The sequence below is a fragment of the Moschus berezovskii genome, chromosome 4, assembly GCF_049115385.1.
Source record: "Moschus berezovskii isolate FMDL1 chromosome 4, NW_MosBer_1.0, whole genome shotgun sequence".
Classification (NCBI taxonomy): domain Eukaryota; kingdom Metazoa; phylum Chordata; class Mammalia; order Artiodactyla; family Moschidae; genus Moschus; species Moschus berezovskii.
Window position 1 is genome coordinate 52,912,448 of NC_142463.1, and position 1,076,532 is coordinate 53,988,979.

At 39.9% G+C, this 1,076,532-nt stretch overlaps 2 protein-coding genes across 2 annotated transcripts; one reads left to right on the plus strand and one right to left on the minus strand.

The window, feature by feature from the left end:
- Nucleotides 1-12,790: 12,790 nt before the first annotated feature.
- ASB17 (ankyrin repeat and SOCS box containing 17) lies at nt 12,791-28,727 on the minus strand. Its single transcript, XM_055401475.2, has 3 exons — nt 28,327-28,727; nt 15,405-15,684; nt 12,791-12,997 (listed from the first exon to the last, which is right to left on the minus strand). Exons 1-3 carry the CDS (start codon nt 28,725-28,727, stop codon nt 12,791-12,793), a joined length of 888 nt encoding a protein of 295 aa, XP_055257450.2.
- Nucleotides 28,728-273,495: 244,768 nt separating this feature from the next.
- ST6GALNAC3 (ST6 N-acetylgalactosaminide alpha-2,6-sialyltransferase 3) lies at nt 273,496-919,462 on the plus strand. Its single transcript, XM_088834865.1, has 5 exons — nt 273,496-273,614; nt 546,155-546,349; nt 660,819-661,228; nt 915,562-915,669; nt 916,729-919,462. Exons 1-5 carry the CDS (start codon nt 273,597-273,599, stop codon nt 916,913-916,915), a joined length of 918 nt encoding a protein of 305 aa, XP_088690991.1. The 5' UTR covers nt 273,496-273,596; the 3' UTR covers nt 916,916-919,462.
- The last annotated feature ends 157,070 nt before the right edge of the window (nt 919,463-1,076,532 follow it).

Consider the following 1,076,532-nt stretch of genomic DNA (forward strand, 5'->3'; position numbering starts at 1 on the left):
AATTGCTGTTGTTTTAAGCTATCAGTTTGTGTACTTTGTTATGGCAGCCCTAGCAAATTAATACAGAAAGGAAGAGTTAAATATGATTCTAGGTGGTGATTCCATCAACCATGTTGAGAAATATAGAAATTTCAGGGAATTCTCTTGTGGTCCAATGGTTGGTACTCAACCCTCTGAATGCCAGGCTCTCAGATTAGATCCCTGGTTAAGGAACTAAAATTCTGCAAGCTCCATGACCTGGCCAAAAAAGAAAAAGATTAAAGGTGATTATTTTTAACTTCATATTAACATGTATTTTCAACCAAAAAGCTTAACTGTCTTATATGCTACTGGTAAAATTTTCAGATGTGAATACATTGTGTGTTGTTTGAACTTCCTGTATATTTATATGAGCTTAAAATATGTACAATCATAATTAAATGTAGTTTCAGTTCCGCTCAGTCGTGTTCGACTCTTTGCAACCCCATGAACTGCAGCACTCCAGGCCTCCCTGTCCATCACCAACTCCCAGAGTTTACCCAAACTCATGTCCATTGAGTTGGTGATGCTATCTAACCATCTCATCCTCTGTCATCCCCTTCTCCTCCTGCCCTCAATCTTTCCAGCATCAGGGGCTTTTCAAATGAGTCAGCTGTTTGCATCAGGTGGCCAAAATATTGGAGTTTCATCTTCAACATCAGTCCTTCCAATGAACACCCAGGACTGATCTCCTTTAGGACGGACTGGTTAGATCTGTTTGCAGTCCAAGGGACTCTCAAGAGTCTTCTCCAACACCACAGTTCAAAATCATTCTTTGGCACTCAGCTTTCTTTATAGTCCAACTCTTACATCCATACATGACTACTGGAAAAACCGTAGCCTTTGTTGGCAAAGTAATGTCTTTGCTTTTTAATATGCTGTCTAGGTTGGCCATAACTTTCCTTCCAAGGAAAATCACTGCAATCACCATCTGCAGTGATTTTAGAGCCCCCCAAAATAAAGTCTGCTGCTGTTTCCACTGTTTCCCCATTTATTTGCCATTAAATGATGGGACTGGATGCCATGATCTTAGTTTTCTGAATGTTGAGCTTTAAACCAACTTTTTCACTCTCCTCTTTCAGTTTTATCAACACACTATTTAGTTCTTCTTCACTTTCTGCCATAAGGGTGGTATCATCTGCATATCTGAGGTTATTGATATTTATCCCAGCAATCTTGATTCCAGCTTGTGCTTCATCCAGCCCAGCGTTTTTCATGATGTATTCTGCGTATAAGTTAAATAAGCAGGGTGACAATACACAGCCTTGGCGTACTCCTTTTCCTATTTGGAACCAGTCTGTTGTTCCATGTCCAGTTCTAACTGTTGCTTCCTGACCCACATATAGGTTTCTCAAGAGTCAGGTCAGGGGGTCTGGTATTCTCTTTCAGAATTTTCTATAGTTTATTGTGATCCACACAGTCAAATGCTTTGGCATAGTCAATAAAGCAGCAATAGATGTTTTTCTGGAACTCTCTTGCTTTTTCAATGATCCAGAGGATGTTAGCAATTTGATTTCTGGTTCCTCTGCCTTTTTTGAAACCAGCTTGAGCATCTGGAAGTTCACGGGTTTAAGTATAATAAATAAGCATTTCTATAATTCAACTCTGTGATGCAGTTAAAGGAAAAAAAGTAAAAGGAGAGGAAAAGCAAGTGATCTCATTATATTGTTACTTTACTATTTCTATTCTGTCCTTAAGAAACTTAAACAATTGTTTTATCTTACTATAAAACCAAAATAATACCGTTTTCTTATGAATTGTCAAAATTTTGATAGTTCCCAGATTGCAGATAGACAGTGAAAATGGATACTGTCTGCCAGTATCTACTGAAATGGTCTAAATGCAGTGATTAGGTCTTGAACCAATTCTCATTGCCAAGGACTGTGAAGCATCTAAGATTTTCAACTTGCATGCAAACTAGCAGTTTAGTTTCCCATAGTATCATGTTTGCTGTCAGAAGACAAAAGACTGGGTCAGACAAATGACTTTATTACTAGTGGTGAAGCATGAAGCATGAGCTTCTTGTTTGTGTTGGTTCCACATACTCCCATCGTCAGATGTGTAATCATCCAGGTATATGTGCAATCGATCAGGTAGATGTGCACACAGTAGATTAGTGTTGTAGCTGAAGAACCCTAAGCTTTCAAAACTCCAGTCCTTTAAAGTGAGTTGTGGAGAGACAGGAAGATGGCAGAGGAATAGGATGTGGAGACCACTTTCTCCTCCACAAATTCAGCAAGAGAACTTTTGAACGTTGAGTAAATCCCACAAAACAACTTTTGAATGCCGGCAGAAGACATCAGGCACCCAGAAAAGCAGCCCATTGTCTTTGAAAGGAGGTAGGAAATAGTATAAAAGATAAAAAGAGAGACAAAAGGAGGAGGGACGGAGATCTGTCCTGGGAAGGGAGGCTTAAAAAAAAAAAATGAAGTTTCCAAACACCTGGAAACACTCACTGGCGAGTCTGTGGCAAGCCTTGGAACATCAGAGGGCAACCTAACTGGAAGAAAAAAGAAATAAATAATTGAAACCCACAGAGTAAGTGCCCAGAGGTAACTCTCAGTGGAGAAGCAGTGCAGGTGCCTGCACCCCCCACTAGCAACGGGGGCTGGGTGGGGAGGCATGGGTAGCAGCGCTTAGAGTGAGGATCGGGCGTAAGTGCCCCGAGGGCAATCTGAGGGCGCTAACTGGAGATGCTAAGGAGACTATGGGATAGCTACCTCGCAAAATAGGCAAAAAGCCCCAACCTAAGACACTGCCAGACCCTCTCACAGAACAAAGGACTGAACAGAGCTAGCCGGCTGCGGTCGGCTCATCCACCATCCCCAGCGGAGACAGGCACGGGAGGGCAGCCAGAGCCAGAAGGGGACAACCGCGGCCCCAGAGAGGCTTCTGATACCAAGGTGCAGGCAGGCTTCGTTGCTAACCAACACTTCTTGGGTTCGGGCCAGTTGATATCTGCCTGAGAAGGTGTGCTGGTTGTACACCCAGAAAACTGAGTGGCAGGGACCAGGGAGGCGATAAGTCGCAGTGAACGTGCTCGCCAAACACCTGGTCACCTAAGCTGCTCGGACCGGAGAAGGCACAAAACGCAGGCCCAACTAAGCCTGTGCCTCTGTGGAGTACCCGAGTACTTAAATCTGAGCCACTCAGACCTGGGAAGTGCATACAACACAGCGCCGGCCTCGGACAGTTCCCTGAGCAGCATAAACTTGGAAAGCACACACACCGTGAGCGGGGGCAATCCCAGTGTAGCTGAGACACTGCGAGCACTCTCCACAGATGCCAGGGATATTTGTTAGCAGCGTTCCTCCCTCCCCACAACATGACTGAACAGGTGAGCCTATAAAAGTGTCCACCACCGCTCCCTTGTGTCAGGACAGGAATTAGACACTGAAGAGACCAGCAAACAGAAGAGCTTAAACAGAAGGAACTGCCTTGGAAGTGACAGATGGAGAACTCTTGAGCCTACTGCAAGAATAAGACTGAAAATCAGAGGCAGAGGCTTAAGTCCAAATCCTGAGAACACCAGAGATCTCCTGTTCCAGGGAACATTAATTTATATGAGCTCATCAAATGCCTCCATACATACACTGAAACCAGGCACCACCCAAGGGTCAACAAGTTTCAGAGAAAGACATACCACGCAAATTCTCCAGCAACACAGGAGAATAGCCCTGAGCTTCAATATACAGGCTGCCCAAAGCCACTCCAAACCCATTGACATCTCAAACTCATTACTGGACACTTCATTGCATGCCAGAGAGAAGAAATCCAGCTCCACCCACCAGAACACCAACACAAGCTTCCCTGACCAGGGAACCTTGACAAGCCACCCGTCCAACCCCACACACAGCCAGGAAACTACATAATAAAGAGAACTCCACAAACTGCCAGAAGACAGAAAGGCCACCACAAGCACAGCAATATAAGCAAGATGAACAGGCAAAGAAATACCCAGCAAGTAAACGAATAGGATAAATGCCCACCAACACAAAGGAAAGAGGAGATAGGGAATCTACCTGATTAAGAATTTTGAATTTTGATAGTGAAAATGATTCAAAATCTTGAAAGTAAACTGGAGTAGCAGATAAATAACCTGGAGACAAGGATTGAGAAGATGCAAGAAAGGTTTAATAAGGAATTAGAGGAAATTAAAAAGAGTCAATATAGAATGAATAATGTAATAGATGAGATCAGAAACACTCTGGAGGGAACAAACAGTAGAATAACAGAGGCAGAAGACAGGATAAGTGAGTTAGAAGATAGAATTGTAGAAATAAATGAAACAGGAAAAAATAAAAATGAATTAAAAGAAATGAGGACAATATTAGAGACCTCTTGGACAATGTTAAACACTCCAACATTCAAATCATAGGAGTCCCAGAAGAAGAAGACAAAAAGAAAGACCATGAGAGAATACTTGAGGAAATAATAGTTGAAAACTTCCCTAAAATGGGGAAGGAAATAATCACCCAAGTCCAAGAAATCCAGAGAGTCCCTAACAGGATAAACCCAAGGCGAAATACTCCAAGATACATATTAATCAAATTAACAAAGATCAAACACAAAGAACAAATATTAAAAGCAGCAAGGGAAAAGCAACAAATAACACACAAGGGGATTCCCATAAGGATAACAGCTGATCTTTCAACAGAAACTCTTCAGGCCAGGATGGCAAGACATACTTAAAGTGATGAAAGAAAATAACCTACAGCCCAGATTACTATATCCAGCAAGGATCTCATTCAAATATGAAGGAGAAATCAAAAGCTTTACAGACAAGCAAAAGCTGAGAGAATTCAGCATCACCAAACCAGCTCTCCCACAGAACTGTACAAAAAAGATCTTCAAGACCAAGATAGTCACGATAACGTGATCACTGACCTAGAGCCAGATATCTTGGAATGTGAAGTCAAGTGGGCCTTAGAAAGCATCACTACTAACAAAGCTAGTGGAGGTGATGGAATTCCAGTTGAGCTATTTCAAGTCTTGAAAGATGATGCTGTGAAAGTGCTGCACTCAATATGCCAGCAAATTTGGAAAACTCAGCAGTGGCCACAGGACTGGAAGAGGTCAGTCTTCGTTCCAATCCCAAAGAAAGACAATGTCAAAGAATGCTCAAACTACCGCACAATTGCACTCATCTCACACACTAGTAAAGACATGCTCAAAATTCTCCAAGCCAGGCTTCAGCAGTATGTAAACCGTGAACTCCCAGATGTTCAAGCAAGTTTTAGAAAAGGCAGAGGCACCAGAGATCAAATCGCCAACATCCGCTGGATCATGGAGAAAGCAAGAGAGTTTCAGAAAAACATCTATTTCTGCTTCATTAACTATGCCAAAGCCTTTGACTGTGTGGATCACAATAAACTGTGGAACATTCTGAAAGAGATGGGAATCCCAGACCACCTGACCTGCCTCTTGAGAAACCTGTATGCAGGTCAGGAAGCAACAGTTAGAACTGGACATGGAACAACAGACTGGTTCCAAATAGGAAAAGGTGTACGTCAAGGTTGTATATTGTCACCTTGCTTATTTAACTTATATGCAGAGTACATCATGAGGAACGCTGGGCTGGAAGAAGCACAAGCTGGAATCAAGATTGCTGGTAATAACGTCAGATATGCAGATGACACTACCCTTATCGCAGAAAGTGAAGAGGAACTCAAAAGCCTCTTGATGAAAGTGAAAGAGGAGAGTGAAAAGGTTGGCTTGAAGCTCAACATTCAGAAAACAAAGATCATGGCATCTGGTCCCATCACTTCATGGGAAATAGATGGAAAAACAGTGGAAACAGTGTCAGACTTTATTTTTTTGGGCTCCAAAATCACTGCAGATGCTGATTGCAGCCATGAAATTAAAAGACGCTTGCTCCTTGGAAGAAAAGTTATGACCAACCTTGATAGCACATTAAAAAGCAGAGACATTACTTTGCCAACCAAGGTCCGTCTAGTCAAGGCTATGGTTTTTCCCGTGGTCATGTATGGATGTGAGAGTTGGACTGTGAAGAAAGCTGATCGCCGAAGAATCGATGCTTTTGAACTGTGGTGTTGGAGAAGACTCTTGAGAGTCCCTTATACTGCAAGGAGATCCAACCAGTCCATTCTAAAGGAGATCAATCCTGGGTGTTCATTGGAGGGACTGATGCTAAAGCTGAAACTCCAATACTTTGGCCACCTCATGCGACGAGTTGACTCACTGGAAAAGACTCTGATGCTGGGAAGGGTTGGGGGCGGGAGGAGAAGGGGACGACGGAGAATGAGATGGCTGGATGGCATCACCGACTCTGTGGACATGAGTTTGAGTGTACTCCGGGAGTTGGTGATGGACAGGGAGGCCTGGCGTGCTGTGATTCATGGGGTCGCGGAGAGTCGGACACGACTGAGCGACTGAACTGACTGACTGACTGACTAAACCAGCTCTCCAACAAATGCTAAAGGATGTTCTCTAGACAGGAAACAAAGAAAGGGTGTATAAACTCAAATCCAAAACAATAAAGAAAATGGCAACAGGATCATACTTATCAATAATTACTTGAAACATAAATGGGTTGAATGCCCCAACCAAAATACATATGCTGGCTGAATGGATACAAAAATAAGACCCACATATATGTAGTCTACAAGAGACCCACCTCAAAAAGAGGGAAACATACAGACTGAAAGTGAAGGGCTGGAAAAAGATATTCCATGCAAATAGAGACCAAAAGAAAGCAGGAGTAGCAATACTCATATCAGATAAAATAGACCTCAAAAAACTGGAAATAGAACTGCCATATGATCCAACAATCACACTCCTGGGCATACGCACCGAGGAAACCAGAATTGAAAGAAACACATGTACTCCAATGTTCATTGCAGCACTGTTTATAATAGCCAGAACATGGAAGCAACCTAGATGTCCATCTGCAGACGAATGGATAAGAAAGCTTTGGTACATATACACAATGGAGTATTATTCAGCCATTAAAAAGAATACATTTGAATCAGTTCTAATGAGGTGGATGAAACTGGAGCCTATTATACAGAGTGAAGTAACCCAGAAAGAAAAACACCAATACAGCATACTAACGCATATATATGGAATTTAGAAAGATGCAAATGATAACCCTGTATACGAGACAGCAAAAGAGACACAGATGTATAGATCAGTCTTTGGGACCTTGTGGGAGAGGGTGAGGGTGGGATGATTTGGGAGAATGTCATTGAAACATGTATGTTGTCACATGTGAAATGAATCACTAGTTCAGGGTCAATGCATGTAACAGGATGCTCGGGGCTGGCATGCGGGGATGAACCAGAGGGAGGATAAAGGGAGGAGGGAGGAGGGAGGTGGGAGGGGGGTTCAGGAGGGGGAACTTATGTAAACCCGGGGCGAATTCATGTCAATGTATGGCAAAACCAACCAATATAATATTGTAAAATACTTTGCCTCCAATAAAAAATAAATTAATTTCAAAAAAAAAAAACAAAGGCTGTGAAAAGAGACAAAGAAGGAAACTACATAATGATCAAAGGATCAATCCAAGAAGAAGATATAACAATTATAAATATTTATGCACCCAACATAGGAGCACCGCAATATGTAAGACAATTACTAACAAGTATGAAAGGGGAAATTAACAACAACGTGATAATAGTGGGAGATTTTAATACCCCACTCACAACTATGGATAGATCAACTGAACAGAAAATTAACAAGGAAACACAAACTTTAAATGATACAATAGACCAGTTAGACCTAATAGATCTCTATAGGACATTTCACCCCAAAACAATGAATTTCACCTTTTTCTCAAGCGCACACGGAACCTTTTCCAGGATAGATCACATCCTGGGCAATAAATTTAGCCTTGGTAAATTCAAGAAAAAAAATCATTCCAAGCATCTTTTCTGACCACAATGCAGTAAGATTAGATCTCAATTACAGGAGAAAAACTTAAAAATGCCAACATATGGAGGCTGAACAACACGCTGCTGAATAATGAACAAATCATAGAAGAAATCAAAAGAGAAATCAAAATATGCATAGAAATGAATGAAAATGAAAACACAACAACCCAAAACCTCTGGGACACTGTAAAAGCAGTGCTAAGGTGAAGGTTCATAGCAATACAGTCATACCTCAAGAAACAAGAAAAACGTCAACTAAATAACCTAACTCTACACCTAAAGAAACTAGAAAAGGAAGAAATGAAGAACCCCAGGGTTAATAGAAGGAAAGAAATCTTAAAAATTAGGGCAGAAATAAATGCAAAAGAAACAAAAGAGACCATAGCAAAAATCACAAAGCCAAAAGCTGGTTCTTTGAGAGGGTAAATAAAATTGACAAACCACTAGCCAGACTCATCAAGAAACAAAGGCAGAAGAACCAAATCAATAAAATTAGAAATGAAAATGGAGAGATCACAACTGACAACACAGAAATACAAAGGATCATTAGAGAATACTATCAGCAATTATATGGCAATAAAATGGACAACTTGGAAGTAATGGACAAATTCTTAGAAAAGTACAACTTTCCAAAACTGAACCAGGAAGAAATAGAAAATCTTAATAGACCCATCACAAGCATGGAAATAGCAGCTGTAATCAGAAATCTTCCAGCAAACAAAAGCCCAGGTCCAGATGGCTTCACAGCTGAATTCTACCAAAAATTTAGAGAAGAGCTCACACCTATTCTACTCAAACTCTTCCAGAAAATTGCTGAGGAAGGGAAACTTCCAAACTCATCCTATGAGGCCAACATCACCCTAATCCCAAAACCTGGTAAAGTCCCCACAAAAAAAGAAAACTACAGGCCAATATCACTGATGAACATAGATGCAAAAACCCTTAACAAAATTCTAGCAATCAGAATCCAACAACACATTAAGAAGATCATACATCATGACCAAGTGGGCTTTATCCCAGGAATGCAAGGATCCTTCAATATCCGCAAATCAATCAATGTAATACAACACATTAAAAAACTGAAAAATAAAAATCATATGATTATCTCAATAGATGCAGAGAAAGCCTTCGACAAAATTCAACATCCATTTATGATAAAAACCCTCCAGAAGGTGGGAATAGAAGGAACATACCTCAACATAATAAAAGCTATATATGACAAACCCACAGCAAACATTATCCTCAATGTTGAAAAACTGAAAGCATTTCCCGTAAAGTCAGGTACAAGACAAGGGTGCCCACTCTCACCACTACTATTCAACATAGTTCTGCAAGTTTTGGCCACAGCAATCAGAGCAGAAAAAGACAAAAAAGGAATCTAAATTGGAAAAGAAGAAATAAAACTTTCACTGTTCGCTGATGACATGATCCTCTACACAAAAAACCCTAAAGACGCTACCAGAAAAAACTACTAGAGCTAATCAATGAATACAGTAAAGTTGCAGGATATAAAATCAACACACAGAAATCCCTTGCATTCCTATACACTAATAATGAGAAAATAGAAAGAGAAAATAAGGAAGCTATTCCATTCACTGTTGCAGTGAATAGAATAAAATACTTAGGAATATATCTACCTAAAGACAAAAGACCTGCATAGAAAACTATAAAACACTGGTGAAAGTAATCAAAGAGGACACTAATAGATGGAGAAATATACCGTGTTCGTGGATTGGAAGAATAAATTTTGTGAAAATGAGCATACGACGCAAAGTTATTTATACATTCAATGCAATCCCTATCAAGCTACCAACAATAGTTTTCACAGAGCTAGAAAAAATAATCTCACAATTTGTATGGAAATACAAAAAACCTCGAATAGCCAAAGCAATCTTGAGGAGGAAGAATGGAACTGGGGGAATCAACCTGCTGGAACTTCAGGCTCTACTACGAAGCCACAGTCATCAAGACAGTATGGTACTGGCATAAGGACAGAAATATAGATCAATGGAATAAAATAGAAAGCCCAGAGGTAAATCCACGCACCTATGGACACCTTATCTTTGAAAAAGGAGGCAAGAATTTAAAATGGAGAAAAGACAGTCTTTTTAACAAGTGATGCTGGGAAAACTGGTCAGCCACTTGTAAAAGAATGAAACTAGAACACTTCCTAACACCATACACCAAAATAAACTCAAAATGGATTAAGGATCTAAATGTAAGACCAGAAACTATAAAACTCCTAGAGGAAAACATAGGCAAAACACTCTCCGACATAAATCACAGCAGTATCCTCCATGACCCACCTCCCAGAATATTGGAAATAAAAGCAAAAAAAAATATGGGACCTAATTAAAATCAAAAGCTTCTGCACAGCAAAGAAAACTATAAGCAAGGTGAAAAGACAGCCTTCAGAATAGGAGAAAATAATAGCAAATGAAACAACTGACAAAGGATTAATCTCCAAAATATACAAGCAGCTCCTGCAACTCAATTCCAGAAAAATAAATGACCCAATCAAAAAATAGGCCAAAGAACTAAACAGACATTTCTCCAAAGAAGACATACAGATGGCTAACAAACACATGAAAAAATGTTCAGCATCCCTCATAATCAGAGAAATGCAAATCAAAACCACAATGAGATACCATTTCACACCAGTCAGAATGGCTGCTATCCAAAAGTCTACATGCAATAAATGCTGGAGAGGGTGTGGAGAAAAGGGAACCCTCTTACACTGTTGGTGGAAATGCAAACTAGTTCAGCCACTATAGAGAACAGTGTGGAGATTCCTTAAAAAACTGGAAATAGAACTGCCATATGACCCAGCAATTGCAGTCCTGGGCATACACACCAAGGAAACCAGAATTGAAAGAGACACATGTACTCTAGTGTTCATTGCAGCACTGTTTATAATAGCCAGGACATGGAAGCAACCTAGATATCCATATGCATGCGAATGGATAAGAAATCTTTGGTACATATAAACAATGGAGTATTATTCAGCCATTAAAAAGAATACATTTGAACCAGTTCTAATGAGGTGGATGAAACTGGAGCCTATTATACAGAGTGAAGTAAGCCAGAAAGAAAAACACCAATACAGTATACTAACGCACATATATGGAATTTAGAAAGATGGTAATGATAACCCTGTATGCGAGACTGCAAAAGAGACACAGGTGTATAGAACAGTCTTTGGGACTCTGTGGGAGAGGGTGAGGATGGGATGGTTTGGGAAAATGGCATTGAAAAATGTATATTATCATATGTGAAACGAATCCTCAGTCCAGGTTCGACGCATGATACAGGATGCTCGGGGCTGGTGCACGGGGGTGACCCGGAGAGAGGATAAGGGGCAGAGGGAGGTGGGAGGGTGGTTCAAGAAGTTGAGCACATGTACACCCGGGGCAGATTCATGTCGATGTATGGCAAAACCAACCAATATAATATTGTAAAGTAATTAACCTCCAATAAAAGAAACGATAAATAAACAAAAAAAAATTAAGTGAGTTGTAAGCACACCTGCTTGACCATTTATTTCCCCAGAGGAAAACATTGCCTTTATTACATTAGACACCGAGCAAACCTGCCCTCTGTTCAGAGGGAGCCACTATCTCTATTTTCTAAGACTGCTCACTATACAAGCATCCTTAAAAAAATAGTCAAGAGTAAGGCAATCAGTTCCTCTGCTTATAACCTGAGAGACCCATGGAGAATTTTCTCCTAGTTCTCATCTTCCAACAGTTGACTTCTCTCTAGTTATATTGGAGAAGGCAGTGGCAAGCACAGAGAGCTAAAAAACTGTCATAGAATACATTGTTGCTTTTTTAAGATAACAAGTTCCTTTCTTACCAAAGAGTGTGCAGATTTAACAAAGGTGATATTGGGTCAAAATGGTTTCTTTATTTGTATTAAAATGCATATAATTTGGGGGTGGACGAAATGGGTGAATATGGTCAAAAGGTGCAAACTTTCAGTTATAAGTATGTCCTGAGGATGTAATGTGCAGTGTGGTGTGGCTATAGTTAATATTGTATTGTATATTTCAAAGATGCTAAGAGAGTGGGTTTTGAGTTCTCATCACAAGAAAAATTGTAATGTGTGATGATGGACGTTAACTGGACTTATTATGGTGATTATTTCACAGTAAATAAATTTATTGGATCATTATGTTTATATCTGAAACTCTTTAATGTTTTATGAAACTCTATCTCACTAAAAAAAACTACTGCTAGTCTAGTATTCAGAGGTACCATATACCAAAACACTCAAGCTCCCTGTTGTAATTTAAAGCTAATTATTTCCAGACATAATACATTTCTGTCATCCTACTCCCAGCACTTTAGTTGACTAATTCTTTGCCTTGTATTGTTTGTGACCATGGCTGCTACAGAATTATAAATTCTCTCAAGGAAGGGATCACCTATTAATTTAATTAATTATTCCCTACTACCAGGCACTGTTTTATTTGCAAAGTAACTCAATAAACATTTGTTATTATGAATACAAAATATAAAATAATATTAACCTAACCTAGGACAAACTGATAGTAAAAGCTTCAGAGCTCAGAATAGTAATATAACCAGATTTTTCACAATTAATAAGAATGCTCCAAGGCCAAAATAACTTTTAAAAATGGAATAAAAGGGTAAACCTAAAATGTTATAAAAATGCATATAATTTGTTCCACTATATAGATAAGTAATGGGTACAGCCATATACTGATTTAAAAGTGATTCATTTAGTATGTTATGTGAAAATATATTTTCTAATGGAATGTTCAGTGCAGTAAAAATCTGTGTGAAGTTAATAGTTTATTAACTTCTAAACCATACAGCAGTGAGCATCCTTAAAGAATGCCAAAAAGATGTGCATTAGCTTTCTAAATTCAGATAGTTCTGTAGACGAACAGGAATTAGAAGTGAAAAGATCCCATTTGGGAGCATATTGTTTGTTAGTAGTTGAGCCCTGATGGTTATTCTGCAAAGATGTAACAGTTCACATGGATCTTTGTATCTTGTTGAAGGAATGTAGTCCAGCCAATTTGAAATAATTGGACGTCTTCCTAAACTTAGCTGCATCTAAAGAAAAGAGAAATATTTTAACTTTGTAATATTAATCAATTGATTTGTCCAAATTATAAACACTTTAATTTTTTATTTGAATTCACAGAATTGTATCTTGTTTATTAACCCTTATAATGCTTTTTTTTCCCCCAAAACATGTTTCCCTGAGCCAAGAATTTTTATACTCATTTTATTCACAAAATCACAGATAAAGTTAAATGTCTTTTGTGTCTAAGGACACAAAACATTATTTCTTACCACAGTGAATCTGTGTTTTTAATTTTAGACAGATCATATACTTATGGTTTATTAGCTTCTCCTCTAGAGTGTTATCAATTTGACAATAAACTGAAATTATCTAGGAGACTTTAGAAACTATCAGTGCTGAGGTTCCATTCCTGAATTTCTGATTTAGTTGGTTTGGGGTCCCAGGAGGCTCTAGACAATGCAGTAGATATAAGAAGATGCAGGTTTGTTCCCTGTGTTGGGAAGATCCCCTGGAGGAGGGGACTCCAGTATTCTTGTCTGGAGAATCCCCATGGACAGAGGACCCTTTAGAGGCTATGGTCCATAGGGTCACAAAGAGTTAGACATGACTGAAGCAACTAAGGACACACACACAGACAACATAAATCTGCCAGGTAATTCCAATCATTGTAGTGTAAAACTTCATACTGTTGAATCATGAGAAGATCTGACAAGAGGTCCATCCCCAGGAAGATGACTTTTTAAGGTTTAGTTAAGGTAGCCTTTTAAATGTTTAGTTCTAAAAGACAAATGTTATTAGCCTGATACAGATGTAAAAGTCATCTGCTGTATTACTTCTCTACAGATTGTATGACACTAACTTAAATGATATATAATTTTTCATTAGTAAATAATTTTTAAAAGAATATCTTGTGTATACTCAGCAGTGAGCTTGGTGCTTAGGATAAGTGCTAGGCTACACAAAACAGACATAGTCTCTGGGCTCACAGAACTGTGGTCTAGAAGTAAAGATATCTATATGTATATTTACAATAAAACTGGGAAGTGTGGTAATGCAAAGCAGGTTATTTGAAGTGTTCTGTAAGCTGGTTTATGCCATCTTTCACCTTCTTGCTCAATGCCACTTCACTTATTAAACTGCAGTTGATTGGAATCCAGCTTTAACTGCCATTCAGGCAAAGGTTTTGATCAACTCACTCTATCCTACTACTGATACTGTTCTATTTTGAGTGTACTTCAGGAATAGCATTCACAGAGATGGCTGAGAATCAATATGTCCTATAATAATGGTACAAAACTAACACTGGAAAAGGACAAGCAAATTTCTAAAACTGGTTGCCAAAATGGTTAAAAATTGGTTGCCAAAATGGTGGTGGTGGTTCAGTCACTAAGTGGTGTCCAACTCTTTTTACCCCATGAACTGCAGCCTGCCAGCCTCCTCTGTCCATGGGAATTCTCCAGGCAAGAATACTGGGGTAGGTTGCATTTTCCTTCTTCAGGGGATCTTCCCAACCCAGGGATCTACCCCCATTTCCTGCATTGCAGACAGATTCTTTACCAACTGAGCTACAATTTGACCAATTTTCCCTCCTTACAATTGGCCCAGGGGTGTTTGATTGATATACATAGTTGATGCTTAAGAAAATTAAAGATGCAACAGAATTATATTTCTTAGGAGTTTATTTCTGAATTCACACCTTTAAAGACAAGGAGAATTGCTAGATTCTTTAGCAATGTGACTGGTTTAAATTTATAGGGCTACCTTCTTAAGCAGACTTTTATTTTTTGAAACTAATAAGCTTGATACAGTTTGATGCTAAAACTTGCAGTTCATTTTGACAGGGTGAACATGCCCGTCACATGGTTTGTTTGTTGTTTTTTTCCCCTAAACCTTATCAAGGAGAAACTCTTCATAGTTCTGAGGGATAGATATTTTCAACTGAACAAATATTTAAAGTCTTTATATTTTCATGCTTAAAATTGTTCAGGAATTTTGAAAAGCAAAATATGTTTCTTGGTATGTGATTTTATGTGGGGAGAAGTGCAACTTTTATTTTAAAATATTCTATAGGAAAAGAAGTCTGTTAAAAATTTAATTTGTTGTGATTTTAATAGATATAGAAATCCTAATAAACAGGTTATCATATAATTAGGATATAATAATAACATACATCAACTTAATAAATGCTAAAATAAACTATAAATTTAACTTTTAAAAATTATTTCATATTTAGAAGGTATAAAATTATGAACTAAAAGAGTTAATGTTCAAGATAATTGGAATTCCACTTGTTTTTAAATTATAAGCATATGCTCAGTGATTAATTTTTCACTGGATCCACAGATTTAAAATTAACTTTATTCTTGCCTTGCAGTTCTGTCTTAAACTTGATCAACAATTGAGTCAAAGTGCAAAGTACAATACTTTTCTTACCTCTATTTCCCTGATTGAAATGATGGAAAGCACTCTGGAACAGAGCACTAAACATGTTTTGGCATCTTCCTCGATGTCAACCAATTCATGATCAACCATTATTCTCACTCTTGAAGGGTAGAGCAATATTAACAACACAATGTTGTTAGGTTTTTTTTCTCTTTCTAAGATTCCATATTGCAGGAGTATTTTTAAGATATTGGATTGTCTCGTCTGAGCTACGTAAAGTAGAGGTGTGATGCCACTTAATGGGCTTGGACAGTATACTGGAGTGAAAGTTCTGCAAACCAGACAAACAAACAAGACCTCATTGAATGTAGAAGTAAGAAATGTGGTAAACTCTTTGTCTTAAAATCATAGTATTATCTTAAATAATAAATATCTTAAATAACTCTAATGTAACTTTACCTTTATATATAACATGTCTTAAAAAGAGTTTTACACTCTGAATCTAGGCCAACTTGAAGGTTAAAAAATAAGAAAGCTCCTACTACATACTTAAACCCCCTTTATATCAATCCTGGGTGTTCATTGGAAGGACTGATGCTAAAGCTGAAACTCCAATACTTTGGCCACCTCATGCGACGAGTTGACTCACTGGAAAAGACTGATACTGGGAGGGATTGGGGTGGGAGGAGAAGGGGACAACAGAGAATGAAGTGGTTGGATGGCATCACTGACGCGATGGACATGAGTTTGAGTGAACTCTGGGAGTTGGTGATGGACAGGGAGGCCTGGCGTGCTGTGATTCATGGGGTCGCAAGGAGTAGGACACAACTGAGCGACTGAACTGAACTGATACTTGTAAAAACAAGCAAAAAGATTTACATTGTATGTAAAGTATTTAACTTTAGTGATAGCAATTCTGTTTCTCATTTGAGAAAGCCACAGTGATTAGAAGTAGCATTATGAAACTGATATAGCTCTAGAAAATCTAAAATGGAATAGAAGGACAGACTTTTGTATTTCACTTTTTAATAGAGCAGTATTATGTGACCCTTTTGACATCTTTTTGTTTTTGTTGTTCTTAATCATGTATCAGGCTTGAAATTGAATTGAGTTTGAAAATTAGACTGAAAAAGAAAAAGTGTAACTACCTTAATTCTATTTTTTTCACTTTAATAAAATTAGAATTGGGTTTTCAGGTTGAAGAAATGTAAATTATGATGAGGGCCACATCAGGTTACTCAAGGACAGAATTTAATTTTCCTTCTTCAGTAGAGTTTTGAGAGTTCTCTGAAATCTTGCTTTTCCTGGAGTACTATATGGTGGCTGGACTTGAAAATTTATGCTCCATTATGACAGAAATGAACATTTTATTTTTTCTAAATATATGTAGTTCTTGCAATTGTTTCATTTCATGGACATTTATGTTTGCTATTAAATTGGTCAAGATATGTAGATAGGACATGGTAGAATCAAGCATAGGGGATTGTTTTAATTAATTATCAAGACTTCATTTGGCCAAGTAAACATGGATTTTAGGACTAAAGAAAGGGAAATTTTACTCATAGTCCTGTCTCTGGAATTCTCTTGATTGGTCTAATAAAATACTGATAGAGTCCAAAACCACATACAAACTATAAATATTAGTTTTAGACAATTATGCCTATCAAGGAGAGCATTGTTCAAAAAGAACTTTAGGATTTCAAATAATTAAAATGAGAGGTGACACGATATAATGCCAAAAACAGTAGAAATTTAAAAGTTCTAGTTTCCAGGTTTCAGTTCTAATAAGATGTGTGACATTGGGTAAGTCAGCTTCTTTGGGTCTCCCTTTCCTCATACATTTATTTATGTGTTCATTTGCTCAGGCATTCATTAGCTAATTTATTTAACGCTTGTCCAGAGTGTCCTAAGTACTAGATATTCAGAGATGAAAGATGCTTATTATGGTCTAGTAAGGGAAATAGGCAACTAATTTTAAAAACTTCAATGCAAGATGATAATTGCTAAGATAGAAACATGCTTAAGATACTGTAAAAGCATTGAGGAGAGGCACCAACTCTACCAAGAATACTCATTGCCTGTAGATTATCCTGGCGCTAAGACTTGAATGATTAGTGGATGTTTGGCAATAAAAAGATTGGAAAGAATGTTTCATTTACAGATATAAACCAACATTGGAGTATTGTTATGCAAGAACTTGCTATCTAAAATGTATGTTCTGTATTAGATAAATTCTCTTGTTGATGTGTATTTGGAGTCCTAGAGACCTCCCCTGTGGTTCTTGCCAGGAACTCCAAAAAGTATAGCATGAAAATTACTAGACCAAAGTCTATCTTCAAAGCTTCACTGAGCTCTGAAATGCCAAGTTTTATGATAAAAAAAAAAAAAAGTGCAGTGCAGAATAGCATTTTAGAAATTAAGTAAGATTTTGTTAACACTCTGCCAGTGATACTATCTATATCCTTTTAATTCTATATAAAGTATATATAAACTTTCTCCTAGAGTCATCTCCAGATCAATATTGTCCTGAACATCTCATCTTTTTCACAAATACTTCTAACACATATGCAAAATTCAATTTCTAAACTACCTCTGTATTCTTTCTCCTGATTATTAGTATTCACTTTCCCAAATCACAACTGCCTTCAACTTTTCTATGTTTCTTGGATTTGTGTGAGTTCTTCCCTTCCACTTTCAATTCTGGGACAAGTCTTGCTGATTATATAAGACTCTGTCAAATAAACTCTTTTGCAAAGTCTTCTTTGATTGCCTGATTTTGTCTTACTCCTCATGGCTCTTTGTACATAGCTCCATTAAGCCCTTATCATTTTGGACAACTTGCTTAATGTCTCTAATCTTTCGTTTTCTTATCTTCAAAATAAATGGGTGGGCAAGATAAACTATAAAATTTTAAGTTCTATGGTGCAATGCTTTTTGTCTGTTTAGTATGCTATTATATGCCTAAATGCTTAGAACAATGCTTGGCCCGTAGTAGATCCTCAAGTATATGTTAAGTGATTTTTTTACTATTATCCTGAAAAATATTATTAATTTTTAATTAATTAAAATTAAAATATTTAATTTTAATATTATTAAAATATTATTAATTTATTCTATAGCTTTGGACCTAATAAGATTTTTGGTGAAGTGCAATCACTTAGAATTTTCAAGAACAATCTCTTTTATTCATCTTGCTAACTCTTAAGATATTTAAGAGTCTTATAAGTATGGGGATTCAGGGGACTTAGGGGCAAAAAATTCCATAAGTGGCCTTTTTTAAGATTTAGAGTTATTAGCTGACTTTAAGATATTAAGATTAAGATTACCTGTAGAAGATACTTTGGACCAAAAAATGTTGAAACATAACTAAAACTCAAATAGGTTTAAAATGAGATTTGAATGTCTAGTCTGTACCCAAATGGCATATGATTAATCCTCACGTTTAAAGAGCATGTTATTGTAAACCAAAATTTGCTTAATCTGTACTGACAGTTAATTATAACAGTACTTATATGGATGGAGGGAGGCAAGCAAGTCAAGAATCAGTTTTTAAATGTGAGCTTAATGAACTGAACCCTCTGTATCTTAAAACCTGTCATATACACAGTTATGAAATGGGATATAATATTTCCATAGAGATATGCAGAGAATGATTCTGTTTTGCAGCTATAATAGTTATTTCTAAAAATGTTTCCTAGTATTTCTCTTCTGGTCTGACTCTAATTCAATATATGTTTCTTCACAATAATTTTATCTCTGATATTTGACACAGTTGACTTTCTTGAGATATTTTCCCAAGGCTCAGTGGGACCATTCTCTTTAAGATGCAGCTACCTCTTTGACTATTCATTCTCAACCCTCTTTCACTGATCCCTCTTTCTCTGCCCTTACATCTAAGTAAAGTAAATGTGGTCTTTTGACTAATTTCCAATGACTAACTGTTCTCAGGCAATTTCATCTATGACAGTAACATGAATTACTATCTATTAATTTATTCAACAAATACTTATTAATTGCATACTATATACCAGGCACTCTTTTGGGTACTTGGGATATCAGTTCAGTTCAGTTCAGTCGCTCAGTCGTGTCCGATTCTTTGTGACCCCGTGAATCACAGTACACCAGGCCTCCCTGTCCATCACCAACTCCTGGAGTTCACTCAAACTCATGTCCATCGCGTCGGTGATGCCATCCAGCCATCTCATTCTCTGTCGTCCCCTTCTCCTCCTGCCCGCAATCCCTCCCAGCATCAGAGTCTTTTCCAGTGAGTCAACTCTTTGCATGAGGTGGCCAAAGTATTGGAGTTTCAGCTTTAGCATCAGTCCTTCCAGTGAACACCCAGGATTGATCTCCCCTAGAATGGACTGGTTGGATCTCCTTGCAGTCCAAGGGACTCTCAAGAGTCTTCTCCAGCACCACAGTTCAAAAGCATCAATTCTTCGGCGATCAGCTTTCTTCACAGTCCAACTCTCACATCTATACATGACCACGGGAAAAACCATAGCCTTGACTAGATGGACCTTGGTTGGCAAAGTAATGTCTCTGCTTTTTATGAGTGAACAAAACAAAGATACCTCCTTTCTTGCTAATACAGCAGTGAGGGGAAACAAGCAATACAGAATAAACATAGCAAACAAGATAATTTTATAGTATGTAGAAGTTCTGATAATATTGGTTTCAGGTATACAACATAGTGGTTTGATATTTAAATACATTATGAACTGATCACTACAATTCATCATCTGTTACTGTGCAAAGTTATTACAATATTATTGACTATATCCCTGATGCTGTAAATTACATCCAAATGACTTGTTTTAGAACTTGAAGTTTGTACCTCTTAATCTCCTTTACCTACTTCTCCTAACTCCTAACCCTGTTGCCCTGAAACCAATAGTTTGTATCTATGAGTCTGTTTCCTTTTTTGTTATTGTTCATTTGTTTAGTTTTTTAGGTTCCACGTGTAAGTTAAATCATATAGTATTTGTTTTTCTCTATTTAAATTATTTCACTTAGTGTAATGTCCTCTAAATCTGTTGATGTTGTCACAAATAGCAAGATTTTGTTCTTTTTTATGGATGAGTAATAATCCATTGTATTTATGTGTATATACACAGACATGACTTCTTTATCTACTATGGTTACTTAGGTTACTTCCATATCTTGGCTCCTGTAAATAATGGTGCAATGAACATAGACATGCGTATATCTTTCTGAATTAGTGTTTTCATTTTCTTCACGTAAATACCCAGAAGTGAACTTGCTGAATCCTATGGTAACTCTGTTTTTAATTTTTTGAGGAACCTACATACTGTTTTCCACAGTGACTGCACAGTGTACATTTTCAGCAACAGTGTACAAAGTTTCCCTTCTGTTTTCATGAACACTTATTTGTTGTCTTTTTGATAACAAACATTCTGACAAGTGGGAAGCGATCTCATTACAGTTTTAATTTGCATTTCTCTAATATGTGTGCTATGACCAGAGCTTTCTCTTGGCAAAACTCTATTATTTGCCCTGCTTCATTCTGTACTCCACGGCCAAATTTGCCTGTTACTCCAGGTGTTTCTTGACTTCCTACTTTTGCATTCCAGTCTCCTATAATGAAAAGGAATCTTTTTTGGGTGTTAGTTCTAAAAGGTCTTGTAGGTCTTCATAGAACCATTCAGCTTCTTCATAGTTACTGGTTGGGGCATAGACTTGGATTACCGAGATATTGAATAGTTTGCCTTGGAAATGAACAGAGATCATTCTGTAGTTTTTAAGATTGCATCCAAGTACTGCATTTCGGACTCTTTTGTTGACTATAATGGCTACTCCATTTCTTCTAAGAGATTCCTGCCCACTGTAGTAGATATAATGGTCATCTGAGTTAAATTCACCCATTCCAGTCCATCTTAGTTCTCTGATTCCTAAAATGTCGACGTTCACTCTTGCCATCTCCTGTTTGACCACTTCCAATTTGCTTTGATTCATGGACCTAACATTCCATGTTCCTATGCAATATTGCTCTTTACAGCATTGGACCTTGCTTCTATCACCAGTCACATCCACAACCGGGCGTTGTTTTTGCTTTGGCTCCATCCCTTCATTCTTTCTGGAGTATTTTCCACTGATCTCCAGTAGCATATTGGGCACCTAAATATGGGGGATTTGTCTTTACTTTTTCATAGGCAATGCCAAAGAATGCTCAAACTACCGTACAATTGCACTCATCTCACACGCTAGTAAAGTCATGCTTAAAATTCTCCAAGCCAGGCTTTAGCAATATGTGAACCGTGAACTTCCAGATGTTCAAGATGGATTTAGAAAAGGCAGAGGTACCAGAGATCAAATTGCCAACATCCGGTGGATCATTGAAAAAGCAAGAGAGTTCCAGAAAAACATCTATTTCTGCTTTATTGACTATGCCAAAGCCTTTGACTGTGTGGATCACAATAAACAGTGAGAAATTCTGAAAGAGATGGGCATACCAGGCCACCTGACCTGCCTCTTGAGAAACCTGTATGCAGGTCAGGAAGCAACAGTTAGAACTGCAAATGGAACAACAGACTGGTTCCAAATAAGAAAAGGAGTACGTCAAGGCTGTGTATTGTCACCCTGCTTATTTAACTTATATGCAGAGTACATCATGAGACCCGCTGGGCTGGATAAAGCACAAGCTGGAATCAAGATTGCCGGGAGAAATATTAATAACCTCAGATATGCAGATGACACTACCCTTATGGCAGAAAGTGAAGAAGAACTAAAGAACCTCTTGATAAAAGTGAAAGAGGAGAGTGAAAAAGTTGACTTAAAGTTCAACATTCCGAAAACTAAGATCATGGCATCTGGTCCCATAAATTCGTGGGAAATAGATGGGGAAACAGTGGAAACAGTGGCTGACTTTATTTTTTGGGCTCCAAAATCACTGCAGATGGTGATTGCAGCCATGAAATGAAAAGACACTTACTCCTTGGAAGGAAAGTGATGACCAACATAGATAGCATATTAAAAAGCAGAGACATTACTTGGTCAACAAAGTTTCATCTAGTCAAGGCTACGGTTTTTCCAGTAGTCATGTATGGATGTGAGAGTTGGACAATAAAGAAAATGAGCACTGAAGAATTGATGCTTTTGAACTGTGGTGTTGGAGAAGACTCTTGAGAGTCCCTTGGACTGCAAGGAGATCTAACTAGTCCATCCTAAAGGAAATCAGTCCTTGGTGTTCATTGGAAGGACTGATGTTGAAGCTGAAACTCCAATACTTTGGCCACCTGATGCGAAGAGCTGACTTATTTGAAAAGACCCTTATGCTGGGAAAGATTGGGGTGGGAGGAGAGGGGATGACAGAGGATGAGATAACTGGATGGCATCACCGACTCAATGGACATGGGTTTGGGTAAACTCAGGGAGTTGGTGATGGACAGGGAGGCCTGGCGTGCTGCTGTAACATGATGATGTTACAGAGTCGGACATGACTCAGTGACTGAACGACTGAATATGTGTGTGCACGTGCACGCTGCTGTTAGTGATGTTGAGCCTCTCTTCATGTGTGTAAGCCATGTGTATGTCTTCCTTGGAAAAACACCTTTTGGATCTCTAGCCATTTTTCAAAATTTTATTTTTATAATATTGAGTTCTTTACGTGTTTTTTATATTAACCTCTGATTGGATATATTGTGCATATCTCCCCTTACTCAATAGGTTGCCTTTTCATTCTGTTGATGCTTTCCTTTGCTTTCCAAAAGCTTTTTTAGTATGATGTAGTTCCAGCTGTTTGTTTTTGCTTTTGTTGCCTTTGCCTGAGGATAAGTATATAAGAAAATATTGCTAAGACTGATGTAAAATTATGTACTGCCTCTGTTTTCTTCTATAAGTTTTATGATTTCTGGTCTCATGTTTCAGTTTTAAATAAATTTTGAGTTTATTTTTGTATATAGTGTAACAATGTGGTCAGTTTGTGTGTAGCTATCCTATTTTCCCAACACCATTTGTTGAAGAGGCTGTCTTTTCCCCATTGTATATTCTTGCTTCCTTTGTTATAGGTTGATTGACCATAAAAGCATAGGCTTATTTTTGGACACTCTGTTCTCTTCCATTGATGTATGTATCTTTTTTTTAATGCCATTACTATACAGTTTTGATTACTATAGCTTTGTAGTATAGTTTGAAATCAGGGTGCATGATACCTCTTGCTTTTTTCTTCTTTATCAAGGTTGCTTTGGCTGTTGATGATCTTTCATGGTTCCATACAAATGAAGCAAGGAATGTAAGCAGACGTTAGAAGCTGGCAAAAGCAGCTAATGCCTCTAGCTAGAGCTTCCAGAAGGAATCTGCCTTGTGACATCTTGATATGAGCCATTGTAGCCTCATTTTGGACTTTTGATCATCAGAAATATAAAATAATAAATTAATTTTAAGCCGCTAAGTTTGTGGCAGTTTGTTACAGCAGCAAAAGGAAACTAATACAATCATCAACCAGTCTCAAATTTTATAAATCTAAAGATTAACTCTTCTTCCTCTTTCATTCTCTACTTCTGATCACCTACTGTAATTCTGGTTATTCTGTTTAGTAATATCTCTTCTTTTCTCATTGCTATTGTTTTAGTTTAAGTTCTCATTGTAATATACCTGGAATGTTGTGATAGCAAAAGGTGGCTAGGGGATGTGTGTGTGGAGTGGTGGTAGTAGAGCAGAATTAGTTCTTCCTCCCAAATTATTATAAATACACATATAATCTTAGTTAGCATACTGTGCATGCTCTGCAAATTCAGCTTCAAGCAACTCCTCTAACCACCTCCCTCTTTGCAATCAGATGTGTCCCTCAACCTTTTCTACATAGAAATTCTGGAACTGCTGTTGTACGGAGTGATTGAGCAGTCTACTAACTGGTCTGTCTGCTCCAGCTGCAGCCTTTCTTCCCACAATCAAGTCTTCAGATGGGAGCTGATTAATCTTTTCATACTACAATCCTGATCTTCACTGACTGGGCATCACCATGGTGTAAATTTTAGATTTCTTAGTATGGCCTACAAAATCTTTCATAGTTTCACTTTTAGGCCTTATTGCTCACTATTACTTGATTTCCATCTCATTCTCTAGCAGTTGCTGAGCTGCCTGTAGTCAATGGATAAAATGTGTTTGTGTCTCTCTTGGCTTTAGTCAGTCTCTTTCTGCCTAGATTACATTTCTTCAAGGGAAAGACAGGGAAAACTCTTTTATCTTTTAAAAATCAATTTAAGACACCACTTCTAAAGAGCCTTCTAGATATCTGCTCCTCCCCAATAGTGTTAACAATGTCGTGTTCTTTCTACATGTATATAGTTCTGTTTCTGAACTTATAGTGTAATTATTCTTTTCATGGCCTGCTTACCAGTCTGTGAGCTCTCCAAAATCAGGAAATATATCTACTTTGTTTTTGTATCCCCCAAAAATAACACAATGCCTAGTACATAGAAAATGCTAAATACTTGCTATTATCTTAACTGAATGATATTATCTCTCTTTAACCACTTACATTCTGTCATACAGTAGCATTTATTTTTGCTATAATAAATGAGCAAAAATAAAATGAACAAACTTTAAGTTCTTTTCCCTTGCTAATTCTGTCTTTTTTTCCCCCAGGGTCCTATTTATACACTTTACGATTGTATTGGGGAAATCATCAAACTGTAGTGTATACAAGGGGAGGTGACCAAAGAGTGATGTTGTTATATAAATAAAGAACAACAGATAATAGGAAACTTAAGATATTCTTTATGGGGACAAAATAACTATGTTCAAATATTTGAGAGGTTTTCATATAGGAGACAGAATGAGTAGACTTTGTCCTTTATATTTCTGGGGGCAGAGTTGGAGAAATGGAGACAGAATTCAGTGCATTATGAGAAAGAAGAATCTAATGACACTGTATAAAAATTCACTTTTCATCTAATGCAATCTTGATTAACCACTTGCTATGTATCTGGATAGTTCTAGGCACTGAGGATTCACTATTGAAGAAGTAGTCAAACTTCCTCCTTTCATGGAGCATTTTTTTTTTTTTTTTTTGCCACACCACATGGCATGTGGGATCTTAGTCTTTCAACCAGGGATCACACTTGCACCCCCTGCATTTGAAGTACAGAGTCTTCTCTGTGCTCCAGGAGGAAGCTTGGCGCTTACATTTAGCAAGAGTATATAGTGGACAACCAATACATGGTTGGAATATAGTATTCAAGGAAGAGTGACATAAGAATAGATTTGGGAGGTTGGATTTGGGGATAGATTGTATGGGAATTTTTAAAAATGGATATTGATTTTGAAAATTTTTCTACTGGTAGTTAGAAAACTTTGGATGATTTTAAACATGGGTGGTATGGTCTATTTTACATTTTTTTTTTTTATTTGCATTTTTAAAAGGTCACTCAGGCTGCTGCTTCAAGAATGGATTGTAAGAAGGAAGAATGGAAGCTGGAAGATTTCTAGTAGGAGTCTTTTGGAGTTGTCTAGGTAAGAAGTAATGGTGGCTTCTCCTAGTTTAGGAATGGAGGAGATGAAAAGTATAACAAATTGGGATATATTTTAGAGATAAAGTCAAAAAGATTTGCTGATGTTTTGTGAAAGAAAGAGAAGAAACAAGAATAAGTCCTAGATTTCTGACCTGAGCAACAGAGGCTGTTAATCTAGTGGAGAATTCAAGAGAAGCAGAAAGTTGGCAGGCAGAGGGTAACTTAGATCAATACTCTGTTTTGTTTCTGTTAAATTTCAGATGTTGAGCCGATAGCCTAATATAAGAGGAGTCGGGCTCAGAGGAGAGGTCAGGACTGGAGATAAAGATTTAGGAGTCATTGACATATGCTCATATTTAAAGTCGTGGGACTGGGTAAAATCTTTGAGAGGAAAGTGGATAGCTAGAACAGAGACGGGTCCCTGGTAAAGGAATGGTTTATCTCAGGAATACTACTAGCTTTATTCAATACTACTAGCATTGTTCAAGCAGAGACCAGATGAGCAGCAACCAGAGATACATTATGGGAGTTGTTGTCCAGGAAGAGGGGATGGGGGAGGTTTGTTAATGAATTCTTAGGTTCCATTTGAATTTAAAGTCCTGTGACTCTGAAAGATCCAAAAAGCTGTGGTACATAGAATTGGTCTGTAATGTGTTTTACCTTGAGGATGCATCTAAGTCAAAATATATCAATCTTAAAACAATTTATCAAAACAGTTGTTAATGGCACACTCTTATGTCCCACTGTGTGTTTCTTTTTCATTTCCTGTTCTTTCTTTTCAGTTTTCCCTTCTTGCCCCTCCACTCCCCCATTAACCTTTCTTACAAACTTAATCCTCTCTTCCTCTGTTTAATTTCATTTTTCTTTCCTATGGGCCTGTCAGGGATACACAAAGGCATTACTTAGTCCAGTTAGTGATATTCATTGTTAGAAGCTGCTGATCTCTGCTATAGTTACATATATAATGGCCCTTAAAACAACCAAAAAGTGCTATTTTGGAGTTTTATTTATTGATATTGCAGAATTCAGCTCTCAGTTTTTGTACTTGGGTTATTATTGGTTATTATTAAGGAAAATAATCTAGTGGTTCTCTAACACCACATAGGATCCCATAATACACAATCAAGAAAACAACACTTCTTCAGGCAGAATTGAAATTGGCTTAGTCTTAAACTGATCTTATCTGTCTTATTTTTCATTACATACATAGTTCTATCATTGTGCTAAGTACAGTGTCTCATATATAGTAAGGTGATAAATATTTTGTTGAATGAGTGAACATATGCATATCTATTCTGTTCATTAGATATTCAAATGAATATCTAAAACCAAAAAGTAAATTGGAGTTAGTGCAAAGTATATTAAAAAGCAGAGACATTACTTTGCCAACAAAGGTCCGTCTAGTCAAGGCTATGGTTTTTCCAGTGGTCATTTATGGATGTGAGAGTTGGACTGTGAAGAAAGCTGATCGCCAAAGAATTGATGCTTTGAACTGTGGTGTTGGAGAAGACTCTTGAGAGTCCCTTGGACTGCAAGGAGATCCAACCAGTCCATTCTAGAGGAGATCAATCCTGGGTGTTCATTGGAAGGACTGATGCTAAAGCTGAAACTCCAATACTTTGGCCACCTCATGCGATAAGTTGACTCACTGGAAAATACTCTGATGCTAGGAAAGGTTGGGGGCGGGAGGAGAAGGGGACGACCGAGAATGAGATGGCTGGATGGCATCACCGACTCTGTGGACATGAGTTTGAGTGAACTCTGGGAGTTGGTGATGGACAGGGAGGCCTGGCGTGCTGTGATTCAAGGGGTCGCAGAGAGTCGGACACGACTGAGTGACTGAATTGAACTGAACTGAACTGAAGTAACTTTAAAATCTGTATTACAGGCTACAAACAGGTCATGTTAGATATTTTATTCTGATAAGATTCTCAGTAGTATTCATTAGCTAGATTGCCATGTTTAGATTATGTGAAAATGTGATTCCATAGCAGATTGAATCAGGTACTTGACTTTCACTGTAGTCAACTTTGGGGAATTTGATGTCAAATTTGCCAATGATATTAACATAAAAAGAGAATTATTATGTTTAATAAGTATTACTAAGTGAATATGTGTTTATACTGAATTATACTTTGGAAGTCAGTTTATACACATGATATTATAGGCAAACATTCTCAGTATTCTTAAAAAGAAGAGATCACAGCATTCCAAACCAATGTCTTTGACTAATTACAGAAATCTAGGTTGTCTAACGTTGCATTATCTTGAGCGCTAATATGTAAGCTCTATAGAGCAAACCACTAGTAATTTATTGACACATAATAATGTACATATAGGCAAAATTCTATTGAATAAATAATGAAGGAATGAACAAATGAATGGACAATCAAGTCAGGATTCCTTATATAGTCACTATGCATATACATTTTAGAAAAAAAAGAGTAGTATAATCCCTTGAAATGTTCTCCTCTTATGTTGAAAATATAGGTGATTATTACCTCCATATCAGTGCCAGGTTACAACTTCTGTCTTGAACATAGTCTTTTGTCTTCTTGAGAAGCAGCTCCACAAAGTCAGGATTACCTTTTCTGGCAAAAACCCAGTACAGAATTGTATTCACACATATTTCAGTAAATTCAAAGTTAAAATTTAGTTCGAAACGGCATCTTGATTTTTCCACAAATGCAATGTAATCTGAGAGTAGTGTATCAAATCCTTCCAAGTCGACGTACCTCAGAATTTTCGCCAGTGTTCTATAAACTCTGGGCTCATAGCACTGATATCCCCACTGATGCAAAACCTGCAAGGATGGTCTTTTAAAAACTTTGTCAACGAGATTACAGAATATATTGCTTCGTGGGCAAGAAGTCTTACAACATAATTTAGAAGATTTACTCATTGCTATTTGAGGCAATGATATAAAATCACAGGAAGTCATACTGTAACCCTTCAGTTACATATTTTGATAATATGGTAGACTTTACTTCACAAACAGGAAGTGCCCTTTAAACTGTAGCCAGAAAAAAAAAAATCATGTGAACCATTACCATCAAGTACTGATGACATCACAATAGATGGAGATCTGTCATCAGTACAGGTCAGAAATTTGGGATTTTAAATGTAACTGACAACTTTTGGGAAAGACATATTGGAAATGGCATGTGGGAGAGATAAGATATGATATTTTTAACTTTCTAAGAATTCACTTCAAGCTAATAGTATGTTTATCAAGTGCTAAAACCCACAGTCTACACATGAGACAAAATAGTATTAATGATCGGATTTATTATTCTTTTTAGGATATAATATAACAGACAGTGATAGAATGAAAAAGTTCAGTACTATTGTTCTCATGTTCTGCATGAGGACTGCATATTCTCACTTAATCTTCATGGAATATTTCCCCTATTTTATAATTGAGGAAACTAAGGCTAAAATAGGTTAAGAGATCTGCCAATAGGTACTGTATTCTCAGAGAGAAAAGATGTCATACAATATTAAACAAAATTTAGAAACTTTTATATTTATGAGATCATTCCTCTATATATTATGTAGAATATATACAGTGGGGTGCATTAAAAGTACTTCAGGCTTATTTTGGCATTCTTGTCTCAGTAAAGCAGAAGTAAGATTGTTTTATCATTATTTAGTAGTTAGTGCTTCAGCCACCTTTCTGTTAAATTTAACAACCTTGGGTGTATTTATTAACAATTTTAAGGGTACTTAAGTGTTTCCTTTTTCTTTTGCATATTTTTCTTTACATAACATGAATGATGTCTCTTTAGTGAAGGAAATTATAACTTTAGGCTTACTATTATAATATACTTCCACTAATATTGTATTTTGTAAAATCCAAACTCTCTTTAGCATAAAAACCTAATAACTATTATCATCTTTCTAAAAACCAAGAGTTTTGTTGTTTTCCTCTACTTTCTTTTTCTTCTTTTTCCTACTTCAAAAAACACATTTTTAACTGAACTATTTTGATTTCTTAGTAATACTACACATAAAGATTGTATTAACTAAAAATTAAAACATTATAGAGCCAGTGAAAGTCCCTCAAGATAAACATATTAGCAGTTTTCTATGGAGCTGTTTAAATATTTTTATTCTTATGTATATAAATAGATGTATTATTATATACTTTGTTCTTTTTATATGGGAAATATGTATAACTGGTTCTATGAACTGATTTTTATTTATATAACAATATATCTCAGGTACTTTATAGGACCATATATAATAGTAAACTTTTATGTTCTTCTTAGTATGTATTAGGTACTATTTTAAATACTGTCTATATTAACTCCTTTAATCCTTCCAGTAACTGCATTTCACAGATAAGGAAGCTGAGATGTAGCGCTTAAGTGACTTACCCATGATGTTATGTTTAGTACATAGTAAATCTGGAATTTGAACCCAGGCAGGATGGGAATGGGCTTCCCTGGTGACTCAGATGGTAAAGAATCTGCCTGCAACACAGGAGACATGGATTAGATCTCTGAGTCAGGAAGATTCCCTGAAGAAGGGAATGGCTTTCCTCTTCCAGTATTCTTACCTGGAAAATCCCTAGGACAGAGGAGCCTGGCAGGTTACAGTCCATGGAGTGGCAAAGAGTCGGACATGACTGAGCCACTAATAATTTTTCACTTTCAGGATGGGAATAGAGGCTTCACTTCTTTCTCCTGCTTCTCCAAAAGAGAAATTCCTTTCCATTTTCATGGCTGATTCATGGACAGAAGTCAAGAAACAAGAACTCTGCAGTTATATCTCAAAAAATATCAATAAACAGTTGGTAGATTAACCCTGTTTTGTAAAAAAAGTGTTATTATTAAAGAAGTAATGGGTCAGGAAGATTCCCTGGAGAAGAGAACGGCTACCCACTCCAGTATTCTTGCCTGGAGAATTCCATGAACAGAGAAGCCTGGCGAGCTACAGTCTATGGGGTCACGAACGAGTTGGGCACAACTAAGTGTCTAAGGAAGGAATAATGTGTATCTCTGCATGTATAAATTTTGAGTGATTTTTCCCTTTATAATGTTGTTTATGGTTTGAATGTCTGATTATGTTTTTATAATAAAAAGTAGTAGAATCATTTTCATTTTGAATATAATAACCAGACATATTAAGTCAAAACTGATGATACTGCATTAGTTTAAAAAGATGTTTAATTACAACCACTATTAATGGTAAACATCAAAAACAGGTTCAGTGCACAATCTGCTGATTAATAGTAATATTAATAAATAGTATTTATTGAGTTCTTATGTACTTAGACTATACAAGTGCTTTACATGCATTTTCCCATTTAATCTTCCTAGTTCTCTATTATTTAATCTCTATTTTATGGTAGAGGAACCTTTGATTTAGATTGGTTAAGCTACTTGCCAGAGTCATGTAGTTACTGAGTAGCAAAGATTTGAACCAAAAATGAGTCCACAGTCCATATCCTTTGTCTCTGTGCTCGGCTGCTTTCAGACTTGAGTATAACTTCTGTGCCAGAGTATAGCTTATATGTTCTCATTTTCATGGAAAATCCCTCAATAGAATCATTAGAAGTCAATGACACTGAAAATATGTTCAGCAGCTTTTATAAATGTCCCGATTTAAAGAAAAATGTTCCGTATGTTTGTTGGATCTCCTTGCAGTCCAGGGGACTCTCAAGCATCTTATCCAACACCACAGTTCAAAAGCATCAATTCTTCAGCGATCAGCTTTCTTCACAGTCCAACTTTCACATCCATACACGACCACTGGAAAAACCATAGCCTTGACTAGACGGACCTTTGTTGGCAAAGTAATGTCTCTACTTTTTAATATGCTGTCTAGGTTGGTCATAACTTTCCTTCCAAGGAGTAAGCGTCTTTTAATTTCATGGCTGCAATCAGCAAGTTATGGCCAACCTAGATAGCATATTAAAAAGTAGACACATTACTTTGCCAACAAAGGTCCTTCTAGTCAAGGCTATGGTTTTCCAGAGGTCATGTATGGATGTGAGAGTTGGATTATAAAGAAAGCTGAATGCAGAAGAATTGATACTTTTGAACCGTGGTGTTGGAGAAGACTCTTGAGAGTCCCTTGGACCGTAAGGAGATCCAGCCAATCCATCCTAAAGTAGATCAGCCCTGGGTGTTCATTGGAAGGACTGACGTTGAAGCTGAAACTCCAACATTTTGGCCACCTGATGCAAAGAGATGACTCATTTGAAAAGACCCTGATGCTGGGAAAGATTGAGGGCAGGAGGAGAAGGGGATGACAGGATGAAATGGTTGGATGGCATCACTGACACAATGGACATGGGTTTGGGTAGACTCCAGGAGTTGGTGATGGACAGGGAGGCCTGGCGTGTTGCAGTTCATGGGGTCATAAAGAGTTGGACACGACTGAGTGACTGAACTGAACTGATTTATCTTATAACTGAAAGTTTGTTCTTACTTATTTATCTTGTAACTGAAAGTTTGTACCTTTTGACTGCCTTCATCCAATTCATTCTCCTGCCTGCTGCCTCTAGCAACTACAAATCTGCTCTTTTTTTCTAGTTTGTTTTTGAAGTATAATTGACCCACAAAACTATGCTAGCTCATTTTACACAAAATAGTGATTCAGTATTTCAATATGTTTCAAAATGATCACCACAATACATCTAGTTTTGATCTGTTACCATAGACACATACAACATAGTTATTGATTAAATTCCCCATACTATATATTTTATACCCATGACTCATTTATTTTGCAGCTAGAAGTTTGTACCTCTTAATCTCCCTTTCCTATTTCTTTCCTTCTCCCCTGCTGGCAACAGCCTGTTTGTTCTGTATCTGTAACTCTTTCTGTTTTGTTATGTTTGTTCATTTGTTTTGTTTTTTTAGAATCCACATGTAAGTGAAATCATACAGTATGTCTTTTTCTTCCTGACTTATTTCACTTAGACTAATACCCTCTAGGTTCATCCACACTGTGGCAAGTGGAAACATTTTATTCTTTTTATGACTGAATAATATTCCATCATGTGTATAATGTATAGTGTGTGCATGTATGAGTGCTCAGTCATGTCCAACTCTTTGTGATTCCAAGGACTGTAGCCCACCTGGGTCCTCTGTCCATGGAATTCTCCAGGCAAGAATACTGGAGTGGGTAGTCTTTCCCTTCTCCAGGGGCTCTTCCTGACCCAGGGATCAAAACAGGCAGATTCTTTACTGTCTGAGTCACCAGGAAAGCCCAATATAGTAACTCTTTTATTTATTTATTTTTGACTGTGCTATGTCTTCATTTTATGTTGTTTTATATATGCTATATATTTTTATTTTGATATATTAAGATAGTAACTTTTGTTTTATTTAGTTTTTTGACTGTGCTATGTCTTCACTGATGCATGCTGCACTGTGGGCTACTTTCTAGTTGCAGTGTATGGGCTTCTCATCGTGGTGGCTTTTCTTGTTGTGGAGTACAGACTCTAGGGCAAGTGGGTTCCCGTAGTTGTGGTACTCAGGATTGCCCTGTGGCATGTTGGATCTTCCTAAACCAGGGATTGAACCCATGTCCCCTTCATTAGCATGTAGATTCTTAACCACTGGACCACCAGGGAAGTCCAGAATCGGCATTTGATAAGGGATTGTATTGAAGCAGTAGATTGCTTCTGTTGGTATGGACATTTTAGCAATATTAGGTCTTCCAATCCATGAAAATAAGATGTATTTCCATTTATTTGTGTAATTTTAAATTTCTTTCAGCAGTGTTTTATAGTTTTCAGTGTACAAGTCTTTCATCTTCTTGATTAAATTAATTCCAAAGTATTTTATTCTTTTTAATGATATATTTAAATGAGATTATTTTCTTAATTTCTTTTTCAGATTTTTTACTGTTAACATATGAAAACACTGTTGATTTTTGTATATTGATTTTGTATCCATCAGCTTTACTGACTTTATTATTTATAACTTTTTTAAAATGGAATCGTTTAGGGTTTTCTATATATAAGATTATGTTTTCTGTAAACAGGGATAATTTTACTTCTTTTATAATTGTGATGCCTTTTCTTTTCCTTTCCTAATTGCTCTAGATAGGACTATATAGCACTATGTTGAATAGTAGTTGTAAACAAGCATTTTTGCCTTGTTCCTGATTTTAGAGGAAAAGTTTTCAGTTTTGTACCATTGACTATGATCCTAACTATGGGTTTGTCATATAGAATTTTTATGATGTTGAATTAATTTTTTAATTTCCAGTTTGTTGAATGTTTTTATCATGAAAGGTGTTAAATTTTGTCAAAATGACTAGGTGGCTTTTTGTACTTTGTTCTATTTATGTGGTAAATCATATATATATATTTTTTAATGTTGAAAGGCGGTGGCTGCTTGGGCACAGGAGGGCAGAGAGGAGCTACTCCACACTCAAGGTCAGGAGGGGCGGCCTTGAGGAGATACCCCTCGTCCAAGGTAAGGTACAGCAGCTGCACTTTGCTGGAGCAGCTGTGAAGAGATATTCGACGACCAAGGTAAGTGAAACCCAAATAAGAGGGTAGGTATTGGGAGGGGGCATTAGAGGGCAGACACATTGAAATCATAATCACAAAAAACTAGTTGATCTGATCATATGGACCACAGTCCTGTATAACTCAATGAAGCTAAGCCATGCCGTGTGGGGCCACCCAAGATGGACGGGTCATGGTGGAGAGGTCTGACAGAATGTGGTCCACTGGAGAAGGGAATGGCAAACCACTTCAGTATACTTGCCTTGAGAACCCCAGGAACAGTATCAAAAGGCAAAATGATAGGACAGTGAATGAGGAATTCCCTAGGTCGATAGGTGCCCAGTATGCTACTGGAGATCAATGGAGAAATAACTCCAGAAAGATTGAAGGGATGGAGCCAAAGCAAAACAAATACCCAGTTGTGGATGTGACTGATGCTAGAAACAAGGTCCGATGCTGTAAAGAGCAATATTGCATAGGAACCTGGAATGTTAGGTCCATGAATTAAGGCAAATTGGAAGTGGTCAAACAGGAGATGGCAAGAGTGAACATAGACATTCTAGGAATCAGTGAACTAAAATGGACTGGAATGGGTGAATTTAACTCAGATGACCATTATATCTACTACTGTGGGCAGGAATCCCTTAGAAGAAATGGAGTAGCCATCATGGTTAACAAAAGAGTCCGAAATGCAGTACTCGGATGCAATCTTAAAAATGACAGAATGATTTCTGTTCGTTTCCAAGGCAAACCATTCAATATTACAGTAATCCAAGTCTATGCCCTAACCAGTAATGCTGAAGAAGCCGAGGTTGAACAGTTTTATGAAGACCTACAAGACCTTTTAGAACTAACACCCAAAAAAGATGTCCTTTTCATTCTAGGGGACTGGAATGCAAAAATAGGAAGTCAAGAAACACCTGGAGTAACAGGCAAATTTGGCCTTGGAGCACAGAATGAAGCAGGGCAAAAGCTAATAGAGTTTTGCCAAGAGAACACACTGGATATAGCAAACACCCTCTTCCAACAACACAAGAGAAGACTCTACACATGGACATCACCAAATGGTCAACACCGAAATCAGATTGATTATATTCTTTGCAGCCAAAAATGGAGAAGCTCTATACAGTTAGCAAAAACAAGACCAGGAGCTGACTGTGGCTCAGATCATGAACTCATTGCCAATTCAGACTTAAATTGAAGAAAGTAGGGAAAACCACTAGACCATTCAGAAATGACCTAAATCAAATCCCTTATGATTATACAGTGGAAGTGAGAAATAGATTTAAGGGTCTAGATCTGATAGATAGAGTGCCTGATGAACTCTGGACGGAGGTTCGTTACATTGTACAGGAGACAGGGAGCAAGACCATCCCCATGGAAAAGAAATGCAAAAAAGCAAAATGGCTGTCTGAGGAGGCCTTACAAATAGCTGTGAAAAGAAGAGAAGCGAAAAGCAAAGGAGGAAAGGAAAGATATAAGCATCTGAATGCAGAGTTCCAAAGAAGAGCAAGGAGAGATAAGAAAGCCTTCCTCAGCGATCAATGCAAAGAAATAGAGGAAAACAACAGAATAGGAAAAACAAGAGATCTTTTCAAGAAAATTAGAGCTATCAAGGGAATATTTCATGCAAAGATGGGCTTGATAAAGGACAGAAATTGTACGGACCTAACAGAAGCAGAAGATATTAAGAAGAGGTGGCAAGAACACACAGAAGAACTGTACAAAAAAGATCTTCATGACGAAGATAATCACGATGGCGTGATCACTCACCTGGAACCAGACATCTTGGAATGTGAAGTCAAGTGGGCCTTAGAGAGCGTCACGATGAACAAAGCTAGTGGAGGTGATGGAATTCCAATTGAGCTATTTCAAATCCTGAAAGATGATGCTGTGAAAGTGCTGCACTCAATATGCCAGCAAATTTGGAAAACTCAGCAGTGGCCACAGGACTGGAAAAGGTCAGTCTTCATTCCAATCCCAAAGAAAGGCAATGCCAAAGAATGCTCAGACTACCGCACAATTGCACTCATCTCACATGCTAGTAAAGTCATGCTCAAAATTCTCTAAGCTAGGCTTAAGCAATATGTGAATCGTGAACTTCCAGATGTTCAAGCAGGTTTTAGAAAAGGCAGAGGCACCAGAGATCAAATTGCCAACATCCGCTGGATCATGGAGAAAACAAGAGAGTTCCAGAAAAACATCTATTTCTGCTTCATTGACTATGCCAAAGCCTTTGACTGTGTGGATCACAATAAACTGTGGAACATTCTGAAAGAGATGGGAATCCCAGACCACCTGACCTGCCTCTTGAGAAACCTGTATGCAGGTCAGGAAGCAAGAGTTAGAACTGGACATGGAACAACAGACTGGTTCCAAATAGGAAAAGGAGTATGTCAAGGTTGTATATTGTCACCCTGCTTATTTAACTTCTATGCAGAGTACATCATGAGGAACGCTGGGCTGGAAGAAGCACAAGCTGGAATCAAGATTGCTGGGAGAAATATCACTAACCTCAGATATGCAGATGACACCACCCTTATGGCAGAAAGTGAAGAGGAACTCAAAGGCCTCTTGATGAAAGTGAAAGAGGAGAGTGAAAAGGTTGGCTTGAAGCTCAACATTCAGAAAACAAAGATCATAGCATCTGGTCCCATCACTTCTTGGGAAGTAGATGGGGAAACAGTGTAAACAGTGTCAGACTATTTTTTTGGACTCCAAAATCACTGCAGATGCTGATTGCAGCCATGAAATTAAAAGACGCTTACTCCTTGAAAGGAAAGTGATGACCAGCCTAGATAGCATATTAAAAAGCAGAGACATCACTTTGCCAACCAAGGTCCATCTAGTCAAGGCTATGGTTTTTCCCGTGGTCAGGTATGGATGTGAGAGTTGGACTGTGAAGAAAGCTGATCGCCGAAGAATTGATGCTTTTGAACTGTGGTGCTGGAGAAGACTCTTGAGAGTCCCTTGTGCTGCAAGGAGATCCAACCAGTCCATTCTAGAGGAATCAATCCTGGGTGTTCATTGGAAGGACTTATGCTAAAGCTGAAACTCCAATACTTTGGCCACCTCATGCGACGAGTTGACTCACTGGAAAAGACTCTGATGCTGGGAGCGATTGGGGGTAGGAGGAGAAGGGGACGACAGAGAATGAGGTGGCTGGATGGCATCACCGACTCGATGGACATGAGTTTGAGTGAACTCCGGGAGTTGGTGATGGACAGGGAGGCCTGGCGTGCTGTGGTTCATGGGGTTGCTAAGAGTCAGACACGACTGAGCGACTGAACTGAACTGAACTAATGTTGAAACATCCTTCTATCCCAGGGATAAGTCCCACTTGGTGTATAATCCTTTCAATGTGCTGTGGACTCAGTTTGATAGTGTTTTGTTGAGGATTTTTACATCTACATTCATCAGATATACTGACCTGTCGTCTTATTTCTTGTCTTTGTTTGGCTTTGGTGTCAGGGTAATGTAGACCTCATAGAATGAGATTGGAAGTGTGCCCACTGAGGCAGACCAGACAGAAACCATCTTTTGGGCAGCCCCTGAAAAGTCATTTGCTGGACACAGCCTCCAGCTTTTCCCCTCTCCTAGAAAACCTGGGAGTTGGGAATTTCCTCCTGATCTTGCTGTGCCTGGGGCAGAGGGCCTCTGGAGAGTGGGTGCCACGAATTTTCTTATTGGATTTGATACAACTGTTTTCAAGATTTCCTGTGGTGAAGGAGCCTCTTAACTGTTTTTTGTTTTCTCGTAAAAGGAATTGATCCATGTATTGTGGTTAATTCTTTGTCAGTGTGGGAAGGAAACTCTTGAAGCTTCCTAGTCTACCATCTTGCTCAAGTCACCCCCTATTTCTGTGATTTATATCAAGCATTTATTAATAATTTAGCATTTTAGAGAATTCAAAGATGAGATTATTGGGATCTAGCATTTAACCAGTTGTCAGTTGAGAGCTGATGTTTAAAAGAGAAAAATCTAAGGGACAAATCAATGATCCATTCTCTAGGTTATGCTAATATTATTTCTAGGAATTATTAGGAATTAGATTAACTTAGATTAATTAACTAATTAACTTAGATTATTAGGAATTAAAGTTTACAGGTCTTTTGTTAAGCCACTGTCATGTGACTCCTTTTGTTAATGGACGCTAAATAGCATAATGAGCATAATGCTTAAAAAAAATTATGGGTTTTTTTAATTGAGATATAATTCATATGTCATAATACTCTTTTAAAATATAATGAACAATGTTTTTGGCTAGAGTTTTGTAAAAATCCCCAAACTTTTCAGTGGATATTTCTTATATTATCCTTTTCCCTTCAATTCTCTAAAAAGAAAAGGCTGTGATACTTATTAATAATTTAATAAAGATCTGTCTGTAATAAGCTTAGACAATATCCAAGTACAGTTTTTTGCAATAAAGCTGAATAACTTGGAAATATAGGCAGTTGCTAAGAATTACTTTGGGGATCAGAACATTTTTTTATAGCCTCTGTGTTCCTGCATTAGTAACAATTGATTTTAAGTGTTAAAATGTCTTTAAGACTGTTATCCCTCTATTTGAATTATTATTTTGCCTCTCTGTTTTATCTTAATATATGAATGTTCAGTTTGAACATGCATCATATAGAAGAATTTAAACTTCAGTAAGTTGAAGGAAATGTGTAGTTTAAATTTTCATTCTTTAAGGTATCATCATTCTTTTGATATTAAGTTCATAAATATCTTTCTTTTTCTTCCTTCTTTTATTCCTCTGTCTCTCTTTCTTTTCTTTCTTTCTTGTTTGACTGTTGATAGTCTGATCAATGCAAAATACAAATATGAAGTGAAAAAAGGTCTTTGAGTATCAAAGAAGGAAACAAGAGCCATTTGCAAAGCTGAAGTACTTTAAAATAGTGGGAGACCCTTAACTTATTACACATAGTTCTAAGGCTATTGACTTAAACTTGGTTATTTGCTTTTTTCTCAGGTAACTCTCATGATTGATGTGTTTCTCCAAAATTGAAAATTAAATTAAGGGATAGGAGGTGAAACCGGGCAAGTGCCACTGGAAGGTTCTGCTTATATAGGCAGAGATGAAGTAAGTACTTTTATGCAGAGTACATCATGAGGAACGCTGGGCTGGAAGAAGCACAAGCTGGAATCAAGATTGCTGGGAGAAATATCGATAACCTCAGATATGCAGATGACACTACCCTTATGGCAGAAAGTGAAGTGGAACTGAAAAGCCTCTTGATGAAAGTGAAAGAGGAGAGTGAAAAGGTTGGCTTGAAGCTCAACATTCAGAAAACAAAGATCATGGCATCTGGTCCCATCACTTCATGGGAAATAGATGGAAAAACAGTGGAAACAGTGTCACACTTTATTTTTTGGGGCTCCAAAATCACTGCAGATGCTGATTGCAGCCATGAAATTAAAAGACGCTTACTCCTTGGAAGGAAAGTTATGACCAACCTTCATAGTATATTAAAACGCAGAGACATTACTTTGCCAACCAAGGTCCGTCTAGTCAAGGCAATGGTTTTTCTCGTGGTCATGTATGGATGTGAGAGTTGGACTGTGAAGAAAGCTGATCGCCGAAGAATCGATGCTTTTGAACTGTGGTGTTGGAGAAGACTCTTGAGAGTCCCTTATACTGCAAGGAGATCCAACCAGTCCATTCTAAAGGAGATCAATCCTGGATGTTCATTGGAGGGACTGATGCTAAAGCTGAAGCTGCAATACTTTGGCCACCTCATGCGAAGAGTTGACTCACTGGAAAAGACTCTGATGCTGGGAAAGGTTGGGGGCGGGAGGAGAAGGGGACGACAGAGAATGAGATGGCTGGATTGCATCACCGACTCTGTGGACATGAGTTTGAGTGTACTCCGGGAGTTGGTGATGGACAGGGAGGCCTGGCGTGCTGTAATTCATGGGGTGGCGGAGAGTTGGACACGACTGAGCGACTGAACTGAACTGAACTGAACTGAAGTAAGTACGTTTACAATTATTTGAGAGGGATTGTTCATTTTGGAGGAAAACACAATTATATTGAAACTTGAGGCTATTTTATGCTGTATAATAACTAACATTTATCAATATAATTATATAGGCTCTTTTTGGCAAGTAGGTACATTTATAATTATTTTATACATTTATAACTTGATTATAATATTAGTTTCTATCAAAGGAAAAGTATAAAGGAAAAGAAAATCATCAATAATTCTACCATTCAGAGATACTCATGAGCATTTACATATCTTCTTTTCTTTTTAATTATTCGTTATTTTTGGTTGCACTGAGTCTTGTGGACTGAGCCTCACTGCTTGTGGACTTTCTCTAGTTGCGGTGAGTAGGGGCTACTCTTCATTGTAATGTGGTGATGTTCTCATTGTGATGGCTTCTCTTGTTGCAGAGCACAGGCTCTAATTGCACTGGCTTCAGTAGTTGCAGCTTGCAGGCTCTAGGGTTCAGTCATTAGGGTGCATGGGCTTAGCTGCTCTGCAGCATGTGGAATCCTCCCACATCAGGGATCAAACCCACATCCCCTGCCTTGGAAGGTGAACCCTTATCCACTCTACCACCAGGGCAGTCCCCAGATATATATTTCTTAAATATTAGTATCTTATAAGTGCCTGACAATAAGGCTTTTTTTTTTTTTTGTAATGCAACCTCCTGACATTGAACTTTTGATTGTTGTCACATCCATTTCAAATCAACACAGCTGCTAGCAAAACAATGTCACTTTTCCCTTTCTGCACCCTAATTCCTGCTCTTATGTTATAAATCTTATGAAGAGTCAACCCATAAACCACTAGAGAAGCCATCCTCAACCCCAATGAAGGCAGAATCCCAGATGTACATTTTCTCCCTCTCCTTCTACCCACAGCTTCCTTGTGTGGATTCTCAGGTGTGTGCCGTGTACTCTCCAAGAACTGTGAGTAATAAACCTTGTCTTTGCAAAGTTCCCGGATTGCTATTGCTGAGGTGTATCTTACAGTTATAATAAGAACCACAAGGCAGGTCTAGGCACAGCATTGGCTCTGGTGGGGGAAAAGTGTTGTGGGGGGGCAGGGCTGCTGCAAGTACTACCATGCTCCAAGCAATCCGGGCTAATAGCATAACTGTCAGTAAGATGAGACTAACATGAAGCCATGTGCATATTTTTGAAACCAGATGTCTTACAAACTCTCTTATTGGTTTTAATCTTTTCTTTTTACATTTCTTCTCTTCTATTTTTTAATTGGATAAGAGTATCATTTGAAAATAAAAATAATTTTGACCCTTTGTGTACAATAGCTATATATCATATTTTGGTTTCTTATTTATTGTACTGGGTGGACATTTTTAGTCAGTGTTTAATAACTGTTGCTAATGGGCTTTCTTGCTTTGCTATTGAGTTTAAAGGAAATGTCTGTAGTGCACCAAAGAGGACTTTTTTATCCACAGTAATCTGTTTTTTGATGTTGTTGTTCCTTTTTCTGCCTCAGGGCACTATCATAAACAGTTTCCTCAAACTGCCTCTTCTTTCGCCTAAATAACACTTACCAAATCTTTTAGAGGTCTCAGTTAAAACATCTCTTCAGAGAGGTTTCCTTGATGCCCGTATGACTCTTTAAAATCTCCTTAATATCTGTTCTTTCCTTTTCCCATTCTTAATTTTGTGTATTTGTGGTTCTTTTTTATTCATTAATTAAAATTTTTGGAAAATTGTATATTTGTATTTTCTCCCAAGACTTCTTTTATTCATTTATTCACTTATGCAGTCATTTAACACAAATATTCAAGCTCTCATTATATGCAGATCACTATATTGGGCACTAGAGATTCAGTGTTGAGATGGTTGCATATTGCCCATGCCTTTGTGATGCTTATAATCTAGCAATGAACAAATAGGGTGTAATAAGAAATTAGGGAGTGTGGATGCATATGAAAGTGAGTGTCATGGCCTATAGCCAGCCAGGCTCCTCTGTCCACAGAATTCTCCAGGCAAGAATACTGGAGCGAGTTGCCATTTCCTTCTCCAGGGGATCTTCCCAAGCCTGGGAATCTAACCCAGGTCTCCTGCATTGTAGGCAGATTCTTTACTGTCTGAGCCATGGATGCATATACAAGAAGGATTTAACCCATATAAGTGTCAAAGAGACCTCTCCGAAGAAATAAACTGAGATCTCTAAAGATTTAATAAGTGTTATTTCGATGAAAAGAAGAGACAGAATTATTGCAGTTTGAGGAAACAACTTATAAAAATGCCCAGAGGCAGAAAAAGGAAACTAAAAAACCACCAGTATGGATGATGCATAGACAAAGCCCTAATGTTTTCCTTCACTACTCTTTTAATTTCTGCATTTATTAATATCATTCCTTTTTTTCATTTTTAAAGAGCTTCCTGTTAACTTTTATCTTCTTTGTTATCTCTTTAGTTCATTTTACAAAAAATATTCAAAGTTATAATTTTTTATGAAGTATCACTTTAGTTAGTTAGTTCAGTCGCTCAATCGTGTCTGACTCTTTGCGACCCCACGAACCACAGCACACCAGACCTCCCTGTCTATCATCAACTCCCGGTGTTTACCCAAACTTGTGTCCATTGAGTTGGTGATGCCATTCAACCATCTCATCCTCTTTCATCCCCTTCTCCTTCCTTCCCTCAATCTTTCCCAGCATCAGGGTCTTCTCAAATGAGTCAGCTGTTCGCATCAGGTGGCCAAAATATTGGAGTGTCAGCTTCAACATCAGTCCTTCAAATGAACACCCAGGACTGATTTCCTTTAGGATGGACTGGTTGGATCTCCTTGCAGTCCAAAGGACTCTCAAGTGTCTTCTCCAACACCACAGTTCAAAAGCATCAATTCTTCTGCGCTCAGCTTTCTTTATAGTCCAACTCTCACATCCATACGTGACTATTATAAAAACCATAGCCTTGACTAGACAGATCTTTGTTGACAAAGTAATGTCTCTGCTTTTTAATATGCTGTCTAGGTTGGTCATAACTTTCCTTCCAAGGAGTAAACGTCTTTTAATTTCATGGCTGAAATCACCATCTGCAGTGATTTTGGAGCCCTCCCAAATAAAGTCAGCCACTGTTTCCACTGTTTCCCCATCTATTTGCCATGAAGTGATGGGACCAGATGCCATGGTCTTAGTTTTCTGAATGTTGAGCTTTAAGCCAACTTTTTAAGTCTCCTCTCTTACTTTCATCAAGATGTTCTTTAGTTCTTCTTCACATTCTGCCATAAGGGTGGTGTCATCTGCATATCTGAGGTTATTGATATTTCTCCCAGCAATCTTGATTCCAGCTTGTGCTTCATCCTTAGGCTATAGTAATTTTTAATTTGATGCATTTTTGTTATTTCTGAAACAGTTTCTATTTGTAGTCTTGACTTCCTTTTTGGAATAGGAAATATTTAGTAAGTAATATAAGGTAATATATGTATTATAATGGCTTCCCAGGTGGCTCAGCAGTAAAGAATCTGGCTGCCAATGCAGGAGACATTCACGTTTAATTGCTGGATTGGGAAGATCCCCTGGAGAAGGAAACAGCAACCCACTCCAGTATTCTTGCCTAGAAAATCCTAGGGACAGAGGAGTCTGGTGGGCTACAGCACACACACACACACACACATGCGCTCCCTTAGGTAATCATTAACTGGGAATCTTCATTACGGCCAGTGAAAATTATTTTTATCATACTAATTCATATATATGCTGATATTATACCAAATTGTATCAATTATTGGATAACTTTGCAAGTTTTTAGATTTTTTTCAGAGAAAAATTATCATTAAGCAAGGTAAATATAATGGACTGTTAAAAATATATAAACCATTTTTCCTTTGTTAAATAATACTAAAATTCTTTTCCTTTTTCTATTATAGATGAAAAGAGATGACTTCAGTAACTTTTCTATTATAATTCAGTGTGAAGCTGGCTTTAAGCTATGTTTAAATACAACTCAATGTGATGTGCCTGCCTGAGGCAACTGACATTTCAAATTGTGATTCTTTTCACCCCAAAAGCAAGAAGTTCTGCTCTTTTCTGTAGTTGGAGCTTTTTAAATGAAATTAGCTTGAGAGGTCAGAATCCAACTGTGACTTCTTAGATTCTTTCATTTGCATTACAAATCATTTGAAGGGAATGAAGCGATTGACTAAAAAAATACTGAAGAAAGACTAGAGTAAAACATTAATTTGAGTTCTCTCGGTTTTGAATATCTGATCATCTAGGCAGGAAGAATAAAAGACACCTGGAAAAATAGTTTACAATGGAAATCAATGAGATTTTGTTGTTGTTCAGTTGCTGTCGTGTCCGACTCTTTGCGATCCCGTGAACTACAGCGCACCAGTCTCCTTTGTCCCTCTCTGTCTCCCAGGATTTGCTCAAATTCATGTCCACTGAGTCAGTGATGCCATCCAACCATCTCATTCTCTGCCCTTAATCTTTTTCAGCATCAGGGTCTTTTCCAAAGAGTTGACCCTTCACATCAAATGGCCAAAGTATTGGAGCTTCAGCTTCAGCATTAGTCCTTCCAGTAAACATTCAGAGTTCACTTCCTTTAAGATTGACTGGTTTGAGATTTTTACAGGAAAGATTAGACTAGTCATTAGAACAAACTTTCTAATCAGTCTCAGTACCTGAGAAGTAAGTACCAGTTACATGATGCTCAAATAATTTTGTGACTTACGACCCTGCCTTGTTTTCCATGCCAGGGAATAAAAGAAGTGAGTATTGGTTATTTGGTCTCAAGCAATTGTTCTGATGGTCAGCATCACTGGTCTAGTAGAAACTTGAAATCAGATATTGCATATTACTCCCACTTCAACGAAGTGTTGAATTTCATTAGCTAAACTTAGTTCCAAACAGAAATGTTATATTTTGTTAAAATAATCTTTGTATCCACACAACCTTCTCCCCTCTGTATCTGTATGTTATTGTCCAAATATTCATTTTAGGAGGTTATCAGTCATTCAGTTCAGTTCAGTCGCTCAGTCGTGTCTGACTCTCTGCGACCCCATGAATCACAGCACGCCAGGCATCCCTGTCCATCACCAACTCCCGGAGTTCACTCAAACTCATGTCCACAGAGTCGGTGATGCCATCCTGCCATCTCATTCTCTGTCGTCCCCTTCTCCTCCCGCCCCCAATCCTTCCCAGCATCAGAGTCTTCTCCAGTGAGTCAACTCTTTGCATGAGGTGGCCAAAGTATTGGAGTTTCAGCTTTTGGATTACCCTTAATCCAATATGATTTTATTTAACTTGATTACATCTATAAAGACTCTATTTCCAAATAAGGTCATTTTCACAGGTACCAGAGTTTAGGACTTGGACACACATGTATATATTTTTAGGGATACAGCTCAGCCACCCTTACCTTTTATTTCTTTGACATTTCAGTATCCTTCCTGTTTAAGTATATTCCACTCAAATGTGTCCTTTTTTTTTCTTCTTAGTGACCTTGTCCCAAGTAGCATTTTCCTCTCATGTATCTTGTAACTTCATCTCTTTTCTGGCAGTTTCTCATCATATAAACATATTTAAGTCACGTTAATCCTAAAAGAAACTACAAATACTACTACCTCAACCCTGTATTTCTTTACCCTACCTCTTCTTCCTATAGCCCTGAACATGTGTCTTATATTTATATTTACTATGTGTCCTCTTTAGCTTTCTCTTCAATCAACTGAAGTCTGGCTTCTGCCCCACCACTGATTTTTAATGCTCTTTTTGATGTTAAATCAATGGACAAATCTTAATTCTTCTATTATAAAACTCAGTGCCTCATTGGATTTTTTTTCAGCACTCCCAACTTCTTCAAACCAGGCCCTGCAAATCAAATCCCTTGAGTTCCATGGTATTTCACTTTCCATATGTTTCCTCTCTCTATGACTGCTTAGTTTTTTTTGGAAGGCTTTTCTTCCTCTACTTACTTTATAAATTGTGATGTCCTCCTAGGATTAATTTATCTTTCTTCTCTCACTTTATAGTCTTTTCTTGGTTAGTCTTACTCCTTGCATGTCTTCTGCATCAACTATATGATACTGACCTAAAATGTATGTCTTCAGCCCATATTTCTTTTCTGAACTCTAATCATATATACGCAACTGCCAGTTACACATCATCTCTTGAATAACTCATAGGCACTTCAGATACCAGTTAAAATTACTACTTCTACATTTTCTTTCTTAGTGAGTGGCACTACTACTTAGCCAGTTACCATAGAGAAAGCCTTAAAGTCATAGTATTCCATTTTCTCACCTTCACACCAGTCTATATATATATATATATATATTTTTTTTTTTTTCCATTTGAAAAGACCCTGATGCTGAGAAATACTGAAGACAAAAGGAGAAGGGAGCAGCAGAGGATGAGAGGGTTAGACAGCATCACTGACACAATGGATAGAAATCTGAGCAAACTCCAGGACATAGTGAAGGACAGGGGAGCCTGGTGTGTGGTAGTCCATGGTGTCTCACAGAATCAGACATGACTTAGTGACTGAACAACAATCACTACCACCACACCAGTTTTCGTATATATCATATCTCTTTGTAATGTCTTCCAAAGCAGTCCTCTTTTCTCCAACATCACTTGAACTGATTTAGGTTAGGCCCCATGATTTCTTCCTAGATTCTTTAATTGTTACATTTTGTCCAGTCCAAACCATTTTCCATATTGTTGCCAGTTTGATTTTCCAAAATGCAATCTGATGATACTAATATTCAATTAAAGAATATTTTTGAACCTCAACATAGCCTTCAAAATAAAGTAATAAACTCCTATATGTCTATTCTTTAGTAATATTTCTCAGTCTTTCATCCCTGTGAGTGTCAGTCAATATCAGTTCAGTCACTCAGTTGTTTCCGACTCTGTGAACCCATGGACTGCAGCACGCCAGGCTTCCCTGTCCATCACCAACTCCCACAGCTTACTCAAATGCATGTCCATCGAGTCAGTGATGCCATTCAACCATCTCATCCTCTGTCATCCCCTTCTCTTCCTGTCTCCAATCTTTCCCAGCATCAGGGACTTTTCCAATGAGTCAGTTCTTCGCATCAGGTGGCCAAAGCATTGGAGTTTCGGCTTCAGCATCAGTCCTTCCAATGAATATTCAGGACTGATTTCCTTTAGGATAGGCTGGTTGGATCTCCTTGCAGTCCAAGGAACTCTCAAGAGTCTTCTCCAACACCACAATTAAAAGCATTGATTCTTTGGTGTTCGGCTTTCTTTATAGTCCAACTCTCACATCCGTACATGACTACTGGAAAAACTATAGCCTTGACTAGATGGACCTTTGTTGGCAAAGTAATGTCTCTGCTTTTGAATATGCTGTCTAGGTTGGTCTTAGCTTTTCATCCAAGGAACAGGCGTCTTTTAATTTCATGGCTAAAATCACCATCTGCAGTGATTTTGGAGCCCCCAAAAAGAGTCTCTTACTATTTCCACTGTTTCTCAATCTATTTCCCATGAAGTGATGGAACTGGATGCCATGATCTTAGTTTTCTGAATGTTGAGCTTTAAGCCAACTTTTTCACTCTCCTCTTTCACTTTCAACAAGAGGCTCTTTAGTTCTTCTTCACTTTCTGCCATAAAGGTGGTGTCATCTGCATATCTGAAGTTATTGATATTTCTCCTGGCAATCTTGATTCCAGCTTGTGCTTCATCTAGCTCAGCATTTCACATGGTGTACTCTGAATATAAGTTAAATAAGCGGGGTGACAATATGCAGACTTGATGTACTCCTTTCCCTATTTGGAAACAGTCTGTTGTTCCATGTCCATTTCTAACTGTTTCTTCCTGACCTGCATACGGATTTCAGAGGAGACAAGTCAGGTGGTCTGGTTTCCCATATCTTGAAGAATTTTCCGTAGTCAGTAAAGCAGAAGTAGATGTTTTTCTGGAAATCTTGCTTTTTTGATGATCCAGCAGATGTTGGCAATTTGATCTCTGGTTCCTCTGCTTTTTCTAAATACAGCTGGAACATTTCAAAGTTTATGGTTCACGTACCGTTGAAGCCTGGCTTGTAGAATTTTGAACATTACTTTGCTAGTGTGTGAGATGAGTGCAATGGTGCAGTAGTTTGCACATCCTTTGACATTGCCTTTCTTTGGGATTGGAATGAAAACTGTCCTTTGCCAGTCCTGTGGCCACTACTGAGTTTTCCAAATTTGCTGGCATATTGTGTGCAGCACTTTCAAAGCATCATCTTTTAGGATTTGAAATAACTCAACTGGAATTCTATCGCCTCCACTAGCTTTGTTCATAGTGATATTTCCTAAGGCCCACTTGACTTCGCCTTCCAGGATGTCTGGCTCTAGGTGAGTGATCACACCATCATCATTATCTGGGTCACAAAGACCTTTTTTTTCTATAGTTCTGTGTATTCTTTCCACCTCTTCATAATATCTTCTGCTTCTGTCAGGTCCATAACATTTCTGTCCTTTATTGTGCCTATCTTTGTATGAAATTTCCCTTGGTATCTCTCATTTTCTTAAAGATATCTCTAGTCTTTGGCATTCTGTTGTTTTCCTCTATTTCTTTGCATTGATCACTGAAGAAGGCTTTCTTATCTCTCCTTGATATTCTTCAGAACTCTGCATTCAGATGGGTCTATCTTTCTTCTTCTCCTTTACCTTTAGCTTCTCTTCTTTTCTCAGATATTGTAAGTCTTCCTCAGACAACCATTTTGCCTTTTTACATTTCTTTTTCTTGGGGATGGTCTTGATCACTGCCTCCTGTACAGTGTCACAAACCTATGTCCATATTTTTTCAGGCACTCTGTCTGTCAGATCTAATCTCTTTAGTCTATTTGTCACTTCCACTGTATAATTGTAAGGGATTTGATTTAGGTCATATCTGAATGGTCTAGTGGTTTTCCCTACTTTCTTCAATTTAAGTCTGAATTTGGCAATAAGGAGTTCATGATCTGAGTCACAGTCAGCTCCTGGTTTTGTTTTTGCTGACAGTATAGAGCGTCTCCATCTTTGACTGCAAAGAATATAATCAATCTGATTTTGGTATTTACCATCTGGTGATATCCATGTGTAGAGTCTTCTCTTGTGTTGTTGGAAGAGGGTGTTTGCTATGACCATTGTGTTCTCTGTTAGCTTTTGCCCTGCTTCAGTTTGTACTCCAAGGTCAAATTTGCCTTTTACTCCATGTATCTCTTGACTTTTTACCTTTGCATTCCAGTCCCCTATTATGAAAAGGATATCTTTTTTGGGTGTTAGTTCTAGAAGGTCTTGTATATCTTCATAGAACCATTCCACTTCAGCTTCTTCAGCATTACTACTCAGGCCATAGCCTTGGATTACTGTGATACTGAATGGTTTGCCTTGGAAATGAACAGAGATCATTCTGTCGTTTTTGAGATTGCATCCAAGTACTGCATTTTGGACTCTTTTGTTGACTATAATGGCTACTCCATTTCTTCTAAGGGATTCTTCACCACAGTAGTAGATATAATGGTTATCTGAATTAAATTCACCCATTCCAGTCCATTTTAGTTCACTGATTCCTAAAATCTCAATGTTCACTCTTGCCATCTCCTTTTTGACCACTTCCAATTTACCTTGATTCATGGATCTAACATTCCAGTTTCCTATGCAATATTGCTCTTTGCAGCATCAGACTTTACTTCCACCACCAGTCACATCCACAGCTGGGTATTGTTTTTGCTTTGGTTCCCTCTCTTCATTCTTTCTAGAGTTATTTCTCTACCAATCTCCAGTAGCATATTGGGCACCTACCGATTTGGGGAGTTCATCTTTCAGTGTCGTATCTTTTTGCCTTCTCATACTGTTCATGGGGTTCTCAAGGCAAGAATGCTGAAGTGGTTTGCCATATCCTTCTCCAATGGACCACATTTTATCAGAACTCTCCACCGTTACCCATCCATCTTGGGTTGCCCTACATGGCACGGCTCATAGTTTCATTGAGATAGACAAGGCTGTGGTCCATATGATCAGTTTGGTTAGTTTTCTGTAATTGTGGTTTTCGTTCTGTCTTTCCTGTGATGGATAAGGATAAGAGGCTTATGGAAGCTTCCTGATGGGAGAGACTGACTGAGGGGAAAACTGGGTCTTGTTTTGATGGGTGAGGCCATGCTCAGTAAATCTTTAATCCAATTTTCTGTTTATGGGCAGTGCTGTGTTCCCTCCCTGTAGTTTGACCTGAGGCCAAACTATTGTGGAGGTAATGAAGCTAATGGTGACCTCCTTCAAAAGATCCCATGCATACACTGCTGTACTCAGTGTCCCTGATCCTGCAGCAGGCCACCACCAACCCACACCTCCACCAGGGACTCCTGGAAACTCATGGGCAAGTTGGGTCAGTCTCTTATGGGGTCATTGCTCCTTTCTCCTGGGTCCTGGTGCACATAAGCTTTTGTTAGTGCCTTCTAAGAGTCTGTTTTCCCAGTCCTGTGTAAGTTCTGGTGGCTCTCTGGGGGGGTAAATGGCAACCTCCTCCAAGAGGGCTTATGCCATACCCAGGTCTGGTGCACCCAGAGCCCCTGCCCCTGCGACAGGCCACTGCTGACCCGAACCTCCTCAGGAGACACTCAGACGCAGTTCTGGTTCAGTCTCTGTGGGGTCTCTGGGTCCTGGTGCACATAAGGTTTGTTTGAGCCCTCTAAGTGTCTCTGGCAGGTATGGGGTTTGATTCTAAACATGATTTCACCCCTCCTACTGTCTTACGGGAGTTTCTCATTTGCTCTTGGACATGGGGTATCTTTTTTTGGTGTGATCCAACATTCTCCTGTCGATAGTTGTTCAGCAGTGATTTGTAGTTTTGGAGTTCTTTCAGGAGGAGATGAGCACATGTCCTTCTATTCCACCATCTTGTAGTCAACAAGGATTCCCTGGTGGCTCAGATAGTAAAGAATCTGCCTGCAATGCGGGACATCCAAGTTTGATCCCTGGGTTGGGAAGGTCCCCTGGAGATGGAAATGGCAACCCACTCCAGTATTCTTGCCTGTAGAATTCCATGCACAGAGGATCCTGGCAGGTTACAGTCCATGGGGTTGCAAAGAGTTGGACATGACTGAGTGACTTCACCCTGTGACTCTCATCCATGCTGAAATATTTGTATCTGCTTGAATGTGCCATGCTGTTTTTTCTACATGAAAAATCTCCAAATCCTCCCACATTGATAGGAATTCTTTTATATCTCTTAAGGCAAGAAATTTTCCCTGACACTAAATCCTTCATCTGATTTGGATTTGGTGCCCCTTGATGAATCTTTTATGTGCTCCCCTAGATTATGTGTTTACCTCTACACAGCAAGCTGGATGAGATCTCTTTTTAACCCCTAGACACTAGCACAATGTTTGGCACATAAAATCCACTCAAAAAATTTTTAAACAAGTCATCAGCGTGTACAAGATTAATACAGAATAATAATTTAAGGTGGCAAAGATTGGATCTTCAGGGAGTATTTAAGAAGTAGGCAGGGGAAGAAACTGGGCAATAGAAACCAAAACGTGGTCAAAGATTCTCCAAAGAGAAGAGAGTGGTAGTACTTGGTCATATATACTGGTTTGTCTAGGATAGCACTGAACTATACCTGCTATACTGACTCCTATCCAGTTTAATTTTGTTCCAGATTTTTCATGTTTAATGAGATGTTATGAGTATTTTCATTGAGATAAACTTGGGTGTATTTTTAGAAGTAGTAGGTGCCAAGTTATGCACCCTGATTCTTCCAGACCAAAGCACTCATATCTCCAGCTGCTGGTAGTGACTGCCAGCAGACAGGTCTCAATTGGATTCCTCTCTAAATGCTTAAAATTTGTGATCCAGTCATTTAATTCCAAGACTTGTCCTCAGATAGAGCCATATTATCTCATTTAATGCCTGATAAATGCAAGGAGTAAAAGTCCTATCCACTTCCAATTTTAGACACTCATAAGATTCGTCCCAGCTCCAGAGCTCCCCATGAGAGGTTAAATTTATTTCCCAGGTAGCTCAGTGGTAAAGAACCTACCTGCCAATGCAAAAGCCACTTGGGTTCAAACTCTGGGTAGGGAAGGTCTGCTGTAGAAGGAAATGGCAACCCACTCCAGTGTTCTTGCCTGGAAAATCCCATGCATGGAGAAGCCTCGTGGTCTACAGTCCATGGGGTCACAAAAGAGTCTGACACAACTGAGTGATGAAACAGCAACAACAGCGGCTGAGAAACAGCTAACTCTGGCTGCAGGTGGTGGTAGAATATTCAGTGTTGATGTCCCTGACAACGCCTGTCATTCCAGTTATTTGTGATATGGTTTGTGCTACAACATTCAAGACACTCAAGTCTACCAGGACAATAGTAGGCAGAGTCAGTGGGAAGCAAGGAAAATTATTGGTTGGGTGTGCATGAAATATGGTAGAAGCTGTACATGAAATATGTAGAATATGAAAATAGAAGCTGGACACTCCTGTCCTAGGGTACATAGGATATATTAAAAGCTCTTATTTTAATTATTTTGTCATTTATTGTACAATGAAACTACTGTATAATTTGATTAACAGTATTGTGTTTTCCAATACCCCTTTTCAGCGTTAATGATCTAAATAAACTTTATGCTTTACTTAGTAAAAAATTTCGTTCAGAATTTACATTTCTGAAAGAAATTGGTGAGCAGAATGTATTTTGCTTAAAACACTTGGATCAGTATTGTGCCCCACATGGGGACCATATCTGGTCACTTGAAAGCCAAGAGACAAATCTACTGAAGAAGCAGTACTGTTTGTTTCAAATTAGTAGTTTTTTGAAGTAGGCTGTGTCCAAAGTTCATAATTTTACAAATGTACTTTCAGAATATATTATACATCACTGTGGAGGGCATGATTTTTTCATCTAGATAAAAAAATAATTGCTTGCTCATTTTTTTTATTCAAGCTTTTCATGTGTAGCTATGAAAAGTGAAGTGTTAGTTCACTTTATCATGAATAGAGACAGATAAGTAAGAAGCTGGGCGTCCCAGGTGGCACTAGTAGTAAAGAACCTGCCTGCCAATGCAGGAGCTGTAAGAGAAGTCTGTTCAATCCCTGGGTCAGGAAGAGTCCCTGGAGGAGGGCATGGCAACCCACTGCAGTATTCTTGCCCGGAGAATCCTATGGACAGAGGATCCTGGCAGGCTATGGTCCACTGGGTTGTAAAGAGTCAGACATGACTGAAGTACCTTAGCATGCACTCATGCAAGCAAGAAACAACTGAAGAATGTGAACACATTGGCTTCATCAGCAGAACTTCACAGATACTCAAGTGTTGCCAATTTTATATTTGTGTCATCAAATGATTCAAATATAAAATCAGTTCATTCTATTGATGGCTCAATTTTTCATGCAATATATGGAATCAAAGGAAAACTTTGGGGAATTTATTATGTCAAAGGTGAATCAGCTAATATTTTGAATGTAATTATGTCAGTAATAAATTTTCTCACTAAAAAGAAAACTATTGTGTTTAAAACAGATTTTATGAAGAAACAGCTCTGTGATAAAACAATGTTCTTAGTAAATTGAGACCTATGATATAGAAATGTACTAAAGAATTCTTTCTAGAATACATATGATGTGCAATTGAATCCAAACAGAGCTCTGAGATTTTAAAAAGAAGTCAGTCTAAATAGAAGCTTTGGTTGTCAATTTGTAAACATATATGGACAATTGACTTACAAAGTTAATTGTAAAGTTAATTCAACAAAGAAGGCTATGTTGAATTATAAAATATACTTCAGAAAGTATATACTTTCTCCCTTTATCCATAACCAATCAGACTTTAGAAATATTTGAGCCTTTGAAGAACTATTTTGTAAGTCAACTTAACCTACCATAATGGTATTTTTGGAAACGGGTACTCCAAATTTTTGTTGAATTTATTCAAAATCAGCTTGAGATTTTTAATGAAAATATTCAATGAATGGATTAATCAACACCTCCAGTTTTTAAAACTTTTAGAAAATTGTAATTATTAAATAAAAAATTACACAATGGAAGATGTTGAACTTTATCCTCACAAGCAAGGGAAGTACTGAATAAATTAAATAAGGACAGGCCATCATATGAGCTTTGGTTTCCAAATTCTCTAAGTTTACCTTGTAAATTCAACTTGAAAGTACTTTTAAATGGGTAAACTTAAGTAATGTCTGGGATGAATAAAATTTATCAGACAGTTTTACAGCATCTAAATTTGGTGAAACATTGAAAGGAATCATAGGTGACTTATTTGACAGTTGTAGAAAGGTCTCTGAATGTTAGCCAAAAAGAGTATTTGTGGAAAAGTTTGGGCTGAAACACTTACATGTTGGTGGTGGCCGTGAGATGTCTGGCAGCACACCAACCTCAGCTTATGTCTCTTCCACCCAACCTTCCTTCCTCCGTCCCTCAACATTACACTACCAGTGCAATCTGACTAACTCTTCCACTCACAGTATTTCCTTAAAAAATTCCTCCCACATTTAATCCTATGTTGGCGTCTGCATTTCATAAAACTGGGACTATCACATGACATTTTAAAAAAATTTATATTTTTTAAGTTAATTTTTATTGGAGTATAATTGCTTTACAATACTGTGTTATTTTCTACTGTACAGTAAAATGAATCAGCTATATGTATATATATATCCCCTATTTTTTGAATTTACTTCCCATTAGGTTACCACAGAGCACTGAATAGTGTTCATTATGCTATACAGTAGGTTCTCATTAGTTATGTTTTATACATACTAGTGTATATACATGATATTTTATTTTAAAAAATAGAATTGAAAATATCCTTTGCTTAGTATAATTTTCTTTTGCTCTGAGCTTATCAGGTACTTCACCACCCTTAGAGTAATTTTCCAATTGATGTTATTTTCACTTTTTCTATAAAAAGTTAACCGAAGGTGTCAACATTTGAAATGTCTTAACATAAAATGCTAATTTTTACCCAGATTAGGAGACATTTGACAATGAATGGAAATGCTAAGATTTATATAAAGTTTGAGCTTTTTATTTGTAAATGAACAGATTTCTATCCAAAATATTTATTTAAAAGTTAAATTATTTCCAAAAAATATAGAAATAGCACATATTGTTTACATGAAAGAAGAATTCTGTCGTGAAAGGCCTTTATGTTGAATTTGTAACCTTTATTGTGGTATGAGTGATATAAAAAATATTTCACACATTTTATGTATATATTCCGATGTGTTCACACATGTGCATATACCCATGATACCATCAAAAAACCAAGGTACTGTACATATCCATCACCTCCAAAAATTTCCTTTTCTTTTGGTAAGAACACTTACATGAGATCTCTTGTCTTGTTATATTTTACAATGCATAATATCATACTATTAACTACAGGTACTATGTTGTACAGCAGATTTCTAGAACTTGCTCATTTTGCGTACCAGAAAATTTATATCCACTGAAAAACAATTTCCCATTTCCTCTACTCCCAAGTCCCTGGCAAACCACCATTCTATTTTCTTTGACTATTTTGGATGGATGTAAGTGAACCATGTGGCATTTGTCTTTCAGTGACTGGCTTATTTCACATAATATAATATCTTGTCGATTCATCCATCTTGTCAAAAGTGGTAGGATTTCCTCTTTTTTAAGGCTGAATAATACTTTATTGCACATATAGACTACATACACAAGAAAGAGAAATGCAAAAAAGCAAAATGGCTCTCTAGGGGGTCTTACGAATAGCTGTGAAAAGAAGAGAAACCAGAAACAAAGGAGAAAAGGAGAGATATACCTAATTGAATGCAGAGTTCCAAAGAATAGCAAGGAGAGATAAGAAAGCCTTCCTTAATGATCAATGCAAAGAAATAGAGGAAAATAATAGAATGGGAAAGACTAGACATTTCTTCGAGAAAATTAGAGATACCAAGGGAACACTTCATGCAAAGATAGGCTCAATAAAGGACAGAAATGGTATGGACCTGACAGAAGCAGAAGATATTAAGAAGAGGTGTCAAGAATTTGCAGAAGAATTGTACAAAAAAGATCTTCACCACCCAGATGATGATGATGGTGTGATCACTCACCTAGAGCCAGACATTCTGGAATGTGAAGTCAAGTGGGCCTTAGGAAATATCACTACGAACAAAGCTACTGGAGGTGATGGAATTGCAGCTGAGCTATTTCAAATCCTGAAAGATGATGCTGTGAAAGTGCTGCACTCAATATGTCAGCAAATTTGGGAAACTCAGCAGTGGCCACAGGACTGGAAAAGGTCAGTTTTCATTCCAATCCCAAAGAAAGGCAATGCCAAAGAATGTTCAAACTACTGCACAATTGCATTCATCTCATGCTAGTAGAGTAATGCTCAAAATTCTCCAAGCCAGGCTTCAGCAATATGTGAACCATGAACTTCCAGATGTTCAAGCTGGATTTAGAAAAGGCAGAGATCAAACTGCCAACATCCGCTGGATCATAGAAAAGCAAGAGAGTTCCAGAAAAACATCTATTTCTGCTTTATTGACTACGCCAAAGCCTTTGTGTAGATCACAATAAGCTGTGAGAAATTCTGAAAGAGATGGGAATAGCAGACCACCTGACCTGACTCTTGAGAAATCTGTATGCAGGTCAGAACTGGACATGGAACAACAGACTAGTTCCAAAATGGAAAAGGAGTACATCAAGGTGTATGTTGTCATCCTACTTATTTGACTTATATGCAGAGTACATCATGAGAAATGCTGGGCTGGAGGAAGCACAAGCTGGAATCAAGATTGCCAGGGGAAATATCAATAACCTCAGATATGCAGATTACACCACCCTTATGGCAGAAGAACTAAAGAGCCTCTTGATGAAAGTGAAAGAGGAGAGTGAAAAAGTTGGCTTGAAGCTCAACATTCAGAAAACTAAGATCATGGCATCCAGTTCCATCATTTCATGGCAAATAGATGGAGAAACAGTGGAAATAGTAAGAGACTCTTTTTGGGGGGGCTCCAAAATCACTGCAGATGGTGATTGCAGCCATGAAATTAAAAGACGCTTACTCTTTGGAAGGAAACTTATGACCAAACTAGACAGCATATTAAAAAGCAGAGACATTACTTTTGCCATCAAAGGTCCATCTAGTCAAGGCTATAGTTTTTCCAGTAGTCATGTATGGATGTGAGTTGGACTATAAAGAAAGCTTAGCGCTGATGAATTGATGCTTTTGAACTGTGGCATTGGAGAAGACTCTTGAGAGTCCTTTGGACTACACAGAGATCCAACCAGTCCATTCTAAAGGAGAACAGTCCTGAGTGTTCATTGGAAGAACTGATGTTGAAGCTGAAATTCCAATACTTTGGCCTCCTGATGTGAAGAGCTGACTCATTTGTAAAGACCCTGATGCTGGGAAAGATTGAGGGCAGGAGGAGCAGGGGATGACCGAGGATGAGATGGTTGGATGGCATCACCAACTCAATGGACATGAGTTTGGGGAAATCCGGGAATTGGTGATGGACAGGGAGGCCTGGTGTGCTGCGGTCCATGGGGTTGCAAAGAGTTGGACACGATTGAGTGACTGAACTGAACTGACTACATCTTATTGATTCATTGCTGATGGACATTTAGGTTGTTTCCCTGGATTCATTGTCCTACTTGGATATGAATGTGGGATTACAGTTAACCTCTTTTAGATCCTGACTTCAAGTCTGTTGGGTATATACCCAAAATGAGATTTCTCAATTAAAACTATAGTGATTTATAACCTCATGCCTATTAGGATGCTTCCCAGGTAGCGCTAGTAGTAAAGAATCCGCCTGCCAATGCAGGAGATACAAAAGATGAGGAGGGTTCAATCCCTGAATCAGGAAGATCCCCCTGGAGTAGGAAATGGTAACCCACTCCAGTATTCTTGCCTGGAAAATTCCACAGACAGAGGAACCTGGTTGGCTACAGTCTTTGGGGTCACAAAGAGGCAGATACTCCTTAGCACACCTATTAGGATGGCTATTATAAAAAAATTTTAAACTGTTGATTGGCTAGGATATGGAGAAATTGGAACCCTTGTACACTGTTGGTGGTAATATAGAATGGTTCTGACATGATTGAAAATAGTATGGAGGTTCATCAAGTGATTAAAAATAGAACTCCATATAGTGATTTTTGAACATAAAAAAGCAGAACAATTATACTTGATATATAGTCACATTCTTCAGTAGTTTCTGAGACTTGTCTGTTGATAATACCATGTTGCTGATAGGTGTTTAATGATAACTATTTGTTCACAGCTGCTACCCAGAACCCTGAGAGTTGAGTTGTGGTTCAAGGGTTAGCATAGGGTGAGACAGATTTAGTTGGGTGTGTCTGGGACCTGCTCCCTTGTGCTTGAACTGAAGTAGCCCACGTCATGTGTTTTATGTACTGCTCTCTTACAATATTTTCTTTTGTAAAATAAACACTGCTAAAAATATTTGAAAACTACTGGCTGAGTGTTCTCTTTCTTTGAAGTGAGAACAATGTTTAAAAATATTCTAACACTTATATTTTCAACTCTTATAAATAGGCTGTTTTTTTGGATTTTTTTTCCTCTTCTTTTTCTGAATTAGTTTTGTTTTTTGTACCTAAAGTTCAGGAAGAGGGCTTTTAAATGGCTTTATTAGGGTGGAGACTTTTCTTTTTAAAATAATAATGTGTATTTTAAAATATAATGAAAAGAAAATATGCACCCTTGAAAATTAGCATACAGAGACTTATGGTAATATCATTGATACATTCTACTTGAAGAAAATGGCAATACTAAAAAGAAAACAGGCCATCACATTTCAAAATTTTGTCAAATTCTTATTTCCAAAGTGTTTAGAATAAGAAATAACCTCTATATGCAGAACATTTTAACCAAGAGAGAAATATAATCACAATTAGAATTTTAAAGGGTGACAGGAAATAATGTGAGATTGTAATAATTTTGGTCGTAACATTCATAGATCTCTGCTACATAAATTATATCATTCAGTTCAGTCGCTCAGTCATGTCCGACTCTTTGCGACCCCATGAATCACAGCACGCCAGGCCTCCCTGTCCATCACCAACTCACGGAGTTCACTCAAACTCATGTCCAGAGAGTCGGTGATGCCATCCAGCCATCTCATTCTCTGTCGTCCCCTTCTCCTCCTGCCCCTAATCCCTCCCAGCATCAGGGTCGTTATAACTTCAATCTCTATATTAAATTAAAAGCATTTGTAATATATTTTCAAAAATGCTGTTATCTTGTAAAAAATTTTAATCTTGATTATTTATAGAGTAACATTTGAATTAAAAAGTCACACAACTTAAAAAATCCAGCATATACAATTCAGTCTATATTTTAAAAAAATACATGTAGCATATATACATGAAAAAAAATAACTAGTAAGATATATATAGTGAAATGTTAATACTGGATATTTCTTTTTAATGTAGTTTATGGTGATTTTAATTTTCTTTATTGGTTTCTTTGCTTCCTAAATATTTGCCCAATGCCTGTGTGTTTCTTTTGTAATCAGGCAAGAAAAGCCAAATTAACTTTACTTTTGAAATCAGAATTGTAACTTTTTGGTGATATTGTGGTATATAAACAAATAGAACTGAGGTTAAAATAATCAGCAGTGGTGGCTAGGTGAAAGTAGGAAGAAAAAGAAGTCAGGAAAGGATTGGGCTGGTAGATAATGGGGATTGTATTGCTGCATGGCCAAAGATTAGGTGAAGCAACAGTGAAGAAGAGATCTGGCAGGTCAGAGAGTACAGTATTAACATTTAATGTATCTGAGGTGGGGAAGTTCTCTTGAAGACAAGATCCACATTAGAGCCTGGGAGGAGAGTTAGACTTATAGCAGTTTAAGAGTCCAGCAATTTTATGACAAAGTCATTATATGAATTGCTTCTGTAGATGTAGGAAGACTGTAAAAGTTAGGGCAGATAAAAAATGTGAATAAAATCCCATAAACTTCATTGATTAAGGAGGTGGTGGCAAGTCTACAGATGATAGCAATGAAAAGTGCTAAAAAGCTTTGTAGTGGAGTGGCTGAAGATTTAGATGAGTTGATTTGTCATGAAATATATATATGTATATAATATGTATTTATTATTATGTATAATTATAAAAATTATAAGTTTATATTATAATGTATAACATATATAAATAAATCTGATTTTACTTGTTTTATTTACAAACCAATTTGTAAAATATAAAGTGTCTATATAAATTGTGCTTGGTACAAAACCTTAAGGAAAATAAAGCTTACTATTTTGAAATTTAATCAAACCAACATGAGTACTACAAAATATCTCTTGGGTCCATAGAAAAAATTACTTGATTGTTGCTTAATCAGTGATATTAATATGTATTTTAAAACTCTTACCAAAAGCATATAGCCAGCATCTGAAAAAGCACACTTTACAGAAACACATAGCAATGAGCATCGAGCATTTTCTAGAGTGTTTTAAAATCTGAATTACATGAGCATCAAGGTCTCTAGGGTCTTTTCTAAGGGACAGGAACTTTTCATCAGATTTCATCAGACTATATTCCTTGCATAAATCCTTTCTTTGCTCTAATTCTGTGTTAAGCAACTAATTTTCAAACTACAAGTTCTCTTTTCAAGTAATCAATTCTGATACAACACCTGGTTTGAAAATGTCGGCTGATTCCTGCACAGTTGAATACTAAGTAGCAAACTGAATTTACTGTGGATTATGAATTTCAGATTTACTTGTGTGTGATTTTATCTATGAGAACCACTAGATCCACACTCTGGCCATCTTCTGGTCATAATTCACATCCCTCTCATGTGCAACACTGACTCACCTCCCCTGTTAGGATCCCTCCAGTGTTATTTCAGCACAGCATCAGCTTAAATTCATGAATCTTGCTACCTAATGAGGTCCAGGTTTAGATAATGCTCCTGGGGTATGGTTCCCTCTGAAGACTTGTAAATGAAATTATTTATATCCCACACATGCTCAACATGAAATTGTAGGATATACATAGGGGAACCCCTTATAGATAAAGGAGGAAAATAGTCACTGGTCTACAGCAGTTCCAAAACCCAGGAGGCACATGTGGCCAATTCCTTGAATAGGCCTCAGTCCTACTTCCTAGAAGTTGTTTTCCATGATTCTTGGTTGTGCTCCTGGAGTCATGGCTCCACTCCCTCTGCCTTTTAAATCATCCTTCCTTTCCATAAAAAGTTATCTGTGTTTGCAACTGAGTAAACTTCGCCTACATCCACTAATCTTTTTTTTAATGTGTGGGTTTTTTTTTTTTTTTGGCAACTCTGGGTCTTCACTAATTTGCACAGGGTTCTTCTAGCTGCAGCAAGTCAGCACTACTCTTTGTTGCAGTTCTTGGGCCTCTTATTGCAGTGGCTTCTCTTACTGTGGAGCATAGAGTCTACACATGTGGGCTTCAGTTCCATGTAGGCTCAGTCATTATGGCACATGGGCCCAGCTGCTCCATTGCACATGGCATCTTCCCAGACCAGGAATCGACCCTTGTTTCCTGCGCTGGCAGGTGGACTCTACCGTGCCACCAGGGAAGTCCCACTAATCTTATACAGGGTGTTTTGAAGCTGGAATCCAGGGATTGGTGAACTTTCACGGGTGTAAATGACATCTGTGACATCATCTATACAAGTAGGTGCTGGTACTCCAAACACCTCGTTTTTATTTCTCTTTCCCTTTCAATCAAAGCTGGTAAGTCCTTTAAAAAACTTTACAGACTTTTTAATGCATCAATTTATAATACACTTATTTGGAAAAGTGGGCTTCCCTGATAGCTCAGTTGGTAAAGAATCTGCCTGAAATGCAGGAGACCCTGGTTCGACTCCTGGTTGGGAAGATCCGTTGGAGAAGGGATAGGCTACCCACTCCAGTATTCTTGGGCTTCCCTCATGGCTTAGCTGGTAAGGCATCCACCTGCAATGCTGGTAGACCTGGGTTTGATCCCTGGGTTGGGAAGATCCCCTGGTGAAGGAAAGGCTACCCACTCCAGTATTCTGGCCTGGAGAATTCCATGGACTGTATAGTCCATGGGGTTGCAAAGAGTTGGACATGACTGAGTGACTTTCATTATTTAGATAAAAGCCACAAATTATTTTAAGATAATCCTTTCTTTATTTTGGGCTCTTGTGAGATTGTCATGGGGAAAGCACTTTTGACTTTAACCTGGAAGCTACTAGGATTAGAAACAGCTTTATTTTTGAACCTAATGAATCCTAGATCCTTTATATTTAACATCTTATTGTTTAATTAATTTCTTTCCTTTCATATTTTATCATAGTGAGAAGTCAGGTTGTACTTTTAATATTCTGCCTAGAAATCTTCTTAGTTTTCTTTATTAAATTCCTTATATACATTTTCTATTGTCTTTGTGTGATCAAGCTCTCTTGCCCCACGTTTTGTAAATAATGATTATGTAACAGCTGAGATCATTTATAACACTGCGCATGCACGCCACGAGGTACTCACTTCGGTCACGGGCTACTTTGTGTGGTGCGCCTACATAAGCGCCATCTGAGACAGCCTTGAGGGTGTGTTATGGCTATGTTATGGCTGTGTCTGCTGGGTCAATCACGAGAAGAGAGAATACAGCATGTCTGCTGTTATGCCTGCTGTGCCTGCCAGGAGAGAATAAACCCGTCTACAGTTCCTATGGCTCCTTGAGTTTTCTTCCAGCATCCCTGCTCACACCTTGCCTACTCTGGGTTCAGCGAACACTGTGAACAACAAGATGCTATGCTGACAAACTTTCCAATAATACATAAAAGATTTCCCTCTCCTCCAGATTACAGTAACATTTTCCTTACTATCCTTTGAGCACTCATTAAAAGCCTCTTTGAAGCACTGTAGACTAACTGTCCTCAAATCCATCCAGCTTTTGCTTGGTCCCAAAGTCAGCACCACATAGTTTATGTTTTTGGTATGAACATCTCCACTTACAGGCTTTAAATTTTGTTCTAGTTATCTATTACTGTATAACCCCCTCCACCCCCAAAAAAGAAAACAAGCCTTAATGATATAAGACAACCACTTTGTTATATTCATGGATCCTATGGATCAGGAATTTAGATAGATCACAATTTTTTCTAGATAGATAGATCACTGCTATTTAGATAGTAGAGGTGGCCTTTCTCTGCTCCACATTGTCTGAGGCCTCATCTGAGAAGACTGAGAGTGTCTTGATGGTTGAGGACTGAAATCGTCTGAAAGTGTCTTAATTTACATGTCTGGCACTTGATGCTGGCTGTTGGCTAGCAAACCTACACAGGGTCTCTCCCTGTAACCTGGGCTTTCTCACAGCATGATAGCCTCAGCTGTCTTAGATGGCAGCCTAGAGCTCCAAAGGTGAGTGTCTTAAAAAGACAAGTTGGAAGTGAGCACCATTTTTATGATTTATTTTGTGAAGTCAAATTGTATCACTTTTGTTGTATTTAGCTGATCAAAGCCATAATAAAAATCTTCTTAAGTTCTAGGGGAGGGGACAATGACCCATTACTTGATGGTAAAAGTGTCAAGGTCACATTGTAAGAAGAGCATGTGGGGTATGATATGTAACTATAGTGTTATGACCATCTTTAGGAAAATAAAATCTGCCACACCAAGTCAGCCTCAATGAGGGGAAATATGTATATTTTTATCTCCTTCTCTTTCACCACAGTCACTTGCTCCTGGGTCCCTTGAGCAGGCATAGAAGTGGTTGGGGGAAAAGAGTGGCATACACAGGATGTCATTTTGTCAAGCTGATTATTGGGAACCTTCTCTATAGTGTAGGATATACCTTCACAGTTTTCCTATTGCTAAAGGTCTGTTCATTTATTTCTTTCCCAAGCTTCCTTATGGATTAATCTTCTAATCCTATTTCTTTCAATTCCCTGACAATAAAATCAAACAATTAGACATTATCTGTGAATAGTAGATACATCTGTATATATGACAATTTTTTAATCTGGATCAAGTGGATAGAAGAGTATTCAAAGTTTTAGCTCACTGGGAAAATAATTCCTTCCTCACTGTCCCTGAACACTCCCAAATGGGCTTGTACCGCTGTGAAGGCCCACCTTTTGTCGGTGCTGGCATATTATGTAGAATCATCTATAAATCAGACATGAGGTTCTTTTCCCTCCTAGCCAAGTAGTCATAAGGAACATACCATGAGGACATAGATGTTGTTAAAGGATGATGAGAGCATTATTCAATGTGTGGAATAAAAAGACAAAGCTGAATTGATGGCTTACTTTAGAGAGTTTGCTGGTCAGTCTCTCTGAGTAGAGGTTAGTTACTTAATAAGATTGTTGTTGACTAATTGGCGCTTATGGGTGAGTTTATTGGAGTCAGTCTATCCCTGATTGGCTGAATTCCAGAAGCAAGGAACTTTCTGTGATTGACTATTTGCCACTATGTCTATAGAACAGTCAGTGTTTTTCTAAGAGGATGAGAACCTTTTTATTTCCTGTTGCCCTTTCTGGTCCTCATTCAATAAAGCTGCAGGAGAGACCAATGAGGATTGCCTGGAGTTTTATACACTTTTGTTGATTCTCCAGATAAATTTTTGTTATGTGGAACTGTCCTGCATTGTAGAATGTTCCGCAGTATCTCTGGCCTCAACTTACAATGTGCGCAGTTGTGACAATAAAAGTGTCTCTAATATTGAATGGATAAACCACAAGGTCCTGCTGTATAGCAGAGAGAACTATATTCAATATCCTATGGTAAATCACAATATATATGAAAAAATGCATATATATATATAACTGAATTACTTTGCTATTATAAGTCAATTATACTTCAATAAAATTTTTTAAAAAGTCTCCAGACATTGCTAGATGTCCCATGGGGGACAAACTCACCCCAGTTGAGAGTTGAGAGTTACTGACGCAGACAAACTTATTAGAAACAAGAAAGCTACTTTAACTGGCCAAATAGTACACTTTTGGACACTGTCTTAGATTCCTCAACCAAGAAGAGGTTAGAAAGGGGCAAACTATCAACAACCTGACTATTGTTGACCCCAGAATATGGACTAAACAAAGTGATCTTTCACAAATGAATAAGACAAGTTTTGAAGAGAATCCAATGAAAATATTGATGAGTTTGTAGAAATGTATCTTACAGAACAGCAGATAAGGGAACAACTTCTTATAAACCCCTCTGCTTGTAAATTGCCTTTACTAATTAAGCCTAATTTAGGTGTTTTTTTTCTTAATTGTATAAAAAGCAGAGACATTACTTTGCCAACAAAGGTCCGTCTAGTCAAGGCTATGGTTTTTCCCGTGGTCATGTATGGATGTGAGAGTTGGACTGTGAAGAAAGCTGATAGCCGAAGAATTGATGCTTTCGAACTGTGGTGTTGGAGAAGACTCTTGAGAGTCCCTTGTACTGCAAGGAGATCCAGCCAGTCCATTCTAAGGGAGATCGATCCTGGGTGTTCATTGGAAGGACTGATGCTAAAGCTGAAACTGCAATACTTTGGCCACCTCATGCGACGAGTTGACTCACTGGAAAAGACTCTGATGCTGGGAAAGGTTGGGGGCGGGAGGAGAAGGGGACGACGGAGAATGAGATGGCTGGATGGCATCACCGACTCTGTGGACATGAGTTTGAGTGAACTCCAGGAGTTGGTGATGGACAGGGAGGCCTGGCGTGCTGTGATTCATGGGGTCGCGGACAGTCGGACACGACTGAGCGACTGAACTGAACTGAACTGATACCCTCTGAGGCTCACATAGCCTTGGTAATATATATCACCAGACTTCTTAACTACCTCTATAGATAATGTCTCTATCTTATGAGTTATTATAATAATGGAGGGGGGATTAAGTTGTTTTCAAGGAGTCTGGAGTTGACTCCTGCTCAGTTCAAGCTGGTCATGACTGATTGGGACCATCCCAAGACTGGGCCTGTGCTGGTATCCTATGAGAGACCTTTTGATGTTAGAGAGCCAAAAACTCCACCCTCAGATCATGATAAGTGCTGGTTTTGAACATTTATCCCACGAAGAAGTGTGTAACCCAGATACACCTGAATAAAACACTGATTATGTTACCTTTTCCCTTCCTCCAAACCCCTTTCCCCAAGCCTGAGACCACCCTGCTTCTTTATCCCATAAATATCTCAAATCCTTTGCCTTTGGGGAGGCAGATCTGAGGCTGTTCTCCCATCTCCTTACTTGGCTGCCTTCTGAATGAACTCTTTCTCAGCTACAAACCTCCATGTCTCAGCATTTAGTTTATTGTGTGTTGGGCAAACAAGCCTGTTTTGATAATAATTGTTTGGCATTCAAAGAAGGCTTCTTGGAATCTCTTCTGGACTAGGTGACTTTCAGAAGGGTTTGCAATACATATTACCAGTGATCCACTGAAAAGGTTTAAACTGGTTCTGGTGGCTACTTGTCACTTCCTGCCTGCCACTCTGTGACAATTTACTTGCCATTTCCCTTAGGACTAAGTCTTTTTTACAAATTCTGAATTCCTCCAATTTTATTGATAAGATTTGTTATCTGTTATTTGCTTCAACACTTTCACCACTTAACACAGATGGGCAGCCATCCTTGCATGAAATCCTAATCTATAAGCTGATATACCACAAAGGATCAGATCATCAAATCATACTCAGATGAATCAGAGATCTTGCCCAATGTAAGGCTTTACTAATAACTTCAAGGACAGAGAGTCAAGAAGCAGGTCTGGCATGTGGAAGTTGACTCCTGCTTTGTGAAGTAACTTCATAAGATATCGTGGCTGACCTTTTCTGGATCAGAAAGTTGAAGGTGTGCTACAGGAGGCAAGTATCTGAGAACCATCCTCAAATATATGATTTTTCTTTTTTGACTTATTATTATGGAAAATATTTGAGTAAATTTCTAATGATTGGATTATCTTTGCTTTGGGATGGTATTTTAATATTTCTAAGTGTTCTGAATTTTGGAGTTAAAAATTATTTCTGGATTTATTGTATATTTGTCTGAGAACATGGCTCATTCAGTTTTTGCCTTCTGAAATGTCTTTATATCTTTTATTGGCTATAAATATTCTATTGAGTCACTTCCTTGCTTTGGTGATATAATGTACTGTTTCAGATTTACATTGTTATTTCTTTGCAGTATTATCAATGTTATGTAACAGTTTTATTTTTAGGTGGTTCTGTAAAGTATTACTTCATTTCTGTCAAGTTTTTAATGCTTTACTATCATATTTTCAACAACTATTTAGACAATACATGTTTAGTTGGTTTTGGTGCTTTCCACAAGTCTCTTTATATTTTCTCAATTTCTAATTTTTCCCCCCAACCCGTTAAATAAACTTTCAAGTAAATATTTTTTTAGGAAGGTAACTATAGGGTTACATATTCTTTATCTTTGTATAACTAAAAATATCTTTCTCTTATTACACAAACAACAATTTGGTTGTGTATTACATAATCTTTCAAAGTTTGGTGAATGCTAAACAAGTCTTCCTACGGCATGGAAAGTGAAGTCGCTCAGTCGTGTCTGACTCTTTACGACCCCAGGAACTGAATGTAGCCTACCAGGTACCTCCGTCCATGGGATTTACCAGGCAAGAGTACTGGAGTGGGTTGCCATTTTCTTTGCCAGGGATCTTGCTGACCCAGGGATTGAACCCGGGTCTCCCACATTGTAGGCAGACGCTTTACCGTCTGAGCCACCAGGAAAGTCCCTGTCCTATGGCATTACTCCTGCAGAAATATTTTAGATCAAATTTTTATTTTTGTATTTTAGTTTTCTAAACATTTGTAGGATTTCTCCTTTATCCTTGAAATTTTAAAGTATCACTGAATTATGTCTAGATGGTTCTTTTTTTCTTTCCCTGATATCTGGTAAGCTCTTTAGATCTGAAGGAACACATCAATTAAAAACATTCTTCTATTATTACTTCTCTGTGGATGTGTTTGTGGTCTCTTAACGAAGTCTTTTTATATATCTACTTTTTCCCCTACAGTTTTCCTTTTGTTCTAGATTTTAAGAATCTTCTCAAGTGTGTTCTTCACTTCATTTTTTTGTTAAAATCAATACTTATTGAGTGCGAATTCCTCAATGTACTAGGCTTTAAAAATAGAATGAGTGAAATAGATATGATGTCTCTTTCCTGGATCTTAACTCTGGGGAGGGGAAGTGTAGAGATGCACAGAGATAGTTCTTTTGCATCTTAAAGATGCCATGTCCTTTGGAGATATGAAAGTAGAATTGGGTCTGATTATTTTATAGTTCTTCTGCTCATTCATTTGTTCTGCCAGGAACCCATCCACATTTTGATTTATGGAAATTCTTCCTGGGTTTCAGCAGACCATAAGGCATCACTGTCTTCATTGTTACTTCATGAAAAATTGGTTTGGGGCAAATCAGTTACTTCTAGCTAACTTTAAACTTTATAGCTAAATGCTCTCTTACTCCAGAATAATGAGACTTTCCCATATTAGTTCTATTACCCATCCCTGTGTTCTTTCTTAGTGGATTTGATAATTGATATTTTCATCTCACTAACAAAAATGAGAACAACTATGATTTGATATAGCATATCAATGGCATATGGCATATAATTGATATGGCATATCAATCATATCAAATACCTGGGATTCAGTCACGATATGAGAGGCTAAATCAAAAGACAGATTTATGAGATAAATGAGAAATTTAAATATTTGCAGATCTATGGCTAATACTTTGAGAATTGGTTATAAAGCCTGTATATTATTTAGACTTCTTGTTTTCTCTTTTTCTATTTCTCCAGGGCACCTTTAGAAATTCATTGACTATCTAGCAGAGAACATAAACTAAAATCAATATTTTTGTATTCTTTCTTAAAGCTAATTTTGTTTTAAAAATAAAACATTTGGTCAAAAAGTGTAATGAAATGAAAAGTTTTTGTTGTGGAATATCCTGCATTTTGTCAATTCTTGTCATTTCAGCACATAAATGAGAATTGATCATATATATTTCGAAGAATTATAAACAAGTAGAGCTTTCTTTCTCTTTCAGAACAAGCAACTGAGAAAATAAAAATACAAGTCAGTATTTAATAAACAAGCATATCTACAGTTCTAGTCAGTCCCCTAATAAAACGAGGGAAGAATTAGAATTTTGTTAATTGTAGTGGCCTTTTTTTCCCCTTTGTGTTTGAGTAAGTCTGGTGTGCTGTGGGTATGTGTTCATGTACAAGTGACCATTCTCTCACTATTGAAGAGAATATCAACTGTGAAGGGAGATAAAGAGACAATAATGGACCTAAACCACAGGAGTTTTAGACTGCGGATTATTGTCCATCTTTGTTCTTGTTCCAGCATTTCGTCATATTTGTATTTCTCTGGGAGGCAGCATACACTTTTATATTTAGGAGGGACAAAATAGAATCCTTTGTGCTTTCTACTGAGGCTTTTCAGTTGTGGTTTTAATTGTTACATTGGTAGGGAAAAAGAAGGCTTTTAATTTAATTCTAAAGGATTGAAAAGACAATGAGAAATACGTGGATGCAAAAAGATTGGGGATGGAGATGTTTCCCACAGAGGAAAGAACTAGTCAGTCATCACACATCCAGCAAATTAATAATCTTCGTTCGTAAAAGAGATCCAAGAAATAGCCTTTCCTTGCTTCCTATCAGTTCAGTTCAGCTCAGTTCAGTCACTCAGTCCTGTCTGACTCTTTGCGATGCCATGAATCACAGCACGCCAGGCCTCCCTGTCCATCACCAACTCCCAGAGTTCACTCAAACTCATGTCCATTGAGTCGGTGATGCCATCCGGCCAACTCATTCTCTGTCATCCCCTTCACCTCCTGCCCCCAATCCTTCCCAGCATCAGAGTCTTTTCCAGTGAGTCAACTCTTCGCATGAGGTGGCCAAAGTATTGGAATTTCAGCTTTAGCATCAGTCGTGCCAATGAACACCCAGGATTGATCTCCTTTAGAATGGACTGGTTGGATCTCCTTGCAGTCCAAGGGACTCTCAAGAGTCTTCTCCAGCACCACAGTTCAAAAGCATCAATTCTTCGGCGATCAGCTTTCTTCACAGTCCACCTCTCACATCCATACATGACCATGGGAAAAACCATAGCTTTGATTAGATGGACCTTTGTTGGCAAAGTAATGTCTCTGCTTTTTGATATGCTATCTAGATTGGTAATACTTTCCTTCCAAGAAGTAAGCGTCTTTTAATTTCATGGCTGCAATCAACATCCGCAGTGATTTTGGAGCCCCAAAAAATAAAGTCTGACACTGTTTCCACTGTTTCCCCATTTATTTCCCATGAAGTGATGGGACCAGATGCCATGATCTTAGTTTTCTGAATGTTGAGCTTTAAGCCAACTTTTTCCCCACTTTCTTCAATATAAGTCTGAATTTGGCAATAAGGAGTTCATGATCTGAGTCACAGTCAGCTCCTGGTCTTGTTTTTGCTAACTGTATAGAGCTTCTCCATCTTTGGCTGCAAAGAATAGAATCAATCTGATTTCGGTGTTGACCATCTGGTGATGTCCATGTGTAGAGTCTTCTCTTGTGTTGTTGAAAGAGAGTGTTTACTATGACCAGTGTGTACTCTTGGCAAAACTCTATTAGCCTTTGCCTTGCTTCTTTCTGTCCTCCAAGGCCAAATTTCCTGTTACCCCCCGTGTTTCTTGACTTCCCCTTTGGCATTCCAGTCCCCTAGAATGAAAAGGACATCTTTTTTGGGTGTTAGTTCTAAAAGGTCTTGTAGGTCTTCATAGAATCGTTCAACTTCAGCTTCTTCAGTATTACTGGTTGGAGCATTGGCTTGGATTACTGTAATATTGAATGGTTTGCCTTGGAAACGAAAAGAAATCATTCTGTCGTTTTTGAGATTGCATCCAAGTACTGCATTTCGGACTCTTTTGTTGACCATGATGGCTACTCCATTTCTTCTAAGGGATTCCTGCCCACAGTAGTAGATATAACGGTCATCTGAGTTAAATTCACCCATTCCAGTCCATTTTTGTTCACTGATTCCTAGAATGTCGATGTTCACCCTTGCCATCTCCTGTTTGACCACTTCCAGTTTGCCTTGATTCATGGACCTAATATTCCAGGTTCCTATGCAATATTGCTGTTTACAGCATTGGACCTTGCTTCTATCAGCAGTCACATCCACAACTGGGTACTGGTTTTCCTTTGGCTCCATCCCTTCCTTCTTTCTGGAGTTATTTCTCCAGAAATAGCATACTGGGCACCTACTGACCTGGGGAGTTCCTCATTCAGTATCCTATTATTTTGCCTTTTCATACTGTTTATGTGGTTCTCAAGGCAAGTATCCTAAGTAGTTTGCCATTCCCTTCTCCAGTGGACCACATTCTGTCAGACATCTCCACCATGATCCACCCATCTTGGGCGGCCCCACATGGCATGGCTTAGTTTCATTGAGTTAGACAAGGCTGTGGTCCATGTGATCAGATCGACTAGTTTTCTGTGATTATGATTTCAGTGTGTCTGCCCTCTGATGCCCTCTTGCAATACCTACCGTCTTACTTGGGTTTCTCTTACCTTGGTCGTGGGGTATCTCTTCATGGCTGCTCCAGCCAAGTGCAGCCACTGCTCCTTACCTTGGACGAGGGGTATCTCCTCACAGCCGCCCCTCCTGACCTTGAAGGTGGAGTAGCTCCTCTCGGCCCTCCTGCACCCGTGCATAGGGTTAATTATTTTTTGTTTTCTCATATAATAAGCATGATATCTGTAAAATGAATGTTATCCACATAATTTCTAGGTTTTTCTCAAGCTTGTCTCCAAATCATCTGATGCCTAGTCCACACACAGATTTCCCCAAGTCCAAGTTGTAAGCTATGTTCTCATATTTTTCTAAAATATGAGTCCATCAGAAATTTATAACTTGCATTTAATTTTTGTGTTTGTTTTATTTTACTTTGGAGCAGTTCCCAAACTCCCTTCTTTCATGTTATTTCCATGATAATTATAGACTATCCTGCATTCTGGGTTTGTGTAATTGCTTACTCCTACTGAGATTTAACTTCATTATTTTTTAACATTTTCTATAATCTAGCTTTATTATATTCAGTATAACCATTTTTGACAAGATTTTTTCTTAAGTGATACTAAAGTATGTTTTGCGTCATAACAAAAGGAACTTTATTATCAGATTGTCCCACCATTATTGATGCAAAGTTTGATCCTCAATTATGATGGTATTATAAGATCACTCCATTTTTTTCTGCTCTAGCTCTTAAATTTTATATTTCTTTGACTTTCAATATCTTTACTAGGACTTTTTATTACTATATTGTTGGATTTCCTAAATGTACATGCACCCTATCCATAGTTGTCAAATAGATGTTCTAATCACTTTCAATATCTCCTTGGATCAAGTACTCCCAGTTTCATTATAGTATCTAAAGTCTTTAACCTGATGGTCCCCAAACACTTTTTATTTTGCTGTCTCCCAGCAAGCCCCCTTCTGCTCCAACCAAATTACTTTGGTTTTTCTTCTGTATATGGTCCTGTCATTCTCATCCTTTCCTTCAGTATACTATTCCCTTACTCTGGAATCCGCCTTATGATTTGCCCACAACTTATGTTTATCACCCATTATGGTTTACCACATGTCACTCTCATCATTCTCTTATTCAGCTTTTCTTAGTGATCACAGATTAAATTGATGCATATACTTTTGAAATCTTTGGTACAGTTTTTTTCAACTGAAAGTAATAGTTTTCCAGTACAGGTATTATGTTGATTTAAAGTTATAGTCATTGAAAAAGTTGAAAAAAGTTTATATCATGTGATTAACTTGTTTAAAGAATAACATTTTTCTTTTTATGCCTACAGCCATCATCTATTGGATGAGAAAATGAGTCAGCATAATAATGGTGATTGAAAATACCGCTCATTATAAAGTCAAAGAAGCTACCCTGTGAAACTGGGCTATCATTCAACAGTGTTGTTGAGTTTTCCCGTCTAATTTCAGGTAAGGTATGATTTTTATGTGACCTATATTTCTGAAATTGGGCTGTTTGTTCCAGATGGAGTTTTTACGGCTTGCTAGGAAATACTACTTTGCTTGCTGATCATTCATTCACTGATAAACTGAGTTGACTTTCCCATGTACTTAACTCAGTGTTTCATTGCAATGTAGTGAGATGTAGCTGGATTTGGAGTCAAAAGACCTGAGTTTAAGTGTCAGTTCTCCTACTTCCTGTGTGATTTTGAACAAACCTTTAACTCCTTTGAACTTTAATTATCTTATTTGCAAATGAACAAAAATCCTATTATGCCTGCTTCATAGGGTTGTCGCAAAAGGTAAATTAGGTAATGTGAAAAATTCCTGGTGACTTCTGAAGTAGCATCCAATTGTAATGGATTATTATTTATATTTTTCAACTTATTAAGATATGAATACCCTCTTGTAGGGAAAAAGGTCTTCTGTCTCAAAATTGTGTAATATTTTTCTTTTTGTTTTACTAGAAAAGAAAGATGTATTTTTAAAAGCATTAAGATTGGAAAGGAAGAGGAAAAGTATTTTCTTTGGATTCCTTTCTAGCCATATATTTTAATTGTTTTCTCTGTTATGTCCATTCCTTCTACAATATGGTATCGTGTCATTTTGGAAATGTTCAGTAATATCTTGCTAATTCGTTTTTACATTGATCCTGGCTTCAAGGATAGCTTTACCTGGTTGAACAAACCTTTCTATCCTTACATTCTTTTTTCTTTTTGACATTTTTGCTGTTAAGCTCAATTGATCACTCATTCATGCACCAGTATTTATGGCATACCTGCTACGGAAAAGACATTTCGGTTAGTAACTTAAAGATTTAAATGTATAATACCTCTCCTGGTTTTCATTCTTTTGGATAATAAACACTTTTATCTACTATATAATTAGCTACTATATTCAAGGTATTTTACGGTCATATATTAATCACTTCTATTCTCAAGATGTCTTCATATTATTCTGGAAGACACACAGAAAAACAATCTCAACAATAAAATTGTGGGTATGGAGAGGAGAGATGAAGAATTTACAGAGAAGGGGTTATTTATGATGTTGTCTCAAATGAAGGGAGACTATTTATTGTACTGTGTGGTACTTTCAGTTACAGCAGAACCTGACTTTTATTCAGAGAGCATTAGAAACAGTTCTGTGGTGCTACTTGGGATACAGATTTGTCATCTATTTCTGTGTAACAAATTACCACAATATGTAGTAGATGTCACACTTTATCTCTTATGCTATGTTCTATTGATTAGAAGGGAGTAGCTAAGTACAACCCACAGACAAAGGGAGGGGAATTGGGCTCTATGTTTCTTTTTTTAAATTTATTTTTTTGGTAATTAATTTATTTTTTATTGGAGGCAAATTATTTTACAATATTATATTGGTTGGTTTTGCCATACACTGACATGAATTCGCCCCGGGTTTACATAAGTTCCCCCTCCCACCTCCCTCCTCCCTTTATCCTCCCTCTGGGTCATCCCCGCATGCCAGCCCCGAGCATCCTATAACATGCATTGACCCTGAACTAGTGATTCGTTTCACATATGACAACATATGTGTTTCAATGCCATTCTCCCAAATCATCCCACCCTCACCCTCTCCCATAGAGTCCCAAAGACTGTTCTATACATCTGTGTCTCTTTTGCTGTCTCGTATACAAGGTTATCATTTGCATCTTTCTAAATTCCATATATATGCGTTAGTATACTGTATTGGTATTTTTCTTTCTGGCTGACTTCACTCTGTATAATAGGCTCCAGTTTCATCCACCTCATTAGAACGGATTCAAATGTTTTCTTTTTAATGGCTGAATAATACTCCATTGTGTATATGTACCAAAGCTTTCTTATCCATTCGTCTGCAGATGGACATCTAGGTTGCTTCCATGTCCTGGCTATTATAAACAGTGCTGCAATGAACATTGGAGTACATGTGTCTCTTTCAATTCTGGTTTCCTCGGTGTGTATGCCCAGGAGTGCGATTGCTGTATCATATGGCAGTTCTATTTCCAGTTTTTTGAGGAATCTCCACACTGTTCTCCATAGTGGCTGTACTAGTTTGCATTCCCACCAACAGTGTAAGAGGGTTCCTTTCTCTCCACATCCTCTCCAGCATTTATTGCATGTAGACTTTTGGATAGCAGCCATTCTGACTGGTGTGAAATGGTATCTCATTGTGGTTTTGATTTGCATTTCTCTGATTATGAGGGATGTTGAGCATTTTTTCATGTGTTTGTTAGCGTTCTTTATGTCTTCTTTGGAGAAATGTCTGTTTAGTTCTTTGGCCCATTTTTTGATTGGGTCATTTATTTTTCTGGAATTGAGCTGCAGGAGCTGCTTGTATATTTTGGAGATTAATCCTTTATCCGTTGCTTCATTTGCTATTATTTTCTCCCATTCTGAAGGCTGTCTTTTCACCTTACTTATAGTTTCCTTTGCTGTGAAGAAGCTTTTGATTTTAATTAGGTCCCATTTGTTTATTTTTGCTTTTATTTCCAATATTCTGGGAGGTGGGTCATGGAGGATCCTGCTGTGATTTATGTCGGAGAGTGTTTTTATATTGGAGTATAGCCAATTATATAACTGTCAATCCTAAAGGAAATCAGTCGTGAATATTCATTGGAAGGACTGATGTTGAAGCTGAAACTCCAGTACATTGGCCACCTGATGTGAAGAACTGACTCATTGGAAAAGACCCTGATGCTGGGAAAGATTGATGGCAGGAGGAGAAGAAGATGACAGAGGATGAGATGGTTTGACTTGATGGACATGAGTTTGAGTAAGGTCTGGGAGTTAGTGATGGACAGGGAAGCCTGGTGTGCTTCAGTCCACGGGATCGCAAAGAGTTGGACATGACTGAGCAACTGAACTGAACTGTTAGCTAATTAACAATATTGTGATTGTTTCAGGTACACAGCAAAGTGACCCAGCTCTAAGTTTTGAAGATAGGAGTATGAAAGAATTTATAGACCTGTTTTAAAACCACCATAATCTGCTCTCCAGTCAAAAATTATTTAGTTTCTTCTCACATGCAAAATATACTTAGTTGCTCCCAAGAATCTCCCCACAGTCTCATCCTTTTCATCACTGACTTAAATTCTAGCATCACATCATCCACATTAGATTCAGGTGTAGGTGAGGCTCCTCTGGTGTACTTCCTCACATACATTTCTTCAAATGTAGTTGTTCTTCACCTGAAGATGTATGAACCAAAGAGGCAAGTCATGTGGCCCACAAATACTCCCCACAATATGCAATGGTGGGATAGGCATTTCCCGTGGTCAAGTATGGATGTGAGAGTTGGACTGTGAAGAAAGCTGATTGCCGAAGAATTGATGCTTTTGAACTGTGGTGCTGGAGAAGACTCTTGAGAGTCCCTTGGACTGTAAGGAGATCCAACCAGTCCATTGTAAAGGAGTTCAATCCTGAGTGTTCATTGGAAGGACTGATGCTAAAACTGAAACTCCAATACTTTGGCCACCTCATGCAAAGAGCTGACTCACTGGAAAAGACTCTGATGCTGGGAGGGATTGGGGGCGGGAGAAGACGGGGACAACAGAGAATGAGATGGCTGGATGGCATCACTGACTTGATGGACATGAGTTTGAGTGAACTCTGGGAGTTGGTAATGGACAGGGAGGCCTGGCGTGCTGTGATTCATGGGGTTGCAAAGAGTCGGACATGACTGAGCGACTGAACTGAACTGAAGTGCCAAAGACACACCCATTCAAAAAGGGTAAAAACAGGAGGCATACAAGAGCCATAGGTCTATAGAAATTAGTATAGCAGAGCATTAGTTGGCAATGCCTTGATTGGGACTCAATGCTTGGGAATAAGTCTCTTTACCTCTTAACTCTGCACCCTGGCCTCTTGGTTGCACCTTCTGAGTTTTCCTTCATTTTTCATGAAAGATAGCCAAGGCTTATAGTTGAGTAGTCTTGTAAGCCTGCTTACTGCCTGTACAAGTTTGGAAGCCCAAAAATCTCTCTTCATTTTGTACTATATTATTCCTTTCAGTCCAACTTGGTGTTCCTACCATGCAGTTCTTTTTAAAACGTGTGGGTCTCCTGACTCTTATTGAGAGTTCATGTTATTAAGCCACACCCATGAATATTTTTGAGGTCTACCGAGAAGGGGACGACTGAGAATGAGATGGCTGGATGGCATCACCGACTCTGCGGACATGAGTTTGAGTGAACTCCGGGAGTTGGTGATGGACAGGGAGGCCTGGCGTGCTGTGATTCATGGGGTCGCGGAGAGTCGGACACGACTGAGCGGCTGAACTGAACTGAACTGAACCCTTCCCTACTCAGGCTTCTGCTGAGACTGCTGAGAGAAGAAACCATGAACTTTTTGGAAGTCTTATTTTCTAACTAAAAGCTTTTTTGAGACACCTTCCTTCGTCTTTCTGAGATCTAATCAAAGGACTTTATAGCTACTCTTTCAGTGGTAAAGAATCCTCCTGCCAATGCAGGAGACAAAAGAGACTTGAGTTCAATCCCTGGGTTGGGAAGATCCCCTGGAGAAGGGAGTGGCAACCCACTCCAGTATTCTTGCCTGGAGAACCTCATGGACAGAGGAACCTGGTGGGCTACAGTCCACCGGGCTGCAAGAGTTAGAAAAGACTGAGCAACTGAGCACACATCAGCTTCATCTTTACACATTTTTTTTCTGGTAGTGTTCTGGATTTACTGGGGTCTCTACCTGGGGACATCTCTTAATTTTAGCATAGTTTGACATCTGGAGGGGATGGGAATTTTCCAAACCAACAAGTTCTGACTCTTTTATGTAAAATAATCCTTTCTTTAGCTTATTTATCTTCTCTCATTTGATTATAATCAGTCTGAAGAAAACAGGTAACACCATCAGCAGAATTCCTGGAAATTACCTTATCTAGATAAACCAATTCATTAGCACATTTTCAACTTTCCATGTAGCTGCAGGTAACAGTGGCACTAAGCTTTCTGCCACTACATGAGAGGGATTTTCTGTCTTCCAGTTTCCAGTAACATCTCTCTTACTTTCCTTTGAGATCACACCAGTAGCCTCCTCAAAGGCTATCAAGATTCTGCTAACACTTTCCTTGAAGTCCTTTCAACTTCCTCTCACTTCTTGGTTCTAAAGCCTCTCCCATATTTTAGGTTGATATTATAGCATCATACCATTTCCAATACTAAAATCACCATTAGTTATCTACTGCTGCTAAGCTGCTAAGTCACTTCAGTCGTGTCCGACTCTGTGCGACTCCATAGATGGCAGCCCACCAGGCTCCCCTGTCCCTGGGATTCTCCAGGCAAGAACACTGGAGTGGGTTGCCACTTCCTTCTTCTTATCTACTTCAGTATAACAATATCCCAATGTGAAGTAACTTAAAACAAGAGTAAGCATTTATTTTGGCTTCCCTGGTGGCTCAGAGGGTAAAGTGTCTGCCTACAATGCGGGAGACTTGAGTTCGATCCCTGGGTTGGGAAGATCCCTGGAGAAGGAAATGGCAATCCACTCCAGTACCTGTGCCTGGAAAATCCCATGGACAGAGAAGCCTGGTAGGCTACAGTCCATGGGGTTGCAAAGAGTTGGACACGACTGAGCAACTTCACTTTTCACTTTCAAGCATTTATTTATCATTTTTATACTCTCTGTGGGTCAGGAATTCAGGAGTAGGTAATTCTGTCTCAGGGTCTCTTATGAAGTTGCAGTCAAGAAGCTGACCAAAGTTACATCCATGTGAAGGCTTGACTGGGGCTGAGGAATCCATTTGCGAGTTGATACTGGTTGTTGCTATGAGATTTCATGTGCTTCCAACGTCAACCTGTCCATAGGTTGCTTGAGTGTCCTCTTGACATGATGGCTGACCTCCTCCAGAACAAGCAATTCAAGAAAACAAGGTGGAAGTGAAAATGCCTTTTAAGACTCAGGATTGGAAATCACAAACCATCAGTTCTGCCACATTCTATTCATTGGAATCAAGTCACTCTGTCTGATACAAATTCAAAGGGAAGAGAATTAGGTTCTGCGTTTTGAAGGGAGAGTATCAAAATAATTTGTAGATATACTTTGAAACCACCACAATCAGAATCCTTCTCTTGACCAATAACTCCTCCCAAAGGATCTCCAGGGAAAAGTATACACACACACACACACACACACACACTCATCCCCACCCCCCACGCTCCACACACACACACATGAAGATACAAGGCAAAGCTGGAGTTTGACCCCAAACCTCAGTATATAACCCCAGGTCTGTGGAGAAGTTTTTAGCTGAAGTTGGATGGATCTGAGTGACATAATACAAAAGTAGGCCAGAAGACTCTTAGGTATGCTGCCACTCCAAGACTAATTAACCCACTCCAGTGAGAGAAAAGTGGAAGGAGCACCTGTGAAAGAAGAAAGAGAAAAGCAGGAAGCGCAGAGAGACAAGGCAGATTTCCTTTAGTGCTTAGAGTTGCTTGCATCAAGTTGTTCTAAACATGGTAGTAGCTCTAGAGTCTTTTATGTTTTGGAGAAAAAATCTGGAAAAATTGAAGGGGAAATTATGGAAGCTTCTTAGGGCAGCTGTAATATTCTTTTTTAAACTTCAATTGGTGGATAATTGCTTTACAATGTTGTGTTAGTTTCTCCTGAACCCGCCTGCCAATGCAGAAGCTACAGGTTCAATCCCTGGGTTGGAAAGATCCCCTGGAAGAAGAAAGGGCAACCAACTGCAGTATTCTTGCTGGGATAATTCCATGGACAGAGGAGCCTGGCAAGCTATAGTCCATGGGGTTGCAGAGAGTTGGACATGACTGACTGCATATGCATGCACGTACAACAACGTGAATCAGCTATGTGTGCCTGTGTGTTAAATCACTTCAGTTGCGTCTGACTCTTTGTGACCCCATGGACTGTAGCCTGCCAGGCTCCTCTGTCCATGGGATTCTCCAATCAAGAAGATAGGAGTGAGTTATTTATTTATATTCTCATGTCCTCCTTCATGGGAATCAGCTGTAAGTACACATATATCCCTTCCCTTTTGAGCCTCTCTCCCACCTATAGCATCCTTATTACTCCAGACTTGTGAAAGAAATAGAAGGAATGGCCACACATCTTTACCTTGTGATGTTTAATTAGCAAAGTGACTCTACCCCAAAATGCAATGGTCAGTTGATTGCCTTCAAAATGACCAGATCATTTCACCTTTCAAAGTGTAGCAACCTACGGGCATAAGATTCAGTTCAATTCAGTTCAGTCGCTCAGTCGTGTCCGACTCTTTGCGACCCCATGACTCACAGCACGCCAGTCCTCCCTGTCCATCACCAACTCCCAGAGTTCACTCAAACTCATGTCCATCGACTCAGTGATGCCATCCAGCCATCTCATTCTCTGTCGTCCCCTTCTCCTCCCGCCCCCCAATCCCTCCCAGCATCAGAGTCTTTTCCAGTGAGTCAGCTCTTTGCATGAGGTGGCCAAAGTATTGGATTTCAGCTTTATCATCAGTCCTTCCAATGAACACCCAAGACTGGTCTCCTTTAGAATGGACTGGTTGGATCTCCTTGCAGTCCAAGGGACTCTCAAGAATCTTCTCCAGCACCACAGTTCAAAAGCATCAATTCTTCTGCGCTCAGCTTTCTTCACAGTCCAACTCTCACATCCATACATGACCACTGGAAAAACCATAGCCTTGACTAGACGGACCTTGGTTGGCAAAGTAATGTCTCTGCTTTTTAATATGCTCTCTAGGTTGGTCATAACTTTGCTTCCAAGGAGTAAGCGCCTTTTAATTTCATGGCTGCAATCACCATGTGCAGTGATTTTGGAGCCCCCAAAAATAAAGTCTGACACTGTTTCCACTGTTTCCCCATGAAGTGATGGGGCCAGATGCCATGATCTTTGTTTTCTGAATGTTGAGCTTCAAGCCAACCTTTTCACTCTCCTCTTTCACTTTCATCAAGAGGCTTTTCAGTTCCTCTTCAAGTTCTGCCATAAGGGTGGTGTCATCTGCATATCTGCTGCTGCTACTGCTGCTAAGTCACTTCAGTCGTGTCCGACTCTGTGTGACCCCATAGACGGAAGCCCACCAGGCTCCCCCATCCCTGGGATTCTCCAGGCAAGAACACCGGAGTGGGTTGCCATTTCCTTCTCCAATGTGTGAAAGTGAAAAGTGAAAGTGAAGTCGCTCAGTCGTGTCCGACCCTCAGCGACCCCATGGACTGCAGCCCACCAGGCTCCTCCATCCATGGGATTTTCTAGGCAAGAGTACTGGAGTGGCTTGCCATTGCATATCTGAGGTTATTGATATTTCTCCCAGCAATCTTGATTCCAGCTTGTGCTTCTTCCAGCCCAGTGTTCCTCATGATGTACTCTGCATGTAAGTTAAATAAGCAGGGTGAAAATATGCAGACTTGACGTACTCCTTTCCCTATTTGGAACCAGTCTGTTGTTCCATGTCCAGTTCTAACTCTTGCTTCCTGACCTGCATACAGGTTTCTCAAGAGGCAGGTCAGGTGGTCTGGAATTCCCATCTCTTTCAGAATTTTCCACAGTTTATTGTGATCCACAAAGTCAAAGGCTTTGGCATGGTCAATGAAGCAGAAATAGGTGTTTTTCTGAATCTCTCTTTCTTTTTCCATGATCCGGCAGATGTTGGCAATTTGATCTCTGGTGCCTCTGCCTTTTCAAAACCTGCTTGAACATCTGGGAGTTCACGGTTCACATATTGCTGAAGCCTGGCTTGGAGAATTTTGAGCATGACTTTACTAGTGTGTGAGATGAGGGCAATCGTGCAGTAGTTTGAGCATTCTTTGGGATTGGAATGAAGACTGAGCTTTTCCAGTCCTGTGGCCACTGCTGAGTTTTCCAAATTTGCTGGCATATTGAGTGCAGCACTTTCACAGCATCATCTTTCAGGATTTGAAATAGTTCAACTGGAATTCCATCACCTCCACTAGCTTTGTTCATAGTGATGCTTTCTAAGGCCCACTTGACTTCACATTCCAAGATGTCTGGCTCTAGGTGAGTGATCACGCCATCGTGATTATCTTGGTCGTGAAGATCTTTTTCGTACCATTCTTCTGTGTATTCTTGCCACCTCTTCTTAATATCTTCTGCTTCTGTTAGGTCCATACCATTTTTGTCCTTTATCAAGCCCATCTTTGCATGAAATGTTCCCTTGGTATCTCTAATTTTCTTGAAAAGATCTCTTGTATTTCCTATTCTGTTGTTTTCCTCTATTTCTTTGCACTGATCGCTGAAGAAGGCTTTCTTATCTCTCCTTGTTATACTTTGGAACTCTGCATTCAGATGTTTATATCTTACCTTTTCTCCTTTGCTTTTCACTTGTCTTCTTTTCACAGCTATTTGTAAGGCCTCCTCAGACAGCCAGTTTGCTTTTTTGCATTTCTTTTCCATGGGGATGGTCTTGGTCCCTATCTCCTGTACAATGTCACGAGCCTCCGTCCAGAGTTCATCAGGCACTCTATCTATCAGATCTAGTCCCTTAAATCTATTTCTCACTTCCACTGTATAATCATAAGGGATTTGATTTAGGTCATATCTGAATGGCCTAGTGGTTTTCCTTACTTTCTTCAATTTCAGTCTGAATTTGGCAATAAGGAGTTCATGATCTGAGCCACAGTCAGCTCCTGGTCTTGTTTTTGCTAACTGTATAGAGCTTCTCCATCTTTGTTTGCAAAGAATATAATCAATCTGATTTCGGTGTTGACCATCTGGTGATGTCCATGTGTAGAGTCTTCTCTTGTGTTGTTGAAAGAGGGTGTTTGCTATATCCAGTGTGTTCTCTTGGCAAAACTCTATTAGCCTTTTCCCTGTTTCATTCTGTGCTCCAAGGCCAAATTTGCCTGTTACTCCAGGTATTTCTTGACTTCCTACTTTTGCATTCCAGTCTCCTATAATGAAAAGGACATCTTTTTTGGGTTTTAGTTCTAAAAGGTCTTATAGGTCTTCTTAGAACCGTTCAACTTTGGCTTCTTCAGCATTACTGGTTGGGGCATAGGCTTGGATTAGTGTAATATTGAATGGTTTGCCTTGGAAACGAACAGAGATCATTTGTCATTTTTGAGATTGCATCCAAGTACTGCATTTCGGACTCTTGTTGACCATGATGGCTACTCCATTTCTTCTAAGGGATTCCTGCCCACATTAGTAGATATAATGGTCATCTGAGTTAAATTCACCCATTCCAGTCCATTTTAGTTCACTGATTCCTAGCATTTCTACTTTCACTCTTGCCAACTCCTGTTTGACCATTTCCAATTTGCCTTGATTCATGGACCTAACATTCCAGGTTCCTATGCAGTACTGCTCTTTACAGCATTGGACCTTGCTTCTATCACCAGTCACATCCACAACTGGGTATTGGTTTTCCTTTGGCTCCATCCCTTCATTCTTTCTGGAGTTATTTCTCCACTGATCTCCATTAGCATACTGGGCCCCTACCGACTTGGGGAATTCCTCATTCGGTATGAGGAATGGAGAAGGGAATTGCAAACCACTTCAGTATACTTGCCTTGAGAGCCCCATGATCAGTATCGAAAGAGCATAAGATTATCATTTCTCATTTTTTTAAAATTTTATCCTGTTAATCTAATTGATTTAACAAGCATACTAACAGCCAATCTAGAGTGTGATGGTGGCTCTCTTGGGGGAACGATTAACGACACATTACATCAGCTGTTTATTCCTTTTGTGGGACTTTGAAAGCAATCTTTACCGCTGAAACAATTGAGATCTAATATAAGGGTGGTTAGCCCCAAGTTTCTTTATGAATATTGTAATGTCTCTCAAAGTTGCTCCTAGAAGTTTCCAAGATGGATAAAGCCTAGAGATGTAGTTTATCCCATTGTCACCATGTGCACTAGGCTGAAATTTCATTCCTCAGTGAAATTTTTCATTCACTCCTGCCACCTCAAAAATGCTCAACTGCATTACCTAATGAAACTGGGTTGTTAAAATGAGCACCATGTAAAAACATAACCCCAAACACAGTTACACCGTACAAAAATTCTCCATATCTATTGACTTCATATTAAATTTAAAAAGTCTCTTCTCACAATAAATTATTAATTATTTTGTTGCATAGGGCCAGTTTTGAGGGGGCATTTGCACTGACCCACAGGAGAAGCCTAACCCCAGATGTTCACTAGCCAGTGGCAGTGGTCAAGACGAGCCTCAAGTTTGAGATCATAAAATAAAATAAGTGACAATTTAACCAGCCGACTAACCAGTCACTTAATCAGTGACTTTCCTACTGCATTACACAGAATGCCAGCTTCCTAGCTGAGGTCAAGGGGAAACTCATTGCCCACACCTCTCCTTGACTGAGCCAGTCCCACACATCACGCATATATGAGCATGCTTAGTCACTTCAGTTGAGTCCAACTCTTTGTGACCCCGTGGACCATAGCCCACCAGGTTCCTCTGTCCATGAGATTCTCCAGGCAAGAATACTGGAGTGGGTTGCCATGCTTTCCTCCAGGGGATCTTTCCAACCCATGGATCAAATCTGTGTCTCTTACATCTGCATTGGCAGGCAGGTTCTTTACCACTGTGCCACCTGGGAAGCCCCAGTCCCACAGGTTAGGATATGTCATTTTTAACACCCCACTGCCAGTTACCTGGAGAAGGAAATGGCAACCCACTCCAGTGTTCTTGCTTGGAGAATCCCAGGATGGGGGAGTCTGGTGGGCTACCGTCTATGGGGTCGCACAGAGTTGGACACAACTGAAGCGACTTAGCAGCAACAGCAGCCAGTTACCTATTTCCATACTAATCATGACTCTTGATTGCAATTCAGAACCCAAGTCACTGGTGAAATAAGAAAAGAGAAAGAAAACAGAGTTGCTAGTTAATTATACCTGAATCCAGTCCTAATCCAGTGATTGGGAGTCTAATATTGTTTTAAGATCTTTCATCTCAGGTAAATTTTCTATCCTTACCCTCTGAGTAGGATCAATAAAGGGCACAGCAGGATGTGGCCACCTGCCCCTCCATCTTTCTCCTCCCTGGTTCTTGGGCTTATGTCCCTCCAAGGGATGGGATAGGGAGAGGGAGCAGTCCACTTCGATTGCTGCCCATACCTTAAGGATAAGGAGGTGAATTACTTTTTTTGTTGGGTAATTTTCTTCTCTGTCAGATGCTGGTGACATATAGAGTTGCTCATATCCTCAGATCATATCTCCACCTGGATGCAGTGGGAAGTAGGCTCCCCATCGTCTGATTGACCTTTGTATAGGTGATGGGTACTCTCAGCTGGGCTCCTCTGATTCAGCTTCAGGCCAGGGAAGTTCCCAGAGGAGGATGCTACCCCCTCACTTCAACCTCCCTTCAGGTTGTGGTTTCTTGTTAGGTGGGCAGGTGTCTCAAGGTATCTCTCTTAACTCATCTGCAAATCTTCAGCATCCAGTAGCAAGGAAACCCCTCTATTTTTCCTTCTTGTGGCCACAGCATACTCTGTATGCTTTCCATCAGCTCTATAATGAGTCAGTGTTCAGCAGCAACTCCAGACAAGGAACAGTGATCCTCAAACCCTAACAGATGGTTTTCCTGGGGCTTCCAGTTTTTCCCACAGTGAGCAGGGAGGCAGGTGGGTCATCTTCACTTTTCCACAATCCCCTCTACCACTGGGACAGTGGCAAAATGGAGAAAGACCAAGTATCAAATTGATTTCTTTCCCAACTCTCTTTTTCCCTCTCCCCATTTCTAGCTCCCTGTTCAGATGATAAAGGAAGGACTGTTTATCAAATAGATTCTGTTGCTTCTGCTGCTGCTGCTAAGTCACTTCAGTCATGTCTGACTCTGTGTGACCCCATAGACAGAAGCCCACCAGTCTCCCCGGTTCCTGGGATTCTCCTGGAGCGGGTTGCCATTTCCTTCTCCAATGTGTGAAAGTGAAAAGTGAAAGTGAAGTCGCTCAGTCATGTCTGACTCGTAGCGACCCCATGGACTGCAGCCCACCAGGCTCCTCCGTCCATGGGATTTTCCAGGCAAGAGTACTGGAGTGGCTTGCCATTGCCTTCTCCGAGATTCTGTTAGAAGACCACAATACAGCAAATCACATGGTGAAGAGTCCACAGTAATAGACTAATGCACTTAAAAGGTGAAGGCGTATCTTTTGTTCTAAGCAATGAGGTGGTATCAAAGCACTTTGCATCATCGTGTTGGATTAATATAAATGCTTTATGTTACCTGTCTAAATTCCTGTGCATTACACTGAAGACCCTCCATCACCAGAGCACCACCTACCACTTCTGTGCTCCTCCCTCCACTCATCCCCTTTTGAGTCATAAGAAGTTTCTATCTGCTCCCTACACATTGTGCTGTTTCTGGGCTTTGGTGTCTTCAACATGTTCTCACTGTCCCCAAGACTCCTCTTTCCCTTTCTCCTTTCTGTCCATCACCATGACCATGTTGTTGTTCATGCTATCCTTATCTTCTACCTTGAGCTGAATACTTTTTCCTTTTATCTTCTGCATTGAATGGAACCTGACTGTGATCTCTTTGATGGCAGAGCGCAGGTCTTCAGTGCCTGGCTCAACGTAAGTGTGGAATACATAGTAAACTGAATTGAGCTTCTGAAGGCAATTTACCACATTGTTCATTGTTCTTGTGAAGACCCCTATATCTACTCTTCTATTTTTACTTGGAAGATTCATTTTGGGAACAGGTCATTTAAAACACCTTCTATCATGTTCTCTCTGTATGCTCTGATTGCCTATCTTTCACAAGAATATTTTATAGACAGTAATTATCCTGTCACTCTTATAATATAGGTTCATATTATTGTATTGATTGAGTCGTTTATTTATTGAACTGCTCTTTTTCTCAAAGATTCTCTTTCTTTCAGAAAAAATACACTTGAAAAGATGAAGGTGGACCTAAAATATCCATATAGGAGGAAAGTCAAGGAAAAAGAAGTAGGTGGCCAATAAATTCCTGATGCTGTAATAAGCCAACTTTGATAGCATTGATTTAATAACTAACCCAAAATAGATCTTAAAATCAGCCAGTCTGTGGTTCCTTTAAAACAAATAATTCAACCAACAAAGGTATATAAAATGAATGATAAGCAAGGATGATCAATATTGTTGTTTTTATTCTGGGTTTTGAGTCCAAGAGAACATCCTTGGGATGTGTTCACTTCATAAATGGGCTAAAAAAAATTGTTATGACAGTTATTAGAGAGGTAGTTGCACAGTGGTTTGTGCTACCTTAACTGAGCACTGTACTCAGTAAATACTTTATTTCATTGTACTAATTAGATCTTACTACTCAATTGTATTAATCAGAGCTCTCCAGAGAAACAGAACCAATAAGATGTATACACGCAGAGAGATTTATTGTAAGGATTTAGCTTATAGGATTATGAAGGCTGGCAGGTGCCAAGATCTGCAAAGATATTTGGCAGAGGCTTGAGACACAGGAGAGCTGATATATTAGTTTGAGTCTGAAGGCAAGAAAGAAGCCTATGTCCAAAGGCAGTCAGGCAGGAGGAATTCCCTCTCACTTTGGGGAGAGTCAGCTTTTGTTCTATTCACGCTTTCAACTGGTTGGATGAAGTCCACCTGTCTTAGGGAGGGCAATCTGCTTTACTCAGTCTACTGATTTAAATATTAATATCATCCAAAAACACCCTCACAGAAACACCTAGGCAGGCTCGTGTTTGACCAAATATCTTAGGACCTTGTGGTCCAGTCAGGTTGACACCTAAAGCTAACCATCTAAGTATAGTAGGTTCTATGACTATCCTGTTTTTCAGGTGAGGCAAAAGAGAGAAGTGATGTAACTGTCTTGTCACATGCAACTGGTAAATAATTGCTTCAACCCAGGTCTGGCCCAGTGTTTAACAAGTGTTGAAATGCAGATAGATAGACCTGGGGTTTTTGTGAGAATTATATTTTTAAAAAATGAATGTAAAAGCACGTATCACTGGCATATAGACTTATTACATGTACTAACATTATTAGTATTAGTAGTGGTACTAGCATTAAGAGGAATATTATTAACTTGTTAACATGAGTGTTTGTCCTCCTGGAATACTTGGCAGTGAGAATGCCAGAATGGACTCTTTTTTAAAAAAGAGACAAAGGTATCTTTTGTTATGTTAGTAAGGTGACTTTTGTTTACTTATTTTTTGGCTGCACTGGGCTTTCTCTAGTTTGGGTGAGCAGGGGCTACTCTCTAGCTGCAGGACATGGGCTTCTCACTGTGGTGGCTTCTCTTGTTGCAGAACACAGGCTCTTGGGTATGCTGGCTCAGTAGTTATGACACATGGGCTTAGTTGCTCTGCAGCATGTAGACTCTTCCTGGAGCAGGGATCAAACCCGTGTCCCTTGCCTTGGCAGGCTGATTCTTAATCACTGGACCACCGGGGAAATCCACCAGAATGGACTTTAAATTAAGGAAATTTGACTAATATTATTTTTCATTCTTCTCTTTGGTTTTGTGATATAAAGATAAAAATGTGTTAAGTTACTAGATAGTCAATTTCTCAACAAATCCTCTTACAAAAATTGTATTTCCTTTGGGAGAGATGTAACTTATTCCTGCTGATGTCATTAGAAAATGACAAGGTCAACCAAAGTGAGAAATTGATAGCATCTCTGTCTTTCCTATGAAAGACTAAGATGATGAAAGTCAGCATCTCTGACTTTATTTTTTGGGGCTCCAAAATCACTGCAGATGGTGACTGCAGCCATGAAAAGACGCTTACTCCTTGGAAGAAAAGTTATGACCAACCTAGGCAGCATATTCGGAGAAGGCAATGGCAAGCCACTCCAGTACTCTTGCCTAGAAAATCCCATGGATGGAGGAGCCTGGTAGGCTGCAGTCCGTGGGGTCGCTAAGGGTTGGACATGACTGAGCAACTTCACTTTCACTTTTCACTTTCACACATTGGAGAAGGAAATGGCAACCCACTCCAGTGTTCGTGCCTGGAGAATCCCAGGGACGGGGGAGCCTGGTGGGCTTCCGTCTATGGGGTCACACAGAGTCGGACATGACTGAAGTGACTTAGCAGCAGCAGCAGACAGCATATTAAAAAGCAGAGACATTGCTTTTGCCAACAAAGGTCCATCTAGTCAAGGCTATGGTTTTTCCAGTTGTCATGTATAGATGTGAGAGTTGGACTATAAAACTGAGCACTGAAGAATTGATGCTCTTGAAGTGTGGTGTTGGAGAAGACTCTTGAGAGTCCCTTGGACTACAAGGAGATCCAACCAGTCCATCCTGAAGGAAACCAGTCCTGAATATTCATTGGAAGGGCTGATACTGAAGCTGAAACTGCAGTCCTTAGGCCACCTGATGTGAAGAACTGACTCATTTGAAAAGACCCTGATGCTGGCAAAGATTGAAGGCAGGAGGAGAAGGGGAAGACAGAGGATGAGATGGTTGGATGGCATCGCCAACTCAATGAACATGAATTTGAGTAAACTCCAGGAGTTGGTGATTGACAGGGAGGCCTGGCGTGCTGCCGTCCATGGGGTTGCAAAGAATCAGACACAACTGAGTGACTTAACTGTCTTTCCAGTTCTTAATAAGTATTGTCAAAAGAAACAATAATTCGATTTGAACTTGTCTTTGAAGTGACTTTTTTAGAAGGCCTCCTTGCAAATCTAATGCAGGATCAAAAACAATTGGGAAAAAAATCACTTAAGTATGCTTTCTTACTCTATTCTATGTGATAGGAATAAAATACTTACTTTCAATGGCTCAGGAGCTGGTATATTTGTCTCCTTTTCCTAGGGTGGGAGGGTGTTGGTAAAGGGAGCTCTAATGAATTAATATGCTACATTTTCCAATGTGCAAATAAACTACATCCTTCTAGGGAATAAATAGTCTTTAAAGACTGTCCCACAGAATACCCAGCATCATTTATAGAGCAAGACTCCAGGCAGAATTATGAAATTAGTTGTATGTATTTTTTTATTCTTCCTCTTCTGTCATTGTTCCCTATCTTCCATCCAAAAGATGTTCTTTTATTTCCACATTTTGTGTGCTCAGTAAAGGATGTGGTAAATGCATAACCATTAAGATACAATGATTTATATAAATTTTTATGTTCTTTTGACTAATCTTCTTTATAATTTAACAAGCTTTAATTTTAAAGTATCAGTGGGTTTGAGGAGTCATTTACTATAATCAGAGGGCCCTTGCTGGAGTTGGTAAAATCACAACACGTGGAAAACAGGCTCTCCCTGCTGTCTTAGACATTAAGGGCAGTTTTGCCTTTTTCTCATTTTCTAGGTAATATGGGCCTTGTTCCAGCCATGCTAATCACAGTGCTAATCACCTTCACCTGATTCATACTAGTGCTTTCTCCCTCCTGTTTCTTATTTATTTATTTATTTAGGCTGTCGTGGGCCTTCTTTGCTGCATGGGCTTTTCTCTAGTTGCAGGACGTGGGTATTCTTTGCAGTGGCTTCTCTTGCTGTGGAGCACAGGCCCTAGGTTTATGTGTGTTTCTGTAGTTGTGGCACTTGGGCTCAGAGGTTGTAATTCCTGGGCTCTAGAGCACAGGTTCAGTAGTTGTGGAGCACAGGCTTAATTGCTCCATGGCATGTGGGATCTTCCCGGATCAAGGATTGAATTTGTGTTTTTACCGCTGAGCCACCAGTGAAGCCCTTTATCCTGTTTCTGTGCAGTGTATCAATGCTATTGTCTCCGCTTAGAATGTCTTCCACTCCCCTCTCAGGCAATCCATGTTCCTTACTTTAAATGAGCCCAGCTTAATCAAAATTCTCCTCCATTCAAGGTGTAAATAATTGAAAGGAAGAAATCATCCTCCAAAGAAATAAAGAAGCTTTCTCATTCTGAAAGCATACGAGAATACAACCAATAGCCATTTGTGTTTGGGCTGCTGAAAGATTCATGAGTAAAACACGATCCTGACCCGTGAGGAACTTACCTTCCTGTAACAGACACAGGCAGAAAAGTATAATATCAAGAAGAGGCTGCAACAGCAGCAACAGTCACAGGATGTGAGGGGACAGGAAAAGGAAGGGACCCCGTGTGAGGGCGCACTGCTGTCACCCGGGTAGCTCTTAGAAACTGCATTCCTTCAGGAGTCATGCCACACTATTTACTTTCTCTAACTTTGCCTAGTAACCCCTGCATCGCCGTTATAGAAGAAAACATTTTAGTCTAATAGAACCAATGAAAGCACCCATCAGAAGCAATGGTTCTTACAAAGGGCAGTAGGCCGACCATGAGTGCTGTTAGATGCCGTCCACTATCCCCTTCAGTGTCTCAGGCTCAGTGATGAAGGGGCTGCTGGATCACTTTCCTAGTTACATGCATCCTGGCTTCCCTCCTCCCGGTTTGGGAAGGTGCTTACAGAAGATTCTTTCATGCTAGCAAGTCAACTCCTTGTCTATTTGGTATGTGTTTGTCTGTAATAGCAACCATATGAAGGGTGTTGAAATTCCTAAGTCATTGAGAGATTATTGGAAAGCAGTGGTTAAGAACCAGCCTGCTGAGGTTTTAGTCCAGGCTCCATCACTTACTAATGGTGTGGTCTGACAACGGGAAAGAGGCTTCAATTGTTCATGTCTCAGTTTCCTGGTCCATACAATGGGAATAGCTTTACCTCATAGAATTGATGTGAGAATTGATAAAAAAATAAAATTAAAGTTCTTCACACTGCACCTGAAACCTTGTATATTAGTTTCCTAGGCTTATTGTAACAAGTTACTACAAACTGGGTGGCTTAGAATGATATAAATTAATTTTTTTACAGTTCTGGAGATTATAAATCAGAAATTAAGATGTCATCAAGGTTCTGCTCCCTCTAAAGGCTCTAGAGAAGAACACTATTTTGCCTCAGCATCTGGTTGTGGCTGGCAATCTCTGGTGATCCTTGGCTTATAGACACATCACTCCAATTTCTGTCTCTCATTACACATTATTCTCCTTATCTGTCTCTCTTTGTCTTTACATGGCCTTCTATAAAGATACTATTAATTGGATTTAAGGCCAACCTTCATCCAATATGACCTCATCTTATTTTAACTAATTACATATGCAAAGCCCCTATAAGGTCATGTTCATAGGTTCCATGAACCTATGAAGAACACTCTTCAACCCAGAATACTTAGTAATCATGCAGTAAGTGTTAGTTAAAACACCCTGGGGGCTTCCTTGATGGCTCAGATGGTAAAGAATCTGCCTGCAGTGCAGGAGACTCAGGTTTGATCCCTGGGTTGGGAAGATCTCCTGGTGAATGGAATAGATACCCACTCCAGTATTCTTGCGTAGAGAATCCCACAGACAGGGAAGCCTGGAAGGCTGCAGTCCATGGTGTTGCAAAGGGTCAGACATGACTGTCTAACACACACACATACACATATACACACACACACACACACACACACATATACACACACACACACAAAACACACTCACTCATTTACCACCCATACACACAAACACGAAACATAAAACACTTCCTTACTCCCACACACAGAAGGCATTCTGGGAATATGGTGGCTTCAATATGATTTTATTCCTCTCTATTCCCAACTCTCATCTGTCCATTTCAGAACAGAGTAGTTGGGACTTTGCAGAAGGCTCTGAGGGTGGGCTGGAGGCTGTTGGATATTACTGGTGAAGTAATTATAATTAGTTTGGCCACCTCATGTGAAGAGTTGACTCACTGGAAAAGATTCTGATGCTAGGAAAGGTTGGGGGCGGGAGGAGAAGGGGACGACAGAGAATGAGATGGCTGGATGGCATCACCGACTCTGTGGACATGAGTTTGAGTGAACTCCGGGAGTTGGTGATGGACAGGGAGGCCTGGCGTGCTGTGATTCATGGGGTCACGGAGAGTTGGACACGACTGAGCGACTGAACTGAACTGAACTGAATACTGGTGCATTCTAGGCAGTTCCAGCAGAGACCTGCTCTCAGAATACAGCTTTCCTGGACCCTGAGTGACTGAGGAGTAGCTGAATCCTCTCTACTCCAGAGAATGAACAAATGGGAGGAAATTGGGTGCAGAACTGATAGGATAAAAGCCTGCCTGTTGCTGTAGCATCTGCCCCAAAGAACAGAGAAGAGTATGTCTTAATTTTCAATCTTTGTCCATTTAAAGTATCCAGCAGCTGTATCTGAGCTTCCATATTTCGGCAAAGGAAAATGATAAGGTCCACCAATGGACCAGGTAGAGACAGGAGGCTGAGTATGACTCTTGAAATGAACTCCTATTGAAATATAGTTGCTGGAGAAGATAAAAAGTAATATGAATAAAACAGTGAAAAGAGCAATTAAGGATATAAAGAGCATGAAACAGACTATCTAAAATTAAAATGTGATTTATAAATGGAAACATTCCATAGATGGAGGGAGAAGAGAATTGTCCTTCCTAGTGAAGAGCTGTGTGCTGGTCTGAAAGATAAAATTTATTAAGACACAGAGCAAACTTTCAAAGAAATGGAACTCATGATGGAAAAGAGAACAGACTTGGGGGAAAGATCAATGAAAAACCTGAGAATTACAGGAACTTTTCCAGCTAAAGGGAAAAAAAACAGAGGGATGAGAATGCTGAAGAAAGATCTGACTACAGTTTGAAAGTGTCCCAGGAAAGACTGAAAAGATTTATCTGGGCATATCCTGGTAAAATTGCTGAATTGCAGGATAGAGAGAAATCTCATAATTTCAGGTGGAAAGAGAAAGGTGGTTACAAGGGCAAAGCGATCAGACTGTCTTTGAATTTCAGCAGTATCTGAAATGGTAAATTACTTAGAGAAAAGGACTAAAACCTAAGGGTCCAAGCAGAGCCAATATACATAAATTCATGGGTCAGGGTTAAAGAGAGATATTTGAGGCTGTGCCCCGCCTAAAGAAAATACATAAGAATGGGCACAAAACAAGCAAAGGAACTGGGACAGGACTTCAATGTAAGGAAAGGTGAAGAAGAGAGAAAAGTGTTTAGAAATAGGGAAGGAAGTTTAACTGACGATACAAAAAGAGTCTAGGTAAAACAGAATGTAACAGTTTGGTGATAAATTTGAAAATCTAGAGGAGAGAGATGTTTTCCTAGTGAAGTACAAATGATCTAAGTTGGCATAGGAAGAAGTATAAAACCTGAATCAACCAATGTCTATAGCATACATTGGGAATATAACCAAAGATCAACTGTTTAAAAAGGACACCAGAATCAGTAAGTTTCTCAGCTGAATCTTGTCTAGCTTTTAAAGAACAGATAATTTCAGTGTTCTTAAATGATCCTGGACAAAGAAAAAAAGTAGTGTCCAGATTTATTTTATAAACCCAGTTCATTTTACGTGTTCAGGAAAGGTTTCAAACCTGAAAAAAATAGCAAAAGGAGAAAATTATAGCAAATTCCAATAATGAATATAGAAGTTGTTGATTGGAGGGTCAGAAAGAGAAGGATAAGGAACTTTGAAAGTATCCGATCCTATAACGAACAGTACCTTCTTTTTGTTCTTTCTCAGGATAGATTTGATGACAATATATGACAGAATAGTCAAAATAATAGTGGCTTAAACATGATAATTGGAGAAGGAAATGGCAACCCACTCCAGTGTTCTTGCCTGGAGAATCCCAGGGATGGGGGAGCCTGGTGGGCTGCCGTCTATGGGGTTGCACAGAGTCGGACACGACTGAAGTGACTTAGCAAACATGATAAAAATGTTAACTTTTCTTTTTATAAAGGAAGTCAACAAGAAGGTTGGCTGGGGTTGGTATGATGATTCCTTTGAATCTTCAGGGACTTGAGCTTCTTTCAGTTTTCTTCTCCATTATTCTTTGGTATGGACCTCATCTTCATAGTCTAGCTGCTGAAGCTCCAGCACTCATATCTATCTCTAATAGCAGGATAGAGAAAGAGATATAGAAAGAACGTACATAAGGAACAAGTCAAGTATATTTCATAACTTTTTTTTTGGCTGAAATAGGTCTTTGTTGCTGTGTGCCAGGTTCTTTGTTTTGGTGCTCAGGCTTCTCCAGCTGCAATGTCCTGGCCTCCCTTGTTGCAGAGCACAGGCTCTAGGGTATGTGGGCTCTCTTGTTGTGGAGTGCAGACTTAGTTGCCCCATGGCATGTGGGGTCTTTTCTCCCCAACCAGAGATTGAAACCATGTCACCTGAATGGAAAGACAGATTCTTAACTACTGGATCACCAGAGAAGTCCCATCAACTATATTTTAATGTGGTTTTCCTGAAATTGGCACACAGTGGTTTTTGTAGCTCACTGGTATGAGTTCAGCTGCAATTGGCCCTGTGCCCAATTAAAAATCAAAGGTTCAATTACATAAGAAGAAAGAGAGAACAGATCTTGGAATAGAGAACTAGCCATCTCTGTGCTATGTTTCTTTGGGCAAGAGCAACTCTTGGTCTGTAGGAAAGCAGTATCTTAAAGTAGCAGGAAGAATGCCTTCCCTCCCACGATGTTCCTTTGTAATGCTAATGTTCATATAGTGCTCCCGATTCACATCCTAAATAACACAGTCCAGAGGTAAATCCACTTTCATATGGATGTCAAAAGGCACTTCAAACCTAACATTTATAAAACAGAACACTTTAATCTATTGGCACCCCCCTCTCCAAACCTGTCCCTTCCCCACTCTTCAGTTCAGTTCAGTTCAGTCATTCAGTTGTGTCCCACTCTCCGCGACCCCATGAATCACAGCATGTCAGGCCTCCCTGTCCATCACCAGCTCCTGGAGTTCACTCAAACTCATGTCCATCGAGTCAGTGATGCCATCCAGCCATCTCATTCTCTGTCGTCCCCTTCTCCTCCCACCCCCAATCCTTCCCAGCATCAGAGTCTTTTCCAGTGAGTCAACTCGTTGCATGAGGTGGCCACTCTTTCCTTTCACAAATGATACCATCACCTGCCCAGGTGTTCAAACCAAAAACCTAGGAGTCATTTTTGATTCCACTCTTGCTTTCATGATTCCCTCACCCCCTGCCATTCAGCACATTAGTTCTACTTACGTGTCTAGGCCATATCAACTGTTGCTTTGTTACCAAAATTCCCTACCTGGCCTTCCAGTTCCCACCCTCAGCACCTGGCATTCTCTTCTCCAAATGCAGACTAAGTGATCTTTTTAAAATTAATTTTTTCCATTTGCTATTTTTCAGGTTAAAACAGTAATTTTATCACATGAAACAATACTGTGCAGATGTGCATAAAGACAAATCTCTTCATTTCCTCTTACCCACACCCGCTGAATAATCTGTTATCAGCCTGATTTGTATTTTTCCCTGCCCAACTTCTAGTAACATAAAGCATAAATGATACATGCAGAAATGATAGATAGATGGATAATTAGATTTTATTTATGTTTTCACTACTCAACTTGTAAACTTTTATTTTTAATATAAATTTTATCATGTTAGATTCCTGCTTAAAAACTCTTCAATGGCTCCTCATGATAAGCCCCATGGCTTCTCCTTTAGTATATTTTACGAAAGGATCACAGAACATTTACTTGGCAAGTCATTCAGAAATTGTGGAGATAAATTTTCTACCATATTATATATATTCAATTTATTTTTTTTAAAAAACACTTATCTTTCACTGATTTTGGGCCACATTGTGTTGAGTACTTCACATTTATAAATTAATGCATTCAGCCCCACAGTAGTTCCCAATGGTTTGCCCCATTATCACTTCTGTTTTACAGACGAACTTCTGTTTTACTGAGGTTTAGAGGGGATGAGCAACTCACCAGGCCTGCAGAAGAGCCAGGCTCTTCAAACCAGCATCTCACTGTGTGTCTCATTTCTTGGGCCAGATGGGACGGTCCTCTGGGGAAGAGATGATCTTATTTCTCTTGTCCCTGGCGGTGCCATCATAGTTCTTTGTACATATTTAAATACTAGGTAAGTGTTTGTTGGGATGAATTGCCTGAGTGACACTTTTTGTTTGTTTGAAGGGAGGGAGGGAAAGCTTGGGGCATGTTTCAAGGTGTCAAATAGGGTCAGTGTAGTTGTTGAAGATGTAATGTGGAGGGAGGTATTAGTGTGGTTTCAAGGTCAGTTAATCAGTAAGTTTATTGACTCCCTTTTCCTGTCTAGTGTATATAAAGAGAAGACAAGAGGTACAGAGCTCATAGATAGGAAAGAGTAAACTCCCGAAAAAGATGGATATTTTCTCCCCTAAGAGAACAGTGGGAAATAGAGATGAAGAAGTGTGGATATGCGGAGATAAACTAAAAGAAGGGGAGCTGAGGGCCTGCCTACCTTATTATCTGAACTCAGGGGAAATAATTGGGGAAATATTTTCTAGACTATTAAACTCCAATACTTTGGCCACCTCATGTGACCAGTTGACTCACTGGAAAAGACTCTGATGCTGGGAAAGATTGGGGGCGGGAGGAGAAGGGGACGACAGAGAATGAGATGGCTGGATGGCATCACCGACTCGATGGACATGAACTCCGGGAGTTGGTGACGGACAGGGAGGCCTGGCGTGCTGTGATTCATGGGGTCGCAAAGAGTTGGACACGACTGAGCGACTGAACTGAACTGAAACTATATCTTTGTAATTTAGAAAAAACAGCAACTGAAAAATCTACCTGCTGACGTGACTTTCACTTACACATGAGGTCTGGGGCCAGGAATTGATCTGACTAGGCCCTTGTTTTATTTGAACAAATTAGCTATTCCATTTTGGAGTTCATTGGTAGGACATATGCAGATAAACTAGCCAGTTTCCTAAACTTTAAAAATGATTGCTGATCTAGAAATAGAAGCAATGACAGCTGATCTTGAAAAAGAGGTAGATTTGGAAGTGGTCTGAAAGCCAACAATGAAAAATACTCTTTTTGCTGCATGAAGAGATCAGCATGACTGTCCATTAGCTCCCCTGGTCATTTAATGAAGCTAAGCTATTGCCCATGAAGCTTTCCCTGCAGGGTCTATAGAGAAGCAAGCTGAAAGTTCTATATGGCTGAATGAACTGAAGAGTAGAATTGCCATCGTTTCCATGTCCCAATGTAATCTGCAATGTCCAGTTTTCCACTTGACCACACAGAAAATGGGTTGGCTATAAATTATTGTTTTAGTGTCAGCAAATAAAGTTATCATGGGCCATATTCTTTTTATATTAGAGAATTTTAAAAATTCTTTGCATGGTATATTTCTTCATTTTCTTTTTTCAATAAATGCTGGAAGCTTAGAATTATAGCAGCCTCCTTCTACTTAGCCTCTTCTTTTAGAACATTTCCAATTTCCTGGTGCATTTCATGAGAGTCCTAATATCCTAATCTATTCACAGTACAATGAATTTCATTTATAGGATAAAATTGCACCCACAGCACCAAATTAAACTCTTTTCAGATGAAATTAGTGATTGAAAACATTAACCCCCTGAACAATAAAAATGTGTATTTTCTATGTATGTACCAGCTAACGTATATTTAATAAATTGCAGTTTATAGGACCTATTTGTGTACATTTTAAACAACCATCACTACAATTCTGTGAAATAGGTGTTACTGTCTTCTTTATTTTGAAGGTAAGATTTGGGTCTCAGAAACGATAAGTGACTCACCCACAATACATGCCAGTAACTGGCAGAACTGGAATCATACCTGTCCTTTTTTTAGATTCTAAATGCTGTCTTGTCTCCTTGGACGAAGGGTCCAGTATTGAGTCACTCATTTATTCACACGTTCTACAGACATTTATGAACACAGTGTTGGCAGTGTGTTCACTCTTGGAATGCAGGGCAAAATAGAACACAGTCTCTGTTGTGATAAAGCCTACAGTCTAATGGGGTAAGATAGTTAAGTAAATAGGAAGGAATGATACAAGATGACCTGTGCTTTGTTAGGGAAAATGTAGAGAATGATGGGAATCCCATTAGGACAGGGAGAATGATGGGGTGGTTAGGGAAAGCTTTCTGGAAATGAAAGTTGCTCAGTTGTGTCTGACTCTTTGCATCCCCATGGACTATACAGTCTATGGAATTCTCTAGGCCAGAATACTGGAATGGGTAGCTGTTCCCTTCTCCAGGGGATCTTCCCAACCCAGGGATCAAACCCAGGTCTCCCACTTGCAGGTGGATTCTTTACCAACTGAGCTCTCAGGGAAGCTGTCTAAGATGAGACTGAATAAATAAATAGAAATTTGTGGGTGGGGACTAGGGAACAATGTTTTTGACTGGAGGAGCAGCATGTGCAAAGGTCATGAGGCAGGACAAATCATGGTTTGGAAGAAGAGTGTTAAAAAGTGGTCTACTAGCTCAAACACTGAATGTAAACATGAGAATCATGAAAGAGTTAAGGGAAACCTAAGCAAGCTGGGTCTTGAACCCATGTTAAGGAGGCTGAAGATTTCCAAGCTGGAAAGCAATGTGTTGGCTTTACCACTTTAAAAAGGTTACCCTTGAAGAAGTGTGGAGAACTGATGAGAGGAAAAAGTGAAACTAATGAAGAATAATTAAGGGTTTATAAAGAAGGGCAGATAAGGGATGATAGTAATATAAAAGGTAATGGATGATAGTAATCTGAACTATTGCCTGGGGACCACATCTGGTCACATGGGTGACTGTGGCAATCCCATTTGTTAAATGAAAGGCAGGACTGCCTGAGCACTGTCCAAGGCTAGTAAAGCAACGAAAGGACTCCAACACTTATAAACAATGACAATAACTATCATAGGGCCCCATGTAACCAGTTGACAGTCTGGTTAATTCCTATCTTTGAATTACTTTACCTCCTCCAAATACAGGCTCACTTCTTCATGGTGTTTTCCTCTGCTTGGTCAAAAGCAGTTTACTGATATGTGTAGACATATCAGTACTATTGACTGGTTTTACTTGATTGAGCTACTCTGACTGGTTTTATTTGACTGACTTGTAGTTATCTGGAAACTAGACAGATGTTGATTTATATCATGTTCCATGTCTTGGATTCTTATCTAATAAAAACATTGCCAAAACATTGTCTCCTAAAGTGAAATTACTCAGTGAATAAATCATAATGTGAAACTTTCAGGTAAGCCATACTTAGGAAATGAAATTTAAGTAGGAGAAATTACAAAAGAAATAGGGCAAGCGATTGTTATTCTAAGATAATCATTTATACCCTCCTGGTATTTGATGTGAGATAGCAATGTAGCAAATAGAAGGGAAATTAAAATTGAGAGTCTGTTCATTTAACCAGGATATCATTCATTGATATTTATACTGGATGAAGTCTAACCTCCTCAGCATGGCATGCACGGCCTTTCAGGACCATCTCCTGCCAGTCTGTTCAGTCTCCTTTTCTTCCCACACACATTTCCCTCTTCCTGGAATGTTCCCTTTTATACCTATGGGTCAAATTCCTGTTCCCTTTATGTCTCTGCTTAGGCATCGCTTCCTCTTTGACTGCTTTTCTGCCTGCCTCCATCCTTTTTCACCAAACTCTTGCCTAGAAACTTTTGTATGTGATCATTTATTTTTTTAATTGTTATTGAAATATAACTGATTTACAATGTTGTGTTAGTATCAGGTGTAACATATGTATGCATATGTATGCATATGCTGCTGTTAAGTCACTTCAGTCGTGTCCGACTCTGTGCGACCCCATAGACGGCAGCCCACCAGGCTCCCCCGTCCCTGGGATTCTCCAGGCAAGAACACTGGAGTGGGTTGCCATTTTCTTCTCCAATGCATGAAAGTGAAAAGTGAAAGTGAAGTCGCTCAGTCATGTCTGACTCTTAGTGACCCCATGGACTGCAGCCCACCAGGCTCCTCCATCCATGGGATTCTCCAGGCAAGAGTACTGGAGTGGGGTGCCATTGCCTTCTCCGATGTATGTTTATAGATGTATATAGATTTTTTACATTCACTTCCATTATACTTGTTACAAGATACTGAGTATATTCCTCTGTGCTATACAGTAGGTCCTTGTTGGTTATCTATTATATATATAATAGTTTGTATATTTTAATCCCAAACTCCTAATTTATCCCTCCCCCTACTTTGGTAACCTTGTTTGTTTTCTATCACCATGAGACTATTTGTTTTGTAAATAAGTTCATTTGTATTCTTTTTTAGATTCCATAAATAAATGATATGATATATTGGAGTATAGCCAATTAACAAAGTTGTGATAGTTTCAGGTGGACAGCAAAGGGACTTAGCCGTACATATACATGTATCCATTCTCCCCCAAACTCCTCTCCCATACAGGCTGCCACATAACATTGAGCAGAGTTCCCTGTGCTATACAGTAGGACCTTGCTTATTTAAATGAAGCACTGGGTACATGTCAATCCTGAACCCCCATCTCTCCCCCCCAGCCACCATAAGTAAGTGAGTCTATTCCTATTTATTTGTATCATTTCTTTTTAGATTCCCCATATACAAGAGGTCATATGATATTTCTCTCTCTGTCTGACGTACGTCATTTAGTGTGATATTCTCTAGGTCCATCCATGTTGCTGCAAACGGCATTATTTCTTTATTTTCTATGGCTGAGTAATATTCCACTGTGTTTATGTGCCACATCTTCTTTATCCATTCATCTTTGGATAGACAGTTAGGTTGCCTCCATGTCCGAGCTATTGTAAATAGTGCTGCAATGAACACTGAGGTGCATGTATATCTTGAATTATGGTTTTCTCCAGATATATGTCCCGGAATGGGATTGCTAGATCATATGGTAATTCTATTTTTAGTTTTTTTAAGGAACCTCTATACTCTTCTCCATGGTGGCTGCACCAGTTTACATTCCCACCAACATTGCCCATAAAATTCTTATTTCCTTCCTCTATGCTTTCCTCGGACCTTGCCTGTAATTCCAAGCATTTGCACATTATCCATGTATACACAGTTGATCTTTGTAATTCACAATTCCATATTTGTACATTTCTCTACTTGCTAAGCTGTATCTGTGATCCCCCAGTCAACACTTGTGGCATTTTCATGGTCACTTGCGGATACAACACAGAAAAAGATTTGGGCCACCTGTCATGCATGTTCTCAGCTGAGGTCAAACAGGCAGCCTTCTTATTTTAGCTCTCACACTGTGAACAGGTGTCCTTTTTGTGGCCTGTTTCAGGCTACGGTTTTCACATTTTTGTTCTTTTTGTTGGTGATTTTGCTGTGTGCGATGACCACCCCTAAGCATAGTGCTGAAATGTCATGTAGTGTTCCTAAGTGCAAGAAGGCTGTGATGGGCCTTACAAGAAAAATACATGTGTTACATAAGCTTTATTCAGACATGAGTCACAGCACTGTGGACTGTGAGTTAGATCTTAATTAATCAGCAATATATAGTAAATAGTTTTGCACAGAAACACACATAAAATAGGGTTATGTATTTATTGGATGACAAAAATGTTATGACTGGAGGCTTACAGAAACCTAACCTTATGTTTTCTAGAGCAGTGGTTCAGTGTTTGCTAATTCAGCACTTGTCATGATTTAATAGAACATAACAATGGTGAATTGTGAAAAATGACTATATTGTTCCTTCCTCAAGGAGTTCCTTGGGACATGGAACCATCATCTTTGTATACCTACCACCTGGAATAATGGTTAAAATTGGAACATTGTGAGTGTTTCATATTCTTGACATTAACAGCAAAGGATATTTCAAATACTGATTTCTTTGATCATTATGTATTCTTCCTTATTCCAACTCCACCAAGGATGCCTGCTTAAAGGCCAGATGATTATAATTCACTTTTTATTTTTTTAAATCTAATACTGTTTGTTTAACTTCAAAAACATTTCAACATTCTAAACATACAAAAAAAAAATAAATAACAGAACATTGCAGATCGTGTTTAGTGCATAAGGTTCTTGAACTTTCACTGGTGCAGTGGCTCTTGGCTTTGCTGACAATGAACAGTTTTATAGTTTGTTTAAAAAAAAAAAACAGTTTAAAACTACCACACTTCAACTAAAAAGGATCCAAAACACTTCTCATGCCTGCTGACACCACCCCCCCACCCCCCGCCACACCTTTCCACAGCTAAGAATGGCAGCGGGATGCTGTGTCTCTATATACAAAAACAAGACAACCTGAAGCTAACTGGATGCCCACCGTAGTGTCCACAGGTCCAGCCCCACAGTGCATGCCCTGAGCAATGGCCCCTCCAGAAGGCATTGCCCCCACAACCTCCACACCAAGCAAAGAGCATCAAGAGTGTGTCTCGGTTGCTTTGTTCTTTTTACAAACTATAGGTATGTACAGTTGAGAACTCAGGATTTCTAGCCAATGACCATAGAATTAACACACCATCTTACAAATTAAAAAAAAAAAATGCCAGAAACATCTTTAAATGCCTTGTCACACCAATAGCAAAGTGCACAGAGTGAGGAGAACATGAGAGCCTTTTCATTTTAAAAACGTTTGGAAATATGTACGACTTTGATACAGTTTCCAGGTGCTCAGGACCTTGGCCACTTAATGTAATCCACTGACAATTGCTAGAGCACTTTGAGAGACTAAGATATGATCATAATCTAACTGGATAATTAAACCTAATGAGGGCAACAGACACGTCTTGGTGGAGAGGTGTGTCAATCAAGGCACTCCCTACTCTAAGGTATTCACAAGGAGACAGATCAACAGTTTTTTCTTTTTTTATTCATCCTCTTCCTCCTCCTCCTCTTTGTCTTCCTCTTCCACCATTTTCCGGGCAACTTTAGCAGCACCCTTGGTGCCATCAAACATCCCTTTAGATTTATAGTCTGCGACATCCTTCTCATACTTCTTCTATAGCTTTGCTGCCTTGTTGATGTATGGCTGCTTCTCGCTGTCACTTAAATTATACAACTTCTTACCAGTTTCTTTGCCACATCTCCAATAGAGATGCCAGGGTTTGTAGACTTGATCTTGGGGTGGAATTCAGAGCAGAATAGGAAAAATCCAGATGGTGGTCTCTTGGGGGCATTAGGGTCCTTCTTCTTGCCTCCCTTCACTTCAGTTCAGTTCAGTCGCTCAGTCGTGTCTGACTCTTTGCGACCCCATGAATCACAGCACGCCAGGCCTCCCTGTCCATCACCAACTCCTGGAGTTCACTCAAACTCATGTCCATCCAGTCGGTGATGCCATCCAGCCATCTCATTCTCTGTCGTCCCCTTCTCCTCCCGCCCCCCAATCCCTCCCAGCATCAATTTTCCAGTGAGTCAACTCTTTGCGTGAGGTGGCCAAAGTATTGGAATTTCAGCTTTAGTATAAGTCCTTCCAATGAACACCAAAGACTGATATCGTTTAGGATGGATTGGTTGGATCTCCTTGCAGTCCAAGGGACTCTCAAGAATCTTCAACAACATCATAGTTCAAAAGCATCAATTCTTCGGCGCTCAGCTATCTTCACAGTCCAACTCTCACATCCATACATGACCACTGGAAAAAGCATAGCCTTGACTAGACAGACCTTTGTTGACAAAGTAATGTCTCTGCTTCTTAATATACTATCTGGATTGGTCATCACTTTCCTTCCAAGGAGTAAGCGTCTTTTAATTTCATGGCTGCAATCAGCATCCGCAGTGATTTTGGAGCCCAAAAAATAAAGTCTGACACTGTTTCCACTGTTTCCCCATCTATTTCCCATGAAGTGATGGGACCAGATGCCATGATCTTTGTTTTCTGAATGTTGAGCTTCAAGCCAGCTTTTTCACTCTCCTCTTTCACTTTCATCAACAGGCTTTTTAGTTCCTCTTCACTTTCTGCCATAAGGGTGGTGTCATCTGCATATCTGAGGATATTGATATTTCTCCCAGCAATCTTGATTCCAGCTTGTGCTTCTTCCAGCCCAGCGTTCCTCATGATGTACTCTGTATATAAGTTAAATAAGCAGGGTGACAATATACAACCTTGACATACTCCTTTTCCTATTTAGAACCAGTCTGTTTTTCCATGTCCAATTCTGACTATTGCTTCCTGATCTGCATATAGGTTTCTCAAGAGGCAGGTCAGGTGGTCTGGTATTCCCATCTCTTTCAGAATTTTCCACAGCTTATTGTGATCCACACAGTCAAAGGCTTTGGCATAATCAATAAAGCAGAAATAGATGTTTTTTTGGAACTCTCTTGCTTTTTCCAGTATCCAGCAGATGTTGGCAATTTGATCTCTGGTTCATCTGCCTTTTCTAAAACCAGCTTTAACATCTGGAAGTTCACGGGTCACATATCACTGAAGCTTGGCTTGGAGAATTTTGAGCATGACTTTATTAACGTGTGAGATGAGTGCAATTGTATGGTAGTTTGAGCTATTTCAAATCCTGAAAGATGATGCTGTGAAAGTGCTGCACTCTATATGCCAGCAAATTTGGAAAACTCAGCAGTGGCCACAGGACTGGAAGAGGTCAGTCTTCATTCCAATCCCAAACAAAGGCAATGCCAAAAAATGCTCAAACTACCACACAATTGAACTCATCTCACATGCTAGTAAAGTCATGCTCAAAATTCTCCAAGCCAGGCTTCAGCAATATGTGAACCATCAACTTCCAGATGTTCAAGCAGGTTTTAGAAAAGGCAGAGGCACCAGAGATCAAATTGCCAAATTCCGCTGGATCATGGAGAAAGCAAGAGAGTTCCAGAAAGACATCTATTTCTGCTTCATTGACTATGCCAAAGACTGTGTGGATCACAATAAACTGTGGAACATTCTGAAAGAGATGTGAATCCCAGACCACCTAAGTTGCCTCTTGAGAAACCTGTATTCAGGTCAGGAAGCAACAGTTAGAACTGGACATGGAACAACAGACTGGTTCCAAATAGGAAAAGGAGTACGTCAAGGCTGTATATCGTCACCCTGCTTATTTAACTTATATGCAGAGTACATCATGAGGAACGCTGGGCTGGAAGAAGCACAGGCTGGAATCAAGATTGCTGGGAGAAATATCAGTAACCTCAGATATGCAGATGACACTACCCTTATGGCAGAAAGTGAAGAGGAACTAAAACATCTCTTGATGAAAGTGAAAGAGGAGAGTGAGAAAGTTGGCTTGAAGCTCAACATTCAGAAAACAAAGATCATGGCATCTGGTCCCATCACTTCATGAGAAATAGATGGGGAAACAGTGGGAACAGTGTCAGACTTTATTTTTTGGGCTCCAAAATCACTGCGGATGTTGATTGCAGCCATGAAATTAAAAGACGCTTACTCCTTGGAAGGAAAGTGATGACCAACCTAGATAGTATATTAAAAAGCAGAGACATTACTTTGCCAACAGAGGTCCGTCTAGTCAAGGCTATGGTTTTACCCATGGTCATGTATGGATATGGGAGTTGGACTGTGAAGAAAGCTGATCGCTGAAGAATTGATGCTTTTGAACTGTGGTGCTGGAGAAGACTCTTGAGAGTCCCTTGGACTGCAAGGAGATCCAACCAGTCCATTCTAGAGGAGATCAATCCTGGGTGTTCATTGGAAGTACTGATGCTAAAGCTGAAACTGCAATACTTTGGCCACCTCATGCAAAGAGTTGACTCACTGGAAAAGAGTCTGATGCCGGGAGGGATTGAGGGCAGGAGGAGACGGGGACGACAGAGAATGAGATGGCTGGATGGCATCACCGACGCGATGGACATGAGTTTGAGTGAACTCCAGGAGTTGGGGATGGACAGGGAGGCCTGGCGTGCTGTGATTCATGGGGTCGCAAAGAGTCTGACACGACTGAGCGACTGAACTGAACTGAACTTACTAGCGTGTGAGATGAGTGCAATTGTGTGGTAGTTTCAGCATTATTTGGCATTGCCATTCTTTGGGATTGGAATGAAAACTGACCTTTTCCAGTCCTGTGGCCACTGCTGAGTTTTCCACATTTGCTGGCATATTGAGTGCAGCACTTTCACAGCATCATCTTTCAGGATTTGAAATAGCTCAACTGAAATTCAATCATCTCCACTAGCTTTGTTCATAGTGATGCTTTCTAAGGCCCACTTGACTTCACATTCCAAGATGTCTCTAGGTCAGTGATCACACCATTGTGATTATCTTGGTCATGAAGATCTTTTCTGTACAGTTCTTCTGTGTATTCTTGCCACCTCTTCTTAATATCTTCTGCTTCTGTTAGGTCCATACCATTTCTGTCCTTTATCGAGCCCATTATTGCATGAAATGTTCCCTTGGTATCTCTAATTTTCTTGAAGAGATCTCTTGTCTTTCATATTCTGTTGTTTTCCTCTATTTCTTTGCATTGATCGCTTTGGAAGGCTTTCTTGTCTCTCCTTGCTGTTCTTTGGAACTCTGCATTCAGATGCTTATATCTTTCCTTTTCTCCTTTGCTTTTCACTTCTCTTCTTTTCTCAGCTATTTGTAAGGCCTCCTCAGACAGCCATTTTGCTTTTTTGCATTTCTTTTCCATGGGGATGGTCTTGATCCCTGTCTCCTGTACAATGTCATGAACATCCATCCATAGTTCATCAGGCACTCCATCTATCATATCTAGTCCCTTAAATATATTTCTCACTTCCACTGTATAATCATAAAGTATTTGATTTAGGTCATATCTGAATGGTCTAGTGGTTTTCCCTACTTTCTTCAATTTAAGTCTGAATTTGGAAATAAGGAGTTTTTAGTATTAGCCCAGGCAGTAACTCCTAAGAAATTGTTAATGGTCTTAAACATTTATTGACTTGAGGGGATTGTGGGATTACTGTGTTGATAGTTGTGTAACTCTGGGAGAAGTTGAACCATATGATGTAGCGCACCCAGACAGAAATAAAGCTCCTTTAGACAGAATTTTGCTAAAGCCATGAGTTCAGCGGTATGGCCTCAGGATTTGTGTTTTTAATAAGGACACTAGTGATTCTGATGTAATGTGTTCACAAACCACATTATGAGAAATAGTGCTATTCCAGGTGTTTCTTATCTGGTTATCCTTTCTGAGGATCTCTAAGGGCATCGTTAACTTAGTTTTTTGAAGATGAATAACGTATTTGTTTTGACAAATGAGTGACTCCATAAGCTATATATCTTTTACTATATATGTGCATTTATAATAAATTCTATTGTGTCTATTTTATCTCTTCTTCATTGAGGAGTAGGTGCTGAATCAGTTTGGCTAATGACTAGTTCAGGTTCAAGTTCTTCTTAAGGTGTTTCCCATTGTCCTTCTAACCCTTAAAGTCCAGGTGAACTTCGAAGGTCAGGGCTCTCATAATGCAGAGTTTTAGGGTATGATCAGGATAGGCTAGGTTATGCTACTGCAACCAACTGCCAAACTCTCTCTGTTTAAAATGACAAATTTTATTTTTTCTAATACTACATATCTAACTTGTATTAGTAGGGGATGGTGTTCAACAATGGTCATTCAGGGCCTCAGACTGACAGAAGCTTTATTATCTTCAGTTCAGTTCAGTCACTCAGTTGTGTCCAACTCTTTGCGACCCCATGAACCGCAGCATGCCAGGCCTCCCTGTCCATCACCAATGTTCGGAGTTCACCCAAACTCATGTCCATTGAGTCAGTGATGCCATCCAACCATCTCATCCTCTGTCATCCCCTTCTCCTGCCTTCAATCTTTCCCAGCATCAGGGTCTTTTCCAGTGCCAGCTTTTCAGATCAGGTGGCCAAAGTATTGGAGTTTCAGCTTCAACATCAGTTCTTCCAGTGAACACTCAGGACTGATCTCCTTTAGGATGGACTGGTTGGATCTCCTTGCAGTCCAAGGGACTCTCAAGAGTCTTCTCCAGTACCACAGTTCAAAAGCATCAATTTATCATCTAACAGGATTGCTATTTCCACATAAGTTTTCAGGGTTTGCTGTTACTGAGGAAATAAGCATGGATGATCACACACTGGCTCTTAAATTCATCTGCCCAGAAGTGACACATCAGTTTTGTTCCTATTCCATTGGCCAGTGCAACCCATTGGCTATGCCTGACTTCAAGAGACAGGGAAGTACAAAATTCTAGTATCCCAAGAAAAAGAGGGGTAGAGAAATATTTGGGAGTAACTTGTAATGCCTACCATAATTTGGTAACAAAATGTTAGGTCAATTTTTTCCCCTAAACACAGAATATGGTCCCTACCCCTTGTGTCTTAGTCCATTTGGGCTGCTATAATAAAATACCAGAGACCGAGTAGTATATAAAACAAGAAATACTTATTACTCATTGTTCTGAAGTTTGGAAACTCCAAGATCAAGATGCTGGCAGATTTGGTGTCTGCTGAGAGCCCATTTTCTGGTTCATGTATAACATATTTTTGCTGTGTCCTCACATGATAAAAAAGGGAGCTTTCTTGAGTCTCTTTTATAAGGGCACTAATCCCATTCTTGAGGGTTCTGCCCTCTTCAACTGATCATTTCCAAAGACCCCACCCTCTAACATCATCACCTCAGGGGTTAGGATTTCAGCATATGAACTTTATTGTTGTTTTGTTAGTCTTTCAGTCATGTCCGGTTCTCTGTGACCTCATGGACTGTAGCCCACCAGGCTTCTCAACCCATGGGGTTCTCCAGGCAAGAATATGGGAGTGAGTTGCCATTCCCTTGAAGGTATACAAACATTCATACCATAGCATCCTGCAAAACAGTGAGCCCCAAAGCCTCATGAAACACTATGAACTAAAAAAACAAATAATCTGTCCCTCCCTCTTGCTCTCCCTATAATGGGGGCAGGATAGCTTCAATAAACATTGATGTTCTGTAAGAGGAAGAATGGGAAACGCAGCAGTTCTACAAACTTACTGGTATGTGATAGTTCCCTCCTTGGGAGAGGAGAATATTCCTAGATGGGGCTCCTTTCTGAACCCTAGGAAAGGCTTCGCGTCTGGCAATCTCCTTTGCCTGGCCTTCCATGAGGTCCTTCCTTCTCTATTATCATCTTTGCTCTCATATCTGAAGTGGGCATTTGGGTGATACTTCCATCTCAGCATTGGGTGTCAAGCTTTGCTATGGCAGAAGCAGAGAGTTGCACTTTGAATCTTAAATGCTTCTGCTCTGAAGCATATTATGTCATTTCATTGACTTAAGTAGATCAAGACTAACTTAAATGGGTAGGGTCATGTAATCCAACCATGTGTTTGGAAGGAAAGAAGAACCCAAATACACTGGTAAGCTTTTATAGTGTTTGTGCTGTGCTGTGCTCAGTTGCCCAGTCATGTCTGACTCTTTGTGACCCCATGGACTGCAGCCTGCCAGGCTCCTCTGTCCATGGGGATTCTCCAGGCAAGAATACTGGAGTGGGTTGCCATGCCCCCTTCCAGGGAATTTTCCCAACCCAGGGATTGGACCCAGGTTTCCCACATTGCAGGTGGATTCTTTACCATCTGAGCCACCAGGGAAGCCTTTGGTTGTGAGTAACCCACTTCATTTCTGTTTATGTACTTGTTCAAAGTACCAAGTTCCAAAATGGTTTCAAGACTGGCTTTACTTTTCATTAGACCTTAGGTAATACTAACCTGTTTAATAATCTTCAGTTTTCTTATCTATAAATTAGAGATTATAAGAGCTCCTTCTTCCCTGGGTGACTCCAAGGATGAATGCTTGTCAAGTCCCTAACCAAATGCTTGGCATAAGTAACTGCTCTCCAGTGTTAGCTGTGATGTTTGATATCTTTGGAGTCACAATGTTCTGTACTGGAAATGTTCTGGAAACTGCATTCTTTTTTTGAAGAAAATGGATTCTCTGCAGTGGGGACTATAATGCCTCTGCTGGAATATCCTTGAATATGGCAGAATGATAGAGAAAGATTATAGAAGTCCTTTGGTGAGCAGATCCCCTGTCCCTGGGATTCTCCAGGCAAGAACACTGGAGTGGGTTGCCATTTCCTTCTCCAATGTGTGAAAGTGAAAAGTGAAAGTGAAGTCTCTCAGTCGTGTCTGACCCTTAGCGACCCCATGGACTGCAGCCTACCAGGCTCCTCCATCCATGGGATTTTCTAGGCAAGAGTACTGGAGTGGCTTGCCATTGCCTTCTCCGACAGATTCCTTCTAGGCACCTTCATTTCATTGCTTGAGTCATTGTGCACAGTAGGACAACACACAAATATTTCTGAAAAAATGGGTGAATTTCAGTAAATCAGGAGAAATGAAAGCAGTGTATTGATAACATTGTGAGGGAAAAAGCTCTGTCTTGTGGACATGGTCCTTTGAGCCTTCTGAATGCTGCTAATGACACCTCTTCCTTTACTATCCAGAAGGAAGATTTCATAATAAAGAATGGTGTTTAATTCCTTTGCACTGATGGAAAAACATCTGTTTAAACTCAGACTGCTATAGAAAAATACCACAGACATGTGATGTAAGCAACAGATATTTATTTCTCACAGTTATGGAGGCTGGAAGTCCAATGTGAGGGTGCCAGAATGATTGGGTGAAGGTTCTCTTCCTGGTTTGCAGATGGCCTCCTTCCTGCCATATCCTCACAAGTTAGAGAAAGAGAGTTCTAAACTCTGTATTCTCTTAGGGCCAGTCTCATCATAGGGGTTTTGTTTTCATGACTTCATATAAAGCTAATTACCTCCTAAAGACTTCACCTGTAAACACACTGGGGACTGAGGCTTCACAATGTGGATTTGGGGGGCATGCATTCAGTCCATAGCTACATCCAAATGATTCCCACAAAGCATTGTGGACACCATGTGTTGCCAGGCATTATACTCATTACTGAGTGCATAAGATGTAGTTATTGCCTCAAGTAATCCCCACTGGGTTGGGTGAGCTGAAAATTCCATACAGCATATTACATACTCCCATAGAAGAACAAACAAAAGGCAATGGGTTCTCAAATGTGGGAACAACTTAGATCTGCCTGGGGCGTTAAGATCTAGTTTAGTTGCCGTGGTGAGTGGGCTGAATTGATCATCAAAGTAAAGTTGTTATTTGTTTACTGTGACCTACTTATATACCCAAATCATGTTCGTTTCAGCATCTTGGGAATTAAGCCAGCCAGATTTTTGGTTCCTGTCAGATTTGCCTTTGTTTTATTACCTTTTATAACAGTAGGGTGGCCTGTTATTCCTTTTGTTTTGTTTTCTCTCCTGGCTCTGTGTAAAGAACTGTATATAATATAAAATACTCAGTTGGTTTTTATATTGGCATCTGGGCATCTCTGATCAAAGACTGTTCATGGTTTCACATTTTGAGTGCCTCTCTCAAGAACCCCAGAGATGGATTGGTTAATGTTATCTTTTAGTCTGCCTTTCTTTCATTAGAAATATAGGAATATATATCATTTTGACATGCTGAATTTGACCTTTTCCAGACCAGTTGTTTTATCTGTCTGGGACAAAGGAAGTAAAAAAGGGTGTAAAAGGAGGTCAGAGAGGAAGATTACTGATGGGAAAGAAAGCCTGGTTCAGAAGGGAGGTGATGACATTCACAGTGTTTTTAAAGTACTTAAGATATTGTACTCTCTCAAGAGAATCTGTCTTCAACAAGCAAAAAAGAATGTCAGGAAATTGTATAGCCCTTGAAAATAGCTCTCCATCAAAGGGTGATAAGAGAGTGCTCTGAAAGCACGAGCCTTATGGAGTGGAGAGCCTCGGTAATACCAAGACTGTCATCCAGCAAACTTTCTGAGACTTTGGTCATTATCTCAAAGTTGACAAAAGGTAGCTTGAGTGTAGAATTAAAAACAAATTTGGGTTAGAGTCCACCTGTCAGAAAATAAGACAAATATAAGCCTGGTATCTAGTTAGACAAAAGTATAAACTACACCTGACCAGTCCAGGCAGTGGGGCCACACATGGCTGCGCAGGTTGTCTAGTGCACAAAATATCACATCACAGAGGACATTGTCCACATCAAAGATACGGTAGATTGGTGCAGTTGTTATTCGGGGGCAGATGGCAGTAAAGTATCTTATTCTACACATAGGAGGACAATTTTCTGATAGGTGTGTATAGCTGTTTTAAAAAGGGGATCCTTTTCAAATTTGGACACACTGTATTGGCAGCAGCTGCTGCTTGCTCAGAAACAAATGAATTCAGACATATTCCTCAGTACTCTTTAATGCTTGAGTCCACTCTGACTCAAGGATTGTGCCACTGGATCTCATCCATTTATTCATTCAAACAAGCAAACAGTTAACTGGACATCTGTCACATGGTAGCCACTGTTGTAGGCAGTGAGTCGCAATGGAGGAAAAATCCCCTGCCCTCACAGAGCATTCCCTCTAAAGTGAATTATGAACTAGGGAGTTGGAAAGAATATAGGTAAGGGAAATTTGGTGCAGAGAAACGATATAGATATAGAAATGATATAGCTTTGAAGGGGAAAATATCCAGCATTTAGTCCCAGCTCCAGAATGGTGTGAGGCTGTGACAAACCTAGACAACGTATTAAAAAGCAGAGACGTCACTTTGCCAACAAAGATGCGTATAGTCAAATCTATATTTTTTTAGTAATCATGTACAGATGTGAGAGATGGACCGTAAAGAAAGCTGAGCACTGAATAAATGATGCTTCTGAATTGCGGTGCTGGAGAAGACTCTTAAGAGTCCTTGGACGCAAGGAGATCAAACCAGTCAACCCTGAATATTCATGAAAATAACTGATGCTAAAGCTGGTCACCTGGTGCAAAGAGCTGATTCACTGTAAAAGACCCTGATGCTGGGAAAGATTGAAGGCAAAAGGAGAAGGGGGCAGCAGAAAATGAGATGGTTAGATAATATCGCCAACTCAATGGACATGAATCTGAGCAAACTCTGGGAGATAGTGGAGGACAGAGGAGCCTGGCATGCTGCAGTCCATGGGGTCACAAAGAATTGAATATGACTTAATGACCGAACAACAACAATGGTGTGACCTCCGGCAGCTTGACTAGCCTCACATTAGTGGTCTACAGAAAGGTTAATAATATTTTCCTCATTGGATTTGTTGGAAAAGTTAAAGATAATATATCAAGAAAAAATTTTAGTGTGGAACTTATGACATAGCAAGTGTATGACTGATGGTAGTGATGGTTACTATTACTATTGTAATTATTATCTAAGTATGGATAATAGCCGGAGAAGGCAATGGCAAGCCACTCCAGTACTCTTGCCTAGAAAATCCCATGGACAGAGGAGCCTGGTGGGCTACAGTCCATGGGGTCGCTACTAGTCGGACAAGACTGAGCAACTTCACTTTCACTTTTCACTTTCACACGTTGGAGAAGGAAATGGCAACCCACTCCAGTGTTCTTGCCTGGAGAATCCCAGGGATGGCAGAGCCTAGTGGGCTGCCGTCCATGGGGTCGCACAGAGTCGGACACGACTGAAGTGACTTAGCAGCAGCAGCAGATGGATAATAGCAGGGACAATCCAACCCTTCATCTACCCCTGGACAGCAACAACTGATGCTTGTGGTTTGCCTGAGTTGGAGTGAGGGTGTCAGAATGAGAAGTTTCACTTCTTGTGAATTTACTTCTCTTCCCCATTGTGTAAAACTTGTTTTCCTAACCCCACTGAGTAAGTCCAGTATAGTGAAAACAGACAGACCTCAAGAGCTAAATAAGAAAAAGAACTCAGAAAGAATTAAGATTATAATAGCCTGTGTGGGAAATGGCAATTGAAATGAGATTCATCTGAGATGGCAAGGTTTATGCTTAATTATGTTTCTATATGTTTCCAGACTGGATGAGTTTTGCGTAAGAAAGAAATGAAATCAGAGGTGGTCACAGGTCATTTCTGGTTCTGGGAGGCTGACTCTGAGATGGAAATTTGTATTCATGAGGCTTGCTGTGTGTACTCCTAGGATGGGTACCTGAAGGAAGAAAAGATAGCGGGACTGGGCAGAGAGGAAAACTAAACTGTGGTGCCTTGAAACAGAGGTTTCAGTTGAACTTAGAGAAGCTCTGAATCTGGGGTGGCCCTTCAGACTTGACTAGAATTGGGAAGAGGGAGCCAGGACTTCATTCCCATTCCCCATCATTGAACAGTCTCTGCTTGCAGGCTGTCCTTGGGGAGAGCAGTGACCTTGAGTCAGGTGGTTCTGTTTAGCAGAGGGCCAGAGCCCCGTTGAGGGACTCAGCTAAGAGCTGTCAGCTGTCAACACCCCCAGGAGCTCTAGAGACAAGTTTTTCTGTCCTGGAGGGGAGATCTGAGCAGGATGTCCATGACAAACTCAGGCCACCTCCAAGACAGACCCATCCGTAAAGAAACCTGCAAACAGATGAGTTAGCTGTGCATTCTAATCTTTTCTTCATTGCAGAATCAAAAATACTATTTTTATATTGCATTGGGATAAATAGATTTGGCTGCTTTCGGCCAGAGGTGACAGGCTCAGGGACTCCAGCTGCCGTATGCTCACCTGACAGCCTGAGGCTCAGGGAATTAGGGTTTTAGCAAGCTTATTAATAAACCTGAGCCTAAGCACACTGCTCGGAGAAGGCAATGGCAAGCCACTCCAGTTCTATTGCCTAGAAAATCCCATGGATGGAGGAGCCTGGTAGGCTGCAGTCCGTGGGGTCGCTAAGGGTCGGACATGACTGAGTGACTTCACTTTCATTTTTCACTTTCACACATTGGAGAAGGAAATGGCAACCCACTCCAGTGTTCTTGCCTGGAGAATCCCAGGGATGGGGGAGCCTGGTGGGCTTCCGTCTATGGGGTCACACACAGTCGGACACGACTGAAGTGACTTAGCAGCAGCAGCAGCAAGCACACTGCTTGGGAGGTGCTGAATTAAAATCATAAGGGAAGGTTTTGGTGGGTGCAAAGCTAGTAGAAAAGTCACATGATCACTGGTTTGCATAAGAAGTAAGCATAATTCTTCCTGTCACATTTGAATGTCTCACTCTTTGAGTACCTTAATTGTTAGAAAACCAAAAGCAAGGCTCGAGCTCATAGTGCCTTCACTTTGAACCCTCCCTCTCCCAAAGGGTTTCGAAACCCATGGAATCTGCCTGGGTCCAGAGATATGAATTTAGTTTCTCTGGGGCTGTCTGTTACTTTGGGACCAGAACACTTCATGGTTATATAGCTCCTCTGTTCATGGAATTCTGCAGGCAAGAATACTGGAGTGGGTAGCCCTTCCCTTTTCAAGGGAATCTTTCTGACCCAGTGGTGGAACACAGGTCTCTGCATTGCAGGCAGATTATTTACTGTCTGAGCTGCCAGGGAAGCCCACAGCCTGATTCTGCTGCTGCTGCTGCTGCTAAGTCACTTCAGTCGTGTCCGACTCTGTGTGACCCCATAGATGGAAGTCCACCAGGATCCCCTGTCCCTGGGATTCTCCAGGCAAGAACACTGGAGTGGGTTGCCATTTCCTTCTCCAATGTGTGAAAGTGAAAAGGGAAAGTGAAGTCGCTCAGTCGTGTCTGACCCATAGCGACCCCACGGACTGCAGCCTACCAGGCTCCTCCATCCATGGGATTTTCCAGGCAAGAGTACTGGAGTGGCTTGCCATTGTCTTCTCCGATAGCCTGATTCAGGTGCCCCTAATATACGTTATTGATTCTTCTTCTCTTTCCTTTTCTACTTAGCCAGCAAAAGAGAAGCAAGTAATCTTGTGTAGTTTCCATTTAGGGTTCATTTCTCTGTGCTGCTCATTATAATATGACGGAAACCAGAGGGTCGTAATGTGAACCATAGTCATTATCTGACAGCTGCTGCACATCACAGATTCACATATCAGTGCCCTATTCACACTTATGTTCTTAACCAACATGTCACACATCACAAACTGGGGTTCAGATGTGTTTCTTTTGTCCCTTGTAGTGTTAGTTCATATAGTGTATATATATTTATCACATATATATAAAACATGTGATTATATACATATATATATATATATATATATATGTATACATGCATCTGAATGCAAAGTTCCAAAGAATAACAAGAAGAGATAAGAAAGCCTTCCTCAGTGAACAATGCAAAGAAATAGAGGAAAACAACAGAATGTGAAAGTAGAGATACCAAGGGAACATTTCATGCAAAGATGGGGATGATAAAGGACATAAACTGTATGGCCCTAACAGAAGCAGAAGATATTGAGAAGAGATGGCAAGAATACACAGAAGAATTATACAAAAAAGATCCTAATGACCCAGATAACCACGATAGTGTGTTCACTCACCTACTCACCAGACATCCTGGAGAGCAAAGTCACGTGGGCCTTAGGAAACATCACTGTGAACAAGCTAGTGGAGATGATGGAATTCCAGCTGAACTATTTCAAGTCCTAAAAGATGATGCTGTTAAAATGCTGCACTCAATATGCCAGCAAATTTGGAAAACTCAACAGTGGCCCCAGGATGGGAAAAGGTCAGTTTTCATTCCAATCCCAAAGAAAGGCAATGCTAAAGAATGTTCAAACTATTACACAATTGCACCAATCTCACATGCTAGCAAAGTAATGCCCAAAATTCTCCAAGGGAGGCTTTAGCAGTATATAAACTGAGTAATTCCAGATGTTCAAGTTGGACTTAGAAAAGGCAGAGGAACCAGAGATCAAATTGCCAACATCCACTGGATCATCGAAATAGCAAGAACATTCCAGAAAAGCCTGTACCTTATATGCAGAGTACATCATGTGAAATGCCAGGCTGGAAGAAGCACAAGCTGGAATTAAGATTGTCGGGAGAAATATCAATAACCTCAGATATGCAGATGACATCACCCTTATGGCAGAAAGAGAAGAAGAACTAAAGAGCTTCTTGATGAAAGTGAAGGAGGAGAGTGAAAAAGTTGGCTTAAAACTCAACATTCAGAAGATGAAGATCATGGCATCTGGTCCCAACACTTCATGGCAAATAGATGGAGAAACAAAGGAAACAGTGAGAGACTTTATTTTTTGGGGCTCCAAAATCACTGCAGATGGTGACTGTAGCCATGAAATTAAAAGACGCTTACCCCTTGGAAGAAAAGCTATGACCAAACTAGACAGCATATTAAAAAGCAGAGACATTACTTTTGCCATCAAAGGTCCATCTAGTCAAGGCTATGGTTTTTCCAGTGGTCATGTATAGATGTTAGAGCTGGACTATAAAAAAAGCTGAGTGCTGAAGAATTGATGCTTTTGAACTGTGGTGTTGGAGAAGACTCCTGAAAGTCCCTTGGACTGCAAGGAGATCCAACCAGTCCATCCTAAAGGAAATCAGTCTTGAATATTCATTGGAAGGACTGATGCTGAAGCTGAAACTCCAATAGTCTGGCCACCTGATGCAAAGAACTGACTCCTTAGGAAAGACCCTGATGCTGGGAAAGATTGAAGGCAGGAGGAGAAGGGGATGACAGAGGATGAGATGATTGGATGGCATCACCAACTCGATGGACATGAATTTGAGCAAGCTCTGGGAGTTGGTGATGGACAGGGAGGCCTGGTGTGCTGCAGTCCAAGGGATCTCAAAGCGTCAGACACGACTGAGCGACTGAACTGAACTGAACTGAATATGATGTTAAATTACTTGCCAGCATAAAAAAAAAAAAAATGGGAGATTTTTTAAAAAGTCAAAGAATTTGGAATGAATGTGTCCTTGTTTGTTCCCACATGGCAACAATTGGTTGCCAAGTCCAGCTGCGTTTTGACTATTCCTCCTTGAATAGGGACATGTGCTGTCTAGTTTACCTCAGTCCTCACCATGTCCTGCTGCTGCTGCTGCTAAGTCACTTCAGTCGTGTCCAACTGTGTGTGACCCCATAGACGGAAGCCCACCAGGCTCCCCCGTCCCTGGGATTCTCCAGGCAAGAACACTGGAGTGGGTTGCCATTTCCTTCTCCAATGTGTGAAAGTGAAAAGTGAAAGTGAAGTCGCTCAGTCGTGTCCGACCCTTAGCGATCCCACGGACTGCAGCCTACCAGGCTCCTCCATCCATGGGATTTTCTAGGCAATAGTACTGGAGCGGCTTGCCATCACCATGTCCTAATGTCTCTCTATTCATTTTCTTCAATTATTTATGGTTCCTACTGGATCTTCTAGGCATAAGAGTTTGATCCTTGATTTGTATAATTTCAAGGCACCTCTTGGAATTCGTAAAGGGCATGAAGGAGAATGGTCAGTATTAGTTTGGGGGCCAAGATAGGTATTATAATTTTGGGTATAACTTTTATTGATCAGCTAGTGTAGAGCACAGCTCTGGTCATGGGGACCTATAGGTGTTATGCACATGAAGGAAGAAGACAACCAAGTGGCAGCTGCTAAAGGAAGATGGCTTTGGAAAGGGTGAGGTAGAGTCACCCTCTAGTGACAGTCAGCAGTGGAGACCCACGGTCAGAAGCAGGAGAGGGACAGGCATCTTCTGAAAACTCATCAGGAGATGAGTTGAAGCTGGGTTCTAGGAACCAAGAACAAGAGAGAGTAGAACTCGAAAGATACAGCTTGCCCCTGATGGCCAGGGAGTCCCAAACATCAGTCCTGTTTCCCTTCTGTGGCAGACTCTGCCCATGTTTTTTTTTTTTAATTTATTATTTATTTTGGCCATGCTGGATCTTTGCTGCGGCCTGGGTGTCTCTAGATGTTGTATGCAGGCTTGGTTGCAGTATGTGGGATCTCGGTTCCCCAGGGATCAAACCCAGGCCCCCTGGATTGGGAGCTTGAAGTCTTGTCCACTGGACCACCAGGGAAGTCCCTACTCATGGTTTTTAAGAGAACATGGATTTAGCTTCCAACACCACAAGGGAGTTATACAGCTGGCAAACAAAAACAATTTGAAAACAAACATATTTGTTCCAGATAGTATTTTATTCCTTCCCAGCTCAGAAAACTAATTTGCTGATTTTTAATGACCAACGCAAGCTGTTATGCATGTAACTAGTATAAACAGAGGGATACTTTAATTTTTTAAAAAATAGGTCGTATATGTGATTGGATAACCATTTTAGAACAGCTATGAGTAGGAGAATGCATCAAATCAACCCATTTTCAACACAAATCCCATCAGATTCTATAGGATGTTTGCTGCCCTATTTTTCTTTCTGTCCAACTCTGTGTCTTCCATGAACATAGGAATTTTAAGTCACACATTAGGTGGGAACCTGTGAAATTCATAGAGTTTGATAGTTCTGCTTTTTACACGTCTGCCATTGATACACGATGACTCTGTACAGAAGTGGGTTCCCTATGTTGGTTCCTAGACAAAGCTCTTACAGATAGTTTTGTCCTTTATGTCAGTTTTCTGAATGCCCTTTTGTATAAATATGGTCACACTGCTGAGCTCTCTCCCCTCCTTGTTTTCAGTCTTCTTTTCCATCTCGCTCTTCCCTCCCTAACTCCCCTCCCTACTTTCTTCTGCTAGCATTCACCTTCTCTTTCTTTCTCAGCACTGCCAAAGGGAATCCTCCCCTTTCATTTTTCCTTTCTTTGCTGCCCATACATTTGTCTGACTGGTTGGCTAATTTTTGTTTATTTTCTGGACTTGAAGATTCGCTGCTATCCTGTGACTCCCTCTCTCTGTTGTATTCCTTTGATGGAAAAGGCAGCTCTTTAACTCCCTGAGGAGTTGGAGGGGCAGACACTGGAGTCCTCTCCTCACCACTCTTTGGGGATAAGGAACTCCATCTTTTCTGTGGTCTCCTCACCCCACCTGAGTACTGGGGACCTGTTGCTGAAATTCTGTAAGATTAGGCTAAATCTGCCAAATTAGTTATGTTTTGAACCATTTAGATTCACCATTCTCAGGGAAAGTATGGCCCAGAAGCCTGGGTCACCAGTCACAGTACCCTGCCAAGGGTAGAAGCCATGAGGCCAGAGAGAGGTTTTGGGCATTTGAAGGATGACTCCATTCCACTGAGCCAACATTCTTGTTTGTATAAGAATCAACAAAAACAAGGTAAAAACAACTTGAGAAAAACTGGGCATAACTGTGAAATTAAGCGAGAAAGCAAGACTCTATACAGAATGAGAACTTCTATTTTAAAGAAATTTTGTGGCCTTCTGGGCAAAAGTAGTTCATGATGTTCCTTCTATTTGTCAGCTAAAAATGACCTTAATGAGAGTAAATAAGAACAACTCCTGATTCACAGGAATAAAGGAAAAAGAAGCTATGATTGCACCAAGTGTAGATGTATATCTCAAATTATTCCAAGCTTAGCTGCCTATGTGGGTCAATGAACTTGTATTTGTACAAATTCCCAGATCTCTTTGGTTTCATGCCTGGTGTCCAGTGTGCAAAGTCCTGCCCCACCCACTGGCCCATTCCCCCCAGTATATATAGGAACCCCCAAGTCTTCCATGGGACCAGCACTGCTATCAGGCCTGGCAGCTGCTGGCTGTTCAATGGCCTCACTGACTGAGCCACTTCCAGGTTCCTGGATATCTTTGTGGACCACTGTGTCTCTGGGAGCAACACCAGTACTGACACAGAGGGCAGATCCACCTGATAATGCTCAGTCTTAATTTAGGAAAGCAGGCTGCAGCTCCTGACCTCTGTGATACCACTGTGTGCATCTGTGTGTGTTGGGGCCTCACAAAAGAGAGTCACTTGGACCTAGGAAAATTACCAGGTTTCATGAAAGAGCTTATCCACAAACCATCTCCGTACCTGGATGGTGGGGCTGCCAGGGACCACGCTGCATTCATATGTTCAATTGCTTCCTGGCAGGCCAAGCTAGACTGCTGCTCCCAGGAAGGCCCTAGAGGGTCTCAGTTCTTTTGCTCTCCTCCTCGCCCCTAACCCCAGCCGTGTGCATGTCTAGTGGTTGCTACCCTCTGTAGGTAGACAGGGTTCAAGTATTTTCCCTGAAGATGCTCAGCCTCTATGAAATATGATGGGTACAAACATAAACTTGGAGGATTTCCTGACATATCTAGTTCTTATCTAAGTCCTGGCCTTAAAGAAAAGGGCCAGTGGCCATCCTCTTTAATGGACTTGAAGAGCAACTTGAGGCCCCTTCAAAAGATTTTTGACAAAAAGTATCCATCTAGTTCCCACCACTGTATCCCTGTTTTCACTCAAGCACCATAGCTCCAGAGAAAGATTTTAAAATCTGATTTTTCCTAATTTATGTCTTATTTTGTCAGCTGAGCAGAATAAAGTAATATCTCCATGGAATAAGGTAGATTCATAGATTTTAGCCTATTGCTTACTCTGTTTGGGTTTAAAAGATTTGCATGGAAACCAGTTATCCTTTGTAATATGTGTCAGAAGAATGCTCTCAAATTTCCAAACTTACAAACAACTTAGTTGTTGGTAATTTAAGACCTTGGTAATGTAACACTGAGCTGTAACACTGATTTGTCTAAGAGCTAGAACACGGTCCGTTCGAGACCTGAGAGCTTTTTATAAAAATAATTATTGGAGGCTAATTACTTTACAATATTATATTGGTTGGTTTTGCCATACATTGACATGAATCTGCCCCAGGTGTACATGCGTTCCCCATCTTGAACCCCCCTCCCACCTCCCTCCCCATCCCATCCATCTGGTTCATCACAGTACACCAGCCCCAAGCATCCTGTATCATGTGTCGAGCCTGGACTGAGGATTCATTTCACATATGATAATATACATGTTTCAGTGCCATTCTCCCAAATCATCCCACCCTCACCCTCTCCCACAGAGTCCCAAAGATTGTTCTATACACCTGTGTCTCTTTTGCTGTCTCGTATACAGGGTTAAGATTACCATCTTTCTAAATTCCATATATATGTGTTAGTATACTGTATTGGTGTTTTTCTTTCTGGCTTACTTCACTCTGTATAATAGGCTCCAGTTTCATCCACCTCATTAGAATGGATTCAAATGCATTCTTTTTAATGGCTGAATAATACTCCATTGTGTATATGTACCAAAGCTTTCTTATCCATTCGTCTGCAGATGGACATCTAGGTTGCTTCCATGTCCTGGCTATTATAAACAGTGCTGCAATGAACACTGGAGTACATGTGTCTCTTTCAATTCTGGTTTCCTCGGTGTGTATGCCCAGGAGTGTGATTGCTGGATCATATGGCAGTTCTATTTCCAGTTTTTTGAGGAATCTCCACACTGTTCTTCATAGTGGCTGTACTAGTTTGCATTCCCAACAACAGTGTAAGAGGGTTCCCTTTTCTCCACACCCTCTCCAGCATTTATTGCATGTAGACTTTTGAATAGCAGCCATTCTGACTGGTGTGAAATGGTATCTCATTGTGGTTTTGATTTGCATTTCTCTGATTATGAGGGATGTTGAGCATCTTTTCATGTGTTTGTTAGCCATCTGTATGTCTTCTTTGGAGAAATGTCTGTTTAGTTCTTTGGCCCATTTTTTGATTGGGTCGTTTATTTTTCTGGAATGGAGCTGCAGGAGCTGCTTGTATATTTTGGAGATTAATCCTTTATCAGTTGCTTCATTTGCTATTATTTTCTCCCATTCTGAAGGCTGTCTTTTCACCTTACTTATAGTTTCCTTTGCTGTGCAGAAGCTTTTGATTTTAATTAGGTCCCATTTGTTTATTTTTGCTTTTATTTCCAATATTCTGGGAGGTGGGTCATGGAGGATCCTGCTGTGATTTATGTCGGAGAGTGTTTTGCCTATGTTCTCCTCTAGGAGTTTTATAGTTTCTGGTCTTACATTTAGCTCTCTAATCCATTTTGAGTTTATTTTGGTGTTTGGTGTTAGGAAGTGTTCTAGTTTCATTCTTTTACAAGTGGCTGACCAGTTTTCCCAGCACCACTTATTAAAGAGACTGTCTTTTCTCCATTTTAAATTCTTGCCTCCTAGAATATAAAATGGAGAAAAGACAATCTCTTTAACAAGTGGTGCTGGGAAAACTGGTCAGCCACTTGTGAAAGAATGAAACTAGAACACTTCCTAACACCATACACCAAAATAAACTCAAAATGGATTAGAGAGCTAAATGTAAGACCAGAAACTATAAAACTCCTAGAGGAGAACATAGGCAAAACACTCTCCGATATAAATCACAGCAGGATCCTCCATGACCCACCTCCCAGAATATTGGAAATAAAAGCAAAAATAAACAAATGGGACCTAATTAAAATCAAAAGCTTCTGCACAGCAAAGGAAACTATAAGTAAGGTGAAAAGACAGCCTTCAGAATGGGAGAAAATAATAGCAAATGAAGCAACTGATAAAGGATTAATCTCCAAAATATACAAGCAGCTCCTGCAGCTCCATTCCAGAAAAATAAACGACCCAATCAAAAAATGGGCCAAAGAACTAAACAGACATTTCTCCAAAGAAGACATAAAGAACGCTAACAAACACATGAAAAAATGCTCAACATCCCTCATAATCAGAGAAATGCAAATCAAAACCACAATGAGATACCATTTCACACCAGTCAGAATGGCTGCTATCCAAAAGTCTACATGCAATAAATGCTGGAGAGGATGTGGAGAGAAAGGAACCCTCTTACACTGTTGTTGGGAATGCAAACTAGTACAGCCACTATGGAGAACAGTGTGGAGATTCCTCAAAAAACTGGAAATAGAACTGCCATATGATCCAGCAATCACACTCCTGGGCATACACACCGAGGAAACCAGAATTGAAAGAGACACATGTACTCCAATGTTCATTGCAGCACTGTTTATAATAGCCAGGACATGGAAGCAACCTAGATGTCCATCTGCAGATGAATGGATAAGAAAGCTTTGGTACATATACACAATGGAGTATTATTCAGCCATTAAAAAGAATGCATTTGAATCCGTTCTAATGAGGTGGATGAAACTGGAGCCTATTATACAGAGTGAAGTAAGCCAGAAAGAAAAACACCAATACAGTATACTAACACATATATATGGAATTTAGAAAGATGCAAATGATAACCCTGTATATGAGACAGCAAAAGAGACACAGATGTATAGGACAGTCTTTGGGACTCTGTGGGAGAGGGTGAGGGTGGGATGATTTGGGAGAATGGCATTGAAACACGTATGTTGTCATATGTGAAACGAATCACTAGTTCAGGGTCGATGCATGTTATAGCATGCTCGGGGCTGGCATGCGGGGATGACCCAGAGGGAGGATAAAGGGAGAAGGGAGGTGGGAGAGGGGTTCAGGAGGGGGAACTTATGTAAACCTGGGGCGAATTCATGTCAATGTATGGCAAAACCAACCAATATAATATTGTAAAATAATTTGCCTCCATAAAAAATAAATTAATTACCAAAAAAATAAATTCTTGTCTCCTTTGTCAAAGATAAGGTGTCCATAGGTGCGTGGATTTATCTCTGGGCTTTCTATTTTGTTCCATTGATCTATATTTCTGTCTTTATGCCAGTACCATACGGTCTTGATGACTGTGGCTTTGTAGTAGAGCCTGAAGTCCGGCAGGTTGATTCCCCCAGTTCCATTCTTCTTCCTCAAGATTGCTTTGGCTATTTGAGGTTTTTTGTATTTCCATACAAATTGTGAGATTATTTGTTCTAGTTCTGTGAAAAATATCGTTGGTAGCTTGATAGGGATTGCATTGAATGTATAAATTACTTTGGGTAGTATACTCATTTTCACAATAACTAATCTTCCAATCCACGAACACGGTATATTTTTCCATCTATCAATGTCCTCTTTGATTACTTTCAGCAGTGTTTTATAGTTTTCTATGTACAGGTCTTTTGTTTCCTTAGGTAGATATATTCCTAAGTTTTTAATTCTTTTCGTTGCAACAGTGAATGGTATAGTTTCCTTAATTTCTCTTTCAATTTTCTCATTATTGGTGTATAGGAATGCAAGGGATTTCTGTGTGTTGATTTTATATCCTGCAACTTTAGTGTACTCATTGATTAGCTCTAGTAATTTTCTGGTAGAGTCTTTAGGGTTTTCCGTGTGGAGGATCATGTCATCAGCGAAAAGTGAAAGTTTTACTTCTTCTTTTCCAATATGCATTCCTTTTATGTCTTTTTCTGCTCTGATTGCTGTGGCCAAATCTTCCAGAACTATGTTGAAGAGTAGTGGTGAGAGTGGGCACCCTTGTCTTGTTCCTGACTTTAGGGGAAATGCTTTCAGTGTTTCACCGTTGAGGATAATGTTTACTGTGGGTTTGTCATATATACCTTTTATTATGTTGAGGTGTGTCCCTTCTATTCCCATCTTCTGGAGGGTTTTTATCATAAATGGATGTTGAATTTTGTCGAAGGCTTTCTCTGCATCTATTGAGATAATATGATTTTTATTTTTCAGTTTGTTAATGTAGTGTATTACATTGATTGATTTGCAGATATTGAAGAATCCTTGCATTCCTGGGGTAAAGCCCACTTGGTCATGATGTATGATCTTCTTAATGTGTTGTTGGATTCTGATTGCTAGAATTTTGTTAAGGATTTTTGTATTTATGTTCATCAGTGATATTGGCCTGTAGTTTTCTTTTTTTGTGGGATCTTTACCAGGTTTTGGGATTAGGGTGATGGTGGCCTCATAGAATGAGTTTGGAAGTTTCCCTTCCTCACCAATTTTCTGGAAGAGTTTGAGTAGAATAGGTGTTAGCTCTTCTCTAAATTTTTGGTAGAATTCAGCTGTGAAGCCGTCTGGACCTGGGCTTTTTATTGCTGGATTTCTGATTACAGTTTCAATTTCCGTGCTTGTGATGCATCTATTAAGATTTTCTATTTCTTCCTGGTTCAGTTTTGGAAAGTTATACTTTTCTAAGAATTTGTCCATTTCTTCCAAGTTATCCATTTTATTGCCATATAATTGCTGATAGTATTCTCTAATAATCCTTTGTATATCTGTGTTGTCAGTTGTGATCTCTCCATTTTCATTTCTAATTTTATTGACTTGGTTCTTCTCCCTTTGTTTCTTGATGAGTCTGGCTAGTGGTTTCTCAATTTCATTTACCTTCTCAAAGAACCAGCTTTTGGCTTTGTTGATTTTTGCTATGGTCTCTTTTGTTTCTTTTGCATTTATTTCTGCCCTAATTTTAAAGATTTCTTTCCTTCTACTAACCCTGGGGTTCTTCATTTCTTCCTTTTCTAGTTTCTTTAGATATAGGGTTAGGTTATTTAATTGACTTTTTTCTTGTTTCTTGAGGTGTGCCTGTATTGCTATGAACCTTCCCCTTAGCACTGCTTTTACAGTGTCCCAGAGGTTTTGGGTTGTTGTGTTTTCATTTTCATTCATTTCTATGCATACTTTGATTTCTCTTTTTATTTCTTCTATGATGTGTTCATTATTCAGCAGCCGGTTTTTCAGCCTCCATATGTTGGCATTTTTCATAGTTTTTCTCCTGTAATTGAGATCTAATCTTACTACATTGTGGTCAGAAAAGATGCTTGGAATAATTTCAGTTTTTTTGAATTTACCAAGGCTAGATTTATGGCCCTGGATGTGATCTATCCTGGAAAAGGTTCCGTGTGCACGTGAGAAAATGGTGAAATTCATTGTTTTGGGGTGAAATGTCCTATAGAGATCTATTAGGTCTAGCTGGTCTATTATATCATGTAAAGTTTGTGTTTCCTTGTTAATTTTCTGTTTAGTTGATCTATCTATAGGTGTGAGTGGGGTATTAAAGTCTCCCACTATTATTGTGTTGTTGCTAATTTCCCAATTCATACTTGTTAGTAATTGTCTTACATATTGTGGTGGTCCTACTTTGGCTACATAAATATTTAGAATTGTTATATCTTCTTCTTGGATTGATCCTTTGATCATTATGTAGTTTCCTTCTTTGTCTCTTTTCACAGCCTTTGTTTTAAAATCTATTTTATCTGAATTGAGTATTGCTCAGACACGAGAGACACTGGCTCTGGCCCAACCGATGACACACAGAAGCGTGGCCGAGAAGAGCTACCCCACACCGGAGGTCAGGGGCTGCGGCCAAGAGGAACTGACCCACATCCAAGAGGTGGTGGCTGCACGGGCACAGGAAGGCCGAGAGGAGTTACTCCATGTTTCAAGGTCAGGAAGGGCGACCTTGAGATACCCCTCGTCCAAGGTAAGGTGTAGCGGCTGCACTCTGCTGGAGAAGCCGTGAAGAGACACCCCACGACCAAGGAAAGAGAAACCCCAATAAGACGGTAGGCATTGAGGGGGGGCATCAGAGGGCAGACACACTGAAATAATAACCACAGAAAACTAGTCAATCTGATCACACGGACCACAGCACTGTCTAACTCAATGAAACTAAGCCGTGCCATGTGGGGCCACCCAAGACAGGCAGGTCATGGTGGAAAGGTCTGACAGAATGTGGTCCACTGGAAAAGGGAGTGGCAAACCACTTCAGTATGCTTGCCTTGAGAACCCCATGAACAGTATCAAAAGGCAAAATGATAGGATACTGAATGAGGAATTCCCCAGGTCAGTAGGTGCCCAGTATGCTACTGGAGATCAGTGGAGAAATAACTCCAGAAAGAATGAAGGGATGGAGCCAAAGAAAAACCAATACACAGTTGTGGATGTGACCGGTGATAGAAGCAAGGTATGTTGCTGTGAAGAGCAATATTGCATAGGAACCTGGAATGTTAGGTCCATGAATCAAGGCAAATTGGAAGTGGTCAAACAGGAGATGACAAGAGTGAACGTCAACATTATAGGAATCAGTGAACTAAAATGGACAGGAATGGGTGAATTTAACTCAGATGACCATTATATCTACTACTGTGGGCAGGAATCCCTTAGAAGAAATGGAGTAGCCATCATGGTCAACAAAAGAGTCCGAAATGCAGTACTTGGATGCAATCTCAAAAACAACAGAATGATCTTGATTCATTTCCAAGGCAAACCATTCAATATTACAGTAATCCAAGCCTATGCCCCAACCAGTAATGCTGAAGAAGCCAAAGCTGAATGGTTCTATGAACACCTACAAGACCTTTTAGAACTAACACCCAAAAAAGATGTCCTTTTCATTATAGGGGACTGGAATGCAAAAGTGGGAAGTCAAGAAACACCTGGGGTAACAGGCAAATTTGGCCTTGGAGCACAGAATGAAGCAGGGCAAATGCTAATAGAGTTTTGCCAAGAGAACGCACTGGTCATAGCAAACACCCTCTTCCAACAACACAAGAGGAGACTACACATGGACATCACCAGATGGTCAACACCAAAATCAGATTGATTCTATTCTTTTCAGCCAAAGATGGAGAAGTTCTATACAGTTAGCAAAAACAAGACCAGGAGCTGACTGTGGCTCAGATCATGAACCCCTTATTGCCAAATTCAGACTTAAATTGAAGAAAGTACGGAAAACCACTAGACCATTCAGATATGACCTAAATCAAATCCCTTATGATTATACAGTGGAAGGAAAAAATAGATTTAAGGGACTAGATCTGATAGATAGAGTGCCTAATGAACTATGGATGGGGGTTCGTGACATTGTATAGGAGACAGGGACTAAGACCATCCCCCCAAAAAGAAATGCAAAAAAGCAAAATGGCTGTCTGAGGAGGCCTTTCAAATAGCTCTGAAAAGAAGAGAAGCAAAAAGCAAAGGTGAAAAGGAAAGATATAAACATCTGAATGCAGAGTTCCAAAGAATAGCAAGGAGAGATAAGAAAGCCTTCCTCAGCGATCAGTGCAAAGAAATAGAGGAAAACAACAGAATGGGAAAAAACAAGAGATCTCTTCAAGAAGATTACAGATACCAAGGGAACATTTCATGCAAAGATGGGCTCAATAAAGGACAGAAATGGTGTGGACCTAACAGAAGCAGAAGATATTAAGAAGAGGTGGCAAGAATACACAGAAGAACTGTACAAAAAGATCTTCACGACCAAGATAATCATGATGGCGTGATCACTCACCTAGAGCCAGACATCTTGGAATGTGAAGTCAAGTGACCCTTAGAAAGCATCACTACGAACAAAGCTAGTGGAGGTGATGGAATTCCAGTTGAGCTATTTCAAATCCTGAAAGATGATGCTGTGAAAGTGCTGCACTCTATATGCCAGCAAATTTGGAAAACTCAGCAGTGGCCACAGGACTGGAAAAGTTCAGTCGTCATTCCAATCCCAAAGAAAGGCAATGCCAAAGAATGCTCAAACTACCGCACAATTGCACTCATTTCACATGCTAGTAAAGTCATGCTAAAAATTCTCCAAGCCAGGCTTCAGCAATATGTGAACCATCAACTTCCAGATGTTCAAGCAGGTTTTAGAAAAGACAGAAGCACCAGAGATCAAATTGCCAAAATCCGCTGGATCATGGAGAAAGCACGAGAGTTCCAGAAAAATATCTATTTCTGCTTCATTGACTATGCCAAAGCCTTTGACTGTGTCGATCACAATAAACTGTGGAACATTCTGAAAGAGATGGGAATCCCAGACCACCTGACCTGCCTCTTGAGAAACCTGTATGCAGGTCAGGAAGCAACAGTTAGAACTGGACATGGAACAACAGACTGGTTCCAAATAGGAAAAGGAGTACGTCAAGGTTGTATATTGTCACCCTGCTTATTTAATTTATATGCAGAGTACATCATGAGGAACGCTGGGCTGGAAGAAGCACAAGCTGGAATTAAGAATGCTGGAGAAATATCAATAACCTCAGATATGCAGATGACACCACCCTTATGGCAGAATGTGAAGAGGAACTAAAAAGCTTCTTGATGAAAGTGAAAGAGGAGAGTGAAAAGGTTGGCTTGAAGCTCAACATTCAGAAAACAAAGATCATGGCATCTGGTCCCATCACTTCATGGGAAATAGATGGGGAAACAGTGGAAACAGTGTCTGACTTTATTTTTTTGGGCTCCAAAATCACTGCAGATGCTGATTGCAGCCATGAAATTAAAAGACGCTTACTCCTTGGAAGGAAAGTGATGACCAACCTAGATAGTATATTGAAGAGCAGCGACATTACTTTGACAACCAAGGTCCGTCTAGTCAAGGCAATGGTTTTTCCCATGGTCATGTATGGATGTGAGAGTTGGACTGTGAAGAAAGCTGATCGCTGAAGAATTGATGCTTTTGAACTGTGGTGCTGGAGAAGACTCTTGAGAGTCCCTTGGACTGCAAGGAGATCCAACCAGTCCATTCTGAAGGAGATCGATCCTCGGTATTCATTGGAAAGACTGATGCTGAAACTGAAACTCCAATACTTTGGCCACCTCAAGCGAAGAGTTGACTCACTGAAAAAGACTCTGATGCTGGGAAGGATTGGGGGTGGGAGAAGACGGTGACAACAGAGAATGAGATGGCTGGATGGCATCACCGACGTGATGGACATGAGTTTGAGTGACCTCCGGGAGTTGGTGATGGACAGGGAGGCCTGGCGTGTTGTGATTCATGGGGTCGCAAAGAGTCGGTCACGACTGAGCGACTGAACTGATCTGAACTGAACTGAACTCCTGCTTTCTTTTGGTCTCTGTTTGCGTTAATATCTTTTTCCAGCCCTTCACTTTCAGCCTGTATGTGTCCTTCGTTTTGAGCTGGATCTCTTGTAGACAACATATATGAGCGTCTGGTTTTTGTATCCATTCAGCCAGCCTTTGTCTTTTGGTTGGGGCATTCAACCCATTTACGTTTAAGGTGATTATTGATATGATCTTGTTGCCATTTTCTTTATTGCTTTGTGTTTGAGTTTATACACCCTTTCTGTGTTTCCTGTCTAGAGAAGATCCTTTAGTATTTGTTGGAGAGCTGGTTTGGTGATGCTGAATTCTCTCAGCTTTTGCTTGTCTGTAAAGCTTTTGATATCTCCTTCATATTTGAATGAGATCCTTGCTGTTTATAGTAATCTGGGCTGTAGGTTACTTTCTTTCATCACTTTAAGTATGTCCTGCCATTCCCTCCTGGCCTGAAGAGTTTCTGTTGAAAGATCAGCTGTTATTCTTATGGGAATCCCCTTGTATGTTAGTTGTTGCTTTTCCCTTGCTGATTTTAATATTTGTTCTTTGTGTTTGATCTTTGTTAATTTGATTAATATGTGTCTTGGAGTATTTCGCCTTGGGTTTATCCTGTTAGGGATTCTTGAACTTGGGTGATTATTTCCTTCCCCATTTTAGGGAAGTTTTCAATTATTATCTCCTCAAGTGTTCTCTCATGGTCTTTCTTTTTGTCTTCTTCTTCTGGGACTCCTATGATTCGAATGTTGGGGCGTTTAACATTGTCCCAGGTGTCTCTAATATTGTCCTCATTTCTTTTAATTTGTTTTTCTTTTTCCCTCTCTGTTTCATTTATTTCTACAATTCTATCTTCTAGCTCACTTATCCTGTCTTCTGCCTCCGTTATTCTACTGTTTGTTCCCTCCAAAGTGTTTCTGATCTCATCTACTGCATTATTCATTGTATATTGACTCTTTTTTATTTCCTCTAAATCCTTATTGAAACTTTCTTGCATCTTCTCAATTCTTTTCTCCAAGTTATTTATCTGTAACTCCATTTTGCTTTCCAGATTTTGAATCATTTTCACTATTAAAATTCAAAATTCTTTATCAGATAGATTCCCTATATCTTCCTCTTTTGTTTGTGTTGGTGGTTATTTATCCTGTTCCTTTACTTGCTGGGTATTTCTCTGCCTCTTCATCTTACTTATACTGTTGTGTTTGGGGTGGCCTTTCAGTCTTCTGACAGTTTGTGGGGTTTTCTTAATTATGTAGTTTCCTCTCTGTGTGTGGGGTTGGACAGGTGGCTTGTCAAGGTTCCCCAGTTAGGGAAGCTTGTGTCGGTGTTGTGGTGGGTGGAGACGGATTTCTTATCTCTGTTCAGTGGTGCTGTTGGGAGGGAGGGACACTGCTAGTAAATATCCCTGGCGTCTGTGGGGAGTGTGCGCAGTGTCTCGGCCACACTGGGATTGCCCCCGCTCGTGGTGTGTGTGTATGCTTTCCCTGTTTATGCTGCTCAGGCTCTAGGTTGCTCTGTCGGGAACTGTCCGCGGCCGGCGCTGGGTTGCATGCACTTCCCAGGTTTGAGTGGCTCAGGTTCAGGTCCTCGGGTTCTCCACAAAGGCGCAGATTTGGCTGGGCCTGTGTTTTGTGCCTTCCCCGGTCTGAGCAGCTCAGGTGACCAGGCGTTTGGCGAGCATGGTTGCTGCAACTTATCGCCTCCCCGGTCCCTGCTGCTCTGTTTTCTGGGTGTAAAACTGGTGCACCTTCTCAGGCAGATATCGACCGGCCTGAAGCCAAGAAGTCTCGGTTAGCAACGAAGCCTGCCTGCCACTTGGTATCGGAGGCCTCTGTGGGGCTGCGGTTGGCCCCTTCTGGCTCTGGCTGCCCTCCCTGCCTGTGTCAGCCGGGGATGGGGGATGGGCTGACCACAGCCGGCTGGCTCTGCTCAGTCCTTTGTTCTGTGAGCAGGGCTGGCAGAGTCTTGTGTGTCATCGCTCAGTCTTGTCCTACTCTTTGTGACCCCGTGGACTGTAGCCTACGAGGCTTCTCCGTGTATGGGATTTTCCAGGCAAGAGTACTGGAGTGGGTTGCCATTTCCTTCTCCAGGGGATCTTCCCGACCCAGGGATCGAACCCAGGTCTCCTGCATTGCAGGCAGATGCTTTACCCTCTAAGCCACCAGGGAAGCCCCTTAGGTTGGGGCTTTCCTCAGGCTTTTTGCCATTTCACTGGCTTTTCGCCTTTCTGCGGGGTCGGGGTCGCTATCCCACCTTCCGCTTAGCTATCTCCCGTTAACGCCCTCAGATTGCCCTCGGGGCATTCAGGCCCGGTCCTCTCTCTAAGTGCTGCCGACCGCGCCTCCCTGCCCAGCCCCCGCTTGCTAGTGGGGGGTGTGGGCAGTTGCACCACTTCTCCCTGAGAGTTTCCTCTGGGCACTTAGTCTGTGGGTTTTAATTATTTATTTCTTTTTTCTCCCGGTTATGTGGCCCTCTGAGTTTCCAAGGCTCGCCACAGACTTGCCCGTGAGTGTTTCCAGGTGTTTGGAAACTTCTCTCTCTCTCTTTTTTTTTAAACGTCCCTTCTGGGATGGAGCTCCATCCCTCCCTCTTTTGTCTCTCTTTTTATCTTTTATAGTCTTTCCTACCTCCTTTCGAAGACAATGGGCTGCTTTTCTGGGTGCCTGATGTCCTCTGCCGGCATTCAGAAGTTGTTTTGTGGGATTTACTCAGGGTTCAAATGTTCTTTTGCTGAATTTGTGGGGGAGAAAGTGGTCGCCCCATCCTATTCCTCTGCCATCTTCTATCCTCCCCCCGAGACCTGAGAACTTTAACACGACACTCGCCTGACAGTAAGAAAACTATTTAAATTAAATGCAACAATAACACCTAGTCTTCTAGAATGTATGTGAGGAGAGAAAGTATTCCCAAAGAATGACAATGGAAGTTTTTTTTTTTGTTTCTTTCCAATCTTTAATTTCTCCCTCTCTTCCATCAGTTTACCAGTCTCCTCTTTCCTTAAGAACAAAACAAATCAAAAAAGGCTCCATCTTAGCCCATTCTGGTTGTTATAAGAGAATACCATAGACAAGGTAGCTTATAAATGACATAAATTTATTTCTTACAGTTCTGGAGGTTGTGATATGCAAGATCAAAAAGCTGGCAGGTTTGGTGTCTGATGAGACTGCTTTCTGGTTCATAGATGGAGTCTTCTAGTTGTGTATCCCCATATGGTAGAAAGGGGAGAGGAGGCTCTCTGGGGTTCCTTTAATAGGGGCACTAATGTCATTCATGAAGTCTCACCCTCATGACCTGATCTCCTCCAAAAGGTCTTCCTTCCAAAACTGTCACATTGGTGGTTAGGTTTCAATACATGGATTTTAGGGGATACAGACATTGGAGTCTATAGCAGACTCTTTGTGATTCTTTGCAGTGTAAGTTCTTATTTCATCTCCTATCTTTTGCTGCTGAACTTCCAGACAGTGGCATCAACATGCACTATTTCCACTTCATCTCTTCTTACTCTCTCCTCAACTTCTTGCAATCTGATTACACTCTCACTGGTCTGTTGAAACTGCTCTCTGAAAGATCAAAATGACCTAATTGCCAAATCCACAAATCACTTCTTATCATCCTCAGCTCCTTGAAGCATTGAAGACATAGTGTTCCTAATTTGTCCTATTTAAATTCCCTCTTTTGATTTCCTTGCTGTTGTGCTCTGCTGGTTTTCCCCTTTTATCTTTATCTCTGACCTTTTTTCCTTCTCTGGGTTATTTTGTCCCTTAAATACAGATTTTAAAAAAATGAAATATGTCATACATATGGATTCAGTTCAGTTGAGTTCAGTCGCTCAGTCGTGTCTGACTCTTTGCGACCCCATGAATCACAGCACGCCAGGCCTCCCTGTCCATCACCAACTCCCGGAGTTCACTCAAACTCATGTCCATCGAGTCGGTGATGCCATCTAGCCATCTCATTCTCGGTCATCCCCATCTCCTCCCACCCCCAATTCCTCCCAGCATCAGACTCTTTTCCAGTGAGTCAACTCGATGCATGAGGTGGCCAAAGTATTGCAGTTTCAGCTTTAACATCAGTCCTTCCAATGAACAACCAGGATTAATCTCCTTTAGAATGGACTGGTTGGATCTCCTTGCAGTCCAAGGGACTCTCAAGAGTCTTCTCCAGCACCACAGTTCAAAAGCATAATAAATATCAAGAACACCCGGCACCCACCAAAGAAATAAAACGTTACAGCTGTAGCTGAAGCCCCTTTTTATGCCTTCTTGATTATTTCCCTCTATTTCCCCATCAAAAGATAACCAGTGTCCTAGACTGGGATTATCTTTCTCATGCATGCTTTTTACTGTTACTAAAAATGTTTGCTATGATACTTCCTTGTCCACTTGAGCAGTGTGTGCTTGCATGAGTCTAGGGAGGCACGTTAAAGTAGGGACAGTATTTTCTAAAACTGTGCAGTAGACAGGCTGCACAAAGGGAGATGCGGGGTATTCATTGTTTTGCCTATTTGAGAGATTTTAAAATAAATAGCATTGTATTTAATGTGTTATATGTAACCTGCTACTTTCCCTGAACATCATTGCAAAATTGGAGGAAAGTATACCTTCATTGGAGAAGGAAATGGCAACCCACTCCAGTGTTCTTGCCTGGAGAGTCCAGGGACGGGGGAGCTTGGTGGGCAGCCATCTATGGGGTCACACAGAGTCGAACACGACTGAAGTGACTTAGCAGCAGCAGCAGCATACCTTCATTTCTGATACCAACTGCAAATTCAAGGAATCCTCAAACCACCTTCATACTTCATAATTCACAGAAAGGTTGACTGAGCACATTGAAAGTTGTTATAATCCCATTTATGGCTTAGTATAGGGAAAGCATACAGGTTACAATCAGTCAAGGGAAGATTGCAGGGCCCAGATCTTCTAGTCTTCTTCTCCCTATGGAATCATGGATGGAGTTACTTTACCAGCAAAAATGTGTGACAACGTGTATGTGGTATTGGCAGCCTGAAAACATCACTCAAGGCTTCATGTTCAGAGTTTTTATTGGGGCTTCACGGTTGACTGCCCACGTGTCTAGCTTCTATTCTGCAGCCCCTCTACAGGTAAAGTGGATATTGAGTGGTCCAAACCCCACCACAAATACCACTTTTTTTAAAATCAACTTTTTGACTTTTTATTTTTAATTAATTAATTAATTTTTGCCTGTCCTGGATCTTCATTTTTGTGATGGACTTTAGTTGTGGTGAGCAGGGGCTACTCTCTAGTTGCAGTGCAACGGTCTTCTCATTGCAGTGGCTTCTCTTGTTGCACAGCACAATCTCTAGGGCAGGTGGGCTTCAGTAGCTGCAGTTCTCAGGCACCAGAGTGTGGGCTCAGTAGTTGTGGTGCACTGGCTGAGCATTGCCCCAAGGCATGTGGGATCTTCCTAGACCAGGATTGAACCCACATCCCCTGAACTGACAAGCAGATTCTTAACCATTGGACCACCAAGGAAATCCATAAATAATACTGTCAGATTGTTTGGTGGCCAAGGCTTCTAGGCAAAGAAAGACACTTGAATCAGGTATGACGTTCCAAAGCCTGGAGATCAACTCCACTAGCCAAGGGCAAAGGACAGGGGTGTCTTTGAGTTAAGTTAATTCTTCATTACTCATTTATGCTTGGGAGATTTATTGATATTGTTCCAAGAAGCAGAAATTTGCCCCTTTTCCTCTTGAAACACATTTGGGTTGTTCATAGGTTTGAGCTGTTAAAAACAGTGTTGCTGTAAATATTTGTGGCTCAGTTGGTAAAGAATCTGTCTGCAATGCAGAAGAGGTGGGTTTGATCCCTGGGTTGGGAAGATTCTTTGGAGAAGGGAAAGGCTACCCACTCCAGTGTTCTGACCTGGAGAATCCCAAGACTGTATAGTCCATGGGGTCACAAAGAGTTGGACACAACTGAGTGACTTTCACTTTCACTTTTCATGAATATTTGTGTATGTGTATCCTGGTACACATATGCAAGAGTTTCTTTTGGGTATGTATACATAACTAAGGAGGGGATTTCTGAAGCATAGGATATGGGCTTCTTCAAATTTATTAGACAATGCCAAACTGTTTTCCAAAGTGGATACCAATGTATACCTCCATCACTTGTGTGTGAAAGTTACAGGTGCTCTATGAGGTCACTATATTTGCTATTGCTGGATTTTTTTGATCAGTATGTAATGGTATCTTTTGGTTTCAATTTGCATTTCTCTGATTACCAGTGAGTTTTTAAAAGAAAGAAGACAATTTTGGTATTGAAGAAGTATTAAACCAGAATGTGATGTACATCATAGGCACTCGACTAAGAGATTGCAAAGACAAGAGGAAATTTCACCATTTTATATAGCTAAGTGGATACAATCCATTACATTCATATTTTCAATATTTAATTGCTCGTTTTTCCACATCTTTATGACTGGAGGTAGGATTTATATTGGAATCAGGTGACAGCTGACAAATTTCCAAATGCCCCCCAGGGAACAATACTGGACCCGTTGAAGTCCACACTTAGGAATGAAATTGCCAAGTGAAACATGAACTCACCTTCAAGTCCACTAGGAAAAGTAATGGCTCTTCAAGTGGTCCTGAAGGTGTATTTACCCTCAGTTGCTCAATATCTATACATTCGTGATCTGCACTTCATATGTTATTGGATTGTCCACTGGGTTTCCTTTTCTAAGAATTCTGTTCAGTTCAGTTCAGTCGCTCAGTCGTGTCCGACTCTCCGCGACCTCATGAATCACAGCACACCAGGCCTCCCTGTCCATCACCAACTCCTGGAGTACACTCAAACTCATGTCCACAGAGTCGGTGATGCCATCCAGCCATCTCATTCTCCGTTGTCCCCTTCTCCTCCCGCCCCCAAGCTTTCCCAGCATCAGAGTCTTTTCCAGTGAGTCAACTCGTCGCATGAGGTAGCCAAAGTATTGCAGTTTCAGCTTTAGCATCAGTCCCTCCAATGAACATCCAGGATTGATCTCCTTTAGAATGGACTGGTTGGATCTCCTTGCAGTATAAGGGACTCTCAAGAGTCTTCTCCAACACCACAGTTCAAAAGCATCGATTCTTTGACGATCAGCTTTCTTCACAGTCCAACTCTCACATCCATACATGACCACGGGAAAAACCATTGCCTTGACTAGACGGACCTTGGTTGGCAAAGTAATGTCTCTGCTTTTTAATATGCTATCTAGGCTGGTCATAACTTTCCTTCCAAGGAGCAAGCGTCTTTTAATTTCATGGCTGCAATCAGCATCTGCAGTGATTTTGGAGCCCAAAAAATAAAGTCTGACACTGTTTCCACTGTTTCCCCATCTATTTCCCATGAAGTGATGGGACCAGATGCCATGATCTTTGTTTTCTGAATGTTGAGCTTCAAGCCAATCCTTTCACTCTCCTCTTTCACTTTCATCAAGAGGCTTTTGAGTTCCTCTTCACTTTCTGCCATAAGGGTAGTGTCATCTGCATATCTGAGGTTATTGATATTTCTCCCAGCAATCTTGAGTCCAGCTTGTGCTTCTTCCAGCCCAGCGTTCCTCATGATGTACTCTGCATAGAAGTTAAATAAGCAAGGTGACAATATACAACCTTGACATACTCCTTTTCCTATTTGGAACCAGTCTGTTGTTCCATGTCCAGTTCTAACTGTTGCTTCCTGACCTGCATACAGGTTTCTCAAGAGGCAGGTCAGGTGGTCGGTATTCCCATCTCTTTCAGAATGTTCCACAGTTTATTGTGATCGACACAGTCAAAGGCTTTGGCATAGTCAATGAAGCAGAAATAGATGTTTTTCTGAAACTCTCTTGCTTTCTCCATGATCCAGCGGATGTTGGCAATTTTATCTCTGGTGCCTCTGCCTTTTCTAAAACCTGCTTGAACATCTGGGAGTTCACGGTTTACATACTGCTGAAGCCTGGCTTGGAGAATTTTGAGCATGACTTTACTAGCGTGTGAGATGAGTGCAATTGTCCGGTAGTTTGAGCATTCTTTGGCATTGCCTTTCTTTGGGATTGGAATGAAGACTGACCTCTTCCAGTCCTGTGGCCACTGCTGAGTTTTCCAAATCTGCTGGCATATTGAGTGCAGCACTTTCACAGCATCATCTTTCAAGACTTGAAATAGCTCAACTGGAATTCCATCACCTCCACTAGCTTTGTTCGTAGTGATGCTTTCTAAGGCCCACTTGACTTCACATTCCAAGGTGTCTGGCTCTAGGTCAGTGATCACGTTATCGTGACTATCTTGGTCATGAAGATCTTTTTTGTACAGTTCTTCTGTGTATTCCTGCCACCTCTTCTTAATATCTTCTGCTTCTGTTAGGTCCATACCATTTCTGTCCTTTATCGAGCCCATCTTTGCATGAAATGTTCCCTTTGTACCTCTAATTTTCTTGAAGAGGTCTCTTGTTTTTCCTATTCTGTTGTTTTCCTCTATTTCTTTGCATTGATCACTGAGGAAGTCTTTCTTATCTCTCCTTGCTATTCTTTGGAACTCTGCATTCAGATGCTTATATCTTTCCTTTTCTCCTTTGCTTTTCACCTCTCTTCTTTTCACAGCTATTTGTAAGGCCTCCTCAGACAACCATTTCTCTCTTTTGCATTTCTTTTCCATGGGGATGGTCTTGGTCCCTGTCTCCTGTACAATGTCACGAACCTCTGTCCAGAGTTCATCGGGCACTCTATCAATCAGATCTAGTCCCTTAAATCTATTTCTCACTTCCACTGTATAATCATAAGGGATTTGATTGAGGTCATATCTGAATGGTCTAGTGGTTTTCCCTACTTTCTTCAATTTAAGTCTGAATTTGGCAATAAGGGGTTCATGATCTGAGCCACAGTCAGCTCCTGGTCTTGTTTTCGCTAACTGTATACAGCTTCTCCATCTTTGGCTGCAAAGAATATAATCAATCTGATTTCGGTGTTGACAATCTGGTGATGTCCATGTGTAGAGTCTTCTCTTGTGTTGTTGGAAGAGGGTGTTTGCTATGACCAGTGCATTCTCTTGACAAAACTCTATTAGCCTTTGCCCTGCTTCATTCCGTGCTCCAAGGCCAAATTTGCCTGTTACTCCAGGTGTTTCTTGACTTCCTACTTTTGCATTCCAGTCCCCTATAATGAAAAGGACATCTTTTTTGGGTGTTAGTTCTAAAAGGTCTTGTAGGTCTTCATAGAACCGATTAACTTCAGCTTCTTCAGCATTACTGGTTAGGGCATAGGCCTGGATTACTGTAATATTGAATGGTTTGCCTTGGAAATGTAGAGAAATCATTCTGTCATTTTTAAGATTGCATCCAAGTACTGCATTTTGGACTCTTTTTACCATGATGGCTACTCCATTTCTTCTAAGGGATTCCTGCCCACATTAGTAGATATAATGGTCATCCGAATTAAATTCACCCATTCCAATCCAAAGAATTACCTGTTCATATTCTTGTCTTATCTTTCATCTCAGTTGTTTCTCTCTCTTCTTTATCAATTTGTGTGAGTCTTTTACTATTAGAGTATTATGGACACCACATTTGTGTGATTCTAGGCATTGCAAATACATTTGTATAATCTGTGTTTTCGTTTTGGGTTTGTAATTTTTATGTTTTGTGTGAGAATCACAAGTGCCTGTGGTCAATATATTGTAATTTTCTTGAAAGTTTGTTTTTTTTCATTGTTTTATAATCATTTAGAATTTAGTTTTGTTTATAATGTGATGTAGAGATATACTTCCATTTTTCTGCACATGGAAAAGTCAGTTCTTTTAGCATGATTTGCTTGAAAATTTATCCTTTATCTAATGATTTATGATGCTACATATGTTCTAGATTAGGCTTCTGTATATTCATGAATCAGTTTCAGGGTATTATTTTGTTCCATTGGATTTTTTAAAAAAATGTCTGGCTAATATTACATTGTTTTAATTACCACAGATGGATAATAAATATTGATGTTAGGGAGGACAAATCTGTTAAACTTATTTTTCTTCTTCAAACTTTTTATGTTCACTTTTGGTTGTTTCACTATACATTTTAAAATGAAGACTTAGTTGTCATAACATTAGATCAATTAATTTCAGGAAAATGGACATCTTAATAGTTAGTCTTTTTATTCACAAACATTGTGTATCTCTCCATTTATTTGAGATGTCTGTAATATCTTTAATGTTAAAATTTTTTTCTTTCTAAAGGTCTCTGTACATTTAGTTTGGATTTATTCCTCATCACATACATATACATAGTATGCGGTATATATGTATGATGTCTACGTGATATATGTATATTTGTGCTATTTTAAATTATACCTTTTAAAATACATTTTTATGTTGAAGGTGTTTGGAAATGTAATTCACTTTTATGTATTTATCTTTTATTTCACAAATTTGTGGAAAATTTTATTGTAAGTCATTAGTGACCTGTGAATTTTAAACAATTTTGCTATATTTCACATTGTTTGGGAATAATATGTTTTATTTTTACTTTATAATCTTTTCATTTCTCTTTCTTGTCTTACTACACAGGATTAGACCTCTAGGGAAATATTGAAGAGAAATGTCAATAAAGGCTATTTTTGTCTAGTTTCTAATTTTATAGGGTATGTTTCTTTTTTTCACTGCGACTGATTTTTATTATTTTTATTTATTTATTTTTTTTGAGTCAACTCGGAAAAAGTGTCAGACTTTTTTTTTGTTTTTTTATTGGAGGCTAATTATTTACCTGGGGCGGATTCATGTCAATGTATGGCAAAACCAACCAATATAATATTGTAAAATTATTTTTATTATTTTTAAATTGGAGGATTGATTGCTTTACCATGTTGTGTTAATTTCTGCTGTGCAACAGTGTGAATCAGCTATGTGTATACATATATCTCCTCCCTCTTGAGCCTCCCTCCCAACCCTTCCTCATCCCAACCCTCAAGGTGACAGAGCACTGACCTGAGCTCCCTGTGCTATACAGCTGCCTCCTACTAGCTATTTATTTTACACATGGTAGTGTATATACATCATGCTACTCTTAATCTTCTCTCCTCCTTCTTCCCGCACTGTGTCTTCAAGTCCATTTATTATACCCTGTGTCTCTGTTCCTGCCTTGCAAATAAGTTCATCAGTACGGCGCAGGGCGCGGGGGTCAGGGGGTGGTCCTAAGATGGAGGAGGAATAGGTAGTATGGGGAGACCACTTTCTCCCCCACAAATTCATTGAAAGAACATTTGAACACTGAGCAAATTCCACAAAACAACTTCTGAATGCTGGCAGAGGACATCAGGCACCCAGAAAGGCAGCCCATTGTCTTCAAAAGGAGGTAGGACAAAATATAAAAGATAAAAAGAGAGACAAAAGAGTTAGGGATGGAGACCCGCCCTGGGAAGGGAGTCTTAAAAGAGGAGAAGTTTCCGAATACCAGGAAACCCTCTCACCAGTGGGTCTGTGGGGAGTTTTGGAATCCCAGAGGGCAACATAACCAGGAGGAAAAATAAAGAAATAAATAAAACCCACAGATTATGTACCTAATGGCAACTCCCAGCAGAGAAGTAGCCCAGATGCTCGCATCCACCACCAGCAAGCGGGGGCTGAACAGGGAGGCACGGGCTGCATTGCTTAGGGTAAGGACCAGGTCTGAATGCCCTGAGGGCAATCTGAGGGAACTAACATGAGATAGCAACCCAAACTGTGTGATAGCTAGAGACAGAGAACAAAAAAGAGAGAGAGAGAGAGAACTATCCTTCGAAAAGCCCTAACCTAAGGCACTGCCGGGCCTGCTCACAGAACAAAGGACTGAGGGAATACCAGAGGAGAGCCAGCTGGCTGCGGACTGGCCCATCCCCCGATGGAGGCAGGGAGGCAGGCAGGGGGACAGCCAGATCCGGAAAGGGGCAGTCTGGGCCCAAAGACCACATCCTCTACCAAACTGCAAGCAGTTTGCAGATTCTGGATGGTTGAAATCCACCCGGATGATCAGCTCCCCAGAGGAGAGAGATACATGGCACACCTGAGACAGCGCTCCCACTGCACACCCAGGAAATCAAGCAGCTGGGACCGGGGAGGTGATAAGATAAACCCCCTACCTGGAGAGACTGCACTCACCAAGCACCTGGTCGCCTGAGCTGTTCGGACCTGGGAAGGGCACAAAACGCAGGCCCAACTGAGTCTGTGCCTTTGTGGAGTACCCGAGAACCTGAACCTGAGTGGCTTAGACCTGGGAAGTGCACGCAACCCTGGGCCCACCTCAGACAGTTCCCCGGCAGGTCAACCTAGAGCCTGAGAAGTGTAGACTGGGAAAGCACACATGCTGTGAGCAGGGACAAACCCAGTGTGGCTGAGACACTGCGAGCACTCCCCACACATACCAATGATATTTGTTTGCAGTGTTCCTCCCCACAGCACGACTGAACAAATGAGCCTAAATAAGGGACCACCTTCGCCCCCTTGTGTCAGGGTGGAAATTAGACACTGAAGAGACCAGCAAACAGAAGAAGCCAAAATAAACAGAGGGGACTGCTTTGGAAGTGACAGGTGCAACAGATTAAAACCCCTGTAGTTAGCACTGAATATATTGGAAGATCTTGAGAAGTATAAGCTGGAACAAGGAATTATCTGAAACTGAACTGACTCCACACTGCCCACAACAGCTCCAGAGAAATTCCTAGGTATATTTTTACTATTATCATTTTTTAAATTAAAAAAAATTTTTTTTATTTTTAAGTCCTCTATTATTCCTTTAATTTTCATTTTTGTAAACTATTATTACCTTGCCAAAAGAAAGATCCTATTTTTAAAGCAAGCTTCATATATATATTTTATAATTTTTTGTGACTTTGGTTTTTTTAAGATTGTATTTTTGAGAGTCTAACCTATACACTATATTTTTAATCTTTGCTTTTTGGTATTTTTTTAAAATCAATTTTGTACCTTTAAGAATCCAATCTTCAGTACCCATTTTTACTTAGGAGTGTGGTCAATGGCTTGATTATTCTCTCCTCCTTTTGACTCTCCTTTTTCTCCCCCAGGTTACCTCTGTCTCCTCCCTCCCCCTTCTATTCTCTACCTAACTCTGTGAATCTCTTTGTATGTCCTGGGCTGTGGAGAACACTTAGGGAACTGATTACTGGCTAGATCTGTCTCTCCCCTTTTGATTACCCCTCTTTTCCTCCTGGTCACCTCTACCTCCCTCCTCCCTCTTCTCTTCTCCATGTAACTCTGTGAACCTCTCTGGGTATCCCTTACTGTGGAGAATCTTTTCATCATTAACCTAGATGTTTTATCATTGGTGCTGTTTGGATGGAGAAGTCTCGAGGCTACTGTAAGAATAAGACTGAAAACCAGAGGCAGTAGGCTTAAGTCCAAAACCTGAGAACACCAGAGAACTCCTGACTCCAGGGAACATTAATCAATAAGAGCTCATCCAAAAGCCTCCACATCTACACTGAAACCAAGCACCACCCAAGAGCCAACAAGCTCCAGAGCAAGATATACCACACAAATTCTCCAGCAAAGCAAGAACATACCCTGAGCTTCAATATACAGTCTGCCCAAAGCCACACCAAACCCACAGACATCTCAAAACTCACTACTGGACACATCATTGCACTCCAGAGAGAAGGTATCTAGCTCCACCCACCAGAACACTGATGCAAGCTTCCTAACCAGGAAACCTTGACAAGCCATCCATCCAACACCACCCACAGCTAGGAACCTCCACAATAAAGAGGAACCACAAACTGCCAGAATACAGAAAGGCCACCCCAAACACAACAATCTAAACAAGATGAAAAGGAAGAGAAATATTCAGCAGGTAAAGGAACATGATAAATGCCCACGAAACCAAACCAAAGAGGAGGAGATAGGGAGCCTACCTGAAAAATAATTCAGAATAATGATAGTAAAAATGATCCAAAATCTTGAAAACAAAATGGAGTTACAGATAAATAGCCTGGAGACAAGGCTCCTTTTTGGCAATAAGGAGTTTATGATCTGAGCCACAGTCAGCTCCCAGTCTTGTTCTTGCTGACTGTACAGAGCTTCTCCATCTTTGGCTGCAGAGAATATAATCAATCTGATTTCAGTGTCATCTGGTGATGTCCATGTGTAGAGACTTCTTTTGTGTTGTTGGAAGAGGGTGTTTGCTATGACCAGTGCATTCTCTTGGTAGAACTCTATTAGCCTTTGCCCTGCTTCATTCTGTACTCCAAGGCCAAATTTACCTGTTACTCCAGGTGTTTCTTGACTTCCTACTTTTGCATTCCAGTCCCCGATAATGAAAAGGGCATCTTTTTTCGGTGTTAGTTCTAGAAGGTTTTGTAGGTCTTCATAGAACCATTCAATTCCAGCTTCTTCAGTATTACTGGTCAGGGCATAGACTTCGATTTCTGTGATATTGAATGGTTTGCCTTGGAAATGAACAGAGATCATTCTGTTGTTTTTTAATTGCATCCAAGTACTGCATTTCAGAATCTTTTGTTGACAGTCATGGCTACTGCATTTCTTCTAAGGGATTCCTGTCCAAAGTAGTAGATATAATGGTCATCTGAGTTAAATTCACCCATTCCAGTCCATCTTAGTTCACTGATTCCTACAATGTCGATGTTCACTCTTGTCATCTCCTGTTTGACCACTTCCAATTTGCCTTGATTCATGGACCTAACTTTCCAGGTTCCTATGCAATATTGCTCTTTACAGCATTGAACCTTGCTTCTATCACCAGTCCCATCCACAACTGGGTATGTTTTTTTCTTTGATTCCATCCCTTCATTCTTTCTGGAATTATTTCTCCATTGATCTCCAGTAATGTATTGGGCATCTGCCAACCTGGGGAGTTCATATGTCAGTGTCCTATCTTTTTGCCTTTTCATACTGTTCATGGGGTTCTCAAGGCAAGAATACCGAAGTGGTTTGCCATTCCCTTCTCCAGTGGACCACATTCTTTTAGACCTCTCCACCATGACCCGTCCATCTTGGGTGGCCCCACACAGTATGGCTTAGTTTCATTGAGTTATACAAGGCTGTGGTCCATGTGATCAGATTGGCAACTTGTCTGTGATTGTAGTTTCAGTTTGTCTTCCCTCTGATGCCCTCTCTCAGTGCCTACCATCTTACTTGGTTTTCTCTTACCTTGGATGTGGGTATCTTTTCACAGCTGCTCCAGCAAAATGCAGCCACTGCTCCTTACCTTGGACGTGGGGTAGCTCCTCCTGGCCACCGCCCCTGACCATACTTATCAATAATAATGGGATCATACTTATCAATAATTACCTTAAATGTAAATGGGTTGAATGCCCCAACCAAAAGACAAAGGCTGGCTGAATGGATACAAAAACAAGACACCTATATATGTTGTCTACAAGAGACCCACCTCAAAATAAGGGACACATACAGACTGAAAGTGAAGGGCTGGAAAAAGATATTCCACGCAAACAGAGACGAAGAAAAAGCAAGAGCAACAAGACTTATATCAGATAAAATAGACTTTAAAATAAAGGCTGTGAAAAGAGACAAAGAAGGACACTACATAATGGTCAAAGGTTTAATCCAAAAAGAAGATATAAATTATTAGTTATTATTAGAAGGTATTAATTTTATATATCTTCTAATTATTCTTATTAGAGATATTAATTATAAGATATAATTATACATATATATGCACCCAACATAGGAGCACTGCAATATGTAAGGCAAATGTTAGCAAGTATGAAAGGGGAAATTAACAATAACACAATAATAGTGGGAGACTTTAATACCCCACTCACACCCATGGATAGATCAACTAAACAGAAAATTAACAAGGAAACACAAACTTTAAATGATACAATGGACCAGTTAGGCCTAATTGATATCTATAGGACACTTCACCCCAAAACAATGAATTTCACCTTTTTCTCAAGTGCACATGGAACCTTCTCCAGGATAGATCACATCCTGGGCCATAAATCTAGCCTTGGTAAATTCAAAAAAATTGAAATCATTCCAAGCATCTTTTCTGACCACAATGCAGTAAGATTAGATCTCAATTACAGGAGAAAAACTATGAAAAATTCCAGTATATGGAGGCTGAACAATGCGCTTCTGAATAACCAACAAATCACAGAAGAAATCAAAAAAGAAATCAAAATATGCATAGAAACGAATAAAAATGAAAATACAACAACCCAAAACCTCTGGGACACTGTAAAAGCAGTGCTAAGGGGAAGGTTCATAGCAATACAGGCTTACCTCAAGAAACAAGAAAAAAGTCAAATAAATAACCTAACTCTACACCTAAATTAACTAGAAAGAAAAGAAATGAAGAACCACAAGGTTAGTAGAAGAAAAGAAATCTTAAAAATTAGGACAGAAATAAATGCAAAAGAAACAAAAATCAACAAAGCCAAAAGCTGGTTCCTTGAGAAGATAAATAAAATTGACAAACCATTAGCCAAACTCATCAAGAAACAAAGGGAGAAGAATCAAATCCACAAAATTAGAAATGAAAATGGAGAAATCACAACAGGCAACACAGAATCACAAAGGATCATAAGAGACTACTATCAGCAACTACATGCCAATAAAATGGACAACTTGGAAGAAATGGACAAATTCTTAGAAAAGTATAACTTTCCAAAGCTGAACCAGGAAGAAATAGAAAATCTTAACAGACCCATCACAAGTACGGAAATTGAAACTGTAATCAGAACTTTTCCAGCAAACAAAAGCCCAGGACCAGACGGCTTCACAGCTGAATTCTACCAAAAATTTAGAGAAGAGCTAAACCTATCCTACTCAAATTCTTTCAGAAAATTGAAGAGGAAGGTGAACATCCAGACTCATTCTATGAGGCCACCATCACCCTAATACCAAAACCTGACAAAGATGCCACAAAAAAAGAAAATTACAGGCCAATATCACTGATGAACATAGATGCAAAAATCCTTAACAAAATTCTTCTGCTGCTGCTGTCGCTTCAGTCGTGTCCAACTCTGTGCAACCCCATAGATGGCAGCCCATCAGGTTCCTGCGTCCCTGGGATTCTCCAGGCAAGAATACTGGAGTGGGTTGCCATTTCCTCCTCCAATGCATGAAAGTTAAAAACGAAAGTGAAGTCGCTCGGTCGTGTCTGACTCGTAGCGACCCCATGGACTGCAGCCTACCAGGCTCCTCCGTCCATGGGATTTTCAAGGCAAGAGTACTGGAGGAGGGTGCCATTGCCTTCTCCATAACAAAGTTCTAGCAAACAGAATTCAACAACATATTAAAAAGATTATACATCGTGACCAAGTGAGCTTTATCCCAGGGATGCAAGGATTCTTCAATATCCACAAATCAATCAGTGTAATACACCACACTAACAAATTGAAAGGTAAAATCCATACGATTATCTCAGTAGATGCAGAGAAAGCCTTTGACAAAATTCAGCATCCATTTATGATAAAAACCCTCTGGAAAACAGGAATAGAAGGAACATACTTCAACATAATAAAAGCTATATATGACAAACCCACAGCAAACATTATCCTCAATGGTGAAAAATTGAAAGCATTTCCTCTAAAGTCAGGAACAAGACAAGGGTGCCCACTCTCACCACTACTATTCAACATAATTTTGGAAGTTTTGGCCACAGCATTCAGAGTAGAAAAAGACATAAAAGGAATCCATATTGGAAAAGAAGAAGTAAAACTCTCATTGTTTGCAGATGACATGATCCTCTACATCAGTTCAGTTCAGTTCAGTTCAGTTCAGTCGCTCAGTCGTGTCCGACTCTTTGCGACCCCATGAATCATAGCATGCCAGGCCTCCCTGTCCATCACCAACTCCCGGAGTTCACTTAAACTCATGTCCATCTAGTCGGTGATGCCATCCAGCCATCTCATTCTCGGTCGTCCCCTTCCTCTCCCTCCCCCAACCTTTCCCAGCATCAGAGTCTTTTCCAGTGAGTCAACTTGTCGCATGAGGTGGCCAAAGTTTGGAGTTTCAGCTTCAGCATCAGTCCTTCCAATGAACACCCAGGATCGATCTCCCTTAGAATGGACTGGTTGGATCTCCTTGCGGTACAAGGGACTCTCAAAAGTCTTCTCCAACACCACAGTTCAAAAGCATCAATTCTTCATGGATTGGAAGAATCAATATAGTGAAAATGAGTATACTACACAAAGCAATCTATAGATTCAATGCAATCCCTATCAAGCTACCAGCAGTATTTTTCAGAGAACTAGAACAAATAATTTAACAATTTGTATGGAAATTAAAAAAAAAAACAACCTCGAATAGCCAAAGCAATCTTGAGAAAGAATAATGGAACTGGAGGAATCAACCTGCCTGACTTCAGTCTCTACTACAAAGCCACAGTCATCAAGACAGTATGGTACTGGCACAAAGACAGAAATATAGATCAATGGAACAAAATAACCCAGAGATAAATCCATACACCTACGGATACCTTATCTTTGACAAAGGAGGCAAGAATATACAATAGAGAAAAGACAATCTCATTAACATTGGTGGTGCTGGGAAAACTGGTCAACCACTTGTAAAAGAAGGAAACTAGAACACTTTCTAAAACCATACAAAAAATAAACTCAAAATGGATTAAAGATCTAAATGTAAGACCAGAAACTATAAAACTCCTAGAGGAAAACATAGGCAAAACAGTCTCCATCATAAATCACAGCAAGATCTTCTATGACCCACCTCCCAGAGTAATAGAAATAAAAGCAAAAATAAACAAATGGGACCTAATTAAACTTAAAAACTTTTGCACAACGAAGGAAACTGTAAGCAAGGTGAAAAGACAGCCTTCAGAACGGGAGAAAATAATAGCAAATGAAGCAACTGACAAATAATTAATCTCAAAAGTACACAAGCAACTCCAGCAGCTCAATTCCAGAAAAATAAATGACCCAATCAAAAAATGGACCAAAGAACTAAACAGACATTTCTCCAAAGAAGACATACAGATGGCCAACAAACGCATGAAAAGATGCTAAACATCCCTCATAATCAGAGAAATGCAAATCGAAACCACAATGAGGTACCATCTCATGCTGGTCAGAATGGCTGCTGTCCTAAAGTCTACAAACGATAAATGCTGCAGAGGGTGCAGAGAAAAGGGAACCCTCTCACACTGTTGGTGGGAATGCAAACTAGTACAGCCACTGTAGAGAATAGTGTGGAGATTCCTTAAAAAACTGGAAATAGAACTGCCATATGACCCAGCAATCCCACTGCTGTGCGTACACACGGAGGAAACCAGAGACACGTGTACCCCAATGTTCATTGCAGCACTGTTTATAATAGCCAGGACATGGAAGCAACCTAGATGTCCATCAGCAAACGAATGGATAAGAAAGCTGTCCATTACATATACACAATGGAATATTACTCAGCCATTAAAAAGAATACATTTGAGTCAGTTCTAATGAGGTGGATGAAACTGGGGCTTACTATGCAGAGTGAAGGAATTCAGAAAGAAAAGCACCAATATAGTATACTAACACATATATATGGAATTTAGAAAGATGGTAATGATAACCCTATATGAAAGAGAGCAAAAGAGACACAGATGTATAGAACAATCTTTTTGAACTCTGTGGGAGAAGGCAAAGGTGGGATGATTTGAGAGAATAGCATTGAAACATGTATATTATCATATGTGAAATAGATCGCCAGTCCAGGTTTGATGCATGAGACAGGGGGCTCAGGGCTGGTGCACTGGGATGACCCAGAGGGATGGAATGAGGAGGGAGGTGGGAAGGGGGTTCAGGATGGGGAACATATGTACACCCATGGCTGATTCATGTCAATGTATGGCAAAAACCAATACAATATTGTAAAGTAATTAGCCTCCAATTAAAATAAATAAATTTTAAAAAAGAAAGAAAAGAAAAGGGGAAAGGAAAAGGCAAATGTGAAAAATTGCCACAATTGGGTTCCTGGCTCCACCTGCAAAAAAAGAAAAAAACTGAGTTTGCCTAAGGCAGAGCCTAGCTGCCCCTCAATTCCCAATGCTTCCCCCTAACTGCATCACCATCCTTCTACCAGGATAAAGACTTTCTCAGACTTTTGGGGAGGAAAAAGCCACAACACTGGATTTTGTTTAAAATAGGAAAATCGCAGTCAACTCATCTCATCCTTTGGGAGAACTGCTTCCACACAGTTCACACAGAGCGCACTGTAACACAGTGAAGAGACACATGGTAAAGATCTTGATTGTCCAAGTGGCTCTCCTCACTGTCTTCTCTTCTGTCAGCGGTTGACTCCTCTTCCTTCTTTCTTATGACAGTCACCCTCTTGACCAGTCTTCCATGCTTATGGGTATGCCTTTTATTTAATTGATGCCCCATCGACTTCCAAACTATGTTGATTTTTGTCATTTATGATCATAAAACTATCAAATAAAATCCAAAATCTAAATTATAAAAAAAGTTCATCAATACCATTATAAGTATCAAAGTTCCTAATGATATACTAGTATGCTTGCACTAGATATTCTTTATCATGTTAAGACATGTCTTTTCCTAGTTTGCTAAGTTTTTTAAAAAGCATGTTGAATGGGTGTTGTGTTCTATCAATTTTTTTCTGCATTTGTTTTTTTCTCAGTTAAAGTGATAATGTAGTAAATTGTAGAGTTTTCATTGTTAAGCCATCTTTCAACTTCTTGAATAAATCTTAATTGATCACTTTGTTCTATCTGTTCATATCTGTTTACCTTTTTACATGAACATATACATTATAATTAAGATTTGCTAATACTAAATTTGGAAAACTCAGCACTGGCCACACGATTGGAAAAGGTCAGTCTTCATTTCAATCCCAAAGAAAGGCAATGCCAAAGAATGCTCAAACTATCGCACAATTGCACTCATCTCACACGCTAGTAAAGTCATGCTCAAAATTCTCCAAGCCAGGCTTCAGCAATATGTGAACCGTGAACTCCCAGATGTTCAAGCAGGTTTTAGAAAAGGCAGAGGAACCAGAGATCAAATTGCCAACATTTGCTGGATCATGGAGAAAGCAAGAGAGTTCCAGAAAAACATCTATTTCTGCCTCATTGACTATGCCAAAGCCTTTGACTGTGTGGAAGCTGTGGAAAATTCTGAAAGAGATGTGAATCCCAGACCACCTGACCTGCCTCTTGAGAAACCTGTATGCAGGTCAGGAAGCAACAGTTAGAACTGGACATGGAACAACAGACTGGTTCCAAATAGGAAAAGGAGTACGTCAAGGTTGTATATTGTCACCCTGCTTATTTAACTTCTCTGCAGAGTACATCATGAGGAATGCTGGGCTGGAAGAAGCACAAGCTGGAATCAAGATTGCTGGGAGAAATATCAATAACCTCAGATATGCAGATGACACTACCTTTATGGCAGAAAGTGAAGAGGAACTCAAAAGCCTCTTGATGAAAGTGAAAGAGGAGAGTGGAAAGGTTGGCTTGAAGCTCAACATTCAGAAAATGAAGATCTCGGCATCTGGTCCCATCACTTCATGGGAAATAGATGGGGAAACAGTGGAAACAGTGTCAGACTTTATTTTTTGGGGCTCCAAAATCACTGCGGATGTTGATTGCAGCCATGAAATTAAAAGACGCTTACTCCTTGGAAGGAAAGTTATGACCAACCTAGATAGCATATTAAAAAGCAGAGACATTACTTTGCCAACCAAGGTCTGTCTAATCAAGACTATGGCTTTTCCCATGGTCATGTATGGATATGAGTGTTGGATTGTGAAGAAAACTGATTGCCGAAGAATTGATGCTTTTGAACTGTGGTGCTGGAGAAGACTCTTGAGAGCCCCTTGGCCTACAAGGAGATCCAACCAGTCCATCCTAAAGGAGATCAGTCCTGGGTGTTCATTGGAAGGACTGATGCTAAAGCTGAAACTGCAATACTTTGGCCACCTCATGCGACGAGTTGACTCACTGGAAAAGACTCTGATGCTGGGAGGGATTGGGGGCGGAAGGAGATGGGGACGACAGAGAATGAGATGGCTGGATGGTATCACCAACTCGATGGACATGATTTTGAGTGAACTCCGGGAATTGGTGATGGACAGGGAGGCCTGGTGTGCTGTGATTCATGGGGTCGCAAAGAATCGGACACGACTGAGCGACCGAACTCAACTGAACTGAATTCTATGTTTAGGGTTTTATGCCTTCCTTTTTGATTTCTTAAGTTTTTTCATATTCCAAAGTGAGATTGGCAGGAGGGCATTTTGTCCTCCACTCTCATGTCACTCTCCAGATGCATCTCAGATCATTTCTTCTGAGTTCCAGGCCACACATAGTAACCTGAATAGTTCATTTCTATTTGCTCAAAAATCATCTCCCACCAATGTTTACTTTTGTTTTTCTAATTCCCTTAACCTAAAAATTACTTTGATCCCTCCTCTTCATTGTATCCAATATTCAGTAGTTTCAGTGGTCTGTTAAATTCTGCCATGTGATGTACCTTTTCTCCATCTCTTCATTTCTAGCCTGTCACTATCCAGGTCCTCCTTACTTCTTTCCTTATTTTATTGTAAGAACTCTCTAATTAGTCTTTCTCCCTGTAGATTTGATTCCTTACCCCTATTTTCTCATTCTGGTCTACAAGCTGTGCCAGATGATGTTTAAAAATCACATCTCTCATTGTGTCAGTCTCCAGGGCATAAGGTGGCTCTTGTTTATAAGACAGTTAAGTGCTTCCTGCTTCAGCCTTAACATATGTCTCTCGTCATGCTCCCCATCAGCCCCCCTCAAAACCTATCCTTTAACCATACTTCTTGTCCCTAACATGTCCTGCATTTCCAATATCCAAACTTTTCCTATATTGTTCTTACAATGTTTCTCACACAAAATCCTAAATCTTCATAGCACATAGCTAGTTTTTCCTTAGCTCTTATTATGTTTCATGTAATGATCTAGTTGCTCAATGTACATCTCATTTAATCATCACTTCCCTGGTGGTTCAGATGGTAAAGAATCTGCCTGCAATGTGGGAGACCCAGGTTGAATCCCTGGGTTGGGAAGATCCCCTGGAGAAGGGAATGGCTACCCAGTCCTGTATTCTTGCCTAGGGAAACCCATGGACAGAGAGGAGCCTGAAGAGGTCATGACTGAGCGATATCATAATCACAGTACTTCTTTGATCGTAAAGATGACTACATTTACTGAACGCTTACATATTCCAGGCACTGTATTAATTGTCATTTTGTTTAATCCTCACAACAACCCTATCAGATAGGTGCTGTTATTATCTCTATTTTACAAATAAGGATATGAGATATAGAGAGATAAATTAACTTGCCCAGGGCTGCACAGCTAAGAAGTGGCAGTTATAGGATTTGAACACAGGTGGTCAGCTTCTAGAGACTCCTTTCCTTACCATTACAGCTGAGGAGACCTAGGTGAGGAAAGGTAGAATAACTTGTCCATCTGTGCCAGAGTTTTAGGTGCACTGGTTAATGACACTTAAATTTTTTTGTATTAATTTATTTAGTTTTGGCTATGCTGGGTCTTTGTTGCTGTGCGTGGGCTTTCTTTAGTTATGGCAAGCAGGGGCTACTCTCTAGTTATGGTGTGCTGCCTTCTCGTTGTAATGGCTTCTCTGATTTTTGAACACAGGCTCTAGAGCACTTAGGCTTCAGTAGTTGTGGTTCCTGGACTATAGAGCACAAGCTCAATAGTTGTGGTGCACAAGCTTAGTTTCCCCCTCCCCCGGGATGTGGGATCTTCCTGACCCAGGGATCGAATCTGTATCCCTTGCATTGGCAGGCGAATTCTTAACCACTGGATTACCAGGGAAGTCCAGTTACTGATTCTTTCTCTGATTGTCTTATGTCCTCTTACAGATCTATACTTCTGCAGCTCCTCCGCTATTCTGTGCAAAGTTTAAGTGCTCAACTAAATCCATTTCCCCATAATATTCACAATACTTTGCTTTTTGAACCGAACCCTGACACATTCACAAACTTTTCAGGTTACATATAATTTTCATAGGCACGATCTCATTTACCTGAAAGCTTCCCTGAGATTCAAATTATTATTATTTTTATGAGCCTACCTAAACTAATCCTAAACCTCTCAAGAGTGAAGATAGTAAGAAATGAGAGAAAGTGCCCTTCCTGTAGTGCTCTCAAAAGTCTTAAGCAAGAAAACAGATACAAAATATTGGAGTCACAGTTCACAAGTTTGCCAGATGAAAGTAATTCTGAACTTCCAGATGCTTTTTTAAGAAGGTGGAGGTTTGCAAGTCTGGAGGACAGCTCCTGGAGAGTGAAAATAAATTCTTCCACTTTCCAGGAGAGTTTTATTTCCTCCATATGTTTATACATTTTCTTTCCTTATGTTTGTGATTCATCTCTGGCCCTAGCCCTGTCTATGAGTGGTGCTGGGGAGATTGATGACTGGGAGGGCTGCAGGAATGGTGAGACTGTTGCTACAGTTATGTGATGCAATTCTTGGCATTTGCACAATGATGGAGAGTTCAGACAGCCACAGAGTAGTGGAAATAGCTCTGGGAACCCTGACTTTTACTGAGAAGTCATCTGATTTTTGGTGTGACTGAGAGATCACAAAAAGAAAATTGGTAGCAAACTTTTATAATGACTTGGGGATAGCCTTGTGTGTGAGGAAACACTTTCACTAGTAACAGCGAGGATTTTAGCCCTTGGTCAGGCCAATGATGAAGCTCTCTCCTGCTCCTTTGTCCTCTGCTTTCACACCTCTTGATTAAGAGGATTATGTCTTTCATGGTATTAAACCTCCTGAGTTCTTTCTCAAAAGCTACTTCCCACAGGTAACAGAAAGGAGAGGCAGACACTGTAAGTTTGTATAAGGTTTGAATGAAATAATGTATGTAGAGCATTCAGCACAATGCTAGGCTCAAGTACCTAATAAAATGCCTGCCATGTAACAGGCCCTGGTGAGCACAAGGTTTTGTTTGTGCCCTCGAAGAGTCTGTTTCCCCAGTCCTGTGTAAGTTCTGTAATCAATCCCACTGGCCTCCAAAGTCAAATTCTCTAGGAGTTCTGAGTCCCTTTGCCAGATCCCCAGGTTGGGAAATCTGTTGTGGGTCCTAAAACTTTATTAACAGTATGAGAAGTTCTTTGGTATGACTGTTCTGCAGTTTGTGGGTCGTCTGCTCGGCAGCTCTCTGGTGGGGTTAATGGCAACCTCCAAGAGGGCTTATGCCACAGGTTGTGTGACCAGGTAGCTGAACCCAGACTCCCTGCCCCTGTGGCAGGCCACTCCTGACTTGTACCTCCATCAGTTAGTTCAGTCGCTCAGTCGTGTCCAACTCTCTGCGACCCCATGAATCACAGCACGCCAGGCCTCCCTGTCCATCACCAACTCCCGGAGTTCACTCAAACTCATGTCCACAGAGTCGGTGATGCCATCCAGCCATCTCATTCTCCGTCGTCACCTTCTCCTCCCGCCCCCAACCTTTCCCAGCATCAGAGTCTTTTCCAGTGAGTCAACTCGCCGCATGAGGTGGCCAAAGTATTGCAGTTTCAGCTTTAGCATCAGTCCCTCCAATGAACACCCAAGATTGATCTCCTTTAGAATGGACTGGTTGGATCTCTTTGCAGTATAAGGGACTCTCAAGAGTCTTCGCCAACACCACAGTTCAAAAGCATCGATTCTTGGGCGATCAGCTTTCTTCACAGTCCAACTCTCACATCCATACATGACCACGGGAAAAACCATTGCCTTGACTAGACGGACCTTGGTTGGCAAAGTAATGTCTCTGCTTTTTAATATACTATCAAGGTTGGTCATAACTTTCCTTCCAAGGAGCAAGCGTCTTTTAATTTCATGGCTGCAATGTACCTCCATAGGAGACTCAAACACAGGTCTGACTCAGTCTCTGTGGAGTCTCTAGGTCCTGTTGTGCACAAGGTTTTGTTTGAACCCTCCGAGTGTCTCTGGTGGGTATGGATCTTGATTCTAAATGTGATTTTGCCCCTCTTACCATCTTACTTGGGCTTCTCCTTTGCCCTTGGACATGGGGCATCTTTTTTTTGCTGGGATCCAACTTTCTCCTGTTGATGGTTGTTTAGCAGCGAGTTGTAGTTTTGGAGTTCTCACAGGGAAAGATGAGTGCACATCCTTCTACTCTACCATCTTAATCATTGTTTTACTTGGGTGGCCCTACATGGCATGGCTCAAGTTTCACTGAGTTAGACAAGGCTGTGGTCCATGTGATCAGTTTGATTAGTTTCTGTGATTGTGGTTTTCATTCTGTCAGCCCTCTGATGGATAAGGATAACAGGCTTATGGAAGCTTCCAGGTGGGAGAGACAGACTGAGGGGGACACTGGGTCTTGTTCTGATGGGCAGGGCCAGGCTCAGTGAATCTTTAATCCAATTTTCTGTTGATGGGCAGGGCTGTGTTCCCTGTCTGTTGTTTGACTTGAGACCAAACTATCGTGGAGGTAATGAAGGTAATGGCGACTTTCTTCAAAAGGTCCCATGTGTTCACTGCTGCACTCAGTGTCCCTGACCCTGGAGCAGGCCACCACCAATCCATGTCTCTGTCGGAGACTCCTGGACACTCACAGGCAAGTCTGGATCAGTCCTTTTTGGGGTCACTGCTCCTTTCTCCTAGGTCCTGGTGCACACAAGGTTTTCATACACAAGTGTGTGAACACTACTTGAACTGTTGTTCAGTGATTAACTGGTGATTGCTTCCATCAATATGCCAGCAAATTTGGAAAACTCAGCAGTGGGCACAAGACTGGAAAAGGTCAGTTTTCATTCCAATCCCAAAGAAAGGCAATGCCAAAGGATATTCAAACTACTGCACAATTTCACTCATTTCACACACTAGCAAAGTAATGCTCAAAATTCTCCAAGCTAGACCTCAACAGTACGTGAACTGTGAACTTCCAGATGTTCAAGCTGGATTGAGAAAAGGCAGAGGAACCAGAGATCAAATTGCCAACGGCCATTGGATCATCAAAAAAGCAAGAACATTCCAGAAAAACATCTACTTCTGCTTTATTGACTATGCCAAAGCTTTTGACTGTGTGGATCACAATAAACTGTGGAAAATCCTGAAAGAGATGGGAATACCAGACCACCTGACCTGCCTCCTGAGAAATCGGTGTACAGGTCAGGAAGCAACAGTTAGAACTGGACATGGAACAATAGACTGGTTCCAAATAGGGAAATGAGTACATCAAGGTTATATATTCTAATCCTGCTTATTTAACTCATATGCAGAGTACATCATGTGAAATGCCGGGCTGGATGAAGCACAAGCTGGAATCAAGATTCCGTTCCGTTCCATCGCTCAGTCGTGTCCGACTCTTTGCAACCCCGTGGACTGCAGCCTACCAGGCTTCTCCATCCATGGGATTCTCCAGGCAAGAATACTGGAGTGGGTTACCATTTCCTTCTCCAGGGGATCTTCCCGACCCAGGGATCAAACCCAGGTCTTCCGCATTGGAGGCAGACGCTTTAGCCTCTGAGCCACCAGGGAAATACTAGGAGAAATATCAATAACCTCAGATATACAGATGACACCACCCTTATGGCAGAAAGAGAAAAGGAATTAAAGAGCCTCTTGATGAAACTGAAAGAGGAGGTGAAAAAACTGGCTTTAAACTCAACATTCAGAAAACTAAGATCTTGTTATCTGGTCCCATCACTTCATGGCAAATAGATGGGGAAACAATGGAAACAGTGAGAGACTATTTTGGGGGGCTCCAAAATCACTGCAGATGGTGATTGCATGAAATAAAAAGATACTTGTTCCTTGAAAGAAAACCTATGACCAACCTAGACAGCATATTAAAAAACAGAGACATTACTTTGCCAACAAAGGTCAGTCTAGTCAAAGCTATTGTTTTTCCAGTAGTCATGTTTGCATGTAAGAGTTGGACTATAAAGAAAGCTGAGTACTGAAGAATCAATGCTTTTGAAGTATGGTGTTGGAGAAGACTCTTGTGAGTCCCTTGGAATGCAAGGAGATCCAACTGGTCCATCCTAAAGGAAATCAGTCTTGAATATTCATTGGAAGGACTGATGCTGAAGCTGAAGTTCCAATATTTTGGCCACCTGATGCGAAGAGCTGACTCATTTGAAAAGACCCTGATGCTGGGAATGGTGGAAGGCAGGAGGAAAAGAGGACGACAGAGGATGAGATGGTTGGATGGCATCACCAACTCAATGAGCATGAGTTTGAACAAGCTCCAAGAGTTGGTGATGGACAGGGAAGCTTGGCATGCTGCAGTCCTTGGGGAGCTCAAAAAGCTGGACACGACTGAGTGACTGAACTGAACTGATGTAACAGGCCATCTGCAGATTAATGGCAAACCCAGAATTAATGCCAAGGACATCTGAATCTATCTCATGCCCTTTCCACAGTAATCTTTTGGTTTTTTAACCAAGTAGTTATGTTACACTATGTTTACTCATATAGGGCTTTCATATTCCATGTGGTAAAGCAGATACATGGGTTGTAATGCCTTGTGTTGTCTGAGCCTGACTTCTGGTTCTATTCATTGCATTCCAACTTTTTGCCTATCCTTCAGACTTCCTTCAATAAGACAATTGGTTGTGTCTGCTTGATGCAAACACCAGGTGGTGCCTGACATCAGATTTGGAGAGGCGGTTGTCAAGGGAACCCACCCTGTACCAACTTAAGAGGTGGGCTGGCTTTTCCCCTCCTGGAAAGCTAGTCCAGAAGGGAGAGGTGGTTGTATGCTGGATACACTAACTATCAAGAATTCTCCCTGTCATTTGGAAAGGAAGGAAATTTTAATTTTTTCAGAAGGTAAAGTCTAACTTTATGAGAAAGTTTACTCCTAAATAGAGTCCTGTGACACACAGCTGCCAAGTAATCCAAAATTGATAGCCTCTTGATGTGCATCCAAAGCCTTCCCTAGGAATGACATTTCCAAAAGGGCCCATTTTTGTGGAAATAGGAGGAAGCAGAACATAAGCTCTAATAAGAAAAGCAGTTATTCGAAGGTGAAAAGACTCCAAAGGGAGCTGAACTGCAGCTTTGAATGAGAAATAGTACCATATTTCATAGAAGCTAAGATAGCATCAGTTATAAGTCTCCTTGCCATTTTATTTGCAATAAGAAAGAAATAAATCTTGTCAACTCAATTAAATCATTGATAGTAAGGCCCAACCTAATTTTAGAGATATTAAAATGTGAAAAATTTCATGTCTTTAAATCAATGGATACAGTAAATCTGAGAACAGTATTCAGAACCAGTTGCCTGATAGATGTCTTAGCCTTCTCTACCCTACAGCACCAAGGAAATGGGCTTGAAAACAATGAATGGTACCAGGCTGCCAGAAAAACGGTTCTTGATTTTAATGAAATTAAATGTAGGCTGGTTTGTCATAGTTCATTTGGTCTGCTATAACAGACTACCAAAGACTGGGTGGCTTATAAACAACAAACTGATTTCTCGCAGTGCTGGAGGCTGGAAGTCTGAGATCACATGCCAGCATGGTTGGGTGAGGCTTCTTTTTCAGGTCATTCTCCTTGAATCCTCACATGGCTGAAGGGACTAGGGAGCTTTATAGGGTTACTTTTATAAAGACACTAATCTCATTTGTTTTTAAAACTTTTTATTTTATATTGGAATACAACCAGTTAACAATATTGTGATGATTTCAGGTGGACATCAAAGGGACTCAGTCATATATATCCATGTATCCATTCTTACCCGAACTCCCCTCCCATTCAGGCTGCCACATAACACTGAGCCCAGGCTGCCACATAACACTGAGCAGAGTCTCCTGTTGTATACAGTAGGATCTAACTGGTTATCCACTTTAAATATGGCAGTGTGTACATGTAAATTCCAAGTTCTTTATCTGTTCCCACCATTCTTCCCCTGGCAACCATAAGTATGTTCACGAGTCTGAGAGTCTATTTCTTTTCCATAAATAAATTCATTTGTATCATTTCTTTTAAGATTTCCCATATAAGGGATGTCATATGATATCTCTTCTTCTCTGTCTGACTTACTTCACTCAGCATAACAATCTCTAGGTCCATCCATGTTGCTGCAAATGGCAGTGTCCTTTTTATGGCTAAGAAATATTCCATTGTCAATTTAAGTCTGAATTTGGCAATAAGGAGTTCATGATCTGAGCCACAGTCAGCTCCTGGTCTTGTTTTTGCTGAATGGATAGAGCTTCTCCATCTTTGGCTGCAAAGAACAGAATCAATTTGAATTCGGTGTTGACCATCTGGTGATGTCCATGTGTAGAGTCTTCTCTTGTGTTGTTAAAAGAGGGTGTTTGCTATGACCAGTGCATTCTCTTGGCAAAACTCTATTAGCCTTTGCCCTGCTTCATTCCGTGCTCCAAGGCCAAATTTGCCTGTTACCCCAGGTGTTTCTTGACTTCCTACTTTTGCATTCCAGTCCCCTATAATGAAAAGGACATCTTTTTTGGGTGTTAGTTCTAAAAGGTCTTGTAGGTCTTCATAGAATCCTTCAACTTCAGCTTCTTCAGCATTACTGGTTGGGACATAGGCTTGGATTACTGTAATATTGACTGGTTTGCCTTGGAAATGAATCAAGATCATTCTGTCGTTTTTGAGATTGCATCCAAGTACTGCATTTCGGACTCTTTTGTTGACCATGATGGCTACTCCATTTCTTCTAAGGGATTCCTGCCCACAGTAGTAGATATAATGGTCATCTGAGTTAAATTCACCCATTCCAGTCCATTTTAGTTCACTGATTCCTAGAATCTCGACGTTCACTCTTGCCATCTCCTGTTTGACCACTTCCAATTTACCTTGATTCACGGGCCTAACATTCCAGGTTCCTATGCAATATTGCTCTTTACAGCATTGGACCTTGCTTCTATCAGCAGTCACATCCACAGCTGGGTATTGTTTTAGCTTTGGCTCCATCCCTTCATTCTTTCTGGAGTTATTTCTCCACTGATCTCCAGTAGCATACTGGGCAACCACTGACCTGGGGAGTTCCTTATTCAGTATTCTATCATTTTGCCTTTTCATATTGTTCATGGGGTTCTCAAGGCAAGTATATTGAAATGGTTTGCCATTCCCTTCTCCAGTGAACCACATTCTGTAGAACCTCTCCACTATGACCCGCCCGTCTTGGGTGGCCCCACATGGCATGGATTAGTTTCATTGAGTTAGATAAGGCTGTGGTCCATGTGACAGGTCGACTAGTTTTCAGAATTAAATTGAAGAAAGTAGGGAAAACCACTAGACCATTCAGATATGACCTCAATCAAATCCCTTATGATTATACAGTGGAAGTGAGAAATAGATTTAAGGGACTAGATCTGATTGATAGAGTGCCTGAAGAACTATGGACGGAGGTTCGTGACACTGTACAGGAGACAGGGACCAAGACCATCCCCATGGAAAAGAATGCAAAAAAGCAAAATGGCTGTCTGAGGAAGCCTTACAAATAGCTGTGAAAAGAAGAGAAGCAAAAAGCAAAGGAGAAAAGGAAAGATATAAGCATCTGAATGCAGAGTTCCAAAGAATAGCAAGGAGAGATAAGAAAGACTTCCTCAGCAATCACTGCAAAGAAATAGAGGAAAACAACAGAATAGGACAAACAAGAGATCTCTTCAAGAAAATTAGAGATTCCAAGGGAATATTTCATGCAAAGATGGGCTCAATAAAGGACAGAAATGGTATGGACCTAACAGAAATAGAAGATATTAAGAAGAGGTGGCAAGAATACACAGAAGAACTGTACAAAAAAGATCTTCACGACCAAGATAATCACAGTGGCATGATCACTCACCTGGAGCCAGACATCTTGGAATGTGAAGTCAAGTGAGCCTTAGAGAGTATCACTACGAACAAAGCTAGTGGAGGTGATGAAATTCCAATTGAGCTATTTCAAATCCTGAAAGATGATGCTGTGAAAGTGCTGCACTCAATATGTCAGCAAATTTGGAAAACTCAGCAGTGGACACTGGACTGGAAAAGGTCAGGCTTCATTCCAATCCCAAAGAAAGGCAATGCCAAAGGATGCTCAAACTACTTTACATTGCACTCATCTCACACGTTAGCAAAGTCATGTTCAAAATTCTCCAAGACAGGCTTCAGCAATATGTGAACCGTGAACTCCCAGATGTTCAAGCTGATTTTAGAAAAGGCAGAGGAACCAGAGATCAATTTGCCAACATCCGCTGGATCATGGAAAAAGCAAGAGAGTTCCAGAAAAACATCTATTTCTGCTTCATTGACTATGCCAAAGCCTTTGACTGTGTGGATCACAATAAACTGTGGAACATTCTGAAAGAGATGGGAATCCCAGACCACCTGACCTGCCTCTTGAGAAACCTGTATGCAGGTCAGGAAGCAACAGTTAGAACTGTACACAGAACAACAGACTGGTTCCAAACAGGAAAAGGAGTACGTCAAGGTTGTATATTGTTAGCCAGCTTATTTAATTTTTATTAAGAGTACATCATGAGGAACGCTGGGCTGGAAGAAGCACAAGCTGGAATCAAGATTGCCGGGAGAAATATCAATACCTCAGATATGTAGATGACACCACCCTTATGGCAGAAAATGAAGAGGAACTAAAAAACCTCTTAATGAAAGTGAAAGAGGAGAGTGAAAAAGTTGTCTTGAAGCTCAACATTAAGAAAACAAAGATCATGGCATCTGGTCCCATCACTTCATGGGAAATAGATAGAGAAACAGTGGAAACACTGTCAGACTTTATTTTTTGGGGGCTCCAAAATCACTGCAGATGCTGATTGCAGCCATGAAATTAAAAGACACTTGCTCCTTGGAAGGAAAGTTATGACCAACCTAGATAGCATATTAAAAAGCAGAGACATTACTTTGCCAACCAAGGTCCGTCTAGTCAAGGCTATGGTTTTTCCAGTGATCATATATGGATGTGAGAGTTGGACTGTGAATAAAGCTGAGTGCCGAAGAATTGATGCTTTTGAACTGTGGTGTTGGAGAAGACTCTTGAGAGTCCCTTGGCCTGCAAGGAGATCCAACCAGTCCATTCTAAAGGAGACCAGACCTGGGTGTTCATTGGAAGGACTGATGCTGAAGCTGAAACTCCAATACTTTGGCCACCTCCTGCGACAAGTTAACTCACTGGAAAAAACTCTGATGCTGGGAGGGATTGGGGGCAGGAGGAGAAGGGGACGACAGAGAATGAGATGGCTGGATGGCATCATCAACTCGATGGACATGAATTTGAGTGAACTCTGGGAGTTGGTGATGGACAGGGAGGCCTGATGTGCTGTGATTCATGGGATCACAAAGAGTCGGACACTACTGAGCGACTGAACTGAACTGAACATTCCATCGTATATATGTACCACATCTTTTTTACATTTCTCTGTTGATGGACATTTAGGTTGTTTCCATTAGTCTCATTCTTAAGGGCTCTATCTGCATGACCCAACTACCCCCAAGGATCCCACTTACCAATACCATTTTTGGGGGGTTAGGATTTCAACATAAAGAATTTGGAAGGACGACAATATTCAGATCATAGCAGGTTCTTTCCAATTCTCCTTGGAGAGATAAACCAACCTGTAAAGTTAGTGGTGATTCACTGCAGTCACTAGATCAAGAGGTGGCAAACTGGCTGTTGGACAAATCTGGCCCACTGCCTGTTTTGTAATAATTGCTTTTATCTATGAACATTTGCTATCAGTTTGATGATAGGAAGCATTGATTATGACCCCAATTAAGTGAAATATTAATTAAGAGATTCCCTGGTGGCTCAGACGGTAAAGCGTCTACCTGCAATGCAGGAGAACTGCGTTCAATCCCTGGGTCGGGAAGATACCCTGGAGAAGGAAATGGCAACCCACTCCAGTATTCTTTCCTGGAAAATTCCATGGATGGAGGAGCCTGGTGAGCTACAGTCCATGGAGCTGCAAAGAGTCGGACACAACTGAGCGACTTCACTTCACTTCAAGTGAAATATTACCCTCCAAAAAAGAATTCATCTTTGTTACTAGTGGATTGATATAAAAAAAATTATATTCAATTATTATCATTATATTTTGAATTTCATCAGTGCTAAGTAAGATCCTTTATTTTGCTGCTTGGTCCTCAAGGTCTAAAATATTTGCTATCTAGTCCTTTACAGAAAGTTTGTGGATCCCTTCTCTAGATCAAAATGGAAATCATAGCTTATCATTAACAGAAGTGCCAGGATATCTGAAGAGAAGTTAGACTGTATAAGTCAATCAATTCAGTCACTCAGTCATGTCCAACTCTTTGCGACCCTCATGGACTGCAGTATGCCTGGCTTCCCTGTCCATCACGAACTCCAAGAGCTTACTCAAACTCATGTCCATCGAGTCAGTGACGCCATCCAATCATCTCATCCTCTGTCGTCCCCTTCTCCTCCTGCCTTCAATCTTTCCCAGCATCAGGATCTTTTCCAATGAGTCAGTTCTTCTCATCAGGTGGCCAAAATATTGGAGTTTCAGCTTCAGCATCAATCCTTCCAATGAATATTCAGGACTGATTTCCTTTGGGATGGACTTGTTGGATCTCCTTGCAGTCAAAGGGACTCTCAAGAGTCGTCTCCAACACCACAGTTCAAAAGCATCAATTCTTTGGTGCTCAGCTTTCTTCATTGTCCAACTCTTACATCCATACATGACTGTACAAGTTAACTTGCTGCAAATGACCAGACCCAGTCAATTGATACATATTAGGAATGTGGCAATAAAGTAAGGCGATTTTAAAACCACTGGAATTTACACATATAATATCAGAACTGTTTCACTCAAAGTAGACACCTAAAAGAGACTGTGATTATTCTAAAATTCTCAGAATGCTCTTCAGAACTATTTTATGACCCATGCAATGAAATGGATTATCTGTTATGACTAGCATTTCTTGAGAGTGTGCTAGTATTAGACTCTGAAAGGAGTAAAAGATGTTCTGGCTAGAAATTTATAGTCATAGTTCAGTTTGACCTCATATAATATTTACCCAATTTTAATCACTAAATTTAGCTCTAAATGACTTAGAATGCATTTCAAAAATAACATATACCCTCAAAGTTTGTAGATTCATTACAGAATAAAGATACTGATATGCTGTGATCACAAAAGAGAATTGTGAAGGAATTTCAGAAATATCTGGAACAGTGGCTCAACTGCAGTCTCCCAATATGATTGAAAGGAGACACTCTCTAAAAACTCTGGAGCATGCACAAGACCTTACATTTTTGATAAAAAGTTTATTCTGATATTTTTACGATCACACTTCATGTACTCATATCCTACACTGAATATTGAAAGATAGTGAAAAATTATACTGTTTCAGAATTAATCGTCTTGATAATTAAAAAAAAAAAAGTTTTATCTTTTAATTTTTATTTATTTTTGGCTGCATTGGGCCGTGGCTGCTGTTTGTGGGCTTTCTCTATTTGCAGCAAGTGGGGGCTCCTCTTCATTGTGGTGTGCAGGCTTCTCACTGTGGTGGCTTTGTTGCAGAGCATGGACCCTAGGCTCAAGGGTTTCATTAGTTGCAGTGTGTGGGCCCTAGAGCAAGGGATCTGTAGCTGTTGTGCATGAGCTTAGTTGCACCTCGGCATGTGGAATCTTGGTTGGCAAAGTAATGTCTCTGCTTTTTAATATACTATCAAGGTTGGTCATAACTTTCCTTCCAAGGAGCAAGTGTCTTTTAATTTCATGGCTGCAATCAGCATCTGCAGTGATTTTGGAGTCCAAAAAATAAAGTCTGACAGTGTTTCTACTGTTTTTCCCTCTATTTCCCATGAAGTGATGGGACCAGTTGCCATGATCTCTGTTTTCTGAATGTTGAGCTTCAAGCCAACCTTTTCACTCTCCTCTTTCACTTTCATCAAGAGGCTTTTGAGTTCCTCTTCACTTTCTGCCATAAGGGTAGTGTCATCTGCATATCTGAGGTTATTGATATTTCTCCCAGCAATCTTGATTCCAGCTTGTGCTTCTTCCAGCCCAGCATTCCTCATGATGTACTCTGCCGAAGAATCGATGCTTTTGAACTGTGGTGTTGGAGAAGACTCTTGAGAGTCCCTTATACTGCAAGGAGATCCAACCAGTCCATTCTAAAGGAGATCAATCCTGGATGTTCATTGGAGGGACTGATGCTAGGGCTGAAACTGCAATACTTTGGCCACCTCATGTGACGAGTTGACTCACTGGAAAAGACTCTGATGCGGGGAAAGGTTGGGGGCGGGAGGAGAAGGGAACGGCGGAGAATGAGATGGCTGGATGGCATCACCGACTCTGTGGACATGAGTTTGAGTGTACTCCGGGAGTTGGTGATGGACAGGGAGGCCTGGCGTGCTATGATTCATGGGGTCGCGGAGAGTCGGACACGACTGAGCGACTGATCTGATCTGATGTGGAATCTTCCTAAACCAGTGATCAAATCCGTGTACCCTTCATTGACAGGTGGATTCTTAACCACTGGACCACCAGGGAAATCTAATCATGATCATTTTAAATCCCCCATTCTCCAAACCTGATTTACAGCTTATTTTCTTATGTTAAGTTCAGTCGCTCAGTCGTGTCCAACTCTTTGTGAACCCATGGACTGCATCACGCCAGGCCTCCCTGTCCATCACCAACTCCCAGAGTTTACCCAAACTCTTGTCCATTGAGTCAGTGATGCCATCCAACCATCTCATCCTCTGTCATCCCCTTCTCCTCCCACCTTTAATATTTCCCACCATCAGGGTCTTTTCAAATGAGTCAGCTCTTCGCATCAGGTAGCCAAAGTATTGGAGTTTCAGCTTCAAAATCTGTCCTTCCAATGAATATTCAGGACTGATTTCCTTTAGGATGGACCGGTTGGATCTCCTTGCAGTCCAAGGGACTCTCAAGAATCTTCTCTAACACCGTAATTCAAAAGCATCAATTTTTTGGCATTCAGCTTTCTTCACAGTCCAACTCTCACATCCACACATGACTACTGGAAAAACCATAGCCTTGACTAGATGGACCTTTGTTGGCGAAGTAACATCTTTACTTTTTAATATGCTGTCTAGGTTGGTCATAACTTTTCTCCCAAAGAGTAAGTGTCTTTTAATTTCATGGCTGTAGACACCATCTGCAGTGATTTTGGAGCCCAGAAAAATAAAGTCAGCCACTGTTTCCACTATTTCCCCATCTATTTGCCATGAAGTGATGGGACCGGATGCCATGATCTTAGTTTCCTGAATGTTGAGATTTAAGCCAACTTTTTCACTCTCTTCTTTTACTTTCAACAAAATGCTCTTTAATTCCTCTTTTCTTTCTGAAATAAGGGTGGTGTCATCTGCATATCTGAGGTTACTGATATATCTCCCAGCAACCTTGGTTCCAGCTTGTGATTCCTCCAGCCCAGCGTTTTTCATGATGTATTCTGCATATAAGTTAAGTAAGCAGGGTGACAATATACAGCCTTGACATATTCCTTTTCCTATTTGGAACCAGTCTGTTGTTCCATGTCCAGTTCTAACTGTTGCTTCCTGACCTGCATACTGATTTCTCAGGAGGCAGGTCAGGTGGTCTGGTATTCCCATCTCTTTCAGAATTTTCCACAGTTTATTGTGATCCACATAGTCAAAGGTTTTGGCATAGTCCATAAAGCAGAAGTAGATGTTTTTATGGAACGTTCTTTCTTTTACCATGATCCAGTGAATGTTGGCATTTTGATCTCTGGTTCCTCTGCCTTTTCTAAATCCAGCTTGAACATCTGGAAGTTCACGGTTCCTGTACTGTTGAAGCCTGGCTTGGAGAATTTTGAGCATTACTTTGCGAGTGTGTGAGATGAGTGCAATTGTGTGGTAGTTTGAGCATTCTTTAGCATTGCCTTTCTTTGGGATTGGAATGAAAACAGACCTTTTCCAGTCCTGTGGCCACTGCTGAGTTTACAAATTTGCCGGCATATTGAGTGCAGCACTTTCACAGCATCATCTTTTAGGATTTGAAATAGCTCAACTGGATTTCCACCACCTCCACTAGCTTTGTTCGTAATGATGCTTTCTAAGGCCCACTTGACTTCACATTCCAAGATGTCTGGCTCTAGGTCAGTGATCACACCATCGTGATTATCTTGGTCGTGAAGATCTTTTTTGTACAGTTCTTCTGTGTATTCTTGCCACCTCTTCTTAATATCTTCTGCTTCTGTTAGGTCCATACTGTTTCTTTCGTTTATCGAGCCCATCTTTGCATGAAATGTTCCCTTGGAACCTCTAATTTTCTTGAAGAGATCTCTTGTTTGTCCTATTCTGTTGTTTTCCTCTATTTCTTTGCAGTGATCACTGAAGAAGGCTTTCTTATCTCTCCTTGCTATTCTTTGGAACTCTGCATTCAGATGCTTATGTCTTTCCTTTTCTTCTTTGCTTTTTGCTTCTCTTCTTTTCACAGCTATTTGTAAGGCCTCCTCAGACAGCCATTTTGCTTTTTTGCATTTCTTCTCTATGGGGATGGTCTTGGTCCCTGTCTCCTGTACAGTGTCACGAACCTCCGTCCATAGTTCATCAGACACTCTATCTATCAGATCTAGTCCCTTAAATCTATTTCTCACTTCCACTGTATAATCATAAGGGATTTGATTTAGGTCTTTTCTGAATGGTCTAGTGATTTTCCCTACTTTCTTCAATTTAAGTCTGAATTTGGCAATAAGGAGTTCATGATCTGAGCCACAGTCAACTCCTTGTCTTGTTTTTGCTGACTGTATAGAGCTTCTCCAACTTTGGCTGCAAAGTACATAATCAATCTGATTTAGGTAATAGTTTACATTACTGTTTATGTAATTTGACTTGACATACTGACAAGACTCATTTAAGTTAATTCTCTGTTCTAGTTTCTCTTAAAACTATGTCTCTGTTTGGAGCAAGGTAAGTTGTACATTCAGGGACCTATGTAAATTCACTTTTGTTAATTATCAGTTAGGATCTTACTGTCCATAAGCTTGGTTTCTTGTGGCTTTAGCTCAGATAGTAATGTTCTTAGTGGTCTCTGAAATTTCTGTTTTGAGGGTGGGGCATATCTATAAAAGATATCAGTATAGTTACCTTAAAACATACAATTTTGTCAGGCAACTTTCAAAATGATGTTTTGAGTTTTATATCAATAAGGATACTTTTCTTAAACTTGTTTTTGTCCTTCTTTAAATGAACTGGTGTTAAGCAAGGTCATTTATTGCAAAATCTTATGTTAGTAGATGAAAAGGGCCTAGGGAAATCATGAAGAGTCAGGCTATGGCAATCTTCAAGCCAAAGAGGATTCCTTGGTAAGAGGCAGAGTATCACCTAGCCTTCTAATGCTTTGGGGAATGTGATGAGATGAATTATTTCAAGGGCTGTCAAATCTTTGGCCTTTCTTGGATTTTCAATATGGCAGTGTAATCAAGATGCAACCTGGATGAAAAGAATGCAATCTTGCTATTTGTAGCAGCATGGATGAACCTGAGGGCATTATGCTAAAGAAATCAGACAGAAAATCACAGATACCATATGATCATACTTATATGTAGAATCTAAAAAAGAAAAACCTCAAAAAGCAGTCTCATAGATAAAGAGAATAGTTTGGTAGTTACCAGAGATGGAAGATGGGAGGGGGGGTGGGGGTAAAAGGGTAAAAAGATTGAAACTTCCACTTATAAAACATATAAATCATGAGGATGCAATATGCAGCATGGCAACTATGGCTACCGTATGTACTGCATACTTAAAAGTTGTTAAGAGAGTAGATCTCAGAAGTTCTCATCACAAGAAAAAAAAGTTTAACTATGTATGCTGATGGATATTAACTAGACCTACAGTTGGTGATTATTTCCCAGTGTATAAAAATAGTGAATCATGTTGTACATCTGAAACTAACGGAATGTTATATATCACTTATATATAAATTTAAAAAAAGATACAGCCTGGTTCCAATCCTTGTTATCTGCTGCACCAAGATGGCAAAATATCATTTTCAGCCAGCTTCCATGGGAAGACCCACAATGAATTGGCACTAGTCATAAATGAAGTCATGAAATCTTGTATGCATTGTTCTTTTTTTTTGTCTTCAGCTAATTCATATTTGGATACAAAACTTTACCAGAGGCAGATTTCATGTCTTATAGCTACCCAAAAGAGTTTCCTGATAGAAATTAATGCTGAATATTTTGTCTTGTGTTTGACTTGTATTAAAAATGTTCTTTGTACAGAGCTGTCTGGAACTGATTATTCAGTGAAGCATTTTCTTTTACATGTTTTTAATGTTCATCCAGAAGATTTAGCCCTGGCTCACTAGATAAAAGATTCCACACACTTATGCATTCAGAATATTTTAAATTTTGGAAAATAAAGTTGAAATGCCTTTTTTTTTTGTCCAGATGCTGATCTGTCATTTTTAACCTGGGAAAACCCTGGATGGCTTTGATTTTCTAATTGCACATGGATTCTGTACATTGTGCCCTCTGTCTGCATGGTACTTGTGACCACAGCTCCTGGGAGTGGATATTGGAGAGTACAGATGTAGTTGGGGTTGCCCCTTGGAGTATCTTTCATGAATGATGAAAAGAAATGCTATTCTAATGGATTTGACACTTTTTAGATAAGACATTTTTACTGAAATTGGCATGCAAATGCTTCTGGTGACACCTGCAAATGTTAACAGCTGTAGAAGACAGAGGGATAGAAGTATAATTGTGGCCATGATTGTCAACTTAGAATATGAGGTTATGGCTTATTCTTTTACAAACTATCCGTGACCTACCAGCACATTTAAACTTTTTCCTTAATATCACTGTGGAGGAAAGAGAGCTTCATTGTACCATGAGTTTCTTATTTATTCATATTCCATAAATCATAAATGAACTTCCTATTCAAAACACATAACTATTACTACATGATATTTATGTATATAATTTATTGATTTTGTAGAATCTGCCATCACTGTTCTAAATATTTTTTTGTGTGTTGACTCTTTTAACCTTCACAATAGCTGTATGAGGTATACATGTTCTTTTCCTTCCAGAAAGACAAACACTAACACCAAGTCACATATTGTGTGTGCTCAGTCATTCAGTTGTGTCTGACTCTTTGCAACCCTATGGACTCTAGCCTGCCAGGCTTCTCTGTCCATAGGATTTTCTAGGCAAGAATACTGAAGTGGGTTGCCATGTCCTCCAGGGGATATTCCTGACCCAGGGATTGAAACCGTGTCTCTTGTGTATCCTATATCAGCAGGCGGATTCTTTACCACTAGTGCCACCTTTGCCACTAGTCACATACTAACTAGCGGTAGCTAATAACCTCTGGATTTTATTCCGGTCAAGATTCATATTTTACTTTCAAACAGTGCTACTGTAGGAAGGACTCTTGGGTATTTTGAGAGGTTAGTGAGAAGACACAGCAGAGGGACACTCTGGCTTTTCTGAAACCTCATCCTCCTCCCTGTCATCTTAGCCATGCACACTGACATGGGTGCATATTTCCTGGATACTTCACAGGGGCCCGAACCCTAGCAAAAGCGCTATCAAGTCAAATACACCATTTTCTTTGGTTCTTATGCACTTTCATCACATTGCCTATTATAGAAATACTGCTAGATATGGGAGATAAACATTGTCTCCTTTTTTAATTTTTTGTAACTTTTTATTGTTTGAATAAAGGGGGCCTTGCAGAGTTCCAAAGAATAGCAAGGAGAGATAAGAAAGACTTCCTGTGTGATCAATGCAAAGAAATAGAGGAAAACAACAGAATAGGAAAAACAAGAGACCTCTTCAAGAAAATTAGAGATTCCAAGGGAACATTTCATGCAAAGATGGGCTTGATAAAGGACAGAAATGGTATGGACCTAACAGAAGCGGAAGATATTAAGAAGAGGTGGCAGGAATACACAGAAGAACTGTACAAAAAAGATCTTCACGACCAAGATAGTCACGATAACGTGATCACTGACCTAGAGCCAGACATCTTGAAATGTGAAGTCCAGTGGGCCTTAGAAAGCATCACTACGAACAAAGCTAGTGGAGGTGATGGAATTCCAGTTGAGCTATTTCAAGTCTTGAAAGATGATGCTGTGAAAGTGCTGCACTCAATATGCCAGCAGATTTGGAAAACTCAGCAGTGGCCACAGGACTGGAAGAGGTCAGTCTTCATTCCAATCCCAAAGAAAGGCAATGCCAAAGAATGCTCAAACTACCGGACAATTGCACTCATCTCACACGCTAGTAAAGTCATGCTCAAAATTCTCCAAGCCAGGCTTCAGCAGTATGTAAACCGTGAACTCCCAGATGTTCAAGCAGGTTTTAGAAAAGGCAGAGGCACCAGAGATAAAATTGCCAACATCTGCTGGATCATGGAGAAAGCAAGAGAGTTCCAGAAAAAATCTGTTTCTGCTTCATTGACTATGCCAAAGCCTTTGACTGTGTGGATCACAATAAACTGTGGAACATTCTGAAAGAGATGGGAATCCCAGACCACCTGACCTGCCTCTTGAGAAACCTGTATGCAGGTCAGGAAGCAACAGTCAGAACTGGACATGGAACAACAGACTGGTTCCAAATAGGAAAAGGTGTACGTCAAGGTTGTATATTGTCACCTTGCTTATTTAACTTATATGCAGAGTACATCATGAGAAACGCTGGGCTGGAAGAAGCACAAGCTGGAATCAAGATTGCCGGGAGAAATATCAATAACCTCAGATATGCAGATGACACTACCCTTATGGCAGAAAGTGAAGAGGAACTCAAAGGCCTCTTGATGAAAGTGAAAGAGGAGAGTGAAAAGGTTGGCTTGAAGCTCAACATTCAGAAAACAAAGATCATGGCATCTGGTCCCATCACTTCATGGGAAATAGATGGAAAAACAGTGGAAACAGTGTCAGACTTTGTTTTTTTGGGCTCCAAAATCACTGCAGATGCTGATTGCAGCCATGAAATTAAAAGACGCTTGCTCCTTGGAAGGAAAGTTATGACCAACCTTGATAGTATATTAAAAAGCAGAGACATTACTTTGCCAACCAAGGTCTGCCTAGTCAAGGCAATGGTTTTTCCCGTGGTCATGTATGGATGTGAGAGTTGGACTGTGAAGAAGGCTGATCGCCGAAGAATCGATGCTTTTGAACTGTGGTGTTGGAGAAGACTCTTGAGAGTCCCTTATACTGCAAGGAGATCCAACCAGTCCATTCTAAAGGAGATCAATCCTGGATGTTCATTGGAGGGACTGATGCTAGGGCTGAAACTGCAATACTTTGGCCACCTCATGTGACAAGTTGACTCACTGGAAAAGACTCTGATGCTGGGAAAGGTTGGGGGCGGGAGGAGAAGGGGACGACGGAGAACGAGATGGCTGGATGGCATCACCGACTCTGTGGACATGAGTTTGAGTGTACTCCGGGAGTTGGTGATGGACAGGGAGTCCTGGCGTGCTGTGATTCATGGGGTTGTGGAGAGTCGGACACGACTGAGCGACTGAACTGAACTGAACTGGAGGCACATAGTGTTAGCATTTCCTGTGATTCAATAACTGTACATTTTATTTGACTAGCGCAGCACTAATGTTTTATGTTTGGAAGCTAACTATTATTAGGGTGTCATTTAAAATTTTCTAAAGGGTAAAAGTGGTCTTAATGGAGACCTCATCTGCAATCATGTCTATCAGTCAAAAATAATCTCATTCCTCGAGGTCTATTCGCGTATTTGAAAATTATACAGGTGAGCCTTATAAATGAATTGGGTGTGTCATGTATTGGATTTTTCAAAGGAAATATGCAATCTTTCCTCTTAAGCTCATATTAAGTCAAGACCCCCATCTGACAGATGACAGAAACTGGGTGAAAACAAACAAGCAACTTAACAAACTGTAATGGTAAGAATGGAGGTGAGAAATGTAGATGCAGAAGAATTTTTTTCTAAAGAGACATTTATTTTTTTGAAAGGAAAATCAGAATGGAATGAGTATTGCTAAGAGAACTCACTACAATGGAGCTGGGAGACAATTAAGGACGTATGATTTATGCAAGTCTCAGACTGCATGGAATGTGACCTTGGGAGGTCAGATGAAGTCATCCAGGACACCTTCCAGAAATTAATAATACTTATAGGACCTTATCCTAGAGTAGCTCAATTGGAATTCCATCACCTCCACTAGCTTTGTTCGTAGTAATGCTCTCTAAGGCCCACTTGACTTCACATTCCAAGATGTCTGGTTCCAGGTGAGTGATCACGCTATCGTGATTATCTTCATTGTGAAGATCTTTTTTGTACAGTTCTTCTGTGTATTCTTGCCACCTCTTCTTAATATCTTCCGCTTCTGTTAGGTCCATACCATTTCTGTCCTTTATTGAGCCCATCTTTGCATGAAATGTTCCCTTGGTATCTCTAATTTTCTTGAAGAGATCTCTTGTTTTTCCTATTCTGTTGTTTTCCTCTATTTCTTTGCAGTGATCGCCGAGGAAGTCTTTCTTATCTCTCCGTGCTATTCTTTGGAACTCTGCATTCAGATGCTTATATCTTTCCTTTTCTCCTTTGCTTTTCGCCTCTCTTCTTTTCACAGCTATTTGTAAGGCCTCCTCAGACAGCCATTTTGCATTTTTGCATTTCTTTTCCATGGGGATGTTCTTGGTCCCTGTCTCCTATACAATGTCACGAACCTCAGTCCAGAGTTCATCAGGCACTCTATCTATCAGATCTAGTCCCTTAAATCTATTTCTCACTTCCACTGTATAATCATAAGGGATTTGATTGAGGTCATATCTGAATGGTCTAGTGGTTTTCCCTACTTTCTTCAATGTAAGTCTGAATTTGGCAATAAGGAGTTCATGATCTGAGCCACAGTCAACTCCTAGTCTTGTTTTCGCTAACTGTATAGAACTTCTCCATCTTTGGCTGCAAAGAATATAATCAATCTGATTTCGGTGTTGACCATCTGCTGATGTCCATATGTAGTCTTCTCTTGTGTTGTTGGAAGAGGGTGTTTGCTATGACCAGTGTGTTCTCGTGGCAAAACTCTATTAGCCTTTGCCCTGCTTCGTTTCGTGCTCCAAGGCCAAATTTGCCTGTTACTCCAGGTGTTTCTTGACTCCCTACTTTTACATTCCAGTCCCCTATAATGAAAAAGACATCTTTTTTGGGTGTTAGTTCTAAAAGGTCTTGTAGGTCTTCATAGAACCGTTCAACTTCGACTTCTTAAGTGTTACTGGTTGGGGCATAGACTTGGATTACTGTAATATTGAATGGTTTGCCTTGGAAAAGAAAAGAAATCATTCTGTCGTTTTTGAGATTGCATCCAAGTACTGCATTTTGGACTCTTTTGTTGACCATGATGGCTACTCCATTTCTTCTAAGGGATTCCTGCCCACAGTAGTAGATAGAATGGTCATCTGAGTTAAATTCACCCATTCCGGTCCATTGTAGTTCACTGATTCCTAGAATGTCGACGTTCACCCTTGTCATCTCCTGTTTGACCACTTCCAATTTGCCTTGATTCATGGACCTAACATTCCAGGTTCCTATGCAATATTGCTCTTTACAGCATCGGACTTTGCTTCTATCACCAGTCACATCCACAACTGGGTATTTGTTTTGATTTGGCTCCATCCCTTCATTCTTTCTGGAGTTATTTCTCCACTGATCTCCAGTAGCGTACTGGGCACCTACCGACCTGGGGAGTTCCTCACTCAGTATCCTATCATTTGGCCTTTTGATACTGTTCATGGGGTTCTCAAGGCAAGTATACTGAAGTGGTTTGCCGTTCCCTTCTCCAGTGGACCATGCCAGCAAATTTGGAAAACTCAGCAGTGGCCACAGGACTGGAAAAGCTCAGTCTTCATTCCAATCCCAAAGAAAGGGAATGCCAAAGAATGCTCAAACTACCGGACAATTGCACTCATCTCACACGCTAGGAAATTCATGCTCAAAATTCTCTAAGCCAGGCTTCGGCAATATGTGAACCGTGAACTTCCAGATGTTCAAACAGGTTTTAGAAAAGGCAGAGGAACCAGAGATCAAATTGCCAACATCCGCTGGATCATAGAGAAAGCAAGAGAGTTCCAGAAAAACATCTATTTCTGCTTCATTGACTATGCCAAAGCCTTTGACTGTGTCGATCACAATAAGCTGTGGAAAATTCTGAAAGAGATGGGAATCCCAGACCACCTGACCTGCCTCTTGAGAAACCTGTATGCAGGTCAGGAAGCAACAGTTAGAACTGGACATGGAACAACAGACTGGTTCCAAATAGGAAAAGGAGTACGTCAAGGTTGTATATTGTCACCCTGCTTATTTAACTTATATGCAGAACATCATGAGGAACACTGGGCTGGAAGAAGCACAAGCTGGAATCAAGATTGCTGGGAGAAATACCAATAACCTCAGATATGCAAATGACATCACCCTTATGGCCGAAAGTGAAGAGGAACTCAAAGGCCTCTTTATGAAAGTGAAAGAGGAGAGTGAAAAGTTTGGCTTGAAGCTCAACTTTCAGAAAACAAAGATCATGGCATCTGGTCCCATCATTTCATGGGAAATAGATGGGGAAACAGTGGAAATAGTGTCAGACTTTATTTTTTGGGGCTCCAAAATCACTGCAGATGCTGACTGCAGCCATGAAATTAAAAGACGCTTACTCCTTGGAAGGAAAGTTATGACCAACCTAGATAACATATTAAAAAGCAGAGACATTACTTTGCCAACCAAGGTCCGCCTAGTCAAGGCTATGGTTTTTCCTGTGGTCATGTATGGATGTGAGAGTTGGACTGTGAAGAAAGCTGATTGCCGAAGAATTGATGTTTTTGAACTGTGGTGCTGGAGAAGACTCTTCAGAGTCCCTTGGCCTACAAGGAGATCCCACCAGTCCATTCTAAAGGAGATCAATCCTGGGTGTTCATTGGAAGGACTGATGCTGAAGCTGAAACTGTAATACTTTGGCCACCTCATGCGACGAGTTGACTCACTGGAAAAGACTCTGATGCTGGGAAGGATTGGGGGTGGGAGGAGACGGGGACGACAGAGAATGAGATGGCTGGATGGCATCACCGACTCGATGGACATGATTTTGAGTGAACTCCGGGAGTTGGTGATGGACAGGGAGGCCTGGTGTGCTGTGATTCATGGGTCGCAAAGAGTCAGATACGACTCAGCGACTGAACTGAACTGATCCTAGAGTAACTTATTACAACCCATCTACTTGTTGGATCCCTACCATAAAGCAACTTGTGACTGCTTAAAGACAGATATTTGCTGTCTTGTGTCAGAGTCAGTAACAGTGTTCACCAGGCAAATTTTACCAACCTTATGGCTTTTTTTCTTTTTATAAGCCCCTGACTCTTTTTCTTCCTAGGAACTCTTTTTCAGGGATACTCAAATCCATGTCTTCCATGTTGCAGTTCTTAAGACTCCAAATATATTTTTCTTATTTGTAACTCCCCGCATCATTTATTTTTTAGTTAACAATTTGGAATGAAGCAGGGCAAAGGCTAATAGAGTTTTGTCAAGAGAATGCACTGGTCATAGCAAGCACCCTCTTCCAACAACACAAGAGAAGACTACACATGGACATCACCAGATGGTCAACACCAAAATCAGATTGATTATATTCTTTGCAACCAAAGATGGAGAAGCTGTATACAGTTAGCGAAAACAAGACCAGGAGCTGACTGTGGCTCAGATCATGAACTCCTTATTGCGAAGTTCAGACTTAAATTGAAGAAAGTAGGGAAAACCACTAGACCATTCAGATATGACCTCAATCAAATCCCTTATGATTATACAGTGGAAGTGAGAAATAGATTTAAGGGACTAGATCTGATTGATAGAGTGCCTGATGAACTCTGGACGGAGGTTTGTGACATTGTACAGGAGACAGGGACCAAGACCATCCCCATGGAAAAGAAATGCAAAAGAGCGAAATGGCTGTCTGAGGAGGCCTTACAAATAGCTGTGAAAAGAAGAGAGGCGAAAAGCAAAGGAGAAAAGGAAAGATATAAGCATCCGAATGCAGAGTTCCAAAGAATAGCACGGAGAGATAAGAAAGACTTCCTCAGTGATCACTGCAAAGAAATAGAGGAAAACAACAGAATAGGAAAAACAAGAGATCTCTTCAAGAAAATTAGAGATTCCAAGGGAACATTTCATGCAAAGATGGGCTCGATAAAGGACAGAAATGGTATGGACCTAACAGAAGCAGAAGATATTAAGAAGAGGTGGCAGGAATACACAGAAGAACTGTACAAAAAAGATCTTCACGACCAAGATAGTCACGATAACATGATCACTGACCTAGAGCCAGACATCTTGGAATGTGAAGTCCAGTGGGCCTTAGAAAGCATCACTACGAACAAAGCTAGTGGAGGTGATGGAATTCCAGTTGAGCTATTTCAAGTCTTGAAAGATGATGCTGTGAAAGTGCTGCACTCAATATGCCAGCAGATTTGGAAAACTCAGCAGTGGCCACAGGACTGGAAGAGGTCAGTCTTCATTCCAATCCCAAAGAAAGGCAATGCCAAAGAATGCTCAGACTACCGGACAATTGCACTCATCTCACACGCTAGTAAAGTCATGCTCAAAATTCTCCAAGACAGGCTTCAGCAGTATGTAAACCGTGAACTCCCAGATGTTCAAGCAGGTTTTAGAAAAGGCAGAGGCACCAGAGATAAAATTGCCAACATCTGCTGGATCATGGAGAAAGCAAGAGAGTTTCAGAAAAACATCTATTTCTGCTTCATTGACTATGCCAAAGCCTTTGACTGTGTCGATCACAATAAGCTGTGGAACATTCTGAAAGAGATGGGAGTCCCAGACCACCTGACCTGCCTCTTGAGAAACCTGTATGCAGGTCAGGAAGCAACTGTTAGAACTGGACATGGAACAACAGACTGGTTCCAAATAGGAAAAGGAGTACGTCAAGGTTGTACATTGTCACCTTGCTTATTTAACTTATATGCAGAGTACATCATGAGAAACGCTGGGCTGGAAGAAGCACAAGCTGGAATCAAGATTGCCGGGAGAAATATCAATAACCTCAGATATGCAGATGACACTACCCTTATGGCAGAAAGTGAAGAGGAACTCAAAAGCCTCTTGATGAAAGTGAAAGAGGAGAGTGAAAAGGTTGGCTTGAAGCTCAACATTCAGAAAACAAAGATCATGGCATCTGGTCCCATCACTTCATGGGAAATAGATGGAAAAACAGTGGAAACAGTGTCAGACTTTGTTTTTTTGTGCTCCAAAATCACTGCAGATGCTGATTGCAGCTATGAAATTAAAAGACGCTTGCTCCTTGGAAGGAAAGTTATGACCAACCTTGATTGTATATTAAAAAGCAGAGACATTACTTTGCCAACCAAGGTCCGCCTAGTCAAGGCAATGGTTTTTCCCGTGGTCATGTATGGATGTGAGAGTTGGACTGTGAAGAAGGCTGATCGCCGAAGAATCGATGCTTTTGAACTGTGGTGTTGGAGAAGACTCTTGAGAGTTCCTTATACTGCAAGGAGATCCAACCAGTCCATTCTAAAGGAGATCAATCCTGGATGTTCATTGGAGGGACTGATGCTAAAGCTGAAACTGCAATACTTTGGCTACCTCATGCGACGAGTTGACTCACTGGAGAAGACTCTGATGCTGGGAAAGGTTGGGGGCGGGAGGAGAAGGGGACAACGGAGAATGAGATGGCTGGATGGCATCACCGACTCTGTGGACATGAGTTTGAGTGTACTCCGGGAGTTGGTGATGGACAGGGAGGCCTGGCGTGCTGTGATTCATGGGGTCGCGGAGAGTCGGACACGACTGAGCGACTGAACTGAACTGAACTGAACTGAACTCCCCGCATCATTTATTTTTTAGTTAACAATTTAAATAAGACAATTAAGTAGTTTGCCTTAAAGACCCAGTCATAAACATAACTAACCCTTCTATGGTTGTTGGAACTGAGACTGTGTAGTGTTCTGAAGAAATAACCATTTTGTTCTTTTGTAAGAAAATGAGTGCAATTATCTATAAAGGAAAACTCTCTATGTAAGCCCTTCAGTTTTTATAAAAATGCTGTGGTTATTAATTCTGCTAAATACTTTTTGAAGTCGTTTTCCCCATACATTTTGGACTTTTCATTTTTAATTCTCCCCTCCCTCAATTTTACTTAATTCCCTGCTGCCCTGCTTGTGGAGAGGCAAACGTTTGTTTCTAATTTTAATGGGATCTTGCTTTCTTAATAAAAAGTAGTTGCTTATGAGTAAGACAGTGGAAAGATACAATTTCCCCCCCTCAGGGTAATTTCAGTCACTTCCTTTCTGAACCTTAATGTTGAAAGTTTGATGAAATCTTACTGTAAATCAGCAAACTACTTGGTTTGTTATCAGGGAGGGCCAAGCTATAGAAAGTGCTGGTCTGAAGAATTTCTGATAACCCCTAAGATAATTCTAAGGTAGTATCTTTGGCAGTATCTTAGAGGGGTGAATGCTCCTGGAAATAGTGGTAAGGATGTTGATCTTTGGAACTCTAATACCTTAATTTTGTTGTTACTTTATTGCTAACTTTCTTCTGGCATTATTTTGCCCAGACATGGTGATTCGCCCTTCAGTCAAGAAACATTTACGATAATAGTTTTTGTCAGAGAATCAAGTTGTTTCCAGGAGGTTTATTATTTTTTTTTAGTCATTTTGATTTCTTTAACTATTTTCAACTGATGGGAAGTGAACAGTATGCAAATTCGCCTTCCATCAGTTGAAAATAGTTAAAGAAATCGAAATGATTTAAAAAAATACTTTGGCCACCTGATGCAAAGAACTGACTCATTTGAAAAGACCCTGATGCTGGGAAAGGTTGAAGGCAGGAGGAGAAGTGGATGACAGAGGATGAGATGGTTGGATGGTATCACTGACTCAATGGACTTGAGTTTGAGTAAACTCCAGGAGTTGGTGATGGACAGGAAGGCCTGGTGTGCTGCAGTCCATGGGGTCACAAAGAGTCGGACACGACTGAGTAACTGAACTGAACTGAAAGTTGTCAATAAAAATAAAATAAGATTTGCCATCTGTGGTCTTTTAACTGAATCAGACCATTGTTTAGATAAGAGAGATTACTGAGAAAAGTCTTAGGAAAGCCCATTGCATTGTATACAGTTGTTCACTTGAATGTCTTTCTACCAGATTATAGCCACTTGAAGGCAAGAATTGTGTTTTATTCATATTTGTATTCCCAGAGCTAGTGTAGTTTTTAGTATCTACTGGACACTCAGCACAGGAAAAAGAATGAGTGAATATTGAAAGAAGTCTTGGATCAATCTTCTAATTCTGAATAGGACTGCATCCAAAGCATTTAAGGGACATGATTATAGCATATCTTAGAGTTTAAGTGTCTTTGGAAAAGAGCAGTCTGAAGAAACATACGTAGCATGTGGCATATTTACACAGTGAACTTTCCAAAGCACTTACATTATCACTTCTAATGATTAGGCAGTGTGGAATTGATCCCACTTAGGCGTTGCATATAGCAGGCAAAGAATACTTGCTGAATGAGTGGAGAGCTAAAAAATTTAGCAGATGAGGGAACTGAAACATAACTAGACTATGGCTGACTTAACGTTGCAGAGCAAGTTAACATTAGAATTTGGACTAAACCACAAATCTTCTACCTATAAACATATCATGTTGTCTCTTAGTGCATCTCTGATCTTACATAAATAAAGTGGCCACTTCTTCCAGATGCAAATTTTTTAAAGCTCACTAACAGCTTCATTAGTGTCAGGTTCGTGACATTGTACAGGAGACAGGGACCAAGACCATCCCCATGGAAAAGAAATGCAAAAAAGCAAAATGGCTGTATGAGGAGGCCTTACAAATAGCTGTGAAAAGAAGAGAAGCAAAAAGCAAAGGAGAAAAGGAAAGATATAAGCATCTGAATGCAGAGTTCCAAAGAATAACAAGGAGAGATAAGAAAGCCTTCCTCAGCGATCACTGCAAAGAAATAGAGGAAAACAACAGAATAGGAAAAACAAGAGATCTCTTCAAGAAAATTAGAGATACCAAGGGAACATTTCATGCAAAGATGGGCTCAATAAAGGACAGAAATGGTATGGACCTAACAGAAGCAGAAGATATTAAGAAGAGGTGGCAAGAAAACACAGAGAAACTGTACAAAAAATATCTTCAAGACCAAGATAATCACGATGGCGAGATCACTCACCTGGAGCCAGACATCTTGGAATGTGAAGTCAAGTGGGCCTTAGAGAGAATCACTACGAACAAAGCTAGTAGATGTGATGGAATTCCAATTGAGCTATTTCAAATCCTGAAAATGATGCTGTGAAAGTGCTGCACTCAATATGCCAGCAAATTTGGAAAACTCAGCAGTGGCCACAGGACTGGAAAATCTCAGTCTTCATTCCAATCCCAAAGAAAGGCAATGCCAAAGAATGCTCAAACTACTGCACAATTGCACTCATCTCACACGCTAGTAAAGTCATGCTCAAAATTCTCCAAGCCAGGCTTCAGCAATATGTGAACCGTGAACTTCCTGATGTTCAAGCAGGTTTTAGAAAAGGCAGAGGAAACAGAGATAAAATTGCCAACATCTGCTGGATCATGGAGAAAGCAAGAGAGTTTCAGAAAAACATCTATTTCTGCTTCATTGACTATGCCAAAGCCTTTGACTGTGTCGATCACAATAAGCTGTGGAAAATTCTGAAAGAGATGGGAATCCCAGACCACCTGACCTGCCTCTTGAGAAACCTCTATGCAGGTCAGGAAGCAACAGTTTGAACTGGACATGGAACAACAGACTGGTTCCAAATAGGAAAAGGAGTACGTCGAGGTTGTATATTGTCAACCTGCTTATTTAACTTCTATGCAGAGTACATCATGAGGAACGCTGAGCTGGAAGAAGCACAAGCTGGAATCAAGATTGCCGGGAGAAATATCAATAATCTCAGATATGCAGATGACACCACTCTCATGGCAGAAAGTGAAGAGGAACTCAAAAGTCTCTTGATGAAAGTGAAAGAGGAGAGTGAAAAGGTTGGCTTGAAGCTCAACATTCAGAAAACTAAGATCATGGCACCTAGTCCCATCACTTCATGGGAAATAGTTGGGGAAACAGTGTCAGACTTTTTTTTTTTTGGCTCCAAAATCACTGCAGATGCTGATTGCAGCCAGGAAATTAAAAGACACTTACTCCTTGGAAGGAAAGTTATGACCAACCTAGACAGCATATTAAAAAGCAGAGACATTACTTTGCCAACCAAGGTCCATCTAGTCAAGGCTACGGTTTTTCCCGTGGTCATGTATGGATGTGAGAGTTGGACTGTGAAGAAAGCTGATCGCCAACGAATTGATGCTTTTGAACTGTGGTGTTGGAGAAGACTCTTGAAAGTCCCTTGGACTGCAAGGAGATCCAACCAGTCCATTCTAAAGGAGATAAATCCTGGGTGTTCATTGGAAGGACTGATGCTGAAGCTGAAACTCCAATACTTTGGCCACCTCATGTGAAGAGTTGACTCACTGGAAAAGACTCTGATGCTGGGAGGGATTGGGGGTGGGAGGAGACGGGGACGACAGAGAATGAGATGGCTGGATGGCATCACCGACTCGATGGACATGAGTTTGGGTGAACTCCAGGAGTTGGTGATGGACAGGGAGGCCTTGTGTGCTGTGATTCATGGGGTCACAAAGAGTCGGACACGACTGAGCGACTGAACTGAACAGTTTCATTTGGAGGAAGGTCAATATGCGTGTGTGTGTGTGTGCGCGCGCGTGTGTGTGCGCGTGCTCAGTTGCTCAGCTATGTCCAGCCCTTTGCAATCCCATAGACTGTAGCCCACTAGGCTCCTATGTCCATTATCTTATGTCCTGGATTATCCAAGCAAGAATAGTGGAGTGGGTTGCCATTTCCTATTCCAGGGTGTCTTACTGACCTAAGAATTAAACCCATGTCTTTTATGGCTCCTGCATTGGCAGGCAGATTCTTTACCACTGAGCTACCTGGGACACCCCAAGGTTAATATGACCTACTATAAAATCAGAAGTATGACATTTTAAAAAATGGACTTTGACTTTCTTCACTTGGTTTTCAGGGCATGACTTTCTCAGTTTTTTCCCCCTACCTTAGTAGTTGAGCCTTTTCAGTCTTCTTTGCTGAGTTCCTGTAGTCCAAGCCTCAGCCTATGATCCTATTTTCTTCTTTATGTGCATTCACTCCCATGGTGATCTCATTCATTCTAATTGCTTTAAGTACTATCTATATGCTGATGACTCCTAAATTTATATCTCCAACCCAGTTCTTCCTCCCAAACTACAGACTTGGACAGCAAATTGCCTACTTATCTCCACTTGGATATATCATGGACATCTTAAATTTAATGCTTCCTAAACTGAGATTCTGACCATACTTCCCAACCCTGTACCACTTGAAGATTCCCCACACCAAGGGAACTTCATGCTTTCAGTTGCTCTTTCAAAACACTTGGTCACTTCCTTGACTTCTCTCTGTATTTTAAACTTAGAGAGTCTATATGATTTTTTGTGCAAACCAGGGTACTTTCAGAATAGAAGGAAAGTCTATTACTGATTTGTCCCAGACAACAGGGTTGTGTGTTAGTGTTGTGTGTTGTGTGTTAGTGGCTCAGTTGTGTCCGACTCTTTGTGACCCTGTGGATTGTAGCCCACCAAGCTATTCTGTGTATGGTATTCTCCAGGCAAAAATACTGGAGTGGGTTGCCATTTCCTTCTCCAGACAACAGGGTTAGAAGTGGGATTTTCCAAGGCAAAGCAGATTTGGGACACCCTGCTTCTACCCTACATCTAAGTCATCAAGAAGTACAAGTTATACCTACAGAATTGGTCCAAAACCTACCAATTTGTTACATCTGCCTCTACTACAATCTTGCTTCAAGCCACCTTCATTGCCTCCTCCCTGGATTACTTCAATCACTTCTTAACTGGTTTCCCTGTTTCCAGTACAGCAAGTCCCCTACATACGAATGAGTTCCATTCTGAGAATACATTTGTAAGTCCAATTTGTTTGTAAATCCAACAAAATCAGCCTAGATACACAACTAACACAGTCGACTACATAGTACTGTATTGTAATAGGTTTATAATACTTTTCACACAAATAATACATAAAAAGCAAACACAAAAAATAAAGAAAACATTTTTAATTTTATAGTTCAATATCTTGAAAAGTACAATAATACAATACAACGACTGGCATACAGGGGCTGGCATCAAGTGAACAGGCAACAGAAGTTACTGCCTGGAGGAGGGAGTGGAGGTGTGCAATGGTAGAGCTGAAGGATTGTCAGTAATAGGAGAGAGAGGGCAAGCTGCAATTTCACTCACGCCTGACAGTAATGAAAGAAGTTCAGTAGTTGTGGCTTCTGGGTTCTGGAGCACAGGCTTAATAGTTGTGACACGTGGGTTTAGTTACTCTGCGGCATGTGGGATCTTCCTGGATCAAGGATCGAACCCAAATCTCCTGCATTGGCAGGTGGATTATTCACCATTGAGCCATCAAGGAAGCATTGGAATTTTTTTTTAGAATTCCCTTCTGTGTCGAATATCCCTGCTTTGTAGCAAATTTCTACTCCTTGAAAGTGAATTTATTTTTTAAAAATAGTTCAGCTCTTACCTTGGCAGGGGTACTTTTTATGCTTGGTTTTTCCTAAAGCTGAGATGGCATCCCAGGCAAAGGGCCTTCTTTCTGAAGAATGTAGGGATGCTATTAATCAAGTAGCATCTTATGAACTGCATGTCAGTGATGCTTATTTATCTATGGCCTGTTATTACATTGAAGATTCAGAAGCGCCTACTTTTCATACATTCTTCCAAGACCAAGCTGATGTGAAGAGGGAGCATGCAAAGCAGTTCATAAAATATCTAAGAAAATATAAGTGTAAAATCTGCCTTCCAGTGATTAAGAGGCCTGATATAGATAACTGGTAAACAAGCTGTTCTGTCTGCTCTGCAATTGGAGAATGAGTTAAACAAGCTCCTGCAAGACCTGAAGGCCTCAGCTTCTAGGAATAGAGAAACCAATCCCTTATGCTTCATGAAAAAGTTCCTGGATGAACAGACCAGGAACATAAGCTATCTGGAATACCAACTTAACTGTCAGAAGGAGTTTGAAACGTCAACCCAGAGTGAAGGACAGCCTGAAAATGCTACCGGGGCATCTGGAGCAGCAGGTCAGGAGACAGAATCTGCAGGCAACTCTCCAAGTCCTCGTGCCCAAAAGGTCCCAAAGTCAGCTCCTTAAGAATCCTGATCTCCATTTGACAGAAGTGTGCTTTTCTTTTCATCTCGGATCCTAATCCTCGTTGTACATGCAAATAAATGTGTTTTGCATTATGAAAAAAAATAGTTCAAAGTAATTTTGAATTAAGTTTGGTAAATAAAATTGTAACTATGCTGGTTGCTGTTGCTTTAAATAACCACAGACTCAGGCAAGACAAGGTAATAGTTACCAGAAAGAACTGTAAAAAAGAATGGCTTAGCCCACTTAGGTTTACTTCCTATGAGCATTGCTTTGATCTGCTATTGAGACAGCTGCACTGATTACTTTGAAGAAACATAGAGGCAAGAATAAAAAGAAAAGAAAACATGTATTGGTGAGTGTCTTTAAAGGGGAAGCCCCAGCTCCATCCTCATCAACATCACCAATAGTTATTGAACAATTCTAAAAATCTGACTTTTGTTGGCTGGGAACATTCTATAGAGCATAGAAAAAATTCTCCCTCTCAAGACTGTAGGAAAAAGTGAATTTAAATTTAAGTGTCATCTCTACTACTTACAAACTATGTAACCTCCAGCTAGTCATTCAATCAATCTGAGTTAGGTTTTCCATCTAAGAAAAAGAAAACCTACTGATCTCATAGGGAAACTATGGGGCTCTATCAAACTAATCCATAGGAAGTGCTTTATAAAGATCAGATCAAATGTTAGTGGTTAGTCATGAAATTTTATTATTTTGATCACTAGAAAGCTAACACTATCATAATTATTAACAATGATAAATGTTTGTTGTTTATTGTTCAGTCACTAAGTTGTGTCCGATTCTTTTGTGACCCCATGGACTGCAGCATGCCAGGCTTCCCTGTCTGTCACTATCTCCTAGAGTTTGCTCAAATTCATGTCCGTTGAATACCTATTATATTAAGCTATAAGATTAATAAAATCATTTGAATAACTCTGCTCAATACTAAATGAATTAAAGAAAGAGTATCATCTCACCCTACATTGGATAGATTTGGACCATTAAAAAAAACCTCTTATTCACATAATCTATTTTTTCTCACACATCCTTTGTAAATTTACTGTTACTAACATATCAGCTCTAGATAAGACTTTTTATGAAGTCTTATGCATTTTCTACATTTGGATTCCTTTTAAAATTCATGTGTATGTTAGTTTTTATTCATTTTCTAGGGTTTGAATCATACCTTCATTTATTCCAGCGATTTTTAAGAGTAGGATAATTTTATTTAGCTTCTTATATGTATTTTTATCATATATAGTATATGTATGGTTTACTATAAATTTATTTATTTTTATTTGACTTTTATGGTCTTGAAACATATTTCATGTATATGAATTGCTGTAAATATATTATTATTGTTGATATTATTGTATATGTTGATTTTAAATGGCAAGTATTATCCTAGGCACTTTATGTGCTCAGTCACTCAGTTGTGTCTGACTCTTTGAGACCCTTTGGACTGTAACCAGCCAGGGTCCTCTGTCCATGGGATTTTTCAGGCAAAAATATTGGAGTGGGTTGCCATTTCTGAATCCATATCTCCTGTGGCTCCTACATTTCAGGTGGATTCTTTATCTCTGAGCCATGGGGAAGACTTTACATATGTAAATTAATTTAATCCTCACAATGGCACTCTTAGGTTGGTTGTAGTAGTATTCCTATTTCACAAATGAGGAATTTGAGATACAGAGAGGTTAATTCATTTGTCCAGCTCCCGCAGCTACTGAATGGAGAACCTGCCTGGGCTTTACAGCTGGCTCTAGTCTGTGTCTCTAACCAGTGTGTAAACTGCCTGTGGATTTCACTCCTAAAGTTACAGAATTCCCTGGGTTACAGAGGAAGATGCGACTGAATACCCAGAAATTCTTTTAGATTTCTATTTGGAAGCAAGTGTCCTTTTTTTCCTCTCAGATCTTCAGAATGGAAGTTAACAATAACCCTTATTCCAGGTGGGTTTCTTTTACTTTTGTATCCATCACAAAACTGCTGGTAGCTGTTCCAAAGAAGCTCAATAAAGGAATAAAAAGAAAATCTTAGAAAGAGAAAAGCAAATATTGTACACTAACACATGTATCGGAGAAGGCAATGGCAAGCCACTCCAGTACTATTGCCTAGAAAATCCCATGGATGGAGGAGCCTGGTTGGCTGTAGTCCATGGGGTCGCTAAGGGTCGGACACGACTGAGCGACTTCACTTTCACTTTTCACTTTCACACATTGGAGAAGGAAATGGCAACCCACTCCAGTGTTCTTGCCTGGAGAATCCCAGGGGCGGGGGAGCCTGGTGGGCTTCCGTCTATGGGGTCGCACAGAGTCGGACACGACTGAAGTGACTTAGCAGCAGCAACACATATATACGGAATCTAGAAAAATGGTACTGATGAACCTATTGCAGGGCAGGAACGAGGCACAGATGTAGGGAATGGACCTGTACACAGGGGAGTGGGGGAGGGGAGGAGAGGCTGGGACGGACTGAGAGTGACACTGACATACAAGCATTCACTGCAGTGTGTGAAGAAGCTAGTGGGAAGTTGCTATATAACACAGGGAGCCCAGCTTGGTGTTCTGTGATGACCTAGGGGGCGAGATGGTGGGGAGGCAGGCTCAAGAATGAGCTGATTCATCTTGTAGTACAACAGAAACTACAGTACAACATTGTAAAGCAATTGTACTCCAATTTAAGTAAATAAATAAAATAAAAGTCAGTTTGGGGAGCATTGATATCAGAACAGCTTTCAGTGTTATAACCCAGGAATACAGAAAAAGTTGACATTTATTTAGGTATTCTTTAATTTCTCTCAACAATGTTTTATAATTTTCAGAACAGAAGTTCTTCACATAATTTATCAGATTTATTCCTAAAAAGTATCTCACACTTTTTATTCTTTTATAAATGATGATATTAAAATATTTTTGCTTTCCAATTACTGGTTTTTAATATATTGAAATACAGTTGATTTTATTATATTGATCTAAAGCATTTTGAAGCCCTGCTAAACTCACTCATCAATTCCAGTTGATTTTTGTAAATTCCATTAGCTTTTCTATGTAATAGAAGTTGTTGAATGTCAATAAAGACCATTTTAACATACATATACATATATATATATAAATTATTGTTATATTGGTTTGACTCCAAGAAAATATTGAATACAAATGATGAAATTTAAAAAGAAAAATAATAAACTCTTCCAGGTAGGGCCTTTCTAATCAAATCAGGCAGATGTTGGCAGTAAATCATTGTCATTTTCCTTTTCATCCTCTACTCTTCTAGGCTGGTCTGAGAATTAAATTGATAGGAAATAGTTACAGGAGAAAATCAACCAAAAGTTTAATAACATGTAAACATGGGAGGTGGTGCAGTGATAAAGAATCCACCTGCCAATGCATGAGACATGAGTTGATCCCTGGGTCAGGAAGATCCCCTGGAGAAGGAAATGGCAACCTACTTTCAGTACTCTTGCCAGGGAAATCTCATGGGTAGAGGAGCCTGGCAGGCACCAGTCCATGGAGTTGCAAAAAAGTTGGACATGAGTGAGCAGTTGAGCATGCACACACACCCAAACATGGGAAAGACCCAGGAGAGCTGAGTTACTCCCCCAAATGGCTGAAACCCTCACTTTAAATACCATCTTCAGCCAAAGACCAAAGAGGATGTTGGTGTAGTGGTTTGGAGCCTCAAAGGCAGGAAGGCAATTCACACAGAGACAGAAAAGCAGATGTTTGGTAAATAAATATTTTGTTGCACTGTGAAGAGATGATGGGACAGAGAGAAATTTTAACAAGTAGACTTCTTGTTATTCAAGCTTCTCCCTATTAACAAACCTAGTTCATACCATAGTCATCCATGCTGATGGCTCCCTCCTGGAATAGGTCCTCTACTTTATTTACGCAGGTGTGGGGAAGGTCAGTTTCCTCCTGAGTCTTTTGGGCCTTGATTGTTTTCAGCTCAAAATTTTATGCATGCCAAAGAGACATTCTGAGGGCAGCAAGTTTTGCTTCCCTACACTCCAAATCATCAGGGCCCGGATCCTTCCATGGCTTCAGAGTCAGTTGAGGCCAGAGATGCAGACACAATAAGGTCATAATGAGATTCTCTCTTTTGATGTTAAATGAATGAGAAAATGGTGAGTGGGCTCTAGTGGCAAACTTAGAGGCAAACTTCAAATCTTCAAATTTTTACCATCGAGGGATATTTCAGATTGACAGAGAATGATAGAAGGTAGGTTGTGTTTAGTAACTAGATATATCCATTTGTGGGTCTATTTTCTAAGCTTGGAAAACTATTGACTTGTCCAGTTTCAAGCCAGCTCAGACATCTGTCACCAATAGATAAAACTGATGCTGTGCAATGATGCTGAGTGATGCTTCTGACTTTGGAATTTACTGTCTCTTCTTGGAAAATGTCCCTTGCTCTTATGCATATGTCTTTTAATCCTCCATTTGGCTCAGTTTCACAAGTGGTAACTTCAGCTGATGATGCAGAAATTCCAGTTATCTCATCCTTAACTGATTTGCCAGTAAACAGAATGATCCTGAGTGACTGCCATGATTTTGGATAGTGGCAGTGGCTTTAAAAAATTGTCAGTAGCCCCAGAGTAGGTCCTGAGAAGGCCTTTTAATTTCTGTTTTTATTAATGAGCTTTGAACTTGACATAGGCAAGCAGCTGCACTGGATGGAATTTGGCCTGTTAAATTTTAAAGGAGATCTGGATGACATGGTTTTTTGACTTCTTTCGGTTTGTGTCTGTGTGTAGTGCAAAGCTGTCATTTAGGATCTTCCCTGGGGTTGCATCATGGTTCACCCAGGATCTATACTTTCCAGTCACTATCCATGAGTTCTCACAGAGATGTTCACATCACCAATTCAGTTGATATTTAATAACACAGTCTGGTGCTTAGTCACATGAGACCTTCACAGTGTCTCAAATAAATATTTGGATCAAAAAATGTCCAAAAAGCAGTCCTCTAAAATCTATATTGTGAAGTCCTGTGAGAGTAAAATGCCTATAAAGAAGAGCTTTTTTTTTGTTTTGTTTCATGATGAAGCCATGGCCAAGAATATAAGTAAAAATTTCCCCCCTAATACTGGGTAAAATAGAATGCTGATAATGTGCAAGCTAACAGAGAATTTTTACTGAACTTTTAACTAGCTGTCCCTAGCATTAGAAAAAGGGCAGCAGGAGAATAACTAGCTTATATAAAATTCCCTGTCCATATGGCAATGAGGATTGTTGATTTGGATCAGAAAGAACTGATCATCCTTTTACAAAAGGAGAAAATGATGAAAGCCTAAGTGGAACATGCAAGTAGCCATGGAGGAAGTCTTATCTGTGGCTTGAAGCCCATAGAGAATCGGGTTGGATTTGTTTATTTCTTTGGAATCATCTCTGTACATCCAGCCAATGTTCAAGTGTGCTTGGAGTAGAAGACTCCTAAACAAAATCTCAGCTCATTAGAAGATTTCTCCTGGGATGCTTCAGGCCATCTCAGGCCTCACAGGAGATGCTTTTGGATCCCATACTCCCTTAGCATCTTCAGGGGCTTTAAAGTGTTTGGATGAACCAAATAAATCCACGTGGCAAATTATCCATTGAGGTGTAGGTCTATACAAACTGAATAATACGAATTGTGAATTGCCATGTTTTTAACCATGCCTCTGATAGAAGAAACTGACTGCAGTTTTCAGCATCAAAGCAATAAAGTACATTAAACCCTTGGAGCCATGCCATGACCCCTCCAGATGCTTTGTGGTTAAGGGAGATTCCTCAAACACCAGGGTGAGAAATCAGCACTCCCACCTGTCAGGGTCACTTCAGGCGCTGGCCAACTTCAGTGTATTAATTAATGCCTTCTTTCACATAGCCTTAGGGCTGAAAGAAGACATGGCCTCTCTTTTCAGAGACAGGCTCAAAGAATGTCTTCTTAAATATGGTTTTATGGAAACAAATGGTGGATCTAGACAAATATCTACAAATAAAACAGTTAAATGAGCTTAGGGTTACAGGTCAACAGTATGGATGCTCATCAATTGAAACTTGAGAGAATTACAGTCTAGGGCCTTACCATCCTGAATACACCCAATCTCACCTGATCTCGTAAGCTAAGTTGGTTTGGGCCAGGTTAGTACTTGGATGGGAGAAAGAATTGCAGTTAGATAACCAGGACTAAAAAAGAATTCCTATATGGTCCTGAACTGTTGTGAATACCCTGGTTGTCACCCCCATTTCACTTTCCCCCTTGTGCTCCAACTATGAGGGCTGGGGAGCTGATCCTCAGCTAAGGTGATCCCATTCCTCCTTTCCACAGTTATGGGTTCAGGGTTAGGTAAGTCTGAAGCCAATTCAGGACAATGAGACTTGATGAAAAATCTTCCAGAGGCTTCTGGGAAAGAATATTGAGACAACACTTCTGGAAATGGCTATCTCTCCTGCTGGATGTGAAAAAACAGAATGGTAGCATTGCACCAGTCCCATGAAGAAGCCTTAGGAAGAAGCCAACTTTTTGGACAGGAGAGTGGAGACAGGGGGCCGCAACCTGGGTTCTTGATGACATAATTGTGGCCCCTGGATGAATCAATGCTTTGGACAGGGATTGAGAGAAATTATGGATCTTCCTGACTAGGCCATCAACCAAGGGTGGGCAAAATTTTTAAATTTCTATATGTGAGATTTCACAGAGGACATGAATGAGTCACCTAGTGTTTACACATGATCTAGTCTTTGCTCAGAAGAGGTGTTTGGTTACAATTAATTGCTGATGTGGTAGGACTTGTAGTCTAGGAACCAGACCCCACTGTATGCAACTGATGATGGAGAGACTAGTGTAGGAGGTCTGGTGAGATGTCACTAGTTTTAAAATATCCTATTCAACAGGACTTGGGAATAAAGGTCAAGGTTGTGACTGACTTGGGGGAGATTTGGATGCAGTCTGGAAAATCTGTACAAACTGGGGAAGGAGGGAGTCACTGAAAGTTCTCCATAGAATACCATTTAGTCACCAGGCTTGCTTCACGTCTGTTCTGGAGTGAATGACACCAAACGAAGATCTAATATTTAGGGGTGACATGGATATATGTGATATTTCAGGCTATTTATTGCAAAAACTTCTTTTCAAAAGTAGGAAGTCTCAAAAAGGGTTATACCGTGTGCTGGCTCACTGTCTCTTCTCTTTTCCCCAGTGTCACTCTCTCCCTTTCTGTCTCCCTCCATCCCTCTCTCCCTCTGATTGCAGGTGCCTCTCTTTGTTCATCTTTCCTTGGTTCTCATTCTAGTAATAATGTGGAAGTGAGCAATGTGTATTACATTTAATTTCCATTTCTTTTTATGTCATGGGAATTTTCATAGCATGCTGATTTGAGGCTTTATGTAAGACTCTTACAAAATGTTGATTAAATCTTGTGGATTTTCCTGACTCCAGATCAAACCTTGTTAAATTTAGTCATGTTTTTTTTGTTTGTTTGTTTCCAAGGTGAAAACCACCTGGACAAAGTACATAGAGCCAAACTCCTAGAAATCGTCTCAATAGCAAGGGGCCAGAGTAGTCAGTTCTCTTGGGTTCTTTCCTTCTTCTTCTTTTTTTTTAATTAGCTCTTTTCCTTTGCTTCTGTTGCCTACTGAAACAACTAACTCTTGGTAACAGGAATAAACCAACAGATCTTCTGGATGTTTTAAGACAAAAGCCTTGAATGTTTGCTACTAGGATTACAACAAAACAAAGAGATTATTTTGCAAAGCTCAAATAAAGTTGAAATTAACATTGCTGGACATTTTCAATTATTCTGTCCATCGTGAAGCTTTCCTTGAATCTCCCAGTGGTAATTAATCATTTTCTCCTTTGTACTTCTTTCTCATACACCTTACCAGAATCTCTCGTCAAAGATCTATGGAATTACGATTTATAATATAGGCTTTGGGCCATATTTTATTCATCTCCATATGCTAGTACCTGTTGTAGAGCCAAATACATAGCACATGTTGAGTTAATACATAGCTATAAGGAAATGGGACATTTAGACCTCACTTATCCAACAAATATTTATTGAGAATTTACTCAATACTAAGTATTGAACTCCGGGAGTTGGTGATGGACAAGGAGGCCTGGCGTGCTGTGATTCATGGGGTTGCAAAGAGTCGGACATGACTAAGCGACTGAACTGAACTGAACTGAACTGAAGGCATTGAATATATCGTAATAAATAAGATAAGATAGTCAAAGTTTTTGCCTTTCCTGGAGGTTTCACTCTAGTGGGAGAGATGACAGTATGCAGAGAATATATAATATAATGTCAAGCAGTGAAGTGTTAACAAAGATATACAGAATGACATGACATGGTGATAAAGGGGATGGAGTGAGAGGGAGTTGGGGCACAATTTTTAAGAGAACTTGGAGGAGATGACAGATATTTGAAGTAACAACTCTCCAAGCAGAGTGAGCAACATGGGCAAAGGCCCTGTGACAAGAACAAATTAGGCTTAGCCCAGGAACTGCAAGGCCAATGTGACAAGCAAGAAATGATTGGAGCAAAGGTTGGAATTGGCAAGACCAGATCATGTGGGGTCTGGCAGGCCTGCAAAAGTTTATATTCTGTGTGGTGAGAAGCCAGTGAAAAGTTGGGCAAGAGGGAGATATGATCAGATGTGCATTTTTAAAAGATTGTGCTGGGTGCGATGTCCAGGATGGATTGCATGTGGTATAAGTGAATGCAATGAAATAGACTTGGAGAAAATATCTCCAGTAGATGTAGACTAGAGTATAGGTGACGAGGATACTGAGCTGTGGTTAGATTCTTCATACAGTTTGCAGTTCAGGCTATCAGGATTTATTTTGACATATTAAAACTCTCCCATGATTATGGCTCAGGAAACTCAAACAGGGGCTCTGTATCAAACTAGAGGAGTGGCATGGGGAGGGAGCTTCCAAAGGGAAGGGATATGTATACACCTATGGCTGATTCATGTTGAGGTTTGACAGAAAACAATAAAAGTCTGTAAAGCAACCTTCAATTAAAAAATAAATAAATTTAAAAAAGAAACAACCCTCCCATGAAGTCTGTACTTTATGAAAGTGACTCTAAAATGAAAACTGATATTTGACTGCCCAGGCTATACTCTAACACAATGTTTCTCTAACTTTTTGATCTGAAAGTTCTTTATACTCTTAAATTATTGAGGACCTCAAACAGTTTGTTAATATGGATTAGATCTATTGATAACTGTTTTAGAATATGCATCTGTTGATTAATTTTAAAACAGTAATAATTAACCTACAACTAATAAACCCATTGGAGAAGGCAATGGCAAGCCACTCCAGTACTCTTGCCTTGAAAATCCCATGGATGGAGGAGCCCTGGTAGGCTGCAGTCCGTGGGGTCGCTAAGGGTCGGATACGACTGAGCGACTTCACTTTCACTTTTCACTTTCACACATTGGAGAAGGAAATGGCAACCCACTCCAGTGTTCTTGCCTGGAGAATCCCAGGGAAGGAGGAGCCTGGTGGGCTTCTGTCTATGGGGTCACACAGAGTCGGACACGACTGAAGTGACGCAGCAGCAGCAGCAGCAGCAATAAACCCATTACACGTTAGCAGAAATAATCCATTTTTTTTGGTGAAAGCTAACTATATTCTCTACAATGAAAAATATTTAGTGAGAATATTGCCACTGCTCTACATTTAAAAAATTTGGGGGGACTTCCCTGGTGGTCCATTGGTTAAGACCCTGTGTTTGCACTGCAGGGGTCACAAGTTGGATCCCTGGTCAAGGAACTAAGATCCTACATATTGTGTGGGGCAGCCAAAAAATAATAATTTCTTTAAAGTCATTTAACAGAAGATAGGGCTTCCCTTGAGGCTCAGCTGGTAAAGAATTTGCCTGCAATGTGGGAAGCCTAGGTTTGATCCCTGGGTTGGGAAGATCTAGAGAAAGGAAACACTACCTACTCTAGTATTCTGGCCTGAAAAATTCCATGGACTGTATAGTGCATGGGGTTGCAAAGAGTTGGACACAACTGAGCGACTTTCAGTTTCACTTTCTTTTCACTTTCAACAAAAGATAGATAACTGGATTCTCATATCTACTTCTGCATCAATCTATTGTGCTATCACACATCATGTAGCCTCTGGAGAACTCCACTGTACTCTTGTAAAAGGAGAGAATTATATGACCAGTAACATCTTTTTTTTTTGTTTGTTTTCTATAGCCATTTTATTAATAACACTGAAGATGGAAGAAAAAAGCAACATTTTCAGCATATTATGCTTTAGGATTTCCAGAAAGGCAAAAATGCAAATAAAACGCAAAACAAAAATTTGTGTAGTGTGTGGAGAAGGTACTGTGGCATATTGAACGTGTCAAAAATGGTGTGCGATGTTTCGTGCTGGACATTTTTCACTGGATGATACTTCATGGCTGAGTAGACCAGTTGAAGTTGATAGTGATCATATCAAGACATTAACTGAAAAGGATCAACATTATACCTTGCAAGGCCAGTAACATCTTAGTATTATTACTTTTTAAATGCTGATCTCACTGACTCCCTGAAAGTATTTCAATGATCCCCAGAGTTCCTTAGACTACATTTTGAGAACTGCTAATCTAAAGGTGAACAATCTTGGACTCTGTTCTCTGTTTAAAGGAGATATTAGCATTAATCTCATTGAGTTAGATGATGAAGCCATTATAGAATCCCTTTATCACTTGTAATTACTGGCATTGAAGGTATGTAGAAAACCAGACCACAGTTTAAAAACTGCTTTGAATTGGGGATCCACAGCCTTTTAAATCCTGATAACATTAATAGAGTTAAGTGTGAAACAACAAAGATTTAGAGAGAGCACAAAAAAGCAAGGGAAAAAAAGAAGAAATAGTGGTAGACCAATGAGAAGAAAGAACTGATTACATAGAAATGGTATACATTGCAGGAGCAGGAGACTTATAATAAAAATTGCCTGCTCAGTGACTCCAGATACCCATTAACCATTCTGATCTAACAAGCCGGCTTTGTTTCAGCCGTCAGTTCCAAATGGTGTGCCTGAGACCTTCCCCACAGATGGCCCAAAGGTGGAGACACCACATGTCTCAAGCCATATGTTGGTCTAACATTACTCCACAGTGTACAAAAACAACCTCTGCTTAGGCTTTTCCAACTCAGATGCCAACACTCCATTTCTCCAAGTGAGACTCTGGCTTGAAACACCATAACTGCCATATAATCCACCATAGGTTAAGTGTGATTGAGTGTAAAACAACCCAGGGGCTCTTTTGCCTAAATCAGAAAAGGGTACAATCAGACAACACTGTGAGTGAGAGGAAAAGGAAAAACTTACCTCCAAACTGGGCATTAGGCAAAAAACTCAGCTTCTCCTTCCAGAAAATACAATGAATCAGTAACAGCATTCAAAACCACCATAGGAGTCATAGGAATCCACATCATTACAAGGCCTTGAACTTCAAGGTGATGTGAGAGAGAACAAGTTTGAAGGCCAGGCACAAGTTTCCAAAGAAAAGCTCCTGAGTCCCACTCAGCCTCACAGAATGTAAACCCAACTAATGTTAAAGCAATGTAGCTCCGAACTTCTGTGCTAGGTGAAAGGTAACCCAAGGTTTTAGAGACCTGTTTACTCCTGTGGAGGGCATGGGACTTGGTATTCTGCTATATGTGTGACACCATTGAGAAAGGTTATTTAAGTCCATCAGGAATTCCAGAAAAAAGTCTAAATTCTTACCTGCTTGTGGTTAGAATGGGTTCACCCCACTGGATTATCATAGGGTTATATGGAATTAATTAGATTTTTTTTTATCTGAAAAGCTTCCTCTTCTTTTTAAAAATGCAAATGAGAATAGCAATGATGTATCTGGGCTTTGAGGAACAGAGGCTGTCTGTTGTGCTGTAAGGCATGACTTAGGGCAACCAGGGGTTGGATGGGGGGGTGTGGTGTCAAGAGTGATGTATTGTCAAGAACAAGATGTAAATCTGTGAATTCATGACTCCAAAGGCATAAGATAACCACCACTCATTTCTAACAACTTGTTTTTTGACAGTGAGGTCATTTAAGTTTTTATAAGTTTGAATAGAGAATGATGTACACAGGTTGGTTTCTTTTGGAAAAAAGCATGTCTGAAGCATTCCTGAGATTCTTGCAGCAGTTATCACTTCATCTTATTTGTAGTTCCAGTTTAGCACAAAATAAAACTTGGACTGTCTCTCTGTGTGAAGATTTTATGTCAACTTCGTCGTCAGGTAAAATTTTGTTCTAGGTTGTGAGAAGAGGCAGTCTCAGAGTCACTGCTGATGTTTTATCAGTTTTTTTATTTTTATTCTGATTCACTCTAGTAGCATTAGAGACAATAAAATAAGCTGCTAAAACTCCTTGTAGGCAAATTTATAAAGTGGAAAAGAGATTCTCTTTGAATTATTCTTCCTTAAAGACAGTGGATGATGTTGCAGTGGTAGTAAGAAGAGTTAATGTCATGGGCTTTGCAATTAGAGAGATCTGTTTACATTTCTTCATTCAACAAATATTTATTGAGTACCTACTAAGTGCTAGACTCTGTTTCAGGCATTAGGATGCAAGAGTGGGGAAAAAGCAAAACACAGTGCCCACCTTCTGGTGGGAGAGGCAGCCTCTTTCATCTAGGTGACAAACTCAAGGCTGACTCAGCCGTGTGCTGAGATGGTTGGGCAGGTGTCACCCCTCAGCTGCAAATGCCTTCTTTCATACATTACTCTGTGGGGCAGGCTGGGATTCTGTACATTTCTCCTTTGCCAGCTGGCTTCCTGTTATGTGCAGGCTAAGTCGCTTCAGTTGTGTCCGACTCTTTGTGACCCCATGGACTGTAGTACGCCAGGCTCCTTTGTCCATGAGATTCTTCAGGCAAGGATACTAGAGTAGGTTGCCACGTCCTCCTCCAGTGGATCTTCCTGACCCAGGGATCCAACTCCGTCTCATGTCTCCTGCATTGGCAGGCAGATTCTTTACTACTAGCACCACCTGGGTTAGGGTCTGCAAATAGGGACAGCAGAGAGACTGCAAGGATGGAGGAAGGGCCTTTCTCCTGTTTTCCTGTTGTTGCTCTCAGTATCACTCCAGCAATGGCCTTTGTCTGACAGCAGCAGTTGGTTCTGGTCTGCAGTCTCACTTGGCGCTCTCAAAACCAGCCCTTGGGCATGTTCTCAGAATGTTAGCAGCAGCAGGGTCATCCCCTCCTCAGAGATCTGAGCCCTATCTCTGTGGGGCTCTCTCTGAGCTTCTGAGCTCTGATAATTCCAACCTCTTCCCTGGATAGCAGCTGCTCCTGCTGTTGTATATCAGGGTTACCGCGGTGACCCTGTTGGCCCATTCAGTCTTCTACCATCTGGAAAATCAATTCCCTGAAGTAATTTCATGTTAAAATTTCCTCCTGTGGTTTTTGTTTTCTTTTCTGGATCCTGACATATATACCACACCAATTCATCCTAACATTTATTACAAGGATACTGAGGAACACTAATTTATTGATTATGAAACACATCATCCTGGCATAGTCACCATAATCAATAATGAAAATAGAGCGAGTGCTTTTATTTGGTTGAATATTTTGCCTGGTTCCAAAGAGGAAGAAGTATAAATGTCAACATTTACTTTCAACAGATCAACATTGAATCTTTTTTAGGGCTGGAGGAGAAATAATTTTGTTACTTTTTACCAAAACTGTTATTGTAAATGTATATATGTGTGCAGGGCTTCCTAGGTGTCGCAGTGGTAAAGAATTTGCCTGTCAATGCAAGAGACAGAGACACAAGAGACGCAAGTTGAATCTCTGGGTTGGGAAGATTCCCTGGAGTAGGGCATGGCAACCTACCCCAGTATTCTTGCCTGGGGAATCCCAAGGACAGAGGAGCCTGGTGGGCTGCACGACTGAGTCAGTGTCTCCTTTTCAGATGTTGATATGCTTGTTCCAGTTCTGTCATATTTATGTCAACCAACCAGTCCATTCTAAAGGAGATCAATCCTGGGTGTTCATTGGAAGGACTGATGCTAAAGCTGAAACTCCAATACTTTGGCCACCTCATGCGACGAGTTGACTCACTGGAAAAGACTCTGATGCTGGGAAAGATTGGGGGCAGGAGGAGACGGGGATGACAGAGAATGAGATGGCTGGATGGCATCACCAACTCGATGGACATGAGTTTGAGTGAACTCCGGGAGTTGGTGATGGACAGGGAGGCCTGGTGTGCTGTGATTCATGGGGTCGCAAAGAGTCGGACACGACTGAGCGACTGAAATGAATTGAACTGAAGAATCTTCAACTATGAAATGAAGATAATATAATCTATTTTTATAAATCAGCATCAAGTATTTGTTGTCTATTGGGCTGGCCAAAATTTATTTAGGTTTTTCTGTAAGATGCTACAGAAAAATCCGAACGAACTTTTTGGCCAACCCAGTATCTGCCATACCCTTTTAAAGTTGCTTTGATATATTCTGTAAACGAACATTTGGCAAGAAACTATAGATTTGTTTACAACCCATGATAAAGCAAAAAGCCTAAAGTGCACAGGTTCCAGTTTCACCTAATTTTAAATTTACAAATAAGGTGCCTCTTGTGAAAGTGAAAGACTATAATGAGTTGAGTTAATAATAAAAATGATCACTTGGTAAGTCTCTGTAAAGCAACTCTGTTTAGCTAGAGTTCCCAGGAACTGAAAAGTGAATGGCTTTAATCCCTCAATAACATATCTTTTTACAAGGCAGATTGTTTTTAATTTCTTATTATCAACAAAATTAAAGGGGACCCGTTTGAATTGTCAGATGAAAGATCATGAAAAAATAATTTTTGATGATAGGTCACTGTGTGATTTTTGGCATTTAACTTCAGTTTAGTTCAGTCACTCAGTCGTGTCCAACTCTTTGCGACCCCATAAGTCACAGCACGCCAGGCCTCCCTCTCCATCACTAACTTCCAGAGTCCACTCAAACTCATCTCCATCGAGTCAGTGATGCCATCCAGCCATCTCATTCTCTGTCGTCCCCGTCTCCTCCCACCCCCAATCCCTCCCAGCATCAGAGTCTTTTCCAGTGAGTCAACTCGTTGCATGAGGTGGCCAAAGTATTGGAGTTTCAGCTTTAGCATCAGTCCTTTCAATGAACACCCAGGATTGATCTCCTTTAGAATGAACTGGTTGGATCTCCTTGCAGTCCAAGGGACTCTCAAGAGTCTTCTCCAACACCACAGTTCAAAAGCATCAATTCTTCGGCACTCAGCTTTCTTCACAGTCCAACTCTCACATCCATACATGACCACTGGAAAAACCATAGCCTTGACTAGACGGACCTTGGTTGGCAAAGTAATGTCTCTGCTTTTTAATATGCTATCTAGGTTGGTCATAACTTTCCTTCCAAGGAGCAAGCGTCTTTTAATTTCATGGCTGCAAGGAGATCAAAAATTGAGTAACACTACTCTAAAGGAACTCTGTCCATTTCCACTGAATGATTCCTTAGCACATAAATGCTAAAGTTTAAGGATTAATAGGATTGAACTGATGTTGAATCATGTTTCATTTCAACACTAAATAATTTTCATCCAAGCTTACATAAATTAATTGAGAAAAAAATCGATTGTATTGAGGTATATTCCCAGTAACATTTTACTTGTTTTGTCCAATAATTACTTTTCAAAATTGAAAGCATAGCTATATTGCTTTAATCAACCATCTACAACTAATAATTTTAAGAATAACACTATGAAAAAGTAATTTAACACTTAGAACTTCATATTTGCAAAAGAAATAGGTTCTTTGTTAATCAACAAAATATTTTCCAGTATAGCATAATATTATATGAGGGTAAAATTATGTGAGAAAAGTAGACTGAAAAAACTTCACAAGGAAAGAAAATGTTGTGAAAATATCCAACTGTCAGAGTGTGTTCATGTATCTTTTAAATAGATGATAGTGGGTATCAAACACTTTGGTATTTAGATTCCATTTTATTTATTTAAAAATGTAATGAAATGATATTAATACATGCAAATATTTACAGTATGCTAGAGATTATGTCTTTGCAACTATTTAAACTAATGTTTAAACATTTAGGATAACGGTCAAGAATATGTAAAGTGAAAGTGAGGTCGCTCAGTCGTGTCTGACTCTTTGCGACCCTATGGACTGTAGTCCAACAGGCTCCTCCACCCATGGGATTCTCCAGGCAAGAATACTAAAGGGGTAGTTATTTTTTTCATACTTTAGGTTAGGGGACACATGAGCAAGAAAATGTGAAGAAAAACTACTGGCTTATAAAGACCAGAAATTCGCCAGTTCAGAGCAGAGCGTTCAGTGGTTTTGATACCACATCTAGCTGCAGGGGACATCTCTTAGATCCCCTGCTGGTTTAGGGTACAGGATACCATTTTTCAAAGGTGGACCACTGCATAATCATACAAACAACTATAAAATTACATTTAGTATTTTTCTTTTACATACATTTTTTTGAGAACTAAAATATTATTTGGCATTCTATTTTTAATATTCTACATTTTTTCCTCTTTGCACTACTAGTGTTCCAGGGATCATCATCTTGATGTACTATTTTAGTCTAACTCATGGTATGTACTTTGTTCTTTTCTTGGCATGCAGAAGATAGCCAATAAATGTTGAGTTTAATTAAAATTAAATAAAATAAAGGCCAATCAATCCTTTATTATTTAAAAAGGTGAACCTTAACATCAATAAATAAATTTAATTCTAAAGACATAGAGAAAACTGGTGTGTCATTCCACAACTACCACAGTGCAATAATGAAGGAAGAGGTAGTGTGCCCACAGCACAGAAAGTCAAATTCTGCCAGTGGATATCTGCAGCAAAGAAAGCCTCCCAGGTAGCTCAGTGGTAAAGAATCTGCCTGTAAAGCAGGAGATGCAAATTCAATCCCTGGGTCAAGAAGATCCCCCAGAGAAGGGAATGGCTACCCACCTCAGTGTTCTTGCCTGGGAAATCCCAAGGACAGAGGAACCTGGCAGGCTACAGTCCATGGGGTCACAAAAAGTTGGCCATGACTTAGCCACTAAACAACAACAAGGGGTTTATTACAGGGTGGTGAGCAAGGGAGAAGGAGACAAGTCTCAGATCCACTGTGTCTTGGTCTTTGAGTTTGTAGTTTGTAAAGGGGAACAACAAAGGAGATAAGATTAACCATCATCTTGTGACATTTCTATGATATTTCTTAACCTTAGTTTTGGAAGTCAGGACGTCTCAGGTTTGTAATTCTCTGACCAGGTGGTGCATGGCTGGGAGGTCTGTTAGGTCATCTTGCTCTGTAGAAATAATCTGACTTTGTACATTAGCAATGATGTCTTTAATAGAAATCTTGGTACATTAACAATAATGTCAAAAGCAGTGATTTTAGTATGTTAATGATGTTATCTACAGCAACAATTTTAGTTGCTGACTCTGGTTGACTGGTGTTCAGTCACATAGGGTTGAGGATTGAGGAGACAAGAAAGGGACTGAGGACAGAGAGAACAAGAAATGAAATAAATTGTGGATAGAGAGATTAATCATAAACTTGGTAAGCAGGTTTTAGGTGAACTTTATTTCAGCAGTTGACAGCACATATCCAATCTGACTATATTTGGCTGACCACGGTGGGAAAACTGGTTACCTGTCACTTTTCTGTGCCCTGATTGAAAAGACTTGGATGCTTGGTTCTAAATAAGACTTTTTAAGTCTACAGGGTTTGTAGGTTGCTCAAGTTCATACCAAATGTGTAGCCTCTAGACATAACTACAGATTGTAAGACCTGTGGTTATTTTGAGATGATGTGAAGCTCTTTGAAATGCACATGGAAGTGGAACAACCAAAATCAATCTTGCAATGTATTGAAATGTAAATGTCAACATATCCTCAATTGGGCATGAACATTCACAAACTTGTGTTAAAGCACTGGGGGTGTCTGGAACATTTGAAAAGCAAAATCCTTACTCTAAAAAGCAACAACATTTGAGTCAGTTCTAATGAGGTGGATGAAACTAGAGCCTATTATACAGAGTGAAGTAAGCCAGAAAGAAAAACGCCAATACTGTATCAGTTCAGTTCAGTCGCTCAGTCATGTCCGACACTTTGCGACCCCATTAATCACAGCACACCAGGCCTCCCTGTCCATCACCAACTCTCGGAGTTCACTCAAACGCATGTCCATTGAGTCGGTGATGCCATCCAGCCACCTCATTCTCTGTTGTCCCCTTCTCCTCCTGCCCCCAATACTTCCCAGCATCAGAGCCTTTTCCAGTGAGTCAACTCGTCGCATGAGGTAGCCAAAGTATTGGAGTTTCAGCTTTAGCATCAGTCCTTCCAATGAATACCCAGGATTGATCTCCTCTAGAATAGACTGGTTGGATCTCCTTGCAGTCCAAGGGACTCTCAAGAGTCTTCCCCAGCACCAAGTTCAAAAGCATCAATTCTTCGGCAATCAGCTTTCTTCACAGTTCAAATCTCACAACCATACATGACCACTGGAAAAACCATAGCCTTGACTAGACAGACCTTTGTTGACAAAGTAATGTCTCTGCTTTTTAATATGTTATCTAGGTTGGTCATAACTTTCCTTCCAAGGAGTAAGCATCTTTTAATTTCATGGCTGCAATCAGCATCCGCAGTGATTTTGGAGCCTCCCCCAAAAATAAAGTCTGACACTGTTTCCACTGTTTCCACATCTATTTCCCATGAAGTGATGGGGCCAGATACCATGATCTTTGTTTTCTGAATGTTGAGCTTCAAGCCAACCTTTTCACTCTCCTCTTTCACTTTCATCAAGAGGCTTTTGAGTTCCTCTTCACTTCCTGCCATAAGGGTGGTGTCATCTGCATATCTGAGGTTATTGATATTTCTCCCGGCAATCTTGATTCCAGCTTGTGCTTCTTCCAGCCCAGCGCTCCTCATGATGTACTCTGCATATAAGTTAAAGAAGCAGGGTGACAATATACAACCTTGACGTACTCCTTTCCCTATTTGGAACCAGTCTGTTGTTCCATGTACAGTTCTGACTGTTGCTTCCTGACCTGCATACAGGTTCCTCAAGTGGCAGGTCAGGTGGTCTGGTATTCCCATCTCTTTCAGAATTTTCCACAGTTTATTGTGATTCACGCTGTCAAAGGCTTTGGCATAGTCAATGAAGCAGAAATAGATGTTTTTCTGGAACTCTCTTGCTTTCTCCATGATCCAGCGGATGTTGGCAACTTGATCTCTGGCTCCTCTGCCTTTTCTAAAACCTGCTTGAACACCATTCAGATATGACCTAAATCAAATCCCTTATGATTATATGGCGGAAGCGTGAAATAGATTTAAGGGACTAGATCTGATAGATAGAGTGCCTGATGAACTCTGGACGGAGGTTCATGACATTGTACAGGAGACAGGGACCAAGACCATCCCCATGGAAAAGAAATGCAAAAAAGCAAAATGGCTGTCTCAGGAGGCCTTACAAATAGCTGTGAAAAGAAGAGAAGCAAAAAGCAAAGGAGAAAAGGAAAGATATAAGCATCTGAATGCAGAGTTCCAAAGAATAGCAAGGAGAGATAAGAAAGCCTTCCTCAGCGATCACTGCAAAGAAATAGAGGAAAACAACAGAATAGGAAAAACAAGAGATCTCTTCAAGAAAATTAGAGATACCAAGGGAACATTTCATGCAATAATGGGCTCGATAAAGGAAAGAAACGGTATGGACCTAACAGAAGCAGAAGATATTAAGAAGAGGTGGCAAGAATACACAGAAGAACTGTACAAAAAAGATCTTCAAGACCAAGATAATCACGATAACGTCATCACTGACCTAGAGCCAGACATCTTGGAATGTGAGGTCAAGTGGGCCTTAGAAAGCATCACTACGAACAAAGCTAGTGGAGGTGATGGAATTCCAGTTGAGCTATTTCAAATCTTGAAAGATGATGCTGTAAAAGTGCTGCACTCAATTTGCCAGCAGATTTGGAAAACCCAGCAGTGGCCACAGGATTGGAAAAGGTCAGTCTTCATTCCAATCCCAAAGAAAGGCAATGCCAAAGAATGCTCAAACTACCGCACAATTGCACTCATCTCACACACTAGTAAAGTCATGCTCAAAATTCTCCAATACAGTGTACCAACGCATATATATGGAATTTAGCAAGATGGAAATGATAACCCTGTATATGAGACAGCAAGAGACACAGATGTATAGAACAGTCTTTAGGACTCTGTGGGAGAGGGTGAGGGTGGGATGATTTGGGAGACTGGCAATGAAACATGTATATTATCATATGTGAGACGAATCACCAGCTTAGGGTTGATGCATGTTACAGGATGCTCAAGGCTGGTGTGCAGGGATGAACCAGAGGGAGGATAAGGGGAGGAGGGAGGTGGTAGGGGAGTTTAGGAGGGGGAACTCATGTACACCCGGGGCAGATTAATGTCAATGTATGGCAAAACCAACCAATATAATATTGTAAAATAATTAGCCTCCAATAAAAAAAAAAGGAAAAAAAATAAAAAGCAACAACAAAAATGCAAGCCATTTCTTCCTCTGTTTACAAGTGTATTTAGCACAAGTTCCATCAAATCCTTGCTCAGAGAACCCAACTTGAGTCATTCTGTTTAAATAAACTGTCAGTGTCCTAATTTTCTACCAAGAAGTGGCTGTATCCTTGAAACTGCTGTTATACAAGATTTTTTCCATTTCCTACCTCCAGCCTCATACACTTTTGCCCTAAAATTGATTCCAAACAGTAGCAGAAAACATACCCAGGAAAAGTGTATTCTATGTCAATCCAGCCTTCCTAAAAGCAAGCAATCTCTATGCTTCTGCAATTTTGTATAGCCATACCATAAATAACCTGCTGCTGATGCTAGTGTGCTTTTCATTTACACTTTTACAAGGTTGGTGAAGCTGCTGTTTGTCAAAATAATTTCACAAACTAGAGGGATGGGGCTGGGCAGGTCACAGCTTCCTGAATACATGTCAAGGTGTCGCTTGGTTTTGTATCTAGAGTTAGTTCTTATTTTTATTTGTGGTTGCACTGGATTAATAATGCTATGCGTGGGCTTTCTCTAGTTGCGGTGAACAGAGGCTACTCCTTGTTGTGGCGCTCGGGCATCTCGTTGTGGTGGCTTCTGCTATTGTGGAGCACAGGCTGTAGGTCCATGAGCTTCAGTAGCCGCAGCACATGTGTCAGTAGTTGCAGCTTCTGGGCTCTGGAGCACAGGATCAATAGTTGTGGCACACGGCTTAGTTGCTCCGTGGCACGTGAAATCTTCACAGACCAGAGATAGAACCTGTGTCCCCTGCATTAGCAAGCGGATTCTTATCTCTATACCACCAGGGAAGTCCTAGAGCTAATTCTTTATTTAACTAACACAGCCAAGAAGGGAGTCACAAGGTATAGTAAGAGAAGTGAATACCGAGTTATTTTGTGAGAAAGCCGCTGCTGCCGCTGCTGCTAAGCCACTTCAGTCGTGTCCGACTCTGTGTGACCCCATAGACGGCAGCCCACCAGGCTCCCCCGTCCCTGGGATTCTCCAGGCAAGAACACTGGAGTGGGTTGCCATTTCCTTCTCCAATGTGTGAAAGTGAAAAGTGAAAGTGAAGTCGCTCAGTCGTGTCCGACCCTTAGCGACCCCACGGACTGCAGCCTACCAGGCTCCTCCATCCATGGGATTTTCTAAGCAAGAGTACTGGAGTGGCTTGCCATTGCCTTCTTTGTGAGAATGAGTCACAGTCAAAACTTTGGATTTGTCTCTGTCTGTTTTTGTGCTGTCTGGAGAGAGTTCTCTCAAAAGCATCTTTGTGAACACATCCGCTTTCCCAGTACAGTTGAAGGTAGGGTTTAATAAATAGCCTGAATCCTGTACCACTGGTGCATTCAGTAACCTCTATATTCAAGTCCCATGTTTCAGTAGACATGTTAGCATTGTTAGAAGACCAAAAAGGGGCAGAATTTCTAGCCCTAAGAAGATGAAGAGAACTCAGTGTTTTTACATATATAAATGAATGATTTTGAATTAAAAGGTAGACGAACTCTTCCTTTAATTTACATAAGCTCTTGAAGGCATCTACAGGTATACATAATAACTTCTGTGTGCTCAATTGTGTCTCTTTTGTGACCCCATGGACTGTAGTCTGCCAAGCTCCTCTGTCCATGGAATTTCCCAGGCGAGAATACTGGAGAGGGTTGCCATTTCCTCCTCCAGAGGATCTTCCCAACTGGGATCAAACCTCCCGCATTTGGCAGGTGAATTCCTTACTACTGAACCCCTAGGGAAGTCACATCTGCAAGTGTATTTCCCTCTAAATATTTTATTAGCCGAATTAGAACATTCACATACATGCTCAGTAAAAATAGATTTTAAAGTCAGTCAGGAGTTCACAACTGTTAATGAGTCTGTTGGAAGGTAATGGAAATCCTTAGAAACACTCAGCCAGTTTGGTCTTGTTTGGTGAGGAGGTCAGATGCACGGAGTGACCCCCTCTTCAGACGACTGTTAAATAGTGGTAAGATGTATCTCTGAGGGTCCCTTCATTGCGTGTGAGGCCACCAGGAGAATCAATCAAGACCGCAGGCCCTTAACATTTGCCATTTCATCACATCGAGGCTCTAGGAGCTAATAGTTAAAGCTGCTCATCCACTGTGATGAGTTCTGAGTGCTTGAAACTTCTCTGGAAAAAGACATATTATGGGCATTGATCACTGTACTAGTGAAGAGGAGCATGTGGTTGTGGAGGTCAGAAGAGTTAACCGTCTGCTCTGTTAAGAGGGGAAGGGATAATAAATTAGAGAGCACTTAACATTGATACTGCTGGAGGTAGTATGGGAATTGACAGGTCCCAGGGGAAGGGAAAATCTTGTGCCACTACTAACAAACCCCTTAATCTTTGTCACAGAATGCTGTGTTCCTTTAGGTGTTGGCTGGACTCTGGTTTACTCCTCAGTACAAGACTGTCCCTTGAGCCCTGTTCAGTATGAGCACCGCAAGTGGAGGGTTGGGGTGTACATTAATGTTCCCATGCCAACAAAGGTCCGTCTAGTCAAGGCTATGGTTTTTCCAGCGATCACATATGGATGTGAGAGTTGGACTACAAAGAAAGCTGAGTGCCAAAGAATTGATGCTTTTGAACTGTGGTGTTGGAGAAGACTCTTGAGAGTCCCTTGGACTGCAAGGAGCTCCAACCAGTCCATCCTAAAAGAGCTCGGTCCTGGGTGTTCATTGGAAGGACTGATGTTGAAGCTAAAACTCCAATACTTTGGCCACCTGATGCGAAGAGCTGACTCATTTGAAAAGACCCTGATGGGAAAGATTGAGGGCAGGAGGAAAAGGGGATGACAGAGGATGAGATGGTTGGATGGCATCATTGACTCGATGGACGTGGGTTTGGGTGGATTCCAGGAGCTGGTGATGGACAGGGAGGCCTGGCGTGCTTCAGTTCATGGGGTCGCAAAGAGTCGGACACGACTGAGCGACTGAACTGACTGAATTGAACTGACTGATGCACCCCACTACCACTTCACACAAGCATGCATCTACTCTGGCATAAAACATACTCTGGGCAGGTTTACACCAGTGTATTAGTGATCACTACTGATGGAGCCAGAATGTCATCCTGCCTAATTCACAAATGTCTTTAGCTTTCGTTACCATTCTCCATGCCAACCTCTGCTGTAATTGTAGGGTGTTTCAGGGCCCTGGAGGATGGGTGAATCAGCCCCCATTGGACCCTCACGATTTCCCAGAACTTTCTAAACTCATTCCACTTCAGCCACCTAGGTGGAAACCTGTGCACTCTCCTTGATTCTTTCCTCCCTACATCAAGCTTTGCCTAACTACCTCTTGATTCTTAAATCCATCCTTCCAACCATGCCCTAGTTTAGAGTCTGAAGTGTTTCTCCACTTTCTAATATTTTTATCCAACCTCTTTTCTACAAAGTTACCAGTGTGACATATTTTATTCACATGTAACTATGAAAGTATAAGTAAACGTGTTAGTCATGTCTAAGTAAACTCTCAGTCATGTCTGACTCTTTGCGACCCCATGGACTGTAGCCCGCCAAGCTCCTCTGTCCATGGAATTTGCTGGGAAGAATACTAAAGTGGGTTGCCATTCCCTTCTCCAGGGGATCCTCCCAACCCAGAGGTCAAACCCAGGGCTCTCACACTGCAGGCAAATTCTGTACCATTTGAGCCACCAGGGAAGCTGAAATATAACTGTATCAATTGTCTATTTAAATGCTCCAGTTGCATTTTCTATCAGTTTTCTACAGGATGAAATTTAAAATCCTTATTGTGACATACCTTCATGAGCCGCTTCCTGCTTATCTCTAGTCACCTCTCTTCATGCTGACCATTCTCTGCCTTAGGCCTGTGGGCTACGATACTGAAATAGTTTGTAGCTCCCTGCATGCACTTGCTTCTGTGCTTTTATTGATGCTCTTCCTCATACCTGAACTTCTCTTCATTCTCCATCTTGCTGAACTTCCACTTATCCTTTAAGACCTCCCATGTGATACTCATTAGGTAGCCTTCTCCCACCTTATGAGTTAGATACTCTTCCTTCAGGCTCTCACACTATCCTGGGCATTTCTCTATCATTGCACTAATTACTTCTGTTCATTCACTAGCTGGAATTGTCTGCTTATGTTTCTCTATCCCCACTATACTGAGTTTCTTGAAGTCCTAGAAGCTGCTTATTCATATTTCTGTTTCAATGCTTTGCACAAACTGAGAAATAATGATGAACATAGCGGTAATACACTGACAGCCCCTTATGTTCATGGCATTTAATATGCATCTTTTCTCACTGAGGAGCCTGGCAGGCTATAGTCCATGGGGTCGCAAAGAATTGGACACAACTAAGCGGCTCACACATCTTATTTACTCCTCACCGCAACTCTAAGCCATGGTTATTGTGAAGACTGCTTTACAGTGAGGAAACTGCGATTCAGAAAGGTGGTGACTTGGCAAGCGAGTAGCAGAATTACAGTGTGAATCTGTTTGTCTGACTCCAGAATACACACTCTGTTTACAACGGCCACAAGATGAAGGTCATCCTGGAAGGGTGCTCTACTCTCTGAATCATAATGAGATGAAAAAGAATGAAAGCCACTGATAAGAAAGTTAGTATATTAAGTATCTGGCTGGTCCCCTCACCCCGGGCAAGAACAGAATTTCCTCATGCCTGTGTTTCCATTTTCTTTACCCAGGTCAATCTTGTGGCTGAGGACACTCAAAAATGTTTTACAGAGAAATTTACTAAAATAAAATAACTTATCATAGAGCAAAGAATGACATAAAGAATATGCCTTTCAGGTTTTGGTTATGTAAAGAAACTGAAGGCTTTACAGAAATCCAGTACCCACAGAGGCTGTTTCACTTAGTGTTATCTTTTTTATGATTTGTATGAAAAAAATCTCAAAGGTATAGAAAATAAATTTACCAATGTAATTAATTACAAACTTGATTTTGAAAAAAATAAAAATATATGGATTGAAGACTGTACAGAAAAGAGAAAATATGAGCATTATATTTTACGAGCCATCCCAGGGTAATTACAATAAGTATAACATAGATGGCATCTATGCATATTTGAAAACCAAATATCTGTGACTTAGATTAGCATCTGTTGTTGTGACAGCTGCAAATGATTCCCAAAGCTTCTTTTCTTTATGTGGGGACTAAGCCAGCCTATTAGTCAGCATCAAATCAAAATCTTTCTCCATGATGTCAGCAAATGGATTTCAATAAATCGAGAAAATTCAACAAATATCTATTGAACATCTGTTGCATAATCTGAGTCAAGCATTGTGTAGGACACAAAGATAGTACATCTCTCCCTTAAGACTCTTACAAAATCGTTTCAGATTAAAAGTTAAATCAGAATACAAGGTATTGTATTAAAAATGAGTGTCACAGAGAGTGGATATTAGAGACTCCCTCATCCTGCTTTATATTTCCTCATTGCACTATTTCCTGGAATTAAAAGGTATTAAGTATAAATATGTGTGTAAATATGTAAATGTATACATTTACATATTCACACACACATATATATGTGTATATATATATATATATATGTAGTTGTTGTTTAGTAGCTAAGTCATGTTCAACTCTTTGCTACCCCATGAACTGCAGCACTCCAGGCTTCCCTGTCCTTCACTATCTCCTGGAGTTTGCTCAAACTCACTTTCATTGAGTCCATGATGCCATCCAACCATTTCATCCTCTGTTGCCCCATTCTCCTGTTTCCCTCAGTCTTCCTCAACATCAGGGTCTTTTCCAATGAGTCAGCTCTTTGCATCAGGTGTCCAAAGTATTGGAGTGTATATATATATACACACACACACATACAGGCAAAATTTATATATATAATTTATTGTTGTTAACCCTAGTCTTCTCTACTAGGATTTTAAGCTCAATAAGAGTAGGAACTTGTGTGTCTCCCTAACCATTGTACAGTACCTGGAACAGTACCTGACCTATAGTAGATACTCCATAAATATTTGCTGAATGAATTAATTTGGAGAATAGAGAAATTACTATAAGCAGAGTTGACTGAAGAATGAAGTTTGATATAATTCTTAAAGAATGTGCATAGAAGCAGAGAGGCATCTCAGGAGCAAGATTTAAGAAGGGCAAAATTTGGAAGTGATAATAAACTTGCAGTAGATTTGCCTGGCTGTAGAGTATGTTTCCTATTGTGAATTATTCTGCCATAAAATGAATTGGGGTCGTGTTGACCAATACATAAAGAATTTCTTCTGGAGCATAGGCACTAGAACTATTTGAGACGCTGAGTCACTCGTGTCAAAGCAATTTCTGTTTTTCTTAGTATGTGGCAGTCTGTCTGTGCTTGTAATTACCGGTTCGCTTCAACTATACGGGACCCCATGAGCATTGTCTTCTTGCCTATAGCAAACACTAACAAGGCCCGTGTTGAGCTGACTGTCAGCACTGACAGCCTCAAATGTTACACTCCACTGAAAATGACAGTTCTCTACCAATACATTTTGCAGAAAAATCCTTCAGAGCAAGGACACTGGCTTTTCCAGTATTTTTTAATTCCTATAGTTCCCCCTACCCCCACCCATGTGCTGGAAGATTCATCTATCTTGATTTTGCTTTCAAAGCACCCACAAAGATTGATAATCAGCGATTCAGAGTTCAAAACCCCAGCACATCCCTTATCAATCCTCCAGATATGTCGGAATGAAGACTCTCAGAAGTGTGCCAAGCTGAGTGACTTTGTCATTGAGGTCATCCTCAGTGGGGATAAGTTCGGAAGTTCTAATTTTGGGTAATCCAAGTAAACTGTATTTCAATATGGAGTGTTATCTAGAAACCGAAATTTATTAATTTCCTGTTTTTTACATTTTTTGGCCCTTGGAGTTTTATCAAATTTGATTTTTGCCTCACATTCTTCCTCAAGTTTTAAAAATGAACGGCAGGAAAAGTCTATATTTTACTTATGGAGATAAAAAAGTAAATTTCCAGCATTAGGTCTTTGGTTAATTTTTCTTTAACAGAGCGTTTTGTTAAATCCTCAAAATATCTCTGAGGTCTAAAAGAGAAGAGAGTAGTATCTCTGATTAGGGAAAGAGGTCCAGAGCGCCTCCTCCTGGTTACATGCTTTTCTGCCTCTCCACCTCACCTCCGGTGGTGGTTTAGTCTCAAGTCTTGTCCGATTCTTGCGACCCCATGGACTGTGGCCCACCAGGCTCCTCTGTCCATGGGATTCTCCAGGCAAGAATACTGAAGTGGGTTGCTATTTCCTTCTCCAGGAGGCATGGCAGGCACCATTCGTGAACTCCACTGAACACGGTTTTATAGCCACTGAATCAAAGTGATTCCTAAGAATATTTAGCAGGACTGCTATAAGAATAGTCATTAATAAAGAGCCCCCTCTGTATTACAGTCACCGTGATTTACCCATTTTCCCTGACGAATTATGCCTCCAAGTGTTCTTATTCTTCTGGAAAACTCTTCCTCACTGGCGTTTATTCCCTCAGTCAAATCAGGCTCTTTGTGATCCTTTGGATTGTAACCTGTCAGGCTCCTCTGTCCATGGGATTTTTCAGGCATGTGCTGGGAATTTAAGCTGGTAAAGTACAGTCTGCGTTATGTTCTAACTAAACACTGAGCACTGTTACAACAGTATAAATGATTATTGTGAGAAAAGAAACTTACAAAATTCTTTAGATTTTGAATGAACTCTCCACATTTCAGTCACTTGGTAAAACTTCACAATCAGTCCACAAAATAGATGGTGGATCTGAGTTGTGAAATATTAACATGGCATTTTGATGGTCACTGGGTGCTCGATGATATATAACCTTTCGTTAACATTCAGAACCCCTGTTCATTAGCGATGCTGCTCCCACTCCTGCGCAGATGGTACTGTGTAGCTATGTAGGCTGCTGTGAGGGGACAGGTCACGTCCCAGGCATGGGATAGGCTTGGAGTTAGGCTTGGCTCTTACCCTTTGATCCTTTCTAAGAGTTGTGCTCCTTTCATGTCCCCTACAATTGAAAGTAGGCTGATTATATGTTGCCTGATGTTAATTATATTTGGAATAATAAACCCACTTGTAAAAATACTAGTGCACTCATAAGAATTTACCAAGACAGTGTAAAATTAATTAAATTTGCCAAAGGGCAGCCTCAGTCAGAGGCTGTACATAAGTTGCAGGAGTATACAAGAAAACACATTGAATGTGAGAAGAAAATATTAGAAAATATTTAAATTTTTAGCATTTTACAATTTTCCGACTTTTATATTTTTTATAATGTACACATTAAGGTATTATGACCTCACAAGTACATAATTTATGAATCTATACATGTTTAGGTGTTGATGTGTGTTCTGGAGAGATTTTACTAATAGGATGTGAGAACTACTTCATATGTCTTTCACAGCAAAAAAGTTAGTTCATCATTTTATTTTTTCAATAGTTCAAATGAATATAGATCCAAAGAGAGAGGTATAGGAGACAGAGTGAAGATTTTTGGTACCAAGAGATCCTGAGTTCAAATCTCAACTGATCACTTACCACCTTGGCCATCTAGGACAAGATTACATCTCTGAACATCAACTTCCTCATTTGTAAAAAAAGGATAATAGCCCCCATTATTTTAAATGAGGTAATTTGTTTAAAGTGTGTAGTAGATTGCTTGGCACAATAGATAGTACCTATTATCATTTGTAAAATCCTTTATTCAAGTTGTCATCCTATTTGTCACATTTTTACATGTGTTAATGGAACATGGTTACATTAAAAACATAAATAATGTCTAGTCCCTTGGGCTAGAGAGAGAGATAAAGGTTTTCTTGTCCTTTTCAACTCAAACAGTAAAGGGTACACCCTGCACTTATTAATTTGTTCAAGAGCCCTTGATTCTTGTCTTCATGGGCTCAGTTTTGCTCAGCCATAACTGGATTAATGCATGTCCACGTCCACATTACAAGATTCATTAAGAAAAGAAAAGTCAGCTCACACTATGTGGTTAAGGATAATGGAAATTTGCTTATTAGAAGTCTTCCAGAGAGAAAATTTCTTAATTACTTGCTTTCGATTAAATTGAAGGTAAACAGAAGCAATTCTGAAGTTAACATTGTGATCATGTTTTCCTGAACATAGTGTGGAAGTCTGACAATTAGGAAGCAATTTCCTGAAGTTCTGTTACATTTGTCTGAGTCTCAGACAGTCTTCAGTCAAACAAATAAACAGGAGAGTCACCTCACATACTTTTTGGAAGAGGCTGATATGAAAGTATGGAGTTTACCAAGAAAAAATTTGCATCAGATCAGCCTAATTCTTTTAAAGGAGAAACTAGACCAAGATAGCATATTAAAAAGCAGAGACATTACTTTGCCAACCAAGGTCCATCTAGTCAAGGCTATGGTTTTTCCCGTGGTCATGTATGGATGTGAGAGTTGGACTGTGAAGAAAGCTGATCACCGAAGAATTGATGCTTTTGAACTGTGGTGCTGGAGAAGACTCTTGAGAGTCCCTTGGACTACAAGGAGATCCAACCAGTCCATTCTAAAGGAGATCAATCCTGGGTGTTCACTGGAAGGACTGATGCTAAAGCTGAAACTGCAATACTTTGGCCACCTCATGTGATGAGCTGACTCACTGGAAAAGACTCTGATGCTGGGAGGGATTGGGGGCGGGAGGAGAAGGGGATCACAGAGAATGAGATGGCTGGATGGCATCACCGACTCGATGGACATGAGTTTGGGTAAACTCCGGGAGTTGGTGATGGACAGGGAGGCCTGGCGTGCTGCGAATCATGGGGTCACAGAGTCGGACACGACTGAGCAACTGAACTGAACTGAACTGAGACCAGTTAGTCAAGGGACTGCCTTAGACACAATGTGTCTGATTTCCAAAAAGCATTTGCAGGGTATATTGTGACAACTCAGTAGCCAACATGGGATGGATGGTCCTGGCCACATGGTGGTTAGGTATGTAGGATTGTAACCCAGTGTATACAGGATGGGGAGTAATGCCTTGGGTGATTGTTTAGAGGGAGGTGGTTAATGATATAACATTTTTGCACAATAAGGGAATTCATTTTTAGTTTGGACTATAAGAATAAAGTGATTCTTCTGATATTAATATTTAAAATGCTCCTCAAATTACAACAGAAAACCCTGGTTGTTTCAGAAACAATGCACACATACAGTGTAGACAAAAAGAGTTCCAAAGCTATGTTGTCATACAACAATTTTATTTCCAAAGAAAGCAGAGGATCAGATTCTCTCGTAAGAATCAACTGGTAAAAAAAAAAAAAATTACCATGGTCAAAGGTGTGAGCAGACTATTAACATTTTTCTAATTAGTGACGAAGATCTTTAAGAGTGGTGTTCTGGTGAGTATTTAACAATGTATGCGTATAGATACCACAGAAGTAAATAACCACAAGGTCACTGTTGTGGTCACTAATAAATAATCACTTTTATAGTTAATAGTAAAATGTAGTAAAACTGGTAAGTGACATTTTAAGCATTTATTGCCTTTTTCAAAAACTTTTTTTTTGAAACTTTAAAAACGTTTAATTTTGAAGTAATTTTAGATTTATAGAAGAGTTGCAAGATAGTATAGAAAGTCCTCACATACCCTTCACTCATCTCCCAATGTTAACATGTTTTAGAACCATTGTACATTTATCAAAACTAAGAAATGAATGTTGATAAAACTCAGGCTTTATTTGGTTTTCACCAGTTTTTCCACTAAAGTTCTTTTTCTGTCCAGGATCCCAATCAAGGTACTGGGCTGAATTATTTGTCATGTTTCCTTAGTTTCCTCTGGTCTATCATGGTTTCTTAGACTTTCCTTGTCCTTCTATGACAATTTCAATATAATTTACTTAATTGTCAGTTAATTTTTGAGTCAGTTACTCATAGGCTTGTAACACATGGAAGCACAATACTAAAGAGTGTGGTTTAATGGATCAATGTCAAGTGGACAGAGGTTTCTAGGGACATAACCACAAGGATTTGTCATTAGTCTTTGCTCTTCAACAGTCTTAATGATGCCTTGGAAAAGGCTGTTGCTGCCATGAAAGTAATGGCTTCCCTGGTGGCTCAGTCAGTAAAGAATCCACCGTGCAAATCATATTGGCATGTGATACAGATGTGGGAATGTAACAAGTATGTTGGGTTATAGTATAGAACCACAGAGATTACAACATAATAGACAAATTTAACAGCATAAAATTTTATGGAGATAAATGTATTTTATAACATAAATGTAACCAACATTTATGTACCAAAAACCACTTCCGTAAATGTGCCTAGGGAGACATGATTTAACAGAAGTTCACGCTAAACACGTGCTTAGGGCTTGGGCTTTGTGGACAGAGTGGGAGCCCCAGGGCCCAGCAGGAAGTGACTTGGAGCCTTGGCTTCATTTCTGGGGCATGATGTCTCCTGAATGTGAGGAAAATGTGAATATTTCCAGGGACATGTCCATCCAAAATCACATAATTTGTCTCAAATGTGTCATGATAAGTGTGATGTAATTTTCAAGGGAGAGTGTCCAGAATCACAAATAGCCTCTGCTCAGTGAAGGCAGTGTGAAAATGGACCTGGAAAGGTGAGATCAGGCAGAACTACCTCAGCTCATGATTATGTAGCCAGAGGCCTTGTATAAGCTTCCCATGGCCAAGGGCAAGGGTGTGCCCTCAGGCTTAAAATGTAGTCTCTCAGTAAGGGCATGACTGACTGCAAGTGGTGAGCCAGTGCTATGATTTGATTGCCAGAGCTTATTCTCTTGCTCTGCGTCTGTAGAAATACAGTGCCTAGCTCAAATGAGCTAATCAACTCACTCCTGTTTACGTTGTTCAGCCAAATCAGGAGTATTATGGTCAGTTCTGGACATCAGAACTCTGAGTATTTTAAAGGAAGGTAGCCTGAGTGGTCAGAGAATGCTAACCAATGCCATAGAAGGAACATGAGAGAAACTGGGGGATGCTTAGCCTACTGAAGAGAAGATGTAGGAGCATGAAGAATACTGTTTCCCAATATTTGAAAAGCTCTCTCATGCAGAAGCACAATTAGACTTGGACAAATGGCTGCACACAAGAGAAGGACAAATTTTAGCTCAACGAACAGAAGAGCTTTTAATTATTCAGTTCAGTTCAGTCGCTCAGTTGTGTCTGACTCTTTGCGACCTCATGAATCGCAGCACACCAGACCTCCCTGTCCATCACCAACTCCCGGAGTTTACCCAAACTCATGTCCATCGAGTTGGTGATGCCATCCAGCCATCTCATTCTCTGTCGTCCCCTTCTCCTACTGCCCCCTGTCTCTCCCAGCATCAGGGTCTTTTCCAGTGAGTCAACTCGTCGCATGAGGTGGCCAAAGTATTGGAATTTCAGCTTCAACGTCAGTCCTTCCAATGAACACCCAGGATTGATCTCCCTTAGAATGGACTTGTTGGATCTCCTTGCGGTACAAGGGACTCTCAAGAGTCTTCTCCAGCACCACAGTTCAAAAGCATCAATTCTTTGGTGCTCAGCTTTCTTTGTAGTCCAACTCTCACATCCATTCATGACCACGGGAAAAACCACAGCCTTGACTAGACGGACCTTTGTTGGCAAAGCAATGTCTCTGCTTTTTAATATGCTATCTAGGTTGGTCAAAACTTTCCTTCCAAGGAGCAAGCGTCTTTTAATTTCATGACTGCAATCACCATCTGCAGTGATTTTGGAGCCCCCCCAAAATAAAGTCTGACACTGTTTCCACTGTTTCCCCATCTATTTCTCATGAAGTGATGGAGTGCTCTCTAAAAAGGGAGTAAGCTACCTCAGGCAGAAGTGTTTAAGTAGAAGCAAAATAAACACTTGGTAGAAATGTTGTCTAGAAGATTGTCTATTCTGCTATGACAGTTGTGTGTTTCTAAGTGTGACTTAGTTCATATTCTGTTGGCCACTAGCATAATGCTATCAGTATGAAGTGGGATGTTGTGTTGGATTGTTAATGGTTCTCATCAGCCCTTTGATGTTTTGCACCATCAAGCAATGGTGCCAAAGTGCCCTCCCACTGCTGACCATGGCGTTTCAGCCATGGAGGGTGCAGTGCAGTGTCCAATGTGACCACACTCCACACTGTGTATTACAGTTTAGGAGTACGTGTGTACTTTCCCCAGTCTTTGTGATCTTCTCTGTCAAACATCATCTTTTTTAAGGTTAAGTATTGCTTACTCCTTGGAAGGAAAGTTATGACCACTCTAGACAGCATATTAAAAACTAGAGACATTACTTTGCCAACAAAGGTCCGTCTAGTCAAGGCTATGGTTTTTCCAGTGGTCATGTATGGATGTGAGAGTAGGACTATAAAGAAAGCTGATCACTGAAGAATTGATGCTTTTGAACTGTGGTGCTTTTGAACTCCAATACTTTGGCCACCTGATGCGAAGAGCTGACTCATTTGAAAAGACCCTGATGCTGGGAAAGATTGAGGGCAGGAGGAGAAGGGGACGACAGAGGATGAGATGGTTGGATAGCATCATCAACTCAATGGACATGGGTTTGGGTGGACTCTGGGAGTTGGTGATGGACAGGGAGGCCTGGCGTGCTGCGGTTAATGGGGTTGCAAAGAGTTGGACATTACTGAGTGACTGAACTTAACTAATTGTATACTACACATATCTTTTCTGAAGATGTAACATTTAAAAAACCATGCTAGTGTTTTTCTGTTACTTTTCTGTTGTTACTACTTTTGTTAATGCCCTGGTTATCAAGTTACAGGTGTTTTCTGTAATCTGCCTCTGTATCTATTTTGCCCATAAACTCTGGAATTTTTAGGGTGTTTTTTGTAAGAATAAATGGTGATAGGACAGAATTGTTTCTGTTGAGTTTGGATTTATAGCAATTGTTCTCAATCCTGACTGTACATGTCAATTCATGCTATTGTTCAATTGCTCAGTCATGTCTGACTCTTTGCAGCCCCATGGACTCCCCACCAGGCTCCTCTGTCCATGGAATTTCCTAGGCAAGAATACTGCAGTGGGTTGCCATATCCTTCTTCAGGGATCTTTGCTACCCAGGTATTGAACCCTTGTCTCCTGCATTGGCAGGCGGATTCTCTACTGCTGAGCCACTTGGAAAGTCTTCCTAATCAACTGCTGCTGCTGCTAAGTCACTTCAGTCATGTCCGACTCTGTGCGACCCCATAGATGGCAGCCCACCAGGCTCCCCCGTCCCTGGGATTCTCCAGGCAAGAACACTGGAGTGGGTTGCCATTTCCTTCTCCAATGCATGAAAGTGAAAAGTGAAAGTGAAGTTGCTCAGTTGTGTTCGACTCTTAGCGGCCCCATGGACTGTAGCCCACCAGCCTCAATTCGAAATTCATAGGGCCTACCTCAAGATCTCCCAGGGGCAGAACCTGTAACACTGTGTTTTTAACAAGTTCATTGCAGTCAGCCTGGAACCAGATAAGAAGCTTTGGTTTGTAATCACTAGATGGATAACTCTTAGCTCTGTAATTCTGCCCTCACCCCCACCTTCCCTGCCATCTATTAAGACAAGACAAATGCTGTCCTTGAAATAGAGAAGTAGCAAAATAAACATTTCAGTGTGGACACGGACATCTGCCAGCATGGCAGTGAACTTTAGGTGTCCTGCACAGTGTGTATGTTAGAACCAGGGGAATTTTGCAAGATATGCATCTCTGGTTGAAATAGCCTTCAAATCACAACATTTTTCATACCACTAAAGTTCAGCTCTCAAGAAGATTGTGTTTATTAGGTTATTTTGAAGGTGAGCTTATCTTTCAGACAGGCAGTCAGGAATTTGAACAGATTAGCATCATTATGAGATCAGAAAGCAAGCTGGGAGTCAGACGTCAATTTATGACCCTTGTCATCCCAGTGAATTCCCCATTGACTTGGGACATTTTGACATAAATGAACATCTTCACTTGTGAGAGGTGTTATTAGAACAGGAAGGGTGGAGCAGGTAAGCATGGAGGTTTGTTAGCTGTGCAGCTGGTCATTCACTTGGGAGTTGCTCAAATCAATTTTATGGCCACTAATCTCAATATTGCAATTATAAAATTTACTTCAAAGGCCATATGTATGGCATCTGCTCCCCATTTCGAGCTTGTCTCTCCCCCTCTGTCAATATAGTTCCATGGTGACTGCTTTTAAGAAGGCAAATCTTGAACTTTACATATCAAATAGGGATCTAACTTTCTAGAAAGTTATCTCTCATGGTTAGATGTTTTCTCAGTCTTGGATTAAGCATAAATAGGCAGCTGAGCTATGAATCCATTGCTGTCGAATCTTGATAAGAGAGATGCCAGGAGGCTTGAAGAAGAGGAATAAGAAAAACCTGATACAAGGCTGTGCTTCAGTACCCTAGCAAATTATGAGATATTTATAACCCATTTGAGTTGTCTGAAGTGCAAGCAGGCGTATTGTAGCAGAACAGAGATTGCGCCCTCCCTTGCATACTTCAGCTGTTTGGCAAAACAGATTTAAAGCAAGAACCTTCACTCACAAATCAAAGGTGGAAAAGAATTCATTTAAAAAAAACCTTGTTTTCTTGAAATGACTAAGCCTGTTCAGCAACTGAGCTCCACGGCCATTGAAGTAGAATCATTTTAGAATGGCAAGGGACACATTTTGCAGTCAGGAGCCTACACTTTGCAGCTGTGGGCCTCGGAGTCATCACTACTTGCCCTGGTTTCTTGAGTTTGTCTTTACAACAGTCAAACCAGAACAGCCTTTCTTCAGTCTTGTTCTAGAAAAATGTGTGTACAAAATCGTACCTTACAGGTTGGAGGGCTAAAGATGTAGCCCGCTAATTCAAAATAATGGTAATAAGAAAGGAGTGAAAACAAGCCCCCAGTAGAAACTGGAATCCCTGCTACCCTCCACCCTAAGCAAGAACATGAGGTAAATGCAAAATTTTTTATTGAGTCCCAAATTCTCTTAAATGAGCAAGACTGAATCAAAACTTTTAATAGTCTCTAGTGTTCTTGCCTGGAGAATCCCAGGGATGGGGGAGCCTGGTGGGCTGCCATCTATGGGGTCGCACAGAGTCACACGACTGAAGCGACTTAGCAGCAGGAGCAGCAGCAGCAGCAGGTTACTTTAAGATTTTTTAAATATATTTTATTTTTAAAAGTTTTTATTTGGTTATTTATTTTTGGCTACCTTGGGTCTTCCTTGCTGCACTCAGGCTTTCTCTTGCTGCAGTCCAGGGCTTCTCACTGTGGTCCCTTCTCTTGTTGCAGAGCTTGGGCTCCAGGGTACATGAGCTTCAGTAATTGTAGTGCACGGGCTCAGCTGCTCTGCAGCCTGTGGATCTCCCTGGACCAGGGACTGAAACTGTGTTGTCTGCATTGGCAGGTGGATTCTTAACCACTACATCACCACCAAAGAAGTCCTTATTTTATTTTTTTAATTGAAGTATAGTTAATTTACAATTTTGCCTTAGTTTCAAGTGTACAGCAAAGTGATTCAAGATTCTTTTCCATTATAAATTATTACAAGATATTGAGTATAGTTCCCTTTGCTATACAGAAGGTCCTTGCTGTTTACCTGTTTTGTATCTAGTAGTGTGTACATGTTAATCCCAAACTCCTAATTTATCTCCCACCTCTGCCCCTACTATTCCTTTTGTTAAGTATAAATGTGTTTTCTGTATGTGAGTCTGCTTATTTTTTTAAATAAGTTCTTTTGTATCATTTTTCTTATCTTTAATTTTTTTAAATATTTGACTTCATTATTAAATAAAAATAATTTGAAAATATAAGAGCATCTCATTTCAAAACTACAAAGTGTGAGGAATAGATAGAAAAAATGAATTAATCAGAAAAATATAAAAGATTCTATAGCCTCTTTTATGTATCATACTTTTAGATTTCACAAATAAGTTGCATCATGTATTTGTCTTTCTCTAACTTATTTCACTTTAATATGATAATCTCTAGGTCCAGCCTGTTGCTGCAAATTGCATTATTTCACTATTTTTTATGGCTGAGTAATATTCCATTGGGTATATATACCACATCTTCTTTATCCATTCATCTGTTTATGGACATTTAGGTTGTCTAGGCTACTTCTTTGTTTCTCTGGCCATGATGAGGGTCTTGCAGGATCTTACTTCCCTGACCAGGGATTGAACTGGGACCACTGCAGTGAAAGTGGCAAGTCCTAACTATTGGACTACCGGGAAATTCCCTAGACTACTTCTTGAAGGAGAGACTCTAAAGAGGAGCAGTCATGGAGAAGGAAATGGCAACCCACTCCAGTGTTGTTGCCTGGAGAATCCCAGGGACAGGGGAGCCTGGTGGGCTGCTGTCTATGGGGTCGCACAGAGTCAGACACGACTGAAGTGACTTAGCAGCAGCAGCAGGAATTTTTTAAACCTCAAAGCAAATTTTCAAAATGTAAACACTTTTTTCTGTACACCAATCCTTGGCCAGCTGTGATCTGGCTCACTGATAGGTTGGCCAGCATATAATTTGGATCATTCTGTCCTGTGTAGATCAAGATGTTTTTATATCATACCTTTATGGACTAGACTTTTGGCTGTTTCCTAAGGAAAAAATGTAGATGAATGGCTATTATTTATAGAGTTTATAACCCTATTGTTAGCACCTTGTATTAATGTCATTCTACTGAAGATTTTAAGAATTGGCCTGGATCTCTAGAGGACTGGACTGCCTTAGCTTGATCTGCCTCCTAGCTTGCAAAAAGTGACTTGTATTCAAAAGAAATTAAAATGTCAAAATCTAAAAATAAATAAATAAATAAAGAGGAGCAGTCAAAAGAATGACTTTACAAAAAAGTAACTGAAAATATAAGCAAGAAATAAGAGGAAGAATTGAGAGGAGAAAAAAGAGGAGAAAGAGAGAAAGAGAAAGGACAGAGAGGAGAGTATTTGATGTTCTGGGTGTGGCAACATCTTAGAAACACCACTAGGAAATGACTGTTTCTTTTCCAGGAAGTTAAATTAAATACCGAAACATTTGGTTTTTCCATTTCTACTTTATTGTAAACTCCTCTATGGTGATTCATTTTCTTTCAGAGTATTATCACACACCTAGCACATAGTGGCTGCTCAATTAATTGTGAAAGGGGGAGGGGTGGCAGGTTAATATTTACTATTTTAAATTTGTTTTATTCTACTTTTGAATAAATATTTTATTACAGACTGAATTGTATCCCCCACCTCCCGCCAAATCCATATGTTGAAGAAAGGTCTTCCACCTTCTTCAACATTGAATTATACCCTCAAATGTGACTATAGATAGGGCCTTTAAGGAAATAGTTAGTTAAGGTTATTAAGATGGGGCCTTAATCCATTAGGACTGATGTCCTTGTAAGAAGCAAAGGAGGTGGAGAAGTGCATTCACACCAAGAAAAGGCCAAAGGACAACACAGCTAGAAGGCAGCTGTCTACAGGGCAAGAAAAGGGATGTCATCAGAAACCAATCCTGCAAGCACTTTGGTATTGGACTTCTAGTGTCTAGAACTGCGAGGAAATAAATTTCTGTTGTTTAAGCTACCCAGTCTGTAGCATTCTGTACGGCAGCCCAAAGAGACTACTACAATATGGTTCAAAGATTAAAAGGTGAAATGAAAAGTCTTCCTCCTACTCTTGCCTCTTCCCCAAATACCCTTCCCTGCCTTTAAAACAGTGGAAGAACAATATTGAGCAATTTTCTTACTGACTCATGACTAATGGGTCAATTAGTAATGCAGTGGGCACTAATAGATTGTGGGTAGCGATGTCCTTATGACATCACGTTATGCAGGGGTTTGAACGCTTATTTTGAACACTTCTTTTATCTCACCTTGTTTTTTGGGCTCCAAAATCACTGCAGATGCTGATTGCAGCCAGGAAATTAAAAGACGCTTACTCCTTGGAAGGAAAGTTATGACCAACCTGGATAGCATATTAAAAAGCAGAGACATTACTTTGCCAACCAAGGTCTGTCTAGTCAAGGCTATGGCTTTTCCCGTGGTCATGTATGGATGTGAGAGTTGGACTGTGAAGAAAGCTGATCGCCGAAGAATTGATGCTTTTGAACTGTGGTGCTGGAGAAGACTCTTGAGAGTCCCTTGGACTGCAAGGAGATCCAACCAGTCCATTCTAAAGGAGATCAATCCTGGGTGTTCATTGGAAGGACTGATGCTAAAGCTGAAACTCCAATACTTTGGCCACCTCATGCGACGAGTTGACTCACTGGAAAAGACTCTGATGCTAGGAGGGATTGGGGGTGGGAGGAGACGGGGATGACAGAGGATGAGATGGCTGGATGGCATCACCAACTCGATGGACATGAGTTTGAGTGAACTCCGGGAGTTGGTGATGGACAGGGAGGCCTGGCGTGCTGTGATTCTTGGGTTCGCAAAGAGTCGGACACGACTGAGCGACTAAACTGAACTGAACTGTGGTAACTTTCAATATTTTTTTATTTTTTAAGAAAGATTGAGAAATAATTTCTTTGACTGGTTACCAGCAGTGATTGGAACAGTTTATGTGCTTATCACTAGTATCTGCTCCAATGATGACTGATTACCAGTTCTGTTAACATTGTTTATAAAATAGGAGTTAATAAGAGCTAAACAAGAGCTGACTGAACTGAACTGAACTGAACTGAACTGAAACAAGAGCTGAGCCTTTTTGTTTGAGGAAAGCACACAGACTTTGATCTTTCTTTTACCTTTTTCAGAAATGCTTTGAATTTGTTGTCTAGTTTCTGGCTATGCTCTGGTAGTTGGGGTTGCTAGAGAAGTAATTTCCAGTTAGCATTTTGTATTCATAAATGACCATCTGCCTCTATGATTTCAGTCTAAAATTAATGGCTTTGCCAGGAGCTAACATTGCTGTGCTTGAGAGCTTAGTTATGGGCCTCCCAGTGCTTGCCTGTGAGAGTTTCAAAAAGTCCACCTCTTCTCAACCTATAAATTCTTTATTATTCCCAGTTTATGTGAGAGTTGTTACAGAAAAGTAGTTAGAGAAGTATATTAAAAATTTAACAAGGAGCCCCTTTACTTAGGTAAAAGCTTTTCCACTAGACCTGCAAGTGATGTTCTCTGGAAAGACTCACTGTGGGTGGTGCTCAGGTTGATGGCTAGACTTTGAGAGCTCCTCTGACCTGCTGCCCACCAAGCATCATCACCATCACAGATTAAAACAAGAAAAAGAAAAACTGCTCTTTATACTCTCTCCTAGTATAGGAAGGGAGCAGATCCTTTCTTGCTTCTTAGGTTAGACTTAACTATACAGTAAAATATGACTAGTTCCTCATTCTTAGTTCATTTAGGAGAAACAGCCAGGCCTGCATGTATCTTTAGTTCTGGAGACACATGAGTCTGGACTCTGATGAACCTGAGCTCAAACCTTGATTCCAGCACTCACTGGCCGAATGACAATATTCAAGTTTCTTCATGTCTCCAAGTCTCATTTTCCTTTAATGTAAAATAGAAATATTACTAATGGCTACCTCATAGGATTGATATGAGAGTTAAGTGAGATGGTAGATGGGCAGAGGTTTTTACTGGGCCATGCAGTGTAGAAGCAATCAATAGTTGTGTTTCATCAACCCCTCAGTATGACCAACATAGACAGCATATTAAAAAGCAGAGACATTACTTTGCCAACAAAGATCTGTCTAGTCAAGGCTATGGTTTTTCCAGTGGTCATGTATGGATGTGAGACTTGTACCATAAGAAAGCTGAACACCAAAGAATTGATACTTTTGAACTGTGGTGTTTGGAGAAGACTCTTGAGAGTCCCTTGGACTGCAAGGAGATCAAACTAGTCCATCCTAAAGGAAATCAATCCTGAATATACATCAGAAGGGCTGATGTTGATGCTGAAGCTCCAGTACTTTGGCTACCTGATGAGAAAAACTGACTCATTGGAAAAGACCCTGATGCTGGGAAAGACTGAAGGCAGGAGGAGAAGGGGACAACAGAGGATTAGATGGTTGGATGGTACCACCAACTTGAAGAACATGAGTTTGAGCAAGCTCCAGGAGTTGGTGTTGAAAAAGGATAGCTGGCGTTCTGCAGTCCACGGGGTTGCAAACAGCCGGACATGACTGAGCAACTGAACTGAACCCCTCAGTGTCTGTGTCCATCGTGGATTCACCAGAGGTGAGCGATCTTTTGGCGCACAGACCAATTTAGGACGTATTGAATATTTATGAGCCACTTTAAAAATGGAAACTTTCATGGGGTCGCAAAGAGTCGGACACGACTGAGCGACTAAACTGAACTGAACTGAACTGAAAATATATTTAAGTCCTCTGGAAAGAATATATATCCATACAAATTAAATTGCCTACTTTGTTTAATAAGAGTGATGATAAAAAATGGCACTACTTACCCACTAAATTCTGTTATCATGGTACCACTCTCTAATCTTTCATCCTCAAATTAACTCATGAACCAAAAGAGTCCCTTAGATCTTGGAACTCTGGAACAATGCTAATAGCTGACATATAATTTGACTAACTTGAATGACCCATTTTTTTTTGTCATCATCAATAAATCAATAAGTAGGACATGAAACCATATTGTGTATATTGAATATTGTTGTTTCAAGTCTCATCCTCTTCTCAAAACACAAAACATTTTATTTAACAAAATCTGTATCCTTTTTATTAAATGAGTCTACGAGAAATGTCTTTAAAATGGTGGTCTAAGACCAGAATCACACAAGGTTGTTAAAATGCAGATTTTTGAGGCAGGGCTAGACCTGGGAATATGCAATATGAAGGTTCCACATAATGCCAAAGTTAGAGAATTGTTGCCCTAAAACATAGAGAGGTTGGCATTTCAAGCCTCCCTCTTGAATTTTCTTTCTTTCTTTTTTTTTGGCTATCAGTACAGAGGAGCCTGCTGGGCTATATTCCATAGAGTCACAAAGAGTTGGACATGACTGAAGTGACTTAGCATAGCATGCACAATGTTAAGCTAGAACAGTGAATTCAAACTCCAGGCCCCACCTGCTTCTGCTTTCAAAGTTGGATTGAATATATGGAATAAGGTTTAGATCATTCTGATGTTTCTCTAGGAACCACTGTTTTGGAAATTCTGATTGGATCAAAGGTTTTGTGATTGTTAACTTGTCCTTCTGACTATAAGGCAAATATCTTTCTTTTGTTAATTCCTTTTTTTCAAAAATAGATTACAGTAAGTTTTACCCTACTGTGACCATAAGACACATCTCAAGCTTTTATCTGATGGAGTACTTAGCACTCTGAGTAATAATGAAACATTTGGAACTTTCAAGAACAATCTAGAAATTTCAGTTTTGCAAAAGTTTCTTAATACTCTAGGATCTGGATAAACATATCCTTTTCTCTAGGCTGAGTTAAACCAGATAACTGTCCTAATGCACTAATCCAGATAAGTAATTTATGCCCTGTCTCATTTTCAAAACCAGAGCTTTGGACAGGCACATTCTACTTTTCCTCAGTAAAGTCATCTTTTCCCAGCTGATAGAGGAAGCTATCCTCCTTGGCTATCACCTCAGTTGGTTTACTTATTTTTTAAGTTAAATGATTTGGCTTCTCTGTAATTGGAAGGGGCTCAATTATCTTAAAAACTTCACTGGCTTCCTATTGAGTATTTTCAACAATGACATACATTAGGACAAAGAATACTTCTCTGAAGGGCCTCAAGAAGGTAGATCTCTTTTGAATCACCTAGGGCTCAAGACTCAACTTTTCAGCAAGGATAGGTGTCCTTCCTATAAGTGGAAAAATCAATATTAAGCAAATGTTCACTGAGTTAGAGTACTAGGTCTCAGGGAACGAGAATGAATAAGGCCTAGAACTTTGCTTGAAGTCATGAGTGGGAGATAACTCTTGTTTTAGTGGCTGTAACACAACATAATAAAGGTCCTCCTAGTAGGTGTTGAACCAGGAGTCATGGGAGCCACACACAGGAAATGGTTAGTCTGCTTGGGAAGTGAGAATGTGGTAGAGGCTCAGAGCAAATGTGACGCAGAAGATGACAGCTGCATTTTGGTTGCAGATGCGTTCCCATGATTGAAAGCATAGTTTTTGTTTCATATTGTGGGGTGAGGGAATGGGTGTGGTAGGGAGAGAGGTCTACCTGTTCATTTTCCATCTTTGGTGGAGTATTTGACTTCTGGGAGTTAAAAGTTGGCATTTCTGAAGTGACATTTAAGATTAGTCATATGGTTTTCATTTGACAATGATTTGAGACATCAAATGATCTCTTTTACCCTTTGGTTACATGATAATTCAATAGCTACTGTAAAATGGCTAAACTGCTTGCCAAATTTTGAAAAGCAGACCATCAATCCAAAGGGAGTGTCATTGAATTTATATACAACCAAGAATTGCAAATGCAATTTCAGTACCAGCTTCTTCATCTAAGCAATCTGCCAGACCTTTTGCATAAATCAATAGTTAAGATCATTTTTAAAGTTCCCTAGTGATTTAATGATGCCACTTTTCCTGTTATTGATTATACATAGACATTGGTAATCTACACAGAGTCTAATCAATTTGTCCAGTTTATATGCTGAGACCCCTAGAGAAACCCAGTAATTTTCAGAGAAGTGTTATTTCTTTCATTTTCTTTCTCATGTCACCAAATAATTCCTTATGAACTCTATGAGGAGGTAATCTATGTGCTCTATCAGGTCTTATATCTATTGTATCTTGTGACAAAATAATTCTACTGGTTTTGCTCTGAATCATTTTCTGTGAGCTCACTTAATACAGGCATACTTCTTTCCCCCTTGGACTGAGAAATGCCCTAAAACTTTCTTAATCACTCCAGGCTGCTATTACTTTCAGGACAGCACCAGTGTATATGTAACTGTTGCCTTCATGAATTCTGGTTTATCACAGTGGGTATGCAGCAATAACCACCTTTCATGGAGTGGACTGCAATTACCGTGTTCATGTATACCATTTAATTTGATCTTGCTCTTCACGGATGGTATTGAAACCACAGTGCAAGGGCAGTAGCCCAAGGTTACTAACCGAGTGGGTAGGAAGATTGGTATTTTAACTAGCCTTTGGTTTCCAAAACCTATTTTGATAAAACTCATAAAATAATTCTTTGGTTTCATGAAGTCCCTTATTTATATTGACCACTTTAAATTAATGAAGTTTATTAGTTAAACTTTTGTGATGGCTAGTGATAAAAACCGAACTCAAACTAGTGTAGTAAAAAATGGGAACTTCTTGGGGTTCAGTTGCCTGTGGAAGGAAGCAGTAGCGCATCTGAGCCCAGACATACTGGAGCCAGCAATTCCTGCTCTGCATTGCCTCCCTCTCTCTCCATCTCTTTTTTCCTGCACATCAGATAAAAAATGCTTGTAAGAATATGTAGAGAGCTTCCCTGATGGCTCAGCTGGTAAAGAATCTGCTTGCAATGCAGGAGACCTGGATTCAGTCCCTGGGTTGGGAAGATCCTCTGGAGAAGGAAATGGCAGCCCACTCCAGTATTCTTGCCAATAGAATCCTGTGGACAGAGGAGCCTGGTGGGCTGCTGTCCATAGGGTTGTACAGAGTTGGGCATGATTGAAGCGACTTAGCATGCATGCATGCGTTGGAGGAGGAAATGGCAACCCACTTCAGTATTCTTGCCTAGATAATCCCAGGGAAAGAAGAGCCTGGTGGGCTGCTGTCTATGGGGTCGCACAGAGTTGGACACGACTGAAGCGAGTTAGCAGCAGCAGTAGCAGCAACACTGTATTCTGGCCTGGAGGATTCCATGGACTGTAGAGTCCATGGGGTTGAAAAGAGTCACTCTGCTTCCTCCCACAGGCAACTGAACCCCAAGAGGTTCCCATTTTTGACTACACTAATTTGAGTTGGGTTTTTTATCACTGGCCATCACAAAAGTTTAACTAATAAACTTCATTAAATTGGTCAATATAAATAGGTAAGGGACTTAGTGAAACCAAAGAATTATTTTATGAGTTTTATCAAAATAGGTTTTGAAAACCAAAGGCTAGTTAAAATACCAATCTTCCTACCCAATTGTATATTGTCACCCTGCTTATTTAATGTATATGCAGAGTACATCATGAGAAATGCTGGGCTAGATGAAGCACAAGCTGGAATCAAGATTGCAGGGAGAAATATCAATAACCTCAGATACACAGATGATACCACCCTTATGGCAGAAAGTGAAGAATTAAAAAGCCTCTTGATGAAAGTGAAAGAAGAGAGTGAAAAAGTTGGCTTAAAGCTCAACATTCAGAAAACTAAGATCATGACATCCAGTCCCATCACTTCATGGCAAGTAGATGGGGAAACAGTGGAAACAGTGGCAAACTTCATTTTGGGGGGCTCCAAAATCACGGCAGATGCTGACTGCAGCCAGGAAATTAAAAGATGCTTACTCATTGGAAGGAAAGTTATGACCAACCTAGACAGCAGATTGAAAAGCAGAGACATTACTTTGCCAACAAAGGTCCATCTAGTCAAAGCTATGATTTTTCCAGTAGTCATGTGTGGATGTGAGAGTTGGACCATAAAGAAAGCTGAGTGCCAAAGAATTGATGCTTTTGAACTGTGGTGTTGGAGAAGACTCTTGAGAGTCCCTTGAACTGCAATGAGATCCAACCAGTCAATCCTAAAGGAGATCAGTCCTTTGGAAGTCCAGATCAGTTCATTGGAAGGAATGATGTTGAAGCTGAAACTCCAACACTTTGGCCACCTGATGCGAAAAGCTGACTCATTTGAAAAGACCCTGATACTGGGAAAGATTGAAGGCAGGAGGAGAAGGAGATGACAGAGGATGAGATGGTTGTATGGCATCACTGACTCAACGGACGTGAGTTTGAGCAAACTCCTGGAGTTGGTGATGGACAGGGAGGCCTGGCGTGCTGCAGTCCATGTGGTCACAAAGAGTTGGATACGACTGAGCAACTGAACTGAACTGAAAAATATGGAGACAAGGAACCCTCTGTACACTGTTAGTGTGAATGTAAACTGGTACAGTCATAATGGAAAGTAGTAAGAATTTTCCTCAAGAAATTAAAAATAGTACTCTATGATACAGGCTTCCTAGGTGACTCAGATGATACAGTGTCTGCCCACAATGCAGGAGACTCGGGTTCGATCCCTGGGTTGGGAAGATCACCTGGATAAGGAAATGACAACCCACTCCAATACTCTTGCCTGGAAAATTCCATGGACGGAGGAACCTGGTAGGCTACAGTCCGTGGGATCGCAAAGAGTCGGACACAACTGAGCAACTTCACTCTCACTTTTCACTGTATGATCCAGCAACCCAACTATCAGGTTTATATCCATAAGGAATGAGAACATTATCTTAAAGGGATATCTTCACTCCAGTGTTTATTGCAGCATTATTTACAGTAACCAAGGTATGGAAACAAACTAAGTGTCCATCAAAGAATAAATAAATCAATAAAATATAGTGTATATATGTAAATTTACATGTATACATATGGGCCTTCCATATGGCTCAGTGGAAAAGAATTTACCAAAAATGCAGGAGACACGGGATACTTAGGTTTGATCCCTGAGTCAGGAAGATCCCCTGGAGCTGGAAATGGCAGCCCATTCCAGTATCCTTGCCTGGAAAACCCCATGAACAGAGAAGCCTGGTAGGCTACAGTCCATGGGGTCGCAAAGAGTCGGACACAACTGAGCGACTGAGCATGCATGCACATGTATATGTAATATTCAGTATTAAAAAAAAGATATCCTGTAATCTGTAATAGCATGCATGAACCCAGAGGGCATTATGCTTAAGTAAAATAAGCCAACAAAGAAAGACAAATACTGCATGGTATCACTTACATGTGGAACATAAAACAAAAAAGAAAAAATTGAAGTCAAGCTCAGAGAGTATAAGAGCATTGTCAGAAGCTGCAGGATGAGGGAAACAGGTAGAGGTTGGTGAAAAGATAAAAGCGTTCTAAGTTGAATAAGATCTGGGGGTCTAATATATAACATACCAACTATAAATGGACAACACTGTATTGTATAACTGAAATTTGACGAGAGAGTAGAACTTAAATGTTCTCACCAAAAAGAATAAATATGTGAGGTAATGGATGTGTTAAGCAAATGCAAAATTACTTCCTCCTCTTGGTCGGAAACAAAGCCTCCAGCAGTATCCTTGCCTGGTTTGGGTCACATGCTCATCTTTGGACTTGGTCAGCTGTGGCCAAAAGAATGGGGTCCTACCACATACAGCCCTCATTAGAACCTCTACATGTGTGAAGTCATGGAGAGAGAAGTTCCCCAAAAGAAGGAAGTTAGCATTTAGAAGGAGGGTGGCATGGCTCCCATGCTGGGAGTCTTGAAGCTTCAGCCCCCTTGTCCCTTTTTATAAGGGGATCTCCTCATATAATTTTGACTTGCATCTTCATAAGGATAGAATGCACTTACCATGCCCCTAATCTAAATTATAGTTTCTGATTTTCTTATGTCCTAACCACCGGAGAAGGCAATGGCAAGCCACTCCAGTACTCTTGCCTTGAAAATCCCATGGATGGAGGAGCCTGGTGGGCTGCAGTCCATGGGGTCGCTAGGGGTCGGACACGACTGAGCAACTTCACTTTCACTTTTTACTTTCACACATTGGAGAAGGAAATGGCAACCCACTCCAGTGTTCTTGCCTGGAGAATCCCAGGGACGGGGGAGCCTGGTGGGCTGCCGTCTATGGGGTCACACAGAGTCAGACACGACTGAAGTGACTTAGCAGCAGCAGCAGCAGCAGCAACCACAGTTCGTTATGTTATATCTCACCTACCACGATGCCTAGCACCCAGAGGATATTCAACCACTATTCTTGAAAGTATAAATGCATTTCATCCACTTTACCTTCATTCCACTGCTTCACTTGCAAAATAATGTATTTGACACTATTACCCCTCTAAAAGGGAACTTCCCAGGTGGCGCAGTGGTAAAGAATCCACCTGCAATGCAGGAGATGCGGGTTCAATCCCTGGGTTGGGAAGATCCCCTGGAGTAGGAAATGGCAACCACTCCAGTATTCTTGCCTGGGAAATGGCACGGACAGAGGAGCCTGCCGGGCTACCGTCCACAGGATCATAAAGAATCAGACATGACTGAGTGACTGAGCACACACCTCTCTAAAATAATATGTTAAAGTGGTAAGAATTCTGTGGGTTTTCCCCAAGAAAATAGCAGTTGTAAATCTAGTTCTAACCCCAGCTCTGCAGCTTACTAAATGACTTCAACCTCCTGACACTGTGGATGACAAGATGTGTATGTAACAGGAATAAAAACCAGAGCAAGGAGTCTCATAGAAAGAACTTTAATCCATCAAACAAAAGTAATTAAAAGCAATTCAAATGTTTACTGGAGATTCTTAGAAAATATGTAAGCAGATCTAATTTGTAATTCTAACCATATATACTTTCTTCATTCCTGCTGTTCTTAATTATTGAACTGTACTGCTGAATGTCCACTGTGTGCCACACATGCTTCCAGAGTGGACAAAGCTCCAATGCCCATAAGAGCTTGTATATCCTCCTTGCCTCTCATTGCACTCAACTCTCAACCTTAAACTGCCTCTCCAGTGCAGCCAGATGGGACTCTTGACTTCCATGACCTCCTCTTCCCTTTCAAGGTCTTCTTTAATTCAGTGCTTTTTTAAAAAGGTGTTTTGTTTTGTTTTTTTTTCTAACAAGTATCTTGATCTTTACATGTGAAATCTAGTGACTCACAGGCAGCTTTTATCCTCTCTAGAACTTGGTGGGGATGAGGATGGGCAGGAAGAAAGAACTGATCTGCAAAGGGTGGCTTTTCCTTAGTATATGGAGTAGGCTGCAAACAGTGTCATAGATTTCATTATCTTTCCTGTTCACTGCATGGCATTTCAAAAAGTATTTTTCTGTGGAGAGTGAAGAAAGGGAAACATGAGTTGCGGGAAGGAAGAGGAAAGGATCATAGACAATGAAAGAATGGTTGGCAGCTGAGGAAATGAGAGAGGGAAGAGATACCAGGTAAGCTCTCTGCCTCCTGCCCTCTCCTTCAGCTCCCCAAGTGCCGTGTTTGCCAGCCTTCCTCTTTCACAGGCAACTGCTGTCAGCTGCTCCCCCCACTCCCCTTTTTCTCTTACTCCTGTCTGCTGTTGACAGCACAGAATTTAGTTTTGGAAAGGTGTAGAGTGGGAGAACAAATGCAGAAAAATGGTTGAATGCAAAAGGAATCTTAGGAGTTAATCAGGAGAATGTCTTAAAATAATATTCCATGCTTTGAGGTCATTGATCTTCTTCTCTACTCTATAGGAACCTAATCTGGTAACTTTGTTTGGCTTTCCCAACCAGGCATCTCTTCTCCAAATATACCAGAAGAAAGCAAATTGACAACTTTCAAATGATCAGCTTTCATGTATGCTGATGAAATCTATAGCCTTCGCTTCTTGAAGTCCAAGAGTATTTCTTTCTATATATCAAAAACACTTTTGAATTCTTAAATGGAGTAAGCTTGTATTGAAAGAAATACATGTTTAACTTGTTTCAGGGTTAAAGCAGAACTGTTTGTGAGCTGTTGGTAAAGCACTGTGAGGAGACCATGCATATTTTCAAATAAACTTTGAAGAATTCATGAAACCTGGAAGGGGTGTATTAGTACACTGCCTACAGCTGAGCCTCACAAAAGCTTATCACAAGGTTAGAAGAAATTGATGTAAACTCACATGAACATTAGAAGTTTCCTTTTATTGGGAAACTTTTTGCAGTTTGGGAAGTCTCATCATTTAAAGACCTGAGTTGTAGTTTAGTTAATAGGCATTTAAATCTGGCACTAGGAGTAGTTGAGATTTTACAGTATCCCTGCCAGACCCTCATCACTAGAATTTCTGGATACCTTCTTATTATATTTTTGACAGTTGCCTCGCTCAAATGGGTGCAGTCTTTTAAATCTCTGCCTAAATTGGACTTGCGTCTTCAGAATTTTGGCAGCATTTTAAAAACAACTTATTTTAAAGAATATGTGAATTTGAAAAAAAAAAAGCATAGTATATGCAAACGCTTGGACCAGAGTGCTTGGATATGTTCTATGTATAGCATTTGGCAGATACCTAGCCATCACTCAAGAAAAATAGCTAATGTTCAGGTTAATCTAAAATACCTACCTAAAGTCCGATTCATTTTTTCCCAAGCTGGTCTGGTAACTAAATAGTTTGTATTGATGTGATGGGAGGGAGTGGAATGAAGGAAGTGTTTCCAGTCATTTAATTTAATTACATATGTCTAAGCATTTACAGTGAACATTAGAGAGTTCTTTAAGCAAATGTTGAATATCATTCTGCCATTTAACATTATATTTAATGTCCCCTAATCAGATTGATGCTAAAAAGGACAACAGTCATTCTTAGTGGTAATCAACTCTGGCCCAAATTCATCTTTATTTTGGCTATGAATAATCAAATGCTGATGACCACCTGTGCTGATTGAAGTGGTTATCTTATTCTGTTTGGGTTGCTATATCAAAATACCAGAGACTGGATGGCTTATAAACAACAGAAATTTATTTCTTACAGTTCTTGAGATGAGGGAGTCCAAGATGGAAGTGCCAGCAGGTTAGATGTCTGTTGGCCTGCTCTGGTTTTACATGGTGGATTCTGTCTGTGCCCTTACATGGTGGAAGGGACTAGGAGCTCGCTAGCATTTCTTTTATTAGGATACCAATCATCTCCCGAAAACCCCCACCTCCTAATACCACCACATTGGGCATTCAGTTTTCAACATATGAATTTTGGGGAGACATAAACATTTGACCGTAACAGCTGTGGATCAGAAGTCAACAGGATTTAGGGGTTCTGATGGAGGGTAGTTTTGGGGGAGTTTGCTGTTTGGGATTACAGCAGAGCAGGAATTCACATTCTTGGTGCTTGAAATTTATCCTTAGTGTATACATGGGGGTTTAGGACAACTGACTCTAATGGACAATGTTGATCGCCTAACCTGGATATTTTCTTTTTCTCCCTTTTTATCAGAACTTTGATTTTGTTTGGGTATTTCTTCCTTCCCCATATAGTCATATGTTTCAAGAGTAGCTGATCCCAATCCTGGCTCTAGGGATGGGCCTGACTGGCTGATATATCAGCCTTACTCCCTGTTAGTAATCTGGTTCAGTGATAGACATGTGGCTCAGCTATGGACAATGAAACCAGAAGCAAAGTCTGCTGGAGAGGGTAGGAGAGGAGTTCTGAGGAGCATTCCTAAGAAAAAGTTATAAAATAATCTTCCTCTATTTCTCTGAATGTTATTGTATCTGTATTTGATGCCTGAAACAGCTGCAGACATTTTACAACCATCCTCAGGATAATGCAATACTGAGAAAAACACAGAGGAATCGGAAAGAACTTGGGTCTTTGATGACAATGATACGCCAGTGAATCAACTAACTACCTCTAGACTTCTTCCTTTGTGAGATGATAAATTTTCCTATTGTTATGCCATAGGGTTTCTTTTACCACCAGCCATACAGACCATGACTGATAAAACCATCTAACAGGAGCTTTGGTTGGAGTCTTGGCTGATTTAGTTGCTGAAATAGCTTTTCTAGTGCCAGAACTTAAAATAATGTAGGCTCTAACTATTCTATCAAAGATGAAAGTTGTATAAGACAGCTTAGTTGGAGTATATGCCGTTTTGAGTAAGAATCAAAGCTAGTCTCTGTGATCTGAGGTGATCCAACAAACTTCATTGTCAATTAAATTGGGCTAAAAGCACCTCTATTTCTCAGGAGTGCTTTCAAGATAAATTAAATTATACAGTTTAAAAGTGCCTTTAGAAGAAAGATACATCATGAATTCAAATAATGATAGCCCCTTTTCATGTGTCTTTATATCTACATAGGAATGAAGGCTTATAACATTTCCTCTCCTGAGCCTACAGGGTAATCATATTTGCATGCTATTGTAATTTCAGTGATAAGAGTGAAAAGAAGACTAAGGATGTTCTACAAAAAATGTTTTTAGAGACAAACTCCCCAAATCCAAATATCCACACATATGTGACACATTAGTAGTGAAAAGTGGGTTGCCATGTTTTTCTCCAGGGGGTCTTCCTGACCCAAGGATTGAACCTGGGTCTCCCGCATTGCAGGCAGATTTTTTATTGTCTGAGCCACCAGGGAAGCCCCACATAACACATTAAGCATACAGAATTTCCTTGCTAGAATTCTGACACACTAATTGAATACTCATTCTTTGATAGCATATAAAAATCCATAGAATATTTCTGAAGTAAGTTTGAAGAGGTTAAAATTCAATTATTTTTAAGAGGAGAAACATGACATGCTTAGGAATTGTTGTTTAGTCGCTAAATTGTGTCCTACTCTTTTTGACCCCATGGACTATAGCCCACCTGGCTCCTCTGTCCATGCCATTTCCCAGGCAAGAATACTAGAGTGGGTTGCCATTTCCTTCTCTAGGGGATCTTCCAAATCCAGGGATCAAACCCCCATCTCCTGTTTTGGTAGGTGGATTCTTTACCACTGAGCCGCCAGGGAAGCCCATGAAGGATTCAAATTGAAACATGCTAAATTTTTATGGGCAGAAGAATGAATGAATATGTTGGAATATTATATAACAGGGAAAATTAACAGAATATACATACAGTCACATAAAGAGACCACATATATATATATGTATATACATGTATAACCATAAACAGAAAAAGGTTGCAGAATATATACAATATGATTGTATTAATACAAAGTATAGAGCCATATAAAATGAAATTATTCTTCAGAGATACATACATTTATATATTGGGCTTCCCTGGTGGCTCAGTGGTAAAGAATCCACCTGCAATGCAGGAGACATGGGTTCAATCCATGAATTGAAAAGATACCTTGGAGGAGGAAATGGCAACACACTCCAGTATTCTCGCCTGGTGGGCTACAATCCATTGGGTCACAAAAGAATTGAATACGGCTTAGTGACTAAATAACAATATTTATACAGTAAGTATTAAAAAACTCTCATATTGATGATAATCACATCTTTTAGGATAATTGCTTCATCCCTGTATTAGGAAAGGGAATGCGATTGGAGGGAGAGGCATTTGGTACTTCAAGCTTTAAATTATATTGGAAATATTTTATTTCTTAAGTTGAATAATGAATTCAAGAGTCTTCACTCTATAATTTAAAAAACAATTTTTGTCTGAAATGTATAGTATATTAAAAAACCCAAAAATCTCAGTTTTCTGCACAATGGGAGTGCTAACAAATTTCCCAGCTTGTGAGGATAGGATTCTCTCTTTCTATCTAGAAGATTCTAGCTTTCCCATTCACTGTAATGTTTTCTAATTATATAGGGATGGAAGCTTCTTAGTATCTATATAAGAGAAGTAGACGAACATGCAAGTTTAATCAGATTATCTGACTGATACATCATAATGTATTATTTTTCTTTTAATACATGTCTGATCACTAGACACTGTTGTAGCAAGAAGGTGATACTATTTGAATGCTCGTCGCCTGGCAAGATAATTAAAATCGTCTTTATCTTTTGTCACTATCCGTGCGTCATCCCACTGCATCTTGCAGTAACTTCTCCTTCAGTCTGTACACTGCACACCTCTCTTCCACAGCAGTTATATTTATTTGTGTGATTATTTTGTCAAGGTCTGTTTTCCAGACAGGATTGCAATCTCAAAACAGTCAGTGATTATCAGTTTTGCTCACTATTATATTCCCAGAGCTTAGTAAAGTGTCTGGCACAGAATAAGTGTCCAATAAAACTGGTGGAATGGATTGAACAAAATAGAATTGCATCACTTTTTCTTTCTCACTATAGCCTGCTAACATTAAGACCTTCTCAAATTTTTCCCAAGTGGTATGAGAAAATGGTTTACTATCTTTTTTTCACCAAATCCCTCCACTTTATTTTTTTTTTAATAACTCATATCATTGCTTGACTATTTTATTTTAGGTTTCCCCAAGCTAAAGCCTGACTTGGGTACAGATGATACCAGGAAACATAGGAAAGATTTGGGAAGAGTGAGGCAGCAGAGAAGAAAAGCCAGGGAGGGAGATTGTAGCAATATCTGGACCTGAGGAGAAGGAGCCTGGAAATTTATACCTGCAACTGACTGGCTAGTCCTCATTTCTTGCTATAAACTGCATGGGAGAATTGGGAGAGATACTGGAAATTAAGCCAGTCAAGTCAGTCAGCCACTATTTCATTGCTCATATAGATTCTGGGGTCACAATGTGGCATAGAGGTTGAGATCTAAATTATAGAGTCAGCAGCCAGATGTCTCACTCTTGCCTCTTCCACTGCCTTGGGTTGTGAGATCTAGGTCCCTGACCAGGGAGTTTTACCCAGGCCCCCTCCATTGGGAACATGGAGTCTTAGCCACTGGACTACCAGGGAAGTCCCATGGTGATTCATCTGCTTTTTTTTCCCAACTGGTTTAAAAGAATAAAAAGAAATCTTGGTCCTTTGATTTTTCATTATCCCTGGTGGTTCAAATGGTAAAGAATCTGCTGGCAATGCAGGAGACCCAGGTTCAACCCCTGGATTGGGAAGATCCCCTGGAGAAGGAAATGGCAACCCACTCCAGCATTCTTGCCTGGAGAATCCCACGGACAAAGGAGCCTGGTGAACTACAGTCCATGAGGTCAGAGTCTTGGATAATAGGAAATTTAGGTCTTCTGACAGGATAGTTCAGTTCAGTCACTCAGTTGTGTCCGACTCTTTGCAACCCCATGAATCACAGCACACCAGGCCTCCCTGTCCATCACCAACTCCCGGAGTTCACACAAACACATGTCTATCAAATCGGTGATGCCATCCAGCCATCTCATTCTCTGTCGTCCCCTTCTCCTCCTGCCCTAATCCCTCCCAGCATCAGTCTTTTCCAGTGAGTCAACTCTTCGTATGAGGTGGCCAAAGTATTGGAGTTTCAGCTTTCACATCAGTCCTTTCAGTGGCAGGATAGTAGAGATGATAATTTAAGCCGGAAAAAATTTCAGTGCCATTCATATCTAAAATCTTATATGTCCATGCAGAGAGTGACCCAGCTTTCTGAAAGGGTGGGGAGCTAATGGCATTGGAGGGAGGGTTGAGAGGGATGGGTTAGAACTAGGTATTTTATTTAATGAACCCTGGATTTACATGGATTTGCAATCAATGTTATTTGAATTTGCAGTTGTATTGATGTTACACTGAATGATGATATTAATTTAGAACCACACAATTCTGTGGAGTAGTCCACGTTAAATCTCATTCATGTTATTTTTATTGAAGTAAGTTGCTCTACTAGATCTGTTCCTGTAGTCCTTGGAAAGGTGTATCCACCATATAGGTACTTGTAAGTCATTTATTCAGTGTTTACAGCTATGTAATGGAGGGTGTGATAGTGGGAGGTATGATTAAGTGAGGAAACTAATTTTATTTATGTAGCTTATTGAGAACTATATTTCTTTATTTTATAGTTTTGGCATATAAGAGAGTTAGCTTAAAATTATTAAGGTTAAAAATATTAAAACATTTTTCTTATAAAAATAATACATTCATCTTAATCTGGAAAATACAGAGAATGATAAGTAAAAAAGTTGAAATTATTACTAATTCCACTAATATTTTTATCTGAGAAAATCTCCCTGTGTGTACGAATATAAGAGCTAAGATATTTAAAATTGTTTTAAGCTATTTGGATTATTAATTTTAATATTTATGATATATAAGGTATAGATATCTGTAACATATATATCTTTATACATATACATTCATCTTTAAGATGTACCTGTATGTATGCCAAAGAATTGATGCTTTTGAACTGTGATGTTGGAAAAGACTCTTGAGAGTCCCTTGGACCACAAGGAGATCCAACCAGTCCATCCTAAAGGAGATCAGTCCTGGGTGCTCATTGGAAGGACTGATGTTGAAGCTGAAACTCCAATACTTTGTCCACCTGATGGGAAGAGCTTACTTATTGGAAAAGACCCTGATGTTGGGAAAGATTGAGGGCAGGAGGAAAAGGGGACAACAGAGGATGAGATGATTGGACAGCATCACCAACTCAATGGACATGGGTTTGGGTGGACTCCGAGAGTTGGTGATGGACAGGGAGGTCTGACGTGCTGAGGTTCATGGGGTCGCAAAGAGTCAGACATGACTGAGCGACTGAACTGAACTGAACTGAAAGTGTACTAAAACAGTTTGACTTTTTTTTACATTAGGTCAGTCAATCTTTCCTTATTGGACATTTTATCAGATTTCTATAAACATGACATTGTTTTCCAAAAAGAAATTAACTTGAACTATATATACATATTATACATTATATACAACATCTTTGTTTAAATGACCAAGTTATGTCTTTTACCTACGGGTATTAAACCTACAAAAACCAAATTACCTTGCAGTAGGGTTTCTGTTAAGTTGATAGTACTCATTTTTAAAGAAGACTTATCTGATTTGAAATTGAATGTTTTTTCTCTGGTTTTGCCTTGGGTCATTTGCTGTTGACTTGGAGAATAGCTTGCCTGGAGCTTTCCTAAACCTTCATTGAAACCATTTCCTCATCTGGTGATTTTATGTCAGAAAAGTTCTGTGAACTTGTATAACATTTGATCCCTGGCACAATGTTACTGTGTTACCTGGGGAGAATGGTAAATTGAATCTTTTTTAACAATATATAACTCCTAAGTCTAACACTGACAAGAATATGAAACTCTAAATCCCTAGCCTGTGTAAATGTGTAATTATCTGTGAAACTAGATTTTATTTATTTATTTATTTTTTGAGTCAAAACAATTTTGTCCCCTGTAGGTAATTAGTTGGGATTACAGGGGGTATCTGGCCATCCTTTTAGAAATCGGTCTCTGTTATGTAGAACAAATAAGGTTTCTGAGCCTGGAAACAGCCCCCTACTAACCTTGGTGAAATAGTAACACTCACAGCAACTCTGCCTTGATTAAAAATTAATGGTGATGTGAGCAATGGGAATTAATTATGAACTGTGAAATCTATGTCTGATACATTTAAGAAAAAATGAAAGCTATGGCTGCTCAAAATTGACTTCTTTCAGTACATTTTGAATGTTTCCTTCATACAAAAGAAAAATCTTTCATTGATTTAATAGCTTTTTTCTCTTAAAAAACAATGTTAACTACATGTTTTGTTTTTCTATGATATAAAGAAAATCTCAAATAATGCTTTCTTCCAAATAATTCTTTTTAATAAAATTAGCAGTGCATTCTTAATTTTGTTGGCAATTTGAGTACAAGAATGTTTATATCTTATTGAAAGTTTAGGACAATGAGAATAAAATCAGAAGTTTGCTATTTGCTATTCTCTGTTATTTGTTTAATATTAAAATTACATGAAGTATATTTTGCATGAATATTTCAGTATGAAGGAACAGATGCTGGGGAAGATGTAAAGCAATTCCTTTGCCTTGGGAATTTTTTCTCCCATTTTTCATGATTTGGTATTTGGTGCTCTTCCAAGGTATTCTAGATACTTCATGAGGTCTGGGAAGAATGAGATGACAGGCTTATTGGAAGCAGTAATTTTTACAAATGACTTCCTTCAGGATCTGCCCTCCAGATTTCACTACCCTATGTTTTCAAAGCAAAATCTTGATGTAAGTTACCCAAGTCTGAAATATTTGTGGGGTACATTTTTTTCCTCCATCCTCCTTGCCTGTCTGCCTTCCTCTTTTCTCTTTCCTCCCTTCTGTTCTTTCTTCCTTCCATGGAAAGGGAATGCTGCCTGCCATTTCAGTAAACAGGGAATGTTGTTTGCCATCAACCCATGAGCCACTGCAGTGACCAAATGTATGCCCCGAGGGGAATTCAGGATGAAGAAAACCAGGGAACATTTGGTCCTCTGGATACCGGCCCTAGATAGTTAAGATGCATATCTAAGGAATAATTTCAATGAACCCAGACTCTTGCACTTTCCCATACATAGAAAAGCATGAAAATCACTAAATGGAGATGTCTATTCTTTATGGTTAGCAGTAATCTTTTAATGTCCAACTACATGTTTTTTGTTTTTTTCAACAAAAACTCCTATATATCATCCCGGCTCCTCCCTCATCTCTTTGGAGCAGTTCTATCTCCCAGACTATACTTTTCATAAATCCTCAAATAAAACTTAAACTTTAGGTTGTGCCTTTTTCTTCAGTCGACCCTCCCTTCTTTCCTTCTGTTATTCCTTCTCCTTCATCTGTGTATTCAATCATTTATTCATCCTTCATTATTGATTACCTTCTAGTTATTCATTACGTTTAGTTCTTTGTGGAAAGTGATCAAATAAAACAAAGCCTCAACCCAGCCCTTGTTTAATCCCTCTTAAAACCCTATGTTTAAGATTATTATTATTCTTGACTACTTTGAAGAAATTGAAGCTTGGAGATATTAAGTCCTTTTTGCCTAAGGTCATTCAGCTAATAAACAAAAGGTCAGGGTTTTTTCTTCTGTCTTTTCCCACTTTGCAGCAAACCTTCTCCCGATACATCAGAGATGACTTTACCCAGATCTGTCATTTTCCAGAATGAAAGCTCATTATGCTACACTATTCTGCATTCAGACAAAGACAGAAAAATGTGTGAAAGAGAAAGTGTTGGAGGCTTTAAACAGAATCAAATAAAATTCAGATGAATCCATGATGACAAAACCTTTGGGAAATAAGAATAACTACCATTTATTGAGGGCTGTTACTGTTTCCATTATTTCCCCATCTGCTTGCCGTGAAGTGATGGGACCGGATGCCATGATCTTAGTTTTTTGAATGTTGAGTCTTAAGCCAGGTTTTTCACTCTTCTCTTTCACAATCATCAAAAGGCTTTTCAGTTCCTCTTCACTTTCTGCCATAAGGGTGCTGTCATCTGCATATCTGAGGTTATTGATATTTCTCCCAGCAATCTTGATTCTAGCTTGTGCTTCATCCAGCCCGGCATTACACAGAATGTACTCTACATGTAAGTTAAATAAGCAAGGTGATAATATACAGCCTTGACATACTCCTTTCCTAATTTTGGACCAGTTTGTTTCACATTCAATTCTAACTGTTGATTCTTAACCTGCATACAGGTTTCACAGGAGGCAGGTAATATGGTTAGAATTTCCATGTCTTTAAGAATTTTCCACAGTTTGTTGTGATCCACACAGTCAAAGGCTTTAGTGTAGTCAATGAAGCAGAAGTAGATGTTTTTCTGGAACTCTCTTGCTTTTTCTATGATCCAGTGGATGTGACAATTTGATCTTTGGTTCCTCTGCCTTTTCTAAATCCAGCTTGAATATCTGGGAGTTCTTGGTTCACATACTGTTGAAGCCTAACTTGGAGAATTTTGGGCATTACTTTGTGAGTGTGTGAGATGAATGCAATTGTGTGGTAGTTTGAACACTCTTTGTCATTGCCTTTCTTTTAGATTGGAGTGAAAACTGACCTTTTCCAATCCTGTGGCCACTGCTGAGTTTTCCAAATTTGCTGGCATATTGAGTGCAGCACTTGAACAACATATCTTTTAAGATTTGAAACAGCTCAGTTGGAATTCCATCACCTCTACTAGCTTTGTTTGTAGTGATGCTTCCTAAGGCCCATGTGACTTCGCACTCCAAGATGTCTGGCTCTAGGTGAGTAATCATACCATCATGGTTATCTGGGTCATTAAGATCTCTTTTGTATAGTTCTGTGTATTCTTGCCACCTCTTCTTAATATCTTCTTCTGTTTGGTCCATACCATTTATGTCCTTTATTTATTCTGTCCTTTATTTTCTTGGGCTCCAAAATCACTGCAGATGGTGACTGAAGCCATAAAATTAAAAGATGTCTGCTCCTTGGAAGAAAAGCTACGACAAACCTAGACAGTGTATTAAAAAGTAGAGACATTACTTTGCCAATAAAGGTTTGTCTAGTCAAAGCTATGGTTTTTCCAGTAGTCATGTATGGATGTCAGATTTGGACCATAAAGAAGGTTGAGTGCCGAAGAACTGATGCTTTTGAACTGTGGTGTTGGAGAAGACTCTTAAGAGTCCCTTGGACTGCAAGGAGATCCAACCAGTCCATCCTAAAGGAAATCAGTCTTGAATATTCATTGGAAGGACTGATGCTGAAGCTGAAGCTCCATACTTTGGCCACCTGATGCGAAGAGCCAACTCCTTAGAAAGGACCCGGATGCCGGGAAAGATTGAAAACAGGAGGAGCAGGGGACAACGAGGATGTGATGGTTACATGGTATCACCGACGTAATGGACATGAGTTTGAGCAAGCTCCAGGAGTTGGGAAGGACAGGGAAGCCTAGCGTGCTGCAGTCCATGGGGTTACAAACAGTCAGACGTGACTGAGCATCTGAACAACAACAACACTGAGTGCTGTTAGGTTCAGGAAACTTTCACATTTACCTCCAATTTTTATAGCAGTTCTATGTGGTCTAGTTTAGAAAGATTATCTTGATGAAAATCACAATTTAGTAACAGGTTGGAGATTTGAATCTAGGTTTATATGATTTATGTTCTTTCCACTACATTATATGATGTTTGGAGAATGAAGCCAGAAGGATCAACTAGGTACTCTCAGACATTTTCTCTCTCTTTTATTTTTTACTCCGTTTTTTTTTTTTTAATTTTATTGGAGTATAGTTGATTAACAGTGTTGTGTTATTTTCAGGTGTACAGCTAAGTTAATCAGTTATACATATACATATATCCACTCATTTTTAACATTCTCTTCCTATATATGCCATTACAGAGTATTGCATCAAGTTCCCTGTGCTATATACAGCAGGCCCTTTTTAGTGATCAATTATATATGTAGTAATGTGTATATGTCAACCCCAATCTCCTAATTTATCCCTTGCCCCTTACTTCCTGGTAATCATGTTTATTTTCCACATCTGTAACTCTATTTCTGTTTTGTAAGTAAGTTCAATTGTACCTTTTTTTCAGTTCCACATGTAAGTGATACGACATGATATTTGTTTTTCTGGTTTGACTTACTTCACTCAGTTTGAGAATCTTCAGATCCACTCGTGTAGCTGCAAACGGCATTGTTTCCTCCTCTTTTACAGCCGAGTTGTGCTCTCTCATTGTGCTGCAGTGACTGTGGACAAATTCTTCCCTCATAAACACCTTCTCTCTAGTCCTTCTCATCCTGAAGCCAAAGCTGTTTTTAGCCCACTGTCTGTGAGAGCATTTCTTATATGCTTATCTATTTTGACTAAAATGGTGCATAAAATAGGGCCACGTTTCTGAAACTGTTAATTCGGAGATTAGTTTTCTGTTTATATGAAGGACAAATGTCCTTTGTGAAGAGAGGAAAGAATGGAAGTTCAGTGTTTATGGAACACTGGGCCACACTGACCATCACAAAATGCAGGATGGAAGTCAGCGTTGGTGTGGCGTTCTCAGTTTTCAGTGTTTCGTTAAAAACTTTCTCCTAGTTGTTATGATTACATTTTATTCACAAAGGGAAAAGAGTAAAGGAAGTGACCTAAAGAAATAGTAATAAAATGCCAACATTTGCTGAGTATTCACAGCATGCAGGCTAGGTACAGTGTCAAGTGCTTACACAGAGAATTTAATGTAATCCTCACAGCAACTCTAGGAGATGACCTTACAGCCCCCATTTCATGGAAGAGAAGACTGAAGCACAGAGAAGTCTCAATATGGCCAAGGTCACACAGAAGAATGGGAATTTCAATCTAGGCAGTTGATGATCCAGGTTAGTTAAATTCACTAAACAATTTATCATCTATCCTTTTATTTTGGTTATAGAAACACAGTATCTCATTCATTTCATTTAATTCAACTGATAGTTTTGCTCTAAGCCCTCTACAGTATCATAATTATTCATAGCCATCACCATTTATTTAGCAACAACCTCATGCTTGGTGGCAAACATATATGGTGTTTGGTAAAAGCTAAGGTGATATATTTTTCTTCCAAGTTTTTTGTGTCCTTTCACTGTTGTATCTCTTCATATTCTTTCTGCAGAAAATGACAAGCTTTCTGCAGAATACTAATGAGTTATTTCTTTTTATTCTGTGTAAGACATAATTCAAAATGGAAAGGGCTGTTTTCATTAGACAAAGTTTAGGTCAGTCAGCACAAGCATGTGGGATTCATTCAGGTTCTCATTTTTATAGCTATCTAAAATCAGTAAGAACTGAAGTGTGTCTTGCTTTAAATCTTCTTTAGTATTTTGTCTTGCGAGATGTGTTGTCTAGAGTTGATTAAGAATCAAGAAACAGGAAGCAAAGATCCATGCAAAGGCAATGCGAGACATTGGCTATTTGGTTGTGGGCAATCAAACAGTGGTTAAGAAAGACATGGCTCATATGGTAAAGAATCCACCTGCAATTCAGGAGAACTGGTTTCGATCCCTGGGTCAGGAAGATCTCCTAGAGAAGGGAATGGCTACCCATTCCAGTATTCTTGTCTGGAGAAGTCCATGGACATTAGGTCCATGGGGTTGCAAAGAGCTGGACATGACTGAGCAGCAAACACAAACACAGGCGCGCGTGCACACACACACACACACACACACACACACACACACACACACACACACACACACACGAGGCTCCTTGTAGCCACCTCTGACAGCAGGGAGCCAGGTCTACCTAGGGCTGCCTCTTTTTTGGCCATTCCTCATTCTTTGATGTGCTGTATTGGCATACCATTCCCAGCTCTGATCTCCAGCATTTCATTGTCAGCTGTGGATATGCACCCTGCTGCTTCTCACTTCCATCCCAAGGCCAGCCCCTGGCAGACTGTTTAAAAAAATAGCCTGTCTTGCTTCTCTGCAAATGGGATATTTTACATGAGAAATAATCCAGCTGATTCTTTTCTCCACAGTTTGAATAAGAATGAGCTGACTTGTGGTTTAGTAGGGATTTGTGTCAGGAATGAGTTATGCAGTCAGAAGAAAAGGCAGTTAATGATGGGAGTTTGTGAACTCTTGGTTTTGAGTTCCAAATATTGATTTAGACATAAGTCCAAGAATTCAAGCCCCTATACTGCTGTTTATTTGCCACCTCTGAGTCTCAGTTTCTTCTTCCATGAACTCAAAAGTTAGTCCAAGAAGTAAAAGAGATGATGCATACACTGTGTTTAGCATATGGCCTGATACGTTTTGAGTGCTCAATTAATGTCATTTATTAGTGTTGTTGTTTTGGTTCTTATTTCACGGAGAAGGGAGAAATATCCAATCTCTGTTTTCAAATCTCCCCTAGAAGCATGGTCACCTGTGTCCTACAAAACAGCTAATAATGTTAATGCCTTCACACCAATCTTGTTCCCATTGAGCTAGCTGACTGTGCTTTGCCATATAAGTATCTAAGACTATAAAAGGCCCTTCAACTAATGAATGACTTTTTCAGGGAATCCTCCTTTGGCATCTTATTGTAAATTTCGACCCTTCCTCTTTCCCCATCTTCCATATCCTTCCCTACTTTTGACTGATGATCTATCCATTTTCTGAGAGACGTGTCTTTTAAAAATTATACCGTGATGGTGCATTTTAAAGTTGCTCCTGATAATTACATCCATTTTTTACATTAGATGCTTTGTGTTTATATTGCTAGAAGTATGGAAATTAATACTTATATTATTTTCTTGGTATAATGTGCTTCTTGTCATCATGTAAAGTCTCTCTTTACCCTAATAGTACTTTCTGACTTAAATGTTCTTTTGTATGAAATTAATATTAAACCATCAATTTTCCTTTCTATAAATGGAACATTATTCAGCACTAGAAAAGAAAAAAAATTAGTGACACACTTGATAGGGATGAATCTCAAAAACATTAAGCTGAATGAAATAAGCCAGATAGAAAGATTAAATGTAGCAGAGTTTACAGAAAATTTATAGAAAGTTGTAATTTATAGAAAATTAGAAAAATTCTAATTTATAGTGACAGAAATCAGGTCAGTGATTACTAGGGGACAAGTTGGTTGGAGGAATTGACTGGGAAGAGACATAGGAAACCTTTCACAGTGAGGGAAATGTTCTGTACCTTGATTTGTAGTAGTAGTTACAAGTTTATTTGTTTGTCAAGGCTCATCAAACTATCCTCTTAAGATGTTGTTGTTCAGTCGCTCAGTCATGTCCACCTCTTTGTGATCCCATGGACTTCTGCATGCCAGGCTTCCCTATCCTTTACTATCTCCTGGAATTTGCTAAAACTCATGTCCATTGAATCAATGATGCCATCCAACCATCTCATCCTCTGTCACCCTCTTCTTCTGCCCTCAATCTTTCCCAGCATCAGGGTCTTTTCCAATGAGTCCCTCTTCACATCAGGTGGCCAAAGTGTTGGAGCTTCATCTTCAGCATCAGTTCTTTCAATGAATATTCAGGGTTGTTTTCCTTTAGGATTGACTGGATGACTTTTATGGTATATAAAATATATTTTAATAAAGTTGAATACTATAAAAAGATCTAATTCGATGGTTTCTGTTCTTTGCAATATGAGCTTTTTTGCCCTCATTATGAATGATGGTTTAGCGCCACTCAGGTTTCTGGGTGGATAGTCATTTCCCCTCATACTTCAGATGTGTTATTCTATTATCTGCATATCATTGTTCAGGAGAACTTAGTCGTTTCTTATGTCTTCTTTTCCTTCTTCCAATAGCTTTGATGATTTATGTTTTGCTCCAGAAGTTGTACATTTTCACTAAGATATATGTAGTTGAGGATTTGTTTTTTAATTACTGTATTTGAAATTTAGTGTGATCCATAATGACTTCTTTCTTCAATTCTGGAAAGTCCCTAGACATTCCTTCTTTGCATATTGGTTCTTTTTCATCTTCTCCATTATTTTCTTCTATAATTCTTATCAGATATACGTTAGACTTCTTATTTTAACTTTCTAATTTCTTAATACCCTTTTCACATTTCATATTTTGAGTACTTATATCTCTTTGTGCTACATTATCCCAGAATTGTTCCCTTAGGCCTGTCTTCCACTTCACTAATTCTCTTTTCACCTGTTAAGGACTTTTATTTCAATGAAGGATTTTTATTTTACTCTTAAAATGTCAATTTTTAATACTTTTCAAACATGTCTGTTTGTTTTTCTACTGTCCAGTTCTCGCTCTGTGCTTTTTGTTTCTACCTTTGTCTCCTTGCACGTTTTAAATGTGTTTATTTCTAAGTCTCTCCATTTCCCTTTATTATCCCAGGTCACAGTGTGCCATTTCCACTCTCTGCCTTGTCTACATCCTGTTTCCCGATATGGTCTGTGATTTTTTATCATAAGTTGATTTTCAGAAGCATTTGTTTAATGTGTGAATTCCATAGGATCTGGAGTGGTTTCGAGTTTGCCTCTGTGAGGTCCCTAGAGATTTCACTGGTCCTGGCCTAATTTTTATGTTTAACTTCTTTGCTAGATTGTGTTTCCATAGAGCATCATGACAGTATCTTCCCTCCCATAGGCTCTTTTATAAAATGCTCTTGCCACTTTATTTAGTTCCCCTTGCCCTGATTCCAGGCTGCCCTGTGGCTGGCTTTAACTAATAGAATGTGGTGGAAATGACATTTTATAACTTCCAAGACTGGATTTTAAGAGATCCCCAACTTGTATTATCACCACTTAACGTGCTCCCTCTTGGAGGCCAGTCATCATGTTAGATGACTAACTACCTTGAGACTACCATGCTGTGAAGAAGTCTATGCTGTCCACGTACAGAGGGAGAGGCTGAGAGAAAGAGCACCAAAGCAATCAACCATATGAATGGAGATTTCTTGAAACTTTGCCTCACTCTAGCTGAGTCAACAGGTGGATGCAGGCAGGTAAATAACCCAGCCTCAAGCAGAACAAAAGAACCATTTAGCCAAGTTCAACCTGAAACCCTGACTACAAGATCATAAGCAAGTAATTTATTTTATATTGAATTTTGATAATTGAAATAATCTGAAACTATCAAAAAGCTTCATTTACATAGTCACATAGAAATGACCAAAACTCTAATTTTCTGTGGCTTTTATATTTCACAATTCTATTTTAAAGCATATTTACTTTTTATTTTATTTTTAAGTTGCATTAAACATTGGTGATGGACAGGGAGGCCTGGCGTGCTGTGATTCATGGGGTCGCAAAGAGTCGGACACGACTGAGCGACTGAACTGAACTGAAACATTGATCAAGATTTGTAGGATCAACTAAGCTAAAGACAATAAAATTTTCTTCTTGTTTCAAGTTTCAAAATAGGAGGTCCCTGGTTGTATTTTTTCCCCTCTAAACTTGAATTCTGCATAAGCAAATAATTTTAATACACCATATATCTGCAGGTTTCTGATTCTTAATTGATGCTTTCCCACTCATTAAGTGTTAGTCGCTCAGTCTTGTCTGACTCTTTGTGACCCCATGGATTGTAGCCACTGTGCTCCTCTGTCCATGGAATTCTCCAGGCAAGAATACAAGAGTGTGTAGCCATTCCCTTCTCCAAAGGATCTTCCTGACCCAGGGATCAAACCCAGGTCTCTTGCATTGCAGGCAGATTTTTTATCATATGAGTCACCAGGCAAGCATGGTATAGGTAAATGGCAAGCTGTCTTACTACTGCCTTAGTCTAGTGGATGTAGCCTTTCAAGTCCATCTTTCACTGAGATCTTTCTATGTTCCCCACAATGACTGGAAATGCATCCTAGCTCACTAGGACAATGCTCAATCCCTTTGGGATGACTTACTCTGATCATCATAAGGAAAAATGAATATTTCCTCTCTCATGCTACTCTTCTACCAGTAACATATAGTAGTTTCCAATTTTTTTATAGAAGGAGATTTTATTTTTTAGTTCAAGATATTTTTATTGAGGAAAATCCCGTCTTTTCTGTCTCACTGGCCTTTTTCACTTAGGTATGTCTCAGTCAGACTGAACCACCTACTCTTCCTATACATACCCCATTCTGCATCCTGTTTGTGGAGCTGCTCATGTTGTTCCCTTTGCATGAAATACCCAACCCTCTGGTGCCCATAAATAGATCTAACCAATGTTTCAGGCCCTACTAAAGTGCTTTCCCTTCCATAAAGACTTTTTTTGATAGTTAAAGTTGTAATCTCTTCTTATCTTGAAGACCAATGTTTCAATTTGTCTGTAATTGTCTTCTAATTTCTGCCTTCTCAGGACTTTAAAGCATAGTGGTTTAAAACAGAAGTTGGTGAAGTATAGCTCACCACACATCCAGTAAACTGCTGGGTTTTGCAAACAAAATTTTATTGGAACACAGTCACACTCATTTATTAATATACGATGTATCATTACTTTGGCACTGCAACGGTAGAGTTGACTATTTGGAACAGAGACCGTTAAACCCAAAAAGTCTAAAATATTTACTATCTGGTCCTTTACAGAAAGATTTTGCCATCTCTGGTTTAAAGCATGAGAACTAGACTTCGTATCATTTTTTAACATTTATCAACTATTTGACCCACAGGCTTGCACTGGAGGTCAAATGATAAAATGGGAATGAACTATTTTGGAACCTTTACAACATGAATATAAAGTATTTCTATTGCTGTTACTTTTGCCTTAACTTAGACCATATTATAATTTACCTCTAACTAAATAAATCCTTCTCATAAAGAAATGAAAAGAAAGTAGAAAGATCACCATGTTATGACATTATTAATTTCTTTTCATACTATATATATATATATATACGCGTATGCACACACACATGTGAGGTGCTCTAGATAGGAGCTTCACTAAGCAAATAACTAGATTAAGCTTAGAAAAATAGAGGACAACTTTTCCTTTGTAAGCTCTAATGAGGTATGCTATGACAGCAAAATAGACCAGCACATCTTTGGTTGTTTGTGTAAAATGTCCATCTCAAGATGATATTTAGAGAGTGAGGAAGTTGATGTTGCCATTTCTAGGCATGAAAGGATCCCTCAGCTTTTGTGTTTTTGCAGAGCCAGATTTTGGAAAATAGAATGTCAAAGATGGTTTATCAGACTAGATAAAATAAGTGAAAGGTCACTGTCAAAAAAATAACCAAAAAATGGATAGCACCATGATGATGGTAAAGGGAGCTCTTTGGTAAAGAAAATCTCCTAGCCAGTGGTATTTTAAAAGAAGGAATTATGTTCCATCAGGAAATTTTGCTTCCTATCCCTTCTGAAAAAAATTTTTTTAAATTTTTTTCTAGGAAGGAAACCCCAGTAAACTATAAATTGTTTTCTCCACTGTTAGTGCAGTGAAAACAGCAAGTGGGAGGGAGTGTTTAAGGAGCCTGGCATTCTGCAGAGCATCAGGGCCTCTTTAATTAAGAGAGAGGCTGTCAGGGAAGATGGACAATGTTCCCTTTGTTAGAGCAACACAGTGTCTTTCAAAATCATATTTGTTTTTAAACTCAGTGGATTTGCATACAACCATGATGAGAAACTGTTTAGATGCTGCAGAAGAATATGAATAAGAGATGTTTGCCTTAAAAAGTATAACAAATAATGATGCAGGCCTTGAAAACCAGGAGATGCGATGAAAGAGTGCTATAAAAAGTTCACTCAAAGTTTGTAATTTTCTGGTAAATGACTTATATCAGCTTGAGGGGGACTATAATACACATGGATACTTTGGATATGAAAATGGAATCAAAACTATTCTCTTTTGGCAGTAAAAGTAAATTTTTTTTTCATGGTTTAACATCTATTGAGTTTTATTTTTTATTATTATTATTTTTCTTTCTTTATGACAGTGGATTCTTAGTTACTTTTTTTTTTTCTTTCTTGGGCTTCAATTTTACATACATTCATACAGCAGTACAATGATATAAATAGTGAAAACTTTAAAACATCTAGAAATTTCTTTGACTCAGACAAGGAAATCAAGAGGGCTTATTGTTTCCAAGTATGTTAGTGATACCAGATTGTCCAAGGAATTTTATCTCTGTGACAAATGGTCTGATATGGCTGGCTACTTAATAGTGTATTTATACCTTAACGAGGCATTTCCTTTAAGATAAGTGCCCTGGGGATCAGAACCAGTTATTGAGATTCTGCCCAGGTCTCTGTGCGTATAAAATGCATTTGTAGTGTTTATTTTTCCCAGTGTGCTTTTATTATATGTAATACTAGATTACCCAGAGTATAAAAAGCAGCAACAAAGTAGGGACATTAAAAAAGAAGCAATTTAAGGTGGACAAAAAATTGATAATATATGTGGATGTGTGTGTGTGCATATATATTTATTCTTCATCAGTTCAGTTCAGTCACTCAGTTGTGTCCGACTCTTTGCAACCCCATGGACTACAGCATGCCAGGCTTCCCTGTCCATCACCAACTCCTGGAACTTGCTAAAACTCATGTCCATTGAGTCAGTGATGCCATCCAACCATCTCATCCTCTGTCGTCCCCTTCTCCTCCTGCCTTCAATCTTTCCCAGCATCAAGGTCTTTTCCAGTGACTCAGTTTTTCCAAAGTACTGGAATATATATTATTCTTCATATATATATGTATATATAAAACAGCAGTAAAAATGAAGTAACAGTTATATAGAGAACTATTTTGCCTCAATTTGTATGGTTAAAAATGTTTATGAATATGCTTGTACACTTTATAAGAGCAATACTGCAAATGGAATTGACATTTCTTTGAAAGCTGATATTTTTCAGGGTCACACTTAGCAATTTTAAGTGACTTAGCACACACACACATATATATACAGCATCAAAGTAATTTCCATAAAAGTAAACAAGAGCTTTGTTGGACTTTCGGCTAATTTGTGTTTTTGTAGGGTTTCTATGCTGAATTATATGTTGAGGGAAGGGACACCATAATATTTTCAATCAGGACATGATTACACGTGTTGCATCATACTGGGCCTTTTAGAGGAAATTAAAGATGCAGTCCTTTACTACAAGGAGCTTGTTACTTATACAAGCATAAAATATTCCCAGGAAACAATTAGAGTCCTAGTAATAATTATATTTGTTTGACATTTATTTAGTTTGATTATGTTGTTAACCATCATATTCATAGAGTCCCTTATTAAACTGTTAAATACTGTATGTCTGAAATCTGGGTAATTTGCAGTTACTGATTAAATACCAAGAGAGAGAATCCATCACACCACAGGTAGATGATCAGAGAGCATCTCTCCATAGTTGAAGTTTGCCCAGCTATAGCCTAGCAGACTAAAAAGTATGGGAATAAGCTTCATGGGGACCCAGCTAACTGGAACCTTCAAATAATTGGATTTTTCCCCTTGCACTTAGGTTTGATGAAAAAGAAGCAATGCTAGGACAGTAACCAATGAGAGAAATTTTTTCACTGAGTTCCTGAGCATGGTTTTGAATCACTATATGTAAAGCCCAATTTCCTAACGCATCTCCATGTGTAGTTCTGCTTAGTGAAAACAATTATTGTTAAGAGCGGCCTTGAAAAACATCAGCTTTCAAAGGAATAATAATTCTGTTTGCAGTATTGCTCTTATAAAGTGGACAAGCCAATTCAGAAGCATTTTTTAAAACCATAAGAACTGAGGCAAAAGAGTTCTCTATATAACCCTTAGTTCATTTTTACTGAAATCATAGTTTTACTTACTTGGCTATATTCTACCATTGAGGTAACTAAGTTTTACGTGTCTGGAAACGTGTTCTGTGGCTTGACACCCTTCTGAGGGTCTCTAAGGATGGCAACATCGCTAATCAGATCTATTAAAAAGATCCATCCACTAAGCTCACAATGTAATGAAGAGTATCCCAATTACCACATGAGTCAGAGTTACGGGAAACTCCATAGTTTAGGAGAGGAGTTGAACGCTGCAGGTACGATAGGGCCAGGAACTGTGCTGGCTTTGTTCAGGGCTCCATGTCTAATGCAAGTGAATTTGTTGAATTAAGTATTTCCTATTAGAATGGTCATCATCTAGATTGTAGCTTTTGAATTGGTCATCCAGAGGTGTTGCTGAAGAAGAGAAGGAAAGACCTTCTGGGGGAAGAATGAGTGGTGAAAGAAATGCAGAGGTGGAAAGAAAAGCGGGGAGTGAGGAGTGGGATTAAAAACTTCGTTGAGTTAGAAAAAGTCATTTAGGAGATTATTCAGGGTACAATTCCAGCTTTAAAGAAATATTTATTCTGTCTCATCTAATGCTTAGACTTGGAGGTGGCTTTAGAGAGGTATCATTTTATGTGTGTGCAGTTTTATTCTTCTATACATCATTCTTATCTGTTCCTCTCCTCCACCCCACACACATTTTAAATTAGAAGAAGGCTCATTGCTTATTGCTAGGGTCAGCTTGGGTTTTAGCTTTGAAACATCCTAAACAAAATTGTTAACTGGGCATGTCTGCACCCCAAGGTGCAGAGCTAAAAGAAAGTTTTGCGAGATTCCAGAAGTATTTCATTTGACAGCATGTCTTCATTTTCCTTCAAGATGAACTCTTGACTAAATCTCATTATTTTGCTATTCCTGAATCCATAAAGAAGCCACTTGAAGTGTCCCTGAAGGACACTAGTGTGTTGATTGTTAGCACGGCTGAGTTGGTGTATGAGGCCTTTGGCACTGTGTACCCTGTGGAAATGCCATCTCAAATGCATCATTTTGCTGAGTGCCTGTGCTCAATGCCAGCTCTGGTTTGTCCTCTGAGTAGGCGTGCTTCCTAGAAATTACCCTTCAGCTGACCCCACAGTGCATCACACATTACATGTTTAGTGATGTCACTCCCATTCCCCGGCTGCAGACAAGAGACGTCTGAGAAGAGGGGGAAGTTTACCATTGAAGGGAAGTGGAAAATGTTTATTTTATGTATCATCAGAGGCTCACTGCCAGACACACATTTCAGGGCCCAGTATTCTGGACCTGCAGATGCACATGGACACGGGAGTGTGGAGAATACAAGTGGAATGCAAGACCAAAAAGACACGGCGGGGGGGGGGGGGGGGAGGGCTCAGAGTGGTGTGTAATGACTTTAATTTGTTGCAATGAAAATGTCAATTTTCACATGAAGGAACATTTTGGAAAGATTAGAAGTACTGGAGCTAATTATCCCTAAAGAATGTTGTAAAATGTCGTTTTCAAATATGACAGATTCTCTCATTTCCGAGATGGATTAAATTAGCTCAGTCTTGCCTGAAAACAAAGGGTTAATTCAGATGCTCGCTTAAGACATTTGTGCATCAGCCAGGTCTGTGTGACTACTTCATGTCATTCAAAAATACAGTGACTCTGCAAATATAAGCATCCTTCTATACTTTCTCTAATTCCTTCCTGGGGTTAGCAATATTTGGCTTTGCTGAAGATAAGAAAGAAAGAAAAAAAGAAATGTGGTTTGGTGGTGGGGGGGAGAACTCTATTTAGTAATATGAACACCTTAAATGTTTAACAAAGCATCCATTACTCATCAGTAATTCAATCACCATTCTCTGCATAGCTAAAACTTTAATGACATTTTATGTAATCTCTGTTTACAAGAAAAATAGAAAATGTGTGTATGTGTGTGTGTGTGTGTAGCAGAAAAAAACAGAAAGACAATAAAATAAAAGATATTTTTGAAGTCAGTGGGTAAATATTTCATTTTAAAGCATACAGTGGTGGAACGCTGATAGAAATGATATTTGGGGTTGAAGGAGGAATAAATATTTTGAATCTGTGTAGAATTAGTGAATATCATTATATTTTTACAAACTTTGCTTCCTAAAAAGTAATTTGAGGTAGCTCACATTCATTCAGCAAACATCACTGAATGTCTCATAGTTGTCTACATTTGTTGAAAATAGGTAAGGAGTGTCAAATCAGACAAAATTCATAATGCCATGTACAGTGAATGTGATTACTAACAAAAGCCAATTCTCAATTTGGTCTTGTAAGTTTATGTATATCTTGCCTTAGGGTTTCCCTGGTGGTTGTGATGAAGAACCAATTCAGGAGATGCAAGAGATGCGAGTTTAATCCCTGGGTTGAGAATATCTTCTGGAGAAGAAAACGGCAACCCACTCCAGTATTTTTACCTGGAAAATTTCAGACAGAAGAACCTGGTGGGTTACAGTTCATGGAGTCACAAAAGAGTCAGACATGACTTAGTGACTAAGCAACAACAACAGCATACCTTGTCTTTGTTCTGAATTATCTTTTCAAGAATGTTTGTACAGCTACCAGTCTCAGAAGAGAAAGAATTTTCTTCAGGAGCAAAAGGCCAGCATGCTTATTGCATATTATAAAGATCTGAGTTCCCTAAACTCAGGGTTCTTCTACTGTTAATAAAGGTAACCCACAGTGGGTGCAGGTATGTGATTTTTAAGTTATGTTGTAAGAATTGGGGCTTGGGGATTGGGTGCAAATGCCGATACTCTGCCTGGAGTAATTGTTGAAAGTGCTAAATAGTCCTCTTCCTGTAAATTACAGTCCTGTATCTCTGGTACCAGGATCTTGGGCTTTAGTCAAGAGCCATAACTGTGTACAGATACTTCCTTAGTTTGCATGTAGGGTAAAACCTCAGACCGTTCACAAATCTTGTCAACTACATTAAGTATTTGCACTTTATTCAAACACTTGAGCCAAACTAGTACTTTCTTAAGGTGAAATATCTTCCCTGGTTTTTAACTTTCTTGTTAAATTTAAACTGAAAAACATTCTCAGGGGGAAAAGTAGGTAAAGGATGTTGTAAATGAAGAAAGAGGTAAAATAGGGTGATGGGAATATCAGAAACCAGTGGAAAAAAACAGGTCAAAGAAAAGAGCAGGGCATAGGTATGAAACATTTTTGTATGTTTAGACAAATGTAGTTTTTTAAAAAAAATTTTAGATTCATCCAATGCTGTACTAACAGACATACTTTTGTTGAAAATACAGAGAGGCTAGTTTATCAGGAGAGAGGTGGTTTAATAATTTTCACCTATTTTTAAATGGCAAATTTTCATTACAGTTAAAAAATGGAGAAAATGGTAACTCATTTAAAATGTAAGCTGATAAGAGATAAAGGAAATGATAGTTTTCTAGTGTTCTAATCATGCCATGCTTGTCCTGAATACTGCTGAATTCACCACTTGGAAGGGAAGACTAGTTTTATTAGGATTATGTCATAATTCAGAATATGACTTCTTACTATTACTTAATTACAAAAATGTCACTAAAAACTGCAAACTCAGTTATTTAAATATTTGATACCTTTGAAAATCCAGATCTCTTCATCTATTAGACAAAATGAATTTATTTATAAGATATGATTCATTTAAATAAAAATAAAGATAAAATAAAGTGAAATGAACTGGAAAAAATAATAGTGTAAGTCAGAAAGTAATTTTTAATGAGAATAAATATTGGATAAACAGAATGCATTGTGACTGATTAAAAAATACTGTACATAGTGATTTTTAAAAAAGTATCATGATGGAAATAAGGCAGCTTTCATTTAGAAGAAAAGCATCACTGATTTCTTAATCAACTGAGAACACCCACAGGGGTAATTACAGGCCACTCTTGTCGTTAAACATGGGCTGCAAAATCCATCTAAATCAAGTAATCAGTCTGTTGATTAAAAAATTAAAAAGACTAAGATGATATATGCCTTAAAGAGAAATATAAGACGATCTGAGAATATCATATGTGGTGGAAGGATTACTAATACATGCAAAATTCTTTTCTCAAAATCTTTGAGTAGTGTCCAAAATGGCAGGACAGCCTGATTTTTCAGGCTTATAAATTTGGGGCTGCTAACAATTTCTCACGTGGCATTCTTCGTTATCCCTTCATAGTTGCTGTGTTTCCTTGTTTGCGGCACAGAGAAGTGAACGATGCAAAGAAGAAAGAAATAAGTCAGGAAGCTTGTGATCTATTTGGGAAGTAAGGCCAAAAATAAAAGTAAAAATAAAGATTCAGATAATAGGACAAATTAATGTTAGAAGAAATGCCACGAGATAGGATGTGATTAGCCAACAAAGATTTTTGCAAACTAATTGCTAGAATTCAAATAGGGGAATTTTTGGTAGACTAGGGTGTCCAAAAAAGTCACCAATTTGATTCAGCCATGAAGGATGGTGAAAACTGGCTGCATGAAGAGTACAAAGATTAAGATGGGGTTGACAAACCAGTTTTGGGCTCTTCTGGCCTGGAGACTACTTTATACAACCTGCAGAACCAAGAACGAATCATACATTTTTCAGTTCAGTTCAGTTGCTCAGTTGTGTTCGAGTCTTGGCGACCCCATGGACTGCAGCATGCCAGGCTTCAACTGTCCATCACCAACTCTCAGAGCTTACTCAAACTCATGTCCATCGAGTCAATGATGCCCTCCAACCATCTCATCCTCTGTCATCCACTTCTCCTTCTGCCTTCGATCTTTCCCAGCATCAGGGTCTTTTCTAGTGAGTCAGTTCTTTGCATCAGGTGGCCAAAGTATTGGAGTTTCAGCTTCAACATCAGTCCTTCCAATGAACATCCAGGACTGATTTCCTTTAGTATAGACTAGTTGGGTCTCTTGGCAGTCCAGGGGACTCTCAAGAGTCTTCACCAACACCACAGTTCAAAATAATCAGTTTTTCAGCGCTCAGCTTTCTTTAGAGTCCTACTCTCACATCCATACATGACTACTGGAAAAAACATAGCTTTGACTAGACAGACCTTTGTTGGCAAAGTAATGCCTCTGCTTTGTAATATGCTGTCTAGGTTGAACATAACTTTTCTTCCAAGGAGCAAGGGTCTTTTAATTTCATGGCTGTAGTCACCATGTGCAGTAATTTTGGAGCCCCCCAAAATAAAGTCTACCACTGTTTCCACTGTTTCCCCATCTATTTGCCATGAAGTGATGGGACTGGATGGAATGATCTTAGTTTTCTGAATGCTGAGCTTTAAGCCAACTTTTTCACTCTTCTCTTTCACTTTCATCAAGAACTGTTTAGTTCTTCTTCACTTTGTCATAAAGGTGGTGTCATCTGCATATCTGAGGTTATTGATATTTCTCCCGGCAATCTTGTTTCCAGCTTCTGCTTCATTCAGGTTGGCATTTCACATGATGTACTCTGCATTTAAGTTAAATAAACAGGGTGACAATATGCAGCCTTGATGAACTCCTTACCCGATTTGGAACCAATCTGTTGTTTCCTGTCCAGTTAAAACTTGTTTCTTGACCTGCATACATATTTCTCAGGAGGCAGGTCAGGTGGTCTGGTATTCCCATCTCTTTCAGAATTTTCCACAGTTTGTTGTGATCCACACAGTTAAAGACTTTGGCGTAGTCAGTAAAGCAGAAGCAGATGTTTTTCTGGAACTCTCTTGCTTTTTGATGATCCAGTGGATGTTGGCAATTTGATCTCTGGTTCCTCTGCCTTTTCTAAATCCAGCTTGAACATCTCGAAGTTCATGGTTCATGTATTGTTGAAGCCTGGCTTGGAGAGTTTTGAGCATTACTTTGCTAGCGTGTGAGATGAGTGCAATTATGCGGTAGTTTGCACATTCCCTTTCTTTGGGATTGAAATAAAAACTGACCTTTTCCAGTTTTGTGGCCACTGCTGAGTTTTCCAAATTTGCTGGCATATTGAGTGCAGCACTTTCACAGCATCATCTTTTAGGATTTGAAACAGCTTAACTGAAATTCCATCACCTCCACTAGCTTTGTTAGTAGTGATGTCTCCTAAGGCCCACTTGACTTTGCATTCCAGGATGTCTGGCTCTAGATGAGTGATCACACCATCATGGTTACCTGGGTCACAAAGATCTTTTTTAGTATAGTTCTTTGTATTCTTTCTGCCTTTTCTTATGTTTGAAAAAAATAAAAGAAGAAGAATATTCATAACACTGAAAATTTATATGAAATTTAAACTTCAGTGTCCACCAATAAGGTTTTATTGGCACACAGCAACTATTCATTTGTTTATGTCTATGGCTGCTTTTGTGGTACAATGCAGACTGTACAATGTGGTACAATGGCTGAACTGAGTAGTTGTAACAGAGAATAAACGGCTTAAGAAGTCTAAAATATTTACTATATAAATCATTACTTACCAGTACAAAAAAATACACACATACAACTCGAACAAGCATCCCGATAATAAACCAAATCTCTTACCTTTGGTTGGCTTCTGAATTCCCAAAAGAGGTGTCATCATTGACATGAAACAAAAGAGTTTAAAAATATTTTTCAGTTAGAAGATGCTTTTTGAGGGGTAATGATAATAAATATTTCAGTTCAGTTCAGTCGCTCAGTCGTGTCCGACTCTCCGCGACCCCATGAATCACAGCACGCCAGGCCTCCCTGTCCATCACCAACTCCCGGAGTACACTCAAACTCATGTCCACAGAGTCGGTGATGCCATCCAGCCATCTCATTCTCCGTCGTCCCCTTCTCCTCCCGCCCCCAACCTTTCCCAGAATCAAAGTCTTTTCCAGTGAGTCAACTCGTCGCATGAGGTGGCCAAAGTATTGCAGTTTCAGCTTTAGCATCAGTCCCTCCAATGAACATCCAGGATTGATCTCCCTTAGAATGGACTGGTTGGATCTCCTTGCAGTATAAGGGACTCTCAAGAGTCTTCTCCAACACCACAGTTCAAAAGCATCGATTCTTCGGCGATCAGCCTTCTTCACAGTCCAACTCTCACATCCATACATGACCACGGGAAAAACCATTGCCTTGACTAGACGGACCTTGGTTGGCAAAGTAATGTCTCTGCTTTTTATTATACTATCCAGGTTGGTCATAACTTTCCTTCCAAGGAGCAAGCGTCTTTTAATTTCATGGTCGCAATCAGCATCTGCAGTGATTTTGGAGCCCCAAAAAATAAAGTCTGACACTGTTTCCACTGTTTTTCCATCTATTTCCCATGAAGTGATGGGACCAGATGCCATGATCTTTGTTTTCTGAATGTTGAGCTTCAAGCCAACCTTTTCACTCTCCTCTTTCACTTTCATCCAGAGGCTTTTGAGTTCCTCTTCACTTTCTGCCATAAGGGTAGTGTCATCTTCATATCTGAGGTTATTGATATTTCTTCCGGCAATCTTGATTCCAGCTTGTGCTTCTTCCAGCCCAGCGTTCCTCATGATGTACTCTGCATATAAGTTAAATAAGCAAGGTGACAATATACAACCTTGACGGACACCTTTTCCTATTTGGAACCAGTCTGTTGTTCCATGTCCAGTTCTAACTGTTGCTTCCTGACCTGCATACAGGTTTCTCAAGAGGCAGGTCAGGTGGTCTGGGATTCCCATCTCTTTCAGAATGTTCCATAGTTTATTATGATCCACACAGTCAAAGGCTTTGGCATAGTCAATGAAGCAGAAATAGATGTTTTTCTGGAACTCTCTTGCTTTCTCCATGATCCAGCGGATGTTGGCGATTTGATCTCTGGTGCCTCTGCCTTTTCTAAAACCTGCTTGAACATCTGGGAGTTCACGGTTTACATACTGCTGAAGCCTGGCTTGGAGAATTTTGAGCATGACTTTACTAGCGTGTGAGATGAGTGCAATTGTGCGGTAGTTTGAGCATTCTTTGGCATTGCCTTTCTTTGGAATTGGAATGAAGACTGACCTCTTCCAGTCCTGTGGCCACTGCTGAGTTTTCCAAATCTGCTGGCATATTGAGTGCAGCACTTTCACAGCATCATCTTTCAAGACTTGAAATAGCTCAACTGGAATTCCATCACCTCCACTAGCTTTGTTCGTAGTGATGCTTTCTAAGGCCCACTTGACTTCACATTCCAAGATGTCTGGCTCTAGGTCAGTGATCACGTTATCGTGACTATCTTGGTGGTGAAGATCTTTTTTGTACAGTTCTTCTCATGATATTTATTAAGAACACAAAATATTAACTTTGAAATCAAACAGCAACTTGAGATAAAGGATAATTAATGTCTACTAACTAGTAAGTTCAGTTCAGTTCAGTTCAGTTCAGTCGCTCAGTCGTGTCCAACTCTCAGCGACCCCATGAATCACAGCACGCCAGGCCTCCCTGTCCATCACCAACTCCCGGAGTACACTCAAACCCATGTCCACAGAGTCGATGATGCCATCCAGCCATCTCATTCTCGGTAGTAAGAAAGAATGCTAATTATAGAGAACTAATTGGAAGGACTGATGCTAAAGCTGAAACTCCAATACTTTGGCCACCTCATGCGACGAGTTGACTCACTGGAGAAGACTCTGATGCTGGGAGGGATTGCAGGCAGGATGAGAAGGGGACGGCAGAGAATGAGATGGCTGGATGGCATCAACGACTCGATGGACATGAGTTTGAGTGAACTCCGGGAGTTGGTGATGGAGAGGGAGGCCTGGCGTGCTGTGATTCATGGGGTCGCAAAGAGTTGGACACGACTGAGAGACTGAACTGAACTGAACTGAACTTGTATCTTTCAGGTAGAATAAAGATAGTCTGAGCACTAAAAAAACCAAAAAACAAAGTTTGCTGACTCCTGATGTAAAAGAATAATGGGCAATGATAATGGAAAGGAATTTTGGCATGCTTATAATACACCCAGCTTGAGATGCAAAGGAACCCTTGCAGGTTTTGAATATAGGAGGAAGCCAAACTGCCTTTGCTTCCTAAACACATCACCCATGCCTACAAATGTTTGTTAAATCATAAAAAATGAACGACAATGTTTCAGATTTCTAACCTCACTGTTGCTTTAGAATTGCTGCTCTTCAAAAGAATGAATGCCATTTCAGCAAAGGCCACGTACCTCGACTCTCTGAGGTTGTCTATCCTAACCTCCCACAAGTGAGCAGCTCTCACAGATTTTGGCATTGTTGGACGTGAAACAGTACCTTGTGTTTTGGGGCTTTTCTAAGAGCGTATTTAGATGACTCCTCCCTGGACCTTTCTTGTCTGGATTGTATGACATTGTCTTCTACTTTTCCTACATAGCTCAGATAGAGCTACAAAAAGTGACAGCTTGCACTGACACAAAGAAGTGACCAAAAAAGCTAACTCTCTCTAGAGGGTTTGTGAGAGCCAGATCATTAGAGAAAAAGTGGTTCAGGCAAAGACACACTGCAGAGGAGGCCAAATGTTAGACCACTCCTCTGGGTGTTCGTATCAGATTCACTATGGATTCATTTCAAACACCAAATTTCCTCTAATATTTTAAGGCAGCGTGTCACCAAGCCTCACTAAGGGGTGAAATATAAGAAGAGTGTAGAGAAACACATGGGAAGAACCGCACCATAAAAAGAAAACAAACTCTGGGAAATGTGGTTAAGAAATATCAGACTCAATTAATAGTGGAGCCTTCAATAACTTTAGAGAGATCCAATACAAATCAAATTCAAATGACATGCTAGTGTTTCTAGCCATGTTTGCTTTCAGCTGACTATGTTTTTAAAAAATCTTAGGGGGAATTCTTTAAGGAAACAAAACCTGGTTAAAACCTACATTCTTCTAAGTAATAAAAATTAGGTAAAATACTAATTTCACATTTTTCTCTTTTACTTAAAAACAGATATCTTTTTAAATTTTTTGTCTCATTTACAAAAAATTTTTTTGAGAAATGATGGGAAGATCATTTCTCAGTAGATCATTCAGTAGAGTAGGGCTGAGATGAAGTTAAGGGAGAACATTGAGAATGAGAAAATATATAATATTTTTAAAATGCAATTTAAAATAAAAATGCATAACTTGTTTTGGAGCTAATCCCAGATAAGTATGACTATAGTCAAGGATAATGATGAAATCTGGATTAGAACTGTGTAAAGCTTTGAAAAAGCAGTAAGCTCAAGTGTTGGGAATATAAAATGGATGAAATTTTGGAATGATCTTCTACCCTAAATGGAGGGAAAAAAAGTTTAACTCATATGTCAATATAGTCTCATAAATACTCACCTAGAAGAGCACAACCACAGGATACTTGGATATAGATACAGATGCAGACACACACATGGACATGGACAAATAGACGTGCTTTAGGGTATGAAAAAGTTCCTAGGTCAAAACTGTAACAGTGCAATGCATTCTAGAAAAAAAAATCATTTCCTATCCTGGCTGAGAATGTAAAAAATGACTTCCCCACAACATTGTATAATGGATCTTCTAGCTGCAATCTCCTATAGAAGCATAATTTATGTAGTGGATGACAAGAAGAGTTTTATGATATCTGGAATTCATTTTAAAATTTTAGATGGGAAAAACTGAGATCCAATTAAAACCTTAATAAATGACTCTGTGTTGAATACAAATAAATTAATATGTGTGCAAGATGAAATTGGAAAAGTTATGGGAGTCTGAGTTTTAATTCTATTTCTATCAGGAAACATTATAACTCAGAGAATTACATGGTAATGGGACTGTTTACAGTGAAAGCAAAACTGAATTTAAATAGGACATTTTAGCCCATGACTTGTCATAACTTATAAATCTGGTGAAAGGCTGGTGAGGAAAAGGAAGATGGACCATTAGAGCCCAGAAGAAACCACTGCTAAGTCACTTCAGTCGTGTCCGACTCTGTGCGACCCCACAGACGGCAGCCCACCGGGCTCCCCTGTCCCTGGGATTCTCCAGGCAAGAACACTGGAGTGGGTTGCCATTTCCTTCTCCAGTGCATGCAAGTGAAAAGTGAAAGAGAAGTCGCTCAGTCATGTCCGACTCTTCGCGACCCCATGGACTGTAGCCTACCAGGCTCCTCCTTCCATGGGATTCTCCAGGCAAGAGTACTGGAGTGGGGTGCCATTGCCTTCTCCCACAGGAGACTGATATAACAATAGGGCCAGTTCCCAAAGACCTTACCATGGAGGAAAGCAAGGGCTGGCAGGCTACTATACAGCAGGCCCCACCCACATCATACAACAATGAGAGATAAAGCAGTGAGAGTCTTTGGTCAGATGAAATTCTCATGAACAGAAGGTGGTTATAGCTGGTTTTATGGGAAACCTGGATGGGATATGCAACGTCTTTGTTAAAGTAGGAGCCAGGAGCTAGGGGTTGATGGATACAAGTGAGTATACCTATCCTGTACACTCAGAAAGATAGAATGTATTTACTTCCCACATACTTACATATTTGCTCCAGGTTTTGTATCCTAGTCTGTATCTTGCACGTGGTATGCATGCGTGCTAAGTTGCTTCAGTCGTGTCCAACTCTTTACAACTCTATGGACCATAGCCCACCAGGATCCTCTGCCCATGGGATTCTCCAGGCAAGAATACTAGAGTGGGTTGCCATGCCTTCCTCCAGGGAATCTTCCTAACCCAGGGATAGAACTCCTATCTCTTACATCTACCTGCATTGGTAGGCAGGTTCTTTACTATTAGCGCCACTTGGGTAGGTCCCAGTATGTATTTTAGAGAGGATATATTCTTACCCTTGGTTTTCTGACTATCAAATCTAAGACGATTAGACTAAATTTGAATGGTGTCAAATGATAAGAGATTGGGCTTCTAATCTACCTGGGAGCTGAGTGTAGCAGTTATAAGGGCAGACACAGAAGTCCAACTATCTTGGTTCAAATCTCTGTTGCCCTGCTTACCAGCTGAGAATGACAACATTCATATGGATGTCATCAGGATCAAATGGGATATTGTATATAATTGCAGGTTGCCTCTGGTTGGTTATTATTATTTTTGGAAACAGGCTTTTGGCTTTAAGTCATGTAACCTGAGACTTGGAAAATTATGCTATATTTATGGGCTAAACTAAGCTATTCCTATAGTTTGGCCAGTTTTAAAACAGACAACCAGTACCCACCTGCACATCTGGCTGTGCCTTCATTCCCTAATAAGATCAGAATATGTTTTTATTACCATCCAACTGCTTTTTTTCTCACCCAACTTCTGTCCAGCTCAAAGAGTGACTGTCAATACTGTTTTGTAAAACTTTTGGTCCAGACTTACTTTAGAATTGTTTGAGTTTGTTTTTAGGTTGTTATAAAATATGACAATTCCTGCCCCTATTTAGTTATAATTTACGGATGCTAACAAAAGAATAACATTTTGGGAAGTGTGGACACGGGTGGGTGGGAGTTTGAGAGATCCATACACAAGACTGAGTGAACTAGTGAAACCCTCTCGGCGATGTACCCAAGCCACAGGATGCTAGTTGTTTGCCTGCTCAGTGTTTATTTTTCTGAGACACCCAAGAAGAATGGAAATCATCCTATTCATACTCTTTTTAGTCAACTTTTTTTTTTTTTGCTTTAGAAAAACAGCTACCATTTTGAGAATGTTCATAGTGCCAGAGATTTAGGTGAGTGGATTTACAAGCATTATCTTATTTTTCACAAGGAATTACATATTATTAAATAAGCTAAGGATTAAAGAGAGGTTAAGAAACTTGATCAAGGTCATCCAGCAAGGAAGGGCTCAATGGGGTTGCTCGCTGGAGTCCACTGTGTTGTCTCCCAGAATGGCAAAATTTCTGGCTGGACAAAGAGAGCTCTGTCTGCTTTTGCCCTTCCCACCTGCCACCCTGTCAGACTCAGTCCCTCTTTCCTTATAGCTTTGCTTTCACTTTGGATAAGGATCTTGTTGTGTTAGTCACTCAGCCATGTCCAGCTCTTTGTGACCCTTGGACTGTAGCCACCGGGCTTTTCTGTCTATAGGATTCTACAGGCAAGAATACTGGAGTGAGTTGCCATTCCCTTCTCCAGGGGATCTTCCCGACCCAGGGATCGAACCTGGGTCTCCTGCATTGCAGGCAGATTCTTTACCGTCTGAGCCATTAGGGAACCCTGGTTAAGGATCTTATCACATTGTATTATCATATATGTCTTATCTTTCCCACTTGACAGAACCTGAGATAATGTTAGAGACCACAGAAATCATTCTCTCATCTCTGATAGGTCCTGTAGTACTTCAATAAAAGTTTTCTCCTCCAGTTAAAGTTAGCTCAAAAAACTTTTGTTCTTCTAGTAGCAGCTCAATAAAAGTTTGTTGAATTCATAAACAGAGGAAATACTGAGTGATCCTGACCCACTGAAGACCATGAGAGAAAGTGGTGGTTTAAAACATGCAGTCAGGATCAAGGAGTTCTTCCTTGAAAATACAGCAGATCTCTGAAACAGATGGAGAGGTTGGAGGAAGGAGTGGGAAAGCAGAGTCTCCCTCAGGGAGACTAAAAAGAGGAGTTTCCCTTAGGAGCAGGCCAGTTCCTCCACAGTCTCAGCTTCTGCAACCCTTTTCTGAGGTTCCTCCTGCTCTTCCAGGATTTTGCATGTTCTCATGAAGAAAACATCAAATGCCTTGAAAGCCGGGGTTTCTGCTCTATGGTTTGTGAGCCAATCTCAGATGTCACAGTCACCACTGGCAGCCCATAGTGCTTTTCCTGACATACTAGACTGGGCTTCCAGCAAGTGAAACTTCTTTTGGGTAAATATTTTGGGCCTAGTTTTAATATTTCTCTGACAGACCAAGTGGTGGAGATTTGTGTATATACACAGGTTGGTCCCTCCCTTTTTCTGCTATGTGTGTGATGTTACTTTCCTCGTAGAAATAACTGTTTCTCTTAGTCAGTTCTGGATGGGGAATTGGGCTTTCCTTGTTGCTTTTCAGTCAACAAGGAAAGGGGGCTTGCTGAAGAGAGGTGGAGAGGGCCCAGGACATGTCTTCTCCCAGATCACCTGCTTCTTAGGTGGAGCTGCTATAACTCACTGTGTTTTAGCATCAGAGTATTCAGGTTGGATGGTGAAAAATGGCCTCTCTGGATTTCCAATGCTAATAGGAAAGTTTAGACCTAACCTTGTTACTAAAATTGCAACAAAACTGTCAAATTCTAAACTTGTTGCAGGAAAGGGCAAAGTCCTGTGCATGTGCACACACACACACACAATATATATATATATATATATATATACAGTTAACGTATATATATGAGAATATACTATGTTTTCATATATACATATATTCTATTTCCAGTGTATTTATATATACATACATTTTTCATGGGCTTCCCAGGTGGTGCTAGTGGTAAAGAACCTGCCTGCCATTGCAGGAGATGTAAGAGACACGGTTCTAATCCCTGGGTTGGGAAGATTCCCTGGAGAACCTCAGGCAATCCATTCCAGTATTCTTGCCTAAACACGTAAGCTTAAAGCAGGAAAGAGCAATGCATTATCAGTTCAGTTCAGTCTCAGTCGTGTCCGACTCTTTGCGACCCCGTGGACCGCAGCACGCCAGGCTCCTCTGTCCATGAGATTCTCCAGGCAATGAAAGACCATCGAACCCAGGTCTCCCGCATTGCGGGCGGATTCTTTACCGCCTGAGCCACGAAGGAAGACCTTGTGTACTTAGAAACGAAATATATCCTACATAGGCTCCAGTTGGTTGCATCTTTCCCTGATTGACATTTGTGCTCCCTTTTAATGGCAAATTAATGTTAGATAAGGCCATCACAGGGTTTTAAAGTAGAATGAAGGCTCTTTCCTTAACCAGCTTAGGGAGAATTTTGCTACTTTTGAAGAATCCTTTGATGTACCCAAAGCCTGGAGAGAGATGATTCCAAACCCACTAAACTTCTTTAAAGTGTGAAGTGTCTGCTATGAGTTCTCTGATCTGTTAGCGAAGACCAAATCGAGGAGAAGAAAAGGCCACTTTCTCTCCCCAGCGGGACCCATCTGAGCTCCCAGTCCGCTGCTGAGCGACATTATATACGATGAACAGACAGAAGTTTACAGAAAAAAAACAGAAAAGAAAAAGTAGCGAGCACCGAGAGGCAGCCGCAGGCGCCAGGGACGGCACGTGACCTGGGGGCGGGCCCTCGCAGGCCGCTAGCCAGTGGACGGGGCCGGGGGCGGGCCCACGACCCGAGGGGCGGGGCCTGTGCCCGCGCAGCTCTCACCGCGGTCCCCTTATTTGGATCTGCGGGAATGTGGGCTGGAGCGGTCCTGCAGCGGTACCAGCCTCCAGCCTGTCGCCGGGACTGCCCCTGACCCAGGCACGCCCGCTGCTCGGTGGCAGGAGGGCCGGCGGAGCGCCATGGCCTGCATCCTGAAGGTAACGAATCGCATCTATGGCTCGGACGCGTGGTTGGCCAGCCTCTTGCTGCTCAGAGGCGCGGAGTCAACCGCGGTCCCACCGCATCCTCATCTCAGTTGTCTTTTCCTGGCGTTGATTTTCTTTTTGTTCCTTTGGCAAATGCATATGGAGGGAGATTCAGAAACATGTAGCTGGCACGGCTTCTGTTCCCACCATTCCTGCCTGCTCGCGCCTGCATTGAAGGAACTGCAGACTGTTGGCTCCAGGGGAGAGCAGGGCTGTGTGCCGAATAATGGGGATGGCAGGGAGGGGAGGGGTGCTCCAGCGAATCCCGCGGCCCCAGTGCCTGAGGCCTTTCTGAAGCCACGCACAGTAGAGCAAAAGGCTGGCCACGGGTTATTGGTGCTGAGGAGTAGAGCGCTTTTGAATGGGATGAGAGTGAGCAGAGGGAGTTCTACCTTACGTTTGATCATATGAAGACAGAAACTTCTGAGTTTACAGGTAGTCCCTTAGGAATGAGTTTTCTGTGAGATCAGCTAACTCTGTGTGCCCAAAGTTCCACTTCGGAAAAGTTCACAAGAGGATGTATTTATTAATAGAGAATTTCAAGCCTAACTTTGGCTAAAAACTTAAACACACACACACACACACACATATACACTTTCTTTTGCTCACAAACAGACAAAATGATTTCACTCCCTCTCAGAGTCTGCTCAGGCGCCCCTTCTTTGTTGAGTTTTCTTTCTCCACGTGTGTTCTTAGTCTGGAGTGAACATCTTTCTAGGTTCACAGCCTTGTAGCATCAGGTGGGAGGATTTGGTGTGAGTGCCTCACCCAAGAACTTTTTATTCCACAGGAAATTTTACTTTTTTCAAATTTTTTCAATTTGTTTTTTCATTTTTCTGCACTATTGTTTCTACTGGTGCCTAACCTGACTCCTGACTGTATGAGTCAAAAACATTCACAGCATGAATGTTTCCTGGGCCTTGACTAGAGAGTGTAAAGGCCTACTTGTTCCAAGTTTGGGGAGGCTGTGTGTGGCAGAGGAATAGCACCAGAAATCAATTTGTGTGTGCACACGTGTGTGTGTGTGTGTGTAGGAGCATTTGTTTTTCTGTGGGGTGATTCGAAGCCATCTACTGCTCTATTAGTTACCTGAATCCTCTTCCAACATGCCTTGGTGTTAATGATGCAAATAAGAGACTAACCTAGTAGAGTTTGTTTCCATTTCTTATAGTAAAGGAGATGAGGTATTTCCTGTGATTTCTCTGAACTTCCTTTGTTTGATTTTGGAACATTATCTGGGACATAATGGTAGCAAGATCAAATAATACATTTTTCTTATTTACTTTCGTACTAAAATGTGGGATTTTTACCTTAGAGACTTCTAGCACAAGGACTGAAATGTGAATATGAGTCATCTCTACTATTTATTGGGTTATTAGCCTAAAGGGAAGTTGAGTGTGACATTTATTGTTGGCTGTCTTCTTCCCTTTTGATTTCTCCCCTATCTCATCTTGCACATGTTCCAAACATTTTTAAGACATCTCAAGCTACAGATGAATCTGATCCAACTTTGCCTTTCCAGCCCCTCACACTGACCTCAGACATTTGGGACATATCTGATTGCTCCTTATTTTTTCTCCACTGAAACCAAGCTGGGGTGCAGACAGGTAAACTGCAAAGAGCAAAGGCTTTGGACTCAGGAAGACCTTGGTCTGAACTTAGGCTCTGCCAGATGCTACCTGTGTGACCTTGGACAAGTCACTTAAAACATCTCTGAGTCTCAATTTTCACAATATAAGATTGAAGTAACAGCACCACAAGGTTGTAATATTCCACAGGGTTGCTGTGGGGATGAAATAATATATGAAAACTACTTCGTGGAGCGGGCATTCAATATGTGCTAGTTTCCCTCATAAATAATAATAACTGCAATTTAATTAACCTTTACTATATCCTCAGCTCATTTCATATTGCTGTTATTCTTAGGTCAAGCTGTACAAGGTGAGTATCGTTGTTTAAAACCCTATTTTGCATATAAGGAAGCTGAGGTTCCTGAGTTTAAGAGATTTATCCGAGGGAACAGGGTTAAAGGCAGGGTGAGCCTGGACTTAGATTCAGATCTGCCAGCCTTCTTTATATTTTAACTGTGTTCCCTATACTTTCCCATGTGATGATTTTCTAAGTTGCCCTAAAACCATTCACAATCCTTACCACCTTTGAGAAACAAAGTACCATTGTGCAACGATGGTCTTGATGGCCTGTGGTGGACCTTTTCTCCTTGTCTTTGAAGGGCCATATGTGGTGCAGTGGACAGTCCATACACCTAGATTCCATGCAAGCTTGATCTCCTGCGTATATTAGACAGTCACTGCAACTTGGAACCTCAATTTGCCCAAGTTGTAGAATGCCTGACAGGGTTTTGTGAGGGTAAGATGATATACTGTTTTTGTTGCTTTTGATGAAATATTTTCTGCCATATACTGGCCCTGGGCTTGCTGTTGGTATCACAAAATGTATAAGCCATTGACTCCATTCTCAATTGGCTTCCAGTATAGTAAGGGGGATAGAAAAGTACATGAATGTTTATGTTACAATGTGAAGAGTAATAGGTCTGTGGAAGGCATAATAGAAGCATGGAGAGAGAAAGCAATGAACTATCTAACTGAACAATCAGGATGGACTTCTCACTCATATATGATTTGAACTGTAATTTGAAGATTGAATATGATGTGGTATGATGAAGCTTGTGTTTTAGAAGGATAACTTTTGAGGCAGGGTCAACTTTATTCCGTGGGCAAAATATAGTCTTCTCAACAGACTTTAGAGGTAGATCTTATTTTCCATTTTTACATAGGAGAAAACTGAGATACAAAGAGGTTGATTAACTTATCATTATTGCCTAAATAGTGACTCTAAATAGGAATCCCTGACTAGCTAAGAGGAGGAGCCTATACTGTGGCAGCAAATGGTGGTCTTTGGAGGCCATACAGATTATCCCCTAAAGGTGTTATGCATAGTAAGGGCCCATTCTGCCCATGTGTAAAGCTGGTTCTCATAATTTAATAATGATTACCTCAATAATCATTTAATTGTGGAATATATACTTACTCCACACTGCATAGACTTTGAAGAAATATGTGGGTTTTGTTTCTGGCTTCACCACTTACTATTTGTTCAACCACTAATAAGTTTCTTGATTTCATTGCCTCAGTTTCTGAAATGGAGATGATCATGCATTCCTCAGTGGGTTATTCTACAGGTTAAATGGGAATATCTTCACATTAGTTAGAATAGGCTAGTTTACTGCAGTAAAAAACAGCCTCAAGTCTTAGTAGGTTCATTTCTTGCATGCTCCTGGTTAGGCAGCTCTCCTGGGGAGCTAGGCCATTGTGAACAAGCAAATCAAGGGCCACTCTCTTTCCATAGGGTGTTTTAAAAGTCTTTGAAATTTAGTAGACAAGAAAGATATTTACTTAGTATTTATTTGGTTATTAGTGAAAGAAAACTTTTAAATTTATAAAAGTCATTTGATTTTCTTCTCATAAATTATGAATTAGTATTTGCTATAATGAAAACCTATTCATATTTTCTTTAATGATTTCTATCTTTGCCAGCAGTTACTTTTTGAGAACAGTATCATGTATACCTTTGATGTTTAACATATATTTAGTGAGTTGTATTAAGGTTCTTTTTTTGGATTCTGTGCTGAAATGTACACTGAGTGGCCATGTGGACACGGGACACTTCTTTCTGCGTTGGAAAAGATTATGGTTTTGCCAGGTTGCTGAGACTTAGGAACTTGAAGCAGTTAGACAGTAGCACAGTAGGTGCATGACTAAGCTACTGTTATCTTCTCTACCTGTCACCTGTCCTTGTATGACATTGATCTTTTTTTGGAGGGCCCTGCTGTTAGGTGTGCAGGATCTTAATTCCCTAACCAGGGGTTGAACCTATACCTCCTGCAGTAGAATGGAAGCTCAGAGTCTTATCCACTGTACCACCAGGGAAGTCCCTACCTTGATCTTGATTGATGGGAAATTTGATGAGTGTTGATATCTAGTTATGTATGGGCTTGGTGTCTTCTCATTTACTCTTCCCCCACTGCTCCGGACCTAATCCTTCACCATGCTGCGTCAATTCTATCTCAGGAAAATCTCTCAGCTCTGTACATTATTCTCTATCCGTGTCACCTCTGTCTTGTCCAGAACCTCATATTTGGTCTGTGTTTTGAAATAGCCTCCTTTCCTTTGGGCTTCTCATAAACTCGCCCATCTTCCACATTACTCTCAGATTACTGTGCTGAAGCACAGTGCTCATCAAGCCATTTACAAATGGCTTAAATGCTTGTCTTGGCTCCCCAGCCCCTGCAGGATAAGCCCAGCTATTTAGCTTGGCATTCAGGTTCCTTCTGAATCTGGCCCCTGCCCGCATATCTGGCCTCACTGCCTACTAACTTCCTTACCCATGATCTAGATACTTATCTAGATGAATTCCAAATCTTCAGATATGCCTCCTTTCATGGCTCTGTGCCTTTGTAGTATAGTATAGGGATTGAAAGCCCTGATGTCAGACCAACCTATTCCAGCAGTGAAATCTCTAAGCCTCAGTTTCCTCATCTGTGAAATGGGAGCAGAAATAGTGCGTACTTCTTAAGGTTATGAAGAATAAATGAGCTAACTTCTATAGACTAGAATCTGACACAAAATAAGTCCTTGGTAAGTATTTGCTATTAGTTGTTACCGTACAGGATGTTTTCTCTGCAGGAAATTCTCTCTGCTCACTTTTCCTCCTCTGACAGAGTTCAGATTATCTTTCAACTCCTATTTCAGTGTCACATCTGCAGTCAAGCCCTCCTCTGCCTCAGCAGACTTCCTTTGTGGCCCCATGGCTTGGTTTTTGTCTCTGTAGTGGACAAGTATTACCCTGTAGTGTAAATTAGCTGTTTATATGCGCAACTCTTTTGTTTTACTATGAATTCATAAAGCCCAGGGACTTTAGTAGGTTGATCAGTTAGTGTTTCCTAAGCATACTGAGGGCTCCCCTGATTGCTCAGTTGGTAAAAATCTGTCTGCGATGCAGGAGGCCCTGGTTCAGTTCTTGGGTTGGGAAGATCCGCTGGAGAAGGGATAGGTACCCACCCCAGTATTCTTAGGCTACCCTTGTGGCTCAGCTGGTAAAGAATCCGCCTGCAATGTGGGAGACCTGGGTTCAATCCCTGGGTTGGGAAGATCCCCTGGAGAAGGGAAAGGTTACCCCCTCCAGTTTCTGGCCTGAAGAATTCTGTGGACTGTATAGTAAATGAATACTGTTCTTGCTGTAAGTAAGACTATAGACTCAGTGAAAAAAAAAGAAATACCTAGGGTATAGGAATATATGAGTGATGGTGTTGGTAGTTATGTAATTGAATCTTGGGGGCAAGAAAGGTCTTGTCTTATTCAACTTGATATCCATAACAACTAGTCTGACTCTTAGTAAAGAGATTCCTAAATGTTGAATGGCCTTCCAGGGAGCTCAGTGGTAAATAATCCACCTGCCAATGCAGGAGACACAGATTCTGTCCCTGGGTTGGGAAGATCTCCTGCAGAAGGAAATGACAACCCACTCTGATATTTTTTCCTGGGAAATTCCATGGACAGAAGAGCCTGGTGGGCTACAGTCCATGGGGTCGTAAAAGAGTTGGACCCGACTTAGTGATGAAACAACAACAATAGCAAGATATTGACTGTGTAAATGATATAATTTTTTTGATATGCTAGTTATAGACAGCAGTCTAACTTGGCCTCTTCTAGGAATAGCTGAATTCTTTTTAGATATAGCGTGGATTTTTCACTCTAACATAAGTAAGTAGATTGTAGTTTATCAATTAGTTTTCTTCTTAAGTTACTTCTCAGTTTTGTTTCTTTTAGATCTGTGACTGCTTCTCATATAAAATCTGGAGCCAGTTTGAAATATGGAGGGAGGGAGAGCAGAGACCTGGACTTGCAAGGAGAAAGAAGGAAAGTATAGGAGTGACTTATCTCACGTTACGATCATTTTGGTTCTCTGGGTTAAAATAAACAATAAAAGCAAGCGCAAAAAACAAAAAACAAACTCCAACATTTGCAACCATAATTTGTGTTTCTCAAACTATTAGATATCAAAGGAAAATAATATGGCTTCACTGAGACTGGACAGCCACAGAAATATCACAGGGACACAGGTTGTAGTCCTGAAACTCTAAGATGACCCCAGCACATAGAATAGACAAGGCACTTTGTTTAAGAAATCTGCTTTATGACATTTCTTTCTGCTGCCCAAGGGATGCCGAAGTCTCAGTAGTTGCCCGGCCTCATTTTTAGGCTTATGGTGTCTGAGCAGGTGCTTTTGCAATTTCCATCAGCTTACTTTGGGGGAATGAATTGCTTATGTAAAACTTTGCTCTTTGATGAATTGAGAACCACAGCAGCAATAACAGTTGTTCTTTATTGAACACTTAGAGTGTGTTCAGGCTGGGTCCTGGGCTGCCTGCTTTTCATATATCATCTCATGTAAACTTTTACTGGGCTTTCCAGGTGGCTCAGTAGTAGAGAATCTGCCTGCCAATGCAGGAGACAGGGGAGATGCGGTTTGATACCTGGGATGCTGAGGTTCAGAGAAGCTAACTAACTTGCCCTAGGTCCTATGGTTAGTAAGTGGTGAAGGTGGGGTTGAACCTGGCTCTGATTGGTGATGTAATGTGTATTTTACCTTCAGGGCCAATTTGGTCAGTATTCACAGGGGCTTTGAGTTTATTTCACCATCTTCTGAATCTACACAGCTTCCAAACATACTCCTGATGGGGCTCATTTTTAGCTGTGTTATTTTTAGTTATTCCTTCCTCAGAGTTTCCTTTATGACAGAGGAACTAGAGGATATAGAGGAGCCACAGAGAGGGAAATAAGGCTCTAACTCTGCCTCTAACATTAACAGCCTTTTGACCCTGAGCAAGTTGCATGACCCCCCCCCCCACCCCTGCCCCCACCTTCCTGAGAAACTCCTATGTCCCTTTGAAGGTGGGAGTGAAGCAGAGGAGTAATAGAGTTGGATTTACTGTTAGGCCAAGCTTCAGGACCCGCCACCCACCCCCCTCACCACACTCCAAGACTCTGAAGAGGTTCTGGCATTTTTGAATTTATATTATATTCATTTTCTTAAAGAGAACCACAGATTATATAAGCTTCAGGCTTCCCAACAAGATCCCCCCTGGGGTGGTGTTGGAATCCAAAAGAGGTAAAGCTTGTGAATGTACTTTGAAAAGTAGAATGTGCTGTTCAGTTCAGTTCAGTTCAGTCGCTCAGTCCTGTCCGACTCTCTGCGACCCCATGAATCACAGCACGCCAGGCCTCCCTGTCCATCACCAACTCCAGGAGTTCACTCAAACTCATGTCCATCGAGTTGGTGATGCCATCCAGCCATTTCATTCTCTGTCGTCCCCGTCTCCTCCCGCTCCCAAACTTTCCCAGCATCAGAGTCTTTTCCAGTGAGTCAACTCGTCGCATGAGGTGGCCAAAGTATTGGAGTTTCAGCTTTAGCATCAGTCCTTCCAATGAACACCCAGGATTGATCTCCTTTAGAATGGACTGGTTGGATCTCCTTGCAGTCCAAGGGACTCTCAAGAGTCTTCTCCAGCACCACAGTTCAAAAGCATCAATACTTCGGTGATCAGCTTTCTTCACAGCCCAACTCTCACATCCATACATGACCACGGGAAAAACTATAGCCTTGACTAGACGGATCTTGGTTGGCAAAGTAATGTCTCTGCTTTTTAATATACTGTCTAGGTTGGTCATAACTTTCCTTCCAAGGAGTAAGCATCTTTTAATTTCCTGGCTGCAATCAGCATCTGCAGTGATTTTGGAGCCCCCCAAAATAAAGTCTGACACTGTTTCCACTGTTTTTCCATCTATTTCCCATGAAGTGATGGGACCAGATGCCATGATCTTTGTTTTCTGAATGTTGAGCTTCAAGCCAACCTTTTCACTCTCCTCTTTCACTTTCATCCAGAGGCTTTTGAGTTCCTCTTCACTTTCTGCCATAAGGGTCGTGTCATCTGCATATCTGAGGTTATTGATATTTCTCCCAGCAATCCTGATTCCAGTTTGTGCTTCTTCCAGCCCAAAGTTCCTCATGATGTACTCTGCATAGAAGTTAAATAAGCAAGGTGATAATATACAGTCTTGACGTACTCCTTTTCCTATTTGGAACCAGTCTGTTGTTCCATGTACAGTTCTGACTGTTGCTTCCTAACCTGCATACAGGTTTCTCAAGAGGCAGGTCAGGTGGTCTGGGATTCCCATCTCTTTCAGAATGTTCCACAGTTTATTGTGATCGACACAGTCAAAGGCTTTGGCATAGTCAATGAAACAGAAATAGATGTTTTTCTGAAACTCTCTTGCTTTCTCCATGATCCAGCGGATGTTGGCAATTTGATCTCTGGTTCCTCTGCCTTTTCTAAATACAGCTTGAACATCTGGAAGTTCACGGTTCACATATTGCTGAAGCCTGGCTTGGAGAATTTTGAGCATGACTTTACTAGCGTGTGAGATGAGTGCAATTGTGCGGTAGCTTGAGCATTCTTTGGCATTGCCTTTCTTTGGAATTGGAATGAAGATGACCTTTTCCAGTCCTGTGGCCACTGCTGAGTTTTCCAAATCTGCTGGCATATTGAGTGCAGCACTTTCACAGCATCATCTTTCAAGATTTGGAATAGCTCAACTGGAATTCCATCACCTCCACTAGCTTTGTTCGTAGTGATGCTTTCTAAGGCCCACTTGACTTCACATTCCAAGATGTCTGGCTCTAGGTCAGTGATCACGTTATCGTGACTATCTTGGTCGTGAAGATCTTTATTGTACAGTTCTTCTGTGTATTCTTGCCACCTCTTCTTACTATCTTCTGCTTCTGTTAGGTCCATACCATTTCTGTCCTTTATCGAGCCCATCTTTAAATGAAATGTTCCCTTGGAATCTCTAATTTTCTTGAAGAGATCTCTTGTTTTTTCTATTCTGTTGTTTTCCTCTATTTCTTTGCATTGATTGCTGAGGAAGGCTTTCTTATCCCTCCTTGCTATTCTTTGAAACTCTGCATTCAGATGCTTATATCTTTCCTTTTCTTCTTTGCTTTTCGCTTCTCTTCTTTTCACAGCTATTTGTAAGGCCTCCTGAGACAGCCATTTTGCTTTTTTGCATTTCTTTTCCATGGGGATGTTCTTGGTCCCTGTCTCCTGTACAATGTCACGATCCTCCGTCCATAGTTCTTCAGGCACTCTATCTATCAGATCTAGTCCCTTAAGTCTATTTCTCACTTCCACTGTATAATCATAAGGGATTTGATTTAGGTCATATCTGAATGGTCTAGTGGTTTTCCCTACTTTCTTCAATTTAAGTCTGAATTTGGCAATGAGAGACGCCGCCCCGGCGGTGCAGACGCGAGAGACACCGCCCCGGCGCAACCGACCTCGCAAAGAGGTGCGGCCAAGAGGAGCTACCCCACTCCTGAGGCCAGGGCCGGCGGCCAAGAGGAGCTACCCCACGTCCAATAGACGGTAGCTGTGAGGGCACAGGAGGGCCGAGAGGAGCTACTTCACGTTCAAGGTCAGGAGTGGCGGCCTTGAGGAGATAGCCCTCGTCCAAGGTAAGGTGCAGCGATTGTGCTTTCTTGGAGCAGCTGTGAAGAGATATCCCACGCCCAAGGTAAGAGAAACCCAAATAAGACGGTAGGTATTGAGAGGGGGCATCAGAGGGCAGACACACTGAAATCATAATCACAGGAAACTAGTTGATCTGATCACATGGACCACAGCCGAATGTGGTCCACTGGAGAAGGGAATGGCAAACCACTTCAGTATACTTGCCTTGAGAACCCCATGAACAGTAACAAAGGGCAAAATGATAGAATACTGAATGAGGAATTCCCCAGGTCGGTAGGTGCCCAGTATGCTACTGGAGATCAGTGGAGAAATAACTCTAGAAGGAATGAAGGGACGGAGCAAAAGCAAAACCAATACCCAGTTGTGGATGTGACCGGTGATAGAAGCAAGGCCCAGTGCTGTAAGAGCAATATTGCATAGGAACCTGGAATGTTAGGTCCATGAACAAGGCAACTTGGAAGTGGTCAAACAGGAGATGGCAAGAGTGAACGTCGACATTCTAGGAATCAGTGAACTAAAATGGACTGGAATGGGTGAATTTAACTGAGATGACCATTATATTTACTACTGTGGGCAGGAATCCCTTAGAAGAAATGAAGTAGCCATCATGGTCAACAAAAGAGTCTGAAATGCAGGACTTGGATGCAATCTTAAAAACGACAGAATGATTTCTGTTCGTTTCCAAGGCAAACCATTCAATATTACAGTAATCCAGGCCTATGCCCCAACCAGTAACGCTGAAGAAGCCGAAGTTGAATGGTTCTATGAAGACCTACAAGACCTTTTAGAACTAACACCCAAAAAAGATGTCCTTTTCATTATAGGGGACTGGAATGCAAAAGTAGGAAGTCAAGAAACACCTGGAGTAACAGGCAAATTTGGCTTTGGAGCATGGAATGAAGCAGAGCAAAGGCTGATAGAGTTTTGTCAAGAGAATGCACTGGTCATAGCAAACACCCTCTTCCAACAACACAAGGGAAGACTCTACACATGGACATGACCAGATGGTCAACACCGAAATCAGATTGATTATATTCTTTGCAGCCAAAGATGGAGAAGCTGTATACAGTTAGCAACAACAAGACCAGGAGCTGACTGTGGCTCAGATCATGAACTCCTTATTGCCAAATTCAGACTTAAATTGAAGAAAGTAGGGAAAACCACTAGACCATTCAGAATGTGCTGTACACATAGGCAAATGATTATTAGTATTATTAATAATTATATAACAGCTTGAATCATGGAAACCTATCTTGGGTACTAGTAGGGGAAAGAAGAGTTTAGATTTGAGGAAAGCATAGGGAACCCACTAAGCTTACCATCAGAGGTCTGGGAAAAGTTATGGTATCTCCTCCCCAGGAGAAAAATTTTTATCTGTTTGTGAGAATTTAACACATGCTTATCCCCGAGGGCTGGAGATGGGATGAATCCTCTGTTTTCTGGATTCAGCAAAAAGTGGAGGAAGGCATTTTTCTAATTGAACACAGTAGATTTGAACAAGTATTATCAGGATCCCATTACAGAAAGCTGCAGTTAGCTCCTGGTTATTAAAAGGCTCATTATTCAGTTTATGGATTAGCCAGATCCTGTTGGTCCCTGGCCACTCTGATCTACACCTTTTATGCATTTCAATGCCAATTAGCACACCTGCCAGAGCCTGGAAAGTCAGAGGAGCTAAGCCCCAAATTGGATCATTCCTTTCCCTGTTAGCAGCTTTGTCAAGGTTTGTCAGCAGGAGGGTAAAGAGAAGGACTCAAACACAGTGAAGAGATTATCTGTGATTTCACTATTGTTTTCTTTCTTCCTCAGCTGGAGAATTAAAAGTATTTCTGGTTCTGATTTTAACTTGTTTTAAAGTCACTAAATCAGAGATCTTGGCCTAGGGCATCCAGAGACTTCAATAAACAGCCTCCTCAGGGTAGGTAACATTTTCAGAGAGCCTTTTGTCCACACCCCACATCTCCAGGCCTCTGTCTCATTTCCTGTGAGATGTGGAGGGGTGGGGACTCACAACTTCTGGTATTTGGGAGACTGGGAACAGTTAACTCCTAAAGAGATTGCTCAAGGGCCAGGAAAAGAGAGTCCTTGTCTTAAGTCATTCTAGTGTTTGTGTAAAAAAGTATGTGTCTCTACATACACATAGTAAATATAAATAGAAGTGGGCACCCACATTTATTCAAGCATATCTTAATATATATTGAGGTTTGAAAACCCTTGTATGTAAGATCCTTTTCTGGAAGGAACTTCTGTCTAATGTTCAAATCTGTTTTCTGGGGAATTTATTAGCTGTGTATTTACCAGACACTAAAGTTTCGGTCAGTTTTGAAAACTCTATTTGCACCTTGCTCTGAAAGATCATGATCACAAGGAAACTGGAAGTAAAATGTATTTGTCCTGTATTGGGAGTGGGTTGTAACATGGACTTAAACTGTCCATGTGGAGCTCATCTTAGATTTTAAGGATGGGAACGAGCAAATGGCTGTCCTTGGACAATTCCCCTCCATTGGACAATAGGAGTACACACCTGCGGAGAGCAGGACTGCGATTCCTGGTATAGTTGTTTGGTGTTCTTGGCCCCGATGGTGTGCCTGACTTTGAAGAAAGAGATAAGAAAGTCTCTCTCTGTGAAGGGTTTGCCTTATCAATCAGGGAAAAGGGTAACCAAGAAAGAAGAGCTGTTCTCTAGGGTGTGGACAGAAAAAGACCGTGCTACATAGACTCCAAGTCTGATTCCAGTTTTGTGATGAGTTTGAGTAATGACAATACCTTTATTTAATATTCTGCAGCAGTACGGTCCAGTAGAAATATAAGGCAGGCCACTTAGGTAATTTTTTATTTGTAAGAGCCACATTAAAAAGAAAGGAAAAAAAAGTAGGCAGAATTTATTTAATAATATATTTTATTTAACCCCAAATATTCAAAACATGTTAATGTTAATTTGGAGTCAACATCAACTTATAAATAAGCTATTTATACTTGTTTCATAAGTCTTCATGTCTGTGTATATCTTGCCATTGCAGCATATTTCAATTTGGATGATAAAGTTTCATCACAAATACTTGATCTCTATTTAGATTTTATAAAATGTTCAGTAGAAAAAGTAAATTCACATATCTAAGTTGCTCCAAAGATGCATTTAAGCCTTTGATGAGCCCTTAAAATTTCATATGAAATGGAGTCCTAAGCTTTTTCATATCCTGAGCCCGATTGGCCCCCCAGATGTTGAGCAGCTGTGAATTCTCCCAGGAGAGTGCTGCTTTGGTCTCAGTGAGGTAGGGTGAACTCCTGGAGGCTTTGAGGTCAGAGACAGACTTTATGCACTTTTATTTGAATAGTTCCTGTGCTCCAGGAGGGCGGTACACATATGGCAGCAATTTAGACATACAGAATAAACCACATGTCTTCTTTTAAGTCAAGAGAGTAAGGTGATTGGAGTTCCTTTGTACAGTTTGCTTATTTTTTGACTGTTTATTTGTGTCTATAAATTCAGCAATATCCTATTAGGTGTACGTCTGGTGGTACTTGGAGTAAATCACTTTGTGAACCTGCAGTGCTGTTTTGCTTGCCTGCACTGAGTTGTATTCCTGCCCGGCTCTGCCTGGACTTCCTGAATCATAGAGTGTTAGCATTTTTTCATGCAGAGCATGTTTCATTGTCATAATGATAGCAGGTGCCATTTGTTGAGTACCTTCTCTCTGGCAGACAGCCCGCCAGATACTTTACAGATATTTATTATCCCTCAGCAAGATTACAGGATGGGTATTATTACTTTCATCCGACAGATGAGGAAACTCTAGTTCATATCGCGTAACAACTTTGTTAATGCAAGAACACTAAACCAAGGTCTGCAAACTAATAGCCCTTAGGTCAGATTCAGCCTGGTGCCTGTTTATATGTAGTGTGCAATTTTCAGAGTGGGTTTTGTGTTCTAAAATGGTTGAAAACAATCAAAAGAAGATTTAATGATGTGAAAATGTTAAGAAATTCCAGTATCGTTGTTCCTGAATAAAGTTTTACTGGAATATAGCCATGTTTATTCATGTCTTAGTGTCTTAGTGTGCTTTTGTGCTGTAATGGCAGACTTGAGAAGCTGACATGTAGACTCTGTGGCTTGCAAAGCCTTTAATATTGACTGTCTTTCTCTTTACAGATAAAGTGTGCAAGCCTATGCTGAACTGTTGAATTCTTATTGTAAAAGCCAGGGTCAGGGGCTGTCAGGGAACTCACACCTGGGCCTCACATCATGAATATCAGGGATATTTAGTGAATATGAAGCCAAGAACTCCATGTGAAAGAAGAAACTGAAGCCAAGAGAGGATAAGTAACTCCCCAAAGTCACATAGTGGGGCTGGGATTCAGACTTCAAAGCTTGATCCCTAAGTCCATTGCTTCTCACTGATAAGCTGACTACACTGCTGCTCAGCTTGAACTACAGGACGTCCTGAAGGGCTTTTTACACCAGAGATTTCTAAGCCCCACCCCCAGAGTATATGATTCCATAGTTCTGGACTAGCATCTAAGAATCTGCATTTCTAACAAGCCTCCAGGTGATGCTGCTTGATGCCAACCATCCTTCAGTTTGTCCTATCATACTGCATCCTGCTCAATAAATTGCTGCTGAGTTATGAATGGCTTCAAAGCTGTGTGTGTGTTAGTCACTTAGTCGTGTCTGACTCTGTGACTCTATGGACTGTACTCACCAGGATCCTCTGTCCATGGAATTCTCCAGGCAAGAATACTGGAGTGGGTTGCCATTCCCGTTTTTCAGGGATCTTCCTGTCCCAAGGATTGAACCTGGGTCTCTTGCGTTGGCAGGCGGATTCTTTACCATCTGAGCCACCAGGGAATCCCTCAACTACAAATTTAAGTCAAGTGCATTCTAATGGCCTTTTCAGGCTTTGTGATCGTTTGATTTCTGCCTACATTGTTCTCATTAAACCCCGAGCTTTCTGATGCTATGGGACTCAGGCCACCATGAATGTTGAAATGCTTGTGCCTCTGTGTCTGGTAGCAAGGGACTGGGTCTGAAATGAATCTGTCACTGGTGCCGTGCCTCTTGCATTTCTAGAAACTCTGTTTCTTTCAAATCAATTTCAGAATCAGTTTATGATGATTTATAAACCAGGAATTTGGTTCTTGCTGATTGTATGTCAAACCCTTTCTCACATTGTGACCCTCGTTTCTCTGCGGCTAACAAGAAGACCTGGGGGGTGTAGGAAACAGCTTCTGTAGTCAGATTGTCCTGGCTTTGGTAGTGGAAGTTAATGGGTTAGTGCTAGAGTTCACTTTCTTAATTATTGACTTAGTCTCATGTTTAAAAAGTCATTATTTTAGAATTAGGAATGGGAAAAATGAAGCCTGGTGAAAGATGACAGCTTTTGTTTTTTTCATGTTGATGATTCATAGCCTTGTTTGGGACTTTAATAAGTAACAAAAAGCATTGGAAACTGCTGATTTAATCTCTTATAGGCTTAGATTGGCATAAAAAAGAAAATAAATCTCTAAATGTTTGCTTTCTCCTGGATCTCCATTTTTGTGCCTTTATTTATTGTGGAGCCCATTTTTCTGATTTTTCCACTTTTATCTTTGGCCTCCTAGCCTGTCCCCAGTACAGGTGTTAAAGAGATCATTATCAAGTACAGCTGGTATCCAGGTATCCATCTGTCTCCTGGGGATTGGTTTCAACACCCATGGTGATACCAAAATCTGAGGATGCTCAAGTCCCTTGTATAAAATAGCATCATATTTGTATATGACCTATGCACGTCCATCCACATGCTTTAAGTCATCTTTCATTGTGTGTTAGTTGCTCAGTCTTGTCTGACTCTTTGGGACTGTAGCCTGCCAGGCTCCTCTGTCAGTGGAATTCTCCAGGCAAGCATACTGGAATGGGTAGCTGTTTCCTTCTCCAGGGGATCTTCCCAATCCAGGGATTGAACCCAGGTCTCCTGCATTGCAGGCAGATTCTTTACCTTCTGAGGCACCAGGGAAGCCCCATCTTTGAATACTTACACTAATACAATGTACATTTTATATAAAAAGTTGTAAATACAATGTAAATAGTTGCCAGCACAAGGCAGATCCAAGTTTTTGCTTTTGGAAACTTTCTGTAATTTGGTGGACAGCAGAACTGGGATGAGCAGAAGCCACAGATGGCAGAAACTGGAAATGGCAAAACTTGGGGATGCAGGAACTTGTGGATGGCAGAACCTGAGTTCAGCTGGCTTTGTCTAAAGAACTATTGTCTCAGCCTTGTAAATCTTTGCTGTACAAGGGGAGCCTTATGGAACTCTGTTGCCAAGCAAATGAAATATCTTGCAGAGTGAGTTCCCAAGGTAAAAAACATTCCAATAGGAATTCTTCTCCGGGAAACCTGAGTCTTTTCTGTGTGTGCTCAATCGCTGTCATGTCCAACTCTTTGTGAGCTCATGGACCGTAGTCCACCAGAATCCTCTGTCCATGGGATTTTCTAGGCAAGAATATGGAAGTGGGTTGCCATTTCCTCCTCCAGGGGATCTTCCCCTCCAAGGGATCAAACCCTCATCTCCTGCATCTCCTGTATCGCTGTCAGATTCTTTACCGATGAGCCACCAGGGGTCCTGGTATAGAATCAGTGGTGTGGCATTGATGACAGCTGATGGCTGTCATCCCACACACCTTTGCCATGGCCTCAAGGCTGGCTTTACTACTGCTTTGCTCTTTTCTTACTGACTTTCTCCGCCTTGCTCTTTCTTTCTCCCTAGTTCCTGAAGAAAATTCATTCTCCAGCAGTAACAGGTACCTGAACCAACGACACCTTATGATGTTTTCTTATTTATTCTTTACATTCTTTCAGTTGGGAGTTAGAAAATCTCTTTTTCTCATACCCTGGTTTATGTCACTTAATTATTTGCTCCTTGACAGGTTTAACATTTATTTAATTTTGCTTGCTGTTTAACCATAGCGACCTGGTTGATGACTTGAGCTGAGCCAAGATTTCTACATGTGACTTCTAACTTATTGGTAAATTGGGGTTTGTTTTCTTTCACCTATTTTGTATCCTTGATATTAAAATTTTTTTATTCTAAAATTTTTATTTAATAAATGGTACAAAGCACAATGCCAAAAACATTAACAGTTAAAATTTCACCAAAAGAAAAAATACTATAGAATACACAGTTGTGAAAAGCTACATTAAGTTATTTTACAACTGCCTCAGGCTGCAAAAAGAAAAAAAAAACCCAATGCCATACCTAAGTTATCCCTCTCTCAAAATAATGCCATTTATGTTATAAACCATGAGCACCCCATCAAAAGACGGGAACTGCTTTTGTTAATTCATATATATATATGTGATTGTATCACTTTGCTCTACACCTGAAACAAACACAACACTGTAAATGAAATATAGTACAATATAAAATAAAAATAAGTAACAGAGCTTTGGGGCTTTACACCGAGTTAGAGTTCCTATCAGAGGGACAACGGCACCACAGCCGTACTGAATCCTTATGAAGGAGGCCACACGAATGACTGGATTACGAGAGTTATGGGAATGAGAGCTGCTCACTTCCCAGAAACTACAGCTCACAGAAAGCCAACAAAGGCACGAGATACAGACCATTTACTTATGAATGTGTAAAACTCCAGAAAGTCCACATTATTCCTACAACATGTTGAAAGTGCTTCAGAATTCACACAATTAAAATTTTACTTAAATGACATCTGAACCAAATACCACTCTAGAGTTCTCTATTGGAACAATTGTAATTCACTATATATCTTTCCAGATTTGTATATGTTAAAGGGGTCTGTGTTTGACCTTTCCCCATCCCTCTTTTCTTCCATGAAGAGGAAGTTTATTACCAAGCAGTTAGAGAGAAGTCAAGTACAATGGGTAAGAGGAGGGGCAAAGGGAATGAAGGTAAACAGACGCTGAGGATTTTAATTTTTTTCAAAATTATGGCCTGTATGAATAATAGTGATTGTAACAATAATCTACCTTTGTTGTTATTCAGTTGCTAAGTCGTGTTTGACTCTTTGTGACCTCATGGACTGCAGCATGCCAGGCTTCCCTGTCCTTCACCATCTCTTGGAGTTCGCTCAAATTCCATTGAGTTGGTGATGCCATCCAACCATCTTATCTTCTGTCATCCCCTTTTCCTCCTGCCTTATCTTTCCCTGAATCAGGGTCTTTTCCAATGAGTCAGCTTTACTGAGTGCTTGCAGTTACTGTGTTGGGGCTTTATAGCTTTGTATTGTCTCATTTAATCCTTTCAAGCTCATAAGATAGGTACTATTGTACATTTCCCATATAGATGAGGAAATTGAAGGTTGGAGAGGTTTACTTAATTTGGTAAGTGACCTCTCCAAGATTGTACCCTTATTAAAGGAGAAGGTAGAATTTGAATTCAGGAGTTCGGTGAAAGAAAATATTCCTATAGTCATACATGGGAAAGCCTATTTGAAACTTGCCCACAATAATTTAATAACCTAACAAATAAAATAATATCAGTACTCATTTTCTGGGCACTTTAGGGTAGACACTGTGTTTAAGGCATATATATGGTTTCCTTTAATACTCAAAAGTCCTATTAGAAAAATACTATTATTATCATACCTGTTTTACCTGGGAGGAAACACTGATGCTTGTAGAAAACTTTAGTTCTTTGTCCAGGTTCTTTGGCTAGTGAGTGTAAAATTTGTGTGAGCATATTATTTTATAATTATTTGTGTTGAGGTTAAAGCATCTGCCTCCAATGCGGGAGACCCGGGTTCGATCCTTGGGTCGGGAAGATCCCCTGGAGAAGGAAACGGTAACCCACTCCAGTATTCTTGCCTGGAGAATCCCATGGACAGAGAAGCCTGGTAGGCTGCATGCAGTCCACGGGGTTGCAAAGAGTCGGACACGACTGAGCGACGGAACGGAACGGATATGCAGTAAGGGCCAGGCACTGTTCTCAGCACTTTGCACTTATTGAGTCATTTAATTCCTATTTTTCAGATAAGGAAACCAAGGCACAGAGTGGTTAGGTAAGGTCACCAAACTACTTTTTGCAGAAGTGAGAACTGAACCCAGACAGTTTGGCTCTGGTGTCTGTATACATACCAAGCGTGCACAGGACTGCGGATCTCTCCTCGCCCCGCCCTGCACTTTGGTGTTCTACCTCTTTTTTTTAATCCAAGGCAAACCATTCAATATATATATATATATATATTTTATTTTACAATATTATATTGGTTGGTTTTGCCATACATTGACATGAATTCGCCCCGGGTTTACATAAATTCCCCCTCCTGAACCCCCCTCCCACCTCCCTTCTCCCTTTATCCTCCCTCTGGGTCATCCCCGCATGCCAGCCCCGAGCATCCTATAACATGCATTGACCCTGAACTAGTGATTCGTTTCACATATGACAACATATGTATTTCAATGCCATTCTCCCAAATCATCCCACCCTCACCCTCTCCCATAGAGTCCCAAAGACTGTTCTATACATCTGTGTCTCTTTTGCTGTCTCGTATACAGGGTTATCATTTGCATCTTTCTAAATTCCATATATATGCGTTAGTATGTTTTATTGGTGTTTTTCTTTCTGGCTTACTTCACTCTGTATAATAGGCTCCAGTTTCATCCACCTCATTAGAACTGATTCAAATGTATTCTTTTTAATGGCTGAATAATACTCCATTGTGTATATGTACCAAAGCTTTCTTATCCATTCATCTGCAGATGGACATCTAGGTTGCTTCCATGTCCTGGCTATTATAAACAGTGCTGCACTGAACATTGGAGTATATGTGTCTCTTTCAATTCTGGTTTCCTCGGTGTGTATGCCCAGGAGTGTGATTGCTGGATCATATGGCAGTTCTATTTCCAGTTTTTTGAGGAATCTCCACACTGTTCTCCATAGTGGCTGTACTAGTTTGCATTCCCACCAACAGTGTAAGAGGGTTCCTTTCTCTCCACATCCTCTCCAGCATTTATTGCATGTAGACTTTTGGATAGCAGCCATTCTGACTGGTGTGAAATGGTATCTCATTGTGGTTTTGATTTGCATCTCTCTGATTATGAGGGATGTTGAGCATTTTTTCATGTGTTTGTTAGCCATCTTTATGTCTTCTTTGGAGAAATGTCTGTTTAGTTCTTTGGCCCATTTTTTGATTGGGTCATTTATTTTTCTGGAATTGAGGTGCAGGAGCTGCTTGTATATTTTGGAGATTAATCCTTTATCCGTTGCTTCATTTGCTATTATTTTCTCCCATTCTGAAGGCTGTCTTTTCACCTTACTTATAGTTTCCTTTGCTGTGCAGAAGCTTTTGATTTTAATTAGGTCCCATTTGTTGTTCTACCTCTTAATGCAGAGAATCACTTAGGACTATTGAAATCCATTCCGATATAAAATCAACCCACTTCAAAGGAACTTGTGAAGATTTTTTAAAACTTTCTTGATTATTGATTGGATAAACTAAAAAATAAATGCTTGGAGGTGTTTTATTTTATGCCTTTGAAGAATTTTGATTCCTATACATTTAGAAGAGCCACTCGATCAAGTCAGACCTGGTGGCATTAGTTTCCTTGTGGAGGTGGAATTTCTAATTGAGCATGAGACTGTCATTCTGACTAGACGAGGGATTCATGAGACTGCCATTCTGACTAGATGAGGGATGCCAGGCAATTTTTCCTCTTGACTGGCCTCCCTGTCCTCCCTTCTTCACCTGTTTCCTGGAATAACTCCACAGGGAAACCAAAGTGGTTTTTAAAAAGTAAATCAGGTCATGTCAGTTTCCTTATCTAACCTTTTGGTGGCTTTCCATTTCACTTTGGATAACAACTCCGTTCCAAGGCTCACAAGTGCGCATAACCTTGCTCCTGTGTATTTTTGAGAAATCATCTACATCTTGGTCTTCTGATAATTTTCATTCCATCCAGTTCTTGGACCATGACAAGTTCCTCTGTGCTTCAGAACCTTTGAGCTTTTATCCCCCTACCTGCCATACTTTGGGTGTAGGTTCTCCTTGAGGCTATTTCTTCCTACCTGTCATGCCCTTAGTTAAAGTTTACTGCTTTGGACAGACCTTTGCTGATTTATATCAATAAAATATAACTTCATGATGTTCCCTATTATGCTTCCCTATTTATTGTGTATTTGATTGCAGCCATGAAATTAAAAGACGCTTACTCCTTGGAAGGAAAGTTATGACCAACCTTGATAGTATATTAAAAAGCAGAGACATTACTTTCCCAACCAAGGTCCGTCTAGTCAAGGCTATGGTTTTTCCCGTGGTCATGTATGGATGTGAGGGTTGGACTGTGAAGAAAGCTGATCGCTGAAGAATTGATGCTTTTGAACTGTGGTGCTGGAGAAGACTCTTGAGAGTCCCTTGTACTGCAAGGAGATCCAACCAGTCCATTCTAAAGGAGATCAATCCTGGGTGTTCATTGGAAGGACTGATGCTAAAGCTGAAACTGCAATATTTTGGCCACCTCACGCGACGAGTTGACTCACTGGAAAAGACTTTGATGCTGGGAAAGGTTGGGGGCGGAAGGAGAAGGGAACGACAGAGAATGAGATGGCTGGATGGCATCACCGACTCTGTGGACATTAGTTTGAGTGAACTCCGGGAGTTGGTGATGGACAGGGAGGCCTGGTGTGCTGTGATTCATGGGGTCTCAGAGAGTCAGACACGACTGAGCGACTGAACTGAACTGAACTGAACATTTTCTTAATATATGATTACATGCATATTTGTTTGTATACCTGTCAGTCAAAAGACTGAAAGGGCAGAAATCATGGTCATTTTGTTTATCACTGTATGCCTAGCATCTAGCATAGTATAGTCCAGAAAAGAATGAATGATTTAATGAATTAATTCCAGGCAAAGAAGAATTGTAGGTGCCAACATATGGTGGCATGAAGGAACAGGTCATTTTGGGGAACAGTGAAAAGTTGTGGATGACTGTCTTTAAGTTGGTTTTGGGAGCCGGAGGAGATGATATAGTTGGGAGTCAGATCGTGAGTGGTCATGTCAGTCCTACCAAGTAGTGTGGACTTTTATCCTTTAGAAATGGGGAAACTAATGGGATTTAAATAGATCATTAAATATGGCAGAGATATTGGGTCAGAGAGAATATTTTATTGTCTTATTTTAGAATACTTCGAGTCCTTGAAATGACTCTGGTCATTGTCCTTCATATTTGGAAATTGCTTGTCCCAATTATGATTTTGCTACAATGATTGTACAGGCAGAATTTCAAATAGAATGCTGGAAATGAAAATGTGCCAAAGATGTAAGTGTGCTTGTTTATATCAGAGCTTGGAGTTTTATCTATGAAATAAGAAAAGGCCAATAATAGAATTAAACTAAACATTTTATACAAATAAATTATTGGTTGCTCAGGTTGTTGAACTTTCTGTTTAATGAAGGAATCTTAGATTTGCACATTATCTTGGATTAAACTCTGTGTGGTAGAACTGACTCATGTTCAGTTGACACTATTGCTCTTTAGGAGGATGTTAGGTCATTCTGCCGTGTGGGTCATTCTGTAGCAACAGTCTTCCAGCCCTGCCTTGGAAGGACAGTAATACTGTCCTGGCAGCAGTTGTTATTTACTGAGCACCTGCTGTGTGACAGGCACTGAGCTAATCACCTTACATTATGTGGGTGAAACTTTCCAGCATCTGTTTGAGGTGCTTGTATTCCCATTTTACAGATGGAGAAACAGGCCCAGGAAAGTTGAGTGAATCTCCCAAGTAGTGAAGTGAAGGGATTAAATTCAGATTTGTGTGACTCAGAATGCCCTGCTTTTAACTCTTGGCTTTCCTACCTCTAGAGGAGAGAATCATATAGGACTATTGAGGAAACATAACTACACTTTGAAGGAGCTTTTGGAAATAATTTTGATCTGAGTTAAACTGAATATAAAAAAGTAAAGGAATTCCAAAATAATTTTTTTTGATTGGAAGAACTTTTAAACTAGTGTACACTGGCAGACATTTTAGCTCAATTGAACCCTAAGTGGAGCAGATACTTGAACAGAATCTTGATGAATAAGCGTGAGTATTATCAGGCAAACTAGCTGGGATGGCTACATTTTATTCATCTGGGCATCCCACCAGATGTCTCCTCTTCTTCCCTTATCACTCTGGAATCAGTTCTTTGCTTAGCAGATAGAAGGAACTTTAAAAAATGCATATAAGATGATTTCATTTCCTTGCCTGACTGGTCATATTCTGGGAGAAAATATTTACAAATCATATGTCTGATCGGTTAGTACCCAAAATGTGTAAAAAACTCATTGAACTCAATAGCACAGCAAACAAAAACAAACAATCCAATTAAAAAATGGGCAGAGGATCTGAATATTTTTCGAAAAAAGATGTATAAATGGCCAACAGGTATATGGAAAGGTGCTCAACATCACTAATCATGAGGGAAATATAAATCAAAACAGTCACAAGGTATGACCTCATACCTGTTAGAATGGCTCTTATCAAAAAGGTAAGAAATCACAAATGTTGGCAAGGACAGGGAAAAAAAGAACCCTTACGCACTGCAGCCACTGTGAAACATAGTATGGCTGTTCCTCAAGAAATAAAGAAGTACCATATGATTCAGTGATCCATGTCTGGGTATTTATCCATAGGAAATGAAAATACTGATTTGAAAAGATATCTGCACCTCCATGTTCATTGAAGCGTTATTGACATTTGACATTGCTTGTTCCAAATATGGTAGTCTTAATGATTACACAGCCAGAATTTCTACTAGAAGAGTGTAAGATAAAATTTGGCAGTGTCATTTCTGTCCCTGGGTGTGGTCCAATCAGTTACATTTAAGATACATGTTCCCTGAAGTCAAGGAGCTAGACTGGGATCTTGTAGTGGATCCATTTTGTGTGTTCATGCTTTAATGAGAGTGTGACATCTGAAAAATCTTTAAACTTTGGATAAATAAATACATCAGTCCATTTGAAAGTGCTAATAAAACTAAAATATTATTGGCAAATGAGCTGCTGAAATCTTCATTTAGCTTGGGCAGTCATAAGTTTTCAGTTCAGTTCAGTTGCTCAGTTGTCTCCAACTCTTTGCAACCCCATGGACTGCAGCCATCCAGGTTTCCCTGTCCATCACCAACTTCTAGAGCTTGCTCAGATTCATGTTCATTGAGTCAGTGATGCCATCCAACCATCTCATCTTCTGTCATCTGCTTATCCTCCTGACTTCAATATTTCCCAGCATCAGGGTCTTCTCCAGTGAGTCAGTTTTTCGCATCAGATGGCCAAAGTACTGGAGCTTCAGCTTTAGCAGCAGTCCTTCCAATGAATATTCAGGACTGATCTCCTTTAGGATGGACTGGTTGGATCTCCTTGCAGTCCAAGGGACTCTCAAGAGTCTTCTCCAACACCACAGGTCAATAGCATCAATTCTTCGGTGCTCAGCTTTCTTTATATAGTCCAACTCTCACATCTATACATGACTACTGGAAAAACCATAGCCTTGACTAGATGGACCTTTGTTAGTAAAGTAATGTCTCTGCTTTTTAATATGCTGTCTAGGTTGGTCATAACTTTTATTCCAAGGAGAAAGCATCTTTCAATATCATGGCTGCACTCACCATCTACAGTGATTTTGGAGCCCCCAAAATAAAGTCTGTCACTGTTTCCACTGTTTCCCCATCTATTTGCCATGAAGTGATGGGACCAGATGCCATGATAATAGTTTTTTCAATGTTGAGTTTTAAGCCAGCTTTTTCACTTTCTTCTTTCACTTTCATCAAGATGCTCTTTAGTTTTTCTTCGCTTTCTGCCATAAGGGTGGTGTCATCTGCATATCCGAGGTTATTGATGTTTCACCTGGCAATTTTGATTCCAGCTATGCTTCATCCAGTCTGGCATTTCTCATGATATACTCTGCATATAAGTTAAATAAGCAGAGCCTTTAGAGCCTTTAGAAACAGATAATATTAAGAAGAGGTAGCAAGAATAAACAAAGGAACTATGCAAAAAAGATCTTCATGACCCAGATAATCACAGTGGTGTGATCACTCACCTAGAGCCAGACATCCTGGAATGTGAAGTCAAGTGGGCCTTAGGAAGCATCACTATGAACAAAGCTAGTGGAGGTGATGGAAATCCAGTTGAGCTGTTTCAAGTCCTAAAAGATGATGCTGTGAAAATGCTGCACTCAATATACCACTTCACACTAGTCAGAATGGCTGCTATCCAAAAGTCTACATGCAATAGATGCTGGAGAGGGTGTGGAGAAAAGGGAACCCTCTTACACTGTTGGTGGGAATGCAAGCTAGTATAGCCACTATGGAGAACAGTGTGGAGATTCCTTAAAAAACTGGAAATAGAACTGCCATATGATCTAGCAATCACACTCCTGGGCATACACACCGAGGAAACCAGAATTGAAAGAGACACATGTACTCCAATGTTCATCTCAGCACTGTTTATAATAGTGAGGACATGGAAGCAACCTAGATGTCCATCTGCAGATGAATGGATAAGTAAGCTTTGGTACATATACATAATGGAGTATTACTCAGCCATTAAAAAGAATGCATTTGAACCAGTTCTAATGAGGTGGATGAAACTGGAGCCTATTATACAGAGTAAAGTAAGCCAGAAAGAAAAACACCAATTCACTATACTAACACATATATATGGAATTTAGAAAGATGGTAATGATAACCCTGTATACGAGACAGCAAAAGAGACACAGATGTATAGAACAGTCTTGTGGACTCTGTGGGAGAGGACGAGGGTGGGATGATTTGGGAGAATGGCATTGAAACATGTATATTATTATATGTGAAACAAATCACCAGTCCAGGTTCAATGCATGATATGGGATGCTTGGGGCTGGTGCATGGGGATGACCCAGAGGGAGGATAAGGGGAGAAGGGAGGTGGGAGGGGGGTTCGGGAAGGGGAACTCATGTACACCCGGGGTGGATTCATGTCAATGTATGGCAAAACCAACCAATATAATACAAAATAATAATAATAATAAAAAAAATAGTTGCATAATCAAAATAAAATGAAGTAAAATACTACCAAATGATAAAAAAAAAAATGCCAGCAAATTTGGAAACTCATTAGTGGCTACAGGACTGGAAAAGGTCAGTTTTCATTCAAATCCCAAAGAAAGGCAATGCCAAAGAATGCTCAAATTACCACACAATTGCACTCATCTCAACCCACTCCAGTATTCTTGCCTGGAGAATCCCAGGGACATAAGAGCCTGTTTGGCTGCCATCCATGGGGTCGCACAGAGTCAGAAACGACTGATGTGACTTAGCAGCAGCAGCAGCATGCTAGTAAAGTAATGCTCAAAATTCTCCAAGCCAGGCTTAACCAATACGTGAACTATGAACTTCCAGATGTTCAAGCTGGTTTTAGAAAAGGCAGAGGAACCAGAGATCAAATTGCTCACATCCGTTGGATCATCAAAAAAGCAAGAGAGTTCTAGAAAAACATCTATTTCTGCTTTTTTGACTATGCAAAGCCATTGACTGTGTGGATCACCACAAACTTTGGAAAATTCTGAAAGAGATGGGAATACCAGACCACCTGACCTGCCTCTTGAGAAATCTGTATGCAGGTCAGGAAGCAACAATTAGAACTGGACCTGGAACAACAGACTGGTTCCAAATAGGAAAAGGAGTATATCAAGGCTGTATATTGTCACCCTGTTTATTTAACTTATGTGCAGAGTACATCATGAGAAATGCTGCGCTGGATGAAGCACAAGCTGGAATCCAGACTGCTGGGAGAAATATCAGTAACCTCAGATATACAGATGATACCACCCTTATGGCAGAAAGTGAAGAAGAACTAAAGGGCCTCTTGCTGAAAGTGAAAGAGAAGAGTGGAAAAGTTGGCTTAAAGCTCAACATTCAGAAAACTAAGGTCATGGCATCCAGTCCCATCACTTCATGGCAAATAGATGGGGAAACAGTGGAAACAGTGGTGGACTTTAATTTTTTGGGCTCCAAAATCACTGCAGATGGTGACTGCAGTCATGAAATTCAAAGATGCTTACTCCTTGGAAGAAAACTTATGACCAACCTAGACAGCATATTAAAAAGCAAAGACATTACTTTGCCAACAAACGTCTGTCTAGTCAAAGCTATGGTTTTTCCAGTAGTCATGTATAGATGTGAGAGTTGGGCTATAAAGAAAGCTGAGCACCCAAGAATTGATGCTTTTGAACTGTGGTGTTGGAGAAGACTTCTTGAGAGTCCCTTGGACTGCAAGGAGATCCAACCAGTCCATCCTAAAGGAATTCAGTCCTAAATATTCATGGAAGGACTGATGTTGAAGCTGAAACTCCAATACTTTGGCCACCTGATGGGAAGAACTGACTCTTGACAAGACCCTGATGTTGGGAAAGATTGAAGGCAAGAGGATAAGGGGACGACAGAGGATGAGATGGTTGGATGGCATTACTGACTCAGTGGAAATGATTTTGGGTAAAATCAGGAGTTGGTGATGGACAGGGAAGCCTGGTGTGCTGCAGTTCATGGGGTTGCAAAGAGTCGGGGACGACTGAGAGACTGAACTGAACTGAATTTAGAGCCCTTAGAGCATTGACTCTTTTGAGCCCTTAGGGTTGATGTATAGTTCAGCATCTTTCTGATAGTGAACAATGAGTGCTTGTAATCTTAAACTTTAATTTTGTATGAGTGAGGTACTTCTGGCCCATTGCCCATTAAATGTCTGCTGTTTCCTGGACCTGACTTAGAGTGTGGTTCCATATTACTGCCTTTGAGGCACCTGTTTATATAGTATTACTGAGCTCCAGGGTCTTCCCTAGTGGCTCAGATGGTAAAGAATTTGCCTGCAATGCAGGAGACCCAGGTTCCATCCCTGGGATGGTAGGACCACTGGAGAAGGAAATGGCAACCCACTCCAGTCTTCTTGCATGGAGAATTTCATGGACATAGGAACCTGACGGTCCATGGGTTCTCAAAAATTTGGATACAGCTGAGTGACTGAACGGAGTGAATGACACATGCACACTGAGCTCCAGACTTCAAAGTAAGCTCCACATATGTATATGTGGAGTGAAAGCTTCTGTATATCTGTGATTCTGCTTTGTCCTCTCCATATGAATTTGTATTGTTGATGAGGAAACGTGGATTTAGAGAAATTGCTTGAGGTCAAAGAGTTAGTGGATCTAGGACCAGGTACTCCAACATAGTTCTAACTCCCATGTTCTTAACCCCAGCCCTGTCCAAGAAGTAAGGTTGTTCTTTAGAGGGATCAGGATGTAGGGAGGAACAGAGGGAGATCCCCTTTCCTATAGATTGTAAATAAAAATGTCTTTCAAGCCATTTTGTCTGAAGCTGATCTTTCTGTCTTGGGTTCATTTCTCTGATTTGAGATGCTTTATTTTGCCTAATAAATATTGGAGGCATCAGTCTTGTAAACTCAATCAGAGTTAAACAAAGAAATCTGCTATTTCAAGGATTAGTTAACCCCTTGGTAAAAAATATTAATATTGAATTTGCTTTTCATTATTAAATTCAAATAATATTCATTAATACTGAGTATTAATGCCTTAGTTATTCTGTTTTATAACTGAAAAAGGTAACAATGGCAAAGCTGATATTTTTTGATATGTACCCGGTTGTCTTATAAGAACTTCTTTCTTAAATGGGATTTTCTAATTTGATCCTCACAACAACTCTGTGAGGTGGGTGCTATTATTGTGTCAATTTTCCAGAAGAGGAAACTGAGACACATAGAGGCTAGATGAAAGGATAGCGTCATGGCATGTGACATGTATGATCACAAAGCCTCTAGCTAGAAGGGCCCACACTTGATTTAATGCTCTGCAATTGCTGTCTAAAAATTCTTCATAATTTTGAACAAAGGGCCTCACATTTTAATTTTGCACAGGGTCCTGCAAATTATACAATTGCTTCTGCCTAGGTGAGCTGTCCAAGGTCACTCAGTGGTCAGTGGCAGAGTTGGCATTCAAACACAGACTGCCTGGCCTTAAGCTAACTCTATTCCACTTACATTCTCTAATTTCCCATATATCATATTTATAAAGCAAGGTCCCTCCTCCACCACCTTTATCTTTGGGGCTGTCTTCTGTCTTCAGAGGCAGGTGGTTTGATTCATCTTTGTTGAATTCTTTGGATTTAAACTTTGTTGGGTTGTGTGTCATCACTTCATGGGAAATAGATGGGGAAACAGTCAGACTTTGTTTTTTTGGGCTCCAAAATCACTGCGGATGCTGATTGCAGCCATGAAATTAAAAGATGCTTACTCCTTGGAAGGAAAGTTATGACCAACCTAGATAGCATATTAAAAAGCAGAGACATTACTTTGCAAACCAAGGTCCGTCTAGTCAAGGCTATGGTTTTTCCAGTGGTCATGTATGGATGTGAGAGTTGGACTGTGAAGAAGGCTGATCGCCGAAGAATTGATGCTTTTGAACTGTGGTGCTGGAGAAGACTCTTGAGAGTCCCTTGAACTGCAAGAGATCCAACCAGTCCATTCTAAAGGAAATCAATCCTGGGTGTTCATTGGAAGGACTGATGTTGAAGCTGAAACTCCAATACTTTGGCCACCTCATGCGACGAGTTGACTCACTGGAAAAGACTCTGATGCTAGGAGGGATTGGGGGTGGGAGGAGACGGGGACGACAGAGAATGAGATGGCTGGATGGCATCACCAACTCAATGGACATGAGTGAGTGAACTCCGGGAGTTGGTGATGGACAGGGAGGCCTGGTGTGCTGTGATTCATGGGGTCGCAAAGAGTCGGACACGACTGAGCGACTGAACTGAACTGGGCTGAGTGTCTGATACATACACTTTCCCAGTTAGGTTTGTAGAAGAGCAGTAGGGAAGATCTGAAAATATGGCAAGAATTGTACATCCTTGCCGTAGTGAAAAAAATCATAGCCTAAAAATAAATAGTAGTAACGTGGAATTACTGTAAATTATTTGTTTTGTATTAATAGTTTTCCTTGGGCAGGAGAAAAGAAAAAGAAAGCCCTGGTGTATATGAAAGGCAAGCCGTCCCTCAGCAATGCTTATCTGCATGCGATGCTCTATGGACTGGCAACACTTAATTACCCCATACAGTTTTATGGACTGTTTTATGAGAAGCTACTTTTTAGCCTTTCATGGACTGCTTTAAAGGGAAATAGAGAAAGACAGAAGAGGATTTCTATCAATTTGGTAAAAATTGTGCCTCCATAATCTGTGCCTAGACCTTGAGATTACCTGAATTCCCCTCTCAACATTTCTTGAAAACTTTCTGTGAAGAGATAGAAGCCAGTGAGACACCAGGCTTGAAGATGGAAAAAAGAGTGACTTTGTGTAGTCACCTTAGGTTACCTGGGGCTGCAACAGAGGCAGACATCAGCCACAGGAGTCCCAGGAAAGCAGTTGACAAAGTTAAAAGTATAGGAAGCTCAGGGGATCTATCCAGGTGGAGAAGTGAGGGAGTGTTCTAGACAGAGGGAACAGTAAGAACAAAATCATGGAGGTGAAGGAGAAAATAGGGTGAACTGCAAGTATTTGGCCTTGGCTGCAGTGTTAGAGGTGATTTTGGACAGTAGGCAAAGACCAAATCTTGATGAAGTTTGTATGGTAAGTTAAGGGAGTGTGGATTTATAGCCCAAGGTATTAGGGATGATAATGATAATAGCCACCATTGACTGAGGGCTTCTTCATAAATTATAACTCTCCATGTGGTTGCTGGTAACACATGTGCCTGTTTGAGTGATGTGTGTGCACACTCCTTGGTCATCGTTAGTACATGAGATGATTGGGCACTCAGGTCAGTTAGGTCCTCACTTTACTATTTACAGCCCTTGGATCTGGGAGCAGGCAGCAAATGTTCTTGACCCTTTGTTTCGACCTCTAAATCACATCTGGTTTACTAATCATTGTTGGCAGGAACAACATGAAGTAAGACCGCATGCTTTCAGTTCATTCAGTTCAGTTGCTCAGTCGTGTCTGACTGTTTGTGACCCCATGAATCACAGCACGCCAGGCCTCCCTGTCCATCACCAAATCCCGGAGTGCACTCAAACTCATGTCCATCAAGTTGGTGATACCATCCAGCCATCTCATTCTCTGTCATCCCCATCTCCTCCCATCCCCAATCCCTCCCAGCATCAGAGTCTTTTCCAGTGAGTCAACTCGTCGCATGAGGTGGCCAAAGTATTGGAGTTTCAGCTTTAGCATCAGTCCTTCCAGTGAATACCCAGGATTGATCTCCCTTAGAATGGACTGGTTGGATCTCTTTGCAGTCCCAGGGACTCTCAAGAGTCTTCTCCAGCACCACAGTTCAAAAGCATCAATACTTCGGCGATCAGCTTTCTTCACAGTCCAACTCTCACATCCATACATAACCACTGGAAAAACCATAGCCTTGACTTTGGATAGACACAATTTATTGTGTAAGTTGTCTCTAGTGCAAGAAATTTTATTTACTGCTTGTGCTTTACTTTTGGGAGGAGTATCATTCATGGCAACTTTATCATTTCAAAGCTGGTGAGTTCTGAGTTCTAGAGGTGGACTGTAGTTAATTAGTTGCTTTTCACAAAGACTGGTGCTGGAGAAGACTCTTGAGAGTCCCTTAGACTGCAAGGAAAGCCAACCAGTCCATTCTAAAGGAGATCAATCCTGGGTGTTCATTGGAAGGACTGATGCTGAGGCTGAAACTCCAATCTTTGGCCACCTCATGTGAAGAGTTGACTCACTGGAAAAGACTCTGATGCTGGGAAGGATTAGGGGCGGGAGGAGAAGGGGACGACAGAGAGTGAGATGGCTGGATGGCATCACTGACTCCATGGACATGAGTTTGAGTGAACTCTGGGAGTTGGTGATGGACAGGGAGGCCTGGCGTGCTGTGATTCATGGGGTCGCAAAGAGTCAGACACGACTGAGCGACTGAACTGAAATGAACTGAACAAAGACGGGGTGAGTCGTTGATAACAGTTTCCTTCAGGCAGTGGGTTAGACTTCTAACTAGGTGTGACCTTGGGCATGTCACTTAACCTCTCTGGGCTGCAGTTTCCCTTGGAAAATGAAGGCAAAGCTGCCTACTTATAAGGACTATTGTGAAGAAGAATAAGTGAGACATTGGACATAAAGTGCTTGACACATAGCAGGTGTTAAATCATAAATATTACTATTTTTTATTCCTGAAAAAAAAGGAGTTAGTGATTCAGTGTTGAGTGTTAGAAGAGTAGGGCACAGAGTGTAAGAGGTGTTGATATACTTTCCTTCCTCTTCTCTTGGTTGTCCCTTCCTCCCCTCCTCTCCAATCTTTTTCTCCCCTCAAGGTAGAATGAAATTGGATGTCTCATAAATATGGTGCAGCCTTTGTTATGGTGCCCTCAGACATGCCCTTCTAACATTTGGACAAATGAATCAAAACATGAACAGCCCAGGGAGGTTGATTGAGTTTTGTAACTGTTCATCCCCTCACGAGCAAGCTGGGTTAGTGCCAACACTGCCTGGTGAACTCAGCCCAGACAGATTGAAGGAGCTGGTGCTGCTGGGAGAGGGCTTGGTTACCTAGGAAACATTTACCTGTGCTGATAACAGAGGGACCCTCCCCGCCACCCAACTCGTGCAGACGTGTATCAGGTTATGCAGAGATGGAAAGAAACGATTTTCTCTTGAAATGAGGTGGATGCAGGCATTAATTTCTTTTGAATGGCAGCTAATTTTTTTGTTTTCAGAGAAGCAGGATAAAGCTTAAACTTTAACTTCTGGCTAAAAATACTCAACTTGTGAAGCTGGCAAGGCCTCTTAAGGGAAAAGAAAAAACGGTCCTGGCACTGGATTGCTAGGCTTCCTGTCTTTCAGCAGCTTATTGCATTTATTTTACTGCTTTGGGGGATTGGAAAATAGTCTCCAAAGGCCATTTCTTTAATGACTTGGAATATTAATGTGGAAAATCCGCTTGTTGGATAATACAGTGAATGCTATAGTTTTTGCCTCTAATTGGCTATTGGGTCTTTCACTCCCCAAAGTCTTTTTTTCTTGTTTAATGTTTTCTTTACTGTGAAAGATAGTGCACATTATGAAAAGTATATAAAACATTAAAATAACCTAATGACTTATCGTAAAGTGAATATCTTTGTGGGTCTTCCCAGGTGGCACTAGTGGTAAAGAACCCAGCTGCCAATGCAGGAGAAATAAGAGATGTGGGTTCGATCCCTGGGCTGGGAAGATCCCCTGGAAGAGGGCATGGCAACCTACTCCAGTATTCATGCCTGGAGCATCCCATGGACAGAGGAACCTGGTGGGCTACAGTCCAAGGGGTCACAAAGAGTTGGACATGACTGAGCAACTTAGCATGCACACGCGAATGCCTTTGTTAATTAAAAATGTTACCTGCCATATCAGTCAACAAAGGATGTCACAGTCATCAAGCCGTCACATTACAGCCACGCGTGAAGGTGAGCCCAGAAGGAGCTTGAGGATGGAAACGGGATGCCCACCATCAAGCCATCAACAACTGCAGCCATTCCCCAACAGGGCACCCTGAGGAAACTCAGGGCAGGAAAACACAGCAGACTGGCCCCAGATGACTGAGGTTGCACATGAAAGGATTTCCATGAGCCCAGCCTTTTGCATCCTTCTATACATAGAAAGTACTTCCCTGGTGTCTCAGTGATAAAGAATCTGCCTGCCAAAGTAGGAGATGTGGTTTGATTCTTGGGTGGACAAGATCCCCTGGAGAAGGAAATAGCAACCCAGTCCAGTATTCTTGCCTAGAGAATCCCCATGGACAGAAGGGCCTGGTGGGCTACAATCCATGGGGTCATAAAAGAGTTGGACATGACTTAGTGACTAAATGACAACAACAAATACATGGAAAAGTGCTAAATTCACTAACTTGAAATGTTTGGTTTTCTTTAGTTAACAGTAATCTTTTGGTATTCTGACTACCTGTTTTGTTGTTTATGTTATTTGTTTGTTTGTTTTTTGGCTACAAAACTCCTATTATCCTGGCTCCTTGCTTCCCTCTTCAGAGCAGTCCATTAGAACTCTCTGAGAGCTGTCTCCTGAGCTTGAATTCCTCAGAAAGTCCACTGAATAAAACAAAACTCTCAACTTTGAGGCTGTGCATTTTTTTTTTTTCAGTCGACATGTTTATGATTGTCACTGATACTAAGGTGTTCTAGAAGCACTCCTTCTATTACCTTTTCTCACTTCCAGGGAGATGACTGTCTTAACTTTGTAAAGCAAAGCAAAGCAATGATTACTAAAAGTTTTGTCACCTAAGCATATATTTCTAAACACTGTGGTTTAGTTTTGTGTTTGCTTTGAAATTCATACACATGGAGTCTTACACTAAAATATTGTTTTATGTTTGGCTTCTCTTTTCCCCCAGTGTTATGTATCTGACGTTCTTCCCTCTTGTGCTATATAGCTGTTATTCACTTGCTGGATTTTATTATCTGAATATACAATTTCTTTATCCATTTGGCCATTGATGGATGTTTGTGATGCTTCTAGTTTTTAGCTATTGTAAGTAATGATGTTATGAGCATTTTTGCACATGTCTCTTGGAGCTCAGATGCACATGTTTCTGTTGGTTAGGATTGTTGGAGCATAGAATATGTATATGGCCTTAGTGGTGTTAAAGCATACTTTTTTTTTTAAAGTAAAATCATTACTCTGATACAAATATAAAACGAACATGTGTCAAAGATTTCTTTTGACACATCAATTAATGATAGGACCAATAAGATGTTACAACTGGTTCAAAGGAGAATTGAAAGACCCACGTGTATATAGGCAACAAAGGATGCTGAAATGAATTTGAATAGATGAAAAATGAGTCTGTACACAATCTTATCATCCATTGAAGTCTACCAGACACAATTCACTTGCATTTATATAGATAAGAAGCATTTGTGTTATTAGTAGTTTTCTATAACTTAAGTAGTTGTAGAATAGCTCAAAGTCCATCAAAGGCAGGATAATATGAAAGGAGCACTAGTTTGGACCCTCAGTATATTTTTTTCCCCTATTCCAAGTCTTTCACGATTTTTCCTGGCGATAGATAATACCAAATTGTTTTCCAAAGTGATTGTTTCAAATTACTCTCTCACTGGAAGTGTACTATTGTACACTAGAGTTCCTATTGCTCTATATTCTTGACAGCAGTTGGTATTGTCAGATTTTTAATTTTTGCTGTTTGGTAGGTGTTAATGGTATCTCTTTGTAATCTTAATTTGTATTTCCCTGATAAGAATAAGATTAAGTATTTTTCACCTCTTTATTAGCTATTTGACTATCCCATATGTGAACTGCCTATTCCAGTCTTTTTTTCCCCCCATTTAAAAAAATGAGTTACCTGTCTTTTTCCTATTTTGTTTTTTTTGGAATTTGGAATTCTTTGTATATAGTCTGTATGTTAATATATGATATATTTTTCAATTATATGTGTTGCAGAGATTTTCTCCCACTTTTTTGCTTGCCTTTTCCTTCTTTTACTGGTATGTTTTGATGAACAAAGCAATTCTAATACATCCCAGTTTATTACGCCTATTTATAGTTAATGATTTTTTAAAAATCTTTTCTTAGGAAGTTTTTGATTACCTAGATTTCTTGAAAATATTTTAATGTGTTAACTTTTAGAAACTATATTATTTTGCTCTTCAAATTTAGATTAAAAAACCATTTCAAATTTATCAATTTGAAACCAATATCAAATCAATTTGAAATAAATATTGATTATTTATCAATATTTATCAATATCAAATCAATTTGAAATAAATATTGATTATTTATCAATATTTATCAATATAAAATCAATTTGAAATAAAGTATCAATTGCCCCTCCCCCAATTTGGTACCCAATTTTCCTGGCACCACTCCTTAAAAAGAGTGTTCTTCCAGCAGAGGCATCTTGGTCATGTACAAGATCCCCTGGAGAAGGAAATGGCAATCCACTCCAGCACTCTTGCCTGGAGAATCCCATGGAGGGAGGAGCCTGGTAGGCTACAGTCCATGGGGTTGCAAAGAGTTGGGCACGACTGAATATTCATATAAGTTTGGGCCTATTTCTGGGTCTTTTTAAAAATCCCATAGATTTGCTTGACTGTTTTTACACTGACACCACACTGTAGTGTTTTCATAGTAAGTTTTATAATGTCTTTTTTTTTTCTAATAGAGCCAGCCTTTCTACATGTTCTTCTTTAAGGCTAATTCTAACCCTTATATATCCTTTTGAAATTTAGAAGTAGTTCATCAGATTCCACAAAAACTGTGGAATTTTATTTGTGGTTTTTCAGACTGCATTGAATCCCCAGAAATTTTACTCCTAGGTGTTTATACTTGAGAAATGAAAGTATATGTCTATGAAAGAGTTGTGCATGAATATTTATAGCATTTTATTCAGAATTGCTCAAGACTAGAAAGGACCAACATGTTTGTATCTTATAAAACTACCAACAGTGAAAAGGAGGGAGCTTCTGACACACTCAACAACGTGGGTAAGTCTCAAAAATAGTGTCTTGAGCGTAGAAACCAGACCCAAGAGCACATATTGTGCAACTACCTTTATAAGAAGAGCTTCCCTCGTGGCTCAGATGGTAAAGAATCTGCCTGAAATGCAGAAGACCTGGGTTTGATCCCTGGGTTGGGAAGATCCCCTGGAGGGAATGGCAACCTACTCCAGTATTCTTGCCTGGAGAATTCCAAGGTCTATAGTCCATGGGGTCCCAGAGAATCAGACGCAACTGAGGGACTTTCACTTATAACAACCACAACTACTCTGTAGTGATAGATATGAGATCAGTATTTGGAGTGGAGAATGGAGGAGACTGGTGAGGGGAGTGAGCTGCACAAGACATATGGGTGCTGACTCTAGAGATGTCCCTTTGAAAGTTTCTGACACTGGTTTTTCCCAGTTAGTCATTTCAAGGGTTTATCAATTTTATTAATCTTTTTAACACTTCCCTCGGTTGATCCTCTGTATCGTATTGTTGTTTTTATTTAGTTTAAGTTTGCTGATTTTTAAAAATGATTTCTTGAAATGAGGTGCTTTATTCATTGATTCTCAGCTTTAATCCTATTATATATATTTAAATAATAAATTTCTCTTTGAACATTATTTTTATTGCAAAATTTTATATGAAATCATTTTATTATCATCATATAATTTCCAATTTCTAACATAATTTCTAATTTCTACTGTCTTCTAGCTATTATTTTGTTATTAATTTTTAGCTTCATTGCATTGTGAACAAAGGACATACTCTGATTTTAGTACTTTAAAATATTGAGACTTGTTTGGTTTCATAGCATATGGCCCATTTTTGTACCTGTTTGCTGTGGTCTTTCAATTGTGTATTCTTTAGTTGATAGATACAATGTTCTGTATGTTTATTTGACCAACTTTACCATTTATGTTCTTCAAATTTTCTCTATCATCACCCGTTTTTTTTTTTTTCTTATTTGTCCCTTAGCTTTCTGAGAGAAATGTGTTCAAATCTCATACTTAGATTGTAGATCTATCCTTTTTCTTCTTGTACTTTTATTAATTTTGCCTTTGTATATTTTGGGACTGTGTTAAATAAATTTGAAATTGCTATATCTTCCTAATGAACTGAACTTTTTGACACTACAAATTGACTCCTCATACACCAAAAATCAGTTTTTGCCATACATTCTACTTTGTTTGATATTAATAAAGCCACAGAAGCTTTCTTTTGGCTAATATTTGCCTAGCATATCTTTTAAAAAAATCCTTTTAGTTCCCACATCTCTGTATCCATATATTTCAATGTGTTTCTTATGTTAATACATACAGTATATTATTGGACTTGACTATTTTCATCTTTAAATTGGAGCATTTAGTTCACTCGCTTTTAATATAATTACACACAAAGTTGGGTTGAAATTACTATTATATTAAGTGGATTTCTTTTAGTCCTGCTTGTTTCATGTTCCTATTTTTCTTTTCTTCTTTTGGATTGAGTTTGTTTACCATTCCACTTTTTCTCCCTGTTAGCTTGGAAGTTCTTCATTCTTTTATTATTACTTTAATGATTACATCAGACATTCTAGTATATATTCTTGATTTAGGCCTTAGAACTCTTTAATTCATATCTTTCTTGTCTCTTATTATTGTGCTGTATTTTCCTTCTATATGTTTCACATTCCCAAGATACCACTATTGTTCTACACAGTCACTTATTCCGATTTTCTCATGTATTTAGTTTTCTCTTTGCTCTCCATTTATTCTTGTATCATTGATCTTCCATCTGGGATCACTTACTTTTTGCCTGAAGAAGAAATGTTCTTTAGTATTTCCTTTATTGTAGGTCTACTGGTGACAAATTCTTTCAGTTTTTTCTTTCTCTGAAATATCTTTATTTCACCACCATTCTTAAGGGTATTTCCTCTGGGCATAGAATTCTAGGCTAGCGATTAGGTTCTTTCATCACTTGGGTGTACCTGGAAAATCTAGGATAAACTCCTCCTTGCAGCACCTGTAATTTAATCACATCTTTTACCATATAAGGTAATGTTCACTCCTTTGCCATATGAAATAATATCCACAAGTCTCAAGAATTAGAACATGAATGTATCTTATAGAAGGAGCCACCACTTACCCTACTGTACTATTCCATGAAATTTTCAATTAAACTTTTAACAAAAAGTTTCAAGTCATTCCAAATATGAAGCCCTGTAGATCTATTTCTATTTCTGTTGTTTCTGCTAGTTTGTATTTATTTCTTCTTATCTTCTCAATTGCTGGTTATTTTTAATTGTGTGTGAGATACTATATATGCACAATTGTTTACAGATATAATTTGAGGTCAAAGTTATCCAGCTCTAGATAGGATTACATTTGCTTCTGTAAGTTCTTGGAGTTTAGTACTCTCACTTCAGTTCAGTTCAGTTCAGTCGCTCAGTCGTGTCCGACTCTCCGCGACCCCTTGAATCACAGCACGCCAGGCCTCCCTGTTCATCACCAACTCCCAGAGTACACTCAAACTCATGTCCACAGAGTCGGTGATGCCATCCAGCCATCTCATTCTCCGTCGTCCCCTTCTCCTCCCGCCCCCAACTTTTCAGCTTATTTCAGTTTCAGAGACTGAGGTGGTTTGAAGATAAGCTGCAGTCCTGTAGGGACCTGTTAGGTTTCTGTTCTTCCTTCCTGCTAGAGAGTATCTCTTTCGAGATCCTGCTGCTGTTAAGTCGCTTCAGTCGTGTCCAACTCTGTGCGACCCCATAGACGGCAGCCCACCAGGCTCCGCTATCCCTGGGATTCTCCAGGCAAGAACCCTGGAGTGGGTTGCCATTTCCTTCTCCAGCGCATGAAAGTGAAAAGTGAAAGTGAAGTTGCTCAGTCGTGTCCGACCATTAGTGATCCCATGAACTGCAGCCTACCAGGCTCCTCCGTCCATGGGATTTTCCAGGCAAGAGTACTGGAGTGGGGTGCCATTACCTTCTCTGTTGGAGATCCTCAGTTCAGTTCAGTTCAGTTCAATCGCTCAGTCATGTCTGACTCTCCACGACCCCATGAATCACAGCACGCCAGGCCTCCGTGTCCATCACCAACTCCCAGAGTTCACTCAAACTCATGTCCATCGAGTTGGTGATGCCATCCATCCATCTCATTCTTTGTTATCCCCGTCTCCTCCCGCCCCCAATCCCTCCCAGCATCAGAGTCTTTTCCAGTGAGTCAACTTGTCGCATGAGGGGGCCAAAGGATTGCAGTTTCAGCTTTAGCATCAGTCCCTCCAATGAACACCCAGGATTGATCTCCTGTAAAATGGACTGGTTGGATCTCCTTGCAGTCCAAGGGACTCTCAAGAGTCTTCTCCAGCACCACAGTTCAAAAGCATCAATTCTTCGGCGATCAGCCTTCTTCACAGTCCAACTCTCACATCCATACGTGACCCCTGGAAAAACCATAGCCTTGACTAGACGGACCTTGGTTGGCAAAGTAATGTCTCTGCTTTTTAATATACTGTCAAGGTTGGTCATAACTTTCCTTCCAAGGAGTAAGCGTGTTTTAATTTCATGGCTGCAATCAGTGTCCGCAGTGATTTTGGAGCCCAAAAATATAAAGTCTGACACTGCTTCCACTGTTTCCCCATCTATTTCCCATGAAGTGATGGGACCAGATGCCATGATCTTTGTTTTCTGAATGTTGAGCTTCAAGGCAACCTTTTCACTCTCCTCTTTCACTTTCATCCAGAGGCTTTTGAGTTCCTCTTTGCTTTCTGCCATAAGGGTGGTAGGTATCTGCATATCGAAAGTTATTGATATTTCTCCCAGCAATCTTGATTCCAGCTTGTGCTTATTCCAGCCCAGCATTCCTCATGATGTACTCTGCATATAAGTTAAAGAAGCAGGGTGACAATATACAACCTTGGCGCACTCCTTTTCCTATTTGGAACCGGTCTGTTGTTCCATGTCCAGTTCTAACTGTTGCTTCCTGACATGCATACAGGTTTCTCAAAAGGCAGGTCAGGTGGTCTGGTATTCCCAACTCTCAGAATGTTCCACAGTTTATTGTGATTGACACAGTCAAAGGCTGTGGCATAGTCAATGAAGCAGAAATATATGTTTTTCTGGAACTCTCTTGCTTTCTCCATGATCCAGTGGATGTTGGCAATTTGATCTCTGGTGCCTCTGCCTTTTCTAAAACCTGCTTGAACATCTGGGCGTTCACGGTTCACATATTGCTGAAGCCTGGCTTGGAGAATTTTGAGCATGACTTTACTAGCGTATGAGATGAGTGCAATTGTGCGGTAATTTGAGCATTCTTTGGCATTGCCTTTCTTTGGGATTGGAATGAAGACTGACCTCTTCCAGTCTTGTGGCCACTGCTGAGTTTTCCAAATTTGCTGGCATATTGAGTGCAGCACTTTCACTGCATCATCTTTCAGGATTTGAAATAGCTCAATTGGAATTCCATCACCTCCACTAGCTTTGTTCGTAGTGATGCTCTCTAAGGCCCACTTGACTTCACATTCCAAGATGTCTGGCTCCAGGTGAGTGATCACGCTATCGTGATTATCTTGGTCGTGAAGATCTTTTTTGTACAGTTCTTCTTCCCACCTCTTCTTAATATCTTCTGTTTCTGTCAGGTCCATAGCATTTCTGTCCTTTATCGAGCCCATCTTTGCATGAAATGTTACCTTGGTATCTCTAATTTTCATGAAGAGACCTTTTGTTTTTCCTATTCTGTTGTTTTCCTCTATTTCTTTGCATCGATTGCTGAGGAAGGCTTTCTTATCTCTCCATGCTGTTCTTTGGAACTCTGCATTCAGATGCTTATATCTGTCCTTTTCTCCTTTGCTTTTTGCTTCTCTTCTTTTCACAGCTATTTGTAAGACCTCCTCAGACAGCCATTTTGCTTTTTTGCATTTCTTTTCCATGGGGATGGTCTTGGTCCCTGTCTGCTGCACAATGTCACGAACCTCCGTCCATATTTCATCAGGCACTCTATCAATCAGATCTAGTCCCTTAAATCTATTTCTCACTTCCACTGTATAATCATAAGGGATTTGATTGAGGTCATATCTGAATGGTGTAGTGGTTTTCCCTACTTTCTTCAATTTAAGTCTGAATTGGGCAATAAGGAGTTCATGATCTGAGCCACAGTCAGCTCCTGGTCTTGTTTTTGCTATCTGTGTAGAGCTTCTCCATCTTTGGCTGCAAAGAATATAATCAATCCGATTTCGGTGTTGACCATCTTGTGATGTCCATGTGTAGAGTCTTCTCTTGTGTTGTTGGAAGAGGGTGTTTGCCATGACCAGTGCGTTCTCTTGGCAAAACTCTATTAGCCTTTGCCCTGTTTCATTTCGTGCTCCAAGGCCAAATTTGCCTGTTACTCCAGGTGTTTCTTGACTCCCTACTTTTGCATTCCAGTCCCCTATAATGAAAATTCACATCTTTTTTGGGTGTTAGTTCTAAAAGGTCTTGTAGGCTTTCATAGAACCGTTCAACTTCAGCTTCTTCAGCATTACTGATTGGGGCATAGACTTGGATTACTATAATATTGAATTGTTTGCCTTGGAAACGAACAGAAATCATTCTGTCGTTTTTAAGATTACATCCAAGTACTACATTTGGGACTCTTTTGTTGACCATGATGGCTACTCCATTTCTTCAAAGGGATTCCTGCCCACAGTAGTAGATATAATGGTCATCTGAGTTAGATTCACCCATTCCAGTCCATTTTAGTTCACTGATTCCTAGAATGTCTATGTTCACTCTTGCCATCTCCTGTTTGGCCACTTCCAATTTGCCTTGATTCATGGACCTAACATTCCAGGTTCCTATGCAATGCCTAACCCAAAGCAAATGATATGCTCAGGTCTTTTTACCCTATTTCCAGTAGACTGTGAACATAAATCTCTATTCTCCTGGCTCTTCAAGCATCTGTAGAAGGAAAACAGGTGCAAAATCCATCCCTTTTCTCTGGACTTCCTTTCTTCCCTTGATTCTTATTTTATCTCCCCCCTCCCAATCTTGTTGACTTTGGGATATTTTTAAGTGTTTCATAAATATTTTGTGTATCTTTCCTTCTTAACTTTGGTGGAAAGGTTTATCTGGCAGATCTGGTATATCTACTGGATTATTCTCAGAAGCAAAAGTCTCCCTGAAACTTTTCTCATCTATCTTAAATTTTTGTGATGAAAAATTTCTGATATCACAAAGGTAGAATAGTACAAAGAACTAGGGTCTATACCACCACCCCAATTCAACTATTATCAAGGTTTTGTATGTTTGCTTGGACATGTTCATGATGTATAAGGAGAGAAAATTAGAAAGCAAGGCAGTATTTAAAGCCTGAGTCATCCCTTTACCTCTTTGTTGCATTGTTCGCTCATTGTGTCTGACTCTTTGTGATCCTGAGTCTCCTGGATTGCCTACGATTGTTTACCGTCTGAGCTACCAGGGAAGCCATTTAAGTCCAGCATCAGAGACCGGACTTCTGCCCTGGTTACTGCTGTTCTCTCAGCTTCTAGCACAGGGTATGCCTGGTGTATATGTTGTAATTTGTGAGTTCCTGTTGAATGAATGAAATATTCTGTAATACCACAGGCTGTTGAAGCTGGAAGAAGCGTTCATTTACCATAATGAACCTTGATTTATAGAAGGAGATGCCGAGATCCTGAGATCTGAAATGTGTTGAAGGTCATGCAGATGCATAGCAGAGTTAGGCCAAGGTCCTGTAGCTCAGGGCTCTTTACAAATTCTGTACTTCTTCCTTTCCTTGCTAGCTTGTTTAACCACCACTTTTTCTTCTCTTCTGATAACACTGAAGTTTAAGGGCATTTCATTATAAGTATGATGATATAATATGGCATTAAGACACGACAAGGCAAGTTTTATTGGCCATTACTACATGCCTCAAGTGAGTGGTGAAGCCTTTGACCACTCAAGGCATATATTAATAGCTCCATAAAATACATCCTGGATAGCTAGTGCTATTATCATCTGGCTATTATATTTCCTAAAGTTATTGTACAAATACCACTTTAAAGAATTTCCTTTTTTTTCTTTTTAACTGGGAAGGTTAGCCTTCTTTTATGAGGGACAATTCTTTATTGGTTAAAGAGACTAGAATTGTCAGTTAACTTGGAAATTTCTGAGTATGAGCTTTGGAGTCAGACTGTTCTGTTTTCATATACTGCCTTCTTATTTACTGGCTCTGCAACATTTAGGCAACTTTGCTAACCTCTTTGAGCCTTAATTTTCTCTCCTGTCAAATAATAACAAAATACCTATCTTTTAGAATTCATATGTGCAAAACACCTAACACAGTTCTTTGAACATAGTAAGCAGTCAGTAAGTCATATATTGTCATTATGAAGTTTAAGCATATGATGTGATGATGAATGCAAAAGAGTTTTTTCCTTTGATTAGTCAATTTATTTGTAAGATTAAAAAATGTCTCAGAGCACTAACATTTACTTTATTTTAATTTCTTATCAATAAAAGAGCTAATATGAGTTGAACATTTACTCTGTTCCAGAATGTGTACCAAGTGCCTATGTACACTGTTTAATTTAATCCTGGCTTTATGAGATAGATGCCATTATTATCTTCACTTACAGGTGAAGAAATTTAGAAGTTAAATGATTTGTCTGGGATTTTCAAGCTTATAAGAGACAGAACTCACGCTAAGCCTGCTATTCTTGCTTGTGATCTTAACTATTCGGCTGCACTGCCTCCCTCCAGGACATCCTAAGCTCACAGTGATTCTGGGGAGTTCACTGAAAAGAAAGCATGTATAAAAAAAAGTGAAATTTGAGTGGGAAGAACTGGATCAGGAAAATGTTGCTAATGCGAACAGCTCTTGTTAATTCAATGGACATGAATTTAGGCAAACTGCAAGAGAGAGTGAAGGACAGGGAAACCCTGTTGACGTGTTGCAACCCATGGGATCTCAAAGAGTTGAACGCAGCTTAGTGACTGAACAACAACAGTTTGCTAATTTGGAGCCTGATGTAGGGTTTGGATCAAAGTCTACACTGGTGCTAATTTTAAAGGTAGTCATGGTTAAATAAATGAACTATGTGAACAAAAGAAGCGTTCCTATTTAAGTAAATAGATTTTTCCCAAGCATTTTACCACCTCTATACATACAAAATTAAATGCAATTTGTCCTAATGTGCTTACGATTGTAAATCCTTCATTTGTTCTCTGCTTGGTACACTTTTGGACCTTTGTTGTTTACTTTTTTTAGTATCCACCTTCTTTTTCTCACAGCACCTAGATAATTCTTTTGGGAACCGTTTTATACCTCATTCAGTAGTAGTCACTTAATTTGGGAAGAATGGATCCTGATTGGCAAGACCCACCTTTCAGATGCCATCCTCTTGAGGAGTACTGGTCAGGTGTTACTCAGTCAATGCATAATATTTCCCCTGTCTGTGTTGATTAGTTCAGCACTAGGCATGTGATCTGAATTGGATAAGTTAGTGTGATGCACTCAACTTTTGTCTGAGAAAAAGAAAATTGTTGTTTCTCAGGATGGTTGGGGTTGCCCATGTGAGGTTTGGAGCTGCTGTAGCTATTTTGCTTCCATGAGGGAAAGCAGCCTAAGGATGACACAGACACAAGGAGTAGGGAAAAGGTGAAAGAATTGCAGAGGAGCTTAGCTGGAGCAATGATCAAACCATCTCTAAGGTTTTTCCTGCTGCAGGACTTTTTTGTTACATGAATTAATAAGTTTCCTTTGTTGTCTAAGCTAGTTTGAGTTTCCTGTTTTATGCACTTGACATTTTATTGTATTGTATATGTTGTTGTTGTTCAGTTGCTAAGTCATGTCCAACTCCTTCAACCCCATTAACTGCAGCACGCCAAGCTCCTCTGTCCTTCACTATCTCCTGGAGTTTGCTCCAATTCATGCCCACTGAGTTGGTGATGCCATCCAACCATCTCATCATCTGTCATCACCTTCTCCTGCCTTCAATCTTTCCCAGCATCAGGGTCTTTTCCAATGAGTTAGCTCCTCGCATCAGGTGGCCAAAGCGTTGGAGCTTCAGCCTCAGTCGTTCCACTGCATTGTATATATATATTTCCTATGATTTGGGTTTTTATGGTAATAGAGATTGAATCTCCCTATCACTGATTGGGATAAACAAAGTTTAACTATTCAGGCAAAACTACCTGGCAGAAAGCAATGTTGTCCATGTTCTTGAGGGCCATGTAACCTCTTGAGATGCCTTGGCAGGATTTTAGATGTGTTATAGTATAGATCTTCTCTTAAGCCTGTCTACTATAGGTCAATTTCTCCTTTACCCAGTTATGTGATATCTCTAACCCTCACTTTCCACATTTGTAAATTCAGGATAGTAACAGTACCTAGTTTATTTGGGGGCTGTAAAGCCTAAATGAGCTGATTTGTCTAGCATAGGGTCTGTCACATAGTGAATACTTAATCAATGTTAGTTGTTTCTATTACTGGCATTATCGTTGCTCTGAGTTTTCTTAGCACTCTCTTCCAGAGCAATCTTTGTTTCCTCTGTAGGCCTAATCCCTAAAAAATTGAACTGAACAGTGTTGATTAGAGCAGAGGGGCCGACAGAACCATTTTGCAAAGTCTATAAAATGACCTTGAAAATAGTGATTTGTCTTCCTATGCTATGCTTCTGAGACTTGGAGCTCTGTGAATGAGTCCTGACCTGTGCTTTGACCTCAGTGGTATGCCTTGTGCTTGGGATGCTGTGTCCTCCATGTGATTCTGTTGATGGCCTGCAGGGCTCTGTGCAGGGATCATGGGACAGTGCCGCCAAGTTCTTCTTAAGCTGACTAGCCCTGTTACTTGGTGAGATGAGGCAGAGCAGTAGCAACAAAATACTTTTTTTTTTTTGCCTTTTTGAATTAAGCAAACAGAAAAATCCATTATTCAGATATGAGGAATGTTAAGTTTTAGATGGTCGAGAGTGGAGTTATAATAACAACAGCAGCCTGGGACAGAGAATGATGACTGAAATCAGAAGGCCGGAGTACATAAATAAATCAAATAGTGGCACTTCCTGAGCATCTTTCTTCCCACAGGCTCACTGCTGCTATCATGGGAAAGACGTGTGTGGCAACATTCACTCTGAATTGGGAACACAGATATATGTATATTTCCCTTTGTCCGAGATTTGTACATTCTAAAGAGCCTAAAGACGATTTTTTGCTATCTTCCTGAGAAATTAACTTCTGTCTTTCCCTTCCTGTGAGCCAAAAGAATAGTCATCACATGGTACCCACTCATGACTTTATGGAAAGAAACACAGGCCTCATTCAGAGTCTTCACCAACTGGCAAACATTTCATTGGTCATGAAGGAAATTTTCGCTGCTGTCGTGCACACACGTTTCATGTCTGAGTGGAGTTGGGTCCTCTGCTGACTAACTTCTTCCCTGACTAATCTCATGAATACAATGGCTAATGAGAATAAAAATAACTATTGCTAAGTGTTCATCTAATACATTATCTTTAAAAGCATTCTCATTTTGTCCCATAATAATCAATAACCCAGTGTTGTTATTGGGTTAATAACATTACTAACCCAATTATATTAATAACAGGACAGGATAAATACCTGTCCTGTTTTTATCCTCCTTTCACTGAGGAGGGTTTAAACAGAGGCTTGGAGGGTTCAATAACTTGCCCAGGATACGATCTTAGGAAGTGCAGCCCTCTGCTCAACTCCAGATGGGTCTGACACTAGAGAATTTGTTCTTAACAACTGTTCTACTCTCCTGTGATACCATGATGATCTCCTTGCGTTGTAAGTATTCTTGCGTGTAGTGTTATGCTTCTTATTATTCTTGATATGTAGAGGCGCCCTGATGCTTGCTCCTGCTCCCAGTCCCTTCCTGTTTCAGCAGTTTGCACATCTTTGTGACTACGCCTCTTTTTCCTCTTACCCTACTCTCTAGGCCACCTTGTGTTTACAGATAGTCCTGTGGGTGGACCAGAGTGGGCAGCCCATGTACACAGGCTCTTAGGATGATGCCCTGTGGAGAAGAATGGAGGCTCCAATGGCAGGTCTAGGTTCTGTTTTCTACCTACTCCCTCCTTCTGGTCCCCGTGTATTTACTGTCTTTGTCCTTTTGCTCCCATATTCCTTTCCATTTTCCTTGGAACAAGGACACACTCTGACATTCTCTCAGGAGACATTTAGATCTCCTGGCATCTAGGTTACAAATCCCTAATCCTTGAAGCAATTTTCGAAAGTGGGGAAAAGACCTATTATTTTTAGCCATATATTTGGACTGTCTGTAGTAGACACTTATAAAGAGTAAAGTAGTGTTTGATAAAAGAATTGAGGGACGGAGCAGCAACTTGCTCAGAGCCTGGCTCTTACATACGTGATAATAGCTCAATATCACCAATTTTCTTTTTACCATCTTCAAGTGCTTCCAAAGATTTGATCATGGAAGGGTTATAACCAGTAGTAAGCTGGTTCTCCCTGAGTTCATTTATTCAACAATGAGTTATTGTCTGTTTTCTTTAAGGTTCCTAAATTTCATTGGCTCACTAACCCTTTTATCGAAAGCTATGGATTCTTTTCCCCTAAAAATCCACAGCTTTGCATGTAGGACTTGAAGTGATTCATGGACCTTTGAAGTTCATCTGAAGACTCCCAGCTAGGAACCCCAGCTTTGTGATGGCACCACCTTTCTGGTTTAATCACATTCTAAACTCCACATCAAGTCCTTCTTCATGTGTGAATACATAGAGATATTCAACCCAGATTCTTAGATGGCACTGTACTCAACCAAGTCCTGTTTGTTAATCACTGAAACTTTACAAGGCTGTTAAAAGAGAAAGGAAGTAACTGTGCAGAATTACTCATAATCAAAGAGATGTCCTTAGCAAAGGCATCATCTTCCTCTAGTCAGCCTTCTAAAACTTGGTATGTAGGGTCTCTAAGCTGTTTTATGGAGAATTTAAACACTTTGATTGAAATAAAGATCCTAGGAGAGAGGAAAAAGAAAACCTCAGTTATGGTTAGGCATAGTGGCTTAGGTAAGTCTCAGTCCTTTTGGAAAAAGTAATACTTTGGCCACCTCATGCGAAGAGCTGACTCACTGGAAAAGACTCTGATGCTGGGAAGGATTGGGGGCAGGAGGAGAAGGGGACGACAGAGAATGAGATGGCTGGATGGCATCACCGACTCGATGGACATGAGTTTGAGTGAACTCCGGGAGTTGGTGATGGACAGGGAGGCCTGGCGTGCTGTGATTCATGGGGTCGCAAAGAGTCGGACACGACTGAGCGACTGAACTGAACTGAACTGAATACCAAATACAATGAGTTCTCAAATCTGTAGGGGTGTGTGTGTGTGTGTAATGTCTGAAGAAAATGATAATTTTAATACCAAAAAGAAAAGAGCATCTTCCTTTGGGGTTCCTTAGTCTACAGTAGTATGACAGCTAATCAGGAAGCTGCCACTCTGTGAGGGGTTTCATTGACTCTGTTTTCATATTATTTTGTTGGATGATTAATAGTTTCTCTGACAGGTCTGCTGCAGCCTTTGCATTCCTAGGAGAAATCATATATCACTCAGAGTCCTAGAATACAGGAAGAGAACAACAGTGCTTGGGCTTCATTGTTGCTGTGGTTTACATTGACTTCCATCATAAACAGAAGTTGACGGATTACAAAAAAGCGAATAGAATTTTTTGCTGACTTTCTGGTTACACACTTACTGCTCCCTCTCCAGTAAGTGTAACAGGAGAATTCTCAAGCTGGAACGGTATTATGTTTCCATACAGAAAACCAAAACCTCCTATAAATTGAGATGAGGTGGAAAGGGCATGAGATTCAAGGGCTGGACATTTGTCTTCCATTATTAGGTTTTCCACATTTCCACATTATACCATATATCGTATACTATGGTATAATTGATCAAAGGGGCTCATTATCTAGAACTTCCCATACATCATTCTGGAATGTTCCACTCAAAGGAAAAGAAGCACAAGTCCCATCTTCACTGTCTGGTCAATGGGTAGTGTGTTCTGCTCAGTGCCAGAGTAACTTGCTGTAGCATTTTTGGAGAACCGAGATTCCTCTCTGGCCTGGCAGACCCCATCTTAGGCTGAGCGCAGAGAGGCTGCAGCCATATCTGCATCGCTTGCTCCTGGCTTTCTGCCAGGGCACCACGGAGAGCCTGGGTGAAGTCATTCTTCCCTGAAAACCGAGCCGGGAAATTTCTTCTGACGTATTGGAATTGACTGAGAAGGTTAAGAAGAGTCTAGCTGAGAATCAGGCTGAGGAGGGTGTTCTTTCAAGTTTAGAAAGGGATCACATTGCTCTTATGTCTATGGTTTCCTCTACTAAGAAATTATTAAGATGAATTTCCACTGTAAAAAAATAATGGCCATTTGAAAGTATTCAAGAATGTACTAAATTAAGCATTCATTTTAAAAACTGTAAGGCACACTATGTATGAGAAGATCAGGCAGTGCACTCAGAATTATCATTGAAGTTTAATTTGCTTGTTTGCTTATGGGTATCTTGATGGAAATCAGTGGGGCCGGCCATGCTCATTTCTTCTTTCTCTACTTTCTTCCCAAAGGGCCTTATTATAATTCCTTTTTATCCTTTTAGTTCCTTCATGTTCTATCCTCCACATCCTTTTCTCCCCTGGAATCTCACTCTCAGGAAAGAATCTGATCTCAGTTATCTATGCCTATAAACCTTGATGTGAATGCAAACATGGATACTGATACTCCTGGGGGAATTAGAATGATGCCACTGATTGTGAGATAGAAGACGTGCTTCTTTCATGAAGGAGATAGAGACCAGTACCTAAATACATTTCAAAAATAAACTTGAATATTTACCAGGCAGGGGAGTTACCATGGTCACAAAGGTAGTTTTCCCATGATGAGGCTCATCCATTACATTTGGATGTGCTGAGCTGTACAGTTTCTCCAAGTTGTGGAAAACTCAGTTGCATAAATTGTCTAAATTAATGCTGAGTGTAAACAGAGATACCAGATGTGGAAATAAAATCCTGTAGGCGGAGTTTGACCAACAGAACATAGTCACATGTAGAAATTTGCAGAAATCTAAGTAAGAGACTTGTATTTCTAGTGGGCATGGAGTTGAGGGGGTTTCTAGCTAGTCTTGAAGATCTGTCTAGATCATAAAGGACAGATCAGGTGAAGCAGTTCCCAAATGACATTGTTATAAGATCTTATCTGCAAACCTAAAACTCTGATAAAGTCATGGTGGGTAAGCAACTTTATAAGACTGTAGAAGAAGAAGAAGAATATGAAATGTTTCCTTTTTGCTTTTGATTATACCTTTTGTATTATGTGATGACCTCATCCAGCAGTCAACAATGGCTTCCTTTTGGCCGGAGGTTATTTGACTGTTTCAGAGAGACCTAGAAAACAATTCCTTGGTTTCTTCTGTGACCATGTGTGACTCAGTGATGGCTGTCTTGCCTGCTGTTGTTTCCTGGGAATTCTTAGGGAAATTCTGAGACAGACAACTCCTTTGTCTGTAGAAGTAGCTCTGGAAATGACAAATGAAATTTTTATCTTCAAATAGTACACACTATCTAATCCCAACTGGATAAAAATGTATGTGTATTTACCAGTTTCCCTGAAAAAGTATAGGAAGGCTTGGCATCAAGATGTTAACTAGAGTAAGGAGTTCTACTACAGTTTTCATAGTGTCCTATCCTGTATTTTTGCCTTGTAGCATTTATCAGAATTGCAGTTCATTACTTGTATAATGGTTGGTTATCAATTCCTTTCCTCAAACAAGGACTCTGTCTTATACCAGGCTCAGAGTAGTGTTAACTTAACTTCTGGGTGATGGAATAAGAGGTGCTTATTTTCTTGTTTCTGTTTTTCTCTAGTTTTACAGCTTCTACTGTGAGCATACTATATTCCCCATTACAAAATGCAAGTCTTACTAAAATGAAGGGTACATAATTAAGTATTCTCTATTACTTTTAAGAGAAGATATTTCTGCAGCTGAAGAAGACGCCTACGTGGAAAGGACTAGCAAAGAAAGGGACACATTGAGGAGTGTGTGGAAATGGTAGGTTTCCTCTCTTGGATCTGAGAGCTTGTTAAGTAGAGGAGGTATCCTAAAGAAAGCACAGAGTGCCAAGATCAAGAGAAGTCCATCCCACAATAGCAGATAATTGACCTGGTGGCTCTGTCTTCACTGAAAATAATGACACAGTTCATATTTATTCTTTACCCTTTAGTTTTGGGCTTGCTTTTTCAAGGAAAAAAAAATATGTGAGACTGTTACTACAGAATCACTTATTAGATGTATTATGTTTCAGGATATATTTCTAGGAACTTCATGGTGGAAATTTGGCCCTCGGAGCTTAGGCCTGGTTTTCATCTATTTCCTGGGTCAGTATATTTTAGTATGTCTTTAAGTAAACTGGGTAGCAAACTCTCACCCCCCCCCCAATAATTTATGACTGATCGGAATAGCTACAGCTTTTTTTTACTGTCAGAAGAATTTAAATTCACTACATGACAGTCACATTTAGTATATTAAAACCACAGGAGAAGTTATTTACACAGAACAAGGGCAGTAGGTCTTCAGTAATGGTCGTTTGGTAATGTATCTTTTGATTTTAGGTTGAAAAGAAACTTGATGTTTTGGGGTTTTTGATTTTCAGATGAGTGGCTAAAATAGCCTATTTTCAGAAAAGCACTGGGGACAGGAACGTGTACTTGGCTTCATTGAGTGCAGAAACTCTGCTTCTTGATGGACCACAGTTTGACTTTGTTTTCAGAGTTGCTGTGGTATAACAAAGCACCCTTTATGCCTTTGCAGTTGTCCTTGCCAGCCATCACCTGCCAATTGGTTCTTGTCTATGGAAGTGTTCTGAGTTGGAAAATGAGGTGAGAAATACTTTATTTAATTCTAGGCTTCTCCTACCTTTTGGATACCATTACATTTGAAAGTTTAGGATTTGGCCTGGTTCACTTGTTCATTTTTTTTCGCTTGAAAATGTGCATTAGCTCATTTTTGCTAATTTGCTAACTAATTTTTAAATTTGCTATCAGGGTACTGTGCTAGGCACAGTGGAATTAGGTTCAGAGAGGAGAGATAGGTTGTGTTCTCATTAAATTTACAGAATTAGAGACAAGAAAAACATCAAATGAAAAGCTACTCAGTCTTTTAAATTTTTTTTAAATTTTATATTGGAGTATTGTTAACAATGTTGTGGTTGTGTCAGATGTACAGCAGAGTGATTCAGTTATACATACACATGTTATCTATTCTTTTTCCAATTCTTTTCCCATTTAGGCTATTACAGAGTGGTGAGCAGAGTTCCCTGTATCCTACAATAGGTCCTTGTTGGGTATCTGTTTTGAATAGAGCAGTGGCTACACAGCCTTTTGATTGCAACTGTGATTTGGTCTGCTGTAGGTATTATGAGGAAGTCTAAATGGAAGATATACTAGGGGGAAGTAGCTAGATGGGACGTATGCAGAAGGCCATGACTTTACGTGAAGGCGTTGAAGTAAGAAGGAGCTTCTGTCGTCACAGAGATGCGGTGACTGCCGCTCAGTGCGGGAGGGCGAGTATGCCCACAGAGAAGATAGAGCAGAGGTCAGGGGTCAGATTGTAAGGCTCCTACCCACGTTGAGAACTCTTGACTCTGAGGTCCGTGCTTTCAGCTGATGTAAATATCTCCTTTAGGAAGAATGTGTGGGGAACACATTTCATTTGCATGTAGTTTGGCCACCCCTCCATTAGCCCCCTCGCTGTTTTGGAAATCGTTTGCCTATTGTTCTGTCTCCATGATTATCATGGAGACAGGGTTGTTGGATTAGGCCACTCTGTGTCTCAACCACAGTGGATTTATCCAGGGTTTTTTCTTATTGGATCCCCTGGGGTATTGGAATTGACTCTGAGAACAAGAAGTTAGTTTTTTGCGTGATGGCTAAAGTGGTGGACCAAAGTGAAGAGCTATTAGGAGGCTGTGTTCTGTTGGGTGGCCTGAGACCAGAATGGAGGAATGGAGAACTGACGGTGGAATCAGAGAGGCAGAATCCATTCCTGACTCCTCCACATGCTCCAGGTCCTGATTCTAGACCTTTCTAGAGAAAAGCAGAAACAAGAAAATAACCATCTCTCATTCCATCACTCAGAAGTTTAATTAACACTACTCTGAGCCTAGTGTAGGACAGACTCCTTGTTTGAGGAAAGGAATTGATAATCAACCATTACACAAGTAATGAATTACAATTCTGATAAATGCTACAAGGAAAAAATATAGGACAGGATGCTATGAAAACTAGAGTGGAACTCCTTACTCCAGTTAATATCTTGGTGCCAAGTCTTCCTATACTTTTTCAGGGAAACTGGTAAATGTGCATACATTGTATCCATTTGGGATTAGATATTGCATACTATTTGAAGATAAAAATTTCATTTGTCAGGTCCTTTAGCCTTGGATTCCATAACATAATAGTATTCCTCTAAAAAGTCTTCTCACCCCACTTTGTGTTAAAACTAGCCAGAGTTAGTTTCAGTGACTAATGTAAAATTATTTTTTTTCTGTGTATGAAGATATTTATAGACATGTATTACAATTTTGCTTTAGGCCCATCTTCTGATTGTGAGTGGGCCTCAAAGCTTGTTAAGTCATGGAAAGTCAATTATCCTCTAGTTTAGTTTGAGGATACAAGGGAACAGGAGAAGTTCAGTTCATCTAACACTTCCCAAGAAGGAAAATGTGTTCCAAGGAAAGTCTGCTGCTTAAGCAGAAATACTTTAACAGGATAATTTTTGCATCTGAGTGTAAAACCTTAAAAAGAAATGATATTTTACCTATAGTATTGTCTCTCATCTGTGTCTTTACAGCTCACTCAGGTCTTATTTCTTTTTGAAGGTGATATAAACAGCAGTACTATTAACACAAATTAAAAATGTGGTTTATTTATAAGCATGCTGCTGCTGCTGCTAAGTCGCTTCAGTCGTGTCTGACTCTGTGAGACCCCATAGACGACAGCCCACCAGGCTCCCCCATCCCTCAGATTCTCCAGGCAAGAATACTGGAGTGGGTTGCCATTTCCTTCTCCAATGCCTGAAGGTGAAATTGAAGTCGCTCAGTTGTGTTTGACTCCTGGCGACCCCATGGACTGCATGACCAACTGCATTTTCTGATTTCTGTCTTTGCTGCACGCTCAGCTCTTGGAGTGAGCAGCTTTGCTAACTTGCACTGGAGGGTCACTTGCACTGGTCTGGCTTCTGGGTCTGCTAGTTTGAATGAACAGCCTCTGCCAACCACTGCTGAGATTTGAGAAAACGCTACTCTGAAAATAGGCAAATTAAAGACAATTCTGCCATGGTGTGATTACCTCTTACCTAGTTACTAAGCTCACTGTGAAACTGTACAGAAAAGTAGAGAAGAATAGATCTGTGGATTCAGGTCTGTGTGGAAACCCTAAATCTCAACTTGCTTATCAATAAAATGGGTTACTAATAGTACTTACTGCATCAGAATTGTATGCTTCAGTAAAATAATACTTATGAAGCCATAATAAACTTTTAAGTACTGCTGCTGCTGCTACTAAGTCGCTTCAGTCGTATCCGACCCTGTGCAACCCCATAGATGGCAGCCCACCAGGCTCCCCCATCGCTGGGATTCACCAGGCAAGAACACTGGAGTCGGTTGCCATTTCCTTCTCCAATGCATGAAAGTGAAAAGTGAAAGTGAAGTTGCTCAGTCGTGTCTGACTCTTAGCAACCCCATGAACTGCAGCCTACCAGGCTCCTCCGTCCATGGGATTTTCCAGGCAAGAGTACTGGAGTGGGGTGCCATTGCCTTCTCCAATGCATGCATGCATGCTAAGTCACTTCAGTCATGTCTGACTCTGTGCAACCCTATGGACAGCAGTCCACCAGGCTCCTCTGTCCACGGAATTCTCTAGGCAAGAATACTGGAGTGGGTTGCCATTTCCTTCTCCATTTTATTACTAGTATTGCTCATTATATTATGACTGTTATTATGTAAAGCAGTTACCACAATGCCTAGAATTTGATAAATGTTGTGGCTCTTTTATTCTTAAAATGTACATATCCATATCTTTAAAAGTTCAGTGGGTAAACATCTCACCTGACCTTTCTGTCCCTGCACAGCAGGTGAAGAATCCCTGACTCATTCCAACGTCCCATTTTATAGGCGGAGAGACTGAAACCCAGAAGAGCAGCAGTTTCTTAAGGTCAGATAGTGCCTGGCAGAGCTGGTCGTGGAACTCAGGGACCTCTTTCTTAATTCAGTTTTGTACACACAATGCCGCCTATTTCATGTATAGAAGATAGCACATTCTTTGGCTTCATTGATATGTATATGGAGGGCACATGATGTTTGTGAAAGATACTGTTTGAGGCCATCCCAAACCTTCAGACTTGTGAATATGGAAATGTTAATATAGATCCTTGTTTGTCCCAAATCATATTTCCGTTAGAGGTCACGTGTTTCCTGTGCAGAGCCTTATTTACTAAAGCATCTTCCTTTGCCTGGTGGCAAATTTTCATAAGAAATCTGAGTTTGCAATCATTTCGCAGGTATTATTGCACCCAAGAACAGGGAGGAAATCTCCAGGTTTTATTGCTTGAAAGGTGCTGGGCACCTGGATTCTAAATGATTGTCCCAAACACTGCCTGCATTATCTGATGAGCTGTTTGTACTTCAGTGAAATCTTACACTAGAACATGTCATGGATCTTTGGGATTGCTCATGAATAATTGAAGCAATGATTGTTAAGTCCTTTAATTCCAGACATTTACTCTATGATGGTTCTGTTATACTTGACATTGGTCAGACTACTGCATTGCATGGAAGGCCATATTTTAAGAGAACTACAGCCAAACATAGTACATATAGGAGCAAGCAAAGAGGATGGGAAGAGTTCTAGGAGTTGAGTTCTGTGAGGGAGGCTAAATGAGTTGGGTTTATTTGACCTGGAAGAGAGGTGAGGAGGGGTAAAAAAATCTGCCTTCAAGTACGTTCACCTGCATCACTTCTTTCTAGATTCCATATATAATGGATGCCATGTGATATTTCTCCTTCTCTGTCTGATTTCCTTACAGTATAACAATCTCTAGGTCCATCTGTGTTGCTAGAATGGCCTTATTTCATTCTTTTTAATGGTGAAGTAATAATCCATTGTATATATGTACCACATCTTCTTTATCCATTCCTCTGTTGATGGGCATTTACGTTGCTTCTATGTCCTGGCTTTTGTAAATGAACACTGCAGTGAACATTGGGGGTGCTTGTATCCTTTTGAATTTTTGTTTTCTCTGCATATATGCCCAGGAGTGGGATTGCTGGGCCATATGGTAGTTTTTAGTTTTTTTTAAGGAACCCAATACTGTTCTCCATAGTGGCTGTATCAGTTTATAGTCCCACCAACAGTGCAAAAGCGTTCCCTTTTCTCTGCACCCTCTCCAGCATTTATTTTTTGTAGATTGTTTAGTGATGGCCATTTCTGACAGTGTGAAGGGATACCTCATTATAGTTTTGATTTATATTTCTCTAATAATTAGTGATGTTGAATGTTGTCATGTGTTTGTTGGCCATCTGTATGTCTTCTTTGGAGAAGTGTCTGTTCAGGTTTTTTGACCTAACAGAGCTCCTGATTCCTGTTCCTTCCCCAGTGTTCTCTGTCTCAATAAATGGCATCATAGTCAACTCAGGTATATGAGTTTCCTATTGCTGGTGTAACAATTACTACTGACTTAAAACAACACTACATTTGTGTCACAGTTCTGGGGTCAGAGTTCTAAAATGGGGTGGCAGGGCCACGTTCCTCCTGGAGTCTTAGTCTCATTGCCTTTTTCAGCTTCTGGAGGCTGCTTGTACTCCTTGGCTGCTGGTCCTGCATCAGTCTGACTTCTGCCTTCATTGTCACATCTCCTTGTCTGACTCTGACCCTCCTGTCCCCATATTTCCTTTCTGAGGACGCTTCAGATACATTCAGTTCAGTTCATCCTAGGGACAGAGGAGCCTGGTGGGCTGCGGTCCATGGGTCACAAAGAGTTAGACATGACTGAGCGACTAACACTTTCACACCAAGTTCTGGGGCCATAACTAAGGTGTTGCCCTCTTTCTCTTTCATCCAGTCTATCAACAAGTCCTGTTGGGATCTCTACCATTACTGCTTCACCCACCACATTTTCTCACCTGCACCATTGACACCCAAGCCTTTTCATTTGGTTGCCCTGTGTCTGCTCTTGCCTCCCTACTGTTTGTTCTCCTCACAGAAGCCAGAATGCTTTTTAAAAATGTGGGTCAGGTCACACCACTCCTCTGCACAAGCCCTCCAGGAAGTTTATGTCTTACTCAGAAAAAAACATCCACATCCCTTTCCATGGGTTATGGGTCTTACCCTTTGGCCCACTCAGCCTTGCGTTTCTTACCTCCTCTCCTCTCTCTGCCTCGGTCTCTCTGCTCCAGCCACACCAGTTCTCTTGCTGTTTTTAAAACTTGCCCGGGACATTCTTCCCTCAGATATCTTCATGGCTCCTTTTCTCCCTTTTTTCATGTCTCTGCTTACATTTTACCTCCTCAAAGCACTAAGAACATTGCTGTAGGGAAGTAACAAAGACCGTAAGCAGATGGTTACTGTATATAGTACTGTTGAGTTAAGAATGGGCAGAGTGGGAAATACCAGCTGCCCAGGGAGGGGCATCAAATCTGAGTGAGTGGGTGAGTGTGCTTCAGTTCGGTTCAGTCGCTCAGTCGTCTCCGACTCTTTGCGACCTCATGAACCGCAGCACGCCAGGCCTCCCTGTCCATCAACAACTCCCAGAGTCTACCCAAACTCATGTCCATTGAGTCGGTGATGCCATCCAACCATCTCATCCTCTGTCGTCCCCTTCTCCTCCTGCCTTTGATCTTTCCCAGCATCAGGCTCTTTTCCAATGAGTCAGCTCTTCGCATCAGGTGGCCAAAGTATTGGAGTTTAAGCTTCAACATCAGTTCTTCCAATGAACACCCAGGACTGATCTCCTTTAGAATGGACTGGTTGGATCTCCTTGCAGTCCAAGGGACTCTCTAGAGTCTTCTGCAATACCACAGTTCAAAAGCGTCAGTTCTTCAGTGCTCAGCTTTCTTTACAGCCCAACTCTCACATCCATACGTGACTACTGGAAAAAGCATAGCTTTGGCTAGACAGACCTTTGTTGACAAAGTAATGTCTCTGCTTTTTAATATGCTGTCTAGGTTGCATATGTATTTATTTGTTTATGGCCATGCTGGGTCTTCGCTGCTTTGTGTGGGTTTTCTCTAGTTGCAGCGAGTGGGGCCTAGCTCTTTATTGCTTGGGCTTCTCACTGTGGTGGCTTCTCTTGTGGGGCACAGGCCCTAGGTGAATGGGCTTCAGTAGTTTCGGCACACTGGCTCAGTAGCTGTGGCTCTTGGGCTTAGCTGCTCCATGGCATGTGCAGTCTTCCTGGACTAAGGATAGAACCCATGTCCCTTGCATTGGCAGTCAGATTCTTATCCAGGGAAGTCCACCAGGGATGTCCTGTGAGTGTGTGTTTACGTGTGGCACTAAAGGCTTTAGTAGAGTGGCATTGGCAGAAAAAGCCAGCAGAAAGAGGTCATAGCTGAGGTAAGCTTTGAGGAAAGGAGCGGGGATTTTCAGAAAAATAATCATAGCTACCACTTATGATAGTATTACACACCTGTAGTGGTTAATCACAAAGAGTTGGGCATGACTGAGCAACTAACACTTACTTACTTACTTAGTGGTTAATAAGTAATAGTGATCACTTATTCTTCTTAGCATGTTTCAGAGCCAGTGCTACTCATTTAAATTTCTATTACACTTATTCAGTACATTACCTCATGTTAATCTTCACACACCTCTGTGAGGTTGGTATGGTTATTCTCCCCATTTTTCAGATAAGAAAACTCCATTGTAGAGGTCATTTGCCAAAGGTGACACAGCTAGCAAATGTCAGCAGTGAAATTTGGATTTTTCTTCAAAGCCTAATCTATTAACTACACAAACACTATTCTGCCTCTCCTCTTAAGGGGGTGGGTGTGTGCGGCGGGGGGGAGGTGCATGTATGTGCGTGAGAGGGAGGGGGCCCACCAACTGTGTGTTATTATTAAAGTATACAATAGGAGGTGGGGAAAATAAGGACATTTGAGACACAAGGCTGACACGGTAGGCATGGTTCTGCTTCCGTTTCCTAGGTTTAAGTATCAGGCTTTTCCTCTTTCCTCACCCGCCAGGGGTGAGATTTCTAAGCAACAACTTTTGGAGTTATCCAAAGAGAAAAAGAATGCTTAGTATCAGGTGCAGCTGTGAGGCCTCAAAAGCTGGAAAAGTGAGGCCAGCAAATTGAGCTGGGCTCCTGACTGTGATTGCTGGAGTGCCAGGAGATCCTGAGTTGGGCAGTTCGATTCACCTCCATCTGCCCTTCCTTTTGGGGGGCCCGTCTCACTGATGATGAGCTCGGGGTGGGAGGAGAGCCCGGGCCGAGTCCTGTTGGTGTCCCTGTGATGAAGAAATCACGTGCACCCTTTCAAGGTGATGTGAAGAGGCGACTAAACAATTTTGAGAAGCTCCAGCTGGAAATCTAGTTAGATGACATTGACTGACCCAGGGAGGGGTTGGTTGCAATCTCCCACACCTGACCTTGCATAATGTAGCGTGTCCCTGGATGGTGACGTGCAGTACTCCATGTACTGTGTATTAAAAAGCTGTATTGGCTTATTCCTAACAGGGAACCGCTCTGACCTGCATTTTACAGCAGCTGTCTGCTGCACTGTTCAGCATCAAGCACGAGGTCAGCCCGTCCCCTGCGTCTTTTCCTTTTGTGACAGTGTTATAAAAGAAAACGCTCCTTAATTGTTCCCGTTCTCCCTCATCTGGGTTTGATATCCTGCTTGCCACCTAGGCCTTTCAGAGAGCTCCTGTGGATCATACCCTTCTTCAGTTTTTATTTGTTTAAATAAAATGTGGAGAAAGGTATAGTGTTTGTGTGTAAAGTGCAAATCTGCATTGTCTAGTGTGGCAGCTGTTAGCTACATGTGGCTCCTGAGCAGCACTTGGAATGTGACTAGTCCAAGTAAGATTTCCTCTAAGGGTAAGATACACAGTAGATTACAAAGGCTACATGCCACAAAAAAAAAAAAAAAAAAAGAATGTAAAATACTTCATTAAGAATTTTTATATTGATTACTTAGTGAATGATAATATTTTGCTCTATTATATTAAAGTCTGATACTAAAGGGTTTCCCAGGTAGTGCTAGTGGTAAAGAACTTGCTTGCCAATACAGGAGATGTAAGACACAGGTTTGATCCCTGGGTTGGAAAGATCCCCTGAAGGAGGGCATGGCAACCCATTCTAGTATTCTTACCCAGAGAATCCCATGGACAGAGGAGCCTGGCAGGCTACAATCCATAGGGTCGAAAAGAGTCGGACATGACTGAAGTGACTTAGCCTGAAGATGAAACTAAAGTTTATTTCCCTATTTATTTTTTTACATTTTGAATGTAACTGAGAAATTTTAAAATTATAATTGTGGCCTACATTTGTGGTTTGCAGTATACCTTTGTGAGACAGCCCCTTTCAGCCTAACGAGATTTCTGTCTGCTGTAATCCATTCTTGGAGCAGAAGATCAAGTGAATTAAAAATTTCCCATTCTCTCCTCAACCTTTGCCTTTGTGGTCCTGGACCCACTAATTAAATCCTGTTCCGGTATTAGGCACTGGGACTATTGATCACCAGGTGGCCACTGGTTGACACTTGGCCTCATTTTTACCATCCTCAGGCCTTTCTCTGGGCTCCTCAGCAGACTGTTTTCAATCTGCCAGCCCTAGCTGTGAGCCATTTCACAGTTCTGACCTCAGCCTTCTTTCACTTCCCTCCCCTTCTCACTTTATACTTCTTGGATGATTCTGTCCATGCTCATGGCTTCATTTACCATCTTCAGACTGATGATATACAAATTTGTGTCTTCTGCCCCGACTCCTCTCCTGACGTCATTAATTCAGCTGCTGGATGGATGACTGCAGTGAGTTGCCCTGCAGGTCCCTCAAAGCTCAGCATGTCCTCAGTGGACTCTGACTCTTTGTCCCATGTTTGTTTCTGTCCCATTTTGTCTTCAAGTCTTAGAAGTTGTGGTCATATCCATCCATTTCTCCAAGGCAGGTACCCAGGCAATAACATCCTTGGTGCCTCCCCCTTACATCTCTGTCTAGTCAATACCCAGGCTCCATCAGTTCTGCTAAATCTTTCTGAGTCCCTGCTCCTCTCACCACACTCTCTGCTACTGCCATAGCTCAGGACACTGTTTTCTTTCTATCTCTGTGTGCCTTAGTTTCCCCACTTCCTTCCTTTTTGCCTCTAGTCTTGCTTCCCTCCAGGTCCTTCTCTTCAGTACAACCAATATGATCTTTGTAGGGCGTAAAAGTCCTTGATTTTAGGATCAAGTCCATATTCCTTTATGTGGCCTACCAGGACCTGTGTTTTCTGGATTCTGCTAGCCTTTCCAGTCTCATCTCTTGCTTTTCTCCCCACCAGCCCCAGTTCCCTATCCACTAGCCAAACCAGACTTTATGCCTCACAGGACTCCCTCCCTTCCCTTGCCGGCTTTCTCAGTTTAGGTTAAGCATTCCCATTGTGCTGCCGGCTTCCTCTGCCACTGTTCTCATGCTGCTGCTGGGCCGCAACTGTTGGTTTAATTGTCTTTCCATGACCTTTAGTCTATGAATCCAGGAGATCAGGGAGTCTGTCTTTCCTGTTTATCTGTATCACAAGGGCCTGTGCAGTGTCTAACTCATGCCAATTTACTCCACAAGTAAATCTTTGTGGAGTAAATGAATAGCTAATTCAACTATTGGAGGTGGTTATAACGTTGGATGAACTTCCCAGGTGGTTCAGTGGGTAAAGAATCTGCCTGCAGTGCAGGAGATGCAGGTTTGATCCCTGGGTTGGGAACCCCTGGAGGAAGGCATGGTAACCCACTCTAGTATTCTTGCCTGGAGAATCACATAGACAGAGGAGCCTGGTGAGCTACAGTCCATGGGGTCGCAAAGCGTCAGACACGGCTGAAGTGACTGAGCATGCACGCATGCATGACATTGGACAGGAAATGGAGTCGGACTCACATCCCTTGGCTCCTTGCCTGTGGTTGGGGGGCGGGTATGAGACCAGCCACTCAGAACAGTGCTGGCTGGCCACCATGGTGGACTGGCTTCTGCTCCACCAGCTAGCTGTTCACTGTTTAGTGACTGGATCGTGGGGAGGCACAGAATCCAACAATCATTTGTGAAGTAAAGTGAAAGTTCAGTCGCTCAGTCAGAGTGGGTTGCCATTCCCTTCTCCAGGGCATCTTCCTGACCCAAGGATTGAACCTGGTCTCCTGCATTGCAGGCAGATTCTTTACCTTCTGAGTCACCAGGGAACTGGCACATACTGGTGAAAGATCTGGTGGGGGAAAGAGTTCACATTTAATGACTCAGAATAGTTTTTATTTGTGTCTGTGTGTATCTGGGACCTTCATTTACCTGTTTTGTTCTTACCTGAGCTTCCTAAGACCCATTGGCAAACTTGGAACACTTTATGATTGAAATGTACATGAGACAAGATCCCCGTGGGAGTGCTTCTCTTCTGTCTGTGCAGCATTTACTGGCACTCCTGCGAAGGTGTGTTTAACTTCCAGACACTTGCGAGCGACGATGGCCAAGTGTGAGATGGACACAGTTACACAACATGAAACTTATAAGATGGGCTTTGTTTCTCACCTAATAGTGTATTTCACGTCTCCTTGAAGATGTGATTTAGAGGTGTTCTCTAAGTTAAATAAACATTTAGTGTTCAGTTCTCACTTCTTTCCTCTGCAGGAAGACACAGGTGGCCTCTCACTGTGCTTTACTGCGTCTGTACTGAATCCCACCAAGTTGCTCACAACTTTGACAAGGTCTGAGGATTCGACAATGTTTAGGTCTGGGTACAGCAGAATGATAAAACAGTGAGTGCTGGTGATCAGAATACGCGTGGTGGTTTGGGACTCAGCTTCACACTGAACCCCTTTCAACTTGCAGTGCGAGACTCTGTGGTCCATCTGGAAGGAACCATAAAGCATCTTTTGTCATCTTGTTTCAGTACCTAGAATACATTCAGAAGATCAGAAGTGGGTTTCTCTGTACAAAAAAGCATGTGTTTCCCATCAGCAGACAACAGACTCCTTTGTAGCTGGCTTCAGAATCTTTTTTGTGGACTGCTCCTGGCATTATCTCAGCTTTTGCAGGTCTGGGGGTGACTCCTTTTCATTTCTATGCTTTCTCTTTAACAGCAAGATCTGCTTCATCCTGGTATATTTTTAAGTACCAGTCAGGGTGTGACTTGTTCCCTTGCAAAGGTGTTCACTGCTGCCCACCACCTCAGTCTCCTACTTTAATTCCCAGTTTCTGTGTTAGAATCTTATTTAGATAGATGGAGCCAATTGAGTGGGCCCTGCTGAAGAGCCATATTCAGTTAGTGTAAATCTTCCTCCTGGTGTTGGAGACAGCGAGGTCTCCTGGGATTTTGTTGGGAAATCTTATTGGATTTGCAAGACTTAAGTTAATATAGAAACCCTTCCCAAATAGTAAAGGGCCTCATTTCTTTGCCTTGAAAGATGTTTTCAGAGTCTGTCTCAAGAGTCTTGCTGATAAGGAAGTTGCTTCTAATATTTCAAGAAAAACAGAACACACAAAGCCTTCTATTTTCTTAATACTTTGCCTCTCCGTGCCCTTACATCTCTTTAGTGGCCTTTTTATGCTTTTCCTCTACATTTCTTTCCCTCTTTCTCTCACTCACTCATTAACTTTAGGCCCGGGTTTCAAATGGACTTAATTACTAACCGTGAAACTTGGTAGTGGCGCCCTTAAGGGATAAGTCTTTCTCCTTTTATTTGCCCCCGCCTTTGGCGAGCAGTGAATGTCTCTTACAGACATAAGTGAATCCATTTCATGATGAAGCATGTTTTTTCCTAATCAAGGGAGGATCTCCTTGGTCATATAAAGGGTACAGTTCTGTTGCTCTGAGAAGCAGCATCTAACAGAAGAAAGAGTGCTGTCCTTGGAGTCAGAACCATGTTAGAAACCCTGCTCCATCTTTATTTTGAGCACATTATATCACTGCTCTGTATTTCCTTCCATTAATTTGTCTGTAATATGGGGATAATAATATCTACTATGCCATGTTAACAGTTAAGAACAGTATGTGTACTATAATAAGCGTATAGTGGACATTCAAATGGTAGTTCTAAACAACTCCAGCCAGGATCTTTGATAAATGTCTTCTTTCAGCCTTCTTGAGTCCGGGAGCCTTTGTAACCTTCATGCCTTCAGTAAACTATATCTTGTGTTTCAAAAACTCAAAGACACGTAAGACAGTGGTTAAAACAAAATCCAGAGTTTCCCAGGTCTTCAGTGATGTTTTTAAAAAGAAAGTTTTGAGGCAGGAAATAGATTTCTGGAATCATCTTTAAGATTTTTGTGTGCTCATGGTAATTAGCTTCAGAAATGCATGTCGTTAAAGATGTGGGTGGATGTGTAAACACGGAAGCTGGTGTTACAGGAACCCACGCATCATGGAAGACCCAAACAACTCCCTCTGAGGAAGAATGTCCCTGGGACTTGGGCTTTAATCAACGTGAGAAGCCGTCATGGGGGCCCCAGGCCATTAGTAATATTTCAACTGGCAGCAGAGTGACACTGTATCTGCTTGGCTAAAAAATATGAATTTTCTACTCTCTTAATAACAGATTGTGGTGAAGGGGTACATAGTATCTGTTATGGGCTGCATGTTTGTATGCCCTCCAAAATTCATATGTTGAAACCCTAGTCTTCAGTCTGATGGTATTTGGGGATGGAGCCTTTGGGAAGTAATGAGATCATGAGGGTAGAACTTCGTGATTAGATTAGTACCCTTATAAGAAGAGATGGGGACAGCGTGCTTCCCCTCTGCCTGTCTCTTTTTCTGTCTTTATCTCTCTGTCTCTCTCTGTCCTTTGTCCTCATCTCTGTTTCCGTCTGTCTTTCTCCTTTATCTCTTGGTCATGTGAGGATCCTTCAAGAAAGTGGCTCTCTAAACACCAGACAACGGATCTGCAGCACCTTGATCTTGGATTTTCTAACCTCCTAAACTGTGAGAAATAAATGTTTATTTCAACCACCGGTCTATGTTATTTTTTTTTTAGCTGCCCAAACTGACTAAGACAGCAACGAAAGGGGCTGTGGCAAGTAGTATGTTATTCAAATAAAGTATGTAGGCTTTATTGCAAATCTGAAATGGAAATATAGTCTGTATTTATTTATAATAAACTTTGTGTGTTAAGTGGGCTTTTCTGTCCTCATATTTTACTGTGTGTTGAAATAATAAACATTTATGATATTCTTATGGCTTGTAGTGTTTTCACCATTTTATGTGGATTATCTTATTTATTCTTCACCATGGTGCTGAGGAAGGTATTATTATTTTCAGTAGCATCAAGAGGTTAGAATAAAGATTCCACAAGGGTATTTGGTAATGTGTCAGTGATCTCTGTCCTCTGAGATTTCAGTGATGAAAGGGCTGTCTGCTCGTTTGGGGAGGCAGCCTCCTGTTAGTGTTATGAGCCATGAATTGTGTGCCTGGGGTTCTCCACACAAGGTAGGTGACCACGTACACACCTGCCAACTGTTCCCGTTACCTTAGAACATCCACAGTCTTTATCACATCTTTAAGGCCCTGTATGATTCAACTTCATCTTTTGTAATTCACCCCATATCTATCTTTTCCCTTAACCTGCTTTGTTTCCATACAGCAGGTGTTGCTACTTGACATTGCTATGTGTAGAACAGGAAGATCCAGCTACAAGCACTAGGTGGGGAGTCTTATCACATGGATGATGGCAAAGAGCGTGACAATGCCAACCCACAGACCTTAGCTCACTGCAGCACCTTTGCGCTCCAAGTTTCCAGGAAGGACTTAACGCACCAAGTGCTGGTTGGAACAGTGCTTTACTTCGAAAGGAGAAGTGATGCAGCAGCATCTGTGGTGTGTCCTTGTCTCTCATGGCCAGCGAGTCACTCCTGATAACTGACACACAGGATGGACTGCATATACCCCGCTGGAGTTGAAGACCCCATTCTCTTCCTGTAGAGAGGGCAGAGGGCAAATATTCTGGTGGGGCTCGCCAGGTGCCAAATAAAACACATGCTTAGGCAATACAAGGAAGTTCACTGCCTCCCGGAACAGGGGATGATTTCTCCTAATGAAGAATGTCAGGCCAAGTAGCAGCTTGGCACCTGGCCTCCATATAAGGGAATGTTCCAGGCCCAAAGCACCCACTGGCAATCCTGGGGAGAGGATGAGGGTCATGCAGTGGCTGCTACCCCAACAGTCCACTCCCTGCCCTCAGCATGATGCTAGGAAAAGCAAAGCTTGTCACACTCAGCGGGACCATTGGCCACCCTGTGCATGAGGCAGAGAGATGTTCTGTGTGGTTCCTGCCCCACAGCTCCTGCCCAATGGAAACAGCAGGTGGTCAGGGCCACTAATAGGACCTTCTGAAGACGTCAGACTTTCTTGGGAGTATGACACTCAGCCAAGAGCCCCACATGTCAGAGTTTAGTCAGCTGGAAAGGTCAAAGTGAGTGTAAAGGAAACTGGATTTGCTGATAACCATCCTGCTTTGGCGTGATTTTTCTCCACCTCATTCTTTATTTCCCCAAATTGTTGATGTACATGCAGCAAGAGGTGTTGGCTAGAACACCCTGTTCTGCCAGCAGGTGACACCACAGTGATCTGGTTACTCATCAGCAGCTTGGCTGGTGAGTTCAGTGAGGCCTGTTGGTCCTGAATGGCCTGGATGGTGGAGTTAGCGATTTCTGTCATGGTCAAGGAGAGGGTGGGTATCATCATTTCTAGGCCCCGTGTGCTATCCTGGTATTTAATTTCAGACAGTTGAGTGGAACCAACTGTCAGTCTTCCCCTTGGGAAGGATGTCACCTGCTACCCTTCGATGGGCCAGCATAGGGGGGACCCTCTAACCTATACGCAATTCCGCACTCAGATGGTAGGTCTAAGACCCTCAGGCAACAAGACTTCTCCAGGGGAAAGGCCACAGCCCATCAAGGACCACAAAGAAGCATATCTCAAGTGAGAGCCAGTGACTCACACTAGGGAGTGGTTGTTATATATCATCAACTAATGCAGTTATACCTTGTCTCTGCCTGCTGTTGCCAGCTTGTAGCTTGAAGAGACAACTTATCCCTCTGCCCAGACCTCCTGTATGAGTCAGCAACACCTGACTCCCTGCAGAGTCCTTTCCAATTGTGTTACAGGTGCCATTAACAGAGGACAGTGGAGTGATCCTGCATCTGAACTCGTATCAGTAGAGTCACTCAGTGGACAGATCCATTGATGGCCCATGTCTTAAGTATTGGCCAGGCCACCAAGGTGGGAGTCTGAGGCAATACAGCCCTCAGTCTTGGGTGGCAGATACAGCTTTGTTTCAAGGCATCTTCCTTGGCCATAGCAGTGCTGACTTTGATGAGGGTGTTGTCAATCTAGGCATCACCATGGGTCTTGGGAAGGAAGAGAGAGGTCAATGTCCCAACCCCCCAATCCCCATTACTCCCAAGGCAGCAGACACTCCTTTTGTTGCTTGAAGCATGGAGTATCTGGGGATGGCCTCCTAGGCTGTCTGTTCTAACCCAGGGGCCAGTACTTCCTCAGGAAGCTATTGCCATTGCTGTTCCCTTCAGTCCTTTCAACCCATCGTTCAGTCCAGGCAATGAAGTTATTTCCTGTACAAACTTGGCATGTCCTATAGCATCACCTGTACAGAGGGGTTGGGAGTTCCTGGTGCTGCCAGGGAATCCCAGTACTGTGGTATTCTGTGACCTGCCCCCTGCCCCGGTCCTTAACAGCCCAGGGGACTCCATCAACTTTCAGTTTGGCAGAACCACTGTTCAATCAGTCCATGCCTTCGGAGGTGGTCCCTGGGTGGCTAGGGGAGGGGCCAGGGCATCCCTGCAGGCCACTCTGTTCATGCCCTCATGGTGGCTATCTGCTCATGGAGTCCACGAATCCCTCGAGGTCCTGGCTTGTCTTGGTTTGGGATGATAAATTGGTAGAAATCCAAGTAAGGAGAGTCACATCTGGCCTCAGGGTCACATAAGGCCCTTTGATAGTGAGATATTTCATTTTCACTAGAGTCCAACAGCAGTGAGAGTCTTCAGTCCAAAGCGTTTATATTGGGCAGTGGCTTCAGGCAGCTTGCAGGTCAAGAATCCGAGAGACTGGCACCCCAGTGTGGTCTCCTGCTGCCACAGGCTGCAGTCAGCAGCTTGTGTGGGTATGTGGGCACTGAGGCCACCTCAGTTCCACAAGCCTAGCAAGCGCTGTGGTCACAAGGCCAGCCCCTGGCCTCAGCTTGTTGAGCAGCTTCCAGTGCTTGTTGTTGAGAGGAGTCCTACTCTAAGGCGGCTTCCAGAAGGACACCGAGAGGGGGTTTGTGTTGTCCCCAGTATCTGGAGAGGCCCTGGGCTTCCTCTTTGTTAGTGGGTGCAGCCAGCAACCATGACCTCTTCAGCCTTCTCAGGAATACTCCCCTGACTCTTGTTTGTATGCTCCTGACGATGAGGTGTGGCCACTGAACTCTGGCTGTGATTAGTATTCTACTGGCTGCCTTGAGAAAATGCTGGTCTGTGTTTATGTCTTAAAAACCACCATGCTTCAGAAATACTATCTCTTTAAAGAAACTCTGAGTCTTAATAAGTAACTTTTACCTGGTGGCTTAAATAGTAAAGAATCTGCCTGTAATGCAGGAGACCCGAGTTCAGTTCCTGGGTCAGGAAGATCCCTTGGAGAAGGGAATGGCAACCTACTCCAGTGTTCTTGCCTGAAGAATTCCATGGATGGAGGACCCTGGTGGGCTACAATCCACGGGGTTGCTGAGTCAGACACAACTGAACAACTAGCACTTTTACTAAAACAGTAAAAGTTTACCATTATAAAAGTAACATTTTCTTCTTCAAAGAAAATTTGGGAAAAGAAAGAAAACTCATAATCCTTCCAGTGCAAATATAGAATGGTTAAGGTTCTAGTACATTTCCTCCTACTCTGTTTTGTATATTGGTTTGCTGCATGGCACAAAGCTGTATTTATATCAATGCTTTGCTTTTTTGAACTTAATATATTTTTCATGTTGTCACATGACTTGCTTTAAAAATGGACCGAATATTGAGTATCTACTGATAAGACAGAGACAAAATGGGAGTTTCTACATAAGTTAGTTCCTTTACTGCAGCCTCTAGTGAGGTGGATATCACTATCCTTATTTTGCAGCTGAGGAAATGAAGGCTCAGAATGTTTCCATCACTTGCCCCAGTTGTAGAGCTAATAAGGGCCAGCGTCAAAATTCATTTGATGTGGGACTGACTTCAGGAACTGGTGTTCTTTTGAGAGTTCCCTGGTGGTCCAGTGGCTAAGACTCAGTGCTTCCAATACATGGGGCCCAGGTTCAGTCCCTGGTGGGGGAACTAGATCCCGCATGCTGCGACTAAGAGTTCACCTGCTGCAACTAAAGATCCTTTGGGCCTCAACTAAGCCCTGGTGCAGACAAATAAATAAAAATATGATAAAAAAGAGCCTGTGTGCTTTAATGGCTATTAAGTGTGCTATCTAATTATACTGTGTTGTGAAACTGAACCAGTGAGAACCATGGTAAGGCTACCTGCCACCTGAGACATCCCTCCTCTTTTCAGGGAAAGTCTTGTCTTCCAGGTCCAACCCAGCACGTGGGCGTGTGGTAGAAAGGTGACTGCTTTCCTTCCTGGTGTAGATTTCTGTCCATGGGGCTCTACTGCGTTCTTGGGCACATCTGATTGGTTCCAGGTGTCACACATGTCCCTAATTGTGTTGTGGCAAAGGGGCCCCCACAGCAGTGCTCTTGAAAGGCTCTACACCATCCTAGAGTTGCACCCCTGAATCTGTGACTTGGTTGCACACCCTGGACTCTTCTGCTCTGGTTCCATTGGAGCCCATACACGGAGTGGGCTCTTGTGGGATCCACCCTTTGGCGGTGACTTGTCTACAGTCTTCTAGAATCCACTGTACAGGTCTGGGAAACAGCACTGCCTTACCACAAACAGGCTCACAGTGGAATTTCATTCAGTTCAGTTCAGTTCAGTCGCTCAGTCATGTCCGACTCTCTGCGGCCCCATGAATCACAGCACGCCAGGCCTCCCTGTCCATCACCAACTCCCGGAGTACACTCAAACTCATGTCTATCGAGTCAGTGATGCCATCCAGCCATCTCATTCTCTGTCGTCCCCGTCTCCTTCCACCCCCAATCCCGCCCAGCATCAGAGTCTTTTCCAATGAGTCAACTCGTCTCATGAGGTGGCCAAAGTATTGCAGTTTCAGCTTTAGCATCAGTCCCTCCAATGAACACCCAGGATTGATCTCCTTTAGAATGGACTGGTTGGATCTCCTTGCAGTCCAAGGGACTCTCAAGAGTCTTCTCCAACACCACAGTTCAAAAGCATCAATTCTTCGGCGATCAGCCTTCTTCACAGTCCAACTCTCACATCCATACATGACCACGGGAAAAACCATAGCCTTGACTAGACGGACCTTGGTTGGCAAAGTAATGTCTCTGCTTTTTAATATGCTATCTAGGTTGGTCATAACTTTCCTTCCAAGGAGTAAGCGTCTTTTAATTTCCTGGCTGCAATCAGCATCTGCAGTGATTTTGGAGCCCAAAAAAACAAAGTCTGACACTGTTTCCACTGTTTCCCCCTCTATTTCCCATGAAGTGATGGGACCAGATGCCATGATCTTTGTTTTCTGAATGTTGAGCTTCAAGCTAACCTTTTTACTCTCCTCTTTCACTTTCATCAAGAGGCTTTTGAGTTCCTCTTCACTTTCTGCCATAAGGGTGGTGTCATCTGCATATCTGAGGTTATTGATATTTCTCCCAGCAATCTTGATTCCAGCTTGTGCTTCTTCCAGCCCAGCGTTCCTCATGGTGTACTCTGCATATAAGTTAAATAAGCAAGGTGACATTTCTTTACAGGTCCTTTATTTGAGAATTTTATATTTTGCATTGTAAAGAGTTAATAAAATGAGACAGCTATAGGCCATTTATAGATGCACTTCTAGAAACAAAATTCAGAGGGTTTACTAAAAGGCAGGAGCCTGGTCAACAGCTGTTTTAAATGCATTTACTTCTGTCGGGAGGCAGACTTTCTGCAAAATAGCTTTGTTGACAGTAGACTCTTTGTTCCTTGATGTTTGTCTAACAAATACACTCATTCATTTATAGGACTTGCTAATCTGAGGGTTTTGAAATTAGTGGTAAAGTTGCGGTCTATAATGCCTCTTCTAGTCATCTTTGATAGGCTCAGTTTTATTTTATTTTTTGCTCATTGGTACTATATTTTTGTTTGTTTCTATGTGCTATACAATAGGATGTAGAATCAATTTTGAGTGGTGTCTTCTCTGATTCTCTGTAGAGATCTTTAAGCTAATTCTATTCTACTTGATTTTCACAGGAGAAATAATCCCCAAAAGGACTGTCTACTAAAGTGTGTATTTGTGTAAAATACTCCTTTTAGATGAGCAAGCCCCAGAAGATGCTTGGTACTAAATAGCTTTCACAGTTGGGTAAGCATCAAAGGTGGGAAGACCTGTGACCCCTGAATTATATGCCATGTTTTGTGCATGCCTATTTCAGGAACATTGTTGTTGTTTAGGAAGGTTTGAAATATTTGGGAAGTTATGTCTTTTCAATCCCATGGTTAAGATGACTTCGAATCATAATCTTTGTCACTATCCTTTGATGAGATATTTCCCCCAAAGTCTGCTAAATTCTATAGGTCTTAGAAATGGTTATTCTCATACACATCCTGGTACTGATGCTAACCATTGTTTATCCAGTGTCAGCTCTAAGTGCTTGAAAAGTAACATCCTACCTAGTTTTATAATAGCTTATGAAGTTGATATTTTTAACTTACCTTTTTGATTGGAAAGCCAAAACTCAGATTTGTTCAGTAACTTGGTCAGAATTATACAGCAGGAAAATGACGGAGGAGGGATTGAAAGTGAGGTTTGCCTGCCTAGGAATCTGTTTTCAGTCCACTCTATTGCCATCTCCTCTGCCAACCTGTCTGTTTAGGCAGGGAAGAGGTTCAGTTCAGTTCAGTTCAGTCGCTCAGTCATATCCGACTCTTTGCGACCCCATGAAACACAGCACGCCAGGCCTCCCTGTCTATCACCAACTCCCGGAGTTCACTCAAACTCATGTCCATCGAGTCGGTGATGCCATCCAGCCATCTCATTCTCTGTCATCCCCTTCTCCTCCTGCCCCCAATCCCTCCCAGCATCAGAGTCTTTTCCAGTGAGTCAGCTCTTTGCATGAGGTTGCTGCTGCTGCTGCTAAGTCACTTCAGTCATGTCCGACTCTGTGTGACCCCATAGACGGAAGCCCACCAGGCTCCCCCTTTCCTGGGATTCTCCAGGCAAGAACACTGGAGTGGGTTGCCATTTCCTTCTCCAATGTGTGAAAGTGAAAAGTGAAAGTGAAGTCACTCTGTCGTGTCCGACCCTTAGCGACCCCACGGACTGCAGCCCACCAGTCTTCACTTTTAAAAGCTTGCTCCAAATAAACATGCTCCACAGTTGAAGTGTTTTGGTAGAAGCATGTTTCTGGGAGGCAGGTAATCCAAGTGATAGTGGTCAAGAAGTACAAAATAGACAGAGATAGGACCCAAACAAATGCAATGAAAGTTCATGTTATTTTGTTCAAAGTAGAAACTTCCAGTGGAGAGTGACCCTGCCCTCCACCTCCATCAGCACAGAAAATTTTGACTTAATAATTCTTTATGTGTAATCTTCAGCAAGTGAGCTCAGTCATGTATGACTCTTTGAGGCCCATGAACTTTAGCCTGCCAGGCTCCTCTGTCCATGGGATTTTCCCAGGCAAGAACACTGGAGTGGGTTGTCATTTCCTTCTCCAGGGAATCTTCCCAGCTCAGGGATCAAATCCACATCTCTTGCATCTCCTGTGTTGGCAGATGGGTTCTTTACCACTGGTGTATTTGAGCAAAAGACATCACTGGCTTCCCTTCTCATCCAGTTAAGGTCAATTTCCCACAAGGGAAATTGTGGGTTACTGTGGGCTTCAGGATGTTGACTGTCTAGGTTAGAGATCCTTCTAAAGGATTCAGTCCCTTCAGTTCAGTTCAGTTCAGTTCAGTCGCTCAGTCGTGTCCGACTTTCCGCGACCCCATGAATCACAGCACGCCAGGCCTCCCTGTCCATCACCAACTCCCGGAGTACACTCAAACTCATGTCCACAGAGTCGGTGATGCCATCCAGCCATCTCATTCTCCGTCGTCCCCTTCTCCTCCCGCCCCCAACCTTTCCCAGCATCAGACTCTTTTCCAGTGAGTCAACTCGTCTCATGAGGTGGCCAAAGTATTGGAGTTTCAGCTTTAGCATCAGTCCCTCCAATGAACATCCAGGATTGATCTCCTTTAGAATGGACTGGTTGGATCTCCTTGCAGTATAAGGGACTCTCAAGAGTCTTCTCCAACACCACAGTTCAAAAGCATCGATTCTTCGGCGATCAGCTTACCCAGGGCCAAACTGCTTGTCTGGTTCAGCAGAAAATGACTACTTGAATATGCTTTTCTTGCTTTCAACTGCTTGTGACTCTGAATTCACTGGTGCCCTGGGGAAGTCTTCCACAAATCTTTGACCCAGTACTCCTTGGTAAGCCACTGGCACGGCTTAAATGATTTCAGAGTCATGCTCTAAATACTGTTGCATCACCTCAAGAACAAATCTTCATGCTTTTGTGGTAAAACTTGTTTCTGTGGAATTCAGACATACATTAGGTAGTATCTCGACTCAGTTAAACATATGTTGTGCACCATGATAGGTTTTAGTGATATGGAGGAAGAAATACATGGTCTATGCTCTAAAAGACTGTGCCGTCTAGCGAAGAAGACTGCAGTGTCAGAATGTAAAAAAGTGTCAACTGAAAAGATGTCACTTTTTATTAAACATAAGAAAAGGTAAAATCATTTTCAGAAGGGCTCGTGGAAGGGAATTTTCTAGTGCTTTAGGAAGACAACCCATTAATGCTTTAGAGCAATGGTCCCCAACCTTTGGGATCTAATGCCTGATGATTTAAGGTAGAGCTAACATAATGATAATGGAAATAAAGGGCACAATAAATGTAATACACTTGAATCTTCCCAAAATCATCCTCCCCACCCCAGTCCATGGAAAATGTATCTTCCACAGAAGCGATCCCTAATGCCAAGAAGGCTAGGGACTGCTGCTTTAGAGGGGGCCCAAAGCAGAAGGTCCTGGGGTGATGTGTCCTCTTTCAAGCTTCCTCGTGAGGATAGTGTAGGGTGCCTCCTGAGGGCAATATTGGTATTGCCAGCCTGATCATGTGGAGACCAGTTAGGAAGTTTCAACAAGTGCATTAGCCATGGGGCCAGAGTTTATTGCTTGAATCTTTGTAGCCCACATCACATGAGCTCTCATGCTCTTTGTGGGCACATCCCTAAAATGGTCATCATGCGTAGACACAAACAGCCTTACAAATAAAATACCATTGTTCAACTCAATGAGTTTTTGTGTGATTTCTTTCTAAAGTGGAGAGAAGTGAAACCTAGTATTTGTTCACTTGGTGTCCCATTGCTTCTTCTTCTTCTTCTTCTTTTTAGAATTCAGCATTTTAACACATTGAGTTATAATTGGCATATAACATTGTATAAGTTTGAGGAATACAGTGTATTGGTTTGGTACATTATATATTGCAATACAATGACTACAATAGCATTAGCTGATGCTTTTATGAAGTCACATAATTATTGTTTCTTTTTTTTGTGTTGAGACCTACTAAAATCTAGTCTCTTAGCAACTTTGAAGTTTCATAGATTACGGTATTGTTGACTGTAGTCACTATGCTGTGCATTAGATCTCCAGAGCTTTTTGACCTGTTGGTTTCAAATTTGTGCCCTAAAACAAATCTTTCCAACTTCCCCGTCCCCCAGCCTCTGGTAACCAACATTCTACTCTCCATTTTCACAAGTTCAGTTTTTTTTAGATTCCACATGTAAATAATACCATACACTAGTATTTGACTTCCTTTGTCTGACTCATCTTACTTAGCATAGCATCCTCAAAGTCAATTCATGTTTTCATGAATGACAGCAATTCCTTCTTTCTCTTGGCTGAAGGATACTCCCTTCTATCTATCTGTTTCACATCTTCTTTATCCATTCAGCCATCAGTGAATGCTTAGGCTGTTTGCATATCTTAGCTATTATGAATAATGCTTCAGTGAACATGGGGTGCAGCTGTCTCTTCAAGATATTGATTTCATTTCCTTCTCATATATAACCTAGGAGTGGGATTGCTGGATCATATAGTACCTCAAGTTTTTTGAGGGACTGTCATGCTGTTTCTCATAATGACTGTAACAATCAACATTCCCACCAACAGTGTACATGGGTTCTCTCTCCACACCCTCATCAACATTTGTTATTTCTTTAAATAAAAGCCATCCTAATCATAGCTTCTCATATATCTATATAATATATGTGTGTGTGTGCACGCGCACGCGTTTCTTCAGGCTTTTATTTGCTCTTTAGAACTTTAGTACAGTAACTTTTTCCATCCTCCAAATACTAAAAAGGGCTACTAGTCAGGTGATCCCCCAGTAAGTATCCAGTGAGACAGATTCGTAGTTTTGTAAACGCAGCCCAAACCAGCAGAATAAAGATTCCTATTTCCATTTTCTTCTCCTCCCCTCCATGATTATATGAGAGAGTTAAGAATATATACATAAATATATGCATATTTACATATGCATGCATCCTTAGTTGCTCAGCTGTGTCCAACTCTTTGCGACCCCATGGACTGTAGCCCGCCAGGCTTCTCTGTCCATGGAATTTTTCAGGCAAGAATCCTGGAATGGATTGCCATCTCCTCCTCCAGGGGATCTTCCTGACCCAGGGATTGAACCCTGGTTTCCCACAGTTACATATACACACAGTCAAACATGTAATCACATACATGTGCACACTGCTGCTGCTGCTGCTAAGTCACTTCAGTCGTGTCCGACTCTGTGCGACCCCATAGACGGCAGCCCACCAGGCTCCCCTGTCCCTGGGATTCTCCAGACAAGAACACTGGAGTGGGTTGCCATTTCCTTCTCCTGCTATAGACTAAATGCTTTTGGTCCCCCTCAAATTCTTATGTTAAGTCCTGTTACTCACAGTGATACTATTTGGAAATGGAGACTTTGAGAGGTGATTAGGCCATGGGGGAGTGGTGGAGCTGTTGTGAATGGGATCAGTACCCTTGTAAAAAAGACCCAAAGGTCCCTGTCCCTGCTACCATGTGAGGACACAGGCAGAAGACAGTCATTTATGAACCAGAAAACAGGCTGACAGCAGACAGTGAATCTTCCGGCACCTTGATCTTGTACTTCTAGCCTCCAGAATTGTGAAAAATAAATTTTTGTTGTTTATAAGCCACCCAGTCTATAGTAGTCTGTTAGAGTAATCTAAATGGACAAATACATGCAAATTCACCAATGGGACCACATACACACACACACACACACACACGTTCACAACTCTTAGACACACATATGCACATATACAGCCCTGTTGCATTTACACACAGATACAAATACATGTAAAAACATATGCATGTATATACACATCCACACACACACACGCACACTCTCATGAACGTTTCCTGTTTCCCAGGAGGAAGCATGTATTTGGTGGCAGTGTGTTCTTTTTTTTTAGTGTTGGCAGATCCACTTCTTAGCTTTCATCCCTGTAGGAAGCCAGGCTGAAAGCTTTTAAACAGGGACAGCTTTTGTCCTCATAGCTATATCCTCGTGACATAGATTCTCAGAGAGAGGGGTATTAAAGGAAAAAGGTCTCTAAGCAAAACATAATCTTTCCCAAATAAGTACTTGTTTAGTGCCAGGCTTCTGGGCTCAGAGTGGATTAGTGGGACAAGCTCTTGAGTGAGTGTTCAGGGCCTGAGTTCTAATTCTGGTTTTGTCACTAACCAACAGGGCAAGGCACTTACCCAGATTCTTCACCTGTAGATGAGGGACTGGCCAGATGATCTCTAAGATTTTATCTTTGAAATCCCGTGCTTGTCTCTTTCCCAATGATAGACGAAGTAAAAAGCAGAATAGGAGGGAAATCGTATGTGACTAAGATCTGAAGATCTGAATCCCCACAAGTCTTGAGGAGGAATAAGATCAGTCCTCATTCCAAAATGAGAACTCCTCTGTACTTCCTCCCTGCTGTGCTCAATGTGCATGTTAGATGTATCTGTCAGTCACTGATTTATACAGGTGGTGCCTCTCACCGTGAAAACTAGGCTCTTGAACGATGTAATTGATCTAATTTTGGTTTTCTGATGCATAAGTAAATGCTTCCCCTGCCTGTCCCTTGTCTCAGCTCTTATTGATTTTGAGGGTGAAAGGGATTCATCTGATGCTCTGTGAAGTAGATATCAAGATTCTTTGAGCAGATATATTCAAATGGATAACCAACAAGGACCTCTGGATAACACATGGAACTCTACTCAATGTTATGTGCCAGCCAGGATGGGAGGGGTGTTTAGGGGGAGAATGGATACCTGTATATGTATAGCTGAGCCCCTTTGCTGTTCACTTGAAACTACCGTGACATTGTTAATTAGCTATACCCCATTACAAAATAAACAGTTTAAAGTTAGAAAAAAAAAATCCTTTGAGCAGAGAGTTTTGCCTTCTGCGTGTTTAGCATTTATAAGATTCATGCTGCGGTCAATTTATGTCCCTTTTACTTTTGGCCGCCCTTACGGTACTGGTGAGGTTGGGAAGGCCGCCTTCTTGCCAGGTAAGGAATAAAAAAGGGGTGGCTCTAACACCTACCTGGAGCCTGATGGGCATTAGGTCCATCTCAGGGCCGCTGGTAGTCAGATGGCTCCCAGCTTACCTGCCTGTCCTCATCTCTAGCCACTCCCACAGGTTCTTGCGCTTCCTTTAGCACAGTGCTTCTCAGATTATATTGAGATCTGTTTATTTCTGCCTCTTTCAGGACTGTGACAACCTTGAGACTCTGTCTTATTTCTTATTGTATACTCATTGCCTGTAGTAGGTACTCAGCTCAATAAATATTTCTTGAAATTGTTAATGATGAGTGAATCTGGATGAAAGTGGAAGTGAGTGGAGGAGGGGGTAGCCTGGAGACTTGGTTTTAGTACCCCATGTTGGGATGTCCCTGGCAGCTCCATCTACTGAGCTGGCACCAGCCAGTCTCCTTTGTGGCAGGCCTAAAGCATGTTTTTATTGGCCAGCCTGGCCTATTTTATAATGCTGAATTGAAACACCCTGCATAGCCAGTGGAGACGAGTTTTGAGAGCTGTCCCATTCCTGACTGAGAGAGAGAGTCCTCTTGTCTGTAGCACAGGGAAGAAATGAGCTTGCATGTCTGTCTACCTTTGGATAGCCTGAGAGGTGACCACAACTACTTGAAAGCCAGACTGAAAGAGTCTAATATTCCAGCCAGACTCTGAAGCAAATAGTTCCTCCTGTGTCCCCCATGGCCCCTGTTCAAGCCTCTTGAAGAGCTAGAGAATCCAGGTCAAATCTGGGGAGTCAAGATTCAACAAAATATAGCATTCTTTTTTATTTATTTTTTTAAGCGTGAAAGACTGAAGCTTATCTTTTATGCACATGGTCAGCATCTTGTTTGCTTATGGCAGAAAAAGCTTAGAAAATATTTGGGGATATTTTAAGCTTAAAACATTTATTAAAATTGCTATTGTATGCCAGTTCTATAACCATGTTTTGGGAAAAATAACATGTACAGCTCCTCTTGTCTGGAAATTAAATGAAGTAAAATTCTCTGGGCATCTTCATTATAATAGATATTTTAGGGTACTTCATTTTTGTCAGAAGGATCTATTCCTTCATGTCTTCATGGGAGGGGAAATGTGGTATTTTAGGCTTTTCTAATAAGTGCCGAAGAATTTATGCTTTCGAATTGTGGTGTAGGAGAAGACTCTTGAGAGTTCCTTGGACTACAGGGAGATCGAACCAGACAATCCTAAAGGCAATTAGCCTTGCCTATTAATTGGAAGGACTGACGCTGAAGCTGAATACTTCAGCACTTGAAGCAAAGAGCCGACTCACTGGAAAAGACCCTGATGCTGGGAAAGATCGAAGGCAAAAGGAGAAGAGGGCAGCAGAGGATGAGGTGGTTAAATAGTATCACTGACTCAATGGACATGAATTTGAGCAAACTCCGGGAGACAGTGAAGGACAGAGAAGCCTGGCATGTTGCCGTCCATAGTGTTGCAAAGAACTGGACACAACTTAGTGACTGAACTGACTCAAATGGAAAAGAGTCTCCTTGCAATGCAGGAGACCCAGGTTCAATCCCTGGGTTGGGAAGATCCCCTGGAGAAGGAAATGACAACCCATGCCAGTATTCTTGCCTGGACAATCCCATGGATAGAGGAGCCTGGAGGGTTACAGTCCATGTGGTTGCAAATAGTCTGACATGACTTGGTGACTAATGCTTTCACTTTCACTTTAGTGACTGAACAGCAATAACAATACACTGCATTGGCCCTCCCAGGGAGAGATGAAGGGATATATCCATGAAACAATTAGGTCCCATTCCAGTTAGTACCTAATCAAGTGCTGAAGCTTCAGATTCAAAGGGCAACAGAATCTCTAAGAAAGAGGGATCTGTTAATGGAGGAATCTGTAGAGGAGAGTACATAGACCTTGCAAGATGAATAGATGTGGTCAGAAAGAGGATGTCCCAATCAGGGGCAGGCATCCCCAAGAGCAAAGACATGGAGATGGGAGGGAATGTCGGGAAGGCTGGAAAAATTCTATCTTGGTTGGGAAATAAGTTCCAGATGAGTGAATTCATTAAGGAAGGGGCTAAGCTATTGGAACAGAGATTTAAAAAGTCAGGGACTTAAATTGAAGTTTGTTTCTCTTTCATGAGACAGTGTAAGTGTAGCTGGGTGTCTAGAAAGTTAGTTGGCTTTGTGCAATATGTCTTCCAGACACAGGTTTCATTTATTTGGGTGCTCCACCATCTCTTAGAGTGTTGTCTATGTGCATGTGGTCACATCTGGTTTGCCAGGGCTTCCCAGGTGGCACTAGTGGTAAAGAACCTGTCTGCCAAAGCAGGAGACACAAGAGACACAGGTTTGATCCCTGGGTTGAGAAGATCTCCTGGAGGAGGGCATGGCAACCCACTCCAGTATTCTTGCCTGGAGAATCCCATGGACAGAGGAGGCTTGTGGGCTGTAGTCCGTGGGGTTGCAGACTTTGACACGACTGAGTGTATTCGCGTAGCCATTGGGAAGAGGAAGAAAGTATTTTCATCCTTTTCATGAAGAGACATGAAGTTACATGACATTCTGAAGCACAGAATTAAGCTGTCTGGCTGTGCCTACCTGCAAGAGGGATGGTAGTGCAGCCTCTAATCGGATAGGGGTACAGGATCTGTTGCTAAGAGAGGAAGGGAGACAGTCATCTAGGCCACCACACAATAAGTAAGATGGGAGTAAAAACTGTGAAAGACTTTAAATGCCTTATCAGAGAACTTGCAGTCTTTCTAAAGATATTGAAGAATCATGTTTTGAACCCTTTTAGCCAGTGAATGAGCAGCCAGCTTTGGCTTTAAGCCATCTGGTGAGGGCAAAAGGGCAGAACTTGCTGGTAGTGGCCATGCTTCACTGTCTTGAAAACCTGATTTTTTTTTCTTTTGAATGTTGCATGTACTTCTGGACTACATTACTGCAAGTCACATTGAGTCAGCTCACATGGAGGATTAGACCTGAATACACCATGTCTTTTATTTCTTCAGCTTTGTTCTGTTTGAATATGTTGGCCTGTAGCCAGAGCAGGGAGAGGGTATGGGAGAGATTACTTTCCTATCACAAGGAAATCAGGTGCCTAAACTTGTGATAGAGTGATTTTTTTTTTAAAGACCAGTTCTCAGGAAAATTGAACTATCTTACGGTAGGCTTTCTGGGTGATGGGGAGGAACCTATTTTTATTTCATGAAATGGATCTTGGCAGTAAAAGGTTTAAAACTAACTTTGGATTTATTTAAAAAGTAATCTTCTTACCACTAACTTGTCTTCTGTTCTTAAAGAGAGGAGAATGTTTTCAGTGATTATAGAAGGTGCAGTTCCTCTCCAGTTATATGACAGTGTCATTAGCAAACTCATCTGTCAAAGCCTTCTTAAGTGAAAACTAAAATACTAGCCCAGGACCCAATCGATGTGGACTTTTAACCAAGCCGTGTGTGTATGTATTTATGTGCATGTGTGTGTGTGTGTCTGTGTTTGTGTGTGTGCATGTGTGTGTGTGTCTGTGCGTGTGTGTGTGTCTGTGCATGTGTGTGTGTCTGTGCATGTGTGTGTGTCTGTGTGTCTGTGCGTGTGTGTGTGTGTGTGTGTCTGTTTATATGTAGGCATATGTATGTCTGTGTCTAAGTATATGTGTGTGTGTCTGTCCATCTGTCCCTGTGCATATCTGAAATGGTGTTTAGGACATGGTGATGAGATAGATGTACAGTATCCATTTTTTTTTACCAAGTAGTCCCTCTGGCTGCCGTCTATGGGGTCGCATAGAGTCGGACACGACTGAAGCGACTTAGCAGCAGCAGCAGTCCCTCTGATAAAAGGCTGTATCTAGAAGAGGACTTGAAACATGTGAAAGAAAAAGTAGATTGAATGGTTTTGTTAGAATATAATACCAAACACTGTGGCTTTTTTCCCTTAGCCTCTTCATGTTGGAGAATTCATAACAGTTTTCAAACAATTCAATAAATTACTCTTCAGCTAGCTCCCAAGTTGAGATAAGAACTTTGGGGAGAAAAGTTGGTATCTAATAACAATAGTGAGGCTTCATTTGAAAAGAAACAGGCTGTCTTTCCTCCTGAGACAGATGGGATCATTGCCTGTCATCTCAGGTACCAGACATGTACTTGAGATGAAGACTCTGAACCTGAAAGTGTAATGTCCAGGACCTGCACATTGACAGGTGCAGTATGGTTTTCGTTTTGGACCCATCCCTCTGCCCCAGTGGAACCTTCATTCCAACTGGACAGTGGGCCTGTGTTGGCTCGTATGCTCATCACTTCTTTAAGTAAGTACAATAATCCACTTTCCCTCCCCCACCCAATTTTGTTAAGCAAACTAGTCTGCAGTTCCTGATATTTTTATTTCTTAAAAGTTTGACATCAGTGGTTTTCTCAAATGTTGGTTGCCAATGATGGTTTGGGGCTCCTCTTGGCATATTGTGTAATTTAGAGGAAAGAGCTTCTTTCTTGGTGTCAGGAGACCTCCTGGAGTTGAATTTTAGCTCTGTTATAAGTTGGGTGGACTTGCATATCTTCTGTGTTTCCAGTTTCTTTATTGCAAAATGAAAAGAGTGCTGTGTGTGTTAGTTGCTCAGCTGTGTCTGACTCTTTGCTACCCCATGGACTGTAGCCTGCCAGACTCCTCTGTCCATGGAGTTCTTCAGGCAAGAATACTTGAGTGGGTAGCCATTCCCTCCTCTAGGGGAATCTTCCTGACCCAGGGGTTGAACCTGGGTCTCCTGCATTGCAGGTGGATTCTTTACCAGGTGAGCCACAAGGGAAGCTCAAGATTACTGGAGTGGTTACCCTATCCCTTCTCCAGGGGATCTTCCTGTCCCAGGGATTGAGCCCAGGTCTGCTGCATTGAAGGCAGATTCTTTACCATCTGAGCCACCAGAAGAATGCTTGTCTCACAGTAACTTATCTAGAACTTGCTTGGTCCTAAGAATCAGCTAAGAATTTATAAAAATCTGAATCCTATACATTAACCCAGACTATGACACCACCCTTACGGCAGAAAGTGAAGAGGAACTCAAAAGCCTCTTGATGAAAGTGAAAGAGGAGAGTGAAAAGTTTGGCTTGAAGCTCAACATTCAGAAAACGAAGATCATGGCATCTGGTCCCATCACTTCATGGGAAATAGAGGGGGAAACAGTGGAAACAGTGTCAGACTTTATTTTTTGGGGCTCCAAAATCAATGCAGATGCTGATTGCAGCCATGAAATTAAAAGACGCTTGCTCCTTGGAAGGAAAGTTATGACCAACCTAGATAGCATATTAAAAAGCAGAGACATTACTTTGCCAACCAAGGTCCATCTAGTCAAGGCTATGGTTTTTCCCATGGTCATGTATGGATGTGAGAGTTGGACTGTGAAGAAAGCTGATCGCTGAACAATTGATGCTTTTGAACTGTGGTGTTGGAGAAGACTCTGGAGAGTCCCTTGGACTGCAAGGAGATCCAACCAGTCCATTCTAAAGGAGATCAATCCTGGGTGTTCATTGGAAGGACTGATGCTAAAGCTGAAACTGCAATACTTTGGCCACCTCATGCGATGAGTTGACTCACTGGAAAAGAGTCTGATGCTGGGAGGGATTGGTGGTGGGAGGAGAAGGGGATGACAGAGAATGAGATGGCTGGATGGCATCACTGACTCGATGGACATGAGTTTGAGTGAACTCCGGGAGTTGGTGATGGACAGGGAAGCCTGGAGTAATGTGATTCATGGGGTCGCAAAGAGTCAGACACGACTGAGTGACTGAACTGAACTGAACTGAAGAATACCCCTCTTTATTATTCTCAGCAGCTCAGAGAACAGAGCCTTGCACCAACACTACATTATAATTATTACACTACACTATTATTTCATGTTTCTCCTTTGCGTTTGTTCTTCCAAATTTTGCACATATGATTTTCTAACCAGAGTTTTCCAAGTCTATCCAAACAGAAGGGGTGGCAATACTTTTACAGAAGGTTCAACAGAAATCCCCAGGCAAACTAAGAAAACAGTTCAGTTGCTTTTACCCAGCTTAATCCACCTAACCACTCTGCCTTCCCTTCAGTCTCAGCCCTGGAAGATGGTCCATTCTCTTGTCTCTCAAAGAGTCCGGGATGTACAGCATTACAGACATCTCTGGGGAGTTAGTTAGTAATGTGGAATCCCAGACTCCACCTCAGACCTACTGCATCAGAATCTGCCCTGTAATAAGTTTTTCACATTACTGTTTGAGATGCACCAGTCTGTTGAATACCTCTGGGTCAAAATACTTTTCAGGTATACTGTTCTTTTTAAATTATGGTAATAGTGACTTGAAATTCACTACTGATGTAGGATTGCATGGTTCTTTATTTTTATTTGGAACATTTGTTTAAAAACATTTATTTATTTATTTATATGTGACTGTACCGGGTCTTTGTTACTGTCCATGGGATTTCTCCAGTTGTGGTACGAGGGCTTCTCATGATGACGGCTTCTCTTGTTGCAGAGCTCAGACTCTAGAGCATGCAGACTTCAGTAGTTGCAACTGGTGGGCTCCACAGCACAGGCTCAGTAGTTGTGGCACACAGGCTTAGTTGCTCTGTGGCATGTGGGATCTTCCTGGACCAGGGATTGAACCCGTGTCCCCTCTGTTGGCAGGCAGATTCTTAACCACTGGATCACTAGGGAAGTCCTGCATGGCTCTTAAAATAGATATATCTTTATAAGTGCTGTTGCAATGACATCACAGAATTGTTGGCATTTTATGAGCTAGAGAGTAAATTCTATATATGTTGAAAAATTAGATAAATTTGAATTTCACATGACAGTATAATAGGGGTTTTAAAATTTTAGCATGTATAAATCAGCTTCTGCTTTTTCAATGGCTTTCCTGAATAGTGGTATCAGAAAAGAAATTTACGATATTCTGAGGTTTTTTTTTTTTTTCAATGTAGACTTGTAAGTGATTAAATGATTAATTTACAAAGGTGTTCTCTTATTAGGTGGTGACACTGATAATCTGGATCTGTACTGGTTTCCTAAGATAACCTGGTACATAAACAGAGATGTCTTCGCTGTTTAAGACTTATTGCCATCCTAAAGGTGTAAAGGCAATTTAATAAATACAGACAACCTGCTAAGCTGCCGAGGAAAAAGAGATGCTTAAATTATACGTGTCTGCGTGAGTGGACAAGATGTGCTTTTCAAGACTGATGATTTAAGATGTTCTTTACATCCGTAGCCTGATTAAACAAGGTTTAATTCTAAACAACACTTTCTTCTTTTCTTGCTTTTTCAAAATGCACTGTCCTTCTCCATCCCTTCAGGATTGATTGCTGGGGTGATCTAGGATGTTGCCTGTCTGAAGCCGTAACTTTCACTTTTTATAAAAGGAAGATTATCCCTTTCTTAATTCCTTGTTTTCATTGCTGTCAGATGAAGAGCTTTCAGAAGAAGTCAGTTAGCATTCATGGCACCTTCCCAGGAGATGGTTCAACTTTTGATTGAGATGTTCTTGAGGATTCTGTATTCGTGGCATCTTGGCATCCTCCCGGCCTCTTTGACTTTGACAGCTCCTCCCTTCCCCCTCCTCCCTGCTCTCCAGGCTGCTTCCAATCAGATGCTTGCCTCGGCCTGTCATTCAACGCCTTCTCTCCCTTCGCAAATCCATCCTTTTAAACATGGGGTTCTGTTTGTTGATTGAACCACAGGACAACTCAGAACCTTTAATATGCTTCCAGGTGGGGGTTAAGTTGTTGGGTGTCTTAGTCTGAAATTTCTTTCCTGGTAGCACCCTCTTAGGAAATATTTAGCAAGACCAGTATTCAGTGAAATGTACTTTGGGACCTCCTCTTTGGTATTTCTCCCACGTTCCTCTCTCTAGCCTATGCTGTGTCTAATGACTTCATGTGCTGCTGCAAATTTAGTATTCTCGAATTTATCTCAGTAGCTAACCTCTCCTGATCATTGATTTCACTGCCAAGACATTTACAAGCATTTTCTCAGAAAAGCTCCTTTGCCTCTTCAGTGTCTGTGAAATTAAATTTGAATACCTTAACCTGAAATTCAAGACCCTCTCTGCTCTTGACCCACCAACTGGCAACCACACTTGTCCTTTCCCTCGAGTTCAGTATCCTCCAGGCTTAGTTTTTCTTTTTAGTGCTTTGTTATCATTGTTGTTTAGTCGCTAGGTCGTGTCTGACTCCTTTGCGATCCCATGGACTGAGCCCTCCAGACTCTTCAGTCCATAGGATTTCTCAGGTAAGAATACTAGACTGGGTTGCCATTTCCTTCTGCAGGGGATCTTCCCCACCCAGGGATCGACCCCAGATCTTCTGCATGTCTCCTCTTTAACTGCTGAGTCATTGGGGAAGCCCCCTAATAGACTGCACCTTTCACTGATTTAGTTTATTGCCTGTCTTCCTCAACTAGAATGTGTGCTCCATGAGACTAGGATATTTGTTTGGTTCATATCTACCCCAAGCACCCACACAGTGTCTGGTAAGTGGTCGGTGCTTGGTAAATGTTTCAGATGGAATGGATGATGAAGCGTTCATCTCCTGCCTGTGCTCAGTGTTGGTTCTCTGCTCTTTCCTGATTATTGTTCACTTCTTTTAGCCCGTCGTCTTCATCTGACATCATCTATCCCCCTTCAAAATCTACCTCTCTAAGTCCTGTTTCTTCCAAAAAGTCTTCTCTAATCATGACCCTTCTCTCATTGTAAGGATCCTTCTCTATGGAATGCTGTTGTTTATACTTGTCAGTAACTATAGTCAACTTTTCAGTAAAGTTACTTTTCAGCTGAAACACGATCGTGGGGTATTCATGTTTTCCTTTTACAGCACTGTGGAATATGCTCAGTAAATGTATAAATGGAGGGAACAGACCCAAGCTTGTGTTTCTTGTAAGGTGAGCCCTGGTCGTGTCTGGGCTGCACCGGGTGGGTGCGGCAGTGCTCGCACGCCTGCGTCCTCATTGGAGCCTTCCACGTGAAGGCTTGACATCCTCAACAGTTGGTTAATGGGAATTTTTGCTTCTCCAAAGTTTTTTTCTTTTCCTAAAAGATGTTTCTTTGGTACGTTACAGAGCTTGTGTTGCAAAAATTTCAATTGCTCATCACATTAGGAGAGAATCGTCTAGGAACTGAGACATGGGAGGGTGGCGAGTGGCTGGAGTTTATTTTCCTTTCAGGTTTCTTTTGCCCACTTCATTCATTTTTCCCTCTTTAAGGCAAACAGGTTTCCCACCTCAGGGCAAAACTGTTTAAATGTTTTTATTTTTGTCTTTATTTCTCTGTATCTTTGTTTCTTTCTCTCTGTTATTTCCTTCCCCTCTCTTCCCTCAGAGAATTCAGACGCTCCCACAATGTATAAACAAATGCTGGGAAATTGCAATGCTCTTCTTCGCAAAGTACATTTTCATAGCCAGTGCTCGGCCCTGAGTGTGTTCTAAGGCTGCTGACACAGGATTTCCACTGAGCCACAAGGAAGTGTGTCATTCTTTCTCTTCCACAGAGTGTGTCCTATCCCCAAGGCACTCAGTGGCAGCCAACCCATAACTTGTCCTCTGGCTCATCAACCCTCTCTAATCCCGCAGGCCTTTTCTCATACGACTTTTCCATTTATTATCACTGGCTTTAATTTGTTCTGTTCCAAGGTGGGGGTTAACCAAATGAATGAATATATGTATTTATTTGGGACATAGGATAGCAAAGGCTTGAAACTAGGCAGACTTTCATCCCCAGATTCTTATGGACTAGTTGTATAACCATAGTTATTTTCCCTTTCTAAGCCTCAGTTTCTTCATCTGTGAAATGGGGGTAGCATGCCTGCTTCATAGGTGTTGTGGCAAGAATCAGATCAGATAATTCACATGAAATTTGGAGCACAGTGTGTGGCACTTGGTAGTCACTCTCTAAATGGCCAGCATAGGGGACTTCCCTTGCAGTCCAGTGGTGGACACTTTGTGCTTACATTGCAGGGGGGCATGAGTTTTATCCCTGGTTGGGGAACTAAGATCCCACATGCTGTACAGTGCAGTCAAAATAAATAAATAAGCAAAAACAAATTAAATGGCCAAGATAGTGCATATAATGCTCTCAACCTTTCTGACATCTGGGGTCTTAGGGCCCCAACCCTTTTCAACCTCTATGCCTGACACATAATAGTCAAAGCGTTTTTGTTTCAGATAAAAGCACCCAAGATTTTACCTTCACAAGCCATTCAACTAAGTAAATTGAGGAACAGGTTATTGGTGGCTCAGCCTGTTGTGTCCAGGCATTTAAGGAGGAGGCTCGTACATGAAGTGCAGAGGAAAGGTGTATATGTCCTGGGAGTCTGGCTTTCCTATTAGTCTATAAGCAGACCTGTAAGCAAAGCAGGGCCTTTATGAGCTGTTTAGTATTTTGGGTGACATTTCGTGGATGATATGGTGAGATTCTTAAGTAGGAATCTCATTTTGTTCACAGATAAATGAATGGAAAAAACACTGGGTCCAGTAAAGCGAGCCCCATTTGTGTCACTGGCTGCACAATGCCGATGGCATCAGTGCTCTCCAAGTATCTCACTTGTGCCTTTGAGATGAAAGCTTGATGTCCTTCCCTGGAGCATGGAGGTGACCTGGCAGAGGTGCTTGGAAGGGCTTTGCTTGGGAGACTGGGGTTTTCTTCCCATTCCTGCACACAGTCCTGTAGGCTTCTGGATTGCACTTCTTCCTCCGAAGGATGAGGAGACTTGGCTAGATTATCTCTAGGATCTTCTAGCACTGAAGATGACATTTTTCAGACCCCGTGAAGAGCTTCTTTATATTTTCTGAGGGCATCTTCGCCAGTCACCTCCTGGGGGGCTGGCTTTCACGTTGAGCACCCTGCTGTGAAAGGCATACAACTCTCAAGTTGACCTCAAGCTTTCCTCTTTCACCTTTTCTGTTCCTGCTTCCACTCTTCTTTCAAGGTGTCAAGTAAAGCCAACAGCGATGAATCAGACTTCCTCTTCTTTTGGTGATGTAGAATCGGTGAGTGGAGAGGTTTCGTCCGGTTTCAGCAGGTGGACTCCGTTCCATCCTCATGGCCGTGTTTCCTTTAGATGGTCCATGTCTCCTTTGCTGAAATTTCCTTGGAGTTCTAGCATATTCTCCCTTCATCATGTCTTTCTCTTCGTGGTCTAAGATCTTCTGTAGATAGTGCCATTTTCCTGCGACCTGCCATGAAAAGTAACTCTGTTTGAATTCACAGGTTTGAGCAGATCCCTTGGGAATGTGGCTTGTACGGTAGTGATGGTGATGGTGGGAGGTGATGGTGGGATGCTCTGAAGCATTGGCAGAGGCGTGAGGATGGAGATGGGTAAACAGTGATCACTCACCGCTTGGTTTCCATCTGTTTTATCTGGATGATGACAGCACCTCAGACTGGGTACAAAGATTTCTCCAATGATAGTCAAATGATGGCCTGAATATCCAGCAGGTTGGGACCCAGAGGGCCTATTTCAGCGGATCATGGCTGCAGCTGAGCCTGTTTCTGCCAAGCCAGGGGCTGTCTTGGTTCCAGTGGACCTGGGACTTTTGTAGCATTGTTATAGCCGGGGCTGTGATCCTGAGAGTTCAACCTCTTGGACACTGAAGAGTGGTTGTGCCTTGAGTCTTCAGCCACCACTCTCATTCAGCTTGCTCTGCGACCTGACATTTCTGGCATTTGGGCCCCTTTCTGAATGAATAATAACACATCGGCGGTCCCTATCAGAGAGGGAGCGGTGAGGTGGGAAGTGGGGCAGAGGCCCTGTGTTTGATGCCTTTAGATCATTGCTCTCTGTCTTTGTTGGGGATTCCTGGATTAGGACCCCTCAGTATTGGGAGGTGCCATCAGAACTGCCCTGAGTTGTTAAAGGGAAGATACACAGCTAAGCTGTGTCACTTTCAAATTTTGTATTCCTCTTTGCTCTGGAGAAAATTTTATATCACAAGGAAAGAGTAACCATTTAAGAACAGGCCATTTGCAAAGACGGAGACACTGATAGAAAGATACATAATGCCCTGCTCTAGTTTGAGTTTCCACAGAAGCAGGACTTGAGACAAGAATTCCAGGTACCTTAGTTATCGGGGGATAATGCCAGAAAACGGTGCAGGGGACATGAGGAATGAGACGGGAGAAAGGATGTGTTAGCAGGCAAGCCCTCCTTGTGGACAGCTGGCACTGAATCCCACAGGGAAAGTGGGAATACAGTGTAGCACAGACAGCTTCAGGTTATTGTACCGAGCTGTGAAGGATCTGCTGGCCAGAGAGCTTTGGGGAAAGAGATGAAAGGGGTGAAGTAATAGAGGCCGCAGCAGCTCTGTTCCAGCTGTTATCCCACATTCACCTTCCAAAGGGTCATAAACAGAAGTTTAGTCATTTTCTTTTTTTTTGGCCTGTGGCATGTGGGATCTTTGATCCCCAACCAGGGATCAAACACATGGCTCCTGCATTGGGAGCACAGAGTCTTAACCACTGGACTCCCTGTGAAGTCCCTTAGTCATTATCTTCACAGAGAATGAATCCAAATCTCAGAAAGCAACTGAGCCCTAAGGTCACAGAGCCATTTCTTGAGATGCAGTGTCACAAGGATTCAGATTTCCTGACTCTGGCTCTAGTGCTCTTTCCACTTGGTTTCTCAAGGTAGAAATCTAAATTTGTAATGATTTATGGGGTGTATGGTATCTGATTAATGGAAAAATATTCCCTTTTCGTTGTGGATTTGTTAGTCTTTTTCTAAGTGAAAAATTGTCATAGGGATTCATTCCTGAGAACCAGAAAAAGAGCAAAAAAGAAAAACAGGCTGAATGTGTAAATAAAGTCTCCCAGGAAGATTATATTTTTGAAAGCATTTATTATTCATATCTTTTTGTCACTGTCATGTCTTAAGTGTTTACTTGGGCTTTGAGCTTTTTGCTTTTCTAAGGACACAGATGATCCATTCTAGAAGAGCCTGAAAGCCATCACCTTAACAATGGCTTATTAATATCCAGGTTATTTTTTAAGACGCAGAAGAAATATTTATCACAGAAGAGCAGCTTCTAAATATGTCCCGCCAGGTGCGATGACAAAGGTGACTTGTGCGTATCATGCACTGTGGATCTCCTCTGGATGAAAGGGTCAGGATTGTTTATAAAGCATTGTGCTAGGTGAGAATCAGCTCATTTTTTGAGTCTGAAATGCCCACAGCCTTTGGCAATGCTGACAGAGTGAAGCATCTATTGATTCCCAAGGCTAAACCAGAGGCTTTAACTAGTCTGCACTGTAACCCGCCTCCACCAAGGGGAACACGTGCTGAGGATGCTGGCCATGACCTCTGACAGAAACAACATCCCCAGCAGACTGGAAGTGTTTAAATTGTAAATAAAATGCCTGGGTATAACTCTGAACCCAAAGGACTAGCTGGAAAAGTGACAGATGAGCTTTGGGCTACTCATGGGGTTAGCGAATGATGGTGGTAAAGTGGAGAAAAGGCTTGGAGATTCCATCTATACTTATGTCTAATTCTTGGATGCATTTTGGTTGTTGAGTTGTGTCTCCATTTTCTTATTTATCTGAAGCCAAAAGTTTAATGCCCATTATGTGGTCGTTTATAAACTTTTAGAAAAGGGATCTTACATATTCGAAAAGCTTGTCCAAGACTTTCTTTAGAATTCCCAGAAGCAAATTGCTAGGTCTTAAGGTCAGCACATTTTTTAAGGCATTTGGGTGCATCTGGTCTCCAGAAATGGGGAGACCATTTTTATACTCTCCTTTCTAGTGTGTGTTTTTTTTTTTTTTTGGTATCTCGTCCCTTAGATCTTCTTCAGTAACGGATTCCTTTAATTTTGTCAACCTGATAAGAAAATGATAGAACATCATTGCTTTAATTTGCATTCCTTTGAATATTATTGTGACATTTTTTTCTTGTGACTATTGCCTATTTGCATTTCACAGGAAGTTGCCTGTTCTTGAAGGACACTGATAATGCTCTCCTCCCCTGCTCTACACTTTTGTGATGCAAGGAGAACTTCAGCTAAGTCAGGCATGCCATTGCTGCTTCCCCTGGGTCCCTATAAGGTATAGGCTAGAGGGCAACTGGGAGCCCCTGGGGAGATGGACCACCCACTGGAGCTGCTCCCAGCACAGGGCATCACCCCCTTGTGTGTGAAAATTAGACCAAATGGTAGCATCTGGCTGACAGACCTGTTTGGCAGAAGGGCTTTCAATCGCAGGATAATCCTCATTCACGTCAATAGTGCATGGAATGAGTCCAGGTAAGGGATTTCACTTTTTAGTCTCTAAAGTCAGACCTTTCTGTATTTTGTTGTTGGTGTAGCTTGTCCCATGTTGCCAGCGTTTGAACACAAGCTGTGTTTTGTTTAAAACAATACACATGGCTTTCTTCGAGCAACTAGTTTTTGCCTTTTAATGAAGTGATTGGACAGAACAACCATATTCTCTGTAAGGACTTTCACTTGTCATTTTCCTCTATATGGGATAGTGCTCTGGGATGCTGTTTTTGAGAGAAAGCCTGTTAAAACCAAGAACACCCTTGATTTTCACCCTTTTGGTGTTTGCCCAGAGTTGGGCCCCTTGGAAATAGCCAACTTTTCTCATTTGGGTGTTTCTTTAAGACCTTTCCTACTGGTATAACGAGTTGGCTCGGTCGTTATTAGTGGTGATGAGATGTCAGCCGTCGGTAGTCAGTGTTGAAGATGCGCTGTAAGCCAGGTAGATGCTGGCTATCGTCAGGAGAGAAATAGAAGCTGAACCTGGCCCCATCCACCTGAAAACAGGTCATATTTATTTCCCCAAGGAATCTTCTTGTGTATGGGGATGACCTATACACCACGATAATGAAAAGGAGAAAGCAAAGAGCAGGAACCAACAGCATGAACGGCAACCTGCAGTGACCAGTTTATCGAGATGTCTGGCACAGGCTTATACCCTGCATGCAGGACTCTTTCTATCCCACTAGAGGGCACTCTTGTCGCTCTTAAAGCGATAGTACCTGGGAAAAACTCTAGTTGTTTTTCAGTTAAGAAGTCCCCAGAAACACATTGCATTTAAGATGCTACTCTGTGTCGCAGCTTCCATTCTCAAGGTGTGTTATGAATATAACACTCTCCAGCTCAGACAGGAGTGGCAAGATTGGTGTCTGGAAACTTATGTGATAAATTAAGCACAGTCCCTGCTTATTTGTGTTTCATTAATGAAATGTGATCACAGCCCTGGGGCTTTTTGACACTTGCAGACGCTGCATCCACATTTGAAGTGCTGTACATCCAGTCTGCTCTTCTCCTTGCCCACCTACTTGGTATAAATGTGGCTGCAGCAGGTTTGTGTGGAGGTCGGCGGAAGATGACGACTTGGTCCTCTATGTGGAACCTGTTTATTTTGGGAGAGCTGGAGAGTGCCCATGGTTGGTGTGCGTCAGCCTGACAGGAGATTTTCCATTTAGAGAGGATTTAGAATTTCAAGCAAGGGAAATACAAGTCATATTTCACTCACTCAATGCATCAGGGAGCACTACCATTTAACAAAACCACCGTTCTGACTTCTGGGGTTTCTAGGTCATCTGGCAGCTGCTGTGTGGAATTGGTTCCTTGATCTTTGGTCTGAAGTTCTTCTGGATTACAGGGCGTTTCTTTATTGACATCTTTGCATTTCCACCAGTTTTTTTTTTTTTTTTTTTAATTTGTTAGCCTTGGAGGATGTGTGAGGTGATCTGCCCTTTATTTGCAGGAGTTGGGGTGGTGGTGGTGACTCCTCCCTAGAAAGCCACCAGTGTTAATCCATAGAGCTGCAGGCAGTTATTCCTGATGGGGGTGTAGGTTTTGGGAGGGGTTGTTACTTGGTGACTAGCTTAGTGACAGCTTATTTTCTGGATCCTTTAACCTAAATTTCCACAGGAAGATCATAAAGGACTCATATAGCAAGTATTCCTCCACTCTACCCACCAATCCATAACTACTACTATCAACATCATTCTGGTGGTTTAGGCGCTAAATCATGTCTGCCTCTTTTGTGACCCCATGAACTGTAGCCCACCAGGCTTCTCTGTCTATGGGATTCTCCAGGCAAGAATACTGGAGTGGATTGTCATTTACTTCTGCAGAGGATCTTCCCAACCCAGGGATCAAACTCGGGTCTCCTGTGCTGTAGGCGGATTCTTTATTGAGTGAGCCATAGGGTAGCCTCATCAGCATTGTTACCAGCTAATAATTACATAACATTACTATGCTCCAGACATGATTTATTTTTGTTTATTTTAATAAACTTTATGTTTTAGAACAGGTTTAGATTTACAGAAAAACTGTGAAGACAGAACAGAGAGTTCCCTAGCACCCTATACTCAGCCCCCCCTTTTTTAAAATTAACAACTAAAATTAGCATGGTACATTTGTCATAATTAATAAACCAACGTTCAGTTCAGTTCAGTCGATCAGTTGTGTCCGACTCTGTGACCCCATGGACTGCAGCATGCCAGGCTTCCCTGTCCATCACCAGCTCCCTGAGCTTGCTCAAACTCATGTGCATTGAGTCGGTGATGCCATCCAACCATCTCATCTTCAGTCATCCCCTTCTCCTCCTGCCCTCAATCTTTCCCAGCATCAGGGTCTTTTCTAATAAGTCAATTCTTCGCATCAGGTGGCCAAAGTATTGGAGTTTCAACTTCAGCATCAATCCTTCCAATGAATATTCAGGACTGATTTACTTTGGTTGGATCTCTTTGCAGTCCAAGGGCCTCTCAAGAGTCTTCTCCAACACCACAGTTCAAAAACATCAGTTCTTCAGCGCTCAGCTTTCTTTATAGTCCAACTCTTCCTGGTGGTTCAGATGGTAAAGTGTCTGCCTGCAATACGGGAGACCTGGGTTCGACCCCTGGGTTGGGAAGATCTCCTGGAGAAGGAAACGGCAACGCACTCCAGTACTCTTGCCTGGAGAATCCCACAGATGGAGGAGCCTGGTAGGCTACAGTCCATGGGGTTGCAAAGAGTCAGACACAACTGAGCGACGTCACTTTTCACATCCATACCTGACTACTGGAAAAACCATAGTTTTGACTAGATGGACCTTTGTTGGCAAAGTAATGTCTCTATGCTTTTTAATATGCTCTAGTCCTAGAATCAGTCATTTCTCCAAAGATGGTATTAGAACCAAGATCTGGACACTAAGTGTCCTTATTGCTATAGGGTTGCTGTTGCATATAGGCCCTCTCAGAGAACAGAGCAGGGAACTATATGTGTATGTATTAATTTGTAAATTTATGTGTATTTAGCCATCTGTATCTATATTAAGCTACACATAAGCATACAGATGTCTCCCAATCAAGGTGATATCCACACGGGTCATTTTCACCTCCTCCCCTTGGGGATCTGTGGTTGCCTGCTCCAACAGTGGGGTAAACTTGGCTTCCACCACGTGCCATGTATTTACCTGATCACTCAGTTCCAGTACACGTGTACAGCAGTGTCAGAATTTTGGACCAGACCCCCATGGAAAATAACTTTGTCCACTAGAGTACAGTTTCTTTTGTGCAATTTCTTTTGCCTTTAGTTTTACAGACTCCTTATTTTCAAAGTTACATAGTGAGTACCTTTTTTTTTCCCCACTGCTTTCAGTGAGGTTGTTTCATATATTTATAACACAGATTGTTTTGTCACATTCTGCATTTCATCTTGAGATTCCCCTAATCTTTTACATGATTTTAAAAATTGCATATCTAAAAGTTGACTCTTTCTGCTGTATATTTCAGTGCGTTTTGACAAATACAGGTATCCACCATTACAGTGTTACAGAGAACAGCTTCATCACCCTATGAATTTTCTCTTCTTCACCAATTCACCCTATTTGACCCTCCCCTGATTTTTAATTGTCTAATTGTTTAATTGTTTTAATCTACTGATTTTTAATTGTCTCTAGTTTTGCTTTTTCCAGAATGTTTCATCATATAGTTGTAATAATACAGAACATGGCCTTTTCAGATTGGCTTCTTTCATTTAGCAAAATGCATTTAAGATTTCATGTCATTTCATGACTTGATAGCTCATTTCTTTTTACAATGTTTCATTCTATGGATATACTCCAATTTGTTTATCCATTCACTTATTTAAGGACATCTTCTGTGCTTCCAATTTTTGGTGGCTATGAATAAAGCTGCTATTCATTTGCCTGCAGGCTTTTATGTGGACATAATTCTGAAGTTAGTTGGGTAAATACCTAGAAGGGTGATTGCTGGATTACATGCTAGGACTATATTTAGCTTTGTGAGAAATTATCAAACTGACTTCTAAATTGATTGTGCCATATTTTATTCCTACCAGCAAAGGATTCAAGTTCCTGTTGCTCTTTTTCCTTGCTAGCAATTGGTATTGTCAATTTTTTTTAAAAAATTAACCATTCTAATAGGTTTGGCTATTAGGTATGCTGTGATATTTCATTGTTTTATTTTGTAATTTCCTAATAATGATTTAAGGCATCCCAGATGGCTCAGTGGTAAAGAATCCACCTGCTAATGCAGAAAACATGCAGGAGATGTGGGTCCAGGAAGATTGCCTGGAAAAGGAAATGGCAATCCGTTTCAGTATTCCTGCCTGGAGATATCCCATGGACAGAGAAGCCTGGCGGGCTACAGTCCATGGGTCGCAGAGTTGGACATGACTGAGTGACTGAGCACGCATGCAGTAATGATTTAAAACTTTTTTCATATGCTTATTTGCCATCTATATGCCTTCTTTGGTGAAATCTCTGCTCAGTTCTTTTGTCCATTTTTATTCAGTTCAGTTCAGTCGCTCAGTCGTGTCTGACTCTTTGTGACCCCATGAACTGCAGCGTGCCAGGACTCCCTGTCCATCACCAACTCCCGGAGTCTACCCAAACCCATGTCCATTGAGTCGGTGATGCCATCCAACCATCTCATCCTCTGTCATCCCCTTCTCCTCCTGCCCTCAATCGTTCCCAGCATCAGGGTCTTTTCAAATGAGTCAGTTCTTCCCATCAGGTGGCCAAAGTATTGGAGTTTCAGCTGCTACATCAGTCCCACCAATGAACACCCAGGACTGATCTCCTTTAGGATGGACTGGTTGGATCTCCTTGCAGTCCAAGGGACTCTCAAGAGTCTTCTCCAACACCACAGTTCAAAAGCATCCATTCTTCTGCACTCAGCTTTCTATATAGTCCAACTCTCACATCCATACATGACCACTGGAAAAACCATAGCCTTGACTAGATGGACCTTTGTTGACAAAGTAATGTCTGCTTTTTAATATGCTGTAAAGTGAAGAGGAGAGTGAAAAAGTTGGCTTAAAACTCAACATTCAGAAAACTAAGGTCATGATGTCTGGTCCCATCACTTCATGGGAAATAGATGGGGAAACAGTGAAAACAGTGTCAGACTTTATTTTTTTGGGCTCCAAAATCACTGCAGATGCTGATTTCAGCCATGAAATTAAAAGATGCTTAAAAAGCAGAGACATTACTTTGCCAACCAAGGTCCGTCTAGTCAAGGCTATGGTTTTTCCAGTGGTCATGTATGGATGTGAGAGTTGGACTGTGAAGAAAGCTGATCACCGAAGAATTGATGCTTTTGAACTGTGGTGTTGGAGAAGACTCTTGAGAGTCCCTTGGACTGCAAGGAGATCCAACCAGTCCATTCTAAAGGAGATCAGTCCTGGGTGTTCATTGGAAGGACTGATCCTGAAGCTGAAGCTCCAATACTTTGGCCACCTCATGTGAAGAGTTGACTCACTGGAAAAGACTCTGATGCTGGGAGGGATTGGGGCGGTAGGAGACGGGGACGACAGAGAATGAGATGGCTGGATGGCATCACCGACTCGATGGAAATGAGTTTGAGTGAAGTCCGGGAGTTGGTGATGGACAGGGAGGCCTGGCGTGCTGTGATTCATGGGGTTGCAAAGAGTCGGACACAACTGAGCGACTGAACTGAACTGAACTAAGGTTGGTCATAACTTTCCTTTCAAGGAGCAAGCATCTTTTAATTTCATGGCTGCAATCACCATCTGCAGTGATTTTGGAGCCCAGAAAAATATAGTCAGCCACTGTTTCCCCATCTATTTCCCATGAAGTGATGGGACCAGATGCCGTGATCTTAGTTTTCTGAATGTTGAGCTGTAAGCCAACTTTTCCACTCTCCCCTTCCACTTTCATCAAGAGGCTCTTTAGTTCTTCTTCACTTTCTGCCATAAAGGTGGTGTCATCTGCATATCTGAGGTTATCTTGATTCCAGCTTGTGCTTCCTCCAGCCCAGCGTTTCTCATGATGTACTCTGCGTATAAGTTAAACAATTTTTATTAGGCTTTCTTATTGAGTTTTATGAATTCTTTGGATACAAAGTCCTTTGTTAGATATGTGTTTACAAATGTCTACAAATTTCTGTGGCTTATCATTTTATTCTTTTGACGTTGTCTTTTGCAGAGCGGATATTTTTAATTTTAATAATGTTCAATTTAGATCATGCTTCTAAAAACTCATCTCTAAACTTGTGGTAAACTGGATTTTCTCCTTTGTTCTAAAAGTTTTACAGTTTTGCTTCTGCATGTAGGTCTGTGATCATTTTGAGTCAGTTTCTCTGAGAGGTATAAGGTCTGTGTTTAGCTTGCTGGGTTTTTTTTTTGCATATGGATATTTGATTGTTCAGCACTATTAGTTGGAAAGACTATCCTTTCTCCATTGAGTTGCTTTTGCTGATTTGTCAATGGTCACTTGACTATTTGTGTGGATCTGCTTCTAGGCTCTCTGTTTTCTGTTCCATCGATATATGTGTATATTCTTTCATTAATACAATGCTGTTTTGATTACTGTAGCTTTACTGTAAGTTTTGAAGTCATTCAGTATGATTCTTTTAATTATTTTTATTCTTCGGTGTTGTGTTTGCTACTCTAGGTCTTTTGTTCTAGGCATGGCTTGAAGTCCTTTACATTAACTCACAATCCTCATAGTAACTCACTAAGTGGCCTGGAGAAGTTGAGAGCCCTGTTAAGAATCACAGAGCTAATAAGTGGAGGATGCAAGTCTGGGTGGTGTGGCTGCAGAGACTGACTCATAACCACCCAGCAGATGGCCTCTGAAGGTAATGAAGAAGGAATCCTTGTTTATTTTGGACAACTTAGTGATAATGCATATGAGGCAGTTTCCTAGACCCATTTTGTAGGAAAATAGCCACTGTAGTGGGGGGTTTCAGAGTTCTTGCTTTAATATCAGAAACTTAGGTTGACACCTGACTCCACTAGTTATAAGCCCCAGCTGGACCTTGAGCAAACAAGGCTCCAAGGTTGGAGGCTTTTCCTATAAAATGAGAACACAGTGGACCCTTTTAATGGTATCCCGCTAGCTTACTAAACAGTTCTCTTTCTCAGCAGCAGCGGGGTGTCTGTGCAGTGCGGTTCTGATCCCTGGTCACAGCAGCTGGTTGAGTCAGGCCAATTAACTTCACTAGCTTAGGAGTCTGAAACCCAGTAATGGGGATTTTTGGTGTTCAGGCACCTTTATGCAGTCTAGAGAGCAGGTCTGTCAACATTCACTGCTGCAGTTTCTAGGGTTGCCTCTGGTCTCTGCCCAGCCTGGGCTGATTGCTTTGTGTTTGATTCATTATTTGAGCAATAATACCTTAAAAATTTTTTTTCTAAAAAATGCTCTCCTCTTTTCCTTCTTCCTCTTCTTCTTCTTTCTTTTAGTTTTTTAAAACTTAAGTCAGGCAGAATCAGCTCCTTTTGCTTACAAGCACCGTAGTTAGTACAGGAACAGTGGTAGCTATCAAAGGATTAAATAAGATAACGTACAAAGTACTTAGAAAAGTGCCTGTCAGTAAGTACCTGGTAACTAGCAACTTGTCTGTTATTTAATAATAGCTCTTAATATTTACCTAGTGCTTTATAATGTAGACTGCATATCCTTTTGTTGTTTGCTCATTCTCTTTAACAACTGGGTGGAAATGACATCCACATTTGATGGATGAGAAAATGGTGATGTTGAGGAGCATTCTCAGGATCTTGAGGCTGGCAAGTGGCTGAGCTGGGAACCCTACCAAGGCCCTTTGCTGGCAAGTGCAGGGGTCTCACCACTGTTTCAGGCTCCTTTGTGATTTAAGCAGGGATGAGTGATGATGGAATGGAGAGGCAGTTTCCTTTCCCACTTTCAGGGAGTAAGTGTGAAGTTGGGAAAACCCAGACACTTTCTAGCAGACAGGGTTCAGTTCAGTTCAGTCGCTCATTCATGTCCAACTCTTTGCGACCCCATGAATCACAGCACGCCAGGCCTCCCTGTCCATCACCAACTCCCGGACTTCACTCAAACTCATCTCCATCGAGTCGGTGATGCCATCGAGCCATCTCATTTTCTGTCGTCCCCTTCTCCTCCTCCCCCCAATGCCTCCCAGCATCAGAGTCTTTTTCAGTGAGTCAACTCTTCACATGAGGTGGCCAAAGTATTGGAGTTTCAGTTTTAGCATCAGTCCTTCCAATGAACACCCAGGACTGATCTCCTCTAGAATGGACTGGTTGGATCTCCTTGCAGTCCAAGGGACTCTCAAGAGTCTTCTCCAACACCACAGTTCAAAAGCATCAATTCTTCAGTGATCAGCTTTCTTCACAGTCCAACTCTCACATCCATACATGACCACTGGAAAAACCATAGCCTTGACTAGACGGACCTTCATTGGCAAAGTAATATCTCTGTTTTTTAATATACTATCTAGGTTGGTCATAACTTTCCTTCCAAGGAGTAAGCATCTTTTAATTTCATGGCTGCAATCAGCATCTGCAGTGATTTTGGAGCCCCCAAAAATAAAGTCTGACACTGTTTCCACTGTTTCCCTATCTATTTCCCATGAAGTGATGGGACCAGATGCCATGATCTTAGTTTTCTGAATGTTATTCTTGAATTCACCTATATTCTCCAGACTAGTAAATCTGGACCTAGTCAATTTAATAAATTTAATACTCAGAATCAGATGTGATAGGCCAGGACTTACAATGTTGCAAACATACAAGATTAAGAAATAAGATAATGTGGAGGTAGAACAGTCTAATTAAGATGGTGTCTCCTTCTTTGGTTATGATGAGTTGGGCTGGGGAATTTAGGCCTGGAGTCCTTTTCTGAACTGCCTTCTGAGCCATGGTTAGTGCCTGGAGTCAGCCTGTTTCTAGCTTCATCCATCTATATCCTGCTGTATTTATTGAACAATCATTTTATTTAGTGCCTTTCATGTGCCAGACACATGTAGTAGGGACAGAGGTGAAAAGATAAATGATACTCATTAAAACTTCTATCTTTTAAAAGCTTGCAATATAGTAAAGAAATCAGATGTGAAAACAGTTAAGCATAATACATTATAGAATCAGATGAAAACAAGTGTCTGGCAACACAGTGATTTATGGACTGTGCATGCATGCTAAGTTGCTTCAGTTGTGTCTGACTCTTTGTGACCCTATGGACTGTAGCCCACAGAGTCCTCTGTCCATGGGAGTCTCTGGGCAAGAATACTGGAGTGGGTTGCCACTCCCTCCTCCAGGGCTTATTCCCATCCCAGGCATCGAACCCATGTCTCTTACATCTCCTGCATTGACAGGTTGGTTCTTCACCACTATCGCCACCTGGGAAGACCAATTTATGGAATACTTACTATTAATATATGGCAAGGATGGTGCTGAATGCTTTACAGAGTTCGTTAACCTAGTCGTCACATTAATCCTGTGAAGGAAGTAGTCATTGTTCCTGTTTTATGGATGGGGAAACTGAGGCAGGAGATGTTAAATAACTTGCCCAGGGTTATACAGATGGGAATTGTGAAGTCAAGTTCTAGAGCCTGCTCTGTTATTTATGGCACTGAACTGCTTCCACAGAAGGTCTGAATATATAGTTCTTTCTTGGATAGTTGTTGTGACCTTCAGAGGAGGCATTATTTGAATGGGCTATTAAAGGGTGAATTGGAGTTTATAGATGAATTAGGGAAAGAGTGTTTCAAGCAGAATAGACATGGGAGTTAAAGCACAGAGGGACAAAAGTATGTAATGTGTTCAGGGAATGCTGAGTAATCTCAGGGGTCGAGGGGTGGCAGGGAATGGTTGGCGATTAAACTCAAAGGGTTAACGCTAACGCAGCAAGCCCTGGGGCGCTCTCAGAGGAATTTAAGCAGGGGAGTAGATATGTTACCTAGATCTGTTTCAAAAAGATTCCTTTAGCAGCAGTGTGGAGGCTGGCTTGGATGTGTCAAAAGAGTTTGAAGACAGGGGCACCTGCTGGAAGGCTCTGCAGTAGTCTAGATAAGACAGTGTATCAGCTCCTGAATAAGACAGTGGATGTGCCTGCATCTGGTGGGTTTGGGAAGTTGTACTTCACTGAGTGAAGGGAGAGATGTCACAGGCTCGTTTGAGTCCCTCTGGGAAATGCCACGTTATGAGCTCCTTGAAGTAGCCCATCAGGGACTGTTTATTACTGTTCAGGCCAAGACAGGGGACTTGCACCAGGATGTTAATCAATGCATTGCTTCCTTCGTTGAGAAATTCTTGGTGCACACACGTGTGTGCACACACTCACACACACACACACACACACACACAGTAAACTTCCTGACAAAGTTGACTTAAATTCTAGAGCAAGCTTCTGTCTCCTAGTTGCCTGTTAACAATTTGTAGACCTTCACTAGACCACAACTGTAATTAGAGTAATTTGTTATATAATCAATTTATTGTATTTCTTATATGTAGGTATTATACTTTAAGTCTCTTTTTCTTTATGGTCAAAACTTGCATGTAGAAAACATGGTTTCAACATTCTAAGAGTTTTCATTTTATTCTACAGGCAAACTACTTATGTCAAGGACTCCTCTTTTTTTGGAACCTTACATGATCACTTAACCTCAATTGATAATTAATAACTCTCTCTGTAGAGATGGGCTGATGACCTCTTCCTGCTCTCCAGTACTGTGAAGAGCTAGTTGCTGTTTAGACCTCAGGTTCTCTCCAACCTTCAAAACTGGGGTTACAATTCCTCTCCAGGGTTTTCAGAAGTGATAGAGCCCTAGAGGCGGGATGGGAGTAAGATCTCTCTATCACTTGAGTGTAAAGCGTAAACTGAATCAACACTTAGCAGTGATGTTATTAAAGGGACTCAAACATTGGTAAAGTGTCTGAACTAACAGACCTTAAAGATTCTTTGTGACCCTGGGACTTTTTGATTTGACTGAGGTCACAGAACTTACAGCAGAATGGTGCTGGCATCTGGATCTCCTGACCCTCTGTCATACTGCTTTCCTGCTTGATTCCGAGTCTCCTCCCCTCAGTCATTTACCAAGAGAAGAAATGACAGGCTCCTCAGAGGATGAAACAGATGCCGAGGGTCTTCATTTAACCATGGGAGCTTTGGAAGCTTTCTTTCTGCTAATTAGCACAGCAAAATGATTTACATACTTTGAGTGCGTGCTAAATCGCTTCAGTTATGTCCAACTCTTTGCGACCCTATGGACTGTAGTCCACTAGGCTCCTCTGTCCATGGGATTCTCCAGGCAAGAATGCTGAAGTGGCTTGCCATGCCTTCCTCCAGGGTTTACATACTGTGTGTACATGCGTGCTTAGTCACTCCAGTCGTGTCTGACTCTCTGCGACCCAATGGACCATGACCTGCCAGGCTCCTCTGTCCATGGGATTCTCCAGACAAGAATACTGGAGTGGGTTGCCATTTCCTTCTCCAGTGGGAGAGTATGAAGTGAGTTAAGTGAAGTCGCTCAGTTGTGTCTGACTCTTTGCGATCCCATGGACTGTAGCCTACTAGACTCCTGTGTCCATGGGATTTTCCAGGCAAGAGTACTGGAGTGGGTTGCCATGCCCTCCTCCATGGTTTATATACTGTATTGAGATCTAAATTTAGGTAGCAGATGGGCTGACATTGATATTCTGAAGTACACATTGGGAAGATAATTCCCAGTCTCCTGAGGAAAGAGGTGTCAAAATCAATTTTACTGAGGAACTTATCTATAATTTGGCTCTTCCAACTCTGGTTTGCCCCAGCAATGAGCCACATAATTTGCCTTGAAAGGCCACCCCTTGATTTGAACACAGTCTGTACAGATGGCGGTTTAACATAGTGCCTAATGTTGATTCTCTGCATTTTTATTGGTTTGCCTTTTCTAGATTCTATTTAATTATAGTGGTGCCCATTGTTGTTTCAGTTAAATATTATTGGGCTTTCATCATAAACCCTTAACTGAAGATCAGAGTTGGTCGGAAAGTTTTTGGAAACAGGTATTTGTTAGTGTCAGTTCGTCAAAGGCTTAGCACTTCGTTTGGGGTATAGGACCAAGGGAAAAAAAGAACTTCAAAAAGTGTGTGCCAAAATTCTCTGAAATCCACTGTGGGTTCATCATTGTCCAGACTTACAGCTCATCACCTTAGCTTTGCTGCTCAACAGCTGTGTGGGTGGGCATGTTACTTAGGTTCTCTGATCTGTTTCTTTATTATAAAGTAGTTCAGTTCAGTCGCTCAGTCGTGTCTGACTCTTTGCTACCCCATGAATTACAGCACGTCAGGCCTCCCTGTCCATCACCAACTCCCGGAATTCACTCAAACTCATGTCCATCGAGTTGGTGATGCCATCCAGCCATCTCATCCTCTGTTGTCCCCTTCTCCTCCTGCCTCCAATCCCTCCCAGCATCAGGGTCTTTACCAATGAGTCAACTCATTGGATGAGGTGGCCAAAGTATTGGAGTTTCAGCTTCAACATTAGTCCTTCCAGTGAACACCCAGGACTGGTCTCCTTTAGGATGGACTGGTTGAATCTCCTTGCAATCCAAGGGACTCTCAAGAGTCTTCTCCAACACCACAGTTCAAAAGCATCAATTCTTTGGCGATCAGCTTTCTTCACAGTCCAACTCTCACATCCATATATGACCACTGGAAAAACCATATCCTTGACTGGATGGACCTTTGTTGGCAAAGTAATGTCTCTGCTTTTTAGTATGCTGTCTAGGTTGGTCATAACTTTCCTTGCAAGGAGTAAGCGTCTTTTAATTTCACGGCTGCAACCACCTTCTGCAGGTGTGGATCACAATAAACTGTGGAAAATTCTGAAAGAGATGGGAATACCAGACCACCTGACCTGCCTCTTGAGAAACCTATATGCAGGTCAGGAAGCAACAGTTAGAACTGGACATGGAACAACAGACTGGTTCCAAATAGGAAAAGGAGTACATCAAGGCTGTATATTGTCTCCCTGCTTATTTATTATAAAGTAGAGATAAGTCCAAATCTATGGTGTGATTGTGAGAATAAACACCTCTTGTCAGAGGTACTCAGTCCACATTCAGGCGGTTGGCAAGTTGCCAGTAAGAGTTTAACTTGAGTCTGTGGTGCATGCATTATCCATTGTACCTAGATATCTCTGTGGGCCATGAGATGCCAATTTATTTCTGCCTCCATGGTTTTGCTTGTGAGCTGGAGTTGGGTATGGCCTAATGTTTAATGACCTGGTTTTGATGTCAGGCAATCCGTCTGGCGTTTCAATACTCTGTTGTGAGACATGGTGAGCTAACTGACCTCTTCAAGCCTTAGTTTCCCCTGTTGATAAAGTGGGAGAAGTAATGGCCCCCACCTTCCTGTAACGTAGTCAGGATTAACTGAGGTGAGGCTTATGAATGCTTTGTCAAGATAACCATGAGTCCACTTATTGAGCTCCTGTTTTGTGTTAGTCCTGGAGATAGAGTGATAGGCAAACTGGACAGTACTTGCCATCATAGAATGGCCAGGTCTAATGAATGTGTAACTATACACAGTTATAAATGTGGAAGTAAACAATTGCAAGTAATTATAGGGGTTCAAAGTATTTAAAAGAGAGAGTGCTGTAGGAGTACTTGGGGGGGACCCAGCTGAGTCTGGGGATCACATAAGATTTCACTGATAATGTGGTATTGAAGGTTGGTGTGAAGGATAAAGGGCAGGTGACTGGATCCAGAGGCAGAGAAAGACAATTCCAGGAGAGGGAATAGCCTGTGTTTAAACTCAGAGGCAGAAGAACATGTGGTATGTTTTGAAGGCATGAGAAAAGTATGATGTGTAAGTGTAAGATGTTGTACAGTGTGAGATGCTCAGTAAATTGCCATTGCTATTATCCTAAATTCTCTCTAAGGCTACTGAATCCTAGCTCATAAATTGAGGGTTTATCTTAAGTCTCATTTTACCCTTTTCTTTTATGAAGTTATCTTTGACCACTGCAGAACTGATTCTTTTCTATTCTAAAAACTCATAGCATATTCTGTACTATATATTTCAATACTTACGTTCTTTATAGGACTGATGCTAAAGCTGAAACTCCAATACTTTGGCCACCTCATGCGAAGAGTTGACTCACTGGAAAAGACTCTGATGCTGGGAAAGATTGGGGGCAGGAGGAGAAGGGGATGACAGAGAGTGAGATGGCTGGATGGCATCACCGACTCTATGGACATGAGTTTGAGTGAACTCCAGGAGTTGGTGATGGACAGGGAGGCCTGGCGTGCTGTGATTCTTGGGGTTGCAAAGAGTCGGACATGACTGAGCGACTGAACTGAACTGATGTTCTTTAAAACATGTTAAAGTTTATGTATCTTTCTTGAATCAGATTGATGGAAAGTCCCTTGAGGAGAGAGCCTTGATTTTGTATTATCTGGGTCTCCTGAGGGCTGAGCATAATGCTGAGTCTGGAGTGATCAACAAATATATAATGCTTGATTTTGGAAATAGTCCACCAAAATATTTATAGTATACCCTGTTATGTCGGATACAGTGCTACATGCTAAACTTGGGAGTGCATGCATTTTGGATCTGAATAAGTGAATTTGAACCCTGACTTTGCCATTTTGCATATGTATGATCTTAGATGAATTACTCTTTTTGAGCCTCAGTTTCCTTGAAAAAAATAATGAGGATATATTATACAGTTCATTGATTTTTAAGACTCATTTTTTTCCTTCACATTTTAATGTATCTGGAACTTACATGTGTCTTACTTGAATGACATATTATAATTGGCAGTGTTCTTTTCTTCCTTGTTGGTTCATAAAATAATGGTGTGTCTTAACATTCAGTGGCATTTTGAAATTTGATGAAGTACAGTAACTTTTACTTTTTCTAAGACTGTTGTGAAAATTCGAGATGAAGTACACAATTCATCTGATATTTACCTGATGCTTCCATGACAGATTGAAGACTATAAAATCAGACCCAAGACTCAGTACAAGCTTTACAAACTGTCAAAGTTAAAAACTGTGACGGCCCATGCTTAGTGAAGCATTCCAAAGTTCAGAGCCACCTACCCTTAGCCTTCATGCCTCCAGATATATTTTGCCAGTTTCATTAAGGTTCCTGGCAAAATGCTCCAGATGCTGGGGCCTTTGAGAGGCTCTGTCTCCTGACCAGGTTTGAACTAACTGAGAAATAAGATGCAAGAACCAGCAGAGGGAGAACCAGAATGTCACTAGTTCTAGGTTAGAGTATGTAGCTTATATCTGTGGGTAACTCGGCTCCCTGGTACTGCACCTGGAATTAACCTATGCAGTCACGGGTGCACCAGTAGGGAAGGTGTGGAGAAACTAAGTAGATCTGGGCGCTCTGTGCTCTCTCCCAGAAGAGAAGGGAGGAGGAAGGAGCAGATAGCACAGGAGGCTCACAGATAAGATCAGTCACTCTCCAGGCCAAAGAGGAACTCCAGCAGGGCCCCAACCAAGGAAAGGAGACTTTTGTAGTCGGGTAAAATCACCGCAGATGCTGACTGCAGCCATGAAATTAAAAGACGCTTACTCCTTGGAAGGAAAGTTATGACCAACCTTGATATTAAAAAGCAGAGACATTACTTTGCCAACAAAGGTCCATCTAATCAAGGCTATGGTTTTTCCCGTGGTCATGTATGGATGTGAGAGTTGGACTGTGAAGAAAGCTCATCGCCAAAGCATTGATGCTTTTGAACTGTGGTGTTGGAGAAGACTCTTGAGAGTCCCTTGAACTGCAAGGAGATCCAACCAGTCCATTCTAAAGGAGATCAATCCTGGGTGTTCATTGGAAGGACTGATGCTAAAGCTGAAACTGCAATACTTTGGCCACCTCATGCGACGAGTTGACTCACTGGAAAAGACTCTGATGCTGGGAAAGGTTGGGGGTGGGAAGAGAAGGGGACGACAGAGAATGAGATGGTTGGATGACATCACCAACTCTGTGGACATGAGTTTGAGTGAACTCCGGGAGTTGGTGATGGACAGGGAGGCCTGGTGTGCTGTGATTCATGGGGTCTCGGAGAGTCGGACACGACTGAGCGACTGAACTGAACACATTGTGTTGAGTAGGCAGAAATCAAAAAATTATGAAATAGAAATGAAAGGATGATGTTAGTCAATGAAAAGGCTAATGTGGAGTCAGAATGAAAAAGTATATTTGATTGAAAAAAGTGGGCATTTAAAAAATGTCCAAGACTTTAAAAAATGCAGAAAGTAGTTTTAAATTGCATTGCTGTAGAGAGGGGACAAAAATATTTAAAAAGGAAATTATTTCAAAGGTTTATATTGGATTCTGTCAAGCCTGGTTCATCAGTGAACTGTTCATCTCTTCACCCACCAGGGAGTTGGCGTGGAAGAGATCCATGGTGCTGAGAAAAAGCCATGAGTGTGTTTTGTACCACATATGGTTTAGCTTTGTTTTTGTGTCAGACAAATGGAGTTTTGATACACTCAGGACTCTGAATAAGTGTTGGGTGGGTAGGGGTTAGTCTGGTGAAAGGCAGACAAACCACAGTAGCTCATTTCCTTTCATTGATCCTAGCCCAAAGCATTGCTGTTGCATCTTAGACACTAAAATCCTTGATTCGTATAAGAATAGTCTGGTGCAATCTGGAAGGATGTTGTCATGGTCTCTCAGAAGTAAATAATATGAATTTGAAAACACTCCCCAGGAATAATTAACATGATCTCAAGTATTCTAAAGCATTAGGATGTACAGTATTCTTACAGTGGAAGAAATAGCCAAATATTTTGAGAAAAGTATGAAGGTAAAACTGTGTATTTTTAAGGACTAAATCTTTCTTCTGTTTGTTCTTTATTCACTGAGTCTATTGTGTGTGTGTTTTGGGGAGAGTGTTATCCTAAATAATAATATGCAGAGATACTCTATAATCTCCTACTTAAGAAACTTTCCTATAGATTCTACCTCTTATCCTATCTTGGCATTTCTCCAGTAGAGCTATGGATATTACTGTTGTCTAACCACTGTTTTCATTTTTATGAATGTCTTTCTAATATACACACAACTACATTAAAATTTTTGTAATTATGGAATTTTAGGTATCATATATATAAATTTTGGGATCCCCAGGTAGCTCAGTGGTAAAGAATCTGCTTGCCAATGCAGGAGATGTGGGTTCAATCCCTATGCCGTGAATGTCTCATGGAGGAGGAAATGGCAACCCACTCCAGTATTCTTGCCTGGGAAATCCCATGTACAGAGGAGCCTGGAGAGCTACAGTTCATGGGGTGGCAAAGAGTTAGACATGACTCAGCAACTGAGCATATATACATTTTATATGTATAAAGTCTATAAAAAAGTTTATGTAAGTAAAATCATATATAGTTATATATTTTATTATATATGTATATATCTATATAAGATTGTTTAATTGATAATGTTAATATACAAACTTAGATCATATTTACATATATTTTAATATATATAGTTATATATCTTATAAAACACATTTATATGTTTGTAGTCTGCCCATTTCTCTTTTGGAGAAGGGAATGGCAATCCACTCCAGTATTCTTGCCTGGAGAATCCCATGGACGTAGAAGCCTGGTGGGCTGCAGTCTGTGGGACCGCAAAGAGTCGGACACAACTGAGCAACTAACACACATACATTTCTCTTTTATTTAGTAATAAATCATGAAGACTTTTTTCTGATCAGTACACATTTCTATAATGTGTTCCTTAATGTTATCCATGTATTCCATTGTATGAAAACTGATTATTTACTTACCAATCTGCCTTGACAGACATTTAGGTTTCTGATTTTTCTCTGTTGTGTAAGTGACATCGTAAACATCTTTCCACATTCTTTTTTGTGCACATCGTTGATTGCTTCCTTTGTATATTTTTTAGTGGTGTTTTTGCTGGGTCAACATTATTCTTAAAATGAAAGACTTTAGACATGTAATAACCAAAGCATCCTCCAGAAAGGCTGAAATTTAAATTTATACTACCTTGGAGTTTCTTGAGTGTGCTTATTTTTCCATACCTTCTCACAGCAGAGAATCTCATTATTTTAAATGTCAGGCGAGAATATACAGTTGACCCTTGAACATCATGTGGGTTAGGGGCACTGACCCTCAATGTATAATCTATAGCCAACCCTTTGTATCTTCAGTTCCATGTCAAGAGATTTAGCCAACTGTAGATCACGTAGTACTGCAGTATTTACTGTTGAGAAATGATTCCCATGTAATTGAACCCATGCAGTTAAACCCATGTTATTCAAGTGTCAGCTGTGTTTTCGTTTTTTATTTGCTTTTTTAAAATTTTTTGATATTAAATACTATTGAGAGTCCCTTGGACTGCAAGGAGATCCAACCAGTCCATTCTAAGGGAGATCGATCCTGGGTGTTCATTGGAAGGACTGATGCTGAGGCTGAAACTGCAATACTTTGGCCACCTCATGCGACGAGTTGACTCACTGGAAAAGACTCTGATGCTGGGAAGGGTTGGGGGCGGGAGAAGAAGGGGATGGCCGAGAATGAGATGGCTGGATGGTATCACCGACTCTGTGGACATGAGTTTGAGTGAACTCAGGGAGTTGGTGATGGATAGGGAGGCCTGGTGTGCTGTGATTCATGGGGTCGCGGAGAGTCGGACACGACTGAGCGACTGAACTGAACTGAACTGAAAGCTATTACTTTATGGCAAAACTAAAATCATGAAGTCTTGGTTTAATTCCTTTGCTTTGAATCTCTTGGAGTCAGCTGCTCCCAGGCATAGGCTTTTGGGGTAGGCCTGGCCAGGTTGGGGAACTTGTTGGGAAAGGAGTGAAATAAAGGTAGTTTGAGAATATCACTTCCCTCTAAGAGAAGTACCAAAAGCTGAAAAAGAATTACAGAGAAATGAAACAGGGAAATCAAAGACGTTTTGTTTTTTTTTTAAACAAGATTCTCCTTGGGTCTATTCCATGAAAAGAAAATTTCTTTCTCCCTGTTAGTTACCTTACCCCTTGGCCACTGTTCCAGAGCTTGAGACAGACTGTTTGTCCTATACTTTGACTAATGTGGGTGAAATGATTTTTGTGTGATCTTTTAAGACTGGAGATCCCCATCACATCTTTAGTATTACATCTCCAGAAAAAATACTTTCTACATTACTGACTTTGGGAACATAAGTTATTGGTCATTTGGGGAACTACTCGTCCTTTTATTTTTCAAATTTAAACATTAACCAAGGCAATCTGAGCTTTGCCTTTTTTTTTTTTCTCTTGGGTAACTTGATTCTCCAATTATGAATAATGATTATTTAATGTCTGTTAATTCTATGGCAGTTTAGGGTGAATTCTAATTAGCCTTTTCCCTACGATATGATATGTGGTTTGTGGCTTGAAAGGCTTTCAAATGCCTCCCCACCCTAAAACTAATGACTCAGAACCAAGAAAGACTGACACAGATCTTGATATTAGGCCGGGGCTGCTAATGCTCCAGGGAGTGCCCACGCCCTTTTGCAGCCTCACTGCTCCATGGTGGGTAATGCCTCCCACCAAGCTGGTCTCCATATGGTTCCTGCTGTGCAGCACCCAGAAGGCTTGGCTTGGCTCACATGTCTTAAGCACTGTTTCTTTACTGGAGTCCTAGGTAGTCATTTTCCCTAGCTTTAGAAAGATTCAAATGTGGTTTTATGGATAATCATCTCCCAGATTTTTGTGAAAACGTCTCTGATCCTAATTAATGGTATCAGCAGATTCGGAGAGAGTAAAGAAAGATGTCTGTGGCTTCTGATTTAAATTAGGCTATCTGTGTTGATTGGTCATTGTCTTAATCTGTTCAGGCTGCAGAATGCCATAGCCTGTATGACTTACAAACAACAGAAATCTATTTCTCGCAGCTCTGGAGGCTGGAAGTCTGAGGTCAGGGTTTTCTGATGTCAGGTTCTGATAAGAGCCCTCTTCCAGTTTACACACTGCTGACTTCTCGTTACATCCTCACATGGCAGAATGAGAACAAGCTTTTTTTTTAAGCCTCTTTTTACAAGGATATTAATCCAATTGATGAGCCATTATATTAGGGATTAGGTTAGATTTCAACACATGTATTTTTGAAGAACATAGCATTCACAATGCTCATCAGCGTTGGTATGTAGATAAGAAGAATCATGAGCACGTGCTCAATTGTGTCTGACCCTTTTTTTGACCCTATGGGCTATAGTCCACTGGGCTCCTCTGTTCATGAGATTTTCCAGGCAAGCATACTGGAGCGGGTTGCCATTTCCTCCTCCAGGGGATTTTCTTGACCCAGGGACTGAACCCTAGTCTCCTGCATTGCATGCAGACTCATTACTGCTTGAGCCATCAGTAAAACCCTGGTATGTAGATAATTGAAGATTAACTGTGACTTTCTAGAACAAAATAACTGTTCTTTCCTGAGCATAATGTATAAATTGGGTTTAAAAGATGAGTTAAATAATTTAAAAAGTTGCTCCTAATTTTATCCTATATGACATGTCATTCAAAATATTTAAAGAAGGGAGAATTCTGTTCAATAAAATTTTTGATTGAGTTAAATAGAGGGAAGTGGAGAGTTATTGTTTAATGAATACAGAGGTTCAGTTTTGCAAGGTGAAAAGGGATGGATAGTGGTGGTGTTTGCACAACAATGTGAACATATTTAATATCACTGAACAATGGTTAATGGGGTAAATTTTATGTTATTTGTTTTTCACCATAATTGAAAAATAATAATATGAGATTCCTTTTGGAGAGCTTTTTGATCCACATTTTGACTTAGTAAATATGGGAGGTTAAATATACCTGTGTGTGTCTCTGGGCTGTTTGAGAGTCATCGTTCTGCATGCAGTCCTCATTTTATAGGACTGGAGAGGCAGAATGTGTTTGGATCCAGGACATCTTTGAGAAGGAGTTTAAAATTTTTCTTATATTGCTGTGCATTCCTGTAATTTGCATTCTTCTCCTAAATGTGCAGAGAGAAAAATAATTTGGATACCAATTAATTGGGCTCTAATTGATCTTTGTTTTAGGCTGTACATTAAAAGATCAGCCACCTAAGATATGTAATCATAATGATTTTGTATGTAACTGCACAGGAAGAAAAAGTTTAGGTGCAACTTTCTTCACATTTGTGCTTTCCCTCAGCCATTGTTTTGTGTTCTTGAGACCCAGTGAATTTTTTGAAGGTCAACTGTGGTGCAGAGAATTAATATTAAAATGCATTTAATAAATAAGCTGTCAGATGATTCCCTAAGATACCATAGCAGCTGAAAACCTTCTTTCCGTTTTCTTTCTGATCACTATGTACAGGGGGAATGATGGTTAATATAGAGTCTCTGTTGGTTTCTCATAATGGGCCTTCAGTAATCATTTCTATCCCACTCTTGCTCCATTGATGTCATCAGTCTTGAGTGACGGAGCAATTTTCTCACAGAAGACAGCCCTTCCCTGGAGAGGAGAGATAGTCATCTACCAGTGTAACAGGAGGAGAATAGAAACAAAATCACAGATTTGGCAGAGAAGGCCTACATACTGACCCTGTGTTCCTGGCAGTTTGAGTGAGGTCTTGGTCTTTGGTTTAAATTGTCATGATTATTTAATAGCATGTTATGGGGCCATCTCCAGTGCTCTTGCCTGGAAAATCCCATGGACGGAGAAGCCTGGTAGGCTACAGTCCACAGGGTCGCAAAGAGTCAGACATGACTGAGCGACTTCACTTTTTGGGGCCATGATTTTGAATTCTGGGCTCTTCATGGGCTCTGCCTCAAGGCAGAAGCTTGGGAAGATTCAACATTAATTAAAGTATCCAAAGCACTTGCAGCGATCTCTCCTGCTTCCTGTCTGTTTTCTGCTTTGGCTCCATGGGCTCACAAGTGAGGCTAGAATTCAGCATGACACAGGTCTGCTTCCCCATAGTACTAGAACCTCCACTCTCCATGTGGTGGGGGAGCCCAGCCTGGTGGACATGACTGGACACTCAAGAGGGGTCTGAATTAAATTTCAGACTAATTCTGATAGAAAGTGCACTGTGTGAAACAGCATGTTGAGTTCAAGACAGCATGGACTTTAAAGGCCGGTTGCCTGGAGAATCCCAGGGACGGCGGAGCCTGGTGGGCTTCCGTCTATGGGGTCACACAGAGTTGGACACGACTGAAGTGACTTAGCACCAGCAGCAGCAGCAGCAGACTTTCTGTAGGCTTCTTCTCAGTAAATGGCCCAGTGTCTTTCTGTTTCCTAAGGACAAAATCCTTTGAGTCATCCTAATGACCTTCTGTCTTCTATATCCCACACTCAAATAGTGATGTATCCAGAATCCATTTATTCTCACCGTCTTTATTGTTTTTTAAAATTTTATTTTATGTTGGCAAATAGTTGATTTAAAGTGTTGTGTTAGTTTCAGGTATATAGCAAAGTGATTCGGTTATACATATACATATTCTTTTTCAGATTCTTCCACCATTTAGGTTATTACAGAGTATTGAGTAGAGTTCCCTGTTCTCTATGGTACCTCCTTGTTGATTATCTATTTTGTATATATAGAAGTTTGTATATGTCAATCTCAACCTCCTAATTTATCCCTCCCCCACATGTTTCCCCTTCGGAAGTCGTAAGTTTGTTTTCATAGACTAAGTCTGTGAGTCTATTCTGTTTTATAGGTAAGTTTATTTGTATAATTTTTAAAGATTGCACATATAAGCAACATCTGTGATATTTGTCTTTCTCTGTCTGACTTACCCTCCCTTAGTATGATAATCTCTATGTCCATTCATGTTGCTGCAAATGGTATTATTTCATTCTTTTTATAGCTGAGTAATATTCCATTGTATATCAGTACTACGTCTTCTTTATCCATCCCTCTGTCAATGGACATTTAGGTTGCTTCCATGTCCTGGCTATTGTAAACTCACTATATCTATTCTTAACATCTGGTCCAAACCATCATTGCTTGTCTGGATTATTGCCACAGTCTTCTAACTGGTCTCACTGCTTTTGCCCTTGTTCCTACAGTCTTTTCTCAACACAACAATCATAGTGATCCTTTCAAATATCACTTAGGCACTCCCTTCTTTGCTCAGAAGTCTTCCCTCTCAGCGTCAGAACAGAGACTTTACAGCGTCCTACAAGACACTCCATGATGTGGTTTCCCCATCTCAGTTTCTCTCACATCATCTCTGCCTTTTTTTTTTTTTAATTTATTTTATTGGAGGCAAATTACCTTACATTAATATATTGGTTGGTTTTGCCATACATTGACATGAATCTGCCCCGGGTGTACATGTGTTCTTTTTCTTGAACCCCCCTCCCACCTCCCTCTTCCCCATATCCTCCCTCCATGTCATCCCAGTGCACCAGCCCCAAGCATCCTGTATCATGGGTCGAACCTGGACTGGTCACTTATGATAATATACATGCTACAATGCCGTTCTCCCCAGTCATCCCACCTTCACCCTCTCCCACAGAGTCCCAAAGACTGTTCTATATGCCTATGTCTCTTTTGCAGTCTCGTATACATCTCTGCCTTATTTGTCCCTTGATCGCACTGCTCTGGCCATAGTTTCCTACTTGCCATTTCTCATTTGGCCAAGCAAATTCCTCTCTCTTGGTCACTGCCCTTGTTTCCTCTGCCTGAAGCATTCTTAAATGAAATATCTATATGATTCTCTCATTTTCCTTCAAGTCTACCTATTGTTTGCTTTATGTCAATTTTGGACAGCTTATATAAAAATGGAGCCCTTCAATGCAGGAGACACAAGAGACATGGGTTCGATCACTAGGTTTGTAAGATCCCCTGGAGAAGGAACCGTCTCCAGTGTTCTTGGCCGGGAAATCGCATGGACGGAGAAGCCTGGCGTGCTGCAGTCCTTGGAGTCACAAAGAGTTGGACATAACTGAGCGACTGAGCACTCATGCAATTCATTTCACATTTCTGCTTTGTTTTTCTTCATAGCACATTTCATCACCTGACATTGTTTATTTTGTTGTATTTGTCATACAAGCTCTGTGAGGGTAGGGCCTTTGTATTTTTTTACTGCAGATCCCCAGGTCTAGAAAAGTACCCAACACATAGTAGGTGTTGAGAAAGAATTTGTTGAACAAATGTATTATTAGTAGATCTGGATTTTCAGTTTTATCACTTATTATTAGCTTTATCACTTGTTATGTGTGTGACATTCAGTGTGTTACTCTTCAGAGTCCAGGTTTTCTCATTAAAAGAATGACCGTTGAACAGCATGGAGGTTAGGGGCACCCATCTTTCAGGTGGTTAAAATCTGCATATAATTTATAGTTGGCCTCCATATCTATTGGGCTTCCTTTGTGGCTCAGCTGGTAAAGAATCCACCTGCAATGTAAGAGACCTGGGTTCAATCCCTGGGTTGGGAAGATAACCTGGAGAAGAGAAAGGCTACCCACTCCAATATGCTGGCCTGGAGAATTCAATGGACTATATAGTCCAGGGGGTTGCAAAGAGTCGGACACGACTGAGCGACTTTCTTTCTTTCCATATCAATTGTATCTCAGTGTTCTGAGCCCCACAGCTGTGGACTCAACCAGCCGTGGCTGGAGTAGTCCTGTAACATTTACTATTGAAAAAAAATCCAGTTATAAGTGGACCCTTGCAGTTCAAACCTATGTTGTTCAGAGATCAACTGTAACTTTTATTTCATGGGGTACTTTTGCAGAATAGAACTAATGTGTATGTTTCCAACAGAAGTGTTAGATCAAGTTTGCACTAAAAATATAATAGCTCTCATTATTGTTGCTGTTGTTGTTGTTAGTATTTATTGAGGTTTGATTTAAAAAACTGAATTTATTCAGGCATGGATTAGATTTCAATGAAAGTGGGATCCAGGAAGTGGCTGCAATCCCATAGGACATTTTTGGTTGCTTCTATTCCACTTCTCCTAAAAGAGTGTGGGGTACCTGCTAATAGTTCTAGGGTTTTCGCTTGAAGGATTTTTGCATAAGTGAGTGAGAACTTCCATGGTATAAATTTTCCTATTTTTTTAAGCAAATCTTTAAAATTAAATACAACTATAGAATGGAGACTATTCAATTTTTTTCAATTACATTGGGTTTATGAAGGTTTTTCAATTGTATAGAGTTCATTCTATATGTTTTTATACTTAATCAATATTCCATATTTTAAGTGCCTGTATCATTCATATGTTAAGGAGATAATATCCATGGTAACCAACTCTTTTTCACGTTAGCCAAAAAAAATATGGTTAGTGCTCAATTCTGTGAAAAGCATACATGCAGATAGTTTGCTCGTTAAGCAGGTTTGGTGTCATTCACACACTTACTGTTAATAATTGTTAGCTATTAATATTGTAAATTTAGTTTAAATACTGTAAATGTCTGTTCTTTTAAGACCGAATGTTAAGATTGGAATTTTGTACAAGTATGTATAAATCATTTCAAATGAAAAAAAAATGAATGCAAATCAGAGACCAGCTGGAGGGAAATCTGCATGATTATTTTAATGTTATGACAGGACACGAACACTCAGAAATTCGAATCAGAATGCTATTTCTTATACCTGCAAGGGGGTTGTTGAATGTCTCTTATGATGTGGCCAAGTACCACCCTGTGTTATTAGCAGATCCTACTGATAAAAATTTGAAAGTTCAGTGTCAAGCTCACTCTGCTTATATGTTTTCTCAGTAGGCTAGGTTTGAAGATTGAAATGGAATAAGCATTTTCACCATAGTAAGCAGTGCTTAGCACTCACACTGGTGTTCCTTAGAATCACTCCAGGGCTTTTCAAGAGATAAATCATGCCATTTGATTATTGGCAATCATTTGTCCACTCAGCACCCTAATGCAGAATGCCCTGTGTGTACTGTACAACCACACTTAAGACAGAAGAAAAGAATAACAATGATGCCATTGTTTGCCAATGAGTCTGGACATTGTCTTTCCTGTAGCATGGCTGATTGGATCTTGTTGCAGATCATTTCTCATAAATGTGTTAAATCCTTTACTGATATTCAGAAAACCTCAAAATGATGACTTCATAGGAGATTCTTTTCTTTTCTGAGGCATGATTATCTATCTGCTTTTAGTTTACTCTGTTGCACTGGGAATGTGTGTGTGTGTGTATGTATGTGTAATGTCCTCTAGCCTTTTTAGCAATGATTCTCATTTTAATTATTCTAATGAATTGATGATTAAAATAAACTTTGATGGTCATGTTTATTTTTAAACATTGAAGATGATTCTGCTTTAAAAAGATAGCTGGACAAGTATTTCTTAAAATCAATAAGTAAGGTTATTTCTCCACATAAGCAAAGTAATTTTTTAGAAACAGAACACTTTATATATTGCTTGATGCTTCTGTCTGGTATGGTAGTTGAAGAGCATAAAGTTATAACAGAGATTTTCATTTTAATGGGAGAGTTGTAATACCCTCATAATTTTTTTTACTTCTCATTAGTTTTTACAACCTATGAATTACCTAAAACAACTTCAGTCATTTGAATTTTGACTTGCCACTTATTTTCCTGTGAGCGAAATTGTCATTTGAGAAATAGAGCCTATATTTATGGCATTGGTGTCTAAGGCTATATGTGAGGAATATTACAGAGTTTGCAGATGCTGGCATGTGTTCTAATGCTGTCTATTTGGGGCTCTGTTCAATATAGGATTATGGAGAAGAATAGAAAAGAATGACAATGAAGTAGTAGTTACTGTCAGTCTTGTGGTAATATAATGAGAATTTAGGAGGATTTTCTAAACACCGGTTTAGCTCTACTATTTTATATTTGTCTGGAGGACATTTTATATGATTTACTATAAGGTTATTTCTTCAGTTCATTTATTCATTGATATATTATTACATTATTATTTACCTATAAAAATGGTCAGCACAAGACTTCGAGTCTTAGTGTCCTTTTGTTGTTGCTGTTGTCTATAATAAATTTCAATAATGGCCTTTTTAGGGGAGTGGGTAGAGACAAGTAATAACTATATGTACATGTATACCCCATATATGTTATTGAATATGTATATATATGTTTTGGAAGGGTGGAGACAAGTAATGTTTATATGTGCATATACATTTATTGATTGTGCTATATGTGTTACTGAAGCCTCAGTTCATTGTCATATACTGCATGTACATTGAGACACAGTCCAATGTAGGCATCCGTATAAGACTATAACCGTGGATGTCATTTAGTGTTTGGTTTCTCTTGTTTCTCTGTGCCACTTCTCTTCTCCCTCTTTACTGTGAGTCTATCCAAGTAACCCATTTTAATAACTATTTTTATAATCCTTCATCATTTTCTTCCTTTAGCTCGTTTCCAGTTGTTAACTGTGTTATATGATCTTCCTTATGTGAGCAAAATGCATCTCCATGGGAGCATTTCTCTGAGAAAACGGTTTCTGCTTCATTATAGATAATCTGGCTTATCCGGGTCACAAAGTTCAGAGAGTTCTAGCTTTCCCAGGTTTGCCCAGGACGAAAACTCGAAATAGAAAACTGACCATGGACACTTTGAGCAAGGTCACGTGGAGCAAACCAACTAATGAGACCCATCAGTGGGAGGTGATGCTGTTTGGGCTGGGGCTGGAAATCATGCTCACTCTAGGGAGGTCACTGTGGCTGATCAGAGGATGCTCTGTCACACACAATGCATTGTATTGGCTGGGGTGGGGTCTCCTTTAGACCTGCTTATCCATGAAGGAGAGTTCTCATGTATCCAACTGTCTTATTTTGAGTTAAAAGCTTTCTTTGCCGGTGAGGATTTGCTCCAGTTTTATTCCCACACTTTCCAGCTGAGCACAGCCATGCTCTTGTCCCTGATGAGGAATGATAATATAGTGATCCTGAATGTGATCTGAGAGTGACAGAGACCACTTCCTGACCCCTTGGTGCTCTCCTCTGCACTAACCACTGTAAACAGCCTGTCTCTTAACCCTTGTCACAACCCCATGAGCTATGGATAACCATATCTCCACTTTACAAGTGGGGAAATAGGATCAGAGAGGTAAAGTCACTGCAGGTGGTCACCAGGCTAGTGAGGGGTGGAGCCGAGACTTGAATCTAGGGCTTCAGATCTTCCTAACCCAAGCCAATGTCATTCTGTGCTTCTGCTTCTCTTGATGCCTGACTTAGTTCAGTTCAGAAGCTACTTACTGTGCCCTTCCTGTGGGTCCACAGAGACTGTAGCCAGCACTGCAGAAAATCAGAGATGACCAAGATATGGGCTTTGCATGAGAAACTTACAGACAAATAGAGGAGGTAGACATGTAAATCATTTTACTGTAACATAACTGTGTAGCCCTAGGATGTAAGCTCCAGGAGAAGAGGGCTTTTCTTTGTCTGTTTCATTCCAAAGCACTTAAAATAGCACTTGGAACATAGTAGGTACTCAAATGCATGTATGGACATATCATGGAGGGAGACGCTTTTTGCCTTGTCTGTGGTTTTCATTTGTGCTCTCACTCTGAACCCTACTCCTGACCCCTGATCCCTGGATAGCCTTGCCCACCAGCTTCTGGCACACTCTACTGCCCTTCCATTGCAAAATGCTTTATGGAACACATGCACTATTCCAGGTATGGCTTTGGCATTAGGGACATAAAGATGGACAGACCAGGCACAGGTTCTGTCCTCATGGAGGAATACTCATGCTCAGACAATCTGAATTCAACTCAGCTCCTCCCTCACACATGATCCTCTGCCACCCCTCCCCCCCCCCCCTCCGCAACCGCCCCATCGCTGTGTCATTAGCAGGATTGATTCTCATGGCAGAGAAGACCTACATACCACAAGTCTGACTTGATCAGATGCTGTACCCAATAACTTTCTCTGTAAAGACTCCTGCTGCAGATTCTCACATGAAGTCTACTTCTTTATTCATATCTCATTATCCACGGAGGAAAGAAGTAGATCAAAATAAACCCATTGACCATTGAGAAGATTGTTAACAGGTGTGAGTCCCCTACTATGTGCCAGGCAATATTCTGGGCATTTCCTCCTTCATTTAATTTACAAAGTCACCCCGAAAATAAAGTGATATTTTCTCTGTTTTTCCAGATAAGGCCCAGTGAGGTTAGCAGGGTGTCCAGACTCAGAGGAACAAAGGAGTGATCAAGTGGGGATGAGGAATGAAGCTCAATCTCCCTGCCAACCTGCTTGTCGGGGACCGTGGTATATTCCCAAGGCCGTGAGAAAGGATCCAGGAGGGCTGGAGAGTGAGTGGCCCTGTGGTGCCTATTTATATCAGTGCCCTGAAAATTGTACCTGTAACTCATTGCTGCCATCGTCTGTTTTCTGTAGCCTCATGGGGGGCATTTCTCATGTTCCTCTATAGATTTATGAGCTTGTATATGGTACTTCCACTCTACGTCAGTCTTTAAGAGTTCCCCAAAGATTCACGTAGAGATCACAATTATTTAGGTTCTAAATTACCCTTGTCCAGTTTTAAGCAGGTGAGCAGTATTTTCACCCTCTAAACAATGATTCTTAAGGCTTATTGCTGCAATAATATCACATTTAGTTTCCAAGGAAACCACGTATCCATTCCTTCTCTCTATCCCTTCCCTCCCACTTTCTCAAGCCTGAATTTTTTTTTTTTTAATTTTAAACTCAAAATGTACCATTGTATCCTCCTGCTATTGTTAAAGTTTTGGTTCTGGCACCAGTTCCTAAGAAATTACAGCTTTATTTCTGATCTTCTTAATGTTTTGGATGCATCTCTGCAGAATAGCCATGCATTCTAAATGACACTGAAACAAATTACTGCCTTCATTATGACTTACAATAGATGAATGCATCACACTTCAGAGTCACAGCTTCTTTAGCCAAAATACCCTGGTTGTTTAACATACTGTAGTTCTATAATTGCTTACTTGATATTCTGTGGTGAGGCTTGGAAATAAAAGAAAGGTTAGGCTGTGATATATATTTTACTCTCAGTGTGTATCTATAATATATTCTGGTTAAGTGACTGTATAGATTCAATAAATTTGCAACCTCCAGATGAATTAATTACTGCATCTAAGCATCACTTTTCCATCGATTATGCTAGTAGTGAATAAAAAATATCCTTGGACATTCCATAAACCACGGATATGTTACTATGAAAGGCACACAAGTATGTACTTATTTGTAATCCTATGGGAAGGCAGAGGGTAGCCACACAGTGCCATAGGATGCAGGGATTCAGATCCACTGCTTAGGCATTTGAGCTATGTTGATTGAAATGTTTCTCTCCTGTCTCTTCAGTTTCCCTACCCTGTCCTATGCTGCACACACACACACAAACTCGTCTTGTAGAAAACAGCAGAGAACAGCCCTGTGTTTACAGAGACCCACTTGTGGCTGTGTGTACATGTGTACAGCAGCTAATGTCTATTCACTGGGTCCATCCTGGGGATTGCATTGAGCCTTCATGCTTTCTTGAATTCTCTTGAGTTTTTCATATAGAGATCTACACCTTTGGAGTTTTCGTTTATTTTTTTCTTAAAATTGCTCTGAGACTTAGCTCTTGGAGAATGTGGAACTTGGGATCTGATCTGTTTTCAAATAAATGAGTGGTAATTAACAGTCTGTGAGTGGATAATAGTGGACTTGGTAATTGTATGTATTTTGTAGGTAAGGGCAAATATGATTATTACAGTGCTTTGGGGATTTGGAAGGAATTAGTATATAGGGTTAGATTGTGAAGTCAGCTAAGGGATTGTTGTACATGGAAAATGGATCTTCCATTTACCTAGTCTTTTAAGCACTTGGAACTGCCTGGGGTTCTTCCCAGGTACTAGCTTCTAGTAGGCAGTAGGTCCAGAGCAGAAGAGTTGGGTGGGGCCAAGAGGATGTAAGCCTCAAAGGATAAGGGGAAAGGGAATTTCTTTAAAGGATTCTGGCTTTGCCAGGCTGTATGATCTGATACAAGAATTTGTTCTTCTACTGGAAAAATGCACTTTGTGTGCCCACCTTCATACAGGTAAGTTCTTAAATTATTTTCTTGCAGTAAAGCAGCTTGTTTTTTTGCCTCTGTCTGTCAGAAGAACCCCTGTGTTGAGTCTATAATGTCCAGAAACCCAGAGATCAACCATGGGTGCCGAGGACCTCTCTGGCTCTTTTGTGTCCATTTCTGTATGCAGTCACCCTGGACTTCCTGGTGTCCCCTTTTTGTTCTGAGCTGAAGCCTACAGGTCAGTACACATGGCGTGAAACATGGACAGACTCAATTCACTTTGATCATTGTGATTAGTGAGTTTAGAATTTTCAAATCTGAGATGAATACACTTTATGATGAACAGTGACTAGAACGACTAATCAGAAATCAAAAGTCTGCAAAGAGTAAAACCACTACCAACAAAATATAGCCTAGCATTGGAAATTCTCTAATTTTAAGTGGAAATGCTGGCCTAATTTGCAATTAGATTTGTCCTCTCACCCCATGTGGAAGTGGAGAGAGAAAGGCTCTTGGGGGAAGTAGGCAGCACAAATGGAGAGTTAAAGGACAGAAACAGGTAGAGGACAGGGCCAGCTACAGCTGGTAAAGGCTAAGGAGTTGTTGGCACATCACCTTGGAGACTTGCAGGGATCCTTGAGGGCTGTCAGGTGGGGGCAGACATTGCAAGAACCTGCCATGCTTGGCTGGAGGCATGGGTTTCTAAGTCATTGGATTATAGAATGTGAATTCTGAGAGTTCTGTTGTAGCATATCAAGGAAAACTTATCTGATAGATACTCTTTTCCTTATGAGAACCTTCTGACTTTGGGATAAAGCTTAATAGTCCTTAATTTAAAACAACTTGTATCTAATTGGTAATTAATGCAGCAAAAGTAGTTGCTCATGATATTCTCTAGTAGAGTCGTTTCTGCTTGTTTGTCCAGCAGTGTTCTGTGGTAGTGATAAGACCCAAGGAGTATATTGTCTGTGTCTGTACTAATAGATTATAGCATGAGAATCAGGATGAAAGACAGTAAGGAAAAATTTTGGGGAAGCTGTGTAAAATTGTTAGAAAAGTACACAGTAGAACCTTTCTACAGGGAAGTTCAGTTCAGTTCAGTCGCTTAGTCTGTCCGACTCTTTGCGACCCCATGAATCACAGCATGCCCGGCTTCCCTGTCCATCACCAATTCCCGGAGCTTACTCAAACTCATGTCCATCAAGTCGGTGATGCCATCCAACCATCTCATCCTATGTCGTCCCCTTCTCCTCCTGCCCTCAATCTTTCCCAGAATCAGGGTCTTTTCCAAGGAGTCAGTTCTTCACATCAAATGGCAAAGTATTGGAGCTTCAGCTTCGCATCCTGAAAATTCAATTCAGGACTGATTTCCTTTAGGACAGACTGGTTGGATCTCCTTGCAGTCCAAGGGACTCTCAAGAGTCTTCTCCAACACCACAGTTCAAAAGCATTAATTCTTCGGCACTCAGCTTTCTTTATGGTCCAACTCTCACATCCATACACGACTACTGGAAAAACCATAGCTTTGACTAGACAGACCTTTGTTGGCAAAGTAATGTCTCTGCTTTTTAATATACTGCCTAGGTTGGTCATAGTGTTTCTTCCAAGCAGCAAGCGTCTTAATTTCATGGTTGCAGTCACCATCCGCAGTGATTTTGGAGCCCAAGAAAGTAAAACCTGTCACTGTTTCCATTGTTTCCCCATCTATTTGCCATGAAGTGATGGGACCAGATACCACGATCTTCTTTTTCTGAATGTTGAGTTTTAAGCCAGCTTTTTCACTCTCCCTTTTCACTTTCACCAAGAAGTTCTTTAGTTCCTCTTCACTCTCTGCCATAAGGGTGGTGTCATCTGCAGATCTGAGGTTATTGACAATTCTCCTGGCAATCTTGATTCCAGCTTATGCTTCATCCAGCCTGGCATTTCTCATGATGTACTCTGCATATAAGTTAAATAAGCAGGGTGACAATATACAGCCTTGACATACTCCTTCCCCAATTTTGAACTAGTCCATTGTTACATGTCTGGTTCTAACTGCTGTTTCTCGACTTGCATACATATTTCTCAGGAGGCAGGTTAGGTGGTCTGGTAGTCCCATCTCTTTAAGAATTTTCCATAGTTTGTTGTAATCCATACAGTCAAAGCATTAGCATAGTCAATGAAGTAGAAGTAGATGTTTTTCTGGAATTATCTTGCCTTTTCTATGATCCAATGGATGTTGGCAATTTGATCTCTGGTTTCTCTGCCTTTTCTAAATCCATATTGAACATCTAGAAGTTCTTGGTTTACATACTGTTGAGGCCTCACTTGGAAAATATTAACATTACTTTGCTAGTATGTGAGATGAGTGCAATTGTGCGGTAGTGTGAGCATTCTTTGGCATTGCCCTTCTTTGGGATTGGGAGGAAAACTAACCTTTTCCAGTCCTGTGGCCCCTGCTGAGTTTTCCAAATTTGCTGGTGTATTGAGTGCAGCACTTTCACAGTATCATCTTTTAGGATTTGAAATAGCTTGGTTGGAATTCCATCACCTCCACTAGCTTTGTTCATAATCTTGCTTCCTAAGGCCCACTTGACTTTGCACCCTAGGATGTCTGACTTTAGGTGAGTGATCATACCTTGTGGTTCAGTTCAGTTCAGTCGCTCAGTCGTGTCCGACTCTCCGCGACCCCATGAATCACAGCACGCCAGGCCTCCCTGTCCATCACCAACTCCCGGAGTTAACTCAAACTCATGTCCACAGAGTCGGTGATGCCATCCAGCCATCTCATTCTCCGTCGTCCCCTTCTCCTCCCACCCCCAACCTTTCCCAGCATCAGAGTCTTTTCCAGTGAGTCAACTCCTCGCATGAGGTGGCCAAAGTATTGGAGTTTCAGCTTCAGCATCAGTCCCTCCAATGAACATCCAGGATTGATCTCCTCTAGAATGGACTGGTTATCTGGGCCATTAAGATCTTTTTTGTACAGTTCTTCTGTTTATTCTTGCCATCTCTTCTTAATATCTTCTGCTTCTGTTAGGTCCATACCATTTCTGTCCTTTATTGAGCCCATCTTTGCATGTAATGTTCCCTTGGTATCTCAAACTTTCTTGACGAGATCTCTAGTCTTACCCATTGTATTGTTTTCCTTTATTTCTCTGCACTGGTCCCTTAGAAAGGCTATCTTATCTTTCTATCACTGGGACTCTGCATTCAGATGGGTACATCTTTCCTTTCCTCCTTTGCCTTTCACTTCTCTTCTTTCCTCAGCTATTTGTAAGGCCTCCTCAGACAACCATTTTGCCTTTTTTCATTTCTATTTCTTGGGGATGATTTTGATCACGGCCTCCTGTGCAGTGTTATGAACTTCCATCCACAGTTCTTCAGGCTCTCTGTCTATCAGATCTAATCCCTTGAATTTAATCTCCAGAGAAAGCCAATCCCTATTGAGGCCTGGCCAGTTGAGGAAGAATGTTGTTGCCTTAAAGAAAAGAACACAGTAAAAGAAACTTTCAGCCTGGTCACTTCTTGCTGCTCAGAAATGGTTATTATTTCCAAGCTTTGGGACATATGACCAACTGTTGAAAGGGTTTAGCTTACCTTATATTGAAAAATAAAGCAAGCCAAGCAAACAGAACAGCATCCCCTCTACTCCCACTGGTAAATACAAATTAGGTTATTTGATGAGGTAATTAAAAAAACAATCAGCTTGATGCACAGAAATGGTTCTTGCTTTTGGTTCACAAGGGCTTCTGGAAGTTAACCCAGTCTGGCTCATCAGATATGTAAAATAATGGTTCCATCACTTGCTGAAAAACTTTATTTGCTATTCAGAATATTTGTAATACACAGAGTCCACCTCTTCTTGAGATTAAGGTTGCTGGTAATCCAGTCTAAACCCTGTCATTGACATGCTATTTGCCATTGTCCTTATACATATATATGTGTTGTTTATGTGTGTGTTTGTGCATTAGTGTTAGTTAGTGTTAGTCAGTCATGTCTGACTCTTTTATGACCCCATGTACTGCAGCCTGCCAGGCTCCTCTCTCCATGGGGATTCTGGGCAAAGATTCAGGTAAAGAGTCAGTCTGCAATGCAGGAGACCTGGGTTTGATCCCTGGGTTGGGAAGATCTCCTGTAGGAGGACATGGCAACCCACTCCAGTGTTCTTCCCTGGGGAATACCCATGGACAGAGGAGCCTGGCGGGCTTCAGTCCATGGGGTTGCAAAGAGTTGGACATGACTGAGTGGCTAAGCACACACACACATATATATGATAAATAAGGTTGTGCTATATTTATTTGAGGCCCTAAGGAGAAAGATGCTCTATTCAAAGGACATGTGAGTAGAATCAGGCAGTTTTCCATCCCTAGAATCCCATGAAAACAATGGATGTTGGTTCCAGTAGCATACCTAGCAGCAGTGAAACTGGAGTGTAGAAACTTCTTGAGTGTGTCCTACTGACCAGAAGCATCAGCATCACCTGCGAACTGGTGAGGAATTTAGAATCTCTGGTGCTCCTGCAGTCTTACTCCTCAGTTTTTGGTTTTTTTAATAAAATTTTTTATTAGAAAGCTGAAATTTACAATGTGTTTATATCACTCACTGAGTACATGGCATTTAAAAACAACATCATTACAGAAAGATAACAAAAATACAAAGTCTTAAAACCTACAGGATATGGAAAACATTATCCACTGAGGCCTTAAATGTAGTAGACTTCACATAAAAAGGAAAAGCAATGAGTATACAAGTATACAGCCAGTTTAAGGAGTTAGCAAAATAAACAGAATAATCATAAAGAAAAGAAAGCAACTAATACATACCATGTATTAATGCAATAAAAATAAAGATAAAATTGAGAGGCTCAACAGAGTCAAAGCTGCCTTAAAAAGCTTCTCTAAAAAGGGAAACATCAGGTAACAATAATCAACAAGAAAAATCTTGCAAATAAACAATACTCAAAATGGGAATTACTCATAGAAGCACTAAGAATATAAATAATAGAAACAACTTTATGCTTATACATTTGAAGATTAGTTGTCTCATATACAGGGTTATCGTTACCATCTTTCTAAATTCCATATATATGTGTTAGTATACTGTATTGGTGTTTTCCTTTCTGGCTTATTTCACTCTGTATAATAAGCTCCAGTTTCATCCACCTCATTAGAACAAATGTATTCTTTTTAATTGCTGAGTAATACTCCATTGTGTATATGTACCACAGCTTTCTTATCCATTCGTCTGCAGATGGACATCTAGGTTGCTTCCATGTCCTGGCTATTGCATATTAAAGTTTGAGAATACCTGGTGTGGACTACTCTTTCAGGAAGGCTGATTGTGCAGAAAGTAGAATAGATGTGGAGAAAGTTCTAGTGAGAGGTGGAGCATAGTCTCATGGCATTTTTGAAAATTTGGACAAACCTTGAGTATGTATGTCCTTGTACAAAAGGAGATGTCTGGGAATGAGAGTTTTAAGAGAAAGGAGAGAAGTGACTGAGGTTCTTGAGGAGTTGGAGGGACAGAGCCTCTGGTGTCCAGGTTGGGTGTTAGGTTGACCCGGGTGACTGACACTTGTTCTTTTGAGGTGGAAAGAAGAGAGGAAGGGGTGGAGGTGTGTATGAATTAGCTTCTATGTTGAGGAAGAATTAAGGAAGGAAGTTGGAAAGTTGAAAATAACAAAAAGTGACAACTTGCTTTCATTGACAGTGGAGATGAGGTCATTTTCTCAGAGGGCAGGCATGGTCATGGGACTTAAGGAAGTCCCAGGGACACTTGGAAAACCCACTGTAGGGGGGAAAACCGTAACTGAGATTAAGGAGGAAATAGCTTACTTTGGCCATTGCTCTGACAATTTAAAACACCTTCCGGATGCCTGTAATAGAACAGTTATTCTAGATCTAAATATATCAAATTCCAGCACTAAACATCATATGGGCTTCCCTGGTGGCTCAGTGGTAAAGAATCTGCCTGCCAAGCAAGAATCTACCTGCCAAGATCAAACACGGGTTTGATCCCTGGGTCGGAAGATCCTCTGGAGAAGGAAATAGCAACCCACCCCTGTATTCTTGCCTGGGAAATCCCATGAGAGGAGCCTAGCAGGCTACAATCCATGCAGTCACAAAAGACTTGGAGACTACTTAGTCACTAAACAACAACAAACATCATACAGATCTTCCTCAACTTAGGTTGGTTAAGTGCGAAGTCACTTCAGTCATGTCTGACTCTTCGTGACCCCACGGAATGTAGCCTGCCAGGCTCCTGTATCCATGGGACTTTCCATGCAAGAACACTGGAGTGGGTTGCCATGTCCTCCTACAGGAGATCTTTCAACCCAGGGATTCAACCTGCATCTGTCTCATTCTTTACCACTAGTGCCACCTGGGAAGCCCTAGGATGGTTACAGTCCCCATAAATCCACCATAAGAGAAAATACATGTTGAAAATGCATTTAATATACATAATCTACTGAATATTAGCCTAGCCTACCTTACACATGCTCAGAACACTCACATTAGCCTAGAGTTGGGCAAAATGATATCTCACAAAGTCTATTTTACAGCAAAGTGTTGAATATCTGTTGCTTACCCTCATGATTGCATGGCTGAGTGAAAGCTGCTGCGTCTGCCTAGCATCATAAAAGAACATTGTACTGCCTGTCACTAGCTGGGAAAAAAGTCAAAATACACCACTTGAAGTAGAGTTTATATTGAATGTGTTTCCCTTTCAAACTATTGTTAAGTAGAGAAACCATTAAATCCAACCATACTAAGTCAGGAACTGTGTGTATACTTAATATAGTGCTGGTCTAAAATGTAGTCCTGTGTTAGTTGTATTAATACTTACTTCTAAAAAGTCAGAGTATCTTTACACATGATCTGATTTTCCCCAAAGATCATTATCCTCATATGAAAGATGGAGGTTCTTGGGCACAGATAGGGGACAAATTTTTTCCATAGTCACAAAGTGGGGTTGGTACCAGGATCTGCTGGCTCCTAGCTTGAAGCTCCTTCCACGAGGCTATTTACAGTTCATGATTTATCAAAAGCCTGCACTCAATTTGAGCTGGAAAAAAGTTTTTGAAGAGTTCTGCTCTCACAGAACATCTGTGGGAATACTGAAGTAAAAGTTAAATTGAGACACACTTTAATATTAATATATTATTATCTTGACACAGCCTCAGATATCCTGCCAACAGGAAGTCATAGCTGTTTTCCATTCTTCTGTTGTCTGCTTATTGCTGGGGCCTGTATTTTGGTCAGAAGATGTTTTGTTTCTGAGGCCAGGTAGTTAAAATAGACTGGCTTAACAGCAATATTCATGGCTCTGTACTTCTTAGCACGATGGATCATTTTTTAAATCTTTTCACTGCTTTTGCTTTTTGATCAGGAAAAATCACTTAACAGTGAGACTGGAATATCCTTTCATAGACTCCCATGTGTCCTTGTTTTCATCTGCTGGTCTTTGCTTCTCTGAAGGGTTTGACCTTATGAATTAAATTCTTTCTGATTGTAACATTAGTCAGGTGAATTGAGTAACTGGGGACTTTTGTTTATTGATCCTTTCATCTCCTCTTTTTTTGCCTGTAAAGGTCATTTTTCAATTTCCCCAGAAGATAATTCTACTTCTACTAGTAATTCTCAATGAACAGTAAGCTTAGGATATTAAAATAAAAGCCAAAATAAACATTAAATTTAGAAGTGTTATAAAAAAAAATCCTAGAAACAAGCATTTATGCTTCTGAATGTAGCTTAAATTAGATAGAAAAAAACTCTAATAATCAAGGTAAATTCTTCCATGCTGTGCAAGGGCCACAGAGGCCCCTTCTCTTTAGGAACCTAGACTTGAAGACTTTTCTCCAGCCTTCAGTGAAATCATAAATGTAATTTTCTAAAAGATTACAGAAAACTAACCAAACTGATCACATGGATCACAGCCTTTTCTAACTCAATGAAACTATGAGCCATGCTATGTAGAGCCACTCAAGATGGATGGGTCATGGTGGGGAGTTCTGACAAAATGTGGTCCACTGGAAAAGGAAATGGCAAACCACTTCAGTATTCTTGCCTTGAGAACCCCATAAACAGTATGAGAAGGCAAAAAAAGATATGAGACTGAAAGATGAACTCCCCAGATGGGTAGGTGCCCAATATGCTACTGGAGAAGAGTGGAGAAATAGCTCCAGAAAGAATGAAGAGGCTGAACCAAAGCAAAAGTAACACCCAGTTGTGGATGTGACTGATGATGGAAGTAAAGTTTGATGCTGTAAAAAACAATATTGCATAGGAGGGGGAATGTTAGGTCCATGAATCAAGGCAAATTGGAAGTGATTAAACAGGAGATGGCAAGAGTGAACATCGACATTTTAGGAATCAGTGAACTAAAATGGACTGGAACGGGTAAATTTAATTCAGATGACCGTTATATCTCCTACTATGGGCAAGAATCCCTTGGAAGAAATGGAGTAGTCAACAAAAGAGTCTGAAGTGCAGTAATTGAGTGCAGTCTCAAAAATGACACTATGATCTCTGTTCATTTCCAAAGCAAACCATTCAATAGCACAGTAATCCAAGTCTATGCTCCAACCACTAATGCTGAAGAAGCTGAGTGGTTTTCTATGAAGACCTACAAGACCTTCTACAACTAGCACCCAAACAAGATGTCCTTTTCATCATAAGGGACTGGAATGCAAAAGTAGGAAGTCAAAAAGATACCTGGAGTAACAGGCAAGTTTGGTTTTTGAGTACAAAATGAAACATGGCAAAGGCTAACAGAGTTTTGTCAAGAGAATGCACTGGTCATAGCAAACACCCTTTTCCAACAGCATGAGATAACTCTACACATGGAAATCACCAGATGATTAATTCAGAAGTCAGACTGATTATATTCTTTGCAGCCAGAGGTGGAGAAGCTCTATACAGTCAGCAAAAACAAGACCAGGAGCTGACTGTGACTCAGATCATGAACTCTATTGCCAAATTCAGACTTAAATTGAAGAAAGTAGGGAAAACCACTATACCCTTAAGGGAGGACCTAAATCAAATCCCTTATGATTATACAGTGGAAGTGACAAATAGATTCAAGGGATAAGATCTGATAGAGTGCCTGAAGAACTATGGATGGAGGTTCATGACATTGTACAGGAGACCATGATCAAAACCATCCTCAAGAAAAAGAAATGCAAAAAGGCAAAATGGTTGTCTGAGGAGGTCTTACAAAGAGCTGAGAAAAGAAGAGAAGCAAAAGGCAGAGGAGAAAAGAAAACATATACCCATTTGAATGCAGATGTGAAAGTCACTCAGTCATGTCTGACTTTTGTGACCCCATGGACTATACAGTCCATGGAATTCACCAGGCCAGAATACTGGAGTGGGTAACCTTTCCTTTCTCCAGGGTATCTTCCCAACCCAAGGATAGAATCCAGGTCTCTTGTATTGCAGGAGGATTTTAAATCACAAGGGAAGCCCATCTGAATGCAGAGTTCCAAAGAATAGTAAGGAGAGATATGAAAGCCTTCTTAAGTGGTCAGTGCAAATAGAGGAACGCAATAGAATGACTAAAAAAACAACAATGAGAAAACAACAAAAGACTAGAGATCTTTTCAAGAAATTTAGAGATACCAAGGGAATATTCAATGCAAAGATGGGCTCAATAAAGAACAGAAATGGCATGTACCTAACAGAAGCAGAAGATACTAAGAAGAGGTGGCAAGAATACACAGAAGAACTATACAAAAAAGATCTTCATGACCCAGATAACCACAAGGTATGATCACTCACCTAGAGCCAGACATCCTGGACTGCAGCATCAAATGGGTCTTAGAAAGGATTGCTACAAACAAAGCTAGTGGAGGTAATGGAATTCCAGCTGAGCTATTTCAAATCCTAAAAGATGATGCAGTGAAAGTGCTGCACTCAATATGCCAGCAAGTTTGGAAAACTCAGCAGTGGAACAGTACGTGAACCAAGAACGTCTAGATGTTCAATCTGGGTTTAGAAAAGGCAGAGGAACCAAAGATCAAATTGTCAACATCTGTTGGCTCCTAGAAAAAGGAAAGGAATTCCAGAAAAACTTCTGCTTCATTGACTATGTTAAAGCCTTTGACTGTGTGGATTACAACTGTAGGAAATTTTTGAAGAGATGGGAAGACCAGGCTAACTTACCTGCCCCCAGAAATCTGTATGCAGGTCAAGAAGCAACAGTTAGAACTGAACATGGAACAGCAGACTGAGAACAAACTTGGGAAAGCAGTATGTCAAGGCTGTAATCGTCACCCTGATTATTTAACTTATATGCAGAGTACATCATGTGAAATGCTGGTTTGGATGAAGCACAAGGTGGAATCAAGATTTCCAGGAGAAATATCAATAACCTCAGATATGCAGATGATATCACCCTTATGGCAGACAGTGAAGAGAAACTGAAGGACGTCTTGATGAAAGAGGAGAGTGAAAAAGCTGGCTTAAATCTCAGCATTAAAAAGATGAAGATCATGGCATCCGGTCCCATCACTTCATGGAAAATAGATGGGGAACAATGGAAACTGTGACAGACTATTTTCTGTCAGAGTCAGACACGACTGAGTGACTGACCTGAACTGAACTGAAAAGATGCTTTCCTAAATGTCTACTTTCCTTCCAGTCTACATCAGTTGTCCCTTTTATATCTTCTCGTAACATCCGTGACTTACTCGATAGCTTTTAACACAACTATCAGTTCAGTTCAGTTCAGTTGCTAGTCGTGTCCGACTCTTTGAGACTCCATTGACTGCAGCATGGCAGGCCTCCCTGTCCATCACCAACTCCTGGAGTTTACACAAACTCATGTCCATTGAGTCAGTGATGCCATCCAACCATCTCATCCTCTGTTGTTCCCTTCTCCTCCTGCCTTCAATCTTTCCCAGCATCAGGGTCTTTTCAAATGAGTCAACTCTTCACATCAGGTGGCCAAAGTATTGGAGTTTCAGCTTCAACATCAGTTCTTCCAATGAACACTCAGGACCGATGTCCTTTAGGATGGACTGGATGGATCTCCTTGCAGTCCAAGGGCCTCTCAAGATTCTTCTCCAACACCGCAGTTCAAAAGCATCAATTCTTCAGTGATCAGCCTTCTATATAGTTCAACTCTCACCTCCATACGTGACTACTGGAAAAACCATAGCCTTGACTAGATGGACCTTTGTTGACAAAGTAATGTCTCTGCTTTTTAATATGCTGTCTAGGTTGGTCATAACTTTCCCTCCAAGGAGTAAGTGTCTTATAATTTCATGGCTGCAGTCACCATCTGCAGTGATTTTGGAGTCCCAAAAAATAAAGTCAGCCACTGTTTCCACTGTTTCCCCATCCATCTGCCATGAAGTGATGGGCCCCGATGCCATGATCTTAGTTTTCTAAATGTTGAGCTGGAAGCCAACTTTTTCACTCTCCTCTTTCACTTTCATCAAGAGGCCCTTTAGTTCTTCACTTTCTGCCATAAGGGTGGTGTCATCTGCATATCTGAGGTTGTTGATATTTTTCTCAGCAATCTTAATTCCAGCTTGTGCTTCCTCCAGCCCATCTTTTCTCATGATGAACTCTGCATATAAGTTAACTAAGCAAGGTGACAATATACACCCTTGACGTACTCCTTTTCCAATAATTATTTGTTTAAATGTGGTCTCCCCTCACATTTCACCTGCTCCCCCAGACTATAAGTTCCATGATGACAGGAAACTGGGAAACTGTAGTAGGTACTAAATAAATATTCATTGAATGAATAATAATAGAAATAACAAAGAATATTTTTTGAGCTTACTGTTCACCAGTAACTGTGCTAAATGCTTTACTTATCTTATTAATTCTTCGTCTGCTCAGCTGCCAGGGCAGTGGTTTCATTGCATAGTCGTGTCTGACTCTTGCAACCCCAAGGACTGTACCCTGCTGGATTCCTCTGTCCATGGGGTTCTCCAGGCAAGAATACTGGAATGGGTTGCCATTTCCTTCTCCAGGGGATCTTCCTGACCCAGGGATCAAACCCAGGTCTCCTGCATTGCAGGCAATGTCTTTACCAACTGAGCTACAATTTGACTCGCTTGGCTGCCCATAGGTTAGGTGGCTTAAACAACAGACATTTATTTTCTCATCATTTTGGGGGTTAAATGTTCAAGATAAGGTCTGGTTGATTTGGTTTCTTGTTGGAACCCTCTTCCTGGCTTGCAGACAGCCACCTTCTTGCTGTATTTTCATACAATAGAGAAAGAACTAGCTCTCTGCTGTCTCTTCCTCTATGAACCCTAATTTCATCAGATCAGGGACTCACATTTATGATTTCATTTAACTTTAATGACTTCCTTACTCAAAATACAATATTTAATGAAGGAGGCACTATGATTACTTCTGTTTTATAAATGATACTGAGGCTTAGAGCAAGGAGCTTTTTCAAGGTTACACTAGTAAGTGAACTAGCTAGGTTTAAGCCAAAGGTATGGTGTACTCAGACTGGGCTCATATAGGTATAAAGATCTGAACTATGTTACATATACAATTTAGGTTTAAGTAGAGGTGTGATTATAGTTGGTTAGGTATAAACCAGGGAAGATTTTTGGAAGAGAAATAATCTGAGATACTAAGTAGGATTTTAAGGAACTATATACAAGGAAAAGGGTTTATAAACTAAAGTCGATTTCTCAAATTTTGTGTCTTAGGACGTCCTATACTCTTAAAAGGCATTGAGAATCTTAAAAACCTCTGTTTGTATGTTTCATCAATTTATAGTTGCTGTTATCATTGTTATTTAGTCATTAGGTTATGTTTGCCTCTTTTGTGACCCAATGGTGACCTCCTGTAGTCCGCCAGGCTCCTCTGTCCATGGGGTTTCCCAGGCAAGAATACTGGAGTGGGTTGCCATTGCCTTCTCCAGAGGATCTTCCTGACCCAGGGATCGAACCCAAGTCTCTTGCATTGGCAGGAGGATTCTTTACCACAGAGCCACCAGGGAAGCCCTAATACTTACAGCATTAGAAATAAAAACTGGGAAGATTAAAACTATTTATTAATCTATTTAAAGTAAGGATGATAAACTCATGACATGTTAACACAAATAATATATATTTATGAGAAGTAGATGGCAAACTACTCCAGTATTCTTGGTGGGAAAATCCCATGGGTAGAGGAGCCTGGCAGGCTACAGTCCATAGGGTCACAGAGTTGGGCATGACTGAGTGACTGAGCATGAACACAGATAAGAAGTGATTATATTTTCCAAAAAAATTAGTGAGAATATTAGCATTAAAACTTTTCTTTTTGCAAATCTCTCTAATGTCTGCCTTAGTGGAAGACAGCTGGATTCTCATATCTTCTGCATTCAGTTTGTTGCAACCTGTTGTGCTGGTTGAAGTATATGAATAAAATGCAATTTTACATGGATATTGGAAAAGGGAAGAATATTTGAATACCCTTTTCTGATAATTAGGGACATTTTGCTTTGGTACTATAGCAAAACTCCAAGTGGTAATTTCTTAAAGATTAGCTGCAGTGTGAAATCTGAATCAATGAACTTTTCATATTCTTTTACATTAAAATTCACTGTCTAGCTTGTACTCTGAGTAAAACTTTTACCCATCCATGATTTTGCAACATCTTGCATTGGTCATTTGAAAATATTGGTTCACTGAGTTAATGAAGATCTTTCAAATAATGACACATTTTATTACACAATAGCCAAATATTACATTCCTTAATATCACTTCAAATATCTCATCAGAAAAATCTTTTAAGTACTGGAAAGCTGTCAAGCTCATGTTGGCAGATATAAGTTTTATAAAATCTTAATTTTCATTTGAAAACTAAATTTTTATCAAGTACTGTTAGTTGCTTTTCTTGAAGTGGGAAGATCACTTCCTTCATTTTTCAGAAAAGGATCTGCCAAATGACCAAGTCTAAATAATCATACTTTGTTAGTTTTCCTTTCAAATAAAACTTGTGTTTAAGGAAAAAAGGAACTAGCTGAGCTCTTGACCCAAATAGTTGGACATGTACTTTTCCTTGTAACAATTATATTTACCTATATGGAAGTACTTTTGGTATTTCCCCCATTTCATCACGTAGAATATTAAAAGGAAGTATACTCCATGTTTAGTAAGATTGATAACTCTTACTGGTCCATTAAGAACCCTTGATTGAAACCACTGTTTATTTTATTACAAGTGCATGGCCTTGAGGAACACAATGACTGCCAGTGCAGTTTGGTGCCACTTCCTTAATCCACACCAAGGCACTAACACTTTAACCTACTACCGTTGCTTTTATATCTGTGGTACCGATGCTGACAAAGCAACGAAGACAAGTACACCTTTAATTGTATTGTTATAAAAACATGTAGTCCCCTAATGGGGTCTCAGGGACCTTCCCACCCTCAGGATCTGTGGACGGCACTTTGAGAACAGCTGGGCAAGAGGAATGGTCTTGTGAGAATGGGTTCCCCAAGGGAAGCCAGGAACAGGCATGCACTTGATTTGAGTACAAAGTCCAAGGATTAGCGGGTGTATCCTTGTAGCTGCTAGATGGAATTCTGTCCTATCCATTAAGTTACCTCATAGGGATCAAGGATTAGCAACTCTGAAAGGAGTGTGGTATGGGTGACAGGGCAACCCTTAAATGAGGTTGATGAGAGGGAGAAAGATTTTAGCAGAGTCCTAAAACTCAGAAGCTCAGATTCTGTGGTATTTTCTCTTCAAAGAATATCAGAAGTTTCTATAATTCACAGGATCAGGATGCTACTGTGCATTTCTTTCCTTTTCTGCAAAATGGGAATGTAGTAGTAGTTCAGTTCAGTTCAGTTCAGTCGCTCAGTCGTGTCCGACTCTCCGCGACCCCATGAACCACAGCACGCCAGGCCTCTCTGTCCATCACCAACTCCCGGAGTTCACTCAAACTCATGTCCACAGAGTCGGTGATGCCATCCAGCCATCTCATTCTCCGTCGTCCCCTTCTCCTCCCTCCCCCAATCCCTCCCAGCATCAGAGTCTTTTCCAGTGAGTCACCTCTTCACATGAGGTGGCCAAAGTATTGCAGTTTCAGCTTTAGCATCAGTCCTTCCAATGAACACCCAGGATTGATCTCCTTTAGAATGGACTAGTTGGATCTCCTTGCAGTACAAGGGACTCTCAAGAGTCTTCTCCAACACCACAGTTCAAAAGCATCAATTCTTCGGCGATTAGCTTTCTTCACAGTCCAACTCTCACATCCATACATGACCACGGGAAAAACCATTGCCTTGACTAGACGGACCTTTGTTGGCAAAGTAATGTCTCTGCTTTTTAATATGCTATCTAGGTTGGTCATAACTTTCCTTCCAAGGAGTAAGCGTCTTTTAATTTCATGGCTGCAATCAGCATCTGCAGTGATTTTGGAGCCCCAAAAAATAAAGTCTGACACTGTTTCCACTGTTTTTCCATCTATTTCCCATGAAGTGATGGGACCAGATGCCATGATCTTTGTTTTCTGAATGTTGAGCTTCAAGCCAACCTTTTCACTCTCCTCTGTGAATTAATGTAAAAACAGCTAAGAACAGAGTCTGGTACATAGTAAGGCCTATATAATGTAGTTATGGTGAAAATGGAGTTTGGAACTAGTTATAGGATGAATCAGGGAGCTGTTCTTGAGCTTCAGTTGGCAGCAGAATGCTCTGGAGAACTTGTTAAAACACCCATTGCTAGTCCCCACCTCTGGAGTTACTGATTAGGGATTTCTGAGGTGGAGGTCTGCTCTTCTGTGCAACACATTCCCTGAAACCCTGAGTCAGAGGGGTCCACTCAGTGTCCTCTCCTGGTTACTCAGTAAGCCATTGCCTTTTAGCTGATATCCTTGGATGAAAGGTAGTATCTTATTCTTCCTATTTCATTTGTTGGTTTCTTTTTTTAATTTTGCCCAGGTACTGAAATTTCCATGTATGTGTGTGTGTGGTTTTTCCTTGGGGACAGTACTGATTTAGTATTTACTTTTTAAAAATATGTGCTGTTTTGCCATGTGGGCTTCCCTGGTGGCTCAGAGGTTAAAGCATCTGCCTCCAATGCAGGAGACCCGGGTTCGATCCCTGGGTTGGGAAGATCCCTGGGTTGGGAAGCTCCCTGGAGAAGGAAATGGAGAATCCCACAGATGGAGGAGCCTGGTAGGCTACAGTCCATGGGGTCTCAAAGAGTCGTACATGACTGAGCGAGTACTCTCTACTCAAAGTCACTTTAGTCATGTCCAACTCTGCGACGCTATGGACTGTAGCCTGGCTGGCTTCTCTCTCCATCAGATTCTCCAGGGAAGAGAGCTGGAAAGCCTGCTGTGCCCTCCTCCAGGGGATCTTCCCAACCCAGGGATTGAACCCACATCTCATGTCTCCTGCATTGGCATGTGGGTTCTTTACCATTAATGCCACCTGTAAAGCCATGCCTCATTTTTATTGAAGCCAGATCAGATGGTTAGGCTCCAAAAATTCGCCTAACTGATGATAATAGTTTTACTCACCTCCATAGTTTTCAACAGCTCTAAATATTTTGTTTAATGTCACGGGTATCTTTGTCACTTTTCTGAGCTTACCAAAGCTTACTTTTTTTCAGGACTTAGAAGTAAAGACAAGGCTTCTGGTTTAAGACTGCTGCTGATGTCCTACATGAAGAGCATTGGTAATTTGATGATTACCAGTGATGTTAATTGCAAACTGTATATTCATTTATTTCAAATTGTATATTCATTTAACAATAGGCAAGTGCCAGTTGTGTGAAAGGCTTTGTGCTAGATGCCAAGAACTAAACAAAAGGCAAGATAGGCATGGACAAGTCTGGGTCACGGATAAGCCAACCAACAGTTACGAAACAGGGGAAGACTGGAACTGATTGGACTGAGGAGGCACCTAATTCATGGGGCTAGATGTGTTCCCAGTATAAGTGACATCAGAGCTGAAACCTTTAGGGAGACTGTGAATTAGGTAAAGAAATCAGGCAAACCACGTGGACAGTATTCCAGGCTGCATAAATAGTGTGCAGGAAGACCTCGAGGAGCATGAGATTACAGTATCTTTGGGAATAAGTTTAATTTGGCTGGTTCATTGAGATTAGGTCAGGGGGATGGTGTAGAAAGTAGAAAATCACAAGAAGATAGGAAGGCTAGACTGAGCCCTCTATGCCTTTTGGGTTTCCTAGTCTCAGCTGTCTTGAATTTTGTGCCAGATATTTCTTTGTTGGGGTGGGGCTGGGGACTGTCCTCTGCATTATAGGATATTTATCCATATTTCAGGTCTCTGCCAACACCCTCCCCTCCAGACATTCCCAATGTCCCCTGAGAGTGGGCAGTAAAATTGCCACTGATTGAGAACCGCTATTACCAAGTTTTGCCTTTAAGTGTATTGGAGGGCAGTTGTCATGTTTTATTCCAGTGAGTGATGTGAATCAATTTACACCTTTGGCCAGACACTGTAATAGCATTGTGGAGAATGGTTGGGAGTTGGCAAGACTGGAGACATGGAAATACATTGCTGTAGGAGTTTGTGTGGAAAATACCAACCATTCGAGCTAAGGTAGAGGCTGTAGGGATGGAGAGAAGTATGTACATGTGAGATATACTTAGGTGATAACATTGACAAGTGACTAATTATACATGAATAGTGAGGGAAAGGGAGGAATCAAGGGTGTTCTTAAGGATTCTTCTTGGGTCCTAAAAAAGATGGTGATGCTCTTCCCTGATGAAGGGAGCACAGGAGGAGGATTAGATTTCATTTTTAAACAAAACATTTTTAATGTTACAGTACAGTACCTTGCAAAGGACAGTAGTACAGTACAGCAGCTGGCATACACGGGCTGGTGTTGAGTGAAAAGGCAACAAGAGTTACTGACTAAAGGAGGGTGAGGAGGTGGGAGATGGTAGAGCTGAAGGATCATCAGCAATGGAGTCAGAGGGCAAGCTGCAATGTCACTCATGCCTGACGTTGATGGCACAGGTTCTGGTTCTGATGCTGGATTAAATTCTATTTACCCTCTTGAGAAAACAAACCAGTGATGTCTGGGTTGTTATTGAGTCACTAAGTCGTGTCTGACTCTTGCAACTCGATTGACAGTAACCCACCAGGCTTCTCTGTCCATGGGATTTCCCAAGCAAGAATACTGGAATGGGTCACCTTTTTTTTTTTTTTTCTCCAATGGCTCTTCCTGACCCAGGGATCAAACCTGTGTCTCCTGCTTGGCAGGTGGATTCTTTACCACTGAGTCACTCAGGAAGATGTCTAGGTGTATGCTGTGTCATAGATGACACAGTAGCCCTGAATTGCATTCTGAATGACTGCTGCAACCTTCCTGTATCATTCTTCGTTTGGGTCCTATGCCTCAAAAACTAACAGTGCTAGGAAGAAGAACAGATTTATTGGGGAGGATCAGGAGAAGATGTTGGGGATTTTGGATATGTCAAAATGGAGATAACTTATGAGAGCCAAGAGGAAATTTTCATCTGTAAGTGAAATTTTGGTTTTAGAACTTAGGAGAAAGATCAGAGCCAATAATTTTGTGGAAGTTGAAACTCTAGGTGAGACTGAGGGAGAATGCACTGAGTGTGAAGAGCGGGATACTCGGGGCAGATCCTGGCAAGAGTAGGAGGGGCAGATACGGAGAAGGAAAAGCGGGATGTGGCAGTGCCAGTGAGGTTTAGAGGAGCTTGGTTCTGTGAAAGGGAGCTGATTGTGTGTCCACGTGTGTCTTTCCTTCAGTGGATTTAAGTTTCGTGTGGTTCCAGATGCTCATTAGGGTCATTCTACAGTGACTGGAAACTCCTAGATACAGAAGGGTATGACTGGTTGTGGAGACTGCCACATTTACTCCTTGTGTGCCCCAAATAGATACTGTGACTCAGTAAATCCAGAATTGAAGACAGAGGCTGCGCCTCTCCAGGACTGATGCTGGCCTCGACTGCTGAATTATATAGTGGGCTTTTGTGATGTAGACAAATCTCCCCATCCTGAGGTTGCTTGCCACATCCAAAAAGAGAAATCTCTTTGGGGTTGATGAGTATCAGAACTGTGTTTCTGTTTCATAAAAGCCACTTTTGATGAAAAAGTAATAACTTTAGAGATTGTGTAGCTATCACTGAAGGGTTATGATGCCATATAACCAAGTTTCCAGGATCATTGGTGTATGATATTATATGATTTTTATTCCTGAGTGGTAGGTCCTCCAGATACCTGACCTTTGAAGGTACAATGTATTATTTACGTGAAACTAAGAGTCGGTGCATTCTAAATGGTTATGGTTTATCATGACTGTTTCAGAGTTGGATCTTGGGGCCATATGCTAATTTGACTTGAAGGAAATTCTGTGCTGTGTACTTGGATTTCATGCTTAAAATTTTCATCAATAGTTTCAAGACTCTATTAATTAAAATAAGATGCTTCAAAACTTTTTCCCACATAATACGGAATGCATTGGGGAGCTCATATTTGAATTAAAACCCTTAGATGGTTTACATTTTCTGGTCTGGCAGTCTTCGTTTTTCTAATTTATGTGTCCCATTTGTCCAGAAGGAGCTGGGAAGTTGAAATTTACAGCCATCCCAACTGGGAGAGTTAAGACTCTTGATTAAATGAGATCTTGTTTGTGTATTCAAATGGAAAACTGTGGTTGGGCAAAATAAAATTTGCAGTAAATTTCTAGTGAATTATCTTCCAAACTTAGTGGAGTGTCCCATCTCCTGGTGGTTCCACCTACCCAACTCTGTGTAGTGACTATGCTGCTGCTTAGTCGCTTCAGTCATGTCCGACTCTGTGCGATCCCATAGACAGTAGCCCACCAGGCTCCCACGTCCCTGGGATTCTCCAGGCAAGAATACTGGAGTGGGGTGCCATTTCCTTCTCCAATGCATGAAAGTGAAAAGTGAAAGTGAAGTTGCTCAGTCGTATCTGACTCTTAGCGACCCCATGGACTACAGTCCACCAGGCTCCTCTGTCCATGGGATTTTCCAGGCAAGAGTACTGGAGTGGGGTGCCATTATAGGAGAAACCATTTTTGTATATACAACTTTTTAGTATTGACTGATTGGATCAAAATTGAGTTTCAGTACTAAGCGATGCTAACTAGCCCCTCCCTCTGGGACTTTGCAGTTGGTTCTACCAGATTCCTAGCCTATCTTTGGGTGTGGCCATTTTCTGCTGTGTAAATAGTGAAATTGAGAAATCAGATCTACAGACACAGAAGGATGAAGGATGAGGAGCAGAGACAAGCAACAGAGAGAAAGAATTCCTAGACTTCTCTGGAGGATCTCAGTCCCCAGTTCCAGTAAATTCTCAAGATCCAGCTCATTCATGCCTTTGGGGGTCTCTCATAGATCCCTGAATCCTATGAATAAATAATCTTAAACCAGCTCACAGTTTCCTGTGCACAGGAGCAGTTAAATGGGCTACATTGCACAGATTTATATGTTCCAACTGGATGCTTGTTATTATGCTTTTTTTGTATCCTGAAACTGGCTTTCTCATGAACTGAACATCGTTTTATGGCTTTAAGTTGAGCTAGTCTTTGGTTTAAATGTTATTGATATTTTCTGAAAAGTGTAAGAGTGAGTATAGGAAATGTACTAACACACACATATTTGAAACCAGATTCTTAAAACAAAGGAAGATGTGTGTATAAGCAATGGTTGGTTCCAGGTCTAGAAGTCAAAACCTTTTGAAGTTTAATTTTCAGACAAGGAACAGAGTGCAGTGTCTCAGTTGAGGTTAGCAGTGGTACTGTGGTGGCCAGAGCTGACCTTGAGGTGAAGAGTTGTTCCAGGAAACTGTTACTCATTTTTTTGATCTTATTCCTCTTTGTTGCCTGAAATACATACTTTGAGATCCCAGCCTCACTGGGGTCCTCTGATTGCCCAGTGTTTTTAATGATTGGGAAGAAAACTGCTGTTGCATCTTTGACTTTTGAAGGTTAATAATAATAAATAGCCTCACAGAATTCCTATGTCCATAGGATAGTAATGAAAAAATGAATTGCATCCCAGCATATCTAGTGTGTTCCTTTTTTAAAAAAATTAATTTTTATTGGAGTATAGTTGCTTTACAGTGTTGTGTTTCTACTGCACAGAAAAATCAATCAGCCATACGTATAAATATATTTCCTCCTTTTTGGATTTGCTTCCCATTTAGGTGACCTCCCAGCACTAAGTGGAGTTCCCTGTGCTGTACAGTATGTGCTCATTAGTTGTCTGTTTTATACACAGTATCAATAGTGTATAGTGTCAATTCCAACCTCCCAGTTCCTCCCACCCTCCCTTCCCCCTCCATATCCATACATTTGTTCTCTATGTCTGTGTTCCTTTTTTATTATCCGAAAACTGTGACTAAATGTGGGTTTATATACTGTGTATATGAATATAAACATATATTTGTATGCAGACATATGTACTTGAATGCAAAGCTTGTGAATATGTCTCAGTATGTTTAGAAAGATATTGTGATAGATAGCCCCCAAAGAGTTACAAATGATTACTTCTGAGAAAGTGGGATTGACAGAGTAGAAAAATTTTCACTTATTTTACCTTAAATTTTTTAAAGCAGTGACATTAAGACTGTTTAACTTTATATGCATTTTTATTACTATAAAACCACACTTTTAAAGTTACTTTGTGACTTGCAATCATTATAATGAGAGATGAAAAGCCAATAGTTGTGCTTACCTGAATATGATTACCTATCAATTAGGTTTTTAGATCTGTGTGTGGGGTGTGTGTGTGCATGTGTATGTGTGTGTAAAATTATAAGGAAAATTGATAATTGACTTCTAACTATAATAGATTGGAAAATTCTGATTTCACATATAAATTTTTTAGATAAAGTTGTGAATATCCACTTTCATTATTATTTAATTTCCGAATTATTTATTGACATCAATTTATGTAGCATGGTGCTATTTTAGAAATGCCAGTTATGTGCATTTAAAGAAACCTTTCACAGTCACTTTTATAATTTCACTTCATCTCATCCTGGTTGTGGACTTCAGAATCCCAAAGTAAGTTTCTTAGAAACTTCTAGGTACTTTTATTGAGTATTTATAAGTTAACATCCTGTCATCAGTGTTTATGTAAGTGAGGGTGTATGGAAAAATGTTTAAGGGAAAGGGGAATTTGAGAAACTTGTCCAAGTATTATTCAGTTATAAATGTGAATGAGCAATATTTCTTGGTTTTTCTTGGAATGAAAAAAAAATTGTCACAAACATGATGATAAAGAATCATACTTCTTGATTCTATTACTTGTTGGATCTTTGATTTTGGACAAGTTATTTAACCTTTCAGAGTCTTAGGGTTTTCGTCTTCATTTATTCATTCATTAAATATGGTGCAATACCATGATAATTCAAAAATTCCTCTTGGAACTTACCATCTACATTGCTCCTAAAATTTTAGCAAGCCTCAGAATCACCTGTGGAGTTCAACACAGATAACTGCATTATGATTCCAGATTTCTGATTTAGTCCCTCTCAGGTGTGAGCCCAGAATTTCAATTCCTAACCAGTTCCCAGGTGAAACTGATGCTACTGGTTCCAGACCCACACTCTGAGGGCCACCACTCTAGAGCTTGCCGGCATTAATCAAACTTGTCAAATTCCAACTTTCTGTATAACTTCTAAGTAGTATGAAGAAGAAGGGCCTGGTGCTACAAATGGGCATATGAACTTTGGGAGTTCAGGTAAGGTTTCCCTGACTATGCGGCTCTTGAACCGAAGGAAGAGAATGAATGGGTGGTGAATGAGCAGTGAGGCTGAGTAGAGCTTCTGAGAAGGGATCCTGGAACATGCTGGGAATAGTTTAGCTGTTATGCCGAGAACCAGGGAGTTGGGGGTTATGAAATGAAACTGAATGGACAGGTAGGGCTAGTACAGAGCCATGCTAAGGATTTTGTACTTTACTCAAAGGGTAGTGAGAGAGCATTAATTTTCCTAAGGAGAGAAACAGAGAGAAGGTGGTAGAGTGGAATGGGAGGTAATGATGTGATCTATTAAATGTTTCAAGACAAGTCTCTTTACCATTGACTGCAGAGTTGAGAACATGAATGTGGGGAAACAAGAAAGGAGATAATGTCAACCTCCTGGTGAAAACTGATGGCACCTTTTAAAACAGGGTTAATAATACATAAGGTTGTTAAGATGAAGAAGTAATGATACACATAAAATGCTCAGTGCTGGCATAGAGTAAGTACTTAGACAATACTATTTGCTATTATAATTAATAAAAACAAATATCTTGAGGTCCAGATACTCTCAGTTCAGTTCAGTTGCTCAGTCGTGTCTGACTCTTTGCAACCCTATGAATCACAGCACACCAGGCCTCCCTGTCCATCACCAACACCCAGAGTTCACTCAAACTCACGTCCATCGAGTCGGTGATGCCATCCAGCCATCTCATTCTCTGTCGTCCCCTTCTCCTCCTGCCCCCAATCCCTCCCAGCATCAGAGTCTTTTCCAGTGAGTCAACTCTTCGCATGAGGTGGCCAAAGTATTGGAGCTTCAGCTTTAGCATCAGTCCTTCCAATGAACACCCAGGACTGATCTCCTTTAGAATGGACTGGTTGGATCTCCTTGCAGTCTAAGGGACTCTCAAGAGTCTTCTCCAACACCACAGTTCAAAAGCATCAATTCTTCAGTGCTCAGCTTTCTTCACAGTCCAACTTTCACATCCATACATGACCACGGGAAAAACCATAGCCTTGACTATATGGACCTTTGTTGGCAAAGTAATGTCTCTGCTTTTTAATATGCTATCTAGGTTGATCATAACTTTCCTTCCAAGGAGTAAGCGTCTTTTAATTTCATGGCTGCAATCAGCATCAGCAGTGATTTTGGAGCCCAAAAAAAATAAAGTCTGACACTGTTTCCACTGTTTCCCCTGTTTCCCCATCTATTTCCAGGGCCATGGAAATTGCCATTAAAATGTCACCCATATTTGAACTTTCAGGCTTCTCCTACTCTACCCCAGGAAGAGTTACCTTTGAAAATATGATAGTGAGCAAAAAAGAAAAAAAAGGAAAAATGACCCAGATTATTGAATCCTTATGTTGAGACTGAGAATCTGAAAGGGAAAGAGTTTATCATTGGGAGGAAACAGAACTGATAAGTGGCTGTATGGCTAGTTGGCACTGATGTTAATTGTTTGTAGTTCTCTTGTGTATAGGAAAAAATAATGGCTTCTCTGGAAGTAGGTGGTAGGGAGAAAATATCTGTTCAAAAAAGGAAGACTACAATGAATAAAGTGTATTTCAGTGGCGCTGCCAAATTTAAAAAAATGAGGAGAAAAAAAGATAAAAAGCTGGGGAGATTAAAAGCAAAAATGACAAAATAACATGCAAGGGTAACTCCCATAAGGTTATCAGCTGATTTCTCAACAGAAACTCTACAAGCCAGTTGGGAATGGCATGATATATTTAAAGTGTTGAAAGGAAAAGAAACTACAACCAGCAATATTCTACCCAGCAAGACTCTTATTCAGGTTTGATAGAGAAATCAAAAGCTTTCCAGAGAAGCAAAATTTAAGAGAATTCATCACCGCTAAACCAGTTTTACGACAAATACTAAGGAAACTACTCTAGGTGGGAAACACAAGAGAAGGAAGAGACTTACACATAATAAAACCAAAACAATTAAGAAAATGGTAAAAGGATTATACATATTAATAATTATCTTAACTGTAAATGGATTAAGTGCACCAACCAAAAGATACAGACTGGCTAGGTGGATGAGAACGTATGCATGTATACACTTCCATTTATCACATCACTCTACTTAACCCCTCAAATTGTATGTAGTTATTTTATATTGTTAGGTTAATCATGTTTCTGTTATGGCTTGCAATTGTAATTATCTTTTATTTTTTGTCTGGCTACTGAGTGTGAAAACTGATAAACATCTATTACTATTGTGATTATGTAACTATTATTAGTTTAACACCATTGTATCATGATAGGTCAACAGAAAATAATAGAATTAAAACTACCATTTAATAGAAAAAACTTGAATTTTTAAAAATTCAGATGCATAATAGGATGGAATTTTTTGAAAAGTACAAATGCCCAGGTACTGCTTTTTTCTCCAAAGCTCCAGGTGTGTTTCTAATGAGCAGCCATGTTTAAAAACAACTGGACTATATGATGATCTTTCACTTTTATCTAGTTTGTTTCACTTTTTCTATTTCATATTCAGTGCTCTCATTTCATTTAGTTCATTTTTTCCAATTTCACCATCTCATTTTGTTTTGTTGTTGTTTTTTCTCAAACCTTTATCAAGCATAGTGGAAAAGCTTCTTTATACGTATATATGTATATATATACATATATATGTACACATATATTGTATTTTAGCAAAAAAGCAGGGGCGAATCAGAGGCCTCAGCATGAAGGAGATAAAGAAGGACTTTGGATAGAATCACTTGGCATTCTAACAGGAAGACTTGCAACAGGGCATGAATTAGCTCTTGGATGCAGAGTGTCAATTTCTAGTTTATAATTACTCATAACCCAATGTACATAGTGTTTGGCATGTGCAAAATATATTGGCAAATACATTAGTAAAATTTAACTATCCAAAGCTCTGGGAGCATTGACTTGGTAAAATAACGGAATCCATTAAAGCAAAAGTAATTAACTGACTCAGCACTCCTTCTGGGTAAAGTGGCAAGAAGTCAGGGATGACTGTGAAGGACACAGAGGGCAAATCAGGAGAATTTTCTGACTACAATAGGAGGATGACACATAGAGAGACAGAGCCATTGCACACACCTTTAACTCAGAAGCACTGTTCCTTATCCAGAAAGCACGGGGAAACTGTTAATTGATGTCACGGCATCTGGGTCCATAACTTCATGGCAGATAGATGGGGAAACAGTGGAAACAGTGACAGACGTTATTTTTTGGGCTCCAAAATCACTGTAGTTGATGACTGCAGCCATGAAATTAAAAGATGCTTGCTCCTTGGAAGAAAAGTTAACCTAGGCAGCATATTAAAAAGCAGAGACATCACCTTACCAGCAAATGTCCATCTAGTCAAAGCTTTGATTTTTCCAGTAGTCATGTATGGACGTGAGAGTTGGACTATAAAGAAAACTGAGCCCCGAAGAATTGATGCTTTTGAACTCTGGTGTTGGAGAAGACTCTTAAAAGTCCCTTGGACTTCAAGGAGATCCAACCAGTCCATCCTAAAAGAAATCAGTCAGGAATATTCATTGGAAGGACTGATGCTGAAGCTGAAACTCCAATACTTTGGTCACCTGATGGGAAGAGCTGACTCATTGGAAAATACCCTGATCCTGGGAAAGATTGAAGGCAGGAGAAGGAGATGACAGAGCATGAGATGGTTGGATGGTATCACCGACTCAATGGACATGAGTTTGAGTAAACTTTGGGAGTTGGTAATGGACAGGGAGGCCTGGCGTGCTGCAGTCTATGGGGTCGCAGAGAGTCAAACACAACTGAGTGACTGAACTGAACTGAAGGGGGTCCTTTAAGGATGTATGGGTAGATTGTGTGTGTGTGTGTGTGTGTGTACAATTAGCTCCAAGGCTTTAAAGAAACTCAACAGAAGTATTTATTATGAACCTTTGTGTAAGGCCTCTGAAAGGTTGTGGAGGTGATACGTACATGGATGAAACCCTAAACTCTGCTTTCAGAAAGCTGAGCATTTGAGGATGGTGAAGAGTGCCCCCACCTCTACCCCAAGTGCTCCTGCCTCATCCTCTTCCAGTCCTGGCTCTGTTGAAACTCTGCATGGGACCTGATGAGTGTGCACAGTGAGCTGTTGGAAAGGGAAGCAGAGGTGCTACTTAGACAACATCAAATGAGGGGAGTGAAGAGTCGGCAACCAGAGAATGCCTATTTTATGCTGATGAGACCAGTTAGTCTTATATTTTGAGGTACATTTCTTTTTCCAGTGGAAAATCTGCCTAGAGTCTTTAAGAATTTAAGCCTGTCATCTATATGTGGCCTTAGTGCATTGCATTTTCAAAGTCCTGTTTTATTAAGTGTATATCGATGTGGCCTCTGGGCTGTTGGTGTTAAAAAGGGAGATCTGAAAGTTCTTCAGTTCATCTTAATTGTGAAGAAAATTTCCTTAAAGGAAGGAAATACTACCTCAGATAATCAGGTCTATAGTTTTATAGGATCCAAGTATGGTTACTTTTAGTGTATATTTAGACTTTATTTTTTCTCATAAATTTGTGGGAAGTTGTTGAATCAGGGTTTAGAAAATTTTAAATGAAATTTCATTATATTTCAAAGAAAACTTAATGGCTGTCAGCCATATGCAAGTGCTGTGCTTGGAGTTAGGATATGTGTCAAAGAAATTGTTTGTTCTCAGTCTCAGCTTCAAAGTAGAGTCACCTGGAGCTTTCTATTAAGAAAATTTGGGAGACCCAGGTGAAACTCAGATCAAGGAAAGCTTTCACTCTGGTCAATGGAAGCAGCACTCAGATAGATGAATGAAACACTCAGGTCAATGAAGGACACAGATCAGTGAAGGTAGTGCTCAGATCAATAAAGGGGGCACTTAGATCAATGAAGGACACACTCAGATCAATGGAAGCTGCACTCAGGTCAATGAAGGTAGAACTCACATCAATTAAATCAGAGGCTGTGCATATGTACCTAGATATCACTAGTTTAATAAAACTCCCCAGGTGATTTTACTGTGCTGCCATGTGTGAGACCTCAGTCAAAGCTCTGAAGAGTTAAAACGACCCAGTATCATTAAAATAAAACCTCTGGGGATTAGGGTGGTCCTTGGTAAATTTTACAGGCTCCCCAGGTGATTCTGGTACACATTGAGGGTTTAGAATCAATGGAATGGACCCTTGCCCTCCAGAGGATACAGTTAAGGGAGAGAAAAAGGAAATTTACATGTGAACCTGTTCCTTAACAGTTTCCTATACAAAAGTACAAGAAAGTCTATGTTCAAATACTGAAAAATTTGAATAAAAGCCAAGGAGTCACAAGAAAACATAGGCAGTAAATATTTGATAGTCAAATGATTTATATTTAGCATGTTGTTTGGATGGAAATTGTATTTTCAAAGTGTAGGAATTCTTGGAAATCCTTTTTTCCATCATACATTTTCACCATTTATTCTACATTATGGATAAAATCTTGATCCTCTCACCTGCGAGAAGTACTCTAAATTCTAGAGTGTAAGAGCTGGAATTGACACTGCTCCTTTAATCTGGTCTCTAAACAAAGCCTAGTGTCTTTGGAGAAGAGAATGGTGGAGCTGGGTGCCCTGGGAGAGTCATGAAGGTAGAAGGAGTTCTTTTTATCCCACTGTGGAGGTGGGAGATGGGCTGTGGTGGGGAGTAGTTGTTGGCCTGGATACCTAGGAGAAACATGCTTAGGAGAGATCATGTTTCTCCTAGGTATCCAGTGAACAAATGTGCCCTGTTCAGTTCAGTTCAGTCGCTCAATCATGTCCTACTCTTTGCGACCCCATGAACCGCAGCACGCCAAGCCTCCCTGTCCATCACCAACTCCCAGAGTCCACCCAAACCCATGTCCATCGAGTCGGTGATGCCATCCAACCATCTCATACTCTGTCATCCCCTTCTCCTCCTGCCCTCAATCTTTTCCAGCATCAGCAGGATGTGTGTTTTAATACTGAGATCAGGTAATAACAGTGTTTTTCTATGAGGTGTAGGGAGATTTGATAGAATTTTCTCAAGTTAAATTTCATTGCCATAGGGGGTGGCAGAGGATGAGGTGGTTGCGTAGCTTTACTGACTCAAGGGACATGAATTTGAATAAGCTCTGGAAGACAATGGAGAAAAGAGGAACCTGGCATGCTGCAGTCCATTGGGTTGCAAAGAGTTGAACATGCCTTAGTGACTGAATAACAACAGATTTTATACATAGTGGTATAAAAACAGATAGCTAATGTGAATCTACCATGTAGCACAGAGAACTCACTGCTGTGTGGTGACCTAAATGGGAAGGAACTCCAAGGAAGAGGGGATATATGTATGTGTGTGGCTGATTGGTTTTGCTGTACAGCAGAAACTAATACAACACCGTAAAGCAATGATAATCCCAAAACAAATAAATAAATTTTACTGCCATAATTATTTAGCCCCTTGGTAACTTCTTCTTATAGTTTCTTAGGAAAACTCGACTGAGTGACTGAACTGAACTGATCCCAACTGAGGGATGACACAGGAGCTTTCTTTGGATTTCCATAGCACTCCATCAGAATGCCAGTAACCTTGGAATCTTGTATAATATTGTACCTTACTTTATAGGGGTCATATATAGACTTAAACGAATTGGTATATGTAAATGCACTTATGACAATGCTGGGTTCCTGCCAAGCACTCAGTAAATGTTCAGTTCAGTTCAGTTCAGTCGCTGTCATGTCTGACTCTCCGCGACCCCATGGACTACAGCACACCAGGCCTCCCTGTCCATCACCAACTCCCGGAGTTTACTCAAACTCATGTCCTTTGAGTTGGTGATGCCATCTAACCGTCTCATCCTCTATCGTCCCCTTCTCCTCCTGCTTTCACTCTTTCCCAGCATCAGGGTCTTTTCAAATGAGCCCAGTTCTTCGCATCAGGTGGCCAAAGTATTGGAGTTTCAGCTTCAGCATCAGTCCTTCCAATGAATAATCAGGATTGATTTCTTTTAGGATGGACTGGTTGGATTTCCTTGCAGTGCAAGTAACTTTTAAGAGTCTTCTCCAACACCACAGTTCAAAGGCATCCATTCTTTGGCACTCAGCTTTTTTTATTGTCCAACTCTCACATCCATACATGACTACTAGAAAAACCATAGCTTTGACTAGACGTACCTTTTTTGGGAAAGTAATGTCTCTGCTTTATAATATGCTGTCTAGGTTGGTCATAAATTTTCTTCAAAGGAGAAAGTTTCTTTTAATTTCATGGCTGCAATCACCATCTGCAGTGATTTTGGAGCCCCCCAAAATAAAATCTGTCATTGTTTCCACTGTTTCCCCATCTATTTGCAGTAAATGTTAGCAATTATATAACTTCTTCACTACTAGAGTTGCTCCCATCATTTGTTTCCTGGGCTGTGAGGACCTTGAGGGCAGGCTAGATCTCTCCCTTGTCTTTACATGCCCAGTCCCATAGCACAATGCTTGGCTCAGAATCATGACTCACTAAATGTGTGGTGAGTGAAAGATGGGCCAGCTTAGATCTGATTGACCAAAAAGACTTGTCATTTTTCTAAGTGTAGCATATCAGCATTTCAGTTCTGCCTGCGTGAAGAGCTCATGCTGTGTCATGTTAGCACTGTGGGGAATGACTGCTTTAGAAGAAAGGGCAGTTTCTTGTTGTATACTCACTGGTTTATGGTCTCCCTTTGCCTTCTTACTGTGGAGACTCCACCACACCTCCCTGCGTTCCCCGGATCACAGGTCAGTCCCCAAGTCATCATGCCTTATGGAAGACTGACCTCAAGGCCAGAAGAGTGGTAGAGGAAGATGTGGAGAGGAGGAGATCCTGGTCATATGCCTACTGGACATCTGAGCCCCATATCAAAAGAACATCTTGTTTGGTCCCAACTGGCATTCTCTGAGGGAAATCAGTGTGCGTTTGTGAATGGGACCCTTGCTGCTACCACTTGTATGTTGTCAAGGAGAAGGGAAATCTACAATAGGATTGAGAAATAATGAAAGTGAATATATATATTTTTTCCTCCCAAAGAAACCAAAAGCATTTCCACAGCTGTATTATCCGATGCTGCCGATTTTATGCTTCAAAGAGTTGAGGATGAATCCCTGGCAGCAAGTACTAAATCTGTGTGTGTGACTGACAGATGAAGCACTAGGGATGTTAAAGGAGATTAGACCATGGATTCCCCAAACAACAAATGTCAGCATTACTTTCCATCTTGGAATTGAACGAAGTTGCCTTTATGTTTCTCACTATAGCCAGTGCCATTACATCCTCCCAATTTGCTTCTTACATTATTTCTCTCTTTAGAACATCATTCATTTATTCAAATAGTGGTTTCTTGAACTCCTTTCATGTAATGGCTTGGTTCTAGCTACTGAGAAGATATAACAAAACGTGAGGACTGGTCTTTAGATTCTAGAAGCTTATAAGTCAGGAGATAGAAAAAGGAGGTCATAAAGAAAAACAAGACCATAAGATAATCCCATGAAACCTTACATGATGAAGTTTTATGAAGCCATGTTGAATGAATCTTTTCAAGTGAAGAGAGAACAGCACAGAAAATAATACCACCTTCCGGCATGAATATAATCTTTCCTCATCTGTTGTCAGCCTGAGATAGCTGAGGGCTGGTGGCTTTTAATTTTCCCCTAGGCCGTGGAAGATGGTGGGATGGTAGAATTAGGAGAATGGTCATTTGACTTCTTTTTGGATTTGAATCCTGGCCCTGCCAGTCTTCTATTGTAGGACTTTTGACAGATTGCCTGGGCTTCCCAGGTGGTAAATAAACTGCCTGCGAATGCAGGAAACCCAAGAAATGTGGGTTCAATCCCTGGGTCATGAAGATCCCTTCGAGGAGGGCATGACAACCCACTCTATTATTCTTGCCTGGAAAAGCCCATGGATAGAGGAGCCTGATGGGCTACAGTCCATAGTTTGCAAAGAGTTGGACATGACTGAAGTGACTTAGCATGCACACACACAGACAGGTTACTTAATATTTCTGAGCAAAACTAAATACATCTGTAACTTTCAGAGATGTGTAAAGAGTAGCGCTAATGCTCACAGTTAGCAAAATATTGGCACTTAGAAGGCATTCAGTAGGTGGTGATGGTTATTAACAACAATTGTAGCAGTAAAAGTATTTCTACTGGGCCACTAAACACACATAAGTGATTCCTTCCTGCAAAACAATTCCATTCACCTTGCTCAGGTTAACCTGTCTTTCTTTATATGACAGATTTAGTACTTTTCATTCCCCTAAATTAGCAGCATTAGACAATATATCATGGAGTGGTGCTTGCTTTCCTTGAGGAAGCAATATGTTTCTTTTTTCATTTTTTATTTCATTGACATTTCTTAAAAATTCCCAAAGAAGGAAGCCTCAGGTAGTTTCTACCCTATATTAAGAGAGGGTTGTAAATCTAATATTTTTTACTTCTGGTTCTTCTATCTTTCTGTCTTTTTAGTGGTAAGCAGTAACAATAAGTTTTTTCCTCTTTATATTTGTGTCCCTGTGTTGAATATTTTACAGGATTAATCTCATTTAATTCTCCTAACAGTTCTGTGAGGTAGTTGTTAGCCCTGTTTTATAAATTATGAAACCAAATCCACAGCTGGCCAGAGAGTGATAAGGAATTTGAATTCTGGTAGTTTTGCTCTAGAGCCCATGCTTCTCCCCCATGGTGCCTGGCTGTCTCCTCCCTCTGCTCTTTGCGCTTATGGGGTTTAGCACCATTTGGGAAACTACACAGTAAGGGCAGTTATCTGCCCCCCTCCCCCCAATTTCAAACTGATGCTAAAGGATGGATGTTAAATTAATCTCCTCTCTCGTGTTGATTCTCCACAGTCTATATTCTTTACTAGATGTTCAGTTTTCACCTTGGATGCTCCAATGTGCCTATCATATAAGTTGACCTTGGAACCTCCTTCATGACGAAGCTGTACTGTCCTTAGACCTGGGCAAGAGGAACTGGACCCTTTGCACTGTCCCTGTGCTTTAGAGGAACAGAGTTTAGTGTTCTGTTCTGGCTGCTCCCACCCATGGAGTGAGGAGTCCTCACAGGCAAAGTGATGAATTGTCTGGAAACTATGCCACCCCTTCTGCAACACAGGGACCCAGGACCCCAGAACTCTTCACCTCATCTCAGGACCTGCTGGGTCCTTTTCTCTGGGGCAGCTCTTGAGATGGTGCTGCATCTTACAGGATGTCCTGACAATCACTAAGACACTAAGTTTTCTGTATCAAAGTGTTCTACAAATGATAAGGTATTATCTTGATCTGTTTGGTCTCCTATAACAAAATATCATACAGACTTGGTGGCTTATCAAAAAACAAAATTATATTTCTCATAGTTTGGAGGCTAGAAGTCCAAGATCAGGGTGCTGGATGAGGGCCCTCTTCTGGGTGGCAGGCTTCTCACTGTCTATTTACATGGTGGGAGGGGAAAGGATCTTTCTGGACCCTCTTTTATAAGGGCACTAATCCCCCTTGTGAAGGCTCCACCCTCATGATGTAAGCACCTCCCAAAGGCCCCATTTCCTAATACCATCACCTTTTGGGGGGTAGAATTTTAATATATGAATTTTGGTGGGGACACACACTCTCAGATCATAGCAGGTGTTATACTTTAGCCATCATAATCTTATACCTGCTTGAGCAGAAAAAGCTCAGGATTACAACCCCATTTGATTGGAGAATTAGTCTATGAAAGGATTAGCAACAAAATCTACTGGAAGAACAGAGACTCAAACCATGTGCCTCTGTCTTCCAGAACCTTGGAATTGCTTCTGTGGATGAAATCCAAGGACTCTGAGTCTAAAACTTTCTGAGGGAAGGAGTCAGGGAACTTTTTAGTGCCAAGCCATTGAGTCAAATCTCAAAGGCTGAAGATGGGCTTGGAAAAGGTAGGGTGGGCTGCCATACCTGTTGCTGACTCGTCTTCGACTAGGATCTGGGTGCCCTGCTATATATAGCAGGATTCTCTTTCCGTTTTGATGATGGTGTTTCTGAATAATTGTTGATTCCCCCCGCCTTTTTTTTTTTTAATATCTGCCTCTACCATTTTCCAGTCACATTGTACCTAGAGTAGTATACATCATAAATTTTTTTCACATTAAATGTTCTCTTCCATTGGGTTGTCTATATTCTGTAGGCTTTTTTTTTTTTTTTCACATTTCTCTGGATGATTAGTGTTGGTAAGGATTTTATTCACCTCTTTTTATCTCTCTCATTGGTGTTTTCTTTCATTCTTCTTGGCCCAGTTTTAAGTTTCTTTGGTTTCCAGAAATATTCCATGCTTCATCGTTAGAGATGAATTTTTCTTTTGTACTTTTAAAAGCTTTTGTGTTTAGTGGCTTATTCTGCATATATGTTGGTGCTTTCTCAGGTCTTTTATTACTTGATTCTCCTCTTTTCAAAGGTGTCTTAAAATTTGCTGGGCTGATACAATTGACTTCTAAATTGCACTTTCTTGAGAGCAGGTGTGTGATGTTGTGGCCATTATGATGGCTGCTTCTACCCCGTGTCCATTGCACTTGGAGTGCTTCTTGTAGCCATTGAGCTTGTGCTGGGATAAAAGCATGGACTTTTTACTTTTGTGAGTGCAGTGGCTCATGAGGCTTTAAAAACTCTATCTTTTACATCAGAGCATCTCATAGTCATGCAAATTGCTTCCTGCTCAAGCATGCTGGCCTAAGGGCACAAATAGGGGCTGACTGCCAGCCTTTGTTTCCTTTACCAAGCTTTGTGCCTGGTTCAGGGCTGTACCCTCAAGGGGGGCCCTTTTTCTAATACTCTGAAGGTGTCATGTGGGGTGGTATCTTGTCTGCTTTAACTAACCTTAAGGGGAGAAGCTGGAAGAAGAGGTAGTGGTATTTCTTGTGGGGGACAAAGATCTGCTTACTCACCTGGAATCTTGAAGTACCTCCAAATAAGGGAAGTTGTTAAAGGCCAAGCTATATAAAAGTTGGTCGCGGAGAGTCGGACACGACTGAGCAACTGAACTGAACTGAACTGAAAGAACCACATAGCACGTGCCTGTGTTTTTCATGCCCAGGATGATTTTTATGTTCCATCAGTTATTTAATACTCAGTGAGGGTCTTGCAGTGAGAGCCACCATCTGATTTCAGCCTGTGTAGTCCATTGGTCACCCTTGCCTGCTATGTCCTACTCTCCCTTAGAGAATTGCTGCCCCAAAATTGTATTCAAGCAGCCTAGCTCTTTTAAGATAAACTTGTCCCCAGGGTCTTCCATTTCCCACCTACTTTGGTTAATTCCTGGAGCAGCCCCACTTGGATTCAGGACTGCCTTTTCGAAGTCAACAACTCAGTAACTTGGCAGCCTTTGCCACACTGTAATTGCATCTGAGAGCTGCACGTACCTTAGGTATTTCATTTTTTCCCCCTCACATGAACCATAACTACCCATTCTCTGACTTGTATGCTGAAGGGATAGTACACTTCCTTAGCAAATATTTCTTGATGTTGCCCTTTGTTCTGAGATCTGTGACTCAGATCTTACCTATAGTGAACTGAATTTTTTATATTTTCTGGACACCTGTTCTAACATGGCCTGAGGCTTTCTGTATTCATCCTGGTATTTAGTCCACTAGGACTCCATAACAAAATGCCACAGACTGTGTGGAGTAAACAACAGAAGTTTATTTCTCGCAGTTCTGGAGGCTGCAAATCTAAGATCAAGAACCCAGAAGGGTTGGTTTCTGGTGAGAACTCCCTTTGGCTCGCAAATGGTTGCCTTTTCCTTGTATGTGTATTTGTGGTGTCTCTTTCTTTTCTTAAAATTGGACATGAGTCCAATTGGATTAGGGTCTCACCTCTATGACCTCTTTTAACTTTAATTAAATGCCTCATCTCCAAATTCAGTCACATTGGGGTTAGGATTTCAACATGAATTTCGAGTGGACACAATTCACTCCATAACAGCCCACACTTGCAAGCTTTTCTCATTTAAACATATCAAGTAGACATTAACATTTCATTGATACCTTTTTTTTTTTTCCATTTGGCCTCATGTAGCCATATTAAAGACTTCATTTCCGCTGTCAAAAAAACACTCCATATCACAGTAATTATACTTCAGACCATGCCCCTTAGATGGCGTCCTAATTGTTGTTTCCAAAAATCTAAGCCTCATTTTTGGAAACTGCTCCCCTATGTTAAATATAGTGAAATGCTTCCAGACAATCTCATTTTGTTAAAATTAAATTGGTGTTCTCTGGACCATATTTGTCCCATAAGCAGCATTTTCAAAGGGCTCAGCAGGCTGGGGCCTCCAGCCTGTGCTTGTAGTAATCATATTGATTTTTAATCAAGAGCCTTATTTTGGCAGGTTCTCTATTTTGATCATTTGAAAAATGCTTCTTGATGGTTTACAGTTTAAATTCACTGAATGTAAAGAGGTGCTGGATCACAGAGAGAAATTTTTCCGGGGAAAAAACACCTGCCTAATGTATAGTGCTTTGGAGAAGGAAATGGCAACCCACTCCAGTGTTCTTGCCTGGAGAATCCCAGGGACGGGGGAGCCTTGTGGGCTGCCGTCTATGGGGTCGCACAGAGTTGGAGACGACTGAAGCGATTTAGCAGCAGCAGCAGCAGCGCAGCAGCATGCATGCATGTGTGCTCAGTTGTGTCTGATTTTTGTGACTCCATGGACTGTAGCCCACCAGGGTCCTCTGTCCATGAAGTTTTTCAGGTAAGAATACTGGAGCTGGTTTCCATTCTCCTCCAGGGAATCTTCCCTGCCCAGGGATCAAACCTGTGTCTCTTGCTTCTCCGGTATTGACAGGTGGATTGTTTACCACTGTGCCACCTGGGAAGCCCCTAGTATATACAGTATTAGTGGTCAGTTTTGCTAATGATAGTAATGGGGAGGATTTGATCATCCACCAAGGATCTTTAAAAATTTATAGAACATTACAATTTATTTCATGTCTCTTATGCAGTATTGAAGAATTCCACAATTTGAATATTTTCTATTTTTTTCTGGGCATAAGAGTGAATTCCATGAGTTTTTTTTTTTTTTTTTGAGACCATTTTGAAATGCAGGTGCATGATTAAAAAGTGCAAATTCTTTGGGGATTAATCATGAAATGTTTCAGGGTTGTTACAAGGAAGCTCATCAGTCTAGTGAAATTAGGACCACTTTCTTGCTTCTAAATTTTCATTTGCACTATATGATCAGTTACTTTCTGGGCTAGATAGTATCTGTGGGTACCACTGATGGGTCTAAGACACAGGAAGAGAAAAAGAGAACATCTGAGGTTTATATGGTAAAGCCTGATCTGTTCTGTGCTGGAAACATTTGGTAAATAGCTACATCTGTTTCATATGCTTAAAATGAATAACTCCATGAATAAATGAATGACTTCATTAATTCAGGATGGACTGTTTCTTAAATAATCTAAATTAGTGATAAGCAAAGACAATTCAGTGTGTTCATCAAGCCTGTTCCTCCTGGGCACATGGCTAAAATTGCATTTCTCACTCTTTCCTGTTGTTGGGTAAGGGCCATGGGACTGAATTCTAGCCAATGAAGTTTGGTGGGAATGACATTTAGCACCTCAAAACCTGTTTCCTAAAAGTCCTCTTTTGTGATCCTCCACATATTGTCTCTTACCTTGTCCAGTGATTGTTCAGAGGGTGTGGTAGAAAAGCTCAGGGATAGTGGAGCCAGAGACAGAAGCAGGTTGGTCCCTGAAATACTGCATGGAAAGAGTCCCCCATCAACTCACATGAAGCTGTGATGTGGTTTGAACAAGAAATCTTTATTGTGTTGTAAGCCACTTTAATTTGATTTTAGGGTTATGTTACAGTAGCTTGTATTATAATATTTATAGTAAAGTTTCATCTTGGTTTTGTTTCTTAGTATTATTGTAATCAAAAGTGGGGTCCATCAACTTGCCACTCAAACCAATAGAGACAAGTTTGATGGAAAGAGAGTTTGCTTTATCTTGAATGCCGGCAACTGTAGGGGTGGAGGGATGCCTGTCCAAAGGTCGACTCCTCCCCACTAACATTAGGAGGGCAAGGGCTTTTACAGGTGGAGGGAGAGGGTGGCTACATGCAGGAACAGTATAGTCAGCTCTGACAGTCATCTTGGAATTGGTCATTGGTGATCTGACCAGCATCATCTTGATTAAGTACAATTAATCTTCAAGAGGAGAGTGAAAAAGTTGGCTTGAAGCTCAACATTCAGAAAACTAAGATCATGGCATCTGGTCCCATCATTTCATGGGAAATAGATGGAGAAACAGTGGAAACAGTGTCAGACTTTATTTTTTTGGGCTCCAAAATCACTGAGGATGCTGATTGCAGCCATGAAATTAAAAGATGCTTACTTCTTGGAAGGAAAGTTATGACCAATCTAGATAGCATATTAAAAAGCAGAGACATTACTTTGCCAACAAAGGTCCGTCTAGTCAAGGCTATGGTTTTTCCAGGGGTCATGTATGGATGTGAGAGTTGGACTGTGAAGAAAGCTGATCGCCGAAGAATTGATGCTTTTGAACTGTGGTGTTGGAGAAGACTCTTGAGAGTCCCTTGGACTGCAAGGAGATCCAGCCGGTCCATTCTAAAGGAGATCAGTCCTGGGTATTCATTGGAAGGACTGATGCTAAAGCTGAAACTCCAATACTTTGGCCACCTCATGCGAAGAGTTGACTCACTGGAAAAGACTCTGATGCTGGGAGGGATTGGGGGCAGGAGGAGAAGGGGACGACAGAGGATGAGATGGCTGGATGGCATCACCGACTCTATGGACATGAGTTTGAGTGAACTCTGGGTGTTGGTGATGGACAGGGAGGCCTGGTATGCTGTGATTCATGGGGTTGCAAAGAGTCGGACACGACTGAGCGACTGAACTGAACTGAACTGAATCTTTAGTTCCAGGGTCAGTTTGTTTCCATTTCCTTGAGGCTAATTCTTGGAATTGGGGCAGCTTAAATCATGGCTATTATCTGGTCATCATGTCGTCATCTTCTTCTACCTGGTGAGGGTTTCAGTATCTATAAGACAGCTCACAGTATATGGCTCAGAATATTATCTGTAGCCCTTGAGGGGGAACTAAAGGTCCTCAACTTTACTTGGAGAGACAGAAAGAGAGAGAGAGTCTCTCAGTTGTGTCCAACTCTTTGTGACCCCATGGACTGTAGCCCGCCAGGATCTTCTGTCCATGGCATTCTCCAAGCCAGAATACTGGAGTGGGTTGCCAATTCCTTCTTCAGGGGATCTTCCCAACCCAGAGATTGAACCTGGATCTCCTGTATTGTAGGCAGGTTCCTTACCCCCTGAGTTACCAGGGAAGCCCTTGCTTAATGACTAAACTATTATTATTTGGTCTCCTCTTTGACTGTTGTCCTTTGATTCCACAGTTTCTCACTTGTCTGATTAAACTTATTATTTGGCTAAAATTTTTCCACAAACAAAAGACGGCCTGAGGACATGGGGGGAAGGACCATCAGATTCTGCTCTGTTTCATTATTTATGCTGAAAAATATTTGACCTGAAAGCAATGAACACCGCAACAAAATGTACCTATGTCAGTCTCTGACCTATTAAGACCATATTTTTTGCTGTACTTATTCCAAGTAGCGGAGAAGGCAGTGGCAAGCCACTCCAGTACTCTTGCCTAGAAAATCCCATGGATGGAGGAGCCTGGTAGGCTGCAGTCCCTGGGGTCGCTAAGGGTCGGACACGACTGAGGTTCACTTTCACATTTCACTTTCACACATTGGAGAAGGAAATGGCAACCCACTCCAGTGTTCTTGCCTAGAGAATCCCAGGGAAGGGGGAGTGGGCTTCCGCCTATGGGGTCACACAGAGTCGGACACGACTGAAGTGACTTAGCAGCAGCAGCAGCAGCAGCATTCCAAGTAGAACCACAGGGATGTGCTAATTTAGAGGCCTATTGAATGCTTATCAGAGGTCCTGTGAAGAAATATGCACATTAAAACAACTTTTAGAGAGGGGAATAGTATCAGGTATTATTCTTCCTCTAATATCTATTGAGGAATCTGCCTTTTCTAGACATAAGCCAGCAAGTGAGGTTATCTACCTCTCGTGGCCACCACTATCTGATTAAAGGAAGGCAGGCACCAATTCAGGCAAGTGTTCTCAATTGTGAAAATTCCACAAAAGAGATGCATTTGCAGAGACACAGCACATGAGTTCCATGTATGATTTGTTGTTGTTTAGCCGCTCAGTTGTGTCCAACTCTTTTGTGACACCATGGGCTATAACTCTTCAGGCTTCTCTGTCCGTGGGATTTCCCAGGCAAGAATACTGGAGTGGGTTGCCATTTCCTTCTCTAGGGGTTTTCCAGACCCAGGGATAGAACCTGCATCTCCTAAACTGGCAGGGGGATTCTTTACTGCTGAGCCACCAGGGAAGCCCCCATTAGGTATGATTATTACCTAATGTATTTTAGGTCAGAAGTGAACGCTTACATTTTTTATGAATGTAATAAGGGACTTCTTGCCTTTCAGAATTATTTTGGGAGAAAACGATTAAATGTCATTGAAAGAAACCTAGGAAAAAGCAATGACTAAAGGCCATAAAGATTGAGTTTAGAAATTTTTTTGTCCCCCTCTCCACTTTGAGATATAGTCACTTCATATCCTAGCTTCCTTTTTACCTTGAGATATAGTCACTTCATATCCTAGCTTCCTTTTTACAGCTGTGTGATCCAATATGGCAGCTGTTAGTCATATATGACTATTTAAATTTAAGTAAAAATTAATTAAAATTAAATGAAATTAAGTTTATTTCCTAAGTCACATTAGCCACATTTTAAGTGTGCAGAAGCACGACTGAAGCGACTTAGCAGCAGCAGCAGCAGCAGCAGCCACGTGAGGCTGGTGGCTACTCTATTTGTCTTATTTGGACAGCTCAGATATAGAATGTTTCCATCAGTCCTTAGAGTTCTATTAGCCAGGACTGGTACAGAGAGCTAGCTTTTGTATTTTCATCCTTTCATGGTGCAACTAAATTTCCAGATTGTCTCACTTCTCCTTTATTTAAAAGCACTATTAAAAACAACAGGCTCCAAATGGACTCATTTATGGTAAGCCCAGTGTCACCAAACCGAGACTTAATTACACTTTTTCCTCTTTCAGAAATGGAATACTAAACCAGTCAATCAGGAATCATTTGATTAGCATTAGTTAGGTAATCGGATTGATTGCTGTTGTTTTTGTTCAGTTGCTAAGTCATGTCCGACTCTTTGCCACCCCATGGACTGCTGCCCACCAGGCTGTTCTGTTCTTGGGGTCTCCCAGGCAAGAATACTGGTGTGGAGTTGCCATTTCCTCCTCCAGGGGATCTTCCCGACCTAAGGATTGAACCTGCATCTCCTGAATTGGCAGGCGGGTTCTTTTCCACTGAGATACCTGGGAAGCCCAATCTGTTTGATAAACCCTTGCTATCCCTAAAGGAAGTAATCTTGCAAGAACCAATCTGCTTTTTTTGCTCAGTGCAACTTACTCATTCCCGCTCCCTTCTTTCTATAAAATCTCTTGCCTTTTATAGCTCTTTGAAGCTCCTTTCTGTCTGCTAGTTGGAATGCTGCCTGATTCATGAATCACTGAATAAAGCCAATAAGATCTTAAAATTTACTCAGTTGAATTTTGCTTTTTTAACAGCACTATGCTATTTTTTTTAAAGCACATGAGATGTTTTTTAAGATTGTTGTAATATAAATTCCGGAAAAGGTTCTAGAACAAGTCACAAAAGGATGATTTCCGAGTACTCATAAAAGAAAGTTTGACAATTAGAAGCCATCAAGCGTTCACAAGTGAAATTATGACAGATTCCTTTCATTTTCCTCTGTGATTGGCATAACAATATGAACTTCATGAAAGAAGAAATTTTTTAATCTATTCTTCATTGCTGAGTTCTCATATTTTCATTGCTTATAGCAGAGAAGGTATTCAGTAAATATCTGTTGAACCACTAATAGAGGAATAAGGTGGATACAGTTAGTTTTAGTTTATCAAGACAAAGGGAACAGTTCTTTTGCTATCTATGAACAGTCATTGCTGGGTAATAAGGCAGTTGGGTGAGTTGCTAACTATTTAAATGACCGCGAGAAGCAGCTAATGAAAAGAGCTTTCAACTTGCAGTTGGATTTAGAGTTAGCTTCAATTCTTGGCTCTTTCACTTAATCTGTGTGATCCTTGGCAGTCATTTCACTTCTCTGAATCACTGGTTTCTCATCTTCAGATTGTGCATAATAATTTCGACATTATGAGGTTGTTGTGGGTGTCAGATATGGTGATATAAAAGGCTAGTGTGAACACAGCATGAAAGGAGATCTCTAGTAGAATTTTAAAGGGTGAGTCTTCACTTCAATCTAGCCAATGTTCATATCTCTGATATCCATAGGGATATATTGACTGGATTTGTGGATGACCTAAGCTGAACTAAAAGTCAGAATTCAGAGAGATCTTAATATACTGAAAAGATAGTTTAACTCTAATCCCTTAAGGTGACATCAGGAGAAATATGATGATTTACACTTGATTTAAAGAAATGTTGCAATGGTAGTGGACAGAATTTGTGGCTTACAGTGTCAGGCCCCAAGTGCTGTGGCTGCCAGAAGTTAGTTTTAGCAATAGGATAAGACACCCAGGGTTGCACATTGGAACTCCTGGGAAGTGAAGCATGCTGAGCCATTGGCACAGTTTCTCATTTAATTGGTGTGGCACTCTGTTAGCACTGGGACTTTTAACTTCCCTTCCCTTAGCCCCAGTGCTAATGTGCATCTAAGTTTGGGAACCACAAGTCTAAGCTGAGGGAGTCTCCCCATATGTTCGCTCCATGTTTACAGTCTTTAAATATTACTTGCATGGAAAAATGCCTGCTGCAGGAAGTTCAGAATGTCCTACTTAGGCTTGCAGTGTCTCCAGGGAAGATGTCAGGACAATGGGTGGGCTGGCAGTTCTAACATTCTGAGGGGAAGTTGAAAGAAACAAAGCCCTTTGTGTGGAGAAGAGTTGGAAGAGGTAACCGTCTTGGACATTGCTTGCTTGTCCTGTCATAGGAAGCTAAGCTTAGTTCCTCTCTCTGGCGGTTCAGTGGGTAGAAAGAGATCCTCTGAATGGAAGCTCCAGGAAAGGAATAAGAAAGTGCTTTGCTGACATAAGTGCATCCTGGAGGTGGCCAGGATTGCCAGGCTCTGGAAATTTACAGAGACCTCACAGATTTTATGGTGAACTGAAAGGCATTTAAACAGGCTGGGTGATAGGTTCAACTACCTCCAAGTTTTCTTTCATCCCCTGCCTTAGGCATACTGGTCTCATTGCTGTTCTTTGAGCCCTGCCCCGATGCTTTCCAAGCACCTTTTCCATTTCATGGTCTCTGAAGTTGCTGTTTCTTCCTCTTGTAATACTTATTCTCCAGATATGTGCACAATTACTTTCGCTTTTTTAGGATTTTGCTCAAATTACAGTCTCTCCTTCTACTCTTTATCCCTATTTTTCTGTCACTATCTGAAATCACACACACACACACACACACACACACACACACACACATATAGATGTGTCTATCTATATCTATAGGGCTTCCCTGTTGGCTCAGTGGTAAAGAATCCACCCGCAATGCAGGAGATGTGAGTTCAATCTTAGGTTGGGAAGAACCCCTCGAGAAGGAAATAGCAACCCACTCCAGCATTCTTGCCTGGAGTATTCCATGGACAGAGGAACTTAATGGGCTATAGTCCATGGGGTCGAAAAGAGTTGGACACGACTGAGTAACTAAACAACAGAAACCATTCCTTTAATAGATTGTAAGCCTCACATGGTCCAGGACATTTGTCTGCAGTGTGCACTGATATATCCCCAGGGCCAGAAAAGTGCTGGGCTTTCATACTGCTCAAGAAACATCTGCTGTTGTACCAATTATGTTTCACATTTTCTGTTCTGGCCTGGATAAATTTCCCGGAAGGAGGTCACCTAATTTATATCTTTGAGGGATATCTTTAGTAATATACAGGTAGAATAACCACTTTCAAACTGTTTTCCTTTTTTTCCCCCATGTCATGAGGGAATAGCATCTTGTAAAGACAAAACTTTAGTACTGATTAGTAGTTTTGGGACAACCAGTGAATGAAATTCAATCTGAAAAGGAAATGTGAAACTTTACTGCAGTGTAATTTGTTCATTCTGCACCACTTTGGGTACAGTAAAGGTCAATAATGCACAGAAAATCTAGGTTTAATGTCTGTGATGTGTAAAAATTAGTGCTTTGTCATCAATTGCAGATGCAGGAGGACAAATCACTGGCACATTAAGTTGTTCCTGCTACATAAATTACAAATCTTGTTAGGAAGAAAGTATTAGAATCATTCCTTGTTATTTTAAAAATGCCAGCTCTGATAAACAGTCAGCCTTGGGCATATATTAAAATGCTTGAATTCTCCTAAAATAAATTCAGCCTTTTAAGATAACACCTCATTTTAATTTCATACACGATTAAATCTATCATTTCAGAAGTCTTTTAACATATGAGTTTTGAAATCATAATAGTACTCTTTAACTCCCCATGGAAAAACTTAAACCTCTCTCGGCTTCTTTAATAACTTTCCTTTATTGACAGAGAATTCTCAGAAATCCTCAGTTACTTTGTTTTGTGTTTTTGTGTGTTTTTTCTCAAGGAGAAGCGGAAATTAAATTGTGATCCTAAATCCCTTTTATTTTTTGAAGCAGATTTTTCTTTTAATCATAGTCCAGAAGGAGGTTGAAAAAGCTCTGTGAATCAAGTATTTTATCTCTCTCATGATGAGATGGTCTGAATTATTGTCTTAGATCCAGCAAAATCTTTATTCCTACATCCAGTGGAACTTTTGAATTTCTCATTGTTAGCATAAATAGTGCCTCCTCACTGCCACTCATGGTGACTCTTTTGTAACTTAAAGGTGTTTTGCAAACATAAATTTGAGAAAACCAAAGGTCAGGGCTGGTTCTCATTGCCTGACCTGGCCCAGGAGTCTGTCTTTGGACAGACCAGCACTATAGCCTTTCCAGAAGGTTGTGGCCTCCGGTCCAGCTTAGAGACCTTGGAGGCTTGAACTCATTCTGTTGAGTACCTCCATTCTCATCAGAATCTCCTTTGAGAGGAAACTCTGTCAACAAGTATTTATTGTTATTGAGAACTTGTGCCTGGCAGAGTCTATCCTTGGGGCTAGAGGTACAGTGGTGAGGAATACAATCTGTTTTCCTCAACCTAAAGAATGAATGCAACATGTGCATATTGCCTGTTGGAGATCAAGAAAAGCTGGAAAAAATGTTTATTTTCTGCAGAAAATGTTATGCTGCTGCTCAGTCACTTCAGTCGTGTCTGACTCTGTGCGACCCCATAGACGGCAGCCCACCAGGCTCTCCCGTCCCTGGGATTCTCCAGGCAAGAACACTGGAATGGGTTGCCATTTCCTTCTCCAATGCGTGAAAGTGAAAGTGAAGTCACTCAGTCGTGTCCGACTCCTAGCGATCCCATGGAACTGCAGCCTACCAGGCTCCTGCGTCCATGGGATTTTCCAGGCAAGGGTACTGGAGTGGGTTGTCATTTCCTTCTCCAAGAAAATGTTATATGTATATACAATATATTCATGTATATCAATATTTATCAAATATTAATTTACTTTTTCTTTCCCCACTCCTTCCTCTTCCCTCTTCCTTCTTTTCTCCTCTTTCCTCTCTCCTTCCCTCTCACTCTACCCTCCATTCATCCATTCATGCATCTTGATTCTTATTACCTAAGTACTATATTGCAGATATAAGAATTAAGAGTAAAACTTCAGATTCAGAATGACCTATATTTGAATTCTAGCTCTGGCACTTCATAGTAATATTGTTGTATTTGTTATCACTACTGCTGTTATCCTTGTTGTTATTATTTTTAGTATAGATAACAATTGGGTTTCCCTTGTGGCTCAGCTGGTAAAGAATCCTCCTGCAATACGGGAGACCTGGGGTTCGATCCCTGGGTTGGGAAGCTTCCCTGGAGAAGGGAAAGGCTACCCACTCCAGTATTCTGGCCTGGAGAATTCCATGGACTATGTAGCCCACAGGGTCGCAAAGAGTTGTACATAACTGAGTGACTTTCACTTTCACAGATAACAATTACTTCTGCTGCTTGTATTTGTAACTTACTGTATCAGACCCAAAGGGATTTGCATGCATTTTGTATTTAATTCTTTCAACAGTCCTATGATGTCGGTAATGGTATGGTCACTATTTTATAGCTAAGGAACTTATGCCTTGAGATTTTCTATAATATGTTGCTCAAGGTCACATGATTGTTAAGTAAGAAACTGAGCCTAGCTTTGTGATTTTAACTTTCTGATATTTCCCCTTTGTAAAGCAAAGGTGCTAATTCCTGCCGTGGAAACTGCTTGGATGATTCAGAGAGATGAATGGTTTCACATTTGCAGTTTGGTTCTTGGCACGTGATAACAGAAGTGCTCACAAGGCATATGGCTGATATGGTCTGCCTTCAGTGGTCTGTTTCTGAGACTGAATAATCCGCTTCCTTTCTTCTGTCTTCTTAGTTACTTCCTAGCCCCTTACTTAAGTTTGGACTTTGTTCTTGTCACCATCCTAGATAACTCGTGATGCCTGGAGTATTGAGAACTCACAAAATATTTTTGAGGTCCCATGTGTTCCTATGATTAATGCAGAATGGGCACAAATGTAAACCTCCGGGCTCGTAGATGTGACACCTCTGCCTGGTGCTTTCCCCTAGCCTGTCTCTTCAGCCAAGCAGGTGCAGGGGGCAAGTGGGTCTTCTTCTTCCCCTGTGCATAGAAGTGAGCCCTCCCTAGAGGCACCACGTGGGGGGTTTTCCTGGCAACAAGGGCCCTGAAGAGTGAATGGGAGGTTGGGCTTTGGATAGTGTTATTAAGTGCATGTTGTGAGTGGCATGAGGCAGCAGTGGGATAGGATATGGTGAACATGTCATATGATGTATGAAATGGCATTATTTGATAGTCTGAATTTTTCTCTCTAACTGAACAGAATTCTGTGGTAGAGAAGACCCATTTGACATATAGATTTTGCATCCTCTAATTCTGTTTTAGTTCTTGTGTTAAGCCAGTTGGGGTTGGAGAATTGGATCTCTAGAGACCTATGGAATGGTTCTAGATCTTGCTCTGGGCTCCTGAACTATAGTCTGTCATAGCCCTAAATCATTCCTGTGACTCATGATGGTTCTTATAGAGAAAGTACTTATCAATGAATGAATAAGAAGCTTATTATTATTTGTGAACACCATTTTGCTTGAAAATCTATAATGGCAAACTCTACTGAAGTAGAAGCTTTTTTCCCCCAATTAATTTCTTTTGTAATTTTCTCAATTTTTTTGAAGGTTCTTCGGCTCACATTTCAAAGAACTTACTTAATGATCTAGTAAATTTTGTCGAAAGTATGCACAGAGGGTAAAACTTAACTTTTTGCCCTGAAACTTTGGAGTATGATTATAAATAATTTCTTAAAGGCCTATCTATACTATCAATAGTTTTGTATTTGGGGCAGACATAAAAGACAGAAAACATTAAGTGTGGAAAGTATGCATATTACACAAGTAAATTCTCAGTTTTTATAGTTATTCTTTAAATACATGTGTTTTACACAAACTAAAAATATTTTAGTAGTTTGGTTCACTTTAAAGGTGTTTCATATCTGTATGAATGATTAATTGTCTTATTCATTACATTTAGTTAATACTTGAGTGTCTACTATATGCCAGGGAGTGGGACTACTTAAGCTTTCACAGATCCTGTAATCTACTGACAGACAGGTATAAATAAGTAATCAGATCATTACAATTTAAGGGAAAGCACCTTTGAAGCACACAGTAGATAGAGGTGACCTAACTCTGACATGGGGAAGTTGGCAAAGGCTTCCTCCTGAAAAAATTAGAGTTAAAAAAAAAAATTGAAGGAGCAGTGAAGATTAACCTGGATAAGATGGGATGGGAGAGGGAGTTTGGACTGAGCAAATAACTTATTCATATGCCTGGAACTGGGAACATAACATGGTGTTATTGGAGTCTTCTTCTCAGAGATATTTATGAGAGCAAGAACTTAAAATTGTTCCTGATTATGATATTTACAGTTTCAAAACTATTGCAAAAACTTGGTGAATACTATCTCAGTCTTGACAGGTGCATAGTCTGATACGTCCAAAGATAATACATGTCACCTGGGTGATGCCCTGCCCTTAGTTGGGGCACAAGCTTTAGCTTTTAGCAGTTTACTCTCACCCAATGGTCAGGTTGGCTTTGAATTGATTAGTGCAGATTGATGCAGCTGGTATATGGGTCCTCCTGGGGGTGAGGTGGGAAGCCCTTGTAAATCCAGGATTCTAGGACTGCTTCTGTTGGGAAGATGGAATTGATTGGTGTGAGATATAAGAGTTAATATCAAGAAACTTTGTGTTCTGGAATCCCTAATGAAAATAAATTTTAGAGGTTCATGGATCATTAGTTCTGGAGTATAATTTCATTAATCTCCCAAGAAACCAGCTCACGTTTTATGATGCACAGAGCTCTGAATTTGGGAAGAGTCCAAAATGTCTGGGTTCTAGTTCCAACCATGTGTCTTGGGGCCAATTATTTAATAACCAGCAGCACAGCTGTTATTGTTATGTGCTATTGCCACAATTGGGAACATCCCCTGGAGAAGGGAATGGCTACCCACTCCAGTATTCTTGCCTGGAGAATTCCATGGACAGAGGAGCCTGGCGGGTTATAGTCCATGGAGTCACAAAGAGTCATACATGACTGAGCGACTAACACTTTCACTTTTTACCACCACAACATGGATTTGGCTGTAAGGGGCCCTAAAATGCTATAGGATCAACTGTGGCTCTCACCCAGCTATAGCCTTTTCTGGTCTTCATAGCATCCATCTCCTGGTGCTTCCTGGAATATATTTTGTTGTATGTTGTTCAGATCTTCTTCCATCCATCATTCCAAGTTCGAGATTCTTGACTAAGTGCTCAGCAAAGAGAACCTGCTACCCTATTTTTTCCAGCCTTCCCTCTTTCATTTCATGTGCTCAGCAACTCAAAACAAAAGCGGAAAACAGTATGATATGCATTTCTCATTGGATTTGAATGCAATCTTTGGAATAGGCTTCTTGTTCCTTGTAACAAATGATAGATTCTTCACTTAATTTAACTGAAGTGAGCAGATTATTGGTATAAGGATTATTGAGATAAAAACACTTTGACTCAAGGAATATCTCTGCCATTTCACACTCCATGCGATTTTGTTATCCAGCTCTTGGCATGAGTTTTGTGTTGAAAGAATCAACTTCTGTTTCTGACTGTAATGTGAGTGACGAATAGGAGAATGATTGCTCTGTTGCTGGGTGGCCACCCTCATGAAGAAGAGAATTCTGAAATTCTCTATTCATCTCTTTTATTTCCCCCATTTTTGGTCTCATTGAAAGCTCTATCTCTTAAGTGTTAAAACTTAAATATTTGAAATGTACTTTTGGAAGTATAACAGGCCAGAGCTTATAAAAATCACTTTCTTGATGTTGGCCAGTACAATTAAGAACCTGTGCAGTGGTGTTTTCTGCACTATTTCAACACTTTTTTTCCATTGTCCAGACTCTAGTAATTCACTTTTCTGTTCTCCTTATTGATGCCAGGATGATTCCTGCTCCAGCTCCCCAATTGAAATAGTAATAATAATAAAAACTCAATTAAGTAAACCTTCTGGCTAAAACCGCTCTAGCTTTGCTGCTGCTGCTAAGTCGCTTCAGTTGTGTCTGACTGTGTGCAACCCCATAGATGGCAGCCCTGTCTAGCTTTAGGGATTCTTAAACCTGGATCTACAAATTGCAGTCAGGAAATTGGTGAACTCTCTGAATATGTATGCAAAATTTTATGTGTAAAGGATCCAGAGATTTAGTCTAAGTTTCAAAGCATTCTTTTTTTTGCCACTTTATTTATATTTAGCTGAAGAATAATTGCTTTACAGAAAGGTATTCTCGATTTACGCTGCTGCTGCTGCTGCTAAGTCGCTTCAGTCGTGTCCGACTCTGTGCGACCTCATAGACGGCAGCCCACCAGGCTCCCCAGTCCCTGGGTTTCTCTAGGCAAGAACACTGGAGTGGGTTGCCATTTCCTTCTCCAATGCATGAAAGTGAAAAGTGAAAGTGAAGTCACTCAGTCGTGTCTGACTCTTAGAGACCCCATGGACTGCAGCCTACCTGGCTCCTCCGTCCATGGGATTTTCCAGGCAAGAGTACTGGAGTGGGGTGCCATTGTCTTCTCCGTGATCTACTCTAGAATATTGTAACTCTTTAATAAGAAACACACCTGTCCAACTTCACATGCAACCTGCAGCCATCATGTGATGGTCCCCTCACATTGACCTGTTCAATAGTTCTGGGCCCTTTCTTCCTCCATGCATTCCTGCTTTTGGCATTGATGGTCATTCTGTTGTAATGCCTTTTCTTCATCCTTGGCTTTGTCTGGTGAACTTCTATTTACCTTCAAGATTTTATTCAAAGGCCACCTTCTCTGGAGAGATTTTATGTCCTTTGTCAGGAACAAAATGTTATTATTTCATTTGTTCGCCTTTCTTATAATACTCATCACATTTCCCCCCTAAGTATGAGGATAAGAAATATATTCTGTTCATCTGTGTACATCCAGCCTAGAAGATGGTGCTGGCAGAAAGTAAAGTGAAAGCGTTAGTTGCTTAGTTGTTGAATGACTCTTGCCAATCCCATGGACTGTAGCCCATGAGGCTCCTCTGTCCATGGGATTCTCCAAGCAAGAATACTAGAGTGGGTTGCCATTTTCTTCTCCAGGGTATCTTTCTGACCCAGGAATTGAACCCAAGTCTCCTGCATCACAGGCAGATTCTTCCTTCGCTGTCTGAGCCACCAGGAAAGCCCAGTCCAAAGTAAATGCTCATTAAATATTTGTTTAACAAATAGGCAAATGTTTGGTTGGAAAGCACCTTCTTTACCTAGATGGAGTTGAGACTGCCTTACAGAGCTACAGTGCTGGAATCAACATTGCCATCTTGCTGGTAAATGGTTTATAGAATCTAGAATCAAGTTGCCTGTCCTCTGGATGAGGTATCAAGGTTTCCCATGTTAAATAATTATACATTGATTCTCTGTTCAACACAAACAGGTTATAATTGATTCCTCTAAGTTTCATGAAACAAAAGATTTCTGGTGTTGGAGATTGATTTCAGTACTTATAAGCTTCTCAGTAAATCTTGAAGGGGGCAGAAGGCCTAGGCAGATAGAAAGATTTCCCCTAAATCAGCCTGATTAAAAAGTTCTGCATCACAGGGTTGCCTTTGTCTTGTATTGAAATACACTGTTTTTTCACCAAGTGACTTTGGAAGGTATGTGAATCTCTTATGAAAAGAGAGATCTGGTCTGGAGTTGTGGTCCCCTGGAGATTTATATTGTGGGCATCTGATGACAACAGAGAACTCAGAAGGGTCAGTTTGATTTATTTCTGAATGTGTGGGTGCCAGCCTGGCGTTATGGTACTGGTAGCCACCTAAACATGTGGCCACTTCCTGACTTGTGGATCAGGAACAGGGACTGAGCAGCAGCCAGTGCAGTGATTCTCACGATGCTCTTCTGAAGCCTTCTTTTATGTTTTGTCTACTGAGAAACTGAGCACCTACCTGTGTCTCTATGAGACAAAACTTTCCTTATTTCAAAGTATGTTCAATATAATCAAAACCCACTATTTGAAAGGACTTAAAAGAGCCTCTAACTTTCCTGAAATGAGATTTTAATCTGATATTGAATTTCGTGCCCCCATTCCAGTGTGTGGATGCTACAAATTCCATAATTATGAACTTGTTACTTTAGCTTAAAGTTTGGTCCCCTGTGAAGAATGCATTATGCTTTTTATGTAATGTGTGTTGGTTTGGTGGGTTTATCAGAGTCTCCTTTTCCTGAAATTAGACACTGATGGAGGTGACAAAAGGAACTATTACAAACATGAGGGGAAAACCAGACCCATTAAAGAAAGAAAAGACCCCCCGTCACGCCTCCCAACGCCGCCACCCCCACCCCTCCCCACCCCCCCACCCCCCCGCCACCAGCCAATAGTGCATTTGAGGCCGTCAAAGGTAGCATTGCCTATGTCACTATTTATCCTGGAGGCAGTTTCTAACCTAACATTAGCTTCCCTGTATTTAGACAGCCTAGTTAAATGCCCTCTTGTTTTGTAAGGAAATAGTATTACTTAGATAACTGCTCACAGAAAAGTGGGGAAAGTGTTTATTAAGAAGTTGCATACAATTGCACAGTGGAGAGAAAATAATGACAAATTGGGATGAGAGGGCAATGAATGTTATATGGAAATCAAAGATTTAAGCTTTGAAGGGAGCTATTTTAACAGTCATTTTCCCTTTCTCTATTTATCTTAGGACACCAATTATTACTTATGTGCTTCATGCTACCCCACTCCACCACACACCCACACATCAGTAACCCAAAATATCCCCAAGTGTTTTCTTTTAATGTTATTTTTGTGTTTAATCCTCATGAAGGTTAATAAAGTCTTCTCTCTCTATGTGGTATGAAAGCATAACCGATGACTTTATTGGTACAAATATATTATGGCTGCTTTGACATTTATGTTTTCAGCCCTGATAGATGAATGATTCCAATGAAAGTAAATCAATTGCACCCAGACTATGGGTATAAAATACCGCACTGTGGATTTTCTTCCTGTCTGGCAGATAGTGGAGGGCGAGAAATATTGAGATTTGACTTAATACTGTGTATTTTTTCTGAAAGAGAGAATTCACTTTGTTTTGCACCCTAAAGCACGTCTGGGATTAGTGTTTGGCTTGGCATTTAGTGCCAACATAGGGACGGGTGTCTCTAATGCTGAGGCCTCTTTGCTGTCAAGGGAGCCTAGCTGGAATGACCTCTCTTTGCTACCAAAGGGTTGCATTCAATGAAAAATAGATACAAGTATAATTATTAAGAATCTTGTTAGAGATAGCAAATAGAGTTTTACTAGAATCCCCACAAGTGGAAATTGTTGTTTTTCAGTTGCCTAGTCATGTACGACTCTTTGCAACCCCATGGACTGCAGCATGCTAGGCTTCCTTGTCCTCCACCGTCTCTCAGAGCTTGATCAAACACACCAGGGAGTTATTCCAGTTTCTGGGTTTGGTTTAACTGACGTTTGTGATAAAAAAGAGAAATACCTATTTATCACACAGAAATACAAGTTTGTTTTTTGTTTGTTTTTGTTTTCTCAAAAGTAATTTGAGTTTACAATGGAGTTAAAACCATATGCAACTGGAAATGTCAACTGATGTGCAAACTGACAGGTAAATGCAAGAAGCGTTATCCCTATTTTATTTTTGTTCTGAACCCTAGAATTCCCCCCTCCACTATATTCAGTAGTACCATGGCCCTGATCAATTAAAGTAGACTCTGGCCATAAATATCCAGTGTGGTGTTGGTGGTCCAGGCTGAATGGCAGCCTTCCCAGGTCTTTCCTGGAAGAAGTTGTTGCCTTCTCATTTTATATGCCTGAGAACTTCAAGATCAATCTCTCTTGTGGCATTTATCACATAGTATTAAAACTATTTGTTTGTTTGTTTTTCCATCAGAGTTTATCACTAGACAGTGAAGTCCTGAGGGCAAGGGCTCTATTTATCTATCTTTGTATCTTCATCACCAATTTGATGCATAGCACAGAGAGAGCATTTAGTAAATATCTGCAAAATGCATTAAAATTATAGAGAATGTTTAGAATTTAACAGAAGCAGAGTCACAGAGGTGGAAAATAAACATAATTACCAGGGGACTAGGAGAGGAGAGATACTTTGGGAGACTGGGGTTGACATATGTGTGCTAAGTTGCTTTAGTAGTGTCCAACTCTTTGGGACCCTATGGACTGTAGCCTGACAGGCTCTTCCATCCATGGGATTCTCAAGGCAAGAATTACTGGAGTGGGTTGCAGTGCCCTCTTTCAGGGGGTCTTCCCGACCCAGGAATCAAACCTTTGTCTCTTATGTCTCCTACATTGACAGGCAGGTTCTTTACCACTAGTGCCACCTGAGTAGCACATGTGTTAATCACTCGGTCCTGTCTGACTCTTTGTGACCTCATGGACTATAGCCTGCCAGGCTCCTCTGTTCATGGGATTCTTCTCTAGGTAAGAATACTGGAGTAGGTAGCCATTCCCTTCTCCAGGGGATTTTCCCAACCCAGGGATCTAACCCCAGTCTCCTACATTGGTAGGTGGATTCTTTACTATCTGAGTCATCAAGGAAGCCCAACATATACACCCCAACATGTATAAAATAGATAACTAATAAGAACCTGCTGGGAACTCAACTCAGTACTTTGTAATGACCTATATAGGAAAACAATCTAAAGAGAAAAGAGTGGATATATGTGTGTGTATAACTAATTCACTTTGCTATATACCTGAAACTAACACAACACTGTAAATCAACTATACTCCAAAACATGTTTAAAAAATAGAAACTTTAAATAAATGCAAATGTGTCTTTGTCTTATGCACATTTCAGGATTTAGATCCCACTTATTGGAGTGCATTTTAGCAGCAATTTAGGTTGTCAGCCTGATATAAACTAGGTGAATTTCTGACCTATATTTTAAAAATATTTAGGGAAGAAGATGCCAAAACTTCCTTGATACTCTTTTAAAAAGTTCTATTATATTAATAATCAGTATCTACTGAGTATGAGGGTATGTCTACTATTATTTGCTCTCATGTGACCATATAGCATATAATTAGAGTGCTGCAAGAGATTTGCAGCTGGACTACACTAAAACCTTGGAAAATACTGTGCTAAACTTTTTTGTAAGGGATTGGTTTCTAGAATTTGTGTTTGGGGAAAAATATCTAAAACCTGCAAGTACTCATGTGTGGAACATTTAATTTCATTACTTTGTTAACAAAGTGTGTTCCTGGAGGTAAACACCAATCAGCTACAATTATGCTTCAGGCTCAAGAGAATTGAGGTTAGGATGTCAAGGCAGAAAGATGCACATTGTAGCAAAATACATTTGCTCTAGATGAGGATGGATTTTCCTATTGAAATGTTGGAAATAAACCATGTCATAGAGGTTTGTCTACCACTTAGGAATTTTCAAGAACATTATAGTTCAACAGTGCCAAATTTTAAGCAAAGCCTTGAGATTTCAGTAATACTGTGAATCAAATCATGACTGCTGTGAAAATAAGCTCTTTGACCAAGGTTGAGCTTTCTTCTCTATCTTGCATTAACCTGAGAAATTTATGGCACAAATTCAATTCTTTTCCTTAAACACTTGTGCTAACCAGGTTAATTCATAGGTGATCTGTTAACCCCAGAAAGAGAGTTCAGTTTGGAACCAGTGCATACAAAGTTCTTTCTAATTCATTTTGGCTCTATTTTATGTCTGACTTAATCCACCACATTTCTGTGTCAACGCTGTGCTTTGGGTCAGTCTTGCTGCACATTTCAAAACCTTGTAGGAAATGGGTCTCAGAACTCTGACAAACTGTTACATTAGTCTTGCAAATTATGTTTTAATTATCCATTCCTCAGTGTCCCACTTGATTTACCTCTGGAAAAGTGTTATCTCTGTAAATGAGACATGCTTCCTATTGTAAGAAAACAAACTGTGTCACCCTTTTAGTTTTAGCTGTGAGTAAATTTAGATCCAAATTGTTTACTGTATATCAGTTTATAAGGTTGAAACATAAACATTTGTTTCTGCCTGGAGAAGTTCATGCTAGAGACAGAGCCCTATGTGTGGATGGTCATTCTCAGATGATAAATGTTGATGGGTATCTGAACAGAGAATAAAACAGCTTGGGGAAGGGAGCTGCCCATCAGATTGGCTTTATCCGATTCAAGTTGGACCCACCAGGCCAGTGCTCACTGCACCTGCTTAGGTTTCATTTTGCACCGAGAGACTGAATATTCAAACAGACAGTGTGCCAGACCACATATAAAAGTAAAACTTTGACCTTTGACCTGCAGCGACCTGCCCAGGAAACCAACCGCTTATCTACAATAAAGAGCTCAGGCGATGTTACTGCTGTAAATTAGACTTTTGGAAATCATTCTACTATCTCTAGTAACAACCCACAAAGCTAAATGATAACTTCCATAACAATCAGGCCAGACCAGGGCTTAATTGATGATTGACAATTTGCCTACTTCTTCTTCCCACTTCTAGTTAAGGAGCAGTCAGAGAAAGCTAACTAAACTCATCTAACCAGTCACAGAGGCTGTCCCATTTCTAGTTAGCCCGCCTCCAGCTTCCTGGTGCTGCTTCTGACCTCCTTCAACAATCAACACACCTGAAGCCTCCCCTTCTTCCCCCATGACGCTTCCCACTCCTCTGCCTGCCTTTGAGTCTCTGCCAAAACACAAGCGACAGTGGCTGGCTGTCTCCCTCTCTGTATGCAGTAAGTGTTGAATCAGTCGCCTGTGCTTGTTCTCATTTGGCTGGTCTTTGCTTATTTCCACAGGGTCTAGTTGGACAGGGATTGATATTATCCAGGAGGACTTTTTTAATCTCTGTAGGTGGGTGATTCCATGTGGATGTTGCTTTTAGGATACATTAGCATTTCCTGGCTCTAGAGGAGGCTGTGGCTGGCCTGAGAGAGATACACCATGCCTCCCCCTCCCCACCCTACCCTTTGCCTTTCTACGTGTGGAAAGGGCAGAGCAGTAAAGCACATTACTAAATGTCAAGGCAAGCATTAGGTATTACTATTCAGCGGAGGACTACATTCTCATGGCGGGGAGGTACAGAGTGGGGAGGTACAGAGGGCTTCTTTGTGACAGAGATCAATGGCCAATGGCTTTTTTTAAAATGTTAAAATATAAAGGAAAACCTTTTCAAATATTATCCTCAAAAGATTTGAAAATAGGAGATCTGAGTTTAGCAGGTCACCAAAAGGCTAATACTTGCTTATAGAAGAGTTGGCATAGAAGCTCCAACTTCCTCATACTCTTGTTTTGACTCATAATAGGACCCAGTATGACAGGACTGAGAAACAAAAGCCAAGTTATTACTTTTTCTTTCCCTAATGAAAATTCAATGACATTTCAACAGTGACCTCTCCTCAAACCTGGAGTACATATGAATGTTAAGATAAGAGTTGGAACAATGGCCTAAGAGCAGTTTGAAACCATATCACACCTTATTTTGTTATTGTATTTGGTTCTTTCAGCACTGAGTTCATTATCTGTGTTCATTCCATTATTACTATATTTAAAAATTGCAATTATGGAGCTTTGATAAAACAAAAGAAAGGTACAAAGGTACTTAAACATTGTTCATGATGAAAGATATACATTATTTTCACATTATCTTTTGTTAGTTGAGCTTGTAGGCTCCTATGAATATATACTAGAGTCTAAGTGTTCTTTCAAAATAAGTTTCTTCAATTAATATCAGGTAAATTTAGTGATTGTATCAGTTTATAGAATAACTGCGACATTAGCATTATTAAATTTCATATTTTAGCTTTGGTTTGTCTTTTTAAAAAAGACTTTAGATATAGACAGTCATATATCTCTATAAATGATATGTATCTTGTATATTTAGATATATATATAAAGACTGAGGTATACATGCCTATTAGCAGTTGATGACATCCTCATCTCTGTGATCAGGAGAAATACATTGGAAAGATACCAACTTGTCAATTGATACTGATTTGTCAATTGGCAAACATTTTTGGAATTTGAAGAATTATAGCAATAACAAGCATAACAACAAAACATAAGAGCCCAGTATTGAATACTGACCGTCACTGTCCTTAGCATTTTATTCCCATCACCTTAAGTGGTAATTTCTTTGAGAAGAGCTTTATAATTTCTTCACTACTTATGCATGCACATTTGCAATCTAGATTGGGTGTGTACCCTTCCCTACTCCTGAAGGGAATCTATTTTTCCACTCTTGGAATCTAGGATAACTTTGTGACTTTCTTTGACTGACTATGGTGGAAGTGACGTTTGCAATTGCAAGTCAGAGTCTTGAGAGGTCCCACTTCTCTCTCCCTGGGAACACAGGACTAGGATGAAAGACCACATGGTTTGGGAGGTCCAGCCAAGAGCTAGCACTAGCCTCTTGATATTTCAGTGAGGCCATAGTAGACTGGGTTCTCCAGAAAAACAGAACCAGTAGGATATCTCTAGATCTAGACTTATAAAGATATTTATCATAAGGACTTGTCTTAGGCAGTTATGAAGGCTAAGAAGTCCTAGGATTTGCAGTTGGCAAATCCAAAAACTGGAGGCCCAGGGGAGCTGATGGTATAGGTCTAGTCTGAGTCTGATTTCAAAGGCAGGAGAAGACTGATGTCCCAGCTCAAACACAGATGAACAGATATGAAGTATATATTTAATTTTAAAATTTAACAGATGGGCAATTAAATAATATGTCTAAAGAGGTTTCTTTGTTGTTGTTTAGTTGCTAAGTTAATGTCTGACTCTTTAGCAATCCTCTGGACTATAGCCCGCCAGGCTCCTCTGTCCTTGGGATTTCTCAGGCAAGAATTACTGGAGTGGGTTACCATTTCCTTCCCCAGGGGATCTTCCTGACCCAGGTATCAAACCCACATCTCTTGCATGGCAGGCAGATTCTTTACCACTCAAGCATCAGGGAAGTCCAAAGAGGCTCCTTAGGGCATTGGTAAATTTTTAAAAATATAAGAAATACAGCCACCTGCTATTATTTTTTCTATTAAATAGATGTGAAAATGTAGGTTGAGAGGGAGGTTAAGTACTTTGCCCATGAACACAAAATGATTAGGTTTTGGGAGCTCTGACTCAGACCCACGTCTGTGTTGCCAGAGCCTGTGCTTTTATTCACTACCCCACACTGCTTCCTGGTGGCTTGCTCTGACGGTGGGAAATAACTTTCTGACCTACCTTTCTCCAGGCATTTTCCTGCTTCCCTTCCTCCCAAATCCCTCTGTGCTGGCCTGGGACCTGTTACTGCTTTCCCCTGGTAGGATCTGAGATCCCACCTCCTTGGCATCATTGTTGGCTAGGAAGTGCTCCAGGACAAGTTTTGGCTGCTGGGTTGGAGGAATGGATATTTGCATTTTAATATTATGCTGAGGAATTGCCCAAAGTTAGCAATTTGAAACTGTGCTTTGTGTTGAAAGTGAAAGTGTTAGTCTCTCAGTCATGTCTGACTCTTTGCAACCCCATGAACTGTAGCCTGCCAGTCTCCTTCGTCCATAGGATTCTCCAGGCAAGATACTGGAGTGAGCTGCCATTCCTTTCTCCAGGGGATGTTTCTGACCCAGGGAGAAAACCCCGGTCTCTTGCACTGCAGGCAGATTCCTTACTGTCTGAGCCACCAGTGCTTCGTGGACCCAAGCAAATCATAACAGAAAGCAGATGCTTGTCTCTGACTGACGCCTTGTCAGCCACATACCTTCATCCGACCCTCTTGACTAGAATCTCCTGCTGCTATTTTATAAACTAGGCTCTACACCTGAGTTTCTCTGTGTAGCAATTCCAAGAACATTCAGTCTTCAAACACATTTCATCGTTAACAGAGGCAGCCATGAGAAACACTTTGTAGTCGCTGTGAAAGGTTGTTGCTTTGGAAAAATTGAATAGACAGTCTCAGCTTTTTAACCAGGGTTTCTAGGATCAGTTTATCAGGAATAAGATTTCTTTTTCTTCTTCCCAGAGGGCCCATGGATGATGAGGAATTTAAGCAATAATAGCAAATCTATCAAATTTACCTTTAAACGCTTCCTTCACAAGAGTACCCCAGAGGGCCCTACTTAGATAATCAGATACCAATAGCCTACCCTTTCCTCCATCCAATACAGCCCACCTCTGGTCAGAACCAGGAAGGATGGGCTTCAGCTTCTACAGAGATCCCAGTGTTTAAACCTGAGGGATTGGAGCCCCAGTGTGGGTACCATCTGTAGGGGGCGCCAAGAGGCAGTCCCTCAGCTGATGGTCTCTGGCTCTCAAGAGAAAAGCAAAAACTGTTCAGAGCTGTTGTTCAAAAGAGAAAAATGGCTACTTCCCATGTATTTAGTACCCAGACTCACACGTGTGAGTTAATTCCTTACCTACCTGGGAGGTCTATCAAAGCCAGGATTATTTTCTTAGAACAATAAGTAAATAAGTGTCCCTTACTTGATAGAATAATAGTCTCTTATGCCTCAGTTCCCCGTCTTTAAAATGGGGATCATAAGAATACCCACCTATATTAGTTTTCAAGGGCTGCTATAACAAATACCACAAACAGGGGCTTAAGCAACAGGAATTTATTGAGTCAACGCTGGAGACTAGAAATCTTAGATCAAGGTGTTGGTAAGGTGGTTCCTTCTGAGGTATTTTGATGTCTTGGTGGCAATCTTTGGCATTCCTGATCTCTGCCTTTATCTTCACATGGTTTTAGCCCAATGTGCAAGTCTATATCCAAATTTCTGCTTTTTATAAGGACGCTGATCATATTGAAATGGGGGCCCATCCTACTCCAGTAAAGCCTCCTCTTAACTAATACATCTGCTAAGAATACTAAAAATACTGGAGTGGGTTGCCATTTCCTTCTCCAGGGGATCTTCCCAACCCAGGGATTGAACCTGGTCTCCTGCTTTGCAGACAGTTTCTTTACCACTGAGCCACTGGGGAAGCCCAATATATTAGCAGTGACCCTATTTCCGAACAGAGTCACATTCTTAGTTACTGGGATTTAGAATTTTACCATATAAATTTGGAGAGGGACACAATTTAACCAGTAATATCACCTCATAGGATTATTGTGTGGATTAAAGGAGTGGTAGTACTCTTCCCTGGAAAATCCCATGGAGGGAGGAGTCTGGTAGGCTGCAGTCCATGGGGTCGCTAAGAGTTGGACATGACTGAGTGACTTCACTTTCACTTTTTACTTTCATGCACTGGAGAAGGAAATGGCAACCCACTCCAGTATTCTTTCCTGGAGAATCCCAGGGACAGAGGAGCCTGGTGGGCTGTTGTCTATGGGGTCGCACAGAGTCAGACACGACTGAAGCACCGTAGCAGCAGCAGCAGCAGCAGATAAAGTGCTGGCCTTCCCCGGTGACTCAGCAGTAAAGATTCAGCCCGCTAATGCCAGAACCACAGGAGAGGCAGGTTTGATCACTGAGTCAGGAAAATACCCTGGAGGAGGGCATGGCAAACCACTCCAGTATTCTTGCCTGGAGAATTCATGGACAGAGGAGCCTGGTAGGGTACAGTCCATAGGGTCGCACCAAGTTGGACACAACCAAAGCGACTTAGCACATGCACAGGTAAAGTACTGTGTAAGAATTTACTCTGATTATTACTGGTAAACAGATATAAGATAGAATTACAATATAAATAATTATTATTACTATTTGAGGCCCTACTATGTGTCAGGGACTATATTACTTCCTTCTAATCCTCATAGTAATCTCTAAAGTATGTTCTTTATCTTCAGGATCCCCAGTTTACAAATGAATAAATTGAAGCTCTGTAAATGAATAAACTGAAGTATAGTCAAAACTATGGTTTTTCCAGTAATCACATACGGATGTGACATTTGGACCATAAAGAAGGCTGAGCACTGAAGAACTGACGCTTTCGAACTGTGGTATTGGAGAAGACCTTGAACTGAAAGGATATCAAACCAGTCCATCCTAAAGGAAACCAAACCTGAATATTCATTGGAAGGACTGATACTGAAGCTGAAGCTCCAATACTTTGGCCACCAAATGCAAAAAGCCGACTCATTGGAAAAGACCCTGATACTGGGAAAGATTGAAGGCAGGAGGAGAGGGGGCAACAGAGCATGAGATGGTTGGATGGCATCACCGACTCAATGGACATGAGTTGGTCCAAACTCCAGGAGATGATGAAGGACAGGGAAGCCTGGCATGCTGTGGTCCTTGGGTCACAAAGAGTCAGACATGACCGAGCAACTGAACAAGGACAACAAAACTGAAGCTTATAGAGGTGAAATGATTTTGATGTGGTTGAAGCCTCCCAACTTGTTTATCATTGTAAATAAGACTGTCATCTTAACCCGATTGTGCAATACTTTGAATAATGGAAATAATGGAATTCTTAAACATTTATAACGTCTTAGTTCCTTTGTATGTAAATGCAATTTTCCATGTAATGTATTGAGTTTTCATGATCAAGGTTCTGCCACAATTTTCTATATAGAAAGATCAGGTGCCACATAAAAACTGGTATTTAGACAAGCATAAAATAGTCATTTTCATTTTGTCAATAATTTCTTTAAAATAGTGATGGTTTCCTGATTTAGTTAACATTCAGTGAACAGGGTCCCTGATACCATATTAGGCACCAATAGACCAATAAAACCTGTCTCTTGCCTTCAGAGAACTTGTGTTGGGTTCCTTAGTGTACTGAAGGGGATGAGTCATTGGCCAGACTTGGAATTGGCAGAGCTGAGTGCATGGTGAGGGTCATGGTGAGGAAGAGTCGGAGTGATGGTATCTGGGGGAAGGATGTAGAAGGTCACATGGAACCCATATATCCCTTCGGGCACTCTGATACTTATTTTCTATAAGTAGAGAGATGGGGACCCACTTCAGTTGCACATTTAGCCTCATTGAAGGAGCCAGTCAGCAAAGCTAAAAGGTCTTCTGTACACTTACTTACATTAACCCTTGCCTGAATTCCCAGAAATGTAGTAGAAGTTAAATGGTTTTTAGCTCAGAATTTATCAGGTAATCAGTGTAAGTGAAAACAGGAAACTAGTTTATTTATTTATTTTTCTCTTAGGGCCATCTCCCATGGAAATTCAGATGAGAATGAAAGAAAGTTATTTAGAGGGCATTAAACACTCAGTTACCCACTCCTGACAAAATGAATTTGTTTCTGTATATGGCAGCGCTGTTTGGTGCCTTATGCAAAGATGCATATGGCATGGTCCTTGCTTTAGAAGAGTGTATGGTCTAGTTGGAGAACAGAGCTACTCCAAACTTTCCTCCTCATTGGTTTGAATATGAAACATTTCCTGCTCTTGGATGAATTATGTTGATTAGTGATAATGGAATAATATTATTTTGCATTTGTAGGATGCTTTTAACTTTTCAAAGTGCTTTCCCATACTATTTTTCCTGCCAGACTCTCATACAAAAGTGCAGATGAAGGGTCTGGGCTAAGACCAGGACTGGTATTTTGGGACTCTCAGGAGCCTGGCTGCCACTCTTGTGAGGGGGGTGGCCTTCCTTCCCTTCCTTGCCGTTCTTTCTTAGATTTTGGCTTCTGCCCTTCCTCTTCATTTCCCACACTGTGCTGTCACTGTTTGGTCTTGCCTTGGAGTTTTCTACATATCACACTGTGCTCTTTGGAGCAAAACTATTACAGAAATCTAATAAATAATAAATTTCAGTGCTCAGGCAGATCAATAAAATGCATGATAAGAAGAGGCCATTATGGCAAATGAAAAGTGCATTAGAGGATGCCCACAGCGTGAGTCAACTTTCAGCCAGGAGAAGCTTATCCGCTTGAAACACCAAAGACATAAGTGTCTTGGGGGCATTTTGAAGTGTTTCTCCTTTCTTAGTTCATCCACAGAAGTTTGTTGAAGATCTGTGTCCTGCCAGACTGGGTGCTGGAAATTAGATGTGCAGAAGCATTCTGTATCCAGGAGCTCAACAATTTAGCCAAAAAGATCGGTGATGCAACCGCGGCTAATTGTAATGCAATGCCATTGCCTCTGTAGACAATAAACAAAGATACCTGGAGAGCTCAGAGGAGGAAGAAACCAACTGCTCAGAGGACAGGCTTTCATTAAAGTGATGGCATTGGATTTCAACCGTAAAGGATGGATAGGAATTTTTTTTCTGGTGGAAGAGTTGAAATAAATGAGTGAGAATATTTGCTATGAGCAGGAAATAGCATGTACAGAAATGCTGGGTTGAACATATACTGACACGTCTAGGGATTTTTTTTTTTGGTCCAGACTTTTTATCAAAACATTTAAAATCTTTCTCAGTCTGGGATGATGCAGATAACCAGCCTATCTTTTTACTCAACTTGCTCCAGTATTTTGGATTTTTACTGTTTAAGAAAATACAAGGCCCAGTAAGCAAGAACCTAGATAGCATATTAAAAGGCAGAGACATCGCTTTGCCAACCAGGGTCCGTCTAGTCGAGACTATGGTTTTTCCCGTGGTCATGTATGGATGTGAGAGTTGGACTGTGAAGAAAGCTGATCGCCGAAGAATTGATGCTTTTGAACTGTGGTGCTGGAGAAGACTCTTGAGAGTCCCTTGGACTGCAAGGAGATCCAACCAGTCCATCCTAAAGGAGATCAGTTCTGGGTGTTCACTGGAAGGACTGATGCTGGAGCTGAAACTCCAATACCTTGGCCACCTCATGGGAAGAGTTGACTCACTGGAAAAGACTCTGATGCTGGGAGGGATTGAGGGCAGGAGGAGAAGGGGATGATGGAAAATGAGATGGCTGGATGGCATCACCGACTCGATGGATATCAGTTTGAGTGAACTCCGGGAGTTGATGATGGACAGGGAGGCCTGGCGTGCTGTAATTCATGGGGTCGCAAAGAGTCGGACACGACTGAGCGACTGAACTGAGCTGAACTGAAGCAAGAAGTAAGCACAAGAGCAAGGATGCTCAGCCTCTAGTGTGTTGGCAGAGCTGTTGTGGGCCACCAGCTGTTTCCTGTGGTTCTCAGGTTGGCCCAAGAGAGGGCAGAATTTGAAGGAAACAGTTCAGCCTTATTACCACCCTGGTCACATGGAGAGAACAGATGGAAGAAGGGGTATTTTGCCTCAGTAATGCTCTTCTTTCTAACTTTCCAGTTTGCTAATATGTGGTCAGAATCATCATCCTTGAACTTGATCCGTCAGTAACCCTAATCTTCTTCCATGGTAGGGAAGAGGGGGATGTGGAAATAGGATGCTTGATTTCTCCTAGAAAGAAACAATTTTGCTATGAAATCTGATGCAAGGCTGAGATGAGATGAGATGTGAAGAAAGCCCTGTGCTAGTAGAAGGTTCTGCTATTAGTACCTTAACCTTTTTCTTCTGGATTCTTCTCCTTTTTTAAAAATCTTCATATTCTTTATTTCTGCCTCTCAGTTGCAACATTTTATCCTCTGCATCATTTCAGCTTTTCCCTATAAAAGTAGCCATTGGTAAATTAATGGGGAGAAAGTATAAACACTTTGAAATCGATGAACTATTGCTAGATTAGCTCTGTCACTTTGGGAAAGTTACTTATCCTGTCTGGGTCTTAGTTTCCTTAAATGTCAATTGGGAAATAAATCTGTATCTTTAGATTTGCTGGTATGGTCAAAGCTATGGTTTTTATAGTAGTAATGTTCAGATGTGAGAGTTGAACCATAAAGAAGGCTGAGAGCTGAAGAATTGATGCTTTTGAACTGTGGTGTTGGAGAAGACTCTTGAGAGTCCCTTGCAAGATCAAACCTGTCAATCCTAAAGGAAATCAACCCTGAATATTCATTAAAAGGACTGATGCTGAAACTCCCAATATTTTGGCTACGTGATGCAAAGAGCCAACTCATTGGAAAAGACCCTGATGCTGGCAAAGATTGAAGACAGGAGAAGGGGACAACGGAGGATGAGATAGTTGGATGGTATCATCGACTCAGTGGACACAAGTTTGAGCAAACTCTGGGACGGACATGAGTTAGCGACTGAATAACAATGTTTTTTTCATTGTAGTTCTTCTTTAGTAGTGGTGTGATATACTGGAAAGAACTTCAGACTGTAAGAGCACTCTCTCCAAGAAAGTGTTCTGGCCTGGAGAATTCCACGGACTGTATAGTCCATGGGGTCGAAAAGAGTCAGACACGACTTAGTGACTTTCACTCACTCAGGCATTGAATTTTTGTGCAGACTATTTGGGAGGAGCTACATTAAATACTTAGCATGGTGTTTTACATAAAAGGAGCTTAAAATGCAAGCCTTTCCTCCTCTTTCAAGTCTATATTTAATTTATAGATTAACTCAGTTTAATCTTTGCTAATATTCTTCCTCAGTTCCTTGCAGAATTCTATCTAGTTAGCCATGCTGAGCAGTAACTTCTGACTGATCACCCCAATCCATTCTCTTATTCTTTTTTAGTTTGACCATCTTCTCTCCATCTCCCAGCCCTCTTTGTAGTTAAGTGTGGCCATCTGACAAAGTGTTTTCCAGCGGAATGTGAGTGCAGGTGATGTGTGCCACTTCTAGGCTTGACCATCAACTTCCTACAAGTATCTTCTGTGCTGTTCCCTCCCTTCCAGACCACTGAGGTGCGTGACCTTGGAAGGCCAGAGTGACCTTGGAAGCTAAGTTTCCTTCAACTTGAATCCCTGAGTAACTACTGATCAGAGGGAACTCTCCACCACCACCACTGACACACACACACACACACACACACACAGAGAAAGAAAGAATTGGAACATTTTTGTTCTGGCAATTTAGCTTAACTTGATAATATTTTAAAAATTCAATCTCAAGTTTAAGTGAGGAAGCTGGAAAATGTCACATTCTAAAGCACTTTTGAAAGAGCACTGACCTAAAAGTAGAACTGAGTTTGAGACTTGATTTGCACCTAACAGCTACGTGATCTTTTTATTTGCTTATTCAACCCTTCTTCTTGTAAAAAAAAAAAAAAAAAAAAGTGATGATAGTTTATATGACTTTTGTAGACCATTAAACTTTTTGGGTCTCAGATTATTTACCTGCAAAATATGTCACAGGGTTACTGTGAATATTAATTAAGAATATGCATGCCATAAATTTTAAATTTATAGATCCCTATTTAGATTTTCTAATGACTCAGGTAAAGAAGCCACCTGCCAATGTAGGAGACACAGGGTTGATCCCTGAGTTGAGAAGATACCCTGGAGAAGAAAATGGCAACCCACTCCAGCATTCTTGCCTGAGAAATCCCATGGACAGAGGAGCCTGGCAGGCTACAGTCCAGGGAGTTGCAATGATTTGGACATTACTTAGTGACTGAATAGCAACACAAATTGAACATTATCATTCAAAAAGGTAGCCACTAACTGCGCGTTGATCTTGAATACTTGAAATGCAGCTAGTCTGAATTGAGATAATTTAAAAGTATAAAACATAAGCTGGATTTTACAGGCTTGGTACAAAAATTTTGAAAAATGAAGGTCAGTGGCTCAAAGATTTTTTATGTTGATTGCTCATTGAAGTGATGATATTTTGAATATATTAGGTTAAATAAAATGAATTATTGAAATGAATTCTCTTTTTTGAATGTGGACGCCCACTTTCACTAGAAAATTAAAGATTATAGATACAACTCACATTGTTGGACAGTGCTGCTCTGAACATTGAAGTGATCAGATATATAGTTAGCATACTCAGATATCCTCTAGTATCTCTGAACATGGGACCTGAGTAGTGGGAAATGGAACGCAAGTTTTCATCAAATGAAGAGGATGGTTCTTATCTTGCTGGGCTGATATTGGGACTGAAGAGTGTACAGTGCCTGGTGTGTAAAAGTTGTTCAGCAAGTGGCAGCTGTTGTTCTCCTACCTTTTTGTTTCACCCAAAAGCAGCTTACACACTCATCGGTGACTGGCTTTCAATTTTCTCATTAAGGAAAGCATTCTTTTGTTTCCTCTTTTAAAAATGCTTCTAAAATGTATTTGCATTATCAAAGCTGAGACTGCTTTTGTTCTCCTTTACAGCTTTTTTTTTCATGTCACCATCTCCCTAAGTATACAGTTATAACAGCTAACCTCTCTCTGGATCTAATCGAAGGAAACTGAGAGCAATTAGCTTCCTTGGAATTAGGGAAATGGGTTTCAAGTCTAGCAATCCCTATTTAAAACTCTATGCTTAGCTAATGCTTTTCTTTAATCAAATCAACACCTCAAGTTTTAAAAGAAGGGGGTGGAACTAAATGACTATTATTCTAACCCCAGAAATGTTTTATTTTTCCTTGATTTTCGTTGATGATCCATAATTTGGACCATCTATATGATGTAAGTATTCGTAAGTTTTCTCACTTCCTTTTTAAAATAATAGTGATATATTTACTTTTTGTGATATAGAGCTTGCTTCCCTGGTAGCTCTGCTGGTAAAGAATCCACCTGCAATGCAGGAGACCCCGGTTTGATTCCTGGGTCAGGAAGATTCCGTGAAGAAGGGATAGACTACCCATTCCAGTATTCTTGGGCTTCCCAGATGACTCAGACAGTAAAGAATCTGCCTGCAATTAGGGAGACCTGGGTTCGAATCCTGGATTGGGAAGATCCTCTGGAAAAGGGAACGGCTACCCACTCCAGTATTCTTGCCTGGAGAATGCCATGGACAGAGGAACCTGGCAAGCTGTACAGTTCATGAAGTCACAGAGTCGGACACAACTGTGCAACTTTCACTTTTTCACTTTATGGAGACGTAATTCACTTATATAAAATGTATCCTTTTAAAGTATACAATTCAGTAGCTTTTAGTAGTCTCAAAGAATTGTACAATCATTTCCTAATTTCTTCATTTCTTTGATCCCCCCCAAACAAGTATGTATTAGCAGTACTAATAAATATTCCCTAAGATCTCTTTTTATCTCTATTGATTTTCCTGCTCTGGACGTTTTCTGTAAATGGAATCATACAGTATGTGGCTTCCTGTGACTGGCTTCCTAGCATAATCTTTTTGGGGTTCATTTGTATTCAACTTTGCGTCAATACGTCATTGTTTTTATTGCCAAATATATTGCCTTCTCTGAATTTACCACCTATTGTTTATCCGTTCATCGATGTATTCACTCTCGGGCTATTATGAATAGTGTTCCTATAAACATTTGTGTATAGGCTTTTGTATGAACATGTTTTTAATTCTCTTGGGTATATACTTAGGAGTGGGAGTGCTGATCATGAAGTAACCATGTGTCTAACCACCAAACTGTTTTAAAAAGTGGCTGTATCATTTTTGAATGCTTTGCCCATTGGAAAAATTGAGTTATCTTCTTGTTGTTGAATTATAAGAGTGCTTTATATATTCTGCATACAGGTCCCTTATCAGATGTATAATTTGCAAATATTTTCTCTGATTCTATGGATCATCTTTTCACTTTCTTGATGGTATTCCTTGAAACACAAAATTTTAATTTTGATGAAGTCCACTTAATCTATTCACTGTTGCTTGTGCTTTGAGTGTCACGTCTAAGGAAATATGACTTAATTCATAAAAGTTTCTTCAGGGTTTAAAAACAGAGACATAATGAAGAACATAGTCTAGTTTATAATTTCTAACCTATCCTTGTCAGGCCTCACTGGCTTCCAGGCAAAGTTTTGGCTGTGCTATCAAAGAATTGTTAAAATCTTATTGTCATAGCAGGTCAGCGGTGCGAGGAGGGCACAGCTGTTAGGCATTTGGGCACTGAAGCAACTACCTTAATTGGGCATTCCTCACCTCTCCAGTCTGGCTTGTTAATGGCTTTTTAAGTGAGACACACCAGCCAAATGAATTAGACTATTTGGCAAGTCAATTCTTGCTCACTTGGAAGCGTTAATCCTTGCAAAATAAGCAGAAGCCTTCGGCCAGGAGGAAACCTGAATCACATTGCAGAGGTGAGAGAGAAAGAGCTGTTGTGTGAAATCTCAGGAGCTTCCAAGTACACTTCCAAGGGCTGTCTGGAAAAAGATAGTCTCCTCTGATTACTCTCTCTCCGCCACCGTCTTCTCTAACTACTCGCTTTCCGCCATTCTTCCTTAATTCGGCAAATGCTTATTAGTACCTGTAACATGGCCATGAGGCATGCAAGGAAGGTGTGTCATGATGTCTGCCCTAAAGGGCTTCTACTCATTGGAAGGAATAGAAAATACACACATGAAATGGTGAGAAGGAACTCACTAATAATGTAAGATACTTCCCATTCTCTCAACTTTGTGTATTCTGGCCTTAGTCAACACTGTACAGAAGTTTCTTTTCTCAGAGAACAAGGACAGTCACCAATAACCTGTTGTTGTTATTGAGTTGCTCAGTCAACCTGAACTCTTTGCAGTCCTGTGGACTGCAGCACACCGAGTTCCTCTATACTCTGCTATCTTTCAGAGTCTGCTCAAATTCATGTCCTTTGAGTTGATAATGCTGTCTAACCATCTTGTTTTCTGCTGCCCCTTCTTTTGCATTCAGTCTTTCCCAGAATCAGGGTCTTTTCCAGTGAGTGGGCTCTTCGCATCAGGTACCAAAGTATTGGAGCTTTTGCTTCAGCATTAGCCCTTCCAATGAGTATTCAGGGTTGATTTCCTTTAGGATTGACTGGTTTGATCTCCCTGCAGTCCAAGGGATTCTCAAGAGTCTTCTTTATCACCACAACTCAAAAGCATCAATTCTTTGGCTGTCAGCCTTCTTTATGGTCCAACTCTTACATCTGTACATGACTATTGGAAAAACCATAGCTTTGACTATACTGACCTTTGTTAGCAAAGTGAGGTCTCTGCTTTTTAATACACTGTCTAGGTTTGTCCTCTGCAATTAAAAGAGCAAGCTTCTTTTAATTTCATGGTTGCAGTCACCATCTTCAATGATTTTGGAACCCAAGAAAATAAAATCTGTCACTGCTTCTACTTTTTCCTCTTCTATCTGCCATGAAGTGATGGGACTGGCTGCCATGATTTTGGTTTATTGAATGTTGAATTTCAAGCCAGCCTTTTCACTCTCCTCTTTCACCCTCATCATTAGGCTCTTTATTTCCTATTTACTTTTTGCCATTAGGGTGGTATCACCTGCATATCCAAGGCTGTTGACATTTCTCCCAGCAATCTTGATTTCAGCTTGTGATTCATCCAGTCAGCGTTCCGCATGATGAACTCTGCATGTAATCTACTTGTTGCCAAGCTTGATAAATTCCAAATTGGTGTTTACAGCCTTCACCATTCTTCTGGGCTCCATCCTGAATGTCCACTTGTCTACACAGATCTTTACCGGAAGTCTTGGCAGTACAAGTTTCAAACATCTAAAACTGAACTTCTCTTCTCCCTTCTTTCTCACTCCTCCTACCTTCATCCATCTACTCTACTCTTTTGATTATAGCAAAATCACCCATCTTGTAAATTACCAAATTCTACTATTGTTACCCCAGTGTCCCGGTGCATGCTAAATCACTTCAGTTGTGTCTGATGACTCTTTGCGACCCCCTGGACTGTAGTCCGCCAGGCTCCTCTGTCCAAGGGATTTCCCAGGCAAGAATACTGAGCAGGTTGCCATTTCCTACTCCAGGGGATCTTCCCTACCCGGAGATCAAACCTGAGTCTCTTGTGTCTCCTGTATTGGCAGGCAGATTCTTTACCACTGCGCCACCTGTGAAGCCCCTCAATGTTCCTAGTTATAGTCTATTATTGTTTCTTCCTTTCCAACTCTATTATCTTAGTTCAGGTTTTGATTATCTCTTTCCTGAATTTACAGTATAAAGCTACTCTTCACTAATACATTCTCTAATCATTTGTCTACATTTTTACCAAAATTATTTTTCAAAACCCTGAACTCTATTCTGCCAATGCTTTGTTTGCATCTCCAGTGACTCCCACAGCCTAATGTCTCAACTCTTTGTTAAGTAGCTTATGTAGACCTGTTAATTCTTACCTCTACCTCCCTTTCTAAATCACATTGTTCTCACATAGCTCTAAATTCCTCTCTGTTATCCAGTCACACTGTGGGCTGCTGTACATCCATGCCTTTGTCCACTCTCTTTCCTCTGCCTGGAGTAACCTTTCTCTTGCTTTTCTGCTCCATGAACTCTTTGTTTTGTTTAAGGAGTGTAGCCTGCCATGCTCTTCTGTCCATTGAATTTCCCAGGCAAGGGTACTGGAGTGGGTTGCCATTTCCTTCTCCAGGGGATCTTCCCCACCCCGGGCTGAATCTTGCATTGGCGGTCAGATTCTTAATTCCAGAGAACCCCATGAACTCTTACTAACCTTTAAGTTCCGGGACCCAAAATAAACCCTGGAAAGCCTTCCTTGAGACTCATGTTATCTTGCATTGGCTTCTCTTACAGTTCTTGTCATACTTCTGTCATTGGTCACAAGTTTCTCTCTTGTCCCAGACCCTCTCTTTGACTTTGACCAGTGCATTCTTTAATCCTTTGCTTTCCTTTCTCTCTCAATCTTTCTGAGTCCCCAAACTCCACTTACAAACCTATCAGCTCCTGGAAAAGCAGAGACTACCTTGCTAGAGCACTTAGCAAAGTGCCTCACTCAGAAAAGATGTTAGGTAAAGGTCCTCATGAATGAGTTTGCCAGCTCAAATATGATTACTCCTCACCCACCTAAAGGCAAACATGCCCAAATTTTGAATTAGTCCACAGTATATTTTTTCATGTATTAATCAGCTTTGTTTGGGTCTTTTGGATTGTGGGAAGAGTTATTATGTAAGTGTAAGAAAACCCAGCTTCCCAGGTGGTACTAGTGGTAAAGAACCTGCCTGCCAATGCAGGAGGGCTTAAAAGACATGGGTTTGATCCCCGGGTCAGGAAAATCCCCTGGAGGAGGGCATGGCAACCCACTCCAGTGTTCTTGCCTGAAGAATCCAAGGAACAGAGGAGCTGACTGGCTACAGTCCATAGGGTCGCAAAGAGTCAGACAGGACTGAAGCAACTTGGTGCACACAGGGACACTTAGTGCACCTGTGTGACAAACCCAGGAAAACCAGTGGAAGAAAGTTAGTGATGCTGAATTGGTCATGGAGGGCCAGGGGCCAAGCCTGGAGAGGCTCATCTGGTCCTGTACTTGATTCAGCAGCTTCTGTAACTGTGGCACACAGTCCCATAGAGCTGGTTTAGTGGATGGGTGGCACTGTAGTATAGCAGTTATGTGGACACTGGGATTGGAATCCAGGCTTATAGGTCTCATTGGAAGTCATCTGCCCAACTTCTCTGCACCTTGGTACCTAATGCTGATATGAAACAAGCAACCCTATCAAAGTTTTTGTAGGAATAACTAGGATAATATGTGTGCCAAGTCCTTGCATGTGGTTGTCAAATGGGAGCTATTTCATATGTAAGTTTGAAAGGGTATCTATGTATTATTTAACTAGTCTGGAAAATGTATAAATGATAATTTCTAATACATCTGACCTAGTTTCCTTAAGCACCGTATCTTTTCATAATTTTTTGAACCGGGGACTAGGCTCAGATTCTTGAATGCTACTGCTGGTCCTGAGAGAGATGTGCAGTTAAAGCCAGTGAACTGAAATTGTGCAAAGTGGAATTCTTCCTAGAATTTATATCCTTGGGGATATTTAAATAGCAATGTCCAAGGCTGTAAACACAGCTGAGAAATGCTGTTATTGCACTTAAGAATCTCTTTTCTGTAATATTAAGACATCTTGATTTAATTGGTAAGCTTCTCTGTGATAGCATTCAATTTAAATGAGGTTTGTGGAGTGGGAGATCATAAGGCAATCTTTCATGGATCAAAGACTGCTGATGAAGTCTACCTTATTGCCATGTGTCAGAAATTAAATCACTGTCTACTGTCATGATCCGATCGATCAGATTCTCTTTTTGATGGTAGAATGCTAGTGGGGGCGGGAGGAATAGACAAAGTGAGGATATAAAATAGAATTTTACGACTTCTGTATTGTGCTGCTTACTTTATAGATTGGATAGGCTCTGTCTTACTGTACTGGGGTATTATCAGTCAGCATTTTCATATGAAGCAAAACATACTCAGAAACACACTTATCGACATACAGACACAGGCACACATCCCATGGCTGGAAATCTGAAGAAAATAGAATACAGAGAAAAGTATAATTTTGTTCTACAATGAGCCTTGGGTTTCTCTGAACTTTCTTCTGCATTGTCCATCTATTAGTAAATTGACTACAGATTCCCTTCCTTTAAAAGAAGGAGAGATAAGTATTCACTGAGTTTCCTGAAATCCTGGATTAAAAAATACTGTCATTGATGTCTTTGGGCTTGGATGAAGATGGAGGAGCTCATTTAAAAAGTGAAGCCATTCAGTATTAAAACTTCACATGAAGCTGCACTGATGCAGAATCAAAGCTTTTTTGAGAGCGTGACAGAAAGAGACTGATTATGTCAGCACCCCATGTCTTGGAAATATTTGCGAAGCATTGGACTTCCCTGGTATATATCATGACCCTGCTAGGATGCATCTCAAATTTGGTCAAATTACCAAATTGTTTTCTGTTTCTTTTTTAAGATGGGCTTAATTGGAGCATAATTCCATGGAAAATTATGGATGCAATTACATTAACCCTGGTCACCATGGTGACATATACTGATAAGTCTGGTTGAAAATACCATAAGGCAGGCATCCTGGGCATCATTTACTCTTAGCATAGGGGAACCTCTCTTTGCAGAACATCCTGACTTTTTTTTAGTTTCCAATATCCTAGCAGATGGCCTAGGTTCTTGGAGTACAATCAGTTCTCTGTGCACTGATGCACATCTTTCAGTCGGATTCTATGGAAAGATGGTGTGTGCAGCACAGATCTTGGGATTCTTCAAAGGATTCTCAAAGCCCTCAGTAGCCAATCAGCAGTTAAGGGGGAAATGGTGGTGAATGAGGTAGAAGCCCTCTGTGGATGAGATAATGGTCTGGAAGGGGCTATAAGTTTGGATTCTCATTCTGTTAATCTTCCCTGTGACCTTGCCAATGACTTTTTCTCTGCTTTTGCAGAGAAAACTTCCCTGCTTTTGTAGGAAAGAATCATGCAAATGGTCATCCCCAACCTTGAAACCACAAAATGCTATAGAGATGGTAGATTTACACCATCTAAGGTGTGATTTTCCTCTGCTCTTAGAGCAGTTACTATTTCTAGGCTCAAGTGGATCAAGGCATAGTATTCTGATGTTCTAAGAAGGAAACAGGTGTTAAGCTGGGTACTCGTGTGCTTGGCTACAATCAAATAAGCTGCTGTGGCTTTAGGGACTGACTCACCCTTCATCAGAGTGCAAAGCTGTCTCATGCCGGGTTTTTGATTTTTCTCCCCTATTCAATTTGTTAGAACTTTCTCTTTTGTCATAGGAGAAAATGACAATTATCTTCCTCTTGTGTTGTTTCCATTTTTGGTAAGCAGTGGGCAGAATTTTCATTGGATAGAATTTCAAAGGCTATTTTTGTGAAAAATCATTCTTCTTGACACTGACAAAATGGTAGGGGAGAGACTAGAGTTGGCTTTTATTTCACCAGGTTCAATCATCTCCAAAGGCTAAATTCAATGACTGTCCCATAGTTATTGCCACGATCTGCCTGTGAATGTCTAGCTTTAAAGATTTACTGAATTTTGCGTTACACTGTTTTTGTCCTGTGATGCTGACTACATTCCAGTGTTGATTTCATTACCTGTGTCAGTTTCATCGACCTCCTCCCTTATATCACTGGGTTGTTTGGGCTTGGGAGGAATACAAACTGTTCTTAATGCAGGGTTAACTTGAACAAATTATAGTTAAATGATAAAATTTGCAGGAAGAGAAGTTCACATTGAGGACATGTGTATGCAGATTTTGGATTATCTGCTCTTTTATTTGTTCTATAGTACTTTTGTATTGGTGCCAATAAGAAAGGACCAATTGAACTTCCTGTTTGGAGGGAGGTAAAACAAGGTAGGAAATGCAATCTTGCCAAGGGTGCAAACTGGCCCTGTAAAACCGAATCCAGCCCCTGTAGGTATTCTGTTCAGTTGTTATAAACTTAAATACAACTGTATTTAAGTGACTTTCCAGTGTAGTTTGCTATAGTCCCCATTGCTCCTTAATGTCTTATACTCTTGTCTCACCACCTTTATTGCCTCCTGCTCCCTGAATGAGTTTTCAGCCCCTGTTGAAAGACTCATTTCTACTAGGAAGCTGTGTGTGTCTATGCTAAGGGCTTGATCTGTATGGCAGGAAAGGATATCTATGTATTGTTATTGTTTAGTCACTAAGTCGTGTCTGACTCTTTCTGACCCCATGGACTGTAGACTGCCAGGCTCCTCTGTCCATGGGATTTCCCAGGCAAGAATACTGGAGTGGGTTGCCGTTTCCTTCTCCAGGGGATCTTCCCACCCCAGGGATTGAACCTGCATTTCTTGCATTGGCAGGTGGATTCTTTACCACTGAGCCACCAGGGAAGTTCATATCTGTGTATGCCAGAGCAATAATTGGAAACTGAAAGGGTAGAAAGAAAGCAAAGACAAAAGCAAAAGACAATAGAGGGGAGAGAGAAGTGGAGTGTTGCTATTCAATAGGTATGATGTTTCAGTTATGCAAAGTAAGTTCAAGAGATTTTCTGTACAACATTGCATTGTGTCTATAGTTGACAATACTGTATTGTGTACTTAGAACATTGTTAAGAGGGTAGATCTCATGTTAAGTGTTCTTTCCACAATAAAAAAAAAAAACAGCAATATATAAATGTCAGTAAAATAATAATATAAGGAAAATAAAATAAAAGTCAGTTGTCTTTATTTCCATGAGAACTCCTGTAAAGGAAAAGGAAAAAGCAAAGTATAATGATATAGGGTAAAAATAGAATTAAAGAAGTAAAAAGAATTTTAATGGTAAAACACACATACACACATGGTAAGATATAATTAAGAAAAGCTATAAAGTGACCCCAAATCTAACTTATTTAACTAGTGTGGAAACATACAGGTACTTATAATGTAAAAACTTGGCAAAATTGAAACTATCTAATTTTAAAGGTAACCGCTGGATCATGGAGAAAGCAAGAGAGTTTCAGAAAAACTTCTATTTCTGCTTTATTGACTATGCCAAAGCCTTTGACTGTGTGGATCACAATAAACTGTGGAACATTCTGAAAGAGATGGGAATCCCAGACCACCTGACCTGCCTCTTGAGAAACCTGTATGCAGGTCAGGAAGCAACTGTTAGAACTGGACATGGAACAACAGACTGGTTCCAAATAGGAAAAGGTGTACGTCAAGGTTGTATATTGTCACCTTGCTTATTTAACTTATATGCAGAGTACATCATGAGGAACGCTGGGCTGGAAGAAGCACAAGCTGGAATCAAGATTGCCGGGAGAAATATCAATAACCTCAGATATGCAGATGACACTACCCTTATGGCAGAAAGTGAAGAGGAACTCAAAAGCCTCTTGATGAAAGTGAAAGAGGAGAGTGAAAAGGTTGGCTTGAAGCTCAACATTCAGAAAACAAAGATCATGGCATCTGGTCCCATCACTTCATGGGAAATAGATGGAAAAACAGTGGAAACAGTGTCAGACTTTATTTTTTTGGGCTCCAAAATCACTGCAGATGCTGATTGCAGCCATGAAATTAAAAGACGCTTGCTCCTTGGAAGGAAAGTTATGACCAACCTTGATAGTATATTAAAAAGCAGAGACATTACTTTGCCAACCAAGCTCCGTCTAGTCAAGGCAATGGTTTTTCCCGTGGTCATGTATGGATGTGAGAGTTGGACTGTGAAGAAGGCTGACCGCCGAAGAATCGTGTTGTGAACTGTGGTGTTGGAGAAGACTCTTGAGAGTCCCTTATACTGCAAGGAGATCCAACCAGTCCATTCTGGAGGAGATCAATCCTGGATGTTCATTGGAGGGACTGATGCTAAAGCTGAAACTGCAATACTTTGGCCACCTCATGCGACGAGTTGACTCACTGGAAAAGACTCTGATGCTGGGAAAGGTTGGGGGCGGGAGGAGAAGGGGACGACGGAGAATGAGATGGCTGGATGGCATCACCGACTCTGTGGACATGAGTTTGAGTGAACTCCGGGAGTTGGTGATGGACAGGGAGGCCTGGCGTGCTGTGATTCATGGGGTCGCGGACAGTCGGACACGACTGAGCGACTGAACTGAACTGAACTGAAAATAGTTTAAAAATATATTTCTACTTCACGTACATTTCACTTGTTATAACAAGTGTTAAATTACCTTTGTAATTTAAAAAGGGAAAGAAAAAAGGTAATAGTCTTCCCTCTCTCTCTTCAAATCTATTTCTTTGAGACAGCCATTGAATATATATTGAATCTCCATTCACTGTTTGAAATTGTAGTAATTTTTAAAGACAATTTTCATGTTAGAGAAGGGCAACTATTTGGAATATTCCCTAATCATAACAAAAAGACACTGAAACTCAGAGGAAGCAAGAGATGACCATTATGGGTGTAAAGAGTAGCAGTGGAAAGAAAAGAAGGTTCCTGAACAAGCTGTTTTCCAGCCGGTTTGTTGTATATTAAAGTGGTATCATAAGTGGCATTCTATTGCTTCCATGAGTTTAAATTCTATCAACCAAAAATAAAACACAATTAAAAAAATTAGAATTTGGAGGATACATATTTATAGGTTAGAAGTGGTCTGTGTTTTTCTAAGTAAGATTTAAAAATATCTCCTTCTGGTATTTATTATGCGTTCATAGGATGGCTGTAGATATCTCCAGTGGAATGGTTTGGAGTGTTTCATAAAGTTCTCAAAACAAAATTGCTTGGGATTATTTTTTTTTAAGTCTTCAGGAAACTTGAACAAGTGCTGTGTAAGTTATAAACAGGACACCCTGAATAGTGATTTCACAAAAATGAGAAAAAAAAAATACTTCAGCCACAAAAGTTAAAATTAGAGTAATCTGAGGCATTCACAATGCTTTGAATATCCTGTCCATATCCAGGGCTACTGATTATATTTCTAAAGAAACTTACAAAACCAGATGTCTGTCTGGCAATTGGTTTTGATGAATCTCCAAGTCTTAGCAGTGAGAAAATTTGACAGTTGTCAAAAGCAGCTAGTTATTATGAGTGAGAGAGGAAGTTTTCTTATCTGCATGTTGAGAACTATTACGGGAGACTTTGCATTATAATGTTGAATTTATAAAGAAGATTTTGGAGCGTATAGTTTAAACCTCTAATTTTAAGAAGTAACAATTAATTGTCTGGGATGTTGGGGAGTATTTTAATACCTGTGCTACATGAAGGTAGAGAAGGAAATGGCAATCCACTCCAGTATTCTTGCCTGGAGAATCCCATGGACAGAGAGGCCTGGCGGGCTACAGTCCATGGGGTCACAAAGAGTTGGATACGACTAACTGACTAACACACACACACACGAATGTGGTTTTATTATTACCAGTCAAGGTGCCTTCATATTTCTTAATTTAAAGAAATTCATTTTATGTTGCTAAGAATTTACATTGTGACACTGACGTGGCTTTTAATAGTGGTTCTGAAGGCTGCGTATACATGAGAATAATTTGGAGGTATTTGTGAAATATACAGTTGCTTGGGTCCCTCCCCACTCTTTTGGATTCTGATTTAGTAAATCTAGGTGGAATTTAGGCATCTATATTTTCAGCAAGCCCCATGGGCAATTCTGAACCACAGTCAGGTTTGAAAAACACTGGTTTGGGTAGCACCTGATTTAGCTCAAAGAATTTTCAAGTGTCTTTAGCTATGCTGGGCAATCCTATGGACAGAGGAGCCTGGTGGGCTACAGTCCATGGGGTTGTAAAAGACTTAGCCACTAAACAACAACAAATCAGCAGTAGTAGCCCCTCCTACTGACTGTAGGTTCCAGTAAATCTTCCCCATTTGCCTGTTAATTACCTTACTTGAGTCTCTGCTTATGCTCTGTCCCTAAATCCACTGTTCACTAATGAAAACCAGTAGCTTCTGGAATGGGCTAACTCACAATTGATAATCAGCCTAGAAAGAATGACAGATAATTCTGCTGAATGAAATTGGGGAAAAGGAGTGTGAAAGAAGCCTAAGGATGTTATTTTATTTTATTTTCTATTCAGTATCTTTGCACTTTTAGGTGCTTTTCCTTTCATTAGATCGAATCTCACTCAGAATCTTGCTCTAGAGAGCAGATGAATGTGGAGCTCTTTGGCTGGCAGCCCTGCTCATTGGGCCTCCCTCTGACTCAGACACTGGTGTTCAGATGCCTCTCACGGACCTGAAAACTGCTGTGACCTTTAACCTTTTGTGTTCCATCTAAAGGCAATAAAGTATACTGCCATGGCTTTGTCATGTTTAAATTGTCTCATATAACTAGTATGTTCTCAAAGTAGAATTTGTCCTTGATTAAAATGATTTATATAGAATTTAAAATGCCTTTTTATCATAAACCTATCTCCAGCTTTTAGCATGAGATTCGATTATACAGTAGGATAAGGTGTAAAGTTTAATTTTTTTGGAAGAAAACATTCATTCAATAAATATTTTTAAGCACTTTGAATGTATGACACAATTCAGTTTAAAAAGTTCTATTGTACTTCCTTATAAAATTGCATGATCTTTAAATTGGCAGGCCAGATATTATCATTTGAAATTGCTTCTTGAGGTCTTAACTTTCTTAGCTTTTTAAAGAAGTCAGCACCTTTAGCACAGATGGGTTTATATCTAGATAATTCCAGAGCCATCAGGGCTTTGGGTTGCTGTGGAAGGAAATCAATTTATTGTTCACCTGAAGGCTCCCTTGGGATGGAGAAATATTGGAGGAAGCGATGCAGTCTAGAGTGTCTACTTTTCAGAGGTTTGGGGTTTGCTTAAAAAATAAGTGATCTTGGACTTAAACTTCTTTTGAGTGCTGCTATATATATAAGATTCTTTGGGAGGGCTGGACATAGATGGCCTTGTAAGATGTGGCTCAGCTCACAAGGGGCTTGCAGTCTAGCTGAAAATAAAGATCTGGCAGAAAGAAAACACAATGAACCCAAATAAAGGGTTTGCACTCTGCATACTGCATGATGCATAACATGGTAGAAGAAATAGAAATCACCAGGTTACACATCAGACCTAGAAAAGCTGCTAAGTTGTTTTAGACATACTTGTGATCCTCAAAATTTACTTCCTCAAAAATTTTCTCGTGAAGCCAGGACATCAAAGAACTCTAAACTTTCCAGTGTGATTTGGGTGTCTTGTTTCTATGAGAAGATTTATAGTCTTCCTGCCTTTTCAGTGCTGTTTTTCTATCTTATATGCTAGAAACAAAATCTCGTTCAAGAAAATAGAAGATGAATGCATGCTCTGAAAAATATAGTATTATGACACTCAGCTCAAATGGCTGTGATTTCTTTTAGGAAATGAAAAAAATTAAATATGTAGGTGAGAAGCATTAGAATGAAATGCTCTAGGTAACTATTTGCTTACAAAAAATTAGAAGCAGCAATGGAAACTTCAAATGGCAGAAAAAATAAAATACTAGACACTGGAGGGACTAAGGACTGTAGACACCTAAATGGAAGCGTAAGAGCTTGCGCTCAGAAGAGTGACTGCCTAGGTCTAAACTGGATCATTGGGTGAGAGTGGTTACCTAATTTCTCATGATAGTATCTATTACATAAATTGTTGGGTAAAGCATTCAGCATAGTGCCTGGCACCTGGTCAGTGCTCAATAAATGTGAGCTGTTAATACCACCACCACCACCACCACCATCACTACTATCGTTCTTCCTTTCTTTCTTGAATAAGTCCATAATCTAGTACTAGCACCTTCCTTTAAATAGCTTTAAAGCATCCAGTACTCCATAGATTGCTGTGGGGAAATTGGAAGTGAAGTGGGTGCTATGACCTACATGGTATTGGCAATGATGCCTCTTTCTCTATCAGTATATAAATACTACGAGCTGAGTATACACACTCTGAAGCTGAGTTTAATTAAACTTGGGCAGTGGCATTTTTACTATTGATAAGCTTGTCTTTATTTGCTCTGGTTTACAAGGCAGCTGGGGGTGTCAGAAATTTAAGAATCTCTTTCCAAATTTAAAATCTTCTCCTTTCTTCCTGCAGTTGCTCTAGAACCTACAGCAGTACTCCAAACGGTGAACCAGGAGACTGGTTCATCTGCCCTTTCTCATTCTCTTGCCCTCAATTTTCTTTCTTTTTACAACTGAAGCATGAAATAACTGGGCTGTATTCATCAAGCTAATTAACCTCACCTGCTTCAGGGCCTTATAACCCAAAGACCTTTGGGTGATCTGTGATCATGGCAAACAGGAAGTTTTGGGGACCATGCTGCACATTTGAGATCATTCTGGTTTGAAAATGTAGGAATGCAAACTAGTACAGCCACTGTGGAGAACAGTGTGGAGATTCCTCAAAAAACTGGAAATAGAACTGCCATATGATCCAGCAATCGCACTCCTGGGCATACACACCGAGGAAACCAGAATTGAAGGAGACACATGTACTCCAATGTTCATTGCAGCACTGTTTATAATAACGAGGACATCGAAGCAACCTAGATGTCCATCTGCAGACGAATGGATAAGAAAGCTTTGGTACATATACACAATGGAGTATTATTCAGCCATCAAAAAGAATACATTTGAATCAGTTCTAATGAGGTGGATGAAATTGGAGCCTATTATACAGAGTGAAGTAAGCCAGAAAGAAAAACACCAATACAGTATACTAACGCATATATATGGAATTTAGAAAGACGGTAACCTTAACCCTGTATACGAGACAGCAAAAGAGACACAGGTGTATAGAACAATCTTTGGGACTCTGTGGGAAAGGGTGAGGGTGGGATGATTTGGGAGAATGGCATTTAAACATGTATATTATCATATGTGAAATGAATCACCAGTCCAGGTTCGATGCATGATACAGGATGCTCGGGGCTGGTGCATGGGGATGACCCAGAGGGAAGATAAGGGGAGGAGGGAGGAGGGAGGTGGGAGGGGGGTTCAGGAAGGGGAACTCATGTACACCTGGGGTGGATTCATGTCAATGTATGGCAAAATCAACCAATATAATATTGTAAAGTAATTAGCCTCCAATTTAAAAAAAAAGAAAATGTGGGAGGAAAGCTGAGCAGCTAGGGAGTGGCATGTAGCTGCCTAATCAGAAGAAGTTGAAATGGAAAGATGTTGGAATAGAAAATCAAATGTCGTTTATTCATCAGCCCACGCTTTCACAAGGACCTTCCTGGAAACCTTAGCATATTCTTTGTGGTGGTAGCCTTTTAAATGTCAATCTGCAGAAGGATTTCTGTTTTTAGCAAAGGCTGATTTTGAAGGCAATTAGATGATAGTTAAAGTAAGAGCCACCGTGTATTGAGCACTTGTTGTGTGCCAGCTACTGTGTTCATCACTTTCTTTGCATTATCTCATTCAATCGGGACAATAGTCTTAGAAAGTGGGATATTATTAGCATCAATTTTGGTTGAGGCAGCTGAAGTTTAGAGATAAGTAATGTGCCGAAGGTCACAGGTAGTAAGTTGCAGGGATGAAATATGAACCTGCATTTGTCTGATTGCAAAGCCTGTGCTCTTAACCACTTTTCTATGTTTCTTCATGTCTGTTTCATGGGGTACAGCTTCTACTAAAACAGTATTTTGGTTTGCAGGTAAATCAAAGAAAATTAGGTCTGAAGAAAATTAGGTACAGACTCAAGTTAAATTCAGTGTGTCCAGCTCTGTCTTATTCCCCTTGGGCTCATTTTTTTTTCACTTAACATTTTTTTAAGGGATTCTTTAAAAAAAAAAAACTTAAAAAAATACCATGAACATCCATCTAGGTTAATACATATCTGTTTGAGTTTTAATGGCTGCATGATATGGTTTGGATATACCATAATTTATTCAATTATTCTTTTATTGGATTGTATACACCATAATTTATTTAATCATTCTTTTGTTGATGGGCATTCATAGTATTCCAGCTTTTGCCAATTAGGTAAATTTTCCACTTGAAAGCTGCTGCTGTCTGTCTCTCAGCTGCTCTATGATAAAAAGGGAGTATTGGCGATGGTTGGGCAAGCAGGGGACACAAGTCCCCCAGGGAGCACCTGGATGGTTGAGTCAGCTAGATCCTGGCCACCTGCTGTGTGACCTTGGACAAGACATCCAGTCTAAGTCTCAATTTCTTCATGAAAAATGAGAAATATTGTTGCTCTCAAAGGATAACCCAGAGGACCAATGAATACTGTGTGCAGAGGGCTTAGCACAGAGCCAGGCATGGACTAGCTGCTATACAACGGGGGCAATCATATCACCAGGACCCAACAAAGTGTTCTCTGATGAACTAGAGCATGAGTTCTCTGAGGGCAGGACCATGACATTCATCTTTAGGCTGGCTGCATAATAGAGATTCAATAAATATTTGTTGATCAGAGAGGTCTGAAAACACTACTGTTCTGGGCAATATTTGCCTTTTCTTTCTTACATCTTTATTCTAACCATAGCTGGACCACAGTTCAAGAGTGTCCGGGATGGAGAAGTTAGCAGTTTCAATAACTTTTTGTTTTACCAAGAAAATATTTTTCACATGGAAAGAAGACAGTGTGAAATTTTTAGAGACCTTGACACACAGTTTTCATGTGCCCAAACCATGTGTTTATGACTCCTATGCCTGAGCTCTTAACCACTAAACCACAGTGCTGTAATAATCATGATATGCTGATAGCCAACACTTACTGAACACTTGTCATGTGCCAAAAACTGTGCCCAGCACTCTCTCCAAACTATCTCTTATCAGCACAACAGTCCTGTGAGGAATATACCCTCATTATGCATATAGGCTTCTCTGGTGACTCAGCAGTAGAGAATACGCCTACAATGCAGGAGATGCAGGAGACACAGTTTCAATCCCTGGGTTGGGAAGATCCCCTGGAGGAGGGCATGGCAACTCACTCCAGTACTTTTGCCTGAAAATCCCATAGATTGAGGAACCTGGTGGGCTATAGTCCATAAGGTCGCACAGAATTGGAGATGATTAAAGCATGCATGCATGCCCATTTTATACTTAGGGAAATGGAGACTCATTGAGATATATAGAATTTGCCCAGGTTGGTGGGACCAGAACCCTAACTCAGCTCTGCCCAACACCAGAGCCCATCATGCTAATCTCATGCCATGCAGCTGTAACTGTGAATTACTGGCTTAGTTTTTATGGAAATCTGTATTGGTAAAGATATGGAAATATTTACTAAAATACGTACAGTATTAAAAAAGGGATATACAAGGGCTAATATAGGAGAGTATTGCTTTGTCAAATTTGATGCCTCTTCTTTGATGTTAACAGATGGGTTGTCTAAGCAATCAGCTTATAATCAGTTTGTCAACTAAGTTGGGATAAGATGAATACAATATTCGAGAGCCTGGTCTGGCTGCTTTGTGTAGATTGAGGTAGAGGTGATAAATGCTGGAAATGAGGAAAGCAGCTAAGAGACTGTTGCATCATTAGGCATAAGGCAATGTAATCTGGGGTGAGAAATGTTAGTGGAAATGGAAGCAAATCAGCAAATGTGAAAAGTGTTTGTAGTAGGATTTAACACTGGTAATTAGACCTTCATCCTGGAGTGGATTGGGTGGGGGGGCATGGTTCATCATCCTTCAAGATGTCATGTGTTCCTGGAGTTTGGAAAGGTGTGCCTGAATATTTCCTACTTCCCATTTCAAAACTTTAGGGAATAGTCACAGGTGTTATTTCCCAGGCTCCCAGAGTGATGACCGTCATGTCCTTGATAAGGAAGTATCAATAGTTCCTTTTATCTGGGGCTCATTGGGTCCAGGGTTATGTGGTGATCTGAAGGCCATATGTGTGAGGATCTTGTCTAAGGGTACCTCAGCCAAGAGTTCTCAGCAACAGTATCTTAGCTGAGCCACCATGGTTCAGACCTGACCTTCTGTCTAATGAGTATAGAAAAAATGGTTACCTTTAGGTCACCCAGTTCAGTCTCTGCCTCATGAAAGCTAAATTAGAAAAACAATATAAAGGTTATGGATCAAGTCCTTGCCACTTTTAGCTGTGTTCAGTTCAGTTCAGTTGATCAGTCAGGTCTGACTACAGCTCCAGGCCTCCCTGTCCATCACCAACTCCTGAAGTTTACTCAAATCCATGCCTACTGAGTTGGTGATGCCATCCAACCATCTCATCCTCTGTCATCCCCTTCTCCTCTCACCTTCAATTTTTCCTAGCATCAGGGTCTTTTCAAATAAGTCAGTTCTTCGTATCAGGTGGCCAGAGTATTAGTTTCAGCTTCAACATCAGTCCTTCCAATGAATATTCAGGACTGATTGCCTTTAGGATGGACTGGTTGGATTTCCTTGCAATCCAAGGGACTCTCAAGAGTCTTCTCTAACACCACAGTTCAAAAGCATCAATTCTTCAGCCCTCACCTTTCTTTATTGTCTAACTCTCACATCCATACATGACTCCTGGAAAAATCATAGCCTTGACTAGACGGACCTTTGTTGGCAAAGTAATATCTCTGCTTTTTAATATGCTGTCTAGGTTGGTCATAACTTTTCTTCCAAGGAGCAAGGATCTTTTAATTTCATGGATGCAGTCACCATCTGCAGTGATTTTGGAGCCCCCCAAAATTAAGTCTGTCACCGGTTCCACTGTTTCCCCATCTATTTGCTATGAAGTGACGGGACCAGATGCCATGATCTTAGTTTCCTGAATGTTGAGCTTCAAGCCAAATTTTTCACTCTCCTCTTTCACTTTCATCAAGAGTCTCTTTAGTTCTTCTTCACTTTCTGCCCTAAGGGTGGTGTCATCTGCATATCTGAGGTTATTGATATTTCTCCCGGCAATCTTAATTCCAGCTTGTGCTTCCTCCAGCCCAGCATTTCTCATGATGTACTCTGCATAAAAGTTAAATAAGCAGGGTGACAATATACAGCCTTGATATACTCCTTTTCCTATTTGGAACCAGTCTGTTGTTCCAGGTCCAGTTCTAACTGTTGCTTCGTGACCTGCACACAGATTTCCCAAGAGGCAGGTCAGGTGGTCTGGTATTCCCCTCTCTTTCAGAATTTTCCACAGTGTGTGGTGATCCACACAGTCAAAGGCTTCAGCATAGTCATTAAAGCAGAAATAGATGTTTTTTTGGAACTCTCTTGCTTTTTCGATAATCTGGTGGATGTTGACAATTTGATCTCTGGTTCCTCTGCCTTTTCTAAAACCATCTTCAACATCTGGAAGTTCATGGTTCATGTACTATTGAAGCCGGGCTTGGAGAATTTTGAGCAGTATTTTGCGAGTGTGTGAGATGAGTGAAATTATGCGGTAGCTTGAGCATCCTTTGGCATTGCCTTTCTTAGGGACTGGAATGAAAACTGATCTTTTCCAGTCCTGTGGCCACTGCTGAGTTTTCCAAATTTGCTGGCATATTGAGTACAGCACTTTCACAGCATCATCTTATAGGATTTGAAATAGCTCAACTTGAATTCCATCACCTCCACTAGTTTTGTTCATAGTGATGCTCCTAAGGCCCACTTGACTTTGCATTCCAGGATGTCTGGCTCTAGATGAGTGATCATACCATCGTGATTATCTGGGTCATGAAGATCTTTTTTGTATAGTTCTTCTGTGTATTCTTGCCACCCCTTCTTAATATCATCTGCTTCTGTTAGGTCCATACCATTTAATTGTATAACCTTGGGTAAGTTACTTAATGTCTTTTAGCTTCAGTTTCCTCACACTTGCGTGGATCTTTCTTGTAAGATGCTATGTTGATTAAATGGACTCATGTGTGTAAAGCACTTATAGTAGTGCTATGATTATAGCAGTTCTTAACAAATACTATATACTGGTATTATCATGACTGATCTATAAGTCAGAATTAACTTATCATATGTGTGTGCTTTCTTGTGTGCTAAGTTGCTTCAGTTGTATCTGACTCTGTGTGTCCCTGTGGACTGTAGCCCTCCAGGCTTCTCTGTCCATGAGTTTCTCCAGGCAAGAATACTGAAGTGGGTTGCCATGACCTCCTCCAGGGGATCTTCCCCTATTATACAGTATCCTTTTATATAAATTCATATGTCAAGGACTCTCTGTGCCCCACTCCTTGTCACTTCTGACCTCCACCCTCATTCTCTTATTAAGGTTACTGGGGAACTATGTCATTAGCCAGATGGTAGCTCAAGGAACATGGAGTCAACAAAGAAAAGAGGTCATTTAGGTATGTAATACTAAAGCTCTGGAAAAGTGACAAAATAACCAAACCTCTGAATGGTGGTATCTATCTGGTAATGGAATTGTCTTAGTTTTCTCAGTTCCAATGTCTCATTCTTTTGGACACTGCTATGTAAAGACATTTGCCTCTCTGACCATCATGTTCCTCTAATGCTAATCCCTGGCAGTTGACATATTCTTTCTGTTGATGTGTTAGCATTATTCACTAAACCAAAGTCAGGGTCATTCTTCTTGTGGACCTGGTAAGTGCTCTTTTTCTTTCCTTTGTCTGTTGATTATCTTTCGTGCCTGAATGGTATCTTGCAATGACATTCCATTATAATACCATTGTACTGTACAACATGCAGAAACCATTGCACACTCATGGAGCTGGAAGGAACCACACAGATTACCTCTGTCCCCCTCATTTTACAGATGAGGAATCTTCCTTAAGTAATAGCCTGAAATTCTATTAGAACCAGCAGAGAATGTGTCTGAAGGGAGTTGGGGTTAGCTCAAGGCAGCCACATCAGCATAATAGTAGTAACTTCAATTTTTCTTCATACTGCAGTGGATTCATTAGTTATAATGAACCTATCTATCTATATATATTATAGCCATCAAATTATCTTCAGTAACTAGATAGGTGTTATTAGTTTAAACGTTTAAGACCTGTGGAAATATTTTGGTTCACTGAGCACGTCTGCCATATGCACTTAAGGAGATTCTTCACTGAATGGTAATTGTAGTAACTGCTGCCCTACTCTTGTAATATCTTCTATAAAAATAATAATTTGTGCTTCAAATGTCTCTTTCTGTAAGTTGCTCCAAGTACTTTGCAGGAATCCCTTACTTAAATCCGTCGTTTGAGATGGAGTGTGGAATAGCTTACTGAGGAGGAGCTCAGTAGGTGAAGGAAGTGGGGAGGAGTCTCAGAAGCTCCTATAATCTGGATCAAAACCCAGTCTTGTGACATCCTTCTTAATCACATTAGAATAAGAACTTAGGTGTCCAAGATTATTTCACATTTGTTGAATTAATAGACTCTCATTAAACTCCTCTGAAATAATAGCAGTAGATATTGTGTCAGGTGATTAAAACAAGATTGTGCTCAGTTGCTTCAGACTCTTTGAGACCCCATGGACTGTAGCCCACTGGACTCCTCTGTCCATGGGATCTTTTCAGTAAGAATACTGGAGTGAGTTGCCATGCCCTCCTCCAGGAGATCTTCCCAACCCAGGGATCAAACCTGTGTCTCCTGCGTCTCCTGCATTGCAGGCAGATTCTTTACCTCTGAGCCACTGGGGCAGTCCAAGATAGGGAAGACTTATTTGGTCCTAAACTGATTATTGATAAAACCATACCCCATAACTCTTGACTATAAGGCTTTGTCTGCTGGATTATATTACTTAGAGACATGTTTTCCACTTTAAGAAGTGGCCTTTACACCTCTAGATTACAAAAAATAAATTACCCATACCTCATTATATGAAGCAAGTTAGCTCTTTCAGGAATGTCAAGAGACCATTTACACAGCCTGTAAAAGATAGCACTCAATGCCATTTTGCTCCAGGAATGTTTATATAGGTAATATTTGACTCTGGCAATTGCTTTGAAGAAAGAAGAAAAGCCATTTTGGCTAGAGGAAGGACAATTAAAAATCGACACATCATCTTTCAGGGTGTCATGTTTTGGGGGCATAATTCAATCTTTTGAAACCAATTATGGTTACCCTGAACATCAAGGTTAGCTGTAGGCAGGTAACTGTAGTTGTGTGGGGTGGCAATACTAGTACAATGTCATGATTTAGGTATGTTATAGGCTAATAACCCAGCATTGCTAACCAGCTTAAATCAAGGCCGTGAAATTCAATTGTAACATTTCACTTCAATGCACAAGCTTCACATCGCTCATCTATGTTGCTGTTTTCTTTCCTCCCTGTGTTTTCCCTGCCCCTCTTGCTCCTCATGTTCCTAGGTTGTAAAAACATCAGTGCCCACAAATGCAACTACATTTCCTCTCATTCTTTACTATAAGCATATACTTTCATCAAAATTAAAGTGAAGGTAGACTGAAAATGAGGCATAGGACATTCTACTTACTATTGGTTCTGTGGCCAGTGTTCATTGAACTCATTCCTATGCATAAGAGCAAGGGTTTGGGATTTTGGCAGACCTGGGATGAATCCCAGCTCAGCTACTTACTGGTTGCATGACCTTATTCAGGTCAGTTCCCTTATCTATAAAATGAGGAGGATAATACTTGCCTCATAGCGTAATTATAAGGATTAAAGAAAAGTGTGTATGAAGTCTCAAGCTTGGGACCTAGGAGAGAGGGTTTTTCAATAAATACATCTTTCTGTGTGTTTCAAATCATTGTATGCCTGAATATCACCTGCAGTGTGTATGAAAGCTTCAGATTCTTATACTCACAGCCATCCCCCTCCAAGGCTTTAGGAGCAGTAAATCTGATTAAAGCCCAGAAACCTACAGTTTCACAGATAGATGATCTGAGGATCATAGTTAGGAAAATCATGCTTCAGGTTCTAAGCAAATGGGCTGTATAATGAGTTCTTCAAACTTTTCTGGGTTATGGTCAAATTCCCTCAGTTTTTCACAGGCAGAAATTATAACTTTCAGGGGTCACTTCACTGACTACAGATAGCTGCTGCTGCTGCTGCTGCTAAGTCGCTTCAGTTATGTCTGACCCTGTGCGACCCCATAGACAGCAGCCCACCAGGCTCCCCTGTCCCTGGGATTCTCCAGGCAAGAACACTGGAGTGGGTTGCCATTTATAGCTAGTAGTAGAAAATTGGGTGTTGTGAAATGTATTCACTTACCACATGTTATTGGTCACCGTCTCTCTGTCACACCCTCCCCTAGCTGCCGGCGAATCAGGGACAGACAAGGCAGGCATGAAGGTGGAGCACTCAGTGATCACCTGCCTTTCCTGGGCACCCAGGGTGCCACTTCCCAGGACCGCTGTTTTTCAGCATCATGATGACTCTGTCAAAGAATCTATAGATTCTTTCAAGTCCCCACTTTCTAGGATTTCTACTCTTGCTTCACAAATATGCTGGGTCTTGAGAGAAGCTGTTTCAGAGGAAGAAGAGCTGGAAGTCTCCGCTTTGTTGGAACCAGACCCCGCATTCTTGGCTAGGACCGGGAATTTACTTGTTCTTATCATCCAGTGTGGGGCAACAGGAGTAACCTCTCACTTCCGAGGCTGCACCTTTAGAGGTGAAGCCTTTTAATGCCTAGAGGCCAGGTCAGGTCTCTAGAAACAACAATAGCTGTTTGAGGGCACGTCTCACAACTGGCCCAGTGGGTGCTGTCTCCAGATCTCATCTCCCTACTCTATCTTGATTCCAGCCGCCAATATGAGTTTCCTGTTGCCACCTTCCCTGTCAATGTACCAGTCACTAACCACACTCGAGGCAGGGATAGTCCGGCATGTTGGCAAGTTGGAAACTATCAATCTTGGCCTTATTTGACTCTCCAGCCATGTTTTAAGTTCTGTGACCACATACAGTCTGAAGCTCAGCTGCTCTGGGGGGAACAGTCACAAGTGGCCCAGGGTTGTGTTATCATTGGCTTGTGTCCCATGGAAAGTTGTGCTCAGGCGTCCTTGTGAGATAGCATGGTAAATAGTGAGAGAACTGGGCTAGGGGTCAGTAGTACTAGCGAAAGCCCCTCTGCTCCAGGCAGCTGCCCCACCTTGGCCAAGTCCCCCATCCTTCTAGAGAATTCCAACTCTTCTTCCAGTCCAGGACTGCTGTCGGGCAGGAGCAGACAGTGTCAGCATTGAGATCTTTTCTTACACACTTTGACTCAGGTTCCTGAGCCCTTGTCCCCAGTTATGGATCCTCAAGGTCTGTCGTCTGGATCATGACCCTTTGCTTGATGAACCTATGGAAGTATCCGCCTCCTTCTTCCAGCTTGCACTGATCTCTCTTCTCGTGGACTTGGTCACTGGTCTGTTTAGTGTCTTGGTAGATCATCTGCTCTGTTGCCTGCCTTTCCATCCCACCCAAGCTCTGTCCCACTGGGATCCAAAGTCAGACAAGGCAGAACTGCATTCCTCTCACTGTCTTCCCTTCTGCCTCTCTCTTTCCTCCTTTGTTCCAGAGAAGAGCACCTGCGTCCACCCCCACCCCACCAATGTGCTTTACCACCTTTTCTTCAGGGCCCCACTGAAAATCAGATAAAGATTCTGAAGGAAAATATGTCAGTACTGAGGCTGAATATGAATCTGATCTTCATAATTCTCAGATCTGAAAATAATATGTATTTTCTGAAGAAAGTAGACCATTATCTTAATTATCACCTCTGTAAAATTGCTAGCAGTCAGAGGCCCAGGAAATGACTTTGCTCTGACTATGTGTGATATGCAAATGTAGTGAATTCATGGCTACTGAGACCCCAGCTTCAAAATCAGCTCTTTGTGAATCAAAAGCAGCCAATATTCTGTAAATCCTCCCCAGATAGGGTTTCTTACAGAAATACTGGCAGACTCTGTAATGACTGCGGCTGCTTTGATATGAGGATGTAGTCAATATCTCAGAAAAAAGACTTCAACTTTCTACCTTCTGCAGTATAGGGAGGAGGGGAGGAAGTACTCAATGTTCTCATGTCCGTCTGACTCAGCGACCAAAATGCTTTATAATTTTTTAATTGATTCGTCTGGATAGAGTCCGTTCCCTGTAGAACTCATAGATCTCCATTTACATAGAAGAGAAAATTGTAGTCATATCCCCACGGCTGCTTGAAATTCCATTATTGATGTGATGAGCTCTTTGTTCCCGATTTTGATACAGAGAAGATATTGACTGAGGAAAATGCACGAAATATATCTTTCTTCACTAATAAGCGAGAAGTGGTAGTGGTGCTGTTTGTTGATTCAAGATTTGTTTTGCTTTGCCAAATGGATTTGCCATTAATTTCACTCAGGCCATGCAAAACTCTCCATCAGCAGCATGCAGAAATAGAGGTAAGATTGTCAAGTGGTTGCCAGAATGTGTCTTGATGCTACTTGATGCAGATTTAAGAGAGAGAGAAAGCAAAAGCAATACACTGTGCTGGGGCGCCGTAGCCATTGGCAGGGAAGGGCGCCCTGAGCTGACCCTTTCCTCCCTGATCCCAGCCAGCTGACCCTCAACTTTCCCTTCAGTTCCCACACCCAGCTAGTCAGCAAAACCATACACCGGTGATCTTGATTTGAAGAGAGAAAGAAATTGGGACTTGAAGTCTCAGAGCTGAGGTCCTTATGCAGTGAACTCTAAGAGGCATTTCATTTTTAACTAGCTTCATGTCTCCCTTGGTTTCACAACAACTCAAAGAAAATACTTGAGGAAGAAAGCAGAGCTGCTGGAAATTATGGGCAGTACCTGTCGGCTGAATGAACTTGACACAGCTTTTTTCCTATTGTTTTGACAGGATTGCGTTTCACTTTATGCAGCTGCTGGTACGCTCTGCCTAACTGTGATGTTCCTGTCTTTCCCTGGCCCAACCAAGGGCTCCTTTATAGGATCACTTTGTCACCAATACTACACATTTTGGCACTTTGTGTGGCCTTGTATTGCTGTTTCATGTTTAATAGCGTCACAGGATTTAATGTTTTTTTACTCTAGAAAGACTGTATTCTACTAAAGTTAGATTATTTGACTTTGCTTGGTTTTAGACTATAAGCTGCAGTCAGCTGTGAAGAAGTTGGGAACCAAATTTGCAGACCACCTCCAGCTAAGTGGATAGAATCATATGGTAGACACTGGGTCATGGCCCTATTCCTGGCTTTATAGTGTGCTTTCTTTTTCTTCCTCTCCTTTCTCCTTGTTGTCTGTCTCTTATAAGCCTCTTTCAATCCTTTTTGGGATTAGGCTGAGTATAAATAACCTTCCATACGCTAAGCCAGAGGTCAACACAGGTGCTTGCAGCCTCCAGGTAGGTAATGAAATGACTCAGCCCAGGGAAAAGGGCATGGCCTGTCTCCTCACAGCACCGGGCAGCAGTGGCCATGCTGAAAGGAGGGCTTGTTATTGCCAAGTTTTTAGATATTTCAAAACAAGTCAGACAGAATCTTAAGTAAACTCTACAATTTTTAAACATAGCAATTCATGTGTGTGTATGTATGTTTTATATATATATTCCTAGGTGCTGCTGCTGCTGCTAAGTCACTTCAGTCGTGTCCGACTCTGTGCAACCCCATAGACGGTAGCCCACCAGGCTCCCCCATCCCTGGGATTCTCCAGGCAAGAACACTAGAGTGCGTTGCCATTTCCTTCTCCAATGCATGAAAGTGAAAAGTGAAAGTGGAGTCGCTCAGTCGTGTCCAACCTTCAGCGACCCTAAGGACTGCAGCCTTCCAGGTTCCTCTGTCCATGAGATTTTCCAGGCAAGAGTACTGGAGTGGGTTGCCATTGCCTTCTCCATTCCTAGGCGCACCACACCCCCCATATTTAGCTCTCATAGTGCACCACTGGTTTGCACTATCTGCTTTAGAATTTTATTTGGTAGCTACCCAGTTGTAATAGGATTGACTGTCCTACCGTGGCTCTCTGCATATAAAGCCATGCATATCTGGTCACTTGCCAAGTGCTGTTTGCTGATCAGCAAAAGCTGTTGAAGGATTCTGAAAAAATAGAAAAAAGGAAGGCTAATTGCTTAGTTCCATAAAGACCATGGACTGTCACATTCACTATGAATATACCTGACACAAAATCCTGGACCTTGCTAATGAGTGCTGTCTTTTCTCCCAGACTCTAATTGCTCTAGAATGTATGTGTGTCTGAAGCCCAGTGAGTCATTCGGTTAGAGTCCTAGCCATCTCGCCAGTGTTGGAATCCCTCTGAGGCTTTATCATTCTAGATGAGGGATTTATCTAGATAAGGGGGCATTTACAGCAGTGCTCTCCAAATTTCCTGAGAAAATTTCTCTGACCTATAGCTGACACTGTGAGAAAAACCAAGTATTGCATGAAGTTAAAATTATTAAACTTATTTTGACATTATATACTTGTTATTTCCCCAGAATGTACCAAAACACCCTGCTGAGAAGGTCTTTTTAGAAAGAGTGCCTTTGCTCAACATAATGAAAAATTGACAACCTTAGAACGGTTCTTCCCTCCCCTCTTTCTTTCTAGATTGTGTAGGTCTCTGAAATGGAAATGTCTTTGACCAGACTTGCGCAAAGCCTTTAGCTGATGGAAGGTGCAGAGAGGAGGGGAGAGGGCCTGGGAACTCCAGTGCAGGGAGACCACATCCATTCTTAGTGAAAGTGATCACATTTGTGAGGGGGGCCTGTCCTCATTCAGTCCAACTTGGAAGAAATTTACCTGAAAACAATTGCAAGCAGGTCAGGGTTTTGTTTTTTTGTTGGTGGTGGCGTAGAGGGGTCCGGCTGGTGGTATTGACCTTTTCTAGTTTTGGAAGGAGAATATATGACTTTCGAGAAACAAAAGATCTTATTGTCAGCATGTTTGAATTCAGCAAACACACCTTGAATGGCCCCATCCAGGGATGATGGGCTCAAAGAACATGGATGATACCGTGTAATGTTGACCTATTTCGTGTGAGAGTTGCTGAGCCTGCTTTTTGGAATTGGCTGCCATGTTTGTTTTATAAATTGATCCTCATATCGATTCTTGAATTGATGGCTGTGGAAGAGAAGTCTCCCTCTTGTTTATACTCATGTCTCCGTGGGGACATAAGGATCGGCCTGCATATTAAATAAGAGTATCCCTAGTCCTTGTTGATTTGGCAAGTTACTTTCTTGCTGAGAATTTTGCAAGCTGTAGAGTGGGTGTAAGGTGGTTTGCTATAATGGGAAAGGTTAGAAAAGAGGATCCTATATCCGTTTTTAAAAACATTGCTCATTTGTCTGCACCAGGCCTTAGTTGAGGCATGCGGGATCTTTAGTTGCACCGTGTGAAGACTTTGCTGCAGCATGTGGGATATAGTTCCCTGACTGGGCATTGAACCTGGGACCGCTGCATTGAGAGCACGGAGTCTTAGCCACTGGACTTCCCTATCTCCATTTTGAAGTGAATCTTAAGTAATGTCACTTCTTAGAACCAGAAGAACTTATTCTCGGACTGAAAGGAATTATTCATAAATTCAGAATTATTCACAGTAATTTATTGAGGACCCCTTTTATCCCAGGATCTATTCCAGGCACTGGAGCTATAAGCAATCACTAGATAAAACAGACCCAAAGGCCTGTTGTCATTGATGTTATGCTCCAGTGGGACAAAATAGACAAAATCAAAACAAAATAAAATCTACAACACAGGAGTACTATTACATAGTATGTAAGGAGGAGACAATTCTATGTGGAAAATAGAGCCAGTTCAGGGTGATTAGAAGCATGGGAAATGAGACTGCTACTTAAGACAGAGTGGTCAAAGCAGATGCACCTGACTGGGAGACATAGAGTGGCAACTTTATTTATGCTTTAATAAGACTGCTTCTAGTGAGAACAGACTGCAGAAAAGCTAGGATGGAAGCATGAGGGACCCATCAGGAGGTCAATGCAACAATCCTGGTGAGAGAGGCTGTTGACTTGGAATAGGTGGCAGCAATGGAGGGGTAAGAAGCAGTCAGATTCATACATTCATATGATTGGATACATTTGTGAAGTATGGAGGGACTTTAAGGATTGTTTAGACCTCTTCTGAAGCCAAATAGGGAACAGAAGTGACTGAAACTAGCTGCATGACAAAGGAGCTTTTTAGAAACAGAGTGCTACGCCCTATTACATTAAAATTTAAAACATCATGTGAGCCGAAGTAAATATATTTGCACAATCGGACTGTGAACTTCCAAACTGCATCCTGTAATAGTCAAGCCCTTCTTTTTACAGATGAGTGATCCAAGGTCCCAGGAACTCCATTGACTTGTCCAAGGTCATTAGAGGCAGAATCAGGATTGGAACCTCAGGCTTCTTTGTTTCTAATCTAATGTTCTTTCATTACATATGTTCTTGAACCGTGAATAGCTTTTCCACCTTCATGTCACTCTCTGAGAAAGTGCCAATGGAGTAGAATGCTTTTTTCCCCCCCGACTGAGGCAGCGTGATGTGTTCATTTTACCGTTCCTTTCATCTCTATCATCGAGTGTCATCTTCTTGAACCTGCAAGCCCTCTCCTGTCCCAGCCCCCTACAGAACTCCCTTGGGACCGACTGTGTGTGCCCTAAGGACTGTGAGTGTTGAGAGTACAGGGGTAACGAAGATGCTCACTAGTTTGGCGGACACTGCAGTGAGGTAAAGAATAACAGAATCTATACAGAAAGGGCACAGAGGGTTGTACTTTGTTTTGAGCAGCTTGGTGGATGTATCAGTGTTTAAATAACAGATAAAAGAGATTGCTGTGGGGAGAAGACAGGCCATTTATAAAAGTGTTCAAAGGTTCACTTATAGTCCTTTCAGGGATGTGAGGTTTGTTGCATTTATAAACTTAAAAAATTATAGTCTTTTCTCTCATAAAAGAAATATATCCTGGTATATGGAATAACTTAATGTAATTCATAAAGTAGGCATTGTTAGGGAAAGAATGTCAAGAAAATTAGATATCTGGGGAAGCATCAAGTTATATTTTCATCTCATATTGTAGAGAGAAATAAAGAACCTCCAAGGATTAGATTATAAATGGAAAAAATCATAAAAAACTCTGAGGAAATTTAATGGGTATTTATTTGATCTCAGAATGCAGAAGGATTTTGACTACAAGGAAAAGTAGAAGAAACATAGCATTTATTACATACAAATTAAAACAACCAGAAAAATATTCATAATACATATTTAAATAAAGGTTAATAACCTTAATGTAAAAAATTTATGTGCTAAGTCGCTTTAGTCATGTCCAGCTCTTTGTGATCCTATGTATTATAGCCTGCGAGGCTCCTCTGTCTATGGGATTTTCCAGGCAATAATACTGGAGTGGGTGTCCATCTCCTCCTAGAGGGTATCTTCCCGACCCAGGGATCGAACCCACGTCTCCTGTGTCTCCTGCATTGCAGGAGATTTCTTCAATGGCTAAGCCAAAGTTTATGTGTATCTTGAAGGAAAAAACCCAAACATTAATAGATAACTGAGAGGAAGAACTCAACATTCACTGAAGAGGAAATCTAAATGGCAAATAAATTTACAGGAAAAGCTTTCGCCTTCCTAGTATTCAAAGAAGATGAAAACTCCTCTGATGTCATTTTCCGTTTGTCAAGCTGGTAAAGGTAAAATACAAGTTTTAATGCTTAAAGCTAGTATAGACCCATTTGTATATTCCTGATAGAAATATTTCCTGCTATATCAGTCTGGAAAGCAATAGCAACATGCATTGAGAACCTTAAGATATTAATATTCATTGACTCATTAATATTCCTTTTATTCTTGAAAAAGCTAAAATTTGAGCAAAAGATTTACATCACAACCATATTTATAATAGGGAACAGTTGGAAACAATCTAAACATCTGCTCAAGATGTGTTTTTGCTGTACCACATATGCTCTGTCGCCAAGTCACGTCCGATGCTTTGAGACCCTGTGGACTGTGGCCTGCCAGGCTCCTCTGTGCATGGAATTCTCCAGGCAAGAAAACGGGAATGGATAGCCATTCCCTCCTCCAGGGGATCTTCCCTGACCCAAGAATCGAACCTGCGTTTCCTGCATATCCTGCAGTGGCAGGTGGATTCTTTACCACTTTGCCTGGGATGGTGGAATGCTATTTCTGGAAGTTTACCTCACCACACACAGTCCTTATACCACTCGTGTGCTTTATACACTATGGAGATCTATTGTTAAGTGTCTCTGGCCATTTCCAAAGCCAGTGGCACCTCACTGCTTTATTCAGTGGGAACATGTTATATGGCTCAGAGATGAGAGTCTCATTTATCACAGAAACTTTGGAACATAAAACTAAAGAAAGAAAAAGACCAGTCATAATCATAACTTCCAAAGTCAGACATATTTTGGTATTTTCTTTTTTTTACTCTTTGTAAAATTTATTCATAGTTAGAGGGAATTTTACTTAACTGTCATCTGTCAATAATGAACAACTCCTTTAAAATATGAATAGATTATATATGTGTGTACTTGTGGGTTTCATATATATTTATGTATATATGTGAGCAAGTTTCATTCTAATTCTCTTTTATATAGACTCTGAACCTATTCCAATTTATATTAATTTTTTAAAGTTTTTATAAAGATTATAATTTACCCACAGCCTTTTAAAAACACAACCTGCTGTGCAAAGTGAAGTTGGAGGACCCAGCTGTGAAATCTGTCTCTGTAAGTCTTTTATCCACTTGGTGGCCGGGAACAAGCATGGGGCGGGCTTTCATGAGTTTGCCCTCAGCTCTCCCAACCTCCAGTAATACAGCCTTATCTCTCATCAGCCTTTTCTCCCATTACTCATTATTTCATGTCAGGAATTCCCAAGCAAGCGATTCAAGGACCTTGAGTGGAGCATAAGTTAAAGCTATTTCTGTGGCCCATATTTCTTCAATCAATAAAAGATTGCCAGCAGGTCTATAGTCAGAACTTAATAAATTCTAATTTTATTCTGATATTATTTTTAAAATGCTAGTCTCAGTCCTTCTTGCCTGATTTCTAATCTATGAAGCAAACAGTAAATGCAAACATAAGCAGTTTAAGGAGTGCTTGCATGGTCAGTCGCTTGAGTCGTGTCCAACTCTTTGCAACCCTACGGACTGTAGCCCACCAGGCTCCTCTGTCCATGGGATTCTCCAGGCAAGAATACTGGAGCAGGTTGCCATGCCCTCCTCCAGGGGATCTTCCCAACCCAGGAATCGAGCCTGCATCTTTTATGTGTACTGCACTGGCAGGTAGCTTCTTTACCACTCGAGCCACCTGGGAAACCCCTCAGTTTAAGAGGACAGGCATGGAATTGGGATGCTATTGCAGGATGTTCTCTTACTGTTTTCTTGGCAAAGTTGTGTGCTTCAACAGTTACTGGTAGAGACTTTCATCAACAATTTGTTACTATGACAGCAGAAGCACTCAAATCCAGAGGATGTTGAGCTTTACCTTGTGGTGAATTCAATCCTGACTAAAAGCCATCGCTTCAGTAGGAGATGGAAAAATGTCACTCTTTAAGACTGTATTAAGTGTGGTCTAGAGTTCTGCTTTATACACTGAGTGAGAGAATAATAACATGGCATCCTGGTAGGTAGACTGACCTCTTGTCCATATGGAGACAGTGTTTTTCCAAGATGTGTTTGGTGCAGTTAGAGTTTCTCAGCTTGTGGTAGATATCTCTCTGGAAAAGTTTATTGCTCAAATGAGTTTAAAGAAAGATTCATTTCAGGGCTTTAAAATTCTAGGGTGCATTATGAATCAATATGAACCGGTTGCAACATACAGCATTTCCTAAACCTATGAACATGAACCCTTTGTTCATGAGAGACAGTAGTGTTTTCTAAAACTTACTTTGGGAAATTCTATCTCGGGGCCTTGCAGGTGCAGCAGATTTGAATCTTGGTCTACAAACTCAGACATGTAAGGATTAGCATTTTTATTTTTAGAAATATTAATTTCTAATTTTAAAGCCCACTACCTTTAAAATCAGAATTTTAATTTTAAAAATTTGTCCCCCTACCTATTAGGGCTGTGCCAAAGTTCTTGCTCATTTGTCTACCCGTGAGCAGTTTTTTCTCGAGGTCTTTCTTGGACAAGAGTTACAAATAGGGATGTAAATCTTTCTCCTCTTCTGCTCTCTTTCTTTACTCCAAATTATTTTCCTCCTTATTCTTTTTATTTTAAATTTAAACATGATTGATTTATAATATTGTGTTAGTTTCAGGTGTATAGCAAAGTGAATCAGTTATACATATATATATTTCTTTATATTATTTTCCACTATAGGTTGGTACAAGATATTGGATATAGTTTCCTGTGTTATACAGTAAATCCTTGTTGCTTACTTATTTTGTGTATAGTAGTTTGCATATGTTAATCCCATACTTCTGATTTATCTTTCCCCTCCTTGCCTTTCCCCTTTGGTAACAATAAATTTGTTTTCTCTGTTGGTAAGTCTGTTTTTGTGTATCTTCTATTAAGCTCTCCTGTTTTATTTTTTCCTTAATTAATGGTTTCTTAGTATTTAATAAAATTACCCCTCCAACACTTACATGTTAAAAAAAAACAGGGGGGTGTATTGACTTATATGTCTGGATGGTTCACTGATAATGGACCAGGATTAGTTTGATTCAGCAGTTTAATAGTATCATCATGGCACCAATTTCATTCTTCCTTTTGAGCCTAAGATGTATTTCTTTGTTGGGAGGAAAACGGCTAAAGTGATTCCAGGCTTTATGTTTGCATACTGTATCTTCCAGAAGTAGAGACTGTTGACTTTGGGTAGCTTCTGAGAATATAAAAAATCCTTCTCTCACAATAAGTGGTTTCCCTGGTGGTGCAGTGGTAACAAATCTGCCTGCCAATGCGGGGGGACACAAAAGACACGGGTTCCATCCTTGGGTCAGTAAGATCCTCTGGAGGAGGAAATGGCAACCCATTCCAGTATTCTTGCCTGAAAAATCTCATGGACAGAGGAGGAGTCTGGCAGGCTATAGTTAGGAGTTGCTAAGAGTTGGACACAGCTGAGCACAAGACAAAACTCTCCTGTAATAATGCCCATCAAACCAGTTCAGGGTCGGTGCATGTTACAGGATGCTCGGGGCTGGTATGCGGGGATGACACAGAGGAAGGATAAGGGGAGGAGGGAGGTGGGAGGGGGGTTCAGGAAGGGGAACTCATGTACACCCGGGGCGGATTCATGTCAATGTATGGCAAAACCAACCAATATAATATTGTAAAATAATTAGCCTCCAATAAAAAAAATAACAATAAAAAAAACAAAAACCTCTCAAAACATCATATTGGTCTTCGCTGGATCCCATAAGTCCATTAACATCATTTTATAACTTTAAAATATATATACCATATAAGATACATGGAGAGTGGTGGTTTAGTTTCTAGGCTGTGTCCGACTCTTTGCCATTCTGTGGACTATAACCCAGCAGGCTCTTCTGTTCTAAGAGATTCTGCAAGCAGGAATACTGGAGTGGGTTGACCTTTCCTTCTCCATGGAGAATAATACAATGCAAACTCTTGGAGCTACCAACTAGTTTAAGAAATAGAGTATTACCAGTTCTGTTGGAGGCCCCTTCTAGACCTCCCTAGTTGTGCTTCCAGCATTCACTGACTGAGCTAAGGTTTCTTTGTGTTTATTAATATCTTGCTTTTTAATATAACTCTAGTCCATAGATATATATTCCCAAATAATATATTGTTTAATGTGTGATTTTGAATTTTTTATTAATGATATAATTCATGTATATTCTTCTGCAACTTGCTTTTTCATTCTGCATGGTTTGTGAGGTTTGCCTTTGTGGATGGACATTTTTGCTGTGATGTAGCATTTCACTGTATAATTAAACCACGGTTTATTCATCTGTCTACCCTTGAGGAGCCTTTTTTTTTTTTTTTTTTTTGGTTTCAATTGAAGGCTATCATGAATAATGCTTCCATGCAGCTCTCTTGTACATTCTGGTGCCTGCATGGAAGGACTTCCCAAAATATACATCTGTATAGTTAAGAACGACATTGCTGAATGAGTTAGGCACAATTTTAATGTTACTAGATAATGCAAAATTATTTTACAAAAAGGATTAAAATGTCTTTCAATATGCATATAATAGCAGAAATCCTGTTGTTTCACATATTTTTTTCCATACTTGGTTTTGTCAGAATCTTGAATAGTTACCAAATTGGCCAATGTGAAGATGACATTTTGTGGTTCAGTGTGCTTTTTTGACAAATTAATTATATTGAGATTTTCATTTGTTTATTGGTAGTTTTATTTCCTCTTTTCTGAAATATCTTTTCACGTCTTACCTATTTTGTTATTGTGTTGTTTTATTCTTCGAAACTGATTTGTAGAAGTTCTTATATATTCTGCTTATAAATCAAGTGTCAGTTATTTATGTTGCAGTTTCTGTCCTCATTTTGTGACTTATAGTTTCTTTCACTTTTTGTATTTTTTAAAGTAATATCTGTAAATAAATTTAAAAAATTAAGATGATTAAATATATCAAACTGTTCCTTATGGTTTATAAGCTAGTGTCGTATTATTAAAATTATTTTCCCCCAAATTACTTCCTAAGCCAGCTTCATTATACACACACACACATACATACTCATAATACTGCAGCTTTAATTGATCTTGCATGAAAAAGGAGCACTATTCCATTTATTTTTTGAATATGATTGTTATATGGTCTCAGCACCACTTATTTTCCCCAATGATTTGCAATGACTTCACTGTTATCTACCAAGTTTCCCTATGTGTGTGGATTCATTTCTGGACTGTTGTGTGCCATTATCTGTGTGTCTGTGTCAATATCATAATGTCATTGGCTTTTATGCCATTATCAGTTCAATTCAGTTCAGTTCAGTCGCTCAGTCGTGTCCGACTCTCCGTGACCCCATGAATCATAGCACACCAGGCCTCCCTGTCCATCACCAACTCCCGGAGTACACTCAAACTCATGTCCACAGAGTCGGTGATGCCATCCAGCCATCTCATTCTCTGTCGTCCCCGTCTCCTCCCGCCCCCAACCTTTCCCAGCATCAGAGTCTTTTCCAGTGAGTCAACTCATCGCATGAGGTGGCCAAAGTATTGCAACTTCAGCTTTAGCATCATTCCTTCCAATGAACACCCAGGATCGATCTCCTTTAGAATGGACTGGTTGGATCTCCTTGCAGTCCAAGGGACTCTCAAGAGTCTTCTCCAACACCACAGATTCAAAAGCATCAAATCTTTGGCGATCAGCTTTCTTCACAGTCCAACTCTCACATCCATACATGACCACGGGAAAAACCATAGCCTTGACTAGACGGACCTTTGTTGGCAAAGTAATGTCTCTGCTTTTTAATATATTATCAAGGCTGGTCATAACTTTCCTTCCAAGGAGTAAGTGTCTTTTAATTTCATGGCTGCAATCAGCATCTGCAGTGATTTTGGAACCCAAAAAAATAAAGTCTGACACTGTTTCCACTGTTTTTCCATCTATTTCCCATGAAGTGATGGGACCAGATGCCATGATCTTTGTTTTCTGAATGTTGAGCTTCAAGCCAACCTTTTCACTCTCCTCTTTTACTTTCATCAAGAGGCTTTTGAGTTCCTCTTCACTTTCTGCCATAAGGGTAGTGTCATCTGCATATCTGAGATTATTGATATTTCTCCCAGCAATCTTGATTCCAGCTTGTGCTTCTTCCAGCCCAGCGTTCCTCATGATGTACTCTGCATATAAGTTAAATAAGCAAGGTGACAATATACAGCCTTGACGCACTCCTTTTCCTATTTGGAACCAGTCTGTTGTTCCATGTCCAGTTCTGACTGTTGCTTCCTGACCTGCATACAGGTTTCTCAAGAGGCAGGTCAGGTGGTCTGGGATTCCCATCTCTTTCAGAATTTTCCACAGTTCATTGTGATCCACACAGTCAAAGGTTTTGGCATAGTCAATGAAGGAGAAATAGATGGTTTTCTGTAACTCTCTTGCTTTCTCCATGATCCAGCGGATGTTGGCAATTTGATCTCTGGTGCCTCTGCCTTTTCTAAAACCTGCTTGAACATCTAGGAGTTCACGGTTCACATATTGCTAAAACCTGGCTTGGAGAATTTTGAGCATGACTTTACTAGCGTGTGAGATGAGTGCAATTGTGCGGTAGTTTGAGCATTCTTTGGCATTCCCTTTCTTTGGGATTGGAATGAAGACTGACCTTTTTCAGTCCTGTGGCCACTGCTGAGTTTTCCGAATTTGCTGGCATATTGAGTGCAGCACTTTCACAGCATCATCTTTCAAGATTTGAAATAGCTCAACTGGAATTCCATCACCACCACTAGCTTTGTTCGTAGCTTTGTTCGTAGCTTTGTTCGCTTTTTTCTAAGGCCCACTTGACTTCACATTCCAAGATGTCTGGCTCTAGGTCAGTGATCACGTTATCATGACTATCTTGGTCGTGAAGATCTTTTTTTGTACAGTTCTTCTGTGTATTCTTGCTACCTGTTCTTAATATCTTCTGCTTCTGTTAGGTCCATACCATTTCTGTCCTTTATTGAGCCCATCTTTGCATGAAATGTTCCCTTGGAATCTCTAATTTTCATGAAGAGATCTCTTGTTTTTCCTATTCTGTTGTTTTCCTCTATTTCTTTACATCGATCGCTGAGGAAGGCTTTCTTATCTCTCCTTGCTATTCTTTGGAACTCTGCATTCAGATGCTTATATCTTTCCTTTTCTCCTTTGCTTTTCGCTTCTCTTCTTTTCACAGCTATTTGTAAGGCCTCCTCAGACAGCCATTTTGCTTTTTTGCATTTCTTTTCCATGGGGATGGTCTTGGTCCCTGTCTCCTGAACAATGTCACGAACCTCCGTCCAGAGTTCATCAGGCACTCTATCTATCAGATCTAGACCCTTAAATCTATTTCTCACTTCCACTGTATAATCATAAGGGATTTGATTTAGGTCATATCTGAATGGTCTAGTGGTTTTCCCTACTTTCTTCAATTTAAGTCTGAATTTGGCAATAAGGAGTTCATGATCTGAGCCACAGTCCGCTCCTGGTCTTGTTTTTGCTAACTGTATACAGCTTCTCCATCTTTGGCTGCAAAGAATATAATCAATCTGATTTCGGTGTTGACCATCTGGTGATGTCCATGTGTAGAGTCTTCTCTTGTGTTATGCCATAATAGTAAGCTTTAAATCTGATTAGGTACCACCTTCCCACCTTCTATACCTTTTTCTTCAGGAGTGCCTTGGCCATTCTTGGCTTTTTGCTCTTCTGTATAAGTTTTATTATTGGTGTGGAAGTTTCCAATATTTTTATTGAATTACATTAAAATTATAGATTTGAGGGAGAACTGGCATCTTTATAATTTTATAGTATTGAATCTTTCTATCTGTAGCTTTATCTACTCATATCTTTAACCAATTTAGGTCTTTGTGTTCTCAGTTGCTATTATAAATGGTATCTTTCAACATCACACTTTCTAATTATTGCTAGGCATTTTTCTCACTGACCTTTAGTGTTTACATAAGACAAGAACAGCCTTTGATATCTGCTTACCTCTACTTTTTGATGAGCACAAATCCATGTGTGAAAGAATGATAGAGTTTACTTACTTGTCAGAAAGAAGAACAAAAATTTTTTAAAATGGAGAACAATACAATTTAAAAGTAATTTAAATTAATTTGTCTGCCACACCTATATGATCTTACCCTCACCTCTCAGTGAAAGTGTTAAGTTGCTTAGTTGTGTCTAACTATTTGCAACCTCATGGACTGTAGTCCAACATGCTCCTCTGTTCATAGAATTCTTCAGGCAAGAATACTGGAGTGGATAGCCATTCCCTTCTCCAGGGTATCTTCTGGACTTAGGGATCAAACCTAGATCTCCTGCATTGCAGGCGGATTCTTTACTGTCTGAGCCACCAGGGAAGCCCACCGTCATCTCTCAAGGTAGATGTTATTTCTGTTTCAATCATGAGGAATGCAAGGTTTAGAGAAGCCAAGTAACTTGCTTGAAGTTAATGTGTTTATGGCAAAGCCAGGATTTAAAAGTAAGTGAATTTCACTCCAAAATGGTTTTACTCATCATATTGTGCTTTCCCTCAGGCAAAAAGTATGTTCAGAATTTTCTAAGCGCTGAATACAATGACTGGAATGAATAATTCATTCTATAGCCCAATTATGTGACATTTCACCCCCTCCCCAAAGTCAGCAGAGGTTTGATAGCACTCTGTTCCATTCCTCTTGTCACTGTTGCTGGCTGAGGAGACCAACTGGCCCCTAGGGAAGAGTTTTTACACACCTGAGGAAGCAGATAGCAGACATCACTGGCATGCTTCCCTTAGACTGCTTGTCAGTGTGCACAGCCAGTCTGGGGAACTGAAATAGTAATGCCGAAGTCTGTGTGGAGTCTTTTAATATTTTCTTAAACAGTCAGTGATGGAAGACTCCGATAACAACTCAAGTGAAAGCTTACGGCTGTGAAAGTTCTCCTCTGTGGATCTGACTGGGAAGGATTCTCTGCTGAATATTGCCTGCATGCCTGAGCCCAGTGTTCTTTGGTGAGAAAATTACCTCGAGTCATCTGGCCATCTGTGATCCTCATGGGTGAAATCATCCGCTGGAAGACACAGTTGTTATCAATCAACCTGCACTATTCAGCAGGCCTCCGGAGCTTTGGTGGGATGTTGTTACAGAAGATACAGGAGGAGCCTTTGTGGGGAAGAGATGACTAGTGATCTTGATGGCTTGTTAGAGACAGGTAGCGGCCATTATCCAGTGAGTGCAGCATATGAAAGTGCTGGGTTCAGCTGTGGTGCCTGGGGTAATGTCTGCCAGCTGTCCAAGGCAGAAGAGGAGTCCATGGGGGCCATGGCCTCAGTCAGTCTCCCTGCTTTTTAGAGCCAGAGCACAGCTGTGATTCCTGTACCAGCCATGCTGACCTCAGGTGCCTCATCTGGGTCTCCTCACCTGTGTTGCCTCAGAATCCAAAAATGAAATAGGAAGAATTAGGTTGAAAGTTCGGAGAAGGCAGTGGCAACCCACTGCAGTACTCTTGCCTGGAAAATCCCATGGATGGAGGAGCCTGGTGGGCTGCAGTCCATGGGGTCGCGAAGAGTCAGACATGACTGAGCGACTTCACTTTCACTTTTCACTTGCATGCATTGGAGAAGGAAATGGCAACCCACTCCAGTGTTCTTGCCTGGAGAATCCTAGGGACGGCAGAGCCTGGTGGGCTGCCATCTATGGGGTCACACAGAGTCGGACATGACTGAAATGACTTAGCAGCAGCAGCAGCAGGTTGAAAATTTCCAAAACTTAATAGAGATCCTCTACATAGATGTGATTTCAGAAACATGGTCGATATATGTTATTTGGCCAGAAGTGTTCTAAATGCCTTCCTACCATAAAAGCTTTTGAGAAAACAGATGGTCAGAAATCTTTTTTTTTTTTTTTTCTGTTTCCTTTCCTCTCTTGCCTCTCCTCACCCCTTCTCTTCTGCCCATTCTCCTGTCATCTGTCATTTTTGCCATTCCTTCCCACCCACCCATTTCCCCGTTCTCTTTCCTTTTCTTGCATCTGTCTCCTCTTTTCTCCCCTCTACCACTTGTTGTCTTCTGAGTCAACAATGCCAAAGTAGAAATTTGGGAACAATACCAGAAGTCCTTTTTATATTTATTTCATCAGGTGTTTAAGTCTTTGGTGTGAGTAAACCAATAACATGTTCTTAAAAATATGTTGCTGATAAAGAAATACTGGAGACTGCTGCTCACAAATGTCTCTGTTTTCACTGTAGAGCTACTGAGTCCTTTCCAGTTTGGGTTCATGAATTATGTTTTTTATATGATTCTTTCAGCACTTACTATTTTTAGCAAATGAATACCTAGTGTGCTATCGTGGGAGCTAAATTCATAATCATTTCGAACAATGGTGAGGACTGTGACCTTTGGCTGGCATGTCCTTCATTGATGCCACCAGTGATAGAAGATCGAGTTGGTGGCACCGTGGGCAGTGGCAGGGGCCGGTCCTTTGTACTATTACTAAGGATTCTTGTAAGAATGACGTGAAATGATGGGCAAAGAATTGAGAATGAAGTAAATGGTAGCTGTTATCACCATTATTAACGTGATATGCATGGTGTGGTACAAAGATTTGGATTCAGATCAACCTCTTGTTCGAATTCCAGCTCAGTCACATGCTAGCAAGTCACTTTATTCTGTTTGAGACTCTGTTTTCCTTTTTGTAAATTGAGATCAAGAGCACACATTTATAGTTTGCTCATAGAGATGAATGAGATCATATATGGAATCATGTAATACAAAGAAAATGCTCACTGAAATTGCCTTTTCTCTCCCCACCTAAGATGATGTGTTTTGTAGATCTGATTCTTTAATATCATAACACTTTACTGTTACTATGTTATTACCCCATTTTCTGGGCTTCCCAGGTGGCTCAGTAGTAAAGGATCCACCTGCCAATGCAGGAGACACAAGTTCAATCCCTGGGTCAGGAAGATCTCCTGGAGGAGAAAATGGCAACCCACTCTAGTATACTTGACTGGAAAATCCCATTGACACAGGAGCCTGGCAGGCTATAGTCCATTGGGTTGCAAAAGAGTCAGACACGACTCAGCGACCAAACAACAGCTCCATTTTACAGATAGGGGCTGTACATGCTAACGCACAGAGAGGTTTAATAACTTGCTGAGAGCCACAAGGATAGTAACTAGCAGAACCACTGTTACTTGTGTGAAGGTACCTGATTGTGAGCTTTCATCCTTTTAACTGAAGATGTTATTACCCTGAGACATTGCCTAGAATCAGTTGGGATTTTTCTCTTGAGTCTGCAAATTTTCCTAGGAATAAAACAACATGAAACAAAAGCACACTTAATTATGAGTTTATTCTCTGTATTAATGGAGTAAAGGGGTGAGTGGACTTTGTTTCATTCCAGTCTGAGAGAGGCAGCGGATTGCAGGCCCGGCCGCTTGTCAGTGGTGAGCTGGCCAGACAGTGACGCCTGCAGCCTGTGGGGCAGAGCTGGCGCCAGCTGCTGCAGCCGTGCGCCTGCGCTCCTCATCTGCACAGAGTGCGCACACTGTTCAAAGGCACACAGATGGGAATTCAAGTGGGGCCAAGATCACTGGGGAAAGCACTGGAGAGTGAAGCCAAGCCAACAGACAGCACTCTTCTGTTTAACCAGAACTCGGGAGCCAGGTCCAGAGGATAATGACTACAAACTGGCTGTGGTTTGGGTTTATTCAGCATCTTGTTCTCATTTTCAAATGTTTGGTCCTTGGGAAGGCCCCAAACCTCACTTCACCACACAATTATACTGCCGATTTAGGAGCTTGCAAAGAAAATGGCCTACATTCATTATTCTTGAGGATCATTAACATGTTTTTAGGCACAATTGACGGTAAGAAGAGGGAGGAAGAGACTGTATATTGAGCACGCACCAGGTGCCAGGTGCCTTGAGAGCATTTCTACTTGTGTTCACTGAATTGATGACACGAGAGAAGCAGAAATATCTTCAACGGTAATAGAAAAGGAAGGAAAAGGTTAATGGAAAAGGGAGGAAAAGGTTAATGGAGAGGGTAGGATGCATAGGAAGTGGAAATGGAAAAGGTAGAATGCCTTGAAACCTTTTTGATTCCAAAATTCATGTGCTCAAGTCATCTGAAGTGATTAGGAACAATATATAACCACCTTGTGTGAGAAGACAAGAATCATATTGCGTGTATTTCTCTTTTTTTTCTCTCTTTCTGCTTGCTGAAGGAGTTCCGGCTTTGTTTGTTCAATTCCTTTCCTTTTTGTTCTGCCTTGAAATACTGGTGTTATTAAGCTTTTGTATGGATTTCAGGGTAGAGGGAGACAGTAAGAGGTTAATGGACACAAATACATATTCATATTGTATTTATATTTTATATAACATGAGTATATAATTTCATACATGATATATACATAGACAATATAAAATGAGATTATACCATATTTAATCTTTTTTAAATATGTGTTTGAACTTTTAAGTTTATTATGAACATCTTCCCATGTCAAAATGTTTAAAACTATACTATCATTATTAATATTGCCTAAAACTCTATACTAACCATATGCTAAAACTTGATTATTGGATATTTAGCTCATTTCCAGTTTTTAGCTTTATCAACAGTGTTGCAAGAAAAATTTGGAGAAAAAAATTGTTTTAAATGGCACAAATTCCTATTTTTCAGGGCAAAGTTTTATTTTTTATTTTAAGTCAGAGGCATTATCTGTATTTTCAAGCTAATTTTTTTTCAAGTACTGGAATCATTCTTGCAACAGTGTTTTATGGAAGAACCACTGTGTTGAAATCATAGAAATGGCACTTGCTTCCATGGATTTTCCTCTGCTCTGTAGTGACCCCTGAGCCTCCACAGTACCTCAGGATTCTCCAGAACACTGAGCTAGGTAGTAACTTTGTATTCTGTGATGTTAGTAGTTGCTTATGTTACACAGGACTGAAAATTTGTTTCTTCCTTGCAAAAGAGAAAGTCTATTTTCTTTTTCTAACTCACATTGTTTTTTTTTATGTTTATTTTAATTTATTTATCTATTTTATTTATTTATCTGACTTCACCAGGTCTAAGTTGCAGCATGTGGGATCTTTATTTGTCCCATGCAAACTCTTAGGAACTTTTAGCTGTGGCATGTGGGATCTAGTTCTCTGACCAGGGATTGAACCCGAGCCCCTTACATTAGGAGCGTGGAGTCTTAGCCACTGGACCATCAGGGAAGTCCCTTCACATTGAGATGACCCTGAGGGATGGGATAGAGAGGGAGGTGGGAGGGGGGTTCATGATGGGGAACACATGTACTCCCGTGGCTGATTCATGTCAATGTATGGCAAAAACCACTACAATATTGTAAAGTAATTAGCCTCCAATTAAAATAAATAAATAAATAATTAATTTTTTTTTTATTGGAGGATAATTGCCTTACAGTATTGTGTTGGTTTCTGCCATATATCAAAATGAATCAGCCACAGTATACATATGTCCCCTCCCTCTGGAACCCCCTTCCCATCTCCCTCTTCACAACACACCCCCTCCAGGTTTTCACAGAGCACTGGGTTGACCTCCCTGTGTCACACAACAAATTCCCACTTGGAACAGGTTGAGTTTTGATGTACTACTTAACCAAACGCATTAATAATGTTCATTTTTATATATTATAATAGAGCCTTTATATTTAAACAAATTCAGACATGTTCAGGCAGTCTGGGGTAGAGCTCCCTGGAGGATTGATACGTGTGAGCAGAACAGGAAGTTCATTCACTTTCCTTTGTCCCATCAATTTAGGAGAGGGCCCAAGGGATCAGGACCTATGTGTCTCCTGAAATCAACAATGTAGAGAAAATCTGGCTTGGCTGGTACAACTAGCCTTCTCCAAGTCTTTTTTTAAAAAATAATTTTATTTATCGATTTATTTTTGGCTGTGCTGGGTCTTCATTGTTGTGCGGGCTTTTTTCTAGTTGCTGTGAGTGGGGACTATACTCCAGCTGTGGTGAACAAGCTTCTCATTGCAGTGGCTTCTCTTGTTGCAGGGCACATATTGGTCTTAGGCTTCAGTAGTTACAGCTCCTAGGCTTTAGAGCATAGTTTCAATAGTTGTGGCCCGTGGATGTAGTTGCTCTGAGGCATGTGGGATTATCCTCCATCAGGAATTGAACCCATGTCTCCTGCATTGACAGGCAGATTTTTTACCACTGAGCCACCAGGGAAGCCCACTTCTCCATGGCTTGCTCTTTTTGATCTTCTTAAGTTTGGGTTTGAAATGTTAACCCTACACGTCTTGTCATGACTTTAAATAGATTATTTTCCTTTGCAACAAGATCCATTTTCTCTGATTTCTATGTTTCTTTGACGCCGCTGAGATGGGGAGGAGTCGGAAAATATAATACAGGCATCCACTTTTGTGTTTTCATTGCATTTCTTTTGTGTGTGTCTTCCAAGGTGAACCCGAGTGTGATCACAGTTAGCTAATAAATAAAAAGGTGTCATTCTTTCTTCAGATGTTGAGATTTAAATTTCTTAGAAAATCACGTGTTGAGCCTAACTTACAGATGTCATGTGACCATGCAAAAGGGAAACTTTATGAATATGTTATCAGGAATGTGATCTCTTTGTCATTCATCCTTTTTGTGTCCTTGCTTGTTGGAAGATGAGAATTTTGTGATTGGTTTAAACCAATGGAAATGTCAGAGAACTGAGTTAGATATGCATAGGATATTGAAAGGACAGAAATTTATGTCTTAAGGTATTACCATTATTAGATTTATAATTTTAATTTTTCCTCTCATCTTTGATAAGGTGAATTGTTGACAGGTCTCTGAGACCAGAAGGAAATTAGAAGGTAAATGTGTGTGGGTAACACTGAATGATCAGAGAGAGAAATCCATTAGCAAATACAAGCGAATAGGAAGAGGGCATTATTGTAAACAAAACAGGTAAAAAAGGTTCAGGGCCAAGTGATACTTTGAAAAGTAAGAAATCTTTTTAAAAGACCACGTTGGACCTATTTTTATTTTACTGGGGCCAATGGAAATAGATAGGAAAGTACAATTGAAACAGGTGGGATTTAGTTGTTTTTTCAAAACTTTAACAAGCAAAAAAGGACATCTTTTTGGTCCAATTAGTAGCATTAAGATAAATTTAATGTGCTGGCTTCCTGGGATTTGTGCCTTCAATTTATAAGCTTTACTGATAAAAAAGAAAATCAATTTCATTTTATTCTATTTCCCAAGAAAATAGCAAAAAGCTTAGGGATTTGGGGAGGACTTTTTAATTAGGACTATTATAGAAACGAGTTAAAGAACCAAATAATACACCTGAAAACTATCTCTGGGGATAGTGTGTGGATGATGGTTAGGTTTGGAGGCAAATGATTATTCTGTCTTCATGAGCCAAGGTGATCAAATTTGCCTGCTCTTACGCACACCATATGTCGCTGCCCTGCTAGTTCTCTGAGAAGACCAATCAAGCTTTATTATGTATGAGGTGCTGAGGCATCCTCAGATGATGGTGGTGTGAGTTGTGTCACCATGGGGCACCAGTCCATGGTTGTGGATAGGAAGGTGCATGGCTGCACACCCTTCTGCCTTCATCCAGCCAGGCCTTCCAGCAAGAGAGGCAGGAAATGAGGTGAGGAAAGGAGCATCTGATTCTGCTGGAGCTTCAGCTGCATTCCCAAGGCAGATGTCTAGTGGAGCGGACCTGGCTGCATGGAGAACTCCTTGCACCTAACCGAGAACTCAGTGTGCAGGAACGCCCACTTTGTTCCTATCTGAAACTCTCACCAGAAGCGTCAATCTTAACTCTCCTGGATAAGGACAAGACAAGTGTTACCACCCCAGCTGTGAGAAGTAAAAGAATGTACAGGAACAAAATAACTTTAGCCTCAAAGCTTAGAGGAGAAGTAAACTAGATGGTCTTGCTTAGAACTTTCTAGGCTGGAAATGCAGGTTCCCCCCTCAACCACTTATTGGTAGGGTGTGGTATATGTGTGCAGAGGTGTGTGTATAAATAGAGAAAGACTCTGACTGCAGCCTCACAATAATTTTAGGGAATATATAAAATATTAAATTTTCTTAATCAGGAAAAAACTAAATATAATAATAATGAGTGTACAGTTATGAGTCCATCCTGGATTATATTTGCCTCTATGCCAATGCAATCATAAAATGTGTTGTAATTTTATTTTTTTTCATACATGAAGGAGCCCATGAAGGCAAAAGTGCTGGGCCCATGAAAATCATAATGCAGCCCTGCTGGACAACTGTGATAGTCATGGACTTGCATAGATAGACTGTTGAAGAGGGAGACAGAGACAGAACAGAGAGAAAGAGACAAGGAGGACACACAGACCGAAAAAGAGGAAGACAGAAGGAGATAAAGGACACACACTTGGAGGGAGAGACGGGCGGATACATGTACACATGCACGCATGCACACACACACATACTCAGAAATAGTCTGACAGATACAGAGAGGCAGTGAGAGTGAAATAGATGGAGACCCAGGACAGACATTATTGAACTAGACAGACAGACACAGACAAAGGAATCACAGGAAGCATTCTGCTGAAAAGGGGCAGCCATCACCTTAGTGTGATGTTTTCAACATCCTGGGAGCAAATGATTCTGAAGAGTCACAGGCCTCTCTGACCACTCCCTTGTCTCTAGTCATAGAGAATCAAGTGAGAGAAAAGGGAGGGCCAGACCTTTGTTCCTGTGCTCCTGGGTACATAGCAGTCCTGAGAGGAAGGTTTATGCCAGTCCTTGGCTTTGACCTTGGGCTGTACTCCTCTTTGTGGATGGAATGAGATTCAGTGGCCTGGCCCTTCCTCCAAAAAGTGCCATGGTTGATTCTACAAAGCCACCAAGCTCATGGCTGTGCTTCCGCCAAAGCAGATAGGAATTGCAAAATTCAGGTTGGTCTGGGGACTGTCTTTCCACAGCCTGAACCCTAGGATGGCTGCCTTGATTGTGAATGTACCAGGAGAGTGGGACGATTGGAACATGAAGACCTTGTCACTAATTGAAAGTCACACAGTTCCTTTTCACTTATATTGTCTCTGGAAAATAGGGTTGGAGGTTGTTTATAAAAGATCCAGTGTGATATATACCATTTGAAATGTCCTATAAAAAACTCCAGTGAAATGAAATAATTTACACTAAAAAGTGTATATACTTCAATCTTCTCTGAATTCTGGTCTTCTAATCTTGCCAGGAGATGGTTGTAGGAAGAAATCAATAAAGAAAAAAAAAAAGAGAGAGAAGTTATTAAACCAGGACAAGCTTGGCCTTTATACCTTACAGGGCCAGAGAGGAAGTGATAGGCAGTGATACTGCTCACTTGTGCTTGGTTGTGAAAAGTGTTTTGGAGTGAAGTAATTGCTTATTTTGCACAAATGATCACAATATGTGTCTATTTGCAAATTCATTCACACCCACTGTCCAGCATCATTATGAAGATAATTTGCTTAGTTAAGAGAATAAGGACAGTTGAAGTTATAAGTTTGCCTTCTATCCATTGAAGGTTATTTTTCTGCCATTTGCTGACACCAATGGAGTGTGGGATGGGGCATAAACCCCATCAGAAATGGAGTTATAGGATCACACTGAAGCCTCCCTCCCCCTTCTCAAGCCTATAATTATTATTTTAGATTCGTTTTGGTAGGTGTGAAAAGCTCATCTGTTTAGAAGATGAATAGTTATCTAGGATCATCTGGTAGCAGCAGGTTAATTAAAGAGTGACTCTGTCATCTCTAGCCCAGATTGTGGGTGCTATAAAAGCCAGCTTGCTTTATACTCTCCTGCAAGAAATGTACACAATGATTCCCAAAGAGTTTAAGCATTGTTAAGAGTTAGTCCCTTGGGTGAGTTTGTTCTTCTTCCATATTATACAGACATAAAGAGAATCTGCTAGTTTCTTCTTTCCTGATTAGATGCACTTTTTATTATATAAAAGTGTAAACAATAGTGTTTGCACTTGTGCAAACAGTAGTGTAGCTAACAACACTCTTCTAAGTGTACCGTATTTGTTACCACAGTCTTTGAGGTGAGAATACTTTATTGGCTCTGTTTTCAGGTGAAGAAGCTGAGGTACAGAGTTGTGCAGTAAGTTTTCTAAGGCTGTGCAGCTTGTGGGCAGAAGAGCTGGGAGTAACAATCAGACGGCCTTAGGAACTAGCGCTCTTATTGACTACACTCCACTGCCCTTCTTAGAGGTAGCATGGAAAATTACATCTCTCGCTTTCTGTGGAGAGGATACTAATTCATTATTTGCCTGAGAGCGCAGGCCCTTCTGCTCACTAGGATTTTTATCTGCTACCTTTTTAGCTTGTGGGCCAACTCTGTGACTATTGTCTAGAAGTTTTGGGTTAAAGGAGATAAAATCACTGTGGAAGCTGGAAGTGAAATGGTGATTATTTTATCCTCCTCAACCTTATATCCCATGTTAATGATTTTCATTTGTTTGTTTGTTTTTGGCTACACTGCGTGTCCTGAAGGCTCTTAGTTCCCCGACAAGGGATTGAACCTATGTGCCCTGCAGTAGAAGTGCAGAGCCCTGACCACTGGATCATCAGGGAATTCCCCCATCCAGTGTTAATGATTTTTTAAGTCCCATGGTCCAGTGTCTGCTTTCAGAGTGACCAAATCAGTGTCTTTTCATACCCCTCTAAATAGATGGTTTGGTATGCACATTGTAAGCAACAAACCACATCAGACCCCAGCTCCCCAAACATGCCAACCCATCAGTCACTATTTGCTGGGCTCTGTGGCAAGTACTTAAAAGTGTCAGTCCTAGCCAGGCCTTTCTGTCAGTTAGTGATGGTCTCAGAGAGAATAGCACGCAGAACCAAGTCAACCCTTACAGGAAAGAGCTTCAGATGAGCAGTGTACTCATTATATGCCAGGAAGCTCAAACAAGTGACAAATCAGATCTTGCTGGGTAGGCAGGATTCTCCAAGGAGGCAACAGGATGTGGGCTTGTTTTCGATGGGAAGGAGATTGGATTTGAGGTAGACCCTCAAAAGCAGGTTGGACTTGGATGACTGGAGAGAATGACATTGCTTGTGCAGAGCCTCTGGAAATGTGAGAAACAGGCATAGCCAGATCCAGGGAGGGAGAATTGTTTTAGGATCCTAGGAGATGAGGTTGAAAGATACCTAGTGACCCAGGCTCTCCCACAGGGAGGAGGAAAACATATACTTTGCTCACTGGTGTATGAAGGCACGAAGCTCAAAAATCTGATTTTTGTGTATAGCAAGTGGAGCCAGTCTTCACCCTCCAAAGTGACGTCTCCTGCTATTGTGTGTTCTCTTCTTGTTCAAGAAACTTTATTTTTAGGTGCCATGAACTCAGGTAAAAACAGGTTTATTTTGTCTTTCCACTTGTGTTCTTGAAACCTGTGCTTAAAGGACCTTATGTTACTTACACTCCAATGTGTTACCTTTAATCTCAACCTCTGTGTACTGTAAACATGATGGAAAAGTGACAGTTTTATTTGGAATAAACTCCATTGATCTCTGTCTGTGAGGCATGTGGGGGCACATTTTTTCTGAGAAGCAGCACGAACACAGAAGCAAGTCATACTGTCTTCCTTGGTCAGACTGAGTTCCGACCCCGGGTCTGACAAACGGCTGTGGAACCTATGATAAGCATTTAACTTATCTGTACCTCAGACTTCTCAGCTCATGTGGATGAGGAAGTATGTCCAATCAGGTGCAAGGCTTTAAGCAGTACCTGGTACCTGCTGCTGCTAAGTCACGTCAGTCGTGTCCGACTCTGTGCGACCCCATAGATGGCAGCCTACCAGGCTCCCCCGTCCCTGGGATTCTCCAGGCAAGAACACTGGAGTGGGTTGCCATTTCCTTCTCCAGTGCATGAAAGTGAAAAGGGAAAGTGAAGTCGCTCAGTCGTGTCTGACTCTTAGCAACCCCATGGACTACAGCCTACTAGACTCCTCTGTCCATGGGATTTTCCAGGCAAGAGTACTAGAGTGGGTTGCCAGTGCCTTCTCCGACCTGGTACCTAGTAAAGAATAAATAGCCGAAGTCATGCATCCTCAACAGGCATGAAAGCCCTCCCACAAGGGCAAAAATTCACAAATGGTGTGATTAGGGGGGAAAAGTGCCCTTTGGCAGGTGCTGGGATATGTGCGTGCACACAAAAAAAAGTAGTAAGGAAACTCTGATTCGAATCAACTCCATTAAATTAGACCCAATGAAGCACTGACTAAAAAAATTAAAAAAGTAGTCTAGATGTACTTTGAGGCCTAATAATCACCTTAATTAATGAGGGCCTGTGGGAAGCCCGGTCTGGGGTCTACCTATTCACTTTTTGGTCATTTACAAAGTGAAGTAACCAAGGGGAGTAACCCTCCTTCAGTTGGGTCCTTCCTTGGAGTCCGAGGTGGTGGAAGCACTGAACTGAGGAGAGAATGAGTTGCTTTGCCCATCTTGTCCAAGGGGAAAGTGGCCAGGACATGTGGGGTTTGGCCTGGGCAGATTAAATAGGAAAAGTTCATGTCTACCAAGCATTTAATTTTTTTTTGTTTTCCAGAGTAGTTTCATACACGTATCTCACAAGCACTCTTCTCCTTTAAAAATATCTTTTAATTAATTACACACGCAATAAAGAACACAATCTCTAATAGGAAAATTAACATACTATAGATAAGAGTAAATATTCCCTTGGAGCAGCACTTCTGGTCTCAGTTTCCTGCTCCTCCCTCCACAGGGTTGGTCACCATTAATAGTGTATTATACCCAATACAGTTTTCTATTCATTTGCATGCAGAGTAAATATAAAAAATGTACAATGTTAACTTTGTATTCTTTTTACATTAATGATAGCATATCGCACATAATTTCTACTACTAACACTTGTTTTTTTAACTCATGATTTCTTGGTGATGATTCCATTATAAAACACACTGATTTGTCTCATTCTTTTAAACTGCTGCTTGCCCATGGAATGAGTATTTCATTATTTACTTGCCCACTTCTCCTTCTGGGAGATATTTATGTTATTTCTGGTTTTTCCTTTAACTGCAGCTAAGACTACAGCCTCTTTGACTGATGTATTTCTATAGCTAGTCTTTGAAGCAGATGTTGTCTTACAGCAGAGGAAACCGAGTCCCAAGGGGTGACACAGGATGGGAATCCATGACTTTTTGTTCCAAATTCAAGTTTGGTGGCTGTTCTTCCCCTCCACTTCCAAAGCCATCTGACATTCTGCCAAGACTGGGCCCCTGGAGATCTATTTCCTCATAGCAGTGACATCGTAGGGGTATCCCCAAACAGTGCTGCTTCATTTTATCACTCAGTGATAGACCAGCTACTGCAAGTTCCCTGAAGGAGGCGGCTTTCAGGAGATGGACAGCTCCGTGTGACTAAAGGGGTGGAGGAGATTGTGCAGACTGTCTGACACGACCTATTTACCAAGCTGTGGTGCCAAAGCAGGCATGGAGTTATCCATCCATGGCTGAATTTGAAAGCTCCAACCAAGAAATGTCAGAATAAAGTAATTTGTAAATTATTAAGCAAGAGTATACCAAAGAGGGTGAAGGATAATAACCTGTGGAGACTGGCTTATTTTGAACTGGAAAGGAAGAGATGGATGTTCTAATTGACCGTTTTACTTTAAAATAAAAAGGGTTCCTAGAGACTACTAAAAAAGTTTAAATTTCAGAGAATTCTGAAATTTCAGAGCTTCTTTTTGATGAGCCTTCTTCAATATTTTATATGTTGTTGAAAGAGTTTTTTGCTTAATTAAAGTCCCCCAGGACGTGGTTGGAGAGGGTGCAGGTCAGGATGGTTGATATCAGCCCTCTCTTCTCTAGCCTGCGGTGCCCCAGGCCAGGGTGTCCCCTTCCATCAGCTGCCCAGCCCTGGGCATGCCTGCAGCCCTGGCAGAGAGGATTCCAGGTGGAGTAGATTCCGGCAGAGAGCATGGAACCCTGAGAGTTCTTTGTGGCTTTGCTGCCCTAGTCCATCCGGACACTCCCCTGGACCCAATTAGCAGATTAGAAATAGCATCCAAGTGTGTTGCATCCACTAAGTTAAAGAGGAATAGCAGACATGAAAGAATCAAGTGGGAAAAGAACTTTTTGGATCCTGAAGGAGCACGTTGCTTGTCAGAGATTTAACGAACCGAGACAAAATAAGTTGCTGCTCCTTAAGCCTTTTTTCTAACACTGCTCGGGTTCATTAGCTTGGGGAAAAGCACTGAAATTGCAAAAGGAAAAAAAGAATACTTATTGTTCCCATGTTCAATTTCTTATTTAATATAACTTTTCTTGAAAAACATATTTAATAGAAAAGGGAGGGCATCATTAATTTTAGTGTCTGTAAGAAATGAAAATAAAAAATGATCTGCTGATTAGTGATAGCAATTTGTTCCTTGAATATCTTCAATAATGTGTGAATGTCACATTACATAACACTTATAATGATTAAACCAGAAGATGAAATAAGATAGGCTAGATCTTGTGTTCTTCCCTTCACTAGTGGACAACTCATCTCATTGATCTCTCTGGGCTTGCAGCCTTAAATTGAATAAGTAGTGTTATTGGGGGGAGATTTATAGTCCGAAGACTTAGCAGTCTCACCAAGGAAATCTTACAGTCCTATTTTGAGAGCTCTCCAAGACAATTGCGGGGATTTATATTCATTGTAGCCTGTTATAAAATATCGGCTGAACCAGTAATAAGGAGTGAAACTTCTCGGGAAGTTAATATTCTGATATTCTGACAGCAACACTGGAAATGGACAGTTGGCACCATGTGTCATGGGAAGTTAAAGCATTCTTGATCCCAATTTATTTTGTTAGAAAAGGTGACTTCAGTCTCGTGGGAGACTGCGCAATAATATACCTGGGTGCTGAGGAATGCTCATGAAAAACCAGTGAGTTTTCAACGTCATAAGGGCAGATTCCCACAGAGCAGGTATGGGGAGACCTTATGAAATGTTTGTTGAAAGAATGAACGAACTGGTTACCATGAGTTCTTCTGTTTTCAGTACTTGCTGTGACTGAAGTTCTGACATTTGGAATATTAACTGGATTAAGTAAAATCAGCTTACTGAATGCAAGTTTTAAAGGAATGCCCTGGCACATCTTGGAGCAGTAATATGGAATTAAAATTGAAAAGAAGTTTCATTTTTCCACTCAGTTTTATTGCGGTATAATTGACAAAAAAAAATGTGTATATTTAAAGTGTACAGAGTAATGATTTGATATATATATACATTGTGAAATGATTAGTGTAATCAAGTTAAATAACCCATCAATGACCTCACACAGTTACTGTTTGTGTGTGTGTGTGAGATAATGATTAAGATCTATTCTCAAAGCAAATTTCAGGTATATATTACAGTATCATTTACTATAGTCATCATGCTGTACATTAGATTTCCAGAACTTTTTAATATTATAACTGAAGGTTTGTACTCTTTGACCAGTATCTCCTCATTCTGCCCCTTCCTCAGCTTCTGGTAACCACCATTCTACTTTCTGTTTATGAGTTCAATTTTTTTTTTTGATACTACATTTACATGAGATCACAGAGTAATTATCTTTCTTTGTCTGGCTTATTTCACTAACAAATACCCTCTAGGTCCATTAGTTCAGTTCAGTTCAGTCGCTCAGTCATGTCCGACTCTTTGCAACCCCATGAATCACAGCACGCCAGGCCTCCCTGTCCATCACCAACTCCCGGAGTTCACTCAGACTCATGTCCATAGAGTCAGTGATGCCATCCTGCCATCTCATTCTCTGTTGTCCCCTTCTCCTCCTGCCCCCAATCCCTCCCAGCATCCGGGTCTTTTCCAGTGAGTCAACTTTTCGCATGAGGTGGACAAAGTATTGGAGTTTCAGCTTCAGCATCAGTCCTTCCAATGAACGCCCAGGACTGATCTCCTTTAGAATGGACTGGTTAGATTTAGGGTGGCATTAATTCATCATTTACCTTTCTCATGTGATCATTACTACTAAATTTCCATACTGTTCTAGAAGTGACTTTTGAAAACATTAAATGTATTGATTTTCTTCTCCAATTTTGCATATCAGGATACTGAATCCCAACAAGTCCAAAGTTACATAGATAGTTAGTAGAAGCACCTGGATTAGCCAGGGCCATGTGTCACCCAAGGCAGGTGCTGTTTCCTTTTTATTACAGCTACCACTTTTTAAAATAGATTTCTTAAGAGCAGTTTTAAGTTCACAACAAAAGCTGAACATACAAAAATTTTCCATATACTCTCTGTCCCCATTCATGAATAACCTCCCCCACTATCTACATCCCTCACCAGAATGATTATAAGTGATGAACCTATTATTATCGACTCATCATTATCAATACAGTCCATAATTTAGACTTCATTACTGGTATTACACATTCTATGGGTTTGGAAAAATTTATAATGATATGTATCCATTGCAGTAGCATGCAGAGTAGTTTACTTCCCTAAATATCCTCTGTTCTTCACCTGTTCTTCTCTCCCTGTCCCCTAACTCCTGGCAACCACCAAACTTTTATTTTTTAATTATTGTCATAGTTTTGCCTTTTCAAAGTGTCATATAGTTGGAATCATAGTAAGTAGCCTTTTCAAGTTAGCTTCTTTTATTTAGTAATATGCATTTAAAGTTCCTGCATGTCTTTTCATGGTTTGGAATGCATCTTTTTAGTGCTGAATATTCCTTTGTCTGGCTTCATGGTAGCTCAGTGATGAAGAATCTGCCTGCAGTACAGGAGACATGGGTTCAATCCCTGGATTGGAAAGATCCTCTGGAAGAAGGCATGCAACAGATGCCAGTATTCTTGCCTGGAGAATCCTATGGACAGAGTAGCGTAGTGGGTTACAGTCCATTGAGTTCCAGAGTTAGACACAATTGAAGTGACCAAGTACACATACATACATGCATTCCATTGTCTGAATGTACCTCAGTTTATTTATCTATTCACATACTGAAGGACATCTTGGTTGCTTTCAGGTTTTAGCAATTATGAATAAACCTGCCATAAGCATCCATGTGCAGGTTTTATGTGGATATGGTTCTTATCTCTTTTGGAGCATGATTGCTGGATCATATGGTAATAGTATGTTTAGTTTTGTAAGAAACCACTAGACTATCTTTCACAACTGTTGTTCTTCATATCATTCTCAAGTTTAACACTAGATAGACATTTAATGTTTAAATGTCTTCTTGAAATTTCCTAGTCTATTAGGTGAAAGTCATATGCTAATGTTAATTTGGAGATAAGGTGGTAGTCTTCCCCCGTTCTTTTTCTAAGACCATCAGCAAACTTCCTTCCATTTCTAACAACTGGTCCATTATAGGTAGAAGTGTGCGTGCGTGTGTGTGTGTGTGTGTGTGTGTGTGTGTGTGTGTGTGTGCAGGTGTGTGTGTGTAGCTCAACACCACAATTAAACACTAGGAGAAACAAGGTGATTTACTGGTCAGTGAAAACTTTTCACGTAAAGGCAAACTGGTCATTTATGCACAGTCATTTGGGGTGAATGTAGCCTTGCTTCATGCTCACTGAGGGAGCTCTCTCTGATGAGAGAAATGTGCATTTGTTCAATGGAAAGAAAATAGCTCTTTGTACCTTGCTGACTGAATTCCTAACTATTCTTCAGGTCTCATTGTTCCCATTATTCAGTATTTAAATACACATAATGTCTCTACTACCATTAGTCAGTATTTCCAAAGAGCTCTTTTTCTGAAATCTCTGAAATCCAGGACCAAAGAACACTTTTCTCTTAGGTGTATTTTATTATGGGTTACAATAGAACCATCCATAAATTTTCAAAGTGAAAAAACGGTAAGAGAAAGTTCCCCTTAAAATCTTCTTGGAACTTAGCTTTAGTATTAGACAATGTTTTTTTTTTAAAAAAAGCACCTTTAAAATCTGTTGTTTCATCAGAATTGTTTGTAAGGAAAATGTAAACTCAGTATTGTTTAACTGTGGTCCAACAGAGGACTATTCTATTGCACTTCTAATCAAAATATAAATTGAACATAGTGGTAGGCTTACAGAAAGAGAGAGAATTAGATTTGATTAGATTAGCTTTAACCTGCCTGGAATAAAACTGTCTGCCTTTCCTGTTATTTGTTAGTGTTTATAGCAGGTTTTGTCTACAATGCTTTCACTATTATTTCCAAGCGGTAAAAGGCAGTCAAGCAGAAAAGACACTCATAAATGTCAGAAAAGAGTAAATTTTTTTTGCATTTCAAGGGCTTTGAAGGTCAAGTTCAACCCACTTAAGGGAAGCAGAGTGATGGGTGTGTGTAGCATGTTGTTAGTTGGTGTATTTAGGCATATAATTTATGTGAAATTAATGCATATATCTATTATTTGAAGAAAGGGAAATATCCTGGGAAGATTCTATTTGTTGTATACATTTCATTCCCTGTTAGAAGGTACAATAAACCAAATTTCCATAATCTGGGATGAGGAAGGAAAGATGTTCAATTTGTAAAAAGTGATCAGGATTTGGAGCACTGTAATTCTTTACTTGTTCTTCCCATTACAGTCTGATTCTTCTTCCTGGCAGCTTCTCCACACCATGCTATGAAAAAGGCTCTGTCAAGAATTTTTGCAAGCCAGTGAGAGATTTTGTTCCTCCAGAAGACTTTATTGAGATGTTTTCTTTCTCTGTATGAGACTTTATTATTTTTTTTTTTTTACCCACCAGGGAGCCTGAGCAATTATAGTTTAAAGCTACTGAGAATAGGTATGCTCTTTGATATCAAAGAGCTTCTTGAAGATTTTTCCAACTAAGGAGATCCAAAGGTTGTATTTTAAGGTGTTACTAGCATGGGCCTTTGTAGTTTAAAACTCAGAATGTTCTACCAAGTGTATTATTCTTTGGAAGTGTTGGACTTTAATACTAGTGCGTTTGGTAAAGGTAAGGTATTTGAATTTCTCTGTGTGTGTATGTGTGTTCCCACCTCTGCTGAACTGAGGCTTAGTAGTTACAAATTGTTTCTCTCATGATGCAGTATGAATAGAGCGGTTAGGGAATAGGAAACAGAAGAGACATTTACTGAATACTCACTGTGTGCCAGTTATATAATATATATTACTTATTACTTTTTCAATCTTCAGTGTTACTATCAGAAGTGGTAGGTTACTATCTTCATTTTCCAGATTACAAATTCAGAGTGGTAAAGTGCACTTGTCTGGAAGCAAACTTAGGTTTCTTTAATGTCCATAGTTAGGGTCTTTGGAGTCTCCACTTGGGTAGGCTTCAGAGAGGAAGAATTATAGATAGGGAAGAATAAAGCCTGGAGATCAAAAAGTATGTGTATGTGTGTGTGTGTGTGTGTTTATATGTTAGGTGAAAGGAGGAAATACATTTTCATGGGATAAAATGCTTTGAGAACTGTAGTATCAGTAGATGGTGAAAATTCATTATTTCCTAAGGAAATGTCTTTTGGTCACTCCAATTAGATCCTGGCTTTCTCCTACTTTCCTGGACTTGTTTTCAATTGGCAAACTCCTGTTGCTTTTCCTAAATGGAAAATTCACTTCTCTATTAACTTTTGCCCTCCATTTCCAGACCATGTCTTATCTTAGAAACCCAAGTGTCCATGATAGTATTTTACTAAACAATGAGCTATGAATGTGTATTCAATAAATGTATCTTGAGCACCATCTTTATACCAGGTATTATATGAGGATGATGTAGTACCAACAAAAAGAGAAATATTTCCCACCCCTTATAGAATTTCAGCCTAATAAGAAAGAATGACATTAACTTATTTTATAAGAAATACATTAGTTTTTCTTCTTCATATTTTTTCTGCTATTATCAGCTTTCTTATTTTAGGAGAACAGACTGAACTCAGACCCTGTATAGACATGGTGTATGTATATATGTGTTTAGTCGCCCAGTTTATCTGACTCTTTGCAACCCTATGGACTGTAGCCTGCCAGGCTCCACTGTACATGGAATTTTCCCAGCAAGAATACTGGATTGGTTGCCATTTCCTCCTTCAGGGGATCTTCCTAACCCAGGGATCAAACCAGTGTCTCCTGCATTTCTTGCATTGCAGGCAGATTCTTTACTGCTGAGCCATCAGGGAAGCGTCAAAAAAGTTAGACATGGTGTAGGTGCTCAATAAGTGTGCATTGATTTATAGAAAATATTAAATTCTTTAGCCCTCATCATTCTGCTTACAAAAGTATTATTTTAAAAATAAATAGTCCTTAAGGAAAATCATCCTTTGTAGTTGACTGTCAAAATCAGTCAACATTTGTATGGAAATTAGGTGTTTATGAAGAAAGGGCTTTTGATAGTCTTTGATCCCCTGGAGAAGGGCATAGCTACTCACTCTAGTATTCTTGCCTGGAAAATTCCATGGGACAAAGGAACCTGCTGGGCTACAGTCCATGGAATCACCAAGAATCAGACACTACTGAGTGACTAACACTTTCATTTTTCACTTTCATAAGAGTTAAACCTCATAGATTTTTGAGGAAGGGGCTCTTACAGTCTCTTAGGAATCTGTAGATAGGAACTAATTTGTCCACTGTGGAGCTAAGATTATAGTCTCTTGTCTCCAAATCATCTTTTGACTACACTGCCTCTTGAAAATGCTTAAAGCTTCAGAATATGTACAAGCATCTCAGTTTCCACTCATAATGACTGTTTTTTTTTATTTGAAAACCACAGAGGCAAATTATTGCATTCATTTAACTTATTGATTCATAAACATTTCTTTCTTTTTCTTCACCAACATTTCTTCAACACCTTGTATATGCCAAAGAATGAGGTGTCCAAAATGTAGTCTTTTTCTTCAAAGTGTTATAGTTAATTGAGGTAGACAAAGATATAACTTAATAAATACAGAACTCTGAGATAAGATATCCTTGAGGTATAATGGAAAGATCACTAGATTCTTGGAAAGTCTGGTTTGAATCTTGACATCACTACTTATTAGTTCTTATCCTGGGACAATCATTTTTCCCCTTTGATCAGCAGTTTCCTCAACTGTAAAGTGGGGGATAAAAGTATTTATGTGTATTTCAGTTGTAAATATTGGAGGAAATGTGTGTAAAGGGTCTAGCACAATTCCACACAAGTAATATGTGCTCAATTAGTGCTACTGCAATTACAACATGGCTGAACTGGTGCAAATTATACATATATATGTATATATATATTGTTTTTATGTCTTTATTTGTTCTTTCTCTCTCTTTCTTTTCCTCTCATCTGGCCAGGAACTCCCCAAAATCTAGGGAAGATTTCCTGATGAGGCAGTAGAAAGGCTAGGGGAACTGTCTGAAAGGAGGTAAAGTTTCTTAGAGTGTGAAGACAGATTTTTTAAAATTTCTTTGGTTTTGTTTTATTATGGTTTTTTTTTTTTTTTACCCCTGAACTGAACTTTTGGATAGAAGGAATTATGCCAATGTATGGAGCTATCAATGGCACCCCACTACTTTTGCCTGGAAAATCCCATGGATGGAGGAGCCTGGTGGGCAACAGTCCATGGGGTCGCTAAGAGTCGGACACAACTGAGTGACTTCACTTTCACTTTTCACTTTCATGCATTGGAGAAGGAAATAACAACCCACTCCAGTATTCTTGCCTGGAGAATTCCAGGGACGGGAGAGCCTGGTGGGCTGCCGTCTGTGGGGTCGCACAGAGTTGGACATGACTGAAGCGACTTAGCAGCAGTAGCAGCAGCATGGAGCTATCAAAAAGCATAGAGCCTTTCAAGAAGCACAGGATGCTTACTGTAGCCAAAGTATGAAGAATGGGCTTTGGAATACTGAGAGCTAGGCTGGACACACAGTCACAGGTCAGATCATAGAGGGGCTTGCATGTCATGCTAAGCCACCTGGACTTTACTTACCATACAAGCAACTTCTCACCTAAAGAGAAAAGGACAAGCCTAGAACTAAAATGGTTGAAACAACTTACCTTGGTTTGTGGAGGTCTCAGTTGCACAGAAAGGAGAGGAAATCAATTGAAAATGCATTTGAAAACCACCAAAATTATGTATATTGATTAAGAATTTTTATAACTGGTGGATAATGGAGAGGCGAGAGTTCTAGTGAAATATACCATTAGGAAGCATCTTAAATCAAGTACCAGAAGAAGCGTGTGGTGTTGAAATGCTGCAGGCCAAAGCTGCTGCTGCTGCTGCTGCTAAGTCACTTCAGTTGTGTCCGACTCTGTATGACCCCATAGACGGCAGCCCACCAGGCTCCCCCGTCCCTGGGATTCTCCAGGCAAGAACACTGGAGTGGGTTGCCATTTCCTTCTCCAATGTGTGAAAGTAAAAAGTGAAAGTGATGTCTGACTTGTAGTGACCCCATGGACTACAGCCTACCAGGCTCTTCCGTCCATGAGATTTTCCAGGCAAGAGTACTGGAGTGGCTTGCCATTGCCTTCTCCAGCAGGCCAAAGCACCCTGGGGCAAATTTCGTCCCTTACATAGCAAGTTCTAAAGCAGCAGATAAAGGTTCAGAGTTTCTGGACCCCAAATAGAACACTTACCTTTTCCCCAGAAAGTCAACATAAATATTTGATAATGTCTCCCTTTCTGTACAGGGGCCCTCTCTCAGTGGGAGTAGTATGTGGTATTCCTCAGGAGAGCAGATTTATTTGTTTTCTTGAGCTTTTCTTTATGTCCCAGAGGTGGATTCTAAAAGCTCCTAAAGTATTTTGATTTTGAATTCTCACAAAAGTATTTTTTCCTTCACAGTAATTCAATATAAAAGGCAATAAAAGTGATGTATTCAGAAGTATTCAGGACCGGCTATCAGTGCCACACGGGAATAAACTATCTTGCCACTTGCTCATCCCACAGGAGAAAAGACTCACAATTCACATACAGGAAATATTGCATGTGTTTGCCTCCGTTTTGCTTGTATTGTCTGCTCTGCTGAAAGGCAGATTTTTTTTGCAGATAAAAGCCGCCCTGTCTTGCTGAACTGCTCATCTGTTTTGCTCAGGAAGAAAAGGCTTTGTTAAAATCAGGAGCAAAGCCTGATTTGCAAAATATTGCCTAAAAATAACAAATCACAGAAAAATGTCAAAATATGCTGACTGTGGTCCAACTTCATGCTTTGGGAAATTATCGAACAAAATCAGCAAATACCGTTTTTTTTTTTTAAATGAACAGGAATGATGTGTTTTCTAAGCACCATCCTAGTCATTGGTGGTTAGATGGTTAGACAGCAAACCAGGGCGTAAAGGTGGCCTCGCCCTTCTAACTGACTTTTTGTTGTTTACTCGCTAAGTCATGTCCAACTCTTTGTGATGCCATGAACTGTAGCCCGCCAGGGTCCTTGGTCCATGGAATTTCTCAGGCAAGAATATTGGAGTGGGTTGTCATTTTCTCCAGGGGATCTTCCAGACCCAAGGATTGAACCCGAGTCTCCTGCATTGGAAGGTGGATTCTTTACTATCTCAGCCACCAGGGAATTCCTGTCGCTGACGGAGACCAGTAGACATGTGGTTAGAGAAGATGATCTGTGCCACACTCAGGCAGGCCTCCAAAACTTGTTTCCAGCTTCCTCGTGTGTTTTGGAGGTCTGTTTACACAAGGCTGCTGGCTTGTCTGCTTTTGTGGTTGGTGAAGCAATGGTGAACATAAGAGGTAGAGCTTTGTTTTTTCAAGAGTACATAGTCCTGCAGGAAGAGAGATGTGAAGCTAGTCATTCCAACAGTGAACAGAGGCACTTAGTAAATAGGAAGTTCGGTGTTAGGGATGGTGGTAAACCCTTTAGGGGTTGTGAAAGTTTAATCATTGCGACCTAATTCTGTAAGAAATACCCACCTAGGCAGGGTCTTGCATACCAGAGCTGAAATTTTTGTTTAAATATTAAGATCCTGAAGAATCCCAGGGACAGGGGAGCCTGGTAGGCTGCCATCTATGGGGTCGCACAGAGTCGGACACGACTGAAGTGACTTAGCAGCAGCAGCAGCACAAGCTTACCTCTCATCCAATGAATCTGTTTCTAAATCTGGGGAAATGGCCTTTGTTTCTTCACAACTATTTATTGGTAATTCTTTTCCTGGAACTACCACGGTGTATATTTTTATGATAATGTTTACTGAATAAATCTGAATATTTGGCTCATAGAACTAATTTCCAGAGAAACTTCATCTTTAATGCAGTCACTTATAAGATACAGTGGAGAAGGAAATGGCAACCCACTCCTGTACTCTTGCCTGGAAAATTCTATGGGTGAAGGAGCCTGGTAGGCTACCATTCATGGGGTCACAAAGAGTCAGACACAACTGAGTGACTTCACTTGCTTTCTTTCTATAGTTCCTTTTGGAGAGGGAGACAGCAACCCATTCCAGTGTTCTTGCCTGGAGAATCCCAAGGATGGAGGGGCCTGGTGGGCTGTGGTCTATGGGGTTGCAAACAGTCGGACACGACTAAGCAAATAACACATACATACACATAAGATACAAAAACAGATTTTTTTTCTTATTTTAATAAATATACATAGAATTGAAAATGTTCAGACTCTCTTTGCTTTGATATCAAGTTTTCAACAAAATAACTCAGTGGACATTTAAAATTCCTATTGAGAGGGTTTCCTGGTGGCTCAGATGTTAAAGCGTCTGCCTCCAATGCGGGAGACCCGGGTTCGATCCCTGGGTCGGGAAGATCCCCTGGAGAAGGAAATGGTAACCCACTCCAGTATTCTTGCCTGGAGAATCCCATGGACGGAGAAGCCTGGTAGGCTACAGTCCACGGGTTGCAAAGAGTCGGACACGACTAAGCGACTGAACGGATGGACGAACGGACGGATTGAGAGGGTTAGGGCTCAGTGGAAGTGGTTTGGCCAGGGGTGTTAACCCACTAGTGTCCATATACATGTGAAAGACTGAACCTGAGCCTATTCTATACAACTGGGTCAAATTACATGGAAACTTCTTTTCAGACAAGGGTTAAAAAGGAAATAATCTCTTTTGCTGCAAACTTTTTCTCAGCAGGTACAAAATAGCTGCAATCAGGTAGGCTTTGGTAAGTGGCAGCTGCTATCTACCAAGTTGAAAGATCACAAATTCTCACCCCATTTCTATTTCAATTATGTAGACACCAGGTTCAATTTTCAAGTGTCTGAAGGCATGCCTAACTCTGTGATAAGAAGTGGGACTGGACCCAGAGTGGGGGCCTTGTGCAGAACTGTGCTGCAAACATTCCTTGAACTGACGTCAGTTTTGACCAATCAGGGTCCCTGGTCATCATTTCAGTGTCATTAGACTTGACCACAAGCTAGTTTCCTAAAAACAGTCTGTCATACGGGTGAGGAAATCAAGACCTAGAGAGGATAACAATCATATCTGGTCACATGGATTATAGACTTATCAAGACATAGCCTCTGATCTTAAGTTGCTGCTTGTTTTGTGCTACAGAGGTAAATATACCAGGCTGATTTATTAGCATTACTACTGCCTGGAACGTTGTATTGAAAGGGTTTTGAACTTGCATCCTTACTCAGGGATAAATGATGCTATGGTTGATTGGTAATGTCTGTCTGGGGAAAAAGAATGTGGAGGCATGGTATGCTATGTGTTTGCAGAATTTGGTTGAATGATGAAGGTTGCCTGGTAATTAAATAATTACCAGATGAATTATCTTCATGAATTATGCCTCAGGAAAAAGTGCTTTGAAATCTTCAAGGGTGGTCAGGATCATTTTGGAAGAGATGACCTTTTGTCTTTGGTCTCAAAGAATAAGTAGCAGTTTTCTGACAGAGGCTAGCCTGGTGGCTCAGACAGTAAAGAATCCACCTGCGATGGGGGAGACCTGGGTTCAATCCCTGGGTGGGGAAGATCTCCTGGAGAAGGGAACGGCTACCCACTCCAGTGTTCTGGCCTGGAGAAGTCCAGGGAGAGAGGAGCCTGGCAGGCTACTCAGACATGACTGAGTGACTTTTGCTTTCTTTCACTTTCACTTTTCTGACAGAGAAAGGAAAGAAGAAGACATTCCATGAAAAGATGACAGATTGTGTAGGGGACTAATATGTGGAGAACAGAAGGAAGTTAATGATCATTTATTGCCTGCTATGTGCTCAGTCCTAAGCTTGGTCCTTTATGTGTTTTCTCGTTATTTAATTTTCGTAATGATTCTATGATTTTATAGACGAGGAACAAGGACAAAGAAAATTAAGATGCCCCATGTTATATAGCTACTAAGCAGAGGTGAGATTTTAAGTATTGGGATTCCAAAGTGACTTTAATGGCAGCAACTCAGAAGCACACTGTAGATGAGGAAGAGAAGGTATCATTAGTTTGGATTTGGGCTACTCACTGCAGATGCTGATTGCAGCCATGAAATTAAAAGACGCTTACTCCTTAGAAGGAAAGTTATGACCAACCTAGATAACATATTAAAAAGCAGAGACATTACTTTGCCAACAAAGGTCCGCCTAGTCAAGGCTATGGTTTTTCCAGTGGTCATGTATGGATGTGAGAGTTGGACTGTGAAGAAAGCTGAGTGCAGAAGAATTGATGTTTTTGAACTGTGGTGTTGGAGAAGACTCTTGAGAGTCCCTTGGACTGCAAGGAGATCCAACCAGTCCATTCTTAAGGATATCAATCCTGGGTGTTCATTGGAGGGACTGATGCTAAAGCTGAAACTACAATACTTTGGCCACCTCATGCGACGAGTTGACTCACTGGAAAAGACTCTGATGCTGGGAAAGGTTGGGGGAGGGAGGAGAAGGGGACGACGGAGAATGAGATGGCTGGATGGCATCACCGACTCTTTGGACATGAGTTTGAGTGAACTCCGGGAGTTGGTGATGGACAGGGAGGCCTGGCGTGCTGTGATTCATGGGGTTGCGGAGAGTCGGACACAACTGAGCGACTGAACTGAACTGAACTGAATTCGAGTTACCTCAGATGTCCAAATAGAGATGGCTAGTAGGCTATAGGAAATACAGCACTGACTGATCTGGTTATGATAAAAAATATATCAGGAACTCACTGATGACAGACCTTGTGCATAACAATGGAGATCTTTCTGCCTTTGCTATTTTAGCACAGGAAACTATAAGTAATAAGCTAATAGACTTTATGTTCCATGAGCAATTCAAATTACTGTCAATGCAATGTTAATGTTAAATTCAGAATTGATAGGAAGCCTGTCTTACTTAGAAATTCAAATGTTCCTGACAGAGTACTATTTATTATCATCATGAAACTTATGCTGTGGCAAAACTCTATTTCTGTTCATAAAAAGACTGTTTAATATGTGTGCATTCCTCTGCCAAGGTTCAGCTTTGACCTGCAAGAACATTCTTTAAAGAGATACTAGGAGCTGCAGTAGTTGATATCAGTGCATGGAGATGGGGCTCATACGCATGTGTGTGCAGGGTAGTCTAAACATTTTCAAAAAAAGGTGACTTTATTTTTTTTAACTTGTGCAATCTGGACAGGAGAAAAAAAAAAAAAAAGCCCTTGAGCGTTTTTACATTTGTGAATTCCAGTGTCCTGGGAAGTTCCAAGACTGTGTCAGGCTCTGCAGATTTGTGGTTAGGCTTCCTTTAGAGTTTAGGGTGAGGGACAGGTGTTTAAAATGGTCCAAGCGCCATTCCTGTTTCTCTTTTTCCCTAGGATGATGATGATGATAACATTGACACCTATAACAGCAGTACCGCCATTGCTCAGTTGTTCAGTCATGTCCGATTCTTTGTGGCTCCATGGACTGTAGCCTGCCAGACTCCTCTGTCCATGGGATTCTCCTGGCAAGAATACTGGAGTGGGTTGCCCTTTCCTTCTCCAGGGAATACCACCATATTTCATTTATTTAAAAATATCTTTCTATTTTTTTGCATCTCTGAAAATGAAGAGTCTTATACACAGTATCTAGCATTTGCTATTTGCCTACATAAAGTTTAATTCATCCAGATGGGATTTGTGTGTTGTTTCAGATGATCATCTGGGGATACTACCATCCAGAGACCACTTTAAATTGAATTATTTACTGACTTTTTCATTGAATCACAGTAGTAGTGTGAACTTGTATCAGAAGGCTGCTTGAGTACCTGACTGTGGTTCAGGTTCTTGGGAGAGATTATTTTTCCTTCCTGTCTTCTTGCTGTGCCTTTTTGTATTGCACCATTATTTCTAGAATATTGTAACTTGAAAGGAATAGCATTTTGGTGTCGGCTCCCCACCTTGGTTTCCTTTCTTAACATATTTAGAGTAACATTGTGATGAACAATGGACGGTGTCTTAGATCTGATGAGATACTCTAACAATAAAGCTAGCTTTCCTTTTGCCAAGCAGTGCTGTAATGCCCTTCGTATGTAGTAACTCATTTAAACCTTTAACAATCATATTAGGCAGGTGCTATCCACCCCCGCCCCTGCCAATTTCATGTAAGAAAACAGAAGCACAAACAGGTTATACAGTGTGCCCAAGGTTACCTATATTGTCTCATTTAGTGTAACTTGACCACCCTGAGTCTGCAGATAGGCTGCTGGTGAGAATCTGATTTCATCCCTATAAGATTCCTGGCACAGTACCTGATACTTGCTGAGCACACAGCTAACAGTTGCAAGTTCCTACTCTCAGAAAATAGGTCATTGTCCTTATTAGAAGGACAGGCTACCCTTTTGTTATCCACTTCTCATTCCATGATGTGGGATTCTAGCTTTAAGCGTTTTCCTCGGACAAAAGCTGGGTTTCTTAAAAATGGGAATTATTGTAAGTTTTTTCTTTATGTGCTGTATAAAGGATGTTGCTCTAAGCAGATCTGTGAGTTCTATCAGAACTTCGAAGGAATGCTCATCGAAAAGTCCAGTTTAACAAGGACTAGAATTCTTCCCACTTTATGTTCCTCCATCCTCGTGTTCCTCCCTTGTCTCCTCTCCATGCTCACATCAAATCTACACAGATAGTTTTAAGTAAAGTGAATTATGCAGAAGAAAGAAGGGAAAAATTTGTGAGTTTTCCGCTCATAAGAAAACTTTTTTTTCCCCCTAATGATCCTAAACTACAACTTTTGGGATGATTTACTGCCTATATTTATAAGAGAATAACTTTGAATCCATCCATCCTTTTATTCTCTCTTTTATTCTTCAACAAATATTTGATATTCATTCTTTTATTTTTTTTGGTTTAATATTTTTATTACAAATCATGGGATGCATTTATCTTAATGAACAGTGTATATTTCCTTTGAGTTATGGATTAAGAAAAATGTCTATGAATGGGATAATTTTAAAAATTTTATCCCATTTTGTAATGTTGTCCTCCCAATTCTTTTTCATTCTTTTAAATTCAAGACACTGTGTTTCATGCTGCATGTATGAGAGATGTTTCTCAGACTTTGTTCACATCCTTGAGGAATTTTTATAAATAGAATTATAGAAGAATCATTCCCCCTCCCTTCCTCACTCTGCATTTCTGCTTATCTCTTTCTTTTATCTTCTTTCATTACCCACCCCACCGTTATTTGTGAACTGGGAGTCAGGGAGAAATAGAGAGCTTTCGGAAGATTACATGATTTAGGCTGAGTTATTCTCCAAGCCAGCCTTCAGCAATATGTGAACCGTGAACTCCCAGATGTTCAGGCAGGTTTTAGAAAAGGCAGAGGCACCAAAGATCAAATTGCCAACATCCGCTGGATCATGGAGAAAGCAAGAGAGTTCCAGAAAAATATCTATTTCTGCTTCATTGACTATGCCAAAGCCTTTGACTGTGTGGATCACAGTAAACTGTGGAACATTCTGAAAGAGATGGGAATACCAGACCACCTGACCTGTCTCTTGAGAAACCTGCATGCAGGTCAGGAAGCAACAGTCAGAACTGTACATGGAACAACAGACTGGTTCCAAATAGGAAAAGGAGTACGTCAAGGCTGTATATTGTCACCTTGCTTATTTAACTTATATGCAGAGTACATCATGAGGAACGCTGGGCTGGAAGAAGCACAGGCTGTAATCAAGATTGCTGGGAGAAATATCAATAACCTCAGATATGCAGATGACACTACCCTTATGGCAGAAAGTGAAGAGGAACTCAAAAGCCTCTTGATGAAAGTGAAAGAGGAGAGTGAAAAGGTTGGCTTGAAGCTCAACATTCAGAAAACGAAGATCATGGCATCTGGTCCCCTCACTTCATGGGAAATAGATGGGGAAACAGTGGAAACAGTGTCAGACTTTATTTTTGGGGGCTCCAAAATCATTGAAGATGCTGATTGCAGCCATGAAATTAAAAGACGCTTGCTCCATGGAAAGAAAGTTATGACCAACCTTGATAGTATATTAAAAAGCAGAGACATTACTTTGCCAACAAAGGTCCATCTAGTCAAGGCTATGGTTTTTCCCATGGTCATGTATGGATGTGAGAGTCGGACTGTGAAGAAAGCTGATCGCTGAAGAATTGATGCTTTTGAACTGTGGTGTTGGAGAAGACTCTTGAGAGTCCCTTGTACTGCAAGGAGATCCAACCAGTCCATTCTAAAGGAGATCAATCTTGGGTGTTCACTGGAAGGACTGATGCTAAAGCTGAAACTGCAATACTTTGGCCACCTCATGCGACGAGTTGACTCACTGGAAGACTCTGATGCTGGGAAAGGTTGGGGGCGGGAGGAGACGGGGACGACGGAGAATGAGATGGCTGGATGGCATCATCGACTCTGTGGACTTGAGTTTGAGTGAACTCCGGGAGTTGGTGATGGACAGGGAGGCCTAGCGTGCTGTGATTCATGGGGTCGCGGAGAGTCGGACACGACTGAGCGACTGAACTGAACTGAACTGATACTTGAACTTATGGAGATGGGGGTGGTAGAACACAGCATGGCAACAGTGGGGAGCAGCCCAGACAAAGTGACAGGAACTGGGTAGCCAAGGGGCATTGGAGCATAGTGAGAAGCCCAGCTGGAAACATGAAGGGGAAGAAAGGACAGATGGGAGATGAAACTTTACAGCGTCTGACCATCCCGTCTTATTTCACTGGCTATGTGGAAAATCATGTGAGGTGGCAAGTCTGAAAGTGCTTAAAGGTAAGTGCTGTAAACTGTAATGCCGTATAGCTTCATCCTTGTCATTCTAATCATTATCATGATGCTTCTGGACAGGACCCCTGCCCTAGTGACATTAGGACCACCAGAATTTATCCTTATGCTCCACTTCTGCGTCCTAAACATAAAGGAAAAATTGGATTCTAAAAGACAAACTCAATGGTTTAAGAGGGAAAGATGCCAAGCTGATGTTTGTAGAAACCTAGTAAGGCCAATGAAAACTATGTGTTGGCTGAGAATAAAACAAAAACATCTGGTCTGCTGACCTAATTATCTTCATCACCCCTGGTTAGTTAGTACCTCTCTACCCTCAACAGAATGCCAGGGGATAGGGAGAGAACAGCAGGTAGACTGGAACATATTTCTTCCTATAAGTACAAAGATTTAAGGAAAAAAAACATAACTTTAGGTTCATTTGCCCCAATCTCTGATGCTCTCACCATGAGAAATGTCCTTTTGGATTAAATCTCTCTATGTCTATCTGTGCAGCCACACTGAGAGATTTTGCTTGCTGGGTCCTTCATTTTACATATTCAATATCAATCTTCAGTTCTATCTTGTGTTTCTGAAGAACTTTCATTTCTTTCTCTATATGAAAGGATATATGCTGAAGCAATATGTTTAAGATGAAGAAGCAAAATGATATAAAACTGGTTTTGTATACTTTTACAAAATAAATTCAGTGAATGTAGCCATGATTGTTTTCATTTGATATTGTAGCAGTTTGAAAATCAAATTAGGCCAGAAAACTTAAATACCCTCCTCAAATAAAATAAGAAAAATGTGCAGGCATATTGAAAACTCATTGAAATTTTTCTTTAGGTTTTAAAATAAGTGTTAGAAAGTTCAGAAAATATTCCATGTGACCTCTTAACATGCCATCTGATACTCGTAATATTCATGTTAACTTGAACTTCTCTATAGGCTTCCCTGGTAGCTCAGCTGATAAAGAATCCACCCGCAATGCAGAAGAACCCGGTTCGATTCCTGGGTTGAGATGATACACTAGAGAAGGAATCAGCTACCCACTCCAGTATTCTTGGGATTCATTGGTGGCTCAGACACTAAGGAATCTGCTTGCAATGCAGGAGACCTGGGTTTGATCCCTGGGTTGGGAAGATCCCCTGGAGAAGGGACTGGCAGCCAGCTCCAGTATTTTTACCTAGAGAATTCTGATGGACAGAGGAGCCTGGCTGGCTTTAGTCAATGGGGTCGCAAAGAGTCAGACACAGCTGAGCTACTAAGCACAGCACATAGTGTTTGCAGCTACAGGAAGTTTCCTTTGGAGAAAAAAAAAAATCCCCGAAGAGATTTTCAGTCATTTCAGTTCACTCGCTCAGTCAAGTCCAACTCTTTGCAACCCCATGAACCACAGCATGCCTGGCCTCCCCGTCCATCACCAACTCTTGGAGTTTACCCAAACTCATGTCCATTGAGTCAGTGATGCCATCTAACCATCTCATCCTCTGTCGTCCCCTTCTCCTCCTGCCTTCAGTCTTTCCCAGTATCAGGGTCTTTTCAAATGAGTCAGCTTTTCGCATCAGGTGGCCAAAATATTAGAGTTTCAGCTTCAACATCAGTCCTTCCAATGAACACCCAGGACTGATCTTTAGGATGGACTGGTTGGAACTCCTTGCAGTCCAAGGGACTCTCAAGAGTCTTCTCCAACACCACAGTTCAAAAGCATCAATTCTTCTGCACTCAGCTTTCTTTATAGTCTAACTCTCACATCCATACATGACCACTGGAAAAACCATAGCCTTGACTAGATGGACCTTGGTTTGCAAAGTAATGTCTCTGCTTTTTAACATGCTATCTAGGTTGGTCATAACTTTCCTTCCAAGGAGTAAGCGTCTTTTAATTTCATGGCTGCAGTCACCATCTGCAGTGATTTTGGAGCCCAGAAAAATAAAGTCAGCCACTGTTTCCCTATCTATTTCCCATGAAGTGATGGGATCAGATGCCATGATCTTAGTTTTCTGAATGTTGAGCTTCAAGCCAACCTTTTCACTCTCCTCTTTCACTTTATCAAGAGTCTCTTTTGTTCCTCTTCACTTTCTGCCATAAGGGTGGTGTCATCTGCATATCTGAGGTTATTGGTATTTCTCCCACCAATCTTGATTCCAGCTTGTGCTTCTTCCAGTCCAGCGTTTCTCATGATGGACTCTGCATATAAGTGAAATAAGCAGGGTGACAATATACAACCTTGATGTACTCCTTTTCCTATTTGGAACCAGTCTGTTGTTCCATGTCCAGTTCTAACTGTTGCTTCCTGACCTGCATACAAGTTTCTCAGGAGGCAGGTCATGTGGTCTGGTATTCCCATCTCTTTCAGAATTTTCCACAGTTTATTGTGATCCACACAGTCAAAGGCTTTGGCATAGTCAATAAAGCAGAAATAGAATTTTGGCCACCTGTAATTTTCCTAGCTTTTTGCATAGAATAGTTTATGACAGTGGGGATGCCCATGAGAACTCTACTGCTTTGGTTTTTGTTGATTGGATTTGAATTTCTTATTGGACTGTACCCATGTCTGAAAGTGACATATGGCTCCACATTCTTAAAGTAGATCACCATGTTGAAGATGTTCTACAATTTTAAAAAGCTCACTTTAATGTTTTGACTTTATTTATTTATATATTTATGTGTACATTTATTTAAAGAAACCATCAATATTTTGCTGTTTGGCTGAATCTTCACTGAACAAAAGGATTATGGAATTGTGTATCTGAGAAGGGAAGACATACCTATTCAGTCATGTTGGTTCCTATAGACTTCTTGAATTAAGACTCCATACAATTGATTGACTAAGGGTACCTAATATTCTCTATCACAAGTGGAGGGATAATTGCTTTATTTTCCGTTAGAGCTAATGAATGGTACCCTGTAGTTGTATTTTTAATACTGGGCGTAGAGCCAGAATTAAATCTGTCCACAAATTACTGATTTTGAAGTAAAAATATAATTACCATGTTTCAGATCAGCCTCTTAATTTTCCATATGAATTAGGTATTTTGCTTATTGACAAAAGTATTACAAAATCTGCTTATGGCTAGTACCAGTTGTTAAGAATTCTGAACCAATCCTATAAGAGTGTTCCTCTTCATATGAGTAACAATTAACAATTTCATTTCAGTTCAGTCACTCAGTCGTGTCCGACTCTTTGTGACCACATGAATCACAGCACGCCAGGCCTCCTTGTCCATCAGCAACTCCCAGAGTTCACTCAAACTCACGTTCAACGAGTCGGTGATGCCATCCAGCCATCTCATTCTCTGTTGTCCCCTTCTCCTCCTGTCCCCAATCCCTGACAGCATCAGAGTCTTTTCCAGTGAGTCAACTCTTCACATGAGGTGGCCAAAGTATTGGAGTTTCAGCTTTAGCATCAGTCCTTCCGTGAATACCCAGGACTGATCTCCTTTAGAATGGACTGGTTGGATCTCCTTGCAGTACAAGGGACTCTCAAGAGTCTTCACCACAGTTCAAAAGCATCAATTCTTCGGCGATCAACTTTCTTCACAGTCCAACTCTCACATCCATACATGACCACGGGAAAAACCATAGCCTTGGCTAGATGGACCTTTGTTTGCAACGTAATGTCTCTGCTTTTCAATATGCTATCTAGGTTGGTCATAACTTTCCTTCCAAGGGGTAAGCGTCTTTTAATTTCATGGCTGCAGTCACCATCTGCAGTGATTTTGGAGCCCAGAAAAATAAAGTCAGCCACTGTTTCCCTATCTATTTGCCAAGAAGTGATGGGATCAGATGCCATGATCTCAGTTTTCTGAATGTTGAGCTTCAAGCCAACTTTTTCACTCTTCTCTTTCACTTTATCAAGAGTCTCTAGTTCCTCTTCACTTTCTGCTTTAAGGGTAGTGTCATCTGCATATCTGAGGTTATTGGTATTTCTCCCGCCAATCTTGATTCCAGCTTGTGCTTCTTCCAGCCCAGCTTTCCTCATGATGGACTCTGCATATAAGTTAAATAAGCTGGGTGACAATATACAACCTTGATGTACTCCTTTTCCTATTTGGAACCGGTCTGTTGTTCCATGTGCAGTTCTAACTGTTGCTTTCTGATCTGCATGCAGGTTTCTCAAGAGGCAGGTCATGTGGTCTGGTATTCCCATCTCTTTCAGAATTGTACACAGTTTATTGTGATCCAGACAGTCAAAGGCTTTGGCATAGTCAATGAAGCAGAAATAGATATTTTTCTGTAACTCTCTTGCTTTCACCATGATCCAGCAGATGTTGGCAATTTGATCTCTGGTTCCTCTGCCTTTTCTAAAACCAGCTTGAACATCTGGAATGTCACAGTTCATGTATTACTGAAGCCTGGTTTGGAGAATTTTGAGCATGACTTTACTAGCATGTGAGATGAGTACAATTGTGCGGTAGTGTCAGCATTCTTTGGAATTGCCTTTCTTTCGGATTGGAATGAAAACTGACCTTTTCCAGTCCTGTGGCCACTGCTGAATTTTCCAAATTTGCTAGCATATTGAGTGCAGCACTTTCACAGCATCATCTTTCAGGATTTGAAATAGCTCAACTGGAATTCCATCACCTCCACTAGCTTTGTTCATAGTGATGCTTTCTAAGGTTCACTTGACTTCACATTCCAAGATGTCTGGCTCCAGGTGAGTGATCACACCATCATGATTATCCTGGTCGTGAAGATCTTTTTTGTACAGTTCTTCTGTGTATTCTTGCCACCTCTTAATATCTTCTTCTGTTAGGTCCATACCATTTCTGTCCTTTAATGAGCCCATCTTTGCATGAAATCTTCCCTTGGTATCTCTAATTTTCTTGAAGAGATCTCTAGTCTTTCCTATTCTGTTGTTTTCCTCTTTTCTTTGCATTGATCCTTGAGGAAGGCTTTCTTATCTCTCCTTGCTATTCTTTGGAACTCTGTATTCAGATGCTTATATATTTCCTTTTCTCCTTTGCTTTTCGCTTCTCTTCTTTTCACAGCTATTTATAAGGCCTCCCCAGACAGCCATTTTTCTTTTTTGCATTTCTTTTTCATGGGGATGGTCTTGGTCCCTGTCTCCTGTACAATCTCACGATCCTCCATCCAGAGTTCATCAGGCACTCTATCTATCAGATCTAGTCCCTTAAATCTACTTCTCACTTCCACTGTATAATAATAAGGGATTTGATTTAGGTCATATCTGAATGGTCTAGTGGTTTTCCCTACTTTCTTCAATTTAAGTCTGAATTTGGCAATAAGGAGTTCATGATCTGAGCCACAGTCAGATCCCGGTCTTGTTTTTGCTAACTATATACAGCTTCTCCATCTTTGGCTGCAAAGAATATAATCAATCTGATCTCAATGTTGACCATCTGGTGATGTCCATGTGTAGAGTCTTCTCTTGTGTTGTTGGAAGAGAATATTTGCTATGACCAGTGCGTTCTCTTGGCAAAACTCTATTAGCCTTTGCCCTGCTTCATTTCGTGCTCCAAGGCCAAATTTGCCTTTTACTCCAGGGGTTTCTTGACTTCCTACTTTTGCATTTCAGTCCCCTATAATGGAAAGGACATCTTTTTTGGGTGTTAGTTCTAAAAGGTCTTGTAGGTCTTCATAGAATCGTTCAACTTCAGCTTCTTTAGCATTACTGGTTGGGGCATAGGCTTGGATTACTGTAATATTGAATGGTTTGACTTGGAAACGAACAGAAATAATTCTGTCGTTTTTGAGATTGCATCCAAGTACTGCATTTTGGCCTCTTGTTGACCATGATGGCTACTCCATTTCTTTTAAGGGATTCTTGCCCACAGTAATAGATATAATGGTCCTCTGAGTTAAATTCACCCATTCCAGTCCATTTTAGTTCACTGATTCCTAGAATGTCTACGTTCACTCTTGCCATCTCCTGTTTGACCACTTCCAATTTGCCTTGATTCCAGGTTCCTATGCAATATTGCTCTTTACAACATCGGACCTTGCTTACATCACCAGTCACCTCCATAACTGGGTATTGTTTTTGCTTTTGCTCCATCCCTTCATTTTTTCTGGAGTTATTTCTCCACTGATCTCCAGTAGCATACTGGGCACCTACCGACCTGGGGCATTCCTCATTCAGTATCCTATCATTTTGCCTTTTGTTACTGTTCATGGGGTTCTCAAGGCAAGAATACTGAAGTGGTTTGCCTTCTCTTCTCCAGTGGACCACATTCTGTCAGACCTCTCCACCATGACCCGCCTGTCTTGAGTGGCCCCACACGGCATGGCTTAGTTTCATTGAGTTAGACAAGTTAATTCATACCCCAAACAACAGACTCTAGAGTCAGAATATCTAAGTTACATAGCTGTATTTACTATTTTCTTGCTCTGTGATCTTGGACACATTACTCAACCTCTCTATATCTCTATTTCTTCCTCTGGAAGGTAGGGATTACAGAAATATTTCTCCAACTAATAACACTCATTAAATGTTATCTTCTGTTATGTTTATGATGGTTATTCACCCATGTTGCTGTATCTGCACTTTACTGCTATTGGCTCTTCTAGGAAAAGAAAAGCCAGTCGCTGAAAGTAATAACTGCGGTTTTCATAGTGAGAATTAAGTGTCCATTTGTGATATCTGAAGAAGTAGTCCATTGTTGCCTTTTTTCATTGTCTCTCCTGAAGGATCATTCCAGCCTCTCCATTCACTTACTACACTACTCCAGAGTGAGCTTTCCATGATCAAGTGTGACCTCTCTATCCCACACTTAGACCCCTTCTTCAGAGTCTATAGTGAAAGTGCAGACTCTTTGGCATGATGTATAACTTCCTATAACCAAATCCCTTACTACTTTTTTAACTTCACTCTTCTGCCCTCTTCAAAGCTTGCTCTCAAAATGTATTGCTTTTTCCTATCACATTTTCTTCATTAGCCTCCTGGATTCTGAAGTGCTGCTTATTCTCCCCAGTTGACCTTTTTTGACATTCACCACTCTCTTCTTGATGGCCTCAGTGATTCTATTACCAGCTAGCTGCCTAAGGCTGCCCTTGATAAGCTCCTGTGTGGACTCCACCAGTCTGGGTTTGTCCACTTTTTCTTTTTACCCTTCTTTTTCTTATTCCCCCCAACACATGAGTGAGATTTTCCCGAGTTCACCATAGTTTAACAGTCAGGATCCAGTTTGTTGATTCAATAAATAAAATGAAACAAATGAAGGTTTTATTTATGTACCCTGAGCTTTGCTAATTCATCCTGATACAAAAGGGATGAAGCTTTGTTGCATTCAGGGAGACCAGATTTGGAGCTTGGCCAATGGCACAAGGTAGAATTACATTGAAGATATAGCTTTTTATACAGGAAAAGAAATTGCATTTTGATAAGTCACAAATAAGCAATGAGTAGGTTCCCGTCACTGTGTGAGGTTACTGAGTAATGGTATAAATAGTACAATTGACGCTGTGTTTCATATTTATTATTGAAAGGTTGGGGGCGGGAGGAGAAGGGGATGACAGAGAATGAGATGGCTGGATGGCATCACCGACTCTGTGGACATGAGTTTGAGTGAACTCCGGGAGTTGGTGATGGACAGGGAGGTCTGGCGTGCTGTGATTCATGGGGTCACGGAGAGCCGGACACGACTGAGCGACTGAACTGAACTGAACTGAACTGAAGTGATAGCATACGGACAAAAGTGTGCCATTTTACCATATAAGCAACTAATTCAGTCATTAAATAATACAATCTAAATAGAAAAATATACCTTTATACTGTTGTCTATCATTTACAGAAAAAAACAAACAAACAAACAAAAAATCTAGCAACCAACTAACCTCAAAGTTAAAGAACATATTCTGTGGTTAAAGTCTGTGATAAAAAGAATAAAAACATAAAAATGTTAATATGCGTTGCAAAATTGCTAGATCCAGATCTCTGCAATTGTTTTCTTCCTAAATCATGAATTCTCTGTGGGTTTTATTTTGAAATAGGTATTTCTGCTATAAAGTCTGATAAATGATATTCCTACTCTAAAGAGCAAGCAACTGGAATGCCACATTTTTGATGCATATTTTTGCAGCACAGAGGGGATTAAATTCTAAATGTCTCAGCTGTTAAAGGCCCCTTCAGACTTGCCCAAAAGAAGGAGAAAGCTTTCCATAAAGCAATTCATCAGATCTATTTGGGCATGGTGACATTCTCTCAGAACTCGCGTGGATGAGTTGTGCTGAATGTTCATGTATCTGCAGCTGCTTGGGATATTTAAGAAAAAGGTATCTCTCAGTTCTTATCATGTGTTCCCATGGGCAAGCCTGTGCTCATCACTGGCTCATATCCTCCAAGGATTTCACAGTTAGTGGTCATATTGTAATAGTGACATCTTCCATTTTTGAGTGTTCACTAGGCTCCCTGACCTGTGCTTTGCTTTTTCCACCTATTACATCATTTAGTGTTCTCGATGGCATCACTGACTCTGTGGACATGAGTTTGAGTGAACTCCGAGAGTTGGTGATAGACAGGGAGGTCTGGTGTGCTGTGATTCATGGGGTCGTGGAGAGGCGGACACAACTGAGCGACTGAACTGAACTGAACTGTGTGAGCTTAGGGGAATGACTTATTAAATTTATTATCTGTTTTCTACAGTGTGAAGAGTTTGTGCACTGAATCTTATGCATTATTAACTTGACAAGTACTTACTATTGCCTTCTCTTACTTAATTGTTGGTTGTTGAATCTGAGGAATGCTCTGATTACTTCAATAAAAACAGCAGTGATCAATTGCATAAACAAATTGTTAGATGTAGAACACATGTGTAAACAAGTAGAGTCATTTGCTGACTGTTGATGGACTTAAAACAGTTAAAAGAAGGAGAAACTGATAGGATAAAGTCAAACAACTGGAAACAAGTTGTGGTATGTTAAGGCAGTTAACTGGCAATTTGTAATATAAAGTGATGGACACATTTTCACTTGATTGGAAAGTGAAAAATACTTTAGAGTTATAAAACAGCACTTTATGCATTTATCTTTTCAGTATCCTAATGTACGGGAAGTGGGACAAATAAATGCATCTGACTTAATGCATTTGGTTTATTATTTTTTGTTATGATTTGAACCTTGTCCACTTCCCAGCATATCTCCCATTACATATCAAATGTATTCTTCTTATCAAATGACTTGCATGTTTCTGACCAAATTCAGGCCTTTAAAAAACTTCTGTGCCTTTGTCTAAACTGTTCCCTCTGCCTGGAATGCCCTTCTCATCTCCACTTGTCTAATTCCTCCTCATTCTGCAGGACTCCATTTGAACATCACCTCTTCAGACAAGCATTCTTTAAGTTGTTTCATGCGTGGCTCTCCCCCTCTTCCTCTAGGGTACCACAGCGCCCTGTGTGTACCTCTGTCACCCTATTTGATATGTGGTATTCTAATTTTCTGTTACTTGCCAGGCGCACTAAGTTGTGACTCTTTGCAAGCATGGCCTGTCTATCTTCTATAGTTTTATTTCTGTTTTTCAGCACCTCGCCAAGTCTATACAGAGTGTGGACTCAATGTGCAGTTGTGACTTGGAGTAAATATATTCACATTTATCATGGATGCACATCTCTGGTGGCTCAGCAGTAAATAATCCTCCTGCCAGTGCCTGTCAATGCAGGAGACATGGATTCAATCCCTGGTCCAGAAAGATCCCCTGGAGAAGGAAATGGCAACCCAATCCAGTATTTTGCCTGGGAAATACCATGGACAGAGGAGAGAGGAGGCTACAATCCATGGGGTCACAAAGAGTTGGACACGACTTAGCAACTAAATGACAACAACATATCATGTTGGTATTTTGTAACTTCCCCAACTCCTGTGTCCCTATATAGACACACATACATATTCTCACTGCATTCTGGTGTGTCGAAACTTCGAGTAGCCTCATTGTGGTTTTGTTTTAGCTATTGAAACTCAAGGTCATGATCTGGCAGAAGGGACTATTAGAAGAATGCGCTCCACATTAAGTCCTGTTGTCCTTGAGTCCAGAATATGCTTGTAGACCTTTTCTAGTGAAACATCAGGGTGTTTCATATTAGCAGTATGGGAATGAGTTTATGTTAAACAAGAATATGGAAATATGAAGGAAGGCAAAGAATGAAGGTCAGACAATGCAACAGAATCGAGGCTGGAAGCCGGAGCCGTGAAAGAAGGCTGTCTGCCCGCTGTAGACTGTGATGGAAGTCCAGCGCAGAGGAGTGAGTGTCTGGCTTTCACTCCTCATTTGCCTCCCTCATCCTCTCTGTGTTCATTACTTGGTACCCTTTGATAGAACATGGGAAGCAGACATGGATTGCTAGGTAGCAGGCTTTTACAACTACGGTTTCATTCCATTTTGAAGTTTCTCTCAAAATGGCTGATTTATTTTCCTCTCATGGGTGCATTGTACATGTGTTGTTTTGTGAGATCAGTGAATTCAGACAGGCCCTCCACGCTTTTGTCCCCCAACCCTAGCCATGCAGTGCAATGCGGCAGCTGAAAGAAGCAGAGAGCCAGCTGGGCTCTAGAAGAGACAAAGGCACAAATCCCACCTGGTTTCCTTCAAAACAAGCTACCGGTTTGCAGCAAACTACCGGATGGCGATAAAAAAGGTTCTTACCTGTTTACTTAATGGGTGACTGGCCCCTTTGCTTTTATTTAGCCATCTGTTCTGGTCTATGTCCCTTTAAACTTGTAAGATCCATCACCTCATTTAAGCTGTTACCTTGACACATTGCATTGTTGTGGACATAATGATCCCACAGAGGAACAAATTAAAACAGTTTTTCATGATTCGAAGGTTAAATGAGGTAAGGTTGTGGTAGTAAGTGGTGAGAGAAGGGGTTTTGAGGAAGCAGAACTCAAGGGACTTTCAGGTGATTGGAAAATTAGGCTGGCTAGACAGGGGGATGGATGGGGCTTTTACAAATTCTGGGAGCTGGGCAAGAGAGAAGACTTCCTTTGGGTGTCTGACTTTGAGGCCTTGTTCTGTTGCCCTTTCAGAGACTGTGACCATGGGCCCAGGGAGGATTCAGGGGCCAGCTTTGGGCTTCTTTTCTTCTTTGGGACATTCTGTGAGGAGTAAAAGGAAGCTGACTCTACCAGAAAGTGGCAAGCTGAAAACACAACAGCACCAACAAGAAGCATTCAGTCTTTCCCAGAAAGTGATTTGGTTTCCCTTAAGTTTGAAGAAGAGTCAAGGGCAAAGCCCTTCCTTCAGGAAGGAATATTTCATTGTGTCTTCACCCTGGAGAGAAGGCAGTGTTGTTCCTAACATCTGTCGTCAGCCCTCTTCTTTCTTCTTACTCTAGAGTTGACTTTCTGCCTGACCCCTTGATGACCCATTTGTCCTTGAGAACTAGGACTTAGAAAGTCAAGCTCTTTGTCCACTTACTCTCTTAAATCATTTCCTGCTCTGGCCACCCTGGTTTCTCCTGATATGATTAGTGTTATTGCAGCTACCTGAACTCAACATCTGAGGCATCTCTGAATTTTCTGTCTGCCACTTCTATTCGGTCAGAAGCCCAGGTTTCTGTCTCCCACCTAAATTGAGTTTCTCATGTCTTTTCTCACCTTTTTACTCCCCCTGCCACTATTCTCACTTCCATCCGTCATTACTTCTGTCCTAGCCGACTGAAATACTCTCCTAACTAGTTGCTGCCTATGTTTGGTTTCACTCTGCTCCAGAGTGCCTCAAACACTGGTGTTTGATTATAACGTAACAGTCACATTTCAAAAATTTAACTAATTAAACAAAAAATCTCCTTCAGTTTTCCGTCATCTAACAAACTCAGTAGAGACTTCTCAGCTTGGTATCTGAGATAGTCTATAAAGTTATCATCTTTATTTTCAGCCTTTTCTTCTTCTCTGCGTCACAGTAAAGCAAAATGCTATGTGGCTATGAATAACCTCGTGTTTTCTTGCCTCCTTACTCTGTTCCCTCTTCCTAGAAAGCTCTGCTCACACATGTCTAGTGAAAAATGCATGCATTTTATCACGTTCAAGCACAAATACAGCTCTCCTTTCCCCATGGCTGTCTGAGCGGGTGCTCCTACTCTGGTTTGATGACAGACACATTTCGGGGATGTTCTTATGCTGCTTGATGTGGTTTTTTTCCCTACTGTTAGTGTTAGCTTTTTTGAATCTTACTTTTGGATATCTTATAGCACAAAGTTTCTTGCCTGCACAGGGTGCTAGATAAAGATACAGAATAATGATTTATAATGAGACTGGGTCTACCAAAATGTGCAAAATCCATTTATTCATTCACACACATGTTTGTGAGTGCCTACAGTATGTACTGTGTTAAAGACCTAGGATACAGAGCAATATGGTATAGTGCAGCTCAGTTCTCTAGAAACTCAAAATTATGTGAAAGAAAAGTCATGTCAGAAATTATACCATGAAAAATGCACAACAGGAGAAGGGCCTTCAAAGCACTGGAGTGGTGGGACTTCTTACCTCTGTTAGGGTAGGTAGGTTGGGGGTGAGGGGACGATACTGGGGAGGAAAATGAACAGGTAGGAAAGGCTTCCTATAGATGGGAAAGTCTGACTTGGGTTTTGAAAGCTGCCTGGGAGTCACCAAGGATGATAGGAAGGTAAGGAGAGCTAGGAATGGGAAGGAAATATAATCCATACTCAGTTTGTTTTCAGAGGTTCAGCGCATTAGGGAAAGCTGGGCATCAAATAATTGTTTTCTGTCTCCAAGTGAATCATCCTTTTTCTGAGACTGTTTTTGATTGACAGTCATTCATTCTTCCTTTTTTTTTAATGTTTTGTAGAGAAAGTCTGTGATTGCAGTGAGCTTCATAGCAGCATTCCTCTTCCTGCTGGTGGTGCGCCTTGTAAATGAAGTGAATTTCCCTTTGCTACTAAACTGCTTTGGACAACCTGGTGCAAAATGGATACCATTCTCCTATACATACAGGCGGCCCCTTCGAACTCATTATGGATACATAAATGTGAGGACGCAAGAGGTAAGACCTCAGAGGGTCACGTAGGGTTTGAGGGTGTCCATGGTAACAACTTTTCCTTGGGTGCGAGGTGGCTTCCCATCACTGAACTTCCTCTATGGCCTAGTGAGCTTCTTTGGATCCCTGACATTTCCCGTTTTCTCATTCTTAGACACTTTCTGACACATGTCTAAAGTCTGCTGCCCCCTCCTGCATCAGATCTTCTGATTCACTGGCTTCATGTGGAGTTGAGGAAGCAATTACTTGTTTTCCTGGTGGTTTGTGGCATAACATACATATCTTTTCATTTAGAAACTCTGATCAGCAGTTGCCAGCTGGAGAAATGGCTGGCTTTATTTCCTGGAGGTCAGCTGGTTGGGGACAGCTCTTTGTAGAACTGCAAAGAGGCATTTATACTCTTTAAAACTCTGTAATCCTTAGACCTGGAGCTAGAAAAGGCCAAGCTGATTTAAAAATTCTCAGTGGCTGCACAGATAATGGGATTTAAAGAGTTTCCAAATTTAAAGGGGTTAAAATCATTCAAATCCTATAATCACTGAACCTCTAAATCTTTGTAGCCCATTGATGGTACAGAAGAGGATGGAGGTATATTGACAAGTAGAAACTGCACACTGTGCTAGCATTTTCGCAAGCAAGGATTTGTGTCATGAAGTAAAAATAAAAACATGCATAAAATATATGCAGTGTATAGAACTGATTAATATAATTGTTTTCACTATTTGTTTCCATGGAGTGGGATGAGTGTAAGATTAATATTTATCCTTGCCAAGTCCAAGCCTTTGGAATTTGTTGGTGACAAAGGTACAAATCACGAGTGTGTCTACATCACTGGAAAGAATTTTGGATCAGATCCTACTGAAAGGTCATTTTTGCAAAAACACTAGAGAAGAGAATTACCCATAGAATGCAACTCCCATCCCAAGAATTATTCTTAGCGTAGTGAGGGATGTTGAAAATTGGCTTTGTCCATCCCTTTTGTAGGCAATATCATGCATAAGTCATTGCTTCTGGTTAATTTGATTCTTTGAAAATTGATTCTGTATATGCATGATTTAAAGGCTTTTATTAGACTTTTATAGTTAAAAAGAAAAAGGCACCATTAATAACGTATAGATTCTTAGGAGCCTTGCTTGATGTTTATCCTTTAATTGGCTTTGAATTAATTTTTTTTAGTGTCTACTGCTTGAAAATACTCTGATGCTGGGAGGGATTGGGGGCGGGAGGAGAAGGGAACGACAGAGAATGAGATGGTTGGATGGCATCACCGACTTGATGGACATGAGTTTGAGTGAACTCCGGGAGTTGGTGATGGACAGGGAGGCCTGGCGTGCTGTGATTCATGGGGTCGCGGAGAGTCAGACACGACTGAGCGACTGAACTGAACTGAACTGATTGCTTGAATTTGTTGAATGTCCTAATAACTCGATTACTTATATAAAAATGTATCTCTTTGAGAATAGTTTGTTTCACTTTTGTCTTTTGTTACTTTATTTCAGACTGTCATTTAATATTCTATAACTCTACTGGATTGTGTTAATCATTTCACAAGTGCCTCTCATGGGTAGAAAATGAAACATGTGACTAAACTGTCTCACGAATTACTCTCATAAGAGAGATCTCACCAAATATCAAAGAACCTTTCATTTGTTTATATAATAATGGATTGGATTTTGGAGTGTTAAGAGGAAAAGTGACCTAGGGCTGCAATTATTTAATTACTCATATTAACTAGCCACTTTTGAAATTCTTTTGGTGTGATTTGTAATATAATGACTTTGCTACAAGATATTGATCATTATTTTGATCCTGTGAAGGTAATTTCTTGAGAGGGAACATGATTACTGGAAAGAGTTTTTAGACTACAGATGCACACAGGCATAATTTGAGTACTAGTTCTCACACTTAGAAAAACAAGATCAACTAGCAAGTTAAGGAAATGCAATCCACTCCGGTATTCTTGCCTGGAAAAATCCCATGGACAGAAGAGCCTGGTGGGCTACAGTCCATGGGGTCGCAAGAGTCAGACACGAGTTAGTGATTAAACCACCACAGCAAGTTATTATGAGGATTAAATAGGACAAAGTACATGAAGTGCCCAGTTCTAAACTGATGTTCAATGAATGAGTTTCTTTTGCTTGCTTTGTACTTATCAGTTATGTCACAAAATGCCTAGTATGAACAACACCAAAATACAAAAGTCTAGAGTATGAAATTTTAAGGAATATGGATTCAGGGAAGTAAATAAGTGAAGCAGTTCCTAGTCTCACTAGAAATCAAAGTTTTGCAAATTTAAAACCACAGTGAGAAGGAAGAAAAAAAACCACAAGGAAGTGAATGCTCACTAAAACCAAAACCCAGATTGACAAAAAGATAAGAATCTGACAATATCAAGTGCTGGTGATGATGTGGAACAATAGGAACTCATATACTAGTAGAGGGAATAATTACTTTGGGAAAAACAGCTTCCCAAATATAGATGCAGATCTTCATATTCTACATCCCAACATTTCTGATCATCCATGTATTCACTTGAGACATGCATAACATGTATAACAGCATTATTCTAGAACCTGGACGTGTCTCTTAGTAGGAAAATGGTTAAATGTGTGGTATTCCATCCAGTGGAATACCACACATCAATGGAAATGAGGAAATTGCAGCTATATGTGACAACATGTGGGCTTCCCAGGTGGCACTAGTGGTTAAGAACCCGTCTGCCACCGCAGGAGACCTAAGAGATGAAGGTTCGATCCCTGGGTCGGGAAGGTTCCCTGGAGGAGGGCATGAGAATCCACTCCAATATCCTTGCCTGGAGAATCCCATGGACAGAGGAGCCTAGCAGGCTATGGTTCATAAGGTTACAAAGAGTCAGACACAACTGAAGTGATTTAGCATGGATGCACATGACAACACATATGGATCTTAGAAAAGCATAATTTTGAGCAAAAGATGCAAAATAAAAGAACACAGTGTGATTCAATTTATAGATCAGAGGAAGACTTAAAGCTAAACAGTATTGTTTAGGGAAAGGTATAGGAGGTAAAAACTGAAAACGAGAAAAAGCAAGGGAATTATTGTATAAGTGAGAAAAGCAGTTACCTCTGAGAGAAAATTGTGGTTTGTGATTTGTGTGAGTTTCTGACATATCAGCAACATCCTATCTCTTGATCCAGCTGGAAGTTACATGTGGTTCACATTCTGAATGTTTGTAAACTATGCCTTCATATTGTATGTACTGTATATCTAATTTATAATAAAAAATCAAAAGTACATTCTGAGCCCAAGTAGAATATTAATTGACAAGGAATCACACGAAGTATTTCATCTACTTTAACAGCAAGAAACAACTAAAAAAAAAAAGAAAAAGAAAGGAAAGCAATGGGGTATTAACCTATATAAAATAAACTAGAAATATTGAAATAGGCACATTTCATTTTAAGCAAAAACTAGCAGATATAGAGTTACTTATTCCTCTAGCCTATGCATGATAGAAAGGAAAGTCCCATGCTGAAACATTAGTGCAAGTAATAAGCAGAAAATTTTGCATGGAAGCTGAAAAACAATGTATAATACCCCAAAAGAATGACAGATTTTCCTCCAAACTCTGATAGTTGTAAAGCTAAATTGGGAGGAAAACAAAATTTGGTGGCTGTTTACCTCCATCCTCGTTATTTCATCTTTCTCAAAATTCTTCTCTTCCCACCACATGTCTGCATTCTCTTACTCCTGAATGCTCTGTGCATGGCTCCTCACCAAATAATGACTTTAAGTGCAGGCCTTCCCATAGATAATTACATTAGACTCTTAGACTCAGAAAGGAAATTCTTCAGGAGTCTAAGTAATACAGCAAAAATGATAAGTGATAGATTTGATATTCTGGGGCAAATAGCTATCATAATGGCCCTTGAATTTTGTTTCAAAGGTAACCACACACTCATGTGTTCCTAGTCACTCTATTCTAATCTGGAAAAAGAGTCAATGGTTATGGCTGAACTGAGTTAAGTGGTCACCAAGATGATCTATTTATTTCAAGATCTTGGTCCTTGAGATTTTCTCAGAAGTTGCTCAGAAGAAAGCACATGCTTTCTAGACACCACCAGATGTCCAAGAATTTTTTTGAACATGTAGACTTGCCAGCAATGATTTCCAGACTCAGAGCAGCTGCAAACGTCACATTGTCGATGATGGTTTTATTGCACAGTGTTTCAGTTGAATCAGACATTGCTGCCACTAGACTAAGATTTTATGAGCAGAATGTTTACAAGAAAGGATGTCTCTCCACTACTGGCTAAATAAAGATGCGGGATGGGAGTGGCAGAATTAGTTTGAAGATTTTGTGGACACCAGAGAGTTGAGTTGCTTGGGAGCAAGCTGTGATTCTTTTGTTATCTTTAAAAGTGAGCTGAGTTCTGGTCCTTTAGGCTTGGCACAAGTAGAAGAATAAGCTGTCTCATGAATCTGTGACAATCTGTCATGAAGAACTCTCATATAGTAAATTATACCCAGTTGGAGCTTGGCTTCATTTGATCAACTCACCTAATTTTTGAACAATCTATTCCCCAAGGAAGTACAAGAAGTACAAAGAACACAAAAGAGAGAAATAGATGGGCTTGCTTATATTTCATATGTTGTTGTTCAGTTGCTAAGTTTTGTCTGACTCTTTGTGACCCCATGGACTGCAGCTTGCCAGCCTTCCCTGTCCTTCACTATCTCCCACAGTTTGCTCAAACTCCCATTGAGTCAGTGATGTTATCCAACCATCACATTTCATATGGTTGTAGTATTTTCTTTTCCTGGTCCAGATCGGTAAAAAGGAATATGTAGTGAAAATTATGAGGGCCAGTCTAGAGGAGATAAATTGAAAGAATTAAAATACCCATCCCACCATGATAAGGACAGTCTAAATATTGGCTCCCATCTTTTGCCCTGCCCCCTTTCCCTTTCTTAATAGAGGCTAAAGTTCTTATATTTGGGGAATGAGAAATCTTGAGAAGCAGGGTAACAAAATGAGTGTCAGCTAACCTGGTGAGTGATGAAATTCAGGAAGTCCCTGCTGACCAGAGAACCCAGAATTCCTCATCAACACTTGTTTGAGCTGACAACCTCCAAGAGGTAGTGCCATTCTAAAGCCGAGACCAGGAAAGAATTAGATTTTACAATAGGTCCTATAGCTGCCCTGTGTCCCACCCCCACTTTAATCCCTGACCCCCTAGCTGCTCACATGTGCCCTCTCATGTCCCTACTGATGAATAACGCAGCCTTCTATTTTAATAGGACTGAATTTGAGAAACTCCACGTATAGCTTTATGGCAGTTCCTGAATTATCATTTGACCTTGGACATAGCAAAAAGCATAAAACACCCATATGTGTTACAAAAAGACACATCTATGCTTGTCAGTATCGTGGAAATTCTCCTTTCTCCTTAATGCAGATTTTAATGATTCGTTTTGTGGCAGAATAAAAGGTATAAAAGACTGAGGGTCTGCAGGGCTTGGTTACAGGTAATCATTGTTTCTCCTTGTTGAGATCATGGCAGATCTGGAGGAAAGAGAGGGAAATGAACTCTAGGCTAGATTCTGTTTATCGTCTCCAGACCATGGAATCTGTTGTCTTTTGGTTGGTGACCTGATGTGAAGACATTGCTCAGAGCAAGCAACCTGCAATGTGTTTGTATTAACTACTAGATAAGAGAGTCAAGCTCTGGGGGTCAATAGTATGCCACAGCCAGATCTTCCTGGTAATGGGGAGGAGGGTTACAGTTGTCTCCTTCAGATCTGATAAGAGAGTCCTAACACACTAGAACTGCAGGGGATTTCAGGTGTTTGGGGAAGAGTGCCCTTTCAGATGGAGCTAAAGATGCACTAAGTGAATAGCCACAGGATTTCTAGAACACAGCAATCAAATTGTAGGGCTGTATATTGATTTAACAATTTAATGAGACCAAAATATGTCTCTTTAAAAAATGAGGGCATTTTTTTTTGGCGTGGGGGGGGGATTTTCTTTTCTTTTTTCTTTTTAGTTTTATTTATTTATGCTTTTACTTTACAATATTGTATTGGTTTTGCCATACATTGACATGAATTCACCATGAGTATACATATGTTCCCCATCCTGAATCCCCCTCCTGCCTCCCTCCCCATCCCATCCCCCTGGGTCATCCCAGTGCACCAGCCCCGAGCACCCTGTATCATGCACTGAACCTGGACTGGCGATTTGTTTCACGTGTGATAATATACATGTTTCAATGCCATTCTCCCAAATCATCCCACCCTCGCCCTCTCCCACAGAGTCCAAAAGACTGTTCTATACATCTATGTCTCTTTTGCTGTCTCATATACAGGGTTATTGTTACCATCGTTCTAAATTCCATATATATGTGTTAGTGTACTGTATTGGTGTTTTTCTTTCTGGCTTACTTCACTCTGTATAATAGGCTCCAGTTTCATCCACCTCATTAGAACTAATTCAAATGTATTCTTTTTAATGGCTGAGTAATACTCCCTTGTGTATATGTACCACAGCCTTCTTATCCATTCGTTTGCTGATGGACATCTAGGTTGCTTCCATGTCCTGGCTAATATAAACAGTGCTGCGATGAACATTGGGGTACATGTGTCTCTCTCAATTCTGGTTTCCTCAGTGTTTATGCCCAGTAGTGGGATTGCTGGGTCGTATGGCAGTTCTATTTCCAGATTTTTAAGGAATCTCCACAGTGTTCTCCATAGTGGCTGTACTAGTTTGCATTCCCACCAACAGTGTAAGAGGGTTCCCTTCTCTCCACACCCTCTCCAGAGTTTATTGCTTGTAAATTTTTGGATAGCAGCCATTCTGACTGGTGTGAAATGGTACCTAAAATGAGGACATTTTCAAACCTCAAGTAGACTAAATAGGAATACATAGAATCAGTTGCTGTGACAGGCCGTACTAGCCTAATTAAAGATGTGCATACCATGTTGATGTTGTAATAGAATTTCCCAAATTGTGGTTATAGCAACAATTAAGAAACAGAGCTGACTTTCTTGGCAATAAAAGCACACACTCTACACATTCAAATAAATGTACACATGTAACTAAAGCTGACACGAATAGGCTTTCTGTTTTTGGGAATATGAGCTTTGGATTTTACATAAGTATATTGAGAGCAATTATATGCAAATATATGTTCCAGAAGTTTAAAACTCATCAATTTAATTGTTAATTAAAATCTGAACATTCCATTTGTATAACCGTAAAGTAAAATAACTTTCAACTATTAAATTGTTATAGAAAAGGAAACAACTAAATTAACATACAGCAAAGATGACTTCTTTGGCATGTGCATATTGAATTTGTCGTTTGGGAGATAATTTATCTTTTTCCTAAGTATGAGGACATATATTTATTGAGTGGAGAAAAGATTATGTTTCCTCATCTGGTTGTGAAATAGCAGCTCCCAAACAGTGGCTGATCTCAAGGCAATCTCAAGGGCACCACTGCCAAAGGAGAGGGACAGACCTTGCTGTGGGTTATAATTCTAGGAGGCTTTGTTGGGGAGATGAGACATATGCATAGGATTTGGATGGGATAGAGAGAGAAGAGAAAGCAGAGTTGGGGAAAAGAGCTAAAGCAGAAGGTCTGAAGGTGAACTGTCCATGTTCCTTCAGCTCCTACTACTTCCAATAGGCCAAGAGCTCTACACAGAAGCCACAGTGAACCCATGTTTGCACTAGGAATCCCCACCACCTCACACTCTGTGCATTCCTTTCTTACTTCCCTCTGGTTCCCTTACCCTTAGTCCTTACCTTCCAGCTCCCCATATTGTTTGGTTGGTTATGCAGTCTTGGAGTATTCATATCTTGGTCCTGATGCCACAAAAACTACATATAAGGTCACTTTTAATAATACTTCATTCTGTGTAACCCTGACTTGGATATGGCACCCCATGCCCATGGGGCTCCTGAGATACTACTATAGGTCTGCATGATTCTCTGACTTTCCAAAGAAGGAAATCAGACACATGTAGGGGCAATAAGTAGGCCAATCTGCCTGGAATGCATTTTACTGTCGGGGATAGAAGGTAGAGGATACATTCACTGGGTAATTATGATCTGGGGATGTAAATGGGATCCCTGGAAAAGGAAAAACTACACTCTTACTTGCAAAACAGTAATACATGTGTACAATTTATGCATTCATCTATATTCATGAACTAGTATATACAGATGTAGAAAATACATACATATTAAGGACAATGTTAAGAGAGTCACAAGACTTTCTTAAAGACAAGCATACATAGACTATATACATATAACTATATTACATAATAAATGGTTAATATATATAATTCCCTGGTTAAGTGTATGTAAAAGCAGAGACATTACTTTGCCAACAAAGGTCCATCTAGTCAAGGCTATGGTTTTTCCCGTGGTCATGTATGGATGTGAGAGTTGGACTGTGAAGAAAGCTGATTGCCGAAGAATTGATGCTTTTGAACTGTGGTGTTGGAGAAGACTCTTGAGAGTCCCTTGGACTGCAAGGAGATCCAACCAGTCCATTCTAAGGGAGATCAATCCTGGGTGTTCATTGGAAGGACTGATGCTAAAGCTGAAACTCCAATACTTTGGCCACCTCATGCGACGAGTTGACTCACTGGAAAAGGCTCTGATGCTGGGAAAGGTTGGGGGAGAGAGGAGAGGGGACGACCGAGAATGAGATGGCTGGATGGCATCACCGACTCTGTGGACATGAGTTTGAGTGAACTCCGGGAGTCGGTGATGGACAGGGAGGCCTGGCATGCTGTGATTCATGGGGTTGCGGAGAGTCAGACACGACTGAGCGACTGAACTGAACTGAACTGAACTGAATGCCTTTTATGCTTGCCACTGTCCCTTCATTACAGAAACAATCCCTTCACTTCTGACTACAGTGGTGAGCAGAAAATTCAGGCCAATATTTGACTAATGATGTGATGGTTCAAGGGGTGGACACATGGTTCCAGATGAGCCATTCTTAACCCTTCCAAGAGCTGATTGTTCTTCTGTGTAATGCTGTGAAAAAGACGCTCTTTGCTTTTAGGGAGAGCAGTGTTGAGATCAGATTCCTTGGCTGTCAGTGGCTGTGTTCCCTGGAGAGAATGAGACCAAGACATTGAGAGAAGCAGAGCTCAAGCAAGGGCCTGGACAGTACTCTAGTACTGAGACCAGCCGTTCTTGAAGCCAGCCTACCCTCTGTGGTTTGAGTGTGAAGCCAGTAAATTCCTGCCTTTCATGTCTGCAGGTTTGGGTTATGTTTTGGTCATCCACAACCAAAAGAGTCTAGCTGGTACATACATTATATGTGATAGTTGTTATACAGCAACAGAAACCAAACATTGTGAAACTCATCTTTCAACAAGGGGTTGACTGGAGGATGTGAGGATCTATCCTTGCAAGCCCATGCTCCAAACCTGCTGGGAGGTTGAGCATAAGAAGAAATATCTGTCAGTCCATCGGTTGGTTCAGGTGTCCACAGAGATGCACACTGTATGTCTCCCCGATCAGGGACATGTGTTTAGGAAAGTAGCTTGTGCTTTTGATGGAGAAGTGTGAAGCTCACAATTTCCTCAGATTGTAAAGCCAAAAAATGGCCCAATAAGTCTCATTATTTACTGAATTTCTAGTCTTACTCAACTGATTAATCATATATTTTTATTATAATTATTCAGATGAAATCTTCCTTATTGCTAAGAGACATCATCAGTCTAAACATTGATTTTCACTTTACAAATCACATCTGTTATTGAGGAAAGATCCAGTGTTATCAGTTTTCAATGTAGTCATTGATTCCCCAGGAAGATAAAAGGGAATTTTAGTCATTATCCTCCCTCAGATAGAAAAATGCCATTTGCCAATTGTCATGTTAACAGTCTTGAAAAAGGCTTATTAGGAATTCAAATATCAAAAAAAAAAAAAAGGAATTCAAATATCAAATTGCCTCATTCGTGACAAACAAAGAAAAACAAAGCGGGGTAGCCACAAATACCACCCTGAATTTACAGTTGAAAAAGGTCCTAGAACTGGGGCTCCGATGGTAAGAGTTTTTGTTCATCTTTTCTCAAGTTCCAGCTAAGAGCCTGACAGAGTGACCAGCACAAAACTATTCATCAGGTGGAAGGTTAGTCACCAAATATTGAGTATGTCCTTGTTCAGTTCCAGACAATGCACTAAGGATCAACAATGAACTCTATTTTAAAAAGAAATTAAGATTGGGCTTCACTAAGGAAGAAACTGAAGGGAGGCATGGCAACCCATTCCAGTATTCTTGCCTGGAGAATCCTATGGACAAAGGAGCCTGGTGGGCTATGGTCCATAGGGTTGCAAAGAGTCAGACACAACTGAATGACTTAGCATGCATACACACGCAAGGAAGAGAACCCAATAGGTTTGATACGATCATAAGTATCTTGGAACAACACTACCTAGACAGCACTGACATTTCAGCATAACAAATTTATTCTGTTGCTGTTAAGAATAGATAGCATTTGAGTCATTTCAACTAAACAATTGTATTCAATGTCTGGAAGAAAATTTGTCACTAAGTAGATGGCATCAAATTGTGAGTTCTCATTTTCCAGAGTAGGCTTACGAAGACTTACTTACAAAAGAAAAATATTCATTAAAGAATTTTTACTTCAAAAGTAACTATATAATGCCTATATGAAATATTAACCCACAGGGCTTGGGAAGTGGTATACCTGGTTAATGAAAAATCTGGCTAATAATATTTTAAGTATTGAATAAATAAATTATTTAAAAGAAAAATGAAATTAAGAGTTCTGGTCTGGCAGTATGGTAGCCTAAGAAAACCTGACGACTCTGCTATGACTCAAGGACATGTTAGATAAAATAGAAACTATTATTTAATGCTCAGCTGGCTTTGCTAGAAAAAAGGGAAATCGTCTGGCACCAGAAACTGAGAAGTAATGGAAAGAGAGATATAAGCAGAAAACTGATGGTGGTGTTTCCTGGGAGTTTATCAGCATCAGTGACTGAGCGGATGTGTAATATCCACCCTATAGGTTGGAAGGCAGGGCCTGGGTCCAGCAAAGGCAGAGAGTGAGAATCTCTCCTTTCCAAACTAAAGCTTGGCCCTTAACAAGCTTTCCCTAAGTGAAAGAGTGGGCTGGGAGGGAAATCATGAAAACTGGTGCAGATAACAGATAAGGAAGCTTATTTATATGTTTGGCCTTTAGATAACAAAAAATTATTCCTGGAAATGCCAATGCCAGTCCTGAATGCTAGTGGATCTTTTAACTTTACAAGTTGGTCCCTAGGTGGTAATAAACTGAGGCTGAAGGAACTGGGACTCCTCTAGAGTCCAGCCACAAGGGATTTTTAGAATCACCTTAAAAAATTATAAATCACAAGGAATTGGTCTATTTATTGTGATTTTTCACTTATTTTGCTATAGAAAATATGACTGCTTGACTACAATGTGTTTGCCTGTGCCCAGTTGTGATGTTTCATAATATATTGCACATTTGCTCTATCGTCTTCCTCAACTGAAGAATTCTGAATTCCAAAATATACCTAGTCAAAAGGGTTTGGGGTAAGGAATCATGGGCCTGTGTGCTTAAACACTTCACATACCATTATCTTTTAGTCCTTACAAACTACACACTATGTCATTGATTTAACTCATTGTCCAAGGCCCAAAATTGGTGATGCTATGCCTGTGACTTTGGTTATCCTGTGAGGGCAAAGGAAGAGAAGAAGATTGCTTTTGTCAGCAAATTCCATTAAATTGTTTCATGCAGGCTTCATCCATTCAAGTCAGAAAGCTCACTGGATCACACTTGCTGAAGCCACTACATGTTGGGCACTATGCTAGGCTCTGGAATTGTAGAGAAGAAAACACTCAGGCTAAAAAAAATAAAGACTAATTTTTGTTAATGTGAAATGGTAATAAGCCAGATAGAGTAGTATATGTAGAGGATTATTTTAACTCTAAATGTAGACATAGAAAGATGGTTTGAAGATAGTGCCTCAAAATATTAACTTTAGTGGTCTATGGAATCTGCTTGCTAATACAGGAGACCAGAGAGACACGGTTCGATCACTGGGTGGGGAAGATCCCCCAGAGAAGGAAATGGCCATCCACTCCAGTATTCTTGCCTGGGAAATTCCAGGGACAGAGGAGCCTGGCGGGCTTTAGTCCATGGGGTCACAAAAAGTCAGACACGGCTGAGCAACTGAGGACTGCAGCACTGTCTGAAGTGGTACATTTTAGGTGACATTTTGCATAAACGCGTTTTCTAGTTTTACCATAAGCACGTGTTATACTTACTAGAACAAATTACTAGAATTAAGCAGTTTATTTTTTAAGCAGTATCTTTCCATGAAACACTCTGTGTCTATCAAAAAATAGAATTTAAATGTCTAGGTAAATATATTACTTAGAGCACTTTTAGAAGTGAATATTCGTTTACTCCCTTGTGGGTAGGTTATAGTGACTCCCTTCCAAAGAGTACAACATGGAAAGGGAGAAAAAAGTAATTTTATAGTGGAGAAACCTGACAAACACTACCTCAGCCACTTGATCAAGGTCAGTATATATAGTGATAAATCATGTTGGGAGCATGTTCCCTTAGGAGGATATGATGAAAATGGCACTTTGCCTCTGTGGTCTTCTATCTCCAAACCTGTAACCCCTGTTTAATGAGAAAAAACTAGGAAAAAAAAAAAAAGATATGATGAAAATGGCACTTTGCCTCTGTGGTCTTCTATCTCCAAACCTGTAACCCCTGTTTAATGAGAAAAAAACTAGGAGAAAAAAAAAAAAAAAAAAACAGAAGGAAAATCTGAGAAACTGCCAAAGCCAAGAGGATTCTAAGAAGATATGTCTACTAACTGTAATGTGGTATCCTGGATGGGATTTTGGAACAGAAAAAGTACATTAAGTCAAAACTAAGTAAATATAGATCAAGTATGGACTTTAGTTAATAGTAATTGTGCATCACCAACTTGATGGACATGAGTTTGAGTGAACTCTGGGAGTTGGTGATGGACAGGGAGGCCTGGCATGCTGTGATTCATGGTGTCGCAAAGAGTCAGACACGACTGAGCGACTGAACTGAACTGAATTTACCAATATTGTTTCATTCACTATAACAAATATATCATTTTGATAATAGGGGAATCTGAATGTGGGGTATATGGGAATTCTGCATTGCCCTCTCATTTTCTATAAATCTAAAATCATTCTAAGAGAATTATTTTAAAAAGTGGATTTAGGTTTTTGACGTGTGTGTCTGGAAGGTCAGAATTGTCATTACCTGAGATGGAGGAAGCCCACAGAAAGAATGGTTGAAATAGTTTAAAATATATACTAGTCCAGCTCCATAGAGAAGGGATGCATAAGACAAATGCTTTGCAAATACGTCATTGTTTTAATTTCGCATACTGAACACAACATACTTTCAGAGAAAAATTAGTATTATATTAACAGAAATAATTCCTGCCTTCTCCTCAAAAAGTTTATGAAATACAAGTTCTTCAAGGATTCCCCCAAGAACGCATGTGGAGGTCAGTGTGAGCTTTTAAATTCCTTCTAGCTGTACTCGTACACTTGAGCAGTTTCTTTTATTATACTGCAAACCACTTTTTGGCAATGTAAATTATTTGTGGAATTCTTGGGAAGAAAAGGTACAAAGTAAACAACTTCTTGGTGGATCCATATGGTATTATATTTTACCAATAATTCTTTCTAATAAAGTTTAATAATATTCGCTAGATTGAGAACACTTAACTATCATTCACTTACCTTTCCCAAAGCTCACGGGTTGATGTTTCCAGCATGTTCCCCAAAGATGGTAGCAGGAACATAACAGTAATAATAGAGATGTTCAGTTCAGTTCAGTTCAGTCGTGTCCGACTCTTTGCGACCCCATGACTCACAGCACGCCAGGCCTCCCTGTCCATCACCAAATCCCGGAGTTCACTCAACTCATGTCCATCAGGTCGGTGATGCCATCCAGCCATCTCATTCTCTGTCGTCCCCTTCTCTTCCTGCCCCCATCCCTCCCTGCATCAGAGTCTTTTCAGTGAGTCAACTCTTCACGTGAGGTGGCCAAAATATTGGAGTTTCAGCTTTAGCATCTGTGCTTCCAATGAACACCCAGGACTGATCTCCTTTAGAATGGACTGGTTGATCTCCTTTCAGTCCAAGGAACTCTCAAGAGTCTTCTCTAACACCACAGTTCAAAAAATCAGAGATATTACAGGTGATAATAAACCAACACACATGGTGCTTACTAGGTATCAGACATTGTTCTAAATGCTTTACATATACTAATTTATTTAAGCCTCATAACAATACTTATAAGAAGGTATTATTATCATCCCATTTTTCAATGAGGAAATGAGAAAAGAAAGGTTACAAAAGACTTCCAGATGTTACATTGTCTTTAAGTGGCATTGCTGAAAGTTATACCCTGGCTCCAGAGTTCCTGCTCTTGACTACCACACATACCACTTCTTGTAATAATAGCTAACATTTATATAGAGTAATCACATTTCAGCTGTGGAAGGGCTTGTAAAACTTGAGGATAAAGAGAGGGATTCTTTTTTTCCCTCAAAAATTCCTCTTCCCCATTTCTTATAAATGCCAGAGACAGACAAATGCTCACAGAAGCATTCTGATAATTTCAAAATATCCTATATAGGTTATCTTGACCATAGTTTTAGTACATGGAAATACTGTGCACAAATGTTATATTTTTCTGAGTCTTTATTATTTCTCCTCAAAACAGTTGAGACAAATCTATTTTCATTTAAATATGCTGTTATGCAATCATTTTCTATATATTCTTTCTCTTTATATACACATATTTATGAAATTGTAATTGTGGTGTGTGTGAAAGTTTGCATATTTCTTTTTACAGTACTAAGCTATTTATTATACTATTCTACAATCTTTTCTATCCCTTTATTTTGGGAAGCCTATTTCATATATATTTACTTTTATCATTTGATCTTCATGAACTGTGAAATGATTACCACAGTAGGTTCAGTTAATATCCATCTTCTCATATAGATACAATAAAAAAAGAAAAGAAAGAAAAGGATCATACTAATTTTAAACACTTTTCTGAAAAGTATTGGTTTTGCCTATAATTTTTTTTCCATTTTTTAATTGAAGTATAATCAATTTACAATATTGTGTTAGTTTCAGGCATACAGCAAAGTGATTCAGTTATATATATTTTCCATTACAGATTATTATAAAATAGTGAATATTGTTTGCTGTGTTATTCCTGTGTTTTATGTAAGTGGTTTGAATCTGTTAGTCTCATAATCCTATTTATACCCTCTCCTCCACTTTGGTTACCATGTTTGTTTCTATGTCTGTATGTCTCTTTCTGTTTTGTATATAGATTCATTTGTATTATTTTTAGATTCCTCATATAAGTGATATCATATAATATTTGTCTTTCCTTGCAAACACCCTCTTCCAACAACACAAGAGAAGACTCTACACATGGACATCACCAGATGGTCAACACCAAAATCAGATTGATTATATTTTTTGCAACCAAAGATGGAGAAGCTGTATACAGTTAGCGAAAACAACACCAGGAGCTGACTGTGGCTCAGATCATGAACTCCTTATTGCCAAATTCAGACTTAAATTGAAGAAAGTAGGGAAAACCACTAGACCATTCAGATATGACCTCAATCAAATCCCTTATGATTATACAGTGGAAGTGAGAAATAGATTTAAGGGACTAGAACTGATTGATAGAGTGCCTGATGAACTCTGGACGGAGGTTCGTGACATTGTACAGGAGACAGGGACCAAGACCATCCCCATGGAAAAGAAATGCAAAAGAGAGAAATGGCTGTCTGAGGAGGCCTTACAAATAGCTGTGAAAAGAAGAGAAGCGAAAAGCAAAGGAGAAAAGGAAAGATATAAGCATCTGAATACAGAGTTCCAAAGAATAACAAGGAGAGATAAGAAAGACTTCCTTGTGATCAATGCAAAGAAATAGAGGAAAACAACAGAATAGGAAAAGCAAGAGACCTCTTCAAGAAAATTAGAGATTCCAAGGGAACATTTCATGCCAAGATGGGCTCGATAAAGGACAGAAATGGTATGGACCTAACAGAAGCAGAAGATATTAAGAAGAGGTGGCAAGAATACACGGAAGAACTGTACAAAAAAGATCTTCACGACCAAGATAGTCACGATAACGTGATCACTGACCTAGAGCCAGACATCTTGGAATGTGAAGTCAAGTGGGCCTTAGAAAGCATCACTACGAACAAAGCTAATGGAGGTGATGGAATTCCAGTTGAGCTATTTCAAGTCTTGAAAGATGATGCTGTGAAAGTGCTGCACTCAATATGCCAGCAGATTTGGAAAACTCAGCAGTGGCCACAGGACTGGAAGAGGTCAGTCTTCATTCCAATCCCAAAGAAAGGCAATGCCAAAGAATGCTCAAACTACCGCACAATTGCACTCATCTCACATGCTAGTAAAGTCATGCTCAAAATTCTCCAAGCCAGGCTTCAGCAATATGTGAACCGTGAACTCCCAGATGTTCAAGCAGGTTTTAGAAAAGGCAGAGGCACCAGAGATCAAATCGCCAACATCCGCTGGATCATGGAGAAAGCAAGAGAGTTCCAGAAAAACATCCATTTCTGCTTCATTGACTATGCCAAAGCCTTTGACTGTGTGGATCACAATAAACTGTGGAGCATTCTGAAAGAGATGGGAATCCCAGACCACCTGACCTGCCTCTTGAGAAACCTGTATGCAGGTCAGGAAGCAACAGTCAGAACTGTACATGGAACAACAGACTGGTTCCAAATAGGAAAAGGTGTACGTCAAGGTTGTATATTGTCACCTTGCTTATTTAACTTATATGCAGAGTACATCATGAGGAACGCTGGGCTGGAAGAAGCACAAGCTGGAATCAAGATTGCTGGGAGAAATATCAATAACCTCAGATATGCAGATGACACTACCCTTATGGCAGAAAGTGAAGAGGAACTCAAAAGCCTCTTGATGAAAGTGAAAGAGGAGAGTGAAAAAGTTGGCTTGAAGCTCAACATTCAGAAAACAAAGATCATGGCATCTGGTCCCATCACTTCATGGGAAATAGATGGAAAAACAGTGGAAACAGTGTCAGACTTTATTTTTTTGGGCTCCAAAATCACTGCAGATGCTGATTGCAGCCATGAAATTAAAAGACGCTTGCTCCTTGGAAAGAAAGTTATGACCAACCTTGATAGTATATTAAAAAGCAGAGACATTACTTTGCCAACAAAGGTCCGTCTAGTCAAGGCTATGGTTTTTCCCGTGGTCATGTATGGATGTGAGAGTTGGACTGTGAAGAAAGCTGATCGCCAAAGAATCGATGCTTTTGAACTGTGGTGTTGGAGAAGACTCTTGAGAGTCCCTTGGACTGCAAGGAGATCCAACCAGTCCATTCTAAAGGAGATCAATCCTGGGTGTTCATTGGAGGGACTGATGCTAAAGCTGAAGTTGCAATACTTTGGCCACCTCATGCGACGAGTTGACTCACTGGAAAAGACTCTGATGCTGGGAAAGGTTGGGGGTGGGAGGAGACGGGGACGACAGAGAATGAGATGGCTGGATGGCATCACTGACTCGATGGACATGAGTTTGAGTGAACTCCGGGAGTTGGTGATGGACAGGGAGGCCTGGCGTGCTGTGATTCATGGGGTCGCGGAGAGTCAGACACGACTGAGCGACTGAACTGAACTGAACTGAACTGATCTGACTTACTTCACTTAGTATTCTCTAGGTCCATCCATGTTGCTGCAGATAGCAGTATTTCATTATTTTATATGGCTAATAGTCCATTGTGTGTCCATAGCCATTTTGAATGGTTAATTAATAGTCCACATATATATGTATATATGGGCTTCTCAAATGGTTCAGCAGGTAAAGAACCCACCTGCATTGCCAGAGGTGTGGGATATGTAGATCTAATCTCCGGGTTGGGAAGATCCCAGGGAGGAGGGCATAGCAGCTCACTCCAGTATTCTTGCTGGGAAAATCCTATGGACAGAGATCCTGGGGGCTACAATCCATAGGGTTGCAAAGAGTTGGACATGACTGAAGCAACTGAGCAAGCATCTATATAAATTCACCTCTACATCATTTTGTTGAACAAAATAGAAACTCTTGGTTGTATCACACAACTATATACTTAACAGTGCTTGTAACAAATCACCCCCAAACTCAGTGGCTTAAACAATAATCATTTATTCTTGCTCACTCTTCTATGGGTCAGTGGGGATCAACTGGGCTTAGTCTTAAGTCTGCAAGTTGGGTTCAGGTCTGCTTTCTGCATCACTCTTCACTGATGAACTCTGAGCCAACTGGAGTATATTCTCATGAGGAATGCAAAAGTGCAAGAGATTAAGCCCAACTTTGGAGGCACATTGCCAGCTTCTACTGACTTCACATCTGCTGACATCTCATTGACCAAAAGTAAGTCACAGAGCCAAGCCCAAAATGAAGAGGCAAGAAAGTACACTTTACCCACCATGAGGCCAAGGCAAGTTACATGGTCAAAGCCAACATCAGTGGAATGGAAATTATACTCCTCCTATGGAGGTGAGAGTAGAGAGAATGAATATTTGCTCCAAATAACTTCATCAACCCACGCTAGTGAAATGTTGATTAGAATTGCATTATATGTTAACTTAATAAAAACAGACATTTTAATAACAGTTGCTCTATTAAGAATATATTATCTATACAAGTAATTTTTAAGTAATTTTCTGAAAAAGAGCATGTGTGTACCTTTTAATCAAAGTTCTTATGGCATGTAATAGAAGTCCAATAAATGTTTACTGAACCATTTTACTTTTCTTATCTTTAGTATAAGTTTAAAATCATATTTATAGCCATTTAATTTTTGTGTGCAGAAATGATATTAATTTTACATATTTGTCTTGCATTTGTTTGCTATACTGAAGAACTCTAGTTAAGGTGTAGAAGTTTCCTTTGGCCTGTTCCAGTCTGCAATCTCAATGTTTTTAAATGATATTTTTCTCACTTTTTTTCAATGTTTACCTCATTGACCAGAGCTTATCAAAAATTACAGATAACAGTTTCTGAAGATAGTTTTTTAAAAGAATGCTTCTAATGTTTGACCACTCAACATAGTGTTGACCTGACTCTTTACCATATTAAGGAAGAACTCAATTGCTTTTAGAATTATTTTTTCTAAAATTGTGTCTATACATGTTGAATTTTATCAAATGACTTTGGGGCTTATATTGTTATGACTATGATTTTTCTTTTGAAATGTATCAAGATCGTACTTTCTTGCTTTGGACCATCTTTGCCAATTAATTTTGTGTTTTTCATGATGTATATATTAGTCAAGGTTCTCTAAAGAAACAGAGCCAAGAGAATGTGTATATATACAGAAAGCAGTTTCTTTTAAGGAACTGACTTCTGCAGTTGTGGAGGCCTGGTGAGATGGAATAATTCACTGTGCTTGAGACTCAAGGAAGAGTTGCACTTTGAGTCCAGAGGCAGTCAGTCAGTCTTTGTTTAATTAGGATTTCAACTGTTTGGATAAAGTCCATCATGTTATGGAGAGAAATCTGCTTTACTCAATTTAAATGATACTTGCATCCAAAAATCAACCTCACAGAAACATCCAGGATAATGTTTTACCAAATACTTGGATATCATGGTCTAGGCAAGTTGACATTTGAAATTAACCATAACAGTGTATAACTCTCTTAATGAATCACTGAATTTGAAATTTTCCCATGAATAGTTATGAGTTACATAAAATTATTCTCCTATATTGTATATAAGGAAATTGAAGCAAGAACAGATTATGCAGCTTGCTCCAGGTCACACTTGCTCAAAATGGCAGGACTGAGTCTTAAAATCCAGACTTCAGAGCATCCAATGTACTGGAACCTTATACTTTATACTGACCCTACTTCATTTGCTCAGGGGTCAACGGCCTAGGTCTTTCATATGTGACTTAATGTTGATTGCTTTTGTTGAGCCAGATGATGAGTGTAAGAGTTGTGATTTTTACTTACTGGTATAAGCTGATTTAAGTCAATTATCTTGGTGAAGTCCACATCTGGACTGAGTACAAAAGTGAAGCCCACCTCCTGACTTTTTACTGTATTGTACTGGTAGGCATAAGAACCACAAGACCACCATTCTTGCTATCTTGTGATGAATTGACCTCCTGTTTGTCTCCTTGCATTTTTCAAAAGAAACTGCTGTTTTGTGAGTTACTTAAGCTCTATTTCAAAATCAGTATGGCTGATAACTGTATTTCATCTCTGGATGCCCCAAGCCTCTTAACCCTGTAGTTTTGAAACAATAGCTTTCAGACAGGATGTGTTCAGAACAGCCGTTCAGAGTGAATATGTTGACTTTCTCAAATTAAAGAACTGGGAAAATATGGTAATATAGTCTCTTGATTTTATATTAGGTGGAAATTGATATTGTTTGTCAGAAATCCACTGAGGATGAAAATGAGGCAAAGTTTTAGGTGCTGAGCTATGTGCCAAATAGCCCTTGTGTTTCTTCCTCGAATAGCTACTTCAAAGAGGCAGATTTGTCTTTGATATCCCTGGGAACCACACGAATATGAACTAACTCCAATTGCCCTCATCATCTCCAGAATTTATTTTTTTATTTTTAGTGAATGGGTCTGTGGTCAATTTGCTTACCTGCTTCTCAAAACCAGCATGATCACTATACCTCTCCTTTTCATTAAATAACCCACTCTTGGCCTGTTGTTATTATCCCCACTTAGAATCTGGGAATGGGGTTACCTAACATGAGGTCATTTATCTCTTCAGTGAGTGGTGTGCCTGTGTTAAAAACACTTATGCTGACAAAACCATGGGAATCATGGCAACAGAATAATATTCACCATCTGAGCTACCTTGACATTTTCCTGCTAGCAGGAAGCTTTCTTTTTTTCTTTTAAGATAGAAGAATGCCTCAAATTCTATAGGCTACATAATCATGCCCATGAGCTTTCTCTTTTCAATGTATCCTGCCCCCGTGACTTGTTTTTCCATAAGTGATGTTAAGTATGCAGAAAGCCAATTAAGAGATTGAACTTAGGATTTCTTCTCTTACTCATTTCTCAAAGCTTATATGGCCTAACTACTAGAAAAAAAAATGATATTAAAAGAAAAATAATGTATTCTATATTGGCCCTTCTATTGCTCACCTTCATGCCTTAGTTCAAATTGGCAAGGTTCTCTGTGCTATCTTCACATGTAGAAAATTTACCCATTCCTCAGAGCTCAGTCCAAAAGCTATTTCCTCCATGGTGGTTTGCCTGATTCTCCGTAGAAGCTGTGGTTCCTTCCTGTGACCCTCTTCAGCACTTTTTGTTGTAACTAATAGTGATAAACACTTGCATAGTTCTTTATGCTTTACAAAGCTTATAGACATATTATCCCATTTAATAATTTTGTGGACTTGAGATATTCTCCACTTTGAATTGAGAACACTAAACCAAAGAAGCACAAAGAGGTTAAGTAATTTGTTAAGTGCCGCACAACTGTCCTCTGTATTCTGACATCAAATTTCTTCCTTTGTCAGCTATATTCAATTGCTCTCAAATCTCCATCATCTTAGCTAGCCCTTACTGAGCACTTCTTTTTACCAGGCATTCTTCTAGGTGGGTATATGCAGTAAAGTAATACCTGATGCCTCCTTTTTAGATTCTCACACAATCTTCAAAGGAACTCTATGTAATATTATTATCCTGCTATTTAGCATCTTTTGGTTCATAGAAAAAGCAAGAGAATTCCAGAAAAACATCTTCTGTTTCATTGACTACGCTAAAGCCTTTAACTATGTGGATCACAACAAATTGTGGAAAATCCTTAAAGAAATGGGAATACCAGACCACTTTACCTGCCTCCTGAGAAATATGTATGCAGGTCAAGAAGCAACAGTTAGAACTGGACATGAAAAAATGGACTGGTTCCAAATTGGGAAAGGAGTACATCAAGGCTGTATATTGTTACCTTGCTTATTTAACTTCTATGCAGAGTACATCATGTGAAATACTGGACTGGATGAAACACAAGCTGGAATCAAGATTGCTGGAAGAAATATCAATAACCTCAGATATTCAGATGACACCACCCTTATGGCAGAAAGTGAAGAAGAAATAAAGAGCCCTTGATGAAAGTGAAAGAGGAGAGTGAAATAGCTGGCTTAAAACTCAACATTCAAAAAACTAAGACCATGGCATCCAGTCTCATCACTTCATGGCAAATAGATAGTGAAACAAAGGAAACAGTGACAGATTTTATTTTTCTGGACTCCAAAATCACTGCAGATGGTGACTGCAGCCACGAAATTAAAAGACACTTGCTTCTTGGGAGAAACGCTATGACAAATGTAGACAGCATATTAAAAGCAGAGAGATTGCTTTACCGACAAAGGTCCATATATTCAATGCTATGGTTTTGCCAGTAGTCAATGTATGGATGTGAGACTTGGAGCATAAAGAAAGCTGAGCTCCAAAGAATTGATGCTTTTGAACTGTGGTGTTGGAGAAAACTCTTGAGAGTGGCTTGGATTGCAAGGAAATCCAACCAGTCCATCCTAAAGGAAATCAGTCCTAAATATTCATTGGAAGGACTGATGTTTGAGCTGAAACTCTAATACTTTGGCCACTTAATGTGAAAAATTGACTCATTTTAAAAGACCCTAATGCTGGGAAAGATTGAAGGCGGGAGGAGAAGGGGATGAAAGAGGTTGAGATGGTTGGATGGCATTACCAACTCAATGGACATGAGTTTTGAGCAAGCTCTGGGAGTTGGTGATGGACAGGGAGGCCTGGTGTGCTGCAGTCCATGGGGTCTCACAGAGGTGTACAGGACTCAGCAACTGAACTGAACTGAATCCAAAGGGCAGGGGTTTTCCTGGTAGCTCAGTTGGCAATGAATCTGCCTGCAACGCAGAAGACCCGATATCAATCCCTGGGTTGGGAAGATCCCATGGAAAAGGAAATGGCAACCCACTCCAGTATTCTTGCCTGGAAAATCGCATGGACAGAGGAGCCTGGTGGACTACAGTCCATGGGGTTGCAAGAGTCGGATACGACTTAATGATTAAACCACCACTGCCACCAATCCAAAGGACAGTGATACACAACTTATTCAAGATCAGGTAACTTTGAGAAGTTACTGGGCGTGTCAGTATTCCACATCACAAATGTGGTATCTATTTAATGAAAATGCTACAGGTCACAACTGCCAGAGGCTACCCTTCAAAGTCACCAATGCTACAGGAAGACTGAGTCCCAATTCAAAACTTGCAGGAGTGCATTCCATTACCAGAATCTGCATGGCATCCAGGACCCTAGTGGCCAGGAAATCTGGGAAAAGTTGTTAGCTTTCTAGCTCTTGCTGCGTAGGATGTGGGGAGAACATAGCAGGAGGTAAAAGACCAAAAGACAGTAGCTAGCATAGCTGTGATAATTAGTGTAACTATTGGCCATTCCTTTTTTAATATTTTATATATTTTTATTTTTTTCAAAAACAATTTTAGGAATCTTTACTTAGAAACAACCTTATCTTAAAATGTAGTAACTTTGGTTTTACGAGCAGCAAGCAAAGTACAGAAGCAAAAATGCATTACAGGAGCATTAAGTTCTACATTAGGTCACAGCGTCTAATCTGAAATCACACCCATAATATCATTTTTCAGGATATCTGGGAAATAGTTATCTCCCAGGATGTCTGAACCATAGCTACTCTATTTTGACTTTTAATTGTAAAAAAAAAAAAAAAAATTTTTTTAATAGCCAAAGCAGATTTCACCATTAATGACGTCAGTGTTTTTCTAGGTATGAGAAGATGCAAGAATTGGAACTCATAAAACCTTTTTCTGAAAAGATCTAACTATCTGTAGGCCTGTTCTGCCAGTTTTTTGTTTTTGTTTTTTTTCAGAGCACAGAGTGCCTCATTCCTGATTTTCACCCTGAACTTCTTTCAGGGGGTGTTGAAGGTCAGCAGCTTGCAATGGTCATGATGTAATCTTTGTAGAGGCAGCTGGCAAGTACCAACTTCCAGTCAGCAGGGTCCCTTCATAGCCACATATCTGACCATGTGACACCATTTCATGGCCATTCCTTTTGAATAAGATGCTGTTAAGATGTTCATTGAATATTTAGTAAGTCAAATTTGCAATGGTTTCACCCAACCAAAGGAAGGAGATGAACCACTGCATAGTTTGATGTAAAGAACAGTTGTTTTTTAACAAGTAGTGTAATATAGGACCAAGTGTAATCCAGTTTCCTATGGCTCATGAAGAGAAACTTATTCTATCTTTATTGGAAGATTAATAACAGAAGCAAATGCTCAGAAGGCTGTATCTAGATATATACTTTTGCAATCACTCAGTGAATGTGTGACCAACTAAATGCTTCTTAATCGTTCAACTTTCTAAGTGATGATTGGGTAGAAACTCTGCTCCCCTTTCCTACTCAAATGCTATGTCATTAGCATTACTTTTTGCCTATAACCAATTATTTTCTAAATATTCTGCAACTTATTGATTTAAATACTGGATAGATTGCTATCAATTCCTCATCTGACCAGCTACTCATTTCACCAATTACTTGTGAACTCCTATTCTGGTAATGGTCTTATCATGAAAATGTCTGATGACTGTCTTTTCCCAATGACTTCCAACTGATTAGGGCAAAGCTGGCTCTGATGAGTGTCTCAAGTGGGTCTTTGTTTGAAAAAGTGTCACTACTTTTATGGGGAATTAATGTAAATGTAGACATTTATTTACCAAAAAGTCTGAACTTAGGAATTATTAGCTAATAATCACCCCACTTGTCATTGTCTTAGGTCTTTTCTGATTATTCCTCTCTTTTTATAAAGAAACCTGCCTACAGTATCTCATGGATTTTCTCCCTCACGTGTACTTTCAATGAAGTTTCCTGGAAGATTGATTGGAACACAAGGATTTCAGTTCATGGCATCCTGTTACTCAGCTCAGATTTGTTAGTCATTAGTGCTGTAACTTCTCTTGTGCTCACTTTCATGATTTTCTAACCTGGAGTTAATTCTGTGGCAGTGTATTAATGTGGACAGTGTACCTTTCACCAAATGAGTGTTCTTAATAGATCTTCCCAGGTTAATGACAATGGGGATCCCCAGAGGGAAAACAAGGCATTTGGTTCAGATGTCTTGTGGGATCTGAACCTACTAGAATGCTCTTCTAGGGGGTCTCATCACTAATTGGCCAACAACAGGAGCCTGCACCTCATCAATTCCTCTTCACTGAAGCTGTGGGATGTGGTGCAGTTTCTTTATCCAGCCATTTCCTTTTTCTCATTTTCTAACTCATGAAAGAGATCTGGAAACATTTGGAAAACTTGGGACTCAGTAAATTGTGAGATTGATTTTCCTATGTTGTTCTCATAGTGTTCAGATTGAGATGAGGTACTTAACTTCACTGAGCTCTAAGTTTCCTTCTATAGAAAAGAGTCAATACCACTTCCTTAGAAAGTAATAAAGCTGTGATGAGTCAGATTTTTACCATGTAGTCTGCACTAAGTGTCTCAGGGCTAGTGGCATCACTTGAAGTAGTGGACAGGGTGGCAACAAGGTAGAGCCTGAATTGTGAATCAATCTGTTACTCCTTAAGACCATTTGAGGGAATTCTCTGGCGGTCCATTGGTTAAGAATACATGCTTTCACTGCAGAAGAACATGGGTTCGATCCCTGTTCAGGGAACTATTATAAACACACACACACACACACACACACAACCATTTGGTCTATAGACTCTGACATCTTCCTGCCTCTCAGCTAATCATTCATTGCATCCACCTCTTCCCAATGGTGCTCAAGCTTTGACTATGATGAATCACTTTGAATTCCAAAATACCCTATATATTCATATCTTTCTGACTTTAAATGTCTGCACCTCCCCTCACTTAACTGGTGAACTACCCACCCTCCAGGCCTTTTCTGATTACCTTCTTCTCCTTGGAGTGCTTGGGTTCTTAATGTAGCTTCTATCTATTTCTGTTAGAGCACCTGTAACCATTTATTACCCTTTCTTTTGTGCAGAGCCGACTTCCTCTATATACCCATAATCTCCTTAAAGGTTCAGTTCAGTTCAGTTCAGTTCAGTCGCTCAGTCGTGTCCGACTCTCCGCGATCCCATGAATCACAGCACGCCAGGCCTCCCTATCCATCACCAACTCCCGGAGTTCACTCAAACTCATGTCCACAGAGTCGGTGATGCCATCCAGCCATCTCACTCTCGGTCCTTAAGGGTAGGGTCCTCTTTATGTCTCAAATCCCCTCGATTCCCTTCCTGTCTGATGCCTCCAGACAGAGAGAAGCACATCCAAAAAATATTTTTAAATTCTGAGTCTAAAGGCAATATTTATTTCAACCCTAACAGAGAAAGAAATTAGTTTTATAAGAAGATGTGGTTCTCCTCAGTGGGTGTGAATTCTCAGGAAGATTTGTATTTCGTAAGAATCACAGGACGGAGGACAGTGATTGGGAGTTGTGAAGGCACATTTGAACTCAATATAAGTAATAACTTTCTGGGCATTAGAACTCTTCAGAATTTGAAATGTGCTATGCTGTCAAATAATGAGGTCTCAATGACTGAAAGTATTTGTATCAAGACTTGCAGATATGCTACCAAATATATATTCTCCTATTGATGTGGAAACATGCTTTGCCAGGTTCCTTTCTAATTTTAAGATTCTATTTTTATCTGTAATTTAGTTCAAATACCATTAAGTTCTCATAATTGCTAATTATGGATTTGACATCCATCAATTTATCTCAGTCTTCATTTAAAATTTTTAATTAATCAAAGTCAATGAAAAAATTATCTTCTACCTCATTTTCCAATGAATCCAGCTATCCTTGTTTATGTGTGTTTTTACTCCTTGTCTATGTGTATTATAAAATTCCCAAAACTTTTCTGATATCTTTCAATTTAAGAAAGTAAATACCTGAATGGGCCAGGTGCAGCAGGAGATAAAAAGAACATATGATAATGATTATAGTAGCTAACATTTATCAAGTGTTTACTGGTGTTTTACCCATATAAACACATTTGTCAGAACATTCCTATGTGGTTGGTACTATATTTCTTCCCATTTTATGAATTAGAATACTGAGGCTCAGAGAGATTTACTAATTTGCCCAAGATCATAGGTTTGCTAGGTGGAAGAACCCAAGCAATCTGATCTGAAATCTAACCTATAACTGTTAAGCATTGTTGACCTTTGGTCAATAAATTTAATAAGATAATATCTCTCACTTCAAAGATGATTTCATCTAGTAGAATTACATGTGTTTATTATACACTGGATAAGGCAGTCTTTGCTAAAGATGTCTCCTTTGAACCTTCTCTTTATTGTTGCTTTTGTTTCTTTATCTTGTTATGCTGACATTGGCTAACTATACCATTTATGATTTTCTAAATTTGCTATCTAACTATATGTCTTTATTTTAAAACTTTTTTTTTTATTTTTAAAATTTTATTGGAGTGTAGTTGATTTGCAATGTTATGTTAGTTTTTGGTGTACAGCAATGTGAATCAGTTATACATATAAATCTACCCACTAGATTCTTTTCCCATATATGCCACTACACAGTATTGAGTAGAGTTCCCTGTGTTCTACAGTAGGTTCTTATCAGTTATCTCTTATGTATAGTAGTGTGTATATGTCCATCCCAATCTCCTAATTTATCCCATCCCCCCACTTAACCTCTGATAACCATGTTTGTTTTCGACATCTGTAATTCTATTTCTGTTTTGTAGATAAGTTCATTTGTATTCATTTTTTAGATTCCACATATAAAGTGATATCATATGATTCTGCCTTTCTCTGTCTGATTTACTTCACTCAGTATGACAATCTCTAGGTCCATCTATTTTGCTGCAAACGGCATTATTTCATTCTTTTTATGGCTAAGTAATATTCCATTGTATATATGTACCACATCTTCTTTATTCATTCCTCTGATAGACATTTAGGTTGCTTCCAGGTCCTGATTATTATAAATAGTGCTGCACTGAACGTTGGGGTGCACATATCTTTTCAAATCTTTAGTTTGACCTCACAGGATGTGATTCTATTTTCATGATTATGTTAATTATCCTCTGCTGAGACTTCTTCATTTCTATTTTTGTTTCTGTGGAAACCAAAATAGTATCAAATAATCCAATGATAAATTGACTTTTTCTATAAGCCCACCCAAGTCCCTGGAAAGATTTAGAGAAGCAATTTTCAAGCTTAACATACATCAGATTCACTGAAGGATTGGATAAACTACTCATTTCCGGGCCCTAATACAGGGTTTCAGAGTCAGTTGGTCTGAGGCCAGTCTTGAGAGTTTGCGTGTGTAGCATATTCCCAGATAATGCTGATGCTTCTGGTCCTGGCACCATACTTTAAGAGGCTAGCCTTTTTAGAGGTTAGGTGTTTCATGGATATCATGCATGTTTTTAGAACACTTCTAAAGCACACCCAGGAGTTACACACATTCACAGTATTATCCCAACTCTTTGGGTTGATGGCATTCAATCCTCTATTAGTTTGGCCCAGAACACTACATTTTTCACTATTTGATAACATGTCTGCATCTACTTGGTCCAAAAAGTCATTTGGGAGTAGAAATCTGCCTGATGCCTACGTAGGAAAAGAACAAGCAAATAATTGAGACTGTTAATACCTCCTTTTCCAGATTATATTTTTCAGTTTTCATACAGCATATAGCAGATGCTCAAAGAATGTTTGTTAAGTGAATGAGTATCTCTTCCGGGGAAACCTTATTCCACCCGGCTAGACTGACTTACACATATCTCTAACCATGCTGGAGTAGGGATAACTTATTTCTGATTAAAAAATCATTAATTTTATTGATCCAAAAGAGCCATGTAAAATTATTTTTCTCTTCTTATTTGTTTCAATGTTTTCAATCTGGGCTCAGCCAGCAGTGCCACAGCTGAATGGGCTGCATGGATTTTAATAAGGACTCCTATTTCGAGTAAGGATAATAAGTGAGTCTGGAGGGCAGGGTCACACTTTCAAAGCCTGCCTGACATGAGGCAAAGATTAAAATGCTAGGGCAGACTGAGAAGGCTGAGAAGAAGATGCAATTTCTCACTGTGGATTTCCTCGGAGTGCCATTAGCTTACCAAGAAGAACTGGAGCTAGATTACATTTACATAAAAGAAGCAATGTGGAGCTGAGTTACCTTAATATTCTTTTGGCATCATTTCAATTATTTGTTAGAATAATAGGAATTTTATCTAAAACATATTTTCTAGTATCGTCTTTCTTAGCATGGCAAAGCACATAATATTTTCTGTTTTCCTCTAATGATTGTCATGGATGCCCTTACATTGACCATATAAGTGAATCCCAAGACACTTAAGTACAGAGATCTCCAATTCTAACAGTAGTGTATCTGTGTTGCATAAACAAGGCTATTGTGTCTCGCTTGGCATCAATACTGGAATCTTAGCATTTGGGGCAGTTTACAGCAATCGTACACAGATTTGATCTCCATTAGAAATTAATGAGATAATCCTTGGGATTTTAGCCACATTATATAGGTATGGAGACTAAGTCACTACAAGTTTAAGTGATTTGTCCAAAATAAACAACTATCAGTGACATCTCAGATTTATTTACCCCTGGCTCAATGCCAGATTCCAGACACTATACTGCCCCTCACCTCTGTAAAGCATAGCTTCTTTTATTCCCATTTCTCTGATGAAGAAAAATATGCAGCAGGAGCAAGATCAGGGTCAAAGGGAAAGGTTGATGGGGTGGTGTGAACACAGGTGAAAGCTGATTCATTAAGGAAGTGCATCTCCTGAATCTAAGTAGAAACACATTCCACCCTGCCATGTCGAAGGGATTCCTTAGTTTATATCCCTTTCCTCCCCTTAGTCTGGGCTGCTGCAGGTTTGTAAACAGCAGCTGCATTAGCAAGTAGTCAGGGCTCCCTCTAGATGAGCTAATGTGCCGCCAGAGTGCAGACTAGCAGGGCTCCCCTCGCAGACCAAGAAAGAAATCTGCATTTGCCTTGCAGCCCCAATTATTCAAATCTGCCCAGACCTCTGAGATGTGGAGATGCTGGTTGGTTCAGTCAGAGTCCAGCCTCTGTTCTCTGGACTCTCTCTTACCAGCTCTGTCCCCTCCTGCTGCTTAAGCAGGGGCCTGGCTGTTACTCCCTTGGATGAGGAGCATAGTCATTCCCGCAGTCCCCAAGCCCCCTCTGGCTGCTCTGTCAGCAGTTGAATGCTTGCCTGGGCTCTGCAGGACTCTGGAGTCTGGAGCCTGTTGGCCCGGAGGCAAGAGGGCTGCCAGATGTGCTTGCAACCAAATGGCAGGAGCTACTGTGCAATTACAGTGATACAGAAATGAGCTGGGAAATTCTTTCCCCACTAGACTTGGAATGCAGAGTAACTGAGGTGAAACTAGTGTATCAGTGGCTGTATCTGTTCAAGGATGTCTTCCTCTCGGAATGAGATCCTTTTCAGGGTAAGAGGCTTAAAAGCAGGTTGTTTAGTATTTGATACCGGAAGTGTTACCTGTAGGTTACCATTCCCTGTAGGTGCTGGTTAGATACATGAAATTCCAGGGCCCACTCCACACCTACCTAATGAATCAAAACCTACATTTTAACAAGATCTACAGAGGGTTTGCTAGCATGTTTGAGAAACCCTAACCTAAATGCTGGGAAAGGTTGGGGGTGGGAGGAGAAGGGGACGATGGAGAATGAGATGGCTGGATGGCATCACCGACTCTGTGGACATGAGTTTGAGTGTACTCTGGGAGTTGGTGATGGACAGGGAGGCCTGGCGTGCTGTGATTCATGGGGTCGCGGAGAGTCGGACACGACTGAGCGACTGAACTGAACTAAACTGAACTGAACCTAAATAACACTCAGGAGCCTGGGGAGAATCCTAGGGGCTTGCTCAGCACTTGGCTGTGACATTTTCTGTGTACTTTCCTAGCATAACTTGGTCACATCGAATAGGGTTTAACCTCCATTACTGGGGCTTGGGATGATATTAACCCTTCTGTGCTTTCTGGCCCAGTGTGACATTTCCAGAGGACTGTGTGAAGCGGTGATGTCCAGACAAGGAATTAGTAGTTGCATAAGGACTGCATGGCTTTCTCCTGGCAGTCCATGAGGCCATGGCCCTCTGTGGACCAGCCACTCACAACATCACACCTTATAGTCAGAAAAACCCACAGCAGCCCTGGTGGGGGCAGCTACACAGCTAATGGAGGAAAAGCATACTGAAAACGATATGGCTATTAACATTTTTATGGGTGGACTGCTTTGCAAAGCAGAGGGAAAGTATTACTCTTCTAGGATTAATATTTTTAACAAAACGTCTGCAGGAGAGGAAGCTTTTACTGATAAATATAATTCTGCTGCTGATTTATCTAGTAATGGAGACTTGAAATTACAGGAATCAATGTGTATGTGAAAGCCATTGTCATTTGGTTAATTATGTTTTGCCAGCAGTATTGGGGAAGCACTTTATGCTTGGTGCAGCCAAAAGTATTTCAGCCAGAATTCTGTATTGTAAGTGGTGGGACTAAATGCAGATAATGAAAATGACACCTACAGTTTCAGATTCCTGGACACTTGATGCAGCCGGAGGCTTGATGTCCCTGCTCCCTTGCACCTGGGCTGTGGCATTTAGATGTGTTTCCTCTATCGTAGTGGTTCTTATTTATTTATTTTGCTTCTTTTTTTAGAAAAAAAAAATTTTAATGGAAGAATAATTGCTTTACAATAATGCGTTGGTTTCTGTCATATATCAACATTAATCAGCCATAGGTATACATACGTCCCCTCCCTCTTGAACTTCCCTCCCACCCCATCCCACCCCTCTTAATGTCCTACTCCATTCACAGGGTATGATCCACTGTAAAATGGACCTCGATCATTCATTCATTCCTTCAGTTATTTAACAATTATCCTGATTACCTATTATGCATCAGGCTCTATTCTAAGCCCCTGGGAGAGAGCAGTGAACAATACTACCTCTAGCTCTAATCTAGTGACAGGAGCCAATAAACTACAAAAATATATATAAATGTATAAGTGATACGTAAGTGATAAGTGGTATGAAGGAAAACTGAAGCAGGAAAGGGAGTTGGTCTATTCATAGGAGGTGTTTAGGGAAGGATTTTGTGAAAAGGTGACATGTAGCAGAAACCTCAAGAAAGTGAGGGAGAAAGTCATGTGGATACCTGGAGGAAGACTGTCCTCAGCAGAAGAAAAGGTGAGAACACACGGCCTGAGCTGGGAGCTTGTTTCAGGGATTTAAAGTACAGGGAGGGGTCAGGGTGTGTAATGATAATATTGCCTCACAGAGCTGCCGCGAGAATTCTGGGCAGCAAACATGGAAACCCTGGGTGAATTTAAAAGCACCTTGCATATACTCATTATTTTCATTGCTGTGGTCCCTCAGAGTGTAATAGTGGGGTTGCCAAGTGACTTGGAGGTTAACCTTCATTTTTTGTCTCTACAAAAGCAAAGAGGAAACAGCTGTTGGCCCCAGACTCTGGTAATTGTGCACAGAGGCCCAGAAATAGGTGTATTTTCCCAACAAGGAGCTGATGGCAATTCTATGTGGGCCCTTCTGACTGACAAATCTTTTAGGCTGGTGAGGACAGAGTCGATGGATGGAAGATCATTGTTGCTGTGACCAGTCTTACCTCGTATACCTCTCTGGTGCTGGAGGGTGCTCACCGCAAAGCCACTGAGGCTTCAAGCGAACAACTAGTCTCTCACAAAGGTACCCAGCTAGACTGGGGCAGAAATCATTGAGGAATTTAAAGACCTGGTCCCTGCATGGCCAGGGACCAGGGAGAAGTTAGGGCAGCCTCTGACAGCCCAGGCTTGCCAACAACTAATCCCCAGGAGGAATCAAGCTCTGCCAAAGGATGAAATTGAAATATTTGAAATACAATCTACACACTTTTTTTTTCCAAGGCAGGTGATGAAATGGTTTATTTTTTATAAAAGGCTGAGAAAATTAAAATGCCGAAAGGCTTTGTGTTTGGGAGTAAGACTTGACAGCTGGGGGCAGGGATTGGAGATGGTACCCCAAAGGCCCTGGGAGTCTAGACCTGGCCTGTCTGCCTAGTCATTAACATCTTAGGTTTAAGGGGCTTTTTCAATGCACTTTGCATCTCTAATCTCGTAATGACGATGGCAAGGTCATAGATGATGTGTGTGTGTCTTCCATCCTCCTTTAGCTGAATAAGCCACTTGTAGCTGAAAGGCATTTCAGTCATTAATTTGATTATCCTGTTAGATTTTTTCCCTCAATGAGTTTCACTAAGCTGCCTTTCCCCACTCTTTGATAGATAAATGAAGTATCTTCAGAACCAAAAGATTAATGCTTGTGGTTTATCATCTGAGTTCCAAAGCTTTCTCCTTTCAGACACACAGTAACAAAAGTAAAATGGACATCTTCAGCTTTACCACTTTTCAGTGACAGGGCCTGTTTTATAAAACTTATGCTTTAATATCAGTTTATTCTGCAGTCTGGAGGGATTGTTAAGAAAAAAAAAAAAGAGGGGGAACAGGAGGCTAAGCATAAAGACAACTCCAAACCAGGATAAATGAATATAGAAAATGTGAGATCAGTATGTTCTCTGAGTTATGTGGGAACTGAGTCAACATCCTAGAAGGCTTGGGAAAGTAGTCCAGACCAGACAGAAACCAGGCACGCAGCCAGGATGAGCAGCTAGAAAAACTCCGAGGCACCACGGCCTGTCAACTTCTGGTATGAAGGAGGCTTCCCCTGTCCTCAAGGTCAGAACAGATGCCTACTTTACTTCTTCTTTCTTCTCTTCGACATCTAAAGCAAACCCTACAGACTACAGAGGAGAAGAGAGGACCAAACACCTCCTTCTAACTTTGAAGTGCTTTGATATTCTTTGCCTTTTATTTTCTTAAAGCCTTGATTGTGTTTTACTGCCACGTAATAGCAGGATTCCCTTACATTATATGATAAATGTGCTGGTGAAAAATAATTGTGAAACAACAGGTTTTTTACAGAGTAATTAAGGCTATCCATGATGATTTCTAGAAGGGTATATTCATTCAGCTTCACAGAGTCGTCAGGTACTGAGCTGAGCATTGGATGTGGGCAGGTGTGGAAAGACCTTATCCTGGGCCTCCTGCTCATAAATATAAATGGTGGGGGAGACAAACATGCAAATAAAGACACATGCAATTAAGTTACAAGCTGTAGAACGTGTTAGATGTGATATATGCTAGAGAGTGATGACTGCCTGGTAAATGATGAGGCAACCAACTTTGTGTAGCCAGGGCTGGCCTGCCTGAGACTTGATCTGAGACCTGAATGATGAGAAAGAGCAAGGTATATAGTAATAGACTAGGGATGGAAACAGCTTTTCTCTAACTACTTTGAAAGACAGGAAAGCCTGTCAGAAGGAGACTTTGACTGACAGAGTCACATGATCTAAGAAAAACTTGTCCTCTTATGCCTCCAAGGAGACTTTATCTGGTCCCCTCCCTACCTACCCCTTGTCTTTGGCAAGTACTGTTCCCTTTCTTCAGCACTTTTTCTCCCTAGCTATTACTAATATCTGGCGTGCTTTCTGATTTGCTCGTTTATCTAATTTATTGCCTGTGTACCCCACTAGAGTGTGAGTCCACAAGAACCTGCATGTTGTCCACTTTAATCACAATGACTGTTTCTGGTTCCCAGAAGAATAGCCGGATGAAATCCGTTTCTACCATACTAAGCTAGTTCTTTTGCCCTTAGAGAGGTGTATGGTTTGGAAGAAAGATCAACAACTTTAAGAACTGCCAGATCTGGAATAACATGCTATACTTAAGGGTTACTGTGAGATTTGAATGAAGAAAATATATACAAAAATGAGTCCCATGCTGATATATTGTAAGGCCTGAGTAGTCGTCATTCTCCATTGGTTCCCCATCTCTCTTCTGGGAGTGAGAGCTGTAAACATTGTGAGGTAGAAGAAGGAATCGAAGTATTAAAAATCTCTCCATTCTCTGGTTAGGCTACCCTCGTATTTTTGAGTGCTTTCCTCCAGCCTTCTTCTCTATCACACACCACACATGTCTGTACTCCTAGGCCCTCAGGTCCACTAGCTCTGGTTTTCAAGGGAACAGTTGGTTAATCTGCATCCGATTCCTGCCGAACCCCAAGCTGATGGCTGCTGTCCCAGGAGCATGCCAGCCCTCTTTACCTATTCTGTGTAAGCATGGGCAAAGCAAGCAGACACCATCAACCTGCTTGTGGCCTCTGCTTCCCTCTCCCCTGGCAGAGAGGAACAGACACTGCACCTGTGAGCTTCTACCTATCCCACTTTCTTGTTGCTTACTTTTTAAACCCCTGCTGGCACCCCTTTTCCTTAGAGTAAAAGCAGGGGAATGAAGCAGCATGGAAGAATGAGAAAACAAGGCTAGAGAGCAGAGGCAAAGAGAGAGGGCAGAGAGCAGAGAGGCGAGGGATGAGAGAGGAGAAGAAGGATCAGAGAATGAATCGGAGTGACGGAGAATAGAGGCAGTGGGCAAACAAGCCTGCTGTATGTATATAAGCATACCTCATACCCACGGAGAAGATGTTGACAGCGAGGTCACGATAACCCCATCAGGGTAGTATCTCCAACTTGGAATATTATTTCTATAGCTAAAACTAATAACCCAATAGCATTCATTAAACACAGTGCTAAGAGTTTTATATACATGATCTCCTCTACATGTTCCTTTCAGTTGAAGGTAAATTCTTGTCATTCCTATGCTCAATATTCTTCAATCATGTTCCATCTAAGAGTAAACCCCAATATACTTACGGTATCCACTCCTCATCCCCGCCTCTCGGTAGCATCAGCTTTTCTTCTCATTCTCTCCCTTGCTCACCTCATTCCATCCACATCGGCCTCTTTTCAATTCTTGATCTTGTCCTGCCTCAAGGACTTTGCACAGGTTCTTATTTTTCCCAAAACAATATTTTCCCAAATGTCCTTATAACGTTCTCCCTTGATACCTTTGGGACTCTTCTTCCTTGTAAAATGTTGGTTCCCCATTGCCATCACATCCTCTTGCAACCCATTTTCCTCACCTTGCTTTAGTTTTCTCTGTACTACTTATTATCACCTGGCATATATTATTTTATATCAATTTTTTGTCCTTTGACTCTAGACTGTGAATACCAGGACTATGTCAACTTTCTTATTGATTCATAGTAGACTTTCTTGGACAATATAATTTTCTTCAGCTTATTCTTTACCATTAATTATAGTCAGAATTCTATAAAGTTGAAGTTAATGAATAGAAAAGTATGGGATGCAAATCACTATCATCCAATAGAAAAGCAAATTATTTCTAATTGTAGAGAAGCTAACCCCGAATATTTGGGTTTTCTTGCTCTCTAGACCATAAACCATTTTGGATATATATCTTAGAAATGTCATTTCAGCAATCATTTTCCCATCTATCTCTCCATCCAACTACCTGCCTGTCACCCTACCTACCTGCCTTCCTGTCAGTTTCTTATATTCTCTTTTGAATTAGCTTTATTGCTTTCTGGCTCCTTCATTGATTATTTTAACCTATCTTTGACACAGGCCTAGTCTGTATTTGTATGAAATTATGTTTTTAACTTTGTGATATATTAAATAGAATAGAATTGAGATGGAAAGATAATATAATATAATATGGTCTCCTAGAAAGGAATTGGTGGTATTTGAGCTATTTAAATTCTGGTAAACCCTAACAACTATCTAGTTCTTATGGTGCTACCCCCAATAAAGCTGACTGCTTATAGCGGGGTTTACTATATCTTTGCTTACTAGGTATGAGAAAGGTAGATCATAGTGGTTAGGAACCAGGGTTTTGGTGCCAGATTGCTGGCATTCAAGTTCTTGCTTTGGCATTTATTAGCTTTTGTGATTGTGATGGGCTTCCCTGGTGGCTCAGAGGTTAAAGCATCTGCCTCCAATGCGGGAGACCCGGGTTCGATCCCTGGGTCGGGAAGATCCCCTGGAGAAGGAAACGGTAACCCACTCCAGTATTCTTGCCTGGAGAATCCCATGGACAGAGAAGTCTGGTAGGCTACAGTCCGTGGGGTCGCAAAGAGTCGGACACGACTGAGCGACGGAACGGAACGGAACGGATTGTGATGGTTAATTTTGTGTCAACTTGATTAGGCCAACTTGATTGGTTAACTGTTGTTTCTGGGTGTGCCTGTAGGGTATTTTTGGGTGTGATTAACATTTAAATCAGTAGCCTGAGTAAAGGCGATTACCCTCTCCAATAGTGGTGAACCTCAGCCAATAATTCTTTCTCTCTGCCTATCTTCAAGTTGGATTAATCCTCTCCTGCCTTTGGACTTGGACTGGAACTGGAACAATACCATCAGCTCTCCTGGGTCTCTAGCTTGCTAACTGTAGATCTTGGACTTCCCAGTCTCCATAATCATGTTAGTCAATTCCTGATTTTAAAGAATCTTTTTGTATATCTATCTCTACATCTCTAGATGTATCTATCAATCTATCCATTAATCTATTTAATCTATCATCTATCTATATCTATCTATTTATCCATCTATACATTCATCCATCTTATTAGCTGTGTTTCTCTGGAAAACCCACACTAATACAGTTTGGACAAGTTCAAGTTGCTTATCTGTAAGGGTTTATTTGTATGTCTTATCTCAGAAGGCACTTTTAGAAGTACATTTTAAGTAGTATATATAAACTGTTTAGCATGGTGTCTGGTACGTGGTTTAACATATAATAGTTATAATGAAATGTGCTTGATGTTCATCTTAGAAACTTAAAGAAAATGGAACTTTACAAATTAATGATAACATTTAATTTTAATACTCTCTGCAAACGTGGCAGTAATTGTATAATAAGACAACTTTCTCCTGGTTTTCCAGAAGCCTATGAAGCAGTAGCTCTGAGAACAAGTTGTTATCATAAAGGATGTTCTATTCTTAGAGAACCCCACAAAACAAAATCACCCATGCTAAATACACTTGAATAGTAGCTTCTGTTATTTATTTTCTAACTTTCTATATATACTGTGTTACAGAGTCAACTTATTATTTAGCACTGACTGTCTAGTCTGTAGTTTTATTGTCTTGTGCACTTTTTGACCCTATTGATTTACCCTGAAAGTCTAATTCAGTGTGAGAGACCACCTGTGATTTTTGTATGTTTCAGAATGTGGACGTATCCTTCCCAGCAACCTGTGCATTCTGATTTCCTTTGCACAAGAGAGTTGATGTGGAAAAGGCAGCTGAGCAGAGATTGGCAACCTTTCAGAAATGCAATGCCAAGTCTCCCGTTTATTCACTCTAATTTAAGGTTTTCTGTGCCAGAAAGAACCTCCTCTCCTCTAAACCATTGGAGACCATGAAGTTCCAAGACAAAGTGAGGCATAAATTGAAATTATCAGTGAATGATAGATTTTTCCTTTCCCAAATAACAAGAACTTTGAAAAAAAAGATGCCAATTTTAGGCAATTCAAGCAAGTTGATCATAAATGAGGTGGTTGGTGAGACAAGATTGTAGTTTTGGAATTTTTAAAGTTTTTCTCACATTTGCTATTTATGTTGCATATCTGTGTGCATGTACTGAGCATTAATGTTGGGCCCTTACCCTTATATATGCAATACTTAATTTTTTAATAATAAGGAATAGAATGTATTTAAAGCACCTTCCACAGTGCCTAGCTTATAGTAGGTATTCAGGGGTAAAAGCCAAGAGTTTTAATCTTTTTAAAATTGAACCAAGGTAATAAATGTACATGTAAAGAATCTAATAGTACACAGGAACTGAGATAAAAAGCAAAAATGCCCTGTGTTGCTTCAGTTCTTTCCCAGTCTTGTTTTTTTTTTTTTTCTTGAGTCTTAGTTTAAAAACAAAAAAATTAGTTCTGATAGTTGCCTATACAGCATTAAATGATACAGGTACCAGTGTTTTTCACTGAGCTCCCATGGAGAAATTCCCTTCTGGGTCAATCTAGATTCACCTGGGTCAGGTGCAAATTTCCTGCTTACCCTTTTTCAGGTGGAAGCCTTACAAGGGTTCATGATTGTGGAACTCTGGACCTGTTGTCCAGGTGGATGGATTGGTGTGAAGTAGTCCACAGTTGAGGACAGCTCATCTGAATCCTTTCTGCACTGCTTTCCAGACCTCGTGGGAGCTGGTCCTTTTCTGTCCCTCTAGGATATCTTCCCCTTCCTTTCTCTGTGTCATCCCTCACCTTCTCTCATACTTTTCTCTGCATCCAGTCTTACTCAGCTTCTCCTAGAGGAAAAGCCCTGCAAATCTGAGTCTGGCTTTTTGAATCTTTGTTTTCCCCTTTGGTATAGTTTGAGGGTAAGTATGGAAGGAGGAAAATAACACTTGGGGAACAAGTAAGAGAAAGATGGGTAGAGAAATGCACAGGGAACAACTAAATTAGTATTTTGAGATAGGACCATCCTGCCTTATTTCTTTATTTTGCCCTTGCTTGACTTATCAACTTTAGACATTATTTACTGATTTCCCTCTATGAACGGGGGGATTTCACTCACCCTTTCTCCCTACCTTTCTTCTCCTTCCCTTTCCAAAGTTTGATGGCTATGTTCTTATTTCATTTCTTCTGCTAGTTTTCTTTTGGTTCTTGTTGTTTAGTTGCTAAATCATGTCTGACTGTTTATGACCCCATGAACTGAGCCTGCCAGGCTCCTCTGTTCATGGGATTTTCCAGACAAGAATACTGGAGTGGGTTGCCATTTCCTTCTCCAAGGGATCTTCCTGACTCAGGGATTGAACCCACATCTCCTGCATATCTCCTATATCACAGGCAGATTCTTTGCCACTGAGCCATCTGGGGAACCCTGTTTCCTTTTTAATTTTAAATAATAAACTTAGATTTGATCTTTGTTCCATTACCACTAGGCAGCCTGTCTTGTCTTTCCACCAAGATGAGCATGTTGTCTCCCCTGCTCTTTTCTCTCTTTTTACATTGGCAAGGTTGCTAGCATTCTGTTCTGTAATCATACTTGAAGTTTCCAGGTTTTATATATAATTTGATTAAAAAAGTTGTAAACTAATAAACAAGATTTATAATACAGTATGATTATAAAAATTGGAAAATGGACTGTATATTAGAAAAATTACTGTTTAACTATTAAATTTCCTCATTTGCTAAATATATTGTGTTTAGGAAAGGAACCATCATTATACTTGCAATATATATGATGAAGGGTCCAGAGGCATGCACTGTGTTTTCAAATACTTTAATAAGAATATGTATATAGGGAAATATAGAAAGATTCCTAGATGGATAAAGAGATAAAGTAAATGTGGCAAGATGTTAACAGCTGGTGATTCTAGGTACAGAAGATAAACATGTTCATCCTCTTACTCGTGTAATTTTGATGTTGACTTAAATTTTTCAAAATAAAAATTTGAAGTTAACAAACCAGTCTATTTCAAAGTCCAGCAATTTGAACAAGTTTAAAAAGATGAATGTATTAAATGCTTATATCTCCCTCAGAAGATTTACCAAGTACTAAATTAAAAAAGAGATTTTAAGCTTAAGTTTTTTAAGATATAACTACTGAGAATTAATAAGACTAAGAGAAAAACTATGAAAATGTCCTTTGAGTGACACATTTTAAAAGCATTCATTAGAGTCAGATTCTTCAGCTCAAGTGCAATTTATAGTCAACTAAAAGTATCATCAATAAAATAGGTAAATGTGTGAACCATGTCTTAGATTTTTAAACCAAGACAGCTTGAAAATAAACACATTTTCAGCTTCTTAGATAAGCTTTCTATTATACGAACTCTGTGACATGGATTAAAATTATGATAATGGATTAAAAGTATTGTTTTATCTCATCTAAATCATGAAATATTAGTGTCATAAAATCTTTTAGTACTTACACTAATATGGGAACTGACAGTTGTGAAGCAAACACTAGCGTTACTGGAGCTTTCCTAAGCATTATTATTCTGATATATGATCATACTATTTTAAACACCACATCTCAATTTTCTGACACATTTTTCACTTTTATAGTTCCAAGGATTTGCAGCATCACATTCTTCTCTAACTTCTTGCTCCTGTGACTAAGAAAAGTGCTAAACTAAGAACAAAAGTTCAGAGTGTAACATAGTGCTGAGAAGTAAGACAGATTTTTGTCCTGAATCATGCATATTAATCAGCTTGTGATGGTGGATTAATTTGCTAGAATTTCTTTGGATGTGCATGTCTATGTTCATATGAGAGACTACTTCTTTGTGTATTAACAATCAAGTTTTGGCATTAGGCTTATGCTAGCTTTATAAAATGGAGAAGGCAATGGCAGCCCACTCCAATACTCTCGCCTGGAAAATCCCATGGACGGAGGAGCCTGGTAGGCTGCAGTCTATGGGGTCGCTAAGAGTCGGACACGACTGAGCGACTTCACTTTCGCTTTTCCTTTCATGCATTGGAGAAGGAAATGGCAACCCACTCCAGTGTTCTTGCCTGGAGAATCCCAGGGACGGGGGAGCCTGGTGGGCTGCCGTCTATGGGGTCACACAGAGTCGGACACGACTGAAGCGACTTAGCAGCAGCAGCAGCCGCAGCAGCTTTATAAAATGAATTGGATAACTTTCTATCTTTTTGTTCAGCTTGGAAACATATTATGTAACATATCATTATGTGTGTTTTGAAGTTTTCAAAAGATAGTTTTCCAAAGAAATGTATGGCCTAAATTTGTTTTTTAAAATATTTCATTGATGACATTTTAATTTCTTTCATGATTACCCGTACTGTTTTTAAGTCATTCTTGAGTTCATTTAAAAAATTTATACATCCCCCTTTTATCTAGACTTTCAAAATTTCTTAGTGTAGAATGTATATAGTTTTCTGTGACACATTTAAATGTTATTTCTGTATTTTATGTTATTTTATAACTTCTAATTTGCTTTGTTTTCTCTTTTTTGTCTTGTCTTAGATTTTCCATATTTGCTTATTTTTTTCATTTTTCTGACAAGCCAGCTCTTAGATTTATTGATTTTTCCATTTTAGAATTCATGTATTGCCAATTTTATCTTTACAGTCTATTTCAGAGTTCATGATGATCTCTGGATCACACATACCAGTTTGCCTGGGACATTTTGGTATTTGCCTACTGTCCCAATACAATTAGCAGTAACACCCTTTCCTTTCAAAAATGTGAAAAGTGAAAAGTCGCTCAGTCATATCCGACTCTTTATGGAATTCTTCAGGCCAGAATACTGGATTGGGTAGCCTTGTCCAATTTGTGTGTGTGTGTGTCTGTGTGTGCTTTGAACAAGAGTGATTATTGCAGAAATTTGACCACAGTTTTAGTTGGGTGGCTCCATATTATTTGGATTGGGGCCCTTGCCAGGGCTGGGCAGGTGGGACAGAAAAGGTTAGGAAGAGGGCAGCTGGATGCGAGCCTTAGAGCTGCAGGAAGGTGTTGGGAGCTAGGCTGTAGGTGTGGACTTTACTCTTGGGCTCCAGGTTCATGGCCTTCACAATGCTGACATCTATTGCTGTGGAGAACCTCTTGTGTCATTTATCTCAAAGAGTGGCAACAGAGAATTATCTAGTAATAGATCTGTCCTTTTTCCATAGGCCATATGGGGTCAGCTAGGAGCTGAACATGGCCTTCCATATTGTGGGCTCATCCCTACTTTCCAGTCACAGAGATATTGACCCTCAGACGTGGGCCCCTTGGCCTTTCCAGCCCCATTCTTTTCCACAAACCCCAGCAAGTGGATCTTGGGAAATCCCAGGCTCAGTACGCCCTTCTTGCCCATGTGTAGCTCTGCCAGGTTCACCTGGTTTCCAGGCTCTCTTCAGGCCACACCAATGCCAGGGTGCCATCTCCCACTTTGATGGTGTAGAGGTGCTGCTGAAACTGAGTCCTGCCACGTGTTCACCTCCTGCCTCCTTCTGGTAGCTGTCCTGCTCCTACTGTTGTCATGACTACAGACTCACAGTGGCTGCCCCAGTGAGAACAAATCAGTTTGACATCCTGTCCTAGGCTGCCTGGTTTTGGCAGCCCTGTCTACCCACTGGGCTGCCATGTATCCTGTACAGTAGTCCTGGAGTTTATCTTAGTTTGGGGCATGGCTCCTTTATTCCTGTTGACCTTTCACTTCCATCTTATCACCTCCATATAAGAGGGGATTTTGTTGCTCCAGATAAAATGCACCCTCAATAGCTAGAACAGCACCAGCCCTTCAGTTGCTGCTGCTACTGCTGCTAAGTCACTTCAGTCGTGTCCGACTCTGTGTGACCCCATAGACGGAAGCCCACCAGGCTCCCCCGTCCCTGGGATTCTCCAGGCAAGAACACTGGAGTGGGTTGCCATTTCCTTCTCCAGTGTGTGAAAGTGGAAAGTGAAAAGTGAAAGTGAAGTCGCTCAGTCGTGTCCGACCCTTAGCGACCCCACAGACTGCAGCCTACCAGGCTCCTCCATCCATGGGATTTTCCAGGCAAGAGTACTGGAGTGGCTTGCCATTGCCTTCTCCGAGCCCTTCAGTAGGTATCAATATTTGTCTCATATTTTATATAATGAACTTTTGGCTTAATTCTCATAGATCCAAATAATGAAATTTAAATTATTAAATGCCAAGGCTGTGCTGTATTATAGAAGATGATTGATCTGTTAGTTTGAAAATCAAATCAGTTTTTATTTATTTGAAATGTGTACCTATGTGGCTGGGTATATAGAGGAGAGGTTTCTTTTTTATTTCCTTCCAAATGATTAGTTATGCTTTACTAGTATTGCTCCAGAAGTTCTGTGAATGTTGGTTTGGGGAATGTAGCCAGTACTGAGTTCTGTTTATCTATATTTATTTATCTGGTTAGTTATTTATGTTTTGTGTTTCTTTTTTCATTATGGTCCTTTAAAACAAAACAAAGCAAAGCAAAACAAAACATTTTTTGTAGACTTTTCATTGAATTAAGAAGGGAAATTCTGGGGTTAAACTATAAATTATTTGAAATAATCTTGGGATGCAGAGACTGACTTCATGGACTAAAACACCATTTAATAGGTATCTATGAATTTAATATAATTTAATATATTTATTATCTCAGCAGGGTGATTATAATTGCCTGTGGTTTAGTCATTTCAAAACAATCAAGTGGATTCTTTTTTGTTTAAATTCAAAATGACTTGAGTTGGTATAAAAAAATCCTCTTCCATCCCCAGTTAATTTCTTCTTTTGGTAGAGATGTTAAGCTGACAGCACTTTAAAATGACCCGTGAGCTTACTGTCAAATAGTTTCAAGCCAGTGATCTGTCTTTTAAATCAACCTGTTTTTAAATTTTTTTCAAATTGCAGAGTAATATATATTTATTATAAAGAAATAAAATAGAAAATATGCATATTCCCAGAAAATAAATTTTCCATTTGAGTATATTTCCTTTCAGTCCTTTTTCTGATATATGATCTTTTTCTCTTTCACTTTGAGCTATGCATTGTGATTTCACTTTGTGATAAAGAGGATAAATCTGCTGGCTCCTTTCCTTTTATAGACTGCCACTTTCTCCACCAACCAAGAAAAAGTGTATTCTGGATTCCGCTTGGTTTGCAGCAATTTATGCTAGAAGAATTATAAAATGTAGAATCTGTAATCTGAATTTGGCCCATTTTGTATCAGAAAAAATAGCTTCCATCACAGGCTGAGAGGAAATTTTACGTATCACCCAGAGAGCCAATGCTTTTGATACATGTTTCATGATCACAGCTGAGGCTTTTCCAAGCTCAGAGTTGTCGTATCATTCATTCGCTCTTTTAAACTACAAGATTATTTTTGGCTCTTTGTGTTGGCATTCAGGACTCCCATTCCTGATCTGCATGAACCATTTATCAAGACAACGGTTTAATCTATCAAAGTCAGAATTTCTCTTTTCTGCTCTTCTGTCTTGCTTTCCCATATGGTATTGTAAATGTATACTGTTGGCTTAAAGGCGGTTATTTGGAATGCAAGGGTTTACTATGTTTCTCTGCTTTTTCAAAATAATATATTATGATGCAAAGTGATATTTTATAGGAAACAATAATACTGTTAATCAGTTTCTAGAACATCAGTCTCCAACCCAGCTTCTTTACTAGTATTATTGGTTCCATTTTTGCCAGGAGAACCTACTTTTTCTACTTATTCACTCTGAAAACTTGAATTACCTTTGATTTCTTTCTCTCACCTTTTCCAAATGTTTATTGAATTATCAAATCTTTTGGATTTTCTACCTCCTGAATATTTTTTGAGTTCACCCATTCAGTAACACAGCATGCCTGTGTATGCCAAACTCTTTTCTAAGCTCTGGAGAAATAGCAATGAACAATAGAGTAAAAAACTGTTTTTACCTCATGGAGCTTACATTCTAGTGGGGACCGGGGAGAGAGACCAAAAATATAACATAAGTATATAAAATGTAATATGTTGGAGTTTGTTAAGTGCTATGAAGAAATGTAAACCAATGAAGGGACATAAGGAGAGCTGGGTGGACAAAGAAGGTATTAGATATAAAGCAGGTAATGGAGATGATAATGAAATTTAATTAAAACTTAAAGGGATGTCATGGAAAAAAGAACATAGCCAAAGGTTATAGACACAGATGGAAATCAAGAATAACATTTGGTGAACTCAGACTGCCAATAGGAAACAGTCTAAAATGCTTAGCCTAATATGCATAGTCCTCCATCAACTAGTTTTCCCCTAGTGCTTCTGTTCACACTCCTTAATGCCAATCTTCTGATTTCCTTCCTTGCAGTCTTTTTTTTTTTCCTAGCTGGAAGACCTTTTTCTATCATCTCTTCAGTTTATTCACCCTACTGGAATCTGCTGAATTTTTTTTTCCTATAAAAATGAAAACAATGACCACCTCTTCTGAATGTTAATAACAAATTATTTGGGGGCACTTTGCATTGAGTTTACTTATACATCAGTGTGCCTTAACATTTCTATTGAACTGAAAGCTCTTTGAGAGTGAGTGTCTACCCTGACTGATCTTGTATCATCCCTCACCCCCAGCAAGTGTGCAGCAGGGATGAGGGAATGATTAACAACAGTGCTTTCGGGCATATTCAAGCAAAATATTGTCATAACAGAGTGCCTTCGTATGAAGGCACTGGAAATGGAAGAATGTTGTGATATGCTTGATAGATGAAAGACAGGAGATGTTTAGGTTTGAGAGGAGAAAAGTAATGACAGATAAGTTTTTAAATTCTTTCCTTCTTTCTTCTTCTCCTCCTCCTTCCCTTATCTTTTTCTTTCTTTTCTTCCTTCTTTATCTTAGCTGAAATTCTGGCAGTACTTTTTGGTGTTTACCACTCCTAGGTTTTGAAACATTTTCTTCCATCCGTATCCAAAATATTAACTGATCCTTTTCCTCTCTTTTGCTGGCTTTTCTTCTCTTAGCTGGTGTTTAAATGTTGCAGTTTAAGCTTAAACTAGTAGCTCAGTTGGTTAAGAATCTGCCTGCAATTTAGGAGACCAGGGTTCCATCCCTGGGTCAGGAAGAGCCCCTGCAGAAGGAAATGGCAACCCGCTCCCGTACTCTTGCCTGGAGAATTCCATGGACAGAGGAGACTGGAAGGCTATAGTCCAGGGGATTGCAAAGAGTTCAACACAACTGTGCGACTAAATTTCACTTTCAAGCTTAGTATCTTAGGTACTTTATTCTCCTCATTTTTGACTTGCTTATGCAATTGCAATATATATGGTGGAGATCTCTTATTTATCCGTGGTGGACAAGGCTCTAAACCTCCATCTGCCAACTGAAAATTCCCTTCAAGGGCTTCTTCGACCCAACATGTGCAAGCAGAATTCATGAGTCTTTTCTGCTCTTTCCAATTTTAATGAATGGCAGTATTGGCCTTCCAAGTACCCACGCCAGAATTCTAAAAGTCATCTCTGACATTCCCTTCTCCTGACTCCTTATAAGCAATCCACTTCCAAGCTCAGTTTTTGCCTCCTGACGTATCTGGAACTCAGAGACTAATCATATCTAAGCAAGAGAACACCATCATCTCTTGCCTGGACCATGCACATAGCCTCAAACTGGGCTTCTCTGATCCACACCTGCCTCTCAGCCTTTGTTCTTCACAGTTATTTACAGTAATGTGGGTGATTTGTAATTTTTTAATTAATTTTTTATTGGAGTACAGTTGCTTTACAATGTTCTATTTTTGCTCTACAGTAAGTGAATTAGCTATATGTGTACATATATCCCCTCTTTTTTGTATTTCCTTCCCATTTAGGTTACTGCAGAGCACTGAGTAGAGTTCCCTGTGCTGTACAGTAGGTTTTTAACAGGTATCTATTTTATACATTGGAGAAGGAAATGGCAACCCATCGGAGCCTGGTCGACTGCCGTCTATGGGGTCGCACAGAGTTGGACATGACTGAAGCGACTTAGCAGCAGCAGCAGCATTTTATACATAGTGTGTTCTTGCCTGGAGAATCCCAGGGACGGGGGAGTCTGGTGGGCTGCCATCTATGGGGTCACACAGAGTCGGACACGACTGAAGTGACGCAGCAGCAGCAGCAGTGGTAGCTCAGTGGTAAAGAATCCACCTGCCAAGCAGGAAAGCCGGGTTCCATCCCTGTATTGGGAAGATCCCTTGGAGAAGGATATGTCAACCCACTCCAGTATTCTTGCCTGGGAAATCCCATGGACAGAGGAGCCTGATGGGCTGCAGTCCATGGGGTCTCAAAAGAGTCAGACTTAGTGACTAAAGGACAAGTGTATATGTGTCAATACCAATTTCCCAATTCATCCCAACTTCCCTTCCCCCCTGGTATCCATATGTTTGTTCTCTATGTTTGTGTCTGTGTTTCTGCTTTGCTAGTAAGTTCATCTGTATCATTTTTCTAGATTCCACATATATGCAATATTATACAATATTTGTTTTTCTCTTTCTGACCAGGGTGATTTTTTAAAATGTTCAGTTCAGTCGCTCAGTCATGTCCGACTCTTTGCGACCCCATGAATCACAGCACGCCAGGCCTCCCTGTCCATCACCTACTCCCGGACTTCACTCAAACTTATGTCCACAGAGTCGGTGATGCCATCCAGCCATCTCATTCTCTGTTGTCCTCTTCTCCTCCCGCCCCCAGTCCTTCCCAGCATCAGAGTCTTTTCCAGTGAGTCAACTCATCGCATGAGGTGGCCAAAGTATTGGAGTTTCAGCTTTAGCATCAGTCCTTCCAATGAACACCCAGGACTGATCTCCTTTAGAATGGACTGGTTGGATCTCCTTGCAATCCAAGGGACTCTCAAGAGTCTTCTCCAGCACCACAGTTCAAAAGCATTAATTCTTTGGCAATCAGCTTTCTTCACAGTCCAACTCTCAAATCCATACATGACCACTAGAAAAACCACAGCCTTGACTAAACGGACCTTTGATGGCAAAGTAATGTCTCTGCTTTTTAGTATACTATCTAGGTTGGTCATAACTTTCCTTCCAAGGTAGATTTTATTAATTCATTTCCCTGAGTGAGACTCCCACTGTTTACCTATGCTTTCCCCACAATCCTGTAGATATGACCTGCGGGACTCAGTTTTATTCCCTCCCTCCACTGCAGCCTCATCTCATGCCATGTTCCCCTCACCTCCTTGAGTTGCTCCTTTAAGCGTGAAGGACAAGCTACTTCCTCTATCCAGGATGTTTTTCTCTCCCTTCTTCAACTACCTACCCTTGAGGTATTTCACTTCTCAGATCAATCATCTCACTTTTCTCATCTCCCTGATTAGTTCAAATCTACTATTAGAAAGCACATAGTGCTATTGTAATTTTACGTTTATCGTTGATGATATCTGGGAGAAAGCATATATAGGGAGAAAGAGAGTTCTGAGAAGTAAAACGAGAGAATCTAGGGGCTGGATTATGAAGAATTTAGTAAAACAGGGATTTTATCCTAGAAGTAGTGAGGAGCCATTCGAATATTTGAAGAGAAAGGGACAGTATCATATTATATTTTGTAAGTGTAATGAGTTGAATTGTGTCCTTTCCATCCCACCCCTGCCATTCATATATTGAAGTCCTAGCCCCAGTTCTTTAGAATGAGACCTTATTTGAAAATAAGGTCACTGCAGATGTCATTAGTTAAAGTCAGATTGGAGTAGGATCAGCACTATTCTGATATGACTAGTGTCTTTATTTTTAAAAATGTCATATGAATTACTAGATATGCACACAAGAATGTCATGTCAAGATTGGAGTTATATTGCCATAACTGAGGAAGTACCAGAAGCTAGTAGAGAAGCCTGAAAAAGACTTGCCTGGTGACTTCAAAAAGGGTGTGGCTTGATTATATCTTGAAATCAGAGCCTTGATCTCAGACTTCTAACTGCACAACTCTAAAAGACAATAAGTTTCTGTTGTCTTGCCACTCAGTTTGTGGAACTTTGTGACAGCATGCCTAACAATCTGATAGAGTCAGGATAAACCTGGATGCAGTATGGAGAATGGTTTGGAAGTTTGCAAAACTAGATTACAGGGAGACAAGTAATAAAAGGTGATACTGATTTGGGGAAAGATTAGAGAGTTCATTTTAAAATAGAATCAACTAGGCCACATGAGTGATTGGTCTTGGTTTGTTGAGAGAGGAGAAGAAAAGCTTGAGAATTGATGAAGGATTTCAAATCCTATTTATTAGTTGATGATTCCCAAATATATACCTTTAGTTAAGACCTCTTTCCAGTCTTCCAGATTCTAATACCCAATGCCAGGTGAGCTTCACCTGGATTTTCCACATCCACTTTGATGATATTTGATTATATAAATTAATTACTAATAATTAATAAGGGTTACCATATAGATAAATAATCCATCCTTCCAAATAATTGTATGCTGAAGGAAGATATAGATCATTTTACCTAAGAAAATGTTTTTAATCAACCAGAACTTCCCAAAATGGAATGAATGCTCTTGGGAGGTAGATTTTTATCACTAATATCTTTGAGCAAAGTCTAAATGACAATAAGTCTACGACTTCAGTCTATTTTCCTCTCTTCTGAACTCCTGTAGTCCTTTGTTCATTGTTCTTATATTGTTCTCGTTACATTTTAATTACATAGAGGCCTAGCTAAATTCCTCATTTTGTGATAAAAGCTCTAAAAGCAAGGACTATGGTTTATTTTGCCAGTACCTGTACCAAGCACTAAGCCGTGTAGCTTAAAAACTGCTACTCTGTGGAGAAGCAACAAGTTTGAGCCCTGATTTCAAATATTCTCTACCCCAGCTAGTTCTTTCAATAGCTTAATAATAAATATACTTGTCTATTTCCTTACTTAATAATGAAAATGGAAAGTGTTGAGATGAAATATTTCTGGTGGCTAATCAATATTCTTGTTATCAATTATCCATGCTAGAGTATATTATGCATTAATTTGATTCTGTGCTCTGCAGTCTGTGGTATGTGTATTGTGCAAAGGCATGATTGCTTGTGTTCATACATAATAAGTAGGTTGGGGAATTTGCCTGATGGTATATCTAATTGTTAATAGTGATCATCAAGTGTACATTTCAAGTTTAGAACCTCATTGGCCTTCTGGTGTCAGCATCTCAATATCAAGGAAATTCTAAACTTTTCCTTTCATGTCTACTTGTTCATTTAATCTTGTCAAAACAGGAGATTTTGTGACTTAGGAAAAAGATCTATAGGCTAATTAGAGGACTGACAGCAAGGGTTTCAGAGCCTTCTGGTTTCTCTGCAAATGAGTGACGAATTAATTGTAAATAAGTCAGAAACATACCTTAGGGGGTTTGTTTTGTTTTTTTAAATTGTGGTAAAAATTACGTAACATAAAATTTACCACTTTAATCATTTTTAAGTGTACAGTTACAGTAGCATTAAGTACCTTCACATTAATTTTTGAATAGTTCTACAGAACTTTTTCATCTTGTAAAACTGGAACTATATACCAATCAAACAACTCCCTTTCTCCTGCCCCTGCCCCCATCTCGTGCTATCCACCACTCTGCTTTCTTATTCTATGACTTGAACTAGTTTAGATAGCTCTGTAAGTAGAATCATGCAATATTTGGTTTTTGTGACTGGCTTATTTAACTTAATATAATGTTTTCCATGTCCATCCATGGTGTAGCGTGTGACAGGATTTCCTCCTTTTTTTAAGCTGAATAATATTCCATATTAATATTATTAATATAGTTAATGCATATACCACATTTTGTTTATCCATTTATCTGTTGATGGACATTACTTCCACCTCTTAGCTATTGTGATATTTTAAAACTAAGTGCATTTGAAAACATAAAGTACTTAGATAAGACTTGTTTTCAATCCCTTTGTAAAAACGAAGGAAGAATGTTTTATTTAATACACTTGAAAAATTCTCAGAAGTCTTTGTCATTTAAGTCTGCTTATTCTAGATTGTTATTCTTTGACAATAGTGGTACCAAATATTTCTTTAATCAGAAAAACATTGTAAAACAGTGCAAGGAACATTTAAAATTCTAAAAAGAGATATTGGATGTTTTGACAGGTAAGTGAATAGACTGGAAATGAATGACTCTTGACCTTTTGAAGGATCAAGGAGACTGGACAGAGTTATTAAGAAAAATCTGTCCCTTTTAAAAACTCTAAAAATTAAATTCTTTTCCACCGTTACTGAAGACAAAGCTTTTGTTTTTGTTTTAAAAGGGTAATGAGTAGAATTTTATGAAATACTTTAAATAATTTCAGAGTGTATGGTTTATTCCAGTGAAAACCAATGTATCATCCACATAATTAAAATGTTTTCAAAGAATTCACAAGAGCTTTGAGTATGTATGTAAAAGTAAGTCATATAATTCTTTCAAAATAATGACAAGTATAATCTTTCCATTTTTCATGTTCTTAAAATTGATAAAGTAACAGATCATATGCACTGTCTCTATTTTCTGAAGATTGTTTATTATTTTAATTCATTGTCCTTGTGTCAACTGCAAGAATATATACATCTATAAATATAATTTTCCACTTTTGTTTGCTTTTTCTCTCTTCTTTACTCTCCTTCAAGTCCTTATATTATCCACAGCTCCCAGTAAAACATGCATTAGGGTAAAATTGCAGAATTGCCAGCATCAGAAAAAGTTATTGACCTACTATTTCAGACTGAGTCCCTCCTGTTCTCTGTTCACATTCGATGGTTTCTTTATTTTCAGATTTAACATCTTGAATTTCTTTTTCTCTAAGCTGATTCTTAATACATTCAGAATTCCTTTCAATGCATTCAAAATGCATTGTTTTCTTTAGAAATCAATCTGTGCATGAAATATTCAATTTTTAACCCAGCTTAATTTTGTCAAATGCACTTTTTTTTTTTTTCCTTTCAAAGCCAGAAAGAAATCTGTGAATTCAAGTCCATGGATCTTCTTTTAAAAATCTGACCTGATTAGCCCCTCCAAATTCTTTTCCCTGCCTTTTAATTTAGCTTCTAAAATGAAATATCTACTTCTTATATTGTTAAGACATTTGAAAGTAGATTTTAAGTGCAAACAATGTGCACAGTCAATTTTACTTGATTCCTGAGTTTGTTGAAACATCATCTGTGAGGTTTTTTCCCCCTCCATGCATTATCTACTTCCCAAAAGAAGTAAATAATAAAAATGAATATAAGGACACAGGTTGCAAAGTGACTGCCTTGTACCATGATCTTTCTCCCACTTTGAATATCTTACTTCATTGAGAAGTTCTAGGGCTTTCCTTTGGTTTGATTTCTTCTGTGTGATCCTGGATATAAAATGGTTAAACAGGAACTTCTCATCCAGCAAATACCAAGGTGCCCCTGATATCATAACTTGAAATCAATCAGAAAATCACTTTTTCTTCTGGGTAATAACTAACTCTCATCTGCCTGGTCTGGCAGAAGGCACAAGTGCTGGAAACAGAAAACTATAGGAGATAAATAGTACCATTGCTAGACATGAGATTTGGAAGCTAGCACTTTGCAGAAACAATGGGAATAAACAAAACTCCATAGAAAAGCAGCTCATTAAATCTTTGTTACAAAAAAGAGATTGAGAAGTCTTCAGAGTAGATATTAAAAATTCTGACATAAAGAAATATCTGATCTAGCAGATCAGTATTAGAAAATGGCAATGTAGGACTCTGGGGCAGAGAATAGGTGGGACTGCAAAATCTAGACAAAATAAAGTGGAACAAGTTATAAACGACACCAGAAGGCAGAATATTCTCTGAACAACACCTGGGTAATTCCTCAGTGTGAGGGAAATGGTGGTTGATATCAGAACCATATGGCTCATTATTCATGCAATTATACTTGTTACCTAAAGAGTGAACTATATGTAAAACTCATTTTAGAGCATTAATTCAATCAATATCAGTCTTTCCTTTTTATTTATACATTAAATAAATACATATTGAGCACCCACCAATGTTTCAGGTACTGACTTACAGTGGTGAGAAAGATAGAGCATTGCCCTCAGGGATCTTACAGGAATGGGGTGGTGGCAGGAAAGAACTGTTACTGTGTGTGAGCACAGTGCATGATGGGAACAGGAAGTGGGGATGTTTATCTGAATCCTAGGCGATGAAAATAAATGTAACTAAGAGCAAAAGATGGTAGGGTTACAGGAGAGTAAGGGAGATTGTTCTAGGCAGAAGCAGACACTAAATATTGAATGTGCTAAAGTTCACTGAAGCTTTTGTTGTCTTCCTAAAATTCCAAAGTAAAGGCTTTCTGCTTATGTATTATTGATAGCTCTCTGAACTGGATGACTGTCAACTGTGACTTTAGAAAAGAACTGACGATGTGACCACACTGGGTATGCCACCTGCCTCCAGCATTTCATCTTAAGAGGACATGTCACATAGTTTGTCAGATAGTGTGTTTATTCTGCATGTTGCTGGCAATTTGAGGCTATAGTCTAGAAACACAGTTTTTGGTCTCAGCAGCATGTAATGAGTTAGTGCCTGCCAGTAACTTGGATAAAAGTCTGTCCTATGAAAAATCGACACAAAGCGCAAATATAAAAACATACCACAAAAGCACCTCTTTCTTTCGGAGTGCCACAAGAGCATTGCTTCAAGTTTGACTTGCAACCTGCACAGAAAAGTGAACCTGTCGACATATTCCTTTTGGCTTTATACTACTGTCCAATCCAACATCAGAAAAATGCTGAAGGAAATTCACTGGGGGAGAGAACTCACCACTTTGCCACATGGTCTGTTATGCTCTAGAATTTTTTCTGTGAAGGTCTACATAGTAAATATTAGTCTTTGTAGACCATACAGTCTCTGTCAGAACTATTCAACTCTACCATTTGTAGCATGAAACCAGGTATAGACAGTATGTAAACGACTGTTCCAATAAAAGTTGATTTACAACAACAGTCAGTGGCTGGTGGGCTACACTTACAATGGCATCTGGACCCTGGCTCATACTGTTGCCATGCCTTACAATGCTGCTCCTCCCTCTCTTTGCCCAGCTGGATTGTAGTTATCCTTCAACTCTTTGGCATAGAAGTCATTCCTTCAATGAAGAAGCCCTCACCAGTGCCCCAAATCTGGTCTGTGTGCCTTCATGAGCTCCCTCAGCACTGTGTGACTTTCCCTCCAGAGGACTGACTGATTCTAGTCATCTTGGGACTGGTCTCTCCACTCCATCCACTCCAGACTGTGAACTCCATGAGGGCAGAAACCTGTCTGCTGTGTGCTCCTTGTATCCCTAGCACCTAACACGCAGTGCCTGGGACATACAAGGGGCTGAATCAGTATTGATGTTTGTTTAATGCTTGAGGAATGAAATTATTTATGCCTTCCCTGACTTTGTTAGGATTGTACATCTAGCAGGTGAAATTTCTTTCTGGTTTTATAGTTTATGAGCCATGTCACATTTTTAGTCTCTGTATTGTAACAAAGCAACTGTTTACCTGTATCTTGGTTCCTATGGCAATCAGAGGGCTGTGGACATCAATATATTTAGCCCTTTTGTAGTTGAGTGCCATTTGGAGAGTCTGTGACCACTGAAAATTTGTCCTCCTCCCCTTCCCCCATCTAGACTGCTGCTCTCCTGAAGTGGAGAAGAGCACCTCTCTGTCCGCAAAAGTGTCTTACACTCCTTAGAGGGGGTCCCAGGAATGTGCTGTCTGCTCCAGTGTTTAATAGGATTTTAGTAAAATGTCTCTTCCCTTTTTAATATAGCTCATTATCTCTATAGAACCGAATAAGTCTCTTTGACTTATGAGACAAACCTGGAGTCAGATCAGATGTAATCAGAATAATTCTCTCCTCCACAAAGATCGAGACTTTGTTACTGGATCTAAATCGTGAAGCTTAGCCCTTGGGAAGAATTCTTTGCCAGGAAACTCCTCTAGCCCTTACAGGCACACACTTCAAAAAGTCCACCCCCAATTTGTCAACATGCCCAGACATCACTTTGAATCCTAGCCAGAGCAAGCTGAGACCTTGGCCACAGAGAATCTCTCTCTCTCTCTCTTTTTTTTTTCTTCTTCCATTTGCAGGAAGAACAACTAACAGATACTTAATGGAGCTCACTAGGCACCAGGCATTCACTATCTACAGATAGTAACTTATTTAACCCTCATGAAAATTCGATTGCAGTATCTTTATTTTGCTAAAAAAATTATAGCACAGAGAAATTAGCTGCATCGCCCAAAGTCACCCAGCTGGCAATTGTGGAACTAGAAGTTGAACTTGCATAAGTTGGTTCTGAGTTGGTGCCTTCAGTCATTTCACCTTTTAGCCTTACTCCTTCCCATGGCATATATAGTCTCCATTCTACTGTTCTTTTAGAATTTCAAAAATAAGGATGCAGGAGGGGCAGGAAACAAATAAGGGTCCATGACTTAAGCTAGAGGCTGAGACAAGTGGAAATGTTCAGAGATCACATTAGAAATCAGGCTCTAAAATAGGCAGAAAATTCCAAATCAGGCTATTGTGAGCCTTGAAAATCAGGAAGGAAATGAAAGTGCCCTTGAATGGCTAGGCTGCTTTCTCCTTTCAAAGAGCTTGCTTGGAACACTGAAAAGATGTTCTTATTCACTAAGTGTTTTTCAAGAAGTTTGAAGTAGAGTTTTAACCACAAATAGATGTTTTCTCTAAAATTGAAATCAACTTATGAAATAATGTAGAGAATATAATGCTAGTTTTCCTAGTGACAATGCAGCAGAGACCAAACGTGAGAAATGTAGCTGCCTTATTGGACCAGGTACTAACTCCATCTATAGAATGGTGATGTATGAAATGATTCTCACTATTCCATGTTGCAAATAAAGATTAGTAAACTTAATAACAATAAGCTTAACAAACTCACATGTGACACAGAAACTGATCACTAAGGACCTGAAGATCTCAGATCTCAATTGCTTTGTGAAAACTATCTTTTTGACAGACTTGGTTAAATTAACTTAAACAGATATACATTTTTCTATGTAAAAATCTTCCCTTTTTCTTCCAAACTTTTGCCATCTCATATTTTCATCTTCAATGATTCTCATTTGAAAAAAAAACATTCCTTTTATAGGAACATCCACAGAATAAAAGATGCTCTTTCTGACCCAAAGAATCTGTTTCTTCATAAACTCATGGGCATTAAAATATTTTTACAAGGTCACCAGAAGTAACTTGTGCAGGGGATTTGGAAGTCAGTTTAGCAATAAATTGAGAAATCAGATTCTCTGTCCTCTGTTTTTCTAAAATTATTGTGGATGAGATGAACTATCACTTTTCTTTTTGGCCCGAGAAACTGATTTATATAGAGAATAGAAAATGTTCTGGGAAAGTTTATTTTCCCACTGATAAAGACAGTTTTTCACTTTGTAATCCATCTATCTACCCACCCATCCACAATTGATTTATTTTGTTTATTCTCTGCCTCACACTTTAGAATGTAAATTCTATTAGGTCAGAATGCTAGTCCCCTTTGTTCATAGCATATTCCCAGCACTTAGAATAGTAGCGGGCAGTAAGTGATGATAAATGTGAGGTCTGCTGAGTGACTTTTTATTAAATAAATATTTATTTACCATCTTCTACTGTTCCAAGTACTGGACTGACAGTCTAAAAGGATCCAAGGTGAAAGAGATATGGATCTCACTCTTAAGGAGATTCTAGATGAGTAAGTCATCATCACCTTGTATTCTTTTAATAGTATCACTTTACAGGGGAAAGTAGTTGTTGCCATATGAGAAATGAAGCAGAAGTGCTATATATGCTTCTTCCTGAAAGAAAGACTTCCCTGAGGAAGTGACATGTGAGATAACCATAGAATTGGAAGGGGGGACAGGAATTTGGAAATGGGGAGTTGTAGTGGAAACACATTCTAAAAAAAAACCAGATAGTAAGGATTAACAAGTAGAAGTGGGAAATACAGGATATATAAGAGATGGAAAAGCAAGTGATTCCAGTTAGAGGAAGCTTGGAGACCTGAATAGCAGCAATGGAAGATCTATTTGGAAAGAGTGATTGGATCAAATCATGGAGAATTTTGATGTCACTTATTGGCAGTGGTGAGTCCAAGCTTCTCTTTCTCTATTTTCTGAACCTATTTCATCTACATTATAGCTTCTGAGTGACTATATTCTGTGTTCCAGGTTTTGGGTTTCAGATCAACAGCTTGGCCAACCCAGTTCCTAGAGCCTGGGAGGAATCTTGTGTGAAATGCAGATTTGGTCTTTGATCTACGTTTTGTAGGTCAACAAGCTCACTCACTTGGCAGTGATTACAGGGCTCACAAGGATGTTGTTCCTGAATAATTTATCTAATATATTAGCCACAAACAAGCTTTCACCACTAAGTAGCTCACTACTCTTGTTCTTGTCTTGCAGGAGGGAACTATGTATTGTCCACCCCCACCCCATTACAAGAGATTACTTCAAAGTTGATCTGGAGTATGGATTTCTATGTTCACCAGTCTTTCAGCCCTAGAGCTGTGAATTACGGAAAGTATTTTCTACTTCCAGTAGCATTTAGGGAGGACACCAAGTGTTTTTCTCTTGGCATGTGAGCTTCTTGAGTGTGTCCTTGCTCCATAAGTGTACTTTGGCACCAGGAAGCGGAGGCAGCAGCTTTCAAGTGATAGGAGAAGCAGACTGATTAAGAGCTCTGCATGGCCAGACGGTACTAAAGCTGCTTGCAGAGTCCTTGCCTAACAGTTGGTGGTTTTAATGGAAATTTTTCCAATTTTGAATCTTTTGAGTAGAATTTATTATTTTCTCCTTCTCAATTTCTTTACTTCTAAATTCCTTCCGTCTCAATGAATGCCATGACTATCCTATCTTTCTAGGTACTCAGATTTGAAACTTTAGTGTTAGGAAAAACTGGTAATAATTTATTGAAATAAATTTAAATACTTTATTTTAAAAAATAGATGAGAACAATTTGTTTAAATGGACAGTGAAGACCTGAGCTGATTTCCATGGCATGGGTATTTGTTCTTTCAATTCATCTTCTCCCAATGTTTTTACCACCTATCTCTTGAAGGCATTCTGAAATGAAAATGATATCAAATGCTAATCCATCTGAGTGTGCCAGTTTTCCTACTCTGTGGGATGTAGCATAGCTGTCTCCTCAAGAAAGCAATCAAGGTCATTTTCCCAGTGACTTCCCTGATCAGACCAGCCAGACATACTCCTGGCCTCCTCTCCCTTTCTATAATGATAAAAGATTGTATTTGTAATGACACCATACTTATTTTGCATCCTCTTGAGGCTCTAATAATTATGACATTGAAGTGTTATCACTTGTGAAAAGACCTCAGGTGTGTGGCCAGGCTAACCTGTGTTCAAAGGTTTACATTTTGCCAAAACATTCCATAGCCTCACCCTTCCTAGCCCCAGCATTCTTTTCTTCTGGTACCTGGTCAAGATTACATTAAGACTTGAAGGAACACTTCAAGGTACCCAGCTGCCCATGTTCAAGGGCCACAGTTGCATTTCTCAGATTTATGTAGCCTGTGGTTTGACTACTACTAGTTAGAGAAAAGGAAAGCTCACACATTTTGCAGTAAGCCTAGGTAAAAGAGAACTCTTTTGTCAAGGTAATAATAATACTTAGCAAGTATATAGGGCCTTTTATCTTCAAAGGACTTTCTAAACATTAGCTAATTAAGAAGTCTGCTCAATGTGCAGCAGCTGTTGAAAAAATAAATGTGATGCTTGGGTGTATTAAAAAAGGGAGAAAAACCATGAGGACATCCTATATATCAAGCAGCTATGGTGCTCTATCTTACTTGTTTGCTTCACCTGGTGGAATAGATCAGATGTTGAAATAGTCCTGCCCCAAAGCAATAATGGTTAGGGATAAGGCAGAGCTTGCACATATTGGAATATTGCAAAGGTTACAGAATATTTACCTGGAGAGGGAAAGTCAAAGAAAAGCCTCATCACTGCTCATTAAGCTTTCATAATCTCAGACATATGCAACACATCTGACAAATAGGTAAGATGCACTAAGAAAAATCATTGATATAAACAGGTATTCTCATTTATTCATTCAAATTCACTCAACAAATATGCATTGAGCACTTACCAGGCATTGGAGATGTATGTTTAAAAATTCAAAGGAACAATTTTAAAACAACTATGATTCCATCTTGGTATGGCATTTATCTGTTGTGCCTTAATTTTACATTAATACCAGCACACACTTGCATGCACACAAACATATTCAGTTCTATCCACATTTTCCTTTGTTGATTCACTGGCAGAAATGAGCTAACATACCAGTGCATGAGCTGAGCTCTGACTTTGGTTATGAAAACAAAGGAAACAAACTACTAAAAAATACTTTTTGTTGTTGTTTTGCCACTTGGCGTTGGGAAATGGCCACATTTTCTTTTATTCGTCCAAGTTTTTTTTACAGCAAAAAATTTATTTTTACTAGAATATTATGTTTGTTGTTATTATATATTACATATATGTTATGCTGTTATATAATTAATATTATACATAGGAATTTATAACTGCTACCTTTTTAAAGTGTCTATTTGAAAGACTTGAAATTCTGCAAAGGTGAGGTGAAGTGACACTTGAAGAGGAAAGGGAGAGGGATCATATGATGTCAAACTATGAGTTTTGGCTCCGCATTAGCATGCACAGTATGCTATTTATACCTGGCTTCCCTGGTGGCCCAGACCGTAAGCATCTGCCTGAAATGCTGGAGACAGTGGTTTGATCCCTGGGTCAGAAGATCCGCTGGAGAAGGAAATGACAACCCACACCAGTAATCTTGCCTGGAGAATTCCATGGACAGAGGAGCCTGGCAGGCTACAGTCCATGGGGTCACAAAGAGTTGGACACGACTTAGTGACTAACTCACTTTTCACACACTTGTAAAGCACATTAGAACACCTTACTTCCCTTGTACTCAAGGGGAAAGGGCAGTTATACTCTTGATTGAGCTGCTTGTCAGATAGGGGTTGTAGGAAAAAGTAGTTGCTCATTCAAGGGGGACAAGTCGTGGCAGAGATGGCAGGGAGGCAAATAAAGAAGAGAGAGTGCTCTACGTTTGGGGAGGCAGTCTAGAGGAAAGTGGAGAAAAATGTTCTTAAAGTGGAGAAAAATTTCTACAGGAAATTATAAATAGGTTTACTTTTATCACGAAAAATGTTGTAAGTCTAAAAATAAAGTAAAAATGAGAAGCTGAGTGGTGCAAAGCCAGGGACATGCAACAAAGATAAATAAGCATCTGCTTAGTGTCTGTTAAGTTCAGCGCATAACACACTGTGAAGAGATTAAAAATCTAGAGCTGACTTCTGAGACCGCAGAACGAAGGGTTGTGTATGCATGTATGGGTAGGACTGATGTGGTTAGAAAAAAATTCAGTGCTCACTGGCTCACCCTGAAGCATTATTTATAATAGGAACTAATTAGAAATAAACTAAATATTCTTTTTCGTTGGATCATGTTTTTCAGTGAAGAAAGAATTGAAGTAAATCAGGATTTATCTGTAGGAGGAATACTGTTCACCTATTAAAACAAGGTGCTCTATCTACTAAAATCTCAAAGATAAATTGATAAGGCAATGTGGGTGGTGGGGGAAAGTATATATGATATTAAAGCCTGTGTTAAAACTTGTAAAAATCTGTGTGTTCATTTACACAGATTTCTATATGGAGAGACTGCAGACTATCTCTGGAAGGATAGGTAAAAGAATAGCCACAGGAATTACTGCTGGGGAAGAGAATGGCGGGATTGGGAGACGGAAGCAAATGAGAGCCTTCCTTTTCAGTGTATATATTAAAAGAGAAAAATAATTTTTTGTTTTGAGATAATTGTTGCTTCACAGCGGTTGTAAGAAATAATACAGAGAGATTCTGTTTAGTCTCACCCGGGTACATTCAATGGTAACATTTTGCAAATGTATAGTATCACAACCAGAAATTTGATAATTGATGCAGATCCATCAAGCTTATTCAGGCTTTATTGGTTTTACATGCACAGGTGTATGTGTTTGTGTTTATGACGATGCAATTTTATCCCAGGTGTAAGTTTACATAACCAATACCACAGTCATGATAGAGAATGGTTACATCACAAGGATCTCTTGTGCTTCCACCACCCTTTCTTAGCCATAGCCACCTCCTTCTTTTTCTCCTCTTCCTTACTCCTGGCAGCAACTAATCTATTTTCCATATCTATGATTTTACCATTTTAAGACTGTTATATAAGTGGAATCACATGGTATGTAAATCACTTTTGAGACTGGCTTTTAAAAAAACAGCATAATTCCCTTGAGACCTATCCAAGTCATTGCATGTGTCTATTATTATATACAGCATATTGTTGGATTGTTATTTTTATCCACTTTGCAAAAATTCTGACTTTAATTGATGTTTTTAGACCATTTGCATGGAAGGTATTTATTGATATGTTAGGGCTTGTGTGTCATTTTATTATTTGTTTTCTGTTTATTGCCTCCATTTCTCATCCCATTTCTCATCCTGAGGGTTACTTGAACATTTTTCAGTTCAGTTCAGTCGCTCAGTCGTGTCCGACTCTTTGCGACCCCATGAATCACAACACGTCAGGCCTCCCTGTCCGTCACCAACTCCTGGAGTTCACTCAAACTCATGAACATTTTTAGGATTCCATATATGTTGATTTATAGTGTTTTTGATGTATCACTTCATATAGTATTCTTAGTGGTTGTCCTGGGTATTACTGTATACATGTATAAATTTGCAAAATCTGTTAGTATTATTTTCCTTTATTAACTTTTGGAAGTTAGTAATGGAACAAAACTCATACAATGGTTGTGAGGATTTGCTGGGAAAATGTATGTAAAGTTCTTTATATCATATCCAGCACATGATAGAAACTCAAAGAAAGCATTGATATTATGTAACTTATCCCCCCAGTGGCTACTTTGACTCAGAGTTTGCAGTTGTAGAATGACATGGTGCCATTCCTCAGGAGGAGAAGCTAGTGCCTCCAGACATGCCTTTTTTTGTTTTTAATTCCTCTGACGGCATAGATGGTACCATCTTTCCACTTGACCAGCAAGGCCAGATTTTCCCGTATGTTTATATGTCTGGGGGTGAAAAGGTCTTCCTCTAGTCCTGATGGCTCATTTCCTATGCTTAGACTGATGGTCTTGGTATTGAAAAAAGCAAAGGGCAACAAAAAGATAGATAAAGATTCATAGGCTCATACTTGGGAGGATGAAAAGAAGATGTCAGAACTGGTAGCACTGTCCCTAGCAATAAGATACATGATCAGTCCTTCCCAACTTTCCATGCATCTTTGTTGACAGATCTTTGGCTAGAATCTCTTGCGGGGCATCAGTGACACTTAGTTATTTTATACAGGACCCATAGTATATGTAAATGACTCACAGAGCTGCTTTTTTTGTGTGTTTTCTGTTGTACAGAACATCATCCAGGTCTGTTAGATGACACGTCACACAATCAGAATGTGGGGGTTTAAGTTATTCTAACCATATGGAGCACACTTCCCTGAAATGATTTTTATTTTCCTAATTCCTAACTTGATACACACATTTTCAAACCAGCAGAATATTTATCATGAGACGTAAAAATATTTTCCTCCTCTTGTGGCTCTTTCCTTTATGGATTCTTATCCTTTATTTAAACAATTTCTGATTCATTTTGACTATCTGTACATTTTTCCCCCTAGGGCTTTTATATCATATATCTTGCCAATGTCCCTAATCTCATTTCACCCTTCACTAGATCCTACTAAATCTCCCATTGTGAATTTTATTCCTAGATTAGAAGTTTGGCCCCATCTCCCATTTGACTGAGCAAAACTGAAAAGAGATTAAGACTAAGGGCAGTTTAGAGTCAACAAGAACTGAAAAAAAATTGCAGCTGGTGGTACCATCTGTGCTTGTCAAACTGTGGCCAAATAGTTTTCCATGGTGGAGAAAGACGGAGAATCTGATAATGGCTTTTGGTTTGAGGTTACTGAGAGATGAGGAATACTACCCTGGAGGAAGGTTAGGAGAGCGGGTAGGCTGCTCGTTCTCTTTGCAACGTGTGGCTTATCTCCCAGAAAAACAGGCTTCTCCTGGCAAATGGTCAAATTTGACTTCCGAGACTGTAGAGTGGTCTCCTGTGTGTATTCCTTCTTTTGTAGTCCATCTGCAGAATTCAGTTAGTGCCAGGTGCCCAACACGGCATAGGAAAGTAGTAGAGTCATGAGAGGAAATTAAAAAAAAATAACAAACAAACCTCATAGAACTTACAAAAAACTTTTAAACAAACATTTTCCAGGCTTCTGGTGATGCAGGAGCAGGAGGATGGTATAGAGTGGCAACAGGAGAGGAAGCGGGAGGATTCCTGCTGGCTGCATTCCAGTTTCTCATCTGTTGGGGAGAATCTGAGTCTTGGATGGAGTGAAGAAGTAATGAGCAGAGTATGGCAGCCACAAAGTATGATAACATCATCTTGGTGAAGAAAATAAATGGAAGAAGGTGATGGGGCAAGGAGGGTGTCGAATTAACCACTTGGGCTCCTGAGAAGGAAAGAAGACTTTTGAGAATTGTTCTTAAACTAGATAGGAAACGGAATGGGCACTTCATGAAAAAGTGAAGGATAATGAAATGGATAATGAATGAGTGGAAGGATACTCAACCTCATTACTCATCAGGATAATGCAAATTAAAATCGCGTGTGTGCGTGCTCAGTTGCTTCAGTCAAGTCTGTGCCTCTACGGATTACAACCTCAGGCTGCTCTGTCCATGGGATTCTCCAGGCAAGAATACCAGAGTGGGTTGCCATGCTGTCCTCAAGGAGATCTTCTCGACCCAGGAATCAAATCTGGGTCTCCTGCATTGCAGGCAGATTCTTTACTGCTAAGCCCCCAGGGAAGCACCGATTAAAACCACAATGAGATAAAAGTGTTATCAGAATGACCAAACCAACGTAACGTTACGTTACTTTCTGTCGCTCAGTCGTGTCCGACTCTATGCGACCCCGTGGAATGTAGCCTACCAGGCTTCTCCGTCCATGGGATTCTCCAGGCAAGAATACTGGAGTGGGTTACCGTTTCCTTCTCCAAACCAAAATGACTGACAAATCCAAGTGTTAGCAAGGATATGCAAGAATTTGAACTTTTTTATGCTACTGGTGTGAAATAATTAACATAACCCCCATGGTAAACTGTTTATCACTCTATTAAAATTGAACACATGCATACAGGCAATCCTTGTTTTACTGTGCTTCTCTTTATTACACATTGCAGGTATTGCTTATTTTACAAATTGAAAGTTTGTGGCAACTTTATGTCAAGTAAGTCTATTGGCACCATTTTTCCAACAGCATTTTTTCTCTTCTTGTCTCTGTGTCACATTTTGGTAATTCTCACAGTATTTCAAACCTTTTCTTTATTACCATTATATTTGTTATGGTGATCTGTGATCAGTGATCTTTGATGTTACTATTATGACTCACTGAAGTCTCAGATAATAGTTATCATTTTTTTTAACAATAAAGTGTTTTTAAGTTAAGACATGTGCATTGCTTTTTTAGACAATGCTGTGCACACAATAGACCACAGTAGAGTGTAAACATAACTTTTATATGTACTGAGAAACCCAGAGATTTGTGTGACTTGATTTATTGAACTATTTGCTTTATTGCAGTGGTCTGGAACTAAACTCCCAATATCTCTAAGGTATGCCTATATCCTACAAGCTAACAGTTCTACTTCTAGATATCTACTCAAACAAAATGAGTACATGTGAGCATTGGACATCATGCATATAAATGTTTATGGCCACTTTGTTCATAATAGCTACATTTGAGAACGATAAAAAGATCCATCAACAGTAGAGTGAATAAGCAAATTGTATGTTTATATCGTGAAACACAGTATGGTGCTGAAAAAGAGTGAAATATGGGTGAGTCTCACATAGATGGGCTTCCCAGGTGGCTCAGTGGTTAAAGAATCTTCTTGCAATTCAGGAATCACAGGTCAATCCCTGTGTTGGAAAGATCCCCTGGAGGATGGCATGGCAACCCACTCCAGTATTCTTGCCTGGAGAATCCCATGAACAGAGAAACCTGGCAGGCTACAGTCCATGGGGTCACATAGATAATAAAACAAGAAATCAGATGTTAAAAGCTACATACTGTGTGTTTCATTTATATAAAATTTAAATGTATATAAAACTAACCTGTGTTTGGTTTTGTGGTTGTCATTTGGAAGCAGACAGGACAGTAATTGAGAAAGGACAGAGGGCTTTCTGAGGTCCTTGTAACCTTCCATTCCATGGCTTTTGGTGGTGGTTACATAACTGTGAGCAGTTTGAAATAATTCAGTAGGTTATACATTTATGATTTCTGCCTTTTTCTTATTCTATACTTTAAAAAGTTTTATTAAAAAGGAGGAGGAGGAGTATTGGATTATGCCTTATATTTCATTTGTTTATTTAGCTATTATTTATTTTAAATTTATTTTTGTTTTTAAATGATTATATTTTTCAGCTCTATTCTTTTAACTGTGCCATTGTGCCCAAACAATACCACACGGGACCTAGAATGTCTACCCTTCTGTATAATGTGTTCGGTTTTCCTCTTTTTGCTTTCTCCTTCCTAGCACTTTCATACTACACACGTTCCTTCTGTGTGGTTCTCCTCTAGCAATGGAGAGTCTAGTATCGACATTTAAGCCTTCCTGAGTCAGAGTTGTTTTTGATTGGACGTGATAACTCCGCTGCCTCATCTAATACTTGTTTATTCATATGTGGACAGACAGAATACTTAGGCCATGATGTATATTTAGCATATTATGGAAGAAATACGTAAGAACTTGAGTTCTGATGAGTACTAAAGAGGTGGTGGTGGTGGTTAGTCGCTAAGTCGTGTCTGACTCTTGCAACCCCATGGACTGTAGTCCACCAGGATCCTCTCTCTGTCCATGGGATTTTCTGGGCAAGAATATTGGAGTGGTTTGCCATTTCCTTCTCCAGGGGATCTTCCCAACCCAGGGATTGAACATGGGTCTCCTGCGCTGCAGGCAGATTATTTAACAACAGAGCTACCAGGGAAGCCTAAAATCAACTGAAAAGGCAAGCAAAGCAGAGTGATGAATAAAATTCATTAGAAATTTTGGTTGAGCCATGCAGGGCCTTTCTATAGTGGGACTTAAGGATGATAAAACACTTGGCAGTGTTTTCAAAATTATGGCATTAATATTTAAGGATTATTTTGTTGGAAGAACTACAGTGTCAAAGAAATTGTCACTATGGTAGCAGTTTTTAAACTGGGTTCCCCAAAGTTTGGGGGCTCTAAGACTATACAACTCAGGATTATTTGTCTCTCTATCTGTCAAAAGGAAGGTTGAGATAAAAGTAATCAGAATAGGCAGGTATGGATGCATTTATTGGGAATCTACATAAAATTAGTTTGAAAATAGTTTGGGCTCCTAAAACCAAAAATAAAACTAAACAACACACAAACATACGCCCCTTTATGAAATTTTAAAGGACTTCATAGAACATTTTAGGGTGATATAAGATTACCAGGCACCAGGAAAATCTGATATTATGGAACCTAAATGCAATATATATGCACTTGCAATGCCAGGGGCACGTGTTGGAATAAAAGCACATGGAATTGGAAGTTGGAGTAAGAGTTCCCAGGAACATTAACTAAAAGATGCCCCTGAACTAAACAATAGCTAATATGTAGAGCTCTTGACAGTGTGAATCACAACACTGTGGAAAATTCTTAAAGAGATGGGAGTAACAGACCATCTTACCTGTCTTCTGAGAAACCTGTATGTGGGTCAAGAAGCAACAGCTAGAACCAGACATGGAACAACAGACCAGTTCAAAATTGGTAAAGGAGTATGACCAGGCTGTATATTGTCACCCTGCTTATTTAACTTCTATGCAGAGTACATCATGTGAAATGCTGAATTGGATGAATCCCAAGCTGGAATCAAGATTGCTGGGAGAAATATCAACAACTTCATATATGCAGATGATACCACTCTAATGGCAGAAAGTGAAGAGGAACTAAAAAGCCTTTTGATGAGGTCAGAAGAAGAGAACTGGCTTGAAACAGCATTCAAAAAACTAAGATCATGGCATCTGGTCCCATCACTTCATGACAAATAGAAAGGGAAAAAGTGGAAGCAGTGACAGATTTTATTTTCTGGGGCTCCAAAGTCACTGCAGATAGTGACTGCAGCCATGAAATTAAAGAATGCTTACTCCTTTAAAGGAAAGCTATGGCAAACCTAGACAGTGTGTTAAAAAGCAGAGACATCACTTTGCTGACAATATCCATATAGTCAGAGATATGGTTTTTCTAGTAGTCATGTACAGATGTGGAAGTCGGGCCATAAAGAAGTCTGAGCACTGAAGAATTGATGCTTTTGAATTATGGTACTGGAGAGGACTCTTGAGATCAAACCAGTCAATCCTAAAGGAAATCAGTCCTGAATATTCAGTGTAAGCTCTGTTGTTGAAGCTGAAGCTTCAATACTTTGGCAGCTGAGGTGAAGAGCTGACTCATTGGAAAAGATCCTGATGCTGGGAACAATTGAAGGGAAAAGGAGAAGGGGGTAGCAGAGGAGGAGATGGTTAGATAGCATCACTGACTCAATGGACATAAATTTGAACAAACTCCATGCGACAGTGGAGGAAAGAGGAGCATGGCATGCTATAATAATCCATGGGGTTGCAAAGAGTCCAGCAGGATTTATCAACTGAACAACAACAAAGGGATAATAATAACAGTAACGCTGATTAAATATTTACTATTATTTAGTGATGTTAACTATTTTCTACAATATTTAATCCTGTAAGCAGACTGCTTACAGGAGTAGCTGGTATCAGACTTATTCTTCCACTAAGAATCTAGGTCAATTACTGTTTGAAGGCTTCAGAGCACACCTAAAGGGGCCAGAATTTGAGAGGTCAAGACAAATGAAAAAAGGGAATGTGAGCAGGATCTTTTCTGTGGCTTTTTTCCCCCCTTTTGATGCACTTGCAATACATAAAAGGGGCATAGAACCAAAGAAAAAGTAGTGCCCTAGATCTCACAGGAATTTCAGTGGAACTAGGAGAGAAAAATTCATATTCAGGAGTACTAAGATAGCTGTAACATGCAGGATCAAGATGCCACAGAAAAAGGAACTCAGAGATATCTGAGCCAGCATTCTGCATGCAACTTTCCCTAGGAATTTGTGGACTTCTGAACTACGCACAAGCAGAGTGAAAAATTGAGAAGCCAAGAAGAATGCAGCAGTTAAGAGACCAAAAGTACAAACAGGGATTTAAGCATTCCATAGAATTTAAGGGCAGAAATTAGAGTTCGGAGCAGAACACCCAAAGAAGAAGGGCCCTGGTAAAAATGGAAAACTCTCAGTTGAGACTAAGAAGAGCTAGATTCTAAAAGAAAAGAAAAGCTGGAAATAGACCATTTTTATCAGGATCAAGATAATATTTCTATACTGTCTTATAGAAGAAAGTAAAGTCCTCTGTGTAGGAAGATATCATCCAAAGCTTTAACATCCTTAAATGTATAATAGTCAATGGACATGTCCAGGTATGTCTAACTGAATTTCAAGGACAGTGATATACTACAGTTTACTGACAATTAACTAGGCTGATGGTACAATAGAAGGACGTATACTCATCTTCCGGAGAAGGCAATGGCAAGCCACTCCAGTACTCTTGCCTAGAAAATCCCATGGATGGAGGAGCCTGGTAGGCTGCAGTCTGTGGGGTCGCTAAGGGTCAGACGCGACTGACTGACCTCACTTTCACTTTTCACTTTCACACATTGGAGAAGGAAATGGCAACCCACTCCAGTGTTCTTGCCTGGAGAATCCCAAGGACGGGGGAGCCTGGTGGGCTATGGGGTCACACAGAGTTGGACACGACTGAAGTGACTTAGCAGCAGCAGCAGCAGCAGCAGCAGCAGCAGCAGTAGCAGCATACTCATCTTCTCCTATGAGAACACCAAAATTCAACTAGTTGCTGAGCAACCAATGACAGGAGAATGTTGGAACCAACCAAAAACTGATACCCCATGTCTAAGGGCAAAGGAGAAACTGCAGCAAGAAGCAACTATTAGAACTGAACATGGAACAATGGACTGGTTCAAAATTGAAAAAGGAGTACATCAAGGCTGTGTATTGTCACCCTGCTTATTTAACTTCTATGCAGACTACATAATGCGAAATGCTGGGCTGGATGAAGCACAGGTTTGAATCAAGATTATCAGGAGAAATATTAATAACCTCAGATATAAAGATGATACCACCCTCCTGGCAGAAAGTGAAGAGGAACTAAAGAGCCTCTTGATGAAGGTGAAAGAGGAGAGTGAAAAAGCTCACTTAAAACTCAACATTCAAAAAATCAAGATCAAGGTATCCAGTCCCATCACTTAATGGCAAATAGATGAGAAAACAATGTAAACAGTGACTGACTTTATTTTCATGGGCTCCAAAATCACTGCAGACAGTGACTATAGCCACAAAATTAATAGACACCTGCTCTTTGGAAAGAAAGCTCTGACCAACCTAGAGACAGCATATTAAAAAGCAGAGACATTACTTTGCCAACAAAGGTCTGTCTAGTCAAAACCATGTTTTTTCTAGTAGTCATGTACAGATGTGAGAGTTGGACCATTAAGAGGACTAAGCGTTGAAGAACTGATGCCTTTGAACTGTGGTGTTGGAGAAGACTCTTGAGAATCCCTTGGACAGCAAGGAGATCAAACCAGTTAATCCTGAAGGAAGTCAGTCCTGAATATTCATTGGAAGGACTGATGCTAAAGCTGAAGCTCCAATACTTTGGCCACCTGATGTGAACAGCGGACTCATTGGAAAAGACCCTGATGCTGGGAAAGACTGAGGGCAGGAGGAGAAGGAGGTGACAGAGGATGAGATGGTTGGATGGCATCATCTACTCAATGGACGTGAGTTTGAGCAAACTCCAGGAGATGGTGAAGGACAGGAAAGCCTGGCATGGTGCATTCCATGGTGTCACAAAGAGTCAGACACTGAACAACAATAAAAAACAATGTTACTGACATATTGAAGAATTAGACAAATTTAAAAATAACTATGATATGTTTAAGAAAAGTAGATGTACAATTTGATTATTTCACAACTGGAATCTATAAACAAGGATCAAATGTTAATCCTAGAATTGTAAAACAAGTAAGAGTTCAAGAGATGGGTATAATAATACATTACACATAGTAGAGAAGAAGGTTAGTAAAGCAGAAGATGTTAGTAAAACATAATAGATTGAAGCATCGAGAGGAAAAGTGTGAAAGATACAGAAAAGAACACAATAGTCATGAAATCCAGTGGGAAAAAAGCTAACACAGTGCTTCTCAAAAGACTACTTTTAGTATCAGTCCCTGACAAGACAAGTAGATAAGGAAAGAGTATTTATAAATATTTATAGCAATTGACTTTCCCACAGAATCTTTAATGTATTTTATGACAGAGTCAGTCTAGAAGAGATTAGAAATAAAAGGGAAAAAACTCATTACAAATAGTTGGAGAAACATTGTTATAATATATGTGTACATGGAGTTCCAGAAATCAAGGAGATAAAGAATGTGGCAAAAATAACATTTGAAACTGTATGGGCTAAGGATTTTTCAAAATGTTAAAGACCTTAAGGTACAACTTCATGAAGGTCCATGAACCATAAGCAGAATAAATACAAATAATAAATACAAATAAATCATCAGAATGAAGCTGTTGAAAACCTAAAACAAAGGGGAAAAAAAATGAAGGCTGCCTGAGAACAGGAAAAAGAAAAACCTTCAAAAGAACAATAGCAAGACTGAAGCTGCTTTTTCAGTTGAAATGGTGGAATCCAGGTGACAATGGAATGGCATCTGCATGGGTGCTGAAAGAAAATATTAATTATTAGGCTGCCAACCTAATTCTACACTGAGTGAAAATACCCTTCAAAATAAAGATGAAACAAAGATGAACAAAAACGTAATCTGTTGTCATCAGACACATTAAAATATTAACGAGAATTATTTGCTGCTGCTGCTGCTAAGTCACTTCAGTCGTGTCCGACTCTGTGCGACCCCATAGACGGCAGCCTACCAGGCTCCCCTGTCCCTGGGATTCTCCAGGCAAGAACACTGGAGTGGGTTGCCATTTCCTTCTCCAATGTGTGAAAGTGAAAAGTGAAAGTGAAGTCGCTCAGTCATGTCCGACTCATAGCGATCCCATGGACTGCAGCCTACCAGGCTCCTCCATCCATGGGATTTTCTAGGCAAGAGTACTGGAGTGGCTTGCCATTGCCTTCTCCGAACGAGAATTATTTAGGTTAAAGAAAATGAACCTATATGGAAGCATAGGAACAAAAAAAGGAACGAAGAGCAAGAAGAAGGCTTAATATGAAGGTAAATATAGATAAATATTATGCAAAACAAAATAGTAATGTCTAATGAAATTTAAATACAATAATATTAAATATTACGGTATTGATATTAATTATATTAATTAATTATTATTAATAATTATTTATATTAATTATATTAAAATATTGACAATAACAGTAAAAAATGTAGGAGCAGAGTAAGGTATTGAAGTGTTGTAAGATCCTTGGAGTGTTTGGGAATTGATGGAAATACTAAACAATACTCCAATAATTTAAGGGCGAATAATGTAACTTCTAGGGTAATAACTTAAAAAAATAATACAAGAATGGTGAGTAACAGGTCCATAAAGAAGAAATGGAAAAAAAATAAATTACTTGATTAATTTTTTAAGAGATAGAAAAAATATGAAACAAATGAAAATAGGAAACAAACAAGAAGATGGTAAATTTGAATCCAGATATATATGTAGTTTGTTAAATATAAATGGTTTAAATATTCCCATTAAAAGGCATATTGCTCAACCACGTAAAAAATGGATTTTATGCTAGCTGAATAGATACACATTAAGTATCAGGCCATGGGAAGATTGGAAATAAAAGAGAAGCAAAAGATAAACCAAACCATGCAAACACTTGTCAAAAGGAAACTGGTATAACTATACTGATATTAAATGCTGTAGATTTTAAGGAAATTAAATCATACTTAAAATGAAAGAAGCCATTTTATGGTGATGGAATTCCAGGAATTTGAAATGAAATGGAATTTGAAAGGAATTTCTATAATCTTAAAAGATATGTATTTAATAACACAAAACATTTGAAGCAAAAACTGAAAGAACTTAGAAGTGGACAATCTGATAATCATAGTTGAAGATTTTAATAAATCTTACTCTCTCTTTAATTGTTGGCATTAGTAGACAAAAATATGACTAAGAATATATTATATTTGAAAACACAGTTAACAGATTTAACTTAAATGACATATATAGAACTCTACATCCCAAAGCTGCAAAATACATATTTTCAGATAAATATGACATGGATGATAAAATTGATTACACACCAATTAATAAAGTAAATCTTCAAAAAATTCAGTGGATTGAAGTTACATGTAGTATTTCCTCTGATCACAGTAGAATTAGGCTACAAATCATAGGAAAAAGATACCAAGAACATACACATATCTTGTGTTGTGCTTAGTAGCTCAGTCAAGTCCAGCTCTTTTCGACCCCATGGACTGTGGCCCACCAGGCACCCCTGTTCATTGGAATTCTCCAGGTAAGAATACTGAAGTGGTTTGTCATGCTCTCCTCCAGGGGATCTTCCCAACCCAGGGATCGAACTCAGGTCTCCAGAATTGCAGGAGGATTCTTTACCATCTGAGCCATCAGGGAAGCCTAAGAATACTGGAATGGGTGGCCTATCCCTTCTGCCGTGGATATTCTCAACTCAGGAATTGAACCAGGGTCTCCTGAATTGCAGGTGGATTCTTTACCAACTGAGCTACCAGTGAAGCCCACATATATCCTATGACCCAGTAATTCCATTCCTGGATACGTAACACAAATGTGTACTTTTGGCAGGAAGGGAAATGTGCAATTATGTTCATGAAGTCTAAAACAACCCTTTGTCTATCAACAGTAAAATGAAGAAATTATGTCATATATTTATACAATGGAATAATAAATGAAACACTGCTCTGTGTACACAAAATGAGTCCTGTAGATGCAATGATGAGCAAACCAAGTCAGACACACACACAAAAAATCACATGTGATTCCATTTATAAATTTCAAGTGAAAGTCACTCAGTCATGTCTGATTCTTTGTGACCCCGTGGACTATACAGTGCATGGAATTCTCGAGGCCAGCATACTGGAGTGGGTAGCCTTTCCCGTTTCCAGGGGATCTTCCCAACCCAGGGATTGAATCCAGGTCTCCCTCATTGCAGGTGGATTCTTTACCAATTGAGCTAAGAGGGAAGTCTATAAATTCCAAAACAGGTAAAATTAAGCTTTAATGATATGTCAGAATAGTGTTTTCTTTTCTTACTATATATATAGTACTTCACTAAATGTGTCTTTTAATAAAACTCCCCTCAAACAAAAAAAACCTCAAGATAAGAAAATGAAGTGCCTTCTCCCTGAAAACAGTGGACAAACATTACAAACAGGAAATTTCTTGGGTTCCAGTTCTGTATTTTTCATGAATCCTCCTCCACCTAATAAAATGTCTTACTTTTTTAAAACCTCATTAGCATTTTCATTTATTATTTATTATGGAAATAAACATACCAGCTAATGGTATTATTTGTCTCAGATCCTTGGGGCAGCATGATGTAGTGGTTAAAGAGAAAGCCCTGGAGACAGACTGTTGGGTTTAAATCTCAGTTTAATACTTGGACAAATCACTTGGACTCTGTGTCTTAGTTTCTTTACTGTAAAATCATGGTAGCAGTAGTACCTGTGTCATAGTGCTGTTTTGAGAATTAAATGAGTCAATAATTATTTCAAACAGTGTCTGGCACAAGAGTAAGCACTCTATAAAAGTTTGTGATTGTCACTATAATTACCTTGGGGGATTTGACTGTTCTTTATATTTGTTTTAAATCCATCTAATACCTAGAACTGTACTCAGCAGTCAGGAAGCTGGGATTTCCGGAAAGCTGGAAGCATAGTTATTTTGGGAACTGACTCTGTTTTCTGTCTATGGATGAGGATGAACTTATACTGATTATGAGGTTGGCTCATGAACCAGAAGCTTAAATAGAACAGCATAAATTAGTCTAAGTGTTAAGAATAAGATGAGAAGAATTTGTTTTCTTAATCCTGGCAGGACTCTACAACCCAGGAGAATGTCAAGAGCAGCTTGGCACTGTGCTAGGGACCCAAACAATAAGTGCAAAGGCATGTGACATCAGGCCCTTCCTGAAGCACTTATCTTGCGTCCACTGCCAAGAACTCATGGCTAAGTCAGTTGGAAACTTACTGCAATGGCATGCATATATTGGTTTCTGCAAATGTGTCAGATTCCTGAACTCTGAGAACCTATGTATTTGAAAAAAAAAAAAGTTTGTGATTTAAATTAAATTATATTAATTTGAACTGAATTGAATCTTCAGAGGTAGTAGGAACTAGTTGAGTGGCTTAACTCATAGACTTTGGAGTCAGATTTGAATTTATCAGATATGTGAATTTTCATAAAGCATTTAATTTCTCAGGGCCTCCGCTTCCTCATTTGTAATATGTGGGCAGTGATTATAGGAACCCCACAGGGTTGTTGTAGGGATTAAATGAGATATGTGTCTGGTACATATATTAAACACTCAGTAAACAGCAGTTATCATTATTGTAGATGTTATTTTCTTAATTACTCTTAGCCAAGAGTCTAAACTCTTGAGAGTCCCTTGGACTGCAAGGAGATCCAACCAGTCCATTCTAAAGGAGATCAATCCTGGGTGTTCATTGGAGGGACTGATGCTAAAGCTGAAACTCCAATACTTTGGCCACCTCATGTGACAAGTTGACTCACTGGAAAAGACTCTGATGCTAGGAGGGATTGGGGGCGGGAGAAGAAGGGGACGACAGAGAATGAGATGGCTGGATGGCATCACCGACTCTGTGGACATGAGTTTGCGTGAACTCCGGGAGTTGGTGATGGACAGGGAGGCCTGGCGTGCTGTGATTCATGGGGTCGCGGAGAGTCGGACACGACTGAGCGACTGAACTGAACTGAACTGAACCCTTAGTATGGATAGGGAGGGGCCATTATCTGCAATTGGCATAGGAGATAACAGAGAGAAAGTGATTTCCCTAACAATTTCATAACTATTGCTGTTAGAGATGAACCTAGAACCCAGGCCTCCTCAATGCCAGCAATGAGAATTTTATTCCTTCCTATTTTTCTACATTCTTATCTCCAGATATCCAGTGAGAGAATAGCACCTATATAAAGGCTGCTTGAAAGAGAGGGATATTATCCTAAATTATTAGTATAAGAACATCCCATCTTTTCAGATGTTGTAGTTAGATGGTTGACATAGGTCAGTAGAGGTTTTTAAGAAATTTAAGAGGTTTGATACATAAGCTTCTTTTAAGGATGCTCCTACTTTTAGGACCCAACATTTTCACTCTCCCACACTATAGTTCATTTTAGCCTCAACCTCTCTCTGGAATGGCCTTTCATCTTTCTGAGTTCTCCTTGTTCTCAGGTGAGATTTTTCTATTCTTCTGCTTCCCAGGCTGGAGATGATTATCACACCATGGCTCCTACATTTGTTGCTCCTCATTTAAAACCATCAACTCAGCAATGAGTTTTTACAGTGGAGCTTGGGGTTTCCTTGAAGAAAATTTAGGTCAACAGGCAAGCCATTTAAGTATTTAAAAAAAACTAACTTATTTCTAAGGCTGCAGGAAGCGTTCTAGAATTCTACTTCCCTCTCAGCAGTAACTGTGAGCTTCGTGAGAATCGAGTTTTTGTCTCTTTTCCCTGCAGAATCCCCCAGGGCATGGAACAGTATAGACTCATTAAGTAGTTCCTCAGTGAATGAATGATTTCTGACACAGAAACCCTTCACATTTTAGTTGATTTCTTATCTTTCGTATCCCCTTATCCATACTTTTCAAATTTTTGGTTTAGATTCTGTTTGGATGCTTTTGGAATTTTGATTATGTTACCGAACTCAGGTCTAGTTGCTCGGTGCTCAAAAGCCAATAATTTGAGAGGCAAATATCAGCAGAAAGGAAAGGTGTTCTAATCAGAAAAGCTGGCAGTCTGAGGAGAAGGTGGACTTGTGTCCAGAGATCAACTCCAAAGATTCTGCTTAGGCATGACGGTTTTCAAAGAGGAAAAAGGGTGGAGGGGAAGAATCTCAGTGAATCACTGAGACAGGAGGTTGGGTTCTGCATCATTCTCCGTTGCGTACAGACTGGTTAACTCTCTTTTCAGGTATTATCTTGCCCAGATGTTTCACCTTCAGGATTCTTTAGGGGACTGGTGGGAGTAATGAAAGTAAAGTATGAGTCACTCAGTGGTGTCCAACTCTTTGCAACCCCATGAACTGTAGTCTGCCAGTCCATGGAATTCTCCAGGCAAAAATACTGGAGTGGGTAGCCATTCCATTCTTCAGGGGATCTTCCCAACCCTGGGATCAAACCTGGGTCTCCTGCATTGCAGGCAGATTCTTTACCATCTGAGTCACCAGGGAATCCCATTCAGAGTAGAGAGACAATCATTGTTTCACTACTTAATTCTTCATTCTTTTTATTTAGGAAAAGAACTCACAGGTTAGGCAAGCATGGTGTTCGTTCAGGAAAGCGTAAGTCAGGAGTTAGTTTCAACTGATAAGTGATCTTAACCCTCTAGTTAGGTTTTTAAGGTTAGAGTGAAATAGAAATGGGTAAACAGGAAAGGGGCAAAAGAGCTGCTTCCAGTTATTTGGAAAGTGTGTAGAATTGCTTTATATTCTAATTGAATTTCAAACTTCCTGGATCCTTAAAGTATTGTCTTCTACCCATACCCTGGTCCAAGTGTTTACAACTGTGAAGTTTCCTGCCTTTGAATATTAGATTTCTTAGTAAATAAATTAAAAATGAAGCTATTAGTTTGTCTTAATTAAATTCTAGCACTAAGTTATTGTTATTAATACTTGGAAAATTTCAGATATAAGTTTTCTGATGATTAAGGTCATAGGATATTCTCTCAATTGGCTTTTTGTTAAGAGGCTGCTTTCCACTTTCATTGCCAGAGCACAAAGAATAGCATTTTGCCTCTATGAGCCATATTTGATTTCCCCTAATAAGACTTTTAATAGCCTTTTCTGACCAAACAAACAAATAAACCTGTGAACAAATGAGCACCAAATAACCTCATGTAAGCTAGCCTCTGCTGGGTCTCCAGAGGAGTCTCTGGTGCTCTCTGGACCAGAAATGATGAGTTCCTTCAGACTCCTGGGCCTGCCTAGTGCTATGCAGGGAGCAGGGGAAGGTTTATTCGGCTTCCCTTTTGTGCCAAGGCAACTGGAGACACTTTTAATCCACTGTATTTCAAACAGTTGCAAGCAAAGAAAAAATGTCATGGGAATATCCAGACTTGGGCAGATAACAACCTGCTCTTTATATCCCACTTATTAATCCATAGGAAAGAAGGGGAGAAACGGTCTTTGGACAGTCAGCTATTCATGTGCTGTAGTTGGATGCTGATCCCTTTTCAAATGTACTCAGAATAAAAATGAAACCCTACTACTTGTTTTGCCCATTAGATAGCATTATCTCCATGGAACGCCAATTCATATCTCTTTGTGCTGTGTGTGGTTCTCACATATGGGATTTTAATAACCTCCATGCTGTGCTATGAATTTATAAGCAGGGCCGATAGAGAAAAAGCACCACAGGACTTTATTTTTTCATTATTACTCTTTTGACAAACAGGGTCTGCCTCATTTCTATAAGGTTCTTCTGACAGCACTGGCAGTGTTGCGGCTAGAGGTATAGTGTTACCATGGAAAGGAATAAGCTTTTTATTTATTTGCTATCTATTTTTTCTGGGCTCCGTTTCCTACCCCAATCCTGCCTTTAGCCCCCTCTGTAATATCCTATGGCATTGTACTTGCAGCTTCAGTGAACTGATTGCACAGAAATAGGCCCTGCTCTCCAGCTCTGTAGTTCAGCTTACATTCTGATACTATTTTCTGCAAATCCTTTTAAATGTGGTTGCATTTCTCGTCCATACAGTTCTGCAGGTCACAAAAGCCTGTTTAGTATGGTGGATAGGAGAGCAGACTCTGTAGCCAACTAGCCCTGGATATGAATGCTAGCTTTTCTCTCAGATCCTGGGAAAAATTATTTGAATTATTTTAATTCATGTATAAAATGGTAATGATACACCTTCCTCCTGAGGTTGATGGGATAGTTAATTGGTATATTATTTATGAACTGTTTAGCACAATATTTGACAGAGTGTTAATAGAAGTTGCCATTATTGTTATTATTCATTTAACAAATATTTACTGATTGCTACTAGATGTCAGACACTATTTCAGATGCTGAAGTTATACAAAGAACAGAACAATTTCCTTGCTTTTATAAAACTCACTGATTAATAATCATTAAAACTGCAATTGAATATTACACTCTATACTCTTTTCAAATAACACTTAAAATCTGCCTTTTTCTTTTCTTAAAAGTGAAGGTTAAAATTGTTTTATAGTCTTATGTATGGATGAATAATCCTACTGTATTGTTAGTTTTTATTTGTCTTGCTTTCAAACCCCTCTTCTATTTTCATGTTGTATCCATCTGAACTGATCTGTTCAACCAGGAAAAAAAATCCTGTGATTCTGGATTCTCTAGCTATTATAACCTTTTTATTATAGATTCAAGTCTGTTTTAGATTCAGTCCTTCTAACTCAATATGGTACTTTATCTGAAATTTCATATTAGACCTCTTGGATGTTACAGTAAAATGTAGGTTAAAAAAGCAAGTTTTGAAAAGTCAAGGAGAGGAAAGAACTCAGGAGCTAAATCCTCACATATCTTTATCAAGACAGTATCCCACAGAGCTGAGTGGGCATCTGTTTATAGGAATGTTTTGATATATGTGCTCACTTGCTCATGTACATAAGGACATTTATTTGTGTGATTTAGACACTGAGTACATTTTATACTGTTTCCCAGTTCAGTACGTGGTTGGTGAACTGTATATCCCAGTACTACCAGAGATCTCCACATTGTTGGAGAATCCTCAGAATTCACTGCACTTAAAAAAAAAAAAATTGAAGACTTACTTTCTAACAAATCTAAATAAAGCAGAACCCTATTTAACACTGATGTTGGGTAATGGGGTGTTCATTGGAAGGACTGCTGCTAAAGCTGAAACTCCAATACTTTGGCCACCTCATGCGAAGAGTTGACTCACTGGAAAAGACTCTGATGCTGGGAGGGATTGGGGGCAGGAGGAGAAGGGGACGGCAGAGAATGAGATGGCTGGATGGCGTCACTGACTCAATGGATGTGAGGTTGGGTGAACTCCGGGAGTTGGTGATGGACAGGGAGGCCTGGCGTGCTGTGATTCATGGGGTCGCAAAGAGTCAGACATGACTGAGCGACTGACCTGAACTGAACTGAACTGAACTGAATGGTGTTAAAACCACCCTATCAGTAAACATCACAGATAACCAGTGTGATATTTACAATATATCTGAGTCTGTTTTCGTGCATTCAAATATTTATTAACACCTGCTCTGGGCAGGTAGCTTGTTTGTGTTGTTGATGCAGTGGCAAATAGATTGTTCTCTTCCTCCAAGAAATTTAGGGTCAAACAGGAGAGACTGACAATAAATGAGTAAATGGACTCATAAGCACATAAGTAAACTTATGGTAGTGTCTCTGAGGGTGCAATACTGTGTGCTATGAAAAGCTCTAGTGGAGAGGATTTACTTTGAGCTGGTTGGCCGATCAGGACAAGACTTCTTTGAGAAGCTGACATTTAAGCTAAGTCCTGTTTGATGAGAAAGTACCTGCAAAAATAGCAGGGGACATGGAGGGCAAATATTCCAGGACAAAAAGAAACAGAATAGTCCAAATTTTGAGACTGAGATGAGAATATGACCAGATCAAGAAACTTATAGAAGTTAAGTCTGCTGGATGATTATGACTGGAGCCTAAAGCCATGTGAATAGTTTGGAGTTTATTCTACATGCAGTAGGAACTTTGTTGATCTGGGGGTTCAATGAAACAAGAAAGCATAGAAAATGAAATAATAAGTATCCTTAAGGAGACATTTCAAATAATGCCAGCTGACAGTGTCTTGCTTTACATAGTTTGTGTTTGGATTCAGTTACTTTCATGGACCCATGTGCCTTTTGAGAGTGTGAAATACGGATTCCCAAACTCAGGACCTCCATGTTTATTTTGAATGCTAATTACCACAAATATACTTTTGATTGGTAACTATATCTTAGCACACTTCATTACACTTAACCTTTTAGATCATTTTTAATTCATCCTGTTAAAATGTGTTTTCTATTAAGAAAGTATGGCACACATCAAACACATTTTAATTACTTTTTTTCTGGAAGACATTTGTGTTGGACAGAATTTATCTGTCAAGGAAGAAATGAAAAAAATGACCATGCTTTGAGAAAATAATGAAAATAAGATCAAATGCCAAACATCCCAATGCATTTATTTACTAGATGATTTACTACTCTGTTTATGCATGTGTAATGTGTGTGCTTAGTCTCTCGATCTTGTCCAACTCTTTGCGACGCTATGGACTGTAGCCCACCAGGCTCCTCTGTCCGTCGGAATTCTCCAGGCAAGAATATTGGAGTGGGTTGACATGCCCTCCTCCGGGGGATCTTCCTAACCTAGAGATCGAACGCAGGCCTCCCACATTGCAGGTGGATTCTTTACCATCTGAGCCACCAGGGAACCATTCTGTTTTTACATAATACTGTTTGTACATTCAGCCTAACTTTTTGGTACTGTTTATTAAGAATATATATAATTTAATTTTTTGTAATAGCCAATGATTTAATACAGCTGGATATTTGCTTTCTCTCGCACCACTAGTCTGCTGCCACTTCCTATCATTATATCATACTGACCTTTAATCCAGCCTTTACATACAAAATCAGTTTTATGTACGATTCTTATTTTAATGGGTTTTGATAGATTTCCCTGTGCTCATTTATTTCTAGAAATGATTTATTATTTATATTGTTTTCATGGTACTTTTATTTCTGTGTTTCATTTTGTTTTGGAGGAACCACCTTGTATTCTAACAAACAATTCTGTGTTGGGTATACATGAATTTTAGAAAAGTTGTTCCATATAAATAAATATTGATTATTCTTTCTACCTGTATTTGCAGCTCTTATTATCTTTAATATCCACATTTAAAAAACAATTTTTAAAGGAATTTATTGAATTAGATGAGAAGGACTTTGGTGTTAACTAATAGAGATGGCTGCTCCTCTCTGGCATCTACATTATCGATAATTTATTGACTCCTGAACTTCTATAACACTGCTGCTGCTGCTGCTGCTAAGTCACTTCAGTCGTGTCCGACTCTGTGTGATCCCATAGACGGAAGCCCACCAGGCTCCCCCGTCCCTGGGATTCTCCAGGCAAGAACACTGGAGTGGGCATCCATCAAATTTCAAAACTTAGCTATGATTTATTAAAGATTCTGCTACTGGTAATCAACCTTTTAGCTAATGGAGCATATCCTGGGTTTTTGCAAAGAGAAGGATGATTCCCTCCCAACGGGTTTTGGCTCCAATGACGAAGTGTTGCTTTGTGGCTTTGGCAGCCATCAGAGGAGCCCGGCTGCTGGGAACTGAAATGATCAGAGCTTGCCAGCTCCAAACCACTGTGTTCTTCACAGCTCTCTCGTGCCAGGAAACTGTGTGCCAAGGAAATAGAAACCTGTCTATAAAATAAACTGTTTTCTCTTGACTTTTCCTGTAGGAAGATTAGGAGAGGCTGAACTTATAAGTTACTTTATGATTAAAAAAGAACTTAGGACTTTATCTTGGAAGTTTAATACTACAATTTCATATGGAAACAAAATGGTGCATTATTTATGCTCCCCCAAATTATTTTATTCCCAATTATCAAAATGTCTGTTAACTTTTTAAGTGATTAATAAAATGGTGGTGGTGGTAACAGTTATTTCAGCTCTTGTACTAAGGCAATCCCTGTGTGTGAAAGGCCTGAAGTGTAAATGGTGATGTGAGTCTGTGACTGGGTGGAAATTATTCAAGCGGGGTGATTGTATATAAATGAATGTGGGTTATATGGGCAGGTAATGCTTATGATATTGGTAGCATGTAAATTCACTAGCTAACAAAACTTTTTTTTGCATGATTGCATATTCTTTATAAATAAATCACAAGGCTATTTGGAATATACATGTTTGATCTATAACATTGGAACTGACTTTACTCACTTTTACTCAACTGTCCCTGTCTCTTGTTATTTCCTCCCTTTCTATTATTTCCTATTTCTCCTTCAGTACCTACTCTTCTCCATCCAGTTTTCATCAGAAGGAAAGTTTTCTACTAAATCTAGCACAAGACCGATATGTAAATGTGGGATACTATGACGTTAGGGCTTGAGCTACATTAAGTACAACTAGTATTGTTCTAAGAGGGTAGACTTTTGTGAAAAATTGGTAAAACTTGGAGCACAGAAAAGATTAAATTCATAGGATTTGTAAGGCTTAATTTTATTAGACCTATTGATAAGCAGTTATTAGGATTCCTTGATTTCTTTTAGACCTGAGATTTTTAACCTCAGCAGTATTGACATTTCAAAAGAAAGTTGAAAGTGAAAGTCGCTCATCGTGTCCAACCCTTTGCAACCCCATGGACTGTACAGTCCCTGGAATTCTCCAGGCCAGAATACTGGAGTGGGTAGCCTTTCCCTTCTCCAGGGGATCTTGCCAACACAGGGATCGAACTCAGGTCTCCCGCATTGCAGGCAGATTCTCTACCAGCTGAGATACAAGGGAAGGCCAAGAATACTGGAGTGGGTATCCTATCCCTTCTCCAGGGGATCTTCCCAAACCGGGAATCGAACAAGGGTCTCCTACGTTGGAAGCGGATTATTTGCCAACTGAGGTATCAGGGAAGCCTTGCTATTGGGCTTGCTATATGGCTTCCCTTGTGCCTCAGCTGGTAAAGAGTCCATCTGCAATGCGGGAGACCTGGGTTTGATCCCTGGCAAGAATACTGGAGTAGGTTGCCATTTTCTTCTCCAGAGGATCTTCCCGACCCAGGGATCAAACCCATGCCTCCTGCATTGGCAGGAGGATTCTTTACCACTGAGTCACCTGGGAAGCACATTAAGTGTAGTTTTTTTTTTTTAATCTGTTTTTAAAGTCTGTATTTCCCCAACTTATCTCATTATTTGTAACAACATTTCAAATTCAAAATCTTATGCCCAATGTTGGAGAAGGCAATGGCACCCCACTCCAGTACTCTTGCCTGGAAAATCCCATGGACTGACGAGCCTTGTGGGCTGCAGTCCATGGTGTCGCTAAGAGTCGGACACAACTGAGCATCTTCACTTTCACTTTTCACTTTCATGCATTGAAGAAGGAAATGGCAACCCACTCCAGTGTTCTTGCCTGGAGAATCCCAGCGATGGGGGAGCCTGGTGGGCTGCTATCTGTGGGGTCACACAGAGTCGGACACGACTGAAGTGACTTAGCAGCAGCAGCACCAGCATGCCCTATGTTAACAAAGCCTGAATAGATAGAAAGTAAACATCTTCCTTTTTATTAGATAAGAATAAGATGTCCAGTAACGAAAAAGGATTAGCTTCCAAACTATACAAGCAGCTCATACAACTCAATTCCAGAAAAACAAACAACCCAATCAAAAAATGGGAAAAAGACCTAAACAGACATTTCTCCAAAGACATACAGATGGCTAACAAACACATGAAAAGATGCTCAACATCACTTGTTATTAGAGAAATGCAAATCAAAACTGCAATGAGATAAATCACCTCACACGGGTCAGAATGGTCATCATCAAAAAGTCTACAAACAATAAATGCTGGAGAGGGTGTGGAGAAAAGGGAATGCTCTTGCACTGTTGGTGGGAATGTAGATTGATATAGCCAGTATAGAAGACAGTATGGAGATGCCTTAAAAAACTAGGAATAAAACCACCATATGACCCAACAATCCCACTCCTAGGCACCCTGAGGAAACCAAAACTAAAAAAGGCACATGCATCCCATTTTTACTGCAGCACTATTTGCAATAGCTAGAACATGGAAGCAACCTAGATGTCCCATTGACAGATGAATGGATAAAGAAGTGGTGGTACATATATACAATGGAATATTACTCAGCCATTAAAAGAAACAAACTTGAGTCAGTCCTGATGAGGTGGATGAACCTATACAGAGCGAAGTGAATCAGAAAGAGAAAGATAAATATCGTATTCTAATGCACATACATAGAATCTAGAAAAATGGTACTGAATAATTTATTTACAGGGCAGCAATGGAGAAAGAGACATGGAGAATAGACTTATGGACATGGGGAGAGGAGAGGAGAGGGTGAGATGTATGCAGAGTAACGTGGAAACTTACATTGCCATATATAAAATAGATAGCCAACAGGAATTTGCTGTATGGCTCAGGAAACTCAAAAAGGGGCTCTGTATCAACCTAGAGGGGTGGGAAGGGGAGGCAGATGGGAGGGAGGTTCTAAAGGGAGGGGATATATGTATACCTGTGGCTGATTCATGTTGAGGTTTGACAGAAAACAAAATTGTGCAAAGTAATCATCCTTCAACAAAAAAATAAATTAAAAAAAAAATCTGTTTTTAAAGACTGGATTTCCTCAACTTATCTTATTATTTCCAGCAGTATTTCAAATTCAAAAGCTTATGCCCAATGCTAACAAAAGCCTGAAGAGATAGAAAGTAAGCATCTTTCTTTTTATTAGATAAGATGTCCAGCAATGAAAATCCCTGGATATAAAGAACTTGTTAAGATATATTATGTCAGATGAAAGTGCTATTTTAATAACTGATTGTTATTCTTAGCATGGATATTTTATTTTAGAAAAATGGATAATTAGCATTTTGGCTTATCACTTTGTCTCCATGAATACAAATAATTTGATAGACAGGCAACCAAGAGAGGCTTCATTAAATAATAGGCCTAATCATCCTGGGACTAGAGTAATTAGAGGTTAGACTTCCAGCTTGAGAGTTGGAACTGAGTTTGGTGGCAATGTCATCTCATTCATCCAGGATATTTTTGTGGATCAACCTCATGTTGCAGTCAAAAACAAGAGCACAGGTCAATTGGCTAGAAATAACAGAATTCAGCTTGGGAAGCCATAGGCTACACTGCATTTAACTTGCAGCTGGATAATTGCAAGAACACATTCAAAGCATAACTACAAGTCCTGTGGTGTTTGGACTTAGCACCTTCAATTTCTAAATAATGGTCCATTATTGATGTGGGAATATTAGAAAGTTTTTCAGGGAAAAAAAAATCAACCTGGAACTATTCCCCTTTGCATACATTATACATTTTACTGCCATCTGTGGTTATCCATACTACACATAAAACCTAACTAGTTTTCCAAAAAGACTACAAATAACACTTTATTTTTTTGAGAACAGTCTTCCTAACATCCAGCCAGGAATCTATTTTGAAATTAATTTAAAAATAGTTTAATTTATTCTTTTGTTGAAGAAATAAAACCCAAGCTGTTTGATTTGGGACTATCTGATTGTCACTCAGAGGAGACAGACAACCATTAATGGAATTTTCCTGGCCTTGGTTGTCTTTTGAAGCTTGTAGTGTAATCTTAAGAATGGGTCACAATTGTTACTTAGATTTCCTCTGTGGGACAGTGGGAGAACTCGGGTCTGAGAAATTATTCTCATCATGAGATGGAAGAATGATTTTACCCATCATTCATACTCCACATACATGATACAACTCACACAGAAGCCTTCTCTCTGTGTGTCCTTAGGTTGCATCTGACATTTACCTCCCGATGTTTTCTAAGTAATATTTTTCTTCCAAGCAGACTTGTGTGGAAAAAAAAAAAATGAAGGTAACAAGTGTATGATGCTTCTGAATCACATTTATATTTATTCCTAACATCTCAGAAAAATAGCAAAGCACAAAGCCCAAACGGAAGTATTTTATAAGTTCTGAAGGGAATCCTCACGTGATATAATGCAGGAAATCAAAAGCCCTTATTTCCCCTTGAAAATGTGTGCATGTGTACTTTTATTTATTAATCACAAGATTTGCTATGGATGCATCTCTTAGGTGAGAAACTTCTTTCACCTAAGAAAGGTGAAAAAGTGAAAGTGAAATTGTTAGTTGCTCAGTCGTGTCTGACTCTTTGTGACCCCATGGACTATAGCCTACCAGGCTCCCCTGTCCATGGAATTCTCCAGGCAAGAATACTGGAGTGTCATTCCCTTCTCCAGGAGATCTTCTTGATGCCGGGGTTGAATTCAGGTCTCCTGCATTGCAGGCAGCTTCTTTACCATCTGAACCACGGAAGCCCTCTAAGAAGGGTGGATCCTGATAAATAGACAGTATTTAGGGGACTGGGGAGTGGTAGGTGTGAGCATTCAAGCTTGAAGGAACCCAGAGAAATATACTGCTTTGTAAAAAAAAAAAAATGGAGATATATTGGACTTCCTTGGTGGTCCAGTACTTAAAAGTCTGCCTGCCAATGCAGGAGATATGGGTTCAGTCCCTGGTCAGGGAAACTGCCACATGCCACAGGGCAATGTAGCCTGTATGCCACAACTACTGAAGCCCACGTGCCTAGAACTTGTGCTCCACAACAAGAGAAGCCGCCACAATGAGAAGCCCATGCACCGCAAAGGGAGTAGCCCCCGCCTACTTACTGCAACGAGAGGAAGCCCACATGCAGCAATGAAGACTCAGTGCAACCAATAAAAAAATATATAACTTTTGTGAAAAATGGAGAGATATAGAGTCTAGGGTATATTGTTTGGAAGAAATGAAGATCTGGACGGGGAGAACCTTTTCCACATTCCCAAACCATTTTCAACTAAGTTTCCATTGTCCAGTTCAACTCTGTGGGTTTGTTTTTTTTTTCTTCCTTACTTTTGATGACTAGTTGTATTGACTTTTACTCAGGTTTGCCATAGGGCGAATACAGAGGTTGCTCATGGATAACTAATAAATGAGTTGCACAAGAAGCAGAATCAAGAGTTGAAAAATCTTTGCTAAAGTACACAGATAGAAAGGATCAGAGAAGGAGTTGAATGCAAATCTGATGAAAAGCCAATGCTTAATTTTATTCTACTATGCTGCTAGGAACTGGTTCCATTAAAATTTTCCTAAAACAGCTTAAATTCTTTAACTAGAATGAGCTAGAAGCAGAATATGATTAAAGGTTGACGGTATTGAAGTAACTCTATAAAATTATATGAATTTATATATAAATGTTTGTATATTAAACTTTCAAAGTCCTGATATTAATGGCTTTTATTTTAAACTGAGTCTTCATTGTTTAACCCATTTTGGAAAAATGGTTTATAGGCAAATGTATGCTTTTGGGACCATAAAGGTATAAGAAATGATATGGCCATGGTATCATAAACTTTTTGTCTCCTCTAAGAAGAAATAAACATTTAGTTGGAGCAAATCCCATATTTTAAAGTGTCACCTACACTTTGCCTATTATAAAATTAGCACTTGTTTGTTTACACATACACAAAACATTTTCATAAAAATTAGAACTAGAATAATCATTTGACTCTTCACACCCTCCCTCTCTGCTTCACCCGCCCCATTTCCCCAGCCTTCTACTCCCCACCAAATGAATTTTATGATACTGAAAGATTATCTGTTTTTATGATAATCTGCATGCCAGTGTGCTAAGTTGCTTCAGTTATGTCCAACTCTTTGGGATCCATGGTCTGTAGCCCACCAGGCTCCTCTGTGGGATTCTCCAGGCAAGAATACTGGAGTCGGTTGCCATGCCCTCCTCTAGGGGATTTCCCAACCCAGGGATCAAACCCAAGCCTCTTATGTTTCCTGCACTGGCAAGTTGGTTCTTTACCATTAGAGCCACCTAGGAAGCCCTATGATAATACATTTCTACCTAATTCATTAGATTGCTAATTAGGCCCTGTGTCTCAGACAGGCAGCTACAGACTTGAGCCCAGGTCCGAGGCAGGGATGCTAGAAGGAGGATTTGAATGTTACTTATAACATGCGGCCTCCAGTCTCGCAAGGTTTAGATTTCCTTCTTTTAAGGTAAAAAGGAAACCCATACTTTTCATGGCCTGTCAATAAACTTATATTGTAAGTGAAACAAAAGTTAAAATTTTGTTTCCATTTTGCATTGGCTATGCTTTAACATTTTATGGCAGTTGACCTGGTTTCACTTGAGGGCGTTTTGTTTTTCAGCTTTAAAATATGTAAGGTTGCTACAGTTAATGGCTATGAGATGCTCAGATGGGGATTTTCAGATGGCACTAGTGGTGAAGAATCAGCCTGCCAGTGCAGGAGAAGTAAGAGAAGCCAGTTCGATCTCTGGATTGGGGAGATCCCCTGGAAGAGGAAATATCAACCCATTCCAGTATTCTTGCCTGGATAATCCCATGAATAGAGGAGTCTAGCAGGCTACAGTCCATGGGGTCGCAAAGAGTGGAACATGGCTGAAGCGACTTAATGTGTCCATACAAGCAGGAGATGCCCAGATTGCTTTTTATCAAAATGATCTCATGGAGAGTTCTAAAATCTGGTTGGGTAGATTTTGGGGAAGACACTAAGAAAGTCTGAAATCTGCTCTTAAAACTGTGGCCAAGATGTACCATAGTTTTCAACAAAGTATTCTGGTTTACTCATCCTTCTAGTAATTGTTTGTTTATTGTTGTCATTTGAGCTTTTGAGGCCTGAGTGGAGTCTTTAGTCTGTCTGGTTTCTACAATCTTGGGTCCTGGAAGAGTGGTAATTTTCACTTTTAGCTATTTGCTGTGCTTTACATGGTTGTGCATTTTAGAAATCTACTTCATTAATGCATTAAAATACTGTGGGCTCAGTAATTTCATTTACTGGGTCAATAACACATGATATCTACGTGAAGATTTAAAATAGTTTAAAAATAATTATTCAAACAAGAAAGGGATTTCAAATTATAATTACCATAGCAATAAAGGAAAAAGGGACTCCAAAGCAAGCATAAATATTATATTTAATCTTAATATCAGATTCTTTAACTCAAAGGGTTTAGCTTGTCCAATAGTAGATTACAAGACCTTACATCTGAAATAAACTTCTGCAAGCATCTAACATGGATATAGAAATTCAAATGCTTATTTTTCTTAAAAACTACTTACAATTCTGTAACCAGACAGCTTATTCATTCTTATATAAGGTGCTTATTTTTCTTAGGGCATTCATAAATTTAATATTCAGTTTTTTCTCTAAGTATTTTTCATGTTGGTTGCTACTATATATTAGAGCTTTTTTTAATTCTAATTTTGTTTTTCCAGATGGTGCTATTGGTCATTTTGTACATTTGTGGCTACAACTTTTTTTAAATTCTGCTATTAGTTCTAATTGTTTTTCTCTGATTTATTGTGCTAGCAAGAAAGATTATCATATCATCTACAAATAATAATGATTTTTCTCTTCTGTTCCAGTATTATACCTCCCCAACCCTGCCTCTGGACTGCAGTTATTTCAGTGAACTCCAGTTACTTTGCTGAACTCCAGAACAAAGTGAAATAATTATGGTATCAGTGGACATTCACATCTTGTTCCCAGCATAACAAAAAACATATCTCGTGCAGAGTTTCCATACTATTTTCCAAATTCTTACCCCATAAAATATAAATCAATTTCCTACCAAAAAAAAAAAAAATTAGATGAGGTTTCCAAATAAATTTCTGAAACTGAATTAAACAAAATGAGACAGGTTTTCCTAGTGAATGACTTTATATAACTTTAGTATTTAATATGCATTGGAAATCTTCAAGAAGTGGAGAATGTATGTGACATTTCTCAGCATGTCCTGTGCTGTGTTTTATCTTTCAGTCATGTCTGACTCTTTGCGACCCTATGGACTATAGCCTGGCCATGCTACTCTGTCCATGGGGATTCTCCAGGCAAAAATGCTGGAGTGGGTTGCCATGCCCTCCTCCAGAGGATCTTCCCAACCCAGGAATCGACCCAAGGTCTCCTTCATTGTAGGTGGATTCTTTACCAGCTGAGCTACCAAAGCACTGTTTTTGAAGACCATTGGCTCAGATCATGAACTCCTTATTGCCATATTCAGATTTAAATTGAAGAAAGTAGGGAAAAACACTAGACCATTCCGATATGACCTAAATCAAATCCCTTACGATTATGCAGTGGAAGTGAGAAATAGATTTAAGGGACTAGATCTGATAGACAGAGTGCCTGATGTCTATCAAAATCATGAGAGAAGTTCATGACATTGTACTGGAGACAGACATCAAGACCATCCCCAAGAAAAAGAAATGCAAAAAAGCAAAATGGCTGTCTGGGTAGGCCTTACAAATAGCTGTGAAAAGAAGAGAAGCGAAAGCAAAAGAGAAAAGGAAAGATATACCCATTTGAATGCAGAGTTCCAAAGAAGAGCAAGGAGAGATAAGAAAGCCTTCTTCAGTTATCAGTGCAAAGAAGTGGAGGAAAACATTAGAATGGGAAAGACTAGAGATCTCTTCAAGAAAATTAGAGATACCAAAGGAACATTTCATGCAAAGATAGGCACAATAAAGGACAGAAATGGTATGGACCTAACAGAAGCAGAAGAGATTAAGAGGGGTGGCAAGAATACACAGAACTGTACAAAAAAGATCTTCACCACCCTTCAATCATGATGGTGTCAGTCACTTCAATCACTCACCTAGAGCCAGACATCCTGGAATGTGAAGTCAAGTGGGACTTAGGAAGCATCACTATGAACAAAGCTAGTGGGGGTGATGGAATTCCAGTTGAGCTATTTCAAATTCTAAAAGATGATGCTGTGAAAGTGCTGCACTCAATATGCCAGCAAATTTGGAAAACTCAGCAGGGGCCACAGGACTGGAAAAGGTCAGTTTTCATTCCAATCCCAAAGAAAGGCAATGCCAAAGAATGCTCCAACTACCACACAATTGCACTCATCTCACACACTAGTAATGTAATGCTCAAAATTCTCCAAAGCCAGGCTTAACCAATACATGAACCATGAACTTCCAGATGTTCAAGTTGGTTTTAGAAAAGGCAGAGGAACCAGAGATCAAATTGTCAACATCTGTTGGATCATCAAAAAAGCAAGAGAGTTCCAGAAAAACATCTATTTCTGCTTTACTGACTATGCCAAAGCCTTTGACTGTGTGGATCACAATAAACTGTGGAACATTCTGAAAGAGATGGGAATACCAGACCACCTGACCTGCCTCTTGAGAAACCTGTATGCAGGTCAGGAAGCAACAGTTAGAACTGGACATGGAACAACAGACTGGTTCCAAGGAATACGTCAAGGCTGTATATTGCCACCGTACTTATTTAACTTATATGCAGATTACATCATGAGAAACACTGGGCTGGATGAAGCACAGGCTGGAATCAAGATTGCTGGGAGAAATATCAATCACCTCAGATATGCAGTTGACACCACCCTTATGGCAGAAGGTGAAGAAGAACTAAAAAGCCTCTTGATGAAAGTGAAAGAGGAGAGTGAAAAAATTGGCTTAAAACTCAACATTCAGAAAACAAAGATCATGGCATCCATTCCCATGACTTCATGGCAAATAATGGCGAAACATTATTTTGGGGGGCTCCAAAATCACTGCAGATGGTGACTGCAGCCGTGAAATTAAAAGATGCTTACTCATTGGAAGGAAAGTTATGACCAACCTAGACAGCATATTAAAAAGCAGAGACATTACTTTTCCAACAAAGGCCCATCTAGTCAAGGCTATGGTTTTTCCAATAGTCATGTACGGATGTGAGAGTTGGCCTATAAAGAAAACTGAGCACAGAAGAATTGATGCTTTTGAACTGTGGCGCTGGAGAAGACTCTTGAGAGTCCCTTGGATTGCAAGGAGATCCAACCAGTCCATCCTAAAGGAGATCAGTCCTGAGTGTTCATTGGAAGGACTGATGTTGAAGGGTAAACTCCAGTACTTTGGCCACCTGATGGGAAGAGTTGACTCATTTGAAAAGACCCTGATGCTGGGAAAGATTGAAGGCAGGAGAGAAGGGGACAACAGAGGATGAGACTGTTGGATGGCATCACTGACTCAATGAATGTGAGTTTGAGTAAACTCCAAGAGTTGGTGATGGACAGGGGGGCCTGATGTGCTGCAGTCCATGGGTTGCAAACAGTCAGACATGACTGGGCGACTGAACTGAACTGAACTAACTACCATCTTACAACATGTGACTGCTACTCTGATAGGGCATTATTCACTGTGCTTTTGGTTTTGATTTCAGAATGATGGTCCTTATCACATTAAAAAACATCCTGTGTACTAGTTGCTCAGTCCAATTGTGTCCAACTCTTTGTGACCCCATAGACTGTAGCCCACCAGACTCCTGTTTTCATAGACTTCTCCAGGCAAGAATACTGGAGTGGGCTGCCATTCTCTTCTCCAAGGGATCTTCCTGACCTAGGGATGGAACCCTGGTCTCTTAAATTGCAGGCAGATTCTTTACCATGTGAGCTATCAGGGAAGCCCTTAAAAACACAAAAATCCTATTCCTAGATTACTAAGAGTGTTATATAAATAGAATCTTTTACTATGTTTTCCTTTGTAGCTGGCTTTTGCGCTACATAATGTTTTTAAGATTCATTCATGTTCATTTGTTTTCAATGCTAGATAGTATTCCCTTGTACAAGTTTGTTGATGAAAATTTGTGTTATTTGGATTTAAAGGTGTTATAAAAAATGCTTCTCTGAATATTCTTGTAAATGAATCCTGGTACACAAAAGAATGCATCTTCATAGGCTATACCAAGCAGGAAGTAGAATTTCTGGATTTAGGGTATATACATATATTCAAGTATATAGGATCAAGCTACCGTTTCACAGTCTTATCAGTTATTGCTTGAGATTTCCTGTTACTATAACACTTTTTAACACTTTTTAACACTTCGTATTGTCAGACATTTTAACTACAGGCAACCTGGTAAATATACAAACACCTCTCATTGTTTTAATTTGCATTTTTCTGATTACTTATGATAGGCACCTTTTCTTATATTTGTTTGCTGTTTGAATTTCCTCTTTTATGTAATGACTGAATTTTTGTAGTCTTTCAATTGCTTTGTCTGTCTACTGTCTTTTATTATTAATTTGTATGAATTCGTTATATATTTTATATGTTAACTCTTTCTAGGATACACACACACACACACACACACGTGCATGCATGCACATCAAGGAAAGGGAGAAAGTATATAAGTGGAAAGCGTGTACAACAAGAAGCTTAGAGGTACCAACCCTCCATGCAGTTGAAAATCCAGGCTTAATTTATAATCTGTTCTCCAAAGACATGGTTCCTCCATATGCCTGGGTTCACATCTGTGGATTCCACCAGCGGTACACCATATAGTACTGTCGTATTTACTGTTGAAGAAATAATCCCTGTGTAAGTAGACCCTCGCAGTTCAAACCTGTGTTGTTCAAGGGTCAACTCTTTAAATTTCTCTGTGGCCTGCCTTTTCACTCTTTAATGCCATCTTTTGATGAACAGCTGTTCTTAAGTTTAACATAGTTTATCAATCTCTTTCTTGTTAGTGCTTTTATGTCTTGGGAGAAAATGTCCTATTCTGATATTATAAAAGTTTTCCCCATTTTTTTTTTTACTTAAAGCTTACTGTTTTGTCTTTCAGATACAGTTTTCCAGTTCACCAGAAACTGATTTTTTCATATAATTAAGAGTCTAGATGTACTTTTTTTCTATAAAATTTCTAAGAAATTACATCCAGCTCCACTTTTTTTAAAGCCTGACTTTTTTCTCCACTCCTCTGCTTGGTGCTTTCATCACAGTTTTGTGGGCCCTGTTCTGTGTTCCTTGGGTGTTTTTTACCCTTGTGCCAGTAACAACAACCTTGAATCTCTAGACCCATTTGAGGAGAATGTACATCTTTACTTACTAAATTTTCTATTCCATGCCCATGTTATAACCCTCCATTTATGTAGAGTTTTTAAAACGTTTGTTGATAAATTTTGGTTATTTTCTCCACAGAGGTCTTGCCCATATTTTCTGAGGGTTACTCCCAGGTATTTTATATTTTGATGTCATTGTAAATGCTTTACTTAAAAAAATTTTTATTGTTGCTGCTATATTGAAATACAATTGATTTGCATTCTAATTTGTATCTAACAATTCTAACTACAATAAAAATGATATCAGACCATAGGTGGGTTATTCAATACCATTTTAGGGGAGGAAAATTTTTCCCTTCTTTCGAGGTTCTTAGGCTAGACTAATAATTAAACTGATATAAGACAGATTAACAGGAGAAAAGCAAACTTAGTTTTGTACATATAGCAGTTCATAAAAATATGGGACTCAAAGAAGTGACCAAAGCAGTCAGCTTTTATACCTTTTAGAAAAAGAAACAATGAATTTCTTTAGTAGCTTTAATTCAAAATAATCAGAATGCCAAGTGGCATATTTTGGGTTGATTTGCTCTAAATACATTACCATTGTCATCTGTGAATAATTATATTTTTGTTTCTTCTTTCTCAATCCTTATATAGTTTTCGCTGTTTTGCTTCAATGGCTAGGACATCAGTATAATATTGCATAGCAATATTGATAGTGTAAATCCCAATTTCAAAGAGTCAGCTTCCAACATTTTACCATTAAATGTGAAGTGCAATGTTTGCTATAGAATTTTTGTTTTGTAGAAACATTTCATTAGGTTAAGGAATCTCCCTGTAACTTTCCCTTAACTGAGAGTTTTTAATCATTAGTTGGTGTTGAATTTTATCAAATTCTTTATTTGCTTCTACTGAGATGACCACATGATCATATGATTTTTCTTTTAAGGTGATCATATGATTTTATTTTTAATGTTGCAAGTTATATTGATTTTTCTTCCTAATAGTTTTATTATAAAAAATTTCATATGAGTTGCAAGTTTCACTGAACATCATTTTTACTTGAAATAACAGCCAAGATTCATAACAGCCAGATTATGAATATTCAGATTTAGGTATTTGGCAGACATTTTCTCACATGAATGAAATGAGCTTGTCACTTCAAGAAAATAACAGGCAGCATATTTAGCTAATGACAAGAATTGAACTTTCAAGTCAAAATTAGCATTTCGGAAAATTTCTATTTTTCACCTTCAGCTTTCTGGTTTTCCAAAACATAAAGGCTTTTCTGATGAATTCACTAGAAATACAATTAATGTGTTTAAAATATACATTGGGAAATATCAGTGTTTCAAATATCTGCATAACTTATTGGACTCGTATTTCTTCAAATTAGCAGTGTATGATGCTATAAAATCATACATGAGTTAAAGGTCTATGCAAGATGCTAAACAAATGAATTCTAACATAACAATAGACAATTTTATTGATAGGGTTTTCGATTTTATATTGCAAATAAACTTTAAGAAATTGCCTCATCAAATTTTGGTATAAATTCCAATAAAAATATCCACAGTTATCTCCCTCTTCCTACTATGGATGTATATATCATTATGAAACTGGATTTTCTTCATCCACTTCAACCAAAACAGCATATTTTAATGGATTGAAAGCAGAGAGAGTTGTGAGAATCTAGCTATTTTCAATTAAGCTAGACATTAAAGAAATTTGTAAAACTATAATATAAATAATAGTATTATTTTCACTGTTTTTGTGGAAAATATTATTACTTTTCATAAAAATGTGTTATTTAAGTTAATATGAAATGGTCATATTATTGGGTTTTTTAATAAATGGATATTCAAATTTTTTTCATTTTCAATTTCTAATATGGTAAGTATTGATGTGTATTCAGCTCACATAAACAGTAGATCCTTCAGTTCAGTTCAGTTCAGTTGGAACATGCATTAATTGTCAAGACTGTCTATGGTACCTGAGACCAAAAAGTGTAAGAACTACTGCCCTAGGAATACCACTAGACATCTTAAGTTTAGAAAATTATGTTATCCTCTTCCCATGACAATATAAGAACTTTAAGATATTTTTACTCCGTTTACCCCCATCTCAAATAATATGCCATTTTATGGTCATTTTAATTCTGAAATTTTCTCTTTGGTTTTGTTTTTATGAAGTATCACTATAATATGTTTAGATGTCAATTTATTTTTATTTATTTTTCCTGGGAGGTATCAGCTAAGCCTTTTGAATTTGGAGATTCTTATAAGTTTTAGTGAATTCTCAGCCACTAACCTCTGTCCATTCTATCTATCTCTTTCCTTCTTTGGTATTTTGATAAAGTTGTGTTAGGCCTTTATATTGTATTCTCTGCATTTCTGTCTCTCTCATTTTTTAATCTCATGTTTCTTTCTGAACAGTTGCTTCTGTCTTCTAGTTCACTAATTCTCTTTAACTTTGCTGGCAAGTCTGTCTAGCTAATTTGGTTTTAAATACATTCATTGAATCCTTTATTCCATGTACCATATTTATCAGTTCTAGAGCTTCTAAGTGGTTCTTTTTCACATATGGTCCATCACTTTGTATAGATTTAATTTCCCTGACAACATTTTCACTAGGCTTTTATCTCCTTGAACACAGTGAACATAGCTGTTTTAGCCTGTGCCATGTAATTTCAAATGTGGGGTTCCTATGGGACTCTTTCTGTTGGTTTCCTCTAATAAGGTTTTGTTTTTTCGTATGTCTGGGGTTTTTAGATTGTGTGTTGGGAATTGTATTTGAAATTTAATTTGCAGCAATAATTTGAGGTCTAGGGGTGCTTTATCTTCCCCCAGGGAAGAATTCCTTTAATTTTTCCAGGTATCTAAGGTCATTTAGAAGTTTAGGATTATATAATGCAATTTCCAAAACAGGTTTTCAGAATCTACCAATTGACATTAAAGAGGATGACAGATTTTTACAAGACTGGTTTATTTCAAAATTTATTCTTAGAATACGTCTTCAGAGTCCTCGTTCAAAGTGGATGTTGATTTACTCTTTTGGGGCTCTGGATTGTGATCTGTCTTCCTAGACCCCAGAGACTGACAGAAGTGGAATCTTGCTAATTATTCCAGAGCCACAAATACCTTCAGGGCAAAATTACTCCTTAGTGTTGATGTACCTCCTAGAATTCAAGACTTCTCCAGGATGGCAGTTCTCCACTATCTTGTTAGTTCTTGGATAGTCTTCAAGAGATGATTTTTATTTATTTATTTTTTGCTAGTTATTTTAGCTATCTGCCATGGAAAGGGTGGTCTGAAGTTTGCAGGTTAACATACTGAAGCAGAATTGGTTCTCATTCTAGTTCTTTATTTCTATTGAAAAAAAGATTATTTAAATTCCATAGTGTTTTGCAATTTTCAAAAGTTTTGCACACATGATTTCATATAATTTCATAATAATCCTTTATTCCCCATCCCTATATTGCCCCTCCTTCTCCCACTCCCTACTGGTAACCACTGGCTTGTTCTCTGTAAGTCTCCTTTTTTTTGTTTTTTTTATTTCACTAGTTTGTTGTATTTTTTAGATTCTACACATAAATTATATCATGCATTATTTGTCTGTCTGCATTATTTGTCTTTCTCTATCTGACTTATTTCACTTAACATAATGCCCTCCAAGTCCATCCACATTGCTACCAATAGCAAAATTTCATTCTATTTTATGGCTGAATGATATTCTGTTGGATACATATACCACATTTTCTTTATCTATTCATCTGTTGATGGACATTTAGGTTGCTTCCATATCTTGACAATTGGAAATAGTACTGCTATGAACATTGGGATGCATGTATCTTTTCAAATAAGTGTTTTGGTTTTTTCATATATGTACCCAGAAGTGGAATTGCTGGATCATATGATAGTTCTATTTTTAGCTTTTTTTGAGAAACCTCCATACTGCTTTTCACAGTGGCTGCACCAATTCGCATTCCCAACAATGGGCTTCCCTGGTGGCTCATATGGTAACAAATCCACCTGCAATTCAGGAGACCTGAGTTCAATCCCTGGGTTGGGAAGATCCTCTAGAGAAGGAAATGACTACTCAGTCCAATATTCTTGCCTGGAGAATTCCACAGACAGAGGAGCCTGCCAGGCTATATACTCCACATGGACACAACTGAGTGACTAACACTTTCACCTTTTCATGGTAGTTCTATTTTTAGTTTTTAAAGAAACCTTCATACTATTCTCATAGTGGCTGCACCAATTTATATTCCCACCAATAATGTAGAAGAGTTCCCTTTTCTCCACATTATCATCAACATTTTTTATTTGTAGTTTGATGATAGCCATTCTGACAGATGTGAGGTGATATATCATTGTGGTGTTGATTGGCTTTTCCCTGATGGTAAACAATATTGAGTATCTTTTCACATGCCTGTCAGTCATCTGCATTCCTCTTTGGAAAAGTATCTATTCAGGTCTTCTTCCCATTTTTTAACCAGATTTTTTTTTATATTGAATTGTGTGAGCTGTTTATATATAGGTTGTTAACCCCTTATTTGCCATTTTATTCCCAGATATTTTTTTCCTCATTCAGTAGGTTGTATTATTGTTATGTCAATAGTTTCCTTCACTGTCCAAAACCTTTTAAGTTTAATTAGGCCCTATTTGGTTATTATTGCTTTTATTTCCTTTGCTTTAGGATAAAAGTCCAAAAAATACTGCTACAATTTGTCAAAGAATGTTCTGCCTATGATTTGCTCTAGAAATTTTATGGTTTCTTGTTTCACATTTAGGTCTTTAATCCATTTTTAATTAATTTTTGTATATGGTTTTAGAGAATTTTCTAATTTCATCCTTTTGCATATAGCTGTCCAGTTTTCCCAGTGCTACTTATTAAAGAGACTGTCTTTCCTCCATTGAATATTTTTATCTCCTTATCATAAGTTGACCATAAGTGTGTGCATTAATTTCTGGGTTCTCTATTCTGTTGCATTGACCCATGTGTCTGTTTTTGTGCCAGTACCATATTGTTTGGATTCCTGTAGCTTTGTAGTATATTTTGAAGTCAGGAGCATGATTCCTTCAACTCTGTTCTTTCTCAAGATTGTTGTGGCTATTCAGGGTCTTGTGTTTCCATACAGATTTTTAAATTACTTGATTTTGTTCTGTGAAAAAAATGATGCTAATATTTTGATAAGGATTGCATTGAATCTGTAGACTGCCTTAGGTTGTATGGTCATTTAACAATATTAATTGGTTCAATGCAAGAACATGGTACTTTTTAACTATAATGAATTTGAATATTCTCTATTCTTGGTTTTTGCATTTCCAAACTGGAAGGAATGACTTACACTACAGCTTCTTTCCTGAAATCTTTCTCAATTGAAATCATAGGCCTTTAATTTAAAGCCTAAATTAGCCACATTTTTCTCCTTATTTGCCAAATAAGCATAATCTTAGGTATACGATACAAGTATCTTTCCCCCATCTCCACTGAATGAACATAACCCCACTAAGACATCCTTGTTTCCTTAACTCTTCCATTTGCTAATTTTCCTACCATTTATTTCCTTCCACTATCAGCTTGAAATTTATATTACTAGTGCCCATAATTATTTCTCAGTGGCAAACTTTCAGTTTACCACTTGCTCCAAGCTTTAGCCCTGGATCAAGCTGGATAAACTCTCTTCATCCTTGCCTCTGTGCCCCTAAACAGTACTTAGAAAGAATACAGAATCTTACAATATCATCATCAAAAATATGTAATTTCTAAATTCTAACACAATTGGCAATCCTTTTGATTCTTGCCCAAAATGCTCTCTTTCTCAAAAGTTCATATCTCTCCTTAATCCTGTTAACCTTACCTCTAAGTCTCTCAATTAATCCTTACTTGCTTTAGAGAAATGTAAGGGAATCTGAGGTTAACTCTGGTTGTATTCCACTATTGTAAGGTCACAGTTTCTTGTCATTCTTAATTCTTTTTTCCTGTCTTAGGGGAAGAAGTGTCTATTTTTGCAAAGGCTGCCCATCCAACTGTATAAATAAAGTAAATTTTATTTATTATTGAACTAGAGTTGATTTAAAGTATTGTGTTATACACCATATATATATATATATATATATATATACACACATGTATATATATATATTCTTTTTCATTATAGGTTATTAAAAGATGTTGAATATAGTTCTCTGTGCTATACAGTAAATCCTTGTTGTTTATCTATTTCATACATACTACATGCATGCTCAGTCACTCATTTGTGTCTGACTCTTTGCCATGGACTGTCTGACAGGCTTCTCTGTCCATGGACTTTTCTAGGCAAGAATAGTGGAGTGGGTTGCCTTTTCCTACTCCAGGGGATCTTCCCAACCCAGGGATCAAACCCATCTCTCCTGAATCTCCTGCACCTGAGACACCCATTTCATATAAAGTAATATGTATTTGTTAATCCCATACTCCTAATTTATCCCCACCCCACCCATTCCCCCTTTGATAACCATGTTTGTTTTCTATGACTGTGAGTCTGTTTCTGTTTTATAAATAAGTTTATTTATATTATTTTTTAGAGTTCACATATCAGTGATGTCATATTATTTGTCTTCCACTGTCTGACTTAATTTGATTTAGTGTGATAATCCCTAGGTCTATCCATGTTTTGGCAAATGGCAATATTTCATTCATTTTATGACCAAGTAATATTCCTCAAGGAGATCCAACCAGTCCATTCTAAAGGAGATCAATCCTGGGTGTTCATTGGAAGGACTGATGCTGAAGCTGAAACTGCAATACTTTGGCCACCTCATGCGACGAGTTGACTCACTGGAAAAGACTCTGATGCTGGGAAAGGTTGGGGGCGGGAGGAGAAGGGAACGACAGAGAATGAGATGGCTGGATGGCATCACCGACTCTGTGGACATGAGTTTGAGTGAACTCCGGGAGTTGGTGATAGACAGGGAGGCCTGGTGTGCTGTGATTCATGGGGTCGCAGAGAGTCGGACACGACTGAGCGACTGAACTGAACTGAACTGAACTGAACTGAACTGAATATTCCTCAAGGGCTTCCCTGATGGCTCAGTGGTAAAGAATCCACCTGCCAAATGCAGGAGATTTGGGTTCTCTCCCTGGGTCTTGAAGATCTGCTGGACAAGGAAATGCTAACCCACTCCAGTATTCTTGCCTAGGAAATCCCATGGACAGAAGAGTGTAGCAGGCTACAGTCCATGGGGTCACAAAAGAGTCGGACATGACTTATCAACTAAACAACATCAGTAATATTCCTTAAGTTATCGACTCCTATCTTTTCTAGGTTCTCACTCCATTAGTGGGCCTTTGTCATATATTTGCAATTTCTCATCTTCACCAGCTCTTTCTCTCAAACTATAAACCCACTGAAGCATCCTTCAGCTTAGAAAATAGAACAAGATTAAAACAAAACAAAAAACCTGTGTTGAATATTCGTCAACACATGTTCAGTTTATCACTAGCTTTATATATCTGGCAAAAATTCTACATGACAATTAAGAACATTTATGAGGTAACATGAGTTTCCTAGGTTCCAAAGCAAATTCTAGCCAGAACATAAAGGTGTTTAATACTATCTAATCAGCAATAGCTATATGGAAATATAATCCAGAGGTAAACTGGCCTCCAATACTTTGGCAACCTGATGTGAAGAGCTGACTCATTTGAAAAGACCCTGATGCTGGGAAAGATTGAGGGCAGGAGGAGAAGGGGACAACAGAGGATGAGATGGTTGGATGGCATAACCAACTCAATGGACATGGGCTTGGATGGATTCCGGGAGTTGGTGATGGACAGGGAGGCCTGGTGTGCTGTGGTTCATGGGGTTGCAAAGAGTCAGACATGACTGAGCGACTGAACTGAACTGAACTGAACTGAAATGAAACTGGCCTCAAAATTAGTCAAATTTTTTTGTGACCTGACAGTGAGAATTACTCCCATTTTCACAGTCTATAGATAAAAATTCTTTTTTGGTTTGAAAAGACTCATTTGTCTTCTAGTCCAGAGAAGGCAAAGGGCTTCCCCAGTGGCTCAGTGGTAAATAATCCGCATGCAATGCAGGAGCTGCTGGAGGCACAGGTTTGATCTCTGGGTCAGGGAGATCCCCTGGAGGAGGGCATGGCAACCCACTCCAGCATTCTTGCCTGGAGAATCCCATGGACAGAGGAGCGTGGCAGGCTACAGTCCATGGGGTCGCAAACAGTTGGACATGACAGACGTGACTTAGTACACATGCACCAGAGAAAGCAAACTGCTTTCATTTGGCATGCCTGCATGATTATACAGATCCATTTTTTAAAGGAACTTCCAAATGAAGAGAACACATCATCTATGGTGACTGAGAAACAGAGTTTTATGTTGCTGGTTTTAGAATTATCTCTTGACATTAACATTTTTATGCACCCCCCTGTTAAGTTTTATGCTTGGATATAATACCACCATGTAGGAATCAAGGTAAATGCCACATCCCAAATCCACAGAGAGCCAGAGCCAAACCGTGGGTTAGCAAATCTGTCTTTTTATGTGCAGTTACTCATACTGTATGATTTATACACACTGCTTTTGAAAGCTGCATTAACTGGAAGAAGCAGGATTGTGGAGGGGCAAAGAAGTACATGCACGGGCTGGCATGGTTGAACTGTGTTGAATTCTCTTTAGAACAATCTTTACAAGTCTTTGCTCACAGTTAGAGGTCTGCTGAAAGTGACTCAGTGTGGATGAAAACAGCTTGCTTAATCATTCCTGAAACATGGGAAAAATTAAAATACATTTTTTTCTTTGTCAAGCAATAAAAACAATGCCAGATTGTTAATGCCTTTTTTGTACCTTTCACTTGAAAGACCTCAAAAGAACATCAAGGAGAATAAAGGCAAAATCTATTCCCCAATGGCATCATTATACATGTTGAAGCCTCTAAAACTAAAACTCTAAAGACATTCAGGAAGAGTAGAGAAATAAATGACAGCAAACTGAAGAGTGTGTCTCTGGAGCTTTGTTCAACCTGCTTTGTTCAAATTCATTCAAATTGCATGATGAAAAGCAAAATCTCATTTGTTTCAACATTAAAGTAGGAAATTAGTGAGTGGTGAATTTGCTAATTGTCCTGTAAAGCATTTAAGATGCCAGGAGTGCCCCATTGCTAATATTTTAAATTGCATTCTCATGATTGAAGTGAAAGCAACCCTTAGAGTGGTGTAAAACAATGTTTTTAATAATTTAAGCTGGTTCGATTCAAACATGATTTTGTTCTGAAATATTTATCGAAGCTCCTGTTTTTATTTGAGATGAGCAAGTTTCATTTTAGACTTCAAGACATCAAATGGAAATTCATTTTGAATATGGGCATAAAATAAGGAGATAGATTAGTTCCATCCAGTGTGTGTTTCATCCTTGGCGGTGTCTGCTTGCTTCAGAGGATGTGGAATTAGCAGGTTTGGTTAAATTTTAGTTGAGTTTTTAGTGACCTTTTCTAATCCTGACTATTTCATAATTTAATGTCTTGACCTTCGTTTTCCACGGAGCCACCACAGTGATAAATGCAGAGATTTAATAACTAGAACTAGTTGACAGGTGACCTTTCGTACATGGCCATTTCTCTTTGCTGGGGAAACCACACTGTTTTGCAAGTTTTAATTCACAGATTTTAATTATCTATTCTATTGTCTATAAGCCTATTCATGGAGAAAAAGTAAAGGTTAAATATTTCATTCTTCTTACTGATTAAAATGTAAAGTGCTTGGCAGTTGTCCCAATATATCATTCAAAAAGGATAGGGCAATTTGTCAGTTTCTTACCCAAAGAACAGAGAAGGGAAATTTTCCAGAGTGGTTTGGTTGGTAAGGAGCAGGATGGAAAATGTGGTTAGGAGAATGAGCTGTCTCATTTGCAGGATGAGGGTGACTCTGTGTGTGTGTGTGTGTGTGTGTGTGTGTGTGTAAACTTAGAGCAGAGAAAGAGAAAGAAGTCTTTAACTATATGTGTCCTAATTTGAAGAGAAAAGTGACTGTGACTCAATAAAAGGTGAGACTTCCTGATCGGAGTGAATGACCTATTATTAGTTTTGGTCACTTTTTTTTAACCAGACAAGGATCAATTGGGCATGTCATGGTTAATTGGTTTCTAGAATCTGCCTCAATAATATTTAGTCACAGGAAAATAAAGCTAATTATTAAAATACCACAGACTCTTCAAAATAGATTAGAATAGCCACATCTTCCTCTCTTACCTCCATAGTATCAAGGATTCTCTTGTACTTAGATTCTTCCACATTTGAGCAAACAATAATTCATTTCTGTGCTGAATGCCCATGCTTATGATAAGTTAAAAATAAAAATGCACATGACCATAAAATGACCTAAGGATGAATATAGTACCTAGGCAGTCAGTGTCCTAGAATCTTCATCTGTATGGAGAGGGGAGCGATTCAGAGAGTTAGAGGAGGGCTTGGCATCTCAGCTATCTTTGCTACCCAAGGAGTTGACAGTAGCCACTGTGAGTTCTAAAGTGAATTTACCTCCAGGAAACTTTGCACTGGGGAGAGGTATTCCCTTAGCCATGGAGACCAGCTTATAAAACATCTGCCATGGCTTTGTGTTTTCTCAGACATGCATTGTAATAATTTAATGCTTCAGAAAGAAACACAACTCACTCCTGTTACAAAAAAAGGTTGAAAAGCAAATTGAGTGAAAAAATGTGGAAGACAATTTTAAAGCTAATAAAATCAGTCATGATTAGTTTATCTTAGACTGAAATTTCAGCCATATTTTAAACTTAAAGATTAAGAAAAAATATCCACATAATTTCTTATGCCATCATAATATTATTGCCAGAAAGGAGAGATTATTTCTACCCCCATACAAAACCCTAACACTCCTGAGGAGACTTTCATCAGTTAGGAAACTTTGTCCTCTTTTGGTGAAATTTTTGGCCACCAGCATATTTAAAAGCATTGATTTACAATTTAATGTAGATAGTTTTAATATCACACTGGGTGAGAGTTGAGGTGTTTGCCTACAGTTTTATTCGGAATGGTGCAAATTCATAATAAATATTTCTTTAATACTTCCCACTTCTTATGAGTCCATGTCACAACAGATAATATGTGCTGTCTTTTTAACCTGAAAGATATCTAGTATACTTACTGGACATCATGTTCATTTCAATTTCAGCTCAATAATATGAAGTAAAAATTAACTTTTGAAGAATTTACTATAAGAACTGAATGGAATAATGTAATGAAGTGCTGGGCAGGATGACTGGCCCATGTTAGGTATTTAATCATGTTAATGTCAATAAATATAATACTCTGTATTTATATGTCTCCATCACACTGTTTCTTACCTCTCTCCTCCTCTCCCTGCATGTCAGATAGGAATCAAATTCCTTTTCAAAAAGGAGGCAAATGTCAAGATTTGTTTTAGCAGAGAAAGGACTTGTTTTTCAAGGCAGTACATTAGACTTTTAAAACATTGGGTTGACTAAAAGGTTCATTCAGGTTTTCATAAGATGTTATGGAAAAAACCCAAACGAACTTTTCAGCCAACCAATAGTATATGAATTGGCCTTAGTTGATCATAAAACATCCCCACCTACCTCAGAACTGTATGCTGAGGTTAAAATTCACACTAATTAAAATTCTAAAATTATTTTACCCTTAACATAGCCTTGCATGGAACAAGTGCAAGGGAAAAATTACTTGGTTGTGTCGACTAAAAGAAAAAAAAAAAAAAGATGTACAGCTTGAGAGTTGTGAATTAAGTTTTATTTGGGGCAAAATGAGGACTGCAGCCCGGGAAGCAGCACCTCAGATAGCTCTGAGAGACTGCTCCAAAGTGGCAGTGGGGGAAAGTCAATATATAAGGTTCTAGTGAAGGGAGAGTTCAGTGCCATGAAGCACTCATTTTATAAAAAGGTTTTGCCTATGTTCTCCTCTAGGAGTTTTATAGTTTCTGGTCTTACATTTAGATCTTTAATCCATTTTGAGTTTATTTTTGTGTATGGTGTTAGGAAGTGTTCTAGTTTCATTCTTTTACAAGTGGCTGACCAGTTTTCCCAGCACCACTTGTTAAAGAGACTGTCTTTTCTCCATTTTATATTCTTGCCTCCTTTGTCAAAGATAAGGTGTCCATAAGTGCGTGGATTTCTCTCTGGGCTTTCTATTTTGTTCCATTGATCTATATTTCTGTCTTTATGCCAGTACCATACTGTCTTGATGACTGTGGCTTTGTAGTAGAGCCTGAAGTCTGGCAGGTTGATTCCCCCAGTTCCATTCTTCTTCCTCAAGATTGCTTTGGCTATTCGAGGTTTTTTGTGTTTCCATACAAATCGTGAGATCATTTGTTCTAGCTCTGATCACAGCAGGATCCTCCATGACCCACCTCCCAGAATATTGGAAATAAAAGCAAAAATAAACAAATGGGACCTAATTAAAATTAAAAGCTTCTGCACAGCAAAGGAAACTATAAGCAAGGTGAAAAGACAGCCTTCAGAATGGGAGAAAATAATAGCAATTGAAACAACTGACAAAGAATCTCCAAAATATACAAGCAGCTCCTGCAGCTCAATTCAAGAAAAATAAACGACCCAATCAAAAAATGGGCCAAAGAACTAAACAGACATTTCTCCAAAGAAGACATACAGATGGCTAACAAACACATGAAAAAATGCTCAACATCCCTCGTAATCAGAGAAATGCAAATCAAAACCACAATGAGATACCATTTCACACCAGTCAGAATGGCTGCTATCCAAAAGTCTACATGCAATAAACGCTGGAAAGGGTGTGGAGAGAAGGGAAACCTCTTACACTGTTGGTGGGAATGCAAACTAGTACAGCCACTATGGAGAACACTGTGGAGATTCCTCAAAAAACTGGAAATAGAACTGCCATATGATCCAGCAATCACACTCCTGGGCATACACACCGAGGAAACCAGAATTGAAAGAGACACATGTACTCCAATGTTCATTGCGGCACTGTTTATAATAGCGAGGACATGGAAGCAACCTAGATATCCATCTGCAGACAAATGGATAAGAAAGCTTTGGTACATATACACAATGGAGTATTACTCAGCCATTAAAAAGAATGCATTTGAACCAGTTCTAATGAGGTGGATGAAACTGGAGCCTATTATACAGAGTGAAGTAAGCCAGAAAGAAAAACACCAATACAGTATACTAATGCATAATATATATGGAATTTAGAAAAATGGAAATGATAACTCTGTATATGAGACAGCAAAAGAGACACAAGTGTTTAGAACAGTCTTTGGGACTCTGTGGGAGAGGGTGAGGGTGGGATGATATGGGAGAATGGCATTGAAACATGTATATTATCATATGTGAAACAAATCACCAGTCCAGATTCAACGCATGATACAGGATGCTCGGGGCTGGTGCACAGGGATAACCCAGAGGGAGGATAAGGGGAGGAGGGAAGTGGGAGGTGGGTTCAGGAAGAGGAACTCATGTACACCCGGGTGGATTCATGTCAGTGTATGGCAAAACCAACCAATATAATATTGTAAAATAATTCAGTTCAGTTCAGTCGCTCAGTCATGTCCGACTCTCCACGACCCCGTAAATCACAGCATGCCAGGCCTCCCTGTAGTCTCCAATTAAAAAAAAAATAAAATAAATAAAATAGAAAGGTTTTGTTAGTCATGAGGATCTGATGTCACTGTCAAGGGATTTAGTGCTTCTCCAAATATAAGGAGATGCAAGGATTGAGATCATAAAACCTGTTCCTAAAAACATCCAACTATCTAAAGACCTGTCCCACCAGATTCCCTGGAGTAAAGAGTGCCTCACTGGACCCTGAACTCCCTCAGGGATTGTTGAAGGTCAACAGCTATAGCAGCGTGGGGTTCAGTCTCTGTAAAGGCAGATGACAAATGCCTTTGTTGTTCAGTCATTGGCAATGCTCTTGGTAAGTGCCAATTTGTAGTTGACAGTTGTTTACTAGATATCACTGAATTAACTTTCCCCAAGTTGAGTATTTACTACCAGATATGCAGGTATAGGGAGAAGGCAATGGCAACCCACTCCAGTACTCTTGCCTGGAAAATCCCATGGACGGAGGAGCCTGGTAGGCTGCAGTCCATGGGGTCACTATGAGTTGGCCAAAACTGAGCGAATTCACTTTCACTTTTCACTTTCATGCATTGGAGAAGGAAATGGCAGCCCACTCCAGTGTTCTTGCCTGGAGAATCGGGAGCCTGGTGGGCTGCCCTCTATTGGGTCGCAAAGAGTCGGACACGACTGAAGTGACCTATCAGCAGCAGCAGCAGCATGCAGGTATAGAGGTGGTATATTTTCTAAAGAGAGAAAATACCCAAATCAAATAAGGCAAACCTTGGAAATATTGCATGTTCAGTTCCAGACCACTGCAATAAAGTGAATATTGCAATAAAGTCACATGAATTTTCTGGTTTCGGAGGGTATGAAAAAGTTACGCTTACACTATACTGTAGTCTGTTAGGTGTGCAATAGTCTATGTCTTAAAAAAGTACATACATTAACTTAAAAAATACTCTGTGGCTAAAATATACTTAACTATCATTTGACAAAACAGGGTTGCTACAAACCATCATTGAGTCAGAACAAGCTGTGGTCCATGTGATCTGATTGGCTAGTTGTCTGTGATTGTGGTTTTAGTCTGTCTGCCCTCTGAGGCCCTCTCTCAGCACCTACCATCTTACTTGGGTTTCTCTTACCTTGGATGTGGGGTATCTCTTCATGACTGCTCCAGCAAAGTGCTGCCACTGCTCCTTACCTTGGACGTGGGGTAGCTCCTCTTGGCCACCGCCCCTGACCTGGGATGTGGGGTAGCTCCTCTCGGCCGCTCCTGCACCCTGGCGCAGCCATATGCAGATGATGCCACCCTTATGGCAGAAAGTGAAGAAGAACTAAAGAGCCTCTTGATAAAAGTGAAAGAGGAGAGTGAAAAAGTTGGCTTAAAGCTCAACATTCAGAAAACAAAGATCATGGCATCCGGTCCCATCACTTCATGGCAAATAGATGGGGAAACAGTGGCTGACTTTATTATTTTGGGCTCCAGAATCACTGCAGATGGTGACTGCAGCCATGAAATTAAAAGATGCATGCTTACTCCTTGGAAGGAAAGTTATGACCAACCTAGACAGCATATTGAAAAGCAGAGACATTACTTTGTCAACAAAGGTCTGTCTAGTCAAGGCTATGGTTTTTCCAATGGTCATGTATGGATGTGAGAGTTGGACTATAAAGAAAACTGAGTGCAGAAGAATCGATGCTTTTGAACTGTGGTGGAGAAGACTCTTGAGAGTCCCTTGGACTGCAAGGAGATCCAACCAGTCCATCCTAAAGGAGCTCAGTCCTGAGTGTTCTTTGGAAGGACTGATGTTGAAGGGGAAACTCCAGTACTTTGGCCATCTGATGCGAAGAGCTGACTCATTGGAAAAGACCCTGATGTTGGGAAGGATGGAAGGCAGGAGGAGAAGGGGATGACAGAGGATGAGATGGTTAGATGGCATCACCGACTCAATGGACATGAGTCTGGGGAAACTCCGGGAGCTGGTGATGGACAGGGAGGCCTGGTGAGCTGCAGTTCGTGGGGTCGCAAAGAGTTGGACATGACTGAGTGACTGAACTGAACTGAACAAACCTTCAATTTGTAAAAAAAAAAAAAAAGAAAGAAAAAAGAAAACACAGTATCTATGAAGTTCAATAAAATGAAATGCAGTAAAGTAAGATATGCATGTATAATGATGTTACCGTTCCCCCAAACAAAAAATCAGTATCTTAGACTTCAGATGAAAGGAAGCATTTGACATTTGTGAGAATTCTCTTAGGAACACAGCTGCCCAGATGGTCGGCTGAATATTTGTGGTAATCTCAGTTTATAGACACAGCCAAAGCTCAAGCAAAGCATTCGGCTTGATGATGTTTTGAGTGTATGAGAGGGAAAGACAAAGAGGTCAAATTTGTTTTTAATGAAGAGAAAAAATAGGGACAAGTCAACTGAAAAGGAGAGTTCAAAATTATGATAGGGCTTGATAAAGTGGAGTCAGATAAATCTTTCCAAAGGTCTCGGAAAATCCACGGCCTGTATCTAGAAAGAAACTGCTTAGTGAGGCAGAACTGAGCAAGTGGACACACATGGAATAAATTTTCAAGCAAAAGCCCCAAATCAAATAACATAAATGAGCTCAAGAAACAGCAGGACATTTTAACAAAGAAAGTTGAGATCACAAGATGCAGCGATAAAGCTAATAAAAGGAACTGAGATAACCAGATAAGAGCAGCCCTTGGGTCAAACCATCCATTTGTGCCCAGGTGTGTCTTTCTTTTTATCATGGCTTACTGTAGTTTGAAAGTGCCTTCAAACATATAGATGAGTCCCTTGTGCTTTAACAAGCTCTTCGTGTTACCCGAAGCTTCTGATTATGATTAGGAATGTTTCATTCATCTCACCCTGTACTCCTATCATACTGTAAAGACGGTTCCTGCAACCATGTGGTAAATAGAACAGTCACACCTGCAGCCATGACTCCTGGAAGCCAAACATCTAGGCAGTTCTGAGACCAAGCAGTATGACATGAGGAAGTCTCTTACAACTCTGGCCTTGGTGACAATATGGCCAAGTGAATAGTATAAAAGAAAGGGGCAATTTAAAGATCACCACCTACTCCCAAAGGCATTATATTCATAGCACCCTGCCCAATTACATATTTGTCATATAAACAAGAGGCCATTGTTCCCAGTATTTGCCCTCAAGTTATGAGTCAGCTGCTGATCTCATACCTGCACAGATGATATGTTGTCATGAAACAGACTGTGATGTCTTAATTGATCACTCTCAGAGGTTACAATTGTCAAGTGAAACCAGTATGCTGATTCTTGTTAGTTAAATGAAGCCTTGTTGCAGCAGAACCAGCTAATTCACTTTAATGACTTGGAAATCCAATGCAAATTGCTGCATGTTGGGTATTAGAACACCTCCAGGGCTTTTTCTTTATATCTTTCTTTTCGATTTTTTTTTAATGTGTGGGGGTGGTACCCCCCAAATGTTTTTAGTATTCAGGGAAGCAATTTCTTGGAACACTAAATGGAACCTAACCTCCTGGTACCATATGCATTTTGGTGATAAATTGGAATGTGTCATGTGACACACAAATTAAATAAGGCATTGATTTGTGTGACTGAGTTTGGCGGACTCAGCTAAGTCTAATGGATGTCAGGAAGAACATTGTATTCTTCCTTACAATCTTCCCAAAGATTGTAGGGAAGGGGCTTAAATGCACGAGGAAGGGGCTTAAATCAATGCCTGATTCTTTGAGGCATCCTCTTGTGCATCCATTTGCCCTTTGGTGAAGTCTTCGCTATGGCACCAACCTAGAAAATCCCATTGCCAAGTGCCCTAATACAGTCACCCACCTTGAGAGGAGCTATTGTGACCTGGTGCCTGGACCACTTGCTGCCCACCTTTGTTTAGAAATCTTAGTGGAGCAGGAGAGATGGACAGTCAGTCCATTTCAAAGTGGACTTTGAAGGCACTTCAAAATGGACCTTTGTGGGCTGTATAAGTAAGGTTTTTTAAAATTCTTAACTTTGACATCTCTGATAAATAGATTCACTCACCTAGATTGAACCTGTGGGCATGTTGATGTGTTTCTTCTGGATTGCTTTTCTCTTTTTAACTCAATCAGCAATTCTAGATGAATTGAAAAAGTCCACTTCTTCCCTAATATTATGTTCAGGGTCCTAATAAATTCTTTTCATTAAGTTGCTTTCATTCCTAACTTGACCCTGTATATTTGAAATGCTATAGTATTCCAGGGATTTCTGAGGAGTGGGGTTAAATGAAGACAGACATTGAACGTACTCTTATGGAGTTTACCCTCTAGTGGACAGACATAATTAAATAATAAATTGTAATACAACTAATACACAGCGTGGAAGAGGCCACTGACCAATAGGCACCAAGAAATCTGGGATTACATATCAGATACAAATGTAGAATCTCACAGAAAGAAAAGAAGAAAAGCATGTGTCAGCAAAGTGCATTGTCCCCTTATCACTCACTGTTTAAAAGTTCGCTTTTCTTTATGTGTGGTGGAATTGTAAAAGGAATTTACAGTCATTCCTCCATACCCGAGGGGGGTTGATTCCAGGACCCCAGTGGATGCCAAAACCTCCAGATGCTCAATTCCCATGCCATGGGCTTTCCATATGCTCCAATTCTGCATCCACAGATCCAAGCACCCCGGATAGTGTGGTATTTTCTATCCGCAGAGTGTCGACTGTATTTGGTTTGCTTGTGAGTATGCTAAATTGCTTCAGTTGTGTCCAACTCTTGGCAACCCCATGGAGTGTATAGCCAGCCAGGCTCCTCTGAGAATCCATGGGATTCTCCAGGCAAAAATGGAGTGGGTTGCCGTCCCCTCCTCCAGGGGATTTTCCCGACCCAGGGATTGAAACCGGGTCTCTTCTGTCTCCTGCATTGGAAGGGTGGTTCTTCACCAATAGCGCCACCTGGGAAGAAAAAAAAAAAACAAGCAGAGAATAAGAGAGAGAGCGGTGGGTTTAGAGTTGTATCTAGATTTGAATCTACCAATGCAACTTTATCACCTGCCAGTCCTGAAAGTTGATGCTTAGTCTCTATAAGTCTCTGTTACCTCATCTGTTAAAGTATGTGGAATCTAGAAAAGTGATATAAATGAACCTATTTGCAGGGCAGAAATAGAGATGCAGACATAGAGAATGGACATGTGGACACCAGGCGGAGTCGGGGGAGGGGAGAGTGAGACAAACTGGGAGATTAGGATTGAAGTATATACGCTACCATCTGTAAAATAGCTAGTGGGAACCTCCGGTATAGCTCAGGAAACCCAGCTCAGTGTTCTGTGATGGCCTAGATGCGTGGGACGGTGGGGAGAATAGGGGGAGGGAAGTCCCATCCGTTCCGTTCCGTCACTCAATTGTGTCCGACTCTTTGCGACCCCGTGGACTGTAGCCTACCAGGCTTCTCTGTCCATGGGGTTCTCCAGGCAAGAATACTGGAGTGGGTTACCGTTTCCTTCTCCAGGGGATCTTCCCGACCCAGGGATCGAACCCGGGTCTTCCGCATTGGAGGCAGACGCTTTAACCTCTGAGCCACCAGGGAAGCCCATAGGAAGGGGATATATGTATAGGTATAGCTGATTCACTTCATTGTACAGCAGAAATTATCACAGCATTGTAAAGCAATTAAACTCCAATAAAAAAATAAAAGGATGGTGGAGACTGTGCATGTGCCTTCCCTGAGTAAAAAGAAGCCTTTCCTATCCAACTAGAATAAACAAGAGCACAACATTTGTTTAACCATGGTGATGCAAGGGAATTTTTTAAGAGTCTCTATAATATTTTTTCTAGCCTGAAATTTATCTTCAGTAGTTCTGGGTTTCAAAAATTCAGAATTCATCATTTGCTGAATTTTTTAATATTTTTATCAACTGCTACATAATCATTCATACATATAAGTAAACTTCAGAATTGATGCCTATATATCCTCCTTTTGCATTTCTTTTTTTAGCCATCATCCTTATTAAAGAGAACAAATCTTTCTGTGTTTCCTTATATCATTTGAAATAACAGTTTTGAATGAAAAGACATCATATAAAATGGGAAACAAATGACTGCTTTTTCATTGAATTTCAAAGCAACACAAGAAAATGAAAATTATTTCTTAGCAATCCATATTCACTTTTTAAATGGAGGCATGCTCCAAGTTTGATATCCTGTGGAGTTAGTGTTGGATTAGTATAAATATATTTCAGCGATATTCCCACACTCAGCAATTATGCACAATATCTGGAATTTCTGTTTTCCCAGAAAAACTTGTTGGGATATGAGGAACTTTCTAATTTACACATTTCTCCCCCACCTGCCCTGTTTTTCTTTCTGTTTTTCAGCCTTTGCAACTGGACTGTAATCTTTGTGCCATTGTGTCAAACTCAGGTCAGATGGTCGGCCAGAAGGTGGGGAATGAGATAGATCAGTCATCCTGCATTTGGAGAATGAACAATGCACCCACCAAGGGCTATGAAGAGGATGTTGGCCGCATGACAATGATTCGCGTCGTATCCCATACCAGCGTTCCTCTTTTGCTGAAAAACCCTGATTATTTTTTCAAGGAAGCAAACACTACTATTTATGTTATTTGGGGCCCTTTCCGCAATATGAGGAAAGATGGCAATGGCATTGTGTACAACATGTTGAAAAAGACTGTTGACATCTATCCCAATGCCCAAATTTATGTGACCACAGAGAAGCGCATGAGTTACTGTGATGGAGTGTTTAAGAAGGAAACTGGGAAAGACAGGTGAGTCCTCTGAGAAGTGGCCTTTTTGTCTTTCATGCTGTCTTTGCAGAGTTCTTTTGCCAGCTATTAAATGAACAGTTATTTTTCAAACTGGTTGTTCTATGTTTTTGACTATTATGATTACTTGATGAGCCAGCAGTGAGGCCCCGTTTAGTCCACCTACACCAACTTCTCTGTCTTCATTTTGATTGGATTGAAGCCCCCCCCCAAAAAAAAAACAACACTGACTGCTTCCCCAAGATATCTTTAAGTTTGTTCTTATTTAGTTCAGTTTGCTACTGATTAAATTGGATAGTAGCTGAAAGAAGTCTACACATTTTTGTCTCAAAATAGAAATGTTAAGGAACTTTAGGACCTAAACTCCTTTGGAAGTTGTGGCAAAAATTTACTGAGACTACAAAACAGAACAGGCTATTGATTCTGTAATAAGGTTGCAGAGCTTCTTGCCTGCAAATAAGTCCTGCGCTTGTGAACTTGTGATCACCATAACTTAGCATTTAACATGTTAAGCAGAATATCATGTTGAAATTAAGCATTACTTAAAATCATTAACAGTGGGTTCTTGATGAGAGAAATGAGCTATATATATATACCATTCACTCAATTAGCTAAAAACCAATTTACATATTTTTATTACATCTGGTTTTCTGCAGCATTCCGTAAACTACCTTTCCCGAGGTCTGCTTGTCTTACTTTTCTCCTGCTCCTTACTTTTCCTGCTTCCTCCCTGCTCCCTCTTCCTCCTCCTCTTCTCCCATATAACTTACTTTTTTCTTCTTCTTCTTTAGAAAGGTAACCAGTATACAACAGAGAAGCACAGTTGTAAATCAGTTTATCTTTTATTTTAGTTCATATGTCTAGTACTGATAAAGAACTGCTGAAGGAAAAATATTGAAACTGATTGCTAAAATTTTGAATTACCACTGAATATTGCTTACTTATGCAATATCATGGATATATTGAGCATTGACTATAATTCCAATATTAACATTCTGATTTCCTCAAGATGTATATCTTTTATCCTTTATTATTATCAGATTTAAACCTTTAACTGTATTGAGTTCTGTGTTTGGGAAAGGGAGTTTCTAACATCTCTGGATAGAGTTTTAATACTGGTAGTTATTTCAAAAATCTTATGTGGACCAACTCTCCTATTGATAATGTAGGTCAAATTTAGCGTTTTCTACTTCTGAGCACCAAAAATACATAGCTCCTAATGAAACGCAAGATAAATAGCCGTTGATAGTGGCCCCTTCCACTTTAGAGTTAGTGAGAAGATTCCCAGTGTTTAGATTTGAATCAGTGTAGCATAAGTGGTCCAAAGAGACAGGCAGTAGGGATAAAAGGAGGAGGTATGTGCTTCAAAGAAATATGGTCACCTGTATCATCATTCTGAATAAATATGATCATTCTCAAGTGGCTTCAGAAATTTCTGATTTTTCACTAGCCCAGAGCAATGCAGTTAATTGGGTATAGTTGGTTTTTCATTAGTAATAGTTTGCCCTTGGGGTATCACCTATTCATAACTATAGGCCCTTGAATAATTTAGGGGTATCAGAGAAGAATTCAGCATGCTGTCTGTTCCCATGTGTTTTGCATGTATCATGTTGGTTTTGCTGTGAGCTTTCAGAGACAGCACTGTCGCACATCTATGGACTGGGCAACAAGAGCTGGGAAAGAATAGCTTTGGGAGGTTCCTTTTCCTACTGGCTGTAAGGAGGAAAGCTGTTTATATAGTAGGAAAAAACTCAGTTGTTAAAATTAATTTTGCAGGTATCATTCATTTCATAGAGTTACCAAAATAGAAGTATAAAAATCAAGCCAAAATGATTTTACGATACTTTATAGCTGTTTTCTCTTCCAAATCTAATCCTGTGTTTCACTGAATACTGCAACCAGACCAAAGAAGACAGCCAAGTAATAGAAATGAGCAGAATGGATAGTTTTGGTAAAATCTATTTGAATGACAGAGGCTGACCAAGATGATCTCAAGGGCTGCTATCTCCACTGTGCTTTTAATCTGTGTCCTAAATATAGCTTGTTGGTTTGATTGTTAAAGATTTCCCATAGTGACCTAATATTCATTGCCACATTTCAAACAGAGACATTTTTTAACTTTTTATGAAGGGAAATGTCACACTTATAGAGAGACTAATCCTGTAATGAACTCCTTTGTACCCACAGTTCAGACTGAATATTATTAACTCATAGCCAGTCTTGTTCCATGTATACCTCTATTTGCTTTTTCCTTTCCCAAGGTTTGTTTTGAAGCAAATGCCAGGCATCATATTATTTTCATTCATAAATATTTCAGCATTTATCTCTAAAAGATAGACTCTTAAAAATAAACACTATGCCATTGCCCCACATAAAAATCAGTATACTTTCTTAATAACAATATATATTTAGTCTCTTTTCAAATTTCTCCAATGATCTCATTAATATTTTTAACAGTTAATTGCCTCAGGATTAGTATTAAGGTCTATATATGTTCAAATAAGGATTAGCATTAGTCTATACGAGTGAACTCCGGGAGTTGGTGATGGACAGGGAGGCCTGGTGTGCTGTGATTCATGGGGTCGCGGAGAGTCGGACACGACTGAGCGACTGAACTGAACTGATACACTATAAATAATTTATATGTCTCCTATATTTCTCTTAATCTATGGCTTCTTTTCTCTCACTCTCTCCCTTTATTATTGAAAAATCTCTAGTCTTTTGTCCACAATCTATATTTTGCTGACTGCCCCCCTATAGTACTTCTGCTTTGATACCTTTGTACAGTAAGTCCCCTGCATATGGATGAGTTCCATTCCAAGAGTGAATTTGTAAGTCTAATTTTTGTTCGTTTAAGTCCAACAAAGTTAACCTAGGTAGCCAACTAATGGCATTGGTTATATAGTACTGTACTGTAGTAGGTTTATAATACTTTTCACAGAAATAATACATGAAAAACAAACACAAGTAATAAAGAAAATGGTTTTAATCTTAGAGTGCCTTGAAAAGTACAGTAGTACAGTACAACAGTTGGCACGTCTTAGCAGTACCAGCCACATCACCGTTGCTTTCATCCTTGCTTCTGGACATCCTGGGCTTGAGATTAAGATGCTGTACTGCAGTACTCTATACACTACTATACAACCACTTGCAGAGGAGACATACACACGACAGTGTATGCCAGACATGTGAATAACTTACTTAATTGGACATTCAAACACATGTCCACATCTTTGAAAGTTTGCAACTTGAAGGTTTCTATGTAGGGGACTTACTGATATTGAGGATTTATTGGATTTGGGTCTAATTAAAAAAAAGGTTTTTTTTAAAATCAAGATTACTAGGTGATACTTTTATCAGAATGAAGACTGTTTTCTCTCTTTTTATGTTAGCAGTCATTAATTTTTTTTGTTGTTGTTTTCAGATGCTTTTATTTATTTTTTTGTAGTTTTTTGAGAGATTATATTTCTTTTTTTAATTTAATTTTATTTTTAAAAAATTTATTTATTTTAATTGGAGGCTAATTACTTTACATTATTGTATTGGCTTTGTAATACATTGACATGAATCTGCCAAGGGTGTACATGTGTTCCATCTTGAACCCCCCTTCAACCTCCCTCCCAATCCCATCCCTCTGGTCATTAACGATCATTGTCTAGATTGAATAATTCATTAGAATTATGGTGCAAAATGGTGATATTTCATCATTTCTTTTTCAGTTATTAGCTGATATACATTATATACTTGCTGTCATTAACCATTTGGTTGCTATGAGATAGAAGATAGTATAAGTTCTTTCTCTTTATTAGTTTTAAGGCGTTGACACTATCATCCTCCAAAAAAGGACCAGTAAATTTATTGTTTTCAGTATTTACATATCGACTTGGGTACTTAAACCTATTTGAAATACTTTAATTCATGAAAATTATGCTCTTATGCTTAAATCGTCCTATTTTGAGCTATGGGAACCTCTTTAAATTGGTTTTTACATCCTTTTGACATGTCTTTAGTAGTCTTGTAAAACAAAGTCTTGCAAATTCTTTTTTGTTTCCTAGTATTATATGATGTTTAAGGCTTTTCTTGTACATATCCTGATGCATGCCATATCCAGATATTTTTCCCAAATAACTTGGGTCCTTTATTGATAGTCTTGAAGAGAGCATAGTCTTGGCTCTACAGGTACTCATAACTACTGGATTGGTCTTTGTCTCTTGGTCTTTCCATTAGACTGAACTAGTATATAAACAACATATGCTATATATACTGTTTAAAGATAAAATGATTATGACTTCAAATTGAAACTTCCAATTCAAATTCAGGACTATCAGGTTTTTATTTTATCTCATCTATCTTACATTTGTCTTCTTTCTGCCTTGCTGGCAGTCACAGGTTCTAGAAACACCAATGTAAATATTCATCTGCTTTATCCCACAGTATACACACAACACTCAGAATTAAGAGTAACACTGCAACCAGAAATATGATTGCTGTAAACATTTTAAGATTATTCTACATCAAAGAAGATGTTTTAATACAAGCATTTGTGTGAGTCCATGCTCACTCAAAGTATGTATTGGTTATATCCTAACAAAAGTTTTAAAATTTTTCTCCTAAGTAAATAGAATTAAGTGGAATACATCATTGCAGGTATGAAGGGATGAGAAAAAGAAATGTCCGTATAATTTGACTTTTGTGTAAACTATTTGGTTTATTTGCTGCACTTTCTGGAGGTAAGTGCTAATTTTCATCATCAGGATTTTAGTGGTGACATTATGTCACCATTATGGTGTATAATTCATAGAGTTAAAAAAAAATGTGTCTCTAGTCATTAAAGTGATTCATGATAGGAAAATGATAAAATGGAGTTCTTCAAAGAAATATTTGCCTCTCAACTTGTTTCTTCAAATTATCAAAATCCTTTTAAAAAATATAAACCCCTCCTCCATTTACAGTGGGCATCTTTTCATTTTTCTAGCAGTTTTAATTTTTATCTCAAGGAATTTGTTATTGAGAAAACATGAAGTAATAAAAGAAATATGTACCCTGTTAAATTTCTTATAATGAATTTAGACCAACTAATATACACGTTGGAATTCTTTTTCAAACCAAATGAAATTTAATTTGCTTTCTTATCAGTTACTGAATAAAATTATCTGGCTTGTCAATTAGAAAGGGTGACCTTGTGGGAAGGACTGAGAGAACAAGAAGAGAGGCTGCTTGCTCTTTCTCTGTTCATCTTCTGGGGCTCAGTTTTCTTTGGAATTCTAGGCCCTTTGGGTAGTGGTCACCGTTATATCTTCACTTACGAAATATTTTTTTTTTCTTGGAAACAACCACCTTCAGCAAATCAGGAAACATTGGAATTAAAGGCCTTGTAGTGAAAATAATCTGAACCAAAATGGATCTCTTTTCCCCCTTTGAATGATAGGTGTGCATACATGATACTAGCTTGCTGACATTTACACATTTGCATTAATACATCTTGAGACTGAAATACCCTAGAGGTGCTGCAGGGCTAACACTGGCACATGGTGCTACTTTCAACATTTGAAGAATGGGCTTATGTGCCTGGCCATGTACAGATGCAAAATGAATGTTAACTCTCCCGGAGAGGTAGCAGAGCCTGTGTGAGACATTCTGCTTACCTATGGACAGATAGGCAGTTGCAGCTTGCCTCCCACTTTAGAAATACATTAGCAAATGCGGGCACATTATTGAATTAAATAATAATTGAGAAAGCTATAGTTCCTATTAAAACTGCAAAGCTAATTCGGGCCTGATAAAGGGACCTGAGCTTCCCTAAATAGGTCTTCATTAAGTGGACACCAATGTGGCTCTGCCTTTAGAAATGGATGAAATTAATGAAAGCTAGCAGCAAATAGATCAATGTTTCAAGATGTTACTGCTTTAGGTTCAAAGGATGTGGAGGGAAGGAGTTACTTCTAAAGCATTTAGAAAACAGGATATACAAAAGTCATTTTCAGAAGACACTGTCAAAGTGAGAAACGGATTGGTAAATATCAGCCATGCATGGCTAGTCTTTGTGTGCTCCATCCATTCCCATTCAATCTTGCAGAGAGAAAAAGAAATCAGCAATGTGTTGTTTCTCACCGTCCGATGTTGGAGATGGATTTGTCATCCGGTGTGGGTTTTAAGTGCAGCCCAGTGGGTTTTAAGTGCAGCTTTGCTGTTTTACCTGTCGACTAAAAAGATGTACAACTTGAGAGTTTTGAGTTAAGTTTTATCTGGGGCAAAATGAGGACTGCAGCCAGGGAGACAGCACCTCAGATAGCTCTGAGAGACTGCTCCAAAGAGGCAGTTGGGGAAGGTCAATATATAAGGTTTTGGTGAAGGAGGAGTTCAATGCAATCAAGTGCTTACTTACAGAAGGTTTTCTGCTAGCCATGAGAAGCTAATATCAGTAAGAAGGGATTTAGTGCTTTTATAGATATGAAGAGATGCAAGGATTGGGATCACGAAATCAGTTTCTGAAACTATTTAACAACCTAAAGACCTGTTTCAACAGAATCCCTGGAGCAGAATGCTTCACTTCACCCTAAATTCCCTAAGCGGGTATTGAAGGTCAGCAGCTGTGGCAGCACAGGGTTCAATCTCCACAGAGGCAGGTGGCAAATGCCCTTGTTGTGGTTGTTCTTGTCAAGAGCCAATTTACAGTTGACATAGCTTTGACCATTTTGAAAGTTTTTTTGCTACTGTGTGATCGATTTTGGGGATTAAATTGGCTCACATCCCTTAGGTTTGCAAACCTTAGTAGTTCCTAGAGTGGAAAGAGGTTTCAAGCCTCTCCTTTGAGAATTTGGGAACTCCCTGAATGTCCCCCTTTGTTGGGACACAAAACAGGCAAACTGCCTCAACAAATGCAGTACAGCAAGGGGTGGTGGTGACAGAAACAAAAATCAGAAGCTGTGTTAGCCAGAGAGCCAGCCACAAGGCACAGACCCATGCCTAGTTGCCCAAAAAAGTACTGTTACTCTACTTGGACTCCAAAAACAAAGATGCCTAATTATTTCTGACTCAGGATAAATGGGTACTAACCTCAGGAAAACCTGGCCCAAAAGAAAATAGGCAAAGTAGAAAGATCGTCTTTAAAGGAAAGATACTAATTTTAATATTATGAGACAGAACATAATATTAAAAACAGTATTTTTCCTTTAAAGACAATCTTTGCAAATATAACATCTCAGCACTTTTTTCAGGAGCAACGTTGACACATCTCTGTTAACATGAATTAATGTTCCCACCCCAACTGATATATTTGGCAGAAACAATGAGTTCACACAGCAGTTATGGTAGACCCATAGGACTCCTGAGTCAATGAGCATAATAAGGCATCCAGGGCTGTGTTTTCATGCTAACAGGCATTAGGAAACAGGAGACTTCCTTTTTCCCATTATTCATGATGGCATCTAGTGACCTACATTAAGCCTCCTCTATAGTACACATGGACTGGAAATTAAAATTTCAATAAAAAGAGCGAAGAACCTATTTTATTAATGGGAAGATGGAAGGGATGTTTGTAATTTATAAAGATATCAGTACTGAACTGTTGCATGTTTAAAAATACACACATTTGGGCAAGGGTGCACGCAGGTACATACTAGGTAAAACTATATTTGACATGACAGCTTAGTTTAGGATTAAAACAAGATAAATGTTTTTAATGCAGTGACCATATTTTTAAAAGGAAATGTATCAGACTACAGGTAGTTGTGGAAATCAAGACTTGCAACCAGTCTACTTTGGAGACTGATCTTCTCCTGGGCCTTAGGATATGACTTGACTGAACAGCTCGATATGTAGTGAGATTATGCTGTGTAGAAAGACATCCCAATAGACAATTATGCTGAACACTCCCTCAATATAAAGGCTTTTGAACACTACAAAGGGTGTGAAACTCAAAGACAAATAGGCCTTCAATCAGAAGATTCATTAGAGTATATCTACACTTTTAACTTTATAAAGGCTTTAAGGTTTTTGTTTTTCATTTTTCTTTCTGTTTATTAATTTAAAGCCATGGGATTTTTATTTAAGTCTTAAGATTTATCTCTTCAGTTGTTTTACTTCCTACTATAATTTGGATTTCTCCTCTTTTTTTTTTTTTAAAAAAGAAAATCTTCATCTCCCTTCAACTTTAGATGAAAACCAAAAAAATTAAGAAAGATTATATATTTATCCATAAAACATATTAACCAGGGGCAATTTCTTTTTTCTTCAATTCTTGTATGCCTGGACTCAAGACAGAGTTGGTTTCCTTGAAACTTTTCAATCTATACCATGTCTATCTGTACTACTAGTTTTTTTTAACTGTTTGGACAGCCATTTCATAGTACCTTGCATAGTGTCTGAGATGTTGTAGGAGCTCTACAAATGTTTATTGAACTGAATTTTTACTTCTCTGGAAACAAACATGAGAAATTTTATTAGATGTGGTATCATTGATGGACTAACCTTCTTAGCTTTTTGTTGTGAGAAACGAGTCCTCTTTGTACAGTACTTTTCTTTCTTTCCTTCTTCCTTCCTCCCTCCCTTCCTTGCTTTCTCTCACCCTCCCTCTCACCTTCCCTTCTTTCTGTTTAGTACAGTACTTTTCAAACTTGAGTGTGCTTTCAGTCACCTGCTGATTTAAGTGATTTGGAGTGGATCCTGAGAGTTTGCATTTTGAATAAGCTCCCAGGCCAGGCTAGTGCTGTTAATCTCCAGATGATACTTTGAATTGCACTATTTGAGACTGCTTTGAATGAAGAGACAGGATATTTCACTGTTCCTTGAATCAGAGAAATATATAAGAGAAGACTAGCTATTTCTCAAATAACCTTGGTAACCTGCTTGTAATTGGATTCCAATTTTGTGACTATGACCTGTTCCTGGCCATTTAAACATAGTGCCCTGAAGTCCTTAAGAATTCAGTGAGAATCTTATTTATCTGACCTTACTGTGTTTATTTGTCCATTTTTCTCATTAGACAGCACAATTCTTAAGAATAGGAATGTTGCTTATCTCCATTTTATTTCCAGACCTAGCATTTTATCTTCAGACCTAGTACAGTGTTGGTTTACCTTCAAATAGCATAGAAATGTGTTTTTACTCTACTTCTTTCAGCTAAATGGCCCACAGATATTTCAGGATTCCTTGAAATGACCTCAGCCAGCTACTCATTTTCTTTCTTCTATCATTACCATAAGTACTGCTCTAGTTGAAGTCTTCTTTGCTTCTCACATGGGTGACCATGAATACAGCCTTGCCTTTATGTTTCTGCAGAAATTGCTCCTCTGTCTAAATTTTACTTCCTCCCATCAGCAGGCACACAAATGCATTCTTTATGATTAAATTAATTATTACCTCTTCAAAAAAAGTCAAAATAGAGTCGCTATGGTTCAGACATCCTGGGAAATAAATATTTACCAGATATCCTGAAAAATGATATTATGGGTGTGATTTCAGATTAGATGCTGTGACCTAACGTAGAACTTAATGCTCCTGTAATGCATTTTTGCTTCTGTACTTTGCTTGCTGCTCGTAAAACCAAAGTTACTCCATTTTAAGATAAGGTTGTTTTAAGTAAAGATTTCTAAGATTGTTTTTGAAAAAAAAATTAATATTAAATCCAGAAAGATTTTAAAAAATTAAAAATAAAAAAAACATAAAAAAAGAAAAAAAAATTATTACCTCTTCCGTGAAGCCTTTTGAAATACCTCTAATTAGAACTCATTTCCTACTCTGAAAGTCCATAGACTTTGGACTTTTTAAAAATAAAAGTCACCACTCTCTACCATGCATTATTGTCATTTATGTCTAATCTTCCAGGTAGTCCAAAAACTCTTTAAGATAATATCAGCTCTTATATATTTGTTTCCCCACCACCTGATACTATGTTTGACTCTAATAGGTATTTGGTAAATGTTTAATAGGTGAATAAATAAACAAGTGAATAAAAGAGTGAAAGAAATGATACCGATAGTCTTTAAGCTTACAAGTCCCTTTGCCGCTTGTTGAAGTACTTGTGAATTTCCAAACACTTTTCTTCAGTATATAGGGGGTCACTGTAATACCAAGGGAGGCAAGTTATGGAATTGGATTCTGATAGAAAAGTTTCCACAGTTCTACTCAGACAGACCACCCCTTGCTCTGTCTTACCCAAAGGTTGGCAAGACTATTACCTTTTCCAGAGATTTTGTAGCTGGGCACTGGTTTTTTAATAAGTCAGTGACAGAGCCATTCTTCAAATACAGGTTTCCATTTTAGTTTCACTTGAGTAACAAAGCAGTTTCCAAGACTTTACTCACAGTTGTTGGCTGTCAGTTGCCTAGTGAAAAAGCAATTCCTAGGACCCAAGGTTGTGCTCTTGGACCTTAGGCAGCAAACACAACAACCACCACAGAAGGCAGAAAAGAGAAAACCCGAGGAAAGGAGAACTGGTCACTGCTCAATTTATCTTCTAATTATTTTCTAGATAACATTTTCTTCACTGACAACAAAGAAAGTGAATTGCCTTAGTGAAAATCTTTTTAAATAACTTCAGGAAGAACATAAAAGAAAAAAAATAGTAGCAGTGTCTTTTAACCTGCTTCATAAATGGTTGATGAAAATATACATCAGTTCAGTTCAGTTCAGTCGCTCAGTCGTGTCCGACTCTTTGCGACCCCATGAATCTCATCACGCCAGGCCTCCCTGTCCATCACCAACTCCCGGAGTTCACTCAAACTCATGTCCACAGAGTCGGTGATGCCATCCAGCCATCTCATTCTCAGTAGTCCCCTTCTCCTCCCACCCCCAACATTTCCCAGCATCAGAGTCTTTTCCAGTGAGTCAACTCGTCACATGAGGTGGCCAAAGTATTGCAGTTTTAGCTTTAGCATCAGTCCTTCAAAATGAACAACCAGGATCGATCTCCCTTAGAATGGACTGGTTGGATCTCCTTGCAGTACAACGGACTCTCAAGAGTCTTCTCCAACACCACAGTTCAAAAGCATCAATTCTTTGGTGATCAGCTTTCTTCACAGTCCAACTCTCACATCCATACATGACCACGGGAAAAACCATAGCCTTGACTAGACGGACCTTGGTTGGCAAAGTAATGTCTCTGCTTTTTAATATACTATCAATGTTGGTCATAACTTTCCTTCCAAGGAGTAAGCGTCTTTTAATTTCATGGCTGCAATCAGCATCCGCAGTGATTTTGGAGCCCAAAAAAATAAAGTCTGACACGGTTTCCACTGTTTTTCCATGTATTTCCTATGAAGTGATGGGACCAGATGCCATGATCTTTGTTTTCTGAATGTTGAGCTTGAAGCCAACCTTTTCACTCTCTTTTCACTTTCATCAAGAGGCTTTTGAGTTCCTCTTCACTTTCTGCCGTAAGGGTAGTGTCTTCTGCATATCTGAGGTTATTGATATTTCTCCCGGCAATCTTGAGTCCAGCTTGTGCTTCCTCCAGCCCAGCATTCCTCATGATGTACTCTGCATATAACTTAAATAAGCAAGGTGACAATATACAGCCTTGACGTACTCCTTTTCCTATTTGGAACCAGTCTGTTGTTCCATGTACAGTTCTGACTGTTGCTTCCTGACCAGCATACAGGTTTCTCAAGAGGCAGGTCAGGTGGTCTGGTATTCCCATCTCTTTCAGAATGTTCCACAGTTTATTGAGATCCACACAGTCAAAGGCTTTGGCATAGTCAATGAAGCAGAAATAGATGTTTTTCTGGAACTCTCTTGCTTTCTCCATGATCCAGCGGATGTTGGCAATTTGATCTCTGGTGCCTTTGCCTTTTCTAAAACCTGCTTGAACATCTGGGAGTTCACAGTTCACATATTGCTGAAGCCTGGCTTGGAGAATTTTCAGCATGATTTTACTAGCGTGTGAGATGAGTGCAATTGTGCGGTAGTTTGAGCATTCTTTGGCATTGCCTTTCTTTGGGATTGGAATGAAGACTGACCTTTTCCAGTCCTGTGGCCACTGCTGAGTTTTCCAAATTTGCTGGCATATTGAGTGCAGCACTTTCACAGCATCATCTTTCAAGATTTGCAATAGCTCAACTGGAATTCCATCACCTCCACTAGCTTTGTTCGTAGTGATGCTTTCTAAGGCCCCCTTGACTTCACATTCCAAGATGTCTGGCTCTAGGTCAGTGATCAAGTTATCGTGACTATATTGGTCATGAAGATATTTTTTGTACAGTTCTTCTGTGTATTCTTGCCACATCTTCTTAATATCTTCTGCTTCTGTAAGGTCCATACCATTTCTGTCCTTTATCGAGCCCATCTTTGCATGAAATGTTCCCTTGGTATCTCTAATTTTCTTGAAGAGATCTCTTGTTTTTCCCATTCTGTTGTTTTCCTCTATTTCTTTGCATTGATCACTGAGGAAGGCTTTCTTATCTCTCCTTGCTATTCTTTGGAACACTGCATTCCGATGCTTATATCTTTCCTTTTCTCCTTTGGTTTTCGCTTCTCTTCTTTTCACAGCTATTTGTAAGGCCTCCTCAGACAGCCATTTTGCTTTTTTGCATTTCTTTTCCATGGGCATGGTCTTGGTCCCTGTCTCCTGTACAATGTCACAAACCTCCGTCCAGAGTTCTTCAGGCACTCTGTCTATCAGATCTAGTCCCTTGAATCTATTTCTCACTTCCACTGTATAATCATAAAGGATTTGATTGAGGTCATATCTGAATGGTCTAGTGGTTTTCCCTACTTTCTTCAATTTAAGTCTGAATTTGGCAATAAGGAGTTCATGATCTGAGCCACCGTCAGCTACTGGTCTTGTTTTTCTAACTGTATACAGCTTCTCCATCTTTGGCTGCAAAGAATATAATCAATCTGATTTCGGTGTTGACCATCTTGTGATGTCCATGTGTAGAGTCTTCTCTTGTGTTGTTGGAAGAGGGTGTTTGCTATGACCAGTGCGTTCTCTTGACAAAACTCTATTAGCCTTTGCCCTGCTTCATTCCATGCTCCAAGGCCAAATTTGCCTGCTACTCCAGGTGTTTCTTGACTTCCTACTTTTGCATTCCAGTCCCCTATAATGAAAAGGACATCTTTTTTGGGTGTTAGTTCTAAAAGGTCTTGTAGGTCTTCACAGAACCGTTCAACTTCGGATTCTTTAGCGTTACTGGTTGGGGCATAGGCCTGGATTACTGTAATATTGAATGGTTTGCCTTGGAAATGAATCGAGATCATTTTGTCATTTTTAAGATTGCATCCAAGTACTGCATTTCGGACTCTTTTGTTGACCATGATCGCTACTCCATTTCTTCTAAGGGATTCCTGCCCACAGTAGTAGATACAATGGTCATCTGAGTTAAATTCACCCATTTCAGTCCATTTTAATTCACTGATTCCTAGAATTTCTATGTTCACTCTTGCCATCTCTTGTTTGACCACTTCCGATTTGCCTTGATTCATGGACCTAACATTCCAGGTTCCTATGCAATATTGCTCTTTACAGCACCGGACCTTGCTTCTATCACCGGTCACATCCACAACTGGGTATTGGTTTTGCTTTTGCTCCATCCCTTCATTCCTTCTAGAGTTATTTCTCCACTGATCTCCAGTAGCATACTGGGCACCTACCGACCTGGGGAATTCCTCATTCAGTATCCTATCATTTTGTCTTTTCATACTGTTTATGGGGTTCTCAAGGCAAGTATACTGAAGTGGTTTGCATAGAGGAAAACTAATAAGTGCTTCGGCAGAATTCAGATCATGTCACTCTTCTGCTTAGTCCCCTGTTTCTCTTAGAGTAAAAGCACAAGTTTTTACCACAAGGAGGTCCAACCAGTCCATTCTAAAGGAGATCAATCCTGGGTGTTCATTGGAAGGACTGATGCTGAAGCTGAAACTCCAATACTTTGGCCACCTCATGCGACGAGCTGACTCACTGGAAAAGAGTCTGATGCTGGGAAAGGTTGGGGGCGGGAGGAGAAGGGGACGACAGAGAATGAGATGGCTGGATGGCATCACCGACTCGATGGACATGAGTTTGAGTGAACTCCGGGAGTTGCTGATGGACAGGGAGGACTGGCGTGCTGTGAATCATGGAGTCACAAAGAGTCAGACACGACTGAGCGACTGAACTGAACTGAACTGAACTGATAATGCCTTCCAGGGTGATCTGACCTCTTGTTTCCTCTCTGACCTCTATGAACTAAACACACTGGGCAAGTTCCCTCCTGCAGGCCTACATCTCAGCTCTTTGCTGGATCACCTTTCTCTTCATATATTGCATAATCAACTCCATCAGCTCCTTCAAGCTTTTGCTCCTGTCACCCACTCGGTGAGTCTACCATGATGCTATTTAAAATTGAAATCTGCGCACCTCATAAGCAGCATTCCCAGTTCGTTTTACTTTGTTTAACTTTTCCTTTCTTTCCCTAATAACATTATTTACCTTCTAACATTTTATATACTTACAGATTTTATCATTTATTATTTTTGTCATTCTCCCCTACCAGGATGTAAGCTCCTTCAGAGCAGGAATCATTGTCTGTTTCTGTGATTTATATATCTCAGCACCTAGAATAGTGCATGGCATACAGTAGATACTTAATATTTGCTGAATGAATGAGCAAGGGGTGGAAAACCAAATAAGTAAGTAAAGGAGTCTGGCGAAAGTGCAAAACTTGTCTCATGGGGTCCACCAAAGTAGCTTAAAAACTTAGCTTAAAAGGAAGAAAACACATGTGTCAGAAACCATAAAGTTAAGGTACAGATTTTTAAATTAATTTTTTAAATTGCAGTATAGTTGATTTTGGAGAAGGAAATGGCAACCCACTCTGGAGAATCCCCTGGACAGAGGAGCCTGGTGGGCTACAGTCCCTGGGGTTGCAGAGTCAGACATGACTGAGCGACTAACACACACATAGTTGATTTACGATGTTGTGTTAGTTTCTGCTATATAGCAAAATGAATCAGTTATATATATATATATATCCACTCTTTTTCAGATTCTATTCCCATGTAGGTCATGACAGAGTATTAAATAGAGTCCCCTGTGCTATACAGTAGAGAGTGTGTATAAGTCAATCCTAATCTTCTAATTTATTCCTCTGTCCTTTCCCCCTTAGTAATTGTGACTTGTTTGCTATATCAAGGTACAGGTTTAAGGCAAATTGGTCTGCTTTTGTTCTACAAAAGAATAATAGGATGGTAGCTCTCTTGTTTGAAGAATCATCATGTTACTCAAGGAACCAGTTTGACTCATTTTTATTGTTTAGCATATGGACCAGTTGTTTAAACAGAATAGACCAAATTAGCTAATTTTTTTGGTATCTAGCAAAAATCTCTCACTCTTATTTGGGCTTGTAAAGCAATAGCTCTCAAGCATGAGCCTACACCTGAATCATCTGGAGGGCTAGTTAAAACACAAATTGCTAGTCCTACCTCGAGTGTTTCTGAGTTGATGGTTCTTGGACAAGATTCTGGAGTTTGCAGTTCTGACAAGTTCCCAGATAATGCTGTCATTGGTGGTCCTGGGACCACACTTTGAGAGCCACTGGATAGAGAAAGATTCTGAAATAGAAGGAATCATATTCAATTGTTTTGAATACATTTGGTCCTATAATCTTTATACTGATGGCATAGTGTTCTGTCAGCATCCAAAGTTATCTTTATTATGATTATTTTTAATGGTGAGGAATATTTTAGCCTCCTGTGAAAATCCTACTGCAGCTCTGTCATTTTACTCTTCCCTTTCCTACAATCTTGCTCCTCTGTAATCATGCCAGATGGTGCTACTCATTAGCTTATGAAGAAGTGATGCTTTATCATTCTAGACAGAGAGACAAATCATTCTGTTCTCTGACTCTGAGTCAAGAATCAACATTTGGGTGTATGTTCAACCTACTATTTGCTTTACAATTTTGTTCATTAGGTATTTTTCACCCTGACAGTATATAAGCTAGTCGTTATCCCTCTGCCATGTATTTCTCTCAAATTATATTCATTTAAAGTTCATATCAGACATCTTGGAATGTGAAGTCAAGTGGGCCTTAGAAAGCATCACTACGAACAAAGCTAGTGGAGGTGATGGAATTCCAGTTGAGCTATTGCAAATCTTGAAAGATGATGCTGTGAAAGTGCTGCACTTAATATGCCAGCAAATTTGGAAAACTCAGCAGTGGCCACAGGACTGGAAAAGGTCAGTCTTCATTCCAATCCCAAAGAAAGGCAATGCCAAAGAATGCTCAAACTACCACACAATTGCACTCATCTCACACGCTAGTAAAGTCATGCTGAAAATTCTCCAAGCCAGGCTTCAGCAATATGTGAATCGTGAACTCCCAGATGTTCAAGCAGGTTTTAGAAAAGGCAGAGGCACCAGAGATCAAATTGCCAACATCCGCTGGATCATGGAGAAAGCAAGAGAGTTCCAGAAAAACATCTATTTCTGCTTCATTGACTATGCCAAAGCCTTTGACTGTGTGGATCTCAATAAACTGTGGAACATTCTGAAAGAGATGGGAATACCAGACCACCTGACCTGCCTCTTGAGAAACCTGTATGCAGGTCAGGAAGCAACAGTCAGAACTGTACATGGAACAACAGACTGGTTCCAAATAGGAAAAGGAGTACGTCAAGGCTGTATATTGTCACCTTGCTTATTTAACTTATATGCAGAGTACATCATGAGGAATGCTGGGCTGGAGGAAGCACAAGCTGGACTCAAGATTGCTGGGAGAAATATCAATAACCTCAGATATGCAGATGACACTACCCTTATGGCAGAAAGTGAAGAGGAACTCAAAAGCCTCTTGAGGAAAGTGAAAGAGGAGAGTGAAAAAGTTGGCTTGAAGCTCAACATTCAGAAAACAAAGATCATGGCATCTGGCCCAATCACTTCATGGGAAATAGATGGAAAAACAGTGGAAACCGTGTCAGACTTTATTTTTTTGGGCTCCAAAATCACTGCGGGTGCTGATTGCAGCCATGAAATTAAAAGACGCTTACTCCTTGGAAGGAAAGTTATGACCAACCTAGATAGCATATTAAAAAGCAGAGACATTACTTTGCCAACCAAGGTCCGTCTAGTCAAGGCTATGGTTTATCCCATGGTCATGTATGGATGTGAGAGTTGGACTGTGAAGAAAGCTGATCGCCGAAGAATTGATGCTTTTGAACTGTGGTGTTGGAGAAGACTCTTGAGAGTCCCTTATACTGCAAGGAGATCCAACCAGTCCATTCTAAGGGAGATCGATCCTGGGTGTTCATTGGAAGGACTGATGCTAAAGCTGAAACTGCAATACTTTGGTCACCTCATGCAACGTGTTGACTCACTGGAAAAGACTCTGATGCTGGGAAAGGTTGGGGGCGGGAGGAGAAGGGGACGACGAAGAATGAGATGGCTGGATGGCATCACCGACTCTGTGGACATGAGTTTGAGTGAACTCCGGGAGTTGGTGATGGACAGGGAGGCCTGGAGTGCTGTGATTCATGGGGTCTCGGAGAGTCGGACACGACTGAGTGACTGAACTGAACTGAACTGAAAGTTCATATCAGCTCTGTTTGACAACAACCATCACCATAGCATTATCTCCACTAACATGTAATTTCTCTTTTGCCCAAATTATCTGGGTCAGGTGGTTATCTGGGGAGTAAACCCATAAAATTAAGATAGTGGATAATATTCCATTCTCTGACTCAACATTCCAAAGGGATAAGTGGGGCAGTTGCTGTTGCTGACTTGTGAAAAACCATAAAACCTAAGGACAATAAGTTATATTACGACCAATGTCATCAACTTCTTTTTCATTCATTGTATATTTTTCTTAGAAGAAATCAGCAGGAGGCGCCTATATGATTTAATGAGAAGAATAAAGGATGAGGAGCTTCCCAGGTGGTGCTAGTTATAAAGAATCCACCTGCCAATGCAGACATAGGATACGTGGGTTCAATCCCTGGGTCAGGAAGATCCCTTGGAGGAGGGCAGGGCAACCCACTCCAGTATTCTTGCCTGAAGAATCCCATGGAGAGAGGAGCCTGGCAGGCTGTAGTCCATAGGGTTGCAGAATCAGATATGATTGCAGCAACTTAGCATACACCCATGCATAAAGATGAGATGGTTAGATAGCATCACTGACTTAAACGGACATGAATTTAAGCAAACTTCAGGAGACAGTGGAGACAGAGGAGCCTGGAGTGCTACAGTCCATGGGATCGCCAAGAGCTGGACGTGACTTAGTGACAGAACAACAACAGCAAAGAAACGAAGCTGGAAACATTTAGTGAGACTGGCGTTGTGAATGAGGAAGCTTTTCTCCTGTGATGCTAAGAACTAGTTAAAACTCCAGATGTGGGAAAAAATAATATGCTTGTGCTATTCGATTACTGGAGCAAAACCACATGTTTAAAAATTGGTAATTTTCTCTAAAAGGATAATTCAGGTTAGTGCTAAATAATGCATGAAAAGTGAAAGTGCGAGTCGCTCAGTCGTGTCCTACTCTTTGCGACGCCATGGACTATCTAGTCCATGGAATTCTCCAAACCAGAATACTAGAGTGGGTAGCTGTCCCCTTCTCCAGGGGATCTTTCCAACCTAGGGATCAAACCCAGGTCTCCCACATTGCAAATGGATTCTTTACCAGCTGAGTCATGAGGGAAGCCCAAGGATACTGGAGTGGGTAGCCTATCCCTTCTCCAGGGGATCTTCCCAACCCAGGAATTGAACTGGGGTCTCCTGCATTGCAGGTGGATTCTTTACCAACTGAGCTATCAGGGAAGCCCAGGCACTATTACCGTGTAACAGTTTCCTGCTGTGAATAGGCCATTTATTCTCTCCAAGAATGCTTCTCCACACAGTTGCAATATTGAACATGTCAAGTTTTCTTGAAATTTTGTTGATTTGGATGTAGGAAAAAGAGAAGGGGATATAGTTGAAGGTTTCTGGGAGAGATTGTCGGTCTGTCTTAATTCTTCTAGTTGAGAGTAGCTCTTCAACTATTAAATCTTTATTAACTAAGATGTTCATATTACACAGCATAGTCGTTATCATTGTGGAGGTGCTAAAGCACTGAAGGTAAATGCAAAACAAAGTATGCTTGATTTTTCAAGGTGACTTTCCCATGATACTTTCAGTATTTCTATTAATGTTATGCAGTCCTAATCTGTCAGTCCATAACAAACACAGTTGGGTTTACTTAGTAGTTCATTAAATTTTCTTCCATCAATGGAGCAAATTTCACTTATTTTTCATGGCGACCATAATCAATTTGTTCTTTATCAGCTACGTTGCCCATAATTCATAGTTTACCATCCCACCTTAATTAGGAGACAAGACTCTTCCATAGAGTGAAGCATTGGCAACTCTGTCACCTGGAAAAAATTACATAAAATATGTTAAAAACAGAAATGACTGCCTAACTGGTTCATCAAATTCTCTTTAGCAGGTGGTTTCTTAGTGGGTAGAGTGTGTGTTTCTGGTGCTTTTACTTGCCAAGCACATTGTGGGTGTTCAATAAATACTAAATAATAAGAAGAATTTCCCAATTAAGATGAACATTTTCCTCTATTAAGCAGATGGTGCTCAATAGGAGTAGCCCATTATTTACAAGTATGACACAAAGTGCTGGCAATTGTCTAGGAAAGGTGGCTCTCACCTCGTATGCTGATTAGATGTTAAAGCAAACTTTTGTGACAAACAGCTTGATCAATATTAGTTAATGTTTGTGATAAGAACTGTGAATAGGGATGGAATTTGTGTGTATGGGTCTGTAATTTGGCTGCTTTGATTATTACTATTGGCTTCAACTATGAAATGTTTCTTGCTGTTTGCTGCAAGGCAAGTCTTGGCAAATCAGGATCGATCTGAATTTATCCTGTAGGCTGGCCAAATGATTAGAACCCTCATGATTGCCTGATTTCTAAAGAAATTTTTCTTAAGTCCATTCAGTATCTCTGGGTTACTAACACTGGATGTGAACACCTCTGTGATATTTGCAACGCTTATATAAGTAGCTAAGACCTCAGTGGAACTAACGAGAGTTAATTAAGCATTCCCAAAATACACATCATTTTATGATTTTGCAGATCACCCCAATGAAAATAACAGTCTAATTTCGTCAAGTCATATAAATTACAGTGAAAGGGATGATGAGAGGAGGCAATTCTCAGTTTTTTGGAGGAGTTAATTTTGTTGTCAGCACAGCCACATTTCCAAAAATCACAAACCACAGGCAGAACTTTCTAGCAAAAGTGAGATTTGGTAATCACATACTGTTTCCGTTTCTAACTTCTGCCTTCTATATGGTGTCTATGCAAATGGGGACTTTCAAGGATGTAAAACTCACAGCTTCCTCTATTAGGAGCTCAGTGAGCAGCTGCCATGCTTTCTCATAAAGGATAGAAAACATCCTGTTTACTAACACACCCACCCACATACACTCACACCAAGCTCTGCTATTTAAGCAGAACTTTATTTTGGTTTGAGATAGGCAGTTAGAGTAGAACATTATTCAAGTCTCTTACAAATGTTTCATTCATTCTTGGAGCAAATATTCCCTGGGTGTTAACTAGGTGCCAGACATTGTCCTCCATGTAGGGGATCCTCTGGCGTGTGAAACGTGTTCTCTAGTTTTACTGGGAACTCATCAGAGACTCTGACATGTGTTGGCAGGTTCTTTGCATCCTATCTCACCTCCTTATTTTTAATATTTATAAATCATGCTCATCAGGTTGTCAGTAGACAGGAAATGAAAGCAACTGAGAAGCCTTGCCAAGATAGAACAAATCCCAGAGTGAACTAAAAATATGTTGACCACAAGGATGTGCAGCAAACCATGTGTTCTTGAAGCAGCAAAAATAAGCACTGTGCCCAAGTCCAGGCTTTACCTTATTGTTGGAAAATTGGTGGCCTAGAGATTTTACCTATGCTATCTACAAGCCCCGTTAAGAAGTCATGATCAGGTACTTTTCTAGAAGCCTGGAGTCTGCCCAAAACATGAGCTTATAAATATGTTAAAGTAAGGCTTATGATAATATAAAAGATGAATCATCTTCCTATTTTGAAAAGCATATATTCTATAACTCAGTAAGTCTGGAGATCTCCAAGGACCTGTATCATTTTTCACTTTCAATTACTTTAGGTGTTGATTCAAATGTTGCCTTATCAGAGAGCCCTTCTTAGACAACACCCTCCCTCTGATCCCCCACCACAACCTGCTTACCAAACTCTATTGTCCTTCGTGTCACTCTTATGGTTTATTTTTGTTTTCCCCATCCCCACATCTAGACTGTAAGTAACATGAGAGTCACTTATGTTTTACCCAGTGCTATATCTCTGCATCGGAGAAGGCAATGGCGAGCCACTCCAGTACTCTTGCCTAGAAAATCCCATGGATGGAGGAGCCTCGTAGGCTGCAGTCCATGGGGTCGCTATGGGTCGGACACGACTGAGCCACTTCACTTTCACTTTTCACTTTCACACATTGGAGAAGGAAATGGCAACCCACTCCAGTGTTCTTGCCTGGAGAATCCCAGGGAAGGGGGAGCCTGGTGGGCTTCCGTCTATGGGGTCACACAGAGTCGGACACGACTGAAGTGACTTAGCATAGCATAGCATATCTCTGCATAGCACTTGGCACACAGGTGATGCTCATTATGCATTTATTGAGTGGATAAAGTGTCTGTTTGGAATTGTTAGCTCCTTCATTTAAGAAGCAACATTAGATAAGAACTCTTAGGGTTGGACTGGAACTTAGAAATGTCTATCCCACTGTGTCCCAACATTTATGCAGTTTTACCCCTGTGGGCTTTATGCTTTGAAATATGTGATCTACAAAAACCACACAGTTCAATAGTATTCACTTCTCCATTTTTATAAATCTGAGACTAATAAAACTGCCATTAAAAATTCTGATGGTCAGAGGTCATATAGTTCCAGCTGGAAACTGAAAAAGTGGTTGTGTCAATAAGACTTTGTGTTGGATAAATAAATGTCTCCTAATTGACCTTTTGAAACTTTATGCATAGTTCAAGAATTTCTCATGCCAATTTCATGTATCCTTATCCAGAGATTTCAATAAGGAAACTCCAAAATGAGCCAAACACATACATCTCACAGGTGAGGAAATCTGAGATCAGGATAGGTTTAGTGACTTTCTCAAGGTCACATCGCTTATTGTGTGAAGTTTTGATCACAGAGTCTTCTGAATCCTAAACAAGTGTTGTGTTTACCAGTTCACATATATATCCTATGGATCACCTGTTTCAGAAACTTCTGGAGGGTGTTAACAAAAACATAGCCTGTTAGCCCTGTAGATTCATAATCTCCAGGAATAGAACTGGGGGCCCTGCATTTTAATCAGGTCCCCAGGTGTGTCTTATATATAGCAGTGTTTAAGAACCAGTAATCTATTATATGCCAGGATTCTTGATTCTCCTTCATTTGAACAGAAAAAACTAACCATTCAAGTCTAATTGGCAAACTATATGGACACATTTATTGAACACTTTAACCAACAGCTTTTCTCAGAGAGGGGTGCTAGGGCATGTTAAAATCTGTCTCTTTTTACCATCAAGTTAGATAATATGAGCTATGAGTTACTTTGAAATTTGGGGTTTAAATCTAACTAGTTCAATAATTTCCTCTACAACATTCATAGAGTCCAAGGGAGTCACAAATAATTGAGACAGGCTCAGTGTAGTTAGGGGAGACATACATGGTTTCAGGGGCTACGGAGAAGCCCTGAAGAGTGTGATGTCTCCATAAGAGGCCTCAAGTCCTCCACCAGCTAAGGCTGAGGGGTTAGCAGACTACATTTCTAAATCTCTTTGTAAACCTCTGGGTATCCCTCCAGGCCCCCCAGATAGTGTCAGTCTTCACAGAAAGAATAATGAGTGAGTTCTCAGAAGTAAGGGTTAGAAGCAAAGTCTCTATTAGGTTATTAATATTATTGTTGTTATTGTTAGCTTCAGGACCCATGATTACTGCTGCCATCATCAACTGCCCAGTCACATTGCCCTTGGCCTTTGTTCTCATAAATGTCTCCCACTCTTCCTCATCTTTGGGGGTGTATCATACAATTCATCAGCATTTTACTTCTTGACATACAACCCTGAGACCGAACAATTCAAAAAACGTCTCAAAATGGCTTTGTGAGATGTTAATTTAATTCCCTGAAGGGTGAAAACTGTGTAAGACATTTTTTAGAGGTTAGGCTATTGAATATTTCATACCATGGAGACTGTCTGGGAGAGAGTTGGAGAATTAAGCCCACAAAAATTGAAGGAAACATACTTGAGGAAATCTTATAAACTAGAACTTCTTATAAGAATATTAATATATTATTTTTCTCCATCTTGAAATGTCCTCAGGCATGTATTGAAAAAGCTGACTTCATAGTTGTAGTTTTGTTGTTCTTTCTATGTTACTTTGCAGTTCTCCCTGTGGCCATCATATTGATTTCAACACTGTGGTCATCATTATAGGAAAATGAAGGCATTAATAACTTGGTCTCCATGGACAGATTGTAATAGGAAATTTTATAAATAATTGCCCACTAATGGGAAAATTGAAAATATGCACTGTACTATAGTGGTCATAATGTAATCATTTAAATTATAATTATGTGACAATGAAAGAACTCATTATGCATTAGTTTATCTTTACATAATGTTAATAGCTAATGAAAGTGTGACAATTACATCTAATTAAGTTTAACAACATTTCTGCACTTCTTGTAAATGGACTTCAGTTTGCTTGAAACAGTGTATATTGAGACATTGGTGAAACCAAGGTCCATCTCTATGATGAGTTTTGAAATGTAACCATCAGTTCAAGCAGAGACCGTAACTTAATGCCATTTTGTTAAATGAACTGCAAATGTGAATTCTTACTAAGGGTAGCTTTATAAAAAAAATTTCTTGGATTATGTCATTGATATAGTTAAAATACCCACTAGCCCTTCCCCTCCCACAAATGTGTGTGTGTATGAGTGTGTGTATATATGTGTGTTTGTATGTGTTGACTCAGATTTGTGTTTTATCTCTAACTGTAGACTAGCTTTACTAAATTTTCAAGCTAGAAGAGGTTTGCTGAAATGGGGGTAGTGTTGGTTCTTTGCTTTAGATTATAGCACATGATTGTCCCCAACATCTAACCTGTGTGACTAAGGCCAAGAGTAATACTCTGTTTCCTACACGTACAGTAAGGTTGGAATAATAATATCTGCCCTTTGTACTTTTGTTAGAATCAAACTAAATAATATTTGTAAATGTCATAGCTAGAGCCCGGCACATGGTAAATGTTAGTAAAGATTTGTTATTATTATGAGTTATTTTACGTCCATGTTACAATATCAAGAGAATAATTCCAAGCTAATATCACTTTTCCTCCAACATTTTTTTATATATAAAGTATAAGAAAGTCCTTACATGTATCATAATGAAAAGAGCATAATGGCCCATGATATGCAATCAGCGTGTTCTCCAGAATGGAGTTTTAAGACACCTGAGCTCTGGAAGACATTGGTCAGATCACCAGTGTTTCTAGTTATTCGGATTTCACTTTCAGAGTGATGGACCCTTGACCACGGTCATCAGTCTTTGGTCATTAGGAAGCAGAGGCTATTCAAGGCAGTCCTGGTAGAAGTTGGTACACTTGGTCAGTTGTTACTATACATCCAAGAAGCTGTAACACTGCTCTTTATTTTTCTTCTGATTTCTTGATATATTAAGCACAAATGAAACATTCTCTCCCTGAGAGAACTCATTCAATTTCATAGTAATAACCATCAGTGTTACATGTGATCTCTACTCTGACATCACTTCTGAACATTGGTCTCTTAAATTATATGTTATTATGCAATTTCTAGGTGAAACTTAATATGTCTAAAACTTGGCTTATCTTTCCAAACCAAGCTCTGATTTAATTACCAAGTCTACCATATATTATTTCATAATACCGATTATATGTGTTACGCTGTGCTTAGTCACTCAGTTGTGTCCGACTCGGCAAACCCATGGACTGTAGCCTGCTAGGCTCCCCTGTCCATGGGGATTCTCCAGGCAAGAATACTGGAGTGAGTTACTGTGCCCCCTCCTCCAGTGCATCTTCCTAACCCAGGGATCGAACCCAGGTCTTCCACGTTGCAGGCAGTTTCTTTACCATCTGAGCCACCAGGGAAGCCCACTGATTATATGCTTTACTTCTGTTTCAAGGTTCCCATCATCTCATGTTGAGACTACTAGAATTTTCTCCATCTATTCTCTCCTTCCCATCTTTTGTCCTTGAATCCACATTTTATACATCTACAACATTTGTCATCTTAAATCACTTCTACATTTCATTCACCTACTCAGAAATTTTTGATAGTTTCTCATTGGAGAAGGCAATGGCAAGCCACTCCAGTACTCTTGCCTAGAAAATCCCACGGATGGAGGAGCCTGGTAGGCTGCAGTCCGTGGGGTCGCTAAGGGTCGGACACAACTGAGCGACTTCACTTTTACTTTTCACTTTCACACATTGGAGAAGGAAATAGCAACCCACTCCAGTGTTCTTGCCTGGAGAATCCCAGGGACAGGGGAGCCTGGTGGACTTCCAGCTATGGGGTCGCACAGAGTCGGACACGACTGAAGTGACTTAGCAGCAACAGCAGCATGCCAATAGTATCTTTCATCTGGATCATTGTCCTCAGAGTTTTGCCCTGTCTTCTGTCCAAGTTTGTCACCAGCATCTTTACCAATATTCTCTAGCCCAACCAAATGAGTCTGCTCATTACCAGCATGCTCTGAGCTTTGCATCTTTGCTGATACTGTTTCCCCAATTGAAATGCCCTTCCTTCTGTATCTCTGTCATATAAATGTGTTCAGTCACAGCTCAAGAGAAAACTCTTTCATGCAGCTGTTAGCAGCCCTGTTTGTGTCTTCCTCCTATGAATTTTCAGGCATTTATTTTTCCTGCCCTATATCTTACACTTTGTTCATGTTGCTTTGACTTTTTCTTATCCTTTATGTATGAATCTGGCTGACCAACGTGATTGGCCAGATTGGAAGTCCCCCACCCCCACCCCAAGGCTGTCTTCCATCTCTCTGTGCAGAGTACTAGGTATATTAGATCCCGAACAAACATTTGTTGATGAGAATGTCAATTTTGTAAGCACTTGGGGACAGCACTCAAAAGCCTTTTTGCGACTACTGGAATCTTCCTGGAGCTGATTTCATTACTTAGAAGGAATGTTTTCTGAGCCTCCTTCTTATAGGAGTCTTGTGAAACCTCTTGGCAGAATTAAGCACAATCCCCTCTGCCCTGAATTCAAAAAGCTTCTCCTTGGGGAAGTATCCATTTAGCTGAGAGTTTGTGAGAACGGACAGAAACACACAGGTCAGCATCACAGTCCCGGCAGCCCCTCTCCGCCTGAGGGCAGCTTTCTCAATCTCCCATCTTAGTGGGGCTCTTAACTTCATTTCTGAAAGAGCAGGGGCTGGATCATCTGTAGCTGAGGCCACTTAGCAAACCCCAGAAACAAAAGCAGGTGAATGCCGAGTATGCTTGCCTCAACTTTGTCATTAACTAACTGGGTAAACCTGGACAAGTCACTTCCCATAGTCTCCAGCTTTTATTTCCTTGATTCTAAAATGGATTTCCTTGATTCTAAAGAGCTCAAACATTAAAATTTGATGACTTTTTTATTTTTAACCGGAAGCTAGATAGATCCAAATAAAATGAAATCACATTTCGGTTAAAAAAAAAAAGTAAACTTCAAGATAAAATCACTTGATTTTTTGTAGCTCTTCATTTCATAGAGGCAGATCTATCTCAAATTCTCTCTTCTCTGTCATTTTCTGCCTCTCTGTCTCTGTCTCTCTCTCTTTCACACACACACACACACAATTCTCTACCAAGTCAGTTTTTTCTCAAATATCTCTTGCACGCTAAATTCTCTTCCATGTGGAAAAAGCTGCCAATGAAATAAGATATGGAAATGGGATAAGTAAGTGATTTCCTTTTAGCATGTTTTATTTCATACACTGAAAAATCCCTGCTAAAGGTAGCTAAGTTACCTTCATTAGTTTTTCTTTTTTCTCTTTTATAGTTCAGAGTGATTTTGTTTTGTTAGAAATATTGACTACAAGTCATTTTCTTTCATTTGTACCATCTAAAAACATTTTTATGGTTTAACAAAAAGCCAAAATAATTGGGTAGCTCACAAACTTGAACAGGTGGTCTTCAAAGGTGAAATGTGTGTGTGTGTGGCGGCGTGGGGTTGGGCATCTTTATTCTAATGATGGTTTTCTTCTTGTGGTGATGCCCTTTTGTCTTCCCTGCTTCTTTCTGCCTCTCTGCTCACCCTCTCCTCTGGGTACCTGCTCACTCTGCTCCCTCTGGATCTCTGTTTCTTCCTCAGAGCTCTTGACTCTGCTACTCAGTGCTTTTCTGTGCCATGGTTTTATGAGACAAGCTGATCTGATCACTGTCTTTTTTCCCTCCTTTTAAAACTTTTTTCTGTCCTATGTATCATCCATATTTCTAGTAATGCTTATCATTCTTGTAGGATTTTGTTCTTGTTTTGATTTGATGTTCAGTGAGGTTTTTCTTTAGCTCTATAAAAGAAAGATTTCATTCCTCCTCTATTCCAGGTTTTCTTTTCTGCTACATTTTGTACTTTGGAGATGCAGTATGCCTTAAAGTCTGAGAAATAGCAGAGTAGGTGGTGGGGTTATGCATGATTTCTACTTTCTTCATTATTGTATTATATATTTTCTGAAATTGTTTCATGGTACATGTGTACAAATATTTATAGTTAGAAAGAAAAGGCAATGAAGCGATTTTAATTTTGGCACAGAAAAACATCGTAATGAGTGCCTGGCTTTGGGTCTTGCTTCTAGTGTTCCATCAAATCCCCTTTTTTGTGTCTGTCATCATCACCAAGCGTGACTGCAATGGCTGGCTGAGCTGGAGATGGACAGCAGTCCCCAGGAATTGTGAAAGTGATCCAATGGTTAACAGGCGCCTACAAAACTGCAAGTCGTGGGTCACTTCCATTGAATTCCCCAAGGCTAGACTCTTGCTGCCAACTGTTCTTGAATGGAGGAAATGGAAAGAAATAGCACTGACTACCTTAAGAAATCCAGCACCCTTTGTTAAAGATGACAATTATTTTTGAAAGCTGCTGATGATAACACACAGAGATGACATGTAGTAAGACATTCATTATAATAGTATCACACTGTGATTGCAGAGGTTTTAAAAAAATCTTTTATCTGTTTATTCATTCATTCACTTATTTATGTTAGCATTCTTATTGATTGCTGGGTGCTCATTTAAGCTGCATGACCAGTGCTACTACTTGATCACTCCTCACAGATAACAATCTCAGAAAGCAAACCAGGGCAGGCCCCCCAGGAACCAAGGTGGTAGGGCTCTGGATAAAATCTGGGCTCCCAGATTTCCTTCCAAATGATGTGATCATTAACATGGGTTAGAACTTGTCTTAGATGGGAAGAATCATAGGCAGAGATAATTTTTGGCCAGAGAGCAAGCCCATTTTTACACGTCTGTAAAATTGTCTATTAAGAAGCAGAGACATTACTTTGCCAACCAAGGTCCGTCTAGTCAAGGCTATGGTTTTTCCAGTGGTCATGCATGGATATGAGAGTTGGACTGTGAAGAAAGCTGATCGCCAAAGAATTGATGCTTTTGAACTGTGGTGCTGGAGAAGACTCTTGAGAGTCCCTTGGACTGCAAGGAGATCCAACCAGTCCATTCTAAAGGAGATCAATCCTGGGTGTTCATTGGAAGGACTGATGCTAAAGCTGAAACTCCAATACTTTGGCCACCTCATGCGATGAGTTGACTCACTGGAAAAGACTCTGATGCTGGGAAAGGTTGGGGGCGGGAGGAGAAGGGGCGACAGAGAATGAGATGGCTGGATGGCATCTCTGACTCTATGGACATGAGTTTGAGTGAACTCCGGGAGTTGGTGATGGACAGGGAGGCCTGGTGTGCTGTGATTCATGGGGTCGCAAAGAGTCAGACATGACTGAGTGACTGAACTGAACTGAAGCACTTTGGTCTATCAAGTTGTTAACTAAACAGAAGCTTGTCCTAAGGAATCAGCTCACATAGAATGACAAGTAAGCGTTTGATCTATTTATGCCACAAGATTATTGAACATCTACTATGGGCTAAAAACCCTACAATAATGAATAATGTAGAAATTTTTTTAAAGCACTTCTTCTAGTGAGGGATGCAGACATTTTAACAAATGAATGCAAAGCAAGATTTTAAAAAGTATTTTAGAAGAGGTAGCTATTTGCAGGACACAGTAGAGAGAAAAATTAAAACATAGTAAGCTATTTTTTTATCATCATGTGAACAAATATGTCTTTGTATTGAATTAACTGCAATTGACAGATATATGTGTACAACTGCCCACAATGAGCTGTCACTGGAAGGAACTTTTTGTTGCTATTTTATATTTTGGTTGGCTTTCCCTAGTGGCTCAGTTGGCAAAGAATCTGCCTGCAATGCAGGAGACCTGGATTCCATCACTGGATTGGGAAGATCCCCTGGAGAAGGGAATGGCTACCCATTCCAGTATTCTTCCTTGAAGAATCCCATTGACAGAGGAGCCTGATGAGCTCCAGTTCTTGGGTTGCACAGAGTCAGATAAGACTGAGCGGCAACTAAGCACACAGGCATACATGTTTTGGTAATTCATATTTAGTACTCTTATTTTCTCAGTATCTAGTTGTCTTTACTTGTAGAGTTAATAATTCATGTATTCAATGTACAATAAGTATATAGATTAAGGATATTAAAATATATATATCAAAGAGTTGATTGAAAATATCAAGACTCTGAATCTAAAAGCAATTTAAAAAATACATGTATATATACATACATACACAGATAAGATAAAAGATAATGTAGCTGTTTTTATTAGGCTATATATGGAAAAAATAAATAATGAAATAAATATATACTTATTTATGGAAGACTAATTTATGGAAGTATGACTGTAGCAAACAGTGAGAAAAATCTAGGATCTCCTTTTTCAGAAATAAGGGACATTCTTATTTAGTTGCTAGAGCAAAGGTTAAAGGAAGTCTTAGCAGACTGTCTTTCCCGTGTTTGAATGAGACATCACAGATAATGATTGTCCTGAATGCTGAGTAAATAATTGAATAAATGTAAATGTTTGGTAAAATAACATTACTCAGGGAAAGAATTACCAGGGCCTTAATAGAGGAAAACAACAGAAAAACAAGAGACCTCTTCAAGAAAATTAGAGATTCCAAGGGAACATTTCATGCAAAGATGGGCTCGATAAAGGACAGAAATGGTATGGACCTAACAGAAGCAGAAGAGATTAAGAAGAGGTGGCAAGAATACACAGAAGAACTGTACAAAAAAGATCTTCACGACCAAGATAGTCATGATAATGTGATCACTGACCTAGAGCCAGACATCTTGGAATGTGAAGTCAAGTGGGCCTTAGAAAGCATCACTACTAACAAAGCTAGTGGAGGTGATGGAATTCCAGTTGAGCTATTTCAAGTCTTGAAAGAAGATGCTGTGAAAGTGCTGCACTCAATATGCCAGCAGATTTGGAAAACTCAGCAGTGGCCACAGGACTGGAAGAGGTCAGTCTTCATTCCAATCCCAAAGAAAGGCAATGCCAAAGAATGCTCAAACTACCGCACAATTGCACTCATCTCACACTCTAGTAAAGCCATGCTCAAAATTCTCCAAGCCAGGCTTCAGCAATATGTAAACCGTGAACTCCCAGATGTTCAAGCAGGTTTTAGAAAAGGCAGAGGCACCAGAGATCAAATTGCCAACATCCGCTGGATCATGGAGAAAGCAAGAGAGTTTCAGAAAAACATCTATTTCTGCTTCATTGACTATGCCAAAGCCTTTGACTGTGTGGATCTCAATAAACTGTGGAACATTCTGAAAGAGATGGGAATCCCAGACACCTGACCTGCCTCTTGAGAAACCTGTATGCAGGTCAGGAAGCAACAGTTAGAACTGGACATGGAACAACAGACTGGTTCCAAATAGGAAAAGGAGTACGTCAAGGCTGTATATTGTCACCTTGCTTATTTAAGTTATATGCAGAGTACATCATGAGGAACGCTGGGCTGGAAGAAGCACAAGCTGGACTCAAGATTGCTGGGAGAAATATCAATAACCTCAGATATGCAGATGACACTACCCTTATGGCAGAAAGTGAAGAGGAACTCAAAAGCCTCTTGATGAAAGTGAAAGAGGAGAGTGAAAAGGTTGGCTTGAAGCTCAACATTCAGAAAACAAAGATCATGGCATCTGGTCCCATCACTTCATGGGAAATAGATGGAAAAACAGTGGAAACAGTGTCAGACTTTATTTTTTTGGGCTCCAAAATCACTGCGGATGCTGATTGCAGCCATGAAATTAAAAGACGCTTGCTCCTTGGAAGGAAAGTTATGACCAACCTTGATAGTATATTAAAAAGCAGAGACATTACTTTGCCAACAAAGGTCCGTCTAGTCAAGGCAATGGTTTTTCCCGTGGTCATGTATGGATGTGAGAGTTGGACTGTGAAGAAAGCTGATCGCCGAAGAATCGATGCTTTTGAACTGTGGTGTTGGAGAAGACTCTTGAGAGTCCCTTGGACTGCAAGGAGATCCAACCAGTCCATTCTAAAGGAGATCAATCCTGGGTGTTCATTGGAGTGACTGATGCTAAAGCTGAAACTGCAATACTTTGGCCACCTCATGTGACGAGTTGACTCACTGGAAAAGACTCTGATGCTGGGAAAGGTTGGGGGCGGGAGGAGAAGGGGACGACAGAGAATGAGATGGCTGGATGGCATCACCGACTCTGTGGACATGAGTTTGAGTGTACTCTGGGAGTTGGTGATAGACAGGGAGGCCTGGCGTGCAGTGATTCATGGGGTCGCGGAGAGTCGGACACGACTGAGCGACTGAACTGAACTGAACTGGTACAATGCACTTCACATTTTTAGATTTATTCAGTTATTTTGCCAAAGCTAAAAAGACTTAGGACTCCGTTTTCAGTTGGTAAAGAATCTACCTACAATGCAGGAGACCCGGGTTCGTTTCCTGGGTTGGGAAAATCCCCTGGAAAAGGAAATGGCAACTCACTCCAGTATTCTTGCCTGGAGAATCCCATGGACCACCAGGCTCCTCTGTTCATGGGGTTGCAAGAGTCAGACACGACTTAGCAACTAAACCATCACCACCACCAAAAAAGATTTAACTATAAATTTCCTAAAATGAATTCTTTTCCTTCCTGAAAAAGTAGTTTACATAGAATTCTGGTTACCATTTCAGAATAACTTTAAAATAATATTAGTTTTGTCGTGTCTGTGGTTGTTTTTGCAAACTATTTTCCATTGATGATTACATATCAATGATTCAGAGACTATCAAATGACAACATACCTATTATCTTATGCTTCACCCTTTTCTAAAATTCCTCAAATTGGAGTGAAAACCAAAATCACTTTCTTTGTTTTTAAAACTCCTTTGAATGAAATCTGTAATCCAACTCTTTTGCATTAAAACATTTGTCTCCAAAAAAAAGCTATAAATTTTCTGTGTGTCAATATATAATTTTCTAAATTAACTTAAGCTCAGACTTTTAATAATCAACCTAGACAGAGTTCTAAGCTAGATTAAAGGATAGATGACTGAGGATGGTAATAATTCCCTAAGGACCTGGAAGTCCATCAGAATATCACTTTTGAAAATTGTTGGCCATTAAGGCTATAGGGTTGTAAATTTAAGCCTAAAGAGATGTTGCTTTCTTTTAGAATTGAATTGATCGGTGTTACTATTGAGTGATCCTGAATCACAATATTTTCATTTAATGAGGAATCTCAGAAATCAGGGTCAACATTTCTGTTTTACCTGTTTGTGGTATTTCAGTCATCACTTAATAAATTAAATATTGGAACTAAGCTGTTAACCAAATACACAGTGGATATTTTAATGTTAGGGCTTCATTTTTAAAATTTGTTTAACAAATCTTTAGTTTTGTACTGGACACTGTGCCAATTACTTTTTCTCGTATTATCTCATTTAATTCTTACAGTAATTTCATGAGGAAAAATATTCCTCTTCCACACACACACCCACACACCTGCACACACACACACACAGATAAGGGAATGGAAACATTAGGACCTTACATAATAATCCAAATTTATTTTTGCCTAAAATGACTTATAACATATTTGAAGATTTTTTAATTTAGAAAATTGTTCCTATTTTGAAAATTAACCCAACTCTTAATTACAGCATTGTCAATTTTAGGAAATGAACTGTTGCATATTCTAAGAATTTTATCTCCAATCCGAAATCCAGGTGGCATGAAGGAAAGTGAACCCTTGCTCTGACCAGAGGTTTAGCATGAATGAGTTTTGATATGCATTTGGCTGACCTAGTCTTACTATTGTCAACACAGGGTTCTGAAAACTCTTTTTTACCAATGAAGTGAAGTGAAAATCACTCAGTTGTTTCCAACTCTTTGCAACCCCATGGACTATACAGTCCATGGAATTCTCCAGACCAGAATACTGGAGTAGGTAGCCTTTCCCTTCTCCAGGGGATCTTCCCAACCCAGGAACCGAACCCAGGTCTCTGTCCCTACACACAACAGAAAGTGTAATACACAAAACAAGGAAGATGCTTCCTAACCTTGTGTTAGGTTTCCGTCATTGCCTTTTGGCAACCCTGTTCAATAGGATTTTCTATTGCCTGATTATTTTCACAGATTACTCTTTTGATTTCCAAAGTGAATTTGTTCTCTGATAAACAAATCCTTGGTTTACTCTTAGTTTCCAATGACGCCTATTTTTTACCTTGCTGACTTTCTTATTGCAGGAAGGTTACATGTAATTTTGTGTTAATAATGATTGATTATTTAGTTTCATTTGGAACTTTTTCCATTTTTGTATTTTCTTAATTTCTTAAAATAACTTTTAAGAATTTTCTTGGCTAATAATGGCCCTCAATCAGCATTTATTTTAAAAATTAATGCCAAAATATAAAGAACTGAGTATTCTAAGTATCATCAAAGCTTACATAAGCTTATTTTTGCCTAAGATAATTCATTTTCCAAAGTTTTGAACCAAACCTGGATACTGATTTTTCAAATACTGATGACTTTTTGACCATTTAAATAACCTTATGATTTTCCTTAAATTATCAGTTCTAATCATCATTACATGATATGCTATCAAACAACATATTCTGACTTTGTAATAAATCATTTAATTATATTTGATTCCTACAGACCTCCGACTTCTTCCTTCACACATTGGATTCATGGCTATAGCCTCTGCCTTCCTTTTATGTAGTAGGAAAAATCTTTTTTATGATCCTCTCCCGCCTCTCTCCTCCTTTTATAGTTTTAGACACCCTATGCTCCAACAAAACAATATTTTAAGATTCTCTTTTTGCCTTAAAGTTTGTAAATGCTTTTCATCCTACCTGTAATTGTGGTCCCAAGTTTGCGTCCTCTGTACCTTCCTACCAGGCCAAGTAGGGTGCTTCCCTGAGGGTCAGAAGTGGCACCTCTTTGAGGAACCCTCCCTGCTATAGCCCACGAGTACAAGCCAGATTATAGAATGGAATAGTTATTTGAGTAGGTGTCTTCCTGATCAGTTAGAAGTGAGCTTTCTTGAGAGCAAAGGGCAGTTTTATGCTTTTTTTTTTTTTTTTTTGGTACCTGTAACATTGTGCTCAATAAACATTAACTTGGAAATGAGAAAAGCAGTGATTCCATAAGGTAAGTGTCCCATGGTTTATTTTTCTTCGTTGAAATAAGAACACAGTTACTCTTTGCCACCCTCCTTTCTTAAAAGCTGAGTGGATACTGAGATATCTTTGGAAATATCTGAAAAGTTTCTGTAATAACACAGTAACTCTTCCATAGTAACTCCCTCATTCTTCAGCTAAACTTTGGTTAAGGTAGGTGATGTCCATGGAGGGCATGAAATATCATATATTATCTGTTTTCTTGTGACATTTAGTAGAAGTGAGTCCTGGAGAAATGATGTAGTAAAACAGTCTTTGCCAAAGAGCTACTGTCAAAACTAAACTAAGCTATTTCAAGAGGCTCTTAACTCTCCCTAATATGTATAGCTTAATATAAAATCTAATGGATAGAAATGAAAAAAGGACATTTATTTAAAAAGGTTTAGGCTTTGAAAAGCTGTGCTTTATGTTTTCAATTTCTCCTTATGTGCTTCAGAAACTCCTCAGGATTTAGGAGTGTGTAAGGCATCGGGTTATTGCTGTAGGCTTAAGCGTGTACTTTCACAAAAGTGTACCATCTCTGAAACTCGTTACTTCCTGTCATCTAGACACTCTCACTTCTATTCAGTTGCCACTAAACCCATTTTTGCAACCCACTAAAGATGCAATAGCATACATGACGTTGAGGGGATCTGTAGAGAGCATAACTGTATTTTTCTTATTTGGATTCATGCAATTGATAACCATTAGACAAGCACTGACTACATGTAAGATTCAGCGCTGGACACTTGAGAATCTGAAGGTAAACAAGAAAAGGAGCTTGTAATACATCAGACTGTAAAAAGCACTGAAGTGGCAGTATAAACAATATCTTATACTAAAAAAGAAGACAAAATTAAATCTAACTGATTGGAATTAGCTCCTTCTTACCAGTAGTGTGACTTTGGACACATTACTTAAACTCTGTGTACCTCATTTTTCTCTAAATAGAGATGATGTTAGTACCGATTCATCGAATTTAGTAGATTGAATTAACGTTTATGTTTTAAGTGCTTAGAACAGTCCCTGACACCCAGTATGTGCTCAATAGAAGATAAATATGATTGGTTTCACAAAGGATATTTTGGACTTTTTAGGAGGGAAGATGAGAAAGGACTTCCCAGGCAGAGGTAATAGCTTGAGTAAAATCACAAAGGCATGAAGTTAGGAAGTATGCTGGAGAGGAGGATACTGCAGTGTTGGTAGATCCTTCTTTTCATGAAAAATATTGAGAAGACATCCTGGGAGTGAAGTTAGGTACCAGATGAAAAAGAAAATCATATGCTAGACCAATAATTTCTGACCTTGATGTTTATATTTTCAAGAAATGAGTGTTGTGGCAGAGAATGATGTTTTATAAAAAGTTACAACCAAGGATCCCAGTAAGGTCCATAACTGATTATTACAACAGCCCAAATTAGAGGTGGTGGGGCTAGGCTGTCCATGGAAAGGCAATAAATGCCAGGATTTGAAAACAGAGATTATACCAAAGGTAAAATACCCACTACAGGTATATCCCTTCACTTTTCAGGAAAATAGAATTGTGTTTGATAAAATCTTATTGTTCCTTATCAAATTCTGTTTCAAATTTTTCTCTTCAAACCACTCAGGAACATTATAGCCTCATATACTGTAATTGATTAATTTTATGACTCTCTATTTAAAGTAAATAGAAATTTTAAACTTGTTTTTTATCATAAGAGTCCTTGTCTGGCAGTAACTACACAGAGGAAGTAAGATAAAAGATGTACTTTTTTCCAAGAGCTACTGAATAGGAAGGGAGCAAAATGCAATGTGGACACCAAATCTTGAGGAAATATGAAAGCATGTGAACTTGCTCAGATCAGGAGGTTGAATAAAGGTGTGTGGACCTATGATTTTTAATGATAATAAATATCATCTGTTGAACACTTGCATGCATGCATGCTAAGTCACTTTAGTCACGACTGACTCTTTGCGACTCTGTGGACTGTAGCCTGCTGGGCTCCTCTGTCCTTGGGATTCTGCAGGCAAGAATACTGGAGTGGGTTGCCACGCCCTCCTCCAGGGGATCTTCCTAATCCAGGGAGCGAACCTGCATCTTTTAGGTCTCCTGAATTAGCCGGAGGGTTCTTTACCACCAGCACCACTGAACACTTACTATACGCCAGACCCAGGGCTGTGTATACATACATCATTTCATTTGATAGTCTCAATAGCCCTATGAGACAGATACAAGTGTTAACTTCATTTTACAGGTAATGAAAGTAAGCCTCAGAAGATTATGTTACTCACCTAAGTCAGCAGGGGGAGGAACCATAGTGGAGAAAATGTGCTCAAGGCAGTGTTCCAACCTAGATTTAATCCTAGAACCCACACATGTACCTGTCCTATACTAAAAGGACCCAAAAAAACATTGCAGGAAACACTATGTGAAGAGCTAAGCAATTTTAAATTGAGACCAATGTCATTATCCTTCATCAAATAGGCTTTTTCTCTGGCCAAGGTCTCTGAAGATGTACTTTGGCAGGGTAAGCTTCCCCCGATGCCCGTCTCAGTCATAAAGCATTTTAATTTCTCTAAACAGCCCTTTGATGATTTCCCATTCATCAGTTTAGAAGAGCTTTTTGTCAGTGCATTTGTATTCTTCCAGTCCACTCTAAGTATTAATGTGCAGATGCATGGAGTACGTAGTAGGACTGAGTGGGAAGGATGTCAGGGTCAGAGGTAAGGGACTTCTAACTTTGTGATCTGGGTCAGGTGAAGTAACCTCAGCTGTAGTTTCCCCTTTCAGATAATGAGTTGATGTCCATTCCCATTTATAACAGAATGATCCATTAGCTCTAAATTTGACACCTGGAATTTGTCTACAGAAATGCTCCATTCCATGCTGATTTATTCCTCCTACATCAGTTGTCTCCGCTGCCAGTTGATGTATACTTAGAGGCTAGCCACTAATTTTCACATTTCCACAAGTAACACACAAGCACAAAGATAAACATGATGCCTCTCAAATAACACAATACTGTCTATAAACCCAAGTAAGGGATTTTCTGATTTTATACTCTGTTGGGTTATCCATGTCACTGTTTTCTTTCATTAGCGTGACAGAGTTCAGAGTTGACTAGATTGGTTTTCCTCCATGCACATCCAAGAGCTAATCTATCTCTGTTGTGAAATAATTCATCTCAGGATTTATTGAGCAATGATGTGGACTAGGGAAAAATGTATTAAGTGCTTTCTTTTACTTTTGCTTTTTGCTCAGTCTACCAAGAGCACTTGCCTACTTTTTCCCCATCTGTTCGCGGACTAGATCTGTTAAATGACAAGAACTTCCAATTTGTACTCAGCCTGGCATTATTCTAATACCTCAGCAAGGGACACAACTCAGTGGGCATTTTGATACTACTCTTTTTAGGATCCATCTTTTGACTTTCACCAGCAGAATGTGACTGCCATACCAAAAATGTACCTTCATGAAATTAAAGACTCTGAAATCTGAGTGGAAACAACTTGGCTCTTCCTCTTTCATCAGACTCCTAGAGAATGCAGCCCTCATTTCTTCATGCATAGGACAGATAAGGAAAGTCAAAATGGTCTCCTACTGTGTTTTAGATCTTTCTTTTTTTTCGTCTCTCTTTAAATTACTGACTTTCTATAGCTTCCTTCTGTGATCTCTGACATCTATAGTATCACAGTTATGATTGCTCAAGATTTCTCTTCCTTGAAGTCTCAATTTCTGAAGTCTTGAGAGCACCAACTTGGTTTTATTCCAGTACATTTACTGATATACTTTTGAATTATAAGATCCAAGTGTCTTGGCCAGACCAAAGCCAAAGGCAGAGCTATTATTGTTAATTCAAATAGTTTCTGGGACAAGTTAAAGCAGTGCTATTCATCTTGGCCTGAAAGAGTGATGGCTCTATCAGTTCATTTAGCCTGGAATTTGGAGGGCCCTGCCTTCTGTGTAGGCAATGGCACCCCACTCCAGTACTCTTGCCTGGAAAATCCCATGGACAGAGGAGTCTCGTGGGCTGTAGTCCATGGGGTCGCTAATGTCGGACACAACCGAGTGACTTCTCTTTCACTTTTCACTTTCATGCATTGGAGAAGGAAATGGCAACCCACTCCAGCATTCTTGCCTGGAGAATCCCAGGGACGGGGGAGCCTTATGGGCTGCCGTCTATGGGGTCGCACAGAGTCGGACACGACTGAAGTGACTTAGCAGCAGCAGCAGCAGCAGCCTTCTGTCTGCTAGAATATGTTGCAGAGTATAAGGCAGGATGTCTTAGAAGTCTTGATCATGGAAGGGAACTCATGGCCTTTTGTAATTCCTAAGCATTTCCCCCCTTCCCTAATGTATGCACATCAAGAATTTCTACACCAAAAAGTATCTTACTTCCTGTATTCAATAGCTTTGGCTAAAATGTGAAGGAGACTGTAGTTTAGCTTTCTTGGCTTTGTCAAATTTTTAAAGCAGAGTCTGATGCTCTATAAAAATTATTTTATGACATTTGAACAAAATTATTTGAAAATGAAGATATTATGCTAGAAAATATCCTCCTGATCTTTTTTAAAAAATTTATTGGGATATAGTTGATTTATAATGTTGAATTACTTGCTGCTGTATGGCAAAGTGACTCAGTTATGCATATACATATATCCATTCTTTTTTAGAGTTTTTTCCATATGGGCCATTGCAGAGAATTGAGTAGAGTTTCTAGAGCTATACAGAAAGTTCTTATTAGTTATCTGTTTTATATATAGTACTGTGTATATGTCAATACCAATCTCCCAATTTATCCATCTCCCATGGAAACAGTGACAGACTTTATTTTCTTGGGCTCCAAAATCACTGCAGATGGTGACTGTAGCCATGAAATTAAAAGACACTTGCTCCCTGGAAGAAAAGCTGTAACAAACCTCAGTTCAGTTCAGTCGCTCAGTCATGTTCGACTCTTTGCAACCCCATGGAGTATAGCACACCAGGCTTCCCTGTCCATCACCAACTCCTGAAGCTTGCTCAAATTCATGTCCATCGAGTCAGTGATGCCATCCAACCATCTCATCCTCTGTCATCCCCTCCTCCTGCCTTCAATCTTTCCTAGCATCAGGGTCTTCTCTAGTGAGTCAGTTCTTCACATCAGGTGGCCAAAGTATTGGAGTTTCCGCTTCAGCATCAGTCCTTCCAATGAATATTCAGTATTGATTTCCTTTAGGACTGACTGGTTGGATCTCCTTGCAGTCCAAGTAACTCTCAAGAGTCTTATCCAACACCACAGTTCAAAAGCATCAATTCTTCAGCGCCCAGCTTTCTTTATAGTCCAACTCTCACATCTATACATGACTACTGGAAAAACCATAGCTTTTACTAGACGGACCTTTGTTGGCAAAGTAATGTCTCTGCTGTTTAATATGCTGTCTCTAGGTTGGTCATAGCTTTTTTCCAAGGAGCAAGCGTCTTTTAATTTCATTTCTGCAGTCACCATTTGCAGTGATTTTGGAGCCCAAGAAAATAAAGTCTGTCACTGTTTCCATTGTTTCACCATCTATTTGCCGTGAAGTGATGGGACTGGATGCCATGAGCTTAGTTTTCTGAATGTTGAGTTTTAAGCCAACTTTTTCACTCTCCTCTTTCACTTTCATCAAGAGGCTCTTTAGTTTTCTTCACTTTCTGCCAGAAGGGCAGTGTCATCTGCATATCTGAAGTTATTGATGTTTCTCCCGGAAATCTTGATTCCAGTCTGTGCTTCATTCAGCCTGGCATTTCATATGATGTACTCTGCATATAAGTTAAATAAACAGGGTGACGACATACAACCTTGACGTACTCCTTTCCCTATTTGGAACCAGTCTGTTGTTCCATGTCCAGTTCTACCTAGATAGCATATTAAAAAGCAGAGACATTACTTTGCCATCTAGTCAAAGCTATGGTTTTTCCAGTAGTCATGTATGGATGTGAGAGTTGGACCAAAAAGGCTGAGCGCCAAAGAACTGATGCTTTTGAACTGTGGTGTTAGAGAAGACTCTTGAAAGTTACTTGGACTGCAAGGAGCTGAAACCAGTCAATCCTAAAGGAAATCAGTCCTGAATATTCATTGGAAGGACTGATGCTAAACCTGAAGCTCCAACACTTTGGACACCTGTTTGTGAAGAGTTGACTCATTAGAAAATAAGACCCTGATGCTGGGAAAGATTGAAGGCAGGAGGAGAAGGGGACAGCAGGGGACGAGATGGTTGGATGGCATCACCAACTCGATGGACATGAATTTGAGCAAGCTCTGGGAGACAGTGAAGGATAGGGAAGCCTGGCATGCTGCAGTCCCTGGGGTTGCAAAGAGTCAGATACAACTGAGTGACTGAATAACAACACTTCTCTGCCAATAATCATAAGATTGCTTTCTACATCTGTAACTCTATTTTTGCTTTGTAAATAATTTCATCAGTACCATTTTTTGATTCCACATATTAGTGATGTCATATGATATTTGTCCTTCTCTATCTGGTTTATTTTACTCAGTGTGACAATCTCTAAGTATAGTCACTACAGAGAACAGTACAGAGGTTCCTTAAAAAAACTAAAAATAGTGCTACTATATGACCCTGGGCATATACCCAGAGAAAACCATAATTCAAAAAGATGAGTGCACTCTCATGTTCATTTCAGCACTATTTGCTATAGCCAAGACATGGAAGCAACTTAAATGTCTGTTGACAGAGAAGTGGATAAAGATGTGGTACGTATATACATTGGAATATTATTCAGACATAAAATGAATGAAGACTGCCATTTGCAGCCTTCTGATCTTGACTTATGCATAACAAAGATGTCAGGCTCTCACTCGAGAGATGGCAAGAGAATTTATATTTCACATAAATGCTGTTTACTTTCACTCTCTAGGAGACTTTGTAATGGGTACAATTTGGCATCTTGACAACTATGGGAAATATTGTTTCCAGTCATTTCTTAAGAGAAATTTTCATTAGCGTAATTTTACTGGAGTAGTTCAGACCAGTGTTTCAGGTAAGTGGAATTGACTTTCTACTCTTCACAGAATCAGAAGCAAAGAGGTTGGCTTCTTTCTAGAGAAGGAGGTTTGCTCTTAATTTATGCTAGACATGGCCAACTACAGGCGTCAGAGTTCTTCCTTTTCCAGTGAGTCAACTGATAGCTACTAGCATGACATCCGATCTTTAGCATTTATTGATCTAAAAATCAGTCCGATTATAGACCCTTTGAGTTAGTTAAAGGGATATTAGAAGGTATTTTTTTCAATCTATCCATTTTTCTGGGCCTGGATGCTCTAAATGTACTCCCCAGTTCTCTCATACAGCTTCTACAATATTTGCTTGCTGTTTATTTGACAATTTTTACTCAATACCATTTCAAGGCTATGCTCTGTGCTAGGCATACAGTCCAGTGAAAGGAGGCAAATCCAGTAAACACTGTAGTGAAGTGTGGAGAAGTTTTCAGAAATCAGCTCATGAAGAGACTCATATTCTAATCTTGAAAATAATGTTGAAAATTCCTGGCAGATGAACATGACCACAAAGTCATAATACATTTACAGAGGACCTTTATTTTCTAAATTAGTTTCTTCCTTTTGATGCCATTGGAAATCTATGTCCACCCTGTGAAGCAAAGAGAGGGGATCTTTCTGTCTCCTGATTACAGGTAAGAAAAAGGAGACTTATCCAAGATCACTCAGCTAGTGAGAGACGGGGCAGCCTTGAGGAACCAGGTTGTGGATTTCCAAATCAGAGGCATTTCATCAGTCAATCTCTGCTTAAGCACTCGGAGGGGAGGGAGTGGTATTCCCACTAATTACCTGTTTGTTCATGGGCAAGTGCTGATGTTATATGGAAGATAACTGGGTCATCTCTGTCTCCTTGGCAGTGCTCACCACAATGCCTTCAACCTAGTCGATGCTCAGTAAATGACTTTCTGTGTGATATATCATCCACAGTCTGAGTTTCACATCAGAAGTCTCCTTTATTTTCGTCCTTAGGAAATAATATAATTGTGAAAAAATCAATGAGGAGAAACTAGCTGACCAACATGTGAGGAGAGACGGGTTTCTTTTTTGATGCATTCTTATCATTCTAAACACCTGGGGATGCCCTTTCTGCTGCAGGGACTATCAAGGGAGTAGGATCATGTATGAGCTCGGTAGGAGGTCCTAATGTTGGTCCTTCTCCAATCTCCACTGTTCCCTCTGCACTGAAAAAATGATCAGAGGAGCAGCATCCAACAGTGAGCCGAGCAACAGCAGGGAGTATTCCTGACTCAACCAGTTGGTGTGTCTTGAGTCCTTAGCTTATTAGACTGAATTAGGACTTCCTTCCTCTTATTTTTAAGGACACCAAACTTCCTCAGGTCCCTTCCAGTCATCCCTAGTTCAGAAGATTTTGGTCCTCAAACTATAATTCTTAAGCAATACTTTTTCTTGAATCAAAGACCTAGAAAACACTAAGCACAGATGTTGATTTGTCTGAAATGACCACTATTGACTAGAGAGTTCTAATCCCAAGCAGGGAGAAATGATGCTAGTTAGTATGTACAGTCTTGTCATTGGTAAATCCAGAATTTATGGTAAGTTTTGTGAGCAGTTGAAAATGATTTTTCAAACCGGTGAGAACTTCAGAAACTAGTTGGAACCATTCACAATGTGACTCGGGAACATCTCCTCCAGGAAGCCTGTGATGCCTGTGCTGGTCTCAGTGTATCAGAGAACCCTACACATAACATCAGTGGTGTTCAAAATGTGGTCCAAGGCCAGCAGCATCAGCATCTCCTGGAAATGTGTTAGAAAAGCAAATTATTGGCCCCCACCACAGATCTGTTCATCAGAAACACTAGTGGAACCCTGAAGTCTCTTGAACCAAGCCCTCCAGGTTATTCTGATGCATGCTCAAGTCTGAGAACCCCTGCATCTTATTGGAAAACACATCATATCAAAGCTGTCCTCTTATATGTGTGCCTCCATGTTGGACTAGAAGTTGTTTGAGGATAGGGACTATTTGCTTTTGTATCTACAGCATGTATTCACTGTGTGTGTCTGTGCATATCCATGTTTTACAAAATTGGAATTATACAAAATAGACTGTTGTATCCTACTCTTATTTTCGTCTCAACAATATATCATGAACATTCTTTCTTTTGGATGCAAAGTTTTGTGATATGGTATTTGATGGCTGTGTAACACCTTACTATATTGGTTATATCAAAATTCTTTAACTCTCTATTATAGGACAACGTGGAGTTATTTTTTAATAAAGTTAATGAAAATAATATATGCATATTTAAAACTCTGTTTAAAAACAGCAGCCCATCCACTTCCCCCCACTTCTTACTCTTAACTCTAGTGGCATTTACGTCTTCTCTGTGGATGATGCTATTTATATCCATGTTTCTAAATAACATATATATATTTCTCTGGTGTCTCAACTTTAGACATGTACTATGCAATTCCTGTGATGGCAGTTGAGAATTTTTCTCTCTCATGTCCCCACACACATTCTGCACCGTTTTCCTAGTAGCGCTTTAAGATAATTTTTAGTTAAAGCAAAAGTTTAGTGTTTAAAACTGTATAACATGTTTACTGCAAAACTAAGAAATATGCTATGATTATGTTCTTGAAATTTTTTCCAGTGATATTAATTGCCTGGTATGTTTACTTTCATAGTTTTCTAAACAGTCGATCAACATTGCCATATGCACAAGTGTTTTTACCCGAACATTCAAACATATGTCCTCCAGGCCAATCACAGGGTAGACTTCATAGGATCACATTTGTTGTTGTGTTGTTGTTGCACAACAAATGTGGTTCCTACTCTTTTTCTTTGTTGGTAAATCTCTTATTTTGTTCTATGACCTCTTCCAGGAACTTCCTAAGAAAATGTGACAAGAAAGATAGGGGTTATTTTTACATTTTTTCTCCCTGAATGAGTCTTTATTCTAACCTCCTACTAGATTGATATTTGTTGAGAAAAGCATTTAGCTAGGAAATCTTTTCCTTAAGAATTTTGGAGGAATTGTTCTGTCACTTTATGTTTGGGGATCTGATTCTGTCTTGATTTTTTGCTCCTTTGTGCCTGATTTTTTCTCATTAGGAACCTTAAGAAATTTTCTTCACCTCTGGAGTTATGATATTTAAATGTGGTAGGCTAAAATGTATATCCTCTTAAATGAATTGTGCTGGACTTCAGTAAACAGATTGAGTATGGAGATTCCAGTTCTCATACTCTGGGAAATTTTCTTGAATTATTTCTTTGATAAATTCATCCTACCTATTTTTTCAGATCTCTTTCTATTAATCTTAGATTAGAGATATGGCTTTATTCTCTGGGTTTCTTTTCTTTTCACTTTTTTATTCTGCTTTAGAGCAGATTGACTTAAATGTATATTCCAGTGATTAGATTTTTAATATTCTGCTATTAAAATTTTCCTTTTCAAGAGTTCTTTTGCATTCTTAGGTTATTTCTGTCCCATAACAATCTGTTCTTATTTTATGGATGCAGTATCTGTTTCATTTATATCCTGTCATTCATTTTTATGTTTCCTGCACATATTATGTATGCATATTATTTTTTACCATTTCCTTTTTTCTGTTTGTTTTGATTTTTGACTTTCAGTTTGGAAGCTTTCCTCAATTTATAGAATCTTCTGCTGCTGATTTATATTTAAGAATAAAGCAAAGAATAAAAGCTGATTGAAAGTTGCATGTTGGGTGGAGAGTTTGCATTCACTGTAACTTGGTCTTGCTGATCCAGCTTTTTGAGAACTCTTAATTTTGTATGTGTAGGATTTTTTAAAATAATTTTATTTATTTATTTATTTTTGGCTGTGCTGGGTCTTTGTTGCTGCGTGGGCTTTTCTCTAGTTGTGGCAAGTAGGGGCTACTCTCTAGTTGCGGTGCATGAGCTTCTCATTGAGGTGGCTTCTTTTGTTGCAGGGTATGGACTCTAGGGTGCTCAGGCTTCAGTAGTTGGGGCATGTGGGCTCAGTAGTTGCAGCCTCGGGCTCTAGAGCACAGGCTCAATGGTTGCGGCTCATGGGCTTATTTGCTCCACAGCATGTGGGATCTTCCTGGATCAGGGATCAAACCCATGTCTCTTGCGTTGGCAGGTGGATTCTTTACCACTGAGCCCCCAGGAAAGCCCTATATGTTGGTTTCACTCTGAGGAGACATGATTTCTTCAGGGAACTTGGATATAACTTCGGTTTCTGGGATGCTGAGGATCTTTTCACTTAGTGTTCATATTTTGGGGTTTCAGTTACGAAGTTTTACCCCCACATTCCATTGTACCACTGTTCTCTCTATTTCAGTTCCTCTAGATGAGAACTCTGCCTCCCCTCTGAGGGATAAATGCAGTTTCATCCCTGTCGTCTCACTACTGACTTTCAACCAATTCCCCATCCATCTTCATCCTGGTGTTTTGCTTTGCCTTTCAGTGTACCTCGAATTCTTAGTCTAACTATTACTACCCCTATTGATGTAAGTTGCTTAAATTTTCAGAGCTTCCTTACCCTTCTGTATAAAATGCCAACCTCACAAGAGCATTTTAAGGACTGAGTGAATTGCATATGTAAAATCACTCTGTGAACTAACTGTAATAATTTTGAGTTGGCCAAAATATTCATTCAGATATAAACCCGAGTGAACTTTTTGGCCAGCCCAATATATTTTTTGAAATAAGTTTGTCACTTTTCTGTGTGGCGCTAGCTGAGAGCCTCATACTTCTGCACCAACATGCCCCGTGCTCTGTTGCCACAATTTTGTTTGGTTTGCTGCAGTTTACACAGTGCTTTTATTTATTTCTGAAGGTAGAGGAGAATGAACTTGCTCCTTCAGTGACGGAAAACTAGTGAGAAATTTCAGTCTTGTATAATGTTAAAAATACACCTTTTTAAGATTACACTTCTTGCATCTTGATCCATAAAATATCTGTTTTAATATAAAAATAATGTTCTTAGATCACTTATCATGGAAAGAAATTGACAATTCAGGAAGATGTACTGTATTATTTCTGGTATTTATATAGTCCCAGCATGTCAATAAATATTCCAAGGAGTGAACATACCTCTGCTTAAGTTGTACAGAAACAACTTCTAAGCTATCAGTTCTAAGAAATTGCTTTCCTTCCTTTCATTGTTCTTAAACTCAGATTCAAGATGGCCTGAAGAATCAAAATAGTGTCCTTTGACAATAAGGTGTCACTAATAGAGAGAAATATGAGGATAGAATGCAATTGATTGTGGGCTGCTGGGGGGAGTAACTTATTACAAGTATGTGAACATGCTTGCTTCCTGTCACTATACAAATTGCAAGGGGAGTTGAGAAGAAAATTATCAGCATTTCCATATTACTGGGGAGAAAAGTGGTGAACAGAAATTATAGGCTATGCTCATTTAAATAAATACAGATAACAAAATATTAACTTGGTTGAATGCACATCTATTTTACTTTCTGTGCATCCACTGCAAAAAATAGCATCCACTGCAAAAAATACCATTTAAAAATGGAAAAACTGGCTACTTCTATAAGATGTTTTAACATTGGTAGTGCTGTGGAACACTTCTCATATGTTTCTTCCTTCCTAAATCTCCATCATCCTCTTACTTCCAGCCAGTAATTAGGATTTACTTTAAGCCTAAATAAATATCCATTTTAAGAGAAAACTATGTTCATGCTTAGTAAACACAGTTCTTTGATTCTTTTATCAAAGTATAGTTGATTTACAATAATGTGTTAGTTTCAGGTGTACAGTAAGGTTATTTAGTTATATGTATTTTTTCAAATTATTTTAATTATGGGTTATTAAAAGTTGATATTGAATATAATTCCTGTGTTATGCATAAATGCTTGTTATCTATTTTATGTATGGTTTGGTTTAGTAAGTTGTGTCTGACTCTTGTGACCCCATGGAATATAACCTGCCAGAATCCACTGGCCATGGGATTTCCCAGGCAAGAATTCTGGAGTGTGTTGCCATTTCCTTCTCCAGGGTATCTTCCCAACCCGGAGACTGAACCTAAGTCTCCTTCATTGCACACAGATTCTTTACGGTCTGAACCACCAGGTAAGCCCCTTTATATGTATAGTAGTTTGTATCTGTTAATCCGATACTCCTAATTTATCCCTCCTACTATCTTCCTTTTCCCCTTGGTAGCCATAGGTTTTTTTCTCTATGTCTCTAAGTCTGTTTCTGTTTTGTATGTAAATTCATTGTGTTATTTTATAGATTCTACATATAAGTGACAGAATATTGGTCTTTCTCTGTTTGACTTACTTCATGTGTGTGCGTGTGCATGGTGCTCAGTGATATCAGCTCTACTTGACCATATGGACTGTAGCCCTCCAGGCTCCTCTCGTGAAATTCTCCAGGCAAGAATACTGGAATGGGTTGCCATTTTCTCTTTCGGGGGATCTTCCAACCCAGGTATTAAACCTGTGTCTCCTGTGTCTCCTGTATTGACAAGTAGATTCTCTACCACTGCTCTACCTGGGAAGCCTTACTTCACTTAGTATGATATTCTCATCCATGAGGCTACAAATGGCAGTTTAATTCTTGTTTATGGCTGAGTAATATTTCTTTATATATATATATATAATAGTATTCCATTATGTATGTGACTTTAGATATATAGTATATACGTATGTACGTGTATATATATATATATATCTCACAACTTCTTTAACCAATCATCTGTTGATGGGCATTTGGGTTGTTTCCATGCCTTGAGTATTATAAATAGTTCTATGAACATTGGGTCACATGTATCTTTTCAAATTAGAGTTTTCATCTCTTTTGGAGTGGGATTGCTAGATCATACAGTAACTCTATTTATAGTTTTTTTTAAAGGAATCTCCATGTTCTCCATAATGATTTACCAATTTACAGTCTCACTAACAGTGTTGGAGGGTTCTCTTTTCTTTATACCCTTTCTAGTACGTATTATTTGTAGACTTTCTGATCATGGCCATTCTGATCAGTATGAGGTCATACCTCATTGTGGATTTAATTTTCATTTCTCTAATAATTAGTGATGCTGAGAATCTTTTTATGTGCCTGTTATCCATCTGTATGCCTTCTTTGGAGAAATGCCTATTTAGGTCTTCTGCCCTTTTTTTAAATTAACTTTTTTTATATTTTAATAAAACAGTTACTCCCTATTATCCCTTCTCCAGATCCTGACATTTGCTCATTAATCTGCTTTCTGTTTCTATGAATTTGCTAATTCTGAATGTTTTGTATAAATGGGATCATGCAACATGTGGTCTTTGTATTTGGCTTCTTTCACTTAGCATATGTTCAAGATTTGTCCATGTTTTATTGTGTGTCAGTACTTTATTCATTTTTATGTCTGGATATACCACATTTTTTTGTTTGTTTATCCATTCATCAGCTGATAAATATTTGAATTGTTTCTACCTTTTGGCTATTGTGAATAGTGGTGGTATGAATATTTTTGGAAAAGTCCTTGTTGGAACACTATTTTTCAGTTATTTTAGGTATAAACTTAGGAGTTGAATTCCTTCATCTTATGATGATTCTATGTTTAACTTATTGAGGAACTGCCAAACTAGTTCATGGCATTGCAAAGAGTTGGACACGACTGAGTGACTAACACACACACACACACACACACACACACACACACACACACAATAACTGCACTATTTCATTTCTTCTAGCAATGTATGAGGGTTCCAACTTGTTTATATCCTTGCCAACACATTATTTTTTCTTTCTTTTTTTAATAGCTATACTAATCCTTGTGAATTGGCATTTGTTGTGGTTTTGGTTTGCATTTCCATAATGACTAATGAGATTGAACATATTTTTATATGCTTCTTGGCCATTTACATATCTTTGGAGACATATCAAGTCTTTTGCCCATTTTAAAATTCACTTGCCTTTGTACTATAATATTTTAAGCATAAAACTCAAGATAAAAATTAAAACTTCTTGGTTATTTTATTAAGAATTATACAATTTGGAAAAGTCTCAAGGATAAATATTGCTAAATTCTTTGTCCACCATTCACTAAGAAGTGTCTTTCTTATTTCTTTCCCTTTGATCACTGGTCCCCTGGCTCCATCTGTCAAGAAATAAGGCAACCTTTGATTCCAGCAAATAAATGATGCACTGCAGAACCAAGTCACACTTTTGCACCTGGTTTCATTACTGTGGGTTTCCAGGAGTTGGCATTGCCTTCAAAGACAATTGTTAAGTGGGCCTGACTTTATTCTTCTTCGTTTGCATTAGCAACTGCTGTAAGCTGGAACAAGATTATAACCCAAACCAGCATCCTGTTATCATTTATTTGATTTAACACATAGAGATAGAGTCTTTTAAAGAGCATTTACTTCTTCACATCATCAAAATCATTCTCAATGGAAGTATTTAGCCTGATAATGGGGATACATTCCTTTTTAGATCCAGTGACTAAGTTGGTGACTCAGAATTTCTGATTCTGTTTAAGTATTTTGGATAAGTGGATAGAAGGAGGAATGGTAGCAGATTTTTACCATAGTTGGGTCAGAGTTCTGTAGTGAGATGTATACTAGTAATGTTTGTGATCATTTTATTTGAATGTCTTATTTATTTAAGTAAGATCAGAGCATAAAAAATATAACTCAGGAAACATGGAAGTAGAAGTTGAATCTTAGCAGTCAAGATTGGTCATCGTTTTTAATCTGGCTCTTCTTTCTTCTCACCTACAAAATTGTTCTTCATAATATCCCGTATCTACTGGTAATTCATATTCGCCATGACTGCTCTAACTATGCAAAGCACACAGTGATCAACGATCAGTTACCATTTGCATCTTAGTTCAATTTAATGAGTTGCGCTTTATATTTAAGTTGTCTGTTCCCTGGTGGTTGCTCATGGCAGACTTTGAAGTTTGATAGCTATTCACTCCTTATTTTACATTTCATCTCTAAGTAATTATACCATGTGCTGTTAAGCCCCAAAAGCATCAGAATATTTAAAATCACACAATTAAACTATTCAAACAACAGTATTAAAACTTCAGGAAAGGATACTCCGGACCAATGATGCTTAATGTTGGAGCCTTTATTCCACATCCTTCTCTAAAGACTTCAGGCCATGGTCTCTGTCTCAGCATGGACAACTGCCACGCTTGTACAAGTTCAGGAGTACGCAGCCTCAGAAAGTCCAATTATTTGGGATGCCATTTTGCAAGGGAGCTTTTAGCTTTGAGGGAGAAAGCAGAAGGATGAGCTTGATGTTGACAGTGGTAATGATAGTGGCAGTGAGCATATGTTGGATTCCTGGTACAATGCTAAGGTCCTTATTGTACATTGTCCTCCTTAATCTTTATCACAACTCCTCTAGGTGGGTATCATTAACTTTTCAGTTTATAGATGGAAAGATTGAGGCTGAAAAGATTGTTCCAGGTCACTCAGGTAGTAAAAGACAGAATAAAAATTGAGACCTTGGTTACCTTAACTGAAGCCCTGAAAAAGCAACCTGGGCAGGTTCTTGAGGTTACCTAGCATGTCTTTAGCATGGCCTCCTATGGACAGTGTACCTACTTTTCCAATCTTGCTGACCACACAGCCTCCTGTTTACTTGACATCCTGTATGTCTACAGCAGCTGATGTCATCTGTACAACAAGCATCTCCATACTTGTCTCCATCTTCCCAGATTGTGAACTTCTGGAGAGTATTGGTACTGAGTCTTTTATCTCTATATATAGAGAGAATAACACACAACAGGAACTCAAAGTCTGTGGAATGAGTGGTTGAAGTAATGGAAGAAAAATGTGTGTGTGAATGAACTAATAGGTTATTTCCTGAGTTCTGTCCCAACTCTGAATGTAAAATGGGCCCCACCATCTCCATAGGTCCCTGGATAAATGATCCTGTTGTTTTTCTCTTTAGTTTCTCCAGTTCCCATCATTTTTTTTAGGCTGCCTTGTACTTTCTTATTTTTCACAGTTAGCATTTGAATATAAGCTAAGCCAAATCAAGCCTTTTAACATTGTGGGTCTCTATCCATGAGTGGGTCTTGAAATTAATTTAGTGGGTAGCAGTTAGCATTTTTTAAAGAAATAAGTAGAGCAGAAAAGAATGCAGCTTATCAGCATGCATGGCAAATAGAAAGACACAGTATTTGTTTCAGATGGATGGATAAATAGATTTCATGTGTATCAATAGTACTTTTTAAATATCATACATTAAGGCATGTTTTAAGCAGAGCAAATGCCACACTAGCATTTGGGAAAATGCATTTCAAAATGTTTGACCACTGTCTACACTAAGAAAAACATTTTGTGTTGTGATTCAGTATATATCTGAGTGTGTACTAGATTGCTATGTGAGGTCTATTGCTTACTGTTTGAAATATACTGTCCTAGTGAACTCCGCGGAGAAGGCAATGTCAAGCCACTCCAGTACTATTGCCTAGAAAATCCCATGGATGGAGGAGCCTGGTAGGCTGCAGTCCATGGGGTCGCTAAGGGTCGGACACGACTGAGCGACTTCACTTTCACTTTTCACTTTCACACATTGGAAAAGGAAATGGCAACCCACTCCAGTGTTCTTGCCTGGAGAATCCCAGGGACGGGGGAGCCTGGTGGGCTTCCGTCTATGGGGTCACACAGAGTCGGACACGACTGAAGTGACTTAGCAGCAGCAGCAGCAGCAGCAGCAGTGAACTCCGAGCGGAGAAGGCAATGTCAAGCCACTCCAGTACTCTTGCCTAGAAAATCACATGGACAGAGGAGCCTGGTGGGCTGCAGTCCATGGGGTCGCTACTAGTCAGACACGACTGAGAGACTTCACTTTCACTTTTCACTTTCACACATTGGAGAAGGAAATGGCAACCCACTCCAGTGTTCTTGCTTGGAGAATCCCAGGGACGGCAGAGCCTGGTCGGCTGTCGTCTATGGGGTTGCACAGAGTCGGACACGACTGAAATGACTTAGCAGCAGCAGCAGCAGCAGTGAACTCCGGGAGTTGGTGATGGACAGGGAGGCCTGGCATGCTGTGATTTATGGGGTCTCAAAGAGTCGGACACGACTGAGTGACTGAACTGAACTGAACTGAAATGATATCCCACTGTGTGACCTGTGACCCAGAATCACCTGTCCTGCTTAAACAATTCCTAAAGTTTTATATTTGGTCAGCTTTTGTAAAACTTATGGTCAAGGCTTAGGAAGTTTCATCCTAGTACAATTATTATAACACTGGTTTCCCAGATGGCACTAGAGGTAAAGAACCCACCAATGCAGAAGACATAAGAGACATGGGTTCAATCCCTAGGTCATGAAGATCCCCCGGAGGAGGGCATGGCAACCCACTCCAGTTTTCTTATCTGGAGAATCCCATGGACAAAGGAGCCTGGTGAGCTGTGGTCTCTAGAGTCGCAAAAAGTTGGGCACAGCTGAAGTGACTTAGCATGCAACATGATCAAAAATAAAAGTACCAGAGAGAATTTTAATAGGAAAAACATAGAAAGTTTTAAAAAATGTAATTGTAGAAGCTTAACTGAAATTCACAGGATTATTTCATTTTTTGCTCTTCTTTAAATTTGCTTCTCCAAATGTTAACCTAAAAGTACTGCTGCTTTAGTTAAATTGTGGGGATCCATTTACATCAGTCAATAGCATTAATATAGGATTTAAACTTCAACTTGTTGGGAGGGAGCCAGACTTTGCTGTGGAATGCATTCATGTGCAGAGCTGCCTTGCACAGCTCATTGGAGATAAGACAGTTTTGACTTCACATGCCAAACTTTTGTCACTTTGTCTATTTTCCTATTTCTCCATGACTCCATAGAGACAAGCTTTTGATCAGTTTAGTAGCAAATTGAAAATGTTCTTCTTTAAAAAAAATCCAATACTGAAGCGAAGAATAACCAAGTGACACCACTGTACCTATAACAAGTATTTGTTGAGTGCTTACTCTGAGCAAGGTAATTGTTGGACAGTAAGATTACAAAGTGAGTTAGATGCGATTCTTTCTATGAAGGACCATCTGGTCTATGAGTTTTCCCACTTTAAGGCTTAGTTTCATCTTGCCTGGGTCCATGGGTAGACTGCAGGTCCTCCATCTGCCCTCCAGTCCCACTCTATGACCTTCACTTGCTCTCTGCCCTGAGAGACTGGTCCACATGGATTGTAAGAACGCTCTTGCTCTCTGCCATCTGTTTGGGTTTAGCCAATGGATGCCCTAGCAGAAGATCAGAGGGAGGAAGGACAGTGAAGACGGAGTATTTATTCTCCCTCCTTGCAAGGTCATGCCAGGCAGGCTGTATTGCTATATCGAAAATCAGAGCTCCTTTCAGCCTTTCTCTCCACACAGATATCTCTCTGCATTCCAGTAACCACTTCTCCTCTTGTTCCTCCGATGACCCTCTTTTGCTAGACCTGGGGTAGAGCATATCACTATGGTTTGTCTACCCTGATCACATCTTTCTAGATCACCCCTTCGGCATTGAATGCCTTGACAGAGCTCCATTTTTACTCTAATATTTCCCTGTAAGACCTTCCAACTCTCCTGACTTATGCTTCAGCTAATTTTATGACAGACACATTTGAAACAATTTCAAAAGAGCTATTTATTTTTATATATGTTTCCAGGAAGCTATCTTATTAATCAATATGAAAAATTACTTAAAACCACAACCTCTGGTTCCTACACAGTACTTTATCTAAAAAATACTTGAAAAGCTCAATAAATATTTGTCATTGTGGGTGATGTTGATCATGACCCATGAAGTGGTCATAGCCTTCCTTGTTAATTACCCAGTTCACTAGGCTTTGTAGTAAGTATCTTAGGAGGAAGAGTCTTGTGAAAGAATGAGAGAACTGACAGCCTTGCTAACAACTAGCCCCCACTTTTTGAGTCCAAGTTGGATATTGTCTGTCATCTGTTCTCAAGAAAGAGTGCAAAAGTATAGGGTGATAACTTAAACCTCTGGCAGCAGCAATGACAAAGCCCGTGGCCATCTATTCGTTGCCTGCTCTATGCCAGGATTTCTATATGACAGGCATCACACTAGAATCTTTATATTATCCTTGCATTTAGTCATTGCAATCACTCTACAAGGTGTCTCTTAACTCCATTTTATAGATGGAGAATCTGGGAGTTAAAGAGGATAAGTGACTTGTCCAGGATTACACATCTAGTTTCAGGACTAAGGGTCAAACTCCAGCCTCATCTAATTCAGAAGCATTCTTTTCACTACTCTCTCTCCCAAAAACCTCTTTGTTTTTGCCATTAACTTTGCCAAAAATCTCATTTGCCATCATATCTGATCTTAAAGATTCAAACATGTTTTAACATGCAGGCATTTTATGAAGTGAAAAAATAATAAATCTGATTGGATCTATGTCTTTCCTTCAAGTGATAAAAGACTAAAGAGCATGGTATTTGAAGGAGAAGGAGGAGGAATAAATGAACTATATATTAGCAAGAGATTTTGGAAATCCTCAAGTGAATAGCAATTAAGCATTGGATTTTCTGCACTTTAGATATTGAGTCATTTGCCCTAAAACCCAATGAGACTTTCTCCTGAACTTGTGTCCTTGGGGAATAAAAAGCTTTACCATTGACCAGCTGAGTCACTTCTGTGTGGTTTTAGAAGAACCCTACGTACCCTCTATTCCCTTGGAAGCAAGATTTTCCCAGAGTTTCTATGCTAAGATGAGGGACTGGGGCTAAAAGAAAAGAGAAAGCCAAAAAATCTGTCTGAAAACTGTCAGTATCATTTCTCTTGATGGGGAGTTATGATGTTTTGACTTCAGTGAAAGAGCAAAAGAAAGCAAACCAGTTGGTTATAAATTTAATTTATGAAAATACTACCACAGGCCTAAAGCATTCAACAGTACAGCCATTGATTCTCCTTTCTTGTTCCTTGGGGAGCTGTTGCTGTATTTGATATGGTGAACTTCAAATTGTCTTACTTTATCATTTAAATGTTAGAACAGCCATACCCTGAAAGCAGCTGAGGAGCTGCACACTTACCGGGAAAATACAAGGGAGTGTTTGTCACTTCTTTTAGGAACAAATATTCCTTGGTTGACAGATTTTCCCTGTTAGTGAGGAATACTATTGTTTCCTATTCTTTTCTCTCCTCCTTTGTTTTCACCACAATGCTATATTTCCTCAGTTCCATATGGGGCACTGGGAGAGGGTAAATCATGATGTTCTGGTCTGTGGTCTTTCTGGTCTTTTCTTAACCTCTGGGATTATTTTCTTTAACACAGTTGAAAAGTCAGCTTTCCCTGCCAGAAAATAAAACGACCAATTTTTTATCCCATGTGAAATAAACATCGAAAAATCAGCATTGTACAAGGACCATTAGCTTATGTATCACTGTAAAATGTATTATGACTCTTGGCATAAAGGATGCTCATATAAAATAAATTGTGTTGTAACAAACATTTCTCCCTGTCATGGTTTGTAATAGCCCTAATATCAAATAAATCTAAGCTGAATATTGTTAGTCTACAGAAAAACTGACCTTCAGTTTCATATAGTTGGTTAAATCATTGTGATGATGACGCTGACTCGGATATAAGGAGATACAAACCTGTATCAACTCCAGAGACCATCTTTTATTTAGAAGGGATGTCACAATGAGCTGCAATTGCTCTGGAGTGACCCATTTTATTTATGTATCTGCTTATTCCAACTACCACTTCACCAAGTAAGAAACCTACACGTAGTTCCCTGGGGGTTCTAGAGAGAACAACCCATAGAAATACCAAAATATTTTCTTGTTGCTTGTAATACTTGAGATCTAGACCCCTATCATTTGAGATTGAGGGACTGTAGAATTCAAGTCCAGTGTACAATGTGCCAGGGTAGGCAGGCGACAGTCCATGGGGTGGCAAAGAGTCTGACAGAACTGAGAGACTAAGAGTTCACTTCACTTTTATTTGTACTTTTTTACTGAAGGATAATTGCTGTGAACAATGTTGTTGTTTTCTGTCAAACCTCAGCATGAATCAGCCATAGATATACATATATCCTCTCCCTTTTGAACCTCTCTCCGATCTCTCACCCCTTCCCACCCCGCTGGATTGATACAGAGCCCCTGTTTGAGTTTCCTGAGCCATACAGCAAATTCCCGTTGGCTATCTATTTTACATATGGTAATGTAAGTTTCCGCGTTACTCTGCGTACATCTCACCCTCTCCTCCCCTCCCCCCACTTCCACAAGTCTATTCTCTATGTCTGTTTCTCCACTGCTGCGCTGTAAATAAATTCTTCAGAACCATTTTTCTAGATTCTGTATATATGCGTTAGAATACGATATGTATCTTTCTGACTCACTTCACTCTGTTTAATAGGTTCTAATCATCCACCTTCAGAACTGACTCAAATGTGTTCCTTTTTAGGGCTGAGTAATGGATGGCATCACCGACTCGATGGACATGAGTTTGGGTGTACTCCAGGAGTTGGTGATGGACAGGGAGGTCTGGCGTGCTGTGATTCATGGGGTCGCAGAGAGTCAGACACGACTGAGCGACTGAAGTGAACTGAACTGAATATTCCACTGTGTATATGTAGCAAAACTGTAACCATTCATCTGTCGATAAACATCTAGGTTGCTTCCATCTTCCATTGTAAATAGTGCTGCAGTGAACAATGGGATACATGTGTCTTTTTCAATTTTGATTTCCTCAGGGTTTATGCCTAGCAGTGGGATCTCTGGGTCATATGGTGGTTTTATTCCTAGTTTTTTAAGAAATCTCCATACTGTCTTCCATATTGGCTGTATCAATTTGCATTCCCACCAACAATGCAAGAGCATTCCCTTTTTTCCACATCCTTTCTAGCATTTATTGTTTGTAGACTTTTTGATGATGGCCATTCAGACCAGTGTGAGGTGATATCTCATTGTGGTTTTAATTTGCATTTCTTTAATAATGAGCAATGTTCAGCATCTTTTCATGTGTTTGTTAGCCATCTGTATGTCTTCTTTGAAGAACTGTCTGTTTGGGTCTTTTTCCCACTTTTTGATTGGGTTGTTTGTTTTTCTGGTATTGAGTTGTATGAGCTGCTTGTATATTTTAGAAATAAATCCTTTGTCAGTTATTTCATTTGCTATTATTTTCTCGCATTCTGAGGGTTGTCTTTTCACGTTGCTTATAGTTTCCTTTGCTGTGCAAAAGTTTTTACGTTTAGTCAGGTCCCACTTGCTTACTTTTGTTTTTATTTCCATTACTCTAGGAGGTGGGTCACAGAGGATCTTGCTTTGATTTATGTCATCGAGTGTTCTGCCTATGTTTTCCTCTAAGAGCTTTATAGTTTCTGGACTCACATTTAGGTCTTTAATCCATTTTGAGTTTATCTTTGTGTATGTGTTAGGAAGTGTTCTAATTTCATTCTTTTACATGTAGCTGTCCAGTTTTCCAAGCCCCATTTATTGAAGAAGCTGTCTTTGCCCCTTTGTATATTCCTGCCTCCTTTGGCAAAAATAAGATACCCATAAGTGCATGGGTTTATTTCTGGGCTTTCTATCTTGTTCCATTGGTCTATCTTTCTGTTTTTGTGCCAGTACCATACTATCTTAATGACCATGGCTTTGTAGTATAATCTGAAGTCAGGAATGTTGATTCCTCCAGCTCCATTCCTCTTTCTCAAGACTGCTTTGGCTATTCGGGGTCTTTTGTGTTTCCATATGAATTGTGAACTTTTTTGTTCTAGTTCTGTGAAAAACACCATTGGTAATTTGACACGGATCACACTGAATCTGTAGATTGCATTTGGTAATATAGTCATTTTCACAATATTGATTCTTCCTACCCAGGAACATGGAATATCTCTCCATCTGTTTATGTCATCTTTGATTTCTTTCATTAGTGTCTTATAATTTTCTGTGTACAGTTCTTTTGTCTCCTTAAGTAAGTTTATTCCTAGATATTTAATTTTTTCTGTTGCAATGGTGAATGGGATTGATTCCTTAATTTCTCTTTCTGATTTTTCATTGTTAGTATATAGAAATGCAAGTGATTTTTGTGTATTGACTTTGTATCCTGAAACTTTGCCAGATTCACTGATTAGCTCTAGTAATTTTCTGATAATATTTTTAGGGTTTTCTATGTACAGTGGAAGCATGTCATCTGCAAACAATGAGAGCTTTACTTCTTCTTTTCTGATCTGGATTCCTTTTATTTCTTTTTCTTCTCTGATTGCTGTAACTAGGACGTCCAGAGCTGTGTTGAATAACAGTGGTGAAAGTGGACACCCTTATCTTGTTCCTGATCTTAGGGGCAATGCTTTCAGTTTTTCACCATTAAGAATAATGTTTGCTGTAGGCTTATCATACGTGGCCTTTCCTATGTTGAGGTAGGTTCCTTCTATGCCCATTTTTTGAAGAGTTTTAATCATAAATGGGTGCTGCATTTTGTAAAAGGCTTTTTCTACATCTTTTGAGATGATCATATGCTTTTTATAGTTCAATTTGTTAATATGGTATATCACATTGATTGATTTATATATTGAAGAATCCTTGCATCCCTGAAATAAACCCAACTTGATCATGGTATATGAGTTTTTTGATGTGTCTCTGAATTCTGTTTGCTAAAATTTTGTTGAGGATTTTTGCATCTGTTTTCATCAGTGATATTGGCCTGTAGTTTTCTTTCATGTTGTCTTTGTCTGGTTTTGGTATCAGAGTGATGGTGAACTCATAGAATGAATTTGGAAGTGTTCCTTCCTCTACAGTTTTTTGAAAGAGTTTTAGAAGGACAGGCATTAGCTCTTGTCTACATGTTTGATAGAATTCTCCTATGAAGCCATCTTGTTCTGGGCTTTTGCTTTTTGGGGGAGATTTTTTTTATCACAGCTTCAATTTCAGTGCTGATAATTGGGTTGTTCATAATTTCTATTTCTTCCTTGTTCAGTCTTGGAAGATTGAACTTTTCTAAGAATCTGTCCATTTCTTCCAGGTTATCCCTTTTATTACCTTACAGTTGTTCTTAATGGTCTCTTCTAATCCTTTGTATTTCTGCTTTGTTTGTTGTAACCTCTCCTTTTTCAGTTAGAATTTTGTTGATTTGATTCTTCTCTCTTTATTTCTTGATGAGTCTATGGAGAAAGACTGGCCAAAGAAGCCTTCTGATTGCCAGCTACAAGAGGCTCGAAAAAACACTCTGAGATAGCCACAACTCCTGCGGTGGATACAGTCCGTGTCCCTGCACACTTGGCACTGCCAGTGTCCCTGAAGTCAAGCAGCTGTGCCACCTTCATGCTCAACTCTCACTGGGGCAGAGCTGCCACAGGCAAAACAAGTCTTGCATCTATGCTTACAGGGTCACTTCGGTAGTGTCTGACTCTTTGTGACCCTGTAGACTATGGCCTGCCAGGCTTCTCTGTCAGGGAAGGGGGTTCTCCAGGCAAGAAAACTGGAGTGTGTTGGCCAATACTGGTTGCCATACCCTTCTAGAGCACTATATTTCCTGCTGCCCTAGGTACCAACTCCCTTGAGTACCTGGTGCTGCAAGAACCCCTGCAACCCAAGCAGCTGCACCACCTCCACACCTGGCCGTCACAGGGGCAAACCCAAGTCCTACAGGACAGCCTCAGTAGCAAACCCCAGTGAACAACCCACATGTAGAGGTGGAAATAAAACCATTCAGGCACTTAGAGGACTCTGTTGCCTGGAGTCCTTCTCTGTTGTTCAGTGCGTCAGGCACTTAAAGGGGCACCCTGGCTGGGGTCCTGCTCTGTAAGTTCAGTGCCTCAGGCATTTGATGAGTCAGACTCTCTATTGTTCAGCTGCTAATGCTGGTGTGTGAAGAGAGGCTATGGTGATGGCTCCACCCCCTATGTGTGACTCAGCAGTGTTGCTTCTGTGGCTGCCCAGTTTTCCTCCATAGGCATTTCCCACCACAGTCTCCTCCTTCACATCCTCTCGATCCATCTCTCCATAGTCAACAGCAGCCCTCGCCCTGGGTTTGCTCCACGATCCCTAAACTCCAGCTCCCAGCCACTGAGCCTTCCAGGGGACCGGCATCGCTGTCCAGGGTATGTATGGCTGTGGCAAGGACTGTCTGATTCCCATTCCATTTAGGCTGCCACAGATAAGCTGTTTTACTCTCAGCCTTAAATGTTTTTCCTCTGACTCAGACAGTTGCCCGGATGTAGGGATTGGACCCCTGCTTCAGTACCTGCCAAGGGCAGGTCCAGTCCTACTAACACTCCTGTTTTTCCCCCCGAGTTCCTTCATCCTACCGAGTTTTACATGGTTCTGAATACTCTTTTCCTCTGGTCAGGCACTCCTGCTGCTCTCAGCTGGTGTTCTGCATGCACTTATGTGTCTGAAGGTGTAATCCTGACATATCCATGGAGAGAGATGTACTCCACGTCCACCTACTCTTCCACTATCTTGTTCTTCCCTGAACTTCTGATCAATAGCAAAAACTATGGAAATTTCTGCTTAACTTTTTATTGATTTTGTGTAAATATTTTTGAAGTAGAAAAAAAGAGGAGGCAAGAACAGAAAGAAGGAAGCCACATAGGAAAGAGGAAGGTAGAGAGATGCTCTGGCATCACCTATGAAAAAATCAAGTCTTTACTTGATTGCTGTATTTGCAGATGGGGTATTTTCTGCTTCAGTTGTGTCTGACTCTTTGTGACCCAAAGGACTGTAGCCCACCAGGCTCCTCTGTCCATGGGATTCTCCAGGCAAGAATACCGGGGTGGGTTGCCATTTCCTTCTCCAGGAGATCTTCCGACCCAGGGATCAAGCCCACATCTCTTCTGTCTCCTGCATTGGCAGGTAGGTTCTTTACTACTAGTGCCACCTGAGACACCTTGCAGATGGGGAATCATTGCTTTTTCTGCCTCAGTATATAAAAGAGAAAGTCTCACAAGGGATGAGTTATTGATTATCACAATATTATTGGGACTTCCCTGGCGGTCCAGTGGTTAAGACTCTATGCTCCCAATGCAGGGGGGCCAGGTTCTATCCCTGGTTGGGGATCTAAGATCCCATATGCTGCATGGTACAACCAAGGAAACCTCCCCCAACACCCCCGAAAACAAAAGGCAGTGTTATTAACTAGGTAGTAAAATATGATTTATGCAGAAGACAATTACTGTGTCCATTTCATTTCTGGTTATGTGTTGCAGTGATTTAGCCTGCTGTTGCTGCTGCTGCTAAGTCGCTTTAGTCGTGTCCGACTCTGTGCGACCCCATAGAGGGCAGCCCACCAGGCTCCCCCGTCCCTGGGATTCTCCAGGCAAGAATACTGGAGTGGGCTGCCATTTCCTTCTCCAATGTGTGAAAGTGAAAAGTGAAAGTGAAGTCGCTCAGTCGTGTCCGACCCCTAGCGACCCCACGGACTGCAGCCTACCAGGCTCCTCCATCCATGGGATTTTCTAGGCAAGAGTACTGCAGTGGCTTGCCATTGCCTTCTCCGGATTTAGCCTGGGGGTTAGCTAAAATGTTGGCTTTTTTTTTTCTCCCTAACAAAAGACTTTTTTCCTGTTTATTGCTACTCTAACACTACACACCTCCTCCTGTTTCCTCCTACATGTCCTTATCATTTACATTTTTGTCACTTTCTTGTGAATTTGAGGGATGATATCTAATAGTACAAAACATCAGATTGCCCCAGGATCCAGCACAGTGACTTGCATAGTGTAGGCGCTCAGTAAATATTGAATAAATTCAATTCAGAACCTTGGGGAAAAGAGTCACAAATTTATCAAATAATTCACAAAGAGACATATACCTGGCAGCTAATCCAGTTAACTGTATTAAGGGAAGCTGAATCCAGAACATGTTTCAAATCATTTCTCTTATAAAAGTTTTGTTTAGTGGCTGGAACACTTGTTTCTCAGTATGTTGATCAAATGTGACTTGAGCCAGAGAGATTCACAATAAATAATACTAGGAGCCTTATGAATGATGTATAAAGCCCACCAATTTAATGACAGGTGAGGCAGAGGAGAGCAGTTATTTTATTTCAGAACAGCCAAAGCCAGCCTTGGCAATGTATTGCTATCATGGGGAATACTGAGTAACTGTGACCAGCTTGTAGTAACCGCCTAGAATGAAAAAAGTTTGAAATGTTCTGATGGGTATTTGACTTATTTTTCTGTACTAAAGGAGCCATTGCTTCAGGTGATCAGAAATGGACATGGCCCATGTTGAAGTTGCTATATAACAGAGAGTCCAGCCTGGTGCTCAGTGTTCCTCGAGGGGTAGGATGGAGGGGAGGGGAGGGAGACTCAAGAGGGAGACGATGTGAAAGTGAAAGTTGCTCAGTCGTGTCCGACTCTTTGTGACCCCATGGACTATACGGTACATGGAATTCTCCAGGCCAGAATACTGGAGTGGGTAGCCTTTTCCTTCTCCAGGGGATCTTCCCAACCCAGGGACCAAACCCAGGTCTCCCACATTGCAGGCAGATTCCTTACTAGCTGAGCCACAAGGGAAACCTGGGAGAAGATATATAGATAATTATGACTGACTCATGTTGTTGTATCGGAGAAGGCAATGGCAAGCCACTCCAGTACTATTGCCTAGAAAATCCCATGGATGGAGGAGCCTGGTAGGCTGCAGTCCGTGGGGTCGCTAAGGGTCGGACACGACTGAGCGACTTCACTTTCACTTTTCACTTTCCACTTCCACACATTGGAGAAGGAAATGGCAACCCACTCCAGTGTTCTTGCCTGGAGAATCCCAGGGACGGGGGAGCCTGGTGGGCTTCCGTCTATGGGGTCACACAGAGTCGGACACGACTGAAGTGACTTAGCAGCAGCAGCAGCAGCATGTTGTTGTATGGCAGAAACCAACACAACATTGTCAATCAAAAATTTAATAAAAATAATAATAAAAAAGAAAATTGCCCCTCTAGCATTTGCCCAGTGGTCATTTTTCAGGCCAGCTGAGTGGCATTTCCAATATTAATCTCTTTTTACTTGCTATGACACTATACTTTTTTTTTTGAAAACAGGATCTTTCATGACTTGTTTTCTCCCTAAAGCTTAGGTTCTGCAACAAATCAATCAAAGGATTTATTGCATTGCTACTGTGTGCCTAATACTGTGATTCTCTGTGACTGACTTAGAAACACCATAATATTGTTGGGAACAAAACTGGAAACAAATTATAGCTCATGGGTGAAAGAGATTCCAACATGACATTTTAGATAGTCTAACTAAAGACTGGTCTCCTCTTCCACTAGATCTTTTCTACTTCTGCATATAAAACCAGTCATCCTTTCTTTAGTTTATTCATTAAATGAAGCTTTGATTGTACCAGTCAGGATCCTTTTTATTTGAAAGTTAGATGAAAATTCCAGTTTAAAATGGCTTAGGCAGCTTAGGAATTATTATATCACAAGCATAAAATATACTCTTTCATAAATTGTCTCTATTTTCAAACAGGTTTTTCCCTCATTTATACCCAAATCTAATGGGGAAACAAAAATCAAGTGCTTTCTTCCCCAAGATTTTGGACAAAAAGTCAAGCTCTGATTTCTTCAGTCCGAATTAGATCACATATCCATCTCAAGAACTCATCACTGAAGCCAAGGTTTTGCCTGGGTGGACTGTTCTCCCCTGGAGCTAGGATCAGCTCCAACTAGGCTGAATATGGGACAGGAATGATTTTACTCAAGTGCTTTTTACCAGAAACAGGAACTGGATGCTGTAACAGATGGCAGATGTCTACTCCACTGACTGATAGCCAGGCCTTGTGCTGGTTGTTGATAGAAATACAAGTTTGACTTGGTTTCTTTCTTTCCAAGGGAGAATCTCATCCCTCCTATCTATGTTAATACACATTGCCAATTGAGCTCCTTAACTCAAAGTTCTAATCCCTTTCTATCACTCCTCAATAACATTGCTGATTCTTTATTGGGCTTCCCTGGTAGCTCAGATAATAAAGATTCTACCTGCAATGCAGGTAGACCTAGGTTTGACCTCTAGGTCAGGGAGAGCCCTGAAGAAGAGAATGGCTCCCCACTCCTGTGTTCTTGCCTGGAGAATTCCATGGACAGAGGAGCCTGGTGGGCTACAGTCTTTAAGGTCCTATTGATTAAAATATTAATTCCTTGGTTAACCTCCCAATACTGGCAAAAGTGACTGGTTACATATCTTTTGGGTTTTCTGGTCTCTGTGGCTTTGCCCTGGAACATTTTTCTCCCTGTCTATGATAATCTGAATCTCTTTCAGGTCCCAGTTCAAATATGATCTTCATGAAATACCTACTGAGTTCCTTATTTTAGTGTTTATAGCACATGACATGAACTTATAATAATTACTGTTTATTTAACAAATATTTGTTACGTGCTTACTATATGCTTATAGCTGTTCCAAGTGTTTACAAGTATTTTTCCTGCTTGGTATTATTGTTCATGATATCCTTGTTTTTTTCCCCCTAGTGATTTATAAGCTTATCAAAGATTACCCATCATGGGCATTCAGCATATGCCTCATGAATGAATAAATGTTCACCAGTTTGCACATAAGTGAGCACTAGCATTTAAAGACAAAGAGAGTAGGGCCTATTTTTTTTTCTCTCTGAATATAGTATGGCAACATGCATATACTTAGGATTCAATAAACATTTGTTGACTAAATGAGCTAGAAATGAAAAATATTCAAATATCTGAGAATGAACTATTTCCAGTTTGTTTTACATTCTTCAGTCTTTTGGCATCATTCTTGAAAGCTTTGTTGTTATTGTATTTTTCCAAATAGTGTTTATAAGAGTGTCTAAGGACTTCCCTGCAGTCCAATGGTTGGGACTTCACACTTTCATTGCTGAGGGTCCAGGTTCAATCCTTGGTTGGGTAACTAGGATCCCACAAATCATGCAGTGAAGCCAAAAGAGAAAGAAAGAAGAATGTCTTAAGTTCTTTTATCGAACTTGAACCAGGATAAAGGTTATTTTTCAAACAATGGGGACTTTTTTCAGTATGGCACATACTGACGCTATTGACCAATTGTTAAAAGAAGGGGTTTTATGAATTTCTAAGAGCTGTAGGACTTTGCAGGCCCATGCTCTATGCAGGTGTGTGTGAGTAAGGGTATTCAACAGCCCTAGCAAAATCAGTGTTTAAGAAGGCAAACACTCGATATATGGGGTCACTTAAAAGTATAATGAGCACTTGCCTTCATTTGTGAGTTTGTGATTTGAACTGACTAACATGTCAGGTGTTTCCACGTCAACGTGTGTTCTAAAATACATAAGCCATAGATGGGTGGGAGAAAAGATTCATTTTCTTGGTCTCAGCCATGCTGGACAAAGACCTGGTTTCCCATACTCTGCCCTCCCACCTGAACAGGAGTTGGAGAGTCTCTGCTTTCTTCCTTTTCTGTTCTTTTCATTTCATTCTTCCTCATTTCTCTTCATGAGTAATTTGTCAGCTACCTGGAGAAGGGAACGGCTACCCATTTCAGTATTCTGGCCTTTAGAATTCCATGAACTTATAGTCCATGGAGTCACCAAGAGTTGGACACAACTAAGCAGCTTTGAGATGGCTGGATGGCATCACCGACTCGATGGACATGAGTTTGAGTGAACTCCGAGAGTTGGTGATGGACAGGGAGGCCTGGTGTGCTGTGATTCATGGGGTCGCAAAGAGTCGGACACGACTGAGCAACTGAACTGAAGTGAACTGAGGCAGCTTTCACTTTCACTTTAGATGAGTATCAGCAAGTGTCCACTGAAACAGGAAATTAGCATGGCCTTGGTGATTTCATAAGAACAGTTTCCGGGAAGCAGAGAAGGCACAAGCAGATCGCAGTGGCATAAAGCAATGAATGATTGAGTCAATAAAGTCTAATGAGTGAGTCCACGGACTGAAACTGGACTGTCCAAATTCAAACCCAAATTCTTCCATTCACTAGCTGTTGACTATGGACAGGTTACCAAATATCTCTCTGTCTCAATCTCCTCTTCTACAAAACAATAATAAAAATAGAACTATCTCAAAGTTGTAATGAGGAGTGAAGTGGACAAAATGCTTAGAACAGGTCTTATTTCCTTATAAGTCCTCAGATAATATTAACTGTGGTTTTCAAAGTGTCTGCAAAGACAATTTATGATTGCTTTTGAAGGTTGACCATGAGAACTGGACAGAAAATGATGTTATAGTTTGGTAGAGAGCAGAGGTTAGAAATTTTATTCCAGATAAGTGAAAGATGGATATTTTTTATGCTGGAGGGAAAGAAGCAGTTCTCTAAGAGTGAGGATTGAAGATGTAGAAAAAGTAGGGATTAGTTGATGGAATAGAACTGCTGAGAGGATGAATGAAGACAGAATTTAGAGAAGAGGTGGATGGATATGAACCCTGGATAGAGGGGTTTCTTGTTTCCTAAGGCTAGGGCTGGGTTGGGGGTAATAAAAAGGGGCAAAACTAACAATGATATCTTTGTGGGTGGGGAGTAGAAAGCTAAGAGCATTCAAGACTAATAGCTGGTTGTCTTTGTGAAACAGGAATAAGCTCATCTAGAGGGAGAAAAGAAGTGGCAAGAGTGAAGAATGGAGTCGGACTGATAAATGAAGTAGTTACACAGCAGTAACTTCCAGAGACAAGATGACACTGGCCAGAATGTGTAGTCTGAAAGGAGTGACAATTCTGGCCTGATAAGAAATTGTGCTCACAAAGTGACAGTGGTGTTTGCTTCCACCGGTGGAATATTTCTAGGTGATGACAAGTCTAAGGTGAAATTTGAAAATGATTGTGATCCATAGTGTGAAGTTAGAATTTATAATGATTCTCCATCAAAAAAAATGACTCTTCACCACAAATAAATGATTGATTATATCCATACTTTTCTTGCTTCATTGAGCCATCTTTCTCCTTACAAATTTGCAGCACTACTAGAAAGGTAGATTTTAGAGTTGGATTAGATCTTGCCCCTGGTGCCACCCAACATGTTCTTGAATATACTTATACATGGGAAATTTTTTATAGGGCTGACCATTGTATTTTTGAGTAGACTGGAATCCATTAATATAGAGACATAAGTGCTAGAATATAGATTTTTTCTTCTTGTGATGGTCACACAAAAAGCCTTCCTACCCTACATCCCCTTTCACAATGTTATTTTGTCACTTTTCCCAACAAGAAGTGGAGTTTATCCCTTAAATCTGGGCTGTCCCCTTGACTCTGGGCTAGACTTGTGCACTGAATGAAGTAAAAGTGACTAGTGTGACTTTTGTGCCTATGCCCCGGGAGACATCGCAGTTTCCTTTTCTGCCCTCCAGAATTCCTCAGCTACCATATAAAAAAGGCCAATAATCCTGGCCTGCTGGAGAGAGAGGCAGGTGGTTAGAGGCCCTGGGGGATGAAAAAGCATGGGAAGAGATAGGCCCAGGTAGCCCCAGCTAGCTCAACCACCCCAACAGTGTCACTGGACATGTTAATATTGCCAGCTTGATTCCTGCAGCCTTAAGTCAAGTTGCTCCAACCAACACATGTGGAGCAGAAACAAGCCATTGCCGCTGAGCTCTGCTCACCTTACAGAAATGTGAGCAGCTAAATGGTGGTTTCCACTTTAAGCCTCCAGATTTTGAAAGCTTTATTATGCTGCAAAGGAACATGAAGGGAAAGATCTCAAGATAGGAGGTCAAATATAAAAGCCCTCGGACATAATCCAGGTGTCAGGTGATGAGCTGCCAAGTACAGAAAGAGAAGTAGGGGAAATGTGGGTGAACAGTAGGCAACCAGGTTCAGTATGACCTGATGATTGGATGGGGAGCAAAGGAGAAAGGAAAATAAAATTATTATGAAACTCTATATCTGATTTGTGGACAGCAATCTGTCTAGGTAAAGAACTGTATTCTTGAGGAATGTAAGTCAAGTTTATAGTTAATTTTGATATGACACAGCTTCCCTTTATTTTATTTTTTTAATATATTTTCTTTTTATTTATTTATTTATTTTTTATTGGAGGCTAATTATTTTACAATATTATATTGGTTGGTTTTGCCATACATTGACATGAATCCACCCTAGGTGTACATGAGTTCCCCCTCCTGAACCCCCCTCCCACCTCCTTCCTCCCTTTATCCTCCCTCTGGGTCATCCCCGCACACTAGCCCCGAGCATCCTGTAACATGCATCAACCCTGAACTGGTGATTCGTTTCATATATGACAACATACATGTTTCAATGCCATTCTCCCAAATCATCCCACCCTCACCCTCTCCCACAGAGTCCCAAAGACTGTTCTATACATCTGTGTCTCTTTTGCTGTCTCATATACAGGGTTATCATTTGCAACTTTCTAAATTCCATATATATGCGTTAGTATACTGTATTGGTGTTTTTCTTTCTGGCTTACTTCACTCTGTATAATAGGCTCCAGTTTCATCCACCTCATTAGAACTGATTCAAATGCATTCTTTTTAATGGCTGAGTAATACTCCATTGTGTATACGTACCACAGCTTTCTTATCCATTCGTCTGAAGATGGACATCTAGGTTGCTTCCATGTCCTGGCTATTATAAACAGTGCTGCAATGAACATTGGAGTACATGTGTCTCTTTCAATTCTGGTTTCCTCGGTGTGTATGCCCAGGAGTGTGATTGCTGGATCATATGGCAGTTCTATTTCCAGTTTTTTGAGGAATCTCCACAGTGTTCTCCATAGTGGCTGTACTAGTTTGCATTCCCACCAACAGTGTAAGAGGTTTCCCTTCTCTCCACACCCTCTCCAGCATTTATTGCATGTAGACTTTAAAACTGCTCCCATAGCAGCTAGACTCACAGGCTGGAGCTGAGGGCTGAGTCAGAGGTTTCAACAAAATGCAACTAGCTCTCCTTCCCTTTTGTTCCAGCCTAAAGGGTGTTTTCTAATTCCTTTTTCCTCTGTTTACTTGCAAAAGCAGAAACATTAAGCAGAAAGCAGAAAGAAAGGAGAGGGAGAGGACACTCACATGAGAGAAAACAATCAGCGTCGTATCCTGTGGGATTGTACCTTATTTTAGTTACACCTCTTGGAAGGCTGCACTGCTTAAATAAAAGTAAGAAACACAACATACACACTCAACTAAAATTATCATATGCACAGATTCTCCCTTTCAGTTCAGTTCAGTTATCATATGCACAGATTCTCCCTTTAAATAACCTCAAATGAAAATAAGAAACTCTAACCTTAGCTTATTAAAGCACAATGAAATGACAAGAGATGTTTTCCTTTTATGAATTCTTAAACCTTCACTAAGGGTGCCTTTGTGTCTTAAGCAGGATGTCTTGGTGTGTGTGTGTGCGCGCACACAGGGAGGAGGCTGAGAGCCTGAGGCCTAAGGTTTCACCCAGCAGGCAATGTCATGACTTCCCATTTGCCAGGCTGTGCAGTATTTGTGGGTGGGGGGGGGAAGCGAATAACTAAAGCATACTGCATCTCTTCTTAGGGAGTCAGTATTATGTTAAGATTCTATAGTATAAAGATTTTGTACCTGTGCTCCACAGTCAGCTAGAACGGAGTTCAAGTTCTTGTCTTATCACTTACTAACCTTGAGGCTTTATTAACCTCTCTGAGCCTCAGTCACCGCAGCTGTAAAATGAGGAGAATGCTGTCTACCTAATGGGGTTGTTTTGAAGAGTCAATGCAACATAGTAAGTGAAGTACTTAATCTGGTAAGGACACAGTAAGTGGTGCCTATCGTCATTAGACTTAGTGCAAATCTGGGGCTTTTTCATTTTTGCCCTATTGAGATGATTTTTCAGAAATGTTTACAACATAAGGAAATGAAGTCTGAGTGCATTTAGTCAATTATTTAAATGTAACACTTGTTTAATATAATATTATTTAATAGCAGATCAGTTTATAATTTGTGTATCTATGATTTCCCTCTTGGGGGACAGTTTCTATTGTTTCACAGAATCTTTGTAAATCTTTAGGCAAACCAAAACTGCCATGCTGGTTCCTCATTATTTCATTTTTCATAATTTTGGATGTAAGAAAGCAAACAATGTTCTAATGCAGGATTCAGCAAACTTTTTCTGTGAAAGACTAGACAGGAATTATTTTCATCTTGTGGGTCTCTTATGATCTCTATCTCATATTCTTCTTTGTTATTTTTTACAACCTTTTAAAAGTGTACAAACCATTCTTTGCTCATATGAATACAGGTTACTGGTTGAATTTAACCCATAGGCTGTAGTTTGCAGATCACAACTCTAGTGTTAATTTGTATTATTTATTGCTAGGGTATTGATGCCAATGAATATTGGGAAAAAAGAATGAGAAAATAAAGGAGATCAATCCTGGGTGTTCATTGGAAGGACTGATGATAAAGCTGAAACTGCAATACTTTGGCCACCTCATGCGACAAGTTGACTCACTGGAAAAGACTCTGATGCTGGGAAAGGTTGGGGGCGGGAGGAGAAGGGGACGACAGAGAATGAGATGGTGGATGGCATCACCGACTCTGTGGACATGAGTTTGGGTGAACTCCGGGAGTTGGTGATGGACAGGGAGGCCTGGCGTGCTGTGATTCATGGGGTCGTGGAGAGTCGGACACGACTGAGCGACTGAACTGAACTGAACTGAACTAACATGTAAGCAATTCTGATTCTGATTCACACACATGCTGGCTTAAATAAGACCACTGATTACGTTCCTTGATGGAACAGGGCCATTTTTATTGAGAAGCAATGAGCTTAGGTATGATTTTCAGGACTGGAAACCATTCAGCACATTAGTTCTGAACAATATCCTTGTGCTTTGCACAGATTTCTTTTTCCTCCTCAGAGGAGAAGTTTAGATACAGGGTTTTATGGCATCAGGCACAAGCTGCCATTAAAACCCTAAAGTGAAAATCATGTTGCCCTTTATGAAAATGAACAGCTGGCCCAGACCATTGGCTGCCAACACATCTATTTGTGTTGTGTACAAGTAGCTTGACTATCCCTTCACGATGAGGGGCTTTTAGGACTTGTTTCAATCAGCCAGTGGGAGGAAAATCCTCATTAGTGGATAGTATCTCTTTCTTGCACCTGCCTTGGCTCCTGCCTCTCTGTGGACCCAGGAGAGAAATACTCTCCTGGAAGCCGTAATCTAGGATTGTCTCGATCTTTTCTTTTCTGACTTACATCCCAAGATGCTTCCTTGGAGACACCAGTAATGTCTTTCCCTGTCTTTTTTACCCTGTTACTGTGACTATCTTTCCACTTCCATTGACTACAAAGAGACAAAGGAGATATATTTTTAAAACACACACACAAAAATTCAATAAAATAGAAACTTCCTCAATACAATAAAGGCCATTTATGAAAAGCATGAAAAAAAAAAAGTACTCCCAAATATTTACCACTGGCCATGCTGAGAGCAGACCCCATTGCTGTGTTTTAATCAAGCATATTTTGATGAATCCTATATGATATGTTAAAGAGGCAGATGAAATCACGGCCCACTAGCTATAAGTAGCACCTCAGCTGAGGTCTGGTCCACTGGGAGCCAAGCCGGACCAGCAGAGTTCCTTTTCGGTGGCTTGGTCTTGGAGCCAATTAGGGCAAACAGCTTCCTTTCTTCCTTTTACCCTAAGCCTACTCTGGAGCCTGGCCTTTGGCATCTCATCCATCTAACAGGGAATGAAGGCTGGATCGGGAAGAACACATTTTTCAGTGAAGAGTAGTAGCTCAAGAAAGAGCCCAAGTATGTTTGTCCAGTGTCCACGTCAGAGCTGGCCTGGGCTACCTCTCCCAGACTTCTTGGGGCCTTCTGCTCCAGATGTTCTCATAACAAGAGTTGCACCAAAAGAAAGAGAGCCTCCAACCTCCAGTCACTGCTTCATTCAATCATTAATCCACCCAACACAGATTTATTGAGCAGCTTCATGCGCCAGACATTCTTCTAAGTCCTGGCAATGAAGCAGTGAGCATGAAACAAGGTATCTCATCATTTTACTCCATACCTTGTTCTGAAGATACCATTTTTCCTTAGGTCTGTCTTTGATTACTTGTGTTCAGCACTGTGACACTTGTAGCCCAAAGAAAATGTCTTTGAACCGGGCTAATCCATAGCATGGTCCTTTTTGGAAGGGTTGGTAGGGAGAAGTGATGAAAAAGGAGTTGTGAGTCTCTCCTACCTACAGGTCATGGTTTTTTGGGTTTTTTTAACTGTGAATGGTTATCTTTCATTCTCCCTGCCCACCAGGTCTCAAGAATAGGTGCACTCATGTGAGTTTCATCTCTTAATTTCATCTGAGCCTATTGTGTTTCCTTGGTCTGGGCTAATTTCCCTCTACATGACTTTATGGTCTTTAAGTCTCAGTCTGTGTAGGCCCATGGCAGTCACACTCACCTTGCAGGTGTCATCTCTGCATACCCTGCGGTAAAGGTTGTTTTGTTTGGGGTCGGGATGTTTCTTCACTGGATGCAGGCCCCCTGTCCTGAGCTTTTGCAAACATATCCTTTTCTGTTTTGCGGTGGCCCTTTTGGTTTACTTTCTGAGAACATTTTGTTGAAGCCCAGGTTGAACCAATGTTTGTTCTTTCTTCGTTGTATCCAGGCTTTTCTGTTCTGACTGATCTATTGTTGGTAATTTTAGAGAGACTTCAGTTCCTCAGTGGAGTTGGGTTCCTTGACATCAGGCCCAGTTTCTCTAACTCTTATTCAGATAGAGAATGGGCTTTTAATTCCCAGAAGACAAAGTGAATTTTTTCTGTTCTAAAATCAAGATACTCCCAGTACCATATATATATATATATATTTTATAGTCATGTGGCTCTAGATTTTTTATAATCTGGTTGACTTTCTTCTTCTTCCTGTTTGTGGCTGTCTCTCTTCCTCTATTTGCTAATTTATAATACTCTCTCCAGCACAGTATCAACATGCTTAAAATGCTGTTCTGGAGACATACAGCACAACTGAAATACTGTCCAGTCTTACATACATCTTCACATCTTAGAAGAGGCTACTCCAGTAAGTGGGTTGGGGTGGACAGTTGTTGGAATGTACAAAGTCAACAATCTTACTTTTTCCCCAAACCTCACTTAACATCATACAGTCAAACAAGAACCTCTAAGGACTTCCCTGAGTTACATGAGTGTCAAACCCTTATTATCCAAATTTTTTATCCTTTTACTGGTCAATCCACCTATACAAAAAAAAAAAAAAAATCACATTTTTTAATATAGTATACTGACCAGAAAGTAGTGAAATTGTCTATAGTTGTTGCTTAATAAAAGAAACAAAACTGACAACTCCCACACCTATAATTAAATATGTGAAACTAACAAATGGAAGTAATAGAGAAAGATTTTTTTTTTTCTTTACCGGTCACGTTGTGACATCAATTTGTAATAAATAATGAGAGTGAGAACTTAGAGGATTTGCTTTTCATTATGGTGCAAAATTAACATTCAACTACTGATCTGAAACAGATTTGTATAAGAGTTACCACTATCAATAATCATTTAGAATTCATTTTACGCAGATAAATTAGAATCTCCAGTGATAAAAAGCAAGACTTCTCCTCTGTACTGCTGAAAGAAGATTAAAATAATAGCTTTTCCTTATAACTGGATCTTGAGGTTGGACACAAGTCTTGTATGTGTGGCTTTCTCTATCTGTTCTTAGGTTTCTTTTGACTCCAAACATGATTTAATGCTTCATAAAACTAAGAAAATAAGATGGAATTCAAAGATAATGTTGGATAGAAAAAAGTCAGGAAGTCATAAGTAGAATAATATCAAAATGTCACCTACTCCATTCCCCTGTATGGGATACATAGTACCTCTGCTGCTGCTGCTGCTGCTGCTGCTAAGTTGCTTTAGTTGTGTCCGACTCTGTGCGACCCCATAGATGGCAGCCCACCAGCCTCCTCCATATAGATGGCAGCCCACCAGCCTCCTCCGTCCCTGGGATTCTCCAGGCAAGAACACTGGAGTGGGTTGCCATTTCCTTCTCCAATGCGTGAAAGTGAAAAGTGAAAGTGAAGTCTCTCAGTCATGTCCGACTCTTTGCGACCCCATGGACTGCAGCCTACCAGGCTCCTCCATCCATGGGATTTTCCAGACAAGAGTACTGGAGTGGGGTGCCATTGCCTTCTCCCCATAATACCTGTAGCAACTCTTATACTTAATTGATCTCCAGGAAGAAAGAGGAAAAAGATCCTTCAGCAATCATCTATTTAAGAATCCCTTTACTCTTGACCCAAATACTAGTCCTTGTAACCCTTTTTATAGCAGTAAATTCTTATGTATGTGTATAGTTTAAAATGGCATATTTGTTAGAGATGATAGAGGTAATGATGAGCAGTAATTACTGTCCTTTTTTATTACCCTGCAAATATGGCAAATAGCTGTAATATCAATCACAATCAAAATATCACATAGAGGTGTAGTGGATGTTTCAACAGACTAGACACTCTTCTGAGTCCTTTTAAGTATCATTCCAATCCTTCCATTGCTACTTCTCTAAAGGAATAGAGACCTATAGAGAAGAGAAGGTAAGTAGTTTGCCCATTTCCAGTTTGTAAGGAACAGAGCTCAAACTTAGATCATCTCTTCCAAACCCTCCCTTTTGACCATATGGATCCTGCTTCATCATAGAGTAACTGTGAATCTGTTGAAAAACTCTGATTAGGTCCCCTCTGGTGAGTTTCCTCATTTCTGAATCAATTATATCCAGTTTCTCACAGTTTGCCATAGTGTCATGTCCTACCATTAGTCACTAACAGAGATGTATGGTGTACTGTTACTTTAAATCCACACACATCAGGAAGGTAGTTACAGCTTCCTGATAATCAAAAATTTGTTGCTAGAGGAAGTTGTAGAATTTTCTCTTCTGAAAATCTGAAAAAAAAAGCATAGATAAGGTTTTTAGAAACTCTGATTTGGACCCCAGTTTCCTGATTTTGGCAATGAACCGTTCAGAATAGGTGATCTCCCTTGGGTCCCCAGTCCTAACTTCCTGCAAGTCTGTAACTTCAGATAAGGATTGGATGTTTCAACCTTGCAAGGTCCTTTTTAGACTTCTATTTTTATACTTGAATGATTCTTGCCTCTCTTTGGTTCAGTTCCCTTTCTTGAGTCTCTTTCAAATGGAGATCTCATAAAAGCTATTATTTAACAGGATCCCAAATGCATAATGTACAGAATTATATACAACTGTGCATTTAGGACTTCAGCAATCATAGTTCATCAGCACTGTCTATTCGTTCTATTTGATTAAGGTTAAACAACAAGATGATATTTCCTCATTGGGTAGCATTTTCAAGTGCATTGTGTATGTGACAGATGGGATCTTATAAATGCATTAAGCATGCTTATTTTAATATCTAAGCATATGCAAAAGTTTTAGAAATGTTTCACATGCAAATGTCTGGGGCTTTGCAAGGGCCTATAATAGAAATCCATACTCTGACTTCAAAGCCTTAGTCTCGACAACTAATCACTTGGCCATTTCCAAATCATATTTCTTCAAACAAATCAAAGGCATTTGTCCTACCCAAGAATCAAGTTCTGTGGCAAGTTTGACATTTAAAAATCAAGCTGCTTATTGAGATATTCATGCACTGAAAAAGGCACCCAGAATTTCTTTCAAGGGATGAGAAACACCCTTTTTTATGCTCCAATGACTCAGAAATTTGTCAGAGAGAATTTTATCAAATTTTCTTCACACACAGATATACACACACCCCTCACCTTTGCAGTAGGAGCCAGCCTTTGGAATTGTAACCTAAAAGCGCTTTCATTTTCTGAAAGGTTATGAGCCACTGAGATTTCAATCCTCTTGGAGCCATAATCACTGTGTTGCTTCTGAGTTGTTAACAATAACACTGATTAAGAGGGAAAAAAGAGAAAATAGCCCAAACACCAATATTAAATGGCTTCACAAAATAGGAATATTTTAAACACCACAGCATCTGCAGTGAGTAGAATAAAGTGCCCAGTTTCCCAGGGAGCAGAGCAGAAAAGAAACAAAGAGAACAATCATGATAAATGACTAACCTTTATCCAGGGCTTCCAGTGTGCAAGGAACTGTGCCAATTCCTTCGCATGCATTGTTCCATTGAATCTACTGAATAGCTCTCCAAGGAGGTACTTTTACTATAGCATTTTCACCCATGAGGAAACTGAGATTCAGAGAAATTAAATAACTTGACTGCAGTCACCTAGACAAAATTCAGAGTCTGTTCTTAATTGCTCAACTATGAACTGTCTTCTCTAAGAAAGGAGTATGTGAACTCCCAGATGTTCAAGCAGGTTTTAGAAAAGGCAGAGGAACCAGAGATCAAATTGCCAACATCCGCTGGATCATGGAGAAAGCAAGAGAGTTCCAGAAAACCATCTATTTCTGCTTCATTGACTATGCCAAAGCCTTTGACTGTGTGAATCACAATAAACTGTGGAACATTCTGAAAGAGATGGGAATACCAGACCACCTGACCTGCCTCTTGAGAAACCTGTATGCAGGTCAGGAAGCAACAGTCAGAACTGTACATGGAACAACAGACTGGTTCCAAATAGGAAAAGGAGTACGTCAAGGCTGTATATTGTCACCTTGCTTATTTAACTTATATGCAGAGTACATCAGGAGGAACGCTAGGCTGGTAGAAGCACAAGCTGGAATCAAGATTGCCGGGAGAAATATCAATAACCTCAGATATGCAGATGACACTACCCTTATGGCAGAAAGTGAAGAGGAACTCAAAAGCCTCTTGATGAAAGTGAAAGAGGAGAGTGAAAAAGTTGTCTTGAAGCTCAACTTTCAGAAAACAAAAATCATGGCAACTGGTCCCATCACTTCCTGGGAAATAGATGGAAAAACAGTGGAAACAGTGTCAGACTTTATTTTTTTGGGCTCCAAAATCACTGCGGATGCTGATTGCAGCCATGAAATTAAAAGACGCTTGCTCCTTGGAAGGAAAGTTATGACCAACCTTGATAGTATATTACAAAGCAGAGACATTACTTTGCCAACCAAGGTCCGTCTAGTCAAGGCTATGGTTTTTCCCGTGGTCATGTATGGATGTGAGAGTTGGACTGTGAAGAAAGCTGATCGCCGAAGAATTGATGCTTTTGAACTGTGGTGTTGGAGAAGACTCTTGAGAGTCCCTTGGACTGCAAGGAGATCCAACCAGTCCATTCTAAAGGAGATCAATCCTGGGTGTTCATTGGAAGGACTGATGCTGAAGCTGAAGCTGCAATACTTTGGCCACCTCATGCGACGAGTTGACTCACTGGAAAAGACTCTGATGCTGGGAAGGATTGGGGGCAGAGGAGAAGGGGACAACAGAGAATGAGATGGCTGGATGGCAGCACCGACTCTGTGGACATGAGTTTGAGTGAACTCCGGGAGTTGGTGATGGACAGGGAGGCCTGGCGTGCTGTGATTCATGGGGTCGCAGAGAGTTGGACACGACTGAGCGACTGAACTGAACTGAACTGAATGAACTGTCTTCTCTAAGAAAGGAGTATAATAAGAAGCCCTGGCAAGAAGAGGGAACTAAGGAATAAGAAGACCAGGGTGAGCTTCCAATGGACCATTTTCAAGAGCCCACATCCCAGAGCATACGGGCTGGCTCAGCACCAACACTTAATAAATATTTATGGAATGAATGAATGAAAAGCAAGGTAAGACAATTTACGAGCATTCTGGCCTTTGACCCCCACTAAACGTCCCCCGTCTATTCTAAAGGAGATCAATCCTGGGTGTTCATTGGAAGGACTGATGCTAAAGCTGAAAATGCAATACTTTGGCCACCTCATGTGACGAGTTGACTCACTGGAAAAGACTCTGATGCTGGGAAAGGTTGGGAGGAGAAGGGGACGACCGAGAATGAGATGGCTGGATGGCATCACTGACTCGATGGACATGAGTTTGAGTGAACTCCGGGAGTTGGTGATGGACAGAGAGGCCTGGTGTGCTGTGATTCATGGGGTCGCAGAGAGTCGGACACAACTGAGCGACTGAACTGAACTGAACTGAACTGAAACTTCCCCAGTCATCCATTCTAGCTCATTCTGACATCTGTCATTTGTCTATGATTGCCTATCAACCTAGCTTCTGCTCCTAGTTCAGTTCAGTTAGTGCTGCACAAATGTGTGAAGAGAGCAAAATGCCTGTTTGACAGCCTCTGCTCTTTCTTATTCTTTGCTGGTACTATTATTGCCCCAGCCCATGTTGTCCTCTATGCTCGCTGCTTGCTGCCCAGAACTCAGCAAGCCCAGGGAAAATCCCCCTCATGGACTTTCTGTGATCATCTTTCTTCTCCTTTCTCTTCCTCCTCAGTCAAAATTTCAAGGTTTCTGCAAACAGTTGTTTGTTTGCTTATCTGTCTTCTCTCTTTGAACAGTGAGACTTATAAAGACAAGAGCTGCATCATCATAGTATCTCCACTGCCCATCATGGGACCTGAAATAAAGAAGTTGTTTGGTCAACATTTTTTATCTCAATTAGTGAATGAATGGATGAATGCTTTCCACTGCAAACCCTGTTTATCAAGATTGCAGGGAATTGGGTACTACCACCGTTAATAATTATTGTAACGTTGTACTTACTTAGAAGTATTACTATAGGAAGCTTTAGTTTTCAGAGTTGCAGTGTGTGTGTGTGTGTACATACACATACACACACATATATGTGAAACTAGCTTGCTGTTCATTTACTCAACCAATAAATATTGAGTAGCTACTATGTGCCAAGGCTTTTCTAGCATTAGGGTATATTGTTGATTAGTATACAATCACACCTGGAGGAGGGCATGGCAAACCACTCCAGTATTCTAGCCTGGTGAAACCCCATAGACAGAGGAACCTGGCAGGCTATAGTCCATGGGGGTCACAAAGAGTCAGACACAACTGAGTGACTAAAGTTTATACAATCAAAATACAACTTTGGTTTCTACCATCTCTTTACTTTTTTTTTTTTTTTTTTTTAGAGAGGGATTCTATTTCCTTGATCCTGGATGAAAATTCTAGTACACTTCATAATTCCTCTGCCTACTCATGGGTAAAATGGCCCTAAAATGTCTTGAAGTCACAAATACAGTCTCAATTCAGTAACTGTGATTTCTGGTTCTAAGGAATAACCAAAACTCTGAACATGAGTTTGCATTTGATCTTCTCCCTTCCCCCAAGTGGAGCTCTGCAATCAAACAGGGGACCGTGGGCTTAGGTCCTTGGTCTGTTCTCCTTGGCTCATCTCTTTCTTTATTTTCTTCAGCTGCTATTTCAGATCACCCCAACACAGGGTTGAACAAGAGGTGGGAGGAAGGTTAAAGGGGATAGCACCTCAGCCTTACTAGTTCTTATTTGACAGTTCTCTGAGTCTGCAAATGGTTCAAAGTGATCTACCTGGTTGATGAAGCTTTCGTGGGCCCTTTAGAGTTTCCCCACTTGGGCCCCTTCTGACGATTCTCATCCTAAGCAGGTTCCTGAGCATATTCTTGTCTAGATGCTCTCCTATGGCTTTTTTTCTCAGCCCTTTGAAGCTGGATGGTACATATCCTGGGTTTGAGCCTTCTAGGCAGACTTCTTAGGGATGCTGCAGGAAAATCCCACACTTACTCTGTCTCCTATATGACCCACATCTGCTCCATGGAAACATGCATATCCCTCCCATGAATAACTGTGGGAGAGTAGGCTGGTTAGTCAAGGGTTGGTTAGGCATCAGTCTTCTCTAGCTCCTGACAAGGAAACACAGCCCACTGATCTCCCAGTGATCTTCCTCCTGATCCCCTCACCAGACTTGGGATAGAAGTGGGGAAGTGGAGATTCAACAAAGCAAGAGCTTTCCCCTTCACCTTTTCTCTTCTTGCACCACACTCTAGACTCTCTTGGATTTTCAAAGTGGGGATTACATTCTAGGATCCAGGAACAGTTTTTTAAAAATCTTCACATGATGGGTTGACCTTAAAAATTCCTATATATTTTATATTGCAGTCTCTGCACACACTTCAATTTTTACCATAATGTTATGCTAAACATATATATACATATATATATATATATAGTATGTGTAGTATACATAAAAGTGAAAGTGATGAAAGAGTTAGTTGCTAAATTCTGTCTGACTTTTTGCGACCCCATGGACTGTAGCCTGTCAGGCCCCTCTGTCCATGGAATTCTCCAGGCAAGAGTACTGGAGTGGATTGCCATTTCTTCCTCTAGGGGTCTTCCCTACCTTGGGATTGAACCCAGGTCTCCTGCATTGCAGGCAGATTTTTTACTGTCTGAGCCACCAGGGAAGCACTATATGTAGTATATATTATGTTATATATTTTATGGTACATATGTATATATATATACAGAATGTATGTATACCTCAAGTACATTGAAAACAGTTTGTGTAATGCACTGATAAAATTATTTTGTCACCTCTCTCTTTAAAGTATTTTCAGTTTTTCCTCTGCTGTGAATGAAACCTCAGCTTGAATATACCCATGCCTTTTTCTGATACCTCTTAGGAAATAAAAATATTCTGATCACTTTCAGTAACAAAATACTGTCACAATTTGGTACTTGAAATGTCCAGTCCCATGTAATAGTCAAACCTTCTAACTTCATTCAAAGTTACAGCTCTACTCTCTCTTCCCAGTGGGCCCACAGCCTGGAAATGCAATGCATTTGGTTTCTTTCATGCTCTGGATTCTCTCTGCACTAGCTAGCTGCTATTTATAGACCATTTGGAATTGGAGCAAGAGGTGAGGAGGAGAGGCAAGCTATTACATGGCCAGTTCTGCAGAATGTTGGCCTCAGGCTCTCTGGGCCTGACCTATATTAAAGCACTTTTTCCCACTGAAAATTTGGAATTCCCCTCCCACCCTCAGTATTGGGAATCTCCCAGCAACACAATTCTCCTGATGCAGGCTATGATTCATTTTCTTCCAGTTCCTTACTCCTTCTATAGTCGCACGGAATTAGGGGTGGGAGGATGAGGCTCAGCTTCTATTTGATGAGTTTTCCCATCTCATAGGTCCTACTGAACAGAATAGAACTTAACACAACCTCATTCTGCTCCCTTTGTTTACATGGGCTGTGTTTAATCTAAGACACATGCTCATACAATTTTTGTCCCAAGAAATTCTGGGAGACACTTCTCAACTCATTGTTGCCACTGAATGTTAGAAGCCATTTTCACTACATCTCCTCTGCTGTAGGGAATAGATACCATATTTCCAAGTGGCATGTCAAAGTCTCTTTCACTTGATTGGATGTAAAGGGGTCAACATCCCTTTGGGGAAGGGACCTCATAGCGTAGCTCACACTGAAGTTCCTGCACATATTCTTTCCTGTCTCAAGCTTCTTGTATTCTCTGTGGCTGATTTGCTTAAGATTATGAAATTGGTTTTAGTTGTCTCCTTGTCAAATCCTGCAGGTTGGTCTGTCTCATAAATCATTTTGGTATCTATTATCTATGAAAGCTGAATTTTCAGCCAAAACTTCCAATTTAACATCCTGATATGAATATATAATTTAATGTACACTGTCCCAAGGCATTTACAGCATATATTATTTTTCCTGTTTGACAGATGAGTAAACTAAGTTTCAGACAAGTCAGCAGCCCACACTGTGGCTAGTTAGATTTTCTCACTCCATAATCTTTGCTCTTTCCCTGCCAATGAATTAACTCATTGCCCTTCTAAGAACGGACTGGAGGCCCAGTGAGTTAATGAATAGGAATAATTTTATTGGTGTTCTTTAAGCCTACAGAATTATCAAGAGAGCCTTACACTGGATAAATAAAACATAATTAATGAGAAGTAAAATAAAATAGTAGATTTGATGATGCTTTCATGTAAGTAGACTTATTTGAGAAAAATGACTTACATCAAAAAGAAAAAATATCCAAAATGTATGAGCTTATTAAAAATTAAAAAGAAAAAGCAATCTATTATTGTAAATGAGCTATATGATTATTTGATGATAAAGTTTAATGTAGTTTGAAAGAAAACTGATTAGCAGTAGCTTATCACCAACATTGAATCCCACCCTTTCCATACAAGGTGTCTTAGGAAACCAAGCTACCCTTGTGTAACACCAAGGTGACATAAAGTATATGTGCAAACCTAACTGGGGAATGGAAGCAAGCTGTGGCATAGGACTATCTAGAGTACAGTATAAGCCACCCTGAGGGAAGTACTGAGCAGCAATCTAGTTGGACTGAAAATAAGATTGAATAAAGGGAGAATTTGGGGATTAAATAAATATGTAAGATTAATAAGCAGATTTTATTTTCTTGGGCTCCAAAATCCCTGCAGATGGTGACTGAAGCCATGAAATTAAAAGTCACTTGCTGCTTGAAAGAAACACTATGACAAATCTAGACAGTGTATTAAAAAGCAGAGACATCACTTTGCCGACAAAGGTCCATATTAGACAGTTCAGTTCAGTTCAGTCGCTCAGTCGTGTCCGACTCTTTGCAACCCCATGAATCACAGCACGCCAGGCCTCCCTGTCCATCACCAACTCCTGGAGTTCACTCAAACTCAAAGCTGTGGTTTTTCCAGCTTTGGAAAAAAGTATGGACTTGAGAGTTGAATCATAAAGAAGACTGAGTGCCAAGAACTGATGCTTTTGAATTGTGATAGAGAAAGACTTGGACAGCAAAGAGATCAAACCAGTTAATCCTAAAGGAAATCTACCATGAATCCTAAAGGAAACCTACCCAGTTCACTGGGAGGACTGATGCTGAAGCTAAAGCTCCAATACTTTGGCCACCTGATGCAAAGAGCCAACTCATTGGAAAAGACCCTGATTCTAGGAAAGATTGAGGGCAGGAGAAGGCAGTGACAGAGGATGAGATGTTTGGATGGCATCACCAACTCAATGGACATGAGTTTGAACAAACTCCAGGAGATAGTGAAGGACAGGGAAACCTGGCATGTTGTAGTGTATGGGGTGACGTAGTCCACGGGGTCATAAAGAGTCGGACATGACTTAGCAACTGAACAACAACAATAAGCACGTGGATTTGGAAGTTTGGGGTACTGCAGATCTGTTGCACAGTAATGTCATGCATAAGCCATATTTTATCACCTGTTCTACTAACTAGCTGAATTTCTGTCCTCTCCTGGGGCCCTGAGATTGAATTGCCTCTAACCTTATACCCTTACTTCACCCTAAGGGTTGGGTCTGTGAAAGGATGAGTGGGTAATATAGTTGACATCTTCTTACATTTGTTGACTTATTTTTAAAGTACCACTAGACCTACTTTTGGGCTTTCCAGGTGGCATAGTAGGTAAAGAATCTACCTGCCAATGCAAAAAGCATGGGTTCAATCACTCAGTCAAGAAGGAAATGGCAACCCATTCCAGTATTCTTGCCTGGAAAATCCCATGGACAGAGGAGATTGGTGGGCTGCAGTCCATGGGGTTACAAAAGAGTTGGACATGACTTAGATACTAAAAAACAACAAGACCTACTTTTATATGTCATTTTACTCCCTGTTGAGTTTAATTTTATATTCTTTTTTCTTCAGTTGCTTGTATCATTCAGTAACCTTTCAAAACTGAATGCTGTCTTTGGAAGTAAAGAATATCTATTATATAACAATTTGTGCCAGATGTTTTTCAAGTGACTGAAGAGGTAGACACTGCTGGGTAGAATTGGCAGAGTCCAGAAGCCATGGCCTTGGGGCACACTTAGAGAAGCCGAGAGAAACTGACCCGGAGACAACACAGAAAAATAGCCTTTGGAGTAGGACTTGGACAACAAGGGAATTTAGGGGACACCAGAAGTAGAAAGGTGATCTTAGTTTGAAAAGAAAGACACAGAAATTACCACTGTCATCTCTTCAGCTCTGGTATCTCTGCTGAATCTTACCCTTTGCTCCTGATCTTGCATTAAGATCTCTATGTAGTTGATTGACTCCTGACTTTGATTATTTCTCAAATGTTCCCTGTTATCTTGAAATCATCTAGTTTTCTAAAATGTGAGCCTTCTTGAACTATCCAAAGGAATGCCTATCCCCCAGCTTTGAATAAGATAACATGTTATAGGCGTGTTTTCAGCTCTTTAGAATAAAAGACAGTGCAGGAATTTGGTATGCTATCTGTCTTTTTATTACAGTTTATTCTGATTTCAAAACATGATCAACATGTATTGATTTGTTTGGGCCACACTGTCCTTTCAACATGTTCATTAAATAAGAAGAGGGATTGAATTTGATCATTCAGAACTGTTTCAAATTGATATCAACAAGCTTATCAGGAATCTCCATAATCTGAAAATGTTCCATTGTACAGGGCCGTTTCCTCCTGGACACAAGCAAGTTCATAGAGATATCTCATACCTCCAAATTTGTTCCCCTTTCTCATCTGAGCGCCTTTCTCATCTCTGCTCAAGCTCCTAGTAGGGTCTATGCTCATATCACTATAAAGCTCTGAAACTCTATGATGTTTTTCAAATAGAATATCTGTCAAAATGTCTTGGGATTTATCACAACATTGACTCAATCTTGGTAGTAGCATATCTGAACATATTTCTGGTTCCACTTTCCTAATACATTCCCTGTCCATTCTGAGGCCTAAATGATATCTTAACCACATCCTATGTTTCTTAGGATCCATACCACCTTAAATATTTAGCAATCTTACTTCCGATGTTCTACTGGAGAATTCTGTTTTTAAGTAAAGTTTCTTTTTTTGGAAGAAATTTTGGCCTTATTAAGTCTCTTGAATTAAGTTTTCTAATCTGTTTATTCATTTACAATCATTGGTGTGTATTAGAGTTCTTCAGAGAAATAGAATGAAAAAGATGGAATATAAACATACATATGTGTGTATATCAATTCAGTTCAGTCGCTCAGTCATGCCTGACTCTTTGCGACTCCATGAATCGCAGCACGCCAGGCCTCCCTGTCCATCACCAACTCCCAGAGTTCACTCAAACTCATATGCATCAAGTCGGTGATGCCATCCAGCCATCTCATCCTCTGTTGTCCCCTTCTCCTCATGCCCCCAATCCCTCCCAGGATCAGAGTCTTTTCCATTGAGTCAACTCTTCGCATGAGGTGGCCAAAGTATTGGAGTTTCAGCTCTATCATCAGTCCTTCCAATGAACATCCACACACATATATGACTTACTTTAAGGAATTAGCTCTTATGGTATGGAGGCTGATAAGTCCCACGATATACAGTTGGAAAATGCACCCAGGGTAGCCGGTGATCTAGTTTCAGTCCAAGGGCTTTCAGGCTGAAGGCCTAAGAGGAGATAATATTGAGTTCAAAGGCAGGAAAAAGCCCAATGCCCCAGCCAAAGCAGTCAGGCAGGGGGAGTTTCTTCTTACTCACCAGAAGATCAATCTTTTATTTCTCTCCAGATCTTCTACTGATAAGATGGGGCCCACCCACATTAGAATGGGCAATCTGGTTTACTCAGCCTGCTGATTGATTCATAGTCAGCCACATTGGGGCATCCTGTGACCCAGTCAAGTTGACACTGAAGATTAACCTTCACAGAATGCTCATTGTGTGTATGCTAGGTACTCACTTAATAGACATTTTTACTGGCATTAGAAAATGGAGAGAATAATAGAAAGGGTAAATTTTACTATTATTAGAAAAAGTGCTAAAAATTACAGTATCCTTGTCATAATCTTGTTGCAGATAACTTGTCAGATGCTGAAGGGGGGAATTCCTTGCTCTGCTTGACTTGCAGAGTTGACTCTTTAATCCCAAATAATAGTGTGTAAAGTCTCATTTGTTAGATAAAGTATTTGTCAAGGTAAGTAATGTTACCTTACTGTCCTATAACATTCAGGCCTGGTATTATGCTAGCTTAATAAAAACAGTTATTTCTCACTTACATCATAGTCTGATAAAGGTCAGGAGGCTTTCCTAGGTCATTCACCTCCAGGTTGTAATTTCCAGTTGTAGAATCCTTCTATATGCTAGTGGTGGTTTGGGCTTCCCTGGTGGCTCAGCTGGTAAAGAATCCACCTGTAATGCGGGAGACCTGGGTTCAGTCCCGGGTTGGGAAGATTACCTGGAGAAGGGAAAGGTTACTCACTCCAGTGTTCCGGCCTGGTGAATTCCATGAACTATATAGTCCGTGGGGTCACAAAGAGTCGGAGATGACTGAGCGACTTTCACTTTCATATCACCTGAGGTATATGAAGCATATCCATATGTTTAAATATAGATTTTTAAAGTAATATGTATCTCACTGTACTTTGAAAGGGAAAGAGATATAAAATCAACTCCAAACATATATATTTAATTGATTACTGGCTTAGAAGTTGCATAATAGGTAGGTAACTTTTCTCCATTGATGATCTCTGTGGAACCCAGTAGGAAAAGACTACAGATTGAGGTAGTAATTAAGCTTTCCAAAAGTTTTATTATTTGAGAGTCTTCCTTTGCAGGGAATTTTAGAAATAAGGACTTGTTAGGATGTAGCTGAGAGAGCCCACCAATTGAGTTGTAGATACAAGTACCAAACTATTCGCATCAAGCTGGGTAACCTAGGCAAATAAGTTAACGCTGTGCTTTAGTTTCCTATTTTAAAACTTTGGATGTTGGCCCCACATATGTTTCTAAGATCACTTCCAAATCAAAATTTCAACTATGTTAATTGGACAACTATCCCTTTAGGTTTAAGGATGAGTTCTACTTGGAAGTGAGGGAAGGGAGTGAAAAGATGTGCAATGGTTCCTCTGTTCATATGAAATAATCCTTCTGAGATGCAGATAGGTGGTATTCAAAGCCTTAAGTCCACGGAGGATCAGCTGTAGTCCAAAGTATGCTTTGTGCAAGCAAGACTGAGTTCACAGATCTTATTTACAGAATATTAGCTGCTTGTTCGGAGAAGGCAATGGCCAGCCACTCCAGTACTCTTGCCTGGAAAATCCCATGGATGGAGGAGCCTGGTAGGCTGCAGTCCGTGGGATCCCTAGGGGTCGGACACGACTGAGCGACTTCACTTTCACTTTTCACTTTCACACATTGGAGAAGGAAATGGCAACCCACTCCAGTGTTCTTGCCTAGAGAATCCCAGGGACGGGGGAGCCTGGTGGGCTTCTATCTATGGGGTCACACAGAGTCAGACACGACTGAAGTGACTTAGCAGCAGCAGCTGCTTGTTAGTCACAATGTGCCAGAGACTTAGCTGGAAAAGCTGAGGCAGAGGCAGCTCTGTAGATCTGTCACGACTACAGAGGGATGCAGAGGACCCATACCAGGCATTCTGGCTTCTGGTTTGATATCATTTCTGGATTAGACATCCTCATTTTAATCTTTGTTCATTATTTCAATTTGTTAGCATTGTTATATCTGAGCTTCACACAGAATGCCGATTTGCTCAGACGAATTCCCAAGAACTTGTAGCAGGAGCACTTAGAACCATCCTGGGCAGGCCCCAGCTGTGCCTGATGCATGCACTCCATTCTCAAAGAGTCACACAGACACTGCCTCTGAGGCACCCCACCCACAACCACATTGCTTCAACTTCAAGAGAAACCACCCATCTCGAGAGGTTTCCTTTCCTGTGAAGCAAGAGGAATAATTAGATTGTGTCCCAGCAGTGAAGGTTCCTTAATGACAACGGGCCAAAACTAATTGTATTGATTTGTTTATTACCGACTTAGGAGGCCCATCAAACAAATGGACTGAGACTATTTCCATATTCTTATCTGTTGGGTAAATGAGAAACAAATGACCTCTCCATATGTCTGCATCCTGAAGTCACTGCCCTTGAAGGCTGACTGCTCTGTGGCCTCAGGTGGGAGCTTTCTCCAATGCAGGCCATTCTGCCATCTGCCTCCTTCACATGGGTGAAGAAACTGAAAAGTTTGGTTATTAGTTCTTTATTTTTAACTTATTTGGGGGATTCGTTTTTAATTATTACAATTTGGAAACTTACCAAAGGTACCAGATGGTCTGCTTTCTTCAGGGTACCTGTGCTTGCATGCTCAGTTGCTTCAGTCGTGTTTGACTCTTTGCGACACCATGGACCATAGCTTGCCAGGGTCCTCTGTCCATGGGATTCTCCAGGCAATAATACTGGAGTGGGTTGCCATGCCCTCCTCCAGGGAATCTTCCTGATCTGGAGATCAAACTGGTGTCTACCTACATCTCTTGTATAGCAGGGAGATTCTTTACCCACTGAGCCCTGGAGAAGCCCTCAGGGGACCTAGTCAGAGTATTAATAACCCTAATTTGGGATTCTCTGAGGAAGGGAGGGGGAAACTATAATATTGGAATGACGGGAAATGAGGAATCATTGACATCACATGAATTCAAAGAAAGGGACTATCCATTTTCTGTCTGGGAGTGAGGTGTAACTGTGGGTGGAAAGTCTGTTGTATCTGTTCCTGTTGGATCTTCTTGGTCTTCAGGAGCAAATCCATTTCCCAAACTGTTGATCCACAAATTAAGAGAAATGGAGAGGATTAGAGGAGAATTCTGAAGGGGGCCATGATAATGTCCAAGTCTGGAAAACTTGAGTCCAGGTGAAAGAGGATAAAAGAAATGATATTGTTTAGCTTCAAAAGCATGAAACTAAACCGTGGATGGGAGATTAATCTGTGAATCACTAAGGTGAATGAACAAAAATAAGCCTGATCCTTATGAAAGATTTAGAGGATACAGAAGGAAAACTAACATTTACTGGGTTTACATTCTGCTCCAGTTACTCTGCTAAGTACCTTACGTGTATTCTGTCTTGAATTCTCTCTCCTACCCTGGAAGGTAGGCATTCACATCCCATTTTAGACAGGAGGCAGCTAGGGCTCAGAGAGTGTAAGTAACTTGCCTAATGGTATACAGCTAGCATTGGTAGATTCAAAGCCAAGACTGTCCGCCTCAAAGCCCATGATCTTAAGGGGTGAATACTGATTTTTCTCTCTCTCCTTCATGTTTATGATAGAAGACAAGCGAGTTCCATTCAGCACCTTCTCAACATGGGCAATATTTTTTTTAAAAAATGGCACTTCTCTCTCTCAGTGTCCTCACTCTCCCCAAGCGAGGGCCTTGTCTGCAAGGGGAGAATGCAGAACGCCTGAGTGTCTTTGACCAGGCTGGGTCACAGGCAGGACAACAAAAGCACTTTGGCTGAACTCTCTCATGCCCTGTGCACTCATCTGGGATGGTTGGGGAGCTTTGATCAATAAGAGAAAGAAGCCCTCATAAAATCCTCTCTTTGTCTTGCTTGAATTTTATATAGTTGATCCCACAAATCTGAATTACTTTTTCCTAATTCAAGGGTTTATTTTTGAAAAATTCAATTTCTAAAACTAGGTCACATTTTGTCATCCTTAATTTGCAGGCCTAAACTACTTTACCACTCATGTAGACTGTGAAGGGTGAAAAACCTCTGATAAACTTGGCCTCATTCAATTCTCAGAACAGCAGAGAGAAACAAAGGGAGACAGATAATAAAGTTTCCCTCTGTAGAGGTAGAAACTTACTGAAGTTTATGTGACTTATCCAAAATAACTTGCCTGGTAAGTGGCTAGAATGAAATTAGCCACTGTGTTCTGATGCATTAATCGGTTAGCATTAAAATTTAACAGCACTTCACAACGGAAGCTGTAAGCAAAACAATTGGTAAATTTAATTACTTAAGAAAATAAATCTTCTGCATAGAAATATTAGTGAATTAACAACATAAAAAGACACATAATAGAGTAACTTGCCCCACTTGATGGATAAAGGATTAATCTCCTAAATATGCGATAAACCCTTTACCTATTAAGAAAAATATAAACAATGGGAATCAAAGGAAAAAAAATAGACACAGAAGAAGACAAAGAATTGGTTCATGACCAAGAAAAGATGCTTAAACTTATATTGGTTGCCCAAAAAGTTTGCTTGGATTTTCTATAAGATGTTAAGGAAAAACTCAAACAAAATTTTTGGCCAACCCACTATACAAAGAAACATTACTGAGATATTATTTTTCACTAATTGGCAATAATTTAAAAGTTTGATAATACAAAATATTGGTGAGGGTATGGGGAAAATCTCGAGGTGGGAGTAGAATTTGAAACAGCTTTTCTGGAGGGCAATTTGGCAATATTTATTATCACATCTTAGTCATGTTCATCATATCTGTCAGAGTGTCAAGGTAGAGTCCCCTTATTGGAACTGAAGTATTAAAAAAACCCAGAAGTTATGTTTGCTAGTCCTCTTAACTCCCTTATCAGACCACACTTAACTCCCTTATCAGACCACACCTTCAGAGTCCAGCCAGACGAAAATCAGGGAGCCTCTGCTCTAATCTTTTTTTCTATGTCCTTTCTCACCTCCTCTTTTCATAATTCTTTCCCTCCTCAGAGGGTCTTTTTGAGTCATACTTCATATTTGCAGTTACCAGATTCTCAGTTCTGCTAGGTCCTTCCCTGCTGGGATCCTGATGTGTCCTAGGCTTAGTGGAGGGGAAGGGGCCCTATAGACTTCAAAGTGAAAATATAGAAGGTAGGAAAGCATTTCCCTGGCTGATTTTGATTGCCACAAACAGTGTAACTCAAATCACTGTACTAATAGAACTCCTTCTTTAAGGAAGAGAGAAAATAGAGAAGGACTAGAACATTCTATTCAACTATAATATAAATTGACCCAGAAATTACACTTGGAGGAATTTATTCCATAGACATATGTGCAAGTGTACGTGAAGATTTGAAGAAATTTATTGCAATCTTGTTTGTAATTGAAGAACATAAAATAGAAATGGCTATCATAGACAAATGGCAAAATAAACCATTGTGCTTCTCTATTAGAGAGTACTAGGAAGCCCTTGGATTTTCCAGGTGGCTCAGGGGTAAAGAATTCGCCTGCCAATGCAGGGGCTATAGAAGATGTGGGTTCAGTCCCTGGGTTGGGAAGATCCCCTGGGAGGAGGAAATGACAACTCACTTCAGTATTCCTGCCTGGGAAGTCCCATGGACAGAGGAGCCTTGTGGGCTATAGTCCATGCGCTTGAAAAGAGTCCCACGTGACTAAGCACACACCAATGCACTCAGGCAGCCCTCAAAAATGGGAGAGGGGAGGGAGGTTCAAAAGGAAGGGGATATATATATACCTGTGGCTGATTCATGTTGAGGTTTCATAGAAAACAAAATTCTGTAAAGCAATTATCCGTCAATTAAAAAAAAAAAGAAAAATGGGATAGGTCTTCCATTACAACTCTCATAGATATTTGCCTAAAATGTAAAACAATCTCATACTCTCCAACATGAAAATTCTTTTTTAAAGGCTTTGGCTAACTTAAGTGTATATGCTTTCAGTATTATAAATGGAATAGTCAAATGTCTATGTTTAATTTATTAATCTAGTTATAAGGTCACATTTAAGATCACATATCATGTAACGTATTAGTTAATTTGGAAATGTTTCTACTTCTTTGCATTTCTTAAATCTTTATTATATTATTTAAATATTAAATAAACTGGATTTCCTTTCTGCGCCATCTAACCTATAATTTCCAGAGTATATGCATGCTAAGTCTCTTCAGTCTTGTCCGACTCTGTGACCCTATGGACTAGCCCGTGAGGCTCCTTTGTCCAGCTTCTCCAGGCAACAATACTAGAGTGGATTGCCATGCCCTTCTCCAGGGGATCTTCCCAACCCAGGGTTTGAACCATCTCCTGTAGCTCCTGGATTGCAGGCAGATTCTTTACTGCTGAATCACCAGGGAAGCCCCTAATTTCCAGAGTACGTTTCACTTATTTCCATCTATTACTTGAGAGACAGCATTTGTTGGCCAACATCAGACACAGTCACTAGAAATTTCATCTGAGACCACAGGTGCCTTTTCACATAACATCAGGAAAATAGTTTTATTATTCATTCTTTAGAGGTGTATGTGGGATTTCACATCACAGCTGCTTATTCTGTTACCTATTAAATGATCTTTGAAAGGCTTATTTACACAATGTCAGGTTTGAAATTTTGAGTTCTTGCCCCTAAGAGTAAAAACTAACCTGATCAATTGATTGATTTCATTGCCTTCCTTTTAATCAATTCCACCAGGAAATCTCAATAAGCATTCAAAATTACTGTTGAATGAGGTTGTTGTATGCCGATGCGTATTTCTCAAATAGCAATCTTTTGTTCAGAATTAGGCAATGAGAAAAAAAAAACAACAACTTAGGTTTACCAAAGGGGAAATGTGGGGGGAGGGATAAATTAGGAGTTTGGGATTAACATATACACACTACTATATGTAAAATAGATAATCAGCAAGGATCTACTCTATAACACAGGGAACTCTGCTCAATACTCTGTAATAACCCACATGGGAAAAGAATCTGAAAAAGAATGGGTATATTTATAACTGAATCATCTTGCTGTAAACCTGCAACTGTCATAACGTTGTAAATCAACTACACTCCAATGTAAAATAAAAATTAAATTAAAACACAAGCAATGAGGAAAGCTCTCCATAATCTGAGAGATGTTGCAAAGACCTCAAAATAATTATCCTTCCTTCTTGAAGGATAATTTTAGGAAAGCAATTTCACCATTTACTCAGGCATTTATGGAATGTATACGGATATGGGAAAATATCCAAGATGTATTTTGAAGTAAAAGAACAGGTTACAGAATAGTGTTTACTGTGAACCCATTTATACAAAATAAAAAGGCAATAGTAGTAAACATTATCTCTAATTATATGTGACTGTGTATTCATAAGCCTTTTCTGGATTAATGCATAGTGATTACTCCTAGGGTAGTGGGGGGAGGACTCCTGAAGGAGGAGGAAGACATATTTTTCTCCTTTTCCCTTGTTGCAGAATCGGCAGTAAGGTATTAAATGGAAATTAGTTTAAAATGTGCTCCTTTCCTTATCCTCTCTACCTCTTCATCCAGGCCATTTCTCATCTGGATTTCTGCTTGCTATTACCTTGGGCCAAATTAAACCATTGACCTCCTCCTGGAAAAGGCCAGAGCCTGCTCGACGATTCCAGTCTCTTTCCCATCCATTCTCTACTGCAGACACTCCCCAAAACCCTGGGCATGCTCATCTATAATTTGTAAATCCCCAGATGTATATATGATGCTTTATAAGGCAAACCTTTCAAAAGGTAAGGTCCTTATCCCAGGAGATGATAGTCTAAGCCAGACAAAACAAACACCAGGGAGACTCAACCATTTTGTTGCGCTAAAACAGCAGGAGAGGAGGTCAGTTTAGGAGAAAACAATGACTGAGGTGAGTAAAGGAAGAGGAAAGAATAAAATAAGCCAAATACAGTTTTTCCAAATTAATGATACCAAATATTGAGAAGCAGGATATGCAGGCAGCCTAAAGGAGTGAGGCTTAAGAGGCAGAGTGGGGAGGAAAGCTACAGACGCTTAGACAGGAGAACAAGGGGAAAGGGAACCCATGTATGATGAATGAACATTATTAAATAGCAGCCTTGTTTCTTCAGGTTGAGAATCCCTGCCTGAGATGCCCAAACAGTAGAAGTTTCTTTTGCTTACATAACAAGCAGTCTGGATCCAGGGAGTTGCTGGAGTTGATTCAGTCAGTCAGTGAAATCAGAACTCTGATCAGCTCAGCATCTCTGTGATACTTTTGGCTTCCACATTGTTCCCACATTCTGAGACGTCAGTGTCAAGCATCACATCCTCCCACAATCCACTTCCAGGCCTGAGACAAAGGGTGGCAAAAGGCAGTGCTTCTCCACCTGTGACTCTCTTGTCCAGGAACAATATCCTTCTCAGAACCCCTCCCCCCAGCAGTTTCCCCTCCCATCTCCTTAACCACTGCTGTCTCACCCTACCCCAAGGATTGCACCCACATTTCTGAGATCAAAGGATCTTTTCCCAATACCTAAAGAAAAGTTGGAGCTCTGTTAGCAAGTAACAAAAGGTTCTGGTCTTTAGGCAAGTGACCAGCAATGTCTGACACATTAATGTTCTCAAATGACCTTAAGTATTATTGTCATCAGTATTAGTTTTCTAGGGCCGTCATACCAAAGTACCACAATACAGGTGGCTTCAGTTCAGTTCAGTTCAGTTCAGTCGCTCAGTCGTGTCCGACTCTTTTCAAACAACAGAAATTTTTTGTTTTGCGGTTATGGAGGCTACAAGCCCAAAATAGTGGTGGAGGACTCTGAGGGAAGGATCTCTTTCAGGTCTTTCTCCTTGGCTGTTTTTTTCCCTAGGTCTCTTCATATCACCCACCTTCTGTGCAAGCTTGTGTATCCACATTTTTCCTTTTTATAAGTATATCAGTTATATTGTACTGAAGTGACACAACCAACACAGCAACACAACACAGGGTCCACCTTAATGAACCTATTTTAGTTTGATTACCCCTGTAAAGACTTTATATCCAAATAAGTTAACATTCTGAGGTAGTTGAGATTGGGACTTCAGCATTTAAATTTTAGGAAGGCACAATTCAATCTATAACACCATTGAACAGAAGAAACTGAAGCCAGTAAAGATCAGATAACCTGCCCAAGATCACAACAGCTCCAAGCCTAGGTCTTTTTTAAATAATAAAACTATCAGAAGAAAGCAAAAGTTAATGAATGAAAAGAGTAAATGAGTAATATTGTGATATTTCTAATGTAATGTATATGACAGAATGTAGGAATATTATATGCTTATGTTAGTAAAATAAACATCAGAATCTGTATCTGATCGTGTGTGCTGTGCTTAGTCGTTCAGTCATGTCGAACTCTTTGTGACCCCATGGACTGTAGCCTCCCGGGCTCCTCTGTCCATGGGGATTCTCCAGGCAAGAATACATACTGGCCAGAAAATATGAAACAGAACCTAAAAGTTTAGTATGTTTAAGCTCCATACACCAAAATAAATGAAGCCAGCAAAAAAATTCAAGAAATTGGGGGTAGAAAGAAAAACTGGCAAGGCTCAATTGGTCTAATTTGAGAATTTCATTTCATTTCCAAACAGGGAAAGACTTCAGTTGGTTTGGATGGAGAATCACTTCTATTTCCTCCGAGAGGCAGAGCTAGTCCCTCTGGCTGTCCATGGCTTGAAATGCAGCACTATATATTAAAAACACTGGAAATAAAGCTCAGAATGGAGGGCCTGTGGCTGCACTATCATGAATCTTTCACCTTTGCTGATCATAACAGTCAGAAATAATTTTAAAATGGACACACGGAGGGGCCTGTGCATGGGAGGAGGAAGTGCCACTTAATTTCACTGCCAGGCTGTGTTGATTTGACTGTACTTGTCAAGAAAGCCGCTGAAAGCAACCATCTTAGTTAATAGCAGAGGGAAAAATGAAATATGTTCAGCTCCTACCTTGAGACGTGATCATTATTTAATCATGTGCTGTATATGAAACGTGAGTTTTATTTGACACATCATATGCCAATAAACTTCCAATGTTGCTGAGTCCCATGGAAATGGGGTCTGTGAGATGCAAATAGTCTTTTGCTTTCATTAGGAAGTCCTCTGCACCCTCTTGAATCTTGGGGCTCTGGCAAATCTTTATTAGCTGATGCATATCCAAGCGGAGAGGAAAGCTACTTCTACTATCACTGAAATATTACAGAAGTTCAGTAGTAGTAGAATAATACTGCCCTGAAGTGGAATAAAGAAAGAAGACTCTTGTCTCAAGACAAAAAGGAGTCTGGGCCCATCCCAGGCAAAAGTGTGAATGAAGTACAAAATCTCTTACACTAAAACCTCATCTTTCCTTTAATGGTCCCTTTCTCTCTTTCAGTGACCCGCATAAGCAGATGTTCATTGCCCTGAGGCTTTTCCTGGCTCTGTGCATCTTCCTAGGGCTGAGGTTATCAACATAGCAAAACCCTCCTTAGACTGCTCTGCTTGCTCCATACCTTCCCAACCCATTCTTTAGAAACATTACAACTGACTCTGTACTGGGGTAAATATGTGGGGGTATATCATTATGCTTTCCTTTCCAAGGCACATGTATAGTTCAAGGAGGACTCCTGTGCCTTATTCCAAAGGAGAAATAATAATGGGGGTTTCATGTTCAAGACAAGAGGATTAGCTAGCTAGTGAAAAGGGGGAGACTGGAGACAATTTGGTTGAGGAGGCTTGGATCAGATGACAACACTCAGATCATGTCGTAAAGGCAATCAGCCATCACCTCTCTTTGGAGGTCAGGTCCTGAAGAAATAATTAGAAATCAGCAGAAGTAAATACACATGAATGTTGACATGTGGAATGGAGCCTTGGAGCATACATGAAAGGTAACTGAAATAAATACTTAAGGTGAACATCCCTTTGGAAATAATAAAGAATCCCACGCAGTTGGGCTGTGGCAGGAGTTTTCAGGAAGAAACCAGCAGGATTAAGCAAATACCCCCCTGCCATTCATTATTTCACAAACAAAACAAATATAAAATTCTGGCCAGTTCAGCACTGTATCTCTCAGGAACTGCTGTTGATTTTGGTCCCATTGATCATAAGTAAGGGTTTCCCTTGTAGCTCAACTGGTAAAGAATCTGCCCGCAATGCCAGAGACCTGGATTCGATCCCTGGGTTGGGAAGATCCCCTGGAGAAGGAAGGGAAAGGCTACCCACTCCAGTGTTCTGGCCTGGAGAATTCCATGAACTGTATAGTCCATGGGGTTGCAAAGAGTTGGACACGACTGAGTGACTTTCACTTCACATGTAGGAGGAGGTGGGGCTGGAGGGAGAGGTAATACGGGTTATGCAACTGATGCAGCTCAGGATATAATTGGGTGGGAAATATTCATTTGTTCCACTTCTTTTTTTATAAAACAGGTTTATTAAGATATAATTGACTCATTTAAATTGTATAATGCAGTGGCTTTTAGTACATTGGGAGTTACAGAAGCATCACCATAATCAATTTTAGCACATTTTAATCACCCCAAAATGAAACCTACACCCCTTAGCTGTCATTTCTCAGGTCCTCAACACCCTCTAGCCCTAGGAAACCACGAATCCATGTTCAATCTCTGTGAATTTGCTTTCTTTGAGTGTTCCATATAAATGGAATCTTGCAATGTGTGGTCCTTTGTGACTGGTTTCTTTTAGCATGTTTTCAAACTTCATCCATGCTGTCACATGTATCAGTACTTCATTGTGACCCTGTGGACTGTAGCCCACCAGGTAGCTCTGTCCATGGGATTTTCCAGGCAAGAATACTGGAGTGGGCTGCATTTCCCTCTCCAAGGGATCTTCCCAACCCAGGGATAGAACCCACATCTCCTGCATTTGCAGGCAGACTCTTTACCACTGAGCCACCTGGGAAGCCCTGAGGAAGTAAGTGCTGGACTATTATTAAAGAAGTTGCATCATTTTACTTTCTAGCCAGTAGTGTGCTGCTGCTGCTGCTAAGTTGCTTCAGTCGTGTCCAGCTCTGTGTGACACCATAGATGGCAGCCCACCAGGCTCCCCCATGCCTGGGATTCTCCAGGCAAGAACACTGGAGTGGGTTGCCATTTCCTTCTCTGAACCAGCAGTGTATAAAGGTCCAATTTCTTAGCATCCTTACCAATTACTTGCTATCATCTATTGGTATTTTTAAAAATATATCTATCCAATGGTTGGGAAGTGGTATGCCATTATGGTTTTGATTTGGATTTTCCTGGTGGCTAATAATGTTGAGCATCTTTTCATGTCCTTTTTGACTCCTTTCACTTTGATTGATGGGTGAACATGCCTTAGACAGATTTGTAATGTAGAAGAGTTTCACCTCTGATGTCTGTGGACCAAACAGCCGCTTGACTGTCTGTAGAAAGACTCAGAAAAGCTGCAACCCACTTGAAGTTTGCCACTTGAGTCCCAGTATGCTGAAGTAAGATATCCAGGAATCTGCCACTAAATCAAGTGTCGCTAGCAAGGAATGTAGAGGAGGCCCTATTTGAAAGGGAGGGAGAAGGGTTTCACAGCAGGCACCAGTCAGGGGCTGAGCTGGACCCCAGGCTTCTAGGTGAGCGTACCCCATGGCCTCCTCTCATTCTCTTCACTTTATGCTCTAAAATTGTAAAGATTTTGGAAAACAGAGTCACTTTTACATTAATGAAAAGTTGACAATTGATGTTGAGTCTGAGACACTGAGCATATTTCTCATTTAAGAAACAGTAAGAAAGGTTTTTATTGTCACATGAAGATATACCAAAATTGCCAGAATAAAAGAGTTTGTGAGCATATAGTGACAACTTAGTAAGAACAAATTACATTTAGGATAAATACATTACCAAGCAGGACAGAATTTTCTAGGTCCCAATAGCTTCTAATATAAAAGCCCATGACTTGAACAGCTTGTTACTTTTAAACTCATCAAAAAATGGAAATGGGATTTTTTTATTCTGGAAAGACCAATAGAGTTAGTCTTCGATTATTGGTATAGTATGAAATGATTTAAAAGCTGGCGGTCTAGGGAAGTATCTTTTATTACTCAGTTCAATCTAAGAAAAAGGTGAACAAATAAGCTAACAAAATTAAGCTGGAAGCTAAAGAAGAGGTGTGTGCTGACTATATAGCTGCTATAGAATTTTCATTAAAGAATGATTCCAAAAATATTAGCAAAAATTCAAGAATGCTGGCTTGGGTAAAATTGACTTACATATTAAGAATAGATGGAAATTTATAATATGGGGACTGTTTGAACTGATTCTACAGCAATATCTTGGTTAGAATCATAAAAAGAATGAAGAGCTATGCTTACTCTGACAAATGTAAGAGCACTTCTTGAGATATTGGAACTACATCCAATGGAAGACATAAACTGGATATTTTTTGTACCAGTAAGATTCTAGTTAAGGGAATATATTAGTTTCCTGTTGTAGCTATGACAAATTACCACAGAATTACTGGTTTAAAACAACACAAATTTATTTTCTTACAATTCAGGAGTTAGAAGTTGAAATTGAATTGGCAAGGTCCTTTGTGACTGTTCTTTCTAGAAGTTTGAAGAGAGAATTTTGTTTTCTTGACTTTTCCAGCAAGAAATGCAAAGTCCTCCTCATTCGTTGGCTTATGGACCCATATCATTTTGACCTCTGCTTCTGTTGTCATACATATCTCCTTTTCTATCTTTCCTGTCTTCCCCACCCTATTATTTCCTTGTGAAAAGTCTTATATTAATAATTACAGTGAGAATTATTGCCATGATAATTTCTCCATCTCAAGATCTTTAATTACAATTGCAAAGTCCGTTTTGCTATATAAGATAAGAATTCAGTTTCAGGGATTAGATTGTAGACATCTTTAAGGGGCCATTCTAACTGGCAAGAAGGGATTGTCTCAATTATTTGAATATCAGGCTTAAGGTGGTAGAAAAAATGGTTTTGTTCTTGTTTCTTTTGTGTGTGTGTGTGTGTGAGGGCTGAGCCCAGCTCTCTAAAGCACCATTAAAACATGGTGGATTGTTCTGGAGTGTGTCATTTGCTAATGATGAAATGAAAGGCTTGAATGACATAGAGTTTGCACATTAGAATAATAGATCATGGTACAAATACATGGGATGATTTAACCCACATCGTAGTAGGAGCTGTGGACAGGAACTTTAGTATTCAGTATGGTGTCCATACTGAATTTATTTATATTTGGAGGCATGATTTTGAGCTAAAAATAGTATCATAAGATGTTTTGGGCTTTGGTTCCTACCCTTCACTGAAAATATCTTGAGGACTTTGAGTAAGGCAGTATGCTGGGTGCTGGGGAAAGCAATACAAATGAGATAGATATCAGTCTAGCAGCCCTCAGCCAGAGACAGCAGATGAATGTGTCATGATAGGAGCAATAGAGTAAGCTATGGGACCAGATGGGAGAGCCACTAGAGGAGGATGGCCCAACAATTCAGAGCAGAAGGTACTACAGAGCAGAGAACATAGAAGATTGAAGAATAACATTAATAATACCAAATAGTTTACTATATGCTGTTCACGGGTCTCAGACTGTGTATGTATAAATTCATTTAATCCTCACAAGTCACGTCTAGTAAATTAACCTTCTAGACAGAGTTTCTCAGACACATATCCATTTCCTCTACCTGCTGTTACCACTTTAGTTCAGGACATCAAGATATTTTGCCCATGTTTCCTCATGGGCTTCCCAAGTGGCACTGGTGGTAAAGAACACACCTGCCAGTGCAGGAGACAGAAGAGACACAGGTTCAATCTCTGGGTCAGAAAGAACCCCAGGAGTAGGAAATGGCAACTCACGCCAGTATTCTTGTCTGGGAAATTCCATGGACAGAGGAGCCTGGTGAGGTACACAGTCAGTGGGGTACAAAGAGTCTGACACAACTGAAGTGACAGCCAAGCTTCTCTCTCTTATCCTATGCCATCAGTTCAGGTCAGTTCAGTCCAGTCGCTCAGTCGTGTCTGACTCTCTGCGACCCCATGAATCACAGCACGCCAGGCCTCCCTGTCCATCACCAACTCCCGGAGTTAACTCAAACTCATGTCCATCGAGTCGGTGATGCCATCCAGCCACCTCATTCTCTGTCGTCCCCTTCTCCTCCCACCCCCAATCCCTCCCAGCATCAGACTCTTCTCCAGTGAGTCAACTCGTCGCATAGGTGGCCAAAGTATTGGAGTTAGAGATCCATTTATAAGGTAAGTCTAACTGTGATTTTAAACCCTTCATATCCTGTTCAGTATGAGACATGAATTCTTTAACTCTCCATTCAAAGCCCTGGAGAGTCTGACTTGGGTCCACCTCTTTGACCTCACCTTCACCCCTCTCTTTCCCCACTCACTGTTACTATTTACAATCCAGATATAGTGGATTCTATCTCCCCATAGAGAGTTGTGTGTTTCACACCCTTGAGCCTGCCTTTTTACATTTACACCTCCTTCCCCCAGGTCAGTTCAGTTCAGTCACTCAGTCGTATCTGACTCTTTGCAACCCTCATGGACTGTAGCATGCCAGCCTTCCCTGTCCATCACCAACTCCCGGAGCTTACTCAAACTCATGTCCATCGAGTCAGTGATGCCATCCAACCATCTCATCCTCTGTCATCCCCTTATCCTCCCACCTTCAGTCTTTCCCAGCATCAGGGTCTTTTCAAATGAGTCAGTTCTTTGTATCAGTTGACCAAAGTATTGGAGTTTCAGCTTCAGCATCAGGAGTGATTTCCTTTAGGATTGACTGATTTGATCTCCTTGCAGTCCAAGGGACTCTCAAGAGTCTTCTCCAACAGCACAGTAAATCCTGCTCCTGTTCTCCCCTGAAATGCTGGCTCCTCCTCAGAATTATTTGCCAGTCCCCTCCTCCTCCACCTGAGTGTGGTGCTGCTTACTCCCCTTCCCCCTACAACACCTTGAGCACAACCCCAGCTTACACCTCTGTTCTCTCCTGTAGATCTGAGGTGTCTTTAGACCAAGACCTCCCCTCTCCAGCCCTTGCACAATACTTGGTATACAAATATTTGTTATATTCAACTAAACTGAGCAAAAACCTTCCCCCTCTACTATAACTATGCCTTATCGTATTCATAGAGTAGCAGTACAATCGTGGGTGACTCAAGGACACTTACAAATGGAAAGGGCGTCAATCGAAGGCCAATTGACTGTAATGAAAATGAATGTCAAAATCAATATGCCATTCAGTTTAGGGATATGAATAAATAATTTCAAATGAACTGAATTTTCTTCTCAACATTAAGCGGTGGAACAACATGAATTATTAGGTAACATATTTGAAGTAATGGCTCTCTCCTGACTTCTCCTACAATTTGTTTTCACTTCTCTTACAGACCTCTATACTTCTGTCATGGCCACCTGAGAAATGTTTATCTCCCTTAACCACCCAAAGGGCAGGGACTGTATCTTAGGCTCCAGATTCAGAGTTATTTTCTGGTATTAGTTTCTTCTTTATCTGTGCAGCCATAACATCATTTCTTCCTTAAATGATTCTTCTTACATGAGAAGACTTCATATTGGAATATTATGATTTTTGTAGGGGAGGAGTTTAATAATACTTAAAATAGAATTTAAAAATGTGAAAGATTGCCTCCATTTCTCCTTTAAAGTAACCTCTAGTAAGAGACTAGCTCTTTTTCTGTGTGTATGCATGTATTCGCACACACCTTGCACTTATGTGGTATTTGTTCTTTCTGCTGTTTTTTATTATTAGATGGAATTGTATTAGCATTATCCAGCCACTTGAGTTCTTTTTTAAATGTTTTTTCACAATATGTCTTGAGAATATTTCTATATAGATATACATACATATACATTTACATATAAACATATATGTAAATATATATACAGATTTATGCATATATCTTTACATCTATAAATAATCATATACATATATATATATAAATTTTCTTTCTCCTGTTGTTTGCTTTTAGTGGATATATGATTTTTCCTTTTTGTTTTGATTGCTTTTCACTCAAACTAATTGAGTTGGGCTTCTATAAATGGCAACTGAAAAAACTCCTCTCTACTTTTTTTCTTCTGCTATAACCGAGTATATATGGGTTTTGGATAAATGCAAGATTTTTGATAGAAGAGATTTCTAGAAGTGAGGTTGCAAGGTCAGGGTCTATATGCATTTTATATTTTGATAGCTACACACTGACATATCTTCAAAAACAGTATATGCCTGGATAGTATCTGAACTTGCTCTTTTCACTACATTGTCAAAAATACTATCAAATTTTTCTACATTTGAAATCTAATATATAGTACCTTATTTTGATTTTTATTCTCCTATATTAGTGAGATTGATGAATTTTGCCTAAATTTCTTAGCTACATGCACTTCTTTTCCTGTTAGCTGTCCTTTGTTAAGATTTCTAATATTTTGTCTTTATAAATTTTTCAAAGAATTTTGCATAAAATTAATAATAAACCATTGTATATTATACATGTTATAGGTATTTCCTCCTAGTTATATTTTAACTTTGCTTATTGTAACTTTTTTAATATAGAAGCTTAAAAACATATTTTTAATAAAAGCATTTAGTCTTTTCCTTTATTTTCGCTAAACCCATTTATCATTTTATTTATAAATATGGTATCCAATGAAATAAATCCAAATTAATTATGGTCTAATTTCAAATTTTTCTTTGATATTCTTGAACATGTTATTGTTCTGTTTAAATTTATAAATAACCATGGGATTGTGATTGAAATTTTATTAACTTTGCAGCTTTATGTTGAGAAAATCAACAATTAAAATATGAACTTTTCTCACCCCAAAATATGATACATTGCTCCATTTATTCAGGTCTCCTTTTATGTCTCATATTAAAATTTCATCATTTTCTTCATATAGATCTTGCATATTTTGTGTAGATGTATGTCCTTGTGCTTTAGTTTTATTGTTCTAGTGAATATAATTTTTAAGTATGCTCTTAATGTTTTATTTTTGGCATATAAAAAAGTTAATTACTTCTTATTTTTACCTAACTTACCTCATATGGTTTTTTATTAGACTTGTCAATTTTTTGTAGATCTTCTTTACTCTTGGAAAGAATCCAGTTTAACTGTGATTAATCAATCTTATCTTTTTAAAGTTTACCTTCAATTATTGCTATGGTGTTTAGTTTCTACTTTTATTAATGCCTTCCTTTCACATTCTTTTATTTGCTTTGTTGTTTTAAACATTATTAAGTTGATAATTTATTTCCTATATTCTTTTTGTTTTTAATTGGTGCATTTAAAGGCCACACTTTTAAAATTTATTTTACCTTTAGGTTAGCCGTTCTGATATGTAATCACTGCTATTCACTTCTAAGCAGATTTTGATTTTAACTTTGATTTCTTCTTAAAGTCAAGATTTATTAAAAGTAAAAGATTTTTTGCATTTATAATTGGAGAGTTATCTTGTTATCTGTTGTCTTTGTTTTGTAGGAAGCGATGGCTTGTTTTTCACTCTATCTAGTCAGAAAACGGAGACTGTAATTTCTCCTTTCCAAAATGCATGACTTTTTTGTAGCTTTATGTAGCCAGTTTTTATAAATGTTCTATGGATGCTAAAACTGAGTCATTAGTTGATATGAAGTTTTAGCTGTATATACTTTAAAATACATGATAATCTTTTTTCATGATAATTTTTAATATCAAAAAATCTGAATTCTTGTTTACTTATGACTGCTTCAGTTTGCTGATTTTTCAGAGAGATAAAATTGCAGTGTCTGAATATATTTGTAAATTTATTTCACCTTATATAATTCTAATAAGTTTACCTTATGTTGTTTATTTTATATTTTAAGTACATAATCGTTTTAATTCTTTTCATTTAAACTCAAGCACATTTATTATTGCTAGGGTTAGTCTTGCTTTACTGGTGAAATTTTATGTTCAACTTTTCTGTGCCATTATAATATAGGTTTGACTACTGTAAAGATCATATAGCTGAAACTATTTACATGTCCTATACAGCATCTATTTTAAATAAAATATCTTAATTCACATTTATTATAATAATTGAAATATATATTCTGTGTTGATGTTTTCTTATTTCTCCTTTCTATATTTAGTTGATTTTATTGAGTTTTCCTTCATTCCTTCTTTAGTAATTATACATTCCACTTTTTTCAAATATTATATGTTTAAATACACTATGCGGAGAAGGCAACGGCAAGCCACTCCAGTACTCTTGCCTAGAAAATCCCATGGACGGAGGAGCCTGGTAGGCTGCAGTCCATGCGGTCGCTACGAGTCAGACATGACTGAGCGACTTCACTTTCACTTTTCACTTTCACACATTGGAGAAGGAAATGGCAACCCACTCCAGTGTTCTTGCCTGGAGAATCCCAGGGACGGGGGAGCCTGATGGGCTGCCGTCTATGGGGTCACACAGAGTCGGACACGACTGAAGTGACTTAGCAGCAGCAGCAGCAGCAGCAGCAGCAGCAAATACACTATGAAAACCTACAATTTCAAATTCTGTGTTTACATTAAGTACTTTTCAAATTAACCTCCTGAATTGGATTCTTAGCAGTTTTTCAATTTCTCTCCACCTTCCTGCTCCTTCCTGTATTTTATTGAAATAATCAGCAATTATATATTCAGTTTATTTATTTTTTTAAAAGAGCTTTCTTAGTAATTATCCATGGAAACTGCCTTAAGTGTCACAGCCTTATTACCAACTGTTTTCTGGAGCATACCCTCAAGTGCTCCCTTCAAAAAGAACCTATGGGATAATACATCCTGAGAATGTGTCTTAAAATGTCAATTTCATTTTCACATTTGCAAAATAATTTAAATGTAAAATTCTAGGTTGAAACTCATGTTTCCTTAAAACTTTGAAGACATGGTTGGTTCTACAAACTTTGTGCATCCAAATTTTCTGGAGACTGACATCAGTCAGTTCCTTGTTTCTCTGTAAGTAATCTTTATTCACTGTACTTTCCAAAATAGTAGCTGCCTATATCACTTATGATATTGAGCCTTTGAAATGTGGGTAGTAGGTAAATAAAATGAATTTTTAATTGTATTAGATTTTAACTAAATTAAATTAAATTCAGATAGCCATCTATAGCTAGTGACTATTGTACTAATGCAGCTTTACAATCATGAAGATATAGCTAGTTGTTTTGTTAATCTTGATTAATACTCAGTATAGCCTTCCATTCTCCAAGTAGTTTTTTTCTTTCATAGTCAACTCTGTCATTTGTACTGTTTTGTAGGAGAATCTCTCATTTTGATCTTCTAGTTCATTATTCAGTTTTCAACTATTCTGCTAAGTTTATCATAATTCTGTTTTTAATTTCCAATAACTCTGCCCATTCATTTTTCATAGCAGCCAGTTACTTCTACCACAGATAACATATTTTTAAAATATTTACGAGATTTAAAAATGTGTGTATCTCTATTAATATACGTAGTTTTTCCCCTTGTTTGTTAACTTCTGTTTCCTTGGTGGTTACTTTCTCTGTTTGTTGAGTCAGTGACTCTTCATGCTGTTGTTTCCATCAAGTGTTTAGCAATTTGTTCATGTTTGCTCATGTTTGTATCTGAGGATCTTGATTGAAAAGTATTGATAGTGACGTTTATTTAGTCAGCACAAATGAGAATCTCTCTATTGACCTAGCAGCAAATACAGGCTCTGATAATAAGAGCCCTGGTTCCCCTGACTAAGCAAGGGAAGAGAGACTGATAACTAGACAGGCCCCTCTTTAGAGATAGTTCACAGCCTCTTATCTTGGCACTCTGTCTTATTGTAGCCTCTTATCTTGGCAGGGGATCTTCCTGACCCGGGGATCCAACTCAGGTCTCTCACCGTACAGGCAGACTCCTTACCCACTGAGCCACCTGAGAAGCCCCTTATATAGCTATACTTAGAGCTTAATTCTAGGGTCAATTGTTGTAGTTGGCTGCTCGAAGAGTCAGGGGTTGCCATAGTAGAGTACATCCAAACACACACACACGAAACAAAAGTTCCTGACCAGTCACCCAGTCTATTACTCCTAGCCTTCATCACTACTTCTAATCTTTTGGTTAGTTGGGGTTCTTCTGGAAATTTTCACTTATTTTGGAGGCCCTCACATTTATCTGTATGGCTTATAAATTCTAAGTTTTTTTATATCAGATACATTTAGATTTAAAATTATTTTATCTTCCTGGTGGACTGGCACTTTATTATATGACCTTGTTTAGTCCTAGTAATCCTTTTGGCCTTATAAATTTTGGGGCTGATATTGGTATAGCTATACCAGTTTTCTTTGGTTAGTATTTACCTTGTACATAGTACCTCCCTATTTTTGTAAGCACATGTAACTTTTTAATTTACAGTCTTTGACAATATTAATATTTTACTTAAACTGTTTTGTCTATTTATAGTTGATGTGCTTATGTATTTGGGTTTACCATCACTTTCTTATTATTTAACATTTGGCCCATCTGAATGCTTTTTTCAATGCCTTTTACTTTTTTGTCTTCTTTGGGATTAATCGTTATTTTTGTCATTCAATTTTTTTCTATTGAATATATTCTCAGCTTTACATTTAAAATAATTCTTTCAATGGTTAAGAGATCAAAATATCTGTCCATAACTTATTACAGCCAAATACAAATGATTATTTTACCTCTTCTATAATAATAGAATTTATCCCTTTTGTATTACTGTTGTTACACATTTTAATTCTACATATATTTTAAATTCCTTAAACATAACATTGTTTTTTTTTAATTAATTTACTTTTTATTGAAGGATCATTGCTTTACAGAATTTTGCTGTTTTCTGTCAAACCGCAACATGAATTCTGTGCCATTTGTATTCAGCTATATCTACCCACATATCTCTCTGTTGCTCCTAATTTCTTCCTCCATTTCTATATTTTCCTCTATGATCATACCTCTTTGACCCAAAAACTTTCTTTAATATTCCCTTTAGTACAATCCTACTGACAATAAATTATCTTAATTACTTTTTCTAGTAATATTTTTTTTTTAGGTACATTTTCACTGGATGTAGAATGCCATATTAACAATTATTTTGAATATTTCTATTGTCTTCTGGCCTACTTCATTTCTACTGAGAAGTCAGCTGTTTTCTTACTGGTATACCTTTGAAGATGGTGTCTTTTTCTTCCCAAGTGCATTTAAGATTTATTATTTTTATTTCTTTTTAAACTCAGTTTCTTAATATACCATAATGATTTTTAAAATTATTTATTCTGCTTGTAGTTTGCTGAGCATTTTGAATTTGTAAATTAATGTTTTTATTCAATTGGAAAAATTTTGTTCTCTCATCTCTTTAAATATTGTTCCTTTTTGGTTATCTCTTCTTCTTGTGATTTACCAATTACATACATGTCATAATCTTTCTCATTTACTCTGTTCTTCTCTACATGGATTCTTTGATTTCTCTCTTTGTACTTCCATTTGGATCTTTTCCCTTGACTGTCTCCAAGTTCACTATTTTTTTTTTCCCTCAACTCTGTCCAGTTTGGTGTTCTATGCATTAATTTAGTTCTTATTGTAATATAAGACACTATTTTACTTCTGCAATCTCCATATAATTCTTTGTATAGATTCTTTGGTGGTTTTTTATTGTGTCACTTATGCTAGGCTGAACAACATTTCCGAGAATTCTCTTGGTTACATATTTTTAGTTCATATGGACCACAATAGACATTGTGTATGGGATTTGAGGTTGAATTGAAGCAGTAGCCATATAGATTTACAGTGAGAAGGTCATGCAGTGACATCCAATGCCATTGCATCTCACACATGTCATCACTGATTTGTTCATCTCACTGGTGTTGGGTGGCAGTCAGGTGTTCAGCCACTACTCCTCTTTCAGTTCTCTAAATTCTTAGCCAAATGTGTGTTCAACTGTGTGATGAAGGGTAAGAGCTGCTTCTGCATGACGGTTGCCACTGAAGTATAAATACTGAGTATAAACATCAAGGAGGTCCCAGATATTGGGATCTTGCATCAGAAAAGGATTATTTTTTCTCCTGTGAGGTAGAGTGAAATTGTTAGTTGCTCAGTCGCGTCCGACTCTTCACGGCCCCAGGAACTGTAGCCCACCAGGCTCCTCTGTCCATGGAATTCTCCAGGCAAGAGTACTAGAGTGGCTTCCCATTCCCTTCTCTAGGGGATCTTCCCCAACCAGGGATCAAACCCATCTCTCCTGCATTGCAGGCAAATTCTTTACCATTTGAGTCACTGAGGAATTGCCAAGTCAGGGACTATTTTAAATCATTTAGGAATCAACCAGTTTGAGGGTTTTATTGGAGTTTTTATTAAACTGAAATAAAACTTAGTCTATTGCTGTTTTCTCCTGCCTCTCATCCAGAGACCTCTATACTTTCGATTAAGAGCCTGCCCTATTTACTAGGCCCATTAGCCGTAGCAAGTCTGAATTCTCAGCATAGGAGATGACAGGTTTTTCCACTTTACATCTCAGAGTTTGTAGTTTATCTCTTTAGTCTTCTATCTTGTATACTTTTAAGAGTATATATCTTGAGGGAGGAATCACTTCTGACTTGAAGCTCCCCAGGTATCCAGTTGTGAGTCCATTTCATCTAAATGCCAAGTATTTGCTGGTTTCTTTATCTTTAGTAGTGGTCTTCTGCCCAGTGAGACTCCTGGTTCCCAGCCTCATCTTGTAAGAATCAGCATGCTTCCAGGGAAAATGTCACTGAAGATGACTATTACATCCTTCCAAGAGGCTCCTCTTTCCACAATTTTAGCCTCTCTAGTCCTTATTATTTCTGAAGCTACATATATTTAAAGAGAGGATTTTTGTGTTTTTCTGCTTTTGGAAAAAAATTCTTCATGAGTGAATTGGTCTACCAAAAGCTACATTAATCAATTAATACATCTGTCCTTCTGTTCTTATTTATTTCTACCCAAATTCCTGTCAGTGTACTGCTCTGCTGTTAGGATGGCCAGTTTTCCAGTCTTACCATGCTTTTTTTTGCTTTTTCTACTTTCTGTCTGTGCCACACAGCATGCAGGATCTTAACTTCCCAACCAGAGATCAAATGCATGCCCTCTGCAGTGGAAGTGTGATGTCTTAACCACTGGACCACCAGGGAAGGCCCATGCCATGCTTTTATAATGGTTTGCTATAAGGTCACATCAGAAGTAATTTTAAAAGAAAGGCAGTACCTGCAGTAAGTCATTTGAGCTAAAAATCCCATAACATTTTGAACCTGCTGCCCTATATTATTGTTACTTCATTATGTCTGTCCCTATGACTATATTATGCATTTCTTAAAGGTAAGAACAATGCTTCATTCATGTTTGTACTTGCTTTGAAAGTGAAAGTGTTAGTAACTCAGTCATGTCCATGTGACCCAGTGGACTTTAGCCACCCAGGATCCTCCATCCATGAGATTCTCCAGGTATGAATGCTGGAGTGGGTAGCCATTGCTTTCTCCAGGGGATCTTCCTGACTTGGGATCAAACCCAGATCTCCTGCATTGCAGGTGGATTCTTTACCAGCTGAGCCCCCAGGGAAGCCCCCGTGCTTGCTATAACACTTGGCAGATGTAATCATGTGTAGTGGGTGCTCTTCATTTACTTGTTAATTAACCATGAAGTAAATGAATAAATAGCCCTGAGATACTCATGGTCTGGAGAAGGCAGTGGCAAGCCACTCCAGTACTCTTGCCTGGAAAATCCCATGGATGGAGGAGCCTGGTAGGCTGCAGTCCATGGGGTCGCTAGGGGTCGGACACGACTGAACGACTTCACTTTCACTTTTCACTTTCACACATTGGAGAAGGAAATGGCAACCCACTCCAGTGTTCTTGCCTGGAGAATCCCAGGGACGGGGGAGCCCGGTGGGCTTCCATCTATGGGGTCACACAGAGTTGGACATGACTGAAGTGACTTAGCAGCAGCAGCAGCAGCACTCATGGTCAGTGACTTTATTGATATCTTTCACATTTTGAATAGTATTGCTTTTAAAAATCCAACATATTGTATGAATATTAGAGAAATAGATGTAAATATTTTGTTTCTTTAAATAATGAGGTATAGTCAATGCCCTTAAAAAAAACTTAAACAATAATTAAAAACAATTTGTCTCTAGCTTCTAAGATTTCTCAAAGAGAATTCTTTAAAAATGAAGGACTTTAATCATCTTGTCCCTATAGAATTTATAGAATTTTTATAGAAGCATTTTTCCTATTCAAAAAAATAGGAAAAAGAAATCCTGATATATATTTAATTTCTCTTCTAACACGTATTTCCCTTTAGAAAAGAAAAAAAAATCTCATGAAAAAGAAAATTGAAAAGAAATGTTACCTAACACATAAAAAGCCATACTTTTCAAAGATTATATTTCCATTTCTACATAATATGCTCTCATTATGAAATCATCAGAGCATTTTTTTAAAGTCATAAACAGGCACTGAAAAGAAAATGAATAGAAATGTAAATGGCTTTCCAGAAAGTGACATCTATTCCAATCTCAGAAAAAGATTAACTTTCTGAAATATTAATTGATCATAATGAGGAGGTCAAACTTTAGATAAACAGAGGAGCCATGGAATATTTCCCAGAGGCCTGCAGCTTGTTGTGAAGACACCTGTGAACACTGGCTTTGAATTTAAATTTAAAGTAAATGAAAATAGATCAGAGTATCAAGCTGTCAACCTGAAGACTTCAACTGGGAACGCCATGCTCTGTTCCTTTGCAATTCAAACACAGAGAAGGAAGAAATACAATTGTGCAAGTAGATAAAATTGCCATGATTCCTGGCCATTAGAAAGGAATTCCTTAAAGATAAGCCTTTGTTCCTTTGATCTCTAACTTAGAAATAGATATGGGTATAGGTCATCCTTTGAGCCAGTGAACAAATGCCCAGTTGTTTTGGCAATATTCAAGCTGAACTGAATATTAAGATTGAATATTAATGTTCAAATATTAATGTAGAGAGTACCTTTTTCGTAAATGGTACAGGAGGCAGCACCGCTAGCTACAAACTTCCCAATCCCTTGTAGTCATCACATTCTGGACTTCTCCTTTGACTTTACACCTGAATATTTCATTTTCCATGAGACTACTGTTTATATAACTTGTTTGCAAGGAATAAGACAACTCACTCAACAGAGTTCCTTCAAACAGCAAACTTTCATTACTGGAAGCTTCAAATGGACATCTCTCTGGAGTGGGCCAAATGTTTGAATTAAAATGTGGAAGCAGACTGTCCAGATTCAATCTCAAGAACAAATGCCAAAAACTGTGACAAATGCAGAAGCTGGGCAGTATGGTAAAGCATTCAGAAAGTGACGCCTGATCTTTCATCATCTTTGCATTTCGTCCTCAAGTTGCTGCCTCTGTGTTTGGAATAGCATAAACTGAGAGGGATGGAGGCTCATCTGCCCCTTTCTTTTGCATATCTTTCCAGGAAGCTAGAACTTTCCTTTCTCTCCAGCATGCACCCTGTCCCTGTACTTTACAACCCTCCAGCTCTTCTCGGTGGCTTACTGGGCACACAACTTCCATTTCCAGCACTGTTTGTCAAGCAGTGAGCTATAGAACCAAAATGAGGAAAGTTTGTTTTTAGAATCTGGTCCCAGAAACCTGTGATTACAAATCCTGTGATTACAACTTCAGATAGCCCAGAGAGTGAGCTGTAGCCCTTTCCAAATGTTCATGCATGACGTTCATTAATAATTTTCTTCTTTCAGTAACTGAAGATGAATCCTTTAATTTGAAGTGTCCATAACACTAATGAGTCATGTCATTACTCTGGAATCTTTTTAAGTTGATTTTTTTTTTTTCTTCACTGACTCAGTGAAGTAGAAATTAAGGACGGCTCCTAATAGCTCTCTGTATGTCTGAAAGCATTTACTCATGGTTGCAAATTGATCCATCCTAAATATTTATTTGTCTGTAAATGTCATGGAGTCAACACTTCACTTTAGATTTTTCTTTTTTTTTCCCCAACACAAAATTTCTTGTAAAAGTTCTATCAATAGCATCATTTACAATTTAAATGATTTAAAAATATGATCTTTCCTGCTGTGTTTTTAATACTTCCTTCATATTTAATTGCTGTAGACACTTTAGTTCCTAATCAACTTTATTGTTTATAACGTTGCAGTCATTAATAGACATGATAAGGAAAAAAAAAAAACCAGCTAGTTCTAGCAAATTCTCTGCTAATTCTAGTCTTAATACTTTTCTTAGCCATAAGGAATTCACAGGGCACAAAGGAGGATGGGTAGAAAGTGAGACAAAAGCAAGTACACACTTCATGTTTTTGAGGATTAACTAGATATTCTGTAAAACAAGCTTGAATTAGACTTAAATTGAATCGGACTTTTTGATTTATAGGGGAAATTACCTTAGAAATAGCATCTCAAACACTTGCGGGATGAATATCCTCATTTTTCAAGGCTCCTTTCTCCATCGTATCTCCAAGTTTTGCACTGGTAACAGAAAGGAGCATATATTGCCCACACAGAGCTTACTTCACCCTCAGAGCCTTAAAAGACTTTTATTGTGAGAGAATGGAGACACTTGATGAATCCAATGGTTTTGGTCATAGAAAGATTTGCTATGAACCATTTGCACCAAGGTTGAAATACCCAAGAGGCTGACAAGCTTATTGACCATTTCAGAGATTAAATAGTTTCAGAAAAATTTTCTCCCCTGGTGGTTGTAATTGTGTCTGAAATAAGTGTTCATTCCGCTTGAGCAATGTGGTTTGAATGCTTCCTTGTCTATGTTCCCCCAGTGGATTGATTCTTAAAAGATCTGCCCAGATTTCCCTGTACCAATGCAAATTAACCCATGAACTTGATAACATCTCCCTTGCGTTGTCCCATGCTAATGGGTAATCAGAGGCACCGTCAAATGCCTTTATCATGCATTATCTTTGTAACTGTTTGAACGGAGAGAAAGGAGTTGAAAAATCTTTCAGGTTAATAATGTGGTAATAGGAAATGAACAAAAGCTACCATCAGTCACCTTGAGAGTGCCCTGCTGGCATAGCACTCATGAGTAGGTAAAGTGGTCATTTAGTTGTTAGAACTTCCAAGGCATCTGGGAGGGCTTCAATTGCTCCAGATAAAATAGGGTGAGGATAACATCTCCAGAAGAGGGAACAAGCAGAAAAACACAGGCTCATCACAGACACATCATCTATTCCCTGACTTTGCCCAGGGTCAACATTGCATATTAGTTTGCTAACTGCTGGCAAGGATCTGACCTTTGGGGTGATTTAGAGCATTTTTGTTTCTAGTCTGGGTAGATAAAAATGACTATGTGTTAACACAAACCACAGCATATTCCTTTTATACAGGCAGTCGTTATCTAGAATTCCTGGATTTATCATTTTAAAGAAGTCTCAATATCATATCTCAGAATTGAATGTGAAAACATCAAAGAACTCTGGAGACAGTTAATAATCTTTATTTCTGAGCATTCAGTAAATCCCCGGCACTAGGCTGAGCCTGTGAGTGAACTATATTATTTAATCCCATAATAATTTTACCAGGTGGGTATTACCCTGTGGAAACTGATACTCCAAGAGATTGAGCCAGCTGCCTGAGATCACAGTTAAGTAATTAGTTTCATCAATTTGAAGCCAGGTCAGGATGAGCTCCGGAGAAGGCAATGGCAAGCCACTCCAGTACTATTGCCTAGAAAATCCCATGGATGGAGGAGCCTGGTAGGCTGCAGTCCATGCGGTTGCTAAGGGTCGGACACGACTGAGTGACTTCACTTTCACTTTTCACTTTCACACATTGGAGAAGGAAATGGCAACCCACTCCAGTGTTCTTGCCTGGAGAATCCCAGGGACGGGGGAGCCTGGTGGGCTGCCGTCTATGGGGTCACACAGAGTCAGACACAACTGAAGTGACTTAGCAGCAGCAGCAGCAGGATGAGCTCATGCCAGAAAATGATTGTTTACTAACCAAGATTGTATGCTAACCTGCATTCAGTCTGATTTTTATGCCCTTCTATTAAGGGGATTGCCTTCTTAATAATTTTTAAAGTATTGTTTATGGCTTCAAATCCTCTTAGCCCTATTACCTTGTTCAGGTACCTTTCTCTCTCCACGTTTTTGGGTTGTCAGTGGTGATCAGCCTCCATAACTGAGGAGAAGCCCAGTAGTCACAGTATACGAGCGAAGAAGCAATGGCCAGGGACGTCTTTGTTCAGGGGACTGGCAGGATTACCTCGGCATCTCATGCTGTCTAAAAGTAACTCTTAACCAGGTGACAAGAGAAATGAAAGAATCTATACTGAACATAGCAAAAACTATACCAGATGTTAATATTAGGCAGATCCTTTTTGAGAAAAATGGAACTGGGGTGAGAAACAGAATATGGAATACACACATAAAAATATTATGAAAATTCACAGAAAGAAGCAAGTTTAATCAATGGAAATGATTCAACAATAAGATTAAGTGATTGATGTACAGACATTTGAAGTGGGTTAATTGCTGTTTTCTTACATTTTAACCAATCAGAGTTGAATAATAATTATTATATGGATAGAGTATGTTTAAAGTTTACGTGTCAAGGGCAAACCTCTAAGTCAGAGGATATTCTTTTTGCATTCATTGCCCACATGTCTCTGTCATTCTTGGTTTTATGTGTTTCTTTACTTACATGGTTGATCTGAATTTTTTTCTTCCTTCACTCATCCACTGAGTATTTAGATACCAGCTAGTAGGAAGATTAGAGGCAGGTCAGGAGCCTTCCTTGTCTCACGTGGATGTTGTAAGGATTAATGAACTAACATATTCCAGAATGATTTTAAAAGGTGAAATGCTATATGAGTGTCACGCATGATTAACTAGCAGCCAAGTTATTAGGCACCTGAATATTATGCATCTTTTCTTAATTTTAGAAAAATGGATGTACATATTCATTTTCAAAAGCACGATTATTTGAATGATATTCAGACACTCAAAAGTCTAGCCCAATGCTAATTATCTCTACTCGTCTCATAGCAGTCATGTCGACCTTAAGTGACGTATTTATGCAACTGTGAGTAGGATAGAGATAATTACCAATCTCATAGAGTTTTTAGCATATCAGGAAAAAGCACAACACAAAATATTAGTTGCTTTTCAACCTATATCCCATACTTCTAGTGCAAGAAATATTGAGGCCTTGTGGTTAGGAGTGTGAACTCTAGCCCCAGATTTCTTGTGGCCAAACCTTCACTCCACTGCTGGTTAACTAACTTTGGGCAACTTGCTTAACCTTTCTTTGCAGTAGTTTATTTGTGTAAAAACTGAGGGCAATGATAGCATCTACTTTGTAGTTGATATATATATATATATAAGGTGCTCAGAAAAGCAGTTCCTGGTTTTCAGTAACTGCTCCTTAAATGTCAGCTATTATAAGTGTTGTTAATACTCACTTAAGCCAGTTCCACACTCAGAGAAAGCAGTAACAAATCAAATGGGTAGTTAATTTGCTAAGACTCACATATGACATTTGGCAATTTACAAAGCCTATATCCACATAATATTAACCCATGATTGTTCAGCACTTTTGTGGGTGCTCATAACAACCTGGTGAGATGGGTTTAGGATAGGGTCACCTCCATTCCTTTATTTACTCAGCACGGTTTTGATCCCCCTTCTTCTGTTAATTCACTCTAGCTACATTCTTTCACCCTAGGTGTAGGAGCAGGCACAACACCGTGCCAGTTAATCAGGCTTCTTGTCCTAAGGTTAAAATGTCAAGCAGCGGGGGCTATTTCAGGCCTTCTCTGACATACCAGAGAAGGATTCAGTTTGAAAGTGAAAAATAAACAGTTATGCCTCTGGATTCATGATGCTGAAAGAATGTGAAATTAGGATTAAAAGTGACCAAGTTCATTTCAAGTTGAGGAGGCATGGCTAAAATGGGAAAGAACGAAGTCAAGCAGAGCTCAGTCAAGAGATGGTGGAGGGAGTGAGTTTGATGGTTTTGAGTTCTGATTATAGCATTTGAGGACCAAGTTCCCATCCCTTGACTGGGTCAGATAACCCAACATCCCTCCCAGCCTTATGAGCCAGCAGACTTATTCTGTTTCTCTTCAGTTCAGTTCAGTTGCTCAGTCGTGTCCGACTCTTTGAGAACCCATGAACCGCAGCACACCAGGCCTCCCTGTCCATCACCAACTACCAGAGCTTACTCAAGCTCATGTCCATTGAGTCGGTGATGCCATCCAACCATCTCATCCTCTGTCGTCCCCTTCTCCTGCACACAGTCTTTCTCAGCATCAGGGTCTTTTCAAATGAATCAGCTCTTCGCATCAGGTGGCCAAAGTATTGGAGTTTCAGCTTCAACATCAGTCCTCCCAATGAACACTCAGGACTGATCTCCTTTAGGATGGGCTGGTTGGATCTCCCTATAGTCCAAGGGACTCTCAAGAGTCTTCTCCAACACCACAGTTCAAAAGCATCAATTCCTCAGTGCTCAGCTTTCTTTATACTCCAATGCTCACATCCATACATGACTACTGGAAAAACCATAGCCTGACTAGACGGACCTTTGTTGGCAAAGTAATGTCTCTGCTTTTTAATATGCTGTCTCTAGGTTGGTCATAACTTTCCTTCCAAGGAGTAAGCAAGCGTCTTTTAATTTCATGGCTGCAATTACCATCTGCAGTGATTTTGGAGCCCAAAAAAATAAAGTCAGCCACTGTTTCCCCATCTATTTGCCATGAAGTGATAGGACCAGATGCCATGATCTCAGTTTTCTGAATGCTGAGCTTTAAGCCAACTTTTTCACTCTCCTCTTTCACTTTCATCAAGAGACTCTTTAGTTCTTCTTCCCTTTCTGCCATAAAAGTGATTAAAAGTGATTTGAATTAGGTTTCTGTCACTTGCAACTTAATTCTTACAAGGCAAATACTGTAAGTCACCCATTTTATGCATAAATAAATCAAGGCTCCAAGAAGTTAAGTGATTTGTTTCTTGAAAATAACATTGCCAGTGATTTTCAGAATTTCATGCCCTATTTAATAAGCCCAAATACTATATTCCAGGGAAGAGAGCAAAGCTGAAGAATTGGAGACGGAGCTGGTTATTAATGAAAGGAGCAGAGAATTTTTAGGGCACTCTCAGGTCACAGAAATTCATCTAGTTAATTCATTCACTGGTTTGTTAAATGTTTGTTCAGTCACTAAGAAACAATCTAAGGCAAGTTGTTTAGGTAGAGGAAATGAGTGGTCCACAGGTACTTTCAGCTCTCCTGGCTGGTTGTCTGTTCTCAGCTGCTGTCAGCACAAGAAGCAGTGAGATGCCGCAGAGACAACCCACCTGAGTTTTTCAAGCTGCTGTTCCAGAGAATGCAATGTATGCAGAACATGTCAAACACTGGAACCTCTCAGAAAATTGATTACGAAGCTTGCCCCTTCCTTAAAAGGCAAGCTTTTGTTTTTATTAGCATGTGTAAATATGGAATAATTTCTGAATGCAAATATGGATGACATTTTATTTTTCTGACATGTTTGGAAGCAGCCTGGGGCAAGGTGGCAGAAAATCAGTAAACATCATGGGTTCTACGCTGGGAATTCATCAACTGTGCACAAAATTAATGGGCTTATGCCATATGTTCCGTAATAGTATGTTTGCTAACATGGGATTGGGCTGCCTGGTTGTATGACAAAGCTGCCATGTCAGTTTCTTGATGTATAGAAACAGGCTCTGCTAGCCAGATGTAGAAATCGAGCAAGGTCATTCTAGGAGTGATTTCCATTTTGTGTGCTTTTTTTCCCCCTCATTGACTGTAAGAGAATGTGATTTGCCTCATTACAATGTGATTCCAGGTGCATAACACAATAATGACCTTTATGCCAAAGTCTGAAGTTCACATAATTGATTAGATAGACTCTCATTCAGCAGTGCTGGAAACCATTAGCTGGGGCAGGAACCGTGTTAACTTCTTGGCATAGGAGGTCAAAGGGTCAAGGTGAAAGCCCACATCTGGACTCAGATGAAAGGAAAACAGTGCTGCCTGGCATCACTGGGGTTTGAAACCTTCCCTCTGAGACACTCAGTGTGTAGCTTGTGATGAGCTAAGGGGAGGCCTGGGGAACCAAGGTGGGAATTGATAAAAGGGCAGCAGATCCCACTCCACAGTGATGGCCTTGAGTGATGGGCTTCTCCAAGCAGGAATACTGTGGTAACTATCATGTCCGTTCTCTTTTCAGGTCTTTACTGATAACGTCTGCTTCACCTCTGACCCTAAAGTATGCCATCTATATAAAGATTTTTTTAGTTGACATATAGTTGATTCAAAATATTGTGTTCGTTTCTGATGGACAGCAAAGTGAATCAGTTATACATATATATATACATATTGTTTTTTCATATTCTTTTCTGTTATGGCTTATTGCAGAATATTGAATATAGTTCTCTGTGCTATATAGTAGGATATTGTCTATCCATTCTGTATATAACAGTTAGCCTCTCCTAACCACAGACTCCTCCTCCATCACTCTCCCACACCACCCTTGGCAACAACAGGTTAGTTCTCTATATCTGTGGGTCTGTTTCATAAGTACGTTCATTTGTGTCATATTTTAGAGTCCACATGTAAGTGATATCACTTGATGTTTGTCTCCATCTCTTCACTTAGTGTGATAATTTCTGGGTCCATCCATGTCGCTGCACGTGGCATTGTTTCATTCTTCTTATGGCTGAGTAATATTCCATTGGATATATACTCCACATCTTCTTTATCCATTCCTCTATCCAATGGGCAGTGAGACTGCTTCCATCTTTTTATTCTCTTGAATTCTAGACTGTTGGTGTTTACATGGGAAATCAGGGATTTCTTGTGGAGTCTTTGCAATAACTTGGGAAATCTGAGGATTCCATTTTCATCCACCCAGGAATGTGTTTCCTGCCAAAACTATGCCTGACTTCTGTCTTTTATTGAAAATAGCCAAACAAATTAAGTCTTTCTCTTGGTGATTATGGCAGTATTGACTGCCAGTTAATTAAACACACATTTACAAATGGCACCAGAATGCTCAATAATGCTCCAGACCTCAGGACCCTTGCTGTTCTTTCTCTTTCTTCTATTTTCACTCTGATGGAGAATGAAGTGTTTCATATCTCCTACAAATTACAAGAACTCTTATGTAAAAAAATAGGCAATGAAAAGAGAAAGTGAAAAAGCACATGTTATCTGCAACCTGAAGCTGATAAACAAAGAAAGAAGTAATAACCAGATGAGAATGCATTTGGTCAGAGGAAAAAGAATGGGAGTTTGAAGGTGTTAAGCAGAGGAAACAAGATGCTTAAAATGATAAATAAAATGAATTATTTGTTTATATTCCTGGAGTTATAAGTTTCTCTGTCTGATCATGGGTTAATAGATTTTTAGTAGAAGTTTATCGTGTTTTATCAGTGTTTGATTTTCAGAGCTTCTAATTCAGTGTGAGACAAAGGCTCTGTCTTTCACTAATGCTCACAGATGAATAATACCTTTGTAAAATATTGCCAATTCTACTGTCATTTCAGAACCCCAGAGACTCTGCTTAATAGGATGGCAGGCAAGCGAAGAAATGAGTTGGGTACAGAGGTGGCAGGGGTTAATTTCATATTTGTCACGAGATCTTGCATGATTTCCCTAAAAGATATTTAATTTCCACTGGGCATAATAACTTGCAGCTGCTGGAATATGCTGTATACTAGTGGTGAGTTCTTGTCTTCAGAGATTTATGCAAGTCGTTATTTAAAAATAGAGATCCGGGAGTTACAGCTGGCTAATTAATCTACCACTAAGGAAAGCTAAGCAAGTGACCCACTTAACTGTTTTCAGGAGCTGTGGCTACACTGAAGCAAACTTTCAAAAACTGTCCTGCACAAGGAACCAACTAGTACATCCCTGTAACACTTCTGTGGTCTTCTCACAGGGTGTGTATGGAGAAGAAAGGGAGATCAAGAAAGGATACATAGCCTGTACCTTGCATGGACTGGGTTCCCATGCCTTTCTCCAGGGAGTCTTCTCGACCCAGGGATTGAACACACATCTCGCATCTCCTACTTTGGCAGGCAGGTTCTTTACCACTAGCGCCACCTGCGAAGCCCCTTTTTTTTTCTGTATGAACACCACTACTTCAGCCCTCATCCACTTCCATCTGAATGTTCTACAATTTGAATTCCTAGGTGCTTCACCATTGGGTCTTTTCTGAAGATGCTGGTAGGCTCCGCTTCCTTCATCTCCTCTTTCTCTGCATCCCTCACCTACTCATGTTTTCTATCATCAGCTCCGAAGCTTCTGCCTGACTTCTGAGGGTCTCCTAAGAGATCCAAACCATTTTTCTGCCAATATTTCCCCGACTCCCTCCACATGTACCTTCCCTTTCAGGCATAAAGGTCTTTCATAGTGTCCCCTCACCTAGATCACATTTTCCATTCCTCTCTCAGCCTAAACATGGTCTATTCAGCCTACAAAGTTCCACTGTATCTCTCCCAGTCCACCTTGAGTTTTTTCTTGGGCTTGACGGTAGAGAGTTGACTTAACAAGATCAATACAATTCAATACAATTTCATCATTGGTTTGTGAGGGACCTGATCTTATTTATTATTTAAACAGTGAATTAATGGTTCTGTTTATTCCTATTCCCTTACCTCTCTTTGTATAGACAAGCATTCTATTACATTTTACATGCATCATTCTTTATTGCATACACCTTTACCAAAAAATTTTTCCTGTTATGTGTACATTTATTTTACATAACACAAATATTAAATGCCATGTGTCTCCTAGTTTTTTCCTCAGGCTGATGCCTTTAAAGCCCCTCCATGTCACTGAATCTGGCTGCTGCTTACTTCATGGTAGGCAGCCATCATCTTCAGCTCTCCACTTTCTCCACGATATACACACCCACATCCCTCCCACTCTCTGGATATCCCCTTCTCTGAAATTCCTTGGGCTACATTTACCCTACAACTGGGCTCTTTATCGTATTTTCCTACTAGTATCTCCCTTTTTTTCCTTGTCTTTTGTGTAACTCCCTAGACATCAGGGAATATTTCCCGTACTCTTCCCTCCCTCACTCTACCCCCCATCCACCTCTGCAGAGCTTCAGAGCTTGGTGCATAATTGGTGCTCAGTAAATCCTTGTTTATTTAGCGAATTGAAGAGCATGACTCCATGAGAGTAGACATTTTCTCTGTCCCTAACCATATCTCCAGGGTCTAAACTGGTGCCTGGTATGTTGTAGGTGATCAGAAAATATGTCTGACACAAATGAGTATCTCACTTTCCACATAAGAAAAGGGGTATGAAATAGTAGAATATATTGAGGTCAGGATGCAGTGTTCTAGTTTCTAATCTGCCACAAAGTAGGTGTTCAACATTTAGCACATTTGCTGCTGCTGCTAAGTCGCTTCAGTCATGTCCGACTCTGTGTGACGCCATAGATGGCAGCCCACCAGGCTCCCCCATCCCTGGGATTCTCCAGGCAAGAATACTGGAGTGGGTTGCCATTTCCTTCTCCAATGCAGAAAAGTGAAAAGTGAAAGTGAAGTCGTGTCCGATTCTTAGCAACCCCATGGACTGTACCTACCAGGCTCCTCCGTCCATGGGATTTCCAGGCAAGAGTCCTGGAGTGGGGTGCCATTGCCTTCTCCAGTACATCATCTCAGTTCAGTTCAGTTCAGTCGCTCAGTCGTCTCCGACTCTTTGCAACCCGATGAATCACAGCACGCCAGGCCTCCCTGTCCATCAGCAACTCCCGGAGTTCACTCAAACTCATGTCCATCAAGTCGGTGATGCCATCCAGCCATCTCATTCTCCGTCATCCCCTTCTCCTCCCGCCCCCAATCCCTCCCAGCATCAGAGTCTTTTCCAGTGAGTCAACTCTCTGCATGAGGTGGCAAAAGTATTGGAGTTTCAGCTTGAGCATCAATCCTTCCAATGAACACCCAGGACTGATCTCCTTTAGGATGGACTGGTTGGATCTCCTTGCAGTCCAAGGGATTCTCAAGAGTCTTCTAAACTGAATGATTTCTTGAGTCTTTGTTCACTCTAACTTGCTAACCTTCTGTAACGTCAATAAAAATTTTCAAGATGAAGAGAGTCTTTGATAGGAAATCATCTCATGGAGTACAGTAATCATATGCAAGGCTCTCCTGGGTTGAGGTGTTGGCTCGAGGCGAGAGCATGTCCTGTGGCTTCTGACTCTAGACTCCCAGAATGAGAGGAAAGACAAAATGAGGACTACCTGTAAAGTTCTTAGAAGAGTGTCTGACATATAATAAGTTAAGTATAAGTATTCACTCTTATTTTTTGTAAATTTAAGAAAATCTACTAGCATTTGCAACAATCTCTTTTCTGACATATGGAAATCTAACCTTCAAGCTTATGTTTCCATGTGCCCAGAAAATGGCTCCAGGAATTCCAATATCATTGCTGAAATTAATAGCTTTCTTTTATAGGACAATAGGAGTTGGGGATGGACAGGGAGGCCTGGCGTGCTGTGATTCATGGGGTCTCGGAGAGTCGGACACGACTGAGCGACTGAACTGAACTGAACTGAACTGAATCATCAGACAACAGTCTGATTTCTTTTAGGCCTGTTCTATTTTCTTTCTGTTAATGGGCAAGTTCTAGTTTTCGTGGGTTTTTAAAAGTAAAGCAAAAGAATATTGTCCTTTAGGATCATGCAGCAGCTAATGAAGATGTTGGGACAAGAATCTTGAGTTCTGTATTTGGTCTCTATCAAAAACAACACTTTCCTTTATCGAGCAGTCAGTTAGAAATGGAACAGAACATGAATATATTAATACTTTATACAGATGATATGTTTCCCTTTAGTGGGGAAGAAGTAACTAAATAATGTAATTTACTTTCCTTTATCTTTAAAAAAGTGACTTCAAATATTGAACAAACCATTATTAAAATTCTGAACATCATTCAAATCATGAGCTTTGTTATTAGATGGCTTCTTTTTCTCTAGGTCAAGAGGTAAAGCTATTTGTCTTAAAGAAAAAAAAAAAAAGCACTAAATGGTATTAGTAATGGGCCACAGGTATATTAGCTTCATTAGCGAAAGTAGCATTTGATACCTGTCTTATTCTACTGGGCAAATGAAATCTTAAACAATGCCTCAATTTAATGCTTTTACGTACAAAATCTGATTTGTGAATTTGCCTAAAACTTTTTTTTAAAAATCAGGTAAAAATACAAAATAAGAACTGAGGACTCCCTATGAAACTTTTGAGCCAAACATGGAGTTCAACCTCTAATTAAAAGGTTGGAGAAGTACATAGGTAGGTAAAATGTTCAGCAACCAACAACAGCACAGGGAAATGGCTTTGAATCTTTTATTTTAGAGAACAGAAACACTGGAGTAGACAGAGTTACATGCATGGGAATGGTGAATGGGGATTTTTTTAAACCTTGTGCTTTTGTTTCTGTTTCTGGAGTTTTGTTTGCATGTTTGTTTTTTCTTTTACTCATGAGCTTCTTTTGAAGGAGTGCTATAGTTTCCTATTGAAATAAAGGTAGGCTGTGTTCTCTTAACATCTTTCTCAGGTAGCTTTCGGATGCAGCTGCCATTTATTCCCACATGGTATAAGCGGAAATTTTAAAAATACACATTTTGAAAAGGCAAGAAGGATTGCCATGAAAATTAAAGGAAGTATACTATGTTGGAAGGTGATCTGAAATACTAAAGTCCTATACACATATTTGTTTCTGTTTATTGTGGCATTCAATAAAAATCAGAAGAGTGCCGACTTTGTACCAGGAATACTTTAGGCACTGAGGATTCAGAGAAATAATAGTACTGGTTTTGCCCTCAAGGATTTGGTAATTAGGTTGGAGAAACAGGCATTATAAACAGAGAATGTCAATGTATTATGGTAATGACAGATGCATACCAGGTACTTAGGAGCATAGAAAGGGATCTCTGACTAAGTTTTTTGAGTCAGGGAGGTCAGAGAAAGTTAGGGAGAGGAGAGGAAGGGAGTCCCAGGAGACGAAGATGGCATGAATATAGCCTCGAGGTAGAAGAAAGAGTGTGGTGCATTTTAAGTCAGTAGAGGAATCAATATGACTAGAGCTTAAAATATCAAGTAGAGAATAGCAAAAGATGTGTCTTTTTAAAATTAATTTATTTTTTATTGAGGGATAATTGCTGTACAGAATTTTGCTGTTTTCTGTCAAACCTCAACATGAATCAGCCATAGGTATACATGTATCCCCTCCCTTTTGAACCTCCCTCCCATCTCCCTCCCCGTCCCACTCCTCTAGATTGATACAGAGCCCCTGTTTGAGTTGAAAAGTGGTACTGAAGATGTGTCTTTGAGAGGTCAGATTTACAGCAGGGCTGAATACTATGTTAAAGGTTCAGATTTTACCCCACTGTTGATGGGAACCCAATAAAGCCAGGATAGAGGGTGGTCACTCTGGGGGATGAAATGTGGATTCAAGGGTCAGGGAGAGCAGAGAGGAGGGTATTGCTGTACTCCAGGTGAAAGACAGTGAGAGTGGGAACTTAGGCAGGGAGAGTCAGATAGAACAAAGGGTAATATGAAAAATAGTGAAGAAAGGTAACATAGTGTGATTAATTTTATGAGCTGGTGAGGATGATCCTCAAGCTTATAGTTGACTGACTGGATGATTTCTAGTAGTTTATATAAGAATACTGAGGGAGACTCGGATATATGACCTAGGATACATGTTCATTTTTTTTTTTTATCATGTTTTTCTCAAGGTTTTTGTAAGACATTGGAGTGAAGGTGTCCAGGAGGCAAATGGGTATATGGTCCTGAATTGTGAACAGCAAATCTGAGAAGGAAATTCAGGTTTGGAAGTCATGAGCATTTTAGTGGTGATTAAAACCCTCAGAGAAGAGAAGCAAGGACAGAAACCTGGGGAGGGCAGAGTTTAGAGAGTAGGCCAAAGAGAAAGCTGAAACCACGGAGGGGACAATGAGATGGTGTGAAGAGACTCGATAAAGCGTCTTAGTGCAGAGGCCAGAGGATCAGGAAAGTGGTGGAATGCAAAGGAGAACCAAAGCAATAGCATTTAGTATAAGGACTTAAGAAGACTCTTTTAACTTTAGAAAACTGTGACTCCAGGTGACTGGATCAAAGCGATCTCACTGCAGAGGTGGCAATCAACTACAATCAACTGAAGAATAAATGTGGGGAGAGTGAGTACAGGTCTTTCTTTGCAGAGAATTTTGGAGGAGAGGGAGGAGAGGGAATGCAGGGGCAGGAGCAGGTTATTTCAGGAGGAGAGAAATTAAGGTAGGAGGATGAAGGGCCTCCCCAGGTGGCTCGAGTGGTGAAGAACCACCTGCAAATGCGGTTGACGTAGGAGACATAGAGACGTGGATTTGATCCCCGGGTCGGGAAGAGCCTCTGGAGAAGGGCATGGCAACCCACTCCAGTTTCTTGCCTGGAGAATCCTGTGGGCAGAATAGCCTGGTGGGCTATGATACATAGTGTCACACAGAGCTGGACATGACTGAAGTGACAGCATGCATGCATCGGAGGGTGAAGGGAAGGAACCAATAACAGGAAAAGTAAAAATATATAAGAAAACAGAGAAAAAGGAGGTAGCATGTCCCCAAATGAAGTGGAAGGGGTGGAGGGGATGGGATCCACAGGAAAGGTTGTCTCTATGCAGGAAGGACTCTTACGCCTCCGAGGGTGGAAGGAAGGCAGTGGGTGATGAGGAAGTGGAGGAGATCTTGTTTCATGGCTTCAGGACAAGGTCACTAGTATTTACTCATTCCCCTGAGGACCAAGCCCACTGATTTAGCAGGTGAAGTCATCTTCAGAAGCCTTCATTATCCTTCTCAGGGTTGCTCTCACACCAGCCATCAAAGCTTTCCCCTTCTGCACCCTTGGCTCTTTTGCTGCTCCTCTCCCACCTCTATGCATAAGCTTTTCTCCAGCAGTGCTGTGTTAGCCACACCCACGCACACATACACATTGTCTTCCCCTTAAAATATCCCTTGCTTATCTGCCTTTGAGTATATTAGAAACTACTTCATTCAAAGATATAAAGATCTGATATGCAGCCGACTACGCCCAACTTCCCAGAGGCATTCACCCTGAAGACAGACATTCGGACTTTCAGAGACTTGCCATATTAAACACCACCCAGTCTTCAACATTTCTTCCCATGCTCCATCAATATGCACCTTCTGCTCTAGTCACACATAAGTCTTCCCTTTTCCAGATAGTGAAGCACATGGTAGGAGGGTCACATGGTTGGAATCATAATCAGGACAGTGAAGATTTTCTGAGGTGTCCCTATTATCAGGTATGCCATAAGCAGTTCTGTAAAACAAGGTTGCTGCCGCTTCTTACTTGGCATCTTCCAATAGATGTTACTCCCATTCATTAGAAGTTTTAAACTACAGACTAGGAGTACTATTTACCCCTTCTGTTTAATAGAAAGTGAGGAAAATTTGAATTGGTGCTACTTTTAAAAATCAGACTTTACTGCTATCTGCTAGTTAGTGTTACAATCACAAAAGAAAAGGTTAAGCCATTTTCTTCTTGAAAATAGTGTTTTCCATTATGTCCACACAATTTCCAAATGAATGGAAGGAAAAAATACCCACAGGTGCTCCTTCAGCTCAGTATCATGCCTAGATACCTTAATCCCAGATGTACTGGCCAAGTCCAGGCTGATAGCATGGCTGGGATAATAGTGGAAACAGCCCAGAGGCTCTAATCTCTGTGGAGTCTGTATCTAACATGTACAGCTTTATGGTTATTGGTACTGGTTTTAGAGTCAAACTGGTTTGCTTCCTGATTACCACTCACAAGCTATGACACACTTCTCATGGAGTTGTGGGGATTAAGTATGATCATGAATTTAAAGGGCTTAGCCTCATTGCTAGTACATAGTAAATTCTCAATAAATGGAGATTGCTATTGAGTTGTTACTATTAATAATTCATGTTTTGCCCTTAGAAACTGCCTGGTTTAACTATCTCCAGGCAAAGGCTGCTTTCTCATCCCGCCTCAGTTATGGCTATAAAATGGTGAGTTTTCTCTTCAGATGTGCATACATACCTACTTCACTCTCATCACTGATGCCTACTGTCTGTAGTCAATGAATGTGATCAACCACTCAGGCTAATCATTTCCTAAGAACCAAATGTGCTTACATTGAGTGGCACCCACTGTAATACTATTAATTTTTCCAATAATATTCTTCTAGTAGATAGGCATAGTATAAATGAGAAACATTATGATAAGCTACCTCCTGTTTGCTCATTTTGAAGAGACTCATTAGGGACAGTGGTCCTCAGTGTTAATGAAATGACACGATATAATTAGAGAATTTGCAGTTATACACACTAGTGTCAGCAAGAGGAATTGCTACCTGGAAGGTAATATCACTGTCTGCCTCTTGCTTTTGCCTTTCTTTAGGATGCTTCCATATTAGTCTGACCTTGTGCTTTCCTTCAGCCTATTCAACCACCTTTTGAATGCTAGGAAAAGCCTAAGCTAAAAACAGCTTGCTTTTCGGTAGGGTGATTCATGCCTGGAAAATGTTGATAATAATTTCAGAATTTCTTTTAATTGAGCTTTTAATTACAGCACAGATAGCCAATATCTTACTCACGTGAAATTTTAACAGAGATGACAGGCAATTTCATATTCCTTGGAGATCAGTTGGCAAGTGTGGGAGCCTACAGTTAAGTACAAACTGCCTTATTTTTGGACAAGAGTACCTGACAATTACTCAGGGAAGATCAGAAACTGGAGCAGCTGGATCTAAATAAATTATCTGATAGAACAATCCAAGTGCTGTAACACAACCTGCCACAAGGAATGTAAATCGGATTGGTTGGCTCAGAATTTTGCTTTTCTAATTTATAGTCCATAGGTTATGATTTGAGATGCTGTATAGCTAATTGGTGTATGGATAAGATTATACCATAAATAAATTTTTCTATCTTTAGACTTTATCAGCACATTGGGTAAGATTTACAAATAAACTTTTCTTAACTGCAGAGCTTAACCTTGAGATGGGTACCACATTTCTTTACTCCTTTTCTCTTTTGACATTTACTTAAGACTTCGAGAGCCTAAGCCCAGACTTTTGGAACTCCAGAACTAGAATTAGATCAAAGAAATTGCCATCTCAAAGAGCAGAGGACCAGCCCCACTTTGGCTTCTCCCTACTATCACCTCCCACAAGCTTTTAAAGGCTGTTCATGTAGGCCATTATATCCAGAGGCCCAAGCTGAGTTATCTTTTTAACCACAGAGCAGTAATTCTCAGATCTTTGAATTTCAGAGACCTGGAGAAGGAGGAGGGTGCAGGGAGGACCTACTTAATTGGAATCCTACAAAGGGTGGTTGCTTTTTAACTTTGCCAAAGATATTCACATTTTTTCTTCCTTTTCACTCATTTGTGAACATTTATTGAGCTCACGCTACCTGCAGGTATTAGAGTATGCCCTGGGAATTCAGTGATGGACATAATCTATGCCCTCAAGTGTCGTATAGTCTGGTGTGGGAGGCAGTTAGTTATTAATAAATTACATTAAAATATATGAAATTCACCATGAGGAAGGTGCTATTAAGAAAATAAGTGTGGCCCTCTGACAGCATCTTATACATTAATTTTATAAGGACAGCAAGGGTCAGGGCACTCTTCTTTAAAATTGATGTATGGACTTAGTAGGTCTCAGACGGTACACGGCCTTGTGGGCCATGATAAGGAATTTGAACTTTATGCTGAGAGTAATATAAAGCAATTAAAGTTTTTAAAGCAGGATTTATGTTTTTTTAAAGATTCCTCTGGATACTATTTGAGAATGGACTGGAGGGAAATGGGAGTGGAAAGAGTAAGATCAGTTGGGGTGAAATTTTAGTGGCAATAGATATGACTAGGGTGACAGCTGTGATGATGGTGAATAGTTGGGTTTGAAGAATATTTTGAAACTACAATTGCTGAAATATATTGATAGATGACTGGGCTTTCCAGGTGGTGCTAGTGGTAAAGAACCCACCTGCCATTGCAGGAGACTTAAGAGACACAGATTCAATCCCTTGTTCAGGAAGATCCCCGGGAGGAGGGCACAGCAACCCACCCAGCATTCTTGCCTGGAGAATCCCATGGACAGAGGAGCCTGGTGGGCTACAGTCCATACCATCGCACAGTCAGACACAACTGAGGTGACTTAGCATACACACATTCATTTTATCGTGCTTCACTTTATTACATATATGTATATATATTTACAAATTGAAGTTTTGTGGCAAACTTGCATCAAGCAAATCTATCAGTGCCATTTTTCCAAAAGTCATTTTCTCAATTTGTCTTTCCGTCACCTTTTGGTAATTCGCACAACATTTCAAACTTTTTCATTATTTTATTTGTTATGGTGGTCTGTGATCAGTGATCTTTGATGTTGCTATTATAATTATTTGGGGACACCGTGAACCACACCCATATAAGAAGGTGAACTTGATACTGAAATGATGACATAGGATTTAGAATATTACATAAACTTAGTTGATAACGTAGAGTTTGAGAGGGTTGACTCCAGTTATGAAAGTTCATGGCATCTGGTCCCATCACTTCATGCCAAAGAGATGGGGAAACAATGGAAACAGTGATAGACTTTATTTTCTTTGGCTCCAAAATCACTGCATATGGTGACTGCAGCTGTGAAATTTAAAGATGCTTGCTCCTTGGAAGGAAAATCTATGCAAACCTAGAAAGTGAAAGTGAAGTCGCTCAGTTGTGTCCAACTCTGTGCAACCCCATGGACTGTAGCCTACCAGGTTCCTCCATCCATGGGATTCTCCAGGCAAGAGTACTAGAGTGGGTTGCCATTTCATTCTCCAATGCAAACCTAGACAGTGTATTGAAAAAGTGGAGACTTACTTTGCCAACAAAGGTTCGTCTAGTCAATGCTATGGTTTTTTCAGTAGTCATGTATGGATGTGAGAGTTGGACCATAAAGAAAGCTGAGCATTGAAGAATTGATGATTTCGAACTGTGGTGCTGGAGAAGACTCTTGAAAGTCCCTTGGACTGCAAAGAGAACAAACCAGCCAATCCTAAATGAAATCAACCCTGAACATTCATTGGAAGGAGTTATGCTGAAGCTGAAACTCCAGTACTTTGACCACCTGATTCAAAGAGCTGACTCATTTGAAAAGACCCTGATGCTGGGAAAGATTGAAGGCAGGAAAAGGGGACGACAGAGGACAAGATGGTTGGATGGCATCACCAACTCAGTGGACATGAGTTTGAGCAAGCAGTGGGAGATGGTGAAGGACAGGGAGGCCTGGCATGCTGCAGTCCATGGGGTTGCAAAGAGTCGGACATGACTGAGTGATTGAACAAGAACCCCAGCTTTCAGCAGCCACCACTTTGATCAGCCAACCGTCATCAACATGGAGGCAAGATCCTCCACCAGCAAGAAAGATTACAGCTCGCTAAAGGTAGTTAGCATTTTTCAGCAATAAAGTATGTTTTAACCATGTATTATGCACGTTGTTTTTTTAGACATACTGCTGTTGCACACTTAATTACAGCATAGTGTAAGCATAACTTTTATATGAATTGGGAAACTAAAACAATCTGTGTGACTTGCTGCATTGTGATATTCGCTTTGTTGTAGTGATCTGAAATTAAACCTGCAATATCTCCACGGTGTATGTGTACTCTATGATTCTAGAAACCTTTTGAAGGGCGATGATTGTTTTTTACATGATTTGGAATCTCTCACAGCAACCTAGCATAATTCCCAATAAATGTTTGGAAGGTTGAGTACGTGGGTTCAAAATTAGCTGAAAAACTCCTTTAAACTGAGAATGTTCTGAGTGCTGCTGGAAGCGGGCTGGGTAACCACTGAAGGATTAATAAGTGTTGCCTGATCCACTGTTGGCACAACTGTGGGTCTGACTCTTACTTACGCATACTTATTCATGACCTGGATGGAAAAAGGGAAGAGGCTACATGTTTTTGGAATTCACTAATGGTTCCAATTTGGAAAGTATTGTGAGCAGCTCAGGCAACAAAAATAAAATGCAAACAACCTTTGAGACTTGAGGGATGTAGGCTGGGAATAATAATTTGTGAGCATTTGAGAAAGGCAAGGCAGTGAATACACCTGGGGGAAGAGAATCCAAACATAGAGCTATTTTCGGGGAAGGCGACACAAGAGCGCAGCGATGCCAAAGTAGGCCCAGGGGGCACAGCGGTCGCAAATTAAATTCAGGGCAGCCAGGCAGTCTGGCAGGATGAAAGGGAAGTCCAGGCTGAGGCTGCCTGTGCAGAAGGGCACGGAGTAACAGTTCCTCTGTGGCCAGTTCTAGCTGAGTAGCACCTGGCCCCTCACGCTGTGTTCCCGCCACCTTGGTTCCTAGGGAAGCACAGAAAATTGGAAGAAGTGCGGAGAATAACAAGAGTGAATGAATCCAGGAGCCTGAGGAGAGGACTCGGATGAAAGAGTAAAAAGATTAGATAGCTAGAGTTTAGTTGCAGAAAGCTGAAAAAGGAGGGAGAGATCCAGAAACTAATAATAAATATACAGGTCTATTCGAAAATAGCCAAGTGGAAACTTGCAGAATACCTGTCAAATTAAGACTTTTCAGATGAAAATGCACATTTTCTTCCAAGCAATGGGCTTCTTGCCTGAACTGGCACTCTGCCTACCCAGGTGCGCAGTAAATGCTGTCTTATAAAATAACCTTTGTTTGCTATAAAAGTATAAGTTTCTGGAAATAGACCAGTAGGAAGCACATTAGAAAGTAAGCCAACCCTTTCCTTAATGCCCAGTGAGGACAGGATTAAAGCAACTAGAATTTTGTTGTGTAGTTCAAGTCAGACTCTTGTCGACAATGAAGTTGCCTCTTTCCATTCAGACAAATACAGAACAAAATGGAAACCTTTGTAGCACAGGGAATGCCTGAGACACGGTTGGCTAGGCTCTGGTTAAATCCTATCATTGCAATTTACTTTATGTCAAGGGGACTGGGAGATGCTAATTTTTTCTCCCATCCGAGGCGGTGGAGGAAGGGGTAGAGGAAGCTGTATCTCTGGATTTAAGGTGGACCAGGTAGAGTTCACTTTTAAAAATTCAACCATAAAAATTCAAGCAAAATTATTAGACGATAATTCTTTGTTTCATAGAGAGGAGTCTCTGAAAATAGCAACAACCTTCATCTTTGTTTATAGATCAACTGCACTGATTTTAGTCTGGAACCCGAGAGTCAAATATTCAGATTCCCAGCCAGTTGCAAATTGATCCATTTATCAAGCTCCAGTGTCAGGGGACTTTCCTGAGTTCCTCATACAGGCCTCAAACTTGTCCCCTCCTCTGCTGGCCTTGTCACCCTCCCCCTCCCCTGTCCCACAGTCCTTTCTGCAGGGTTTGCTACCTCTCACACCCTTCCTCTCAACGTGAGAGTCACATCTTCTAGAAGGTAAGTATTTGGAATGATTGGGCTGCAGAAAGAAATCTTATTAAAAGTGGCTCAAGCCAGCAGATCTTTATAACCTGCTAAAATGAAGTTCAGAGTAAACAGCGCACGGCTGGTACCATGACAGCCACAGCATCAAGAGCCCAGGAACCTGCCCCTCTGCTCCACCCCCAGAACATACGGCTTCCATCTTCATCATGTCAAGATGTCTGTTCCATGCCCAGCATCACATCTGTGCTGCAGGCAGAGTGGCATGCAAGGAGCTAAGGGAGCAGAAGGGCTCTCTTCTTTGGGAAAGGCCCCTGTCCCCAGAGTCGCCTAACTATATCTAATTGGTTAGAACTGTGCTGCATGCAAGAGAGTCTGGAAAATCATGATTAGCTTTCCAACCTCTCTCGTGGAGGAAAGCAAGGAAGAAGAGGGCATGTGAATAATTTCTGCACACAATCCTGCCACAGAATGTACCCGCCCCACAGTTATTCAGTCAGAGTTCCCTGCTCCTCCCTTCATGGCATTTATCATGATTTGCAGATGTACATTTTTAATCCCACTGGAATATATATATATAAACTCTCCTTGGTTGGATCTCTCACCACTGTTCAGGACCTCGCTCTGTGCCTGATAAATGGCAGTTCAGTTCAGTTCAGTCGCTCAGTCGTGTCCGACTCTTTGCGACCCCATGAACCGCAGCACGCCAGGCTTCCCTGTCCATCACCAGCTCCCAGAGCTTGCTCAAACTCGTGTCCATTGAGTCTGTGATGCCATCCAACCATCTCATCCTCTGTCATCCCCTTCTCCTCCTGCTTTCAATCTTGCCCAGCATCAGGGTCTTGTCTAATGAGTCAGTTCTTTGCATTAGGTGGCCAAAGTATTGAAGCTTGCAATCCAAGGGACTCTCAAGAGATTTATCTGCAGCATCACAGTTCTTGGAGATAAATGGCAGGCATAAAATAAATATTGCTTCACTCGTGATCCAGTTGACTTCTCAAAGAAGAGAGAAGCTAGCTCTGAAATCATATAATCACTTCCTCCTGGGAAAATAGGACTCTGGTTATTAAAATTGTATATTTATAATAACTCCTTTTTATTTATTAAAAGTATTTCAAATATAAAGAGAAGTATTATTGAAATAAAATACTGATTATTCAAATACTCACTACCCAACTCTATCAGATTCACAGACTTTGCCATTGACCCTTGTGGTCTGTGGAGGTTATTGCATTTTGACAAACGAAATATCTCAGATAAATTGAAGTCCCTGTGTCCCTTTCCCTAATTGTGCTCCTTCCTTTCTCTCACTGGAGTAAACTAGTATCTTGAATTTGGGTTTACCTATCTAGTATGTTTTTATACTATGACTAAACATATATCCAGGGCTTCCACAATGGCTCAGCGGTAAAAAATCCACCCACAATGCAGGAGATTCAGGTTTGATCACTGAGTCAGGAAGATCCCCTGGAGAAGGGAATGGAAATCCACTCCAGTATTCTTGACTGGAGAATCCCATGGACAAAGGAGCTGGTGGGCTACAGTCCATGGGGCCACAGTCTGACCCAACTGAGTGACTGAGAATGCACATATACATATCCATGAACAGTATAAAACTATAGGGTATTATTTTACATTTTCCAATTGTATATAAATATTGTTTAATATATTGAGTTGGCCAAAAAATTAAAGTTTTTCCATAAGATCTCATTTTGGTCAACCTGATACTATGACTATTTACATATCCATAAGCACTATTATTTTATATGTTTTCTAACTGTTCTACAAAATGTTGTAAGGGATGAGAGAAATTGTGTCTGTCTTCAACACTTAGTATCAGACCCTGATTTTTGTCAGTCTGTTGGTGTGAAATGGTATATCATTGTTTTATGGTGTATTTCCCTTACAATGGGGAAGGCTGAGGATCTTTCAAAAGGTTTGTTGGGCAATCAGCTTCCTTTTTATAAAAATTGCCTTTTCACACCCATTGCCCTTCTGAGGGGAACAGGGAGCTGAGTTTTACCTGATTGATTTATAAAGTTCTTTTTATATTCCAGATAGCAATCCTATTAATTTGTAACATTCTTTATGTATTCTGGTTAACAGTCCTCTCTTGTTAAAACACAGTGCAGATTTCTTCCCCCAACTGTTGCTTGATGACTCATGTTGTTTGCAATGTAGCTTTATGAATAGAAGTATTGCATTGTAAGACTGATGCTAAAGCTGAAACTCCAATACTTTGGCCACATCATGCGACAAGTTGACTCACTGGAAAAGAGTCTGATGCTGGGAGGGATTGGGGGTGGGAGGAGACGGGGACGACAGAGAATGAGATGGCTGGATGGCATCACCGACTCTGTGGACATGAGTTTGAGTGAACTCCGGGAGTTGGTGATGGACAGGGAGGCCTGGCGTGCTGTGATTCATGGGGTCGCGGAGAGTCGGACACGACTGAGCGACTGAACTGAACTGAACTGATAGTAAAATATACCAACAGTGACTTTTGTGGTTTGGGCTTGTTAAATCTCTTGCAAAAAAGATTCTTCTTTTTACCTCTAAAATCTTAGATTTTGCATCATATTCTCTTTTGTTAAAAAGTTCAAGTTTCTGCTTCCCTATTAGTCCAGGTGGAGCCTGAAGGAAACATTTTATGTTTTTCACGTGGATAACTAACAGTCTCAGTTGAATGCTTCGTTTTTGGTCACTGATTGATACCAAGTTTCCATTTATGCATGGGTCACTTTCTGGTTTTAGTATTATGTTTCGGCGGCTGTTTTTCCATCCCTATGTCCCTGTGTATCACCATAGCTTTATGGACTTTACTGCTTATGGTTAGGGGCAGGGCTGAGGAGCTGCTTGGATTTGGATCCTAGCTCTGTCATTGCCTCCTCACCTTGCTACCTTGAGAGAAACCCTTAATTCTTTATGGCCTCTTTTATATCTTAACTGTAAAATAGTGACAATAATTATACCAAACTCATAATACATGAAGAGGTTTTGCCTGGCATTTAATAAATGCTCAATGAAAGTCAGCTGCTATTATTTTTAGTTGTAGCAGCACTATTATTATTAATAATTGTGATATCTCATAGTTTGGGGCACGTTGACCCTTTTCTTCGTGAAAATGATCTTCACTATTATTGACTTTTTGTGCTGTTTCAAATGGATTTGAAGTCTGGCTTATAATGTCTCGTGAAAAATGCTGTAAAAAATTTGAACGTCGTTGCCCTTGTACATGGATTAATTTGAGTCTTCTTATCCACAAACTTGGTATACCTGTCTATTCAGTTCTTTCAGTCAGTCGGAAAGTACTAAGATCAATACATATTTGCTATATTTTTTCTTAGCTACACTTTAGTTTCCTGTTATTATAAATGCGATACTTCTAAATATTATTATTCTCGAATGAATTTTTATTGCTGTGTAGAATTCCCATTATTATTTTTAAGTTGATCATGTATCCAGCTACCTTGCTGAACACTGACTAATTTTAATGGTTTATAGATTCTCATGGATTATTTATGCAAACTGATCATTTATAAAACAAAAATACAATTTTGTTTCTTTCCATTTATTACCTTATTTTATTTTTATTTTCTAAGTATATTGACTGAGACCTCCTAAAAGTATTAAAAACAGGTAGGAGAAGGCAATGGCAAGCCACTCCAGTACTCTTGCCTGGAAAATCCCATGGATGGAGGAGCCTGGTAGGCTGCAGTCCGTGGGGTCGCTAAGGGTCGGACACGACTGAGTGACTTCACTTTCACTTTTCACTTTCACACATTGGAGAAGGAAATGGCAACCCACTCCAGTGTTCTTGCCTGGAGAATCCCGGGGACGGGGGACCCTGGTGGGCTTCTGTCTATGGGATCACGCAGAGTCGGACACGACTGAAGTGGCGCAGCAGCAGCAGCAGCAGTGATAGCAGGCATCCTTGTTTTGAAAGTGAAAATTTCTCAGTCCTGTCTGACTCATTTGGATTCCATGGACTATAGCCCACCAGGTTCCTCTGTGTATGAGATTCTCCAGACAAGAATACTAGAGTCGGTTGCATTCCCTTCTCCAGGGTATCTTCCCAATCCAGGGGTCAAACATGGGTTTCTTGCATTGCAGGCAGATTCTTTACCTTCTGAGCCACTGTCTTAGTCTACCTATAATGGTAACTTTGTTAAGTTTTATTGTTAAGTCTGATCCTGGCTATAGATTTTTGACAGATAATAGTTATCAAGTTTAGAAAGTTCCCTTTTATTCCAATTTACTGAGTTAAACACAAATGAATATTAAATTTAAATACTTTTTTATCATCTGTCAAGATTCTCATGGATTATTTATTCTTTATTAATGTTATGTAATATATTAATAGATTTTCTGATGTTGAAACATCTTTCACTTCTTAAAATAATATATATTGGTTATCAAGAGTATTTGAAAGAGACACCTGGGTCTTTTCCTAAATTTCAAGAAACCTTAAGGTTTTTAAGGAATTGTTATTTTTATTTTACTTTACATGCATTTCTTTTTAGATCTTTGTGTGTTTAGTTCACGATTTCTTTCATTTTTTTCATATTTCTACATTTTTAAAATGAAATATGTAAAACGTGTAATAATAGCAAAAGATATGAACAGTGGGAGATGAAGAGGGTGGAAGTATTAGTTCTGCTTATTTTGGAGCATGAAATAAGGGGATAGAAGAACTTCCAATCAGCCAGGAATTTCTGAAGTAACTTGATCCAGTGCCATAATGACCTTTTTTGCTAAGTAGGTGACTCATACTGGCCATTTGCCTACAAACTTGGTGAGACCTGTATCCAGAGTCATTTAGGAAATAAGCCCTTAATTGCTCCAAGTAACTGGGTACTGCTTGTGAACCAGGAGGGTTTGTCTTCCTAGAAGCTGTCTTGGGTAGAGCTGATGGTAGTGAAGAATGCAACTTCTCTTATTCCCTTAGCACCACTTTTGATTTTTTTCCTCTGTTTTTATTCATCTTAGGTAATTGCATCATTTTTGAGACTTATATACATGTAAAACCTTTTGTAGTTATGATGCTCAGCAAAGAAACTATATTCTGTTCAATAATTAGAGCTTCTATATTACAAAATTATTTCAGTATAATTGCTCTTGGTGGTAAAATGTCAGGTCAGGGTAGAAATATGGTTGTGATGGTTGTGGAGCAGTCCTGCTTCTGACTATCAATCCTAATTATACGCACATATCCATACAATTATGGAAAAGTTACTGTACCAAGAGAACTGTACACAAACAGTAACAATAATATGATGTCTTGGTCTGTTAGCTTTAAAAAAGATTTCAGAAATTGATTAAAATAGTTAGTTTCATAGTTTTGTGAATCAAGTACAGTATACCAATTGGCAATGTGTTAGTAAGAGAATATTCTTATCACCTCTCCCCTTCCTCATCATATAGAACATAGGGAGAAAAATACCAAACTTCTGGGAGTTGTAGTATCTCCTTACTTAACCATGGAATAATAAACACAGAGAAACATAAACAAGTTATGCAAGTAGATACTATATCTCCACCTTTATGGCCAGCATTTGCAATTGTCTTTATATTTGACAGGTGAAGTGCATCTGTGAATGTTAAGTTTCTCAGGTTACAGTTAAGATATGTAATTAGATTTCAAGATACACTTCTTCCCCAAAACTTCTGCTACAAGGGGGAAAACCCAATTAATCCAGCTTTACTCAGCTTCAAAACAGAAATTCAATGTGAAAATTGGTGGAAGAAGTTAACTAATGAGGACACCTCTCCCCCTTAGAGCAGGCTACTGCTTGATGCTACCTGGGGACAGAGGCTATTCCTTCTCTGATGCTGAAATGAAGATGTTTACTTGGTTAATAAAGCCAGTTCCTTTAGACATATGAAATGATGCAAAGACAGGTGGAAATTAGCATGTTGAACATTTGTTGCATGTAGTTTTACAGTCATTTATACTTATTGAATGAAAGTTATCTGAGAAACTGTATTAATTCAAATAGACCAGTGAACAGCAGTTTCAATGCTCTGAAGCAAAATTAAATTCCAACAGTGTAATAATCTTTGGGTTGCTTAGAACTGATTCCAGGCTAGAAATACTTCCAGTAATCAAAAGGACTATGATGATAAAAATGACTAATATTTCCTGAGCAGATACCACAGTATTAGGCAGTTTGTAAGTACTTCCTAAATATTAATAACCATTAACTTATACTCACAAAAAACATTCATGATTAATATTCTGTCAGTTTATAGTTAGAAACTGAAGTTCAGAAAAGTTGAGTGATTTGTCCAAGGTTGCCTAAATGTCCCCTTTGACAGGTTAAATTCTTTCTCTTCTGCGTAATGGAAACAGACTACTTGATTATTCCCTCTTATAAAATAATCTTAATGACTGTAAAAGTAAGCTTCCTTGAATAATATATGAAGGGACTTCAGGAAGACATTGGAAATGTCAACTTATTAGGTTAAACATATATTTTATTGTTAACAGGTACAGAAAATTCATGCAAAATAAAATTACTGTATATCTTCAAGAAGAATATAATCTAATCAGGCAGATAAATACATGAAAAATTACATGAGATAATTTTTTAATATCAATAAATACAACAATGTATTACATGAGATAATTTTTAACATCAATAAATACAATAATGTATTATGTGAGATAATTTTTTTAATATCAGTAAATACAACAGTGTAAAGTAGGCAAATACTTGGAATTGAATTGTTTCCTCAGTTGGAATTGAATTGTTTCCTCAAGACCTCATTTGTATCAGCTGTAAAATGAAAATGATAGAGTTGGTGTAGACGACTTCTTCCCTTCTCTTAAAATGTTCTTCCTGCTTGCAAGCTTAAGTTGGTGATTCTAATGAGCACATATGAACAAATCATATGTGGAGATTTATGTTCTCCATTAATGTGGAGAACACAGCAAGGACCCACTGAGCAAAGCAAAGAGTGTCTAGTCATTTAAGGTCTCCTAATAAACTGTGGAACATTCTGAAAGAGATGGGAATCCCAGACCACCTGACCTGCCTCTTGAGAAACCTGTATGCAGGTCAGGAAGCAACAGTTAGAACTGGACATGGAACAACAGACTGGTTCCAAATAGGAAAAGGTGTACGTCAAGGTTGTATATTGTCACCTTGCTTATTTAACTTATATGCAGAGTACATCATGAGGAACGCTGGGCTGGAAGAAGCACAAGTTGGAATCAAGATTGCTGGGAGAAATATCAATAACCTCAGATATGCAGATGACACTACCCTTATGGCAGAAAGTGAAGAGGAACTCAAAAGCCTCTTGATGAAAGTGAAAGAGGAGAGTGAAAAGGTTGGCTTGAAGCTCAACATTCAGAAAACAAAGATCATGGCATCTGGTCCCATCACTTCATGGGAAATAGATGGAAAAACAGTGGAAACAGTGTCAGACTTTGTTTTTTTGGGCTCCAAAATCACTGCGGATGCTGATTGCAGCCATGAAATTAAAAGACACTTGCTCCTTGGAAGGAAAGTTATGACCAACCTTGATAGTATATTAAAAAGCAGAGACATTACTTTGCCAACCAAGGTCCGTCTAGTCAAGGCAATGGTTTTTCCCGTGGTCATGTATGGATGTGAGAGTTGGACTGTGAAGAAGGCTGATCGCCGAAGAATCGATGCTTTTGAACTGTGGTGTTGGAGAAGACTCTTGAGAGTCCCTTATACTGCAAGGAGATCCAACCAGTCCATTCTAAAGGAGATCAATCCTGGATGTTCATTGGAGGGACTGATGCTAAAGCTGAAACTGCAATACTTTGGCCACCTCATGCGACGAGTTGACTCACTGGAAAAGACTCTGATGCTGGGAAAGGTTGGGGGCAGGAGGAGAAGGGGACGACGGAGAATGAGATGGCTGCATGGCGTCACCAACTCTGTGGACATGAGTTTGAGTGTACTCCGGGAGTTGGTGATGGACAGGGAGGCCTGGCGTGCTGTGATTCATGGGGTCGCGGAGAGTTGGACACGACTGAGCGACTGAACTGAACTGAACTGATAGATGTCATTTGAATCAGATCCAAAGAAGGTAAAACATGTTGATCTGATTTGGGTAAGGGAGAAGAAAGATTGAACAACTGGAGAAACAGTGAGAAGACAACAGATACAAAGAAGGAGCACAAGTGGTAGACTGAATAAATTTTTCTAAAGTAGATGGATCAGGAAAATTAAAGGAAGAAGTTGATAAAGTACAAATTAGAATGACTAGAGATCTATTGTTTTTAAGGCCAAGGTGCCAGAACAACTGAATCAGAAACTCTGGGAGTAGGTTATTGTTAGGGTTTATTGAGGTATATAGTTCACATTGGGCTTGCCGGGTGGCGCTAATGGTAAAGAACCTGCCTGCTAATGCAGGAGTCACAGGTTCCAAACCTGGGTCGGGAAGATCCCCTGGAGGAGGGCATGGCAACCCACTCCAATATTCTTGCCTGGAGAATCCCATGGACAAAGCAGCTTGGTAGGCTACAGTTCATAGGGTTGCCAAGAGTCAGTTACAACTGAAGTGACTTAACATGCACACATGTGTAATTCACATACCATAATTTGCCCATTTAAAGTACACAATTCAGTGCTTTTCCCTCTATTTAGAGTTGTGCAGCAATCAGTGCAATCAATTTTAGAGCATTTTTTATCATCCTCCAAAAGAAACTGTACCCATTAGCAGTCACTCCGAATACCCTTAATCCCTCTCAGTTGTAGGCAACCACTAATCTATTTTTTGTCTGTAATGTGTGTTAGTTGCTCAGTTGTGTCCAACTCTTTGTGACCCCATGGACTGTAACCCACCAGGCTCCTCTGTCCATGGGATTCTCCAGGCAAGAATACTGGAGTGCGTTGCCATTTACTTCTCCATTCTGTCTGTATATATTTGATTATTCTGAATCTTTCATATCAGTAGAATTATATAATATGTGGCCTTTTAGACTGTCTTCTTTCACTTAGCCTAATGTTTTTAACATCTATCAAAACATAATATGCATTGGTACTTTTTTTTGTGACAGAGAAATATTCTATTATATGGATATATATCAATACATTTTATTTATTCATTTATCAATCAGTAGACATTTGGGTTGTTGATACTTTTTTGACTTTTGTGAATAATGCTGCTATGTGCATTCATGTACAAGTTTTTGTGTGACATATGTTTTTGTTTCTCTTGGGTATATACCTAGAACTAGAATTGCTGGGTCACTTGCTAACTCTATGCTTAACATTTTGAGAAACCCTCAGATTGTTTTTGAAGCAGCTCTACCATTTTATCAGCAGCAATGTATGAGAGTTGCAGTTTCTACATTTTTGTTAACTTTCATTATTATCCAGCCTTTGATAATAGTCACACAAATGGTTATAAAACATCATCTCATTGTGGGTTTGATTTGTATTTCCTTGATGCCTAATAATGTTGAGCAACTTTTCATATGTTTATTGGCCATTTGTGTATCATCTTTAAAGAATTGCCTATTCAAATCTTTTGCTCATTTTAATTCAGTTTTTTATTATTGAGCTGTAATTATTCTTTATATATTCTGCATACAAGTTCCTTTTCAAATATATAATCTAGAAATATATTCTCAAATTCTGTTGGGAGTCTTTCTACTTTCTTAACAGTGCCCTTTCAAGCACAAAATATTTTAATTTTGATGAAGTCCAATTTACTAATTATTTCTTTTGTCATTTGTGCTTTTGGTATTATATCTAAGAAACCTTACCATAAGCCAAGGTCAGAAACATTTACTTTGGTATTGTCTTTTTAAGAGTTTTACAGTTTCAGCTCTTATCCTTAGTTCTCTGATGAATTTTTAGTTAATTTTTGTGTATCATGTGAAGAACTTCATTTTTCTTAATGCAGGTATCTAACTGTCCCAGCACTGTTTGTAAAAGAAACTGCTTTCCCTCCATTGAATTGTGTTAGCTCTCTTGTGAAAAATCAATTGATATAGCTGTATGGAACAAATTTTGAAGCCGAAAAGTATAAGTTCTCCAACCTTCTGTCCTCTTTTTCAAGAGTGTTTCCCTTAAATTTTCATGTGGATTTTAGGATTAGCATGTCAGTGAGACATGGGTTTTCTCAAACTACCCAAGTGATTCTATGTATAGTCAGGGTTCCAAACTACCAATATAGAACCACGTATGTGTGTGTGCCGTGCTCAATAGTTTCTGACTCTTTGCAGCTTCATGGACTGTAGCCCACCAGGCTCTTCTGTCCATAGAATTTTTCAGACAAGAATATTGGGGTGGTTGCCACTTTTTAGTCCAGGTTATCCTCCCAACCCAGGGATGGAAGCTGCATCTTTTACATCTCCTGCATTGGCAGACAGATTCTTTACCACCTGGGAAACCCTAACTTAGGGCTGAGAGGCAGGCAAATGGCATTTACTAATCAACTACCATGCATCTAGCTTTGCAACTGGGTAGCTTACATTTTTAAAATCATTTGATCCTCAGAGTAACTCTGGCGGGGGGGGGGAGAGATAGTATTATCTTTAATTATAGGTAATAAATCTGAATCTAAGAAAGGTGAAGTCTTGTCCATAGTTAATAGTGATGTTGAGATTCCATTAGGTTTTTGCTTTGGTTATCCTAACCCCCCAAGAAATGTAGATCAGATAAGCTAGAAACTAACTCTTGCACTCCTATGGCCTTTTTATCACTATTACGCCATTAAAATTGTATTAGAGTTTATATGTATGCTTCTGCCATTTGGAGAATGAGATTGGGTGGGGGCGTTTCTAGCCAGAAGCAAAGAAGATAAGAAACTGAGTCATGGTTGTTCAGTATGGCTGCATCATAAGGTGTGTAGGAGGAACATGACAAGAAATGAAGCTTGTCAGGCAGGAAAATTCACGATGTTTCACAAATGACAGACTGTGGTAAATATTTCCACCAGTACATAAGAACATAAGAAAAAAAAAAGGGCACTCTGCTGAGTTTTTAATAAAACTAAATTTACTTAAAATATTTGGCTTCTGACATTATTTTCTTTCCTGATGTGTACATCTATATAAAATACATTCTTGTTAAATTATGTACAGAAAGCATAAATACTATTTACCTATTGCTCTCTTGAATAATAATAAAAAGCTTGCAACCCTATCTAAGTCTTCCAAAATTATTTTACCTTGCTGGTTCATGGGGTCCAAGTCTAGAAATCACTACTATACTCAACAGTGAACTACTAAAGAATTTTGAGTGTGAAATGAAATGAAACTATTATACTTATGTTAATAAAAATCACCCTTTTAACAAAGGATGCTAGTACAACTGTATATCCATGGATAAAAGAATGAAGTTGGACCCTACCTCATTCAATAAACAAAAATTAACAAAGTGGATTATAGACTTAAACACAGGAAATAAGACTATAAAATTCCTAGAGAAATACACAGGAATAAATTTTCATGATCTTGACACCAGAAGCATTAGCAACAAAAATAACAAAACAGATAAACTGGATTTCATCAAAATTAAAACTTTTGTGCTTGAAAGGACACTGTTAAGAAAGTAAAAAGACAACCCACAGAATGGGATTAAGTATTTGCAAATTATTTATCTATTAAAGGACTTGTAGTACATATGTCGGAGAAGGCAATGGCAAGCCACTCCAGTACTCTTGCCTAGAAAATCCCATGGATGGAGGAGCCTGGTAGGCTGCAGTCCGTGGGGTCGCTAAAGGTCGGACACGACTGAGCGACTTCACTTTCACTTTTCACTTTCACACATTGGAGAAGGAAATGGCAACCCACTCCAGTGTTCTTGCCTGGAGAATCCCAGGGACGGGGGAGCCTGGTGGGCTTCCGTCTATGGGGTCACACAGAGTCGGACACGACTGAAGTGACTTAGCAGCAGCAGCAGCAGCAGCAGCAGTACATATGTACTTGTGGTACTGGCACAAAGACAGAAATATAGATCAATGGAACAAAATAGAAAGCCCAGAGATAAATCCATGCACCTTTGGACACCTTATCTTTGATAAGGGAGGCAATAATATACAATGGAGAGAAGACAATCTCTTTAACAAATGGTACTAGGAAAACTGGTCAACCACATGTAAAAGAATGAAATTCGAACAATTTCTAACACCATACACAAAAATAAACTCAAAATGGATTAAAGATCTAAATTTAAGACCAGAAACTATAAAACTCTTAGAGGAAACCATAGCAAAACACTCTCTGACATAAATCACAGCAGGATCTTCTATGACCCACCTCCCAGAGTAATGGAAATAAAAGCAAAAATAAACAAATGGGACTGAATTAAACTTAAAAGCTTTTGGACAACGAAGGAAACTATAAGCAAGGTGAAAAGACAGCCTTCAGAATGGGAGAAATAGCAAATGAAGTAACTGACAAAGAATTAATCTCAAAAATACACAAGCAGCTCCTGCAGCTCAATTCCAGAAAATAAACAACCCAATCAAAAAATGGGCCAAAGAACTAAACAGACATTTCTCCAAAGAAGACATACAGACGGCTAACAAACACATGAAAAGATGCTCAACATCACTCATTATCAGAGAAATGCAAATCAAAACCACAATGAGGTACCATCTCACGCTAGTAGGAATGGCTGCTATCAAAAAGTCTACAGACAATAAATGCTGAAGAAGGTGTGGAGAAAAGGGAACCCTCTTACACTGTTGGTGGGAATGCAAACTAGTACAGCCACTGTGGAGAACAGTGTGGAGATTCCTCAAAAAACTGGAAATAGAACTGCCATATGACCCAGCAATCCCACTGCTAGGCATACACCCCAAGGAAAGCAGAATTGAAAGAGACACACGGACCCAATGTTCATCTCAGCACTGTTTGTAATAGCCAGTACATGGAAGCAACCTAGATGCCCATCAGCAGACGAATGGATAAGAAAGCTGTGGTACACAATGCAATATTACTCAGCTATTAAAAAGAATGCATTTGAATCAGTTCTAATGAGGTGTATGCAACTGCAGCCTATTATACAGAGTGAAGTAAGTAAGAAAGAAAAACAATACAGTATACTAACGCATATATATGGAATTTAGAAAGATGGTAATGATGACCATATATGTGAGACAGCAAAAGAGACACAGATGAAAAGAACAAACTTTTGGACTCTGTGGGAGAAGGTGAGGGTGGGATGATTTGAGAGAATAGCATTGAAACATGTATATTACCATATGTGAAATAGAGCACCAGTCAGGTTCGATGCATGAGACAGGGAGCTCAGGGCAGGTGCACGGGGGCAACCCTGAGGGATGGGATGGGAAGGGATGTGGGCGAGGGGTTCAGGATGGGGGACACACGTACACCCATGGCTGATTCATATCAATGTATGGCAAAAATCACTACAATATTGTAATTAGCCTCCAGTTAAACTAATTTACAAAAAAAAAGAATTATTACAACTCAATTTAAAAAAAGACAAATTACCCAATTTAAAAATAGACCAAAGATTTGAGTAAACATTTCTCCAAAAATTATATGAATGATCAATAGAACATGAAAAGATGTTCAACTTCATTAGAAAACCGAGAAATGCAAATAAAACCCACAGTAAGATACCACTTCATAACCATTTGGATAACTATTATCTAAAGATAGATGAGAGTTGGCAAAGATGAAGAAACTGGTATCCTCATACATTGCTCCTGAGGATGTGAAATGGTACAGCTGCTCTGAAAAACAATCTGACAGTTTCTCAAAATGCTCAACATACAACTGTATATGATCTATTATCTCACTCTAATATAATGAAAGCTTATGTTCTATGCTTAGTCTCTAAGTTGTGTCTAACTCTTTGCGACACTATGGATTGTAGCCTGCCAGGCTCCTGTCCATGGGGATTCTCCAGGCAAAAATACTGGAGTGGGTTGCCATGCCTTCCTCCAGGGGATCTTCACAGCCCAGGAATCAAAACCAGGTCTCCCTCTTTGCAGGCAGATTCTTTACTGTCTGAGCCACCAGGGAAGCCCATGAATACTGGAGTGGGTAGCCTATCCCTTCTTCTGGGGATTTTCCTGACCTAGGAATCACACTGGGGTCTCCTGCATTGCAGGCAGATTCTTAACCAGGTAAGCTACCAGGGAAGCCCAATGAAAGCTTACTTTAGAACAAAAACTTGTACATGAATGTTCACAGTAACAGTGTTCATAATAGCCCCAAAGTGGAAACAACTTAAATGCTCATCAATTAATGAGTGGATTTTAAAAATGTGGTCTATACATACAATAGAATATTATTCCTCAATAAAAAGTACAGACCAATGCTACAACATGGGTGAACTCTGTAAACATCATGCTAAAGTCAGTTACAAAAGGCCACATTAGATAACTCCACTTATGTGAAATAGCTAGAATAGGCTGTTCTATAGAGGCAGAAAGCAGATTGATTAGTTGTCTCCTAGGGCTGGGGCAGGTATGAGGAGTGACTGCTAATGGGTACAGGATTTCTTATGGGGCCGATAAAAATGCTCTAAAATTAGGTTGTAGACACACAATTGGCACACAACTCAGTGGATGTACTAAAGCTCATTGAACTGTATACTTTAAATGACTGAATAGTGTGATGTGTGAGTTATATCACAACAAAGTTGTTAAAAAAAAAAAGAAAGAAAGGTTGTTAAGTATCAGTGTGGAAGACAGGTTGTCAGAGACTGTATTGTAGACAAGGAAACAAGCTCAAGAATGTAGATCAAATCCTAAGACGTGATAAGTAGGGCTTCAACTAACATTGTGGTAACGGGGATGATACAGTGGGAACAAATGCGGGATTATAAAGGGGTAGCCAGGCAGGCTCCCCATCATCATCCCTGATGTTTGGTTAAATATCCCTCTGTTTTGAAACACCCAGAGCTGAAGCCTCTGTCCATCACTTCTTATCCTCCTGCTGACCTAGTTGGAGAACATTTTAATTCATTTTACTGTTTTGAAGCAAAATTTACTTGTCTGCCTCATCTACCCATTGTCTTTAATTCCACCTAAAAACAGATATTTTGTTGTGATAACTTTGGAAAACTTTATTTTCCAACTATCAGGATCTGTTGTGGATTATAGAATGTATATATGTTTGTACAATAAAGGTCAGAGAGATTAATTCTCTAATTAGAATTCTATTTTTAAAAAACTAAACTGCTAATCAGATGTGCAGATGACAGGATCAAACCCCCATGTGGTGCTCGCCCAGCTCTCTCACCATGAATACATCTGGGCTGTGCATAATAGGCACAGCAGCCCCCATGCCACGTGGGACTTTACTGATGGCATCTCTCTGGAATACTAAGAAGATACTATCGATACTCCTGACATTCAGCTTAATCAAGAGATGACCCTTTCAGGCAGCTTAACAATATGTTTACATTACACAGACAGAATTTTTCTCTTAAGATTCCATTAAATATTTAACTAACCCCGCTAAAGAAAAATATAGCCAGCAACCTAGCTGTATCAAAATGGGAAATCAATCAGTTTTCAATCTTGTTTGGTAACCTGCTCAATAAACCAGGCAGGTGGGAGACCTAGGGAAAGGGAAGAAGGGATCTTAGGCCTTGAGCCAGAGATGAAATTAGATCTTGTTGGCCCATCTATTTTAAAATCTGTATCACTTCCATCAGTTCAATGGACATGAGTTTAAGCATACTCCAGGAGTTAGTGAAGGACAGGGAAGCCTGGCATGCTATAGTCCATGGGGTCACCTAGTCAGACATGACTGAGCAACCGGAACAGCAACAAATCAATTCCCATGTGCTGACAAAGGGACAGACTGAGAGAGGCAGATGTCTGATGTCTCTTTTGTCTGGAGAATCAGGAGATATCCTAGAAGTCATGCCTAATGTTTCCAGTACTTTCTTTAAAATGTTTCTCTTTTTACCCTTGCAATTTGCTCCAGGATTCCTCAAAGGAAGATAGTTCTTAGGATTTCAGAGTCCCAGCGTACCCTGAAGACAAAGTTAGGCATATTTAGTAACCAATTTAACTTTCATACCCCAAAGCAGTAGAAATAATAACAATAATAAGCATTTTTTACATTTATTTAGCAGTGTGCAGTTATAAAAGTACTTTGCATATATTGTCTTACTTAATTTACCCAGTGGAGAAAATTGTACTTTTTGACTGTGAAATATATGCTTCGTTTGATTTTATTATGAAAAAAAGTGAAGAAATAATTTTTCCTCCATAGAAAAATACAGGCCGTAGAAAGGATCTTAGCACACCTTCCATGAGAGTGCTCAGCCATGTTCATTCTACTTTCTGCCCCTGCAAACTGCAGCCATGAAATTAAAAGATGCTCGCTCTTTGGAAGAAAAGCTATGACCAACCTAGACAGCATATTAAAAAGCAGAGACATTGCTTTGCCAACAAATGGCCATGTAGTCAAAGCTATGGTTTTTCCAGTAGTCATGTATGGATGTGAGAGCTGGACCGTAAAGAAAGCTGAGTGCTGAAGAATTGATGCTTTTGAACTGTGGTGTTGGAGAAGACTCTTGAGAGTCTCTTGGACTGCAGGGAGATCAAACCAGTCAAACCTAAAAGAAATAAGTCCTGAATATTCATTGGAAGGACTGATGCTGAAGCTGAAACTTCAATACTTTGGCCACCTGATGCAAAGAACTGAATCACTGGAAAAAAATCCTAATGCTGGGAAAGACTGAAGGCAGGAGAAGGGGATGACAAAGGATGAGATGGTTGGATGGTGTCGCCAACTAGATAGACATAAGTTTGATTAAGCTCTGGGAGTTGGTGATGGACAGGGAAGCCTGGTGTACTGCAGTCCATGGGGTCACAAAGAGTCAGACACAACTGAGTGACTGAGCTGAACTGAAAGAGTCTTTGGTTAAGAGTCAATGTTCTTAATAACCTTTAGCAGAAGAAGAAAGTGGTAATTTTTTCCATTTTGTGCAGGAAAGATCCATTAAGTATCCTATGTCCAGGGAGAAGTAGATAAGCGGTATGGGAGGTATCATGCAATGAACTTGACAACATTCCCCTTTCTCTAATAAGGCCATTCATAGAAAGGAAGTAACTACCTCTTCTGGTCTGCTGGTTTGCCTGTAAGTAGACCATAGACGTGGGTGTCCCAGGTGGTGCAAGTGGTATAGAATTTGCCTGCCAATGTAAGAGACGAAGAGACTTGGATTCAATCCCCAGTTTGGGAAGATCCTCCAGAGGAGGGCACATCAACCCATTCCAATATTCTTGCCTGGAGAATCACACAGACAGAGGAGCCTGGCTGCAGTCCAGTGGGTCACAAAGGGTCGGACATGACTGAAGTGACTTAGCATACATGCACAGAGATCATAGACTTAAACTTGCAGCATAAGTTCTTATCGAAAACAGAGTAACATACTGGTATAAACTGAGAGCCAGAGATTTAGCCTGAAGCTAAAGAAGCTTGGGCATCAGGGCCCCCTTCTTGCATGGAGTAAGGAAAGGAACTAAACTTCCATGTCTTCAATAATTTGCTGTGATTTATTTGTTCCTTCTAAGTATTTCCTTTCATAGCTAATTTGTGTTTAGAATTTTATTTTCTTGTAAAGACCTTCATGGCCCCAATCATATCAGCTTTAGACTTCACATCACCTGGATCCATTCTTGCAGAGAATTTAATTCAAAATAATTATTCAGAAAGTGCAACAAATGACTGCAAACTTCACAGGCCAGATGTGACTAAATGCCAAACTAGTCTCACCAAACTGGTGAGATCTAAAGGTAACATGCAGGTTCAAATGTGCAAAGTAAAGGTGGCATGTTTATTTTTCTGAAGTTGATCAAATCTTCATGAGTTTTTAACCTTCCTTCTGGGTAGGAGAGAAACTTTACCTTGGCAGTTCTTTTTCTTTCTATTTAAAATACTCCTTTCTAGGAATTCCTTGGTTGTCAGTGGTTAAGCCTTGACGCGTTCACTTCCTGGCCCCACGTTCAATCGCTGGTTGGGGAAGTAAGATCCCATTAAGGCCAAAAAAACAAAAAACAAAACTTCTTCCCAGGAAAAGGCTTGACCTTTTCAAAATTTTTCCTTTCCTTCATCCTGTTCCCAAAGATGTGATCTGGGGTAAGGTGGAGGGTCCCCCGCTCCTGCTTTGGGATGGGCGGAGGGCTCCTCTGATCTCATTGATGGTGCCGGCACTTTATTCTGGGCGCTCACTGGGTAAACTTCCCCAGGACTTGCCACACTGGGAACAAGATAAATCCAACTGAAAGCATTCCTGCTTCAGAGCTTATCACACATCCTCCTTCTGCCATCTTCGAGAGTATAGGAGGAAGTTTCTGGACAGCGTCTACATCAACATGAGTTGAGGAAGATTCTGGAGAGCTGAAACGGGCTGTTTTGCTTTGGCGAGGCCACCATGGCAGTCTCCTCCCAGGAGACACGAAGACACACACATTCCCATCAGTTTCCCCTACCACTCTCCTCCTCTTTCTCCCCAGTTCCTCAGAGAAAGGGAAGGCCCTTCCATTTCCTCTTCCTCCCTTGAATTAGCTTCTTCCAAGTCATGTGTTTCTTCCTGGAACATATAGCCTCACAGTTCAGCTGAAGTGTCAGAAAGGGTGTCCTCTGTACCTTACAGAGAAATCCACAAGCATTCCTGATTTGTACCTCAGGCCCAGTTCTTGATGTGTTCACTGAAGCTAACAGATTTTAGGAAATCCTTCTCATTGTCAACGTAGTGTGTGCTTAGTCATGTCCCAGCTCTTTGTGATCCTATGGAATATAGCCCACCAGGCTCCTCTGTCCATGGGATTCTCAAGGCAAGAATACTGGAGTGGGTTGCCATTTCCTTTTCCAAGGGATCTTCCTGACCCAGGAATCGTACCATGTCTCATTGGCAGATGGATTCTTTACCACTGTGCCACCTGGGAAGCCCATTGTCAACAGAGCTAGTTGTTAAAAATTGCTTTGCTGCCTGTTCCAAAGATCTGAATATCCATCTCATCTTTCCCCTGATTTTTGCAATCCTGCCCTAAAAAAAGTCTTAATCCTCTCTGAAGCAAATGGATACCTCTGGAACAATATAGGGGGTATGCACAAAGGAATGAAGAGGAAAAGAGCCCATTAAATCATAATTATTATCTCTGCCATTGGACTATGAAAAGTCCTTTTAAAAAAGACTTTCTTGTGAAAGTGTTTCTATTTTGATCAGTGTTGTATTTTTATTTTATTTCAGTTATTGTTCTAAGTGAGAGTTTGGTATTGTGACCTACTTAGAAACTAGTCAAGTGAGTTCATGTTTATATTTGGCTAATAAATAATTTTGTTTTTAAAGAAAAGACGACTTCTTTGGATAGGCTGTCTATCTCATGAAAGAGTAGCAATGAGGTAATAGTAAATGACAGGTACCGTCGAGATCCCTAAAGGTTAAATTCCAAACAGCAGTATCTCCCCGATTCTGAACCAAAATAGTGATGTGCTGTAGCTGCATATTTATCTATTCATCCATCCATACATCCACCTATCTATCCATCCACCCATCCATTCATCCATCCATCTAATTATCTCAGTCTGGCTTGATATATAAAGTAGCTTTCAAAGGGATGCAGCTCAATAATTAGAAGGTAAAGACAATTCATACTCAAAACATCCCAATAATAGAGGGACTATGGCAAGAACTTCCTAACTAGTCTTCCTTCTACCCTTTTCCCCTATGGTTTATTTTCTACACAGAAGCCAGAACCTTTCTTATAAACTCGGATACTCCTCCAGTAGCTTCTCACCAGACTCAGAGCAAAAGCTCACCTTCTTGTAGTTGTCCCAGCTGGTCCCCCGTCTCTTACTCCCTGGTCCTCTCACTCCATTCCAGCCACACTGGTCTCCTTCTGTTCCTCCCACCCTTCCACAGACTCCTGCCCCAGGGCCTTTCCTATTACTGGAGTCCTCATTGCCTCTGCAGTCCTCCCTTATTTCCTCCCACCTTGTTGAAATGTCAGTTCAGTTCAGTCGCTCAGTCGTGTCCGACTCTGTGATCCCATGAATCGCAGCACGCCAGGCCTCTCTGTCCATCACCAACTCCCGGAGTTCACTCAAACTCTTGTCCATCGAGTCGGTGATGCCGTCCAGCCATCTCATTCTCTGCCTTCCCCTTCTCCTCCTACCCTCAATCCCTCCCAGCATCAGTGTCTTTTCCAGTGAGTCAACTCGTCACATGAGGTGGCCAAAGTATTGGAGTTTCAGCTTTAGCATCAATCCTTCCAATGAACACCCAGGGCTGATCTCCTTTAGAATGGACTGGTTGGATCTCCTTGCAGTCCAAGGGACTCTCAAGAGTCTTCTCCAACACCACAGTTCAAAAGCATCAATTCTTCAGCGATCAGCTTTCTTCAAATGTCACCTAACCCAAAAGTTACTACCAGAAATAAAATGAGTCCTCTCTTTGCCTTACCCATCACTTCCTCTCTTATCCCGTTTCATTCATCTTCCTAACACTTATTTGCTTTGTCAGAATTAATGTTTGGTCTCTCTTCATTGGAAAATATGCAGCATGAGATGGAATCTGCTTTATTTATTACTGAATGCCCAGCAGCGGGAGTAGTACCTGAACAGATCAGGCTAGGAGCTACTCTAGGTCAATTAAGAAACCACCTCATTCTACTTTGCTTGGAAATTTCTGAGGGTTATCAGTGAAAACTTCACATCCTTGGAATCCATTCTGTCTCAGAAAATCTAGACAGTTGGTCACCCCACTCTCAGTATGTTGAGCTGAAAGAAAGGAAATGAAAGTAAATGTTGAATGAAAGAAAGGGAAAAAAGGAAAGATTGAAAGGAAAGGAGGGAGGGAACTCTGAAGAAATGGAAGGAGGGAGAGAGAAAAAAAGAGAGAAGAAAAGGATATTAATACTTATTTTTGTGGAAAGTAAAAGGGTTGTTTTTGCACACTTTTTAGGAGATGCTTGGATCAAATTAAATATGTTTTTAAAGCCTTGAGACTGGTTTTGATGCTTCACAGTACCATAACGCATCTGACTGGAATTTCAATTCCAGGTTTAATATACTATGCAAGCTGGTGTAGGCTCTATAATTATGCGTATTCATGAGCACAAACATGACCTTACTTTTGATATGACTGGAAAGGAAGGTACCAACAGAAGAACAATAATCAAAGAAACAGGGGAAGTACCAATTGTTCTTTACCTCTGACATTTTACTAGAAAAACTCAAGCAAAATGGAAGATTGTTTCCAATGATGTATTAAAACTAGCAAAACAATATTATAAAATGCCATTTTTTTTCCTTTTGCACAATAAAACATTTTAAAACTTCACCACTAGACTGTCACTCCATAAGACACAATCATATCCAGATGTGAGGTAGTTAATAACATTACAGTTTTAATTCCTTTGATATTTCAAAGATATCCTTTAAACCTCCCAAATCAAGTTAACAGGTACTTATGGAAATATATATTTCTAATGAATCCTTATGCTGTGGCTCTAAGAACCTCCTGTGTGTCTGTCTCTTCTGGGTGCATTTCAGTTATTTACCTTGACAATTTTCCAGTCACTCTTGGGTGGGTGTGTAAATCTGTAATCAGTTTGTGGCATGTGATAAGGGAGGACCTGCCTTCCTCAGCTTGGAACTGTCAGCTGGGTATCAGGACCACGTGGTCTCTATGCAGTATCTGTTGTATTCGACTTTAAGCAAATAGTCGTATATCTCTCAGTGGTTGCATCAGTTTGGTAAAAATAAGATTGTTGTTCCTTGAGGTCTTATGACAATGAGAGAAGATGCTTTAGAAATTAAAGAAAAAAAGAAAACACTTGAAACTCAAGACAGGAATCACATCTTATCATTTTGTATCCTGGGTGCCTCACAGAATGCCTGGATAACTCACAGTGGGTTTCAGGCGACTGCTTATCTGTAATGTCATTCCATCCTGTAAGCCCTCCTGTGAAGTGGGTGTTACCACAGCCTCCTATGAAGCTCAGAGAGTTTTGGCGTTTGTCCAGAGCTCAGATGGCATGTAAAAAGTCGAGGCACAATTCGAACCCTGTACTTCCAACCATCATCTGGTACACATTCCAAGGCATCTGTGCACTTTCTCCAGCAATTGAGCTGATTCATATGTTAAGCATTTCACCTTGTTTTAACACACCAAAACTCATGTACAAAAATGTTATGGAAGGTTTGTGCCTAAGCCCGCTTCTGTATTGTTTGTGTACCTTCTTCCTGGCACTCACTCAGACCATCTCATTCCCAGCATGAGAGTTGTCTATAAACCCTGTGCGGTCGCATTATAATTTGGAATCTCTGCAGGAGCCTGACTACATTGAACCAATGCATGGATTAACACCTACTTCAGCACACACAACCATTCCCCACCTTCACCGGCAGTTTTTACCCAACCAAACAATAGCAGATTGAGGTTCTGCATATGGAGAGGAGACGATGGAAAGGCACAGTGCAAACACTGACACACTGTACATTACTTAGTGTGCAGGTGCATTAATGAGCCCTGACTCAAATCCCAGGTTTGCCAAGAGTCTCTTGCTCATGTATCAAAGCAGTCATCTTGGGTGTGAGTGGAAATGTTAGTAATGTTTATTCCTGCCTAAATATTTCCTGGAACCCATTACAAAAGGTTCATTTTCCAAATGGATTTTGTTAATTTAATTTATTGTGTTCCTGTTGTAGCTGGAAACTTAGAGGTAAATTGGGAAGAATAAATAGGTTAAATTGCCCCAGGGGAGTTTGTCCACGGAAGCATCCCAGGTGTACTGAATGGCCCTTAATGAGTGCTGCTTGTCGAAGAATCTGATGTGCATTATACAGAATAAAATAACTCCTTTTTTTTCAGTTGAGAAACCATTCTCTAGGGAAATGAATGAAGAGCATATACTACTCTCTCTGCTGCCCAAATATACACTTGTTTGAGGTGAAGGCAGCAAAAACAAGACAATAAAAAAATAAAATATGGGTTTCTCTATTTTCAAGTTACCTTTTCCTTCCAAGACCTATTGTATCAGTACTAAACATGTTCCGTATTTACAAGGAGGAGGAAGGATTCCAGCCTGAAAAGGGATGTCAGCCTGGCAAAAATGAATGAATAGAAACATGGCAAGTCAGTTATTTAACCCAGTCCAGGGGCTGCCAAATTAACCCTGTGTGAACTGAGACAACTAAAGAAAATTCTGTTTGTTCTGCTGCAAAATTAGCCCAGGCAAATCAAAACAAGACTCCCAGGCAAATCAAAATGACACTTTCAAAATAAAATCATGTTAATATGGGTTGCAAATGCAACTTTATTACTGAATCAACTTTGGAAGTGCAGTCTGAATGTGAAAACCTGATTACTTGGGGAAAAAAAAACAAATAATTACTATCCCAATAAGACTACAATTAAGATCATGTAGGACAGCATTTAGGGAGCTTCTTCCTGCTTATTTTCACCCTGTATATTATTTATGCCTGCAGGTTAGGTTATATCCCTAAATATCACATTTCTCACCAGAAACAGCGCTGAGTAATTGGATGCTGCAGGGCTTAATGTTCAGTACTGACTCATTTTGATTAGACCCATATTTTATCACTTGTACTGTTAGCATCAGAGATTTTTTTTAAGTCATGAAACTTCTGTGTTCTTGGATTTGATGTCCTTAAAGTTAGGGAAATCAGTTCCTAACATCTCAAGAAATCAAGTGACACTGTCTCAGCCATGTCCAGGTGGTTCAGATCATTGATCATTTTCGGTCTGAGGTTAATGTAAACCGAATCCACTTTCTGTAATGAAGCAGCCTTTAAAGAAGGGCTGAGCTATGCTCTGAACTGTGGAAATAATGGATCTAATAGTTAATTCAGTCATTTCTGAATAGCGTGCACTTATATTGGTTGAGTTAATAATGTCCATCTTAAATCAATGTGAAATTTAAACCTTTATGGACTATCTTGATAAAATATAAACCTTTATGGAATATCATTAAAACGTATGTATAGAAATGGGCAGTTCTTCTGTGCTTTGGATCCGCTGCCCTCAGAGCAAGGGTCCTTATTTTGCCTCCCTCTGTCCTTCCTTCCTTCCTGCCTTCCCCACTCCTCTTTCTTCCTTTTATGCCTGCAATTATTTCTCTGTACTACTGATTTTTCTCCATACAGCCGATGAAGTTGCTTAATTCCATCCATTTTTCTTACTTTTTATTTTCTCAATCTCACATTCTCCTGGGTTTACTGTGATAAACCTCCAAAATACTTCATATTAAAGTACTTCAAAGAGGTCTGTACTTTCCATGTTCTCTCCCTAAGTTTTCATTTACTCTGTAAACCATTCCACTGGTTTTTCTTACTGCCACACCAATAGGCTTACCAATGATGTTTTATGTTGCCAAAGTGCATAGACATTTTCTTTTGTTTATTTCTCTTTCTGGGTCGTTTGACACATTTCCCTTTATCAAAAGGCTCTCTTGTTTTGCCTTTGAGGACACCACTGTCTTTTCTTCTCCTTTGTTCTTTTGTCATCTCCTTCTACAGATTTTATTCTTCTTAATCCAGAAATAGTCTCCCTAGGACTTTATTTTTCCTCGGTTCTCTTCTCATTTTATGTGTAATCCTTAGAGGACTAAGGGCATGCTTGTGGCTTCGGGTACCACTTAGATATTTGTATTTTTAGCCTATACTTGCGGAGACCCAAATATCAGTTATCTGCTAGACGTCTCTGTTTCAATACTCTTGAAGAAAACTCAAACTTCCTGAAACTGAGCATATTCTCTTTTCTCCCCCAAATGTCCTCGGCTTATTTTTCCAAAAGAGCAAAGATGAGGCACATCCTTGGTGATGAACAAGGCTCCATTCTTTTCAGGCTTAAAGCCAGAATCAGCTATTTAAGATCCTTCTTCCTTGTGTACCACAGTCAATGTTTCATCAAATCTTATCTGTCCTACCTCATTACTGGTAACTGTTCTGTTCAGATTTTCTACTTCTTCCTGACTCAGTCTAAGAAGGTTATATATTTCTAGGACTTTAACCACTTTTTCTAGACTGTCTGCTTCTTCTTTGTGCCCAGAAACATGCTCACAGACACACCTGGAAATGATCTGTATCCAGTTATCTGGGCACCCCTTAGTCCAGTCAAATTGACACACATAATGAACCATCACACTTACTATATCTATTGTGTAACTTCTATGGACATTTCCTTTGCAGTTACCATGGGGTTACATAAAGTATAAAGATCTACTTTAAGATGATAACAACTTCACTTGAAACAAAAACTACACAGTTGCCTCTTCCCCCACATTGTCTGTTACTGATATCACATTTTGCATCCATTTTCACTGTATATTCATTAACATAATTTTGTTTATAGTTATTTTTGATACTTTGGGTTTTTCCTCTTATACTAGAGTTAAAGGAGATTTATCCACCATTCTTTCAGTAGTACAATAATCTGTATTTTTTTAATATATTGACCTTTACCAATGAGTTTCATACTTTCTTGTACTATCTTATTGCTATTAGTGTCCTTTTGTTTCAATCTGCAGTGCTCCCTTTAGCATTTCTTGTCAGGCAAGTCTAGTATTTTCCTGAGGAAACCTTTTTCTTTCCTTTATTTTTGAATGATTTTTCCTGGTAATTCTTGATCAGCAGGTGTTTTTTTTTGTTTGTTTGTTTTCAGCACTTTGAATATATCATCTTGCACCCTTCTAGCATGTAAAGTTTCTGGTGAAAAATCTGCTCATAGTCTCATGGGTGTTCCTTTTTATATGACAAGTCAATCTTGTCTTGCTGTTTTAAGATTATCTCTTTGTTTTTGACCTTTGACAATTTTATTATACTGTGCCTTTGTGTGGATTTGGTGGGGAGGCGGATCTTTGGAGAATCCTGGATCTAAGTGTCTTCTTTCCCAAATTTGGGAAGTTTCCAACCAATATTCTTTAGAATAAGACTACTTTCTCTCTTGCTCTTCCCCTAAATAATAAACACATTGTACACCCATAATACTTACACTGATCTGCTTATGGCATCCCATAATTCCCTTAAGCCATTTTTGCTCTTTTTCTTTCTTTTTCTTTGTGCCCATTGTTTCTAGACCCTGGTTTAGCGGATGAGACTTTTCTTGAACTTGTCCTGAACTTATCTCCAACCTGCCTGGCTCTCTCCTGTCTCTGCTGCTACAACAAAGGACTCTTGCTTTCACACGTATATTATGTTTCGTTTTGTTTTGTTTACCAGTCTGTGCCTTCTCTTTGCACTGGAGGAACTTCCTGTATCCCACCCCCTTTCTCTTATAGCCATGTCCTGCTATTCTTCAAACCTTAGACCTATTTTCACCTTCACTGAAAAGTCTGATCTACTCCCTCTCCAGGTCATGTATCCTTCTCTTAGCACTTACTAACTTTTCATTAATGGTAATGTTCTATTTGCTTTCATAAGCCTTGAACTTCTCATGCCACCTCCCTCTTGTGAGATGTTCAATAAATCATTTTAGAAAAATGAACAAAAGAAAGTGAAAAGTTAATATACGACTGAACCCTTCTTGATTCCTTAGAAAATGTGGGCTACTTCTGTAGCCATCTGCTTTTAAAAGAGGTAGCATCCACATTTATAAAAGCTGGTAATACTTGTACTGCAACAATATATAAAAGAACTATACAAAAAAGATCTTCATGACCAGATAACCATGAGGGTGTGATCACTCACCTAGAGCCAGACATGCTGGAATGCAAAGTCAAGTGGGCCTTAGGAAGCATCACTATGAACAAATCTGGTGGAGGTGATGGGATTCCAACTGAGCTATTTCAAATTCTAAAAGATGATGCTGTGAAAGTGTTGCACTCAATATGCCAGCAAATTTGTAAAACTCAGCAGTGGTCACAGGACTGGAAAAGGTCAGTTTTCATTCCAATTCCAAAGAAAGGCAATGCCAAAGAATGTTCAAACTGCCACACAATTGCACTTTGCTCACATGCTAGCAAAGTAATGCCCAAAATTGTCCAAGCCAGGTTTCAACATGACATGAACTATGAACTTCCAGATGTTCAAGCTGGATTTAGAAAAAGCAGAGGAACCAGAGATCAAATTGCCGACATCCATTGGATCATCAAAAAAGCAAGAGAGTTCCAGAAAAACATCTCCTTCTGGTTTATTGACTATACCAAAGACTTAGACTGTGTGGATCACAACAAACTGTGAAAAATTCTTAAAGAGATGAGAATACCAGACCACCTGTCTTGCTTCCTGAGCAATCTGTATGCAGGTCAAGAAGCAATAGTTAGAACTAGACATGGAACAACAGACTGGTTCCAAATAGGAAAAGGAGTATATCAAAGCTGCATAGTGTCACCCTGCTTATTTAACCTATATGCAGAATACATCATGCAAAATGCCAGGCTGGATGAAACTGGAATCAAGATTGCCAGGAGAAAGATCAATAACCTCAGATACGCAGATGACACCACCCTTATTCAGTTCAGTTCAGTTGCTCAGTCATGTCTGACTCTTTGCAACCCCATGGACCACAGCATGCCAGGCCTCCCTGTCCATCACCAGCTCCCGGAGTTTACACAAACTCATGTCCATCGAGTTGGTAATGCCATCCAATTGTCTGATCCTCTGTCATCCCCTTCGCCTCCTGCCCTCAATCTTTCCCAGCATCAGGGTCTTTTCAAATGAGTCAGCTCCTTGTATCAGGTGGCGAAAGCATTGGAGTTTCAGCTTCAACATCAATCCTTCCAATGAACACTCAAGACTGATCTCCTTTAGGATGGACTGGTTGGATCTCCTTGCAGTTCAAGGGACTCTCAAGAGTCTTCTTCAAAACCATAGTTCAGAAGCATCAATTCTTTGGCGACCACCCTAAGGGCAGAAAGCAAAGAAGAACTAAAGAGCCTCTTGATGAAAGTGAAAGAGAAGAGTGAAAAAGTTGGCTTAAAACTCAACATTCAGACAACTAAGATCATGGCATCCAGACCGATCACTTCATGGCAAATAGATGGGGAAACAATGGAAACAGTGACAGACTATTTTGGGGGGGTCTCCAAAATCACTGCAGATGGTGACTGCAGCCATGAAATTAAAAGACTCTTGCTCCTTGGAAGAAAAGCTATGACCAACTTAAACAGAAAATTTAAAAGCAGTGACATTACTTTGCCAACAAAGGTCCATCTAGTCAAAACTATGGTTTTTCCAGTAGTCATGTGTGAATGTGAGAGTTGTACTATAAAGAAAGCTGAGTGCCAGACGCTTACATAACCACAGATTAGGAGAGACGCCTGGCTCCGGCGGCACAGACGCGAGAGACGCCCGGCTCCGGCGCAACCGACCACGTGCAGAATCGTGGCTGAGAGGAGCTGCCCCGCGCCCAGAGTTAGGGCGGTGGCCGAGAGGAGTTGTACCACGTCCAGGAGGCGGTGGCTACTTGGGCACCGGAGGGCCGAGAGGAGCTGATCCACATTCAAAGCAGGAGGGGCGGCCTTGAGGAGATACCCCTCATCCAAGGTAAGGTACAGCGGCTGCACCTTGCTGGAGCAGCTGTGAAGAGATACTCCACGACCAAGTGGAATATAAGAATCCAGTGTTCTGGGGAGGAAGGAACAAGATGGCGGAGGGATAAGACGGCGAGACCACTTTCTCCCCCACAAATTCATCAAAAGAACATTTGAACGCAGAGTAAAGTCCACAAAACAACTTCTGAATACTGGCAGAGGACATCAGGCTCCCAGAAAAGCAGCCCATTGTCTTCTAAAGGAAAGAGAAGAAATCCAGCTCCACCCACCAGAACACCGACACATGCTTCCCTAACCAGGGAACCCGGACAAGTCACCCGTCCAACCCCACACACAGCGAAGAAACTACATAATAAAGAGAACTCCACAAACTGCAAGAAGAGGGAAAGGCCACCCCAAGCAAAGCAATATAAGCAAGATGAAGAGGCAGAGAAATACCCAGCAAGTAAAGGAACAAGATAATTGCCCAACAACACAAACAAAAGAAGAAGATATAGGGAATTTACCTGATAAAGAATTTCAAATTTTGATGGTGAAAATGATTCAAAATCTTGAAAGCAAAATGGAGTTACAGATAAATAACCTGGAGAAAAGGATTGAGAAGATGGAAGAAAGATTTAATAAGGACTTAGAAGAAATAAAAAAGAGTCAATATACAATGAATAATGCAATAGATGAGATCAGAAACACTCTGGAGGGAACAAACAGTAGAATAACAAAGGCAGAAGACAGGATAAGCGAACTAGAAGATAGAATTGTAGAAATAAATGAAACAGAGAGGAAAAAAGAAAAACGAACTAAAAGAAATGAGGACAATATTAGAGACCTCTGGGACAATGTTAAACGCTCCAACATTCGAATCATAGGAGTCCCAGAAGAAGAAGACAAAAAGAAAGACCATGAGAGAATACTTGAGGAGATAATAGTTGAAAACTTCCCTAAAATAGGGAAAGAAATAATCACCCAAGTCCAAGAAACCCAGAGAGTCCCCAACAGGATAAACCCAAGGCGAAATACTCCAAGACACATATTAATCAAATTAACAAAGATCAAACACAAAGAACAAATATTAAAAGCAGCAAGTGAAAAGCAGCAAATAACACAGAAGGGGATTCCCATAAGGATAACAGCTGATCTTTCAACAGAAACTCTTCAGGCCAGAAGGGAGTGGCAAGACACACTTAAAGTGATGAAAGAAAATACCCTACAGCCCAGATTACTATACCCAGCAAGGATCTCATTCAAATATGAAGGAGAAACCAAAAGCTTTACAGACAAGCAAAAGCTGAGGGAATTCAGCATCAACAAACCAGCTCTCCAACAAATGCTAAAGGATCTTCTATAGACAGGAAACACAGAAAGAGTGTATAAACTTGAACCCAAAGCAATAAAGAAAATGGCTATGGGATCGTACTTATCAATAATTACTTTAAACGTAAATGGGTTGAAATTTTCAAAAAGGCTAGGAAACAATTCTCATAGCCATCAATAGTTCAGTGTTGAGTTCATGAATAGTTTTTAAAGTTTGGGACAAACTGTAGTATTTGCTATTTGAAGTACTATTTGTAATTGGCATATTACGATGTAACATTGGTCTTCATTTCCAACTTAAAATGCCTAAAAATGCCTAACAGGTTTTTAGATTTGTAAATTTTAGTTGAAATGTATTTTACGATGTTACTAAACCTGCAGAAATATTGAAATATTTCAGAGAACTTATTCACTGTACATTTAATTTATTTTATTTATAAAAGTTGTGAACTGTAGAAAGTTTTACTTGTTGGGTCAAATGCTTGTTGCTTCAAATGCTTGTTGCATTTGAAGTGCTAGTTACAAGAAAATCGAATACCTTCAATGTATAAATGCTATTAAGTTTTTAAAGGACTCTGGAGTATAAGTAAGTTTGTTTAAAGAAATTTAGTCTGTTCAACTTGAAAAGAAAAAAAAAGAATTAATAAGGAAAAAAAAAAGAGAAAATACATTAGTTTTATAGTATTTCTCTTTATGGCCTAATGTATGATTTGTTTTTGAAAAAGTTTATGTGTGCATGAAAATAATGTGTATATTATGATTTTCATTGTTCAGTTCAGTTCAGTTCAGTTCAGTCGCTCAGTCGTGTCTGACTCTCCGCGACCCCATGAATCACAGCACGCCAGGCCTCCCTGTCCATCACCAACTCCCGAAGTTCACTCAAACGCATGTCCACAGAGTCGGTGATGCCATCCAGCCATCTCATTCTCCGTCGTCCCCTTCTCCTCCCGCCCCCAATCTTTCCCAGCATCAGAGTCTTTTCCAGTGAGTCAACTCGTTGCATGAGGTGGCCAAAGTACTGCAGTTTCAGCTTTAGCATCAGTCCCTCCAATGAACATCCAGGATTGATCTCCTTTAGAATGGACTGGTTGGATCTCCTTGCAGTATAAGGGACTCTCAAGAGTCTTCTCCAACACCACAGTTCAAAAGCATCGATTCTTCGGCGATCAGCCTTCTTCACAGTCCAACTCTCACATCCATACATGACCATGGGAAAAACCATTGCCTTGACTAGACGGACCTTGGTTGGCAAAGTAATGTCTCTGCTTTTTAATATACTATCAAGGTTGGTCATAACTTTCCTTCCAAGGAGCAAGCGTCTTTTAATTTCATGGCTGCAATCAGCATCTGCAGTGATTTTGGAGCCCAAAAAAACAGAGTCTGACACTGTTTCCACTGTTTTTCCATCTATTTCCCATGAAGTGATGGGACCAGATGCCATGATCTTTGTTTTCTTGAATGTTGAGCTTCAAGCCAACCTTTTCACTCTACTCTTTCACTTTCATCAAGAGGCTTTTGAGTTCCTCTTCACTTTCTGCCATAAGGGTAGTGTCATCTGCATATCTGAGGTTATTGATATTTCTCCCAGCAATCTTGATTCCAGCTTGTGCTTCTTCCAGCCCAGCGTTCCTCATGATGTACTCTGCATATAAGTTAAATAAGCAAGGTGACAATATACAACCTTGACGTACACCTTTTCCTATTTGGAACCAGTCTGTTGTTCCATGTCCAGTTCTAACTGTTGCTTCCTGACCTGCATACAGGTTTCTCAAGAGGCAGGTCAGGTGGTCTGGGATTCCCATCTCTTTCAGAATGTTCCACAGTTTATTGTGATCGACACAGTCAAAGACTTTGGCATAGTCAATGAAGCAGAAATAGATGTTTTTCTGAAATTCTCTTGCTTTCTCCATGATCCAGCGGATGTTGGCAATTTGATCTCTGGTGCCTCTGCCTTTTCTAAAACCTGCTTGAACATCTGGGAGTTCATGGTTTACATACTGCTGAAGCCTGGCTTGGAGAATTTTGAGCATGGTTCATGGTTAAGTAATGTATTTATATGAAGCTGATAATTGTGTTGTTCAAGCCTTCTAGAAGCTTATTGATTTTTTTTGACTCTTTGATCTATCAATTTTAGATACATGTATTAAAATCTACTATGATTCTGGATTTGTAAAAAAAAAAATAAAATAAAAAAGACATTTTAAGGTAAAAAAAAAAAAAAAAGAAAGAAAGCTGAGTGCCAAAGAATTGATGCTTTTGAACTGTGGGATTGGAGAAGACTCTTGAGAGTCCCTTGGACTGTGAGGAGATCCAACCAGTCAGTCCATCCTAAGGGAAATCAGTCCTACCTATTCATCGGAAGGACTGATGCTGAAGCTGAAGCTCCAATACTTTGGCCACCTGATGCAAAGAACTGACTCATTTGAAAAGACCCTGATGCTGGGAAAGATTGAAGACTGGAGGAGACAGGGATGACAGAGGATGAAATGGTTGGAGAGCATCACTGACTCGATGGACATGAGCTTGAGTAAGCTCTGGGAGTTGGTGATGGACAGGGAAGCCTGGCATGCTACAGTCCATGGGGTCACAAAGGGTCCGACATGGGGTGACTGAACTGAACTGAATCCTGTATAGTTGAAGAATTTTCATAGCCATGATTTTTTCAAGGTTGTAGAACTGAATCCTCTTTCTTAAAAAAAATAAAAAGAAAGAAATGTGTTTTGTTAGAGCACTGTGCTTAATTCTTCACTTCCATTAACCTCTGTTTTAAACCTTCAGAGGACTAGAAGTGTTCACTGTCTTAGAAATGCAAAAGATTCTTTTTCTTGGCTAGAAAAATAGAAAAGAATAGTTAGAATTTTACATAGGAAAGAAAGGTCCACTGTGCATGAGTGAATTGGTGCTGTTTATTTACCGTACATAAAGGGTGACTGAATTATCATCCTATTATGTACATTTTAATTCAAAACCATTGTGGCTCACACTATGTAGTTTATACTGTTTGGTTCTGGTACTTTGTAAGGTAATGATCTATGTAAATTCCACATGGGTTTTCCTAATTCTCCTATTAAAGAGAAAGAGGGAACATTTCTTTGTTCTCTTGTAGTAACTCTCTTAGAAGAAACTCTTCCCCTTTTAGTAAAAATACATAATGATAAGATCACTTTGTATCTTCTACTGTTATCATGTTCAGTTCAGTTCAATTCAGTCGTTCAGTGATGTCCAGTTCTCTGTGACCCATGGACTGCAGCATGCCAAGCCTCCCTGTCCATCACCAACTCTTGGAGTTTACCCAAACTCATGTCCATTGAGTTGGTGATGCCATCCAACCATCTCATCCTCTTAGGCATTATTTATCATTATGCTAGGCATTATTTACTAAGCAAGTTATATTTTTCTCATTGAAAAATGATTCTTTTCAACAACAACAAAAAAAAATCAGCCAGAATTTTTACTGTAATTCTTTGCTCTTCTTTTTTTCTTTTTCATTTTTAAATCGAAGAATAATTAACATACAACATTATATTAGTTCCAGGAATATAATACAGTGATTTTACATTTATATATAGTATGAATTGATCATTACAATAAGTATAGTAACCATCTATCATCATGCAGTTATTACCATATTATTGACTAATTCTTCATGCTCTACATAATGTCTCATGACTTTTACTTTATTTATTAATTTCAATTTAATTTTATTTTTTTGCCACACCATGAAGCATGTGGGATCTTAGTTCCCCAACCAGAGATTGAACCCACATCCCCTGCATCAGAAGCTCAGAGTCTTAATGACTGGACTGCCAGGGAAGTCCCATGACTTATTTATTTTATAACATGAAATTTGTACTTCTTAATCCTATACACCTATTTCACCTTTTGTGGTTTTGATTTGCATTTCCCGATAATTAGTGATGTTGAGTATCTATTCATATTTCTGTTGGCCATTTGTGTATTTCCTTTGGACAATGTCTATTTGGGTACTCTGTCAATTTTTAAAATCAGGTTTTTTATTTTTTGATATTGAGTTGTATGAGTTATTTGTATATTTTGTATATTAACACCTTATCAGATATGTAGCTTGCAAATATCTTCTTCCATTGAGTAGGCAGCCTTTTTGTTTTATTGATAGTTTCCTTTGCTGTGCAAACACTTTTTATTTGATAAAGTCCCATTGTTTGTTTTTGCTTTTGTTTCCCTTGCCTGAGGAGAGATATCCAAAGAAATATTGCTAAGAATGATATCAAAGAGTGTACTACCTATGCCTTCTTCTAGCAACGGTTTGGTTTCAGGTTTTACATTTACCTCTTTAATCCATTTTGAGTTTATTTTTATATATAGTATGAGAAACTAGTCCTGTTTAATTCTTTGCATATAGCTGTCCAGTTTTCCCAGTACCATTTGTTGAAGAGGCTGCCTTTTCCCTATTGTATATTCTTGTCTCCTTTGTTATAGATTAATTGACCATACAAATATAGATTCTTTTCTGGGGTCTCTATTCTTTTCAATTGTTCTGTATGTTTTTGTACTAGTGATTACTATAGTTCTGTAGTATAGTTTAAGATCAGGGAGTATGGTATCTCCAACTTTGTTCTCCTGCCTTAAGATTTCTTTGACTGTTATCATTAGTATCCTGACAGGGCTTGCATTGATCTGTAGGTTGCATTGGGCTTCCCTAGTAGCTCAGATGGAAAAGGCAATGGCAACCCACTCCAGTACTCTTGCCTGGAAAATCCCATGAACGGAGGAGCCTGGTGGGCTGCAGTCCATGGGGTCACTAAGAGTAGGACACGACTGAGTGACTTCACTTTCACTTTTCACTTTCATGCATTGGAGAAGGAAATGGCAACCCACTCCACTGTTCTTGCCTGGAGAATCCCAGGGACGGCGGAGCCTGGTGGGCTGCTGTCTATGGGATCGCACAGAGTCGAACACGACTGAAGCGACTTAGCAGCAGCAGCAGTAGCTCAGACAGTAAGGAACCTACCTGCAATGTGGGTGACCTGGGTTCGATTTCTGGGTTGGGAAGATCCTCTAGAGAAAGGAGTGGCTACCCACTCCAGTATTCTTGCCTGGGGAATCCCACAGACAGAAAAGCCTGGTGAGCTACAGTCCATGGGGTTGCAAAGAGTCTTTGGCTCGAATGGGTATTTTGATAACAATAATTCTTTCAGTTCATGATCACAGTGTCCATCTTTTCATTTTGTGTGTGTTATCTTTATTTCTTTCATCAGTGTCATGGTTTTCAAAGTACAGATTATTCACCTCCTTGACTAAATGTATTCCTAGGTATTTTATTCTTTTTGATGCAATTGTAAATGGGATTTATCTCTTAATTATCCCTCTGTGATAGGGCATTGTTAGCATATGGAAAAATAACAGATTTCTGTACATTGATTTTTTTATCCTGCAACTTTACTGGACTAATTTATTAATTTAAATAATTTATTTAAATAATGTATTTGACGGAGTCTATAGGGTTTCTGCTATATCACATCTTTGGAAAATAGTGATAGTTTTATTCCTTCTTTCCAATTGATGCCTTTCATCTCTATCTTGTCTGATTGCTACAGCAAGGACTTACATTCCTCATTTTGCCTAACTCTGTCTGTTTCCATATATGAAGTTTATTAGCTATGTCCCCCAGTCCTGAAAGAGAAACCTTATGTAGAAAGAGTCCTGAGGGGCCCAATGGCACAATTCCCCTGGTTTCCAGAGCTTGGTGCTCCAGTGGTATCTCCTGTGTGAGTTATTCTGTTGTGCTTAGGCTGTAATTGCTGTGAGCCTGCTGGGGCATAGGGTTGTCCTCCAGGCTGGCTGTCTTCAAGGTTCAACTGCAACTACTATGAGCAGGCTGCCTCCCCGCCCCCCCGCCCAGAGCAGGAGCTGCTTTAGAGAGGTACCAGTGCTGGTGAAGGCAACTGCTGAGCAGGCTGGGACTCACCCTCCAGAATAGGAGTCTCTTTGTAGAGGCACCAGTGCCAGCCAGGGCTGTGTCCCAGGTTTGGTGGGTTGGTGGAAGGAAGCTTCCTTGAAAGGGCTGGCTAGGGTAGGTTCTCAGGAGAATGCCAGGGCAAGGTGCATGGTGGTAGGTAGGTTAATGGAAAGTTACATAAATGGCACCTACCAGCTCCAGGCCAGCTAGGTGGAAGGAAAGGGGGGAAAAGGCACCCACCAGTGCTTCTGTCCCCAGAGAGAGTTCCACCAAATCCCTGTATCTACCAGATCCAGCATGTGCCCTGATAGTAGCCAATGAATCTCCGTCTCATATGACCTAGGTGCTCTGCAAGTCACTGCGTATGCACGACTGGAGACAGTGGGCTTGTGAGCAAGCCCTTCAGTTGCAGAGTCTCAGGTTCCCACAATCCTCTGACTCTCCCCAGCATAAGCCCTGCTGGTTTTCAAAGCCAGATGTTTGGGGGGCTCATCATCCCAGTGCAGGTCCTGCAGGATGGGAAGCCCAGTGTGGGACTCAGATCCCTGCTCCTCGAGGAGGACCTCCGCCTGTAGTTCCGATATCCCTCTCACGTGTGCATTGTTGCCCTAAGGCTGTGGGTTCTGACTAGACTGCACCTCTGCCCTGACTGGTTGTCTCTATGTGGACTTCTTTTATATTCTTAGTTGTAAAAAAATGATATCTGTTCTACTAGTCTTCAGGTCATTTTCAGAGATAGTTGTTCTGTGTATTTGTAGTTTTGCTGTGTCCATGGAAGAAGGTAAACACAAAACCTTCTTATGCTACCATGCTGATCCAGACTCCCTCTTTTTAAAAATGTTATGCCCAAATAACCAGTGGATTGATTGAGTCTACAGTTTTTTGACATGAACTTGTTTGTTTTAACCTGTTCCAGTAATAGCCCAATATCTAATTTACGGTTTAAACAAAATTAAGATATTTTTTAGCCTTATAATATACCTTCTCCTCTATGTATAATAAAAGAAAATAGGTGTCTTTGAGGTGGCCGAAACAGTGCCTGAGCTATAGTCTATGCTCAAAAATGTATAAATGAATGAACTCAAATCCAGGATAAAGAATAAAGAAAAAATCAGAATGAGGCTGTGATTAGTTTCTTTGTTTGTTTCTGTATCCAACACTTCTTGGTAGTTTCCCAAGAATGCTTAATTGTCCATGTGACAAGAACTTTATATCCTTATGTCACCTGCCTCTACTGCCTACCCCCACCAGTTTTTGAAATAATTTTACCAGACCACCAGATGCACTCTTAGCTACTGAAGAATCTCTTGTCTGTCTCTTTAGCTTCTCCATAAATACACACATTTCTTCATTTGTTTTTGAGGCAATGCTGTGTGTGTAATCATGTGCAAATCTTTATTGAACACTTATGGAATGAGCCACCTGTTCTTACAAATTAGCCGAGTTCTCAAGAAGGCCCAAATTAGTGAATTAGTTGATGAAGGAAATTTGTTGCAGAGACAGCAGGCAGCTAAAGAATTTTTCATCTTGTCAAAAGTATTGTTAGTCTCATAGCTTGGCAAAGAGACAAGAAGATACCATTTTAAACAATTCTAGGTAGTGACTTAGTACCTTCAGCTCACCAGAGAAGAAAATGAAATTGCTTGTCTTATCAGTTAAGAGAAGCTTGGCTGATCTCAGACCATAGCCCCGGAAAGTTAACTAAGTTTTGTAGAAGTGGATAATCTTTTCTCAGTGATCGATGTAGCAAGAGTAGAACTGTGTTGCCAGGGGAGCTATGGGGAAATAGGTTTCATTGGTTTACTTGTACTTCTGGCTGAAAGCAGTGCTGAACAAACCTTAGAAGTCACTTGGCCAGGTCTCATCCACGGAGCATGCAAGGCATCTGATGATTTCTACGGGCACTTTTTAAAAGTAATTACCAGTCTGTGTCAGTGAAACTGCCTTTCCGGTGTTCTCACAAGCATCCAGTTACTTGTTGAGGTGTCAAAGCAATATGAACCCTCTGACTTTCCTGCCTCCTCCTTTCACATTACAAATCCTGTTGTTGATTGACAGGCAGCAGCATCCATCACATATATTTCAAACACCCAGAGGCAGTGTTCTTATTTTCAAGGAAGCAGAGCTCTGCATGCAAGTTGCACAGTGGGGGGCAACTCTAGACTGGACCCTGTCCTGATGCAGAGAACCCAACTGGACAGCTTGTCTCTGCTCACACCTTTGTGTGACTGTGAATTAGGTCGCATTGCCCGTGCTTCACCGACACAGAGAAAAAGGGAAAACATCCTTCTGATTCCACATTTACAGAGTTGCTGCCCAGATTTGTTCTCAGGCATGGCCAGGGTGGGATCATTTTCCTGTTCCACCTCTTTTTATTTTGGGGTCACACTGGTAATAATTTAAGAAAACTCATTAAAACTGAAAAAGTATAAAGAAAAATAAACAGACTCATAATATATATACTGTTACCATTTTGTATTTATCCTCTGGTCTTATACTTTTAGGAAATAATGAGTGGTTTGAATATTTAATAGTTAGAGCAATTATGTTCTCTGACTATTTAGAGGACTGAGTGGCTGGTAGAAGCAGTGGAGAAGGATACAAGGAAAATATTTGCTGTAGACAGACACCTTTTGCTTTGGCTCCATCTCTTCATTCTTGAGAGTCCCTTGGACTGCAAGGAGATCCAACCAGTCCATTCTAGAGGAGATCAATCCTGGGTGTTCATTGGAGGGACTGATGCTAAATCTGAAACTGCAATACTTTGGCCACCTCATGCGACGAGTTGACTCACTGGAAAAGACTCTGATGCAGGGAAAGGTTGGGGGCGGGAGGAGAAGGGGACGACAGAGAATGAGATGGCTGGATGGCATCACTGACTCTGTGGACATGAGTTTGACTGAACTCCGGGAGTTGGTGATGGACAGGGAGGCCTGGCGTGCTGTGATTCATGGGGTCACAAAGAGTCGGACACGACTGAGCGACTGAACTGAACTGAACTGAACTTCATTCTTTCTGGAGTTATTTTTCCACTGATCTCCAGTAGCCTATTGGGCACCTACAGACCTGGGGAGTTCATCTTTCAGTTCCTATCATTTTGCCTTTTCATACTATACATGGGGTTCTCAAGGCAAGAATACTAAAGTGGTTTGCCATTCCCTTCTCCAGTGGGCCACATTCTGTCAGAACTCTCCACCATGACCCGCCCGTCTTGAGTGGCCCCACACGGCACGGCTTAGTTTCATTGAGTTAGACAAGGCTGTGGTCCATCTGTCTGCCCTCTGATGCCCTCTCTCACTGCCTACCATCTTACTTGGTTTTCTCTTACCTTGGATGTGGGGTATCTCTTCACGGCTGCTCCAGCAAAGCACAGATGCTGCTCCTAACCTCCGGAGTGCAGTGGCTCCTCTCGGCCTCACTTGTGTGCCATCGCAGCCAGATGGTCAACATCGAAGTCAGATTGATTATATTCTTTGCAGCTAAAGATGGAGAAGCTCTATACAGTCAGCAAAAACAAGACGGAGTGGACTGTGGCTCAGATCACGAACTCCTTATTGCCAAATTCAGATGGAAATTGAAGAAAGTGGAAAAAACCACTAGACCATTCAGGTATGACCTAAATCAAACCCCTTATGACTATACAGTGGACGTGAGAAATAGATTTAAGGGACTAGATCTGATATACAATGCCTGATGAACTATGGATGGAGGTTCGTGACATTGTACAGGAGATAGGAATCAAGACCATCCCCAAGAAAAAGAAATGCAAAAAAGCAAGATGGCTGTCTGAGGAGGCCTTACAAATAGCTGTGAAAAGAAAAGAATTGAAAAGCAAAGGAGAAAAGAAAATATATACCCATTTGAATGCAGAATTCCAAAGAATAGCAAGGAGAGATAAGTAACCTTCCTCAGTGATCAATGCAAAGAAACAGAGGAAAATAATAGAATGGGAAAGACTAGAGATGTCTTCAAAAAAAATTAGAGATACCAAGGGAACATTTCATGCAAAGATGGGCTCAATAAAGGATAGAAAAGGTAGAGACCTAACAGAAGCAGAGGTGGCATGAATACACAGAAGAACTGTACAAAAAGATCTTCATGACCCAGATAATCACAATGGTGTGATCACTCACCTAGAGCCAGACATCCTGGAATATGAGGTCAAGTGGGCCTTAGGAAGCATCCCTACAAACAAAGCTAGTGGAGGTGATGGAATTCCAACTGAGCTATTTCAAATTCTAAAAGATGATGCTGTGAAAGTGCTGCACTCAATATGCCAGCAAATTTGGAAAACTCAGCAGTGGCCACAGGACTGGAAAAGGTCAGCTTTCATTCCAATCCCAAAGAAAGGCAATGCCAAAGAATGCTCAAACTACCACACAGTTGCACTCATCTCACACGCTAGTAAAGTCATGCTCAAAATTCTCCAAGCCAGGCTTCAGCAATACGTGAACTGCGAATTCCAGATGTTCAAACTGGTTTTAGAAAAGGTAGAGGAGCCAGAGATCAAATTGCCAACATCTATTGGATCATGGAAAAAGCAAGCGAGTTCCAGAAAAACATCTATTTCTGCTTTATTGACTATGCCAAAGCCTTTGACTGTGTGGATCACAATAAACTGTGGACAATTCTGAAAGAGATGGGAATACCAGACCACCTGACCTGCCTCTTTAGAAACCTGTATGCAGGTCAGGAAGCAACAGTTAGAATTGGACATGGAACAACAGACTGGTTCCAAATAGGAAAAGGAGTATGTCAAGCCTACATATTGTCTTCCTGCTTATTTAACTTATATGCAGAGTACATCATAAGGAATGCTGGACTGTCTAAAGCACAAGCTGGAATCAGGATTGCCGGGGTAAATATCAATAACCTCAGATATGCAGATGACACCACCCTTATGGCAGAAAGTAAAGAAGAACTAAAGAGGCTATTGATGAAAGTGAAAGAGGAGAGTGAAAAAGTTGGCTTGAAGCTCAACATTCAGAAAACTAATATCATGGTATAAAGTCCCATCACTTTATGGGAAATAGACGGGGAAACAGTGGCTGACTTTATTTTTCTGGGCTCCAAAGTCACTGCAGAAGCTTATTGCAGCTATGAAATTAAAAGATGTTTAGTCCTTGGAAGGATAGTTATGACCAACCTAGATAGTACATTAAAAAGCAGAGACATTACTTTGCCAACAAAGGTCCACCTAGTCAAGGCTGTGGTTTTTCCAGTGGTCACATATGGATGTGAGAGTTGGACTATAAAGAAAGCTGAGTGCCAAAGAATTGATGCTTTTGAACTGTGGTGTTGGAGAAGACTCTTGAGAGTCCCTTGGACTGCAAGGAAATCCAACCAGTCCATCCTAAAGGAGATCAGTCCTGAGTGTTCATTGGAAGGACTGATGTTGAAGATGAAACTCCAATACTTTGGCCACCTGAAGCGAAGAGCTGACTCGTTGGAAAAGACCCTGATTCTGGGAAAGATTGAGGGCAGGAGGAGAAGGGGACGACAGAGGATGAGATGGTTGGATGTCATCACCGACTCAATGGACATGGTTTGGGTGGACTCCAGGAGTTGGTGATGGACAGGGAGTGCTGGCATGCTGAGGTTCATGCGGTCGCAAAGAGTCAGACATGACTGAGAGACTAAACTGAACTAATACCTTTATATTTTTTGTCCAATCTCATGGGTAGTAAAATGTTCATCATTTGATAAATGATAATTGAATGCCTAGTATGTACCAAGGACTGTTTTGGATACTGAAAACAATGCAGTGAATAATGTAAAGATGACTTTGTAGATGTTATAATTCTCAGAAAGTGAACAGGAAAGGATAAAAGCACTGAGTGCAAAACTTGAAATTTCCGTAAATAATTTTCAGCCAATCTGTCCTAAATAAGTACTTGCAGGACCTGGTTTCAGGTAAGTTTTGAGTGATGATGTGTAAAATTGATGATCAGGAATTTGTATGTTATTTGTTGTGTCTAAAATAGTGGATTACATAAAAATGAGCTAGTCATATCAGTCTTTTATCTAGATAGTATTTTATAGTCTTTTGACAGTTATTTATGCCTGCATATAGAATTTATAACTTGAGCCATATCTATGCAGTTCATAGAATCTCAAAGATGGAAAAGAATTGAATGCTATATGGTTCACCCTCTCTGTTTTTACCTGCTCTACACTCTTTGTGGCTGAATCCTCTTGCCAGCGTATTAAACAGTGATTATTCACTTCTCGTTGAAATCTTTAGGCACAGGAAGTTCTCCGCTTTCTGGGGCAACCCATTCTTCCAGCCACTAGGTCTAGTTTTAAAAATGGTCTTCCTTCTATGAAGCTGAAATCCACAACCGAGAGTGTCTTCTGTTGAAATTCATGTGTAAGTCTCAGGAACTGTCTCAGGCAGTGAAGTTGCAGCAGGAGCAGATTTCTTTCTCAGGCATCAAAGGTCAAGCAACCAGGAAGAGCCCTGAAAGGGTCCAGGTGCTAGATTCTCTTCATGAAACAAGTGAGGAAGATCATGGAGGGAGTAAGGAAACACCAGTGGGGTATGGAGCTCTAGGACTGAGATCATCTGGCTTTGGCATCTGTCACTCCTTTGTCTGCAGAGCTGACTTTATCTGTTTAATTAGTTGGAAAGGTGGCACCCTCCTCCCTCACTGGTCTATGTGTGGCCTGCCTTATACTGTATCCCAAGACAAAAGAGTTAATATTTTAAGCTCTATCTGGACTTCTCTTTGGTCAAAAGTATCTGAATAGCTGAGTTATTGTAACAGAAACTCTGAATATGGAATTTCAGTTTGAAGCAACCCAAATATCTATTTTTATAGCTGAGAAGAGACTCTAACGTGCAGTGTATATCATGACGAAGCCAGTGATGAAATATCTTGGTTTAAGCCATAACAAATGTTAATCTTGATGTGCAGGGGAAATTAAAATCCATTATAATTATCATTGGAAAGATAGTCATTCTTAGGTTTCTCTTCAACATCCATCACAAACACACTAGCAGTTTCAGTGTAAAAATAAAACAATTCCGTTTTTTCTCCATCTTGTGATTTTAATAACACCTTAAAACTACTGTCATATCCATTTATGTCCTTTGTGGCCAATTAGGAGGAGGGAAGACTATTCATTAATTGCATCATTGATTCACTCACCAAACATATTGAGAACCTAGATTGTGTCAGACACTATCATTGTGCTGAGGATTCACAGACCAATCAAACAGAGCATTCTCCCATCCCCCAAAGGAGCTCAAGGAGAGAGACCAACAACTTATTTTAGAGAAAAGGACAAGGATATGAAAAACATCTACAAGGCATGTTCTAGAGGACAAATCAGAATCACTTATTAATAGAAAAAGAAAGGGTAGGACATTCCGGGCATCATTGGCTTATGTGTTATCTGATGGTAGTGGAGAGCCACTGAAGGGCTTGGAGGAAGGGAATAATAATAGAACATTTGCATTTGGAGGTATCATTCCAACTACAGGAGGTAGAAACAATTAAACAGGAATAAGGCTAAAACAAAGAGGGCACATGGGACCAAGAGTGGATTGCCATCTGTTTAATTCCAGTGACAGCCTAAAATGAAGTAATAGAATGTGGGTGGATTGGGGTGGACTAGGTTAGAAGACATCAAAGAGAGAGTTTTGATGATAACAGAATATAGGAGTGGGGAAGGTTACAAAAGTTACTCAGGTTTCTGACTCAGAGTGTTAAGGGGATGATGGTGCCCCCACCGCATAGGTGAGGAATCATGAAGCAACAGCACCCTGATGTAGACCTACAGGGAAAAGGCTGTGGGCCAAGGCGTGCTCACCAATCATAATATTCATGCACCAGGATCTGGGAACTTTTCTTTAGGTATGGAAGCCCAGGCTCAGTGGCGTGGTGGACTACGTGATGAACAGCTGGTATCTTTTCTTTGAAGCACTGGTTTTCATTTTTTAAATAAGAGCTCCTGGTTAAAAGTTGTATGTCAGATCCCATATGGGGACTCTAAGATCTAATTTTACATAAGGACTCCAAGGCACAGGGGCTAGCCAAGATTCTGAGAAGATATCAAATAAAAATCTTGGAACCTATGGAAAGCAATTTTCATAATTAGGAGGAACACAGAACCCCATATATCATCGTTAGTCTGAGACAAGGAACAGAAGGTTGGAGGGGGGAGGACAGTTTCTTTAAACAGGGAACAGGTGGCCAGTGTAGTCAGGGCCAGCTTGGGAAACCTTAGGCAACTCTGCTCAAAGAATTTCTCTGCTTCTCCCCTAGAGACTGTCAGATGCAGTGGAGAACAGGATTATTAGCTATTTGGCAAGGGATATTTCTCTTCATGATGGTGTTTTTATTCTTACAGCAACACAGGGAAAGGCCAAGGGATAGAACTTAATGGAACCCACAGACACTATAGAAAATGAAATGTTTTTGTATCTCCTGATAAACCAAAGTTTTATGTCACAGAATGTCCAAAAAGAAATTTGGCTTTCATTTAAATTGCTTCCTGCAAAGTTAATTGTTTGCTCCCAATCCATAATTGATGATAGCCTTTTCCCTTGCTGCAGTTAGACCAAGGACTCTTGGCAGCCTCGTGCTGTGGAAGCCAGACACAAACAGGTAATAATGCCCCCAAGAAGAGCTGAAATATTAGTCTCCCGAGACACAGGCTGTGCAAATTTCTCTGACTTAAGAAAGAGACATAAGTCACACCTTAGAACCTGTCTTATAGAACTTAGTTTCATAAAAGTTGTCTAATAACTCTGGAATGTACAGATAACATGTTAAAGAAAGGCCAGAAGGATGAGCTCTGAGGAGCCTGATTAACCCTTTCCACAATAGTCATGGAAATGAGAGTATTCTCATAGCTGAACAGGAGGTTTGCCTGTGTAACAAATTCCCTTCAGTCTTCATAGAGAGATAAAAAGATGATTGATTGGTAGATACATGTAACTAGATTGGTGATTCATAAATACAGAGATAAATCTATACATAAATAGATGTATTTCTCTCCCTCTTATATGTATATACCTATATCTATATATATAATGTGTATTTTTCTGAATTTACCATACACAATCTTTTTCTGGAGGCCAGAAGCTCCATTATTTATCTAGTGCTCCATTACTCCATTACTGATCTAGGAGGATCTCCACCTTGGGAGGAGTGTCCCTTCCCACTGTAACCACAAAAATTTACCATCTTCCATGTCCCATTCAAGCCCCTACTCCTCATCTCTCCTTCATGAAGTCCTTTCCTGATCACTGTGACTATCCTTGATTCCCTTCTCCCCCAACTATTTAGAGTCTGTAACATAACACAATGTCATCATCCACTCTGACAATTGAACTTCAATGGTTACTCTCTCCTCCTCCCTAGACTAGACCTAAACAGGTTCCGAGATTACTTCTTCATCCCCACAATGTCTAGCACGGAGGAGTCCATGCAGTGTCGCCAGACTGAACAGTAGCTGCCAGCAGCAGCAGTAGAAAGGAAGAAGGAAAGAAGGAAAATAGAAAAAGAAAACGTATTTCTATCTATATGGTTCAAAGGTTAAAACTGCATCTATATAAAGTTATTATTTTCCTTTGTTGATTTGATGCAAAATTATTCAAATATGATGGCCAATGTTTTTTTTAATTTTTTTATTGAAAGATAATTGCTGTACAGAATTTTGCTGTTTTCTGTCAAACCTCAACATGAATCAGCCATAGGTATGCATATATCCCCTCCCTTTTGAACCTCCCTCCCATCTGCCTCCCCATCCCACCCCTCTAGGTTGATACAGAGCCCCTGTTTGAGTTTCCTGAGCCATGTAGCAAATTCCCATTGGCTATCTATTTTACCTATGGTAACATAAGTTTCCATGTTACTCTTTCCATACATCTCACCCTCTCCTCCCCTCTCCCCATGTCCATAAGTCTATTCTCTATGTCTGTTCTCCATTGTTGCCCTTTAAATAAATTCTTAAGTACCATTTTTCTAGTTTCTGTATATATACATTAGAATATGATATTTATCTTTCTCTTTCTGACTCACTTTGCTCTGTATAATAGGTTCTAGGTTGATTCACCTCATTAGAACTTACTCAAATGTGTCCCTGTTTATGGCTGAGTAATATTCCATTGTGTGTATGTACCACAACTTCTTTATCCATTCATCTATCAATGGACATCTCGGTTACTTCCATGCTCTAGCTATTGTAAATAGTGCTGCAATGAACAATGGGATACATGTGTCTCTTTCAATTTTGGTTTCCTTGGGGTATATGCCTAGGAGTGGGATTGCTGAGTCATATGGTGGTTTTACTCCTAGTTTTTAAGGAATCTCCATACCATCTTCCATAGTGGCTGTATCAATTTACATTCCCACCAATAGTGCAAGAGCATTCGCTATTCTCCACACCCTCTCCAGCACTTATTGTTTGTAGAATTTTTGATGATAGCCATTCTGATTGGTGTGAGGTGATATGTCATTGTGGTTTTGATTTGCATTTCTCTAATAATGAGTGATGTTGAGCATCTTCTCATGTGTTTGTTAGCTATTTGTATGTCTTCTTTGGAGAAATATCTGTTTAGGTCTTTTTCCCATTTTTTGATTGGGTCATTTGTTTTTCTGGTATTGAGTTGTATGAGCTGCTTATATATTTTGGAAATTAATCCTTTGTCAGTTGTTTCGTTTGCTATTATTTTTTCCCATTCTGAGGATTGTCTTTTCACCTTGCTTATAGTTTCCTTTGCTATGCAAAAGCTTTTAAGTTTAATCAGGTCCCATTTGTGTATATTTGTCTTTATTTCCATTACTCTAGGAGGTGGGTCATAGAGGATCTTGCTTTGATTTATGTCATTGAGTGTTCTGCCTGTTTTCCTCTAAGAGTTTTATTGTTTCTGGTCTTACATTTAGGTCTTTAATCCATTTTGAGTTTATCTTTGGGTTTGGTGTTAGGAAATGTTCTAATTTCATTATTTTACATGTAGCTGTCCAGTTTTCCCAGCACCATTTATTGAAGAGGCTCTCTTTTCCCCATTGTATATCCTTGCCTCCTTTGTCAAAAATAAGGTACCCATAGGTGCATGGGTTTATTTCTGGACTTTCTATCTTGTTCCATTGGTCTATCTTTCTGTTTTTGTGCCAGTACCTTACTGTCTTGATGACCATGGCTTTGTCATATAATCTGAAGTCAGGAAGGTTTAGTCCTCCAGCTCCATTCTTCTTTCTCAAGACTGCTTTGGCTGTTCGGGGTCTTTTGCGTTTCCATATGAATTGTGAAATTTTTTGTTCTAGTTCTGTGAAAAATGCCATTGGTAATTTGATAGGGATCGCATTGAATCTGTACATTGCATTTGGTAATATAGTCATTTTCACAATTTTGATTCTTCCTACCCAGGAACATGGAATATCTCTCCATCTGTTTATGTCATCTTTGATTTCTTTCATTAGTGTCTCATAATTTTCTGTGTACAGTTCTTTTGTCTCCTTAAGTAAGTTTATTCCTAGATATTTAATTCTTTTTGTTGCAATGGTAAATGGAATTGATTCCTTAATTTCTCTTTCTGATTTTTCATTGTTAGTATTTAGAATTGCAAGTGATTTCTGTGTATTGATTTTGTATCCTGAAACTTTGCTAGATTTACTGATTAACTCTAGAAATTTTCTGATACTATCTTTAGGTTTATATATGTACAGTATCATGTCATCTGCAAACAGTGAGAGCTTTACTTCTTCTTTTCCGATCTGGATTCCTTTTATTTCTTTATCTTCTCTGATTGCTGTAGGTAGGATGTCCAGAACTATGTTGAATAACAGTGGTGAAAATGGACACCCTTGTCTTGTTCCTGATCTTAGGGGGAATGCTTTCAGTTTTTCACCATTAAGAATACTGTTTGCTGTAGGCTTATCATACGTGGCCTTTCCTATGTTGAGGTAGGTTCCTTCTATGGCCATTTTTTGAAGAATTTTAATCATAAATGGGTGCTGCATTTTGTCAAAGGCTTTTTCTGCATCTGCTGAGATGATCATATGCTTTTTATAATTCAGTTTGTTAATATGGTGTATCACATTGATTGATTTGCATATATTGAAGAATCCTTGCATCCCTGGAATAAACCCAACTTGATCATGGTATATGAGCTTTTTGATGTCTTTCTGAATTCTGTTCACTAGAATTTTGTTGAGGATTTTTGCATCATGTTCATCAGTGATATTGGCCTGTATTTTTCTTTCTTTGTGTTGTCTTTGTCTGGGTTTGGTATTAGGGTGATGGTGGCCTCGTGGAATGAGTTTGGAAGTGTTCCTTCCTCTGCAATTTTTGGAAAGAGTTTTGGAAGGATAAGCATTAGCTCTTCTTTAAATGTTTGATAGAATTCTCTTGTGAAGCCATCTGGTTCTGGGCTTTTGTTTTTTGGGAGATGTTTGATCACAGCTTCAATTTCAGTGCTTGTAATTAGGTTGTTCATAATTTCTATTTCTTCAGTCTTGGAAAATTGAACTTTTCTAAGAATCTGTCCATTTCTTCCAGGTTATCCATTTTATTGCCATATAGTTTTTCATAATAGTCTCTTCTAATCTTTTGTATTTCTGCATTGTCTGTTGTAACCTCTCCTTTTTCAGTTCTAATTTTGTTGATGTGATTCTTCTCTCTTTTTTTCTTGATGAGTCTGGCTAAAGGCTTGTCAATTTTATCTTCTCAAAGAACTAGCTTTTGGTTTTATTAATCTTTACTATTGTCTTCGTCAATTCTTTTTCATTTATTTCTGCTCAGATCTTTATGATTTATTTCCTTCTACTAATTTTTTGGGGGTTTTGTTTTTTTTCAGTTGTTTTAGGTGTAAATTTAGGTTATCTATTTGATGTTTTTCTTGTTTCTTGAGTAGGATTACATTGTTATTATCTTCCCTCTTAGAACTGCTTTTGCTGCATCCCATACATTTTGAGTTGTGTGTTCATTGTCATTTGTTTCTAAAAAATTTTTGGATTCCCTTTTGATTTCTTCAGTAACCTGTTGCTTATTTAGAAACGTGTTGTTTAATCTCCATGTGTTTGTGTTTCTTACAGTTTTTTTCTTGAAATTGATATCTAGTCTCATAGTGTTGTGGTTAGAGAAGAAGCTTGATACAATTTCAGTTTTCTTAAATTTACTGAGGTTTGATTTGTGACCCAAGATGTGGTCTATCCTGGAGATTGCTCCACGTGCACTTAAGAAGAAGGTGTATTCTGCATTTGGATGGAATGTCCTGAGGATATCAGTGAGATCCACCTCATCTAATGTTATCATTTAAGACTTGTATTTCCTTATTAGTTTTCTGCTTTGATGATCTGTCCATTGATGTGAGTGGGGTGTTAAAGACTCCTACTATGATTGTGTTACTATCAATTTCTCCTTTTATGTCTTAGTGTTTGTTGTAGGTATTGAGATGCTCCTATGTTGGGTGCATAGATATTTACAATTGTATGTCTTCCTCTTAGATTGATCCCTTGATCATTATGTAGTGTCCTTCCTTATCTCTTGCGATCTTCTTTATTTTAAGGTCTATTTTGTCTGATAGGATTGCTACTCCGGCTTTCTTTTGCTTCCCATTTGCATTGAATATATTTTTCCATCCTCTCATTTTCAGTCTATATGTATCTATAGGTCAGAAGTGGGTTTCTTGTAGACAACATATGTATGGGTATTGTGTTTGTATCCATTCAGCCAGTCTGTGTGTTTTGGCTGGAGCATTTAATCTATTTACATTTAAACTAATTATTGATATATATGTTCCTATTGCCATTTTCTTAATTGTTTGGGGTTGATTTTGCAGATCTTTTTCTTTTCTTGTATTATTTCTTGGGCTATATAAGTCTCTTTAACATTTGTTGTAAAGCTGGTTTGATGGTACTGAATTCTCTTAATTTTGCTTGTCTGAAAAGCTTTTTATTTCTCCATCAATTTTGAATGAAATCCTTGCTGGGTACAGTAATCTTGGCTATAGAGGTTTCTCTTTCAGTACTTTAAATATATCCTGCCATTCCCTTCTGGCCTGCAGTTTCTACTGAAAGATAAGCTGTTAAGCCTATGCTTCCCTTGTATGTTACTTGTTGCTTCTCCCTTGCTACTTTTAATATTCTTTCTTTGTGTTTAATCTTTGTTAGTTTGATTAGTATGTGTCTTGGCATGTTACTTCTTGGATTTGTCCTGTATGGGACTCTTTGTGCCTCTTGGACTTGATTGACTATTTCCTTTTCTATGTTAGGGAAATTTTCAACTATGATCTCTTCACAAATTTTCTCATAACTTTTCTTTTTCTCTTCTTCTGGGACCCCTATAATTAGAATGTTTGTGCATTTGACATTGTCCCAGAGGTCTCTGGAACTATCCTCAGCTCTTTTCATTCTTTTTACTTTATTCTGCTCTTCAGAAGTTATTTCCATCATTACCTTGCCGCTCACTGATTCATTTTTCTACTTCAGATATTCTGCTATTGATTCCTTCTAAGTATTTTTAATTTCAGTAACTGTGTTGTTTGTATGTTTATTCTTTAGTTCTTCTAAGTCTTTCTTAATTGATTCTTACATTTTCTCCATTTTGTTTTCAAGGTTTCTTCTAATCTTTACTATCATTATTTTGAATTCTTTTTCAGGTTATTTGCCTGTTTCCTCTTCATTTATTTGGACTTCTGTGTTTCTAGTTTGTTCCTGCACTTGTATATTTCTCTGCCTTTTCATTATTATTCTTTTTAATTTGTTGTGTTTGAGGTCTCCTTGTCCCAGGCTTCAAGGAAAGTTGAATTCTTTCCTTGAAGAAGGTTGAGTTTTTTCTTCCTTTTGGTTTCTGCCCTCTTAAGTTTGGGCTGGTGGTTTGTGTAAGCTTCCTATAGGGTGAGATTTGTGCTGAGTTTTTGTTTATTTGTTTGTTTTTCCTCTGATGGGCAAGGCTGAGTGAGGTGGTAATCTTGTCTGCTGATAGTTAGGTTTGTATTTTTTGTTTTGTTTGTTGTTTAGATGAGGAGTGCTGCACAGGGTGCTATTGGTGTTTGGGTGATGCCGGGTCTTATATTCAAGTGGTTTCCTTTATGTGAGTTCTCAATATTTGATACTCCCCAGGGATGGCAACCCACTCCAGTTTTCTTGCCTAGAGAATCCTGTGGACAGAGGAGCCTGGTGGGCTGCTATCCATAGAATCGCATAGAGTCAGACACAACTGAAGCGACTTAGCATGCATGCATGCGTTGGAGAAGGAAATGGCAACCCACTTCAGTATTCTTGCCTGGAGAATCCCAGGGACGGAAGACCCTGGTGGGCTGCGGTCTATGGGATTACTTAGCAGCAGCAGCAGCAGCAGGGTTAGTGTTCTAGTAATCTAGGGTCTTAGAGTCAGTGCTCCCACTCCAAAGGCTCAGGGTTTGATCTCTGGTCAGGATTGAAGATTCCACAAGTGGTTTGTTACATCATTAATTGAGATTAAAGCAAATATCCAGAAACGAGAAATCAAAGATGAACCCCAGACAAATGGCAGTTACAAAATCAGGCAAATAATAATTAAAATAATAGAATATACATATATACATATTCACTCATGAGCAAAGTCAAAACAGTCCATCAAAAATGAAGTACAGCAGATTGACCTTGCAAACAAAAATCAAAAATTGTATTTACCAGTTAAGAACAAAACTAACTACAGCACAAACTGGAAAACAAAACTAAAGCAAGGTGCCATGTAGGGATAAAGCAATGAAAACAAAACTAACAAATATGTTGAGAGGAAAGGAAAGAAAGAATAGATATGCAAAGTTAAATAGAGGTAGATGAAGAAGTATTATATAGATTAAAGATTAACTGCAAGGGGAAAAGAACAGTAGGAAAAGCAAACAGAGGAATAAATGTAGAAAAAATAATAGGTTAAAATTTTTTTAATTAAAATTAAAAAAAAGAGAGAGACAAAAAAAAGATGAAGAAAACTCCACAGAACTGCAAAAGCCCAACATAGAGGCAGAGGTTTATAAGAACAACAAAAATTGAGACAGAGGGGGAAAAATGCTCAGAATTTAATTGGATTTCTAGGTGGTGGTGGTGGTTTAGTCGCTAAGTCGTGTCCGACTCTTGCAACCCCATGGACTGTAGCCCATCAGGCTCTTCTGTCCATGGGATTTTCCAGGCAAGAATATTTGAGTGGATTGCCATTTCCTTGTCCAGGGGATCTTCCAAACCCAGGAATCAAACCCAGGTCTCCTGCATTGCAGGCAGATTCTTTACCAACTGAGCTATGAGGGAAGTTCAATTGGATTTCTTCAGTTCAGTTCAGTTCATTTCAGTCGCTCAGTCGTGTCCAACTCTCCACGACCCCGTGAATTACAGCACGCCAGGCCTCCCTGTCCATCACCAACTCCCGGAGTTCACTCAAACTCATGTCCACAGAGTCAGTGATTGCCATCCAGCCATCTCATTCTCTGTCGTCCCCTTCTCCTCCCGCCCTCAACCTTTCCCAGCATCAGAGTCTTTTCCAATGAGTCAACTCGTCTCATGAGGTGGCCAAAGTTTTGCAGTTTCAGCTTTAGCATCAGTCCTTCCAATGAACACCCAGGATTGATCTCCTTTACAATGGACTGGTTGGATCTCCTTGCAGTACAAGGGACTCTCAAGAGTCTTCTCCAACACCACAGTTGAAAAGCATCAATTCTTTGGCTATCAGCTTTCTTCACAGTCCAACTCTCACATCCATACATGACCACGGGAAAAACCATTGCCTTGACTAGACGGACCTTTGTTGGCAAAGTAATGACTCTGCTTTTTAATATATTATCAAGGTTGGTCATAACTTTCCTTCCAAGGAGTAAGCATCTTTTAATTTCATGGCTGAAATCAGCATCTGCAGTGATTTTGGAGCCCCAAAAAATAAAGTCTGACACTGTTTCCCCATCTATTTCCCATGAAGTGATGGTACCAGATGCCATGATCTTTGTTTTCCGAATGTTGAGCTTAAAACCAACCTTTTCACTCTCCTCTTTCACTTTCATCAAGAGGCTTTTGAGTTCCTCTTCACTTTCTGCCATAAGGGTGGTGTCATCTGCATATCTGAGGTTATTGCTATTTCTCCCAGCAATCTTGATTCCAGCTTGTGCTTCTTCCAGCCCAGTTGGATTTCTTAGTGCCAATTAAATCAACAACTACAACGGGGTGGAGGGGGTAGGGAAAAAGAGAAAAAAGAAAGAAAAAAAGGTCCAAAGGAATCTGCAGAACAAGTCAAAAAATAAGAATAATAAATGTTTTTCTTGAGTCACTGCTATCAGTCCTTTTGCTCGCTGGGAGTCATAGTCCACCTTATCTCCCTAGGATGTCCTCCAACACTGTGCTGATCTCTGGACCTACTGTAGGGTAGCTCAGATTCTAATCTGGTCCTACTCCAGTGTGTTCTTGTGTCCAATGTCCACAGCTATTAGAAGCGTTTTCTTCTGTGGGAGCTCTCAATGGCCTTTTATATATTCCATAGACACAGAGTCTGCCTAGTTGATCGTGTGGACTTAATTTGCACCTTGTACAGCTGGTGGGAAGATTTTGGGTCTTCTTTCTTAAACACACTGCCCCTGGGTTTCAATTGTGTTTTTATTTCCACCTCTGGATATGGGTCATCCACTGGGTTTTGCTCCTGAGGCTGCCCTGGAGGACTTGGGTTTGCCCCTGTGAGGGCCAGGTGTGGAGGTGGTGCAGCTGCTTGGGTCACAGGGCTTCTTGCAGCACCAGGTTCTCGGGGGGGGGGGGGGGTTGCTGGCTAGGGCAGCAGGAAATATAGTGCTCTAGAAGGGAATGGCAACCAGTATTGGCCAACACACTCCAGTATTCTTGCCTGGAGAACCCCCTTCCCTGACAGAGAAGCCTGGCAGGCCACAGTCTACGGGGTCACAAAGAGTTGGACATGACCATAGTGACCCTGCCTGCATAGACTCAAGACTTTTTTGCCTGTAGCAGCTCTGCCACAGGGAGAGTTGAGCACAAAGGTGGCACATCTGCTTGACTTGTGGGGACCCTGGCGGTGCCAAGTGTGCAGGGACACAGACGGCCTCCACCGCAGGAGTTATGGCTCTATGAGAGTCTTTTTTTGAGTCTCTTGTAGCTGGCGATCAGAAGCCCTCTTCAGCCGTCTTTCTCCATAGCTCTGCCTGTTCAGGCACTTAGAGGGCTCCCTTGCCTGGGGTCCTTCTCTGTTGTCAGGCACATAGAGGGGCCCCATAACTAAGGTAGATTGGTGCATCAGTCACTTAAAGGAGAACCCTGGGTGGGGTCCTACTCCACAGTTCAGTGTGTCAGATGTTTGATGGGCCAGCCTCTCTATTATTCAGCTGCAGATGCTGCGGTGTGAGGAGAGAGAGGCTATGGTGATGGCTCCACCCTCTACGTGTGACTCAGCAGTATCACCCTGCTTCCATGGCTGCCTGGCTTTCCTCCACTGGCATTTCCCACCACAACTTCCTCCCTCACATCCCCTCAATCCATCATTCCACAGTCAACAGCAGCCCTCGCCCTGAGATTGCTCCACAATCCCTACACTCCAGCTTCCAGGCGTTGTGCCTTCCAGGGGACCAGTGTTCCAGTCCAGGGCACGTATGACTGCGGCAAGGACAGTCTGATTCTCATTCCATTTAGGCTGTCACAGATCAGCTGTTTCACTCTCAATCTTAAATATTTTTCTTCTGACTCAGACAATTGCCCTGATGTGGGGATCAGACCCCTGCTTCAGTTCCCCCATCCACCAAGGGCAGTTCCAGTCCTACTAACACTCCCATTTTTCCCCTGAGTTCCTTCATCCTGCCGAGTTTTGTGTGGTTCTATATATTCTTTTCCACTGGTCATGTGCTCCTGTCCGCTCTCAGCTGCTGCCCTGCGTGCACTTCTGTGTCTGAAGGTGTATTCCTGATGTACCCATGGAGAGAGATGAACTCCACGTTCACCTACTCTTCCACTGTCTTGTTCTCTGGCCAATGTTTTTTTAAAGGAGGGAAGATTGTCCTAGGTAAATGCTTTTAAAGGTTTTCTTTCTTTTCTGATGTGTTTTGCTTTATTTAATTTGTCCTCATTTGAATCTTATCTAAGCAAAATTTGTTCATCTTCCCATTACACTGATTTTGATGACAAAACTGTAGAATGGAATGCATTTTGATCCCTCCAAGGGAATTGTTTTGTAGAAAGGCCATGCTAGGTTTTCATAGCCATTGCATCCTTCAGCTGGGAAGGTAACCTCTTAATCTTTTAGTGGTAATTTCTCTTGCGAAAAGGGGGCCTGATAGAATCTTGGCTCACTAATTCATGCCATGTGGGCCAAAAATTGAAGCATTAAAATTTCATAGATATAATATCATTTATAAATCATGTCATAAAAGCATTCATTTCCTGTAGACCTTGAAAAATAGGCATGCCTTCCTCCAGCTGTTGCTTAAAAGTTCATTACATACATACCAGTAATTGTGAAAAATAAAGCTATGGTAAAAGAAGGGGATATTTTGTATCAACACCCTAAGATCATCAAGGTGCTGTCCTTTCCTTGTAAACACACTGCTCACATCAGTGGTGATTTAACCTGCAAGCCTGCCTCCACACAATGATGGAGCCCCACAGAGTTGGATTCATAGGCCAAGCAATTCCAGGAGGGCAGCTTTCTCATTTTTTTATGATGGTATTCTGTTCAGATGGAGAAAGAGACAGTTTATTACTTTCTCCAAGTTTCTCTTCTATAAAATTTCAATATGTTTAGTGCTAAGCACAGTAGACTAATTAAGTAGATGGTCAACATTTGCGACGTTTCAAAAAATGACAGACGCTTCTTTTTGTTGTAGCAGATGGGAAGTTGATAATCATTTAAGTTACAGAAATAATTTGCCCTAGTTTACTACTCAGTTTTTTGAAAATTATCTTTGGCTATGACTGGATAAAAATCCCTTTGTTCTTATAAAATGGTGGAAATTAGGAAAGTCACCTTGAGGTGTTTCCTGGAGGTATATGGCACATGTTTGGTTGATTTGCAGATGCTAATGGATATATAATCACATTTGCCAACCATAAAACCTCTGTTGGTAAAACACTTTCATCTGCAATAATCCACCATTCTTTTAACATGCTAATTTACTCTAATAATGCAGAAGCCCCTAAGAGTTTCTATAAACAACTAGTTGTGGTAAGCAATCAGATGCAAGAGGCTATTATATAATAATCTGGGCTTTGTTACATTTCAGGAGTTTAGGAAGTGATGGTGTTTGCTTGCTTGTGTTTCCTTTTAAACATTTTATTGTGTTAGCATTTCATAGGGCAGTATTAAGATGGATGCTTTGACCTGTGATATGAAAAGTAGGTGAACCATCTTTTTATTGCTTGATTTGTTGGAAGATTCTATCTGTATTCAGTTTTAAAGATTAGTCCCAGGAAACTTGGAGCTGCTCTGCAGTGTGAATTCCTAAATCTAGTCCCTTTTCTCCAGGCTGGAATTGACCTAGACACAAATATTTGGTAGTGTAGAATTCCCTTCATCATTGAGACCTGTTGTCCACATTTGCATGGACATACTTTATATATGCTACCTACCATGTCTCGTTTGTCTAGTACATAATCTGATATGTGATTTTGTGCTAATTGGAATATTGGTATATTTGTTTTCGGCCTGATCTCAGCCTTCTTCAACAAGATGAAATACACTGTCAAGCAGAATATATCAAAATGATACATCTCAGGAGATATCTATGCCTATACATAGTTGTGTGAATATGGACATACATATTTTATGTATTCTACACAATACACTTTGAGAGAAATTTCCTCTTTTCTTTCTGTCATGTTTGCATATATTCATATACTTCATGTGGTATCGCTTTGGCCCTGAGAAAACCAGACCATTAGGTGTATGCTAACTTAACTGAAAAACTTGAACTATTAATAGCTTAAATTAGCAAGTTCCTGGTGGTCTTTTGGGTATATAAGTTTTATGTCTACTTATTTTTTTCTCTTTATTGTGGAGAATTCCAAACATACACAAACATGAACAGAATACTATAATGAACCTCTGCATATCTATCACTGGCCCCAGAAAACATCAGCTAATCAATTTATCCTAACTCATCTTCACCATTAGTCACATTTCCCAAACCCACTTTGTACTATCTTGAGGGAAATCCAAAGTCATATACTTTCATTATTTTATTTCTAAATAGTTCAGTTGTTGTTGTTGCTTAGTGGATAAATCCTATCCGACTCTTTTGCAACCCTATGGCCTGTGGCCTGCAAGTCTCTGCCCATCGGATTTACCAGGCAAGAATACTCCTCTGTCTGTGGGATTTCCCAGAAAGAATACCCAGCCAAAATTTCCCAGGCATGAAATGGAGTGGGTGGCCATTTCCTTCTCAGGGGATCTTCTGACCCAGGGATAGAACATACGTCTCTTGCATCACAGGTATATTCTTCATCACTGAGCCACCAGGGAAGCCCCAAGTGGTTCAGTATTACTTCTAGAAGATAAAAACTCAGTTTTTATATATGGCCAGAATACTAATATCATAGTAAAAATTAACCATACATGTTTCTATCATCAAATATCCAGCCAATGTTTACATTTTCAATTATTTCATGTGTCATAAATATTTATACCTTTAAAAAAAACTGGATCCAAATAAAGTTCATCTATTACATTGATTGATATGTCTTTAAGATTCTTAGAAATAAATACATGCTCCTCTCCTTTTTCTTTCATTTCAGTTCATTTATTAAAGATACTTGGTGTCCTATACATTCTCTCAGTCTAGCTTTTGCTGATTACATCTTCACAATATAGTTTAAACTGTCCTTTAATCCTCTTATTTCTATAATTAGTAGCTGGATCTAGAGATTTGACCATGTTCAGATTTGATTTTTTGGATAATATAGCTACATATCTGATATTGTCTACTTAATAGAAAACATATATAATAGGTCCCCTACATATGAACTTTCAAGCTGTGAACTTTCAAAGATGTGAACATGAGCACTCATGTCCAAGCCCATAAGTTAGTTCATGTGTCCGGCATGCATTGTCATGTGTGTTCATCCTTGACCAGCGATTGTGCTTCTGTGTTCTTTACAGTACTGTATAGAGTACAGTAGTACAGTATCTTTCTTTCAAGCCCAGGATGCCCAGAAGCAAATGTAAAAGCACTGAGGATGTAGATGGGACTGCTAAGAAGCACCAAGAAATAGCAATGGAAATAAAGTGAAAATAATTGAAAGAGTGGAATGACGAGGAAAAAATGGTAGACATCTCTCATTCTTATAACATTGAGCTTCTTGCTGAGCCACACAAGGAGCTTACTAATGAAGACCTGATAGAATCAGAGGCCCAGAGAAAGGAAAAAGAGAGAGAAAAAGAGGAAGCAACTGAGATCCAAAAAGATTCATGATGCAGGAAATGGCAAGGAGGAGGCATTGTTAGTTTTTCTGTGTGTGCTTTTTATAAAAGACTTGTTTATTTTTGGCTGCACTGGGTCTTGCTATCCATGGGCTTCTCATTGTGGAGGATTCTCTTATGCAGCATGGGCTTTGTTGCTCTGTGGGATGTGGGATCTTCCTGGACCAGGGATTGAACCTGTGTCCCCTGCATTGGCAGGCATATTCTTAATCACTAGACCCTTAGGGAGGCCCCACTGTTAGTTTTTGAGGCACAGGATCCAAATTAGAATGGTACGTGAAGGTCGCGGCAGCTGTTCTAAATGCAATCCAGAACTACTGTGTCATCTATGATGAGAGAAGAAGTGTTACTACCCCGACATCACTGGATTGTTTTTTCAAGAGGTAGATAGAAATGAGTTCAGCAAGTAAACAGAACCTGTGCCATCAATGTCAGATGTGAGTGAAATTGCAGCCTGCCCTCCATCTCCTATTCCTGATGATCCTTCAGCTCTACCATCTCCCATCTCCTCTTTCTCCTCCAGTCAGTAACTCTTCTTACCTGTTCACACGATGCTAGCCTCTGTATGCCAACTGTTGAACTGTACTACTGTACTTTTCAAGATACTATATTAAGATTGAAAATGTTTTATTTTTTGTGTTTGTTTTTATGCATTCTTTTTTTTAATTTTTATTTAATAAATGGTACAAAGCACAATGCCTAAAACATTAACAGTGAAAATTTCACCAAAAGAAAAAATACTATAGAATACACGGTTGTAAAAAGCTACATTAAGTTATTTTGCAACTGCTTCAGGCTGCAAAAAGAAAAAAAAAAAAAAAACCCAACGCCATACCTAAGTTATCCCTCTCTCAAAGTAATGCCATTTATGTTATAAACCATGAGCACCCCATCAAAAGACGGGAACTGCTTTTGTTAATTCATATATATATATCACTTTGCTATACTATGTATTATTTCTATGAAAATTATTATAAACTTATTACAGTACAGTACTATATAGCCGACTGCATTAGTTGGGCTCCTAGGCTAACTTTGATGGGTTTATGAACATACTATTAGAATGGAAATCATTCATATATAGGGGACTTACTACAATGAAAGTGACTTACTACATTGTTTAAGACACTTAAAGGGCTTCCCTGATAGTTCAGTTGGTAAACAATCCACCTGCAAAGCAAGAGATCCCAGTTCGATTCCTGGGTCAGGAAGATCTGCTGTAGAATGTATAGGCTACCCTCTCTAGTATTCTTGGGCTTCCCTTGTGTGGTTCAGCTGATAAAGAATCTACCTGAAATGTGGGTGTCCTGGGTTTGATCCCTGGGTTGGGAAGATCCCCTGGAGAAGGGAAAGGATACCCATTCCAGTATTCTGGCCTGGAGAACTCCATGAACTGTATAGTCCATGAGGTCACAAATAGTCAGACACGACTGGGCAACTTTCACTTTCACATACTTAAACAATGTCTAGTTGTTTGAAAGATATTAGCTGTTAGAGTTCAAAGCACAGATCCACTAATTCATTCAGTTCAGTTCAGTTCAGTTGCTCAGTCGTGATTGACTCTTTGAGACCTCATGAATTGCAGCACGCCAGGCCTCCCTGTCCATCACCAACTCCCGGAGTTTACCCAAACTCATGTGCATCGAGTCGGTGATGCCATCCAGCCATCTCATCCTCTGTCGTCCCCTTCTCCTCCTGCCCCCAATCCCTCCCAGCATCAGGGTCTTTTCCAATGAGTCAACTCTTTGCATGACGTGTCCAAAGTATTGGAGTTTCAGCCTTGGCATCAGTCCTTCCAATGAACACCCAGGACTGATCTCCTTTAGGATGGACTGGTTGGATCTTCTTGCAGTCCAAGGGACTTGCAAGAATCTTCTCCAACACCACAGTTCAAAAGCAACAATTCTTTGGCGCTCAGCTTTCTTCACAGTCCAACTCTCACATCCATACATGACCACTGGTAAAACCATAGCCTTGACTAGACGGACATTTGTTGGCAAAAAAATATCTCTGCTTTTTAATATGCTGTCTAGGTTGGTCATAACTTTCCTTTTCATTAGAGATTACAAATTAGTGATTATCTTATTTTCTCATTCATTCTTCACTTATTAGATATAATATTTCTACAATCAAAAAAATTTCCCTTAATTACTCTTTGGCTAACAAATAGGAAAAGGAGTACGTCAAGGTCGTATATTGTCACCCTGCTTATTTAACTTATATGCGGAGTACATCATGAGGAACGCTGGGCTGGAAGAAGCACAAGCTGGAATCAAGATTGCTGGGAGAAATATCAATAATCTCAGATATGCAGATGACACCACCCTTATGGCAGAAAGTGAAGAGGAACTAAAAAGCCTCTTGATGAAAGTGAAAGAGGAGAGTGAAAAGTTTGGCTTGAAGTTCAACATTCAGAAAATGAAGATCATGGCATCTGGTCCCATCACTTCATGGGAAATAGATGGGGAAACAGTGTCAGACTTTATTTTGGGGGGCTCCAAAATCACTGCAGATGCTGATTGCAGCCAGGAAATTAAAAGACGCTTACTCCTTGCAAGGAAAGTTATGACCAATCTAGATAGCATATTAAAAAGCAGAAACATTACTTTGCCAACTAAGGTCCATCTAGTCAAGGCTATGGTTTATTCCCATGGTCATGTATGGATGTGAGAGTTGGACTGTGAAGAAAGCTGATCACCGAAGAATTGATGCTTTTGAACTGTGGTGCTGGAGAAGACTCTTGAGGGTCACTTGGACTGCAAGGTGATCAACCCTGGGTGTTCATTGGAAGGACTGATGCTAAAGCTGAAACTCCAATACTTTGGCCACCTCATGCAACGAGTTGACTCACTGGAAAAGAGTCTGATGCTGGGAGGGATTGGGGGTGGGAGGAGACAGGGACGACAGAGAATGAGATGGCTGGATGGCATCACCGACTCGGTGGACATGAGTTTGAGTGAACTCCAGGAGTTGGTGATGGACAGGGAGCCCTGGCGTGCTGTGATTCGTGGGGTCGCAAAGAGTCGGACACGACTGAGCGACTGAACTGAACTGAACAGTAGTACAGTTAGTGTTGAAAAGAGAAGATAAAATTTTCATTCCTTTATAGATTTCAAAATAATGACTTAGCTCCCTGGCATTCTTTATCAGAGCCCGTTATTTTTTTTACATCATGAAGAACACAAGCATTTAAAATTTATTGAAGTATTTCCATCCGTTATAGTTATTATTCTTATTGATGCTCAAACTGTCCCATCTTTGCCCAGTAGGAGCTCCTAAAAATTGGCTATGCTCTTTTGACACGTTTATGTCCACTATTCACTCTCTTGCAATTTTGTGTCTCAGAGATTCTGGAAATGGGCTGCTCCCTCCCCATATTATTCAGCCTCCCCTATCCCATTTTCAGTTTATTCCAGGTGTTCTGCCACATGATTTCAAATTTGGGATAGCTTCTCAAGGAGTTAGTTTTTAAATGTGAATGACTGAGATACACAAAAGTGTCAGAACACATTAGTTTTCAGCAACATGTCTTATTCTTCTCACATTTTCATGTTATCTTAAGGAAGCAAATTCACCTGGTGTTTAGAATTCTGATTTTTTTTTTTTCTTTTGTTGATCTCTCAGTCCCAGACTGCAAATTGCTATGGTTTTCTGTGTCTCCTTCATCACTGCCCGGCACCTGGTAGCCACTGCAATACTTGTTGAATGAATCAATAATGAAAAAACAGATGAAAAAGATCCATGATCTCCTTTTACTTTCGGGAATGAATTCAGCTTTGGATATTGTGCTGTGAAACTAAGCACAATATTAGCTGATGAGAGAGAGTTGATACTCCATGAGCAGGATGAGAATGGATTTCCTGAGCCATTTGGCAGGAGGGCTTCAACAGGAAACTAGCCCTTGTAGGAGAAACATTCCCTGTGCAGTCTTTCAGATGCTAATTTCGACAAGCACCAAAGCAAGACACATGCTTTGGAGTGTTATGGGACTTTGTGCCAAGAGTTTGAAATAATTTAGTGAATCTGAAGGGGGTGGAGATAGAATAGAATTATGGTTGCTTTATCCATTTCTTCTGCTCTGTTTAGGTGATTTATCTATTCTGATTTCCCTGAATTGTTCAGTGCCGAGATTTCATGGAAATAGGTGTTCTAAAAGCCACTAAATATTGTTTTTTAATTACCTCACGGCCTCAAAGGAACAAGTAATCCTCATCTTCTTTTTATTGGCACTAAAATTCTCTATAACCACCATCTCCCATAAAGATCATTCTTTTTAAAGCCTTGTTTCTTCCTAAAGAATGTTGATTTTCTACATAGATCACTGCAGAATGGAGTCAGGCAAAGCATAATCATTGTCATTCAAGTCAGGGCTTCATAATATATCCGGGTGCTAAAAGCCACTCTAATTGGAAAGAGTCCATGTGTTATAATAAAATTATTTATCCCCCCAGACAAAGATAGCGATAATTTTGTAACATGTCATGTGTCAGTGCTTACATATAAAGTTGGAGAGCAATCTTGAATGGTTTCCTGTGTACTTACTAAATCCATGCTTATCGTACATCTTATTCCTTAAATCTGTACTTTACAGACAGTTTTTTATTGCCTTCACTCTGAGGGTAAGTGATTTTTGAGCATTTAATCTCAATAAGTTAAATTAAGCCATCTATATGAAATGGACATTTTATGGGTCCAAGCTACTTGAACATTGGCAATTTTCTATTTTTTCAACCTGAGTGGACTTTCACAAGCCCTCAGTCACCCTGGAGATAAGTAGGACCTAAAGAAGAGATGGCTGATGGTTCATAAGGTAAAGAGTCTGTCTGCAATGCAAGAGACCCAGGTTCAATCCTTGGGTCTGGAAGATCCCCTGGAGAAGGAAATGGCAACCCACTCCAGTATTCTTGCTTGGAGAATCCCACAACCAGAAGAGCCTGGCAGATTCACGGTTGAGCAACTAAACGTGCATTTGTATCTACTATTTACAAATACGCACATATATGCTATGATTGCTAATATACCAAGGCACAACTCTTTAGGTGAGGGTCAATAATATAATGACTATAAATCTGTATTTTATATATGCTCCTAGTTTCTAAATTGTTTAGTTAGTTCTGTTCAGATCATCACAGCTTTAATCCTGGCACTGTGACTAGCAAGAAGCTTGACTTTGGATGGGGATGTGTCAGCTCTGTCCGGTTTCTGCTGCATGCCTGTGTTTTCATTAGTAGTATTTTTGTCAATCTGTGGTTTCTTTGCAGGTATATCTTTAGGCCCATTGTGCACTTTAATAGGGCTAATTAATACAAAATTAAATATAATAATAAATGTATAATCCAATTTGACTAGACCACCTACATCCCAGTGTGTCACAGTATGCTGAATGTTAATATGTTGACTCTGACATATGGATGTGTGATGCTGCCACTGTGATGTAGAATGTTACATTTTAGTAGAACTTCATTTCTAATTTTTCAAATAGAAAATAGATATAAATGAAAGGTTAAATGTAATCAGAATTTTTTCCACCCACATGCGATCTTTCCCCATGGCTTGGATTTCTCACAGCATGCCAGTTGGGCTCTGAGAGAGACTCTTAAAATCGAGCATTCCAAGAACACAAGGCAGACACTGGGTAACTATGATCTAGCTTTGGAAGTGATACAGTATCACTGCAACCATCCTTTATTAATTAAAGCAATGACAAGTCTACCCAGATTCGAGAGAAACATAGACCCCACCTTTCTACGGAAGGAATGTCAATTTGTTCAATTGACAATTTGTAGCTGCTGTTTATAAACCACCCTGCTACCCAGTTAATGACTCCCATATATTTTGTCTGTAACAAACAGTCATCCAAGTTTACTACCTCTCGTGATAGAAAGCTCATTATTACAGAAGACAAACTATTCCTTTTTTGGATAGTATGAAATTTACAAAAACTTTTCTCAAGTTAAATGAAAATTTACTGTTTCATAATTATCAGGTTTTTGATGCTCCTTCTGCCCCCTGGAACTGGTCAGAGCATGTCAGTTTCCTTTTTTGTTTGAAGGTAGATTTCAAGTAAACCTTTTAATTTGGATGCTCACATTCTTAGTTGCTCTGGCCAAGTTTCCTATATTTCTCATGACCTTTAATCAATAATAGTTTATTCTTAACCTTTTTTAAAATTCTACTAAATTTGAACACACGTTCCATTTAATATTTGCCCCTTGCTACAAAGTTATTTGCATATGAACTGGTTTTCCCAAAGAAAACATATGTATTTATTGAAGAATTAATTAAAGCACATAGTTAATACATAATTTTTAAGATCCTCGGAATGCTAGCATACTCTAAGCCAGTGAGAGCTGGTGTGGTAGACTGTTCTATATGCTTCCAGGTAGCAAATATTCGTGCCCCATATGTCAAATAATCTCAGCCAGCGAACATGCCACAGCATCATATTGAGTTGAAAGTGTTCAGCAATGTGAGTTATATACCCCTCAGAAGCCTCTTTTTTTGCCATATATTTTTGTGTTCTGGTGAATGGCTTCAAACCATAATGGCAGACAAAATGTATGCAGGTCTGCTGCGCATGAGGCAGAGAAACACAGGAAGAGTATCATACTGGGTGTTAACATGCAGGGCTTCTAGCAGCTTGAGGAGCTTTTGATGAAAAGGTCAAGGTAGCAGATGGTAAAGATCAGCAGGAAATTAGGGATTGGTGTAAGTCCTTTTGACATTCTGAAGGGCTTTGTAAAGCCTCCCTGTAGGATTAACCAACAATTGTCTGAAAAATTCCTAGAAGAAACCAAAGCTAGAGCATGTCATAACTCATAGTGATTTAACAAAAATGGAAGACTGCTTGCCTGCATATAATGCCAAGAACTCATCTTCATGGAGGCTATGTTCTTAGGAACCTGTGTGATTCAGTTGGTAATTCATTTTCAGAAATACAAGCCTCACACCAAAAAGCATAGTCAATATTCTAGGTGAGTTTTGATCAGAGAAGGCTGAAGGAGAATTGACTTTGCTAAAATATTAATATTTTCCATCTATTATTTCAGTTGGATTTAGGTTTTTTTAATAGCTACTTTATACCGCTGACCCATCATGAATTTTTTCAATGAAGACCTCCCGATCCTTTTCAGATGAAATTCTGCAAAGCCAGATTCTATTCCTCAGCCCTGTTTTAACATTTTATGTGATTGTGGTGATGATGAACCCAGGACTAATGTTTATTGGGCATTCATCATGCTCTAGGCACATTAAGGAAATATTCACAACAAACCTATGAGGCAGTTACTTATATTCTCCCCACCTTGGTATGGAGAAAGTTATAGAAGCCAGGCAGGTAGTTCTCACAGTCAGCAAACGGCAGAGTTGGGATCAGTATAGCACCTGTGGTGATATCAGATATTGAACATGCCATTTATGACATCAACTATCCCTCCCAGATTGGGTTGTATTTATAAACTCCAGGAGGACACGACTTTATGTGGGACACTTCTTGCTTGGTTGCCAGAAATGCTCAACAAATGAATGAATGAATATGTTATGAGTCAGTCAACCACGAATTCACTAAAAAGCATACGATAGTCCAGTTCCTCTTGATGCAAATAAAGTGTGTCACTCTTAATGTGTAATGAAAATTATTTATTTTAATCTATGATTCTATAATTATGCTGCAGTTTAGTCACCAAGTCATGTCAGACTCTTTTGTGATCCTATGGATTATAGCCTGCCAGGCTCCTCTGTCCATGGGATTTTCCAGGAAAGAGTACTGTAGTGGGTTGCCATTTCCTACTCCAGGGGATCTTCCCAACCTAGGGACTGAACCCACATCTCCTACATTGGCAGGTTTACCACTGAGCCACCCAGGAAAGTGATAGTGGCTCGGTTGTGTCCGATTCCTTGTCACCTCTGTGGACTATACAGTCCATGGAATTCTCCAGGCAAGAATACTGGAGTGGGTAGCCTTTCCCTTCTCCAGGGGATCTTCCCCACCCAAGGGTCGAACCCAGGACTCCCACATTGCAGGCGGATTCTTTACCAGCTGAGCCACCAGGAAAGCCCTTCCATAATTATAAAATTCCATAAAAACATCCTTCTGGGAGAGTCAGCAGCACTGAGGCAGAGCAGTCCTCTTTTTCGGGGCATGTTAGATGTCTCTGCTTTCCAAATATTTTAAAAGCTAGCAGCAACCTCAGGCATGAAATTATTTAATGGGCCGCCCTTAAAGGAAAATCAAGCTTGAAAGAAAGACCATACAAGAAATCCTACTTCCGACTCTCAGTGGAAAGCACCATGGGTCCTGCCAACTTTAGAGAAATAAGATACCCATCACTGAAATTATGTGTCAGAAGAAACAAAGCCAAATTATGCAACTGAGCTTTCTCAAAGGTGGAGTAAGGAAGGGAATCTTAATAATTAGTTGTAGTAGATTGTTGAAAATATTGCCACTCCTTCCTATGGGACACCTCTCTGTGGAAAGATGATACATCCACCCCCATCCCATTTCTCTGATATCCAGTTTGGACAGTTGACTTTTTTGAGCCAGGGGCATGTGAGCAGAAGTGATGTGTGTCACTTCCAACAGAAAGTTTTCAGAATCCTTATGGAGCATACTGCCATGTGGCCTTTTTTTCTGTAACAAGGTCAGCAATGTCCTAAATATGAGGATTCCATTAGCTTGAGTCCCGGAGTAAAGAAACCCATTATGCTCATGTAATACCAGCAAGAGTTGTTAAGTTTCACAGGTTTACTGAGTACTTGGGCCTGTTTGTTACTGCCTCATGCCTTACCTAAGATGACTGATACTCTGGTGGCTACGCTTAAGGAGATCTGAACTAATGCTGGAGAAACATGTTAGGCATAAAAGAAGAGCAGCACCTTGCTGTCCCAGCCACATTCAGCAAAGGAAGACCCCAGCACAGACACCATCTCTGATGACAGAACTGGACAGACGGGGGATTGAGGCATACACAGAGCAGATGAACTGCCAAGATGGGACCAGGCCCAAAGCTGAGGGTCTGGGAATACTGTTAATGAAGTTAGTATCTTCCTGAGGAGTGGCAGAAAGTAAATAACATTTATTTCTCCTAATCGTATTGCTTCTCCACTATTAATCAACTGATTCCATAAGACCGTCCTTTGAAATACAATAGCTCTCTACCACCTGTGAGCACCACAAAATCACCACAGTACCTTAAAATCAATCCAATATCAAACAAATTTTTATTTTACTTATTTATGGGTTAAAATAGTAGATTTAGGCTTTGCATCTCAGGGTTGGCTGCGGCATTAAGAAATCAAGGGTCTGCAGCATCCCTTGGCCCCCTCACAAATCTACAGGCCTACTCCACTTCAATCCACTTTAAATATTTGGCTTCTAATTAAATTTCATTGTACAAAAGGTTCTGCAACCAAAAATGTGTAGAAAACCATGGCCTCAGAGAAGGCCATGAGATCATTTCAGCTATGTGAAATGATTATCGTCAGATTCTGCGGACTCTGTTCTGGTCTGTCCTAATCTCAGCCCTTCTTTTCTGAGCATGTGACAGAAGAATCATCGCTGCAGAGATAAATATTCATGTGTGTTGCATTTTGCTCACAGGCACTGTATAAACTATATTTAGAACTCTGAATGTTGAGATGTACTGTGTCAACACTGATATTTAATTACTGAGATGGACTTTAAATCCATGTACCTTCTTGCACTGTGGACTAAATGTTACCTCCTGTGTTTATTCATTCTCCTTTATGCTCCTGGAGGAAAGGGTTGCAATCTGTTTAACGAGAAAACCCACCTGCCCTTCTCTTCCAAGTGAATGAAATGAGCTCTCAGTTTCATGACTCTTTGTCTTTGTATTGTGAAAAAGAAATATTGTCCTGCTAAACTCTTTGGACACTTCCCAATATGTGGTATCTCCTTGCTACTCCTATTATCACTCATTCTGGTAATAAATGATAATGTTCATTGCTAGGATTTGTAAAGCTCTGTCAGTTAGCCCATTATTTTAAGCTCAGGTTAAGGTAAGAAATTTAGATTTATATGAGCCTGGTGCAGTTTCATTAGGAACCAAAAGCATTTTAATTTTTCTCTCACTCTATGCAAGAGACTTTATACATCTTAACGTTATATGAATCAGTGTTTTAATATTTCTTTCAAATGTATCTATTCTCTGTATGCTATTTACTGTCTTTGTCAAAGTCAATGAGCAGGAAAAAATGTATCTACATGGTAACTCAGGAACTACTGCCTTCTTGGCCCTTATATAATAGCTAAGTGGATGCTTTTAAAACTGAAACTATCCCTGGGACTTTTCCTATCCCTGTATAGGATTTTTACTTTATTTAAAATGAATATCATAAACCTTAGGTCTGAAAACTAATAGAAGTTTTGCATGTACCTGCTGGCCCATAGCCTTTATGTTAGAAAGTGTGTCAGTTTGTTCTCAGTTGGTTAGATGAAGCAATTCTAACAGCAGGCACCAGATATGAAGGCCAGTTTGGGTGGATTATTATTAGAATGATTTTATATTAGTCTTGATACATGGTACAAAATAAGCTATAGGAAGTAGATACAGCCCCCTAAATGAGAAGAGACAAGGAAGGAAATGTATTTGCTTATCTGACACCAATTCATTCTGTGAGATGGAAGGCTGATTAGAAGTCCAGCCACTGGGAAAGCATATTGTGTGAGTCCTGGTCAGTACATGGTGGGCATGTACATGTCACTGGCTGGCCAGGTGCCCACAAAGTCCTTACTGCCCATCCAGTTCTCCTCAGCTCCTATCTGTGTACAGAGCTGTGGCTGGCTATGAGAAGTCTGGTTAAAGGGCCACATTCCTTAGATGCTGACACCTGGTGTAAGGAGGAGCAGCCTGCTGTCCTGCTGGTCTGTACTGGCCCTGGGCTGTCAGAAGGTATTGGAGTATGTGCTTGGACACAAAAGCCAGTTCAAATCACACTTCTCTGACTTACCACTTGGATGACTCTGGGCAAACAACTTAATCTCTGAATCAGTCTCTTCATCTCTAAACTGAGAGTTCCCATGAGGATTAAATGAAATAATCCAGAAAAAGTGTCTGGTCCAATTCCAGACATATAATGGACTCTTGATAAATGGAATTCGTGAAGACACCCCAACCCTCTGGCAATGAGATTCAGATCTAATTGAGTTTCAGTGGCACAAGAGAAATGGCAGGTGGGCAGGAAAGGGAGGCTGGGATTAACAAGAGGCAGGCTCACAGCACCAAAAGGTGCAAACAGATCCCATTGCTGGTTGTGGCAGCATGAGCTCATCAAGAGCATCCACCAAGGATGGTTTACCTGGGCCTCCAGGAACCTGGAAAGGGTACCAGGGGCGCTGTGCTCCAGCCAACCTGAGGAATGCCAGAAGGGGATGGAGGTAGAAAGCGAACACATTTTGCTCCTCTCCTCTCTTACCTATAGATATTCTGCTCCTTGCTAGACACCCATCCTAAAAATGAAGGATGGACTTGGTAAATGCTCAATGGTCATTAGGACCTTTTTTTAAAAAAGTCTGTCAAAAGAAACAAATTTAAATAATAAAAATAAAACATTCCCCTAGAATTTTTTTAAAAATGAAACTATAGTCAAATAAAGTGTACAATGCCACTGTCTTCCACTTTTGGTACCTCCCTCTTGATCTCTGCTTTTCTATCACAGCAAACTTCAGCATCTGTGTGTTATACAGGACACAAGAGATAGATCAATAATAGTCAATAGAAATCTAAAGAGAAGAGAAAGTCAACTGAATGGCAAAGCTGATAGCACAGAAGGAATGCACTTCATACTTGCCATGGGTGGAAGGCTGGAGGGCAGCACTGTGTGCTGGTTGGCTATTTGCCTGTTTGTCCTTAGGTCCATTTCCCTCTCTTCCCCTGCTTTCCTGTTAATCACAGGAAACACCATTTTTCAGGTTCCCTTGACAACCAAATTCCAGGTAATTTTCATCAGCAAGAGGTACTAACAGAAGACTGGAGGATGGGAGGACTGAGAAAGCAAGGTATTTCTCCCAGTGCCTTTGGGGGTATTTCCAATAGAAGCTGTTTCTCCTTTAGCTCTACCCACTGCCCAGGGGACGTCCCTTCCCTCCGTGGCCTCCAGCTTCTGCTCGGCAGCCTCCATAGTGGTACTTGTTCCAGCCTGAGTATACTGATTTCTGGAAATACCACTTCCTGGGGGTATTGGCTTCCTGCTGCTGCCTATATTTGGGATGCCTCATCTTCCCTTGATTGGCTTTTCATCTCTTTCCGTGTAACTAATTCCAGTGTTAAATTTTCTCTACTTGAAGTACAGAGTGGTTTCTTTTTGGGTCTAGACCCTGACTGATACATTACACATGGTGATAGGAACCTACTTCCGCCCACAGTGATTCCGTTAGAATGGGAAAGCTAATGTAATAGATGTGTGTCTACACAGCTCTGAATAAAAACAAAAATGCATGAATGATGCACCAAAATGTTCCATCATAACAAAGCACTGCTTTGGTCTCCAGTATTTCCTGCCATTGGCAAATATCTATTTGTTATTCTGAGGATTTATCATTAGGGCTAAACTATTTCACATGAGAGTCAGACACTTCTACAGGAGCCTGTAAGAATTCTATATTTTTCCAAGTGAAGAAAACAGCCCTGAACTGAGGTTTCCCTTCACCCTGTGCTTTCTAACATATAGTTCATTCCTACTCACCAGAATGCCTGCCCATTGCCCTGGTGTAAAGGGATTTGCCTGGTGGGCAGGACAAAGTGCCCTGACCTGGTTTTCACTCTCTCCTTCTGAATGAGAAAAATGAGATTTTTATTAAGTGGTTAGAGAATAAAACTGGGTAATTTTTGTAAGAATTCAGACAGTAGCTAATAAAATGGGCCATTAAAATAATTCATGTCTGAAATTCAGCATTAATATAAAGCAACGTGTCAGGTGGCTAGAGCTGACTTTTCAGAGCTCTGGTCCTAACTGCACAGTTGCTTGAATAATATGCAGAGAATCCACCTGAAGCAAAGGGAACTAAAGACTGGCTTAAGGGTAGCTTAAATTATTATTGAAGGTAGCCAAATTCTACCAGAAACAGATAAACGGGGCATTCAGGTATTTAATGACTTAGAAACAAGTCTTGCTTGATGACCAGCACTCCTGCATGCATAGAGCTTTTTATTCACACCAAGTTTGCCAAACAGGGGGCAACAATACTCCTTACTTTCTCTTGAAGGGGTAGCAAGTAGATTCCAGTTTTATTCTTATAATCCATTTTGTATTGTGACACCTGCCTTTTCACTGAGCTAAGTACCCTGAAAACTGGGCATATATTTTAGTCATCTCTGGCTGAATCCAGTGGCAGCTAAGAGCAGGATCAGCAAAGGGACCTTGAAAAATGTGTTCAATGTGGCTAAGTTATATTATGGGCTTCCAAGGTGGTGCAGTGGTAAAGAACCCACCTGCAATGCAGGAGATGTAGGAGACGTGGGTTTGATCCCTGGGTTGGGAAGATCCCCTAGAGGAGGAAGTGGCAACCCAATCCAGTGTTCTTGCCTGGAGGATTCCATGGATAGAGGAGCCTGGTGAGCTATAGTCCATGGAGTCACAAAGAGTCAGACAGGACTGAGCACGCATGTCTCACATCAAGTCATGTCATGTGGTATGTCTATACTCAAGAGGTGCCTCTATTTCCACGCCCCATTCCCTGGGGTTTGTGGAACCCTGTGTAATCAAGACCCACACTTTACTGAGTTTCTGAGCAACTGCTTAATGTGACCATCTTTCACCTGCCATTATGTCTCAGTGTCTTTTACTAGGAAAGGACCTATCCATTCTATAAAGGAATAGGATTAGGATTTTAGGAAGGCTATAAAATAATGCAACAATAAATTTTTCAATACCCAGTTGTCAGATCTGTTTCACTACATTGCAAATATCAGATTACTTTTTTAATTATTTCAAACTCACCCTGGGAATTATACAAGAACCATACTTTAGATGAGAAAATAGGCTTACCTTTTCTATTGTCAGACTCCAGGCACCCACATGGCTCTTCATGGTGGAGATTTTAGCAGCTCTTTTAATACTGAATTATTTCCAATCAGAGTTGAGAGATTAAAAAAGATGAACTCTCTGTGGATCCACTCAATTTTTTAAAAACTCATGTTTAAAATTAATAATTTTCTTGGGCATTCAACATTGAATAATAAAGCTGAGCTCATTCACTTAAAGTTTTTAAATAACTCTAGATTAGTTTTCTGTGATACAGGAACCCAGTAACTGTCCCAGGATTTCATCGCTGATTGTGTGACTTTGGTCAGGTTACTGTTCTCAGTGTCTATTTTTTTTTTCTGGAAAATGCAGATAATAATGGTGTTTACCTTGAATAATTATTATGAGGATTAAATTAGATCATTTGTTTGTCATCCAACATCTCCTACGTATCAGGCATGGAGCTTGTCCTTGTCGAGCTTATGGTTTGGAAGAGGAAATAGAAATTAGTCAAATGATTGCATGAATAAATATAATTACAGGTAGATAAAGGCTAAAAGGACAGCTGATGCTATAAGAATACAGGCGGACTTTGCTTAATCTGGGGAGAGGTGGGGGGTTAAAGAAGATTTTCTGAACAAATGCAAATGAGTGAAGATATGGGGATTATTGAGTGAACTAAGTGGAGTGTGTGTGTGTTTGTGTGTCTATGTGTCTGTGTGTGTATAAGGGAGTGATATTTCAAGCCTGTGCTCAGGTTCTCTCTGGGAACCCACCCCCATGAGAAAACTATTGTTTTCTTTCTAGATTTATTTTTATTTTTCACCAAAACAAGTTTTATTTTTATCTGGAAATTTGGGGTATCACTTTGACAGTAACTGTTTATGTGGGTCCTCTGGTAATGGGTCTGTACTTTGCAGAGTGTGAGGCTGATGTGCTTGAAGTCCATGTATCCTGGACACATATGATGGACAGTATTTGTGATTCATTCAGAAAACATTTTCCAGCCATCTACTCCTGCCAGGCCCTACTCCATACACTGGGGATGTGGAGATGAAGGACGCACAGCCCTTGTCTTCAAGGACTTCAACCCTAGAGTTTAGTGATGAAAAGAGATACCAAAATATGTATTTATAATATGCCATATCAGAGCTATGTGTGTTTGGCAATATATTTGGTAGCACAGAAAGATCCTGGCTGCCTCTGCCTGAGAGAGTCAGTGAAGACTCCCCAGGATGTGCATTCCAGAACAGGTTGTACAAAGACCACACCTGTATACCCAGGACCTAGAAAGTGTCTGGTGCTTTGCATCTAAACAATAAATGTCAGTTTAATTTATAAATGGCAAAATACGGAGCTCTACAAGTTATTCTGAATGGTTCATGTATATCATGTGAGAGTCAGCTTCTGTGTACGGGGCCAGAAGTGTAAACAAGAGTAAATTGGTGAAGATTTTCTTAATACAAGGTAAAGAATACTAGTTTTGGTTCTCTGGTCTTAGTGGTGGGAAGCAATGGGAGTATTGTAAGCAAAGATAATGACATCAGAGCTTTGCATTATAGAAAAATCACTGTGAAGAAAAAAAAGAAAAAAGAAAAATCACTGAGGCAGCAGTTTAGAAGATAGATATGTGGGAGAAAAGGTTGAAAGCAGAGAGACTAGTCAAGAAGTGATGATAGCTGTCCAGAACAGGGATGATGAGGTTCTAAGTGAAAGACAAAGAGGATGAATCTGAGAAACAAAGAAAAATCCAGCAAGAGCATGTGGAGTTAAAGGAGAACAAAGAGATGGAGATGACAAGGAAATGTTTCTGGCTACGTGACTGCTGACAAACCTCAACTGAGATGAGGGTGCAGAAATGCAGAAACAGTTGAGACAATACACAAAGGACAGGTCAGGGCCTGTTATTGATGAGGAGCACTATTCACACACAGGAGAGGTTATAAACTTACATACTTATCAACTCCCTCACTCACTCAGGGAAGAGAAGGCATCAAACAGAACCTTGGAGCCCTCTGTCTCTTGCTCCATCCCCTCTCTACTCTTCTTCATCTCAGACCTCCTGGTCCCTCCTTAGGAGTCCCTGAAGACCTTGTGAACTGAGTCACACCCTCTCTTCAGCCAGATTCTTGCTATTGCCCAGCCATTGGCCTCAGACAAATTAGCTACTATGTGTTGACCTTTTCCAGACAGGAAAACCAGGATAAGTGCTATGTGACATCTTGCCCCTGCTGGCCATCCATCTGGCGATGTAAAGGAGAGGGAGACGTACCTCACGTAATTTGGCAAGGCAGGGACTGAAGTATCATGTCTGCTCAGTCGCGCAGTCAGGTCTGCTCTTTGTAACCCCATGGACTGTAGCCTGCCAGGCTCCCCTGTCCATGGAATTCTCCAGGCAAGAATTCTGGAGTGGGTTGCAATTTCCTACTCCAGGGGATCTTCCTGACCCAGGGATCGAACCCACGCCTCCTGTGTCTCCTGCATTGGCAGGTGGCTTCTTTACCACTGAGCCACCTGGGAAGACTCGAAATATCATAGAGAGAAGCAAAAAATGTTTTATACAGCAGATTTCCTTTTTAAAGAACTACTCATTTCCTCACATGCAAAAGATTCAAATTTTGTGTGTTGTCCTCATTCTTTTTTTTTTTTTTAATGGGTATCCACTCACAGTTGCTAAGTTGCTAAGAATTAAGACTGTCAACATGATTTCTTCTAAACAACTCTCTGGGAAAGCACTTAAGCCTCCATTTATAATCCATATGTAACTTAAGGACAAGAATGGAAGAAATATTTTTGAAAGAAAATAATCAATGAATCATTTATCAGTTTTCTTGCCCCTTGTGTAACATATTGTAATTAGTATGATGTCTTTGTTGGCAAGTGATTATCAGACAAAATACAGTATAGAAGCAAAGGAAGATTCTGTAAAGAACTGAATTGTTTTGCAGAGCTATGGTGATGCTATCACTGGAATTTTATGTGATCACATTGTGAATTTTTAATTTGATCTCCTTACTAGCAACAACGTTATTAGCTCCTACCTTGAGTTCTTAGTGCCCAAACTAGATAACGAAATCATGGCATGGTAAGCATTTTGAAATAACTATTCATCTTATTTAGATGAATAAAAAAGAGATAATAAAAAGAGATCCAAAGCTCTGCTGGCCTTTAACAGGGCACGGTGTTAATAAATTAAACTTGGCAGAATAAAGAGATATTTTATAAACTATCTTTGTAAACTACTTTGATATTTTCCTTCTTCAGTAAAGAATGTAAAAACACTGTCCAGATTTTCAAAATCACCTCCCAGACACTTTATCTGAGACTGTTTGCTCTACTTCCCCCAAAGTTTATTTTCATTTCAATAATTAATTATTATTGAATTCCTACCAGTTATGATACTTATTGGGGAATCAAAGGTAAATGGGACCCAGCCTCTGATGTCAAGGTACTCATACTGGAGTCTAAGGGAAAAAGAAAGAAAGTTCAGTTGCTCGGTTGTGTCCGACTCTCTGTGACCCCGTGGCCTGCAGCACGCCAGGCTTCCCTGTCCATCATCAACTCCCATAACCTACTCAAACCTTGTCCATTGCATTGGTGATGCCATTCAATCATCTCATCCTCTGTCATCTCCTTCTCCTCCCACCTTCAATCTTTCCCAACATCAGGGTCTTTTCTAACGAGTCGGTTCTTTGCATCAGGTGACCAAAGTATTGGAGTTTCACCTTCAGCATCAGTCCTTCCAATGAATATTCAGGACCAGTTTCCTTTAGGATGGACTGTTTGGATCTCCTTGTAGTCCAAAGGACTCTCAAGAGTCTTCAACAGCACAGTTCAAATGCGTCAGTTCTTTGGTGCTCAGCTTTCTTTATAGTCCAACGCTAACATCCATACATGACTACTGGAAAAACCAAAGCTTCGACTCAACGGACCTTTCTTCATAAAGTAATATCTCTGCTTTTCAATATGCTGTCTAGGCTGGTCATAGCTTTTCTTCCAAGGAGCAAGCATCTTTCAATTTCATGGTTGCAGTCACCATCTGCAGTGATTTTGCAGCCCCCCAAAATAAAGTCTGTCACTGTTTCCATCGTTTCCCCATCTGTTTGCCATGAAGTAATGGGACCACATGCCATGATTTTAGTTTTCTGAATATGTTGAGTTTTAAACCATCTTTTTCACTCTCCTCTTTCACTTTCATCAAGAGGCTCTTTATTTCTTCTTCACTTTCTGCCATAAAGGTGGTGTCATCTCCGTATCTGAGGTTATTGACATTCCTCCTGGCAATCTTGATTCCAGCCTCTGCTTCCTCCAGCCCAGCGTTTCTCATGATGTACTCTGCATATAAGTTAAATAAGCAGGGTGACAATATACAGCCTTGACATACACCTTTCCCGATTTAGAACCAGTTTGTTGTTCCATGTCCAGTTCTAACTGTCGCTTGTTGACTTGCATACAGATTTCTCAAGAGGCAGGTCAGGTGGCCTGGAGTCTAAGGGAAATATAGCCTTTAAAGAAATGGTTTCATTACAGTGGAATAAGTGTGCTGATGTCATAAGTCATGGGCTGGTGCCTTGACGGTGAAGAGGGGGGACTTACAGAATATACCAACCACTCACCTGAAGAAATCTCTTAAGACTTGTCCTGCTTCACACAAAGCCCATCACAGTCAGCATAAGAAAGAATGTGGAGTGGAAGATGCCCTCATGATGCCCCTTCACCCTGCATTTTATCCAGAAGTACCTCCTGGATTCACTTAAGACATGACTCTAGACATGGGTTGCTGCATGTGTGGTAAGTCACTTCAGTCATGTCTGACTCTTTGTGACTCCATGGATTGTAGCCCACCAGGCTCCTCTGTCCATGGGATTCTCCAGGCAAGAATACTGGAGTGGGTTGCCATTTCCTTCTCCAGGGGATCTTCCTTACCCTGGGACCAAACTCATATCTGTCTCCTGAATTGACAGGCAAGTTCTTTACCATTAGTGCCACCTGGAAAGCAGGGGATAACTTTCAGTGGCTGCTGAAGTTGCTTTATGGTCATGTGATTTTAGTTGTGATTCTTGGAAATAAATATATTTTTCTAAGAAATATAGAGAATGTGAAAGTACTGACATACAAATGAAGCTATTTAAACAGCTATTTTTTAAACACATCTAGAACTGATTTTGTTTTTAAATAGCTAGCAGTCCCAACAGTCAGTATTACAAACTTGATATCCCATGATTCCATTTGCAAGATGATTTATGGATAAACAGAAAAGAAGAAAAACATAACACATCTACCCAATTCTTAAAAAGTTTCACTCTCCTCTTAGAAAAAAAACACATACTTATCCCTTAATATTCTTGACATTTAGAACCTTCAAAAGTACGAACGATGTGTAATCCCACTTATTGTATGAAGTTTTTCAGAAGACCTGAGTTATCAAATTATACCCCATAATAAATTGTTCCTAACTATGTCCTGATATTGTCCTTCTCAGGAAGGGAAGCCTCAGTAACATTAGGTAAATAGATTGATGGAATGGATAGATGGATAGATGCATACGTGGGCAGTTGAATGGATGAATGGATGGGTGGATGAATGGTGAATAGATGGATGGACAGAAAGATAGATGGATATGCCCCTTTGTACCCTTTACTTTTTTTTCTTTGATTATCTTTGAATTAGCTATGATTGCACATAATTTTCCTGAACAGTTACCTATACTACCACTGATCTTTGCACTGATGTGTGCAACCATTTAATAGAAGCGTGAAAGTGGCTTTGGGTGTCTGAGAGAAAATATAACACCATTTCTCATCTATCTACAGCTTCTCTGAGAAGGTAACAATACAGATAGTCAGTATTCACCAGGCAGTGTTCTTCTAACAGACTGACAGTTCTTCCAGAAGCTACACTTACAATTTAGTTGCTTAGAAAACTATAGGACAAGAAATGCAGCCTGCCAAGAAGGGCAGCATCAGACTGTCCTCTCACGGGACATCTTGCAGAACCCATACAACTATCCAGAATCTATCCTCTTGGCCTCCAGGTGACAGTGAGGTGTAAGAAAATAAGATTCATGCCAGGCAGATGTGAGAGGTACCTTGGTCTAAAAGCCTCATGCTTCACAGGAGCCTCTATCTCCTATAACAACATCATAGGTGTAGGTTCCAAGACCCCCACAAGAGACATGCCAATTAGAAGGAGTCTGCACACTCACACACTCAGGTAAACCTAAAAGCTATGACTTCCCATAAGGTGTTTACAGTTCTCCAAGCTGAGATGCATTTTATCAACCAGATGACATTTTTATCAGAAGCGATGTTGGCCTAGTAACATAGTTGATATTCTACCTTATTAGGCTACAGGGGAAGAGAACTGGAAAGTTAGCTGAAGTTCAAATTCTCATGCAGTAAATATATTACCACGGCATACTTAAAATGTTCAAAAACTACTCAGGATAGGTTAAATGAGACAGAAATCATTCTAAGTACTTATAATCCCAAAGTGTTTAGTGTGTAAGAATCTTCAGGTCCACACACTGATTTATAATTCTCAAGGCCCAGTATCCATCAATAAACATCATGTGAGTGAAGTGAAAGTCACTCAGTCATGTCCAACCCTTTGCAACCCCATGGACAATACAGTCCATGGAATTTTCCAGGTCAGAATACTGGAGTAGGTAGCCTTTCCCTTCTCCAGAGGATCTTTCCAAAACAGGGATCAAACTCAGGTCTCCCACATCGCAGGCAGATTCTTTACCAGCTGAGCCACAAGGGTAGCCCAGTTAACATCTTGTATGAGTATAAAGTCACTTTAGACCTGATTTTTACATTGAGCGCAATTATGTATACAAAAGTGAAGTTGTATAATTAAGACATTTGGCTTTTATTGTATTTTCTATTTATTTCTTATATAGAAATATATGTATTTCTAGTCCACCCTCCTCCAAAAATAATGGTCCCCTTGGCTTAGGGCAAATAAGCTGTCCTGTAGCTGTTCACTATGGAAAAATAGTTCTCAGTCCTAGTGATAATTTGCATCACTTGGAGAAATTTTTATATGGGATAGGTGACTGAAGCTTACCGCAGGCACTCTGAATTAAATGATTTGTGTAGTCTCCTTATCCCCATTTTTAAGCACTCCCCAGGTAATTCTAATACACAACTGAAGCTAAGAACCACTGCATTAAAAAATGCAAAGTTTATCTTTTTAATATATATAAACACATGAAATGTAGGCTTTGTTTATTAATATGAGGCCTGGAGGACTTCTGGAAAACTCTTCAAGGACTTCCTGCTTTAGCTTTTTGTTTCCCCTTTGCCTTTCCAAGAAGAATTAATTATTCCCTCCTTAATAACTTATGCATGCCTCTTTTATTTTATTTATCATGTGAAGTTATAATTATATGTTAAGGGATAGTTTCAGCTTTTAACATAGCTCCTGGCACATACTAGTTGCTCAATAAGAGCTCTAGGAATTGAAGTGTATGTGTGTGTTCAGCTGTGCCCAACTATTTGTGATCCCCTGGACTGTAGCCCACCAAGCTCCTCTGACTATGGAATTTTCCTGGCAAGAATACTGGAAAGGGATGCTATTTCCTCCTCCAGGAATCTTCCTGATTCAGGGATTGAACCTGTATCTCTGTGTCTCTTGTACTGGCAGGTGGATTCTTTACCGCTATGCCAGTTGGGAAGCCCCTAGGAAGTGAGGGTGGATATAAATCTGAAAAAAATAAAAAAGACATAAAGTACTGTTTTATTATTAACTGAAAACAGTCTTCTTGGACAACACTGATTTCAAATTCCAAGAAATTCAATATAGACAAATCTGCACTTGTATTGTCATTGATAATTATAAGATACATGGCAGTTATCGAGTCTTTTATTTAAATAGTTTAGCCTAGCATCTCATTTTAAAAAACGAAGAAACATATAGTGACATAGGGCTTGCTAACAAGTGAATGACTAATTCCATTAAGCCACAACAAAACTGAAATAACATCAGCCCAGGACTTTCCGCCTGTGTTTCACATCAGAACATTTGTTATAACTGATGCTTTCAATGCATTGTACACTCGGCCAGCCACAATCTGGATCTCCACACACCGAGATGTTTGGGATGCTATTTTTTTTTTTTTAGTTAGTCTCTTTAGAACTGAATTCAAATTTGATTGAACATGTTTATACTTGTAAGCTTATAATTATCCCTGAGTTCATTTTAAGAGATGGTTAAAAAGGTTTCTGTTTCTTCCTTCTTGCTAACTACTGCTGTGTTCTCAGAGAGATTTACTAGTCTAAAAGATTTCTGGGGACATTAATAAGAGAAAGAATAAAGAAAGAAAATCCATAGTTTAGTCTGAGTCTGGAGGCATAAAGCAAAGAGATAGTAGGCAGTTTTCTACTGATTAGTTTTCCCATTTGATGTGTGTAGGAGGCCTGCCAAAGACACTCCTACCCAGAACTTTCAGAGCATGGGGAAAAGCTCTAATACAGAAGCAGAAAGCCTGGGTCTTCCAATTTGACTAATCATTTGGGTCATCTTCTCTTCATTTATTCAATGAATGTAAGTTGTTTTACTTACCATTTGCAAGGTCCTGGTCATGGCAGTGGTGTTTCCTTCCCTTTCTAATGGAAACCTATAGATACACACACACACACACACATACACCCTACTTGACTTCACATTTTCCATATAAAGCTGGGGAAGTTGCTGATAAAACTACTCCCCTGTTCTCAGAATGGTCCCAAAGGTCAGTAGGCTATTCAGTAGCCCATCAGGCCCCTCTGTCCATGGAATTCTCCAGGCAAGAATACTGGAGTGGGTTGCCAAATCTTTCTCTCAGGGCTCCAAGGGATCTTTCTGACACAGAGATCAAACCTGTGTCTCTTAGGTCTCCTGCATTGGCAGGAGGGTTCTTTACTATTAGGGCCACCTGGGAAGCCCATATGAAAAAGTGAACTCAGCACTGAGTGTAGATTCTGGAGAAGGCAGTTCTCCCTCTAACAATTGTGGGCATCATTTCTAGTGGGAGGGCAGTGGGGAAACTGTATGCATTTCTCTCCAGATTTGCAATGGACAATTTTTTAAAAAGGTACCCTGATAATATACTAATAAGAAGGAGAGAAAATATTCCTGGTTTTCAGCTTTAAAGGATCAGCTTAGACTGCCATTTTGAAAGAAATTTAAAAATTGATTACTTTGGAGTTTCCCTCATGGCTCAGATGGTAAAAGCGTCTGCCTGCAGTGCGGGAGACCCGAGTCCAGTCTCTGGGTTGGGAAGATCCCCTGGAGAAGGAAATAGCGACCCACTCCAGCACTGTTGCCTGGAAAATCCCATGCACTGAGGAGCCTGGCAGGCTACAGTCCATGGGGTCGCAGAGTCAGACACGACTGAGCGACTTCACTTTCACTTTCAAACAAGTAAATGGATCTCTGAACAGCTGTTGACAACCTAAACTATTAGTAAGTAAAGAGTTTTTGTATTTTTATTGTCTTTTTACTAATGAAGAAACTTAGACTTAAAGAGATTGAGTGATGCATGCAAATTCACACTAACCAGTGTTGGAGTTGGGATTGGGAACCCTGGGATCTGTCTGTGCTTTTTCTAACATAATGCTACTCTGCTTTCTGTGCTCTCACCCTCTCTCTTTGCTCTGTCTGGCATACCTCTTGTCCACCAGACCCAGATTTCAGTCATCCAGGCTCAGTTTAGGAGCACATAACCAGAGGCCTTCACAAAAAAGATGGGAGACTCTTCACATGAAAGTGAAAGAGAGTGAAGTTGCTCAGTCGTGTCCGACTCTCTGCGACCCCATAGAATGTAGCCTACCAGGCTCCTCTGTCCATGGGACTTTCCAGGCATGAGTACTGGAGTGGGTTGCCATTTCCTTCTCCAGGGGATCTTCCCAACCCAGGGATCAAACCCGGGTCTCCGGCATTACAGGCAGACACTTTACTGTCTGAACCACCAGGGAAGCCCTAAGGGTGCCAATCAGACTCCCCAAGGGCAGGGATCCCATGCACCCCTGCACATCTGCCTACCCCATGGTATGTATCCAGGGCTTTCAGAAGGAAAGAGTGTCCCCAGGGACCAAAGGAATGCCTGGAGTCAAGCTGACAAGTAGAACGGTTTTGCAAAATGTTGCTTACAGATTCAGAATTTAAACTGATGATGAGGCCTTGGGAAAGAAATATAAATTCTAATCTTATTTCAATCTTTCTGGATCTAGAAATTTTTTGTATCGACGCCACTGTGTTCATTGATGGAAAAAAGTAAAATACCCTTTCAAACCTCCACTAATCCTTCTGATCTCTACTCCTTGATTCAGGAGTGCTTTATAGACAAGCACTGAGCTTCACTGTTCATTCCTGCCATAAATACTTCACAAAATAGAAAATAAATGGGCAACCTCTGTCAGACCAAAAGAAGGATTCTTTTTACTAAGTGTTTAAGTGAGGAGTAATGAGAACACTTTTTTCAATAATACTAATATCTACTATATACTTCTTTCTATACCTATACAAAAAATAAATTTCTGACAAAAATATGTGAAATCTAAGTATATCTGTATCTCGTTGCATTTTTGTATTTTTCATGGAAGGCAAAAATATTTTATGAAACTGAGTATTAAAATATTTATTTTTCAAAAATAATCCATCTTTATTAGTATACTTGCTTTTTTTCCCCATGGTTTTAGGTTCATTGCATCACCTTTTTCTTCATATATTTTTACAATTGCTTATTGCCATAAATTTGATAAAAGAATGCCATGAATACTTCTCATTTATTTTTCCTTATCTATTAGCATTAAAATAAATCATCTTTTATCATTCTCTTATGCATAAAATAATTAATTTGCTTATGTAAGATTTCTTTTTTCTTTTTTCAGTTTTAGAGTATGATCTTATTGTAAAAGAACAATTGTAAACATTTCATGGTGAAAAAGAGCTGAGTGTTATGTCTATAGATGAATATCCAAGAAATTATGAAAAAATAGGTTATTTCCTTATTGTATTACCTTTGCTGTGTTTAGCTCAGTGTGTGTGTGTGATAGGAATCAGTTCAGTTCAGTCGTTCAGTCGTGTCCGATTCTTAGCGACCCCATGAACCACAGCACGCCAGGCCTCCCTGTCCATCACCAACTCCCGGAGTTCTTTCAAACTCATGTCCATCGAGTCGGTGATGCCATCCAGCCACCTCATTCTCTGTCGTCCCCGTCTCCTCCTACCCCCAATCGCTCCCAGCATCAGAGTCTTTTCCAGTGAGTCAACTCGTCGCATGAGGTGGCCAAAGTATTGGAGTTTCAGCTTTAGCATCAGTCCCTCCAATGAACACCCAGGATTGATCTCCTCTAGAATGGACTGGTTGGATCTCCTTGCAGTACAAGGGACTCTCAAGAGTCTTCTCCAGCACCACAGTTCAAAAGCATCAATTCTTCGGTTATCAGCTTTCTTCACAGTCCAACTCTCACATCCATACATGACCACGGGAAAAACCATAGCCTTGACTAGATGGACCTTGGTTGGCAAAGTAATGTCTCTGCTTTTTAATATGCTATCTAGGTTGGTCATAACTTTTCTTCCAAGGAGTAAGCGTCTTTTAATTTCATGGCTGCAATCAGCATCCACAGTGATTTTGGAGTCCAAAAAAATAAAGTCTGACATGGTTTCCACTGTTTCCCCATCTATTTCCCAAGAAGTGATGGGACCGGATGCCATGATCTTCGTTTTCTGAATGTTGAGCTTCAAGCCAACCTTTTCACTCTCCTCTTTCACTTTCATCAAGAGGCCTTTGAGTTCCTCTTCACTTTCTGCCATAAGGGTGGTGTCATCTGCATATTTGAGGTTATTGATATTTCTCCCAGCAATCTTGATTCTAGCTTCTGCTTCTTCCAGCCCAGCGTTCTTCATGATGTACTCTGCATATAAGTTAAATAAGAAGGGTGACAATATGCAACCTTGATGTACTCCTTTTCCTATTTGGAACCAGTCTGTTGTTCCATGTACAGTTCTGACTGTTGCTTCCTGACCTGCATACAGGTTTCTCAAGAGGCAGGTCAGGTGGTCTGGGATTCCCATCTCTTTCAGAATGTTCCACAGTTTATTGTGATCCACACAGTCAAAGGCCTTGGCATAGTCAATGAAGCAGAAATAGATGTTTTTCTGGAACTCTCTTGCTTTCTCCATAATCCAGTGGATGTTGGCAATTTGATCTCTGGTGCCTCTGCCTTTTCTAAAATCTGCTTGAACATCTGGAAGTTCACGATTCACATATTGCTGAAGCCTAGCTTGGAGAATTTTGAGCATGACTTTACTAGCGTGTGAGATGAGTGCAATTGTGTGGTAGTTTGAGCATTCTTTGGCATTCCCTTTCTTTGGGATTGGAATGAAGACTGACCTTTTCCAGTCCTGTGGGCACTGCTGAGTTTTCCAAATTTGCTGGCATATTGAGTGTAGCACTTTCACAGCATCATCTTTCAGGATTTGAAATAGCTCAATTGGAATTCCATCACTTCCACTAGCTTTGTTTGTAGTGATGCTCTCTAAGGCCCACTTGACTTCACATTCCAAGATGTCTGGTTCCAGGTGAGTGATCACGCCATCGTGATTATCTTCGTCGTGAAGATCTTTTTTATACAGTTCTTCTGTGTATTCTTGCCACCTCTTCTTAATTTCTTCTGCTTCTGTTAGGTCCATACCATTTCTGTCCTTTATCAAGCCCATCTTTGCATGAAATTTTCCCTTGAAATCTCTAATTTTCTTGAAAAGTTCTCTTGTTTTTCCTATTCTGTTGTTTTCCTCTATTTCTTTGCATTGATCACTGAGGAAGGCTTTCTTATCTCTCCTTGCTATTCTTTGGAACTCTGCATTCAGATGCTTATATCTTTCCTTTCCTCCTTTACTTTTTGCTTCTCTTCTTTTTACAGCTATTTGTAAGCCCTCCTCAGACAGCCATTTTGCTTTTTTGCATTTCTTTTCCATGGGGATGGTCTTGGTCCGTGTCTCCTGTACAATGTCATGAACCTCCAACCAGAGTTCATCAGGTACTCTATCAGATCTAGATAGTGTTGCTTAAAAAAAAAACTTCCATTCTCTATCATATTTTATTATTTTTGGTAGTGCATATCAATGAAATTATGAGTATTTATGCAGTTTTCAGGACACAAAATGATAGCCTATGTGCTGTGTTCTATTCTCTACATCTGGAGAACTGATTTCGTGGGAAGAGAGAAATAGGTAGGAATTAAAAATCCATTTTTGATCAAAGGTTAATTTCAGTTCAGTTCAGTTGGTATACTAATCTGAAAATGGATCATCTTCACTGCTCTCGAACGAAGAGTCTTATTTCAACTTACTCTTATTATTGGGCCCAACATTCTCTGAGGACCTACTCTGACTACATACATTCTTTGGGGAGCTAGGGATATAAGAATCCAGGATATATAGGGATATAAGGGTCTCTGCTCATTTTTCTGTGTCCCCTTCCCCACCAGAAATTCCTGGATCTGAGTATACATCTCATACAGCACATAAATATTTTATCCAGTATATAATCTCATCCAGTATATAAATCTCTTCCACTTCTGTGGCATTTCACTGTGCTGAGACTGTGCTGCACTGTGTCTTGAAGATGTCTACTCAGTATATTTTAAATCATGTCAGGGTTATTCTCAAGTAAATGCATCAAAGCAACATTCTTTTTGCCAACTTTCAATTTATGAATATGGATTAGCTTTAATAATCAGATTAGAGCACTACTTTAGAAGCCATTTATCTAATTTATTTTTCCCAATTCCATTTCATTAAAAAATTGCCTGGCAATGGTCATCTACAAAATGGACAAATATTGAGGCCACCTTCAAGTTTTTTTTTTTTTTTTCAGGAAAATGACACATTAAAGTTCACTAATTTCAGTTATTTTTACTTATTTTCTAATATTCACTGAGATATAACTGAATAATTAATAAAAATAAAATGAGTAATGGAGTTTGAGGGAAATGTATATTTATTTTTGATAAATAAAGGAATTAAGACATTTGGTCTTGGTTAAAAGAGATAATTATGGGGTAAAAGAATTTCAGTCATTAGCTCAAGAAGCACAGAAATTTATTTCCAGTGTTGATAGAGGAGATTAAAGAAAAGGCAACTAAACTTTTTTTTTTTTTAAGAATTTACACACAGAACTTCTATCATGTGCTGGCATGAAGCTCAATTTCAAATAGTCTTTTATTTAATCCTCACAACAACTCACTGAGGTAGGGCTAATTACTCCATTTACAAGGACACTGTAGTTGAGAAAAATTCTTTCTCTTTCTTCCCAACCTTAGAAGTCAGTGGCCAAGCCAAGATTAAAGCTTAGGTCTCCTAAGAAAAATCATTTGGAGTCTGTGGCTTAGAGATTGAATGGGAGAAGCCAGTTTTCAATGGAATAAGAAGAAATGGCCTGGGACTCGTCAAGAAAAAAAGGGAGAAGAATCAAATCAACAAAATTAGAAATGAAAATGGATAAATGACAACAGACAACACAGAAATACAAAGCATCATAAGAGACCACTATCAGCAACTATATGCCAATAAAATGGACAACTTGGAAGAAATGGACAAATTCTTAGAAAAGTATAACTTTCCAAAACTGAAATAGGAAGAAATAGAAAATCTTAACAGACTCATCACTAGCATGGAAATTGAAACTGTAATCAGAAATCTTCCAACAAACAAAAGCTCAGGATCAGACAGCTTCACAGCTGAATTCTACCAAATATTTAGAGAAGAGCTAACACCTATCCTACTCAAACTCTTGCAGAAAATTGCAGAGAAAGGTAAACTTCCAAACTTGTTCGGTTAGGCCACCATCACTCTAATACCAAAACCAGGCAAAGATGCCATAAAAAAAGAAAACTACAGGCCAATATCACTGATGAACATAGATGCAAAAATCCTTAACAAAATTTTAGCAAACAGAATCCAACAACATATTAAAAAGATCATACATCATGACCAAGTGGGCTTTATCCCAGGGATGCAAGGATTCTTCAACATTTGCAAATCAATGTGATACACCACATTAAAAAATTGAAAGATAAAAACCATATGATTATCTCAGTAGATGCAGAGAAAGCCTTTGAGAAGATTCAGCATCCATTTATGATAAAAACCCTCCAGAAAGCAGGCATAAAAGGAAAATACCTCAACATAAGTAAAGCCATGTATGATAAACCCACAGCAAACATTATTCTCAATGGTGAAAAATTGAAAGCACTTCCCCTGAAGTCAGGAACAAGATAAGGGTGCCCACTGTCACCGCTACTATTCAACATAGTTTTGGAAGTTTTAGCCATAGCAATCAGAGAAGAAAAAGAAATAAAAGGAATCCAGATTGGAAGAGAAGAAGTAAAACTCTCACTGTTTGCAGATGACATGATCCTCTACATAGAAAACCCTAAAGACTCCACCAGAAAATTTCTAGAGATAATCAATGAATATAGTAAAGTTGCAGGATATAAAATCAACACAGAGAAATCCCTTGCATTCCTATACACTAACAATGAGAAAACATGTAAAGAACAGACTTTTGCACTCTGGGAGAAGGTGAGGGTGGGATGATTTGAGAGAATAGCATTGAAACATGTATATTACCATATGTGAAACAGATCAATAGTCCTGGTTTGATGCATGAGACAGGGTGTCAGGGCTGGTGCATTGGGATGTCCCTGAGGGATGGGATGGAGAGGGAGTGGGAGGGGGGTTCAGGATGGGGAACACATGTAAACCCATGGCTGATTCATGTCAATGTATGGCAAAAGCCACTACAATATTGTAAAGTAATTAGCCTCCAATTAAAACAAATAAATTTAAAACAAAGAAATGAGCTGGGAATAAGGGGATTACCACAGGCAGTGGTGCAAGTGACCAACTCAGGGAGGCAGGAGAGTGCTATTGTATACAGAGGAGAAAATGGTAGGAATGGTGGGAATTTGAAGGCATAGGAGGAAGTCTAACTAGAGGTTGGGAGGGGCAGGATCCAAACACCAGGTCCCGAATGCAGTGGGAGATAGCCCTCTCAATCCAAATGAAAGAAAACAGATACCAAATGAAGAAAGTTCAGTAGTGGGGATGATAGGGAGAAACAAATATTCAGAGACTTAACCGTCTCTAATTGCTTTGAAAAGAGGTGAAGTCATCATCCGAGGACATTACTAAGGCATGTGGAAAGAGAAAAAACGCTGTCAAAAGTACATTTGACTGCTGAAGAAAAATATAACGTAGTTCAAATGGGTCAAAATTTAGAAAATAAAGTATTACTTTGATATGGGAGTTGTTATAAAGCTGTGTTGAAGTGACAACTATATTGACCGGCTACGGAAAAGAATTTGTTCCGCCATTTGCATTAATGAGCATTTAAATGCAACAAATATAATTTTGAGTGACTTAATATGAATTAATAAAAGTCAATGCTCTTGAATTAAAAAAATAAAGAATGAGAGAAAAGGATTGCAAAAAAATGAAAGACAGCCCTGACTACTGACAGCTTGGTTAAGAATTGTGCATAGCAAGCACATATAGAAACAAGATTAAGTATGAAAGTCTGATGCTGGCAGTGCACCCAAATTAGGACTGGGGATCACTTCAGTGGCACAGCAGTTCTAGAGTTGAGAGTGGGAAGAGAAAGAGAGGCACAGGTGCACTGTTTCTCTGTGTGCGTGCACACATGTGCACGTCCACATGTGAGGTGATGTGTGAGCAGAGAGGGAGAAGGGAATCAGCAGGAAAAGAGACCCAAAGCTACACTTGAGGCTGCCCAAATCATTTTGTTTGTAAGTTGTTAGTATAATAAGTCCAAGTATAATAACAGGTTTGTGATTTTTAAATGTAAGGCAAGCAAAGGAAATGTGCTTTTTAAAGAATCTTAAATTTGATACCCGATTAGGAATGGATTTCCTAAAAACAGCTCCCAAAGCACAAGCTGTAAAGGAAAAGATTGATACATTTGATTATTCATATTCATTATATGATAAGCCAAAGTGGTTGGGGAGATACTTGTAACACATACAGGCAGGAGGAACATAAAGTATTAGTAAAAATCATTAAGAAAAGGACAACCCACTGGAAAATATAAACAATAACCTGGACAGTTTCACGGAAGTGGAAACATGGATAGCTGATAAACATGTGAAAATATTCTCCACCTCATTAGTAATCAGTTCAGTTCAGTTCAGTCGCTCAGTCATGTCCGACTCTGCGACCCCATGAATCACAGCACGCCAGGCCTCCCTGTCCATCACCAACTACCGGAGTTCACTCAAACTCATGTCCATCGAGTTGGTGATGCCAAGAGGCAGGTCAGGTGGTCTGGTATTCCCATCTCTTTCAGAATGTTCCACATTAGTAATCAAGGCAATGCAAATTCAAATCCAAAATGAATACCATTATACACCTACCAAATTGGCAAAAATTTTAATCTGAAATTATACAGTATTATTGACAATGTACAAAGAGCAGCAGGAACTATTATATACTATTGATAGGCATAGAAATTGGTCCCAGACTCTAGAAAACAATTTGGAATTACCTTGTAGTTGAACATTTGCTTACCTTTCTACCTAACAATTCTACTCCCTACATATTTCCCTAGAGAAACACTAGTACAGGTGTGTGACTGTTCATCGTAGTAATGTTTGCAAAAGAAAAAAGAAAACTGGAAACATTTCAGATATCCACTGACAAAAGGATGGATAAATAAACTGTTATGTATCCATAAATGAATTTTACTATAACAGTAAAAATGAATAGTAGAGATTAGTCTCACAAACAAAATGCTGAATGAAAAAGACAAGTCACAGAGAAATACATGCAAAATGATGCCATGCATTATATATATATATATATATATTATGCAAAGTTGAAAAACAAACAAAACCAAATAATATTCTGTTTGTGGACACATACAGGTAGGTTAAAACTATACTAAAAATAATGGAATAATAAATCCAAAAAACAAAATAATGGTTACTCCTGCTAAGATTGGAATACTAGGGCCTGAATTCTTAATGCTGAGTTTTTTAAGCTTGGTAGTTTATTATTCTCTGTACTGATGAATACATTACCTCTAGTCTTTCATCTATATGAATTATTTCATAGTAGTGGATGTAGATTTGGGACAAAATTAAGTTGGAAATGAAAAATCAAATATATAGGAAAAATTTGGTATTAGTCTGTAAGCATACATGTTTGGTTTAATGTGTAAATTTTTGTGACATTCACCATGAACAATATAAAGAATTACTGGTCCTAGCAAAGTCATAGTTCTTTGAAAGAGTGGTTGACTATTTGAATTATCAGGACAGATCAGTGTTTCATTTTTAATAGGTAAGAAATACTTTATTATAATGAATATTATCAATTTAACTTCTGTACATAACAGAAGATTACTAAAAGTATATAGTATATTTTTTCCAGAATATATTATATGAAGCTTCAGAGGTTAAAGTTTCTGTAATCAGATGTGTTCCTCAGTGATCAATGCAAAGAAATAGAGGAAAACAATGGAATGGGAAAGACTAGAGATCTCTTCAAGAAAATTAGAGATACCAAGGGAACACTTCATGCAAAGATGGGCACAATAAAGGACAGAAATGGTATGAACATACAGAAGCAGAAGATACTAAGAAGAGGTTGCAAGAATACACAGAACTATACAAAAAACAGCTTCATGACCCAGGTAACCACAATGTTGTGATCACTCACCTAGAGCCAGACATCCTGGAATGTGAAGTCAAGTGGGCCTTTGGAAAAGGTCAGTTTTCATTCCAATCCCAAAGAAAGACAATGACAAAGAATGCTAGAACTACCACACAATTGCACTCATCTCACACACTAGCAAAGTAATGCTCAAAATTCTCCAAGCCAGGCTTCAACACTACATGAACCGTGAACTTTCAGATGTTCATGTTGGATTTAAAAAAGTGTAACCCTCTTACACTGTTGGTGGGAATGCAAACTAGTACAGCCACTATGGAGAACAGTGTGGAGATTCCTCAGAAAACTGGAAATAGAACTGCCATATGATCCAGCGATCGCACTCCTGGGCATACACACCGAGGAAACCAGAATTGAAAGAGACACATGTACTCCAATGTTCATTGCAGCACTGCTTATAATAGCCAGGACATGGAAGCAACCTAGATGTCCATCTGCAGATGAATGGATAAGAAAGCTTTGGTACATATACACAATGGAGTATTTCTCAGCCATCAAAAAGAATGCATTTGAATCAGTTTTAATGAGGTGGATGAAATTGGAGCCAATTATACAGAGTGAAGTAAGCCAGAAAGAAGAACATCAATATTGTATATTAACGCATATATATGGAATTTAGAAAAATGGTAACCTGAACCCTGTATAAGAGACTGCAAAAGAGACATAGGCATTTGGAACAGTCTTTGGGACTCTGTGGGAGAGGGTGAAGGTGGAATGATTGGGGAGAATGGAATTGTAGCATGTATATTATCATAAGTGACCAGTCCAGGTTCGACGCATAAATTTTCCTCTGTTCATTTCTTTGCATTTGTGCTTTTTCAATAAAAATACTTTTAACTGAAAAAAATAAATAAATACATAAAAAAATAAAAAATAAATAAAAAATAAAAAAGGCAGAGGAACCAGAGATCAGATTGCCAACATTTGTTGGATCGTGGAAAAAGCAAAAGAGTTCCAGAAAAATATCTACTTCTGCTTTATTGACTACACCAAATCCTTTGACTGTGTGGATCACAATAAACTGTGGAAAATTCTGAAAGAGATGGGAATCCCAGACCACCTGACCTGCCTCTTGAGAAACCTGTATGCAGGTCTGGAAGCAACAGTTAGAACTGGACATGGAACAACAGACTGGTTCCAAATAGGGAAAGGAGTACCTCAAGGCTGTATATTGTCACCCTGCTTATTTCACTTATATGCAGAGTACATCATGAGAAACATTGGGCTGGATGAAGCACAAGCTGGAATCAAGATTGCTGGGAGAAATATCAACAACCTCAGATACGCAAATGACACCACACTTATGGCAGAAAGAGAAGAAGAACTAAATAGCTTCTTGATGAAAGTGAAAGAGGAGAGTGAAAAAATTGGCTTAAAGCTCAACATTCAGAAAACTAAGATCATGGCATCGGGTCCCAACACTTCATGGCAAATAGATGGGGAAACAATGGAAACAGTGACAGACTTTATTTTGGGGTGCTGAAAAATCACTACAGATGGTGACTGCAGCCATGAAATTAAAAGATGCTTGCTCCTTGGAAGAAAAGTTATGAACAACCTAGACAGCATATTAAAAAGCAGACATTACTTTGCCAACAAAGGTCCACCTAGTCCAAGCTATGGTCTTTCCAGTAGTCATGTATGGATTTGAGACTTGTACTGTAAAGAAAGCTGAGCACCGAAGAAATTATATTTCTCTCAAGAGAAAACTCTTGAGAATCCTTTGGACTGCAAGGAGATCCAACCAGTCCATCCTAGAGGAAATCAGTCCTGAATATTTGTTGGAAGGACTGATGCTGAAGTGGAAACTCCAGTACTTTGGCTACCTGATATGAAGAACTGACTCATTTGAAAAGATGCTGGGAAAGATTGATGGAGGGAAAAGAAGGGGACAACAGAGGATGAGATGGTTGATGGCATCACTGACTCAATGGACATGAGTTTGAGTAAACTCCAGGCGTTGGTGATGGACAGGGAGGCCTGGCGTGCTGCAGTCCATGGGGTAACAAAGTGTCAGACACGACTGAGTGGCTGAACTGAACTGAATCAGATACATTAAAGAAAATCTGGATGCTATACTCATTCTTAGAAATTCAGAAATAAATACCTAATCTGACTGCTATATTAATTTTTCTCTTAAAAACATTAATGAAAAGCACAGTATGCACAATTTAAATGTGCGAGATGGAGAGAGAATATAAGTGTAATCTCTAGCCAAGTCTAAAAGGATCATGCATCAGATGACCTCTGATGGTGTCTTCTCCATTTCTGTCTTCAACCCCTTGCCCTCTGCCAACACTTCAAATGTTAGAGTTGCTTAAAGATCCATTATTGTTCCTGTTCTCTCCTTAATCTTTTTTCTTCCCCTATAATCCATTACCTGGTTACGTCAAGACTTCTCTATGTAAACCTGACTTGTCCAAACATTCTAAATTTATTTTGGAACTTCCCAGGCTCAGGTCCCAGAGGTATCTCAAATTTAACACATCTATACCAAATCCTGTTCAATTACAGCCTAAAATATTATGGCCTCTGGATTCTTCATTTCCACTCTCCATTCTCTACTAAGTGGGTATCATCATCCCACCTAGTTTTCTTATTAAAAATACATTCAACTGATTCTTTGCTGCATCCTCTTGAATTCATTTAGCTATTCTGGAATGTTCTTTAGCTCTCGTCTTTCTTCTCTTTAATCCTTTGTCACACCTTAATCACCATCTTCATTATGTCTTAATTGGACTTACTATCTTGTCATTTTATCACCATTATTTCCCAAATGCAGTTCATAGTTTACACAGATTTATCATAAAAATCTAATCATTTCCTAGCAAATATATGTTAGCTCTCTATAGGTTAAAATGTACAATGTAAACACACAAACATAGCAAAGAGGCTCTTGTACAGTTCAGATTTTAAAATCTACTTCTTTCACCTCATTTCCCACTGCTCTCTTGTATATACTCCCTTGTGTGATGATAGTAAACTCCTTATCCCCTGAAAGTGCCAGAGTTTAACTTCTTTGTCTTTTGTCATATACTATCTCTCTGTCAGGAATGCTCTCACCTTTTTCATTCAACAAACTCCTAATACTTTAATACCCAGAAATATCACCTTCTATAGTGTACCTTCTTCAACATTCCCAATTTGGACCTCCATTGTAACACCTAACACGTACTATCTCCTCACCTAACCCCATCTTCCTTATATTTTCCATAGCACTTGAAGGAATTTCACTAAACATATGAATTCATGAAAGGAAGGATAGATGGTACTTGTGTGTTAAATTTTTCTTATTATCAATCTTACCGAACTTAATTTTGGGTGTAAACTTATTCAGGGTCTTTTTCAAGGTCATGTTTCCAGGATTGTTCTCACTTTGGTCTCTTCATTTTTATGTTTATTTTTAAATTTTAAAAAAGTTTGGCCAATGATTTAATGATGTAGAAAATTAAGCAGATTTTCTTGTTGTTGTTGTACAGCAGAAACTAACACAACATTGCAATGCAACTATGTCTGTATTAGTCTCAGTCGCGTCTGACTCTTTGAGACTCCTCAGACTGTAGCCCATAAGGCTTCTCTGTCCATGGGATTCTCCAGGCAAGAATACTGGAGTGGATTGCCATTCCCTTCTCCAGAGGATCTTCCTGACCCAGGGATCGAACCCTGGTCTCCTGCATTGCAGGCAGATTCTTTACCTTTTGAGCTACAGGGAAGTCCCAAGCAGGTTTTTAAATCAGATTTTATAAGGGAATTCCACAGACAGGGAGGGGCTTTTAGACCTCTTATTTGGCTTCAGGTTTCGGAGTAACAGGTTCTTAGTGGAACGGGTTCTTAGAACCTATTCATTTAGATCTTGTTTTTAAAAACATTTTTTTTTTTTTTTTAGTTAAGTTTATTGGGATTTTTTAAAATGAAGTATTTTGCTCTCCTAACTGCTAATTAGTGGAAGCTCTTCCAAGGGTTTTTTTTTTTTGACAACAAATATTTTGTCTGTGAATTTGCTGATGAGTTCCTTTTTTCTCTGCCTTCTGAACTCGTTCTTAATTTACTAAGGAAAGTCTTCAGTATGCTTAGATCCAAAGCTATCATGAGTGAGTGAGTGAAAGTCATTCAGTCATGTCCCACTCTTTGGATCCCACGGACTATACAGTGCACAGGATTCTCCAGGCCAGAATACTCGAGTGGGTAGCCTTTTCCTTCTCCAGGGGATCTTTCTAACCCAGGGATCGAACCCAGGTCTCCCGCATTGCAGACAGATTCTTTATCAGCTGAGCCACAAGGGAAGCTAATGCTCTCATATCCCCTTATTACAGAATCGAAAGGTGCACCTTCTAGGTGAGGGAACATTGAAGGGGATCTCTTTCTCTGGGCTGATGAGCCAGAACCAAAGCATGAGTTTTAGCAAGCAGAATAAAGGCTGATTACAGGCCCCACATGCCCCAGCCTCTCTCCTGGCCCTGTGCCCTTGAATAGGGGACAAACTGTCCAGTCATGACCTACAGCTCTGGTTCTGACTCAGCAACACTGTACCTTATATGGTCCCATGACTGCCCTAACCAAGCATAACATTTGCCTAATTAACCCTGGCAGTCAGCCTGCTGCTAGGTAACAGGCCTCTTAAACTACCTCCTTTATAAGAATCTTCTGATACACTGAGATGAGCCAATCAGCCAACACAAATGGGAATTTTCATAGGCCTGTGATGGATTTCAATTGAAATGTGGTTTGTACCCAAAGCTTTAATGCCCTGTTTCATATAAAGTACAGTTTCATTGCAAAATAGCAAGTCTAGTCTAAGCCTATGAGGTAACCCTAAGTACATGAACCTACAGCATGAACATACTGATATGAAAGAAAAAGGCAGTCACACATAAAGGAATCAAATCACCTAATGAATTTAGTTAAGTAAATAGAAGAGACTAAATGATATTTATTCATTCAATCAACAAATTATTATTGAGCCTCTGCTATATGACAAGTACTCTAGACCCTGGGAAAGCAGAAATTAACCAAATAAATGACATTTATGGAATTTACAGTCAAATAGGAGGAAAGAAGTAAACAAGTCTCTCCGGGCATTTGTCAGGTAGTGATGAGTGGTGTGGAGGAGAATGAAGCTGGGTGAGGGCACTAGGGGTGAGGGATGGTAAATTTGCTGTTGATACAGGGCGGTGAGGAGAAAGCTCACCAAGGAGCATCTGTCAGGCGGAAGACCACAGCTTGTTAGCCGGAAATGTGTGAACATTTGCCCCTGTACCCATTTTCTTCAGTGCCTTCCTTTTTTCAATCATTTTAAAAAGAAGTCTTTAAAACATTAGCCCTTTGTGTTCCATGTGTGTCACCAATGTTTTTCCTCCACTTTGTCAATGTGTTTTACTTTTGTGATTATTTTTGCACAAGAGGAATTTATTTTTTATTGAAGTATAGTTGGTTTATAATGTGGTATTAATTTCTTCTCTAAGGTAAAGTGATTCAGTTATACATATTGTCCATCATGGCTTATCACAAGATATTGGATATGGTTCCCTGTGGTATACAGTAGGACCTTGTTTTTTATCATCCTATATATAGTAGTTGTATCCTCTAACCTCAAACTCGAATCTATCCCTCCCCCATCACCATCCTCAGTTCAGTTCAGTTCAGTCGCTCAGTCGTGTCCGACTCTTTGCGACCCCATGAATCACAGCACACCAGGCTTCCCTGTCCATCACCAACTCCCGGAGTTCACTCAAACTCATGTCCATCGAGTCGGTGATGCCATCCAGCCATCTCATTCTCTGTCATCCCCGTCTCCTCCCACCCCCAATCCCTCCTATCATCAGACTCTTTTCCATCCTAGGCAACCACAAATCTCTCTATGGCTGAGAGTCATTTTTTGGTAGATAAGTTCAATTGTGTCATATTTTAGTTTCCACATGTAAATGATATAAGGTATTTGTCTTTTTGCCTTACTTCACTTAGCATAATAATCTTTAGTTTCATCCATGTTGCTACAAATGAGATTATTTCATTATTTTTTATACCCGAGTAATATATAACATCTTCTTTATCCATTCATCTGTTGATGGACACCTAGGATGTTTCCATGTCTTGGCCATTGCGAATAGTGCTGCTATTGCTATATGAACATAGGGCACATCAGTGGAATTTTGATCAGAATTGCATTCAAATGTGTTGATTTGGGCAGAATAGACATACTTACAGCCTTCAGTCTTCCCAGTGAGTGAAATTGGTAGTTCAGTCCTGAAAGCCCCATACTTTTTAATTAAGATTGTTATTTAGTATTTTAAAAATATTTATGCTGTTATTATGAATTTTAGGAATACATTATATTTTCTACCCATTAGCTCTGGTTATAAAGTAAAACTATTATAAGATAAAACTCCTCATTTTTAAATATTAATAAATATATTGTATTTGATCATTTTATCAAATGCTCTTATTTTAGCTTTTAACTTCCTTCTTTGTTTAAATTTTATTTTCTTTATTAACATATAGTTGACTTATAAAGGGAAGCCCATAATGTTGTATTAGTGTATAGTAAATTGATTCAGATGTGCAACAAATTGATTCAGATATATATATATGTGTATGTGTATATATTCTTTTTCAAATTATTTTCCCTTATTTTAAAGAATACACACACACACAGCAATTTGCTATACACCAAATCAATTTGCTGTACACTAACACAACATTATAAATCAACTATACTTCAGTAAAGAAAATAAAATTTTAAAAAATTGTAGAAGGAAGCTAAAAGCTATTAGAATAAGAGAATTTGATAAAATGGTCAAATACAATATATATTGATTCAAATGTACAGAGATTGATTCAGATGTCTATGTTTATGTATATATATATTCTTTTTCAGATTCTTTTCCCTTATAGGTTATTAAAAATATTTAGTATAGTTCCCTGTGTTATACAGGATGTCCTTTCCTTCTATAAATTTTAAACAGTTATTTCATGTAAGTATAAGAGCCCAGTTTCTTCTTATCATTAACATTTCATATCTTATTCCATTCTCTAAAATTTCCAGAACAACGTTAAAAAAAAAATAATAGCATACACATTTTTCTTATTCCTGATCTCAGCAACACATTCCTTTTAGTATTTTACAATTACTTATGATTCTAGCCCCTAGTCTAAGAGAGAGATTTTTTACTATTATTATTATTACCTTAAGGAGATATCCCTTTAGTCATAAATTAAAACAGTTTTAATTGGATTGAATATTGGATTGTATCAAATTCTTTCTAACATCTCTTGAAGAAATGATTCGGTATCTCCTTGAATGATTGATACAATGCATTAAATTAATATAGAATCCATCAAAGATGTTTCCCAGAGAACAGTTTTCCTCAATCTGGTTCATCAAAAGAAAAAAAAAATGTGAAGGGAGGAAATTGTCATCTGGTCAAATAGATTGGGGAAATGTTGCCTCACATATTCACTTCTTAGAGACATATTAACTCTTATCGTATGGAAGATGATAAGTCCAGCAGTCAAGAAATTCGGCATATATATATATATATATATATATATATATACACACACACACCAAAATGCTGTAGGGTAATTCTATATTTGAAAGTTGTAGGGTAATTCTATATTTGAAAGTTGCTGAGAGAGTAGATCCCAAAAGTTCTTATCACCAAAAAAACCACATGCTTTTTCTATCTATTTGAGATGATGGTTGTTTACTGAACTTATTGTGGCAATCTCTTCAAAATAGGTATAAATCAAATCATTATGCTAAATGTCTTATATACAGTACTGTGTGTCACTTATATCTCAACATAACGGAAAATAGAAATTCAGTTAACTGTTAAAACCACTATTCCCAAATATTACCTGTCCCTCTTTCCCTCATAAAATACTGGTTAGTATCCCACTGATTTAGGGTTCAAAATAACACATTTGACAAGTGTCATATTAATAGTTTTCCTTTTATTAAGTTGTCCTTGCCCTCCTGGAACAGAGCCTGTTTGGTCGTAGAGTGTGTCTGTTTATTTTAGTGCTGTGATCAGTTGGCTGGGTTTGTTAGTTTTCATGTTTCTTTATTTATTTGGCTCTGCTGGGTCTTAGTTGTGGCACATGGGATCTCTTTGTGGCATTCGGGATCATTTAGTTGTGGCCCATGGGATCTAGTTCCCTGAGCAGGGATTGAACCAGGCCTCTGGTATTGGGAGTGATGAATCTTAGCCACTGGACCATTAGGGAAGTCCTATATCGGTTAGGTTTTAATTGAGGATTTTTGAATCTGTACTGTCATTTTCCACCCCAACCCTCTTTTGGTTCTTTCCTTTCTGTCATTATCAGTGTGATGCTAAATTGGTTATACGAACTGGGAAATTTTGTTCCATATTTGGGGGGGTTATAAAACAATTTATGCAGAATAGGAATTATCATAGGATTTTATTTTCTTCATTTGAAATATTTTCTATGAAATAGCCAAAAGAGAGATGAAGCTAAACACTGTGCTACCTGGTTATTAGCAAGCTTGTAGAATCCACCCTCCCCACTGCCCTGTTAGCTCTGCTTTCTCTACTGATGATGCTTCAAATGTCTCCATTTTTCCTCACTGTGAGTAAACATGATTGCTCTTTGCTCCAGAGGGTTAGCAGTTCAGACAGCCTCCTCTGCTTAGAAGCAATAACTCCTTGCTGTTGTCACTCCAGTTCACCATAGAATAGGAGGGCATGAAAGACACGACAGAGAAGCAGGAAATGATAGAATCCCAGCCATGAGGATCAAACTTCTCCATGAGCACCTTGTCCCTGATGCCAGGAACAAAGTGAGGTGACAAGGCGAAGCCCTCACGAGGGGGAGAGAAGAAATAGAGCGGGCTGGATTATGAGGATCTAGGATCCCTAGAAGAGCATCGAAGACTATCGATCCGGTTTTTAAAAACACTTCCTTTGAACCACTGCTGGGACAGTGTTGGACATTCGTGGTCTGTAAGGGAAGAGACAGGGTGTTAGCTTCCCTTTTGAGACCAGTTCCTCACCCAGCCATAGAACCCTTTATTCAGAGAAATGCCATACTTTCATAGAAAAAATACTTCACCGATCTTCTAAGGGCTTGGGCATGAAAACACACAAAGATGTTTATATGTTTTCCTTCCTGATACAAAAATTACTCAACATCAAAAAGCAAAATACCTTAGCTGTTCAGGGCCATGCTCATGGCAGGCACCTTGCTGTGCTTGGTGTTTGTGGAGTAGCTGCATAGAGCTTGTTAAATAAATGCACTCGAGTTGTCTTCCCCTGTTTGCAACCGATGTGCTCCTGAAGCAATGTGGGTCATAAATTGAGAAAAACGAATCTTTTTTTCCAGGTTTTTTAAATATACATACACATATATCAAATAACTTCTTAAATGCTAAACATACATTGTTTTTTAATCCTTCATTAATTGGTGCATTTCTTAGCACTGGATCTTTAAATTTCAGTTTTCTTTCCCTCAGTACTTTCAAGGTGCAATAATCATTTCAGATATTTCAGCATATTCAAATGAACTTAATATTCAAAAATGATTCTTTCTAAATAAGCTAGTAAGTTACCAATTTTTTTTCTCTTTGTATTTTCACATGCTGGGTAGCTAAAAATAAAACTAGTGTACCTTTGTCTAAAGCACGAATTGCATGAGATGTAATTCTAACCAAATCCTGGATGTATTTCTTTTAAGACAAAAAGAAACTGCTAAGATCACATATCCCGGAGTTGCCCTCTTTAATGTTATGAATGCCAAGAAAGAAAGTATGTGTGTTAGAGGGAAATAATGGTTGTCAATAGAAAAATGGTTCCTTCTCCATGCTCTATCCCACTCTTCACAAAAGCGTGTTTGTCTAGGTGACTTGTTGGGAGGGACTAATTCATCCATTCATACACTCAAATTTCCTTCCACTTAATAGTGCTCAGCCTATGTTTAACGTGCTTATTAAATGCTGTTACTTTTGTATTAGTATACAAAGGAAAAACTGATCATAATCGAAAGAAGTTTTTGGTGGTATGTTGTAATATGAAATCAAGATTTGAATGACCGTGATGTTCTGAGTTCTTTGAAGCGCCTCGATTAAAACAAAGCTAGAAATCATTCCTTACCCTTAATTAGAGAAAAATCTGATTTTCCTTTGCACTGCCTTCTTGAAAGAGATGATGAGGGCAAGTGCCACAGTGAAGAGCTGAAACCGAATCAAAGAATATTGATTTTGTGTCTAGCCCAGCTTGTGCTTTTACAGTTTCAACACCTCACCAGGAAATACAGAGAGGCTGTTTCCACAATAAAGTCACCAGTGACTAGAGAAAATTACTGGGTAGGGAGATAGGAAAACATATCTTTCTCCACAGCGGTGCTTAAATGTTTCCCTTTTTAAAAATTTTGCCACTGTCCCTGCTTCTTATTTTTTGTGATTATAAAGAAAATGCCAAAATTGTGAAGGGACATCTTGCTTGTTGGTAGTGGCTCCCGGAGGCTGCATTTGTATCCATTGTTTTGCCACCAGCCCAGCCACTACCTCTTTCCCTTCTGTTAAATGTATACACAGATTTCAGAGATGTGCCACAGTGGCTCACTGTACTAATCTGAAGCCTACACCTAAGCTGCTTTGTTACCCAGGGTTTCAAAGTAGAGTGCTGTTGTAGTCCTTAAGTTGTGCCCAACTATTTTGTGACCCCATGAGTCAGTCATAGCCCACCAGGATCCTCTGTCCATGAGATTTCCTTGGCAAGAATACTGGAGTGGGTTGCCATTTCCTTCTCCAGGGGGTCTTCCCAAATCATGGATCAAACTGGCATCAACTGTATTGGCAGGCAGATTGTTTACCACTGAGTCACCAGGGAAGTCCTTTAAAGTAGTAGAGAGATACAAAGAAACAGATGTGGGAGAGACAGAGAAGAGTTAACACAGCTCAGTAACTAACGGGATATGAAAGACGAGGAGAGGGCAGAGTCAAGGGTGATGCATGTATCCTGGAGGGTCACAGAGCCATCATCCAAACAAAAGCCATCTAAAAGCTAGAAAGTGGCCTCCTGATAAATAAAATGGCACTTCTGAGGCTGGACATAGTTGAACGAGCTTTGTGCTGACAGGAAGACTGAAGCTTTCCTGCCAAAGGGAGGCCAGTATGCAAATGTCACTTTCTGGACTTTGTTGATTGCAAAACTGGTGGCAGCAGTGACAAGAGGGGTGCAGGACAGCGGTGACAGGGTGGAAGAGTCTTCCCTGTGTCCGCAGAATGACCTAAGACGTTAATTGCCACGAGATTCCATTAAGTATGTGCTTTATAACTTCAGGAAGGTACAGATGACACTTAATTTTCTGAGAGTTTGCTTTGCAGTGAAAAATTCAACAGACTGAAATTAACTTAGGTAACTTGATATGTTATCTCATGATTGCCGGAATTTAACAATGAATACACCCCTTGATGTTGATAAATCCACTGTGGGTCCCGTCAATTACAAAAACACATATTCCCACCTTCTGGAGCCCCATATTTGTTTATTCTCTTTTCTTTGGAACAACATATATGGCCACCCCTGTGCTATGATTTGGTATTTATTAAAAAAAACAAATACAGAGCACACTTTAATCCTGATAGATGAAATAGGAATGTTTTGTTGAGATATGGTTCAACTGACTGAAAGAAGGATTTTTTTTCTATCTTCACTGTAAGATAACTAAGAGCTGGGGAGCTAACGTGCAGTATGGTAACTATAATTAACAATACCATATTATATACCTAAAATTTTTTGAGAGAATAAATCTTAAATGTCAAGCACACACAAACTGTAATAATATAAAGGGGGTGGAAATGTTACCTAACCATATTGCGGTGCTCATTTTGCAGTGTGTTCATGTATTTAATTATTACATTGTACACCTTAAGGTTTCATATGTTATGTGTCATTGTTGTAGTTTAGTTGCTAAGTTGTGTCTGACTCTTTTGTAACCCCATGGACCATAGCCTGCTAGCCTCCCCTGTCCATAGGGTTTCCCAGGCAACAATACTGAAGTGGGTTGCCATTTCCTTCTCAAAAGGATCTTCCTGACCCAGGGATTAAACCCATGTCTCCTGCATTGGCAGTTGGATTCTTTACCACTGATCAACCAATTGTCATTAGTATCTCAATAAGCTGGGAGGAAAGCTGATTCTGGAGGTAAATAGACACAAGAGGTACACATGAGTTTTATCAAATTTTGTGGGATAATCTGGGTTGTATCTCTGACATGTAATATATTCTCTGATATATCAGTAGGTATCTCTATTATGGACTTCCCAGGTGGCTCAGGAGTAATGGATCTGCCTGATGATGCAGGAGATGCCAAAAATGCAGGTTCAGTCCCTGGGTTGGGAAGATTCTCTGGAGTTGGAAATGGCAACCCACTCCAGTACTTTTGCTGGGAGAATCCCAGGGACAGAATTTTGCCTGACAGAGGAGTCCATGGAGTCGCAAAGGGTTGGACATGACTGAGCACACACATACGTCTCTATTATAACATCAAAAATAAAAATATATATATATGTAAACTATTTAAAGTTCCATGGGGAAAAATGTTAGCAGTTCTTACTTAGGAACAGCTTGCATTCCAAAATTATTCAACTAAGTTGAACCAATTCAGTGCCTATGGTCAAAGACATCACTCTTCCAACAAAGGTCCGTATAGTCAAAACTACAGTGTTTTCAGCAGTCATGTATGAATGTGAGAGTTGGACCATAAAGAAGGCTGACTGCCAAAGAATTTATCCCTTCACATTGTGGTGCTGGAGAAGACTCTTGAGAGTTTCTTGGACTGCAAGGAGATCAAACCAATCAATCCTAAATGAAATCAATCCTGAATATTCATTGGAAGTACTGATGCTGAAGCTCCAATACTCTGGCCCCATGATGCGAAGAGCTGACTCTTTGGAAAACACCCTGATGCTAGGAAAGATTGAAGGCAAAAGGAAAAGAAGTAAGCAGAGGATGAGATGGTTAGATAGCATCACTGATTCAATTGGCATGAATCTGAGCAAAGTCCAGTAGATGGTGAAAGACAGAGAAGTCTGGTGTGCTGCAGTCCATTGGGTTACAAAAAGTCAGACACGACTTAGTGACTGAACAACCAAGTTATTACAAATAATAGCTATGGTGCAATGAATATTCAGGGTTGATTTCCTTTAGGATTGACTGGTTTGATTTCCTTGCAGTCCAAGGGACTTCTCCAGCACCACAATGTGAAGGCATCAATTCTTCAGTGAGCAGCCTTCTTTATGGTCCATGTCTTATATCCATACATGACTATGGAAAAACCATGTCTTTGACTATAAGGACCCTTGTCAGCAAAGTGATGTTTTTGCTTTTTAATATGTTGTTTAAGTGTCACAGCTTTCCTTCCAACGAGCAAACATCTTTTAATTTAGTGACTGCAGTCACCATCTGCAGTGCTTTGTAGCTCAGGAAAATACAATGTCACTGTTTGTACAACTTTAAGTGGAGTATAAACTATAAAATATTGAATGACTATGCTGTATATCAGAAACTAGCTAATATTGTAAATCAACTCTACTTCAATTAAATAAATAAACTCTTAAAAAGGCCAAGATATTTTTGGTGACCATCGTCCCTTCACTGGCAAATATCCAGTCAGTTTGCAAGTCAGATATTTATAAATTGGGAAACATTTTCCTAAAGAAACAAATTTTTTAAATGGTGGTCAGATTCTCGGGCTAATCCTCAAAAGCTAATTTAATTCATAATAAAATAGAACTCAACTTCTAATAGAATCCTCAAACCTAACAAGCGTTTATAGCAGTGATTTTCAACCGTGGCTACACACATCACATTATAATCACCCAGGAAAGCTTTTTTTTTTTTTTTTTTCAAAAGAACTTTTACTAAGTACAAATACCAGACTTTACCCCTAGGACAATAAAATCAGAGTCCATTATCAGTAGCAGTGGTGGTAAATGGAGCTTGGGAAAAGGTGCTGCTGCTGCTGCTAAGTCACTTCAGTCGTGCCCGACTCTGTGTGACCCCATAGACGGCAGCCCACCAGGCTCCCCCGTCCCTGGGAAAAGGTGCAGATGATGGAAATAATGCTTCTACAGAGAGTGGAATCAGTGCTGTGTCTGGGAAGTGGAGCCAAGGCTCTGGGGGTAGAGAGTGGGATCCAAGTACTAAAGAGGAAGAAAGGATGTTCCTGGGAGAAGGAAGGGATTGGATTGTGGTGGTTTAATCGCTAAGTCCTGTCCAACTCTTGAAACCCCATGGACTGTAGGCTGCCAGGCTCTTCTGTCCATGGGATTCTCCAGGCAAGAATACTGGAGTGGGTTGCCATTTCCTTCTCTGGGGAGTCTTCCTGACTTAGTATTTGAACCCAGGTCTCCTGAATTGCAGGCAAATTCTTTATTGACTGAGCTACGAGGGAAGCCGTAGGGATAGGATTGTGGAGTCAAAATCATCACATCAGAGATGTTGGCCTCTGATGACAGTAAAGAGTTTTTCAGAATGAGAAAATGGTGGAGGGGTCTGGAATACTGGGCTCTAGCAGGGATTGGGGCTGTGATGATGGGGAGGGAGCTGGTAAGAGGCCAGTTAGTTGGAATCACTCACCACTTCCCTTTATCTGGTTCATGAGGCAAGAAGGCTAAATTCCCTTCAATCTACTTGCTTATTTTGGAGTGAGGCTTTCACAAAATTTCATGCCTCATATATCTTCTCTACAAAAAGCAACGATGTAGTTCTTTTCATCCTCTTGGCATAATTATGGACACTTTAGACTAAGCAGAGGGAAGGGGAAGAGAGGAGGAATGAAGGGAAGCCAGTTTGTGGGCTCCTAAAATAGGAGCAATTCTGTTCATCTCCTGCTGCTGTTCAACAGCCTTCAGAGTTCAGTAGCTCTTCTCGTCATTTCTTTGCAGCCTCTTTAGTTAGAAACATAGGCACAAAGTGTTATCACCAACTGGTGAAAGCAAAGATGCAAGGTGGAGGAGCTTCTCAACTGTTTTCCTCTGTCCTTCTCATTTATATAGCGAGGCGTAGAGATTTCTGACATTCTGCGATTGTTGCAATGTGGGAAAGTCTGTGGAGAAAACAACACTCACATTTTAATCAGATGCTCTCAAATGAGAGGCATTTTCTAAGTTTTGTTTCATATTTCTTCTGGCATTTTCTAAGATATATTCCTTTCACTCTGTGTTCTAGTTCACATTTTATGAAATTTTGTCTACTCTGGATTCACAAAATCACTGCACTTAATGTATACACAAAAGAGACAGACATAGAAAACAAACTTGTGGTTACCAAAGGGGAAAGGAAGAGGGAAGGGACAAATTATAGGTAAGGGATTAACAGATAGGAACTACTGTACATAAAATAAATTAGCAACAAGAATCAAATGTATAGCACAGGGCATTGTACCCGATATCTTGCAATAACTAGCAAAAATACTGAATCACTATGCTGTACTCCTGAAACTAACACAATATTGTAAATCAATTATACCTCAATAAGAAAAAAGTTACTGGCCGAGAAGAATTCCAGAGACACATAAATGCCATCTCTTCTGCTGGAAAGAATGGAATTATTACCATTATCTTTTCTCTGATCAGAAAGTTGGTCCTTAAATAAAAAGACCCAGTACAGGAGAAGTTTTGGTATGGGGAGGTTGTGGATAGAAGGACTTCTTCCCAGGTACAAACTTACTGTAAGTAAACAGAACAAACACACAGCTCCTTTCTGCACAGTTTGCTAGCCAACCTGTGTATCAACACTATACCTCCATGAAAGAAATTCTTCCCTTCACTAAGTAAGGGGTCTAGCTCAGTTGGAAAAATCTGGATAGACTTCAAACCCTATCCAATCTCAAGAATACAGATGAAAATGGATTTCTTAGGACTAAAATTCCCAGGCAGAATTAAATTGGAATAGCATTCTACCTTAGTGGACAAAAATTTTTAGTAAGTGAGACTCCATTAGCTCTGACTGTTTCAAGGAAGATTCCATCACTGAGTCACTTAACTTCGGGTATTCCGCTAGAGCAAACAGATGCCCCCCCTTAAGAATCCCTGGGTGCTGGAGTAGATGAATTAGATCAGTGTGCCCTTTGACACACTGATGATAGCCTATAATTTGGCAAAGATACTGTGCGTAAGGTAGTCAATGAAAGTCAGCATATTGGAAAAATGACAAATAAAACTTCCTTCTCTAAGTTAGATACTTAAATTCTCAGTCCCTGAAGACCTTGTGTCAGTTGTTGCTTCCGACCTTTTCTAATTGAATTGTCCTTTTTTAGTGAACTACATAAAAGCAGTTTAATAGATGGGAATAAAGGGGTACAGCATAACTTTTCCTATTAAAAATAAATATGTGTGCTCAGTCATGTCTATTTGCAACCCATGAACAGTAGCCCACCAGGCTCCTCTGTCCTTGGGATTTTTCCAGGCAAGAATACTGGAGCAGGTTGCTATTTCCTACTCTTCCTGACCCAGAGAGAGAACTGACATCTTGTGAATCCTGCATTGGCAGACAGACTCATTACCACTGCACCACCTGAAAGGAATTAAAGTGAAAGTCGCTCAGTTGTGTCCAGCTCTTTGTGACCCTATGGACTGTCCATGGAATTCTCCAGACCAGAATAATGGAGTAGGAAGCCTTTCCCTTCTCCAGGGGATTTTTGCCAACCCAGGGATCAAACCCAGGTTTCCCACATTACAGGCAGATTCTTTACCAGCTGAGCCACAAAGGAGGCCCAAGAATACTGGAGTGGGTAGCTTATCCCTTCTCCAGTAGATCTTCCTGACCCAGGAATCAAACCAGGGTCTCCAGCATTGTAGGCAGATTCTTTACCAACTGAGTTATCAGGGAAACCCCACTGTACCATCTGTTCAGTTCAGTTCAGTCACTCAGTCATGTCTGACTCTTTGTGACTCCATGAACCACAGGACGCCAGGCCTCCCTGTCCATCACCAACTTCCGGAGTTCACCCAAACCCATGTTCATCGAGTCGGTGGTGCCATCCAACCATCTCATTCTCTGTCATCCCCTTCTCCTTCTGCCCTAAATCTTTCCCAGCATCAGTGTCTTTTCAAATGAGTCATCTCTTCGCATCAGGAGGCCAAAGTATTGGAGTTTCAGCTTCAACATCAGTCCTTCCAATGAACACTTAGGACTGATCTCCTTTAGGATGAACTGGTTGGATCTCCTTGCAGTCCAAGGGACTCTCAAGAGTCTTCTCCAACACCACAGTTCAAAAGCATCAATTCTTTGGTGCTCAGCTTTCTTTATAGTCCAACTCTCACATCCATACATGATCACTGGAAAAACCATAGCCTTGACTAGATGGACCATTGTTGACAAAGTAATGTCTCTGCTTTTCAGTGTGCTGTCTAGGTTGGTCATAACTTTGCTTCCAAGGAGTAAGCGTCTTTTAATTTCATGGCTGCGTTCACCATCTGCAGTGATTTTAGAGCCCAGAAAAATAAAGTCAGCCACTGTTTCCATTGTTTCCCCAGCTATTTGCCATGAAGTGATGGAACCAGATGCCATGATCTTAGTTTTCTGAATGTTGAGCTTCAAGCCAACCTTTTCACTCTCCTCTTTCAATATCATCAAGAGGCTCTTTAGTTCTTCTTCACTTTCTGCCATAAGGGTGGTATCACCTGCATATCTGAGGTTGTTGATATTTCTCCCAGCAATCTTGATTCCAGCTTGTGCTTCCTTCACCCCAGTGTTTCTCATGATGTACTCTGCATACAAATTAAATAAGCAGGGTGACAATATACAGCCTTGACATACTCCTTTCCCTATTTGGAACCAGTCTGTTGTTCCATGCCCAGTTCTAACTGTTGCTTCCTGACCTGCATACAGGTTTCTCAAGAGGCAGGTCAGGTGGTCTGGTATTCCCATCTCTTTCAGAATTTTCCACAGTTTATTGTGACCCACACAGTCAAAGGCTTTAATGTCCAATATTCCCCTCAAAATAATTTACCTCAGGATTTATTAAGCCATGTTACTCAGAAAAAGTAGATTCAGATAGGCAGGAAACTGTAGCAAAATTCATCATTTAACCAGAAGTTCAGGGCTGCTTTGTATTTTTGAAGTTTCACTTTTATGTGTAGCTGGTTGCTTAGCTATGGCTGGAGCTGGCTTTGTGATGATCCCAATGGTACTGAAGACCTTAGCAATAAGCTTGGATTCCCAGTTCTCCTTCAGTGGGGTGAAACCATCTCAAGTCTCTGTCTTAATCCTTGTTAAAACTTTCAGTTGTTTAAAAATTATTTTTTAAAATCTGTAACTATGTGTGGTGACGAATGATAACTAGACATTGTGGTGACCATTTCAAAGTACATACAAATATCACAGCATTATGTTGTACAACTGAAACTAATATAATGCTGTATGTCAGTTATACTTCAACTTTTCAAAAAGTTATTTTTAAACAGAAATTTTCACCTTGAAAGTGAAACAAAGCCCAGAAAGCATTTTTATCAGAAGCAAGTTTAAGTCTGATTCTGTGCTAGAACTATTTCTAAAGGAAAAGCTTGGTTTAACTCAAGTTCCAATTAACTTAGAAAACTAAGGGAAAGTGAGACCTTTCTTTTCTCTTCTAAAAACTAAAAGTGGCAGGAAAAAAATCTCTTATCTACTTAGATATTCTCCTACCTGATTATAATCTTTCTTTTTTTTTTTTCCTGCCTTAGTCTTAAGGAAAGTATATGCAGAAGGAATTGCTGATAATAGAACTAGGAGAGAAAGTAAAAACCTTCCTTTAATTACCTTTATCAGGTTAGCAGGGAACAGGCACCTATGCCTTAGGTAGAGAAAGGTGATTAGCATTCAGAATACTGAAGCCTACATCAATTTAGTAAGGGCATGATTTCAAGATAAGTTGAAGGGTAAGTTAGAAAGAAGCAACTTATTTAAGCTTAAGTATAGAACTAGGATCAGATCAAATAGTGATTGCTAATAAGAATTAAGGATTTGGTAGAACTGACTCCCTAATTATACCCAAAGTATTAAATAGACTCATTATGTTAGAAAGGATCTTGGAGGTCAACCAATCCAACTTTAAATCTTTGGTCTCAAGGAACAGATGCTTCCTTCAGCTGACACAAACTGAAGAGGACAATTTATTAAAATGTTAAGAACCTAGGGCTGAAAGGAAGCCATGCCTGGGGAATGAAGTAAACCCAGGAACTTGATCTTTATTTTCAGGACTTACCCCTTTATTTCTTTTTAAAGTTGATGCACATATCCATGTCAACGGCCGAAAGCCATTGTTTGAACATGACCACAGCTGAGATTCTAAAAAGTGTTTTGAACGGTAAAGCTATTAACACATATCTATAAAGTGGTGATAATAACTCTTGTGCTAAAAATACAGCTAGATGATTATAATCTCTCTAACATGGATTAGGTTATTACATACAACTACATTACAAAAGTTTAGTGATAAAAGACCTAAAGCCTACCTAGGTCAATCCTCTTATTCTGCCATCAAGAAAAAAAATGGGGCTCCAAAAGAAGAAGCAACATGTTCAAGATTTCCTAGATAGTTAACAGTAGAACCAGAAGAACTGAGGTCTTTTGATGGCTGGTCTGTCAGACCAAAATCACTGCAGATGCTAATTGCAGCCATGAAATTAAAAGACGCTAGATCCTTGGAAAGAAAGTTATGACCAACCTAGACAGCATATTAAAAAGCAGAGACATTACTTTGCCAACAAAGGTCCATCTAGTCAAGGCTATGGTTTTTCCAGTAGTCATGTATGGATGTGAGAGTTGGACTATAAAGAAAGCTGAGCACCGAAGAATTGATGCTTTTGAACTGTGGTGTTGGAGAAGCTCTTGAGAGTCCCTTGGACTGCAAGGAGATCCAACTAGTCCATCCTAAAGGAGATCAGTCCTGAGTGTTCATTGGAAGGACCGATGTTGAAGCTGAAACTCCAATACTTTGGCCTCCTGATGCGAAGAGCTGACTCATTTGAAAAGACCCTGATGCTGGGAAAGATTGAAGGCAGGAGGAGAAGGGGATGACAGAGGATGAGATGGTTGGATGGCATCACTGACTCAATGGACTTGAGTTTGTGTAAACTCCGGAAGTTGGTGATAGACAGGGAGGCCTGTTATGCTGCAGTCCATAGGGTCGCAGAGTCGGACATGACTGAACAACTGAACTGAACTGTCAAACATGTCATGCCTCGGGCAATGCTGAGAATGATGGTAAACAAGAGAGAGGTTAGTTAAGAACCTGAGTTCTCTGGTACGACAGTCTTTGGGCAAGTCCTTTATACGTTCCCGAACTTTCATTTGTATAATGGAGATATTAATTCTCCCTAAAGGATGGGGTTGTTGGGAGAATTAAACAAAATGACCTATATATTGCCCTTGGCACAATGTCTAATACATATAAGTGAAAGTGAAGTCACTCAATCATGTCCGACTCTGCGATCCCATGGACTGTAGTCTACCAGGGATTTTCCTGGCAAACCCATGGGATTTTCCAGGCAAGAATACTGGAGTGGGTTGCCATTTCCTTCTCCATAATACATATAAATTCTCCATAAATAATAGCAATTATTATTTATCAAAAAATATACTTAGTATTTTGCTGCTTATCAAATAACCCTGAAACTCAGTGGCTTACAAGAACATTTATTTACCACTTATAGATCTGTGATCAGCTGTACCTCTGCTAAATTTCAATGAACTTAGCTCTAGTTTAGGGCTCACATATGCAGCCTGGGACCCAGATTGAATGAGCACTCTCTACCTGGGATGTGTTTTTCTCATGATGGAAGGAAGAAATGTAATAAATGGGAAGCATGTAATACTTAAAATCTCTACTGAGAACTGTCTCCTTGTTCACTTCCACTAACAGTTCATGAGTCAAAGCAAGTCATTTGGCCAAGTCTAAAACAGTGAGGCAGGAAAGTTACTGACGCATGAGCAAGCCATGTTCAAGGAGGGAACAATCAAAACATTCTGGCACAGGAAAGTTGATAGAAAAACTATGGTCATTGAGACAAGGGCCTCTATGGTAGCTTGAATGGTCTAAAACTAGAAATAACATGGACTATCCATAATACCTCACATCCTCAAAATTACGGGCCATTTAGAAAAATCAAAGGTCCAGGGAAGGCAACAGTTATTCAGAGTAGAGATTGGCCACATGATGTAATCCCATCTCCGAGAAGCTTCACTGAGTAGAGGAGATGTTGCTGTAGAGACCATTTACTTCAGCATTTCTTGACCAGAAAGCAACTGCAAAGTGTTCATGTCTTTAAAGCAGCAATGGTATCCATTTTCATGTCCAATAATAATAATTTAAAAACCCTCAGTAAGTTAAATGTTTATGTAAAAACTGTTTCCTTTTTAAGTGGAACAAGTTGAGAGCCTTTGGGTGTATATATACTGAGGAAGTCTGCTTGTAGACTATATGGAGATTAGATGCATTTGCTCATGACTTGTAACTTAGTTTATAACACAGTTGAACACCACTGGGTACCTCCAATAGTCTCACACATTTTTAAATTGTTTTCATTCTTCGTCATATATTGTTTACATTTTTCTCAGTTCTGAATTAATGAGGAATTTAATGAGGAAGCAAAAATATAATTCTGCCATTTTTCCCCTCGATACTTTTGCCAGATCTATAAATTTCCTTCAGCTGAAAAAACTAGGTATATAAAACATCAAGGTATCTCTAATATTTCAAAACATAATGTAAGGAAGATAAATAAATCAGCGTTACTTGTGCATCCTGTCTGTAACCAATAATTTATTATGGAAATTAAGTACTGATGATGCTTTGAGGTTTGCTCCAGATTAGAGAGCAGAGTAGAACTATTCTGTATTCTGGTTACTTGCATACCTCAGTGCAGTCCCATAGCCTGTTCCTCCTGCCTGAAAGGTCTCCTCCTGTTCCTTTATCTGCTTGGTTGTCTTTCCCTTAGTCTGCAGCTCAGCTCTTACCTCCTACCTTCCCCAGTTCCCTCCAGCAGGATCTGTTGCTCTTCCCTCAGTATTGCCTAACACCTGTAAGGGGATTACTCTCTCGATAGCCCTATTTTTGAAAACAGTCACTGAGTCTGTTTCCCCACCTTGACCTTGAGTTGAGATCAAGGGCAGCTTGGTCTTTCCAGTGCCTGGAACAGTGCTTCACACCTACAGTGCACTCACCAAATCTTCCTTAAATGGATGAGGGTAAGCAGAATCAAAGCTTGATAAGATTAAAAACTGGAGAGGATGTGGGGAGAGCATTTCAGGAAGAAGGAAAATGTACACAAGAGAAGAAAAGGCAGAATCTGATAGATACAAGATGTACTAAGGAGCCATAAATGGACCCATGTGACTAGACGTGGGAGTTCAGAAAGAGTGGAGCAGGGGTTACGTTAGTTGGGGGAGGGCCCCAAGAGATACCCGTTGTCTTAGTCTGCTTGGGCTCCTATAATAGAATATCATACTCTGGGTGGTTTAAAGAAAAGGAATTCATTTTCTAATAGTGCTGGAAGCTGGCAGCCTGAGATTAAGGTGGCAACATGGTCAGTTTCTGATGAGACTCTCCTTCTGGCTTGTGGCCTTCTTGCTGAGTCCTTGCGTAACATGAAGGGAGCTCTGGTCTCTTCCTCTTCGTATAAGGACAGTGGTGCCATCATGTAAAGCTAATTACCTCCCAAAGACCCCATCTCCAAACACCATCAAAATGAGGGTAAAGACTTAAACATAAAAATTTGGAGGGGATACAGTTCAGCCAATGCTGAATGGTTAAGGATCTAGTACTGCTTTAATGAAGTGGTCCAAAGAGACCTCCATTATCCATCCCTGTCATTCCTGAGGTTCCATTGTTTATTTAGAAAATTGAATGAAATCCAAGAAATCAACGTTTCCAATTGAAGGGGCTTTAAAACCCAAGGGCAGGAGCAAAATAACCTTCTAATTTCTGAGATGAATGAACAAAGTAATTTTTGTGAGTGGTATCTTCTATTTCTACAGCAGCCATAAATCATACCTTTGGAAGCTGAACCATTTTACTTTTAAATGTACATTTTGCAAAGAACACAGTCATTTCTTATTATGCTCCTTTTGTACAATTTTGTTGCATTCATCACTAGTCAGAGTCCTGATGATTCTATGGAAGTAAAACTATTTGTTTTATTTACAGTCCAAGTGTCTACTGATTAGTTCAGGCATTTTTGCATTAGCTGATCGGGATGGTAGTATAGTCTTAAAAGATTAATGGCTTTCTCCATTTACCCATGGTCCATATTTCATTATTTTCCAGACCTAGACTCCTTTTGTCCAGTGCATTCTTTTAGGAATCTTCCACAGTATGACATTTTTATCCATTTGAAAAGTTTATGTCCATCTGTAAATGATTCAAGCCCAGATGGAGAATTCTGCCACCCGATTTGCAGAAAGTTGTTGCTGTCTAAAGATTTGCTGGGCACGTCTCATTGATAGATAGTACAAATATATAGTGTTAATATAATGGGCAAACTCCAGAGTATTACCATAGCTCCCAACTATCAAATGATATACAAAAATATGACTTGGGGACAGCTGAAATTGTTTCCACACTTTGAGCTCTGCTTCCATTAGACTGGTTCACAATATTAGATTGAATCCCAAGGTGCTACTGATAATCATCAGCTGTTTTTCCTGGCCAGTCTCTTTGTTTAAATATATTCTTTCATTATCCATGTGCTTTTGAAAAAAATAGAAGAATGTTTTTAATTGAATAATCTGTATTCTGCCAGATACTCCTTCTCCCTGGGAAGGCATATAGAAACTTACTTTACTATTTTTGTTTATCCTGCCAGTGTAGTATATTGATGAGAGAACTGAGGTCCAATAGTGTTAAAATAAGACATGAAATATTGATTAAGTCTTTTTTAAAATTCCCCTTTTGCTCCTGAGTATAGCAGATTTCAGCAGAAACTGCTGCCACAATTGTGCTCTCCTATAGACCTTCATTGTAGGAAGGGTTTGGATCCCCTTTGGGCTTTGACAAATGATTATTATGCTTTTGAAATTTTCACTTGGAATGCCCTGGGCCTTGTTTGCATTGGATCGTAGCAGAAATGGATTAGAAACAGTAGAAACAAAGGCCCCCATAGGAACCATTCTGTGAAGAGGCGGCAGCCACAGAGATGGAGGCAACTGGACTCGTCATCCTTGTTCCCTGACACTGGTTTCCCTTCCGCATTGCACAGCCCCCATTGTAGGCTAGGGATTTCCCTTTGGGTTTAGGCCGAGTAAGTATGCTGATTCTTAGGGCTGTGTTGCAAGGTAAGATAATAATTCAGTGTACACCAAACCTGAATGGCTTCAGATAGACTTGTCAAGATGCTTGGCTAGGTAAGGAAAGCCAGTGGGACAGTGAGCAGAAAGTATGGGAACTGTACATAAGAAGAGCCTGGAAAGCCTGGATTTGGGGTCAAAGACATCCCCATGGCAAATCTTTCTCAGCCAAAGACCATGCACCAGCAAGTTAAGAAGTCTGCTGTCCTGTTAGAGCACAGAGGAGCTTGTAACAAAGAGGAATCTGGTGAAATGTGCAAGAGAACTCATTACACAGGGCATAAACCACAACAGAGAATTACCGCATCTAAAACAGGCCAAGATTTGAAAAACCCTGATATAGAGAAAGTGCTATTATTTTGCCGATCAAAGTATAAGCTTCTTGAGTTCAGAATCCAAGTCATTGAGCTAATGGTGCTCAATGATTAGAGCATCCTGTGTGTGTGTGTATATTTAGCCAGTCGTGAGAGCATTCTGTAAATAGATAAATTCAATGTAAGTCAGATTTCTTTTGAAAAGTAACCATTTCTGTTTCCTCAGTTCCTCCTCCGAAATTATCCCAAAGGGACATGTCATTCACTAGAAAATTCCAGCTTGCCAGGCATTAGGAGAAAAATACTTCACAGTATGTTTCCAGAAACGAGAAAATGAGGGAGCATGGTCAGAAGCAAGGGTGCAGGTGAATGAAGATATTGGGATTGGTTAAAAAAAAATAAGGCTAGCACAACAGACAACATACACCTGTGGCCATGTGATGGCCTTTAGCATCAAGGAACAGGGGTAAACATCAAGGGGCATGGTAACTTATATTTTATTGGTAATAAAGTAGATGAAAAATCATATTTTAAATGATATGCCTTCAAGCATGTGCTACATCAAGGTGTTGACAGCATCATTTTTCCAAGAGATGAGAAAGTAAATTTTAGCAGTTTCCAAGTAGTAAGTATCTTGATTACCAAGGAGCAGTGGGATGCAAAGTTAGCCGGTGAAAACAAATGATTGATCCTTTTAACACTCTTGCCTTCTTTTCCCCCCTGCATGGCTCATTATTCTGCTGCATTAATTTAATCTTTCCTATTGTACTGAATTAGGTGCTAACATTCTCTTATCATCCCTGTGGGAATCATGATTGTTTATTTGTAGGTGACTATAATTGTTTTTATCGATCCCCAATTGTGGAAGGTATAAAAAGTGCCATGGCTGATGGCCAGCTGGTACATAGTGCTATGTGCATGACTGACAAATTACAAGACAATATTTGGCCCAAGAGGTGACTCTTCTGGAATTTTTTAAGGCATTTGATAGTTATCACTAGGTCTCTCCAAGCTAAGAAGCATAAACAACTTCATATATATCAGCTCAAGTCTTTTTGTTGCTGATTCTATTGAACCTCCACAAGGTCAACTGGGGTGTAAAATTTATACTACCTCCTTTCTAGTACACCCACACAGCAGGAGAGTTTAGAAATGGTGCAGCTATAAGAATTCCCAGATGCAGTGCCATCCAGGCCAGCAAATTCCCTTAGGAACCCAGATCATCAGGGCATTTATTTAGAGTGAAGTGAAAGTCACTCAGTTGTGTCCAACTCTTTGTGACCCCAAGGACTATATAGTCCATGAGATTCTCTAGGCCAGAATACTGGAGTGGGTAGTCTTTCCCTTCTCCAGGAGATCTTCCCAACCCAGGGATCAAACCCATTGCAGGCAGATTCTTTACCAACTGAGTCACCAGGGAAGCCCCTTTATTTATTTGGAAGAATTTCTCTATTAATCCAGCAGCTGCCAATCTTCCACTGAAAGTATCATTATATGGATATTAGCTGGAAGTATTGAGAAGAAACCACTTTACTAGCCCAGGCAAGTATTATGGGTAGGAAACCTCATATGATTTTACATCCCAAATATGTCGGAGGCACCAAGGGGGAAAAATGCAACTCTTTAATTAAGTGATGGTTGTAGGACAGGGCAGTTGGGCAGTATGAACCTCCTAGTCTGAATCAAATGCAACACAGCTTGCTTGAAGAGCTTTTGAGCTAATTATTATGCTGTCTCTCCAGAAACAAAATAAATCAGCTGAAGCTTGAAAGCCATCAATATCAGAAATGGGGTAAAATTTCCTTATTAGGTGGAGAGATGGAAAGATCTTTGACCAGAGGCCCAACCCTGAAATTCCTGACCCTCTTTTCCTGTGGTAAAGAGAAGACACATAGAGAAATCACTTTGACAACTGTACCCTATTTATCCTTTGAGGGTTTTGCTAGGAAAGCCTGGCTGTTGGAATCTCAGAAACAACTATGTGGGTTGGACCAGAAAGAGCCAGGGGAGCTTATTTTGCCAAGTAGGGGTCCATATGTCTCACAAACGATCCTCCCTTTGTCTCGGGGCTCTGATGCTATCTTGGTCCTTGACAGCAACTATGTGGAGAGACTAGCTTCTAGAAAAACACCTAAAAAGAAAACTGATTTGACTTAATTCAGATTTTTTTCTCACTCAAATTAATCTTTACCCTCAATGGTATGGTGGTGTCTTTGGTTTAGACAACCTAAAAAGAAAACCGATTTGACTTAATTCAGATTTTTTTCTCACTCAAATTAATCTTTACCCTCAGTGGTATGGTGGTGTCTTTGGTTTTAGACAGCCATTCCAGCACCTTCTATGAGCAATTGTGTGAAAGAGAAAAATATGGAGCTTCTCTCTCCAAAGTTGAGGGAGAGTAGCCACCACCACTGCCAGATAAAAGTATACACCCTTTCTATATATACCCCAGGCACTCCAAGGCATTCCCATGTTACAAACATGCATTTATTGAAACCTGACCAATTGTGTTATGTGCTTGTTAATTACACCCTTCATGCATGGAACATGGAACTGCCACATGGCTAAAGATGAAAACAGATTGACTATCATGGGTGATGATCACAGAATCATTTGATTTTAAAATGAGAGTAAACCTTAGATAAGCCTTAGTTAAACTATCTCATTCTAGGGAAAAGGAAACTAAGATGCCCCAAAGAAGCTAAGTTGTCCAAAGCTTCACATTCCAGTCATGTCACAGCTGGAATGGGAAACCAGACACCCTCAATCAGTTCTTTACTGTGCTTGGTATTAACTCTGAAACACACAGGTTCTGCTTTGTTACCGTATATTGTGATTAATTGCTTTAACATGTGTGGCCTTCCCCACTAGACAGTGTGCTCTTTAAGAAAATGTTCAGTATTCATCACCAACTTCTAGTATAGTCAGTAGCACATAATAGGATCCCCATGAATGTTTGTTAAAAAAAAATGGTGAATAAGTGGGTAAATATGTGAGACCTGTCTTTTCTTATCATGTGCAAATAAGTGCAGTAATTTTTTATGATCATTACTAATACTTGGTCAGCCTAGTAATGAAGACTAGATAGGGAGGATTGGAAGGTAGAAAAGTAGAAGGAAAAGGCAAGAAGAGGGAGGGAAAATACAATTCAACAGGAAGAATAACTGGAAAAAAAATCAGTATGTAGATAAAATTTCTAGATTTGATTTAGGAGCTTTTGGTCAAGACTCTTGTCTACTCTGATCTCTCCCAATTTTCAAATGACTTTTTCAGCAGATGGTGCTTTAAGCACTTCCCATTATTGCTGCTCCTCCTCAGACACCAGAATTGCAGGCTTGACTGCAGGTTGCATTGTATTATAGGCAAAGTCGCTCTCTTATATCTTCCCCTCCCTGTGGTATGTCTTCCCACCCATTTGGCACTTGTTCCTAACCCATGCTGCTGCAACTGTTGCTGTCACAGAGGAAAGTGCATGTAACTCAACGTGGTACTGTTTCTGGAATGTTTTCCATTTAGAAGACACACCAGGAGATAGAAAGGAAGTCATTTTACATATTGGCATTTCAGACTCAGTGACAAATAGGCAGAGGGGGTGGGTATAGATGCGCTGGGTTTGTTTTTCTTTGCAAATCAACCAATGTTGATGAAAATAAAGGCCAAAAACCCAGTGATCAACCCTCGCTGTGAGTTCCTTGCTCCTGAAATGCTTACCTGTTGAGATTTGATACTAAGTGGTGCCTGCTTATAAAAGAATAAAAGGATTCAGGGTCCGAACTGTAGCACATTGATGGCTTGGTCCTGGAGAACTGCAGCAAGGATGTTGGACATCAGTGGGAAAAAATTCTGGCAGGAATGTTGTACCAGTGGTGAAGTGGAGGAGGAAAAGGGACGACAGTGCGCCAGTTTACCAAGACATCTAGGTGGAAGACTGGAAATTTAGTCTTTTTTAGAAAGTGGTGCTACACAGTTGCCAGACAACCTGGGGTGACCCAGATGCCCCTATGGGGAAAGTTTTAAGAAGATAGGCAGTCACCTGTTTTGGATGGATTGGGTTGTCTTGGCCAAAGAAGAATATGGAGATCCAGCTTTTCATCCAACATTCCCTTGAACCATTTGCAACTTGATAGACTCCTCAAATCCACACTTATCTAACTACTCTATCCCTTCCGTTATTCTACTTCCCCTCTCCTTCTTAAACATACAAGCACACATCCTCATATCTGTGATACTGAACACTTCCTGGAACACTCTTCCCGCATATGGTCTGTTGAGCAAGTGGCATCTGTTGCTCATCATCAGGAGTAGAAGTCCAAACACTTCTGCCCACTGTATCTTAGTATTGGAGTCACCAAAGAAAACATAACACAGTCAAGCGCTGGATGGAACAGTGCTCTCCTCACATAGAGAAGAGAGACAGAGCAAGATCAGCTGTAAGAGTGGACATCAGTCCACAGTTAGCAGGTCCCTCCCAGCAGCTGACACAGGACTATTGGCCTGTGTGCAACCCTCTTGTACCACAGAACAAAGGACCCCATCCCCTTTTTGCAGTTATAGCAGTTATAGCAGTGAGGTTGGCCAGGTGCTATATGTCACATAAGCAGAGCAAAGGAGTACACAGTGAGTGTGAAACAGAAGAGGCTACTCTCACACAAGGTGGTAAGTCCAGCACCAGCTGCAAAAACTCATTGGTAAGGAAGTGTTCCAAGCCCAAGGCCTATTCTTATGTGACCAAGAGGGGGTTGAAAGACTGCCCACATGAGGCTGCCTTCCCAGTAGGCCCATATGGTTTCTCCCATTCATCCCTCCTGCCCTCTCTTTTCCCCAAATCTTTGTGTCTATTATCAAAAAGGCCTTCCCTGATCAACCTTTGTAACATAGCCATCTTCAGATCCAATCCTCTAGCCTCTGTGAAGACAAAAAGCCTTGTTTTGATACTTACTGTGTTTATATACCTGTGTCATCTGTGGCAGTGATGGGCAGAGAGTAGGTGCTCAGTTAAAACATGTTCAGCAGATTGGTAACACAGGTCTTATAAAGGAAAAATCTGTCTCATGATGCCAGGAAAACAGTGAAGGAAAACTTTGCAAATGCTTTCACAGACCAAGTCATTCACTTACGCTGCATCCAATTTTCACTTAGAAGCCCAGCAAGCCTTCAAGAAAGTGATATGTCCAGGTAAGGAAGATAACATCATTATCATTCAGCTCCCATCAGGGCTCCAAGCAACTTGAGAAAACCTGTCCTCTGATATACAGCACTAATTTGTGTCTTACGGAAAGTCAAATAAATTATTTTTCACCTGAAGGGAGCAGGATTATTTGACTCCAGATATTTGCCATATGGCTTCTCTTCCATACAACATAGCTTCTAGGCTTAAGGTGGTAAGAGTGAAAGCATGCCTATAAACAATTCAGAGATAATTCAAAATAAGTGTGTATCTTTGACAGATTGTCAAGTTTCCTTATGTTTTTCCCTGATAACAAGTGCTATGTTTTTGATAAAAGGTTGCTCATTTCTCATCACACTTTGCTGTTGCTCTGTATATGTCTTCTGTGTTGTTTTGTTTGTTGTTTGTTTGTTTTCATTCCCCCTACAGAGTCCAGTCAGGCTCTTATCTCAGCACGGGGTGGTTCACCTTCATTCTGGCCATGGATGCCTGTTATGGCATTCACGTCTACGGGATGATAAATGACACCTACTGCAAGTAAGATCACAGGAAATTATTTTTATGCATCTCCAATTCTGATATCTTGTCAAAATATCACAATTCATTTTAATACCATAAATCTGAGAAACAGATAAAGCAACAATTATTTCCTGGCATTCTTTGCTGACATGACATTTTATTGTCAGTGCATAAAGTTGTGACTTTTAGGGATGATAAAAAGAAAAATATTTACCACAGTCTAATGTCAAATGTCAGAAGGAACATTTTTCCCTTAGTCTGTGGCAAGTCAGGGACTTGTGGCTTGAAAATACAGAACAAGTTCAATGGTTATTTAATTTGCAGAACAGATTTGTTGTTTCTGCTGCTCTAATAGTTGATGAATGGCTATCTACTCAATGGTTATATTTGATCTTGAAGGACAAAATGTCCTGAAGCCTCAGAGAAGCTGATACCTTAACAAGAATTCCTGGAAATTATATTTCACTGCTAAGTGAGTAATCTGTTAGATCCTTATTTAAAATGCGTGTGTTTATCCACAGTATATCCCTGCTGGTAGGATAGTTTCTAATTAGATAATAAAACAAACCTTCCATGCTTCATCAAGGTAATGAAATAGATTTCCCTACCAACAATTGGCACAGTATCATTCAGAGAGTGTTTTAATCGTATTGTCAAATGGTACCTAAGCCACAGTCTTCATAATCAAATATTTCTATTTTAACTGTAAGCATAATGGAGCACAGATGAACCAAATATCTTACTCTGAAAATCATTAAACTTCTTCAAGCTCTGCTAAAGCAATCAGGTTATCCAAAGTTTGTTTCCATTATACACCATTTCCTCCCTCAAAGAATGGCTCTATGTTTGCATATAATTGGTGTGATGCATAAATTTTATTTGATTTATTAAAGCACTGAGGATCTAGTGTGTCTTTCTAAAAGCTTTTGTGTATAATAGCTTTTAACTGAGTTCATGGACAAGAATCAGGCATGGGTTTGCAAGTAATGCATTTACTGGGCACATAATGGATTCTAATAAATGAGTGCTTCATTTTTCATCTCAGTCTTTCTCTCCTTTTCTTTTTTTCTTTTCTAGGACAGAAGGGTATAGAAAAGTTCCCTACCATTACTATGAACAAGGAAGAGATGAATGTGATGAATATTTTCTTCATGAACATGCCCCATATGGGGGGCATAGATTTATCACTGAAAAGAAAGTGTTTGCTAAATGGGCCAAGAAACACAGGATAATATTTACACACCCAAACTGGACAGTGTCTTGATGTTGACTTTTCTGACCTTGCCACACCACTTGACATGATCATGATGCTGAGACTGTGATGCTAATGATGCTGATGCTGATGATGGTGATGATAAAGACAACAACGATGATCAAGTTTCTGTACATTCTCAGATATGGATGGTGATTCTACCTGTAATTTGAATTTGGGATTTTGTGGAGGCTGGTTGTGCTCATTACGTTCTTTCTGAAGGTTCAACATTACATATTGCACTTTATAATTTAACTGGAATTGAAATGAAGGCCAGTAATATGACAACAGTGACCTAAGAAATTGGAAGATTATCCTTCAAGATAGCTGCCCAGGATTCTTAGACCGTGAATAACTTCCAAAATCCCTGGGATTTGACCTCATGAGGCAAGGTTACTGACTCTAGTCTCTTGAGCCTGAGCAGCTCCACCATCTTGAAGAATGGTTGATTGTCAAACACTGACCCAAGAAATGCTCTCTGGGTAAACTTGCCATAGTGACAGCTTGGCCTCGGGGCAGGGAAGAAATCTTTCTGACTTACCATCTTCCTACAGTACCTCCAACAGATAAAGCCTCAGGCCATTTCCTTATTAACGAGGAAGATACCATGGACACCCTACCCATCAAGATTACTTGACTATCTCAAACACTTCATTCAGAATGGGCCAACTAGCAAATCTTGATGAATTTCTACTCTCATCACTCCATTCTTACTACCCCTCCTCCAATATAACTAAACATATTATTAGAATGATATGTATTAATGTTTAGTTATTTTTGGTCAAGTCCTAGATATTTCAGAAAGCTATTTAACATATAATATACCAACACTGTAATAACATATACTGTGAAAACATTCTTAAAACATAACCAAAAGGGTTTACTAACTCTACTACAACATCCAACAACACAAAATTTGATGCTTTTTAAAATCATGAAACAAGGAAAGCAAAGCGTATTTTTACATCAATTTGTATCCTACCATACTTCATAATATATATTTGTATATTCAAATTTCTATTTTATAGGCCCAAGATGTGTCTCTCCACACATTACATTATCATTGCCAAGTGCCAACTGTTAGACATGGAGAGGAAATGATTTCTTGTATTTAATTTGACTGGAGCTTTTGCCTTCTTGGGGGTTTATTTTCCCCAGAGTGTATCAATTGCTATACCACAATAACACAATAATAATGACCTTGATGTCCAAAGTGCTTTGTCATGTAGAGTCTTTCACATATGCTGTCTCATGTGACACCAGTGACCACCCCACTAGGCTATTGTCTACACATTCTGACATATTAGCAGATGATCTATAATTTGTTAATTGCTCTAATATATTCCAGATTGCTCCCCTTGCTAATATTTGTGTAGAATAGCATTTGTGTAGACTAGCGACCAATGTATTTCAGTGCCAAATAAATGTATTATAACAAGATTATGCAGAAAATATCCCAAGGATGGTCTTGGCCATAGACTAGGACTCCTGTGAACAAAGGGTACTTTTGATTTTTTTCCCCATGACTCCATTTAGGTGGGGAAAAGATGAGGTAAAGGGACAACAGGAAGGAATAGAAGCCAAGAAATATAGTTTCTTGTCTCCATCTTAAGATTACTTTGTTCTCCAGACACTCGTTGCTTGTCAAATATTAGAGGGTTAAATTACTGAGAGAGGAACTCAGAGACCAAAGACATCCTCACCAGTATTCAGAGGACAAAGCTGGGCTCAACATACAGCCTGCTTCGGAGGCTGGAAGTGATGATACTTTTCACCTCAGGAGCTCTCTGTAGGTCTCTACCAGTGCTAAGTCCCACCATTAGCTATCCTTAAAATGGGTCCCTTTGTGCAAAATCTTCTTTCCTGTTCTCTTCTGCCATTTCAATACCTCAGTACTCACATCCATAAAAATGACCAAGTGCCACTTTCATTGTTGAAACTGTTATTATTGTTTTTCTTTTGCTGTTTCCTCATGTGATTTTCAGTTGTATATATGTTAGTTTTTGTAAGCTAATGATGGATAGAAATGCCCACTCAAAGCAAAATAAACAGATGAAAATGTCACGGTTGTAATACAGACAGCTTTCCCCCCCTGTTGTGATAGAGAATTCCACTTTTAAATAAAAACGAAACCTTGGTTATCAGAGTGTTTCAAGGAATGACATAATGTAGTTGATTTAGTTTTCTGGTAAATGGAAGGAAAACCCTATCTGTTATACTGAGAAACTTCAAAAAACATCCATGTTCTCCTGCCTCACTGTGGTGCTCTGTGATGGAGACTTCTGCAAAGCCCTGTATCCCTCACTCTGTGATGCAGATATGTGTAAAATAGGGAGTGTTTCCTTTGGAGGGGTAAGGAGGGGCCTCCCCATCCCTTTTTTTCCCTTAAACCCCAGTTTTACACTTTTTATTGTTGTCTTCTTTTTCCGCTGAGATTGGGAAACAAAAATCAGATTATTCTCATTGTGCAGGTCTAATTGAATGACTTCCAGTGCCATCATCATTTTGATAGAATTACATGACTTATTTTTCTTTGTAGTCTTAACATTCTCTGCTTCCATTTCCTGTTCTACTTCTTTTAAAAATTATTTTATTATTCTTATTGTTATTTTATTTATTTCTACTTTTTGGCTATGCCCCATGACATGTGGGATCTTAGTTCCCCAACCAGTGATCAGACTTGCATCCCCTGCATTGGAAGCACAGAGTCTTAACTGCTGGGCTACCAGGAAAGTCCCATTTACCCTCAGCTTTCTACTGCTAGAGGAAATACAAAGTCTAATTTGTCCTATGTTGAGAAATTTTCCACCTAAGGTTTACTGATACAGAAGCAGATGGTAAAGGAGCAAAATTCAAGGAGAGAACTTTTTGTGCAAATTTCTGGTCCACATCACAGGTTCTAGTTAACTAAAAAGGGATTTTGCCCAGCGTCTAAACATTGAAAAATTTGACTAAACTCATTGATCAATGATATGTATGTATCTCAGAAGTTAATTAATATTTGTAAAAAATAAAAATATTTCCATATCATCCAAGACTCTAGGCAAATGGACTCTGGAAAATGGCCACGATTTTCTGAAATGAACATAAATATGTGCAAATTAAAAATAATAAAGTAAATATTATTTTTAGTTCTGCAGAATCCTTGATGAAAAGCAAGAAAATTTTAAAGGGTTTTTTTAAATTAATGTTTGAATCCTTTCTAAGTTAGTCTAGTGATAAGTAGTAGTTATTTATATTTTTATGGTAATAATGTGAGTGAGTTAGAAACCTTTTAAAATATATGATTTTACATTGTTATCAAATCTATCAAAGAAAAAACAATTTGGAAGGATGTTTGTATATATGCACATAGAGTCTCTATGTATATATGTGTATTCATGTGTGTTTGTGTGCATACAAAAGTATACATGCAAACCTGTATTTCTCACTGATGTGTATGAATTACAAAAAATCTAGTTTAGACTTGATCTGAAATTTGTTGGGTTACATTTTGAATCTTGAAGAAGAAAGAAGATCCAGATTAAATGTACTGATTGCTAAGAGTATGTAAAACACAATCAGCAGCTGGCCAAAAGAATAAAGCTAGAGAAGCTGCTAAATCCAGAACTGAGGACACAATTATATGCCACAGCAGTCACAAATCAGACCTGGAAGTACAGCAATCTGTATCACAGGCTCTGCCGATTGCAGCTCAGCTAAAGTCACATTGAAAAACATCGCATCAAGCTCCATTCACACTGACGTGAATGAACACCGGTCTCCTTATTCAAATAAGCCTGTCTTTACCATAAGCAGATTCTGATTTGCATGATTCTTACTATATGGCTAGAGAACTGTGACCATTGTGAAAAAAAGAAAATTATATAAGGAGATTGCTCCTTGAAGATTTGGAATGAATCAGCTCATGTGGGAACAAGGGTCTGAACTGGGGACCTCACTGACCTTTCCAGAAGAGAATCACTCATTACTTCCTTAGGGAAAAAAAAAACAAAAACACTAAAGTACTTCACAAAGTGGCATTAATTGGACATTAATTATAAGCTCAGTTTAATTTCAATAAGCAAGAAAATATAATCAGATGACTCATTTAAAAAAAGATAAGTAGTGTTTCATGTGGCATGTCAAATGCAAAGAACAAACTCTGTTGTCCAGTGTCAGTTGTTTGCATGTCTTAGCACAATAAATAATTTATAGTCCCAGGGCCAAGAGGGGAAAATGCTTTTTCCTTGACTGAAGCTTTAAAAGGCAAGACCTCATCATTTTCATAGTATACGTAGATGACGTGACTGAAGGAGCCAGTGCCAGCCTTTGTACATTGTCTGCACTTGTAAAACTGCAAGGGGCTTCAGAGACCAAACCATCCAACTCCTGCATCTTGGATTTGAGGAAATTGACTGGTGGAGGTAAAGCAACTTGCCAGTGGCTGTAAACCAAACTAATAGCAGTACTGAGACTTAATCTCATGTCTCTTTCTTTAGTACTTTCTCCATTATGTTGTTCATTTGTTTTAGCACAGAATAGTAGCTGGAAAATGCATACTGACCTATTGGAAGACTATTCCTGGAAGCCAAGGGCCCCAATTAATGTTGATTCTACTCATGATCAAAATAATTCTTCCATTGAACTATAGAAATATTTGTATAATTGAAGTAATAGCTCAGTAATTGTTGATATTCTCTTTTATCTATATGGGCTTCCCTGGTGGCTCAGATGGTAAAGAATCTGCCTGCAATACAGGAGCCAGTTTCGATCCTTGTTCAGAAGATCCTCTGGAGAAGGGACTGGCTATCCATTTCAGTATTCTTGCCTGGAAAATCCCATGGACAGAGAATCCTGGTCCATGGGGTCACAAGGAGTTGGACACAACTGAGCAACTAACATTTTCTATCATCAATGTTTGTTGGTAACTCTAGGCCACATCCTATTGTCATAAAATTCGAGGATTAAAGAATGGATGGATAAAGATGTCATCTTTTGTTACTGAGGATGATGAAGTCACTGATACTCTTAAGGGCTGTTGAATACAGAGGTTACCTGGTATAACTGGCAGGTCCTATTGTTGAATTGTCCCCAGAGCCTCATCCTGGCTGCAATTCAGCTGCCTGGGTTAATGAAATAAGACATCTGCAATGGCAGATGAAATGTTGCCCTTTGGTTTCACACTCATCTCTGTACTGCACATGATCTTTGAGTCTATGAACTCTGGACAGTAAATCAAATGCCCCACAAGACTCATTCACCATGAAGATTGAAAGGTTTTTTTTTTTAACAGCCCATTCATGTGATATTGTTAGAAGACGAGAATTTTGAAATATATGCACCAAGCTCTGAAATGGCTCAGAGATAGCATATTGTCCTATTGCTTATTTTTGCTGAATCTTAGAGAATCCACTAGAGTAAAATTTCATGTAAATTGCTAACGCATCAAATCAGAACTGTCCCTGGGCGTCGTAACACTGCAGAATACATCATTTATTTTGGTTGTTCTCTACGTTTTTTTTTTTATTTTCAGAATAGGCACGATTTGTTTATGGAGTGAAAAGCTCCTCTTTTTCCATGGATAGGTTTTCTTTTGTTCCTGCCTTGGAGACTTCAGAAAAATAGAAGTTCACTTTCATAAAAGTGAAGAACATCTTGACAAATAAATAGCCAATATTTGCCTACCTAGTGAGCAGTTTCTTCTAAGAAACTCCAAAGGGACCAAAAGCAGGGCATTTCATGGTCTCTTGTTATCTAACCTACAAAGCAGTCACTTCCCTGTGTTTAACTTTGTTGTCATTGCTACTGAGTAAATACCCATTTCTATTACATACAGTATATTTTATGCTTCACTCATTTTTCTGAGTTCACAAAATTTTTGCTGTAGTCTTTCATTCACTTTAAAAACCTGTAATCTTCATCTATTTATAGAAGAAACTGTAAATGCACAGTTGTGCATTTGGTGAGGTCTTATTTTCCCCTGGCATCATATTGCTTTATTTATAAGCACCATGCCTTAGAATAAAGCTTACTAAGTGGCAGAGGACTACGGGTATATTTCAGTTTGGTTTACTTTTATGACAAGACAAATGAGGAGAGGTGAACAAAGCCAGAGAATATATGTCATTGAAGGTGGGGGAAAAGTTGGGTGGCAGTCGGGGAGAGATTCAATATCCAAGGCAGAAAGACTTCGGGATACTATTGTGGACAATGGCAAGAGAAGATGTTGGTCAGCCTCCAAAATTTGCTTTGTCAACCTTAACTATCTGATGCTGAGGTATACTGCTTATCTTGCTATGTTAGGCCTGTTAGCAAAGCTGAGTTAGTACACAAGCTGCTTAAAATAAAGAAGGATGTGTTCTCTCTTCCCTCACTCTTTCATTACTTCGTTTCTTTCCTTTCATTTCTTCCATTCTCCCTTATTTCCTTTCTAGAAAACTCAGCAGTCTTGAAGTTGAATATCATATATGGATAGTTTTTCATTTCACAAATTGGCTTAGAGTACTCTAGCAAACCTATATAGCGGTGCCCAACCTTTCTGGCACCAGGGACCAGACTGATGGAAGATCATTTTTCTGCAGACTAGGGAGGGTGGATGGTTTCAGGATGATTCAGTTGCATTACATTTATTATGCACTTTATTTCTTTTATTTTTACATCAGCTCCACTGTAAATCATCAGTCATTAGATCCCAGAGGTTGAAAATCCCTGCTGTAAGAGACTGTTATTTGAATATAATCTTAAAATGAGAATCTTTCAGGGAAAAAAGTAATAATAACCTATGCTTATATGTCAGGTTTATTAAAGGGCTGTCATATTGCAATCAGTGACCAGAAATACTAGGAGGTATATAATATTACTATAAACAATTCACATATCAGTTCAGTTCAGTCACTCAGTCGTCTCCAACTCTTTTCGACCCCAAGGACTGCAGCACACCAAGCTTCCCTGTCCATCACCAACTCTCGGAACGTGCACAAACTCATGTCCATCGAGTTGATGATGGCATCCAAACATCTCATCCACTGTCATCCCCTTCTCCTGCCTTCAATCTTTCCCATCATCAGGGTCTTTCCAATGAGTAAGTTCTTTGCATCAGGTGGCCAAAGTATTGGAGTTTCAGCTTCAATATCAGTCCTTCCAATGAACACACAGGACTGATTTCATTTAGGATGAACTGGTTTGATCTCCTTGCAGTCCAAGGGACTCTCACGAGTCTTCTCCAACACCACAGTTCAAAAGCGTCAATTCTACAGCACTCAGCTTTCTTTATAGTCCAACTCTCACATCCACACATGACTACTGAAAAAACCATAGTTTTGATTAGATGGACCTTTGTTGGTGAATTAATGACTTTGCTTTTTAATATGCTGTCTAAGTTGGTCATAGTTTTTCTTCCAAGGAGCAAGAGTCTTTTAATTTCATGGCTGCAGTCACCATCTGCAGTGATTTTGGAGCCCCCCAAAATGAAGTCTCTCTGTTTCCATTGTTTCCCCATCTATTTTCCATGAAGTGATAGGACCACATGCCATGATTTTAGCTGTATGAATGTTGAGTTTTAAATCAAGTTTTTCACTCTCCTCTTTCACTTTCATCAAGAGTTTTTTTAGTTCTTCTTCACTTTCTGCCATAAGGGTGGTGTCATCTGTGTATCTAAAGTTATTGATACTTTTCCCGTCAATCTTGATTCCAGTTTGTGCTTCATCCAGCCTGGCATTTTGCATGATGTACTCAGAAGATATTAAGAAGAGGTGGCAAGAATACACAGAAGAACTGTACAAAAAAGATCTTCACGACCAAGATAATCACGATAACGTGATCACTGACTTAGAGCCAGACATCTTGGAATGTGAAGTCAAGTGGGCCTTAGAAAGCATCACTACGAACAAAGCTAGTGGAGGTGATGGAATTCCAGTTGAGCTATTTCAAATCTTGAAAGATGATGCTGTGAAAGTGCCAGCAAATTTGGAAAACTCAGCAGTGGCCACAGGACTGGAAAAGATCAGTCTTCATTCCAATCCCAAAGAAAGGCAATGCTAAAGAATGCTCAAACTACCGCACAATTGCACTCATCTCACATGCTAGTAAAGTCATGCTCAAAATTCTCCAAGCCAGGCTTCAGCAATATGTAAACCGTGAGCTCCCAGATGTTCAAGCAGGTTTTAAAAAAGGCAGAGGCACCAGAGATCAAATTGCCAACATCCGCTGGATCATGGAGAAAGCAAGAGATTTCCAGAAGAGCATCTATTTCTGCTTCATTGACTATGCCAAAGCCTTTGACTGTGTGGATCACAATAAACTGTGGAAAATTCTGAAAGAGATGGGAATACCAGACCACCTGACCTGCCTCTTGAGAAACCTGTATGCAGGTCAGGAAGCAACAGTCAGAACTGTACATGGAACAACAGACTGGTTCCAAATAGGAAAAGGAGTACGTCAAGGCTGTATATTATCACCTTGCTTATTTAACTTCTATGCAGAGTACATCATGAGGAACGCTGGGCTGGAAGAAGCACAAGCTGGAATCAAGATTGCTGGGAGAAAAATCAATCACCTCAGATATGCAGATGACACTACCCTTATGGCAGAAAGTGAAGAGGAACTAAAAAGCCTCTTGAGGAAAGTGAAAGAGGAGAGTGAAAAGGTTAGCTTGAAGCTCAACATTCAGAAAACGAAGATCATGGCATCTGGTCCCATCACTTCATGGGAAATAGATGGAAAAACAGTGGAAACAGTGCCAGACTTTATTTTTTTGGGCTCCAAAATCACTACGGATGGTGATTGCAGCCATGAAATTAAAAGACGCTTGCTCCTTGGAAGGAAAGTTATGACCAACCTTGATAATATATTAAAAAGCAGAGACATTACTTTGCCAACCAAGGTCCGTCTAGTCAAGGCTATGGTTTTTCCCATGGTCATGTATGGATGAGAGAGTTGGACTGTGAAGAAAGCTGAATGCCGAAGAATAGATGCTTTTGAATTGTGGTGTTGGAGAAGACTCTTGAGAGTCCCTTGTACCGCAAGGAGATCCAACCAGTCCATTCTAAGGGAGATCGATCCTGGGTGTTCATTGGAGGGACTGATGCTGAAGCTGAAACTGCAATACTTTGGCCACCTCATGCGACGAGTTGACTCACTGGAAAAGACTCTGATGCTGGGAAAGGTTGGGGGCGGGAGGAGAAGGGGACGACCGAGAATGAGATGGCTGGATGGCATCACCGACTCTGTGGACATGAGTTTGAGTGAACTCCAGGAGTTGGTGATGGACAGGGAGGCCTGGCGTGCTGTGATTCATGGGGTCGCGGAGAGTCGGACACAACTGAGCAACTGAACTGAACTGAACTGACTCTGCATATAAGTTAAATAAGCAGGGTAACAATATACAGCCTTGCCAGACTCTTTTCCTGATTTGGAACCAGCCTGTTGTTCCATGTCCAGTTGCTTCTTCACCTGCATACAGATTTCTCAAGAGGCAAATAAAGTGGTCTGCTAGTCCCCTCTCTCTAAGAATTTTCCACAGTTTGTTGTGATTCACACAGTCAAAGGATTTGGTGTAGTCACTAAAGCAGATGTTTTTCTAGAACTCTCTTGCTTTTTTGATGATCCAGTGGATGTTGGCAATTTGATCTCTGGTTCCTCTGCCTTTTCTATATCCAGCTTGAACATTTGGAAGTTCATGGTTCATGTAGTGTTGAAGCCTGGCTTGGAGAATTTTGAGCATTACTTTGGTAAGCATGTGCTGCTTCTGCTACTACTAAGTTGCTTCAATCGTGTCCAAATCTGTGCAACCCCACACATGGCAGCCCACCAGGCTCCCCCGTCCCTGGGATTCTCAAGGCAAAATCACTGGAGTGGGTTGCCATTTCCTTCTCCAATGCATGAAAGTGAAAATTGAAATTGAAATCGCTCAGTCATGTCCAACTCTTAGCAACCCCATGGACTGCAGCCTACCAGACTCCTCCATCCATGGGATTCTCCAGGCAAGAGTACTGGAGTGGGCTAGCATGTGAGATGCGTGCAATTGTGCAGTAGTTTGAGCATTCTTTGGCATTGCCTTTCTTTGGGATTGGAATGAAAACTGATCTTTTCCAGTCTTGTGGCCACTCAAGTTTTTCAGATTTGCTAGCATATTGAGTTCAGCAGTGCTTTCACAGCATCATCTTTTAGGATTTGAAATAGCTCAACTGGAATTCTATCACCTCCACTAGCTTTGTTTTTCATGATGCTTCCTAAGGCCCACTTGACTTCACATTCCAGGATGTCTGGCTCTAGGTGAGTGATCATACCATTGTGATTACCTGGGTCATGAAGATCTTTATTGTATAATTCTTCTGTGTATTCTTACCTCCTCTTGTTAATATCTTCTGATTCTGTTAGATCAATACCATTTCTATACTTTATTGTGCCCATATTTGCATGAAATGTTCCTTTGGTATCTCTAATTTTCTTGAAGAGATCTCTAGGCTTTCCCATTCTATTGTTTTCCTGTATTTCTTTGCATTAATCACTGAGAAAGGCTTTCTTATCTCTCTGTTCTATTCTTTGGAACTCTGAATTCAAATGGGTATGTCTTTCCTTTTCTCCTTTGCCTTTCGCTTCTTTCTCTTCTTTTCTCAACTATTTGAAAGGCCTCCTCAGACAACCTTTTTGCCTTTTTGCCTTTTTTTTTCCCCTTGGGGATGGTCTTGATCAATGACTCCTGTACAATGTCACAAACCTCCGTCCATAGTGCTTCAGGCACTCTATCAGATCTAGTCCCTTAAATCTATTTGTCACTCCCACTGTATAATCGTAAGGGATTTGATTTAGGCCATTACCTGAATGGTCTAGTGGTTTTCCCTACTTTCTTCTATTTAAGTCTGAATTTGGCAATAAGGAGGTCATGATCTGAGCCACAGTCAGCTCCCAGTCTTGTTTTTGCTAACTGTATAGAGCTTCTCCATCTTTGGCTGCAAAGAATATAATCAATCTGATTTTGTTATTGACCATCTGGTGAGGTCCATGTGTAAAGTCTTCTCTTGTGTTGTTGGAAAAGGGTGTTTGCTATGACCAGTGCGTTCTCTTGCCAAAACTCTGTTAGCCTTTGCCCTGCTTCATTCTGTATTCCAAGGCCAAATTTGCCTGTTACTCCAGGTGTTTATTGACTTCCTACTTTTGCATTCCAGTCCCCTATAATGAAAAAGACATATTTTTTGGTTGTTAGTTCTACAAGGTCTTGTAGGTCTTCATAGAACCTTTCAACATTAGCTTATTCAGCATTACTGGTCAGGACATAGACTTGGATTACTGTGCTACTGAATGGTTTGCCCTGGAAACAAATAGAGATCATTCTGTCATTTTTGAGATTGCATCCAAGTACTGCATTTCAGACTCTTTTGTTGACTATGAGGGCTATTCCATTTCTTCTAAGGGATTCTTGCCCACAGTAGTAGATATAATGGTTATTTGAGTTAAATTCTGCCATTCTAGTCTATTTTAGTTCACTGATTCTTAACATGTTTATGTTCACTCTTGCCATCCCCTGTTTGACCATTTCCAATTTACCTTGATTCATGGACCTAACAGTCCAGGTTCATATGCAGTATTGTTCTTTACAGCATCAGACTTTACTTCCATCACCAGTCACATCCATAACTGGGTGTTGTTTTTGCTTTGGCTCCATCTCCTTATTCTTTCTGGAGTTATTCCTCCATTGATCTCCAGTAGCATGCTGGGCACCTACCAATCTGGGGAGTTCATCTTTCAGTGTCCTATCTTTTTGCCTTTTCATACCGTTTATGGGGTTCTCGAGGCAAGAATACTGAAGTGGTTTGCCATTCCCTTCTCCAGTGGACCACAATTTGTCAGAATTCTCCATGACCCATCTGTCTTGGTGGCGCTACGTGGCATGGTTCATAGTTTCATTGAGTTAGACAAGGCTGTGATCCATGTGATTAGTTTGATTAGTTTTTTATGACTGTGGTTTTCATTCTGTCTGCCCTCTGATGGATAAGGACATGAAGCTCATGGAAGCTTCCTGATGGGAGAGACTGTTGGGGAAATTGGTTCTTGTTCTGATAGGTGGGGCCACTCTCAGTAAATCTTTAATTTAATTACACATATGAGAAAACTGAATAACAGATAAGTAACATGTCCATGGTCACCTCGCTAGAAATGGAATGAGATTTTGAACCTGGGCAATTTGACCCAGAATCAATACCTAGTTGGGGCAGGCTAATCAGTTCAGTTCAGTTGGTTAGTCCTGTCTGACTCTTTGTGACCCCATGGACTGTAGCACACAAGGCTTTCCTGTCCATCACCAACTCTCAGAGCTTACTCAAACTCATGTCCATAGAGTCGGTGATGCCATCCAACCATCTCATCCTCTGTCGTCCCCTTCTCCCTCCTTGGAGAGGCAAGTTGGGGCAGGCTAATAGATATAACCAAAACCCCTCAAATTTCAGTGACAATAAAATGTTTTTTTCTCTCTAAAACATGAGTCCCCTATAGATGATCTGCTCTAATCAGCTTGTCTCCAAGAATTACTCAGAGAGAGACACAGGCTCCTTAGATCATGTGGCTATGCCCTCCACTGCGTACTTAGAGACCTTCATTATGGGCCTGCCAATGAGGAACATATGGGGAACTTGTTTTACAGCAAGTCTAGAAGTGGTGTACATAATTCCATTCACATTCTATTGGCCAGACTCAATCATATGACCTGGCAAGTTTAACTGTGTGCCCAAGAGGGAAACAAAAAGGACATTCAGCAGTCTCTGCCATAATATTCATAGACATGTTGCTATGTAGCCTTTAAGAAAATCACTCAGTTTTGTGCAGATATATGGATGACTCGTTTATGTTGACAATTGTTATCAGGAACACTTAAGAAAAAAATTTCTTTTGATTTCCTTTTCCAGAGGAAGTGAAAAGAGAAACTAGTAAGTAAGGAACACATCTAAGTAACTTTACCAACAGTAGAAGAGACATGACTTTTAATGTCTTAATCATTTGTAGTTAAAATAATAGGGATTGATCCTTGCCTTTGATCATCTCGTCTTTTGGGGCACCTATTTCCTTTGCAAAGATTAGCTTCTCTTTTCAGTTTTCCTTTGGTCTTCAGATCTACTCAGTGCTGCAATGATATGTTAAAATTTTAAAAAAATGAAACTGCTGGTTCTAATATTTTAAAACGACAAATATCTCTCTCATATCTTCCTCCCATTCTCTGTTCACATTGGCACATGAACTTGTTCAAGGGAAAAGTCCAAATATGCCATAAAAGGGTTGTCCATCACCAAAATGGCACAGGTATATTCTCACGGAGAGTAGCCCCTCGAACTGTGTCTTCAACTCCCAGTATTTTTATTCCCTTCCCAGTACTTTCTATCCTTTGATGTTACTTTCTATAAGTCACATAGTAGCCTTTTTCTTCTAATACCAATTGTATTTCACATTCTAAAATTCTTTCTCATTTAATGGGAAATTGTTTGTTGTCTTGAGAAAAAACATACTTTGCAAGTTACCATATAGATTTTCCTATTTTGTCTATCAAGGCAGATAGTTGCTGCTGCTGTTGCTGCTAAGTCACTTCAGTCGTGTCCGACTCTGTGTGATCCCATAGACGGAAGCCCAGCAGGCTCCCCTGTCCCTGAGATTCTCCAGGCAAGAACACTGGAGTGGGTTGCCATTTCCTTCTCCAATGTGTGAAAGTGGAAAGTGAAAAGTGAAAGCGAAGTCGCTCAGTCGTGTCTGACCCTTAGCGACCCCATGGACTGCAGCCTACCAGTCTCTTCCATCCATGGGATTTTCTAGGCAAGAGTACTGGAGTGGCTTGCCATTGCCTTCTCCGGCAGATTAGTTGAGGCTCTAAAAACAAAATAATTAGAGAAGAGAGTTTGCCAGTGTTTACATTCTTCTGGGTCAATGTGAAATTTCTTTTCAGGACAAGAGACTATAGCACCTAGTTGGTAAATGACAAAAGTTTGAATTTCTAACAGTTAACTGCTGATAAGAATACCTTAAATTGCTTGACAAAAATAAAATAAGATTCTCACTAACCCTAATCCCATGGCTAAAATTCTTGAATAACACAAGTATAGTGTACACCAGTAGCATCTTATACCATGCGCTGCTAAGAGTTCTTGCACCTAACATTGGTAAAACTTTTCAAGTGTACTGTTTTCTATGCTTATGAAATCACTGTAATCACTCCAAATTATTTTTTCCAAATTCCTGAATTTCCCCCAAAATATAACACTTACAATGAAATAAACTCAAAATGGTCTTCCATCTTTGGTGGCAGTTTTGCTACAAATTAAAATGACTTGTCCAACATATCTTTTGGTGATAATGATCATAATAGGTCTCATCTCTAGTTAAAAAGGGTATATACTATGCTACAGTCTTTGATGGATAAAAGGGTGTTAATGTTGGATGAGGACATTAATACCATGCAAATGCATCTGTGGATCATGCAGAGGTGTGGGTGGCTCTTCAATATGAGGCAATAGAAGAAACAACAACAACAAAATATATATATGCATTTAACAGTCCAAAGTATGGGTTCAATGAAACCAAATGTCATTTGACAGGAACAAATGTAAAACCAGGCACTTAGGTTCAAAAGAGACAGGAGCATGACTTAACAATAGTATTTATAAAAAATATTTAAAGGTTTTAGAACAATCTGATGCTAAAGCTGAAACTGCAATACTTGGCCACCTCATGCGATGAGTTGACTCACTGGAAAAGACTCTGATGCTGGGAAAGGTTGGGGGCAGGAGGAGAAGGGGACGACAGAGAATGAGATGGCTGGATGGCATCACCGACTCTGTGGACATGAGTTTGAGTGAACTCTGGGAGTTGGTGATGGACAGGGAGGCCTGGCATGCTGTGATTCATGGGGTAGCGGAGAGTCGGACACAACTGAGTGACTGAACTGAACTGAACTGAACTGAACTGAAGATGTAGCAATTATAAAAGGTCGTTAAGACTTAAGATGCTAAGAGAGTATAAGAACAAGTAGCAAGGTTCAGGATTAATCAGACCACTTCTGAAATAGTTTTAAAACTCATTTTTACTTGATATCTAATTGGACAAGTAAATTTCCATGGTCAAAAACATTGAAAAGACAAAAAGGTATAATACTTATTATCACACTGCTTGGTATTTCTCTGGTACTTTTCTATAGATACTAGATAAATTACATAAATATAAAATGTGCTATTTTATAACCTAATTTACTCCTTAATAAGAAAAAATAATTTGCCTCCAATAAAAAATAAATTAATTACCAAAAAAAAAGAAATCACAAACATTTTTCCAATGTCACTAAATTATCCTACAACATTTTCAGTTGCTACATTTTGCCATAATCTATTTAACCCTTCCTCTATTGTCATTTTTTTCTATATGATAAATAAGTTTGTTTTTGAATTTTTGAACACTCCTCTGTTTTTTTTTTCTTTTATTGTTCCAACATACAGTGGTGTCTGCTTCCCTGCATCCTTGTCAAAAATTGGTATCTTTTTCATCTTTGCAAAATTTACACATGCAAAAAAGGGTGACTAACTTTAATTAGCCTTTAATTGATTATCATGGAAGGTAAATATTTTTGCACATTTTTGGACACTTTATTTTTTTTTCTTTCATGAATTCAGTTCAGTTCAGTTCAGTCGCTCAGTCGTGTCCGACTCTCCACGACCCCATGAATCACAGCACGCCAGGCTTCCCTGTCCATCACCAACTCCCGGAGTTCACTCAAACTCATGTCCACAGAGTCGGTGATGCCATCCAGCCATCTCATTCTCTGTCGTCCCCTTCTCCTCCCGCCCCCAACCTTTCCTAGCATCAGAGTCTTTTCCAGTGAGTCAACTCGTCGCATGAGGTGGCCAAAGTATTGCAGTTTCAGCTTCAGCATCAGTCCCTCCAATGAACACCCGGGATTGATCTCCTTTAGAATGGACTGGTTGGATCTCCTTGCAGTCCAAGGTACTCTCAAGAGTCTTCTCCAGCACCACAGTTCAAAAGCATCAATTCTTCGGCGATCAGCATTAGCCCTTCCAATATTTTGTCTATTTTTCTATCACAGTGAGAGTCACAGCCCTTTGAAGACACAGACAAATAAGAATCCATTTGAAAGAGATAGAACCAGGATCACTCAGGAACTGGAAGTCATATCATACCAGGAATTTAAAACATTTATCTGGATTGATAGAATGTTTAGAGGAGAACTAAATACAAACATTTTAAAAGTATTAATGGAGGCGCAAAATTAGTTTTAAACTCTATGACTCCATTGGACAGAACTAGAGCCAATGAATGAAATTTCAGATTATATCTCAGGAGAACATTCAGAAGCATCCAGAAGTAAAGTGTGGATTTTTAGAATGAGTGGATTTGTGTGACATCTTTTCAGATAGATCAGACCATCCCCTTGTTCAGTGTTTCATGCAATTAGAAATTTGGACTTACTGACCTTACCCCAGGCTCCCTTCAAAGCCCACATTCTGTGAGATAGGATGCAACTCCAAGTGGGAAGTTTTCAAACTGAAGCTGTGAAAAAGTTAGCCTAAAGAGGCTGTATTTTGGGAGGCCCTTGCTTTAACAGCACTGTATTCAGAAGACATCCTTTGAAACAAGTTATTTCTGATGATGGCAAACGTCACCAAATTCATGTTCAGAGTTGGTTCTTGAATTCTGCGGATACATTCAATTTCTTCTAGGTACACACACACAACTTCCCTGATGGTCTAGTCTGGTTGTTAAGACTCTGAGGTGGTTCCACTGCGGGGAAAACAAGTTTGATCCCTGGTCTGGGAACTAAGATCCCACATGCCATATGGCAGAGCCTCTTCACCAAAAAAAAAAAAAGTTAAAAAAAAATCTGCTTTTTGGGCTTCTCTGGTGGCTCAGACAGTATAGAATCTGCCTGCAATGGGAGAGACCTGGGTTCGATCCCTGGTTTAGGAAGATCCCCTGGAGAAGGGAATGGCATCTCATGCCAGTATTCTGACCTGGAGAATTCCATGGACAGGGGAGCCTGGCGGGCTATAGTCCATGGGATCACAAAGAGTGGGACACGACTGAGTGACTTTCACTCTCTTCACTCACACACACCCTAGCAGACGCACCCTACATCACCACCAACCCCAGCTTTACAACTGCCTAACACTGACTTCATTCTTGTAACACTTCACAAGGAGCCATGATTTCCTTTGCTTCCCCATGAGGGAAATTTGTTCACATTTCATATACTTGCTATTGTGCTATGTCTTTGAAATGTAATGACTCAAGAAAATTACATTTAGTATCATAGCATTCCTCATGTTGGTAACTTATTGTAATGGATATCACTGTAGATTTAGGAGTCATTTATATTGTCCACCTTTTCCTATTACTACTAGATTAAATAAATTCTTCATATTGAATTTAGTTACATTTTTCAGTTTTCTAATCTGTACCACTCACTTTCAGTATATTTATAGTCCTTTTGTCTGATTTTGTAGTTTCAAAATGATGCCTTGGATATTTTAAGTTTTGAGCCATCAATGCCCTTTTCAAATTGCCCTCTTAAGGTTTTTGTAAAATAATATTCTCCATAATACAACTTTAAATTACCTGCCTTTTCCTTTACTAGAGTTAATCCAAGAAGGCTAATTGAACATTAAGCATTTTAATCATCCCACACCATCAAATCTGTCTCCTTGTTACTGAGACTTGGATGGGCCATAAGCTTAATTGTGTTCCTGGCAATGTAACTGGAGAGAAACGTTGATAACATAATTGGTATATAACTAAGAAATTAGTCCTGATCTTTAATATCTATTTAAAAATTATTTCAACAAATATGCATTGAATATAACCAAATTCATGGTACTTCGTTAGAGCTTTGGAAAATACAGAAATGGATAGGCTGTAGTATTTATCTTTATGGAGTTTACTGAAGAACTAGAAACATAAATCAAAATCTACGGTAATACCAGATGGCCCGGAACAAGAAAATAAACAAAAGAACGGTGTAAACAAAAATATATGTTATATGGAAGAATAAGAAGTATAAGGAAATGATGATTCAGATATAAAAATTGTCATTGCATTATATGTGCAAGAAATGTTCAAATACATCTATAGGGTGAATATACCACATGTTATGACTATATCATGTTAGATTTCAGGAAGTGCATTTTGAACCACTACTAGCAATGCATTTTGGAAATTGTTAATATAGGAGATAGCCACCAAGACATAAAGATGCTTTCATTTAAAAAAAGATGAGGCTTCTTGATAGTACTATCTTGTAGAATAGCAACGTTTATTTGAAAATGTAGGGGTTATTTTTGGAAAATGAAATAAATGTGTCCACAATACAGTACAGTAAAAATATATTTTCCCCTGTATTGTCTGAAATTTGCTAGCCTTGACTCCAGTCTTTTTTAAATGTACTCATTGAGCAACTAACACATTTAAAGGACATTTCAAAGTAAGCTGTAAATTCAAATAACATCAGATGTGGAACCAATGTAGGTAAATATGGATCCATTTTATCCTATTTATCCATGTAGATCAATTAGTCCTGTGTTATTATTCTCTATATGCATTCACTCTAAGCTTTAGGAGTTACCATGAATGTGAATTACCCTGATTATGCTTTTTCTCATGATGGTTTTATCTATACGTATCTACTGAGCTTGAATGAAAATTTTCTAATGTAGCGATATGCATCTAATCGAAAACTTAAGCAGGGCTAAGAAACAGACTGCTGCTCCTGCTGCTGCTAAGTCGTGTCTCGTGTCCGACTCTGTGCGACCCTATAGATGGCAGCCCACCAGGCTCCCCCATCCCTGGGATTCTCCAGGCAAGAACGCTGGAGAGGGTTGCCATTTCCTTCTCCAATGCATGAAAGTGAGAAGTGAAAGTGAAGTCGCTCACTCGTGTCCAACTCTTAGCGACCCCATGGACTGCAGCCTACCAGGCTCCTCCATCCATGGGATTTTCCAGGCAAGAGTAATGGAGTGGGGTGCCATTGCATTCTCCAAGAAACAGACTGGGAAAGCAGAAATCATAATATGCACCTGTCCTGATTGTCAGCTGTTGTCTACAATTTCCAAAGAAAATCTAATGAAGGAATCACACTTTTTCCTTTGATTAAATAAATTTCATGACCTAAATAACCTATTTACTCTGGGAAACATTTCTGTCCTGTGTAGTAGTTACCTTGAAAGGGGAATAGGGTAAAGGGAGAGCAGAGAGGTAGTTGCAAGATCAGATATTAATAATTTTACATGCCTCTTCTCAATCTCTGCGGTTATCTTACATTCTTTTTTAATGGTTGGTTCTCCTTCCCCATTACATACCAGCTCTCATAAGTTATGGTCATTGAGTCCACACACAAAAAAAGATTCACATATATTCGGTCAATTGATTTTCATAGAGATGCCAAAGTAACTTAATGAAAAAAGAATAGTCTTTTCAACATGTGGAATTGAAATAACTGGATATCTACATGGAAAAAAAAAAATCTCAATTATTCCCTCACACCATACAAAAAAATTAACCTGAAAAGGATGATTGATCTAAGCTTTGAAGATAAAGCAAACAAATAATTTTAGAAGAAAACAAAGTATAAAATCATCATGACTTTGGGTTAATAAAGATTTCTTAGTATATAAAAATAATAAAAGAAAAATATTAATAAATGAGACACAAATTTAAACTTTTTTTGGAAAGACCCTGTTAAGAAAATGAAAATACAAGCCACAATGAGGAAAAGATACTTGCAAATGACTCATTCTGAATAAATATGAATTCTTAAAACTAAATAATAAAAAGATAAACATTTGATTTTAAAATGATTTAAACATATGCCTCACAAGAAAAGATATAAAAATGGTCAATAAACACTTTAAACGGTGTTTAACACTACAGTGAACAGGAAATATCAATTAAAACTGAACACTTTACTAGGGATGAGGGACATATTGGTGAAAAAATTCAACATAGTTCTTGCTTTTATGGAGTTAATAGTATAATGATAGAGACAAACAAGGTAATAGGCTTTCACAAACAATTGGATAAGTGCTGAGATAGAAAAAATACAGGTGCTTTGGAGATGATGACAGAGGAGATCTTATCACAGACAACAGATTGGACAAAGGAATTATCAAAGCAGGCTTTCTGATAAAAGTGAATTTAAGTTGAGATCAATAAGATGAACAGAAACAAACTGAGTAAAAGGGGTATGAAGAATATAAACATGGACAAGGAGCAGTTTAATGCAGAAAATCATGATGAAGATAGAAAGCACTAGTTTAAGAATCTAAAAGAAGTTTAGTACAGATGGAGAAAAACCATAGGGGTGAGAGGTGGAAGGTGGCAGTAAGAGATAAATAAGCAATTCAATCAGATATTAGACCATGTAAGTCTTCATATCTTGTCATAAGATATTTTAACTTTATGATGAAAACAACATATGGAATGCATAGAAAAAAATAAAATAAATCCAAATTTGAAAGTAGTAAAACTGTCACTCTTTGAAGATGACATAATACTATACACATAAAATCCTAAAGCTGCCACCCAAAAAATTAGAACTAATAAATGAATTCAGCAAAGTTTCAGAAATTAATATACAGAAATCTGTTTCAATTCTATATACTACCAACAAGCTGTCAGAAAGAGACATTACAAAAACCATCCAGCTTAGGATTGCATCAAAAAAAAAAAAATACCCAGGAATAAATCTAACTAAGGAGGTAGAAGACCTGTACTCAGAAAACTATAAGATATTGATGGATTAACTTGAAGAATGAATTGGAAGAATTAATATTACTAAATGACCATATTGCCCATGGCAATCTACAGAATCAATGTGTACAGCATGGGGAATATAGTCAGTAATAATGTAATATGGAACTTCTCTTGTGGTCCAGTGGTTAAGAATCCAACTGCCAATATAGGGCACACAGGTTCAGTCCTGATGCAGGAAGATTTCACATGCCATGAGTCAACTAAGCCTGCACACCACAACTACTGATACCTATGGACCCTAAAGTCCATGCTTTGTAACAAGAGAAGCCACTGCAATGAGAAGCCTATGCACTGAAATTAGAGAGTAGCCCCTTCTCAATGCAATTGGAGAAAGCCCATGTGCAGCAACAATGACCCAGCACAGCCAAAAATAAATAAATACAATTTTTTTTAAAGTTAAAATGAAACATGCATCATGAATGTTAATGTATAGTAGGAAAATTGTAAGATCTCAAAAAAGACAAAAATGTCTTTGATATTTCACGTTCTGAATGGACATTTACTATTCATTTAAAATGCATTTACTTAACAAATTTTTAATAATTGTTGGAAGTTTAAATAAAAGTAGTCTGGGGCATTTTTAAGGTAAGAAACTATAATATTTCAAGATAATACTCAAGCCTGGTGCTAGGTTATCTATATCACAGCTGGAATGTGGCAAAGGGATAGAAAAAAAAATAGTAAAGATCTTTCAGATCCATACCACCTATGGCTAAAATAAAGTTGAGATTTCTTGTCTGGCTCTAATGATAGAAAATATTCCTGACTTGGGGACACAAAGTGACATTTCAGAATTCCTGGCAGAAAGAAGAAAGTTAACTTTAGAATATAGTACTATAAGTAGTAATTTCAGGAACTTCTCTGTTATCCTTCTCAAATGAAAAACTTTATGAATGATATAGGTATGAAATTGAAGAAAAAATAAGATACTCCACCAAAAGAAAAGATAAGAAAATCACATCAGGTATAATATTGGGTTCTCTTATTGCCCATTGTATTAAGGTTAGATAGCTGTCCTTTTTCTTTTCCCAACACACATTCTGTTCTTTTCCCTGTGTATTCATCCAGTAACAAATCATGATCATGCAGGTAGTCTAGGATGGAACTGTAGTCCCTGATGGGCCTGCAGTCCATGATGGGCCAAAGTTTGTTCTGTATCACATTGGCCATGATAATTAGTTTGGAATGGGTATCTATCCCAAGAAGAAGCCATCAGATCTCTTTCCCATGACTGATGCATAGATTCTTGGAGAACAAAATTAACTCTTCCCAACAGTGTTACTGCAAAGCTATGCCAACAGGCTATCTGGCCAATAGCTATCGCCTCTTTAATGAGAAAAATATCCATGTTGCATATAAGAGAAGAGATAAAAGTTTTCTGGTTGGTGACACTTTTGAACCCTCAAAAAATCACGAATGATGCCATTCCAGTATGTTTCTCAGGATTACATGAGTCAATAAATGCCCCCTTTTCTCTTTTGCTTCTAAACTGTCTAAAAACAAAATTGTATTTTTGCTATTTTGTTATTTGCTGTCAAACAATCTAGACCAATAAAATCTACCAACAACATGAAGGTCCCATGTTTTGAGAGATACTGTCTACTACATTGCACTTATTAAGAAAAAGCAATTTGTTTTACATTTTTAATAACTGAGAGATTTTACATCTATTATAAACTTTTAATAAGAATAAGAAAAGAAAAATTACTAATTGAGCTGACAAAATTCCAACCAAAGGAAATAAATGTAATGCTTCGCTAAACTTTGAAAGCTTAATTAAAGGTAAATATACCATTACTCCGAAGTTTTTTAAAATATCACAAAAGTTTTGGGATCTAAATGACTATCCTTAAAGTGCTTGAGATTCCAGACACTCCACTGTGGCAACTATGCTCACAAAGATAAATTTCTCATAGCATTTACAATATAACAGTTTAACACATGATTTCCTTGCCTATATCCCCTATCAGACCTTCAAATTTTTGGAAATAGAGCGAGGTTAAAAAATCGCTATCTTTCCCTAATATATGCTTTTTCTATTCTCCCATAATGACAGAGATTCTACGTTTTAACTGGGAATATAGTCACATACCATTGCAGATGGGAATAAGCATATTAAATTCTGGTCAATGACATGTAAGCTTGGATACTGTATAAGCATGAGGTTGATACTTTCTTTAAAAATAGCTGACAGTTTTCTAATATCATTTAAGGAATAAACACACTCCACTCTATCTCCCACTGATTAAAGCTAAAATGATACAGCTACACCGGAAACACCTGGGCTTTTTCTAATAATGTTAAGCATGTAACTACTTTATGACCTAGGAATTTAAAGAAAAAAAGCTTATTCAGAACAAAAACATGTATGTGAATATTTATATTAATATTATTTAAAATCACCTCAACTGGAAAGAGCCAAAATATTCTTCAGTGGGTGAAAGGATTAATTGCGGTATATACACACAGTAGAATATTGCTCTGTAATAAAAAGAATAAGCTATTATTCACATAATAGGATGGATTTCAGTTACATTATACTATAGCAAAGAAGGAGCTTCCTAGGTTGTGCAAGTGGTAAAGAATCCACCTACCAATGCAGGAGATGCAAGAGATGTGGGTTCAATCCCTGAGTTGGGAAGATTCCCTGGAGTAGGAAATGGTAACCCACCCCAGGATTCTTCCCTGGAAAATTTCATGGACAGAGGAGCCTGGTGTGCTACTGTCCATCGGGCCACAAAGAGTCAGACACGACTGAGTCACTGAACATATAATATATAAGAAGTCAAAACGAAAAAGTTGAATGCTTTTATGATATATAATTCTGTTTATATGACATTCTGTTAAAGGCAAAACTATAGAAATGGAGAACAGGCCAGCAGTTGCCAGGGGTTGGGTTTGTTGAGGAAGTTGATTACAAAGAGGTAGTATGAAGAAATTTGGGGGCTGATGGAATTACTCTGTATTTTATCTGTGATAGTGAAACTGAGCGGGACCATTTGGGGCTCCCTGAAGCCTTTCAAACAGTTGCTAATCTAGAAAGGGAGCAGCAGCCAAGAAACAATAGAGAACCCTAGGGGCAGGGTCCTACTTCCGCCTCAAGGGATACATATAACATTATCTTTGAGCTTTTTCAGTTCAGTTCAGTTCAGTCACTCAGTCGTGTCCGACTCTTTGCAACCCCATGAATCACAGCACGCCAGGCCTCCCTGTCCATCACCAACTCCCGGAGTTCACTCAAACTCATGTCCATCGAGTCGGTGATGCCATCCAGCCACCTCATTCTCCGTCATCCCCTTCTCCTCCTGCCCCCAATCCCTCCCAGCATCAGAGTCTTTTCCAGAGAGTCAACTCGTCACATGAGGTGGCCAAAGTATTGGAGTTTCAGCTTTAGCATCAGTCCTTCCAATGAATACCCTGGATTGATCTCCTTTAGAATGGACTGGTTGGATCTCCTTGCAGTCCAAGGGACTCTCAAGAGTCTTCTCCAGCACCACAGTTCAAAAGCATCAATTCTTCGGCACTCAGCTTTCTTCACAGTCCAACTCTCTCATCCATACATGACCATGGGAAAAACCATACCTTGACTAGATGGACCTTTGTTGGCAAAGTAATGTCTCTGCTTTTTGAGCTTTTTCAGTTCAGCTCAGTTCAGTTCAGTCGTTCAGTCGTGTCCGACTCTCCGCGACCCCATGAACCACAGCACGCCAGGCCTCCCTGTCCATCACCAACTCCAGGAGTACACTCAAACTCATGTCCACAGAGTCGGTGATGCCATCCAGCCATCTCATTCTCCATCGTCCCCTTCTCCTCCCGCCCCCAACCTTTCCCAGCATCAGAGTCTTTTCCAGTGAGTCAACTCGTCGCATGAGGTGGCCAAGGTATTGCAGTTTCAGCTTTAGCATCAGTCCCTCCAATGAACATCCAGGATTGATCTCCTTTAGAATGGACTGGTTGGATCTCCTTGCAGTATAAGGGACTCTCAAGAGTCTTCTCCAACACCACAGTTCAAAAGCATCGATTCTTCGGCGATCAGCTTTCTTCACAGTCCAACTCTCACATCCATACATGACCACGGGAAAAACCATTGCCTTGACTAGATGGACCTTGGTTGGCAAAGTAATATCTCTGCTTTTTAATATATTATCAAGGTTGGTCACAACTTTCCTTCCAAGGAGCAAGCGTCTTTTAATTTCATGGCTGCAATCAGCATCTGCAGTGATTTTGGAGCCCAAAAAAATAAACTCTGACACTATTTCCACTGTTTTTCCATCTATTTCCCATGAAGTGATGGGACCAGATGCCATGATCTTTGTTTTCTGAATGTTGAGCTTCAAGCCAACCTTTTCACTCTCCTCTTTCACTTTCATCAAGAGGCTTTTGAGTTCCTCTTCACTTTCTGCCATAAGGGTGGTGTCATCTGCATATCTGAGGTGATTGATATTTCTCCCAGCAATCCTGATTCCAGCTTGTGCTTCTTCCAGCCCAGCGTTCCTCATGATGTACTCTGCATATAAGTTAAATAAGCAAGGTGACAATATACAACCTTGACGTACACCTTTTCCTATTTGGAACCAGTCTGTTGTTCCATGTCCAGTTCTAACTGTTGCTTCCTGACCTGCATACAGGTTTCTCAAGAGGCAGGTCAGGTGGTCTGGGATTCCCATCTCTTTCAGAATGTTCCACAGTTTATTGTGCTTTTTACAGAACTAAAATCCCCACTGAATGGAAGGTACTAGCATTCTTCATTCCAGAGAACTCAACAGGAGATCACTTGAGGCCAGGTTAAAGGAGTGCAGGCCCTGCACACACCCTGATTCTTATCAGCAACCTCACCCTACAACCATTGCTATAAAACTCTTCACCAAATCTGCCCAGTTGAGACACACAGTTTTGAGGGACATGAACCCACTTTCCTTGGCAAAGCAGTAAAGCTATTCTTTTCTACTTCAGCCAAAAATCTGTCTCTGAGACTTGATTCAACACCAGTGCACAGAGGCCGAGTTTTCAGTGGTGGCTACCCAAATCTACGTATGTGCTAAAACTCAAAACTGTATGCAAAAAGTTGATTTTTCAATATGTAAACTAAAATAATAATAATTAAAAGGCTTTCAAAACTAGACAACTTATACCCAAACTTTGTCCCTTCTACTTTGTCCTGGGAACATGAATGCCAGTTTGGACCATGACAACAAGGATGGTGGAAATTACCTGGAAACAAGAAATATACTATACCTCTACTGCATATTATTTTGGAATCTTCTGTTAGCAGCAGTCAAAACTATTCTAATTAATATAGTCAGTATCTTTCATTTAATGATCCCCTCAAATCTAATAATGTGTGCACTCAGTAAATAACTATTGGGCAAATAAAGATTACTTTAAATGAAATGTTACCAAGTAATTATCAAAATACTATATTCCTCAGTTAGGCAAGCAATAAAATATTGTTAAAACCATTTCACTAATGAGTTGAAAGAGAAGGGTTTATGATCATATTCTTCCCTGGTAAGATGATGGATTTAGTTGAGTCTGTCCTGGATAAGTCAGACATTGTATCTATGGAACCACCATATGAAATAATCCAGTTAGCTGATTTAAGCTATTTAATCTACAGACCTTCCCTGGTAGCTCAGACAGTAAAGCGTCTACCTACAATGAGGGAGACCTGGGTTCGATCCCTGGGTCGGGAGGATCCCCTGGAGAAGGAAAGACTAAGCCACTCCAGTATTCATGCCTGGAAAATCCCATGGTCCGAGGAGCCTGCAGGGCTACAGTCCATGGGGTCGCAAAGAGTCAGACACGACTGAGCAACTTCACCTTCACTTTCAATCTAAATACAATTGTCAAACTCTCTCCTGGCTCAGTCTTCCAAGACTCTGACTGGTGTTATCCCTGTGCACATTTTCCTAGACTGTTCAATTTAGATTAAAATTCTTGTTTTGGAGACTCTGAATTCCCAAACACTCCATCATATATATCAGATTCTAATACTGCAATCTGTTAGAGTATTAGAATGCCTTTTTATATTTAAAAAAAAGGCAATACTTCAGAGGTGCCTTTACTTTGAAATAACCTTTGCTAAATCCTATGATCAAGCACCTCACATTTAAGAATTTCCTGTAGCAATGAGAACAACACTTCAACAATTTTCTTGAAATCCAGTTGCTCATTCAATAATTATGCATTTTCCACAGTAAGGATTAAATCTGGAATTTGGAAGATGCTCTGGTTTCATCCTGTCTAGGCTGTCAACCTTCTTCATCATATATATCACCCCCTCTGCCTCCCCACCCCACAAACGCCTGTCTCTCCTATTTTGGAAATAAGTATTCTTTCTAATACTTTTCATATCCCTGTCTGCATCTACCTAGATCTAGTATTTGCAGCTTCCCTGATGGCTCAGAGGGTAAAGCGTCTGCCTGCAATGCGGGAGACCTGGGTTCGATCCCTGGGCAGGGAATATCCCCTGGAGAAGGAAATGGCATCCCACTCCAGTATTCTTGCCTGGAAAACTCCACAGATAGAGAAGCCTGGTGGGCTACAGTCCATGGAGTCGCAAAGAGTTGGACATGACTGAGTGACTTCACTTTCACTAACATTAAAACATTTCTTTAAAAAGTATCAATAATAAAAACCATAATTCAAAAGACTAGAAAAGGAAAAATAAACATTCTTATAGCGAGTCATTGAACAAAGGGAAAGAAGGAAATGGACAGACATTTTCACTAACACATTTATCAGTTGTTTGCCCCTCACTGGGCCTTTGGTCTATGTATTTATGGCTCCTCTGGTGCCATAGCTACTGTTGGGCTCTAGAGATTAGACCTCTTTTCTGCAATGGATCAAAATGTGATTATGGTTTTGGATCAAAATCAGAGGAGCACTTTGAGGTCTTAAGGCTTCTGAACTCTGACAACACGAGGATGTTAGATCAAAGTGTCAGTAGCAGAACACCTATTTCGTGTCAGATGAATAAATCCTGGGGAGTTAAAGGTGTTCAGAATTTCTGTGTCTGACTTTTCTGACATTATTTTAAAACTTTAATGTAGTTTAGCTGGCTCACTTTTCTGAGTCTATATTCACCTATCACAATAACTCTTCAATAACATCTTTATGGGAAATTTTAACTCGAAGAAAATGAGTTTAATATTTTTTTAATTGGGAGACTCTCAATAAAAATTTATTAATTCAGCCAGTCAGTAATGTATATACTATATGTAGGGAAGGATGTTATAAGTAAAAGATCAACCAGTCTTTTAGGAGTTTATAACTTAATAGTAAAGATAAAATCTGTACATCAAAAATTACAACTTGAAAAGCATGATAAGAGGTTCTAATTCTAGTGATGGCATACTAACTTGTATAGGACTAACTTCTACTGCCAAGAAAAACTGGGAAAGCTGAATAAAATATGAACCAAAAAAAAAGGGTCTGTTGGAAAACATTAGGAAGCCATCAAGGGAGCAAGATTCTTAGAGAAGGGAAGTACAAAGAGACAAACCTGACACTTGGCTCTGCTTTTCCCTTCAAAGAATTGGCTGATTTGTAGGCAGCCTCTGAGAGGCTGAGAAGCTAAGCAAAAATTTAGACTAATAGGGCTTGGAGTAAAAATATTCAAGTTTGAGGCCCTCAAAGAGAAGAGACTATGGTAAACATCTAAGGTTTCCAGTTGATATCTTTGAAAGGATCACTCAGGAGAAAAACGGTTAACAAGAAATAGACCAGCCCCACATGAAACCAGATTCCAATCATCCCTATTCTCAAAGTGAATTAAAGTAATTTATCCCTAGGCTAACTGCCTTCTAGCAGGAAAAAAACAAAAACAAAACCTCTCAAAGAAAATATTTCATGTGACCCTAAGTCAAATTATGTCTAAGTTTTTTTATATGTAAGATCCAAAAAGTTTTTATTCAAAATTTATTAGGCAAATCAATAGAAGAGAACAATGAGGGGAAAAAGTAGGTAACAGAACTGAACCTATGGAAAATATAAATATTGTAATTATCATATATAAAAAAAAATCTATGACCAATATATTCAAGGAAAATATGTCAAGATGAACAGTTCAACAGATATATAAAAAATTTGGACTCCTCTGGTGATCTAGTAGTTAAGACTCCATGCTTCCAATACAGGGGGCCTGGGTCAATCCCTGGACAGGGAATGAGATCCCTCATGCCTACAGGCTGCAACTAAAACTCCGCACAGCCAAATGAAAATTAAATATTTTTTTTAAAAAAGAAGGAAAACAGTTGAGGTACAGAAAGAACTATTTGTGTCCAAAGAGTGAAACTGAATAATGCGATCACAGATTGGCACCATCCCCTCTTCCCCCAACCAGAAAAAATCAAATAGAAGTTTTACAGCAAGAAAATTACAAAAACTGAAAATGAAACTCAATAGATGAGTTCAATAGCAGACTGGACATAGCTGAAGAGAAGAAAGACCAGTGAACTGAATGATAGGTTCATAGTAGAGATCCAAGTTTGCACAGGAAAAATTTAACCTGCATGTAATTGAAGTCCTAGAAGGAGAAAAGAGTGCCCATATTTGAAGAAATGTGGTCAAAAGTTTTCTAAAACAAGAAAGATATCAAGTCATGGATTCAAGAAACACTTTAAACTCTAGGAAGGACAAACACAAAGAAAGCAACCCTTAAACATCTCATCATACAGCTGGGAAAAAAGGAAGAGAAATTCTTTAAAAGGGTTAAAAGGAAACAAAAAAACAGTCATTTCAAAGGAGCAAAAATAATACTGACAGATGGCTTCTCAATTGGAATAGTAAAACCAAGAGATAATGTAATGCCATCTTTAATACTGCCAACTTCAAAATTTTAACCAGTGATAATGTAAGTATGAAATCAAAACAAAGGTATTTTCACAAAAATGTATTTTTCACCAGTAAACCTAGGATGAAAAAGAGATGAAAGTATTTCTTATGACAGAAGATAAAAATCTATCCTAAATGGAAACAAAGAAATATCAGAAGTAAGTAGCACAAAGCAAAAGAAAGATTGATGCTTAAGTAAATACATATTGATAGCATATGATCAAGTTGTGAAATTTAAAATATGTTAAATAGAAATATATGACACAAAAACTAATAGGCATGAAAAGGATAAATAAATTTTTTAAATCCCTTATATTAATCAGGAAATTGTAAAACTACAGATTCATTTCAGACTTTAATAAATGAAGGATGGATTGAAATCTTGAGCTAACCACTAAAAATTAATAAAAGATGATACAACTAACAAGTACTAGAAATAGAATATATGACAAGAATACTTAATGTAAAAGCAGGCAATAAAATATAGTGAGGAAGTATCAAATATATGAAACAAATGGAATACAAATAGTAAAACCTACTCTCTTACTGTCCAATATGTCAGTGAACAAATTAAATGTGGTGGTGGTGCTGGTTTAAGCACTAAGTCAAGTCCAACTCTTTGTGACCTCATGGACCGTAGTCCACCTGGTTCCTTTGTCCATGGGATTTTCCAGGCAAGAATACTGGAATATTCTTGTATTGTTGCCATTTCTTTCTCCAGGGGATCTTCCTGACCAAGGGATCAAACCTTCAGACATGCATCTCCTGCATTGCAGGCAGATTCTCTCACTGCTGAGCCACCAGAGAAGTCCTAAATAAAATGTACTAATTGATAAATAATAACACAAATAAGCTGTTTATAAGAGATACACCTTAAATATACACAGAATAACTGAACATTAAATGATAAAAGCAGAAAAACTATACAAACACTAATCAAAGAAAGCTAACGCATCTGGACCAACATCAAAGCAGATTTGAAGGCAAGAAGCTTCACTAAAGGTAAAGTATGACATTTCATCATAAAATGGTCAACTCACTAGAAAGATATAAAAGTTTCAAATCTGTGTTCACCTAATAACAGAATCTCAAAGTATACACAGCAAAATCTGACTGAAATAAACTGAGAAGTGGGGGGAAAAAACACGACTATATTGGGAAATTTTAACAAACTACGCTCGGTAAGTGATAGAAGAAAAAAAAGCAATTTATAAACAGGTAGGTATTTAGAACTTTTGATTAACATAAATAACAAAGTTATCATAATTGAAATATATAGAACACTTCACTCCAAAATAACAGAATATATATTTAAAAAAATTTTTTTTGAGATGAACCATTTTTAAAGTCTTTATTGAATTTGTTACAATATTGCTCCTGTTTTATGTTTGAGTTTTTGGCCACGAAGCATGTGTGATCTTACCTCTTTGACCAGGGATCGAACTCGCACCTGTCTTAGAAGGCAAAATCTTAACCACTGGACTGCCAGGGAAATCTAAACACACATTCTTTTAAAGTTCATATGGAAAATTTTTTGAGATTCGAGCATACGATAAATCACAACACAAGTCTCTAAATATTTCAAAGGAAACTATATTAGGGGCAGGAGGAGAAGGGAACGACAGAGAATGAGATGTCTGGATGGCATCACTGACTCAATGGACATGAGTTTGAGTGAACTCCGGGAACTGGTGATGGACAGGGAGGCCTGGCGTGCTGTGATTCATGGGGTCACGGAGAGTCGGACATGACTGAGCGACTGAACTGAACTGAAGTGAACTGCTTCATTGACTATGCCAAAGCCTTTGACTGTGTGGATCACAATAAACTGTGGAACATTCTGAAAGAGATGGGAATCCCAGACCACCTGACCTGCCTCTTGAGAAACCTGTATGCAGGTCAGGAAGCAACAGTTAGAACTGGACATGGAACAACAGACTGGTTCTAAATAGGAAAAGGAGTGCGTCAAGGCTGTATATTGTCACCTTGCTTATTTAACTTATATGCAGAGTACATCATGAGAAACGCTGGGCTGAAAGAAGCACAAGCTGGAATCAAGATTGCTGGGAGAAATATCAATAACCTCAGACATGCAGATGACACCACCCTTATGGCAGAAAGAGAAGAGGAACTAAAAAGCCTCTTGATGAAAGTGAAAGAGGAGAGTGGAAAAAGTTGGCTTGAAGCTCAACATTCAGAAAACGAAGATCATGGCATCTGGTCCCATCACTTCATGGGAAATAGATGGGGAAACAGAGTAAGACTTTATTTTGGGGGGCTCCAAAATCACTGCAGATGGTGATTGCAGCCATGAAATTAAAAGACGCTTGCTCCTTGGAAGGAAAGTTATGACCAACCTAGACAGCATATTAAAAAGCAGAGACATTACTTTGCCAACAAAGGTCCGTCTAGTCAAGGCTATGGTTTTTCCCATGGTAATGTACGGATGTGAGAGTTGGACTGTGAAGAAAACTGAGTGCCGAAGAATTGATGCTTTTGAACTGTGGTGTTGGAGAAGACGCTTGAGTGTCCCTTGGACTGCAAGGAGATCCAACCAGTCCATCCTAAAGAAGATCAGTCCTGGGTGTTCATTGGAAGGACTGATGCTGAAGCTGAAACTCCAATACTTTGGCCACCTCATGTGAAGAGTTGACTCACTGGAAAACATCCTGATGCTGGGAAGGATTGGGGGTGGGAGGAGAAGGGGTCTACAGAGAATGAGATGACTGGATGGCATCACTGACTCGGTGGACATGAGTTTGGGTGAACTCCGGGAGTTGGTGATGGACGGAGTGGCCTAGCATGCTGCGATTCATGGGGTCACAAAGAGTCGGACACAACTGAGCGACTGAACTGAGCTGAACTGAACCCCTCATCACTCACAGAGCATTAATGTTTCTATTTTCTTCTATCCTATCTATGGTCATAATGATTTGTGACATTGAAGTAAACCGTACACTGAATAAGCAACTTAAGATTATGAGTAACACACAACTTTGTGCTTCGTACAGTCCCTTTATATTTTATTGAATGGAGGTGAGTTTTCTTTTCCATAGAGGAGGAATTGAACTTTTCTGGTCATTTCCAGGTACTATAACACCACCTGGTCACTTTTGTCATTAAAAACAAGGCTCAAATCAGAAATGAAAATACTTTGCCCCATGTAACAATGAACATTCTGAATATTTATTTAGGAATCAAGTCTTCTCCTCTCCTCAGCTCTTGGAGCTTTAGGTTAGAGGTTTCTACTCTCTATTTTTATCTTGTTAGTCTCCTCGCCCACTTGCTATGCGATTTGGCTCCCCACTGGAGTCTTGGGGTTAGGTATATGAAGGGAAGAGGAGTAAAGAAATAAGCCTGTTCTTACAGCCCACTCCAGTATTCTTGCCTGGAAAATCCCATGGACGGTGGAGCCTGGTAGGCTACTGTCCATGGGGTCACAAAGAGTCGGACACGACTGAGCAACTTCACTTCACTTATGTGGCTAGCTAGGCTCCAGAATATAGTTTTAGGGGATGGTAACCAGCTGACTCTCCTACCAAAGTTCATTAAAGGTTCCCACAAGGTCCCTCTCTCCTACAGCTCTTTCATCCTGGGATTGATAGATCCACATTCTGGGCAGCTCCTTGACAAAGGTGAAGTGCTATCATCATTCCCCCATTACTGATGGAGAAAGTGAAATTCAGGGAAGTTAAGAAAGCTGCATAATAAGCAACTGAGCAGAATTTTATTACAGGTTGGATGAACCACAAATCTTGAGCTGTTTTCAAGTTACCAGGGAGCATGAGGTCTAGAGGGAGAGTTAAGAAAGCACCTGGAGGGACAGAGAAGAATCAAGTTGAACTTGAAAGAGACACAACATAAGTTGTGAGTTTGTTATATTCAGGGTCTTGCTGAGGACTGTACCCTGGGAGACAGCCACTCAGCTTTGAGGAGACTGCTCTGAAGAGGCAGGGGAAAGCCAGTTTACACATGATTTTTGGCAAGGAATGCATGCAGTCAAGCAGACAACTTGGTTAAAGGCTACTGCTAATTACAAAAAAACAGATATCTCAAGGTGATGATTTTAGTCCTTTTCTATGTATTTGAAGATGCAAGAATCTGGGGTCACTAAAATTCTTCCTGAGATATGCATTTAACCGTTCAAGGGGCCTACTTGTCCAAAGCACAGAGTGTCATATCCTGCTATCATCTAACTTCCTCTCAGAATGCACTGTTATTTGGCAATAGCAGTAGGTAACAACTTAACCCTTGTAGAACTGGGTGGTGAGCGACCCTCTTTGTTTTAGCAATCCTGATTCTTCTGCTTGCATATGCCAAAGAGGCACATTTTGGGGTGGCGAACTGTTCCCCTTCAGTAGACTAGTAGTGCATCTGATCTTTTCATGTTTTCAATTTGACTGGTATTCACAGGAATTTCTGATGGAATTCCATGCATTCCACCTTGGTTGGCAAGTCATCCACTTGTCTGTTCTTAGCACACTATCTTGCCTTAGGTTTTGAGTAGACAGGAAAAGCTTCTAGTGAGACTTTCATGAAGAAACCAGCTCCTCTGGAAACCATGGATCCCTCTTCTGTGATTCTATCATGGCTTTCTTCCTTTAAACTTTCCTGTTGTCAGATTTTCCTGTCAGGGTTTGAAGCCATGCCTTTAATAACATCAAAGACTGTATGAATTGGATTATAAAGCTTAACCTCTGGAATCAGAAGACTTAGTTTTCAAATCCAGCCTCCAATTTACTCAAGTGTGTGGTCTTGAACAAAACACTGAAGATAATGACGATGATGCTTACCTATCATGTGTTGGTTGCTTACTCTGTGCTAGGCCTGTAGCTAAGCACTTTTCACCCATTACCTCACTTAGCACTAACAACTCAAGAAAGTTCGTACCTACGTTGTCAGATGAGGATCTGAGGCTTTGCAGATTCACTACTCATAAAATGCATGACTTTGAGCAAGTTACTTAATCTTTCTACACCTCATACACAAATGCTAAAATATCTAATTTCTGTTGCCATTGGCATGATTAAATAGGGATGCATAGAAAGAATTTGGCCTAGAGTGAGCCAAATAAGTATTATCTGCTAATATTATTATTACCCTACACTCTCCCCTATGAGAATTGTTTATATTTGATATGAAGAAAGCAAAAACTTATATTAACCAGTTCCAAGAGATGCAACCAAATTGAATTATTCCAACAAAGTCTTCATTTTCATGATAGTTGAAAATGTCCACTTCATTTTGCATTATGAAAGCAGCATTTAGGATATAAATTTATGAGGTTAGGTGTCAGGTTAAAGATGAGCACATAATCTGGGACTACTTCAAAAAATACCAGAAAGACCCCTGGATCATCTAGTGATAAGTAGGCAGACAGACGTCCCTTCCTAGCTGCTTCCTCACCATCTCCACATTCACATATTTGCGAAAATTCAAGATGCCTCAGTTCTCCATCCACTTCATCGCCTATATTATGTCATATCAAGTAACCCAAGCTCAGCTTCCGCTTTGAGCACCACACAAATGCTGCTGCTCTCGCTTAGTGCAGTCCTTCGTTTATCACTCTGGCATCTATGTTCTCACAACTCCAGAGGGAAGAATCAATGCAGTCACTGTTCATTTCCATCTATCATGACACCTCAAAGGGATGTCCTTCACAATGACACCATCTTACTCTAATGCTTTACAAAATGTATTCTTTTGTCTCATTAATAACTTGACTGATGATAAAAGATACCTTGAGATTCAGCTTGCCTGTCTGTGGTCCTGCTGTCTGAAAATTCCAATTATGTCCAGATGTTTTGCTGCCCTGTCTACTTCTAGAAACACACAAAGGAAAATAAAAGCATCCTTTATTTTACTTATTACTGATGGTGTAGTAGTTTCAGAAAATATGATTAGTTCCATGTTTTCATGTGATTTTTGGTTTTGAATTCTTAAATTTGTCATTAAAAAAGTCAAATAGTATTGGCCAGCACACATACCAAAAGTGGATTTCCATGATCAATAAATGACAGAAATAAATTCAAGTCAGCTGACTTTTCTTGTGATACATACATTAACAAGTAGTTTTCTTTGATAAAGAAAAATTTAAAGACTTCCTCTTCTATGACAAGGAAAGGCTGAATATAGCTTTTTGCCTGAAACCAACCAAAAAGATAAACCAAATATATAAACTCTTAGTTTTCAAAATACTGAATACTAAGCAACAAAGGACAAGAACTCTCTGAGAAGTGGGAAATAAATGAGATGAGTCTTATGCCTGCTCCAGGTTACTGCTTGAGAGTTTCCAGGCTATGTCTCAGGGAGGGGGAACTGAAGGAAAATCTGGTGAATGCCAGGAATAGAGAATAAGCTGGGATTCTAGAGAGACCAAGGTAACTAGAAGGAGTAGGACAGAGTACCAGAAAGGAGGGAATTTCAGAGATTTGCAGAAGGCCCCCCGGAGTCTTCAGATAACTATGGACACACACCTTTGAAATGATGGCACAATGGTAAAAATTCTGCCTACAATGCTGGAGACACAGAAGATGTGGGTTCAATACCTGGGTTAGAAAGATTTTCCTGGAGGAGGTAACGGCAACCCACTCCAGTGTTCTTGCCTAAAAAGTCCCATGAACAGAGGAATCTGGTGGGCTACAGTCCATGGTGTCACAGAAGAGTCGGACGTGACTAAGCGACTATAAAACTATTAGAGGGAACAATTGCGAGAGTTCACACAGGGCCATGAATACTGCCCACTCTCACTAGCAAAACTGGAAAATCCTATCATTAATAGAGCTCTGAGTATGATATTTGACTGAAGTTATTGACTGAATAGGGATTCCTTGGTGGTAGAGTGGTTAGGACTCTGCACTTTCACTGCCAAGGGCTGGGTTCAATCCCCGACTAGGATCCTGTAAGCCACGTGACCAAAAAAAAAGCATTAAAAATAAATTTATCTGTAGAAGATATAGGTAAAGTTTCACATGTCATCATTTTGGACTTCCCTGGTAGCTCAGAGGTTAAAACATCTGCCTGCAATGTGGGAGAGCTGGCTTCAATCCTTGGGTTGGGAAGATCCCCTGGAGAAGAAAATGGCAACCCACTCCAGTATTGTTGCCTGGAAAATCCCATGGACAGAGGAGCCTGGTGGGCTATACTCCACGGGGTAGCAAAGAGTCGGACACGACTAAGTGACTTCACTTTCTTTCTTGACTGAATAGCGAGGAATAAATGTTGTTGTTGCTGTTCTGTCACTAAGTCATGTCTGACTCTTTGTAACCCCATGGATTATAGCCCTCTTGACTCCTCCGTCCATGGATTTCCATAGTAAGAATACTCGAGTGAGTTGTCATTTCCTTCTCCAGGGGATCTTCCCCACCCAGGGATTGAATCTGTGTCTCCTGCATTGGCAGGTGGATTCTTTACCACTAAGTCACCTGGGAAGCCCTTGGAGAATAATTAGGTCTCTTCTTAACACCACTCTAGTTCCACCTAACAAATCTTAAGAACCGGATCTGAATGAATTAAGCTAAATGGCTTTTCTGGTACCTCAGCTAGTAAAGAATCTGCTTGCAATGCAGGAGACCCCAGTTCAATCCCTGGGTTGGGAAGATCCCCTGCGGAAGGGAATAGCAACCCACTCCAGTATTCTTGCCTGGAGAATTCCATAGACAGAGGAGCATGACAGGCTGCAGTCCATGGGGTCTCAAAGAGTCGGACACGATTGAGCAGCTTTCAATTCACTTCACTTCACTTTATTCATAATAACATAGCTATGTCCCAAAACAAAGCTCAAGAATATTTCTAGAAATACAAAGATGTCCATTACCCAACAAAGTAAAATCTGCAATATCTGGCATTCAACAAAAAGTTACTAAGAATGCAAAGACATAGGAAAATATGAAGAAAAATTAATTGACTAAATCCAATCGAGAATTGACACAGATGTTAGAATTAGCAAAGATATTTCTCAAATTATTGTAGTTGTTTTCCCTATGCTGACATTTCTAGATATGAAAACTTCAGTGTATGGGATTAAAAATACAACAGGATGAAAGTTTTAAAAAGATTTTATTGGAGTATAGCTGCTTTACAATGTTGAGTTATTTCCTACCGTACAGCAAAGTGAGTCAGTTATACGTGTACATATATCCTCTCTTTTTAGATTTCCTTCCCATTTAGGTCACCACAGAGCATTGAATAGAGTTCCCTGAATTATACAGTAGGTTCTCATTAGTCATTTATTTTAAATATAGTAATGTATATGTATATCAATCCCAATCTCCCAATTCATCCCACTCCCTTTTCCCCTTTGGCAACTGTAAATTCATTCTCTACATCTCTGTCTTTATTTCTGGTTTGCAAATAAGTTCATCTGTATTATTTTTCTAGATCCCACATATAAGGGAAATTATATGGTGTTTTTCTCTTTCTGACTTACTGCACTGTCTATGAAAGTCTCTAGGTTTACCCATGTCTCTGTAATGGCACTGTTTCATTCCTTTTTCATAGGATGAAATAACAGTGGATAATTATGGAAGGAAAATTTAAAAAAATAGTCAACTTGAAGACATACCAATAAAAGCCATCTGAAATGAAACATGGAGAGAAAAAATAAATAAAGGGGTGCTCACAAAGGATCTCACTGACTTTTAAACAAAAAATTTGAAGGAGGCAGGAACATGATATCCAAAGGAAGACTACCCCAGGCATTAATGGAAATAATGGATGCAGACACAGAGATCATCGAGTATTTAACATAATATTTAGCATTTAACAAGCATTTAAGAGATTAAATTTATCATTGCTAATATTATCGGTCCTGAATATGCATTGGAAGGGCTGATGCTGAAGCTGAAACTCCAATACTTTGGCTATCTGATGCAAAGAACTGACTCATTTGAAAAGACCCTGATGCTGGGAAAGATTGAAGGCAGGAAAAGAAGAGAACAACAGAGGATGAGATGATTGGATGGCATCACCGACTCAATGAACATGAGTGAGTAAGCTCCAGGAGCTGGTGATGGACAGGGAAGCCTGGCGTGCTGCAGTCCATGGGCTCACAAAGAACTGGACATGATGAGCAACTGAGCTGAACTGAATGTTATTACTGTCCTTGTTAAACACTGTGAGTCTGAGAAGGGAATGCATGTATATAGGGGCTTCCTCTTGACAGCATTCATCTAGGTGTTTCCATATATATATTACTTCACAGGTGGTAAAGAGCTTGCCTGCCAGTGCAAAAGACATGAGACACTTGAGTCTGACCCCTGGGCCAGGAAGCTCCCCTGGAGGAGGGCACGGCAACCCACTCCAGTGTTCTTGCCTAGAGAATCCCATGGACAGAGAAGCTTGGTGGGCTACAGTCGATGGTGTCACAAAGAATTGGACACAACTGAGCAATCAACACTTTCACTTTTCACAGGTAACTCCATTTTATAGAGAAGAAAGCTCATATTTTGGAGAATTGGGATATTTTTGCAAAGTCACCAAGAGTCTAGGTGAAAGTGAAAGTCGCTTAGTTGTGTCCAACTCTTTGTGACTCCAATGACTATATAGTTCATGGAATTCTCCAGGCCAGAATACTGGAGTGGGTAGTCTTTCCCTTCTCCAGGGGATCCTTCCAACCCAGTGATTGAACCCAGGTCTCCTGCATTGAAGGCAGATTCTTTACCAGCTGAGCCACAAGGGGTTTCCCTGATAGCTCAGTTGGTAAAGAGTCTAAGACATAGATATAATTTGATCTCAGGCTTCTTTGACTTCAAATCTTAGACACTTTCCATTCCTCTACATGGAATTCGCAAGCTTGGGGAAGTTAAGTGTTCCATGTTCTCACACACTTTTGTCTTGCCCGGGGGATACAAATTCAAATAGAGCTACCATGACAGAGATGTGTATGGGAGGGAAGGCAAGTTAGAGGCCACTATTCAGTCCTGAGTTAACACAGACAAAACAGAAGGTAGACAAGTGTTGCTTGGGCTTCTTTGTTAGAGAAGTCAGATATCTGTGATATTTTCTAATTTTTAAATTATTTGTAAAATGCCTTTATTTTAAAACTTTAAATGTGGGCCATTCAAAAGATGATTTATGATCCTAAATACAGATTTGGAACAACTTGTTTGCCAGCTTTAGTCTGCTGCTGCTGCTGCTAAGTCACTTCAGTCATGTCTGACTCTGTGCGACCCCATAGACGGCATCCCACCAGGCTCCCCTGCCCTTAGGTATTTAATTAATCTGAATAACTATATGGCGGAGAGGTCTGACAGAATGTGGTCCACTGGAAAAGGGAATGGCAAACCACTTCAGTATTCTTGCCTTGAGAACCCCATGAACAGTATGAAAAGGCAAAAAGATAGGACACTGACATATGAACTCCCCAGGTCGGTAAGTGCCAAATATGCTACTGGCGATCAATGGAGAAATAACTCCAGAAAGAATGAAGGGATGGAGACAAAGCAAAAGCACACACAGTTGTGGATGAGACTGGTGGTAGAAGCAAGGTCCGATGCTGTAAAGAGCAATATTGCATAGGAACCTGGAATATTAGGTCCATGAATCAAGGCAAATTGGAATTGGTCAAACAGGTGATGGCAAGAGTGAACATCGACATTCTAGGAATCTGCAAACTAAGATGGACTGGAATGGGTGAATTTGACTCAGATGACCATTATATCTACTACTATGGGCAAGAATCCCTTAGAAGAAATGGAGTAGGCTTCATAGTCAACAAAAGAGTCTGAAATGCAGTACTTGGATGCAATCTCAAAAATGACAGAATGATCTCTATTCATTTCCAAGGCAAACCATTCAATATCACAGTAATCCAAGTCTGTGCCCCGACCAGTAATGCTGAAGAAGCTGAACTTGAGCGGTTCTATGAAGACCTACAAGACCGTTTAGAACTAACACCCAAAAAAGTTGTCCTTTTCATTATAGGGGACTGGAATGCAAAAGTAGGAAGTCAAGAAACACCTGGAGTAACAGGCAAATTTGGCCTCAAAATACAGAATGAAGCAGGGCAAAGGCTAATAGAGTTTTGCCAAGAGAATGCACTAATCATAGCAAACACCCTCTTCCAACATCACAAGAGAAGACTCAACACATGGACATCAACAGATGGTCAACAACGAAATTAGATTGATTATATTCTTTGCAGCCAAAGAAGGAGAAGCTCTGTTCAGTCAGCAAAAACAAGACCGGGAGCTGACTATGGCTCAGATTATGAACCCCTTATTTCCAAATTCAGACTTAAATTGGAGAAAGTAGGGGAAACCACTAGACCATTCAGGTATGACCTAAATAAAATCCCTTATGACTATAGAGTGGAAGAGAGAAATAGGTTTAAGGGACTAGATCTGATAGACAGAGTGCCTGAAGCACTATGGACAGAAGTTCGTAACATTGTACAGGAGACAGGAATCAAGACCATCCCCAAGAAAAAGAAATGCAAAAAAGCAAAATGGCTGTCTGAGGGTGCCTTGCAAATAGCTGTGAAAAGAAGGGAAGCGAAAAGCAAAGGAAAAAAGGAAAGATATACCTATTTGAATTCAGAGTTCCAAAGAAGAGCAAGGAGAGATAAGAAAGCCTTCCTCGGTGATCGATGCAAAGAAATAGAGGAAAACAATAGAATGGGAAAGACTAGAGATCTCTTCAAGAAAATTAGAGATACCAAGGGAACATTTCATGCAAAGATGGGCTCAATAAAGGACAGAAATGGTAGGGACCTAATAGAAGCAGAAGATATTAAGAAGAGGTGTCAAGAATACACAGAACTGTACAAAAAAGATCTTCATGACCCAGATAATCATGATGGTGTGATCACTCACCTAGAGCCAGACATCCTGGAATGTGAAGTCAAGTGGGCCTTAGGAAACATCACTTCGAACAAAACTAGTGGAGGTGATGGAATTCCAGTTGAGTTATTTCAAATCCTGAAAGATGATGCTGTGAAAGTGTTGCACTCAATATGTCAGCAAATTTGGAAAACTCAGTAGTGGCCACAGGACTGGAAAAGGTCAGTTTTCATTCCAATCCCAAAGAAAGGCAATGCCAAAGAATGCTCAAACTGCCACACAATTGCACTCATCTCACAAGCTAGTAAAGTAATGCTCAAAATTCTCCAAGCCAGGCTTCAGCACTACATGAACTTCCAGATGTTCAAGCTGGTTTTAGAAATGGCAGAGGAACCAGAGATCATTTTGCCAACATCCGTTGGATCATTGAAAGAGCAAGAGAGCACCATAAAAACATCTGTTTCTGCTTTATTGACTATTCCAAAGCCTTTGTGTGGATCACAATAAACTGTGGAAAATTCTGAAAGAGATGGGAATACCAGACCACCTGACCTGCCTCTTGAGAAACCTATATGCAGGTCAGGAAGCAACAGTTAGAACTGGACATGGAAAAACAGACTGGTTCCAAATAGGAAAAGGAGTATGTCAAGGCTGTATATTGTCACCCTGCTTATTTAACTTATATGCAGAGTACATCATGAGAAACACTGGGCTGGAGGAAGCAAAAGCTGGAATCAAGATTGTTGGGAGAAATATCAATAACCTCAGATATGCATATGACACTACCCTTATGGCAGAAAGTGAAGAAGAACTAAAGAGCCTCTTGAGGAAAGTGAAAGAGGAGAGTGAAAAAGTTGGATTAAAGCTCAACATTCAGAAAACTAAGATCATGGCATCTGGTCCCATCATTTCATGGCAAATGGATGGGGAAACAGTGGAAACAATGGCTGACTTTATCTTTATGGGCTCCAAAATCACTGCAGATGGTGATTATAGCCATGAAATTGAAAGACTCTCACTCCTTGGAAGGAAAGTTATGACCAACCTAGACAGCATATTAAAAAACAGAGACATTTGCCAACAAAGGTCCATCTAGTCAAGGCTGTGGTTTTTCCAGTGGTCATGTATGGATGTGAGAATTGGACTATAAAGAGTCCTGAACCCAGAATAATTGATGCTTTTGAACTGTGGTGCTGGAGAAGACTCTTGAGAGTCCCTTGGACTGCAAGGAGATCCAACCAGTCCATCCTAAAGGAGATCAGTCCTGGGTGTTCATTGGAAGGACTGATGTTGAAGCTGAAACTCCAACACTTTGGACACCTCATGTGAAGATTTGACTCACTGGAAAAGACCCTGATGCTGGGAAAGATTGAGGGCAGAAGGAGAAGGGGATGTCAGAGGATGAGATGGTTGAATGGCATCACCAACTCGATGGACATTGGTTTGGGTGGACTCTAGGAGTTGGTGATGGACAGGGAGGCCTGGCATGCTGTGATTCATGGGGTCTCAAAGAGTCGGATACGACTGAGCGACTTCACTTTCACTTTTCCTTTCATGCATTTTAGAAGGAAATGGCAACCCACTCCAGTGTTCTTGCCTGGAGAATCCCAGGGATGGGGGAGCCTGGTGGACTGCCGTCTATGGAGTCGCACAGAGTCGGACATGACTGAAGTTACTTAGCAGCAGCAGCAGCAGCAGAAGGTATTACATTGAGTGAAATAAGACAGACACAAAAAGATAAATACTATATGATCTCACTTATATGTAGAATCTACAATGCTCAAACTCATAAGAACACAGAATAGAAGGGTGATTATTAGGGGACAAGAATGGGGGAAATAGAGGAATGCTGGCCAAAGGGTACAAATTTTCATTTATAAGATGAAAACATTCTGGAGACCTAATGTACAGCATGATGACTGTAGTTAGTAAAAATGTATTACAAACTGCACTTGAAATTTGCTGAGAAAATAGATTTTAACTATTTTTACTACACACGCAAAAATAACTATATGAGTTTATGAATATGTTAATTAGCTTGATTGTAGTAATCACAATGTATACAAATGCTCTGATGTTTTGATCATTTTAAATATATATAATTTTATTTGTCAATTATACCTCAGTAAAGCCATGGGGGTGGGGGAAGAATACATATTGAATGAAAGAATGAAAGAAATTTTCTAAGTGTTCTCACCACACACACACATCAGTTCAGTTCAGTCGCTCAGTCGTGTCCGACTCTTTGCGACCCCATGAATCACAGCACGCCAGGCCTCCCTGTCCATCACCAACTCCCAGCGTTCACTCAAACTCATGTCCATCGAGTCGGCTCGCGACCCCATGGACTGTAGACCACCAGGCTCCTCCATCCATGGGATTCTCCAGGCAAGAATACTGGAGTGGGGTGCCATTTCCTTCTCCAGGAGATCTTCCCAACCCAGGGATAGAACCTGGGTCTCCCACATTGTAGACAGACACTTTACTGTCTGAGCCACCAGGGAAGTCTTCATCCACACATAATCAAATGTTAACTATATGAGGTGATGATGTGTTAATTACTTGATTGTGGTTATCATCTCACAATGTACAGGCATTTCAGATAATCACCTTGTATTTCTTAAATATATGTAATTTTTATTTGTCACTGATACGTCAATAAAGCTAGGAAAAAATTTTAAATGAAAAGAAGAAGTGAGTAATTGAAATCACTGCTCTCACAGTATCCCTAAGCATCACACTATCTCATTAATTTACCTTTCAGCCCTCACATATGCCCTGAAACTTCTCTCACTCTTACTTCCACATTGACCCTGGGCTAATATCAAAGCCATTCTCTCCCCAAGATGCAACTCAAAGGTCATCTCCACTGTGAAGCCTTTCCTCATCCCCCATTCTGTTTTGAAAATCATTGCTAGGCTTCTCTACCTTCTACTAGAATCATTTGTCTCATCCTTCTTACAAAATTGTTGTTTACCTAAGAATAAATCAGCCTTGTTTTCTGTAGCTTTTCTTTTATCCAACACAGCACATAGGAAAATCTTCTAAGAAAGTTTTTATTATGAGAAATTTAAAATATACACAAAGTACAAGGAATTGTATAATGAACCCTTATTACCTATCACCCAAGTTCATCAATTCCCAGTGTATTGCCTAATTTGTTTTACTGTACCTCAAACCTTTTGCAGATTATTTTATACAGCTTTATTTAGCTCAACATTCAGAAAACTAAGATCATGGCATCTGGTCCCATCACTTCCTGGGAAATAGATGGAGAAAGAGTGGAAACAGTGTCAGACTTTATCTTTTGGGAGCTCCAAAATCACTGCAGATGCTGATTGCAGCCATGAATTTAAAAGACGCTTACTGCTTAGAAATAAAGTTATGACCAACCTAGACAGCATATTAAAAAGCAGAGACATTATTTTGCCAACAAAGGTCCGTCTAGTCAAGGCTATGGTTTTTCCAGTCGTCATGTGTGGATGTGAGAGTTGGACTGTGAAGAAAGCTCATCGCCAAAGAATTGATGCTTTTGAACTGTGGTGCTGGAGAAGACTCTTGAGAGTCCCTTGGACTGCAAGGAAATCCAACAAGTCCATTCTAAAGGAGATCAGTCCTGGGTGTTCATTGGAAGGACTGATGCTGAAGCGGAAACTCCAACACTTTGGCCACCTCATGCGACGAGTTGACTCACTGGAAAAGACTCTGATGCTGGGAGGGATTGGGGGCAGGAGAAGAAGGGGACAACAGAGAATGAGATGGCTGGATGGCATCACCGACTCTGTGGACATGAGTTTGAGTGAACTCCGGGAGTTGGTGATGGACAGGGAGGCCAGGCGTGCTGTGATTCATGGGGTCGCAAAGAGTCGGACATGACTGAGCAACTGAACTGAACTGAACTGAACTTATTTAGATACAATTTGTATACTGTAGGGTTTTCCTCATAGCTCAGTTGGTAAACAATCTGCCTGAAATGCAGGAGATCCCGGTTGGATTCCTAGGTCAGGTCAATTAGCTGGAGAAGAGATACCCTACCCATTCCAGTATTCTTAGGCTTCCCTTGTTGCTCAGCTGTTAAAGAATCTGCGTGCAATGTGGGAGACCTGGGCTTGATCCCTGGGTTGGGAAGAAAGGCTACCCACTCCACTATTGTGACCTGGAGAATTCCATGGACTATATAGTCCACTGGGGTTACAAAGAGTTGGACACTACTGAGCCACTTTCACTTTCTATACTGTAAGGCTTCCCAGGTGGTCCTAGTGGTAAAGAACCTGCCTGCCAATGCAGGAGACATAAGAGACTTGGGTTCGATCCCTAGGATAGGAAGATCTCCTGGAGAAGGAAAGGGCAACCCACTCCAGTATTATTGCTTGGAGAATTCCATGGACAGAGGAGCCTCGTGGGCTTATAGACCATTGGTTGCAAAGAGTCAAACATGACTGAAGCAGAAAACTCACCCATTTTAAGTGTAGAGTTCAAAAACTTTCAGTAAATTAACAAGTCCTGCATCATCACGGTACAGTTTTTGAACATTTCCATCAGCTTAACAAGCTTCTCCAGGATCTTCTCTTGCCACCAGTTCCAGACAACTACTAATCTATGTTCTGTCATTATAGAGTTGCTTTTTCTGGATATTTCATACATACTGTCATATGATATGTAATCTTTTGTGTCTGTCTTCTTTTATTTAATATACATTTCGGGGATTCACTCATTACATACCAAGAGTCTGTTTCTAAATACTATGAAGCAGCGTTGCTTTGAAAGCATTAACCACATTTTGTTGTCCATGGTCAGCTCATATACATTTAGACTTTTTCCAGTATTGGACTGTGATGAATGGTGGTGCTTGGACCATTCACACACAACTCATTGTGTTGACATATGATTTTACTTTGAGGGGCAGGGTAAATTTCTAGGAGTGGAATTGTTGGGGAATCTGATGAATTTGTGTTTATTTGAGGAACTACCAAATGTTTTGCAGGTGGCTGCCTTATTTTGCACTCCAATTAGAAATGCATGAAGGTTCTGGTTTTCCCTCATCCTTTCTGACACTTGGTAATGTCTGTATTATTGATTGCACTCATTCTGGTGAGTGTGTGGTGGTATTTCATTGTGTATTTTGATTTGCATCTCGCTGATGAAGAACAATGTCAATCTCTTTGCATTCTTATTAACCATTACATATTTTATTAGATGACATGTCCATTCAAATATTTGGTTCATTTATAAAGTGTTTAGACTACATTGGGAAACTTCTCTATATGTTTTAGATGTAGGTCGATTGTTGCATATATGGTTTGCAAATGTTTTCCCACTCTTTATTTGTTATAAGTTATAGACCTAAATCTAAGGGCTAAAACTATAATAAATCTAGAAAAAAAAAATCCAAAAAGTTAAAACAAATGATGCATACGTGTTATAAAAATATTCAAAAAAGTACAAAAAGAATAAAAGAGAAATCAAAATGTACTGGAATTTCTATCAGTAAAAACTACAATGCCCTTTTAATACATATTTTTCTGTTGTTAATAGATCTTGTATTAAACAGCTACTGCTGCATTAAAGAAAAGGCTTGAATAGACGTTCCTCCAAAGAAAACATATGTGACCAATAAACACATGAAAAGATGCTCAATATCACTAGTCATTATGGAAATGCAAAAGAGAAAAGTAAATCAAAACCAACAGTGAGATAGCACTTCACATCCAGAGAGAAAGTTATAAAAAAAGAAAAGAAAATAAATGTTGGTGAGGTTGTAGAAAAACGAACCCTTGTGTATTGCCAGTGGGAGTGTAAAACAGTCCAGTCACTATAGAAAACAGTATGGAAATTCTTAAAAATGATTCATGTCGATGTCTGGCAAAACCCACCACAATATTGTAAAGTAATTAGCCTCCAATTAAAATAAATTAATTTTAAAAATTAGTTATAGAATTACTGGATGATCCAACAATTTCACTTCTGGATATATAACCAAAAGTGAAAGTAAAGACTTAAGAACAAGAAACCAGTCTACACTCAGACATAAAGATATATTTGTGTAGCTTTACATAAAAGACATTCTGTATATCTAGTTATTCTTGATAAGTCACATAATTGAAAGAATCTGGTTCCTAGTTTTAAAACTTTCAAAGCCCACAAAGTTTACTATTAAACTTAGACATAAAAAGAGAAATACTTACAACTTCTTTTGACTTTTGGTAAAAATCTGAATTTTTTTTTCTTTTTTTTTTTTTCTACTTTCCACCTGTGAGTTTCCCCAGAATTCAACCACAATACTTATGAATCTAAATAGTGATACAAGTAACTTAGAAAGTAAATAAGGAACACTAAGGAACAGGTGTCATTAACTTCCCAGAACCTACAAAGATATATTAGCCATTTAGGGAGAGAAATGAATTTCAGACTCCATAGGCCCTTAGATGAGATGGATCATGTAGAGGAACTGAGCTGTAATTTCAAGAGATTCTAAAATCAAGAGTGCTCCATCCCAAATGAAAGGACTAGTCTTTCTTCCTTTTTTTTTTTTTTTTTGAAAGAAAGGATTAGAAAAAGAGATAAAAGCATAAAATTCTCTCCTTAAGAAGGGGACTTCCATAAAAAGTTTCCATTTGCCCAAGGTCAAAAACAAAGAGAATCTCAGATCTGGTATATTTTGGCCAAATAAGAGCCTCTTCAAGCATGAAACATTTATTTTTCACCTAGATTTTCAGTCAACAGGAATTGGAAAAATAAATCGTATGTCATCAGATAGCTGTGTTTCTATTAAAACACAATGTAATGTATTGATAAAATGAAGTTCCAGACTGTGATCTGCTAGGTGTCTGACCTTTGTCCTGAGGGTTATTTTGAGGAACGATATCATTTTATAATAGTGGTGGTACAACCCCTTTATTCTCTCAGTGCTTTGGACACAAAGACCATGGGATTAATTATATACTGTGAGCAACAATTCATGAATATTTAACACACTCATCTATACTTAATGAATAAATTTGCATCTTGACACTATTATTTAATGTGCTTTAAGGAAATACTGCTCATTACCTTTCAATTTTGTAGATTAGTTGAATGTAATCAGAATGATAAGGCAGGAGAGATATAGTATTATTTAAATAACGTGGTTTTTTATTACTGCTTCTGCTTCCCTGAGTTTCCCTCACTCTTTTAAGCAAGTAGGTTTATTTCATTCTATTCTGGCTGTTCTATATTAATCATTTTGTCTCCATGCTCCTTGCAGAAGGGAGTTTTTCTTTAGTTTCATGGAAAAACAATGCAAATTAAATAATCAGTGTTTTGCTTCCCTCTGTGTGTTCAGTAACAGGGCATTCTTTCACACAAAATGTCCCAGTGCAATTGGCAGTAATTGCGTCCTGGGCTGGCAGGCTCAGCGAGGTTGCTACAACCTGCACAGTGAGCAGAGGGTGCTGTATGATGAATGGAAATGAGCAGAAACCTCTAAACTTTCCTAAAAGAGGTAGAATCCCAAGGAATCCATCCGGGCTGCAAAAAGCCAGCTAACTGGCAAGGATGCAGTGGGAGATAGGCTTTTCTGTTTGTTTGTTTTGTGAATCTTTGTCTCATTGTGAGGAACTTTTTCTCATAAGGGTCCTTTGTGAGGCGGGCATCTAATCTACATACCCACTTTAGGGAGTTTGGGCTTGAGAGTGCACCTTTAGGAATCTTATTTGCATGCAGGTTCCAAGGTCTTTCCAAAAGGAAGGGGACTGGAAATCAAGAGTTAAGACTTCTCAACAAAGATGAAGGACAAAATTGGACAACAGCATGTGAAACAGAAAAGGAAATAAATCTAGATGCCAGACACTGCTAAATATCTATGTATATCATCTCACTTAATCCTTTATGAGATCTCTGTCATCATCACCATATCATCATCACTTCCACTTTACAAATGCAGAAATTGAAGCTTAGATACGTTAACACAGATTTTGAAAAATAGAACTAGGATTTGAATCCAATTCTGTCAGATTCATATACTTTTAACAGTTCTCAACTAATTGGAACTTTATGTTTGCTTTACTAGCAAACATACTGGAGTTGAGTTAAAATAGAGAAGCCTTCCTTACCCTGCAGTCCTTGGTTGAATTCTGTGTTGATTACAGAATATATATATATATTATATATATAATGCATATCACTTCCCCCCCACCATGCCATAAACTCTAAAAGGACAGGGACTCCGTGTGCTCAGCTCTCCATTCCTGGCACTTTGCAGAGTACCTGGCTCAATGTAGTCATGTACATGTCTGTGTGTGTGTCTCAGTTTCTTCATCTATAAAAATATGTGGTGAAAATAAATACCTACTTCATGGAAAGAGTTAAATGAGAGAACTTATGTCATGTGACTATCACAGAGCCTAGAAGATAAAGTATTCAATAAATGGCAGTTTAAAAAAGTAAAGATATGTAAGCTACTCTGAAACTCTGGGAAAAGGATGAGACCAGGTTTTGGATCCTGATGACAAAACCAAGGGGCTATAAGTCAAATACAGATGTTGTCAGTGGTCCCCAAGACTAGTGGGACTCAGGAAACCAAGAGAAGAGAACTCTAAAGAATATAGAAATAGCAGATATGACAAGCAGTCTTACCTTAGGGTGAGATGCAAACAGATTAGATAGCATAAAGAGTAATAATGACCAGATTTGAACTCTCAGTCTTCACGGGGCCTGTCCAGTGGCTCACTGTGTCCCACCACTTGATTTCAGAAATACAGATATAATGGAAATGGAAGAAAATGTTTACACACTCTCCCTCAGCTCACTTCACAATCTTACTACTTTTTTTTTTCAGGCGGCAGGATTCCAGCTTTCTGTATCATTTTTTAAGGTACCATTAACAGCATTTTGGAATGATGGCCTTAAGAAACCAGAAAAAGAAAAAAAAAAATGGAAAACTATAAAAGGGAATGCATAGTCTAACCAAATAGCATGAAAATGTCTTCAAAATTTTGACTCATTACTAAAGACATTCAGAACTCAATCAAGAATTGAGAGAAGGTAAAGAACTCACCTGCCAGTGCGGGTTTGTCTCTTAAGTCTCTTAAGGAGAGTTAAGAGACTCAAGTTTGATCCGTAGGTCAGGAAGATCACCTGGAGGAGGCCATGGCAATCCACTCCAGTACTTTTGACTGGAGAATCCCTTGGACAGAGAAGCCTGGCAGCCTATAGTCTATAGGGTGGCAGAGTTGGACACGAGTTGAAACAACTTAGCACACACGCACAACTGAAATTTGAGTGAAAATATAGAATTCCTGTTACCCAAATCACATGAAAGAATTGGTAGAAGTATGGCCTTCAAATTCCTTATTGACATAGGGAATAATTTTTAAAAAGGACTAAATGTATCTGTACATGCTTCAGAAAGACTAATTTGGGTGAATTTATCCCCTAAATCTCCCCTGTCGTCTCAAAATTTTGATCAATACATAAGACTGGGGACTTCCCTGGTGGTCCAATGGGTAAGACTCAGCACTCCCAATGCAGGGGGCCAGGATTTAATCCCTGGTCAGGGAACTAGATTTCACATGCCTGCGGCATCTTAAGAGTTCTCACGCGGCAACTAAGAGTTTGCATGCCACAAAGGAAGATCCCACCAGCTGCAACTAAGACCAAGCACAGTCAAAATTATGTATAAAAAAAAGGGTAAGGCTATTTCCTGTCTAAGATGGTGAGTATAACATGAATATGATTTATCAACACAATAACCTTAGCTAACTAGAGATCGTGGCTCAGAGGTTAAAGCGTCTGCCTCCAATGCCGGAGACCTGGGTTCGATCCCTGGGTCGGGAAGATCCCCTGGAGAAGGAAACGGTAACCCACTCCGGTACTCTTGCCTGGAGAATTCCATGGACGGAGAAGCCTGGTAGGCTACAGCCCACGGAGTCGCAAAGAGTCGGACACGAATGAGCGACGGAACAGAACTAGAGATCAAATTGTCTCAAAGCTAACTAAATATCTTTTCCACTCTGGGAAGGTTTGGAAATAAGTAAAAAATGAATAAGCAGCTCAAAACTACATTATAAATACCGCTGTCTAGTTCAAGCTAATCCATATTTTTTATTTAAAATGATCATATATATATTGAATCATTACATTGTATATTTGAAACTAATATAATGTTATATGTCAATTATACCTTGATTAAAAGGTTATAAAAAAGAGTGTACTAGAAAAAAATGATTATAGTATTTAAGATAATTGGAATATCATATCTGGAAGATTAGCCTTCTATTGCCAAAATTAAATTAGTAATTGATTTTAGAATTATGATTTAAATTAAAATCTCTACAAGAAGTTGGCTATCAACAAATCGGAATCCTTATGTGAATTCAAAATTTCCTATACAAGTTTAACTTATTAAATTTATAAGGATTGTTTAGGTGTTTGAGAAGATTTTGCTGGTTAGGATTTTCAGTTTTCCCTATCAGGCATTTTAAAGGTTATAAAAGAAAATTAAATGCATTTAGTATACAAATGAAGCTGAAAAGTCTAAGCTTATTTTATTAGTTAAGTCTGTAAGGAGGACTCCTTGTTTAAAAGGGTATGTATCGGTCAGGGTCCAATCAAGAGAAAAAATTCGTACAGAGATTGTTGCCGGCAAAGTTTAAAAGAGTTATATCTACAAAGGGAGATTGAAGAAGGGATTATCTAACAAGAAGGATAAAACACCATGAAGAATAAAGGAATAGTACATATAGGAAGCAGTCTTATCCTTTGCTGTTTAGTCGCTCAGTCGTGTCTGACTCTTTTCAACCCATTACCAGGATGAGTAAGAGCACACTGGAAGAGGCCTACCCTGGGTTGAGATCCAGACTTTGGCGAAGAAGTCTCACTGGATGGAAGAAAAGTCGCTATGGAGCTCTACTGGTAAAACTTTCCAGAAATCCACTCTCTAAGATACCAGGGAAAGCTGTTTACAGGGATATCTTACCAAAGGCATCCTGCTAGGAAATCTGAAGTGGCGCTGAGGAGAGACGTTGGCTTCCAGGTGTACACAGTGGGCAGCTGGAGGAACCACCCACACAGGAGGAGCTGGACGTGGAGAATCAATCTTCACAGAAATTTCTAGACTTTGGAGAAGCCACTCACAGCGCAGTAGATCAGCACATGGAGAAACTGCATTTGTGCAGCAGCCTTTCAAGAGGAAAAGCCCCTTCCTGTTGCAGTGTCTCTGCAGAGCCCACTGCTGATGTCAGGCCACTGGCAAAACCACAGTATTTCAAGAGTTCATTTAGGATTGATTTTTGTAGAGCAAGTAATGAAGGATGGAGTGGTCCAATTGACAACAGTCACAACAAATTTAGTCTGTTATCCTGAGTTAATGGACATTGATAAATTGTTTCTATTTTATGCCAAAATTACTAAGTTAATAACTAGAATAACAAGACTTGATAGTTAAAGGCTGAAAGAAAACCGGATCTTAAAATTATGACCAATTTTAATCAACTAATAATTAGTTTTAAACCCAGGTAAATATAAATAAAACCAATTTCTTTCTATGGTCAAAAGCCACCATTGGATGTTAAAAATTTCATATGAACACTCAAGTCTTATTCTAAAGACTCCTGTAAGTAGGTAAAGGAAAAAAAAATAAGAGAGACCCAAAAGGCAGGCAGATTATTGATGGAAGCTGATATTAGACACTGGTGGTTTAGGTCTACTGGCCTAGAGGGTCTTGTCATACTTTGTCCTGATTTAAACAGACTTATCCATCCACAATGACAATCCACTCCAGGATTCTTGCCTGGAAAATCCCATGATCAGAGGAGCCTGGCAGGCTATAGTTCACAAGGTCACAGAATCCGCAGGACTGAGTGACTAAATCTCCCTTATTTATCCATACACAATCATTGGAATTGATAAATAGCCACAGGCTTGTCCTAGAAGGGAGAAGCCAACCAGAGTATAATTTATACATTCAGTCACTTATAGCCTCCAAAGACCCCAGGGAGAGGAAAGAACTTAACATTGTGAACTTAATGCCCTCAGCTGCATTGATTAATTGAGGTTTCATCCTACAGAAATCTGAAGCTGGAAAAATTAGCTTCTCTCTGGCTATTCCCTAACCTAAGGGTTGATCAGGGCTGAGATTATTCCATGGAAGGAAGAAACCACCCTTTGCCAACCACTAGTGGGCAGTTTCAATTTTGTTCCAGAAAACTCTGAAGTTGGCTAGAACAGAATTGGAGAGGACAGTACAAGGTCATTCTATACCCAAGGCTGATTCACTCTGTCATTTGGTTCCCCAACCTAAATCATTTTCATCACCATGGCTAATTTAGCTCTTTACTGATTCTGCACCCTAAGACTCTCCAGTAAAAAAACACTGCCACATATTCAGACTTAAGCCATCTCCCTTGTGAATTCCCAAGGAGAAACTGAACTTCAAAGAATAAAGTCTCAAAGAATGATGTCCAAAGAATGATGGACTGCAACTGAACATTAAAGGCTCTTACCTCTTCCCTGCAAAACTATAAACATGGAGGAACAAAGCAGATTGTGAACAAAGCTTCCTGAGGGAAGCCAGCTCTGAGAGAGAGAGAGAGGAAGTGCTCAGTCATGCCTGCCCTGCTCTTCCCAAACTCACTAACCAGTGAAACTCTAGTAGATGTCCCTAAGGAAGGAAGCAGAAGTACTCCTCCCACACATACACACACTTAGAACACACACAGTAGACCAACCCCCAGAAGGGCTGCAGCAAGGCTGCTATTTTATACGTAGGCAATAAAGATAAGTTTATGATTCATGTGGAATTTTGCACATATATTGATAGCTTTTTCTTGTTTTCATAAAATACTGTCAAAGATCTTACTGAACCTGGGCTTTTCAACATGTTTTGAGAGAAAGTTAGGTAGAAGGGGTACTTTCAAGCTCTTTTGACATGAGGAAAATTTGCATCTTTTTAGAAAGGGGCAGATCTGTATTCAGAGCTCTTGACTTAGTACCTCTTCCTCAGAAACTGTGAGGTTCATTCCAGAGCTTGGTGGGCTCTGATTGAAATGCTTCTATTGTGGAAAAACTCCATCCAAGTTTCCCCAGGAGAAACTCCTCTCCAAAATCACGGAGTTCTCTATCTGCTTATGCAGACCCAGACACTCATTTTAAATTCACTACCATGCTTACTCCTTGGAAGGAAAGTTATGAACAAACTAGATAGCATATTAAAAAGCAGAGACATTATTTCGCCAACCAAGGTCTGTCTAGTCAAGGCTATGGTTTTTCCAGTGGTCGTGTATGGATATGAGAGTTGGATTGTGAAGAAAACTGAGCGCTGAAGAATTGCTGCTTTTGAACTGTGGTGCTGGAGAAGACTCTTGAGAGTCCCTTGGACTGCGAGGAGATCCAACCAGTCCATCCTAAGGGAAATCGGTCCTGGGTGTTCATTGGAAGGACTGATGTTGAAGCTGGAACTCCAGTATTTTGGCCACCTGATGCGAAGAGCTAACTCGTTTGAAAAGACCCTGATTTGGGGAAAGATTGAAGGCAGGAGGAGAAGGGGATGACAGAAGATGAGGTGGTTGGATGGCATCACCAACTCAATGGACATGAGTTTGGGTAAACTCCGGGAGTTGGTGATGGACAGGGAGGCCTGGCAAGCTGTGGTTCATGGGGTTGCAAAGAGTCAGACACGACTGAGGGACTGAACTAAACTGAACCATGGAAATACTACTACATATCATCACCATCTCTAAGTTTGTAATTTAAAAAATTATTTACAAATCAATGAGATCTCTTTCTAAACTTTCAATTTCTTTTCCAAACTTCAAATAACAGTGAACAGCCCTAGAGAATCCCATCTATCTCTACTTTATTTTACCACACAGTGTGGCTTGTGGGATCTCAGTTCCGAGCCAGGCCATGGCAGTGAAAGCCTGGAATCCTAACCACGAGGCCACCAGGGAACTCCCAACCTAGTTCTATTTTTATTCTGTTGAAAAAGAAAGAAAACTACATCAGGGGATGCATGACCTTTATTTAAAATACTTTTTATTGGAGTATAATTGATTTAAAATGTTGTATGTGTCTGCTATAAAGCAAAGTGAATCAGTTATTTATGTATATCCACTCTTTTTTCTCACTCATTTTTAGATTCTTTTCCATGTAGGTCATTACAGAGTATTGAGAAGAAGAGTTCCCTGTGCTATATGGTAGGTCCTTACTAGTTATCTGTTTTATATATAGTAGTATGAATATATGTCAATCCCAATCTCCCAATTTATCCCTCAGTTAATAACCTTTGATTCAGCCTAAATTGTCTTTGGCTTTGTTCATCAGACTTATCTGGGGAGAGAAAAGTGCAATATTACCCCAGTTTGTTCTACTATGTTCGAGCAAATGCTCCCAAGATCCAAGTAAAGGAACTTAAGTGAAAGTAAGACAGATGGTCCATTTTGCTGCTTCTGCTGGCAAACAAAGTTATAGAATGTGAAAAAGTTGTAGAATTCCTGAAGATACTACCCAGAATCCATTTTTCAAACTTTGTAGATGCAGACAAGTGTCACAGAGATGGTCAAGGCAGGAGCGGCACCAACTGCAATGATTCTAGGTCCAGAACCTGTATCACAGGAGACAAGAGCATGAATTCTTTCCTCCACTGATGGTAGTGACCCTGGGAATCACTGGAGAATGGTTTGAGAACCTTTTATAACCTTCTAGTACCCGCTACACAAGTCCTTCTGAGAACTTTGAAAGGAACCAGTTCTCCACCTTAAATTCCTTCTTGCTTTAAGTATTTCGAGAGTTCTGTCTCCTGTATGAATCTCTGACTGACTCATATTAGCTCTAAAGCCACACAGTTCACCCAGTTAACTCTCAGGTATAAGTCAGCCCATCATTATTTTCTTGGAATCTCACTTCTCTTCTGTTTTTGGACTCAACACTGAGCGCTGTTTATCATCCAGTTTCATTCGGGGTTCTAGCACAGTAATCTCGCAGTGTGATACCCCACATCTTGGAGCAACTAGAACAGGGTCAGAAGTGACTTCGCTGACTTCAAAACAAGAATGTGGTTCCAACCATACTAAGCATTCAGGATGATGTGGAAATTCTTTTCCCCAGAAAAGGTATTATAAAACTGTCCCTTAAAGAAATAAACTTGCAAGGAAGAACAACGTGTTAGCAAATGGCTATTATAAGTTTTAAAAGTTTGGTTAATTTTGACCTTATTCACAAGCATCACGATGTAGGAACAACCCAAATGTTCATCACAGATGAACAGATGAGTACCGTGTGGTATACACATGCAATGGTATGTTATTCATCCATAAAAAAGAATGAAGTTCTGATACATGCTACCATATGGATGAAAGTTGAAAACATTTTGGTTAGTGAAATAAGCCAGATGCGAAAGGACAGATGTATAGTTTCACTTACATGAAATATCTTCAGTAGGCAAATTCACAGACATAGAAAGTAGATTAGAGGTTACCAGAGACTGGGGTTGGGGAGAGGAAGGATGGTAAGTTATTGCTTCATCGTTGGATATTCTATTCAGGCAGATGAAACATTTTAGAAATTGATGGTTACACAACTTTGTAATTAATACCACTGAATTGAACTGTACCTCAAGAATGATTAAAATTTCAAATTTTATATTATACACATTTTACCACCACCAATACAACAAAAGTTTAAGTAAATGGAAATTATGTTAAAGCAGTGTCTAATACCCTAAAGGTTTCTGGTAACGGTTTTGGGGAGTAATGATGATAAAATGAAGTTTTTACTAATCAAGGGGTTGGACTATTGGAAGGTCATCTCTAATACAAGAATTCTCTTAGAGATTTCTTTCTGTTTTCTTGTCTAAATGTTCTAGTTCCTCATGCCTCCAGCCAGCCTCTGTCTAACTCTGTTGTTTTCCACTGTTTCCTTGGGTCAACATTCTTTCTCTTCTGATCTTTATCTTGTTGGAGATTCATATTTTCTATCCTTGGAAATGACCCTGAACATCTTCAGTCTTCTTTCTGATTTCCTTAGTCTGATACTGAGGGCCTAGAAAGAGTTAAAATGGAACAGAGGAGGTATCTTAAAGGACCTGGGGGAATTACCAGGAGATCTCACATGGGTACTGGATGCATTGCTGGTTTTTATGTCCCTCCTTTAAAAGGGAGGGAAGTGAAGAGAAGGAATAAGCTCATAGAGATATTAACAGTCTACAGCTCCAAGTTACTGCCCCTGAGATAAGGAAATTCTAGCTATAACACCTTCCTTCACGTTCTCCATACTACACAAGCACTCTCCTGACACTGATTCCAAATATGGGTTCTAACCTCATTCAGTTGAGAAGGGAAGGGCAAACCGCTCCAGTATCCTTGCCTTGAGAACCCCATGAAATATATGAAAAGGCCAAAAGTCCAGTCCCATCACTTCATAGCAACTAGATGGGGAAAAAGTGGAAGCAGTGACATATTTTTTCTTGGGCTCCAAAATCACAGAGGACGGTGAGAGAGAAAATTAAAAGATGCTTGTTCCTTGGAAGAAAAGCTGTGACAAACCTAGACAGCATATTTAAATAACAGAGATCACTTTGCTAACAAAGGTCCATATAGTCAAAGCTATGGCTTTCCCCATACTCAGGTATGGATGTAACAGCTGGGCCATAAAGAAGGTTGAGTGCCAAAGAATTGTGGTGCTGGAGAGAAGACTCTTGAGAGTCCCTTGGACTGCAAGGAGATCAAACCAGGCCATCCTAAAGGAAATCAACCCTGAATATTCATTGAAAAGACCACTGCTGAAGCTGAAGCTCCAATACTTTGGCCACCTGATACAAAGAACTCACTCATTGGAAAAGACCTCAATGCTAGGAAAGATTGAGGGCAGGAGGAGAAGGGGACAACAGAGGATGACGTGATTGCATAGCATTATTAACTCAATCAACATGAATTTGAGCAAAACAAGGAAGCCTAGCCTGCTGCAGTCCATGGGGTCACAAAGACTTGGACACATCTTAGTGACTGAACAACAACCTGATTCAGTCATTCAGGGCAGGGCCAGACACCAGCTCACTCCCAGCTGGAGGCAGTACCTTTTTGTATATCTCAGACAAGGCTTAAGCTGAACTTAAGCTGAAAGGTCATACATGTGTGTCAGAAGCAAAACCAGAGGGGAAAAAGATGGTTGCAGAAGTCAGTCTCATCAAGTAAAAACCATACCACTAAGAAGCTTTTCTAAACTTATAATTGGCACCCAAAATAGGCTTCAAAAGTGTAGGAGGAGGACAATTCATTCAAACAAAAGGAACTTAGGAGAATTCTTTGCCTTAGAAAATGTCTTTCAATCTCTCTCAGATCAAAATACAAAGCTTGATTTGCTTTCTCGCCTACGTATATTTTTCTTTCTTAATCTTGATATCAGAATAACATAATAGCTCTCAGATAAATCTGTCTCTGACAAACAGCTTTATCATTAGATATGCCAATGCTGGACCATACCATAGCTCCTGGAATATCTGCATCTCAAGGTTAAGTAGCATGTTAGTCATCGAATTCTAAAAATAAAAAGGGTGTTTCTTGAAATTCATAATGCTTTTTGTGCAGTTGAAGGTAATTTTCTCCAGATTTGTAAGCCTCTCTAGATTGGTATTCTATTCACTCACCTTATACCCGACAAGTAACCTCTGGGCTGTAGGATTTGTTGTTTAAACTATGAAAATGGCTCTAACCAAGATGATGTTTTTTCCACATAACCTGTTCATATGGGACATGGTTGAAAATGCATCATCCACAAGCTGTGGGGTTAACAAGGGCACTTCTGCCTGGTTCCAGGGAAGATCTAGTTTTCACCTAGCCCTCAAGTTCATTTACAGAATAAAATTACCTGAATGTGGTTACTGAACTGTCATTTTGAAGTCTGTGTTTATAACTAATAATAAACTGCTCATATAAGTGACAATCTTAAGAAATAAGTTCCTTGCCAGAAACTTCTTTTTTTGCTTAAATTAATTTTTTTTAAAAAAAACTTCAAATTTTATATTGGAGTATAGCCAATTAACAAAGTTGTGATAGTTTCAGGTGGACAGCAAAGGGACTCAGTCATACATACACATGTACCCATTCTCTCACAAACTCCCCTCCCATCTAGGCTGCCACATAATATTGAGCAGCATTCCTTGTGCTATACAGTAGGTCCTTATTGGTCATCCATTTTAAATATAGCAGTGTGTCCCTGTCAAATTTTCTATAACACTTCTCAACTCCTCTCTTCCTTTACACACTTCACAAATCCTCACATACAACTACAACCTAAACTAATTAAGGAATTATTTTCCATCCTACCCCACTGAGAGAACTGTATGCTTCTATATGACAGAGACACCATTCAAATGTGACATGTGACAACATTTATTCCATTTTAAGTTGCTAAAACTTAAGGGTGGGTGGGAGCTTGAAGACAATAAATACATACAAGGGAAAATCAGAGGCACTGTGTTGGTGATGGATGCTAGGCGAACAGAATAATTAAAATCATACTTCAGGCTCAATAGGTTTTTGAAGAGCTAGAAAGACCTTGGAGATCTTTTAACACTTTAGACCAATTCCTCCATTTTAAAGAAGAGGGATGCTGAGGCTTGAGAAGTTGAAAGATCGAATCCCAGTCTGGACCAGACCACTGGCTGTCTGTGATGAGTTCCTTCATGGATACAGGCCTCCTGAGAATGGTGCATCACTTGGTCCTGGCCCCCATCTATGTGCTGCCTGCTGTTGTCTATGTGACACCATAATGAAAGGAAGATGGAAGGAAGCAGACATGGAATGAAACTGAACCCTTCTCTCACCTGTCAGAATTAACATATCACGTTAGAGCTGTGATGGCCTCTTGCATACATACATGGTTTAATAAATCAGTTCATGTTTCTGGCACCCCCTGCCTCTGCCCATTCATATGTTCTATGTCAGAGTTTTCCCCACCTCAACTCCCAAAATCCATAGGCAAGCCAGAAGACAAGCAGGTAGTAAAGCATTTGCCTGCACTCATAAGAAACAAATTTTATTCTGTTGTTCAAAAAGATGAGGAGAAGAGAGACTGCTACTGAAATAATAAACCAAGGGGAAGAAGTTTGTAAACTTTCAATGGGCACAATGGCTCCATTTCTTGCATGAAGAGTTGCATGAGAGTCTTCACTGACACAGTGAGCCCAAGAAAGAAAACAAGAGGGGGAAGAGAAATAAAAGGTGGGAGTCAGAAAGACTGAGAGTAAGACAGAGAAATAGGGAGAAAGGGAGAGGGAGAATTTCTCAGATTTTTAAAATGCAAAACAGACTTTACTAAGCCATTTCCCCCCTATTAAATACTAAGTAGAGTGCTTGTCCAGTGCTCTTGCCACCCTTGCTCAGGGCCTGCCTTACTAGTAAACAAGTTCTTTTATGCTACTTGATTAAGATAACATCCTTGGAGAGGTTATTTAACTTTATGCTAAACTCTAAGCTGTGGCAGGTTGCATTAGAGTGATATTCCATGGTGATCAGTGGTCTTTAAACCATGAAGCATCCTGAATTAACTTACCTGATGAATCTCAGGAACGATCCCACTCAGTTATGAGTTGTGTTTCCTTATCTGATCACACAGATTTTCTCAGCATGGAAGACTGACACTTCGGTCCATACAGCATACTGACAGCAACACAATCATTTCAAGTGGGATTCTTTTTTCCCCCCAATATTCACTGAAACTCCTTTTACACTCACTTGTTATTCCATTGACAAAAGTAAAAGAAATTCCAGGCCGACTGTGGCCTGCTGTTTACCCACGATGGGGAGGGGGCTCAGATTGACAAAGTTCCAACCAACTTCATACTACCATGGTTCTGATGGGATTATTCACTACCAAAACATGACATTTCTGTTTCAGAGATAACACGGAAAATTAAGAATGCCTGTTCTCCCAATGCTGATTAATGAAAGACTTAAGATGGAACCAGACTCTATCCAAATGAAAACAACATTGTCCTTGGAATGGAAAGTTGGTTTGGACTCTGTTTTTCATTCATTCAGTAACTATTTACTGATAGTCTACTGGTTTTCAGGCACTATGCTAGGAATTCTGACACTTACCAGTCCCATGACCCGAGCATGTTATTTAATACTCTCATTCTTATTTAGTTTTGCAGTGCCCAACTGCCTACCTGTACATGGCAGCCGAGTCTCAGAACCTATGATGCCACCTATCGGGGACCAGCCTCGATATGGCCTAGGGTATCCTCGGGATGAACGGCGTCGGCGTCAGAGAGAGAGAGAGAGAGAGAGACAGGGGCTGATGATTCCTTGGTTTACGCTGGAAACCAATAAAACCCCAGCACGGGGTTTGCTCTGTTTACGTAGGCCGCAGGCGCCCTCTCGAATCACTGGAGGTACCCCACCAGGGCACCCCCTCGAGTGGGTCTTAGAAGCCCAGGCAGATAAGTAAACTCAGAGGGCCCAGCGCTCCAAGGATCTCAACCAGAAAAAGGAGAATAGAGAAAAGGATGGAAAAAGAGAAAGAACAACATGGGGAGACCAAGCTTCAGTGAGCAAGGCCCCAAACTTTATTTTCCAGTGCTGCTTTTATACCCTAAGTTGTGCACATAAAAAATAGAGAAAGAGAGGTACAGAGTCACGCCAAAATCACGCGGGGTCAGCAGTCTTGACCCTTATCAGGATCAGGGCTCATTTTTGTATGTCTCATGATATACAAAAGTTTTGGGTGGTTTACATCATCTTCTGGCCAGGTGGCCTGCTAACAGTTTATGGCCCTCTCTCCTAGCAAAGGTTAGTTAGCTAGAAAAAGTCTTATATTCTTTTAAGATGATTTTCCTAAAGTCAGGTGCTATTCTCCAAAGACACATGACAAAGTTACATTCCTATAAGGCACAGGTGTAGTGAGCTACAAGAAAGGAATTTATTAACTTAAGATCTGATGTGGTTAAATCAAAGGCTACTACTTATATTCTCTATATGTGATTAATATATTTCCAAGGATACAACAGATACAGGAAACTTTGCAGCAAGCATTGATTCAACAATGAAATCTTTTTTTAGTACTATTCTAATGATTTTAACTTCTTCAACAGATCCCTATATTTTAGAATATTAGGCTTTCTGTCCTTGCATGGCTGGGAGGCTATAAACAGTCACACTCATAGTTGTAAGAGCCCGGACAAACTTGTCATGCAAGTTAGAAAGCTATCAGAGGGGCTTGGATTGGAACACTCCTATTAAGCCGAGGAGAACTTTTAAACTACAGCTCTGAATTAATGTTTTCAGAGAAAGGTGGTTGGGGGGAAGCCCCCGTAAGTATTCGAGGACTTGGTAAGAGGCGTAAGATAGTAAGGCAGTCAGACTCCGGTTTTCTTTGGGGTAGATGCTCAGGTAAGTCCAGGGGGTTCCTCGAGTCCTGATTAGCCTTTGCCCATCAGGCCTCTTCCCCAATTGACCTTTGCCACGGGTAGGATTTCCCTCGCTGGCTCCCGGCAGCCATCCTTTCTGCAAAGATGTGTGCTTTCTTTTGCCGTTGTCACACATCTGAAAAGTAAACATAGGCACAGTGCTCAAGGGCATTTCCTGCTAGCAAATCTCTCTTTCAAACTTCCCAATACATCCTATAAACACATGGAGGATGGTTCAAGATGGAAAGAAGGTGGAATCTTTTAGCCCTAAATATCTAGAATCCATGTCAGTGTTCCCACTTTCATTTATTTATTTTTAATTTAAGTACCCTGGTGGCTCAGGCAATAAAGAATCTTCCTGCAATGTGGGACATTCAGGTTCAAACCCTGGGTCAGAAGATCCCCTGGAGAAGGAAATGACTCCCCACTCCAGTATTCTTGCCTGGAGAATTCCATGGACAGAGGAGTCTAGCAGCCTACAGTTCATGGGGCAGCAAAGAGTCAGACACGACTGAGTGACTAACACTAACAGACTGTCTATAGTTGATTTACAATATTGTATTAGTTTTCAGTATACAGCAGAGTGACTGAGTATTTTTGTAGATCATATTTCATTATAAGCTATTACAAGGTAATAGATCTAATTTCCTATGCTATTCAATATATCCTTGTTGCTTATCTGTTTTATATATAGTAGTTTGCATCTCTTAATCCCATACCTCACATTTGTACCCTCCCCCCATTCCCTTCCCCTTGGGGAACCACAGGTTTGTTTTCTATGTCTGTGAGTCTGTTTCTGTTTGTATTACTTTGTATATTCCACATCCAAGTGATATGATAGAGTATTTATGTAATATTCTCTCTTTTAAAAGTTAGTCAGAAAAGCAATAGAGCAGGAAAAATTGGAAGTGAACCAATCTCTACATATGTGAAACTCTTGAACAGCTGCATTTATTCTCAACAGGAAATCTATCTCTCTAGTACTGGGGCCATTTACCACATTACTGTACCAAGTCATTTAATATCCCTGAGTATCTATGGATTTTACTGATATTATCTTCATTGTCTTCTTCATCCTTATCAGAAAAAACGTGATTGGAAGACTCTCCCTTCAGGCTGTCTTACCCTCTGTGGGTAGGCAGACTGCCTGGATGGGGTGAGAAACGCCATCTTTCACCTGTGATCTCTCAAACACGGAAAGGCTGCCTGCCCAGTAGAAGCCTATCTGTGTGACTGCCTTCCACAACCAATCCAGACATTTAGGAATAGGAGCCCCCACTTCAAGACTGTCCTGAAAGACTCAATCCTCTCGCTGTAATGATGAGAAGTTTGTTGGAGTGTGGGGGGTGGGGAGGATGAGTGCTTCCTTGTGCTTCAGATTCTGGCAGAAAGCTGATAGCAGAATTCCAAACCCCACTCTTATCCTGAGAACCTCTCGCGGGAGGCCACGTGATTATCCAAGCCCTGGAGCAGCTGTACACTCAAGCGGTGCTGGCAGCTCAGTGCCCAGAGGGAGAACATTTTCAGTTTCCATCTCTGTGAGATGACACAAAAATTAATTTTTCCAAAAAAATAGTGCCAGGGGCATTGAAGTTCAGAGCAGGGAGTCCTGGCAGCCCCCATCTGGCCAACGAGTCCTCTACATTTAATATGGCTGGTGAGAAAGGTTATAGCATTTCCCAGGTTATAGTGATTACTTGCTTGGCTTTGCACAGCCAAAAGGATATTCCTGGGAATACTAGGTCATGGTTGATGTCCAGTTCTCACCATTAGGAACCAGGAAAAGCCTAGAAGAACTGAATCAGAGTTGGGTAGCTGGTTACCAAAGGAGGGGTGTTATGGAGTAGGATCCTACATTGTTCTATACTTGTGTGAGTTTATACACTGGGCGGCCTAAGCCTACATGATAAAACGTGTGCCATGAAACAGCTCTTACAGCTTAATGGGGTTTAGTGTCTGGGCCTCTTTTTGACACATTAGAAACCAGTTTGTTAGCCTTAAAAATAAATTAAGGTGACAAAAAATATTTTAGATTGATAGACAAGATGAAAAGAAAGATTCCAAGTGGGAGATTCAGTAACCTACTCAACCTGTCTCTCTCAGTAACAGCCTTCTGCTCTCTGAATAAACAATGATTCTAAAAGAGACTGCTAGGCAACCCACACACATAACATGCTCTCGCCTATGCCAGGTATCATTTTAAATGCCTGTGCCACCCAATCCCCTTCTCAGGGAATCTGCCCAACCCCACACTCTTTGTCTATGGGTCCAGCCAGGCTCTGTACCACCTCAGAGAGGTACCAGGGGTAAGCATCTCTCCCAAGGGCAGTCCAAAGCAAAGTGGACTTTTGTGTGACCCAAGACTTGTGTGACCAGGATAAAAGTGTTTAGGTGAGGTGGGCCAGTGAGGTTTCTCTATAAATATTTGGAACTGGAAAGCTGAGAGCCTCATTTTATTATGTGGACCACCACAAATAGAATGATACAGGTTCAGGGCAAGCCTAGTGGGATACGCGTAGTCTGAGGCAACAGGGACTGAAACGCAAGTAAGCAAAGGAAGGTAGTGGTGGAAGAGGGGCCCAGAGCAGGTAAGAGCAGAAGCAGAATGCTACCTGGAGGCAAAGATCAAACAGAGGGAACCCTGAGCTATTCTCCTTCCTGCCATTCCTGATCCGCATGCACTCACAGGCCACACCTCTCTTCCTACCACTAACACACACAAATGCTGAATTTACAGTACCCCTCCGGTCACTCCAGGGACAGGCTGGCATTTGCCAGGGGGTGTGTCAGGGTGGTCCATGAAGACACATTTCTCTTTCCATTCTCAGCTAACTGGAGTGTCCAGTCTCTTATCGGACATGACCTCCCCCCTTTTTCATAGGCAGAAACACTTTTCCTTGCACACTCTTGACATTAAATACATCTATTTAATGTACCTGTGTCCAGGTCAGCTGGTGGAAAGTGGCAGCCTTTACCCAGAAACTGATTGTTTGATCATAGACTTATTAAAGCTGGAAAACATCCCTTTTGCAATGATTCTTAACGTCAGTCTTGACAACAGTCTCATTTTTCTTCCTGAGGGACACATTTGAAAGAGCCAGATGGTACGTATGCTGCAGCAGAACTGTCTGTGTTCTCTCTCTCACCCCCTTAGCTTAGCTTCAAACACTTCCTTTTTATTCAGAGAAAATATTTATGCACATTCGTTTGGCATTATCCAAGATATTTCACTTGGTCCTCAAGCAAAGAGATGATGGAAGTACAAGAGTTATTATCTCTCACAAATAGAATTAGAGAGAGATAGTGACTTACAGACGGAGAAGGCAATGGCAAGCCACTCCAGTACACTTGCCTAGAAAATCCCATGGACAGAGGAGCCTGGTGGGCTACAGTCCATGGGGTCGCTACTAGTCAGACAAGACTGAGCGACTTCACTTTCACTTTTCACTTTCATACATTGGAGAAGGAAATGGCAACCCACTCCACTGTTCTTGCCTGGAGAATCCCAGGGATGGCGGAGCCTGGTGGGCTTCCGTCTATGGGGTCACACAGAGTCGGACACGACTGAAGCGACTTAGCAGCAGCAGCAGTGACTTACAGAAGGTCACACAGCATTGGCAAATAGCAGAGCAGAAACTTGGATCCAGGTCTTCTGATGTATGTCCAGTGCTAAGACATCTCTAATTTTTAAATTTTTTCTTAAATTTTTTTTCAGAATTTTTCCATTAAATTAATACTGTAAATAGTATGATTAGGTTGAATCAAAAGTCCTTTGCCTTTGGACAGAATATCCTTAGGGTACATATGTGTGGAGCAAATAAAATACACACTGTATTTTTGCTACTCATCTGCAAAGGCCACCAGAACTCAAAACCAATGACGCTCAACTGCCAACTGAATCAAGGTGTTCACTGTATTCTTCCAATTATTCATATATTTAAAATGCACTTACTGAGTGCCTGCTAAGTACCAGCTGTTACTGTATCAACTAGGAAGAAACATGAATAAAATGAGATCACGTCCCTATCACCATGGAACTTGAATTTTGGAGGGGAGATACCTGGTAATAAAGAATTATACCTATGGCTGATTCATGTCAATGTAAGGCAAAATTATTATTACTGTTATTAATAATTGTTAACAATTATTACCATGATAATACTGTAAAGTAATTAGTCTCCAATTAAAATAAATAAATTAAATTTTTTTAAAAAAGAATTACAGAAAGACATGTACTGACAAATGTTATGAAAGAAAAAAAAAGCATAATAAAAAAATAGTGAATGACAGGGAGATCATAAGGGAGTCAGACAAGGACTGAGGAAAAGACCACTGGGTCGTGACCTGAGTGGGGTGCAGAAACAAGTCCTGCAAAAATGTGGGGAAGAGTTCCAGCAAGAAGGAGCAGCAAGTGCAAAGCCCTGCGTAGGAAGAATGCTTGGTGCCTCCAAAGGAAAACAAGGAGGCTGGTGTGGCTGGAGCTGCTTATCTGATGGATGAGTAGTAGGAAAAAAGGGCAAAGGGTGAGTCAGGCAGGATCGGACAAATCGCAACAGAGCCTTTGGATTTTAAGTGTGATAGGAAAGAGAGCATGACATTATTTGGCTTATGGTATAAGGGCATCACACTAGGGGATATTTGGAGAAAAGACTGTAGGACTGCAGATGTAAGAAAACCAAAGAGAAAACCACTGCAGTGGTCAAGGCAAGAGAGGATGGAGCTGTAGGATGCTCCCAGTAGCTTACAAATACACTGCTGTTCTTTCCATTCCTCTCAACCTCCCCATCCCCAGCAGCCACTGCCTGAGTTCTCTGCTCTTCTTTGCACCAAATCTCTCCCAAAGCAGAGAAGAGTCACTGTCTTCACTTTCTCTATTCTCATTGTCTCTTAATCCCCTAACAGTAATGTTTTTATGACCACCGCTCCTCTGAAACTCCTCCTCAAAGTCATTCATGGCACACACATTGCTCCATTCAGTGATGAATTCCTGGTCCTTATCTGACCCATCAGGAACAAGGGTGGCCATGCACAGTTGTGCAGGTGGGGGGCAGATGCTTGGAAAACGGATGGAGGGGTGAAACTGAACCCGCACTGCAACTGTTTAGATGCAGGTTGGTAGGAGCCGGGCTCCCCGCCTGAGCTTCACACAAGGCACTATCTTGATTAACAGCAGTAAGCCTGTTAGCAGTAGCTGACGTAGTTAATTGAGCCTTCCTCCTTTTTACACTTTCTTCACATGGCTTCCAGAACCCCACATACTTGATTTTTCTCTCAACTCACCAGCTGCTCTTCTCCATCTCTTTTTACTAATTCTTCACCTTCTCTTGGTGGATGTACTAACGTGGGAATGCCTCTCAGCATTTTTGATTCTCTTCTCCTTTCTTTGCACACTCACACTGAAGTGAGCTCAGCCAGTCACTTGACTTTAATGCTATCTTTATGTCCCTGATACCCAAAAGTATAACTCCAATCCAAACTCATATTTCCTGCACTCTCACTGAATTCCAAGCTCTTAAATCCAACTGCATCTTCAGAGTCTCCACTTAGATGTCTGTAAACACCTCAGACTTAACATGGGCCCACACTGAATCCTGGCCTCTGCCCCCTGAAGTCTTCCCGCCCCCCACTCTGCCTATCCTTATACAGGGCAGCTCTACCCTTCCATGTGCTGCACCCAAGCACCTTGAGTGACTCACACAGCTCTTTCTTTTGCACCCCTATATCACCCATTAACATATACTGCTGACACCATCTTCAAAATCCATCTAGAATGGAATTTCTTTTTTTTTTTTACATGTGTCATTTTCTTTTTTTTTTTTTGTAATTAATTTATTTTTTATTGGAGGCAAATTATTTTACAATATTATATTGGTTGGTTTTGCCATACATTGATATGAATTTGCCCCGGGTTTACATAAGTTCCCCCTCCTGAACCCCCCTCCCACCTCCCTCCTCCCTTTATCCTCCCTCTGGGTCATCCCCGCATGCCAGCCCCGAGCATCCTATAACATGCATTGACCCTGAACTAGTGATTCGTTAGAATGGAATTTCTTAGCCTTCACCATCCTACCCTGGATGAGCCACCAGCACTGTGGCTGCTTTACTACACTAGCCTCCTAACTCATTTCCTTTCCCACCTTTTCCCCATATATTCTTTATTTTTTTTTTTAAGTATTTTATTTTTTTGCAGTATAGTAGATTTACAATGTGGTACCAATCTCTGCTCTTGTTTAAAATTATTTTCCATATAATTTTCCTTATGATTTATTATAGGATTTTAAAAATAGTTCTCTATGCTATACAATCGGAGAAGGCAATGGCAAGCCACTCCAGTACTCTTGCCTAGAAAATCCCATGGATGGAGGAGCCTGGTAGGCTGTAGTCCATGGGGTCGCTAAGGGTCGGACACGACTGAGCGACTTCACTTTCACTTTTCACTTTCACACATTGGAGAAGGAAATGGCAACCCACTCCAGTGTTCTTGCCTGGAGAATCCCAGGGACGGGGGAGCCTGGTGGGCTTCCGTCTATGGGGTCGCACAGAGTCGGACACGACTGAAGTGACTTAGCAGTAGCAGCAGCATGCTATACAATAGAATCTTATTGTTTATCCATCCTATATATTAATATAATAATTTGCATTTACTAATCCCAAACTCCCACTCCATCCCTCCTATGGCCCTTCTCCCCCTTGGCAACCACAAGTCTGTTTCTGATTTAGCACTCAACAGACCCTGTGAAAAGAGAAGTCAGGTTGTGTCACTCCCCTGCTCAAAACACTCTGGGGGATCCCAATTTCCCTCAGAGAAAAAGCCAAAACACTTGTTCTCCCCTCTTTGCCTCTCAGACCATGTCCTACTCTCTTCTCCTGTCCAGCTGCCTGGCTGTGCCTTGAACATGACAATTACATTGTGACCTCAGTGTCTTTGCATTGGCCATTTCCTCTGTTAGAAAAACTTTCTCTAGAACATCTATGTAACTAACTCACTCTCCTCCTTCAAGACTTTTTTTCAACTTTATTTTTTAAAATTAATACTCTTTCCCTGCTTCCCTGATATATTCTGTCCCCTTTACTTTGTTTTATTCTTTTCCACAGTGCTTATCATCCTCAAATATTTAGCTATTATGCTTGATTTAGTGGTCTGTCTTCCCCAGCTGCAGTGTAAGTTCCTTGAAGGCAAGAGTTTTGTCTCTTCCCTAATGAAGTTAAAGTGTTTGGAATAGAATCTTGCACACAGTTAGTTTTCAAAAAATATTTATTGAATGAGCGAAAGAAAGAGAAGATGCTACTAAATGTTGACTTATTTTTACTCTAAAGGTGTTCCCAAAGGTAGTACCAAGCAATCATGTAAACTGTTAGAATATTTAATGACAATAAATATTTATTTAACCAATATTTCTGAAATGTCTACTATGCACCAGGCATTGTGCCTGTTAACTCTCCCTGGGGTAAGATGATACACTGATTTTATTTCTTCTTTTTGATTGTCTGTATTTCTAAGCTAGCCATTTATTAATTTTATATTAAGAATAAGCTAAGGGCTTTTGTTTGTTGATATGTGATAATGGCGAAAGCACGTTTTCAGAGTACACGCACTGTGTGCATACTGGTTTACCATAGTAGCCACAGGAAGGCTACAAACGGAGTTTCTTCTTAAATTCCACTAACTAGAGAATCCCAGATCTCATTGCCTGTTCAAACAGCTGCAAGGACAGCTATCACATCAGCAATCAACATTCCTCCTGCAACCAAGGAGATATTCTGAACAATTTGTAAGCTCCTGGGATAAGAGCAGACATTTTCCCATTGCCCACCAACCCTGGTCTCTCACATTTTAATTGCTTGTTAGTAAGACACTTTGGAAAGTCTTGAGCATGAGAGAGACAACACACTGTAAATTTCAGTATAATTTCCTTGTATTCATTAAATCACTGCCAACTTAAACATGATTTCCTTAGCACAGAGGGTGTGCTATCATTTCTAAAAACAGTAAATTCTATGTATAGGCTTGAAGAGCAAACTTTACCTGGAGTTTATTCCCTGCAGATATTTCTATAATATGCTATTTGAAGATTCCTCCCTTTCAATTTTTAAAAACCTCCATCTGCAGATGCTGTCCTAGGCAGGCAGGGAAATTCTCAGGATTCAAGTGGGACAGATGTTTCCTCATGCTGAATTTTTTTTTCCGCCGTCACTGTGTGCTTTGTTATATCAGTCAGATAATGAAATGCTTAATTAGCTCTTTCCTTTTGCCACAGGATCGCTTTATAAAACAGTAAATTAAGAGTTTTGAAATGAGACATTTCTATGTGGCACAAAGGTATCAAAGTCCAGGTGTGCCCTTTAGCTACCTTTGGCTAGTTGAAATAATCACTCAGGGTTGCTTCTTGTCCCACATGGGGAGACAGGCTTCTCTGTAGGCATGGGTTGCCAAGGACAATGGCCACACCAGTTCTGCTTACACCGAATATCCCTTACTTTATCTGTAAATGGCCAACTGAGGCAAATCACGTGGAGTCATTCTGGTTTCTGGGGAAATACTTTCAGTGAAGTTCACTCTTGGCTTAGATTTGTCTCTCAGATGATATTGACAGTGAAAGTCTTCACCCACCTTGACCACACCATGGTGAGCAATCCAGTTGGAGAGTCAATAGCTTTTCTTTCTGGAGGGTTCTTCTGCCCCCAATGCAGTTCACGTTGTCAGGTCTAATTTAACCCATTGACTGCTCTAATGTTAAAGAGGAGAACTTATTCCTCTTCCTTTCACTCAGCCCACCTTGTCACCCCATCCTCTGCTCCAATCTACGTTTTCTTCCTTATACAAGTGATGCGCTCAGCCAGCCATCTGCATGTTTCCTTTCCTGTTCAGCCTCTTTGACCATGTTGTTTAGTCACCAAGTCGCATATGACTCTTTTGCGACTCCATGGGCTGAAGCCTGCCAGGCTCCTCTGTCCATGGGATTTCCCAGGCAAGAATACTGGAGTTGGTTTCCATTTCCTTCTCCAGAGGATCTTCCCAATCCAGGGATTGAAGCTGTGTCTCCTGCACTGGCAGGTAGATTCTTCACTGCTGAGCCACTGGGAACCCCTCTTTGGCTCTGCTGCTGCTGCTGTTGCTAGGTCGCTTCAGTTTGGTCCGACTCTGTGAGACCCCATAGACAGCCCACCAGGCTCCGCCATCCCTGGGATTCTCCAGGCAAGAACACTGGAGTGGGTTGCCATTTCCTTCTCCAATGCATGAAAGTGAAAGTGAAGTCACTCAGTCCTGTCCAACTCTTTGTGACCCCATAGAATGCAGACTACTAGGCTCCTCTGTCCATGGGATTTTCCAGGCAAGAGTACTGGAGTGGGTTGCCATTGCCTTCTCCACTCTTTGGCTCTAGGAGGGAACAAAGGTGTTTTCTGAACAAGAGAGTATTTTATCTGTGGTCAAACCGCAATTTCCAGTGTGAGGATTTTTTTTCTCCTGGCTGGCTTATTTTGCTCAGGGAAAAGCTAGCAGGCAAATCAGCTGGTATATACTGCCTGAGGTGACCAGTCAAAAAATAAGACCGTCTCAGGATGTTGCTAAAACTCCAATTTTCGTCAGATGAGACATCCTTTCTGCTAGGAAGGATGGCAGTTTGGTTTGCTTAGGAGGCGCCATAGGAAACAGAGCTCAAGGCTGATCACTATTATGCAGACCTGGATGACGGCTCATGCATGACCAGCTGATTGCATTAATGTATCAGTGCATTCATTTAATGTAGTCAAGGTCAAGGAGGTCTGCTTCTCGGTGGTGCTAGACAGGAAGCTCAAAATATTATGTATGCCAGCAACAAGTGCCATGATTGATTTTTGTTATGAAATTAATCTGTCAAGAGTTGCAGTTGCAGGTTGCTGCCATGAATTATATCTCTGGTGCAGCTGGAAGACACGGTGCCAGAGAAAAGGGCTAAGCTGTCTTTGGCTATTTGCCTTAATCACAGGTTTGTTAAGTGCTTGCTGTTTCTGCCGTTGATAAGAGAGGTAGATATGAGTGCTGGGGCCAACCATCCTTCCATTAAAACTGCAAGGAAAAGAAACCCCCCTCCCACAACACAGACACCCCCTGTAGTGGCAGCCAGACCAAATATGGATGGATTGTTGATCTGAGTTGCTTAACCTCTGCAGAGATTCTGATTTCGTACATCTGAGTGGAGCTCACAGAGCCACCATTAACAGACACTACAGGGGGTCAGCTGGAAAACAGGAATTAAGATGCAGAGACTTCACCATGGTTGCTGGTGAGTCACTAGACAAAGAATTCACATGTCATACCTTAGACGTGAGGGAAGCCAGTGAGAGGCATTAGGTAGAGATGAATTGTCATTTTATAAGGAATATTCAAGCAGTAGTTCACAAATGGATGGGAACAGGGAAGTCAAAGAGAGTGAGAACAGTGAGAAAGCTGCAATGTCAAAGGGAATTATTGCATTATCTCAAAGTGGGGACCCATTAAGGCTGCCATCCTGACCCCCACCGTGGCCCAACGCAATCATCCTTCATTTTGTATCCATCCCACTGTAAAGTCATTGCATAAACTGGTTTCTTTTGAAATGAATTTTATTTTGAAACCCGATTCCCTCTTCTTTCCATTTCTATCCCTGATGCTCCTAGGTGCCCAAGTGCTGGTTTGAGGAAAGCTATTTTCTTTTTGAGAGTCATAAAATAATTATATGAGCAATTGTTCCAACATACTGTTCATTAATATTCAAACGCAGGTGGTCAAACTGTTTTAAAGAATCATGAATTGTTGTTTTTGTTTTTTTAACAGTGTTTCAGCCTATGCTCAACTGACTGGCAATTTTTATATCTTAAAGATAGGGAATATAGAAAGAAACAAGGGATCCTGGAATCCCAGAAGAGGCAGGTCCCTTATTGATTGTCCAATGAAACTCATTTACAGCATGGATTTCTTCTACAACAATCTCTCCATGAAATGCTACTACTAATAGACTAATTATGTCTAAAATATTAGACTAATAATGTCTAAAGCTTACATCACACTAATGTGCTTTACATTTGTTAATTATTTAATCCTCACAACAACCATAAGAGGCAGGCATTTCTTTTATTTCCATTTTGCACTGAAGCACAAAAAGGCACAGATTGTCAGGGACAGAGTTTGGGACTTGAACCCAAGCAATCTGTCTCCAGGAGGTGTCTTTACTCATTACTCTCTCCTCCTTCAACGCAGGTTTTGCTAGACCACTTGCAGGAGTGGGGAGTTTACTAGCCCCAGAAACAGCCTCCTTCATTCTTGTCCATTAAGGTGGTTGGACATGTCTTCCAAAGACTCTAATATTTCTACCCATTGAGTCCTCTGGAGTAATAAAAATGTTTAATCTGTCTGTTGTTAAAAATCTTTTCCTGGGAATTCAGATTTCCCCTCTGTGACTTAATCTCTAAGTCAGTTCTCCATTAAATTTCTGTGTGTTGCAATTAAAAGCTGGTGTATTTTTTTTTTCTTTTGTGAGTTCTATTGGTCCCACTCCAAGTGTGTGTTTAATTACCACTGCATTTGTGTGTTTGGAGATATAATTTTTTTAAATCATAGGAATAAAATTTTATATTTCCTTATTAAATTTCTTTCAAAATTGAGCCTATTTGCAGCAACCTATTGAGATCTATTGCTGGGTTCATGTTATTAAATGATAAAACAGGAAGAAATCGAAGCTTAGCGAGATTAAGTTGCCCAAAGGTTTAGAAAGCAGAATTTGCACCCAGTTCTCTGGTCTCCCCTGGGTGGCTCAGCTGGTAAAGAATCCGCCTGCAATGCGGGAGACCTGGGTTTAATCCCTGGGTTGGGATGATGTTCTGGAGAAGGGAAAAGCTACCCACTCCAGTATTCTGGCCTGGAGAATTCCATAGTCCATGGGGTCAGTTGAATTCTACTGAGCCACTTTCATTTCATTTCATTTCTCTGTAACTTAAAAAAAATATATATATATATATATATATGCATATATATATGCAAATGAACTTACTTACAAAACATAAACAGACTCACAGACTTAGCAAACAATCTTATGGTTACCAAAAGGGAAAAGTGGTGGTAGTGGGGGTAAATTAGGAGTTTAGGATTAACATATACACACTACTATACATAAAATGGATAAGCAACCAGGGCCTATGGTATAGCACAGAGAACTACACTCAATAATCTGTAATAAGCTATAATGGGAAAAGAATCTGAAAAAGTATGGATATATGTGTATGGATAATTGAATCACTTTGCTGTACACCTGAAACTAACACAACATTCTAAATAAACTGTACTCCAATATAAAATAAAATTTAAATTTAAAAAATGCACACAAATCCAGTTGCTCACTCTTGCTCCAAGATCTGCTTTTCACTGCATCTGTTTCTGACTTGCCTCCTGCTCAAGCCCTCTGACTTTCACTAATGTGAAAGGGACATGTCTGCAGAGGATTGCCTTGTTTCAGCAGCCGCCTCTCTCCCTATTCCTCATTTTACTTAACTTGAATTGTGAAGAACGATGTTTTCCTGATATATTGTCTAATAATAGTGTAGCTTTTGGCTTGATAGTGACTCTTTTTAGCCATTTCAACTGTATTATCTGAGATGATGGTTTAAAAAACTTAATCAAAGCCATAATGAAATTAATTCACTGTCAAACTAATAACGTTCAAAAAAATTATTCCAAAGGCCAATGTGAATAAGTAGAAGGGTTTTTAAAGCTCTGTTATTGGTCTAGGGGATGATACAAAGTCAAAACTGCCAGCATTATTTTTTCAAGACTGCCTGATGCTTAGCAAGGTATTTGCAAGTTGTATAAACCAGATAGAAATATGCAACTGTCAAGTGGTATGACAGCCTGTACTAAGAGGGAAGGGTGTAGTGACAGTGGAGATCACCTCAAAGATCATTTTGAATCCTAAAAATAAGGACAGTGATAAAGGAAAAAATAGAATTCTCACTGCAGGATCTTGAGATAATATCTAATCTTCTCCAATTTTTCTCTCCCTTTCCCCTTACCAAAATATATCTATAGACACAAGACATTTGTTACCAAGAAGTACTGGGCTCCATTTCCATCTTAAATCATGTTTTCATATCCTTTCTTCTTTAATCAACCTTACAGGGTATTATCAGAAACCAACTATGATCTTACAACTATCCAAGTTACACTGAAAGAGTCATCAAAAGATAGCCACACTATTCTTTTCAGAATTTTAAATCAGTTGGTAAAGCAGACTACACAGAGAGGAAACAGCCCTCCTACTGATATATTCAGTATATCTTCCAGGACGGAACCCGCCATGCTAGATACATATGCTATATGAATCACATAATTTATTCATTTATCCTAAAGACATCCAGTGAATGCCTGCACGTGTAGGATTCGGGAGGAAGCCTGGAGAAACAAAGATGAATCAGATACACTCCCTGACCTCAGGGACGTGAATGCTACTGAGAGACAGAAACATAAACAGATGATCAGAAATCACCATGCCATGATCAGAAATCCAAGCTTTTTGTTAAGCTTGGAAAGATGGGTAGGGTTTTACTTGACGCAGAGGAGAAAGGAGCCAGTGAGACAGTACAGTTCAGTTCAGCAGGAGGAAAAGAGAAATATAGGAGGATGGTAAGGCACACAGCCTGGGGAGGGAAGTGGCTTTTTATTTGGAGTGGGATTGCATAGCAAAGGAGTGAGAAGCCAGCCTGATTCTCAGGCCCACCTTGGGGATTCAGCAGTTACAGTGTTCAGGAACTTGTGTTGGGAAAACTTGCAGCAAGAAGTTGTGCCTCACTAAAAGAGACCCAAAGTGGGGACTTTTCCTGTTGGTCCACTGGTTAAGAACCCAGCTGCCAATGTAGGGAACACGGGTTCCATTCCTGATCCGGGAAGATCCCACATGATTTGGGGCAACTACCAAGGTCTGTCTAGTCAAGGCTATGGTTTTTCCCGTGGTTATGTATGGATGTGTGAGTTGGACTGTGAAGAAAGCTGATCACTGAAGAACTGATGCTTTTGAACTGTGGTGCTGGAGAAGACCCTTGAGAGTCCCTTGGACTGCAAGGAGATCCAACCAGTCCATTCTAAAGGAGATCAGTCCTGGGTGTTCATTGGAAGGACTGATGCTAAAGCTGAAACTGCAATACTTTGGCCACCTCATGCGACGAGTTGACTCACTGGAAAAGACTCTGATGCTAGGAGGGATTGGGGCTGGGAGGAGACGGGGACAACAGAGAATGAGATGGCTGGATGGCATCACCGACTCTATGGACATGAGTTTGAGTGAACTCCGGGAGTTGGTGATGGACAGGGAGGCCTGGCGTGCTGTGATTCATGGGGTCGCGAAGAGTCGGACACGACTGAGCGACTGAACTGAACTGAACTGAAGCCCGTGCTTCACAATTACGGATCCTACAGGCCTCGAGTCTGCACTCTGCGACAAGAGAAGCCACTGCAGTGAGATGCCTGTGCACCACAACCCCCCTCACAGCAACTGGAGAAAACCCACATGTAGCAACAAAGACTCAGCACAGCCAAAAATAAATAAGTGAATAAAATGTTTAAAAATAATATTTAAAAGAGATACCTAAAGCATTTATTTTTCCTAACTTTTATTTTACATATTCTTGCATTGTTTTGTGACATTATTTTATATATACACCAGCCCTAATAATATCCTTCCATCCCTTGTACTCCAACCCTAATATCTATAGCACCCAGACCAAGTAATATAGTATTTTTAAATATTTATAATTCATAAACCGATGTAACAAAATGTCAAATGAAAGTTGTTCTATCTCTCTGCCTTGACAAATATAACTTCATAATAATCTGAAAGATCAGCTTTGAATTGAAGAGTTCTTGGTACTCTCCAAGTTCCATGCTGGAATTTGGTGGTTAGGAAAATCTCATCAAGAGCCTACTGCTCACTCTTCCCATCCTTGACTCCATCCTTGACCCACACTGTTGGATGGTCAAATATACCTGGATACTTCTGTCAGTTGCAGAGTTCCATCGCACTCCCTCCTCCACCAAAACCAACCACTCACTGGTCACATCCAAGGCGTAGAGGGATCTTCATCTGAGGTTTGGTCCACTCTTGGGAGGACATTCTGCATAATGTCAAGGAAGAATTCTGCATAAGGTTTAGTAATGGGCTTTGAGACATGGATGATAAGTCCCCAGAATGCAGCCTAGGAGTCAATGTTTGGGGATAAGCAGGTTCTTGGTGGGCCTATTCCTTTGCCCCTGGTACTTCTTCCCAGGGCAGGGAAGAGTAAAGACACATAGGGCCAAGGTTAGATTCCCTAAAGTGCAAGATACAGGGGTGAAGGGTAGGGAGATCTCTTTCTCAGTTCTAAGGGTGATATTTTCCCCAACCCACCTTGCAGTGGTTGAGTTATCTTGAGTCCTTTACCTTTCTAAGGACAGCACTGACGGTGAGAACTTAAGATTTTCTATGCTGATATTTCTAAAGTTTCCAATAAAATGGCTCCTTCATTCAACTGTTACATTTTAATCTCTCCCTAAAGGCCTCTTTGAGGCTTCCCTGGTGACTCAGGGGTAAAGAATCCACCTGCCAAAGCAGGAGAAAAGGAAATGTGGGTTCAATTCCTGAGTCAGGAAGATCCCCCAGAGAGGAAAATGGCAACCCACTCCATCATTCTTTCTGGAAAATCCCACAGATAGAGGAGCTATCAGTCCAGGGGATTGGAAAAGAGTCCAACACATATTAGCGACTAAACAGCATTGACAACATAGGCCTATCTATTGCAACCATCTTCCTCCAAGAAAGAGCTAACAGCCAGTTTGTGTGTGTATGTGTGGGAAAGAAGAGTGGAATGGAAGATTCACTTTTCTTACAGGCCAAACTAAGTTATTATGATAGATTGTTAATTATCAAACAGTAAGCACTTTTGAAAGTTCTTTAGTTCATAGTTTACCCTGTGCTTCTCCACTAGTGTACAGAACCATACCTTCTTTTACCACTGACACTGGACAGGGAATAAAAGAATACAAGGCAGACAAAGAAAAAGCCTGTCTCTTCTGTGTGAAAGGAGGGTGGGCAGGAGTCCAGCAGAGCAAGGAGAGGGGTTGGCAGTGAAAGTGTTGTGCTGTGAGCTCCAACACTGGAGGAAGGGGAAGGGCTTTGGATTATGGACCAGAACTCTGAAGACACAAAGACTGCCATCCCACTCTCTTTATAGGGTTGAGGAGGATACTTCACAGGCTTGGGCTAACCATAGTGGGGATGGCCCCATCATAGATGGTCAGAAAGGTTAGCAGAAAGGGGCAGCCTGAATGTTCTTATCAGATTCCCTTTCTCCTTGGCTCCTTGACAGCAGGACGAGACCCCAGTGCCCTGAATACTGGAAGCTAGCAGTAGCAGCTTTTGGTCTCACTCATTCATTTACATCTGCTCCCATCAATTGAAATATTCAATCACTAGATCCTTTGGGTTTGTTGTTCAATTCTTAGTCTTCATCTAACTTAGTAACTTTTGACACAGTTCCTTGAAAAGTTTTTTTCAGAGCTTTCAGCGGGTGGGTGATTTTTTATTTTGTATCCTATATCACTAGTTTCTTTCTTTTTGCAGTCATTTTTCTTTGTTCTTCCCCATCTCCCTATCCCATAAACATTAGAGTTCCCCTTGATTCAGTCTTCAGAAGTCTACTCTTCTTTCCTGTTTCAATCTTTGTGTGATCTCATTCAGGCCTTTGGCCTAAAAGATCGCATATATGCAAAGATTCCTAGATTTGCGTTTCCACATTGGACCTATCTTGTGAACTCCAAGCTCATGTAGGCATCTGCTTACTTGAGAGTTTATCTGAAAGTCTGTCCTTGCACTAAAATTGGATATTGACAATTTAGGAGGTAAAGTGGTCTTCCCTGGTGGTTCAGATGGTAAAGAATCTGCCTGCAATGCAGGAGACTTGAGTTTGGTCCCCATGTTGGAAAGATCCCCTGGATAAGGAAGTGACAACCCACCCCAGTATTCTTGCCTGAGAAATCCCATGGACAGAGGAGCCTGACAGGCTCCAGGGTTGCAAAGAGTTGAACACGACTAAGCACACACACATACATACAATGCATACACACATAGATGAAATTTAAATAGCACACTGAATGTTTTTGTACACTCAAACTCCAGAATACACACTCTTCTTTGGTACACGTGGTATAATCATGAAAATTAATGATGTGCTAGGCCATAGAGAGAACCTCAATACATTTTAAAAGATTCAGTAAAATTCAGTTCAGTCACTCAGTCGTCTCCGACTCTTTGCGACCCCATGAACCGCAGCACGCCAGGCCTTCCTCTCCATCACCAACTCCCAGAGTCCACCCAAACCCATGTCCATTGAGTCGGTGATGCCATCCAACCATCTCATCCTCTGTCGTCCCCTTCTCCTTCTGCCCTCAATTTTTCCCAGCATCAGGGTCTTTTCAAATGAGTCAGCTCTTTGCATCAGGTATTGGAGTTTCAGCTTCAACATCAGTCCTTCCATTGAACACCCAGGACTTATCTCCTTTAGGATGGACTGGTTGGATCTCCTTGCAGTCCAAGGGACTCTCAAGAGTCTTCTCCAGCACCACAGTTCAAAAGCATCAATTCTTCGGTGATCAGCTTTCTTTATAGTCCAACTCTCACAAGAGGGAAAAGTTACAGTTCGATGTTTCTTACGAGCACAAATATAGAAGTGCTATATTATTGGCCAACCAAATCCAAACATGATTGACCAGGTTGTGTTTATCTCAGAAATTCAAAACTGACTTAACATTGGAAAATTGATAAATATGATTTCCTACATTAACAAACAGAAAAAAATTATATGAACATCTCAATGACTATAGAAAAAATTTACTTTGATGCATTTCAATAAAGCAAGAAACAAAATTAAGACTTTTAAAGGTAAAATTATAAACTCTTATTGAGAGAGATTAAAATATTAAATAAAATGGAGAACTTTACCATGATTATGAATCAGAGAATTCAATGTCATACAGTTGCCTATTTTTCCACAAAGGGAAATTAAGGCAAGATTCCTAAAATATATTTTAAACATGTTTTATAAAGCTATAACAATTATCAGGTTTGTTTTGGCTTAGGGATAGATAAATAACTCAACAGAACAGAAAGAGCCTAGAAATGAACCCATTTGAGTGAACTCCGGGAGTTGGTGATGGACAGGGAGGCCTGGCGTGCTGTGATTCATGGGGTCGTGGAGAGTCGGACATGACTGAGCAACTGAACTGAACTGAATTGAATATAGAAACACAATATATGAAAAAACCGGCATTGCAGATTAGTGGGGACAATGACAGATTATTTAATAAAAGGCACTGAGACCACTGGCTCTTCACCAAACAAAACGAAATTGGCTTCTTACTTCATGTTCAGATACAAAAATCAACTTCAAATAATTTAAATAGCTACATGTAAAAGGAAAATTATAAAACTTTTAAAACAGAATTTGGAAAATTCCTCTAGGACCTTGGTTCAATAAAGATTTCTTAAACAAAACTTAAAACTCAATTTATAAACTAAAAGTAATATAGCTCATCAAATGGAATTTTTAAGTGCCTGTTCACTAAAAGATACAATGAATAGAGATGTGAGACTCCAAGAACTGACAAAAGATGTTTATTACATTTATCCAACAATGGATTAGTATCCCAAGTAAACAATAGGAAAATATCAAATGTTGATGATAATGTGCAACAGTGAGAACTCTCAGACACAGCTGGTAGGATTATAAATTTTTACAGCCTCTTTGTAAAACTCTTTGACTTTACACTGTGAATTTGAACATCTACGACCATTATCTGTGACCAAGCATTTTCTACATGTAATCAATGAAATATTGTATATGTGTATGAGGAGACAGGTACAAGAATATTTATAGTAGCAAAACCTAGAAACAATGCACTCTCCATCAATAGCAGAATGGATAAATTGTGATAATTTTACTTTAAATAGAAAATAGCATACAGCAGTTAAAATGAGTGAACAGCAGAAATACATATGAATATGGATGGCTTTTAAGAGAACAATTTGAATGAAAAAAAGTAAATCATTGATAGGCTTTATTATCACAGGTATGTAAAGTGCAAGCAATATGAAGGAAATAGCAACACACTCCAGTATTCTTGCCTTGGAAATCCCATGGACAGAGGAGCTTGTTGGGCTACAGTCCACGGGGTTGCAAAGAGTCAGACCCTGAAGTGACATAGCAGGTATGCAAGGTAAAATTAATCTCAGAAGCAGGAGAAAAGTGAGTAGCCTGTTGGAAAGGGGAATCAGTAGGGCTTCTGCTGCTGCTGCTAAGTCACTTCAGTCGTGTCCGACTCTGTGTGACCCCATTGACGGCAGCCCACCAGGCTCCCCCGTCCCTGGGATTCTCCAGGCCAGAACACTGGAGTGGGTTGCCATTTCCTTCTCCAATGTGTGAAAGTGAAAAGTGAAAGTGAAGTCGCTCAGTCATGTCTGACTCGTAGCGACCCCATGGACTGCAGCCTACCAGGCTCCTCCGTCCATGGGATTTTCCAGGCTTCTAGGATACAACAAATGTTATATTCCAAAGTTGAATGGTAGGTGCATTTTAAAATTGTAGATACATTTTGGGGTGTCCAAAAAGTTCATCTGGGTTTTCTGGTAAACTGTATGGTAAAAAAGAACAAACTTTTTGGCCAACCCAATATTTTTATTTCTTTGATGCATTTTCCCATACAAGAAAGAAATGATTATGAATGTCTTGGAAAATCTTGTTAAAGATAAGTGACATTTAAAATGACTATCAAATTAGATGTGGGAGAGACAACTACAAAAGGGAGTTGGAAATTTGCTCCTTTTTAAGAAAATTGAAACTTAAAAACACAGAAAACACAGAGGGTGTACTTTATGCAAAAAAGATAAGATTCACTTGAATTAATAATCCACACACAAATGAAAGTCCTTGAATTTATATCAAAAGCTAGCCAAAACTACACCTATTTATATGTTTCAAGTTGCAATCCTTAACATATTTATGATTCTACTTTTGTGATTTCCTGCTTTGCTAAGCTTATTTAAATAGCCAACCAAATATGGATAATGAGAACATCAGATAAGAAGGTTTCTGTGGTATTATATCACTCAATTGAACTAAAATCTAGTTTCTTTTCTTTTTCCTTTACCAGTGGGTGGCAGCTTTTGAAAGAGAGTGAATAGCTAATAGATAACATATATATCTGTGTATAATGTGAATAAAAATTTTAGTCCTCTTAACAAAAGTATCTTACATGCTCTGGGAATTAATAATTTATAAATACCATGTCTACTTAATCTGTGTTGACTATTTTGACAGACCCTGCCTGTTTATCTCCTCCTAGAATAATTGCTCAAAAACATTTCTTGATCTCCCTTGAAACTGATATGGTTGTAAAACTGAATAGTGAGTAGTGGAATATAGGTGGGAGTGATGTACACAACTTCTAGGTCTATGGAAATTTTACTATAAGAACCTCCCAGGTATAATATTACTTATATACTCCCAGGTATCCCAGGTATAATATTACTATAAGAACCTCCCCTTCCAGCTGACTTAAATGAAGGTCCGGTATAACCTGGACACATAGGTGGGACACATAGGTGGGACACATAACTGACTTAAATGAAGGTCCAGTATAACCTGGACACATAGGTGGGAAGCAGTGGGGCTTTAAGATGAAAAGAACCTTAGTCACTGTGACATAGTTTGCAAACAAGCCTACCTGACCAGGAGCATCTACACTGGATGCCTTGAGTAAGGAATAAGGTCAGTGATAAAATACTCAAAAGATATTGGGAGTTATCTGTAATAGTTGTTAGAATTTATCCTAATCAATATTAGGAAAGCTATTTAAAGGGAAAAGAGAAGGACAGTCTTCCCTGGGAGCTCAACCAGTAAAGAATCTGCCTGCAATACAGGAGACCTAGGTTTGTTCCCTGGGTTGGAAAGATCCCCTGGAAGAGGGCATGGCAATCCACTCCAGTGTTCTTTCCTGGAGAACCCTATGGACAGAGGAGCCTGGTGGGCTACAGTCCATGGGGTCACAAAGAGTTGGACATGACTGAGTGACTAAGCACAGACAGCACAGCACAAAGGACAAGGCAGCAATTGGATATCTTTTTCTTCTCTCTAGAAAACAGATCTAGAGCAGTTCCATGTACATCAAGTGGCTGGGCAAAAGTCTAGTGAAGGAAGAGGCAACTCTGATCATTTGTTGCCCAATGATCTTTATAAACTGTGGCATAGCCGTCTGTTACTAAAGTTGTATTATCACCAGTGGCTAAACAGCCGACCAAGGATAAGATGCAAGGTTATGAAGAGTTTGAATTGAATTGACATAAATTCATGGATTCAGCAAAATATTTATGGAGCAATTACTATGTGTTGGAAACCGTAAAAATTCTAAGGATACAGTGTTGTAAAAGTACCTTCCAAAGTGGAAATGTCCAGTATTATAATATTGGAATTATTGAATGTCTAGTATTCAATAATTAATAACAGACTTCCCTGGTGCCTCAGACAGTAAAGAATCTACATGCAATGTGGGAGACCCTGGTTCAGTCTCTGGGTCAGCAAGATCCCCTAGAGAAGGGAATGACTGAGCACTCCAGTATTCTTGCCTGGGGTATCCCATGGACAGAGGAACCTGGAGGGCTACAGTCCATGGGGTTGCAGAGTTGGACATGTCTGAGTGACTAAACACTACACTAGAATTCATTAATCCCCTAAACTCTCCACACTCTTGAGAGGAAGGAAATTTCTTCATCTTGAACTTTCCTTTTCCCTCCTCTCAATAAAAATAATTCTATTTTTTTTAACTATATGGCTAAGAGTTCAGTTCAGTTCAGTCACTCAGTCGTGTCCAAAATATCCTCACTCACAAAATGAGCTTCACTGTAATTTTCTGTCTTCATGTATTTAGCTGGGTGCATGTGACTAGTTCCTGCTAGTGGAAAATGAAAAGAAGTCTGCCTCCTTTCTAATCTGAGGCAGAGAAGGGCAGATGTGCCCTCTCCACATACTTTCTTTCTCCAACAAAGAAGTCCAAATCAAAGGATTCTGGGATTCCCCAGTTGCAAGATGCAAACAGTTTGGTCATAGATGGGAAGAGAGCCACAAAGGATTGCCACATGGCTAGCATTGAACTGTGCCATAAGTAAGAAATAAACATTGATTGTATAAATTTAACAACAGACTGTTTCCAAATAGGGAAAGGAGCACGTCAAGGCTATATATTGTTAACCTCCTTATTTAACTTATATGCAGAGTACATCATGAAAAATACTGGACTGGATGAAGCATAAGCTGGAATCAAGATTGCCAGGAGAAATATCAATAACCTCAAATCTGCAGATGACACCACTCTTATGGCAGAAAGTGAAGAAGAACTAAAGAGTCTCTTGATGAAAGTGAAAGAGAAGAGTGAAAAAGTTGGCTTAAAACTCAATATTCAGAAAACTAAGATCATGGCATCCAGTACCATCACTTCATGGCAAATAGATGGGGAAACAATGGAAACAGTGTCAGACTATTTTGGGGGGCTCCAAAATTACTGCAGATGGTGACTGCAGCCATGAAATTAAAAGATTCTCACTCTTGGAAGAAAAGTTATGACCAACCTAGACAGCATATTTAAAAGCAGAGACATTACTTTGCTGACAAAGTTCTGTCTAGTCAAAGCTATAGTTTTTCCAGTAGTCATGTATGGATGTGAGGGTTGGACTATAAAGAAATCTGAGTGTCAAAAGTGCTGAATGCTTTTGAACTGTGGTGTTGGAGAAGACTCTTGAAAGTCCCTTGGAATGCAAGGAGATCCAACCAGTCCATCCTAGAGGAAATCAGTACTGAGTATTCATTGGAAGGACTGATGCTGAAGCTGAAACTCCAATACCTTGGCCATCTTATGTGAAGAACTAACTCATTGGAAAGACCCTGATGCTGGGAATGATTGAAGGTGGGAGGAGAAGGGGATGACAGAGGATGAGATGGCTGGATGGCATCACTGACTCTGTGGACATGAGTTTGAGTGAACTCCGGGAGTTGGTGATGGACAGGGAAGCCTGGCGTGCCACAGTCCATGGGGTCACAAAGAGTTGGACACGACTCAGTGACTGAACTGAACTCAACTGAGGGCTTTATTTAAAGAGCTTATTCCTTATAAATAAAAAAGACTGTGTACTTTGTATTCAGAAAAAGGAAAACAGTAAAAGGTAATGCAATTTATTAAAAGGTTAGAAAGGAAAACATGGAAAAAAGTACAATCTCAATCTCACTTGTATATTCCTGAAGAAGCTGTCTGTTGAAATTGGCAAATGAAGGTGCTGATTCCCAGTCCCCTCTTAACACCTCAGTGGTTTGCTGTTCCTTTCCACATGACTGATCACAATAACACTGAAATATATACATTACCACATGTAATATAGATAACCAGTGTGAGTCTGATTTATGACACAGGGTACCCAAGGCCAGGGCTCTGTGACAACCTGGAGGGCTAGGGTGGGGAGGAAGGTGGGGGGATTTCAGGATGGGGGAACACATGTATATCTATGGCCAATTCACACTGATGTATAGCAAAAACCATCACATTATTGTAAAGTAATTATCCTCAATTAAAATAAATTAATTAATTAAAATAAACAAAAAATGCCATACATAGAAGCTGATATGGAAGATGAACTGTTACAATGGGCTTATTTATTTACCACATCTCGGTAGAAGTCTGAAACTCCAACATTAACATAATTGGAAAATTCTGTGAGTTGATGTGGAATTACTAATGATTTCTTTCTAGCACAAGGGGATTGATTTAACTGGGAAAGAGAATTAAAATACTTTATTAATGTTGCTAATGTAATTATCATCAAATGTTATTAATATATCAGTAGTGATATATGCACTGATATGCCACTGGGAGAATAAATGAGAAAACAATAAAGACTTTGCATCAATTTGTAGATTTGAGAGGGTAGAGCTATTCCCTAGTTCAGGAATTTTTGTATTGTGTTTGTAAAAGAAAAAAATGTTTCTTTTTCAAAGTCTGCTAAAGAGAATGAAGTCAAGAATAGAGTACATTGGATGGAAACAACCACTTTCTTTACCATGAACATTGAATCCTGCCAAAGAAAATATTGAAAAGATGGTACTACATAGTAATAAACAAGTTTCTGCACGTCTCTTCTCTTTTGTAAAATAAAATTTGTCTAGAGTGGCATAAGCTGAAAGGGTTTCTTCTGAAATTTTTCCCTAACTTTTTTTCAATTTTTTTGTCAATAATCAGCAAAGCTTCACTACTTATTAAGAAAGAACTATGTTTATTCTTTAAGTAATACATGTATTCTCTAAGAATTCTGCTGTTATCAGTCTGTTGATAGCAGCATTTATGAGCCAATTCAAAATCTTAAATATTTGCTTCTGATATTAGCTACAGGGAGTACACATTGATAAAGATATGTTCTTGCAGTGTAATTTCCTCTTTCTTATTAATCACCTTTCTGAGCTCCTTGTTTGCCAGACTTTGGCTGTATTCTTGTATTTTCTAATCAGTGAAATGCACTTCCTGAAGAAAATAGCTTGTTGCTGTTTCTGCATAGCAAGAAAGCACAGTTGCTTGGTGCTTTCAACCAGCTCCCACTGTGATATGATAAGACATATTTAAACATGTAATCATAATCTCCAGAGGTAAGCTAAGGCTGGCTTCAGACTTAAAAAATCTCATCATGGCAATCTAGGAAGGGACCAGTTTCTGGGAAGAAATTTGCATAAGTTCCTTAATAATCACTAGCCTTATTTCTCCAATCGTCCCTCAAACCAAGTTTCTATTACCTCTGTAATGACACACTGAATGAAAATAAGCTGTAGATGAATTCAGAAAAACAAAGGCTTCACAATTTGCATACATCGAAAGAAATATTAGTTTGCTTGAGCAATGTTGATACCGCTTACTCAGACAACAAAATATGTAGGATGGAGTTTTGGGGTCATATAGCATCATATTGAAAAATAATTAAAATCATAGAATCACAAACATTTAGATCTCGAAAACATCTCTTACACTGTCATCATTCAATACCTTTATTTTCAGAAAAGGAAACAGAGCTCAGAACGGTAAATTGATTTGCTTAAAATCACACAGCCAGTCAAAGACAGATCTGGGGCTAGAAATTTAGGTCTTTCAAATAGTCCAACATTTCTTTTGTGCAAGCAATGCAGAGGGTTGACAAGTCATGAGTGAATGGAGGCTCATTCACTAGCCAAGTGATTCATGGGGATACCTGTAGGCAAAGCTGTTCATTGATTTGCAACAGACATTGCAGAGGAACTTGAAAACATACTGATCTCAGAACTTATTCACTTGAATTCAATATAACAAATGCTTATGAAGAATTTGTGAAGTCACAGAGACAGGGAATTTTGGCACTTCCTTTCTTAGCATCTAATAAAATCCTTGAGGATATTTTCATGGAAGCCACACCATGGACTCTGCATATTTTAATTTGCATATATTCATCATCAGGCAATAGAGAGGGAGAGGAGCATTTCAATTTTTGTGAGAAGAAATGGAAAGGACTGCAAGTAAAAGGTAGACTCGGTTTCTTCTTCATCTAAACTAGAAGTCGATTTCTGTTTTATTTTTTCTCTATTCCCAATTTTCTCTTCCCTTCCTTCCCCTCTTCTTTCTTTCTCCAGAGTTTCTCAGGTTTCATGTATTTTTTGTCTTTCTTTTTTGAGGCTCTAAGTACATAAAAACTAAAAAGTGATAAATCTAGACATAAATGTTTTCATTTAAAAATTGATAATTTTCACACACATGCTGCAATATAATTGCACTATTCATAAGATAATTATAATATTTTTAAAGAATTATTTCAGTGCACTGTGATCTGAAATAATGCATAAGCATGAAATTGTTAAAAGGCTGCCCTCTTTCTAGCCTGAGTTTCTAACCTCTTTCTAACCTGTCTTATGTGAGAAGCCAGAAGTTTAAATTTGAAGACTTTTGTGTATATGTCAACTGAATACCCTCCTCCCTTTCCCCCTCTCCTCTCCCATCTTAATAATCACGATATAATTAATAATCACTTAACAGTTTCCCTTTCTCTTGTTGCCTGTCCCCATACACGGCAGAGCCTTGTCAGGAAGCACAAGTTCAAGGCCACTCTTAGGCCCTTTCTCTAGATTGCAGAGGTAAGGAGATGGGGACTGCATAACAAAATAAAAGAGTTTACTCAAGGAAACACCAACAACTATTTCAAGGGAATAAAATCTAACAGCAAATCAAGTCAAAGAGTAAATGGGATAAGCATAATTTTATTTTGAACCCAGACACAAACCCCGTTAGAATTTGAATGACAGTCCAAGGTGTGGGCTGAGCAGGGCAGTGATTGAAATTAGAGCAGGGCACATTAGACGCTGGAGTTTGCTGTGCAAACTCTACAAAGGGAGACTTGTCTTTTCATCCCATTTTCTTTTCTTTCTTTTTTTAAAATTTTGACTGGGTTGGGTCTTTCTTGGGGCGCTCCAGCTTCTCTGGTCATAGCATGTGGGCTTAGTTGCTCCACAGCATATAGGATCTTAGTTCCCCAACCTGGGATTGAACTATATCCCCTGCACTGGAAGGTAAATTGTTAACCACTGGACTGCCAGGGAGTCTTTGCCTATTTTTATAGCCCCTCTGGCATCAGACTTAAAATGTCATTATGACAATTTTTCCATCATATTGAACCTGAATGCAGAGAAGTTTGGTTCACTGGTGAGACCAGAGTTGGAAGAAGAATATGGGCAAAGTCATTCTCTAATCTTTCACTTCTTCTCTGTCTCAAAACTAATGGTCAATTTTCAATACTCAAGAGCTGATTACCTAAAATTCTCTCTGTTTCCACACACTAGGCATTTGTTCTCATTGCTTCTCTGCCAGCTTAAACATGGGAAGGAAAGACAGAAAAATCCAAACCAGTTAGAATTTGGCTTGGTAAGAAGGCTAGGAAAACCATTTAGTTATAATCATTTTTTTTAATTACCTTGATTTCATTTCACCATTATCACTGGCTTCATTAAGCCAAATGTTTGAGAACTGGCAATTGCATACTTTTTACCTGGATAAGGGGTTGTGTAAATTGATAACGGCCACTTTTTACGTATAAGTCTCAGTCTAGGACTGCTAGCTTCCTACTAGGATCCTATCCCTGAAATTTCATGCAAAACTAGTATGTCTGTGCATTTTCCTGGGGTGATTGTCTACAGATTCCATTAGATCCTCAAAACAGGTCTGTGACCTTAAAAGTATAAAAATATTTTGTTGTTTTATAGCTTCACATTCATTCCCTGCCCTAAGCAACTTTCTTCCAGGTCAAAAGATAATTTACTTTGTTCATTTTACATATGTCAGACATCAAAATGGTCCTACACCAGACAGAATATACAGTAAAAACCGTATCTTCCATATAAACTTGTTATATAAGAAATAATGAGCACAGCTGGCTTGCAGCCCCAGGCTGGGACCAGACCAGGTTGTTGGGAAACATCGACTGGAGTGGGTGGGGCTTCTGTGCACATCAGTTTTCCAGGAAAGTTGCAGTTCGAGTCCTGGTTATTGTTCAGTCATTAAGTTGTGTCTGACTCTTTGTAACCCATGGACTGCAGCGTGCCAGGCTTCCCTGTCCTTCACTGTCTCCTGGAGTTTGCTCAGTCTCATGTCCTGATTACCATGCTTTAATTCTGTCCTATAAAACTGTAGGACAGGAATAGGAAAAGGGATCTAAGTTTGAGTTTCATGCAGACTTTCCCCAGAGAGAGGGAGGTGCACATTATTTTTTCTCATCATAAACACCAAGTCTTTGAGTCTTCTCCAGTGAAAGACAAAATGGAAGATGTTCCCTATCCGTCTTAAATGACTTAACGAAGGTCCTGACAGTAGGCAGAAGAATGGACCAAAGGACACCCTCCTCAAGGATCTCTTAATTTCCAGCATTCCATGAAGCAGACATTTCTATTTTGTACTCCTTCAGTCTACCTTGAAAATAGCCAGAAAAGACACCTTGTTACAACAATCCAAAATCTGTCTCCAGGCAGTTGTCTGGGTCTTGAAGGGCTGAGCCTTCCCTCCATTCTGTCAAATGCACTTAGGTAGGACACTTTTCTTATACTTTAACTGCATCTCAGTGCCCGACCCTTTGTCTAGATTATTGTTTTCAGCCAGACTGACGTTTGACTGACTCTTAGGGTTCTGGTAACTACATTTGGAAGGGTATATCTGCAAATGGAGAAGACCATATAAATTGTACTTAGAAGTATATACATTTAAAAAACTTCATGAGACACACCTGTCATTCCTGGATACCAAAATGATTTTATGAATCATGTAATTGTTCTGAACACCCTCTTTTCAACCCTCATTTTTGAACTTATAGCTGTTTCATTTATTACAGCTATTTGGTTCATTTAAAATTATTCCACTTTTCTTCAGGTGATGTATGTTGTGTTTATAAGTCCATTTTGACATCTTCTTCCATTTCTTCCACCAAAAAAAAAAAAAAAAAAAATCTCAGCCCTACAATCTGAGTGGAGGCATCATTTACAACTAGAGAGGCATATCTTGAAAATGCATTACCTTAAGATAGTAGGATTCATCATATCTGAGTTCATATGTCTGATAGCCAAAAAGCCCCATTTCATTTCAAAAGAAAAATTGCTTCTGTCAGTGTAAACAGAATGCATTATCCTCTTTTAATAACCATTCTTAAGTATGCTGCTGTATTACTTTTTCACAGCTGTATTCCAATAAGCTGTAGAGTAATTGCCAGTTCTCCTATCTAATAGGTTCATTATTCTTTTGCCATAATTGCAGCCATTAAGTGTTCAATTGTTAAATTTCCACTCCTACGTTTACTTAGTGTTATATTTTATAATGGGGCATGTCATTACAGCACCCCAGTGACCATGGCTGTTGTTCAAAGTATTTCTAAAAGTCAATGAGATCTCTGTGAAATATGTCTTCATTTTCCATTTGTTCAGATATCCCCCCTTCACCCTGCTCCATGACCTTCTTTTCCTTCTGCAGACCTCCTAAACAGGCTCTTAGAAATTGGTAGATTTTACATGAAGTTTAAGGACCTGACCTAGGCTGGGTGACATAAAGCTAAGCCCTCAATGTCTATGAGCACCATTTTTTCACTCTAATGCCATGATTCATGTATAATAAGGTGAAGAAGCAAAGATTTCACTAAGGAAATGAACACTTATGACTTAATGCTTTTTTCAAGAGCTCTGATTTATGTTTTATCATGTTAAATTTGTGGGGCTTTTTTATCAAATGAAAGACACATCGGTCGGAGGTTATAGGATTGTTAACCCTGGTCTGCAACATTCATGGTAATAAAGCAAATGTCTTCCCTTTTATTGCCTGACATTTCCAGATGTGCCACAACCTTGGGTCAAGGTTCACCTATTCCATCTGATGCAATGGACTGCGTTACTTTGGGAAGTTATGCTGGTGAAAAATGGATAGGGAAATGGTAACATATTTTAAGTTAATCACTGTGTACAGTCCAGTGTCTCCTGACTTGTTTGACTTTGGTTGTTGGCTTTGTTTATTTGCTTTAGGGTTTCAGGATAAGGCTAAAAGTTATTTAAAAGACAACTGTGTTTCTTATTTTTTTTTGTCAGCAAAGTAATGTCTCTGCTTTTTCTTTTATTTATTTTTTTTGTTTATAGCAGTATTTTTTTTTAATTTTTTCAAAAACAATTTTAGGAATCTTTACTTAAAAACAACCTTATCTTAAAATGGAGTAAGTTTGGTTTTATGAGCAGCAAGCAAAGTACAGAAGTAAAAATGCATTACAGGAGCATTAAGTTCTACATTAGGTCACAGCGTCTAATCTGAAATCACACCCATAATATCATTTTTCAGGATATCTGGGAAATAGTTATTTCCCAGGATGTCTGAACCATAGCTAATTTTGACTTTTAATTGTAAAAAAAAAAAAAAAATTTTTTTTTAATAGGCAAAGCAGATTTCACCATTAATGACATCAGTGTTTTTCTAGGTATGAGAAGACGCAAGAATTGGAACTCATAAAACCTTTTTCTGAAAAGATCTAAGTATCCGAAGGCCTGTTCTGCCAGTTTTGTTTTTGTTTTTTTTCAGAGCACAGAGTGCCTCATTCCTGATTTTCACCCTGAACTTCTTTCAGGGGGTGTTGAAGGTCAGTAGCTTGCAATGGTCATGATGTAATCTTTGTAGAGGCAGCTGGCAAGTACCAACTTCCAGTCAGCAGGGTCCCTTCATAGCCACATATCTGACCATGTGACACCATTTCATGGCCATTGTGTTTCTTCCGTTCCATTCCGTTCCATTCCATTCAGTCGCTCAGTCGTGTCCGACTCTTTGTGACCCCATGGACTGTAGCCTACCAGGCTTCTCCGCCCATGGGATTCTCCAGGCAAGAATACTGGAGTGGGTTACCATTTCCTTCTCCAGGGGATCTTCCCGACCCAGAGATCGAACCCGGGTTCTCCCGCATTGGAGGCAGACGCTTTAACCTCTGAGCCACCAGGGAAACCCCTTATGTACTCAAATATTAGCCACAAACTTTGATCTAAGTCATATTTCATTTTTAAAGACTTTTCTAATCTTCTATTCATCAGTTAATAATCCTTTTCAAGGTAATTTTATTTTACTTCTATTCATTGTATTAGTTTTTGTTTTCTTCAGAAGTTGAAAATAATTTTTACAGCCAGTGGGTTAGCATTGTAATTTTGTCAAACTCATTTTAGCTCTATATTCTTTCAGGAATCTTCTATGATTTAGAGTACATTTTGGATTTTGGTAAAACAACAGAAGCCTTTTTAATAACATTGCTCATGGTATTAGATGTGGTTATACCCTTCACGGAGGAGGCAATGGCACCCCACTCCAGTGCTTTTGCTTGGAAAATCCCATGGAGGGAGGAGCCTGGTAGGCTATAGTCCATGGGGTCGCTAAGAGTCAGACAAGACTAAGCATCTTCACTTTCACTTTTCACTTTCATGCCTTGGAGAAGGAAATGGCAACCCACTCCAGTGTTCTTGCCTGGAGAATCCCAGGGGCGGCGGAGCCTCGTGGCTGCCGTCTATGGGGTCGCACAGAGTCGGATACGACTGGGGTGATTTAGCAGCAGCAGCAGCATACCCTTCACACCACAAACACTATTATCCACATATCTACTTCCTTCACTCATTTGCCTCAATATTAGCAAAAATAATAGCTACATTTGTGAGGATTTACTCTCATCATGTCTCTGTATTATATGATTATTTGTATTTTCTCATTTAATCCCTATGAGGTAAATACATTTATTATTCTCATTTACACCTGAGGAAATTGAGTCTAGAGAGGTTAAACAACTTGCACAAAGTTATAGCTAGTAACTGAGTCCAGAGCCCCCATGTTTTACTTCTACTCAATATTATTATTAAGACAGTATTGCTATACCAGTGGAAAAAAACTTAAATGTGTTAATGAAGCAGCAAATGGAAAATAACTCAAGAATTCTGCCACCACACTAGGTAGATAGTTTGGGAACTTACTGAAAGATACAGGGTAAAAGAGATATCCAAGAGACGCGGGAGACGCCCGGCTCTGGTGGTGCAGACGCGGGAGACGGCCGGCTCCGGCGGCGCAGACGCGGGAGACGGCTGGCTCCGGCGGCGCAACCGACCACGTGCAGAATCGTGGCCGAGATGAGCTACCCCGCGCCCAGGGTTAGGGAGGTGGCCGAGAGGAGCTGTACCACGTTCAGGAGGCGGTGGCTGCTTGGGCACCGGAGGGCCGAGAGGAGCTGATCTACATTCAAAGCAGGAGGCGCGGCCTTGAGGAGATACCCCTCGTCCAAGGTAAGGTATAGTGGCTGCGCCTTGCTGGAGCAAGAGATACTCCACGACCAAGTGGAATATAAGAATCCAGTGTTCTGGGGAGGAAGGAACAAGATGGCGGAGGGATAAGATGGCAAGACCACTTTCTCCCCCACAAATTCATCAAAAGAACATTTGAACGCGGAGTAAAGTCCACAAAACAACTTCTGAATACTGGCAGAGGACATCAGGCTCCCAGAAAAGCAGCCCATTGTCTTCTAAAGGAGAGAGAAGAAATCCAGCTCCACCCACCAGAACACCGACACATGCTTCCCTAACCAGGGAACCCGGACGAGTCACCCGTCCAACCCCACACACAGCGAAGAAACTACGTAATAAAGAGAACTCCACAAACTGCAAGAAGAGGGAAAGGCCACCCCAAGCAAAGCAATATAAGCAAGATGAAGAGGCAGAGAAATACCCAGCAAGTAAAGGAACAAGATAATTTCCCACCAACACAAACAAAAGAAGAAGATATAGGGAATTTACCTGATAAAGAATTTCAAATTTTGATGGTGAAAATGATTCAAAATCTTGAAAGCAAAATGGAGTTACAGATAAATAACCTGGAGAAAAGGATTGAGAAGATGGAAGAAAGATTTAATAAGGACTTAGAAGAAATAAAAAAGAGTCAATATACAATGAATAATGCAATAGATGAGATCAGAAACACTCTGGAGGGAACAAACAGTAGAATAACAGAGGCAGAAGACAGGATAAGCGAACTAGAAGATAGAATTGTAGAAATAAATGAAACAGAGAGGAAAAAAGAAAGACGAATTAAAAGAAATGAGGACAATATTAGAGTCCTGTGGGACAATGTTAAACCCTCCAATATTCGAATCATAGGAGTCCCAGAAGAAGAAGACAAAAAGAAAGACCATGAGAGAATACTTGAGGAGATAATAGTTGAAAACTTCCCTAAAATGGGGAAAGAAATAATCACCCAAGTCCAAGAAACCCAGAGAGTCGCCAACAGGATAAACCCAAGGTGAAATACTCCAAGACACATATTAATCAAATTAACAAAGATCAAACACAAAGAACAACTATTAAAAGCAGCAAGGGAAAAGCAGCAAATAACGCATAAGGGGATTCCCATAAGGATAACAGCTGATCTTTCAACAGAAACTCTTCAGGCCAGAAGGGAGTGGCAAGACATACTTAAAGTGATGAAAGAAAATACCCTACAGCCCAGATTACTATACCCAGCAAGGATCTCATTCAAATATGAAGGAGAAATCAAAAGCTTTACAGACAAGCAAAAGCTGAGGGAATTCAGCATCACCAAACCAGCTCTCCAACAAATGCTAAAGGATCTTCTCTAGACAGGATACACAGAAAGAGTGTATAAACTTGAACCCAAAGCAATAAAGAAAATGGCTACGGGATCGTACTTATCAATAATTACCTTAAACGTAAATGGGTTGAAATTTTCAAAAAGGCTAGGAAACAATTCTCATAGCCATCAATAGTTCAGTGTTGAGTTCATGAATAGTTTTTAAAGTTTGGGACAAACTGTAGTATTTGCTATTTGAAGTACTATTTGTAATTGGAATATTACGATGTAACATTGGTCTTCATTTCCATCTTAAAATGCCTAAAAATGCCTAACAGGTTTTTAGATTTGTGAATTTTAGTTGAAATGTATTTTACGATGTTACTAAACCTGCAGAAATATTGAAATATTTCAGAGAACTTATTCACTGTACATTTAATTTATTTTATTTATAAAAGTTATGAACTGTAGAAAGTTTTACTTGTTGGGTCAAATGCTTGTTGCTTCAAATGCTTGTTGCATTTGAAGTGCTAGTTACAAGAAAATCAAATACCTTGAATGTATAAATGCTATTAAGTTTTTAAAGGACTCTGGAGTATAAGTAAGTTTGTTTAAAGAAATTTAGTCTGTTCAACTTGAAAAAAATAAATAAATAAAATTGGAGAAAAAAAAAAGAGATATCCAAGACAGAATTTTTCTGCCCTCGGTTCTCCTACACAGTAAGATTGCTCATAAAATAGATTAAAGAAAACAACTGTAAAATTGACCTTAGAGAGGCTTATAATTTATAGTCCCACCAATGCTCCTAACAAAGAAGAAAGTAGGTACAACTTCTTTAGCATAGATACGTCCATCCTCAAAACTCTAATCAAGTATCCAGGCATTCCTGTCTTTCACGTGTCATTAATATAAATTTTGTAGTAAGACTTTAGATATGATTTTATTGCTGATGAATAAAACTGAATAAGACTTCTTTTTCTTTTCCCTGGCTACATTGGCTTTGCGACATTCCCAAAAGAGACCATTTGCTGTTGTCAACAAATCAGTCAGTTTTGTCAGTTAGGGAAGAGATATAGTGGGATGGTATTATTTGGACAATCACTTTCTTCCAAAGAAATACAGTAAATGTACCTAATTTTGCTCATTTATTCACAACACAATGGCCAAGATGGAAAAAGAAAGAGCACAGCATAGTTTGGAGTCGATAAAGCCATATAGTGTGATTAACAACAAGAGACACACTACTTGATGAAGAAAAAGGCATCATCTGAGAAGAATGACAATAGCTGCAAGAATAATTGGAGAGGGAGTGAAAAGATAAGCATCCCCACATCTGAAAACATTTCTTACCAGTCTCATTAGGCAGGTAATCTTTTCACGGTGCCATATTTTAGAAAATGGTCCGCTGCCAAAAAATAGAAGTCACAAAAGATTTGCCAATCATAAAATGGCTATCATTAGAGTTTATTTAGTGCAGGATAAAATTGGCTGATCAACTCCTGGAAATTTTTTGAAAGGAGTATAAAGTGGTTTTCTTAAAAAGTGTGTGTTTTCTGCTCAAATTCTCTTTAGATTTGAGATGCACAAAGATTGACATAACTAAAGAAAGTACATACAAAATCCATCACTCTACCTAGTATAATACATTTAAAAGCTTTTGTCAGATCTCGAGAGTTTGCTCCAGTAACACACCCTGTGCTAATAAGTGGCAGGGTTTGGTAAATATTACTGTTTTCAGATATATATGTATGAATATTATAAATGATGAAACAGAGAAAGAGATCAAACAGTGATTTTCCCCCTGTTTTATAAAAACATTGAATGATTTAAAGACTTCTCATATCCTGCCTCTTAACAGAAAAAAAATACATAAATATGAGATATTTGAAGAGGTTTAGAAAGTGTAAACTGAATCTATTAGATGGGAAACTAAGCCAGATGTGATTCCACTCTCTAAATCTAATCCAATCCAGCAGTCATAGATTCATGGTGCCAAAACATTGTAAGAGCAGTGCAAGAAACCCCTGGAGAAACAGAGTATTCTGGGGCTGTAAAGGAACAGGAACGCATCTAGAGTAGAAACAGAGCGGGGAGGTGGGAAAAGTTTTCTTATAGTGCATTTTGCTCGACATTATATTGCCCTTTGTAGAGCAAAACCTAGCGACTTTAACCCAACTAACTGGGTGTTTTGTCTACTACTGGTAAAAAATGAAACCTTGGATGTGGACCTTGTATCTTGCAAACCTGCTAAAGTGTCTTATATTTAAGTAATTCCAAAGAGCATCCTTTTACATATTCTCACATCTCTGGGATGAAAATGTATCTTATAATCAAATTTATAATTACCATTTTCTAGATAGTAATCATCCGGAGAAGGCAATGGCAAGCCACTCCAGTACTCTTGCCTAGAAAATCACATGGACAGAGGAGCCTGGTGGGCTGCAGTCCATGGGGTCACTACTAGTCAGACACGACTGAGCGACTTCACTTTCACTTTTCACTTTCACACATTGGGAAGGAAATGGCAACCCACTCCAGTGTTCTTGCCTGGAGAATCCCAGGGACGGGGGAGCCTGGTAGGCTGCCGTCTATGGGGTCGCACAGAGTCGGACACGACTGAAGTGACTTAGCAGCAGCAGATAGTAATCATCATTACCTCTGAATAGTGAACTTGGTGAAAGCTGTTGTCATGATTTCAGTTGATTTGTGTATATATAGCTATTACTTTGCGGAGAAGGCAATGGCAAGCCACTCCAGTACTCTTGCCTGGAAAATCCCATAGACGGAGGAGCCTGGTAGGCTGCAGTCCGTGGGGTCGCTAAGGGTCGGACACGACTGAGCGACTTCACTTTCACTTTTCACTTTCCACTTTCACACATTGGAGAAGGAAATGGCAACCCACTCCAGTGTTCTTGCCTGGAGAATCCCAGGGAAGGGGGAGCCTGGTGGTCTTCCATCTATGGGGTCTCACAGAGTCGGATACGACTGAAGTGACTTAGCAGCAGCAGCAGCAGCAGCAGCAGCTATTACTTTGTGTGTTTAATTGTCAATTGAAATGTCTTTAAAACAATTGCACTATTATTAAGATGTTGGGTGTTGTTTTTTTTTTTTTTTTTTTTCAGTCATGCCATGCAGCTTGTGGGATTTCAGTATCCTGACAAGGGAATGAACCAGGCAACAGCACTGAAAGTGTCAAATCATAACCACTAGACCACCAGGGAACTCCCTATTAGTAAACTTTTGAAAGAAAATTTATTGAGTATACAAAAAGGCACAGAAACAGAGAAATTGGCATAAACTAGATATTAATGTAGTAAATACTCACTATGAGAGGTATAATCATATTTAACGGGAGGGAAATACTATATTTTCTTGCAAAACAAAGTACCATACAGAAGAAAATAAAGGAAAATGTCAATAAGCAGACGGAGTTGTGTGATAGGTTTTTACTGTAATTAGTGAAAAATAATTGCCATATATCAAGCAATAAAACTGAGAGAAGAACCTCCCTAAACCCTGAAAAGATCATCAAGTCCTTCTGGACAAATAAAGATTAATTCATGAAGTGTGCAGGACTACTGCTATGGCAATGTCAGAATTTAATTGGCATATTTTTTTCTTTCTTAGTAGAAAATAATGATGAGTCTTAACAACTGAGAAAAAATTACAGGCTCAATGTGAAATAGTATGAATTCTAATAATACTCATGATCATAATATAAAAATGACAGCTGCACTTCTTTATAACCCTTTTATTTCTTTTTCTTGTCTTATTGTGCTGGTTGAAATCTCCAATAAACACTAAAAGAAATGAAGATGGAAACCTGTCCTTCACTGATGCTAAAGACAAAGCCTTCAAAATTTCACTTCAACATGAGGTTTAAAAAAGTCATTGAAATTACCTTAATGGCTTAAGAAACTTTCCTAGTTTGCTTAGAGTTTCAATCATAAATAGATGTTATGTGTGTGTGCTCAGTTGTGCCAACTCTCTGTGACTCCATGGACTGTAGCCCACCAGGTTCCTCTGTCCATGGTATTCTTCAAGCAATAATAAATAGATGTTAAATTTTTTCAAACAGTTTTTCTAAATCTATGGAGATAATTATATGACTTCTTTTCTTCCTACCTGTTGATGTGATAGCTTACATTCATTAATTTTGCTAATGTCAAATCTATCCTGAATTCTTCAGTTAAAAACAAAATGAACATAATGTATTATCACCCCTCATATTTTTCTGGACTTGATTTAACACTTTGTTTGGGGTTTTTGCATCTAAATATATAAGTGGCCTGTATTCTTCCTTTCTTGAATAATCATTTCAATACTTAGTTTCAAGATTAAACTAGTCTCATAAAGTGAGTTTGAGAGCTTTCCTTCTTCTTTATGTTCTTTCTTCAGTCATTTGCTGAGGACTAGAAGTAGTTTCAGGCATCCTCAGTGGCTCAGTAAAGAATCCATTTGCAACACAGGAGACATAAGAGACTCAGGTTTGATCTCTGGGTCAGTAAGATTCCCTGAGGAGGGCACAAAAACCCACTCCAGTATTCTTGCCTGGAGAATCCTGTGGACAGAAGAGCCTGGTGGCAACAGTCCATAGGGTTGCAAAGAGTTAGATACAAATGGCATCCCACTCCAGTATTCTTGCCCGGAGAATCCCATGGACAGAGAAGCCTTGTGGGCAACATTCTGCAGAATCCAAAGAGTTGGACGTGACTGAAGCGACAGCACAGCACAACATGGCATGAAGTGACTTAGCAGGTAAGCACTGAACTACCTTTTCTTGAATGCTTAGTGAAATGCGCCAGTGAAGCCATCTGGTCCTGGAATTTGCATTATGAGAAAAATTTTGACTGCTAATATAATTTCTTTAATATTTATGGCTCTATCATTTTCCTCTTTCTTCCATTTCACATGCTAGTGAGGTAATGCTTTAAGTCCTTCAAGCTAGACTTCAACAGTACATGAACAAAGAACTTTCCAATGCACAAGCTGGATTTAGAAAGGGCGGAGGAATCAAGATCAAATTTACAACATCCACTGGATCATAGAGAAAGCAAGGGAATTCCAGGAAAAAGCATCTACTTCACTGACTATGCTAAAGCCTTTGTGTGGATCACAACAAAATGGAAAATTCTTAAAGAGGTGGGATCACCTTACCTGCCTCCTGAGAAACCTTTATGCAGGTCAAGAAGCAGCAGTTAGAACAGGACATTAAACAACAGATTGGTTCCAAATTGGGAAAGGAATACGTCAAGGCTGTATATTGTCACCCTGCTTATTTAACTTATATGCAGAATAGTAGTAGTGTTAGGCACTCACTCGTGTCAGATTCTTTGTGACTCCATGGACTGTAGCCTGCCAGGCTCCTCTGTCCATGAGATTTTCAGGCAAGAATATTGGAGTAGGTAGACATTCCCTTTCCAGGGGATCTTCCTAACCCAGGAATTGACCCAGGTCTCCTCCATTGCAGGCAGATTCTTTACGGTATGAACTATGGGGAAGCAGTATATCATGCAAAATACTGGGCCGGATGAAGCACCAATTGGATCAAGGTTGCCAGGAGAAATGTCAACAACCGCATATATGCAGATGATACCACTTTCATGACAGAAAGTGAAGAAGAAACTAACAGTTTCTTGAAGAAAGTGAAAGAAGATTGTGAGAAAGCTGGCTTAAAACTCATTCAAAAAAAGAAGATCATGGAATCCAGTCCCATCACTTCACGACAAGTATATGGGGGAAAAAAGGAAACAGTGTCATATTTCATTTACTTGGGCTCCAAAATCATTGTGGATGGTGACTGTAGCCATGAAATTAAAAGATGCTTGTTCCTTGAAAGAAAAGCAACGACAAAGCTAGACAGTGTATTAAAAAGCAGAGACGTCACTCTGCTGACAAAAGTCTGTCTTAAAGCTATGGTTTTTCCAGTAGTCATATATGGAGGTGAGAGTTGGATAATAAAGAAGATTGAGCACTGAAGAACTAATGCTATTGAAATGTGGTGGCAGGAGAAGACACTCGAGCATCCATGGACAGCAAGGAGATCAAGCCCGTTAATCTTAAAGGAAATCAACTTTGAATAACTATTGGAAGGACTGATGATGAAGCTCCAATACTTTGCCTACTTAATGTGAAGAGTTGACTCACTGGAAAAAACACTGATGCCGGGAAAGATTGAGGGCAGGAGGAGAAGGGGGCAACAGAGGATGAGATGGTTGGATGACATCACTGACTCAATGTTCAGAAGTCTGAACAACCTTGGGAAATGGTGAAGGACAGGGAAGACTGGCATGCTCAGTCCATAGGGTAGCAAAGAGTTGGCAGGGCTTAGCAACTGAAAAACAACATCAAAAATGGTGAATATAACCTATTATAGAACAGTACAATATTCATATTTCATATTAGATTATAACCTCTCTCATCTGCATTTCTAACATTTCTGTGAGACTGCCTATACATTAATAATATTTTATTTTCTCTAATTTCTGAACCTTCTACATTTTTACATTCTTAATACAGTTTTTTTTTTTTCACTCTCACTCATCAGTTCAATTCAGTTGCTCAGTTGAGTGTAACTCTTTGAGATCCCATGGACTGCAGCACACCAGGCTTCCTTGTATATCCCCAACTCCCAGAGCTTGCTCAAACTCATGTCCATCAAGTTGGTGATGCCATCCAACCATCTCATCCTCTGACATCCACTTCTCCTGCCTTCAATATTTCCCAGCATCAGGGTCTTTTCCAATGAGTCAGTTCTTTGCATCAGGTGGCCAAAGTATTGGAGTTTAAGAATCAGTCCTTCCAATGAGTATTCAGGGCTGATTTCATTTAGGATGAACTTGTTTGATCTCCTTGCAGTTCAGGGGACTCTCAAGAGTCTTCTCCAACACCACAGTTCAAAAGAATCAATCCTTCAGTGCTCAGCTTTCTTTATAGTCCAACTTGCACATCCATACATGACTACTGGAAAAACCATAGCTTTGACTAGACAGACATTTGTTGGCAAAGTAATGTCTCTGCTTTTTAATATGCTGTCTAGGTTGGTCACAGTTTTTCTTCCAAGGAGCAAACATCTTTTAATTTCATGGCTGCAGTCACCATCTGCAGTGATTTTGGAGCCCCCAAAATAAAGTCTGTCATAGTTTCCATTGTTTCCCCATTTGCCACAAAGTGATGGGACCAGATGCCATGATCTTAGTTTTCTGAAAGTTGAGTTTTAAGCCAGTTTTTTCACCCTCCTCTTTCACTTTCATCAAGAGGCTCTTTCGTGCTTCTTTGCTTTCTGCCATAAGGGTGGTGACATCTGCGTATCTGAGGTTATTGATATTTCTCCTGGCAATCTTGATTCCAGCTTGTGCTTCATTCATTTCGGCATTGCTCTTGATGTACTCTGTATATAAGTTAAATAAGCAGGGTGATGACATACAGCCTTGATATATTTGATATATTCCTTTCCCAATTTGGAACCAGTTTGCTGTTCCATGTCCAGTTCTAACTGTTGCTTCCTGACCTGCACACAGATTTCTCAGGAGGCAGGTCAGGTGGTCTGGTATTCCCATCTCCTTAAGAACTTTCCACAGTCTGTTGTGATTCACATAGTTAAAGGCTTTGGTATAATCAATAAAGCAAAAGTAGATGTTTTTCTGGAACTTTCTTGCTTTTTTGATGATCCAATGGATGTTGGCAATTTGATCTCTGGTTCTTCTGCCTTTTCTAAATCCAGCTTGAACATCTGGAAGATCACAGTTCACATCCTGTTGAAACCTGCCTTGGAGAATTTTGAGCATTACTTTGCTAGTGTGTGAGATGAGTGCAATTGTGTAGTAGTTTGAACATTCTTTGGCATTGCCTTTCTTTGGGATTGAAATGAAAACTGACATTTTCCAGTCCTGTGGCCACTGCTGAGTTTTCCAAATTCACTCATCGGTTTGTCAATTATATTTGTTCTTTCAAAGAAAAGTTTGTCTCTAAAATTGTCTATACTTTATGTTTTAATTGTATTAATTAATTGCTACTTATAGTTTGTATTTATTTTGTTCTTTGAGTTTATTTCATGGTTATTTTATAAGTCTAGTTTGGGTAATTAGCTTATCAACTTTTTTTAACTTTTCCTACCTTTCAGTGTCAGCATTTTACACTACACAGCTATACAATTACCTCTAGTTTTTGTTGAATCCCATATTTTATATGTAGCATTTTAATTCTTATCAGTTCCAATATATATTTTTTTAATTTCCAATGTGACTTCTTATTCATGCTACTGCTACTACTAAGTCATTTCAGTCATGTCCCATTCTGTACGAACCCATGGACTGTAGCCTGCAAGGCTCCTCTGTCCAGTGGGATCCTCCAGGCAAGAATACTGGAACAGTTTGCCATGTTTCTCTAGGGGATCTTTCCAACCCAGGGATCGAACCCAGGTCTCTTGCATTGCAGGCAGATCCTTTACCATCCGAGCCATCTTATTCATGGGTTTACTTTAAAAATACATATTCCAAACATAATTTTAAAAAACTTAATTCCTAAATTAATTGCATTGTTGTTAGAGAATGTACCTATATGATTCCAATATTTAGGTATTTGTTGAGGTTTGTTTTGTGAACTAGAAAATGTTCAAATTCTCCATGTGGTTAAATAGAATGAAATGTAGTCTATATGGTTGTTGAGTATAATGTCCTATATGAGTCCATTGCATGAATTTTGGTAATCACATTACTTAATCTCCCCCGAAACCAAACATCACAATGGTAATGTAATTGTCTTTAAAAATTAAGCAATATGGCAAGGACTAAAAGTGGTTTAGAATTCAAAAACATATAATATTGTTCACACTCTAAAGTAATGTATTCAGTCTTTACCATAAATATTACAGAATTATTGCTCAAAAAATTGATGTTGGATGAAGATGTAAAAGAGAACATCAAAATCATAAAATATAAGGTAGGTAGCAAGAAAATATAGGTTCTTTTTTTTTTTAGAAAGTGTTTGAACTTATGTGACTATGTCTAAGGCAAACAGATATAGTAAAGTCTTAACATACTTGAAAAACAGGGTAACCACAAATCAAAAACATACATTATATTAACAAAAATCAAAAAGAAGAGAACACAAGCATTAAGTGAAAGGAAATCCACAATGGAAACCACAAAAAAGAGAAAGGGACATAGAAGAAACATAGAAATCAACTTGAAAACAAAATTTAAAATGGCAATAAAAACATATTTATCAATAATTACCTTATATGTCAATGGACTAAATGCTTCAATCAAAAGACATAAAGTGGCAAACTGGATTAAAAACAGGAGCCCACAATATTCTGTCTACAAGAGACCCACTTTAAGGCAATGGACATATTAATACATAGATTAAAAGCAAGGGGATGGAAAAAGATTTCATGCAAAAGGAAATGACAAAAAGCAGGGATAGTAATATTCATATAAGACAAAATAGACTTTAAAACAAAGCTCATAAAGAAAGACACTATATAATGATAAAAGGATCAACATAAGAGGATCTTACACTCATCAACATGTATTCACCTAAAATCAGTTCAGTTCAGTTCAGTCGCTCAGTCATGTCTGACTCTCTGTGACCCCATGAATCACAGCACACCAGGCCTCCCTGTCCATCACCAAATCCCGGAGTTCACTCAAACTCATGTCCATCGAGTCGGTGATGCCATCCAGCCATCTCATTCTCTGTCGTCCCCATCTCCTCCCGTCCCCAATCTTTCCCAGCATCAGATTCTTTTCCAGTGAGTCAACTCGTCACATGAGGTGGCCAAGGTATTGGAGTTTCAGCTTCACCATCAGTCCTTCCAGTGAACACCCAGGATTGATCTCCTTTAGAATGGACTGGTTGGATCTCCTTGCAGTCCAAGGGACTCTCAAGAGTCTTCTCCAACACCACAGTTCAAAAGCTAGAATAGGAGCATCTAAATACAGAAAACAAATACTAAGAGACATAAAGGGAGAAATTGAGGGCAATACAATAAGAGGGGGAGACTGTAATACCCCACTCACATTAAAGGGCAGAGCTTCTAAACAGAAAACCGATGAACAACAAAGATCCTCAACGACAGAATGGAACGGGCAGACTTAAAGGATATTTTCAGGACATTACCTCTCAAAAAATGAGAATACACCTTCTTTTCAGGTTCACATGGAACATTCTCTAGGATTGACCATGTACTAAGGTACAAAACAAATGTAAATAAATTTAAGAATACAGAAGTTATTTCACGTGTCTTCTCAGCCCACAGTGTCATGAAGCTAGAAATCAACCACAGATAACGAATTCAGAAAAATACAACTACATGGAGTCTCAACAACTTGCTACTAAAAAACCAATAAGTCAACAAAGAAATTATAAAGGAAATTTAAAAACACCTTGAGATATTACATTTAGAATGGATAAATGATAAGATTCTAATGTATACCACAGGGAACTATACTGAATATCCTGTGATAAACCATAATGGAAAAGAATATAAAAAAGTATATATATATGTATATATCAACTATACGTCTATTAAAAATTTTTTTTAATATACCTTGACACAAAAGAAAAAGAAAACACAATCATGCAAATCTATGGGATGTAGCGGACGTGGTTAGTATAAGGAAGTTCATAGCATTATAAGCCTTCAAAAAAACAAGAAAAATCCCAAATAAATGACCTAAACTACCACCTAAAATCACTAGAAAAAGAACAAACAAAAGCTATAGTCAGGAGAAGAAAGGAAACAAAAACAACCAGAGAGGAAATAAAATAGAGATTAAAAAACAGAAGAAAATCAATCAAACCAAGAACTGCTTCTTTGAAAGGGTAAACAAAACTGACAAACCTCTGGTTGGGTTCACCAAGAACAAAATAGAGAGAACCTAAATAAGTAAATAAGCAAAATAAGAAATGAAAAAGAAATATCAACCAATAGTGTGTAAATAGAAAAAACCATAAGAGAATTCTATGAACAGCTGAATGCCAACAAATTCAACAACCTAGAGGAAGTAGAAAACAGTCTAGAAAAATACAGCCCACTGAAACTGAAACAAGAAGTAATTTAAATAGACCTATCACTAGAAGTTAGATAGAATATGTAATTTATAAAACTTCCCACAAACAAATATCCAGCACCAGATGACTTCACAGGTGAATTCTATTAAACACACAAAGAACTTTTATCAATGTTTCTCAAATTCTTCCAAAAGACTGAAAGGGAGAGAATACTCCCAAAGACATTCTATGAAGCTACAATCATCCTGATACCAAAACCAGACAAATATGTCACCAAAAAAAAGAAAATTACAGGCCAATATCTTTGATAAATGTAGATACAACAATTCTCAACAAAATATTAGCAAACTAAATCTGCTGCTGCTGCTGCTGCTAAGTCACTTCAGTCGTGTCCGACTCTGTGTGACCCCATAGACGGCAGCCCATCAGGCTCCCCCGTCCCTGGGATTCTCCAGGCAAGAACACTGGAGTGGGTTGCCATTTCCTTCTCCAATGTGTGAAAGTGAAAAGGGAAAGTGAAGTCGCTCAGTCATGTCTGACTCGTAGCGACCGCATGGACTGCAGCCTACCAGGCTCCTCCGTCCATGGGATTTTCTAGGCAAGAGTACTGGAGTGACTTGCCGTTGCCTTCTCCGAAACTAAATCTAGCAACACGTAAAAAGATCATACACCACAACCACATGGGATTCATCCCAAGTTCACAAGGATGGTTCAGTATACACAAATAAATCAACATGATATACCACATCAACAAAAGAGAAAACAAAAACCACATGATTTCCACAAAAATGCAGGAAAAAGATTTGACAAAATTCAACATCCATTAGTGATAAAAAAAAAAAAGCTAGATAATCAGCCTCTATATGTTTAAACAAACAACAACAAAGACATTAATACTATACACTGTAGTGAACAATGTCAGTAAAGCAGCATATGCTAGCACACATGAAATAATGTATTTGCTATAAGCTGCTGGAAAAGCAGCAACACTCGTATTCCTTGAAATGCAAGTACTTCTTACCTGACACCTGCTGAAAAACATTTCTCCCATTATTCTACTCTAGAGAAGAATTTGAAATCACTGTGTATACAACAACAGCTGAGGTGTAGATGGAAATGTTCATTTTTTTTTTAATCTTGAAAGTTAACCACATTGTTGCATGGCCTCATTTCCAAATTCAAGATTTAAAAACAATTATTTTTTCTCAATTTGACTGAGTGGAGGAAAAAAAGGCAAAAATATTAGAAATAAAAAAGTGAAGGTATTAGCCTTAAATCTACTTCAGAAAATAGATATGATCCTTTTCAAGAAATATTCAAAGCTTTGGTTTGCTTCATTAAAATTGCATTATCACAATAGACCAAATTTTAAATTTCATGAGTTGAAGTCGAGTTATGTGTTGTACCTAATTAGCTTAGTGAAGTTAACCTGATACCACTAAAAAGAGAGGAATGCATATTAATCATTGATGCCAATATCTTCCTTATAGATGGAACCCTATCCTGGCAGGATGGGTGAAATGATACTTTGTTTCTCCCCTGATTGTAATTAAAAGTAAGTATCTATAGTAAAAGTGCAATATGGTGATCAGTTACTGACAGCACTGCTGATAATCAACAGCATTGAGAAATAGTGTGTCATTTCAAATGTCTAAAATTTAGTTACTAAAATTTTTAACATTTAAATTGCAACAATTACATTTTCATAAAATTTCAGATTTTATTCTTACGAAGCAATTCATTTTACTAGGATGATGTTAACACTTGGCCTCAACTTTGGCTACCTGTGTGCTTAGTTGTGTCTGACTCTTTGTGACCCTATGTAGCCCCCCAGGCTCCTCTGTCCATGGGGTTTTCCATGCAGAAATACTAGAGTGGATTGCCCTTTTCTTCTCCAGGGGATCTTTCTGACCCAGGGATCGAACCCATGTCTCCTGTGTCTCCTGCATTGCAGGCAGATTTTTTACCTGCTGAGCCATCCGGGAAGGTTGAATATTGATTTGTAAATCCTACTGAAATGTACATTTGGCATACTTCCAGAATATAGCTTAGAGAAACTCCTGAAAGTGTGCATCCAGAAACGTGTTCAAAATTGGTTATTGCAGCTCTATTCATAATTTAAAAATTGGAAACACAAACACCTATCACCATTAAATTGAATAAATAAATTTTGCTCTATTCATACAATCAGATATTACTTAGAGGTGATAACAAACAAGAGACAGCACGTTAACAGGGATGAGTCTTATAAATATAATATTAGTGAAAGAAACAAGTCCCTGAAGAATGTGTGGTATAACTCCATCCACGTAAATAACCAGACATAATTAAACATTATGAGGAAGAGAAGGAAGACACATACATTTTTTCTAAAAGAGCAAGGAAAGAATAATACCCAATTCTGAACTCTGTGTACCTTTGGGAAAGAGGCAGTGGAATAGGATAGTTGAGAAGCACTTAGGAGATAAATGTTGAATTAAGTGATGAATTCATGGTTTACCATATCATTATGAAAAGGGATAAAAATAGCTATCTCTGCACAGAATGATCATAGCAGTGTGCCAGGAACCAAGAATTATGACTAACACAGTTCTGTGCACCTGGGACCTATGAGAAGAAGCAACAAAATCAGGAGACAGTATCGCCAGCAAATCAAGGTAGTATTTCCTGATCTTGGCTACCAATGGTTCATGAGAGAAGGGGCCACGATTGGGAGTCTCTAAGATACTGGCAACATTCCAGTTTCCAATTTAGATGGTAGTTATACAAGGATTCACTTCATAATTATTTAGTAGATAGCACTTGCAGGTTTCTTATATTTTCCTGTATGTATAAAATAATCCATAATTTTTAAAAGGTAAAGGCAAACACATACACACAGACACACAAACACACACAAGGATACATTCATATTACATGATCACTTGTATATATATATTAAACACACGGAGGTAAGTTTTGGTGGGAGTGGTCAGTGGCACTAGTCACTGGGGATGGGGAATCAGGAGTCAGCAAATCTGTTTCTGATAAGTTAATGGTTTTTGTCAGGTCTGCTTACACTCCATCTCTACAACTGATGAGTGTGAAAAGACACCCATATGCTTAATGCCAAGGCTTAGAACAGCTCCACTGGACGCACTTCATCTGCCTGAACATTTTTATTATGAAAGGTAAATTACATTACACATTCTCACAGTTATTTTCCTCTGCTGAACTAAAGCAACAAAATTTCCACAAGCATCAGCATTGCCTTATATATCATCTTTGCCAGTTTACTCCATTATTTACTATTTTTATCAGTCTATTGCCACTGTACTTCATTAAAATATGTCATTTCTTAAGGCCAATTTTGAAAAAGAAAATAAATCAAGCATAAGTCCACCAAACTAATGTAACTATTGTGCACATTTTCTTTCTACTCACATACATATTTTGAAACAGATGCAATCATAATGTACCCTGTGTTTTAATTCAGCTTTTTTCTGTTAACATCATAGTGGAAACATTTTTCCTTGTTTTGCAAGGTCTTCATAATTATAATTTTAATGGCTGAATAATATTTCATAGACTTAATGTTCTGTAATTTGCTAAACAATTTCACAACTGTTTTATACATATATTGTTTCTTGGAGACACTTTTGTAGTTATTATTATAAAGCTGCTACAATGAATATTTTCTTGCACGTAGATATTTTGCTTCTGTGGAATTATTTCCTTAGGACACATTCCCCAGGGTGAGATTCTGGGTTAAGGGCTATGACTTTCTACAGTTGTCGCTTTGTGTTCCCATATTGCTTTCAAGAGAATCATACTAGTTTACAATTGTCATCAGTAATGTACCAAAGTGCCAATTTGAATGTAAGCAGCTGCCATTTGTGGGATTAATCATTGCTGCTATCAAAAATTCTTTCCCCAAGATAGAAATGTTTGACTCTTTGCTTTTCTTTCTTTTTAAAAAATTAAAACTTCCCGAACTCTGGCTTGTCCAAAGTTTCTTCACCAGCTAGACTGATCGCCATAGAAGTTTTAATTTGGCACAACTTAATAGGTAGTCACGCAGGCTCTCCCTCTCTACTAATTGCCATTTCTTCTGTAACAGGAGCTCATACCGGCTGAAACCAGGCAGAAATATATAAGGAATATATAAGGAATCTGTATTGCCTGAGGTTCCCACTTCACCCAAGTATATCTCTGTAGTTTCTTGAAGATATTTTTAAGATCTTCATTCCCAAATGGACTTTCTATTACACTGAATAACTTGCTTATGTGTGTGTGTTTGTGGGTATAGTGTGTGTTAGTTGCTTAGTCATGTCTGTCTCTTTGGATCCCATGCACTGTAGTCCACTAGGCTCCTCTGTTCATGGAATTCTCCAGGCAAGAATATTATAGTGGGTAGCTATTCCCTATACCAGGGGATCTTCCCGGCCCAGGGATTGAACCTGGGTATCCTGCATTGCAATAGATTTGTTACCATCTGAGTCACCAGCAAAGCCCAGTATGCTTATATATCTCCCTAAATCTTGGACATTTACCTTATCTCTGCTGCCTTCATCATGTCTTGTTTCTGTTTTAATTTTTTTTTTTTTTAAATCAACCATTTTTTTTTTTCAAAAGAGTTCTTTCCTACCAGTCTTTTGACATGGGCAGGAGCTGTTGGAAATTAAAGTCCTGTCATTGTTATTTTCTGTCATCTGCACTTCAAAACACAATTAAAGGCTAGAACAGTGATGCATTAAGTAAGCCCAGCCCTAGGCACCTTCATTCCAGTGGCAGCCCCATCCGCTGTCATTCTGGTGAACTCAACAAGCCATTCCACAGCTTACCCAAAACACCTCATCAATGAATCCACATGCCTGCAAGGGGAGCATAGAGAGAAGACACTAAAATCGACACTAGAAATTCACAGACAATTTTACCTTATTCTCTAAGGTTAACTCATAAGTGTATATTCTCCCATATTCTCTTGTTTTATTCTTCCAAACTCTTTTTGCATAGTCTCTGCTTCCAGAGTATATAGCTGGACTTGTAACACATCCAGAGACCCTAAAGGAAAGAGCAGTTCCTTCATAAATAAATGCTGGGGACCAAGTTCTTCTTAAAACCTGGAAAGAGGGGTCCCCCAAAGACCAAACATTACCAAAAGGAATGGCCCCTCTTAAGTACTTGTAACCACCCCCACTGCTGTCAAACTTCAATGGATATCTGGAAAGTTAGTCACGCAGTCATGTCCCACTTTTTGTGACCCCATGGGCTATCCTTGGAATTCTCTAGGCAAGTGGGTTGCCATTGCCTTCTCCAGGGGATATTCTCAACCAGGGATTGAATCAGGGTCTCCTGCAGTGCAGGTAGATTCTTTATCATCTGAACTACCAGGGAGGCAGGCAATAGATATCTAGCTAGGTACATTTGCCCAGAATAAAATTTTACCTCCAGAAACTTCACAGATCGCAACAGAAAAACAATACATCTGTGAACCAGTGGAAGAGCTGAGATATCTATTCAAAAGACAGGCATCATTAACAGATAAGCTTCATGGCAAATAGATGTGGAAACAATGGAAACAGTGAGAGACTTTATTTTGGGGGGCTCTAAAACCACTGCAGATGGTGACTGCAGCCATGAAATTAAAAGATGCTTGCTCCTTGGAAGAAAAGCTATGAACAACATAGACAGCCTATTAAAAAGCAGTGATATTACTTTGCCAACAAAGTTCTGTCTAGTCAAAGCTGTGGTTTTTCCAGTAGTCACATATGGATGTGAGAGTTGGACTATAAAGAAAGCTGGGTGCTGAAAAATTGATGCTTTTGAACTGTGGTGTTAGAGAAGACTCTTGAGAGTCCCTTGGACTGCAAGGAGATCAAACCAGCCAATCTTAAAGGAAATCAGTTCTAAATATTCACTGGAAGGACTAATGGCTGAAGCCGAAACTCCAATACTTTGACTATCTGATGTGAAAAGCTGACTCACTGGAAAAGACCCTGATGCTGGGAAAGATTGAAGGTGGGAGGAGAAGGGGTAACAGAGGATGAGATGATTGGATAGCATCACTGACATGATGGACATGAGTTTGAGTAGGTTCTGGGAGTTGGTGATGGACAGGGAAGCCTGGTATGGTGCAGTCCACGGGGTCTCAAAGAGTCAGACATGAGTGAGCGATTGAACTGAACTGAACTGAAAGTGATAAGGTGGGCAGGCTCCTATTCAGAGCCTTTATGGTACTTGGGGCCTCTCTTATTTCCTTGACTGATGTGGTTCTTGACAATTGTCTGGCTCTTGATTGCCTTCTGGTAGAACAAAGCAGAGTGCATTATAATTTTGGCAGGGGCAATGTTATCTCCCTTGTCTGGTCAACAGTTAAGGAGGCCAAAACTGATCCCGGTTCCTTTCCTTGTGTGCTCAGTAACTCAGTCATGTCCAATTCTTTGTGACCCCATGGACTATATCCCACCAGGCTCCGCTGTTTGTCAAATTTTCCAGGCAAGAATACTGGAGTGGGTTGTCATTTCCTTTTCCAGGGCATCTTCCTGACCCTGGGATTGGTTCCTTCCCTTTAATGGCTATTGTTGTTCTCCTTTTTAGCCCTTGTTTGATTAACCTTTTGGTTAAGTTTGCATCTTTTAGGCTCTAACAGTTTGAAGTAAAGCTCACAATGGCTCAAGAAATTCAGCCCGTTCCAGTAGAGGGTGGCCCAGATCTTTACAGGTCCTTAAAACAGTCACTGAGGTACTTCTACACCTCTAGGGTAGGTCAGGGTCTGTGGCCTCTGTTCAGCAGGAAGAAGTTTCAGAAGAGACCTTCGCCCCTTACCTTTTTTTTTTTTTTTTTTGCCATTTTGGAATCTTTTTTTTTTTTATGTAATTATTTTTTATTGGAGGCAAATTATTTTACAATATTATATTGGTTGGTTCTGCCACACATTGACATGAATCCGCCCCTTACCTTTTAAGAATAAAGGTGTAGAGTCTCTCAGGCAAAAATGAGACAGGCTGGGATCTGGGACTCTCCTGCAATGCTTGCATCTGGACACACCTCTTCTAGAGCAACAAAAGACAAAGAAACAGTATGGGACTAAAAACAACTGGCTGAATGCACAGTTGAGGCAAATTCTGGATCCAAAACTACAAACAGACTAAAAAAACCCAGCTGCCATTTTTTAGGAGCCTGGAGCAAAAACAGGATTCCAGGAGCAAAAGCAGGGTACTGTACATGCCCCCTGCACACATTGCCACCTAAAGGGTGGGCAAAACCCCTAAGCCACACCTCCAGCCTGACCCCTGAACACACCCCTACCCTCACCCCATATAAGGTACAAGCTCACCCCTACTTGCAGAGCAGGCAAGCAAGGAAACCTGTGGTTTGTTCTCTTTCTCCCTTTTGCAGCAGGGGACCCAATAAAACCTTGCTGGGAAAAAAAAAAAGACAACCCTCATAAACCTATTTCAGCCATAAAGTTATCCACTTGGCACTGACAATAGTTTGTGCTGTAGCCAAAGAGAGAAACATGGACAAATCTTGTTGACAAAAGTATTTAAACGGGTACTTTGTTGTACACAATGTTAAAATCCCAGGAGAAGACAACTTACCTCTTCTAGCCTTCCAAGTGCCTATCAAACCTTTGTCAGAATATGCTATAGTACAATGATATTGAAACTTGCATCAGAAACCATATTCTTACAAAAGCATCTATCCCAGATTACATCCTATCTCTTTTTTTCTCTGCTGAATGTCTGGGAAAGGAATAGCCATTTTTTTTTCTAATCCTGTGAAGCAGATGCGTTAGGATAAACACACACACACACAAAAGCAAAACTGTTCCTCCGGCTTTTAATCAGCAGCCATGGTCTTCCATAGGTTGGCTTCAATTTAGTAACATTACATAATTTAATAACAATTCATGAAATGAAAATGAGCATTGCAGTGCTCCCTTTAACACATTATCACCTCTAATAACTTTCTTTTGTGCACATTTAAACTTGAAATTAATTTTCACAGGCTATAACATTTACCAGCAAGTATATGTCACTCTGATATTGGAACTTGAGTTTTTACCTTCATCATTTTTCTTTTGGACCTAGCCACAAAGTTGATATATCTAATTTCGGAACATTTGTATACTGAACTGTAAAAATCTCTATAAATTTTAGCAGATAATTCTCTGAGCTTATATTCTTTATATGGAGAATAAAACTTTTAGACTATGTTTCTATATAAAGCAGATGGCTGGTAACTAAACAAGCACATCCTTGTTTATAGGACCCAGAATATCCTACAAAAGCAGGCAAGAGTCACTGGCAGACTGGATAAGGAAGTTCGAAGAAATAAGGAAGACAGAAATAAAAGGCAGGCCTAAAGCATCAGAGAGAGTGCATAGGTGACTAGGAGCTCGTAAAAATCTGCAGGGAAAGCCTCATTTATTTGCAGTTTTTCTCCATTTGCCAGAGTTTTAAAATTATCCTTCTATATCCCCCACCATCAAAGCAACTGAGTTTTTGGTTCATAGTGCTAAGTCAATTTAGCTGTGTCTGACTCTTTGCAACCCTATGGACTGTAGCCCACAAGGTTCCTCTGTCCATAGGATTCTCCAGGCAAGAATACTGGAGTGAGTTGCCATGCCCTCCTCTAGGGGATCTTCTCCACTCAGGGATGATGGAACACAGGCAATTCTGAATTCTAAGAAAAACAACAAATTTGAAATGCTTCTAAAGAGAAAAAAGAACAGTCAACAAATTAGTATTTGAAAGCTCATATAAAACACTAGATTGTGGAAAATGATAGAGAAATGTCTTTAAGCTATATCAATTTTGAACATAGATTTATTCGCCAAGCCAACAAATGAAAGAATATAGTTTTGGACACACAAGGGTTCAGAAGGCACACCACCCAATAATTCCTTCCACCAGAATATACTTCTGCAGCACAAAACAAAATCCAAGCAGGAGGAAAGCTTGGGATGTAAGGGGGAAATGGTGATAAAAGGACCAATAAGACAAAGAACTATTTACACCTGTGTTAATTAGGTGTTAACGACTGCTTCTTTTTCTGGCCATAACAGAGTAGCAGGGACTGGATGAGAAGTCCTATTTTAAAATACTGGAAAACCAGTCAAAAGAGAGGATGACACCTTGGTTTTCATTCATGGAATAATACGCAACAAGTTGAGTCCTGCCACTTTCTTAGCTTGGGATGAGTTTCCAAGCCTCTGTGCAGAGAGGGAGAAGCCAGATATCTCAGCAGTTGCAGAGCTGAGCTATGTCACATTACCGAGATGTCAAATGACAAGTGATGTCAAAGGGCAGAACACCTGGGATGAGGGAGCAGCACAAAGGCACAGCTCTAGAGATCTGCAGGGAGGTCCCTTACATCTTAGTTTAATCGGCACATGCATGAGGGAAAAATCTCCACATCCAGAGAAGCACCGGAAGGGAACACAGTAAGTCAGCTGCATACGAATTAGTTCCATTCCCAGTGTATATTCATGAGTCCAATTTGTTCATAAGTACAGCAAAGTTAGCCTAGATACCCAACGAACACAATCAGCTACACAGTATTGTACTGTAATAGGTTTATAACACTATCCACACAAATAATACATAAAGCAAACACAAATAATAAAGAAAATATGTTTAATTTTATAGTACCTTGGAAAAGTACAGTAGTAAAGTACAACAGCTGACATACAAGGGCTGGCATCAAGAGAACAGGCAAGAAAGATTACTGGCTGGAGGAGGGAGACGGGGTGGGAGATGGTGGTGCTGATGGAGGGCAAGCTGCAGTTCACTCATGCCTCACACCAATGGCATAGGTTCTGGTTCCTTGCTGGAATCAGATGTACATTCACATCTTTGAAAGTTGACAACTTAAAGTTTTGTATGTAGGGGGCTTATTGTAGTTGAACAATCTCTGGAGCTCCTACAGGGATGGGAAGGGTCTGGGTTCAAACCAGAAAGGGTAGAAGACCAACCAAATGAGTAAAGCATTGAGTAGAGGACAGTTTTAATTAGTAATTAATTAATTAGCCCTTGATTAAAGACTGCTATGGACCCACCTTCACAAAACTTAAAAATAAATCTTGAAAGAATGAAAGAACAAACCAGACATAACATTTCCTTAAGCCAAAGCCTAATACAGCACAAAGCCTCAACCCTCTTCAATTAAGACTGAGAGAGGTGATGAAGCCAAGGAAGAAAGGTTTGAAGCTAGCAGAGCTTGGTTCATGAGGTTTAAGAAGCCATCTTCGTCATATAGATGTGCAAGGTGAAGCAGCAAATGCTGATATAGAAGCTAAAATAAGTTATCCAGATCTAGCTAAAATAATTAACAAAGTTGACTGCATTAAACAACATTTTTTTTAACTGTTTTCAACAAAACAGTCTTATTTTGAAAGCAGATGCCTTTGACAAATGCCTTTGACAAAATGACTCTTTTGTTAGGAGCTAACACAGCTGGTGACTTTAAGTTAAATCCAAAGCTCATTTACCATTTCCCCAAATTTTAGATCTCTTAAGAATTATGCTAACTCTACTCTGCCTGTGCTCTATAAATAGAAAAACAATGCCTGGATAACAGCACATTAGTTTACAGCATGGTTCACTGAATATTTTAAGTCCATTGCTGAAAACTACTGCTCAGGAAAAAAGAATTCTTTCAAAATACTACTCACTGACAAAGCACCTGGTCATCTAAGAGCTTCAGTAGAGATGTACAACCATATTAATGTTGAGTATGTGTATTAGTCGCCTAATTGTGCCTGACTCTTTGTGACCCCATGGACTGTAGCCTGCCAGGCTCCACTGTCTATGGAATTCTTGTCCAGGTAAAAATACTGGAGTGGATAGCCATTCTTTTCTCCAGGGGATCTTCCTGACCCAAGGACCAAACCTGGGTTTCCTGCATTGTAAGCAGATTCTTTACCATCTGAGCCACTTACATATCTGCTAACACATCCATTCTACAGCCCATGGATCAAGGAGTAATTTCTACTTTCAAGTCTTGCTATTTGAGAAACACACTTGGTAAAGCAATAGCTGCCATGGACAGGGAGTCCTCTGATGGATCTAGGCAAAGTAAATTGAAAACCTTCTGGAAAGAATTCATCATTACCCTGGGATTCATGGGAAGAAATCATAATACCAACATTCACAGGAATTTGGAAGAAGTTGATTCCAACCCTCATGGGTGACTTTGAAGGATTCAAGAGTTCAAGTGGAGGAGGTAATTGAACATAAGGTAGAAATAGCAAGAGAACTGGAATTAGAAGTGGAGCCTGAAGACAGAACTGGATTTCTGCAATGTCATGCTAAAATCTTAAGAGATGAGGAGATGTTTCTTCAGTTCAGTTCAGTTCAGCCACTCAGTTATGTCCAACTCTTTGTGACCCCATGGACTGCAGCACACCAGGCCTCACTGTCCATCACCAACTCCCAGAGTCTACTCAAATTCATGTCCATTGAGTCAGTGATGCCATCCAACTATATCATCTTCTGTCGTCCCCTTCTCCTCCTGCCTTCAATTTTTCCCAGCATCAGGGTCTTTTCCAATGAGTCAGTTCTTCACATCAGATGGCCAAAGTATTGGAGTTTCCAGATGAACAAAGAAGGCAGTTTCTTGAGATGAAATCTACTCCTGGTTAAGATACATTGAAGATTGTTGAAATGATAAAAAAGGATTTAGAATAATACAAAATTAGTTGATAAAGCAGCAGCAGGATTTGAGAGACTAGACTCCAATTTTGAAAGAGGTTATACCATGGGTAAAATACTATCAAACAGTATCTCATACTACAAAGAAATCATTCATGAGAGGGACTGTCAATCAATGCAGCAAACTTCATTGTTGTCTTATTTTAAGAGCTTGCCACAGCTACCTAGACTTCAGCAATCACCATCCTGTTCAGTCAACAAACATCAACATGGAAGGAAGATCCTCCACCCTCAAAGAGATTACATTTCACTGAAGACTCTGATAATGGTTAGCATTTTTTAGCAAAAAAAAAAAAGTATTTTTAAATTAAGAAATACTCATTGTTTTGGTTTTTGTTGCCTTTTGTTTTTCTGTTCAGTTCAGTTCAGTTCAGTTCAGTTCAGTCGCTCAGTCGTGTCCGACTCTCCGCGACCCCATGAATCACAGCACGCCAGGCCTCCCTGTCCATCACCAACTCCCGGAGTACACTCAAACTCATGTCCACAGAGTCGGTGATGCCATCCAGCCATCTCATTCTCCGTCGTCCCCTTCTCCTCCCGCCCCCAACCTTTCCCAGCATCAGAGTCTTTTCCAGTGAGTCAACTCGTCTCATGAGGTGGCCAAAGTATTGGAGTTTCAGCTTTAGCATCAGTCCCTCCAATGAACATCCAGGATTGATCTCCTTTAGAATGGACTGGTTGGATCTCCTTGCAGTATAAGGGACTCTCAAGAGTCTTCTCCAACACCACAGTTCAAAAGCATCGATTCTTCGGCGATCAACTTTCTTCACAGTCCAACTCTCACATCCATACATGACCACGGGAAAAACCATTGCCTTGACTAGACGGACCTTGGTCGGCAAAGTAATGTCTCTGCTTTTTAATATACTATCAAGGTTGGTCATAACTTTCCTTCCAAGTTTTTCTGTACATTATATTTTTAGACATAAAGCTATTATGTACTTAATAGACTATAAGTGTTTTCAAATTGTAGTGCTGAAGAAGACTCTTGAGAGTCCCTTGGACTGCAAGGAGATCAAACCAGTCAATCCTAAAGAAAATTAACCCTGAATATTTATTGTAAGGTCTGATGCTGAAGCTAAAGCTCCAATACTTTGGCTACCTGATATGGAGAGTCAACTCGTTGGAAAAGACCCTGATGCTGGGAAAGATTGAAGCCAAAAGGAGAAGAGGGTGGCAGCAGAGGATGAGATGATTAGATAGCATCACTGACTCAATGGACATGAATTTGAGCAAACTCTGGGAGATAGCGGAGGACAGGGGAGCCTAGCATACTGAAGTCCATGGGGTCACAAAGAGTCGGACAGAAACAGAAACAACAATAGTGTAAACATAACTTTTAATTTGGGGGGAAACCAAAAAATTGTGTGATTTCCTTTATTGCAACATTCACTTTATTGTGGTGGTCTAGAACCAACCCATAATATCTCTGAGGTAGATATGCCTATATCTTGATTTTGGTTGTGGTTATACAACTATTTATATTTGTCAAAACTTATTGCATTGCAAATTAGGGGTATGGAATTAACAGATACAAAATAATAAGCAACAAGGATATATTGGATAGCACAGGAAATTATAGCCATTATCTTGTAATAACTGATAATGGAATATAGCCTGAAAAAATACTAAATCCCTATGCTGTACACCTGAAAATAATATAATACTGTAAATCAACTATACTTCAATATTTTTTTAAAATGTATTGTATTGTACTTAAAATTGATGATTTTTATTGTGAACCATACCTTGATAAAATTAATTATAAAAATGAAAGAAAAAATATATTAAAACAGCTAATTTGCCTAACATAGGAATTTGAAATTTGAGTAGTATAACTATGTATACAAATTTTTGTCTTCATTTTTCAGTTTTCCTTAATGTTGCATATAAGTGTATGGTGAAACTTAAGATAAATTTAAAGTATTAAAGATAATACAAGATCAATGGGGACAAATAGCTCTCTAGAACGAAATCCCAAGTGCTTTCCATAAGGCATGGGAGAAGCTAGGGGAGTTGTAAAGAATGCTAAATATCTTGGGTAGACTTAGAAGATGTAGAGATTAAATGCATGTAAGAAAATATAAAGTTAACCCCTATAGGGAAAGACATAAGATGCACGACTTCAAAACTCCTGAGGAAAAAAGCAAAGGGAACAAAGAAAAGCAATCCAGATAAACATAAAAAAGAATTATAATGAATTCAAATTCATCAAATATCCCCATTAAAAGATCCTGAGATTAGGTGAGATAACAAAACTCTGGTAGGTGCTATTTACAAGAGACATACCTCAAATAAAATTACATAGAAACATTGAAAATAAAGAGAAGAGCAAAGCTCTATCAGGCAAACACCAGCGAGAACAAAGCAGAACTAGCAATATTCACTTCGAACAAAATAATTTAACATAAATAACTATAAAAGATAATATATAATTATGATTTAAATTATTTACCATAGCCAGAAGGGAATAGAAATGGACTGTGTAGCTGGAAAGGCTTCAAGTAAGATTGAGTCCCTGAAATGAACCATATTTGTGGTGATTGATGAGTAGAGAAGAATTGGGAAATTTCTATATAGAAGGGACCAAGTAAGGAAAGTGTGATAGATTGCAAATATGGCCATACAGCCCTTGAAGCCCCTACCAAGAAGTGGAGTCTTCTTCCTCACCCCATGAATATTAGTTAACTTTATAACTTGTTTTCGTGAGTAGAAAATATCAGAAACGGCACTGTGCAAGTGTCCAGCCTTGGCCTTGCAGATTTGCTCTCAGGACAGGAGCGTTTCCACCTTCATGCAAACAAGCCCCAGCTAGCCACTTGGAGGATAAGAGATGTTTTGAAGGAGGACTCCAGTGGTTCCAGCTCTCCCAGATGAGGCCCCAGACATTTGAAGGGGCCAACTGAGAATAGGCAAGCCCCACCCAGACCAGAAGACCATACTGCTGAGTCCTGTCCAAATTACGAACAGAACTGTGAGCTAAATAAACCATTGTTTTACACGCCTAGTTTTTGGGGTGGATAGCTGATTCAGAAAGGTAGATGTTTGAGATGTCATTGGATGAGACCACTCTCCCTAAGCAGCAGGAAGAACTCTTTTGTGAAAGTATCTCTCAAACACCTACTGATGATGAGGCCTCATTTAAGGCATAACCACAGGTCTGGAGGGACCATTTGTACCGGAGGTATAGGGATCCCACGTCATACTGTTCAATTTCAGTGTGATACCCACTGGGTCGCTTTATCCCACAGCTTTCTTTGCGTCCAGCTGACAGTAGTGCCAAAGACAAAGAAACACCATTTAAGTCTTACGGTCACATTCAGAGGATTTATTTAAATGTGGCTTTAAGTGTCACAGAGCTCCTTTTGAACTGAAGTTCTAGAAACAGTGCAGCCTTGGTGATGGAAGGACAGGTTAGGGAAGCAGCATGGTGAGATACAAAAATGATGGTCTTTCAAAGTCAGGGAAGCTTGGTCTGAATCACAGTTCTGACTCATCACAGATGCGTGACACACGTCAACATCTCTAAGCTTCAGTCTCCTCAGCGCAAATGAGAATTAAATTATGCACCCTGAGGAGGCACCTTGAGAACGAAACATGGCTGAGACCATAGGATCTGGAGCCAGAATGCCTGACGTGGGCTTGGTATTAATCTCCCTATACATCACTTATCTCATCCATAAAAAGGGAAGGGTGGTAGTACCTACGTAAAATTCTCAAGACACTACCTGGCACGTGGTAAGTGTTTAATAAAATGTTACTTCTTGCTCTTGTTTTCCCTTTCCTTCTTCCTTTATGGGTTCGCAAGTGAACAACCTAACAAAGAGCCCTGAAACCCTACTTTATAGAGTTATTTTCAATATTAAAAAGACAGAAAGCACCTTGTACGGTTCTTGGCATGTAGTGAGCGATCACCAAATGACACAGAGGAAGAGGCAAGGGGAAGCAGCTACAACCGTGAGACGGGGGACAGAGAACAGCAGGTGGGCTGGCCAAGAGGGATGCATTGAGCGTGTACAGACTAGTGTGCCCCTCTCAGTTTCAGGGTCTTGTGAATCAAGACAAATCCTAGGGGCTTCCCTGGTGACTCAGTGGTAAAGAATCTGCCTGCTAGTGCAGGAGACACAGGTTCGATCCCTGGTCCAGGAATATCCCACATGCTGGAGCAACTAAGCCCATGCCCCACAACTCCTGAGGTTGCAGGAACCACAACTGAGCCCATGTGCCACGGATATTGAAGCCTGGGTGCCCTCGAGCCTGTGATCCGCAACAAGAGAAACCACTTCAGTAAGACTGCACACCACAACTAGGGAACAGCCCTCCCAGCAACGAAGACCCAGCGCAGCCAAAGATAAATAAATAAAAAAAAAATCACACATCCTAGAAAGAGGATATGTTTTGTATCCAGGTAGCTTTTCATCCAGCAGATCTCAGGCATGTTATTTAAAAATTTAATCCACAAATGGGAGATCATTGTTCTTCCCTTTTATGTGCTTTAAAGGAATATTTAAATTGTATATAAAAACCGAGAACATAGTATATTCTTAATAAATCATAGAGTTATTTGTCTTCTGAGATGGAGAAAGCAGTATTACTATTCCTATAACAAAGCATCAGAGAGTGCATGGGATTTGCCTGTGAGCACACAGCAAGCACGTGGCAGCACTTAAGCCCAGATCTCCTGAATATGGGGCTTTGACTATGTACATGGGTTAATACCAGACAATTCAACATTGTGGCTACTGGCACAGATTTAGAGTTAGGCTACTTAGGGTCAGTTTCACGTTATCCCCTATATAACTTTGAAGAAGTCATTTAATTATTTGGTGCATCAGTTTATTCATCTGTAAAATGGGGAAGCTGAGAGGTTGTTGAGAGGATTCATGCATGTAAAGTGCTTGGCCTGTGGTAAGTACTCAAGAAATGTTACCTTTTATTATTACATATTATTACACTACATGGCTTCACGAGATTTACCTGGATGGGTCCTTTCTGTGGGGTGTTTTGCAGCCACCCTACTTCACAGTAAGTATGTGGGAGGCTCAGAACCATTTCACGACAATCAGATAATGCTGATTTAAGAACAAGGAAATGGAACCAAGATTATAAACCAGCTCTCTTCCTCTAGTGGGAAGACTTTCTGGACATGTGAGGCATGTGTTCATCTCTCAGTTCAGTTCAGTTCAGTCGCTCAGTCATATCCGACTCTTTGCGACCCCATGAATCCCAGCACGCCAGGCCTTATGGCAGAGAGTGAAGAGGAACTCAAAGGCCTCTTGATGAAAGTGAAAAAGGAGAGTGAAAAGGTTGGCTTGAAGCTCAACATTCAAAAAACGAAGATCATGGCATCTGGTCCCATCACTTCCTGGGAAATAGATGGGGAAACAGTGGAAACAGTGTCAGACTTTATTTTTTTGGGCTCCAAAATTGCTGTGGATGCTGATTGCAGCCAGGAAATTAAAAGACGCTTACTTCTTGGAAGGAAAGTTATGACCAACCTAGATAGCATATTAGAAAGCAGAGACATTACTTTGCCAACAAAGGTCCATCTAGTCAAGGCTATGGTTTTTCCCGTGACCATGCATGGATGTGAGAGTTGGACTGTGAAGAAAGCTGATCGCCGAAGAATCGATGCTTTTGAACTGTGGTGTTGGAGAAGATTCTTGAGAGTCCCTTGGACTGCAAGGAGATCCAACCAATCCATTCTAAAGGAGATCAATCCTGGGTGTTCATTGGAAGGACTGATGCTAAAGCTGAAACTCCAATACTTTGGCCACCTCATGCGACGAGTTGACTCACTGGAAAAGACTCTGATGCTGGGAGGGATTGGGGGTGGGAGGAGACGGGGACGACAGAGAATGAGATGGCTGGATGGCATCACTGACTCTATGGACATGAGTTTGAGTGAACTCCGGGAGTTGGTGATGGATAGGGAGGCCAGGCGTGCTGTGATTCATGGGGTCGCAAAGAGTCGGACAGGACTGAGATAAGGGTGGTGTCATCTGCATATCTGAGGTTATTGATATTTCTCCCGGCAATCTTGATTCCAACTTGTGCTTCTTCCAGCCCAGCGTTCCTCATAATGTACTCTGCATATAAGTTAAATAAGCAGGGTGACAATATGCAACCTTGATGTACTCCTTTTCCTATTTGGAACCAGTCTGTTGTTCCATGTCCAGTTCTAACTGTTGCTTCCTGACCTGCATACAGGTTTCTCAAGAGGTAGGATCTCTAGACACCATCAAACTGGACTTGTTTAGCCTGGTGCTGAGGCCAAAGCATTTTTTTGGGCCTTCACTTCTGGGCAATTTTGAAACAGGCTCAGTCAGCAACAGCTTTCCACCTCCCTGATGATTCAGTGTTTAAGTGTAATTAAAAGTGCAAGTACCAGAACTTCCCTGGCAGTCCAGTGGCTAAGACTGTATGCTTCCAATGTGGGTGGCAGGGAGTGGGGTGGGGGGAAAGGGCATGGGTTCGATCCTTGTTCAAGGAGCTAAGATCCCACATGCCCCAAGGTATGGCCAAAACATAAAATAAAATAAATTTAAAAAAATGTACCTATCTTCTCTTAACATCATTGGGAAAAGGGGTGGGATTTTGAAAAATTCTATCCTTTAGCAGTACAGCTCAGCACAGTCTTGGGGCTAACATAGCTCTTGATGTGTAATTATCCTGTCACCCTAGAGGAACTATTAGTTTCCTTCTTACTCAAAGGACAAATGTGAAACACCAAAGCATCCATCAAGATGAAGGATTAAAAATATTTTAAGAGGTGTCATTATTTACATACTACGTGGCCCATAACCAAACTGACAGGTCCATACTGTGGTCCAATGAGCAGTCAACTTGAAATCCCACAGCTTCATCTGCCAAAAAACAGTAGTAGGGTTTCATGGACAAGAGGACAGGTGACAACAGAGAGAGAGGCAAAGAATGGTTGTCTATATATGTGTAGATGTGTCCACATAGAAAGAGACTGAGAGGAAGGAGTTCTGGACTGGTCGTGTCCCGAGCAGTGGAAAGCAATGAAGAGGAGATAAGGACTGTTCATTGGGTGGGTGACACTTTTCATGTGATCATATCTATTCTTTACAACAACTCTACAAGACAGGTAATCCCATCTCTATTTTCCAGATGACAAAACCAAGAGCTCAAGAGAAGTTTCATAAACTGGCAAGGTCACAGAGGAGATAGCAGACCCAGGATTTCAATCATGATCCCCAGGCACCCAAGTACTTGCTCTTTCTATAACACTTGTCATTTTTTTTTTCACATTAAGCAGTTATTCTGTGAATATAGAATGTTCCCAAATGCAGCCCAGATATTTCAGGCAAAACAAGATTTCCACACACACTGCCCATCTAGAAGACTTTCATTTAAGTAAAGAGGAGGTCATTTAGATCCTAAATCTCTCTCTCTCCCCACCCTTCTCCTGCCTCACCCTACTAACCAACCACACGTGAGAAGAGATAAAGGCACTGATGAGAAGAAAGGATGCGTGAACAAAGTAGGACAAGTGTGAAAGTCAGGTTCTCTACTTATAATTGGCTCCAATTAGGAGTTAAGTGCATGAGTGCATGCACATGTGCTCCGTTGCCCAGTCGTGTCTGATTCTTTGCAATCCCGTGGACTGTAACCCATCAGGTTCCTCTGTCCATGGAATTTTCCAGGCAAGAATACTCAAGTGGGTAACATTTCCTACTCCATAAGTGCGTGAGAGTCTAGATTAAACCATTTATATATAATTATCAGGGAAATTATTTTGAGATCCTGAGATGACATCTTGTTACTCTGTGCGTCTGCTCCTGCCTGAGACTCTGTGCTGCTTATTTTCATCTTTTAATAAGGTTCCATCACAGTTCAGACAACAGAACCCTTATAGCTGTGAATAAGCCCCTGGATTCCATCATTCTTTGCAAATTCCTAACAAACAGCTAATTTTACTAATGACACATGTTGAAGGAGGGAGATGATTTTTCTCGCAGGTGCCAAGGAGCAGAAATGTCTAATGGCCTCACCACTCACAGCTGCTTGATGTCTATTTTTCTAATTTCTCCCCTTGGTGCTTTCCTTTCTTTCTCTCCCCTTTTTTTTTTTTCTGTTTACATTGTCTTATTCATCTCTCTCTCTCTCTGACGTCAACCCTGCTAGTAGAACTCAAGGATAAAGAGTTTTCTTGTTCCTGATTAAAATATCCAAAGATTCACATGTGTTTCCCTCTTCCCAGAGCCTACTGGGGGATTCTGCCCACACATTACTTACCTTTGGAATAACTTAATACTACAAGTTGGTATGAACCAGCTTCCTGTAGGGTAATGGCTTGAACTCCCTGGTTCAATTCATCATCACCATTCTGCAGAACCCCTTTAATGACCTCTTTTACATGATATCCCTAGTTACAGTCTCTCTATCACACCTCTCTGCAATCCATTCTTACTCTGCTTCTAGGAGAGTTTGGGGTTGGGATGGTGGTGTGTGTGTGAGAGAGAGAGTTTATTACAAATCCATTCATGTTACTCTCCTGCTTAAAATCCTCCAATGGTCCTGATCACACAGAGGAACAATTGTCTAGAAAGTTGCAGGTCCCTGCCTCCCTCTCTGCTTCAATCTCTTACTCACCTTCCCTCCCTGACCCACCCCAGCAGCAAGGACCCTCTCTTTGTTCCCACAGCTTGCCAATCTCCAGCTCTCTCTAAGTCCTTGCACTAGCTTCTCTCTCTATGCTCTTCTTCAGATCTTCTCACACCTGGTTGCTTTTGTCATTTGATTCACTGCTTAATATCATTTTGTGAAGGAGGGGGTCCCTCTGCCTAGCCAAACAAAAACATCCCCCAAGCTCCATCTATCACATCTGCCTGCTGTGTGGTCATTGTATCTTCTTATGACTTTCTTTTCTTTTCTTTTCATACCTCCACTAGAATAAGTCTTCTATGAAGTCTGGAATTTCCTCTTTTCTTCACAAATCTCCATGTCCAGAAGAGTGCCTGGCACATAACAAATGCTTAATAAATGAATATATATTCACAGTATATTTTCAAAGGGAAAAATAAGCTATAAAATAGGCACACCTGCATTTTTGCAAATATGAGTATGTGTGTAAGTGCCTCTGTGGTGCGTGTACAGAAATTAGCATAAATAGGGTCTTCCTGGTGGTCCAGTGGTAAAGAATCTACCTTACAATGCAAGGACTCCTGGTCAGAGAACCAAGATTTCACGTGCCCTGGAGCAACTAAGCTCATGCTCCACAACTACCGAGCCTGCCAGCTCTGGAACTCCAGAGGCACAACTAGAGAGTCCACGTGCCTCAATGGAAGATCCTGCATGAGTCAACAAAGATCCTGCCCGCCGCGTCTGAGATCTGTGCATCTGTGCTCAGTCACTCAGTCGTGTCCAACTCTTTGCAACCCCACGGACTATATAGCCCACCAGGCTCCTCTGTCCATGGAATTTCCCAGGCAAGAATACTGGTGTGGGTTGCCATTTCCTTCTCCAGGGGACCTTCCCAACTCAAGTATCAAACCCGCATCTTCTGCATCTCCTGCGTTAGCAGGCAGGTGCTTAACCACTGAGCCACCAAGGAAGCCCCTAACTAAGACACAATGCAGCCAAAAATTAAAAGTAGCAAAATTAGAAATAGTGGTGGTTTCTAGGTAACTATGAATAGTTTTCGTGTCTCTTTTTGTAAAATGTCTATAACTTCTGTGTTCTTCACTTATCATGTATTTGCACAGGATTACCAGGTCAGATCTTACTTCCCAACATTTGTACTGAGTCTGTCCAGCCGTCTGCTGAGTCTGAGCTAGCCACTCCATGGAGCTTGTGGGTTACTGCACCTGGAATTTCAACTGGTAAGTCGTCCCCCTCAGAGTGTGCTTTGTGTGAGTGTGTAGATGACGCAATACCACACTGCGACAGCCATGGAGTAGAGCAAGAAATCTAGCTGACAGTGAAATGCCTATCCCAGGAAACATCCCCATGGCACTCTCAAACACGAACAGAAACAAGATGCATACAAATCACATGAACCTGTGCCCCTAGCGGAGAGTTTGAGACATGTGGACACTCAATAAGCCTCTACTGAATAGAATGGAATATTACAGGGTTTATTGTTCACAATAAAATAAGAGGCAGAACACACGGCTTGATGTTCCCATCTTGGAGCAGCTCTGTGGTTCCTGCCCTTGGCAAAATGACCTCATCAACCTGTATACTTTGTGATTTGAAGAGGATGGAAATCACAAAATGAAAGTACAGGTAGCCGTGGCCTTGGTGTCATTTTGCTGTCACTTCCAAGATATCTACTTCTCACTTCACAAGGAGGAGCTGGCAAAACGGCTCATCTGGAGAGAATTAAATGCTTTTGGGTTTCACATTCCTGAACAGTTCTTCGGGCATCCGTGGCATTCAGCGGCAAACCACTGTCATTTTCCCTTTTGCAGCAATGACAGCCAAATGGGCTCTGGTTATGTGGCTATTGGTTATGCAAAATCAATTTTTTAATGCCATAATTATCAGCTATTCTGAAGAAATTGAGTTTATCGATGATTGTCAGCAAGTCCTATGCATATGATATATCGAGGTGAAAGCATTGCTCTAGCTGCTAACTGCTCGGTGAACAAGGTTGGGTGTCTGCAATTTTCATTATGAAGAATTGTTGACCCAAGATAGATTTTCTGACCTGTCCGCTATCATATCTCTCTACTAGGGCAATTCCACTGCCGCAGTGGTGGCTGTTACTGAAACTTGAATGTGGAAATAAAGCTAAACATTACCAGGCTAAGGCATAGCATGTTTTCAGATCAATAATCAGCACTTGGCGAGTGAGGTTGGAATATATAGAATGAGTCTCTCTGATTCGTTTTTATTAAGGCAAAGTGGGTTTTATTGTAGCTGTTATGATCAATTGAAGGCAAATAAAAAGAGGGAAATCTACACAGAAGAGGGAAGGGGTGCTTCTCAAGGGCAGCTAGAAATCCTTCACGTAGACCTAATCACACCTGGCACACTGTGATCCTGCTGATTCACCACAGAGCTTTCCATCAGGACACCAGCAAAAGAAACAGTGTGTGGTTTTGTGAGCTTCACAATTGCTGAAAATGCCTAGTAAATCTCTCATTCCCATAATCTTACTTAAAACTCTCCTGTGAGGTAGCAAAATGAAAATTCTTATGGCTGAAGCTGGAAACATAATCACATGTTTTCGACTCAGGTTCATTAAAATTAAGCACAACTCTGCCTATGGGAAAAGAGGGGCGGATCTGCAAATAAATGCTCCAGATTCACAGAGTGAAATTGAAAAGCAGATGGGAAATGTATGAATATTTGCACAAACATGTCGATGAGGTACCAATAATCCGCGTGACTCCAATTCTCCTTCAACATTTGTGCCACCTCAGCTTTAATGTGTTTGCAGAGGAAGTAAGTGATCGTGACAGCAACAGCTTAGTGCAGTAAAGCCTCATTAAGTCCATCGTCACTTATTTGAAGTTTTCCGAGCTCCCAGGCACTTGGTTTTGACAGTCTCTTCCCATCCTGGAATGCCTTGCTTTCTGGCATGGCCGCATCACTGTTTGTGCTGCCCGCTCCTCCACTGAGAGGGTGCCCCCACCCCATGGCCATCTATCACTGCCCTGCCTCACCTGCGGACCCCACTCCTTCATTCCCCTCCACGTGGCTCTCTCTGGGATCCTCTATCAGAACTGCCCCTCCCGTGACACACACCACACACGTCCACCTTACGCTGTGCCCTTGCTCCTCACTCCAGGTTCCGCCCCACCCCTCACAAGCCATAGACAGCCACAGACTGACTTCACCTCTCAGCTCTTCAGTAACATGGGGAAGATAATAGTACTGTTCTCAAAGGCTTTGGAGATGGGACCCAGAACCCTGTGTTTTAGCAAGTCTCCAAGAGGATTCTGATGTTCTACCTGGAACTAGGATTCCCCTCAAAGATGCTTCTTTCCTAGCAATTTTCCCAAAAGTGGTTTCCCACCTGCATCTCTCCTAGGCCTGTATCTTAGACATAGGAGTAGGGTATGTCCTGCTTGCTCCAATTTGCTCCAAAGCTATTATCCGCCTTCCTCCAAGAGCCCTTAAAGTGCAACTCATCAAAATGTGATTCTTGCCCTCTTTCCTGGTTGTTTCCATCCACGAACACCACAGTTCCTTCTCCTCCATTATGGCAGCTATAGCATCTGAGCCTCTGTCTTCACCTCCACCTCTGTTCTTATAGTCATTGTAAGTGACTTCCCATCCATAGTGAGGACCAGCCATTATTCCTTGACATATTATCCTCTCCCCTCTACTGCCATACCTTCTTCCTGCAATCCTAATTTAGGCATCAATCCCACCAGCCCGCCAGACTCCTCTATCCATGGGATTTTCCAAGCAAGCCTGCTAGAGTGGGTAGCCATTCCCTTCTCCAGGGAATCTTCCTGACCCAGAGATCGAACCCAGGTCTCCTGCATTACAGGCAGATTCTTTACCATTTGAACCACCAAGGAAGCCCCCAATCCCACCAATAACATACACAAACTCCCAATTGATCCTGCCCTGAGAATTCTCCTTCCACCATTCCAGCTTTCTTATTCTGGTCCTCCCAATCCAGCAGTCAGTCTACTGACCCCTCATCACTTCACTATTCCCATGACTTCCAAGTCTACATATCCAATCTCGACCCTGCCATGAATAATGGACATAGATTTATGTCTACCTATGAGATAGATCTATTTGGATGTCTAAAAAAAAAGCTGCTCTAAATTTAACGTCTTAAACTAAGCTCTTGATTTTATCTCTCAAGCTCGCTCTTTTCCCAGTGGTCCACATTTCAGAGAACGGCAACACCATCCAGGAAGCTGTTCAAACGAAAACCCTAAAATTGCCATCTATGTTTTTACTCTTTTCAATATAACGTTCATTCAGTCCTTCAGCAAATATTGTAGGCCTGTCTGTCAACATTTGCATGCTAAATCACCTCAATTGTGTCCAACTCTTTGAGATCCTATGGACTATAGCCCACCAGGCTCCTCTGTCCCTGGAATCCCCCAGGCAAGAATATCGGAGTGGGCTGCCATGCCTTCCTCCAGGGAATCTTTCTGACCCAGGGATCAAACTCTTGTCTCCCATATCTTCTGCGTTCTCAGGAGGGTTCTTTACCACTAGCTCCAGCTGGGAAGATTTGTCTGTCAACACCCCAACCTAATCACTTCTCTCCAGCTCAAACTTCTAAAGCTTCACTTAGCTCTTGCTTAGACTAAGGCATTAGCTCTTGATTTCCTGTTGCCTTTTTGTCTTCCAAATCCAATGTTCTGCACTGCAGCCAGAGTGAACTCATGCTTACAATAAATCACAACACCCATGGCACCCAACACCCACTGTCTTTCCATGGCAAAGGTATCAGTGAAGGCTTACTCTCCTGCTGACCTCATCTCCTCGCCCTTCTCTCCCACTTAATATATTCTAGCTACACAAGCCTCCTTTCTGTTCCTTGAACACATTATTTTCCATCATGTCTCAAGGTCTTTGCACATGTTCTCTCCTCTGCGTTGTCCTCTTCCTCCCACAAATTAGTTTGACTGTCTTGCTGTCATCATGGAGATTTTAAACCAAGTAACATAAACTTCAAGAGCTCCCCTAATACTCTAAAGTAGCCCCCATCTCCCCAGAAATATTTTATTCTAACTCCCTATTTAGTGGGTTTATTGCACTTTGTGATGGGCTTCCCAGATGGCGCTAGTGATAAAGAACCCACCTGCCAATGCAGGAGACATAAGAGACAATGGTTCAATCCCTGGGTCAGGGAGATCCCCTGGAGGAGAGCATGGCAACCCACTCCAGTATTCTTGCCTGGAGAATCCCATAGACAGAGGAGCCTGGTGGGCTATAGTCCATAGGTTCGCAAAGAGTTGGACACAACTGAGGTGATTTAGCATGCACACATAGCACTTTGTGACATAAAAATGTGTTGTTAGAATAAATCTATCTCACCATCCCATTCACCAGAATAACTGAAAGTTGTATGAGGTCAGGAACTTGGGACATATAGTTTAGGTTATGTCTCTCAAGACCTAAATTGGACCTAAATTAAATTGAGAGATGGCCTACAACTTAATTTTGTACTAATAGAGATGAAAGGAGTGTGCTTCAGAACAATGAAATGTATAAGGGAGTTTTCAAAGAGGATGTTTGACTACATTATAGAACAAAATCTTTAACCAAGTTTTGTTTCTTAGTGGCTCAGTCATATCTGACTCTTTTGCAACTCCATGGACATGGACTGTGGCCCTCCAGACTCCTCTATCCATGGGATTTTCCTGGAGTCCTGGAGTGGGTTGCCATGTCCTCCTCCAGGGTATCTTCCAGACCCAGGGATTGAACCCAAGTATTCTGCATTAGTGGTGGATTCTTTCCTGCTGAGCTATGAGGGAAGCCCCTTAACCATTTAAAGAGGCACCCATTTTCATACTAACCTTGTGATCAGCTAAATGTTCATGCTGCAGCTTTGCCTTAATAGCCATAAATATTTTTTTTACTTCTGTGTTACAGCAGGACAGCTGTCCAGCAACACGTCAGTTGGCATAATTTCTAACACAACACAGAGCGAGCATCATGATGTTCATAATTGTTTTAGAAGAGCCCACAGTTCAGACATTTTACTAATTATGCCAAACTAGAACAGTTTAATTAGATATGATCTTTGCACTGTATGCCAATGTGACAAGGTTGGTTTTAAGTAGTCAGCAGTGGGATTGTTAAAGGAACATTGCAAGGATGCACATCCCACCAAGCCAGTCCAGGATGGCAGCCAAGTATTTGTGAGCAGCCACCAGTCTTCATCACTGTTATTTTTTAAAAACACATGTCTATAGAGACATTAAAAATGGCTGATTAATTACTGGGAATCTTTAGCTAACAATTGACAGAGCTTGACCAGAGCTTCATACAGACTGGAATTGTACTGTCTGTGTGTGTGTGTGTATGTTAAGTCTCTTCAGTTGTGTCCGACTCTTTGCAACCGTACAGACTGTAGCCCACCAGGCTCCTCTGTCCATGGGATTCTCCAGGCAAAAATACTGGAGTGGGTTGCCATGCCCTCCTCCCAGAGATCTCCCCTACCCAGGGATCAAATCCTGTGTGTCTTATGACTCCATGCAGGTTCTTTACCACTGGCATTACCTGGGAAGCCCCTGTACTGTCTCTCTAATCGTTCAAACGTACTCTGTCCTGAGTTTGTTAGGTAGTACCAGGACACATGTGACAGATTTCATTTTGTTTGAAACCTGAAGAAAATGCAATAAACCTGAGCAGAAGGCAATTGCCATTTATAGTCAGAAAGGTTAGTTCTTGTTAAAAATCATATCCTATAAAAATAGGATAAAACTCCCACTAGAGCTTTCTCCTGTTCATCCTATGATTCCTGTACTCCTAATAGTATTCATCGTCATCAGGTCACCCAGGCTGAAACTTTGGTGTCATCAGAACCTGTCATTCTCTCCTTCCTGTTGCCTCTTAAGCTCAGATTTCTTCCACTCCGTTGGTTCCTATCTGTGTTTTTATCTAGCATTGAAGAAATCGCCTCATTAAACTACCTCCCTGCCTGCTGTACCCAATTCTCTCTGTTTCCAGCATTGAGGACTGGGGAGTGGGTGCAGGGAGCCTTTCTGAATCCCTGAAGGCAGGCATGGGAATTGTCAACTCCCTCTTAGCCTCATTACAATGGGGAGGTCAAAGGACCCAGAGAAAAAGTCTTTTGTTCTTGCCCTGTGCAATTCATCATTGGATGATTAGATCATCCATGGCATGTAAGCCCTACCGAAGAAAAACTTCCTGAAACAGAACAGAAGCTGTTACTGATACACCATCCCCACTCCTATGGAGATTAGGTACCGCTCCTCCCCACCCCTTCAGCACCTGAGCATGGGCTTTGTCGGGAATCTAACAGCCACATATAGGGAGCTTATATAATTAAAGCTCTGTCTGACTCACTTGAGCTCCTAAGACCACATACTTACATTATCATCATTTTATCCCTATTACATATTACATAATGCCTAACACAAAATATGGAGAAGGCAATGGCAAGCCACTCCAGTACTATTGCCTAGAAAATCCCATGGATGGAGGAGCCTGGTTGGCTGTAGTCCGTGGGGTCGCTAAGGGTCGGACACGACTGAGCGACTTCACTTCCACTTTTCACTTTCACACATTGGAGAAGGAAATGGCAACCCATTCCAGTGTTCTTGCCTGGAGAATCCCAGGGATGGGGGAGCCTGGTGGCTTCCGTCTATGGGGTCGCACAGAGTCGGACACGACTGAAATGACTTAGCAGCAGTAGCAGCAACAAAAAATAAGACCCTCATAGGAGTCATGTAAAAGGCATGCAGTAACTCTGACTCAATGGACATAAATCTGATCAAACTCTGGGAGATAGTGAAGGACAGGGGAGCCTGGCATGCTGTAGTTCATGGGGTTGCAGAGAGTTGGACACGAATTAGTAACTTAGAAAAAACCACAGTTCTCTGGCTAGGGCTTCCCTGGTAGCTCAGTGGTAAGGAATCTGCCTGACAATGCAGGAGATGCAGATTTGATCCCTGGATCTGGAAGATCCCCTGGAGAAGGAAATGGCAACCCATGCCAGTATTCTTGCCTAGAAATCCCATGGACAGAAGAACCTGGCAGGCTACAGTCTGGAGAGTCTAAAAGAGTTGGATATGACTTAGCAACTAAATAACAGATCTCTGGTTAACCAGTTAACTAGTTATTGCATGATTGACTAATTAATCAGGTTGTCCATGGGCTGGTGGAGAAGGCATTAGGGACTTAGGAGATCAATCCTGTGTGTTCATTGGAAGGACTTATGCTAAAGCTGAAACTGCAATACTTTGGCCACCTCATGCGATGAGTTGACTCACTGGAAAAGACTCTGATGCTGGGAAAGGTTGGGGGTGGGAGGAGAAGGGGACGACAGAGAACGAGATGGCTGGATGGCATCACCAACTCTGTGGACATGAGTTTGAGTGAACTCCGGGAGTTGGTGATGGACAGGGAGGCCTGGCATGCTGTGATTCATGGGGTCGCAGAGAGTCGGACACGACTGAGTGACTGAACTGAACTGAATCTGTTTTTGATTACATAGAAGATGTGGCACGAAGAGCTACAAATAGGCCTTGAGCAGCTGATGATCACAGCGCTATACTGTGAGAGAAAAAAGTTAATCTTCTTAAACTCTTCATTTTTATATGTTAGGAAATATATGCTCCCTAAAGTAAGGTCTTAATTCTCTGTGTTCATTCTATACTTCTTCAGAGCTTGTGGATAGTACTTTGCATCTGGACTTTGATTCAAGCAATTGAACTTGAAAATCCAAGGTTCCTTAATGAGCCAACAGAAGAAAGATATTAATTTCTCTACATTCTCATCACTTCCACCCATGGCTCTTTTTAGTAAAATTTTATTCAGCACATACTGCATGCCAGGCACTGTAGTCATCCTTTTCAGTTCAGTTCAGTTCAGTTCATTTACTCAGTCGTGTCCGACTCTGCGACCCCATGGACTGCAGCACATCAGGCTTCCGTGTCCATCACCACCTCCCGGAGCTTACCCAATCTCGTGTCCATCGAGTCCATGATGCCATCCAACCATCTCATTCTCTGTTGTCCCCTTCTCCTCCCAACTTCAATCTTTCCCAGCATTAGGGTCTTTTCCAATGGGTCAGTTCTTCACATCAGGTGGCCAAAGTATTGCAGTTTCAGCTTTAGCATCAGTCCTTCCAATGAATATTCAGGACTGATTTCCTTTAGGATTGACTGGTTGGATCTCCTTGCAGTCCAAGGGACTCTCAAGAGTCTTCTCCAACACCACAGTCCAAAAGCATTGATTCTTCAGCACTCAGTTTTCTTTATAGTCCAACTCTCACATCCATACAGGACTACTGAAAAACCATAGCTTTGACTAGACGGACCTTTGTTGGCAAAGTAATGTCAACCTTTTAGATGCACCAAAGCACTTAATCAGTGTAATATTCCCATGAGGTGAGTTTTATTATCATCTAGATTTTACAGACAAAAAACTTGAGTTTTAGGAAAGTTGAATGCCTAAGGTCACAAAGCTAGTAAATACAGAGCAAGAATTCTGAGGCAGTTCTGTCTAACCCATAAGCGATGTCCTAAGCACTGTGATATTCTGCTTCTGCACCAAGTTCAGTTCAGTTCAGCTCAATCGTGTCCGACTCTTCGCAACCCCATGAATCACAGCATGCCAGGCCTCCCTGTCCATCACCAACTCCTGGAGTTCACTCAAACTCATGTCCATAGAGTAGGTGATGCCATCCAGCCATCTCATTCTCTATCGTCCCCATCTCCTCCCACCCCCAATCCCTCCTAGCATCAGACTCTTTTCCAGTGAGTCAACTATTCGCATGAGGTGACCAAAGTATTAGAGTTACTGCATCAAAGATGAAGATAAACATAGAAAACAGAGGAAACAAGCACCTGTTTTCAGAGCAGTACTCTGATGTAGTGCCAGCATCAGCAGACAGGCTAAGGTTAGCTTCAGGTTACCCGCAGGAGGATAACAATGTCCCTCCACTGGGTGGTCAGTAATGAGTCACATATGTGTCACTGTGTATGCCTTGAAGGTGTATGTATGTGCTGCAGGGAACAAAACCAGTAAGAGGTGACACCTGTTCCAGAGAGTGACTTAATGTGAAGATGAGATAAAGGTATGTTCTCAAAAATACTAGGAACAAACATGTGGTCTGGTCTGAAATCTGGGAAGACTTCCTGGAGAAGCCGATGCCTGAGTTTGGTATCAGAAGAAAAGGAAGAAAGGGTTTCTAGGCTAAAGGAACAGAACTCACAAAAATTCAGAGGCTTTAAATCACTTAGTAGATAGAAAAACCTGAAAATATTTGAGAGCATAAAGGAGAAATTAGGGAGTGAGCAGAAGAATGGGGTGACTATATGCCTAAATTTTCCTGAGATGGTAAAGTTTTTGTTTTGTTTGTGTTCATTTTTTAATTTTTATTCTGCAATAATTGATTTACAATGTTGTGTTAGTTTCAAGTGTAAACCAAAGTGTTATATAAATACATTTATCCACTCTTCTTTAGATTCTATTCCCATATAAGCCATTATAGAGTGTTGAAGTAAAGAGTCCCCTGTGTTGTACAGTTTTATACCCGATGTTCCAAGAAAGTTAAGTTGTGATTCATTATTTTACCCTCAAAAGTATGCTGGTTTGTAAAGTACGCTCATAAATTGTATGATACATTATGTGATAAATTATATGGTCATCCTACAATCACCCTACAGATGAAGCTACAAAGTGAACATAGAGGTCTAAGTCATTTATTTCACAATGAGAAATTTCCAAAAGTGTAGTAGGTTTATTACTGATATATGGAGATAATTTTAGGTAATAAACAAACATTAAAAAATCATTAATAGTTATATGTGTTTTTGATGTATATTGGGGAGAAGCATAACTGGCCCATCAAACTTCTGATTTCGTGAATATTATTGCCTTGGATAGACTAAAATAGTTATTGCTCTCATGATCATTTATGATACCTGGGCTCATAAATTTCAGGCCCAGTGCTTTTTTTTTTTTTGGCTGCTCTGGTCTTCATTGTGGCACCCGGGCTCTTCATCGCAGGATGCAGCACGCAGACTTAGTTGCCCTGTAGCATGTGGGATCTTAGTTCCCCAACCAGGGATTGAACCCAAGTCCCCTGCTTTGGAAGGCAGATTATTAACCACTGGACCACCAAGGAAGTCCCAGGACTGGTGTTCTGGCAAGAACATTTCAGACCTTGAATAACTGAAACTCCCTTCTCAACTTTTTGGAAGGTTAGAAAGAACACATGATATGGGTTGGTCTTATGGATTGTCCAGTATAGAACATCATGGGTATCAATGTATTCTTTTCAACAGTACACCAAATATCACTTTCAGTGGTGTAGGACTCTGGCAACAAAATGCTAAAAGCCAGGAAAAACTGCAGTAGGAGACAAGGAGAGTGAAGAGCTCTAGACCAAGGATTTCCTTGGGAAATCTATTTTACACTCCTACTTTTAAACTCTCCTCTCTGGTCCCAGGTTAGACTTGAGGAGGTAATGCTGAAAGGATAAAATCCAGGAGGAAAATTATCTTTGTGATTCAGGTAAATGGTGGTGAAGACTTAAAACTAAAAAGGTAGTGGTGAGGTGGAGAGAAGGCATTATTTTGAGATATATTTAGGAGCTAAACATAAACAAGACGAGATTAATCAGAGGCAGGAGAAAGAAAGGGTCTAGTGTTACTCCTACATCTCTGACTCAGGCAACTGGGTAGAAAGTAATTCCATCAACTAAGGAATGGAGGAGAAGCAGCAAGTTTGAAGCAGAAGATGGTGAATTCATCAGTTTTCCAGCTGATAACATGGAAGTGGGAGGTAGATGAGATGTTCGGAAAAGAGCATCACATTTAGATTCAAATTTCAGTTTTGTTATTTACTCCTGAAAATATGCATAATACAGTAGGAGGTTGTTGTGAGAATTAAATGAGAGGCTATGTGTGAAAGCACTTTGTAAATTGCAAAGTGTCAGTTGTTATTTTGAAGTAAATATGTAGAAGGGATAATGAATTCTAAGTGTTCAGAGATTATGAGGCTCAAAGGCACACTCAAGGACACTGGCCACATGGTCTGGCCTTGGTGTGCAGCACTTCAACCACTGCTCACAGATGAGACACCAGCTTATTTTTAAATCCTAGCGAAAGTAACCTTATTAACCTATTTCAGAGTTTTAAAGCTCTAGCTATTTAACATTACCTAGACTAATTTTATGTGCTTCAGCTCCTTTTGTCTATATGTGCTTGGGTTCCTTATATTCTTGAAAACCCTTCAATAAAGTCTTCTATCTTTTTTTCCAACTTTTGATACCTTGTGTATTAAGCTATCTGTAAGCTACTGAATGTGTTTCTCAGGGTAACCAGATTAAAAAAAAAAATTCCTCATCTCCTTAAATCCTTTTTGGAAAAAAGTGCAGGTTATAAATAAGGAAGACTTCTCGCATATTTTTTTTAAGCCTGAACACTAAGTTTTACCACTTATAATTTTTTTGAGTTTAAATCAATGACAAGTCATTCTAGCCTGAGTTTCTCAATCTGTCAAAAGTGGTTGCAATTATGCTGCCCTCACTATATTTCTTGCCATAAAAGAATGTTGACAAACATCACAGAACAGCCTGGACTTTGGCTTGCTTTCTCTACTACGTTAGCAATTTTGGAGTAATGAAGGATAATAATCTGTGACAATAAGGATTCTCAACCAAGTTCTTTAAAATGTCTATCAATAGGGCTGCTAGATCACAACTTTAGAAATAACATAGACATCACTAGGGGGTTGGGTGGTGTGTGGTCAGAATTGCTTCCTATGTGCTTTTCCTTATTTGTATGATGCTCTTCTGTCATGATGCATGGAGTTTGTATACTTACACACCTAAGCATCGGTGTACGTGAGTTAGCAGAGACATAGTATCTTAGAACAGATGCCTACATAGTCTGATGATGGGGATGCAAAACAGATTCTTTCTGAGACTGGCCTATTTGTGTGTGTTTAGTCACTAAATCATGTCTGACTCTTTGCAGCCCTATGGACTATAGCTAGCCAGGATCCTCTGTCCATGGGATTTCCCAGGCAAGAATACTGGAGTGGGTTGCCATTTCCTTCTCCAGAGGATTCCCAACCCAGAGATTAAACCCAGAGTCTCCTTCATTGCAGGGGGATTCTTTACCACTGAGCCACTAGGGAAGTCCCCTCACTCTATTTACTTAGAGGTATAGATTTACACCATCTGGTCACCAACAATCAAGCAGGCTTCGATGTCTTGGTCCTGTGGAGATTTGGTGGGAAAGAGAAAAGAGGATCCCTATCAGTGGACAGATTAAGGCTTCAAATTTCTTACCACTGCAGGCAAGATGTGGAGCAATCTGCTGGTGAACATTTTTCTGAGAGCCACAGATCCTCTGAGCTCTGGATCTCTTAGTTGGTGGGTCCCAACTGGTACGAGAGGAGCATTATGGACTGGCTAAGTGTCCTGCTGATGCAGGCTGTCCTGAGAACTGGCTGTAGTACTCACCTCTACTAAGCCAGGTAGGAGTAGCTCAGACCTGAGGAAGCAGCGGAGCATGCAGAGATCAGGTTCCTAGTTTCGACAGTGGTAACCAGGTATACACATGTTGCACTGACAGGCATCAAAAGTGGCCAGATACTCAAGATATGAAGATTTCAGTCTGAAGTAACTAATTCTCCAGTCTTTTAAAAACATATATTTAAAAGCCAATCATGCATTGCTTTTCAAAAACAGCTTTGGCACCAAAGTTTAAGCTAGTGTATTAAACTCTGATCAAAACAGTTGACTTTATATCCAAGGCCTAGGAACTTTTTAAAAAACTAGTCTGGGGTCAATTTGATGAGAAAGAGAATCTCTGTGCCTTCAAGACCTAATAAAACTCAAATGGCAATGAATAGAACGTTTGCAGATTTCCTATGAAATAAGGAGTCCTTACCCGAAAATCAGAAAAAAGGTTTCATTTATTTAACGAGCATGTACTGTATGCTGATTTTATCAAGCCTTGTGCTTTTAATACATCAACTGTTTATATGGTTCATTCTTCGCTGTTCACCTAAACATTTTGCACTAGACTGGTTCATGTGGCAAGTTTTTACCATAGCCTGAACTTCCCAGCCAGCCAGCATGCTTCCAGGTCACTTCTCTTCTCCAAGAACTTCCTTTCCTCTTCTTTTCTCTCCTTCCAGCCAATTCACTTGGTACCAAACATCTTTCCAATGCAGATGGAATACAAACTAATTTTACTATTAGCTTAAGCAAAGCAAATAAGATGTAAATCCTCTGCCAAAGAAGTCATGCAGTGCATTTCAAAGCCCCGTTTTATATGCAGTTTTAAGATGATCTACTGTTTGGCATGATTCATGACACTGTTCTCCTTCCATTAACTCACAGTTAATTATGTGACCTCTTCTTTTCACCAGCTGAGATTTCCGAATTGAATCCAGCATTTTAAGAGGCCCTGTTTCTCTTAGCAGCCACCACTATTGTATTAAAATACACAGCATTGAGCATCAGAAGCCCTCCACCCTCATCCCATCAGCATCTTGCTTGGTGCTTATACACCACCCACAAGGGCTAAATAGAGTTCCCAAGACACTAGCAACTTCCTGCATCATTGAGTCCATGTATCAGCACAAAATTTCATGAAACCTTTAGGTGAAAAGATGGTAGAGCAGTTCTGAAAATAACACTGTAAGGGCTCAAATTAATCTCTGAAAGTAGAAATTTCATAACCCAAAGCTCTTGCCGGGGGATTCCTTTTGTCCATTTATACTTCACTAACTCACCAAGCTCTCCCTCTCACTGAGAGGTTGGTTGTCTGCAGTAATTTTTCCCAGGCATTTGTTTTCACAAACCTTTTCTTTTTATGTTTTCTTTTTTCTCCTGCACCTCTTTTCATTTTTCTTGTTCTTCTAATCTCTCATTTCTTCAATTTGCCTGCCTTTGCTGCAAATGATACTTGCTAGTACTCTCAATTGAAGTCCAAAAGTAAATGTAATTTCCTGGTTGCTAATGGTAAGTGCACAATGCTGCTGAAGTGTCTCACTATCGTGTAACTAGTCATTTTACCCTGCTGCACCAAATTCTTTGAATGCACTTATTATGCCCCCAACATGAAATCACACTTCCTTATTAAGGCTTTCATTTACTCATTCAAACAAGCAAATGCGTTTTTAACTAACCTGTGTGCTAGGCAATGGTTCCAGTACACATAGATACAATATTTAACAAGATATCATAGACCCTCACAGAATTTACATACTAGTGTGAGACAGTGAGAATGGGTAATACAATTTTTGATATAAACTAGGAAGAAAATAAAGAAGGATAAGTGAGAGAGGAAGGGCTCTTTAGCTAGGATGATTAGGAACACTCTCTGAGGGGTGACACAGACCTGAAACCTGAATGACAAGATTAAAATATTATTTACCTATGGAATTCAGTAATAAGATTAGTCATTTTCTTATATGTGAATTTTACTTTGTAAAATTACTTTGAATAACAATCTAACTTTTTCTGTTTCTACATGTTGCATCTTGTAGACTAAACTTTTGTACTTGTATGTGTCTTTTAAATGAATAGAATCTAACAGTTGGAGGAAGTGCAAACTCTCTTCCAGTTAGTCATGCTACTGCTTAAAATATGAGTCTTATAGGCTTGAAAGCCCTGAGTATTATGAGACCTTGAGCAATGGGTTTTCCATATCAGACAGAAAATGAGAGCATCTAATATCTAAGACCCTTTCCAAGTCTAAAATGTCTAAGATGCCATGATTCCATTTTGAGTTATATATTTATGATCTATCAAAACCTAGTACCTAGGTTGACAAAAATCTAATAATCCATGAAATAATGTTTTAATGGCCCACAAGCTAATTAATAAAAATCGACGGATTTACCATGTTTCAAAAATTAATTTATGGCTTAACTTCTAAATCCATTATGTATGCTAATACTGTAAATGCTCCAATGTTAGTGTTTTAATTCTTTTTGAATTCCAATGTTTGTAATTTTAGTAGACCATCTAAGGAGTGGCTTTGTCCTTGCAATTTTGAGATAAATAAAAAGAAAATTGGATAAAAATAGCAAATACTTATAAAAGTCTTATCAATAACCCTGCTTTAAGTCTTACATGTAAATATTAACTTGTCCTTTTCAACACACTGATATAGGTTATGATACTTTTTACAGAAGAGAAATCAAAGTATGGCTCTTTTAATAGTCCAAAACCATTAAATGAAAAAGCTGGGATTTGCTCCCAAGCAGTCATATATCAGAGGTTATACTTTTAATTACTATACTATACTCTTATGCCTTGCATTGATGACCCTAGATAGATAAAGGCAAATTTGCACTTTACAATACAGCTACGAGGGTGGGGGGAGGGAATCAGAATGGTTTTCACAGTCTTTAATACAATATCAAAGTGTGATCTAGAAGTTACTCTACTCTGAGAATCCTTTGAAGGACCTCTCTCCACTTAAAGTGATGGTATACACTTTAGAGTATAAGGCAAGTATATTATATATGCCCTTTGGGAAGTCATATGGGCTCCCCTGGTGGCTTAGTGGTAAAGAATCTGCTTGCCAACGCAGGAGATGTAGGTTCAATCCCTGGGTCTGGAAAGTCCCCTGGAGGAAGGAAATGGCAACCCACTCCAGTATTCTTGCCTGAGAAATCCCATAAACAGAGGACCCTGGTGGGCTACAGTCCATGGGGTCGCAAAAGAATCAGATACAACTTAGCGACTAAACAATAACCTATAGGTGTGATGAGGCATAGGCATGGAATTTACATGCCTCTCTAAGACCACAGTGTAGGGGAGGGATCAAGACCACAAAGAAATGCACAAAGCAAATGCAAGACAATTCTGATAATTAGCTTTACAGATATGAGGTAGAAGGGAAAGGAGTTCAATTCATGTTCATGCTAAGATTAACTAGGTCAATTTCAGGTTTGATGGGCACAACTTCATTAAGATTTACTCGCTAGACTCGGGCCAAATAGCAGTGAAATGTGACCTTAGGTATCATATTATACATAAGTCCAATAAGCATAATAAAATTAGGCTGACAGGTGCACCTGTATAAGAAATGGATGCAAACTTCATATATGATTTTCCTTCACACACAGAGAGGGATGTGAGATACTGAGCAATTCTCTGGAGCACGTGTTGCTGACTCTAAGGGCTACTTTTCTTTCTTTAACAGGAAAAGAAGCTTCTCTCCACTCTGCTGAAAAGGGGAATAGCATTAGGTCCATAACTCACTAGAAGACCCAGTGAGTCGCAGACTATTATTGCTCAGTGAATTGACTCTGATGGGAGATACTGAGAAGAGGGATTACTATCATCATCCTAGCTATTACTGACCAGTGGCCTGAACTTGTTAACAGGCCAAGCCTCACAGGGAGCATCTCACTGAGTCTTGACCACTGGAAGCCATCCTTTAACTCTTCCTGCCTCCCAGTGTTTCTCAGGGCTCCACAGTCTGCTCTTACAGGTGGGCTTATCCCATGTTACTTTCTTGTAGCTATGAATGTACAGTCTATTTACAAACTTCTAAAGTCAATTTTATAAATAACCTTCACAATGTGCAAGACATTTGGGATGCAGCATTAGCAGAAGGATACAAAGATGAATAAGACACAGTCTCTGCTCTCAAAAATATGATTTTAAAAAATCATGCAAGGGACTTCCCTGGTGGACCAGTGGTGAAGGCTCCCCAGAGTTCAAAGCAGGGGGTGCTGATTTGATACCTGATTGGGGAACTAAGATACAACATGTGGGTTTGTGTAGCCAAAAATAAATAAATTAATTAAAAAACAAAACATGCTACTATAATACAAGGCAAAGTGACATTCATTCTAAAAGCATTCCAAGAAAGAAACTAGGAGGACAGAGTATTACAAATTCTTAAAATTTAGTATAAAGCTAGGAATTTCAAAGCCATCAATCAGCTGCAAGCAACAGACAACACTCGCATTAATATGAACAGAAAGTGACTTGAATAAAAGTGCATTGGGTAGCTTACAAAATCTCTAAGAGAGGCAGGTATGGAGGCTTGGCTGGCAAAAGCAGTATATCACATATCAGATATGCGATGGCAAAATCACACATCACAGAGCAGGTCTGATGAAGACACCTTTGCCACAAGAGCTGGGCACAGATTCCACGACATGGACAGCAAACCACAACTGCATTCTGTCGTCTCAGAAAACTGCATGACACTGCTGCCACTCTCACGAGAGCAGAGTCCACACAATTCTGGATTCTCCATCCTGCCAGCCTCCAGCTGCAAGCCTATCTCTTACTGCCAGTGACTGGGTCATGTGTCTACACCTTAATTTCAAGGGTCTGGGAGAATAATCATGTTTTCAGCTTCTCAGTAGGATCCAGCTCTTTATAAACTGATGTGGGAGGAGGTGATTCACAAACATATGAAAGTGCATTGCAATATCCACTACATCAAGCAAGCTATACTGGACACCCAGTTTAAGGGGAGGAGATCTGTAGGCAGGTCATTTTGGCTTTCATGTCCTTCTTCCTTTTTACAATGAGATAATGCTTTTTATCACTTGCTACCATTCTGCCTTCCCTTTTATCTTGGAGCATTTTGCAGTCTCCTTGGTGAGATAGTCAGAGCTGGGACTCAGGTTTTATTCAATCGTGGTATTTTCATCTATGTTCAGGATTATAAACAAGGCTATACTGAAGGGCCAAATGCTTAATTAAAGGGAACTATGATTATTTTAAATTAAGTGATGGTGTGGAAGAAAAATAGATATTATTATAACTTGTGTTTTCAAAGAGACAATTGGAAATGACTCATAGAAGTAGATAGTTCATCTGACAACCAAGGAAAGTTTGAGACTGTAGAAGCAGAAGTAACACCATCAGTTCTTTGTTTCCTGACAATGAGCAATATTCAATACAATACATTTAAGTTTGCAGAATGATTTCAGGTACAATAAAGGTAAAATCTCATTCAAGCATTTAACAGGATAATATGGGAAAAGATTTTCCAGTGCGTGCATGTCAAGTCGCTTCAGTTTTACCTGACTTTTTTGACCCTATGGGCCGTAGCCCACCAGGCTTCTTTGTCTATGGGATTCTTCAGGCAGACTACTGGAATGGGTTGTCATGCCCTCCTCCAGGGGATCTTCCTGATCCAGGGATCAAATGCAGATCTCTTATGTCTTCTGCATTGGCAGGCAAGTTCTTTACCACTAGTACCACCTGCAAAGCTCTAATTCACTAACAGATGCTTCCCTGAATTCCTCTGACCTTTAAGTGAGAAACTTTTCCTAACTAAAAAGAAATGCAAATCAAATGATTACACAGCACAAATGACTATTTAGAAGATTCAAGGAATTACCTCTAAATTTCATAAATACAAATGTTCCTAAATATATAACCCTCAACACCTCACCAACAACAACTGAATTATGTTAGCATCTCACCAGTCTTCACTTCCCACTCAGCAAATGAAGCCGTTCTATGCCTGGACAACCAATCAGGACCTAGAACATCACAAAACATCTTCCTCAACCTATCCTCCAATATCTATTCAGTTATAATATTTCTCAAGTTTTATACCCCAAGCATGCTTTCAGTCTGCCTGTTTCTGTCGGTCCTCATCACCATCACCCCAGGTGAAGGCCCCATCAGCTCTCACAGGAACATGGCTGTGTGCTCGTGCTTGCTCTCCTATCCTGGACCTGTCGCCCTCAGAACTGTCCTCCACCCACCAGCCAGAGGCCTTCTGAAACTCAGATCTCATCATGGCTCCTCCTTGCATGGATTTTTGGATTCCAATGATTACCCTTTTGAATTCTGACTTCTTCACTTATTGGTAAGGTAGATTAAACAAGTCACTCAACCTCTCTAAGCCTCACTATCTTCAGTTTAAAATGAAAATAATGATTTTTTCAAATGGACCTTACACTAAGGATTATTAATAAAAAGAAAATGTGTTGAAAGTGTCCTGCCCAGTAGCCAGGATAAAATAAATCTTTTGGTGAAATTTTTATTAATCATTAAAAAAGAAAGCCTTGTCAGTGTAGAGTCACCATTAGAGGAGACATTAATACAAATCAGATTTTTTTTCCTGTTGTTTAAATAAAGAAGCAGAAATAACAATGGATAAATGGTTATTTGCATGCCATAAGGAGTGCCATGTAATAAATGACACCCTTGGAATCTCCCAAAGGGAAAGAGGGTTGTTTACTTCTCAGTTGGAGCAGTGTGCCAATGCAAAAAAAGAAAAACGAACTCCACTGAGATGCACGAGGAGTGACAGCAGCAACAGATGCAGCACCATTAAATGTTTTACAGGTATTCATTCATTCATGTATTCATCAAACATTTATTAAGCACCTATCATGTGCCCTGAACTTTTTGGTGGGAATACCGAGGAAAGAATTCAGTGTGTGCTCTTAAGGAAGTTCACAGTTTAACACACATACTTAATGTGATTTATATAATAATGGAAATACACCCCATGTCCCTTGAGACCTGTAAGACTTCCATCAAATGAGGGATGAACTGAAGGGAGTGACAAGGGTAGGAGGCAAGAGAGGGGAGAGAAGGCCAGAGCAGCACACTGACAGACACGTCATGGGAGAGATCCCAAAGGATAAGTCAGGGAAGCATGTGAATCTGGTTGTAGCAGGCTCGTGCTTGGTCCTGGGACACCAACCTGAGACAATAGTAGATTTAGTACTATTGCCTCTGAAGCCTGGGGTCATCTAAGGTGCCTCCTTGATCACTGGTCTCTCCTGCATCCAAATTTAATTCATTCAAAGGCCAATACTCCTTCAGCCCCTTCTCCATCAAAAGACACAGGGGAGTGAAATCCTTTCTTGGCTACTCTGTTCGTCTTTTTCCACCTGATCAAGCTCTCTGAAAGATGCAGTGGCTTAAGTCTTGCTGGAGAGATAACAGAAGCCAGGAAGAAAGTAATCTAAGGCCACATTTTAATCACTTGAGTCATGTCCTTGGCCAAACAAGGATTTTCCATACTCAGTGCTTTACAGGGAAGGAAGTCAGAGAGGACGCTCATTCAACTCTGATTCTCATATTCCCTCTCTCTCATCTCTCCCTTTGTCGCGCTGTCTCTTGCCTGTCCTTTTTTCTCCACACCACTCTTTCATATCTCTGTTAAAACACCCAAACTGTATTGTTGAAGAAAACTAAAATCCTTCCTATCAAATTCCTTTTCGCATGTTCCAGACTCAGTTGCTCATGGCATTCTCTTCAGCCCAGTCATTGAAGGCCCCAGAGAAAGAAAGGGGGAATATCGTTTCCTCAATTGCAATTTCATTTCCTTCTCAATAAGACCTGTGTTTCCCCTGACTTCTTTACTAATGCTGAAGTCATGTTACCCGAATTTGGATACTAGTTCCAATTCCATCTGCAAGACTTTTGAAGATTTACTTAGTCACTCTGTAAAATGGTGAGAATCATAGTATCTACCTGATGCTGTCTTCTGATTAAATGAATTAATACACATGAAGTATTTAGAATGTGCCCATGTGCTAAGACGCTTCAGTCACATCTGACTCTGTGAACCCATGGACTGTACCCTGCCAGGCTCTTCTGTCCATGGGTTTCTCCAGGCAAAAATACTGGAATGGTTTGCCATGCCTTCCTTCAGGGGATCTTCCCGACTCAGGGATCAAACCCATGTCATCTGCATCTCCTGCATTAGCAGGTGGGTTCTTTGCCATTAGAGTTGCCTGGGAAGCCTGGGATTAAAATAGTGCTGGTATATAGCAAGTGGTATATACGATCATTAATACCAATGAAGTAAGCACAATTGAAGAGGTATTCACTAATCTTCCTCATGAAAAAGTCCAAATCTTTGGAGGAGAGGATATTTTGCTAGTTGGTACAGTGTTGACTTGTCTCATAGGCTTGTCTCTGATGTCTCCTGCATCAGCAGGTGGGTACTTTACCACTAGCATCACTTGGGAAGCCCTGGAGTGGGTAGCCTATCTCTTCTACAGCAGATCTTCCCAACCCAGGAATCGAACTGGGGCCTTCAGCATTGCAGGTAGATTCTTTACTAGCTGAGCTACCAGGAGAGCCCTGTAGGTTAACTACACCACCTCACACTGAGAAACCCTTGGCTGTTACTGCCTCACATGAGTTTGGTTGTGGTATGAGACATTTACTGCTCCTCACTGTCCAGCAGGAATGACACCAGATCTTATGCTATGGTGCTGTGTTCTCTCAGAACTGATTCAAATTTCTCTGGGACCAATCATATGGACTTTCCTGGTGGCTCAGTGGTAAAGAATCCTCCTGTAATGCAGAAGATGTGTTTGATCCTTGGGTTAGGAAGGTCCTCTGGAGAAGGAAATGACAACCAACTCCAGTATACTTGCCTGAAAATTCCCATGGACAAAGGAGCCTTGGCAGCATTTCATGGGGTCGCAAAAGAGTAAGACACAACTGACCAATCATATGGGACATACCAGGGGGTTAGGATTTTAATCCCAAAGCCATAGGTATCTGCTGGGATTCTTGAAGGAAAAACAAGAGATTAAGTTTTCATTCTGGAAAGAGATTTCTGGTAGCAGTTTATGCAGCTATGTTGGATTGGAGGTAGGAAAGGTTGGAGGCAGAAAGACCATATAGGACACTGTTCAAACAGTCCAGGAGAGAGATGATGAGGAGATGGCCCCAAGCATGGCAGAAGAAATGGATTTCTTCTGAAACAGACAAATTGAAACGTTGATGTGGATGGGAAGAATAAGAAGTTTTTAGCTTAGACAACTGAGCGGATAGTGGCACCATAAGTTGAGACAGAAATAGAGAAACTTGAGGGAGGACAATGAGCCCAACATGTTATGCTGATGTTATCTCTGGGTGAAGGTGTATAGTAGGCTGTTGGAAATATGGATCCATCTCTTGGTAGAAAAGTCCAGGAGACAAAGAGCTAGGAGTCATCACCATGTAGCGAGGGCTAAAGTCACTAAAATAGATGAGGTTGCTGAAAGCAAGATACAGAGCAGGGGAGAAAGAGGACCCAGAACAAAGCTCTAATGTCCAAGGTGGATGAAAAAGGTCTAGTGCAAGGGAAGGAAGGTTGGGTCAGGGAGGCCATAGGAAAGCCAGAGAGTATAGCATCACAGAAGCTAAGCAATGAAGGACATTCAATGTTGTTAATTTAACCCAACATGTATAGAACATCTACTATGTGGCAGGTACTACGTATGTACTAAAAATACCACCTGCAAAAAAAGTATTGTCCCTGCCCTCAAAAAATTATATTCAGATTCAGAAACAGATCAGGAACAGGTAGATAGTGATACATGCTATGAAAAAATATAAAGCAGGTTAGGGAATTGGAAGTGATGAGGGAAGAGGGGACTGTTGTAGATACCAGTGTTCAGGAGGGCCTCTTTATTCATTTTATCTTTTATTGGAATGTAATTGCTTTACAGTGTCATGTTAGTTTCTGCTATACACCAACATGAATCAGCTATACGTACAAATACATCCTCTCCCTCTTGAACCTCCCTCCTAACCCCCTGTCCCCCCCATCACATCCCGCTAGGTCATCACAGAGCACCGAACTGAGCTCCCTGTGCTACACTGCAGCTTCCCACTAGCTGGCTATCTTACACATGGTAGGGTATATATGTCGATGCTACTCTGTCTTTGGAAAATGACATTTACATAGAAATGCAAATGAAGAGAAGGAGAGAGCCATGCAAATAGCTGGGAGAGTAATGTTCCAGGGGCAAAGGCATTGGCACATGCAAAGGCCATGAAACAGCAGTGCTGGCTTGTTTGCAGGCCAGTAGGTAGACCGATATTGCTGCGGAGGGGTAAGGGGGATGTAGCGGGAATGAGGCAAAACAGCTGGCCTTGGGCCAGTGTGGAGTCTCACTGAGAGGTCAAGCATGATGACTGAGAAGATTCTATTGGATTCAACAATTAAGAGGCCATTGATGACCACTGGGAGAGCAATTCAGTCAAGTGCTGTGGAAAGAAGCCAAACAGATGCAGGAGTTGAAATGTCGGTTGCACAAGAGAAGGGAATGACAGCCAGTACCGGTTCACTTTAAAGATATGTCAATGAAGCAAAGAAGAAAGGGCAGGAGCCTGATGGTGTTATAGGTTTGAGACAGGAGTTGGTGCAGTGTAGGGGAAAACTTGATGAAAAGGAAGATGCAAGAGAGAAAGAGGGGGAAATCATGAAGAAAGAAAGGCCATGTAGATAAGGGATGAGAGCAGAAGCACAAGCGCAGGGTAGCTTTGGAGAGGAAGGAAGAACCTCTGCCCGTACATGGCTGTGCACGCACAGTGGGATGAGGGAGCCTGGGAGCTGGCATGCACTGGCCTCTGTTCCTCCCGAGAATGAGGAGGCCAAGTCCTCTGCTGACACTGAGACACCTGGGCACAAGTGGGAGCCTGGGCAGGACGGGAAAAGGAGACACGTAAAAGAAGTGGCCTGGAATCAGAGAAGGGGTTGGGAGAGTGACTGGCCCCACTGAGGACCCTGACGGAGGCAGGAAGCCCGCGAGAGGATGTGAGAACCCCCGCATCCAAGGAGGGCCATGGCAGAACCTTGAGGGTTGGAGGGGGGTAGTCTGGCCAGAAAGGACCCCAGGGGGTAAAAGGGAAGAGATGAAGGAGGACTAGGAGATATCTGGGAATCTGACGGCTATACACTAGTGCCAACCCCTCGTGCAAAGAAAGAGGCAGTTAACAAGGAAATGCACACTATACAACCTCTGTGTGCTTAGCACTGCTTGCTTTCAGCTGGTTAAATCCACACACACAGTCTGTTCATATCCAACTATTTCCTTTGTTTCTAAAGTTATGGTAAAACATCTTTCAACTATGGTTGACTGATAAATACTTAAAATTGAAAGGATTTCAGTATCAGTTATCAAGATGTTATATAATATTGGCCAAGACCATTGTCTCTGACACCAGACTGCCTGGGTTTGAACCCCTCCTCTGACACCAGCTCCGTGACTTTGGTAAGTTTCTCATCTTTACTATGCCCCGTTCATCTGAGCTATAAAATGGAAATCATAACACCTACCCTCACAGGGTTATTATGAATATTTATAAATCATTTAGGATTGGGTCTAGCAATATAAACATGATATAAATATTTGTTTAATAATAAAATTATCTTTTGGTCAGTAATCATGTTAACCATTGGAGATGAATTAGGCCAATCCTTTAAAGACTGTAAGATAGGCTTTATTGTTCCCATTTTACAAATTAGGAGGTTAAATGACTTTCCAAGATCACACAGCAAGGAAGAAAAAGAGCTGGGATTTGAACTCATGTTTATCTGCTCCCAAAGCATGTTCTCCTTTCACTAAATCATAGTACACTGTGAAAGTTTGTACTTACAAAAGATTTCATCAGTACGGTAATTTCCGGTTACAAAAAGCCATGTATATACTTGATGTTGTTCCATTTGAATGGCTTACGTCGGCCGTTTTCAAACACACCTTGGCTACAGAATTCAAATCACAGACAAGTACACACACATGCATGCACACACATGCACATCCAAGCTCAGCACTGAACCACAACCCGGACTGGAAGGTTAAGTTTAAAGTATATTAGTCTTGGTTTATTGTTCTACACCTTTAATGATATTTGATACATTAACTTGCTGCCACCCTGAAGTATTTTCAAAATGTCAACTGAAATGATTGATTTGTACTCACCTTTTTTAAGGTTGCTCAAGCCCTACCACAAAATAGAGATGCCCGATTAAAGAAAAATGAGCCATTTCATCTGTCTACCTTAGGAATTCCCTCTGTAAACAGCACAGTTCAGTTCAGTTCAGTTCAGTCGCTCAGTCGTGTCCAACTCTCCGTGACCACATGAATCACAGCACGCCAGGCCTCCCTGTCCATCACCAACTCCCGGAGTACACTCAAACTCATGTCCACAGAGTCGGTGATGCCATCCAACCATCTCATTCTCCGTCGTCCCCTTCTCCTCCCGCCCCCAACCTTTCCCAGCATCAGAGTCTTTTCCAGTGAGTCAACTCGTCGCATGAGGTGGCCAAAGTATTTCAGTTTCAGCTTTAGCATCAGTCCCTCCAATGAACATCCAGGATTGATCTCCTTTAGAATGGACTGGTTGGATCTCCTTGCAGTATAAGGGACTCTCAAGAGTCTTCTCCAACACCACAGTTCAAAAGCATCAATTCTTCGGCAATCAGCTTTCTTCACAGTCCAACTCTCACATCCATACATGACCACGGGAAAAACCATAGCCTTGACTAGACGGAACTTGGTTGGCAAAGTAATGTCTCTGCTTTTTAATATATTATCAAGGTTGGTCATAACTTTCCTTCCAAGGAGTAAGCGTCTTTTAATTTCATGGCTACAATCAGCATCTGCAGTGATTTTGGAGCCCAAAAAAATAAAGTCTGACACTGTTTCCACTGTTTCTCCATCTATTTCCCATGAAGTGATGGGACCAGATGCCATGATCTTTGTTTTCTGAATGTTGAGCTTCAAGCCAACCTTTTCACTCTCCTCTTTCACTTTCATCAAGAGGCTTTTGAGTTCCTCGTCACTTTCTGCCATAAGGGTGGTGTCATCTGCATATCTGAGGTTATTGATATTTCTCCCAGCAATCTTGAGTCCAGCTTGTGCTTCTTCCAGCCCAGCGTTCCTCATGATGTATTCTGCATATAAGTTAAATAAGCAAGGTGACAATATACAACCTTGACGTACACCTTTTCCTATTTGGAACCAGTCTGTTGTTCCATGTCCAGTTCTAACTGTTGCTTCCTGACCTGCATACAGGTTTCTCAAGAGGCAGGTCAGGTGGTCTGGGATTCCCATCTCTTTCAGAATGTTCCACAGTTTATTGTGATCCACACAGTCAAAGGCTTTGGCATAGTCAATGAAGCAGAAATAGATGTTTTTCTGGAATTCTCTTGCTTTCTGCATGATCCAGCGGATGTTGGCAATTTGATCTCTGGTGCCTCTGCCTTTTCTAAAACCTGCTTGAACATCTGGGAGTTCACGGTTTACATACTGCTGAAGCCTGGCTTGGAGAATTTTGAGCATGTCTTTACTAGTGTGTGAGATGAGTGCAATTGTGCGGTAGTTTGAGCATTCTTTGGCATTGCCTTTCTTTGGGATTGGAATGAAGACTGACCTCTTCCAGCACAGTGCGTTTCAGTTCTGGGTTCCTTGCTGTCATATAGCCTTCAGATCAGCTGCCTGGGGCTTCCGAACTGCCAGTCCAGAGTGTTCTGTGACGATGTTATCACAGGTATGCAGGATAATGACGAAAATAGAATAAAAACATCAGCACACACTCAATTTGTAGGTTTCTTTTTCAGGAAGAACTGTTTTGTGGGAGACAATATCATACCATATTCAAAATCATATCATATACTCTGGAGCTAGACTTATAAATTCAACTCCCAGCCTCACTACCTTCCAGAGGGTGATCCTAGAAAACTTTTAAACCTGCTTCCTCAGATTCCCTTCTTATAAAACGGAGGTAGTAGTTTCAACCTTACAGTTTTTTTGTGAGGATTAATTGAGTGCACACATATAAAGCATTTAGAATATGCCTGGCACATAGCACTCAAAACACATAACCCACCAATATCATCATGATATTTTGTCCTTTCTACCTTCTTGGTTTGGAAAACATACTTTTGTAAACAGTATCACTAATGCACCGTTGTTAGAGATATTGGTTTGGGGTACTTTGGTTTGGTACTTGGTTATTGTTTTAATATTCTTGCTTAGAAAAATAAAAAGTTTAAATAATGTTGCTAGCACACAATGACTGTTCTTTTGCATCTTGTCATTTGTAGCTGTTCTAATATGTTTATTTGACAAAAGAAAACATTTATAAATCTATGTCAGTCCTTAATTTTAAAAAATGTACTGGTCTGTATAACCTCCAAATTTGGGTATCACTATTCAATCTCAGGAATTCCCTCAATAAAATAGCTACATCACCAGTCTTGTGCAGCCACAAATTGTAGGATGTTCCATTTTAATTCAAGCCAGTGGGAAACAGCAATACAATAAAGACAGCTACCGCAACTCTTGGGACACTTTTGCCAACCCATCTAATTAAAGTCTACTGCAGTTATTGAAGCAAGGCAAAAGATTATCATCAGCTTAAGTTAATGAAACTAGTTTTATAATTTGAGCAGTTGGGGATATCAGAGGGCAGTGTGCCCATTTGCTTTACAAAATATCTGGTATGGTTGACCTAAGATTTTTCTTTTAAATGTGAAATAACTTCAATGTAGCTACAGTTAACTTTACTCACAAATATACAGAAATTTTTAAATTGAGCCTTAAACTTCTGAAAATCATAAACTTCCAAAAATATTGGGGACCAGCCTCGATATGGCCCAGGGTATCCTCGGGATGAACGGCGTCGGCGTCAGAGAGATAGAGAGAAAGAGAGAGAGAGAGAGACAGGGGCTGATGATTCCTTGGTTTACGCTGGAAACCAATAAAACCCCAGCACGGGGTTTGCTCTGTTTATGTAGGCCGCAGGCGCCCTCTCGAATCACTGGAGGTACACCACCAGGGCACCCCCTCGAGTGGGTCTTAGAAGCCCAGGCAGATAAGTAAACTCAGAGGGCCCAGTGCTCCAAGGATCTCAACCAGAAAAAGGAGAATAGAGAAAAGGACGGAAAAAGAGAAAGAACAACACGGGGAGACCAAGCTTCAGTGAGCAAGGCCCAAAACTTTATTTTCCAGTGCTGCTTTTATACCCTAAGTTGTGCACATAAGAAACAGAGAAAGGGAGGTATAGAGTCACGCCAAAATCACGTGGGGTCAGCAGTCTTGACCCTTATCAGGATCAGGGCTTATTTTTGTGTGTCTTGTGATAAAAGTTTTAGGTGGTTAACATCATCTTCTGGCCAGGGGGCCTGCTAACAGTTTATGGCCCTCTCTCCTAACAATAGGTTAGTTAGCTAGTAAAAGGCTTATATTATTTTAAGGTGACTTTCCTAAAGTCAGGTGCTAGACACATAACAAAGTTACATTCCTATAAGGCACAGGTGTAGTGAGCTACAAGAAAGGAATTTATTAACTTAAGATCTGATGTGGTTAAATCAAAGGCTACTACTTATATTCTCTATATGTGATTAATATATTTCCAAGGATACAATAGAGAGAGGAAACTTTGCAGCAAGCATTGATTCAACAATGAAATCTTTTTTTAGTACTATTCTAATGATTTTAACTTCTTCAACAGACTCCTGTATTTTAGAATATTAGGCTTTCTGTCCTTGCATGGCTGGGAGGCTATAAACAGTCACACTCATAGTTGTAAGAGCCCGGACAAACTTGTCATGCAAGTTAGAAAGCTATCAGAGGGGCTTGGATTGGAACACTCCTATTAAGCCGAGGAGAACTTTTAAACTACAGCTCTGAATTAATGTTTTCAGAGAAAGGTGGTTGGGGGGAAGCCCCCGTAAGTATTAGAGGACTTGGTAAGAGGCGTAAGATAGTAAAGCAGTCAGACTCCGGTTTTCTTTGGGGTAGATGCTCAGGTAAGTCCAGGGGGTTCCTCGAGTCCTGATTAGCCTTTGCCCGTCAGGCCTCTTCCCCAGTTGACCTTTGCCACGGGTAGGATTTCCCTCGCTGGCTCCCGGCACAAAAACATGTTCTTCGTTGTTGTTGTTCAATCTCGAAGTCATGTTTAACTCTGTGACCCCATGTACTACAGCACTCCAGGCTTCTCTGTCCTCTACCATCTCCCAGAGTTTGCTCAAATTCGTGTCCACTGAGTCAGTGGTACTACGTAACCATCTCATTCTCTGCTGCCCTCTCCTCCTTTTGCCTTCAGTCTTTCCCAGCATCAGGGTCTTTTCCAATGATGCTCTTTGCATCAGATAGCAAAGAATTGGAGTTTCAACTTCAGCATCAGTTCTTTCAGTGAATTTTCAGGGTTGGTTTCCTTTGGGATTGACTGGCTTGGTCTTGCAGTCCAAGAGATTCTCAAGGGTCTTCTCCAGCACCATGATTTGAAGGTATAAATTCTTTGGCACTCAACCTCTTAGATTGATATAATTGTTATTCTGTTAAGCTTGTTTCGGAAGCATTTCTCAAGGTAAGTTCTTCAAAGCAAGATTCCCTTGAATACCATATTATTTTCCTGGGGCTGCCATAACAAAGTACCACAAGCTTAGTGGTTTATGCAACAAATATTTATTCTTTCATAGTTCTGGAGGCTAGAAATCTGAGATGGAGGCATCACCAGGGCCACAGTCCCTCTGAAGGCTGGGATTTCTTCAGGCCTAAAAGAAGAAAACTAGTTTCATGGGTACACTGCCCTCTGATAGCCCCAAATGCTCAAATTATAAAACTATTTTCAGGCCTGGAAGAAGATTTCTTCCAGGCCTTTCTCCTAGCTTCTGGTAGTATACTGGCTTGCAGCAGTATAACTCCAGTATTCATATGGCGTTCTTCCTGTATGTGTCTTCAATGACCCTATTTTCAAATAAAGTTACATTCCGAGGTGCTTGGAATTAGGGCTTCCAGGCTGAATGCTGTGTCTCCCCAAAATTCAAAGGTCAAAACCTCTTTCCCAAAGTGATGGTCTTAGGAGGTGGGGGCTTCAGGAGGTGATTAGATCATGAGGGTAGAGTATTCAAAAGAGGGTTAATGTTAGTGACCTTATAAAAGAGCCTGCAGAGAACTGCTTTGCCTCTTCCACCATATGAGCACATTGAGAAGATAGCCATCTATAACTAAGAAGTTCACCCTCACCAGACATGGAATCTGCCAGTACCTTGATCTTTAACTCTCCAGACTGCAGAACTGTGAGACACAAATCTTGGCTATGCCACCAAATCTATGGTATTTTTGTTCTCACAGACCAAACTAAAACAGTGCCTCAATATATGAATTTAGGGAAACACATTTCAACCCATAAATATTCTCCCCAAGTAGGGTTCTAAGGCTAAAATAACTGGGAAATTTTGTCAACTCTATCAACTGTTTACAATCACAAGGCATGTCAACCTCTTAAAAATACTGAGCCATGGGCTTCCCTGGTGGCTCAGTGATAAAGAATCCACCTGCCAATGCAGGAGACATGAGTTCGATCCCTGGTCTGGGAAGACCCCACATGCCATGGAGCAACTAAGCCCATGCACCAAAACAACCTGTGTTATAGCCCCTGCTTCCCAACAAGAGAAGCCCAAGCCCCGCAACTAGAGAGTAGACCCCACTCATAGCAACCAGAGAAAAGCCCACGCAGCAATGAAGACCCAGCAAAGCCAAAATGAATAAATAAATGTATTGTGTCTCTGTACAATAAACAAGAATTGTACAATAAGAAATCTTTGTAATACCCAGTGTTTCTCAAGTTTAGATGACTTGAGAAGCTATTTTCTTAAATGACATTCATATATGTCCCACTAATATCCCGCAGAAAACGCAGTTGGATTACAGGCAGAACTGCCCAAGGCAAAAACCAGGGTCATCATCTATAACAACTACAGAAACAAATTCCAGGGAAGGCAGCAAGCCTTGGGCAGTCAATAACCCTCTGGCCTCTTTTTGTCTCTTAGGGAGGAGCGTGGGAGTGTTACAAACTCCTGGACATAGAAACTTTTTGTGGCAGTTATGACAGACTCAGAATCAGGTGGCCAAATGGGATGCCACTATTAAAGGTGGAGGGGAAAACATGACACTGACATTCTGCCAAAGTTCTGTAAATGAGGCCATGCACTTGAGTGCACAGGTGATTGCTGATAATCGGCAGGACAGGAAGAGCTGGTAGGAAACTAGAGAGCAAGGTAGTGGCCTTTTGCAAAAACTAGAGAGCAAGGTAGCAACTGTGTTCTGAGCAGGGAGGAAAAGGGAGGCTTTGGGGACCAGGACCAGAACTGCCCTCTCCTCTGGCCGTAATCAGATCCACAGCCAGCTTCCTGGAGCAGGTGCTCAGCGGGCCCGGGGCCCCAGGCACACGAGGGCCAAGCTCCCTGACTTCCCTGGCAGCCACAGCGCTGTGGTTAGTTGTTCTGCTGATCCCACCCTGTGCATCCTCCTGCCAGACAGGAGCAGGAGAAAAGTCACGAGGCAGGGACTGATGTGCCTTCCTTTTCAAGCAGATGCCGCTTTATTGGACACCTGACTTTGTGATTAACTTTGGCTTATTTTTGCCATATGCCTTTCCCAAAGCCGCTTTAGTTCCCAGTGCAAGCTGAGCCCTTGCGATTTCATTAATCCAGTACTGCCTCTGCTGTCCACAACTGGCTCACCACTGGGTCTGCAATTGGCATTTTGCTTGCCTCCTTTGGCCTGGCTAGAACAATTGCTGGCCTATTTGTCTCAAT

Coding starts and splice junctions, on each gene's coding strand:
- ST6GALNAC3 (XM_088834865.1), top strand. Junction 546,350..660,818: donor TAAATGTGAGGACGCAAGAG/GTAAGACCTCAG, acceptor TCTGTTTTTCAG/CCTTTGCAACTGGACTGTAA. Junction 915,670..916,728: donor ATAAATGACACCTACTGCAA/GTAAGATCACAG, acceptor TTTCTTTTCTAG/GACAGAAGGGTATAGAAAAG.
- ASB17 (XM_055401475.2), bottom strand. CDS start 28,727: ATGAGTAAATCTTCTAAATTATGTTGTAAGACTTCTTGCCCACGAAGC. Junction 15,685..28,326: donor AACCTGGCACTGATATGGAG/GTAATAATCACC, acceptor TCTGGTTTGCAG/AACTTTCACTCCAGTATACT. Junction 12,998..15,404: donor TTTCAATCAGGGAAATAGAG/GTAAGAAAAGTA, acceptor TCTTTTCTTTAG/ATGCAGCTAAGTTTAGGAAG.